General features: G+C 36.1%; 4 protein-coding genes, 1 long non-coding RNA gene, 1 other non-coding gene and 1 pseudogene across 23 annotated transcripts; 2 read left to right on the top strand and 5 right to left on the bottom strand.

Moving 5' to 3' along the window:
• Window positions 1-81461: 81461 nt before the first annotated feature.
• On the bottom strand, window positions 81462-112973 carry AASDHPPT (aminoadipate-semialdehyde dehydrogenase-phosphopantetheinyl transferase). The gene is given in 7 exon segments (XM_033413433.1): window positions 81462-83502; window positions 85341-85412; window positions 98382-98543; window positions 99164-99285; window positions 110545-110770; window positions 112754-112914; window positions 112917-112973. Coding segments are annotated over 7 exon segments (927 nt in total). The 5' UTR covers window positions 112936-112973; the 3' UTR covers window positions 81462-83337.
• A 64-nt stretch (window positions 112974-113037) lies between these two features.
• On the top strand, window positions 113038-168857 carry KBTBD3 (kelch repeat and BTB domain containing 3). 2 transcript variants are annotated; one of them, XM_049714100.1, is made up of 4 exons: window positions 113038-113327; window positions 153197-153341; window positions 156724-156968; window positions 161109-168857. In XM_049714100.1, the coding sequence occupies exons 3-4, from the start codon at window positions 156736-156738 to the stop codon at window positions 162709-162711; spliced, it is 1836 nt and encodes a 611-aa protein (XP_049570057.1). In that variant the 5' UTR covers window positions 113038-113327; window positions 153197-153341; window positions 156724-156735; the 3' UTR covers window positions 162712-168857. The 2 variants fall into 2 exon arrangements, with proteins under 2 accessions (XP_049570057.1, XP_004284057.1); XM_004284009.4 differs by lacking the exon at window positions 153197-153341 and having other exon boundaries at window positions 113040-113327.
• Window positions 168858-236424: 67567 nt separating this feature from the next.
• On the bottom strand, window positions 236425-239347 carry LOC125965273 (uncharacterized). The gene is made up of 3 exons (XR_007478970.1): window positions 239266-239347; window positions 237580-237660; window positions 236425-236536 (listed from the first exon to the last, which is right to left on the bottom strand). It is a non-coding gene; the product is annotated as an uncharacterized LOC125965273 (long non-coding RNA).
• A 169-nt stretch (window positions 239348-239516) lies between these two features.
• MSANTD4 (Myb/SANT DNA binding domain containing 4 with coiled-coils) lies at window positions 239517-279803 on the top strand. 7 transcript variants are annotated; one of them, XM_049714117.1, is made up of 6 exons: window positions 239517-239658; window positions 250164-250781; window positions 251136-252908; window positions 253622-253676; window positions 254597-254743; window positions 278666-279803. In XM_049714117.1, exons 2-3 carry the CDS (start codon window positions 250320-250322, stop codon window positions 251709-251711), a joined length of 1038 nt encoding a protein of 345 aa, XP_049570074.1. In that variant the 5' UTR covers window positions 239517-239658; window positions 250164-250319; the 3' UTR covers window positions 251712-252908; window positions 253622-253676; window positions 254597-254743; window positions 278666-279803. The 7 variants fall into 7 exon arrangements, with proteins under 7 accessions (XP_049570074.1, XP_049570072.1, XP_049570073.1 ...); XM_033413417.2 differs by lacking the exon at window positions 239517-239658 and adding exons at window positions 248335-249034; window positions 249533-249606 and having other exon boundaries at window positions 251136-253676; XM_049714115.1 differs by having other exon boundaries at window positions 251136-253676.
• An 11019-nt stretch (window positions 279804-290822) lies between these two features.
• GRIA4 (glutamate ionotropic receptor AMPA type subunit 4) lies at window positions 290823-808282 on the bottom strand. 11 transcript variants are annotated; one of them, XM_004284004.3, is made up of 17 exons: window positions 807872-808280; window positions 807245-807418; window positions 805904-806062; window positions 639175-639414; window positions 477049-477233; window positions 432209-432262; window positions 381066-381224; window positions 376473-376640; window positions 367820-367924; window positions 362372-362482; window positions 354525-354731; window positions 348900-349270; window positions 342737-342935; window positions 336744-336991; window positions 306418-306532; window positions 297701-297835; window positions 290823-293318 (listed from the first exon to the last, which is right to left on the bottom strand). In XM_004284004.3, exons 2-17 carry the CDS (start codon window positions 807330-807332, stop codon window positions 293154-293156), a joined length of 2709 nt encoding a protein of 902 aa, XP_004284052.1. In that variant the 5' UTR covers window positions 807333-807418; window positions 807872-808280; the 3' UTR covers window positions 290823-293153. The 11 variants fall into 11 exon arrangements, 10 of the variants coding, with proteins under 10 accessions (XP_004284052.1, XP_004284051.1, XP_049570035.1 ...); XM_004284003.3 differs by lacking the exon at window positions 306418-306532 and adding an exon at window positions 300030-300144; XM_049714078.1 differs by lacking the exon at window positions 306418-306532 and adding an exon at window positions 300030-300144 and having other exon boundaries at window positions 807245-807388.
• Window positions 695173-696637, bottom strand: LOC105748790 (60 kDa heat shock protein, mitochondrial-like; annotated as a pseudogene).
• On the bottom strand, window positions 747793-747864 carry TRNAE-UUC (transfer RNA glutamic acid (anticodon UUC)). Its single transcript has one exon. It is a non-coding gene; the product is annotated as a tRNA-Glu (tRNA).
• Window positions 808283-1032970: the final 224688 nt, after the last annotated feature.

Here is a 1032970-nt window from a genome sequence, read left to right as displayed (position 1 = left end):
ATATTACATTGATTGAGTTTTGTATGTTGAACCATCCTTGTGAAACTGGGTTGAATCCTACTTGGTCATGGTGTATGATCTTTGTTATGTGTCGTTGGATTCAGTTTGCTAGTATTTTGTTGAGAATTTTTGCATCTATATTCATCAAATATATTGGCCTGTAATTTTCTTTTTTGTTAGTGTCTTTGTCTGGTTTTGATATCAGGGTGAAGGTGGCTTCATAGAATGACTTTGGGAATGTTCCCTCCTCTTCAGTCTTTTGGAAGAGTTTGAGAAGAATCACTATAAGTTCTTCTTTGTATGTTTGGTAGAATTCTCCTGTGAAGCCATCTGGTCATGGACTTTTGTTTGGAGGAAATTTGTTTGTTTGTTTGTTTGTTTGTTTAACAGATTCTATTTCACTTCTAGTGATCAGTCTGTTCAAATTACCTATTTCTTCTTGATTCAATTTTGGTGGGCTGTATGTTTCTAGAGAGTTGTCCACCTCTTCTAGGTTGTCAAATTTTTGGCATATAATTGTTCATAGTATTCTCCTATGGTTTTTTGTATTTCTGCAATATCAGTTGAGAGTTCTCCTTTTTCATTTCTTATTTTGTTTATTTGGATTCTCTCTTTTTTCTTCTTGGCGAGCCTGGACAGAGGTTTATCAATTTTGTTTACCCTTTCAAAGAACCAGCTCTTGGCTTTGTTGATTTTTTTCTATAGTTTTTTAAATTTATATTTTATTTATTTCCTCTCTGATCTGTATTATGTCCTTCCTTCTGCTGACTTAAGGTTTTGTTTGTTATTTTTCTAATTGTTTAGGTGGTAGGTTAGGTTGTTTACTTGACATTTTTCTTGTTTTTTGATGAAGGCCTGTATTGCTATGAACTTCCCTCTAAGAACTGCTTTTGTCATGTCCCATAGATTTTGTATGGTATTGTTTTCATTGTCATTCGTTTCAAGATATTTTTAAATTTCCATTTTGATTTCCACATTGACCCATTTGTTTTTCTGTAGCATGTTATTTAGTCTCCATGTAATAGTTTTTTTCTCATTTCTTTTCCTGTGGTTGATTTCTAGTTTCATGCCATTGTGGTCAGAGAAGATGCCTGAAATAATTTCTATACTCTTAAATTTGTTGAGGTTAGTTTTGTGCCCTAGGATGTGGTCAGTCCTAGAGAATGTTCCATGTACATTTGAAAAGAATGTATATTATGGGGGGATTTTTTGGATGTAGTGTCCTGAAAGTATCAATTAAATCTAACCATTCTATTGTATCATTTAGAACCTCTGTTGCCTTATTGATTCTCTGTCTGGAAGATCTGTCCATTCATGTGACTGGGGTGTTAAAGTCTCCTACTATTCTTGTATTCCTATTGACTTCTCCCTTTTGTCTGTTAGTATTTGTTTCTATGTATTTGGGTGCTCCTATATTAGGTGCATATGTGTTGATGAGTGTAAAATCCTCTTCTTGTATTGATCCTTTTATCATTATATAGTGTCCTTCTTTATCTTTCTTTATAGCCTTTGCTTTAAAGTCTATTTTGTCTGATGTGGGTATTACAACTCCCACTTTATTGTCATTTCTGTTTGCATGAAATATCTTTTTCCATCCCTTCACTTTCAATCTATGTGTGTCCTTTGCCTTAAGGTGGGTCTCTTGTAGGCAGCATATTGTAGGCTCTTGTTTTTTTTATCCAGTCTGCCACTCTATGTCTTTTGATTGGAGCATTCAGTCCATTGACATTTAAGGTAATTATTGACACATATGTATTTATTTCCATTCCAAACTGTGTTTCCCAGTTGATTCTTTTTTCTTCTTTGTTCCTTTCTTTTTCTTTCTGTTTTTCTTTTTGTGGTTTAATGATTTCCTTTTAAAAAGAAGAATGTTCTCTTCTTTTAGGTTTTTGTAAATCTATTGTATGCTTTTGATTTGTGGTTGCCCTGTTTTTCAGTTATGATAACCTCTTCCTATATCTGCTTGCTTTAGACTGATAGTCATATAGTCTCAAATATATTCTTAAAAAAAAGAGAAAGAATATGCATTTTCTTACTCTCCTCCCCCACATTTTATGATTTTGATGTCCCTTTTTACATCTTCATATTTATCCTTTTGCTATTTTTTTTTTTTTTTTTTTGCGGTACGCGGGCCCCTCACCGCTGCGGCCTCTCCCGCTGCGGAGCACAGGCTCCGGACGCGCAGGCCCAGTGGCCATGGCTCACGGGCCCAGCCGCTCCACGGCATGTGGGATCTTCCCGGACCGGGGCACGAACCTGCGTCCCCTGCATCGGCAGGCGGACTCTCAACCACCGCGCCACCAGGGAAGCCCTTTCCTTTTGCTATTGCTTGTGTTTATCATTGCTTTCACAAATAGATTTTTTTTTCATTTTTGATCTGTATACTGGCTAATTTAAGTGATTTGCTTTCCAATTGTGATTTCCTCCTTCCTATTTTTTCTTGCTTCTTTTCTATTTAGAAATGACATTTCAATATTTCTTTTAGGATAGATGTAATATTGCTGTATTCTTTTAGTTTTTCTTGTCTGAGAAATTCTTTATTTCTCCTCCTATTCTAAATGATAATCTTGCTGGGTAGAGTATTCTAGGTTGCAGATTTTTCTCTTTCAAGACTTTGAATACATTTTGCCACTCCCTTCTGGCCTGCAGTGTTTTGGTAGAGAAATTAGCTGATAGCCTTATGGGGGTTCCCTTGTAAAGAACTCTTTGTTTTTCTCTTGCTGCCTTTAGAACCCTCTCTTTATCAACTTTGCCACTTTTATTATAATATGTCTTGGTGTATATTCTGTTTGGGTTCATCTTGTTTGGGACTCTCTGTGCTTCCTGTATCTGAATATCTGTTTCCTTCTTTAGTTTTAGGGAAATTTAATTTAGGGAAATTTTCAGCCATAATTTCTTCAAATACATTTTCAATCCCCTTTTCTCTTTCTTCTCCTTCAGCAAACCCTATTATGAGTAGATTGGCTCATTTTATATTATCCCATAGGTCTCTTATATTGCTTTCATTTTTTAATTTTGCTTTCTGTTTGCTGTTCTGATTGGGTAATTTCCATTATTCTACCTTCCAGATTACTTATTCTTTCTCCTTCATTTTTCATTCTGCTATTCATTGCCTTTAACTCAGCTTTTGTCTTGACGAATGAATTTTCTAATTTTTCTTGGCTCCTCCTTATAGTTTCTAGTTCCTTTTTACAGTAATCTGCATTTCTGTTGACAGATTTTCTTAATTCCTTCAGTATTTTCATTACCTCCTTTTTGAACTCAATGTCTATTAGACTGAAGAGGTCTGTTTCATTTTTTTGTTCCTTCAGGGGAATTTTCTTGATCTTTGAACTGAGTGTGGTTCCTCTGCTTCTTTGTTTTGCTTATATTTCCCTTAGTCTGGTGTTTAGGAGAAACAGTTATCTACTATAGTCTTGGAGAGCCATTTATAAGTGGGAGCATCCCTGTGTAGCTTGTGTGGGTTTAATATTTTTTTGGTGTAAGGGCTGTTTTTGGTTTGTATGTTTGCTGTCTCTTTCCCCAGTGTGTGCTGGCTCTTGTCCCCTTGATAGGGGCTGTGCAGGTGCACAGGTGCATGACTTATGCAGGGTCCTAGGCAGCCAGGGACAGAGGTTAGCTCCAGGTCACAGGTCCCTCCACAGCAGCAGCAGCAGGTCACGTCCCCCCGGGGAAGTTGGCCCCAGATCATAGAACCCTAGGCGGCAGCAGAAGTGGTAGCCAGTTTTGCGCCCCAGAGGAGATGGGGCAGTGGTTGGCACTGGGTTGTAGGGCCCTTGGTAGCAGCAGTGGTCCATGCACGTTCCTGGGGATGTTAGCCCCTGATCATGGGACCCTAAGCAGTGGTGGGCTGCACAGGATCCCGGGAAGGCGGGGGCAATGACATGCACCCACAGGATCCTCAGTGGTGACAGCAGCTGCAGAGGTCCACACCCGCCTCTGGAGTCCAAGATGGCAGCCGTGGCTTTTGCCTGCCCCTGGAGCTCATGTAGGTGGTGCCCTGTTACCTGTGAGCACAGGGAGAAACAAGATCCTATGACATGGGCCCTTTTTATTTTAAAATACCCCACATTCTGTGTTTAGCTTATTGCATATTATTTTAAAATTTATTTTAACATGATTCCTTATCTTTTATTTTTAATAAACTAGTGGTTAGATTTAGAGATTTGATTAGATTCAAGATCAAGTTTGTTTTTTTACAAAAATACTTGTCTCTACTTCCTATAGTATCACATCTTGAAGCACATTATAGTTGTTTCACTTTTCATAGAGGTAAGATTGATAAGTGGACTCAAGTGTTGTCACCATGAATTCATCCATTACCAGGGTCCCCATCTATTTACTAGTTTTAGTATCTGCTGATGATCATTGTCAAGACTTATTATTTTACTAGTGCTCATAAAATGGTGATGTCAAATATTATTATTCCTGTACAATCAGTAGATGAAGTTCTTTTATAAAGAAATTTCCCTCATGGCCAAGATGGCAGAGTAGGAAGACGTTGAGCTTATGTCCTCCCACAGGCAAAACGGAGTTACAATTATTTACAGAGCAACTATTTATGAGAAAGACCAAATCTAGCAAAAACTATCTTCTACTACTTAAGATACAAAGAAGGAACAACAACGAGATGGGTAGGAGGGCTGAAGTGCAGTATAGTCAAGACTCATATCCATGGATGGCTGGCATATTAATGGAAGGATAAATACAATTGCAGAGATTTTCCCCAAAGAATGAGGGCTCTGAGTCCCACACTGGACTACCCAGCTGTGGATACTGTACCAGGAAGATGAGCTCCCAGAACATTTGAAGGCCAGTGGGGCTTCCTTTCCAGAGAAGTTGAGGGGTGGGGGAAATAGAGACTCTACTCTTAAAGGGTGCACACAAAATCTCACATGCTCCAGGACCCAGGACAGAAGGAGTAATTTGAAAGGAGCCTAGGACAGAGCCACCTGCTGATCTCAGAGAGCCTTCCAGAGAGACAGTAGGCAACTGGAGTTCACCCTGGGGACAAAGACACTGGTGGCAACCATTTTGGGAAGCTCGTTCTACCACGTGGACACTGGTGCTTGCAGGTGCCATTTTGGAAACTTTCTTCTAGCTTATTAGTGTCAGTACACAGCCCTGCCCACCAGCCTGTTGGCACCAGTACTGGGATGCCTCAAGTCAAGCCAAGCAGCTAGCTGGGCAGGGAAATAACCCCACCCATCACCAGGCCAACTGTCTTAAAACACACACACATCATAGCTGCACTGGGACATATCTCTGTCCACCAGAGTGCCCAGGACCCAACCCTGCTCACCAATGCCCAGACAATAAACCTGGGACCCTCAGAGCACTGCATCCAGAGACCGCCAGACCAGCTTGGCCCACCAGAAGGTCAACACCAGCTCCAGGAACCCCCAAGATCCACAGCCAGAGACTGTGATACTTGGTTCCACCCAGCAGTGGGCCAGCACTAACCCCAGGACCAGCATAACACACCAGTAAGCAGGCATCATCACCAGGACCCCACAGGCTCTAGTCCCACCTACAAACAAGATGACACCAGCTCCAGGACTACCAGGCCCTGGAGACAAACACGCCAGGACCCAGCCTCATTCACCATTGGGCAGACACCAACCCAAGTACCACAGTAGCCCCACTACCTGCCATATCAAGACACATCTCACCAACCAGCAGGCCAGCACAAGTGACTGAACACCCAGGGCCATAGTCTCACTCACCAACATACCAATACCAGCTACAGACCACCAGGTCCTGCAGATAGAAACTCTAAGACCCAGTACCACCCACCTGTGGACTGGCACTAGCCTCAGGGCCCAGCCTCACTCACCACTGGGTGACACCATTCCCAAGACAAACACAACCCTGCAGCCTGCAGTGCCAGGATCCAGCTCACCCAACAAGTAGGCCAGCACCAGCCTCTATGTTCTCTGGGCCCCAGCTACACTCACCAGAATGTTGAAGCCAGATTTGGGACATCCTAAGACCCCAACCAGCTGTGTAGGGAACCAGTCCAGCCGATCAGCAGGTAGACAATAGATTCAGAACCCAAGCCCATGAACCTCCCACCCAGAACTAGGTTCTGCCCAACAGTGGGCCAGCAGTAGCACCAGGAGCCCCCTGCACTCTGCAGCCATCAACCTCATGACCCAGCCCCACCCATGAGCATCTGGAAGCCTCCACACAAGGCAGGGCCTAACAACCAACTGAATGAGGGCCAGTCACATCTACAAGACCACCCACAGTAGTCATCCCACCACAACTGAAGAACCTATACAGCCCACATAGGAGGCACCCCTAAAGTATATAGCTTTAGTGACCAGAAAGGAGTGTGCTGCTGTGATGTATAGGCTGTCTCCTACAAAAGGTCAATTCTGTAATGTTGGGAAATAAAACCATCATCAAATACATAAAAATGAAAACAACAAATTAGGAAAAATAAGGTGACAGAAAATTATGTTCCAAATGAAGAAACAAGATAAAATCCCAGAAGAATAACTAAGTGAAGTGAAGGTAAGAAATCTACCCAATAAAGAATTCAAGGGATTGATCATAAAGATGTTCAAAGAACTTAGGAGTAGATTAGGTGAACAGAGTGAAAAGTTGTAAGTTTTTCAAAAAGATTTAGAAAATACAAAGAAAAATAAACAGATGAATAATACAATAACTGAAATGAAAAATATACTAGAAAGACTCAACAATAGATTAAGTGATCAGAGGAACAGATCAGCAAGCTAGAAGACAGAGTAGTGGAAATCAGTGAAGATAAATAGAAAAAGGAAAAAGAATAAAAAGAAATGAGGATGATCTAAGAGACTTCTGAGACAACATCAAGTGTACTAACATTTGCATTACATGGATCCCAGAATGAGAAGAAAGAGAGAAGTGGCAGAGAACATGTTTGAAGACATAAGAGCTGAAAAATTCCTTAACCTGGGAAAGAAAACAAATATCCAGGTCCAGGAATCACAGAGAATCACAGACATGATCACACCAAGACACATTGTAATTAAATGGGAAAAATTAAAGATAAAAATAGAATATTAAAAACAACAAAGGAAAAGCAACAAGTTACATAGAAGGGAATTCCCATAAGGCTTTTCAGCAAAAATCATAAAAGCCAGAAGGAAGTTGCACTATATATGTCAAGTGATGAAAGGGAAAAACCTACAGCCAAGATTCTCTACCTGGCAAGGCTTTCACATTTGACTGAAAGATCAAAAGCTTTACAGACAAGCAAAAGCTAAAAGAGTTCAACACCACAAAACAAGCTTTGCAAGAAATGTTAAAGGGACTTCTCTAAGTGAAAAAGAAAAGGCCACAACTAGAAACATGAAAATTATGAAAGGAAAAATCTCATAGATAAAGGCAGACATACAATAAAGGTAGCAAATCAACCACATGTAACCCTAGTAGGAAGGTTAAAAGACAAAAGGAGTAAAACCATCTATATCCACAGTATTTAAGGGATACACAAAACAAACACATATAAAACATAATGTCAAAAACAATAATTGGAAGAGGAAGGGAGTAGAAATGCAGAGGTTTTAAAATGCATGTGAAATTGTACTTCCCTGGTGGCGCAGTTGTTAAGAATCCACTGCCAATGCAGGAGACATGGGTTCAAGCCCTGGTCTGGGAAGATCCCACATGCCATGGAGCAACTAAGCCCATGTGCCACAACTACTGAGCCTACACTCTTAGCATGTGAGCCATAACTACTGGGCCTGCGTGCTACAACTACTGAAGCCTGAGCACCTAGAGCCTATGCTCCACAACAAGAGAAGCAATCGCAGTGAGAAGCCTATGCACCGCAACAATGAGTAGCTCCTGCTCGCAACTAAGCCCATGCACTACAACTACTGAGTCTGTGCCCTAGAGCCCAGGAGCCACAATTACTGAGTCTGCATGTCACAATTACTGAAGCCCATGCACCTAGAGCCCATGCTGTGCAACTAGAGAAGCCACCACAATGAGTTGCTCATGCACTGCAACAAAGAGTAGCCCCTGCTAGCTGCAACTAGAGAAAGCCCAAGCACAGCAATGAACACCCAATGCAGCCAAATTTTTTAAAAAGATAAATAAATAAGTAAATAAATAAATAAATTTATAAAATGCATGTGAAATTAAGATAAGTAAATTAAAGTAATCATGTTTAGATATAGATTGCTATATATAAACCTCATGGTAGCCACAAACCAAAAATCTATACTAGATACACACAAAAAAGAGAAAAGAATACAAACATAACACTAAAGATAGTCATCAAATGACATGGGAAGAGAAACAAAAAAAGAAAAAGAAAAAAAAAACCCACAAAAACAACCCAGATACAATGAACAAAATGGCAATAAATACGTACCTTTCAATAATTACTTCAAATGTAAATGGACTACATGCTCAAATCAAAAGACATAGAGCAGCTGAATAAATACAAAACAAGACCCATATATATAATTCCTACAAGAAACTCACTGAAGATCTAAAGACACACATAGACTGAAAGCAAGGGGATGGAGAAAAGTATTCCATGCAAATGGAAATCAAAAGAAAGCCAGGGTAGCAATTCTTATAACAGAAAAAAATACATTTTCTAACAAAGAACTTTGTAAAAAGAAAGAAAGAATGTCGTTACATAATGATCAAGGGATCAGTCCAAGAAGAAGGTATAACTGTTGTAAATATGTATGCAACCAACATAAGAGCACCTAAATATATAAAGCATATCTTAACAGACATAATGGGAGAAATTGATGATAAGGCAATAATTGTAGGGGATTCTCACTTGCCACTTACATTAATGGACAGATCATCCAGACATAAAATCAATCAATGAGGATACACTGCCTTAAATGACACATTAAACCAAATGGACTTCATATATACATATACATACACACACACACACACACACACACACACACGCACACATATATATATATGTATATATTCTGTTCAAAAGCTGCAGAATAAACATTTTTTCAAGTGGACATGGAACATTCTCCAGGATAGATCACATGCTAGGCCACAAAACAAGCCTTGGTAAATTTAGGAAGACTGGAATCATATAAAGTATCTTTTCTGACAACAACTCTATGAGCCTAGAAATCAACCAAGAGAAAAAAAATGCAAAAAACACAGACATGTGGAGGTTAAACAATATGCTACTAAACAACAAACAGGTCACTGAAGAAATCAAAAAGGAGATATAAAATAACTGAAGATGAATAAAAACACAACAATTCAAAACATATGGGAGAGGGGCACCTTTAAGATGTTGGAGGAGTAAGACGTGGAGATCACTCTCCTCCCAACAAATACATGAAGACTACATCTATATATGGAGTAACTCCTATGGAACACCTATTGAACGCTAACAGAAGACCTCAGACTTCCCAAAATGGTCTTGATGCTCTGGTCGGCTGTCAGGCCTGAGCCTCTGAGGTGGGAGAGCCAAGTTCATGACATTGGTCCACCAGACCTGCCAGCCCCACATAATAGCAAATGGTGAAAGCTCTCCCAGAGACCTCCATCTCAACCCTAAGACCCAGCTCCACTCAACGACCAGCAAGCTACAGTGCTGGACACCCTATGCCAAACAACTAGCAAGACAGGAACACAAAACCACCCATTAACGGAGAGGCTGCCTAAAATCATAAGTTCACAGACACTCCCAAACACACCACCGGATTCGGTCCTGCCTACCAGAAAGACAAAATCCAGTCTCATCCAGCAGAACACAGGCACCAGTCCCCTCCACCAGGAAACCCACACAACCCACTGAACTAACCTTAACCACTGGGAGCAGACACCCAAAACAACAGGAGTTACGAACGTGCAGCCGGCAAAATGGACACACCAAACATAGTAAGTTAAGCAAAACGAGAAGACAGAGAAATACACAGTAGATGAAAGAGCAAGGTAAAACCCCACCAGATCAAACAACTGAAAACAAAACAGGCAGTCTACCTGAAAAAGAATTCAGAGTAATGACAGTAAAGATGATCCAAAATCTTGGAAATAGAATGGAGAAAATACAAGAAACCTTCAACAAGGATCTAGAAGAACTAAAGAGCAAACAAACAATGATGAACAAAACAATAAATGAAATTAAAAATTCTATGGGGGCTTCCCTGGTGGAGCAGTGGTTGAGAGTCCGCCTGCTGATGCAGGGAACATGGGTTCGTGCCCCAGTCCGGGAAGATCCCACATGCTGTGGAATGGCTGGGCCCATGAGCCATGGCCACTGAGCCTGCGCATCCGGACCTTGAGCTCTGCAATGGGAGAGGCCACAGCAGTGAGAGGCCCACGTACCGCAAAAAAAAAAAAAATTCTATGGAAGGAATCAATAGCAGAATAACTGAGGCAGAAGAACGGATAAGTGGCCTGGAAGATAAAACAGTAGATAACTACCACAGAGCAGAAAGAAAAAAAGAATGAAAAGAATTGAGGACAGTCTCAGAGATTTCTAGGACAACATTAAACACACCAACATTCAAATTACAGGGGTCCCAGAAGAAGAAGAGAAAAAAAAGGGACTGAGAAAATATTTGAAGAGATTATAGTTGAAAACTTCCCTAATATGGGAAAGGAAATAGTCAAGTACAGGAAGTTCAGAGAGTCCCATAGAGGATAAATCCAAGGAGAAACACACTGAGAAATATATTAATCAAACTATCAAAAATTAAATACAAAGAAAAAATATTAAAAGCAGCAAGGGAGGGGCTTCCCTGGTGGCGCAGTGGTTGACAGTCCGCCTGCCAATGCAGGGGACATGGGTTCATGCCCCTGTCCAGGAAGATCCAACACATTGTGGAGTGGCTGGGCCCGTGAGCCATGGCTGCTGAGCCTGTGCTCCAGAGCCTGTGCTCTGCAACGGGAGAGGCCACAGCAGTGAGAGGCCCAAACACTGCAAAAAAAAAAAAAAAAAAAAAAAAAAGCAGCAAGGGAAAACAACAAATAGCATACAAAAGAATCCCCATAAAGTTAACAGCTGACCTTTCAACAGAATCTCTGCAAGCCAGAAGGGAGTGGCAGGACATACTTAAAGTGATGAAGGAGAAAAACCTACAACCAAGATTACTGTACCCACTATGATCTCATTCACATTCGAAAGAGAAATTAAAACTTTACAGATAAGCAAAACTAAGAGAATTCAGCACCACCAAATGAGCTCTACAACAAATGCTAAAGAAACTTCTCTAGTCAGGAAACACAAGAGAAGGAAAAGACTTACAATAAAATCCCAAATCAATTAAGAAAATAGTAAAAGGAACATACATAACAATAACTACCTTAAATGTCAATGGTTTAAATGCTCCAACCAAAAGACATAGACTGGCTGAATGGATACAAAAACAAGACCATACATATGCTGTCTACAACAGACACACTTCAGACCAAGGGACACATACAGAGTGAAAGTGAGGGAATGGAAGAAGGTATCCCATGCAAATGGGAATCTAAAGAAGGCTGGAGTAGCAATTCTCATATAAGACAAAATAGACTTTAAAATAAAGAATGTTATAAGAGACAAAGAAGGACACTACATAATGATCAAGGAATCAATCCAAGAAGAAGTTATGACAATTGAAAATACTAATGCACCCAACATAGGAGCACCTCTATACATGAGGCACATCCTAACAGCTATAAAAGGGGAAATTTACAGTAACACAGTAATAATAGGGGACTTTAACACCCAACTTTCATCAATGGACAGATCATCCAAATTGAAAATAAATAAGGAAACACAAGCTTTAAATGATACATTAAACAAGATGGAATTAATTGATACTTATAGGACATTCCATACAAAAACAGGAGATAAGACTCTTCTCAAGTGCTCATGGAACATTCCCCAGGATAGATCATACCTTGGGTCACAAATCAAGACTTGGTAAATTTAAGAAAATTGAAATCGTATCAAGTATCTTTTCTGACAACAACACTATGAGGCTAGATATCAATTACATGAAAAAATCTGTAAAAAATACAAACACATGGAGGCTAAACAATACACTACTAAATAACCAAGAGATCATTGAAGAAATCAAAGAGGAAATCAAAAAATACCTAGAAAAATATGACAATGAAAACAAGACGATCCAAAACCTATGGGATGCAGCCAAAGCAGTTCTAAGAGGGAAGTTTATAGCAATACAATCCTACCTCAAGAAACAAAAAACATCTCAAATAAACAACCTAACCTGACATCTAAAGAAATTAGAGAAAGAAGAACAAAAACAAAAACCCCAAAGTTAGCAGAAGGAAAGAAATCATAAAGATCTGTTCAGAAATAAATGAAAAAGAAATGAGGAAATGATAGCAAAGATCAACAAAAATAAAAGCTGGTTCTTTGAGAGATAAACAAAATTGGTAAACCATTAGCCGGGCTCATCAAGAAAAAAGGGGAGAAGACTCAAATCTATAGAATGAGAAATGAAAAAGAAGTAACAACTTACACTGCAGAAATACAAAGGATCATGAGAGATTGCTACAAGCAACTGTATGCCAATAAAATGGACAACCTGGAAGAAACAGACAAATTCTTAGAAAAGCACAAACTTCTGAGACTGAACCAGGAAGAAATAGAAAATATAAACAGACCAATCAAAAGTACTGAAATTGAAACTGTTATAAAAGTCTTCCAGGGCTTCCCTGGTGGCAGAGTGGTTGAGAGTCTGCCTGCTGATGCAGGGGACATGGGTTTGTGCCCTGGTCCGGGAGGATCCCACATGCCACGGAGCGGCTGAGCCGGTGAGCCATGGCTGCTGAGCCTGCACGTCCAGAGCCTGTGCTACGCAACGGGAGAGGCCAAAACAGTGAGAGGCCCGCATACTGCAAAAAAAAAAAAAAAAAAAGAAAAAGTCTTCCAAGAAACAAAAACCCAGGACCAGAAGGCTTCACGGGGGAAATGTATCACAGAAGATCTAACACGTAGCCTTCTCAAACTCTTCCAAAATAGAGCAGAGGGAGGAACACTCCCAAACTCATTCTATGAGACCACCATCACCCTGATACCAAAACCGGTCAAAGATGCCACACAAAAAAAAAACTACAGGCCAATATCATTGATAAACATAGATGCAAAAATCCTCAACAAATACTAGCAAACAGAATCCAACAGCACATTAAAAGGATCACACATCATGATCAAGCGGGGATTATCCCAGGAATGCAAGGATTCTTCAATATACGCAAATCAATCAATGTGATAAACCATATTAAAATTGAAGGGGAGAAGCCATATGATCATTTCAATAGATGCAAAAAAAAAAAGCTTTCAACAAAATTCAACACCCATTTATGATAAAAACCCTGCAGAAAGTAGGCATAGAGGGAAATTACCTCAACATGATAAAGGCCATATATGAAAAACACACAGCCAACATCATTCTCAATGGTGAAAAACTGAAACCATTTCCACTAAGATCAGGAACAAGACAAGGTTACCCACTCTCACCACTATAATTCAACATAGCTTTGGAAGTTTTAGCCACAGCAATCAGAGATGAAAAAGAAATAAAAGGAATCCAGATCAGAAAAGAAGTAAAACTGTCACTGTTTGCAGATGACATGATATCATAGATGGAGAATCCTAAAGATGCTCCCAGAAAACTACTAGAGCTAATCAATGAATTTGGTAAAGTAGCAGTATACAAAATTAATGCACAGAAATCTCTCACCTTCCTATACACTAATGATGAAAAATCTGAAAGAGAAATTAAGGAAACACTCCCATTTACCACTGAAACAAAAAGAATAAAATACCTAGGAATAAACCTACCTAAGGAGACAAAAGACCTGTATGCAAAAAACTATAAGACACTGATGAAATAAAGATGTTACAAGCAGATGGAGAGATATACCATGTTCTTGGATTGGAAGAATCAACATTGTGAAAATGACTCTACTACCCAAAGCAATCAACAGATTCAATGCAATCCCTATCAAACTACCACTGGGATTTTTCTCTATGACAATAAAATTGACAACCTGGAAGAAGTGGACAAATTATTAGAAAAGCACAACCTTCCGAGACTGAACCAGGAAGAAATAGAAAATATGAACAGACCAATCACAAGCACTGAAATTGAAACTGTGATTAGAAATCTTCCAACAAATGAAAGCCCAGGACCAGATGCTTCACAGATGAATTCTATCAAACATTTAGAGAAGAGCTACACCTATCCTTCTCAAAATCTACCAAAATATAGCAGAGGGAGGAACACTGCTAAACTCATTCTACGAGTCCACCATCACCCTGATACCAAAACCAGACAAAGATGTCACAAATAAAGAAAACTACAGGCCAATATCACTGATGAACATACATGCAAAAATCCTCAACAAAATACTAGCAAACAGAATCCAACAACACAGTAAAAGGATTGTACACCATGATCAAGTGGGGTTTATCACAGGAATACAAGGATTCTTCAATATATGCAAATCAATCAATGTGATACACCATATTAACCAACTGAAGGAGAAAAACCATATGATCATCTCAATTGATGCAGAGAAAGCTTTTGACAAAATTCAAAACCAATTTATGATAAAAACCCTGCAGAAAGTAGGCATAGAGGGAACTTTCCTCAACATAATAAAGGCCATATATGACAAACCCACAGCCAACATCATCCTCAATGGTGAAAAACTGAAAGCATTTCCACTAAGATCAGGAACAAGACAAGGTTGCCCATTCTCACCACTCTTATTCAACATAGTTTTGGAAGTTTTATCCACATCAATCAGAGAAGAAAAAGAAATGAAAGGAATCCAAATTGGAAAAGGAGAAGTAAAGCTGTCACTGTTTGCAGAAGACATGATACTATACATAGAGAATCCTAAAGATGCTACCAGAAAACTGTAAGGCCAACTAGCCCGAGGCAGGGGAGCACAATCAGATTCACAGGTTGCATCAGACCGAAATTCTCCGGACCACCCAGTTCCAGAAACTGCCCTGGAGGCATTCCGGACCACCCAGTTCCAGGAACTGACCTGGGGACTTTGCACCCGGCCCAGCCTTCCCGCCTTTCGAGGGGCGGGACTAACGGTCCCCCAGGATACCCGAAAAGACCACCAAATAAGGAATACCCTGTGCCCTCCCAGATTCACCACACCCCTTTCCTTTCTTCCCCTATAAAATCTTGCCCAACCCTCGCCCAGGTGCGACTTCTCTGGCCCCTTTCTCTCGGACCAGTGAACCTCGCCCGGGAGCACTCTCTAATAAAGCTCACTTGAAGCTTTCCTCTGTTTCGCGGTGCCGTTTGTTAAGATCCGACCTTACAAAAACTACTACAGCTAATCAATGAATTTGGTAAGGTAGCAGGATACAAAATTAATGCACAGAAATCTCTAGCATTCCTATACACTAATGATGAAAATCTGAAAGTGAAATTAAGAAAACACTCCTATTTACCACTGCAACAAAAAAAATAAAACATCTAGGAATAAACCTACCTAAAGAGACAAAAGACCTGTATGCAGAAAATTTTAAGACACTGATGAAATAAATTAAAGATGATACAAATAGATGGAGAGATATACCATGTTCTTGGACTGGAAGAATCAACATTGTGAAAATGACTCTACAACCCAAAGCAATCTACATATTCAATGCAATCCCTATCAAACTACCACTGGCATTTTTCACAGAACTAGAACAAAAAATTTCACAATTTGTATGAAGCACAAAGGACCCTGAATAGCAAAAGCAATCTTGAGAAAGAAAAACGGAGTGGTGGAATCAGGTTCCATGATTTCAGACTATACTACACAGCTACATTAATCAAGACAATATGGTACTGGCACAAAAACAGAAATATAGATCAATGGAATAGGATAGAAAGCCCAGAGATAAACCCACTCACATATGGCCACCTTATCTTTGATAAAGAAGGCAAGAATATACAGCGGAGAAAAGACAGACTCTTCAATAAGTGGTGCTGGGAAAACTGGACAGCTACATGTAAAATTATGAAATTAGAACACTCCCTAACATCATACACAAAAATAAACTCAAAATAGATTAAAGACCTAAATGTAAGGCCAGACACTATTAAACTCTTAGAGGAAAACATAGGCAGAACACTCTATGACATAAATCACAGCAAGATCCTTTTTGACCCACCTCCTACAGAAATGGAAATAAAAACAAAAATAAACAAATGGGACCTAATGAAACCTAATAGCTTTTGCACAGCAAAGGAAACCATAAACAAGACCAAAAGACAACGCTCAGACTGGGAGAAAATATTTGCAAATGAAGCAACTGACAAAGGGTTAATCCTCAACATTTACAAGCAGTTCATGCAGCTTAATATCAAAAAACAAAAAACCCAATCCAAAAATGGGCAGAAGACCTAAACAGACATTTCTCCAAAGAAGATATACAGATTGCCAACAAACACATGAAAGAATGCTCAACATCATTAATCATTAGAGAAATGCAAATCAAAACTACAGTGAGATATCATCTCACACTGGTCAGAATGGCCATCATCAAAAAATTTAGAAACAATAAATGCTGGAGAGGGTGTGGAGAAAAGGGAATCCTCTTGCACTGTCGGTGGAAATATAAGTTGATACAGCCGCTATGGAGAACAGTATGGAGGTTCCTTAAAAAACTACAAATAGAACTACCATACAACACAGCAATCCCACTACTGGGCATATACCCTGAGAAAATCATAATTCAAAAAGAGTCATGTACCAAAATGTTCACTGTAGCTCTATTTACAATAGCCAGGACATGGAAGCAACCTATGTGCCCATCATTGGATGAATGCATAAAGAAGATGTGGCACATATATACAATGGAATATTACTCAGCCATAAAGAGAAACGAAATTGAGTTATTTGTAGTGAGGTGGATGGATCTAGAGTCTCTCATACAGAGTGAAATAAGTCAGAAAGAGAAAAACAAATACCGTATGCTAAGAAAAAGAAAAAAGGTAATTAAGAACCTAGGGGCAAGACGGGTATTAGGACACAGACCTACTAGAGAATGGACTTGAGGATATGGGGAGGGGGAAGGGTAAGCTGTGACAAAGTGAGAGAGTGGCATGGACATATATACACTACCAAACGTAAAACAGATAGCTAGTGGTAAGCAGCCGCATAGCACAGGGAGATCAGCTCCGTGCTTTGTGACCACCTAGAGGGGTGGGATAGGTAGGGTGGGAGGGAAGGAGATGCAAGCGGGTAGAGATATGGGAACATATGTATATGTATAACTGATTCACTTTGTTATAAAGCAGAAACTAACACACCATTGTAAAGCAATTATACTACAATAAAGATGTTAGGGCTTCCCTGGTGGCGCAGTGGTTGAGAGTCTGCCTGCCGATGCCGGGTACACAGGTTCGTGCCCCGGTCCGGGAGGATCCCACATGCCATGGAGCGGCTGGGCCCGTGTGCCATGGCCGCTGAGCCTGCGCGTCCAGAGCCTGTGCTCCGCAATGGGAGAGGCCAAAGCAGTGAGAGGCCCGCGTATCACACACACACAAAAAAAAGACGTTAAAAAAAAAAGCAAAGCCCTTTATAACCTGAATACAATGAACAATTTCCCATAGTCACTTCAAGATTTTTTTACCAAGCTACCTACAAGAAGTTTGCCTATATTCTTTCAGTGAATGGAAGTTATACCTAGCCTGTGATGCACATAGTGATTTGTTTCCAAATTCCTGTAAATTGTTGAGATAAGCAAAGTGTGCTGATGTCGAAAGAAGGTAAAGATTTTTCAGACCACATTATTTAACAGATATCTCAATAATGAATATAGTGCATGATTTCTTGCTGTGGGAAAGTAATGCTACACTATATTTACTTATTGAGATGAAGATAAACTTGAAGTTGATGCATTTAGTGTATAGTTTAAGATTCCTGTAATACTGCTATTTTTACAGGTCTTTTAAATCTGCACTAACAGCTTTCTTGGAACGCTCAATAGGAGTGAAAGCCTTTCAGACTGCATGGAAAAACCTGCGTATAGTTAATGTATGTGTTTTTCACCAGCTACTTTAAAAAAATTTTATTCACCATGTTCTTTCAGTATTTGGAACTTGTACCCAAAATTTGGAGGAAGTAGTGAAACGTTTTGAAAGACCAGCAAACCTATACTATCCAGAGCTTATTAGAAAGCTATGCTAAGCTCTGTGTTCTAAAGGCATATAAGAGTGATAGACTTTCAGATCACATGCAAGTGATGGTTTGCTATATAAGGAAACATATGTGTACTTTATAAGTTAGTGAAAGAAGTTTTTATGCAGTTTTCTTTCAGTAAATGGCACTTAACCGAAGTGGCTGAACCAGGTAACGTTTTATTTCACAGACTTGTAACACTAGTGTTGCTATAGGCTACTTTGAGTCTTTCCTCAATACAGGAACATAACTGAGAATAAAAGCAAAAGCTTTTTCAACACAGATACAATGAAGAGCTTCTTATAGACACAAAAAACCATTTACCAAACTATAAGCAAAAAGTTTTATGACTGTTTTTTCAATGAAAAAAGTTATACTCACTGTGGGATAGGTGTCCTGATTCGTTACAAAACTTGAATATCTAGCGTTTCTAAATTCCTGTACGTTGAGCTAAGCAAAGTGCTCAAGGTGAAAGGAAGGAAAAATCTTTGAGGTGAAACTGTACAACACGAGTCTGAAAAAATTAATGGGATGATATGGTTTCTTGCTATGGGAAAGAAATACTACGCACTGGCTTCTCTCATTGAGTGAAAGATATTTGAAGCGTGATGGATGTCTTGTATTGTTTCAGACCTGTAAAACTGCTATTTCTACAGATCTTTTAAAGGTGCACTAAGCTCTCCCTTGGAAAGTCCAATAGTCATGAAAGCCATACAGACAGCATGAAAAACCTGGATTCCCATATAGAAAATGTATTTATATTTTAGAGCTAGATGAAAGTTTTATGCACAGTGTTCTTTCATTATTTGGAATTTAAAGAAAGTGGCTGACTCAGAAAGGGTATTATCTCAAAGACTTGTAACACTAGTATTTCTATAGGCTGCTGTGAGACTTTCCTCAATACAGGTTCTTAACTGAGATATAAGCAAAGTCCTTTTCAACCTGCATAGAATGAAGTTTCCCATAGCCTCAACCGGACCTTGTTATCAAGCCACTCCCAAGAAGTTTGCCTCACAGTGCTCTTTCAGTGAAGGGAAGTTATACCTAGGCTGTGATACATGTAGTGATTTGTTTCAAAAACTTGTAAATCTAGCCTTGCTTAATTTGTGCAGGTTGTTAAGCAAAGCAAAGTGAAGTTAAAGACTTTCAGATAGCATGCTTCAACATCTCTCATATACTGAATGTAGTGGATGGTTTCTCTCTATGGTGAAGAAATACTATACCCTGTTCTCTCATTGTGAGGAGATATACTTGCAGTGTGACATATGTAGTATTTAGTTTAAACCTGTAATACTGCTAATTCTACAGGTCTTTTATAGGTGCGCTAACATCTCTCTTGGAAAGGCGGATAGAAGTGAAAGTCTTTCAGACTACATGAAAAGGCTTTCTTCCTGTATAATCAGCATATGTGTTTTTTGCAAGCTAGATGAAAAAAATTTTATGCACAGTGTTCTTTCAGTATATGGAACTTGTACCCCGAATTTGGAGTATGTAGTAAAAAGTTTGAAAGACCTGGGCACATAGAGTTTCTAAAGTTTATTTTAAAGCTATACTAGGCTTTGTGTTCTAAGGGTGAGTAGGAATGAAAGACTTTCAGACTGCATTCAAGTGCTGGTTTCCCATATAAGAAATGTATGTGTATTTTATAACATAGATGAAAGAAGTTTTTTAGCACAGTATTCTTTCAGTAAATGGAACTTAACCCAAGTGGCTGAATCAGGCAGTGTTTTATTTCACAGACTTGTAACACTAGTGCTTCCACAGTCTACTTTGAGACTTTCCTCAATAAATGTATCTAACTTAGAATATAAGCAAAGACCTTTTAAACCCAGATACAAGGAAGAGTTTCCCATACAGGTATTTTAAACAGCCGCATACAAGAAGTTTTCTTGACAGTGTACTTTCAGTGAAGAGAAGTTATACCAACATGTCTCATATAATGAATTTAGTGGATGGTTACTGATATGGGAAAGAAATAGTATGCACGGGGTTCACTCATTGAATGGAAAATATACTTGAGGTGTGATGCATGTAATGTATTGTTTAAGAGACTTGTAAAACTGCTATTTCTATGTGTCTTCTAAAACTGGGCTAAGCTCCCTCTTGGAAAGGAAGAAAAAAGTGAAAGACTCTCAGACTGCATGGAAATGCTTGCTTCCATTATGGTCTTTGAGTATATGGAACTTAACTCTTGTGGCTGAAGCAAGTTTGGTATTACTCCAAAAACTTGTAATACTAGTGTTTCTATAGGTTACTTTGACTCTTACCTCAATAGAGATTCCTAACTTAGATTAGAAGCAAAAACCTTTTGAACCCACATTCAATAAAGGGTTTCCCATAGTCTCCACAGGACATATTTACCAAGCAACCCCCAAGAAGTTTTCCTGACAGTGTTCTTTAACTGAAAGTAAGATGTACCTACACTGTGATACATGAAGAGATTTGTTTTAAACACCGGAAAATCTAGCCTTTCTAAATTCCATTGAGCTAAGCAAAGTGTGCTTAAGCAAAACAAGGTAAAGTTTTTCAGAGGGCATGGTTTAACAAGTGTCTCATATCATGAATGGAGATGATGTGTTTTTGCTATGGAAAAGGAATGGTATGCACTGTGTTCTCTCACCGAGCAGAAGATACACCTGACATGTGATGAATGTAGTGTATTTTTTAAGAGATCTGTAACACTGCTATTTCTACACGTCTTTTAAAGCTGCACTAAACTCTTTCTTGGAAAGGTTTTCTTCTCATACTTCAGTGAAAGAAGCTTTATGCACAGAGTTCCTTCAGCATATGGAATTTTACCCAAGTGCCTGAAGCAGGTATAACTATAAATGAAGTACAACATAAAAAATATTGAATCAATATGTTATACACATGAGACAAATATAATATTATAAATTAACAATACCTCAATTTTTAAAATAAATTACTACTTTTAAGTAAAAAATATGACATAATCATATATTAAGTTTACTTTGCAAATACAAATCAGAAAAATTAAATCTCAGTAGATTGTGTCCTAGGATGGCCTCACGAAAAGATAAAACTTGAGTTTGGTCTTAAAGATGGGATAGGTGTTAAAAAACAGAAAGGATAAGAGCAAACATTTCTGACTGGAAGAAAAACTTACACAAAAGCAAACTGATTTACTTTCAATTCTTACAAGAACATCTAAGACTCCAGATATTTCATTGAAAGCTGCATGAAGTTCTGTGTTCAAAGGGCAAATAAGAGAGAAATCCTTTAAGACTTCATAGAAAGCCTTGTTTGCCATTTAGCAAATGGACGTGTTTCTGATAAGCAAGTGGACAGGGACACAACCCAGCTGTGGGCAGGATGGGTCTACAAGCTGAGGGATTGTAGTTTTCTTGCATCTGTTGTCTGCTCCCTGGTAGGTGAGGCTGGTCTAAAGGTTAGTGCAGGTTTCCTGAAGGGAAGGGTGGGTGTCTGCCCACTGCTAGGTGGAACTGGGTCTTGACTGGTGGGCAGGGCCATGTCAAAGGGCATGTCTAGATGTGGTTGTCGGCTCAGGAAGACTTTAGGCAGCATGTCTGTGGCTGTGTTCCCACCAAGTTAGTTGTTTGGCCTGAGGAGTCCCAGCACTGGTGCCTACAGGCTGTTTGGTGGGGCCAGGTCTTGGAATTAATGAGCCAAGATGGCAGCCACCAGCAGCAGTGTTCACAAGGTAGAATGTTCCCAAATATGGCAGCCACCAGTGTTTATGCCTCCAGGGTGAGCCACTGCCCACCCCCCCAACTCTTCAATAGACTCTCCAAGACCAGGAGGTAGGCCTGCTCAGGCTAATCAAGTTACTGCTTTTGCCCTGGGTCTCAGTGCACATGAGATTTTGTCCATGCCCTTTAAGAGTGAATTTTCTATTTCCCCCAGGGGATCCCCAAATTAAGCCCTGCTGTCCTTCAAAGCTAAATGCTCTGGGGATTCATCTTCTCAGTGCAGGACCTCTGGGTTGGAGAACCCAACATGGGGCTCAGAACTCTCACTCCTTTGGGAGAACCTCTGCAATATAATTATTCTCCAGTTCGTGGGTCACCTACTGGGGGGTAAGGGATTTGATTATAATATAAATACAACTCTCTTACTCATCTCATTGTGGTTTCTTCTTTATGTCTTCAGTTGTAGTAGATATTTTCTTGTAGGCTCCAATCTTTTTCATTGATGGTTGTTCTGTAGGTAGTTATGATTTTGGTGTGCTTATGAGAGGAGGTAAGCTCAGGGTCTTTCTACTCTACCATCTTGACTGGTCTCTTCAAATTAATGTTTTTAAAAACTGCAAAGATTATGCACTCATCAGTGTACTCTAGTGCATATAAGGGAAATATTTGCATCTGCATATGGAGAATTGTTTCCCATATCAGCAATAAAGATGTATGGAAAAAGTTACAGCATAGAGATGAGCTCAAGATGGTGGGGTAGAAGGACATGCACTCACCCCTTCTTATAAGAACACTGGAATCACAACTAACTGTTGAAAAACCATTGACAAAAAAATGCTGGAACCTACCAAAAAAGATACCCTACATCCAAAGACAAAGAAGAAGCCACAATGAGATGGTAGGAGGGGCACAAGTGTGACAAAATCAAACCCCATAGCCATCGGATGGGCAATCCACAAACTGGAAAACAATTATACCATAGAAGTTCTCTCACTGGAGGGAAAGTTCTGGACCCCACCTCAGGCTTCCCAGCCTGGGGGTCTAGCAACAAGAGGAGGAGTCCCCAGAGAATCTGGCAGTACTTCCAAATGACTGGGGGAAACAGAAACTCCACTATTGGAGGGCACACACAGATTCTTTTGCACACCAGGACCCAGGGGAAAAAAGCAGTGGCCCCATAAGAGACAGGGCCAGCCTTACCTGCTAGTATGGAGGGTGTCCTGCAGAGGTGGGGAGGGGTAGCTGTGGCTCACTGCAGGGACAAAGATACGGGCAGCAGCAGTTCTGGGAAGTACTCATTGGTGTAAGCCCTCGAGGAGGCCACCACCAGCACCACCAAACAACCTGTAGGCTCCAGAGCTGGATTGCCTCAGGCCAAACAACCAACAGGAAAGGAACACAGCCTCACCCATCAGAAGAGAAGTGGATTATAGTTTTACTGAGCAAAGCCCTGCCCACTAGAGGGACAAGACCCACCTCTACCCATCACCGGTCCCTTGCACAAGGGGACTCTTAGATAGACTCATCCACCAGAGGTCAGACAGCAGAAGCAAGAAAAACTACAATCCTGCAGCTTGAAGAACAGAAACCACAATCACAGAAAGTTAGATAAAATGCAGAGGATTATGTCCCAGATGAGGGAACAAGATAAAACCCCAGAAAAACAACTAAGTGAAGTGGAGATAGGAGACCTTCTAGAAAAATAATTCAGAAAAATGATAGTGAAAATGATCCAGGATCTCAGAAAAAGAGTGGAGACAAGGTTCAAGAAGATGCAAGAAATGTTTAACAAAGACCTAGAAGAACTAAAGAACAAATAAATACAGATAAACAATACAGTAACTGAAATGAAAAATACAGTAGAAGAAATCAATAGCAGAATAACTGAGGCAGAAGAATGGATAAGTGGCCTAGAGGCAGAATGGTGGAAATCACTGCCATGGAATAGAATAAAGAAAAAAGAATGAAAAGAAATGAAGATGGTCTAAGATAACTCTGGGACAACATTAAATGCACCAACATTCACATTATAGGAGTCTCAGAAGGAGAAGAGGGAGAGAAAGGACCTGAGAAAACATATGAAGAGATAATGGCGGAAAACTTCCCTAACATGGGAAAGAAAACAATCACCCAAGTCCAGGAAGTGCAGAATCCCAGGCAAGATAAACCCAAAAAGGAACATGCCAAGACAAATGGTAATCAAATTGACAAGAATTAAAGACAAAGAAAAAATATTAAAAGCAACAAGGGGAAAATAACAAATAGCATACAAGGGAACTCCCATAAGGTTATCAGTTGATTTCTAGCAGAAACTGCAGCCAGAAGGGATTGGCACAATATATTTAAAGTGATGAAAGGGAAGAACCTACAACCAAGAATGCTCTATCCAGCAAGGTGTCATTCAGGTTTGATGGAGAAATCGAAAGCTTTACAGACAAGCAAAAGCTAAAAGAATTCAGCACCACCAGATCAGCATTGCAACAAATGCTAAAGAAACTTCTCTAGGCGGGAAAGAGACCAGCAACTCAAAACAACTTTGTACGCATATAGACTGCCATACCTAAACCTCATGAGAACAGCAAACCCAAAAACTACAATGGATACACACACAAAAAAGAAAAAAAAACCCAAACACACCACTAAAAATGGTCTTCAAACCACAAGAGGAGAGAACAAAAGAGGAAGGGAAGAAAAAAGACCTACAAAAACAAATCCAAATCAATTAAGAAAATGGCAATAGGAACATGCATATTGATAATTACCTTAAGTGTAAATGGATTAAATGATCCAACTGAAATACATAGACTGGCTGAATGGATACAAAAATAAGGCCTGTATGTATGCTGTCTACAGGAGACCCACTTCAGACCTAGGGACACATACAGACAGAAGGTGAGGGGATGGAAGAAGTTATTCCATGCAAATGGAGATCAAAATAAAGCTGGAGTAGGAATTCTGCAAATCAATCAGTATGAGACACCACATTAACAAACTGGAGAATAAAAACCATATGATCATCTCAATAGATGCAGAAAAAGCTGACAAAATTCAACACTGATTTATGATAATAATAATAAAAAAAAACCTTCCAAAAAGTGGGCAGAGAGGGAACCTTCCTCAACATAATAAAGACCATATACAACAAACGTGAGAGTCCATGGTGAAAAGCTGAAAGCATTTCCTTTAAGATGAGGAAAAAGACATGTATGTCCACTCTATCCACTTTTATTCAACATACTTTTGGAAGTCTTAGCTATGGCAATCAGAGAAGGAAAAGAAATCCAAATTAGAAAATAGGAAGTAAAACGGTCAGTGTTTGCACATGACATGATACTATACATAGAAAATCCTAAAGATGCTACCAGAAAACTACTAGAGCTCATCAATGAATTTGGTAAAGTTGCAGGGTACAAAATTGATACACAGAAATCTATACACTGACAATGAAAGATCTGAAAGAGAAATTCAAGAAACTATCCCATTTACCATCGCATCAAAAAGAATAAAATACCTAGGAATAAACTTACCTAAGTAGACAAAAGACCTGCACTCCAAAAGCTATAAGACACTGATGAAAGAACTCGAAGATGACACAAACAGATGGAAAGATATACCATGTTCTTGGATTGGAAGAATCAGTATTGTCAAAATAACCATACAACCCAGGGCAATCTACAGATTTAATGCAATCCCTATCAAATTACCAGTGGCATTTTTCACAGAACTAGAGCAAAATACTTAAAATTTGTATGGAGACACAAAAGACTCCGAATAGCCAAAGAAATCTTGAGAAAGAAAAATGGAACTGGAAGAGCCAAGATCCCTGACTCAGACTATACTACAAAGCTATATTAATCAAAACAGTATGATCCTGGCACAAAAATAGAAATATGAATCAATGGAACAGGATAGAAAGCCCAGAAATAAACCCGTGCACCTATAGTCAATTAATCTATGACAAAGGAGGCAAGACTAAATAAATGGTGCTGGGAAAACTGGACAGCTACATGTAAAAAGAATGAAATTAGAACACTCTTTAAGACCATACACAAAAGTAAGCTCAAAATGGATGAAAGACCTAAATGTGATACTGGACACTATAAAACTCTTAGAGGAAAACATAGGAAAAACACTCTCTGACATAAATCACAGCAATATCTTTTTTTATCTGTATGCCAGACTAATGGAAATTAAAACAAAAATAAACAAATGGGACCTAATTAAACTCAAAAGCTTTTGCACAGCAAACAAACCATAACCAAAATGAAAAAACAACCCACACAATGGGAGAAAATATTTGCAAATGATGTGACTGACAGGGATTAGTTTACAAAATTTACAAACAGCTCATGTGACTTTATATCATCAAAACAAAAAAACCTAATCAAAAGATGGGCAAAAAACCTAAATAGACATTTCTCCAAAGAAGACATACAGATGGCCAACAAACACATGAAAAGATGTTCAACATCACTAATTATTAGAGAAATGCAAATCAAAACTATGGTGAGATATCACCTTATACTAGTCAAAATGGCTATCATCAAAAAGTCCACAAACAATAAATGCTGGAGAGAGTGTGGAGAGAAGCAAACCCTCCTACACTCTTGGTGGGACTGTAAATTGGTACAGCCACTAAGGAGAATAATATGGAGTTTCCTTAAAAAACTAAAAATAGAGCTACCATAAGTTCCTGTAGTCCCACTACTGGGCATATATCTGGATAAAAACATGGTCCGAAAGGATAAATGCACCCCAGTGTTCATTGCAGCACTATTTACAATAGCAAAGACATGGAAGCAACCTAAATGTCCATCAACAGAGGAATGGATAAAGAAGATGTGGTACATGTACACAATGGAATATTACTCAGCCATTTAAAAAAGTGAAATAATACCATTTGCAGCAACATGGATGGACCTAGAGATTGTCATAATGAGTGAAGTAAGTCAGACTAAGAGAAATATCGTATGATATCAGTTATATGCAGAATCTAGAAAGAAATGATCCAAATGAACTTTTTTACAAAACAGAAACAGACTCACAGACTTAGAGAATGAACTTATGTTTACCATGGGGGAAGAGTGGAGAGAAAGGATAGTTAGGAGTTTGAGATTGAGATGTACACACTGCTATATTTAAAATGGATAACCAACAAGGACCTACTGTATACCTACTGGCTAGCACAGGGAATTCTGCTCAATATTATGTAACAACCTAAATGGGAATAGAATTTGAAAAAGAGTGGATAAATGCATACGTATAATTGAATCACTTTGCTGTACATCTGAAACTAACACAACATTGTTAATCAACTCTACTCCAATATAAAATAAAAAGTTTTAAAATCTTAATAAAAAACAATTTAAAAAAGCCACATCATAGCTCTGTATGGCATGTGTCTTCTTCCTGAATTGAACTTCTACCCAGGATTTCATATTTTTATTTATTTTTCTAAACTGGCCTTTGAAGTTGCCCTCAGCTCAGACTTTTGTCAATGAATGTGAGGGAAAGCTTTCTTGACCCACATACAGTGAAGCAATACCCATACTATCAACCTCAATGTGTTTAACTGCTACATATAAGATGATTTCAGACAGTGTTCTCTCAATGAAAGGAATATGTTCTCAGTAATTCATGCCTCTATTGTGCTATTAGCAGTTTGGCCAAAATAAGATCGCACAAGATATAAGGGCGATGCACACCTAACAGTGTTACAGTAGTGCATATAAGAGAACACTTTGTATCTGCTTGTGGAGATTTCTTCCTTTATTAGCAATATAGATGCTTGTAAGGAGCTCATAGTCCTATTGCTTGGCATTGTGTTCTTTACCTGAATTGACTTTGTACCCATAAATTTATGCTTGTAGTGAGTTGCTCCTAAAAACTATTATGATGATGATTTATCACAGTATTATAGCAGTGTATACAAGAGAAACCTTTGTGTCTACATGCAAAGACTTTTTTAATACTCATAATATATGTTTGTAAGATGCTGTTTGATAGTATTACTTGGCACAGTGTTCTTTTTTTGAATTTAACTTATACTCATTATTTCATAATTGTAGTGAGTTATTTAATTGGCTTGTTAAACCTGTGATTCTCTATCTATTAGCAAGCTGTGCTTAGCTAAACTAAACTTCTATCAGTGATTGGCCGGAGGGGAAGATGGCGGAAGAGTAAGAGGCGGAGATCACCTTCCTCCCCATATATACACCAGAAATACATCTACACATGGAACAACTCCTACAGAACACCTACTGAATGCTGGCAGAAGACCTCAGGCCTCCCAAAAGGCAAGAAACTCCCCACGTACCTGGGTAGGGCAAAAGAAAAAACACAGACAAAAGAATAGGGATGGGACCTGCACCAGTGGGAGGGAGCTGTGAAGGAGGAAATGTTTCCACACACTAGGAAACACCTTCACGGGCGGAGACTGCGGGTGCGGAGGGGGGAGCTTCAGTGCCACGGAGGAGAGCACAGCAACAGGGGTACGGAGGGCAAAGTGGGGAGATTCCTGCACAGAGTATCAGTGCCAACCAGCACTCACCAGCCCGAGAGGCTTGTCTGCTCACCCGCCAGGGTGGGCGGGGCTGCGAGCTGAGGCTTGGGCTTTGGTCGAAGCGCAGGGAGAGGACTGGGGTTGGCTGCGTGAACACAGCCTGAAGGGGTTAGTGCACCACGGCTAGCCGGGAGGGAGTCCGGGAAAAGGTTTGGAGCTGCTGAAGAGGCAAGAGACTTTTCCTTCCCTCTTTGTTTCCTGGTGCGCGAGGAGAGAGGATTAAGAGGGCTGCTTGAAGGAACTCCAGAGACGGGCACGAGCCGCAGCTAAAAGCGCGGACCCTAGAGACTGGCGGGAGACGCTAAGGCTGCTGCTGCCGCCACCAAGGGGCCTGTGTGCGAGCACAGGTCACTATCCACACCCCCCTTCCGGGGAGCCTGCCGCCACTGCCAGGTTCCCAGGATCAAGGGACAACTTCTCAGGGAGAACGCACGGCGGGCCTCAGGCTGTTGCAACGTCATGCCGGCTTCTGCCGCCGCAGGCTCGCCCCACACTCCGCGCCCCTCCCACCCCCCGGCCTGAGTAAGCCAGAGCCCCCGAATCAGCGGCTCCTTTAACCCCGTCCTGTCTGAGCAAAAAACAGACGCCCTCCAGCGACCTACATGCAGACGTGGGGCCAAATCCAAAGCTGAGCCCCTGGGAGCTGTGAAAATAAAAAGAGAAAGGGAAGTCTCTCCCAGCAGCCTCAGAAGCAGCGGATTAAAGCTCCACAATCAACTTGATGTACCCTGCATCTGTGGAATACATGAATAGACAACAAATCATCCCAAATTGAGGAGGTGGACTTTGAGATCAACATTTATGATTCTTTTCCCCTTTTCCTCTTTTTGTGAGTGTGTATGTGTATGCTTCTGTGTGAGATTTTGTCTGTATAGCTTTGCTTCCACCATTTGTCCTAGGGTTCTATCCGTCCATTTTTTTGTTTTGTTTTTTTCAAATTAAAAAAAATTTTTTTTCTTAATAATTAATTTTAATAACTTTATTTTATTTTACTTTATTTTCTTCCTTCCTTCCTTCCTTTCTTTCTTTCTTTCTTTCTTTCTTCCTTCCTTCCTTTCTTTCCTTCTTTCTTTCTTTCCTTCTTCCTGTCTTTCTTTCTTTCTTTCTCTCTTTCTTTCTTTCTTTCTTTCCTTCCCTCCTTTAGACAATGGATCATCCCAAATTGAGGAGGTGGTCTTTGAGAGCAAGATTTATGATTTTTTCCCCTTTTCCTCATTTTGTGAGTGTGTATGTGTATGCTTCTGTGTGAGATTTTGTCTGTATAGCTTTGCTTCCACCATTTGTCCTAAGGTTCTATCTGTCAGTTTTTTGTTTGTTTGTTTTTAATTATTTTTTCTTAATAATTGTTTTTGAATTTAATAACTTTATTATATTTTACTTTATCTTCTTTCTTTTTTCCTTCCTTCCCTCCTTCCTTCCTTCCTTCTTTCCAACCACTATCCCTCCATCTCTCCATCCCTCCCTCCCTCCCTCCCTCCTTTCTTTCTTTCTTTCCTTCTTCCTTCCTTCCTTGCTTCTTTCCTTCCTTCCTTCCTTCTTTCTTTCTTTCTTTCTTTCTTTCTTTCTTTCTTCTATCTTTCTTTCTTTCTTTCTTCATGCTTCTACTAATTCTTTCTGTCTACTTTTTCTCCCTTTTATTCTGAGCCGTGTGGATGAAACGCTTTTGGTGCTGCAGCCAGGAGTCAGTGCTGTGCCTCTGAGGTGGAAGAGCCAACTTCAGGACACTGGTCAACAAGAGACGTCCCAGCTCCACATAATATCAAACGGCAAAAATCTCCCAGAGATCTCCATCTCAACACCAACACCCAGCTTACTCAACAACCAGAAAGCTACAGTGCTGGACACCCTATGGCAAACAACTAACAAAACAGGAACACAATCCCACCCATTAGCAGAGAGGCTGCCTAAAATCATAATAAGTCCACAGACACCCCAAAACACACCACCAGACGTGGACCTGCCCACCAGAGAGACAAGATCCAGCCTCTAACACCAGAACACAGGCACTGGTCCCCTCCACCAGGAAGCCTACACAACCCACTGAACAAACCTTAGCCACTGGGGACAGACATCAAAAACAACGGGAACTACAAACCTGCAGCCTGCAAAAAGGAGACCCCAAACACAGTAAGATAAGCAAAATGAGAAAACAGAAAAACACACAGCAGATGAAGGAGCAAGATAAAAATGCACCAGACCTAACAAATGAAGAGGAAATAGGCAGTCTACCTGAAAAATAATTCAGAATAATGATAGTAAAGATGATCCAAAATCTTGGAAATAGAATAGGGAAAATGCAAGAAACATTTAAGAAGGACGTAGAAGAACTAAAGGTGAAAAACACATGATGAAAAACACAATAAATGAAATTAAAAATACTCTAGAAGGGATCAATAGCAGAATAACTGAGGCAGAAGAATGGATAAGTGACCTGGAAGATAAAATAGTGGAAATAACTAGTTCAGAGCAGAATAAAGAAAAAGAATAAAAAGAACTGAGGACAGTCTCAGAGACCTCTGGGACAACATTAAATGCACCAACATTCGAATTATAGGGATTCCAGAAGAAGAAGAGAAAAAGAAAGGGACTGAGAAAATATTTGAAGAGATTATAGTTGAAAACTTCCCTAATATTAGAAAGGAAATAGTTAATCAAGTTCAGGAAGCACAGAGAGTCCCATACAGGATAAATCCAAGGAGAAATACGCCAAGACACATATTAATCAAACTGTCAAAAATTAAATACAAAGAAAGCATATTAAAAGCAGCAAGGGAAAAACAACAAATAACACACAAGGGAATCCACATAAGGTTAACAGCTGATCTCTCAGCAGGAACTCTGCAAGCCAGAAGGAAGTGGCAGGATATATTTAAAGTGATGAAGGAGAAAAACCTGCAGCCAAGATTACTCTACCCAGCAAGGATCTCATTCAGATATGATGGAGAAATTAAAACCTTTACAGACAAGCAAAAACAGAGGGTTCAGCACCACCAAACCAGCTTTACAACAAATGCTAAAGGAACTTCTCTAGGCAAGAAACACAAGAGAAGGAAAAGACCTACAATAACGAACCCAAAACAATTAAGAAAATGGGAATAGGAACATACATATTGATAATTACCTTAAATGTAAATGGATCAAATGCTCCCACCAAAAGACACAGACTGGCTGAATGGATACAAAAACAAGACCCATATATATGCGATCTACTAGAGACCCACTTCAGACCTAGAGATACATACAGACTGAAAGTGAGGGGATGGAAAAAGATTTTCCATGCAAATGGAAATCAAAAGAAAGCTGGAGTAGCAATTCTCATATCAGACAAAATAGACTTTAAAATAAAGACTATTAGAAGAGACAAAGAAGGACACTACATAATGATCAAGGGATCGATCCAAGAAGATACAACAATTGTAAATATTTATGCACCCAACATAGGAGCACCTCAATACATAAGGCAAATACTAACAGCCATAAAAGGGGAAATCGACAGTAACACATTCATAGTAGGGGACTTTAACACCCCACTTTCACCAATGGACAGATCATCCAAAATGAAATTAAATAAGGAAACACAATCTTTAAATGATACATTCAACAAGAAGGACTTAATTGATATTTATAGGACACTCCATCCAAAAACAACAGAATACATATTTTTCTCAAGTGCTCATGGAACATTCTCCAGGATAGATCATATCTTGGGTCACAAATCAAGCCTTGGTAAATTTAAGAAAATTGAAATTATATCAAGTATCTTTTCCAACCACAACGCCATGAGACTAGATATCAATTACAGGAAAAGATCTGTAAAAAATACAAACACATGGAGGCTAAAAATACACTACTTGATAATGAAGTGATCACTGAAGAAATCAAAGAGGAAATCAAAAAATACCTAGAAACAAATGACAATGGAGACACAACGACCCAAAACTTGTGGGATGCAGCAAAAGCAGTTCTAAGGGGGAAGTTTATAGCAATACAATCCTACCTTAAGAAACAGAAAACATCTAGAATAAGAAACCTAACCTTGCACCTCAAGCAATTAGAGAAAGAAGAACAAAAAACCCCCAAAACTAGCAGAAGGAAAGAAATCATAAAAATCAGATCAGAAATAAATGAAAAAGAAATGAAGGAAACAATAGCAAAGATCAATAAAACTAAAAGCTGGTTCTTTGAGAAGATAAACAAAATAGATAAACCATTAGCCAAGTCATCAAGAAAAAATGGGAGAAGACTCAAATCAATAGAATTAGAAATGAAAAAGGAGAAGTAACAACTGACACTGCAGAAATACAAAAGATCATGAGAGATTACTACAAGCAACTCTATGCCAATAAAATGGACAACCTGGAAGAAATGGACAAATTCTTAGGAATGCACAACCTGCCAAGACTGAATCAGGAAGAAATAGAAAATATGAACAGACCAATCACAAGCACTGAAATTGAAACTGTGATTAAAAATCTTCCAACAAACAAAAGTCCAGGACCAGATGGCTTCACAGACGAATTCTATCAAACATTTCGAGAAGAGCTAACACCTATCCTTCTCAAACTCTTCCAAAATATAGCAGAGGGAGGAACACTCCCAAACTTCTTCTACGAGGCCACCATCACCTTGATACCAAAACCAGACAAGGATGTCACAAAGAAAGAAAACTACAGGCCAATATCACTGATGATCATAGATGCAAAAATCCTCAACAAAATACCAGCAAACAGATTCCAACAGCACATTAAAAGGATCATACACCATGATCAAGTGGGGTTTATTCCAGGAATGCAAGGATTCTTCAATATACGCAAATCAATCAATGTGATAAACCATATTAATAAATTGAAGGAGAAAAACCATATGGTCATCTCAATAGATGCAGAGAAAGCTTTCGACAAAATTCAACACCCATTTATGATAAAAACCCTGCAGAAAGTAGGCATAGAGGGAACTTTCCTCAACATAATAAAGGCCATATATGACAAACCCACAGCCAACATCATCGTCAATGGTGAAAAACTGAAAATATTTCCACTAAGATCAGGAACAAGCCAAGGTTGCCCACTCTCACCACTCTTATTCAATATAGTTTTGGAAGTTTTAGCCACAGCAATCAGAGAAGAAAAGGAAATAAATGGAATCCAAATCAGAAAAGAAGAAGTAAAGCTGTCACTGTTTGCAGATGACATGATACTATTCATAGAGAATCCTAAAGATGCTACCAGAAAACTACTAGAGCTAATCAATGAATTTGGTAAAGTAGCAGGATACAAAATTTATGCACAGAAATCTCTTGCATTCCTGTACGCTAATGATGAAAAATATGAAAGTGAAATCAAGAAAACACTCCCATTTACCATTGCAACAAAAAGAATAAAGTATCTAGGAATAAACCTACGTAAGGAGAAAAAAGAACTGTATGCAGAAAATTATAAGACACTGATGAAAGAAATTAAAGATGATACAAATAGATGGAGAGGTATACCATGTTCTTGGATTGGAAGAGTCAACATTGTGAAAATGACTCTACTACCTAAAGCAATCTACAGATTCGATGCAATCCCTGTCAAACTACCACTGGCATTTTTCACAGAACTAGAACCAAAAATTTCACAATTTGTATGGAAACACAAAAGACCCCGAATAGCCAAAGCAACCTTGAGAACGAAAAACAGAGCTGGAGGAATCAGGCTCCCTTACTTCAGACTATACTACAAAGCTACAGTAATCAAGACAGTATGGTACTGGCAGAAAAACGGAAATATAGATCAGTGGAACAGGATAGAAAGTCTGAGATAAACCCACACACATATGGTCACCTTATCTTTGATAAAGGAGGCAAGAATGTACAGTGGAGAAAGGACAGCCTTTTCAGTAAGTTGTGGTGTGAAAACTGGACAGGTACATGTAAAAGTATGAGATTAGATCACTCCCTAACACCATACACAAAAATAAGCTCAAAATGGATTAAAGACCCAAATGTAAGGCCAGACACTATCAAACTCTTAGAGGACAACATAGGCAGAACACTCTATGACATAAATCACAGCAAGATCCTTTTTGACCCACCTCCTAGAGAAATGGAAATAAAAATAATAATAAACAAATGGGACCTAGTGAAACTTCAAAGCTTTTGCACAGCAAAGGAAACCATAAACAAGACCAAAATACACCTCAGAATGGGAGAAAATATTTGCAAATGAAGCAACTGACAAAGGATATTTTCCAAAATTTACAAGCAGTTCATGCAGCTCAATAACAAAAAAACAAACAACCCAATCCAAAAATGGGCAGAAGACCTAAATAGACATTTCTCCAAAGAAGATATACAGATTGCCAACAAACACGTGAAAGAATGCTCAACATCATTAATCATTACAGAAATGCAAGTCAAAACTACAATGAGATATCATCTCACACCAGTCAGAATGGCCATCATCAAAAAATCTAGAAACAATAAATGCTGGAAAGGGTGTGATGAAAAGGGAACACTCTTGCACTGCTGGTGGGAATGTGAATTGGTACAGCCACTGTGGAGAACAGTATGGAGGTTCCTTAGAAAACTACAAATAGAACTACCATATGACCCAGCAATCGCACTACTGGGCATATACCCTGAGAAAACCATAATTCAAAAGAGTCATGTACCAAAGTGTTCACTGCAGCTCTATTTACAACAGCCTGGAGATGGAAACAACCTAAGTGCCCATCATCGGATGAATAGATAAAGAAGATGTGGCACATATATACAATGGAATATTACTCAGCCATAAAAAGAAACGAAATTGAGCTATTTGTAATGAGGTAGATAGACCTTGAGTCTGTCATACAGAGTGATGTAAGTCAGAAAGAGAAAGACAAATACTGTATGCTAACACATATATATGGAATTTAAGAAAAAAATGTCATGAAGAACCTAGGGGTAAGACAGGAATAAAGACACAGACCTACTGGAGTATGGACTTGAGAATATGGGGAGGGGGAAGGGTGAGCTGTGACAAAGCGAGAGAGAGGCATAGACATATATACACTACCATACGTAAGGTAGATATCTAGTGGGAAGCAGCCGCATAGCACAGGGATATCTGCCCGGTGCTTTGTGACCGCCTGGAGGGGTGGGATAGGGAGGGTGGGAGGGAGGGAGATGCAAGAGGAAGAGATATGGGAACATATGTATATGTATAACTGATTCACTTTGTTATAAAGCAGAAACTAACACACCATTGTAAAGCAAGTATACCCCAATAAAGGTGTTAAAAAAAAATCTTCTATCATTGATTATAAGGGAACCCGACCCACATACAGTGAAACAATTTCCATGCTATCAATATCAATGTTTTTAACAAGTTAATTACCAGACTGTTTGGGACACTGTTATATTAGTGAATGGAACAGATTCCCCGTACGTTATGCTTGTGCTGCATTGTTTATCAGTAATGTAAATCTATTCTTTCTAAAAACTACTGTGAGCATATATTCATCACAGTTTTCTTGCAGTGCATATTAAGTGAAACCTTTAAGTATGCATGTGGAGAGTCGTTTCCTACATTAGCAATGTATTTGTTTGCAAGAAGCTTCTTCTTTAATAATATTAATAGGCACAATGGGTTTTTTCCCTGAGTTAAACTTATACCCAGAAATTCATGCTTGCAGTGCATTGTCTAACAGGCCTGTTAAAGTAGTTATTCTACTAGCTATTTGTAAGCTGCACTCAGCTCTGACTTCAATCAGTGAATGTAAGGGATAGCTTTTTCAATCCAGTTACAGTGAAGCATTTCTCATTCTATCAATATCAATGTTTACAACAAGCTAATTACAAAACATTTTCAGGACAGTATTATTTCCATGAATGCAACATGTTCTGAATATGTCATGCTTATATTCATTTGTTTAACAGTCCTTTAATATGAGTGTTTCTACAAGCTACTATGTCAATGAATTTTTCCTGTGTTCTTCCAGTGCATATTAAGTGAAACTTTTATTTCTTCATGTGGAGACTTTTTTTTATATTCGCAATATAAATGTTTGTAAGACGCTATATGATAGATGTAATTGGCACAGTGGTCTCTTCCTGAATGGAACTTAAACTCTGAATTTGATGCTTGTAGTAACTTTTTAAAAACATTATCAATGTCAATGTTCATATCAAGCTACATATAGGATGGTTTAGGTACAGTTTTATTTCAATGAATGGAACTTATTCCCAGTTTGACCCTCTTGTATAGCATTGTTTAACTGTCCTGTAACACATTTCTAAAAGCAACTATGATGATGCATCATCACATAGTTCTAGCAGTGCATATAAGTGAAATGTTTTCATATGAACATGAAGACTTATTTTCCATATAAATAATATAGATGTTTTTAAGAGGGTTTATGAGAATATTACTTGACACAGTATTCCTAATTGAACTTATACTGAGACTATCATGCTTGTAATAATTTGTTTGACAGGCTATTAAACCTGTGATTCTTCTACTTACTTGGAATCTGTATGCTCTCAGGCTTCTATCAGTAAATATAAGGGGCAGCATTTCTACTCTCATAAAGTGATGCATTTCCAATATTATCAATTTCAATGTTTTTTAACAATCTACCTACAAGACAGTTTCTAGCCAGTATTGTTTGAATGAATGGATTATATTCCCAGTATGTAATGCTTGTATTGAACTCTTTACCAGTCCTGAAATGATAATTCTTCTCAAAGCTGCTATGAAGAGGCATTCGTCACACAGTTCTAGAGATGCATACAAGTGAAATATTTCATTCTGAAATTGGAGACTTGTTACCTAGTTTCATATTACCTGGAACAGAGTTCTTTTCCAGAAGTGAACATAAACCAAAATTTCATGCTAGTAGTGAGTTAACAGAAGGTGAAAAATAAAGTCAGAACTGGAAATAAGAAAATTACAAAATGAGAAAACTCACTGGTAAAGGCAAAACATACAGTAAATGTAGGAAATCATTCACATGCAAAGCTAGTATGGAGGTTAAAATACAAGAGTAATAAAATCATCTATATCCACAATAAGCAGTTAAGGGATACATGAAACAATTAAATATAAAATATGATATACAAAACAGTAATCATGAAGGGAGGAGAGTACAAATATAAGGGTTTTTAAAAATACATTTGAAATTAAGAAATATGCAACTTAAAACAATCACTTATAGATGTTATACCTCATGGTAACTGTAAACCAAAAAGCTATAATAGATTTACACAATGAAAGAAAAAGGAATCCAAACATAAACTAAAGATAGTCATCAAAAGAGATGGGAACAAAAAAGAAAGGGGGAAAAAAGACCTACAAAAACAAATCCAAAACAATTAACAAAATGGCAATAAGAAGATACATATTGATAATTACCTTAAATGTTAAATGGACTAAAGACTCCAACCAAAAAACATAGAGTGGCTGAACAGATACAAAAACAAGACTAACTACAAGAGACCCACTTCATATCTAGAGACACATACAGACTGAAAGTGAGGGGATGGAAAAAGCTACTCCATGCAAATGGAAATCAAAAGAAAGCTGGAGTAGCAATACTTGTATCAGACAAAATAGACTTTCAAATAAAGACTATTACAAGAGACAAAGAAGGACACTACATAATGATCAAGGGATCAATCCAAGAAGAAGATATAGCAATTGTAAATATTTATGCACCCAACATAGGAGCACCTCAATATGTAAGGCAAATATTAACCAACATAAAAGGAGAGATCGACAGTAACATAATTATTTTAGGGGACTTTAACACCCCACTCACATCAGTGGACAGATCATCCAGACAGAAAATCAGGAAACAAAGGCCTTAAATAACACATTAGACCAAATAGACATAATTGATGTATATACAGCATTCCATCTGAAAACAGCAGAATACACATTCTTTTCAAGTGTACGTAGAATATTCTCCAGGATAGATCACATGCTTGGCCACAAAATAAGCCTTCGTAAATTTAAGATAATTGAAATTATACCAAGCATCTTTTCAAAACACAATGCTATGAGACTAGAAATCAACTGCAAAAACAAAGCAAAACAAAAAAGTCACAAACACGTGGAGGTTAAACAATATGCTACTAAACAACAAATGCTAATTAAAGAGGAAATTAAAAAATACCCAGAGAAAAATGAAAATGAAAGCACAATGATCCAAAACCTATGGGATGAAGAAAAGCATTCTAAGAAGGAAGTTTATAGAAATAAAATCTTACCTCAGGAAACAAGAAAAATCTCAAATAAACAACCTAATCTTACACCTAAAGCAACTAGAGAAAGAAGAACAAACAACACCCAAAGTTAGTAGAAGGAAAGAAATCATAAAGATCAGAGCAGAAACAAATGAAATAGAAACAAAGAAAACAATAGCAAAGATCAATGAAACTAAAAGCTGGTTCTTTGAGAAGATAATGAAAATTAATAATCTTTAACCAAACTCATCAAGAAAAAAATGGAGAAGGCCCAAATCAATAAAATCAAAAATGGGGCTTCCCTAGTGGCGCAGTGGTTGAGAGTCCGCCTGCCGATGCAGGGGACACAGGTTCATGCCCCGGTCCGGGAAGATCCCACATGTCACGGAGCGGCTAAGCCCGTGAGCCATGGCCGCTGAGCCTGCGCGTCCGGAGCCTGTGCTCCGCAACAGGAGAGGCCACAACAGTGAGAGGCCCGTGTACCGCAAAATAAATAAATAAATAAATAAATTTAAAAAAAAAAAAAGAAAAAGGAGAAGTTACAACTGACACCACAGAAATACAAAGAATCATGAGATTACTACAAACAACTATATGCCAATAAAAATGGACAACCAAGAAGAAATGGACAAATTCTTAGAAATGTACAGTTTCCAAAGATTGAACCAGGAAGAAATTGAAAATATGAACAAGACCAATTACTAGTAATGAAATTGAACCAGTAATCTAGAAACACCCAGTAAACAAATTCCAGATGTCTTCACAGGTGAATTATATCAAACATTTAGAGAAGAGTTAACACCTATGCTTCTGAAACTATTTTTTTAAAAAGTTGCGGAGGAAGGAACACTTTTAAACTTATTCTATGAGGCCAGCGTCACCCTGATACCAAAACCAGGCAAAGATATCACAAAAAGAGAAAATTACAAGCCTGATACACTAGTGATCATAGTTGCAAAAATCCTCAGCAAAATACAAGCAAACCAAATCCAACGATACATTATAAGGATCATACACCATAACCAAGTGGGATTTATCCCAGGGATGCAAGGATTTTCAGGATACCCAAATCAATCAATGTGATACACCACATTAACAAATTGAAGAATAAAAATAATATGATCATCTCAATAGACACAGAGAAGGTTTTTGATAAAATTCAAAATCCATTTATGATTAAAACCTATCCTTAAAGTGGGCATAGAGGGAGTATACCTCGACATAATAAAGGCCACATATGACAAACCCACAGCTAATATTATACTCAATGGTGAAAAGCTGAAAGCATTTCCTCTAAGATCAGGAAAAAGACAAGGATACCTACTCTTGCCATTTTATTCAATATAGTTTTGGAAGTCCTAACCACAGCAATTAGAGAAGAAAAAGTAAAAAAGGAGTCCAAATTGGAAAGGAAGAAATAAGCTGTCACTGTTTGTAGGTGGCATAATATTCTACATAGAAAATCCTAAAGATGCCACCAGAAAACTACTGGAGCTCATCAATAAAATCAGAAACATGCAGGATACAAAATAAATATACAGAAATCTCTTGCATTTCTATATGCTAACAACAAACTATCAGAGAGAGAAAGTAAGGAAACAATCTCAGTTACCATTGCATCAAATAAAAATACTTCGGGGAAAGACTACTCAAGGAAGTAAAAGACTTGTACTCTGAAAACTATGACACTGATGAAAAAAACTGAAGATGACACAAACAGATGGAAAGATATACTGTACTCTTGGATTGGAAGAATCAATTTTGTTAAAATGACCATATTACCCAAGGTAATCTACACATTCAATGCAACCCCTATCAGATTACCAATGGTGTTTTTCACAAAACTAGAACAAAAAATTTTTTAATTTGTATGGAAACACAGAAAAACCTGAATAACCAAAACAATATTGAGAAAGAAAAACAAAGTAGGTAAGACAAATCATGGTCTCTGCTTTCAGATTATACTACAAAGCTACAGTAATCAAAACAGTATGGTGCTGGCACAGAAACAGACACATAGATCAATGGAACAGGATAGAGAACTCAGAAATAAACCCATGCACTTAATCTCCAACAAATGAGGCAAGAATATACAATGGAGAAATTACAGTTTTCAATAAGTGGTGCTGGGAAAATTGGACAGCTACATGTCCAAAAGAATGAAATTAGACCATTCTCTAACACCATATACAAAAATAAACTAAAAAATGGATTAAAGACCTAAATGTAAGACCAGATACTATAAAACTCCTGGAGGAAAACAGGCAGAACACACTTTAACATAAATCACAGCAATATTTATTTGGATCTATCTCCAAAAGTAAAGGAAATAAAAGCAAAAATAAACAAATGGGACCTAATTAAACTTAAAAGCCTTTGCACAGGAAAGGAAACCATCTACAAAACAAAAATATAACTGGCTGAATGGAAGAATATATTTGCAAAATATATGATTGATAAGGGATTAATATCCAATATACATATACAGCTCATACAACTCAACATCAAAAAAACAAAAACCCAATTTAAAAATGGACAGAACTGATGTTTTTCCAAAGAGGAAATGCAAAAAGTCAACAGGCACATCAAAAGATGCTCAACATTGGTAATCATCAGGGAAATGCAAGAGACAACAATGAGATATTACCTCACGCTTATCAGAATGGCTATCACTAAAAAACAAAAATAACAAATGTTGGCAAGGTTGTGGAGAAAAGGAAACGCTCTTACACTGTTGGTGGGAATGTAAAGTGGTATAGCTGCTGTGGAAAACAGTGTAGAAGTTTCTCAAAAACTCAAAATAGAAGTACCATATGACCCAGCAATTCCAGTCCTAAGTATATATCCAAATTTAAAAAATAGTAATTCAAAAAGATACATGCATCCCAATGTTCATAGAATAATTATTTACAATTGCCAAGATATGGAAACCACCTAAGTGTCAATCAAGACATGAATGGATGAAGATGTGCTACATATTTATACAATGGAATACTACTCAGCCATAAAAAAGAACAAAATTTTGTGATTTGCAGTAACATGTATGGACTTGGAGGGCATTATGCTAAATGACATGATATATACAGATAAAGACAAATACTGTATGATATCACTTATATGTCAAGTCTAAAAAAAAATCAACAAACTAGTGAATATAACAAAAATAAGCAGACTCACAGATAAAAAGAACAAACTAGTGGTTACCAGTTGGGAGGGGGGGACTTTGAAGTGGGGTAGTGAGAGGCACAAAATATTGAGTGTAAGATAAGCTGAAGGATGTGTTCTATAACACACAAATATTGCCAATATTTTGTAATAACTATAAAAGGAAAGTAACATTTAAAATTTATATAAAATTTAAAAATTTTTTTGAAAAATAAAATACAATGTCTATAATTTCAAAAAATTGTGTATAAAATTTCTTTCATCAAGTTTGTGAAAAACAGATACTATCACTATTGCATGCAGTCAGAAAGGATTTCACTCCAATATGCCTCTAGAACAAAAAGATCAGCAAGCTTTCAATTAACCTGTAAAAACTGTAGAATTACAGATTTCTCAAACTTTCACTACATACCCCAAATATTGGGTGCAACACCCTATAATGAAAGATCACCATGAATAAAATTTCTAATGCCTAGCTTGTAAAAAACACATACATTGTAAAAACACATTATATAGGAAACAAGACATTCCATGCTATCTGAAAGATTTTCATTCCTATTTGACTTTATAAGAGAACTTTAGTGCAGATTTGAAAGACCAGTAGAAATAGCACTATTAAAGATCTCTTTAAAAAATACACTACATGCATTCATTTTTTACTTAAAGACAGAATACAGTGTATTTCTTTTGCATAGTAAGTACAACCTTCTACATTCTTTATATGAAACATTTTTAAACATGCCATCTGAAATACTTTATCTTCCATTTGCCGTGAGCACAGGTAGCTTACATCAACATCATACAAGAATTTAGAAAGGCTAGATTTACAAGTTTTTGAAACAAATCACTACATATATCACACTCAAAATAATTTCCCTTCACTGAAAGGACACTATATGAAAACTTCTTAGAGGTATCTGGGTAAAATGATCTTCACCTGACTATGGGAAACTTCACTTTAGGATAGTTGAGGAGGTCTTATATTTTCAGTTAGGTACCTATAGAAACACTAGTGTTACAAGTCAGTGAAATAATACACTACCTGCTATAGCCATGTGGGTTAATTTCCATATACTGAAAAAACACTGTGCATAAAACATCTTTCATCTACATTATGAAAGATACATACATTTCCCATTTGGGAAAGCAGCTCTTCATGGCAGTCTGAAAGATTTCACTCCTATTTGCCCTTAGAACACAGAGATTAGCATGGCTTTAAAATAAACTTTAGAAAATTTAGGCTTTTTGAGAATCTCAAAAGTTTCCGTACATTCTCAAAATTCAAAGTACACATTCTGTGTATTGAAATAACACTGTGTATAAAAATTTATTTACTCTAACGTGTAAAAAACACATACTTTGTATGGGAAACAAGTCTTTCCATACAGCCTGAAAGGCTTTCTTCACTCCTATTGACCAATCAAAGAGAGAGATAAGTCCAATTATAAAAGACCTGTCACAGTGGAATATTACTCAGCCATTAAAAAGAATGACATAATGTCATTTGCAACAACATGGATGGACCTAGAGATTGCCATACTGAGTGAAGTAAGTCAGACAGAGAAAGAGAAATATATTGTATGATATTGCTTATATGCTGGAATCTAAAAAGAAATGATACAAATGGTCTTATTTACAAAACAGAAACAGACTCACAGACTTAGAGAATGAACTTATGGTTACCAGGGGGGAAGGGAGGGGGAAGGGACAGTTAAAATTGACATGTACACATGGCTATATTTAAAATGGATAACCAGCAAGGACCTACTGTATGACATAGGGAACTCTGCTCAATATTATAAAACAACATAAATGGGAACAGATTTTGAAAAAGAATAGATACATGTATAACTGAATGACTTTGCTGTACATCTCAAACTATCATAACATTGTTAGTCAACTATACTCCAATATAAAATTAAAAGTTTAAAAAAATAAAAAATTAAAATAAAATAATAAAATCTCAAAATAAAATGATAAAAAGAAAAGACCTGGGGACTTCCCTGGTGGTCCAGTGGTTAAGACTTCTCCTTCCAATGCAGGGGGTATAGGCTCGATAGCTGGTCAGGGGGCTAAGATCCCACATGCCTCACAGCCAAAAAATCAAAACATAAAATGGAAGCAATGTGGCAACAAATTCAATAAAGACTTTAAAAACTGTCCACATCAAGAAAAAATCTTAAAATAAAAAATAAAAGACCTGCCAAAATAGCAGTTTTACATGTCTCTGAAAAAATGCACTACATGCATCACAATTCAAAAATATCTTCCACTCAATGAGAGAACACAGTGCATAGTATTTCTTTCCCATAGCAAAAAAACATCCCCTCCACTCATTATATGAGACACATGTTAAACGATGTCATCTAAAAAGCTTTACTTTCCTTTCACCTTGAGCATACTTTGATTAACTTTACAAGTTTTTGAAACAAATCGCTTACTTGTATCACAGCCTAAGTATAGCTACCCTTCGGTGCAAGAACACTGTCAGAAAAACTTCTTTCAGGTAGTCTGAAAAAGGTCTTGTAGGGACTATGGGAAACTCTTCATTTTATGTGGGCTGAAAAGACCTTTGCTTATCTTCTCAGTTAGGTACCTGTATTGAGGCAAGACTGAAAGTAGCCTCTAGAAACACTAGCATTCCAAGTCTGTGGAATAATACACTCTGATTTAGCTACTTGGGTTAAGTTCCATATACTGAAAGAACACTGTGCATAAACTTTCCTTCGACTAGTTGAATAAAAGACACATATATTTCCTCTATAAGAAACCAGCCTTCTCATGTAGTATGAAAGGCTTTAACTCCTATTTGCCTTTAGAACACAGAGCTTAGCCTAGCTGTAAAAGAAACTTTAGAAAGTGAAGGTCTACAGGACTCTCAAGAGTTTCCTTACATACTCCAAATTTGGAGTACAAGTTCCATGCATTGACATAACACTGAGTATTAAGTTACATTCATCTAAACTGGCAAAAACACGTACTTGACTGTATTGGAAACAAGTGTTTCCATGCAGTCTAAAAGGCTTTCTTCATCCTATTAGACTTTAAAACAGGTAGCTTGGCACAATTTTAAAAGATCTGTAGAAATGGCACTTTTACAGATCTCTGAGAGAACAAACTACATGTGTCACACTTCAAGTATATCTTCCTTTCAATGACAGAATGCAGAGCATAGCAAGAAAAAATCCTTTCCTTTCATTATATGTGAAATATATCTTTCATCAAACAAGTACTTAAATAAGAACATAAGAAAGGTCTTTCCAATACAGATACAATAAAGAGATTCTATAGTAAACAGAAGACCATTTTAAATACCAAACAACCAGCACAAGGTTTTTCTAATAGTGTTTTATCAGTAAAAGAAAGTTACACCTTGAGGGTGATATATGTAGTTAGTTGTTCCATAAACATATAAATTGACCATTTGTAATTCTTATGTGATGTTGAGTTAAACTGACTATGCTCAATGCGATTGGAAGGAAAAGACTTTCACATGGCATAGTTAAATGTATTTACCATATTAGGAATGTAGATAATTGTTTACTACCATAAAAAACCAACTACGATAAACTGTGTTCTTTCACTGAATGGAAGATATATTTGTAGTGTGATGCATGTAGTATATTTTTTCAGAGATCTGTAATACTGCTTTTCCTATAGGTACTCTACAAAGCTGCACAAAGCTCTGTGTTCTGAAAACAAATGGGAGTGAAGGTCTTTTACACCGCAGGAAAAGACTTGTTTCCATATAGAAGACGAATGTGTTTCTTACAATCTAGAAGTATAAAGTTTTATAAAGATTGTTCTCGCAGAGTATGGAATTTGAAACCAGGATTTAGAGTAGCTAGTGAAATGTTTGAGAGACCTGCAAACCTACAATTTATCATTTCATTAAAGCTGTGTGATGTTCTGAGTTCAAAGACTAAATAAGAGAAAAGGCCTTTCAGACTACACATAAAGTCTTTTTTTCCAATTTAGTAAATAGATGTGTGTATCCAAAACAAGGTGAAAGAATTTTATGCAGTGTTCTTTCAGTGTGTGGAATTTAACACAAGTGGCTGAAGCAGCTAGTGCCTTATTTTATAGACTTGCAAAACTAGTGTTTCTAAAGACTACTTTGACTCTTTTCTCAAAACAGGCAACAAATTGATAATATATGCAAAGGCCTTATTAACCTGCATACAATGAAGAGTTTCCCATAGTAACCAGAAGGCCATTTTACCAAGTTACCAACACACCGTTTTTCTCAGTGTTCTTTCAATGAAGGGAAGTAATAAAATTGTTTGTGATACAAGTAGAAATTTGTTCCATAACCTTGTAAAGCAAGCTTTTGTAATACTTATGTGATATTGAGATGAACTAAATGTGCTCATGCAATTGGAAGGTAAGTCTTTCAGACAACATATTTAAATTGCTTCTTGCCACAAGAACAAATATGCACTATATTAATTCATTGAGTAAAATATATTTGAAGTGTAATGCATGTAGTATATTGTTCAACAGGTCCATAATACTGTTCCCACTAGAGGTAAATATAATAAATGTGCTAAACTGTGTTCTAAAGGTAAATAGGAGTGAAAGATTTTAATACTGCAGGAAAAGGCCTGTTTCCCATATTAAAAGAGTATGTGTTTCTAACAAGCAAGGTGAAAGATTTATACAGATTTTTCTTTCAGTGTACAGAATATATACCAAGGATTTGGAATAGAAAGTGAAATGCTTAAGAAACCTGCAAACATACCATTTCTAACATTTAGTTGAGACCATACAGATTCCATAGAAAGGCTTGGTTCCCATTCATTAAATTATGTGTTTCTCACAAACTGGATGAAACAAAGAACTTTTATGCACAGTGTTCTTTCAGTGGATGGAACTTAATCCAGGTGGCAGATGCAGGTAGTGCTTCATTTCAAAGACACGTAACACCTATGTTTCTGTAGGCTACCTTGAGTCCTTTATAAATAAAAACAGGAACCAAACTGAGAATATAAGTAAAGGCCTCTTCAACACGCATACAAAGCAGAGTCTCCCATAGTTGCCAGAAGACTTTCTTTTTTACCAAAAGAATAGCAAAAAATTTTTGTGTGTGACTGTGCTTTTTCTCAAGGGAAGTCATGTTTTGTGTGTAATATATGCTTTTTCCCCCATAAACTCTTAAATCTAGCATTTGTGTTTCTTTATGTTGTTGTTTTAATTTTTATTGGAGTATAGTTGCTTTACAATGTTGTGTTAGTTTCTGCTGTGCAGCAAAGTGAATCAGTTATATGTATACATATATCCACTCTTTTTTAGATTTCCTTCCCATTTAGGTCACCACAGAACACTGAGTAGAGTTCCCTGTGCTATACAGTAGGTTCTTAATAGTTATCTATTTTATAAATACATAGTACTGTTTATATGCCAATCATAAGCTCCCAATTTATCCCACCCACACTTCCCCCCTTGGTAACTATGTTAGTTCCCTACATCTGTGACTATTTCTGCTTTGCAAATAAGTTCATCTGTACCATTTTTCTAGATTCCATGTATAAGCGATATTATATGATATTTGTTTTTCTCTTTCTGACTTACTTCGCTCTGCATGACAATCTCAAGGTCCATCCACCTCTCTGTAAATGACACTATTTCGTTCCTTTTTATGGCTGAGTAATATTCCATTGTATGTATGTAACACATCTTCTTTATCCATTCCTCTGTCAATGGACAATTAGGTTCCTTCCATGTTCTGGCTATTGAAAATAGTGCTGCAATGAACATCAGGGTGCATGCATCCTTTCAAATTCCGGTTTTCTCCAGATATATGCCTAGGAGAGGAATTGCTGGGTCATATGGCAGCTCCATTGTTAGTTTTTTAAGGAACCTCCATACTGTTCTCCATAATGGCTGTATCAATTTACATTCCCACAAACACTGTAGGAATGTTCCCTTTTCTCCACACCCTCTGCAGCATTTATTGTTTGTAGATTTTTTGATGATGGCCATTCTGGCTAGTGTGAGGTAATACCTCATTGTAGGTTTGATTTGCATTTCTCTAATAATTAGTAATGTTGAGCATCTCTTCATGTGCTTTTTAACCATCTGTATGTCTTCTTTGGAGAAATATCTATTTAGATCTTCTGCCCATTTTTTGATTGAGTTGTTTGTTTTTTTGATATTGAGCTGCATGAGCTGTTTGTATATTTTGGAGATTAATTCCTTGTCAGTTGCTTTGTTTCCAAATATTTTCTCCCATTCTGAGGGTTGACTTTTCATTTTGTTTATGGTTTCCTTTGCTGTGCAAAAGTTTTAAGTTTCATTAGGTCCCAGTTATTTATTTATTTATTTTTTCCATTACTCTAGGAGATAGGTCAAAAAAGATCTTGTTGTGATTTATGTCAGAGAGTGTTCTGCCTATGTTTTCCTCTAAGAGTTTGATAGTGCCTGGCCATACATTTAGGTCTTTAATCCATTTTGAGTTTATTTTTGTGTATGGTGTTAAGCAGTGTTCTAATTTCATTCTTTTACATGTAGCTCTCCAGTTTTTCCAGCACCACTTATTGAAGAGACTGTCTTTTCCCCATTGTATATTCCTGCCTCCTTTGTCATAGATTAGGTGACTATAGGTGCATGGGTTTATCTCTGGACTTTCCATCCTGTTCCATTGACCTATATTTCTGTATTTGTGCCAGTACCATAATGTGTTGATGACTGTAGCTTTGTAGTATAGTCGGAAGTCAAGGGGCCTGAATCCTCCAGTTCTGTTTTTCTTTCTCAAGATTGCTTTGGTTATTTTGGGTCTTTTCTGATTTCATACAAAGTGTAAATTTTTTTGTTCTAATTCTGTGAAAAATGCCATTGGTAATTTAAGAGGGATTGCATTAAATCTGTAGATGGCTTTGGGTAGTATAGCCATTTTCACAATATTGATTCTTCCAATCCAAGAACATGGTATATTTTTCCAACTGTTTGTGTCATCTTCGATTTCTTTCATCAGTGTCTTATAGTTTTCAAAGTACAGGTCTTTTGCCTCCTTAGGTAGATTTATTCCTAGGTATTTTATTCTTTTTGGTGCCATGGTCAATGGGATTGTTTCCTTAATCTCCCTTTCTGATATTTCATTGTCAGTGTTTAGGAATGCAAGAGATTTCTGAGTATTAACTTTGTATCCTGCAAATTCATTGAGGAGCTCTATTAGTTTTCTGGTATCATCTTTAGGATTTTCATGTCATCTGCAAACAGTGACAGTTTTACTTCTTCTTTTCCAATTTGGATTCTTTTTATTTCTTTTTCTTCTCTAATAGCCGTGGCTAGGACTTCCAAAACTCTGCTGAATAAAAGTTGCATGAGTGGACATCCTGTTCCTGATCTTAGAGGAAATGCTTCAGCTTTTCACCTTTGAGTATGATGTTAGCTGTAGGTTTATTGTGTATGGCCTTTATTATGTTTAGGTAGATTCCCTCTAAGCCCACTTTCTGGAGAGTGTTTATCATAAATGGGTGTTGAATTTTGTCAAAAGATTTTTCTGCATCTATTGAGATGATCATAGGGTTTTTATTCTTCAATTTGTTAATATGGTGTATCACATTGATTGATTTGCATATATTGAAGAATCCTTGCATCCCTGGGATAAATCCCACTTGATCATGGTGTATGATCCTTTTAATGTGTTGTTGGATTCTGTTTGCTAGTATTTTGCTGAGGAATTTTGCATCTATGTTCATCAGTATTATTGACCTGTAGTTTTCTTTTTTTGTGATATCTTTGTCTGGTTTTGGTGTCAGGGTGATGGTGGCCTCATAGAATGTCTTTGGGAGTATTCCTTCCTCTAATTTTTTTGAAGAGTTTCAGAGTGAAGGTGTTAACTCTTCTCTAAATATTTGATAGAATTCACGTGTGAAGCCATCTGGTCCTTCACTCCTTGTTGGGAGTTTTTAAATCACAGTTTCAATTTCAGTACTTGTGATTGGTCTGTTTATATTTTCTATTTCTTCCTGGTTCAGTCTTGGAAGGTTGTATCTTTCTAACAATTTGTTCATTATTTCTAGTTTGTCCATTTTATTAGCATATAGTTGCTTGTAGTATTCTGTTATGATTCTTCGTATTCTGTGGTGTCCATTGTAAATTCTTTTCCATTTCTAATTTTGTTTACTTGCATCCTCTCCCTTTTTTTTCTTGTTAAATCTGCCTAAAGATTTATCAATTTTGCTTATCTTTGCAAAGAACCAGCTTTTGGTTTCATTGATCATTGTTATTTTCTTCATCTGCATTTCATTTATTTCTGCTCTGATCATTATGATTTCTTTCCTTCTATTAACATTGGGTATTGTTTGTTCCTTTTTTTTTTAAACAACTTTATTGGGGTCTAATTGCTTTACAATGGTGTGTTAGTTTCTGCTTTATAACAAAGTGAATCAGTTATACATATACATATGTTCCCATATCTCTTCCCTCTTGCGTCTCCATCTCTCCCACCCTCCCTATCCCACCCGTCCAGGCGGTCACAAAGCACCGAGCTGATCTCCCTGTGCTATGTGGCTGCTTCCCACTAGCTATCTACCTTATGTTTGGGAGTATATAAATGTCCAGGTCTCTCTCTCACTTTGTCACAACTCACCCTTCCCCCTCCCCATATCCTCAAGTCCGTTCTCTACTAGGTCTGCGTCTTTATTCCTGTCTTACCCCTAGGTTCTTCATGACATTTTTTTTTCTTAAATTCCATATATATGTGTTAGCATACGGTATTTGTCTTTCTATTTCTGACTTACTTCACTCTGTATGACAGACTCAAGGTCTATCCACTTCATTACAAATAGCTCAATTTCATTTCTTTTTGTGGCTGAGTAATATTCCATTGTATATATGTGCCACATCTTCTTTATCTATTCATCCGATGATGGGCACTTAGGTTGTTTACATCTCTGGGCTATTGTAAATAGAGCTGCAATGAACATTTTGGTACATGACTCTTTTGAATTATGGTTTTCTCAGGGTATATGCCCAATAGTGGGGTTTCTGGGTCATATGGTAGTTCTATTTGTAGTTTTGTAAGGAACCTCCATACTGTTCTCCATAGTGGCTGTACCAACTCACATTCCCTCCAGCAGTGCAAGAGTGTTCCCTTTTCTCCACACCCTCTCCAGCATTTATTGTTCTTAGATTTTTTGATGATGGCCATTCTGACTGGTGTGAGATGCTATCTCATTGTAGTTTTGATTTGCATTTCTCTAATGATTAATCATGTTGAGCATTCTTTCATGTGTTTGTTGGTATTCTGTATATCTTCTTTGGAGAAATGTCTATTTAGGTCTTCTGCCCATTTTTGGATTGGGTTGTTTGTTTTTTTGTTATTGAGCTGCATGAGCTGCTTGTAAATTTTGGAAAATAATCCTGTGTCAGTTGCTTCATTTGCAAATATTTTCTCGCATTCTGACGGTTGTCTTTTGGTCTTGTTTATGGTTTCCTTTGCTGTGCAAAAGCTCTGAAGTTTCATTAGGTCCCATTTGTTTATTTTTATTTCCATTTCTCTAGGAGGTGGGTCAAAAAGGATCTTGCTGTGATTTATGTCATAGAGTGTTCTGCCTATGTTTTCCTCTAAGAGTTTGATAGTTTCTGGCCTTACATTTAGGTCTTTAATCCATTTTGAGCTTATTTTTGTGTATGGTATTAGGGAGTGATCTAATCTCATACTTTTACATGTACCTGTCCAGTTTTCCCAGCACCACTTATTGAAGAGGCCGTCCTTTCTCCAATGTACATTCCTGCCTCCTTTATCAAATAAAGGTGACAATATATGCGTGGGTTTATATCTGGGCTTTCTATCCTGTTCCATTGATCTATCTTTCTGTTTTTGTGCCAGTACCATATTGTCTTGATTACTGTAGCTTTGTAGCATACTCTGAGGTCAGGGAGCCTGATTCCTCCAGCTCCGTTTTTCGTTCTCAAGATTGCTTTGGCTATTCAGAGTCTTTTGTGTTTCCATACAAATTGTGAAATTTTTGCTTCTAGTTCTGTGAAAAATGCCAGTGGTAGTTTGATAGGGATTGCATCGAATCTGTAGATTGCTTTGGGTAGTAGAGTCATTTTCACAATGTTGATTCTTCCAATCCAAGAACATGGTATATCTCTCCATCTATTTGTATCATCTTTAACTTCTTTCATCAGTGTCTTATAATTTTCTGCATACAGGTCTTTCGTCTCCTTAGGTAGGCTTATTCCTAGATATTTTATTCTTTTTGTTGCAATGGTAAATGGGAGTGTTTTCTTGATTTCACTTTCATATTTTTCATCATTAGTGTATAGGAATGCAAGAGATTTCTGTGCATTAATTTTGTATCCTGCTACTTTACCAAATTCTTTGATTAGCTCTCGTAGTCTTCTGGTAGCATCTTTAGGATTCTCTATGTACAGTATCATGTTATCTGCAGACAGTCACAGCTTTACATCTTCTTTTCCAATTTGGATTCCTTTTATTTCCTTTTCTTCTCTGATTGCTCTGGCTAAAACTTCCAAAATTATGTTGAATAAGAGTGGTGAGAGTGGGCAACCTTGTCTTGTTCCTGATCTTAGAAGAAATGCTTTCAGTTTTTCACCATTGAGGATGATGTTGGCTGTGGGTTTGTCATATATGGCCTTTATTATGTTGAGGAAAGTTCCCTCTATGCTTACTTTCTGCAGGGTTTTTATCATCAATGGGTACTGAATTTTGTCGAAAGCTTTCTCTGTATCTATTGAGATGACCATATGGTTTTTCTCCTTCCGTTTGTTAATATGGTTTATCACATTGATTGATTTGCATATATTGAAGAATCCTTGCATTCCTGGAATAAACCGCACTTGATCATGTTGTATGATACTTTTAATGTGCTGTTGGAATCTGTTTGCTGGTATTTTGTTGAGGATTTTTGCATCTATGATCATCAGTGATATTGGCCTGTAGTTTTCTTTCTTTGTGACATCCTTGTCTGGTTTTGGTATCAAGGTGATGGTGGCCTCGTAGAAGAAGTTTGGGAGTGTTCCTCCCTCTGCTATATTTTGGAAGAGTTTGAGAAGGATAGGTGTTAGCTCTTCTCGAAATGTTTGATAGAATTCGTCTGTGAAGCCATCTGGTCCTGGACTTTTGTTTGTTGGAAGATTTTTAATCACAGTTTCAATTTCAGTGCTTGTGATTGGTCTGTTCATATTTTCTATTTCTTCCTGATTCAGTCTTGGCAGGTTGTGCATTCCTAAGAATTTGTCCATTTCTTCCAGGTTGTCCATTTTATTGGCATAGAGTTGCTTGTAGTAATCTCTCATGATCTTTTGTATTTCTGCAGTGTCAGTTGTTACTTCTCCTTTTTCATTTCTAATTCTAATGATTTGGGTCTTCTTCCTTTTTTTCTTGATGAGTCTGGCTAATGGTTTATCAATTGTGTTTCTTTTTTCAAAGAACCAGCTTTTGGTTTTATTGATCTTTGCTATTGTTTCCTTCATTTCTTTTTCATTTATTTCTGATTTGATCTTTATGATTTCTTTCCTTCTGCTAACTTTGGGGGGTTTTGTTCTTCTTTTCTAATTGCTTTAGGTGCAAGCTTAGGTTTTTTATTCTAGATTTTTCCTGTTTCTTAAGGAAGGATTGTATTGCTATAAACTTCCCTCTTAGAACTGCTTTTGCTGCATCCTATAGGTTTTGGGTCTCCTGTCTCCACTGTCATTTGTTTCTAGGTAGTTTTTGATTTCCTCTTTGATGTCTTCAGTGATCATTTCGTTATTAAATAGTGTATTGTTTAGCCTCCATATATTTCTATATTTTACAGATCTTTTCCTGTAATTGATATCTAGTCTCCTAGCATTGTGGTTGGAATAGAAACTTGATACAATTTCAATTTTCTTAAATTTACCAAGGCTTGATTTGTGACCCAAGATATGATCTATCCTGGAGAATGTTCCATGAACACTTGAGAAGAATGTGTATTCTGTTGTTTTTGGATGGAATGTCCTATAAACATCAATTAAGTCCATCTTGTTGAATATATCATTTAAAGCTGTATTTCCTTATTTATTTTCATTTTGGATGATCTGTCCATTGGTGAAAGTGGGGTGTTAAAATCCCCTACTATGAATGTGTTACTGTTGATTTCCTCTTTTATGGCTATTAGTATTTGTCTTATGTATTGAGGTGTTCTTATGTTGGGTGCATAAATATTTACAATTTTTATATCTTATTCTTGGATTGATCCCTTGATCATTATGTAGTGTCCTTCTTTGTCTCTTCGCATAGTTTTTATTTTAAAGTCTATTTTGTCTGATATGAGAATTGCTACTCCAGCTTTCTTTTGGTTTCCATTTGCTTGGAATATCTTTTTCCATCCCCTCACTTTCAGTCTGTATGTGTCTCTAGGTCTGAAGTGGGTCTCTTGTAGACAGCATATATATGGGTCTTGATTTTGTATCCATTCAGCCAGTCTGTGTCTTTTGATGGGAGCATTTAGTCCATTCACATTTAAGGTAATTATTGATATGTATGTTCCTATTCCCATTTTCTCAATTGTTTTGAGTTTGTTATTGTAGGTCTTTTCCTTGTCTTGTGTTTCTTGTCTAGAGAAGATCCTTTAACATTTTTTGTAAAGCTGGTTTTGTGGTGCCGAACTCTCTGAGCTTTTGCTTGTCTGTAAAGGTTTTAATTTCTCCATCATATCTGAATGAGATCCTTGCTGGGTAGAGTCATCTTAGTTGTATGTTTTTCTCTTTCATCACTTTAAATATGTCCTGCCAGTCCCTTCTGGCTTGCAGAGTTTCTGCTGAAAGATCAGCTGTTAACCTTATGTGGATTCCCTTGTGCGTTATTTGTTGTTTTTCCCTTGCTGCTTTTAATATGTTTTCTTTGTATTTAGTTTTTGACAGTTTGATTAATATGTGTCTTGGCATATTTCTCCTTGGATTTTTCCTGTATGGGACTCTCTGTACTTCCTGGACTTGATTAACTATTTCCTTTCCCATATTAGGAAAGTTTTCAACTATAATCTCTTCAAATATTTTCTCAGTCCCTTTCTTTTTCTCTTCTTCTGGAACCCCTGTAATTCGAACGTTGGTGCGTTTAATGTTGTCCCAGAAGTCTCTGAGACTGTCCTCAGTTCTTTTCATTCTTTTTCTTTATTCTGCTCTGCAGTAGTTATTTCCACTATTTTATCTTCCAGGTCACTTATCCATTCTTCTGCCTCAGTTATTCTGCTATTGATCCCATCTAGAGTATTTTAAATTCCATTTATTGTGTTGTTCATCATTGCTTGTTTCATCTTTAGTTCTTCTATGTCCTTGTTAAATGTTTCTTGCATTTTCTCTATTCTATTTCCAAGATTTTGGATCATCTTTACTGTCATTATTCTGAATTATTTGTCAGGTAGACTGGCTATTTCCTCTTCATTTGTTAAGTCTGGTGGGTTTTTATCTTGCTCCTTCATCTGCTGTGTGTTTTTCTGTTTTCTCATTTTATTTATCTTACTGTGTTTGGGGTCTCCTTTTTGCAGGCTGCTGGTTCATAGTTCCCGTTGTTTTTGGTGTCTGTCCCCAGTGGCTAAATTTGGTTCAGTGGGTTGTGTAGGCTTCCTGGTGGAGGGGACTAGTGCATGTGTTCTGGTGGATGAGGCTGGATCTTTTCTTTCTGGTGGGCAGGTCCAGTTCTGGTGGTATGTTTTGGGGTGTCTGTGCCCTTATTATGATTTTAGGCAGTCTCTGTGCTAATGGGTGGTGCTGTGTTCCTGTCTTGCTAGTTGTTTGGTATAGGGTTTCCAGCCCTGTAGCTTGCTGGTCATTGAGTGAAGCTGGGTGTTGGTGTTGAGATGGAAATTTCTGGGAGACTTTCACCATTTGTTATTACGTGGAGCTGGAAGGTCTCTTGTGGACCAGTGTCCTGAGGTTGGCTCTCTCACCTCAGAGGCACAGCACTGACTCCTTGGTCCAGCACCAACAGCCTTTCATGCACATGGCTCAGAATAAAAGGGAGAAAAATAGAAAGTTATAAAGAAAGAGGATAAAATAAAATAAAGTAAGATAAAATAAAGTTATTAAAATAAAAAATTATTAAGAAAAATTTTTTTAAAAAAATAAATAAAAAACAAACAAAAAATGAATGTACAGAACCCTTCAACAAATGGTGATAGCAAAGCTATACAGAGAAAATCTCACACAGAAGCATACACATACACACTCACAAAAAGAGGAAAAGGGGAAAAAATCATAAATCTTGCTCTCAAAGTCCACCTCCTCAATTTTGGATGATTCGTTGTCTATTCAGTTATTCCACAAATGCAGTCAGTGTACATCAAGTTGATTGTGGAGATTTAATCTGCTGTTCCTGAGGCTGCTGGGAGAGATTTCCTTTTCTCTTCTTTGTTCGCACAGCTCCCGGGGCTCAGCTTTAGATTTGGCCCTGCCTCTGCGTGTAGGTCGCCGGAGGGCGTCTGTTCTTCGCTCAGATGGGACGATGTTAAAGGAGCAGCTGATTCGGGGCTCTGGCTCACTCAGGCCGGGGGAAGGGAGGGGCACGATGCGGGGCGAGCCTGCAGTGGCAGAGGCCAGCGGGACATTGCACCAGCCTGAGGCGCGCTGTGCGTTCTCCTGGGGAAGTTGTCCCTGGATCCCGGGACCCTGGCAGTGGCGGGCTGCAGAGGCTCCCCGGAAGGGAGGTGTGGATAGTGACCTGTGCTCGCACATAGGACCCTTGGAGGTGGCAGCAGCAGTCTTTGCGTCTCATGCCCTTCTCTGTGGTCCACGCTGTTAGCTGTGGCTCGCTCCCATCTCTGGAGTTCCTTTAAGCAGCGCTCTTAATCCCCTCTCCTCGCGCACCAGGAAACAAAGAGAGAAGAAAAATTCTCTTGTCTCTTCGCCAGGTCCAGACTTTTCCCCGGACTCCCTCCCGGGTAGCCGTGGTGCACTAACCCCCTGCAGGCTGTGTTCATGCCGCCAACCCCAGTCCTCTCCCTGCGCTCCTACCGAAACCCAAGCCTCAGCTCTCAGCCCCACCCACCCCGGCAGGTGAGCAGACAAGCCACTAGGGCTGGTGAGTGCTGGTCAGCACCAATCCTCTGTGCGGGAATCTCTCCGCTTTGCCCTCCACACCCCTGTTGCTGTGCTCTCCTCCATGGCTCCGAAGCTTCCCCCCTCCACCACCTGCAGTCTCTGCCCGTGAAGGGGCTTCCTAGTTTGTGGAAACCTTTCCTCCTTCACAGCTCCCTCCCACTGGTGCAGGTCCTGTCCCTATTCTTTTGTCTCTGTCTATTCTTTTTTCTCTTGCCCTACCCAGGTACATGGGGAGTTTCTTGCCTTTTGGGAGATCTGAGGTCTTCTGCCAGCGTTCAGTTGGTGTTCTGTAGGAGCTGTTCCACGTGTAGATGTATTTCTGATTTATCTGTGGGGAGGAAGGTGATCTCCCCATCTTACTCTTCCACCATCTGCCCCCTCTCCCCCATTCATTCCTTTGTAAAATGATACCTTCCTCATTGGAGTGTTGTCAAGATGATGAAATTATAACATTGTTCTAAGCACTTTACACTTATTACTTCACTAATCCTTGCAACAACATTATGAGGTATGTACTATGATTATCTTCCTTTCATAAATAAGAAAACTGAGACATAAAGTGACAGGAACTTAACCAAAGTCATAAAGCTAGGAAGTCACAATCCTGAACCTGTACCCAGGCCATCTGATTTTAGAGAGGCTCTTGCTTGACACACAGTTGGTACAAAACAAATCATCTTCCCAGATATATGCACTGATTTTTCCCACATCTTCCAGATATATGAGGCAATTTTCCCCTCTTTGCATAAACTAGATAGAGTTACGTTTCTGACACTTAATACTGAAAAAATCTTAATATATCTGCCAACTGGTTGACTTCACCTTTGGTGGCTGGCTATTAGGGAGACACAGGAGAGTCTCTGAATACCAACAAAGCAAATTTTCATGCAAAACTTGTCACTTATAAATATATGCAAAACGTTTTGTTTAATGGAACAAAGATAGAAAGCTGAACAAATATATATTACTCAATTATATTTTCTAAGCAAACACTCAAAAACATAGCCATACTAATCAAGAAAAAGGAGATGTCTCAAATAAATAAAATTAGAAATGAAAAAGAAGTTACAACTGACATGACAGAAATACAAGGGATCCTAAGAGAGTACTACAAGCAACTATATGCCAATAAAATGGACAACCTAGAAGAAAGGGACAAATTCTTAGAAAGGTACAACCTTCCAAGACTGAACCAGGAAGAAATAGAAAATATGAACAGACCAATCACAAGTACTGAAATTGAAACTGTGATTAAAGAACTCCCAACAAACAAAAGTCCAGTACCAGATGACTTCATAGGCGAATCCTATCAAACATTTAGAGAAGACTTAACACCTATCCTTCTGAATTTCTTCCAGAAAATTGTTGAGGCAGGAACATCCCCAAGCTCATTCTATAAGGCCACTATCACCCTGATAGCAAAACCAAAGATATCACAAAAAAAAAGAAAATTACAGGCCAATATTATTGATGAACATAGATGCAAAAATCCTCAACAAAATACTAGTAAACAGAATCGAACAACACATTAAAAGGATCATGCACCACGATCAATTGGGATTTATCCCAGGGATGCAAACATTCTTCAATATCCGCAAATCAATCAGTGTTATACACCACATTAAAAACTGAAGAATAAAAACCATATGATCATCTCAACATATGCAGAAAAAGCTTCTGACAAAATTCAACACTGATTTATGATAATAACTCTCCAGAAAGTGGGCATAGAGGAAACCTGCCTCAAAGTAATAAAGGTCATATATGACAAACCCATAGTAAACATGATTCTCAACAGTGAAAAACTGAGAGCATTTGCTCTAAGATCAGGAACAAGACACAGACGTCCACTATCACCAGTTTTATTCAACATACTTTTGGAAGTCCTAGCCACAGCAAAAAGAGAAGAAAAAGAAATGAAAGGAATCCAAATTGGAAAAGAAGAAGTAAAACCATCACTGTTTGCAGATGACATGATACTATACATAGAAAATCCTAAGGATGCTACCAGAAAACTTCTAGAGCTCATCAATGACTTCAGTAAAATAGCAGGATACAAAATTAATGCACAGAAATCTCTTGCATTCCTATGCACTAACAATGAAAGATCAGAAAGAGAAATTAAGGAAACAATCCCATTTACCCTTGCATCAAGAAGAATAAAACACCTAGCAATAAACCTACCTAAGGAGGCATAAGACCTGTACTCAGAAAACTGTAAGATACTGATGAAAGAAATCAAAGATGACAAAAACAGATGGAGAGATATATTATGTTCTTGGATTGCAAAAATCAATATTGTGAAAATGACTATATAGATTCAGTGCAATCCCTATCAAATTACCAATGGCATTTTTCACAGAGTTAGAACGAAAAATTTTACAATTTGTATGGTAACACAAAAAACTCCGAATAGCCAAAGCAATCTTGAGAAAGAAAAACAAAGCTGGAGGAATCAGTCTCCCTGACTTCAAACTATACTACAAAGCTACAGTAATCAAGGCAGTATGGTCCTGGCACAAAACAAAAATATAGATCAATGGAACAGGATAGAAAGTGCAGAGAGATAAACCCACACACTGATGGTCACCTAATTATGACGAAGGAGGCAAGAATATACCATGGAGAAAAGACACCCTCTTCAATAAGTGGTGCTGGGAAAACTGGACAGTTACATGTAAAAGAATGAAATTAGAACACTTCTTAACACCATACACAAAAATAAACTCAAAATGGATCAAAGACCTAAACGTAAGATCGCACACTATAAAACTCTTAGAGGAAAACATAGGAAAAACACTCTTTGACATAAATCACAGCAAGATCTTTTTTGACCCACCTCCTAGAGTGATGAAAATAAAAACAAAAATAAGCAAATGGGACCTAGCTAAACTTAAAAGCTTTTGCACAGCAAAGGAAACCATAAACAAAATGAAAAGACAACCCTCAGAATGGGAGAAAATATTTGTAAATGAAGCAACTGACAAGAGATTAATCTCCAAAAGATACAAACAGCACATGCAGTTCAATATTAAAAAAACAAACAACCCAATCTAAAAATGGGCAAAAGATTTAAATAGACATTTCTCCAAAGAAGGCATACGGATGGCCAAAAAGCACGTGAAAAGATGCTCAGGAGAGCTAATTTTCAGAGAAATGCAAATCAAAACTACAATGAGGTATCACTTCACACCAGTCAGAATGACCATCATCAAAAAATCTAGAAACAATAAATGCTGGAGAGGGTGTGGAGAAAAGGGAACCCTTCTACACTGTTGGTGAGAATGTAAATTGGTGCATCTACTATGGAAAGCAGTATGGAGGTTCCTCAAAAAACTAAAAATAGAACTACCATATGACCCTGCAATCCCACTCTTGGGCTATACCAAGAGAAAATAATTCAAAAGGATACATGCACCCCAATGTTCATTGCAGCACTATTTACAATAACCAGGACATGGTAGCAACCTAAATGTCCACAGACAGAGGAATGAATGAAGAAGATGTGGTACATATATACAATGAACTAATAACCATAAAAAAGAATAAAATAATTCCATTTGCAACAACATGGATTGACCTAGAGATTGTCATACTGAGTGAAGTAAGTCAGACAAAGAAGGGCAAATATCATATGATATTGCTTATATATGGAATCTAAAAATAATGGTACAAATGAAGTTATTTACAAAACAGAAATAGAGTCACGGATGTAGAAAACAAACTTATGGTTATGGGGGGTGGGTGGGGGGAAGAAGGGTAGGGATAAATTGGGAGATTGGAATTAACATATACACACTACTATATATAAAACAGATAACTAATAAGGACCTAGTCTACAGCACAGGAAACTGTACTCAATACTCTGTGATGTCCTATATGGGGAAGGAATACAAAAAGAGTGGATATATGTATATGTATAACTGATTCAGTTTGCTGTACACCTGAAACTAATACAACATTGTAAATCAACTATACTCCAAGAAAAAGTTTTTTAAAATATGTACAATCTGAGACTCAAAGGAGATTAGGTAGTGTTTCTTTTTTTTTTTTTTTTTTTGTGGTACACGCGCCTCTCACTGTTGTGGCCTCTCCCGTTGCGGAGCACAGGCTCCGGACGCAGGCTCAGTGGCCATGGTTCACGGGCCCAACCGCTCCATCTTCCCAGACCAGGGCACGAACCCATGTCCCCTAGCATCGGCAGACGGACTCTCAACCACTGCGCCACCAGGGAAGCCTTAGGTAGTGTTTCTAAAGTCCCAGTACTAGTAAACAGTGTTGTTCTGATTTTAATTTAGTTCTGATGGACTCAAAAGCCCATTTTCTTTCTTCTACCACAACTGTCATCAAGATGAATGGTGAAATCCATACTTCTCCCTTTTTTGTAAGCAAAACCATCTTTGAAGCAGGTGTCACATTTCAGGAAATGAAATTAAGTTTAGAATCTGAATAATTATATCCACAGTTTGAATTTGAATCTCATATCTATATTTTTTTACTGCTGCAGTTTCTGTTGTCTTTAATGATCATCTAAATTTATTCTTCCCATTATAATATTTAGCAACTAAGAGTATTAAGAAAGTTTGTTTCCTTATTAAAGTGTCAGAAGTGCACAATGAATTCATAATGTCAAGGCAATAGCTGTTATTTTAGTCTAAAATACAGAGGAAAAGGTCATTGCTTTTCTTATGAGCTTAACATATGTTCTTGATGACACACCAGAGTTCTATTGGTGAAAAACTACTGTAGGCTTTGAAAGCCAGTTATTTATATTTAGGAGAATTTCATTCTCCCTTTGGGTGTAGCTGATTGTTTAAAATAGAAATTAATATTTTTATTCATGTATTTTATATTTTAGAATGAGCTTTGCTTTAAACAAATACTACATGTGTGCATTGAAAATTTTAATTTCACTGGATATGAGTTGTGCAATCATGAAATTGACAGGAAAATAGCTGTCAATACTTTTAATTTTGTTATGTAGACATAAATACTATAGATCATAGTGTGACTACTTATACTTGTTTAACTCATTTTCATTTTGCATTTTTCTTTTTAAAATTTAATTAATTAATTAATTATTATTATTTTTTGCAGTACGTGGGCCTCTCACTGTTGTGGCCTCTCCCGTTGCGGAGTACAGGCTCCGGACGTGCAGGCTCAGCGGCCATAGCTCACGGGCCCAGCCGCTCCGTGGGATCTTCCCAGACCAGGACACGAACCCGTGTCCCCTGCATTGGCAGAGTGGACTCTCAACCACTGCGCCACCAGGGAAGCCCACATTTTGCATCTTTAAGCCACTGCTTTGAGTTTATTGATATTGATCAAGTGGCCACTTGATGGTCACTTTTAAATTGGCATCAGGGTGCTCTTGAGCTGTGTATGAGGAAGCTGTTCATTAATTTTCTCTTTCTGTGTATGTGTAGCTCCTAAAAATAAAAGACTAGACCATTTCATCCAAACAAACTTAATTTTGTTTAAAGCAAATATATACTGTGAATGATTAGATAATAATCAATGCATTTGAAATCTGCTATTAATTTAGGGACTTAAATATGTCTAAAATAAACTGGCAGACAATAAAATACTTACAATGAATGGGAATTAAAATGAGGAAATATCCTGAATCTGCAAGCGCAAATTTCTGTTGTTTCTGTGGGAACCTCAGATATGTAAATGAGTACAGTTAACAATTAAGTTAAATGAAAATATTAATGTTTTAGTAACTTGGAAGAGATAAGCAAACTGTCTAATAAAGTTTGGTTTGTATCATTGTTGGAAACCTATTTTCTTTAATAATCAAAGAATTATTTTGAGGTCTTTTTAATTTGGATATTCAGGATTAAGCTAAGTAACCGGGAAGCAAATTAATTAAAACCATTTTAGAACTGAGCTAGACAAGAAAAACCAGATCCTAGAGTCTTGATAAAGGTGGTTGGAACATTCTTTTTCATCAGTAAAAAGAAGTACAGTTCTTGGATAACAATCATCATATGGAAGAGGGTTTCTGGGGTTACCAAAAAATGGCATGTGATTTTGGGTTAAAGACACAGCCTTACTGATCTTTCACAGAAATCATGGTTCAAATATCAAATACATTGTCTGTTGAAACTACCTTCTGCAAAACTGACATTCTTTCAACTTTGGGCATGATTATTTACTAGAGAAAAATGTTTAGCTCTTCCTGAAGCTTAATCATATTTATATTTAGAATTATCATTAAAAATAGTATTTTTCAGGATAAAGAAGATGTGGTACATATATACATTGGAATACTACTCAGCCATAAAAAAGAATGAAATAATGTCATTGGCCATAACATGGATGGAACTAGAGATGATCATACTAAGTGAAGTAAGTCAGAAAAAGAAAGAAAAATACCATATGATATCAGATATATGTGGAATCTAAAATATGACAAAAATGAACTTATCTATGAAACAGAAACAGACTAACAGACTGTATAGCACAGGGCACTATATTCAATATCCTGTGATAAACCATAATGGAAAAGAATATTAAAAAAGAATGCATATATATGTTCAACTGAATCATTTTGCTGTACAGCAGAAATTAACACAACATTGTAAATCAAGTATACTTCAATAAAAAAATAATATGAGGTATCTGGAAAAATTAAGAAAGGCACTAAGATAAAAAACTCAGCGAGGTGTCATAATGGGTTCATATTTTCCAACAACATTCTGTTTGGAAATCTTTTACTGACCAGTTTAGTTTCATAAACTATACTTTTTGGTTATAAGAAGGAGTTTTAGATACTTCACATCCATATATTAACTAATAAATTTTCAGCCCATCATGTTCATGCCTACCAGAATTGTCTCTCTGGAAAACCAAATTATATATGCATTGCCCTGATTGAAAAGCAGGATTCCTTTTTATCTTGTAGGGGCAAGTATAATATCCTTAATATAGCTTACAACCCTCTATCACAAAATCCTCCAGATTTTCATTTCTCTACTTATTCTGCCACATTACCCTTTAGTTACAACTGCTCCTCATTGCTCTCCAAACCCTCAGACCATTCATTCTCTGCCTTTTCTGTCCCTGCCTTTTCCAGCTGATTTAAATTCATGAGCACTAATATTAAATTGGTTGCAATCCTACTGCATTTTTCTGATTCACTCACCCAGGTGACTATTCCATACCTTTCCTTCTCTCCTCCAACCTCTAATGCATTATTCTCCATCCTTATTCTCATCTGATTACCTTGTTCCCTATACCACTGAAAACATCAGAATCATTCAGAAGCTCCCTTTATCACATCCACCCACCTGGATGCATCTGTCCCCTTCACTCTGCCTTCCCTCCTGCTACTAGAGAGAAAGTGTCTATGTTCCTGCCTAAGTTTAGTCCCTTTGTCTGTACATTAGATTCAATTCCTTCTCTCTTATTTAAGATGTTACTTGAGCAATTGCCACCTCTTTGGCACACACATTTCCCCATCTTGACTGCATCATTCACCAAAACATAGAAACATGTCATTGCTTTTCCCACTACAAACACACACACACACACACACACACACACAATCCTCTCTTGATCCCATCCCTTACCCTTAGATACTGTCCCATGTTTCTGTTCCCCTTTTCTGCAAAAACTTGAGATACTTTCATTATCTCCAATTTTTCTCATCCATTAACTCTAGAACTCACTCAAATGAGGCTTTTGCTCTACTCTACCACTAAAGGTTTTTGTTTGTTTGTTTTGTTTTGTTTTTTGTTTCAAGGTCACCAAAGACCATCATATTGCTAAGTCCTTGGGCAGTAGTAGTGTTCAGTCTTCATTCTCAGTGCTCATCTTACTTGACCTATCAGGAATATTTAACTCAATGCAAATGCTCTGTGTTAAGGGCTGGATTTTTGTGTGCCCCACCCCCATATGTTGAAACTATGCCTTCCAATATGATGGTATTAGGAAGTGGGGCATTTGGAATTAGGCGATTAGTGATTAGAATTAGGTGAGCTCATGAGGGTGATGTCCTTATGGATGGGATCAATGTCCTTATAAAAATCATGAGAGAGCTTGCTTCCTTTCTCTGCTTCTGTCATATTAGGATACAATGAGAAATCTGCAATCCAGAAGAGGGCTGTCACCAAAATTTGTCCATGCCTGCATCCTAGAGTGAGACTTCCAGACTCCAGAACTGTGAGAAATGTGTTGTTTATAAGCCACCTTGTCTATGTATTCTGTCAATAGTAGCCAGAACTAAGGCACTCTCTCTTTGATACAGTTTCTTCTCTTGGCTTCCAGGAGATAATGTCAATCAAGTTTTCCCCCTCCTTCTAATCAGTCAATTTTTCTTAGACTCCTTTGCTGATTCTTTTCATCTCCCCAAACCCTAAGTTTTAGAGGCTCCCAGGTCCTCGGATCTCACCTCTTCTCTTTCTATTACCACTCTCTTTAAATACACTGATGATTTCCAAACCTAAATCTCTAGGCCAGACCTCTCCCCTGAACTCCCAGCTTATATTTCTCAACTTGACATCCTCGCTTGTATGTCTAACACAAAAACACATTATGTTCAAAACTAAAACCTTTATCTCTTTAAAAGTTTTCTCATTCCACAGTTATCTCTCCATAGTAGATATAAATTCTACCTTTTAAAATGTTTGGGTTAAAAATCTTGGAGTTCCGTTAACTTCTCACTTTCTCTTATACCCCACATATATTTCCAGTCTTTCAGCAAGTACTGTTGGCCATACCTTTAAAATATATGTAAATCAGACCACTTTTCATTATCTCCAAAATTACCACCCTTGTTGTATTCTTGTTTTTTGCTTATTTTACTCAAGATTTTACTTTTTAACAAGAAGCCAAAATGGTCCTATGATTATATGCCTCTTTCGCTCAAAACTCCACATGGTCTTCCAACTTTCTCAGACTAAAGACCAAAGTTATTATCATGGCTGATGAGACTTTATATTAACTGCCTCTACCCTTACTACTTCTTTGACCTTATCTTCTATATTCTCTCCCTCTCTTGCTCTGCTCCACCTATATTGACCTCCTTGCTGTTCTTCAAATACACCAAGCAAGCTTCTACCTCAGAAACTTTTCAAGAAACTTGGAAAAAATTTCCCCAGGTATAAATATGGATTACCCCCTTACCTCCCTTTGGCTCTTATGAAAATATTGTCAAGAAAGCCTTCTCTCACCCCCTAACTAAAATTACGCCTTCTTTCCTAATTTTCCATACCCATTTATTTTTTCATTTTACTCATTATAATCTATATATCATTTTGCTCAGGTTTCTGGTATATTATTTGTCTCCTTATTCCCAGTGAATGAAAAATATTGCCTGCCATATCAGTAAACAAAGGATGTTGCAGCCTTCAAGCCATCACATTACAACCACCCTGACAGTGAACCCTGAGGGAACTCAGGAAAGAAGCATAATGCCCATCATCAAATCATCAGACACTGTGGCCACCACACCGACTCCCAACAGAGCACCCCGAGGAAACTCAGGGTGGGAAGCACAGGATACTGGCCCCAAATATCTGAGATGCGTATCAAAGGAGTCATTTCAGTGAGCCCAGACTCTTGCATCTCCCCATACACAGAAAAGCGCTAAATTCCTTAACTTGAGATATCTGGTTTTCTTTAATTAACAGTAATCTTTTGATGTCCTGACTACCTGGTCTTTGTTGCAAAAACTCCTCTATACCCTGGCTGCTCCCTTGCCTCTTTGGAGCAGTCTCTCAGAGCTATCTGAGATGCTGTGTCCTGGGCTTAAGTCAATTTTGTCCACCTAATAAAACATAACTCTCAACTTTTGGGTGGTGCTTTTTTTTTTCTGTCTACATCCCCATTAAATATTAACTCCATGAGGGCAGAGATTGTAGTCTGTTCTGTTAATGGCTATATCCCTGTCGATTTGATCAGAGGTTCAATATGTATTTGTTGAAAGATTGAATACCTTCATAGTTTTATTAACTCTTCATGAGGCTTTATTAATCTTTTTTCTGAGATGTCTTGAATGTTGTTTGTTTAGCAAATTGTTATCTTCCATCTGTAGTACAGCATTCTACCAGGGAGATTTTTCTCTCTTATGAAAACAGCTTCTAGTTGTTTTTTATAAAAATAATAATAATCACTAACACCTATGTTGTGCTTACTCTGATCTAAACGCTTTACCTGTATTAATTACAGGTAGAATAAAAACCCTATGATGGCTGAGCTATTGTAACATCTATTTTACTGATGAGTTAACAAAGTTTAAAATTACACAGGTAGTAAGTGGTGGAGCAGGGATATTTCAAACTCAGGGAATATGGCTTTAAAGTCTGTACTTTCAAGCACAGTGTTTTGCAGCTTAGAGATAGAAGTTCACTGTTAAGTAAGTCTGCAGAAAAGATAAATATCAATAGATACTTTCATTTGACATATGGAAACCAACCCCTCTTAGTGTTGGAGACAGAGTGTTCTTGAAAAGGATTGGATACATTTGCATAGAGGAGTATGTGGGCATTCCGGTGGTGGTGGGGAAGTAACTGAGTTACAATTTGATATTCTGGTGGACTGGGATGATAGAAAAAGTTGACTGTTTTTATTGTCATAGAGACTGAACTAGAAATGGCTTTGAGTTGTGGCGAGGAGCAAGGAGAGTGGTTCTGCTTCCATGATGCAGCAAACCGTGGAAGTGATCCTGACTCAGCCAACTTGTTCTTTAGGAAGCAACTGGGCAGGTGAACCAAAAACGGGCTCAGGAAAGCCTCAAAAACTTGGGATACATGAGGGAGGATGTCATCTCAACTGAACCTATAACTCCCTCAAAAAGCCTCTGGAGAGTTTCCCTTGCAGAAGTGCTGTCCCCTACAGTCCTCTCTTCAGTTCTTGCTATTATTTCTGAAAAGCTTCACCTCACAGCTGGAACTCCATAGTCACTAGCTCCTAAGGTGACTGGCACTCTGCAAACTGACTTGACCTTGCCACTCTGGGGCTGCCTTATGTCTTATGAATATGCATAGGTGAGGGAATTAAAAAGCATTGATCCTCAGGGCCCTGGCCTCTTCTCTAAGCATCATGCTGGGGAGTGGGTTCTTCCACCCTCAGAGAATCTTTACAGCTGTGATAAGCTGCTATCTTATTTGAGGAACCTCCATATTGTTTTCCATAATGGCTATACTAATTTACATTCCTACCAACAGCACACAAAAGTTCCTTTTGCTCTACATCTTTGCCAACATTTGTTATATCTTGCCTTTTTGATAATAGGCATCCTAACAGGTATGAGGTGATATCTCATTGTGGTTTTGATTTGAATTTCCCTCATGATCAGGGATGTTGAACACTTTTTCATGCACCTGTAGGTCATTTGTATATCTTCTTTGGGAAAAATCTTTGGAAAAAAATGTTTTTTCAGGTCTTTTGCTCATTTTAAAATTGGATTATTTGTGATTTTTTTTGGCCACTGAGTTGTACTAGCTTTTGTGAATGTTGTGATAGAAGTCCAATTTTATTCCTCTACAATGTGGTTATCCAGTTTTCCCAGCACCATTTATTGAAAAGACTATTTTTTTCCCCATTGAGTATCCTTGGTTCCCCTGTCAAACTTTAGTTCACTGTATATGCATGGGTTTATTTCTGGGCTTTCTATTCTGTCCCATTGGTCTGTCTGTTTTTATGCCCATACCATACTGTCTTTTTATAGTTTTGTAATATAGTTCAAAATCAAGACATGTGACGCCTTCAGCTTTGTTCTTCTTTCTCAAGATAACTTTGGCTATTCCAGGTCTTTTATGGTTCCACACAAACTTTAGGACTGTTTTTCTCTATTTCTGTGAAAATGCCTTTGGAATCTTGAGATTGCATTGATCTATAGATGGCTTTGGGTAATATGGACACTTTTAACAATATTAATTCTTCTGATCCATAAACAAAGAATATCTTTTCACTTGTTTTTTTCTTCTTCAATTTCTTTCATCAAAGTTTTGTAATTTTCAGTGTACAGCCTGCTGTCTCTAGAAATATGGGTGCTACTAGGCCCTGTAGAATATGTAGATTCTCCAATTGCCCCTGTCCCTATTTCTTTGCCCCTCTCTTTTGTGCCCTTTAGAGAGGGAATTGGGGAAATTCCTGCTGACGCCTTGTATACAGATAGGTCTAGTCAGGGCAATCTGCCCAAATAGACTGCAGTCACTATTCAGCCCAACACTGACATCACCTGGATGCAAACAGGAACAAATGACAGCAGCCAGTTTGATGAATTCAGAGCAGTTTGTCCAATCACTCATGAGCCCTGGCCATTGATTCTTTGTACTGACAGCTGGACTGTTCTAAAGGGATTAATTCTATAGCTTGGACAATGGGAAGCCAATTGTGATCAATGGGATGATCATAAATAAGTAATTGTGGGGGGCAAAATATGTGGAAAGACATTTGGGTTTGCCTGAAAGAGCCTGAGGTAGTCCTCACTGTTTTCCATATGCCAGTTCATAAGGCATTGACATCCCCTGGCAATCAGGAAACTGATGTCCTAACCTGGGTATGAACACTAGCAACTGATCCCACAGCAGATATGAGAGATTGAGTGCATAGGAAGAGTGGCCCCTGTAGCACCCAGGTGGGATGGCACATTGCTAAGGCTGTTGGATTGCCCTTGAGATACAGTGATTTGTTTAAGTTCTGGTTAAGAACAGCAGGTTCTGTATATTCTCAACAATGTCCAAGGCAACTGGCCAAGGAGTCTGGGGCCATCTTCTGAAGTTCCCAACCAGTGAGGAATTGGCAAATTGATTATATTGGCCCCCTCCCTCTGAGTAAGGGTTTAAATATGCCGTGATTTTTGTGGACCCTACATCTGGCCTAACCTAAGCTTTCCCCTCTTGGCGCATAAACCAGCCTGCCACCGTTGGGACATTAGAGAAGCTGAGTACAAAGTACAAATACCCTTGATGAATAGACAGATCAAGGATCACATTTCAAAGGAGAAAGACTATGCAAAAGAATACAATATCAAATAGAGGTTCCATCTCCTCTATAACCTACTAGCAGCAAGGTTGGTAGAAAGGAAAAATGGAGTATTAAAGTGACAGATAAAATTATGAACAGAAAAAACCACCCTAGCTGGTAGGTCAAAGTACTTTCATAGGCTTTAATACATTTGAAAGATCAAAAACTAGGGCCTGTTGCCCTGTTTTCCAGACTGGGGTCCCCTGATGAGATACCCAACATTGTAAAGGTATGGAATTCTTGGATGATGGCCATTGCCCCTACTCTCGCCGTGGATCAATGTGCTATTCCACTGAGGACACCGAGTCCTATCATGCCTGGGAAAGGCATTATCTACTGCAGTTTACAGTGGGGCATCCCACTGGGATGAGTGAGTTACTTCAAACCCTTGTGCGAGGGGAAACTACTCAGTCACCACTGGGATCCCATTGTCCTGCTGCAAGCCAGATCTATTGAAACACACTATACTGGAATGGAACATGCCTCACTGAAAGAGGAGAGAAGGCGGGGGTTCTGGTCTGGAGTGTCCTGCCCCCATTCATCTCCTCACACCTGACAGTTCTGCCCACCCCCAGCCCTGGTCAACGTGTGTAGTATGCACAACCAGGTCAAGTTCCTTAAGCTGACAACTTCTCTCTCCTCAAGGCCAGGTGGGTACATTCTGTTCTCCACTGAGAGAACAGATGATAATTTGGCTGCTATCTTTTTTCCCTCAATTGCCTTGGAGGAGGTTATGGCACACATAGAAGCCCTTACTAAATTCACCTAGCAAACTTTAAATGATAGTCAATAAAGCCTGTCTTTACTGAACGCTAAAAAGCCTCTAATGAGAAAACCTGTGCTTCAAAATAGGATGGCTTTGGATATTATTACTGCCTTGCAAGGGGGTACTTGTGCTATTATCCAAACAATGTTTTGTGTTCATACCTGATGATCTGCTAATGTATCATCTTTATTAAATCACATGAGGAAACAAGAGAAAGTTCTGAGTGATTCTTTTTTTTTTTAATTTATTTTTGGCTGTGTTGGGTCTTCGTTGCAGTGCGTGGGCTTCTCTCTTGTTGTAGATCCCGGGCTCTAGGTGCACGGGCTTCAGTAGTTGTGGCACGCAGGCTCAGTTGTTGTTGCTCATGGGCTCTAGAGCACAGGCTCAGTAATTGTGGCGCATGGGCTTAGCTGCTCCACGGCATGTGGGATCTTCCCGGACGAGGGCTTTTACTCGTGTCCCCTTCATTGGCAGGCGGATTCTTAACCACTGAGCCACCAGGGAAGCCCTGAGTGATTCTGTTGGCCTTAATAAATCATTGGTTTGGGTCGTGGGCTCTTGGTGGAAAAAAAATTACTTATTTTGGGAATCATTATCTTAACCTGCATTTTCTCTTGCATGTGCCTATGTTGTTGCTGTGGTATTTGCTTCCAGAGCAGCCAGATAGCTATAAAATGAGCCACCTCCATGCTAGTAAAACCCTTTGCTGACCACTCAGGGCACATTGTGGAAAAGGGGGGGGGCATGTAAGACTGTAAGAGCCAATCATGAGTGTAGAATGTGGGAGGAGGTCATAGAGAAGATGCAACAGTTGGTTGACCTGTGAGCTGGACCCAATCAGAAGATCCTGAGCCCCTCCCCTGTCCTTGGAGTATACATTCCACCCACCCACACTAGGAGCTGTTTCAAGGATGTAAACTTGACAGAATAAAGTTGTTGTAGAGACCATCTGGATGGTTTATGTGACTGAACCCAGTAAATGCCTCTATATAAACTTTTAAGATTCTGGAGTGTGGGTGCAGAAATCTCATCTTGTGGCCATCCAAGACAAGCCTTTAATGAAAGTTCCCTTGTTTATTAAACCTGCCATCCACCAATCTAGTCTGCCTCTTTCTTTGGTCTTTCCTTTACCCTCAGTGTATGGGGGCCAGTTTACAGACCAACAAAACTTATTCCTAAGTATTTTCTTGTTTTTAATGCTATTGTGAGTGGGATTGATTTCTTTATTTCTTTTTTTGGTAGTTCATTGTTAGCATATAGAAATGCAGCTTATTTGTGGATTTTGATTTTGTATCCTGCAACTTTACTGAAGTCATTGATTAGTTCTATCAGTGTTTAGGTGGGAATCTTCTAGGTTTCCAATATAAAATATCATGTCATCTGCAAACAGATACTTTCACTTCTTCCCTTCTGATTTGGAAGCCTTTTATTTCTTTTTCTTGCCTGATTGCTCTGGCAGGACTTCCAGTACTATGTTGAATAGAAATGGTGTTTTGCCACTGATCTTACAGCAAAAGCTTTTAGCTTTTACTATTGAGTATGATGTTAGCTGTGGGCTTGCCATAGGGCCTTTATTATGAGTTACATTCCTTCTATATCCAATTTGCTGAGGGATTTTTTTCATTTAAAGATGTTGAATTTTGTTAAAATTTTTTGCATCTATTAAGATGACCATGTGATATTTTATCCTTCATTTTGTTAACATGGTTTATTTCATTTATTGATTTGTGTAATTTTTTGTTTTTCTTGGTTTTTTTTTTTCATGCAGAAAGTTTATTGAGGAGTGTCAAAATCAACACATATAGGAAAGTCCAGGAAGTGGGAACTGGGCAGAGGGAGGAGTTGAACTGTGATGTGGTTTCCATAAAGGCCTCAGATGACCTTAGGCAGGAGCTCTGGAGCTAGGATCATCTTTCAATGTTGTCCTAACTTGAGGCAAAGGGGTTGAGGTTCAGATGTTTTTTTTAAATTAAAGAATAGTTGACTTACAATATTGTATTTGTTTCAGGTGTATAACATAGGGACTCTATTTTTATAGATTACAAAGTTTTTACAAAATACTGACTATATTCCCTGTGCTATACATTACATCCCTGTTATTTATTTTATAACTGGTAGTTTGTTCCTCTTAATTCTCTTCACTTATTTTTCCCCTCATCTTCCCCTTGATTTGTGTATGTTAATACATCCTTGCATCCTAGGGATAAATCTCCACTTGATCATGGTGTGTGTTTCTTCTAATGTGCTGTTCAATTCAGTTTGCTAGTATTTTAATCAGAATTTTTGCCTCTATGTTCATCAAGGACATTTGGCCTGTAATTTTCTTTTCTTGTAGTGACCTTGTCTGGCTTTGGTATGAGAGTAATCCTGGCCTTGTAAAATGAGTTTGAGAGTGTTTTCTTCTCTTCAACTTTTTTTGGAAGAATTGGTATTAGTTCTTCTTTAAATGTTTGGTAGAATTTACCAGTGAAGACATCGGTCCCAGGATTTTCTTTTTTGGGAAGTTTTTGACTACCACTTCAATTTCCTTACTCACTGTTTTGTTCATATTTTCTATTTCTTCATGATTGATAGGTTGTATTTTTCCAGGAATTTATTCATTTTTTTCTAGATTGTCCAATTGGTCTGATTCTTAAAAGAATTATTTGTTCAGCTAATAGGTGGGGAAGGCAGTGTGAAGTAGCAGCAAATGTAGAGAGATAGAAAACAGCTTGGAACATTGACTGTCAGTGTTGGGTAGGGGTGAATTAGGTGGAATAATAATTAGCTTCTAAGGTTCACAAGTTGGCTGCAAGGAGGGCTACAATTAGATGTGAGTGGTAGGGAGGGTGGTGGTCATCAATAATGTAACAGGCTAATGGATTTGAATTTTATTCTATAGATTATTGGAAGCCATGGGAAGGATTTTAAGCAGTAAATTACTTTGATGGTAATTCTTAACTCTTTAAGAGCAGTATTGTTACTTAAAAGTCTTCCCGCAAGCTTTGCCTAAATCTACTAAAAGTCAAAAAGGGACGTTTAATGGAAAAGTTAAACCAGATGCTTAATCCTTCTGATGGACTTGTCATACACAGATCGGTGAACTAAAAAAATAGCTGATGTCTAAAAAAGAAGATGAATTTATTCATTGATAAAGCAACCCTCTCTTTGTCAGGTTATATGGAAATGACCAAGTTACCTGTTTACTGTTTTCCCCAAACCTGGGATTGAATGTCCCATAGGGCACCTCTGTGGCTCAATTAAAACAAACAAACAGAAACCTTTATAAGTATTTACAAAACTCATAAATCTTGAGACTGACTTCAGAGATGAGAAAAATTTAAATAAAATGAAAATAAAAACCATCTGGCTGCCCAAAGATTAATTTTAATCCAAACAATGAATCCAGCTCAGCTTTATGCATTCTCTACTCATAACAGCAAAGAATGTAGAAAAGCACTGGTTATACATTAGTGCTCAAACTGCAGGACTTTTTATTTATTTCTTTTGTCTTGAGCATTGAAAAACCCAATATAAACTATTAAGATCCTATAAAATTAGATACAACCAAGTGTATTGATGTTTCATCTGATTTGTATTATACTCATTTCTTTGGTTTATTTTTATACAACATTGTTTTAAAAGCTAGTAAAATGAGTTTGAGAGTGTTTTCTTTGTCTAGTGTTCATTGTCTCCATATACAGAAATTCTATGAGAAACAATTCAAAAGGCATTTCTCCTATGCTGGATTCTTTGCTCATAATGCCAAGCATAGCTTAAACTACTTAACAAAATGTAGCTTCAAAATGAAATTCTTATATAAAATGCAAAACAGGAGGATATAAAAATAAGCCTGAGAAGTCCAAGTGATGGCTTTCAGACTAAGTCCTGTGCAAAGAAGATAACTCTGAGCACGCTCCTTGGGCTGAGCCTTGAGTACCTTCCATGGCTGAGGAGGAAAGGATTTGAGAAGTTAAGTACAGTTCTGGTTTTATGATGGTAAGAGTAATAGACAAAACTCTTATTGAATAAAGTATTTATTTGATAATCCAAAGACATCATGGGCATGATTAGCAACTCTTTGGCAGGTGGCAGTGCTCCCTAAAATATTATCAAATACAAAACTTCACCCAAATATTTGACTAATGATTAAATGACCTGAAATGGAAGAGCAAGTATAAATTAACTAGCTATAAAGTTTGAGTTTATTGGCTTAATGACACTTGACACTTTTAATGAGAGACTAGAAATATCAGGGTAAGAGAGGAAGCTCAAACTCTATATACTCTATATACAGCTGATGATTATGCAGAAATTATACATGGTTATTTTTTGGTGGGAGGATTGTAGATTTATTTGCATGTCTAGAATATATACAGAATAGTTTATTATCATTTTATCTTCTTATAGTGTTTTATAATTTACAGAGTACTCCTAAATGAGTTAAAACATAGAAAGTGCTGTTAGCATTCAGTGTTCTCTATATAAATGCTAGATGAGAGAGCTTTATCTCAAAGTACCAAAAATCTTTCTTTTTCATTGCTGCCAGGGATCCTAGGCTAGGTTTTTTAGTAACTACTGCCTCTCTCTTTGCCATTGACATGGCTGCTTTCCCCTCCCCTCTTATTTATTTATTTTGCTTTCCCAAAGTTTTTTTTTTTTTAAATTTATTGGAGTATAGTTGATTTACATGTTATGTTACTTTCTGCTGTCAGTGAAGTGAATCAGTTATACATATACATATATCCACCCTTTTTAAGATTCTTTTCCCATATAGGACATTACAGAGTGTTGAGTAAAGTTCCCTGTGCTATACAATAGGTCCTTATTAATCTATTTTTTATATAATAGTGTATATGTCAATCCCAATCTCCCAATTTATCCCTCCCCGCTACCCCCCACCCCTGGTAACCATAAGATTGTTTTCGACATCTGTGACTCTATTTCTGTTTTGTAAATAACAAAAGTTATTAAGTTCTTTGGTACCCTTTTACAAATTTTTTAAAAAATTAATTAATTTTATTTTTGGCTGCGTTGGGTCTTCATCGCAGTGCGTGGGCTTCTCATTGCGGTGGTTTCTCTTGCTGCGGAGCATGGACTCTAGGTGCATGGGCTCAGTAGTTGTGGCTCGTGGGCTCTAGAGCACAGGCTCAGTAGCTGTGGTGCACGGGCTTAGTTGCTCCGGGGCATGTGGGATCTTCCTGGACCAGGGCTCGAATCCGTGTCCCCTGCATTTTGGCAGGCCGATTCTTAACCACTGCACCACCAGGGAAGCCCCTGTACCCTTTTTTTTAGGTCTTCTGCCCATTTTTTGATTGGGTTGTTTTTTTTCTTGTTGAGTAGCACTTTTTAAATTAAGCATTTTATTTTGACATAATTGTAAATTTACATGTAGCTGTAAAATACTAGAGATATCCTGTGTACTCTTTGCACGCAAAACTGTAGAACAATATTACAATCAGCATTTTGATATTGACAATCAAAATACATAACATTAACATCTCAACAAGGATCCCTCTTGTCCTACTACAGCCATACCTACCTCCTTCCTGCCCCCACCACCTCTTTAAACCCTGGCAGTCACTAATCAGCTCTCCATTTCTATAATTTTGTCATTTAAAGAATGTTGTATAAATAGAATCATACACTATGTATGCTTTCATAATTGGCTATTTTTTTCACTCAGCATAATTCTTTGGCCACTCATCCAGGTTGTAAAGTGTTTCAATAGTTCATTCCCTTTTATTGCTGAGTTAGTATCCCATGGTATAGATCTACCGTAATTTAACAATTTACTACATAATAGTAGACTGGATAATGGTCCCCAAAAATGTCAAGTCCTAATCCCAGGAACCTGCAAATATTATTTATATGGGAAATAAATGTGATTTGGTTAGGAAACTTGAATCCTGGATTATCTGAGTGGCCCTAAGTTCAATCACAACCATCCTTAAAAGAGAGAGACAGAGGGAGATTTGACACATGCTGAAGAGGAGGCCATATGTTCATGGAGACAAAGAATTGAGTGACATGAACACAAACCTAGGGATGTTGGCAGCCACCAGAAGCTAACAGGCAAGGAATAGATTCTCCCCTGGAGCTCTAGAGCCTCCAGAGGGAGTATGGCCCTGCTGACACCTTAATCTCAGCCCAGTGAAACTAATTTTAGACTTCTAGCCTCCAGAACTGTGAGAGAATACATTTCCATTCTTGTAAGCAACCATGTTTGTGGTAATGAGCAAGTTCACACAGAATAGATCCACATTCCCCTCTCCCTAAGACTCTGGACTCTTCCCTTTATAGTACTCTGGGAAAGTTCTGACATTTCCAACTAGTTGACTGTAGGCAGCTATTGTGTCAATGTTACCATCATTTCCAGGTTCTCAAGCCAATACGTTAAATCACGTTTCCTGTGTGAATACACCAATATCAATATGCCTGGCCTATCTTATGTCATCCTTTTTGGTTTAATACCCTTAGAATCTACTCCCATACTTGTTCCCCAGACTCCTACCAGTGCAATGTGATAATATCCTGTACAGGTGCCTTCTCTTGGGCCTAATCTTGTACTCGTCTGGGATATGCTGGCATCTAATTGATTATTTTCCGGAGTGTAAAGATGGATAGTAGGTGTGGATCCTGATATCCCCTTATGAAAGAATTTTCTTAGGTGAAGTCACTGAAAGCTTTTTTTCTTGGGTGTATGGCAGTTGGGGTAAGACTGTTTCCCTCAGACAGAAGGGGTTGCTTCTGTCAGCTACAAAAGACAAGATATTCCCCTAAAGCTGCCATAATAAGTTTTCTGATGTTTCACGCTTGCTTTCAATTTATCCTTTTTCCTGTGTGTACATCCTGGACATCCAAAATGACTAGCCCGTGACTTCCTTGGCACTCTGGGGGCATGGGTTCGATCCCTGGTTGGGGAACTAAGATCCCACATGCTGTGTCGTGTGGCCAAAAATCAAAAAAGAAACAAAAGAAACAAAACAGAACTACTAGCCCTCACAACAGCCTCTGTAATCCCCATCATGGCCATAGTGACAAAATGCCACATCCACTTGATTTTCCTCACTGTCTTCCAACACCTCACACCACCACTAGTGATAATGTGAGTAAATGTGAAATCACCTCTTGCCACAAGTATCCATTTCCCCTGACAAGGAAGGTATTTGTATATCCACCAAATGCATGCAATTCCAGAATCCTACTTTGAGGCTGTGTTTCTAGGAGCTACTCATGGTACAAATTACTATATTATACAGGTCTGCAGCAGGAAACAGATGGCACACCCAAATTGAGTGAGCAAAGAGTGTAGGCAAGGATAAAGGAAATTACAAGAGATGGTGAAGCAGCCTGGGCTAAGCAAGAGCAAGATGTTTCTACTCAAAAGAAGAAAAGGCAAGGAAAACTGGTTGCTGAACCTATGAGATCTACTTCTGGGCTATGTCAGGAGCTGTGATGTAGAGGAATACAGCTATTTCCAAACCACTGCATGGGAGGAAGGCAAGAAAATACACTCCCTGACCTCTTTCCCTTCCCACCCAGTCTTCTCCTAATGGTTTCTCCCATTTGCAACACTCAACCAAGGAAAAGGGATTCTGGTTAATATTGTGCATAGAAGTCAACTTCCCAGGGTACTGAGCAGGGTGAAGGGTAGAGTAGATTTAGAGGGGGGAGAGCCAGTTTAGCAGGCTTCCTGCTAAGGCAGTACTAGGAAGAGCACAGAAAGAGTGCTAAGTATCAACAGAAATAACATGGTACTGTTAGGACCACCAAACTTCTGGGCTTCTACTAGCCTACTGCTTAAGGTCTAGGCCAGTAGAAGAGTGGCCTTACACCTAGCACATGGGTGCTTTCTCAGAGGTGACCTGCAAAGGTGTGCACTATGCCAAGCGTTAGGCTCTACTTCTGATTAAGTATTCAACAAATTGCACTTTTCATCCCCCTAATGTTGGTTCCCTAATGTTGGTTCCTTTCTAACTTTTCCACTGAAGAATGATCCTAAAAGAACAGTGACTGCATATTCCTAAGCAGGAAAATTCCTTTGCAGTCCCCTGCAACTTGTCTTAAAACTTGGGCAAGTTTGCATTCTATTTTACTATTATCTGTATTGCTTTCATCATATTCTTTCTGAAAATTTAGATTAAAATGAATGCCTCCAGGTGTCCTATTGTAACTCCTAAGGGTGACTGCTAACCCCTAAGGGTATGTAAAATGTCCTTTAAATTTCTGCTTAAGTGAGCTGATTATTCTTACACTGTTGTCACTTTTAAGACATCCAATCCTGATGTTTCCATTCTAATAGGAAAATACAGGATATAAGTACATAACACTATGCACAGACTATGGATGCATACACAAGTAGTTAAGTGCATAAAACTACAAGTGATACAAGTTACCTCTGGAGAGGGAAAAAGGAATAGGACTGGGGGTGATGCCGAAACTTAGCCTCTGTGCACTGGCGCTGAATTGAATCTTGGAGACAGAGTTTTGTGTGAAGTAGAAAAGAACTTTATTGCTTTGCCGGGCAAAGGGGGACACAGTGGGCTAATGCCCTCAAAACTGTGTCCCAACCTGGAAGGATTTGGTGAGGAGTTTTACAACAATGGTTCAAGGGTGAGGTTGCTGATAAAGATCAGGGTGTGTGCAGGGCCTGCATTCCTTTAATATGGCCTCAGGTGTTCTCCTGATGAGCTTCTTGTGGTCCTGGATGTTATCCAACTGTGACCTTCTCTCTGGAATAAAGAATGCTTCATCAAGTAGTTAATAACTTCCATTTGTTGGGGGTTTTAGTTCTGCAGAAGAGCTCAAAGATATTGTTATGTGTATCCCTTGAGGCAGAACTAGGACCCTGCACTATTGTTTGACTGCTCCTCCCTTGTCTCTGCATCCCCTCCCTCACCTGATTAGCAGCTGTTTGAATCTGCCCTTTGCAACTCAGGGAAGGTCATGGAGACAAGCCTATTGCCTATTCCCTACAAACAAGAAAGAGGGAACACAGAAAGGCTTCCATGCCCAAGAGCCCCACAGAGTCCTGCTTGGTTTCAGGGGTGAGAGCTATTTAGCAGTATCTTTGGGATAAAAAATTTGACGCAGATATGGCAAAATAGTGTTAAACTAGTTGTTGGTGACCCACCTGGCATTATTTCATGAAATCAGCAAAAACTACAAATAAAGGCTCCCAGGCCCAAGCATTCCTGCCCCAGGATTGCTTACATTCATTTACAGCAAATCACTGAATTTAGTAGAGCACAGTTCAGACTCTGGATCTAGGCTATCTGGTTCAAATATGGAGTCCACTGTATAATGGTGGTATGATCTTTATTTAGTAAGTTGCTTAATATCTCAGTACCTTATTTTTCCCACCAGTATACTGAGGATAATAGGACTTACCCTATAAGGTTATAAGGATTGAAGAGCTTGATACATGTGAAGCACTTACAAAGGAAGACAGGTATTCTACTATAAACACTCTCAGACAAAGAATATTAATTGGAGATATGTCCAAAGACTTCTGCCAATCCCAAATTCACAAACACTGATGGCATATTTTCCCCATAAAATGAAATAATTATTAGCTCTCTTCACATCCCTTTTAATATGATCTAGTACTAGGAGATGGAACTGTTTTCAGGCATAGTTTTGATCAAAGATGTATGTATATACATGTATGTATAAATCTGTTTAGTTGTTCAAGTTCAGTTGGCAGTCCTTCAGCCAGCGAGGCTATTTAGTTACCCAAATCTAATTAGTTTCTGAGGTTCAGATACTTAGTAGTAAGGATGGTGAATACTTTAATTGAAAAATATATCCAAATCTATTCAGTTCCTGAGTTTGAATAGCAAGGGGTATGTGAATATGTGTATGTGCATACGTACACACATAGATCCACACATAGATCCATCAGAGTTCCTATGCAGGAAACTATTAACAGAAACCATTTTTTTTGCCAGAGCTGAATTATGTTTACTGTACGAAGAAACTAAAACTGTCCAAAATGAGCTCAGGAATAGTGCAAGTGTGGACGGCAGCAAAGGGTAGTGTTGATATGGTGAATGCCATCTGTAGTTAGATCTCCTATACCACTCTGCAAAAAAATGTATCTCCTGTGCCCCATTTGTTCTCAGGAAGCTACTTGAGGATATGATCCACACAAATGAAGGAGTAAATCTAAGACAGACATGAGATATAGGAAATGGGAAATCAGGGAATCCAATATAGGGGAGACACAAGCAATTCCTAGGATGATGGTGAAAAGAGATTCCAAGATGACAGCTGTGCACCAGTCACAGAAGGTAAAAAGTCCAGACTGGACAAAACAGATTATTGCTCCAGAAGCAATTTCTTCAAGATGGATGAAACTGATGAAACAACTGGTATGTCTGAACATAGAGTTTTGGATTTAATTAGCAATAAGTATATAGAAACCTATGTAAACAAAATAAATTATTAAGTCAAGGAAATAAAAATGCAGTACAGGGTAAGAATAACACATCACTTAGCTGTACAGTGTTACAGTAATCTTAATGATGTAAACATTCTTAATCACAGTCAATAATGTAAACACTGAATTACATATGCTGGGAAAAGGGGAGCAGGAAGGGTAAGTGCAATGGTTGGGAAGCAGAAGAACAAAGCTTTATATCAGGAATTAAAGAAATACCTCAAACTGAAAACAAGTAAAAGCAATATAAGCATGTTACCTGAAGATATAGTAATAAATAACAACAAAATAAAACCAGTGAAACAGCTTGCTCTGGGGACAGGAAATAGGAGAGGAAGGTCAAGGGAGTGGTATTTTTCATTTAGAAAAAGAATTTTTTATAGATCTATTTGATTCTAAACTATGTGAATCCATTTGACTCTATGTGAAACTTTAAGAAATAACAGAACCCCCCACCCCCACACCCCCAGAAATCTAGCATGGTACCTGACTCATAAAAATTCAATAATGTTAATTATTTTATTATTATAATGACAAGAAAGATGACAATTTTTCACATCACCATTACACTCATGCTAGGGATAACAATGCTTCCTCTACTATAAATGCTATTTGATCTTTTTAAAACATGTTATTTATTATGCTTGGAATATATGGGCATGCTTAATGAAATAAAAAATTATAAAACATTCCAAATTTTTTTTTTTACTTAAGCAAAGTATCTAATTTTATACAATTTACACACAACTTTTAACCAATGAAACTATTTCACTTCTTGACATTCAACAATTATAAGACTTTAACTCCCCAAGACATGCACTACAACCACAAAATAGATTCTGTCATCAATATGATGGTCTTGGCATCTTATATATAATGTTTCCACTTTAAATTAAGTCTTATTTACCAAAATAGAAACAGGCTAAGATAATGAACAGGAAGTTTATAAAAAAAGGATACGAACAGCGAATAACAACACTGACATACCAACCTCATTTGTAATGAAAGAAACACAAATTTAAAAAATAAGGTACCATTTTTCACCTATTTTGGCATAGATTAATTTTTTTAAAAAAGATCCTATCTACAGATGACCAGAGAGTATGTAGGTGGGGGGTGAGAGAGTGGTCACACATATAACAATAACTAGAAGTATAAGTTGTACAGCCTTTTTAGAGAATGATTTGGCAATACTTATAGAAGCTCTAAAAATGTTTATTTAATTCCTTTGAACCAATCATTCCATTTCTAGAAATTTACTTTCTTAAGGACATAATTAAACATGTACCTCAAAATGTGGTTACAAGGATATTCAACAAATCACTGCTTATAGTAAAAACTGCAGACATTCAAAATGTCTAACACAGAAGAAAGAATGAGTAAATTGTGGCACACCTCCATTATGGCAGACACTGGGCTTCCCCTAGATGTCATTCCCCCAGACTTTGCCTTAGCTTCTTCCTTACCCAACCCAAAAGTGTCAGAGGTCAACTTTCTCAGTGACCTGATCTGAGTCAACAGAAACTTTGTGGAAATTTTCTGGGGGCTCTTAAGAGGAAAAAATCTTCCTCACTGACAAAACTGAGATGTGAGAGGAAAAACAGCCTTTCCTGCCTTTTAGATACAATTTTTATGAAGATGTGAAGCTGGAAGTTACAGCAGCAGCTCTTACAACCACGAGGGAGACAAGCCTAAGGCAAAACCAATAAGCTTAGGCTAGGCAAAAAAAAGCGTCCTTAATGACACCTCTGAACTGTTTATGTGAGACAATAAATGTCCTTGGTTATTTAAGTCGATTATATTTGAACATTATTACCTCTGGTCAATAGCATCCTGATAGAAACCGTACAACACAATACTTTAGAGTCACTAAAAGTTACGCTACAGCAGTCTATTTATGAACAGTAGATGTACAGTTCAGAGAAAAAAAAATTAAAAATAGTATGTTCCCATTTAAAAAAAGAGTAACTATGTTAATATGGAATCGTTTGCCAAGAAAAAGGTCTGGGAAGATACTCCAGGTTTTAGGGATAGTTACCTCTGAAATAGTTATCTCTGAAAGATAGGAATTCGAATGTTCCCTTCTTGTGAATTCACATTTTCTGTTGCTTTCTAAAATGAACATATATCACTTTAAGATTCTCCCACCAGTTTCTATTTCTTCAGTAAATCCAATGCGATTTTGGGGAGGAAGAAGAGGTAAACATGCATTCTAGTGAGCTATCCTGAACTGGGAGTCTGCCTTTTTAATAGGAAAAGTTGTTTCTTCTTTTTTAAACTGTTTTGTGAAATAAAATTTGATACTCTCAGGCATTTATTTTTTAGTGAATACAGAAGATTACAGTTTTCATTTCCCTTTTTACTTAGAAAATCATATCATGACTTTGTACCATTTCGTATTGAAATTTCTTCTGTGAAGCAAAAACAGTCCCAAAATGAAGGATCTTCAGGGGTCATAGGAACAGCAGATGATATTAAATCATTAAAGGTGAGAATAGTAAACTGCCTCTGGGTTGGTTTAGAATCACCTTGAAATGAAACCTAAAAGGGTAAAAAATTAGATTACCTCAATGTTATACTGCATATTAATCTTATGGTCAATTTTGTAATTAGGAAAATAAGAAATCAGTAATCACATTTCAGCAATATTAAATTATACTTCAATAACATTAAATTACAACACAGTAGCATTTCTAGATAATTGCTTCTACTCCTTATATTAGTGTTGCCAATATAACAAATCAAGAAAAATATGAAATAACCTGATTCTCAAACTTTTTGTAGATAAAAATAACCTGTGGTATTTGTTTAAAATGTAGATTTACTGAGCCACACATCCAAAAATTCTGATTCAGTAGATGAGTCAAAAAGGATCCCAAAATATATAACTTTAACAAGCAGGTGGGTTATTCTGATAGAGAGGGACCACCAGGCAAACTTTTGAGAAATACTCTAGAGGGTGCGTCTGATAAAATACCCATAACCACACAGAGATGCAACACTTCATTAGGAAATGACTCATTCAACACTAAATTTAAACTATATCTTATACTCCGTGATAGAGCCCTTGTTCACAACTCAGCCCAGTGTGGACTGTCTTTAACATTCTATACATTCTACTAAAGATAGTACTTGGGTCTTCTACAGTGCTTTTACAAGGTTAATATCTATTTTATATGATGTAGTTCTCATAACTATGCTGATATGGTTGTTACCTCAACTCTATAGATGGGGAAATTGAGGCTCAGTAAGATCAATCAATTTATACAAGCTTACAACACAGGTTAAATGGTAGACCTGAGCCTGAAACTCAGCCAGGTCTTCTGAATAGTACCCTCACCCTTTTCTCACTATGCCAGTGCTGCCTAAATAGGCTGTCTCCAGGGAAATAAAAAGAAAGTACTGCCATGTGCAGACATTACAAAAAATATAAAGCTCTATGGAATCATAAGGTATTAGCAGAAAGGGTAATGCTGAGACTTCAGCACACAAGGACAGGTAACCTGGGTTGGAACATCTTCAGATTACAGGGGTCAATTTTAACATGTCATTCTTTTAAAAGAAAATAATCTATGAAGAATTTTAATCTTTTTAATCTGTCAAAGGCATGATCTGTAGACTGAGCTTTTTTTCTAAAAGTAATGATGCATACATATTGATCACACTACATTCTCTCATGCAGATTCCCTAAAAATAGTAATAAGCATATAGTTTCAATTATTGTGACATTATCAGTATTCCTTAAATAAATACTTCCACAGAATCACAACTATATGTAGGCTGAGAGTCAAGACCCTAAGGTTTCTTTTTTAAAAAATTTCTCAACTTACCAATTAAATAGCAGAAGAAAGTAAAAATCGATTTTGATTGGAAGAATTGATGTTATGCTAGAATATATCACAAGATCTCTCACATTTTTGACACTTTGGAAATAATTTAGGAGAGTATTATAAAAAGGGGAAGGAGTTCAATTTGACAGATAATTCCATTACTCACTATCCCTCAACTTGGTACCCTTAATATTCAAAGACAGCCCCAATTCACCAGGAAATAAACCACTGTTAAGATGACCAAGACAGTGATTATCTTGAATATCTACTGAATATATGAATACTAGGACAGTACCACCAAAATTTTTTGTCATATTTAAGTGTATTTGAATGTGAAGAAGCAAGTAACATACTTTTAAAACATTTCTGTGAAATCCCAGATGATCTTAAGGATTAGATAATGAACACTTCTAAAGTCTATAATTAAAAAAAAAAATGCCCAAACCTCTAACTTGATATAAACCAAATGATTATTTCCATCAATAAATAACAAATTCAACTTTAATACATGCTTTTTAGAAAAAAATCAGAGAAATCTTAAAATCTTACATCCTGATGTCTAGATCCATTGGGTTTCCTAAGAGCTACTGCAACAAAATGGTGCTCATCTATTTTGCTTTCCTGAAAAATAAAACATAAGTAAATAGAGAATACTAAATATAGAAACATAGATATATTTCTATTTACATTTAAAAAATTTCACTCCCCCCAACCATATACACACATACATACATATATATCTCCACTCCCCCTGACTTGAATAGTCACATATATTTTGGCCCTTTACTCTGTAATATTTCAATATATATTTCCTAATAGGGACATTCTCTCACATAACCACTGTAGTTAATAACTTTGGTAAATTTAACATTAAAATAATACTTAAATCTACTATCTGTACTCCAACTTTTGTGAATTAATCCAGTAATGTCCTTTTATATCATTTCCCCACCTCCAGTACAGGAGGCAGTCTAGGGTCAAGTATTACATTCAGTTGTCACTGTCTTCCTAGCTTTTCTTTTGTCTTTTATGATGTTAGTATTTTAAAATACAAGCCCCATCCCCCACTTTTTACTAATAAACGTTGGCTATTTTCAGTCTGATGGTTCTTAATGATTACACTTATATTATACATTCTTAGTAAGAATACTACATAGATAAAGTATCCTATCTAGAGGCACATCTAGATAGCCATCTGCCCTCACTGGTGATGTTAGTTTTGTATATGCTTAAAGTGTACATTTAAAAAAATTAGATTGCAGCACTGGTTTATAAGCATTTAGTTAACTACATACTACAGCCGATGGAAAATCATGGTGGAAATTCATAGGTAAGACTTAAAAAATATGTAATTTCCTATTTTCCCCTATGTATGAGACAAAGGGGGAGGGGGCTTTAAAATATAATAGACATTGAGGCAGTTACCAGAGAAAAGTATGAACAACTGTTAAAAACTAAACAAAATTTCACCAAAAAGCCACTTTACTAAGGCAGTCTTCCATAAGACATGAGTTGAAATAGGAAACTACAATGAGAAATAGTATTACTTAGGGACTTTTCATCCTTCATCCTCTTCCTCATATCTTCATATGTTAAGATATCCAAATTAGCAATAAATAAATAAATAAATAAAAGAAATTCAAAAGAGATAAATTTAGGAAAACACTTCAAGAGAAGAAAAAATAACTAGCTAAGTATGAGAAAACATTTAATAGGTCAAAGTTTGTTACCGTAAACAAAACTATTCTTTTTGAACATGGTTCTCCCATTCTTTACACTGAATGTATCAATAATATAAACACTAACATACAGAGATGTTTTGGCTATAATTATTTTTGGAAAACAACTTAGATCAGCAGTTTTTGTAGTGTCTGTAAGGCGGAATATTAAGAGGTAACCGTGGGCAATAACTAGTTTTCATCCAGCCTGTCCACTAAAATGCCACTTAAATGCTCAATTTGTTTACTTACCTCATTATAAGCTAAAATTCAATGAGACTGATTTCAAAATATTCACCATATCTACTCGGACCTCATCAACATCACATAAATATGAAATTTGAAAACAGCAAAACTAGGGAAGTTATTTTACAATGACTCCAGTTTATCAAACATTAATATTCGATGTCTCACTAGAATAAAAGTTCTATGAGGTGATCACCTTTCCCTAAATCCTTTCTGCCTAGTACATCTATAATAAATATTAGTTGAAAAAAGAAATGAACCCAGCAAGCTAGCTAGCTAGTTAAGCTAGTACATTCAATGCTACTGAACTTGACTTAATTTTAAGACTTTATAAATTTTCAAAAGTTTCCTAAGCTTATAGTTTTTTTATCCATAAAACTATTGTGAATAACAAAATTTCCTTAAAATCTCCAACAAACCCAAAGGGAGCAAGAATATTTTACTTTTTCAGGAGATAGTTTAGCATTAGATTACAAAGATTAACCTGCTTTAGTCAAATTTTATGTCATTTTCTTAGTATGTATTTTCACCTTATAAACAAAGTAAAATAACAGTTTAAGGTATAACTTAAATCATTCAACTTTTACAATGTTTTCCCAATGGTAAAGTACTAAAGAAAATCTCATAAATGTTAATATATCTTTTTTTTTACATCTTTATTGGAGTATAATTGCTTTACAATGGTGTGTTAGTTTCTGCTTGATAACAAAGTGAATCAGTTATACATAGACGTATGTCCCCAAATCTCTTCCCTCTTTCGTCTCCCTCCCTCCCACCCTCCCTATCCCACCCCTCTAGGTGGCCACAAAGCACCGAGTTGATCTCCCTGTGCCATGCGGCTGCTTCCCACTAGCTATCTATTTTACGATTCGTAGTGTATACATGCCCATGATACTCTCGCACTTTGTCACAGCTTACCCTTCCCCCTCCCCACATCCTCAAGTCCATTCTCTAGTAGGTCTGTGTCCTTATTCCTGTTTTACCCCTAGGTTCTTCATGACATTTTTTTTCTTAAATTCCATATATATGTGTTAGAATATGGTATTTGTCTTTCTCTTTCTGACTTACTTCACTCTGTATGACAGACTCTAGGTCCATCCACCTCACTAAAAAAATAACTCAATTTCATTTATATTTATGGCTGAGTAATATTCCATTGTATATATGTGCCACATCTTCTTTATCCATTCATCCGATGATGGACACTTAGGTTGTTTCCATCTTCTGGATATTGTAAATAGAGCGGCAATGAACATTTTGGAACATGACTCTTTTTGAATTTTGGTTTTCTCAGGGTATATGTCCAGTAGTGGGATTGCTGGGTCATATGGTAGTTCTATTTGTAGCTTTTTAAGGAACCTCCATACTGTTCTCCATAGTGGCTGTACAAATTCACATTCCCACCAGCAGTGTAAGAGTGTTCCCTTTTCTCCACACCCTCTCCAGCATTTATTGTTTCTAGATTTTTTTTTTTTTTTTTTTGCGGTACGCGGGCCTCTCACTGCTGTGGTGGCCTCTCCCGTTGCAGAGCACAGGCTCCGGACGCACAGGCTCAGCGGCCATGGCTCACGAGCCCAGCCGCTCCGCGGCATGTGGGATCCTCCCAGACCGGGGCACGAACCCGTGTCCCCTGCATCGGCAGGCAGACTCTCAACCACTGCGCCACCAGGGAAGCCCCTAGATTTTTTGATGATAGTTATTCTGACTACCGTGAGATGATATCTCATTGTAGTTTTGATCTGCATTTCTCTAATGATTAATGATGTTGAGCATTCTTTCATGTGTTTGTTGGCAGTATATCTTCTTTGGAGAAATGTCTATTTAGGTCTTCTGCCCATTTTTGGATTGGGTTGTTTGTTTTTTTGTTATTGAGCTGTATGAGCTGCTTGTAAATTCTGGAGATTAATCCTTTGTCGGTTGCTTCATTTGCAAATATTTTCTCCCATTCTGAGGGCTGTCTTTTGGTCTTGTTTATGGTTTCCTTTGCTGTGCAAAAGCTTTGAAGTTTCATTAGGTCCCATTTGTTTATTTTTATTTCCATTTCTCTAGAAGGGGGTCAAAAAGGATCTTGCTGTGATTTATGTCAGAGTGTTCTGCCTATGTTTTCCTCTAAGAGTTTGATAGTTTCTGACCTTACATTTAGGTCTTTAATCCATTTTGAGCTTATTTCTGTGCATGGTGTTAGAGAGTGTTCTAATCTCATACTTTCACATGTACCTGTCCAGTTTTCCCAGCACCACTTATTGAAGAGGCTGTCCTTTCTCCACTGTATATTCCTGCCTCCTTTATCAAATAAAGGTGACCATATGCATATGGGTTTATCTCTGGGCTTTCTATCCTGTTCCATTGATCTATATTTTTGTTTTTGTGCCAGTACCATACTGTCTTGATTACTGTAGCTTTCAGTATAGTCTGAAGTCAGGGAGCCTGATTCCTCCAGCTCTGTTTTTCGTTCTCAAGATTGCTTTGGCTATTCGGGGTCTTTTGTGTTTCCATACAAATTGTGAAATTTTTGGTTCTAGTTCTGTGAAAAATGCCAGTGGTAGTTTGATAGGGATTGCATCGAATCTGTAGATTGCGTTGGGTAGTAGAGTCATTTTCACAATGTTGATTCTTCCAATCCAAGAACATGGTATATCTCTCCATCTATTTGTATCATCTTTAACTTCTTTCATCAGTGTCTTATAATTTTCTGCATACAGGTCTTTCGTCTCCTTAGGTAGGTTTATTCCTAGATATTTTATTCTTTTTGTTGCAATGGTAAATGGGAGTGTTTTCTTGATTTCACTTTCATATTTTTCATCATTAGTGTATAGGAATGCAAGAGATTTCTGTGCATTAATTTTGTATCCTGCTACTTTACCAAATTCATTGATTAGCTCTAGTAGTTTTCTGGTAGCATCTTTAGGATTCTCTATGTATAGGATCATGTTATCTGCAAACAGTCACAGCTTTACTTCTTCTTTTCCAATTTGGATTCCTTTTATTTCCTTTTCTTCTCTGATTGCTCTGGCTAAAATTTCCAAAATTATGTTGAATAAGAGTGGTGAGAGTGGGCAACCTTGTCTTGTTCCTGATCTTAGAAGAAATGCTTTCAGTTTTTCACCATTGAGGATCATGTTGGCTGTGGGTTTGTCATATATAGCCTTTATTATGTTGAGGCAAGTTCACTCTATGCCTACTTTCTGCAGGGTTTTTATCATCAATGGGTGCTGAATTTTGTCGAAAGCTTTCTCTGCATCTATTGAGATGACCATATGGTTTTCCTTCAATTTGTTAATATGGTGTATCACATTGATTGATTTGCATATATTGAAGAATCCTTGCATTCCTGGAATAAACCCCAACTGATCATGGTGTATGATCCTCTTAATGTGCTGCTGGATTCTGTTTGCCAGTATTTTGTTGAGGATTTTTGCATCTATGATCATCAGTGATATTGGCCTGTAGTTTTCTTTCTTTGTGACATCCTTGTCTGGTTTAGGTATCAGGGTGATGGTGGCCTTGTAGAATGAGTTTGGGAGTGTTCCTCCCTCTGCTATATTTTGGAAGAGTTTGAGAAGGATAGGTGTTAGCTCTTCTCTAAATGTTTGATAGAATTCGCCTGTGAAGCCATCTGGTCCTGGGCTTTTGTTTGTTGGAAGATTTTTAATCACAGTTTCAATTTCAGTGCTTGTGATTGGTCTGTTCATATTTTCCATTTCTTCCTGATTCAGTGTTGGCAGGTTGTGCATTTCTAAGAATGTCCATTTCTTCCAGGTTGTCCATTTTATTGGCATAGAGTTGCTTGTGGTAATCCTTCATGATCTTTTGTATTTCTGCAGTGTCAGTTGTTACTTCTCCTTTTCATTTCTAATTCTATTGATTTGGGTCTTCTCCCTTTTTTTCTTGATGAGTCTGGCTAATGGTTTATCAATTTTGTTTATCTTCTCAAAGAACCAGCTTTTAGTTTTATTGATCTTTGCTATCGTTTCATTTCTTTTTCATTTATACCTGATCTGATCTTTGTGATTTCTTTCCTTCTGCTAACATTGGGATTTTTTTGTTCTTCTTTCTCTAATTGCTTTAGGTGCAAGGTTAGGTTGTTTATTCGAGATGTTTCCTGTTTCTTAAGGTAGGATTGTATTGCTATAAACTTCCCTCTCAGAAATGCTTTTGCTGCATCCCATAGGTTTTGGGTAGTTGTGTCTCCATTGTCATTTGTTTCTAGGTATTTTTTTTATTTCCTCTTTGATTTCAGTGATCACTTCGTTATTAAGTAGTGTTTTGTGTAGCCTCCATGTGTTTGTATTTTTTACAGCTCTTTTCCTGTAATTTATATCTAGTCTCAGAGCACTGTGGTCGGAAAAGATACTTGATACAATTTCAATTTTCTTAAATTTACCAACGTTTGATTTGTGACCCAAGATATGATCTATCCTGGAGAATGTTCCATGAGCACTTGAGAAAAATGTGTATTCTGTTGTTTTTGGATGGAATGTCCTATAAGTATCAATTAAGTCCATCTTGTTAATGTATCATTTAAAGCTTGTGGTTTCCTTATTTATTTTCATTTTGGATGATCTGTCCATTGGTGAAAGTGGGGTGTTAAAGTCCCCTACTATGAATGTGTTACTGTCAATTTCCCCTTTTATGGCTGTTAGTATTTGCCTTAGGTATTGTGGTGCTCCTATGTTGGGTGCATAAATATTTACAATTGTTATATCTTCTTCTTGGATTGATCCCTTGATCATTACGTAGTGTCCTTCTTTGCGTCTTCTATTAGTCTTTATGTTAAAGTCTATTTTGTCTGATATGAGTATTGCTACTCCAGCTTTCTTTTGATTTCCATTTGCATGGAATATCTTTTTCCATCCCCTCACTTTCAGTCTGTATGTATCTCTAGGTCTGAAGTGGGTCTCTTGTAGACAGCATATATATGGGTCTTGTTTTTGTATCCATTCAGCCAGTCTGTGTCTTTTGGTGGGAGCATTTAATCCATTTACATTTAAGGTAATTATCGATATGTATGTTCCTATTCCCATTTTCTTAATTGTTTTGGGTTTGTTATTGTAGATCTTTTCCTTCTCTCGTGTTTCTTGCCTAGAGAAGGTCCTTTAGGATTTGTTGTAAAGGTGGTTTGGTGGTGCTGAACTCTCTCAGCTTTTGCTTGTCTGTAAAGGTGTTAATTTCTCCATCATATCTGAATGAGATCCTTGCTGGGTAGAGTAATCTTGGTTGTAGGTTTTTCTCCTTCATCACTTTAAATATGTCCTGCCAGTCCCTTCTGGCTTGCAGAGTTTCTGCTGAAAGATCAGCTGTTAACCTTATGTGGATTCCCTTGTGTGTTATTTGTTGTTTTTCTGTTGCTGCTTTTAATATGTCTTCTTTGTATTTAATTTTTGACAGTTTGATTAATATGTGTCTTGGTGTGTTTCTCCTTGGATTTACCCTGTATGGGACTCTCTGTGCTTCCTGGACTTAACTATTTCCTTTCCCATATTAGGGAAGTTTTCAACTATAATCTCTTCAAATATTTTTTCAGTCCCTTTCTTTTTCTCTTCTTCTTCTGGAACCCCTATAATTCGAACGTTGGTGCGTTTAATGTTGTCCCAGAGGTCTCTGAGACTGTCCTCAGTTCTTTTCATTCTTTTTCTTTATTCTGCTCTGCAGTAGTTATTTCCACTATTTTATCTTCCAGGTCACTTATCCGTTCTTCTGCCTCAGTTATTCTGCTATTGATCCCTTCTAGAGTATTTTTAATTTCATTTATTGTGTTGGTCATCATTGCTTGTTTCATCTTTAATTCTTCTATGTCCTTGTTAAATGTTTCTTGCATTTTCTCTATTCTATTTCCAAGATTTTGGATCATCTTTACTATCATTATTCTGAATTATTTGTCAGGTAGACTGGCTATTTCCTCTTCATTTGTTAGGTCTGGTGGGTTTTTATCTTGCTCCTTCATCTGCCGTGTGTTTTTCTGTTTTCTCATTTTGCTTATCTTACTGTGTTTGGGGTCTCCTTTTTGCAGGCTGCAGGTTCGTAGTTCCTGCTGTTTTTGGTGTCTGTCCCCAGTGGCTAAGGTTGGTTCAGTGGGTTGTGTAGGCTTCCTGGTGGAGGGGACTTGTGCCTGTGTACTGGTGGATGAGGCTGGATCTTGTCTTTCTGGTGGGCAGGTCCACGGCTGGCAGCATGTTTTGGGGTGTTTGTGGACTTATTATGATTTTAGTCAGCCTCTCTGCTAATGGGTGGGGCTGTGTTCCTGTCCTGCTAGTTGTCTGGCATAGGGTTTCCAGCACTGTAGGTTGCTGGTCATTGAGTGAAGCTGGGTGTTGGTGTTGAGATGGAGATCCCTGGGAGATTTTCGCCGTTTGATATTACGTGGAGCTGGGAGATCTCTTGTGGACCAGTGTCCTGAATTTGGCTCTTCCACCTCAGAGGCATAGCACTGACTCCTGGCTGCAGCACCGAGAGCCTTTCATCCACACGGCTTTTTTATGAGAAGAAATTCTGCAGAATCATGTCAGAAACTGAGGGAGGAAAGTGAATGAAGACAAAAAAGACCCTTTTCCTGCAATCCCTGGCCTCCTGGTATGAAGACACTAGGACAACATTCAATATTTCTACTTTTTAAAGCACTTCCTTTCAAAAGCAAAGAATTTCTGTTTCATCTAATTTCATCATTTGAAACTTTTTGGTGGTAAATTTAACTTTCCTAAGAGAAACCAGTTACGAAAATTGAGAGCCTATGAAATCATGAGATTCCTCTTGGCATAAGAATTCATATTTCTTCTAGAGTATTAATTTTCCAGGTGTGAGATACAATACTCAGGTAAGTGGAAAATCCTTTGGAGGATTTGTTGTAATAAATAATGGATTCTTGATGATGTCCACGCTAGCATTTTAGGTCTACAACAGATACAATGCTAAGTAAGATACTGCCCCTGCCTTCAGGGAGCTCTGGGAAAGTAAAGCAAGTAGAGAAGTACAAAGATTATGAGGCAAAATGTGGTATGTTGTAAGAAAGAAAAAAAAAGCTTGGTCTTAAATGAAATAAAGAAAAGGCTCCTGAAATGGATTTAAATTGTTCAAGGAGAAGGCAAGGTGGAGATTGCGGCAGGGTGGATGGGTGGGTGGTGGTGAGGACACAGAAGAATTGAAACAAATATAAATACAAGAGGGTTGGAGATATTTAAAGAATATCAGATAGCAGGTTGTGATTTGGCTGCAATGTGGAGTGTATATAGGGAAACGACGGCCAAAAATGAAGAAGGATGAAGCAAAATAATGGAAGAGGAACCCAGTTAGGAGGCTACTGCATTAGTCTAAGTTGGATGTAAACAGTGCCCACACTAAGTATTTTCAGAGGGGAGCATGTCACTGTTTAAAATTAGAGGGTTTGGTATAACAAGGGGAGGAGGAGGGGAACTTAAAATGGGTCTGGGCTTTCTTAATCCTGGATGACTGGATGGTGGTACCATCAAAAAAAGTAAAGTTAGAAAAAGAAAATAACTTGAAGGGCAATTATTATTTTGACTTATCTGCAGAATTTGTGGTGTCTGTGTAGTGTTCAAGGAGAAGTACATAGCAGTGAGAAATAGGAGTCTGAAGAGTGAAAGAAACTGAGTTAAAGGTTTGGTAGTCATACGCAGAAAGGTAGTGTGCTTGAAACTGCTAATTGTGAGAGTGGATTCATGAAAACAGTAGAGGCCTGGGAAAATGTCTATAATTAGAAGGTAGCAATGAAATGTACTTCTTAAATATAAGAGTTTTAGGGTTCAGTCTGTTGTCTTCTTTTCTATATACTTCTAGATGGTTTCACAGACTACCTTCCACTAACAGCTCTCGTTTAATGACAAGCCTATTCTTTCCTTAAAGCTCTCAGCTTCTATTTCATAGCTAAACTCTCATCTTGAATGTTATTCAAAACACTAAGCAGATTTTTTTAAAAATACTCATTTGCTTTATAATTTTCATTTCATATTCTTCTTTTGAGTCTCCAAGTAAATAAACACTCCTTTTTCTCCCAGGATGCAGAATTTTACCATATGTCCTATGATGGCACTGTCCTTTAGTTCTGCTTAAATGAGGATAGTATCCTTAGCCTTCTGCACCATTAATTTGTGTGCCAATAGATACCACATATCCACACGTGCAGTCTAGACCCTATTTCTGGTATTCTGCAGGCATTCTTTTAATGCTGCCTGCAGGAACAGGGCTATTTTTTCCACTTAGCTTATCAATTCTCACACTAGGAAGAGAATCTATGAGTCTGAAGTAGTTCAGTTATTCACTGGCTATATGCATTAATTAATGAAAACTACAGTCTCTGACATGTACTATTTCTAGGTATTTGTCCCACCTCCAACCCAGGTAACAGTACTTTCTAAAATACCTTTAAAGGTACTTTCTAAAATACCCTGTGTGCTTACATTTAGTCATCAAATACTTATGGAGAAAAAACCAAGCCATGGGGCTAATCATGTTTGGCTATGACTCTGTTTCAAGAAGTTGTGTCTACACAGTACAGAAAGGAGAGAAGAGCAAGATGGCTACAAAGTTGTCCTGTGCAGAGGTTTCATTTGGAGTTACCCATGAAAAGTAGGGAAGGGTTGAAACTTCTTCCTACCTTGTTTTCAGTTTACTAAAGCAGCTGGACTCTACAGAGTAGGAACAGAAGGCAACTTATTCTCTCTCACCATTTCCCTTTAAACAAGTTCTGACAATTCATTTTTCTCTTTCCCTGGACGAAATCTTGATCAGATCTCATAAATGACATTTCTGGTCATTCTCAGTATCGAATTTTCTCTGAAAAATGTTTGATCCAAATTAAATTTTATTCTAATTTCATAAGAAATTCTTCCTCCCACTATCCTAGCTCAAACCTAATTCAGGGTTGGAAGTCTCCAATAGGGAAAGGAAGTGATTTCCTCTCTTCCTAACTGCAGATGCTCCCTCATTCACTATGCTGCCACCTCTAGTTCTTCTAGTGTGGGTGAATTTAGTGTGTATGAGTGAGAAAGGAAAAGACTGAATAAAAGGGAGGAAAGGACAGTGAAGATCATTCACGCCACGGTTGTACACTGAAATCATAGCCCTTCCTCAGCTGCATACCTAAAGACTGGTTCTTTATCTTGTGGGGGTACTTGGAGATGCCCAGACGGGAACCTCCCATCTGTTTCTTGACTCTAGGTATGCCTCCCCTGGCTCTACGTTCATCATTCTCCCCTCAAACCCTGGCTTCTGGCTATCCATACCACCAGATTCATTCTGTTAAGTTCACTCTCCCCTTCCAGGCCTGTTTATAGTATAAAAATAATCCACACTTAAATATATGCATCTAACATATATTATTTTTATATTTTTCTAACTGGTACACTGAATGGGTAAAACACCCAGGTACATTCAGTAAAGAATTTAATTTTTCTTCCATAGATGTCTTCAAATATGCCCTGCTGGATCTCCCTTCCCACCTTCTGAACAAGCCCTTAGACAAACCCCATAGCTCTTCAGTCACTTTCAGCTTAAAAAAAAAATCCCATTTCAATTCTTAGAACACATTCTTCTCCTTGGCCTCACCTTGCTCTTCTGCTCTGGTTTCCTTAAGGTAAGGTGGCAGAGAGGAAAGGGATGGAGGAAACAGGCAAAGTAATGATCAATGATGTTGTAATCTAGTTTTTAGAACTCTGGGTCATATCAAGTATCCAAATGCTGGCTTAGTGAGCATCTGAGGAATTTTCAGAGAACTACTTCCAGTTCCTTTGTCCCGTACCACTGCCTGGAACTAGCAGTGCATTTAACGGCTGACTTCTTGTAATTCTTACCCTCATCAATTAATACACAGTAGAATGCACAATGCCTCTTTTTGGAATTCCTCTTGGGTAGGGTCCTTTCAAGACACTTCAGGCCCATTTTCCACAGCATCTATTTTGGTCCACAGGAACTCAGACATCTTTGTCACCCAAAACGTTTAAGCACAGCTGGCCCAATCACTGACTCTTCCCTCCTCACCCTGCTACTAGGCCTACTCCATCTGGCACCACAAAGGATTTCCCCATGAATGAAATGGCTGACGTTTGCCCCTTTCAGTATGAATTATTTTTTTAAACAAATGTATTAAAAAATACAGTATCTTAATATAATATAATTTACTTTTTAATTCATAGAATCCCTACCTTACATGGTATGTTAGCAGTTTTGACACAACTCTCTTTCTCAAGATACTTTCTGCCCTTGGATCCTCCTAACAGTACTTTCGTATTTTACTTCTTACCATTTTGGTCATTCTTTCTTATTCTCCTCCCCACTCCACCTTTAAAAAGTATTCTCAGGACTCTGTCCTTGGTCTTTCTCAATTCTACCTTAGGTAATCTCATTGCCGCAACTGTAAATCCCATGGCTTCAACTACCATCCACGTGTTAATGATTATGATTTTTTCCCTTTAGCCCAGCCTTTCATTCTATTCGCCTGCTTGACAACTTCACTTAGATGTTTTTATGGTATCTCAAACTTAAATCCCACTTGTTCTCTAGTATTCAGTATCTCAACAGATGGTCATATAAGTCACAGAATTGATCATAACATCTTTATCACCTCACTTCCTTAACCTCCATATACCATCATAGACGGAACATGGTTTTAAAATACAATTCTGATCTTACCACTCTCTATTTAAACCTTGTTAAATTCCCTTGAGAAAATTAGTAAACACCTTCTATTTTATCCATTCATCATGAATTCTTTATTCTGGATACTGACTTTCTCTGTACACAATTCTGATGACTATGGGAACAACCACATTATAATACAATCCATTTGCTGGGCTCTGGACACTTGATACAAGTTGTAACACACTTCCTTGGCTACAATGATTGGTCAAGAGATAAGCATCTAACACCCAACCTAAGCCTTTCTCCAGGGCTTATAGGGCTTGAACAGAAAGGGAGTTCACCAATCTCTTAGGGTTTTTAAACTACAAACTGTTACACATAAGAGTGGTAGGCAGTCATGTTTCCTGCCACACAGACCAGATAAAGTTAAGAAAGCTGGTGTACAGAATGAGAAATGTGGGTGGGAGAAAACTAAAGCCAGGAAGGCAAAAGTAAAAGATAAAATGAGTTCTGAGTTTTCCAGTCCCTAATTCTAGCCAATTCTGAAACCTGGTTATATGAATTACTCTAGTAACCTACAATAATGTCTTTTTGGCTAAAATGAATTTGTGTTAGGTTTTTCTCACTAGCAACCAAGAATTCCTAGTGACAAAAACCAAATAAAGAAAGAGACCAAAATATTAACCAACCCATAATGCCCTACATGATATCATCAGCCTAACATAGCATCTCTCTCAAATCCCCTCAACACAGTACACTGGCAAAATGGCATCCTTTAGTTGTTCATACACACAAAGCTGTTTTATTCCAGGGCCTCTTTTCCCTTCTCTTTTACTTAATGCAATATGACTTATCTTTCAAGTATCAGCTTAAATGTTATTGTGCTCAGAGTATCCCTGACTTTACCTTCAGAGCACACAGACTGGATTCCAAATGTGTCTAGTTTCAATGACTAGCCTCCCCAAGTTAAGCGTATGCTCACATGCACAAAATAAGAAAATGCTTATAGTTATAGCAATTCTGATAAATCTCTTACCTCAAATGCCCATTCTTTTTCTTCTTCCCCATCCAGAAACAAACGTGTTTCTTTATAAACTTGGCCTATATCCAGGTTTAATGGGGATATATCAAATTCAAGCCGCTGCAATTCAAATCCTAATCCAACACCTATTGCTTTTATGAAGCTTTCTTTCAGTGCCTAAGATACAGACAGACATTTTCTCTTAGAGCTTTAGTAAATTGTTCATAAAATCTACTGTCCCCAAAACATATGGATTTTTAATTCTTTACTACTTTACAGCTATAAGCTGTTTATTTTTACCCTTATAGTAGCATGGAAACAAACCAGTTGTGAGAACTTAAGACAAATCATTTAAGCTCCCTTTGCCTCCATTCCCTCATGTATAACATGTAATAATAGTAGTACCTTACTAGTGGGGTTGTTATGATAATTAACTAACTTATGAAGGGCTTACAATAATGTTTTCTGGCACATAATAAATATTATATGTTAAATAAGGTCTCATGTGTACGAGATCCTTTAAGACAGAAAACCTTATTTATAAATACTGATAAACTGTCTTGTTTTTAGCTTTAAGAGTATCTTCTAGTTGAGCATTAAATATATGTTAAATTTTCTTAAATGTCATTAGAATATAATAATGTGTACATAAAAATCATGAAGTTCCCAAGTAATGACTTATTTACTTCAAACACTGTATGAACTACAGGTTTACCATAGGACTTTTGCTCCTGTTTTTAGCAAAGATAATGGAATCAACACAGGGGCTTACTCTCAAAACTAGAAAGAAATTATACCCAATTCCTATAAAACATATCCAGCTGAGTCCATTCATCCTTAAAGCTTCTGATTGTTTCCCATTCTTTGTTGGTAAACTTTCTTTTCATAATATGAAAAAATTCTGGAATTGAACCACGACCTGTCAATTGAGGAAACAGAGAATTACCAAAATTATTAGACAGCGCATAAAAGAAAACTATAGTCCAACTTTACTTTTGAATACAGTCACAATAACCCTAAACAAAATATCAGCAAATCAAAATAAGCTGAGAGAAGGGTAGCTTAATAGAACAGTGAAATTCTGTGAATTATTAAATAATTAAGGAGAAAAAAAATATGGTTCTATATAGATGCTCACCAAAAATTTGATAAAATTTAGCAGCCAAGCTATTATAAATCTTAAATAACTAGGGGAAATTTCCTATATATGAGAGAATATCAGAAATCCAAAACAAGTACTCTTAAAATAGAGCAATAGTATGCTGGGGTTTAAAATTTTGCTTTGCCATTTCACAGGAAAATCAGGGAACAATTTCTTTACTATAATTTTGGGGGAACTGGTAGAAAGCTAAGGAGTGTTCTTTTATCCTAAGTTATTAACATGACTGGAAAGTTAATATACACTTACTTCCTTCACAATAACTGTTTTTAAACATGTTTTCTAATATGACTTTTCCAAACAAAAACAGATTTTAATTTCTGTTCTATTGGCTCATTTTTTAAAAAATCTCAAGTATATCCTTAGCTCCACTGTTCCATAGACAATAAAATTTTACATAGCATCCTAAAAATGAATAGAACTCAAAGGATCTGACTCCCAGAACTAAGACACAAATTAAAATATATGGTATGTCTTTCATATATTTTTTTCAAAATATTATAATTATGTGTTTGTCTTATCTTTACTACTAAACAGAAACCTTCTATCATCATTCATTTACTTATTGTACAAGTATGTAGAATGTGTACAAATACTATACCAATATGAATTGACCTAATGGTTAAAAACAAATCAGTCATGGTTCTTAGCCTCACACAATTACAGCCTAATTGGTCAATCAGAAAGTCTGGCAACAAGGTAGGTGAATCACAAATGTTTACTATATGAATAAATGTACATTAACTATTATGTGGTAAATTACTCCTAAATGCTCTATTGCCCTGTATCCTTAGTTCATGATTGCATTACTTCCAGTAAGCCTCTTGAAAGTAGTCCCTCTGCAGATTCTGTTAACATAGCTTGTCTACTCCGCAACTCCCATTTCTAAAATACTCAACTCCAAAATCTGACATTCCCAACTGGCTGCAACCATAGCATGTCTGGAAAGAAGAAATATGTCAATTCCCCTACTTAATGCTTTACTGGCATTTAACAACTAACTAACCCCATGAGAATTCAACATTTAGAACGACAACTATATCATTCACTCTAAAAATACCCAAGTGCTCGATGCCAGGAATATCATGATAATCAAAACAGACATGGGTCCTTATGTTCATAGAGAGTTTAAAGTTTCTCTTACAGTAACCAAGTACCTTTTCCATAGTTACCTCAAGGGTAGAAAATATTAAAAACGAGCTCTCCCACAAAATCGTCTACAATTCCCCCACCATCCCTACTTCAAAATGGTCAAAACAGTCTCCTCTTGTTTACCTAGGAAATATTTCTAATGACATTCCAGTGATATGTGGTTCTTCACTTCACTTCTTCACTTCCTTGTTTGTTTTCAAGTTCAACAGACTCATTTAATTAATCTGTCTACTCTTTAGTCCTCTACTATTCGTAAGAAAGATAACTTTACAATCCATTTTTATTAATCAACTAATGTTTATTGTTTGTATCTGTTCATATTAATGTTAAAAGGCTATTATTTCCTAAAAGCCCTGCAAAGCTGTAAAGTCATTTCACGCAACAGCACTGAAATATTAAACTGGGACCTTAGGAGTTCCAGGGCAGGGCAGGAGATTCTTACCCTTTTGGGTCTATGAACCCCCTTTGATAGTCTGGTGCTTATTCCTCAAGCCCCTTAAATAAAGACTGTCTTATTAAAATGCAATGCATCACTAGTACATACTGGCTTGACAGATAAAACACTAAAGAAAGTAAAGAAAGCAAGCTTGCAAAAGTTATAAAAGTAAATCTGGAGATTTTAAACACTGGGAGCACTATACCTACATAAATTGTAAACTGTTTCCTCTTGAACAGATTCGGGTACAAATAGTGTAAATAAGAACAATGAGAAGAACAGCTACCTTGGATTTTGGAAGACAGCATTATATATTTTGAGTGGAATTGTAGTTTTAACAGAATACTATCCAAAAAGCCTAAAATTTAAAAAGATATGCCTGTTGTCATCTATAGTGTCATTATGTTTGTTGGTTTCTTCAAGTTATAATTCCATAACCTTCAAGAAACCCCCTGATTTTTACATAAATATGATGGGGCAATCGAAGAAAAAATTTAAATATTCACACTAATAAAAAAAAACTCATTTAACATAAAAAGCAATCTAGCACAACCACTGGAAAAGAATCATAACTGATCATGTACAGCTTAAAAATATCCGATATGAGTGTGTTTTCATATACTTTTGAGAGCATCATATCCCACAAAATAAGAGATTGACAGCAACAGAAAAAGATGACTTTGTAAATATTCAGCCAAAGACAACAGCGCCACATTGTGGCATTATGGTGAAAATACACAGTGAATGAGTACTCTGTTAAGGACTTAGTTTATCTAGGAAATTGGAATTAAAAAAAAATCAGTAGGAAATACCAGAATAGTACGTTTGCCCCTCAAACTAGCTGAGACAGCACAATTATTAGACACATAAGTTGGCAAAGCCTCCTAATAATACCAACACATATTCATGTCTATTACAATATTTGATTTAATAGACATATAAGAACTTAAGTTAAAAAAAGATAAAGATAAAATAACTGAGAAACTTACATAGAACCACTAACCAGGTTTAGAAAAGCCAGATCCCTCATCTTATAGCTTAATCTTTAGGGAAAGCAGCACTAGATATTAACTAAGTGTTCTGCAATGATCAACTAACCAAGGTCACAGAGCAACTAGAAAGTTTATTAAACAGAGTAGTAACCTACAACAAAATAATTTATAGAGTTGAGCCTTGAACAAGGCGGGTTTGAACTGTGAGGGTCCATGTCTTCCAAAACTCATGCCCACACAGAAACTAAAAATGTGACCTTATTTGGAAATACAGTCTTTGCAGGTGCAATCAAATTAGGATGGATTAAGGTGGGTCCTATATCCAATGACTGGTGTCCTTATAAGGAGAAACATTTAGACACGAAGAGAGAATACAGGGAAAAAGGCAACATAACAATGAAGGTAGAAAGTAAACTGATATAGCTACAACTCAAGGAATGCCAAAGATTGCCAGGACACTAGGAAGAAGCAAAGAAGAATTCTTTCCTGGAATCTACAGAGGTAACATGGCCCTGTCAACACTTTGACTTCTGGCCTTCAGAACTGTCAGAGAATAAATTTCTGTTTTTTTAACACACCAAGTTTTTGGTACTTTGTTAGGAGCCCTAGGAAACTAATACAGTCATGTACACAATTTAATTCATTTATACAGACACACTCATATACTCTTAGCTTTAGTGTTATACCCCTGGAGTCAAATGTTCAAATCCTGGCTCTAACACTTCTTTACTATTATTTATTTAACTTCACTATGGCTGTTTCTTAAGCTATAAAATAGGGAAAAAGAGCTGGATAGTTTAAGAAATAAACATATAAAGGGCCTGGAGCTATTAAGTACCAAATAAATGTTAGCTCTAAGGCTATTGTGGTAGTTGTTTTATATATATATCCTCTTTTGTGAAATGTTTTATCAAGTCTTTGTCCATTCATTACGTAAGTCTTTCTTTTTTTAAGGTTTTTTTTTTTTTTTTTTTTTTTGCGGTACGTGGGCCTCTCACTGTTGTGGCTTCTCCCGTTGCGGAGCACAGGCTCCGGACGCGCAGGCTCGGCAGCCTTGGCTCACGGGCCCAGCCACTCCGCGGCATGTGGGATCTTCCCGGACCGGGGCACGAACCCGTGTCCCCTGCATCGGCAGGCGGACTCTCAACCACTGCGCCACCAGGGAAGCCCTAATGTATTTTTTAAAAATTAATTTATTATTTATTTTTGGCTGTGTTGGGTCTTCGTTGCTACGTGCCGGCTTTCTCTAGTTGATGTGCGCAGGCTTCTCATTGCAGTGGCTTCTCTTGTTGCGGAGCACGGGCTTCAGTAGTTGTGGCATGTGGGCTCTAGAGCACAGGCTCGGTAGTTGTGGCGCACGGGCTTAGTTGCTCCGTGGCATGTGGGATCTTCCTGGACCAGGGCTCGAACCCATGTCCCCTGCATTGGCAGGTGGATTTTTAACCACTGTGCCCATTAGGTAAGTCTTAAGTGACTTTTCTATCAATACTTACAAGTATTTTAAATATTAACAATATTAACCTCTGTCTGTCTTATTTGCCCCAGTTTGCGAGAAGAGATTTAATATAAAATCAATTACATATGCTAACTTTGCCCGTTCTTCTTATCTTTGTAAGTTTAAAAGGCATCCTTCTTTCAGAAATCTGGCCAAATATACAATTCTATTGTGTTCTAGTAATTGTTATTAAAATTTAATTCTAATTAATTCTGTTGTACACTGTGTAACAAGGATCTAATGGCTTTCAGACAATTTTACTCATGAAAAAAAAAGCTGATGGGTTACAATCTTTCTTTTTGTTGGCTCTATAAATTACATCTAATATAGTGTTTCCCAAACGCTAATAGGTCTAACAATCACCTGAGAAATTGTCTGAATATAGAATCCTTGGTTGTATCTAAGAAATTCTAGTTGAAGAGGTCTGGGAGGGTTTCAATGAACCTGCATTTTTTTCAAGGAACCTGCATTTTTAACAGGCATCCTGGCTGATTTTAATATCCTGGCCACCATTTCAGAAACACCATTCTATACATATAACAGTAATAACTATCACAACCACCTTAGAGCTAACATTTACTTATTAAGTACTTAATAATTCCAGGCACTTTACATGTTTATTCCCAATCTAGCCAATGCTAGTGGTGGTATGACTGTTGAGCCATCAGTATGTAAAACATATACACACAAGTTTTAGGGGAATTAAAGATTTAAATGTTAAAAAAAAAAAAGTGCAATTTTAGAACAAAATCTAGGAGACTCTATAACCTACAGTTGGAGTAAATCTTTTACCAACTTATTTTTTTTTTAAATGAGACAAGAGTTCAGAATTTATCAAGGAAAAGTTAGATATATTAATTAAATAAAAGACAAAATTCATATGGCAAAAAATACAACCAAATTCAAAAGATAAACAAATAATAGAGTGGGAAAATAGTTGTAACAGATTTGGTCAATGAAGTGTCAATATCCATAATACATAAAGAGCTTTTATACATGGATTAGAAAAGATTAATAAGTAGTTCACAGAAGAGCAAATTCAAGTAGCTAACAAGCTACCCTAGTGATTAGTGTAATGCACCATTTAATAAATAATCTTTAACCGCTGAATTGAAATATTATGTATAAATACTGGGCACTAACCTTTAACCCTCCTAGCTGTCTATTCTTTTGCTAACACCACACTCTTTTGTTTACAATGCCTAATATAAAAAATTGTTAAGGCAAGTTCCCTCTCACTAAACTTTGTATACTCTTCTTAGATATCAGTTCCTTCACAAAAACTTTAAATTCATTTAACCCAGTTCCATGGAATTTTTCAGATTTTGTACTTGCAAATCCTTAAACAGGTATCAATAAAATCTAGTATTGAGAGGTCATATATTATAGAATGCAGTGTCTAAAAATATAGGCTTTGAGGTATGGGTTCAAATCCATGATATGCTACTTTTCAGCTTGGTTGCCTTGGGCAAATGTCTTAACCTACTCCATAAAATAACAATAACTTATAACTTAGGCTTAAGAGGGTGAAATAAGATAATGCATAGAAGGCATTTAACACAGAGAAGTTGCTCAATAAATACTAGTTCTATGTTGTGATCCCACTCAAATCCTCTGCACAGTGGAAAAGACCCATCCTGTAACTTGGAAAGGGGGAAAACTACCTGCCAGTAAAGACCTGGTTTTCCAGCAAGTTCAGAGCACAAAGAGAAGTGTGACTTATTTAAGCTGCTTGCTGGCTGTAAATCTCCAAGTTAAAAAAACACAAAAAACAAAAAACAACATTTTGCACATCCTGCAAAATGCAGATCCAAAAAGAATGTAGATCAGCTTAGAATGTAGATCACAAACAATAGTGGAATACAGATCTTCCTTGACTTACGATAAGGTTACGTCCCGATAAACGCATTACTAAGTTGAAAATAGTTTAGGTCAAAAATGCATTTAATACCCCTAACCTATGGAACATCACAGCTTAGGCTAGCTTACTTTAAATGTGCTCAGAGCACTTACATTAGCCTACAGGTGGGCAAAATCATCTAACACAAAGACTATTTTATAATAAAGTGTTGAATACCTCATGAAATGTACTGAATACTGTACTGAAAGTGAAAAACAGAATGGTTGTACTAGTTGTTTTACCCTCGTGACTGTGTGGCTGACTGGGAGCTATGGCTCACTGCTGCTGCCCAGCATTATGAGTATGGAATGGCATATGGCTAGCACAGGAAAATGTCAAAATTCAAAATTCAAAGTATGGCTTCTACTGAATTGCTTTTAAACCATCATAAAGTTGAAAAATTTTAAGTTGGACACTATAGACTGTAGCAGCAACAAAGTTGGAAACCGAATCTGATGGATGCAAATGCAGGAGAGAAGAAGCTAGGGAGATAAATGCAGGGTGAGGAAGAAGACTCGAAGGAAGAACTATTTTAAATCACAACTCACTGATGAGAATAGTTTATATTCCAACTAGAATCTGATATGAATATCATTTTTCACTGTAGTTGCATAACCACTTTTTAATTTTTCAACAAATTTTAGGAATATTTTGTGTGAAACTGAGAACTCCTATTATTTGTACATTCAATAAATATTTACTGAGCACCTGCTATGTGCTAGACACCCTGCTAAGTACTAGGTATACTGTGGCAAAAACAAAACAAGCATAGCTCCTGAACTTATTTAATGAAGGAGAACAGATAATAATCAAATAGCTAAGTTATAATTACAAATGAGAAAGGCCATGAAGGAAAACAAGATCAGGTGGTCAGGAAAGTCCTTTCTGAGGAGGTACTCGTACTGGCTACTTCTCATCCTTCATGTCTAAGGTACTCACGAAAGAGTGGGGAGAAGAACAGGCAGAGCGATCAGCTTTTCTGAAATGACCTGAACAGGAAAAAGTCTACTACATTCAAGGTAATAAAAGATGAGTATGGACAGAAAATAGTGAGCAGAGAGCAGCTAAAAATGCAAATGGAGAGATAAATGAGAATAAGACGATAAAATCATGTTAAAGGGACTGAATTTTATTATGAACCAACCTAAAAGTTTTAAGAAAATTGCTTTAAGGAAATTTTTAAAGACCACTCTAACTCTGTACCAAGAATGTACTGAGAGAGAACAGAAGTGAAGAGGGGGAACCAAACAGGAAGCTATTAAAATAGTGCTATAAATAGTATGGTGGAAAGAGACAACAAATAGGCTCTACCATAGCTACCATATAATATCACCACTTACTTTATACTTACTGTACGTAATTTACATAACAACTGTTCAAGAGGAGTAGTTCTATGATACAGTCATTTCAAAGTTATTAAATTAGTATTAAATCTCAAAATATTGAGTCATTTTGTCCTGCCAATTAATATCCAGCAAAGTTTATAACAAAAATGTGAACTTGAAAGTATAAACCTGTGGGGAAAAATATTTTCAGTCTTTTCCCAAATTTTAATAATTTTTATACTGTATCTCTTATCTTGCCTTGTAAACATGGGAACCAAACTGAACAATTCATACTTTTATACTTTATACAATCCTTACTTTTATACTTCTAACTGCAAAAGCCTTTAGTGGTAGATAAAAATTAGAAAATGAAGGAAAAACAACCAATATTTCTCAATTGGGTACAGCAAATTATAAAGATGACCCACAAAACACCTCACCCCACTCCTGACCACAGCGTTGGGATTGTATTGCACTGGCAATTTATCTATACTAGGGCCCCCAATATCTTATAATCCCTCTTCTCTGGATATCCATTAAACAATTATTTACTGAGTGCCAAGTATGCACCAGTTACTTCTGTATAAGTTTCCTCTCTCCATTAAGTAGAGAATAACGTGGTGGTTACAATAGGGTCCTTCTAGCATCTGGCTAGAAGGGAGAAACCCAAAACTTCTTACATCCATCAATATATTCTCTCCTGCCCTGCCATAGCAGCAATGGGAGAACTGGGAGATGGCAGGAAATGATCTGCACCTAGCAGAAATGTCTAATGTGATAAGGAAAGACTCCACAAGTTCCTACATGATGTTGACCTGCAGACAAAATGGGAGTAATAGAACTGAGTCTTACAATATACTCACGATGCCCCCAAAGTCTAACTCCATCTTGAGAGTTGATAATCTAATAACAATGCCCGAAACAAAGTACAATACTTCCCTTGCTCCTATACTGTTTTACCCTCCACCATTTAGCAACTCTTGGAAACTTTCCCTGCTCAATTTCCTCACTTACTCTGATAAGCAGAGCATTTCAAATGAATCGCCAGTGAAGTAAACCAGTGTCTACTTTCCTGAGAAATGATGCTGTGTCCATTAATCTTTCAGACACTAGTGACACAGTAACAATACTAATGGCAACTGGAAAACAGCTCTTCCCCAATGCATTACTGGATATATCAATAGCTTTTTGGCAATGAAAGAGCCAAATAGGAAAAGGCCTGGATACTGTGATTAGTCAAACAAGAGCAATGAAAAAAGATGGTGGATAAAAAAAGTCTAATAAAATATAATTAACAGAATCTTCACTTTTTGCTCAATTACCTTCCTATCATTTATTAAGTTTCAATTAGTACTTACTTGTTTATCTGGTATTGACCATAAGCCAACATTGCCCATTAAGCCAACTGTAATTAAATCTGTGTCTCACAGGCATAATTTCTAAGCAGATATCAACCTGATGAGCCAACCATTACTGTGTAATTGTACTGACTGCATTCTAAGGAGCAATGGTCTCTCCAATAATTTCTGATTTTTAGGGAAAGGTCACATAAGGACCACAGAAAGCTATGAAGTTTATGGGCTCATTTGCCTGCTCACTCTGAATCCTCTGTAACAGTGGTTCGTTGATAAGGTTCACAATAAGCCTTCTATGACCCTGCAAAAAACCAGATCCTCTCTCAGAAAAATGTACCTGTGCATACAAAATGTAGCAAACAATTTCAGGAGGTTAAAAAAAAAAATGACTTGATGCTTATCCAGGGTCAAGAACCCCTGCTATCATTAGTATAGCCTCCTTCTGAACAAAGTTAAGAATAGAGGTTTAACAGATTTATGAGCAGGTCAGAGAAAAAGCTGTTGGTGGGAAAATTCAAAGCAAAGACACTGACAATAAAGATGAGAGAGGAGATTCACAGCAATACCCTGAGGCCTAACTACTGCAGCACAAAGTGCTTATTCATTCATTTGACAAATATTTATTGCACATTATTTTGAACTAGGTAGGGTGCCAGACGTGATAGCAGATATAGCTACTATCAGAAGTAGCTAACATAGTTCCTGCTCTCATACAGCTTGTAAGGACCAGTGGGAAGAAAATCAACATCCTGAAAAATAATTATAAAATGAAATATATAATTGGAATGAAGGAAATATACTTTATGAGAGCCTAGAACAAAAGAACCTGGCTTAGATTGAAGGTCCACAAAGGCTTCCCTAAAGTAAGACTAAAGTGAAAGCTAACCAGTAAATAAGTTACCTATGCAGAAATGGGGGTGGGGGTAAAGTTATTACAAATATTCCAGTCCAAGGGAAACATAAGCAAAGATCCTGTGGTAGACACAGTGTGGAGATTAGGGAACTGCACTATGAAATTAGGAAAATGTTGGTTCTCTTATTTTAACAGCTTTCTTCTTATCCTGTTACTTATCTTCTGATAAAAATGATAGTATGCTGTGTCCCACCCACCCCATAATATACGTAAGGCACTTAGGAAAATGCCATGGCACACAGTAAGTGCACACTAATGTTAGTGATGATGAAAGTTATAGAGTAGTTGAGAGAACTTGTGTTCTAGTAAAATTACCTAGGTATAGTCAACACCACAATAAATGTTAGCAGTTCCTACAGCCACCAATTACAAATTTCTAAGGCAAAATATAAACAACTTAAAATATTTTAATAATTGCTTGCTCTTCATTTCCATTTATATAAATGTGCTACAAAGAGCTATATTTAGATACAGTACAAATACATGTTATCTCTACTTAAGGACTACAATATACTTTACCACTGAGATTATTATTTTTTAAACAAACCAACAACTAATTGGTTAATTCTGGGAAAGACTTAAATGAAACCAAGTTCTTACAATACATATAATTACTATTTTTTTAATAGAATGATACTCAAAATTGACTCCCTGTTGAGTTCAATTTGATTGAACACCTACTACTTAAATAAAAAATATTGAGCTATGGAAAAACTGTTCTTTAGAAAATTTAACAGTCTTTGAGAATAGTTTCAAATTTAGTCTTACTTAACAAGCTGAGGTATAATTCAAAAAGAAAACCTTTGTTTTCACTTTGCCTCTAGGCAAAGTATTATACGAATCCCCAGTAACGAAGAATCTATCTTTTATGTAGAAGTCTGTTAACATTCAAGAAAATATATAGTAAACAAAGGATGTTGGGGCCCTCAAGCCAACAGCCACCCCCAACTGTGCACCCTGAGGGGATTCAGGATGGAGAAAAGCAGGATACTGGCCCTAGACAGTTAAGGTGCATATCAAAGGAATAATTTCAGTAAGCCCAAACTCTTGCATCTTCCCATACATAGAAAAGTGCTAAATTCATTAATGAAATGTTTGGTTTTCTTTAATTAACAGTAATCTTTTTATGTTCTGACTACCGGGTTTTTGTTGCAAAAAACTCCTATATATCCTGGTTCCTCCCTTATCTCTTTGGAGCAGTCTCTCAGAGCTATTTGAGAGGCTGCTTCCCGGACTTGAGTCCTCAGAAAGTCTGCAGAATAATTCTCAAGTTTTGGGTTGTGCATTTTTTTCAGTCGACAATACCCTGCTCTCTCAGATATACTACCCTTGAGTACGAGCACATTTTTCCTAAACTTAAATATCTACATCTCCTTGTCTGATATTATTCAACAGGTACGAACTAAGAGAAGACACTTAATAACTCTTGTACTACAAAAATGCAACATTACCTGGAAAACTAGTCTTCATTATATCAATTCCAACTTGTAGCTCAGACTCCGCAGCAAGTACAGCATAGTCTCCTTGATGAGAGATGTTAAAGTTGAAATTGGGGTAAGGATTCAATGAGTCTTTCGCAAGGATTGGTTTTCCTTTTGCAGTTCTTTGCAAACGAATATTATTCCAAGGTATATTCAATTTCTCTGCAACTAATTTCCTCATCATCAGACGACCAGCCTGTTAATAAAACATTTGTTAAGTATTGATGTCTGTACTAAAGATTTAGGTAACACTGCCTATAACATACAAAGTCTATTTTTGTGGTTTCTAAAATATTCATTTCTTAAAGTTTTTAAAAAGTACCTAAGTATTAAATACCTGCTTTAAGATTTAAGAAATGCTTATGAAGACAGACAACTTAAAGTCCCTCTTTAGCAATTCCCTTCCTCCCCTTAACAAGTAACCAACCAATGTTATCAAGTATTCATCCCTTCAGTCTTTTCTCTAAGTACCCAAAATATGTTCATTTGCTTTTACTATCTATCCATTTATATGAAATCCTACTATATGTACTATTCTACCATGTATAATCTTTTAAATTTCTAAGTGTTGGGGATTATTTTATGTTTGTATATAACCATCTGGCCTGTGCATTTCATACTATCAAGGTACCACAACTTGACTATCCCCTATTGTTGGATATTTTAGGCTGGCTCTAGTTTTACTATTATAAAAAAAATTCCCCATTGAGCAACCTTGTTGTACTTACATCTCTGTGCATATGTGCATGTATTTCTAGATCATATATACTTATCACTGGGCTCAACAATTAGCAATGCATGACCTATCTTTTTTCACATATACCCCATCCACTCTCTCCTTCCATTAATTATTAAGAAAGAAATGGGGCTTCCCTGGTGGCACAGTGGTTGAGAATCTACCTGCCAACGCAGAGGACACGGGTTCGAGCCCTGGCCTGGGAAGATCCCACATGCCACAGAGTAACTAAGCCTGTGTGCCACAAATACTGAGCCAGCGCTCTAGAGCCCACGAGCCACTACTACTGAACCCACGTGCCACAACTACTGAAGCCCGCGCACCTAGAGCCTGTGCTCTGCACCAACAGAAGCCACTGCAATGAGAAGCCCGCACACGGCAATGAAGAGTAGCCCCCCCACCCCACCCCCCGCCGCAACTAGAGAAAGCCCGTGTGCAGCAACGAAGACCCAACGCGGCCAAAAAGAAATAAATTAAATAAATTTTAAAAATATATGTATATTTTAAAAAAGAAATGACTAAAATCACACAAAAATACCTAAGGGTATAACAAGGCATATAATATTTTGAAAAATCTTCCAAGTTTTTTTCCCTTCAGTTCTAAACAATGACTTTTAAATACTGCACGAGTTTGAATTTGACAATTTCTTACAAATTACAGAAAGTATAAAAATATTCACCAATATGCCTTCAAAAAATCAATCAGCCCACATTTCAAAAGAAAAAGTGCTTTGACAGAGGAACATTTTCAAGGTAACAGTCTTTGATGGTAATTAGAAGCTGTTTCAAACTGCGCTATATACACAGAAGTTGTTTTGAAACCCGTTTCCATTTGTTGCTAAAAATACGTAAGTAAAATAAACAATTATATCTAAAGTACTGTTTCCCAAGCTATTTAGTCAGAAAGGTATGCCTAGGACTGCATCCTTCCTTGACTTAAGTTTCCCTGGTAAAAGGAGGCTGGACTCTTCCAGTTCCACGGCGTGCAAGGCTAAAGTAAGTCATAACTGTCAATATTTCTTAGGGCCTATCACGTGCAGGAGAATGGTAGGATACTTAACAGGCTAAGAATGTGCTATGGGCCCAAGCAAGGAAAAATAAATTTTGATAACTTAAAAATAAGAAAAAAAAACATTGTGGGTAAAAAGAACTACTTTGTAGGCCTTCTCAACACCTATTTTAGGGTTTAGCACGATCTCTATTTTCAATTACAACGGGGGAGGGGCTAATATTTACAGCGGACGAGGCCTCCGAGGAGACTACAAAGACGGTGGAGACCAGGCCGCGCGCACACACGGTAGAGTCAGCAGCACCTACCACTCTCGCCCTGGGGCGGCCACAAACTGGCGCCGACGCTAGCGTGGGAGGGGGGAGTCTCTACAGCCCGGCCCACCATCCCCAACATCTGCTTCCTCGGCCCTCAATACGAAAGACCTGTAGTACCAAAGCTGCCTTAGCGTCGCGTGCAAAGACGAACTGGCCAATGCGCTCCTTCTCCTCGGGCTGGATCGATCGCACCGCAAGCAGCCATTCGGCTCGGCTCGGCAGCCAAGCGCCACAGGAAAAGGCCCAGCGCACGCCCTCCATTGCTGGCACCAAGCAGATCGCTTAGCGGGGAAAACCATACACTGAAAACCTCACCGCCACCTCGGGCTTGATGGCGCGGACGCTAAAAGTGCCTCACCCACTTCCTCCCGGCGCTCGGGCGGAGGGGGCGGAGCGTCACGCTACGTCAACTGCACGTTGCTCACCGAGAGCCCTCACTTCCACGCCACCTACTCTGCCACCTCCTCCCCCGGGAGCGGAAGTGGAGACCCTCCTCTGCGCTTTGCGGCAACGCGTGACCGTCACGTGGGGCGGGGCTTCGGAGGCAAGCGAAGGGAGGGACAAAGGCCAAGAGCGTATAGAACGCCACTCACACTTGGAGAAGAGATAACGGGACAGAGGTGCAAGCCAATCGCAATCAGGCCTGTGGAGGCAGAGACTGGGGTGGAGACTTCGGAGACTGCAGTTCCAGGTGGGTGATTTCTGAGCTGTGAGAGAGGAGTGGGATGGTAGCGTCTTATTCCTGGGGACCAGGATCGGCCCCTATTATCCACAGAGAAGAGAATTTTCTTGGCTTAGGCTACCAGTGCCGCTCCTTCGTGTTCCAGGGCGGGAGAGGTTTCTGTGGCAGGAAGGGGACTGCATGGTGCCCCCAAGAGTTGTGTTTCCCGCGGCCCTGAGTTGCCTTCCCCCCCTGTCCCCTTAGGCCGAAACTCATCTAGACACTCCAACCCTAGCAGCCCTCCCTGAAACCTGCCTTCTAAGGCTGGGGCAAAGACTCTGCATTGCCTCCAGTGTAGGGCGCGGACCCTGCCTGAATCCAAGGCTGCTACCAAGCAGCTAACTGTGTTGAGGCCATAAAGTGACCCAGGTGCGGTTTTTGTGGCTGCCAAGCCTGGGCCAGAGCCCTAGGGAGAAAACTGAGGATTCTGTTGTTGAGGCACCGGTGGGTGGTCCCATTGTTATCAGAGGTCTTTGCTCTGAAAGCAACAGAACCAAGTTGCATAATTTGAGGAGCCCTTCATAATTAACTCTGTGCCTTTGCTCAGTTATTTGCTTGTGATCAAAGATCCTTGCGGTTTTGGTTCAGGGAAAAGTTGATCTGTGTAGATGAATTTAAATGCCTAACTTTGTGGTAGATTAAATGCGACACTGGGATTCAGCCGACTCCCTTCTTCCTTTGGCTGCCAGGGAATGTCAACTAAAAGCCAGCAGTAGTAATTAACAGTTACTTGCGGCTTATTTCCATCCTCTTTAAGATAGGTTTTATTCTGTTTTCATCTATATTTGTTTCTGTTAACTTTTCGTGATATCATCATTCCCCTCCAATCATTTGCAAGTAAATGAGATCTTGAACATACACAAACACAAATCCTCAAAGGGCTGTAAAATGAAGTACTGGCTTCATACATCAGTTTAGCTAATACTATGTGTCAGGTGCTATATCTGCTTACAATCTGGCAAAGAAGATAAGACATGTACAAAAAGCTACAGTAAGAGAAAATGTAAAGATATGTAAAGTATAAAGTACTGTTACCCATACCAGCAATGATTTTAAGTCATTTGTCCACTTTTAACTTTATGTATCTAAGCACCATATTAACACTTTTCCATTCTTGTCTTTTTGAACTGACTATTACAATTTTGGTATATTTACTTTTCTATTTCTAAAAACACTTCTATGTCCATTATATCCCATGCTCGTCTATGCAGTAATTTTTACCGTTGGAGAAACAGATGAGAAAGAGAATTTGTGGAATTATTTAAACTCAGGTTTAGGAACGTATGGTCCACTCTTTTACCTTTCAGCTAAGCTTTGTGTATTCAATCTATAGAGCCTAATAAAGGTAGGTAATGTAGTGGTTTTTTGTACTTGTTTTCTCAGAATGTTCTCTTCTCCTCCCATCAGCACATTCCTTGTTCCTCTTTGTCATTCAGGACTCAGCTCAAATGTCATACGAAAGAGAATGTCTCCACAGACACGTATAAAAAGCTCACTCTTCCCACTCCCTATCCCCCAGCCCTGAGCCTAGTACCCTAGTGGACACTCTTTATAGGTTTGTTTAATCCCCTTCCCTATCTACTTTTTAAATTCTTACTTGTCCATCAGGGCTTAGCTCAAGCCTTACTTTTCCTAAAGGACTACTACAGAGTACTTAAAAAAATATATATATTGTCTATATAATTAATTTGGCAATTAATCTAGTACTGCCTTATTGGCCTGAATTATTTATATGTGTGTTATCTTGCAAATTAGAATGTAACTGCCCGAGGGGAAGTTCATGTGTACCTTGCCTTTTACAAATAGTATACTTCAGCAAATGTTTTTGATGAACTTTTAGAATAGATTTTACTCTTCATGAGCTAATACTGATATTTATATTCTGTCTACTTCCTTCCCTTTTTTCTTAAGGCAGTATAAAGTGTGCAGTTAATAGCTTGCCTAACTATATTCAGTAAACCCAAAAATGTATTATAGTATTTTTTATTGCATTGGTTAGGGGGAAAAAGGACTAAAGTGATAGCTCAGCAAGCTTGTAGTAGTCATCTTACCAGATCCTGATCTGTGGCTTCTTAGGATTCTGAGAGACTTGTGTTCCAGTTTCAGTTCTATCACCAATTATCTATGTGACTTTGGGTAAATCACATAACCTCTCCCAGGTATCAGTTTCAATGGAAAAGCATCAAATGAGATCATCTCTAAGATTTGGTGATTTTTTTAGGTAATGTTCATTAGCTTTTTATTCTATTGCAAAACCTTGATTTCCCCTTTTCCTTTAATTCCTGTATCTGTTCTATCGCAAAGTTTTATTGGTTCTACTACTAAAATAGAGCTAAAATCTATTTCCCTCCATCTCCAGTCTCTAGTCTAAACCACCATATTTCTCACCTGAAATACTGATTAGTTTTCTATCTTGCTCAAGAAAGGGAAACATTCTCTTGCTATGTCTGTCCTCCATGCCATAAGCACTCCTGAAACAACCTGTCTTCAGAGCTAAGTCTAGAAGTCCATGCTCTTAATCACAGTGCTATAGGCCTCCTTAATTAGACTGAGAAGGAGATAAGAAACTTGAAAAGTGTTGTGGCACAGAAAAGAATGGGGAACTAGTTAACAGTGTGAATACTTCTGAGAGGTTAATAAGATGAGGGGAGTGAAGTTAGCATTTGACTACAAGATGGTAGTGTGGTGACATTGATATGAGCAATTTTATTTATTTTATTTTCATTTTTCTTTGATTAATTATTTTATTCATTTATTTTATTGAAGTATAGTTGATTTATAAAGTTTCAGGTGTACAGCAAAGTGATTCAGTTTTATATATATTATATATATAATATAATATAATATATATAATATATATATAATATATATAAAATATAAAAATATATACTATATATGTTATATAAATATATATAAATATATGTGTATATATAATATATAAATTATATAAATGTACATAAATTATATATAAATTGTATATATAATATATATGAATATAATAAATATATATAATAAATAATATATTTATATAAATATACACATATATATAAATTTTATATAATATATATAATATATATTATATAAAATATATATATATTCTTTTCCAAACAAGACATTGAATACAACTCCCTGTGCTATATGGTAAGTCCTTGTTGTTTATTGTATATATAGCAGTATGTATATTTTAATCCCAAATTATCAATTTATCTCTCCCCCCTTTCCCTTTTGGTAACCATCAGTTTGTTTTCCATGTCTGTGAGCCTATTTCTGTTTTTTAAATAAGTTCATTTGTATCATTTTTTAGATTCCACATATAAGTGATATCATATGATATTTATCTTTCTGTGTCTGACTTACTTCACTTAGATGATAATCTCTAGGTCCATCCATGTTGCTGCAAATGGCATTATTTCATTCTTTTTTATGGCTGAGTAATATTCCATTACACACACACACACACACACACACACACACACACACACACACACACACTACATCTTCTTTATCCATTCATCTGCCAATGGACAGTTAGGTTGCTTCCATGTCTTGGCTATTGTAAATAGTGCTGCTGTGAACATAAGAGTGCATGTATCTCTTCTTTTTTTTTTTTTTTTTTTGCGGTACACAGGCCTCTCACTGCTGTGGCCTCTCCCATTGCAGAGCACAGGCTCCGGACGCGCAGGCTCAGCAGCCATGGCTTGCGGGCCTAGCCGCTCTGCAGCATGTGGGATCCTCCCAGACCGGGGCATGAACCCGTGTACCCTGCATCGGCAGGTGGACTCTCAACCACTGAGCCACCAGGGAAACCCCTGTATCTCTTCTAATTAGAGTTTTTGTCTTTCCTGGATATATGCCCAGGAGTGGGATCATATGGTGATTCTATTTTTAGTGTTTTAAGGAACCTTCACACTGTTCTCCATAGTGGCTGCACCAGTTTAGGTTGCCACCAACAGTATAGAAGGATTCCCTTTTCTCCACACCCTCTCTAGCATTTATTATTTGTAGATTTTTTGATGATGGCCATTCTGACAGGTGTTTTGATTTGCATTTCTCTAATAACTAGCAATGTTGAACATCTTTTCATGTGCCTATTGGCTATCTATATGTCTTCCTTGGGGAAATGTCTATTTAGGTTTTCTGCCCATCTTATGTTTGTTTTTTTTTTGATATTGTGTTGTATAAGCTGTTTGTATATTTTGGAAATTAAGCCCTTGTTTGTTTGCATCATTTACAAATATTTTCTCCCATTCTGTAGGTTGTCTTTTTGGTTTTTTTTAATGGTTTCTTTTGCTGTGCAAAAGCTTTTAAGTTTAATTAGATCCCATTTGTTTATTTTTGCTTCTGTTTCCATTACTCTATGGGAGAGATCCAAAAAAATATTTCTGTGAATTATGTCAAAGAGTGTTCTGCCTATGTTTTCCTCTAGGAGTTTTACATTTAGGTATCTGGTTTTACATTTAGGTCTTTAATCCATTTTGAGTTTATTTTTGCATATCGTGTTAGAGAATGTTCTAATTTTATTCTTTTACATGTAGCTGTACAGTTTTCTTAGCACCACTTATTGAAGAGACTGTCTTTTCTCCACTGTGTATTCTTGCCTCCTTCATCGTAGATTGATTGACTGTAAGTGTATGGGTTTATTTCTGGGCTTTCTGACCTGTCTCATTTATCTATGTGTCTGTTTTTGTGCCAGTACAATACTGTTTTGATTACTGTAGCTTTGTAATAGAGTCTGAAGTCAGGGAGCGTGATTCCTCCAGCCCTGTTCTTCTTTCTCAAGATTGTTTTGGCTATTTGGGGTCTTTTGTATTCCATGCAAATTTAAAAAAATTTTGTTCCAGTGATATGAGCAACTTGAATAGAGTGAAAAAGAGGAACTTGATTGTAGTGGGTTGCGATGATAACTGGTGGCAAAGTTACTGCAGACAGTTCTTTAAAGAAGTTTTTCTGGGAGTAAAGAAATAGGATGGTAGCTAGAGGAGGGTAAAAGATCAAAGGATAGATTTTTGTTTGATATTTGTTTAAAGATGGGAGATACTAAAATTTGTACATTGATCGAAAATGTTCAATAGAGTGATAGAAATTGTGGATATAGGAGTTTGTGTGTTCACCACTCTAAAGTGTACTCCAGAGTGGAGGACCTTGTCTCTATTGTTTTTGACTGTATGCCCAATATCTGGAATAGTGCTTACTACAATAATAGTTACTTCATAAATTTTCTATTATTTGTTGAATAAATGAATGACTTGGACTCTATTTATCTTACCTTCTCTCAATTCATCATTCACACATCAGCCAGAAAAAAATAAATCAAATCATGTCGCTGTCTAGTTCAGTCTTCCATAATTCCAGTTGCACTTAGAACAAAATTCCAGTTCCTTGTGGCATATAGGATCCTGCATGAGGTAGCACCAGCCTTCTGTAACCCTATCTCCCCAACATTCTTGCTCTCATTAACTATACTCCAGCAATGCTGGCCTTCGTTCATATCCTAAAACTGAAGGACCCTTTCCCATTCTAGGGCTTTATACATGATTTCTCTCATCAACCCCTTACCTTGTCATTATTCGGGTGTCAGCTTAAATGACACCTTCTCAGAAAGGCTCTTCCTAATATTGTAGTGGATGAGAGCATGGGCTCTGGAGCCAGAGTGCCTGGGTTTACATCCCATCTCCTTGCTTACTTGCTATCTATTATTATCTTTAGGGTTTTTTTCCAAGATACTGAAAACCCATTCTTCACATTTTAATTCACATACACATGTAATGACAAATATGTCATGATTGCTGCCTGTCAAAAGTGATTGTAAGGTATCTATTTATCAATTTCAGATATCTTAAGCCTCATTTTCCCTGTATAAAATAGGGACAATAGTATTATCTATTTTATAGTAGTTGTTTTGAAAATTAAAGAGTGTGTAAAGCATGTGGTACAGAGCCTGGCACAGAGTAAGCACTACGTAAGTGTTCACTGTTAACATTGTCATTATCTGAAGTTGAATACCACCCGCTGTTCATTTTTATATCTATTTCCCAGTTGTTTCTTCACAGTATTTATTGCAGTTTATAATTTGACAGTCTTCTTTTCTAGATACTAAACATCAGGAAAGGAGGGATCATGTCTGCCTTTATTCTCCATGCTCTCTCTAGTGCCTAATACAGTACCTGGTATATAGTTAGCACTCTGTAATAAGTATTGAATAGAATAGGCCAGCAAAATGCTCTATATTGAAACATCAGTGACCAAACTAATATCAGTGGAAGACCCAATGAAATCAAAGCCCACATCAGTCACAGCACAACTTTAGTTTAATATTCCACTTCTATCAAGTTGCATACGCTCTTTTTCTTCTTTTTTTTTTTGTTTTTGCGGTACGCGGGCCTCTCACTGTTGTGGCCTCTCCCGTTGCGGAGCACAGGCTCTGGACGCGCAGGCTCAGTGGCCATGGCTCACGGGCCCAGCCGCTCCGCGGCATGTGGGATCTTCCCGGACCGGGGCACAAACCCGTGTCCCCTGCATTGGCAGGTAGACTCTCAACCACTGCGCCACTAGGGAAGCCCTGCATATGCTCTTCTGTCGTTACTTAATATCAAAGTCTTGGTTCTTAGACTTGATTCTTGTACTTTTATTGAATAATTTTTTAAATCAAATTTTAATGGAACACATTAAAAGTAAAAACAAGAGAATAGTTTTGAAAATTGATTCAATGTTTTCGGCAGGAAGGTATTTCGTTGAAGCTGAGATGCATTCTTATAAAATACAAGACGGTTTTTTGTGCTACTAAGAAAGAAGAAAAGTGCCATTTAAACTATGACACAGCTTTCCATGACTTGGAATTTTTCGTACTTATGGAAAGCCCTTTTAAAAAAAATCATATCAACCTTGTACACACATTAAAAAAAAGTAAGCAAAATCAATTAGCTGAGATGCTCACATTCAGAATCTAACTCTTCTAATTCACCTTCGCCTCAGCATCTCAGTGTCCATGTTTTTCTACATAATGTTGTTCTCTGTTATCAGGAGCATTAATGATGTATCATTTCTTAAATGAGTGTCCATTTTTATCTTTAGGGTTTTCTTCAAAGACACTGATACACATCCTTCATATTTTGATGCACATACATATGTAATGACAAATATGAGTGTTATTTAACTAAAGTGATTATAAGATACCTATCTGTCAATTTCAGATATGTTAAGTGTGAAAGAATGTCTTAAAATTAGTGAAATATAATGTTGAATTTACAGAATATTTTGGAGGAAAAAAATTGCCTTACAGATATTTTACCAAGATTTAAGAATTGTTTAACAATTAATAATGTTATTGTCAAAGTATATGTTATTACTGATTTTAAACATTAATATTTTATATACCATTTGACAACGTTAGTTTAACATCAGTATCATTTAAGCATCACAACAGTACAATGTAATTGGCGTGTCCACTTTGCAGATGAGGAAGCCAAAGCCTTAAAGAGCCTCAATAGGGGTCACTACTAAGTGATGGATCATGTAAGACCCTGTTCCTTCAGCTCTCAATCCCAGGTTCTTTGCCATTTGCAAAATATATAAGTACAGACTTACTCAAACCTAATTTAAGAAATGAAAGCTTCAGCTTCTTGGATTTGTCATTCTGTGTAGAGTATACATGGCAGGCTTGTATCTTTTAACAACATTTATAAAAGTGAATAGCTGTGTATGATCCTAATATATTTGAGAATACTTGAAAATTTCTAGTAAAGTTTGCTTTTGTGACTATCTTTGTAGAAGTAAGAATTTCTTTATACTTATATCATTGTGTTTAATTCTTATTCATGAACAGTGAGACTGAATAATTGACTTAATTCAACACAGATCCAAATTACATTCATATTTTTAATGACAATGAACTTAATATAAAAAATTTGTGGTTGAGTTTTTTAAGTTGATGTTCTCAAGACCTATGCCACTATGAAGAAATATAGTTTTTATCCTTTTGAAAGTCTCAGGTTTGGATACCTTTTAGCTGTTTTGTTTTACATTCAACTTATTTTTAAAAACTGAGGAACCACCAAAAATAAAATGAAATTTTCTTTGAATGTTCTAAGTGTTTTGAACAAGAACAAAACTGTAATGTCAAAGTAGTTTCTGATTTGAATTTATATATCATTGTCTTTTTCTTTTAATTTTTATTTTGAAATAATTACAGATATACAGGAAGTTGCAAAAATAGTACAGAGAGATCACATGTATCCTTCACCCAATGTCCCCAGTGGTTATATCTTACATAATTATTGTCCAAATTCAAAACCAGGAATTTAACATTGATACAGTGTGTGTATAGTTCCATGTCATTTTATCACCTGTGTAGAGTACTGTAGCTGTTGCCATAGTCAAGTCTCCTTTGTGCATATCCACCTCCCCCAACCCCCCACAACAAAGTCCTTAATCCCTGGAAACCACTACTTGCTTTTTCATGCCTATAATTTTGTCATTTCAAGAATATTATAGAAATGGAATCAAACAATATGTGACCTTTTGAGATTGAGTTTTTTCACTCATGATAATGTCCTTGTAATCCATCCAAGCTGTTGTGTATATAGTAGTTTGTTCCTTTTTAATGGTGAGTTATACTTCATGGTAAGAATGTTCCACAGTCTGTATACTCATCATTTATTGAGCAACATTTTGGCTGTTTCCAGTTTTTGACTATATAAATAAAGCTGCTATGAAAATTTATGTACAGGTTTTTAAGCCCACATAAGTTTTTGTTTCTCTAGGATAAATACCCAGGTCTATGATTATTGGATAGTATGTTATATGTTTAGCTCCCCACCCTCCAGTTTTTTTGAGATATAATTGATATATAACATTGTATTTTTGGTGTACATGACTTGATATATGTATGTATTGCTGAATGATTACCACAATAAGTTTAGTTAACATCCATCACCTACAGTTACAGTTTTTTCTGATTTGAACTTGTAAGGTCTACTCTCTTAGCAGCTTTCAAATATTCAATACAATATTGTTAACTATAGTCATCATGCCGAATGTTACATTTACAGAACTTATTTATCTTATAACTGGAAATTTGTACATTTTGACCCCATTTACCCAGTTCTCCCTCCACACACACACCCCCACCTCTGGCTAACACCAATTTGTTCTATGTTTCTATGACTTTGGGTTTTTAGATCCCACATATAAGTTAACATCTTACAGTATTTGTCTTTCTGTCTGACTTAACATAATGCCCTCAAGGTCAATACATGTTGTCACAACTGGCAAGATTCCTTATTTTTTATGACTAAATAATTTTCCTCTGTGTGTGTGTGTTGTGTGTATCATATTTTCTTTATCCATTCATTTACCCATGGACGTTTAAGTTGTTTCCATGTCTTGGCTATTGTAAGTAATGCTGCAGTGAAATGGAGGTACAGATATCTGTTCAGGACAGTGATTTGATTTCTGTTGGATGTATACCCAGAAGTTGAATTGCTGGATCATATGGTACTTCTACCTTTAAGTTTTTGAGGAACCTGCGTACTATTTTCTATATTGTCTATACCAGTTTACATTCACAACAAATGTATGCAAAGGTTTCTTTTCTCCACATCCCCAACAGCACTTGTTATTGCTTGTCTTTTTGATAGTAGCCATGCTGACAATTGTGAGGTGATATATTGGGGTTTTGATTAGCATTTCCCTGTTGATTAGTGGTGTTGAGTACTTTTTCATGTACCAGTTGGCCATTTGAATATTTCTTTTGAAAATATGTCTGTTTGAGTCCTTTGCCCACTTTTAATTGTGTTATTTGGAGTTTTTTTGCTATTGAGTTGTATGAGTTTGTTATACATTTTGGAAATTGGTACTTTATCAGATGAGTGGTTTCAGAGTATTTTCTCCCATTCTATAGGTTGCCTTTTCATTTTGTTGATTGTTTCATTTACTGTACAGAAGCTTATTAGTTTGCTGTAATCCCACTTATTTTTGTTTTTGTTGCTTATGTTTTAGGTGTCATATCCAAAACAATCATTGCTATTACCAATGTCAAGGAGCTTATTCTCTATTTTTCTTTTGGGAGTTTTATGGTATCAGGTTTTACATTTAAGTCTTTAATCAATTTTGAGTTAATTTTTGTGGATATTGTGAAATAGGGATCTAGTTTCATTCTTTTGCACGTGAATATACATTTTTGCAAACACCATTTATTGAAGAAACTGTCTTTTTACCATTGAGTTTGTGGCTTCCTTGTCAAACATTAGTTGAACATATATGTGTGTGAGTCTACTTTTGGGCTCTTGTTTCTTTCCCACTAGTCTATGTGTCTGTTTTTGTACCAGTACAAAACTGTTTTGATTACTATAGCTTTGTAATAGAGTTTAAAATCAGGAAGCTTTGCTCTTTCACAGGATTGTTTTGACTATTTGGCATCTATGGTAGTTCCATATGAATTGTAGGATTTTTTTTTCTATTTTTGTGAGAAATGCCTTGGGAATCTTGATAGGGATTGTATTGAATCTATAGATGGCTTTGTGTAGAACAGACATTTTAATAATATTAATTCTTCCAATCCACAAACGTGGGATGTCTTTCCATTTATTTGTGTCTTCAATTTCTTTCATTAGTGTCTCGTAGTTTTTAGTGTGTAAGTTTTTCACCTACTTGGTTAAATTGACTCCAAAGTATTTTATTGTTATTGATGCTATTGTAAATGGGTTGTTTTCTTTATTTACTTCTTAGTTAATTTGTTGTTAGCATGTAGAAATCTGATTTTTGTATGTTGATGTTGTGTCCTGTAACTTTACTGAATTAATTAGTGCTAACATTTCTTGGTGGAGTCTTTAGAATTTTCTATATATAAAATCATGTCATCTGCAAACAAAGACAATTTTACTTCTTCCTTTCTGAATCTGATGCCTTTTATTTGTTTTTCTTGCCTGATTACTCTGGCTAGAACTTCCAGTACTATGTGAGAGTGGGTATCCTTATCCTGGTAGTGACATTAGAGAAAAAGCTTTTCAGCCTTTCACCACTGAGTATACTGTTAGCTGTGGGCTTTTCATATATGGCCTTTATTATGTTGAGGTACTTTTCTTCTATGCCCAGTTCATTGAGAATATTTATCGTGAATGGGTGTTAATTTTTCAAAAGCGTTTGCTGTATCTGCTGAGATGATCATATGATTTTTATCTGACTGTTAATGTGATGAATCACATTTATAGATTTGCATATGTTGAACCGTTCTTGCATCCCAGGGATGAATCATGGGATATGATCTTTTTATTGTGCTGTTGAATTTGGTTTGCTAGTATTTTGTTGAGAATTTTTGCATCTGTATTCATCAGGGATGTTGGTCTATAGTTTTTTTGGGTTTTTTTGTAGTGGTCTTATTTGGCTTTGTTACCACAGTCATCTTGGTCTCGTAAAATGTGTTCAGGAGTATTCCCTCCTGTTCACTTTTTTTGGAAGAGTTTGAGAAGAATTGGCTTTAATTCTTCTTCAAGTGTTTGGTAACTTTCACCAGTGAATCCATCTGGTTCTGGACTTTTCTTCATTGGGGATTTTCTTTTGATTACTGATTTATTTTTAGAGAAATTGGACTATTCAGATTTTCTGTTTTTTCATGATTCAGACTTGGTAGGTGAATGTTTCCAGGAATTTATCCATTTCTTCTGGGTTGTCCAGTTAGTTGGCATATAATTATTAATGGTAATTTCTTATGATCCTTTGTATTTCTGTGGTATCAGTTGTAATGTCTCCTCTTTTACTTATACTTTTATTTATTTAGGTTCTCAATCTCTTTGTCTCTTTCTGTCTCTGTCTCTCCCTCTGTCTCTCCCCTCCCCCTGGATTAGTCAAGGTAAAGTCTTGGCAATTTTGTATTTTTTTTTCAAAGAACCAACTCTTAGTTTTGTCATCCTGTTTTCTATTTATTCATTTCTGTTATCTTTATTATTTCCTTACTTCTGCTAACTTTGGGCTTATTTTATTTTTCTAGTTCCTTGAAATATAAAATTAGGTTGTTTATTTGAAGTCTTTCTTTTTTCTTGATATATGTATATATTGCTGTAAACTTCCCTCTTAGAACTGTTTTTGCTCCACCCCATAAGGTTTGGTATGTTGTATTTCCATTTTCACTTGTCTCAAGATACTTTTTAAATTTTCTTTTTAATTTTTTTTCTGATACATTGGTTGTTCAGGAGTGTGTTGTTTAATTTCCATATATTTTTCCATATATATTATATATATATAATATATATAATATATCCATATATATAAATTCCATATATATTTCCATATATTTGTGTTGTTTAATATTCCATATATTATCAAGGTTTTCTCCTGATACTGATTTATAGTTTCATATGATTGTAGCCAGGAAACATAGTTGGTGTGATTTCAGTCTTCTTAAATTTGCTGAGACTTATTTTGTGGTCTAAAATATATTCTAGCCTAGAAGATGTTCTGTGTGAACTTGGTAAGAATGAGTATTCTGCTGTTGCTGGATGGAGTGTTTGTATATGTCTATTAGGTTCATTTGGTCTATAATGTTGTTCAAATATGCTGTTTCCTTATTGATTTTCTGGGTGATGTGTCCATTGTTGAGTGTGGGTGTTAAAGTCCCCAACTATTACTGTATTCCTATTTATTTCTCCTGTTAGTTCTGTTAGTATTTTTTTAAATATATATTTAGATACTCTGATGTTGGTTGCATAAATATTTACAACTGTTATATCTTCTTGATGGATTGACCCCAATTTCATTATATAATGCCCTTTGTCTCTTTTGACCATTTTTAGCTGAACATCTCTTTTGTCTGATACAAATATAGCTACCCCTGCTTTCTTTTGATTACCACTTGCTTAAAATAGCTTTACCCGTTCCTTCACTCTCAGTTTATGTGTGTCTTTAAAACTAAAGTGAATCTTTTGTAGTCCAGCTTACGGTTGGATTTTTGTTTTTTAAATCCATTCATTCATTCTGTGTCTTTTGATTGATGAATTTAATCCATTCACATTTAAAGTAATTACTAATAGTAAAGACTTTTATTGGCATTTTGATTAACAAAATGTGTTCTGACTTCGTTTTTTACCTTTCTGTTAATACTGTTAGCTGTGGGCTTGTCATATATGGCCTTTATTAACAGTATTAACACACATCACATTAACAGTATTAACAAAATGTGTTCTGACTTCGTTTTTTACCTTTCTGTCTTCTTTGTGACTTGATGACTTTTTGTAGTGGTATTCTTTGACTCCTTTATCATAATTGTTTGTATAACTGCTATAGTTTTTTTTCTTTCTGGTTGCCATGAGGCTTACATAAAATTTCTCATGTTTTTAACATCCTATTTTAATCTGATAACATCATTTTGATAGCATACATAAACTTTACATTTTTACTTCTCCCCCTTTTCCATTTTAAGTTATTGATGTTTTAGTTAATATATTTTATATTGTGCATCAAATACATTATTGTAGTTATTACTTCTTTATGTTTTAACTTTTTTTTTTTTTTTGCGGTACGCAGGCCTCTCACTGTTGCGATCTCTCCCATTGCGGAGCATAGGCTCCGGACGCACAGGCTTAGTGGCCATGGCTCACGGGCCTAGCCGACCTGCGGCATATGGGATCTTCCTGGACCAGGGCACAAACCCGTGTCCCCTGCATTGGCAGGTGGACTCTCAACCACTGAGACGCCAGGGAAGCCCTATTTTTTAACTTTTAGAGTTATAAGTGAATTATGTACCACCATTACAGTATTAGAGAATGTCACTGTATATTTACCATTGCTAGTTAGCTTTACACTTACATTCGTGTTTTTTTATGATGTGAATTAGCATCCTTTCATTTATGCTTGAAGAACTCCGTTTAGTATTTCATTTAAGGCAGATCTAGTGGTGATGAACTCCCTCAGTTTTTGTTGGGGAAAGTCTTTATCTCATTCATTTCTGAAAGACTGCTTTGCCAGTTACAGTATTCTTAATTGACAGGCTTTTTTTCTTTCAATATTTTGAATACATCACCCCATTCTCTCCAGGGCTACAAAGTTTCTGTTGAGAAATCTGCCTGTAGTCTATGGGGGTGGTCCTTTGTATATGATGTGTTGCTCTTCTGCTCCTGTTTAAATTCTTTCTTGTCTGACTTTTGACAATGTAATTACAATGTGTCTCTGTAGCTCTTTTGGGGTACAATCTGTTTGGTCTCCTTTCGGTCTCGTAACTGTGGATGTCCATTTCTCTCCCCAGGTTTGTACAGTTTTCAGCCATTCTTGCTTTAAAAATATTTTCTGTCCTTTTCTCTTTTCTTCTAGGATTCTCATAATGCAAATATTATTCTTTTGATGGTGTCCTGTGGCTCTCATAAGCTTTTTTCACTCTTTTGCATTTTTTTCTCCTCCGACTAGTTAATTTTAAATGCCTTATTTTCTAGTTCATTGATTCCTTCTTCTTCTTGACCAAGTCTGATATTAAGGCTCTCCATTGAATTCTTCAGATCAGTCATTGTGTTCTTCAACTCTAGGATTTCTGGGTTTTCTTTAATAGCATTTATGTTTTGGTTGAACTTCTTATTTTGCTCATGCACTATTTTTCTCATTTTGTTTAATTGTCTGTAAAGCTCACTAAACTTCTTTGAAGGGATTATTCTGAAATCTTTGTACACAATTCAGAGATCTCCATTACTTTAGGGTCAGTTATTGGAGCTTTATTACTTTCCTTTGATGGTGCCATGTTGGCTCAGCTCTCTGCTCCATTGCTGTTGTAAGCAAGGCAGTAGGTTGGGCTGCGCAGTGTCCTGAGAGCTCTGATTAGTTTTTCTGGTTGGGCAGGCATGGAAGCTGTATTCAGCCCTAGGCCAGGCTTTCAGTTTGCTTCCCAACTTGGGGGCTGTGTAACAGAATTCACAGCTGGTATGGCTTGCTGGCCAAGGACCTGAATCAGGCAAAACTGTGCACAAAGTTCCTTGGTCAGACAGGTTCACTAGCTGGGCTCTGCAGATGAACAGAGTCACTGGCTTGGTGCTCTGCAAGTGCTGCTGAACTGCTCTGTTTCCTGGATGCTCTGGCCAGGTTTCCAAGTAAGTGGGGCTGGGATTGTGCTCAGTAATAGGTAGAGCTAGGAATTAGCTTCCCTGCTTGGGCCAGCAGCAGCAGCAAAGCGGGCATCAAAGCCAGCAAGGTGGAGATTTAAGGTGGCAGAGGAGTAGGTGGACCTGGAGTTCATCTCTCTCCACAGGATGCATCAGGAATACATCTATAGGTGCAACAATTCTCAGAACACTGGCTGAAAACTAGCAGAAGACCTTGGACACCAGAAATGACTATAAAGATTCCTGCATAACTGGGTAGGATGGAAAAAAAGTAGAGAGAAGGAGGAGGAGAGGAAGCAGACGGGACCTGAACCCTGGGGTGGGGGAGCTGAAGCAGAGGAGAGAGTCCTGAATTTGGGGAAACCCTCTCTCCAACGGAGAAGTTGATTGGGACGGAAGGGAAGCATTTGAGGCTGTTGGAAGAGGGTGAAGCAGCCAGTCTGTGGCAGACGGGACAGAGTGAGAAATACACAGGTGGTCCGAACCTCAGCCCTACATGCCCCGGACTGGAACATGTGTTCACAGGTGTGCAAGGGGGCTGGGAGCTGCTGCGTGGGGATTGGATAACAGGCCCAGAGCGAGAACTGCTGTTGTCTGTGGGGAGATGGACTGAGGGAATGAGAGAGGGGAAATCTGCAGCAGGGAATGCCTGTGGAAGAAGACTGAACTGCCATGGAAGCAGGGCGCTATTGCTGAGTCATACGCAGGGGAAGGAGCCACTATTGTAACCTCTCTCTCCCCACATGCTGATGCCTGCCAACGGACAATAAAAGAAGCGTGTTTAAGGCTGCCTCTTGTTTGCCGGCTGCCAAGCAATAAAAAAAAACCCCTTAGAGCTGGCCCTCAGGCGCCGGCTGCAGGACAATAATAAAAAGCCCTCTCAGGGCTGGCCATCGCACGCCTGCTGCCAGGTGCCAGAAAAACCCTGGCCAGGGCTGGCCCCCATGTGCCTTACGCCAGGTGCCAGAAAAGACCCTCAGTAGGGCCATATCTCTTGCACCCTTGGCCGCCAGCTTCCCTGTGCATTTGGTCCCGCTGGGGCTCCTGCAATCCAAGCAGTCATACCACCTCTACACCTGGTCCTCACAGGGGCAGACCCAAGAGTTCCAAGGCAGCCTCAGGACCAGACTCCTGTGGGTGGACCACATGCTGAGGTGGGGATAAAACCAAAGCTGAACCCCAGGGACGGGGTGACTAAGGAAGAATATCGAAAATCTTTCTATTGGCTGTATAAGCTACAGATTAAATCCCTAGGATCAACTATGTAGACCTTGCATCTATGGAATATCTAAGTAGACAATGAGTGTTCCCACAAATGAAAACGGTCTAGCTCTGGCAGCTGTGGATTCTGGGGGCAAGCACACGCAGGAATTGGGCCAGATCAGAGTCTGAGTGGTCCCCACAGGGCCTTCAGCAGGTCCAGAGACCAGCCCAGAATCAGGGGGAGCCTCTTGGGGAGGCAGAGGTGGGCTGTGGCTCACGGTGTGTGCAAGGACACTTACACTGGAGACCCCAGGGAAACATAATTATTACTATTAACTTTATTATGTCTTGATTCATTCTGTTGTTGGTTTTAGCTTTTTTTTTTTGGTTTCCTTTTTTTTGTTTTAGTTTTTTTAGTCTTTTGGGATCTCTGTGTTCTATAACATCTTTATATATTTTTTTATACATTTTTGTTTTTACTTTTCTCTTCTGTGTTCTTTTCCTTTATTTTCTCTTTCTCTTTTTCTTTAATATATATTTTTAACATTTCCATTTATACTTTGTCTTTCTGTTGTCCTGGGTTGTTTCCCTTTTTTAAAATTTTATTTTATTATTATTATTTTAAATCATATTTATCAGTTCTGTTTCCTTGCTTTATTCTTCACTTGGCACACTGCTTTGGTTTTGTTTTTCGGTTATGTGGTTTTGTTAGTTTCAGTCCTAATTGTTTGATTCCATTTTTGATTTCTTCTATTTGTTTCATTGTTCTCTTGCTTTTTGTTTGATTTGGCTCTGTTTTTGTTTCTTTTACGTGTTTTTTTCCTTGTTTCTGTTTTTACCATTTCTTTGGGGTTTTCTGTGTCTTTTTTTTTTTCTTTAATATATTTTCTATTTTTTAAATATATTTCTGTTTCTACATTGCTTTTTTGTTGTTCTGTCGTCTTTCTCTTTTTTTAAAATACTGTTTTGGTCAGTTTGTATTGTTTTCTGCTTCATTCTTCAGTTGGCACTCTGTTTTGGTTTTGATTTTTGGATTTGGGTTTTTGTCAGCTTTCTTCTTAATTGTTTGATTTCGTTCTTGGGTTCTTTTGTTTGTCTGGTTGTTCTCTTGCTATTTGATTCATTTGGTTCTGTTTTTGTTTCTTTTTGTGTGTGTGTGTTTCCTTGTTTCTGTTTCTGCTTCTTTTATTTTCTACCATTTGTCTGGGGTTTTGTTCGTTTTTTTTTTTTTTTTTAATCCAGTTTATTGCTGGGATGAGCCACTTGCGGGGTCTTGATCCCTTGACCAGAAGTCGGACCTGAGGCTCTGGAGTGGGAGCACCAACTCCAGGATGCTGGACCACTAGAGAATTCCCAGCCCCAGGGAAGATTCAACACTGAGAGCTCTCACAAAGGCCTCTATCTGAATCCAAGACCCAGCTCCACCCAACTGCCAGCAGCTCCCAGTCCTGGATGCCTCATACCAAACAACAAACAAGACAGGAACACAAACCCACCCATCAGCACACAGATGACCCAAAGTCATATTAAGTTCACAGACACCCCAAAACACACCAACATGGCCCTACTCATCAGAGGGAAAAGACTCAGCTCCACCCACCAGAATGCAGGCATCAGTCCCTCCCATCAGAAACCCTACACAAGAAAGTGGACCAACCCTACCATGGGTGCAGAGAACAGAAGCAAGAGGAATTATGACCCTGCAGCCTAGGGAAAGGAGACTTCAAATACTGTAAATTAAACAAAATGAGAAGACAGAAATATATGCAAAAGAGCAAGGTAAAAACCCACAAGACCAAATAAATGAAGAGGAAATAGGCAGATTACCTGAAAAAGAAATCAGAGTAATGATAGTGAAGATATCTGAAAACTTGGAAATAGAATAGAGAAAATAAAAGAAATGTTCAACAAGGACCTAGAAGAACTCAATAACTGAAATGAAAAATACTCTAGAAGGAATCAATAGCAGAATGAGGCAGAAGAGTGGATAAGACAGCTGGAAGATAGAATGGTGGAAATAACTGCCACAGAGCAGAATAAAGAAAAAAGAATGAAGAGAATGGAGGACAGTCTCAGAGACGTCTGGGACAACATTAAGTGCACCAGCATTCGAATTATAGGCGTCCCAAAAGAAAATGAAAAAACGAAAGGGTCTGAGAAAATATTTGAAGAGATTATAGTTGAAAACTTCCCCAACATGAGAAAGGAAATAGTAAAGTCCAGGAAGTGCAGAGAGTCCCATACAAGATAAACCCGAGGAGGAACATGCCAAGACACATATTAATCAAACTAACAAAAACACAAAGAAAAAGTATTAAAAGCAGCAAGGGAAAACCATCAAATAACATACAATGGAATCCCCATAAGGTTAACAGCTGATCTTTCAGCGGAAACTGCAGGTCAGAAGGGAGTGGCAAGATATAAAGTGATGAAAGGGAAAAACCTACAACCAAGATTACTCTACCCATCAAGGATCTCATTCAGATTCGATGGAGAAATCAAAAGCTTTACAGACAAGCAAAACTTAAGAGAATTCAGCACCATCAAACCAGCTTTACAACAATTGATAAAGGAACTTCTCTAGGCGGGAAACAAAGAGAAGGAAAGGACTTACAAAAACAAACCCAAAAGAATTAAAATGTTAATAGGAACATACATATTTATAATTACCCTGAATGTAAATGGATTAAATGCTGCAACCAAAAGACACAGACTGGCTGAATCAATACAAAAACAAGACCTGTATATATGCTTTCTACAAGAGACCCACTTCAGACCTAGGGACACATACAGACTGAAAGTAAGGGGATGGAAAAAGATATTCCATGCAAATGGAAATCAACAGAAAGCTGAAGTAAAAACACCCATGTCAGACAAACAGACTTTGAAATACTGTTACAAGAGACAAGGAAGGACATTATGTAATGATCAAGGGATCAATCCAAGAAGAAGATGTAACAATTATAAACATTTATGTACCTAACATAGGTGCACCTCAATACATAAGACAAATGCTAACGGTCATAAAAGGGGAAATTGACAGTAACACAATAATAGTAGGGGACTTTAACCACCCCACTTACACCAATGGACAGATCATCCAAACAGAAAATAAATAAGGAAACACAAGCTTTAAAAGACACATTAGACCAGATGGACTTAAATGATATTTATAAGACATTCCATCCAAAAACAACAGAATACACTTTCTTCTCAAGTGCACACAGAACATTCTCTAGGATAGATCACATCGTGGGTCACAAATCAAACCTTGGTAAATTTGAGAAAATTGAAATCGTATCAAGCATTGAGAAAACTGAAATTGTATCAAGCATCGTTTCCGACCACATTGCTATGAGACTAGATATCGATTAAAGGAAAATAATGTAAAAAGTACAGACACATGGAGGCTAAACAATATGCTACTAAACAACCAAGAGATCACTGAAGAAATCAAAGAGGAAATCAAAAAATACCTAGGAACAAATGACAATGAAAACACAACAACCCAAAACCTATATGGTGCAGCAAAAGCAGTTCTAAGAGGGAAGTTTATAGCAATACAATCCTACCTCAAGAAACCAGAAAAATCTCAAATAAACAACCTAACCTTAAACCTACAGCAATTAGAGAAAGAAGAATAAGAAAAACCCAAAGTTAGCAGAGGAAAGGAATCGTAAAGATCAGGTAAGAAATAAATGAAAAAGGAAGGAAACAATAGCAAAGATCCATAAAACTAAAAGCTGGTTCTTTGAGAAGATAAACAAAATTGATAAACCTTTAGCCAGACTCATCAGGAAAAAAGGGAGAAGACATATCAACAGAATTAGAAATGAAAAAGGAGAAGTAACAACTGACACCACAGAAATACAGAGGATCATGAGAGACTACTACAAGCAACTATATGCCAATAAAGTGGGCAACCTGGAAGAAATGGACAAATTCTTTGACAGGTACAACCTTCCAAGACTGAACAAGGAAGAAATAGAAAACATGAACAGACCAATCACAAGCACTGAAATTGAAACTGTTATTAAAAATCTATCAACAACAAAAACGCCCAGGGGCAGAGGCTTCACAGGTGAATTCTATCAGACATTTAGAGAAGAGCTAACACCCATCCTTCTCAAACTCTTCCAAAATACAACAGAGGGAGGAACACTCCCAAACTCATTCTATGAGGCCACCCTCACCCTGATACCAAAACCAGACAAAGATGTTCAGAAAAAAAGAAAATTACAGACCAATATCACTAATGAACGTAGATGCAAAAATCCTCAACAAAATACTAGCAAACAGAATCCAACAGCATATTAAAAGGATCATACACCATGATCAAGTGAGGTTTACCCCAGGAATGGAAGGATTCTTCAGTATATGCAAATCAATCAATGTGATACACCATATTAACGAATGGATAAAAACCATATGATACTCTCAATAGATGCAGAAAAAGCTTCTGACAAAATTCAACACCCATTTATGATTAAAACTCTCCAGAAAGTGGGCATAGAGGGAACATACCTCAACATAATAAAAGCCATATATGACAAAACTCACAACCAAGATCATTCTCAATGGTGAAAAACTGAAAGCATTTCCACTAAGATCAGGAACAAGACAAGGGTGCCCACTCTCACCACTATTATTCAACATAGTTTTGGAAGTTTTAGCCATGGCAATCAGAGAAGAAAAAGAAATAAAGGAATCCAAATTGGAAAAGAAGAAGTAAAACTGTCACTGTTTGCAGATGACATGATATTATACATAGGAAATCCTAAAGATGCTACCAGAAAACTACTAGAGCTAATCAATGAATTTGGTAAAGTAGCAGGATACAAAATTCACGCACAGAAATTTCTTGCATTCCTATACACTAACAACAAAAATTCAGAAAGAGAAGTCAAGGAAACACTCCCATTTACCACTGCAACAAAAAGAATAGTATACCTAGGAATAAACCTACCTAAGGAGGCAAAAGACCTATATGCAGAAAACTATAAAACACTGATGAAAGAAATCAAAAATGATATACCATGTTCCTAGATTGGCAGAATCAACATTGTGAAAATGACTATACTACCCAAAGCAATCTACAGATTCAATGCAATCCCTATCAAATTACCAATGGCATTTTTCACAAAACCAGAACAAAAAACTGTACAATTTGTATGGAAACACAAAAGACCCTGAATAGCCAAAACAATCTTGAGAAAGAAAAACGGAGCTGGAGGACTCAGGATCCCTGACTTCAGACCATACTAGAAAGCTACAGTAATCAAGACAGTATGGTACTGGCACAAAAACAAATATAGATCAATGGAACAGGATAGAAAGCCCAGCAATAAACTCACACACATATGGTCACCTTATCTTTGACAAAGGAGGCAAGAACAGACAATGGAGAAAAGACAGCCTCTTCAGTAAGTGGAGCTGGAAAACTGGAAAACTACATGTAAAAGAATGAAATTAGAACACTTCTTATCACTATACACAAAAATAAACTCAAAATGGGTTAAAGATCTAAATGTAAGGCCAGACACTATAAAACTCTTAGAAGAAAGCATAGGCAGAACACTCTTTGACATAAATCACAGCAAGATCTATTTTGACCCACTTCCTACAGTATTGAAAATAAAAAATAAAAAAAACAAATGGGACTTAATGAAACTTAAAAGCTTTTTCACAGCAAAGGAAGCCATAAACAAAATGAAAAGACAGCCCTCAGAATGGGAGAAAATATTTGCAAACACAGCAACTGACAAAGGATTAATGTCCAAAATATACAAGCAGCTCATGCAGCTCAATATCAAGAAAACAAACAACCCAATCCAAAAATGGGCAGAAGACCTAAATAGCCATTTCTCCAAAGAAGACATACAGATGGCCAACAAACTCATGAAAGCTGCTCAACATCACTAATTATTAGAGAAATGCAAATCAAAACTACAATAGAGGTATCACCTCACACCGGTTAGAATGGGCATCATCAGAAAATCTACAAACAATAAATGCTGGACAGGGTGTGGAGAAAAGGGAACCATCTTGCACTGTTGGTGGGAATATAAATTGATAAAGCCACTGTGGAGAAGAGTGTGAGGCTTCCTTAGAAAGCTAAAAAAATAGAACTACCACATGACCCAGCAATCCCACTACTGGGCATATACCCTGAGAAAACCTTAATTCGGAAAGATACATGTGCCAGAATGTTCATTGTAGCACTATTTACAGTAGCCAGGACATGGAAGCAGCCTAAATGTCCATCAACAGATGAATGGATAAAGAAGATGTGGCACATGTATACAATGGGATATTACTCAGCCATGAAAAAGAAGGATATTGAGTTATTTGTAATGAGGTGGATGGACCTAGAGACTGTCATACAGAGTGAAGTAAGTCATAAAGAGAGAAGCAAATACCATATGCTAACGCACATATGTGGAACCTAAAAATATGGTACTGATGAACCTAGTGACATGGCAGGAATAAAGACACAGACGTAGAGAACGGACTTGAGGACACAGAGGGGTGAAGGGGAAGCTGGGACAAAGTGAGATAGTAGCTTTGACATATATACACTACCAAATGTAGAATGGAAGGCTAGTGGGAAGCTGCTTTATAGCACAGGGAGATCAGCTTGATGCTTTGTGATGACCTAGAGAGGTAGGACGGGGAGGATGGGAGGGAGCCCCAGAGGGAGGGGTTATGGGAATATATGTATACTTATAGCTGATTCACTTTGTTGTACAACAGAAACTAGCACAACCTTGTAAAACAATTGTACTCCAATAAAGATATTAAAAAAAAAAGCCAGCAAGCTCATGGTTTGGGCCTCACATCAGGCAGAATTGCACATTGAGTTCCCTGGCCAAATGAGATCACTGTCTTGAAAACACAAACTAAACAGCTTTTTAAGAAACTGCCAAATAATTTCCACTAGCAATATATGAATGGTCCAGTGTCTTTGAATCCTTTCAAGCTTTTGGTGTGATTATTTTTAATATTATATTAGCAATTCTAATAGTAATAGTTCCCTGTGGACTTAATTTTACATTTTCATAGTGGAATCCTCGGAGATATAGGGGGTTTGGTCCAGACCTCTGCAATGAAGCAAATATTGCAGTACAGCAAGTTATATGGAGTTTTTGTTTTTCCAGTGCATATAAAAGTTATGTTTATACTGTATTATTGTCTATTAAATATGCAATAGCACTATGTCTAAAAAAGCAATGTACATACCTTAATTTTAAAATACTTTATTTCTAAAAAATACTAACAGCCATCTGACATCACAGGGTTGCCACAAATCATCAAAAGTACAATATCTGTGAGGTGAATAAAATGAAGTATGCCTTTAATGACTAATGATATTGAACATCTCTTAATGTGCTTATTTGCCATCTGTATGTTCTCATTGGTGAAATATTTCTTCATGCCCTTTTCCTATTTCTTAATTGATTGTTTGGGTTTTTGTACTGTTGAGTTTTGAGAGTTCTTTATATATTCTAGATATGAATCTTTTATCAGATTTCATTTACAGATATTTTCTCCCAGCCCATATCTTGTCTTTTCATTATCTTAACATGGTCTTTCACAAAGGAAAAGTTTTTAGTTTTGGTAAAATTCAACCTACCAATTTTTTTCTCTATTTCATGGATTATACTTTTCCTGTCATATCTAAGAACTCATTGACTGACTCCTAGTCACAAAGATTTTCTCCTATAATTTCTTCCTTCTAAAAGTTTTATAGTTTTACATTTTATATTTAAATTTATGATGTATTTTGAGTTAATTTTTTTATGAAGTGTGATCATTAGATCAAGGTTCTTTTTTCATTTTTTTTGCCTGTGATGTCCATTTGCTTCAATATCATTTGCTTTAGTACTATTCATTGAATTGCTTTGAACTTTGGTCAAAAATCAGTTGACTTTACTTGAGTGGGGCTACTTCTTAGTTATATTCTCTGTTCCACAGATCTATGTATTAGTCTTTTCACCAGTATCAGGCAGTCTTGATTACTGTAGCTATGTAAACCTTTAAGTCAGGTAGACTGATTCTTCTCACATTATTATTATTTTTCAAAATTGCCTCAGCTATTCTGTTTTCCTTATCATCCCATATATGTTTTAGAGTAAACATCTCTATCTCAAAACAATTTTTTATGGAATTTTCATAGGAATTGTATTAAACTACTATAATCAATATGGGGAGAATGGACATACTTACTATGTTGATTTTTCTAATTCATGAATGTAGCATATCTCTCCATGTATTTAGGTTTCTTTGATTTCTTGTATCAGCATTTTGTAGTTTGCAGTGTATGAGTCCTGTACATTTTTGTCAGATTTATACCTGTGAATTTTTCTGTCTTTCTCTCTCTCCCTCCCTTGCTATTGTAAGTGGTATTATTGTTTAAATTGTGGTTTCCATGTGTTCAAGGCTATTTTATAGAAAAACAATTGATTTTTGTATGTTAATATTATATCCTGTGGCATTGTTGAACTTACTATATATATATATATTTATGGATTATCTGGGATTTTTCATAGACAATTTTATAGCCTATAAATAGAGACAGTTTATTTCTTTCTTTCCAATATGTATGCTTTGTACAGGATTTTCTTGCCTTGGTGTGCTGGCTAGAGCATCCAGTACTGTGATGAAAAGCAGTGGTAAGAGTGGATATCCTTGTCATTTTTCTCATCTTAGAGTGAAGGTATTCAGTCTCTTACCATTTAGTGTAGTGTTAGCAATAGGTTTTATTGTAGATGTTCCTTATCAAGTTGAGGAAGCTCTTCTCTATTCATTGTTGGCTGAGAGTTTTTCTTGTTAATACGTGTTGGATTTTTAAATGCTTTTTCTGTGTTTATGTGATCATATGATTTTTTCTTTCATAGCATCCTTCATGGTGGTTTATATTGATATTTGAATATTGAACTACTCTTACATCCCTGGATATGGTTGTAGTATATAATTTCTTTTATTTATTGCTGAACTATTTTTGATAATTTTTGAAATAATTTTTACATCATATTTGTCTTTTTTATTTTTGTAGTAGTGTCTTTGGGGTGCTACAGTAAAACTCACTTAATAAAATTAGTTGGGAAGTATTCCCTCCTGTTTTATATTGTGGATGAAATTGTATAGATTGATATTCATACTTTAAACATTTGGTAAATTTAATTTATTTAATAGTAACATGACTATTCAAATTTTATATTTTATCTTGAGTGAGTTGTGGTAATGTGTTTTTTGTGGAATTAGTCTATTTCATCTGAACTATCAAATTGTTATGTATAGAGTTGTTTATAGTATTCCTTTATCCTTTTGATGTTTTCAAGGTCTGTAGTAATTCTCTTGTTTCACTCCTGATATTAATAATTTGTGTTTTCTCTCTTTTATTCTTTCTTTGTCAGTCTTGCTAGAGGTTTGTCTACTTTATTGAAATTTTCAAAGAATAAGCTCTTTGTTTCATTGATTTTCTCTGCATTTTAAAAATTTTAATTTCATAGATAATTTGCTATGTATCATTTTCTCTCTCTTGACTACATTGAGTTTATTTTGCTCTTCTTTTTCTAGTTTTCTTGAGGCAGGAGCTTAGGTGATTGATTTGAGACCTTTATACTTGCATAATGTAATCATTTCCTGAGATAAAGTTTTCTCTCAGCATTGTTTTAGCTACATCCCACACATTTAAGTATGTTGTGTTTTCGTTTTCATTCAATTCAATGTATTTTTAAAAAATTTCCCTTGAGACTTTCTCCTTGCCTCATGAATTGTTAACAAATGTGTTACTTCATTTCCAGGTGCATGGAGATTTTAATTTTTATTTATTTAAATTTTTTTTGGTTGGAGTATAATTGCTTTACAATGTTGTGTTAATTTCTGCTGTACAATAAAGTGAATCAGCTGTGTGTATAAATATATCCCCTTCCTCTTGGACCCCCTCCCCATTCCCCAGTCCCACCTGTCTAGGTCATCACAGAGCACTAGGGTGAGCTCCCTGTACTATGCAGCAGGTTCCCACCAGCTATCTATTTTTCACATTGTAATGTTTTTATGTCACACCTAATCTCCCAGTTCATCCCACCCTCCCCTTCTCCCCCGTCCACATTTCCATTCTCTACGTCTGCATCTCTATTCCTGCCTTACAAATAGGTTCGTGTGTACCATTTTTCTAGATTCCATATATATATGCGTTAATATACGATATTTGTTTTACTCTGACTTACTTCACTCTGTATGACAGACTCTGGGTCCATCCACGTCTCTACAAATGGCCCAATTTCGTTCCTTTTTATGGCTGAGTAATATTCCATTACATATATATGTACCACATCTTCTTTATCCATTCATCTGTCGATTAACATTTAGGTTGTTTCCACATACTGGCTATTGTAAATACAGCTGCAGTGACCATTGGGGTACTTGTATCTTTTTGAATTATGGTTTTCTCAGGTTATATGCCCAGTAGTGGGATTGCTGGGTCATATGGTAGTTCTAGTTTTAGTTTTCTGAGGAACCTCCATACTGTTCTCCACAGTGACTGTATCAATTTTCATTCCCACCAGCAGTGCAAAAGGGTTCCCTTTTCTCCATATCCTCTCCAGCATTTATTGTTTGTAGATTTTTTGATGATGGCCATTCTGACTGGTCTGAGGTGATACTTCATTGTAGTTTTGTTCTGCATTTCTCTAATAATTAGTGATGTGGAGCAACTTTTCAGGTGTTTGTTGGCCATCTGTATGTCTTCTTTGGAAAAATGTCTATTTAGGTCTTCCTCTCATTTATTGATTGGGTTGTTTGTTATTCTGTTATTGAGCTGTTTGTATATTTTGGAGATTGATCCTTTGTCCGTTGCTTCCTTTGCAAATATTTTCTGACATTCTGAGGGTTGTCTTTTCATTTTGTTGATGGCTTCCTTTACTGTGCGAAAGCTTTTAAGTTCCATTAGGTCCCATTTGTTTATTTTTGTTATTATTTTCATTACTCCAGGAGGTGGGTCAGAAAAGATCTTGCTGTGATTTGTGTCAAAGAGTGTTTTTCCTATGTTTTCCTCTAAGAGTTTTATAGTGTCTGGTCTTACCTTTAAGTCTTTAATACATTTTGAGTTTATTTTTGTGTATGGTGTTAGGGAGTGTTCTAATTTCATTCTTTTACATGTAGCTGTACAGTTTCCCCAGCACCACTTATTGAACAGATTGTCTTTCTCCATTGTATATTCTTGCCTCCTTTGTCATAGATTAGGTGACCATAGGTGCGTGGGTTCATCTCTGGGATTTCTATCCTATACCTTTGATGCATATTTCTGTTTTTGTGCCAGTGCCATACTGTCTTGATTACTGTAGCTTTTAATATAGTCTGAAGTCCTCCAGCTCCACTTTTCTTTCTCGAGATTGCTTTGGCTGTTCAGAGTCATTTGTGTTTCCATACAAATTGTAAAATTTTTTGCTCTAATTCTGTGAAAAATACCATTGGTAATTGATAGGGATTGCATTGAATCTGTAGATTGCTTTGGGTAGTATAGTCATTTTCACAATATTGATTCTTCCAATCCAAGAACATGGTATATCTCTCCATCTGTTTTTGTCATCTTTGATTGCTTTCATCAGTGTTTTATAGTTTTTTGAGTGCAGGTCTTTTGTCTCTTTAGGTAGGTTTATTCCTAGGTATTTTATTATTTTTGTTGCAGTGGTAAATGGGATTGTTTCTTTAATTTCTCTTTCTGATCTTTTGTTGTTAGTATATAGGAATGCAAGAGGTTTCTGTACATTAATTTTGTATCCTGCAACTTTACCAAATTCATTTATGAGTTCTAGTAGTTTTCTGGTGGCATCTTTAGGATTTCCTATGTATAGTATCATGTCATCTGCAAACAGTGACAGTTTTACTTCTTTCCCAATTTTGCTTTCTTTTATTTCTTTTTTTTCTCCGATTGCCATGGCTAGGACTTCCAAAACTATGTTGAATAAGTGTGGCAAAAGTGGGCAACCTTGTCTTGTTCCTGATCTTAGAAGAAATGCTTTCAGTTTTTCACCATTGAGAATGATGTTGACTGTGGGTTTGTCATATTTGGCTTTTATTATGTTGAGGTAGGTTCCCTCTATGCCCACTTTCTGGAAATTTTTTTATCATAAATGGGTGTAGAATTTTGTCAAAAGCTTTTTCTGCATCTATTGAAATGATCATATGGTTTTTATTCTTCAGTTTGTTAATATGGTGTATCACATTGATTGATATGTGTATATTGAAGAATCCTTGCATCCCTGGGATAAATCCCACTTGATCCTGGTGTATGATCCTTTTAATGTGCTGTTGAATTCTGTTTGCTAGTATTTATTTGTTCAGGATTTTTGCATCTATGTTTATCAGTGATATTGGCCTGTAATTTTTCTGTGTGTGTGATATCTTTGGTTTTGGTATTAGGGTGATGATGGCCTTGTAGAACGAGTTTGAGAGTGTTCCTCACTCTGCAGTCTTTTGGAAGAGTTTGAGAAGGATTGGTGTTAGCTGTTCTCTAAATATTTGGTAGAATTCGCCTGTGAAGCCATCTGGTCCTGGACTTTTGTTTGTTAGAAGACTTTTAATCACAGTTTCAGTTTCATTAGTTGTGATTGGTCTGGTCATATTTTCTATTTCTTCCTGGTTCAGTCTTGGAAAGTTGTACTTTTCCAAGAATTTGTCCATTTCTTCCAGGTTGTCCATTTTATTGGCATATAGTTGCTTATAGTAGTCTCGTATCATCCTTTGTATTTCTGTGGTGTCAGTTGTAACTTCTCCTTTTGCAATTTTATTGATTTGAGTCCTCTCTCTTTTTTTCTTGATGAGTCTGGTTAACGGTTTATCAATTTTGTTTACCTTCTCAATGCACCAACTTTTAGTTTTATTGATCTTTGCTGTTATTTTTTTCATTTCTATTTCTTTTATTTCTACTCTCATCTTTATGATTTCTTTCCTTCTGCTAACTTTGGGTTTTCTTTCTTCTTCTTTCTCTAGTTGCTTTACGTGTAAGGTTAGATTGTTTATTTGAGATTTTTCTTGTTTCTTGAGGTGAGATTGAATTGCTATAAACTTCCCTCTTAGAACTGCTTTTGCTGCATCGCATAGGTTTTGGTTCATTGTGCTTTCATTATCATTTGTTTCTAGGTATTCTTTTATTTCTTCTTTGATTTCTTCAGTGATCTCTTGGTTATTTATCAGTGCAGTGTTTAGCCTCCATGAGTTTGTGTTTTTTACAGTTGTTTTCCTATAATTGATTTCTAATCTCATAGTATTGGTGTCAGAAAAGATGCTTGATACGATTTCAATTTTCTTAAATTTTCCAAAGCTTGATTTGTGACCCAGGATGTGATCTATCCTGGAAAATGTTCTGTGTGCACTTCAGAAGAAAGTGTATTCTGTTGCTTTCACCTGGAATGTCCTATAAGTATCAATTAAATCTATCTGGTCTATTGTGTCATTTAAAGCTTGTGTTTCCTTATTTTCTGTCTGGATGATCTGTCCATTGGTGTAAGTGGAGTGTTGAGGTCTCCCACTGTTATTGCGTTACTGTCATTTTCCCCTTTTTTGGCTGTTAGTATTTGCCTTAGGTATTGAGGTGCTCCTATGTTGGGTGCATAAACATTTATAATTATTCCGTCTTCTTCTTGGATTGATCCCTTGATCATTACATAGTGTCCTTTCTTTTCTCTTGGAACATTCTTTACTTTTAAGCCTATTTTGTCTATATGAGTATTGCTCCTTTAGCTTTCTTTTGGTTTCCATTTGCATGGAATACCTTTTTTCCATCCCCTCACTTTCCATCTGTATGTGTCCCTAGGTCTGAAGTGGATCTCTTATAGACAGCATATATACAAGTCTTATTTTTGTATCCATTCAGCCAGTCTATGTCTTTTGGTTGGAGCATTTAATCCATTTTCATTCAAGGTAATTATAGATATATATTTTCCTATTACCTTTCTCTTTATTGTTTTGGGTTTGTTTTTGTAGGTCCTTTTCTTCTTTTTCTCCTGTGTTTCCTGCCTAGAGAAGTTCTTTTAGCATTTGTTGTAAAGCTGATTTGGTGGTGCTCAATTCTCTTAGCTTTTGCTTATCCCTAAAGCTTTCGATTTCTCCATCAAATCCGAATGAGATCCTTGATGGTTAGAGTAATCTTTGTTGTAGGTTTTTCTCTTTTATTACTTTAAAAATATCCTGACCCTCCCTTCTGGCCTGCAGAGTTTCTGCTGAAAAAACAGCTGATAACTTTATGGGGATTCCCTTTTACGTTATTTGTTGCTTTTCCCTTGCTACTTTTAATATTTTTTCTTTGTGTTTAATTTTTGTTAGTTTGATTAATATGTGTCTTGGTGGTTTCTCCTAGGGTTTATCTTGTATGGGACTCTCTGCAGTTTCTGCACGTTGGTGGCTATTTCCTTTCCCATGTTAGGGAAGTTTTCAACTATAATCTCTTCACATATTTTCTCAGATTCTTTCTCTTTTTCTTCTGGAACCCCTATAATTCGAATGTTGTGTGTTTAGTGTTGTCCCAGAGGTCTCTGACACTGTCCTCAATTCTTTTCATTCTTTTTTCTTTATTCTGCTCCTCAGCAGTTATTTCCACCATTCTATCTTCCAGCTCATTATTTGTTCTTCTTTCTCATTCTGCTGTTGATTCCTTCTAGTGTATTTTTTTGCTTCAGTTATTGTGTTGTTCATCACAGTTTTATGTTCTTTAGTTCTTCTAGGTCTTTTTTAAACATTTCTTGTATTTTCTCAATCCATGCCTTCATTCTATTTCTGAGATTTTGTATCATCTTTATTAGTATCATTACTCTGAATTTCTTTTCAGGTAGGTTGCCTATTTTCTCTTCATTTATTTGGTGTTGTAGGTTTTTACTTTGGTCCTTCATCTGTAACACATTTTTTTGTCAACTCATTTTTTTTAATGCAGGGGGCTTTGTTCCTGTCTTACTGGTTGTTTGGCCTGAGGTGTCCAGCACTGGAGTTTGCAGGCAGTTGGGTAGAGTGAGGTCTTGGTGCCGAAGTGAGGATCTCCGGGAGATCTCACTCTGATTAATATTTCCTGGTGTCTGAGGTTCTCTGTTAGTCCAGCGGTTTGGACTTGTTATCCCCACCTCAGCAGCTCAGGCCCGACCCTCAGCCTGGGAAACAAGATTCTGCAAGCCGTGTGGTGTGGCAAAAAAAAGAAGAAAAAAAAAGTATGATATCGAAGAATAAAAAATAAAGTGAAAAATAAAAAATATATTGGAAAAACTAGAAATATAAGTGAAACAACAACAACAAGGTAAAACAGAACCAAAACAGGAAAAAAAAAAAAAAAAGAGGCAGGGAAGAAACCAAAAGTAGCAGAACAATCACAAAGAGTAAAAGATAAAATAAAATTAGAAAAATGAAACACTTAATAGAAAAAATAAAAATATAAATGATACCACCACAAGGTAAACAGAACCACAACGTTTAAAAAAAAAAAAAGAAAAAAATGAAGAAAAGAAAAAGGGGCTGGAAAAAGCCTTGGCTTGGGTCAAGGACCTTAGGTGGTAGTGGGAGTTTAAGGTGGGGGCGGGCCCCTAGGCTCAGGACCTGCACAGCCGGAAAGGACAACATGGCTGGAGGGGGCCTCAGAGCGTGGATTAGAGTGCAGGGGCAGGGTTTGGGCTCTGCACAGCCAGTGGTGGCCTTGGAGTGCAGAGGATCAGGCCCAAGACCTCAGCCGGCTCCGTATGGCCCAGGTGGGCGGGGGAAACACTGACTTTGTTCCTTTCTGATCCTCCAATCTCCCAAGGGTCTCTCTGCATCCCCGTTGCTCTCCTCACTGTGGGTGGGCCACTCTAGGTGTGGGAACCCCTCCCCCAGCCGCCCCACAGGGGCATCCATCCCATCCTGCCTCCATTTCTTCTCCCCCACGCCACGTCCTACCTGGTTACTTGGGGGTTCTTCCCATCCCCTTCGGTGTCTGTGGCCCCTCACAAGTGCCTGGTAGGTGCCCTAGTTGTAAGGAGATGTGAACTCTGTGTCCTCCTATTTTGCTATCTTGACTCTGCCCCCTCAGATTTTAGTGTTAACCTTTCTCTTAATTGATTTCTAGTCTCATTTCATTGTGGCCACATAACATAATCTGTGTGCCTTCAATTCTTTTAAATCATTTAAGGGTAGGTCAGGATATGGTCACTTTTGCTATATGTTTCATAGGCACTTGAAAATCATGTGTATTCTGTTGATTAGATTCTGTTGGTTGCTGGTGTTATTGAGTTCTTGTGTATCATTGCTGATTTATTGTGTTCTTGTTCTATTAATTTTAGAGAGGACATTCAGGTCTCTAGCATTATAGCTATAATAAATGCATTTGTCTGTTTTTCTTTTCAGGTCTATCAGTTTTTGCTTCCCATTACTGCACCTCTTTTGTTTGATATGTACACATTTAGGTTTGCTATGTCTTCTTGCTGGATTGACATTATGTGATATATCTCTTTGTCCCTGATACTTTCTTTGTTGATGTCTACTTTACCTGATATTAATATAGCCACACCTGTTTTCTTTTAATTCATGCTTATATAGTATATCTTTCTCTATCTTTTGACTTCCAACCTACTTATATCATTCTGTTTGAAGTGAGTTACTTTTAAGAAGTATAAAGTTGGGGTTATTTTTTTTTTTAAATCTATTCTGCTGATCTCTGTCTTTTAATTGGTACGTGTGTATGTATGTGTGTGTGTGTGTGTGTGTGTGTGTGTGTACCATTTACATTTAGTACAGTTATTGAATATGTTAGTACTGAAGTTTGCTTTTTGGTTGTTTGTTTTCTGTTTATTCTGGTTTTTTGTTTTTTGGGGTTTTTTTTGCGGTATGCAGGCCTCTCACTGCTGTGGCCTCTCCTGTTGCAGAGCACAGGCTCCAGACTCACAGGCTCAGCGGCCATGGCTCATGGGCCCAGCCGCTCCGTGGCATGTGGGATCTTCCCAGACCGGGGCACGAACCCGTGTCCCCTGCATTGGCAGGTGGACTCTCAACCACTGCGACACCAGGGAAGCCCTGTTTATTCTGTTTTTAATTTCTCTTTTTTCTTTTTTCTGCCTCCTTTGGGTTACTTGAACCTTTTTTAGGATTCCATTTTCCGTTTTCATTCTGTTATAATGATTCTGGGTGTATCTCTTTGTATAGATGCTTTAGAGATTGTTCTAGGATTACATCACTTACATATGTACATGTATACATTCAGCCCTCCATATCTGTAGGTTCCACATCTGCACATTCAGAGGACTGAGCGTACTATGCCAGCCATTTAATATAAGGGAGTTAAGCATCTGAGGGGTTTGGTATTGGATGGGGAGGAGTGTCCTGGAACCGATCCCCTGTGGTTACCAAGGGACAACTGTATATAATATATATATGTGCATGTATATAATATATACTTTGTAATTGCTCACTGAGGTTTTTCTGTGATGGCTGCTTAAAATTCTTGGCACATAATCCTGACATCAGTGTCATCTCACTGTTGATGTCTGTTGATTGTTTTTTCTTATTTAATTTGATATATTCCTGGTTCTTAGCTCTATTGAGTATTATATAAGACTCTAGATCTTATTTAAATCTTGTATTTTAGTGGGTTTTTTTTTTAACATTGCTCTTTTCGGTTTAGGTTACCACCTCATTGCTGCCAGGTTAAGAAGGAAGTCCAGACTTTCCACTATACCTCTGTTGATACCTAGGAGAGGAAGGGCTCCTTTCTACTGCTGGACAGAATTAGAAGTTTAGGCTCCCCTCTCTGCATCCTCTGATACCAATCTCAGCCTCAGATTATCCGCTGATAACAAGAGGCACCTTGTTATTGCTCCTCACGTGGTCTCCAGTGACATCATTGGGGATGGCCTTGTTGCTGCTAATCGGTAGTGGAAGTCCTGATTCTTTACTTGGCCTCTGACTCTACTCCAGCCAGGAGGGGGTGGAATGCCATGTTACTGCCAGGTGGGGGTAGAAGGCTCCCCACATGCCACATGATTGCCACTGATTGGGGGGGTTGTTGGTGGCCACTTGTTACCACCCAGAAATGATTAATGTCCTGACTCCCCACTCAGCCTTCACCAACAGCATTCCTTTGGGGGAATGGGAGGAGGAGAGCTGAGGCACCTCATTACAGTCTGGCAAGGGTGGAATTCTTGGCTCTCCATTCCACTTTTGCTGACATTGGTGGTATAGAGCCCCAGTTTTTTTGTGGTGTTTGTCAAAACTTTTGTCTTGCTAGGTTGCTCTTTTTCCTGGTCCTTTGCCTAAAGAGATCATGTTTTTCTTGGATCTCTTTATGTGTGTGCCCATTGGTGTTCAGTGTTGTCAGCTTCTTCACTATCTATGATATATTAGGCAAAAATAAAACCCAAGGAACTCATCACTGTCTTGTTCCTTGGGTCTGAAGTTCACTAGCCAGCCTGCCTGTTTCTCTCCACTTCTCACAGGCTCTGTATGTTTGTGAGATATATTTTTATATATGTCCAGGGTTTTTAGTTGTGCTTAGCAGGAGATACAGGGAAAAGTATGTCTACTCTACTTTACTAAAGCAGAGGTCTCATTTTTTATAGGAGTAATATTTATAAGAATTAAATTAAATGCTGTGTGAGACCCATGGCCCAGTACCTAACACATGGTACTGGCTCTATAAATGTTAGCTCTTATTTTTGTCATATATGTCTTTCTTATTCAGAATGATCTTAAATTGTCATGGTAAGTTTTGACCAGTACATTTATGGTTGGATCTTTTGAGCACTAAAATTACTTTCTGAGCTTTCATTTGATATTAAAATCCAGGGTCAGAATAGTATTGAAAAGAGCATGGACTTTGAGTGAAACAAGCATGTTTCTGTTAGTTTTGTGTCTTACACCTTATTGTTTAATCTCAGCCTCAATTTCCCATTTTGAAAAAGTCATTATTAATACTAATCTTAAAGGATTATGAGCATTGAATGAAATAGCTGTATAAATTACTTATAAATTCTAATATTTTCAGGTTTGTTATATCACAGATAAACTATGAAAATTGAGTCTCTAACCATTCATTTGCTTATCAGTGTTTACCTGTTAACAGAAATGAAAGTTTTGCCATATAGTATTGTTCTCTGATTTGTTGCCTTAAAGGTCCAAAATGATTCGCTTTGATAGGGATGTAAGTGCTTAATTTAGATTGTTGTAATCATTATCAAAAATTTCCCTCCATATCTCCCCTTTTTTGTCAGTGTATTAACATGCTCAAATTTCTCCCATCTAAAGCAAAACAATATTTCTTAGAATTGCACCTCTAGTCCCAACCTCACTGAACTTAAAAGAAAAATTTATACAAATTTGTTCATTATTCCCTCTTAAAACGACTGTAATCTGGCCTCTCCCCACCCCACCCTCAAATCATCGGTGACTTCAGTCCTTACCTTACCTAATCTCTCTCAGCTTTTGATAATATGGGAACTGCTTCATTCTTGAAATTCTCTTCCTTTGGCTTCCACCATCTTTCCTAATTTTCTTGCATTTCTCTTCCTGTTCTTTGTGAGTTTTTTCTCAGCTGTAGAACTTTTTCACCTGTATCTACTACAGATTGTATTTTCCATTATATTTTCAGTTTGTGTAGACCATCACCTGGTATGTAGCAGATGCTGCATAAATAATTTTTCAACTTAAATTGTCTATCCCTTAAGATTAGTTATCCTTGGTGTTCCATCCTTGGCCCTCTTCTCTGCTAATTCTACTTACTTTCCTTGATTGATTTTTATTAATTTCAATGGCTTTAGTTATCTTGTGGATCAGATCCCTCTTCCCCTTTCATATATTTTCCAGTGCCCTTTCTCTTTTTTTTTTTTTTAAGAAAGAAATGCAAAATTTTATTTGAGCCAAATTTGAGGATTATAACCTGGGAAGAGCATCTCAGAAAGGTCTGAGAACTGTTCCAACTGATTCACTTTGTTATAAAGCAGAAACTAACACGCCCTTTCTCTTTGATTGTGCTTATAATCGTTGATTAAGTAAAGTCTCCATGTAGAAATTCACTCAAGCCAAATTGACAAAATAGGACATTTCAGCTTCTCTGCTTGACCATTCTACATAGAGTAAACATGGAGGGCTTTAACTTTTAACCACTTTACAAAAGTGAATACCTGTGTGTAATGCTGATGTATTAGTTGATACTTGAAAATTTCAAATAAAGCCATTTTACTTACATTACTAGTTATAGAAATAAAAATTACAATGTACATTTATCGTTGGTTTCACTTCTTATCTGTGAACTATGAGCCTCAGTAACTGACTTAATCCAAGGTCCAAATTATTTATGTATGTATTATAACTTGGTATAAATAATTAGGTATAAATTATATATACACATACAGTGATATTTAAACGTATTGCAAACCATGTTGCTTTTATTCAACGTTGTACAGGAGGTCTTAGCTACTACTGTAGTACAAAAAAAGAAATAAAATTGGTAAAAAATAGGAAAGAAAAGCAACCGTAGTATTTACAAATATGTAATTTTTATGCAGAAAACACGAGAGAATCAACAGATAAATATTTAGATTAATAAATGTGTTTATTGAGTTGCTGGGATTAAAATTAATATTCATCAATTAAGATAATCCTATTTGTTGTAATAGCTACATCTCAGTGGCTTAACAAAATTAAATTTGTTTTTCATTAAGAAAAAGTGTTTGGATTTTTTAAAGTTGATATTCTCATTACCAGTGCCAGTGAACATGCATATCTGTCCCATTAGATAGTAAGCTCCATGAGGATAGGAGCCACATCTTTGTTACTCACTGCTATATTCTTAGCAGAATGATATTTCTAAAATGTAAATCCAGTGGTATAATGCCACTCCTTAAAAGTTTTCTAAATATTCCTCATTACCTATAGAATGAAACCCAAGCCCCCTTGCATGGTATGTAAGACTTTGCATGAGCCATTCCCTATTTACTACTTAAGCTTTTTTTACCCTATCCCCTGTCCTCAACTTTGTATTTCTCCAAAGGGGCCGTAATAACTCTTATCCATGCCTTTGCATTTATAAATTAATTTTTTCTCTTGGAAATGTCTTTCTCACCTTTGGTAACCATTTTCCTTTTTTTTCTTTTTTTTTTTTTAACAGCTCAAGTACTGTACTCATCAGGATGGCTTCCTCAATCCTCCTCCTCCCCTCTCTATTTTGTCCTTTCCACCCCTGAAAGCAAGTCTGAAGGTTGTCCTTCCTCTATGCTTCCATAACACTGCTCATATCTCTATTATGACCCTTATACAGTTTACTTATTTCTTTCCCCACTAGCCTATAAACCTGTAAGAGCAGGGATTCTGTGCCTCATTTATCTTTATATTCCCAAATGTATGCACAGGTTTGAAACCCAGAAGATTTTAAATAAAAGTTTATAGAATAAGAAAGATCAGTGTTAAGGCTGTTGGGGCAATTCAAGTGAGAATGATGAGAGCTTAAACTAAAAGAATAGCAGTAGGGATGAAGAGAAGTGGTTTTAAAATGGATGTATATGGTTGGTGAAAGACGGCTTCCAAGTGTCTAGCTTGGGAAGTGTAGTGGCCGTTCATCTAGATGAGAAATAGAAAAATAATAGAGTTATGGCGGGGGAAAACCAACATGATATTACTTAAATTTTGGTAGTTTCCAGTGGTAATTATGACCACATTAAAGAATTGGAAAGTAGAGGTACCCTTAAATGTCCAATAAGAATGTATTTTAAAATTAAGTTGTAGAAAAAAATTTTATGTATACACACACATACGTAATCAATCACATACAGAATGAAAGTATTATGAAACAAGTATTCAGTATCTACCCAAATCGTTTCCTTCATCTCTCCCTGATTAGACGGCTTGGAAGTCAGGGTAGTAATTTCTGCTGTAGATTGTCCCCTGTGGATCAAAAATCCTTGTCAACACCTATAATCCTAAACTTTGAGGGAACTTTTAAAAACCCAGACGAATCTAAGCTTATAGGAGATAAATTTATTTTTCCATCTTCAGTATCTAACTTCCTCTAATAAAGAAGGATTTAAATACGTATCTTTAAATGGATGAGAATTCGGAGCAGTTCCAATGGGTGTGTAGGTGATAAGGACTGAGTCTTTCAACCAATTCTGTGATTCTTTGAGGCAGGCCATGGAGAGACCCTATATTGCTGTTACAGATTATTGATGCTGTAGCCCATTGCTAGACTTGAGAAATAGACCAGGAGTAACACCCTGGCCTCATTGTGTTGTTGAGAAGATGCTTTGATCCTTTTCACAGCACTAACTCATGTCTATCTAGTGTATATCACGCTGGTTACCTGCTCTGTTATACTACCCCTTGTGTAGTATAAATACTCCCTGGCTAGTCCCTTTAAGTATTCCTTTCTATCATTATGGAGTCAGAAAGAGGAGGCTGGCTCAAGTCTCCACCAGTTGTCTCTTCTTTTCATTGATCCTGATACTCCATATAAAACTACTTTGCAATGATAGCTCTTATGTTCAGCTTTCCTCTTAAGCCCTAGGAATTATTAGAGAACTGTTTCTGCTGTCCCTCCCCCTACCACCTTTTAAATGTAAACATTTTGATTAATGTCATTTAAATGATTTCTTTGGCTTTTATGTTAACTTTCTAATAGAAAATAAGTACTAACTTTCATTTATTTAGCACATAGTAAATGCTAAACTATTTATTATTTTTAATCTTCTCAATAACACAACTAGATAGGTAAAGTTTATCCTTATTTTACAAATGAAGAAAATGAGAATCAAAGATCAGAAGTTACTTGCCTCAAATGTATCACAAGTATATTGCTGAGCCAGCATTGGAACTCAAGTCTTATCCTCTTCTAAAGCCCTACTCCTTCTTCTGTTTCATATTACATCATACCCCTGGGAAGATATATGATTTTATAGTTATTAGAAAAGGAGGAAAAACATGTAATTTTATAAACAGTTTTACAGGTGACTTAAGAAGTATGCCTTGTGAGGTGAGGAATTACTGGGATATTCCTTTTCATCCTAGGTCAGATGTTATCAACATTCTTTTGTTGTTGTTGTTGTTGTTTTGTTTGGCCGTGCCACACATCTTGCAGGATCTTAGTTCCCCTACCAGGAATCAAACCCAGGCCCCAGCAGTGAAAGTACAGAGTCCTAACCACTGGAGCACCAGGGAATTCCCTCAACATTCTTAAGTAAAGATTTGCACTGTTGTGATGATTATCTTTGTACCCCACTCTAACTTAGAATATTCTTTTCATCCTAGATCAGATGTTATTAACATTCTTACGTAAGATTTGCACTGTTGTGATGACTAGGCCACAGGGTGCCCAGACATTTGGTCAAACATTTTTGTGGGTGTGTCTGTGAGGCTGTTTCTGGATGAGATTAACATTTGAGTAGATAGACTGAGTAAATTATTGCCCACTCTAATGTGGGTGGGTCTTATCCAATCAATTGAAGACCTGAAGAGAACAAAAAGGCTGAGTAAGAAGAAACTTCACCTACCTGACTGCTGGAGCTGGAACATTATCATTTCCTGCCTTTGGACTTGAACTGAAAAATCATCTCTTCCTAGGTCTCCAGCCTGCCAGCTTTCAGACTAGAACTTATACCATCAGCTGTCCTGGTTCTCAGGCCTTTGGATTCAGACTGAAACTACATCGTTGGTTGTTCTGAGTCTTTGACTTGCCAGCCACGTATCTTGGGACCTCCATAATTTTGTGAGCCAATTATTTATATGTATATACATATATAATATATTTATATATGCACACATATACATACATACACACACACCACACACACATCACACATATACCAGTAGTTATATATATAACAAATAGGCTTATAGCCAAATATATAGCCTACTGGTTCATTGGTTCTGTTTCTCTAAAGAACTCTAATACAACTGTTTTCTGCCTTACTTTTCTTCACAAATGCTCCCAAGCCTCTCATTACCTTTTTTCCCTCCACGACACCCACTCTCATTCTTAATATGTCTGTTTACTTACAGTTACTCAGAACACTGCTCACAAAATTACTGCAGGTAACTTATTTTTCCAATACTACTGTGAATTACATCCTATTAATGGCCCCTGCGTGTGCATGCACACACTCTTATACAGGCACATTATTCTTCATATAGTACATCAGCTAGTCAGTAACTTTCTGTGATAATGAAAATATTCTATGTTTGTGGTATACGATATAATAGCCATTAGCCACATGTATTAGCATTCTCCAGAGAAACAGAGCCAATTGGAAGGAGAGATAGATAGATAGATAGATAGATAGATAGGGAGATTGATTTACTGTGTGGAGTTGGCTTATGTTATTATGGAAGCTAAGCAGTCCTAAGATCCGCAGTCGGAAAACTGGTCCAGGAAAGCCAATAATAAAGTTGCAATCCAAATTTTAGTCCAAAGGCAGAAGTCTGATATTCCATCTCAAAGACAGTGGCAGAGAGAAAGAATTCTATCTTACTGGGCCTTTTGTTCTATTCAGGCCTTCAGTGGATTCAATGAGTCCCACTCACATTAAGGAAAACAATCTGCTTTCCTCAGTCTACTGATTCAAATGTTAAGCTCATCCAAAAAAACCATCACAGACACACCTAGAAATAATGTTTAGCCAAGTGTCTGGGTACCCTGTGGCCCAGCAAGTTGACACATAAAAGTAACCATCATATTACATATGGCTACTGACCGCTTAAAATATGGCTAGACCAACCAAGGAACTAAATTTCTAATTTTTATTTAATTTAAAGTAATTTAAATGTAAATAGGTATACATGGCTCACAGTTACTATTCTGTTTTTTTGTTTTGTTTTGTTTTGTTTTGTTTTTTTATATATGTTCCCATATCTCTTCCCGCTTGCGTCTCCCTCCCTCCCACCCTCCCTATCCCACCCCTCCAGGCTGTCACAAAGCACCGAGCCAATATCCCTGTGCTATGCGGCTGCTTCCCACTAGCTATCTACCTTACGTTTGGTAGTGTATATATGTCCATGCCTCTCTCTCGCTTTGTCACCATTTACCCTTCCCCCTCCCCATAGCCTCAAGTCCATTCTCTAGTAAGTCTGTGTCTTTATTCCTGTTTCACCCCTAGGTTTTTCATGACATTTTTTTCCTTAAATTCCATATATATGTGTTAGCATACGGTATTTTTCTCTCTCTTTCTGACTTACTTCACTCTGTATGACAGACTCTAGGTCTATCCACCTCATTACAAATAGCTCAATTTCGTTTCTTTTTATGGCTGAGTAATATTCCATTGTATATATGTGCCACATCTTCTTTATCCATTCATCCGATGATGGACACTTAGGTTGTTTCCATCTCTGGGCTATTGTAAAAAGAGCTGCAATGAACATTTTGGTACATGACTCTTTTTGAATTATGGTTTTCTCAGGGTATATGCCCAGTAGTGGGATTGCTGGGTCATATGGTAGTTCTATTTGTAGTTTTTTAAGGAACCTCCATACTGTTCTCCACAGTGGCTGTATCAATTTACATTCCCACCAACAGTGTAAGAGGGTTCCCTTTTCTCCACACCCTCTCCAGCATTTATTGTTTCTAGATTTTTTGATGATGGCCATTCTGACTGGTGTGAGATGATATCTCATTCGCAGTTACTATTTTGGACAACACAGTGGTAGATTGTCTCAGTCCTAGAATGAAGCTTTGACTGATGCTGCAGGACCATTCAGACTACTTCTCCAGTATCTGGCTTCCACCTGGGCTTGAAACACCTCCTCTGGGAGAACACAGCCACCATGTAAAAAGTCCAACTACCCTGAGACTGCCATGCTATGAGGAAGTATTAAGCTAGTCACATGGAGAGAGTATATCAAGAGAGGGAGAGAAAGCCCTATCTGTTCTAGCCATCCATCCCATTTGAAGGAAATGTGAATGAAGAAACTGTATTGGACCTCTAACCCAATCAGGCCTTCAGGTGACTTCAGCCAGAGCTGCCACCTGACTCAATGAAAACTCACAAGCAAGAAGTTCCATCTAAACCTGCAGAACCATGAGAGATAATAAATTGTTGTCTTAAGCCACTCAGTTTTGGGGTGATTTGCAAGGCAATAAATAACCAGAACAGAAGTATGCTAAGGAATCAAGGCTTCCTATTTTTCTGGCTCCCCTAGATCCCAATCTTCTTTTCTTTCTGTTTTCTACTTTCTTGCTTTTTGTGGTATAAACTTTTATGCTTAGAACTAAATTAGCAGTTTGGGAAAGTCACAATTATCTGGCCTTCAAGTATCTTGGCTTTTTGACCTCATATTTAAAAGGCTTTCCTGCTTTCAGATAGGCCAAGTTGGACCAATGTTTGCCTTTTACTTCCCTAGTAAAGGCCATAACCAGTTAATACAATCTAATACCCTGATCTTTTTCAATCAGTTGTCTTTTTTTTTTTTTTTTTTTTTGCGGTATGCGGGCTTCTCACTGTTGTGGCCTCTCCCGTTGCAGAGCACAGGCTCCGGACGCGCAGGCTCAGCGGCCATGGCTCACGGCCCCAGCCGCTCCACGGCATGTGGGATCTTCCCAGACCGGGACACGAGCCCGCGTCCCCTGCATCTGCAGGCAGACTGTCAACCACTGCGCCACCAGGGAAGCCCCGATCAATTGTCTTTTAAAAGTCTAATCCCAGAAGACATATACCTATGCTTCAATATTAACATTTTAATCTCTACTTTGCTACCAGAAGAAAATGGATGGGAGGGAGAGGGATGTGTTGGGTAAATATTCAAATGATACCTGCTATATAAGCAATACCTCTTACATATAACAGACTAGTCATATACTCAGATCCTATATAAGTTATTTATACAACTTATAAATTGTGCTATTTAACACAGTTATATAGCCTTGAACTTTATCCCTTAATAATGTACTTTTTATTCCAGTGAGCTCAATATTTATAAAAATTTAAAAGGAATTTATTGCTAAATGTCAGGAAAACAAGTGTTTAGGACACGATTTACTATTATGATTGTTCTTAGTGAGCATTTTTTTGTGATTGACACTAAGAGGGCAAATTTTGGATCTGAAAATTTCATTAGGACTCTGTTACATCAGTGATTTGTTTTTTTCATTCCAGTTCTAAGAACAGATGGAAGTGGCTATGGATAATTCATATGATTTCAATCAACAAGGCTCATGTAATGGAATTCCATCTGAGAAGAAAAACAACTTCCTCGTGTCAGAAGATCATGGACAGAAAATCTTAAGTATACTACAGAATTTTCGAGAACAAAATGTCTTTTATGATTTCAAAATAATCGTGAAAGATGAAATAATCCCATGTCATCGTTGTGTGTTAGCAGCATGCAGTGACTTTTTCAGGTACTTTACCTTGTCTGTTTATCCCTCAGATTTTATGATACCACTAATTAAGTTATTTTTTATGGCTGTACTCAATTTCCCCCCACAGAACATGAAACAGTAATCTTTAATACTTAAAAAAAAATAATTAGAACCTAGATTAACTAATGATTTTTGAATATGAAAATATAAGAGTACCTTTTTTAAAGTTCAAGTGTTCCCAGGCTAGGATTGGGAAGTTCTGTGGAACATTAGTCCCTTGAATTGTTCTGGAAAAATATTGTTTTGATCTGGGGTCAGTTTTGTTTGGGGGATCCCTGCACTGTATAATTTGGGAAAAGAGGAAAGGACAGATTGAGCAAAAATGGAAGCCAAGTTCAAAGAAAATGAGGAGTCTGAGAAGAAAATACATTTCAGTCATGTATTATATCCCATGGATTGTCCAGGAGAGAGGGACTCTAATGCAGAGAATTTCTCTTCACTTTAGCCAAGATAGTCCTACAGTAGGCAAAAATACTTCCAGAACCATTTCTGGAGAGCACCCAACTTTTTCTGATTCTAATTCTGAATATAATTTGGTTCCCCATGTAGATCGTCCTACAAGGAATATCCTAGTCATGACACTGTAAGAATCCACTGTGATGACAGTGGGTTTCTGATTCTTAACAGTGATTAAGGGTCATGACCTTAGTACTGGGGTAACTGTATCAAGGTAATACCTGTGAGGCCTATTCATCAGACAGACAAACCTCTCTTGCTGACATCTTGACCTTCAGCCCTCCTAGTCATACTGCAATAAACTCAAATCCTAATTGCAGTATTTTGCATTATGTTCAGTTTTAGAAACAATTTTTATTCTAAGTAAGCAGGGGTTAAATCTCTTAACAAAACACCTGTTTCTGTAGGGTTTCCTGCTTTGAATTTGGGAGCAGTGGCTCAGTGCTGCATCACAGTTTACTGGGGACAAGGGGGGCTACAACTTTTACTAGCCTGTTGCCTAACTAGACTATATGTCTTCATGTATTCTTTTCATTTCTTCTCTCATGTATCCCAAGTTATTCTTCTTCAGACTCTACTGGGGCCCTAACTGTTCTTATGTTCTCCCACTCTCAGGTTCCGCTAGTTTCTTCCCACCTCTCTTCTAATCCACTTTTTCTTCCAAGTAACTTTCTTGCTCCCTTATCTTTCATATCACCTCTTCATCAGAGGAAGCTGTACAGTATAATGGTTAAGTACTTGGCCTCTTAATGCACATGCCCTAAATCTAAATCCCAGCTCCACCACTTACTAGGCTTGTGACCTTAGGTAAGTTACACAACCTCTTCAGGCTTCAGTTTCCTTATTTGTAAAAATTTAAGATAATAAAAATAGGACCTAACTCATAATGAGTGTTGAATGAAATATTGTGTATATATATATTTTTTGCGGTATGTGGGCTTCTCATTGTTGTGACCTCTCCCGCTGCGGAGCACAGGCTCCGGATGCGCAGGCCCAGTGGCCACGGCCCGCGGGCCTAACCGCTCCGCGGCATGTGGGATCCTCCCGGAGCGGGGCACGAACCCGTGTCCCCTGCATCGGCAGGCGGACTCTCAACCACTGCGCCACCAGGGAAGCCCAAAATAATGTATATTAATGATTATGTCAGTGCCCACTACATTTAATTAATGTTAGCTGCAATTATTATTATTTCCAAACCTAGCCAAAAAATGGAAATAATTTGGTATGAACACACAGTCTTATTTCTCCATAATGTTTTCATGTTAACAAAGTAAGAAATTCATATAAGCATTTGAACTGGCAGTCCTCTACTCTTTATGTTGAAGTTATTTATTAATTAAATGTATTTGCACATATATTTGTCCATAGTACTTTGTTCAGCCTACTCCTAGCTTTTTAGGGATCTACTTTCAATTTTTAAAAATGATTGTTAAAACAACATGTTTTTCAAAATTCGCATCTGTTTTGAAGTAAAACAAATGACAGTTTTATAATGACCTAGATCCTTTATTATATATAGTGTTTTACTAAATGAGTATATAGTTCACATAAAAATATGTACAAATGTAGATAGTCTGCATTATTTACACTCTTGTATGATAAGGCCACTAATTCATAATTTTGTGTTATGATCAAACTCACTGGAGTATTGGGATATAAACTCACAGAAATATTGGGGTATATAAAATTAAAATAGAAAATTACATAGTGCATGGTAAATGCCCTTTAAAATATTTTTGGAAAATTAAAATTATGATTGAGTGTAAAGTCACTGGAGACAAGATTCAAAAGGAATCACACGTATTGTGTAAACACTTTATGATAACATGGTAAATTTGAGATAGAAGTTAACTGGATACTTTAAAGATGAGTAGGATGAAATACAGAAATATATTACTTGTGTTTTCTCAAAGAAAATGTGGAAGTTGGTGGTAAATTAGAAATACATACAATTTTAGAAAACTTTTTTCTTAAAATGATATTAATAATAGTTTGCATCAATTAACTTAGTTATTTCTCTCACAGCTCAGTGAAATAGGTACTACTAGTATCCCCATTTTCAGATGAAGAATTTGAAGCACAATCAAGTTGTTAACCTCCCCAAGGTCACACAGTTAATAAGTGGTATAGGCTAGATACCCACCCAGGCAGTCCTGTTCTAGAGGCCATGCTCTTATTATTACCCTAAACTGACTATAGATATCTTAATAATCTAATTATAACCACAGGTTAATGTTTCTAAGTTGATATACATTATTGAAATATCCTGCATAATGTGTAACATGTATAAATTTTTGTAACTCTATTTATTCGTTATTGTGTTAAAAAGTATTGAATACTCCTAGTAGAAAGGGGCGTTAGCATCCTTTTCCTAAGGAGTATTCTGTATTTGGAAGGCTCCTCATATTTTTCAGTTGGACACTTGTGCTGTAGTAACTTTAGCTACTCTCTATAGTAGACTTTAATAATGAAGTTTGGTTTTCCCCCAGAGTACTTGGGCGCCTGAGCACTACTCACAAAGGTGTCCTGGACAGTACTGGAACAAATACAAACCAGTATTAAACCAGGACCAAAATCAGATGATCTTTAGTCTTAATGAATGTTCAACTGGCAGTCTTTAGTTCTTTGTTGTAGCTCTTTCCTCTTTATCTTTATTTGCAGTTCTACTGAAAACCATCATAATGGGTTTGTTTAAAGTGTAAAAATGAATAACTCTGGATATGAAATTAATATAAGGATGGACAGCAATATTGATCTTACCAAAGCCAAATGTAAAATATATCTTAGTCTCCTGCCTAAATATTTCCGAATAATTTATATTTTTGCTTAAACTGAGCCAAAAAATTTCCTATTTCCTTAGAGTCTATCAGCTTTACCAGATGGGGATAAATTAGAACTTATTATGAAGAACTTTCAAGCTGGTCTAATTATTCAGATCTGGAGACCCGTCTCCATCTCTCAGTGGCTATTTCTACAAAAAACTTATTTTTAGCCTTTTTAGTTTGGTGTGGTACACTGTTGTTTAGTTTCATAAAATCATATTCCCTTTTTTCTAAAGTGCTGTATGAAATGTGTTTTTAGACATGTATTCAAGTTTATCTTATTTGGTGGATTTCCCCACACAGACAGAGTCATTGGAAACATCTGATATCTCACTGTATTCCATCTTTTACATATTTCACTGCTGCCAAATTGAAAATTATTTTGAAAAAGACTTTTAAATCCTAAACCCAGAAGCTTTTATATATTTTAAGTAATTTTAGTTATCACCTGCAGAGTTGATACTAAATTAACCCATAAGTAAATAAATTCAGCCATTAGAGAGATTTTACCCTAATTTTATGAATAATATATAAGAACATCGAATCAGATGCAAAATTTGAATCTTTTTGTAGCCTTTGGATCCATTGCTGTGGGTCAGCTATAATGTGTATATTTTGCAATATGGGAGTTATGTAATACGTATATTTTACAGATAAATCATATGGTCTCTAACTATTATAGATATTAAATTAATTTATTAGGATGCTTTAAAAATATATTTTGTAAATGTATTTTACATCAACCTAAGAGTAAAGGAAACCTGTTTAAGGTAATATTGAAAATTATCGTGGAATAAAATATTCCTGTTTATTTGTTCTCCTGTGTTCTTCATTTTTGCAGGGCTATGTTTGAAGTAAACATGAAAGAAAGAGATGGTGGAAGTGTTACCATTACTAATTTGTCCTCCAAAGCAGTAAAAGCATTTCTTGATTATGCCTATACTGGAAAAACAAAGATAACAGATGATAATGTGGAAATGTTCTTCCAGTTGTCATCATTTCTTCAAGTTTCCTTCTTGTCCAAAGCTTGCAGTGACTTTTTAATAAAAAGTATTAATCTTGTGAATTGTTTACAATTATTATCTATATCAGATAGCTATGGTTCTGCCCGTTTGTTTGATCATGCTTTATACTTTGTACAACATCACTTTTCTTTATTATTTAAATCCAGTGATTTCTTAGAGATGAATTTTGGAGTACTGCAAAAATGTCTGGAATCAGATGAATTAAATGTTCCTGAAGAAGAAACTGTACTGAAAGTTGTCCTTAGTTGGACTAAACATAACTTAGAATCAAGGCAAAAGCATCTGCCTTATTTGATTAAAAAAGTAAGATTATATCAGTTATCTGAGGAGACACTTCAAGATTGTTTACTCAATGAAGAGTGTTTACTCAAAAGCACAAACTGTTTTGACATAATCATAGATGCAATTAAGTGTGTGCAAGGTTCTGGTGGACTTTTCCCTGATGCTCGACCATCCACAACTGAAAAATACATATTTGTTCACAAAACTGAGGAAAATGGAGAAGATCAATATACATTTTGCTATAATATTAAAAGTGATTCATGGAAGATACTGCCACAATCACACCTGATTGATTTGCCAGGATCTAGTCTGTCTAGTTATGGGGAGAAAATATTCTTGACAGGCGGTTGCAAAGGGCCGTGTTGTAGAACAGTTCGGCTTCATATTGCAGAGTCATATCATGATGCCACTGATCAAACCTGGTGCTACTGTCCGGTCAAAAATGATTTTTTCCTGGTATCAACTATGAAAACACCAAGAACCATGCATACATCAGTTATGGCTCTCAACAGATTATTTGTCATAGGTGGAAAGACTAGAGGATCCCAGGACATTAGAAGTCTCTTAGATGTTGAATCTTACAACCCTCTTTCCAAAGAATGGATATCTGTTAGCCCATTACCCAGGGGCATATACTATCCTGAAGCAAGTGCATGCCAAAATGTAATTTATGTTCTTGGATCAGAGGTAGAGATTACAGATGCTTTTAACCCATCACTTGATTGCTTTTTTAAATACAATGCTACAACTGATCAGTGGTCTGAACTAGTAGCAGAGTTTGGGCAGTTTTTTCATGCAACACTAATTAAAGCTGTCCCAGTAAACTGCACACTGTATATATGTGACCTTTCCACTTATAAGGTTTATAGTTTTTGTCCAGATACTTGTGTTTGGAAGGGTGAAGGGTCTTTTGAATGTGCAGGCTTCAACGCAGGTGCAGTTGGAATTGAAGATAAAATTTATATATTAGGTGGTGATTATGCACCAGATGAAATCACAGATGAAGTGCAGGTCTACCACAGCAGCAGGTCTGAGTGGGAAGAAGTTTCACCAATGCCAAGAGCCTTAACTGAATTTTACTGCCAGGTGATTCAGTTTAATAAATACAGGGACCCATGGTTTTCTAATCATTTCTAAAAGTAGTGTGTGATTAGATATTCTAAAACTATTGCAGTTTTAGAAACCTGCAGTAAATTTATTAACCTTAATTATTGGTAAAACCGTCTTTACAGCTTAATAACATAAAATGCACCTTCTATGAGAGAATTACTATGAATGTATACCATATATGAATTAGCAGTTCCCAGAAACTTAAAATACAAAATAAATTTTACCAAAAATTATATTGTATTTAATTTAATCTTGGAGAGTCTAGAATATTACTATTTTCATATGTAAATAAAATTCAGGCTTTGATGTTTTGATTTTTAAAGTACTTTATCCATGAAACACTAGTTAAAAACAAATCAAACTTCACAGAATTGTACAGTTAAGATGGGAGAAATCTCTCTAGGTAAAAATTATTTATTTACACTGTATTATATGAAGTGAAAAATAAATTAGAGTCGAGAATCCTATCTTGTTACTACAGGTATAAGAGTTGTCGAATTCCTATTTTTTCTGATCACTGGTTAGCTGCTTTTAAGCCCTTTCTTTTCTTTCACCATTTTTTAGTCAGAACATTTTCTGAAATGCAGTGTATTTCCCCAGCCTTCTAAACTGTACACTAAACATGGTTTAACTCTTTTCATGATTCGACTCTTCGTTAAGAGCATAATGTACTGTGCTGTATTGCCCTAATGCCATTGGCAGTTACTGAAATGTCTTAAAATTTGCTGATTCTATTAGTTTTCAGTGTTAGTTGGTTTCAGTTTTTAGCAGTATTATACCTTATTTTCTGGCTCAAGCTCAGTAAATTAACATTTTTGATTTAAATAATCAGTTCTAAGTTATACCTGACCTGAGTTTATCTTGACATGTAACCCATTTAGTGAAGTTCTTGGTTTCTGGGATCGTAGTCCTAAAATACTTTTTCTGTATCATTGCCAGTTTCCAATGTAAGTGAGGATGTAGAAAATCTGACCTCTAGATAAGTGGACCACTATTGTTGGCATTTCTTAAACTTTTACATGTACAAATTTGAGTTACAATAAGAAATTTCAGCGTTTAAATTAGTACCATATCAGTTTTCTGTGATGATATATACCAGCTGTAAAGTGCTGTGTATGTTTACTACTTCAGTAAATTATTCACAGTGAATTATTTTCTAAATTTAAAAATATGACTAGGCTTTTGGTATTGATAGTAGTATTTGAAACTTGCGTCTTGTTAGATGTTTAATCATCTTTAACCCAAACAATGAAAGAGTGTTACTCATCCTTGTTTTCAGCTAAGATGATTCTGCCTTGTAAGAGGATATGTTTCTTTATCAGTTTTACAGATATAGGTATTTTAGGTTTTAAGATACCTGACTTATATCTCAGGTAATGTGCAGGTTGTATTTCTGTGGAATCAAATGTAGTTTCCCACACACTGTAGTAAATGTTAATCTGTTGTAAATGTACATATTCTTTAGAAGTGGAAATATACTTAAATGAAGGTCCTTTTATTTTACTATATAAATTTTTGCAATCATAAGTTTCAAATATATTTTTTAAAATAGAACAGAATATTAGACTGAATTATCGTGCAAGTCCAAAATCAGGGATTGTCTGTAATCAGATGACAGTTGCATAAAAAGTATTCTGTAGAATTGGTGGTTTCCTACCTTAGTTGGCTCTGCCCTTTCCTCTGTGTGTGTATTGTGTGTGTAAGAAAAAAAGAAAATTCAATGGAGGCTTTCTTTTACGTGTTACGTGGCATTCTGGAAACAAGTTATTTGAGAAAGACCATAACACAGTGGGGACTAAATTGTTAACTTAAGCATATATAAACAAATATTTCCAGAAAGGGAGAACTAAAGCAAAATAGAATCCATTCCTGATCTTGTTTCATTAATTTTATCTTGATTTCTACCATTCTTGTCATTGGCCATTGATTTCTGATGTTACTAGAAATATCCTTGTTATCAAGGCCTAGGTGACTCCCTCTGTATTTGATTTAATACACTTTCTAACGCACAAGGCTTTCTGCTTTAGTTTCTACAATTGCTGCAGGTTACTTGTTAATCACTTTCACTTATTGCCATCCCTTTACATCTGTACCTGAGTGCTCTTCATCAGTTATAACTGCAAGAAAAGTAGTCTGTCTTGTCATAAAACCCCAAACTCTTCCTTTACTTACTGTTCTTTTTCCTTGGCACCATAGCAATCTGTGCTGGGCTTGGCTCTGTTAATAATTGATCTTGTTCTCTCTAATTTTGCATCATCTGGTAAAGGTAACAGTTTCATTTGATCTATCAAATGGTTGTTGAAAATGGTTCTGGGTGTTCAAAATCCTCAAGGAACTGAATCACATACACACATTGTCAGTGACTGAACTGGTATTATTGATATCTTTCCGATCTTGCCAATCACTGCAGCTTCACTAAGAACCATATATATTATTCTGGCCTTACCCTCCATTCTGGATTTCTGACATGCAAATCTCAGTGCTCTCTCAAGTCTATTCTCAGTACCAAGAAGGAGCCGTCTTTCCTGTCTGTAAGGTTAGGAAATAATATCCCTTTATGACTTCTTCCCTTAGTCTTTTTTTTTTTTTTTCTTTAAAGTCTGCTTCCCTTTCATTATCCTTCAGCCAGTGCTGCAGTGTAAGATACAAAATAATTATGCTCATTATCCAGATTGCTTTCATTCTTGTGGAAAAATTCTAATTAACATTTCTAAATCCTTTATCATTTGTCTGGGTCCACTACATTCGGCTTATGCATGCAAAAAATTTCCAATATTGTAATGTCTTCTAAAATTGAAAGTAGGTATGTGTCACTATTAAATATAAAAAAGGTTAAATTCAACATTTATACGAGATCAAAGTTAATGAACATTTTTAGAGCAATCTTCAAACTTGATTTACAATGTGGAGCACCTTTTGTTCATCTATTGCCTGTGAGACTAAGCAGTATGAAGAATATTTGCCTAATCAAAATTTACTGCATTCCCATAACACTCAACTCTGGTGTGGGGAGGGAAAGAGGTCTTTATCACAGCAGTATTCATTATATGTTACCCTTGAAAGCTAGAATATTATTTGAGAGCAACCACATCCTGTAACATGATTCAATTTTTCCCAGATACCAAGAAGAGCAATTGAATACATGTACAGGGTACCTAGCTCAAGGCATATGATTTGAAAATCAGAGTCAAGTATAGAGGGAGACATCTGTTTACCTTTTGAGATTTGGAAGCAATAAATGTAATGATTAAACATATTGTTGAATACATGATATTACTTTTAGATCATCATTCTCAGTTTAATTGGATCCAATGTTTGGAAACTCGTATGTCTAGAATTAAATGTGTTAAGACTCAAAAATGTCTTCCAATGGGCAGCTCTTGAGAGCAACCTAAAAACAAAAGCTGAAATTTATAAGGAAGGAGATTTCTGTTCAACATAAGAAACAATTTTACTCCACTTTATAAAGCCATATTTAGAATAAGACTAGTTATCAAAGACTGTGGCATATGGCAGATAGATGATTAGCCCAAATAAATTCCTACACAGGAGTATACAACCAAAGATTTCTACATTCTATTTACACATTTTGATCTTAATAGTTTTCTGACTCTTGACGAATTTCTTCCTCCTTCAGTTTATTTAGCGTTTAGGCATTCTGAGTAACTTGATTTCAATGATTCTGCATACTCAAGATTTCAATAAGACATGAATCTTAAAATTACATCATTTTAGGAGCATTCTTGTTGAAGGAAACTTGTTCTTTTTTTTTAATCACTCAGGAAGAAGTCTGTAAAGGGTGCTGACATTTATAGTGAGCTGCTAATAGGGATTTTTCCTTCTGTCTACTGTAAGTGCACATTTGTTTTATAGTGAATAGAAGCTGAAAGACCAGTACCTAAATTTCTCCTGAATTGTTCTTATTTCACTGCAAATGGAGGTATATAGCTAAAGGTAATGATTCTAATTAAAGATTATGTGATTTGAAAGAATATCTTTACATCTTAAAAATCTATATATGTTTATAAATTATATTTGATGGCACTATGATGCTTAATCAAATTTAATCTATAAATAGGGAATTTAATCACAGTATGATATTACACACTAATCAAAAGATAACTTTTCTAAATCATAGATTCATATTCAAACTTGAAAATAACCTTAGAATCTAATACAGTTTCCAACCTTGTATAGAAAGCCCCTCTAAATTCTAAAATACCCTTGACAGATGATTTTTTTTTCAAAATCTAATTCAGTTCTTTCAGGGTAAAGAGCTCACTACCTCCATTTTTGAACAGTTCTGTTAGAAAGTTCTTCCTACCATTGAAAGCAACTCTGCCTACCTGTAATAACTTTCAATCCCTGGTCCTAGGTTGCTGTCTCCAAGTATTGGAAACAGCATGTCTTCCATTCCTCTAAAATCAAGTCCTCACTTTCCTTCTTGTTCAAATGCTTAACACTTTAAAACTTGCCACAATGGCCAGGATTACATGCCTTCACCTTGTACAGTTGCCTCAGAGAATCTATCCTAGCTCTATTGCTTTTTTGGTGTGTTGAGCATAACCAGCATTGCAGAATCTCTTGATAATGCAATCATCTCATTCCCTTAACCAGTTCTCTAGCTCTTATAAATCCAATATCGGCTAGAGCCTTGCTGTATCTCTCTCCTTCTACCCCCTGTCAACATAATCACAAACATATACTTTCTGAGAGAGAATTCTAAAGCCAAATTTTAGTGTCTTTTGATCATTTGTCATTGGATATGGTTTTCAGAATTTTAAAAGCGTTTCTAAAAGAGACCCTAAAAAGTATACAAAAAATAGAAACCAAAGCAGTCACATCCTTCGTAGTTAATGAAGGGACAATTTGCTCACAAATGAATAAAAACAATTTGCTCACAAATGAAAAAAACATTATGATAACAATCTAAGTTTGGAGATTCATCTGTGCTGATTGTTCAGTTGGATAGAGCATGATAATTCCATAAAACAATGCCATTATTAAATAACTCTATAGGTCAGTTAGCTTTATTCATCTCATTAACTTTGACAACACTCTCAGTCATATCTAACTAGCTCAACAAATTATGCTATTGGTTCCAAGGGTAACAAGGTTGCTGGAATAACTCCGAGTACATTCTCTGAGTATCACATTGTGGTGTAAATATTTCTTTACATGTCTGACTTCCTTACTTAATTGGAAACTCTTAGGAATAGGGACATATATTTATCATTTCTGGACCTAGCAATTAGCACAGTGCTTGCATATAATAAGGCATTTAATAAACTAACATTCTATTAAGCCAATATATGAAGCAAAATTTATTATAGTTATATTGTTATTGAATGGATTCGATATAAATGTACATTTTGCAATTTATTTTCATGTACAAAAGAAATTAATTTACATTAGGATTTTACATTTAAGAATTCTTCACATTGTACTTTAGTTATCTACTAATGTATGTGTTAATTCTTTTTGTAGTATTTGATATCTTGCTCATGTTCAAAGTCTGGGCTAGGTAATTTATACAACTTTTTGTTAGTATATGTTGTATATTAATTTTTGTTAGTATATGGAAAAGTTAATAATGAAGTATTTTTTATTTGAGAATGAAATTGCATTACACAGCACATTGCCCTCATTTGGAGAACATGTATAGTTGGTTGTATAGTCGTATAGTATATGTATATTTGGTTCTTGAAAGTGAAATTATACTTTAAAATAATTTATTTCCTTAATTTTTTAGTGCTTGAGATTATTCTCTGAATTTTAATTATAATATTTAATTCTGTGTTTCCTTCCAAATGCAATAATAGATAAGACAATGACTGAAAGTTTCATTAGTAAACATGCAACACCCATTTCTCCTACAAGAGCATAATAGCTCTAGTGACTTTTTTCCCACTTGGGGAGACTGTTCAAAGCTACTTACATTGCATACTTAAGTGATTTACTTCATTTCCTGTTAGTAGAATATGGGCTTTTGCCATATGCTGTGAGACATAAAATCAGCATTTTTGCAGGTCCATGTTAACCATATTAACATGTAGTAAAACATTTCAATTATATAAAATAATTATTAATGTATTAAAGTGTATCTCAGAAAAGAATATATATATTCTGTTTGTATTTATTGTTATTAGAAATAAAAAAGGTAGAAAAAGGTGGATGCTAAAGCTTTCATTTTCTTGCCACCCCCTTCCCCAGATGCTCTGAGTAGCTCTAATGAGTCTCAGAATTCCTGAGAGAGTAGTGGTGGTGGCGGGTTACTGTCAGAAGGGGCTCTGTAGCTATGATGACATATCCAGCAACATAGACTTCAAGGTGGACATCCTGGTCTGAACAAATAGAATACAGCTAGATCTCAAATGAGTCATAGGTGGGGAGAGACCCCGAGGTTCTGACTGAACTAACAAAGAACAGACTAAATGTCCATGAGCCACAAATGAAAGCAGTAGAAGCTAGCTGAAGGTACAGGGTCAGGCACTGTCCAACCCTGCTTCACTGGACATCAGCCTCACAAGAATCAGCCAGCTGCCAGGGTATAAGCCTTGTTCCTACCTCATGTGTCCAAATGCTCAGGGGAAGCTAGTGAAGGGGTCCAGAGTCTGAGAGACTAAGCCGTACCATAAAAAGACTTTTAAAATGTTTACGTTGGACATTTGCTCTCTTAATTCCAGTTCGTATAATTTTTCCTCTTTCTGGACAGGCCCACTTGCTATCATGTTTCTGGTTTTCCCATGCAATGAGTTGTGATTTACTAAACAACCTTGGAGCCCAAGTCCTCTTCTGGACTACTGCTCAGGTTGAAACAGAGTTCATCTTTGAAAACCCAATCATTAAAAAAATCAACTGTCCCTATCCCACATGCTTGCATAAACCTAGTTACTTTCTCTGAATTTCTTAGGCTCTCTTAGCAAATCCTTGGTCCCACCTTATTGCTCCAGACTTAACCTTTATTACCTCCAATTCTCCATGTGCTTCAGATTTCTGTAGTTTACTTTGCCATCAAATATTGACTCATCACCTTCTCTTTAATCCCCCTAGACAGAAGCCTTTAACAAAGTTAATTTAAAATGTAAGGATATTGTAGGGAATTTACCTGTTACCAGGTTGTTGGGGATGCTCCCCTCAAAGGAGAAGTCTCCTCTCTTGGTGAACATTTTAACACTTGCTAGCTTTCCTCTCAAGTCAATTAAACAGAAATGTTAATAATCTCGGTCTGATGCATTGGCATTTGAAGTTCTTTCCCTAAATTCTGAACTGCCTGAATTTGTCCCTTTCTCTCCACTACAGGAGAAAAGCCCCTTAATGACAAAATTTAATCTCCATATTCACAGAAAATAAGTTGCAAAACCCATTTAAACTAGCAGTTTGTCCCCTTTCCAACCACTAAGTAACTAAGAGTTAATATAGTGCTACAGGCTCTTATGCAGTTACAGTATGTTACAAATATGTTTTGTCAAAAACTATTTGTAGGGCTTCCCTGGTGGCGCAGTGGTTGAGAGTCTGCCTACCGATGCAGGGGACATAGGTTCGTGCCCCGGTCCGGGAAGATCCCACATGCCACGGAACGGCTAGGACCGTGAGCCATGGCCACTGAGCCTGTGCGTCCGGAGGCTGTGCTCCACAACGGAAGAGGCCACAAACTATTTGTAGCAATTTAGCCAATATACAGATTTTAATAGATTTATATGTGTATTTTTCAAAGAAAATAATAATCCTAAAAAGTAATTATTCTTTTCACTATGAATATGGAGTTTCAAAATAATGTTTATAAAGTGTTTTGAGGTTTCTGAAACTATAAAATATCGAATTTTTAGGCAATGTGGCACTAAACCAATCTACCTAATGAACATTAATTAATCAAACTTCAGGTTATTTTAATTATTTTTATTTATGTTTATAAAACCCATGTTTCCAGGATAAAGTTTTTTTGCACTTATTAAATTTTGCAATTCTAAAGACTTCTATAAAGCTTAATGAAACTAATCCCAAGATAGCAAACTTAAAATTCATGAAAAACTTAAGAAATTTGTGGGACCTATCTTAAAATAGAATTTAAGCATAAATATTGAACAGATCATCCTAGTATTTACAGTGTTAGATATCACTGGACCTGATAAATATTTTTGCATTTCTTCCAAGTTCAGGGCTTGTTTAAACTGATTTTGCTCTAGTAGTCATTAGTGAATCTTCCATGGGAAGTTATTTACCTTTACCTAACCTTGACCAAAACATATGGTGCAAAATTAGTTTAAAATTTTCAAGCAAGAAAAGCCTTTCTCTGGGGCCTTTTCAGATTTAAAAATCCAATTAGCTTAATTTTTTCCTTTTAGAGATTAACCACACTTTTATGCTATGAAACATTAATTGGAATTCAAGCTATAGCTCTTTTTTAAACAAACTTTCAACAAATCAGTAAATTTTTTCTTTTACAAATAGTATTCACCTTGTATCTATTCCTGAAGGAATAAAATATACCACAATATTCTTCCATTTAAATACAATTCACACTTCTCTTACAAGCACAAATTAATGAGCACTCTTGTTTCTAGGAATTTTCACAAAGAGAATTATTCGGTAGTTCAAAGCATCTAAATTTCTTCCCTTGATAAATGAAGTATTGAAGCTCTAACCAATAATTATTTTTATGGGATGTCTACCCAGGAATATATGTGTCAGGCAGTATTGCTTAAACTTGCTTCGAAAAACACATCTGGGAGTCTGTTAAAAATACCGAATCCAGGACCTTACTCGTAGGGATTTTCAGTTAGTAAGTCTAATAGATTCGGGTCCTAGGAACTAATATTTTTAACAAGCACTGCAAAATATTCTTATCAGTAAGCAGGCCTGGAAACATACTGGGGTAGAGATTGAGAGCCCAGCTCTCAAGTCAGGCAGGTCTGGGTTTATATCTCAGATCCACCAGAGTGGTTTAAAAGCTGTATAAGCTTGAGCAAGTTACTTAAACATTCTGTGCCCCCAGGTTTTTTATTGGCAAAATTGAGATAATAGTTGTACCTCCCACAAAATGTTGTTGTGAGAATTAGATCAAATAATGCAGGTGACATGCTTGGCAATAGGAGATGTTCGATAAATGTCTTTTGTCTCCTCTCTTTTTTCATGTTTGATTTCAGCAGAAGCCATCTTCCCCTAACTCTCCAACATGCTACCACAGCCTTACATTCTACAATTAGAGATAAAATTTTAAATCTGAAAAGTACCCAAATCTACCTTGGCAGAGGGAATTGATGGGACAAAGTAAAACTTTGCCTAATACACAGTTTAGCTTTGACTTGGCCCTAACCATTCCCTCTTAGGCTCAACCATGGGTATCTCATTTATTAATTTATTCATTTAACAACCATTTCTTGAGTTCCTAATGTGTGTCATCAGTATACTAGGCTTGAGGGTACAATAGCAAGAAAATCAGATGTGTTCCCTATTCTCCTTGGACTCACTAAGTATTCTGCTGCTTCTGCAAGTCCCTCCAGATTTGTTTTGCCTGATCTCTATTGATAACAAACACTTTCAGTTTGGCCCCATTTTTGTTTTCCACTCTCTCTTTCAGGGCCTTGTGCCTTAGTAAGTTCTTTGGCTTCCACATCTGCTCTGCCCAGATGAGAATTCCCTTTTTCTCCTTGGCCCACATCTCTCAAGTTCAACAGTGGCTCCTGTGGCTGATGCCAGATGGAGAATGAAGCCCAGATCTCCTGTATACACATGAGCAGAGGGTCAGACAACCAGATTACGGAACCTAAAGCAGTCATAAAATGGGTGAGAGCTCTTAGAAGTCTACAAGGAATTTCAAATCTATTCAATGTTTTATTTTCACAAACTGAAATGTAGAAGAATGTATAAATCTTTGAACACAATTCAAAAAGTTTTTTCTCATTCGTTTCCCACCCTGGTATATGTATTCAGCCCTATGTAACATGTCATGTTGACAGACTCTCATATATCATGCAGAGTACTATTTTAATATTTTTTCACCTGGTAAATTAAGATTACCATTTCTCACCAGTTCCCCAAGCATTCAGTTTCCCCCTCACCGAAATAACACAGACTTAAGAAAATGTGCAGAGGTCAGCTTATTGATATTTAGAAATACAAAATGAGGATGGTCAGTCATGAAAAATTGCACTTATGTATAATGATCCCTCTCATTAATAATTTGAGTCCACCTCGATCTTGCAAATGTAATTAATGCAGCATCAGGGGAGTAAACGAAAGCAGAGGCAAGTAGTATAAATTCCATGTGACCAGGAATACTGATGATAAAATGCAGTCAGGACCTCAGTAGTAAGGGGAGGGCTGAAGGATAGAAACTAGTGATTGTATAAGAAGAGTTCGATCAGCAGCTGCTGTAAGTTGTCATTCCTCAACCCTGTTCTGCTCAGCCAACATCTCTAGCCTTAAGTGGGCTACACTTACATATGGCCAGGAATTATGACAATCTATGTCTTTGAGTGGGGGAAAAAAGGCAGAAGGATATATTATGGGAAGTAAGAGGGGTCTGGACTTACAAGTTTTGTTGAGTCCAAAGAATAGACACTCAAATCCAGTGGCTGGGGCCCAGATTTCCTTGTTATAAACTTCCGTTGTATCATAGAGATCTCTCTGAACAGGGGTGAGAAGCTTGCACATGAAGACCCTAATGCTTAATAAATGAAAATGGTTCTTTCTACTTTGAGTGCCTCAATTTATTTAGCTGGGCCTAGGTGCAGTCCACACTTCTGCAGAATAACAGTGTCATAGTTTGAATGGAAAAGCACATGGCATTAAGGTGTCACATAAAAAAGGCCAGCTGGGGCTTCCCTGGTGGCGCAGTGGTTGAGAGTCCGCCTGCCGATGCAGGGGACACGGGTTTGTGCCCCGGTCCGGGAAGATCCCACATGCCGCGGAGTGGCTGGGCCTGTGAGCCGTGGCCGCTGAGCCTGCGCGTCCGGATCCTGTGCTCTGCAATGGGAGAGGCCACAGCAGTGAGAGGCCCGCGTACCGCAAAAAAAAAAAAAAAAAAAAAAGGCCAGCTGGCTACCCCAGACAGGTCCTCATAGGATGGCAGGACTTTTTTGCCACCATGTCTATATCAGTTACCTATTGCTACATAACAAACTACCTCAAATCTAATGGCTTAAACAATCCTATTGCTCAATGATTCTATAGGTCAGGAATTTGGACAGGGCTCAGAAGGGGCATCTTATCTTTGTTCTACATGGGCTGGATAAATTCACATAGGGATGGAGGCCTCACACATCTGGTACCTTTGTGCTAGCAGTCAATGGGACAGCTCAGTTCTCTTCCCTGGGGCTTCTCTCTTTGTGTAGTCTCTTTCCTCTAGGGCTGCACTGTCTAATATGGTAAGCACTATCCACATGTGGCTATTTACATCAAAAATTATATTAATCAAAATGTTTTAAAATTAAAAATGTAGTTTCTGAATAACAAGTCACACTTCAAGTACTCAGTAGTTATGTGTGGCTAGTGGATGCCACATTGGACAATATAGAGTATTTCCATCATAGCAGAAATTTCTGTTAGAAAGCACTGCTCTAGGGCCTTTCTCTCCATGTGGCTCCAGCAGGATAGCCTGAACTTCTTTCTGTGGTACCTGGCTTCTCTCTAACCTAGCTATGACAGCATAGCTACAGAGCCTCAAGACATGGGCTCAGACGTCCCAGACACCACTTCTATATTCTATTGGTCAGGGCAATTCACAAAACAACACAGATTTAAGAGGTGGGAAATAGACTCCATAGCACATAGCAAAGACATATTGTAAAGGGTACAGAAACAAAGAGGTATGATTTATTGCGTGTCATTTCTAACAATCTACCAACATATCAAATCCAATTCTGAGTTCTCTCTAGGAAGTACTCACAGGTCAGAATCTGGACTCTTTTGAGCCTCTTCTCTCTTTACTCACATTCTCTGCACTATTTTTGGCAGCCGTATTCTCTCAGACCTCTGCTTCTATATCCTCTCTTTCTCCCTTACCATTGCAAGATAAAATTACATCATACGGTAAAAATTGCTTAAATTCCATTGTCAAAGTTTATGATCACTGCCATGCTTACACGGCATGCTCAAATCCTTTGCCCCTCTCTTGCTTTGTCATACTTACTGCACAAAATCAAAACTGAAGTGATCTGATGAGAACTTCTATAAATTCCCACCACCAACCACATCTACCCACCTCCTGGCATCTTTGTTCATATACTCAGTATCCCCCTCTTTACAATAGATGAACTGTCCTTGTGGACACTCCCTGCTTGTGAGTAGATCAAATCCCCTCTCACTTCAACAATTCTTCCCCCTTTCTCCTGCAGCATCCCCATTTTCATGCATCATTTCCACCAGCATACAAACATGTTGATTCCATATACGTTCCAGCAACTGCCCCATTTCAACTGCATCCATTTTTTCATCTTTCTTCTCTGAGGATTTTGCCAATCATTTCACCAAAGCTGCTTTTGTTAAGGCCATCAGTGGCCGCATGATACTTCTTGATACCTGAATTATCAGCAGCGTTTTATCCAGTTCATCACTCCCTCCTCCTCGATATACTTTGCTCATGGGGCTTCCAGAATTCCACCCTGTTCTGGCTTTCTTTTTGCCTAACTCCACCTCAGTCTCCTATGCTTCTTCCTTCTCTTCTCCCACATCTCCTAATGTTAGAGTGCCCCAGAGATCAGCTCTTAAGACTTCTTTTCTTTTCCATCTACACTAACTCCCTGGGCAATCCTATCCAACAGCAAGGACTTAAATTCTATCCATTTTGTTGTCAAATCCAAGTTCCTATGCACAACACACAGTGATGCCAAACAAACTGAAATGTTTGGAGCAGAAAGGTATATTGCAAGGACCAAGCAAGGAGTATGGGATGCTCATACTCAAAAGATCTGAACACCCCAATGGATTTCAGGGAAGCGTTTTTTTTTTTTGTTTTTTGTTTTTTATGGTACGCGGGCCTCTCACTGTTGTGGCCTCTCCCGTTGCGGAGCAACAGGCTCCGGACGCGCAGGCTCAGTGTCCATGGCTCACAGGCCTAGCCGCTCCGTGGCACGTGGGATCTTTCTGGACCGGGGCACGAACCCATATCCCCTGCATCAGGCAGGCAGACTCTCAACCACTGCGCCACCAGGGAAGCCCCAGGGAAGCGTTTTTAAAGACAAGGTGAGGGAGAGAGTCGCAGGGTACATGATCAGCTCATGCACAGTTCTTTAACTGGTTGATGGTGAAGTCACAGTGTTCTGTCATAGGGGTTAACATCATTAATCCTCAGGTTCAGCTGGTCTGGAGGCTATATGCTGGTGGAGATCATGCAGTTAGCTTTTATTCATCTGGTAGGGGGTTCATTATCTGGAAAACAACTTGGGAATGTGCATCAGACTCTGTTATCTATGTCCTTCAGGGAGAAAATAAAGATTCTGTGACTCAGTTATATGGCTGATCTATTGTTTAAGTTGTTACCAGTTCTCCTGGCCCAACTGCCATTTTTTGTTATTACATATTCACAATCTTTCAATCAGAAATTCTTGAACCAGCCTTTTGTGATTCAGGGGAGACCTGGGAGACTAAAGGTTTTCTACAAATGAGAGGCAGGAAGAGGACATGGGGGCAGGGGAGGTCTGTACCAGAAAGGGCCCAAAGGTTCCTGCTTGGTTACACATTTGTTGATGACTTCCAAATGTATAGTTCTAATCGACATGTATCTCAAAATTCCTACAAACTATCTCTTTTTTTAAAAATTTTATTTTATTTATTTTTTTATACAGCAGGTTCATATTAGTCATCAATTTTATACACATCAGTGTATACATGTCAATCCCAATTGCCCAATTCAGCACACCACCATCCCCACCGCCCCGCAGCTTTCCCCCCTTGTTGCCCATACGTTTGTTCTCTACATCTGTGTCTCAACTTCTGCCCTGCAAACCGGTTCATCTGTACCATTTTTCTAGGTTAATATGTGTTATTATACATACATGTGTTAATATACAATATTTGTTTTTTCTCTTTCTGACTTACTTCACTCTGTATGACAGTCTCTAGATACATCCACGTCTCAACAAATGACCCAATTTCGTTCTTTTTTATGGCTGAGCAAACTATCAGCAAAATATACAATATATTTTGTATATATCAGCAAAATATACAATATTCACCAAAACCTTAAGGTTTCCAAAACTAAACTACTATACTCTCTTACAGCTCTGTAATGGCATCTCTACCCTATTTCCTCAGGACAAAGTTTTTTGTTGTTTTTTCTTTTATTTCTTTTTTCCTTTTTTACTTCAAGTATACTTGATTGTGTTAGTTTCAGGTGTACAAAAAAGTGATTCAGTTACAAATATTTTTTGCTTGTTTGTTGTTTTTGTTTGTTTGTTGTGTTTAGGTAAGAATTGGATTTATTTAGAGAGAAACACACTCCACAGACAGTGTGAACCATCTCAGAAGGTGAGAGGCATGGTTAGTTTTTTGTTTGTTTGTTTGTTTTGTTTTGTTTTGTTTAACATCTTTATTGGGGTATAATTGCTTTACAATGGTGTGTTAGTTTCTGCTTTATAACAAAGTGAATCAGTTATACATATACATATGTCCCCATATGTCTTCCCTCTTGCGTTTCCCTCCCTCCCACCCTCCCTATCCCACCCCTCCAGGCTGTCACAAAGCACCGAGCCAATATCCCTGTGCCATGCGGCTGCTTCCCACTAGCTATCTACCTTACTACGTTTGTTAGTGTGTATATGTCCATGACTCTCTCTCGCCCTGTCACAGCTCACCTTTCCCCCTCCCTATAACCTCAAGTCCGTTCTCTAGTAGGTCTGCGTCTTTATTCCTGCCTTACCCCTAGGTTCTTCATGACATTTTTTTTTTCTTAAATTCCATATATATGTGTTAGCATACGGTATTTGTCTTTTTCTTTCTGACTTACTTCGCTCTGTATGACAGACTCTAGGTCTATCCACCTCATTACAAATAGCTCCATTTTGTTTCTTTTTATGGCTGAGTAATATTCTATTGTATATATGTGCCACATCTTCTTTATCCATTCATCCGATGATGGGCACTTAGGTTGTTTCCATCTCTGGGCTATTGTAAATAGAACTGCAATGAACATTTTGGTACATTACTCTTTTTGAATTTTGGTTTTCTCAGGGTATATGCCCAGTAGTGGGATTGCTGGGTCATATGGTAGTCCTATTTGTAGTTTTTTAAGGAACCTCCATACTGTTCTCCACAGTGGCTGAACCAATTCACATTCCCAACAGCAGTGCAAGAGTGTTCCCTTTTCTCCACACTCTCTCCAGCATTTATTGTTTCTAGATTTTTTGATGATAGTTATTCTGACTACTGTGAGATGATATCTCATTGTAGTTTTGATCTGCATTTCTCTAATGATTAATGATGTTGAGCATTCTTTCATGTGTTTGTTGGCAGTCTGTATATCTTCTTTGGAGAAATGTCTATTTAGGTCTTCTGCCCATTTTTGGATTGGGTTGTTTGTTTTTTTGTTATTGAGCTGCATGAGCTGCTTGTAAATTTTGGAGATTAATCCTTTGTCGGTTGCTTCATTTGCAAATATTTTCTCCCATTCTGAGGGTTGTCTTTTGGTCTTGTTTATGGTTTCCTTTGCTGTGCAAAAGCTTTGAAGTTTCATTAGGTCCCATTTGTTTATTTTTGTTTTTATTTCCATTACTCTAGGAGGTGGGTCAGAAAGGATCTTGCTGTGATTTATGTCATAGAGTGTTCTGCCTATGTTTTCCTCTAAGAGTTTGATAGTTTCTGGCCTTACATTTAGGTCTTTAATCCATTTTGAGCTTATTTTTGTGTATGGTGTTAGGGAGTGATCTAATCTCATACTTTTACATGTACCTGTCCAGTTTCCCCAGCACCACTTATTGAAGAGGCTGTCCTTTCTCCACTGTACATTCCTGCCACCTTTATCAAAGATAAGGTGTCCATATGTGCGTGGGTTTATCTCTGGGCTTTCTATCCTGTTCCATTGATCTATCTTTCTGTTTTTGTGCCAGTACCATACTGTCTTGATTACTGTAGCTTTGTAGTATAGTCTGAAGTCAGGGAGCCTGATTCCTCCACTCCTTTTTTCATTCTCAAGATTGCTTTGGCTATTCGGGGTCTTCTGTGTTTCCATACAAATTGCAAAATTTTTTGTTCTAGTTCTGTGTAAAATGCCATTGGTAGTTTGATAGGGATTGCATTGAATCTATAGATTGCTTTGGGTAGTAGAGTCACTTTCACAATGTTGATTCTTCCAATCCAAGAACATGGTATGTCTCTCCATCTATTTGTATCATCTTTAATTTCTTTCATCAGTGTCTTATAATTTTCTGCATACAGGTCTTTTTTCTCCTTAGGTAGGTTTATTCCTAGATATTTTATTCTTTTTGTTGCAATGGTAAATGGGAGTGTTTTCTTGATTTCACTTTCAGATTTTTCATCATTAGTATATAGGAATGCCAGAGATTTCTGTGCATTAATTTTGTATCCTGCCACTTACCAAATTCATTGATTAGCTCTAGTAGTTTTCTGGTAGCATCTTTAGGATTCTCTATGTATAGGATCATGTCATCTGCAAACAGTGACAGCTTTACTTCTTCTTTTCCGATTTGGATTCCTTTTATTTCCTTTTCTTCTCTGATTGCTGTGGCTAAAACTTCCAAAACTATGTTGAATAAGAGTGGTGAGAGTGGGCAACCTTGTCTTGTTCCTGATCTTAGTAGAAATGCTTTCAGTTTTTCACCATTGAGGATGATGTTTGCTATGGGCTTGTCATATATGGCCTTTATTATGTTGAGGAAAGTTCCCTCTATGCCTACTTTCTGCAGGGTTTTTATCATAAATGGGTGTTGAATTTTGTCGAAAGCTTTCTCTGCATCTATTGAGATGATCATATGGTTTTTCTCCTTCAATTTGTTAATAAGGTTTATCACATTGATAGATTTGCGTATGTTGAAGAATCCTTGCATTCCTGGAATAAACCCCACTTGATCATGGTGTATGATCCTTTTAATGTGCTGTTGGATTCTGTTTGCTAGTATTTTGTTGAGGATTTTTGCATCTATGATCATCAGTGATATTGGCCTGTAGTTTTCTTTCTTTGTGACATCCTTGTCTGGTTTTGGTATCAAGGTGATGGTGGCCTCGTAGAAGGGATTTGGGAGTGTTCCTCCCTCTGCCATATTTTGGAAGAGTTTGAGAAGGATAGGTGTTATCTCTTCTGTAAATGTTTGATAGAATTCGCCTGTGAAGCCATCTGGTTCTGGGCTTTTGTTTGTTGGAAGATTTTTAATCACAGTTTCAATTTCAGTGCTTGTGATTGGTCTGTTCATATTTTCTGTTTCTTCCTGATTCAGTCTTGGCAGGTTGTGTATTTCTAAGAATTTGTCCATTTCTTCCAGATTGTCCATTTTATTGGCATAGAGTTGCTTGTAGTAATCTCTCATGATCTTTTGTATTTCTGCAGTGTCAGTTGTTACCTCTCCTTTTTCATTTCTAATTCTATTGATTTGAGTCTTCTCCCTTTTTTTCTTGATGAGTCTGGCTAGTGGTTTATCTATTTTGTTTATCTTCTCAAAGAACCAGCTTTTAGTTTTATTGACCTTTGCTATTGTTTCCTTCATTTCTTTTTCATTTATTTCTGATCTGATTTTTATGATTTCTTTCCTTCTGCTAGCTTTGGGGTTTTTTTGTTCTTCTTTCTCTAATTGCTTGAGGTGCAAGGTTAGGTTGTTTATTCGAGATGTTTCCTGCTTCTTAAGGTGGGCTTGTATTGCTATAAACTTCCCCCTTAGAACTGCTTTTGCTGCATCCTATAGGTTTTGGGTCGTTGTGTCTCCATTGTCATTTGTTTCTAGGTATTTTTTAATTTCCTCTTTGATTTCTTCAGTGATCACTTCGTTATTAAGTAGTGTATTGTTTAGCCTCCATGTGTTTGTAGTTTTTACAGATCTTTTCCTGTAATTGATATCTAGTCTCATTGTGTTGTGGTTGGAAAAGATACTTGATATAATTTCAATTTTCTTAAATTTACCAAGGCTTGATTTGTGACCCAAGATATGATCTATCCTGGAGAATGTTCCATGAGCACTTGAGAAAAATGTGTATTCTGTTGTTTTTGGATGGAGTGTCCTATAAATATCAATTAAGTCCATCTTGTTTAATGTATCATTTAAAGCTTGTTTTTCCTTATTTATTTTCATTTTGGATGATCTGTCCATTGGTGAAAGTGGGGTGTTTAAGTCCCCTACTATGAATGTGTTACTGTCGATTTCCCCTTTTATGGCTGTTAGTATTTGCCTTATGTATTGAGGTGCTCCTATGTTGGGTGCATAAATATTTACAATTGTTATATCTTCTTCTTGGATCGATCCCTTGATCATTATGTAGTGTCCTTCTTTGTCTCTTCTCATAGTTTTTATTTTAAAGTCTATTTTGTCTGATATGAGAATTGCTACTCCAGCTTTCTTTTGGTTTTCATTTGCATGGAATATCTTTTTCCATCCCCTTACTTTCAGTCTGTATGTGTCTCTAGGTCTGAAGTGGGTCTCTTGTAGACAGCATATGGTTAGTTTTTATGAGTTGGGTAATTTCATAGGCTAATGAGTAGGAGGACTATTTCAATAATTTGGGGGAAGGGCATGGATTTCCAGGAATTGGGCCACCACCCACTTTTTGGCCTTTTATGGTTAGCCTCTGAACTGTCATGGCACCTGTGGGTGTGTCATTTAGCATGTTAATGTATTACAATGAACATATAATGAGGCTCAAGGTCTACTGGAAGTCAAATCTTTCACCATCTTCAACCTAGTTGGTTCTAACCAGTTTCTGTAATGTCCTATGGCTATGTCATTCTTTTAAAGGTTGTGCCCTGCCTCCTTTCCTCCTGTTTCATCCTTCCCTCAGAGATTTTACTCCCATAATCTTATGGGAAGCAGAGGGGCAAAGGTCCATCTTCTGTAACAGCTGAGTAGGGGTGTTGACCCTGCCTGTCAGGGAGTAAAAATCTCTGGATGCCTGACCTAGGTGTCCCAGGGGCAGGAGAGCGATTTGTTTTAAGTTGGTATGGGCTGGAGCCCTCTCATAGCCATCATCTTGATGTGGAACTGTTGTAATTGTTTCCTTGGCCTTCCTATGAATCTTCTTGATGATGAAGCACTTTTTGTAACAGCATCAGAGTAAAAGATAACTATCTATAAATGACAAAAGACTTAAAAGGCACTGTTAAACATCTGATTATAGTGTAATTGATGAACTTGGTTACAATAACCAAAATTACAAATGACTACAGTAACATACCAAGTAATCCTAGTTAATTTAGTATTTTTCTTCCTGCTGATAAACTCTGTAACAGGAATAACATAAACTTGAACTTCAGTAAACCTAGGTACTACAGAAGTATTATATTTAACACTGATAACTCTAAAGATATGTCTGTATTAATCAAACCAACAAGCTTAAGCCAGCTTTAATAGCAGATATTAATTTAATGTTGAATATTTCCTAGATCACTTGAACCCAAAATTCATTTTGGCTGGTGATCTTCATATTTATGATATTTGTATGAGCACTTAAGTTCCTTTAAGCCAATTAAATAGAGCTCTTTTTTTTTTTTTTTTTTGCGGTACGCGGGCCTCTCACTGCTGTGGCCTCTCCCATTGCGGAGCACAGGCTCCGGACGCGCAGGCTCAGCGGCCATGGCTCATGGGCCCAGCTGCTCCGCGGCATGTGGGATCTTCACGAACCCGCGGCCCCTGCATCGGCAGGCGGACTCTCAACCACTGCGCCACCAGGGAAGCCCAAATAGAGCTCTTTTATGAATTAATTTTGGCAATATCATACATCTGCAACACACATACAGATACATAAAAACACACAAGCAAACAGAGACCTCATAGTTCGCATTTCAGAATTTCAGCCATGAATCAGGCACAACAACATAAAATCCATCAGTTACAAGGGGTTGGATTCAAATTGGTCTTCTGGCAAATGGAGCAAATCAAGGTTACATGTCTAGATGGCTAAACACTTTTTACTAATGTTTATAAAAAGACACTTAGGATTTCTATTTATCCAAATACTAAATTACTTTACCCATTTTTTCAAATTTTGCATTTTAAAAAGATGGTGGACGTAAGGGTTACTAGAGATGACCAGGTAGAACATTTGCATCTCAAAGGCACAGGCAAATTCCTCCTAGGATGACTTTGTTCCCTTGAGGCCAGAAAAATATTTTTTCTTCTTTTTCTTCTTTCTCAAAGAATTGGGTAGCCACCTCAATGATATCAAAAGACTGACACACCCATTTCACCGATGTTGTAAGGTTTTACTTTCCCTCAAAATTCCTATCAGGCTCTGAATATCATCTATGGTTAGTTTAGTTAGACCAGTGGCCTCCCATTTTAGTAATCTATTTACAAACCCTTTCAAGGATCTTCCTGGTTAAAGAAATTTGTGCCTTATATGTAGACACTCTATAACCCTTTTTAACTTAATAACCACCAACTGGATATCTTTGGCCAAGCCCAGAACCTCGATATTCCACACTCCAGGGTCTACTAAGGCTTCTATTTCAGCTCCAGATTCAATCTGTTCCTTTCCACTTTCTGTTAGAATCATTTGGTGATGAAGGTGGTTACCTTGCCCCTAGAGAAACAGAGTGGCCCCTAGCTTAGGTAACAAATCTCTTCCCATTAAAGGGATGGGACAATCAGGCACAAACAGAAAGGAATGTAAAAACAACTGGCCATTGATGTTGCACAAAAGGGGTTCCAGGAAAGTGTGCCCCTGCCTCTTCCCTGACACCCCCATTATATACTCCTTATGATTGCTAAGGTTTCCAGTCTTTTTGATTAAGACTGGAAAGGTTGCAATAGCATATATAAAAAATTTTATGAAGTGGACCACCACATCAATGACCACCCAAAGCTCGACATTAGTTATGTAGATAGTATTTCTAGACAGAGTCATTTTTGGGCTCTGGCCACTTCAGTCTTCTGATTGTAAAACCATCAATGGCCAAGGGACCCCCATTGCTCTCTGGCATCTGGGGCATTCCCTCTTTTAATGCCCTAGCTGTTTGCAAAGGGTGCATTGATCACAATCCTTCCTCCATTGCCCCTTTTGTCCACACAGGGTACACTGGTCCTGTCTGGGTACCCATGGGTCTAGTGGTCCACCAGGGCCAGATTGGCCCAGAAAAGCTGACCCCCACCCCCGCCACTGGTGGTCTCTGAGAGGACAAAGCCACTGCAATCATTTGGGCCTTTTGCATATTTCTCTGGGTGCGTTCAGTCTTTTTGGTCATATTCCTATTATTGAAAACCAAATAAGCCAATTGGAGCAAATTATTCATCAGAGTCTGAGGAGCAGTAGTTGCTTTCTGAATTTTGTGCCTGATGTCTGGGGTACACTGGGCTATGAAATGCATAGCCAAAAGGGCCTGTCCCTCTGGGGAGGAGGGATCCACATTTGTATACTTCCTAAAGGCCTCCATTAGTCTCCCTTGGAAGACTGCAGGATTTTCATCCTGTCCCTGTTGGACCTCTTTTGCTTTTTCATAATTAACATGTTTTACTGTAAGTTTCTTTATAAGCTCTATTAAGCAGGTGATCATATGGTCCTGTCTATACCTATCAATAGAATTCACCTGGTAATTCCATTGTGAGTTCAACTTGGGACAGTGTTGTTCCCCACCTGGTGTACTGCATGGCCCCATAGGGTGGGTCTGTTAAAATGTCCTCTGTGTCTTTCCTAGAGTTATTCCTCTGAGCTACACATGACTTAGTTTTTAGGGGGGTCCATTGCCTAAATACAAGGCCATGAAAATTTGAACATATGGTACCTCACTCCATTTAAATTTCCTAACTCAGATTGTGGCCAAACCTGATTACATAACCTAATAAGTTTTTTCCTTTTTAATTCCTGTTGTCAGAATTTTTCTCAATCTTGGAATGTGTGGCCCAGGGGGGTATTGGTTGGGAATGATGCAACATGATCCATTTCAGACCCAAGCCTGAGATGATGTCTCTAAATCCCATGCTATCCAAAATTCCACTTTCATGACAAAACCCACCAGGAAATTTGGTCAAGATTGGCACTTAGGATTTTAGATGCTATCCCTTCCAAAGTAGTCTCCCAACCAGGTGATAGTGCCCCAAAAGTTGATGCAAACAAATGTATAGAAGGTGGCCCCAACAGGATTGACAATGAGTAGGAGTTGGTCTAGCTATAAGTGGGAAATAAAAGGTCAGCACTTATCAATAAAAAGTACATCTTGGCAGCCACACAGGGCTTCTGGGGTTTAGAAAAGAAAGAAAGAAAGAAAGAAATGGTACAGACATGAATATAGAATGTAGGAGAAAAACCTCAGAGTCAAGATGAGTATAGATTATCAAATCCTGCAACAACAATTCTGTCCTGGTCCTGCTGTTGTATGTGCATAAGCATAGCCATTCCACACCATCTTTCTATAGCAAACCATGCCAGTTGCCATCATTCCCCTGGTCTGGACCTAGGTTCCCGATCAGAGTCCCAAAACATTTGGGGTTGACCAGCCTGACAAACATAGGCAAACATTGGCAGAGCAGCCTCCCTGGTACAGCTGGCTCAGTGTCCATTCTAACATGTCAGCTGAAACCGTGCACCTCAGATTGGACTTTAACCCACGTGCAGGGACTAGAACCCAGCCAGAACCCACTCTCTTTTAATTGAGATCACACACTGTCTCAGGACTTAATGAAGCTCAGGTTATTTATGTCTAATCACAGAAAAAATTAAGTGAGAGATAAAGTGTAGGTAAAAAGTGGATTTATTTAGAGAGAAACACACTCCACAGAGTATAGGCCATCTCAGAAGGTGAGAGGAGATAAATAAATAAATAAATAAATATATATATATATATATATATATATATGAAAGAATATATATATTCTTTTTCATATTCTCTTCAATTATAGCTTATTATATGATATTGAACATAGTTCCCTGAGTAGGTCCTTGATGTTTATGTATTTTATATATAGTAGTGTGTATCTGTTCATCCTAACTACCTAATATATCCCTCACCTGCGTTCCCCTTTGGTAACCATCGTTTTCTGTGTTTGTGAGTCTATTTCTGTTTTGTAAAAATGTTCATTTGTATCAATTTTTTGGATTCCTCATATAAGTGATATCATATGATATTTGTCTCTCTGTGTCTGACTTACTTCACTTAGTATGATAATCTCTAGGTCGATCCATGTTGCTGCAAATGGCATTGTTTCATTCCTTTTTATGGCTGAGTAATATTCCATTCTCTCTCTCTCTCTCTCTCTCTCTCTATATATATATATACACACATATATGTGTGTGTGTGTATATATCTATATCTATATCTATATCTATGTATATATACCACATCTTCTTTATCCATTCCTTTGTTGAAGGACATTTAGGTTGCTTCCATGTCTTGGCTATTGTAAATAGTGCTAAAATGAACACTGGGGTGCATGTATCCAATTTTTTAAAAAAAATCTTTATTGGAACGTAATTGCTTCGCAATGCTGTGTTAGTTTCTGTTGTACAACAAAGTGAATCAGCCATATGCATAAATATATCCCCATATTTCCTCTCTCTTGAGCCTCCTGCTCACCCTCCCTATCCCACCCCTCTAGGTAGTCGCAAAGCACCAAGCTGATTGCCCTGTGCTATGCTGCTGCTTCTCACCAGCTATCTCTTTTACATTTGGTAGGGTATATATGTCGATGCTACTCTCACATTATCCCAGCTTCCCACCCACCACCCATGTCCTCAAGTCCATTCTCTATGTCTGCATCCTTATTCCTGCCCTGCAAATAGGTTCATCTGTACCATTTTTCTAGATTCCACATATATGCATTAATATAGGATATTTGTTTTTCTCTTCCTGACTTAATTCACTCTGTATGACAGTCTCTAAGTCCATCCACATCTCTACAAATGACTCAGTTTCATTCTTTTTTATGGCTGAGTAATATTCCATTGTATATACATGCCACATCTTCTTTATCCATTCACCTGTCATTGTAAATAGTGCAGCAGTGAACATTGTGGTACATGTCTCTTTTTGAATTATGGTCTTCTCAGGGTATATGCCCAGTAGTGGGATTGCTGGTTCATATGGTAGTTCAATTTTTATTTTTTAAGGAACCTCCATACTGTTCTTCATAGTTGTTGTATCAATTTACATTGCCACCAAGAGTACAGGAAGTTTCCCTTTTCACCACACCCTCTCCAACATTAACTGTTTCTAGATTTTTTGATAATGGCCATTCTGACCAGTGTGAGGTGGTACCTCACTGTAGTTTTGATTTGCATTTCTCTACTAATTAGTGATGTTGAGCATCTTTTCATGTGCCCCTTGGCCATCTCTATGTCTTCTTTGGTGAAATGTCTATTTAGATCTTCTGCCCATATTTTAATGGGGTTGTTTGCTTTTTTGATATTAAGCTCCATGAGCTGTTTGTATATTTTGGAGATTAATCCTTTGTCTGTTGTTTCATTTGCAAATATTTTCTCCCATTCTGAGGGCTGTCTTTTCGTCTTGTTTATGGTTTCTTTTGCTGTGCAAAAGCTTTTAATTTTAATTAGGTCTCATTTGTTTATTTTCATTACTCTGAGAAGTGGGTCAGAAAAGATCTTGCTGTGGTTTATGTCAAAGAGTGGTTTTCCTATGTTTTCCTCTGTAGTGTCCAGTGTTACATTTAGGTCTTTAATCCATTTGGTGTTTATTTTTGTGTTTGGTGTTTATTTTTGTATATGGTGTTAGGTGGTGCTCTAATTTCATTCTTTTACATGTAGCTGTTCAGTTTTCCCAGCACCACTTATTGAAGAGGCTGTCTTTTCTCCATTGTATGTTCTTGTCACCTTTGTGGTAAATTAGGTGACCATATGTGTGAGGGTTTATCTCTGGGCTTTCTATCCTGTACCATTGATCTATGTTTCTTTTTTTGTGTCAGTACCATTCTGTCTTGATTACTGTAGCTTTGTAGTGTAGTTTGAAGTCAGGGAGCCTGATTCCTCCGGCTCCATTTTTCTTTCTCAAGATTGCTTTGGCTATTCGGGGTCTTTTGTGTTTCCATACAAATTGTAAAATTTTTCTTCTAATTCTGTGAGGAATAACATTGGTAGTTTGATAGGGATTGCATTGAATCTGTAGATTGCTTTGGGTAGTATCATCATTTTCATAATATTGATTCTTCCAATCCAAGAACATGGTATATTTCTCCATCTGTTTATGTCATCTTTGATTTCTTTCTTCAGTGTTTTATAGTTTTCTGAGTGCAAGTTTTCACCTCCTTAGGTAGGTTTATTCCTAGGTATTTTATTATTTTTGTTGCAATGGTAAGTGGGATTGTTTCCCTAATTTCTCTTTCTGATTTTTTTTGTTAGTGTATAGGAATGCCAGAGATTTATGTGCATTAATTTTGTATCCTGCTACTTTACCAAATTCATTGATTAGTTCTAGTAGTTTTCTGGTGGCATCTTTAGGATATTCTATGTATAGTATCATTCATGTTATCTGCAAACAGTGACAGTTTTACTTCGTTTCCAATTTGTATTCCTTTTATTTCTTTATCTTCTCTGATTGCCATGGCTAGGATTTCCAAAACTATGTTGAGTAAGAGTGATGAGAGTAGGCAACCTTGTCTTGCTCTTGATCTTAGTGGAAATGCTTTCAGTTTTTCACCATTGAGTATGATATTTGCTATGGGTTTGTCATATATGGCCTTTATTATGTTGAGGTAGGTTCCCTCTATGCCCACTTTCTGGAGAGTTTTTATCATAAATGGGAGTTGAATTTTGTCAAAATCTTTTTCTGCATCTATTGAGATGATCATATGGTTTTTATTCCTTAATTTGTTAATATGGTGTATCACATTAATTGATTTGCATATATTGAAGAATCCTTGCATTCCTGGGATAAATCTCACTTGATCATGGTCAATGATCCTTTTATTACATTGTTAGATTCTGTTTGCTAGTATTTTGTTCAGGATTTTTGCATCTATGCTCATCAATAATATTGGTCTGTAATTTTCATTTTTGTGTTATATCTTTGTCTGGTTTTGGTATCAGGGTGATGGTGGCTTCATCGAATGAATTTGGGAGTGTTCCTCCCTCTGCAATTTTTTGGAAAAGTTTGAGAAGGATCAGTGTTAGCTCTTCTCTAAATGTTTGTTAGAATTTGCCTGTGAAGCCATCTGGTCCTGGACTTTTGTTTGTTGGAAAAATTTTAATTACAGTTTCAATTTCATTGCTTGTGATATCTCTTTATATTTTCTAATTCTTCCTGGTTCAGTCTGGGAAAATTGTACTTTTCCAAGAATTTGGCCATTTCTTTGTGGTTGTCCATTTTATTGGCATATAGTTGTTTGTAGTAGTCTCTTATAATCCTTTGTATTTCTGTGGTGTCAGTTGTGATTTCTCCTTTTTCATTTCTAATTTTATTAATCTGTGTCCTCTCCCTTTTTTTCTTGATGGGTCTAGCTAAGGGTTTATCAATTTTGTTTATCTTCTCAAAAAACCAACTTTTAATTTTATTGACCTTTGCTATTGTTTCCTTCATTTCTATTTCATTTATTTCTGCGCTGATCTTTATGATTTCTTTCCTTCTACTGACTGAGGTTTTTTTTCTTTTTCTCTCATTGCTTTAGGTATAGGGTTAGACTGTTTATTTGAGATTTTTCTTGTTTCTTGAGGTGAGATTGAATTGCTATAAACTTCCCTCGTAGAACTGCTTTTGCTGCATCCCATAGGTTTTGAGTCATTGTGTTGTCATTGCCATTTGTTTCTATGTAGTTTTTGATTTCTTCTTTGATTTCTTCACTGATCTCCTGGTTATTTGGTAGTGCAGTGTTTAGCCTCCATGTATTTGTGTTTTCTTACAGTTGTTTTTCCTGTAATTGATTTCCAATCTCATAGCATTGTGGTCGGAAAAGATGCTTGATACAATTTCAATTTTCTTAAATTTTCTGAGCGTTGATTTGTGACCCAAGATGTGATCTATCCTGGAGAATGTTCTGCATGCACTTGAGAAGGAAATGTATTCTGACAGTTTCACGTGGAATGTTCTATAAATATCACTTAAATCCATCTGTTCTATTGTGTCATTTAAAGCTTGTGTTTCCCTATTTATTTTCTGTTTGGATGATCTCTCCATTGGTGTAAATGGGGTGTTAAAATCCCCTACTATGATTGTGTTACTGTCGGTTTTCCCTTTTTTGGTTGTTAGCATTTGCCTTTTGTATTGAGGTACTCCTATGCTGGGTACATAAACATTTATAATTGTTATATCTTCTTCTTGAACTGCTCCCTTGATCATTGTGTAGTGTCCATCTTTGTCTCTTATAAAATTCTTTATTTTAAAGTCTACTTTGTCTTATATGAGAATTGCTACTCCAGCTTTCTTTAGATTCCCATTTGCATGGAAAATCTTTTTCCATCCCCTCACTTTCAGTCTTTATGTGTCCCTAGGTCTGAAGTGGGTCTCTTGTAGACAGCATGTATATGGGTCTTGTTTTTGTATCCATTCAGCCAGTCTGTGTCTTTGATTGGGGCATTTAATCCACTTACATACAAGGTTATTATCAATATGTGTGTTCCTATTACCATTCTCTTAATTGTTTTTGGCTTGTTCTGGGGGGTCTTTTTCTTCTCTTGTGTTTCCCACCTACAGAAGTTTCTTTAGCATTTGTTTTAAAGCTGGTTTGGTGGTGCTGAATTCTCTTAGCTTTTGCTTCTCTTAAAAGCCTTTGATTTCTCCATCGAATCTAAATGAGACCTTTGCTGGATAGAGTAATCTTGGTTGTAGCTTTTTCTCTTTCTTCACTTAAATATATCCTGCTACTCCCTTATGGCCTGCAGAGTTTCTGCTGAAAAATCAGCTGATAACCTTATGGGGATTCCTTTGTATGTTATTTTTTGCTTTTCCCTTGCTGCTTTTAATATATTTCCTTTGTATTTAATTTTTGTTAGTTTGATTAATATGCCTTGGTGTGTTTCTCCTAGGGTTTATCCTGTATGGAACTCTCTGCACTTCCTGGACTTGGGTGACTATTTCTTTTCCCATGTTAGGGCAGTTTTCCACTATAATCTCTTCAAATATTGTTGCAGTTTCTTATGTCAGGGCTGAGAGTAAGCTCATCACACAAGATGAATTGTGCAGAAACACGACAGTAGAGGGCTGCTGCTCTCTCAGGCAATAACAGCCCCGTCTCATCCTGCTGTGGTGACTTTTATTTAAGCATTATCTAAGTTTACATCTTAAGACTTGTTTACTTAACATTCCAGAAATACCAAAGCAGCCAGATATGCTTTTACTGATTATACAATACAATGGGCTTTCTTAAGAACATGCTGTGTTTCGTCCTTGAATGCAAAAGCAGCACAAGGACATTTCCTTGTGTTCCCATTATTCTGATTATACTGAGGACATTTCATGGATCAGTGCCCAAAGTGGCCAGGACTGTTTGCAGTTCTGGCTTTTTCTCACGCACCCAGCTTGCTGGGGGGAGAGCTCATGGGTCACGTCTCCTTCCATGTCCTCAGTTATTTCTCTACAAATATTTTCTCAGACTCTTTCTTTTTCTCTTCTGCTTCTAGGACCCTTATAATTCAAATATTGGTGTGTTTACTGTTGTCCCAGAAGTCTCTGAGATTGTCTTCAATTCTTTTCATTCTTTTTTCTGCTCCTTGGCAATTATAGCTATCATTCTGTCTTCCAGCTCACTTATTCGTTCTTCTGCCTCAGTTATTCTGTTATCTATTCCTTCTAGTGTATTTTTCATTTCAGCTATTGTATTGTTCATCTGTGTTTTTTTGTTCTTTAGTTCTTCTAGATCTTTATACAACATTTCTTTTATTTTCTCAATCTGTGCCTGCATTCTATTTCCCAGATTCTGAATCATCTTTACTATCACTACTCTGAATTCTTTTACAGGTACATTGCTATATCCTCTTCATTTATTTGGTCTTCTGGGTTTTTACCTTCCTACCTCATCTGTAACTTACTTTTTTGCCATCTCTCTTTTTTTTTTTTATGGCTGGGATTTTTTTCCTGTCTTACTGGTTGTTTGGAGTGAGGCTTCCAACACTGGAGTTTGTAGGCTGTTGGGTAGAGTGGGTCTTGGTGCCAAGATAAGGGCGTTTGGGAGATCTCCCTTTGATGAATATTCCATGAGGTCTGAAGTTCTCTGTTAGTCCAGTGGTTCAGACTTGGAGCTCTCATGACAGGAGCTTTGGCCCGACACCTGGCTCATGAACCAAGATCCTGCAAGCCAGATGGGGTGCAAAAAAAAAAAAAAAAAAGGAGAACAATAACAAAGTGTAAAAAACAAAATTAGACTAGGAAACTAACAGATATGTTAGAAAGAATATAAAAATAAAAATATAGATGAAACAACAACTGGAAGTTAAAACAGAACCATAAGAGTAAAAAAGAGGAGAAGAAAAAAAGTGCGGAAAAGGCCTTGGCTGTGGGGGGCGGGGCTTAGGCAGGGGTGGGTTTATGCCATGGGCGGGGCCTATGCTTAGGACCCACAGGGCTGTAAAAGGCCCTGGGTGGGGGAGTGTGTGTGGGGGGCTTAGGCTCAACAGAACACAAGGGACCCAGTTGTGCCTCTGGTCTCAGAGGGCTGGGGACGTGACCTGGGATCCCAGCTGGCTTCCTAGGCCCGAGTGGGCAGGGCAAATGTGCTCCACTCCTCTCCCACTCCTCTGGTCCTGGGGAACCCCTCCCACCTGCCTCTCTTGTTCTCCCCCAACCTCCCTCTTACACCCCCAGAACCATGTGGCCTGTAGGAGGATTTGGAGGGAGGCTCCGACCTGGGAGCCCAGCAGGTTTCCTGCTGAGTGGGCGGGGCAAATGTCCTCCACTCTTCTCCTCTCCTATGGTCCTGCAAGGCCCCTCCCACCTGCCTCTCCTGTTCTTCCCCAACCTCCCTCCTATGCCCCCAGGACCAACATAGTCTGGAGGGGGTCTCTCAGGTTGTACGACCTGGCCCAAAAGCCGGGCAGGCTTCCCAAGCCAGTTGGTCAGGGGAAACGCTTGGTGCACTCCCCCATGATCCAAGCTCCCAAGGGTCCCTCCAGGCGTGGGCACCACTTACCCCTGCCAGAGAACCCTCAGGGACACTGGCCCTGTCTGGCTTCTACTTCTCATCACTCCTGAATCCCCTCACGTCCTACCAGTTCACTTGGGGGTTCCTCCCATGTCCTTGGGCATCAAGGTCACCCACCAACATCTGGCAGGCACACTAATTGTGGGGAGAAGTGAACTCTGCATCTTCCCACACCTCCATATTCTGATTCCAAATCTTTATGTTCTTTCTGTATGCATCCTTTTTTTTTGACATCTTGATTGGAGTATAAATGCTTTACAGTGTTGTGTTAGTTTCTGCTATATAACAAAGTGAATCAGCTATGTGTACATATATCAGCATATCACTCCCTCTTTCATCTCCCTCCCAAACACCGTACTCCACCCCTCTAGGTGGTCACAAAGCACAAAGCTGATCTCCCTGTGCTATGCAGCTGCTTCCCACTAGCTATCTATTTTACATTTGATAGTGTATATATGTCCATGCCACTCTCTCACTTCGTCCCAGCTTACCCTTCCCCATCCCCATGTCCTCAAGTCCATTCTCTATATCTCCGTCTTTATTCCTGTCCTGCCCCTAGGTTCGTCAGAACCATTTTTTTTTCTTTTTTTAGATTCCATATATATGTGTTAGCAGATGACATTGGTTTTTCTCTTTCTGACTTACTTCACTCTGTATGACAGACTCTTGGTCCATCCACCTCACTACAAATAACTCAATTTCATTTCTTTTTATGGCTGAGTAATATTCCATTGTATATATGTGCCACATCTTCTTTATCCATTCATCCTGTGATGGACACTTAGGTTGCGTCCATGTCTGGGCTATTGTAAATAGTGTTGCAATGAATATTGTGGTACATGGCTGTTTTTGATTTATGGTTTTCATAGGGTTTATGGCCAGTAGTGGCATTGCTGGGTCATATGGTAGTTATATTTTTAGTTTTTTGAGGAACCTCCATACTGTTCTCCATAGTGGCCGTATCAATTTACATTCCCACCAACACTGCAAGAGGGTTCCCTTTTCTCCACACCATCTCCTGCATTTATTGTTTGTAGATTTTTTGATGATGACCACTCTGACTGGTATGAGGTGATACGATATTGTAGTTTTGATTTGCATTTCTCTAATAATTAGTGATGTTGAGCATCCTTTCATGTGTTTGTTGGCAATCTCTATATCTTCTTTTGGAGAAATGTCTATTTAGGTCTTCTTCCCATTTTTGGATTGGGTTGTTTGTTTTTTTGATATTGAGCTGTTTGTATATTTTGGAGATTAATCCTTTGTCAGTTGCTTCATTTGCAAATATTTTCCCCCATTCTGAGGGTTGTCTTTTCATCTTCTTTATGGTTTCCTTTGTTGTGAAAAAAGCCTTTAAGTTTCATTAGGACCCATTTGTTTATTTTTATTTCCATTTCTCTAGGAAGTGAGTCAAAAAGGATCTTGCTGTGATGTATGTCATAGTGTTCTGCCTATCTTTTCCTCTAAGAGTTTTACAGTGTCTGGCCTTACATTTAGGTCTTTAATCCATTTTGAGTTTATTTTTGTACACAGTGTTATGGAGTGTTCTAATTTCATTGTGTTACATGTAGCTGTCCAGTTTTCCCAGAACCACTTATTGAAGAGGCTGTCTTTTCTCCATTGTATATTCTTGCCTCCGTTATCAAAAATAAGGTGACCATATGTGCGTGGGTTGATCTCTGGGCTTTCTATCCTGTTCTAATTATCTATATTTCTTTTTTTGTGCTTGTACCATACTGCCTTGATTACTGTAGCTTTGTAGTATAGTCCGAAGTCAGGGAGCCTGATTCCTCCAGCTCCATTTTTCTTTCTTGAAATTGCTTTGGCTATTCAGGGTCTTTTGTGTTTCCATAAAAATTGTGAAAGTTTTTGCTCTAGTTCTCTGAAAAGTGTCATTGGTAGTTTGATAGGGATTGCACTGAATCTGTAGATTGCTTTGGGTAGTATAATAATTTTAACAATGTTGATTCTTCCAATCCAAGAACATGGTATATCCCTCCAACTGTTTGTATAGTCTTTAATTTCTTTCATCAGTGTCTTATAGTTTTCTGCATACAGGTCTTTTGTCTCCTTAGGTAGGTTTATTCCTAGGTATCTTATTCTTTTTGTTGCAGTGGTAAGTGGGAGTTATTCTTTAATTTCCCTTTCAGATTTTTAATCATTAATGTATAAGAATGCAAGAGATTTCTGTGCAGTAATTTTGTATCCTGCCAAATTCATTGATTAGTTCTAGTAGTTTTCTGGTAGCATCTTTAGGGACCTCTATGTATAGTATCATGTCATCTGCAAACAGTAACAATTTTATTCTTTTCTGATTTGGATACCTTTTATTTCTTTTTCTTCTCTGATTGCTGTGGCTAAAACTTCCAAAACTATGTTGAATAATTGTGGTGAGAGTGGACAACCTTGTTTTGTTCCTGATCTTAGAGGAAATGGTTTCAGCTTTTCACCATTGAGAACAATGTTGGCTGTGGGTGTGTCATTTATAATGTTGAGGTAGTTTCCCTCTGCCTACTTTCTGCAGAGTTTTTATCGTAAATGGGTGTTGAATATTGTCAAAAGCTTTTTCTGCATTTATTGAGAATATCATATGATTTTTATCCTTCAATTTGTCAACCTGATGTATCACATTGATTGATTTGTGTATATTGAAGAATCCTTGCATTCCTGTGATACACCCCACTTGATCATGGTGTATGATCCTTTTAATGTGCCACTGGATTTTGTTTGTTAGTATTTTATTGAGGATTTTTGTATCTATATTAGTCAGTGATATTGGCCTGTAGTTTTCCTTTTTTGTAACACCTTTGTCTGGTTTTGGTATCAGGGTGATAGTGGCCTCGTGAAATTAGTTTGGGGGAGTTCCTTCCTCTGCTATATTTTGCAAGAGTTTGAGAAGGATGGGTGTTAGCTCTTCTCTAAATGTTTGATAGAATTCGCTGTGAAGCCATCTGGTCCTGGGCTTTTGTTTGTTGGAAGCTTTTAAATAACAGTTTCAATTTCAGTGCCTGTGATTCATCTGTTTATATTTTCTATTTTTTTCTGGTTTAGTCTCAGAAGGTTGTGCATTTTTAAGAATTTGTCCATTTCTTCCAGACTGTCCATTTTATTGGCATATAGTTGCTTGTCATAATCTCTCATGATCCTTTGTATTTGTGCCGTGTCAGGTGTTACTTCTTTATCATTTCTAATTCTGTTAATTTGAGTCTTCTCCCTTTTTTTCTTGATGAATCTGGCTAATGGTTTTATCAATTTTGTTTATCTTCTCAAAGAAAAATCTTTTAGTTTTATTGATCTTTGTTATTGTTTTCTTCATGTCTTTTTCATTTTTTTCTGATTTGATCTTTATGATTTCCTTCCTTCTGCTAACTTTGGCGTTTTTTTGTTGTTCTTCTTTTCTCTAATTGCTTTAGGTGTAAGTTTAGGTTGTGTTTTTTAAGATTATTCTTGTTTCCTGAGGTTGGATTGTATTGCCATAAACTTCCCACTTGGAACTGTTTTTGCTGCAGCCCATAGATTTTATGTCATCGTGTTTTCATTGTCATTTGTATGTAGGTATTTTTTTATTTCCTCTTTGATTTCTTCAGTGATCTCTTGGTTATTTAGTAGTGTATTGTACAGCCTCCATGTGTTTGCATTTCTTGGGTTTTTTCCTGTAATTGATATCTAGTCTCATAGCTTTGTGGTCAGAAAAGATACTTGATATGATTTCAATTTTCTTAAATTTACCAAGGTTTGATTTGTGAACCAAGACATGATCTATCCTGGAGAATGTTCCGTGAGCACTTGAGTAGAAAGAGTATTCTGTTGTTTTTGGATGGAATGTCCTGTAAATATCAATTAAGTCCATCTTGTTTAATGTATCATTTAAAGCTTGTGTGCTCTTATTTATCTTCATTTTGGATGGTCTTTACATTGGTGAAAGTGAGGTGTTAAAGTCCCCTACTATTATTGTGTTCCTGTCGATTTGACCTGTTATGGCAGTTAGCATTTGCCTTATGTATTAAGTTACTTCTATGTTAGTGCATAGATATTTACTATTTTTATATGTCCTTCTTGGATTGATCCCGTGATCATTATGTAGTGTCCTTCTTTCTGTCTTGTAATAGTCTTTATTTTAAAGTCTATTTTGTCTGATATGGGAATTGCTATTCCAGCTTTCTTTTGATTTCCATTTGCATGGAATAACTTTTCCCATCCCTTCACTTTCAGTCTGTATGCATCCCTAAGTCTGAAGTGGACTCTTGTAGATAGCATATATACAGGTGTTGTTTTGTATCCATTCAGCTAGTCTATATCTTTTGGTTGGAGCATTTAATCCATTTACATTTAAGGTAATTATTGATATGTATGTTCCCATTACCATTTTCTTAATTGTTTTGGGTTTGCTTTTTTAGGTCTTTTCATTCTCTTCTGTTTCCTGCCTAGAGAATTTCCTTTAGCATTTGTTTTAAAGCTCGTTTGGTGGTGCTGAATTCTCTTAGCTTGTGCTTGTCTGTAAAAGTTTTAATTTTTCTGTTGAATCTGAATGAGATCCTGCAGGTAGAGTAATCTTTGTTGTAGGTTTTTCCATTTCATCACTTTAAATATGTCCTGCCACCCCCTTCTGGCTTGTAGTGTTTCTGCTGAAAGATCAGCTGTAAACCTTTTGGGGATTCCCTTGTATGTTATGTGTGCTTTTCCCTTGCTACTTTTAATATTTTTTATTTGTATTTATTTTTTGATAGTTTGATTAATATGTGTCTTGGCATGTTTCTCCTTGGATTTATCATGTATGGGACTCTCTGTGTTTGCTGGACTTGACTATTTCCTTTCCCATATTAGGGTAGTTTTCAACCCTAATCTCTTCAAATATTTTCTCAGTCCCTTTCTTTTTCTCTTCTTCTCTGGAACCACTATAATTCTAATGTTGGTGCATTTAATGTTGTCCCAGATGTCTCTGAGGCTGCCCTCAATTCTTTTCATTCTTTTTTCTTTATTCTGATCTGTAGTGGTTATTTACACTATTTTATCTTCCAGGTCACTTATCCGTTTCTCTGCCTCAGTTATTCTGCTGTTGATTTCTTCTAGAAAAATTTTAATTTCATTTATTGTGTTGTTCATCATTGTGTGTTTGCTCCTTAGTTCTTCTAGGTCCTTGTTAAATGTTTCTTGTATTTTCTCCATTCTATTTCCAAGATTTTGGATCATCTTTAGTATATTACTCTGAATTCTTTTTCTGGTAGACTGCCTATTTCCTCTTCATTTGTTTGGTCTGGTGGGTTTTTACTTTGCTCCTTCATCTGCTGCGTATTTGTCTATCTTCTCATTTTGCTTAACTTACTGTGTTTGGGGTCTCTTTTTGCAGGATGCAGGTTCGTATTTCACGTTGTTTTTGGTGTCTGCCCCCAGTGGGTAAGGATGATTCAGTGGGTTGTGTAGACTTCCTGGTGGAGGGAACTGGTGCCTGTGTTCTGGTGGATGAGGCTGCATCTTGTCTTTCTGGTGGGCAGAACCATGTCTGGTGGTGTGTTTTGGGGTGTCTGTGAACTTATTATGATTTTAGGCAGCCTCTCTGCTAATGGGTTGTGTTGTGTTCCTGTCTTGCTAGTTGTTTGGCATGGGGCGTTCAGCACTGGAGCTTCTGGCCGTTGCATGGACCTGGGTCTTAGTGTTGCAATGGAGAGCTCTGGGAGAGCTCTCCCTGATTCAGATGCCTTAGGGCTGGGAGGTCTCTGGTGGTCCAATGTCCTGAACTTGGCTCTCCCACATCAGAAACTCAGACCTGACACCAGGCAGGAGCATCAAGACCCTGTCAGCCACAAGGCTCAGAACAAAAGGGAGAAAAAAGAAAATAATAATAAATTAAAATTTTATTAAAATAAGAAAACAGTAATAATAATATAAGAGAGCAACCAAACAATACACAAACCCACCAATTATTACAAGTGCTAAAAACTAATCTAAGATAAACATAAAATCAGAAACAAATCAGTCACAGACAGCAAACCCCAAGTCTACAGTTGCTCCCACAGTCCACTGCCTCAATTTTGTGATGATTCATTGTCTGTTCAGGTATTCCCTAGATGCAGGGTACATCAAGTTGACTGTGGAGTTGTAATCCAATTCTCCTGAGGCTGCATGTAGAAATTTCCCTTTCTGTTCTTTGTTCACACAGCTCCTTGGGTTCACATTTGGTTTTGGACCCATCTCTGCCTATAGGTCGCCCTCAAGAATCTGTTCTTCCCAGAGAGGATGGGGTTAAAGCAGTGGCTGATTAGGGGCTCTTGCTCATTCAGGCTGGGGGAGGGAGGGGTATGGTAGTTATATTTGTAATGCAGGGTGAGTCTGCAGTGGCAGAGGCCGCCTGACATTGCAAATGCCTGAGGTGCACCATTTGTTCTCCTGGGGTACTTGTCTCTGGATCATGGGACTCTTGCTGTGGTGTGCTGCACAGGCTGCTCCCACGGGGGGTGTGGATAGTGACTTGTGCTTGCACACAGGACTCTTGGTGGCAGCAGAAGCAACGTTAGCATTTCACATCGTCTCTGGGGTCCAAGCTGATAGCTCTGGCTTGTGTCCATCTCTGGAGCTCGTTTAGGCGTTTGCTCTGCCTTCCATGCGCAGACAGAGAAGGAATCCCCTCTCCTCATGCACCCCAAAACAATGGCCTCTTGCCTCTTAGGCAGGTCCAGACTTTCTTCCGGACTCCCTCCCATCTAGCTGTGGCACACTAGCCCCCTTCAGGCTGTGTTCATGCAGCTAACCCCAGTCCTCTCCCTGGGATCTGACCTCCAAAGCCTGAACCTCAGCTCCCAGCCCCAACGCACACCAGCAGGTGAGCAGACAAGTCTCTGAGACTGGTGAGTTCTGGTCAGCACCAATCCTCTGTGCGTGAATATCTCTGTTTTGCCCTCTGCACCCCTGTTGCTGCACTCTCCTCCATGGCTCTGAAGCTTCCCCCCTCCCATCCCCCCATCTGCGCCAGTGAAGGGTCTTCCTAGTGTGCAGAAACTTTTCCTCCTTCATAGCTCCCTCCCAGAGGTACGGGTCCCATCCCTATTCTTTTGTCTCTGTTTTTTCTTTTTTCTTTTGCCTTACCTGGGTATGTGGGGATTTTCTTGCCAGTTGGGAAGTCTGAGGTATTCTGCCAGCATTCAGTAGGTGTTCTGTAGGAGTTGTTCCACATATAGATGTATTTTTGACGTATTAGTGGGGAGGAAGGTGATCTCCACGTCTTACTCCTCTGCCATCTTGAAGGTTCCCTAAGCTGCATGTATTTTTTGAATTAGAGTTTTCTACAGATATGCCAGGAGCAGGATTTCTGGATCATGTGGTAACTCTATTTTTAGTTTTTTAAGGATCCTCTGTACTGTTCTCCTTAGAGGCTACACCATACTGTTCTCCTTAGTGGTTTACATTCCCACCAACAGTGTATGGTGGCTCCCTTTCCTCCACACGCTCTCAACTTTTATTATTTGTAGACTTTTTGATGATGGCCATTCTGACTGGTGTGAGGTGAAAACTGATGGTAGTTTTGATTTGCATTTCTCTAATAATTAGTGATATTGAGCAGCTTTTCATGTGCTTTTAGCCATCTGTATGTCTTCTTTGGAAAAATGTCTATTAGATCCTCCACCCATTTTTGGATTGGGTTGTTTGTTTTCTTGATATTGAGCCACATAAGGTGTTTGTATATTTTGGAGATTAATCCCTTGTCAGTTGCTTCATTTGCAAATATTTTCTCCCATTGTACAGGTTGTCTTTTTATTTCATTTATGCTTTTCTTTGCTGTGCAAAAGCTTTTAAGTATAATAGATCCCATTTGTTTATTTTTGTTTTTATTTTCATTTCCCCAGGAGGTGGATCATGAATGATCTTACTGCGATTTATGTCAAAGAGTGTTCTGCCTATGTTTTCCTCTAAGAGTTTTATAGCACCCAGCCTTACATTCAGATTTTTAATCCACTTTGAGTTTGTTTTTGTATATGGTATTAGAGAATGTTCTAATTTCATTCTTTTACATGTAGCTCTTTTCACCATTGTAATTCCCTGCCTCCTTTTTCATAGATTAGGTGACCAACAGTGCGTGCGTTTATCTCTGGGCTTTCTATCCAGTTCCATTGATCCATATTTCTGTTTTCGTGCCAGTACTATACCATTTTGATTGCTGTAGGTTTGTACTACAGTCAGAGAGCTTGATTCCTCCAGGTCTGTTTTCGTTTCTCAGGATTTCTCTGGCTATGTGTGGTCTTCTGTGTTTCCATGCAAGTTGTAAAATTTTTTGTTCTAACAGTGATTGTTTTACTTCTTCCTTTCCAATATGGATTCCTTTTATTTGTTCTTCTTCTCTGATCACTGTGGCTAGGACTTCTGAATCTATGTTGAATAAAAGTGGCGAGGGTGGGCATCTTTGTCTTGTTCCTGATCTTAGAGGGAATGCTTTCAGCTTTTCATCCCTGAGTATGATGTTAGCTGTGGGTTTGTCATAGATGACCTTTATTACGTTGAGGTATGTTCCCTCTATGCCCATTTTCTGGAGTTCTTATCATAAGTGGATGTTGAATTTTATCAAAACCTTTTTCTGCATCTATCTAGATGATCAAATTATTTTTATCCTTCAATTTGTTAATGTGGTGTATTAATTTTCAGATATTGAAAAATCTTTGCATCCCTGGGATAAATCCCACTGGATCATGGTGTATGATTCTTTTAATGTATTGTTGGGTTTGATTTGCTAGTATTTTGTTGAGGATTTTTGTATCAATTGGCCTGGAATTTTCTATTTTGTGTTTTATCTTTGTCTAGTTTTGGTATCGAGGTGACGGGGGCCTCATGGAATGAGTTCACATGTGTTCCTTCATGTGTACTTTTTTTGGGAATATTTTCAGAAGGATAGGTTTTAACTCTTCTCTAAATGTTTGGTAGAATTCACCTGTGAAGCCTCTGGTCCTGGACTTTTGTTTGTTGGGAGTCTCTAAATTACTGATTCAATTTCAGTACTTGCAATTGGTCTGTTCATATTTTCTATTTCTTCCTGTTTCAGCCTTAAGAGATTGTACCTTTCTAAGAATTTGTCCATTTCTTCTTGGTTGTCCTTTTTACTGGTGTATAGTTGCTCATAGTAGTCTTACGATCCCTTGTATTTCCATGGTGTCGGTTGTCCCTTCTCCTTTTTCATTTCTGATTTTATTCATCTGGACCGTCTCCCTTTTTTTCTTGATGTGTCTGCCCTATGGTTTATCAATTTTGTTTATCTTTTCAAAGAGCCAGGTTTTAGTTTCATTGATCTTTTCTATTGTTGTCTTAGTCTCTATTTCATTTATTATATCTCTGATCTTTATGATTTCTTTTCTTCTACTAACTATGGGTTTTGTTTGTTTTTTCTCTAGTTGCTTTAGGTGTAAGTTTAGGTTGTTTATTTGAGATTTTTCTAGTTTCCTGAGGTAAACTTGTATCTCTATAAATTTCCCTCTCAGAACTGCTTTTGCTGCATCCCATAGGTTTTGGATTGTCTTATTTTTGTTTTCATTTGTCTTTAGGCATGTTTTGAGTTCTTCTTTGATTTCTACAGTGATCCGTTGGTTGTTTAGTAGCGTATTGTTTAGCCTCCACGTGTTTGTATTTTTTGCAGTTTTTTCTTGTAGTTGGTTTCTAGCCTCATAGCATTGTTGTTGGAAAGGATGCTTGATATGACTTCAATTTTCTTAAATTTACCAAGGCTTGCTCTGTGGCCCCACACATGATGTATCCAGGAGAATGTTCTATGTGCACTTGAAAAGGATGTGTGTTCTGCTGCTTTGAGATAGAATGTTCTATAAATATCAATTAAGTCCATCTAATCTAAAGTGTCATTTAAGGCCTGTGTTTCCTTATTGATTTTCTGTGTGGATGACCTGTCCATTGATGTAAGTGGAGTGTTAAAATACCCCACTATTATTGTGTTACAGTCAATTTCTCCTTTTGTCTGTTAACATTTGCCTTATATATGAGGGTGCTCCTATGTTGCACACATGTATATTTACAACTGTTATATCTTCTTCTTGGATTGATCCTTTGCTCATTATGTAGTGTTCTTCTTTGTGTCTTGTAACAGTCTGTATTTTAAAGTCTATTTTGTTTCATATAATTATTGCTAATCTGGCCTTCTTTTGATGTCCATTTGCATGGAATAACTTTTTCCAACACCTCACTTGCATTCTGTATGTGTCTCTAGATCTGAAGTCAGTCTCTTGTAGGCAACATATATATAGGTCTTGTTTTTGTATCCAGTCAACCTGTCTATGTCTTTTGGTTGAAGCATTTTGTCCATTTACATTTAATTATTGATATGTGTGTTTTTATTGCCATTTTGTTAATTATTTTGGATTTGTTTTTGTAGGTCTTTTGTTCCCCTTTCTACTTTTGTTCTCTTTTCTTGTGATTTGGTGACTATCTTTAGTGTTATGTCTGGATTCCTTTTCCTTTTTTCTGTGTATATCTACCATAGTTATTTGGCTTGCAATTGCCATGAGGTTTCAGTATGAGTCTCTCTCTCTCTCTCTATATATATATGTACACATATATGCACACATATACATGATTGTGTTAAGTTGCTGATCTCCTAATTTCAAATGCATTTTAAATATACACCCTTTGTACTCTCTTCCACTCACAAATACTGTTTTTGATATCATATTTACATCTAATTATTTTGTGTATCCCTTAACTACTTATTGTGGATACAGATGAGTTTGCTACTTTTTTCTTTTAAGCTCCCTACTAGTTTGTGTGTGGATGATTCCCTACTTTTACTCTATGTTTGCCTTTACTGGTGAGCTTTTTCATTTCATAATTTTCTTCTTTCTAGTTGTGCCCTTTTCTTTTTCACCTTGAAAATTTCCTTTAATATTTTTTATAAAGGTGGTTTAGTGGTGCTGAAATCGTTTAGCTTTTGCTTGTCTGTAAAGCTTTTAATTTCTCCATCAAATCTGAAGGAGAGCCTTGCTGGGTAGAGTATTCTTTGTTGTAGGTCTTCCCTTTCATCTCTTTAAATATACTATGCCATTCTCTTCTGGCCTGCAGAGTTTCTGCTGAAAAGTCAGCTGATAGCCTTATGGAGTTCCCTTGTATGTTATTTGTTGCTTTTCCCTTGTTGCGTTTAATAGTCTCTCTTTATCTTTAATTTTCATCATTTTGGTTATAAGGTGCCTTGGGATGTCCCTCTTTGAATTAACCTTGTATGGAATTCTCTGCACTTCCCGGACTTGGGTGACTATTTCATTTCCCATATTAGGGAGGTTTTCAGCTATTATCTCTTTAAATATTTTCCCAGGCCCTTTCTCTCTCTCTTCTCTTTCTGGGACCCCTATAATGCAAATATTAGTGTGCTTGATGTTGTCCCAGAGGTCTCTTAAACTGTCCTCATTTCTTTCATTTGTTTTTCTTTTTTCTGCTCTGCAGTAGTGATTTCCACTACTCTGTCTTCCAGTTCCATGATCTGTTCTTCTGCATCTTTTAGTCTATTACTGATTCCTTCTAGTGTATTTTTCATTCCAGTTATTGTATTCTTCAACTCTCTTTGGTTGCTCCTTATATTTTCTAGCTCATTGTTAAAAACCTCTAACTTCTCGCTCTGTGCATCCTTCCTCCCAATTTTTTTGATTATGTTTGTGATCATTATGCTTTCTTGGGTAGACAGTTCACTTAGTTATTCTTCTGGGGTTTTATCTTGCTCTTTCATCTGGAACATAGTCCTTGCCACCTCATATTGTCTAAGTTGCTGCTTGTATTTTTATGTATGTGGTAGCTTAGTTACATTTCTCAACCTTGGAGCAGTGGCCCTCTGTTGGAGTCATCCTATATGTCACAACAGTGCACTCCCCTCTCATCATCCAAGCTATATGCTCAAGAGGTTCCCTCTAAGAGGGCTTCATGGGTCTTTCTATTGTTGCAGGCTGACATTGTGGGTGGTCTAGTAGGCTTTGTTGAGCCCCTGACTTTTGCTTATGCTTTGGGCTGCCTGGTCACACGTTGGCTGGTTGCAGAATCCGTGGTGTCCTCAGGGATAGTGTTGGCTCACTGCTGGGTGGAGTCAGGGTCTCAAAGGCTCTGGAGCTGTTGCCGACCCACTGCCAGGTAAAGCCAGATTTGGGGGTTATTTTAAGACCGCTGGCCGACAGAACTAGTTCCTGGAATTTGGATGCAGAGTCCTGGGATAGCAGACCTTGTTTCAGATCATTGTTGGAGGGGGTGCCAATTCCTGACACAGTTAAGTATGGGGTGCAGGGTGTCCTGGAGGTGGCATTGGTCTGCTAGTGGGCAAGACCAGGGCCCAGCTGGTCCCAGGGTAGAGACTGCCCTGTATTGTGGAATTGTGATTTTCTTGCTTCTGGTTGCCTCCTGGTAGGTGAGGCTGGTCTAGAGGCTTGTTCAGGCTTCCTGGTGGGAAGGGCCAGTGCCTGTCCAGTGGTGGGTGGTGCTGGGTCTTATACCTCTGGTGGGCTGGCTGGACCTTGTCTAGTGGTGTGTCCAGAGGCAGTTGTGGGCTCTTTAGTTGTTAGTCAACCAGTCTACTTATGGGTGGGGTTGTGTCCCCACCCAGTTAGTTGTTTGGCCTGAGGGTTCCCAGCACTGGCATCTCCAAGCTGTTGGGTGGTGCTAGCTTTGGCAAATATGAATGAAAATGGCAGCTGCTTACAGCAGCAGTGTTCATGGCACTGAATGTTCCACAATATGTCTGACACCAGTGTCTGTGTCCCCAGGATAAGCCACACTCCCCCCTCCCTGCCTCTGCAGGAAACTCTCCAAGACCAGCTGGTACGTCTGGCCTAGGCTCCTATCAAATTATGTATTTTGCCCTGGGTTCCAGTGTGTGTGAGATTTTGTTTGCATCCTTCAAAAGTGAAGTCTCTATTTCCCCCAGTTCTGTGGGGCTCCTGCAATTATTCCCCACTTGCCTTCACATCCAAATGCTCTGGAGGCCTGTCTTCCCAGTTCCAGCTGCCCAAGCTGCAGAGTCTGATGTGGGGCTCAGAATTCTCAGTCCTATGGGAGAACCACAGCAATATAATTATTCTCCACTTGTTGGTTACCCTACTGGAGGGTATGGGTTTTGATTATATTCTGAATCTGCCCTTCTTCCCCATCTCACTGAGGTTTCTTTTTATGTCTTTTGCTGTAGAAGATCTTTTCTGGTAGGTAACAATTTTTTCCATCAGTGGTTGTTATGTGGTTAGTTGTGATTTTGGTGTGCTTGTGAGAGGCTGTGAGCTCAGGGTCTTTCTACTCTGCTATCTTGGCCACTCTCCATATAATTTTATATATATATATATATATATTTTAACACAAAAAGCCCCTCAAAACCGCAGGGAATTTCCTTACTAACTTTTGTGGCCCTTAATTGCCATTAATCTCCTACTTATTTCACTGAAAAACAGGCAAAAATATTCTCCTTTACCTATTAATATTTGATTTAAATGTAACATTTCATAAATTAAAGCTGTTTTTGTACAGGTTTAATGTAAAAGGCTTATTCTTAATAACAAAAAGATTGCTTTACTATTGTTCTACTCTCGTAGTTTCCTGCTAGATATTTTTCTATATTTAAGCATGTTTTTAAGTTTGATTAACATGTAGCAGGAGATTGGTTCAAGATGGCAGAGTAGAAGGACGTGCTCTCACTTCCTCTTGTGAGAGCACTGGAATCACAACTAACTGCTGAACAGTCATCGACAGGAAGACACTGGAACTCACCAAAAAAGATACGCCACAGCCAAAGACAAAGGAGAAGCCACAATGAGATGGTAGGAGGGGTTCAATCACAATAAAATCAAATCCCATAACAGCTAGGTGGATGATTCACAAACTGGAGAACAATCACACGACATAAGTCCACCCACTGGAGTGAAGGTTCTGAGCCCAATGCCAGGCTTCCCAACCTCGGAGTCTGGCAACAAGAGGAGGAATTCCCAGAGAATCAGACTTTGAAGGCTAGCGAGATTTGATTGCAGGAGTTTGACAGGACTGGGGGAAACAGAGACTCCACTCTTGGAGGGAATACACAAAGTAGTGTGCACATCAGGACCCAGGTGGAAGGAGCAGTAACCCCATAGGAGACTGAATCAGACCTACTTGCTTGAGTGGGAGGGTTTCCTGCAGAGGCAGGGGTGGCTGTGGCTCACTGTGGGGACAAGGACACTGGCAGCAGAAGTTCTGGGAAGTACTCCTTGGCATAAGCCATCCCAGAGTCCACCATTAGCCCCACCAGAGAGCCTGTAGCCTCCAGTGCTGGGTTGCCTCAGGCCAAACAACCAACAGGGAGGGAACTCAGCCCCACCCATTAGCAGACAAAGGGATTAAAGTTTTACTGAGCTCTGCCCACCAGAGCAACACCCAGCTCTACCCACCACCAGTCTCCCCCACCAGGAAGCTTGCACAAGAACTTAGATAGCCTCATCCACCAGAGGACAGACGGCAGAAGCAAGAAGTACTACAATCCTGCAGCCTGTGGAATGAAAACCACATTCACAGAAATATAGACAAAATGAAAAGGCAGAGGACTATGTACCAGATGAAGGAACAAGATAAAACCTCAGAGAAACAACTAAATGAAGTGGAGATAGGTAACCTTCCAGAAAAAGAATACAGAATAATGATAATGAAGATGATCCAGGACCTCAGAAAAAGAATGGAGGCAAAGATTGAGAAGATGCAAGAAATGCTTAACAAAAGACCTAGAGGAATTAAAGAACAAACCCCCAGAAGAATTAATTAAAGAACAAACAAACAGAGATGAACAATACAATAACTGAAATAAAACGTACACTAGAAGGAATCAATAGCAGAATAACTGAGGCAGAAGAATCGATAAGTGACCTGGAAGAAAGAATGGTGGAATTCACTGCTGCAGAACAGAATAATGACAAAAGAATGAAAAGAAATGAAGACAGCCTAAGAAACCTCTGGGACAACATTAAAAGCACCAAAATTCACATTATAGGGGTTCCAGAAGGAGGAGAGAGAGAAAGGACCCGAGAAAATATTTGAAGAGATTATAGTTGAAAACTTCCTTAACATGGGAAAGGAAATAGACACCCAATTCCAGGAAGTGCAGAGAGCACCAGGGCAGGGTAAACCCAAGGAGAAACACGCCAAGACATGCAATCAAATAGTAATCAAGTTGACAAGGATTAAAGACAAAGAAAAATTATTAAAAGCAACAAAGGATAAACGACAAATACATACAAGTGAATCCCCATAAAGTTAACAGCTGATCTTTCAGCAGAAACTCTACAAGCCAGATGGAGTGGCAGGATATATTTAAAGTGATGAAAGGGAAGAACCCACAACCAAGATTACTCTACTCGGCAAGGATCGCATTCCGGTTTGATGGAGAAATCAAAAGATTTACAGGCAAGCACAAGCCAAGAGAATTCAGCACCACAAAACCAGCTCTACAACAAATTCTAAAGGAATGTCTCTAAGTGGGAAACACAAGAGAAGAAAAGGACCTACAAACACAAACCCAAAACAATTAAGAAAATGGTAATCGGAACAAACATATCAATAATTACCTTAAATGTGAATGGATTAAATGCTCCAACCAAAAGACACAGGCTTGTTGAATGGATACAAAAACAAGACCCATATATATGCTGTCTACAAGAGACCCATTTCAGATCTAGGGACACATACAGACTGAAAGTCAGGGGATGGAAAAAGATATTCCATGCAAATGGAAATCACAGGACAGCAGGAGTAGCAAACTCATATCAGATAAAATAGATTTTAAAATAAAAAATGTTGCAAAAGACAAGGAAAGACACTACATAGTGATCAAGGGATCGATCCAAGAAGAAGATGTAACAATTATAAATATATATGCACCCAACATAGGAGCACAGCAATACATAAGGCAAAGGCTAACAGCTATAAAAGAGGAAATAATAGTGGGGGATTTTAACACCTCACTTACACATCCAGACAGAAAATTAAAAAGGAAACACAAGCATTAAATGACACAATAGACCAGATAGATTTAATTGATATTTATAGGACATTCCACCCGAAAACAGCAGATTACACTTTCTTCTCAAGTGCACACAGAACAGTCTGCAGGATAGATAACATCTTTGGTCACCAAACTAAGCCTTGAGAAATTTAAGAAAATTGAAATAATATCAAGCATCTTTTCAGAACACAATGCTATGAGATTAGAAATAAATTACAGGGAAAAAAACCTAAAAATAAAACACATGGAGGCTAAACAATACATTATTAAATAACCGAGAGATCAACGAAGAACTCAAAGAGGAAATCAAAAAATACCTAAAGACAAATGAGAACAGAAATGCGACAATCCAAAACCTATGGGATGCAGCAAAAGCAGTTCTAAGAGGGATGTTTATAGCAATACCTCAAGAAACATGAAATATCTCAAGTAAACAGTCTAACCTTACACCTAAAGAAACTAGAGAAAGAATAACAAACAAAACCGAAAGTTAGTAGAGGGAAAGAAATCATAAAGATCAGAGAAGAAATAAATGAAATAGAAACAAAGAAAATAATAGCAAAAATCAATAAAACTAAAAACTGGTTCTTTGAGAAGATAAAAAGATTGATAAATATTTAGCTAGACTCATCAAGAAAAAGAGGGAGAGAACTCAAATTAATAAAATTAGAAATGAAAAATGAGAAGTTACAACAGACATTGAAGAAATACAAAGCATCATAAGAAACTATTACAAGCAACTCTATGCCAATAAAATGGATAACCTGGAAGAAATGAACAAATTCTTAGAAAAGTATAACCTTTCAAGACTGAACCAGGAAAAAATAGAAAATATGGACAGACAAATCACAAGTAATGAAATGAAACTGATTAAAAATCTTCCAACAAAAAAATCTCCAGGACCAAATGGCTTCACAGGTGAATTCTATTAAACATTTAGAGAAAAGCTAACAGCCATTCTTCTCAAACTCTTCCAGAAAATTTCAAAGGAAGGAACACTCCCAAACTCATTCTATGAAGCCCCCGTCACTCTGACACCAAAACCAGACAACGGTACTACAAAACAAGAAAATTACAGACCAATATCACTGATGAATATACACGCAAAAATCCTCAACAACATACTAGCAAACAGAATCCAACAACACATTAAAAGGATCATATACCATGATCGAGTGAGATTAATCCCAAGGATGCAAGCATTCTTCAATATATGTAAATCAATCAATGTGATATACCATATTAACAAATTGGAGAATAAAAAACCATATGATAATCTCAATTGATGCAGAAAAAGCTTTTGACAAAATTCAACACCCATTTATGATAAAAACTCTCTAGAAAGTGGGCAGAGAGGGAAACTACCTCAACATAATAAAGGCCATATACAACAAACCCATAGCAAACATCATTCTCAATGGTGAAAAACTGAAAGCATTTCCTCTACGATCAGGACCAAGACAAGGATGTCCACTCTCACCACTATTATTCAACATAGTATGGAGGCTCTAGACATGGCAATCAGAGAAGTAAAAGAAATAAAAGTAATCCAGAGTGGAAAAGAATTAAAACTGTCACTGTTTGCAGATGACATGATACTATACATAGATAATCCTAAAGATGCCATCAGAAAACTACTAGAGCTAATCAATGAATTTGGTAAAGTAGCAGGATACAAAATTAATGCACAGAAATCTCTTGCATTCCTATACACTTACAACAAAAGATCAGAAAGAGAAATTAATGGAACAGTCCCATTCACCACTGAAACAAAAGAAAAAACATGCCGAGGAATAAACCTACCTAAGGAGGTAAAAGACCTGTACTCAGAAAACTATAAGACACTGATGAAAGAAATCAAAGATTACACAAACAGATGGAGAGATATACCATGTCCTTGGTTTGGAAGAATCAATATTATGAAAATGACTGTATTACCCAAAGCAATCTACAGATTCAGTGCAATCCCTATCATATTACCATTGGCATGTTTTACAGAACTAGAACAAAAAATCTTAAAATTTGTATGGAGACTCAAAAGACCCTGAGTAGCCAAAACAATCTTGAGGGAAAGGAATGGAGCTGGAGGGATCAGATTCCCTGACTTTAGACTATACTACAAAGTTACTTAATCAAGAGAATATGGTACTGGTGCAGAAAACAGAAATATAAATCAATGGAACAGGATAGAAAGCCCAGAGATAAACCTACACACCTATGGTCAACTAATCTATGACAAAGGAGGCAAGGGTATACAGTGGAGAAAAGACAGTCTTTCAACAAGTGGTGCTGGGAAAACTGGACAGCTACATGTAAAATAATGAAATTAGAACACTCCCTAACGCCATACACAATAAATAAGCTCCAAATGGATTAGAGACCTAAATGTAAGACCAGACACTATAAAACTTTTAGAGAAAAACATAGGAAGAACACTTGACATAAATCACAGCAAGATTTTTTTTGACCCACTTTCCAGAGTAATGGAAATAAAAGCAAAAATAAACAAATGGGACATAATGAAACTTAAAAGCTTTTGCACGGCAAAGGAAACTATAAACAAGACTAAAAGACAACCCTCAGAATGGGAGAAAATATTTGCAAACCAGTCAAGGGACAAAGGATTAATCTCCAAAATATATAAACAGCTCATGCACCTCAATATTTAAAAAAACAAACAACCCAATCAAAAAATGGGTGGAAGACCTAAACAGACATTTCTCCAAAGAAGACATACAGATGGCCAAGAAGCACATGAAAAGCTGCTGAACATCACTAATTATTAGAGAAATGCAAATCAAAACTACAATTAGGTATCACCTCACACCAGTTAGAATGGGCATCATCAGAAAATCTTCAAAAAACAAATGATGGAGAGGATGTGGTGAACAAAGGAACCCTCTTGCACTGTTGGGAATGTAAATTGATACAGCCACTATGGAGAACAGTATGGAGGTTCCTTAAAAGAACTAAAAGTAGAGTTACCATACAACCCAGCAATCCCACTACTGGGCATACACCCAGAGCAAACCATAATTCAAAAAAAACATGCACCCCAATATTCATTGCAGCACTATTTTACAATAGCCAGGTCATGGAAACAACCTAAATGCCCATCGACAGATGAATAGATAAAGAAGATGTGGTACATATATACAATGGAATATTACTCAGCCATAAAAAGGAATGAAATTGGGTCATTTGTAGAGATGTGGATGGACATAGAGATTGTCATACAGAGTGAAGTAAGTCAGAAAGAAAAACAAATACCGTATATTAATGCATATATGTGGAATCTAGAAAAATGGTAGTGGTAAACCGGTTTTCAAGGTAGAAATAGAGACACAGATGTAGAGAACAAACATATGGACACCAAGCAGGGAAGGTGGGGTGGGTGGAGAGGTCGTGGGATGAATTGGGAGACTGGGATTGACATATATACACTAATATGTATAAAATAGACAACTAATAAGAACCTGCTGTGTAAAAAATAAAATAAAATTCAAAAATAAGAAATAAAATCTCTATGTTAAAGAAATATTTATTTGAATTTCAACAACAACCAAAAAAAAAAAATGTAGCAAAGTGTGTCTCATGTTGTCCATGTCCTAGTGCTAGAAAACATCCTCATACTTCTTGTGCATTAATAGTACTGGCCTTTCCTTCTTCTTGAGGGGTGAAAGGGGCTTTATTTTAATAGAATTTGGAAATGGTGTCAGAATCCAAGATTACATTACTATAGCAACAGAGAGTAATGGAAAGACTAAATGTCAAACAGATTCACTGTTGCCATAGTGACAATCAGTTGCCTTACCAAGTATGTTTACTGCTATGTTCTGGTTCCATTTTTAAAATATGCTTATCTATATGAATGCTCCAAAAGGGGAGAAAAAGTCAAAATGATGAAAGACAGAGAGAAGCTCTTCAAGAGATGAAAGCAATTTGTTTCACTATGCATTATTTAATAAGAAGCCAGAGTCCACAAAAAGCCTACAGGGGAAATAGAAATAACCATTTCTGTTCAAATAAGTATCTTTTCTATTTGCAGTCAGAGAAATTGAAGCATGGAGTCTAAGGCATGTCTGTATTGTCATTTCATGCTATTTCAAATGATTTTTTTCTGAGCTCATGAAAATAGGGAATTCTGCCACCTTGAAATGGAGGAGTTTTTAAGCAGTAGCACCTGAGGACAGCACATGCATGCCAGACAGCTGAACCTGAGGCAAAATCATTAAAGCAAGCAACAATTTATTTTAGCCCCTTTGACTATCTTTTCCTTTTCCTTTCAGCAGCCTCCTCCCCTTGCTGACAAAACATTCTCATTATAGGAACTCATCAAGGCCCTCCCCATCCCACAGCTTCCTAGTGACCCCAATTTGTACCTTTCTCTACCTCTTCCCATAATTATTTCCACTAGACTAAAGCTAGGGAGGGCAGTGCTCACTCTTACCATTGAAAATGCAGTTCCTTTTTTAAAATCAGGTTGTTTTTTGTTTGTTTGTTTTTGCGGTACGCGGGCCTCTCACTGCTGTGGCCTCTCCCGTTGCGCAGCACAGGCTCTAGACGCGCAGGCTCAGTGGCCATGGCTTACGGGCCCAGACGCTCCGCAGCATGCGGGATCCTCCCGGACTGGGGCATGAACCCACGTCCCCTGCATCGGCAGGCGGACTCTCAACCACTGCGCCACCAGGGAAGCCCGGGTTGTTTGTATTTTTGATGTTGAGTTGTATGAGCTGTTTATACATGCTGGATTTTAACCCCAAATTGGTCATATAATTTGCAAATATTTTCTCTCATTCAGTAGGTTGTCTTTTCATTTTGTCAATGATTTCCTTTGCTGTGCAAACGCTTTTAAGTTTAATTAGGTCCCATTTGTTTATTTTTGCTTTTATTTCCTTTGTTTTAGGAAACAGATCTGAATAGACATTTTTCCAAAGAGGAAATACAGATGGCCAGAGACACATGAAAAGATGCTCAACATCACTAATTATTAGAGAAATGCAAATCAAAACTACTTTGAGATATCACTCCACACATGTCAGAATGGCTATCATCATGAAGAACACAAATAACAAATACTGGCAAGGATGTAGAGAAAAGGGAACCCTTGTACACTGTTGGTAGGAATGTAAATTGGTACAGCCACTGTGGGAAACACTATGCAGGTTTCTCCAAAAACTAAAAATAGAACTCCCATATGACCCAGCAATTCCACTCCTGTGTATATACCCCCTCAAAAAAGCCAAAAACACTAATTCAAAAAGATACATGTACCCCAATGTTCATAGCATCTTTATTTACAATTGCCAAGATATGGAAGCAACCTAAGTGTCCATCAACAGTTAAATGTATATGTATACAATATTCAGCCATAAAAAAAAGAATGAAATTTTGCCATTTGCAGCAACGTGGATGGACTTGGAGGGCATTATGCTAAGTGAAGTAAGTCAGACAGAGAAAGACAAATACTCTATGTTAGCACTTATATGTGGAATCTGAAAAAATAACAAATTACTGAATATAACAACAAAAAAGAAGAAGACTCACAGATATAGAGAACAAACTAGTGGTTACTAGTGGAGAGAAGGAAGAGGGAAGTGACAAGATAGGGGTAAGGGAATAAGAGGTACAAACTATTAAGTATAAAATAAGCTACAAGGGTATATTGTACAACACAGGGAATAGAGCCAATATTTTATAAAACTGTAAATGGAGTATAACCTTTAAAAATGGTTAAAAACAAACAAACAAAAAGTAACCAGTAAAATAAATAAATAGATATTTGTTTTAGAAAATGCAATTCCTAGTATAATGCCTGACTCATAGTAGGGCACAATAAATATGAATTGAATGAATGAGCTTCCATCAAATGATATCCTTTTTTTAGTTTTCTAAGATCCACTAGGTGACTGAAACACCAAATCCAAAGTTACATGTAAATAGACAGTAATGGCCCAATAGGTCACTTTCTCAAAGTCTACTTTAGAAATGACTGGTATTTAAAGGTTAATTTTGGAGGTGGTTGTTGGGAAATCAAGATGCATTTATTCTACAGAAGCAATGTGTGAAATGGTAGTTAAGTTTCTGCATTGACCAGCAAAAATACATGTAATGCCAAATGTGCCTGAGCTATAAAAATAATAGTCCCACTTCCATAATTTCTAACCCATTTGTAAAATTGTTTCAATTGTTCAAAATTAACTTTCATTGTCATTTCAGGAGCTTGTCTCCACCAGCAAATAATGGTAGTTCTGGCAACAGAAAACATTCTTAGGTATCAGTAATGTGCTGACTAACTATACTTCTGTAGTAGGCAGGGTAATTTCCCATGAAAGATGTCCACATCCTAACTCCCAGAACATATAAATATGTCACATGGCAGAATGGATTTTCCACATGTGATTAAGGATCTTGAGATGGGGAAATTATTCTATATTATCTTGGTGGGCCCAATTTAATCACAAAGTGTACTGATAAGTAAAAGGGAGGATGAGAGTATCATAGTGATGCAGTGTGAGAAGACTTAACAAGACATTGCTGGCTTTGAAGAGGGAGTAAGGAATCATGAACCAAGGAATGTGGGCAGCCTCTAGAAGATGGAAAAGGCAAGGAAATGAATTTAACCCAGTGACTCCTATTTGGAATTCTGACATCCAGAACTATAAGAGAATAAATTTATGTTGTTTTAAGCCACCAAGTTTGTGTTCTTATTAAAGCAGCAACAGGAAATTAGTGCAACTTCCACATCTACATAAAGGAAATGAGCTCTCAGAGAGCAGTGGTTTTGAAATGCTTTTGATTTGGCCCACTTAAATTCCATTTAAAAACTTTTCCTTCACCCACTACAGCTATCCTTACTTTCCAGTGAGCAAAAGAACTCTAATCATACTGAAAATGTACAAAGTAACAATAAAAATGAGAAATAGCAATCATTAAAAGACAAAAAATCAGCAAAAGTAAAAATTTTATGAATATATTAACAGCAGTCAAAATCCACAACCAGATTAAACCAACACAGATAATTCAATAACAATTTTCCTTCCAGAAAACTTTGGGGATTCCAATGATCTGCATGTGCCCATACCCAAAGAGGAAGTTTGCAATGTTGTCAAGAACTATGTGAAGTCAGACTCTCACTGAACTCATTATGTGGTAGTTTTAGTTTATGAGCATCAAATTTTATTAACCCTTAATAACATACTAGGTAGCCTACTTGGAATTAGCCCTTATCCATATGAAAATTAGTCCTTATCCATATGAATAGGGCTTTTGAAATGGACCCTTAAGAACGAAAAATCAGCCCTTGATTTGGAACATTCTAAGACAAACAGTAGGAGATCAAACTTTGACAATTCTTCCTGCAACTTTTGTATAACGTATTAGAGAGGAAATGCTTATTGTGTGCATAAGATAAGGAACTGTGAAGAGGGGTTGAAAGAAGGTGAAAGAAAATAATTTCAAATTTTGAGAGATGATCCCATTCATTATGTAAGTCATTATAAATTGATTCTTTTTCTTGGAACACTTTGGTTTAAACTTTTATTTTTCATTCATCTATTCATGTTTCATAATGTATATCTAGAATATAAGGGATATGATGTTATCACAACTTAATCTAGGTTTAACAATTAACAATTGTTACAGTTTAATCCAGGTATTAGAGTTACCCTACCAGACAAAAATAATTTGGTTGCTATATTTTCAAAAATCTCCATAGAAAACTGATAGCAGATGTTCCAGATATTAAGATGGGAGCCACTGAATCACAAGAGTGAAAGGGTCTCTACAGGTGACCAGCTTCAAATAATTTAATAAATGTTTGAATCTCATCTACCCAGCACCACTAAGAACTTTCTACCAAAACAATCCCAATTCCTTTAAGTAATTTTCAAAACAGGATTTCAAGCCTCGTCACACCTTGGTCCTTCAGAATACTTCTAGTATTCTTTTTTTAAATGTGATATGCAATATTCTAGATATAAAATGGGATCTCCCCATAGCAGATCAAACCATAATTTTCCTTATTAATGAAGGCTAATATTACATTGACCTGCTGTTTATTTTGATTGCCATATTTATTCATTCAACAAAAATGTATTGGGAATCTACTATGTGAACAAAACAATAAAAAAATCCCTGCTCTCATTGAGTTTACACTATATGACGTTGTAAATGTATAAGTCCTAAATTCATTTTGAATTTATTTTAAATCTATCCATCCAGGTTCCTGCCAGCTTCACACCACTTTTAAGCCACTGCTTGTCCATGAGATGTTTGCTTCTGCTCTGTTCAGAAAATTTTCTTCAAGTTTTCATAGCTTACCATGTGTAAGAGTTGCCATTCTTTCACAATAAACAGATCTTTAAATGAAAATATTTTTATTCACTTTTTACACTTATCATTTAACTTAAAATTATTTACTATTTCCTTTCCTTCTTGAAAATTATAATCTCAAGTGAGAAAAAGCAGAATAGTGAAGTATCTTAGAAAACTAAGCAACAACAAAAAAACAAAAGATACAACCTCAGCACTTTGAGAATGATGAAAAGAAAAAGAAATTATGCATAAATACAGGAAGCTAAGCATTACTTTGTAGTTAATTGCCAAAATGAACAGCAGAACACTACTGAGGGCAATTATTAAGAAGCACATCACCCAGTATTCTCTATGTTGGCTATTGGATTACACTTGTTTTCATTCATGCATGTGGACTTTAAACATTATTTTTAATTATGCCATAAAGAAAGCTGAACATGCTTTTTGTTTCATGCAGAAAACAAAATGATTTTGAAGCATCACTGACTAAAGTAATAACTTATTTCAAGGCACTTTTCGAAAACATGAGTCACTACTTTTGCTGGAAAGCAAGACTCCCTAAGGTCATTTGATTCAACATACACTAATCCACCAGGAGTTTCTCACAGCTAACAAAGGAAGGGAACATTCTAACATGACTGGCTGTATTTCTCCTTCACCAGCAAAACTAATAAGTCTTTTTGATTTTCTTTCTTCAGTGTTTTTTTCAAAACTGTTTCATTCTATCTCCTCTGTGTTGTGGTTCTCAACATCTCTTGCCTATAGAAAATATGGTCTCCTTAATAATCCCCCTGCACCAATCCATCTTGTTCACTGCTATCAAGATTCTTATCTTGAAGCATAGATCCCATCTTGCTACTCTCTTCCTCAAAAAATCTCTACCCTCCTGGGCTTCCCTGGTGGCGCAGTGGTTGGGAGTCAGCCTGCCGATGCAGGCGACGCGGGTTTGTGCCCTGGTCCGGGAAGATCCCATGTGCCGCGGAGCGGCTAGGCCCGTGAGCCATGGCCGCTGAGCCTGCGCGTCCGGAGCCTGTGCTCCGCAACGGGAGAGGCCACAGCAGTGAGAGGCCCGCGTACCGCAAAAAAATCTCTACCCCTCATCCTGCTCCCTATTGTTCTTTTTTATACCAACATCTCATTTATAACTTCTGAGTTTTTACAAGGTAATTTTTATTTTGTTTTCTTATCACTAACAAGCTCTTTACCCTGCCTCTCTCTCTTATCTGGGATTTTATACATGTGGGGATTTTTGTCTCCTTGTATTGTTTGCCTAGGGGAGAAAAAGGGGGTGAGGGAAGGTGAGGAGTCTATGTGTTTTTAGGCTGTGCTACATTCTAATGAATATGTGGATTCCTGTCTTTTTAGTAGGAAGGTAGGTAATAGTATTAATAAAACAAAATTCATATTTTATGGCAAGACAAGAAAAATTTAAACATAAAATTTTCTCTCAGCCCATTTGGGCCTCGTCCCTCCTCTTTAGTGAGCACTGTACATGCGCATTATTCATTAACCAGACCTTAGAAGACACAGGAATGCCTGCTCTACTGAAAAGAGCAATTTTTCTCCTGGCACCAGCAAGGTAGCTCCTTAGGAGATAACATTCCTTTCTCAATCCTGTAAAGGGTCACAATGACCCCACTACTCGCCTTGTATGTCTAGATCTGGACTATGTAAACTGTCAGTATGTTACTTTGATGTATAATCCTTTTCTCAAAATATATGTAACTGTTGCTTTGAAGTCTAGTGGATAGAACAGTCCTAAGAGCTTTCTGAAAGACTGTCTGCTGAATTATAATCCTCAGGTTGACTACAATAAAATTCTTTATTTCTTTTTTAGGTTGACTATTATTTAAGTTTTCATCGACAGTATCTTGGACAAGCATTGAAAGTTGGTGAGAAGATTAGACAGGACAGTAAAGTATGCCTGACAAGAAAAAAGTCTTCAGTGACAATACAGAGGAGGGGTTTAAGTGAGAAATGGGGAAAGAACAGCAGGCAGAGTTGGAGCTCTGGTGGCTGGTAGGTGTCAGTATCACAGCAACACAAGGATTTACAGTAGAGGCTGTAAGAGGTTAAAAGTAGTCTTGAGCCATTTCTCTAAGAATAATTAAATCAGCTTGGTGCAAAATACTGTACAATCCATGGTGGTATTAGAAATTTACTAGATGGATATATTTAAAAGTCATTATAATGCAAGTTTAAAACCATATACATTTATTGAATCTGTTTTGTTGTTTTCCTATGGAGCAGTTTGATGTGGTGGAGACATCACTGGATAGAGATTAAGAGAATCTGAGTTTATGGAAGATTATATGTTCCAGAGATGACCACAACAATATCTCCCACCCTCCACATTCTTCTACAATGTGACTTTACCACTACCCATTAAGAGAGGGAGTCTATTTGTCCTCCTCCTTGAATCTGGGCAGGTCCTGTGACTACCTTGACCAAAACCAAAACAAACAAAAATCTCCAACCACAACAATAAGAAAACCAGCAGAAGCAGTGTTATCATGCCAGTTCTAGCCATAACCCTTAACTGGCATGGCAGCTTCCACTTCTGCCTCTTGCAAGGCAGCCACTATATAAGAAGTGTGACCACCCTGATACTACTAAGTGTGTGAGAAGTCTATACCTAGAGAGGTCCTGGAGGATAAAATGTGATGTGGAGATGGAAAGACACCATGAAGCACTGAGGTGGCAGACATGTATATGAAGAAACCATTTTGGAAGTTGAACCCTCACCTGCTGGCCCAGCTGATGCTTCACAGATCAGAAACAAACCACAAGCCAAACACTTCTGAAATTCCTCATCCACAAAATGGGAGGGGAGTGGCAGATGCAATGGTGGTTCTAAACCGGTAAATTTGGGGATGTTTTGTTACATAGCAATAGATAAACAAAATAGGGTCTTATTCCATTTGTCTTTTAGTAATCCAGTGAATGAAGAGGTCCACCTCTAGAAGATGGGAATACCAATCCTTGTCTATCTACCTCATATACTTGCCTTGATGTTAAAAGAAGATAAATAGGTGAAAGTGTTGAGGAGGCAAGATATTATTATTGTTCCATGAACAATGTCTATGTGTCTATATTACTAGTTTGTGTTTGCCCATGTATATAAGTTTTCATTACCTCATGATTGTTCTTTCCAATTATAAGCTGAGATATTTGAGATTTGGTCACTGTATTCCCTTTGTGGTAGCTTTCAATTTAGGTGGAATATCTTTTATTAAACATAGAAATTATCCTATGTTATTTTAATAACAATCTTTTAAGCAATATTAGCATTTTTCATTCCAAATATACATTTTTGTTCTATATGATTAGAAAGCATACTACATTTTTAAGTTATCAAAATAATTTTCTAACTGTTTGACCGAGTCACAAAGCCTTAAAGGAATTCTATGGTTCATTGTTTCTTGACTAAGGTAATTTGAAAGAGGAAATAAAAATCAATTGTGCTTCTCTGAATAATAGAAAAGCAAATGAGAAATCAAAGTAGCAATAAAATTGTATTGGCTGTTTTTCTTTCTATAGAGCAAGCATATTTCTAATTTATAGTCAGCTGAGTGACTCATTCTGTAGAGTTGGTCAATAGTGTATTTCAATCATTCTCAAACTTTGAGACACTTTAGTTAATGACAGAAGGGCTCACTTTTCAATAATTCAGATGGATAATAACCTTATAATGTTGAACAAAGATTAAATTTTTTCTAGTAATAAAGTAGAAACATTGATCAAATAAAGTTTCACAACTATGCTACTTCCAACTATGGTGTCTTGGAATTAAGTGTTCTAGTCAATTTAATAATCTGATTAATAAAAACTTTTATAGAGAGGCAGTGTGTTTTCAAAAAAATAGTTCTAGGTCCTATCCTGAGCTGCTCATCTTACTAGTTGTGTGTCTTCAGACAAAGTATACAACTGTCTACACCTCAGTTTACTCACCTTTTAACTCATAAAATGAAGATTATGATATCTATATGATTAGAGTGTGATGAATAAGAAATGTATATAGAGTACCTATTATTATTCTTTATGTCTAGAAGTTTTCATTGGAATCTGCTGTTTGATATCTATCTTGGAGGGAGGACTGGGCATTTTGCTGCCTATATCACTAATATCAGCCTTGTCACTTCTATAACTACTGCTATCACCCTTTACTCCCACTACTTGTTATTGCTCATGATGGGTCAGAGGCAGACCCTCTCTTTACCAGAGGGTCCTGAAAAGGATAACCTCATATTTTAACTTTTCTTATAGTCCTTTTTTTCTATATAAGTTTCCCTTGAGCTTGGTTAGTGGAAACTTGAATCCTGCCCACAGTCAGTCACAGTGCCAGAAGAGCTCCCAGAGGTTAGGGCAGCCGTTGTTGTTTCCCTCTACTCCACCCCACAAACACACAACATATTTCTTTGAGACTTTTAATTTTAGTGTCTATTTGACAGTCCCACAGTCTATAGGTGCAGGGAAAAGGACTCCCCATGACTTACCCCTCTTCATTCTGAAATTTCCAGTAGATACAATCTTTCTCCTAAAGCCTTAGGGACATCACATTTAAAGGTTTCTGACTGCCTGTAGATGGTTTTCTGTATGGCAATTCCTCTTTTAGCACTTGCTACTCCAACTAGAGAATCATCTATTATATCAAGTTATAGAACTGGGCTTGCCTTGAGAGTATTATATGGCTGTGCTTGAGGCCTTATACAGCCTAAGGGACTGAATAAGAAGTTTCTTCTTTGATTTGCCTTTCTAACATGGTTTAAAAGGAACGAGAATAAAAAGGGAAAGAAAGAAAACAGTGCACTGAGTTTATTCCATTTATGAAAAATATTTCAGCAAGCAGGCCACACAAATTTTCATTAAAAAATTAGATCAATATAGTAATCAAACAAAAATCCACTAAGCTTTGAAACAGCAGAGCTACACATCTATGTTGTCTTTGCATTTAGTTGTTAAGGGATAAAATATTCAGAGGAAAGATGAAGTGAGTCCTTGGTTTTAAATAGATTTAACCTTGCAAATACCATTTGTATATGCAGTCTCTACTACTAGAAAGACATGATGGTCAAAAGTGCAAGTTACTTTACCAAAATATCAGAACAAAACATTAAATAGTGTTTTTGAGAATCCTGAAATATTATCATTAAATGTTTAATAAGCACCCACTGGATGGACTGTATTCTGTTAGGTACTTTGGGACCCCTGTAATTTTAATTAGAGCAGTTCTTGTCCTCAGAAACTTTATTTTTTAATTAATTTTTATTGGAGTATAGTTGCTTTACAATGTTGTGTTAGTTTCTGCTGTATGGCAAAGTGAATTAGCTATATATATATATATATATATATATCCCCTATATTTTTTTGGATTTCCTTCCCATTTAGGTGACCACAGAGTACTGAGTAGAGTTCTCTGTGCCATACAGCAGGTTCTCATTAATTATCTATTTTATATATAATAGTGTATATATGTCAATCCCAATCTCCCAGTTCATCCCCCTTCTTCCCCACCCTTGGAATCCATGTTTGTTCTCTACATCTGTGTCTCTATTTCTGCCTTGCAAATAAGTTCATCTGTATCATTTTTCTAGATTCTACATATAAGCAATATTATACACATATATTATAAGCAATATATATTATAAGCAATATTATAAACATATAAACATATATATTATAAGCAATATTATACATATATATACATATATATGTTTTTCTCTTTCTGACTTACTTCACTCTTTATGAGGTCCATCCGTGTCTCTGCAAATGGCACAATTTCATTCCTTTTAATGGCTGAGTAATATTCCATTGTATATATGTACCACATCTTCTTTATCCATTCCTTTGTCAATGGACATTTATGTGGCTTCCATGTCCTGGTGATTGTAAATAGTGTTGCAATGCACATTAGGGTGCATGTATCTTTCTGAATTATGATTTTCTCTGGGTATATGTCCAGGAGTGGGATTGCTGGGTCATATGGTAGTTCTATTTTTAGGTTTTTTTAAGGAATGTCCATACTGTTCTCCATAGTGGCTATATCAATTTACATTCCTACCAACAGTGTAAGAGGGTTCCCTTTTCTCCACACCCTCTCCAGAATTTATTCTTTCTAGATTTTTTGATGATGGCCATTCTGAACAGTGTGAGGTGATACCTTATTGTAGTTTTGATTTTCATTTCTCTAATAATTAATGATGTTGAGCATACTTTCATGTGTTTGCTGGCCATCTGTATGTCTTCTTTGGAGAAATGTCTATTTAGGTCTTCCACCCATTTTTTGACTGGGCTGTTTGTTTTTTTGATATTGACCTGCATGAGCTGCTTGTATATTTTGGAGATTAATCTTTTGTCAATTACTTCATTTGCAAATATTTTCTCCCATTCTAGCCCTCAGAAACTTTAGGATGAAATAAGGAAAGAAGCAGGTAAGCATTAAGTATAGTATATATTGATTTATGTAATATTAAGTAATTTACTTGTTAGATCACTGAGCAAAGCTACCATTTTAAAATTGTGTTATGTCATCCTGTTCTCTTTAACTTTAAATCCATACCCTAAGCTAAAAATCCACAGAATTATATTTATAAATAAATATACAACTTAAATTTCAAAATTGGGGTATCAATAATAAAAACTAACCCTCATATGGTGCTATTATAGGCCTAGCACTATTCAATGGGTTCTATATATGTTAACACACTGAATTCTCACAATGATCCTGTGATGATGACACTACTAATATTTGTATCTTTCAGAGGAAGAAACTGAGCCACTAAGATGCTAAATAGCTTAGTGATTGAGCCCTCTGGCTCCCTAAACCAAATTCCTAGTGAAGGGAATTAAGAGTGAAAGAGGAATGACTTGTTCAAATAAAAATAATTCCACATTGAAAAATTGATGTTTAAATCTCTCAAATATTCACAAACACAAGACAACTAAATGTATAAGACAAAAAACATTTGTTTAAGAAAACTATGAATTTTGAAAATAAAGAAATTATAGGCATTTTCCTGATGAAGTACCTACTTCAAGCCTTTATGGACTAATATGCTAGAAGGAGTTAGTTTATGTAGCAGATTTCTTTCAAAATGGGATATAGGTAAGAAAAATAAGATAAGGAGGGAAGACTAGTAGAGGGAGAAAGGGTAATTAATCTTTCTTGACAATTTGACCTGGAACTGGTGTTAAGATATGATTTACCTTCAGAAAATTAATTTGTCACCTGGAACAGTTAATGTTGATTATCAAACTGTTCTATAATGTATTTAAATTTATTTTGGCATTGGTTCTGACAGCGATACAGGTAAAATATGCAGTTTCTAAAACTTCATTTAGTTATTCAAAAAATATCTATTAGGCACCCATGATGTACCAGGTATTAAGTACTTGAGATATATCAGTGAAACAATAGACAAAGAACCCTGGCCTTAACAGAAATTAAAGCATATTAGAGGGAGATATAAAATATAACTATATAGTATGTTAGAAGTTGAGCAGTGCCATGGGTAAAGGAAGAGCAGAGTGTGAGGGGTTGGAGGCTTTAGGGGAAGTGGGATGGTTGTAGGTTTAAACAGAGTATTAGAATAAGTGTTATTGAGAAGGTGACATTTGAACTTAGCTTTGAAGGTGGAGAGGGATATAGCCATACAGAAAGCTTGGGGAAGAATATTCCAACCAAAGGAAACAGCCAGTGTAAAAGCCCTCAGGAGGAACTACCTTTGGTGAGTGAGTGAAGGGGAGAATAGTAAGAGAGGAGGTCAGAAAGATAAGAGGGAACAGGTCCACTGTATGGGCTTTGGTTTTCTTAGAGAAATTTGGAGCCATTGGAAGGTTTTGAGCAGGAAAATGAGATGATCTGATCTATATTTATCTTAATGATGTCACTCTAGATGTTGTATTGGGAACAGATTGCAGGGGTGGAAGAGTAGAAGCAGAGAGAATAATCAAGAGGCTATTACAATAATCCATATTGGATATGATTGTGGCCGAGGTAGAAGCAGAAGAAGTGGTAATTCTGGTTATTTTCTGAAGGGAGAGCCTACAAGAATTCCTGATGGATGGGACATAGGGTGTGAACAAGAAAAGTTGAAGATGTCAACAAAACATTTGGTCTGAGGAGTGAGCAGCAAAGAAGGTGGAGTAGAAAGACCCTGAGCTCGCCTCCTCCCACGAGTATACCAAGATCACAAAAAGGTGCAGAACAACCATCAATGAAAGAGACTGAAACTTACCAGTAAAGATCTACAACTAAAGACATAAAGAAAGAACAATGAAACAGGTAGGAGGTGTGGACTTGTGATATGATCAAATCCCATAAACCCCAGGTAGGCAACCCACAGATTGGAGAACAGTTATATTGCAGATGTTCTCCCATAGGAATAAGAGTTCTTAGGCCCATATCAGGCTCCCCATCTTGAGAGTCCAGCACCAGGAAGAGGAGACCCCATATGGCTTTGAAGGCCAGTGGGGCTTAATTGGAGGCACTCCAAGGGACTGAGGGAAATAGAGACTTCATTCTTAAAGAATGCCCACGAAATCTCACCTACACAGGAACCAAGAGCAAAAGCAGTAATTTGGTGGGAGCCTGGATCAGAGCTACCTGCTACCGTTGGAGGGTCTCCTGGGGAGTCTGTGGCTCACCCTGGGGACATAGACACTGGTGAGGGACATATTAGGGAGTATTTATCTGTGTGAAACCTCCTGGTGGCTGACATACTGGGTCATTAGTACCAAAACCGAGCCACATCCAACAGCCTGTAGTCTCCAGTGCTGGGATGCCTCAGGCAAAACAACTATCTGGGTGGGGACACAACTACACCCATCAGCAGACAGGCTGCCTAAAGACATTCTGAGCCAACAGCCACCTCAGGACATGACCTTAGACACAGCCCTGCCCACCAGAGGGCCAAGGCCAAACTCCATCCACCAGTGGGCAGGCACTGACCCCCTCTAACCAGGAAGCATGCACAAGCATCTAGAACAGCCCTGCCCACCAGGGGGCAGACACCAGAAGTAATAAAAGTACAATCCCACAGCCTGCAGAACACAAAGCAGGCCAGAACCTACCCTGGAAAGAGCTCGTCCCTGGCCCATGTGTGAAAACAAGGGAGTGTACTGCTGGGACACATAGGATCTCCTACAAAGAACAACTTCTCCAAGGTTGAGAAATGTAACTAACCTACCACATACATAAAAATACAAACAGCAACTTGGATAACATGAGGTGGCAGAGGACTATGTTCCAGATGAAAGAGCAAGATAAAACCCCAGAAGAAGAACTAAGTGTCTACCCAAGAAAGCATAATGATCACAAAGATGATCAAAGAACTCAGGAGAAGAATGGATGGACAGAGTGGGAAGTTAGAAGTTTTTAACAATGAGATAGAAAATATAAGGAGCAACCAAACAGAGTTGAAGAATACAACAACTGGAATGAAAAATACACAAGAAGGAATCAGTAATAGACTAAATGATGCAGAAGAATGGATCATTGAGCTGGAAGACAGAGTAGTGGAAATCACTACTGCAGAACAGAGAAAAGAAAAATGAATGAAAGAAATGAGGACAGTTTAAGAGACCTCTGGGACAACATCAAGCACACTAATATTTGCATTATAGGGGTCCCAGAAAGAGAAGATAGAGAGAAAGGGCCTGGGAAAATATTTGAATAGATAATAGCTGAAAATGTCCCTAACATGGGAAAGGAAACAGTCACCCAAGTCTGGGAAGTGCAGAGAATCCCATACAGGATTAATTCAAAGACATCCCAAGTCACCTTATAATCAAAATGATGAAAATTAAAGATAAAGAGAGACTATTAAATGCAACAAGGGAAAAGCAACAAATAATATACAAGGGAATTCCATAAGGCTATCAGTTGACTTTTCAGCGGAAACTCTGCAGGCCAGAAGAGAATGGCATAGTATATTTAAAGAGATGAAAGGGAAAACCTACAACCAAGAATACTCTATCCAGCAAGGCTCTCCTTCAAATTTGATGGAGAAATCAAAAGCTTTACAGACAAGCAAAAGCTAAACGATTTCAGCACCACTAAACCACCTTTATAAAAAATATTAAAGGAAATTTTCAAGGTGAAAAAGAAAAGGTCACAACTAGAAACAAGAAAATTATGGAATGAAAAAGCTCACCAGTAAAGGCAAACATACAGTAAAGGTAGGGAATCATCCACACACAAATTAGCAGGGAGCTTAAAAGACAAAAGTAGTAAACTCATCTGTATACACAATAGGTAGCTAAGGGATATAATTAGATATAGTATACAAAATAATTAGATGTAAATATGATATCAAAAACAGTAATCATGAGTGGAGGAGAGTACAAACGGAGTATATTTTAAATGCATTTGAAATTAAGAGATCAGCAACTTAACACAATCACGTATGTGTGTGTACATATATGTGTGCATATATATATATGTGTATATATATATATAGAGAGAGAGAGAGAGAGACTCTTATACTGAAACCTCATGGTAACCACAAGACAAATATCTATGGTAGATATACACACAAAAAAGAAAAAGGAATCCAGATATAACACTAAAGATAGTCATCAAATCAGAAGAAAAGAGAACAAAAGTAGAAAGATGAACAAAAGACCTACAAAAACAAATCCAAAACAATTAACAAAATGGTGATAAGAACACACATATCAATAGTTAAATGTAAATGGACTAAATGCTTCAACCAAAAGACATACACAGGTTGACTGGATACAAAAACAAGACCTGTATATATGTTGCCTACAAGAGAATGACTTCAGATCTAGAGACACACACAGAATGAAAGTGAGGGGTTGGAAAAAGTTATTCGTGCAAATGGAAATCAAAAGAAGGGCAGAGTAGCAATATTTATATCAAACAAAATAGACTTTAAAATACAGACTGTTACAAGACACAAAGAAGGACACTACATAATGAGTAAAGGATCAACCCAAGAAAAAAATATAACAATTGTAAATATGCATGCAACATAGGAGCACCCCCATATATAAGGCAAATGTTAACAGACATAAAGGAGAAATCGACAGTAACACAATAATAGTTGGGTATTTCATCACTCCACTTACATCAATGGACAGGTCATCCAGACAGAAAATCAATAAGGAAACACAGGCCTGAATTCAAACTTTAAACCAGATGGACTTAATTGATATTTATAGAGCATTCCATCTGGAAGCAGCAGAATACACATCCTTTTCAAGTGCACATGGAACATTCTCACAGATAGACCACATGCTGGACCACTAAGCAAGCCTCAGGAAATTTAAGAAAATTGAAGTCATATCAAACATCTTTTCCGACCTTAACACTATGAGGCTAGAAACCAACTACAAGAAAAAAAACTGCAAAAAACACAAACACGTGGAGGCTAAACAGTATGCTACTAAACAACCAATGGATCACTGAAGAAATCAAAGAAGAACTCAAAAAATACCTAGAGACAAATGAAACAAAAACAAGACAATCCAAAACCTATGGGATGCAGCAAAAGCAGTTCTGAGAGGGAAGTTTATAGAGATACAAGCTTACCTCAGGAAACTAGAAAAATCTCAAATAAACAACCTAAACTTACACCTAAAGCAACTAGAGAAAAAACAAACAAAACCCATAGTTAGCAGAAGAAAAGAAATCATAAAGATCAGAGATATAATAAATGAAATAGAGACTAAGACAACAATAGAAAAGATCAATGAAACTAAAACCTGGCTCTTTAAAAAGATAAACAAAATTGATAAACCATAGGGCAGACACATCAAGAAAAAAAGGGAGAGGGTCCAGATGAATAAAATCAGAAATGAAAAAGGAGAAGGGACAACTGACACCATGGAAATACAAGGGATCGTAAGACTACTATGAGCAACTATACACCAGTAAAAAGGACAACCAAGAAGAAATGGACAAATTCTTAGAAAGGTACAATCTCTTAAGGCTGAAACAGGAAGATAGAAAATATGAACAGACCAATTGCCAGTACTGAAATTGAATCAGTAATTTAGAAACTCCCAACAAACAAAAGTCCAGGACCAGATGGCTTCACAGGTGAATTCTACCAAACATTTAGAGAAGAGTTAAAACCTATCCTTCTGAAAATATTCCAAAAAAAAAAAAAAATACACATGAAGGAACACATGTGAACTCATTCCATGAGGCCCCCGTCACCTCGATACCAAAACTAGACAAAGATAAAACACAAAATAGAAAATTCCAGGCCAACTGATACAAAAATCCTCAACAAATTACTAGCAAATCAAATCCAACAATACATTAAAAGGATCACCCACCATGATCCAGTGGGATTTATCCCAGGGGTGCAAGGATTTTTCAATATCTGAAAATTAATACACCACATTAACAAATTGAAAGATAAAAACAATTTGATCATCTAGATAGATGCAGAAAAAGGTTTTGATAAAATTCAACATCCATTTATGATAATGAACTCCAGAAAATGGGCATAGAGGGAACATACCTCAACGTAATAAAGGTCATATATGACAAACCCACAGCTAACATCATACTCAGGGATGAAAAGCTGAAAGCATTCCCTCTAAGATCAGGAACAAGACAAAGATGTCCACCCTCGTCACTTTTATTCAACATAGATCTGGAAGTCCTAGCTACAGTAATCGGAGAGGAAGAACAAATAAAAGGAATTCATATTGGAAAGGAAGAAGTAAAACTATCATGGTTAGAGCAAAAAACTTTACAGTTTGCATGGAAACACAGAAGACCACAAATAGCCAAAGCGATCTTGAGAAAGGAAAACAGACATGGAGGAATCAGGCTCCCTGACTTCAGACTATAATACAAAGGTACAGTAATCAAAACGGTATGGTACTGGCACAAAACCAGGAATATAGATCAGTGGAACAGGATAGAAATCCTAGAGATAAATCCATGCACCAATGGACACCTAATCAATGACGAAGGAGGCAAGAATATACAATGGAGAAAAGACAGTCTCTTCAATAAGCAGTACTGGGAAAACTGGACAGCTAAATGTAAAAGAATGAAATTAGAACATTCTCTAATACCATATACAAAAACAAACTCAAAATGGATTAAAAACCTAACTGTAAGCCTGGGTACTATAAAACTCTTAAAGGAAAACATAGGCAGAACACTCTTTGACATAAATCGCAGCAAGATCTTTCATGATCCACCCCCTGGGGAAATAAAAATCAAAACATAAATAAACAAAGGAGACCTAATTAAACCTAAAAGCCTTTATACAGCAAAGGAAACCACAAACAAAAGAAAACCACAGCCCACAGAATGGGAGAAAATATTTGCAAATGAAGCAACTGACAATGGATTAATTTTCAAAATATGCAAACAGCTCATGCAGCTCAATATCAAAAAAAACAAAAACCCAATCAAAAAATGGGTGGAAGATCTAAATAGACATTTTTCCAAAGAAGACAAACAGATGGCTTAAAAAGCACATGATAAGTTACTCAATATCGCTAATTACTAGAGAAATGCAAATAAAAACTACAATGCGGTATCACCTCACACTGTTTAAAACAGCTATCATCAAAATGTCTACAAATGGGGCTTCCCTGGTGGCGCAGTGGTTGAGAGTCCGCCTGCCAATGCAGGGGATACGGGTTCATGCCCCGGTCTGGTAAGATCCCACATGCCGTGAAGCGGCTGGGCCCGTGAGCCACGGCTGCTGAGCCTGCACGTCCGGAGCCTGTGCTCCGCAACGGGAGAGGCCACAACAGTGAGGCTCGCATACCCGCCCCCCCCCCAAAAAATGTCTACAAATGATAAATGCTGACGAGGGTGTGGAGAAAAGGGAACCCTCCTAAACTGTTGTTTGGAATGTAAACTGGTACAGCCACTATGGAGGACAGTATGGAGGTTCTTTTAAAAACTGAAAACAGAGGTACCATATCATCCAGCAATCCCACTCCTGGGCATATATCTGGAGAAAACCATAATTCGAAAACGTACATGCACCCCAGTTTCATTGCAGCACTATTTACAATAGCCACGATGTGGAAGCAACCTAAATGTCCATCGACATCGACGATGTGGAAGCAACCTAAATGTCCATTCTTTATCACAAATAATGTGATAAAGAAGATGTGGTACATATATACAATGGACTATTACTCAGCCATGAAAAAGAACGAAATAATGCCATTTGCAGCAACATGGGTGGACCTAGAGATTGTCATACTGAGTGAAGTAATTCAGACAGTGAAGGGCAAATATCATATGATATCACAATGGTACAAATGAACTATTTACAAATTAGAAACAGAGTCACAGATGTAGAGAACAAACTTATGGTTACCAGTGGGGGAAAGAAGGGGAGGGATAAATTGGGAGATTGGGATTGATATATACACACTACTATATATGAAATATTGAATAGATAACTAATAAGGACCTACTGTATAGCATAGGGAACTCTACTTAATACTCTATAATGGCCTATATGGGAAAAGAACCTAAAATTGAGTGGATATATGTATATATATAACAGATTTACTTTGCTGTACACCTGAAACTAACACAACATTGTAAATCAACTATACTCCAATAAAAATTCAAAAAAAACAAAGGAGGGTGGGGAGACAGGCAAATTAGTAGGTAGGTGTGTAGATAATCCTTAATTCCCCGTTCCCCCAGCCTTCATTGTTCATTCCATTTCATGTCTCCTCCAAGCTTTATGCTAAATGTTTAGTATTTTCGGAAGGCATTGTGAATATGAGCAAATTGAGGATTCAGGGAGGGGAAGGGGAATAATTGGTTGTGAAGTGATACTGTAAGCAGAACTGTGAAGAAAATTTAAATGTATTTATTTCTTTAAAAAAAAACTTTAAAGATATGAAGAAAAAAAGTGTCACTGTTTGTAGATGACATGATACTATGCATAGAAAATTCTGAAGATGCCACCAGAAAACTATTGCTATTAGAGCTCATCAATGAATTTGGTAAAGTTGCAGGATACAAAATTAATATACAGAAATCTGTGCATTTCTATATGCTAAAAACAAACTATCAGAAAGAGAAATTAAGGAAAGAATTCCATTTACCATTGCATCAAAAATATAAAATACCTAGGAATAAACCTACCTAATGAGGCAGAAGTTTCTGTATTCTGAAAACTATAAGATGCTGATGAACGAAATTGAGGATGACACAAACAAATGGAAAGATATACCATGTTCTTGGATTGAAAGAATCAATATTGTTAAATATACTACCCAAAGGCAATGTACAGATTCAATGCAATCCCTATCAAATTACCAATGGCGTTTCTCACAGAACTAGAACAAAAAAATTTTTAATCTGTATGGAGACACAAAAGACCCTGAATAGCCAAAACAATTTTGAGAAAGAAGAATGGAGCTGGAGGAATCACGTTTCCTGACTTCAGACTATACAACAAAGCTACAGTAATCAAGGCATTATGTTACTGGCAGAAAAACAGGCACATAGATCAATGGAACAGGATAGAAATCCCAGAAATAAACCCACACACCTATGTTCTATTAATCTATGACAAAGGAGGCAAGTATATACAATGGAGAAAAGACAGTGTCTTCAATAAATGAGCTGGAAAAACTGGACAGCTATGAGTAAAAGAATGAAATTGAAATATTCTCTAATACCATATAAAAAAATAAACTCAAAATGGATTCAAAAGCTAAGAAAGACCGGATACTATAAAACTTCTATAGGAAAACATAGGCAGAACAGTGTTTGATACAAATTGCAGCAATACCTTTTTGTATCTGTCTCCTAGAGTGATGGAAATAAAAACAAATATAAACAAATGGGACCTAATTAAATGTAAAATCTTTTGCCCAGCAAAGGAAACCATAAACAAAATGAAAAGACAACCTACAGAATGGGAGAAACTATTTGCAAATGATGTGACCAACAAGGCATTAATTTCCAAAATATACAAAGAGCTACACAGCTCAATATAAACTAAACTAGACTCTATGACTCATTTTCCCTAACTATAAACCCCTTTAAAGAGATAATACATGTGAAGTACTTAATAGTGTCTAGTATTTAGTTAGTGTCCAGCAATTGTAGTAGTTGTTACATTTTATAGCTGGGAATTATGGAAATGGAAGGAATTCAGAAAGGACATAACATGGGTCTATTTTGTTTTATGTTTTTTGTCTTTGATTCTCAAATCATGAAGTTTTCGAGAAACCAAATAATTTGATATAGAAGAACATGCTATTTGAACAGGCAGAACATGACTCTGAAGTAGAACACAATATAGTGGAAATAACCTAGAGGAGGAGCTGGCAGACTTCTGATGTGGTCTCAGATTAGCTACTAATTAGTTATTAGATAAGCCACAAATAACTCTGGACATGCTTTCTCTTTTGGAAAATGGAGATTAAAAGATAACATCTTGAGAACAGAAATAAAAGGATACACACTATAAATAAAAACATGATAATAAAATAGTCTTTTAATTGATCTTTTCATGAAGTTAAAAGTTATTTTGAAAAATGATTTATCACTAGGATCCCCCTATCTACCTTATTAACTATGGTTTAAATATGTATTTTCATATCTTGTACTTGCATATATATGTATGGTGTAATGTGTTAAATAGTATAAAGACAGTGTTGTATGCTTGTGAATGCGGGATAAGTTAAAATTTGAGGCACTGCTTATTTCTGGATCTTGTGAAATGCATTTTCCCCAAAAAGTCTTGTCAGGAACCACTACTCTTGTCTTTAAAAATTTAAATAAGTTGAGTAACCAAAGGCAAGTTCCAACTTAGGTTCCTATTTACATTTGTATTATTGTTACTGCATATTGATCACAGACACTATTACTCCCAATAAACAATGTGAATAGGAAAAAGAACCGAGAACAAACTTTTCTCACAGACAATACAGGCTGTGGTGTTTAGCAGAAGGCATTCCATGGAAACTGGTGAAGAAGTGAAGTAAAAGCAATGGGAAATGTAGTATAGAAAAGCTTATATAAAATAGATAACTAATAAGGACCCACTGTGTAGCACAGCGAACTCTACCTAGTACTCTGTAATGGCCTATATGGGAAAAGAATCTAGAAAAGAGTGGATGTATGTATATGTATAACTGACTCACTTTGCTGTACACCTGAAACTAATACAACATTGTATATCAACTATGCGCCAATAAAAAGTTTTAAAAAACCTTTCAGACAGCTGCTAACCAATGATAGATTCATTGACTAAGGCTACTGTTCAGAGGAATTATATGACCATTGTCCATCCTACAACCTGAAATCTAAATTTGTTTGGGAATAAACTGTGAATTCAAGGTCTTTGCTAGGTGCTGGGGGCAAAAGAAAGACATGATCCCTGCCGTTGAGGAGCTTACAATAGAGCCCAACAAATGTTAGAAGAAAGACAGTGTTTTGTGGGGACACTTTTGTTATCCCTCTACTTCACTAAAATCTTTTCAAACGTTTTGGCATCTTTAAAACAATCTCCTTGCAAGTAGTGCAAGGAGACATTTTTTAAATGAGTTGAGGAAAGAGAACTGGCCAGTGATTTTTGGAGTTTGGAGCTCCCAACTCCAAAAATCTGTGAGATTCTTATAAAAGGAACTCAAGAATACACATCCATTTTGAGTGATGTTATAGCATGGGGTTTAAATTTAGGCTAACTGGGTTTAAATTCCAGCTCTGCCACTTACTAATTCTGCAAACTTGGAAAGATATTTAACATCATTTTGCCTCAGTTTCCTCATCTAAAAAATGTGAGGAATACCAGTAGACTTCCTACTTAGGGTTATCATAATAGTCCAATAGATTAATGTAAATGAAGCCCTTAGATCAGTGCTTAGCACAGAACAGTCTTCAAAACTTATTTTTTAAATGAGTTGAGGAAAGAGAACTGGCCAGTGATTCTTGGAGTTTGGAGCTCCCAACTACAAAAATCTCTGAAATTCTTATAAAAGGAAATAAAGAATGCACATACATAAGCACAACCAAGAGGTTATAAAAAGTCACAATAATTTCTCAAACTGAGAAAACAGTATGATCAATCTTTACTATTAAAATGAAATTTATGCATATGTTTTTCTGTTGATACATGATGTAAAAAAGGCTAGATCAATTTTCACTAAATATTAAGGGTGTATTTGGGATGGGTAGTTAAAATATAGGCTATTTGGCATAAATAAAACTCATTCTGCAGGGGACTCAAAGAAACAGGTGGTCATCCTACAAAAGTGCTAAAATTGTTATTCAACAAGAAGCCTCTGACTGTTAAACAGGAGAGATAAACCAAAAGTGATTTTTAAAAATGAGCTCCAAATAGATAGTCACCAGGGCACATATTCCAAATTATAAGAATAGATTTGCAACTGATCTGATTCTTTCATGGGCAACTCCATGTATAGGTGTACTGGAATGAAGAACAGAATGAGATATATAAATATATGTGTGTGTGTGTATGTTTTAAATTCTACACTTTCTTCCTTTTCTTTTTTTAAAATTTATTTATTTTATTATTTATTTTATTTTTGGCTTTGTTGGGTCTTCGTTGCTGCATGCGGGCTTTTCTCTAGTTGCAGAGAGCAGGGGCTACTCTTCATTGCGGTGCGTAGGCCTCTCATTGCAGTGGCTTCTCTTGTTGTGCAGCATGGGCTCTAGGCACACGGGCTTCAGTAGTTGTGGCTCGCGGGCTCTAGAGTGCAGGCTCAGTAGTTGTGGTGCACGGGCTTAGTTGCTCCGCGGCATGTGGGAGCTTCCCGGACCAGGGCTCGAATCTGTGTCCCCTGCATTGGCAGGTGGATTCTTAACCACTGAGCCACCAGGGAAGCCCCAGAATGATATTTTAAAAAATATATTTTTAAATGATTCTTCTAATAACCATTGACCTATAGTATTTCATAGGCTATTCTAGTAGAAACCAAACCTCCCACCATAAATAAAAATGGCAACCTAACCACAGCTGATGCTGGTTGGAATGCCAGAAACCATTTGACTTCTCAAGATTTGACCAAACTGATCTTTGAAACTAAAATTTTCCATCCCTACCTCTTGCTATAATGATTACCATTTAAAAATAGCTTGTGTTCTAACACTTCCTATTTTTCCCAGTTATAACAAAATCAAAATCTAAAGGAAATTAATTGAAACAATTCTACAGGAAACAAATGGGCTTTCCATTCAATGTAAATTTTTTAGAAACATGAAATTTGCTGGTGAAAAGTTTTCAGTGTTATTTTACAAACCATTATAACTTACCTGATGGATGATGAAAATTGCAAGCAATATTATCACAGAGGAAAAAACAGAGTGAGTTTTCTTTTGTCAGTTTTCAGGTCAATTCATCAAATATAATTTTGTCAGACTAAGTGCCAGGTAATGTGCTACGTGCTGAAGATAAAAAGGTAAAAGGTAATAGCAATACTGAATGATATCTAAATAGAACATGTATAGGTGTAAAACTCATACGAAAAAGGAAAAGATCTGTTCTAACATTGTCAAGGAAGAGTTGGTTTTAAAGGGGAATAAGAGTGTGTCGTAAGGACAAGGAGGAAGCAGTACCTGTGCAAAGGAAGAAGAAACAGCATGTGCAAAGGCAAAAATGGAGACTGAAAACAGCATTGATACAGTTAAGTGCAACTGTTGGTATATAATAAAGGTTATAACGTGTTCACTGGGTTATTTTTTTCTTAACTAAACTGTGTCTGGAAGAAAGAAAAAGTGATTTTTTTCTTTCCCTTTGGTTAAATAATAAGCAATGAAATAGAAAGATTTTTGTTAACAATTATATTCTTATTGTGGCCAGGCACAGTCTAGAACAGCATTGTCTAATAGAAATATAATGCCAACCACATATATGTTTAAATTTCCTATTAGTCTCATTTTAAAAAGTAAAAAATTCACAGGTAAAATTAATTTTAATAATATATTTTCCTTGATCCAATTATGCAAAATATTATAATTTCAACTTATCAATATAATCAATATGAAAATGATCAATGAGGCATTTTACATTTTTATATTAAATCTTTGAAATCCTGTATATACTTTACACTTACAGCACATCTCAATTCACATGTTAATTTTATCAGAAATATTCAATCTGTACTTAGATTTCAAAAAATTTATAGTTGAAAAAGTAGATTCACAAAGCTCAAGTTTCCCAAACATATATAGACATTATGTAGTAACTGAATTGAATATCAGTTTTTAAATTTAAAATTAAACACAACTAAAATTCAGTTATTCAGTTGTCGTAGCCACATTTCAAGGGCTCATCAGGCTTGTTCAAGTGGCTACTGCAGTTGAACAACCCAGTTCTAGAATAAATGTTAGGTCAAATCTCTAGTCTGAAATTACTATTACAAAAATCAAATCAGTAAGCAGACTATCAGGTTGGTAATGAGGTACTAATATTAGGCATTTTGGATTACCTTTCACCTCTCCCTTGTTGGTCCATGTCTACCCAGACAAAATACAGATGAGAAAAAATAGTGAGGGTATCTGGAAAAGATCTTGCAATCAACAAGGAGAATGAGGTTAATTGGAGGAAGCTTAAGAGTTCATGATATAAAAGCAGAACGTTCCTAATACTTACTGACTTACTAGGCCTTAACCCTGTTACTGAAGTAAATAAATAGATTCAAGTAGTAGACAGATTCTGAAAGGGTCAGAGAGAAAGAGTCTGGTCATAATAAGGATGGATAGTTCTCTTGCCTTCTCACTACACTCACCCAAAAAACATCCACTATAAACGAAACCCCAAAACATAAAATACAAGTTCTTATATTTTTCCAAAAGCAAAAAATTTTTTTTGTTCTACTTAGGCAAAGTTATAGACATGCTTCTTTCACAAAGTCATAGGTAAAAATATGAAAGACTAAACTAATTGTTACATTTCAAAGAGGATTATTTCATAAGTACTTCTATTTTATGGAAGAGAGTTCCTCCAGGAATATTGAGCAAGTATTCACGATTCACCTAGAATATTCCATTATTTATTTACCAAATCTTTTTTGAGCGACTATTATATTTTAGGCACTGCGCTAGGCAGAGAAATTTCAGCAGTGAACAAGAAACACCTGCCCGCACAGAATGTGTGGTAAGAGCTGTCAGAGGAAAGGTAGGAGCATGCTGGAGTAGGTTGCCAGATTTAGCAAATGAAAATACAGGATGTCAGATATTAAATGGGACATAGTTACACTAAAAATTATTTGTTATTTATCTGAACTTCAAACTTAGTTGAGTATCCTGTCTTTTATCTGGCAAACCTACATTAGAGGGACAACTTGGAAGTGGAGGTAGTGTGAATGGAGAGAAAGGAAGGCTTCCTTCAGAAAGCAACTTTAAAAACAAATTCTGGGCATAGCAGGGAATAGGCAGGGAGAAATCATTCCAGGTGGAAACAATGCAATGCAAACTAAGTCCCAAGGCCACTGTCAAATCTAGGAACTGACAGAAGGGAAGTAATTGGAGTAAGGAAGAAGGAAAACGAAAGAGGAGGAATGTTGATGAAAGATATGCCTGAGAGAAAAACAGAAGAAACTCTTTTAAAGAGTTTATACTTTATCATAAGATGAGTGCGGTTCCACTAAAGAACTTTAAGCAGCCTGTCTTGGCTACAGTGTGAACAATGGACTACAGTCGTACTGGCAGGATAACTGACAGACCAGTAAGAATGCTACTGATGTAATTCAGGATTTCAATAGAGGCCTGAACAAAGGCAATGGAAAGACGGACCCATTAGTAACACCGTAACCTGAGATGGCAGCGAAAGAGGCAACTGCAAAGGGGATAGAGAAGAGGACTGAGAGTTAGGAAAACCAGGAGAAGCATTACGTAAATCAAATGAAGAAAGGTCAACAAATCAAATATTTTTTGAGGAGGTAAGATAAGGACAGAGATATGATGCCTAGATTTAGCCGTAAGACAATCACCAGTGAGCTTTGCCAGGGGCAGTCTCAGAGGAATGATTTTGAGGCCAAACTAGGTCACAGTTGTCTGAGCAGAAGGTGATGCTGGACTAGGAACCAGCTGGGGCAACGCAAGGATCCCACTTCCTCTTTGCCCTTTTAACAGGTAAGGGTCAGGATAGGAGTAGAGTTTGGGGACGGAGCAACCTGTGTCCCAATCTTGCTGAACAGGCTGCGGGCTGATTGCTAGGGGCCAATCCTTTCCTAGAGCTCTTGATTGACAGAGCCGTGCGCCAAAGACTGAGCTTGAACGGGAGGCCATGACTCACAAGGGGGCGGAATTCCAGGGCACTAACCCGGAACGGTTTGGGACTCGCGTTCCTTTGTGAGGAACACCTAGGGCGGGCCCTCTGCCAGAATGGCAGTATCCTCCGGGCCAATGGACGAACCTCGTTAAACGAGCGGCAGCCGCGCCAGCCAATGGCTTAGCGGCAGGAGGCGGGCGAAGTCAGTGGGCGGGGAATTAATGAAGCGTCTTTTTGCCACCCCACCCCCACATACCCCAGAGGCGAGCGTGGGGAGGTTCCGCCAGCGTCGTAGGTGAGCTGTTGCGTTGTGGAGGAGGTTGCTAGGGAAGTGGAGGCTCCGCGGCCGGTGGTTGCTAGCGTGGCAGCGTCGGGTAGCTGCCCCCCCGCTGCCGGCTCTGGACCTGGCCCTGCGGCGTAGCAGACTACGACGTTCAGGAGAAATACCAGTCGCAGCTGCCGCCTGACCTGGGAGGGTAGGGAGGGCCCAAGCCGCTGAAACAAGGCTGCGAAGGTTTTTCGGCCGCCCAGTCGCGACTCTAATTTAATATGCGGAGCGGGGACTCTTCCAGTTTGCCCCACATCCTACCAGGTGCAGCCATTGCTCTGTGGCAGAGTCATGGGCGCGCCCCCTACTACTGACTGACCTCCCAGGAATTCAGCCTTCCTGGATTCTCCCAAGGGGAGCTGCTCCAAAGGAAGAGGTGGGGAGTGAGAGGTATTTTATTAATATGATAACCGGCGACACTTAAGTAAACTTTAATCATTTACCTATCACAGCTTATAGAGAAGAGCGTCCTATTCGGCAGGAAGGTTAATTTCCTCTAAGAATATGGTGGCGACTGTGGGGTGCGGGGTTGGTGGGAGGTGGGGAGCACACTTCCAAGAGGATTGGGGTGGGGGTTGGGGGAAGTTTGTAGATTTTGTGATGTTTTTCTTCTTGAACAGCCTAATGAGTTTACCAAAAAAAAATTTTGGACCCAGAATTTACTGCCTGATTTAACTCAGACCTCTTACTTCTGTCTTATCATGCAATATTTAGGAACTTCATTCTTAAGTATTAGTCCTTGAAAAAAATTGCCCAGGTATAATATGCCATTGGTGGTACACCATCTTCACAAGGATTACCTAAGTGAACTACTTATACCTATTTCCAACCAGGAAAGAATTATTGTGAAATGGGATTTCAGGAAAATGGCTGTTCTCTGTGATTGGGCATGGAAGAACTAAGAATTTTTAGAGGTTGCAACTACTAAATTCCCTTTTGTAAAGATAGGGAAGAAAACCAATATGAAAGGGATAGTGTTTGACATCTAAAATGGCATCTTTTCATATTTTGTGAGGTGTTTAGCCCCAGCACCAAGAATATGTGCCTGGTACATAGTAGGAGTTTGATAAATATTTGAGTAAATTATTGGGTAATGGATGATGAAAATCTAAGCTGTTACATGAGTACCAAAATGTAAAGGAGAAGAGAGAAAAAAGAAATTCCTGGAAACATAGCTTAGTTTCTTTTCATGCAAGCATAGCTACCAAATTTCAACTCGTTTGCTTTGATTTGGGTACTGTCTTAACACTAATCAGATGTCAAAGATTTTCACACACTTAAGCCATGACTGACTGGAAATCTAAGATACATATTGTTGTCAATTTTAGTGAGCTAAAAAATGTGTGTTAAAGTACATTTTGTTGAGTTCCCTGATAGTCTAGTGGTTAGGGTTCCGCGCTTTTACTGCTGTGACCCAAGATTCCCTGGTCAGGGAACTCCGCAAGCCGTGCCTCCCGGCCAAACATTTAAAAAAATTAAAAAATAAAGTGCACTTTGTCAATGAAATAGTTCATCAGTTTAGCATAGAACAGTCAGGGACAAAGGGATACCACTTTTGTAGGATAGAGATATGGAGTTACAAATTGTTGGGGGGTGGAAACAGGATATGCACATAAAAGCAACTGCTGCCAAAATTTTAAGAGTGTATTGACTCAAGCATAGTTTTAGAAGGATTGTTATTTTTATCATTACAAAATTGATCTCAGACTCTAAGAGCAGCAAAATCTGATTATGGGTTTCTGCCTAAATTAGGATTCTCTTGACAACTGCAGTCATTGTTTATTATTATGCACTTGTATTTTGCATGTTATAGTTTGTATATTATTACAGTAACATTGCCTCCATATAAAAGGTATGTTGCTTGAATTTCAAAAATATGTGAATTTTCACTGATATATTTGCCTCTTATAGTAAGTTTTTTAGCAAAGAATAAGTTCTTACAAGCCAGCATTAAAGATTTGCTGACATTTGGCCCCAGCCTAGCTATCCAACTTTGATTCCTGATACTTCTGCCATTTATTACTGCCACTCATTATTATATTTGTTTTTTAAGACCCAAATCAAGTGCTAATTCCTTTTCACAACCTCCCTTGATCCCACCAAAGATTTCTCCTTCTGAACACCCAGGGTATTTTGTTAATAACTTCTCTTGTTGCACTTTTCTTACATTCACATTATTCATTGAGTAAAGAAATATTCACTTACTATGTCTAGACTATACTAGGAAATGGATAATAGCTGGTATTTGTTAAGGGCTTATTATATCCTACATATTATAAGCTTCTTGACTGGATTATCTCATTGAATCCTCAAAACATCGTGAGTATTATTCTATTTTTCCCATTTATAAATTAGGAAATAAGTTTAAAAGGTTAAGTAATTTGCTTAAGATCACAGAGCTTCTAAGTGGTGGAATTAATATATAAGCCTAGGTAGTCCGTATTCAAACTTGACATTTACAGTCTCCATTAAAATTTTTTCATGTAAATTTTATGCGTATATGTTTTACTAAATTATAAATTATTTGATAGAAATAATATATTCATCTTTGATCCCTTATTGCGCCTAATGTAAAGTAAGTGATTATAATATAGCCTGATAGTGGAAGCATGTAGCAGGGACATTAGATTTAGATTAATGGAACAATGAAGGTGCTGAGGATGAATAGTCACTGGCCAGATAAAAGAGCAAAGACCATGGGAATTGGGAGCATGTGCCAAAGGAATACACGTATGATAGTCCTAAGGTAGGGGTCATGAAAGCTAGAACTGGGCTGTCCAATACAGTAGCCAATAGGCATATATTGCTATTGAGCACTTGAAGTATGGCTAGTCCAAAATACTCACTGGATTTTGAAGACTTAGTAGAAAAAAAGAATGTAAAATGTCTCGATTGTTTTTATATTGTTTAAATATTGAAGTAATAATATTTTGGTATATTAGTTTAAATAAAATATATCGTAATTAATTTTTACCTGTTTTTCTTTACTTTTTTTAATGTGGCTACTAGAGGATTTAAAATTATATATGTGACTGTCATATTTGTATGGGACAGCACTGGTCTAGAATTTAGAGGAATTTCAGAATGACATACTGTGTGTGCCCATACTGACGTGTATTGGAGAGGGTGGGTTGGGAAAGTATGTTTGGGGTTAGTATTGGAGGTGATAAAATTGGCAAAGGTAGATACGAATATATATAGGTAGGACTCAGGGTTTGTAATAGGGAGAGAGAGAGAAAGACTAGGGAGAGTAAATTTACCTCTGAAATGTGTACAAAGCCTTTGAAAGGTTTTAAGCACTCAATACATATTTGTTGAATGAAGCATTGTGTCTTAATCGCTCAGTCTTAATGGATGTTTCCAATGTATACTCCTAGTTCAATGCTAATTCTAATAAAGATATGGGTAGCTGTCTAAAGACTTAAAAGAAAGTTTGGTTCTCTAACGAGAGCAGTCCATTTCTACTTAAGTCTAAATTGACTTAGCTTGTATTCCTTTGATGTATTCCCAACACATAGGAGTGTGAATTGGTTCTTACAATTAGACATATTCCTCTTCCACCTAACATGACTTTCTCCTGGGCATATTTTTCCAAAAAGAGTCCAGCTTTGTCTGTTGTTGCAAGTCTTGTGGCAGATGAAGCCTTAATGATCTCTGAAGGGAAATTTCTTAGCAGCTACAACATTTGCACTCCATCTTGCCTCTCAGTACACATTTGAGCAAGTCGACTTTTAACACTGATTCTCTAGCGGGGTGCTTCTCAATCCTGGCTGCAAATGAGAATCACCTGGAGAAGATTTTTTTAACTTTATTGAAGAATAATTGGTAAATATAATTGTATATGTTTAAAATATACAGCATGATGATCGATATACATAATACATTATGGAATGATTACCAAGATAGAGATGATTAACACATCCATCATCTCACATAGTTAACTCTGTGTGTGTGTATGTGTTGAGAATGCTTAATATCTGCTAGAGCACTTTTTAAACTCCCAGTGCCTAGCAGTATTTTAAGATTGTTTTAATTGCTCAGAGATAGGGACTGGTTATAAGTATTTTTTAAAAGCTCCCTAGGTGATTTTGATGTGCTGTAGATTTGTACTAATATATGCTATTGAGTTCTTAGAATGTGTTTAGTACAAAATGAGATGTGCTCTAATTGTAAAATATACACTGGATTCAAAGACTTAGTAGCAAAACAAGAATGGAAACTCCCTCATTAATCATTTTTACATCGACCATATATTGGAAAGATAATACATTGAACTTACGGGGTTAAATATGTTAAAATTAATTCTACAATTTTTTTGGTTTTGTTTCATTTTTGCTTTTCTGAGGCCACTAGAAGATTTTAAATTACATGTGTGGATCCCTATTTCTGTTGGTGTAGTCCAAGGACCAGCAACATTGGCATCATTTGGGAATCTGTCAGAAATGTAGAATCACTGGTCCCACTCCAGACCTACTGAATCAGAATCTCATTTTAATAAGCGCTCCAGATGATTGAAATACGTAAGGTTTGAGAGACAACATCTTTAGAATTTTTTCAATTTCATAATTTTTCTTCATTTTTTGTTGATTATTTTTCATTGTAGAGGGTGGTAAGTTTTTACATTCATGATTTCCTCTTTGTCTCTTCATTTGTCCTTTAGAATCATTCATATACATCTCATTTTTCTGTTTTCAATTTTCCTTTCATTTTCTTATAATTTAACATCTTCAACAGTCACTGCTTTTTTTTTTTTTTTTTTTTGGTGGTACGCAGGCCTCTCACTGTTGTGGCCTCTCGCGTTGCGGAGCACGGGCTCCGGATGCTCAGGCTCAGTGGCCATGGCTCATGGGCCCAGCCGCTCTGCGGCATGTGGGATCTTCCTGGACCGGGGCATGAACCCGTGTCCCCTGCATCGGCAGGCGGACTCTCAACCACTGCGCCACCAGGGAAGCCCAGTCACTGCTTTTTAAATTAATGAATGGAATTAATATGCATTCATGTAATATGTGTAATATATAATGTTTCATAAATACATCTGTACTTTTATATTCATATGATTTTCTGGAAAACATCTCAAGAAATTATTAATATCAATTACACTGGTGGTGGAGAGAGATTTTCACTTAATTTTGTTGCTTTATTTAGGTTCTCTAACCATACCTATGTATTTTACTGTTTTTTTTTTTTTAAGTCAACAGAGATTTGTGGGTATTGGGTTTATGGAACGTTAAAAAGTGTATTTTTCTGTAATAAAAATTCCTCATAAATATATTTTTAATATAATGTTAATCACCTCAAAGTAAAATGAAACAGATGTGCTCTAGGCAAACAAACAGCTCTGTGATTGAGACAAACGACTGTATACATGATCCCTAGAACTGGTGGTTGGTGGTGGACAGAGTGAGTGAACCTGTTGTAGAGCATAGCATGTTCTGTCTATAAATGTTCCTAAGTTGAAAACTGAGCTTCTGTGAGTATGTACATACACATAGACATATGTACACATTCCTTTTCTGGTTTTGTTGGCTTGCATTAACATAGTAAAATGTTGTGCTAAGCCATATTCATACTTTAATTGGGCATCATATTCCCATTATGTAGCTGTAGTATAGCTTATTCATCTAATCCCTTATTGATGAATATTTATATTTTTACCATGCTTCTACCTTTTAAATATGACAGTGCTTTTTAAATGGTTCAAGAAGCTATTTAAATGGTCTGAAACATTCTGTATCTTTTGGAAACAAAAAGTCTTCCTTAATGCATTGTAAGTAATTTGATATGGAATTTGATGTAACTTTAGCAATCTGTTCTATTTTTAAGGACATCTAACCTGCTGATTTCATTTTTTAAATATGTCTTTGATAACCTGCTCATCATTGGTTCATACTGCCTAAGTAGTAACATAGCCTATTTATTTAAAATTTCCTTTCAGAATTTTGTATAACTTGTTAACTTATATTCTTTGGCATAGTTATAGGGTAGGTAGTTTATCTAAAGTCTTCACTTAATCTCATAAACTGCTTCTTGCCTATATTGACTTGAGCTGCCTTTTCCTTTTAAACATAACGCTTTGCCCATAGCAGTTTCAGTTTTGCTAGCTGACCTTACTTGAGTTATTTTCCATTTCATTTTCTGCTCTCTTTCCCATCCCTCAATCACTGCCTTATTTTAAGTTGTATTTTTACCTCCTTCTGTTTGTTAGGCACAGTGTTATGTGTTCAGGATACTGCCTTTGGAGCAGGTGGGCTACCATCTTCCAGCTCCTCATAGGGGTGGAGCAAATGGTAGAGGAAGGAGAAAGTCAAGTTTGACTGCAGTAATTCCTTGAAATATGCCACAACCACAACATAGGTACTAAAGAGAAGTATATTTGGGCTGGTTTAATAATGTGTAAATCAGTTAGGTTCCGTTCCTTTTTTGTGTTGCTTATAAATATAGTATTTCATGAGTATTCTTCAGTTGCCTCTAGAGAAAAGCAGAATACTTGCCCAGCCCAATTGATAACTTGAATTACATAAGGAATGTTAGGTCAGTGCTAATTAAATGTGATCCTCTAAAATTACAAGTCTTCTAGAATGTTCACTAAACTGTTGTGGGATCAGATGTTAAAACATTGCATTTTCTTAATTTTTATTAGGTAATATTTGAAATATGCAAAAATCATGTAGCTTTAAGTGTGCTAGTAAACTAACTCCCTGACCACTCAAAAGAAAAATGTTCTAGTTTGTAACATTTATCCAGTTCTATGTTATAAATACTGCCATCTTGGCCAGTTTCTATTTCCAAATATGACATTACTGAATGTGGAGTTGGGAAGAGATGTGCACAATGACCTTTGCCAGCTCACATCAGCAGGCTCCAATATACCACTAATGTTATAAAGCATAATGATAAAGACCCACAGACCTACCACTTGACCTACGAACTAGAACAATACCAATATTATTGTGGCCTTTCTGTTTCCTATGTCAAAATTATTTAAAGATTTGCCTTTCGTGCAATAGTAGTAAACCTAATTTGTTAACTGTGTTCCAGGAACTATTCCATATTTTACTAAAACCTTTAATCCTTACAGTATCTCTATGAAGTAATAATATTATTTTACAAGTGGAATTGCACATAGGGAATTTAAATTAGGCCACACAGCTAGGAAGTGGCAGAGTCAGGATTCTAACCCAGGCAGTCTGACTGCAGAACGTGTGCTCATAACCATTACACTACACTACCTCTTTTGATGATATATTTTTTTAATAGATCTTTATTGGAGTATAATTGCTTCACAATACTGTGTTAGTTTCTGTTGTACAACAAAGTGAATCAGCCATATGTGTACATATGTCCCCATATCCCCTCCCTCTTGAGCCTCCCTCCCATCCTCCCTATCCCACCCACCCCTCTAGGTCATTGCAAAGCACTGAGCTGATCTCCCTGTGCTATGCTGCTGCTTCCCACTAGCTAACTATTTTACATTCGGTAGTGTATATATGTCGATGCTACTCTCACTTCACCCCAGCTTCCCCCTCCTGCCCCATGTCCTCAAGTCCATTTTCTTTGTCTGTGTCTTTATTCCCACCCTGCCACTAGGTTCATCAGTACAATTTTTTTTTTTTTTTTTTTTTTTAGATTCCACAGATATGTGTTAGCATACGGTATTTGTTTTTCTCTTTCTGACTGACTTCACTCTGTATGACGGACTCTAGGTCCATCCACCTCACTACAAATAACTCAATTTTGTTTCTTTTTATGGCTGAGTAATATTCTATTGTATATATGTGCCACACCTTCTTTATCCATTTATCTGTTGATGGACACTTACGTTGCTTCCATGTCCTGGTTATTGTAAATAGTGCTGCAGTGAACATTGTGGTACATGTCTCTTTTTGAATTATGGTTTTTGTATGAATATGTTTCCTTATATTCTAGTGACAAGAGGCTTATATTTGACTATAAAGGCAGGATTTGCCTAGGGCAAGATCAAAAGTGCTGCCACTGATGATACATTCTTATTTAGTGGATTTCAATTTTATTATTAAATGTCTCAAGAAATTTTGGAAGTCTGCTTTAGGCATAGTTTGCTGCAATCTTTTTTTGTTTTTGCATGCTTTGCCCTTTTTGTGGATGTATGAAATTGACAATGATTTCTTGAGAGTTTATTTTCTACTCTTTTGAACTTTTAGTTCTCTCTAGTCTCCATTTCAGCAGCAAGTGGCAGTTCAGGAGATGGTTATTCTACATCAGAGGTTAGAAACAAAATGACATAGTGGTGGGTATGTTTTTGGTGATGATTAGATACACAGTTGAAAAAGATTACTGGAAACTTGAAAAGGAAAAAATGCATAGAAGTTTAGTGAAATCTTAATAAAAATTACCTTTTTATTAGAGTTTAGAAATAAGGGATTTGCATCCACTTTTTTTTTTTTTTTTTTTTTTTTTGGTGGTACGTGGGCCTCTCACTGTTGTGGCCTCTGCCGTTGCGGAGCACAGGCTCCAGAGGCGCAGGTTCAGCGGCTATGGCTCACGAGCCCAGCCACTCCACGGCATGTGGGATCTTCCCGGACCGGGGCATGAACCCGTGTCCCCTGCATCGGCAGGCGGACTCTCAACCACTGTGCCACCAGGGAAGCCCTGCATCCACTTTTAAGTCCTAGAGAGAAGAGGCTCAAACAGTGATAGAAAAGATTAGTGCATTTTCTGATTAAATTTAGTTAGCCTTACTCAGTTGCTGTATTTTTGCTTCAGTAGAAAATACTATTTATATTTTTAATTACAAGGGAAAAATTTTTCACTCTAATAAAAATTTTAAACTGGCAGATATTAAAGTTTTTAAGAGAAGAAACCATGGTAGAGTGAAACATAACTGGTTGAAACTTCGGAGGGTTTTTCTGCCTATATTCAGAACTTTATCCAAACCTTCCACATAGATAAGGATCTGTTCTTTTTGAAAATTTTCTACTAAAAGGCATCTCAAAACTTAGCAACAGATTTCTAAGATTGAGCTATCACAAGCTGCTAATAAAGTGGAAGGAGATGTGGCCTAAGGGAGCCTGAATTTATATCCAAGTTCGGTCATTTAACTAGCCATGTAATGTGCAAATTATTCAATTTGCCTGAATCTTGTCGTATAAATACAAATGCAAATGATGGTATCTCGCATTCAGTGCTGTGGTGGGGATTAAATGACAGGACATGGAACTTAATGGATATTTGGTATTTTTTTCTTTGTATTGGCAGGAAATGTGGACCTTAACAGCCTCATCCCAACCCTCTCATTTTGTAAGCAAGGGAAAAAAATCGGCTCTGTAGCAGTGATCAGTATGTGAATTAGAAGTCATAAACCATGGTTTGTTTATATATCCCTTACTCTTTCTGAGCCCTTGTCCCCATTACATACTTTTAAAAATCTCTTTTCCGAGAAAAAGACCCATTCAACATCTTTTCCAGTTTGCTAGTGTGCCTTCCCATAATGCAAAGGCTAGATAGCAGAAAAACTACATTTCTCAGCTATTGTATTGAGGATTTGGATGTGCTTTAGATTCCACCAAACAGATGCACTATTTATAAGACTCGAAATCAGAGTCTGTAAGAGAATCAGGTGTGTGAAGCATTTGTTTCACTGGTGTGAGTCAGCCCCATGGTTTTCAAACTTTAGCATGTATTAGAATCATCTGGAAGACTTATTGAACACACATTGCAGGATCTTGCCCCCAGAGTTCCTTATTCAAATGGTCTGGGGTGGGGCCTGAAAAGTTTACCTTTCTAGCAAGTTTCAGGTACACCCTCTTTCAGAGTCTAAATTTTTTTGCTTTTTGACATCCCAAACTAATGGTCATTTTGGCAGGTTGACTCATTTATTCATTCAAAAAGTATGCCTGCCATATGCCAGGATCTCTGCTAGACTCTGGGGACGTGATGGTGAGTAGAAATGTTGCTGTCCTCATGAAACTTCTGTTGAAATAGGAGAGACATTCTTAGTTGTATGTTAGCACAAGTGTAACATTTAGATGAAGACAAGGAGTAATTTGACTTGTCAGCAAAGGCATCACTGAGGAGCAGATGTCTAATCTGCAAGTTGAAGGATGAGGAGGAATTAAGTAGGCTAGGCAGGGAACAATCCATTTCCTAGGCAGAGGGAACAGCGTGTGCAGAAGCCCTAAACTGGGAAAGGGACTGACAAGAATGGGTGACTGAAAGAGGCCTTTGTAGTTAGAGTAGAAAGGATGAATTTGGGAGAGTAGAGTAGAAGTAGGGAGCAAGTCAAGAGTGAATACTGTCAATTAGTTCGGAACCATTACAGCAGCCTAGGTGAGAGAAAACGGTATCTTGGACTGTGGTAATGCTGGCAGAGACACAAATATAGTCAGTTTTGAGCCATATTTAGAGGTCTTTTGTTTTTTTAATTATATAGCTTATTGGGTTGAAGTACATTGCAGAAGTTGCAGGTTGATTGATTTTTACTTTTTTCTCTTTAGGAATCATCCATCCTGCCTGTGCTATTGGATGAATGGAAAACTCTGATTTAAACAAAGTACTAACAAGGAATTGTCCTTGATTTCTGTACTTCGTAGCATTCCTCAGAATTCTTTTTACATCTTTTCTTACTGTAAAAACTGCATTTAAGTTAGAAAATGAAGCAATTGAAAAGGAAAAGGAAAAGCAATTTCAGTGTACAAGAAACTCAGACCCTTTTGAAAGAAATTACAAAAAGGAAAGAAGTCATTTTTTCCAAGCAGCTCAATACAACAATTAATGTGATGAAGCGAATGGCTTGGGAGGAGATTGCACAGTGTGTGAATGCTGTAGGAGAAGGAGAACAGAGAACAGGGACAGAAGTGAAAAGGAGGTACCTTGACTGGCGAGCACTTATGAAGAGAAAGAGGATGAAGGCGAACATTAAGCTAGTTGGTTCGGGGTTTCCCCTTCCCACATCCGATTTAGATGATTCTCTCACTGAAGAGATAGATGAAAAGATTGGATTCCGAAATGATACAAATTTTGATTGGCAAAATGTGGCAGATTTCAGGGATGCAGGTGGATCCTTAACTGAGGTCAAAGTGGAAGAGGAAGAAAGAGATCCACAGAGTCCTGAAGTAAGTATTAGCCTGTGTGAACCCTCTTTTTATTTCTCCATTTCTGATATGAAAGTTTATTATAGACCAGGAACAGTTAAGAAATTCCCAGATTTTCAAGCTAACTTAAAAATAGTACATAACAAAGTCATTCCATTTTTTTCCATCTTAATATCATCAATCTCTTTCTTTTCACCTAAATATACTTCTCTTAATTATATATATTAATGATGTCAGGTAATAGTAAATATTTTTCAAAATTCAAAGTAAATGGTTTTGTGTGCTCAAACAATACAGAAAGCTTTTAAGAAATTCTTAGACAAATTAACAACCATGAAGTATAAATAAATACTGAGAACTACTTTTCTCTTTTAGTTTGAGATTGAAGAGGAAGAAGAAATGTTGTCATCAGTCATACCAGATTCCAGGAGGGAAAGTGAACTTCCTGATTTCCCCCACATTGATGAGTTTTTTACTCTGAATTCAACACCATCTAGGTCTGCATATGATGAGCCCCATTTGCTTGTAAACATAGAGAAACAGAAACTAGAATTGGAAAAACGACGGCTTGATATTGAGGCTGAAAGACTGCAGGTAGAGAAGGAACGCCTACAGATTGAGAAAGAGAGGCTGCGACAGTTAGACATGGAGCATGAGCGGCTTCAGCTGGAGAAGGAGCGGCTGCAGATTGAAAGAGAGAGGTTGAGGTTACAGATAGTCACCTCAGAGAAACCATCTTTGGAAAATGAACTTGGTCAAGGAGAAAAGTCCGTATATCAACCACAGGATATAGAAACAGAGAAGTTAAAACTTGAGAGAGAACGCTTGCAACTAGAAAAAGATAGGCTGCAGTTTTTAAAATTTGAATCAGAGAAGCTGCAGATTGAAAAGGAGCGCTTACAAGTAGAGAAAGAGAGACTACGAATGCAGAAGGAAGGACACTTGCAGTGATCTATCTAGATCTCCATTTATCAATCGTTTGTAAACCATAGGCTTAGATAATATAAAAACGGTAGCAGGATTAGCTGTATTTTTTTTTTCCTGTTTAGTATTAGTATTTTCAGGGCTTCCCTGGTGGCGCAGTGGTTGAGAGTCCACCTGCCGATGCAGGGGACACGGGTTTGTGCCCCGGTCCGGGAAGATCCCACATGCCGCGGAGCGGCTGGGCCCGTGAGCCATGGCCGCTGATCCTGCGCGTCCGGAGCCTGTGCTCCACAACGGGAGAGGCCACAACAGTGAGAGGCCTGCGTACCGCAAAAAAAAAAAAAAAAAATTGGTGTTTTCAATAGGAAAAAGATAGTTATTTGTGGGTAATTATATGCTTAAGTAGTATATTGTATAAAAACTATGTGCCCTTGCATAAACAGTATAGCAAAAACTATTGTGCTATACTCTTTAAATTAGTAAAATTACATAGTCTTGTCTAATCTGTGCACTCAGAGTTTACAATTATGTCTGTAAAATTCTAGCTCAATAGTTCTCAACTGGGGGTGACTTTGGCTCCCAAAAGATACTTGGCAGTGTCTGGAGACATTTTTGGTTGTCAAAACTGGGCAGTGGGGCATGTTGCTACTGGCATGTAATAAGGAGAGACCAGGGATGCCTACATCCTGCAATGCACAGGACAGCCCCCCACAAAAAAGAATGATCCAACCCAAAATGTCAACATTGCTGAGGTTGAGAAACCCTGTCCTAGCCTGACTGAGCACCTCTTCAGCTTTGTTTCAGTTTCAGAATATTAAAACCTCAGATATTTATGTGGGAGTTACTTAAATGGCCCAGAACTTTAACTATGAAACATTACTGTGTAGTATATTGAATATAGAAAGTAATGAAGATTATAGGTATTTTATTCATATGTTTCCATCTGTAAATAACGTGAGTCAGAAAACAATGTAGGGAGCATCAGAGATTGTCTAAAGTGGGTCACTTTGAAAAGCAGTTCATTCGTCTAGCTATTGATGCTTTAGATACCACGCACACTTTTTAAGCTTTAGTTAGTTACCCTTTCTTCTTTGACTTCATTGTCTTAGTTTAGACAAAAATTTTCATTTCAGACATGTACTGAAATCTTAATGTAAGTGGTTGAAGCTAGTAAAAATGTTACCAATTTAAAAATGGTACCCGTAGTCAATGAGCTTGAACTCGGTAAGTGGTAATTTGATTTTTAAAATAGATAATAGCTATTTGGAACTGGGAGTGGGGGTGGGGGGAGAATGTCCTTGTATCCAATAGTAATGATGATGGTGATGAAATAATGATAGTAGCTGTGTGTTTTGAATTAGGGAATCACTGCACACTACCTGACCTAATCTGTAGAAAACTGAGAGTAGTATCTATTATTATTCCTGAATCTGAGGCTTAGAAGTCATACAGTGTGTAAATGGCTAATTTCATATATCATGATGTATTTTGTCTTTGCTCCTCCCTGTGCAACAAAGTATGTATCTTTAGTCCCTTTGGTATTTATTCTGAGACCAAGGGCTTGCTTAATTTGGTGATTTGCCTTCAGTCCCCTGAAGGTACTTCTTCCACAATCCAGGTGATTCTAATGCACACTAAAGTTGAGAATCACTGCACGAGATCACTTTGTATTTTCCCATTTCCAGAGCTGATATGTAGCCTTAGTATATCTCTTCTATTGACAGGTACTACCTTGATTCTGCATTTGGTCCTTGTTAATTTAAGAATGTCTTGAAACCATATGTGACATTTGAGTATGGGTATATAAGGAAAAAATATACTTCTTCTTAGTTACCTTGACTTTGAAATAGTGTTATTTTTCTATAACTGAAATAAATGCTTCTACCATAAAAATAAAATTTGCCTATACTAACTATGTGAACGTTTATCATTTCAAGTGATGCTCAGTGATGAGGGTTGAGGTTGTGAAGCCTGGAAAAGAGCTTTATCATGGTGAGTGGGGGAAAGGGGCCTAAACATTTGTGTTAGACATTGTGCTATGTGCTTTTTTATACATTATTTTATTTGTTTCTCAAAACAATCCTGAGCTAAGTCATGTTAGCCCTACTTTTATAAGAAAGGAAATAGTGCCTCAGAATACTTGAAAAATGATATGCCAATACTGACCCAAGATTTTAGCATAAGAGCTCTAAGGAGAAGGAGTATTGAAAGTTTGTAGGTGTAATTATAAGTATTGTAGCTTGGTCACTTGCTACTTGTGAAAGTCATTTAATTTACTCTGTGATTTGATTTCCTCATGTGTAAAATGAGCGTAATGATATCTGCTCTGCCTATGCTTCATAGTTCTTTTTTTGTTAATAAAATGGTATCGAAACTATAGGCTATTTTAAAATAGGCTATTTTAAAGGCAAGTTGATATTAGTGTTACATTTAAGATCAATAGATGTTAATTTCCTAGAAGTAAGCATTGAAGATAGCCAATATTATTTATGGATGGAGCATTCTTGGTTACTATAAGTAAGAGACTTAAAAAAAAAAGCATCAGCTTAATATCTTCCAGGGCTTTGGTTGAGGAGCCTTGGGTTTCTTAACCCTGCCCCAGGTATAGATGGATTGGGTTGGGTCACTATAGTAGGAAACTTCATTGCTGCATTTCTGAAGTGGTAGGCACACTGGGAGTGAGTCATTTTGGTTATTTCTGTGTAACAAACCACTCCAAAACAGTGGCTCATGTTGCTTATGATTTTAGAGGCAATTAGGCTGAGCTCAGTTGGGTGGTTCTAATCTTGGCTGGGTTCTCATGGTCAGCTGCAGGTTAGCTAGGCTGTTCAGCTTCTGGGGGTGTTAACTGGATATTGGTTTGGGGTGGAGGGTTGTCTTAGCTCTCCTGATGGTGTTTAATCCTTTAACAGGATTTGTTTTAATGGCGATGGCAGGAGTTCAAGAGCGAAAGAAGTGATTCTCAAAGTGTCTTGAGGTCAAGGCTCAGGACTGGCACTTCACTTCTGCTGCACGATACTGGCCAAAAACAAATCATCGGGTCAGACCAGAGTTGACAGGTGGGGAATCGAGTCCACCTCTTGATATGAGGAGCTGTAAAGTCTTTGCAAAAAATGGGGATACAGAGAGGGGTGAGGAATTGTGTTCATTCTCATAATCTACTACACAGTCATTTTGGTTTGCCTGGGATACTCCTGATTATACCAGTGGTATTGGTAGCTTATCTGGTTTAGCATTTGTCCTAGGTAGAAATACCCCAATATGGGCATTAAATTATATTGTCATCCTGATCATGAGGAACACCTTCATCCCTTTTGTAAGGATGCTGATTTAGAAGAAGAAAGGGGCCATAAATTTGTTTATAAACACTATAGTCTTTGTGATTGAAGAGAATTTTTGCTTAACTTCTTTTTTCTACCTAATTTGTCCATTTTTTATTACTTTGCTTCCTCTTTTCATTTTTCTACCTCTTCATGCTTTGTCACTTATATCCTGAAAATAAAAACAGATCATAGTGCTTCCAGAATATTTTGTTTTAAATTGGTAGCTACCTTTCCTACCTCTCCTTAACTTTTTATTTGTTTTGAAATCAAAATTGTTTTCACTGGGTTGCTCTACATTTGTTTTAACATTATACTTCCCCCCAAATAAATTAATTTTTTAAATACAGGTGACCCATTGAACAATGTGGGGGTTAGGGGCACTGACCCCCCTATGCAGTTGAAAATCTGCATGTAACTTTTGACTCCCTGAAAACTTAACTACTAATAACCTATTCTTGACTGGAAGCCTTACTGATAACATAAACAGTTAGTTAACACATATTTTGCATATGTATTACATTCTGTATTCTTACAACGGAGTAAGCTAGAGAAAAGAAAATGTTATTAAGAAAATCATGAGAAAGAGAAAACACATTTACAGTGCCATAAACAGTGTCTGTTTACAAGATGAATTGTCTGTCTTGGCAGTATCTACATCAATATTGTGTTATATGATACAAAACACAGTAGATGTTATATGTATTACACCAGACATCAAAAATGAATAAAATATGAAAAATTCATTTATTTACAGGTATGATGCTTCATGCATTGATAATAAAGGAGCAGCAGTATGATTGCTTTATGGTAGCTTAGTGTAATCAATATAATTAATTTATGGTAGCCTAGCCTATACACTAATGAATGAATCGTTATAAAATTTTTATGAAATATAGTATACAGTCATATTCATTATAGAGTATTGGAAACATTGTTACATTTAAAAAAATCATTGTGATGATAGGCTGATACTGTTTCTCCAATTATGAGAGAGACATACTGTACAGTAATGTAATACTTTGAAAACAAGTTATAAAATAGCAAGAAAACTAACACATTACTAATCTTATATTAAATATCACTCACCTTATTCCTATATAAGGATAGGCTTTCCACTTATATACAAGTCTTGCACATGATGTTCTACACAGTGAATACTTAGGTGATAATGACTGTGACACAAAAACGTCTCATACAGTTCTTGCTGTACAGTTATTATATTTTCACATGCAGACACACAAACACAACAGATAAGTTTATTAACAGTACAGCATAGTGATTATTTACTATTCATTAAGTGGAAGTGGATCATCATAAAGACCTTCATCCTCATAGTCTTCACCTCGAGTAGGCTGAGGAGGAGGAGGAAGAGAAGGAGTTGATCTTGTGGTGGCAGAGGCAGAAGAGGTGGAGGAGGTAGAAGGAGAGACAGGAGAGGCAGGCACACTCAGTGTAACTTTATGGAAATACATTGTAATTTCTGTCTTTTTTGCTTTTTCATTTCTCTAGAAATGTTTTAACATGGTACCAAACCTTCCACTATCTGCTTTAGTTTTGGTGCCCGTATCAGAATGGTCCATGTTGTAAAAGAAGTCAAATGCAGTCTTGCATAATTGGAACACTTCTACCAGATTATCTAATGTCAATTTGTTTTCTGGCACTGCTTCTGTTATATCTCTTCCTCATCATCTGGTTTGAAAGCACTCATCTTCATCAAGTGGTCTTCTGTTAATTCCTCTGGTTGTGGTGTCTATCAGCTCTTGAGTCTCTCCAAGATCCATATCTTGAAACCCTTCCCTCACCCCCCACCTTTTTTGGTCATGTCCACAATCTCTTTTATGATTTCCTTGATTGGCTCTATCATAAGTCCTGTGATGTCATGTAACACAACTGGACACAGTTTTCTCCAACAGGAATTTACAGTTCCAGGCTTAATGGCTTTCACGGCTTTTTCTAAAATAACCATGACATCTTCAATGGTGTAATCCTTCCAAACTTTCATGATGTTCTGTCAGGGTTCTCTTCCATTGTGTTGATAGTCCTTTCCATAGAGTACCATGTGTAATGAGCCTTAAAGGTCCTTATGACCCCCTGATCTAGAGGCTGAATTAGAGATGTTGTGTTTTGGGGGAAGTAGATCACTTTGATGCCTTTGATGTTGAACTTATGGGGTTCTGGGTGGCCAGGGGCATTGTCCAATAGCAAAATAACTTTAAAAGACAGTCCCTTCCTGACAAGATATTTTCTAACTTCAGGGACAAAGCATCTATGGAACCAGTCCAGAAAAAGGGTTCTCATCGTTCAGACCTTCTTGTTGTACAATTAAAAGCCTGGCAGCTGGTGTTCATCTTTCCTTTTCAAGGCTCAGGTGTTAGCAGCTTTATAGATAAGAGCAGTCCTGATTATAAACCCAATTGTATTTGCATAAAAAGTAGAGTTAGCCTGTCCCTCCCTGCCTTAAATCCTGGTGCTCACTTCTCTTCCTTACTAATAAATGTCCTGCATGGAATTTTTTTCCAGAATAGGGCACTTTTGTCTTCATAAAAAACCTGTTCAGGCAGATATCCATTCTCCTCAATGATTTTCTTAATGGTGTCTGGGAACTTGTCTGCTGCCTCTTGGTCAGCAGAAGCTGCTTCTCCTATTATATTGGCATTTTTAAAAAGCCAAACCTCTTTCTAAAATTATCAAACTGTGCTGGCATTAAATTCTCCAGCTTTAGATCTTTCACCTTCCTTTTGTTTTAAATTATCATATAATGACTTTGCTTTTTCTTGAATCAAATTAGAGCCTATAGGTATGCCTTTCTTATAGCCACCCTGAACCCATATAAAAGCTGCATTTTCAATATGAGATAAAAAGGTATTTTGCAAAAGTGCAAGGTTTTCACACCTGCTGCTGGAGCTGCAGTGACAGCTTCATGAATTTCCTTTTCCTTTTTTACAATGGTCCTTATGCGGAATTCATTTATCTTGAAATGGTGGGCAATCGCAGCTGCAGACCTTAATCTACTCTTCACATCAAGCAATTCAACTTTTCCTTATAAAGTTATGACTTTTCTCTGCTTCTTGGGAGCATTTCCAGCATCACTAGTGGCATTTTGTATGGGTTCCATGGTGTTATTCAAAGTTGATGGTATTGCACTAAACACGATAAAAAATACACAGGAACTGTGAGAGATCACTTTTAACTGTGGTATGCAATTTACTGGAGAGGTAAACTGCTCATACAGAGATGATTAGCATCACATGGCATTTTAAGCTGATACAACACGAGCTCACCACAATAGCAACAAAAGGTGGCTATGAAATTATTATAGTGTTACAATAAACACTACAGTTAATTTATGCAGTTATTTAATACTGGATTTTTACATTTGTTTACATTTCTTTGGACTATGAATGGTGCCATATGTGGTCTATGTGTGTGTAAGTTTTGATAAATTGTAATTTTTTATAATAGATTTTTGTATATTTTGATAGTAAATAATGAAATAGACTAGTACCTACGTATATTTTATGCATTCATGACATATCTTTTTCTTATGTTTTTGATATTTCTAGGCTATGCAGTTCATCTGTGAGTTTTTTCAAATTGTCACAAATCTCCAAAAAGTTTTCCAGTATATTTATTGAAAAAATTTGCACATAAGTGGACAGCTCAAACCTATGCAGTTCGAAGGTTCAACTGTATATAACTTTTGTCAAGGCTTTCTAGTTGCTATCCTTAGACCTGAAGTTGTAACTTCTAAAGCTCCCAGAATATTAAACACCTGTTTCATTTTTTGACCTCTAACTTCTTTTTGACACATGCTGAGCCTTTAGAACATACATATCAGGTGGCATTTTGTGCAGTGCCTTAATTAAAACCCAGATGAGAATTGTCAAAGGTATCACTTTGAAATTTCTCCCCAATGCATATCAAAAAGGATTTAGCTTAAACATAGTGGGAAGAAAACCAAAGAACATATCTTCTTGGGGGAAAAAAAAGAGTTGTTGATTAAATCTCAGGAGATTAATTTACCACTGTAGATAGAAGCATTGAGACCATGCTGAATTGAACTGAGACCAGAAGAAATGAGAAATAGACAATGATTATAAAATTTGAATTTTGATAAATATATTCTGAGAAGAACTTTCTTGATATGAATTTTATCAGGGAAAAACCCTTCATTATTTACCATTTATTTTCTGATGTGACCCATTCATCTTTAAAAAATTTTAATAAGTTGAAATATAAAATCCATCTACTCTGGTGTCAATTCCTTTCAAATCTAAATTTCCAGTTCCAACATTTGAATTGAACTATAAACCTGTATTTTCAATTGTTATATGGCATTTCACCATGTATAGTTTGCTGTTTTCTGAAATACATGGTATATGCCAGAATCAAATTCATTAACTCCCTTCTCTCATATCTGTAAATTATCTTCCCTATGCAGTTGGTATTATTTGTACCAGATTGGTTGGAAATTTTAGTGGTGTCTTCTAATCCTTTGCCTTTTTCAATCTGCTCATGTTGTTAAGTCCTGTATTTTCTTCTTTTGATGGCTCATTCCAACCTCCTTCAATCTCACATGTAGTCTTTGGCATCGTGGCATTTGCAGTCTGTATCTCAGGAGTCTCCTGATTCTCAGTTTGCTTCTATTTAATCCTCCCTGTATGATACTTCCAGAATAGATTTCATAAAGTACTGTGTTCATTATGCCCTGAGAATTAACAGGACGTGAACTAGTGGAAGAAGAGCAGAGCTCTGGAAAGACCATAGGTCCAGTCTCAGCTCCACTTTATCAGCTGAGTGATGTGGGGCAGTTGGTGTTTCTTAGTCATGGTTCTTCATCTCTATTACATTGAATATCATGCCCTAACTCTCACTGTGTTTCTATTAATAAAATTAATATATGAGAATGCAGTTAGAATTTAGAAATCAGCTTAAAGACATTACACATTTTTCTTCCTTGTAACAAGGATTCCTTCTGAATCAAGTGTAATATCCTCAGATGTTCTTTGCCTACCCTAAGATTGTCTCATACCAACATAAATAGGTTTGTCAATGTTCTTTCCAAATACTCCATGAAGTTTTCTTCCCTTTTCCTTTGATCATGTTGCTTTTACACTTGAACTTTTCAGTTTTTATCCTAGAGTGACAATCAGAAGAGAAAAGCTTTTTCCTATATGGGGACTTAGTCATTTCTACCATTCTCTACCATAATTAAAAATATAAAAATGAATTTCCCTGAATAAAATTGAAATATTTTATCATATAAATTTGGTATCATTTTAACAAGTTGATGTATAGTTGACTTACAGTATTATCTTAGTTTTGGGTATACAACATAGTAATAGTATATAATAGTAATTTGATGTTTTTATAGGCTATACTCCATACAGAGTTATTATAACATATTGACTATATTCCTTGCTCTGTATATTACATCCTTGTAACTTATTTATTTTATACCTAGTAGTTTGCACCTCTTAAAGCCCCTCACCTATTTTGCCCCTCCACCCATCCCTCTCCCCTCTGGTAACCACTGTTCGTTTTCTATATCTGTGAGTCTGTTTCTGTTTATTTGTTTTATTTTTTTCTCTTTTTAATTGGGGTATAGTTGCTTTACAATGTTGTGTTAGTTTCTGTTGTACAACGAAGTGAAGCAACTATATGTATACGTATATCCCCACCCTCCTGGGAACTCTCTCCCAACCCCACCCCATCCCATCCATCTAGGTCACCACAGAGCACCGAGCTGAGCTCCCTGCGCTATACAGCAGGTCCCCACTAGCTATATGTTTTATACATGGCAGTGCACATACGTCAATCCCAATCTCCCAATTCATCCTCCCCTCCCCCCCGTCCACACATCCATTCCCTATATCTGCCCTGCAAATAGGTTCATCTGTACCATTTTTCTAGATTCCACATACATGCGTTAAAATACGACATTTGTTTTTTTCTTCCTGACTTACTTCATTCTGTATGACAGACTCTAGGTCCATCCACCTCATTACAAATAACTCAGTTTTGATCCTTTTTATGGCTAATATTCCATTGTATATATGGGCCACATCTTCTTTATCCATACATCTGTCGATGGACATTTAAGTTGGTTCCATGTCCTGGCTATTGTAAACATTGCAGCAGTGAACGTTGTGGTACATGTCTCTTTTTGAATTATGGTTTTCTCAGGGTATATGCCCAGTAGTGGGATTGCTGGGTCATATGGAAGTTCTATTTTTAGTTTTTTAAGGAAACTCCATACTGTTCTCCATATAAACAGTATATATGGAGTATATATGGAGTATATATGGATGTATAAATTTACATTCCCACCAACAGTGCAAGAGGGTTCCCTTTTCTCCACACCCTCTCCAGCGCTTATTGTTTGTAGATTTTTTGATGATGGCCATTCTGACTGGTGTGAAGTGATATCTCATTGTAGTTTTGATCTATATTTCTCTAATAATTAGTGATGTTCATCATCTTTTCATGTACCTTTGGCCATCTGTGTGTCTTCATTGGAGAAATGTCTGTTTAGGTCTTCCACCCACTTTTTTATTGTGTTTGCTTTTTTGATTATTGAGCTTCATGAGCTGTTTGTATATTTTGGAGATTAATCCTTTGTCACTTGCTTCGTTTACAAATATTTTCTCCCATTCTGAGGGTTGTCTTTTTATTTCATTTATGCTTTTCTTTGCTGTGCAAAAGCTTTTAAGTTTAATAGATCCCATTTGTTTATTTTTGTTTTTATTTTCATTACTCTAGGTGGTGGGTCAAAAAAGAACTTGCTGTGATTTATGTCAAAGAGTGTTCTTCCTATATTTTCCTCTGAGAGTTTTATAGTGTCCAGTCTTACATTTAGGTCTTTAATCCATTTTGAGTTTATTTTTGTGTATGATGTTAGGGAATGTTCTAATTTCATTCTTTTACATGTAGCGTCCAGTCTTCCCAGCACCGCTTATTAAAGAGACTGACTTTTCTTCATTGTATATCCTTGCCTCCTTTGTCATAGATTAGGTGACCATCGGTGCATGGGTTTATCTCTGGGCTTTCTATCCTGTTCCATTGATTTATATTTCTGTTTTTGTGTCAGTACCATACTCTTGATTACTGTAGCTTTGTAGTATAGTCTGAAGTCAGGGAACCTGATTCCTCCAGCTCTGTTTTTCTTTCTCAAGATTGCTTTGGCTATTCAGGGTCTTTTGTGTTTCCATACATGTTGTAGAATTTTTTGTTCTACTTCTGTGAAAAATGTCATTAGTAATTTGATAAGGATTGCATTGAATCTGCAGATTGCTTTGGGTAATATAGTCATTTTCACAATATTGATTCTTCCAGTCCAAGAACATGGTATATCCCTCCATCTGTTTCTGTCATCTTTGATTTCTTTCATCAGTGTCTTATAGTTTTCTGAGTACAGATCTTTTACTTCCTTAGGTGGGTTTATTCCTAGGTATTTTATTCTTTATGTTGCAATGGAAATGGAATTGTTTCCTTAATTTCTCTTTCTGATATTTCACTGTAAGTGTATAGGAATGCAATCGACTTCTTTGCGTTAATTTTGTATCCTTCAACTTTACCAAACTCATTGATTAGCTCTTGTAGTTTTCGATGGCATCTTTAGAATTCTCTATGTATGTACCATGTCATCTGCAAAGAAAAGAAGTTTTACTTCTTTGGATCTTCTTTGGATTCCTTTTCTTTTTCTTCTTTGTTTGCCATAGCAGGACTTCCAAAATTATGTTGAATAATAGTTGCAAGAGTGGACATCCTTGTCTTATTCCTGATTTTAGAGGAAATGCTTTCAGTTTTTCAACACTGAGAATGATGTTTGCTGTGGGTTTGTCGTATATGGCCTTTATTATGTTGAGGTAGGTTCCCTCTATGCCTATTTTCTGGAGAGTTCTTTTTATCATAAATGGGTGTTGACTTTTGTCAAAAGCTTTTTCTGCATCTATCGAAATGATCATACAGTTTTTATTCTTTAATTTGTTAATATGGTATATCACATTGATTGATTTGTATATATTGAAGAATGCTTGCATCCCTGGGATAAATCCCACTTGATCATGGTGTATGATCCTTTTAATGTGTTATTGGATTCTGTTTCCTAGTATTTTGTTGAGGAATTTTTTGTTGAGGAATTGCAGAGGAAGGAACACTCCCAAGCTCATTTTCCTCAGCAGTGTTTTGGAAGGGTATGAGGAGGATAGGTGTTAGCTCTTCTCTAAATGTTTGATAGAATTCACCTGTGAAGCCATCTGGTCCAGGACTTTTGTTTGTTGGAAGATTTTTAATTGTAGTTTCAATTTCATTACTTGTGATTGGTCTATTTATATTTTCTATTTCTTCCTGGTTCAGTCTTGGAAGGTTGTACTTTTCTAAGAATTTGTCCATTTCTTCCAGGTTGTCAATTTTATTGGCATATAGTTGCTTGTAGTAGTCTCTTATCACCTTTTGTATTTCTGTAGTGTCAGTTGTAACTTCTTTTTCATTTCTAATTTTATTGATTTGAGTGCTCTCCCTTTTTTTCTTGATGAGTCTGACTAAAGGTTTATCAATTATGTTTATTTTCCCAAAGAACCAGCTTTTAGTTTCATTGATGTTTGCTATTGTTTTCTTTGTCTCTGTTTCATTTATTTCTGCTCTGATATTTATGATTTCTTTTCTTCTACTAACTTTGGGTTTTGTTTGTTCTTCTTTCTCTAGTTGCTTTAGGTGTAAGGTTAGTTTGTTTATTTGAGATTTTTCTTATTTCTTCAGGTAGGATTTAATTGCTATAAACTTCCCTCTTAGGACTGCTTTTGCTGCATCCCATAGATTTTGGGTTGTCGTGTTTTCATTGTCATTTGTTTCTATGAACTTTTTCATTTCCTCTTTGATTTCTTCAGTGACCTCTTGTTTATTTAGTAGCGTATTGTTTAGCCTCCATGTGTTTGTGTTTTTCACAGTTTTTTTTTTTTCCTATAATTGATTTCTAATCTCAGTGTTTTGGTTGGAAAAGATGCTTGATACGATTTCAATTTTCTTAAATTTACTGAGGCTTGAATTGTTACCCAAGATGTGATCTATCCTGGAGAATGATCTGTGTGTACTTAAGAAGAAAGTGTATTCTGCTGCTTTCTGATGGAATGTCCTATAAATATCTATTAAGTCTATCTGGTCTATTTCATTTAAAGCTTGTGTTTCCTTACTTATTTTCTGTCTAGATGATCTGTCCATTGGTGTAATTGGGGTGTTAAAGTCCCCCACTATTTTTGCATTACTGTCAATTTCCCCTTTTATGGCTGTTAACATTTGCCTTATGTATTGAAGTGCTTGTATGCTGGGTGCATAAATATTTATAATTATTATGTCTTCTTGGATTGATGCCTTGATTATTATATAGTGTCCTTCCTTATCTCTTGTAATAGTCTTTATTTTAAAGTCTAGTTTATCTGATATGAATACTGCTACTCCAGCTTTCTTTTGATTGCCATTTGCATGGAATATCTTTTTCCATCTCCTCACTTTCAGTTTGTATGTTTCTCTGGGTCTGAAGGTGGGCCTCTCACTGTTGGGGCCTCTCCCGTTGTGGAGCACAGGCTCCGGACGCGCAGGCTCAGCAGCCTTGGCTCACGGGCCCAGCCGCTTCGCGGCATGTGGCATCTTCCCGGACCGGGGCACAAACCCGTGTCCTCTGCATCGGCAGGCGGACTCTCAACCACTGCGCCACCAGGGAAGCCCCGGGTCTTTTTTTGTATCCATTCAGCCAGTCTGTGTGTTTTGGTTGGAGCATTTAATCCATTTATATTTAAGTTAATTATCAATATGTATGCTCCTATTGCCATTTTCTTTATTGTTTGGGGTCTGTTTTGTAGGTCCTTTTCTTCTTCTTGTCTTGTGTTTCCTGCCTAGAGAAGTTCTTTTAGCATTTGTTGTAAAGCTGATTTGGTGGTGCTGAATTCTGTTAGCTTTTGCTTGTCTGTAAAGCTTTTGATTTCTCCATCAAATCCAAATGAGATCCTTGATGGGTAGAGTAATCTTTGTTGTAGGTTCTTCCCTTTTATTACTTTAAATATATCCTGCCCCTCCCTTCTGGCTTGAAGACTTTCTGCTGAAAAAATAGCTGATAACTTATTGGGATTCCCTTGTATGTTATTTTTTGGTTTTCCCTTGCTGCTTTTAAGGTTTTTTCTTTGAATTTAATTTTTGTTAGTTTGATAAGTATGTGTCTTCGTGTTTTTCTCCTTGGGTTTATCCTGTATGGGACTCTCTGCACTTCCTGGACTTGGGTGACTATTTCCTTTCCCATGTTAGGGAAGATTTCAGTTATAAACTCTTCAAATATTTTCTCAGACCCTTTCTCTTTCTCCTCTTCTTCTCGGACCCCTATAATTCAAATGTTGCTGTATTTAATGTTGTCACAGAGGTCTCCAAGACTGTCCTCATATCTTTTCATTCTTTTTTCATTATTCTGCTTTTTACAGTTATTTCCATCATTCTGTCTGCTGGCTCATTATTTGTTTTTCTGTCTCAGTTATTCCTTTATTGATTTCTTCTAGTGTATTTTTCATTTCATTTATTGTGTTGTTCCTCACTGTTTGTTCTTTAGTTTTTCTACATCCTTGTTAAACATTTCTTGTATTTTCTCAATCTGTGCCTCCATTCTATTTCCCATATCCTGGATCATCTTTAGTATCATTACTCTGAATTCTTTTTCATGTATGTTGCCTATTTCCTCTTCATTTATTTTGTATGTAGGTTTGTACTTTGCTGCTTTGTCTGTAACATGTTTTTCTTTTGTCTCATTTTTTTTTTTTTTTGATGAGTGGGGATGTGTTCCTGTCTTGCAGGATGTTTGGCCTGAGGCATCCAGCATTGGAGTTTGCAGGCAGTTGGGTGGAGCTGGGTCTTGGTATTGAGATGAGGACTTTTGGGAGTCTGCATACTGATTAATATTCCCTGGGACCTGAAGTTCTCTGTTAGTCCAGAGACTTGGACTTTTGATTGTGTTGTTTGCTTTTTTGATTATTGAGCTGCATGAGCTGCTTGTATATTTTGGAAATTAATCCTTTGTCAGTTGCTTCATTTGCAAATATTTTCTCCCATTCTAAGGGTTGTCTTTTCATCTTGTTTATGGTTTCCTTTGCTGTGCAAAAAGCTTTTAAATTTCATTAGGTCTCATTTGTTTATTCTTATCTTATTATTAATATTTCCTTTCTTCTGCTGACTTTGGGCTTTCTTTCTTCCTTTTCTAATTCCATTAGATGGAAAGGATTTGAGATATTTCTTGTTTGTTGAAGTGAGCCTGTATTTGTATAAACTTCCCTCTTAGAACTGCTTTTGCTGTATCCCATAGATTTTGTGAAGTTTTGTTTCTATTTTCATTTTTCTCAAGGTATTTTTTTTAAGTTTTATTTTGTTTTTTTTTTGTTGCCCCATTGGTCTTTTAGTAGCATGTTGCTTAGTCTCCATGTGTTTGTGTCTTTTCCCCAGGTTTCTTCCTGTTATTGATTTTTAGTTTCTAATTATTGTAGTTGGAAAAAAGGCTTGGTATAAATTTCAATCATCTTAAATTTATTGACAACTGCTTTGTAGCCTAGCATATTATCTATTCTGGAGAAAGTTCCATGTGCGTTTGAAAAGAATGTGTATTCTGCTGTTTTCAGATGGAATGTTCAATGGATATGTATTAAGTCCATCTAGTCTAAAATATCATTTAAAGCCACTCTTTCCATATTGATTTTGTTTGGATGATCTATCCATTGATGTAGGTGGATATTTGTATTACTGTCAGTTTCTCCATTTATGTCTGTTAATATTTACTTTATATTTAGGTGCTCCTAAATTAGGTGCATATATGTTTATGAATATTATATCCTCTTCTTGAATTGACCCCTTTATCATTATATAATGCCCTTCTTTGTCTTTTGTTTTAAGACTTAAAAAAGTCTGTTTTGTCCAATATGAGTATTACTACCCAGATTTCTTTTCATTTCCTTTTGCATGAAACATTTTTTTTCTGTCCTTTCGCTTTCAGTCTGTATGTGTCTTTAGTTTGAAGTGACTCTCTTGTAGCCAGCATATAGATGGGTCTTGTTTTTTTATCCATTCAGTCACCCTGTGTCTTTTGAATTGAGCATTTAGTCCATTGACATTTAAAGTGATTATTGATAGGTATGTACTTATTGCTATTTTGTTACTTGTGTTCTTGTTGTTTTTGTAGTTCTCTTTTCTTCTTCTTTTAGTGTTTTCCCTGTGGTTTGATGATTTTTTTTATTGTATGTTTGGATTCCTTTCTCTTTGTTTTTGTGTATCTATTGTAGGTTTTTGATTTGTGGTTACCATGGGTTCATATATTTTGACCTATAAATATAACTACTTGTTTTAAATAGATAGTCATTTAAGTTCAAACACATTCTAAAAGCTCTATATTTTTAATTTACCCCTCCATGTTTTAGGTTTTGGTGTAATATTTTACATTTTATGTGTATCCTTTAGCTGCTGATTGCAGTTATAGTTGATTTTACAATTTTTGTCTTTTAACCTTGATACTAACTTAAGTGGTTTATCCATTGAATTTCGTATATATTGACATTTATCAGTGAGATTTTTCTTCATATATTTTCTTATTTTTTTGTTTCATAGCCTTTTCTTTTTCACTTAAAGAAGACCCTTTAACATTCTTGTAGGGCTGACTTAGTAATAATAAACTCTTTTTTTTTTTTTGCTTTTCTGGGAACTCTTTCTCTCTCCTTCAATTCTGAATGATAACCTTGCCTGGTAGAGTATCCTTGGTTGTAGGTTTTTTTCCTTTCAGCACTTTAAATATGTCATGCCTCTCCCTCCTGGCCTGCAAAGTTTCTGCTGAAAAATCAACTGATACCCTTATGGGAATTCCCTTGTATGTGACTCTTTGTTTTTCTCTTGCTGCCATTAAATTCTGTCTTTATTTTTAACTTTTGCCTTTTTAATTATGATATGTCTTTTTGTGGATCTCTTTGAATTCATGTTGTTTGGGACTCTCTGTGCTTCGTGGCCTTGGATATCTGTTTTCTTCTTCAGGTTAGAAAAGTTTTTAGCCATAATGTCATCAAATACCTTTTCTGCCCCTTTCTCTCTCTCTTCTCCTTCTGCGTACCCTATAATGCAAATATTTGTAACTTGATTCTGTCCTAGAGGTTCCTTAAACTATCCTAATTAATTTGTCTTCTCTATGCCATTCTGATTGGGTGATTTCCACTATTCTGTCTCCCAGGTTTCTTACGTGTTCTTCTGTTTCACCTAATCTGCTGTTAATTCCTTCTAGTGTACTTTTACTTTCAGTTTTTGTATTTTTCAGTTATGATTGGTTCTTTTTTATATTTTCTAGTTCTTTGATGAAGTTCTCACTGTGTTCTTCTATTGTTTTCCCAAATTCAGTAAGCATTTTTGTTACTACTGCTATGAAGTCTTTATCAGGTAAATTACCTATCTCCATTTCATTATGTTCCCTCCCACCCCCAGGGTTTTATCTTGTTCTTTCCTTTGGAACATATTCCTCTGTCTCTCATTTTGTTTGACTTTCTCTATTTTTATCCATGAAATTAGGCAAAACAGTTACCTATCCTGGTCCAGAAGGTATGTCCTTGTGTGAGAGCATCCTCATGTGGTTTGTAGCTGCCCAGTGGTTTTGGTTAGAGACTTGGATCTGAAGCATGGATTGTCTTTCCCAGGGTGTACTGGCAACCAGTGGTTTGGTGGAGGGTAGGTCTGCAGTTTGAGGGGCTAGAGCTCAAGTCTGGTGCAAACAGGGGCTTCTCTCAGGGTCAGTGGTGGTCTCTGACTTGGCTGGGGGCAGGCCAGGGCCCAAGAGGCTGGAGCCATAGTTCTGATCTAGTTCCACTTCTCCTCAGGGTGATGGTGGTCTACACCTTGGCAGGAAGCAGTGCCACAGCAGGACAGCCTGTAGTAGGTTGGTGTGGGCTGGGGGCATGCTGGAGTGGTCCTGGCAGGCTGGCTAGAGCACCAATCTGCTGCCTTTGTGCTGGGACTCAGAGCAAGCAAGTCTGTATGCATGTTCTTCAAGAGCAGAGTCTTGGTTTCCTACAACCATCTGGTAAGCCCCACTGGTTTTCAAACCAGCCAAGGAGGTTCATCCTACCTAGGGAGGATCCCTGAGCCCATTATATCCCCCTCTTCTTCTGGGTCACCAAACATGAGTGTGGGTCCTGACTAGATTTCTTCTCCTCCCTTCCTTCCATACTCTGTGTGGTTCTTTCTTTATAACATTGGTTGTAGAAGAGCCATTCTGCTAGTCCTCTGGTCGTTCTCAAAGAGAATTACTCTATATGTAATTGTAATTTAGATGAGTTTGTAGAGGAAGGTGAGCTCAGGGTCTTCCTACTCTGCCATCTTGATTGATATTGAAAATCAGTATCTTTATGTCTTCCAAAGTCTTCCTGGGTACCTTTTGAATAAAAATGTTAATATAAAATGAACATCAATCTGCCCAGCTTATAATTCATTCCCCACTAATTTGAGCACTGTTTCCAAACCATAGGTGTGGGCCCTGGTAGCCAAGTGTGTGTTCTGTGATTCTTTTCCTTTGGCTGCACAATACACACTGCAGTAGGAGTGGACTTGGCTTGGCCTTGCATTCGCTGAGGTAACCATACCATTTGGATGATTCTCTTTCCCATTAAAGATGATTTGGTTTTCAAACCAGCCAAGGAGGTTCATCCTACCTAGGGAGGATCCCAGATCTAATGTTTCTTTTAATGATTCTGCAAATGACAGAATGACAAATGTTTCAATTCATACATATTTGCTATGTATTCTGGTGCCCTCCTATGGGATTTGGGATCAGTTGTTTCGTTTAGAGTCCTCTTTGCTCCCCATGCTTTGTCCAGATTGTTGCTTCTTCATTCTTTTATTAAAAAAAAAAATGCATCTTTGAAACTAATCCACTGACCAAAACCCAGTGTCGTTCTCTTTTCATTACTCTTCTCTGTCACATTCACTGACTCATTTTCTCTCTACACTTGATTGTTCTAGGAACTTTCCAGGTAACTTTGGTGTCTAGGTGGAGAATCCCTGAAAGCTTTGACCACTGAGTTCTGTGTCCTCATAACCAGTTCCACCTCTTCCACTTCACCTCAAACACCCATTCTGTCCCACAATATTCTTCTGGGCTAAGCCACCCTGTTCCTCCATGATAATGAATTCAAACACCAGCTCAGTGAGTACAATTCCAAAACCTCCCAGCTTGCTGTAAGTTCTTTTTCATTCTCAGGACTTGTAGTCCAGTGCCCTTTCCAATTTCTCCTCTCTCATCTGTTCTTTCCCAGCTCATATTCTATGACCACCATTTCATTCTTGTTCCCAGGCAGATTGGTGTTACTTTAAATTCACAGCCCCATCTTGGCTCTCAACAGCACTTGACAATATTGCTTTGGTTCTTTAGAATGCACGCTCTTCCATTCTTCAAAACCATGTGCTGTGGGTTGAACTGTGTCTCTCAAAAAGATATGTTGAAGTCCTGACAGGTACTTGCGAATGTAACATTTTTGGGAAGTAGAGTGTTTGCAGATGTAATCAAGTTAAGATGAGGTTATATTGGATTAAGGTGGACCCTAAATCCAATGACTGGTGTCTTTATGAGTGCAAGATTTGGAGATGAGAATACACATAGGGAAAGACATGTGACGATGGAGGCAGAGAGTGGAGTGATGTAGCTATAAACCAAGGAACACCCTTGTTGGTAACTATCAGAAGCTAGGAGAAAGGCATGGAACAGATTCTCTTTCAACCTCCAGAAAGAAGTAGCCCTGTTGACACCCTGATGTCAGACTTCTGGATTCCTGAATTGTGAGAGAAAAAATTTTTGTTGTATGAAGTCACCAGCTTGTGATTACTTGTTAAAGCAGCCCTAGAAAACTAATACACATGATTTCAGGAGGTTTCCCACAGGAAAGCTCGGACCTTCCTTTGCCTCTCCCTTTATGTTCAGTGGATAACCTTAACTTTAAGGAATTAGAAGCCACCAGACAGTAACTTATTGAACTTCTGGACACCAGAGTTACATATCTACACTTATTCTTTTCCTAATTTTCTTCCTTTTAGAACAAGGACAGTATGATGATATATCAAGCAGTGATTAAGGGTCCAGGGTCTGTAATAAGAATATTTGATTTTAAATTTAGATTCTCCAATTGCCAACTCTATAATTTTGGATAAAATATCTAATTTCTCAGTGACTCATATTCTTTTTATGTAGAATGGTTAATACTTCACAGGGTTGTTGTAAAGATTAAATCCTAAATATCAGAATTAACTGTCATATAGTACTCAGTAAAGGCCAGTTATTATATTTAATTATTACTTGAACCTATGAAATTGTTATACTTATAAGTAAAAAGTGCTTAAATATTGGCAATTCTGTATAGTTCAGCATATCATTTCAATAAACAGTCCAGAGGTAGTCTGAACTTTTATTAAAAGAGAATATTTTCTTGTATCCTCTTGGTGTTGATCTCATTCCTTCCGCTTTTTCAGACACACACAAGCTATCTCTTTTCCTGTATTTTCAACCTCAGTCTTTATATATGCTACTTTGCATCATTACATAAATGTGCTCTACTCTCTACCATTTAAAATTAATACATGGGCTTCCCTGGTGGCGCAGAGGTTGAGAGTCTGCTTGCTGATGCAGGGGACGCGGGTTCGTGCCCCGGTTCAGGAAGATCCCACATGCCATGGAGCGGCTGGGCCCGTGAGCCATGGCCGCTGAGCCTGCGCGTCCGGAGCCTGTGCTCCGCAATGCGAGAGGCCACAACAGTGAGAGGCCACAACAGTGAGAGGCCCGTGTACCACAATAAATAAATAAATAAATAAATACAATTAATACATAAAAGTGACTGAATAAATGAATAATTTCTAGATGTCCATCTCCCCTCAATGCCTTTCACAGCCAAAGCTTTCTGACTTTTTCCTTTCTGACTCTGCCTGACTCAACTCCCCATTCTTTGTCTCACTTGAGCTTTCAATATTATCCAAACCAGGTGACCACTCCTTTCTTACATTCTTTTTTTTTAATATAAACTTATATATTTACTTATTTATTTTTGGCTGCACTTGGTCTTTGTTGCTGTGCGCAGGCTTTCTCTAGTTGCAGTGCATGGGCTTGTCATTGTGGTGGCTTCTCTTGTTGTGGAGCATGGCCTCTAAGCACATGCACCTCAGTAGTTGTGGCTCGTGGGCTCTAGAGAACAGGCTCAGTAGTTGTGGAGCATGGGCTTAGTTGCTCTGTGGCATGTGGGATCTTCCCAGACCAGAGATAGAACCCACGTCCCCTGCATTGGCAGGCAGATGCTTAACCACTGTGCCACCAGGGAAGTCCCCTTTCTTCCATTCTTCATTTGGCTTCTCTGGTCACACTCTTGATTCACTGTTCTATATCTGACCATTGCTTTTCTCTGTCTTTTGCCAGTTCCTGGCATCTTTTCCCATCTTTTAAATGTCAAATTTTTTAAGACTCAGCACTATGATCTTTTTATTCTACATCAGTGGTTCTCAAAGTGTAGCCCCTGAGCCAGCAGCATCAATATTACTTGTGAAACTGTTAGAAATATTTACAAATTCTGGGGCCCTGCACTCAGACCTACTATACTTACCAGGGTTCTCCAGAAAACCAAGACCAACAGGGTATGTATTTTTTTAAAGAATTCGCTCATGCAATTGTGGAGACTGGCAAGTCCAGAATTTCTAGTGCAGGGGCAGGTGAGAAACTCGGGCAGGAATTGATGCGTCAGTCTTGAGATAGAATTTCTTCTCTGGGGAATCTCAGTTTTTGCCCTTAAGGCCTTTCAACTGATTGGACGAGGCCCACTCATTTTATTGAGGGTTATTTCCCTTACTTAAAGTCAACTGATTATAGATGTTGACAACATCCAGAAAATACCTTCACAGAAACCCCCACATTAGTGTTTGATTAAATAACAGGTACTAGAGCCTAGCCAAGTTGACATATAAAACTAATCATCACACCCACTGAATCAGGACCTCTGGGGTGGGGTCCAGCAATCTGTGTTTTAAATAAGTTCTTCAGGTGATTCTCATGTGCAGTAAAGTTTGGAAGCTACAGGTCTATATTTTCTACCCAGATGCTCAGACATTTCAACGTCTTCAATTACTATCTATTGAATATATACTGACTTTCAAAGTTCAATCTCTTGCCCAGATTTCTCCTCTGTTCTGTTCAGATGTTTCACAGACACCTCAAATTCAGTGCATCTAAAATTGAACTCTTGATCTACTGCAAACCTGGTCTTCCTCAACTGTTCAAGAGGTCAACAAATAATAACACCCTCCTCCTAGGAGTTCAAGCTAGAAACTTGGCATTTTTCTTTGAGTAAACCCTGTTTTTCACACAGAAGTCCAATCAATCACAGTTGTCTTATAGATTTTACCTCTAAATAATTTTTCATTCTGTTCCCTTCTTTCCATTTCTGCTGTCACCATACTATCCCAAACCCATCACTGTTTCACTTGGATTAATGCACTACTCCTTCCAATCATTCATTCTCCTTGTAGATGTTTTGATTTGTTTTGATGCAGATCTGGACATTACTTAATAATAGATGATATACATCTGTTACACCTGTGCTTGTACTATTTAGGATACCTTTGGGTACAGTTAAAGAAAAGACCAACTCTAAATGGCTCAAACTATAAGGGAATTTATGATTTCACAAAACAAAGTCCAAGGTTAGATGATTCCAGAGCTGTTTAGTTTGGCAGTTCATCAGCATTATGAAGGACCAACTTCTGTCTGTCTCTCGGGGGACTACTGTAGTCTCATTGTAGGATGTAGTGTTTATTGTAGCCTCACTAATGTGTATTTCACAGACTGCATGACTGTTAGTGGCTGCCTCATGTGTTGGAAACAGGACCATGGAGGCAATGTGTGCAAGGACCAGTGAGGCCAAGGTTTAGATTAATTCTCTATGTGCATACTGAAATCACCAAAAATAGTGATACGAATGTAGGTAAAGAGATGGGCAGAAAGTCAGGGACTAAAATCTCTAATGAATGAGAAATGACCAGGAATATGGTAGATGACTGCAATAAATGGAAATAATAGATGTAAGGCAAGTCCTTCAACGGAGCTGGATTTTTAGAAAGAAGAGAGGAATAATGATCTGGCAGCAGCAATAAGGAGCAAGGATAGCATGTATCACCTTCAGATCCAATAGGAGAAAAGAAAGAGACTTCTTTTGAGAGGGCTTCAGAGGAAACTATGTCCTTAGGAGGCATCCAGTTTTTTAAGTGAAAGTTAAGGGACAAAATCATAGCCACAGAGGGAAGTTGGAAAATGAGTTTTGTGCCCAGATAAAAATCAAGGATTCAGGTTCAGTTATTCTTGAAGGAGAAAATAGATGATGTGGAAGAACAGCAATCTTTGCTGTAAGTACCATCTCCCCCAGTGTTACTATTTTATTTGTTAGCAGGATTTAGGAAGATATAATGTAGGTTGTTCTTAGCATTTGGCATTGTAATTGTACTTTTAGGGCAAAGGTCCCTAATAGGTATTCATGAATGGATTCCAGGTGTACCTCAGCCCTGAGGATGGTGGTGAATGGCCTCAAACTAGGGGTTGTCTTGTCAGGGACACTTCTGAGAGCAAGTCCCATAGTTCCCTCTGATTTACCTGGTACCTGTTGCTCTGCCCCTAGTGCAGGGCCAAGGGGCCAAGGATTGTCCTCTGGATATCCATTTTAGTAGCCAACTGAAGAATGTGCCACTGCCCATTATGAACAAGGGACACCTAAATCTGCAGGAGGCATGCTCAAGGGTCACTGTACCTCACCCAAGGTTTTGCCATGGTATCTATGGGTGGGAAGTGGAGAAGGGAGAGAGACTTTACAAAGCAGAGCTCTTGGCTGTAGCAGCAAAGAATCTCTGTCCTTATATATATTTGGCAGATTCTTCCATCCCTTTGTGTCACATATACTCTTTAATGGCATCCAAGTGAGCTTCAGGGTGACTGCTCCAATAAAGCATGTGCATTCATCAAAATTTCATCATTTTAAAATAATTCATACAAAAAGTTTTATTGGATTCAAATCTATTCACATTTATCAAGAACTTTCAACATTATATTTGTTGACAAAAGAAAGGGAAGATTTGTTGTATCCTTTAAATATAATTTTATTTGTTGTAAATTTTTGAATGGTTGTAAAAATGGTTTAAACTTTTTAAAAAAATCACTAGTACAAATAGCGTTTCTGGTTGATGTCAACCATTAAGGATTTAAAGAGGTTGTCTCTCCTTTGTTGAGAATTGTGGGTAGGCATTTAAGTATACAACCTGATTTAAAACAAAAGGTATGGCTACAGAACTAAGCTCATGTTTCACAGTAAATTTATTTGGAAAATATCTGATTTGAAAGCATGGACAGATTTATTCACTAATGCTTTGTATTCTTATTTCTTATCAATTATGTAATATAGAAAAAAATAGAGTTAAGGTTTTTCACCAAGTCCCACATAAATGCCTCTAAATAGCTTCCAGTTTACTCCAAGTGGGCTACTAAAATGTTAGTGCTTAAAAAAATTTTTATTGAAATATCATTGATTTACAATGTTGTGTTAGTTTCAGGTGTACAGCAAAGTGATTCAATTATACATATATATATATATATATATATATATTCCCTTTTTATAGTTCCTTTCATTATAAGTTATTTTAAGATACTAAGTATAGTTCCCTGTGTATACAATTGGTCCTTGTTGGTTATCTATTTTATATATAGTAGTGTTTATATTTTAATCACAGACTCCTAATTTATCCTTCCCTCCCTTTCCCCTTTGGTAACTATCAGTTTGTTTTCTATATCTGTGAGTCTATTTCTGTTTTGTAAATAAGTTCATTTGTATCATATTTTTTAGATTCCACATATAAACAATATAATATATTTATCTTTGGCTTACTTAGTATGATAATTTCTTAGTCCATCCATGTCAATGCATATAGCATTATTTCACTTTTTTATGGCTGAGTAATATTCCATTGTATATATACAACATCTTCTTTATCCATTCATCTGTTGATAGACACTTATGTTGCTTCCATGTCTTGGCTATTGTAAATAGTGCTGCTATGAACATTGGGTGCACAAAAACGCAACAGGGTAGAAAGCCCAGAAATAAACCTACACACCTATGGTCAACTAATCTATGACAAAGGAGGCAAGAATATACAATGGAGAAAAGACAGTCTCTTCAATAAGTAGTGTTGGGAAAACTGGACAGCTACATGTAAAAGAATAAAATTAGAACATTCTCTAGCATCATGAACAAAACTTAACTCAAAATGGATTAACGACCTGAATGTAAAGCCAGATACTATAAAGCTCCTAGAGGAAAATGTAGGCAGAATACTCTTTGACATAAATCACAGCAATATTCTTTTGGATTTGTTTCCTAGAGTAATGGAAATAAAAACAAAAATAAACAAATGGGACCTAATTAAACTTAAAAGCTTTTGCACAGCAAAGGTAACCATAAACAAAATGAAAAGACAAGCTACAGAATGGGAGAAAATATTTAAAACAATGTGACCGACAAGGGATTAATCTCCAAAATATACAAACATCTTATACAGCTCAATATTGAAAAAACAACTCAATCAAAAAATGGGCAGAAGATCTAAATAGACATTTATTCAGAGAAGACATACAGATGGCCAAAAAGCACATGAAAACATGCTCAGCATCACTAATTATTAGAGAAATACAAATCGAAACTACAGTGAGGTATCACCTCACACTGGTCAGAATGGCCATCATCAAAAAGTCTACAAATAAATGCTGGAGAGGGTGTGGAGAAAAAGGAAACATTCCCATTGTTGGTACAGCTATTATGGAGAGCAGTATGGAGGTCCCTTAAAAAAAAAGAATAGAGCTACCATATGTTCCTGCAATCCCATTCCTGGGCATATGTCTGGAGAAAACCATAATTCGATAAAATTTTAGCACTTTTGATGTGGGCCAAGATGTGAAAGACTGCTTTAGTAAGAGTAACGCTTCAGTTTAACCAAAATGGTATTGGTAATATCTGTCTTCTCTACTTGTTAAAATACACATTAATAAATTGTGTGTGTGTTTTCTAAACATTCCCAGATAGTTTGAGTTACTACCAGGTAAAGTCATGCTTTTCTGTCCTGAAAGAAAGAGGAATCTGGCATCTTTTGCTACTGTGATATACGTACTGGTACCAGAAATATGAAAAATTCTGACTAACAGGCATTTTTGTTTTGTATGTCAGAATTCATGTCCTCTTCCTGGGTTTATAGATTTTCTTCTAGAAATCACTACGTTTCCCATCTTCACAGTCCAAGGAAGGTTGACTTGACCACAAGCTCTAGGAGCGGGGTATGATGTGTGCAAGCCTATCCCTATATTCCATTCTCTTGCTACAAGGTTGGTTCAGAGACAGGCAGATAACTCATTCAGAGCCAATGAAACAGAAGAAGGTATTTGTTGAAACTTCTAAGAAAGAAACGTTCACTCTTCCCCTTGACATCTTAGCTTCCCATGGAGATGAGATATCTGGAAATGTATAAAACCATTTTGCTATATTGAGTGGCACAGTTGGCAAGTCTCTGTATAGAGCTTATCAGGGAAGATATAAATGAGACGGTAAAGTTGAGCCCTTGATGAGATCACTTGAACTGTTGAATCAAACCTCTCCTGATATTGAGGCTAATTCTGAATTTTCAATTTTATGAATCAGCAAATTTCTCCCTGTTCTCTGCTTTCCTAGATTCTGCATTTGTCTACTTGGCATACATTCATCGCAGGGTCAATTTGTGGCCTCTCTGACTAGGTAGAGACTGCTCCTCTCAGGACTAGCCAATTCTTAGAGATAGCCTGCAGCATGCATTTCATATGCAAACCAACCAATCTTGAGTCTATATGCCCCAGCCACTCCCTTTATCAAACTATAACAAACCAATATTTCCTCAGCCTTAAATCAACCCAGGACCAAGTATGCAATATTTTTTTTCACATCTTTATTGGAGTATAAATGCTTTACAATGTTGTGTTATTTTCTACTGTACAACAAAGTGAATCAGCTGTATGTATACATATATCCCCATATTTATTAGACAACTTTCTTCTCTTACACCCTTCTCTCCCTCATTTCCTCCCCCTTTTTCTTTCCCTCCATTCAATATTTATGAAGTGTTCCTGAGCACCTGTGCTGGCACAAATGTTACAAAATTGTATGAGACAGTTCCTACCCTTGAATGTGTAGCAATGAATACATTTGGAGTAGACAGATGATAAGTAATCTGATAGAAGCATGTACAAGATTTAGTGGGGCCTGAGGAAGGGAGTGATCAGTTTTTCTTAAGAGTGGTATTCAGGAAGTTTCCTAAAAGGAGTGGGTACTAGGTAGATTTTGTTACCAAAGGCAAAAACAGAGCAGAGTAGAGCTTTCAGTCAGAGGGTACTGCATGGACAAAGACTCAGAAGATTAACTCTTGTCATGCTTAGGTGTGGACAAGTGATTTTCTATGGCTGGAGCACGGGATGTGGCACTTGGTATGGTGCAAAATTTAATGGCACACCAAAAAACTAAGTAATAGATAAATTCATTTTAATGCAGTATTTTTTTTTTTTAATTCATGCAGGGCTTCCCTGGTGGCACAGTGGTTAAGAATCCGCCTGCCAATGCAGGGGACACAGGTTTGAGCTCTGGTCCGGGAAGATCCCACATGCCGTGAAGCAACTAAGCCCATGTGCCCCAACTACTGAGCCTGTGCTCTAGAACCTGAGAGCCACAACTACTGAGCCCGTGTGCTGCAACTACTGAAGCCCGTGTGCCTAGAACCTGTGCTCCACAACAAGAGAAGCTACCACAATGAGAAGCCCACGCACCGCAACGAAGAGTAGCCCCCGCTCACCACAACTAGAGAAAGCCTGCGCACAGCGATGAAGACCCAACACAGCCAAAAATAAAATAAATTAATTTTAAAAATAATTTTTAAAAATTCATGCAAAACTCTTGATAAACAAAATATGAAATTTTGGAAACTTAAAAATTGACATAGTAAAACAAATGGTACCTTGCTACCTTGCAAAAGAAGTTTCAGTAAGCTGAAGTTAATTAAAAATTATTGAAGATGTTTACTTATTTTAAAAAAGTGTCAAAAATGTCAATTCTCTCAATTGAAAAGAAGATAAAGAAGTTAATTTTGAAAGTACTATGAGTTTGTTTGATTAAAGCCAAGAAAGTAAAAACGTAATACAGGGGCTTCCCTGGTGGCGCAGTGGTTGGGAGTCCGCCTGCTGATGCAGGGGACATAGGTTTGTGCCCTGGTCTGGGAAGATCCCACATGCCGCGGAGCGGCTGGGCCCGTGAGCCAAGGCTGCTGAGCCTGCGCATCCGGAGCCTGTGCTTCACAACAGGAGAGGCCACAACAGTGAGAGGCCCACGTACAGCAAAAAAAAAAAAAAAAAAAAAGGTAATACATTTTGTTTTGATATAAATAAAATATTTAAACCTAAAATAATATTGTTGGTTTAATACATCTATTTTTTAAATTTTCAATATTTTTTCAACTACCTTAATATTCTATAATAAAAGCTAACCATTACAAACAAAAAACTTATATAGGGACATTTTTTCTTTTACTTCACAGTCTCATATGGCTTGACATGGAGCTCTCTGAATATTATCTTTGTTTAAAATTTTGATGTTTTATCAAAATGTTTTGTAGCAATTTTGATTTTTAAAAGCATATTGCAATAAAATATTATTTAACTTGATTACTGAGTTATTTGATTTCCCCTTAATTTTTGCTCTTAAAGCAGTTGTCTCACTGGTCTCACTCTAATATTGGCCTAGGAAAAGGAGTTAGATTCATTTAAAGACGTAACATATTCTTACTGTTTATACCCACTACAAATTGCTTTCTGATGAGTGAACTTAAACTGGTAATACTTAACTGAAGCTTACAACCATTGCGTTAGAAAAACTTAGCAGTCTTCCTTCTATGTGTCCCTCTTACTCCTCACACAGAACACTTCACTTCTGACACTTCTGGTCGCCAACTATGTGGGGATTTTTTTCCCCAACACCAAGCAATCCTACACAACACCAGCTGGTGTCCTATAATTTAATTCAAAATTGTAATTTAATGTCTCTGTCCCGTAAGACTGTTCCCACCCCACTTCAGATGCCAGTGGCAAATAGTAGGTTCCCAAGTTATTCACAACTTCTTTTTTTTTTGGCTCCATTGGGTCTTCATTGCTGCACGTGGGCTTTCTCTAGTTGCAGTGAGTGGGGGCTACTCTTTGTTGCAGTGTACAGGCTTCTCATTGGGGTGGCTTCTCTTGTTGCAGAGCATGGGCTCTAGGTATGCAGGCTTCAGTAGTTGTGCCACATGGGCTCAGTAGTTGTGGCTCACAGGCTCTAGAGCGTAAGCTCAGTAGTTGTGGTGCATGGGCTTAGTTACTCTGTGGCATGTGAGATCTTCCCAGACCAGGGCTCGAACCCATGTCCCCTGCATTGGCAGGTGGATTCTTAACTACTGTGTCACCAGGGAAGTCCCAAGTTACCCACAACTTCTGTCAGACTTGGCTACAAATGAGAGCTTCCCATTACCTGCTCCTCATTGGATTTAATAATTTGCTGAGCAGCTCACAGACCTCAGGGAAACACTTAACCAGCTTATTAAAGGATATGATAAAGAATACAGATGAACAACCAGATAAAGAGATACAAAGGACAAGGTCTGGGAGGGTCCTGAGTACAAAAGCTTCTGCCCTTGTGGAAGGTGCATCACCCTCTCAGTAAATGGATGTTCACAGAACTGGAAGCTTTCCAAACACCATACTTTTGGGATTTTTATGGAGGAGTTATCACACAGACACGATGGACTATTAACTCCATTTTCAGCTCTTCTCCCTTCTCAAGAGAATAAGGGGTGGGGCTGAAAATTCTAAGCTTCAAATAATGGTTTGGTCTTTCTGGTGAATGGCCATCCAGGAGCCCACACAGAGTCTCCTCATTAAAATAAAAGCCACCCCTATCACTCAGCAAATTACAAGGGTTTCAGGAGCCCCATGCCAGAAATGGGGATGATGACAAAATATATATTTATTATAAACCACAATATCATACCATTATGTAAAAATCAGGCTTATATACATAGCCCTGCCCTCCAGAGAGCCTGCACTAGCTTCTAGACAAGCCTCACCTACCAGGGGGCAGGCACCAGTTGTGAGAAAACAACAGCTCCACAGTCTCTGGACCTGTCCTCCCTTCAACCAGCAGGCCAGATCCTGTACTGAGATGGGTTGGGCCCTGGCCCTACGCACTAGCAGGCCACCACAAGCTTCAGGACACGCCAGAACCCACACCCAGCTGTGTCAGAAACATGCCCTACTCACCAGTGATCTAACATCAACTCAGGGATCCCTGGGTGCTGCAATCAGACTCCAGGACCCAGCTCTGCCTGCCACTAGGCCAGCACTAGCCCCAGGAAATGGCTTTCCCATTAGTGGGTGAGCAACAGCCCTAGAGTCTCTAGCTTCTAGACAAGCCTCAACTACCAGGGGGAAGATACCAGTCATAAGAAAACAACAGCTCCACAGTCTGTGGACCTGCTCCCCACCACAACCAGCAGAAGGATACATGCAGCTCTCATAGGAGGAATCCCTAGAGCATATAGCTCAAGTGATGAGAGTGGACGGATGCATAAGGATGCATAGGACGTCTCCTACAAAAAGTCACTTTTCCAAGGTTGGGAAATGTAAACAACCTACCAGATACATAAAAAGAAAAACAGCAACTTAGGCAAAATGAGGTGACAGAGGAACATGTTCCAAATAAAGGAAAAAGATAAAACCCCAGAAGAACTAAGTGAAATGGAGATAAGCAATCTACCAAAGAAAGAGTTCAGAGTAGTGATTATAAAAGATGATCAGATAACTTGGGAGGAGAATGGATGCACAGAGTGAGAATTTGGAAGTTTTTAACAAAGAGAAAATATAAATAACAATAAAACAGAGATGAAGAATACAATAACTGAAATGAAAAATACACTAAAATACACTAAAAGGACAGTAGACTAAATGGTACAGAGGAGCAGATCAGCAAGACAGAAGACAGAGTAGTGGAAACCACTGATGCTAGACAGAAACAATAAAAAAGAATGAAAAGAAATGAGGACAGTTTAAGACACCTCTAGGACAACATCAAACACACTAATATTTGAATTATAGGGGTCCCAGTAGGAGAAGAGAAAGAGAAAGTGGCTGAGAACATATTTAATAGCTGAAAACTTCCCTAAACTGGGAAAGGAAACAGTCATACAAGTCCAGGAAGCACAGAGAGTTCCATATAGGATTAACCAAAAGAGAACTACACCAAGACACATTAATCAAAATGACAAAAATTAAAGATAAACAGAATATTAAAAGCAGCAAGGGAAAAGAAACAAATAGCATACAAGGGAACTCCCATAAGGCTATCAGCTGATTTTTCAGCAGAAACTGCAGGCCTGAAGAGAATGGCATGAAATATTTAAAGTGATGAAAGGGAAAAACGTATAATCAAGAATACTCTACCCAGCAAGGCTCTCCTTCAGATTTCATGGAGAAATCAAAAGCTTTATAGACAAGCAAAAGCTAAAAGAGTTCAGCACTACAACCACTTTACAAGAAAAGTTAAAGGAACTTGTCTAAGTGAAAAAGAAAAGACCACAACTAGAAACGTGAAAATTATGAAAGGAAAAATCACATCAGTAAAAGCAAATATACAGTAAAGGTAAGAAAACATCCATGCACAAATCTAGTGGGAAGGTTAAAAGTAGTAAAATCATCTGTATTCACAATAAGCAATTAAGTGATATACAAAACAATTAGATGTAAATCACACTATCAAAAACAGTAAATGTTAGGGGAGAAGAGTACAAAGACAGGGTTGTTAAAAATGCTTTTGAAATTAAGAGATAAGCAACTTAAAACAATGATATATATATATATAGTTATATAGTTATATAGTTATATATATAGTTATATATAACCTCATGGTATCCACAAACCAAAAATCTATAATAGATACTACACAGAAAAGAAAAAGGAATCCAGACATAACACTAAAGATAGTCATGAAATCACAAGAGAAGAGAATACAAGAAGAAGAAACAAAAAGGACCTATAAAACCCCCAAAACAATTAAAAAAATGGCAATAAGAACATACATATCAATAATTACTTTAAATGTAAATGGACTTAATGCTACAATCAAAAGACAGAGTGATTGAATGGATATAAAAACAAGACTCATATCTGTGTTGCCTACAAGAGACTCACTTCAGATCTAAAGACACACACAGACTGAAAGTAAGGAAGTGGAAAAAGATATTCCATGCAAATGGAAATCAAAAGAATGCTGGAGTAGCAATACTTGTCTCAGACAAAATAGATGTTAAAATAAGACTGTTATAAGTCTTACATAATGATCATGGGATCGATACAAGAAGAAGATATAACAATTGTAAATATATATGGACCGAACATATGAGCACTTCAAAATCTACATTCAAATCTACATTCAAATCTACATTCAAATCTACATTCAAATACTATTATAGTATTTCATGTGCAGTGTAAGAAACTTCACATAGTGTACTTTCAATTTTGCCCTCCCTTCCTTTGTCATTATTGTTATTAATTTTACATTTTCATGTATTTTAAGCCCCTTCATTTCCTTGCCACATGGCTATTCACAAATGGCATTCTTTCAGGCCAGCAGCAGTGCATCTCTCTTCTTTTTTTACCTCTAGGCCTCCTTTTAAGAACTCACTTTATTAGGTCAGGCCCACCCATAATAAACTCCCTTTTGATGAAATCAACTGGTTAGGGACCTTAATGACATCTGAAAAAAATCCATTTTCCCATATAATGTATCATATTCAAAGACCTGCACTTGTGATTATACAAGAGCTTGCCTCATTAGGGGCCATCTTAGAATTTTGCCTAATGCATTTATTTAAAGACCCTGTGTTATAGTTCCAGCAGCTGGGTATGTTCTGTTTATTAGTTTATTTCTTGATGATGGGCTTTATTTGTGTGTGTGCCTTGTAATTTTTGATTAAATACTGGAAGTTGTAGGCAGAAGAACAGGAGAGACTGAAGTAAGTAATATTTACATGTGTAAATGGCACTTCTTTTTTTTTGGTCAGGACTTTGTTTTGGGGGTGTTGAGTAAATCTAATTAGGAGTTGTACTGGATTTTGTTGTCGTTAGCATTACCTTCAGTATACCATAGATTTCGAAGTCGTCTAGTTATGGGCTGCTGTTACCCTGTGCTTAATGTGGAGACTGAGGTGCAAGAGAGTTTTTCTCAGTGTTCCTGTTCCTCCCATAAGCTTTCAGCCATTCCTTCACACTTTTACCACTGTAGAGACCTCTCTCCACACTCTTATCCCTCTGCTCAGTAGCAGACAGCTGTTGCTTGTTAATCAGTACTAGGCTTGTCATGGGAGCAAACTAGGATTTTCTGTTATGCTTGTCTAGCATCAGTCATAGGCAGGCATTACTTTGGCATTGAGAGTGAGACTTTCTCAGTATTCCTATCCTTCCATCTCTTAGAATCAAAGCTGTAGTCTATTTTGGGTGAGAAATTCCTGCCTCTTGCCAGTAGCAGTAGATGTCTGCAGAGTGTTGGTGTAGAATCTTGGGCCCATGACAGTTTCCTATGCCTCCTCAGGGGGGCTTCAGTTAGTTCAGTTATTCAATTATTTCTCCAAAAGCAATAATTCTTTGTTTGATGGAGAGAAAAGGATTTGCTAATCCTCCTCCAGTAGCTTGAGACTTTTGATTTGTAGAACAAAAGGGTCTGGGAAGTCATGCGGGACATGTTAAGTGTCCCGCAGTAGGTGCTATTCACCTCATGCATACCTGCTTCACCAAAGGAGTCTTCCACCCTGGCCTCAATCTTTCTTCTGAGCACTCAGTGAAGGGTCATGAGAAAGAGATTGCAAGTAAGTTTGAATTCTCGTGGTTCAGGGTCCTCAGCTATTTCAAACTGACCTACTAGCCAATACTTGGCCTTTAAGAATGTCTTGACATTTAAGCTGAATTCTTCTTACCCACTTGTGTTGGTAAGAACAGTGTCACCTCCTCTCTGCTGTACTAAGTGTGTGAAACTGTTTCTGTATCCCATCACTCCCTGAAGGGATTTGTCCTTTTTCCAAATTCAGTTTACTTGGATGCCATGAGAAGTTCCCTGACTTGCACAAAAAAAGTTATGATTTTATTTTTTTGATTATTTGGCTTTTTCTTGTTAGGGTGAAAGTGACATTTTTGCAGCTTTCTATCCTAGGTAGAAGCAGAAGTCGAAGGATATAGAGATAAAATAAATATAGTTTTTTTTATTGAGCTCCTGTTACCAGATGCTGTGATAAGCAATTTATGAACATTCATTCTCCACAGCAACATCAAATGCTAGGTATTCTTGTTTCTATCTTACAGATGAAACAACCGGCTTTTTTCCAGAGGTTAGAGGGTAAATGCCCCCAAAAAGGATTTATACTTAGTTCTGTCTGACTCTAAAGCTAATTCTGGTACTCATTGTTGCCTCTGGAACCAAAGAGTCTAGAAAGATAAACTGAAGAAGTTTATAAAACTAACCATGTAACAGTGGTATAAATGCTGTTATAGAGGCACACACAGTACTTAGGGAAACAAAAAAGAGGGATCTCCAAACTGAGAGAATCAGGAATGTCTACCCAAAGATATGATTTCCAGAATGCTTCTTGTTGGATGAGTAGGAATTAGGCACAAAGGGACAGATGATATATGCCACACTTCGTGCCCACTCAGCTTCTTTTGAATATCTTCTTACATATATTTTCCACAGTATGCTTCCCTAAAGTGGAAGCCAGTATTTGGTTTCCCTGTCTCCCTTGTGCAAAAGGAAGGAGAGAACTGAGTTATCATCTAAAACCACCAGTTAGAATTCATGCCTGCAGTTTTGATTGGAAAGAGGCCATGCATGGAGCCCATTTCCTGAGAAGGTGACAGAGTATGCTGGGAGGCACCCCACCTTCAGAGGCAGTAGAAACAGAAGTCCTAACAGCAGTGTCCCTTGTTCAGTGTCCTTGCTCTGATATATGTGTCCACTGATAGTTAGGGGCAGATCAGTGATATAACTTAGGCATTGTTCTTGGCTGCTTTGGCTTCATGTCTGACTCTCTGTGTTTTCCAGAGATTCTGTGAATTCTCTAGTATTCATTAATAAATTCACTTTTTGCTTAACTGGACTAAAGTAGTTCTGTTGGTTATAGTTAGGAATAATTTTTGAAACAGACACATTTCAGGTAGAGGTAATATTTGGCAAGACTTAGAAGGGAAAGAACATGAAGCATTCTGAAAACTAGAGCTGTGATAGTAATTTGGCATTAATGGAATGAAAAGTGGGTGAGGGAACATACTAGAGATGTTGATAGGCCTCATATAATGGATGTTGAATTATTTTAATCAGGAAGGTGACAGGATCATATTTGTGTTTTAGAAAAATCTCTCTGGCAGCCATGTAGAAATGGACTAGAGGGGGATATAAGTGAGAAAAGAAGCAAGGAAACCTATTAGGATACAACTGTAGTACTTACAGTGAGAGATTGAGTCCTTGATTAAGTCAGTCATTGTATGGATGAAGAGCATGGGACAGAATAAGGAGATATTCAGGACATACAAGAAATTTAAGGGGCTTCGCTGGTGGCGCAGTGGTTGAGAGTCCGCCTGCCGATGCAGGGGACATGGGTTCGTGCCCCGGTCCGGGAAGATCCCACATGCCGCGGAGTGGCTGGGCACGTGAGCCATGGCCGCTTAGCCTGCGCGTATGGAGCCTGTGCTCCGCAACGGGAAATGCCACAACAGTGAGAGGCCTGCGTACCGCAAAAAAAAAAAAAAAAAAGAAATTTAAGATGTTGATTAATTATATGTGAGAATGATGAAGAAAAGTGGTTCTGGAATGATTCTCATGTTTCTAATTTGGGAGATTAGGTAAATGTTAGTGCCATTGAGGGAATATAAAAGGAGGTAGGAATGTATAGTGAAAGTTTGACAAGTTGCAATTAAGTCAAAAAGAGATAACCACTAGAAAACTGGATATGTGAGACTAGAATGGAAGATAAAGATTTCTGAGCTAATAATGTATAGATGATTGTAGACATCTTAATGATGGTGAGATCAACCAGGTGGTTTATGTCCTGAGAAGAGAAAGGGGAAGAGGATACAACCCTGGGTATATCAACATGTAAGGTTTGGTTGGAGGAAATAATGAACATAAAATAGACTGAGAAGGAATAAACAGGAGATTAGGGGGAAAACTGAAAAGTAAAGAGATTAATTGGTTTAGATCCACATTAAAAATTTTTAGTTAATACAGCTATAGGATGTTTACTTGTGACCTTGGGATGGACATTTTGGTAAAGTGATGGAGCCAAATAGAGGGGTTAAACAAGGGATAAAAGGCCACTCTTTTTAGTGACTAGGGTATGAAAGGAAGGTGAGAATTGAGTTATCATCTGGAGAAAGATAAGAAGGTAAATAATCATAAGGTCTGCTACATGTCTATTGGTATGGGTGACTTAAATAACATAGGGTAAAAGAACTGCAGGGCTAGGGCTTACATGAAGCACCTACATTGACCTTGAAGTTGTTCAATACGATAAGAGAACTTGGAAAGAATGAATAAGCCAAATGCCATAGTCCTTGATGAATGTGAGGCAATGACAGAGAAGTCAGCAGACAAAATGGACAAGTAGGCAGTCCATTTTGACAGTGTGCTTACATGACATACACTTCAAAGAGGAGAGGTTTTTTAATGCATGGAAGATGTATAATTGTAAGGATTGCCATTCCTTTTCCTTCTAAATTCCACTACTGTATGTGGAGTGATATTGTTAGGAGATTGGACAGTGCTCTGGGGAGAGACTGAGGCTATCAGGAGTTTCCTAACTTTATAATGAAGACACTAGGAAGAATGGTGGCAAAGTCAGGGAGAGAGGGAAGCAGTGAGAAGATGAATGGGGAGAAAGATGAGAAGTGCAGAAGAATGTTGGGAGGAGAATGTGGGATGAGAGAGAGAGATTATTGGGATAATTTCGAAGTGTGGCTGTGACCAAAGATGACATGGAGGTAGGCCTAATGGGTTGAAAGTTTCAAGTGAAACTCAAGTCAAAGTATCAGAATTTCCTGTACAGGTCTGAGGCCCAAAGATCTGGAAGCTCTGACCTGCTCTGATGGTGGTCTTAGAAGATTCATGATGCTAATAGACTTTGATTGTGTTTAGAGTTATAAACAAAATATTGTTGTAAAGTATGGCTCTGAGAAAGTCTCAGGCAGGTAGAATTAATCAACCCCCACATTTTAGAAGTTTGGAATTGCACCAGTTTTCAGTGACTAAGGTCATTCTCTAGATGTATACAGATATGGCCTAAATTGTTTCAGATACCTTCTTTGTTAGAAAATGTTAAAAGCATTCACATTTATGCAGAAAATTAGCTCAGGGAGCTGACAGAAATTTCTATACAGGCAATGATCACGAACGTCTTTAGTTGGTTTTCACTCATTAGTTCCTTTATTCATTTAGTCAATCAGCTCATTCAATCATATATTGAAATACTGATTGCCAATGACACAGTTTTCAGCCATTACTAAATGTTTAGGAACTTTAGAAGTGTTGGCCAAGTGTATGAACTCTGAGGGGGAAGTTATAATAATCTTCTACTTAAGCAGATTCTCGTTGTGTTTGGGATTACAGGATTACAAATCTCATAAATAACTTCATTCAAGCCATGAATTAGACATTATAATTTAACAGATTATTTACTTAATGATCTTATTATATAATTAAATAATGATCTATGTTTTATGATTTATTTTGTTGTTCATGACACTTTGCAGTCAGCACAAGTGGCTAAAAAACAGTTTATGTATTCTGGAGGTCTTCCTAACCTGCCATCTTCTTCAAATCCAGAAAAAAGTAAAATGAACTTCATTCTTTGCCATGTGGAAGGACAAGTTTCAATCTAGATTTCTGCACATTTTTGTGGGAAGCAGACATATTATTAGGGCTATTTCTGGCATCAACCCAAACATGGGATTTAGAATTTTCTCCTTGACTCCCTCCTTTAATCCAACCACAAATACCAGTCTGTGGCATGTAGGAAATTTTAATCTGCAGGTCATGGGAAAAGGAATACATCAAACATTGCATACCTACAATGGAAAAATCATATGCCAAACATTCCTGTTCCTGTAAGCTCTTTTGGCCACCCAATCCTATCGGCCTTTTACCCAATTTCTGCTCCCTTAATGTCTCTTTTTTCCCTAATCTTTTATTTTTCCTCATTCTTCAGTCCACTTTTTCACCCAAAGAAAATGAAATTAAAGCAAGATAAATAAATGGGTTATTCTTATTTCATGGAAAATAATTTATCTCTCTCTTGTTTTTTGAGATACAATTTCCAAATCTCATCTCTTGCTCTTCATAATTTATCAAAATCTTTTCTTAAAGAGCAGCTCTCTTTTGAAAATATTACTGGTACTAGCTGTTTAGAAAATATATAAACATACTACTGATTACATTTGCATTTGGTTTTACAAATGCTAAGTACTCTAGCCTGCTGGACTATGTGAAATTAAAAACTGTTTATGAATGTGCATGAAAAAGCACACTTTTCATGCAGCATCATATTGATAAATATAAGGCAAATGAATCTGTGCAATTTCAATTTGTCTTTTCAGAAACTCTCCTAGATGTTACTTTTCATTTAGTTCTTATTAACACTTTATTGATTTTGAAAATTGGGATAGTCTATTTTCTGGGAAAGCTATTAGACCATTTTTTTCACTGATACTGACTATATAAAGTTGTGTTTATGCACTGACAAATATATTGAACACCCACTATGTGCTATGCCTTAGGGAAATGGAATGAGTTGACAGTTGATAAGTGGGAGACCAGGGAGCAACCTGAAGCAAGCCTGAAACAAGTGTAGTAACAGTGTGGCATTTTCAATTAGTAGCTATTGAACTGAGTGTAGCAAAGTGGTTCTCCTGAGGGCTCTTTATATCTTTCATATGTGGTCATCATGTACTAGCTGATATAGTTTCAAAATTGGCTTTTCCTAAAATGTTCAGGAAATTCTGCCCTAGATGGTGATCATGCTTGCTTGGTAATTAAGTTCTTTACTTTATGGAACTAAGGTTTTTAGCTTAAATGTTTTTAACTTAGACATACATGTTTTAAAATCACATTTCCTAGCTTTATAGCATTTCCTCAGATTAGATAGATATCACTTTTTACTAAAGTCAAATTTAAAATTTTGTTTTTGGCAAAATTATTCTATAAGGAACACAGAAATTTAAACATATAATAGTATTACTAATATAGAAATAAAACTATAAGAAATATAACTTCTTAAATTTATATCACTAATCCACTCTGTGACTTAAATGAAAGCTATTTTTAGAAGCATGGCTAAAACCTTAATCACCTTATGATAGTTTCTCTAGCTAAACAAATTACTTCATAGCTAGATACAATTACATGGAATACCTTCTTATCTGATCAGAAAATTAATCAGATCATATATATTTTTTTAGTGCTGTAGACAATGAGGTAGACAATGCCATGAAATCAGCCAACCTTCACTCTTCACTTTGACTCACTATATACTTAACACACACTGTTAATGAGGAAAAGACTGTTAATGATGAAAGATGTTGTCTTTTTTTGCTTCTATTAAATTAATTCAATTCAATTCATTCATTCATTCAACAAATGTTTATTAAGCACCTACAATATACCAGGCACTGTGCTGGGTGCTGGGGATACAACTGTGAACAAGATAGACAGTCCCTGCCCTCAAAGAGCTTACAGTCTAGTAGTTAAACAGACAAGTACACAGGCAATTACAATGCAGTATGGTAAGTGCTGTGATGGGGACAAAACATCAAAAGGACACCTAACTCAGTCTCATGGGCAGGGGCTGGTAGATAGTCATGGAAATCTTCCTGGGGCAGGTAAAATATGATTTGAGTACTGAAGAATGTGTACCAGTGAATCAGGTAAAGAGGAAATAGGGAAGTGTTATAGTTTGAGGAAATAGAAAATGCAGTGTCCCTGCTTTTGAGGTTCATTTATGGGCAGCAGAAGTTGGGTAGAGGGGAGAGAATTCATGGAAGAAATAAGTAAGGGCCAGATTATAAAGCAATTCATTTGCTTTGCTCAAGAGCTTGCAATTTTTCCTGAGGGAACTCTATGTGTGTGTGTGTGTGTGTGTGTGTGTGTGTGTGTAAGCTATCAGATTTGCACTTTTTAAGATTGCTCTTACTGCAGCACAGAAATTGAATGGGGGACGAGAATCTTGAGAGTTGAAGCAAGGTGATCAGTCTTTCAACTTTTCCAATTTTACCTTCCATGATATCACACCCATTTCTCTTCAGCTCATATACTCCTTAAACAATCCATTGACAAGCCAAACTTTGGGTCACTGCTCACCTATAAGGTTTTTAACACCTGTAAAAACTCCACCTATGAAAACTCAACTCATCCTTCAAGGCCAGACTTCCAAAATCATCCTATCTTGTGCTTTCTGCCAAGATCTCTAAGTATTGTGATGTTTATCTGTGTTATGGTACTTATTATTTCAAATGATCTAAACCTCCTTTTGAACCAAGTTAATTTAATCCCTACATAACTAAGGTGATTTTTGTAAATAAACATGTATAATTTTCAACAAAGACTAATTCTTCATACGTTGTCTACCACAAAATATTATTAGTGCCTTCAAATTATTTAAATGGAACAATGGGAATGGGGAGAGAAGCCCAAGAGACACATTATTTTATGCAGCAAAATACAGCCAAGTAAAATTTCAGTACATAATTACCAGGTATGTTGCTGTTATGACAATGATTCATTCCCCAATTTAAATACTCCATCTTTGACAATTTAACTGCTAATGAAGCAAAGATCTGTTAAAAAGAGTAGCTTACTATGCAAAAATAATAAGGGCTTGCTACATTTTTAAATATGGCCCACAATTTACTTCTACAATCCCACCTATAGTCTTACAATTTCTCAAATAACTTTTATAATGATAAGAAAAAACTTTAAGCTCTGTAAATATTTTAAGAATGTCTGTTGTTTATTCTTTTTGGTGGGTACAAAAACCACAATTTTGTACACAGAACAAGATTATAAATAATATAGATAATATGAGTGACCCGTAGTCTCTTCTGAGTCTACATTGTGGACTGATGATTTTACTTTAAAGTTGTCTTCATTTTGTTTTTGTTCCTGGTAGTGAGACAAATGTAATCTGTGGACACTGATTCATGTGACAGAGTGAAGGTTACAGCAAACAAGAAGATGACCAACAACTTTTATTTTAAAAAAGTCTCTAAAGTTTCTTACAGTGGTGGCATTTATTTCAATTATTGCAATGTATTGTTCCCTAAGATGGTTAGAAAAAAGAATTGTGTTGTCCTCTACCGAATTTACGTCAGTTAAAAAGCAAGCATGTTTCAGTATTTGTTTTCTCCAAAGTAAGTGTAAATACTTCCTTTAAATTTTTTCACAGGATTTACATGTTTGTTTATTATTTTCTTATCAGAGTTTAGTGATTTTGTTTTCTTGGCTGGATAGTCTTCCATTGAATATATGGGTGTTCTGGAGACACAGGTTAGCATATTCATTGACTTCTGTAACTATTTTATCCCTTGGAGTGAAGACTGAGGCCTTTCTGAGCAAGAACTTCACAGTTTAATGTGCTAACTTGCATGTCTGATTAGTTTTTAAGTTCACTCAAGTGAAATCTGTTGCTGTTGATACACCCATCCCAGCTCCCCCCACCCACTCCCCCCCAAAAATTCTAAATTTTGAGTTTTCCTGATATAAAATCTGAGTTTGGGTTTCCGAGCTGAGCTCATGCACATGTTGCTGCTGCTGATGTTCAGCGCCTTAGGATGTACTTCCCGCTCTCAGCCAAAGGATTGGTTTGCGAAGACCTGCACTTAGCATGTCCCTCAGGGCTGCGTTTCCATCAGTCACCAACACAGTTTAATTAAGGCACTCAATTATTTTTTTGGTTTTTATGGTAGGTCTGATGCAATGACAGCCAATCCTGAACTTTGTCTAATTGCAGTTCCAGTGTGTACAGCCTTTGGGCAGTCGGGTGTCAAGACGCGGCCATTTTCACCTACACTCCCAGTGATGGATAATCTGGCTTTGTTTCTTATGGCTTCAGAAAAGGTCAGCTGGGTTGCATGGAAAGGAAACAGAAAGAATGTGGAGTGTTACAATATTTCTGTCTTTTCAACAAAATATGACACAACAAACACCAAAATATCAATAATTAGACATCTGCATTTTTTCCATATTCTTCTGGTCATATGAAAACTGCTTATCACAGGAAAGAAAAGCTCAACTACCTGGAAGAATAAATCACTCTAGAGTTTGTGGTCCTATCTGTTTAAGAACTAATTCTAAAATCATAAAACAAGATTTTGTTTGGCAAATCTGGGCAGGACACATCTTTCAACTTGCTGCACTCTACACCCTGGTATTTCTAGTCCAACTTAAAAGCTTCTTTAGGTTTGACAACATTCTTTATTTGGATCTTTTTTTCTTGTTATAAAATGTCTTAACAGTTAAATGATTGTACTTTTAAAATTGTGATGAATTGTCTAACCAAACTATATATATATAGACTATTTATGACAGATATTCCTGTCTTCAGAACACAGATCTATCCACAGATACTTTCATTCATTCACAGCAGCTATAGATATGACCCAGAATAGGACAATTAGTGACATAAAGTTCATTCTATGCCTACTATGGAAGTTAAAGTTCATATTTTAAGAAGCTTTAAGTGGTTAAAGGGAAGTGCACTGAAAGGGGGCATGTTTCAATGCCTCATTGAACGGTCATCACTGGGGAAGTTCCCGGATTGATGTTATGGGGTCAGGTCTCATTATATTCTTGTTCTGTCATATTAGGTAGAAGGTAACAATACTACACTGAGGAGAAACAGGCAGTGTTATTATGAAAATCTACTTGCTGTTCATTCATTGCCTTTAAATTCTTTCTAGTAGCTGAAATTTAATGTTAAAATCTTTCTAGTAGCTGAAATTTAATGTTAACTCAAGAAGAAATAAGGTAAAGGAGATATTCCCTAAGTTTGTTGTGGCTTATCATAACTTTCTCATAACTCATATTGTGTCTTAATTCCCTGTTGTGAATTTAAGTTTACCTAATTCTTTAGGAAATTCCATCCCTGTATTTATTCTGCCTTGTAACTTAAATATTAGAATAATGATGTATTAAATATGAAATAAAAATTGGATTAGAAACTGTTATAATGAGAAGGTTTTGAGATCAGTTACCCTGATAACTTCAGAAAGTTGAAGTCAAATTGCTACTGATGTATGTATGATAAACACTGAGGTCATTATTATAGTTCACCTTTAGTAAACAGTCTCAAAAATTAAATTTTACTTATCTTTATAATCAGGAGTCAGGAGACAATCTCTATAGAAATTACTCATCCCTAAATTAAAACAAACCAAGATGACAGTCTGACTTTGTTTCTTCAGATTCCCTTTCAACATTTAATATTAAGTAAAATAATTATTTAAAAAAATCTATTAAAGTTTTTTGAAGAGGAAATATTAAAATATAATTAATAAGAGCATTGTGATTTTTTCAGAAAGCTTTTGCCATAAAATCTATTTTTTTCCCTTTATTTTCTTGATTGCCTTTATGAGGAAAAGAAAATATCAAAACAGGAAGTATTCCATGTACTCTCAAGTAATCTCTCCTTCTCTATGGATTAATGCAACTGAGTGTTAATAAGTCTTTGACAACTTCTTATTCTCTCTTTAAATCTTAGTATTCTTAGTTCTCTGCATTCTTATTTCCTATACTTATATCTTCTGCTTCTTACATAAAATGTCGTTTCTATTAATCTTTGTGTGACCCTGCTGAGACTACTCAAACTGGAAAACTTTCTTATAAATTTACCATATAGTCTGGTTCTGGTTCTGGTTGGATGTTATGGCCAATGGCTGTGACCTTAATTAGGTGTTCCCTTGAGGGATGATCACTTTTAAAGTAGACATTCAGGTTTTGTTTTTGAAATTCTGATACAATATTATCTAAATTATCAGTCATTTTCATAATTATGGTCAATAGAATTTTTGAAAGGAAAAATCCATTTAATATGGGAGTACAATGGAAAATGCTTGCTCTCAAGTCTTCTCTACAGAATCAGATCATTTCATTTGCTCTGAATGCCATTAAGTCTTTTAAAAAGTCATATGGATATGAATGCTTTATTTATTTATTTATTTATTTATTTATTTATTTATGCGGTACGCGGGCCTCTCACTGTTGTGGCCTCTCCGGCTGTGGAGCACAGGCTCCGGACACGCAGGCTCAGCGGCCATGGCTCACGGGCCCAGCCGCTCCGCCGCATGTGGGATCTTCCCGGACTGGGGCACGAACCCGTGTCCTCTGCATCGGCAGGCAGACTCTCAACCACTGCACCACCAGGGGAGCCTGAATGCTTTATTTTTATTTGAAATTTATTGTCTTAAAAGTTCAGCTCTAAAGGCAATTCATGTGATGAACTGCAGTACTAGGTTCTGACTCCAAAAACATTTATTACATGTGAATTTTATGTACATAACCTGGGAATTCATATCTCTTTCTAGCAATTTCCCAGAACTTTGTATTGAACTAGCATCCATGAGTATTTCTAGAATTTTTCTAGAATGCATTTGCTATGCTAAAGAAAACTTTTAAACGATATCTTATGAAATTCATCACAGAATGAAGTCCAAATAATTGTCTCTGAAAACTTCTCAGATATTGTTTTTTGCAGTTTGGGAAAAATCTCTCCACAATTCTATAAATATTAAGTTGAAAGCATTACTATAATGGCTAAGAAAGCTTGACATCATCATAATTTGTTGTTCTGCTATTAGAAGACATACTCTAAACATTCTGATCTGAGTGAATGGAGGATTTTGTTCTCAATTCTTTTTCACAAAATTTGGAAAGAACCACTTTGGGCTTATCTATGTACAGTTGTACTCAGTCACTGATTTCTAGATTATGGATAAAAGCAATTAGATCTTGGTTAAAGAGGGATGGCTTTTGCTCTTTGCTTTAAGAGACTAACAAGTATTTCAATAGCTTTTTTTTTTGGCCATGCCACCAGGCTTGTGAGATCTCAGTTCCCTGACCAGGGACTGAACCTGGGCCACAGCTGTGAAAGCCCGTAATCCTAACCACTAGGCCACCAGGGAACTCCCTCAATAGTTTTTTTTACAAATAAATATCAAAATCAAGCATGTTTACCTGGCATAACCTCAGGTATACATCTTATTCTTATAAAAATTATATTGGGTTTGACTCTAGGGTGCCTCAAGCACTAAGTGTCTCTTGGGAGTTCAAAGTTTCATTTATCATTGTTAATAGAATGGCCATTATATATAATTTCAGAAAATGGAATTTAGATACCCGACTTTAAGAAAAGCAACAACAAATGCTTCCAGATCTTATTTTAAAACGATTTCCTATTATCAGAGGGAAAAAGTACTAGACATTTAGTCTTAAAAAAAATGACCTCCATCCTATATTTTACTGAATGCTTATAATTTTTTATTGTCACATGATGAAAGAGTATAAGTGGGACTGATCTGGCTTACTTAAAAGCAATTGAAATGAAAACAAAAGTCAATAAATACTCACTGCAATTTTTATTTTTACTGTGTCTCTCCTAATGAACATATATTGCTGACATCTTTGATGGAGAAATTGCCTAAAATGCCTGTTCACCTTAGTGATGCTGTGAAAATAAAAGTTGAATTTCATCTAATAAATGTGGATTGTAGTCAATATTCTGATGATCACTCCTGCCTAAAGGTCTGACTCAAGGACTACAGCCAGATGAACAAATAGCAGGGTTTCACTCTTTAAAAATATAGAAAGATGGCTAATGTATATAAAACAAATTAGAATAGGAGCTAAAATTCATTGAGTGCTTACTATGTGCCTTGGAGATTTTACATATATTTTCTCAGAAAACAACACAACCTTATTAAAAATAGGCAACTGTCTAGGCTTTGATCATTTGAAACAGGTTTTATGCTTACTTTGTTAGCATTTACCTTAAAACTAGTTTGTTCCAGAGAAGATTAGCCTGTTCTGTGTACAAGGAAACCCAGATCTAATTTCAAATTTCTCCCAATTTTCAGGTAGAATATACTGTTTAAAACATTTTACAGAGCAATTCTGGAAGTTTGTTTTAGTCTTTTGAACACTTTCAATGCAGATATCTATTGGCAACATAAAGTTTCAAACAGTACATCTGCAGCCAGAGAAAACTGAACAGTGCACTGAAGTTTTCAAAAATGTAAAGCTGTAAATTAGAAGCAAGCAATACCACCACAGACAGGTCACAACACTGCATTTACAGAATGCATCACCCACTCACTGTAGTAGGCCCTAAGTCCTACCCCTAAATTTTAATACTTTCGGTTCCATATACGTTGTAACCTTCTCTATAGGTTGCTAAATTCTGGGTATTCTGCGAGGAAGTTGGGTTAAAAGTCTGTGCACTCTTTGCCACCTTCATTCTCTTCGCTTCTGCCCTGGACTTGTAACAGAACTCTATCAAAGCCACCAGCATTGCCAAGCCCAAGCCGCCAACCAGAATGTAGAAGACGCCTGCTACGTTGCTCAGGCTCAAGGCACTCGTCTTGTCCTGGGGGGGATAAAGACACTTGAGTTAACTGTGCAAAGTCACATCCAGAAGATGAAAGAACACATGAAATCCAAACAGCTAATTAAAGTAAATGCTTAATTTAACCTGAAATTATTTAACATGTATAAGTCACTGGTGTAGCTTTATGGATTTAAACATAAAGCTTATAGGTCTTGGCAGAAGTGAAGTTATGATGATTACCAATAAATTGTGTGTAATTACATTCAATAAAATCTATAACATTTATCATTGCTAAATATACAATGAAAACCACTATACTTAGCCATATATAAGCATGGGCAGAAGTGGGCTTATTATTGTTAAGTTTGAAAATGACATTTTAAAAACCCAATTACATGTGAAGGAAACCTCTTTTGGCTTTCCCTCCATTAAAACATTTTTAATGTTTGATATTTCTTTTGAATAAATTTAACTGCATGCTTCCTACTTAAAGAACTAAGGGACTTTAAGCTAGCAGTTTCACATTTTGTTCATCATGACTTTACCAAATACATGCAAATAGTGTGCTAGGGTATATGTTATTTGTTCTTTTAGTCACATCTGTTTAAGAAATCTCCTGGAAAGTGTCACTTTAACATATTATATACTATTTAGGAATAACTATATATGCAGCACATTGGAAACTTTTTAAAAAGATACTTTAAAAATATACAAATGTTTCCACGGTCAGTTGAGAACTAAATTATTTATGGACAGATTTATAACTATTTTTATTGACTTTAAAATATGATTCCATTTCACTTAAAAATGCTTGATCAGTTAATATTTTAGACATATTATTCTCCAGAGATTTAGAATACATATTATTTCATAATAAATTCAGAAATAGTCTGAAATATGGAAGCATATAATTGCAATTAAAATTGTAACAAGAATTCATAATTTTTCATAAATTGTAAATATATGTTATATAACATTATTTGAATAAGTATTTTGGGTAGACTACCTGAAGGATGCCCCGTGGTCAGCAGTGTGTTTTGTGCAAGCTTAAATAGTTTTATTAGGAGAAGGTTTAATTTTAAAAATTACTATGTACACTGTTCTCTTAGCCATAACATCAACTGATTGGACCAAAAATTTAGGGTAACTTCATTTTAAAAATAATCACTCATTAAGTACTTTTGCTTCTCTAACTTTACATAAGGGCTTGAAATAGCTATTTCATTATTTGGCCAAGCTTTTCTCATTCCACTCTGGTTCAAAGGCAGACAAAAGTGATTAAAACACGGGGAGAAGCCTGAATAGAGATCAGTTAACATTACTTTGTCTCTTTCTTAAATTAACTGAGGTTCTCTTATATATGTAAGTCACTTATTTAATGTCGTAGAATAACCAATAATTTTTTTCTTTCTAAAAGAAGATACAGGAAAAAATAAATGAAGATTTCAAGAATCCTCAACAATGCCTTTCAGGCATTATGTCCTATTAATTTGTGCACGTGTTTAGATTCACTGATAAATTGTTACATTTTTTTCTTTAAATGAAAATATAACTGTTTGTAACACTATTTTCATTTGTACTCAACATGATCAGGCCTATAGGTTCCTGCATTGTTCTAAAAAAAAATTCATGAATGAGATCTTAGAAGCTGAAGATATTATTCGTAAACATTGATTTATTAAAATAATTTTGCTAGAACAGAATTGGAAGGTTTACTCTGTTTATCAGAACAAAAATATAATAGGTCATCTTCAAACTAAAGTGGAATGCTTGGCAAAATGGTGACAAAAGACTGAACTCCTGAATAAAATATATTTAATATTTAAAATATTCTTTCTGTAGATGACTGCTGATCAATTCCCCATTTCCTGTTCTGAGAATACATCAGTTCTTGAAATAATACATTTCATGGTCTTTGCCTCCAAAACAAACAAAAACCAAATCCAAAAGCACTATTTTTATTAGTGGTACGTATATTTGAGAATAATATAGGAATTTTATTATTTTATATATTTTTACAGTTAATTTGTTTATTTAAAAGCCTTAATATTGAGGAGCAGTTTGCAATTTTCTGAGAAGCTACTCCCTTTGGCTTAAATCTATGACATTAGCTTCTAGTTTAGGCAGTGTATAGAGAAACATTTAGTTTTTACTGTTTCCATATACTCTTGACAATTGCTCCCATTTACTGCTTTGTGAGCACAAGAGGAGGCCCCGAACTGCAGCGACTGACCTTGCTTCCAGAGTCCTTGGGTCCACATTCACCTTTATCGTACCACCATTTGTTTTTCAGCTTGTCTAAGACGCCTGCCTCACTGAGTTTCAAAACGGCAAGGTTTACAGGAGTTCTTCACGTGGAAAATAACATAAATAACATTATATATGTTATTTTATGTTATTCAAGTAAAACTACATTAGAATCGCATGGCAAAGTGACAGAGCAGAGGCCACAGTAGGTGTTATGTCTTGTACTGTAGGCCCAGGTTTCAAATCAGACATAAAACTGGGGCCTGCTCCATCGCTTTAGGTAACAGGCACATGCTGCTAGGGACGATTTTTAAATAAAATGTATGCAATTACTGTGAATCCAAAACTATTAGCCTGGATTGGGTTTCTTGAGCATTTTCAGTTTTCCCACCATAAACGTGGAGTCATTCAAAGTCCAGAAGCTCCTTTTTTTCTTTCAAAATTAATGGAAGTGGCTATAGGTTGACAGGCTTAAAATAGAAGCTAGGTAGGACTGGTTTCATTTCTTGCCGGCATTATGATTCAGCTAGTGGAATTTTACTCTATGCCTTAAATGTATGGCTACAGTATCCATCATTAAATTGACTCCTTTGCCACTCTCATCCAAGACCTAATTGAAAGAGGAAGGTGAGTCAGGTGTTACTGACAAAGGGCCACCTCATGCAGAGGAAAGTCCTTATAAGACAAATATGTAAATCATTAAAGTATAAGCCCATGCTGATATTTTCCTTCTGAATTGCAGTATTTAACTTAAATAATATCACCAGAAATAATTTTCATCTATCTTGAGTCTACCATATGAATATATTCTAAGTATAAAGTGCAGTAATTATAATATATTCTATAAATTCTTAGAACAAATACATGATAGGTTAGGGGTAACCAAGATTTTTATAAACAGACAAACTCCTCATACTATAAAATTCCATTTTTCTTTTCTACTGTCTTTGAGTCCTTCAATACTAAATATTATACAAGGAGTCTCAGAGAGGAAAGTTTCACTTGTCAGTCAGTGTCAGTGTTCTGAGGAACCTAAGAATTCTTCTGGCTTTCATTCCCATGTTAACCTCTGTGTGTGTAGAATAAAGCCTAAAAAGATGGATGGGAAGCAGTAACGCCTAGGATCTTCTGTTGTTACTGTTTTTGTGGTTGTTTGGTTTTCGTTTCTTTTTGCTTTTACATTCGGAGAGAGACTCCTTGCATTCCTCTTGACATTTTTAAGGCTGCCACAATCATTTTGTCTGGCTGTATCTCCTAATGCTTCACTTCTTCTAGGAAATATTGAGTGCATTTGGAGAAACACAGCATACATTTATTTGGTTACCAAGGGATTAATTCTATGAACCTATCTACACAACTAGGTAATGCATTAATAATTATGGTGATGATGATTCCTAACATTTACTGAGCACTCACTATGTACCAGGGACTATTAAAAATATTTTACATGTTTAGTTACTATTATCACCTGTATTTTACAAATGAGGAAACCAAAGCACAGAGAGGTTAACTCATCTAGTCAGCTAGGAAGTACCTGAATCAGGGTTTGTAATGGTCTGTGTAATTGAAAATATTAACAACAGAAGACTTAGGAAATAGGGGTTTCTGGTTAATTGAGTTTTCTGATTAACAGTTAAACTAAAATCCATTTTTTTTGGTACTGTTTTTCTGAAAAAAGTTTCTAAAATATAAGTTTTTGTTTATCTGGTTTCTGAATTCAATTAAATTTTTGTATCAATGTCAAAAGATCTTACAAGGTTTATTGTTCAATTTAAGCATATGCACTTGCCACATTCATAAAATATTATATTGTTTTTTGGATTAAAATCTAATGTCAGCATGATTTAATGCTTTGTACTAAAAACCTGAGTTTGGGTGTGGGGTGAGGATTATGGTTAATTGGGGTCCTTGGTTAGCCCCAGTTAATCTAGATTTTACTGTCTATAACCTCCCCACCCCCACATTACATCCCCCACTTCCATTTATGAAATGATTGTTACAAAACTACACCTGAGGGTTGGTTGGTGAACTGTGAACTCCTTGAGAATAGAAGCCACATCTCATTCATCTTTGTAAAATATTTACAAGGATATCTGACTCAGGGTAGGGGCTCTGTAAAATTATTACATTTAAATTATTCTGAATCCAGAACAAGCATTTTTGTTTAACTGATACTAAGGGTTTTTAGGTCCCCAGGCTAGCTCACCAAAGCCTTTTTAACGCACGTGTAAAGTACCTTATATTAGTCTATATTGTACTTCTTGCATGGGTTGTGCGGGGAGGAGGAGGACTTAATGCTGAAAAGAGAAGGAAAATGAAAGCAGTTTCCTTAAAGTTTCTTATAGATGGGACAGCTATTTTGAATCCAAAAATATGGATTAAATCAGCGGTCCCCAACCATTTTGGCACCAGGGAACAGTTTCATGGAAGACAATTTTTCCAAGGGGTCGGGGGAGGGATGGTTCAGGTGGTAATGCTGGGGAGTGGCAGATGCAGCTTATCACTCGCCCAATGCTCACCTCCTGCTGTGTGGCCTGGTTCCTAAGAGGTTGCAGACAGGGTTGGGGACCCCTGGATTAAATGAAGACTGCCTTTGACTTATCTCTCTTCCTTCTTAAGGACCATTTCTCCTACCTGCTTCATTTTCCCCTTGCCTCTTTGTCCATTCTGCTATTCACTCCAGTAGTCTGGTTTTAGAGGATAAGATTAGATTGGAATTTTGAATAATAGATATTTATTAACAACCAAGCTTAATGGTCAACTGGTGGAATGTCAGGCACTGAGCAAGAAATTCATTACTAGGAGAGTCCTTCTCCAAGGGTTAGCTTACTGGTCTTTGTTTACAACATTTTTTCCTGCTTATGAATGCATATGTTCCATAATAATCCCTTTATTATTGCATTGGTTTCCATGGCTGGGGAGAAGGCCATTTGCAAGTATAACATATTTTAAAGTCAGGAATGGACTGTATTCTTCAAAATGCCAAATTAAAAACTGGGTATTGTGAGATTTACTATAATTCCTAAAGAACTCATTATTTGGTAACAACATTTACAAAATGACTTAAATATGAATATCCACATCCATGAGTATGCCTATTTTTATATATATAGGAGGAGAATAAAGTATAAAACAAACAGAAAAAAATCAATAATTTTGTAGATATTATTAGCATTATGGGTCATTGATGATTACAAGTATTGCCAAAATTTCCAACTAGAACCTGGATTAAACAACTCACATAAAAATTGGCATAAAATTCTGTGTATCATTTGTGCTCAGACTAAATCATATCAGATTAATCAAAGGGGATATGAGTTTTAGACTTTGCAATGAAACTTTTAAATTGGTTCATTGCCAATTAGTAAATTTCTCTTATTCACAAGAATGAGTATGAATTTCTTATGACCATAAAAAAGGCCACAGCACAATAACATTCAAAGGAGTAATTTTTCAAACAAATTCATCCCCTCTCAAATCATGCCTTTCCACTTTATTTCATTTAACATACCAGACCTTTTCCCTTATTTCTTCTGTGGAGCCTCTGGCCTAGGGCTGCCTTGGTCATGCTCTGGGAATGGCTATCAGTTGAGTGGGGAGGCTAATTATTTTGTGAACTGGAAGCTGCCACTGTGACTCCAAATAATTCAGTTGTTGATTATATTAAATCAATCAATCAACAGTGGGTATTTCTTCTTTTACCCATAGATATTGGTGCATAGCCCAGGTAAAGCAGAACTTTAATAATGTGCTGCTGTATGGAAGGCTGGAGATGTCTTTCCTTGTTATAATCCTGTAAATGACAGGTGGGTCAATTAGCCCCTCATTGGAACATATTCATGTGTGGTACAGCTTTCCATGCTTTCCCCCCTTTGCCAGATGAATCACTGTTAGGAAAGTTAATTTTTTCCTACTAAGATTCTTTATGTCAAGATCACACCAGATGATTTGTATACTTGTGCTGAGATCACTGAGTGTGCATTTCACACAATGTGCCTTGTAGATAAACTGGCAGTATTTAATTTTCTCTTCTGCTTTGGCTTTATACTTAGCAAAGGCTTAAGAGCCAGCCTCTTCCTCCAATTCAGCGCTTTTCCTCCTTTCACCTCTTTCGATAAAGATCAGGCCAAATGGAAGGGGTAAGTTTAAAAAGAAAATCAGTCACCCAAAGGAGCTACAGAACAAAAATTTAAAATCAGCAACTATCTCCTGGTAATTTACTTTGATTCTAAGTTAGGTCAGGCCATTTAAAATACCACCTTTTAAAATAAATGCAGAGTAGGGTATTATTATTATTACCTATTCTATTGGTGATAAATATTATATCAATATACAACCGACTAGAAATATTTTTCTAGTGTGAAAACAAAATTCCTGAGGGAAAATAGAACATACTGTAATTATATATATAATTAACATACATTTTATGTTAATTTTTATAACATTTTAGAAAATGACTCAAAATATGAAATAACATTTTAGAATGTCATCTTATAGTTCATGTTTGGTGAAAGTAACAGGTGAAAGTACAGGAATAAGCAGTTTGATTTTTGAAAACTACAAGGTTAGCTTCATATATTTATTTGGTGTCCATTATGTACCAATGTTGGATGCAAACAGATTAAAATTCAATTGAGTTGTCCAATCCCTTATTTAAGTAAAGTAAAATGACTTTTGTTACATAGATTTTTCCATTATGTGTACATTTCTGCTTCTGCTTGCTTATTTTTCTCTGGAAAGAGTCTAAGAGTCTTTAATATACACTAAAACAGGAATTCATTATTCATTTTTTGTGGAAAATTTTATCTGTTAAGCAATATTATACTTTGTTTATATTTGTGATAAAAATAAAAATTTGCAAACAAAGTTTTTCTAATTGAATAGAATATCTTCAGTTTTGTTTTCTCTGGTCTTATTAGAGTACATTTTCTTACATTTCTAATTTGCATAGAGGAGTAGATTATTAGTGTAAATGAGTAATTTTCTATTTATGTGTGTATATTATTTATGTATTCATATTTTTATGGAAATGATCAGAACATTCTAGGTAAGTTGGGGCTCCAAAATATAAAAGAGTTAATACTTCTGAAGAAAACATACGGTTGCTGTCTTGAATGGAGGTGTCTTAAAGGGGAACCATCTCAGAAGAATCCCTGATGACTCTCTCTAGCTTTTCTCTGCTTTTTTTCTCCAGGGACTCAGATTCTCCCTCAGGATAGGAGATGGATGATCAGAATTGGGTCCACACAATTCTGTGTCTCCTCCTTTTTCATGCCTCCTTCTGCAGCCAGAATATTCATTTTGCAAAGTTTATTTTTTCTTCTCCTGCAACAGGGCTGTCTATAAGATGGAAATATACAAGTAAGCTGAATTTGAAAGGCTTTTCAGATCAGAATCGAGGGGGAAGTTACCAGCATTGGAAGAGGTTGAGGTTTGCAGCCTCCTTGACAGATATACCCTTTTTAAACAGAGCATAATTCTCTGGGTTTGGTGGCCAGGCAAGTGAGAGAATTTGTAGCCCAACCAAGAACCTGAAGATGAGCAGGACTACTTGTTTTGGGCAATTCTCTAGAATTTAAAATAAAGAGTGTATATTTAAAATTTTTCAATGTTCTTACATACCAGTTGAAGATATGTAAGGAAAGAAAATTCAGTCAGAATATTCCCATCACTGGATTGGTTTTCTTTATGTCTATCCACAGTGAAGAAGAGTTCTGGAACACTAGTTAATAACTTCTGCTTAGAAATAAAAGCAAAACATTATTTTATGAAGCTGGAAATAAGACAGGGATGCAGTAAAGATAAAACTGAGTTGGTCTTATTTTTGTAGCCGGATATTTCTTTAGTTTGACCCATTATGGAAGGCAAAAACTGTCTAGTTCATATGATTACCTTTGATTTGTTATATAACTTGCTATTTAATGGAAGCCTGAGAGTTTTAAGTGGAGAAATGTCTTTCTGGTAGGTACCTGATTTAGTGGAGTCAGATTATTGTTATTACTTAAAAACATTTCGTGGCAGCTCTTTTCGTGAGGAAAACAAGACAGACTGAACTTCTCTGTTCTCTCTCCTCTTCGCTAATTGCTCTTTCAAAAGCCTGCTTTCCAAAACGGAGGTTCCTAGGACTATGTCTGATCCATAACTTCTTCAGAGCCAGAGATTTTCAGTGACTATTTTAGTTAGGTTTGTTAGTGTGTCCCCAAATTGATATTGTTTGCAAATATTTTTGCTTTGACAGTAATTGCATACTTAAGTTTGTGAAGGGACTTGACTAGCAACTTCAGTGGTATTAGTAGGTCTAAATTATGTCTCCCAGCAGATGCACCTATTACTTTACATACTGTTTACCCGCTTTTGGTGACATTGAGGCTAACCTTGGAGTCACCTCCCCCGCTGCCACATTCTCCTTTGTCGTACCACCATTTGTTTTTCAATTTGTCCAAGAGGCCTTGTTCATTCAGTTTTAAAACTGCGAGGTTAACAGCATTTCTTGAAACGATAAAACATATTTTGTAAGAAACTGCACAGCTGTTAAGATGTTAGAAGGAATGAGGATTTAAGCTCTTTTATAAGCTTCTCCCAGACGCTAAATAAACCTCTCATTTTGTCATCCTGCAGCCCCTTCCACCAGGCAATTGTAGTTTCCTTCAAAGTGTATTAAACCTGTAGCATTTGGTGTTGTTCACTTTCACAGTTCATTTCTTGTCAAGTAACTGACATCAACATCAACCAATTACATGGATTTTTTTTTTTTTTGCAAAACAGTAATAAACTTGAATTTACTAGTAATTGACAAAGAATTGTGTCTTGAATTCCTTTGCCTCTAAGAATGTCAACCACCCGGAAGAGACAAATGAAAATTCATTCCCAGAAGGAAAAACATAACTGCGTAAACAAATCAGCAAATCAGCCACTAATTTTTGTGTACAGATTTTCTGACAACAAAGAGTATGGCTTAATTATTATTCCTTTTATTATTTGTGTTGGTTCAGTTTCCTGGGCTGGAAGTCATAGAATAGTCAAGAGAAATGTAGTAGCAGCTCTCAGGGAGCTTATATTTGAATTTCGTGTTGATTCTTAAAGTCACTAGATGCTATTTAGAAACCAGGATCATATATCCAATTTGACTGTTTAAATTATGTAATTAAACCACAGGAAGTCATGCTGCATTTGATATGGACTTCGCAAACAAACACTAGATTAGATTTCCTCCATGTTTATCTCTTTAGGGGAATAAGGGTAGCACATTCTAATTATTCTCTAAAAGGATTAAAAAAATGTGTCATGGGTTTTGCCTCCCATAAAACAAAGCAACCTCATGTTAATGAGTAGCATTTGAACATTGATTTGCAAGTGAAATATCATTTAGTTGATTAATAAAATGTCACATTTCACCACAAATCAGCCTATTAATGTATTTATTCTTTTAAAATGTTTTTGTAATATTTCAGGTAAATGATGTGCATTTTCCAGTGTTGTAATGGTCTGATCCACTTGGAGAGTAAACATTTCCCATGAGTAAACCACACACTTTGAGAGGATTAACACTTTTTTTTTTTTTTTTTTTTTTTTGCGGTACGCGGGCCTCTCACTGTTTCGGCCTCTCCCGTTCCGGAGCACAGGCTCCGGACGCTCAGGCTCAGCGGCCACGGCTCACGGGCCCAGCCGCTCCGCGGCATGTGGGATCTTCCCGGACCGGGGCACGAATCCGTGTCCCCTGCATCAGCAGGCGGACTCTCAACCACTGCGCCACCAGGGAAGCGCAGGATTAACACTTTTTAAAAGTTAGACTACCATTTATTAAATGCTAAGTAAATAATTAGCTGTCCCCACATTTCCAAGTAAGTCCCATGTTAGTGGTGTAAAATAATTAATATACTTCCTGAAGTGAACAATACCAAGTTGTCAGTTTAATCACCAAAAGGACCAGACTGAAATCTAGGGATGAACGAATATTCAGTGAAGCTAGAGTCATCTATTTTTTAAAAATGCTGTTGGGAGAAAAGGGTTGTTTTAATTTATTTTACGTCCATAAGAAGCTAAATATATTTGTCTTTCAATGAAGTGAAGCTAACAACTAAAGTTTTCTATTTTGGAGAAAATTAGTTTTATAATCCACTTTAGTCTTAAACATTTCTATTAGATTTTTTTCCAATAAAGTGGTATCCCAATTATTTTATATGTTGGTTTAGACCATTCCTTTGATAAAACTAAAATCATTTCATGAGAGGGTTATTTAACATGGTTACTAGCCATCTAGTATATCTAAAGACAGTTTCTAAAGATAAACATATCTAAAGACAGTTTCACAGCACAATAGAAAACAAAAAAGCAAAATTAAAAAATGGATAAGGAAAAAAAGCTTTATGTTGAGAAAACTGTTTGGAATAAAGCTTTCTACAAAGTTATTCTAAGACATTGTCTTTCTAACAACATCTAATAGGCCATGTAAAAACAGTTCAGTTTCACACTGCTATCCTTATATATGTGTGTGTATGTATCTATATTTGGTTAATATAATATACTTGACCCGTAGGTAAGTCACCGCCCAGTTCACAATCCACATTTTCCTGTGGTCCTTCAATAGAATTCACATAATACTATCACATGTAAAATTTACTTTTACTTAATGAAGTAAAATTTTACTTTTCTTAAATGAAGGTACTTTGTAATTAATATTTAGAGACAGTCTTTAGGATTTCAAAATTTCTTTGCCTATTAAAAGTGCCTGCTATTTTCTACAATTGTCTGACTGAAGATGTAATTTCTCTATGTAATCAGTTTAAGTCTAAAGGCATCCTTAGATTGCTATTTAAAATGCAGCATAAACCACATCTGTAAGGACTATTTGAACATCTGTTCTATTTTATAGAATGCATCACTTTTACATGTTATTAATAAGAATCATCAACTGACTTTTAAAATATACATAAAGTTACTTTACTCAGTTTTCTAGACTAGTTTAAAAAGTATTTTTTATCCAGGCAAAAAGAAAAAGAAACCCTGAAGGAATAATTACAAGCAAGCCTAAGGAAGTCATAAGGAGTCAGGTAAATAAGGCACATAGACAGCAGATCCTTGCTGCAGCACATTTTACTATTACTTTGGAATCCCCTTCATACATTTCAGACATAGATTTTGAAATCTATGTCAGAAACTCATATTGATGATAAGGATATTCTTGTCCTGATTAAGCATCAGAGAAGCCATAATAGTAATCTGCCAAGCAGATAAAAGAAAGAAGAAAAATATTGTGGGCTATTTTTTACATTAATTATTCCTTTCATTCTATTAAATGCAGCTTTTACAGAATAAACTCAATCGAAATGGATTGCTTTCATTTAAAAATGGAAAGAGAGGAAGAAACAACAATAAGTGATCATATTTTTACTGGAAGTGTAAATAAACCACATTTGAGAGCCCAGGTATGTTGACAGTGACCTTTTATAGACTGCAATAGGACCCAGGTAACATACTTATTTGCCTTTTCCTTTTATAACTTAGGGGAATCCTAGGTAAGAAAAACCCCACTTCAAATAGCTTTTTTCATAGTGGTGAGGTGATGGAGAACTTAATTCAGGCCTGGAACAAAAATGCTCACCTGGACAAATTCCAGGACCTCTGGAAAAATTCCAGGAGTTTTTACTCCTGCAATCATTCAGTTGAGTTTGAGACTATGAAAATCCATCTCTCCTTGCCCTAGCATCTGGGACCCATTTTTGTTAACTAAACAAAAGCTTTAGAATGGAAATTAACAGACCTAAACTTTTTCCATTTATTAATTTTGGGTAAATTAGTGCAAATTAAGATTTTCTTGTTGAAACCATGCTTAATTTAAGCTAAGATATTTATCTCTTACTCTCTACATTTCCGTAAATAATTTATCATTAAATTCTATAGATTTAGATATGCTTTTATGTTTACTTTATGCCTCACTCATTGTATTTACTTCTAGACCATAATTCTTATAGTATAATTTTTTCTGTTGGTGAGATATTAAAGTTTACATCTGATGAAATGTTTACCTATATAAACAGAGAAATTTTTAAAAGTTTGTTTAGTAAAGTATTCTTATGATTTCCTGGATTTGAGAATATTATTGTAAAGGACTGATATACAAGCCTTAGACTTAGTCATTGTTTGCACACAAGATATTCAGGGTATATATAATTTGTAGAATAAATAGTTTCCAATATTATATTTAGTCTGGTTAAAACAAATTCAATTACATTTCACTTAGTAGGTTGAACACTTCATTATTGTCCCTGATATCAATAATATATGGACCTAATGGATTTTATTTGTCTAAACTACTGTGTAATTTTGCTAATGCTTTATTATCCTTATAAAAAAGGATCCATTAATTATATACACATGAGAAAGTCTCTTTAGTTTTAGGCCTGTACTCTTTTAACTTGAGTGTTCTCTTCATACTAAACTCTCTATAAAATTTAAAGATCAGGTGTTAAAATGTCCAGAATATTTACCTGAATGATGCTAGAAAGTTTTTTTGTAGTCCTGATACATTTTAATATATTTTTTAAAAACTGAAAAATTATGTGAATCAACATGCAATTGTGTAAAACACATAAGAAAATCCTTTAAAACCTGCAAAGGATATTGGTAGATAATTTATGCAGGAAGAAGTACAAAATCATATAAAAATAATTCAACCTTACTTGGAATTAAACTAATGTGAATTAAAGAAATGCAAATTCATTTTTTTGCTATTCATATTGGCAAAGATAAAAGTAAGGATAATATTCAATACAGTCAAGGATTTAATGTCCTAATACACTGAAAATAGAATTTAAACCAGGAAAGAAAATAATATGGTTTTGTACAACAAAAACTTAAAAACAATTCTTACTCTTGAAAATTATTGACAATATTGAAAATTATTGATAATAATTCCTCTATGAGGAATCAATCCTAAGAAATTAATCAGTGATGTTGACAGAGTAACATAATAAATGTTATAGTATATTTATATAGCAAAACGCTGAAAGCAATTTATATGCCCAACAGAAAGGGAGAAGTAAGTAGACTTTAGTGTACAGCAGTGGTTTTCAAGCTTGATCTGAGTGTCAGAACCACTTATTACAAATACAGATGCTCAGGGCTAAACTTGCTGTATCAGAATCTTCTGCTGTATCAGAATTAGGGCAGTGTATCTACATTTTCGCAAAGTTCTTGAGGTGTTAGTATTGGTAAGCACCAATAATCCATATGACTGAATGTTTAACAATCATTACGTGATTTTAATGACCAGGGAAATGCTTAATGTTGAGTGAAAAAAAAGAAAAAAATTTGTATATTCATTGTGATCTTAATTTGAGAAAAACATATATAATGTTTATATGTATATATATATATATATATATATTAAAATGTTAATGTAAAAAAACTGGTAAGAAATACAACAAATAGCTATCTGTAGGTAGTGGGATTATGATTGATTTGGACTGCATATTGTTCTTTATGCTTCCGCACTCATCCCAAATTTTCTGCAATGAAAAGTGACACTTTAATAATCAGTAAAGAACAAACAAAAACACTCTCTTAATTATTTTATAATATAATGCCTAATAGAATTATTTCATGAAAATCAAAATATATATTCTATTTTGGATCAAGAAAAATTGAGGAAGAATTAGAATTTAGAAGTTATTCTTAAGGATCTCAGAAAAAACATTCATTGTTCTGATAATGTGGTTTGCTTTGGTTCACTTTGTTTTGTGTCTCTAGTCACAGGCTGAATGGAGAAAATGTGATGCATTTGGCTTCTACAAATGTTCTACCTTATTTGAGGGGAACAGGTCAGGAAGAGAGGTATGCGTCTACCCATCAGATAGTATCGGCAGGAGGTTAATGAAACTCTCAGTGGCCTAGAGAGAAGCCTTGCTGTTTCACATGAACTTACATAGACAAGGAGAGTTTTTTCCCTTAGGCCGGATTAAATGAATGTGATTGTGAATAAACTTGAGTCCTGCTACGTGGGTGATTAAAAAAATATAAATATAGCTCTGTTTTTAGAAAAAGAGATTCCATGGCTGGCAGCTTTGTTCTTTTCCAAACAAGTATTAGACACTCTAAGAAAAAAGTCTTTTTCAATGTTTTGCAGTAATTTTTAAAAAGGCAATTAAAACAAATCTTCCATCATATAACATATTCACTCTATCTTTTTTTTGAAATCAAACTAAAATTCCAGACCGGAAAACTCATTTGATTTAAATTTTGTTATGTAGCAGGTAAATATATGCAGAAGTTTTTCTAGGGCTACTCTAATAAGAAAATAGTAATTTCATGAAAAATAAATAATAACTAACTCTGTATAGATTATTCATTCTGATATTTAAATGATGGCCATATTGTCAGTATTGTAACAAGTGTTGCATACATGGAAGTCCATCCCATATACAAGATGAGATAGGTAGACATGAGCAAATATCACATGGGATTTTACTTTTGTGGTTTAATGATGTCCCCCTCCATCCCCTTCCCATCCCCACATAAAGGCAGCTAAAGTAAATTAGCAGGAAAACAGAATTTTCAACAAATCCCAGAACTTTGTATATAGTCAGTTAATAACTAGCTGAGAAAAAGAACTATTTTATCACTCAAGGAAATATAAAAAGTGAATAAAAATCAATAGGCTGTCAAATAATAAGAGGTTAACTAAATATATCTGATTTAAGGAAAGGTATTTGCTTTCACAGTTCTACCGTTTATCAGCTGTTTAGGCCTGGAAGACTAATTCTCAGCATTTATCAATGCTCCACTGTTTTCAATTTAACTTGTAGCTATGCTATTAATTTTTTCCCCAAATTATTCCTTCCAGTAAACAAGCACAAGGCTCTTTTTGCTTCATTGGATTTGTGCACTTTTTTCCAAAGGCAGAATTTGGGCTGAGTTGCTCTCCATATATATATACATGCAAACATTTTTAGAAAAGTTATTAAGTTTTCACTCCAGTTTGCTTATGCAATGACAGGTAAGATTTGCATAAAATGGCACTATTGATCAATAATTTAATATCAAAATTCAGAGGGAAATTTTTTTTTAAGGGGAAAGACAATTCAGACCCAGCAGGATTTATAATGAGCATTTGAAAACCACTTTGATAATGAGGGATTTATTGTCTTTATTTTGGATTTTGGCTGACATATATGCAGTTAAGTTAGTCTATAGAAATGTTTGTATTTCATACTTCACTTGAAACAAAAAGAACTGAACAAATTGAGTTAATACCAGGCTAGATTCCAAGAACTGTCTCTAAATTGTGTTCTTTGGAATTTGCATGACTAATTCCTATTTGAGAACTAGGTCTGAAGAATGTGATGTTTAGAAGGATCACTATGATATTTGTGAGGATATCTGCCAGTAAATTTAGTCAGCACACTAGCTAGAGATTGTGATAAATAAAACATTTAATTGTATTTTTACTGTTGAGTTTTTTTTAAATGTTATATTTACAAATATTTCATGCAGTCTAGTTTCTTGACTTTTGTCAATTTTAGGTCACAGAGTAGAATTTTCTATCCTCCTTTGGTCATGGACTTCTTTTAGAAGTCAATGAAAGCATGGATACTTTCTCAGGAAAAATGCACAAATGTACAAAATCCAGATTGATATACAATTTCAGGGAATTGCTGGGGAACAAAATCTGCCACCCCAAAATATCTCTGGACTTCGTGACTCTTGGTTTAAAATTTGGTAGAGTACTACTTTTGGTTTGTTGATCTTTTTTCTCCCAAGGATGGTCACTGTTTTTCTTTGTCTCTGTCTTTTGTGTCATTTGTTATAAGGAGAAAACCATTGGTCTGATCAAGTTTTCTTTTTGTCTTCTATGCCTTGAGAGTTTAGTTTATATACTAATGAGAAAAATCTCTCTGGTTTCTGCCATCCAAAAGGTCCACATACCAGTGTGCATTTGGCAGCCAGTTAAATAGACTGGGATTCTGAGCAGTCTCTTTGTCCAGCTGTGCCAGCTTTCAGAGGAGTTTTGTCATTAGGGGTCCAGTCCATAAGGGGCCTTTATCTTCTCAAACTTTCTTAGAATATTTTTAGGAGTGAGCCTTTGGAAGATGGGAACTACATCATCCATGCCCTCACTTCGGGACGCCTCTTGTGTCCGTGGTACCATGGTCTGGAAAGTTACCTCAGGGTCTTTCCGTAAATTGGCTTATTGGTTTGAATCACTATTAAGATCCTACTCATCAATGGCCAGATGATGGATCCTTTGAATTGGAAAAACTTATAAATTGGTCAATTTTTAGAAAACTCTCATCATAAACAGCTATTTTACTGGTACCTATGGAAAGACCAAATTAAAAGGTGGATATAATGATATATAACAGCTAACCTTAAGAACTCTCTTAGTTTTAAAAATAAAAACAAAAAACCTGTTCAGGAAGCCTAATTAAATTTGTGGTCTCCGCTTCCCCTCAATGGGTCTTACAGATGCTAATAAAAACATTAGATTAATTAATAAGAGAATTGAGGAGAAAGAGGCTCTTCCCAACAAGATGGAAATTTTTAAAGGGTTGTTAAAAAATAAAATAAATAAAGCAAATATTGAAAGTGGTAGAATAAAGAGGAATCAGAAAGGGAAGAGTCATGGAACTCATCACAGCAAGATGGAAATCTTTAGATGGTTATTAAGAGTTGAGATAAATAAAACGAACATTGATGGGATCAAAACAAAGGTTTTTAATACAGCACTACCTAGGACTGTGTGAGCCAAAGGGACCCCCCCATTGGTGCTCCCCGACAAGGCCACCAAACAAATCTGCTCTAATTACCCCAGTTTGGATAAATTTTAAAAGCTGGTAGGAAAAAATTACACTGAGAAACCTGACCAGCAATTGCTTGGGGCAAGATTTAGGCCAATTAATCAAATCAAAGATTGACAAAAAGGCTTGGGTCCCTTGGCTCAACCCCTTACTGGGGTCCTCAAAGCCTTTTATACAGGAATGAATAAAATGGCTGGGGGAAAAAAAGGAAAAGTTTCTGGGACTCCTTGTAAGACAGACTTGTTGGTCCTAATGGAAACTAAGGTTAAAAGTATAAGAACTGATAGAACTAAGATGAAAGTTTATAAGGAAATTGGTGTATTTGAATGGGCTTTATGTAAGATGGTTGCATCTCTTTTGCCTGATTGCATTGTGGGGATGGACATTTTGTCTTCCCTTGCCTGGTATTGTAAGACAGGGCAGGTAAATCCACCCTTTAGGCAGTGTTAATTGAATATGCTAAAGGAAGCCAATAGGGTTGTCTGAGCCCGCATAATATGAGAAGGAAATTGGGGGTTGATATTTAGGGGATAAAAGAACCACTAGTGGAAGATTTTGCCCCTAGAGTGAATTGGTATGGGGTGGCCTTGTGCACTCAGAAAGAGGGAATTTATTGAATGCTTTGTGCAGACTTTTTGAAGGCACGATGCCTTGAATCCTAAAGTTCTAGAACATAGAAATCTTTTGGTTTCCATTTTAGTTGGAAATCTTCTCTGTGATATAAAGAAGCAAATTAAAGAAAATGTAGTTGGATGAACAGATCAGCCTTTTGATATTATTTCGGCAGCAGCCCAGTTCTTAGGGGAAATGGAAAGCAACCATCTTTGTCTTGCAAATCTCTACAAAATCAGAAATGTAAATACAGCTCACAATGGCCTGAGACTGAGCCTGGCTGACTCAATCAGATAGAACCTGAAACACCAAAGAAAAAAAAGAGATCTTTTAAAAAGTACAATCTGCTGGAAATGCTCCCTCACACAAAATCTAATCCACAGCCTCCTTAAAGATTTATCAAGGACAAATACAAGTCTTAAAAGTCTTTTCCACATAGTAAAAAGCCTTAGCAATCTGAGCAGATACAAACTTATTCCAATTGTTGTTTATAAACCAGTGAGTTTTGTGTTGTACCTAATTTATGACTAAACTTTTACAATGAAAGCTATGACATCTGTGGTTGTGTCTATGTCTATGTGTGTACATTATAGATATGGTATTTTTGTATCTCTGAATGGTATTAACCAAAATTAATTTGTAAAGAACTCTTTTTAATTGACTTAAAAGTAAGCACTTACAAATTAAACATTTCTAAATGTAGCAGAAATGAATCCAAATAGTTTTCAAGTGTACCTGATCTAGGATTAATCTTTAATAAATAAAAGCAAGTTTAAGTTTGTTGGTTTAATTAAACAGGCTTATCTTGAGAGTTATCAGCATTAAATGTAAATTAAACACATTCTACCAGGTTTACCACAAGTTAAATATATTCAGTTATCTCTGTTACAAAATTTGTCACCAAAAAGGATAAATTTTGTATGATAAAATTTTCATAAGTAATTAAATAAATTTAAATAAAACAAGAGTTTTTAGATGAACTCTTTAAGAATAATTATGTTTTATGGCATATCTACTTAAAAGTAATTTCCTTAAATTTTATTGGTAACTTGAAGCTTTAGAGTTTTGCTAAGTTAAATGATGGGAATTCATTGACTGTCTAGATCATTTCTAGAGAAGATAAAATACTGAAATATTAATTGTTAAACAACTCTAAGTCTACTTTTGTCTTCTTATTACAGAAAAACTAAAGATGTTGGGTTTATTAGAAACATGTCATGCATCACATTGAAAAAAAATTATGCCATAAGGAAATGTATGTTTTTGGATATTATAAAATGTATTTATAAGTTTTCCAATAAAAAAAATACTGGTATAACAGTTTACAGTTGCTTAGTTTTCAGTAGAAATTAAGGTTTCTAAGGGTTACAAATTCTAATTAATCTATATAAGTAAAACTACTAAAACTAATAAGGAAAACATCTTCATATGTAAGGAGAAAAAGGTATGAGTGGAAATGCTTTTTGTTAAGGAAAAAAAGTAATTTTGTCCTAAAGAGGGGTTAAAAAAAGAGGGAAAGAGTAAAAGAGAAATCACAGGACGAAATCTGAAGGTGAAAAAGGAAGTTATAGAAGATTTGTGGAAAAGGAGCCCTGCGAAGAGTTTTGTGCTTGGTCAGGACTGGTTAAGATTAAAATAAATTTAACTGAGTGAATTAATTTTAATGTTAAAAGTAAGCTGGTGCAAAATTAGAATTTGGTTTTCTCTCTTGTTAGGAAGACAAAGTTTTCTTGGAATATTCATCTACTTTGATAGCAGATTGTAAAATTTCTTACCTTTCAAGTAACCTGTTGTAACTTTCTGTATTTACTTTTGAAATCTTTTATTGTCACTTTGATTAAGTGAATAAGTATTGTTTCACAGTGACCTATAATCCTATTTGACCAAGTGTTTTAAAACCTTTTGATATCTTTGACAAACTTTCCTAAATCAAAATTCTAAATAAAGTCCTTTTGACCTCTAGCTAACTTTGGGATGTTTCAGAGGGCCCCTTAAAAAGCTCGAAGAGAGATATTAAACTAACAAACATGGTATGTCAAATTACATGGGAAGCATTGTCAAATGAGAAATGATAAACCTTCTTAGGTTATATTGTATGGGTAAATTTTATTAATATAAATGTTCTAGAAGTTATATGAAATTCCTAAAATTCAGATATGTCCTGGTATGTTACCATTTTTCTAGTTATTATCTTAAAATGTTGTATGTCACAGAAATAGCCAAATTTCCTTGTCAATCGCATTGCAATCATATTTTTAATTTGTCTTTTGTCATTTATAGACAGTTATTGTCTTACTAAAATGCTTTTACAAAATGAAGATCTTCAAGATGATTCATAGAAAGGATTTTTGGACAAATATAAGTTTCTGATAACTTGTAGATCATACCACTAAACTAGTAAGAAATTATAGAATTCTAATGAAAAACCTAATGGCTTCATAAAACTGCTAATAAAAGATCAAGGTCAATAAGAATAATTATATGGGACTGAATGAACTGATGAATGTGAGTTATAATTTTTATGACTTTTTGTCTGAAATTATATTGGCTTTTTAATCTTTGCTTTCCAGATAAAAAGAAATATTTCCTCTTATATTAACTATAGCTTATAGCAATTCGGTAAATTATACCTTTGTAAATAGAATTGAAATAACTTTTTCTTCCTACCTTATCCCTCCAGAATTTGGAAACTCTTAGTGAGTATTCTTATTTTCATGACAATATATTTATTTACACATGTTCACTAAGAATCTATTCTCCTTGTATTAGAACACAATTGGAAACATTGGTTATATTACCAAAGCTTTGACTGGAATGTCATCTTTGAGAATATGCATAGAATCAGATATGACCAGACAGCTTTAAGGAACTAAGATTGACTTTATGGAGCCATAAAGCCCTTTGGAAAAACAGCCTGGTACCTTTCTTACAGGGTTCCCAGCAGCCTTACCAGGTGAGTAAGGAAGGTCATTGCCTGGAAGGCACAAGAACCTCAGGATATTTTCGGGACATCAAGAAGAGAAGAATTCAACCAAATCTATATATATTACAGGTAAATTTGATGTCAAGTCCTTGGCATGGCTTCATGGTATGAGAGGCATTTAAAAGTTCAATCTGGAGATTCCTTTGAATAATTCCAGCAAAGCAGATTTAAAAGAGATTATATGGTCAATTACTATTTTTGCTGGACTTAGGTAAATAATCAGGCCAAGTTTAATGACACTAAACTTATTTTGCGAACAAATTAGTCTTAATTTGGTTTTCTTTGATAGAAGTGAGGGTAATTTTTAGAGAAAAAAATGTGTGTTTCAGCAGAAACTATAATCTATATATATAGATCCAGTCCTGCAAACTGGACTTGATCCTGAATTCGTATAGTTTCCTCAAATATTTGGCTACAGCTCTTCAAACTAATGTTTCCAATTTTTCTCCTGCTGCTCCTTTTCATTTGGAATCATTGAGAACTAAAGCTGCCCTTTTCCTGAAGCCCTGCACACTGAAGCTAAACAACTTGTTATAAACTTTAGAGAGATCACCATAATTGCCTATATTTAGACAAACCTCTTGACTGTTGCTGTGTAAGCTTCTTGGAAAGTTTGCCTGAACACCCAATGACATCACTGAAGACATTTCAAACTGTAAAAGATGCTTTGACCCTGATATCTAGAAATCTTGATTGGTAGCTCTCAGGACTCAGACACTGGGTTTAGAATTTGCTCCAATAATTAACCTTTGTTTTTCTTTTGTCTCCCCACAAATACCTCTTATTAAATATCTGATTGCTTGCACCCTATAGGCCTAACTTTGAGAGCCTACCTGCATCACAGCCTCCTGAAATGAACTGACTTATCGTCAGGACTATGAGACTGATTGGATAAGATATAAAGCAATATATCTATTCAACTTCTGGACTGTGAAACTTCTCGAAGTTTCAAAGGTGAGACTGTAGGGGAACAAAATCTGCCACCCCAAAATATATCTGGCATGTGAATTATTTCAAGCTGAAAACAATCAAGGCCCAAAAGACTCAGGAAGAAACTTTGACCTTCTTGTTAACTGCCTTAAGAATTTAGATAGAGGGCCTGTTATAGGAATAGAGCTATCACCAGAGAAATCTGCAAAGAATATGGACCAGGTGTGGTGGGGGTATCCTTAGAGATCAGAGGCCACTCAGTGTACCACTGTCTCCACATGACCCAAGCATTTGTTTGCTAAATATTTGCTTTTCCATCTCTATGTGAATTGTCTTCCTCCCCCTTTGAGGTCCCAAACGACTACCTCCAACATCCTCTTTTGTCTTTAGCTGAAGATTGTTTTTAAGGTGAGGGCTTGGGCCATTTTGGCAAGTTAGTCAGTTTTCCTGGGTCTCTCCCATGTATACATGTTATTAATCTTTTGTTTGATTTTTCTCCTGTTAATTTGTCTCATATCAATTTAATTCTTAGACCAGCCAGGGTAGAGGAAGGGTATCTAACCCTCTCTGACAATTCTAATAAATCTATTTTTAAATTAATTAATGACGATTTTCATGTATGCCTATTAAAGGTAAGAGAAGTAAAAATATTTCTATGACCCATGGTGGCTCCAGAATTTTAATAGAGAAGAGGTTTTTAGTTTTGTTTTTTTTTTGCGGTACGTGGGCCTCTCACTGTTGTGGCCTCTCCCGTTGCGGAGCACAGGCTCTGGATGCACAGGCTCAGCAGCCATGGCTCGTGGGCCCAGCCACTCCGTGGCATGTGGGATCTGCCCGGACTGGGGCACGAACCCGCGTCCCCTGCATCAGCAGGCGGACTCTCAACCACTGCATCACCAGGGAAACCCAAGAGAAGAGGTTTTAAGACTGTGATTTGGCGAGAAAGAATTTCCAAGGTATTAACTCAATTTGTGATCATTCTGCAAGCACATCATATATGGGTTTTTTTAAAGGACTGTCTGTTAAATCAATAAAAATTAAAAAAAAACTGTCAAAAGGTATTATTTACCCTTACATAGTATTTAGAAAATATAAATTAATCATATTAAATAATTTAAATTTTATTTTATTTGTGGTGGCCTTTGAGTGTGCTATTTGAGATTATATGGGATAAAGTCCCTGCCCTAAGCCACCCCATTATCATTATCTGTTATCAAATTGTACAAAAGGGCTTTATTTCAAGGTGAAGTCACAACTACCAAGATTGTGAAGTGCTTCAAGTTATCTCTAGATATCATTCACTATTTAAGTTGTGATTATCATCATTCTAAAATAAAATTTAAAAAATACTAGGCCTTTCACAAAGATGCTTTGTCTGGACTGTCATTTGCTGTGTGCACTCTGCCCCATCCCTGACTTTAGATTCTTTCATCTCCTAGACCATTCTCCTTATTCTTTTTATACAATTTCCAGAATTCTAAACCATTCCATGAACCATGACCATGTTTCCTTTTTCCATCCTTTGCTGAGTCTTAAAAATGTCCATCGATTGCTTTAAAGAACTAGAATCCTACAATATTTGAGTCAAAATGTGGTTTAGAGGTTGTCTCCAACGTTCTCATTTTACAGATGTGGTCACTGAGGTCTAATGAAAGTTAGGTGACTTGCTCAACAAAGCCCAGCTGGGACACAGGTCTTCTGCCTTCTAGTCCAGTGCTCTTTTCTACAGTACTAGGATATCTTTGTTCCTGTCTTCCTTTCTTGTGTAGTTAAACTATTTGCTCATTCCTCCTATGGTTATCTAAGGAAACTTTTCTTTTTCCTGAAAAGTTTTTCAGGGTTGGTAGGGGTTACCCCTTGATTAAGCTTTGACTCATATTCCCTGCACTAGGAAGGTGGTACCTCCTGTTCTCTCTGGCTAAATACTCCTTGAGCTGAGATAAATCTTCAAAGGTAAGTGATCTTGTCAACTGAATTGATCCTTCCCAAATATCCAAGAAGGAAGTATAGTAGATGACTTCCTTTAAAAAACAGTACTAAAAGCCTAAATGATGACTTGATTTCATTAGATGGTAACATTTATTTTCTCTCATGGTTAAAATAAGATAGGTTTATTTTGATACATACAAGGTTCTTAATGATTTAAGTGATAATCGTTTAGGATACCTAATCTTGGATCTCCAAGAACAGTATCATAATAAAGCTTCAGTATAGTGAATTAGAAGGTCACAGAAACTCAATCTCATCTTTGAATTCTCATTTCCCCTCCTTTCCTATAGCCAATTATCCATTAAGAACTGTTTTTCTGAAAAGTGTCTCTTAAATTTGTATTTTCATTTCTATTACACTGGCATCGCCTTATCAAAGTCTTTATCACCTGAGACAAGATCCACTGACTCTTGATCCATTCTCAGATCCTCAGAGTCAGAATAACCTTGTTTCTCTGCTTGTTTGTAGTGCTTTGTCAAAAACCTTCAGTGATTCCCGATTGCCTCCAAGATACTATTCTATTCTAGTTTTTCTGGTATTCAAGGCTTCCCAACAATTCAGTTTACATATATCTTTAAAATATAATTTCATTATATTTTGTTGAGCTAGACTCTGTGTCAAGTTCTCTGTATTCTCACTGAATACTCATTGAATCCACATGGCTAGTAAATGGCAAAGATGGAAATAAAACCTGGGTCTGTCTAACACAGTAGCCCAGCCTCTTAACACCCCTAGTTTCCCAAACAGAACTTCTCTGCCTCCAGCCAGTCTTGTTTCCTTATAGTCCCAAATATGTTTTATGCAGAATCAATTCCAGTCTCACGATAGAAAGTTTACCAGGAATTCCTTTTTTTTTTTCTCTTAGCTTTTCTAAATTCTTATCATTTTCCAGTAATCACTCATTGACTTATTCATTCAATTAATATTTATCAACTATTACATCCGAACCTATTTTATCAGGTCTTTCCCAAATATTCTAGATTCTAATTATCTCTTGCTTCTTTAAATTATCTATTTATTTTCAGGAGCACTCACATTTGCTCTGAGTCATACATTCCTTTACAATGTTAGCTGTACCATTTTTTCTCCTTTTTGGAGGACAGCAGCTGTGTCTTATGGTACTTTATACCATTCTCAGTCCTAATGCAGGGCAAGAAATATAGTAGGCATTCAATAACTAAATGCAGAATTGATATCTCAGTGAGTTAACTTAAGGTGCTACTTTTCAAGCAACCTACTAAAATGAGAGTATAGTGTGTTAGACAACAAAAGAGAATCAACCATGGAACCTAATGAATTTTGGGAAGACCTGGTATGAAGAGTGTTTTAAAACACACAAAAAAATAAAATAAAACAAAATAAAGCAAAAGGCTTCAAAACTGTCTTTTAAATATTGGCAAGGAGGACATAAAAAATTACTGACACTAGCCGTCTTAATGAATAATGGCAAGCAATTTTGTCCATTGTATAAACAAAATAATCTAAGAAGGTATTCCATATTATAGATAGTTAAAGAGATCACCAGCTCAGTTTGTGTAGCCAAAGAATACTAAAAGATAAAATCATATACAAGTTTGTTTGTGAATATCAAGGGAAATCTGATACTTCCAACTAAACCCAAAGACAAAAATCACAGATACTGGCAATTTTATAGATCAGTTTTAATCTATTTTAGTGTAGCAAATAAAACATATTACCTTTAGAAATTTTTTTACTGCTTAGAACAATATAATTCAGCACATTTTAGAAATTAAAAATTTCATTTATCATAAACAGATTTTAAATGTCAACTGTATTTGTTTTAACTTAAGATTTATTTTATTGTATATATAAATAATGTATTTAATTCACTAAATACATCTACTTAACCTTTATATACAAATACTTTAAATTTCCTATCAAGTTCTTGAGAGAAAATATTAAAGTTTTAATTTTTCTCTTTCATTTAAGGTTGCAGGTTCATTAGTAATAGAATAGTCTTTAAATATAACTCAAAATACATAACTTAAAATGTCTTTTAATTGATCTTGTTTCATCTACCTTAACTTTTGGGTTGGATTTTGGTTAGGTGGGAGAATGGCACAAACAGAAAAAGGAAATTGATTGATAAAAATAGGTCTTAGAGAAATAGAGATTATAAGCTAATGGGATCTTGAAAGGAAGCTATCTGAACTTGCCATACAAACTAGGAGAGCATGTGACTTTTCTGTTATTCTCTGACAATAGCTGAAGACTAAGAATTCTAAATATTTGTCTATAAATATTTTAAGCTTATGCCATTCTAAGTGAAACATAAAGCTCTTATCTTTGACAGCAACAGGGCTCATAATCATATTTCAAACAGAAACATATTCTCTCATTTATTTTTATTAAAATTTAAATAGGAAGAAACGACAAAAAGTTTAAATTATTAAGTCTCGCCTACAGTTGTTCCTATTGGGGTTAATACTAGAACATATCACACAGTCTTTTAGCTATTAGCTCCTCATCAGGTTGGATACTTTTTAAACTACCAGTTTGGGCACTTTCATTAATTATTTTTAATATATTTAATAAATGGAATGCAGTTAATATGAGATCAATACTTTTCACTTTACTGAGCGACTAAACAAGAAAAAATGATGTTTTATCTCAATTTCAGGTTATCCAAAAGAACTTGAAGTCACTGCAGAACCACCAAACAATTCTTTCTTGGAATTAGATTACCATGATATATTTCATAAGAATTCAAAGTACACAACAGATCTGCCTGACATAACTAATATCTGTGTGGGTGTCCAATTTTAACATATAAATAGCCCACTAAAAATATTATGACTTTTTTTTTCTTTGCTTAGGAATGAATAATGTGCCTCCAATATAGCCTACACCTTTCACTAAAGGAGTCAGTCATTGAGAAACTCGAAGTTAGTTTCTATTAGGTTTCTGGATTTGGTGACCATTGCAATATCATTATCTACATAAATAGTATACGTTGGCATTAAAATCAAATTTCTAGTTCGTATGTGTGCTCTCATGTATGTTCCTAATCACATGACTACTATGGCTCTTACTCAGAAGATAGCAATCTCTAACAAAAATATATCCTGCTGAAATGAATTTCTTTCATTAAAAACCCCAACAATCCAATTTTAAGATAACGCCAAGATTCTAAACACATTTGTAACAAAGCAAAAACTGTGTTTCTGTAAGATGATGATTATTTACTGACAACTCATTGCCTGAATTCTCATTCTTTTGGCACATTTCTTCTCCTTCCTAAAATTTCCTTCTTCTTGATCCCCAACTGTCTCAGTTACATGATCCTAAAGCTTTCCTAAAATCCGTTTGAGTCACATTAAGATGTAGCCTCCTTGGAGAGCAACAATAACAAAAAGCTATTGCTGGATAGAATCTGGAAGCTGATCCCTCCATAATCCATATGATTTCTTCAAATATCTCAAATTCTGGATGCTTTGTAAATTCTCTCACTTGTTTCCACTTTGGATTTCTCCCCTATGGAAGGACCAATTTGAAATAGAGTACCAAAGGCAGGGAATACTGATGATGTTCATTGACAACAACGTAAAACGTGAGAGGTAACACTGGAAACCATTAAAGAAAATGTAAAAGGCCTGGGAAGTGCTTCTATAAGCATGGAGAAGTACTGCTCAAGACAATATTACCTCCCTTTCATCTTATTTTTCTAACCACAGTTTTCATAGGGTATCTTAAAAATTTCATTAATCCTATACTACTTCACACCAAAAGTCTAACTGACCATATTTCAAATTATGTATCATTTAAATTATATCAGCTCCTTATTTTAATAAAATTTTTTCTTAATGATATATTTTCTATAGAAACACTTTGGATTTTACTTTTAATATTTTTGTAACCTCATTATCCATTATGGTTTGATTGTCAGTTACTATCCATATTTTACATGTAGTGAAATTAACAACTGATGACAATTTCCTAAGGCCTATGTAAAAATCTAATCCTTAATGGAAAACTGGCACTGATATTTAATGATGATGGAAAACCTTTACATATAACTGATAAGACTTGTGTGAAGGTTTTTATTTTTTTCCTATTTCATTTGTAAGTGGATATTCAAATAACTATTATGCATAGGTGGCAAGCTGCTTTCCTAATCCTGTTGGGTTAAAAAATATAAATGTATAAAGAAAAAGGGATTAAAAATAGGTGGGGGAGGGGTTTCCTTCAAATAAATGGAACCCATTCTTTTGAAAGAAAACTCCCCTCTTACCTTGGTCCTGGAGCTGGTTAGTTCTCCTCTGTCCTCCTCCTAGGGGAGAAATACCCAAAGTTAAACAATAATAGAACATGGTCTTGTATTAAAGTCAAGTTCAGTTCTGGTTGATCCCTTCCTCAGGTCTCACAAGACACTACCAACTATCTGATATACTGGGGCATTCATTGAATTGAACTTAAAATACATTTAAAGATTAAGCCAAAGGGGAATGAACATTAGCTGTGTAAGGGAGACAAAACTGTCTGCTCTTTAGTCAGTCTATTTTATTAGAGCTTCAATAAGCTGAAGACTGACTTAGAGCAGAGTAATTTATGGAAGGGCATTGATTGGGTAATTTTCATCAGCTGGAGTGAATCATGAAGGGTGTACCATGGGGAGTACCTAAAGTTCCCCAAGTAGAGAGAGGCATGCTGTGATGTTTCAATGCATTTCCCTGATGTTCTTCATGTCTTTTGAGGGTAAAATGATAGTGCTACAAGCAACACCATGTTTGAAGCAGTACTAAATCTAGTATGAACAAGAATTATTGTGAAAGTGAAAAAAAACCCTAATAGCTCATTAGATGGAAACATTTGGAAAAAGTCTGAGACATGGATATGATCAGAAACTATGTGCTTTAGTTTTTTCAAAACAGGGAATCATAGGTTAGATAAAGAGGGGATTTTTTTTTTTTTCCTCAATGTGTCTCTAACTAGTACTCTCAGTGTCTTTGGAGAGAAACAAGGCGGCATAGTGAAACAAGCATGGATTTTGGAATTATATAATAATGGGCTCCTATTCCAGTTCTGTCATTTCTCAGCTCTTTGACTTGAATTTCAGCAACATCATCTGTCCACATGAAGATAGTAGAACCAATGTCAAGGGGTTGTGGGGGAAAATATATTCATATACATGTGCTTGGTATGTAGTACAGTAGTTATTAAATTTTATTTCCTTTTTATTTATATGGTCTCTGATATGGAATATAGTTGATTTACAATGTTGTGTTAGTTTCTGCAGTACAGCAAAGTAAGTTTGTTATACATGATATGGTCTTTTCTTACTTGAATGACTTTATCTCTTTAGAGACCAATGTCTAATTAACTGACCTTAGCATCAATTCCTATATACCCCTTGGCGTAATTTCAGAGATAGTGACCAGCTCCCATAAAAAAAAAAAAAATCAAATACCAGACAATTGATTGAATTCTGTGAGACATGGAGGAAAGTGGAGACCAAGAATGAGCCTGAACCCATACAAGATCATGTGCTATTGTTATTTAACTTTGGGTAACTTATTAAAATTCTTTATCAAGTAAAATGACATCAAGTGAGAAAATGGATGTACTTTTGGAACGTCAGGTTGTCACAGTATATCCCAGAGACGTCAAAATGAAGGATGCTGTAGTCATTACTCAAATGGCTATTATGAAAATGTGCAGGGAAAAAACACTGTATGGCAGATTCTATATTATACATCTATTACTGTTACCATTTATTTAATGTTGGATTCATCCTATGAACTTTAATCACTTTAACGTTACATGATATAAATATGGCACAGTAAAACTCCTCCAACTACAAATATACATGTTTTTTCTCATGTTCTTCCTTGGAAACTTTAACTTCATATATTTAATGAATATTCTAAGAATGGCTATTTTGACAAACCAGCCTTTATCCACTATACTCTATAAATTCTAAAGAATATATACAGAAATAGAGACTTTCCTTTTTTTCTGAAACAGATATATTCAAAAATCATAAAGCTGTGCTATAAATAGAAAAAAAGAGTAAATTATATTTTATGAAACACCTACTTCATCCATGGAACCCACTTATCTGATAGAGTTTTTGATGGAATTATCTTTATATTCTGAAATGATCTGAGAATCTATGAATAAGAACAACTGTAGGTACACTGCCAGGCTTGGTTGCAATTACAGTGGCTATACAGTCTTCATGCTTCAGGGCATAAACTGATTGCTATTTATAATGAAGGGAAAAATAAAAAAGAAATTAAGTAGTACTAAAGTTGTTGGAGCTATTATGGTGCTCTTAAAAATCAACCCTCTCAAGTATTACATATTGAACCACCACGGGATACCACATTTCATAGATCAATTTTTATCATATCTAGATATGGATATATATGTTTTATTCTTAAAAAAACAAAGTAAGTCCTTCTACATGTATGTGTATCACCTTAGCTGTTTTATTCCCACTTTAATATAATCCAAAGAATTTTGTCAGATTTGTACGTTGCCAAAAATTTGATGTCAGTATATAATTTTAAATCTCTCTATATATAAATATAAAAGAATTGTGTCTATCTCTAGCTCTGTGGTTCTCTCAGAGAAGTTCTTTCCTTAAATACTTTTCCATTTCACAATGTAGACAGACTATGATAAAAGCAGCTATTTACTTAATTAGTGACTTACTTAATTCCAAAACCTGATGAGTTTCTATTGATGTTCTGGGGATGAATTTTCCCCCAGTGTTATTAGGTGTCCACAACTTCAAAGAGGTATAAGAGAATTCTTTGGTTGTTTTGCTAAAGACAGTTCAGGGCATGACTCAGAATCTCAGACTCTCAAAGTGAGAAGGGAATTTTGATGTCACTGTCACAGTACTCTCTAAGAGATGTGAGAATCCCTTCTATTTCTGTTTGAACAACTCTGATGTCGAGAATCATAGCCAATTTCCCCCCATTTTTTGGACCAGTTTTAATTGTTGTAAAATCTTTCTTTGTGTTGACCCAAAATCTACCTCTGTGTAATTTCCTTAACTTATCAAGAGTTTATTTAGTTTTTAATATTAATTAGACTTTATAGTTTCTTGAGCTCTTATATGGCTATTTGCAATATGCCTTGAAATTATCAGTGTTGCTGAAACTGCAGCATGGAATAATCATAGAACCTGTTCAGTAAGTTTTCAAAGTAAACTATATTTATATTAATAAGTTTTTTTTCTTTTTTTGTTCTTTTCCTATAAGAGCACTGGAGAGAGTCAGAAGATCTCCGTTCCAATCTCAGCTGTGTGAGACTGTGGGCAAGTCACGTAACGTCTCATTTATAATGTCTTCCTCTGTAACAAAATGACATCATAAAAGGGTTAAAAGGAGCAAGTAAAAAATATATATATGTGGAAGTGGTTTGAAAGCTATAATGCTGTACTGCTACTATTATTGTTTCACTTTAGAAATACATTGCTCAGCAATTTTTAGAGCTCTATGTTAAGCTAAATTTAAACATTATGTCTTAAAAGTGAACAAATTAAAAAGCACATTAATTAAATAATAGATTAACTGATTCTTTGCATTATATGATATTATCATTGCTATATCATTTCATAGTAAATAATTCTTTTTTTTAGTCTATGACCTTCATTTTTACTCTGGAAGACAATCAGGTCAGTTTTTCTTGGATCCCATTTACTTCTATTTACCTCTGATTAGCCTAGCCTCAAATATAAGCCAAAAGTTAGGGCATTGATTTAGGGTTCTGGATACTTGGTTTAATTTTAAGTTTTTTATTTCACATTCTTTTTATCTTTTAAATTTACTTTTCATGCTAAAGATGTTAGCAACTTAGAGCAGCTGTACTTATTGATAATACTTTTTTTGTGATCCTAGTTGCAAATTCCTGAAAAGAGGGGAAACTAGGGACCGGGTGTCTGATGATGTCTTCTCTTAGTTACTAACAGGATTCTGGCCTGTTACTATATCTAAAAGGATGTTCAGAAGTTGCAAATCTGTCAGCTCCAAATATGAAACAACTAGGCTTCTATAATAGCAGAGGCCTTGCAGGTAGTTCTTGACAGTTTTTATATAATCTTTTGTGTAGTGAAGCAACAATGGAGAGGGTCCATATACTCTTATGTTGTCTTTGAAAGTGAGTTGCTTGTGTCACATTTGTTTGATTGACTCCAATTTGATTTTTATTTTGGCAAACTCCCAAATAGTTAACACTTAGAGAAAACAGATTGAATTTTTAACATTTCTATAAAAAATATTTGTGTATTAATTTCTTCATTGAGTACCCTAGAGAAAAAGTTAAGATAAATAAAATCTAGATTATTTCAATATGATGTCATGACTTTGTTTGGTCAATAGTATTTACAGTGATAGATTTCTTCCATATTTTGGTATTGTATACTTTGAAAGGCAGAATTAATGCTAAGAAAATTTTTATGCCTTTAATGATTCTTTCATTGTTGAGTTGTGTGACAGTAAAGAAACATATTGAAATGGCTTTACAAAGTTTCTGAAAGTGTATTTCATTCTGTGAATGAGTCCTAACAATGAATTTTAGGTTTTCAGAAAGTTTGGAATCTGTCCATTTAAAATAAACTACTTTTAATCATGAAAAAGCTATTCCTGGTATTAAGGAGGATAAACAATATATTCACAGTATTTCTAACTTCTGTTTTTATGATTATTATTTTTAAAATGTTCTCATAATCAATATAATGCCCATTTCTGAGAAGGCTTGTGGCCAGGCTAGGTATTTTAAAAACTCGAATGGTGACTTTTCCATTCAGGTGTTGCCAGGTGTGTATGACTATGTTTGTGGCAAAGCTATTTCAAATGTATGTTATTTCATTCTGAAAACAAGAATTATAGGACTGATTTTTGGGGAGAAATAAATATTTAAATAAATGACCTACAGTTTCTTATCCCTACTTAAATTAAAGCAGAATATAATTCTAAACTAGGGTCTTTACTATTTCCCAGTTCATTCCAAATGACTGCCAAACTATTCTATCTTCCTTCTCTTAAATATGAATAATAAACCAGCCCCATCTTGGCTGATATTGTCTTGGCCAAACAGACCCCTTTTCACTTGCTTTGTTGTTCCTTTGTGTCCCCTTTATAACCTGAGCGCTAGCACTGCAATTGCTTCTGGAAACCAATCCTTGTAGTGAGATGATGTGTAAAGATGAGTGACATAATATGGAACCTGTCAAACTATTAGACATATATCAAGAGGAAACACTTAAATACACTACTAATATAGGGATAAGTTCATCTACAGCACGTTTATTACATATCAGATTATGAACTTTATCCTTAGATACAACTATATGTTTCCTAAATACACGTGGCATGGGTAGCTCAAGGCTGCTTGACTTGGTTGGCTATAGGTTCTACACTCACATTAGTTGTGTGTTGCAACTGAATTAACTTGAATTTTATAGGATATAGATATTCTTTTGGGGGATTCTTTACACTTAATATATTTGTTTATAAGACAATTGTGTGGCACTAAAGAACAACAGCTTGGAATTCTGGCTTTTCACAGAACTGTCAAAATTGAGATCTAAACTTAGATCTCTTGTCAAATCAGGTTGTGAAGGCTTAAACTGTTAAACTTCTTTTGTAGCAGTTTTATCTTATTAAATTTAATCCTCTTTGAAGTGGTATAAACTAAAACAGCCACAAATTATCCACGTTTCTCAGGCAAGTTACTAAAATATAGCTTCTAAGTGTAATGGAGAGGAGGCATATACAGGTAAACACTGAATTTAAACTTTCAGATGGTGTTACCTACGGCAGCCACAAAACATCCCCAGAATGAACAACTTGAAAACTCTCTGGTAAATTCTCAGGTGGAACCCAGCAACCATCTGTTGAATAAATTGGCAAATGAATGAAGGCAAATCATATTGGCATGTTTTTCTTTTTACAAGCAGGGAGAATGGAAAATGTATAATACTTGGTGATCTTAAAGAAATGCAGAAAAATGCAGGATTTTTTTCCTTTTCATGGGGAGCTGTAAATTTAATCATCTTTTGACTGCAGGAAAGAGCTAAATGAAAAATCTAAAATTTCAAATGGCAATAGAAAGTGTTATGTTTCCTACTGTACTCAGTATCTAGCAAGAGAAAGATGGGATGCATGAATTCTAAAGGGGATTATTTTCCCCTGGGACACATTTAGCATTGATACCTTTACCATGTGACATCTCAGTTTGTGAATGTAAAATACTTGGTACCCACATCTCTAATAGCAAACTGAGTAAGTGTTTAAGCATATCACAACCAGGGGGATTTGCATGTGTTTGTGTGCGTTTATGCTGAGAGGTGCAAATGATTTTTGTATGAGTGTGTTTTCTAATCCCTAGGCCAACAGACTATGTTCCAAAACATAATGGGATCACAAAAACTAAGTTCAAAAACTAAGTTATCTGTAGCATCTTTTAATATGGCACCTAATAAAATGAGGGATATTCATAAATGAAAACATATCTCTCCCTTTCCATAATAGTTAAAAATAAACCCATACTTGTGTACTAATCTGCTGCAACTCGTTTCCAGAAAATAAGTTAAAAGTATATTTACTTGAGGCCAAGTGCTGCTAAGTAATATTAAGTACTCACTTTAAATTTCTGTACTTTTAAGTTTTACTAGTGTCTACGTTAAGTGCTAACAATTGACTTGTTACTAATACCAAAAACAGACTACAACTTTAGTGTCACACACAGCATCCAGCAAATTCCTTCTTTCTAAACTTTCCAAGTATACCTGAACTTATGACTAAATATATCTCAGAAATTTTATGTAGGAAAGTGGTTCCTTCAAGATAATATATTTTTCACACATGAATTTGAATATTAAATTTAATACATCTGCCCTAAAAAAATACTCCCAAGTTGAAGAAACATAATTTGGCCTACAGAGAACTCTACTTACCCTGATACAGATTTAGACTTGAGACAAGTGTCTTATGAGGTCAGTGATTGTGTTAAATACCGAAATAAAAAGTCCAATGAAGATGTGCTATTCTAATTCCCATTCTTAGTACTTCCTCTCCTCTGCCATGATATTGCTGTGGGGGCTCTGAGTTGCCTGTTGTAAACTAAGCATGATGTGCCTGGTTTCAAAGGAGCAGCTCCTGTTGCCACAGGTTCCTGTAACTGGGCATCAGCAAGTCCAAATGGGCCTCACTTTTCCCCAGATTTCAACCACTGATCAAGTTCTTTTGGAACTGCTTTCTCTTGAAAGACCTTTTTTTTTTTTTTTAACGACAGATCATTTGTCTTATATTAGGCACAGTTCCACAAATATCTTTAGAGAAGGCAAAATTTGAATGGGAATTATCCCTATTGAATAATAAAAGTATAGGAGACTAGCTTTTTTCTTTTTTAGTTTTATTTTTAAATTTTTGGCTGTGCCACGGCTTGTGGGAACTTAGTTCCCCGACCAGGAATCAAACCCGGGACCATAGCAGAGAAAGTGCTGAGCCCTAAACACTGGACTGCCATGGAATCCCCAGGACACTAGTTTTTTTAATGTGGCTTCAAACATTAGGGTCAAGCATAAAAATCTTTACAAAGGCCAGGAAAATTCTGAAGATATGATCCACTTCTTTGTTTCCTGGAAGTACTTGAAGATACTAGATACCATGAATATTTTTAAAAGGGGTATTTCTCATTTAACAACTATTTAATAGTCAGTAAATCTGTATTAAATAAATTATGATTTACTCTAAACAATCTTTATCAGTTTACTTATTGCATGGTAAAGTTGAGAGTCTAGAAACTAGTGTAATATAGGTAATACACTAAAGAAACTACTTTTTGATAGTAAAGTATACAACTTTCCTAGATAATAAATACTATAGTATAGTACGTATCTATACTAAAGTTGCATAGTAAAGTTGATAGTATTGATAGTATAGTCAAAATACACTTCCTCTTTCATTTAAACTTTACATCACATTGCTATGCCATCTAGAGTGTCTATTTTAAAACAACCTTTAAAAATTTCTCAACCAGTGAAGGCTTTTACAAGAGTTTTGGATTGCCAAGGGTACTGGAGAAGGGATGAGAAGGAAGTTCATGTAGAATAAATGGCATTGTGTATGTGGAAAGAAGATTCAGGAGAAATATCAAAGTAGGGAGATAGTGAAACATAAGAGATTTTACCCTTTTATCTCACAATGAGACCTGAAAGTTTTCTTTGGAAGGTAACTTAGAAAAACAAATAGTAATGCCAGTAAGATTTAAGTTTTTTGACTCACTGATATTTATAGCTTGTAGGTACACTTACCTATAATTGCTTTCCTTTTCAATTTTAAAATTTAGAGATTCTAAGTTTAACAACATCAATATACCTGGCATCATTCTATCACCTACAAATTGGAGAATCTATGTCAAATCATAATATACTGATAATATCTGAGCATACTTACTGGCCTTCTGTTACTGAGAGCCGTTAGTGATAGCTTGATGGTTTTAACATTGTGAAATGCTACGTATGTGTATGCCCAGCAAACGCTAGCCTGAAATAAAGTCTCTCTGAACAATAGGGAGCTTTGAATATCATTCTCTGCCATAAAGATGGGTGCCAGTCATAACTGGTTTAATATTTGTTACCCTAGTCACAGATATATGCTCTGTGATGATCCTGATTGCCTGTGTTTTAAAGCCTACATTAAAGACCCAAGTCTTGATTTTTCATCCTGATTATATATCCTACTCTTACTCTTTTCTGTGACATTTATTTTGAAGCATTTTGACCAAACAGCAAGATCTGGAAATAAAAAAACTCCCTAGATCAACAGAAGATTGCTAGTCATTTGTCTGCATTCTCTGGTTATACTTATATAGAAGGAAGATTGTTTTCCTTTTCATAAAGTCTCATATTACCCAATGAATCAAAACAGCAGCGTTTGGAAGGAAGCCATAATTAATGACAGTGAAACAGACCAATCTCAATGTGTCCAGAACTATTAACCTAAAAACTTGGTTAAAAAAATAGATCTTGTGGGAAAACAGACTTAGTCTCAACTGAACAAATGAGGCAGAAAGTTTTCAAAGATACTCTTGATGAAGGTATGCCCTCTGGATCTTTCTCTGATGACTAATTATTTTGAATTTCGTCATTTATACAGAAGGTGCCTATTGGTCCATCTCTATATTAGTTTGCCTCTTTTGAAGCAGAAGGTTACTAGTTGAATAAGAATGAGAATTTAAGCTTAATGAGCCTCCTGCTTAGTTGGGCTGGGTGTGGGGGAGTAAGGAGGTGTGGGTAAGGTGAATGGTGGTTAGCCTTCAGTGCACTTCCAGTATTCTCAAAGACAGGACAAAATGACTGTGGTTTTGGCATGCAGGGGCCAGCTTGCTCAGGAAATTGTGGCATGTATAAAGCAAAGCACATAAACAAACTCTTAACCCAGGAAGCTGAGTTTAACAATTGCCTCATTAACAAGATCCAGGGAAAGACAGGAAAAGAGGGGGAGGCTAATAGCTGATTATTATACAGTTCTAGACAGATGAAGCCCTTCAGCTTCTCCCTAAACAATCCCTGTAGTGTGGATTTGACAAAGTGGTACATTTAAGAGGGAACACTCTTGCTATCAATGGGAGTCAGGCGCACCCTTATCTGAGGGGCAAATTCAGTCCCTGGAACTTGACTTTATCAGTAGACACAAGACAGAGGACAAGGCAGCTACATCCACAGAGAATTAATTAAGAGCAAATGCTACATCCAGTGAATGTAATCAATAGTGTGAACAGTAATCTACATATCACCCTCTGTTGCTGTCTCCCTTTCTATTTACTACTATTTCGATAGAGATTTATTTGCCACATGGCCTCATTGAAATTACATATTTCTCATGTTGCATCAAACAAAATATTCCCTTAAAAACCAAATATTCTAATGTCACTTTTAGTTTCTGAATGGCTGAAATCTTTTTGGGTAGAATTTTATCATAGATAATTTATTTGTTTGGCTTTCTCCGTGCACATTTCTCCAGTTTCATATGCGAAGTGTGTTCAAATAAACCTGACTTCAGTATTGCCAAAGTCTACACCCAAATATGTCTTTGCTGGCTAATTTTGTTCTATCTCCTTTAAAAATTGTCCCTTTTGAACATACCATGGAACCCCTCTTGAATTATTACAGGGTTGTTTGCAAACACAAAATACTGTTTTAACACAAACTTTTCAGTACTAGTATTTGTTTCTTATATCTGTCTCAACTTCTCCCCCACCCAGCACATATACCTAAAGTACATTGCAGTTCCCTTTTTGAAACCAATCATATAATTTTATATTGTTTTCACTCCTACTAGGCAACAGTACAGGTCTCATTACCTTCATTTTTCAAAGGCTTACCAGAAGCATCATTTTTCAAGACCAGGTTCTTGGTTAATTCCTTTGGCAAAGATTCTGATTTCTTCTTGAATCTGTGCTTTGTATGAATCTCTCCTAAGCAGCACTGAGACCAGAGTAATTTATCAGTCGTCACTTTTGACCCCAGCTTTGCTCTAACCCCAGCAATTCAACAGCAGCCTTTGTTACTTAAGGAAAATAGGAAACTCTGCCTCCTGGACATAAACATGTGAATTTTCTATGTCCAGGACCAAAAGGGTGAAAAGGGCAGATTTTACCAACATTTCCTTAAGAAACAAAGTCTCACTTTTAACACATGTGGACTACCAACCACATGTGTGATGCTTTGGTCATAAGTCACATTTTAGGGGTCTATGTGTGAACAATTTTGAATTGTTACTGGGTCTAATTTTACAGATCTTACTTACCCCATACTCCCTTTGCAACAGTAGAGAGTGTGACTTGAGTAAGCACAATAAAATCAGAGCCCAGTTTTCCCTCTGATCATAATTGCATTTATAAATAAATGTGATTTACAAAGTTAGCATTGATACAACTCAGGATTTTCTAAAATATAATGATGTCATAATAAATGAAACATTGAAATGGAAAAAAAGTGTTTTTCTAGAAGATATTGATTTCTTCTTAGAAACTAGCAGGCAGGCATAATTTTAAAAATAATGAAAAAATGTAGAATTATTACTGACACAATGAGAATGTAGATTTCAGTGACCAAAAAAAGTTGATGAGATATAGAAGCATATGCTACCCATGTTTTAGGCCCACTGGAAGCAGCTAGTGTTCAACCAGTTTGGTTTTTATATGGCCTTAAAAGATATATGTCAATTAAGATTAATTATTCTAAAATTAAAAAAAAATACCTGATTGTTGAGCAAAAAATATGAAATGGAGAAACAGAAAAACAAACAAACATACCATGTTCACACACAAAACAAAATAATTCTCTCAGGGACATCAGGGAAGGTGGAATACTATAACAACACATGTTATATTGTTATACTATTCCACCCACCTTAATGAAGAACCCTTGGGTGTTGCTACTCCATAGCCTTTCGAATCCAGATTTCCTCCCACTTTCATTGTGTCACATGGCTTTCGCTGCTCAATGTATTCATTCATAGTGGACTCCAGGAGAAAGGCAAATTTGCCCTTGGATTTTCGGACACGAGCTACTCCCTCAGCTGTAGTCCTAGTGAACACTGATGGCTCTGCTGATCGCATGTAGGTCCACATCTTTTCATACACTGCTATTTTTGATCTCTGGAGGACATTAAAATAAAATTAAATACAGGAAAGAAGGGAACAAGATGTTAATATTGACTGAACCGAGATAAGGATAAAACCTTCTACGTTACCCTCTAATTGCAATTTGCCATAATAACATTATTCTTTTACAATTAGAAAACTGCCTTTTACAACTGTTTAAGAAAATCACTGAAATGAAAGACATTTAAAAGTGATATTTGGAGAAAAAGGTACCTCATGTCATAATAACTACCTTACTCAACTGCTTAAAGAACAACTTATTATTATTATAAAATGTAGACAGCCATAGAGAGAGTTGTACTGAATTATAACAAACAAGGAGAGTTGTTATATTGTTTTATTTTCATATTTTTCCATGCCTCAAAGTTTTAATGTAAACCATTCTAAAAAAATGTATACAAAATGTGCAGTCCCTATCAAGTCAGTATTTGAACACCAAAGGAGGAGGAGAAATCTGCCCTAGTTTACAAACCAAATATCCATAAAACAAGAATCAAACTAGGTTCACCAAAACATTTTTAGACCTTTTTTAACAAAATCTCCAAATAGAACATATATTAAACTTTAAAGAGAACTAATTCTTGTTTTCCCACTTTATATTTTGGAGAGTTAGTTTTTCTAATCCCTTGACTTCAGCCAAGAAACTTACTTATATTTTTGTTTATTTGGGCTGTATCTACATTATTTGCAGGACTTAATTTATCCAATTCATTTTGTTGGTATCTGCATTCATATTAGATTTTTTCATCCACACATTTTTTCACACGAAAATATATCCAAATGAACTCAAATGTCCCCAAAGGATATATTTAATAAAATAGAAAAGCCCAAATCCTGTTTGGTGTTTGACAATACAATGATACACACAGACTTTTATCTGGTGCAATTAATTTTGTTCAATAGAAAGATGTGGAAATTTTGCATCTGGATCCAAATTAAAAGTAATGGAGACTTCAGTCAAACCTAAATCTAAGCATGAGGCCAAATCCTGAGTAGCATGTATACTTATTTACACCAACCTTGTTTTGTTTACCAGAAGATAGAATCCAACAAGAAGCAAATCTTCAATAATCAACAAGGTACCCAAATAGCAAATTTAAGAATACATGTTTTGGGTAAAAGCAAATTACTCAGGTGAACAAAGAAACTGATAAAAGTGGTATTCAAAATTTTGGCTTCATAAGGTGGAAATTTAGTAATCAATAAATCTATATAATAAGTCACACAATAAGAGATTTGCATACCTAAACACCAAAAAACCCCAGATATTTTATGTTAATGTATATTCAAATGGTGATAAATATCAGATAGGAAATAGATATCCTGTATCCTCTGAAATGTTTTTATGTTATTAACACTTGAAAATATCTCATGATTCAGAGATTCTGATATGTTTGTGTATGCGTGTTTAGGTAATGACAGGTTACTTCTGGCTACAGAAATCCTCACATTAGGAAAATTCTATGCCAAATATAATTCAGTTGCAAAGATTCTATATTGTACCAGGACAGAAGAGTATCTGTATTCAGAACCCTTAACCATGAGATCCACTAGGGAGGCCATGTTGCCAGGCCTCATTCACTCCATCTCTGATAATGAAGTTCTCTTCTAGAGTATGAACTACTCCATTTTATAATGAGTTCCAACTTCTGAAAATTATCAACTCTCTGGATCACTTGATACTGATTGTGTTTAAACATCTATCCTGATGATTTCAATTTAGATGTGTTGCTAAACAACATCATTTAGGCATATAATCACTTTTTTTAATGTATTGATAACTTCACTTCAGAGTTACACCCCAAAAGGTACAGAGTTCTCTATATATTTTTTGTTTCACTATGTATACTACATTGAAACCAGAGGAAATAAAATCTGAGTATTATTTTAATTAAATTTCTTTTGAAAAATTTTAAGAATATGAGAATCATGCTAGTTACTTGGCAATTTTCTACTTATTTTTTATATCTTATTAAAGGAAAAGAGAACAGCTAAACAAAACTAAGGCAGCAAAATGGAAAAAGAGTATTTTTAGGGCTTGGTAATTATGAAGATAATTTAACTATATAGAATGCAACATAATATTAAAGCAAATGATTTTTTTAAAGGAATAAAATACCTTTAGGTCATTGATATTTTATAGATGTCCATTCCCATAATATTAATGTGAGGAAAATTACTACTGCTTTTGTTTAAATATATTGAATTACATATACCTTAAGTGCAAAAGAAGTTAAATTAATTCCTTTGAAGTCCAGAAGAAAGAGGAATCTGTAGTGTAATTATGCTTAGTTTCTTATGTATAATAGAAATTATAAAATACACACTCTCAGTGGAAAATAGAGGAATGATGAAAGAAACTTTTTTGGAAAAAAAATTTATATGGTGTGTCACTATGTTAATGTTTAGAAATTCTGATTCTGATTTAAAGGGGCATGGTTTAGATAAAATCAAGTCCACATGGTGGAGAGGGTGAGGTTGGGAAATTCAGGAGGTAAAGGACTGGAAATAATATCGCTGTGCCTTACTTGTGACTGTAAGAGGGTGTTTGCTAAGGAATGAGGATAAGGTAATTTTTATAAATTTGATGAGACAGACTAAAATGAGATTTTTGCAGACCCAATAAGCTCATAAATGTAGTGATAGTGGGACTTTTACATCTTTATCTTCAATTGTGATATCTACTTAAAGATCAGGTTTGGGGAGTGAATATGCTCAAGGTAATAAGCAAAGATAATATGTCATTTTTTTTAAATTATAAAATTGATCTCAGATTTACTTGTTTCATCTTTATTGTGAAACACAATGCATGGGAAACTATTTAAAGCATTATTTCATTACTTATAATAATTCTTGGAGATTTAAAAATGTGCCATCCTTTTAATTTTTCAAAATTAAGTATTTTGCCATTTCTGCTTTTAATAGAAAATATGTAAAAATGTCATGCACTATAGTTGATATTTACATTGTTATCAGGTAAATTATTTCCTGCTTTTAGTAGCTTATGCAGCAAGACTGATGTTCCAGTAAGAGCTTATCAATGTACTATTTGATAATATTATAAGCCCTGAAATACTAATCCATCTCATTAATGCATTCATGATTTCACTGATGACTGAAACAGGTACAGGATAAAATCTGCACTGAAATGAAAATCAGTGTGTTTAAATCAGGTTTATAATAATGTAAAAGTACCTTAAAAAAGCCTGTCATTAAGTGACAAGTACAAAATTCCTTTAAATGCCTCTATGTGTATGCTTAACAAGTGGCACAGAACATGAAACATATCAAGTTTCATAATGGTACAAAACCAAGGCAACAGTTGAATTCTGATGTAATTTTCTCCCATGGCCTAATTCTTTTTCCAGAACAACTGCAACATTTTTTGAAATGCTGAGTATTCATTTCCTGAGGCAGTTTAGTGAAGCTGATAGATGTACCATTACTGTGTTCCTATAAGAAAACATTTTTGACAAGGGCAAAAATACCTTTCACGTTCTGTTTCCTCAACAACCCATCAGACAAATGATTTATTTAAACCAGGTGATCATGTATGAGAGAGAAGGGAGAACATAGGGTAGGAAATGAAGGAGATTTTTATCAGAGAACTCAAATTTATGTATTCCTGGAAGTATGCTTCCAGGGAAAATTATTTTCTTGTCCTATTAGGGTTCAAACTATTCTGCAACATAAATACCTATACATATAACACTCTTTCAATTTTAAAACTATAATTGGGTGGGACAGAAAGGAAAAAGGGCATGGTGACTGCACTACTTATATGGGAGGCTCTGTATCTAGGAAGCAGCTTTCCTTATTCCTATATTTCTAATCAATATATTCTCTTACCTACTTCATTAGTTTTTCAAACTTGAGCAGTTTTTAAAAACTCTCTAAAGATTAGAAATAACATTCTCAATGTATTTGATGCCAAAGAGCTCTACAGTGAGTTATTTTTGAAACATTTTCAGGGAATCAATATGATATTTCTTTTCCCCTTTCTCACTCAAGGCAAAATGATGAACCTACAAATATCTGCTTTATTTACATGAAAATCAGTCATCATTTTTCAGTAAAATATAAATGATAGCACAAATTTGTATTCTATTTTGATGCATATACATAATGGTTTTTAGTCAAAGTCACTAAATTTTACCTAGTTTCTTTTGGGTGGAAACACAGATTTCCAGAAAAGTACTGAAATTATGCTGAATTATGTGTAAAAGTACTGAATTATGTGTTACTATATTAAGCTTTAGAGACTGGAATGCACTCAGTAAGTTAAAAAATTTGGCTAATTAAGTTTATCCATAGAATATTGTTAATAAAATATATTGTCATGACTATTATTCACAGTTTTAGAAAAATCTACAAATAGTTTATAATTTACAAATTTTATATCTATTAGTAATGCTCCAAATTGTTGACAAAGGTGTTCACTGCCTGTTTTTTTGAAAACAATGTGCAATGATGGGTTTGGCACAATTTTTGAGTGATTTGTTCCTGATTTAGTGTTACATAAACATCTGTCATATCTAAGAATACCATAATTGAATTTTTTTTAAAAGAAATATTATTGAAATTCAAGTGCATGAAAGTTAAGGCTGGCTTAAGGAGTAGTATCTTTTGTTGTTTTTAATTTCCAAGCTGAGTGAGAAAACAATAAATATACACATTTAAAATGAAAATGTAATCTCCCAAGTACTGTATATAAGTGTGAATTTACTTTAAAGGGCTATCATTAATTTTACACAATAGTTTAGGAAATAGTGAAACATATCTTGTCTTCTAAATTACTATATATTTAGTCTCTAAGCAATTGATGTTAAATATAAGATGCCACAATTACCTAATGAAATATTTGTGAAAATTTCACCCTGACCACTTTTTAGTTTTTTGGTTCTAAAGTCACAAAATTAACCCTTATCTCTGATCACACATTGTGAGATTTCTGGACTTAAGTAAAAGCAGAGTGAAAGAGATTCACAGATCAAAAAATTCATCCTTATAGTGGTACAAACAGCTAAAAACCCCAAAACCTCCAAAATACCTGCCATCATGATGGCAAGCCAAAGGAATTATATCCATATGTGAAACTCAATTATATCAGTTTGAACAATTTTATCTGCAAAAGCAGAGAAATCAGCAAAAATGCAATATCATACAATGTTTTACAAAGGTGCTAGAACTTAGTAGTTCTTGTTCCCATTATCATGTGAGAAAGCAAATATATTGCTTTGAAATCCATTGTTACAGAATAGATTATAGAATAATAAACATCATATAGGTACTATAACATGAAATTAAGCTTTTGGGATTCAAATGCAGCAAGGTAAATGTATTCTTTGAAAAAAAAAAAAAGCCATGCTTTCATTTTTATGCTCTAAATTCCAAAGCATAGATAAATCCAAATCCTGCCAGATGAAGTATCTTCATAGCATTATGAATATTGGAATCTTTGGGATAAATTATGTTATAAAGTTGCTTTATTTACCTTTTTATTGTTACTTTTCCTTAGTAAGGGTCCCTCTTGCAATGTGAATAAATCAATTAGCTTTTTCATATTAAAGTGATTATAAAATCCAAGTAGAAGTATATAGCATTGCTATGTTTAAACATAGCAGTTACCATTATGTTTGCAAAACTTATAATAGCTAGAGCCCATAATATAATAATTGGCAAAATTGCCTGAATTTGAAAGTTATGAACATTTCCTTTTTAGTTTTCCCCTCCACTTACTCTGAAAAATTCTTTTGTTGACCCTGAATCCAATGTTCCATAGGCAATTTCTGTTTGTTTGGCCAGGTCTTCCGCACTTTCTATGGGGGAGACCATTCTCTCGACAGTCAGGAAAGCAGCGAGGTTAGCAGTATAAGATGATATAATGATGAGTGTAAAGAACCACCAAACACCTCCAACAATTCGACCTGAGAGGGATCTAAACATGGATAAGATAATAACATTTTCCTTTCTATAATCAACATAGAGAAAGAAAAGAAATACCATCAGTTCACCGTGTATGTTTAATAATAATTACAAGTATCATTTTATGTTCTGAATAGTCTACTCAGAATGGTTCTAGTATTTCTGTATCACCTGACATCCTTTTTGCTATATTGAATGTATAAATGCCACATTTAGAATACTTTTCCTTTTTATTGCTTACTTGGCAGAAATGTAGAACCAAAAGCCTTTCCTTCAGGTCCAGAAGAGGAATGCTTACTTAAATTCATTGATCCCTTTTGCACTTTAACATCTCTGAAATTAAGATGCAACCTATGTTTGATGAGATAAAACACAGTACCATAGTTTGATTGGCAGCACTGTTTCTCTCTCTGTGGCACATAAAATAGGAATACATCTTAACAATTGGTGAGCTCTTAGATTTGATACAAGATGGCAGATGCTCTTCTGAGAGAACTTGTTTTTACCTTCAGTCAGAGCTATGCCAAGATGGATGGGACATATGCCAAGGTGGGGCTGGACCACATGAAGATCTAGGATTGGTCTCAAAGTAACCATAGTTAAGAATGTTTTGTTTGTTTGTTGGTTGGATTGATATTCCATTTCTTATCTGAATGGAGGATGAGCTATGTCTTAAAGTTCTTTACACACTGGTATAAAAATGTTCTCTCTGCCACTTCCAACCTGAGACCAAAGCATGTGACTTGTTAATATGCAGTGTAACGGCACTGAAAACTGAGGCTAGAGCTCAGAAGAACATTTTCTCTTCACCATTTCTCTGGTTTTCAGGGATGTGTGGGTGAGCAGAAGAAAAGTGAGAATGAAATGAATAAAAATTCAGAGCATAATCATAATTGAACTCATTCAACAGGACCATCAGACTATTTTAAATTCCTGTGACAAATTATTTTTAAACATTTTCTTAATATGAGGAAAGATTTCATATTTTCAATGGCATTTCTAGCTTAAAATGCTCCCTTCTTAACCATTATTATATAAGTGACACCTGTTGGTTTTAACTTAACATTTGCTTAATCCTGGTTTTAAAACCATAAAACTGGGGATTTGTTCAAGATTGTGGAGTAGAAGGATGTGCGCTCACTCCCTCTTGTGAGAACACTGGAATCACAACTAACTGCTGAACAATCATTGACAGGAGACACTGGAACTCACCAAAAAATTACCCCACATCCAAAGACAAAGGAGAAGCTGCAATGAGACAGTAGGAGGGGCGCAATCATAATAAAATCAAACACCCACAAGGTGGGTGACTCACAAATGGGAGAACAATTATTCCACAGAAGTCCACACACTGGAGTGAAGGTTCTGAGCCCCACATCAGGCTTCCCAACCAGGGAATCTGGCAACGGGAGGAGGAATTCCCAGAGAATCAGACTTTGAAGGCTAGCGAGATTTGATTGCAGTACTTCAACAGGACTGGGGGAAACAGAGACTCCACTCTTGGAGGGCACACACATAGTAGTGTGTGCGTCAGGACCCAGGATGAAAGAGCAGTGACCCCATAAGGGACTGAACCAGACCTACCTGCTAGTGTTGGAGGGTCTCCTACAGAGGTGGGGAATGGCTGTGACTTACAGCGGGGACAAGGGTACTGGCAGCAGAAGTTCTGGGAAGTACTCCTTGAGCTCTCCCAGAGTCCACCATTAGCCACACCAAAGAGACTGTAGGCTCCATTGTTGGGTCACCTCAGGCCAAACAACCAACAGGGAGGGAACCCAGACCCACCCATCAGCAGACAAGCAGATTAAGGTTTTACTGAGCTCTGCCCACCAGAACAACAGCCAGCTCTACCCACCACCAGTCCCTCCCATCAGAAACCTTGCACAAGCCTCTTAGATAGCCTCATCCAATAGAGGACAGACAGCAGAAGAAAGAAGAACTACAATCCTGCAGCCTGTAGAATGAAAACCACATTCACAGAGAGATAAAATGAAAAGGCAGAGGGCTATGTACCAGATGAAGGAACAAGATAAAACCCCAGAAAAACAACTAAATTAAGTGGAGATAGGCAACCTTCCAGAAAAAGAATTCAGAATAATGATATTGAAGATGATCCAGACCCTGGAAAAAGAATGGGGGCAAAGACTGAGAAGAGGCAAGAAATGTTTGACAAAGACCTAGAAGAATTAAGGAACAAACACCCAGAAGAATTAAAGGACAAACAGAGATGAACAATACAATAACTGAAAAGAAAAATACACTAGAATGAAGCAATAGCAGAATAACTGAGGCAGAAGAATGGATAAGTGACTTGGAAGACAGAAAGGTGGAAATCACTGCCACAGAACAGAATAAAGAAAAAAGAATGAAAAGAAATGAAAACAGCCTAAGAGACCTCTGGGACAACATTAAACACACCAACATTTGCATTGTAGGGGTCCCAGAGGGAGAAGAGATAGAGAAAAGACCCAAGAAAATATCTGAAGAGATTATTTGAAAACTTCCCTAACATGGTAAAAGAAATAGCCACCCAAGTCCAGGAAGCACAGAGAGTCCCAGGCAGGATAAATCCAAGGAGAAACATGCCGAGACACATAGTAACCAGACTGACAAGAATTAAAGACAAAGAAAAAATTTTAAAAGCAACAAGGGGAAAATGACAAATAACATGGAAGGGAACTCCCATAAGGTTAACAGCTAATTTCTCAGCAAAAACTCTACAAGCCAGAAGGGAGTGACACAATATATTTAAAGTGATAAAAGGGAAGAACCTACAACCAAGATTACTCTACCCAGCAGGATCTCACTCAGATTCGATGGAGAAATCAAAAGCTTTACAGTGGGCTTCCCTGGTGGTGCAGTGGTTGAGAGTCCGCCTGCCGATGCAGGAGACACAGGTTCATGCCCCGGTCCAGGAAGATCCCACATGCTGCGGAGTGGCTGGGCCCGTGAGCCATGGCCGCTGAGCCTGCGCATCTGGAGCCTGTGCCCCGCAATGGGAGAGGCCACAGCAGTGAGAGGCCCGCATACCACACACACAAAAAAGCTTTACAGCCAAGCAAAAGTTAAAAGAATTCAGCACCAACAAACCAGCTCTACAACAAATGCTAAAGGAACTTCTCTAAGCGGGAAACACAAGAAAAGGACCTACAGAAACAAACCCAAAACAATTAAGAAAATGGTCATAGGAACATACATATTGATAATTACCTAAACGTGAATGGATTAAATGCTCCAACCACAAGACACAGTCTGGCTGAATGGATACAAAAACAAGACTCATATATATGCTGTCTAGAAGAGACCCATTTCAGACCTAGGGACACATACAGACTGAAAGTGAGGGGATGGAGAAAGATATTCCATGCAAACAGAAATCAAAAGAAAGCTGGAGTAGCAATACTCATATCAGATAAAATAAACTTTAAAATAAAGAATGTTACAAGAGACAAGGAAGGACACTACATAATGATCAAGGGATCAATCCAAGAAGAAGATATAATAGTTATAAACATATATGCCCCCACCATAGGAGCACCTCAAAACATAAGGCAAATGTTTACAGCTATAAAAGAGGAAATTGACAGTGACACAATAATAGTGGGGGACTTTAACACCTCACTTACACCAATGGACAGATCATCCAGACAGAAAATTAATAAGGAAACAAGTTTTAAATGACACAATTGACCAGATAGATTTAATTGATATTATAGGACATTCCGTCCGAAAACAGCAGATTACACTTTCTTCTCAAGTGCATATGGAACATTCTCCAGGATAGATCACATCTTGGGTCACAAATCAATCCCTGATAAATTTAAGAAAATTGAAATCATATCAAGCATCTTTTCTAACCACAACACTATGAGGGTAGAAATAAATTACAGGAAAAACCCCCATAAAAACACAAACACATGGAGGCTAAACAATACATTACTAAATAACCAAGAGATCACTGAAGAAATCAAAAGGTTTTTGATAAACCACAGCAAGATCCTTTTTGACCCACCTCCTAGAGTAATGGAAATAACAACAAAAATAAACAAATGGGACCTAATGAAACTTCAAAGCTTTTGCACAGCAAAGGAAACCATAAACAAGACGAAAATGCAACCCTCAGGATGGGAGAAAATATTTGCAAAGGAATCAATGGACAAAGGATTAATCTCCAAAATATATAAACAGCTCAAGCAGCTCAGTATTAAAAAAACAAAGAATCCAATCAAAAAATGGGCAGAAGACCTAAATAGACATTTCTCCAAATAAGATATACAGATGGCCAAGAGGCACATGAAAAGCTGCTCAACATCACTAATTATTAGAGAAATGAAAATCAAAACTACAGTGAGGTATCACCTCACACTGATTAGAATGGGCCTCATCAGAAAATCTACAAACAACAAAGGCTGGCGAGGGTGTGGAGAAAAGGGAACCCTCTTGCACTGTTGGTGGGAATGTAAATTGATATAGCCACTATGGAGAACAGTATGGAGATTCCTTAAAAAAGTCAAAGTAGAATTACCATATGACTCAGCAATCCCACTACTGGGCATATGCCCAGAAAAAAACCATAATTCAAAAAGACACATGCACCCCAATGTTCATTGCAGCACTATTTACAATAGCCAGGTCATGGAAGCAACCTAAATGCCCATAGACAGATGAATGGATAAAGAAGATGCGGTACATATACACAATGGAATATTACTCAGCCATAAAAAGGAACGAAATTGAGTTATTTGTAATGAGGTGGATGGACCTAGAGTTTGTCATACAGAGTAAAATAAGTCAGAACGAGAAAAACAAATACTGTATGCTAACACATATATATGGAATCTAGAAGAATGGTACAGATGAACCAGTTTGCAAGGCAGAAATAGAGACACAGATGTAGAGAACAAACATATGGACACCAAGGAGGGAAAGCGTGTGTAGTGTGGTGGTGGTGGTAGGATGAATTGGGAGATTGGATTAGTGTACATATGTACACTAATATGTATAAAATAGATAACTAATAAGAACCTGCTGTATAAAAAACAAATAAATAAATTTTTAAAAACCCATAAAACTATTACTTGATTTGCTTTAATTTCTTTTCATTTCATTATTTGAGGATTATTGATTCAACTTTCTATGTTATTGGAATTTAAGCACATTTATAGTGTTCCTGGTTCTTAAGGAATGCAAACTGCATTGTAACTAAAATGTCTCTTTTTGAGAAAGCATTTCTTTAAAAAATACATATATTTGTGATGCTAATATAAGTCACTTTAAATTCAATTCTTAGCTTCTCATGCCTTCAGCTATTTTTCTGAGAGAAATTTGGTATTTTTCTTGCAACAGGAGGTTGGCTGCATTTTTGACAAACATAACTGAAACACATCCTTATGGATATGAGCAGTTACTCCACCGATAAGGAAAACAAATATAGTATTTACGTTGCTGACTCTTCGCCTACTGCTTAGCTTGTTTATGATTATTAGATAGAACAATGTATATCTGGAACCTACTATATTAACTCAGGTTTTAGGTAACTCCATGGTAGAAATCTCCATTAAGCTACATGGGATGTAAATCGAATTCAAAATTAATTTTCAAAAGTGAACAAAACAATAAAAACATTTGATTTTGAAAAGGAGACAACATAAAAATAAATTCCTATTCTTAAGAATTTAGATTTAGTTTCCATCTGTAATCACTGAAAGAAATATTAATACAAAGTTATTTTTGAGCATTCTGATGGGTTCCATATGTTACTTTTCCATTGGGAAATTAATCTTTATTATGTATCCATACTTTGTGCTAATTTGGAAAAATCGGTTATGAGTATATTTAGATTAATTTGGGATTGCAAAGTTTTTCTGTGTTTCAAGCAATGCTCTGCCTCCAGGAAAAGAACATATAGAGAGATGTTATGCACAATATTTAGAATTACTGTGGAATTGGTGAAGAACTTAAGGGTTTTGAAACTAACCTGGGTGAAATGTCACATCCTTGCTGCATAAAAGCACCCAAGGAAAACCAGAGGCTGTTAAAGATGCCAAACTCATTGGGAGGCTGGTCACTGGGTCCTTCCTTTCCATCTTCTGGCTCTTCTGTGTGCCACTCATATGGACTAAACCTACTAACTAGGAACAAGACCACGCTGACACCAATGTAGGCAAAGACTATGCACATCCAAATCTCATAGGCCAGAGGATCCAAGAAGGAAAACACTCCTGGTTTAGATTTCTGAGGCTTTTTGATCATAATAGATATGCCCAAACTCATGAAGGGCTTAGAGAAGTCAATGACCTCCTCTCGGACCAAAGTGATTGTCAGGGGGGCAATAGCAATCTCTGCTTTCTATAAAAGAAAAGACACATGAAAACATGTAGGTTAATAGATTTCATGAAGCAAGTAGTACTGGATTGATCCATTCAAAGTTAACCAGTTATGTATTTATTCTACATTTTTTGGGGAATACCAACAATAAATAAGGCCAGTAATAAATACAAAGATGAACAGATTTGTTTTCATAAAATATTATGTCACTTTAATTGCACAGAATATTTTTATTGGTGCTAGTAATTAGATGAGAGGAAGAGAAAACGAGTAGACATAAGAAAAATAACTTGAATTCAAATAACTGTCTTAGTCTTTAAGGGTCTGAGATGGCGCAGAGGAGGATATTCGATAGCTTTTCCATATGGCTGAATTTCTGAATTTCTTAGCCAGAATTGCTGCTATTTTGCAGTGTTTTCTGTTTCATTTGGAATGTTGTCACTGATTCATTACTTGGCCATTCCTTAATATTATGAATTTCAAACATCCTTTTCTTTTTTATTCCTTTCCAGTTATGAGTAAACCTATCATAAAGTCTGCGTTTGTGAGATAAAAGAAACCTATTGTTTGACAACATTTTTTGACTCAGCACACACACACAAATCTGGAAACTGACATTTATTTCTTCCTATTCACATACTTTGATTTCTACTTTCAATTTCTAAAAACGATTTTGGAAAACAGTGGATTCAATTCTCATATATTATTATTAATAAGACACCAGCTTCCATTTTCATTTTGTGATTCTGAGTAATTTTTCTGAGCCTTTTTCCATATCTCTAAAATGAAGACATTTTCTTTCCTGTTTACCTCATTGTGTTATTGCAATTATCTGTTAAATAAGCCTTAATAAAACAATAGTGAGCATTTAATGAGGGATTATGTATCTATGCTGATTTAAATATTTGGAATGGCTTTTCACTTAACCTTCTTAAAGAGATAAACAATCTTATGTTTATCATTGTTTTATAGATGATGAAACTGAGACAAATGAGTTTTACACATCATAGCAGCTCTGCAATTTGAGACTGTACTTCTATTAAATCATGCCATCTCTAAGATCAAATGAAATAAAGTGTGGTGAAAAAACTGTAAATTGTTACATGATCTACAAATGAAAAAAGGTTTTTTGATTATTTATTTTAAATGGAAAATATTTGGCATTGAAATGGAATCTGAAACACAGACATATATGCTCTTACATAGTGGCTGTCACTCTTACATTCACTCTATATCTCCTCAGGCCCTGGATTGATACAATGGCCAGCAGCTTGATACAAATGCAACTGGAGGGTTAGCATGGGGAATGTACTCTGGCTGTCACGTTTTCCACTGGGTGACTGAGGATTAACTGCATACACTTTCAAGTGGGAATAAACTTAGTTCACATCACAAATGCCCACATATAATACAAAAGCCAGAGAATCATTGCTGAGAGGTTATTTCCCCATAGTTATTATTATCTGTATAATTTTCATTATACAGTGATATATGAAGTAGATATAGAAAAATTAGTATATAAAAACAGAACCAGAAATTTAGGAAAATTTATCTTCATTTCCTTCACCTACTCTTATTATTTTCTTTATATATGCCCTACTAGACATTGTTTTATGAATATTAATTTCTTATTTTAAAATGGGATAATATATAACACTATATTTTATAATTCCTTTTCTCAAGAGAATGAGTTATTTCAACATATATAGTAAAAATAAGTTTTAATGATTGCAAATATTTTATCATGTTAAAGCATCAAAATTTACTCAATTTATTATTTTATCAATTTATTATATTGTTTCCAGTTTTACACAATTTATAATAATGGTGATGTGAACACCTTTGAAGACAAATCTTCGCACATATCTTTATTATTTAAAATAAATTTCTAGAAAGGGATTGCTGATCTAAATGATAACAATCTTTTTAATGTTCGTTACATGTTTTGCCCAACTTTTCTCCAGAAAGATCATGCAAATAGCACTGTGGGAAAGCACCTTCCGCTTTGAACCTTGGATACCCCGTGTATCTTTATTCTCATCTATCTTCACCAATTTGCTAATTTCATTGTATTGATTTGAATTTTTTTTTGTAAAACAAATAGCCACTTTTACTCTTTTTATGTATTACTTGTCATAATCTGCCCCATTTCCATATGGGGTATTCATTTTTTTGCTTACTAATTTATGTGTTTTAAAATAAATATTAAAAATATTATTTTTCATATATGTTTTTAATATTCCCCCAGTCATCAATTTTGGTTTACATTACTTAGTTCATGATACTTTATTGCATTATATACGTTTTAAAATTTTGTTGTAGCCATATAAAATTATCTTTTTGCGTTTTCAGCCATTGGTTTCATGCTTAGAAATATCCTTCTCATATCATGATTAATCTCAATCATATATTTTATTCTAGTACCTATGCTCCCTCTATAATTTATCTAGCATTTTGCATGATAATGTATTACAAAATTGTCCTGCTTTCCCAGCAGGAATAAGTGAATAATGCATTCTTTCACTGATTTGAAATACTACCTTTCACATACTACAATGTTATGTGTAGTATCTTCTGAAATTTTTTATTTATACAAGTTACCACTAATGAGAGTAAGCCTTAAAAGTAGAGAAGCATGAAGAGAAATAAAGGAGTCTCCAACACATAAAACTAGATGCAATGGAAAGCAAGCATTAGATGATAGTGTGACAGCAATGTTCAATGAGGACACATTTGAAGTTCTGAAATTTGTGATTTGAAAGAGGCCAGTGAACAGAGGATACATCTGAGTTTTCTCTGCTAACATTGGAGATGCTGTGTTTGCCTTGTTCCATTATCTCTCAGTGACTTCCAAAATTGTGAGAAATATCTCCTGTAAGAACCTGATAATATTTGGATTCTCAAAGACCTCTGGAGTAAGGCTCATGAACCAGCATTTTAACACACACCACAGGTAATTCTGGTGTTGGCAGGCCATGGAACTTGCTTTGAGAAAACAATCCCTTGGGTTGTTTATACACACACAAGTACAGCGGGGCCCAGAAGAAGGCGCTGGAGCAGTGTACCACAGAAGATCATATAATGAACTTGCTGCAGTGTGCAGGTGTGACAGGCAGAATGGACCTGAGAGTGTCATGGAGGTTTTGAGCTTTGGGGTAACCATCTGGTGGTGTGCTGAGATTACATATGCCTGTCTCACAGATAATCTATCCCTAAAAATTACAGTAACAAAGTTTGCAAAGAGTAAAGTAAAAAAAAATGGATTCAAAGTTAATCATTTTGCTGGCTTTGTTGAGTATAAGAATATAGATGGAGTTTTATTTAGGGCCCTGCAAACTGGGATTTCATGTAAGTATTAGCAGTAAAAAGAAAAAAAAAGTAGTTGAGAAACAAGTAAAGACTTTGCAGACACCAGAATGGAAAATAACAAATCTGTGGAAAGTGTATGAGACATGGAAAAAGATTCCTTTTGGGAAAAAACTGGACAACTCAAGTGGCAAAGATCAGATTATTTAAACCCTAACAGGCTGGCTGATGAATGAATAAGCATTAATAACCATTATGTTATCGTCTCTCTCTGAGAACTGCCTGGGACTTTCTGTGCCTGTGACACGAGTACTACTGATACAAATTTTTGGTGTTAATTACGTTACTCTCTTCATATCACCTGTTTTCATTATTTAAACAATATTCTCCCAATAAAATGTGGTCAGAACCCTTGCCAAGGGGTGAGCCTGGGCTGCCAAATTGGTAAGGACTCCAGAGGAGAGATATGTAACAAATGTCTTAGAAAGTAACTCTGGTTAGTTATCTGGTCCATAATTAATTGGTAATCCAAGAATGAGTTTTTGAGATCAAATACTCAATAGTGTCTTCTGAAGGATATGAATTAGTGTAGTTCTAACATTTAGGTTAATGTTCACATTTAAAGTCTAAAAGTTTAAAATATTACCAATGGACACATGCTTTAGGAACCCTTTTTCTTTGGGACTTAAAACTCAATATCAAACTGTTGATGAGCCCTGTGATAAAGTACTTTTTGATTTTTTAAAAGTGCGAATTTAGTTTTCCTCACTTAGGGCACCTAACTAGTCGGCAGTTCTTTCAAATGAATATAAAACTAACTAATTGCTCTTTAATGTCAAACAATTTCCTCTTGCTGCTGAGGTTATAGCTACCATACTGGACTGTGTGGAGAATGTTCATTGCTTCACGGTCTGAAAAGCAGGATGCAGAATCACAAAACTATTGAATTGCAGTTCTGGCTCGGAAAGTGAACCCCTCTATATATTTCAGTTATGCTCTAACTTGTTCTACCTTTATTCTTTCCTGGTGAAGGATGACTCTTGTGTAATTCTTTATTTTTAAAGGGGTCTTGTGACAATTAATCAGACAATGTGTTTTGAAGGTGAAATTTGTGAAATATGAATTAGCTTATAGAAAGTTTCAGAATACATTTCAAGTGTATGTGACTTATTGGTTACTTGATGAATAGAGCTTACTGTGAGCTCTAGGTTTGTTTTCTGGACTTTGGAAATATCATACCTTCACTAGCATTTGATAACTGTTGGCTTGATTTTAACACTTTGCAGTGGAACCTGAAGAGACCAATCTTGTTCTGGTTCAGGCAGGAATGTCTACATTGAATTTGCCCTTGGCTTTCGATATATACACTCAATATCTTGTGAACTCAAAGGGAAGGGCATGACATGATTTCATGTGAAGCCCATTATGGAATAAATCCTAGCTTTTGTGTTTTGTTGTGTAGGAAAAAATGATGTTGTTGCATTAAGTTTAAATTTACTGTGTTCAGCAGAGTTGTAAGAACTTCACATTATTGGTGAATACTTTAATATATGTTAAAATAGTTTACTGATTGCTTCACCAATAACTTAAAATATATTTACCAGTAAATACAACCAACAGGGATATAAGTAACTCTCAAAATAGTTCTCAAAACAACGTGTCTATTGTATAACAGCATCAGGCTTAAGAGAATAATCATGGCAGATACTGAAGTCAGTGTTATTTTTTATAAAATAGGACATTGTATTCTGAATTTTTATCTTTTTGAAATTATCAAGTATTGGTTTCTCCCATTGTTTGGAAATTGCATTATTAATGAAATAGAGAAACATTTGACATCATATATGCTTCTTTGAATGTAACTGCAAATTTAAAAGACAACAGTAGACATTTAAAAATTGGTATGTGCCCACATGAAAAAAAACTTCAGGTTTATGTAAGTAAATTTTCAATAGATTGATTTGCTTACCCCATAAACAAGTTCCCCTACCATCCCATTCCAGATTTTTGTGTCTGCATCCCTTGCTCCATATTTTCCATCAGGGACAATGGCAATTTTATACTTGATACCAATATGTTTTGCAATTTCAGATGCCAAATCTACACAGTATCCTTCATACTTGTCATTTCCTTCAAACATTTCATGATTTTTCTTGTACATAACATATGGGGATTCCTATAATGAGAGAAGTAGAACTGTAAGGGAGAAATTATAAAACATTCAAAAACTTCATGCAACTTTTCAGTTTCAGAATTTAACAAAATATTATATTTAGTATTAGTACACACACTGATTTTGTGTGGCAAGAAATTGATAGTAAAACAGATGAATGTATAAATGTGCTTAGAAGTATATTAAGTTGCTTTACATTGGATACTAAAAATTAAATCTTTAAAATAATTTTCTCTTGAGTGATTATTACATACCTAGCACTGTGACTGTGATAGGAAAAATATACATTAATAATAGACTAGAGAAGCATAAATTATCATTTATGGCAATGAAATTACTATTTCCAAAGTATCTCATGACCTGAAGACTATTTAGGAGTCAGCTTTGTGTAATAAAAGACTCATTCAAAGTCACAGTTCTCCGTATTCTGCATCTTATTTAGCCACATTCAACTGAGACTTTCTTTAGGAAAAGAGCTCTATCATTCTTCTTTGCTCTTTAGCATTTAGCAATATGTCTTTCTCAGAGCAGGCATTATTAGCAAGTTCAAAGAAGAAATGAATTAGTAGTTTTTAAAATTTTATATACTAATTTACATTAAATTGGCTTTCCTAAAATTGTCCTATATTTTGGCTTTAATTAGGGCTGTGTTCCATGAATTTTTATTCTATTATAAAATATGTTTCCAATGGAAACTAATAATTTTTCCCCAGTTGTGACAATCACACACTTCAAGTAATATTCCCATTTAGTTTCTGAAGCAAGTAAGACAAAATAGCATGAAGAATTATTGTGAAAATCCTTATAAAATGAAAAAGATTACTGTTAACTAATAATAACTGAACAGTTTTCAGTACACATACACACACACACACACACACACACACACACACCTCTAAACCAAACCATTTAAAGTCTGTGAAACTAAAGAGGCATGTTAGCAAAAAAGCACTTGATTTTATAAATAAAACCTAATGCCACCAACTCAAAGATAGGCCTGGTGAACACGCAGTACCTACAGAACTCCTGGTCACATTTCAGATTTTTTAATCATTTGCAGACAAGGAGTGACCACTTTTGACCACAGTGTCATTGAAGTAATGATTCATATTTTATAAAATTGTACTGAGACATTTAGTAATTTTAATACAAATCTTTTCTTTTCTCCCAGAAATCTGTAGTTGGGAAAGTTGAACTTGCTCTTAAAACTCTGGATTAGAAGGTAATTTACTTTGTATTACATGGCAGTCTACACTAATTCTGATTTTGTTTTTAAGTACTTTGTAAATGTAGAAACTATTTCTAAAAACTTAATAAAACTGTACATTACATGATATATGATTCGCTCATAGAGATGCCTAAATAACTCTATTGTGGGAAATTGTATAGCATTGCTCCTTGTATTGTTTTCTTAAATCCTGCCTTAGGTAGACACGGCCAAGTGACCCAGAAGTCTCTCACTTCTTCCTTGAATTTGATGAATATTCTAACACTGGACTTGGGTAAAGAAAGTTTCTCCACCAACAAAATAAAGGCCGCTAATTGTCTCTTTAGATAGATGAAAATTATTTGTTAACTTACAGAAAACATTCTCCAAATATGAAGCATTTTTCAAATTATGAATGTGGTTATGAAAATCGGTGAGTTGTTGCAATACATTGTTAACTTCTAAGCTATGCTGTGGAATATTAGTAGTTAAAATGAACTAATCCTTTCATTATTTCTTGAAATAGCTAGTTAAAATATGGAAGAATATGTATAAAAAAGCAAGAATCACACATTTGCAAAATGCTTAACATTCTAATTGAAATGGCTGTTAGTATAACAAACGAGAGGTTTTCAAAAGGAATATTGCTAAGGTTCACATTTGGTACTAAGGTTGATAAATTCTAAAGTGTCTGAAATATTTGAACACATGAATTTTAGCCCTCAGATATGTATACTACCATATTAGCTTGTGTACAGAAGTTTCTCTAGCTAGCATTATCATCTAATTTGCAAAATCCCCTGTACATTATATAGTGAACAATTTGCATCATTCAAAGCTGCATTTTTAGTATTTACTTAAATATTTGTTAAACACCCACTGTGTGCCAGGCAGCTTTCTGGGAACTAGGGGTACACAAATAAATAAAATATCCCCTTCGTCCTCTTGTGATTAAGGTTAAATTCTTTTTAATAAAGGTAAAGGAGTGAGAGTGGTAGGGGACAATAATAAAATATAGTAGTAAAAAATAATATTAGCCCTCACTTATTTAGTGCTTACTCTGTGTCAGTTACAGAGTTCTAAGTTCTTAATTGTTCTTTAATTGTGCTCTTTTATTTACTTTTCACACTGCCATTTTGAGTTAGGCATTTCCCATTTTGCAGATGGAAAATTTAAGCTTAGTTTCAACAAATTGCTCAATTTCACAGAACTAGCAGGAGTGAGAGTTGAACCTATATTTTGAAATATCTGGACATTTTTGAAGCTATTGTTGCATCTGTCAAAATATATGCAACCATTTGAGATTTCATATGATTTAACAAGCAAGGTGACAAGATTAGATAAATGAATTTCTATATTTTTAGTGAATGAAATTCTCTATATGAAATCTTGAGTAAACAATGTAGATAAAATCGTTCCATATTTCCTCATTGTGTCTGGTACTCAATAAATATAAGGCATTCAATAAATATAAAGATTTCCTTGTCTATCAGTGCTTCCTAAGTAAGAATATCATGGAAAAGTAATTGTATTGGAACTTCTTATTCAGATCTTCAAAAGGAAAGTAAATATTGACAAGTTCCAGGTCACCTCTTCTGAAACAGGTACATGTATATATAAATACAAATTTATTTAGTGTTTTCATCTTTTTCAGTTTCCTTTTTGGATAGCAGGGGCACATCAGGTCTTTGTTTTCCTGACAAACAAACCAATAAAGGCTAGAGAAACCTTCAGCTTACCGAAGATGTTGATTAGAAATTTAGCTAGGCTTTTTGCACAAACAAGGGCATGCATAATTGTTGATATTCAGATATTGGTGCATGGAAATTAAGAGAAATAAGATGATCACACTCAGGAAGATGGAAGAACAAAGGGAGAGAATTGCTAGGCATTTCTTGCAGGAAACCTCTCACAGTTGCTCAGCTCTTCCCAATTTCTTTGAGTGTGTCTCATTTTCCTTTTCTTCCACATCAAATCCAAATTAGCAGCAAATCCTCAACACTTTCCCAACCTCTTCATTTGCCCCATCTTGAATCTGATAATTTATCCCCAAGTAGCCCTTCAAACACTGCATACTTGAGGAGATTCAATACAAAGTTTGGAGGCTACTACAGGTGAAGAAAATACCAAATCTTTTCAATATAATAAAAAACGAGTTATAGCCAATCATTAAGGGGTATTTGTGGGCCGTTTTTGTTACGCAACCTTATGGAGCCCCAAGTGTTCAACTGTGAATAAAAATGGAATATAACCTACCATCTTTGTTATCAACTACTTTGTTCTGTGGGACAATAATTCCTTAGAAGTTATTTGAAATGCACTACTTCTTAGTGACTATGAGTTTATTACCACAATTTCCATAATGCATAGTGTTCTACATCTGCTCTGCAATTTCAGGAAAGAAATCAATCTCCGTTTAAAACTACTACATTAGGGTTTGCTTATGAAAATGTTTGTGTAAATGAATTAAGATGATTTTCAATCAGTAAAGTATCATTTTCCTATTGAGGAAATTCTTGTTTGTATTTAGCAAAAGTAAAACTATTGAAATATATATATTTATTAGAAAAGCTTTAAGATTTTCTAAACATCACAAATATAATCATTAAAATTGCTACTTGAAAACAGTTAAAATAATAAAATCAGTAGCATCAACAAAGGTTATTTGCTATGTGGATATTTGTTTTTCTCCAAAGATCTCAATGTAGATAATTTATCCCATGTGTAAAATTCTTAAAAGTGAATATTAAAATGTTATTATTCAATACATAAAAAATGAGTAAATTTAATGGTGGCACAGTTTTAAACTTATTAAAAATAACATTTAAAAACATTGAGTTATAAGCTCTTTGGAGACAGGTGTATGTATGGGGAAGATTAATATCTGGTACAGGAAGAAAATAAAAGTATCTATTTTCTGTATCGGTATATACATATATGTGTATATAAATATGCATGTGTATATTGTATACACACATGCATCTATGTATAGTGCATTTACAAAATTCTACATAGAAGAGATAAAATATCAAACAACACATAAAAAGTATAAAAAATATTCCTGGAAGGACTAAGTGGTATAAGTAAAATTGCTTTAAGGTTTATAATGTAATTCTGAGTCTACGGTGAATAAATTTGGATTTTATGCAAAAATTTCCAAAAGGATTGTTATGTTCCTATGATGGCAAGAAGTACATTGTTACTTTAGTAATGCATCATCAACCTCTTTACCTTCAGTGGTAAAGATTTGGGGAAAAATGGGCTTGGCTGAAATATAACTGCATCATCTCTCTTTTTCCAGAGAGTTCAGCCAAAGTAGTGAGATTACAGACGAAATCACCACTACGACGTCTACTGCAAACTGCCTTTTCCTCAATTGCTGCACTTACCCAAACCACATGGCACAGATTTGGCTTCCTTAGGTTGTTTATTTTGAATGTAAAATGTTAAACCACTGTATGGTTACAGTCTCATAAATTTTGCAAATTTTTAGTCACTAAGACTTAGAAAAAATTATGAGCATCTGAATCTAGAACTTTAGACCCTTCAACTTTGTAGTCATGATTCTCATGTGATGATATTGTCAATTTTACTTTTATTTAGATTTAGTTAAGTTATATTCAGTATGACTATATTCAGGAAGAATACATTAGTCATTAAAATGAAGATCACATGTAGATATAAAACAAATAGATTTCAGAAATTCAAAAAGCTAAAGACACTTTTTATTTAAGAATGATATCTACTATACTTATTTATCATGTTTCTTGTCTGCTTTCTCTCACTAGAATGAAAGTTCAATTGAGAGTGCAGGATTTTTGTCTGTTTTGTTGGCTAACATATCCCCGGGCTTATAACTGTGCCTAGCAAATAGCAGACGCTTAATAAATATTTATGAATGAATAAATGAATTTCTCAATCAACTTTATTTAACAGTATCATATACTATTACAGTGTATCAACATGTAAATAACAATATACACAAAGGAAAAACAAATGGGAGAACAGCAAGGCCATATCAATTTCGATCAAAATGAGTGAGTTCCAGTGCCACAACACTCTCAGCCTTCTTTTGTGTCTAGATATCTGTCTTGCACATAGTTTAATATCTAACCAATTCCATTGCTGTTGGAAGTTTTCAACTGAATTTGAGGGGTTATTATACACTGGTGCCAATATCTCATTCATTTATAAGGAAGAATATTTCTTTCAAAATGAATGAGATGATGGAGATGTCATAGGTCCTGGAATATCATTTTCAACAAAAGCAAATATAAGGAAGGATTCTAGTTTTTTTTTTTTGAATTATTGAAGTTGCAAAGGTCAGAGGCATTATTTATATGGAGACTACATTTTTATACAAAAGACAGATACTAGTATTGCACTATTTTGATTGCAAAAATATTGGTGATATCACTGTCAAAGAACAGATAACTTTACAGAATAGTCGTTATGTATATAGGAAACAATTGGATTCTTCAGTAATTTGTACTTATTTTTTGACAGCATGCTTCCTGAAAAACAGCCATGCTTGCAAAACTAATTCAATATTTTGGTTTTAAGAATTATATCTCCAGCTCCTTTAATAACAGAAAAAAAGGAGATTCTCTACATTATATTTATAATGCACATTAAAACACTTTATTTCACATATAACAGGCAAAATTTCAAAAAATCTTTAAAGAAAACAACTACGTGTATTCAGAAAAGAAGGACGCAAATTCACAGATATTTACTTTTAGAAAATCTACGCTTGGAATTAGAAGTATGATAATTCCATCATTTACATACAATGACCTCATTTCCAGATATGGGAATGGATACATCAGAATTAAGCGACTCTTTTTCAACATCTATTTTCTTGAAAAAGATGAGGATTAATTCTTCTTTTGTTTTAGTATCTCAGGAAAGTCACAGAACTTAAAAACTTTTTTTTCTGGTTGTCCAGAGTTGGTCATCCAAGAAGAATCCCACATGAAAAATTAGCTTAAATTTACTACACAGGAGAAAAAGACTTGAGCTTTAGTTAGGAATGGTCGAACAGCGTGGAGCTCATTTCTTTCTTGATCAATTACTTAAAATAGGATTCTTCATCAGAGGCTGAAAAGAGGAGGACTGAACTGAAGTATGACTTTCCATTACTGTCTTTTTTAGGAATGTATATATATATGTATATTATATATATACATACATATATATATTTAAGTCCCATGCAAATATTACACAATTAAGTTAGAAGATATATATTTTGCATCCTTACACAAAAACTGCTGTTGGTTGGTTTGCATTCTAAAATTATAAACTTCCAACTAAGTCTTGGCAGATTAACATTAAGTTTCTAGCTGGTGATGCAACACTGATAAATTAACTGCAACATTATGAAAGCTTTTCTCTGGCATTTTCATGCTTTGACCTCCATGTCAAAATTTTGGAAATAACTTGACATTACTAAAAGCATAAAATTAAAATTACACAAGCTAAAAACTAAATTACATAAAATACTTCCACTTTATTTAGAGTAAGGGCTTCAAAAGTAGTTAAAAATGTGTTCTGCCTAACGAGACAGTGAGCTGAGGATATACAACTTTAAATTAGATAGAAAAGGTTACCGATTGTTGATCTCCTTTGACTAGCATTGACTCTAAAAAGCATGTTTGAATTTAGAAGAGAAAAATATGAGGCATCATATTATTTAAAAGATAAGTTCACGAGAATCTCTTTGAAAAAGCAGCCTTAAAATTTAGAGTATTTTTCATTTTATGATGTGACTGAATGAATATCATTTTTCTTAATTCCTAGGAGAATTCCAGTACATTTTATTGTGTATTTGTCACAGGTCAATGAGAAAAATAATCGGTATAAAAACCCCTTTATGCATTAAAATTAAATATAAAATAAATTTATTTCTAAAGCATAGTTGTGTAAAGCATACTCATTAAAATCTTCACATTCATACCTCCACTATTATAAACAGACAATGCAAATCATTATTAAATGGATAAAGTACCTGAAAATTATAATTTTAAACACTATTAACGATTATTACATTGGTGTTTTAAAAACATAATAACAACAATGATATGATGTTTACTACTGGATATTTTTATGTGATTAGTTGTTGATCTTTTTCTTGTTTATTCTTTTGTCCTTTGAAATCTTAGCATTTCATACATTTCCAACTAGAGAGCTTCAATTTTTAACACCTGAGCATTTTTCCAAGAACAGTAATGCAACAAAAGATAATACAAATAAAAGTACTAAATGTACTTAAAGTTCAAGACAAACTTATTCAAAGCCTCGATAGACTTTTGTGGATCAGAACACCCATGCCACCATCACTAAGATGCAGCTTTCATCCTCCCTGTTCACTGTAGCTGGGGAATTAAAATTGCCTGTGGACAAAATGGAACATCATAAAGCACAGACCAAAACTTACCATAATAGTGGTTACAACCACTGTTCTGTTCTCAATAGCTGCTGTGTCATTGCCAAGAGTGGGCATATCTTGAATTAAGACTAATTTATCCATATCATTCCAGTACCCAACCTGCCAAATACAGAAAATTATTGAAAACACATTTTAGAAGAGTTTTCTTTAGTTCTTATCAGAGCAATGAGAGGTATTAATAAGTAAGCAAACAAAACAAATTTATAAAGCACACAGTAATGTGTTTAGAAGTTTTCTTAATTGATAATGAGCCAGTTTTCCTGATGCTAATGATACTGCCTAGTTATACATTTGGCAAATTTGCAATTTACAATCATGGAGTAGCCAAGACATTGAGAATGGATGAGTTCAAAAAAGAAGGTGGATACAGATGGAATACCATTTGTGTTGATCCTCTTGTAGTGAGATTGACTGGCACCTTCTGTAACTAATTTACATGATGTTATCAATAATGTTACAGGTTTTATGGTAAAGGGAAGAGTCAGATTTACATAGGGTACACATACAAGATGTTTTCAAGAAAAAAGACTTGTGTATTTTTAAAGCAATATGGAAATAGTTTTTGGTTTCACATAACCTAGCCACTAGTCTCACCATTTTTAAATGCTAAATACATCAGATGTTAATATTAACGATTACTTAACATTTTCACTTTTGAAATTTTTTAATTTTTTCACTTTAAATCCTTATATTACTTCTCATTTAGATGTGGAACAAACTCCTTTCCATAAAATATATGAAGTAATTAGTTAAACACTTTACAAAGTAAATAAATGGGGTCCTAAAGGAAATTTAAGGTTCTTTTTATCATGCAGACCACTAAGTAATACTAATGGCTACCACTTCTTGCCTGCTTGCTCTCTGGCAGACACTGTAATGAATACTGTTTAAAAAATATATGCATCTTAAAGTTTATACACATAGCAAATGTAAAGGTAGGTGCAATTACCAGTCCATATACTTTGCTATTATGCTACATAAACTCCCAAAATGGGTGTTCGCTTAATGCTTGCCAAACTTCTTTCTTGAATTTCTGGCTGCAGTTGATAAAACTCATATTTCCAATAAAATGTATGTAATTGCTCACTGGTCTGTAATCACTATTTGTCCCAATATGTTTTGAAAGTCTCTCTTGCTTCCTCCAAGTTATTAACTTTCATGTTAGTATTTGTGAACATTTTAAAATAAAGTAAGCATTAGCATATCAGAAAGAGACACTATATTATTCACAAATATTCAATAACAGAAGAGACATAAAAAAGAATTTTCATTAATATGGTTTGCTATATTGCTTAGTTTGATCCAAAATTATGAGTATAAATCAATTCAGCAATTATTTTCAATTGCCCATTTGAATTTATTTATAGCTAATATTTATTTAATGAGTCAGTGAAAAATTTAATTAAAACAAAACAAGTATGACTTTGAGACCTATCCTCTCTTCAAATCCTACATGTACTTAAAAAATAACTTAAAAAACATAGTTGCTCCCTGTTAGTTTTCCTTTCCACATGACAGTTATACAACATAAAAATAGGTTTCACAGTTTAGTACTCCGTTACGATGCAGCCACCTTCCAGATCTCAGCAGCCCATTTTCTGGGAAAGCATTTTTTCTTTATTAATGAGTTCCCACAACAGAAAAACTACAGATCTGGGACACATTCTGGAGAGTCTTCGGATGTTGACAAGACCTTGACATTTTGCAGTTAAGAACAACCTGTGTGTTCATGACTATCTCCCCCCACCCAAAGATAAATGATTTAGAAGTACTGGCAAATTAAAATAATAGGCAAAATTTTACCCAACTGTATCTATTTGCCTGGTGAAAAAGAAAACCATGGTTTGTGTATGGAGTCATGGTTTGTGCATAGATCTCATGTGGGTCATGGACTTTTTGGGAAGTAGGACAGTATGGGGTGAACAGTGATATAAGGGTCACTTCTTAAAGAAAGGAATATTAAAGTTTATACCTAGAACTTCATATGAGATAGAGTTTTTCTCTCCAATTTTTCACAACATTTTACAATTTACTAGGGACACTTCCCATGCCTGATCTCATTTAATTAGACAGGGAAAGAGGCACTTTTTTCCTAGAGACAGAAATTCGGTGAAAAATAATTTTGTAATGTTAAAGCAAAAACATGGAAGCATTTAAATTGCTAACTGGCAGGAAATGTCAGAGAAGTATTTGTCTTCTTTGGATTCCTAAAGGTGAATTGTGCACAAATATAACCATAATATAATATATGAGTAAATATCTCCATATTTATGGTGGACTTTGCCTGCAATGTAGGGATTATGTAGAGATGGAGGGGCTATGAGAAGCCTCTGTTCTACTCAAAGTTGGTTCCTGGGAGAGCTGGTTTGACCAGACCTGTCCTGAAAGATATGGCTTAGTTCTCATACCAACCCTCAAGGGAAAAGTTATGGGCCCTGGGACTGATGATATTTTGTAACAGTTACGAGAATAGCTTTGAAGCTAGATGAGCCTTAGTCTCCACCCCAGCTCCATCTCTTTCTAGTTTAACATCCCTGAGCAGGTTACTTAGTTTCTCTGAGCCTTACTTTTCTCTTCTATAAAATGAGAAAAATACATGTTACTTTCAGGTTGCTGTAAGGATTAAATATTAAAATGCACATCAGTTTCCCTTTACTGTGTCTGGTGTATAACCTGCTCTCAGTAAATACAATTTTTATGATTAAGAATTCCTGAAACCACGCAAGCCTGGTTTTAGAGCATTCTTGAGAGATCACTGGAATGGCAAGAAGATTCCACCATACTTAGGAGCTGAGACTTCAGAAAGAGCTTTGTGGCTTCTGCTTAATGAGACTCTCACTCACTTTCCCTGTTACGGAAGTCAGACAAACTGATGGGTTAACTCTCTGATCTATTTTCAAAGATAGCTCTCTTACTGGCAAGTGTTCAATTTAAAAGAATGGTTGCTCGCTTTTCAGACATATTGCCAAGTCTCACCAGCAGAGTGTTTCTCATGGTAGTTCATTTTTAAGTTTAATATTCCTGACAGAGTGCCCAAGAAAAACAAAGATGGATGAGTCTACACCATTTCACATTTCATATTTCTTTTAAGAGTCTTAGACAAATGTCAGCTGAGTGTGAAGATGTACCGTTCCTCACTTTTCCAACTTATTCTTTAACTTTCTCCTCTAAAAACCTTAATTTTTGTTACCATCATGTTTCAATAGGCCATGAAAAGATTCAGTGCCGTAAGTAGCCCACTTGATGTTACCACTAGTTACCACCAGCTTCCTTTTTCCATTATTCTTTCTTTTATAAAGAGATCATTTTACTTTTTGTACTTACTGTTTTGTGAAATATGGAATTGTCTTTTGCATTTTAGAAAGGTTCTACTTAAATGGCTAATTTTGCAGAGTCTGGTTTGTGGCAGGCTGGTCACCAGTTAGCCAATGATTTTAAGGACTTATGGAATATTCTGTCTGCTCCACAGCTAGCAGAGGGACTTTGCTTAAAATGGGCTTCTTTGTTTCTTGTTGCTGGTTGTGTGCTGACAGAGTGGGTGAAATTGGTGTTTACATGGAACCTCCTAACTTTCTTCTTGGGAGCATGTCAGTCCCTTTCTTCGGGTAGTACCCTTAAAAGAGCCCATCATACAGCTTGGCTTTCAAGCTGTCATTCCATCTCTTGCCCTTACTTGATCTGGATCAGATAGACTCCTGCTTACCCTATATTAGCTGGCAGCCTGCACTAAAGGAGATGCCACTAAAAGGCTGAAAAGCTAGAGATGGTTTGTATGGCAGCTCCAAATCTCTCCTCACACATATGCAGAAGCACATGCTATGACAGACTGGAGCAAAACACAGCTTGGAAAGTCTTTGCCATCTTCCATGTATGACTTTAATTATCCTGCATCCAGCCTATCCTCAGGTTCTTGCCTCTACCATTTCTACCTATCCAAACTAACTTCATGACTAACTTTAAATCTCCACCATGCAGCCTTCTTTGATTTGTTTTCCTCCAGCTGGAAGTGATCTCTTCCTCTTTAGACTTTCCACATGCTTTCTTTTTAACTGTCGTATGGAACTTACTATATTCTATGCTACTAGAAAATAAACTCCTTTACAGCAGAGTCTACTCAGGCAGGGTACTAGGTAGAAGGGTTCTGGAGTCAGACATATCTGAATTAAAAATCTTTGTTTTCTCACTTGTAGGCCTTAGACAAGTAACCATAGCCTATTGCACTGTAACTTTCTCACTAGAAAAAAGGAGATAATTGTACTCTGTTACAGGCTTATTGTGAGGATTAAATTACACCAAGTCCAGTGGTTGGGACATAGCAGGCATTTCATAAATTGTAACTATCATTATTATACTAACAAAGGAAAGTATATTTGGGAAAGTTTTTTTAAACAGCCAAGTGTTGAAACAAATAGTTTTTAGATAATGTAAGTTGAGCATGTCTTTCCTTGAGCATCCTAGCTAATGCTAGAGAAAAGAATGTTAAAAAATTATATGTGTTAAGTATAAAATGTTTATAGCCAATTGCTGTGGTGGAATTATATTGTTCCATTATATAAAGTACTTTTTGGACATTGGGAAAACTATGCTTAGTCACATCATAAGAAGACTTGCAGAGTTACTTTCTGAAATCCAAAAGTCTTTCATCATCAGCTTCCTAAACAACCTCCCTGGCTCCTCAGTTGATGTTCTTAGGTGTTTCTCTCCCTCTTCAACCTAACAATAATCTTAACAATATTATCTTCCATCTCCTCTTTTCTTTGCTCATTTGAATGTTTACTTGCTTATTTCAGGAACATTTAGCTTGTTCTAAATATGCCCTTTAGAAGTAGTCTTCTTTGTTCTCTCTCTAATAGTTTCATAAATGACTACATGGAAGTGAGTAAGTCTCTTACCTACATTGTGTGCTTTCCTGAAGAGTACATTATGGGTTCTGTGGGATTTTTTTGCTAAGCCTTTAAAAATATTGCTTCTATTTTGGATAAAGGATGTAAACAACATGTAAATTAGTTCATTTCAGCTTTGGTACACCACTAAATATCAGTCATAGGACACAAGAATTTATTTCAGCATGAATTATCAAGAAAGTATTATTTGTAAGTGTAGTTGACCCTTAATCAACACAGGTTTGAACTGCTCAGGTCCACTTTTACACGGATTCGTTTCATAGTAAATACTACAGTACTATACAATCTGTGGTTGGTTGAATCCTCGGATGTGGAACTGCAGCTATGGAGGAACCACATATATGGAGGGCCCACTAAAATTTAGACCTGGATTTTTGACTGTGTGGAGGGTCAGAGCCCCTAGCTCCCACTTTGTTCAAGGGTCAACCATATTCACAATTTTTAAAAAATGTAGACTATCCAGCTACCTTTCACCTATAAGGCTTTAAAAATGTCAAATGAAAACTAAGAAAACAGTTGAAGTGTGGCTCACCTTTCTAGGTCCTGTGCTCTTTAGCTCAAACACATCCATTGTGTAATTGACCCTACGTCCATAGTGGTCAAACTGAACATTTCCTGTCAGCCCTTGAATTTGAACCTATGAATGAAAAAGAAAATCCACACATGTAATCACTTGCCATTTTAATTACAGAAATCTTGACTTCATCTGCTAGGCTTATGACTACACATGGGTATGGAACTATAAATTATAAGCAACTCACTAAAAACCCATGGGATATTTGAGCTACTGGGATAGAATCTGAAAGAGGAATATCAAAGTAATATATAAGCAATTCTGTTATGTGTTTGGGAGATGAACATGTTTTATTTATTTATTTTTTATTATGAAGTTCCCATTGTAACTAACAGAATACTCCCTCAATATTGTTTATAGGAATGGAAATATGGTTTGTTTTATAGTTACTTTTCTGTTTTATCTGCATATACACATAACAGATTAAATAGCCCTGATAACCACATCGGATCATATTTCTCCTCATTAATATTAAAATTAAGATATAAGAAATCCAGAAAAATAAACATATTTTTGAAAATATTCAAGTGTACTTTATTCCAAATTTCCTTTAATTCATTTATACTTAACTTACGTTCTGAATCCATGGCATTTCAGAACATTTAAGATGTAATACTAAAAATACAGACATATCACATTAATCACTTGAAAAATGGTGTTAGTATTAACTATAAAAGACTAAAGTAAACAAACAATCCAAGGTTACAGGCAATTTAAAGATCTACTGAGAAGAGACCTTCAAGATGGTGGAGGAGTAAGACGTGGAGATCAACTTTCTCCCCACAAATACATTAGAAATACATCTACATGTGGAATAACTCCTACAGAACACCTACTGAATGCTGGCAAAAGACCTCAGACTTCCCAAAGGCAAGAAACTCCCCCATGTAACTGGGTAGGACAAAAGAAAAAGGAAAAAACAGAGACAAAAGAATAGGGACAGGACCTGCACCTCTGGGAGGGAGCCGTGAAGGAGGAAAACTTTCCACACACCAGGAAGCCCCTTCACTGTCGGAGATGGTGGGTGGTCGGGTGGAAACTTCGGAGCCATGGAGGAGAGCACAGCAACAGGAGTGCAGAGGGCAAAGCAGAGAGATTCCCACACAGAGGATCAGTGCCGACCAGCACTCTCCAACCTGAGAGGCCTGTCTGCTCACCTACCAGGGCGGGTGGGGTCTGGGAGCTGAGGATCTGGCTTTGGAGGCCAGATCCCAGGGAGAGGACTGGGGTTGGTTGCGTGAACACAGCCTGAAGGGGGCTAGTGCACCACAGCTAGCTGGGAGGGAGTCTGGGAAAATGTCTGGAACTGCCTAAGAGGCAAGAGAACATTGTTTCAGGGTGCACAAGGAGAGGGGATTCAGAACACTGCCTAAACAAGCTCCAGAGATGGGCGCGAGCCACAGCTATCAGAGCAGACACCAGAGATGGGCATGAAATGCTAAGGCTTCTGCAGCAACCAACAAGAAGCCTGTGTGCAAGCACAGCTCACTATCCACATCTTCCCTCCTGGAGCCTGTTCAGCTCACCAATTCCGGGGTCCCATGATCCAGGGACAACTTCCCCAGGAGAACACATGGCACACCTCAGACTGTCATGCCGGCCTCTGCCACTGCAGGCTGGCCCCGCATTCCGTACCCCTCCCTCCACCCAGCCTGAGTGAGCCAGAGCCCCCAGTCAGCTGCTTCTTTAACCCCATCCTGTCTGAGCAAAGAACAGACTCCCTCTGGTGACCTACACGCAGAGGCAGGGCCAAATCCAAAGCTGAACCCCAGGAGCTGTGCAAACAAAGAAGAGAAAAGGAAATTTCACCCAACAGCCTCAGGAGCAGCGGATTATATCTCCATAATCAATTTGATGTACCCTGCATCTCTGGAATACCTGAATAGACAACAAGTATTCCCAAAATTGAGGTGGTGGACTTTGGGAGCAACTGCAGACTTGGGGTTTGCTTTCTGCATCTAATTTGTTTCTGGTCTTCTGTTTATCTTAGTTTAGTATTTAGAGTTTATTATCATTGGTAGATTTGTTTATTGATTTGGTTGATCTCTTCCTCTTATTTTTTAATGGTTGCTCTCTTCCTCTTTTTTATATATATATATATATATATATATATATATATATATATTTCCTTTTTCTCTTTTTGTGAGTGTGTATGAGTATGGTTCTGTGTGTGATTTTGTCTGTAGAGCTTTGATTTTACCATTTGTCCTAGGGTTCTGTCTGTCCCTTTTTTTTTTTTGTACAGTTTTTAGCATTTGTTATAATTAGTGGATTTGTTTTTTGGTTTGGTTGCTCTCTCTTTCTTTATTATTACTTTTGAATTTTTAATAATTTTTTAAATTTTATTTTAATAACATTATTTTATATTTTTCCTTCTTTCTTTCTTTTTTTCTCCCTTTTCTTCTGAGCCATATAGCTGACAGGATATTTGTGCTCTGGCTGGGTGTCAGGCCTGTGGCTCTGAGATGGGAGAGCCGAATTCAGGACATTGGTCCACCAGAGACCTCCCAGCTCCATGTAATATCAAACAGCAAAAGTTCTCCCAGAGATCTCCATCTCAATGCTAAGACACAGCTCCACTCAACGACCAGCAAGCTACAGTGCTGGACACCCTATGCCAAACAAGTAGCAAGACAGGAACACCACACCACCTATTAGCAGAGAGGCTGCCTAAAATCATAATAAGGTCACAGACACCCTACAACAAACAACCAGAAGCAGACTTGCCCACCTGAAAGACAAGATCCAACCTCATCTACCAGAACACAGGCAGCAGTCCACTCTACCAGGAAGCCTACACAGCCCACTGAACCAACCTCACCCACTGGGAAAGGACACCAAAAACTATGGGAACTATGAACCTGCAGCCTGTGAAAAGGAGAACCCAAACACAGTAAGTTAAGCAAAATGAGAAGACAGAAAACAGCACAGCAGATGAAGGAGCAAGGCAAAAACCAACCAGATCTAACTAATGAAGAGGAAATAGGCAGTCTACCTGAAAAAGAATTCAGAATAATGATAGTAAAGATGATCCAAAATCTTGGAAATAGAAGAGAGAAAACACAAGAAACGTTTAACAAGGACCTAGAAGAACTAAAAAGCAAACAAACAATGATGAACAAAACAATAAATGAAATTAAAAATTCTCTAGAAGCAAACAATAGCAGAATAACTGAGGCTGAAGAACAGATAAGTGACCTGGAAGATAAAATAGTGGAAATAACTATTGCAGAGCAGAATAAAGAAAAAAGAATGAAAAGAAATGAGGACAACAATTGTCTCAGAGACCTTTGGGACAACATTTAATGCACCAACCTTCGAATTATAGGGGTCCCAGAAGAAGAATTGAAAAAGAAAGGGACTGAGAAAATAGTTGAAGAGATTATAGTTGAAAACATCCCTAATATGGGGAAGGAAATAGTCAATCAAGTCCAGGAAGCAGAGAGAGTCCCATACAGGATAAATCCAAGGAGAAAAAGCCAAGACACATATTAATCAAACTATAAAAAATTAAATACAAAGAAAAAATATTACAAGCAGCAAGTGAAAAATGACAAATAACATACAAAGGAATCCCCATAAAGGTAACAGCTGATCTTTCAGCAGAAACTCTTCAAGCCAGAGAGAGTGGCAAGACATATTTAAAGTGATGAAAGGGAAAAACCTACAACCAAGATCACTCTATCTAGCAAAGATCTCATTCAGGTTTGATGGAGAAATTAAAATCTTTACAGACCAGTAAAAGCTAAGAAAATTTAGCACCACCAAATCAGCTCTGCAACAAATGCTAAAGGAACTTCTCTAGGCAGGAAACACAAAAGAAGGAAAAGACCTACAATAACAAACTCAAAACAATTGAGAAAATGGTAATAGGAACATATATATGGATAACTACCTTAAATGTAAATGGATTAAAAGCTCCAACCAAAAGACATAGGCTGGCTGAATGGATACAAAAACAAGACCCATATATATGCTGTCTACAAGAGACCCACTTCAGACCTAGGGACACATACAGACTGAAAGTGAGGGGATGGAAAAAGATATTCCATGCAAATGGAAATCAAAAGAAAGCTGGAGTAGCAATACTCATATCAGATAAAATAGACTTTAAAATAAAGAATGTTACAAGAGACAAGGAAGGACACTACAAAATGAGCAAGAGATTAATCCAAGAAGATATAACAATTATAAATATATATGCACCCACCATAGGAGTACCTCAATACATAAGGCAAATGCTAACAGCTACAAAACAAAATCAACAGTAACACAATAATAGTAGGGGACTTTAACACCTCATTTACACCAATGGACAGATCACCCACACAGAAAATTAATAAGGAAATACAAGCTTTAAGTGACAAAATAGACCAGTTAGATTTAATTGATATTTATAGGTCACTCCATTTGAAAACAGCAGATTACATTTTCTCTTCAAGTGGTCATGGAACATTCTCCAGGGTAGATCGTATCTTAAGTCACAAATCAAGCCTTGGTAAATTTAAGAAAATTGAAATCATACCAAGTATCTTTCCCGAAACAACACTATGAGACTAGATATCAATTACAGGAAAAAATCTGTAAAAAATAAAAATACATGGAGGTTAAACAATACACTACTAAACAACCAAGTGATAACTGAAGAAAACAAAGAGGGAATCAAAAAATACCTAGAAACAAATGACAGTGAAAACACAACGACCCAAAACCTATGGGATGCAGCAAAAGCAGTTCTAAGAGGGAAGTTTACACCAATATAATCCTACCTCAAGAAACAAGAAACATTTCAAATAAACAACCTAAACTTCCACCTAAAGCAATTAGAGAAAAAAGAACAAAGCAAACCACAAAGTTAGCAGAGGGAAAGAAATCATAAAGAACAGATCAGAAATAAATGGAAAAGAAATGAAGGAAACGATAGCAAAGATCAATAAAACTAAAAGCTGGTTGTTTGAAAAGATAAACAAAACTGATAAACCATTAGCCAGACTCATCAAGAAAAAAAGGGAGAAGACACAAATTCATAGAATTAGAATTGAAAAAGGAGAAGTAACAACTGACACTACAGGAAAACAAAGGATCATGAGATATTACTACAAGCAACTATATGCCAATAAAATGGACAACTTGGAAGAAATGAACAAATCTTAGAAAAGCACAACCTTCCGAGATTGAACTGGGAAGAAATAGAAAATATAAACAGACCTATCACAAGCACTGAAATTGAGACTGTGATTAAAAATCTTTCAACAAACAGAAGCCCAGGACCAGATGGCTTCGCAGGTGAATTCTATCAAACATTTAGAGAAGAGTTAACACCTATCCTTCTCAAACTCTTCCAAAATATAGCAGAGGGAGGAATACTCCCAAACTCATTCTATGAGGCCACCATCACCCTGATACCAAAACCAGACAAGGATATCACAAAGAAAGAAAATTACAGGCCAATATCACTGATGAACATAGATGCAAAAATCCTCAACAAAATACTAGCAAACAGAATCCAACAGCACATGAAAAGGATCATACACCATGATCAAGTGGGGTTTGTCTAGGAATGCAAGGATTCTTCAATATAAACAAATAAATCAATGTGATATACCATATTAACAAATTGAAGTAGAAAAACCGTATTATCATCTCAATAGATGCAGAAAAAGCTTTTGACAAAATTCAACACCCATTTATGATAAAAACTCTCCAGGAGGTAGGCATAGAGGGAACTTACCTCAACATAATAGAGGCCATATGTGACAAACCCACAGCCAACATCGTTCTCAATGGTGAAAAACTGAAACCATTTCCTCTAAGATCAGGAACAAGACAAGGTTGTCCACTCTCACCCCTATTATTCAACATAGTTTTGGAAGTTTTAGCCACAGCAATCAGAGAAGATAAAGAAATAAAAGGAATCCAAATCGGAAAAGAAGAAATAAAGCTGTCACAGTTTGCAGATAACACGATACTATACATAGAGAATCCTAAAGATGCTACCAGAAAATTACTAGTAATAATAATTAATTAATAATAATTATTGCACAGAAATCTCTTGTATTCCTATACACTAATGATGAAAAGTCTGAAAGAGAGATTAAGGAAATACTGTCATTTACCACTGCAACAAAAAGAATAAAATACCTAGGAATAAACCTACCTAGGGAGACAAAAGACCTGTATGCAGAAAACTATGTGACACTGATGAAAGAAATTAAAAATGATGCAAACAGATTGAGAGATAGACCTTGTTATTGGACTGGAAGAATCAACATTGTGAAAGTGGCTATACTACCCAAAGTAATCTACAGATTCAATGTAATCCCTATCAAAGCACCAATGACATTTGTCACAGAACTAGAACATAAAATTTCACAATTTGTATGGAAATACAAAAGACCCTGAATAGCCAAAGCAATCTTGAGAAAGAAGAACAGAGCTGGAAGAATCATGTTCCTGGTCTTCAGACTATACTACAAAGCTATAGTAATCAAGACAGTATGGTAATGGCACAGAAACAGAAATATAGATCAATGGAACAGGATAGAAGCCCAGAGGTAAACCCATGCACATATGGTCACCTTATCTTCGAAAAAGGAGGCAAGAATATATAATGGAGAAAAGACAGTCTCTTCAATAAGTGGTTCTGGGAAAACTGGACAGCTACATGTAAAAGAATGAAATTAGAACACTTCTTAACATCATACACAAAAATAAACTCAAAATGGATTAAAGACCTAAATGTAAGGCCAGACAGTATAAAACTCTTAGAGGAAAACATAGGCAGAACACTCTATGACATAAATCACAGAAAGATCCGTTTTGACCCACCTCCTAGAGAAACGGAAATAAAAATAAACAAATGGGGCCTAATGAAACTTAAAAACTTTTGCACAGCAAAGGAAACCACAAACAAGATGAAAAGACAACTCTCAGAATGGGAGAAAATATTTGCAAACGAAGCAACTGACAAAGGATTAATCTCCAAAATTTACAAGCAGCTCATGCAGCTCAATATGAAAAAAACAAAGAACTCAATCCAAAAATGGGCAGAAGACATAAATAGACATTTCTCCAAAGAAGATATACAGATTGCCAACAAACATATGAAAGGATGCTCAACATCACTTATCATTAGAGAAATGCAAATCAAAACTACAATGAGGTATCATGTCACACCGATCAGAATGGCCATCATCAAAAAACCTACAAACAATAAATGGTGAAGAAGGTGTGGTGAAAAGGGAACCCTCCTGCACTGTTGGTGGGACAGTAAATTGACACAGCCACTATGGAGAACAGTATGGAATTTCCTCAAAAAACTAAAAATAGAACTACCATACTACCCAGCAATCCCACTACTGGGCATATACCCTGAGAAAACCATAATTCAAAAAGAGTGATGTACCACAATGTTTATTGCAGCACTATTTACAATAGCCAGGACATGGAAGCAACCTAAGTGTCCATCGACAGATGAATGGATAAAGAAGATGTGGCACATATATACAATGGAATATTACTCAACCATAAAAAGAAATGAATTTGAGTTATTTGTGGTGAGGTAGATGGACCTAGATTCTGTCATACAGAGTGAAGTAAGTCAGAAAGAGAATAACAAGTACCATATGCTAACGCATATATATGGAATCTAAAAAACAAATGGTTCTGAAGAGCCTAGGGGTAGGACAGGAATAAAGATGTAGACGTAGAGAATGGACTTGAGGACACAGGGAGGGGGAAGGGTAAGCTGGGACAAAGTGAGAGAGTGGCATGGACATATATACACTATCAAATGTAAAATACATAGCTAGTGGGAAACAGCTGCATAGCACAGGGAGATCAGCTTGGTGCTTTGTGACCACATGAAGCAGTGGGATAGGGAGGATGGGAGGGAGATGCAAGAGGGAGGAGATATGGGGATATATGTATATGTATAGCTGATTCACTTTGTTATAAAGTAGAAACTATCACACTATTGGAAAGCAATTATACCCCAATAAAGATGTTAAAAAAAGTAAATAAAGATCTACTGAGGTAGTCAGTAGATTAGTAGATTAATAGTGTTTGCCAATGTTTGAGGTTCTTCCTCATTCTTGGCCCAATGTAGGCTTGTACTTCTTGCACCCTTTTTGGTTAGCTAGGTCTATGTGACTCTTTCTGACAAATGAGTTGTAAACAGATGTGATGAGTGCCAGAGCATTTAATTGCCAATTAGAAAACTGCCCACAACTCTTTGCCCTTTGTAGCATTCAAGATGGTAGCTGCTATGTCAGCTTGGATCCCTGAGTGATTATAATAAACAAAGTGCCCCTACTAATCTGGTGATTGTGAGTGAGAAATACTCTTTTGATGTTTTAAGCCACTGAGACTTGGGGTTGTTTAGTACTGTGGCATAACCAACTTATCCTGGCTAAGCATCTACATATCATATAAACATCAGTATTCTATCCAGTATCCTATTTAGAAAAGTCTCAGAAATGAAAATGGTTCAATATAATAAAATGACAATTGTAATATATATTTATTCACAGATAGATTATTCTGTTTTCTTGAATACGCCATTAAAAAATGACTGTGAAATAAATTGAATGTAAATAAAATTGTGAGTTACCTGTTTTAGCGTCCTCTCCATGTCAATCCCCTGGCCCCATGGAGCAGCAGGATTTGCCAGACAATCTCCAGCATTTCCTCTCCTGGAAATATCAATTTTCTGTCTCCTAAGATTTCGGAATGTTTCAGCCATCACAAGGACTCCATCATAAGTCAGAGCAGATGTATACTAACAAAATGAAAGTAATTATAATGGTAAATGTTAAATTCTTATCAATCACCGGAATTGGGGACTAGTCTGGGGACTCTGTTTGTTTATGACATAAAGTACCATGCTGCCAGAAGAGCAGTTAAATTACTGATAATTAATTGCCTCTAGCTTCAGAAATTTCTATTATTACTTTATTACAAAGACTGTATATCAATTCTTAACACTGTGGTTTTAAAAGGAGAAAACACACTCTGAAAAATAGAAATTCTAATGCACAATTTTCCATCAGTTGGGAGAAGCAAGGCCTCTAGGTGTGGTCTTTTTGTTGTGTCCAAGTGAAACAGCTAAAGTATAAAAAAAAAAAAGACTAAATGCCGTAATCTCTTGCTGTGTTTGAACCCCTGGAGGGCTGGAATGTCTCACTCTTTCCTCCTCCAGATGCCCATCAGGAGTCCCTGAGATTTAATATATGTTTATTGACTTGGAGTATATAACTCTGTCCAGTTTCTCAGAAGAATGAGTGGGAATGTTTACTGTTACTCAGATATAGAATGCCAGAAATAACATCTATTTATTTAACAAGTGTGTATACACATGGTTAAATAAGCACAAGTATTGTTATGTCCATGCCTGTTGAGTGTGCTCAGGAAGGTTAAGTCATTTCTCTAAGTTTTTATCATAACTTAGGATACAGTGGCGAAATGAAGTATAGATCATCTGCTTTCTGATGATTGTCCCATGCTTCTCTTTGAGAAAAGACAAAACTCTCAGGAAAAGATTATTAAGGTTAGGAGAGGAAATGAGGAAAATCTGAGAAGAAAATGTGATTTGTTTAAGTTGAAAATGAAAAGAACAGGGAACATTTGTAAAGTTTGATTAGAAAATTCCTAAACATATGAAACATATGGAACAATTCTCTTGTGTGGCAGAGCATCAACTGCTAGTCATAAGAAAAAAATACATTATCTCTTTCAGGAATTCTATATGGTCAATTCTATATGATTAACACATTCTAAGCCTATACGAGAGGTACTTTTGTGCTATGGAATGTGGAAAATGATCCTGAATTGCTGCTTATAAATTAATAAAAATCTTTTGAAATTTAAATCATAGAAAGTAAACTTAGGCAATATACCTGCTAAGCATAGCAGTCAGCGATCCTGGGAAGAGAAGGACTAAAACATGGATAAGATAAAGAATATAAATTCTAACAAAGAACCTTTCAATGTCAGAGAATCTAATTAAAGCTTCATCAGAAAGATTTATGTGTGACTTATAAATTATAAGCCTTGCTATATATTCTTCAAGGACATGACAAAATAGGTTTAATGATAAGCATACACCTTCATATTTGGAATGGGATGGTCGAAGGAAATTAAGGTACTTAACCAAGGTACTCAGCCAAAAATGGACATACCTCCTCCACTGCCTGGAGCAACATACCTTTGAGTAGAGAAAGCCATCAAATCATCTTTCTGGATGGCAAGAAAATAAAAACAAGTAATAAAGTAGAACTTATCAAAGATATAAAGGGCAAGAGAAAATATGCAATGCTAGCATTTTAGGATCAAGGAGAAGAAAAGAAAACTATTGTTGCTTTTCTAATAGGAAGAAAGAAGCTGAGAGATATGACTCCAAAAAAGCAAAAGCACTTGCTGTGTTTTAAAAAGTCCATTCATTTTTATGAAACAAGTGAACTAGAAAAGAGAACAGATATCGTATAGAGTGGAGCAGAGAAAAGCAGACATTCAGCCAGAGTGGCAAAAGCTTTTGACCGGTCATAGAGCTGATAGATGGAAAGAAGCAGTAGTTTAAACTGGTTTTACCATTTTAAAGGATTTCATTCTTTTCCATGTGTCTTATTGTGCTGAAGTCCAAGAAACCATATTTATGGGCACGCATTTCTAGATGGTATCTAGAAATTCTTATTAAACATACTCTTCATTTTGGAGGAGAGTAAAACTAAGTCTTGACCTAGAGCTATTCACTGCTTTAACCAGTGATTAGAATGGTGGGATGAATTCTGTTTATCAACATTTGTATATAAAAATATAGAGTTTGGCAGAATCACAGCACAGTGGCAAGAATTTAGGTTTTGAGAACTAGGTGAATTCTAATTCTGCTACTCATAGTTTTATGAGAATATGTTGTACATTTTTCAGCTATGAAGCAGAACAAAATCAAATAAAATAATGACTATCTTCTGTGGTACTTGTGAGGATTGAATTTCATAGCATATCTGAGAGCTAGATACTGGCTAGGAATGGTGAAGACTACAAAGATGGCCCAAAAGATGGCTGTCTAGTGCTCCTCAGTACAAGAAAGCTGTGATGTGTCTTATGGAAAAAAATACATGTTAGATAAGCTTTGTTCAGGCTTGAGTTATACTGCTATTGGCCATGAATTCAATGTTAATTTATTGACAATGTTTTAAATAAGATATCTTTAAACAGAAACACAGATAAAACAAAGTGTTATGTGTTGATTGTTTGACAAAAATGTAGTGACCTAACCTTGTAATTTCCCCTAGGAGTAAGTGTTCAGTATTCACTCATTCAGTGTTCATGGCAACTTTATAGAATGGGACTACCATGAACAATAAGAACTGGCTATATCTATTTATTAAATGGCCACTGGGTGCCTACTATTACGCTAAGAAAACTCTGAAAGATGAGAAAATTATATGTATTTATATATAAAACAAAGTGCCCAAAGCTTTGACATAGATAAGTCTGGTTGGAGATGATCAAATAGTAAACATTGTGATAGGCTAAAGGCAAGATAGGGATGGACAAACGACACCAGTGTGTCCAGACAGGAGGACCACAGTGGACACATATTATTACATATTATCACTAAAATGAAAAAAGTCACAAGGTGCTGCAAAACACTGCCAAGAAGTTTGAAGCCCATTCTACATACTAAAACTGTAAGGGTAAAAAGAACTTGAAGAGATGGTTTACAGAAAAAATGCTGAGATAAAATATGGCTGAGAAAAAAATGTGAGGAAGGAAGAAATACAAATAGAGAAGAGAAGGGCAAGGGAGTCTCTACATACATTGATGACAGAATGAGGGGAATATCTGTAAAGCAAACTGTCCCAATGAGTTTAGAAGGAAGCTTTACACTTTTCTCCTTGTGTATTAATACTTGATATAATTGAGCTTTTGGGATGATTTTTCTCTGAACCAGCTTGAAGGCAAAAAGACTAAAAGACTTCTCAAGTTTCTTTTAATCCTGAAGGTGGTTTACATCTTGAAAATTTTTTGGCTTTTTAATATGCTTTCATATGTATTATCTAAGCATGAGAAGTGGTGTAATATAGTGGACAATGCACTTGTCTAAGACTCAGGGAACCCATGACTTGGTCCTGGGCATTCCACAAACCTGGTCCTTGACTCAGGGACAGCCAATTAACATACCATTTAATATCTTGTATTTATTAATCTGTAAAATCAGAGGGTTGGACTACAGTGTTTGAGCATAGTGGATACTCAATAAATGCTTTCTTTTGAAATTCCATGCTTCTATAGAGTAGTGAAAATGTTATGACTAGCCAAATTCCTATATTACAGAGAAGAAATTGACATGGATAGTAGAGAAAGTTTTATAATTAGGAAATGGAAGAACCGACTTGCTCTACCCCTAGATCATAGTTTTCTAGACTAGAATTTCCAAATTATATTTGAAAACTTTTTACTAGAATACACAGTGAGAGATTAGTAAAAGTTGTTGAAATGATGATTCCTTTTTATGTAGGAATTCAAAACCATGTAGGAGTTGGAGTTTAAGAAACATTATGCCATTATTTACATGATATCTAAGGAAGTCATCTATCTCTTCAGGAGAGAAAAAAATGTGCTTATGATCAGAAATTTACCAGCTTCCTTTGTAGATACCAATAACATACTTCTGTAATGTCTGTCACATAAAATTTAAAAATCTGACATTTTACTGTTAACTTGAAAGAGAAATTTTGCAGAAGCTTATACATTTTACATTTCTACCAATTTCCCAATTTCCCTACTCATTGTAAATCACTTTGCAAATATATTTTTATCTGGGTGGAATAGCTACCAGTGGTTGTTCACATTTGAAATATTTAGTTAACAAAATTTTTTTAAAAAGCATACAATTTCTTCATGGAAATTCATACACAAAGTAATCATAAAATAATATAAAAACATAATATAATATATATAATATAATATATAATATAATATAGTAAACTACTTGAACTAATGTCTAACAACTCCTCTCTTAAATATAGAAATTTAGAAGTTATTAAGGGCTGTGTGACAAATAGTGAAAAAATATTTCTGCCCTATGCCACATTGTGTCTGGCAAAATATTACTAGGAAAACTGCATAATGAGCTTTCTACCTTAAATTTAAAAAAATACTAAAAATTCTAAAAATAGATAAGATAAAAACAAACAAATACCTTTGGAGGTGTCTCAGATCCTGGATATTCTCTCTGATCTAGTTTCTTCCAGCGATCCATTAATTTGGTTACCATAGGTGTATTAAAATCTACTAACTGGAATCCTGTAACATTGGCTCCACCATGTATAAACCTCTCAAGAGAAATATCCTTGAATCCCTATAAAAATCAATATGACAGTTTGTTTATTTATTTATTTATTATATACATTTATTATTATATACATTATTATTATATATACATTTATTATTATACATTTTGGCTCTTCAATGGTAACATAAATTGGTAATCAATATGATTTCTAATAAAGTGATGGCTAGAAACAGATGGAAGATCCAATTTAGCTGTTAAATTCTGTCATTCAAAGTTTAATACATGACACCACATCAACAAAAGAAAAGACAAAGGTCACATGATCATCTCAATAGATACAGAGAAAGCATTTGACAAAATTCACCATCCACTCATGATAAAAATTCTCACCAAAGTGGGTATAGAGGATACATATATCAACATAATAAAAGCTATTTATGACAAACCCACAGCCAACATAATACTCAATGGTGAAAAACTGAAAGCCTTCTTGCTAAAATCTGGATCAAGACAAGGATGCCCACTCTCACCACTTCTATTTAACATAGTATTGGAAGTCCTAGCCACAGCAATCAGAGAAGAAAAAGAAATAAAGTGTATTCAAATTGGTAGGGAAGAGGTAAAATTGTCATTATATGCAGATGACATGATACTATATACAGAAAAATCCTAAAAACTCCACATAAAAACTACTAGATATGATAAAGGATTCAGCAAGGTAGAAGGATGCAAGATTAACATACAGAAATCTGTTGCCTTTCTTTACACTAACAATAGATATCTGAAAGCAAAAGTGTAAAAAATAAACTTTCAAAATCACATCAAAAAAATTTAAAATACCTAGGCATAAACTTGACCTCAGAGGTGAAAGACTTATATCCTAAGAACTATAAAACAATGATAAAGGAAATTGAAGATGATTCAAAGAAATGGAAGGATATCCCATGCTCTTGGATTGGAAGAATTAACATTGTTAAAATGACCATACTATCTAAAGTACATACAGATTTAATGTGATGCTTATCAAATTAGCCATGCCATTTTTCATAGAACTAGAATGAATAATCCTAAAATTTATATGGAACCACAAAGGACCCATAATTGAAAAGCAATCTTGAAGAAAAAGAACAATGGTGGAGGCATAACCGTCACAGATTTCAGACAGTACTACAAAGCTACAGTAACCAAAACAGCATGGTCTTGGCACAAAAACAGACATATGGATCAATGGAACATAATAGAGAGCCCAGAAAAAAACCCACACACCTACAGTCAGTTAATCTTTGACAAAGGAGGCAAGAATATACAATGGAGAAAAGACAGTCTCTTCAGCAAGTAGTTTTGAAAAAGCTGGACAGCTGCATATAAATCAATGAAGTTAGTATATCCCCACACACCATACACAAAAAAAAATAAATTCAGAATGGCTTAAAGACTTAAATATAAGAAATGATCCCATAAAACTCCTAGAAGAGAACATAAGCAAAACAATCTCTGACATAAATTGAACAATGTTTCATAGGTCTCCCAAGGCAAAGTAAATAAAACCAAAAATAAACAAATTGGACCTAATCAAACTTAAAAGCTTTTGCGCAGTAAAGGAAATCATAAATAAGATGAAAAGACAACCTACAGAATGGGAGAAAATATTTGCAAATGATGCAACCAACAAGGACTTAATTTCCAAAATATACAAACAGCTCATACAGCTTAATAGCAAAAAAACCACAAACAACCCAATCAAAAAATGGGCAGAAGACCTAAACAAACATAATAGACATGTTTCCAAAGAAGATATACAGATGGCCAAAAGGCACATGAAAAAATGCTCAACATTTTTAATTATTAGAGAAATGCAAATCAAAATCACAATGAGGTATCACCTCACACAAATCAGAATGGCCATCTTCAAAAAGTACAAATAATAAATGCTGGAAAGGGTGTGGAGAAAAAGGAACCCTCTTACACTGTTGGTGGGAATGTAAATTGGTGTAGCCACTATGGAGAACAGTATGGAGGTTCCTTAAAAACTAAAAATAGAGTTACCGTATGATCCAGCAATTCTACTCTGGGACATATATCTAGAGAAAACTCTAATTTGAAGACATTTGCACCCCAGTGTTCATAATAGCTCTATTTACAGTAGCCAAGACTGGAAGCAACCTAAGTGTCCATCGACAGATGAATGGATAAAGAAGATGTGGTAAATATACACTATGGAATATTACTTAACCATAAAAAGAATGAATGCATGCAGCAACATGGATAGACCCAGAGATTATCATACTAAGTGAAGTAAGTCAGATGGAGAAGGACAAATATCATATTATATCAGTTATATGTGGAATCTGAAAAAATGCTACAAATGAATTTATCTACAAAACAGACTCAACAGACATAGAAAACAAACTTATGGTTACCAAAGGGGAAGGGGTGTGAGGGATAGATTAAGAGTTTGGGATTAACAGAAACACACTATTACATATAAAATAGATAAACAACAAGAGCCTACCATATAGCACAGGGAACTCTATTCAATATTTTGTAATAATCTATAATGGAAAAAATCTGAAAAAAAAATATACACACATATGTGTGTGTGTATATAACTGAATCACTTTGCTCTATACATGAAACTAACATATTACAAATCAACTATATTTCAATAAAAAATCTAATACCTGAGAAAAGGATATAAGTATTTCTAGTTCAGTTCAACTCAATTTAACAAGTATTTCTGAAATGGCTCTGAGTGCCTTTTATGAAGCATGGAGGAGGATATAGGAGATGAATGAAAGCATCAAAAAGTCTTCTGTTGATAATATAATTGCCCTCTGATATAGATAAGCAGATATGTGTCTCATGTGAAAATGCATCTTATATCAAGGTATAATGGTACCCTGAGTCTGTAATGGGTAACACTTTTTAGGGAGGTTCAGTTTAATTACAAAGTGGTTTTAAAGCAGACAGAGATGGCGACTTGAACTAGAGAGGGTGAAAGCTTTGATTACATCAGTCACTACAACCCTCGTAGTCCTGGGAAATGGCAGTGGACAAGAAGAGAGCAAATAGGCCATTCATGTGTGATAGGGAAAAATATGGGGCCCACCAGGTGGAGTGAGGAAGGTGGCAGGAAAGGGTGTCATCTCACTTGGCCCAGAAGTAGTTATCTGAGTTTAAAAAATTCTGGAAAGTTATTTATTTTCTAACTGTATCTTTCTATCATCTATCTATCTATCTCACTATCATCTATCTTCCATATAGTTTATTTTAGAACAGGCCCTCTCTTTTCCATTAAGAATTTAAGGTACATTACAAAAATACACACCCAATTTTGTAAACAAATAATTACAGGAAGAAGGCAAAAAGTGTATTACAGAAGTGAATTCATAAAACCAAATATATTAGCTCTGAGAAAAGTAAACCACACACACACACACACACACACACACACACACACACGAGTTTGAAGGATCTGTGCTTTCTTTCTTTTCTGTTCCCTCTTAGTATTTAGGAAACTTTCTTTTGAAAATGTGAATTGATTCAGTCATGTTGAGAAAACTAAGGGAAAGTGTTTTGTCTATCTATCTATCTATCTATCTACCTACCTACCTACCTATTTATTTATTTATTTATTGGTCAAAGTAAAATATGCAGCAGTGACCCTACTGTATAGTAAGATTCAGGGAGAAGAGGAAGACCTATCCTCCTGCATATGTCTCAGCCATGATTTTGGAAACTTCTCTGTGTTTTATTTTAATCACAAAGGAGACTGTCTTAGTAGCCAATATATGCACGTTACTTTCTGGCTATCTAAAAAGAAACAGACCAGTCTATTGGCAACTAAGGAAGGTTGCTATAGAAAGACCCAGGAGTGTGTATTCATAGTTAATATTGCTGCTGGGCTTATTAGGTACCAGGCACTGTGCTAAGCACATTTCACAGATTATCAATCTAGTTTAGTTCTCATAACAAACTTATGAGATAGATCTTATTATTAGCCTTATCTTACAAAAAAGGAAACTGAGAATCAGTGGAGATCTATTCAAGATCTCCCAGCAAATACATATTAGAACCAAAAGACTCTTAAGTTTGTGTTTTTAACCCCATGGTCTTGTGTATTCTTACACAAATATGAGTTTTCAATTTTGGTATTTATCATATCCATAGGAGAGGCAGGGAGAAAGTGTAGAAAACAACCCAGGCTTTGAATCCCACTTCTGTAACTTTCTAACCTTAGGTTTCCCACATGCAAAATAAGAATGATAATGCTAAAGCAGCTAGCATCTGGTTTAAATTCAGTAAATAATAGATATTATTAATTAATTCATTCAACAAATATTTATTGCATGCTTATTATATCCTAGCTAATTTGACAGTTCATCAGTAATATTCTCATTTCACTGGGAAAGAAACTAGACACCAGAAATTAAATCCATGTTTTTGAAATTGGAAAAACACTTTTTGTCAATTTCTAGCTAGTAAAATGTCAGTTGAACATTTGTTTGTTTCTATGAGAAGATAAGGCAGACAGAGGCAGGAAAATAATTTCAATTTTCTAAAAGACACAGTGATTCAACTATTGCATTAGCTGCTAATTGATGACATTTTATTTTATTTTAGCAGTGGCTGAAATAAAAGGCCTGCCAAGTTTTCTTTGATAGAGTTATCCCACAGCTGCAATACACACAGGCAAAAAACTGCAGCCTTCAGAAAAGTCATCTGATGTAAAGTCTAACTGATAAATAACAGTTCACATCTCTCTGATTCCATTCTGCTGCTATGCTGAAGGTAAAGGTGAAAATATTACCACATCTGATTACAAGCTCCTTTTAGTTATGATCTGAAAGAATGGTGGGTGGCTCAGTTAATTTTAGCTATGTCTGAGTACAGGCAATATTTTTTCCTTCATATATTTTAAAATAATTTTATACAGCAAATTGATAGGATCTAGATTGTGAAGCAGTTTTCTTGGAAACGGTTACTTTGGTGACTGTTTAGATTTCAGTTTTTACCCAGAGAATATTGTGGAACTGAAAGTTCTGAGAAACACTGTAATAAAATTGTAACTCTACAGTCCTGGGGCAGTGAGGGGAGGTGGTCAGTGGCTAAGTAACTAAGTAAATAATGTCCCACAGGCAGAGGGGAAACCAGGGTAGAGGCCTTCGGCTTGTTGAAATGGGCTATTCAACAATGCTTGCATTTCACAATGGTCAGTGACATCCTAATAAAATATTAATTTCCAACTTGGTTTTCCTTTTAATTTTCACTTAGAGTTCATACATCCTCTGGGAATAAGGGGGAAAGTGAAATTAATAATTATAGAACTTCAGATATCTTGATGATTACTGATGTAAATCTATATACATCCATCACATCATAGGTATTTTATAAATACTTATTTTATGTTTTTTCTAATTAAGATAACATTTCTGCTGTTTTGAATTTCAGGTTCACAGGTTGACTAAATCATACTGAGACAGCTCGGGTGCAGTTAAAAAGAAGGAACCTTAAATAGAATGGGAAAGATTCTGTCTTAACACCTTTTAAAAATTAGGTTAGGGGGGCTTCCCTGGTGGCGCAGTGGTTGAGAGTCCGCCTGCCGATGCAGGGGACGCGGGTTCGTGCCCCGGTCCGGGAGGATCCCACGTGCCGCGGAGCGGCTGGGCCCGTGGGCCATGGCCGCTGAGCCTGCGCGTCCGGAGCCTGTGCTCCGCAACGCGAGAGGCCGCAGCAGTGAGGGGCCCGCGTGCCGCAGAAAGGAAAAAGGGAAAAGGAGAAAAAAAAAAAAAAAAAAAAAGTCTATAAAAAAAAAAAAATTAAGTTAGGGCTTCCCTGGTGGCGCAGTGGTTGAGAGTCCGCCTGCCGATTCAGGGGACACGGGTTCGTGTCGCAGTCCGGGAAGATCCCTCACGCCGCGGAGCGGCTGCGCCCGTGAGCCATGGCTGCTGAGCCTGAGCGTCCGGAGCCTGTTGCTCCGCAATGGGAGAGACCACAACAGTGAGAGGCCCACATACCGCAAAAAAACAAAAAAACAAAAAAACAAAAATTAGGTTAAAAATTGACTTAAAGGATGCGGTTTTGATGATTATGTAGATAGATGGTGGAGTCAGACATGCTCAATGCAGAAAAGTTGAAAAATATAGGAAGCACCAAGCAAAAAGTAAAATAATGTCTCCAAATTAATGGAATCTTTAACTGGGGTCATTGCACTTGAGTAAAAACTTGCTAGACTCCAAATTTCAAAAATTGAGTTTTAGTCTCCATTCTTACTAACCAGACACCTAAATGTGGACATCACTTTCCTCTCTGTATATTAATTTCCTTACATTCTAAATGAAGCATGAATGGTGTGTGCATGTGTGTGTCTGTGTGTGGTGGTGTGGAATAGGTAAGGAATAGATTCTGTTAATTTTTAATGATATATTCTGAACATTCTATAATTTTATACTACTTTATGACAGAGCCAGGTGTTTTCCTAGATGTGATAGTAAATTTTAAATGATAGATTTTAAGAATGTGCCTTGAAGGAAATTGCCTTGGAACAAACATCAACAGTTCCTTATTGCTACTGTTGGCCATATTTAAATCATCTGACTGCTGGAGGAGAGATGAAGAATGCTCTGAATATAAATACAGAGAATGTTTGTAAGGTCAAATTTCCCCTTAAGGGTGGTATAGGAAATGCTTAAATTAATGGTCACTTTGTGGCTATATAACTTATTTACTAATTTTGAGTTTATTTATTTATTTGAATTTATTTATTCTTTGCAACTAGACAGCACAGAGCTTCAATCTTGATTTTGAGACTTAGATGTGTGTGATCTTGGGTAAATTATACTGAACCCCATTTTCTGATCTATGTTTATCTATTTTGAGGATTAATTTGAAAAATTATAGTAACAAAATAAATGCAGTGACATAAGCTGGGTGCTGGAGGATAAAAAGCCATTCAACACATAAAGAGTAAGGATAATGGCCCTTTTTACAAGGTCAAAAAAGACATTGTTCCTGCCCTTAATGATCTTGTGAGGTGCTAATGTTTCATTTGCCGCTAGGCTACAGGAAGTTGGACAATACCTGGCACAGAGGAAGTATAAAAAATGATTTCATAAAGGAAAACAATGAATGCATTCTGTACTATTAGTGTACAGGGTGATTTGTGAACCCAGAAGAGTGGCTATCTGATTAGGTATATAAGGACAGCTTTCTAAAAGAAGTAACTGTTAATTAAGACTGGGTGGGGTAAGTGCTTCCTGGTGTAGAAAACAGCATAAGCTAAAGCTGCAAACATAAAAGCAACATTAGGTCTGGGAATTAATTTGGTTTTAGGAAGGGACACATATAGGGTGGAGTGGGAGAGAGGCTCTTGGGTTAAGCAGGGATAAATCTTAAAGAGCTTTGTACATTAAGGTAAGTAGTGTAATACTTTATCCTAAAGGATTTTAGTAGTGTGGTACTTAGATTTAGAATGCTTACTCTGATAAGAGATGGTAACAATGGGTGCAATTGCAGTATGTCATTTTGAGAGAAATGCAAGAAGTCAGTGGCAGGATGAGATGGAAGCAGGTAGAGTTGGAAAGACCAAGGGGTCTTTCCCTTTTATGAAGAGCATGAATTCTTTTACTGAATTTACAGCCTGGAGCCAATGAAAATAATTTAAGCAGGGGAATGAAATAATCATACATGTCTTTGAAAAATAACAGGGAGCAAAGTGAACAAACTGGAAAAGAGAAAGTGCAAGGGCAAAGTAGGCAAGTAATTTTCTTATTTAAATCTGAAAAACAGACTACATTGAACCACCAGATAGACAGTTTTCCTGTATCTAATTTTCTTTGAAATTTCTAGAACAGAGCTTAATTGATTGAGATACAATATGCTTTCACCAGTACCTCTAGATGTGTAAATAAAACATACATATACCCACATATTTTGGGCACCCTAGCCCTGGGGTCCAACACTGGGAAGATGAATCCCCTTAGCTGATTTGGAAACCAGTGGCACTAACAGTAGGCCTGTAAGAAACATAGACTGCTCATGAAGAACACAAACACACTTGCTTACCTGTGGGAACAAGGAAGAAGAAGCAAATTGAAACAGCCTGGAACTCTGGCCAGTTACCCATGACTGCCCCAGCATGTGCCCTGGTCTACAGTGAACACCTCCTCCAGCCTCTCTTGCTCCAGCTGCTCACAACTAGGGCAAAGACTACCATAGCTGAGGAGAGTGCACAATTGGTGGGGATGGAGTTGGCATGGCATCTGAAAGGGGTAAATGTGGCCATTACTGGTGTTTGTGAAGGTGGCAGATCAGGAGCAATATGGAACTCTGACTGGTGTGCCAAGGCTGTCCCAACACATGTGCCAGCCCCCACCTGGTACCTATTCTGGTCCCTCTTCTCCAGCACTGCTCCCCTCTGGGGCAAAAGTGCCATTATTTGGAGTGAGGAGGGCACACACTTAGAGGAAATGGAACCAGCTCTGACCCGAACCTTGGGGCATCTGCTCCAGCAACTTGGGACCCAACACCACCCATGATAGGGCAGTGATAGCCACTAAGCATCGGAGAAGCCCCAGATCACACTTGGCTCTGGATGAAGTCTCTCCATCATCAGCACCATCTCCTGTCAAAGTGATAGCTGCCAGTACATTCTGGCATGGGGAAAACATGAAACATGATCACTTCAGATCCAGACCTCCCACAAAAGCCACCGGGCACATATAGACTGCATTGAGATGTTCCCACACAAGGACACCCCTTGAAAATCAGGATGGGTTGCTGTGTCACCCAATTTTATAGAGAAAGAGAAAATTAAGCAAGATGAGAAGGAAGAGGAATTTGTTCCAAATGGAACAATAAGAAAAAACCCTGAAAAAACAACTAATAGAACAGAGATAATTTACCAGATGAAGAGTTCAAAGCATTAGTGATAAAAATGGTAATGGAACATGGGAAAAGAATAGATGAACACAATGAGAATTTAAACAAAGAACTAAAAAATATAAAAAAGAACCATTCAGAGCTGAAGAATACAATAACTGAAATGAAAAATAGAAGGAACCAGAAGGAGAAGAGAGAGAGAAAATGATTGCAAATATATTTTATAATATTGTGGCTGAAAACTTCCCGAATCTGAAGAAGGAAACAGATATCCAGGTATAGGAAGCACAGAGCGTCATAAACAAGATGAACCATACAAGGACATATTATAATTAAAATGGCAAAATCTAAAGAGAGAACTTTAAAGGCATCAAGAGAAAAACAAAGAGTCACATAAAAGGGAACCTCCAAAAGGCTATCAGCTGATTTTTCTGCAGAAACTTTGCAATCAGGAAGGCAGAATCATGATATATTTAAAGTGCTAAATAGGGAAAAACCTACAGCCTACGATACTCGAACTGGCAAGATTATCATTCAGAATTAAAAGAGAGCTAAAGAAGTTATCAGACAAACAAGAACTAAAAGAGTTCATCAATACCAAATCAACCTTACAGGAAGTGTTAAAGGGGCATATCTAAGTGGAAAAGAAAAGGCTACAACAAGAAGAACTTATAGGAAAAAAAATCCCACTAGTAAAGAAAAATATATAGTAAACGCTGTGGATTAACCACTTAAATAAGCTAGTATAATGGTTAAAAGACAAAAAAAAGGAAAATCAACTATAACTACAACAAATAGTGAAGAAATAGATATGAAGATGTAAAATATGACATCTAAAACACAAAATGTGGGGGAGGGGAGTAAAAAAGTAGATGGTTTATAACATGTTTGAACATAAGTGACTATCAGTTCAAAACAAATAGATATAGTTAGAGGTCAGCATTTATGAACTTGATGGTAACCAAAAATCAAAAATCTACAACAGATACACAAAAGCTAGAGAGAACCAAACACTAGCATACCACAAAAGAAAATCATCAAACCACAAGGGAAGAAACTAAAAGAAAAGAACAGAGAACTACAAAACAAGCAGAAAACAAGTAACAAAATGGCAATAAGTACATACCTATCAATACTCACTTTGAATGTCAATGGACAAAATACTACAATCAAAAGACTTAGGATGGCTGATAAAAGAACAAGACCCATCTATATGCTGCCTATAAGAGACACACTTCAGATCTAAAGACACACAGACTGAAAGTGAGGGGATGGAAAATATATTCATGAAATGACAAATAAAGCTGGAGTAGCAATATTCATGTCAGACAAATCAGAGTTTCCAAAAAAGTCTATACCAAAAGACAAAGAAGGATATGATATAATGATACAGGGATTGATACAAGAAGAGGATATAGCAATCATTAACATACACACACCTAAAATAGGAGCACCTAAATATATAAAGCAACTACTAATAGGCATAAAGGAAGAAATCAACAATAGTACAAAAACAGTAGGGAACTTTAACACCCAACTTACATCAATAGACAGGTCATCCAGACAGAAAATCACTAGTGCAACAGAGATTGTAAAATAAATGATAGACAAGTTGGACTTAATAGATATCAACAGGACATTCCATACCAAAGCAGAAGAATACACATTCTTCTCAAGTGTACACAGAATGTTCTACAGAATAGATGACATGCTAGGCCACAAAACAAGCCTCAACAAATTTAAAAGAATAGAAATTATATCAAGCATTTTTTCTGACCATAGCAGTATGAAACTAGTTATCAATTACAGGAAGAAAAATGGAAAAGACACAAACAAATGTTGAATAAATAATATGTTACTAAAAACAAATGTGTCAATGAAGAATTCAAAGAGGAAACCAGAAAATACCTTGAGACAAATGAAAATAAAAATACAAATTTCCAAAAACAATGGGATGCAGTGAAAGCAGTTCTAAGAGGAAAGTTTCTTTTAATTGTTAATGTTTTTTAATTTTTATTTTTCAAAAATTTTTATTTTTTTAAATTTTAATTTAAAATTATTTTTATTTTTTAAAAATTTTACTGGGGTATAGTTGATTTACAATCTTGTGTTAGTTTCAGGTGTACAGTAAAGTAAATCTGTTATAACATACACATATCCACTCTGTTGTAGAATCTTTTCCCATATAGGCTATTACACAGTATTGGGTAGAGTTCCCTGTGCTGTACAGTAGGTCCTTATTAGTCATCTATTTTATATATAGTAGTGTGTATATGTCAATCGCAATCTTCCAATTTATCCTGCCCCCCTTTACCCCCTGGTAAAAATCAGTTTATTTTCTATATCTGTAACTCTATTTCTGTTTTGTAGGTAAGTTCATTTAGAGCCTTTTTTTAAGATTCCACATATAAATGATATCATATGATATTTGTCTTTCTCTGCCTGACTTACTTCACTCAAAATGATAATCTCTAGGTCCATCCACATGCTGCAAATGGCATTATTTTGTTCTTTTTATATAGCTGAGTAATATTCCACTGCATATATGTACCACATCATCTTAATCCATTCCTCTGTTGGTGGACATTTAGGTTGCTTCTATGTCTTGGCTATTGTAAATAGCACTGCAATGAACACTGGGGTGCATTTAACTTTTTGAATTATGGTTTTCTTCAGATATAGGCCAAGGAGTGAGATTGCTGGATCATATGGTAGCTCTATTTTTAGTTTTTTAAGGAACCTCTATACTGTTTCCATAGTGGCTGTACCAGTTTACATTTCCACCAATGGCGTAGGAGGGTTCCCTTTTCTCCACACCCTCTCCAAATTTATTGTTTGTAGACTTTTTGACAATGGCCATTCTGACTGATGTGAGGTGATACCTCACTGTGATTTTGATTTGTCCTTCTCTAATAATTAATGATATTGAGCATCTTTTCATGTGCTTTTTAACCATCTGTATGTCTTCTTTGGGGGAAAATGTCTATTTAGAAATAGACATTTCTAAATGTCTATTTAGATCTTCCAATCATTTTTTGATTGGGTTGTTGGTCTTTTTGATATTGAGCTATATGAGCTGTTTGTATATTTTGGAGATTAATCCCTTGTTGGGTGCTTCATTTACAAATATTTTCTCCAATTCTGAGGGTTGTCTTTTCATTTTGTTTATGGTTTCTTTGCTGTGCAAAACGTTTAAGTTTTATTAGGTCCCATTTGTTTATTTTGTTTTTGTTTTCATTACTATAGGAGGTGGATCAAAAAAAAAACTTCCTGCGATTTATGTCAAAGAGTGTTCTGCCTATGTTTTCCTCTAAGAGTTCTATAGTATCTTACATAACATATATGCCTTTAATCCATTTTGAGTTGTTTTTTTTTTTGTATGGTGTTAGGGTGTGTTCTAATTTCATTCTTTTATGGCTGTCCAGTTTTCCCAGCACCACTTATTGAAGAGGCTGTCTTTTCTTCACTGTATATTCTTGCCTCTTTTGTCATAGATTAGGTGACCATAAGTGTGTGCTTTTATCTCTGGACTTTTTATCCTGTTCCATTGATCTATATTTCTTTTTTTGTGCCAGTACCATACTGTCTTGATCACTTTGGTTTGTAGTACAGTCTGAAGTCAGGGAGCCAGATTCCTTCAGCTCTGTTTTTCTTTCTCAAGATTGCTTTGGCTATTCCAGGTCTTTCGTGTTTCCATACAGATTGTAAATTTTTTTGTTCTAGTTCTGTGAAAAATGCCATTGGTAATTTGATAGGGATTGCATTGAATCTGTAGATTGCTTTGGGTAGTATAGTCATTTTGAAAATATTGATTCTTCCATTCAAGAACAGGGTATATCTCTCAATCTGTTTGTGCCATCTCTTATTTCTTTCATCAGTATCTTATAGTTTTCTGAGTACAGGTCTTTTGCCTCCTTAGGTAGGTTTATTCCTAGGTATTTTCTTTTTTATGTGATGGTAAATGGGGTTGTTTCCTTACTTTCTATTTCTGAACTTTTGTTGCTAGTGTATAGGGATACAAGAGATATCTGTGCATTAATTTTGTATCCTGCAACTTTACCAAATTCATTGATGAGCCCTAGCAGATTCCTGGTTGCATCTTTAAGTTTTTCTATTAATAGTATCATGTTTTCTGCAAACAATAACAGTTTTACTATTTCTTTTCCAATTTGAATGCCTTTTATTTCTTTTTCTTCTCTGATTGCTATGGCTAGGACTTCCAAAAATATACTGAATAAAAGTGGTGAGAGTGGAAATCCTTGTCTTGTTCCTGATCTTAGAGGAAATGCTTTCAGTGTTTCACCATTGAGAATGATGTTTGCTGTGAGTTTGTCATATATGGTCATCTCTGCCCACTTTTTGGAGAATGTTTATCATAAATGGGTTTTGAATTTTGTTGAAAGCTTTTTCTGTATCTGTTGAGTTGATCATATGGTTTTTATTCTTCAATTTGTTGATGTGGTGTTTCACATGGATTGATATGTGAATATTGAAAAATCCTTGTATCCCTGATTTAAATCCCACTTGATCATGGTGTATGATCTTTTTGATGTGTTGATGGATTCTGTTTGCTAGCATTTTGTTGAGGAGTTTTGTATCTATGTTCATCAGTGATATTCGCCTGTAGTATTCTTTCTTTGTGACCTCTTTGTCTCATTTTGGTATCAGGGTGATGGTATCAGAATGAGTTTGGGAGTGTTCCTCCCTCTACAGTATTTTGGAAGAGTTTGAAGATAGGTGATATCTCCTCTCTAAATATTTGATAGTATTCATCCTGGGCTTTTGCTTGTTGGAAGATTTTTTTTTTTTTTTTTTTTGCGGTACATGGGCCTCTCACTGTTGTGCCCTCTCCCATTGCGGAGCACAGGCTCTGGACGCGCAGGCTCAGTGGCCATGGCTCACGGGCCCAGCCACTCCATGGCATGTGGGATCTTCCTGGACCGGGGCACGAACCCGTGTCCCCTGCATTGGCAGGCGGACTCTCAACCAATGCGCCACCAGGGAAGACTTGTTGGAAGATTTTTAATCACAGTCTCAATTTCAGTGCTTGTGATTGACCTGGTTATATTTTCTATTTCTTCCTGGTTCAGTCTTGGAAGGTAGTGCTTTTCTAAGAATTTGTCCATTTCTTCCAGGTTGTCCATTTTATTGGCATTTAGTTGCTTGTAGTAATCTCTCATGATCCTTTGTATTTCTGCTGTGTCAGTTGTTACTTCTTTTTTTTTCATTTCTGATTCTATTGATTTGAGTCTTCTCCTTTTTCCTTGATTAGTCTGGCTAATGGTTTATCAATTTTGTTTATCTTCTCAAACAACCACCTTTTAGTTTTATTGATCTTTGCTATTGTTTCCTTCATTTCTTTTTCATTTATTTCTGATCTGATCTTTATGATTTCTTTCCTTCTGTGAACTTTGGGCTGCTTTTTTTTTTGTTGTTCTTCTTTCTCCAATTGATTTATGTGTAAGGTTAGGTTGTTTATTTGAGATGTTTCTTGTTTCCTGAGGTAGGATTGTATTGCTATAAACTTCTTTCTTAGAACTGCTTTTGCTGCATCCTATAGGTTTTGTGTCATCATGTTTTCATTTTCATTTGTTTCTAGGTATTTTTGATTTCCTCTTTGATTTCTTCAGTGATCTCTTGGTTACTTAGTAGTGTATTGTTTAGTCTCCTTGTGTTTGTATTTTTTACAGATTTTTTCCTGTAATTGATATCTAGTCTCATAACATTGTATCAGGAAAGATACTTTGTATGATTTCAATTTTCTTAAATTTCCCAAGGCTTGATTTGTGACCCAAGATATGATCTATCCTGGAGAATGTTCCATCAGCACTTGACAAAAATGTGTATTCTGTTTTATGTGGATGAAATGTCTTATAAATATCAATTAAGTCCATCTTGTTTAATGTGTCATGTAAAGCGTGTGTTTCCTTATTTATTTTCAGTTTGGATGATTGGTCCAGTTGTGGAAGTGGGGTGTTAACGTCCTCTACTCTGATTGTGTTACTGTCGATTTCCCCTTTTATGGCTCTTAGCATTTGCCTTATGTATTGAGGTGCTCCTATATTGGGTGCATAAATATTTACAATTGTTTTATCTTCTTCTTGGATTGATTCCTTGATCATTATGTAATGTCCTTCACTGTCTCTTGTAATAATCTTTATTTTATTTTATTTTATTATTTTTTTATTTTTATTTTTTGCGGTATGCGGGCCACTCACTGTTGTGGCCTCTCCCGTTGCAGAGCACAGGCTCCGGATGCGCAGGCTCAGCAGCCATGGCTCACAGGTCTAGCAGCTCCGCGGCATGTGGGATCTTCCCGGACCAGGGCACGAACCTGTGTCCCCTGCATTGGCAGGCAGACTCTCAACCACTGCGCCACCAGGGAAGCCCAATAGTCTTTATTTTAAAGTCTATTTTGTCTGATATGAGAATTGCTACTCCAGCTTTCTTTTAATTTCCATTTGCATGGAATATCTTTTTCCATCCCCTCACTTTCAGGCTGTATGGGTCCCTAGGTATGAAGTGGGTCTGTTGTAGACAGCATATATATGGGTCTTGTTTTTGTATCCATTCAGCCAGTCTATGTCTTTTCATTGGACCATTTAATCCTTTTACATTTAAGGTAGTTATTGATATGTATGTTCCTATTCCCATTTTCTTAATTGTTTTGGGTCTTGGTTGTAGGTTTGATCTTGGTTGTAGGTTTTTCCCTTTCATCACTTTAAGTATGTCCTGTCACTTCCTTCTGGCTTGCAGAGTTTGTGCTGAAAGATCAGCTATTAACTTTATGGGGATTCCCTTGTATGTTATTTGTTTTATTTCCTTTTTTTTTTTTTTTTTTTTGCATTACGTGGGCCTCTCACTGTTGTGGCTTCTCCCATTGCAGGGCACAGGCTCCGGACATGCAGGCTCAGCGACCATGGCTCACAGGCCCAGCCGCTCCGTGGCATGCGGGATCCTCCCAGAAGGGGGAACAAACATGCATCCCCTGCATTGGCAGGTGGACTCTCAACTACTGCGCCACCAGGGAAGCCCCCTTGCTGCTTTTAACATTTTTTCTCTGTATTTAATTTTTGATAGTTTGATTAATATGGGTCTTGATGTGTTTCTCCTTGGATTTATCCTGTATGGGGCTCTCTGTGCTTTTTGGACTTGATTAACTGTTTCCTTTCCCATATTAGGGAAGTTTTCATGTATAATCTCTTCAAATATTCTCTCAGTCCCTTTCTTTTTCTGTTCTTTGAGACCCCTGTAATTTTAATGTTGGTGCTTTCAATGTTGTCCCAGAGGTCTCTGAAACTGTCCTCAATTCTTTTTCCTTTATTCTGCTCTGTGGTAGTTATTTCCACTATTTTATCTTCCCAGTCACTTATCTGTTCTTCTGTCTCAGTTATTCTGCTATTGATTCCTTCTAGAGAATTTTTAATTTCATTTATTGTGTCATTCATCATTGTTTGTTTGCTCTTTAATTCTTCTTGGTACTTGTTAAACATTTCTTGTATGTTCTCCATTCTATTTCCAAGATTTTGTATCATCTTTACTATCATTACTCTGAATTCTTTTTCAGGTAGACTGCCTATTTCCTCTTCATTTGTATGGTCTGGTGGGATTTTCCTTACTCCTTCATCTGTTGTGTGTTTCTCTGTCTTCTCATTTTGGTTAACTTACTGTCTTTGGGGTCTCCTTTCCACAGGCTGCAGGTTTGTAATTCCCATTGTTTTTTGTGTCTGCCTCCAGTGGCTAAGGTTGTTTCAGTGGTTTCCTGCTAGAGGGGACTGGTGCCTGTGTTCTGGTGGATGAGACTGGATCTTGTCTTTCTGGTGGGCAGGACCACGTCTGGTGGTGTGTTTTGGCGTGTCTGTGACATTATTATGATTTTTGGCAGCCTCTTTGCTAATGGGTGGGGTTGTGTTCCTCTCTTGCTAGTTGTGTGGCATGGGGTCTCCAGCACTGTAGCTTGCTGTTCCTTGAGTGGAGCTGGCTCTAGCCTTGAGATGGAGATCTCTGGGAGAGCTTTCTCCATTTTCTATTACTTGGAGCTGGGAGGTCTCCGGTGGATGAATGTCCTAAATGCAGCTCTCCCACATCAGTGGTACAGACCTGACACCCAGCTGGAGCACCAAGACCCTGTCAACCATGCAGCTCAGAAGAAAAGGGAGGAAAAAAGAAAGAAGGAAAAAAATAAAACAAAATAAATTTATTAAAATAATTTTTTTTAATTTAAAAAGTTAAAAAAGCATAAAAAAGAAGAAGAGAGCAACTAAACAAACAGATCCACCAATGATAACAAACCCTAAAAATTATACTAAAAAACAAAAAAGGAAACCGACAAATGGTAAAAGCAAAGCTATACAGACAAAATCACACAGAGAAGCATACAAATTCACATTCACAAAAAGAGGAAAAGGAAAAAAAAATCTATATATAAAAAAAAAAGAAGAGAGCAACCAAATTAATAAACAAATCTACCAATGATAATAAACTCTAAATACTAAACTACGATAAACATAAAACCAGAAACAAATTAGATGCAGAATGCAAACCCCAAATCTACAGCTGCTCCCAAAGTCCACCACCTCAATTTTGGGATGATTCATTGTCTATTCAGGTATCCAGTGATGCAGTGTACATCAAGTTGATTGTGGAGATTTAATCTGCTGTCCCTTAGGCTGCTGGGAGAAATTTCCCTTTCTCGTCTTTGTTTGCACAGCTCCTGGGGTTCAGCTTTGGATTTGGCCCCACCTCTCCATGGAGGTCACCTAAGGGTGACTCTTCTTCACTTAGACAGGATGGGATTAAGGTAGCAGCTGATTAGGGGGCTCTGGCTTAATCAGGCCAGGGGGAGGGAGGGGTATGGAATGCGAGGTGAACTTGAGGTGGCAGAGGCCGGTGTGATGTTGCAACAGCCTGAGGTGCGCTATGTGTTCTCCTGAGGAAGTTGTCCCTGGATCATGGGACCCTGGCAGTGGCGGGCTGCAGAGGCTCCCAGGAGGGGAGCTGTGGATAATGACCTGTACTTGCACACAGGCTTCCTGGTGGCTGCGGCAACAGAGTTAACATTTCATGCCTGTGTCTGGTGTCTGCGCTGATAGCCATGGCTCGTGCACATCTCTGGAGCTCGTTTAGGTGGTCATCTGAATCCCCTCTCCTAGTGCACCCCAAAACAATGGTTTCTTGCCTCTTAGGCAGTTCCAGACATTTTCACAGGCTCCCTTCCAGCTAGCTGTGGTGCACTAGCTCCTCTCAGGCTGTGTTCATGCAGCCAACCCCAGTACTCTCCCCGGGATCTGACCTCCAACACCCAAGCCTCAGCTCCCAGCCCCCACCCGCCCTGGTGGGTGAGCAGACAAGCCTCTCAGGCTGGTGAGTGCTGGTCAGCACTGACCCTGTGTGTGGGAATCTCTCCACTTTGCCCTGTGCACCCCTGTTGCTGCATTCTCCTCCATGGCTCTGAAGCTTTGCCCCTGCCCACCCCCTGTCTCTGCCAGTGAAGGGGCTTCCTAGTGTGTGGAAACTTTTCCTCCTTCACAGCTTTCTCCCAGAAGTGCAGTTCCCATCCTTATTCTTTTGACTCTGTTTATTTCTTTCTCCTTTTGCCCTACCCAGGTACATGGCAAGTTTCTTGCCTTTTGGGAAGTCAGAGGTCTTCTGCCAGCATTCAGTAGGTGTTCTATAGGAGTTGTTCCAGATGTAGATCTATTTCTTATATATTTATGCAGAGGGAGATGATCTCCACATCTTACTCCTCTGCCATCTTGAATGTCTCCCCGTTTATTAATTTTCTGTCTGAATGATCTATCCATGGGTGTAAGTGGGGTGTTGAAGTCCCTTACGATTATTGTGTTACTGTTGATTTTCCCTTTTATGACTGTTAGCATTTGCCTTTATATTGAGGTGGTCCTATGCTGGGTACATATATATTTACAATTGTTATGTCTTCTTCTTGGATTGCTCCCTTGACGTGATGTCTTTCCTTGTCTCTTGTAACAGTCTTTATTTTAAAGTCTATTTTGTCTGATATGACTATTGCTACTCCAGTTTTCTTTTGATTTGCATGAAATGTCTTTTTCCATCTTCTCACTTTCAGTCTGTATTTGTCCCTAGGTCTGAAGTGGGTCTCTTGTAGACAGCATATATACAGGTTTGTTTTTGTATCCATTCAGCCAGTGTGCATCTTTTGGTTGGAGCATTTAATCCATTTACATTTAAGGTAATTATCATTATGTATGTTCTTATTGCCATTTTCTTAATTGTTTTGGGTTTGTTTTTGCTGGTCATTTCCTTCTCTTGTGTTTTCTGCCTAGAGAAATTCCTTTAGCATTTGTTGTAAAGCTGGTTTTGCAGTGCTGAATTCATTAGTTTCGTTTGTCTGTAAAGTTTTTTATTTCTCCATCGAATCTGAATGAGAGCCTTACTAGTTAGAGTATTCTTGGTTGTAGGTTTTTCTCTTTTATCACTTTAAATATATCATGCCACTCCTTCTGGCCTGCAGAGTTTCTGCTGGATAATCAGCTGTCAACCTTATGGGGATTCCCTTGTATGTTATTTGTTGCTTTTCCATTGCTGCTTTTGATTTTTTCCTTTGTATTTAATTTTTGTTAGTTTGATTAATATGTATCTCAGTGTGTTTCTCCTTTGGCTTATCATAGATGGGATTCTCTGCACTTCCTCGACTTGGGTGACTATTTCCTTTTAGGGAAGTTTTTGAATATAATCTCTTCAAATGTTTTTTTCAGACACTTTCTCTTCTTCTTCTGGGATGTTTATAATTTGAATGTTTGTGCATTTGATGTTGTGCCAGAGGTCTCTAATACTGTCCTCATTTCTTTTCATTCTTTTTCTTTACTGTCTTCTGTGTCAGTGATTTCCACTATTCTCCACTATTCTGTCTCCCAGCTTCCTTATTCTTTCTGCTGCCTCAGTTATTCTGCCATTGCTTCCTTCTAATGTATTTTTCATTTCAATTATTGTATTGTTCATCACTGTTTGTTTGTTCTTTAGTTCTTCTATGTCCTTCTTAAACATTTTTGTATCTTCTGGATCCATGCCTCCATTCTTTTTCTGAGATCTTGGGTCATCTTTCCTATTATTACTCTGAATTCTTTTTCATGTTTATTGCCTGTCTCCTCTTCATTTAGTTGCTCTTGTAAGTTTTTGGATTGCTCCTTCGTCTGCAACATATTTCTTTGTTGTCTCTTTTTGTTTAACTTACTGTGTTTGTGGTTTCCTTTGCAGGGTTGTAGTTCCTCTTGTTTCTGTCCCCTGGTGGGTGAGTTTGGTCCAGAGTCTTGTGTAGGCTTCCTTTTGGGAGGGACTGGTGCCTGCGCTCTGGTGGGTGGAGATGGGTCTTGTCCCTCTGGTTGGCAGGGCTGTGTCAAGGGGTGTGTTTTGGCGTGTCTGTGAGCTTAGTATAACTTTAGGCAGTCTGTCTGCTGATTGGTGGGTTTCTGTCCTGTCTTGCTGGTTGTTTGGTCTGAGGGATCCAGCACTGTAACTTGCAGGCTATTGCATGGAGGTGGGTCTTGGTGCCAAGGTGAGCAATGCTGGGAGAGCTCACACATATTAATATTCTCTGGGGCCAGGAATTCTCTGGGCATCCAGCAGCCAGGACTTGGCACCCCCACCACAGGGCTCAGGTTCGACCCCTGGTTGGGGAACCAAGACCCCACAAGCCATCCAACATGGCAAAAAAAAAGAAAAGAAAGCAAGCAAACAGAAAATAAGACAAACAATAAAAACAAAACCAAACAAACAAACAAAAAAGAAACAAAAAAGTAAAGAAAACAAAAACCAGACACACAAAAAGACAACAAAGGAAAATAGAAAAAAATAGAAACAATAAAGAAACAAAAAACCAAAGCAACATCAAACAAAAATCAAAACAAAAAATAAAATAAAAATAGAAAAATAAAAAATTTACTAAAAATTCTTTAAAAATAAAAAATAATAAAAAGAAATAAAACAACAAAACAAAACAAATTCCCTAGTGTCTCCACTATCAGTGTCATTTGCCCCACTGTGAGCCACAGCCAACCTCTACCGCCCCATGAGGCCCTCTTGGTAAATCTCTGGATCTGCTGTGGGTACTGTGGGGGCATCTCAGACTCTGACTTGCTCCAGCTCCCACGTGTACATGCCCCCAAAGTCCACAGCTGCTAAAACAAGACTGGTCTCAGTTGTGGGAGCACTTGTTTTCCATTCAGATATTCCACAGATGCAGGGTTTACCAAGCTGATCACAGGTATTTAATCTGCAGCTTGTGCAGCTGCATGGAGAGATTTCAGTTCCTCTTCCTTAGTCACATAGGCCCTGGGGCTCAGCTTTGGTTTTGGCCCCTCCTTTTCATGTGGACCACCCTCAGGTGTCTGCTCCCCACCCAGGCAACAGGGGGCGAAGGAAACAGCTGACTGAGGTACTCTTGGTTGCTTAGGAGGAAGGGGCAAGAGGCAGTGACTGATGGGGGCAAGCATGCTTGCTTAGGGGGGTGAGGGATAAGGTGGCAATGACTAGGGATTGTGTGCTCACTCTGCTGGGATCCCCCTCTAGTGCCTGTGGACACAGGGGTTGGCAGGAGGTGGTGACAGAGTGGGGCACACATGCTAACTCAGGCATGAGGGAGGCAAGGTAGCAATGACTGAGGCATTAATGTTCACTCTGGTGGAAGACCCTCTCAGTGCCTATGGAGGGAGGAGCTGGCATGTGAGCAGAGAGGCCGTGATGGCAGCCCCACCCCTTGCACACCACTCAACAATGGTGCCTTGCTTCAATGGCAGTCCATGCTTCCTCCAGGAGCATTCCCAGTTGTGGAGCTCCTCACTCCTGTCCCCTCAGGCTGTCTCCACGCAGCAGAGCTCCTCACTCTTGTCCCTTTGGGCTGACTCCATGCAGCCAACAGCAGTCCTCTCCACAGGTCCGCTCTCCTAATCTGACACTTCAGTACTCAGACCCTGCCTCAGGCTGGGGATTGCAGGGCTGTGGCACAGACTGCCCATGCAAGTCTTGCTCTGTCCTGCCTCTCACAGACTGGCTGCTGCACTTTCATCCAATAACCTCTGAAGACCTCCTCACCATTTCAGCTGATCTTGCTGCTGGTAAGGGGGCCTCCCTGGGTGCAGTAACCTCTCCTCTCCTTCAGCTCTCCCCCAGGGATGAGGGCCCTATCCGTTTCCTCTTTTCTTTATCTTCCCTTTCTCTCCTTCAGCCTACCCAGTTATGTGAGGAATTTTTCTTGCCCTTTTAGGTATCTGAGGTCCTCTGCTAGTGTTCAGCAGGTGTCCTGTGAGAATTGTTCCACTTGTAGATGTATTCTTGATGTACTTGTTGGGAGAGGTGAAACCCAGGTCCTCCTAACATGCCATCTTGACCTCTCTCCATAAATCCTTGTTTAATGACTCTAAGAGGGAAGCTTATAACAATACAGGCTTACTTCAAGAAAACTCTCAAATTAACAACCTAACCTACTATCTAAAGTAATTAGAAAAAGAACAAAGAGAGCCCAAAGTCAGCTGAGGGTGCTAATAATAAAGATTAGAGAGAAAACAAATAAAATAAAGACCCAAGAAACAATAAAAAAGATTAATAAAATGAAAAGATATTTTTTGGAAAAAAAATCAAAATTGATAAGCATTTAGACAGGCTTATCAAGAAAAAATAAAAGACAGGACCTAAATAAACAAAAAAGAAATGAGGAGAAATTACAACTAATATCATAGAGATAAAAGAATCATAAAAGAATACTATGAACATTTATATGTCAACATTGGACAACCTAGAAGATATGGATAAATTTCTAAATACATATAATCCAAGAGTGAATCAGGAGGAAACAGACAATATGAACCGACCAATCACTAGTAGTGAAATTGAATAGTAATCAAAAAACTCCCAGGAAACAAAACAGTCCAGGACAAAACTGCATCACAGGGGAATTCTACCAAACATGAAAAGAAGAGCTAATACCTTTCCTTCTCAAATTATTCCAAAAAATTGAAGAGTAGGAAATACATCCAAACTCATTCTACAAGGCCAACTTACACTGATACCCAAATCAAAGTTACTACAAAAAAAGAAAATTACAGCCAGTATCTTTGATGAATATAGATACAAAATTCCTCAACAAAATATTAGCAAACCGAATTCAACAATATATAAAAAGGATCATATAACATGATCAAGTGGAATTTATTTCAGAGATGCAAGGATGGCTCAATATTCACAGGTCAATAGATACGATTTACCATATTAACACAAGGAAGGATAAAAATCACATGATCATCCCAATAGACTCAGAACATTTTTTTTGAGAAATTCGGTATCCATTAATGATTAATTTGCTATGGAGGTAATTTATCTGAAAATAATGAAGGCCATATATGATCATACAAGAGCTAATATATTCAGTGGTGAAAAAGTAAAAGCTTTTCCTCTAATATCTGGAATAGGACAAAGATACTTACTCTCAACTCCTATTTAAAAGTGTTGGATGTCCTAGCCACAGCAATCAATAAAAGGCATCCACATTGGAAGGGAAGAAGTAAAATTGTCACTATATGTAGATGCTATGAAACTATATATACAAAACCCTAAAGTTCCCACTAAAAAACTATTAGAACTAATAAATGAATTCATGGAAGTTGTAGAATACAAGATTAATATACAGAAATCTGTTCCATTTCTTTACACTAATAATTAAATTTCAGAAAACAAACAAGCAAATAATCCCATTTAAAATTGCAACAAAAGTAATAGAATACCTAGGAATAAACTTAACCAGGAAGTGAAAGACCTATACTCAGAAAACTGTAAGATGCTAATGAAGGAAATGGAAGGTGATATAAAGAAATGAAAAGATATTTCAAATTCATGACTTGGAAAAATTACCATTGTTAAAATGAACACACTACCCAATGCAATCAACAAATTTAATGCAATCCCTATCAAAATATAATGACATTTTTCACAGAACTACAATAAATAATCCTTAAATTAATATGGAACCACGAAAGACTCTGAATAACCAAAGCCACCTTGAGAAAAAAGAAGAAACCTGAAAGTATCACACTACCTGACTTCAGACTAAAATACAAAGATGAAGTAATCAAAACAGTATGGTACTGGCACAGAAATAGACACATAGATCAATGGATAAGAATAGGGCCCAGAAATAATTCCACAAACTTATGGTCAATTAATGTACAACAAAGGAAGCAAGAGTATAAAATGGGAAAAAGACAGTCACTTCAATAATGGTGCTGGGGAAAACTGCACAGTTACATATATAAAATAATGAAACTAGAACATTTTCTCACATTGTATATGAAAATAAACTCAAAATGGATTAAAGACATAAAGACTGAAAACCAAAAAATTGAAGAGTAGGAAGTACATCCAAATTCATTCTACAAGGCCACCATTACACTGATACCCAAACCAGACAAAGTTACTACAAAAAAAGAAAATTACAGCCAATATCTTTGATGAATATAGATGCAAAATTCCTCAACAAAATATTAGCAAACGAATTCAACTCCTGAAAGAAAATACAGGCAGACCACTCTATGACATAAATCACAACAATATTTTGGGGGGCCCATCTCCTAAGACAAAGTAAGCAAAAGCAAAAATAAACAAATACAGACTAATTGAACTTAAAATCTTCTGACAGCAAAGGAAACCATCAATAAAACAAAAAGACAACCTTCTGAATGAGAGAAAATACTGACAAATGCTATGACCAGAAATGGCTAATATTCAAAATATACAGATAGCTGATACAACTCAACACTAAAAAAACAAACAAACCACTTAAAAAATGGGTAGAAGGGCTTCCCTGGCGGTGCAGTGGTTGAGAGTCCATCTGACGATGCAGGGGACACGGGTTCGTGTCCTGGTCTGGGAAGATCCCACATGCCGCGGAGCGGCTGGGCCTGTGAGCCATGGCCGCTGAGCCTTCACGTTCGGAGCCTGTGCTCCACAACGGGAGAGGCCACAACAGTGAGAGGCCCGCATACCGCAAAAAAAAAAAAAAAAAAAAAAAAATGGGTAGAAGACCTGAATAGACATTGTTTTAAAACAAGATGTAAACATGGTCAACAGGCACATGTAAACATGCTCAACATCATTAATCATCAGAGAAATGAAAATCAAAACCACAATGAGATATTACCTCACACCTCTCAGAAAGACTGTTGTAAAAAAGACCACAAATGACAAATGTTGGCAAGGATATGGAGATAAGGGAAACCTAATACACTGTTGGTAGGAATGTAAATTGGTATAGCCACTATGGAAAACAGTATGGAATTTCCTCAAAAATCTAAAATAGAAATACAATATTATCCAGCAATTCCACTCCTGGGTATATATACAAAAATAAATAAATAAATAAAAGCACTACAAAAACATACATGTGCCTGCCGCCTGTGCCCACCCCATCCCCAACAGCCTCCCGCTGCTGAGTCTCTGCTGTGTCTCGACCCCAGACAGTGGCAAGAGAGACCCCATCACCTCCTTTCTGCTGTGTTTCCCAGCCTGGTCTCTGAATCTCCAAATGACCCTAGTTACAGGAGGTCTGGCCAATAGAGCGGACAAAGTTCTGCAACCTTGAGACACATGGAGTTTGATTTGGAACTGCAAGCAGTACCCTTCGATGTGCCTAGGAGGAGAAAGTACCCCTGCATCCAGACATAGCACCTGGACTAAGAACAACTGAAGACTTAAATAGTGCAGTGTGGCTGACAGGGTCCAGGTGCTCCAACTAGGTGACAGGCCTGAGCCTCTGAGGTGGGAGAGCTGAGTTCAGGACATTGGACCACGAGAAACCTCCTGGCCGCATGTAATATCAACTGGTGAAAGCTCCCCCAGAGATCTCCGTCTCAACACTAAGACCTAGCTCAACTCAACAACCAGCAAGCTCCAATGCTGGACATCCCATGACAAACAATTAGCGAGACAGGAACACAATGCCACCCATTAGAAGAGATGCTGCCTAAAATTATAATTAGTTAACAGACACCCCAAAACACATCACTGGATGCGGTTCTGCCCAACAGGAAGACAAGATCCCACCTCATCCATCAGAACACAGGCACCAGTCTCCTCCACCAGGAAGCCTACACAACCCACTGAACCAACCTTACCAACTGGGAGCAGACACAAAAAACAACAGGAAAAATGAACCTGCAGCCTGTGAAAAGGAGACCCCAACACAATAAGTTAAGCAAAATGATAAGACAGAGAAATATGCAGCAGATGAAGGAACAAGATAAAAACCCAACAGACCAAACAAATGAAGAGGAAATAGGCAGTCTACATGAAAAAGAATTCAGAATAATGATAGTAAAGACAATCCAAAATCTTGGAAATAGAAAGGAGAAAATACAAGAAAGTTTAACAAGGACCTAGAAGAATTAAAGAGCAAACAAACAATGATGAACAGCACAATAAATGAAATTAAAAATTCTCTAGAAGGAATCAATAGTAGAATAACTGAGATAGAAGAACAGATAAGTGACTTGGAAGATAAAATAGTGGAAATAACTACCACAGAGCAGAATAAAGGAAAAAGAATTGAGGACGGTTTCAGGGACCTCTGGGACAACATTAAAAGCACCAACATTCGAATTATAGGGGTTCCCAGAAGAAGAGAAAAAGAAAGGTACTGAGAAAATATTTGAAGTGAATATAGTTGAAAACTTCCCTAATATGGGAAAGGAAATAGTCAATCAAGTCCAGGAAGCACAGAGAGTCCCATACAGGATATATCCAAGGAGAAACATGCCAAGACACATATTAATCAAACTATCAAAAATTAAATACAAAGAAAAAATATTAAAAGCAGCAAGGGAATCCCCATAAGGTTAACAGCTGATCTTTCATCAGAAACTCTACAAGCCAGAAGGGAGTGGCAGGACATATTTAAAGTGATGAAAGGGAAAAACCTACAACTAAGATCACTCTACCCAGCAAGGATCTCATTCAGATTTAACAGAGAAATTAAAACCTTTACAGACAAGCCAAAGCAAGTTGAATTCAGCACCACCAAACCAGCTTTACAACAAATGCTAAAGAAACTTCTCTAGGCAGGAAACACAAGAGAGGAAAAGACCTCCAATAACAAACCCAAAGCAATTAAGAATATGGTAATAGGAACATACATATTGATAACTACCTTTAGTGTAAATGGATTAAATGTTCCACCTGAAAGACATAGACTGGCTGAATGGATACAGAAAAATACCCATATATATGCTGTCTACAAGAGACCCACTTAATATCTAGGGACACGTACATACTGAAAGTGATGGGATGGAAACAGATGTTCCATGCAAATGGAAATCAAAAGAAAGCTGGAGTAGCAATTCTCATATCAGACAAAATTGACTATTACAAGAGACAATGAATGGCATTCCATAATGATCAAGGGATCAATGTAAGAAGAAGATATAACAATCGTAAATATTTGTGCACCTAACATAGGAGCACCTCAATACATAAGGCAAATATTAACAGTCATAAAAGGGGGAATCGACAGTAACACAATCATAGTAGGGGACATTAACACCCCACTTTCACCAATGGAAGATTATCCACAATGAAAATAAATAAGGAAACACAAGCTTTCAACGACACATTAAACAAGGTGGACTTAATTGATATTTATAGGACATTCCATCCTAAAACAACAGCATACAGTTTCTTCTCAAGTGCCCATGGAACATTATCTAGGATAGATCATATTTTGGGTCACAAATCAAGCCTTGGTAAATTTAAGAAAATTGAAATCATAGCAAGTATCTTTTCCAACCACATGCTATGAGATAAGATATCAATTACAGGAAAAAACTGTAAAATATGAAAACACATGGAAGATAAACAATATGCTACTTAATAACCAGGAGATCACTAAAGAAATCAAAGAGGAAATCAAAAACTACCTAGAAACAAACGACAATGAAAACACGACAGCCCAAAATGTATGGGATGTAGCAAAAGCAGTTCTAAGGGAGAACTTTAGAGCAATAAAATGCTACCTCAGGAAACAAGAAAAATCTCAAATAAACATCCTAATTTTACACCTAAAGCAATTAGAGAAAGAGGACCCAAAACCCCCAAAGTTAGCAGAATGAAAGAAATCATAAAGATCAGATAGGAAATAAATGAAAAAGAAATGAAGGAAATGATAACAAAGATCAATAAAACTAAAAACTGGTTCTTTGAGAAGATAAACAAAACTGATAAACCATTAGGCAGACACATCAATAAAAAAAGGGAGAAGACTCAAATCAACAGAAATAGAAATGAAATAGAAGTAACAACTGACACTGCAGAAATACAAAGGATCATGAGAGATTACTACAAGCAACTATATGCCAATAAGTTGGACAACCAGGAAGAAATCGAAAATAAAACAGACCAATCACAAGCACTGAAATTGAAACTGTGACTAAATATCTTCCAACAAACAAAAGCCCAGGACCAGATGGCTTCATAGGTGAATTCTATTAAACATTTAGGGAAAAGCTAATACCTATCCCTCTCAAACTCCTCCAAAATATTGCAGAGGAAGGATCTCTCCCAAATGCATTCTATGAGGCCAACATCACCCTGATACCAAAACCAGACAAAGATGTCACAAAAAACGAAAACTACAAGCCAATATTACTAATGAACATAGATGCAATAATCCTCCACAAAATACTAGCAAACAGAATCCGACAGCACATGAAAATGATCATACACCATGATCAAGTGTGGTTTATCCCAGGAATGCAAGCATTCTTCAATATACATAAATCAATCAATGTGATAAACCATATTAACAAATTAAAGATAAAATCCACATGATAATCCCAATAATGCAGAAAAAGCTTTCAACAAAATTCAACACCCATTTATGATAAAAGCCATTCAGAAAGTAGGCATAGAGAGAAATTACCTCAACATAATAAAGGCCATATATGACAAACCCACAGCCCACATCATTCTCAAAGGTGAAAAACTGAAAACATTTCCACTAAGATCAGGAAAAAGACAAGGTCGCCCAGTCGCACCACTATTATTCAACATAGTTGTGGAAGTTTTAGCTACAGAAATTAGATAATACAGAAATAAAAGGAATCCTAATTGGAAAAGAAGAAATAAAACTCTCACTGTTTGCAGATGACATGATACTATGTATAGAGTATCCTAAAAATGTTACCAGAAAACTACTAGAGCTAATCAATAATTTCATAAAGTAGCAGGATACAAAATTAATGCACAGAAATCTCTTATATTCCTATACACTAATGATGAAAAAAATGATAGAGAGGTTAAGGAAATACTCCCATTTACCACTGTAACATTAAGAATAAAATACTGAGGAATAAACCTACCTAAGGAGAAAAATGACCTGTATGCAGAAAACTGTTAAGACATGGACGAAAAAAATTAAAGATGATCCAAACAGATGGAGACATATACCATGTTCTTGGATGGGAAAAATCAAAATTGTGGAAATGAATATACTACCCAATCTACAGATTCAATGCAATCCCTATCAAACTACCAATGGCATTTTTCACAGAACTAGAACAAAAAATTTCACAATTTGTATGGAAACACAATAGACCCCAAATAGCCAAAGCAATCTTGAAAAAGAAAAACGGAGCTGGAGGAATCAGGCTCCCTGACTTCAGACTATACTACAAAGCTACAGTAATCAAAGCAGTATGGTACTAGCACAAAAACAGAAATATAGATCAATGGAACAGGATAGAAAGCCCAGAGATAGACCCATGTACATATAGTCACCTTATCTTTGATAAAGGAGGCAAGAATATACATTGGAGAAAAGACAGCCTCTTCAATAAGTGGTGCTGGGAAAACTGGACAGGTACATGTAAAAGTATGAAATTATAACACTCCCTAACACCATACACAAAAATAAACTCAAAACGGATTAAAGACCTAAAGGTAAGGCTAGACACTATAAAACTCTGAGAGGAAAACATAGACAGAACACTTTCTGCCATGAATCACAGCAAGATCCTTTTTGACCCACCTCCTAGAGAAAAGGAAATAGAAACAAAAATAAACAAATGGGACCTAATGAAACTTAAAAGCTTTGCACAGCAATGGAAATCATAAAGAAGATGAAAAGAGAACCTTCAGAATGGGAGAAAATATTTGCAAATGAAGCAACTGACTAAGTAGTAATCTCCAAAATACACAGCAGTTCATGCAGCTCAATATCAAGAAAACAAAAAACCCAATCCAAAACTAGGGGGAAGACCTAAATAGATATTTCCAAAGAAGATATACAGATTTCCAACAAACATATGAAAGGATGCTCAACATCACTAGTCATTAGAGAAGTGCAAATCAAAGCCACAATGAGGTTTCATGTCACACCAGTCAGAATGGCCATCATCAAAAAATCTACAAATGATAAATGCTCGAGTGGACGTGGAGAAAAAGGAACCATATTTTACTGTTGGTGGGAATGTAAATTGATACAGCCACTATAGAGAACAGTATGGATTTTCCTTAAAAAACTAAAAATAGAACTACAGTATGACCCAGCATTCCCACTACTGGGCATATACCCTGAGAAAACCATAATTCAAAATGAGACATGCACCACAATGTTCATTGCAGCACTATTTACAGTAGTCAGGACATGGAACTAACCGAAGTGTCCATCAACAGATAAATGGATAAAGAAATGTGGCATATATATACAATGGAGTATAACTCAGCCATAAAAAGAAATGAAATTGAGTTATTTGTAGTGAGGTGGATGGACCTAGTGTGTCATACAGAGTGAAGTAAGTCAGAAAGAGAAAAACAAATACTGTATGTTAACACATATATATGGAATAATAAAAAAAAAATGCTCTGAAGAACCTAGGGGCAGGACAGGAATAAAGACACAGATGTAGAGAATGGACTTGAGGACACAGGGAGGGGGAAGGGTAAGCTGGGACAAAGTGAAAGGGTAGCATTGATATATATACACTACCAAATGTAAAATTGCTAGTGGGAAGCAGCTGCATAGCACAGGGAGATCAGCTCACTGCTTTGTGACCACCTAGAGGGGTGGGATAGGAAGGGTGGGAGGGAGGTACGAGAGAGGGTATATGGTGATATATGTACACGTATAGCTGATTAACTTTGTTATGCAGCAGAAATTACCACAACATTGTAAAGCAATTATACTCCAATAAAGATGTTTATATGGAACCACAAAAGACCAAGAATTGACAAAGCAATCCTGAGGAAAATGATTAAAGCTGGAAGTAAAACCCTTCCACACTTTAGACTATAGTGCAAAGTTCTAGTAAACAATACAGTGTGGTATTGGCACAAAAACAGACATATAAAGCAATGGAACAGAATATAGAGCCTAGAAATAAACCTATGCATCTACTATAAATTAATCTATGACAAAGAAGTGAAGAATATACTATGGAGAAAAGACAGTCTCTTCATCAAGTGCTGTTGGGAAAACTGAATAGCTATATGTAATTCAATGAAATTAGAACACTCTCTCATACCATATACAAAAATAATCTCAAAACGGTTTAAAGACCTAAATGTAAGACAGGACACTACAAGCTCCTAGAAGAGAACACAGGCAAAACAGTCTTTGACATAAATCGTAGTAATATTTTCCTTGATCTGTCTCCCAAAGGCAAAATGTATAAAAGCAAAGATAAACAAATTGGACCTAATCAAACTTAAAAGCTTTTGTGAAGCAAAGGAAACCATAAGCAAAATGAAAAGACAACCTATGGAATGGGAGAAAATATTTTCAAATGATGCAACTGACAAGAGGTTAATATGTAGAATATACCCACAGTTCATATAGCTTAATATCTGAAAGATAAACAACCCAATCAAAAAATGGACAGAGACCTAAATAGATATTTCTTCCAAAGAAGACATACAGATGACCAATAGGCACATGAAAAGATGCTCAACATCACTAATTATTAGAAAGATGCAAATCAAAATCTCATTGAGGTATCATCTCACAACAGGCTATCATCAAAAAATCTACAAATAGGGCTTCCCTGGTGGCTCAGTGGTTGAGAGTCGGCCTACAAATGCCCCAGTCTGGGAGGATCCCACATGCCACGGAGTGGCTGGGCCCGTGAGCCATGGCTGCTGAGCCTGCGCATCCGGAGACTGTGCTCCACAATGGGAGAGGCCATAACAGTGAGAGGCCCAAGTACAGCAAAAAAAAAAAAAAAAAAAAAAAATCTACAAATAATAATTGCTAGAAAGAGTTTGCACACTGTTTGTAGGAATGTAAATTGGTGCAGCCACTATGGGAAACAGAATAAATATTCCTTGAAAAACTAAAAATAGAACTACCATAAGATATAGAAATCCCTCTCCTGGGCACATATCCAAGAAGATACATGCAGCCCAATGTTCATAGTAGCACTATTTCCAACAGTCAAGACATGGAAACAACCCATGTGTCCATCAACAGACAACTGGCTTAAAATATATGGGATATATATATATATATATATATATATATATATATATATATATACACAATGGAATATTACGAAACCATAAAAAGAATGATATAACGCCATTTGCAGCAACATGGATGGACCTAGAGAATATTATGCTTAGTGAAGTAAGTCAGACAGCAAAAAGACATATACTATATGATATCACTTATATGAGGAATCTAAAAAAGAATACAAATGAATCTATATAGAAAACAGAAATGGACTCACAGACATAGAAAAGAAACTTATGTTTACCAAAGTGTAGAGGGAAGGAGAAGAAACAAATTAGGAGTATGGGATTAATGGATACAAATCTACTATATATAAAATAGATAAGGAATAAGAATTTACTGTATACCACAGGGAATTACATTCAATAATTCATAATAACCTATAATGGAATATAATCTGCAAAAAACCCCACACCTAAATCACTATGCTGTACACCTAAAATTAACACAATATTGTAAATGAACTATACTTCAATTATAAAAATAATATGCTTGTAAATTCATGATATAATTTTAAACATCCCATATTGATGTTTGCCTTGTTTCATTCTTCTCTTTTTGTTAAATATGAATTGGACTTCATACTTTCTGTTTTGATTTTCAACTTTATGACTACAGAATATTTGAAACTTTCTAGAATATTTGTAGCCTTCACTAACCAGTAAGAATTTTTATTTTAGGAATCAGTTCTTACTATTCTCATTAAATCAGTATTTTTTCAACTGTATTGAGGGATACATGACAAATAAAATTGCGATATATTCAAACTGTACAATTGATGATTTGATATGTGTACACACTGTGAAAGATACCCACCATTGATTTAATTAACACACCCAACACTTCACATTTCTTTTTTTGATGAGAACAAAATTTCTACTCTCTTAGCAAATATCAATAATATAGTATTAATAACTATAATGACCATGTTATACCATGTTTTTATATATATATATAATATATATTTATCCATTTAGATAATAGCCACCCTAACGAATTTGAGGTTTGAGGTGGTATCTCATTGGGGTTTTGATTTGCATTTCTGTGATGAGTAATTATGTTGAGCATCTTTTCATATCTGTTGATAATTTGTCTTGTTTGGAAAAATGTCTTAGGTCATTTGTCCATTTTTAAATTACTTGAGTTTTGCTATTCAGTTGTAGGAATTCCTAGTATATTTTCAATATTAACCCTTTATTTGATATGTGGTTTGCAAATATTTTCTCCCATTCAGTAGATTGTCTATTTATTTTGTTGATGGTTTCCTTTGCTGTGTAGAAGCTTTTCCATTTGATGTAGTCTCACTTATTTGGTTTTTTGTTTTTTTTTTTGCTTGTGCTTTAGGTATCAGATCCAAAAACTCATTGCCAGGACCAAAGTCAAGGGGATTATCCCCTAGCTTTTCTTCTAGGAGTTTTACAGTTTCAGATCTTATTTTCAATAATCCATTTTATATAGTAAAAAGGTCCATTTTCATTCTTTTGAATGTGCATATTCAGTTTTCCCAACATTATTTATTGAAGAGACTAACCTTTCCTTATTGTATATTCTTCACTCCTTTGTTGAAAGTTAAGTGACCATATATGCTGGGGTTTATTCCTGAGCTCTATATTCTGTTCCATTTATCTATGTGTCTGTTTTTATTCCAATACAATATTGATTTGATTACTATAGCTTTGTAATAGAGTTTGAAATCAGGAAATGTAATGCCTCCAGCTGTTCTTAATTTTTCTTTCTGAGAGTTTGCTGTTATTGTATAGAAACACAACTGAGTTCTATATTAATTCTGTATCCTGCAAATTTACTGAAGTCATTTATTCTCAAAATTTCTTTTGGAGTCTTTTTTGGTGATTTTTTCTATCAATACTATAATGTCATCTATATACAGACAATTTTACTTCTTCCTTTCTAAATTGAATCCTTTTATTTATTTATTTTTTGGCTCATTGCTCTGGCTAGGACTTCAGCACTATATTGAAAAATTGTGGTGAGAGATTGAATCAAGATGACAGACTAGAAGGACGTGTGCTCACTCCCTCTTGCAAGAGCACCAGAATCACAACTAACTGCTGAGCAGTCATTGACAGGAGGACACTGGAACTCACCATAAAAGATACCCCACATCCAAAGACAAAGGGGAGGCCACAGTGAGATGGTAGAAGGGGCACAATCACAATAAAATCAAATCCTGTAACTGCCGGGTGGGTGACTCACAAACTGGAGAACATTTAAACCACAGAAGTTACCCACTGGAGTGAAGGTGCTGAGCCCCATGTCAGGCTTCCCAGCTTGGGGGTCTGGCAATGGGAGGAGGAATTCCTAGACAGTCAGATTTTGAAAGCTGGCAGGATTTGATTGCAGGACTTTGACAAGGCTGGGAGAAACAGAGATGCCACTCTTGGAGGACAAACACAGGGTGTTGTGCACATCGGGACCAGGGGAAGGAGAAGTGACCCCATAGGAGACTGAACCGGACCTGCCTGCTAGTTTTGGGAGGTCTCCTGCAGAGGCAAGGGGTGGCTGTGTCTTACTGTGAGGACAGAGACACTGGTAGCAGAAGTTCTGGAAGTACTCCTTGGCATGAGCCCTCCCGGCATCCACCATTAGCCCCACCAAAGAGCCTGGGTAGGCTCCATTGTTGGGTCACCTCAGGCCAAACAACCAACAGGGAGGGAACCCAGACCCACCCATCAGCAGACAAGCAGATTAAGGTTTTACTGAGCTCTGCCCACCAGAGAAACAGCCAGCTCTACCCACCACCAGTCCCTCCCATCAGGAAACTTGCACAAGCCTCTTAGATAGCCTCATCCACCAGAGGGCAGACAGCAGAAACAAGAACTACAATCCTGCAGCCTGTGGAACAAAAACTACATTCACAGAAAGATAGACAAGAAGAAAAGGCAGAGGGCTATGTACCAGATGAAGGAACAAAATAAAACCCCAGAAAAACAACTAAATGAAGTTGAGATAGGCAACCTACCAGAAAAAGAATTCAGAATAATGATAGTGAAGATGATCCAGGACCTCAGAAAAAGAATAGAGGCAAAGGTTAAGAAGATGCAAGAAATGTCTAACAAACACCTAGAGAATTAAAGAACAAACAAACAGAGATGAACAATACAATAACTGAAATGAAAAATACACTAGAAGGAATCAGTAGGAGAATAACTGAGGCAGAAGAATGGATAAGTGACCTGGAAGATAGAATGGTGGAATTCACTGCTGTGGAACAGAATAAAGAAAAAAGAATGAAAAGAAATGAAGACAGCCTAAGAGACCTCTGGGACAACACTAAATGCAACAACATTTGCATTATAGGGGTCCCAGAAGGAGAAGAGAGAGAGAAAGGACCCGAGAAAATATTTGAATAGATTATAGTTGAAAAATCCCCTAACTTGGGAAAGGAAAGAGCAACCCAAGTCCAGGAAGCACAGAGTCCCATACAGGATAAACCCAAGAAGAAACAAACCGAGACACATAGTAATCAAATTGAAAAAAATTAAAGACAAAGAAATATTATTAAAAGCAGCAAGGGAAAAATGACAAATACCATAAAGAAGAACTCCCATAGAGCTAACAACTGATTTATCAGCAGAAACTCTACAAACCAGGAGGGAGTAGCATGACATATTTAAAGTGAGGAAAAGGAAGGACCTACAACCAAGATTACTCTACCCAGCAAGGATCTCATTCAGATTTGATGGAGAAATCAAAAGCTTTACAGACAAACAAAAGCTAACAGAATTCAGCACCACCAAACCAGTTCTAAAACGAATGCTAAAGGCACTTCTCTAAGTGCAAAGCAGAAGAGAAGAAAAGAACCTACAAAAACAACTGAAAATAAATAAGAAAATGGTAATAGGAATGTACATATCAATAATTACCTTAAACGTGAATGGATTAAAAGCTCCAACCAAAAGACACAGGCTCACTGAATGGATACAAAAACAAGACCCATATATATGCTGTCTACAAGCAACCCACTTCAGACCTAGGGACACATACAGACTGAAAGTGTGGGGATGGAAAAAGATATTCCATGCAAATGGAAATCAAAAGAAAGCTGGAGTAGTAATACTCATATCAGATAAATAGACTTGAAAATAAAGAATGTTACAAGAAACAAGGGAGGACACTACATAATGATCAAGGGATCAATCCAACAAGAAGATATAATAGTTATAAACATATCTCCACCCCCCATAGGAGCACCTCAATACATAAGGCAAATGTTGACAGCTATAAAAGAGGAAATTGACAGTGACACAATAATAGTGGGGAACTTTAACACCTCACTTACACCAATGGGCAGATCATCCAAACAGAAAATTAATAAGGAAACACAAGCTTTAAATGACACAATAGGCCAGAGATTTAATTAATATTTATAGGACATTCCATCCCAAAACAGCAGATTACACTTTCTTCTCAAATGCGCATGGAATATTCTTCAGGATAGATCACATCTTGGGTCACAAATCAAGCCTCAGTAAATTTAAGAAAATGGAAATCATATCAAGCATCTTTTCTGACCACAATGCTGTGAAGTTAGAAATCACTTCCAGGGAAAAACAAGTAAAAAACACAAACACATGGAGGCTAAAGAATACATTAATAAATAACCAAGAGATCACTGAGGAAATCAAAGAAGAAACCAAAACATACCTAGAGACAAATGACAAGGAAAACAAGACAATCCACAACATATTGAGTGCAGCAAAAGCAGTTCTCAGAGGGAAGTTTATAGCAATACAATCCTACTTCAAGAAACAACAAACTACTCAAATAAACAATCTAACCTTACACTGAAAAGAACTAGAGAAAGAAGAACAAACAAAACCCAAAGTTAGTAGAAGGAAAGAAATCATAAAATCAGAGCAGAAATAAATGAAATAGAAACAAAGAAAACAATAGCAAAGATCAATAAAACTAAAAGCTGAAAAAAAAAACCAACTAAAAGCTGGTATTTTGAGAAGAAAAACAAAATTGATAAATCATTAGCCAGACTCATCAAGAAAAAGAGGAAGAGGACTCAAAACAATAAGATTAGAAAGGAAAAGGAGAAGTTACAACAGACACTGCAGAAATACAAAGCATCCTCAGAGACTACTACAAGCAACTGAATGCCAATAAAATGGACAACCTGGAAGAAATGGACACATTCTTAGAAAGGAATAAGCTTCCAAGACGGAACCAGGGAGGAACAGAGCAATCGCAAGTAACGAAATTGAAACTGTGATTAAATATCTTCCAACAAACAAAAGTCCAGGACCAAATGGCTTCACAGGTGAATTCTATCAAACATTTAGAGACGAGCTAACACTCATCCTTCTCAAAGTCTCCCAAAAAATTTCAGAGGAAGGAACACTCCCAAACTCATTCTATGAGGTCACCATCACCATGATACCAAAACCAGACAAAGATACTATAAAAAAAGAAAGTTATAGACCAATATCACTGATGAATATAGATGCAAACATCCTCAACAAATGCTAGCAAACAGAATCCAACAACAAATTAAAAGGATCATACACCATGATCAAGTGAGATTTAACCAAAGAGTGCAAGGATTCTTCAATATATGCAAATCAATCAATGTGATGCAGCATATTAACAAATTGAAGAAGAAAAAATATATGATCATCTCAATAGATGCAGAGAAAGCTTTTGACAAAATTTAACACCCATTTATGATAAAAACTCTCCAGAAAGTGGGATTAGGGGGAACCTACCTCAATCTAATAAAGGTCATACAGAACAAACCCACAGCAAACATCATTCTCAATGGTGAAAAACTGAAAGCATTTCCTCTAGGATCAGGAAAAAGACAAGGAGGTCCACTCTCACCACTATTATTCAACATAGTTCTGGAAGTCCTAGTCATGGCAATCAGAGAAGAAAAAGATTAAAAGGAATACAAATTGGAAAAGAAGAATTAGAACTGTCACTTTTTTCAGATTACATGATACTATACATAAAGAATCCTAAAGATGGCACCAGAAAGTTACTAGAGCTAATCAATGAATTTGGTAATGTTGCAGGATACAAAATTAATGCACAGAAATCTCTTGCATTCCTATACACTAATGATGAAATATCTGAAAGGAAAATTAAGGAAACCCTCCCATTTACCACGGCAACAAAAAGAATAAAATACCTAGGAATAAACCTACCGAGGGAGACAAAAGACCAGTATGCAGAAAACTATAAGACATGGATGAAAGAAATTAAAGATGATACAAACAGATGGAGAGATATATCATGTTCTTGGATTGGAATAATCAACACTGTGCAAATGACTATACTACCCAAAGCAATCTACAGATTCAGTGCAATCCTTATCAAATTACCAATGGCATTTTTTACAGAACTAGAACAAAAAAATCTTAACATTTGTATGGAGACACAAAAGATCCTGAATAGCCAAAGTGGTCTTGATGAAAAAAAACGGAGCTGGAGGAATCAGACTCCCTGACTTCAGACTATATTACAAAGCTACAGTAATTAAGACAGTATGGTACTGGCACAAAAAACAGAAATATAGATGAATGGAACAGGATAGAAAGCCCAGAGGTAAACCCACAAACCTATGGTCAACTAATCTATGACAAAAGAGGTAAGGATATAGAGAAAAGACAGTGTCTTCAATAAGTGGTGCTGGGAAAACTGGACAGCTACATATAAAAGAATGAAGTTAGAATAGTCCCTACAGGGACTTCTGGGAAGACGGTGGAAGAGTAAGATGTGGAGATCACCATCCTACCCACAGATACACCAGAAATACATCTACACGTGGAACAACTCCTACAGGACATGTACTGAACGCTGGCAGAAGGCCTCAGACCTCCCAAAAGGGAAGAAATTCCCCATACAGCTGGGTAGGGAAAAATTAAAAAAACAATAAACAGAGACAAAAGAATAGGGACGGGACCTGCACCAGTGGGAGGGAGCTGTGAAGGAGGAAAGCTTTCCACATACTAGGAAGCCCCTTCATGGGTGGAGACTGCAGGTGGCAGAGGGGGAAGCTTCAGAGCTGCGGAGGAGAGCACAGCAACAGGGGTGTGGAGGGCAAAGTGGAGAGATTCCCGCACAGAGGATCGGTGTCGACCGGCACTCACCAGCCCAAGAGGCTTGTCTGCTCACCCACTGGGGCAGGCGGGGCTGGGAGCTGAGGCTCAGGCTTCCCTCAGAGCACAGGGAGAGGACTGGGGTTGGCAGCATGAACACAGCCTGCAGGGGGTTAGTGCACCACGGCTAGCCGGGAGGGAGTCCGGGGAAACGTCTGGACCTGCCGAAGAGGCAAGAGACATTTTCTTCTTTCTTGGTTTCCTGGTGTGTGAGGAGAGGGGATTAAGAGCGCTGCTTAAAGGAGCTCCAGAGATGGGCGTGAGCCGCGGCTAACAGCATGGACCCCAGAGACGGGCATGAGATGCTAAGGCTGCTGCTGCCACCACCAAGAAGCCTGTGTGTGAGCACAGGTCATTATCCACACCTCCCTTCAGGGGAGTCTGTGCAGCTCGCCACTGCCAGGGTCCCGGGATCCAGGGACACCTTCCCTGGGAGAACGCATGGCGCACCTCAGGCTGGTGCAAAGTCCTGCTGGCCTCTGTTGCAGCAGGATCGCCCTGCATCCACAACCCCTCCCTTCCCCCAACTTGAGTGAGCCAGAGCTCTCGAGTCAGCTGCTCCTTTAACCCTGTCCTGTCTGAGCAAAGAACAGACACCTCTGGTGACCTACATACACAGGCGGGGCCAAATCCAAAGCTGAGCCCGGGGAGCTGTGTGAACAAAGAAGAGAAAGGGAGATCTCTCCCAGCAGTCTCAGGAGCAGTGGATTAAATCTCCACAATCAACTTGATGTACCCTGCATCTGTGGAATACATGAATAGACAATGAATCATCCCAAAATGAGGAGGTGGACTTTGAGAGCAAGATTTATTATTTTTACCCCTTTTCCTCTATTTGTGAGTGTGTATGTGTATGCTTCTGTGTGAGATTTTGTCTGTAAAACTTTGCTTTCACCATTTGCCCTAGGGTTCTATCCTACTGTTTTTTTTAAAAAATTTTTTCTTAATAATTATTTTTTATTTTAATAACTTTATTTTATTTTATCTTACTTTATTTTCTTTTCTTTTACGCTCTTTCTTTTTTTCTTTCTTTCTACTTTTTCTCCCTTTTATTCTGAGCCGTGTGGATGAAAGGCTCATGTTGTTGCAACCAGGAGTCTGTGCTGTGCCTCTGAGGTGGGAGAGCCAAATTCAGGACACTGGTCCACAAGACAACTCCCAGCTCCACGTAATATCAAATGGTGAAAATCTCCCAGAGATCTCCATCTCAACACTGACACCCAGCTTCACTCAATGACCAGCAAGCTACAGTGCTGGACACTCTATGCCAAACAACTAGCAAGACAGGAACACAAGCCCACCCATTAGCAGAGAGGCTGCCTAAAAACATAATAAATCCACAGACACCCCGAAACACACCACCAGATGTGGACCTGCCCACCAGAAAGACAAGATCCAGCCTCATCCACCAGAACACAGGCACTAGTCCCCTCCACCGGAAGCCTACACAACACACTGAACAAACTTTAGCCACTGAGGAAAGACATCAAAAACAACAGAAACTACGAACCTGCAGCCTGTAAAAAGGAGACCCCAAACACAGTAAGATAAGCAAATGAGAAGACAGAAAAACACATAGCAGATGAAGGAGAAAGATAAAAACCCACCAGACCTAACAAAAGAAGAGGAAATAGGCAGTCTACTTGAAAAAGAATTCAGAATAATGATAGTAAAGATGATCCAAAATCTTGGAAATAGAATAGAGAAAATGTAAGAAACATTTAACAAGGACCTAAAGAACTAAAGTTGAAACAAGCAATGATGAACAAGACAATAAATGAAATTTAAAATGCTCTAGAAGGGATCAATAGCAGAATAACTGAGGCAGAAAAACGGATAAGTGACCTGGAAGATAAAATAGTGGAAATAACTACTGCAGAGCAGAATAAAGAAAAAAGAATGAAAAGAACTGAGGACAGTCTCAGAGACCTCTGGGACAACATTAAATGCACCAACATTTGAATTATAGGGGTTCCAGAAGAAGAAGAGAAAAAGAAAGGGACTGAGAAAATATTTGAAGAGATTATAGTTGAAAACTTCCCTAATATGGGAAAGGAAATAGTTAATCAACTCCAGGAAGCACAGAGAGTCCCATACAGGATAAATCCAAGGAGAAACACGCCAAGACACATATTAATCAAACTGTCAAAAATTAAATACAAAGAAAATATATTAAAAGCAGCAAGGGAAAAACAACAAATAACTCACAAGGGAATCCCCATAAGGTTAACAGCTGATCTTTCAGCAGAAACTCTGCAAGCCAGAAGGGACTGGCAGGACATATTTAAAGTGATGAAGGAAAAAATCTACAACCAAGATTACTCTACCCAGCAAGGATCTCATTCAGATTTGATGGAGAAATTAAAATCTTTACAGACAAGCAAAAGCTGAGAGAGTTCAGCACCACAAAAACAGCTTTACAACAAATGTTAAAGGGTCTTCTCTAGTCAAGAAACACAAGACAAGGAAAAGATCTACAATGACAAACCAAAACAATTAAGAAAATGGGAATAGGAACATACATATCGATAATTGCCTTAAATGTAAATGGATTAAATGCTCCCACCAAAAGACACAGAGTGGCTGAATGGATCAAAAACAAGACCAATATATATGCTGTCTACAAGAGACCCACTTCAGACCTAGAAATACATACAGACTGAAAGTAAGGGGGTGGAAAAAGATATTCCATGCACATGGAAACCAAAGGAAAGCTGGAGGAGCAAATCTCATATCAGACAAAATAGACTTTAAAATAAAGCCTATGAGAAGAGACAAAGAAGGACACCAAATAATGATCAAGGGATCGATCCAAGAAGAAGATATAACAACTGTAAATATTTAAACACCCAAAATAGGAGCACCTCAATACATAAGGCAAAAACTAACAGCCATAAAAGGGGAAATTGACAGTAACACATACATAGTAGGGGACTTTAACACCCCACTTTCACCCATGGACAGATCATCCAAAATGAAAATAAATAAGGAAACACAAGCTTTAACTGATACATTCAACAAGATGGACTTAATTGACATTTATAGGACACTCCATCCAAAAACAACAGAATACACATTTTTCTCAAGCACTCATGGAATATTCTCCAGGATAGATCATATCTTGGGTCACAAATCAAGCCTTGGTAAATTTAAGAAAATTGAAATTGTATCAAGTATCTTTTCTGACCACAATGCCATGAGACTAGATATCAATTACAGGAAAAAATCTGTAAAAAATACAAACACATGGAGGCTAAACAATACACTACTTGATAATGAAGTGACCACTGAAGAAATCAAAGAGGAAATAAAAAAAATACCTAGAAACAAATGACAATGGAGACACAACGACCCAAAACCTATGGGATGCAGCAAAAGCAGTTTTAAGGGGGAAGTTTATAGCAATACAAGCCCATCTTAAGAAGCAGGAAACATCTCAAATAAACAACCTAACCTTGCACCTCAAGCAATTAGAGTAAGAAGAACAAAAAAACCCCAAAGCTAGCAGAAGGAAAGAAATCATAAAAATCAGATCAGAAATAAATGAAAAAGAAATGAAGGAAACAATAGCAAAGATCAATAAAACTAAAAGCTGGTTCTTTGAGAAGATAAACAAAATAGATAAACCACTAGCCAGACTCATCAAGAAAAAAAGGGAGAAGACTCAAATCAATAGAATTAGAAATGAAAAAGGAGAGGTAACAACTGACACTGCAGAAATAAAAGAGATCATGAGAGATTACTACAAGCAACTCTATGCCAATAAAACGGACAATCAGGAAGAAATGGACAAATTCTTAGAAATGCACAACCTGCCAAGACTGAATCAGGAAGAAATAGAAAATATGAACAGACCAATCACAAGCACTGAAATTGAAACTGTGATTAAAAATCTTCCAACAAAGAAAAGCCCAGGACCAGATGGCTTCACAGGCGAATTCTATCAAACATTTAGAGAAGAGCTAACACCTATCCTTCTCAAACTCTTCCAAAATACAGCAGAGGGAGGAACACTCCCAAACTCCTTCTACGAGGCCACCATCACCTTGATACCAAAACCAGACAAGGATGTCACAAAGAAAGAAAACTACAGGCCAATATCACTGATGATCATAGATGAAAAAATCCTCAACAAAATACTAGCAAACAGAATCCAACAGCACATTAAAAGGATCATACACCATGATCAAGTGGGGTTTATTCCAGGAATGCAAGGATTCTTCAATATACGCAAATCTATCAATGTGATAAACCATATTAACAAATTGAAGGAGAAAAAACATATGATCATCTCAACAGATGCAGAGAAAGCTTTTGACAAAATTCAACACCTATTTATGATAAAAACCCTGCAGAAAGTAGGCATAGAGGGAACTTTCCTCAACATAATAAAGGCCATATATGACAAGCCCATAGCAAACATCATCCTCAATGGTGAAAAACTGAAAGCATTTCCACGACGATCAGGAACAAGACAAGGTTGCCCACTCTCACCACTCTTATTCAACAGAGTTTTGGAAGTTTTAGCCACAGCACTCAGAGAAGAAAAGGAAGTAAAAGGAATCCAAATTGGAAAACAAGAAGTAAAACTGTCACTGTTTGCAGATGACATGATACTATACATACAGAATCCTAAAGATGCTACCGGAAAACTACTAAAGCTTATCAATGGATTTGGTAAAGTAGCAGGATAAAAAATTAATGCACAGAAATCTCTGGCATTTCTATACACTAATAATGAAAAATCTGAAAGTGAAATCAAGAAACCACTCCCATTTACCACTGCAGCAAAAATAATAAAATATCTAGGAATAAACCTACCTAAGGAGACAAAAGACCTGTATGCAGGAAATTATAAGACACTGATGAAAGAAATTAAAGATGATACAAATAGATGGAGACGTATACCATGTTCTTGGATTCTTGGAAGAATCAACATTGTGTAAATGACTCTACTACCCAAAGCAATCTACATATTCAATGCAATACCTATCAAACTACCACTGGCATTTTTCACAGAAATAGAACAAAAAATTTCACAATTTGTATGGAAACACAATAGACCCTGATAACCAAAGCAATCTTGAGAATGAAAAACGGAGCTGGAAGAATCAGGCCCCCAGTCTTCAGATTATTCTACAAAGCTACAGTACAAGACAGTATGGTACTGGAACAAAAACAAAAATATAGATCAATGGAACAGGATAGAAAGCCCAGAGATCAACCCACGCACATATGGTCACCTTATCTTTGATAAAGGTGGCAGGAATATACAGTGGAGAAAGGATAGCCTCTTCAATAAGTGGTGTTGGGAAAACTGGACAGGTACATGTAAAAGTATGAGATTATAACACTCCTTAACACCATACACAAAAATAAGCTCAAAATGGATTAAAGACCTAAATATAAGGCCAGATACTCTCAAACTCTTAGAGGAAAACAGGCAGAACACTCTATGACATAAATCACAGCAAGATCCTTTTTGATCCACCTCCTAGAGAAATGGAAATAAAAACAAAAATAAACAAATGGGACCTAATGAAACTTCAAAGCTTTTGCACAGCAAAGGCAACATAAACAAGACCAAAAGACAACCCTCAGAATGGGAGAAAATATTTTCAAATGAAGCAACTGACAAAAGATTAATCTCCAAAATTTACAAGACTTCATGCAGCTCAATAACAAAAAACAAAAAACCCAATCCAAAAATGGGCAGAAGACCTAAACAGACATTTCCTGAGAGAAGATATAGAGATTGCCAACAAACACATGAAAGAATGCTCAACATCATTAATCATTAGAGAAATGCAAATCAAAACTACAATGAGATATTATGTCACACTAGTCAGAATGGCCATCATCAAAAAATCTAGAAACAATAAATGCTGGAGAGGGTGTGGAGAAAAGGGAACACTCTTGCACTGCTGATGGGAATGTGAATTGGTACAGTCTCTATGGAGAACAGTATGGAAGTTCCTTAAAAAGCTACAAATAGAACTACCATATGACCCAGCAATCCCACTACTGGGCATATACCCTGGGGAAACCATAATTCAAAAAGAGTCATGTGCCAAAATGTTCATTGCAGCTCTGTTTACAACAGCCAGGAGATGGAAACAACCTAAGTGTCCATCATCGGATGAATGGATAAAGAAGATGTGGCACGTATATACAATGGAACATTACTCAGCCATAAAAAGAAGTGAAATTGATTTATTTGTAGTGAGGTGGATGGACCTAGAGTCTGTCATACAGAGTGAAGTAAATCAGAAAGAGAAAGACAAATACCATATGCTAACACATATATATGGAATCTAAGAAAAAAAATTGTAATGAAGAATCTAGGGGTAAGATGGGAATAAAGACACAGACCTACTAGAGAATGGAGTTGAGGATATGGGGAGGAGAAAGTGTAACCTGTGACAAGGTGAGAGAGTGACATGGACATATATACACTACCAAACGTAAAATAAATAGCTAGTGGGAAGCAGACACATAGCACAGGGAGATCAGCTCGGTGCATTCTGAACACCTGGATGGGTGGGATAGGGAAGTTGGGAGGGAGGGAGATGCAAGAGGGAGGAGATATGGGTACATATGTATATGTATAACTGATTCACTTTGTTATGAAGCAGAAACTAAGACACCATTGTAAAGCGATTATACTCCAATAAAGATGTAAAAAAAAAAAAAGAATACTCCCTAACACCATACACAAAAATAAACTCAAAATGCATTAGAGACCTAAATGTAAGACCAGACACTTAAACTCTTAGAGGAAAACTTAGGAAGAACACTCTGACATAAATCACAGGAAGATCTTTTTTGATCCATATCCTAGAGTAATGGAAATGAAAAGAAAAATGAACAAATGGGAGCTATAGAAACTTAAAGGCTTTTGCACAGCAAAGGAAAGTACAAACAAGATGAAAAGACAGCCCTCAGAATGGGATAAATATTTGCAAATGAATCAATGGACAAAGGATTAATCTCTAAAATATATAAACACCTCATGCAGCTCAATATTAATAAAACAAACAACCCAATCGAAAAATGGGCAGAAGACCTAAATAGACATTTCTCCAAAGAAGACACATAGTTGGCCAAGATGCACATGAAAAGCTGCTCAAAATCACTAATTATTATAGTAATGCAAATCAAAACTACACTGAGGTATCACCTCACACCAATTAGAATGGGCATCATTAGAAAATCTACAAACATTAAATTCTGGAGAGGGTGTGGAGAAAAGGGAACCCCCTTGTATTGTTGGTTGGAATGTAAATTGATACAGCCTCTATGGAGAACTCTATGGAGGTTCCTTAATATAACTAAAAGTAGAATTACTATATGACCCAGCAATCCCACTACTGGGCATATACCCAGAGAAAACCATAATTCAAAAAGACACACATACTCCAATGTTCATTGCAGCAGTATTTACAATAGCCAGGACATGGAAGCAACCTAAATGCACATTGACAGATGAATGGATAAAGAAGATATGGTACATATATACAATGGAATATTACTCATCCAGAAAAAGGAACGAAATTGAGTCATTTGTAGAGATGTGGATGGATCTAGTGACTGTCATACAGAGTGAAGTGTCAGAAAGAGAAAAACAAATATTGTATATTAACACATATATGTGGAACCTAGAAAAATGGTACAGATCAACCAGTTTTCAGGGCAGAAATTGAGACACAGATGTAGAGAACAACTGTATAGACATCAAGGGGGGACGTGGCGGGGGTGGGTGGTGGTTGTAGTGTGATGAATTGGGAGATTGGGATTGACATATATACACTAATATGTATGAAATGGATAACTAATAAGAACCTGCTATATAAAAAAATAAAATAAAATTCAAAAATAAATAAATAACTAAATAAATATAAAAATAAAAAAAGAAAAATAGTGGTGAGAGAAGACATCCTCATGTTAAATGAAAAGCTTTCAGCTTTTCAACATTAGATATGATGTTAGATGTGGGCTTGTCATACATGGCCTTTTTTATAGTGCAGTATGTTCCTTCTATACTCAGGTTCTTGAGATTTTTTTATCATGAAATGATGTGAATTATGTCAAAAGCTTTTTCTGCCTCTATTGAGATGATCATATGATTTTTATTCTTTTTGTAATGTGGTGCCATCACATTGGTCAATTCGCTGATATCAAACCATCCTTGCATCTCTGGGCAAATCCCTCTTGATCTTGATATGATCTTCGTTCCATCCTTTTAATGTACTGTTTAATTTGGTTTGTTAATATTTTGTAGAGGATTTTGCATCTATGTTCAACAATCAGTCTGAAATTTACTTTTTTTGTAGTGTCATTGTCTGGCTTTGGTATCAGTGTAATGTTGGCCTTGAAAGTAAATTTGGAAGTGTTCTCTCTGCTTCTATTTATTGGAATAATTTTAAAAGTTTTGGTAATTATTCTTGTTTAAAGGTTTGGTAGAAATTATCCATGAAGCCATATGGTCCTTGACTTTTTTGTGGAGGAGTGATTTGGTTACTGATTCAAACTACTCTCTTGTTATTGGTTAGTTCAGATTTTCCTTTTAATTATAATTCATGCTTGATATGTTTTATGCTTCTAGGTATTTATTCATTTCTTCTAGGGTATATAATTTGTCAGTATTATTGTTCATAGTAGTTTCTTATGATCTTTAGTATTTCTGTGGTATTAGCTGCAATTGATCTTCTTACCTTTATGATTTTTAAAAGTTTTCTTTTTCCTTTGTCTAGTTAAAGATTTGTCAATTTTGTTTATCTTTTAAAACTACCTTCATCGATATTTTCTATTGTCTTTTTAGTCTCTATTTCATTTATCTCCACTTTGATCTTTGTTATTTCCTTCCCTCACCTAAATTTGAGCTTAGTTTTTTCTCATTTTTCTAGTTCCTTGAGGTATAAAGTTCTTTATTTGATTTCTCTATTTTTATTTAATGTTGGCATCTATTTCTATAAACTTCCCTTTTAGAACTGCTTTAGGTGTATTCCATATGTTCTGGCATGGTATGTTTCCATTTCTAATTGCATTTGTCTCAAGGTACTTTTTTATTTCACTCTTGATTTCTTTTGACCCAATGGTTGTCAGGAGCCTTTGGCTAATCTCCACATATGTGTAGATTATCCAGTTTTTTTCTTGTAATTAATTTCTAGTTTCACACCACTGTGGTCATGTGGATGCATGTCCCATTGGCTTTTGGACCTAGGTGTTTTTGAGGGGCTCTCTCTTGAGTGGCAGCCTTAAAAACTGAGGTGTTAAACATGTGGTCCAAGTCCTTTGCTCTTCATGTAGAAGCTGAGGGTTGGGGATTCCCTTCCAATTGTATGGCACTATGCTGGGAGTAGTGTTTATGGAAAGAGTGTGCCTCACCCTTTCCAACCCATTTCTGTGTGGGTGTTTGCTCAGCTGCCTGATGTGTAGGAGTCATTCAGCTAGTTTCTGGATTTTTCTCAGAGGAATTGCTCTGTATGTGTGTCTGTGGAAGGAAGGGAGTTTAGGAGCTTCCCTTGTCTCCATCATAATCCCTCCAACTAAATCAGTCTTTTCTACTTCATATGTTGTTACTTAGTCGTTATATAGATGACTTGAATGTGATGCCATCTACTAGGGCTGTTTAATACAGGCTGTTATACCCATTAGGATATTATAACTATTAATTCTTTTAATTTTGTATTGGTTTGTCAATGTCAGCAATTCCGTTCTGGCATGATAATCTGTAACATATTGTCTTTTTTTTTCCTTCTGAATTCCATTGTTTGGAAAGAATAGATGGTATTAAAACCTTCTATTTGCTAGAGTCTCCTTGTATAATGTCATTGTGACATTATAAGTCACATCAATAAATGTCTCTCTTTTTCTCTTATGGTGATTAATATCAGGATATATTTGCTTTAAGATTTATAGTTTTATAAAATATTTTGAAACATCCAGACTACAGGCCTACTAAAAGCAATGGAAAAAACAAGTAAAAATTTCTCAGTATTTTCATGATAATATTAAGTAACAAAATTATACTTTATTCAAGAAACACAATACAATAAAACTTTAGAGTTTACTGATGTATTTTAATATCTCAACTCCATAGTGAAACCTAGTTCACTAAAGACTTAAAATTCCTGTCTCAAAGTATGATGGCCCACTTGCCACATGAAAAGAGTGGATGAATATGAATCTGTTTTGCAGCATTTTGTTCTTTCCATGCTTTGAGTGCAAGATCCTCACCAAAGAAATATGTGGTGGGAAAAGAGGAAAAGGAGAACACATTCTTAACTTCTCTAGGATAAACCACTTTTGAGATCAAGCCCTTAGGGAAGATATGATACTGCCCTTTTTATCAGGGTACTCTGATAAATCAAGGAGAATGGCCCTCTGCATGGTCAGTTTTCCCCCGCACTTGCAAAGTTAACAAGAAATACTTGAGCCTTGCCAAGAAATCTAAAAGGACTTGACTTACACCTTTAAGAATTTTATACTAATGCCTGTATGTTGTACAAACAATAAACATCTATATATATGTGAAAAGTTGACAGTATTAAAATAATTTGGATTACTCCCAACAAAAGACTTTCTTAAATAGCCATTTCAAACTTGTTTTTCATAAAATTAAAAAACATGGGTCATCAATTTTAATCATTCTTGTAATACATCTAAGTATTGACAATCTTCATCCATAGAGTAGCACATTTATCATTCACACAGACAAAAGGCCATTATCTAATTTGCCAAGTAATATCGTAGTAAAACAAACATTATAATTAGCTTTAAAGGTCACTATGGCAGATATCAAGCTTATCTGCACCAAAATATATTGAATTAGAAATATGATCACTGTGATTAATGAAATACAATTGTTTTTAAGGAAAGACAAGAAAAACTTAACAAAATTTTTCCACCATTTGAGCTACCACCTCCTCCCCTTTAGTGTGCAGTGTGCATCTGCATTATACATTAATATATTACCTAGATTCTCTTAGAAGACCCAGGAATGCCTACTCACAAAAAAAAAGAAAGAAAGAAAGAAAGAAAAAGAAGCAATTTCCTACTGGCACCAGCAAGCTAACTACTTAGGAGATTAGGAGATAACATTCCTCTCTCAATCCTGTAAGGGGTCACAATGACCCACTATTGCCTTGTTGGACTATGTAAACTGTCAATATGTTACTTTGATTCATAACCCTTTATCTCAAAAAATTATGTTTTGACCTCTAAGTTGTGCAGAAAATCTCGTTGCTTTGACCTCTAATGGGCAGAACAGTCCTCAGAGCTTTCTGAAAGATAACTAGCAGGTTATAATCCTCAGGTAGGCCTAAATAAAATTTTCCATTTCTTTCTTAGATTGACCATTAATTTTTTTGTGGACACATAAGAGTACTATCCTATGTGTTATAAAAAGCTTAGTAAGTAATATAGTTTAATAATAGAGCACTATTTCAAGGCACAGTTAACATAATCTTGAATGTCTGAGCAATTCTTATGAAAAATAGAAAATAAAGAGTTCTTACCAAGTTTGCAATGATATAATGGTAGCCTTTAACATGCTTTCCAACACTCACAATCTGTGAAGATATAAGGAAATATGAGAAAACCAATTTAACTTTACTGAATGATCATATTTTTAAAAACAGAATTTTAACTATTCTAGCATAATGCCATGTGGAAACATGTTGAGAAAATGATATCGTTTCTCTTATGAAAGTGATTTATCCTAATTATAAGAAATTCATAAGCCACACTAAAAATTAAGTGGTTGAAGTAAAAAAAAAAACAAAAACCCTGTAATTTCAATCCCACTGTATAAATGACCAATCATTTCATTATATCTTGTTCAGAAAACTACTATGCTATAATCCCCTCAAAGAGAATGACAATGTTATGAGACAAACCAATAGTTTACATATATTTCTAAAAAAGAATACTTTAACATAAGAAAGAAAATTATTTTGGTTCAAAGAATTTAGATGTACTTAATTTATTGATGATTTATAAGAATTCATGATAGACTGTTAGGTGCCTCAACTGGTGAGAATCATTTTCTATGAGTAGATTGGATCGTTGTCCTGAAAAGCAGGTAAGATTTTTCTAGGCAAAATCTCTGTTTTTAGATACCTCTGATACCACAGAATACCTAGGTAATTCTCACTTTCCTATGGATATAGCAATATTTTATTATGATAAAAAGAATAAGGACAGGGGACCTTGAAGATGGCGGAAGAGTAAGACGCGGAGATCACCTTCCTCCCCACAGATACACCAGAAATACATCTACACGTGGAACAACTCCTACAGAACACCTACTGAACGCTGGCAGAAGACCTCAGACCTCCCAAAAGGCAAGAAACTCCCCACGTACCTGGGTAGGGCAAAAGAAAAAAAAAGAAAAAACAGAGACAAAAGAATAGGGACGGCACCTGCACCAGTGGGAGGGAGCTGTGAAGGAGGAAAAGTTTCCACACACTAGGAAGCCCCTTCGCGGGCGGAGACTGCGGGGGGCGGAGGGGGGAGCTTCGGAGCCGCGGAGGAGTGCACAGCAATGGGTGCGGAGGGCAAAGCGGGGAGATTCCCGCACAGAGGATCGGTGCCGACCGGCACTCACCAGCCCGAAAGGCTTGTCTGCTCACCCGTCGGGGCGGGCGGGGCTGCGAGCTGAGGCTGGAGCGCAGGGAGAGGACTGGGGTTGGCGGCTTGAACATAGCCTGAAGGGGTTAGTGCACCACGGCTAGCTGGGAGGGATTCCGGGGAAAAGTCTGCACCTGCCGAAGAGGCAAGAGACTTTTTCTTCCCTCTTTGTTTCCTGGTGCGTGAGGAGAGGGGTTTAAGAACGCTGCTTAAAGGAGCTCCAGAGACGGGCGCGAGCCGCGGCTAAAAGCGCGAACCCCAGAGACGGGCGCGAGCCGCGGCTAAAAGCGCGGACCCCAGACACGGGCGCGAGCCGCGGCTGAAAGCGCGGACCCCAGAGACGGGCGCGAGCCGCGGCTGAAAGCGTGGACCCCAGAGACGGGCGGGAGACGATAAGGCTGCTGCTGCCGCCACCGAGGGGCCTGTGTGCGAGCACAGGTTACTCTCCACACCCCTCTTCCGCGGATCCTGTGCAGCCCGCCACTGCCAGGTTCCTGGGATCCAGGGACAACTTCCCCGGGAGAACGCACAGCGGGCCTCAGGCTGGTGCAAAGTCACGCCGGCCTTTGCCGCCGCAGGCCCGCCCCGCACGCCGTCCCCTCCCGCCCCGCCGGCCTGAGTGCGCCAGAGCCCCCGAATCAGCGGCTCTTTTAACCCCGCCCTGTCTGAGCAAAAAACAGACGCCCTCCAGCGACCTACACGCAGCGGCAGGGCCAAATCCAAAGCTGAGCCCCTGGAAGCTGTGAGAACAAAGAAGAGAAAGGGAAATCTCTCCCAGCAGCCTCAGAAGCAGCGGATTAAAGCTCCACAATCAACTTGATATACCCTGCATCTGTGGAATACCTGAATAGACAACCAATCATCCCAAATTAAGGAAGTAGACTTTAGGAGCAAGATCTATGATTTTTTTCCCTTTTCCTCTTTTTGTGAATGTATATGTGTATACTTCTGTGTGAGATCTTGTCTGTATAGTCTTGCTTCCACCATTTGTCCTAGGGTTCTATCCGTCCATGGTTTTTTTTAAAAATGTTTTTTCTTAATAATCAATTTTAATTTTAATAATGTTATTATACTTTACCTTCGTTCTTTCTTTCTTTCTTTCTTTCTTTCTTTCTTTCTTTCTTTCTTTCTTTCCTTCCTTCCTTCCCTCCTTTAGACAACGAATCATCCCAAATTGAGGAGGTGGTCTCTGACAGCAAGATTTATGATTTTTCCCCATTTACCTCTTTTAGTGAGGGTGTATGTGTATGCTTCTGTGTAAGATTTTGTCTGTATAGCTTTGCTTCCAACATTTGTCCTAAGGTTCTATCTGTCCCTTTTTTTTTTTTTTCTAAATAAGAATTTTTTAATTCAATAATTTTATTATACTTTATTTTATTTTTACTGTATCTTCTTTCTTTCTGTCTTTTTTCCTTCTTTCCCTCCTTCCTTCCTTCCTCCCTCCCTCCCTCCCTCCTTTCTTTCCTTCTTTCCTTCTTTGCTTCTTTCTTTCTTTCTTCCTTCCTTCCTTCCCTCCTTTCCTTCTTTCTTTCCTCATACTTCTACTAATTCCCTCTACTTTTTCTCCCTTTTATTCTGAGCCGTGTGGACGAAAAGCTCTTGGTGCTCCAGCCAGGAGTCAGGGCTCTGCCTCTGAGGTAGGAGAGCCAACTTCAGGACACTGGTCAACAAGAGACCTCCCAGCTCCACATAATATCAAACGGCGAAAATCTCCCAGAGACCTCCATCTTAACACCAGCACCCAGCTTCACTCAACGACCAGGAAGCTACAGTGCTGGACAACCTATGCCAAACAACTAGCAGGACAGGAACACAACCCCACCCATTAGCAGAGAGGCTGCCTAAAATAATAATAAGACCACAGACACCCCAAACACACCACCAGACGTGAACCTGCCCACTAGAGAGACAAGATCCAGCCTCATCCACCACAACACAGGCACTAGTCCCCTCCACCAGGAAACCTACACAACCCACTGAACCAACCTTAGCCACTGGGGAAAGACATCAAAAACAGCAGGAACTACGAACCTGCAGCCTGCAAAAAGGAGACCCCAAACACAGTAAGATAAGCAAAATGAGAAGACAGAAAAACACACAGCAGATAAAGGAGCAAGATAAAAATGCACCAGACCTAACAAATGAAGAGGAAATAGGCAGCTTACCTGAAAAAGAATTCAGAATAATGATAGTAAGGATGATCCGAAATCTTGGAGATAGAATGGACAATAGAATGGACAAAATGCAAGAATCAGTTAACAAGGACCTAGAAGAACTAAAGATGAAACAAGCAATGATGAACAACACAATAAATGAAATTAAAAGTACTCTAGATGGGATCAATAGCAGAATAACTGAGGCAGAAGAACGGATAAGTGACCTGGAAGATAAAATAGTGGAAATAACTACTGCAGAGCAGAATAAAGAAAAAAGAATGAAAAGAACTGAGGACAGTCTCAGAGACCTCTGGGACAACATTAAATGCACCAACATTTGAATTATAGGGGTTCCAGAAGAAGAAGAGAAAAAGATAGGGACTGAGAAGATATTTGAAGAGATTATAGTTGAAAACTTCCCTAATATGGGAAAGGAAATAGTTAATCAACTCCAGGAAGCACAGAGAGTCCCATACAGGATAAATACAAGGAGAAATACACCAAGACACATATTAATCAAACTGTCAAAACTTAAATACAAAGAAAGCATATTAAAAGCAGCAAGGGAAAAACAACAAATGACACATAAGGGAATCCCCATAAGGTTAACAGCTGATCTCTCAGCAGAAACCCTACAAGCCAGAAGGGAGTGGCAGGACATACTGAAAGTGATGAAGGAGAAAAACCTGCAGCCAAGACTACTCTACCCAGCAAGGATCTCATTCAGATTTGATGGAGAAATTAAAACCTTTACAGACAAGCAAAAGCTGAGAGAGTTCAGCACCACCAAACCAGCTTTACAACAAATGCTAAAGGATCTTCTCTAGGCAAGAAACACAAGAGAAGGAAAAGACCTATAATAACGAACCCAAAACAATTTAGAAAATGGTAATAGGAACATACATATCGATAATTACCTTAAATGTAAATGGACTAAATGCTCCCACCAAAAGACACAGATTAGCTGAATGGATACAAAAACAAGACCCATATATATGCTGTCTACAAGAGACCAACTTCAGACCTAGAGACACATACAGACTGAAGTAAGGGGATGGAAAAAGATATTCCATGCAAATGGAAACAAAAAGAAAGCTGGAGTAGCAATTCTCATATCAGAAAAAATAGACTTTAAAATAAGGACTATTAAAAGAGACAAAGAAGGACACTACATAATAATCAAGGGATCGATCCAAGAAGAAGATATAACAATTGTAAATATTTATGCACCCAAAATAGGAGCACCTCAATACATAAGGCAAATACTAACAGCCATAATAGGGGAAATCGACAGTAACACATTCATAGTAGGGGACTTGAACACTCCACATTCACCTATGGACAGATCATCCAAAATGAAAATAAATAAGGAAACACAAGCTTTAAATGATACATTAAACGAGATGGACTTAATTGATATTTATAGGACACTCCATCCAAAAACAACAGAATACACATTTTTCTCAAGTGCTCATGGAACATTCTCCAGGATAGATCATATCTTGGGTCACAAATCAAGCCTTGGTAAATTTAAGAAAATTGAAATTGTATCAAGTATCTTTTCTGACCACAATGCCATGAGACTAGATATCAATTACAGGAAAAGATCTGTAAAAAATACAAACACATGGAGGCTAAACAATACACTACTTGATAATGAAGTGATCACTGAAGAAATCAAAGAGGAAATAAAAAAATACCTAGAAACAAATGACAATGGAGACAAAACGACCCAAAACTTGTGGGATGCAGCAAAAACAGTTCTAAGGGGGAAGTTTATAGCAATACAAGCCCACCTTAAGAAGCAGGAAACATCTAGAATAAACAACCTAACCTTGCACCTCAAGCAATTAGAGAAAGAAGAACAAAAAAACCCCAAAGCTAGCAGAAGGAAAGAAATCATAAAAATCAGATCAGAAATAAATGAAAAAGAAATGAAGGAAACAATAGCAAAGATCAATAAAACTAAAAGCTGGTTCTCTGAGAAGATAAACAAAATAGATAAACCACTAGCCAGACTCATCAAGAAAAAAAGGGAGAAGACTCAAATCAATAGAATTAAAAATGAAAAAGGAGAGGTAACAACTGACACTGCAGAAATAAAAGAGATCATGAGAGATTACTACAAGCAACTCTATGCCAATAAAACGGACAATCAGGAAGAAATGGACAAATTCTTAGAAATGCACAACCTGCCAAGACTGAATCAGGAAGAAATAGAAAATATGAACAGACCAATCACAAGCACTGAAATTGAAACTGTGATTAAAAATCTTCCAACAAAGAAAAGCCCAGGACCAGATGGCTTCACAGGCGAATTCTATCAAACATTTAGAGAAGAGCTAACACCTATCCTTCTCAAACTCTTCCAAAATATAGCAGAGGGAGGAACACTCCCAAACTCCTTCTACGAGGCCACCATCACCTTGATACCAAAACCAGACAAGGATGTCACAAAGAAAGAAAACTACAGGCCAATATCACTGATGAACATAGATGCAAAAATCCTCAACAAAATACTAGCAAACAGAATCCAACAGCACATTAAAAGGATCATACACCATGATCAAGTGGGGTTTATTCCAGGAATGCAAGGATTCTTCAATATACGCAAATCTATCAATGTGATAAACCATATTAACAAATTGAAGGAGAAAAACCACATGATCATCTCAATAGATGCAGAGAAAGCTTTTGACAAAATTCAACACCCATTTATGATAAAAACCCTGCAGAAAGTAGGCATAGAGGGAACTTTCCTCAACATAATAAAGGCCATATATGACAAGCCCATAGCAAACATCATCCTCAATGGTGAAAAACTGAAAGCATTCCCACTAAGATCAGGAACAAGACAAGGTTGCCCACTCTCATGTCTCTTATTCAACAGAGTTTTGGAAGTTTTAGCCACAGCAATCAGAGAAGAAAAGGAAATAAAAGGAATCCAAATCGGAAAACAAGAAGTAAAACTGTCACTGTTTGCAGATGACATGATACTATACATACAGAATCCTAAAGATGCTACCAGAAAACTACTAGAGCTAATCAATGAATTTGGTAAAGTGGCAGGATACAAAATTAATGCACAGAAATCTCTGGCATTCCTATATACTAATGATGAAAAATCTGAAAGTGAAATCAAGAAAACACTCCCATTTACCATTGCAACAAAAAGAATAAAATATCTAGGAATAAACCTACCTAAGGAGACAAAAGACCTGTATGCAGCAAATTATAAGACACTGATGAAAGAAATTAAAGATGATACAAATAGATGGAGAGATATACCATGTTCTTGGATTGGAAGAATTAACATTGTGAAAATGACTCTACTACCTAAAGCAATCTATAGATTCAATGCAATCCCTATCAAACTACCACTGGTATTTTTCACAGAACTAGAACAAAAAATTTTGCAATTTGTATGGAAACACAAAAGACCCCGAATAGCCAAAGCAATCTTGAGAACGAAAAAAGGAACTGGAGGAATCAGGCTCCCTGACTTCAGACTATACTACAAAGCTACAGTTATCAAGACGGTATGGTACTGGCACAAAAACAGAAAGATAGATCAATGGAACAGGATAGAAAGCCCAGAGATAAACCCATGCACATATGGACACCTTATCTTTGATAAAGGTGGCAGGAATGTACAGTGGAGAAAGGACAGCCTCTTCAATAAGTGGTGTTGGGAAAACTGGACAGGTACATGTAAAAGTATGAGATTAGATCACTCCCTAACACCATACAGAAAAATAAGCTCAAAATGGATTAAAGACCTAAATGTAAGGCCAGAAACTATCAAACTCTTAGAGGAAAACATAGGCAGAACACTCTATGACATAAATCACAGCAAGATCCTTTCTGACCCACCTCCTAGAGTAATGGAAATAAAAACAAAAATAAACAAATGGGACCTAATGAAACTTCAAAGCTTTTGCACAGCAAAGGAAACCATAAACAAGACCAAAAGACAACCCTCAGAATGGGAGAAAATATTTGCAAATGAAGCAACCGACAAAGGATTAATCTCCAAAATTTACAAGCAGCTCATGCAGCTCAATAACAAAAAAACAAACAACCCAATCCAAAAATGGGCAGAAGACCTAAATAGACATTTCTCCAAAGAAGATATACAGACTGCCAACAAACACATGAAAGAATGCTCAACATCATTAATCATTAGAGAAATGCAAATCAAAACTACAATGAGATATCATCTCACACCAGTCAGAATGGCCATCATCAAAAAATCTAGAAACAATAAATGCTGGAGAGGGTGTGGAGAAAAGGGAACACTCTTGCACTGCTGGTGGGAATGTGAATTGGTTCAGCCACTATGGAGAACAGTATGGAGGTTCCTTAAAAAGCTACAAATAGAACTACCATATGACCCAGCAATCCCACTACTGGGCATATACCCTGAGAAAACCGAAATTCAAAAAGAGTCATGTACCAAAATGTTCATTGCAGCTCTATTTACAATAGCCCGGAGATGGAAACAACCTAAGTGCCCATCATCGGATATATGGATAAAGAAGATGTGGCACATATATACAATGGAATATTACTCAGCCATAAAAAGAAACGAAATGGAGCTATTTGTAATGAGGTGGATAGACCTAGAGTCTGTCATACAGAGTGAAGTAAGTCAGAAAGAAAAGACAAATACCGTATGCTAACACATATATATGGAATTTAAGAAAAAAAAATGTCATGAAGAACCTAGGGGTAAGGCAGGAATAAAGATGCAGACCTCCTAGAGAACGGACTTGAGGTTATGGGGAGGGGGAAGGGTGAGCTGTGACAGGGCGAGAGAGAGTCATGGACATATACACACTAACAAATGTAGTAAGGTAGATAGCTAGTTGGAAGCAGCCGCATGACACAGGGATATTGGCTTGGTGCTTTGTGACAGCCTGGAGGGGTGGGATAGGGAGGGTGGGAGGGAGGGAGACGCAAGAGGGAAGAGATATAGGAACATATGTATATGTATAACTGATTCACTTTGTTATAAAGCAGAAACTAACACACCATTGTAAAGCAATTATACCCCAATAAAGATGTTAAAAAAAAAAAAAGAATAAGGACAAAACAACATCAAGAGACTTTTCCTTCTGCTACATTAATCTTTTCTATGAATGTTTTTTAGAAATGTTTAGAAAATTAGAAACTAAGAAAGTTTAGAAAAAAGTAATCAGATATTTTAAAAAGTGCAACTTTATTTCTGTACTAGAAATTAAAATTCTTATTTTGTGAAACTGAAAATTTCTTTAATTAGAGAAACTCTAATGACAGTTACTAATGAGCAGCTTTGTAGCCTCATTGGTGTCCTCAAAGGTAACAACACAATATAAGATTTACATATACTTTTGTTATTATTTTTTTGCGGTACGCAGGTCTCTCACTGTTGTGGCCTCTCCTGTTGTGGAGCACAGGCTCCGGACACGCAGGTTCAGTGGCCATGGATCACGGGCCCAGCCGCTCCGCGGCATGTGGGATCTTCCCAGACCGGGGCACGAACCTGTGTCCCCTGTATCGGCAGGCGGTCTCAACCACTGCGCCATCAGGGAAGCCCTACATATACTTTTTTCATTAAAGAAAAAATTGAGTTATTTTTGGTATTTTAATATCTTCTAAAATAATTCTTTGTAAATTAGTGACTTGTGTATGAAACACAGGAAAACCATTTTATTTTATTATTATTTTTTTCAAGATAGCAGAAGCAGCTTTATTCTGAAGCTTGCATAGCTTTGCACAAATAAAGCATTGGTGATATCTAGTATTTTAAAAGTTGCCGTATGAGTATTACATGTTTAATTAATAAAACAATTCAATTTAATGAAATGTTTAGATAATCCCAGAAATGTTTCAACAGAACTTCAGTCAGAGACATTCACGGTGAGAATTACTGCTAGTAAGTACCAGCTTATTCCAAACAATATTTGTGAACTAGGGAGCTACAATAGGGTTCTCATTTCCATTCTTATTCATGTCCCATAACCACACTTTCATGCAGGTGCAAATTTTATTCCTGAGAGATTGGAGTTAATTTGTGCAATATTGTCACCTTGCAAGCTGCCCAGCACCAGAAACAACCTATCTTATTTATAGCTGAAAAGGAAAACAGCTGGAGGCCAACAGATGCACTAACTGTCACTGTTTACATTCTACTCCACTCCTTGGTTAGTTTTTAACCAGAGCCAAGTTGGCCTCATGTTAACTCCCCCGTTTTATATGCTCACCTGCTCTTCCCCTTCTACCAATCTATTTTTCCCAAGGGGTCCAATCTAGTTTTTGTTTTTTTAAATTTTTATTGGAGTATAGTTGATTTAAAATGTTGTGTTAATTTCTGCTGTACAGCAAAGGGAATCAGTTATACATATACATGTATCCACTCATTTTTAGATTCTTTTCCCATATAGGTCATTACAGAGTACTGAGAAGAATTCCCTGTGCTATACAGTAAGCCCATACTAGTTATCTATTTTATATATAGTAGTGTGTATATGTCATTCCCAATCTCCCAATTTGTCTCTCTCCCCTTTTTCCCCTCAAGTTTGTTTTTTGATTGGGTTGTTCGTTTTTTTGATATTGAGCTGCATGAGCTGTTTGTATATTTTGGAGTTTAATCCCTTGTCAATTGCTTCATTTGCAAATATTTTCTCCCATTTTGTCGGTTGACTTTTCATTTTGTTTATGGTTTCTTTTGTTGTGCAAAAGGTTTAAGTTTAATTAGGTCCCATTTGTTTATTTTTGTTTTTATTTTTATTACGGTAGGAGGTGGATTGAAAAGATCTTGCTGTGATTTATGTCAGAGAGTGTTCTGTCTATGTTTTCCTGCAAGAGTTTTATAGTATCCAACCTTACAATTAGACCTTTAATCTGTTTTGATTTGATTTTTTTGGTATGGTGTTAGGGAGTGTTCTAATTTCATTCTTTTACATGTGGCTGTCCAGTTTTCCTAGTACCAGTTATTGAAGAGACTGTCTTTTCTCCATTGTATATTCTTGCTTCCTTTGTCATAGATTAGTTGATCATAAGTGTGTGGGTTTATCTCTGGACTTTCTATCCTGTTCCATTGATCTATATTTCTGTTTTTGGACCAATACCATACTGTCTTGATTACTGTAACTTTGTAGTATAGTCTGAAGTCTGGGAGTCTGATTCTTCCAGCTGTGTTTTTCTTTCTCAATATAGCTTTGACTATTCAGGGTCTTTTGTGTTTCCATACAAATTGTAAAATTCTTTGTTCTAGTTCTGTGAAAAATGCCATTGGTAATTTGATAGGGATTGCATTGAATCTGTAGATTGCTTTGGGTAGTATAGTCACTTTGATAATAACAATTCTTCCAGTCCAAGAACATGGTATATCTCTCCATCTGATCTGCTTGTGTCATCTTTGATTTCATTCATCATTATCTTATTGTTTTCTGAGTATCTCCTTAGGTGGGTTTATGCCTAAGTATTTTATTCATTTTGATGCAAGGATAAATAGGATTGTTTCCTTAATTTCTGTTTCTGATCTTTCATTGTTAGTGTATAGGAATGTAAGAGATTTCTGCATATTAATTTTATATCCTGCAACTTTACCAAATTCATTGATGAGTTCCAGTAGTCTTCTGGTGGCATGTTTAGGGTTTTCTATGTACAGTATCAGGTCATCTGCAAACAGTGACTTTACTGTTTTCTTTTACTTTTCTTCTTCTTCTCTGGTTGCCATGGCTAAAACTTCCAAAACTATGTTGAATAATAGTGGTGAGAGTGGGCACCCTTGTATTGTTCCTGATCTTAGAGGAAATGCTTTCAGTTTTTCACCATTGAGAATGATGTTGGCTGTGGGTTTGTTGTATATAGCCTTTATTATGTTAGGTAAGCTCCCTCTGTGCCCACATTCTGGGAAGATTTTATCATAAATGGGTGTTGAATTTTGTCAAAAGCTTTTGCTGCATCTATTGAGATGCTCATATGGTTTTTATTCTTCAATTTGTTAATATGGTTTATCACATTGATTGATTTGCATGTACTGAAGAACCCTTATCTCCCTGGGATAAATCCCACTTGATCACAGTGTATGATCCTTTTAATGTGTTGTGGTTTATGTTTGATAGTATTTTATTGAGGAGTTTTGTGTCTATGTTAATCAGTGATATTGGCCTGCAACTTTCTTTTTTTGTGATATCTTTGTCTGGTTTTGGGATCAGGGTGTTTGTGGCCTTGTAGAATGAGCTTGGGACTGTTCCTCTCTCCGCAATTTTTGGGAAGAGTTTGAGAAGGATAGGTGTTAACTCTTCTCTAAATCCTTGGTATAATTCACCTTTGAAGCCATCTGGTCCTGGATTTTTGTTGTTGGAAGATTTTTAATCACAGTTTCAATTTCATTATTTGTGATTTGTTCATATTTTCTATTCTTCCTGGTTCAGTCTTAGAAGGTTGTATCTTTCTAAGAATTTGTCCATTTCTTCCAGGTTGTCTATTTTATTGGCATAGAGTTGCTTATAGTAGTCTCTTATGATCCTTTGTATTTCTGCAGTGTCAGTTGTAACTTCTCCTTTTTCATTTTTAGTTTTCTTGATTTGAGCCCTTTCCCTTTTTTTCCTGATGAGTCTGGCTAAAGGTTTATCGATTTTGTTTATCTTCTCAAAGAACCAGCTTTTAGTTTCATTGATCTTTGCTATTGTTTTCTTCATTTCTATTTCATTTATTTCTGTTCTGATCTTTATGATTTCTTTCTTTCTACTGATTCTGAGTTTTGTTTGTTCTTCTTGCTCTAGTTGCTTTAGGTGTAAAGTTAGGATGTTTATTTGAGATTCTTCTGAGGCAAGATTCTAGTGGTATAACCTTCCATCTTAGAACTGCTTTTGCTGCATCACATAGGTTTTGGATTGCTGTGTCCCTAGGTCTTTTTTTTTTTTTCATCTTTGATTTCTTCAGTGATCCACTGGTTGTTTATTAACATATTATTTAGCTTCTGTGTGTTTGGTTTTTTACATTTTTTTTCTGTAATTAATTTCTAATCTCATAGGGTTGTCAGAAAATATGCTTGATATTATTTCAATTTTCTTAAACTTACTAAGGCTTGATTTGAGACCCAAGATGTGATCTATCCATGAGAATGTTCCATGCACAGTTGAGAAGAAAGCGTATTCTGCTGCTTTCTGATGAAGTGTTCTATAAATATCATAGTCTGCCTGTTCTAATGTGTCATTTAAGGCTTTTGTTTCCTTACTGATTTTCTGTCTGGATGATCTGTTCATTGACGAAAGTGGTGTATTAAAGTTCCCCACTATTATTGTGTTTCTGTCAATTTCTCCTTTTATGGCTGTTAGCATTTGCCTTTTATATAAAGGTGCTCCTATGTTGGGTGCATATATATTTACAAATGTTATATCTTCTTCTTGTATTGATCACTTGATCATTATTTAGTGTCCTTCCTTGTCTCTTGTAACAGTCTTTAAGTCTATTTTATCTGATATGAGTATTGCTACTCTAGCTTTCTTTTGATTTCCATGTGCATGGAATACCTTTTTCCAACCCCTCATTTTCAGTCTGTATGCATCCTAGGTCTGAAGTGGGTCTCTTGTAGACAGCATATGTATGGGTCTTGTGTTTTTTTTTATTGGAGTATAATTGCTTTACAATGTTGTGTTAGTTTCTGCTGTACAACATTGTGAATCAGCTATATGTATACATATATTCCCTCACTCTTGGACCTCCTTCCCACCCACCATCCCCCCTATGTAGGTCATCACCAAGCTGAGCTCCCTGTGCCATACAGCAGTTTCCTATGGGTCTTGTTTTTGTATGCATTCAGCCAATCTATGTCTTTTGGTTGAAGCACTTAATACATTAATATTTAGGGTAATTATCAATATATATGTATCAATATGTAAGTTCCAATTGCCATTTTCTTCATTGTTTGGGTATTTTTTTTTGTCCCTTCCATGCCTCTTTTGTTCTCTTCTCTTGCGGTTTGATCACCATCATAAGTTCTGTGTTTGGGTTGCTTTTTCCTTTTTTTATGTGTACCTATTGTACTTTTTTGGTTTCCATTTCCGGTTTGGTTTTGATAAAGTAGTATATATATACACACACACACACACACACACACACACACAAAGTTGTTTTAGGTTGCTGGTCTCTTAATTTCAAATGCATTCCCATTTCCTGCATTTGTACCCTCCTCTTCTTATGGTTGCTTGTTTTAATATCCTATTTGTGTATGGATGATTTCCTTTACCAGTGAGGTTTCCCATTTGTAATTTTCTTGTTTCTCATTGTGGCCTCTTTTTTATCCCTGAACAGAGAGGTTCCTTTAGGATTTGTTGTAAAGCTGTTCTGGTGCTGCTGAATTCTCTTAGCTTTTGCTTATCTGTAAAGTTGTTGATTTTTATGTCATATCTGAATAAGCATCTTGCTGGGTACAGTATTCTTGGTTGTTGGTTTTTCCCTTTCATCACTTTAAATATATCATGTTACTCCCTTCTGGCCTGCAGAGTTTCTGCTGAAAAATCAGCTGATAATATTATGGGAATTCCCTTGTATGTTATTTGTTGCTTTTCCCTTGTTGCTTTTAATATTTTTTCTTTGTATTTAATTTTTGTTAGTTTGATTAATATATGTCTTGGCATGTCTCTCCTTGAGTTTATCCTGTATGGGACTCTCTGTGCTTCCTTGAGTTGGGTGAATATTTCCTTTTCCATGTTAGGGAAGTTTTGGACTATAATCTCTTCAAATATTTTTTTCAGGCCCTTTCTCTTTCTCTCCTTTTTCTGGGAACCACAAAATGCAAATGTTTGTGTGCTTAATGTTGTCCCAGTGGTCTCTGAGACTGTCCTCATTTCTTTTTATTCTTTTTTCTTTATTCTGTTCCACAGCAGTGATTTCCACCACTCTGTCTTCCAGCTCATTTACTCATTTTCTGCCTCAGTTATTCTGCTATTGATCCCTTTAGTGTATTTTTCTTTTAGGTTGTTGTGTTGTTCATTTCTGTTTGTCTGTTTGTTAAATCTTCTATTTTTGTTGTTGTTGTTGTTGTTGTTAATCATTTCTTGTATCTTCTCAATCTGTGCTTCCATTCTTTTTCCAAGATCTTGGGTCATCTTTACCATCATTACTCTGAATTATTTTTCTGGTAGGTTGTCTATCTCCTCTTCATTTAGTTTTTCTTGTAGGTTTTTATCTTGCCCCTTCCTCTGCAACATATTTATCTGTCATTTCATTTTGTCTGCCTTATTGTGTTTGTGGTCTCCTTTCTTCAGGCCACAGGGTGTTAGTTCCTCTTGCTTCTGGTGTCTGCCCCCTGGTTTGTGAATTTGGCCCTGGGGCTTGTGCAGGCTTCCTGATAGGGGGGGACTGATGCCTTCCCTCTGGTGGGTGGAGTTGGTTCTTGTCCCTTTGGTGGATAGGGTCATGTCAAATGGTGTATTTTGCGGTGTCTGTCAGCTTAGTATGACTTTAGCCAGCCTGTCTGCTGATGGGTGGGGCTGTCTCCCGGTCTTGTTGGTTGTTTGGCCTGAGGCATTCCAGCACTGGAGCCTGCAGGCTTTTGGGTGGGGTCAGGTCTTGGTGTCAAATGAGGACCTCTTGGAGATCTCACACAGATTAATATTCCCTGGAACCTCTGATACTAGTGTCCTTGCCCCATGGTGAACTACAGCCAACCCCCGCCCTCCCAGGAGACCCTCCAAGACCCCTAGGTAGGTATAACCCAGGTTCCTATGGAGGTACTGCTTTGTGCTCAGTCCCAGTGCATGTGAGACCCTGTGTGCACCTTCCAAGAGTGAAGTATCTGTTTCCCCCAGCCCTGTGGAGCTCCTGTCCTCAAGCCCTGCTGACCTTCAAGGTTAAATGCTCTTGGGGTTCTTCCTCCTGATGCCAGATGCTCAGACTGTCTTGGAGGTTTATTTTTATATGGGAACATCCCTATATAACCTCCATAGGTTTAATTTGTGTGTGTGTGTGTGTGTGAGGGCTGTTTTTAGTATCAATGTCTGCCACCTCTTTCCTCAGTGTATGCTGGTCATTATCCCCTTGATAGGGTGTTTGAGTGGTTTTGTGGTGACCAGGCCTGCCCTGGATAGTAAGCAGGGTCTCCCCTTTACTCTGTGGTTGTCAATGCCTGTCAAGGGCAGGGTCTGCTTCCCAGTTGTTTGAATGGAGGCCCCCAGATTTGTCTCATAGCTGTTTCTGATCTACGGAGCGAGGTAGGTGAGATTGGAACACTCCCACTGGGAAAGAAGCCACTGAGTCTTCCTCCTCTGGAGCAGTTCACCTGTGAGCATGCTGCATTGTATCACCTTTCACCCGTTGTGTGAGCTTACAAGTTATTCTTGTTGTTGGCACTGCTCTCGGCCCCACCTTAACTGTGGGTATGCTGGCAATTGGCCCCGGTGTCTCTCAGGCATTGTTTTCAACAGTCCACCAACATAGATCCACTGAAGTCAGCTCCCAGGATTGCAGTAATTATAGATCTGGACCTACTGTGGGCTCTATGGGGGCAGCTCAGACTCTGGCCTGGCCCATCACCTGTGTATGTGCTCACAAAATCTGCAGCTGCTAAAGCTAGACCTGTCTTGGCTGCAGGAGCACTCATTGACCACTCAGATATTCTGCAGTCACTGAGTTTACAAAGCCAGTCATGGGGGTGTAATTCTGTGGTTTGTGCATCTGTGAGGAGAGATTTTAGTTCTTCTTCCTTAGTTGCAGTGCCCCTGGTTTCAGCTCCGCCTCTGCGTGGGGGAGCAGGATGCCAAGGGCGTAAGAGAGCTGGCCACAGCAGGGATGGGGCATGAGGTGTGGCCAGGGGCTGCAAGTGCGAGACAGCCAGTCCCAGCAGGATCCCTTCCTAGTGTGCTGGGGAGGCAGGGGCTGGAGCATGGGGAGAGAGGCTGCAATGGCAGCCCTGCCCTTTGTGCATCACTCAACAATGACACTTCACTTCTATGGAGGTCTGGGCTTCCTCCAGGAGCATTCCTGGCTGTAGAGCTCCTCTTTCCCATCCCCTCAGGCTGTCTCCTCACATCCAACAGCAGTCCTCTCCCCAGGTCTGCTCTCCAAACCCCAAGTTCCAGCACCCAGGTCCTGTCTGCACTGGCAGACACATGTCTCAAGCTGGGGTATGCAGAGCTGTGACTTGGACCCTCTGTGTAGATCTCACTCTGTCCTGCCTGCTACAGACTGGTTGCTGCACTCTCCTCTGAGCTCCCAAAGCTCCCCTTCTGTCCCAACTGATCTCCCTGCTGGTGAGGGGGCTTCCCCAGATGCAGGAACATGTTCTCTCCTTCAGCTTCCCACCAGAGGTGTGGGTCCTGTCCCGCTTCCTCTCCTCTCCTTTTCCCCTTCTTCTTTCTTTCATCTTACCTGGTTATGCAGGGATTTTTCTTGTCTTTTTAGGTGTCCAAGGTCCTCTGCTAGTGTGCAGCAGGTTCTCTGTGAGAATTGTTCCACTTGTAGATGTATTCTTGATGCATTTGTGGAGAAAGTTGAACTCTACATCCTGCTACTCCTCTGACATCTTGACTTCTCAACCCTTTTATTTTAAACCCAGAACATATAAATTGTGTTGGAAAACAGAGTTTTGCATACATAGCTTTTGGTGAAATGGAGTTTCTGTTCATCTAATCTTTTCTTTTCAATTACATCTAAGACATTTTCTTTGTATTAAAGATTCTTCAGTTTCATTACAATGAGTTTGGATTTTTACTTTTTAATTTTTGTTTACTTTGTTCAGCATTTTTGTGCTTCCTGACTATAAGGATTGTACTTCAACAATTCTGGGCAATTCTCAGCCAATATCCCATAACATATCCATTCAAAGATATTTTCTATTTGCTGCTAACAGATACTACAATGTTGGTATCACTGGCCTTAGGGCCACCTTTATGATAATTTTCCAGTTTCCAGATTCCCAGATCACAGGGTATGGTATAAATTCAAACTACAATATGCCTAACAAAGGCTGTGATGACAAATTCTCACCGAAGATATCTCCCTCCCTACACTAAGCCCAGGCCAAGACAGAAAACACTTAAAAGTAGATTTTTTCTACTCTTCCTCTTTATTGAGATGTTTCCTTTCAATAGTCTGGCTTTATGTGGGATCCAAGATCTAACTTATTGCCTTGACTGAACACAAAGTTCTTGTTCTTGAGTGAGCATTAAATCCCCAGTCAGGCTACCCAATCTGACAACTTCCTTCAGCACAGTCATCTTGCATTCTTGACCCCTGAAGATTTTCTTTACTTTCTTTGATGCTCAGCTATACATTTGTAATGTTCTACATAGTATTCTACATGTTTTATATTGCCAGATTTATGTAGTCCATAATTTATCTAAAACTGAAATCCCCTTGACAATCTTACCATAAAGATGAGGACAAGCAATAAATAGATTGCAGTATAAAGAAAGTTTGGTAAATAAGCAGTTTAATTACTCATGTTATTGGGTAATGCAAACCTGAGTGTTTTAGCATGGGCTGAGCAGGCTGGAGCCCTCTTATTCTCTGGGTAGCTCAGTTACAGCTTTTGCAAAGATAATTATCAAAGATGGTTGGTACATATTTGGGAAACTGCATACTCTATTGTTGAATCTTACTAGAGATTCCTGCTATTTGATCTCAGCAAGGATTGTTGCCACTTGGCAATCCATTATTTATCTCTTGCTGATTCACTATAACTTTTCTCTGGTGTGGCTATTTAAGCCTTTTATGCACTCTCTTTAACCCCCTTACTTCTCCTGCCTCTTCTTTCTCAGCTTGCATTTTCTGTGTGTCTGTAGTCAATCACCTCTGATTTCTTTTAAATTCATTTTAAAGTATAAACACTTGTAAATGTTAAAAAGATATGGAACCAATGGAAATTCTGCACTAGGTGTCTCCATGAAGAAACTACTCTTGGTTCTAGATTGCTAGAAAGAACTATAATAAACTAGAGCTTATGTAATACATTTTCAAGAGGTGAGGATTTAACAAAACCACAAAGAACTGAAAGTGATGTAAATCCTGGCAGAAAAGGCCTTGCACAGCTTGATATGTATCAATATTCTGGAAACTGAGAACTCAAAGGCCAGAGGTCTGAAGATTTATTTACCTGGCTGGTTATGCTAGACAGAATACCATTTTTGCTGAGCCAGATCCTGGCTGGGAAAAAACAAATGTGCTAGACAAACTGTTGCAAAGGTCTCATTGCTTTTAAACACTCACCACCCTAACCTAGTGTGGCCATGGTGTAAGGTCAGATTTTGGTCCCTCTGCCAAGCATCCACCACTAGATGGAAATTTCTTTGTGAAAAAAACCCTAATTTATACTCTGTGGTAAAGTGTCCTACACCTAGAAGGTCATTTGTCTAAGGTTTTTTTTTTTATGTCTGTGTAAAACTGACAATGTCATGAGTATGGTTTTTCATAACTTTCATCATCACAACCAAAGTGAAGACTGTCCCGTAAAACAACCAAATCTGAGTGACTTAATTTTGCATGCAGATCAAACATTGTGTCTCTGTATTTCTGATGTTATTCTTTTATAAAGAGGGAAAATAAACAGCTTGAGGTGAAAGATATGTATAGCTGATTCACTTTGTTATAAAGCAGAAACTAATACACCATTGTAAAGCAATTATACTCCAATAAAGATGTTAAAATAAATAAATAAAATAAACCATTAAGAAAATACAGTAGCAAAAACAAAGAAGAAAGAAAGAAAAAGAAAAATAGCATTACCTTCATACAGTGTGTTTGGCCAAGTCATTAAGAGAAAACAATGCCTAGGGTGAGGACTTGGTTGCAATAATTAATTAAGGCCTTTCATAGAGACAGAAAAATGTAGGAGTAGAAAATCTGCATCTCCATTCTTTTTACCTTCTTGAAAGACACAGAGGATGCAACTAGACAAAGAATAATGATCAAGTGTCTGTTTAGAATTCTAACTAATAGGTTAGGAAAGATTATACAAGTTACATTGATCATTCTCTTTCAAAGGAGTCCATCTTTACAAGAATAAAATACTTACAGAAAGTGACTAATTGATTCCTTTAATTACTTTTTCTTGTTTGTTTTTTAGGAAACAAACAGCTGTTTAGAAGTATCTTTGGTGCTGGTCAAATGAGTCAGTTCTAAAATTAAGCCTAGGTATATTACCATGGTAAACCCCAGATGAGATCCCAACAATTGTTTTATTAACAAATTATGACATAATTGATATTTATGAATGTGACTTCTAAATATTTATTAATTTATTAAAATTAGGGAAAATGGATCCAGGACAGTTCCATCTTGATCTCACCCTTAGATAAATTTAATTCAATAGCTGTTACCTATGTACAAGTTTAGGGTAAGGGGATTCAAGGACTATAAAGTAAGTCAGTGCTGCTGTTATAAGGGTGTTTACTTTCTCGTAAGGGTATAATATTTAAATAGAAATGACTGAAATGCAGAGCAGAGTAAAGGGAGTGTTGTGGGTTTTAAGGAGAAGTGGTATCACTTGGTTAGGAGAATAGGTAGTTTTAAAGAGAGAACCAATAATAAATATTGATTAAAATATAAAGAAGTTAATGAGGATATAAATGTCACAAACACTAGTTTATTAAGATGAACTCAAGACTCCCAAATGAATGATAGTTCAGCCTTCAATCCACAATCTGATTTTGTGTTAATTCTTTATATTTCAATGACTTATAAAGCACTCAGATGTCTTTCTAGATAAGAGCTTATATTACCTCAAATTATTATTATAAAGCTATGACCATTATATTGAGCACTATTTTTAAGCTAAAGATCGGCAATGGCACACTTGAGTATGAATGATTTTGGTTTCCCTTTTAATTTCATAAGTTAGCTGGAAATTCCTCTCCCAGGAATTGTTAATTGTTATTATGTTCCAGAGAATTCAGTGACAAGGAGAAAAGAGTACAACATATTTGGTGGTGATAGGGACATGATGCCTGGTAAATGTTGGAAACATTATCATGAAGGCAGTCACTGTCACTAATACTTTTTTTTTATAGACATTCCAAAGTCCAAAATGTCCCCTCAATGTTGATTTTTAAGGTGTTTCAAAATATATTATTATTGATAAAAACAAAAGCTTTAGTTTGTTTAGTTCACTTCAGTTCCATCAAAGTAAGACATAAGGCAAAGGACTTTTGCAAACAACCTGCAAACTTAAACTACAACTTGTAAGATAACAGCAGGCCCTCAGTATGATGCACAGATGGGGAGAGGAAAAGAAGGAATCCCTGACCAAAAAGGACTAAGGCTGTTTAGTGTGAGAAGAGATTCAGGGAGAAAATAGGGAATGAGAACTCTCTTCATATATTTAAAGATAAATATTTTATTTTCTTCTATACTTGGAAATGTTAAAAATTATAAAAGTTTCTAATTAGGACAAACTCTTTTTAGGGGAAAGGGAGGGGAAGAGAGTTGTCCATAATAAGATGGCTGCCTCTTAAAGTAGTGATCTCTCTCTCACTGGAAGTTCCTAGCAGATACTGACTGACTACAAGTAAAAGATTTTGAGTACCCTTCTTTGAGCTCTAGAATCCTGTACAAACTTAAATTCCTATGTCTGTATTGTTAGTCAATGTAATAAACACTACTGATGCTCCACCTACGTTTTTCCTCTTACTATTTCAATGCATAATTGCTCACCTTCTAACTGCCAGCCCCTGAATTTCCTTGACTCAGGGTCTTCTCTGATCTCTAGAGCCCACTTTGCCCTTGGTGGTGGGGAGACCAGGTTAGAAGTGCCAGGGAATTAATACATTCCTTCTCAGCAGCCCTCATACAACGATTGACAGAAGCTGGTGCATAAATACTCTCAACTCCTTGCCTCACAAGTGAGAAGATTCTGACATGTATGTTCTACACTAGCTTCCATTAATTAGTTTACACTAATTTCAAATGAGATTAAGCCACTGTCACTCACATGATAATCTCCTAGATAAAGGCATCTTTTATTGACTGCATTTCTCCAGTCCGCTCTTAGTGTGTTCTTCCCCTCCTAAACCAACTGATTACACATACATCCTTGTCTTAAGATCTGTTTCTAGGGGAAACCAAACTAAGACAGTCTCCCAATAAAAAACTTACCAGTGTGGTAGTGAAATCAATAATGTAAAAAACACTTACTTTTTATTGGCAAATTGTCCCAAACTTTTCATCTCTGTAGTGTAGCACATCTACATTATACTCTGTGTCCCTAGTCTGTATGTATAATCAAGGATTCAAGTTTCATAAAATACTTTTATTTAGATATCTAAAGTTTGTGAAAAAGCTTTATTCTCTTATATAGGGAAATAGGAATGAACCAGTACCTTTATATTCCTGACTCATGATTCCCTCCTTCATATTGTCTTATATACCTTAAGGACACCCATTCTTAGTACTGGTTTGTTTTTGTTTCTTTCCTTGACTTTATTGCAAATGTTAAAAAATTTCTTCACTTTCATCCTTTCAGATCACAGATCACTTTATATACACCTCTCTCTCATTCAGGGCCCTATAAGCAATATAATTTGAGTAGGGTCATAGAACTATGAGTGAAAAGCAAGTGCTGATATGTGGGTGTTTCATTTCCACTCCATGACGCTCCATCTCACTATGGTAACTGCCAATAGCTTCAGAAATGCACATTGTAGAGTATATCCTTCTCTCTGTTTATTATGGTGGTTTTAAAATTCTATACCCACAAAGCTTGGCTAAAATGATTCTCATTCATGTTAACTATGAACATCTCTTAGCAGACATCCATTTTAACTGCATTTTAATTTAGTGATTTAAAATATTTGCAAAGAGGCAAAAAATATTCTGTGGAATTTGTGGTTATGAATTTGAAATACACGTTATAGATTGAAAGAACCAGTGAGGAGCATGCTCTTTTAATTAACAGCCTTTTTTTAAGAAACTATATAAAAAATAATTTTAATGAGATGTAGGTGGAGGAGGCAATTCTTTGCTTTCATAAATAGAAACACAGAATAAATACAGTTATTAAGTGATGTAGGTAGGACTCCAGCCTGGGTCTTTTGACTAGAATTTTCATACATTTTTCACTACACCCTGTTGCCTTCCTTAGGCCAAGCAATTCAGAAAAATGATATATTTTTGGCCAATATTAATTTATCTTGTGCAAGAGAAAAATGAATAAAACAGATATTTGTGAGTGACATTTTAAATCATATTAGATATTTGATGAATGTAAAATTTGTTTATGAGAAAAAAACATCTTTCTCATGATGAAACAAAGACACAGTTCCTTTTCTTCAAATAATCTATATAAACATATTGCTTAATTGAATAAGAACATACATGCAAGGTGTTCCTAGTTCCATTTTTCTTCTAGAAGTTTTATGGCTTTGGGTCTTACATTTAAGTCTACAATCCATTTTGAGTTTACTTTGTATATGGTGTGAGAAAATTATCTGGTTTCACTCTTTTGAATATAGCTGTCCAGTTTTACCAACACAATTTAATGAAGCAACTGTCTTTCCCATTGTGTATTCTTGCTCCTTTGTCATAGATTAACTGACCATATGGAGTGGGTTTATTTCTAGGCTCTCTATTCTGTTCCATCGATCTTTTTGTCTGTTTGTTCAGTACCATACAGCAGGGGTCCCCAACCTCTGGGCCATAGATACTGGTCTGTGGCCTGTTAGGAACTGGGCTGTGCAGCAGGAGGTGAGTGGTAGGTGAACAAATGAAGCTTCATCTCTATTTAGAGCTGCTCCCCATCACTCGCATTACTGCCTGAGCTCCATCTCCTGTCAGATCAGTGGTAGTATTAGATTCTCATAGGAGCGCAAACCCTACTGTGAACTGCACATGTGAGGGATCTAGGTTGTACACTCCTTATGAGAATCTAATGCCTGATTATCTGAGGTGGAGCTGAGGTGGTGATGTTAGCACTGGGGAGCGGCTGCAAATACAGATTATCATTAGTAGAGAGGTTTGACTGAACAGAGACCATAACAAATCAATTGCTTGTAGACTCATATCAAAACCCTATCAGTAGGGACTTATCTGGTGGTGCAGTGGTTAACAATCCACCTGCCAATGCAGGGGACGAGGGTTTGATCCCTGGTCTGGGAAGATCCCACATGCCATGGAGCAACTAAGCCCATGCTCCACAGCTACTGAGTCTGCATTCTAGACCCCCCGAGCCACAACTACTAAGCCTGTGTGCCACCACTACTGAGGCCCTCATGCCTAGAGCCCATGCTCCACAAAAAGAGAAGCCACCACAATGAGAAGCCTGTGCACCACAATGAAGAGTAGCCCCCGTTTTCCACAACTACAGAAAGCCCATGTGCAGCAATGAAGATCCAATGCAGCCAAAATAAAAACCCTAACAGTGAGTGGCAAGTGACAAGCTGCATCTGGTGGAAGACTTTATAGTGGCAAGTGAGTTGATGTACTTCAATTGTACAGTTGCATCTGGTGGCAGGCTTTAAGTCAGAATCCAACACTTATTTTAGTCTGCGTATGGCCCATCCATTATTTTATTTACCACTTCTGTCTGCACCTCTTTCCCTCACTGCACACTTGTCTCAGTCACAGTTTTGGTAAGCCCACAAGCTAACCCTAGCCAAAATGAGTTAAAAACAAATGTCGCTGGAGAGGTTCTTTGAAAAGGGGGAAAGACTCAATGATGAGACAGCAGAAGACTCTAAGACTGCCAACAAAAAGAAAGCTGCATTTAAAAGAAAATAGCAAGAGTCCTACTTAAATTATGGGTTCATTGCAACAGGTGATTCACATTCTCCAAGCACCCTGCATTCAAAGACAAGGCTTTGGAGTTTTTCAAAAGAAAAAAGCATGAATACTAAGAGCAGAAGCAATTATTGAAGGCCACCACTTCATCAAATGTGTCTGCCCTGAGAGCATCATTCTTAGTGGCTAACCACATTGCTAAAGCTAAGAAGCCCTTTACTATTCATGAAGAGTTGATCCTGCCTGCTGCTAAGGACATTTGTTGTGAGCTTTTAGGAGAGGCTGCAGTTCAAAAGGTTCAGTTCAAAAGAGTGTTCCTCTTTCAGCTAGCACCATAACTGGATGAACTGATGAAATAGCAGAGATATTGATGTACAATTGTTAGAGAAGATTAATGAGTCACCGTGGCACACAATCCAGGTTGACGAGTCTACTGATGTTGACAACAAGGCAACAATGCTTCTTTTTGTGTGATATATTTTTTAGGAGGATGTGCATGAGGATATGTTATGTGCACTTAACCAACAGCACAGCTGCAGAACTATTCAAGTCTTTGAATGATTACATATCAGGAAAATTGAATTGGTCATTTTGTGTCAGTGTATGCACAGACAGAGCAGCTGCCATGACTGGTCAACTTTCTGCTTTCACTACTTGGGTCAAAGAGATTACTTCTGAATGTGATTCTATGCACTGTGTCATCCATAGAGAAATGCTGGTTAGCCAAAAAATGTCACCTAAACTTAACAACGTTTTGTAGGATGTGATTAAAATTATCAACCACATAAAAGTACATGTCCTTAACTCACTTCTGTTTGCACAGCTCTGTGAGGAGATGGACTCAGAGCACACATGTCTTCTCTTACACAAAGAAGTGAGATGGCATTCTAAAGGTAGATCACTAGCCAGAGTTTTTGAGTTACAAGGCTACCTCAGAGATTTCTTTCAGAAAAACAGTCACCACTGGCAGTACATTTCAGTGACATAGAATGGGTTGCAAAACTTGCTTACTCGTGTGACGTATTCAACCTGTGCAACGAACTCAATCTGTCACTTCAGGGGAGAAAGACAACTGTGTTCCAGTCGGCAGATCAAGTGGCTGCATTCAAAGCCAAACTAGAATTACGGGGGCGATGAGTGAACTTTGGGATTTTTGACATGTTTCAAACATTAGCAGAGATTTTGAAAGAGACTGAGCCAGGGCCTTCTTTCTCCTAGCTGGTGCATGATCACCTATCTCAGGTTTCCAGAGTTTGAGCATTACTTCCCAACCACAAAAGACCCCCAAACTGGGAAGGAATGGATCCAAGACCATTTGTGAATAAGCCAGGTGAATCAACTTTGTCTTGCTAAAAGAGGATCAACTGCTTGAGATTGCAAATGATGGTGGCCTTAAAAGTATGTTTGAGACAACTTCAAATCTCCATACGTTCTGGATTAAATTCAAGGTGGAATATCTTGAGAGTGCCACAAAAGCACTGAAAAGCCTGCTTTCATTTCCTACATCCTATCATTTTGAAGCAGGGTTTTCAGCAGTGACAGCAACCAAAAAGAGATTATGGAGTAGACTGGACATAAACAACACATTTTGTGTGTCACTGTCTCCCATCACCCCCAGATAGGACCATCTAGTTGCAGGAAAAAAAGCTCAGGGCTACCATTGATTCTGCATTATGGTGAGTTGTATAATTATTTCATTATATATTATAATAGAAATAAAGTGCACAATAAATGTAATGTGCTTGAATCATCCTGAAACCATCCTCTCCCCTCTGGTCCATGGAAAAATTGTCTTCCATGAAACCAGTCTGTGGTGCCAAGAAGTTTGGGGACTGCTGCCATACAGTTTGATTGCTATAGCTGTGTAGTATAGTTTGAAGTATGGGAGCATGATACCTCCAGCTTTGTTCTTTTTTTTCTAAAGATTGTTTTGCCTATTCAGGGTCTTTTGTGGTTTCATACTTTTAGGATTATTTGTTCTGGTTCTGTGAAAAATGCCATGAGTATTTTGATAAGGATTGCATTAAATATATAGATTACTTTGGGTAGTATGGACATTTTAACAATATTAAATCTTTCAATCCATGAGCACCATATATCTTTCCATTTATTTGTACTGTCTTCAATTTCTTTCATCAATGTTTTAAAGTTGTCAGAGTATGGGTCTTTTATTTCCTTATTAGATTTATTCCTAGGTATTTTATTATTTCTGATGTAAATTGAATTGTTTTCTTAATTTCTCTTTCTGATAGTTCATTGTTAGTGCATAGAAATGCAACAGATTTCTGTATATTAATTTTGAATCCTGCAACTCTACTCAATTCATTGATGAGTTCTAGGATTTTTTGGTGGTGTCTTTTGGATTTTCTATGTATAGTCATGTCACCGGCAAACAGTGTCAGTTTTACTCTTCCTTTCCCACTTGGATTCCTTTTATTTACTTTTCTTGTCTGATTAGTGTGGCTAGGCCTTCCTATACTATGTTAAATAAAAATGGTGAGAGTGGACATCCTTGACTTGTTCCTGATCTTAGAGGAAAAGATTTCAGCTTTTCACCCTTGAGTATGAAGTTAGCTGATGGCTTGACATATATGGCCTTATTAAGTTGAGGTATATTCCCTCTATAACAACTTTATTGAGAGTTTTTTTTTAATCATAAATGGATGTTGAATTTTTTCAAAAGCTTTTTCTGCATCTATTGAGCTAATCATACGATTTTTATCCTTTGTTTTGTTATTGTCGTGTATTAAATTGATTGATTTGGGAATATTTAGCCATCTTTGAATCCCTGGGATAAATCCCACTTCGTGATGTATAATACTTTTAATGTATCATGGAATTATTTGTCATTGAGGATTTTTGCACCTATATTTATTGGGAGTATTGACCTGTAATTTTCTTTGTTTTGTGATATCTTTGTCTGGATAGTGTCAGGGTGATGTTGGCTTTGTAGAATAAGTTCAGAAACATTCTTTCCTCTACAATTTTTTTGGAAAAGCTTGAGAAGTAGAGGTATTAACTCTTCTCCAAATGTTTGGTGGAGTCATCTGCTCCTGGACGTCTGATTGTTGGTAGTTTTTTTAAATTACTGATTTAATTTAATTACTGGTAATTGATCTGCTCATATTTTCTATTTCTTCCTGGTTCAGTCTTGGGAGATTGTACATTTCTAGGAATTTGTGCATTTCTGCTAGGTTGTTCATTTTATTGGTGTATAATTGTTTGTGGTAAGCTCTTATGATCCTTTGTATTTCTGTGGTGTTGAATATAAGTACTCCTTTTTCATTTCTGATTTTATTGATTTTGACCCACTCTTTTTTCTTGATGAATCTCACTAAAGTTTTATCAATTTTGTTTATGTTTTCAAAGAACCAGCTTCTCATTTCATTGATCTTTCCTATTGTGTTGTGTGGTTTTTTTGTTTGTTTCTATTTCATTTATTTCTACTCTGAGCTTTATGATTTATTCCCTTCTACTAACTTAGGGTTTTGTTGTTCTTCTTTTTCTAGTTCCTTTAGGTGTAAGATTAGGTAGTTTATTTGAGGTTTTTCTTGTTTCTTGTGGTAGGCTTTTACCACTATAAACTTCCCTCTTAGAACCTCTTTTACTTTGTCCCTTAGGTTTTGGATCATTGTGTTTTCATTTTTCTTTGGCTTCAGATATGTTTTTATTTCTTCTTTGATTGACTCAGTGATACATTTGTTGTTTAGTAGCATATTGTTTAGCCTCTAACTCTCTGTGTTTTTTGCAGTTTTTTTCTTGTAATTGACTTCTAGTCTCATAGCATTGTGTTAGAAAATATGTTTGATATAATTTCAATCTTCTTAAATTTACTTCTTGAATTTATTTACTTTAAAATACATTTTAAATTTATTTTGTGGCCTAGCATGTTATCTAACCTGGAGAATGTTCTATGTGTCCTTGAAAAAAATGGATAGAATACTGCTTTTGAATGGAATGTTCTATACATATCTATTAAGTCCAGCTAGTTTAATGTGTCATTTAAGGTCACTGTTTTCTTATTAATTTTCTCTCTGTTCTTTCTGAATTATCTGTCCATTGATGTTAGTGAGGTGTTAAAGTCCCTTACCATTATTGTATTACTGTCAACTTCTCCTTTTATGTCTGTTAATATTTGCTTTATGTATTTAGGTGTTCCTATGTTGGATGCATATATATTTACAACTGTTATACCTTCTCAAGGGATTGATCCCTTGATCACTATGTAATGTTTTTTTTCTTGTTACAATTTTTGTTTTAATGTCTATTTTGTCTGAAATAAGTACTGCTACTCTGGCTTTCTTTTCATTTCCATTTGCATGAAATATCTTTTTTCATCCCTTCACTTTCAGTCTGTGTGTGGCTGTGCCTTTAGATCTGAAGTGAGTCTCTTATAGGTAGCATATATATGGGTCTTGTTTTTGTATCCATTCAGCCACTTTATGTCTTTAGATTGAAGTATTTAGTACATTTACATTTAAAGTAATTATTGATAGCTATGTACCTATTACCATTTTGTTAATTGACTTTGGGTATTTTTATGATTTGGGAAGATTTTATTTTTTGGATGTTGTCAGAAATTACAGCAATAAATTCATATATATGCAATTACTACATTCAACAAATAATATTACAATACAATTAATGCATACAAGTACACTTAGAACAGGTTTAATTCCACAGCACCTAAACTGCCCCCAGAGTGACTAAGGCACTCTTCCTCCTCCCTCCCATGTACTGGTTCACTGTTCTAGCTATTAAGCACAGGTACATGCAAAGTAACACAACTGATTAGCATGGTATTCCTCAGGTCAAGGAAGAGTTAAGGAGTTTAGGTTAAGTGCTAGATCAGAAAGTTGGGGATATACTATTACAAATAGTAAGGAAGTTAATAGCCTAGTTACTTGGAAGAGTATAGAAGCAGCTACTAAGTGGCTAATCTACACTGTAGAAGGAGCAGACTTTGTGTTGTTTGTGTAGTTCTTTTTTTTTTTTTTTGGTTTCTTTCTTCTTCTTTTGTTCTCTTGCACTGTGATCGATGACTATCTTTAGTGTAATGCTTTAACTCTTTTCTGTTTTCTTTTTAATGTGTATATCTATTATATATCTTTAGTTTGTGGTTACCAGGAGGTTTGTATATAGCAATTCATATAGATACATATGATTATTTTAAGTTGCTAATCTCTTAAGTACAAATGCATTTTAACAACCCTGCATTTTTACTCTCCTGTCCATGTTTAGTGCTTTTGACATCATATTTTACATCTTTTTGTTTTGTGTATTCCTTAATTGTTTACTGTGGATATATATGATATTATCACTTTTTTCATTTAACCTTCCTACTAGCTTTATACATGGTTGGTTTTCTATCTTTACTATGTATTTACCTTTACTAATGAGATTTTCCTTTCACAATTTTCATATTTCTAGTTGTGACCTTTTCAGCTTAGAGAAGTCTCTTAACATTTTTTGTAAAGCTGGTTTTGTGGTGCTGAACGCTTTTAGATTTTGCTTGTCTTCTAGTCTCATAGCATCATTTTAGAAAATGTTTGATGTAATTTCAATCTTCTGAAATTTACTGAGACTTATTTTGTGGACTATTTTGTGATCTAAAACTGTTGATCTCTCCTTCAAATCTGAATGAAAGCCTTGCTCAGTAGAGTATTCTTGGTTGCATGTTTTATTCTTTCATCACTTTAAATATATTGTGCCACTCTCTTCTGACCTGCAGAGTTTCTGCTGAAAAGCAGCTGATAGCCTTATGGGAGTTCTCTTGTTCATAATTTGTTACTTTTCTCTTGCTGCTTTTAATATTTTCTATTTTTAAGTTTTGCCACTTTAATTTCAGTGTGTCTCAGTGTGGTCCTCTTTTTGTTGATCATATTTGGGACCTCTGTGCTTTCTGGACCTGGAGGTCTGTTTCCTTTCCCAGGTTAGGGAAATTTCCAGCTATTCTGTCTTTAAATATGTTCCATGTCCCTTTCTCTCTTCTCCTTCTAGGACTCCTATAATGTGAATGTTGGTATGTCTGATGTTGTCTTAGAGGTCTCTTAAACTGTGCTCATTTAAAAAAAAAATTATGTTCAGTTTCAGTGATAGCTGCTACTCTGTATTTCTGGTCCATTCTTCTGTATCATCTAATTAATTGTTGACTCCTTTTAGTGTATTTTTATTTCAGTTATTGTATTCTTTACTCTGGTTAGTTCCTTTTTATATTTTCTAACTCTTTTTTAAAATTCTTACTGTGTTCATCCATTCTTGTCCCGAGTTCTTTGAGCATCCTTATGATTATTACCTAAGACGCTTTATTGGGTAGATTGCTTATCTCCACTTCACTAGGTTCTTCTTCCCTGGTTTTATCTTGTTCCTTCTTTAGGAATGCATTCCTTTGTAACCTCATTTTGCCTAATTGTCTGTTTTTAATTCTATGTATTTGGTAGGTTGATTACATTTCCCAATCTTGGAGAAGTGATCTTTTTTAGGAGATGTCCTATGCATCCCAGCAGCACACTCCCCTCTGGCCACAAGAGCTATATATTTAGAGGTTCCCCCTCTGTGGGCTGCATGGGCTCTTCTGTTGTGGTGGGTTAACTACTATGGGTAATCTGGTTAGCATGGCTGGCACCTGGTCCAATTGGTTGTCAGGCTCTGCCCTTGTTTACAGGCTGCCAGCTGCTTGTGGGTGGGGTCTGGTCATGGGTTGGCTGACTGTAGAGCCCTGGTTGGGGGGGGTCTCAGGGCTAGTGCTGATGGGTGGATTCAAGTCCTTGGGTGGGTGGTTTTGGGACCAAGTGTCCTGGATCTAGTTTTGGCCTCCTGGTGGGAAAGGTCAGCTCCTGAAATGGGTGGCTGTGGGATCTGGGATGTCCCAAAGTTGGCACTGGCCTATGGGTGAGTGGGGCTGGGTCCCAGTGTGTGTGGTTGAGGAGCCCAAGGTGTCACAAAGCTGGTGTTGTCCTGCTGATTGCCAGGGCTGGGGCCCAGAGGTCATTAGGGCTAGTGCTGGCCTGCTGGTGGATGGAGTCTGGTTCCAGAGTCTCTGGCTACAGTACCCTGGAGATCCTGGAGCTGGTGTCTGTCCACTGATGGGCAAGGCCAGTTCCTGACACAACTGGCTATGGCATGCATGGTGTCCCAAAGCTGGTATTGACCTGCTGGTGGGTGGGTCCTGGGGTCTCTGGCTCAGGACTCCAGGGATCTCAGAGTTGGTGTTGGCCCCTTGAAGTGGGGTGCCTGGGGCTAGAGGTGATTGCTGGCAGAGCAGAGTCCTGTGGAGTCCCAGGGTCTCTGGATGCAGGGCCTTGGATGTCCTGGAGTTGGTTTCAGCAGGCTGGTGGTAGAGCCAGGGCCCAGGGGCCTTGGGACTGGGGCCTGCCCAGCGATGGGTTAGGCTGGTCCCAGGGCTAGTGTCAGCCCACTGGTGGGTGGAGTCAGGTCCTGGGGTCTCTGGCTGCAGGGCTCCAGGGATACTGGGACTAGTGCCAGCACACTGGTGGGTGGGTCTTGGTCCTGGGCTTTCTGGTGGGCAGGTCCAGGTCCTAGGGTGGCTGGGAGCTCAGGGGAAGCTATGGCAGTCAGCCTGCTGATGGATTAGGCTGTGTCCCTGCCTTGTTAGCTGCTTGGCCTGAGGCATCCCAGTATTGGTGCCAACAGGCTGGTGGGCAAGTCCAGGTCCTGGCACTATAAGCTGGAAGGAGGATTCCAAAATAGCATTTGCTAGCACCAGTGTCCATGTGGTAGAAGGAGCTTCCCAAAACTGCTGCCACAATTGTAATTATCCTCCTGTTTGTGGCTCAACCACTGGGGGTATGGGACTTGACTATATTGTGTCTCCACCCCTCCTATAAGTCTTGTTGTGGTTCCTTCTTTATATCTTTAGTCGTAAAAGATCTTTTCTGCTAGTCTTCAGGTCCTTCTCATCAATAATTGCTTCATAAATAGTTATCTTTGTAAAAAAATTTCTCACTGTGTTTCTTCATTCTTCCTCTAAGTTCAATGAGCATCTTTATGACCATTAATTTGAATTCTTATCTGGAAGGTTGCTTATCTCCATTTTGCTTAGCTCTTTTTTTTAGGTTTTGTCTTGTTCTTTCATTTGGAACATATTCCTTTATCTCTTCATTTTGCCTAATTCTCTGTGTTTGTTTCTATGTATTAGGTAGATCAACTATATCTCCCTGTCTTGAAAGAGTGGCCTTGTGTAGAAGGTATCCTTTGGGGTTCAGCAGCATGGTCTCCCTGGTCATCAGAGTCAGGTCCTCCAGGAGTACCCTCTGTGTTGGGTGTGTGTGCCCTCTTGTTGTGGCTTACTGTGGGAGAGCTGCTATGTGGGGCTGGCCTTTGGTGAGTCTGACTCTAAGGCCCAGCTGCAACTGTTACAAAAGCTTTTATGTGCAGGGCTGGGCCCTTCTGTGGAGCCACTTTGGGGGGCATCAGTGAAATCCATGGGTGCCTGACAGTACTGGTGGTGTGGGGAGCCACTTTGGAGGGGCTCCAGTGCCTACTGAGGGAGACTGCCAGGTCTGCTTTGGGGGATTGCTGGTTGGATCTGGTCCAAAGCAAGTCGAATGCAAGGCAAAGTGAGTGGTGTTGATTAGATAGGGAGAACCAGAAATGACACCTGATAGTGCTGGGCCAGCAAGGTGGACAGTGAGCCACAACCTCCACCCCCCACACCCCCAAATTGGCATCCACCACTTCCTCCATTCCCAGAGAAAGTTCCAACAGATCCCTGCCCCTCAGGCATATGCTCTAAAATTAGTTGATTAATCTCCTTCATGTATGACTGAGGTGCTTTTCAAACTACTGTCTCTGTGCTGGGAATTGGGAGAGGGTAAGTTTTTAAGTGTGAACCCTATAATAGTGGATTCTCAGTTTCCTATAGCCCTCTGGCTCTCCTGGAAATAAACCCTGCTGTTTTTCAAAGTCAGACATTATGGGGGCTCATATTCCCAATGCAGGTTTCCCAGGCTAGGGAACCCAACGTGGGGTTTGGAGCCCTCATTCCTCAGGGACGACCTCTGAGCCTATGATATTCCTTCCAGCAATGAGTTGCAGTGACGGAGTGTGGGTTCTGGCTAGAGCATGTCTCTGCCCCTCCTATCCATCTCAATGTGGCTTTTTCTTTTTATATTTAGTTGTGGAAGTCTTTCTATTAGTCTTCAGGTTGGTCTCAGATATAGTTTCTCTACATATAGTTGTAATTTTGGTGTGTTCGTGGGAGGAAGTGAGTCGAGGATCTTCCTACTCTGCCACCTTGTCCTGGTCCCTGGATTGAAGTTGATTAACTTTGTATACAATGCTTGGAAATTAGTAGGTATTGGATAAATGTTTGCTTAATAAATGAGCAAATAGATGAGTGTTGTATACATGTTAAGAAAGCAAAATTATAGTGTGGGGTGGGCAGAGACAAGAAAAATTGTTTCTCTTCTGTTAGCTGCAAGATATTTGTAATATATTATTATCTTACACAGAATATTTGACTTTTAAGTTTGCATTATGATAGCAATCAGCAGAAATAGACACAAGTTAATTATAAAAATAGAATTCAAATATATATATTTCTAGTATAGTTTCTATGGTTTTAAAGGGAAAGACATAGGGCAAGTACAGATACAATTTAAGCCTGGACTTTGGAAAAATGTAACAAACATTTGGTTTGTGACCTTGAAAAAAACCTTAAAAAATAGAAAATAAATTCCCTATATCTAATCTTGATCTTTCTTCCATTTGCCAGTGATTATGTGAACCTTTATTTTCTTCCTTCCTTCCTCCCTTCTTCCCTCCCTTTCTCTTTTTCTTTCTTTCCTCCTTTTTTCCTTTTTGTAAGAACAAGACCACTTTAATTTTCTGCCACAATCTGATTTTAAACTTGGCATTGGTTGTATATGAGCTCAGAGAAAACACAGAAAATCAGTAGGGGAGTATTGAATGATTATATGGTTGATCTTAAAGGGAGAATTAGGAGTGAATTTGTTCCTTTACCTTTCTGACTGAATCAAAGTGATCAAAAAGATTAATCACTTCATCTACTGGCAGATAGTATACTTTATCACTGAACTATTTAATATACTCTAGGATTTATAAAGAGTAAATATATTTATAGTGTTTACAAGATTCAGAAAAAGTGTCCCCAAAGGTATTGTTGAATGTTTTACTTCTTTTTTGTTAATTTCACTGTCTTTTAAACATTTGAAGAGTAGATGCAAAATTCTACTGAAATAAATTATGAAGTTCTCTTTTCTATTTAAAGAGAAATAGGGGCTTCCCTGGTGGCGCAGTGGTTGAGAGTCCACCTGCCGATGCAGGGGACGCGGGTTCGTGCCCCGGTCCGGGAAGATCCCACATGCCGCGGAGCGGCTGGGCCCGTGAGCCATGGCCGTTTAGCCTGAGCGTCCGGAGCCTGTGCTCCGCAATGGGGGAAGCCACAGCAGTGAGAGGCCCGCGTACCGGGAAAAAAAAAAAAAGAGAGAAATAGTGCTTGTCTTTCCCTAAACCATAGTAGATACTTCTATGCAGCTGCTTTCTATTTAAGGCTAGTAAAACTAATTTATTTTATATTTCTAAAATTATCAAGAATATTTTTCTTTATCTTTTTTTTTAAAGCTGAGCTTTTGAATGTTTCTGACAACAATAATAATGGAAACTATTCTAATAAGTGTTCTTGCAGCATCAACTAAAACAAATTAGTTGAACACAATTTAATCCTAGAATTCACAATTCTTTTAAGACAAAAACTATATTTTTCTTTTTCAAAAAAACTTATATTCTTTGCTTGCTTTACTTTTCAATTTATCTTTTTAAAAAATTTTAGAACAAAATTAGGAATAGCTCCATCCATGGCAACAGTAGCTAAGAGACAATTAGAGACCCCTTTCTAATTCCCACAAATTTATACTAGTCTGACTGAGATATGTAAATGTATTTTCATTTTCTATGAAAACAACAAACCCCATAAATTGTAATGGGGCTTGTACATTCAAATCAATTTGGCAAAAAATAAAATGAAAGAAGTAAAATTTTCCTTTTTTTGGACATAACTTCATGTCTTTTAAGTTCCTCTTATTTTGTTGCAGCTCCTGACTGAGCAAAGCTCTATTTGCAAATGCAGCTTTATAATGAAGCAAAAGCAGCAAGCTCTGCCAGTACTGTAGTGTAGGAAATTGCTGATATAATTTCTTTGCTGTAGTAATTTGAGTGCCTGATTTGTTCCCATTGCACCTTATGCATTGTTACTTTAATATATGGAAATGAAACTCTTATGCTTTTTTCAGCTTATACAGCAAACTCTAGAAAACCCAAATTTCCTATCATCTTTGGTGGGTGATATATTCTGGACAAGAAAGCTTCTCAGGTAACTGAGAGCTTACTTTCAGAAACTCCGGGTGCTATTGGGTGCTCTTCCCTTGAACACATAAAAGAAATATCTCTTGCCTGTGTCTTCAAGTGAAGCTCATTCAGACTTTCATTTATTTAACAATAATTTTTTGATCCTCTTTCATATCACTGGGAATATATTGGTAAATAATTAGAATAGACCCTGCTCTGATGGAGATATGTCAACAGCAAAGACAGATAGCTAAACTAATACAACACAAAGAATTCATTTTCTTGCTACTACAGGTCTTTACCACTTCATCTTAAATTACTGTGCCACTCTAATTCTACATTTGCTCCCGCCTGATTTTTATCAGCTAGAACTATGTGTTGGTCAAGAAGTTTGTTTGGGTTTTCCCACAACAGTATCTGCCTTCTGAGCTTTTACAGACCTCCTTGTTTTCGCAATTGTTTCTGTCTGGAATATCCTTACTTTTTTCTGTTCCTGGAAAAATACAATGCATTTTCAATTTAAATGTCTGTTTTCTCTGTGAAGCATTTCTGACTGTCTTGATTATATTCAGTCACCACATCTTCTGGGTTCCTGATATATTTTGTAATACTTCTGTTTCTGAACCAATCAAATTGTTTTGTAATTATTTATTCATGTTTCTGATATCCCAGCTTGAGTGTAAGCATTCTCAGTATAGGGAACATGTTTTGCTCGTCTTTGTACAGCCCTGCAATGCCTGGAATGATGTCTGGCACATAGATGTTGAATTAATACATTAGGAATCAAGGGCAGAATTGTCTAGTCTACTACTGTTGACTCATTCCTACTGTTAGAATGTGTGCTGTTTAATCCTGTAGATGATTCAAATAATCAAAGCTATTATCTCCAATTATCAGATTTCTTCTTCAGTGACTACTCCTTATAACTGAAGGTAGCTTTACTCTTTTCTTTGTGCTTCTTTTGTCTCGTCTATCCCTTACTCTTGTTTTTGTGTTTTCTTTAAAAATTTTAGTGTGAAAAAATGACTTTATGGTCATTAGCCAGTAACTAAATAAAACGTGTATTTCCTTCTAGATAATGATACAACCAGTTATGGCATAAGAGGCAGGCTACTGAAGGCTTTGGTTGTTTTTGATACTTTATTCAGAGCTAGAGATGTTTTTGGAAGTGGAGGTGGATTGGGTAGAGTTCTAGATTTAATGCAATTTTTTTATGTTAGAGAATTCTGAAAATTTGTAAATGCAGGCTCTAAATAAAGAGTCTTATCTGTTGCCATGCATTTGACAACTTGCCAAAAATCTTGTCTGGGATCTGACATCTCATTTAAGTAGTACTAGGTAAGGAGGTGGCCTTGGATTTAGAATAAGTTAGCTGGGGGCTATGTCCACATTTCACCACTTATGTGCAAACAGCCATATTTCTGTTTGTAAGGAATTTTCCTTTTTCTAATTGATCATGCCCTGAGATAGAATTATTGGCTTCCTTTGGTGATGTAACAAACCTCTGAGAGGCCAGTCATGGCTTTTAGGCTTTTTTGATTAATTTTCAAACAGTATGACAAGGTCACTGGGTTTGCCAATTATCTGAGTGTCTAGTGGGACACTGAGTTTCCCTGTCATATAGTGAAAGCAAGAATACTGTTGAAAGGGGCACCGATTTGAGTATGTATTAGAGGTAGTTTGAGATAACTGTGAGCCACCTGTAGAGCCATTTTTCCCCATTCTTTTGTTAAACATCTATTTCGTACTGTAAGGTTGACCCATACCATCTTCTCCTGATAAATACTTGGTTAGACTCCTTAAATACATCCTACGGCCAAATAAATAAATTGTCCTAGGGCCAATATAGTTCCAGTTCTCTATCTAATGCCTTTCATATCATCATGTATTGAATAAGAACTGGCACTCATAGCAAAATTCCTGAGATGCTTCATCATTTTATATGTACTATATTTCTAAAAGAAAGAATATATTTTAGTAGGATTTTAGGAAATGCTTTTGGTTTGAGCCTTAGTTAACCAGATAAGAGTTACTAACTAGAACAGAAATTGCTCATAAATTTATCTTCAGCAGAGCATAATGTCCTACCTAAATAAAGTGGACACTGAATAAATATTTGTAGAATGAATGAATATACAGAAATGGCCACTTGAGTGGGGTTTTACTTCATGCTTCTTTTCAACATATAGCCTATGTGTAAAATTATTTATTGCTTCAGGATCAAATGCAATTATCAGGAAGTCTTCATTGGAAATAACATTATTGACTTTTAGAGTGAGAAGGGTTTTACAAGATCATCTCAGCCCAATGCTTATTTAAAGTAAGGAGAATAAGAGTCATAGGCATTAAGTTACTCCACTTACTTTTTCAAAATTAACAATTGAAGATTTCTTACCCATCTCTCAAAAGCTAAAAACATTAATCATTTTTGGAAACATCATTATTTTGGGAATATGTCAATTGACCAAAGGAAGAGGTAGAAGAAAGTACATGCCATCCCACTGCCCAGACTGTATTCCAGAAAAGGAGGGTTTCACTGACTATAGAACACAGAAATCTAGCTGCATGACTCTTGGGTATTTTTCATGGTGTATTAAAAATATGTGAGCAACCATTAGCCTTAAGTGCTATTTTGGTCAAATAATCTTTAATGCCTGAAAGACAGTTAAGATCAAGTTTGTTGCTGCTTTTTGGTATACTGGGTTACACACATGAATCAAAGTCTGACACTTAAATGTCCAACTGATAAGGCATAAGATAAAATCATTAGGGACTTTTTGCAAGCAATCAAAATTTAAAATCAAAGTATATGTGTGAAAATAAATAATATATGAAAAGGTTCCCACTTTATAGTGGGCACTTATTTTGATATAAAAACAACTCATTTGTTTCCAGCTATATTAAGCTATTTTGAGCTACTCTATAAAATAATTGATGAAGAAAACTAGGTAAGATGAATAATGTTAGTGTCCAAAATGGTATATTACTTTAAGTAAAAATTGAAACTCTTTCTATCAATAATTGATCACAAATTCAACAAATACTCAAAAAGTATCTTTAGTTTTAAGTTTCTTTTCATAGTTTTTTCCTGCAGATTATTGAACCAAATTGCCCATTGGATTTAGAGAGACAAAATGTAATTTGTTTTATTGCAGCATGAAACAAACAATATAATAAATCTAACTTGGTGGTTTTGCTATATTTCTATTGCCTTAAATAGCTCTGTGAGTGATATTTACATAAATTCTTTCATTTTTTTCTGTAGTGTAATTTAGGGTGGAAAAGTCAATATAACTTTAAAACACATTTTCAAATACTTGTTTTGAAATTCATGTTTTGAGATGTTTGAATGAATATGTGGTTAACTGCTATTTTAACTAGCAATACATTTATAAGAACTAATTAATTCATAGCATAAAAATAATTTGGAAAACATGTACAGAAGATAAAGTGCTTTTTGAAGCAGTTGTTCATTAACATATTTTGAGAGAAAATTGTGAGCTATTTCCATTAAGTTTTTGAAAATTGATACAAATTGAAGTGTCAATGAAGTAATTATTGACAGCATGTCACCACAATATGAAGTGTGCCCATCCTTCTAGAAATTTACTAACACATCCCCTTATCCTCATTGTACTAATTTCACTATCTTCTGAGAAAGGGCTACCTTTTGTCAAAGGCATTTTTTGACAGGAGATAAAGATGGCAGAGAAGGAGGACATCAAGCTCACTTCCCCCCACAAACACATCAAAAATATATCTATATGTGGAGCAACTTTAGCTGTAAACAACTGAAACTGGCAGAAAAGCTCTTCCACTAACAAGACTGTAAGAAAGATCCACACAGGGATGGGTAGAGAGGGAAGAGAAGAAATCAGGTCAGAACCTCCATCCCTAGCAGGGGACACAGAAAAGGAGGAGGATATCATGGGGTTGGACATTCTCCCTCGACCGTGAGGGGTTCGAACCACATATTGTGCACCCCATACCTGGGGTCTTGCACTAAGACAAGTCCCCTTAGCTGGTTTGTAAACCAGTTGGACTTAACACGAGGCTGTAAGAAATTGACACTTTACTTTTGAAGAATGTGCACACACACTTGCTTTTGGGAAAAGGTGCGGGAAGCAGATTGAAAACTCCCTGGGGTTCTGACCAGTTTCCTGTAGCCGCCCCAGAGCACACCCCAGCCCACACTGGCAGCCTGCTCCAGCCCCTCTTGCTCTGCTGCAACTCTCCACTAGGGTGAAGGCAGATGATGGTGCTGGCTGGGACCTAGACCTGCACCTGAACAGGGTGTACTGAGTGCAGAGGAGGCAGTTTGGGATTGGCCTGGGGCTCTATCTGGCAGGCCAGGGCTGTCACAGTGTGTGCCTGAGCCTGCTCCAGGTGTCTGCTCTGATCCCGCTTGATCTTTACTACTGAGATTTTTCCTTTCTTATAAATTCTCACTTCTTGTAACCTTTTCTTTTCCATTTTAACACTTCTTGTAGAGTCGGTTTAGTATTATAACAAACTCACGGGTCACATCATATTCAACAGTGAAAAGCTGAAAGCTTTACCTCTAAAATCAGGAACAGGACAAGGATGCCCAACCTTGTCACTTCTATTTTCATAGTATTGGAAGTCCTACCCACAGAAATAAGATGAGAAAAAGTAATAAAAGGCATCCACATTGGAAGGGAAGAAGTAAAACTGTCACTACTTGCAGATGACATATTAGTATATATAGAAAACCCTAAAATTTCCACTAAAAAACCATTAGAACTAATAAAACAATTTAATAAAGTTGCAGGATACAAGATTTATATACAGAAATCTGTTGCTATTCTATACACTAATAATGAACTATGGGAAAGAGAAAGCAAGAAAACAATCCCATTTACAATTGCATCAAGGAGGTTAAAGACCTATACTTTGAAAAATATAAGACATTGATGAAGGGAATTTGAAGCTGACCCAAAGACTTGAAAGGTATCCCATGTTTATGAACTGTAAGAATTAACATTTTAAAAATGTCCATACTACCCAAAGCAATGTACAGATTTAATGCAATCCCTATCAAAATACAAGGACATTTTTCACAGAACTAGAATAAATAATCCAAAAATTTATATGGAACCACAAAAGACCCTGAATAGCCAAAGCAAGATTGAGAAAAAAAGAATAAAGCTGGAGGTATTACACTCCCTGACAACAGACTATACTAAAAAGCTACAGTCATCAAAACAGTATGGTACTGGCACCAAAAAGACATATATATCAGTGGAACAGAATAGAGAGCCTAGAAATAAACCCATGAACCTATGGTCAATTAATCTACAATAAAGAGGCAAGAATATACAATGGAGAAAAGACAGTCCTTCAATAAGTGGTTCTGGGAAAACTGGACAGTTACACATAAAAGAATGAAATTAGAACATTTTGTCAGACCATATACAAAGAAAACACTCAAAATGGATGAAAGACCTAAATGTAAGACTGGAAACCATAAAACTCCTAGAAGAAAACATCTGCAGAACACATTATTTGACATAAGTCATAGCAATATATTTTGGATCATTCTCTTCAAGCAAAGGAAACAAAAGCAAAGGTAAACAAATGGGACTTAATTAAACTTCTGCACAGCAAAGGAAACCATTGACAAATAGAAAGACAACTTAGTTAATGAGAAAAATTACTTACAAATGATATGACTGATAAGGGATTAATATCCAAAATATATAAACAGTCCACACAAGATCAAAAAAACAAACAACCTGATTAAAAAATGGGCAGAAGACCTGAACAGATATTTTCCCAAAAAAGACAGAGATGGTCAAAAGGCACAAGAAAAGATGGTCAACATCTCTATTTGTTAGAGAAATGCAAATCAAAACCACAATAAGGTAGCACTTCACACTTGTCAGAATGGTTATCATTGTCAAAAGCCCACAAATAACAAATGCTGGCAAGAATATGGAGAAAAGGGAACCCTAGTACACTTTTGGTGGGAATGTAAACTGGTGCAGCCACTATGCAAAATAGTATGGAAGTTTTTAAAAAAATTAAACAATAGAACTACCATATGATTTAGGAATTCCACTCCTGGATATATATATGAAGAAAATAAAAACACTAATTCAGAAAGATACATGCACCCCAATGTTCACAGCCACATTATTTACAATAGTTAAAACATGGAAGTAAAGTGTCCATTGACAGATGAATGGATAAAGAAGTTGTGATATATATATACACACACACACACACACACACACACACACACACACACACACGTATATATATAGCATGAAATATTACTCAGCCATAAAGAAATAAAATTTTGCCATTTGTAACAACATGGATGGACCTGGAGAGTATTATGCTTAGTGAAATAAGTCAGGCAGAGAAAGACAAATACTGTTTGTTATCACTTATACGTGGAATTTAAAGAATAAATAAGTAATTAACATAAGAAAACAGAAACAGTCTCATAGATATAGAGCACTAACTAGTGGTTACCAGCAAGAAGAGGCAACGGGGGAGGGACAAGACAGGAGTAGGGGATTAAGAGGTACAATATACTATGTATAGAATAAATAAGATTCAATGACATGTTGTACAGTACAGGGAATATTGCCAATACTTTATAACAACTCTAAATGGAAGATAATCTATGAAAATATTGATTCACTATGTTGTACACCTGAAAATCATCTATACTTTAATAGAAAAAAAATTAGAGACATTTTTCTGATCAAGATTACTTAGCATTTTACTTTTTAAAAAATGCTTTGTTTGAGTCTCTGAAATTGTTTTCTATTGTTATTTCATTTTATTAAGGAGGATATTGAAACACAGAGTTATTGAAGTAAATGTACAAGTTCCTGACAAAGTTTGGACTAGCTCTTGTTTTTAGATGAGTCAAGAAACATTAAAAGTGATTTTGCTTAGAGCTACAGGAATTAAAATATAGACAGTTAAAAAATGTTCAGAATAGGAAACAGTTTTTCTTGGGGAGAAATTTTATAGGACAATTAAGAACACAATATATTCTTACAGTAGAGTAGACTTTGTTACAATTTATGATATTTATATTTGAGCCGCATTTTAAATAGACAAAAATCTATTAATAGTCTCATTATTACTATGCAGTCATGATAAAAAAACTTTTAGCATTCTGAAGAAATTAAAATAGAAATGGTAATGGTAAACACTCAAGTTTTCTAAGCTCTGGGGATCTAATGTACAGCATGGTGACTATATTTAACAGTACTGTATTGTACACTTAGAACTTGCTAAGAGAGTAGACCTTAAATGTTCCCACCCCTAAGAAGAAATGGTAATTATGTGACATGATGGAGGTGTTAGCTAGCCCTACTGTGGTAATTATTTCACAATATATTTGTGTATCAAATTATAATGTTGTATTCCTTAAACTTACAACATGTTACATATTAATCATATCTCAATAAAGCTGGAAAAAATAAAAAAAATAATTTCTTTGAAATCATAACAAAAGTTAGATGCTTGGTTCCCTTAGTGAGAGCTTATTTAAGGTTTATTTATTCAACAAGTTTATCCATAGCACCTGGGTGTACTGATTTTCTTCTTAGAAACCTGCTAAGCCTCTGAAATGGGTCAATATGCTTTAGGCACTCAATTGCCTTCTCCAGCTGTGGTCTTTTAAGCACAAGTCTTTTAGCAACTAGAGGGTCTTTCTGAGCCTTACCCACTGACAGGAAGATGGTAGAATTGACTGTTCTGTGGGATTCATGAAGAGTTATTTACAAAGCTTCAGTTGTTCATGTCAAACAACTCAAACTCTCAACATAGGGGTAGAGTGGGAGGGAGGGAGAATGGGAGTTTGAGCTGAAGTGACCAGGTCTTACTTAAGACAGTAGGAGAGTTTTTTCTTGGATTCCATAAATGCACACTAAAAGTTTCATATACCTCGTATAATCACAACCTTAATGATTTCTTGGACTCCCTGAGGAATAAACCTGAGTGATGTACAGGTTAAAATTAACATTTTCTAATAGAATAATAACACAATTCATCAATCAAATGTTTTTTTTTCTTCTTTTATAAAAGTGTAACAGGAGGAGAGTACTCTTTCATTTTTCCTTACAGTATAGTCTGGCTTCATGAGAACTTTAAAAGAAATACTACATGCTTTTTTTTTTTTTAATAATCTTATTTATTCTCTCCTTGTTTATTTCTTTTTTTTTAAATTTTATTTATTTATGGCTGTGTTGGGTCTTCGTTTCTGTGCGAGGGTTTTCTCTAGTTGCGGCAAGTGGGGGCCGCTCTTCATTGCGGTGCGCAGGCCTCTCACTATCGCAGTCTGTCTTGCTGCGGAGCACAGGCTCCAGACGCGCAGGCTCAGTAACTGTGGCTCACGGGCTCAGTAACTGTGGCTCATGGGCCCAGTTGCTCCGTGGCATGTGGGATCTTCCCGGACCAGGGCTCAAACCCGTGTCCCCTCCATTGGCAGGCAGATTCTCAACCACTGCGCCACCAGGGAAGCCCACTACATGCTTTTTTACTTTTAACATTTACAAATGCTAATTATAGTTGAAGAAGGAAACTTATGGCATCTAGTTCAGCGTCCCTGGATATTAAGGAGAAATCTCTGAAACATATCTTGGCTTTGATATGTATAGTTGAGTACTTAACTTGTTCTCATAAATAAACCTCCAAATTGGTAAGTGAATCAAATCATATTGTTATGCAAATAAACTGTATGTAGCAAACTAACCAATAAAACATGCTACATTATTGTCTAGCTAACCTAACATATTGTAGATAAATAGGAGCAAACATTTATAAAACCACTAGATGGCATTCATTCACTGCAATTTTGGCCAAATACAGCCTTTAAAGCTTTATCATGATATGCAGGATTAGGGGCAAGGCAAGTGTTATCCATTATTTGATGATATTTTTCTTTCATATAACACACTGACAAAGCTCAATTTTATCTTTTCCTGTATGCTTCAAATCAAATCAACAGATACTTACTGAAAGCTTTATTAAATGATTCTTTCTTGTGAGGAGACTTGAAAGCCATCTTCACTGTGGTGGTAATGTATTTACTTACAACATCTAGAAGAAAATATGCTATATGCACTGTGCCACTTAATTTTCTTTTATTTCATTGCTTTATTAATTCATGTTGATATTTCTCACAGAGCTATTTCTCTAAAGGTTATAAAAAGTACAGAGTCACATTTTCTAATATTTTAGATGGAATTAATCTTCAATCTTAATGCTTATGAAAATAGGAGGTCAAGAGCTCTTGAGTCACAAAAAGTCCTTTCTATTGTATGTCTTTAAAATGTGTGAGGAAAAGTACTTCTAACTTCATTGAGAACCACAATGACCTTTGGTGATAAAAGATTATGATTTAGTCTTGGAGATAAATAAATCATGGAATGAAAACTCCCAAACTCCACACTTCAGGCTAAACTGTTGGAAGAAGATATTGATGGGCCAAAAAAAGTCAAATATTTTTGTAGAAGGTCTAGGTTAATAATAACATAAAGTCCAGTACTTACCTGTTCTAATATGTTTTGAAGCCTCTCTATCTCACAGTCTATTACAAATTTCTTTTCTTGTCTTCTATCAAGCTCTTCTAAAAGTTGCCTATAGCTGACATCATTAAAATTTTCCACACATATAGCGCTGACATGCCAACCATTTTGTCCTGCTTTTTCCATGATAGCTTGAAGTATCGAGTATCCTAGTGGGGAAAAAAATCCAGAGGGGTTACTAAAAACATGCCCTTAAATAACATGCAGGCACTGAGTCTACATCAATATTTTTATATTCCAAAACATACAATGAATTATTAGAAATTTAAAAACATGAGTGGTTATTTCTGAATCATTTAATTTTACTTTCTTTACTTAGGGCAAAAACATTCCTTAAAAATATTGCTTGAATGAAGTAGCAACATCATACCTTGAGTAAGCTCTCAAAATCCCTCTACCAAAGACTATTACATTGCTTTGGATATATTTTTGATGAGATAAACCAAAAACAAAATCTAGTACCACCCGTAGTCAAGAACAATTTCATAAACTTTTTGCTAATTTTACTCACTAGACAGAATTAATTTTGAACAGCTGTATTGATTTTCCCCTTGAGCAAAGTAGTAACAACATTTTTGGGTTCAACTGTGTCATAAAATAAACATTGCAACACTATTTATTGAGGACCCATTATTGTAAATGGAGAAGGCATTATTTAACTCTTCCTGTCTTGGTAGGGGAGTGATGTGGATTGGGGGTGAACTGAATGAAAACTAGGTGATGCAATGGGCACTCAAACTCATAATCTAGTAGAGGAAACAGACATTCAAATAAACAAATGAAACTTAGTTTAAAACTGTGTAATGATAGCCATACTCAAGGGAAAGTGTTGGCCCAAGGGAAAGTTTGGTAAAATCTGCCTTAATGGGACCAGGAAAACTGCCATGAGGAGAAACAACTTGAACTGGGTCTTGAAGGTTTAAAAGGTGCCTTTAAGATTGCTGAAAAAGGAGCATTTATTAGCGGGAAACAGACTTCCAGAGGGAATGGAATGGTCTTTACACTGTTCTTCATTCAGATCTCTCTGCATGTGGAAGGGAAGTCATGGGTCTTAATGTCTGGGTTAAAGATGAAGGGGCAAACTCATGAACCCAGCACTTAGAATATTTCTTCATGACAACATTGTCTTGAAATCTTGAATTTTTGAGCTCTCAGTTTTGAGTTGGAATGTGAAAAAAAGGAAAAAAGATTCTTTGAATCTATGTATAACATTTAAACGAAGGTTGTTTTGGATCAGAGCCTGTTATTTTTTCCCCTTGTGGCTTAGCATAAAAAAATATGCTAGTCCTCTTTAAGAAGGTCTAACACTTATTTGAGCTCATTCTATGGCAGCAGTTGCCTATAGTTTCTCCCTCCCTTGGTCCCTGGACTTAGAGTGGAGAGCTGGGTAGATTAAACCTGAAGACTTAAAATGAATGCAAAGCATTTGCTAGATAAGAGCACCCTTTACTCAGTTTTCTGTTTGGTATGTGAGTCTCTCAGGTTCAAGGATTTTTATTTTTAGGTATGTTTTCTACAAGTCAGAGTTTCAAACATTACGGATGTTCATTTAATATCAACAGATGGAACTGATGATGAGGTCATATTTGAAATATAAATTACCTGATATCCTGCCAAATGAAATACTGTGGCAGTCAGGATTAATTTTTATCAAAATGAAAACAATTCCCTAAAGAGGAAGAAAGAGGGCATGTTAATTACTATATAATTATTCTAGTATATCTATTGCTTTGTTTAGTCTTTCCTTTTGTAATGTATGCCTGTAATTATCTCTTCAAATCTTACCTAGATCCCCCCTATCCCTGCCCCAAATTCAGTACTCTTTCCCTTGTTTCCTATTATATGCATACGTAACATGATGGTCTGCATCCTATCTTAATGAAATCAAGCAGGACTCTGAGGGTCCTCCTGGGTTCAAAAGTCCCTCAGTGTCCCCCGTTTCTTGTTTTTAGAGAAAGGCTTTAGTCTTCTAGGCCTTCCTTGAGTTCCAAAGAGCATCAGTTACTAATTAGGGAAGTGAGGGAACACACAAACAAAGGTGAAGCAAACTCAAATGGTCTTGGAGAAAACACAAAGCCCAAAAGGTCTTAACAGAAAAAAACATCAGGGGCCAACTGGGAAATGAAATTCTTGACCATCACATAATGCTCTAAGTAAATAATAAAATGTCTCAACTATTGTTTTTGCTCTCTCCTAGAAAGAAGTTAAAGGATCATAAGACCATGATTTACTAATTTGCTTTGTAGGAACAATCAATCAAAATCACCAATGACACATCAAATCATAAGACGGTGGCAGGAAGTCTGCAACTGAGATCTATGGGAAGCTGAAATTACAAGCCCCCCTCCCCTTTTACCCTTTTTGCTTTTAAAACCCTTGCACCCTGGCCAACCAGCAAGATGGATCTGAGACAAACCTACATCTCCCATCTTCTCTGGAAAGCAGCACCCTCTAGATCAGTAAACCTTTCTCTGATCCAAACTCCGACGTTTTTGTTTGTTTGGCCTCACTATGCATCTAGCACACAAACTTGGGTTAAACAACATTAATGTACACTGTACACGTTCATGCCTCATTTATCCTGTTACTGGGATTTGCTCTCTGATAGTGAATTAATGTTCTTTCATTCATTTTTGACACCTATGAACATGCTCTTTTTAAAAATACCAATTGACATCTTATTTTCCGTTTTCTCCTTTTATTTACTGTAGTACCAAAATAATTAAAAAAACTTTTTGTTTGATTTTCTTGCATGTTGTAAAAATAATAACTATGTCCACACACATCATCCCTGTGACCAATTCACAGCTTGGCACAGTTCTTTAGATACTGCCTTTGTTTGTTATCATCACGTCATGTGGATATGTCAGTGCTAGGCTGTTATTTTCCTACCTACAGGAATTTCACAGAATATAGAGCCACACATCTTCTGATGAAATTTATATACGTTCCCAGTTGCATAACAGATACTGAAAGATTCACACTAATAAAACAAAATTATAATTCAAATTCAACATTTTGTTATCTGAGTTTTCAGATTTAGAAGTGACACTAGAATTGAAATAAAACAAAACCCTAGGACACAATCTTTGTTAAATGGCAAAGAAAGTTGGCTGCCTAAAAAGAACCATTAATCATAGTCAGAAATAAATGGCATCTTTTTAATGCAAAGGACACACAGTTATAGTTTCAGAGCCCAGGTGAAAATTTGAGTTCTTTTACAAGCTGTGTTTGATTTTAATATCCTATCTTATTCATTGCAACTCAGATGTACCTGTCTTATTTATTTGCCAAGATAGTTGGGAATACATTGTAATTCAGAGAAAATACTGCTGTTGAATCTATGATTGTGTAACTTACCTGTTATATAAACTAGAAAATCACAAGTCAAGTCATATTAATTCTACAACTGCCTACGATTTGTATCTCCTAGTTCTTAAAAAATCTGTAGTGCAATATTGTTGGTCAGAAAATGAATACTACAGTTTTAGGTGAATATCACAAGAGTAATGAGGAGTTCACTACTGTAAAGAATTTTTAAGTCTTGCTTTTATTTAAAAGCTGTCTAACATTTTAATCTAATATAATTTATTGAAAACTAAGACATCCGAGATTCTTTAAGATATGCCAGGATAAACAAAGTTATGATTCTTGTCTTGACCAGGATCTAGCAAAACTGATATTTAAGTAACTATTATACAAATTACACTGTATTGTGTAAGTAACTTCAAAAGACCCAAAATAATTTTATTAGAATAGTAGTGAAAATGTATGATGGAGAAGATCACATTGTTGGATTAAAATAAATGATTAAAGGCTTTTTCATGGTTATTAAAGAACACTATCAGTTACACATACAAATATTTTAAAATGTTATATTATATAATGATATTACTAATTATGTTAAATAGAATCATAGTGATTTAAGCAGTCTTGAGCTACTGTATCCTTACACATCAACACTTTTTATATCACCCATGAATAATGACCTATTTTGGGTGAGTAGTACCATCCAGATATTCAGCTGCTAGCAACACAAACTGGGCTTGTTTATCTGATGTTCTCTTTTGAAAGAGTTATTTGATTCAACTATCTGCACATGGAGGGGCAGGAGGAGAGTCAGGAAATATCTATGTCAGAGTGGATATAATTTCAAAAAGGAGAGAGTTATCTGTATGCTATTAAAAACCCTTCTCTTTGATAAGGATAGAAAAGTGCTTTTTAATTAGAAGGTCACTGGTGCACACAACAGGAGTAGCATCAATGGAATGCTGAATATAGGAGTCATATTTCAGAGAAGTAAGAAATTGAGGAGAAAATGAGAAGTGAAAATGTAGAAATTAGGGAGGAATATCATCAGAATAATTAATTTAATGAGATGAAGGATATGCCTCTATAAGTATGAGATAGAGAAACATTGAGGCCATGGGAACTCATTTGGGAAGGAGAGGACTGGGTCTGTCCCATGTGGCATCGTTGAGCTTAAAAAGAAGTGACAAAGGGATATAGCAGCAGTTTGTACTTACTCAAATTAAAGCCTCTTTCATTAATTTTATAGATTGCTATGCAGGTACCCACTACTACCCAATTTCTCTGATCTGGCATAATTACTGGCATCCAAAGCTAGTATATTCCAAGAGAAAGGTGTGTATATCTGAAAGTCTACTTTATACTGTATTTTAATCTCAGTCATGAGAGGAATACGATTCTGTAAACCTCACGGCATTTAACGCCATCATAATGGCACTACAGAGCCGATTTAGTAACCATTTGGTTTGGACTCTTTCCAAAGCAGCCTAGGTACTGAAATAACATGTTCAAAGGCTACAGTCTGAACTCTAAGATCTCAGAACACAGAAGGAGTAACCAACATTGTAACTTGGTTAAAATTATCGGCAGCTGTGACTATAGCATTTATTTATGCCATAGTTCAAGAAGGGCATAGTGAAAATAAGCAAAGATCTGCCAACTTACACAGTTTGAAGCCATACATATAAACCTGAGGTAAGATGGAATGTCTTGAGTTTTCCCTTTTCTACAAAAAATCAAGAGTAAAAATAGAAAATCCTTCTTCAAAGATGGTTATGTTGGGTCTTAGATTTTCCCTAAGTCCTCTTGTATTTTCTGACAATAACATTTATTGTCTCTTGACCACTACATTGTAGTGTCCATATTTAATTCAGAGATATCATACAGGGGAATTTGATACTTTAAAACTTTAAAGTTTTCTGTCAGTTGCAACTGAACCTAATCTTTATTTATACAGGCATATAGCAAATATTTTCAACTATTTGCCACAGGTTCAAGGCACTAAACTCCTCCTCCCAGGCATGCGTTATTTTCTTATTTCTCTTGGGCTTTTCTAGAACTAGACCACTGGAGAATTTTATTTCACTTGTTTACATGGCAACTAGACTAATCTTTGTCTAGTTTGTTTCTGTCTGGAAAGTCTATGGTACTTCCTTGAATGAAGCTTTCAATGTTTTCCTATTCTTTTATGTTACATACCAAAATCTGGTCATACTTGTCTCCTCCCTCTCTTTCTAGTCTCATTTTGTACCATTATTCTTCTTGCTTTCTAACCTCTAGCAGCATTGTCCTTCTCAGATATTTTAAAAGGTAGCATGCATCTCCACCTCATTGCCTTTACACATGCTAGTGTTCCCTTTAAAAGACTATTTCCTTCCATTTTTGCCTTCTATTCATTTTTCAGACCTCACCTTAGACATCACTTACCTTCTAACTAGATCACTTACTCCTCATATAATCTCTTGTAGCTTTCTGTACATTTCTTTCAGAGATTTTTTTTTACCAGTTTCTAACCATATATTTTGAATGATGATCTGATTAGTGTCTTCCCTCTCCTCTCCCCACTCCCATACTGTAGGCTCCATGAAAGTAGTGAGTATTTCTGTGCTCAGTATTTAGTCTAGTGGTTCTCAGTAGATGCTCAGCAAAGTTGTCTGAACACAGAAATAAATTAATGGGAATTTCATAGAGAGGAATCAGGATGTCAAGAGGATCAGAAGAAGCATGGCAGGTCACATTCAGGAACTTCAAATGCTTCAGATTATGTTGTGTGTTTGGAAGAACAAGGAGCGTGTGGAAAATTGGTGTGGACTGTGGGAAGAGCTTCAAAGGCTGGAGAGGTAACAAGAAAGGGACACCTCATAAGGGCCTTCTCTACCATATTATAAAATTTGGCCTTTACTCCTCAGGAACTTTAAGAAGAGACTGACAGAACTGCATGTGTTTTAGAGGGATTGTTTAGCTAAGGTGTGAAGGATACAATGGATGAAGGTAACACAAAAAACAGGAAAACCAGTTGGGAGGCCATATTGAAGTAATCCAGGTGAGAGATAATAAGGAAGGAGAGTAATTTCTAGATTAAAGTGTCAGAATAAATCAACTTGGTTATTGTTGAAACATAAGGAATAAGGAGAAGGAAGATTTGAGCATAATGACAATCTGTTCTTCTGGTGTTCATTTTACTTGTTTTCAGAAGAAACTCTTAGGTCTTTTTGATCTCCTGAAGAAACGAATATTTTTCTATTTGGATTTCAGATGTCAAGTAACTTCTAATGATATGGTCTTTGCAGTCACCTCCCTCATCACCCAAAGCAGTATGCTAAATTCTGAGACAGGTTTGAGAAACCCAGTTTTCTCTCTTGCTATAAACATCAATTTTTCAAGAGACCATCTCTGTAGATTTTGAACATTCCCTAAGAATAATTGGATATTTTTTCAAGCTTGTTTTTTATCTCCTCAGCACTATGGATATTTATCAATATCTTTTTATAATATAAGGGAATCTCTTTTTATGCAAGAAAAGCATTCTTGAAAAATTTGTGTAATTTTAAAGCCAAATGACTGAAGACCAATTTCCTAAAGAAATAGATATCTAGCATAATTTATATAGTTACTATTTTGCTCATCAATTGAGATTTTATCTACTTTTTATAGTACACTACATAAAATTCACAATTCTGATTTTACCTATTTTTTAATATCACAATATATAAAGTTCACAATTCAAACTTGCATAAGATACAACCATTATATCTTCATAAGGAGATTAAAATATAGATTTATGAATTAACAGTCACTCAAATAATGTTTGTTTCATATTAAACACTTAAAGTACTTAAGACCTAATTTTCTTTTTTTTTTTAACATCTTTATTGGGGTATAATTGCTTTACAATGGTATGTTAGTTTCTGCTTTATAACAAAGTGAATCAGCGATACATATACGTATGTTCCCATATGTCTTCCCTCTTGCATCTCCCTCCCTCCCACCCTCCCTATCCCACCCCTCCAGGCTGTCACAAAGCACCGAGCCAATATCCCTGTGCCATGCGGCTGCTTCCCATTAGCTATCTACCTTACGTTTGTTAGTGTGTATATGTCCATGACTCTCTCTCGCCCTGTCACAGCTCACCCTTCCCCCTCCCCATAACCTCAAGTCCGTTCTCCGGTAGGTCTGCGTCTTTATTCCTGTCTTATCCCTAGGTTCTTCATGACATTTTTTTTCTTAAATTCCATACATATGTGTTAGCATACGGTATTTGTCTCTCTCTTTCTGACTTACTTCACTCTGTATGACAGACTCTAGGTCTATCCACCTCATTACAAATAGCTCAATTTCATTTCTTTTTATGGCTGAGTAATATTCCATTATATATATGTGCCACATCTTCTTTATCCATTCATCCAATGATGGGCACTTAGGTTGTTTCCATCTCTGGGCTATTGTAAATAGAGCTGCAATGAACATTTTGGTACATGACTCTTTTTGAATTTTGGTTTTCTCAGGGTATGTGCCCAGTAGTGGGATTGCTGGGTCATATGGTAGTTCTATTTGTAGTTTTTTAAGGAACCTCCATACTGTTCTCCATAGCGGCTGAACCAATTCACATTCCCAACAGCAGTGCAAGAGTGTTCCCTTTTCTCCACAGCCTCTCCAGCATTTATTGTTTCTAGATTTTTTGATGATGGCCATTCTGACTTGTGTGAGATGATATCTCATTGTAGTTTTGATTTGCATTTCTCTAATGATTAATGATGTTGAGCATTCTTTCATGTGTTTGTTGGCAGTCTGTATATCTTCTTTGGAGAAATGTCTATTTAGGTCTTCTGCCCATTTTTGGATTGGGTTGTTTGTTTTTTTGTTATTGAGCTGCATGAGCTGCTTGTAAATTTTGGAGATTAATCCTTTGTCAGTTGCTTCATTTGCAAATATTTTCTCCCATTCTGAGGGTTGTCTTTTGGTCTTGTTTATGGTTTCCTTTGCTGTGCAAAAGCTTTGAAGTTTCATTAGGTCCCATTATTTTTGTTTTTATTTCCGTTACTCTAGGAGGTGGGTCAGAAAGGATCTTGCTGTGATTTATGTCATAGAGTGTTCTGCCTATGTTTTCCTCTAGGAGTTTGATAGTTTCTGGACTTACATTAAGACCTAATTTTCATATTAAAGTTATATACCAACACTTTGGGAAAGCAAAGTGTTGAATTGAGAGGAGGAATAGCGCCCCTCAGAGAGAACTTCACTGCAGAGAGAATGACCTGTACTATGATTTGGTCCTTAGAGGACAGGGAGGGTTTAATTGGTGGAGATGGTGAAGAGGAAGGAGTTACTGCAGCATAAGGCAAAGACAGAGAGGTGGAAGCTTAAAGAATACTTAATAGGGGCTTCCCTGGTGGCGCAGTGGTTGAGAGTCCACCTGCCGATGTAGGGGACACAGTTTCGTGCCCCAGTCTGAGAAGATTCCACATGCTGTGGAGCGGCTAGGCCTGTGAGCCATGGCTGCTGAACCTGCGCATCCGGAGCCTGTGCTCCGCAATGAGAGAGGCCACAACAGTGAGAGACCCGCGTACCGCAAAAAACAAAACAAAACAAACAAACAAAAAAAGAATACTTAATAAATTATTAATAGTTAATAGACTAGTTTTCTAGAGTAGTAGATTCATAAACTATATTATGCTTTATTATCATTTTACAATACAGTTGAATCACCTAAGAGCCTTGTGAAGTAGGTATTATTATCCCCGCCATATAAGTGAAGATATAGACATAAAGATAGATTATGTGATTTATGTCAAATCATTACCCTAATAAGTGGCAGAGCCACAGTTTGAACTCAGGCCTTCCATTTTTAATTTTAGGGACTTTTCCACCACACTTTAGTGAACAGGGAAAGCAGGAGATAAAACTAGGCAGGAAGGTTGAGGCTGTGTTGTGAAGGCCTTTAAATAACAGTCATCATCAACTCTTCTTGTTCACAAACACATCTCATATTTCAGCATATTCTGTCAGTGCTATCTTTAAAATATATCAAGAATCTGACCATTTCTCCCTATAGCCACTGCCAGCATCTAGGTCCAAGTCACATTGCCTCTTGTCTGGATTATTACAATTATCTCCTTACAAGTCTCCTTGCTCGGCCTTTGCCTCCTTCAGACTAGTCACAGCAAGCAAGTCAGATCATATCACTCACAGCCCAAAGCTTCTCACTGATTCTTTACAGTAGCCTGCATAGCCCCACATCTCTGACCTCATTTACTCTCATTCTCAGAAGTCAGTAGCAAACTTGCCTTTTTGCAGTTGCAATAACCAGGTGATACTCTAACTCAGGCTTTTGCCCTCGTGTGCTCTCTCCAATGTGGGTCTGCAAGGATTATTCTTTCATTTCCTCTAGGTCTTTACCCAAATGCTTTCTCTTCAGTGGGCCCATCCTAGGCTACTTTCTCCGAACTTTTGTCCTGAGATTTCCTATTGCCCTTTTTTGCTTTATTTTTCCCTAACATCACCATCTAACATACTATATATTTTTTTCAGTTAGCCTTGTTTATTGTCTATTTCCCGCACTAGAATATAAGCTCATGAAGGTAGATTTTGTTTTGTTCACAGTGCTAGAAGAGTGCCTGGCAACTAAAAAGCACTCAGTGAAACTTCTGAATAATAAACTACTAAAAGTTAAATTTTACTCCATTGTCAACAGGGAAACTCTGGAGATTTTGGAGCAGAGAGGAGACAAATTTATAAAATTGCTTTCAGGGGCTTCCCTGGTGGCGCAGTGGTTGAGAGTCCGCCTGCCGATGCAGGCGACACGGGTTCATGCCCCGGTCTGGGAAGATCCCATATGCCGCTGAGCGGCTGGGCCCGTGAGCCGTGGCTGCTGAGCCTGCGCGTCCGGAGCCTGTGCTCCGCAACGTGAGAGGCCACAGCAGTGAGAGGCCCGCGTACCTCAAAAAAAAAAAAAAAAATTGCTTTCAGTATATTAGAATTTATAGTATTAGAGGAAATGAAGGATACAGTAGAAAGAGAAGAGAGAAAGATAGTCCAAATAGGACGCTACTAAAATTAATATAGGTGTAATGGAATAACTCCTCTAATCTAGATAGGTTCTGAAAAAAAATACAGAGAAAGGAGAATGTCAGTTGCTTGCTTTTCTCTAAATTCTATACATTTTCCCTCATTCTGTATTTATCTATGTAAGAGTCAGGAGATTTTTCATTATATCAGGTGGAACTATAAGAAGTTGTCATTCCTGTTAGTCTAAAATATTCAAATTTTGGCAAATGTCTTATGGTTCAATCTAATTTCTGAATCTATAATAAATAATATTCAGTGGAATTAAAGTGATATGAAAATGACTTAGTTTATATAGTTAGACCCTAAAAGAATGTGACAAGTAAATGCAAAAACTCCCAAACTGGGGCGGAGGGAGGTCATGAGTGGTATGAGCCAAGAGCCCTGCACACCTCAGCAAGTCCTTAGGTTATCCCTGGAAATTGCTCTAAAGTTTTCATGATCAGTCTTCATAGCAACCTTCTTGAGTCATTAATAAAGGCTAAAATAAGTCTCAAAAAACGTAGAATTAAAGAAATTGTGAAATCCATTTTAGAAAGGACTATATTCTGAATGATAAAAACAGGCATACTTTTGGTTCATAAAAACAGATCCTCAGCTAACCCTGAAAAGTTGGTTCATTGGTTAAGGATGCAGGAGAGCCAATGCTATACATAGAATTCTGGTTCTTAAAACAGCAATTAACTTATTCATCAATACACTATGTTGAAGTTTGAGGCCAATATATCTCCTTAATTAATCATGAAAACATCACTAGCAACAAAACATACAGAAGTGTTTCACAACATATTAAATATCAGTTTATTAGATTTAAATTCCAAATTGTGTACTATAAATAATATTAATTTGGATCTGGCTTTTACACACAAAGTCAAAACAATTCATTTGTGTTGATTTGAAAGTGATATTTTAAAATGTTACTTTTGTCTTCTCTTTAGAAAAGGAGTAGCAATGCATAATTTTCTGTGATGATTCTGGTGAAAGAATTTGCATACAATTAGTGAGACAATTTCTGTTTCTAGTAGGGACAAGCACAGGATGAAGTAAGTATTCACCATATGATTAACCTAATTTTTATATCCCACTGAGGCTAGCTCAGTTCCAAGAAGTAATTGTAAACTCATGGCAGGGACCATGAGCATGAATACATTTAATTACTCACTATTAAATTTCTTTAGTAGGGAAATGATACTGAGTTTATCATCTAAATAAAGAGAAACTTCTTCAACAGCATGCCAGGTGACAAATGATGGGTTCAGTGGAAGACTCAGTTATGTTCAACTGCAAAAATTTGTTTTTCTCATTTCAACTATATGGTTCTGAGGCAGGTTATTTGAATTTCTCAATTGTCCACTTTTGACTTCTGTGCAATGAAGATGATAATGTAGGGTTTTATTAGTTATAATAGTTTGCTCTGTAGCTGTTAATAAAAATCAGCTTCATTCCTTATGGTAGAATGAATGTAGACTGCTGTTGTACCTTTGAGGGAAATACTTTGTGAATTCTTGATAGGTGAGGGAATTCCTCACTACAACTCTGGGAGAATCATAATGTATGACTCAACATCCGACACCATCACAAAAATGAAAACAAAAACTTAACTCTTACTCTTGAATCCATATTTGGTTATTAGCCATTTACTCAGTCACTTTAGTCAGAAACCCAGGAGATACTCTCAGACTTGGCACTCTTCTCTACCCTTATACCAAGTCAATCCTGATATTTCTTCCTAAATATTATATTTAAGGTCTTTAATAAGCAAATCCCTACTTATTCTTTCATTTTTCATTCAATGAATATTTACTGAGGGTCTACTATATGTCAGGCCATTGCTCTAGAGGCTGCAGGTATTGAAATAATAAAAACAGTAAAAGATGCCTACCTTCATGAAGTTTACACTCCAGTGGCTGAGCCAGACAAACAAATATACAGATACATTTATAGTATAATGACAAGAGATGGTAAATACTTTGAAGAAAAATGAAGGAAGAACAGGACAGAAATGACTGGAGATGACAGTGGGAAGGGTGCTTATCTTTCCAAACCAATCTTTCTTAAGTATGCATCACTCAAGTAATACTAAAGATTGGTAGTTTGCTGAATAAACCAGGTTCTCTCTTGCCTTAATGCATTGCAATGGCAGTTCCTTGTGCTAAGAGAGTCTGTATTCTTTATCCTCATTTGCAACTTCTAATCCTACTTTAAGTCTAGCTTTAGCTTTAGGCCATTTTAGACTTCTCTGACCTTCCTATATTGAGTTGTTGTCTTTTTTCTTTATATTTCCCTAGCTATCTGTACAATAATTATAACCTCATGTCTCACTGAATTAATTAAATTTTTTATCAAGTAAGCACTATATGCTACTTTTGAAAGTACTAAGTATACAGTAAGTCACAGTTATTTATCTCAAGGGTTTGAATTACAATAATTGCAATTTCTAGTTTACCTGTCTAGCTCTCATTAAGTATGAGATGAGTTCTTATTCATTTTTGTTTCTCTAGTTTTTTTTTTTTTTTTTTTCACACAAAGGAAAGAATATGGTCAGTATGAGTTATATTGAATTGAATGGCAGGGTAAAAATCCTGCCTTTTTATATAACCCCTCCCTCATTTGATCAAGCATAATAATAATAAAGATAATAATAAAAATAACTAACAATTATTGACTGTCTACATAATCCATAATAGACTGTAGTAATTGTTTTATGAGCATGGTGATAGTTTTATTGTCTTCAATTTGTATAAAGAAAACTGATGATAGAGAAGTTAAATTCTTGGCCCAAACTACTTAGCTATTGATTGGTAGAGCCTCATTCTGTCTGATATTAAAGTCTGTCTTTTATTCTCCTCTATGATATGTAATAATATGTAATATTATTACAAGAAACAACTGTATAATATAATAATAATATATATATAATAATATATATATAAATAATATATATAATAATATATATATAATTATATATATATTATTTATATATATATAATATATATAATATATATAATATATATATAATATGTATATATATAATATATATATAATATATATATATTATATATATTATATATATAATAAATATATATATAATATATAATTATATATATAATATATATAATAATATATATATAATATAATAATATAATATATATATAATAATATATATATTATATATATAATAATATATAATATTATTACAAGAAACAACTTCTGTAATACAAGAAACAACTCTATTCTGTTTGGGTTAATCTTATCCCCTTATTAAGAATTAATTTCTGCCACAGAAATATCCCTGAATGTGAAGCATTCTTAGGTACCATGGATATTTCCAAGGAGTGCTGTGTCCTCTATTCATGCTGGGGATATGCTTGCTGCTTTAATTCCAGGTTCACAGAGAAGTGAAGTACCTTCCCTTCAGTACCGACTCCCCAACAATTTCTGGCAGATCTGATCCAAATGTTACAACCACTGAAAAGATTACAATAACACAAAGTTTCGTCTTTGACAATAGCCTGTGAATGCTGTCCTGTGGTCAAGTTTGGTTAATGATGTCGTCCCTGGCACTGCTCAGGACATACCATCAACTGCTTTCTCTCTGTAAGGATATCAAACATTAAATCATAGAATTAGGTAAACGCTGGTGGAAAAGCTTTTGAATTACTATTTAGATCAATCTATATGCTTGCCCAAGTTCTTCCCTTCTAGAAGGAGTCACAAAACCCTACAGCAATATTTCATAAGTTATACTTGAATCACAGTATGGGATGCCTTTTGCTGATGGAGGGATTAATGTCGGCGACTTATTTGAATAGGTATTAAGATAGTAAAACCAAAAAGTACTAGTATTTTTAATTAGAATACGGTTGCCTGAAAATTGTAATGGATTTAGAAACAATTGTATACACTTTTATTATTGTAAGAAATTTGAGCCAAGTTTGTATAGTCAGGATGAAAAGTCAGATCAAGCTATTCATGTTTTTCAATCAGCTATTTGCAATATGGCAGTAAGTCAGTAAATCAGTGTCTGCTTTGGTTTCTGAATCAACAATCTATAGATTGTCTATGTACCACTGACATCTTGACTGAAACTCAAGGTTTTCAAGGTTCATTCTGATGAAACTAATAAGTCACTATCAAATTAGTTGTGTTAGTGAATTTGATTTTTATTAGTTTAGTTATTATAAAGCATCTGATGAATTAATTCATAAAGTTGGTACAAATTTCTTCATTATGTGCTTTTAAAATGTAAAATTTGAATTATATTATATACTGACTATTTTAAACACCAAGTGTTCCCTCAAGGCTCATAATGTTATGAATGTAATTATAATACTTGGACTTCCCTGGTGGCACAGTGGCTAAGAATCTGCCTGCCAATGCAGGGGACACAGGTTCGATCCTTGGTCCAGGAAGAACCCACATGCCACAAAGCAACTAAGCCCGTTTGCCACAACTACTGAGTCTGAGTGCCACAACTACTGAAACCCGTGCACTCTAGGGGCCCACATGCTGCAACTACTGAGTGGCATGCTTCAACTACTGAAGACCGTGTACCTAGAGCCTGTGCTCCACAGCAAGAGAAGCCACCACAACGAGAAGCCTGCACACTGCAACGAAGAGTAGCCCCTGCTTGCCACAACTAGAGAATCCCTGCACACAGCAAAGAAGACCTAACACAGCCAAAAAAAAAAAAAGAAAAGAAAAAAAGAAAGATAATACTTGAACTCAACTATTGTCTTTGTTCTAAAAAGCTTTTAGTGCTGGGATTTGTGAAAATATATTATAGTCCATTTCTGAAATTATGCCCATTTGCAGATAGATACTTAGAATTAAATGAGTCTATATGCAATATTTCCTCAAATAATGCTGACTTCTTTAAACATGGGTTGCATTTTATGATACCCCCTTGATAATTCTAGCAATGTTTGTAGATTGCACTATTTCAGTACAATCTGGGGAAAAATTTTTTTTTTTTTTAATCAAATTGAAAAACTCTAGAGTTCAAAAAAGACTTATTTTTTTCCTGGGACTCACCTCTTTGTAGATGTGGGGTGGTCTTGGGTCCAGAAGAGAGTATAAGTTGGATTTCTGAATTTTGTAACAGAATGTTGATTTTTGCCATCTGTATATATTTTACATGAAGTATATAGACTCTCTCTGCAATTGGGAATGCAATTCTGCTCCCCTAGCAAATCTAAGATCTCATTGACTATTTGCAACCCAAAGAGACTTTAGGGATAATGTAGTCCAAATTCTTGAACTTGAGGGAATGAAGGCCCCCACCCCCCAAAAAAAGGACTTACCAAGATGTAAGTGCTAGGTATGGTAGACACTAAAACAGAGGTCTCCTGACTTCTAAATTAGTATACTTTCCTGCATATCACTGTCTCATATTCCTGTTACAAAATTCCAGCTAGCAGTTACTATTTGAAGAAAGTGATCTAAAGAATATGCTATTCACTAACGATCTAATTATCAGATATGAATCTTTATATTCTACTTATTTATTTGGACCTCAGCATCAGATATTTTGCAAGGTAATAAAGCATACTTAATGACCCTTGTAGAAGAAAGAACCTTGATAAATTCCTTTTATAATGCAAATGAAGAAAGAGTTTGCCTCTCTAAATCAAGATCCGAATCTAGATCTTCCTAATCTAGATCCTTTTGTAAAACAGTATGAATAAAAATTTAGCTAAACATGTCTCCTGTTTTGCTTTGGATCCAAGAAAGATAAGACTGAACGCTAAAATCATGGTATATCTTTCTCTGAGTATACTTCTACTGTATTATGATGCCATGTTTCAAATATTATTGCACTAAATGCAAAGCAACTATTATTATGCTACCAAATGTAAGCTAATGATCACAAGTGGCCCAGGTAGGGAATGGGAAGGTGTGTTTGTAAATGTTGGAGGCCTGTAGGAAAATAATTTAAAATTATTGAATATGGCTGAGTAGTTACTGAATGCGGCTGAGTGCTATTTTCATATTTAGCAATCATAAAATTTTAAAGAGAGAAGAAAACTCTCATTTTATAAATAAGGGAACTGAGTCTTAGGTAGAGGAGATGCTAGACACCTCTTAAGAAGTCAATGGCAAAACCAGTAGCTGAAGACTAGAGACTATGAAATATTACACATATAATGAGGATCCAGAAGTCTCTCTTTCTCTCTCCCATTCTTCTCATTCTCTTTCTCCTCTATTTCTTTCTGTTTCTCCCCATCCATCTAACCCTCCTTCCCTTCTTCAGTAATCATTTCATCTTACTACACTTAAGATTATTTACACTAATTACATTTCACTTTACAAAATGATTTACTGTACATATAGACATGATATCCAAAATATTTAACAAATCATGTAATACTGGTCATTCAAAATGATCACTGGTGCAGCATTGTCCTGGAGGGAAGAATATAATTTCTATGCACATGTTTTTTTTGTAACCCTCATTTTTCTTTAATAATAGATCATTTGTATCTTTTCAAGTCAAAAACATAGAACTATATCATGTTTATTAATGGTAACAGAGTATGCCATTGCATGGTGTGTCAAATTTTATTTAACATTTAGGTTATTTCAACTTTTTTTCTTATTATAAACAACAACATAATTTTTCATTTTAAAATGTAACTCAGATCAAATCAATGTTAATTAATAAATTGGTGAGCAATAAAAAACAGGCTAAAATGTTACAAATAATTTTTGTTTTCAATAAATGTGTAATTACTAAATTGCAATATAGCTTTTTGGCTTTTATAAACAGAAACCAAATAGTATTGGAGTATTCTCTTTCTGGCAAAAATCCTTCCATGTACATTTAAAACTGCACATAAAATCAAACTGATTTCTCTTTTCTTTGCATGTGGCTGTGTGCTTGTGTATGTGTCCACATGCACACATTTACTTAGGTCTTTACATTCAAGCATCAGTCTAAAAACTTTAAAGGCTCCTAAATAATGTAAATGTAAATGAACAAAGAATATCTTAAACTTGAAAATAAACCAAATGTGCCATTTGAGAGATTTAATCATATAAAATAAATGTGCTTTTGCGTATTTGTCTTTCTTTTGCCTCAAAATGCTCTAATCTCAGTTTTAACACACTGTTAGAGCTGAGAGCAGGTAAAGTGTGAGATGAGTTAACTTCTCTTCCATGACAGGGACTGTCTTGGGTCTTTCTTGAATATAAGCCTTGATCAGGTGATCGAAACGTTTCTGCTGTCACTCAAAAATATCTCAGATGTCAAATCAGCACAAAATTTAGAAAAAGACTATGCTCAGGTAGGTACACCTTTGCAACTTTCTGATACTGGAAGAAAATTTTAAAGGTTTCAATGGGTTTTTATCAACTGTAGCTATTTAATGTTTTCCTATTTCTAAAAGTAATTCATCCAAATCTCTGTCTACCTATGTAACTATTTGTCTGTCTAACTATCTGTTGAGAGAGAGATAGAAAGAAAGAGATAGCAAGAGATATGTACAAAGTAAAACAAAAATTAAAAAATCAACCATATAGATCCTCAAGATGGCAGAGGAGTAGGAGGATGTGGAATTCATCTCTACTTACAAACACATCAAGAATACATCGACAAATGGAACAATTCTCACAAAGCACCTGCTGAACACTAGCAGAGAAACTCAGACACCTAAAAGGACAAGAAAGATCTACATGTAACTGGGTAGGATGAAAGAAAGGACAAGGGAAAAGGAAGAGGAGAGGAATGGGACAAGACCTGTGTCCCCAGCAGGGAGCTGAAGGTGAGGAGAGGTTTCCACATCTGGGGAAGACCTCACCACTGGGGAGATCAGCTGGGACAGAAGGAGAGATTTGGGGGTTCAGAGGAGAACCCAGCAACCAGTCTGTGGCAGGTAGGACAGAGTGAGACCTACACAGATGGTTCGTGCCACAGCCCTGTGTGCCACAACCTGGATTGGGTGTCCACTGATGTGCACAGGGGCTGGGTACTGGTTTGGAGAGCAGACCTGAGGAGGGGACTGCAGTTGGCTATGAGGAGACAGCCTGAGGGGATGGGAGTGAGTAGGTCCACAACCAGGAATGCTCATGGAGGAAGCCCAGACCACCAAAGTAGTGAAGTGCCATTGTTGAGTGATGTGCAAGAGGCAGGGCCACCATTGCAATCTCTCTCCCCATGCACCAACCCATGACTCCATGGGCACTAGGAAGGGCTCCTGCTGCAGTCAGCTTCTGTGACTAAGGAAGAAGAGCTGAAATCTCTCCTCACAGCTACATGAACTGCAGAGTTACACCTCTGCTGATGGTTTCCTAAATTCAGCACCTGCAGGATATCCAAAATGTACAAGTGCTCCTGCAGCTGAGAAGGGCCTGGCTTTAGCAGCTGTGGGCTTTGTGGGCACGGACACTGGGGGTTGGGCCAGGCCAGTTTCTGAGCTTCCTCCATAGCTCCCAAGCAGGTCCAGGTGAATGACTACGGCAGTCCTGGGACCTGACCTCAGTGGATCTGCAACAGTGGCCTGGTGAAAACAACATCTGAGGGTTAGCAGGGCCAATTGCTGGCATACCCACAGTTAAGGTGGGACTGAGAACAAAGCCAACAACAGTGTACTTTGTAAGCCCACACAGTGGGTGAAAGGGGACACAACAGAGCACATACACACATGAACATGTCCAGAGGAGGAATACTCAGTGGCTTCTCTCCTGGTTGGAGTGCTCCATTCTTACCTACCTCACACTGCAGATTGGAAACACAGCTAAGAAACAGACCTAGGGCCTCTACTTCAGTAACTAGGGAGCAAACCCCACCCTTGACAGGGCATTGACAACCACAGAGCAAAGGGGAAGTCCCACTAAATATCCAGGGCAGGCTCTGGTCAATACAACACCAGTTGACCCCCCTATCAAAGGGATACTGGCACAAACCTCTGGACCAAACTCATCCACCAGGGGGCAGTCACTGGAAGCAAGAAGAACTAAGATCCTGCAGCCTGCAGAAAGGAGACCACAAACACAGTAAGTTAGACAAAATGAGATGACAGAGAAATATTCTGCAGACTTAGGAGAAAGATAAAAACCTATAAGAAAAACTAAATGAAAAGGAGAAAGGCAATGTACCAGAAAAATAATTCAGAATAATGATAGTAAAGATGATCTCAGAAAAAGAATAGAGGCATGGATCAACAAGATACAAGAAGTGTTTAACGAAGACCTAGAAGAGCTGAAGAACAAGCAGAGATGAAATCACAATAACTGAAATGAAAAATACACTAGAAGGAAGCAGTGGCAGAATAACTGAAGCAGAAGAGAGAATAAAAGAGCTGGGAGACAGAGTGGTGGAAATCACTGCCATGGAACAAAATAAACACAAAAGACACTAAATAACCAATGGATCACTGAAGAAATCAGAGAGGAAATAAAATACGTACAGACAAATGACAACGAAAACACGACGATCAAAAACCTATGGAGCACAGCAAAAGCAGTTCGAAGAGGGAAGTTTATAGCAATACAATCTTACCTCAAGAAACAAGAAAAAACTAAAATAAACAACCTATTCTTACACCTAAAGCAACTAGAGAAAGAAGAGCAAAAAAACCCTCAAGTTAGTAAAAGTTAGATAAAAATCAGAGCAGAAATAAATGAAATAGAGACAAAGAAAACAATAGCAAAGATCAATAAAACTAGGAGCTGGTTCCTTGAAAAGATAAACAAAATTGATAAACCTTTAGCCAGACTCATCAAGAAAAAAAGGGAGGGATTCAAATCAATAAAATTAGAAATGAAAAAGGAGAAGTTACAATGGACACCACAGAAGTACAAAGAATCATAAGAAATTACTACAGGCAACTATATGCCAATTAAATGGACAACATAGAAGAAATGGACAAATTCTTAGAAAGGTACAACCTTCCAAGACTGAACCAGGATGAAATAAAATATATGAACAGACCAATCACAAGTAATGAAATTGAAACTGTGATTAAAAATCTTCTAACAAGCAAAAGTCTAGGAACAGGCGGCTTCACAGGCAAATTTTATCAAACATTTAGTGAAGAGTTAACACCTACCCTTCAGAAGCTCTTGCAAAAAATTGAAGAGGAAGGAACACACCCAAACTCATTTTATGAGGCCACTGTCACCTTGATTCCAAAACCCAACAAAGATATCACAAAAAAAGAAAATTATGGGTCAATATCACTGATGAACACAGACACGGAAATCCTCAGCAAAAAACTAGCAAACCAAATCCAACAACACATTAAAAGGATCATACACCATGATCAAGTGGGATTTATCCCAGGGATGTAAGCACTCTTCAATATATGCAAATCAATCAATGTGATACACCACATTACCAAAATGAAGAATAAAAACCATATGATCATCTCAGTAGATGCAGAAAAAGCTTTTGACAAAATTCAACACCATTTATGATAAAAACTCTGCAGAAAGTGGGCATACAGGGAACTTAACTCAACATAATAAAGGCCATATACAATCAACCCACAGCAAACATCATTCTCAATGGTGAAAACCTGAAAGCATTTCCTCTAAGATCAGGAACAAGTCAAGAATGTCCAGTCTCACCACTTTTATTCAACATATTTTTGGAAGTCCTAACCTTGGCAATCAGAGAAAAATAAGAAATAAAATGAATCCAAATTGGAAAAATAAGTAAAACTGTGATTGTTTACAGATGACATGATACTATACATAGAAAATCCTGAAGATCTTACCAGAAAACTATCAAAGCTCATCAATGAATTTGGTAAAGTTGCAGGATACAAAATTAATACACAGAATTCTCTTGCATTCCTGCACACTAACAATGAAAAATCAGAAAGAGAAGTTAAGGAAACAATCCCATTTATCGTTCCATCAAAAAGAATAAAATACCTAGGAATAAAACTACCTAAGGAGGCAAAAGACCTGTACTCGGAAAACTATAAGATAGTGATGAAAGAAATAACAGATGACACAAACAGATGAAGGCATATACCATGTTTTTGGATTGGAGAATCAATATTGTCAAAATGACTATACTACCCAAAGCAATCTACAGATTCAATGTAATCCCTATCAAATTACCAATGGCATTTTTCACAGAATTAGAACAAAAAATTTTACAATCTGTATGGAAACACAAAAGACCCTGAATAGCCAAAGCTATATTGAGAGAGAAAAACACAGCTGGAGGAACCAGGCTCCCTGACTTTAGACTACACTACAGAGCTACAGTAATCAAACAGTATTATACTGTTACAAAAACAGAAATGTAGATAAATGGAACAGGATAGAAAGCCCAGAGATAAACCCACACACCTATGATCACCTAATCTATGACAAAGGAGGCAAGAATATACAGTGGAGAAAAGGCCATCTCTTCAATAAGTGGTGCTGGGAAAACTGGATAACCACATGCAAAAGAATGAAATTAGAACACACCCTAACACCAAAAAATAATCAACTCAAAATGGATTAAATATTTAAATGTAAGGCCAGATACTATAAAACTCTTAGAGGAAACCATAGGCAGAACACTCTCTGACATAGATCACAGGAAGATCTTTTTTGATCCACTTCCTAGAGTAATGAAAATAAAAGCAAAAATAAACAAATGGGACCTAATTAAACTTAAAAGGTTTTGCACAGCAAAAAAAAAATAAACAAAATAAAAAGACAACCTACAGAATTGGGGAAAACATTTGCAAATGAAGTAACTGACAAGGGATTAATCTCCAAAATGTACAAACAGCTCATGCAGCTCAATATCAATAAAACAAACAACTCAATCAGAAAATGGGTGGAAGATCTAAATAGAAATTTCTTCAAAGAAGACATACAGATGGCCAAAAAGCACATGAAATGATCTTCAACATCACTAATTATTAGACAAAAGCAAATCAAAACTGCAATGGAGTATCACTTCACACCCTTCAGAATGGCCGTCATCAAAAAATCTATAAACAATAAATGCTGGAGAGAATGTGGAGAAAAAGGAACCCTCATACACTGTTGGTGGGAATGACAACTGGTAGAACCACTATGGAAAACAGTATGGAGATTCCTTAAAAAACTAAAAATAGAGCTACCATATGATCCAGCAGTCCCACTTCTGGGCATTATCCTGAGAAAACCATAATTCAAAAGATACATGCACCCCAATATTCATTGCAGTGCTATTTACAATAGCCAAGACATGGAAGCAACCTAATATCCAACCACAGAGGAATGAATTAAGAAGATGTGGTACATATATATACAATGGAATATTACTCAGCTATAAAAATGAACAAAATAATGCCATTTGCAGCAACATGGATGGACCTAGAGATTGTCATATTGAGTGAAATAAGTCAGAAAAAGATAAATATGTGATATTGCTTACATGTGGAATCTAAAAAATGGCTACAAATGAACTTACAAAAGAGAAATAGAGTTACAGGTGTAGAAAGCAAACTTATGATTATCAGAGGGTAAGGCTGGGGGTGAGATAATTTGGGAGATTGGGATTGACATATACACTCTATTATATATAGAATGGACAACTAATAAGGACCTAGTGTATAGCACAGGAAATCTGCTCAATACTCTGTAATGACCTATATGGGAAAAGAATCTAAAAAAGAGTGAATATATGTATATATATAATTGATTCATTTTGCTGTATGCATAAAACTAACAGAACATTATAAATCAACTATACTCCAATAAAAATTTTAAAAAGTCAACCATATATCCACAATCCAAACTATCTTTTAATATTTATTGAATTTCTTCTAGTTCTTCTTATTTATATTCTCACCAACATGAATGCTAATGTTGTATGCATATTTTTGTTTCCTAAAATAATTATTTATCTCTGCTATTAAAAACCTAACAAGCACTATTTTAAAGGCTGCTTAATATTATTTCATGATGGTTTTCTAAAGCTCATTTGTATCCTTATTAAGATTTTTCTCTTTTTTGTTCTTGTAAACAATATTGTAATCAATATATGGCTTCTAATGCTCCATTTCAACTGTTTCAACTCCATAGAGGTAGTTCTGTATTATGTGTCAATAGATATTCATAATGTTAAACCATTTTATTTGTTTTCTATTTGGGAAAACATTCATTATCATCTCTCTAAAACTGGAAAGTTTAGTAAGGCAATAAGACATATAGAACACAGAAAATACACTGATTTATTAGGTACAAATCCTTTTAGAAACTTTGTTAAAATTTTTTTGAGAATGATAAATTCCAGTAGGAAATCCTAGGGTTTGTTTTTAAGGCTAATTATGAATGTAAATCTTGAGGTATTTATATCCATAACATATCTTTAGTAGTCGAGGTTGCAGAAAGGAAGGGATCGCTACTGTTGTTTGAGGTTCTATTTATCTTAGATTACTAGTCCTAGAACAACTGCTTCCAAGTTTATATAGCTTAGACTCTCCTTATCTGAGGCATGTACACTGGTCCTACATCATTTGATCCATCACTTCACACTAAAACTACTTTGGCTGTGTTGCTGCTGCTGATTTGTTTAAACAGGTAGTTCAGCATCATTGCCAAATTAACCACTCCAATACTCAATTAGCTATTCATTTTTAAAAAGGCAAGCTTGTAAATTCAAAACTATAGACTTATTATCTTGCTAGTTATCTGTACTCAGATTTTATGCTAAGTGTTTCTTTGGGAATTGTGCTGGATTGTCCATCCAGATACACTTTTTAAAAAATTGAAGTATAGTTTACTTATAATGTTATGTTAGTTTCTGTTATACAGCAAAGTGATTCAGTTATACATATGTATACATTCTTTTTAATATTCTTTTCCATTATAGTTTATCACAGCATATTGAATATTGTTCCCTGTGCTATAAAATAGGATCTTGTTGTTTTTCCATTCTATATATAATAGTTTTTATCTGCTAACCATATGATATCACTTATACATGGAATCTAAAATATGACACAAATGAACCTATCTACAAAACGGAAACAGATTCACAGACATAGAGAACAGACTTGTGGTTTCCAAGGGGGAGGGGAAGTGGGGGAGGGATGGATTGGGAGTTTGGGGTTAGTAGATACACTTTTCATTTTTCCCCATCTTGCCTTGGGTTGATGGAAGAGAAGCCTGACCAATGTGGTCTGAATTTATGATATTTGACTTCCAGTTGAGTTGATTAAAGGAAGTCAGTTGCAAGAATACCAAAGAGCTGGAGAAGAGTGAGGTTAGGCTATTCTTTCCATGATTCCTTTCCTGCCAGGTCAATGTGGGGTGACCGCATCCATTAAATAACCTGCCATTCAGCATTCTCCATACAGCTACACTCTCCATACAAACATATCATCCACTTACTTGTGCAGTCACACTTATGGATGTAAAGTCTCCATGCTGTTGCTAGCTTGAGGATATAGCACAATCCTTTTTCTTGTTGGTGTCCCTAAACCCTGCCAACAATTTTTCAAGCAGTTCTTGATTACTGTTTCAGTCTGCTCTGGCTGCTATAACAAAAATAACATAAACTGAGTGGCTTTTAAACAACAAACATTTATTTCTCACAGTTCTGGAGTCTGGGAAGTTTAAGACCATGGCACTGGGACATATTAGATCATGGCCCACAGTGCGGGCCAGCTTACTCATTGACAGCTCTTTCCTCACTGTAACTTCACATGGCAGGAGGAGAAGGAGAGTAAGCTAGCTCTCTGGGATCTCTTTTAAAGGCACTAATCCCAATCATGAGGGCTCCACCCTCATGACCTAATCACTTTCCAAAGGCTCCACTTCTTAATACCTTCACACTGGGAGTTAAGGTTTCAACATATGGGAGAGGGGGAAGATGGCAAAAGAGTAAGACATGGAGATCACCTTCCTCCCCACAGATACATCAGAAATACATCTACATGTGGAACAACTCCTACAGAACACCTACTGAACTCTGGCAGAAGACCTCAGACCTCCCAAAAGGCAAGAAACTCCCCACGTACCTGGATAGGGCAAAAGAAAAAAGAATAAATAGAGACAAAAGAATAGGGACGGGACCTGCACCAGTGGGAGGGAGCTGTGAAGGAGGAAAAGTTTCCACACACTAGGAAGCCCCTTCGCGGGCAGAGACTGCGTGTGGCAGAGGGGGGAAGCTTCGGACCTGTGGAGGAGAGCACAACAAAGGGGTGTGGAGGGCAAAGCGGAGAGATTCCCGCACAGAGGATGGGTGCCGACAGGCACTCTCCAGCCCGAGAGGCTTTTCTGCTCACCCGCCAGGGTGGGCAGTGCTGGGAGCTGAGGCTCGAGCTTCCCTCAGAGCGCAGGAAGAGGACTGGGGTTGACGGCGTGTACACAGCCTGCAGGGGGTTAGTGCAACACGACTAGCCAGGAGGGAGTCCTGGGAAAAGTCTGGACCTGCCGAAGAGGCAAGAGACTTTTTCTTCTCTCTTTGTTTCCTGGTGCGCAAGGAGAGGGGATTAAGAGTGCTGCTTAAAGCAGCTCCAGAGACAAGCGCGAGCCGCAGCCAAAAGTGCGGACCCCAGAGACAAGCATGAGAGGCAAAGGCTGCTGCTGCCGCCACCAAGAAGGCTGTGTGAGAGCACAGGTCACTATCCACACCTGCCTTCTGGGGAGTCTGTGCAGCCCGTCACTACCAGGCTCCCGGGATCCAGGGACAACGTCCCTGAGAGAACGTACGGCACGCCTCAGGCTGGTGCAACGTCACGCCGGCCTCTGCCACCACAGGCTCGCCCCACAATCTGTACCCCTCCCTCCCCCCGGCCTCAGTGAGCCAGAGCCCCCAAATCAGTGGCTCCTTTAACCCTGTCCTGTCTGAGCGAAGAACAGACGCCCTCCGGTGACCTACACGCAGAGCCAGGGCCAAATCCAAAGCAGAACCTCGTGAGCAGTGCAAACAAAGAAGAGAAAGGGAAATCTCTCCTAGCAGGCTCAGAAGCAGCGGATTAAAGCTCCACAATCAACTTGATGTACCCTGCATCTGTGGAATACCTGAATAGACAAAGAATCATCCCAAATTGAGGAGGTGGACTTTGAGAGCAAGATTTATGATTTTATCCCCTTTTCCTCTTTTTGTTACTGTGTATGTGTATGCTTCTGTGTGAGATTTTGTCTGTATAGCTTTGCTTTCACCATTTGTCCTAGGGTTCTATCCTACTTTTTTTTTTTGTTTTTACTTAAAAAAATCTTTTTTCTTAATAATTATTTTTTATTTTAATAAATTTATTTTATTTTATCTTACTTTATATTATTTTCTTTTATCCTGTTTCTTTCTTTCTTTCTTTCTTTCTTTCTTTCTTTCTTTCTTTCTTTCTTTCTTTCTTTCTTTCTTTCTTTCTTTCTTTCTCTCTATTTTTCTCCCTTTTATTCTGAGCTGTGTGGATGAAAGGCTCTCAGTGCTGCAGCCAGGAGTCAGTGCTGTGCCTCTGAGGTAGGAGAGCCAACTTCAAGACACTGGTCCACAAGAGACCTCCCAGCTCCATGTAATATCAAACAGTGAAAATCTCCCAGAGATCTCCATCTCACCACCAACACCCAGCTTCACTCAAAGACCAGCAAGCTACAGTGCTGGACACTCTATGCCAAACAACTAGCAAGACAGGAACACAAGCCCACCCATTAGCAGAGAGGCTGCCTAAAAGCATAATAAGTCCACAGACACCCCAAAACACACCACCAAACGTGGACCTGCTCACCAGAAAGACAAGATCCAGCCTCATCCACCAGAACACAAGCACTAGTCCCCTGCACCAGGAAGCCTACACAACCCACTGAACCAACTTCAGCCACTGAGGAAAGACACCAAAAACAATGGGAACTAGGAACCTGCAGCCTGTGAAAAGGAGACCCCAAACAGAGTAAGATAAGCAAAATGAGAAGACAGAAAAACACACAGCAGATGAAGGAGCAAGATAAAAACCCATGAGACCTAACAAATGAAGAGGAAATAGTCAGTCTACCTGAAAAAGAATTCAGAATAATGATAGTAAAGATGGTCCAAAACCTTGGAAATAGAATAAATGCAAGAAACATTTAACAAGGACCTAGAAGAACTAAAGATGAAACAAGCAACGATGAACAACACAATAAATGAAATTAAAAATACTCTAGATGGGATCAATAGCAGAATAACTGAGGCAGAAGAATGGATAAGTGACCTGGAAGATAAAATAGTGGAAATAACTATTGCAGAGCAGAATAAAGAAAAAAGAATGAAAAGAACTGAGGACAGTATCAGAGACCTCTGGGACAACATTAAATGCACCAACATTCGAATTATAGGGGTTCCAGAAGAAGAAGAGAAAAAGAAAGGGACTGAGAAAATATTTGAAGAGATTATAGTTGAAAACTTCCCTAATATGGGAAAGGAAATAGTTAATCAACTCCAGGAAGCACAGAGAGCCCCATACCGAATAAATCCAAGGAGAAACACGCCAAGACACATATTAATCAAACTGTCAAAAATTAAGTACAAAGAAAACATATTAAAAGCAGCAAGGGAAAAACAACAAATAACACACAAGGGAATCCCCATAAGGTTAACAGCTGATCTTTCAGCAGAAACTCTGCAAGCCAGAAGGGACTGGCAGGACGTATTTAAAGTGGTGAAGGAGAAAAACCTACAACCAAGATTACTCTACCCAGCAAGGATCTCATTCAGATTTGATGGAGAAATTAAAATCTTTACAGACAAGCAAAAGCTGAGAGAGTTCAGCACCACAAAACCAGATTTACAACAAATGCTTAAGGAACTTCTCTAGGCAAGAAACACAAGAGAAGGAAAAGACCTACAATAACAAACCCAGAACAATTTAGAAAATGGGAATAAGAACATACATATGGATAATTACCTTAAATGTAAATGGATTAAATGCTCCCACCAAAAGATACAGACTGGCGGAATGGATACTAAAGCAAGACCTATATATATGCTGTCTACAAGAGACCCACTTCAGACCTAGAGACACATACAGACTGAAAATTAGGGGGTGAAAAAGATATTCCATGCATACGGAAACCAAGAGAAAGCTGAGGTAGCAATTCTCATATCAGACAAAATAGACTTTAAAATAAAGACTATGAGAAGAGACAAAGAAGGACACCAAATAATGATCAAGGGATCGATCCTAGAAGCACATATAACAATTGTAAATATTTATGCACCCCACATAGGAGCACCTCAATACATAAGGCAAATACTAACAGCCATAAAAGGGGAAATCAACAGAAACACATTCATACTAGGGGACTTTAACACCCCACTTTCACCAATGGACAGATCATCCAAAATGAAAATAAATAAGGAAACACAAGCTATAAATGATACATTCAACAAGATGGATTTAATTGATATTTATAGGACATTCCATCCAAAAACAACAGAATACACATTTTTCTCAAGTGCTCATGGAACAGTCTCCAGGACAGATCATATCTTGGGTCACAAATCAAGCCTTGGCAAATTTAAGAAAATTGAAATTGTATCAAGTATGTTTTCTGACCACAATGCTGTGAGACTAGATATCAATTACAGGGAAAGATCTGTAAAAAATACAAACACATGAAGGCTAAACAATACAATACTTAATAATGAAGTGATCACTGAAGAAATCAAAAAGGAAATTTAAAAAACCTAGAAACAAACGACAATGGAGACACGATGACCCAAAACCTATGGGAGGCAGCAAAAGCAGTTCTAAGAGGGAACTTTATAGCAATACAATCCTACCTTAAGAAGCAAGAAACATCTCGAATAAACAACCTAACCTTGCACCTAAAGCAATTAGAGAAAGAAGAAAAAAACCCAAAGTTAGCACAAGGAAATAAAACATATAGATCAGATCAGAAATAAATGAAAAATAAATGAAGGAAATGATAGCAAAGATCAATAAAACTAAAAGCTGGTTCTTTGAGAAGATAAATAAAATTGATAAAGCATTATCCAGACTCATCAAGAAAAAAAGGGAGAAGACTCAAATCAATAGAATTAGAAATGAAAAAGAAGAAGTAACAACTGACACTGCAGAAATACAAAAGATCATGAGAGACTACTACAAGCAACTCTACGGCAATAAAATGGACAAACTGGAAGAAATGGAAAAATTCTTAGAAGTGCACAACATGCCAAGACTGAATCAGGAAGAAATAGAAAATATGAATAGACCAATCACAAGCACTGTAATTGAAACTGTGAATAAAATTCTTCCAACAAACAAAAGCCCAGGACCAGATGGCTTCACAGGTGAATTCTATCAAACATTTAGAGAAGAGTTAACACCTATCCTTGTCAAACTCTTCCAAAATATAGCAGAGGGAGGAATACTCCCAAACTCATTCTACAATGCCACCATCACCCTGATACCAAAACCAGACAAGGATAACACAAAGAAAGAAAATTACAGACCAATATCACTGATGAACATAGATGCAAAAATCCTCAACAAAATACTAGCAAACAGAATCCAACAGCACATTAAAAGGATCAAACACCATGATCAAGTGGGGTTTATTCCAGGAATGCAACGATTCTTCAATATATGCAAGTCAATCAATGTGATACACCGTATTAAAAAACTGAAGGAGAAAAACCATAGGGTCATCTCAATAGATGCAGAGAAAGCTTTTGACAAAATTCAACACCCATTTATGATAAAAACCCTGCAGAAAGTAGGCATAGAGGGAACTTTCCTCAACATAATAAAGGCCATATATGACAAAACCACAGCAAACATCATCCTCAATGGTGAAAAACTGAAAGCATTTCCACTAAGATCAGGAACAAGGCAAGGTTGCCCACTCTCACCACTCTTATTCAACATAGTTTTGGACGTTGTAGCCACCACAATCAGAGAAGATAAGGAAATAAAAGGAATCCAAATTGGAAAAGATGAAGTAAAGCTGTCACTGTTTGCAGATGACCTGATACAATGCATAGAGAATCCTAAGATGCTACCAGAAAACTAGTAGAGCTAATCAATGAATTTGGTAACGTAGCAGGATACAAAATTCATGTACAGAAATCTCTGGCATTCCTATACACTAATGATGAAAAATCTGAAAGTGAAATCAAGAAAACACTGCCATTTAACATTGAAACAAAAAGAATAAGATATCTAGGAATAAACCTACCTAAGGAGACAAAAGACCTGTATACAGAAAATTATAAGACACTGATTAAATTAATTAAAGATGATAGAAATAGATGGAGAGATATACCATGTTCTTGGATTGGAAGAATCAACACTGTGAAAATGACTCTACCACCCAAAGCAATCTACAGATTCAATGCAATCCCTATCAAACTACCACTGACATTTTTCACAGAACTAGAACAAAAAAATTCACAGTTTGTATGGAAACACAAAAGACCCTGAATAGCGAAAACAATCTTGAGAATGAAAAACGGAGCTCGAGGAATCAGGCTCCCTGACTTCAGACTATACTACAAATCTACAGTAATCAAGACAGTATGGTACTGGCACACAAATAGAAAGATAGATCAATTGATCAGGATAGAAAACCCAGAGATAAACCCATGCACATATGGTCACCTTATCTTTGATAAATGAGGCAGGAATATACAGTGGAGAAAGGACAGCCTCTTCAATAAGTGGTGCTGGGAAAACTGGACAGGTACATGTAAAAGTATGAGATTAGATCACTCCCTAACACCATACACAAAAATAAGCTCAAAATGCATTAAAGACCTAAATGTAATGCTAGAAACTATCAAACTCTTAGAGGAAAACATAGTTAGAACACTCTATGATGTAAATCACAGCAAGATCCTTTTTGATCCACCTCCTAGAGAACTGGAAACAAAAAAAATAAAGAAACAAATGGGACCTAATGAAACTCAAAAGCTTTTGCACAGCAAAGGAAACCATAAACAAGACCAAAAGACAACCCTCAGAATGGGAGAAAATATTTGCAAATGAAACAACTGACACAGGATTAATCTCCAAAATTTACAAGCAGCTCATGCAGCTCAATAACAAAAAAACAAACAACCCAATCCAAAAATGGGCAGAAGACCTAAATAGACATTTCTCCAAAGAAGATATACAGACTGCCAACAAACACATGAAAGAATGCTCAACATCATTAATCATTAGAGAAATGCAAATCAAAACTACAATGAGATATCATCTCACACCAGTCAGAATGGCCATCATCAAAAAATCTAGAAACAATAAATGCTGGAGAGGGTGTGGAGAAAAGGGAACACTCTTGCACTGCTGGTGGGAATGTGAATTTGTACAGCCACTATGGAGAACAGTATGGAGGTTCCTTAAAAAGCTACAAATAGAACTACCATATGACCCAGCAATCCCACTACTGGGCATATACCCTGCGAAAACCAAAATTCAAAGAGTCATGTACCAAAATGTTCATTGCAGCTCTATTTACAATAGCCAGAAGATGGAAACAACCTAAGTCTCCATCATCGGATAAATGGATAAAGAAGATGTGGCACATATATACAATGGAATATTACTCAGCCATAAAAGGAAACGAAATTAAGTTATTTGTAGTGAGGTGGATGGACCTAGAGTCTGTCATACAGAGTGAAGTAAGTCAGAAAGAGAAAGACAAATACCGTATGCTAACATATATATATGGAATCTAAGAGAAAAAAAATGTCATGAAGAACCCAGGGGTAAGACAGGAATAAAGACACAGACCTACTAGAGAATGGACTTGAGGATATGGGGAGGGGAAGGGTAAGCTGTGACAAAGTGAGAGAGTGGCATGGACATATATACACTACCAAACGTAAAATAGATAGCTACTGGGAAGCAGCCGCATAGCATGGGGAGATCAGCTTTGTGATTTTTGACCACCTAGAGGGGTGGGATAGGGAGGGTGGGAGGGAGGGAGATAGAAGGGGGAAGGGATATGGGGACATATGTGTGTGTGTGAGTGAGTCACTTTGTTATGAAGCAGAAACTAGCATACCATTGTAAAGCAGTCATACTCCAATAAAGATGTAAAACACAAAAACAAACAAAAAAAAACCCCCAAAGATTACAACATATGAATTTTGGAAAGGGGTGGAACACAAACATTCAGACCATAGCAATTAGCCAGTTACAGTGCACTGTTTGTTTCCTCCCAGGATCACAACTAACTGAAGTAGTTTGAGTCCAAAGAAATACAAGTTTCGTAGAAGGTATTTATAGGTATGATTATTTTACCTATCCTGTTACATTTCTCACCTTAATATAAATTCCAAAAATTTCATAAGACAGTTCGTTACTTTAGCTGTGTGATTATTTCTTTCTGTGGTCAGAAAAGCCTGTGAGCTAACCCTTTATCCAAGATATCACTACTTCCAAATATGCTACATTTTAATATTGCTTCAAAAATTAAGAAGATCTAATGCAACAGTTTATAATTTCAAAGAGTATAAAAAAGAGCTGTATTCTGGCCCTCCTTATTTTTGGGTTGTACCTTAATGATCTTGTATTCTTTTTACATTTTCAACAAAGGCTATTTTATAATAAATAATAAGCAAACCTTCTCCATTATGTTAGTGATATATCATTTTTATGAAACAGATATGATTTGAAAAGACAAAGGTTTTTGTTATCCAATTGCTGCCACAAAGATTGGCTTACTTGACCAAAAAAATCTGTCAAAATTAAAATTATATTTGTTAGACATTATCCAAAATTAAATTGTTTAATTCTACAAAACTTCATCCAGCAAGTTTTAAATTACATTGAGTATATTTTCTAATTCACCCAGGCTGGCAGGCACACCAGATGGTTAAGTGCTTCATAGCCAGATAGTCTATAGGGACCTCAATAGGGGATTTTCAGTGACTCAAGTGGATCAGTTTTAATACTTGTTATTAAAGTTTTCCAAATCTAAATATTTCTCCCTTATGATTTGGAACTTTGGGGTTACAGTCAAGCAAGTATACAAATGTTTGACTTGACAGGTACAAAGATGCTTTGTGGGAAACATTCCAGCCTTGTCTACAAATTATTTTCTGCAGGGAGATAGGGATACCTTTTCTGTAATTTTTCGACATTCAAAATAAAATATCTTATCCTGCCACCTGATCATCTGATTCTCAAAACATATGGATGCTGTCTCAGTCAGTAATAAGAAACAAAAAACAGTGTTTTAGGACCTCATTAAATATACTTGAATAATCTGCTATCTTTTCATTAAGTACAGATAGAGAAAAACAGGTTGATTAGTTTTACCCTTTAGTTGCTTACACATTTTACAGTATAGCCTGTGTCAAAATAGGTTACTGGATGGCACCTGCTTAGCCCCACCTACAGAATTGGGTTAACAAATATCCTATAATATTATATACTCAACTTTTATTGAGAAACACTATTTAGACCATTTCTGCATTTGTTGTAAACTATCTCTAAAGAAAATATTTTTTACCCAATGTCCTCCAAATAAGTCTCACATTTAACCTATTTTTATGACTTCATCATCAGGATGATCCTTCTTGGAGAACTTGTAAACTCAATATTTTATGGTAACAGGGATTACACGATCAATACTTTTCCTTTTGTCCCCACTGATTACCAAGCAGTTCAGGACAAATGCTATATTCAATTATTATAACTGTATTAGCCCTTGTGTTTCCATAGTTGTTCTTTCCTTCTTTTTCATGCCTTTGTCTTTTATTTCTTTTAAAATAATATACATGTATGTGTGTGTGTGTGATATTCAGATATATATGTAATGCATATATACATATATGTATAATTATATAAATATGTAATTGCATATATGTGAATTCCATAGTATATTATGTATATACATTTTCATTATGTTTTAAAACCATCTCAGTTCCATTTTGTTAAGAATCAAGTTATGAATAGATATGAAAATACTTTCTGAAATTTCATATGAATACATGTAAAAATAATTTCTTCTTCTCTTCTTCAAAACTAACTGCAGATGTCAAAACAATTTACATGCAATGGACATTAGAAAAATCAGTAATTTAAAAATGGGGTTTGTTTTCCAAATTCCAAATACAAGTTTCCTAATTTTTAGAATTATTAACAAAGAACCATTATATATACAAAAGAAGTATGTATATGTAGATTCCCAAAGTATTTAAATATTGTCATCAGGAACTTATTCTTATCATTTATTTTACAGACAAACACATCATGACTAGTTAATGATCAATTATTTTTCTTCTTTTCTTTGACAAATGAAAGCATTCCCTCTAAGAAGAAACTGCATGAACCATAGTTCATGAGTGCTTACTTAATTCTCACATATACTCAGTGGCTTTTGTGGGAGGCCTATAGCTGAAATGAGTGTGGGCTGAGGCTTTTTCTGGGACTCACCAGGATTGCTGCCTTGGTAGGGGTGCTGGAGCTGGAGCAGCTAGAGCTGAAGCCTGGCATGGGATAGGCCCTCTCCTGGGGTGCACTGGGAGTTGCAGCTTTGGCAGGGGGTGTTGGAGCCAAATATGGGCTGGGGGTGTGCTAGGGTGGACTTGGCAGGCTGGCTAGAGTACCAGGTGCTTTTCAGTCTGCTGCCTCTGTGTTGGGACTTGGAGAGAGTAAATTTGTGTCTGTGCCCTTCAAGAGCAAAGTCTGGTTTCCTACAGCCCTCTGGCTCTCTCTGTGGTAAACTGGTTTTCAAAACCAGTTAATGGGGCTCATCTTTCCGGTGATGGCCCCTGGTGTTGGGGTGCCCAATGTGGGGCTTGAGCCCCTTGATTCTTAGGGAGGACCTCTGAGTTTGTGATAGCCCCTTTCTCTTTTGGGTTGCCTGCTGGGGGTTGTGGATCCTGATTAGATCAATTTTCTTCTTCTCTTAGCCATCCTGGTGAGGTTTTTTCTTTACATCCTTAATTGTAGAAGAGCTGCTCTGCTAGTCTTCAGGTTGTTTTCAGAGATCATTATTTTATATGTAGTTGTAGTTTTGATTTGTCCTTTGGAGGAGATTAAGCTCAGGATCTTCTTACTTTGCCATCTTGATCACTAGTAATAGACTATTCATCCGTTGAAAAATCTGAAATTTTTTCAAGCATGGCTGACAGGGATCTGCATCTCTAATTCATTCAGACTGGATTGGTCATTTCTTAGCCCAACAATATTTAACCTTGCTTATAGGTAGAATGATTATACAATTTATCATGCAAACTGAGATATTTTCAAGAGTAAAAGGGGGCACTGTTAATATTACACTAGGGTGTCAAGTGTAAACCAGAACTTTGCAGTCAAACCAAAATATAGGGGTCAGCTGTAAGCCTATGTTCTGGGGACAACAGAGGTAAATAAGGCATTGCAAGCAGCTCATAATTTTTGAATTTCTCTTATGTTGTAATTGAGAACTGATCAAAACCATTGACAGAAAAAAATGATCAATGGGAGAGGTCATGTGAAAGTCCAGAGGTATTATCTGTGAAGTGGTCTTAGTTGTCCAGGCAATCTCTGAGTCTCCTTTATTGTTTTTCTTGTTCTTACTTGGCTAAAGTTTAATTAATCCATGTCTCTGAGGACTTACATGTGAACCTATCAACACTCTTTTTTTTTTTTCAAATCTCAGAAACTTAGGATAATAGAAATTCTGTGAGGTGTCTAGAGCTGGGGATCTGGAATAAGGATCCAGTGTTTGAGATCAGAGAGTTCTGGGCCCAATGGAAAGCAATTCAAGCTTTCTCAGTTTGGAAAGATATTAAAAGGGTGATGCACTTCGGTTAATAGAATGGATTCAATGGATTCTATTTCTGAAAAGCCAAATTAACTTTTACACATATAAGAAAATTCAAAAATAGGCCTAATACATTATTTATTGAAGCTTTGTTTATTGCATATTATATTTTATACTTTTGAAACCAATTTAAAGGTGTTAACAAATAAACATAATAGTACCTTTCTAAACAAAACAACATAGACTAGTAAATTTGAAGATCAAGTGACTTTATCAGGCAAGCAAATTTCACTTCCAATTCTAATCTATGTTGAATCAAAGCATTTTACAGCTGGGAGGAATTATAGTGCAATTTAATCAAACTTCTGATGTGAACACAAAGGCTGAGCCAGTGTGCTTATATGACTTGCCCAAGGCAAAGGGCAAGTTATGGGAAGCTGATTGGTGGCAGAGAAGGATCTAAAAAAAAACCTTCTCGTGTCTCTGAGAACATTGTCCTTGTCCTTGGGGAAATCTGGATGAGGCAAAGCTAAAAAGAACTCAGCAGTGCTCAAAAGGATTTGGACTTCCATTAGCTTTGGGCAGAATAAAGCAAAAGAGGAAAAAGAGCAAAATAACGTGCCTATTGAGTTCCTATGAAAATAAATATTTTAAGAAGGCTCTTAAGGATTATCAAAGGTTTAGTTTTCTTTTTCCTCAGCTTCATATCTTTCTAGAAATAGATTTGTATCAAGAATTCTTGAATCATTCAATGATTGGTTGGTTCCAGACTCTGTGGACATGAAACTCCACTTTCCATTGTATCTCATTGCTTTCACTCTTTCATTTCTCCTTTAAGAGGAGTGGCTGCCACATCTTTGAAAGAGATCAAGAGAGTATGGGTTGAAAATTATCATGTGATTGTCTCATGGCCTACTTAAGCAAACTTACAGTTAAAGTATTTGCTGGTAGAATGCTCTAGGAAGTCATTTATCCATACCTTCCAGGAAAGTATGATCTAATATTGCTAGATCCTGTACTCTCTGCATTCTCTCGGTTCTGCCTTCAAAATTAAGGTGGACACTTCTCAACATATTCACTACTGTTGCTCTGGTCCAAATCACCATAATCTCTCATCTAAGTTATTGCAATAACCTCCTAACAGCTTTTACTGTTTTGGTCCCGGTCTCCTTCCAGTCTATTCTCATCACAGTGGTCAGATTGATCCTGTTCTGATCCTACATCTCTGCTCAAAGTCCTCCGATAGCTTTCCATATCACTCGGGGAGTACATACATAAAATACATACATACATAAAATAAGTAGAAATTTTAAAAAATAAAGTTTTTACAATGGCACTTTCCTCCCACTCTTGGACTTCTTTACCTTTCCTCAACAATTTGCTCACTCTGTTTTTGTTAACTGACTTCATTTATATTCCTTAATTATACAAGGCATACTCTCTCTTCAAGGCTTTGCACATGCCGTTCCCTCTACCTTCCATGTTTTTCCCTCAGAAAGCCACACAGCTTCCTCATCTCTTTCAAGTTTCACTCAAATAATACCTTCTCAGTGAGACCTTCCCTGAGCATCCCATTTAAAAATTAAATTTAAAAAATGTTTAAAAACTAAAACCTATATCCCCAGTGGTTAGTATGTGGTAGGCATTCCGTAAATATTAATTCAGTGAATGAAGGACAATCACTTGTGCCCCATTAGCTGTGACATTCACAACTATCAGCACTAAGCATCTCTTCTTGTCTCTAGCTTCTCTTGGGGAGCATAAAATGACATGTGTAGATTTGACGGTTTCAAATCCAGAACTGGAGTGAAATCTCCATGTGACTTCGGAATCAAGACTACAATCTTTGGAACAACAGCAACAATGAAAATGCAGGTACCCACTTGAATTTGTTTTTATTTTAACAAATCAGGATGATAAAAAATACACAAAAACCTTATAACTACCATCTATATCTGCACAATTTTATATGAGAAAACATTTTAATTCTAAAAGAGTAGGAAAGATACAGTTTTAGAATAAGGAACGTTTCTTCAAATTAAAAAAATTAGCTTCACAGAAACTCTCTACAATCTCTTGATTTTGTCTCCTGTGCTCACTAGGGTAGGTGGATCCATAAGAGACATGAACTTTGGACTCCAGACTTGCAATCCTGCTGTGAATGAGTCCCAACCATCCACAGACAGAGCAGGCTCCCTCTGCCCACAAGGCTGCAAGACAGAACAATGCCTGTGTCTTCACTTTATTAAAAGACAAAGCTAAGGGTTTAAGAAAAGGTTTTGGGGTTAAGATGTTGTATATAAAAACAAGAGTGAAAATTTTAAGACTTAAGGACTTTTCTTGGGAATACTCATTCTTTGTATGTAGGAACAAGAGTGAAAATTTTAAGACTTGAAAACTTTTCTTGGGAATGCCCATTCCGCATTCCTTTTGCAGTTCAAGTATCTGAATGTTGACTTATTTGACTTTACCAATAAGAATTGGTAGAATTCTGGTAGAATTTGGGAAATTCTCATACTCCACTGTCTGACATACTCCACTTAGTATGATATTCTCTAGGTCCACCCACATTGCTGCAAATGGCAATATTTCATTTTTTTTATGGTTGAGAGGTATTCCATGATAGATGGATAGATAGATAGATAGATAGATCGATCAATAGATAGATAGATAGATTATAGATATAGATAGATATAGGTATAGATAGATATCACATCTCCTTAAACCAATCATCTGTTGATGGGGACTAAGGTTGTTTACATGTTTTGGATATTATAAATAATGTTGCTGTCAGACAGTATGTCAGACAGTGTAGTATGAGAGTTAAAGAGAAACCATTAAAACATATAGGAGGAATGTTAATCATCTGAATTTTGCTTTGGAGCAGATTGGAAGCTTAAGAAGCCCAAAACAAAATTCAAATTTTTAAGGCTTCTTAATAAATAAACAGTAATTTCTACACAGGTTGACTCCTTTGCTTGCTTTTAAAGCTTTCCATAAGACATAGAGGGCAACAGTATATGTTTTGAGGATTTAGGATGCTTAATTATGAAAAGGTCTAAAAGGTAAGAAAAGGTCAAACCTCTTGGTTAATAATTGATAATGAACAATGTATGAAACCACAGGCACATTAAAATGGAGGAGCAGTTCAGATTTCAATTTCTTTATAAGACTGGCTTTCTAACTAATACACAGTTTTCACCATATTTTGAGTCTGTGAGATGTTTGTACTTTTTGATGTCACAAGTTAAACTTACAGATGATATACTGAAGTTGAGAGCTTCCTTGAAACAATTTTGGGGTATATTATAATATTGTAAAGAAACTGCATCGTTCAAACCTTCTACATACATGTGAACGCAGCACATCACCACTAGTATTCTACAACATATCAGGATCCATTATGCTGTATTAATAAGGCATTCTAAATGCTGTGGGTATATGCTGCAGGTATATTTGGAAATTTCTATCAAAACAAATTATTTCATGTTCACCTATCATATTATGCTTATTAAGTTCCCCCATGAGTTATGTTGTCAATTTTGAGGGACAGTACTGGAACTTGAAACATAATAATGTACTTATGGACCATTTATTAGTGGCTTATACATTGTGGAAGAATACATATGTTTTAGTGTCAATAACAGGGTGATGCTCTTTGTTGTGGGTAATAATTTGGTTATTAAATATTTTAAACAGCTTCAGCGACAAAAAGCTTGTGTTCAAGAGTTTATAATGGAAAAAGAACATTAGTTTAATTTATGAAAAGAAAAATCTATTGACTTAAAATGAATTAGAGTTTTCATCTTTTCCAGATATATCCCCAGGAGTCGGGATTACTGGATCACATGGTAGCTCTATTTTTAAGTTTTTAAGAAACGTAGGTATTGTTTTCTATATGGTCTGCACCAATGTATATTCCCACCAATAGTGTAGGAGGGTTCTCTTTTCTCCATGCCCTCTCCAATATTTATTATTTGTAGACTTTTTAATGATAGCCATTTTGACTTGTGTAATTCAAAAAAATACATGCACCCCAATATTCGCAGCAACATTATTTATAATATCCAAAACATGTAAACAACCTTAGTCCCCATCAACAGATGATTGGTTTAAGGAGATGTGATATCTATCTATACCTATATCTATCTATATCTATAATCTATCTATCTATCAATCTATCTATCTATCCATCTATCATGGAATACCTCTCAACCATAAAAAAAAATGAAATATTGCCATTTGCAGCAATGTGGGTGGACCTAGAGAATATCATACTAAGTGGAGTATGTCAGACAGAGAAAAATATTATATTTTATCACTTATATGTGGAATCTAAAAAGTAATACAAATTTATCTATATACAAAACAGAAACAGAGAAACTTATGGTTACCAAAGGGGAAAGGGAAGGAGAGAGGGATAAATTAGGAATATGGGATTAACAGATACAAACTATTATACATAAAATAGGATTTACTATATGGCATAGAGAGCTATATTCAATATCTTATAATAGCCTATAATAGAAAATAATCTGAAAAATATATGTATAACTGAACCTCTCTGCTGTATACCCAAAACTAACCTAATATTGTAAATCAACTATACTTCAGTAAAAAAAAAAAAAAAAAAAGGAAAAAATGAATAAAAGTCTTCAGGGTTTTTAATCTACTATTCAAAGTAAATAAGAATTATTTGAAATGTCATAATGTTATCTATCTATAATAACTTGTGAAATATTAGTTAAATTGTTTTAAAACATAGAACTTTTGTTTTGACAGTAATAACAAAACAATCTAAAAAGACTTATATAGCATTAGCTAATTTAGCACTTGTAAAAAGTTCAGATAAGGTAGGCCCAGGTTTATATTTCCCTTAACTATTAATGAAATTTTGTAAGAAAATAATATTATTAAAATAAAATAATAAATTAAAGCTGATTATAGTTAAAAATATATTTTAGACAAATTTCTTTATAAGATGATTATGGAAATTATAATATTCTGATTAAAATTATATTAGATAAACATTTCTGTATAAGACAATAGTTATGATCATTATAAATAATGGTTATGTATATTATAGAAAACCTCTGAGGAGTTCTATTTGCTCACAGCGGTTGGTCAACAGCATGGTATTGAATATGCTTGATTCACATAAAATTTTATTTTTGTTAAAATGTTCTGTAACACTGATTTATGATTATTTCACATTATTGAAGTTTGAATGTATTAGAAAAAAGTCTACCTCCATTATTTTTACTAGACTTTCAATACTTGATATTTTTAAGATAGATTTTAAAAAAGAAACTAATAATATATTAACTTATACCCACCCATTTATCATTACACCTTTGAATACGGGGGATGGAGGGAGTTATGATTATTCCCATTTCACAAATAGAGAAGTTGATTATAGGAATTATGTATCAACCATTATTAACAAACTAGAGATAAAGTTAAGTGTGTAATTTGGGATCCTTATTTTCAATCTTTCATCCATTAATTCTTATAAATTATTGACTGTGCTTATATAAGATTTTCACACAGTATCCCATACAAACATGTGATACATTTTCAAGGAAGAATGATATCTTTTCTGTTTTATAGCCAAATAAAATGAGATAGAGATTAAATGACTTGAAAAAAGATAAAAAGGGAAACCATTATCAGAATAGAAACAAGAATTGAGAGAATCTTATTTCTTTGGTATCCATTCTTTCAATAAATATTTATTGAACACCTTTCTATATTTAGATATAGTGATTTAGACTTGAGAAATAAAGAGAAATAAAACTGGCCCATGCCCATGAACAGTTCACACTGTATCAGGAGGGGCAGGAATCCTCCTCTATAGTAGGAAAGATGACATGTATATAAATAACTTTCCTACAAGGCTGAAATTAGTAGATATAATTTGAGCGCTCTAGATACACTACTGTAAAATTTCAGTAACAATAACTTCTTTTTCTAGAGTGAGTAGAATCTTCCATATGTATATCTTTATAGCATCAGAAAGGAAGGAAACTAAGCTATAGCAGTAGATGGCAGGCTGGAGGAAGCCTGTATATGGATGGGGTAGGATGAGGGCCTTGTCTCTCAAAATGGGTATGGGGACATGGGAGACACTGAAGAAGCATATGAAATACAGTTGAGTAGCAAGAACTAGAAAAGTTCCCGAAGAAGAAAGCTGTGCTAGTAGGAGCCTGAATGTCAATTTCATGGAATGGTCATGTTTCAGGGGTCTGTCATTAGTCGCTATCCTGTCCCCAGGAGAGAGGCAATATTTTCTTCAATGCAGTAGTTCTTTGAGTTGACACGGGAAGCAGTGCTTCTGCTTCAGGTAGATTTGAGACTGTTTCAGGGGTCAGACGAGGGTCAACTCTTCTGTATCTTTTTAATCAATACTCCTTAGATCATTCTGCATAGCCAGAACCAGAACTCCACAGGCAAGCATTTACCTGGGAACCTGGGGAGTATAAGGTATGTATCTATAAAGTAGTAGGCTGGGCCTGTGAGCTCCACAACAGAAGAAAATGCATTATTTTACACAGAATGAAATAGGCCTGTGCCTATTAACACATGCCACATCATCATGTAGAAAAGGTTCATATTATTGCTTAATTTGTAGAAATGGAAATTCCAGGTTTTAATTTAAAACTTAAAACATTTTAACTCACAAAAAGAGAACTGTAATTATTTAGTTAGGTGATTTTTATCTTTATTAGAAAATAATACTCATTTTTTTTACCTTTACCTTTTAGCGAGCATTTTAATCAAAGTTTAATTTATTTTAATGATCAAAACCTAGTGTGATTTTGAAAATTGCCAGAAATTGGTCAATCATTTTGAAAACAATCTAAATAAATTGTCTTCAGTGTACTGGGAAGATAAGTGATTGTAATAGAAACAGAGTGAATTACTCTGTCTTGTTTTCTCACTCAGCACTGCAATTCACAATGATATGTAGTTCTTATTTGGAAATCATAATATGCTAACACTCTAATTTGTAATATTTTTGACTTAATTAAAAGATAGTAACAATAAATATCATACTAGACCTTAAAAATCAGGCAAAATTCAGGAATTCCTGATTGAAAACATTTCTTCATACCATGAGAACCTACTCCATGGCAGTATGGAATGCACTTATTGATTCTGGATTGAGTTCCACAGAATGCTTCTCTTTTCCCTTTTGATTTGTAGATCTAGTCTCTTTCTGTCCTGTATTAATCTCACCTTCAGCAGTTGGACTTACTGTTCTACCTGACTGAGAATATGAAAGACATCTGGAAGGATGTCCTTTAAGCACTCCCTAGCATGTGAATCTAGACTGTGCTCCTTGCCCTTTCCTCAATAATGGAGGGACTACTGGAAGGTGCACCTTCTTCTCTCTAATGTCAATGACTCCAGCTGTGGTCTCGGATATAGCATGTGAAGATCCAAAATGGTCCTAAGGTGTCTCTGGGAACATCCTCGCTAGTGGGAATCACTAATTTTAACTATGTCATCTGAGTCATCCTGCTGCTAGTTCAAGAATACTATGCAAATATTTTTGGAGTATGGATTATCACATATATAAAATATAAAATCAAAGTTATCAGTATTAAAAGTAATGCACACACATAATAAATTCATCCTTGTATATCACTTAAGACTATTTCTCAAAATGTTATTTTCAGATCATCTACATCAATATTACCCAGTGTGCTTGTTAAAAAGAGTATACTTGGGCTCTACACCAGACCTACTGAATCAGACCCTCGGGGTGTGGGACTCATAAGCTCCCCATGTGATTATTATGGAAAATAAAGTTTGAGAGTCATTGACTTAATATGATGGCAAAGGTAATATTAGCTATGAGTGCTCTGAAGTTGAAACCTAAGGTGAAGAAAAGTGTCCATAATATGAAGGAATATTTGCCAAAGCAAGGAACCCAGAGTAAACATAGGGCAATGGCCTCATGGGGAGGATAGGAACTCCACCAATCATCTAGTCCATGCTCTTGATATCACTGTACAACCTCACGATTACTTTCAGTTCAATGGCTAAAAGTTTTGAGTCACCACTCCATCTCTTTGGACAGTCTTCTCACTGAAATTAAGTGAGGTGGTCCCAATATTAGCTCCTCCCCCCACCGCTCAGAAGATAAGTAAGTCAAATAGAGCAAGTCAGCATCCAGTACTTTCTCCTTTCTCTTTTATGCTCTGGGTCTGGTGAAAAGGAGGAGGGGAGAGGAATATAAAAAAATTGCTGCTTCAAGAGTCCCATGTTGCGATGACTAATTACTTTCCCTTTCTACCAGCCTAGGAGCTTAACTTTTTATTATTGAGAAAAGCTAAGAGAATATTATTGAGCTGAAATTCTATTAATTCACAATATATTTTTGTTATCACTTTTATCCCCTTCTTCTCCCTGATACTCAAAATCTCCTTTTAACAGCTCTAACCTTCTATCCTCAAACATACTGAGACCCTTCCATCTTGATAAACTGTTTATCTTTCCCCCCTCTTACCTTAATTAATTACTGTATTATTTTTCTTCTTTCTTTCATTACCAATCTTCTCAAATGCCTAGTGTTTACCTGCTGAACTCATTTTCTTGCAACCCACTTTATTTCTACCCCCCCACTTTAAAGACACCACTCTCAAACAACAATGGTCTCTGCTTTTCTAAATCAAATGACTCACTCTTCTTCATGTTGATTAAAAGCTATAAAAGAATTATGCAGTTTAATATGTATCATCTGGGAATCCATTGGCCAAACTGTTAATTGATCACAAGTATTAGTGTGATATTTAATAAAAGCCCATGGATTTGTCAATCATTATTTGGACATAATTGGTTACATTTCATCACCATTTGATTCTGCCCACTGTTGCATTCATAGCTTTATTTCTAACTCATTAAAATGGAGGATGAGAATGCAAAATCATAGTATAGTATAATTTAAATAAAAATCACATCACATACATCTGTGTTTAATAGACTTTGTACAATTTACAATCGTTTTTGTATTATTTGTATATTATATATAAATTTGTAAATATTTACAAATCAAATATTTACTAATGTATTAGTAAAAACCATATCATATAATGAATGCATCCCTCATGTGTAAATCAAATTTTATAATCTGATTGTGGGATATTTTAATTTATGAAGAACATTCTCCACTTAAAATTTGTCAACATAATAAATCTTTTTGATTTGTTTTGCTCAAATTTTTAAATTTTTAAGTACAATGTTTAATAATAAAGTTAAAAATATTTTTAAAAAATTTAAATATATTATAAAATACATGGAGTAGACAATAACATATTTCAGCTCTTTGGATTTTCAGTTTAATATTAACATTTCTAGAAATAGAAAGTAAGAATTACTTTGTATTTTATGATAAAAGATAAATAATTAGAAATCTTAAATATCCCCCAATTTCATACATATATTGATCAGAAATTCTTGAATCAAATGCATTACACTAATGTATTTATTAGGATGATGTTAAAACTTATTGAAGACTATTTGCAGCAAGTTGAAATTTAAACAATCAGCCTGAATAGATTTTCTGTTTGTTAGAACATCAACTTGATGCAGGTATATTCAAGGACTGCATGTCTGCCTGAACCCCCAGGAAACTGAACTTATCCCTTAAGGTCACACAGCATGGTAGCTAAAAAAGGTCTTTATGTAGCAGGACTATAATACTTACATCTGCAAATTTATTTAAATAACTCTTTAGATTTCACTGCATATTTCTAGGTGAAAACCACATTTTCCATAACTCTTTGATTCACTTAAGATCTTTTCTATCTTCTTATCCTTAAAATGCTAGCATGCTTCCCACAGAGAATATTAGCATTGCTCTCCCCAAACACATTTCATTAGTGGGGACAGCATGCTACCATGTCATTCTCTATTTAGAGACTCTGTACTCAAGCCTGTGCTGATTTTAACATGGAATGGTCAGAGCTTTGTAATGGATAGGGCCATGTGTATAAACAGCATATGTGGGATAATTTGGGCTCTGAGCCCTCATCTGTCCTTAAATACTTTCCCATTGATCTTCCATTACATTTGCACAGATTAATTTACCATGTTAATAGTTATTATCTTGGATAATTTAGATATTATGAAAAGATTGAAAAATTGAGATATGGAAGATGGAGTGTGTGTGTGTGTGTGTGTGTGTGTGTGTGTGTATGAACATAAAGACAGCAACCTCTGGAACAGTGTCAGCTCTTCTGTTCCTCCTCTAATTTTTTCTGACTATGATATGCTCAGATATTCCTACTGGCACATCATAATATCCTGTATTTCCCAAGTCAGGACAATTACAATACTTTATTATAACTATTCTTTACATTGACTATATTGAACTAGTCAATTAATCAACATATGAATTAAAATAAAGTATTTTATAAATGGAGACTTAACAGCCAGGAATTATGTTTATAGAAACACAAAGTGAATGTAATAAATATTAATCATGTAAAAATAGTAACATAACAAAAAAATTTGAAGATGGTTGGAGATAGGTAGGAGAAAATGTAAGGGTACTATGTACCATGGCTTATATAGCACAAAGCCAATCAGCACCTTTTAAATAAAACATATAAGGGGACCAAAAAGGTGGAGTAGGAGGATATGGAACTCACCTTCCCCCACAAACACATAAAAAATGCATCTACATATAGAACAATTCTCACAGAAAACAAACTGAAAACTAAAACTGTATAGAAGAAATCCTATACAACTAAAGCTGCAAGAAATATTTCCACAAAACAAGGTAGGATGGGAAAAAAAAGGCATTAGATTGGGACCTGTGCCCCTGGGAGGGATCTGTAATGAAGAAGTAGTATGTATGGACAGATCTGAGCCCTGGGGAGTGAGCAGGTCAAGCCACAACCTGGGCATCACAGTCCTGGGGTCCTGCATGGAGGAGATGAGAACTTTGCCTGCTGGGAGAACCACTGGGATGGAGGAAAGGTCTAGGGAAGCTGAAACTGTATTTGTGAGGAGTGCCTGCAAGCTGCTTTGCCAACAATCAGGGCAGAGAGAGTCTTGCACTGGTGGCTGCCACCTCACCACAACCCCCAATCTGAATGGGGTAAACACACTGGCCCCACTCACTCCCCACCACAGACTTGCACTAGGTCTGGGATAAATACAACAGAGAAAGGGACGAGATTTTGCACTACTTCTGAGTAGAACCAGGACACATCCACAGGCAGTGCATAGGTCCTCTGTGACTGCATGAGCCTTACTTGTTTCAGCAGACCCCTTCTCTGACAGTGCAGCAACAGCCATGGAGCAGGGAGGAAGTCTCACCTCACATCCTGAACAAGCTTTAAATTCCCCACCACCAACCACATACTCTGTCAAAGGGATAGTAGCCAGCACACACTGAAGAAAGATGCGTCTGGCATCCATAGTAAAACCAGCACTCACAACAAAGACATTAGACACACACAGTCTAGACAGGAATGCTCCCACAGAAAAACACCCCTTCAAGACCACAATAGACAACTGTTTCTCCAAAATGCACAGAGACAGAGAAAGTTAAGTAAAATGAAAAGACAGAGGAACTACTCTCAATGAAAAGAACAAGAGAAATCCCCTGAAAGAACAGATAATGAAACAGAACTCACCAATCTACCAGACCCCAAGTTCAAAGAGATGGTAATAAAATCCTAACTGAATTAAGAAATATTATCTATAGAAATGCAGATCACTGTAACAAGGAACAAGAAACTATAAAGATGAACCAATCAAAAATAAATAATTCTGTTGCCAAGATAAAAACCAATCTAGAAGCAATGAATAACTGATTAAATAAAACAGAAGAAAGAATAAGTGATCTGAAAGATGGAATAATGGAAATCACCCAATCAGAGCAGCAGACAGAAAGACAAATGAAAAAAATAAAAGCAACATATAAAATATATGGGATAATATAAAGATGCCAACATATGGATAATAGAGGTTCCCCTAGGAGAAGAGGGGATCCAAAAGCTATTTGAAGAAATTATGGCTGAAAAGTTCCAAAATCTAAAGAAGAAAGCAGATATCCAGGTATAGGAAGCACAGAGGGTCTCAAAAAGATAAACCCAAACAGACCCACACCAAGACATACCATAATTAAAATGGCAAAATTTAAAGATAAAGAAGATTCTAAAGGCAGCAAGAGAAAACCAAAAACTCAGTTACAAGGGAACTCCCATAAGGCTATCAGCTGATTTCTCCACAGAAACCCTGCAGGACAGGAGGGAGTGGCATGATATTTTCAAAGTCATGAAAAGGAAAAGTCTGCAACATAGAATATTCAACCCAGGAAGATTATCATTTAGAATAGAAGAAAAGAGAAAGAATTTCTCAGAAAAGCAAAAATTAAAAGAATTCAGTCATACTATTCCTACCCTAAAAGTAATGCTGATGGCTCTTCTCTAAATGGAAAAGAAGCAAGAATCTGTAGGAATGGGAAAATTACAGTGGGAAAGGCAAATATATGAAAAGATTGAAGATCACTTAAATACATCAGTACATAGATTAAAAAAACATTTAAAAATTTGTAAAAGTGATTACAACTATGATAAACAGTAACAGGATAAGCATGAAGATATAAAATAGGACATCAAAATCACAATATTGGGGGAGTATAAAAATGTAGATCTTTTAGAATATGTTTGAAATTGAATGACTATCAGTTTAAAGCAAGTATGGATCAACATACCTGAACTCCATGGTGACCACAAATCAAAAACATACAACAGATACACAAAAACCAAAAATAAAGGAACTCAAGCACACTACAAAAGAAAATTATCAAACCACAAAGGAAAAACAAAGAAGAAAAAATGAACAAAGAACTACAAAAACAACTGGAAAAGAAGGATTAAAATGACAATAAATACATACCTATCAATAATTGCTTTAAATGTCAATGCACTAAATGTGTCAATCAAAACACATAGAGTGGCAGATTGGTTAAAAAATAAAACAAGAGCATGAAATATGCTGCCTACAAGAGACTCACTTCAGTGCAAAAGGCACACACAAACTGAAAGTGAGGGGCTTGAAAAAGATATTTCATGCAAATGGAAAATGACAAGATATTGGAGGTAGCTATACTCATATCAGACAAAATAGACTTTAAAACAAAAAATTATAAAGAAAGGCAAAGAAGGGCATATAATGATAAAAGAATCAATATAAGAAGAGGATATTACACTCATTAACATATACATACCCAATCTAGGAGCACCTAAATATATAAAACAAATACTAACAGACATAAAGGGAGAAATTGACAATAATACACTGATAGTAGAATTTAACACTCCACTGACTTCAATGGCCAGATGATCCAGATAGAAAATCAACAAGGCAACAGAAGTTATAAATGACACAATAGACCAGTTGGACTTAATTGACATCTACAGGACACTATATCCCACCAAAACAGAATACACATTCTTTTCAAGCACAAATGGAATGTTATCTAGGATAGACCACATACTAGGTCACAAAACAAGCCTCAACAAATTTAAGAGGATGGAAATTATTTTAAGCATCTTTTCTGATTACAACAGTATGAAACTAGAAATCGGCCACAGAAAGAAAAATGAGAAAAGAATGAACACATCGAGACTAAACAACATGCTATTAAAAATCCAATGGGTCAACAATGAAATTAAAGAAGAAATCAGAAAATACCTTGAGAAAAACAAATATGAAAACATAAATTTATAAAATCTATGAAACGCAGCAAAAGCAGTTCTAACAGGGAGGTTTGTAGTGATACAGGCCTTCCTCAGAAACAAGAAAAATCTGAAATAAACAACCTAACCTAACACCTAAAAGAATTAGAAAAAGAAAAACAAACAAAATCTAAAGTCAGCAAAAGGAAATAATTAGGATCAGAGAGGAATCAAATACAATAGAGCTAAAAAAATAATAAAAAGGATCAATAAAACCATGATCTGATTTTATGAAAAGATAAACAAAATCGACAAACCACTAGCAAGGCTCACCAAGAAGAAAAGTGAGAGGACCCAAATAAGCAAAATAAATAATGAAAGAGGAAGAAATAGTAACAATACAACAGAAATATAAAAAAAAATCATAAGAGAATACAATAAACAGTTATATGCCAACAAATTGGGCAACCTAGAAGAAATGCACAAGATTCTAGAAACATGCAGCCTGCCAAAGTGACTCAAGAAGAAACAGATAATTTGAAAAGAAATCACTAGAAGTGAAATAGAATCTATAAAAAAAAAAAAAAAATCCTTGCAAACAAAAGTCCAGGACCAGATGGCTTCACTGGGGAATTCTACCAAATATACAGATAAGAACTTATACCTATCCTTCTCAAACTATTCCAAGAAATTGAAGAGGAGGGAACACCCCCAAATTCATTCTATAAGGCCACTATCACCCTGATACCAAAATCAGACAAAGACAGTATAAAAAGAGAAAATTATAGGCCAATATCTTTGATGAATATAGATGCAAAAATCTTCAACAAAATGTTAGCAAACTGATTCCAGCAATATATAAGAAGGATCATACACGTGATCAACTTGGATTCATTTCAGAGTTGCAAGGATGATTCAACATATACAAATCAATCAATGTGATACACCACATAAACAAAAAAGATGACAAAACTACATGATCATCACAACAAACACAGAAAAAGTATTAATATTTGACAAAATTTAACATCTGTTCATGATAAAAACTCTCACCAAAGTGGCTATAGAGGGAACATACCTCAATATAATAAAGGCCATTTATGACAAATCTGCAGCCAACATAATATTCAATGGTGAAAAGCTGAAAGCCTTCCCACTAAATTTGGGGACAAGACCAAAATACCCACTCTCACCACTTCTATTCAACAAAGTATGGAAGTCTTAGACACAGCCACCAGACAAGAAAAATAATAAAATGTATCCAAATTAGAAGGGAAGAGATAAAACTGTCACTGTTTGCAGTGACATGATACTCTATATAGAAAACTGTAAAGTCTCCACACAAAAACTATTAGAATTAATAAATGAATTCACCAAGTTAACAGGATATAAGAATAATATACAGAGATCTGTTGCATTTCTTTACACTAGTAATGGAATATCAGAAAGAGAAAGTAAAAAAAGGAAAAAATCCCATTTAAAATCACGTCAAAAAAAACACACCTAGGAATAAAGTTAGCCAAGGAGGTGAAAGACCTATACGATGAAAACTATAAAACATTGATAAAGGAATTTGAAAATGATTCAAAGAAATGGAAAGATAGCTTGTACTCTTGGATCAAAAGAATTTGTATTGTTAAAATGGCCAGAAGCAATCTACAGATTAATACAACTTTATCAAAATATCTATCACATTTTTCACAGAGCTAGAACAAATAATCCTAAAATTTATATGGGATAACAAAAGACCCAGACTTGCCAAAGCAATCCTGAGGAAAAAGATCAAAGCTGGGCTTCCCTGGTGGTGCAGTGATTGAGAGTCTGCCTGCCGATGCAGGGGACACAGGTTCGTGCCCCAGTCCAGGAAGATCCCACATGCCGCGGAGCGGCTCGGCCCGTGGGCCCGTGGGCCATGGCCGCTGAGCCTGCACGTCCGGAGCTTGTGCTCCGCAACGCGAGAGGCCACAACAGCAGGAGGCCACAGCAGTGAGAGGCCCGTGTACCGCAAAAAAAAAAAAAAAAAGATCAAAGCTGGAGGTATAACACTTCTTGCCTTCAGGCTATACTACAAAGCTACAGTAATCAAAAGTTTGTGGTATGGCAGAAAAAACAGACATAGATCAATGGAACAGAATAGAGAGCCCAGAAATAAACCCACGCACTTATAGTCAATTAGTCTACAACAAAGGAGACAAGAATACACAATGGAGAAAAGACAGCCTCTTCAACAAGTAGTGTTGGGAAAGCTGGACAGCTACATGCAAATCAATGAAACTAGAACACTAGAACACTTCCTCACACCATATACAAAAATAAGACCCAAATGGTTTAAATACAAAACATGACATCATAAAACTCCTGGAAGAGAACATAGGCAAAACATTCTGTGACTTAAATCACAGCAATATTTTTGTAGATCAGTATCCCAATCCAAAAGAAATAAAAGTGAAAATAAACCTATGGGACTTAATTAAACTTAAAAGTTTTTGCACAGCAAAGAAAACCATCAACAAAATGAAAAGACAACCTATGGAATAGGAGATAATATTTGGAAATGATGCAACTGACAAGGGGTTAATATCCAAATATACAAACAGCTCATATAACTCAATATCACAGAAACAAACAACCCAATTGAAAAATGGGCAAAAAACCTAAATGGACATTTTTCCAAAGAAGACATGCAGATGGCCAACAGTCACAGGAAAACATTCTCAAGATTGCTAATTATTAGAGAAATGCAAATCAAAACCACAATGAGGTATCACTTCACACTGGTGAGAGTGGCTATCATCAAAAATAACACAAATAACAAATGCTGGAGAGGGTGTGGAGAAAAGGGAACCCTCCTACACTGTTGGTGGGAATGTAAATTGGTGCAGCCACTATGAAAAACAGTCTAGAAGTTCTTTAAAAAACTAAAACTTGAGCTACCATATGATCCAGCAGTCCCACTCCTGGGCATATATTCAGAAAACATGAAAACTCTAATTAGAAAAGTTACATGCACCACAATGTTCATAGCAACACTACTTACAATAGCCAAGATATGGAAACAACCCAAGTGCCCATCAACAGGAGACCAGCTTAAGAGGAATGAATTATTACTCAGTCATAAAAAAGAATGAAATGTTGCCATTTGCAGCAACATGTATGGACCTAGAGAATATTATACTTAGTGAAGTAAGTCATACAGAGAATGACAAATACTATATATCACTTATATGTGGAATTAAAAAAATAATATAAATAAATCTATATATAAAACAGAAACAGACTCAGAGACGTAGAAAACAAACTTTCAGTTACCGAAGGGGAGAGAGAGGGAGGGAGGGACAAATTAGGAGTATAGGATTAACAGATACAAACTACTATATATAAAATAGGTAAGCAACAAGTATTTACTGCACAGGGAATTATATAGCACAGGGAATTATATTCAATATCTTGTAATAACTTATAATGGAATATAATCAGAAAAAAATAACTGAATCACTATGCTGTACCTCTGAAATACACAATATTTAAATCAACTATACTTCAATAAAAAACTTTTAAAATATAAACACATGTCTCTAAGACAACAAAAATGACCATGATGACTCCAGCCTCTTAATATTTTTCAGTCTTTTTCTCAAAATTAAAATAATCTCTTGGGAAGTAATATCTTTTGTCATAAAGGAATTTATTTAAAGTTTATCAATTTCTTTTTCCTTGTCTTCTAATGAATTCAAGTAGAATAATTATTTATTATATATATAAAAATTACATTATTGCTCAAAGTCAATTATGTGAAATTATTTCCATCCTACCTTTTACATATATTTGTATATCTTCCATTATATTATCACAGGTTAATTTACAAGGTCAATAATTATTATCTTAATTAAATTAGATATTACACAGAGATGGAAGGATTGAAATATGAAGTAGGGTTATGGAGATATACCTGTCTATCTATCTACCTAGAAATAGTTGAAATAATGTTCATCAAATATTGACACCTGTTATTTTTGGGTAATAACTCTGTTCTGACTCAAGAATCTTATACAATGTCTAACATCTAGTAAGTGTTCAATAAATATTTGTTGCATGAGCTATGAGAAAGGAAACTCTGCTTAGAAATACAAAGTAAAGCAGTGGACACCCTCATAATTAACTTCTGACAGGGGAGTGCTAAAAAGGGGGGTGGTGAAAGATGTAGGAATTTGAAAGAAATAGTACTGTTAAACTCTTAAGAATATGTTTTATAATTACATATAATTATGTAATTATGAATATGTTTTATAATTACATATAATTATGTAATTCATATAATTATGAATTTGGGGGCTGAAAAGATAATGAGAGATGTTTCTATCAGTAAAAAGGCATGCTTGGGGCTTCCCTGGTGGCGCAGTGGTTGAGAGTCCGCCTGTTGATGCAGGGGACACGGGTTCGTGCCCCGGTCCGGGATGATCCCACATGCCACGGAGCGGCTGGGCCCGTGAGCCGTGGCCGCTGAGCCTGTGTGTCCGGAGCCTGTGCTCCGCAACGGGAGAGGCCACACAGTGAGAGGTACGCGTACTGAAAAAAAAAAAAAAAAAAAAGGCATGCTTGATTTCCTAGTTGTGAGCTTTGTTCAAGTGCATTTGTAAAGACAGTGACAACCAATTAACTTTCTTCATCATGTGGAAGAAGTAACATATACTCTGAAATTCACACCACAGAAAGAGAAAGAGTGGAATGCACAGCGACAAAAATATGGAAGGACATGTACCAGCCACCCTAGAAGCCCAGCTGCTGCCACACCTTTCCTGTCAGAGCTGTTAACTCTAAGGCAGGAAATTCTCAGTTTGGATAATACAGGCACCTGCGTAGATGAATGAAAAGCAAAGATTTGATCCTTAATGTAACAGAGCAGCTCAGTGGGAACAGAATTGAATTAGGTGTCAGAGGACCGAGCTCCACTTTGGAATAATCACTTCTCTCTGCTTCAGTTTGCTCCTCTGTAAAACGAAGGTACTAATACTTGCCTTGAGTACTTCTGAGGGTGATGGTAGATCACAAATTAGATAAAGGAAGTGACATGCTTGGTAAACTGTAAAGCACTACCCAAGTCAAACTTATCATTATTTAAGGTTATTTTTGATACTCTGCAGCAGGAAGAAAGTCAGAAAGAAAAAGCAGCTTTACCGTGAATTAATACCTTGTCTCAGAGAGTGAGTGTAAAGACAGTGATAGAAAGTTAATTGTCCCTGTTTTAAGCAGAGATCTTTACATTTGTTTTAAGAAAATGGCTTTTACTGATCTATCTCAACTAGCCGATACATGTCACGTCATGTCTGCTCTTTCTCAGAATGCTTCACTGCTCCCATCATTCTGTCTCTTACATTCCAGACTCTTCCTCTTCTATCCGAACCTCTTGTTCTTTGGTGATCTCATCTATTCCCCTGCCTTACTCTGCTCCAAATGAACACTTCCTATCATACACATAGACATAGATGTTGAATAGGCACTTCAAACCCAGAATGTCCAAAATGGAATTCATTGTCTTCCTTACTACACTTACCTCTTCTGCTGGGCTTTCTATCTCAGTTGGTTACATTGCTGTTTACCCAGTTTCTCAATTTTGAAATTATAGAACCAAGGATGTGGTAGATAGTTTTGCACTGCATAACTCTAAGGGATGCCATTCATACAGTAGTCTCTGTGAATGCAGCCAATGTTGTGCAGTGTACAACCTGCACAACTGAACATGGCAGTCCTCCCAACAGCTCCCCCACTTGTTCCGTTATCTCAATTGTCATTTATTTCTTGATTTTCTACAATAGAGAGAAGTCTGTGGACAATTCTCAATTTATCGGAGGACCCCACTTAAACATTCATGACACTTTATCACAGTTTATCTTTAGTTAATAAGTCAGAGACAGTATTCTCAGTATGGACTGTTATAGGTGAAAATGATAATGCAGGAACGTTTTTGTATTAATTTAAACATATATATTTTAATACCGCATACAGATGAATGTGGTGTGTATGTGTGTGTATATGTGTTTAGTAGAGAGTATACAAAGATAACCCTCAAAAATCCCCCCTCCCTGTATGCACATGCTGCTCCTTACATCAAGAGGTGGAGCTTATTTCCCCTTCCCTTGAATCTGTGTTGATCTTGTGACTATCCTTGGTCTATGGGATATTACAGAAGAGATGCAACTGAAGACTTGCCAAGTCTTGAACAGAGTGTGTGAACCTTGTCCTTGTCCTTCTGAAACACTACTTTTTAGAACCAAGCTACCATGTTTGAGAAATATACAAAGAGACATGTTGGTTAATAGACCCAGCTGAGATCCCAACTGACAGATAGTATCAACTTGACAGTCATGTCAATTAGCCATCTTGGACGTTCTCGCTCACTCAAGTCCCCAAATGACTATAGCCCTATCCATTGTCACAGGATTGCCCAGCTGAGCAAGTCACCACAAAAAGTCATTAGGAATAATAAATGCTCCTTTTAAGTCACTAAGTTTGGGGTGGTTTGTTACCCAGGGATAGATAAGAAAGATAGTATATGTATGTGTGTGTACACATGAGTGTGTATTTAATTCATCTCTTTAAGGAGCCTAAGGTAAAGGCACAAAAGGCCATTAGCTAAAAGTGGTATGTATACTTTTGGTGGGAACAGTTTCCAAAACAGTTCTCTCCAATATTCAGTAAAACCACCAGTTAAAGCCATGGGATAAATAATAGAAAGGAAGAGAATGCCCCAGTGATGAGGAGAACAGGGCCTGATCCTGGGTGGAGAATGTAGACAATGAGTCTCATAATCTAAGCTTCTGGTTATCCTTTTGTATGTCATATCTATGCCTAACTGAGTTGATAAAACTTCAAGCAAATGAATAAAAGTGAAGCAAGTGAAGATTGAGGAGTTTCAAACATGTCTTCCACCTTTAAATTCCATACATAGAGACCCTACCATCTGGTGACTTGTCTATAAGACCAGAAAACCTGCTGAGATGTAGCTTGTCATCTATGGGACTAGTACCATCATCAACTCTATGGGAGCTAGGAACCAGCAGGGAGGAGCTTGCTTCTCTCTTCCCAGTCCTTATCTAATGTAGATCCTCCAGATTTTGTCTAAACAGCCTTGAGACAAAACATTCTGCTTTTGAGAAAACTTAGATAAGTCTTAGCATTCTGAAATTCAAGTCCAATGCAATTCCCATTTCCACTTTCACTATTTTAGTTTATAGCCTTTTCATCTTTGAGACTAAACCACTACATTAGTTTCCTAAATCATTACCCTATAGTTTCTATTTCCTTCCATTAATACTCCATTCTGCTGTCAGTGATCTTTTAAAACACAAATCTGTCACTTTACTGCCCAGTTAGAAATGTGACATCGAATTTCTCAACACACAGAATGGAGTAATTGTTAAGAAAAACAGGGATGAGAGATCTTGGGTTTTATTCAATAGGGAATAGGTATAATGATTTTTCAGGCAGGAGTAAAATAATCAAAGCAGTATTTTGAAAATGTCTTTCAATATCAGATTCATTAATTCCTCTTGATTTTAAGAAGCCTGTTAGTTTTAGTTCATAGCAACTATTTTTTTGTGGGTCTTTTTTTTATCCTTTTTTCCATTTTAATCTGCACATGTCTCATGCTCCAATTCACACTCCTAGTCACACGTTTCCCTAACTCAGACCTCCCTATACTTATCTCTGTTTGAGTCTACAACTTTAAGTTTATATTTACATATAGATACAAAAGCTTTCTGCTTTTCTCCCTTCAATTTCTGTCATCTAAAGAAAATGGAACTAGTCCCAATAGATCAGATAAATATTTCCCTTTCCTTTGAACACCTCCCCAAACAAATATCAGCACCTCTGTTAGTATATGTTGACATGAAGTAGGGAATATATCTTATAACTGGGACATTTTAAGTGGTTTCTCTTGCATGAGGATTAACTCTCTGTGGGTAGTTGATCATGTTTCAATTTAAACTGCCTAGCACAGTCCCTTCACTCTCCACAAAGACAACTGCAGGGGTTGTTCCCAGAAGCCAGCAGTCATTGCTACTTTTGTCACTGGCAGATGAGACTGGTAAATTAAAATTATTCTATAGGCATCCTCTGAAGTCTTCTCAGTTTGTAGCAGATTCACTGAGTAAGAAAATTAAATATTAGGACATATTTCTTGACTCCATGTAGCTCCTGCTAAAGAGTTAGTTATTGCTCTTGCATTGTCAGAAATTTGGACTTCAGCTTAGAAGGGTCTTGATGTTTCAATTCCTCATTTAGACATGTCCACAGTTCAAATCTCTCTCTTCCGTGCAAGCTGGATGGTTTTCCATAAGTTACTAAATAGTTTCAATATTCTTGTCTGTAAAAGGGTTATAATGGTACCTTCTGAGAATTAGAAATTATCAGTCTGTGCGTACATGTGTGTGTATGTGTGAACATTACTGACATAGCACACAGTAAATAGAGCTATTATTATTAGGTGATTCTATGACTCTTTTCCCTATTGCAGGTCTGTCTGGGAATACTGGGAACTCTATGTCTTCCTCCCCACTGAGGAGCAGTTTCTCATTTGTAATGTCAGCAAGCTATTCTCTGAGGTAAATCTGAAAATTGTCTCTATACATTTGGAATACTTTAAGTAGCTGAATATAAGCAATCTCATGTCAAAAATCACATCTGTGACACTGCATGGAACAAGAGGTAATCCCCAAAGATATGTTTTCAGATAAACCATTTCTCAAGAATTGTGCTATGGCCCTTGGAAAATTTTGTTACACCATGTATAAAAAGTCAGATCATGGGGTACACAAAAACTGAAAATCTGAAAGCCTTACACTCTTTTTATGAAAACACTGAGATTTGTCTCACCTGTCTTTCATTCTCTAGGAAGTCTGCTGACCGGCAAAATGTCATGTTTAAATCTCTCCTTATTTTGAATTGTGATCAGGAGGTACAAGCTTTCTTAAATATGATTTTCATCTATTTTAGTAGCCTCCGTACCCTGTATTGGCCACCTCAGTAGGCACTAGCAACAGTGCTTAGCTGCATTTCCAACATATGGAATAATCTGGATACATACCACATACAAGGTCAGTGGTGGCTACTGTGTCAACCAGTTTCTCATGCGTAAGAAATGCGTGCCTGGCTATGTCATTTGTCCAACTTTAAAAATGTATCTAGACTCAGCATGAATACAGTGGCTCTTAAATAGAGCAAAACAGCTTGGGAGATTTTACTTTCCCTCAACAATGCCCAGAATCCCTTGTTCAGTTAAGAAATAAATTAAATTTTGTGGAGGAGAAACAATAGTATGTTTGAAATATCCATAGCTGTTCCCCTTTACTTATATTTTAAAATGACTAACCTTATTTAATTTACATTTGTGATGTCAATTGTCAAGTAGAAATAAAATCTTGTGGACCTATTTTTAATGGCTAAAAATAGTGTTGCAATAAAAATTCCAACTAAAAAAGCAGTCCTGTTACACTGATGGTATCTTAAGAAAGCACAACATATTGGAAGTGTTTGCTGAATGGTCTTTTCTTATGTGTACTAAAATTCTTTTTTTTTTTTTTTTTTTTTTTCAGTACGCAGGCCATGGCTCACGGGCCCAGCTGCTTTGTGGGATTTTCCTGGACCGGGGCACGAACCCTTGTCCCCTGCATCGGCAGGCAGACTCTCAACCACTGCGCCACCAGTGAAGCCCTAAAGTTCTGTATACCAGAAACATACCAAGTTGTTTGGCAGAACCTGTGATACATTGTTTAATCCTTGTTTATATAAGAAAGCAAATTGATTTTAAAATATTTATGCAGTGTAAAAAAATGTAAGGAGACTTAATAAATGCATATTTTTCCCTTTGGTATCCCCATTAGTTTCTCCTCTGTTCTTTTGATGATGAAAATTATAAAATAATCAGCAGTAATATCATATAGCTCTATTTCCTCTCTAGCTCTATAGCACTGATGATTGGAAGAGAATTTCAACAAATTTTTAGCTCTCATTATCTTTTACTTTTTGAAGACTTTTTTTTTTTTTTTTTTTGCGGTAAGCAGGCCTCTCACTGTTGTGGCCTCTCCCGTTGTGGAGCACGGGCTCCAGACACGCAGGCACAGCAGCCATGGCTCATGGGCCCAGCCGCTCCGCGACATGTGGAATCTTCCCAGACCAGGGCACGAACCTGTGTCCCCTGCATCGGCAGGCGGACTCTCAACCACTACGCCACCAGGGAAGCCCTGAAGACATTTTGAAAGTGTTACCAGGACAGCTATGCCATCCTCTTCTCATCCCCTAACTATAAAATAAAATTATACAATATTTTAGTAAACCCATGAGATGAAAGGGATTGATTTTAAGATAAGTTGCTTTAACATGAAAAATTTTTCTGAAATAGAAATTTAACTTTAGGTTATTTTTCCAGTTTACTGTTTCTTTTCTAAATATTTTATATTTTGCTTCATAGTGTCAACTTTAGTTGGCACTCACCATTGGCACTTGCTATCTACCTCTACAAAGATTAAATCATGTGCTGCTGCAGATGCTGATTTTTAACACCCCCTGAAAAGAGTTCAGGGTGGAGAGCAGAAATGAGGAACTCTGTGCAGAACAGGTCTTCAGATAGTTAGGTATTTTCAGGAGCCAATTTTATGAGGCCAATTCTTGTATCTCCTCATACCTAGAAAAACACTAAAATCCTTCATGATGATGTCTGCTCCTAATGACTAGCAATAACCTTCATGAGACTAGCAGAAACCTTCTACAAAAAATATGTGCTTGATTGCATGTACTCCCCCTTCACCAAAATCACATATATACTGACCTTCCCCCCTACCTCTTTGGAGCAGTTTCTCAGAGCTATCTGAAATGCTGTCTCCTGGGCTGTCGTCCTCATTTTGCCCCAAATAAAACTTAACCCACAACTCTCAAGTTGTGCATTTTTTTAAGTTGACAATAGTAATCAATTAACAATGTAATTTAGCAAATACAATGTCACTGACATTGGTATCTTGTACTGAATTAAATTACTAGGCCCAAGATGGAGCCAGTCCTGCCAGGGGGGCCATGTCAGCAGACTGAAACTTAGATAACTTTTGTGAATGAAAAAATGTCGCCTGCTATATTAGTAAACAAAGGATGTTGCAGCCATCAACCCATCAGCCACTGCAGCTGCCCCTGACTGTGTACCCTGAAGGGATTAGGGATGGAGAAAAAGAGGGTACTGGCTCTAGACCATTAAGATGCATATCAAAGGAATGATTTCAATAAGCTCAGACTCTTGCATCTTCCCATACATAGAAAAACCCTAAATTCATTAACTTGAGATGTCTGGTTTTCTTTAATTAACAGTAATTTTTTGATGTTCCAACTACCTGCTTTTTTTGCAAAAACTCCTATATACCCTGGGCTCCTCCCTTACCTCTTTGGAGCAGTCTCTCAGAGCTATCTGAGAGGCTGCATCCCAGGCTTAAGTCCTTAGCAATTAGGCTTAATAAAACATAATTCTCAACTTTTAGGTTGTGCATTCTTTTTTCCGTCGACACTTCTGTGTCCCTGTAAATGCTCTATTTAACCAGAAACTTAGTATATCCAGTCAGCCAGTCTTCAAACACCAAGCCAACTATCGGCTCTATACATATTTCCTTGTTCTTTATTCATTTTCTATTTTTCTCTTTCTTATTTCTTATTCTTTATCCTATAAAAGCTTCCTGCCTTCTGCCTCATTTTGCAGTTCTCTGGACCTTGGGAAGAGAGACTGACTGCTTTAGGAAGTGTTAAATAAAGTTTGCTTGCAAATTGTCTTCTTTAATCATCTTAACAGTTGTATATAACAAAATATTATTTTGCTATGGCAATATTTTATGAAGTTTTGATTTAAATGTATATTTTTGGAATCTGTTCAGATTTCAAGTAGACACTAGAATTACACAAGCTTGAAAACTATTTTTATCTCATGTTTTCAAGTGGGAGCCTAGATATTCTGCTAGGTCATTTGAAAGCAATTGCTGAGCTTAAAAACTTCTATTTTGGCATCTTTGCAGCTTTGCAAACAATGATGCTCAATTAACATATGAAGAAGCTCCATTTCATCTATAGGAAGTGAGAGTCTTTTCCTATTTTGCTTCTTTGTATCTCCATAGGCCTTCCCTTCCTTAAAAATCTATCATTGTTCTGGTTAAATATGGCAGACTGAATGCAAATGAATATTTTTTCTTCCTCCTTAAATCCAACTAAAATGACATTGCGAAGGGATAAAACTAAGGTAAAAACCCACAGAAACACAGAAAATTGGAGAAGATATGAAAGAACACACGAGATGTCAACAAAATATTGGAAGCTGAAAAGCAGATGGACAAGTGGTGACATTTAGACAAGCAGAGGCAGATGAAAGGTACTTGTTTGCAGTGAGGGAAGCAAGAATCAAGATAAATAATGCTGCAAAACACCAATGTCTCAGGATTTGGAGGTGTCAGTTACTTCTGAAGATTAGAAAATCAGTAAGGCTAAATAACAGAAATAGAGTGGGTTAGTCTTCCAGATTCTCTCTTTAATCCTAGCAGGAAACAAGTAGTTTACTGCCTGGAGAGGACACCAGCAGAGATGAGGGTAAGAGTACTGTATTGAGCAGAGGGGATAATGTGAAAGTCTATATGTTAAAAGGTGAAGAATCTCAGTCCCTTTCTCCAGCTCATTTCCAAGAATTGTGGCTGCTAAGGTTACATACAATAAGCAAGAGATTGATGATTCTTCCTGGGGATATTGACTAGTCCAAGAAGAAAGACCTAGGGAGTTGAAATGGCTAGGTTCTTCCCCAGTCATCCTATAATGAGGCCAATCACTTGACAAACTCCAGCCATTGCTACAGAGCTTCTAGTCAGCTTTTTTTGTTCTCTCAATCTTAAATAAGGGTAAATAGGCAAGGAACATCACACATTCAAAAAAAGTTGTAAGATTAAAGATAGAGATCAAAACAAAAAAGAACTTAAAGGGAACACATCAATTCAGGGAGCAGAAGAAGACTCAGAAAACAAAACAAAACAAAACAAAAACATTATAATCAGTATGCTCAGAGAACTAAGAGAAAGTACTGTACCCATGAAACAAAAAAGTGTAAGCTTTTGAAAAGAAACATTCAGAAACTTAAAAGAAGGAATTTAAAACTTAAATTTGGAAACTAAAAAAATGACAGCAGAAATGAAAAATTTAGTAACTGAGTTGGAAGAAAAAGTTAAGAAAAATCTCTCATAAAGTAGAACAAAAAAAGAGAGAAAACATAAAAAAATTAGAAGATAAGTCCAGAAAATCTTATAGTTAAATAATAGGAGTTTTAGAAAGGGAAACAGAGAACACAGAGAAGAAGAAATTACCAAAGAAACAATAAGAAAGTTTCCCAGAAGCGAAGGGCAAGAATTTGGAAACAATTTACTCAGAGCAATTAATTCAAGAACAAATGTTTGTCTCACACCTACATTGGGAGACAATTCTTCACGACCTCTCACATTTATGCATGTCTTGTGAGAACTGCCTTTGTTACAGACTATCTTTTCATAGATATTTGTATAGCAAACAACCTTGGAAAATAGAGATAGCATTTACTTCTGGGGCAAATAGTAGGTTTGTTTACAGCTCTGGAAGATGAAGATAGTGTCTCCTCTGGAGCATAGGGTTAGGCATCCTTACTGCCCATGAAAAAGATTCCTCAGCTCAGGGTTCCTTTCCTTAGATGCAATGTACTGTGTATGCAGATGTCACCTGTCCCTTTTTGTTTCATCTTCTGAAAATTGGAGCTTGGGGAATGAACACAAAAATGATTGATACTCTAGCTACTATGATTGCTATGAGTAATAAACTGTCCTTCATCTTTGATCCAGGAGACTTTTGTCTTCTTCCAGCATTCATAAAACAGTATCAGGATAACTAAGCCTACAGATAGGGTAAAATTTCAGACCCATTACAACTCTTGACAGTTTTGGCAATGAGGATGAGATGTGGAGAGATAATGGCTTTCTGAGAGCAGAGGGGTATGTGTCTCACAGGATGATTGACAGGCTTTAAAGGAAATCCATAGGAATCAGTAGCAAAAATGTTGACTAAACTATATCGTCAAACAAGGCAGTAAATTATCCTCCACTTTATAACCTGTTAATGAGAAGGAACTGAAGATGTGGTTGCTGACTGAGTAACAGAAAGTAGGTTCAAAGACAGCTGCCCAAATAGTGCCCTATTTATTGTTAACTCTATTCCAGATAGGGAATTTCCTTGCCAGTGTGGTATTCAGTCTCAGGTCTGCCCTATTGTAATGAGCATTACTACTGCTCATTCTGTGTGGGAAGAAGGTTTTCCCACCTTTCACATAATACTTTCAGAGTTGTGCACTCTCACTGAGGGAGAAAGGAGAGAAATTTGTTACAATTTTGTCTGGTTTGCTTAGAAAATGGGGGTGGGGTACATAATGCTTGTTAAGGAATAATGTCAACAGCAAGGCCATCGTTAGGCTTAACCCCCCTTGCAGTCTATGCTGACAAACTCTGATCCATTCAGACACAATAACAAAATATCTAAGAGTTGTTTTTTGTTTTTGTAGTGGGTGTTGGTTTTTGAAACGGAGCTTTGGCCCTTTGGGGTAGATTTCCCCCAAAGATAAACTCTAATCAGAAACTACAGATGAGACATTGACTAGTTTGGGGGCTTTTAGTGCCCTGGATCTGGTTGTAACACTGATGCAGTTGACACACTGCAGAATGAGAAACTGACCCAGAGAAGTCTAAAAGTCTAGCAGTAACACAGCTTGAGATGGAAAGCAAAAGCAACACCCAGCTTCTACAGAGCTGCTTTCTTCCTCCAAGTCCTCTCCTGTCTCCACATCTCCTCCCTCCCAACTACCCCAACATCAGCTGCTTTAAGGAGAAAGATGTTTAATGGTGGGGTCAGATCTCCTCAAGGGGAACTGAAGGTTATATACACATGTCTAAGTATGTCAGGGAGGGAAGGGACTCAAACTTTTACAGCACTGTTGGATATAGGTGCCCATTATCCCAGTCTGTCCTGCTCAGGAGAGAAGACACCCACATTTAACTGATAGGATTTGAACAGAGTTCACAGTGGGGACCGGAGCTGAAATGACCTTGTGAGTCAGGCTTTTTGTGCTAATTTGATGTATTATTTTTGTGGCTTCCTCTGTAGAATATATAATTGGTATTGCATGCATGTCTGTACTATGAATGTTCATAAATGCCAGAGGGGGTGTTCCCATATGAAAAGAGCTATAGTTGGAGAGGTGATAGTATCTGCCCACAACCCTAAAGACCCTTTGAGATAAATGTCTCTGTGACTTATGATTTTGCCAATTGAAACCTCTGGCAAAAGGAGGCAATATCTATCCAGAGACACCCTTGGGGTTTGGGACTCTTTGTGTCCTTAGCACAGCTACCAGGTACATCCTTTTATAAAGCAGCTATTAATTTGCTTCTAGGTTCTTGCTGAAATCAAATGTCTGAAGCATAGAAGTTTTTTGACTCTTTGACCTGACATTCCCATTTTGGGGTAAGTCAACTTTCACTTAATGCCTAATAAGGTAAAAGGGCCCAGCAAGCCTCAACTGTTAGACAGCTGTGATGTATTAAAGAATGTAGCTGACCTAGACACAGCAGCATATCAATATTAGGTAAAAAATTGCACTGCCTAAACCAAATCTCTGGCTCAATGCTATCTCCAGTTCACAGCAATTTCTCTAAATGCCTGGGCCTAGTTTACTGATGGTTACTGATGATTCAGCTAGGCTGAAGTCTAGTGATATCCACTGAAATACTGCAGCTTTTACCAAACACACAGAATTGAAAATGGATGTGGTTACTTTGTTTAGTGGGCAGAACTCAAGTCCATTCTCATAGCTCTGGCTAATGCTTCCCTTCATAAACCTCATTATATTTTTACTGACTCATGGGTGATTGCCACTGGCCTTAGCTTTTTGGCCTGACACTTGGAAAATTATAAATTGGCAGATTAGTGATCTCCTCTTTGAGACCACAAACTGTGGGAAAAAATTGTGACTGCTGATTATACTGAGTTATTCACTTGCCTCAGTGACTAATGGGAATGGGTCCATTCTCTGATAAGACTGGAATCAAGGGCTGATTGAGCCTGCACCACTCAGACTGCCACCATTTCTTCCTGGATGCATCATTGTGCTAGCAATGACAACACATCCATCATAACAGACTGGGAATAAAATAAATGGCCCCAAGTGTTTAAGGAAATGTCTGCAGTAGATCTTGCAGCCTTCAGATGACTCTGGCAATCTCTTCAAAATGAGGCCACCCTTGGTTTATTGGGAGATCTTCTTGGAGAGCTAAATGAGTTGTTATTTGTGCACAATCTGTGAGGTAATTATTAACTCCAGGGAAAACAAAATATATTCCAGTTATAATCATGGTGCTCTACATGGCTCAACTATGAATAATATTTCAATAAGCACAGAAATGAAAACATCAAATATTATGATGAATCTATATTGTAAAGATGGGGGAAGTGAAATGTGTATGTAGATGTGTTTTTGTGTTTCTTCAGCAGAATAAGCCACTGAAGAGCTAAATCCCCATCTTTCTTAGTAGGGAGTCATTAGATATTGTTTAATGAAAAATTTAAGAAATAATGTAAAGTGCTATTTAAAAATATGTAGGTATATAACACCAGGAAGAAAAACTAAAAGACCTGGTAGCAATTGACTTTGTGGAGTGGGAAGTGGAATGTGGGAATTGGAATGAGCAGGGGGTGGAGCAGGAAACTACAGGGTGTTTTTAAGCTTAACTAAACTGTTTGACTCTTAAAACCATATGCATGCTGTATTAGTTTGCTAGGGCTGCCATAACAAAATACTGTACTGGGGGGCTTAAACAACAGAAATTTATTTCTCATATTTCTGGAGGCTGGAAGTCCAAGATCAAGACGCTGATGGGCTTGATTCTTTCTGAGGTGAGAAATGGAATGTTGTCTGCCATATCAGTAAACAAAGGATGTCACAGCTATCAGCAATTGCAGCCACCATGAGCCCTGAGGGAACTCAGGAAGGAAGGAATACCTGCCATCTAGCAGCCATCAGACTTCAGCCACTCCCTATGGTGACCTCTGAGAAAACTCAGGATATGGAAACACAGAATACTGGTCCCGGATAGCTGAGGTACATATCAAAGGAATAATTTCAGTGAGCCCAGACTCTTGCATCTTCCCATACATAGAAAAGCGTTAAATTCCTTAACTTGAGATATCTGGTTTTCTTCAATTAACAATAATCTTTTGACATTCAGACAACCTGCCCTTTGTTGCAAAACTCTTGTATAACCTGGCTTCCCCTCCCCCTTGCCTCCTCGGAGCAGTTCTCTCAGGGTTACTTGAGATGCTGCCTCCTGGGCTTGAAGTCCTAAAAATTTCCACCAAATAAAACATAACTCTCAATTTTAGGTTGTGAATATGTTTTAGTCAACAGAGGACTCCTTCCTTGGCTAGCAGATGGCTGCCTGTCTCTGTGTCCTCATATGGTCTTTTCCTTGTGCATCCTTGGTGTCTCTCTCTGTGTCCAAATTTCCTCTTCTTATAAGGACACCACTCAGATGGATTAGGGCCCATCCTAGCGTTCTCCTTTTAATTTAATCACTTCTTTAAAGGTCTTAGCTCCAAATATAGTTACATTGAGGTTCTGGGGGGTAGGGCTTTAATATATGAATTTGGGGGCAATGCAATTTCAGCCCATAACTTATGCATTAATTAAAATAATTGAAAAAAATTCTATCTCAGAAACATCCTTCAGATTTAAACCATGTAGCACTTGATAGTTATCTGGAGTTTCGAACTTCATTGTTAGCTCTAACAGCAATATCCATAGGTATTAATATACTTTGTAAAATATGTCAGGACTTGAAAAGTAACATTTAATTTTAGATCCATTTATCATGTTTCAAGTAAGATAGCAGTAACCACAATATCTTGGGAGAATGCCACCCTTACTATTTTGTCAGTTGTTTCCACTCAATCTTGCAAAATACCCTTTCCATCACCTGCTTTCTTGAGCTCACACAAGCAGTTCTTCAAGCTACTTATCTATGTTTTTTCAAATTTGTTTATTTTGTCCTCTTTCCCCCATTTTTTGACCTCTTCTCTTTTTTAGCTTAGTACCTTATTTTTCTCCACAAGAACCTAACCACAGAATTCTTGCCTATTCTTAGATGAAATTGGATAAGACGAGAAGAGAAAGAAATTCACCTCTATCGTTTGTAATTAGTTCTGTAATTCAAACTCTATTCTATAATAAGTCAAAACCAACTCTGGCAAATCCTTCGGAGACATCTGCCAACAAACATTGTGATTCCAAATGAATTTTTGTAAACAGTGATAAGAATCCTGCTTTATCACAATGCATTTGAGAATATCTTGACAGAAATACTAAACAAAATTAATGACGAAACATGAAATGAGATTGAACTGAGAGAGAGTTAATATATTGCTTAGTACCACTGTCATTCTAAAAGAACAGAAAACGTTGGGAATAGCCTATAAATACTGAAAAGAACTGAGTATTTAGCACATTATGAAACTAGGGGTGTTCAAAAGCATCAATTGTACTAAAGGTAGCAGAAAGGAATTGGCCAACAAAATATATTGTATCCAGACCTTGCAAAGTAATGCTCAAATATTATACACTCCCATAAAAAAAAAAATCCATTTTTGTTATATAATTTTGTGACATATTAACTGCACCTTATTTTTCAGATACTTTTGCTCTTTTTCCTGCCATTATACTATTATTATGTTAAGAAGATATATAATTAAGACATATCATAAGGCTGTGAACTAAGAATGCTGCCAGCCATATAGGTAAACAAAGGGTGTTGCAGCCACCAAGCTACCACATGCCCCATATATAGAAAAGCCCTAAATTCCTTAACTTTAGATATCTGGTTTTCTTTAATTAACAATAATCTTTTGATGTTCCGACCACCTACCCTTTGTTGCAAAAACTCCTCTATATCCTGGCTCCCCCCTTGCCTCCTCAGAGCAGTCTCTCAGTGTTATTTGAGATGCTGTCTCCCAGGCTTGCAGTCCTAAGAATGTCTACCAAACAAATCATAACTCTCAACTTTTAGGTTGTGCATTTTTTTTCAGTCGACAAGGCTAATTAAATCCCAGTTCATCACACTTTAATTAATTACTCTATTACCAAAACACAACAAAATTTAAGTAAGCTTACAAGGACATAGAATAAGAATGTGAGCAAATATGGTAAAAGTAAAATCAGGGTAGAAAAAAATCAATGCATTTCCTGAACACCCTACTGTTTGCCAACATTATGCTCAATGTTATATACATGCAAAAGTGTTTAAAACATGTTTCTTTCCTAAGAGTTTAAAATCTGCTTGGTGACATCAACCTGCATAAACACTTATAGTAGGTATCTAACTTTCCCAAACTTACAAATCATTCTCTAAAATCAACCAAAAGAAAACAGAAATGTCAATAAACCTCAGGTTCTTTTTCTCAAAAAATTTCTGCTTTCCTTTGGGGTAGGCTTCAGGCAGCACTCCTAGCAAAGTCTTCTGGCTGGCATTTAAACTTTATCTTGGTTATTATTGCATACTAGTCATGAAACCATATATTTGTCAAGTGCCTTATTACCTTGAAGTATGAAATGTGCTACAGGAGTTAAAATAACATTATATACCCAAAGGAATGGCTTGGCTTCAAGCTAAGCATTTTCAGTTCCACTTAAGCTTTTGGTATTACTGTCTCTTTGTAATGCAAATTGTTCTACAGCACAAGGATTTTCCCAGTTCTGGGAACATTTATGGCTAGGAAGGCTTAGACTAGCTCATCTGCAGTTGTAATAGTTCTGCTGCATTATGTGGTACTTAAGAGCAGCAGTGAAATCAGCCTAATATGCTTAATATGATAAGTCATGGTTTGTGTCAGCCTTTGGCCTAATGTGGTATCTGTGTGTATGTGTGTAGAGTTTTTTTAACATAATTTTTTGGGAAATTATGGACAAGAAATAGAAACTACAGAATTCAAATTAGTAAGATCCTTTGAAAATTTCTTCAGAAGGAGTGGTATTGACAAAATTAAATTACTTCAATACAATTTTAATTAAATCATTCAGATTTTGAGTTTTCCCTTTTTTTAACATATTATTTTCTGAAAACAATTTCTAAAATGCAACTTTTGAGTCTAAGTTCTCATCTCACCATTTTCTTGAGTATTGAGGTAAAGTGAGCTCTTAGTTCAGGGTCTTCTAAAGATTCAGTGAAATTTAAAATTTAACAGAAGGCACACAATAGAGGCAAAGGGGTCAATAGTGGTGTAAATGGAGAGCCAGTTAATACACAACAGTATCAGCAACAAACTACTGGAAGCCCAGGCTTCATAATTGTCATGGAAGTCTTCCCTCTGTCCCTAACTGCCTGTTGATCAATTTCTGGATTGGAGAATTGGACAGAGATTACATATGGCATAAGTATACACAGCAAAACCTACATTTAAAAGTTGTGAGTGCCTTAGTTTACGGATCCTGAGTATAAGGAACTTAAAATTCATGAGGTTGACAGCCTACTACAGGTTACTAATCACCTGCAAGCACAACTGAATGAAATGAGAGCTAAATGAAATAATGAATAACGATAGGATGTGGATATAAACAGGAAAAAAAGGAGTAATTCTGACTAGGTAGATGAAAAACATGGATTTGGGGGCATTTGACTTAGAATTTGAAGGGTAAGGATTTTCATGAAGGGAAAATGGAGGGAAACATTTCAGGTTGAGAGAACACTGCATATGAAAATTGCCCAGTGTGATGCCTGGCATGGAGGAACCAGGCAATAATTACATTTTCCTCCCTTTGACCAAGTACACAGAAAGTCCATGCCTGGCAGTGGGGAAGGATTAGTTGAGGAGCATGGCTGGAGTGGAAGGTGTAAAAAGGAATGATGGAAAGATACAAGGAGTTGGGTCTTAAATCCAAAACATGTGGATTCCTTTACCTACTAATTATGTGATCTTGGATAAATCTTTTACTCTCTGGGCCTGAATTTCCTTATTTGTGAAATTGGGATTGTATTAGCTTCCTAGAGCTGTTGTAACAAAATACCACAAATGTGGTAGCTTAAAACAACAGAAGTTCAGTGTCTCACACTTCTGCAGGCTAGAAATCCAAAATCCAGGTGTGGACAGGGCTCTACTCCTTCTGAAGCCTGTAGGGAAACCTTTCTTTTTCCTTTTCCTAGCTTCTGATGGTTTGCTTACAATTTTTGCTGTCCTTGGTTTGGAGCTGCATATCTTCAATCTCTGCTTTAGTTGTCACACGGCATTTTCCCTTTGTGTCTCTGGCTTCACATGTTGTCTTCTTATCAGGATTCCCTAATAATACTTGATTAAGAGCACCCCACTCCAGTATGACCTTATCTTAAATACATCTGCAATGAGCCTATATCCAAATAAGGTCATGTTCTGAGGTATTGGATGTTGGGATTTCAATGTGTCTTTTTTAAGGTGACACAATTCAATCAGTTGGAGGCATTGTAATGTCTACATATTTCATTGTATTGTTGAGAGGCTTACCTATGATAGTGTATGATAATGTATGCATGTTATAAAATACAAAATTACTTGAGAGCAGGTTATGTGCTGAGCACTGAAATTATATGAAATAATTGTCACCCAAATAAATTCATGACCATTCTCACTTTAACAGATGGGAAAAGTAAGGTACAGAGATGTTAACTGCCTTGCAGAAGGTCACATAAAATAGTAAGAGGAAGAGCCAGGATCCAAAACCAGATATGATGATTAGACCACAGGTTCTCGAACTGTGCTCCATATGTCTCTCAGCAATAACATGCAGACAAATAAGTAAAGATCCATTTCCACTTTTCTACCCTTGATGCCCTAGTTCTTACTGAAACCATAAAATGGTTTCATAAAAAAAACATGCCTCAAGGGAAAAAATTATATACTAAAATAAACTGACAGTGTCCAAACTTGAAAGCCTGCTTTTTTAGGTCCTTAATCCATGTGCCTTAGAAAGATGAAGGAAAAATTTTCTTCCATTGTCCTGATTTCCTTGTCTAAAATGGATGGTCATGAAATCTAACAATTCACATACTTTGATTTTCTTATACAATCATAAAAATTTGATTAAAGACAGAGGAAGTGTTTAGGTTTAAAACATATGACTTCTAAAATCCCATATCAAACTTGTAGCAATTTTCAGAGGCATGTCAGCATCAAGGAATAAAGGTGACTTATGTATGGCTATTAAGCAGAAGCCCTTCTTGGCTGCATTTTCTGTCCTGCTGTTGCCCTTTGGCCATTTGGTTCCCATTATGCTCTCTTCTATGCACGTGAAGGGAAGAGGTCAGCCTTTAAATGTTGCATTTGTCACAAAATTGCTCTCAGCAGGCATTTTGTGCTGTAAGGTGACTGAAGTTTCACTTGGAGGAAGATTGTGACCATTCTAAGAATGTCATCCATCTGAACTACCTCTGTCACTGTTATTATGTGTAATAAATTATTAACTAAATATTTGGAGAAAAATAGCATAACAAGCAAGGAAGATGGAGATTAACGTCAGTGATTAATAATGGGTAGAACTATCAACAGCCATATATGCAAGTTATTGCTGTGCAATAGGTTACCCAGGCCACTCTCTTAATGTGAAAAAAAATGTTGTGAATTTGCATCCACCTCTCTCCTGAGTAACAGACCTGTACTTCCAACACTCTATGGGACATCTCCATATGAGGGTGGCACGGGCACTTCTAACTAATTAGACGCCAAACCAAACATCACCTTTTCCTAACAAACTCTTGGGACTATAATTATGCATTGAGTGGATTTACTGGGCCTGTCTTCCATAACTGCAATTTGCTATCTAATCTCTTAAAAGTCTTTAGCAAACCACTTTATTTGGCTCACTTTTGATGACTCATACTGTACTTTTAGCAATGTTATTCTCTCCTGTCCTTCTAATTTCACCTTTCTTTCTTTTTTTTTCCTTTACTTTCCTGAGCATCTTTATCTCTGCTTTGTGTTCTTTCTTCATTTAAGTGCTTGCATCATTAAATTGAAATGTTTGGCAAACAAACAAACAAACTCATAGTAAAAGAGACTAGATTTGTGGTTACCAGAGGCAGTGTGGGGACAGGGGATATTGAATGAAGGCAGCCAAAATGTACTACAAATTTCCAGTTTTAAGATAAATAAGTACTAGAGATATAATGTAAACGATGATACATAGAGTTAACACTGCTGTATGTTATACATGAAAGTTGTTAAGATAAAAAAATCCTATGGGTTCTCCTCACAGACATTTGTTTCTTTTTCTTTTATTTTGTATCTATATGGGATGATGGATGTTAACTAAACTTATTGTGATAATCATTTCATGATGTATGTAAGTCAAATCATTATGTTGCATACCTTAAACTTATACAGTGCTTTATGTGAGTTATCTCTCAATACAATTAGAATAAAAGAAAATAAATTAAAAAATAAATGTTCCAAAAACTTGTTTACAAGTTTTGCTGGATTCAATTTGTTGGTGTATATTCTTTAGTTGTTTGTTTTTTCCATTTATTTCCATCCTTCCCACCTCCCTGCCCTCCCCCCCCGCCACATACTTTTTGATTATTAACCTTTGAAGGAGGTCATTTTCTTCCTTAAGTATCTATTTGTAGACAATATATATTGGGGAGGGATGGGTGGAGCTCTTTTCTAAGGAGACAAATTTTCTTTCAGAGCCAGGGTTTTGCCAATGGGTCTGCTTCACTTTTACTTCTCCCCATCCAGTGGAGAAAGACAGATGCTAGATTGCTGGCAATGTAAACCCTTTCTTCTCCCCAGACTCCCTCTACCAGCTATGGGGATTCATCTCCTTGCAAATACAGATTGTCTGTGTTAGTTCTTACTTAGCAATATCTCCTCTACTTCTTGGAACAAAACAGTCCAAGGAAGCTCCTGGCACTATGATCTGTTGCTGTCACAGATATGAAATTGAGGCTTTATATCTCAGGTAGTGCCTCTCACTTTAAGACACATAATTTTCCAGTTCTGAAATCTGTGGCTTCGATGTCTTTTCTAAGTTGCCCTTCTACCACAACCCTGCTTGATAGTGTTTTGGGTAAATTTTTTATAGTTAAATAAATAATTGTTTTGTTTTGTTTTAAGGTTTCTGTTTCTAGTTTGTTTTAAGGTTTCTAGTTTCACCAATGATGGACTTTATGATTGTTTCTAAATTTTCTTATTTGTTATTGTGGAAAAATCCAAGAGGTAAGGTAGCTAACTTTATTTCACCATATTTAAATATGATTTGAATGTGATAAATGTTTTTAAAGTGAAATCTATAGATATTCAACAAGATTTTGGTTATCCAAGCATTGGAGTTGTGTTATTCTTGAATATGCTGTCTTTATAAAAAAAGAATCAAAATGTAATTCATATACCATAACATTTACTCTTTTAAAGTGTACAACTTAGTAGTTTTTAGTATATTCACAATGTTGTACAATTATTACCACTATCTAGTTCCAGAAGATTTTCATCACTCCATAAAGAAACCTTATACACTTTAGTGGTCATCTCCAATTCCTTCTTCTTCACAGCTCCTGCCAACCACTAATCTACTTTTTGTCTCTATAGATTTGCCTATTCTGAACATTTACTATAAATAGAGTCATACAGCATGTGGCCTTTCGTCTCTGGCTTCTTTCACTTAACATAATGTTTTCAAGGTTCATCCATGTTGTAGCATGTATCAGTACTTCATTTCTTTTTATTTCTGAATAATACTCCATTATATAAACAGACCATATTTTGTTTATCCATTCATTAATTGACGGGCATTTGTTTTGTTTGCAAGAAAACTGGAATGGGGCAGAAAGTAAAATAATCACATAATATTTACAAGTCTCTATCACTTATATTATGTAAGACCCTATTAGAAATCATACATGTACTATTTCAAAACATAAAATACCTTATAAAGTAGGTATTATTTTCCTGAAAGGGAAACTAAAGCTCAGAGAAGTGGCTTGTTATAGACCTAGGATGAGTGAGCAGAGACCCCAGGCATAGGAAATCTAAAGCCTATGCTTTCTCCATTATGCTATGCTACATCATGTTGTATCACACACACCCAGAGTGGTATATATGACATCAGGTGGGCTACTGGACAACAAGGAGGAGTTGCATCTTAATTAATTAATTCCTGGAAATTTAGAAAAATGAATGAATATCTTGGAACATTAGTAAATTCAATCAACCTTAAAGTGACTGAGAAATTTCATAAGAAATTATGACCTTTTCCTATTAAAATTATACACTCCCTGAAGCTATCTGACTTCCTAAAATATTTATTAAAATTTAGATGTAGCAGAAATTATTTCCAAACTCTATCAACTCTGCTAGTGCTTTGGAAGTAAGAAAGAAGATATCCTGTTAGGACTCATTCGTACAAGTTTTGTTTTGTTTTGTTATTTTTTGATTATATAAACTCAAATATGTAACTGTCAGTGTATCTAAAAGTTTCTTACTCAGCCTTCAGCGGTAGTAGCTGGAGCAACATCAATAACAGATGGGCTAGGTAACAGAAAGGACACAGAGAGATCTCAGAATTGAGGGTGACCTGGCAGGTGAGGGAGGTCAGGAGTCAGGTAAGAGTACAGATGAATAGTGGGAGTAACAGCAAGGCTCTGGAAAAGGAAGGACATTCCCATTTACTTCTCTGTGAGGCGAAAGAATCTTAGCAACATTTCTTGTCTTAGCTGACTCTATTTCTAAATCCCTTTTTTGAAACCAAGTAAAGGATTTGCTTTGTGTTCAAAATGGATGAATATACTTCCAGAAGTGACCTTAAATTGCATTGGTCTATTAGATAGGAATCTTTGATTCATGACACTGGTTTAAGCAAAAAGGGGGGTTTATTGACTCATGTAACTGGAGATGTCCAGTGGAAAGGCTGGCTTTGTATTGCTTGATTTAGAGACTTACACACTATCATCAGGAGTTTATTTCTCAATGAGCAAAAAGGACTCTTGGTAGCCCCAGACTCAACTTATCTACCTATTCACTCCAACAAAAATTTTTCTTATTGCTGTGGCAGAAAAGTCCCTGATTGGCAAAGCTTGGATCACATGCCCATCTTTGAACCAATCACTCTGGTTGGGGGTAGGATATTATAATTTGGGCAACCATGAGTTATGTGTTAATGGGGTTAATGGCAAGTAAGATCTACCCCATCCTTGGAAGGGGTTCTCCATGAATTAGTAGAGATATCCCATAGTGAAAGGAATAACAGGAAGAGCTGCCAGGAATATATGACAATAGATGTTCACATGAATTGCTATGCATTTATTTCTGTATATATTGCATGTGTTCTTAAAGATATGAGACAGAAAATGTATCCAGTTTTGTTTTCCCCTTTGTGTATACACTTAAAATAATAATAATGAGCAGCATTTGTTATTTGCCTACTATTTGCCTCTCTGTTAGGCATTTTGTGTTTTTTCATTTGAATCTGAACAGCCTTACCATTGTTACCATTTTACAAATCAAAACACTGAATTTCCAGCGAGATTAATTTGCTCAAGACTACACAGAAACCAACATATGTACAAAATAATCTATCCTACTTAACACCATATCATTTTAATTTCTGTAAATGGTCATCATGCACATGACACTGTCACTAATACTCTGCTTGTACATTTAGAGTAATATCAACAATAATGATTAGCAGAGGTATTATTTATAAAGTAATAATAAAATATTAATTGATAACATTTATTGGACATTAAGTATGTATCAGACACTAAAATTCACTTTCTGTGTAGCAGCCACATGATTTCTTTAAACTATAAGTCGAATAAAGCAGATCCCCTATCACCTGTTTAAAAATCTTCATTGATTCATTTTGCTCTTACAAGGAAACCCAAACTTCTTAACAAGGGTTAAAAGACCCTGCTTCTCTCACTAACCTCAAATCATACCCCTTGTCCTCTTGCTAATTTTGCAACACACTGAGTTCTTTTTTAGTTCAGCACATTTGCACTTGCTATTACATCTTATGGAAAGTTTTTGCCCTTTTTTTGTTGTTTTCTGCAGGGCTGATTCTCTCTTATCCTTCAGGTCTCAGCTGAAATGCAACCTGAAAAAGAGGCTTTCCAGGACCACTTATCTAAAGGAACCCCTCACCCCCACCCCTTACTCTCTTGCACATCCTCTTATTTGTTTCCTTCCTTTTATAACCTGTAAATGTCTATCTTGTATTGTTCATGTTTCCTGAGTACTTTGAGCACAGGCAGACACATACTAGGCACTCAGCACTTTTAGAAGAGAAGGTTGTTTTCACAGTCTCCTATGAACAGGACACTATCAGAATCCTAGTTTATACTAATAAGGAAATGAGTTGTTAGGTGGGATTAGGTCGTGTCCAAATGTTGCATAGCTACTGTCAGAGTCCACATTCAGCCTTATTACCTGACTCCAGAGCCTGTACACTTGCTGTCCTTATTTGTTTGGGGTTTTCCTAGATCCTAATTAAAGTTGGAACTAAGTAACAGTGTCTCCATACCATTTTTCCCCAGTCATTTATAAAGTATAAGGCAGGAATGTTTCTGCCTTCAACTCCTTCTAGAATTTTTCTTCATTTTGGAGAACTATTCTTGGCACTTTAGTGACTCAGGATCACACTATGAATTTTATTACAGCTGTTCAATTCCTGAAAATATTTCAAGCTCTACATAACATTGCTAAATGTGAAACAAATTACATAATAGATGAATTCCTCCTTATTGAGGATCTCCAATTCTCCAATTAATCTATTATCTGAATATGAATAGATAAGCTGTGGTTTTATGATTCCTTCTCCTTCTTCCCTTCCAACTTACCCTTATAAAAAATGGCATGTTTCACTCTTCAGGGTAACTTTGGTACTTACTTCTTAACTTAGATGAAGAGAACAGCTAGTCATTCCTAAGTTCCTTGTAATCATCCTTTAAATAAGAACGAAAACACTTTTCCCTAATCTTCCTGTCATACCTCTGTCTATGAGCAGAATGATTTGGAGAGAAGGTAAGAATCAGAAGCCTGAAGTTGTAATTTGGGTTATAACATTATGTATTTGTGACAAGATCCTATAAGGGAGAGGAGAGGAAAGAAAGGAACACTGAGTTCTCACTTTGTATTAGTTACTTGATATTCATATTCTTATTTAATTTATTCCAAACACCAATTAGGTTATTATTATCACTGTTTCAAAGAGGAGAAAATAGGTTTGTAAAGGTTATACAAATTTCCTAAAAGGACAAAGGTGATAGTAGGTGACAGAGATGGGATTCAAACTGTGGTGTGACTGAGTCAAAAGTCTGGGTATGGTGTGATCCTTCACATCACACTAGAAGATGGCACCAGGTAGTGGAAAGGTCAAGTCAGAACTTGCCTGGGTCTCAGTGTTCTAATCTGGAGAATGAGATGGCTGGAAAAGGGTCTCCAAAAGTTCCAATAAATCAAACTTAACGTAATTCTTCATGCCAATTATTCACAACATTTACATGAAGCCTGGTTTATCCATAAATGCTTATCAAATAAATCTGAAAGAATCCCTGTATGCTACTTAGGAAAGGGCAGAGAAAGCAAGTGGGCAATAATCTGGAGAGAACAAAGGAATGACAGTTCACAGTAGAAACTCAAAAGCGTTTGTGAATAAATGAATAAATTATAAAATAACAGAGATAATCCTTGGCAAAATAATGAGATATTCAAGGTTTACTTCAGGTGCTTTCCTTTCTCCTCCTCAATATTTTCCCACCTGTCCAGGTGTCAGTTCTGGGTACATTAATGGAACCATCTTACTCTGAAATCAGAGTCCACAGGTTTCCTTTCTGAAAAGCAAGAGAGGGAAAGGTAAAGCAAAGGATGGTAGGGATAGAAGGGAACTAATGAGTACTGCAAGGATGCTGATCTTTGTGAATTCTAGCCCAGCAGAAGCACTTACTAAGGAGAGTGAGTACAAAGTATAAATGTCCTTGCTTGCTTTGTCATGGCCTAGCTTTGTGATGTGATCTAAGATTGCCAGATATAGTAAGTAAAAATACATGATGCTCAGTTAAATTTGAATTTCAGATAAACATCAACTAATTTTTTAGTATTTTCCATGCAGCGTATAGAATATAATTTTCAAAAAAAAATTCATTGTTTATCTGAAATTCAAATTTAACTTGGTATCCTGTATTTCATCAGGCAGCCCAGTCTTTCATTTTTTAAAGACACTAAAGCATACAGATAATATCACTGTTTCATTCATAAGTGGGCATTAAAAAAATTCCTCCTGAGACTGAACAATTCCAGTCAACCCTTTGTTTACTGCCAGGCTGAGGCTTGGAAGTCGCTGACACCAGAAGCTGCCTTTGGGGACTTGACGTTTGGGACTTGACACACCAAAAGAAAGTGGGAGATAGGGTGAGAGAAAAAGGAACTGAAGAGACAGGTTAAAGGTCTCCCTGCCTCTGGTTCCCAGATATGTTGCCATAAGAATTTGCATTTTATAGTCTAAGACTGTTGAGGTAAATCTGAAAGTCACAACTTGTTTTTAATATAATTCCCTCGCCATTCACTCTCTGCAGTGCCTGCAGTTCTCTCAACCATAGGTCATACTGGCAGCTTCCTTTCTCCTCTTACCACTTAAGACTCCCTGCATGGATAATTTTATAATTGGGAGAAGGGGTGATTGCACTCTAATAAAAATGCAAGTCATCACTTCCAAATAACTCATCCCTCTCCCCTCTCTTCTCAAATATACAAAATCTCATCTTGCATATAATTTGCTAAAAGTTGTAACATTGCAATCAGTATTGCAGTGCATGCTAGACAGCTTCAGAAATAACAGGCTTAAAAAAAAAGCAAACAGTAATCAACATTTTAAAAATGCTTAAACACAGTTGCAAATATTGCACTTTCTTATAAAAGTAATTCTGAAGAAGGAGGCCAACAAACATTTGCCTTTTCTTATATTGTAGCTTACGCAAAAATGTCTGCTTACTCTTGTTTTCAGGTGTCAGGTGAAATTCTGAAAGATGCTAGGGAGATAGTAAGGGAAGTTTACCCAAATATCCAGGCAAGCTTTAGCATTTACGTATAACCTCTTCTTTAGAGAGTCAGCTAGGCCTCTGGGAGAAGTTTGGAGACAGGTATATTTTGGAAAAGTTCCTTGAGGAATTGCTTTTCCTTCTCACCTTGGCCACCCATACTCAAGAAATGCTACTTGGTTATATTAAGATTTACAGGGGTTGTGACCCATTTTAGCCCCCTTGAGGACTGATTCCTCTAGGACCTAATGGAATAAACTTTTTAAAGATAGGCTTTTACTGTGACAGGTTCACTAAACTGAGTTGCTTGGCAAGTGTCATTGCCTGGGGTCCTTTAAATCACCTTCAATAGGTGTCCAGATGGCTAGTGAGAGCAGCAGATCCTGGCTTTCAGTCAGGTGGAGGTTTAGCTCCCTCACTCTTGCCCTTCCTCTCAGAGGAAAGAAAGAGGTTAACAATTAGCAAGCTGTCTTCCAGAGCTAAAACCAAGTTATATGACTGCAACTGCCACCCCACAACAAGGCTGCTATAATATGACTGTTAGTTAATTCATTAGCCAACAGTGTAGTAACAAATAGAATATGTTCCTTTGTATAAAAGTGTATCTCTTAAACTGTCTTTATGTTTAATATTTTTTTAAAGTGTATTAGTGACAATCATATAGTGCTTCATATTAATTATGTACCTTTTTTTAGGAATCTTATCCCCATCCTAGAACATTCATGGTTATCATTGTTACTGTTTCAGGTAGAAAATAAATATTATTTGTTTTGATTCAAAGAAGACGAAATGTTCTAACATGGAAGCCTCAAACTAAACTCCAGGCTCCACAGATGAAAGCTGTGAGGCAAAGCAAAATGAAAGCTATCCCTATCCTTAGAGGTCAACAGTGATGGATCGTTGGAAGAGACTGAGAAAAAGCAGAAATCAATGAGTTGCACTTTCTTGTAACAGATAGCAAGTTTAAGTTTTTGAAAACTCTTTAAAAACTATTAAAAATGATGCTTAGCATTGCCTTTATTTGATTATTATCTGAATAAAAAATTAAATATATGCATTTATTCCATAAATTTATGGAGCTATTTGTTTTTCTTTGGAATTCATTCAATTCTACATTTGCTGTTACATTATGAATTAACTGCAGATTTTTTTGTTCCCCATTTGTTATTCATATTTTAGTTTTTATTAGTTAACAGACTTTTAACTTAGTCACTTTAAATTTCAGGGGATATAGATTGAATCTGTATTTTACTACTTGTGAGACAGGCTAGATACTGGCATTTATTCATATTTAAGGAAAAGATGTACCTAACTATATTTTTGATCAAAAGTCTCTGTCAGCTAAGTTTAAGTTTGTCTGTTGATCTGCCAGTGATCTTGTTTTATCATCTCTGGGGACAGGAGTGAATTACAAGCAAGAGCAAAGATCTTGCCATTCCTTAATTTCTTTATCATAACTAAAATATTTTTACAGCCACTATGGAGAACAGTATGGAGGTTACTTAAAAAACTAAAAATAGAACTATCACATGACCCAGAAATCCCACTACTGGGCATATACCCTGAGAAAACCATAATTCAAAATGAGTCATGTACCACAATGTTCATTGCAGCACTCTTTACAATAGCCAGGGCATGGAAGAAACCTAAATGTCCATGAACAGAGGAATAGATAAAGAAGATGTGGTACATATATACAATGGGATATTATTCAGCCATAAAAAAGAACAAAATAATGCCATTTGCAGCAACATGGATGGACCTAAGATTATCATACTGAGTGCAGTAAGTAAGTCATACACAGAAAGACAAATATCATATGATATTGCTAATATGTGGAATCTAGAAAAAGGGTACAAATGAACTTATTTATGAAATAGAAGTAGAGTCACAGATGTGGAAAAAGAACTTATGGTCACCAGGGGATAAGGGGTAGGGAGGGATAAATTGGGAGATTGAGATTCATATATACACACTACTATATATAAAATAGATAACTAATAAGAATCTACTGCATAGCACAGGGACCTCTACTCAATAATCTGTAATGGCCTTTATGGGAAAAGAATCTAAATAAAGAGTGGATATATGTATATGTATAACTGACTCACTTTTCTGTACACCTGAAACTAACACAACACTGTAAATCAACTATACTCCAATAAAAAATTTTAAAAATCAAATAGCAAAAAAAACCCAAAACCGTTTTTTTTTTGATCAAGCAACAACAATGGAAAAGGACAGGGACTGTTACAAACCCTGAGAGGGTTTACTATCATAAGTTGTTCCAGTGGAAATGGATCTTTATTTTCATCTTTTCCCAGTTTGTCTTCTAATCTTGGATCCAGAGAGAAGGAATTCTGAGCTCCTGAGCCATATGAGAAAAATAATTAAAAGCTTCCTCCCCTTTATTATTTTTCCCCTCCAGTCCTGGGTAAGATTTTCTATTTCAACCATGACTCTGGGGGTAAGATATTAAGTAGCCCTTCAAGATTGATTGAGCCCACAATAAAGATCAACAAATTGAACTCAAGGAATAAATAAATAGAAAATAGTAATTAAATCCATGGAAAACATTCTTAGCACATACATTAAAAAATGGACAACACTGTGAAAATGTAGAAAAGGATATATCTCCTTAATTAGATTTAATAGATTTCAAAGAAATGAATGCTAGAAATAGCTATTTTTATTAAATAGAACAAGACAGGATCAAAAGAATGGACCATGATATGAAAACTGAAATAGACCAAATAAAATTAATATTGTAAACAATAAAAAGTAACAGGCAATAGAGATTATCTGAAGTTACACAGACGATAATTGTGAGAAATATCCAGAAAAAGAAAGAGGCAAGTAAAAAATCCAGAAAAATATGAGCAAAGATAATCAGAGTAGGAGATATGGAGAGCTATTATATGAATAACTAAAGTCTCTGAAAATAAAGGACAGATATAATCAGTGATAGAGTAGGACAAAAAAAAACCCTTCAACTTTTCAGAACCAGAGAAAGATACTTAAATCAGATATTATGGATCTCACTGAACTCTACAAAAAGCAAATAAGTAGTAATTAATATCAAAACACACACACTACTGCAGAGGGCAAAGCAGAGAGATTCCACACAGAGGATAGATGCCAACAAGCACTCACCAGCCTGAGAGGCTTGTCTGCTCACCCACCGTGGTGGGTCAGGACTGGGAGCTAAGGCTCGGGCTTTGGAGTTTGGATCCCGGGGATAAGACTGGGGTTGGCTGTGTGGGCACAGCCGGGGGTGGGCTGGTGTGCTGCAGCTAGCTGGGGCAGAGTCTGGGAAGAAGTTTGGAATTACCTAGGAGTCAAGAGACCATTGTTTCGGGGTGTGCGAGGGGAGGGGATTCCGTGGCTGTCAGCACAGACATGAGAGACGGGCATGAAACACTAATGCGGCTGCTGTAGCCACCAAGAAACCTGTATGCAAGCACAGGTCACTATCCACACCTACCCTCCCAGGAGCCTTTGCAGCCCTCCACTGCCAGGGTCCCATGATCCAGAATCCCTGGCAGAACACATGGCATGCCTCAGGTTGTTGCAGTGTCATGCTGGCCTCTGCTGCCGCAGGCTTGCCTCCCCTTCCCATTACTTACCTCTCCCTCCCCCCAGCCTGAGTGAGTCAGAGCCCCCTAATCAGCCATTCCTTTAAACCCCTCCTGTCTGGGTGAAGAATGGATGCTCTCAGGTGACCTGCATCCAGAGGCAGGGCCAGGTCCAGAGCTGAGCCCTGGCAGCTGTGCAAGCAGAGAGGAGAAGGGGAGGTCTCTCTGGGCGGCCTCGGGACCAGTAGATTGAATCTCCACAGTGAACTTGATGTGTGCTGCATCTGTGGAATACCTGAGTGGAGAGTGAATCATCCCAGGACTGAGGGCATGGACTTTGGGAGCAACTGTGGACTTGGGGGTTTGCTTTCTGCATCTAATTTGTTTTTGGTTTTGTGTTTGACTTAGTTTTGTGTTTAGACTTTATTATCATTGGTGGATTTGTTTTTTGGTTTGGTTACTCTCTTTTTTTTTTTTAATTACTTAAAAAATTTTAATAACATTTTTTTATTTTAATGACTTTCTTTTCTTTCTCTTTCTTCTTTCTTTCTTTCTTTCTTTCTTCTTTCTTTCTTTTCTCTCTTTTCTTCTGAGCTATTTGGCTGACAGGGTCTTGGTGTTCCAGCCAGGTGTCAGGCCTGGCTTCTGAGGTGGGAGAGCTGAGTTCAGGACATTGGTCCACCAGAGACCTCGGAGCCACAAGTAATATCAACTGGAGAGGACTCTCCCAGAGATCTCTGTCTCAATGCTAAGACCCAGTACCACTCAACAACTAGCAAGCTCTACTGCTGGACACCCCATGCCAAACAACTAGCAAGACAGGAAATCAATCCCACCCATTAGTGGAGAGGATACCTAAAATCATAGTAAGTTCACAGACACACCAAAACACGCCACCAGACAAGGTCCTGCCCACCAAAAAGACAAGATCCAGACTTAACCACCAGAACACAGCCACCAGTCCCCTCTACCAGGAAGCCCACACAACACACTGAACCAACATTACCCACTGGGGGCAGACACCAAAAACAATGGGAACTACAAACCTGAAGCCCATGCAAAGGGGATCTCAAACACAGTAAGTTAAGGAAAATGAGAAGGCAGAGACATACACAGCAGATGAAGGAGCAAGGTAAAGACTCACCAGACCAAGCAAATGAAGAGGAAATAGACAGTCTACCTGAAAAAGAATTCAGAGTAATGATAGTAAAGATGATCCAAAATCATGGAAATATAAGAGAGAAAAATACAAGAAACATTTAACAAGGACCTAGAAGAACTAAAGAGCAAACAAACAATGATGAACAACACAATAAAAGAAATTAAATATTCTCTAGAAGGAATCAATAGCAGAATAACAGGCAGAAGAACGGATAAGTGACCTGGAAGATAAAATAGTGGAAATCACTACCACAGAGCAGAATAAAGAAAAAAGACTGAAAAGAATTGAGGACAGATTCAGAGACCTCTGGGACAACATTAAATGCATCAACATTCGAATTATAGGGGTCCCAGAAGAAGAAGAGAAAAGAAAGGGACTGAGAATATATTTGAAGAAATTATAGTTGAAAACTTCCCTAATATGGGAAAGGAAATAGTCAATCAAGTCCAGGAAGCACAGAGAGTCCCATACAGGATATATCCAAGGAGAAACATGGCAAGACACATATTAATCAAACTATCAAAAATTAAATACAAAGAAAAATATTAAAAGCAGCAAGGGAAAAGCAACAAATAATATACAAGGGAATCACAACCAAGACTACTCTACCCAGAAAGAATCTCATTCAGAATTGACAGAGAAATTAAAAACTTTACAGACAAGCAAAAGCTAAAAGAATTTAGCACCACCATACCAGCTTTACAACAAATGCTAAAGGAACTTCTCTAGGCAGGAAACACAAGAGAAGGAGTGGACCTGCAATAACAGACCTAGAACAATTAAGAAAATGGTAATAGGAACACACATATTGATAATTACCTTAAATGTAAATGGATTAAATGCTCCAAGCAAGAGACATGGACTGGCTGAGTGGATGCAGAAACAAGACCTATGTATGTGCTGTCTGCAGGAGACCCACTTCAGAAGTAGGGACACATACAGACTGAAAGTGAGGGGATGGAAGAAGATATTCCATGCAGATATTCCATGCAGATATTCCATCCAAGAAGATATTCCATTCCAAATCAAAGTGGGGTTGGAGTGGCAATTTTCATATCAGGCAAAATAGATTTTAAAATATAGACTGTTGCAAGACACAGAGAAGGACACTCCGTAAAGATCAAGGGATCAATCCAAGAAGAAGATATAACAATTGTAAATATTTATGCACCCAACATAGGAATGCCTCAATACATAAGGCATATGCTAGCAATCATAAAAGGGAGGTCAACTGTAACACAATAATAGTGGGGGACTTTGGCACCCCACTTTCACCAATGGACAGATTGTCCAAAATTAGAGTGAATAGGGAGGCACAGGCTTTGAATAACACATTAAACAAGATAGACTTAATTGATATTATAGGACATTCCATCCAAAAACAACAGAATACACTTTCTTCTTAAATGCTCATGAAATATTCTCCAGGATAGATCATATTTTGGGTTGCAAATCAAGCCTTGGTAAATTTAAGAAAATTGAAATCGTATCAAGGATCTTTTCTGACCACAACGCTATGAGACTAGATATCAATTACATGAAAAAAAATGTAGGAAATGCAAACGCATGGAGGCTAAACAATACACTAATGAATAGCCTGGATATCAGTGAAGAAATCAAACATGAAATCAAAGAATACCTAGAAATGGGTGACAGTGAGGACCCGATGGCCCAGAACCTACGGGATGCAGTGGGGGCAGTTCTAAGAGAGAAGTTTATAGCGATGCAATCCTACCTCAAGAAACAAGAGAAATCTCAAGTAGGCAACCTAACCTCACACCTAAAACAATTGGAGAGGAAAGAGAAGAGGAAGCCCAAAGTTGGCAGAACGTAAGAAATCATAAAGGTCAGATCAGAGATAAATGAGAGGGAAGTGAAGGAAATGACGGCAGAGATCAATAAAACTAGAAGCTGGTTCTTTGAGAAGATAAACAAAACTGGTGAACCATTATCCAGACTCATTGAGAGGAAAAGGGAGAAGACTCAAATCAATGGAATTAGAAATGAAAAAGGAGAGGTGACAGCTGACACTGCAGAAATACAGAGGATTATGGGAGATTGCTACAGGCAACTATATGTCAGTGCAATGGACAACCTGGAAGAAATGGACAAATTCTTAGAAGAGCATGGCCTTCTGAGGGTGAACCAGGAAGGAATGGAAAATATGGACAGACAAATCACAAGCACTGAAATTGAGACTGTCATTAAAACCTTCCAACAAACAAGAGCCTGGGACCAGATGGCTTCACAGGAGAATTCTATCAAACATTTAGAGAGGAGCTGGCACCTATCCTTCTCAAACTCTTCCAGGGTATGGCAGAGGGAGGAACATTTGCAGGCTCATGCTCTAAAGCCAAGATCACCCTGGGGCCAAGTCCAGACAAAAATATCACCGGGAAGGAAGGCTGCAGGTCAGTGTTACTGGTGAACATGGATGCAAAAATTCTCAGCAGGGTTCTGGCAGGCAAAGACCAGCAGCACACTGAGAGGGTCGTACACCATGATAAAGTGGGGTTTATCCCAGGAATGCAAGGATTCTTCATTATATACAAATCAATCCAAGTTGTACATCATGTTAAAAAATTGAAGGAGAAATCCATATGATTATCTCAAAGATACTGAAAAAGCTTTTGACAAAACTCAACACCTATTTATGATAAAAACCTTCCAGAAAGTAGGCATAGAGGGAAATTACCTCAACATAATAAAGGCCATATATGACAAACCCACAGCCAACATCATTCTCAATGGTGAAAAACTGAAACCATTTCCACTAACATCAGGAACAAGACAAGGTTGCCCACTGTCACCACTATTATTCAACATAGTTTTGGAAGTTTTAGCTACAGCAATCAGAGAAGAAAAAGAAATAAAATGAATCCAAATCTGAAAAGAAGAAGTAAAACTGTCACTGTTTGCAGATGACATGATACAATACATAGAGAATCCTAAAGATGCTACTGGAAAACTACTAGAGCTAATCAATGAATTTGGTAAAGTAGCAGGATACAAAATTAATGCACAGAAATATATGGCATTCCTATACACTAATGATGAAAAATGTGAAATAGAAATTAAGGAGACACTTCCATTTACCACTGCAACAAAAAGAATAAAATACCAAAGAATAAACCTACCTAAGGAGACAAAAGACCTGTATGCAGATAATTATAAGATAATGATGAAAGAAATTAAAGATGATACAAACAGATGGAGAAATATACCATGTTCTTGGATTGGAAGAATCAACATTGTGAAAATGACTCTACTACCCAAAGCAGTCTACAGATTCAATGCAATCCCTATCAAACTACCAATGACATTTTTCACAGAACTAGAAAAAAAATTCACAATTTGTATGGAAACACAAAAGTCCCTGAACAGCCAAAGGGATCTTGAGCTGGAAGTCTGGGAGGAATCAGGCTCCCAGACTTCAGAGTATACTAAAGCTACAGTAATCAAGACAGTACGGTACTGGAACAAAAACAGAAATATAGATGAATGGAACAGGATAGAAAGCCCAGAGATCAACCCACGCACCTATGGTCACCTTATTTTTGATAAAGGAGGCAAGAATATACAATGGAGGAAAGATAGCCTCTTCAATAAGTGGTGCTGGGAAAACTGGATAGCCACATGTAAAAGAATGAAATTAGAACACTCCCTAACACCATACACAGAAATAAACTCAAAATGTATTAAAGACCTAAAGGTAAGGCCAGGCACTATAAAACTCTTAGAGGAAAACATAGGCAGAACACCCTATGACATAATCCCAGCAAGATCCTTTTGACCCACCTCCTAGAGAAATGGAGATGAAAATAAACAAATGGGACCTAATGAAACTTAAAAGCTTTTGCACAGCAACGGAAACCATAAACAAGATGAAAAGACAACCCTCAGAATGGGAGAAAATATTTGCAAATGAAGCAACTGACAAAGGATTAATCTCCAAAATTTACAAGCAACTCGTGCAGCTCAATATCAAAAAAACAAACAACTGAATCCAAAAATGGGCAGAAGACCTAAATAGACATTTCTCCAAAGAAGATATACAGATTGCCAACAAACAAATGAAATCATGCTCAACATCAGTAATCATTAGAGAAATGCAAGTCAAAACTACAATGAGCTATCACCTCACACCAGTCAGAATGGCCATCATCAAAAAATGTACCAACAGTAAATGTTGGAGAGGGTGTGGAGAGAAGGGAACACTCTTGCACTGTTGGTGGGAAAGTAAGGTGATACAGCCACTATGGAGAATATTATGGAGGTTCCTTAAAAAACTAAAAATAGAACTACCATGCAACCCAGGAATCCCATTACTGGGCATATACCCTGAGAAAACCATAATTCAAAACGAGTCATGTACCACAATGTTCATTGCAGCTCTATTTACAATAGTCAGGACATGGAAGCAACGTAAGTGTCCATTGACAGATGAATGGATAAAGAAGATGTGGCACATATATACAATGGAATACTACTCAGCCATAAAAAGAAACAAAATTGAGTTATTTGTAGTGAGGTAGATGGACCTAGAGTCTGTCATACAGAGTGAAGTAAGTCAGAAAGAGATAAACAAATACCGTATGCCTACACAGGTATATGGAATCTAAAAAAAAGAAAAAATGGTTTTGAAAACCTAGGGGCAGGACAGGAATAAGACGCAGACGTAGAGAATGGACTTGGGGACACAGGAAGGGGGAAGGGTAAGCTGGGATGAAGTGAGAGAGTGACATGGACATATATATACTACCAAATGTAAAATAGATAGCTAGTGGGAAGCAGCCACATAGCACAGGGAGGTCAGCTTAGTGCTTTCTGTCCAACTAGAGGGGTGGGTTAGAGAGGGTGAGAGGGAGATGCAAGAGGGAGGAGATATGTGGATATACGTATACGTATCGCTAATTCCCTTTGTTATACAGCAGAAACTAATACACCATTGTAAAGAAGTTATACTCCAATAAAGATGTTAAGAAATTAAAAAAAAACATGCTGTGGCTCAAGAAGAAAAAATAAAGTAAAAGTGAAAATTTAAGGATTATAGAGGGCTTAAAACAGAACAGAAGCAAAGAAAGTTGCAATTGCAAAAGACAAGTCCAAGCTATCATTTTTCAATGCAATAAAAATAATCTACCTTTCTTATTTTAAGTTAAAACATTTAAACTTCTAGTTATATAAGAATTGAACTTATTTCTTTATTCAAGACAATGGGAATGGGGGAGCTATGAATTGGGGGATCTGTAAAGTAGTGAGATTCTAAGTATTTGACTTAGCATAATGGAGGAAGCTGAAAGACCTAAGGAGGGACAATTAGAAGCACAGAGCCCAGCAGAAAGGCTCAAGAATGAAGGCACCAATTTCATTGAAAAGAGAATACCTCTGGGGCTAGAAATAGGTACGTTGGCTGAAAGTCTACTTTAAAAAACTTTTGAACACCCCACTTCTTTCCTAAGTCAATTAACTGCATTTGCCTATCTCCTACCCATGCAAATCCAGATGAATAATTTATAAAGAGAATAAAGCAAAGGTATTCTAGACTTGAGGACAAGAAGCTGAGTTTAGGGAAGACGTGCCATGATGAAAATAGGCTGTGAAATGAAAATCTGCATGTTGAATCATAATCCTCTCCTAGTTAGTTTTTTAGTGCCTTACTTATACATCTTAGCAGTCACCCCATGGGAAATTTGAAAAATGCCCCAACTGGAAAATTATTCACCCAAACAAAACAAAGTAAATAATTTTCAAGTGAAAAGACGTCAATAAGGATGCCAAAGAATATGTCAAAACACTTTTGTTAATACATGAGACAATGCTATGTATGCATGAAAAAAGAGCAGGAAGCTATTAAAAAGGACTATTCAGAGAACAACAACAAAAAGCTCTTGAAAAGTAAAAATAAGATAACAACCCCCCAAAACACAGAAAAGTACAACACTGAAGTATAAAATTGGCAAAATCTCTTAAGAGGTGCAACCAGAAGACAAAGAAAGGAAAAATAGGAGTGAAAAATTCAAGTAAATTTGATAATCAGTCCATGACACCCAATGTCCAAAGAGTAGGAATCTCTAAAGGAGAAAACTGAAAATATCATATACTTCAAGGATAAAAATTTCTAAATTGAGGAGATCCACAGATGGTTCAGCACAAGTAATGGGGGGAAAACACTCAGGCTTCTTCATCCTATAAATTAAAAACACTGAGAAAAAAAGAATAGGTTCTAACAGCTTCCATAGTGAGTAACAAAGTGGACTGATTCAAATAATTGGGAATAAAATAACACTGTACATTGATCTTACTTCAAAGGATAGCAATTTTATTAGAAGTAAGAGAATAGAGGTAGGGTACATCGGTGGGTATTAAAGAGGAGGGAGATAGCTCAGTCTTCATCTTTAATGGCAAGAAGCCAATAGATAATATTTAACATTGAAAAAAGGCCAAGAAAATAGCAGTTTAAGTATGATATTTAGAATTTATGTATTTAGATATTTACGATCTAGTCCAAAACTGTCAGGAGTTACAAGTGCTTACCTCTAAGGAATGAAAACTGAGGTTAGAAAGGAAAGATCTTTTTCTTTTCATGCCTTCTGGAACTAGTTGTTTTGTTAAACTGACTATATGTATAATATTGATTTCTTTTAATTAGTGGGTGTGTCTTGTTTTGTTATGTTTTGGTCTTTTTTTGTTTTTTTTTTATTTTTTAACACCTTTATTGGAGTATAATTGCTTTACAATGGTGTGTTAGTTTCTGCTGTATAACAAAATGTATCAGGTATACATATACATATATCCCCATATATCCTCCCTCTTGTGTCTCCCTCCTAACCTCCCTATCCCACCCCTCTAGTTGGACAAAAAGCGCTAACCTGATCTACCTGTGCTATGTGGTTACTTCCCATTAGCTATCTATTTTACATCTGGTAGTGTATATATGTCCATGTCACTCTCTCACTTCATCTCAGCTTACCCTTCCCCCTTCCTGTGTCCCCAAGTCCATTCTCTACGTCTGCGTCTTTATTCCTGTCCTGCCCCTAGGTTCTTCAGAGCCACGTTTTTTTTTTTTTTTCAGATTCCATATATATGTGTTAGCATACGGTATTTGTTTTTCTCTTTCTGACTTACTTCACTCTGTATAACAGACTTTAGGTCCATCTACCTCACTACAAATAACTCAATTTTGTTTCTTTTTATGGCTGAGTAGTATTCCATTGTATATATGTGCCACATCTTCTTTATCCATTCATCTGTCAATGGACACTTACGTTGCTTCCATGTCCTGACTATTGTAAATAGAGCTGCAATGAACATTGTGGTACATGACTCGTTTTGAATTATGGTTTTCTCAGGGTATATGCCCAGTAATGGGATTCCTGGGTTGCATGGTAGTTCTATTTTTAGTTTTTTAAGGAACCTCCATAATATTCTCCATAGTGGCTGTATCACTTTACTTTCCCACCAACAGTGCAAGTGTTCCCTTCTCTCCACACCCTCTCCAGCATTTACTGTTGGTACATTTTTTGATGATGGCCATTCTGACTGGTGTGAGGTGATAGCTCATTGTAGTTTTGACTTGCATTTCTCTAATGATTACTGATGTTGAGCATGATTTCATTTGTTTGTTGGCAATCTGTATATCTTCTTTGGAGAAATGTCTATTTAGGTCTTCTGCCCATTTTTGGATTCAGTTGTTTGTTTTTTTGATATTGAGCTGCATGAGTTGCTTGTAAATTTTGGAGATTAATCCTTTGTCAGTTGCTTCATTTGCAAATATTTTCTCCCATTCTGAGGGTTGTCTTTTCATCTTGTTTATGGTTTCCGTTGCTGTGCAAAAGCTTTTAAGTTTCATTAGGTCCCATTTGTTTATTTTCATCTCCATTTCTCTAGGAGGTGGGTCAAAAGGATCTTGCTGGGATTATGTCATAGGGTGTTCTGCCTATGTTTTCCTCTAAGAGTTTTATAGTGCCTGGCCTTACCTTTAGGTCTTTAATACATTTTGAGTTTATTTCTGTGTATGGTGTTAGGGAGTGTTCTAATTTCATTCTTTTACATGTGGCTATCCAGTTTTCCCAGCACCACTTATTGAAGAGGCTATCTTTCCTCCATTGTATATTCTTGCCTCCTTTATCAAAAATAAGGTGACCATAGGTGCGTGGGTTGATCTCTGGGCTTTCTATCCTGTTCCATTCATCTATATTTCTGTTTTTGTTCCAGTACCATACTGTCTTGATTACTGTAGCTTTAGTATACTCTGAAGTCTGGGAGCCTGATTCCTCCAGCTCCGTTTTTCTTTCTCAAGATTCCTTTGGCTGTTCAGGGACTTTTGTGTTTCCATACAAATTGTGAAATTTTTTTCTAGTTCTGTGAAAAATGCCATTGGTAGTTTGATAGGGATTGCATTGAATCTGTAGACTGCTTTGGGTAGTAGAGTCATTTTCACAATGTTGATTCTTCCAATCCAAGAACATGGTATATTTCTCCATCTGTTTGTATCATCTTTAATTTCTTTCATCATTGTCTTATAGTTTTCTTCATACAGGTCTTTTGTCTCCTTAGGTAGGTTTATTCTTTGGTATTTTATTCTTTTTGTTGCAGTGGTAAATGGGAATGTCTCCTTAATTTCTATTTCACATTTTTCATCATTAGTGTATAGGAATGCCATATATTTCTGTGCATTAATTTTGTATCCTGCTACTTTATCAAATTCATTGATTAGCTCTAGTAGTTTTCCAGTAGCATCTTTAGGATTCTCTATGTATTGTATCATGTCATCTGCAAACAGTGACAGTTTTACTTCTTCTTTTCAGATTTGGATTCATTTTATTTCTTTTTCTTCTCTGATTGCTGTAGCTAAAACTTCCAAAACTATGTTGAATAATAGTGGTGACAGTGGGCAACCTTGTCTTGTTCCTGATGTTAGTGGAAATGGTTTCAGTTTTTCACCATTGAGAATGATGTTGGCTGTAGGTTTGTCATATATGGCCTTTGTTATGTTGAGGTAATTTCCCTCTATGCGTACTTTCTGCAGAGTTTCTCTTATAAATGGCTGTTGACGTTTGTCAAATGTTTTTTCTGCATCTACTGTGATTATCATATGGCTTTTATTCTTCACTTTGTTTATATGGTGTATCACACTGTTTGATTTGTATTTATTGAAGAATCCTTGCATTCCTGGGATAAATCCCATTTGATCATGGTGCATGGTCCTTTTAATGTGCTGTTAGATTCTGTTTGCCAGTATTTTGTTGAGGACTTTTGCATCTGTGTTCATCAGTGATATTAGCCTGTTGTTTTCTTTTTTTGTGACATCTTTTTGTGCCTTTGGTATCAGGGTTATGGTGGCCTGTTAGAATGGGTTTGGGAGTGTTCCTCCCTCTGCTATATTTTGGAACATTTTGAGGATAAGTGTTAGCTCTTCTTTAAATGTTTGATAGAATTTGCCTGTGAAGCCATCTCATCCTGGGCTTTCGTTTATTGGAAGATTTTTAGTCACAGTTTCAATTTCACTGCTTGTGATTCATCTGTTTATATTTTATGCTTTTCTATAGTTTATGCTTTTCTAAGAATTTGTCCATTTCTTCTAGGTTGTCCATTTTATTAACATATTGTTGCTTGTAATAATCTCTCATGATCCTTTGTATTTCTGCATTGTCAGTTGTTCTTCTTTTTCATTTCTTATTCTGTTGATTTGAGTCTTCTCCCTTTTTTTCTTGATGAGTCTAGCTAATGGTTTATTAATTTTATTTACCTCCTCAAGGACCAGCTTTTAGTTTAATTGGTCTTTGCTATCATTTCCTTCTTTTCTTTTTCATTTATTTCTGATCTGATCTTTATAATTTCTTTCCTTCTGCTAACTTTGGGGGTTTTTTTTTGTTGTTGTTCTTCTTCTTTCTCTAATTGCTTTAGGTGTAAACTTAGGTTGGTTATTTGTGATGTTTCTTGTTTTTTGAGGTAGCATTTTATTGCTATAAACTTCCTGCTTAGAACTGCTTTTGGTGCATCCCAGAGGTTTTGGGTTGCCGTGTTTTCATTGTCATTTGTTTCTAGGTATTTTTTAGTTTTCTGTTTGATTTCTTCAGTGATCTCTTGGTTATTTAGTAGTGTATTATTTAGTCTCCATGTGTTTGTAGTTTTTACAGATTTTTTTCCTGTAATTGATATGTAATCTCATAGCATTGTGGTCAGAAAAGATACTTGTTATATTTCAGTTTTCTTCAATTTACCAAGGCTTGATTTGTGACCCAAGATATAATCTATCCTGGAGAATTTTCCATGAGCACTTGAGAAGAAAGTGGGAAGTGCATTTGATCACATATACTGACCTTTAACATTCTAGAATTTTTTGGTTTTGGCATTTATATTGTATTACCTTAATTAAGTCATGAATTTTATGACAATGCTTTGACTTTGGCTAGTGGTTTTGCTCCTATTATTCCAGTTTTTGGCTTCCGATATGGGTTTATCTTTTTGTAGGTGTTTCCTTTGGTTTTGTAATTTCTTCCTATTCACTTAAGTAAAGGTTAAGCTTTACACTGCTTGGACATTTTGAAAATTTTGATTAACTTGAGAGCCAATTTAGGGTTAATTGTTTTGTTTCCCCTCTTAACCATCAATTACTGATGAGTGGGCTGCCTTACTAAATCATGGATGATCTCTTCACTCTTTCTGCTTTATGTTCATGATCAATTGTTCTCAGATGAGTCATATTAATTAAACAGTACTCTGAATCTTTGTTCGCCCTCTTACTCATTCCTAAATAAACTTCATATTACAATGTCAACATTGCAGAAATGGAATGGGAAAGACCAGCTTAAAGTAATCAATGTAACAAAGTGTTAATTTAAAATATTAACAGCTAAATTCTCAATCCCATATAAAATTGTTTTAAATTTAAGAATTCTATGTCTGAAAGGGAAGAGTCCTTGAAATCAGTTCCTTTAACTTATGAGGATAAGATAACCTCTAAAGTGTATTTTTCTACTAGGTACTCACACATATTAAGTAATTATTTTTTAAATAGAGTTATTTTAATGTTCTCTTTGGAAAAAGGCAAACTACTGTGTTCCAATCATTGAATTGAAAATAGCTTTACAATGGTCATATCTGGTACATTTCCCCAGTGGTTTTCACATGAGAATAGTTTTCAAGCAAAGCATACTTTTCATACGTTAAGAAAAGGAAAGTGGTTAAAAAAAGGAAATTCGGGGCTTCCCTGGTGGCGCAGTGGTTGAGAGTCTGCCTGCCGATGCAGGGCACACGTGTTCGTGCCCTGGTCTGGGAAGATCCCACATGCCATGGAGTGGCTAGGCCCGTGAGCCATGGCCGTTGAGCCTGTGCATCCAGAGCCTGTGCTCCGCAATGGGAGAGGCCACAACAGTGAGAGGCCCGCATACGGCAAACAAAAACAAAACAAAACAAAAAAACTGAAATTCGGGATTCCCTGGTGGTGCACTGGTTGAGAGCCTGACTGCCAACGCAGGGGACACGAGTGCATGCCCCGGTCCAGGAAGATACCACATGCCGCGGAGCGGCTGGGCCCATGAGCCATGGTCACTGAGCCTGCGCGTCTGGAGCCTGTGCTCTGCAACGGGAGAGGCCACAACAGTGAAAGGCCTGTGTACCACAAAAAAAAAAAAAAAAAAAAAAAGAAATTCATTAACTTACCACTTGCTACTATCATGCTCTCAGAATTTTTAAATTGTGCAATCATCCATGGAAAATTTATTTAGTTTTATAATAGTTTTCTCCTTTATTCCAACCAACTACAGTTAGCCAGTACTTAGTTACCCTCTTGACAACTTTAACAATCCTTATCAGAACCTCCTCATGTCTACTGTCATTTTTCTTTTTGTGCAAGAGTACACAACCAGAATTCATTTTATCTCTTTTTTGATACAATTCATAGTTAAAAAAATCTGTTTAGAAAGTAATTCTGTTTTTTCCTTTAAATTCAAAACACGTATCATTTCCTGAGAATGGTGTGTGTGGTGTGATTTGTGTGCATGTTTCAATTAAATGGAAGCAAGAACACTTGATGTTCAGAAAATTATTATTTATTAGGGGAAGCTAAAGATTGCTTTAAGTCATAATATGACTCTAATAATCAGGTTTATATTTTTCTTTTTTTCAAATTTTTATTAAAGTATAGTTGATTTACAATGTTATGTTAGTTTCTTCTGTATAGCAAAGATAATCAGTTATACATATACATATATCCACTCTTTTTTAGATTCTTTTCCGATATAGGTCATTACAGAATATTGAGTAGAGTTCCCTATCCTGTACAGTAGGTCCTTATTAGTTATCTATTTTATATATAGTAGTGTGTATATGTCAATCTCAATCTCCCAATTTATACCTCCCCCAGGTTTACATTTTTCAAAGTGTAGGTGAAATTATTTTAAGAAGTTATTTTGTCACCCCTACCTGCCCCTGAAAGCTAAAGGATCCTTGCCTTGATTTATCTCTGTGTTTGTTTCAAAAGCCTCCGGAATTTAACAGAGATATTTCACAGCTGTGCTTTAAGAGATATGCAGTGGTCAATAGCCATGAACTGGCTCTGACTTGACCACAGAAACATGCCTGCACAGATTAGACCTGGAGGTGTCCAAAAGTTACCTCTGCATCATTACCATGCTAAGATCTCCGCACAAGGGTGGATTCGTACTCTACTAGGCACAATTCATGCTGTGTGCAAAGTAATGTGGAAGACTGTGCATGCCCCGTCTGACCAGCTTCCCCTGGCAAATCTCTGCCCCTTTCCTAGAGCCCTGATGACATGTCTGCTTCTTACCTCTTAAACTTCCCTCACTCCCTTTCCTTTGGGAAGAAGGTGTTTTTAGAGCATGAGCTCTCCCTTCTTCATGTCTTGGTCAATGGAAAAGTTTCTGCTTTGCTATACTGAACCTGGCTTCATTTGATTTACATTTGTGACTCTAGAGGGAAAATGACCCATTGAGGGGTCACTGACCTGCTGAGGATTGGTAACAATATCATACATATTTATTAATTAGGATGTTTACTTAACATGTCCTATGTGTGTAATGTAAGAGTGATTCACTAGATTACTAATTTACACTTAAATAAATGTAACATCAAAAACAAGTAAATAACAAAGCATTCTACAATAAAGTTCCCAAATATAGCAAATGAACAGCTTTGCTTATTTTCCATGCTCAAATACCTCATCTTCTTATCTGAAATTTAACTTTAGCTTTTTCAGATCTAGGAAATACGAAGCATACAAGAGAGAGCCAGTCTTAATCGTAAACTTCAAGATATCAATATCTTGATATTTAATTTTTTTTTTTTGGTATAGCACCAAGTAGAATCACTTATCTATTCAACTTACCAAATATATTGTAAGCCTACTTTGAGACTACCACCATATCTACATTTTTGAAGCCTAAAACAAACCTCATTAAGAGCTCATAAAGTGTTCTTTATCTGGAAGATTTACAATGTGTATTGCTTAACTAATTAAGAATTATGACGGAAATAACACCTCAATTTATTTAGCTGTTCATGAATGTTGCTCTGAAATATTTTTCAGAAAAATCTATGGATTTAATTACCTCAATTATGCCTTAAAGCAGTTAAAACAAATAATTAACTTTTCAGTGTAACTTTGCTTTCACATTAACATGAATACCTAACTTTTGTTATGCTTTATGATGCCATAATATCATACATAAGACTGTCATATATATATATATAAATGCCTGTATACATCTCTGTATGTATATTGAAGATATATTTATTTATATAGGTAGACATAAATGTATAATTCTAAAAAAGAATCTAGACTTCAAAGTGTCAATAATCCAAAATCCTAGAGCCCCGGTCTTCTTTATATTATAGAAATAATATTAAACCCAATTAAATGATTAATTAAAAGGATCATACACCATGATCAAGTGGGATTCATTCCACAGATGTAAGGATGGTTTAAAGTCTGTAAACCTATCAGTGTGATACACCACATTAACAAATGAAGAATCAAAATCATATAGTCATCTCATTACATGCAGAAAACTCTTTTGACAATATTCAACATTCATTATGACAGAAACTCTCAACAAATTAGGTATACAGGGAACATACCTCAGCATAATAATGGCCAAACATAACAAAACTACAGCCAACATTATACTCAACAGTGAAAAGCTGAAAGAATTTCCTCTGAGATCAGGAACAAGACAAGGATGCCCAGACTTGCCACTTTTATTCAACAGAATATTGTAAGTCCTAGTCACAACAGTCAGACAAGAAAAAGAAACAAAAGGAATACAAATTGGAAAGGAAGAAGTAAAGTGTTGCTGTTTGCAGATGATATAATACTATGCATAGAAAATCCTAAAGATGCCACCAGAAAAACCTATTAGAAGCAATAAATGAAATACATTTATTCAATTCATATATTCAATTTATAAAGTTGCAGTATAAAACTTAATATGTAAAAATCTGTTGCATTTCTATACATTAACAACTATTGGAAATAGAAATTAAGAAAACAAACTGATCTAAAAGTATAAAATACTTAGGAATAAATCTAACCAAGGAAGTAAAAGAATTGTACTCATCTAACTGTAAGATATTGATGAAAGAAATTGAAGATGACAAAACAAATGAAAAGATATACCATACTCATGGATTGGAAGAATTATTATTGTTAAAATGACCATACTCCCCAAGGCAAATCTACAGATTCAATGCAATCCCCATCAAAATACCAAAGGCATTTTTCACAGAACAAGAACAAATAATTCTAAAATTTGTTGGAAACACAAAAGACCCCAAACAGCCAAAACAATCTTGAGAAAGGAGAACAAAGCTGGAAGAACAATGTTCCCTGATTTCAAAATATACTGCAAAGCTACAGTTACTATAGCAGTATGGTACAGATAAAAAAACAGATACATAGATCAATGGAACAGAATAGAGACCTGAGAAATGAACCCACAGTTATATAATCAATTAATCTATGACAAAGGAGGTAAGAATATACAATGGGAAAAAATACAGCCTCTTCAATAAATGGTATTGGGAAAACTGGACAACTACATGCAAAAGAATCAAACTGGACTACTTTCTCACACCATATACAAAAATAAACTCAAAATGGATGAAAGAGTTAAATGTAAGACCTGAAATCTTAAAAACCCTAGAAGAAAACATGCCCAATACACTCTTTGACATCAGTCTTAGCAATATTCTTTTGGATATGTCTCCTCAGGCAACGGAAACAAAAACAAAGATAAACAAATGGGATTACATCAAACTAAAGAGCTTTTCACAGTGTAGGAAACAAAACAAAAATGATATATCATATATCATTATATCATTACAAATATATGCTGTAAGGGGTTAATATCCAAAATATACAAAGAACTCATATGATTCGATGTCAAAAAAAACCAAAAAACAACCTGATGAAAAGATGGGCAGAGGATTTAAATAGAAATTTTCTCAAAGAAGACCTAGAGATGGCCAAAATGCAGATGAAAATATGCTCAATATTACTAGTCATCAGTGAAATGCAAATCAAAACAACGAGACATTATCTCACATCTGTCAGAATGGCTATCTTCAAAAAGACAACAAATAATAATGTTGGCAAGGATGTGGAGAAAAGGGAACAATTGTGCACTGTTGTTGGGAATGTAAATTGGTGCAGCCACTATGGAAAACAATATGGACATTCCTCAAAAACTTAAAAATAGAACTACCATACAATCCAGCAATTTAACCTTTGGGTATTTACCTGAAGAAACAAAAACACTGATTTGAAAAAGATATATTCACTCCAATGTTCATTGCTGCATTATATACAATAGTTAATATATGAAAGCAACTTAATGGATGAATTGATCAACAAATGGATATCCAGCAGTGGACAAATGAATAAAGAAGTTATGATACACACACACACACACACACACAATGGAATATTACTTAGCCATAAAAAAGAATGAAATCTTGCCATTTATGAAAACATGGTTGGATTTAGAGGGTATTATGCTAAGTGAAATAATTCACAGAGAAAGACAAATATGGTATGGTCTTTCTTATATGTGGAGTCTAAACAAAACAAAACAAAGCAAGTTTGTATATACAGAGAACAGATTGGTGGTTATTGCCAGAGGCAGGGGGTGGGAAAAATGGATGAAGGGGGTCAAAAGATAAAAAGAAAATAGAACAGCAATGACTGGAGCTAGAGGAAGTAGAGGAAGACAGCTGGTTTGAACATATTTTCATATACTTGGATAAGAAACAGAGAGCAATTCAGAAAAAAAAAAAAAAAAAAGACAGACTCCTAGGTCAGAAAGGTGATATATATTCAAATCTTGAGACCTCAAGATAGGTTTTCAGGGGAAAAAAAAAAGCCTAAAATTGACACGTTTTGTACATGCTACATTAGCTACTGAACCTAACAGCAATCCAGTGAAGTAGGAGTTCCAACATATAAGTAAACTTAGTTTTAGTGAAGGTAGGAAACTTTTCAAAAGTTGTACAGCTAGTATATAGTGCCAGGATTCATCTCTCTTTTCTATCTGAACTGCAAAGCCCAGCTCTTTTGTTATGCTGTCTCAAAAAATTTAAAGTATATAGTGAATACTATTATTAAGAGGTTCTAGTATGTGTGCTTATGCCTGTGTATATATGCAGTGTGTCTATACAGGTACATAGTGTGTATAATATTTACATTCTTAATATAAATTGATATATTAATATATTATAATAATATAAATTAATAAAATATAGCTATAAATAATCTTTTTGAAAGAAGTAAGATAAAAAGAAATGATACTTCAAGGACATAAGCTTTGAAATTAATTAAGTTATAGAATGTGCTTTTGTAAGAAAAATTATATTCAATATGCTTGTAAAGAAAAACAATTCTTAATAGAGACACAGATGTACAGAACAAACGTATGGACGTCAAGGGGGGAAAGAGGGGGGTGGGGGGTGGTGGTGGTGGTGTGATGAATTGGGAGATTGGGATTGATATATATACACTAATATGTATAAAATAGATAACTAATAAGAACCTGCTGTATAATAAAATAAAATTCAAAAACAAACAAAAACAAACAAAAAAGAAAAACAATTCTTGGTAAACATTAAAGAAATTACCAGTATTTTTATTTGTAAGAATTTCTGATTGATTAAATAAGCAATATCCAGGAAAACTTTTAATAGCTTTACTGATGCTGAGAAGAGAGGGAATATCTTACCTATTGTAATAGGCTCAGAAATATTAAAAATAATTACCTTTACTGATAGGCTTGGTTGTGTCACAAACCATTTTTCTCATTTTGTGCCCACAGTTCAATTAGCTAATACTTTCTACATCTTGACAGCCAGGGTCACTGATGAGGTTAACTAACTCCTTGGATTTTATTTGATATTAATGTATGCCTACTCATCTTTATTCTGCAAGTACCTATTTATCTCAGATTGTTCTAAATCTAAGAGTCATTGACTCAGCTCTTAAATAGGAATGCATAGAAGAAGCTCTATTTCAGCATCTTGTCTAGCACTGCCATTCTGGCTTTGCTTTTGATGTTCTACCAGCAGATGGATTCTTGCTCTTGAATTCCAGCCTCCATTTGGCTATTTCTGTTCTTATGCTCCATTTTCCCACTGCCAGTCTCTGGAACTCAGATGTCCTGTGTTTGTAAGTTTGTTTTGGTCATTGACCAAACAGATGAATCTCCTTGAAGTGGAAGCATATTCCCATCTGGACCTAAGCAGGTCGCCTGTCCATCTGAGTCTTTGTTAAGTTATTCTCTATCTTAGATATCCACTAATTGCCTGCCTTTTTCTGCTAGAATTGGCATGCCAAATGCCAATTTTCTTCAACCTTGTCTAATAATACTGCTCTTCTTCATGTCTTTCCTTTGTGACTCATACCTAGGCATCACACTCTTAGCATTAGAGACTATTTTAGTTAGATATTATGAAATATTTTCTTGAACACCTCCAGTGATCAGAAGCACAGTATCTTCTAAGGAACTCAATTCCATTTTCATTATAATTTTGTTAGAAAGTTCTTTCTTATTTTGAGTCAAATTCAAGCTCACTATAGTTTTTTCCCTGGTTGGCCTAAAAATGAGCATAGTGTTTATGCAATGAATACAATAAATCGTAGTGTTTATTATTATTTACAACACAAAGTTTTCAATTAAAAGATATTTCTGCCCATGGATAATAATAGTGGAAACAAAAAGCCACCGTTCAGAAAATGTAAGTAACACGCAAAAAGTTATAGTTAGTAGATTGTGGTCCCAATATGAACAAATGCCATTTTGGTTTTGTTATTTCTTTTTTTCAAGTGATCTTGATTTCACCCAATCACACTGTAGCCACTCATTCCCATGGATATAATCTTGACGTTGACAAAAACTGCAATCGCTACATAATCAATTGGACAACCTTTAAATTTCACTTCCTATGCCTCCAACTAATTCCCTCTAGAGCCATACTCCAACAATTCTTTGACCCCATTAGAATCATCAACCCATTGATCCTACTGCTTTTGTTCTATCCCTCATTGTCCTTATGTGTTTTCTTGTCTCCTAAACCGCTTATAATTCATGGTTAATCATAGTTACACTTGTATACACTCTCAACTCCTTTACCTCTCTCCAGTTTATCATATTCATTTGGCAAAATTCTAACCCAGATTAAGTTCAATTCTTAATCAGACTGAGCCTACATCCATATAGCTGAATGTGGCTGGATAAAAACTCACAGTCATACCAACTAGTGTCTTTAATGGTGTCTGGAAACCTAATTCATTCTCTTTCCTACTATCTTAGATGATTATTATATCTTTTCTTTCCTCAAATATGAAACTTTTTCACATGCTCAGTTTCAGCAGACCTTAACTCCTGTTTTGTCTAAAAACTGAAGCTTTCAGAAAAGAACTTCCACAAGCTCCTACCACTATATCTGCCCATGCATCTGACTCTGTGTGCAAATATTCTACTTTCTCTTCTGTTACTATGAGTGAATTATCTGTGTTCCTAGCTAAGACCAAGTCCTTTATGTGTACCTTAGATTCCATCTGCCCTTACTTACTCAAGGACATCTCCTTTCTCTCCAACATCACCATTTTTCTCCTCTCTAGATCATTTATCAGCATATAGACATGCTATTATTTCTTCCATATCTTGATCTTATTTTCCCTCCAGCTACTGCCTCATTTTTATCGTTCTCTTTACAGCAAAACTCCTTGAAAGAGTCATCTACTTTTGTTGTCTTCAATTTCTCTCCTTCTGTTCTTTCTTGAACACAAATTAGGTTTTCACCCCCTCCGGTGAAACTGCTCTTGTGAGGATCATCAATGACCACAATTTTGTTAAAAACAATGGGAATTTCTCAGACCTAATCATACTCAATTTATAAATAGCATTTTACTCAGTTGATCACTCTTCCTTGAAACCACTTGATACTTGGCATCTAGAACTACCACACTCACCTCACTTTCCTTCTTTCTAGCCATTCATTTCTCAGTCTCTGTTGGTTCCTTTTCATCTCATCCATGTCTATAGATCACAGTGCCCAGGGCAGAGTTCATTACTTGGATTTCTCTTATTTTTCTACCCTCACTGTCTATGTGCTGACATTCTCTTGTGATGGCGATGACTTTAAATACCACTTTATACTAATAACTCCCAAATTTATATCTTAATCCTGTTCCTCTCTAAATTCTAGACCAACATATATGTCTACTTAACATTTCCACTTGGAGATTGAACAATGAACACCTCAAAATTAGCATGTTAAAACCTGAGTTCTCCTTCACTCCCCACCAATGTTCTTCTGTCTGTCCACATCTAAGTGATGATAATTGCATTTCTAGCTGCTAGAGCCTAAACGCTTGATGTCAATGTTGTTTCCTCCATTTCCCTCACACTCCACAATAGCAAGTTCTATTGACTCTCTTCAAAACATATCCTGAATTTAACCACTTGTGACCACCCCCAGTGCTAGTCTACGCATTTCTTGCCTGGATTATTGCAACAGTCTCCTAAATGGTCTCGTGTTTCTGCCCACTCCCATTCTCAGTCAGTACCATAGAGATCCTGTTAAAAATGTAAGTCATATTATGTCATTTCTCTTTTCATTCAAAACTAGATCCTGCAGGGTCCCATGTAATATACATCCATCACTTCTCTGAGCTAACTTCCTATTCTTCTCCTTCTCTTCCCGTATTTCCAGCCACTTCATTTTATCACTATTCGTCAAGCACTCTAAGGAATCTGCTTTCTTGCTCAGGTTTTTGCAATTGTTTGTCCTGCCTGAAAACTCTCCCATAGATGTTCTGAGGGCTAAACCTTCAATTCTTTCAAATCTTCCTCAAAATTACCTCCACAGGTGACTCCACCCTTCTACTAACAATTCATATCCCTTTCCCTAGCTTTATTTTTTTCTTTGTCAACGTGTCATCTAACATATCTTTTTATTATTTGCCTTTTCTCTATTTCAACACAAGCTCCATTAGTATAGCATGTATTGCTGGCTCTGTGTGTGTGTGTGATTTTGTGTGTATGCATATTGTGATTTCATCTGTCTTGCTTATATGGCTAAATCTAGGATAGTTCTTAGTAAAAAGTTATTTGTACATATATTTTCTAAATAAATGAATACATAGGAGGAAGAATTCAAACTAGGCTTATCTTGTTCAAAAAATTCATGTAATTTCTATTTAAATTGTAGTCAGCAGTCACCTAAACAAATACATTGAGTTCTATGCTGTATACTAGAAGACATGCTGATATAGAGTTTGTATTCTTTCTGGAGAACAGATGAAGCCAACAATAAGTAGCAGAAATTGGCTTATAATTAATTGCTAATGATATAGTACTGATGACAAGTCCCAAGAAGGGGAAATGAATAAGATATAAAGGAATCCATTATGGTTTCAAAAAGGTGGTGTAGTTATTAAGCTGATTTAAGTGATGGGTGATATTTAGCCAGATAATGAGGATAAAGCATGAGTTAGATTGGAAGGATGTTGGAAACCTGACTAATTAGAATGGCTTAAGAGTGAAATCGGGGAATAAATTTTAATTTGGTGATGGTATTCCAAGAAAAATACTGAAGCATGCAGTGTTAAATTGATAATTAAAGTGTAATAATAGACCCCAAATCTCACTGTATAACCAGGTTTCCTGATTATTCATATTTGTAGAACCAAAACAGTTAAATTTTTCTTTGTTACGCATGTACCATAATTATCTTCTAAAAGGTGCACACCACCCTTTAAGCCTTCATTCTATAACCTTACTTAGAGTGAGCTTTATTTATGTCTTTTTTCTCATCTAAACATAAATTCTTTAGTATTTCTTGTATGTCATTGCTCCTAATGTAGTGCTTTCTGTACAGTCTCTGATTTACTTTGGGCTTCTTTCTTCTATTACCAAAATAAGATATTAAGGTTTACAGTGTGTGGAAAAGAAAAATGACAAAAACTTTTATGAACTCTTTATAAGACAAATCATCAGTAGCTATGAAAGTATTAATCTATTGCTCAGTGTAAGTTTGGTACAACTATTTAAAAAATGTTCAGAGGAAAATAAATTCTATTTTATTTATTTACAGAGTCACTTTATAAAGATGATTTTTCTTTCTTATTTTCTTAGTTTCCCATGTGTTTAGACTCTAGATAACTATCTAGTACCTATTTGTCTTGTCCTGTACCTCACAGGATGATGGAGGAACCAGAACACTGATGGAAATCACCTCATCCAACGAGATTGGTTGAAGGTAAATCAAGTAATGACACAATATTTGTCAAATATTGGAAATGTATGACTACAATGAACATTGATATTCATGAAACTTGGTACACTGGAAACTAAATGCTTTAAGAGGCCATCTTATAGTTTCCAGAGGTCACCCATTGTGTCCAACATATATAACTTTAAAAATCATATATAAATGATATACAAAAATCATATATAAAATAATTATATATAAACAAAATTAAATTTGTATCACGTGTCAATCGATTTGAAAGAAAACAATATGTTTAACATTTAATCAACAGAAAATACCCAACTAAATGAGAATGTGCTAGAAAGAGCAAAATTTTGGACAACCTTGCCAAACAATGTACTGCATTTGATTTTAGGAAAACGGATTAGTTGGATGGAATCAATGAAAATATTGAATTGCATCCTGGGGAACTAACAGTACAGGAAAGAGAGGATTTGGCTAAAGATAAAATTAAAATTGAAGCAACTGATATAAATGTGCTTTGAAATGATATAGCTTATCAAAAAATCACTATGTCAAGATTGGAAGCTTAGAATGATGATTAGAAATGGGTTCCACTTCAGGCAGTTGGCTGGCAGTCTTTCTTGCATGGACTCACAGCTAAAATGGCTTTTGTCACCTGCTGAAGCTCCTACCTTACTTCCTTTAACCGCTAAAAGAAATGTAAATGGTTGTATTAGGCAAGGGAAATAAGGTTTATGCTACTAATAACAAAATAATTGTAGTAAAGTTGAATATGAAAACATAATAAGCATTGATGTTCTAATACTGTGTTGATTTTATTTCTGTATTTTTCTAATGACAATGCAGGTCTCAGACAATCTTCCTGAATTATTGTAACTATTTTAATTGCTCTCCCTGCTTAATGGTTGCCCCTCCCCAAATCAATTCACTCCAGAGTAATCTTTTACTCTGTTTTTAAAACTCATCAATAGCTTCCCACTATCCTTAGAATAAAGTGCAAATCTTACTTAGCCTAAGTGTATCTCTCCAGCTTCTATCTCTTACCCCCCAAACACCCACCTCATTTAGTCACACAGTCACTCTGGTTCCTTTCACAGTAAACTTCCTTCAGTTTCTCAAACATGTATACTCTCCTACTAATGCTTCAGAGGGAGCAGAGGCATGACTTCTCTGGAAATCCTTGCAAGACACCCCATCTATCCTATGTATGTGCAATGATAGCATCATATTCTTCCCCTATCAGCATACTTGCCATATCATTGAATAATAATTACTTTTTAAATTAATTTATTTTATATCCCTAGACCTGGAGTTCTTAACAATTTTTGGTATCATGAACATATTTAGTATTCTGGTGAGGTCTTTTTAAAGGCATAAGATAGATTACTTAGGATAACAAAAGAAACCAGTTATATTGAAATAAAATTTCAAGATATCAAAATTGTATTTCAAGATATTGAAATACAATTTCAAGATATATTGATATACTAATATATTTGCTTTTTAATTATTGCATTGAGTAATAAAACCTAGTAGCATGTCAATAGCAAACAACTTAAAAATTATGATGAGCAAAAATGATACTTTCAGATATCTGTAGCACTGAAAAGTGTTATCTCTGATTTTTAATGGTGACAGAGTCACAGGTATACTAATACCTCTGCGATTTGTGGCCTATATTAATAATTAACTTTAATGCTAATTTTCAGTTACAGGTTAGGAAATATAAAGATGTCAATTTTTTTCCCCATACTAGTTTACAACCCCTCTCTCGCTATCCTAGGTTAAAACCTCTCTACACGTGGGTCAACTCAGTAAGGAGAGGCACCAGATCTGTCTTGTCTATCATTGAATCCCCATTTTTTTTACTATATAACCATATAGCAGTAACTATAATATAACTACATATATAACACTTTCTGTTTTAGGTGTTGGAGATGGAGCTGTGAATAATAAGACAAAAACACTCTGTCTTATGGAACCTTCATTCTAGTGGGAGAGGAAAGCACATCATAGACACTCATATTGTTTCTGGAAACAAATGTTCCTCTTTTGCTTTGACCTCTTCTAAGATCAATAAGTGCCTACAAACTGCTACTATAGCAGTTTCTAGTCAGGTATTGAAGTTCTGAATTAATTGGCTGATAATAAAGAGATCATTTAAAAATGGAGAGAAATTCTTATTGCCCTTTAAAATATACATTTTCATAACTGTCTGCTCATTTAGGGTTTCTTGATAGAGAATCATAATTCCTACATCTTCGTGTCCTAGCTTATGCAATTCTCCCTTGAGATCCTACTCTTCTTGGTTAACTACTAACTTTTCAAGACTGAGATACCACTTACTCTGGGGAGATTTCTTTCCAATTCTCCCCACATAGCTTCACCACTCTGGTTTGGAATTCTTCCTTGGTGTTCAAGTAGTACTTTGGGCATATCAATTTTTGAACAGCTGACAGACAGGAGTGAAATTATCCGCCTGTGTATTCATAACCTCGTTTGCCTTCCCTTAAATTATGTGACCCTCTGTCTCTGCTAGACTACAAGGCCCTCAGTAAAGCAGGCACATTGCTCTCTCTACTGAAGCACTGCTTCTGAATTCCCTGTGGGGATGAAAACCTTTCAACTCTGAGAACATTCATTCTTGCTTTATTGAGAATGTTTAAAGGTCAATTTTAAGAGAGGTAGCAGAATGCCTATATTTTGGGGCTCTCAAAACTCCAAATGACATTATATGCACTTTTTGAGCTCCTTACTGTTGGATTCTATGGGCTATCTCCCTGTAGGACAGGGACTCAGCAGGGATTGTGTCTAGATATTGTGATCCTAATACCTGACCTGCATTATACCTCATCCTCTATTTACCTGCGAGGAGGTGTAGAATAGGGACTGTGTAGTATCCTTATTACTGTCTATATCTTTAAAAGTATAGGAAATGGCGCTGGCTTCAGGTATACTCCCAAGGGATGTGTCAGACCTCACTTACATCTACTTTGTCTAGCCTAAAATCCCAGGGAGTGGTAGCCCACTCTTATTTTATTTATATCTCCAGGAGTTAGCACAGTGCTCAGCAAGGGCAGTAGTTAGCTAGAAATGTTTCCTGAAGTGAACCAAAATGACTTTAACAAAATTATGAGATTTCTAGCCTGCTGGCACAAGAAAATGTTTTTCTGTTGATAATGCACAATTTTCCTTAAATAAGAGAATAAAGGAACCTGTGAGAATCTGATATGATTTTGGCTGTATTATTTTAAAATCTTAATAATTTAATTTATGGGTAGACAATAGGGATGATATGCCACCTAACTTTGTATTTTGGATCAATCAGTTGATAAAATGGCATAGCCTTGACCAGATGCCTGATTGGTACTTTAAATATCAATTTAAGAAGTTGGTGGATGAGGAAGACCCTGAGCTCACCCCCCACCATGAGCACAACAAAATTACAACTATTTACAGAATATCTATTGATGAGAGAGACCTGAAGACTAGCAGAAAAGATCTTCTACAACTAAAGATGTAAAGAAGAAACCACAATGAAATGGGTAGGAGGGGAAGAAATGAGGTATAGTCAAGACCCATATCCCTGGATGGGTGACCCACAAACAGGAGGATAATTACAATTGCAGAGGTTCTCCCCAAGGAGCAATGGGTCCAAGTCCTACATCAGGCTCCCCAGACCGGGGATCATGAACCAGGAAGATGAGCTCCCAGAATGTTTGGCTTTGAAGGTCAGTGGGGCTTACTTTCAGAAGAGCCAGAGGGCTGCAGGAAATAGACTGAACTCTTAAAAGGGTGCACACAAAATCTCACATGTCTCAGGACCCAGGGAAGAAGCAGTGATTTGAAAGAAGCCTGGGTCAGATGCACCTGCTGAGATCTGGAGAGGCAAAAGGCAAATGGAGCTCAATCTGGGGACACAGACACTGGAGGCAGCCATTTTTAGAAGCTTCTTCTGCCACAAGTACACTGGTACTGGCAAGCATCATTTTGGAATCCTCTCTTATTAACACTCACACTCAACCCTCCCAACAGCCTGATGGCACCAGTACTGAGATGCCTCAGGCCAAGCAGCTAGCTGGGTGGGACAATAACCCCATGCACCAGCAGGGTGGCTGCCTCAGGGTACCCCTGAGTCCCCAGATGCTCTGGGACCCAGCCCTACCCATCAGAGGGGCCAGAACCCAGCCCCTCCTACCAGCAGTCTATCACCAGCTCAGGGACCCTTGGTCCCTGCAGTCAGAGACCCCACATCCTAGCTCCATACCCAAGTGGGCTGGCACTAGCCCCTGGTATCTCTAGGCCTCTGCCCCCCCCCCAACAGTGAACTGACACCAGCTCTGAGAACCCTGTACCCTGCAGCAACAGATCCAAGGAACCAACATCACCCACCTGTAGGCTGGCAATAGGTCCAGGAAATGGCTTCATCCACCAGTGGTACGCACTAACCCTGAGATACACTGAGCCCTGGTCCCACTCATGAGCAGGCCGACACCAGCCTTAGCACCCCACTGAGCCCCAACACTTCTCACCAGCAGGCTGCATCCAGTCTGAGAGACATTGGGTCCCTAATCTAGCCACCCAGGGATCTGATACCACCCACCAGCAGGGCAACACCTCCTTTGGAACACTCTGGACCCTGTAGTCAGCTGTGTCAGGAACTGGCCTCAACCACCAGCAGGCCAACACTAAATCTGGGATACCCTGGCCACAACCAGATATTCCAGGACTCTGCGCCACCCACTAGTGGGCTAGTGGGCCAGGAACAGCCTGAAGCTACACAGCCAGCCATCTTGAGACCTGGCCATGACCACAATGGCCAGCATTTGCTGCATAAGGCAGGGCCTGGCAACCAACGAAACTGTTGGAAAGCCACACTTGCAAGACCGCCCACAGTAGTCAGCCTGCCACAACAGAAAGGTCCATGCAGCTCACATATGGGGCTCCCCTAGAGCACATAGATCTTGTGACCAGAGGACTGCATTGCTGGGATGCATAGGATGTCCATGGAAAAGGCCAGTTCTCCATGATCAGGGAACATAACCAACACACCAAAAACAAAAAATAAAAACAGCAAATTAGGCAAGATGAGGAGACAGAGAATATATTCCAGTTGAAGGAACAAGATAAACCCCCAGAAGAAGAACTAAGTGAAGTGGAGATAAGCAATCTACTCAAAAAAGAGTTCAAGATAATGATCATAAATATGCTCAAAAGTACTTGAGATAAGAATGGACAAACACAGTGAGAACTTTAACAAGGGGTTAGAAAATATAAAGAAGATCCAAACAGAGCTGAAGAATACAATAATCAAAATAAAAAATATACTATAAGGAATCAACAATAGATTAGATGATACAGAGGAAGAGATCCATGAACTGGAAGAAAAATGGAAGTCACTGAAGCTGAACAGAAGAAAGAAAAAAGAATAAAATAATGAGGACAGTTTAAGAGACCTGTGGAACAACGAAAGCATACTAACATTCACATTATAGGGGTCCCAGTAGGGGATGAGAGAGGGAAAAGGCAGAGAACATATTTGAAAACAAAATAGCTGGAGACTTCCCTAGCCTGGGAAAGGAAACAAACATTCAGGTCCAGGAATCACAGAGAGTCCCAAACAGGATCAAACGAAAGAGGAACACACCAAGGCATATTGTAATCAAAATGGTAAATATTAAAGATAAGAGAGATTATTGAAGTCAACAAGGGAAAAGCAACAAGTTACACCCAAGGGAACTCCCATAAGCCTATCAGCACACTTTTCAACAGAAACTTTGCTGGCCATAGGGGAATGGCATGATATATTTAAAAGTGACAAAAGGGAAAAATGTACAACCAAGAAGGCTTTCATTCAAGAAGGCTACCTGGCAAGGCTTTCATTCAGATTTGAAGGAGAGATCAAAAGTTTCACAGACTAGCAAAGAGTTCAGCACCATGAAACAAGCTTTACAAGAAATGTTGAAGGGCCTTCTCTAAGCAGAAAAGAAAAAGCCACAACTAGAAATATGAAATGGATTAAAGGAAAAATCTTATTGGTAAAGGCAAATATACAGTAACGTTAGTAAATTAACCACATATAAAGCTAGTAGGAAGGTTAAAAGACAAAAGTAGTAATATCATCTATATCCACAGTAAGTAATTAAGGGATACACAAAGCAAAAAGATGTAAAATATGATGTCATAACAGTAAATGTGGGTGGGTTGTAAAAATGCAGGGTTTTTAAAATGCATTTGAACTTAAGAGATTAGCAACTTAAAATAATCATGTATATATAGGATGCTATATATATAAACCTCATGGCAACCACAAACCAAAAATATATAATATAAATACACCTATAGAAAAGAGAAAGACATCTGAATATATCACTAAAGACAGTAATCAAATCACAAGGGAAGATAGCAAAAGAAGAAAGGACCAAAAAGAACTACAACAACAATCCAAAATCAATTAACAAAATGGCAATAAGTACATACCTAACAATAATTACTTTAAATGTAAATGGACTAAATGCTCCAATCAAAAGACATAGGGTGGCTGAATGGATACAAAAACAAAACCCATATAGATGCGGCCTACAAAAATTTCTCTTCAAATATAAAGACACACATAGACTGAGAGTGAGATGGAAAAAGGTATTCTATGCAAATGAAATGAAAATAAAGCTGGAGTACCAATACTTAGACAAAATAGACATTAAACCTAAAACTGTAATAAGATGATCAAGGGATCAATCTAAGAAAAAGATATAACATTTTAAATATATATGCACCCAAAATAGGAACACCTAAATACATAAAGCAAATATTAACAGACATGAAGTGAAATATTGACAGTAACACAATAATAGTAGAGGGCTTTATCTCCTCACTTACATCAATGGACAAATCATCCAGACAGAAAGTCAATAAGGAAACAATGGCCTTAAATGACACATTAGAGCAGATGGACTTAAATGATAATAGAACATTCCATCCAAAGCAGCAGTATACACATTCTTATCAAGTGCACATGGAACATTCTCTAGGATAGATCACATGCCAGACCACAAAATATGTCTCAATAAATATAAGAATATTGAAATCACACAAAGTATCTTTTCTGACCATAATGCTATGAGACTGGAAATCAACTACAAGGAAAAAAAAATTCAAAAGATCACAAACACAGGGAGGCTAAATAATATGCTACTAAACAACCAGTGGTTCATTGAAGAAATCAAAGAGAAAACCAAACCATGCCTCGAGAGAAATGAAAATGAAAACACAATGATCCAAAATCTATGGAATGCAACAAATTAGCTGTAAGTGGGAAGTTTACTGTGATAGAAGCTTACCTCAGGAAACAAGAAAATCTCAAATAAATGACCTAATTACATATCTTATTAAAATAGAAAAAGTAGAAGAAACAAAATCCAGTTAGTAGAGGGAAAAAATCATAAATATCAGAGCAGAAATAAATGATATAGGGAGGAAAATAACAATAGAAAAGATCAATGAAACTGAGTTAGTTCTTTAAAAAATAAGCAAATTGATAAACATTTATTCAGACTCACCAAGAAAAAAAAAGACTTTCAAAACTAATAAAATCAGAAGTGAAAAAGGAGACATTACAACTAATACCACAGAAATACAAAAGATCATAAAAGATTACTATGAACAATTATATGCTAATAAAATTGACAAACTCGAAGAAATGGACAAATTCCTAGATATGTCCAATGTCCCAAGACTGAATCAGGAAGAAATAGAAAATATAAACAAACCAATTACCAATAATAAAATTGAATCATTAATTAAAAAACAATTCACAACAAGTCCAGAACCAGATGGCATCACAGATGAATTCTTGTAAACATTTAGAGGAGCATTACTACCCATATTTCTTAAATTATGCAAAAAATTGCAGAGGAAGGAATGCTTTCAAACTCATTCCATGAGGCCAGCATCACCCTGACACCAAACCAAATATATCACAAAAAAGAAAATTATAGACCAATATCCCTGATGAACATACATGCAAACATTCTCAATAAAGTATTAGCAAACCCAGTTCAATGATCCATTAAAAGGATGATACAACATGATCAAGTGGGATTTATTCCAGGGTTGTAAGCATGGTTCAATATCCCCAAATCAATCAATGTGATTACCATGTTAACAAATTGAAGAATAAAAATCATATAATCATTTCAATAGATGAAGAAAAATCTTTTGACAAAATCCAACATCCATGTATGATAAAAACACTGAACAATGTGGATATCAAGGAAACTTACCTCAATATAATAATGGCCAAATGAAAAATCTACAGTCAATATCATACTCAATGGTGAAAAGCCGAAAGCATTTCCTTGTAATATCAGGAACAAGACAAGGATGCCCACTCTCAATATTTTATTCAGCATAGTATTGAAAGTCCTAGCCATAGCAATCAGACAAGAAAAATAAGTACAAGACATTAAAATTGGAAAGGAAGAAATAAAAATGTCACTGTTTGTAGATGATATGACACCATAGATAGAAAATTCTAAAGACACCACCAAAAAAATTTAGAAATAATAAATGAATTTGGTAAAGTTGCAGGACACAAAATTAATATGCAGAAATCTGTTGCATTTCTGTACACTAACAACAAACTATCAGAAAGAGAAATTAAGAAAACAATCCAGTTGCAACAAAAAAAAAATAAAATACCTGGTAATAAATTTAACTAAGGAGGTAAAAGATCTGTATTTGGAAAGCTATAAGACAGAAGAAAGAAATTGAAAACCATGCAAGCAGATGATAAGATACAACATGCTCATGGACTGGAAGAATTACTTTTGTTAAAATGATCATACCATCTAAGGTAATCTGCAGATTTAATGCAATCCCTATCAAAAAACCAATGGCATTTTTCACAGAACTAGAACAAATAATTCTAAAATTTGTTGGAAACATAAAAGACCTCAAATAGCCAAAACAATCTTGAGAAAGAAAAAAATCTGGAGACAATATGCTACTGGATTTCAAACTATACTACAAAGCTACAGTAATCAAAACAGTGTGGTACTGGCACAAAACAGACACATGGATAAATGGACCAGAAGAGAGAGCCTAGAAATGAGCCCACAGTTATGTGGTCAATTAATCTATGACATAGGAGGCAAGAATATACAATGGAGGAAAAACAGCCTCTTAAATAAATGTTGTTCAGAACAGCTACATGCAAAATAATCAAACTGGACTACTTTCTCACACCATATACAAATATAAACTCAAAATAGATTAAAGACTTAAATTTAAGACCTGAAACTAAACTTTCTAGAATAAAAATAGGCAGTATGCTCTTTGATATTGGTCTTAGCAATGATTTTATGGATATATCTCCTCAGGCAAGGGAAACAAAAGCAAAAATAAACAAATGGGATTACATCAAACTAAAAAGCTTTTGCACAACAAAGGAAGCTATCAGCAAAATGAAAAGATTGCCTACTAATGGGAGAAGATATTTACAAATGACAGATGCCATAAGGGGTTACTTTCCAAAATATACAAAGAACTTTTATAATTCAACATCAAAAAACAAATAACCAGATGAAAAAATGGGCAGAGGATCTAAATAGACATTTTTACAAAGAAGACAGAGAGATGGCCAACAGGGACATGAAAAGATACTCAACATCACTAATAATCAGGGAAATGTAAATCAAAACCACAATGAAATATCACCTCACAATTGTCAGAATGGCAAAAGGATGACAAATAACAAGTGCTGGCAATGATGTGGAGAAGAGGGATGCACACTCTTGATGGGAATGTAAATTGATGCAACCACTATGGAAAATATTATGGAGATTCCTCAAAAAATTAAATAGAATTACTATATGATCCAGTAATTCCACTCCTGGGTATTTATCTGAAGAAAATGAAAATACTAATTCAAAAAGATATACACATCCCTACATTCATTTCAGCATAATTTACAATATACAAGATAGGGAAGGAACCTAAGTGCCCATCAATGGATGAATGGATAAAGAAGATGCTGTATATATATATATATATATATATATATATATATATACACACACACACACACACACACACACACACACACACACACACACAATGATTTATTACTCAGCCATAAAAACGAATGAAATCTTGTCTTTTGTGACAACATGGATTGGCATAGCGGGTATTATGCTAAATGAAATAAGTCAGACCGAGGTATATAAATAGTATATGATTTGACTTATGTGGAATCTAAACAAAAAAGCAAATGAATAAGCATAACAAAACAGAAATGGAGTCACAGATTCAAAGAACAAACAAACAGATGGTTGCCAGAAGGAGGGGGTTAGGGAGAGGATAGAAATAAGTGAGGGAGATTAAGAGGTACAAATCAAGTAAGTGTCATGAGTATAAAATGTACAGTGTGGGGAATATAAATAATTATGTAACATCTTTTTATGGTGACAAATGGTAACTGGAGTTATTGTAGTGATCATTTTGAAATGCACAGAAATATTGAATCACTATGTTGTGTACCAGAAACTAACAAGAGTGTTGTAGATCAGTTATACTTCAAAAATCAGCAAACAAGCAAACATACTCATAGAAAAAGAGATCAGATTTATGTGTACCAGCAGTGATGGCAGGGGAAGAGGCAACTGAATGAAGGCAGTCAAAAGGTACAAACTTCCAATTATAAGATAAATGAGAACAGTTAAGTCCCCATATACAAATGAGTTCTGTTCCAAAAGCATGTTCATAAGTCTAATTTGTTCGTAGTCCAACAAAGTTAGCCTAGGTACCCAACTAACACAATCGGCTATATAGTACTATACTGTAATAGGTTTATAATATTTTTCACACAAATAATACATAAAAAGCAAATAAACACCCAAAATAAATTAAACATTTTAATTTTACAGAACAGTACCTTGAAAAGTACAGTACAGTACCAGCTACATCACTGCTGCTTTTATGCTTGCTTCCAGACATACTGGGCTTGAAATATAGATACTGTACTACTGTACTCTATACAGTACTGTACAGTAAAGTACACACAAGTACAACCACTTATAGAGGATGCACACGTGACAATGTACACCAGACACATAAACTAACTTATGTAACTGGACATGCGAATGCATGTTCACACCTTTGAATGTTTACTGCTTGAAGGTTTGTATGTAGGGGACTTCCTGTACTAGGGATGTAATGCACAGCATGATAAATATAATGAACACTGATGTATGTTATACATGAAAGTTGTTGAGAGCAAATCCTGAGTTCTCACCACAAGGAAAATATATTTTTTCCATTTCTTTAATTTTGTATCTATATTAGGTGATGGATGTTCACTAAACTTATAGTGGTAAACATTTCATGATGTATGAAAGTCAAATAATTGTTGTGCACCTTAAATTATACAATGCTGTATGTCAATTATATCTCAATAAAACTGGAAAAAAATGTAAAATATCACTTTATCGTTGTCTATATCCAGTTCTAGACTATAAACCACTTGAAGGCATGTTTAAATGAACAGTTTAGATAAAGATACCCCTCAAAAGATATGTATAATCATTAAGTGTCTTCCCTCTTGCTTATAATTATTGGAAGAACTAAGGAAATATCTTCAGGTATGTTAAAAATATGTGTTCTTTATTATTTTATTATTTTTTTTTTTGCAGTATGCGGGCCTCTCACTGTTGTGTCCTCTCCCGTTGCGGAGCACAGGCTCCGGATGCGCAGGCTCAGCGACCATGGCTCACGGGCCTAGCCGCTCCGTGGCCTGTGGGATCTTCCCGGACCGGGGCAGGAACCCATGTCCCCTGCATCGGCAGGTGGACTCTCAACCACTGCGCTACCAGGGAAGCCCGATGTTCTTTAATTTAAAAAACATACATCGTCAAAATACAGTTAATGTATATAAAATTATACTGGGGAGATTGACCATGTTTGAGCATCAAAGTTTTGATTAAGAGTTGTGTTGGTTTTCCATATGAAAAGGACCTAATTTATTCTTGGCAAAAAATCTTTAGAAGGATTATGATATAAATATAAATATCCAAAGCTTTTAATTGTAAGGTGTTAAGACTTTGTTTTCACTACTAGTAGCAAAAATTTTTCTTTTATAGGAACTCTCTTGACTAAACTTAGGCAAAAAAATTGCATATTTGACTATGGCCACTCCCCTTGCAAATTACTTTTTATATCTGAATATATTTAAAATATATAAGAGATAATTTATGTTCTTACTTTTGATGTTGGTTTGTTTCTTGTACTTTATATCTACTTTTTCAAATTCCACAGCCTGACATTGACTGTCATCCTACAGACTTAATAGTTATATGATGTTCAATAAAATAGTATTTTATTTCTGCTTTTCATATGAGAAGAACCAAGTGCAGTTTTACTCTATGGCCTTCCTAAATATTTTTCTATTTTTTTAACATATGGCATTTATAAATAATATTTTAAAAGCATTCTGCTACCCTTATAAGGGGAAGTGATGGTTCTTCTTCGGTCTATTTTCATTCAGCTAACATTAGTTTGGTTCCATGTAAACCAACTTTCTTACATGACCCTCCATGAGAATCTTTTCAGCCTTCTACATCACCTATTGATCATATGGGGAGAAATCCTTTCACTAAGTTTTAATGTTTTAGAACACAGATGACATTGCCGAAGTGTAATTCATTTTAGAATTAAATCTCTAACGTTAATTTCAAGTGGATATTCAACTAATAGCAAAATTCATATTGCTATGGCATCTCTATACCTCTGAGTGTATCATATTTCTATACTCTCTATGATGACATAAACTCTAGAAGCTGGGCCAGGTCATTCCTTTTGAACAGACGAAAGGATTACTGAGTGGCTAGTATAACTAGGAACAAGTTTTTTGTGTAGATACACGTTACATGTAGTTGATAAGACAGGACAGGGCCAGAATTTGGTGACTGGTGAAGAAAAATAACCACTAAGAATTTAGGAATGAAATGGAGGCACCCTCCCTTAACAATGAAGATGGCAGCCCCACGTGTATATTGAATATGTAATATTTTTAAGCTTTAAAAAGTGAATTAGAAAAACAATTACAATGTCTTTTATAGAAGGACTGTGTGTATGAAATTCACATTGCTTTTTGAGACCAAGCAACAAAATAGAGTATACTTGGACCTGTTACTATTGATACACATAAGCGCATATCACAACTTTTTTTTTCTTTAACACTGTGGAAAATACCTTTACTGTCTTTAGTTTTTAAAACAGCACTGTAATTCATAATTCAAATGTATTATTTTTTTTGTTGGGTGAGACCAAACTGCATCAGATAAACCCTATATTAAATGAGCCAACTTAGATGGGAAAAAAAGGAAACAAAACAACCCTCAGGCATAAGCAGCAAGAAGGCCATGTGGGGTGAAATTCTTCAACACTTAAAGGGATGGAACACTCAAACTTATCACCCATCCAGTGGGAAGGCAATACTCACAGAAACCATTGGATCTGCTGACACAGACTTTGGGTGATGATAAATAGGGTAGAAGGCTGTCTATGTGAAAAGGTTTTTCAATGGACAGCCAATGTTCTTTAGGGCAGAAAAGCATGCAAATGATCAAGTCACATAAAAAGTAAATGAAAATATACATTATTCTACATTCAACAATCATCATTTTAGTTTGTCTCTTCAGGACTTAGCTCTTCTCACCACCTTCTTCAGATCTAAAAAACTTTTTTTAAAAAAAAATACAAACAGTTCATACAGCTCAATATCAAAAAAGCTAACAACCCAATTAAAAAATGGGCAGAAGATCTAAGTAGACACTTCTCCAAAGAAGACATACAGATGGCCAAAAAGCACAGGAAAACATGCTCAACATTGCTAATTGTTAGAGAAATGCAAATCAAAACCACAATGAGGTATCAGCTCACACCGGTCAGAATGACCATCACCAAAAAGTCTACAAATAATAAATGCTAGAGAGGGTGAGGAGGAAAAGGAACGCTCCTATACTGTTAGAGAGAATGTAAATTGATGCAGCCACTATGGAAAACAGTATGGAGGTTCTTCAAAAACTAAAAATAGAGTTGCCATATGATCCAGCAATCCCACTCCTGGTCATATATACAGAGAAAAACATAATTTGAAAAGATACATGCACCCCAATATTCATTGCAGCACTATTTACAATAGCCCAGACATGGAAGCAACATAAATATCCATCGACAGATGAATGGATAAAGAAGTGTGGTATCTATATAAAAAGGAATGAGAGTGGCTGCATCCTAATAAAACTTTATTGATGAAAAATTGGTAAAGGGGCATAACTTGCTGACCCCTGAGTTTTAGAGAATTGACCTACCCAAGATGGTGGAGACGGAGATGGTGATAACAGTTACAAAAGAAGCAGCAGTAGCAACTCACTTGTATACTGAGTTTCTTGGCACAGTTGGCACAGTTCTTGGTAGATTGGGCACAGTTCCAAGGATCTAAAGTGCAATAGCTCATTTAATTTTTTTTTTTTTTTTTCGCTACGCGGGCCTCTCACTGCTGTGGCCTCTCCCATTGCAGAGCACAGGCTGCGGACGCGCTGGCTCAGCGGCCATGGCCCCCCGGCCCAGACCCTCCGCGGCATGTGGGATCCTCCCGGACCGGGGCACGAATTCGCGTCCCCTGCATCGGCAGGCGGACCCTCAACCACTGCGCCACCAGGGAAGCCCACTCATTTAATCTTGATAATAATTTTATGAAATAGGCACTATCTAGCCCCATTTTATACACTAAGAAACAGTATATATACAGTGGAATATTACTCAACCATAAAATAGAGTGAAATAATGTCATTTGCTACAACATGAATGGACCTAGAAATTATCATACTAAGTGAAGTAAGCCAGACAAAGACAAATATCATATATCACTTATATATGGAATCTTAAAAAAATGATACAAATGAACTTATATACAAAACAGAAATGGACCCACAGACATAGAAAACAAGCTTATGATTACCAAAGGGGAAAGGGTGGGGAGGGATAAATTAGGAGTTTGGGGTTAACATATACATACTACTATATTTAAAATAGATAATCAACAAGGACTTAATGTGTAGCACAGAGATCTATGCTCAATATTTTGTAACAACCTGTAAGGGAAAAGAATCTGAAAAAAAAAATATATATGTATATATATATCTGAATCACTTTGCTGTACACCTGAAACTAACACAACATTATCAATCAACTATACTTCAATAAAACAAACACACTAAATAAAACTAACTGGCAAAAATAAATAAATAAATCAAAACATTTAAAGTGCCAAGAGTAACACAATAAACTCCTGTGTCTTGCAAACCTCTACTAAGGCCTCCACTGACTGTCACAGTTTTCAATTTATAGCATTACATCTAATTCTTTTAGTTCCCAGACTTGAGACAGAAAGGGGAAATGTAATGGAAGAATGGTATACAAGGGCATTAAGGTTATATTAGGGATGCTTCGCAATTTTATCTTTATTCTCTGTGCTTGACAGTGTAGTTTAAAAACTGGCAAGGGAGTTATAGAGGTAGCATGTCATTTCTGCAGCATGGGAGAAGATAAATAAGCTCACAGATCACCTGCTACCAGTGTCTGAAATTGAAGATGGGCAACACATGTGTTGCTAGTGATTGACACAGCTAAACAGAGCTTCCAGATGAAGCTTAGTAAGATTTGTTGCAGAATGTTGGCATGGAATAACCAAAGCCTGACATACACCAATGTGAGTTGGCTTCTATAAAGGTAACAGATGTCTCTTTGACAGGTTAGCTAGAGAAAACAGTTTTTATAGTAAAAGAATGTAGAAAAGGAGACAGAATAAAGAAATTTGGAGAAGTTCCCACCCAGCCTGTGGTTATTATCCATGCAGGTGGAAGGAAAGAAAAGATTATCTTCTCTCAGATTTTGGTAGTCGTTTTTGCATTTTGAATAGCTAACAGCATTTCATAGCTGTGTGAGAGTGATAGAAAAAAAATTCTGTATTTTTCTCTTCATTTGCAGAAGCATAAAGTCCCCTTGTGTGACTCAGACTGCCTTGATCATCCATCAGTGTTGCTGTCCACTATGTTTTAAAGAGGAGTGCTTCAGAAGAAGCAGCCTATTCTTCAAATTGACATTTAGTACTGTTAAGAATATCACAATGACTTCACTCAGCATTTTTGTCTGTTTGTGCTGCTGCTTTTAGTCAGTAAAGTCATCCTGAACAACAATGAAATTAAAGATATTCATTTAGAGAATCTGCTTATATAAGCTTAAATTTCACTTCAACAGGTCAGAATATTATCTTCTGTGTTTTTCTTTTAAGTAATGTACACACAAGATAACAATTTGAATTGTTGGTGCTGTAATCAGCTGAGGGTATATTGAATCTAATTATTTTCCAACTGAAAAAAACAAGGGCCAAAGAGATAGAACTGTCAGCATCACAGGGCAAGTTAAGTAAAGGGCCCTTCAGGTCCAGCACTGAGGCAGATTATGTTGCAAGAACAAAGGAGGCTCCAGTAGGACACACACATCTTGTCTCTGAATACTCCGGAAATTTGTTTAAATATTCATTTTACTTGGCATACATACCTGCTAAAACTGGTGTTAGATTTTTCATGTTCTAGATGAGTTCAGAGAAAATAAAAATTGGTGGGGGCTTTAGTAGTCATGGAAGCTTCCTCAGCAGTTTGAGATCTTGAACCATTGGTAAGATTCTAAACTCAATGGCCGTTTATAGTTGCAATTCACCAGACTAGAAGCCTATATATTACTATTTTTATAGATCTATATTTCATCATACCATGGAATTAAAATATTAATTTGTCTTGCATACTTTTATGTCTTTTTGGCTTTTATCAGTTATACTTGTAATTATACAAAGTTTGACTTTTTTTTTCCAAAAAAGTGCTTATTTACCTCTTGGTTCGATTTTACCTTTAGAATGAGGGTAGAAGCCATTAAATGCTTTCATCTACCTGTGTGTGGCTAGAAATGTCTAATTCCCACATTTGACTGTAGATATTTTAGTCATGATCCCTAACTTCCTTTGACTCGAGAATTCCAGATTTCATCATTCAACATTTTTAAGCATAATCTTCATGTCACTGTCTAGTTTTTATATGAATATATTTTATCAGAATTTTTAATTATCAGATTTTTCAAGGGCTTTAATAGATTGTCCTTATTTCATACCTGACTTCCAGTTTTCAATCCAACCAGTCCTGAAGATATTGACTAATGATGGAAAGACTTTTTTCCCCTACCATTTATTTGCATGGATATTTGCAGTTGCTTATTGAAAGTAACAGTGATATGGTAGAACATCTTAATTCTATTAATTTTAGAATGATCACATAGAGTTTTATGGGTTTGTTTAGAATATTTTAATCCCATTTTCATACAGCATATTGCAATTTCTAAAATGGTATTTTTGTCGTATAATCATTCAATTTCAATTTTATTTTTATTGAATGTTAATTTATTATCAACAATAGTTTTTGATATTAGTGTTATTAATCAAACATGGAGTAATTCCATGTGCTTTTCTTTCTTTGATTTAGGGGAGTAAATCCGTGTGCTTTTCTTCTTTGTAATGAACAGTCAGTATACTCCTATTCATTAAATAGAAGTATACTATTATAAAAACATTATATTTTCAGTGCTAATGCTAATAAAACAAAGACAAAACAAACACAAAATCCCAAACTAGGGACACTGGCAATTCACTTTTTATATTTTACTACAAACAGTATTTAAACAACATTTAAAAACATTAAACTTGTATGATATCAATAATACTTGCAAGATTCTCCCAGTCTTTATCAGCTTTTCTGTTTCTGAACTTGAGAACAGCTCAATGTATAGAATTCTTCACCTCTAACAGACTGTATAATGTTGCTTACAAAATGTTTCCTTGGTCTTAGATTTGTCTAAACTCCATGACTACATGGACAACATTTCACGTTTTTTTTGTTTTCTTCAGGGGGATCTAATACAACTCTACACAAACAATGGGGCTTCATGTACTTTTAATTGATTGGGGAAAAATAATCACCATTGCTTATTCACTATGTCTGCTCAAATTTACATTATAAAGAGTTATATAATTGTTTATTAATTGTTTTGAGTATAATCTAGTAGAGTCAAATGCCTTTTGACTCCTTTATTCACAGAAAAATAGATTTTGAACGATTCTGAAATTGTCTTTGTCTAGAACTACCAGAATAGATTCTCTCTGGTCTTTTCACCAGAATGTCAAGAATGGAAATCATTGTAATGTTTCAGCTCTGTTTTCTGAGGAGAAGCTGGGAGAGTCAGAGAACAATACCTTCATCTCCATGGGGGTGAGTGCCAGCTCTGATAGCTTTTCCTTTACCTCCTCTCTGAAGGAGATTTCTCCCTTTGCATGAGGGAGTCCATTTCTCTTTTCTCAAAGTCCAAGATGCACCTTAACAGCATGTTTACAGTCTAATTCACAGTGGAACTGCTAGTGATTCAATTAAAACCACTGTTTTGTAGATTAAATCTTTAAATGGAGCTTCTCCTGCAGAGTAATGGTAACATTATTTTTAAGCTTACCTTACAAAAAAAGCAAAAGAACCTCATTTAATAAAAGACCTTGCCATGGGGCAAGATTTTTCCCTCTACTGAATTAGAAGAGAAAGACTAATATGTACTATACCTTATTTATCGTTTAATCACCAGAATTTAGCACACTACATGATACCACATCAGCACATGAAAATTTTTGGTTAAATGAATTAACCAGTGAATTAATTAACATAACTAATTCATCCAGTCTTAGATTCTGTTTAGTATGCTATCTTTCACCTAAAAAATTCACATAAGTAGAAATTAAAGCATTATAAAGGTGTTTCACAAATCAATAATATATGGAGAAGTAAAATCTACACTGCTTAAATGATTTTTGAAATTTGTTATAATGAATGATCATAAAAAGAAACAATTTATTGCTTCACTTCCCTCATGAATTGCAATAATCCACTGTAATAGGAGATTCAACTCAATGTGATCTTAACGGCTGTAACAAGGGCAATATTTTATGAAACATTGTCATAAACTGCTGATTAATAGCAGACATTTCATTCTAGGCATGAATACTTTTATCCCAGTCAGCTGATACCATTGGCAAGAGTTCCCCACTATTTTCTTTTGTTTCAATTGTTTGCTTTTAGTACTAGATTAAAAACAGAATACAGCAGTTAGGAGAGATTAGCTATCAGATGTTAAATTGAAACAAGTAACAATTGATGTTATATAACTTTAAAGATGTGAGCATAACTTGATTTATATTGTAAATTTCCTATGAAAGTACTATCATTTGAAAAAATATTAAAAGTCCAAGCTATATCAACACATGCCTAGTTCACGCTTTAGAAATGTCTGAAGATGATGATTAGTTATAACTTCCCAAGAAACAATTTGTGTCTCTTTGGTACTTTATAGCAGTAAATTAAATCACTGCTAATTAATGTAAATATATTTTTTTGCGGTACGCGGGCCTCTCACCACTGTGGCCTCTCCCGTTGCAGAGCACAGGCTCCGGACGCGCAGGCCCAGCGGCCATGGCTCACGGGCCCAGCCGCTCCACGGCACGTGGGATCCTCCCAGACTAGGGCACGAACACGTGTCCCCTGCACCGGCAGGCGGACTCCCAACCACTGCGCCACCAGGGAAGCCCTGCTAATTAATGTTTTATTTGTTAAACATTTTTTTTTCATTCTGTCCTTTTTGCAATGTCTTGCTTATTCCCCATTTGATATTGGAAACAAAATTTATTGCCTTTCAGACTGATATAATTGATCAATATTATAGCAATAATTAATATATGCATACTTTACATATATATGTATTGGTGAATTTCTTCAGATTCCTGGAATCCACCCCATACCCACTAAATCAGAATCTCTACTGAGAATCACAGCTATAGTCTTTCCAATTAAGTGATGCTAATCCTTTTTTAAAAATTATTTTTGCCTTTCAAAAGAGGTTATATTTTAACAGGTCCTTTCTTTTTAACAACACAGATGTGATTTATGCCAGCAAAATGTGTATGGGTAAATCTTTGACTGCAAGAAATACTTGTAAAATTTAAAGTTTACATAATTTATAAATGGAAAATTGATAGTTTATTGTGGTACAGTAGAAAATATGATTTGTACAAAAAAATAAGAAATTTCAAGAAGCCTAAGTCAATCTCCACTATTTACTAAATAGCTTTTATTCATTCAACATGTACTGACTGAGTGCTCAGACATGCCCAGTACTGTGCTAATTACCAGGATTACAAAGATGAGTAAGAGGGGGACAGACTCCTGTAGTCATGCCATTTAAACAATATGTTCAGTTCTAGAATTAATATTGAATTAAATATTTTAATAACAGTAGTGAATTTTTAATAGCTATTTGTCTAGCCTCTATGTAAATTATAGAAATGTAGAGATGTCTAACAGACTACAGAAAATGTTTTTTTGTCTTCCAAATTAAATGTCTTCCAAATTAAATCTGATAACAAGTTCACCAAATTATATTGCAATTAATTTGCTAAACCAACATAGGGATAAATTTATGGGATAATAAATAATGCTAATAATGAAAACTATAACTTATATAGTATTTATGATGATTCAGGCACTGTTCTAAGCACTTTTCATAGATGCACTCAATCTTCCAAAACAAGTGTGTGGGGAAGGTAGTATTATTGTCTCCATTTGACATGTTAGGGTGAGATACAGAGAGATAAGCAAACCTGTGAAACCTGTGAAAAAGCAAACCTGTGAAAAAGTTCACAGAAATATAGGAGGTAAAGTCAGCTTGTAAATACAGGTAGGCTTGCATTGAAGACAATTATGCTGTAATAACTTTGCTACATCTAAATCAGCTTGTAAATGATTAATCTATTTCAATGCAACTTCATAAATTTGAGTAATATGAAGCTTAATGCTGGTGCATTTTCTCAAATTAATTTTGTCTCTTGACCTTATACTTTATTGTTTCAATTATGTAATAGACTGGTAAGATATTTTCTCTTTTATACACACACACACACACACACACACACAAAACTAGAAGCTATTTTATCTCTTCTTATTTGAAGGTCTGCCATATTTTGAATAGCACAATTGAGAAAATATTTTAATACTATGCCTGAATAAATAGTATTCAATATAATTTTGGAATTGCAACTGTCAGGAAGAAACATATGGATAATAAAGGAAACTTTGCAGCATTTCTGATGAGCAGCTGTTCTAGTTGGTTGAATCCTTCCTTAGGATGACCGTTATTGAGTCTTTATACTTCTGCACTGGTATTATGCATCCTCTGAAAGGAATTCAGAATTATGCAAATGAGTGGAAAGAGATCTATCTCTGTGCAATTGGATAATTCCCAGTGTAACAGCTGTGTGGGGCTAAGACTGAAAGTGACTCTGGAAGCGAAAAGATTGTGTGGCTTCGTGTTCCCTTAATTTTGGATTTAAACTTTCCCAAGTGTTTGAGAACTGCATACACTAAATTGTTCATATTAGATGAGTTGAAAATGCCTTTTAATCCACTATAATGATAAAGTTGATACATACATTTTCTTTTCTTCATAGAGTGTTAAATATTTGGGGAAAAAAAGAGCTACAATAAAAGACATTTCTCCCTGAATTATATTAATTTTGAATTTTTTCAAGGGCAGCACAGTGTTATAAAGGTAAAACCATAGAATTCAGTGTCAGAAGATCTCAATTTTATGCAAAATTATGAGTAAAGTGGGAATAACCTTTATTAAGCAACTCATGGGCTAAGTATTGATTTGAGTACTGCTATAACTTTACATTTATTATTTCACTCTATCCTCAGTCCCACTGGAGGTTTGGAAAGTTGAATAAGCAGCCAGAAAATGCTGAAGCCAGAATCCAAACCCGAGCCAGGTCTGTTTGAACCTCAAGTCCTTGACCTTTCCATAGCACACTAGCATTTCTCTTCCTGTTTATGAAGTCAGCTGGGCTTTTGTTGATGAAGAGTGGGGAGTTCCTTGGCATGATCTGAGAAGGACAAAAAGATCTACCTACAACAGTGCTTAATCTCCATCCTGCTGCTTATCCATTTGATTCAGTCTTCAAGTTAAGGCAGCGCTTCTCAAACTTGAGAAATCACAGACTCAAAAGAGTATCTTCAGACCTCTAGGAGTCCGTCAATCCTAATGTGAGAAACACCACCTTAAAAACTGAACCCTGTAACTTTGCTGTATGGTTTGAGGACATGTAATGGAGAGTAAAACTTCACACATTGATAGAAATACTGAAATAATGCACACTTGGTTATAAAAGGATATTCAATAACCCTTCACTAATTTTGTTATTATTATTGAAATAAAAGCATACATTTTAAAAGTCTCAAAAACTTGAGAATTTTTTAGTATGAAAACTTTGGGATGTGGAATTTTGTTTCTAAGAAACTATGTTAGGGCTTCCCTGGTGGTGCAGTGGTTAAGAATCCACCTGCCAATGCAGAGGACATGGGTTCGAGCCCTGGTCTGGGAAGATCCCACATGCTGTGGAGCAACTAAGCTCGTGCACCACAACTACTGAGCCTGCACTCTAGAGCCCACGAGCCACAACTACTGAAGCCTGTGTGACACAACTACTGAAGCCCACGTGCCTAGAGCTCGTGCTCCCCAAGAAGAGAAGCCACTGCAATGCGAAGCCTGCACACCTCAATGAATAGTAGCCCCCACTTGTCACAACTAGAGAAAGCCCATGTGCAGGAATGAAGACCCAACACAGCCAAAAATAATAAATAAATAAAAATAAATAAATTTAAGAAATTATGTTAACATCAAACACATTTTGGTAAGATGCATATTTATTCAGAATCATTCATTAAAAAATTAGTGCTGATGAATTTGTGAGATTAATTAGTAAATATCTAGAACTATCCTGAGGGGATGAGGCAAAAGCTAGATGTTTCCCTGTGGGAAAGAAGTCTAAACTGTGCAGGTGAAGGGTTATTGATACTACAACTGATAGAGAACTTAGCCCCAGGCCAGATACACCATGTGTGACCTGATCATAACTGGTCTTAAATTCAGGAAAGGGGAACAGTTTCCAAGATTATATTTATGATTTAGAAAATACAATGAGTTTATCTTAGGCATCATCTTCTGCTTCTGCTTCAGATTTATTTATTTTACAATTAACAAAATTCTACCGTCTTCTCTGAATCTTTAAGCAAACATTACTTTAAGAGCCAAATACCCTTTTGTTAATTGTAAAATAAATCTGCAGTGAAGAAATAAATGCTTCTCTTTTTGGAGGTGGGGAGAGATTCTTTTTCCAACCACTTTTTCCTAGGCCCCCTGGGTATAATTTACCCTTGCGTGCGCTGGAAATTTAAAAGTAAGCATCTTTAGGATTTTCTATGTGTAGAATCAAGTCATCTGCAAATAGTGACAATTTTACTTCTTCTTTCCCAATTTGGATTCCTTCATTTCTTTTTCTTCTCTGATTGCTGTGGCTAGAACTTCCAAAACTATGTTGAATAAAAGTGGCAAAAGTGTACATCCTTGCCTTTTTCCTGATCTTAGAGGAAATGCTTTCAGTTTTTCACCACTGAGTATGATGTTAGCTGTGGATTTGTCATATATGACCTTTATTATGTTGAAGTATGTTCCCTCTATGCCCACTTTCTGGAGAGTTTTTATTATAAATGGATGTTGAATTTTATCAAAAGCTTTTTCTGCATGTATTGAGATGATCATATGGCTTTTTATTGTTTAATTTGTTAACGTGGTGTATCACACTGATTGGTTTGCAGATATTGAAAAATCTTTGCATCCCTGGGATAAATTCCATTTGATCATGGTGTATGATCCATTTAATGTATTGTTGGATTTGGTTTGCTAGTATTTTGTTGAGGATTTTTGCATCTATGTCCATCAATGATATTGGCCTGTAATTTTCTTATTTTGTAGTATCTTTGTCTGGTTTTGGTATCAAGGTGATGATGGCCTCCTAGAATGATCTTGGGAGTGTTCCTTCCTCTGCAATTTTTTGGAAGAGATTTAGGAGGGTAGGTGTTAACTCTTCTCTAAATGTTTGTTAGAATTCACCTGTGAAGCCATATGGTCCTGGACTTTTATTTGTTGGGAGTTTTTAAATTACAGATTCAATTTCAGTACTTGTAATTGGTCTGTTCATATTGTCTATTTCTTCCTGGTACAGTCTTGGAGATTGTACCTTTCTAAGAATTTGTGCATTTCTTCTAGCTTGTCCATTTTACTGACATAGTTGCTTGTAGTAGTCTCTTATGGTCCTTTGTATTTCTGTGGGGTATGTTGTAAAAAACTAAAAATAGAGCTATCATATGATCCTGCAATCCCACTCCTGGGCATATATCCAGAGGAAATCATAATTTGAAAAGATACATGCTTTCCAATGTTCCTTACAGCACTATTTACAATAACGAAAACATGGAAACAACCTAAATGTCCACTGACAGATGAATGGATAAAGAAGATGTGGTATATTCATACAATGGAATATTACTCATCTATAAAAAAAGAATGAAATAATGCCATTAGCAGCAATATGGATGGACTTAGAGATTATCATACTAAGTGAAGCAAGTCATACAGAGAAAGACAAATATCATATGATATCACTTATATATGGAATCTAAAAAAAAGTGATACAAATGAACTTTTATACAAAACAGAAATAGACCCACAGACATAGAAAACAAACTTATGTTTACCAAAAGGGAAAGAGGGGGAATAAATTAGGAGTTTGGGATTAACATATACACACTATTATGTATAAAATAGATAACTAACAAAGACCTACTTTATAGCACAGAGAACTATACTCAATGTTTTGTAATAACCTATAAGAGAAAATAATCTAAAAAAAAAATATATATGTATGTATAATTGAATCACTTTGCTGTACACCTGAAACTAACACAACATTGTAAATCAACTGTACTTCAATAAAAAATAAAATAAAAGAAGTTATACAAATGGGCAATATACACTTTAATATATATATATATATATGTAAAAATAGAGGATAAAGAAAGTTCCCCAGAGAAAAAAATTCACATAATCAAATAAAAAAATACTCAACCTCAAAAAAAAGTAAGCGGAAGTTACACTGTGTATTATTGCACTAGGTGATTCCTATGAGGTTTATGAGCGATTTTTAAAAGACTTGTGAGTTGAATTTAAACTAGCTATAAATTGAAAAAATACCAGTGAGAAAACAGTTCTTTTTTCCGTAGGATCTAATTCTATACAGAAGCATTAATTTTTATTTTCCATGAGTAATGAAATAATCACTGATATAAAATGAAACGTACCCCCAAAATTGTGAAACAAAAATTTAAAAAAATTAGTTATGCAATTTATATATCTAGAAACTTCATCTTTGATTTAAAAAATTAGACTCTGAATGGTGGAATTAAAAAAGAACAGGAATGGGACTTCCCTGGTGGTCCAATGGTAAAGAATCCCCATTCCAATGCAGGGGATGCGGGTTCGATCCCTGGTCGGGGAAACCAAGATCTTACATGCCGCAGGGCAACTAAGCCCATGCATCACAACTACTGAGCTCACGCGCCTCCACGAGAGAGCCTATCTACCGCAGAAAATACAGAGCCCACGCTCTCTGAAGCCCGCGTGCCACAACTAGAGAGAAGCCCATGCGCCGCAACAAAGACCCGACTCAGTCAAAAAAAAAAAAGGAAAATAAATAAATATTAAAAAAAAAGAACGGGAGTTTGTATGGGTGAACAAAGATAGGAGAAGAACTAGAGATCCACAGCTAAGATGTCCCTGTCAGAGTCTAACACCTAGAAGACTTTTAAAGCCTGAGGGAAATCTACACATGAGGAGACCACTGTAAGCAGGCAGTCAGGGTAGACTTGAGGCACTCATCTCTTTGAGCACTAATCAGTGCTCTGTAATTCCATTATCCTAATACTTTTATTCTCTTAAGTAACCCCTTGAGTCAACTGATGCCCCATTGAAAACAGACATTCCATAGCTTTCAAACAACTGCTATTCAATTGAAATGCAAAGTCCATAAATGTGAGCTATTGAATATAAATATGGATATTATTCTTACTTGGATAACTTACTATGATAATATAAATGGAGTGTGAGCTGAGATCTATACTCTGTAACATTGATGGGACTTTTAATAATGTTTTCCTATGTTTGGTTTGTGTCTTAAACAGCTCCCCTTTTACTTAGTGATTTAAAGACTTTATTTACATTCACTTAATAAAACTAGAAAGGCATTTGTAAAAGATGTGTGCATCTTTGCAAAAAATATATTTAGGGGTTTCCACATGGCACAAATGATCCCCTTTTTTGAACATACAATCTATAAGATGGGTTCCCTGAATTTATGATGAAATAATGTTCAGTAATAGAAACTAGAAGGCTTTTAAAAGCATCAGGGAAACTACATACGAGGAGACCATTTTCTTTAGTTATTTGGACAAGCGGAATTCCTTACCAAATCTGGACCAAGAATTCCCTTTAACAGAAATTTGGAATAAAAACTAAGAGGACCTAACCTAGTTCAGTCTGGCTTAGTCTCATGAATCAGTATCTGTGGAGTGACTATCTTTGACCCATTTTTGAAATATAGGAACTATGATTGAAAACCTGAAGCAGAAGTGAATCTTCCTGCCTGGCCTGGTGATTTTTCAGTTCTTCGTCCCTTTCCCTTACTGAGGCCTCTTTGTATTCCTGACTTTGGGACCAATGAAGCACCCGTGCACACTCACTGTCATCACTTTCTGTTACTTTCAAGTGAGGGGTTGCGAGAAGTAACACTTTTGGGACTGTTTTGGGACTGTTATTGTACTTTAATTATTCCTATGAAATTGTACTTTGGGACTGTTATTGTACTTGAATTATTCCTATGAAAATTATTGAGATGAATGGCTGTCACTCTAATATGTAAAATGGGTTCTAGAAGCTGAACTTTTCTGGCCTTCTTTTATATTTCCACGAACTTAGGCTTCATCCTGATGGTATTTGGAATCATAAAGATTTTTTAAAAGACACTATTTGATTAATGTGTTATTTGGGACACCACTGAAACAACGTTAAAGATTTTCCTGAATGATTATGCAATAAAATGAATAAGGACTTATTTTAATCAGATGAATATGAATTTTATTTAAATAAAATATGAGAATGTAAGGCAAGATGTATGAATATTAAATAGAATGTTTCATCTCTACGGGGAGGGAATGGGGAACTATTTAGCAATAAATAGGTAGGTGAAATTTTCTTTCAGTTTTATTAATCACATATATTAATTTCTGCCCTTGACTGCATTATTTATTTTTCTGCATGTTTAACTTAGGTATATAATGTGTGTCTTTTTGTTTTTTAAGCTTCTTGAGTTGAAAGCTTAGTTTATTTGTATCCAATTTTCTTGTTTTGTGATAAATGTCTTCAAAAATATGAAATTTCTTCTCAGTACAACTTCAGTTACATCCCACATATTTTTATAATTTACATTTGGAAATAATTTTAACTTATGGAAAAGTTTAAGAATAAAAATAATACAAGAGGGCCTCCCTGGTGGCACAGTGGTTGAGAGTCCGCCTGCCGATGCAGGGAACACAGGTTCGTGCCCCGGTCCGGGAATATCCCACATGCCGCGGAGCGGCTGGGCCCGTGAGCCATGGCCGCTGAGCCTGCGTGTCTGGAGCCTGTGCTCCGCAACGGGAGAGGCCACAACAGTAAGAGGCCCGCGTACCACAAAAAAAAAAAATAAATAAATAAATAATACAAGAAAGACCCATACGCCTTTTATAAAAATTTACCTATAGTTAACATTTTACACACACAAATATATATATATATATATATATATATATATATATACACACACACACACACACACACGTGCACACAGACACTTGTATGGGTTATACGTACTTTTTTTTTATACGTACTTTTTTTCTGAAACAAAATGCATACATCATGACCCTTTAATCCTAATTATTTCAGTGCTTCAGGGATTTTGGAATCATTCAGATCAAAATTACAGTTAAGCAATGGTAAAAGCAGCATTGGCTCCAGAGGGAATGTTGAGAGAGCAGAGTTGAGCAGTAAGAACTGAATGTGGAGAATACTAATGGTTAGGATCAGGAACATAAGGCAGAGAACAGGCAGCATGCTTGTCCGTTAGTATCTGCAGAGTATCAGTTCCAGGACTCTTGTGGATACCAAAATCCACAGTTGCTCAAATCCCTTATATAAAATGTAGTATTTGCATGAAACCTAAGCACATCCTCCCACATACTTTAAATCATCTCTAGATTACTTATAATACCTAACACAATGTAAATACTATGTAAATAGTTTTGATTTTTGGAACTTTCTGGAATTTTTTCCCAATATTTTTGATGCAGTTTGTTGAATCTTCAGATGTGGAACCTATGGATATGGAGGGCTGACTGTACTGAAGATGATCATGGGAACATAATGTTTCAAAAGTTAGTGCAAAATAATGTCAGATACCAAAGAACAATTTAAGAGGATAAAGAATAAGAAGCACTTAAGAATATGAAATATCAGGAACATCTTTGGATTTGGAGCGCTGAAGGTTAATTTTTGAAGAGGTTAAATTCTGTAGAGCTGGTAGGTAGAACCCAAATTGCAAAGGACTAAAGAGTGAAAACGAGGAAGAACTTTGTAGACTGTGTTTCAATGAATGTGATGATGAGAGACTTAGCATAGTGGTTCAGGAGAGCTCGAATTATAGAGGGTGTTGAGTGCTTGTTTACCGTTGGGGAAATTTGGTCTTGTATATAGACAAAGAGAGAGAAACTGAAGGTCAAAGAGGTTGTGTAGATAACTGAAGGGAAATATGAGAGAAAACATTTGGAGGGTTAGCCTTGAATGAAGGCAAAGACTATTTCTTGAAGGCAGAAAGAACATAGAGTATTCAGATCATTTTGATGTGGATAGAATATTGAGGGAACTCATGTTAAATGACCTCAATAAAAGTACCCTGATCTCCAGAGAACTAAGGGAGTAGAAAAAAGTCCAGTTTGATATATGTGAAAATTGGTAAAACTTTGAAATAAGAGCTTTGGGGAAAGTAATAAGGTTTTGACTAGGGATGAGCAGAAATTGCTCAGCTAAAGTGAGGGCCTCGGTCAGTCTGTAATGGCACAAAATGATCCCATTTTATGTCTTTCTCCAGAACTACTTGGCAGTCTAGAAATAGAAAAAGACTGAATGACTGGGTTTATTTTAAAAATTGTGTTAAATTGGAGGATATTGTTAAGTCATGTATTAAAATACTTAATATTTTAAGTATTCAGGTGTCATCACAGTCAAACTGTCCTTGCTTCAGGATGTTATGTGCATTACAAGGCTGTAGTAAACTAGAGCACTTTATCATCCACATTCTATATGTATATCATGTAAATACACAAAATAGTAATATAAATGATGTATTTTGACATAAAGAAAATGTATATATTGATGTTACTAGCATCTTTAGTACATATTGAAATACAGAATTGATGTAAGAACCCATGAGTTAAAGAAATACCTTGTTTTTGTTACTTAAAAGTAACTTAAAATGGAGGAAACTTTTTAAAAATAAAATCTGGCTCCAAATCCCTAATGATAAATTTTGACTAAAGCCAGCCTACTCTGATGATTCATGTACTTGACACCTTCTTAGCATTTATGTATATGGGTTTTACTATGCTCTTTTTCACTTGTTTATGTGTCACATTCTAATTTTCCTAGTTGCTTTTTCTTCCCTGCAGAATCTTACCACCTTCAGTTCATTGTCTATATTGCTTTAGTGTTCTATTTTCGAAGCATAACCTTTTATCATGTCAACACTCTACTTTAAAATAACTATTGGCACCCCTTTACCTAGGGAACAGAGTCCAAATTCTCAGGTGGGCATATACAATCTGACATTATCTGTTCTCATCTGTTCCAGACATCCTCGGTCAGCCCCATTCTCCCTGACAGTCATCTCCCACTCCCTTTTTTATTGAGCCATACTGAGTTACTTACCATTTGCATAACATATCATACTGTTGCCTCTAAGAAACACCATTCTTCCCTCACTTCATCGGGAAATCTCTTAGTCAGTCTTTAAGATCTACCTAGCTCAAATGTCATCCTTTCTGAAGCCTCCTCTTGACTGTCTAGGCAAATTAATCTGGCTCCTGTGTACCTGTGCTCAGTCTTGTATTGTATGTGCCTCAATTAGAGCATGGTTTACATTAAATAATGGTTATCTGCATAAATACCATTACACAAATTGTTGCACTTAACATTTCACCTACGTGTTATCTAATTTCACCTACATTCCAAACACCTGTTATATATCAGCCACAGGTCTGGGGAGTCTGAACAAGACCTAGTACTTCTCCTTTGGCTCACAGTTCTCTTACTAGATGCTAATCTTATCCAGGTTACTAAGCCTGTGCCCCAGAAAATGTGGACAGCTCTCCATTCATGTTGAAACTTTACCTTCCTACCTCTACGCCTTTATTCATTCAATTTCCTCTCCCTGGAATGCCTTCCCTTTCCTGTAGTTGAAAGCATGCATTAACTTCTTAGGCACCAATTCAAATTCTACTTCCTACTTAGGGCCCATCTTAGTCTCAAATCTGATATGGGGGTCTTCTTCCTTTGAATCCCAACATTTTCTTTGTAACTTTCTTATGTTACTTTCTTTTTTTTGCTAGATCACCATTGTATTTATTTATTTTAACATCTTTATTGGAGTATAATTGCTTTACAATGTTGTGTTAGTTTCTGCTGTATAACAAAGCAAATCATATACATATGTATATCATATATATATATGTATACATATATCCCCGTATCCCCTCCCTCTTGCATCTCCCTCCCTCCCTCCTTTATGTTACTTTCTTAATGTACTTTCTATTACAGTGACATGTGTTCTGTTTTCTTTTTGCTATCAAAATCTATAGTTTATGCATATATTCATGTAGCATGGTACACATGGCTAATCATCCACAAACATTTGTTTAATTCAGTTGGATGATTTAACTCATATAAGGAAAGCTCTAGCCCATTTTCACCAAAGCATCATTTATTATGGTCTGAAGCCTCTATTTATAGAAAATACCAGGTTTTTTTTTTTTTTTTAAAGGTCTGGGTATGGTTTATTTATTCACTTTTCTTTTTTTAAAATATTTTTTCCATGAAAAAGTAAGCAATACTTTGACTTCCTAAAATAGAAATATGTAGATTCTGATTGTTCACTTGATATTCAAGTAGTCATTCCTTGATGTAACTGTCTGATTTCATTACTCTGTTATCTTCAGTTTTTAAATAAAATTTTAACTTTTAAAGCCTGCTAATGTTACTATTTTTATGCCAGTATCATCCTTTATCCATCTACAGATGATGCTTTTAGAAGACAACTTTGTTTTTATTAAGTAAAAATGCATTTAGAAGAAAACTGGCACATGCATATCTTTGACTTTCAGTATTAAACTTGGCACATTATCTCTTGGGGCTGGCAGTCGCCACTATGCTTGCCTTGTCATTCTCCATTATGTGCTCTAGTAGTACAGCCAACACCTGTGACCACACAAAAGCCCATACACAGCAGCTGCAGGACTCAGATGTCCATGCTGAAATAAATTTCTAAAGCTGAAATATTTGGATCTGTAACTGGTTCTTCTTTTGAGCCTTTCAGGAATTGTTGGGATTTCCCAGTGCTGCATAGTGTTACATATGAAGTGTCCAGGACCTGCTTACTCTGCTATCTTCTTTGGCTATCTCTGATTAATTTTTTTTTTTTTTTTGGCCGTGCCACAAGGCTTGAGGGATCTTAGTTCCCCAACCAGGGAACGAACCCGGGCCCTGGCAGTGAAAGCACCAAGCCCTAACCACTGGACTGCCAGGGAATTCCCTATCTCTGATTCAAATTAAAGGTGGAGGTCCTCATTAGTATCATAACGTAGTGTGTTGAGCACAGATTTTGAAGTCCAATTGCCCAGATTTGAAGCCTGGATCTGTAACTGACTTGCTGTATTATCTTGGACAAGTTATTTAACCTCTGTAGGCCTCAGTTTTATGATCTGTAAAATGGAAATATTAATATCACCTACCTCAGAATACTGTGATGAAGAAATGAGTTTATATATGTATAGCTTTTAGAATCATGCCTATACACTGTATGCACTATATAAGTGCTTGCTATTATTACTAGATTATAAATTTTCGAAGAACCTCAGACACCACTTGAAAGCAATATTCCTCTAATACCTATGATTAGCCTTTTTCCTTGTTCATAATTTTCTTTTTCCATTTGCATTTTTGTAGCATATGCTTCTTTTTTATCAAAAAATGCATGAGTCATCAAAAACACATTGGTGGGGGGACTCGCACATGTTTTAGAATATTTTAAGAACGTACTATACCACTTCTTATTTATACAGTCACAAATTGTTAAGTGTTAAAATTAGAAAAATATTTTCCTAGTTCAAGTATAAATAACTTAATAAGTGATAAGATATCAGAAACTCCATGAATCCCATGTCTGTCTTAGAAACCAAGCAATCCTGGTCATTCATTCCTGGGCCTCAGGAACTCCAGACCACCATCTCCTGAAATAACGATTAGATGATGGTACATGCTCCAGTCCTTTGTTGTTTTAATCATTATACTTGCCAATTCTTAATTCATTTGTCAAATTTCATTTGACACATATGTATGGTGTATCTTCTATGTGCCAGGTACAAATCTAGACCCTGAGAGTACAGCACTGAATAAATAAACACAACATCCTGTTGTAATGGAGCTTATGTTAAGTAAGTAAATGTTTAGAATGCAGAGTGGTGAAATGTGATATAGAGAAAAATAAAGCAGGAAGGGAGAATGGGGAATACCAGGATGGAGAATGGAGGTGGTCAGAGAGAATCTCACTGAGAAGGTGACATTAAGAAAAGACTTGAAGGAGAGGCAGAGAGGTCTTTTTACTTCTGTAGAAAGAGTATTCCAGGCAGAGCAAAGAGCAGGTACAAAGGCCCTGAGGGTACAATGTACCTGGCATGCCATCATAAGAACTTTGATCTTACACTGAGTGAGTAGGAAGCCATTGAATAGCTTTGGGCAGAGAGCTATGGTCTGCCTATCTTAGAAGGTTCACTCTGGTTATTGCATTATGAAGACACAGATTGGGGTAAGGATGGGAGCAGAGAAATCAGTTAAGAAGCTATGGTAGCAATCCACAACAAGGACCTACTGTATAGCACAGGGAATGCTGCTCAATATTCTGTAATAACCTAAATGGGAAAAGAATTTGTAAAAGAATTGATACATGTATATGTATAACTGAGTCACCTGAAATTAACACAACATTGTTAATCAACTATGCTCCAATATAATATAAAATTTTTTTAAAAAAGCAAAAAAATAGAGACAGAATGCCAGAATAGTAAAGAGCAGAGCAGATAACAACAACAAAAAAGAAGCTATGGTAGCAATCCAGCTTAGATATGATGGTGCCTCTGCCTTTGATCTATTTTTTATTTGAGTTACTAAATATGTAACTAAATATTACTAAATATGTAAGTCATAAAACAAAGCTAAGCCTTATATGCAGGCCCAATTAAGATTTTGGAAATATGTGTAAATGCATTCTAAAGTTAAAATTGCTGGTACTACATCACAGTGGTTCCAAGGTTAATTTCCAAAGTACATATCTATTACTTAACATAAGTATAAACATAAGCATAAAACAAAAAAACGCTAAATATGACTTGGGATAAGTGACAACATTATTTTATGTTGTTTTTCTTCATCTACCATATATACATAAACAGTAAAAACTTCTATACGCTTGGATGCCTTCGAGAAATAGTTTTTTTCCCTCCTAGAGAAATCTCATGCATAAAGGTAAACAAACAAATAATCCCTATTTTGATATTTCACATTAGAGGCTTTGATCAGGTTTATGATTATAGGGTATCCTGAAGAATAGGAAATATCATTATTTAAATAGAAAGACTTGAGTTCTATTTATCTAGTAATTGAAAGGAATAGTTCAACTGTGAAAGATATGAAAACTAAAACTTTGTTAGGTCAGGAATGCAATATATGAGGTGTAAACACCTATGTTCACGGTATAATAGATTTATAATAAATACTATTTCCATAGTACTCATACTCCACTCTTGTATAAATCCTGAAATCAGCTGCTCAAATATTTAGTGAGTTACTTTTATGAATAATTTTTAAAAGATATTTTTGTATTATGCAAATTTGGTTACTTAGCAATGTAAGCATACACAGAACAAACAGAAACTTAAACGCTTTCATATAAGATGATTCTATTGACATAATCAATTTTCAATGAAGATTCTAAGTCAGGGGTTAGCAAGCTTCTGTAAAGGGTCAGGTAGTAAATATTTTAGACTTTGCAGGTCATACAGTCTCTGTTGCAACTACTCAGCTCTGCCATTGTAGTGAGAAAGCAGCCACAGATTATACAAAACTGAGTATGTGGCTGTGCTCCAATACAACTTTATTTGCAAAGAAAAGCTGTTGGCCAGAATGGATCCTCCAGATGTAGTTTGCTCAGTCCTGTTCTAGAAGTTAGGAGTGAAAAGTTTCAGACCTATGAAGATTTGTGGTAACTGGGAAATTCTAGTTATTATGGATGCCCAAAGGCACAATTTTCAGACTTGGTCCTGTCTATGCTCTTCAGCATTATCCGTTCCAAATTTATTTCCACTAAGCAGTTCATTTTCTCATCAGTGATTTCATTAGCAATATGTTAGCTCCAGTGCTTCTTTAAACTCATTCTGATTTGTCTAATGTACATGAGTTTTCAGTACCTTAACTCTTGCCATTGTTGTTGATGCAATTCTACTCTTGCTAGTTTTAAAAACATTACTCTGTATTTTAAATTTAAACATCTGTGTACAGAAATACAGTGCTGAATAGGATTATTTCTCTATGTTAGATCAGAAAAATCTTAGCTATTTCATGATCTGTTCCATTTTGAACCCTATGTTAATCTGTATTGAGTTCTGCTGTATCACAGCCTTTGCTAACTTGGGATGCTCTTTCAATCCACTTTTCAAGGTTATACTGCTTTAATGGTCCTCTCCCTCTGAGGGCATATCTTAGAATCTGTACAGCCATAGAGCTGAAAACACCATTGGTCACACAATTCTGGGGGCTGATCTGCTTGGCTGTAGTAACATCTGGCCCAATGGGTAGCCCTGGCCTTATTCTGACAACTGCATGACTTTAATAGTCCTCTTGGATCTAGTAAGGATCTACCTTGTTACATGTTTTTGACAAGAAACAATAATTTCCTGCTCAGGTGCTACTAAGAAGACTGTTTCTTAAGAAAATAAAAATTCCCTTTCTTTAAGTCTTCTTTTTCCTCTTCTTCTTTTTAAAAACAACCTGCTTTTCCCTGACTACAGTAATATGCAGCCAACATATGCTTAATATTTAAGAAGACAGCTCACTCTCAAACTTGCCATTCTAGCTGAACAGACATTTTGTCATTTAAAACCTGCTAACTCCTTAATACACTATCCATAGTTCCTATGTAAACCAGTGCAGATTTTCAGGGGGTTTGAGCTGGGGTAGGGGTAGGGAGAAACTCTTTCTAATATAAATTAAATTTAGAAGGGTATTTTTTAGACTTAATAGGAATGCATACTCTTTGATTCTATATATCATTTATTTCCTAAATAACTGAGTGAAAACTTAGATAATGTAAATAGATAATATAAAATTCACAAAATGAAGTAACAGAAATGCTTTAAATAGCATACATTTCAAGTAAAAATTTAAAAAAGAATTAACATAAATCATCAAGTTTAATATAAAACTACAGAAAAATAATCTCTTCAGGATATATCAGTGGCAAATGTTAGTTTTAATTTCATACTCTACTTATTGTTTATTTCTGAATTGACATTTTAAGGTCGTGTTTGGGGGTATTTTAAGATACAAGCACACAAATTTTTTAAATGAGTCGTAGCTCAAATCTTCCCTAAATTTGAATTGATAGAAAGGTACCTTTTAGATATCCTTTTCTAAAATTCATATGAAAAGAGCTAAATGATTCTCAATGAAGTGAGAGAGGAAGAGAGTAACATGTGCACTCATATAAAATACCCTATGACATAGAATCCTTTCTGACAGGGTATGGTAAGCAAAAATGTAAAAGTTTCAGAGAGCAATGTCCCTCACAAAATTCTTTTCTCTACTTTCCAAATTAAAGTGGCAGAGTATTACAAAGGAGGGTATTTATACTAATTTCCTCTAGTAGAGGAAGAATGCTTGTTTGTTATTGATCTTAATCTGGCAACTATCAAAACATAATAAAACCCTAAAATAAAGTTTGAAAAATAGGTAGAATGTAATCTTTTGTATGACAATCATTACTGTGTTTAGATACCAAATATTCTGGTATATTCTGTTTGTCCAGTAGATCTTATCTATTCTGCCATGAATTGATGATTCTAGTTACATTCCAAACTCTCTCAGAAGTTTTAAAAGGTAGCTTTAGTAAATGCACAATGGCACAGAGCCAACGCATAATCTTAGTGAACTCTTAGTGAAACGTAGTCATCACAACCACCTTGCTGGCCTCAACTGGCACCTCCCTGTAAACCCTGTGTGCCAAAGGTTTTAACCAAACCAGACTTCTTAGCATCTGCAAAAGTCCATGAGTTTTTCACTTTCATGGCTTGGTTTGTGCTGCCTGCTGTACCTAGAGTGCTCTCTTTTCTCACTCCTATTTCTTCTAGAAAATCCTATTTCTTCTAGAAAATCCTATTTCTTCAGACTCTTTTTGTCCTCCCCAAAAGAATATTAGAATCTCCTATTACTTTGAACCTGGTATTTACCCATATCCTCTTTTTATTTTGTATTTCTACCCACTGCTCAACTTAGCATAGGACCATGCATATACCACACTGAAACATGGTCCTTAAATTTGATTCAACAGTTGCTCTTTGACATTGATCTCAAATAGTTCTTTATGCCATTTTGTTTGTTATTCTGTAATCTGTTGGTATACAGATGAACTATGATGTAAAAAATCTTCAAAGCAAACAAAAATATTTATGGCAGATACATATTTCCCAAACAAGCTAATACCATATAGGTTGGAAATCTGGATTTCAATTTTGGAGATCAGAAGTTTATTCTAGTCATTAACCAATTAGAGACAAAAAACACAAAGAAAATAATTGTCAGAAAAATTATTAGTTTGACTCTAAACAAAAATCTATCAAAGAGTATCTGGTTCATGTCCTATAGAGTTTAAATATCAAGACATCCCAAAGGAGTATGAGTAAGAGCTATCTTGGGAAGGTGTGCAGGCTCATACATGTGTAGTAACACTCCATTTATCTATATAATTGGAGAACCATTTCTAACACATTAATGAGTTTTTAATTTAATACAGTTAACCCTATTAAACAACAACACAATGCTTAAAAATTATATATTTTTTAAAAATGGAGATCTGTACACATTTTGCAAACTACAGTTCATGGACCAGGCCCCCAATTGTCTTGGTATGGCCTATAAGGAATTAATGGTTTTTACATATTTAAATGTTTGGAGGGGAGTGAAACAAAATAAAAATAAATTTTTGTGACACATTAAAATTATATAAAATTCAAATTTCAGTGTCTATAAATAGAGTTTTATTAGAGCACAGATATTCTCATTCATTTATGTATTAGTATTATCAGTGGCTACTTTTTCATACAACATCAGAGTTGAGTAGCTGTAACAGAAACCAAATTGTCTGCAAAGCCTAAAGTATCTGCTATCTGGCTCTTTATAGGAAAAGTTTGCTGACCCTTGGCATAGATCATTCTCCCTCATTAAGTAAGGCATAATGAACATAATGTAAACTTTTATTTTGGTACGTAGTATAACATAATGGTTAAAGGCAAGAGTTTGTCGACTAAAGAGGCCTAGCTCTCTCATTGACTGCTCTGTGACTTTGGGCAAATTATTTAAACTCTCTAAGTTTTAATTGTCTCAGGAATAAAACAGGATAATAATTCTACTTATCTTTTGGGTTTGGGGAGAATTAAATATATAACATACATAGCAAATAACCTAGTGCATATGACAGTTGTGGAGCCCAAAAATATGCCTAAAATGTAAGGATACAGGAAAGAAAATAAAACAATGGCAAAAGATACACTTGACAAATATGGGCCAAAAGAAAACTTGGGTAGCTATGTTAATATTGAAAAAATAGACCTTAAGACAAAAAGCATCATTGAGGAGAGAGGGGCTCATTACCCCTCTAATATATATTAAAAAAGGTTCAATTTACCAGGAAGATGCTAAAAATTCTAAAGTATTTTATATAAGATATATCAATCACATATAAAGCAAAAATCTATATGAATACAGTTAGAAATTGATAAATCTATGACCACAGTGGGAGGTTTCCATGTACATTTCTCAATTAGGTTAAACAGTCAGAAATTTAATAAAAACATAGAAGATTTGAATAAAAATGTGTAATGATTATATAGAAAAATTCTCCATGAAATATTATTAAAATTGTACTTGTACTGGAACACGAAGAAAATTCTAAGAAGTTTCAAAGAATTAGTATTCTTGAGAACACATTTTCTGCTAGAATTCATTAAGCACTTCACACAAATGAATTTTATATATCTTAACAAATGTGACACAAGGACAAATGAAACATTTGAATGAGGCTACCGACTCATGAAAGAAATTGAAGCATGGTTTAAAAAGGTTCTTCAAACTTCATGCCCAAATATTTTAAGACAAGTTTTATCAAACTTTTGAGGAAAAGTTAATTTTAACATTATACAAACACATCCAGAAAAGATAAAAATACATAATATTCTGCAACATATTCTAGAAGGCTAATATAAACCTTGCTACAAAATTCCATTTGTAATTACATGTGTAAAATGACATGTGTCGTAAAGGGGGTGATGTAGTTTTATTTCCCCTCCACTCCTTCCTGTTGACTTTAATACAGATATATGATTGGAGCTTAAGTAGCCACCATGGACCTTAAAGTGAAGCCACATGTTGAGGATGTCATAGCAACAATAATAGAAGTCTGATTGCCAGAAGATAATGGGACTTCCATAGCAGTTATATAGTAGTGCCATACTATATGTACCTCATATATATATACATATCTATGCATGCGTAGGGGTATGCATACATATATTGTTATTTTGTATTTGTTATTATTTGTGGCCTAAACTATTCCTATCTAATACAAAACCAAGATAGAAAACAATTTGCAGTAATTTTCCATTGTACTTTTCTTAGAAATATCACACTTCACACAAGTGTCTCATGAATTATTCTTTCCAAATATATAGGGGAGTCTTCCTGGCAAGTATTTGTAAGTACAATGTACAATTTCTGAATGCTTCTGAAGATTTTAAAGCACAAAAGTGGCATATCTGTGGTTTGTGTTGCAAGTAGTTCACCCTTGCAAGTTAACAGAAGATGAGTTTAAGAAGGACAGTACTGGAGCCAAGGAGAGAAGTTGATTGATGCAGGAGAATGAAGAGGGCCTGAGCAAAGACTTCACTACTCTCCTCCTCAAATTTATCTTCTGTGCACTTACATGGAGGAAGGGATAAATTTGGCATATTTTTATGTGGCACACATTTGGCAGGACTGATGATTGGTTTGAAGAAAAAGGAGCAAGCCTAGCATGCAAGGCAGAGCACTACCTTCTAGGATAGAGAATATATGAAAAGGAGCAAGTTTGAGGGGGCAGGTGATAGATTTATTCTTGAAATGCTGAGTTTTCAGATACAAATGGGACACAATAGTTACTATGTAAATGAGTCATACAAGTGAGTATGAGACCATAAGATTCATTCATTCATAATTACTGAGTGTGACTAAATAACTGGTCCAGTCCTTGTTCAGGGAAACTCAGTGAGTAGGACAGAATTCCTGCTATTATAGACCTTAAATAGTCCAATGGCAAACGCATAGAATTAAAGAGTTGGAATACCAGGTTGATAGAGATAATACAAAATGCTATGGAAGCACACAGAAGGGGGGTTAACTCATTCGAGGGTAAATGTGTAGAAAAAGACTCCTTGAAGCAAGTTATGCTCAGACCTGAAGGATGAATAGGAATTACTCCAGAGATATGCAATATATGTTTGAGGTTGAGGAAATGGCATTTGCAGAGCTGTCAAGGCAAGAGAGAACCTAGGGCTCAAAATCTTTAGAAAAGCCATTTTCACTGGGGCTTGGTGTTTCAGGGGAAGTGGACTATATAATGATATAGGAGAAGCAACCAAGAGACGGACTGTAAAGCATCATTTAAGGAATTTGAACATTATAAGAAGGGTAATGAAAAGTCATAAAATAAATTCTAATCAGGAATGGGGTATATGCAGGTTTGTGTTTAAGAAATTTACAGAGGCAAAGTTGCTGAGGACAGACCCCAGGGGGAAATGCCAGCATTTTAGGAGAAGTTAGAGGAAGTCTACAAAGGAGATGAAAAATAAGAAATCACAAACTTATGCTTCAGTCTGTTTCTTCATCAATTTAGCATTTATACCCAGAAATGTCTTATGTATTATGAAGGTTTATGTCTCATAAAATATTATCTTATAATAAAAAATTGTCTCATAATATAAAATATTATATAAAATATTAACCAAACACCTTTGATTTGTGATTAATAATACTGAAATGATAAATAGGGCTTCCCTGGTGGTACAATGGTTAAGAATCCGCCTGCCAGTGCAGGAGACATGGGTTCAAGTCCTGGTCTGGGAAGATCCCACATGCCGCGGAGCAACTAAGCCCATGCTCCAGCCACAACTACAGAGCCTGCGCTCTAGAGCCCGCAAGCCATAACTACTTAGCCCATGTGCCACAACTACTGAAGCCCATGAGCCTAGAGCCCATGCTCCACAACAAGAGAAACCCCTGCAGTGAGAAGCCTGCACACCACAATGAAGAGTAGCCCCCGCTCGCTGTAACTAGAGAAAAGCCCATGCACAACGAAGACCCAATGCAGCCATAAATAAATAAACAAATAAATAAATAAATAAATAAATTTATTAAAAACAATTAAAAACTCTGTTTAAAAAATGATAAATATTTATTGGAGTTTAAGCATAAATTATTATGGTATTAGTATACTACTACCACTAATTGCTACTACTAATAAATATAGTAGCAACAGCAACAACAAAATAATAGCTATAACTTATATAGTTTATTATATGCCAGGAATTTGATAAGCACGTCATGTATAACTCATAGTGACCCAGTAGATTTGATTATTAATACTATTTTTCAGACTAGAAAACTGAGATCTAACTATGTTAAGAAACACCTAATAAGTAATACATCTGAGATTTGAATTCAGGCACTTAACACTATGGTCTTAGGACTGTCCTCCACGGACAAAATCTGGGCTATAGAACTGAAAGAATGCTGGAGCTATTTCTGTTTAAACATGCAAAAGATTGTCAAGGCTATCATATATTAAACTAAGGAAGTTATATCTAAGAACTCCTTTCCATTGCTTCAAATAGTAAGTTACTGCTTTCCATAGTCCTGATATCATATGTATTATAACATGGTGAATGAACTCTAAAAACACCATTGAGTAAACCTTACCTCTGACATAAGTTTTATGCTGTAAGGATTTTAACCTTAATTGTGCATTGTCACTACACGCACATTTTGTTCCATTTTTATAATAGAATGAAAATTAATTGAGACAATGTAAATTATCTTGAGGCACTGTATTCAATCAGAGCTCTAAAAGAAAGCTTTTCCCCTCAGATCTTCAAATAAGCAATATTATTTTTAAACAAAGAAGCAGTCAGGAAATTGCAAGTCATTTGCAGACTTACTGCTTTTGAAAGTTGTGGGTCACTGAAAAGGTGGAATCATGAGAAAGCTTATGCAGTTTGACCTTTTAGGATAAAAAAAAATTGCTAAAACATTATACTCACATTCCATCAATTTAAGGATTCTCAAGGAACGTGTTCCCTCCCCTTGGTCCTCAGATGTGGCTGAATAACTCTATTGACAGATTCAGCATCTGTTCAGGGCTCTGACACAGCAAAGGCTTTAAAAATTTTTTAATATTTCAAAAAAATCATTAAAATGGTCACCATGAGGGAAAATTAGAACTCTCTTGGACTCCCATACATTTATTTTGTAATTTGTTTGTTTGAATTTTGAATTTCCATTGGGCAGGGCATAATCACCTTTCCAGTGAGTAGGGCCTCCAAAGGTCTCATCCAGATCTGTTCTTTTAATACATTACTTATTTATATATTTCATTGAAGTATGCCTGATTTATAATATTATTTTCAGGTGTACAACATAGTGATTCAATATTTTTATAGATTATATTCCTCTTAAAATTATTACAAAATAATAGTTATATTTCCCTGTGCTGTACCATATATCCTTGTTGCTTATTTATCTTGTACATAGTAGTTTGTATCTCTTAACCTTGTATCCCTATCTCGCCCCTCACCCTTTCTCTCTCTCCACTGGTAACCACAACTTTGTTCTCTATATCTTCAAGTCTATTTCTGTTTTGTTATATGCATTGGTTTGTTTCACTTTTTGTTTTCCATATATAAGTGATAACATTCAGTATTTGTCTTCATCTGACTTATTTCACTAAGCATAATACCCTCTAGGTCCATCCATGTTGTTGCAAATGGCAGAATTCCATTCTTTTTTATGGCTGAGTAATATTCCATTAGATCTTCCTTATCCATTCATCTGTTGTTGGATACTTAGGTTGCTTCCATATTTCTGTTATTGTAAATAATTCTGCTGTGAACTTTAGAGTGCATGTAATTTTTCAAATTAATATTTTTGTTTTCTTCAGACATATATGCAGCAGTAGAATTGTTAGATCATATGGTAGCTCTACTTTTAGTTTTTTGAGGACTCTTTATACTGTTTTCCATAATGGTGCCCCAATTTATATTCCCACTAACAGTGTACTAGGGTTCCCTTTTCTCCACATCCTCACCAACATTTGTTATTAGTGGAATTTTTGATGAAAGCCTTTCTGACACATGTGAGGTGGTATCTTCTTATGGTTTTGATTTGCATTTCTCTGATGATTAGCAATGTGGAACATTTTTTCATGTGCCTGTTGGCCACCTGTGTGTCTTCTTTGGAAAAATATATATTCAGGTCTTCTGCCCATTTTTTAATTATATCGTTTGCTTTTTTGATATTGAGTTGTATGAGCTGTTTATATATTTTGGATATTGACCCTGTATTGGTCAAATATTTTCTCCCATTCAGTAGGTTGTCCTTTTGTTTTGTTGATGGTTTCCTTTGCTGTGCAAAAGCTTTTAAGTTTAATTAGGTCCCATTTTAAAATTTTTTCTTTTGTTTCTTTTGCCTTAGGAGACAGATCCAAAAAATATAGCTAAGATTTATGTCAAAAAAGTATTCTGCCTATGCATTCTTCTAGGAACTTTATGGTTTCTGGTCTTTAATCCAATTTGAGTTTATTTTTGTATGTTGTGTGAGAAAATGTTCTAATTTCATTCTTTCACATGTAGCTGTCCAGTTTTCCCAGCACCACTTATTGATGAAACAATCTTTTCCCACTAATATTCTTGCCTCCTTTTTTGTAGATTAATTGATCATGTTAGTTTATTTCTGGATTCTCTATTCTGTTCCACTGACCTATGTGTCTACTTTTGTGCCAGTACAATGTTGTTTAGATTACTGTAGCTTTGTAGTATAGTCTGAAGTCAGGGAGCATGATACCTCCAGCTTTGTTCTTTTTTCTCAAGATTACTTTGGCAATTTAGGGTCTTTTGTGGTTCCATATACATTTTAGGATTATTTGTTCTAATTCTGCAAAAACTATGGATATTTTTATAGGGATTGCATTAAATCTGTAGATTTCTCTGGGTAGTACGGACATTTTAACAATATTAATTCTTCCAGTCTAAGAACACAGGATATCTTTCCATTTCTTTGAATCATTTTCAAATTCCTTCATCAATGTTTTATAGTTTTCAAAGTATAAGTCTTTCACCTCTTTGGTTAACTTTATTCCCAGATATTTTATAATTTTGATTTGACTGTAAATAGGATTTTCCCCCTAATTTCTATTTCTGGTAGTTCTTTATTAGTGTATGGAAAAGTAATGGATATTATAGTATATTAATCATGTATCTTGCAAATTTATTAGTTCTAATGGTTTTTTGACAGAGACTTTAGGGTTTTCTCTATATAGAATCATGTCATCTGCAAATAGTGAGAGTTTACTTCTTACCATCCAATTTGGATGCCTTTTATTTCTTTTTCTTTTCTGAGCATTGTGGCTAGGACTTCCAATATTACGTTAATTAAATAGAAAGAGTGAGAATGGGCTTTTTGTCTTGTTCCTGATTTTAGGGAAAAAACTTCTATTCTAAATGATAATCTTGCTGGGTAGAGTATCCTAGGTTGCAGGTTTTTCCCTCTCAGGACTTTGAATATATAATGTAATTGCCTTATGGCCTGAAAAGTTCCAGCAAAAATATCAGCTAATAGTCTTATGAAGGTTGCCTTGTATATGACTCTTCATTTTTCTCTTGCTGCCTTTTAGAATTCTATCATTAACTTTTCTCATTTTAATTATGTTGTGTCTTGGTGTGAGCTATTTCAGTTCATCTTGTTTGGGTCCCTCTGTGCTTCCTGTACCTGGGTATCTGGTTCCTTCTTTAGGTTTGAGAAGTTTCCAGCCATAATTTCACTAAATACATTTCTGACTCTTCTTTCTCTCTTCTCCTTCTGGGGACCCTATAATGTGAATGTTGGTACAATTCATGCTGTCCCAGAGGTCCCTTAAATTGCTCTCAGTTTAAAAATTTGTTTTTCTTTTTGCTGTCCTGATTGGGTGATTTCCATTAGTTTATCTTCCAGATCAATTGTGCATTCTTCTGTATCAACTAGTCTGCTGTCTTTTTGTTTTGTCTTTTTATTTTGTTGATGGTTTCCTTTGTTGTGCAAAAGGAAAAAAGCTTCTAATGTGTTTCTCATTTCAGTTATCACATTGCTCGGTTCTGATGGCTTCTTTTTTATATTTTCTAGTTTCTTGTTAAAATTCTCACAAACTTCCCTATTTCAGTTAACATTCTTATTACTATTCTTTTCCCTAATTCAGTTAGCATCCTTATTACTAATGCTTTGAGCTCTTCATCTGGTAAATTATTTATTTCTGCTTTATTATTTATTTTTCATGGGTTCTTGCTCTTTCAATTGAAACAAATTCCTCTGTTTTCTCATTCTGCTTAACTTTCTCTGTATGAAATTAGGTGAAACAGTTACCTACTGCAGTCTTGAAGGAGGGCGTCTTTGTGTGGGTGTGTCTGTATACAGTCTGCATGTGCCCAATGACTTTGTTGGTAGAGCTGGATCTGATGTGAACACAAGACATGACCTTCCCCAGAGTGTGCTGGTAGCTATCACCTTGGAAGGAGGTGGAGCTTGAGATGGAGTGGCTAGGCCAGAGTCACATGTAGTTGGCGCTTCTCTTCAGCTCAGTGGCCTTCACTACCCTATCTGAGGTGCAAGTGGGTCCTAAGTTGCTAAGACATAGGTCCTGAGGGTTAAATCTGAGCTGGCTCCATTCCATTTAAGTGTGTGTTCTACCACCTTCTAGCACCTGCACCCTCACCCCTGAGGGGAGCAGTGCTTGGGCAAGAGGGGCTGGTGTGGGTGGTCCACTTGGGTCTGCACATGGGCTATGGTGGTCCCACCATAGTTGGAACCCCAGGATGCTTCTGATACACTGCCTCTGTAAACACCATCATGGCTGCCCCTGCCCTGCTCAGATGCAGCTCAGGGTCTAACCTGCCTTTGTCCCTTCCAGCTGAGCTCTCCCCTCAGCGGCAGCAGCCCTCACCCCAATGGGGAGCTGTGTCCTAAGCAACCGGCTTAGGCTGAAGTACATGCAGGGGTTGTCACGGGAAAATGGCCAGTGACCTGGTGCAGTTTCAATCTGCCCTCTCTGCCCTGCTTCAGGAATAAACAAGTGTGTGTGTGCTCCTCAGGAGTGGAGTCTAGGCTCCCCACAGCCCTCCTGCTAGTCCCACTGGCCCTCCAACAAGCCAAACAGACTCGTTCCCCATGTCAGACCCTGGGTCTGGGAGTCCAATATGTGGCTGGAACCACTCACTCCCCAGGGAGGATCTCTCCTCTTCTGTGTCCCTTCTTGGGGGTACAAGTCCCAACCTGATTGCTTCTCTTCCCTTCCCACTGGATTCTGTGTGGATCTTTCTTACAACCTTGTTTGTACAGAAGTCTTTCTGCCCGTCTCCGGTTAGGTGCAGTGAGAATTGTTCCATAGGTAGGAGTATTTTTTTTATTTTATTTCTTTTTTGTGGTACGTGGGCCTCTCACTGTTGTGGCCTCTCCCATTGTGGAGAACAGGCTCCGGACACACAGGTTCAGCGGCCATGGCCCACGGGACCAGCTGCTCCGCGACACGTGGGATCTTCCTGGACCAGGGCACGAACCCGTGTCCCCTGCATCGGCAGGCGGACTCAACCACTGTGCCACCAGGGAAGCCCGGTAGGTGTATTTTTGATGTGCTCTTTGGGGAGGTGAGTTCTGTGTCCTCCTACTCTGCCACCTTGATCTCTTCCCCCCAGATATGTTCTTAGTTTTTTTATTTAGAGACTGAACACTGATGGTGGGAAAGAAGTGAGAAAGGAAGAACATCCAGACAGGTGATCTGTCAGTCAGTCAACAATATGTGTCTAGTGCCTACTAAGTGGCAGCTAAATTGACCCAAATATTCATGGAAGGTGCAAACTTATTTTCTCTGCCATCACACTCAGGCCTCTTTAACCTTTCAAATGAATGTTTGAGAGGCTGATGGCACCACAAAAGCAACTGTAGGCTTCTGTATTTCATCACAGAATTTCTCCATCCTGTCAACCCACTGCTTATTTTGCTGCTCCTTACTCTGCTCTCTTCTTTGACTACCCTTGTTTTAGCTTCATGTCATTGTTCTTTGCTAATCTCTGCCTTGTTTGGCAGTCCTGTTCTGATTCATTCTCCTTGTTAGATTTCACGACTCTTTCAGCATACAACTTTCAGCATTTGTCCTCAAATCTTTCATTCTATGACCAGGGAAAGTGGGAGGTGACAGAGAGATGTGCACCTCTCTTTTCCTTCTCTCACCAGGGAAAAAGGATTAGACACAAACCCTCTTTGTAAAAACACCCACCAATAGTCCTTCATCCCATCCACTCACCCCTTAGTACACTGTTCCCCTTCCTAGTCCATTGTGGTAACAGCCTGTAGAATCTGGGATAATAAGGGCAGGGAATAAACATTGCAGTGACAACCAATGGAGATGCTATGAAGGGAGCAGAGAATGCCTTACCTCTTCCTGATTACAGTAGTCCCTGTTATCCAAGGCTTCACTCTCCATGGTTTCAGTAACATTTGGTCAACCATGGTCCAATAATATTAAGTGGAAAAGTGCAGAAATAAACAATTTATGTTTTAAATTGTGTGCCCTTCTGAGATGCGTGATGAATCTCCCACTGTTCCTGCTCCATTCTGCCTGAGATGTGAATCCTCCCTTTGTCCAGCCATCCTGCACCTTAGTCACTTAGTAGCCAGCTTGGTTATCAGATCGACCTTTGTGGTATAGCAGTGCTTGTGTTCAAGTCACACTTATTTTACTTCATTTTGGCCCCAAAGCACAAGGGTAGTGATTCTGGCAATCCAGATATACCAAAGAGAAGCCATAAAGTGCTTCCTTTAAGTAAAAAGGTGAAAGTTCTCGACTTACTAAGAAAAGAAAAAAAATAGTATGCTGAGGTCACTAAGGTCCACGGTTAGAATGAATCTTCTATCCATGAAAGTGTGAAGAAGAAAATGGAAATTTATGCTAGTTTTGCTGTTGCACCTCAAACTGCAAAAGTTATGGGTACAGTGTGTGGTAAGTGCTCAGTTAAGATAGAAAAGGCATTAAATTTTTACAGTAAGATATTTTTAGAGTAAATATCAGTACATGTTTATAATTTTCTATTTTATTATTAGTTATTGTTATTAATTTCTTCCTGTGTCTAATTTATAAATTAAACTTTATCACTGTAAAAACATAACATATAAAGTGTTCAGTACTATCCATAGTTTCAGGCATCCACTGGGTGTCTTGAAACATATTCTCCATGGATAAGGGGGGACTACTGTACTATTTCTTCCTCAATTACAAGTTAAAATCTCTATAGGAAGCTCCACTGTTATTTTTATACCTGTATTTTCCTTTGCTCTCCCACTGGCCTGGATCCAGCAGGAAGTCAGTGATACACTTGAAAGATACAGTTAAGTGTTGTTTTCCTCCTGTTGGAATGTATTTTCCTCACACTTAGCAACTGGCAACAAATAAATATTTGGCATTGTCAGACTGACCATAAATGTAATAAAAGTCAGTAAGCAAATAAATTTGGATGAGCTATAAAATATAGTCTAAATGCTAATGGGTTCACTATAAACAGTTACCTGAAAGTTGTCACAGTAGGTTTACAAAAAGGGAACTCTTCTTCATCCTGGTGAGGGTTTTAGACTTAAAGATTTTTTTTTCAGGATTAGAAAATAAGTTGAAAATAGGGCTTAATGTTGTAAAGAATTAAAGATAAATTACTCATCCTTTCTTGGATAATACCCAGTTAGAACCTGAAAGATTCTTACTTCTCCTGAACTGATATGTCAATTAACTCTGTTTTGCTATTGTGTTTGTAATTTTGTTTTTAATAAGAAAAATGGTCCAGAGCATTTTAAGTGGCACAATTAATGGTAGATGTGTGCTAGCAGAGTATCAGTATGTGTGGTAATTAGGAATTGGAGATGGGGGGAATGAGGAAAAACAGGTGCTTGTAATTAGCACTGTAGACACTAAGCACTCCAAGTCCAGTTGAGAGGTTGTATAATTACCCCTGATTTTCCCCATCCCACCCCTATCTGAAAGGGATTTCAAAGAAGGAACAGATATCAGTAATTTTACTTTGGTGTGAATTGAAGTCATTAGGCTCTGTTCCTTAGAGTTATCTGCTCTGTCATCCCTCTATATTATTATGAACTTGAGTTTAAAGGGATCCTAGGAGTCCATAACTGGTAATGGATGAGAGAAAGGTTAAGGTTCCCATTGTGCCTGAAATCATTCACTTTGCCTTCTCTCTCTAGGTTCTGAGGGAAGGCAGAGAAAGATGGAAAGAGCAATAAAATGAAACAGTATGAGAAAAAAATAAAGAAGAGAATTGGAACTGAACCCAAAAGGAAGATAGGAGAGTTTTCTGGAGTGATTTATACAGGTTTAATTTTGGGGAAATAAAAGAGATATCAAAAGGTGTCTCATGCCTCTTCCTTTTCATTTACTCCTTTTTCTATTACTTAGATCTCAACTTTTTTGTAAAAGGATTTAAAGCAGTTTTAAAATAAAAGGTATGCATGTATTGAAACCCAAAAAGCAGAAATAAAATAGGAAGATCTCTCCCCTCCCCATGCAAACATACTCCTCTTTCCATCCCCTCATCACTTGCACTGGCTTTAGCATGGGATAGCAGCATATACATATTATGCCATCCACAGCATTGTTTCCTAGACTTCTCAAAATATGTTGTGCAATGTGTAGAACATATTTTTGTAAAAAATAGTGCTAAAAAGAAAAAAAATGACCAAAGGAAACAAGCCAAACTAGCCAAAGTAAAGTTTTATCCTCTATGCTTTGCCAAATATATCTCTCCTAGAAACAATTTACATAATGTTATAATATTTATTAAGATAATGGACACAAGATATTTAGCAACCTGTGGAACATCATTAGCCTGGAAAGCACTAATGTAGGTAAAACACTGAGCAGTAAATGTTAAAGAGAACCAGGATTAAGTAAAATAAGGTCAGTGTCAGCCATTGCTTACATTAGACACAAGGTCAAAGTTGCTGGTCATCATAACAGTTTTGAAAAATACCGACAGTGATCATTAGAATTTTAAAAAATGTTAGGTTTATGTCTCATCTTTCCCTTGATCATAAATTCACCTTGTTATCAGTGGTGTTAGAAATGGCCTTAAACACATCATAAATACTTAAAATTCTGGGCAACAGACGCAGGTAAAAAATATGTTATTTTGAAAAGATTTATTGAAAAACAACCATACTTATAAATATTTAAATTAATGTCTCTTTTTCACTCAAGGAAAATGACATATTAATTAACTTTGAAAAAAATTTCAAGATTTTATATAACTGAAAATATTATTTAAATTTTTCTAAATATTTAATTTAATATGTCTAAATTAAGAATGTTATTTTTCAGCCTTCTCCATATTTCTTCATCATAATAAAATTGCATTCAATTCAAGTACCATTCTTACAGGAGAATTTTTCATTTTGACTACTCTATGAACTATTTGGTTCATTAAAATATGGTGCCATTAATAAAAAATAAGTTACATGATTAGTTATTAGAGCTCTAAATTTATTTGATACTATTGTCAATGACTTCATTTGATTAATTCATTTATTTCATATTTATAGTAACCCCTGATAGTATGCCTATCAGGGGTTACTATGCTAAACATGAAAGGTATAAATATAAAAAGATATAACAATAACTGGAGAAGGACTTACATTTCTAAGGGAAGAAAAGATATGTAAATGTATAAAAAATGCAGTATGAAAATTACTATATAAAGGATTATGTGCAGGATGTTCTCTAAGTTCTTTTCTTACATAGTAAAATATAAATCAAGAAGAGATTTGGACATTTCACTCAAAGTGAAATATTGCAGATGAGCTCTGTGGTTAGATATGCTATGTTGTCCAATACAGTAGTTTTTAGGCAAATGTAGTTATTTAAATTAATCAATTAAAGTTAAGCAAAATTTAAAATTCAGTTTCTCAGGTAGATACATAAGTCACATTTTAAATCATTCAAGAGTATCATATTTATTAACACAAAAATCTTATCAAAGTTTGTGTTTAAATGATGTTTTATAATTGTTTTTCCCAAAAAGGCAATGATCTTTTTGGAAAATAGTTGTGTTCCAAATTAAAATTGTAAAAACATCAAGCTATGCATCAAAGACAAGTTTCCAGTTGTCAAGTAGAGTGTTGTGCACTATTTTCTAATGAAGTCATAGCAAGAGAGTTAATTTATTTTCAGTAGTAGCTTGCTCATTATTGCATTATTAATATTTATCAAAGTACCTGATGAAAACTGAACAAAGTTTTATTAAATGTTAAATGGATAAATGGATACATTGAAAGAATAAATAAATGAACACATTTTTTTTCTTCTTTGAGAGTCAGTCAAACGCACAGAAGCAGGAAGTCATCTGCTGGTAAAGAGATCACTGATGCCACCTACTACTTTTGTTTTCCACCCACAATTTCCAGGGAAGGAATAGAATATTTGGAATATAAAATATCAAGAAACCTTAAAGATAGTTTGAATGAGCCTTAAAGAAAGTGCAGTTCAGCTTTCCTTCCTCCTGCCCCTGTGTCCCCTTTCTTTCTCTTTCTTTCTTCCTTCCTTTCTTTCTTTCTTTCTTCCTTTCTTTCTTTCTTTCTTTCTTTCTTTCTTTCTTTCTTTCTTTCTTTCTTTCTTTCTTTCTCTGTCTCTCCCTCCCTCTCTCCCTCTCTCCCTCCCTTCTACCCTCCCTCCCTTCCTTCCTTCCTTCCTTCTTCTTCCTTCCTTCCTTCCTTTCTTCAGGTGTGGACAAAAATATAGACAGGTTCACACAGCTCATCAACAGCAGACCAGGACTAGAACACAGGTTTTATATCAGAGGAAATAAAGTATGATTCCTTTTATTGATTGCAATTCAACATTTTAAAACACTACTTAAAGTTATAATAGAGTGAAGCTCTTGTATCTTAAGATATCACTGTATCACTATAGTGATTACAATTTCAGAAATAATTGAGTGGATCAATGAAATAATTTATTCCAAAATAAGAATTTATGAGGCATCAGAAAGTCAGGTTCCACTCAAGTTCATAGAGAAATTCAGGGTCATATTAAGGCATCTACTTAGAGCAGGAAAAATGTTTAGATGAGCAGTTCATGATCACAGTAGAGGATTAGAGAAAAGTACTAAAATGTACCATACTATCTTATTTCTTTACACTTCATTTTTGCATTATATTTAAATATTCTGATCTTTAATGTTGATGTGTGTTCTTTTAATTATTCATGATGTGAAAATATGGATGACTCTTAGACAACTATATTTATGACAGAAGTTAATCATACTTTCATAACTGTGGTTCACACCTCAGTTGGTGATAGTGATACATAATTTTAAAAACTGTATCTAAGAGGAGGTAAATTGGGCTTGTGAGCCTAAATTCATAAAATGAGCACAATAATTTCAAAGAGGGAAAATTATTCTCGTCTTTTGCAAGTACTTACGTAAGACCCAGAATATTGAGAAAAATGGTAGTATCATGGCAAAGTGAGCCATCTGAACATAAGAAACAGCCATTTTCCTGACATGTTATTTTTCATTCATGCAATTACCATTTGGAATAAAGGTGTATACTCTGTGATTTTTTAAAAATTTATTTATTTGTCTGCATCGGGTCTTAACTATGGCACACAGGATCTTTGTTGAGGCAGGCAGGATCTTTTTTGTGACGTGGGCTCTTCATTGTGGCATGTGGGTTTTCTCTTCTCTAGTTGTGGCATGTGGGCTCCAGAGAGCATGGGCTCTGTAGTTTGCAGTGGGCTCTCTAGTTGAAGAATGAGAGCTCAGTAGTTGTGGCACCTGGACTTAGTTGCCCCGCAGCAGGTGGGATCTTAGTTCCCCGACCAGGGATCAACCCACATCCCCTGCATTGGAAGGTGGATTCTTTATCACTGGACCACCAGGGAAGTCCCTAAAGGTGTATACTTTGAAGTTGGATCGAATTACTATAATAGAAGGCAATTCAAAGGACTAGCTATTCATCCCAAAGTAAGTATTGGAGAGAACTAAGAAATACTAGAGAGTGATTTACATCAACTGGTTAAAAGTAACCAGTTAAATTCTAGGGTGATGACAGGAGAAAGCAGGCTTTTGTGCAGCAAGTTAATAGGTAGATTAAAAGTTACAGGATGCCTTATGAGAAGAAATAGTGCTGGTACCATGATGAGTTTAAGCCTTTGAAGGCAGAAATTTAACCAGGAGAAAGAATCTCTAAATAACCAAGTATTGTCTGCTTATACTAGAGAGATCCCATGGTAAAAAGTAATGGGAGGTGGACCAAGTTTGGATCATCTGACTTGTTATGCAGGAGTGAGGATCCTAAAAAGTACAAACTGGTGCAAAAGCAAATCATTAATTTTAATCCCTGTTTGGTGGGGAGACTGATGCATGAATGCTTAGAATCCTCTCCTTGCCAGAGACTGGTTTGCACAAGGGCAGAGGAAAGTGAGACAGGTCCCACTGGTATTTCAATGAGACCAAGATGCCATAAGATAAGGATCTTCTGCCCAAAGTGGCAAACTAAGCTGTGTCATAACAAGCCACAGGAAGAACCATCTCATCCATATTCCAGTATATATTTCTTGACATTATGATTCAATTTTTTAAGCACTTAAAATCAATTTTATTGAAGTGGAATTTTTTTTTCACTTGACACTCATATTATATAATTGATGAACTTACATTGGTACGTTATTACCCAAAGTCCTAGTTTACACTAGGGTTCATCCTTGGTTTTATACATTCTATGGGTTTGGAAAAATGTATAGTGACATGCATCCACCATTATAATATTACACAGAACTCTTTCACTGCCCTAAAAATCCTCTGTGCTCCACCTATTGATCCCTTCTTCCCCTTCACTCCTGGAAACCACTGATCTTTTTATTGTCTCATAGTTTGTCCTTTCCCAGAATGTCATATGGTTGGAATAATGCAGTATTGTATCCTTTTCAGAATGTCTTCTTTCACTTAGTTATATGCATTTAAGTTTCCTCCATGTCTTTTTATGTCTTGATAGCTCATTTCTTTTCAGTTCTGAATTGTCTAAATGTATCACTGTTTAATCATCCCTTCACCTACTGAAGGACATCTTGGTTGCTTCTAAGTTTTGACTATTATGAATAAAGCTGTTATAAACATCTGTGTGAAGGTTTCTGTGTGGTTTGGGTGAAAACACCAAGGAGCATGATTGCTGGATCATATAGTAAGAGAAAATCTAGTTTTGTAAGAAACTGCCAAATTGTCTTACAAAGTGGCTGTACCATTTTACATTCCCCCCAACAATGAATGAAAGTTCCTGTTACTCCACTTCCTAACCACCATTTGATGTTGTCAGTGATCTAAATTTTTTCCATTCTAATAGACATGTAGTAGTATCTCATTGTTGTTTTAATTTGCATTATGATTCAATTCTCAGTGTCCCCTAGCTTAAGAATATTTCCAAAAGTTAAAAGTGAGGAGAGTGATAATCTCTCTAATCTGTAATACATTCTCTAGGATGCTTTGGATTGTTAGCTATTGGAAAGTGATACCATGAGATATAGATAGGCTCCCAAATTTCAAAATGAGAATTAGAGTATGCTACAACCATGAAGAAAATACACTGATGATATTAAATTTTCTGAGCTTGTTTCCAAATGGAAAATTTACCAAGAATGCCAATATAAACAAAGGACTATCATTGGTGTGAAATCTTATATGACTTACATTTCCATCTAATTAAATATGTAAATATAAATGAGAAATATGAATTCATTTAATAAGTTTTTGTCTCAATATAGGATTCTGAATATTTGGATTTTGAAGATAATTATATCTTCAAATGATTTATTTTGTTTATTGTTTTTATATTTATTGTTTTACTCACTTCACAGGTAGAATTTTACTAAGCATGTTCTTGAAATGTTGCCTGTTTGAACTTTTACTATAACTTCTTGTCTCCTCCTAAATCTTACACTTTAAGGAAAAAGAACTGAAAACAAAACCCCACAGGTGATTCCCTGATGTTTATTTTGAAACATAATATGTTGCTATATTCTGGTCACTAAATAAAAAGCAGAACTGAACAAAAATTGGAATTCCTTAAGTTATGTCTCCAACCGAAAGTCAAAGTATATCAACATTGTACAGAACTGTATGGATTGCCAATAATTTAGTGTTAGTTTTCCACCTTGTTTCTCCAACACATGGATCATACCACTTATTAATCTTTAAAGACTGATAGGTAAAGATAAAGTGAAAGGTTACCAGCAAGCAGAAGCCTTACCACCAAATCTTTATTCTCATTATCATGACCCTTCAATTACTCATTTAACATTTTATATTTCAAACTCAATGCTATGCCTCAACCTGATACTATTTAAAAATCTTCCAAATCATGAAATAATTTGCATTTGAGGTAAAGGACATACATATTTTATGACTGCACCTGAAATATCATCATGGAAATTTAAAAAAATTATCTATTTTAATTTCAACTAAAGAGCATGGTTTGCTCAAGTAACCTTGTGAATTTAAAGTTCATTTAATTAAAAATTTTTCCCCAGAGTCAAGATAAAAACACTGAGAATACACATTGACCATTTTCTGATTTTAGCCACATTAGGGATCAAAATATTTTGCTCACACAAGTGATAAAAAGTCATTTCAGATCGCAAATTAGAGTTTTACTTATGTAGATGTGGAATTGCGACTTACCCCTGTCTGTGTCATACAGGAAGACAAAACAGTTCCATTCATAGTGATCCAGCAGACTCAAGAGTGCTCCTCGTAAGGAAGGCCTTAGCTGCAGCACAAACTGGCTCTCCCCCTCAGTAGGGAAACTTGGTGTGATGAGGGAGATGTGTAAGGCGCTGCAGAATGAGGTCAAGGTATGTACTGACCTCTTATCATAGAGTCCAAAAATGGCAAATACTCCTCTAGAATACTGGGAACAGACTGAAACAAAAACAAACAAAAAAACCCATAAACTATTAGCACACTCTAAAACTGTTGACTCCACATCTATAGTTTATGAAACAAACAAAATCTCTGAGTCATTGATATGTCAGGAATATAATATAAGGAAACAGTAAAAGTGAAGTGTGCAATTATTTGTATAATCAATTAGTGAAATGTTAAGCTTGTCCTCAAAGCCCTGCAGTAAATGAGATAACAAGGGGTTTTCTCAAGAAACCAATTTGAATTAAGAAAAATTTGACTAAAATGAAGTAATATATAACATTCCACGATAATGTGACAAATCCTATGCTAGAGACTTTTAAGTGTGACCATAAGAAGCCTAGGGTGTTGGGTAATCTAGAGGTATTTATCTTAGGAGTAGTTCCTTGTGAAACAAAGAAATTAGATTTTTCTTTGTTAAAGCAGTTATAGTTTCTTGAAAAAAATTAACTGTCCTGATAACATTTATATCTATATTCTATATCTGGGTTTTAGGAAATTATGAAGCATAATCAAATAAGATAAATTAATAAAATCTGGAGGTATTTCATTTATTCTTTTTTATTGTGCCTCTTGAAACTGGAGAGAGAGCCTAAGAAATTTAATTAAATAAGAAGAGGGTAACAATTAACAGAAAATAAATTGCTACTGGTTTTCTTTAGATGATGTGCTGTAAGAGATACACACATGTTCTGGAAAAACTAAAGTCCAATTAAGGGACCAGAGTTTACATTCATAAAAAAAGACTAAGAATTGACATTAAGATATAGGGGGAGCTTACCCGGCTCTTTGGTGGGGATAATGGCAGACACTGGGAGGGCTCACGACAAGTAGTACTTCCCAGAACTTCTGCTGCCAGTGTCCTTGTCCCTGCAGTGAGCCACAGTCACCTCCCATCTGCAGGAGACCCTCGAGCACTAGCAGCCAAGTGGCTGACAGAGTCTTGGTGCTCCGGCCGGGTGTCAGGCCTGAGCCCCTTAGGTGGGAAAGCCAAGTTCAAAACATTGGCTCACCAGAGACCTCCAGGCCCCACATAATATCAAATGGTGAAAACACTCCCAGAGATCTCCATATCAACACTAAGACCCAGCTCCACTCAACGACCAACAAGCTACATGGCTACACAACTCATGCCAAACAACTAGCAAGACAGGAACACAACCCCACCCATTAGCAGAGAGGCTGCCTAAAATCATAATAAATTCACAGACACCCCAAAGCACAGCACCAGACATGGTCCTGCCCACCAGAAGACAAGATCCAGCCTCATCCACCAGAACACAGGCATCATCCTCTCTACCAGGAGTCTACACAACCCACTGAACCAACCTTAGCCACTGGGGGCAGACACCAAAAACAATGAGAACTACGAACCTGAAGCCTGTGAAAAGGAGACCCCAAATGCAGTAAGTTAAGCAGAATGAGAAGGCAGAGAAATACACAGCAGATGAAGGAGCAAGGTAAAAAACCACCAGACCAAACAAATGAGGAGGAAATAGGCAGCCTACCTGAAAAAGAATTCAGAATAATGATAGTAAAGATGATCCAAAATCTTGGATATAGAAGGAAGAAAATACAAGAAATGTTTAACAGGGACCTAGAAGAACTAAAGAGCAAACAAAAAATGATGAACAACACAATAGATGAAAGTAAAAGTACTCTAGAAAGAATTAATAGCAGAATAACTGAGGCAGAAGAATGGATAAGTGACCTGTAAGATAAAATAGTGGAAATAACTACAACAGAGCAGAATAAAGAAAAAAGAAGGAAAAGACTTGAGAACAGTCTCAGAGACCTTTGGGACAACATTTAATGCATCAATCTTCGAATTATAGGGGTCCCAGAAGAAGAATTGAAAAAGAAAGGGACTGAGAAAATAGTTGAAGAGATTATAGTTGAAAACATCCCTAATATGGGAAAGGAAATAGTCAATCAAGTCCAGGAAGCACAGAGAGTCCCATACAGGATAAATTCATGGAGAAACATGGCAAGACACATATTAAACTATCAAAAATTAAATTGAAAGAAAAAAATATTAAAAGCAGCAAGGGAAAAGCAACAAATAACATACGAGGGAATCCCTATATGGTTAACAGCTGAATTCTCAGAAGAAATTCTGCAAGCCAGAAGGGTGTGGCAGGACATATTTAAAGTGATGAAAGGGAAAAACCTACAATTAAGATTACTCTACCAAGTAAGGATCTGATTCAGGTTCGATGGAGAAATTAAAACTTTATAGAAAAGCAAAAGTTAAGAGAATTCAGCACCACCAAACCAGCTTTACAGCAAACAGTAAAGGAACTTCTCTAGGCAGGAAACACAAGAGAAGGAGTGGACCTGCAATAACAAACCCAAAACAATTAAGAAAATGGTAATAGGAACATACATATTGATCATTACCTTAAATGTAAATAGATTAAACGCTCCAATCAAAAGACATAGACTGGCTGAATGGATACAAAAACAAGACCTGTATGTATGCTGTCTACAAGAGACCCATTTCATACCTAGGGAAACATACAGACTGAAAGTAAGGGGATGGAAAAAGATATTTCATGCAAAAGGAAATCAAAAGAAAGCTGGAGTAGCAATTCTCATATCAGACAAAATAGACTTTAATATAAAGAATGTTATAAGAGACAAAGAAGGACACTACATAATGATCAGGGGATGAAACCAAGAAGAAGATATAACAATTGTAAATATTAATGCACTCAACATAGGAGCACCTCAATATATAAGGCAAATTCTAACAGCAATAAAAGGGGAAATTGACAGTAACAGAGTCATAGTAGGGGAATTAACACCCTACTTTCAACAATGGACAGATCATCCAAAATGAAAATAAATAAGGAAACACAAGCTTTAAATGATACATTAAACAAGATGGACTTAACTGGTATTTATAGGACATTCCAACCAAAAACAACAGAATACACTTTCTTCTCAAGTGATCATGGAACATTCTCCAGGATAGATCATATCTTGGTTCACAAATCAAGCCTTGGTAAATTTAAGAAAACTGAAACCATATCAAATATCTTTTCAGACCACCACACTATGAGGCTAGATATTAATTATAGGAAAATATCTGTAAGAAGTACAAGCACATGGAGGCTAAATAATACACTACTAAAAAATCAAGAAATCACCGAAGAAATCAAAGAGGAAATAAAAAAAATACCTGGAAACAAATGACAATGAAAACACTATGACCCAAAACTTATGGGATGCAGCAAAAGCAGTTTTAAGAGAGAAGTTTATAGCAATACAATCCTAACTCAGGAAACGAAAACATCTCAAATGAACAACCTAATCTTACATCAAAGCAATTAGAGAAAGAAGAACAAAAAACCCCCAAAGTTAACAGAAGGAAAGAAATCATAAAGAACTGATCAGAAATAAATGAAAAAGATATGAAGGAAACAATAGCAAAGATCAATAAAACTAAAAGCTGGTTCTTTGAGAAGATAAACAAAATTGATAAACCATTAACCAGACTCATCAAGAAAAAAGGGAAAAACTCAAATCAATAGAATTAGAAATGAAAAAGGAGAAGTAGCAACTGACACTGCAGGAATACATAGTATCATGAGAGATTACTACAAGCAAAGATAGGCCCAAAAATGGACAACCTGGAAGAAGTGGACAAATTATTAGAAAAGCACAACCTTCCGAGACTGAACCAGGAAGAAAGAGAAAATATGAACAGACCAATCAGAAGCACTGAAATTGAAACTGTGATTATGAATCTTCCAACAAATAAAAGCCCAGAAACAGATGGCTTCAGAGGTGAATTCTATGAAACATTTAGAGAAGAGTTAACACCTATCCTTCTCAAACTGTTCCAAAATACAGCAGAGGGAGGAACACATCCAAGCTCATTCTAGGAGGCCACCAGCACCCTGATACCAAAACCAGACAAAGATAACACAAAAAGAGAAAACTATAGGCCAATATCACTGATGAATATAGATGCAAAAATCCTCAACAAAATACTAGCAAACCAAATCCAACAGCACATGAAAAGGATCATACACCATGATGAAGTGGGATTTATCCCAGGAATGCAAGGATTCTTCAGTATACACAAGTCAATCAAAGTGATATACCATATTAACATATTGAAGGATAAAAACCATATGATAATCTCAGTAGATGCAGAAAAAGCATTTGACAAAATTCAACACCCATTTATGAAAGAAACTCTCCGAAAAGTAGGTATAGAGGGAACTTAACTCAACATAATAAAGGACATATATGACAAACCCACAGCCAACATCATCCTCAATGGTGAAAAAGTGAAGCTATTTCCACTAACATCAGAAACAAGACAAGGTTGCCCACTCTCATCACTATTATTCAACATAGTTTTGGAAGCTTTAGTCACAACAATCAGAGAAGAAAAAGAAATAAAAGGAATCCAAATATGAAGGGAAGAAATAAAACTGTCATTGTTTGCAGATGACCTGGTACTATACATAGAGAATCCTAAAGATGCTACTGGAAAACTACTAGAGCTAATCAATGAATTTGGTAATGTAGCAGGATACAAAATTAATGCACAGAAATATCTGGCATTCCTATACACTAATGATGAAAAATGTGAAATAGAAATTAAGGAGACACTCCCATTTACCACTGCAACAAAAAGAATAAAATACCTAAGAATAAACCTACTTAAGGAGACAAAAGACCTGTATGAAGAAAACTATAAGACACTGATGACAGAAACTAAAGATCATACAAACAGATGAAGAGATATACCATGTTCTTGGATTGGAAGAAGGAACATTGTGAAAATGACTACATTACCCAAAATAATCTACTGATTCAATTCAATCCCTATCGAAGCACCACTGACATTTTTCACAGAACTAGAACAAAAATTTCACAATTTATATGGAAACATAGAAGACCCTGAATAGCCAAAGAAATCTTGAGAAAGAAAAACGGAACTGGAGGCATCAGGTTCCCTGACTTCAAAATATACTACAAAGCTACAGTAATCAAGACAGTATGCTACTGGCACAAAAACAGAAATATAGATCAATGGAACAGGATAGGAAGCCCAGAGATCAACCCGCACACATATAGTCACCTTATCTTTGATAAAGGGGGCAAGAATAAACAATGGAGAAAAGACAGCCTCTTCAATAAGCGGTGTTGGGAAAACTGGACAGCTACATGTAAAATAATGAAATTAGAACACTCCCTAACAACATACACAAAAATAAACTTAAAATGAATTAAAGATCTAATTGTAAGGCCAGACACAATAAAACTCTTAGAGGAAAACATAGGCAGAACACTCTGTGACATAACTTACAGCAAGATCCTTTTTGACCCACCTCCTACATAAATGGAAATAAAAATAAACAAATGGTACCTAATGAAACTTAAAAGCTTCTGCACAGTGAAGGAAAATATAAACAAGATGAAAAGAAAACCCTCATAATGGGAGAAAATATTTGCAAATGAAGCAACTGACAAAGGATTAATCTCCAAAATATGCAACCAGCTCATGCAGCTCAATATCAAAAAAACAAACAATCCAATCCAAAAATGGGCAGAAGACCTAAATAAACATTTTTCCAAAGAAGATATACAGGTTGCCAACAAACACATGAAAGGATGCTCAACATCACTAATCATTAGAGAAATGCAAATCAAAACTACAATGAGGTATCACCTCACACCAGACAGAATGGCCATCATCAAAAAATCTACAAACAATAAATGCTGGAGAGGGTGTGGAGAAAAGGGAAACCTCTTGCACTGTTGGTGGGAATGTAAATTGATACAGCCACTATGGAGAACAGTATGGAGGTTCCTTAAAATACTAAAAGTAGAACTACCATATGACCCAACAATCCCACTACTGGGCATATACCCTGAGAAAACCATAATTCATAAAGAGTCATGTACCACAATGTTCTTTGAGGCACTATTTATGATAGCCAGGAGAGAGAAGCAACATAAGTGTCCATTGACTGATGAGTGGATAAAGAAGATGTGGCACATATATACAATGGAATATTACTCAACCATAGAAAGAAATGAAATTGAGTTTTTTGTAGTGAGGTGGATGGACCTAGAGAGTGTTATATAGAGTGAAGTAAGTCAGAAAGAGAAAAACAAATACCGTATGCTAACACATATGTATGGAATCTAAAAAAAAAAAAAAAAGTTTCTGAAGAACTTAGCGGCAGGACAGGAATAAAGATGTAGACATAGAGAAGGACTTGAGCACATGTGGAGGGGGAAGGGTAAGCTGGGACGAAGTGAGAGAGTGGCATGGACATATATGCACTCTCCAAAGTAAAATAGATAGCTAGTGGGAAACAGCCGCATAACACAGGGAGATCAGTTTGGTGCTTTGTGACCACCTAGAGCGGGGGGATAGGGACGGTGGGAGGGAGACGCAAGAGGGAGGAGATATGGGGATATATGTATATGTATAGCTGATTCACTTTGTTATACAGCAGAAACTAACACACCATTGTAAAACAATTATACTTCAATAAAGATGTTAAAAAAAAAAGATATAGGGGAAAGACTGCAAACTTTGCAAGTAAGTTCAAATTGTTGTGATTTTGCTTATTAGCCAGGTAACCTTGGCTAAATTCCTTAAAATTGCTTGTCTCAACTCTGAATATATAATATGCCAAGGATTATATGAGATAATGTATCTAAAACTGCTATCCTATGAGGCTATACGAGGCAATTAGTAAGTGATAGATTTTATAAACACAAATTTTCTACATGCATGTATAAAGTTTAGTATTTTTATTATTTAATAAGAGAGTAAAATGATTAGAGGGTAAAATACCACAATTGATCCACAACCAACTATTAAGATTCTTATAACAAATACCAGTTATTTTCATGAATATTTAATAAAGAAATACTATCAAGAAAGTACATCCAATTCTAATTCTATGCTCACCAGAAACTGGAATTTTATTACCTGAGTAGATTGACCAAACTGGAAAGCTTGTTCTGACAGTGTGACTGGCTATAATTTTCCTGCAACTTATGAGAAACATCATAATTTAACATATGAATATCTTAGGCTTAAACTCAATTCAGTTCTATGATTTAAGGGACCGAATAAATCAAGTTGCTGAATTGGACCTTAACCTCATGAATGTTCCACCAAAGTTTGGAGATATTTATGTAAGTGCTATACATTTGGCATATAACCTGGAGTTACTCGGTGCTTTTCTTATTTCATATTTTCTTGTTCCTTTGATTTTCATGCAAGTTGAGGACCCACTTTCCATCTTTATGTAGTAGATAATCTAGTTCAATTAATTTTTATTTTACTTTACTGAAAAAAATTTTAAAGAGCTTTAGAACTCAAATCTAAGATACTGGCTTTCAGTTTGGCGCTGAAAAATATTGTACTTCATATAAATTCATAAAATTCATAAAATTTTATATAAAAAATATATTTTATTTATATCTTTTCTTCATTCATTCATCCATCAGTGAACACTTAGGTTGTTTCCATGCATTGGCTACTGTATATTAATATATAATAATGATGTATAATGATGCTGAAATGTACATGGGTATACAGATATCTCTTTGAGGTGGTGATTTCACTTCCTTTGGATATATACCCAAAGTGTCATTGCTGGATCATATGGTAGTCCCGTTTTTTAATTTTTTTGAGGAACCTCTATACTGTTTTTCATAGTGGCTATACCAATTTATATCCCTCTCTCCCCACAGTTTGTGAAGGTTCCCTTTTCTCCACATCCTTGCACACTTGTTATCACTTGTCTTTTTGATAATAGCCATTCTAACAGGTGTGAAGTGATATCTCATTGTCCTTTTGATTTGCGTTTCCCAGATTGATTGATTTCTCTGATGTTGAGCATCTTTTCATGTATCTGTTGGTCTTCTTTGAAGAAATGTCATTCAGGTCTTTTACTCCTTTTTAAATCAGATTGTTATTATTGTTATTAAATTGTATGAGTCCCTTATATATTTTGAATATTAACTCCTTATCAGGTATATTATTTACAAATATTTTCTCCCATTATGTAGGCTGTCTTTTCATATTGTTGATTGTTTCTTTTGTTGTCCAGAAACTTTTTAGTTTGATGTTTATTTTTGCATTCATTGCCTGTGCTTTTTGTGCCATATCTAAAAATATCAATGCTATGACCAGTTTAAGTCTTTTATCCATTTTGAATTAATTTTTGTGAGTGGCATAAGATTGGGGTCCAATTTCATTCTTTTGCATGTGAGTATTAAGTTTTTCCAAAACCATTTATTGAGACTATTTTTCTTCATTGAGTATTCCTGGCTCCTTTGACAAATATTAGTTGACTCTAAGTATATGGGTTTATTTCTGGGCTCTTGATTCTGTTCCATTGTTGTATGTATTTGTTTTTATGCCAGTATCATACTGTTTTAATTACAATACTTTGTAATGTAGTTTGAAATCAGGAAGTGTGGTTTCTCCAGCTTTGGTTTTCTTTCTCAAGATTGTTTTGGTTTGGGGGTCTTTTGTGGTTCCATACAAATTTTTAGGATTATTTGTCTTAGTTCTGTGAAAAATATCATGGGTATTTTTCTAGGGATTGCATTAAATCTGTAGATTTCCTTGGTGGAGGGACATTTTAACAATACTAATTCTTCCAATCCCTAAGCACGGTATATTTTTCCATTTATTTCTTTCATCAATATCTTACAGTTTTTGGTGTACAGGTCTTTCACTTTCTCAGTTAAGTTTATTATTAAGCATTTTATTGTTTCTTAAGCTATTGTAAATTTTTAAAAATTTATTTTTCAGAGAGTTTATTGTTAGTATATGGAAACTCAACCGATTTTGGTATGGTGATTTTATATCCTGAAACTTTACTGATTCATTTATTAGTTCTAATAGTTTTTTGGTGGAGTCTTTAGGATTTTCTATATATGAAAGCATATAATCTGAAAACAGAGACATTTTTTACTTTTCCCTTTCTGATTTGGGTGCCTGTTACTACTTCTTCTTGCCAATTGCTCTAGGTAGGACTTCCAATACTTGGTTCAATAGGAGTGGTGAAAGTGGGCACCTTTATTTTGTTCCTGATCTTTCAACTTTTCACCATTAAGTATGATGTTAGCTATGGGCTTATCATATATGACTTTTATTTTGTTAAGGTACTCTTTCTATGCTTTCTTTGTTAAGAGTTTTTATTATGAAAGGATGTTGAATTCTGTCAAATATTTTTTCTGCATCTATTGAAATAATCATGATTTTTATCTTTCATTCTATTAATATGGTTTATAATATTTATTGATTTGCAGATGTTGAACTATCCTTTCATCCCTGAAATAAATCCTATTGGATCCTGGTGTATAAACCTTTTAATATGTAGTTGCATTCAGTTTGCTAGTATTTTGTTGAGAATTTTTGCATCTATATTTTTCTGGGATATTGACCTGTAGTTTTCTTTTCTTTCATGTCCTTATCTAGCTTTGGTGTCAGGTAATGCTAGCCTTGTAAAATGAATTTGAGAGTGTTCTTTTCTCTTCAATTTTTGGGAAGAGTTTGAGAAGGATTGGTATTAATGCTTCTTTAAATATTCACCCATGAAGCCACGGGTTCTGGGCTTTTCTTTGTTGGGAAGTTTTTGATTACTGATTAAATATCTTTACTTATTATCAATCTGTTCAGATTTTATATTTCTTCATGATTCTGTCTTGGTAGATTGTATGTTTCTAGGAATTTATCCATTTCTTAATACCATCTTAAGAATTGTTTCCTGGCTGTTTTGTAATTCCTTTGCTCCTTTCTTCATCTCTTGCTGTCTTTGTGAATTAATCATTTTCCATAGTGATTTTGATTCCCTTCTCTTTATGATTTGTGTAACAACTGTGGGTTTTTACTTTATGGTTACAATAAGGCTTACATAAAACATCTTATAGATATAACAGTCTATTTTAAGCTAATGCCAGCTTAACTTCAATAGCATACAAAGCTCTACCCTTTTACTCCTCCCCATTTTATGTTTTAGATGTCACAATTTCCATCTTTTTATATAATATATCCATTATGGTTATTTTTAATACTTTTGTCCTTTAATTTTTTTTTTTTTTTTTTTTTGTCGTACGCGGGCCTCTCACTGTTGTGGCCTCTCCCATTGTGGAGCACAGGGTCCAGATGCACAGGCTCAGCGGCCATGGCTCACGGGCCTAGCTGCTCCGAGGCATGTGGGATCTTCCCATACGGGGGCACGAACCCATGTCCCCTGCATCGGTAGGCGGACTCTCAACCACTGCACCACCAGGGAAGCCCTGTCCTTTAATTTTTGTACTAGAATTGTGATTAACATACCATCATATTACAGCATTGGAGTTTTCTGAATTTGCCTATATAGTTACTTTTAGCAGTGTGCCTTATAGTTTCATACATTTTCATGTTATTAATTAGAATGCTTTCATTTTAGCTTGAAGAATCCTTTTCAGTATTTCTTGTGAGGCAGATCTAGTGGTGATGAACTCCCTCAGCTTTTGTTTGTCTGGGAAAGCCTTTACTTCTCCTTAATTTCTGATGGACAACTTTGCCAGATAAAGTATTCTTGGTTGAATTTTTTTTTTCTTTCAGCACATTGAATATATCTTCCCACTCTCGCCTGGCCTATAATATTTCTGATGAGAAATTCACTGATAGCCTTAGAGGATCTTTTATGAGTGGCAAACTTCTTAATTCTTGCTACTTTTATTATAATGTGTTTGGATAAGAACTCTTTGACTTTAATATGGTGACCTGTGAGCCCCATAATCTCAAATATACAAATCTTGCCCCTGATCTGGGAAATTTTCAGCCATTATTTTTTTAAGCAAACTTTCTGTCCCTATCTTCTTCTCTTCTCCTTCTATAACTCCCATAATTCATAGATTGTTTATCTTAATGGTGTCTCATAAGTCCTGTAGGTTTTCTTCATTTTTTTTTCTTTTTTTTTTTTGTTTTTTAATGTTACTCTAACTTAGATATTTTCAAATTGGGTGCCTTCACACTCATTGATTCTTTCTCTTGTTTGGTTGAGTCTGATGTTGAAGCTTTCTATTGAATCCTTCAGCCAGTCATTATATTTTTGAGCTCCAAGATTCCTGTTTGGTTATTTTTATATTTTCTATCTCTTTGTTGAACTTCTCATTTTTTTGTATTGTTTCCTTGATTTCTTTAAATTGCTTACCTGTGTTCTCTTGTGGCTCTCTGAGAACCTTTAGAACAATTATTTTGCATTTTTTGTCAGGCAATTCATGGATCATCATTTCCTTAGGGTCAATTACTGGATATTTACTGTGTTCCTTTGGTGGTGTCATGTTTTTCTGATTCTTTGTGATCCCTGTAACCTTGGGTAGGTGTCTGCACATTTTAAGAAAACATCTCCTTTTCCAGACTTTATGGGCTGACTTCTTTATCTGTGAGTTGGGGAATGCTGGAACATTTTGTGACTCCAGCCTAGTCTAATACTACAGAGTGCCAAGTGCAGGGGTGTGTGTGAGTGCTCCAGGTCTTGGGGGGGCATTGTGTCTCATCAGCTCAGGCAGCTGGGGTCTGTGACATTGAAAACTGCATGGTCCTTGGCAAGAGTTATGGGGGTTTCACATTGGCTACTAAGGCTGATGGTGGGGTTCTCAAGAGCACCTCCAGGTCCAGCAGCTAGGGACTGGGGAAGGTGGCAGTGGTGGCCAGAACCAGTGGTGTGCATACACTTGGCTGACTGCATACACACACACAGTGGTGAGAGCTGGGACCAAGAGGAGTCAGAGCCAATTGCAGGAGCACGAGCAGCTTCTGGAGCCCTGGTTATTGGCATGTAGTCATGGAACAGCATGGCCTAGCTGCAAATGCATGTATGGTGGTGGGGGCTGGTGATAGGAATCAGGGCAGGCATCGTGCAGGTTCTTGACTACTAGGACAAGCTGCAGGCAACCAACCGCAGGGCAGGCCAGTGAAAAAGGTCAGGGCCAGATCCAGGCCGACAACAGGTGTGGGGACCTTGTTTGTTGGTGGGCACTGATGTGGCTACAGGGGCTAATAATGGGTGTGCACACAGCAGTGGGAGTTGGCTGCAGGGGTCTAGGCTGGCATCTTGCATGCACATAGCTGCAGAGGCTGGGACTGGCTGCTAGTACTGATCTTGGGTTCTGGCAGGAGGAGGAAGGAAGAGAACAGGAAGGGATTCAGGCAACTGGCATCTGTGAATGTGGAAATCTGTAGGACAAAAATTTCAGCCATGAAATAGGCAGGGGATCTGTGATGGTTGTTTTGATTGTTGGTTTCTTCAGCAGAGAAATCTGCCTGTGTCCTTTGTGGGTCAATCTGCTGGGGTCCAGTAATAAAAGCTGTGCTAGTCTGCAATATCTTTAAAGGTTCTGAGATTCTTAGTAGTGAAGCCTACTGGGATCCTCTGACAAGCAGGCTACTGGGAACCAAGGTCATTCCTGCACATGGCTGTTATTGGTAGCCCCTTCCCTTCTTCCTTGTTCCTAGATGTCTCTAGATGTCTCAGCTTTGCTGGTCTCTGGATGGGGTGAAACCACAGTGGGTACTTTGTGCAGTTCCCTAAAAGACTGGGGAAGCTTGTCACTCACCCTCTTCTCCTTTTCTGGGCCAAGAGAAATCTCTTGGGTTGGGAGTTCCCTTTTGGCACTAAACAGTGCCAGTCTTGGGGAAGGGATGATGCAGGCAAAATGAAACTTTTCTTCCTATCGTTTCTGTGTGGTTGTTCTCAGATTTTTGCTCTATTGTGTTGCTGAAGCTTCGTAAGTGGACTCCTGAGCTCTGAGCTATTTTCATTTGTGGATAGCTTCCTAACTGTTGTTCTTTGTGGGAAAACAGAAGCCTGGGTCTCCTACACTGCCATCTTGGTCATAAAATTCTAAATTTATTAAATATCTCCACATTCCATCTGAATAACACAAGGACATTTAAGCATTTTAACCTAGAAATTGTGCTCCTGTCATACATGTTATTATTATTCAATATTGTAGTTCCACATGTGTTTAAATATTTTAAACATATCATAGCCTCTATCCAATGTTACTATTAACTGAAACCCTTGGTAATTTAACACTTCTTTGTGTGGATTATAGTTCTTACTCCAGGTGAATTGTCAACATGTTAGTTTCATAGCTTTGAACTGTGAGCTCATTTTAGCAAAGTCTGTCTGTGAGAATTTAGAGAAACCTGCTTGGATAAACATTTCTCAAAAGTGATTTTGCATTTGCCAAGCATCCCAGTGTATTTGTATATGTGGTGGTGGTGGTGGTGGCAGTGCTGGTGTGTGTGTGCATACATACCTGTAAATCTCAGGTTATGGTCTCTTGGAAAATGCAGAGTGCATAAATTTGTACAGGAAACTTACATGAGAGCAGACCATGTGTAAAAATTCTCATGAGAGACCATCATTATGATTATTTTTGTATACAGAGCTCCTGGCAAGCCACTAAAATTACACTCTCTCACTAAAGCTATAGCCTGGTTTGTATGGTAGTCTTAGCTCCAACTTCATGCTACTTGTTGGTCCAATGTCTTTAAGATTATGTTCTCATTCAGACATTTAGTTCAAATCTCCTCAAGGGAAAGCCACAGTGTCCACTCTTGGTTTTAAATTATTATTGTTTTCAGTTCCCCAGTTCTGTCCTTTGGATATATACATTTTTATTTTCTTGTAAACTCAACATACATTTAAAAAATTTTTTTTTTTTTTTTTTTTTTTTTTTTTTGCGGTATGCAGGCCTCTCACTGCTGTGGCCTCTCCCGTTGCGGAGCACAGGCTCCGGACGCGCAGGCTTAGCGGCCATGGCTCACGGGCCTAGCTGCTCCGTGGCATGTGGGATCTTCCCGGACCGGGGCACGAATCCATGTCCCCTGCATCGGCAGGAGAACTCTCAACCACTGTGCCACCAGGGAAACCCTATAACTGTTTTTAAAAAGTATGTTTATGTTATAGAATCAGTAATAATTCTGTAACTGAAAGTCTTTGCTGCATGTGTTACTGTATATGCAGATGTTGTGATCTAAGGTAGAAATTTCATCCAAACTTATGTTTGGCATAGCCTCTAAAATATTTTGCTGTTTCTATGAATTATCAATCCTAATTATGCAGAAATTTCCTTTTCTTGTAAACCTTCCCTGATTCCCTTAGGCTGAATTAGAGGCCCCTTCTCTTTTCTGCCCTCATACTCTGTGCATTTCTTAAAACACTGACCTTCCTTAGCTGTATTTGATATAGTTATTTTTGATATTGTCCATCCCTAGCAATAGCCATGAGATTCCTGGGAGTCTTATTCACCTTACATACCCCAATTGATATTGTGTTGACTGGACAAGTGAATAAATAAAGTACAATAATATTTTAAGGAAGAGTATCATTTTATATAATCTGATATATTATTCTCTCAGAAACTTTATTACTTCCTCTCTATTATTACATTGTAATAAAATTACTTGTTTCTCTCTTATCTACTAGGTTTGTATATACAATTAAGATTAGACATTACATGTTGTACACATATTGCATAAATGTTTATAAACATATTACAGAAATAATTGTTGGGTAATATTAATAAAAATTACATCTATTAATATTGGAGAAAGGGAATGTATTAATTTTATTTACCAGAAATGGAATGTGTTGAGTCAGTAAGTTCAGGGGAAGAGGAATAATCAAGCAAACATTGAGGAGAAGGAGGCAAGCTAAAACAGAGGAGGCTACAGGATATTTCCATTCCGATGATCACAGCAGTGAGGTAACTTAAGAATGTGTTGGAACAAGGCTATGTGGGACAAGAGTCTCAGGATAAATTGAACTACACAGGTCTCATTGCTAGCAGTCATGGTCATAAGCTTCCTCCTTATATTGATGATATTTTACCAATGCAAATAATGTTAAAAATGGCAACTAGAACAACAAATGAAGTAGTAATTACATTTTGCAGATAGAACTAGGGAAGAATTTGTGAGCCAGATATAGGTGAGGTGAGGATTGTAAAATAAAAGGCATTGTTATGCTGGGGATATTGGCTTGGTACTGCAAATCTGTTGTTTCTCCCTTCTCATGGATTAGTCAGTGTAAACATAATAGGTGTTTTGTGCTTATATGTTACTTCACCTGTTTTACCTGATGGTCATTATTACACTGGTGGACACCCAAGAATTAAACACATTCTCCCACTCTGATGGCTTTGGCAAATTGGCTGATGCTGTTAGCATTTGTGAAAATCTATTGCCTTGAATAATTTCCCCAACCTTTTCTGCTACAAGAAGGGTTAGAATGTGTCGGCAGAAGATTAAAAAAATAAAGGTAACAACTTATTCCTTTAGATAGATCTTTACATTTTACAAAGAACATTCACATATATTACCTCATTCATCATTATTGATATTCTATTATTGTTACTCTTATCTTTGCATTGTGCAAATACATACTATAGAGATCCTGTACCATTAAAGCCCAACCAGACAAGAGCTGAGGCCTCTCTGGGTGTTGAGGGGCGTTGGCAGCAGCAGAGATCACAATTATCACACTGTTGCTTATTGTGGGGGAGCCAGCTTGCTCTGCCTGGGCTGAGTGGGCAGGTTGTACTGGCTGACCCATGCTCCCTGACTGGGGTGGGCTGGTGGGTATGTCTGGAAACTTCAGTTTTCCAGGAGCCTCTTGAATTTGGGGTTCACAAAGGAGAAGCCAGAGAATGCTGTTTGGTCGATGGGGTTCTTGTCACTGTAGGAGAAACATGGCTTCTGATCCAGGAACACCTGGTTAAAGTTGCTATACATAACTTCTAGGAGTTAATTAGCAATACTAGTAATAGTGAGTTCCTAATAATACATTTCAGATTCATGATTCCAGTAACAATTGGATTAGATAGCAATAAAATGTTGTCTTCATTAATGATCTAATGATGAATTTATCTTCAAAGGAATATGACTTCTCAGAATATCAAGTAGTAATATATATATATATATTCGGGGGGTGTTCCTTGAGGGAGGACAGGAGAAATTTGAGCATGTTTATAGGTTGAGGAAACGGAGCCAGTAGAGAGGGAGATATAGAAAAGAAAGGGGGCAGTGATTAAGTAAGGCCCCAGAAAAATAGAATGTTTGGGGTCAGTGATGGGTATAAGGTTGGCCTTGAATGAGATGTGCAAGTGTGTGAAGGGTACCTCTTTCCATAGATTTCATAGATGAAAAGATTAGATAAGATGTATGTGGGCTGATAGTTTTCTAGTTGCACTGATATAAAAGGCAATGTTGTATCACTGAGGTTTGATAAAGGTGTTTGTAAGTGGCACACATTTCAAATGGTTGCAGAGGGTAGGAGAGGAAACTAAAACAAGAACATATAAAATGGCTTATAAATTCCATGATGCTAAAGAACCATGCCTATTTTATCCACAACTGTAACCAACACAACATATTAACACAATACCTGGCATTTAGTAAGTGCCCTATAAAACCTTATTGAATGAATGACAAAACAATATGCATGATTAAATGAATGCTGACAAAAGACAAGATCAGAAAATATGAGTTGGAAGTGACAGCAACTTAGAAATTCATGATTTTCTTCAGGCTCAACACAGGATGGTGATCAAAGGGAATAATAAAGAGGAGTTGGTGTTTAGGAGTTTATTACTGTCTCTTTTCTTGAAACACATTATTGTCTTGGCTTACTTAACAGCACACTTTCTTGGGTCTCCTCTTATCTGAACACTGATTCTCAGTTTCCTTGCTTGTATCTCCCTGTCTGACCTCCTTCCTTTCCTTTCTTCTTTCCTTCCTTCCTTCTTTCCTTCGCTTCTTCTTTCCTTCCCTTTTTCCTTCTTTCCTTTCCTTTCTTTTCCAGCTTTACTGAGATATAATTGACACTATGACTTATCTTGAAATAATGACATAACCCTTCTTCTATACTCTTTCTTTAGATAATCTCATCTATTTTTATCATTTCAAATATCATCCATGTACCAATATATCCCTGATAAATATCATCTGTTTTGTCATCTCTGATGAGCTTCTGACTCAAATATCAATGCTTGACATCTCCCTTTGATTGTCTATCCAGCACTGAAAATCCAGCTGGGACAAAACAGAAGAATTTCATTTTTTTCCAGAACGTGGTAACTGTTTTCCCCAATCCTAGTTAAAAGCATGACCATTTATCAAAATGTTCTGTATTTTTATCTTCTTTTTGTCCCCATATTGAAGTCGTGAGCAAATCTTGATGGTTTTACCTCCAATATGTCTAAAATAATATCTAAGTCCCTTCAGTTCTCTATATCCCCATTACGCTGCCATTATCTTGCCCAGTATGCTACAAAAGTCTATAAGTATACTAACTATACTTCCTACTTCCAGTTTTCTTCCTCCCCAATTACTCTACAGTCAGCAGAGAATGCAAGTAAGATTGCATCTCATTCCTACTTAAAATTTCAGTGGCTTTTCATCATATTTAGAATAATATTCATGTGGTCTTAAAAACTTCTAATGATCTTGCCTTCACTAGTCTCATTGACCATTGTCCCCTCTCTCAGTACACTCAGCCAAACACTCCCTTTTCATCCTATGGTAGGGCCTTTGCCTTAGCTGATCCCTCTTCCTGGCCTTCCTATGGCTGGAATTTTCCCTGTTCTTGTCTCAGCAAAGATTCCAACTCCTCAGAGAGGAGCTCCCTGACACCTCTATGAAATGAGGCTCCCACAGCTACAGTTACTCTCTATCACATGATCTTTTTAAATTTTTTGTATAGTCCTTACCACTATTTGAAATTATCTTATTTATTTGCTTGCTTATGCATCTCTTTTATCCAGCAGAATAAAGGATCTACAAGAGCAGATAATTTGACTTCCTTGTTCACTGATGTATTCTCAGGTTCTAAAACTGGCACATGGAAAGTGCTCAATTAATATTTGCTAAATGATTGAAATCATGGTCTCTAGTAAAAGAAATAAGGAAATAAGACAGACTAGGAGAGGGTGGAATGACTGGAAGCCACAAAAATCTACTTTCAGGTTGATGAGTTGACTTAAGTAGTTAAAAATTTTCATTTCTACTGTGAGGCTAGACAATTTACTTTCGATGTTTGTGTGTGTTCTCTCTTCCCTTTCAACTGTGTGCCAGTTTACTCTTAGTTTTTAATTAAATTTTAGTCTCTGAAAACTGCCAGCTATTATGACATAGAAATTTAATGATTCTATATAAGGAAACCGATTGTAGTCAAAATTATATATTAATTTTTTAACAATTTAAAATTCAGGTAATAGGACAATCCTCTCCTTCACAATTGAAAAAAACATACTTTTTTATTTCATATTTTTATCAGAGCGATGTTATAATTTCATTTTTATGCATTTAATTTTCACTACCTAGAAGATGATGAGGCTATGAGTTCACCCAGCAGCATAGATTCTGGAGCTGCTGGTGAAATTCTATTAATTCCTGGTCCTGCAACCTCTCCTGAACCTCATCCTGCACAGCTCCTGGTCCTAGACTTTCCTGACTACTGTTTTCCACCATGAGTTCATCTAATTTCTACCCGTTAATTTTTAGAATTCTGCCATTTATTTTTCTTCTAAAAGAAATATTATCACCCATCAGGATCTTTAAAATAATTTCCCTTAAAACACTAACAGTTTATATGAAATCTTTAAAAAGTCAGAAAGTATTCATTAAGCATCTTCCTCTTTCTCCAATTATTTGCTGTTAAAATGATAAGCTCCTCATAGTCAGATTTGAACAGGCTAAATCAGATGGTAGGTAGTGCATGCTGGACCCAGAATTCATTAATTTATGCCTTTAAGGCATTATTATAGGTTATTAATATATAAAAGCTAATTTTCTTAGATGTCTAAATGGTGGGTAGCTACAGTACATAAAGTTACTGAAGTTCTTCACCATAAATGACAAGTTGAAATGCAAATTACACAAAAAATATTTCACCTTAATTATATCACAATTAAGTTCTTTCACTTTCTCAGAAATGTCTTCTCTGAAGATGCTCTGCACAAGGCCATCAAAGATCACAATGAAATATAATCATGGGCTGCACTTGTACAGCCCTGTACATGCTCCCCTTCAGTTTTATGGTGTCTCAGCTAGAAAGAAGATTTAAATTCTAAATTAAACTAATTGAAAGCTTAGTAAAATCATACAGACTTGTTTGCACATTTCTTTCTGCAGTCAGGCCATTGTAATGGAAACACATGGCTCATTTTTCTTTCAAGGCCTATAAAGGAATAAGCGGAAGCCTATTTGCAATATTCAGCATGAGAAACAAGATTCCATTCAGTGTAAGGTGGCTTCCTTGGCAATAGTTTGGGTGGTGTGAAGATCATATCTTTCTTTTACGCTACTAATATATAACTGAAGGACTCCAACAAGTGAACCTTTAGAAGGAAAGAAGGTGAAAGGAGAGGAAGAAACCAATTCTAAAAAGCACCTAAATCATAGCAAGTATGTTTGGTTCTTTATTTGTCAACTTCCAATCATGAAGAAAGTGTAGACGGAAGGGCAACCAGTGATTTACTGTTTAGCATTCAAGGATCTGGAGTATATTTTTACCTTTAAGTGGCTCCTTAATGGAAAAATTTGATTCATCATCTGTATTTTATACCATATAACTCGGTTGCATAATTTCAGTAGATTCTTCTTATGCTGGAGAAACACTTTTTCAAGGATCTTAAATAATACGTTGAAAGCTTTTCTTCATCAGAGGAGACACAGCTGTCTTCCTGAAAAGCATTTAAATACATCATGGAAGTGGTGGATAACATCAATTAAAAATGGAATGGAATAATATTTGCCAGATATTTGAGTGGGTTTTAGAAATTGTTCTCATGAATATTATGCTTCCTGAATAACTGAAATGTCATCACTTATTTTGGATGCAGAATTTGTGACATTTGTTTAATGTCTGTTGGTACTACTAGACATAATTCTGTGGCAGCAAGGATCCTGGCACCTTTTTTCCTCCAGCAGCCAGCATAGTTCTTGGCACATAGTTGGTGGTCAGCAAATATTTGCTGAATGAATAACCAAATCAATGGACACAAAGAAGAGGTTATGTGTGAAAGGTATTTGTGATTCATTAAGATATTTGGCCCTAACTAATATTTTGAATGAAGCAAGCAGCCATTTCAAGCAAATCTAACATGTAAAATTGTGTTTGCACAAAGTATAATTATGCCTCATTGTATTTAAGATGACACAATTTTACCAAAGTTAATTTACACACAGCTTGTTTGGAGCTCACAGCTTACATACTATTTTTTAAGATTTTTTTTTTTTTGATGTGAACCTTTTTTTTTTTTAAGCCTGTATTGAATTTGTTACAATACTGCTTCTGTTTTATGTTTTGGTTTTTTGGCCATGAGGCATGTGGCTCTCTGACTTGGGATCGAACCCGTACCCCCTGCATGGGAAGGCAAAGTCTTAACCACTGGACCAGCAGGGAAGTCCCGCAGCTTACATACTTTTAATGGGACTGCCTGCTCTGTGCTTTAGGCTAAGGATACATGTACAAATGTTCTAATGTCATGTTCCAAGCATGAGGGAGCCATCCAGACAGCTAGCTGAAGAAGGGAAAGGGAAGACAACTTGACAATTATTAAACTATTGTGTGTCAGGCTCTGTAATAATAGTCATTTTATATTCATTATCTCATTCAAACTTTCTACAACCCTGCAAGTTATGCATTATTCTCATTTTTCTTTTCCTTTTTTAAAAATGAAATTAGGTAAAGTTATATAACTTGTATACAATTTTACATCTAAGTGGGGAAAGAGCAATTTTTAACCCAAGTCTGATTCCAAAGTTCATGCTTATTCTACTCTACTGCTTGAAAAGAAAATCGCTGGTGAAGCACTTCCTCCATTCTGCTCTGCTGAAGGGATTTTGGCCATTATACCCCTATACTACTGGAAGAGGCACGATAAGTGTACTTATACTTCATGGAAAAAGAAGTAGGTCTTACAGGATTATGGAAAACTGATGTTGTGTTAAAAAGCCACTTCTTAAAGCAAACCAAATTTTAGCTGTCAATTTAAAAAGGACAAACACATACATAACTCAGACAAGTAAGATTGCAGTATCCACTGTTTCAATTTTTTTTGTAATTGTGCATTTCTAAAACACCCTGCACAAAATCCTGAAGGAGAATTTACAAGTAACAATGACTAGATGGAAATACTAAACATTTGCATGGTTTAGTTGGTTCATCTATAAAAACATCTACTAAAATATTTTTCCCGTTCTAGAATATAATATTAGAGCCAGTAGTCAGATGTTAGTAAATATCATAAAATGGTTGGTTTAATTGTGTGTTGTGATACATTATTTTGTCTATAATCAAATTTTAAGAATAATTGTCAAACATCTGGACTGTACACTGAGAAGGAAAACACAAAATAGAAACAATGAGCCACTCTAGTTACTTTTTCAGTCAAAGTTATATTTTTAAGCTTTTTGAGTTCTCAGAACCATTTCCAAAGTTTTCATAGTTAAATAAACTCTGATTTATAAAGCACTTTACTGCTTTGCTCTAAGCTATTAGGATATTATAGAACAGAATGGTGTCTAATAAAAATGCTATTTCATTCCCTATGATATTAAACCATGATTTATTATTCAAAGAATATTATTTATAATTTGCTTTGACTGTGTTTGTGTGTGTGTCTGAGTGTGTGTGTAATGAAAACAGAAAACACTTTTGGGTTTTGAGAAATTAGAATATGCCTTAGTATAGTAATCACTACAATCACAATACTTTTAAAAGCATTAAAGCTTGAAGTATTTATTTCCTTGCTTTTATACTAAAATAACATTTTTTCTAATAACTATTCTTAGAATAGTTAAAATCCCTCATGACCAAACAATCAGACTTTATATTAGAACATAGACTTTTGAAAAAAATTGAAATTTATGTACATCTGTTTCTTAGCCAATAAAATGAAGAGAAGTTTATTCATTCTATCCAAAGGAAAATAAATTATGCAATATGAGATTTCATTATGTATATAAAGAAATTTATGTCAAGGGTTGAAGAGACTGACAGACATGTATACTGTAAGATATAGTACACAGGGAGATTCTAAAATTTTTCTAAACAACTTATTTGGTACGCTACGAAAGAAAAGAGATTTCAGAAATTATATAACACTAAGATCCACAGTTTTCTAAAAAATCATGAACTTTTCAGACACAATAGTTTTCTAACATAACCAACCATGTTTTTAGAGAAGTGCACAATAATAAATGTTTTTTTCAGTTTGGCTCTCCAGCCACCTGTTTATTCACCTAACATTAATGTCCTCTAAATGACAACTGCAAAATTCAACCACTGCAGGTGCTAGGTGGGGAATGTGGATGGGTGAAACAGGGAAGTGTGGTGACATCAGCAATGAACTTGAGAGGACTTGCCCATTTAAGGGGGCTAGCCACTCTCATCTCCATGTAATTGTGGCAAGAGGGATTAATGGCTCAATGTGGCTGGGAATTCAGAATTTTTGACAAAATATTTAAATATGAATATTTGTGAGTAATCTGCTCATTTTTAAATGTTGGCCAACAATTGAAACATTATTTATTGTAGACTGGGTCAGGACAACTTTTATTTGTGGTCCGCATAATTCCTAGAACTGACAGTTTTCTGGGACTATTGCTGTCCTCTGTTCATTTAGGTTTGACAATATATTGCCAAACTAAATTTTATGATCTTCACAGTGTTTTTTAACCTGGTGCTCTTAAATTTGAGCTGTTTATTGTCAGTATTAAAAAGTATGTATAAGTATTTAAGTGTGTATATTTCCAGCGCCAAAGAGAAAATATCTTTCCTAGATTATGGAATTTGGTGACTGGAAGAGACCTTAGAGACTACCCTGATGAACTATCTCCTTTGTGAAGGAGGAAAGTGAATTCCTGTTACACAGTTGCTTTCCTATGGCCTCTGGACACTGACAAAGCAAAGCAGACATCCTTAGCTTAGACAAACAGTACAAGTCAAAAGTCCATCCAAATGAGAGAAACAGTAACAAGATGCTAACATGAATTAATAGATATTTAAATTTTATAGAGTGTATTATTTGTTACTGGTAAGGCAGGGAGCTCTGCGAGAAAGGAAAGTGTACACTGTCTTGTGTCATGGTGTTAAACTATATTTCATGAAATCATTGAGCTCAGAGAGTCTGCCAGATACTTCTGTAGATTTTCATTATGGGTCTGAGTACCTTTTAATTACTCAAATATTTAATCAGTGCTTCATTTTGTGTAAACTGTTCTCCTTTTTCTTCTGCTGATCAAGACAAAATGAGTTGCTTATTTCTTCTATTCACTTACAGGCAAACAGACATATAAGCCATAGTGCACTATATTGAGTCTTTAGGCAGATTTTTTTTTTTCTTTTTTTTTTTTGCGATACGCGGGCCTCTCACTGTTGTGGCCTCTCCCGTTGCAGAGCATAGGCTCCGGACGCGCAGGCTCAGCGGCCGTGGCTCACGGGCCCAGCCGCTCCGCGTCACGTGCGATCCTCCCGGACCGGAGCACGAACCCGTGTCCCCTGCATCGGCAGGCGGACTCTCAACCACTGCGCCACCAGGGAAGCCCTAGGCAGATTTTTGTTTTTGCAACTTGATTTTTCTTTTCTGAGAATGCTTGCAGATGTCATGGGTAAAATTTCTTAGGACGTTTTATATTAAAATTTTTATAATTTTTTTATGTTTAGAAGTTATATTTTTTATATTTAGAAAATATAAAAGTGAATTATTTTGAATAATAATTTGTGGATGAGGTAGCTATATATTAATTCAGCATATAATGATTGATTTGCATATTATGTTTCAGGTCCTCTATTAGGGGCTGGGAAAATAAAAATAAGTAAAATATGTTCTATAATTTTGAGAATATGCAAAATTAGACATTTATGTAACAGTATTTAATTCCATCAGGGCTAGAATATTCATTCAACAGTATTAAGCATCTATTTTGAGTTTCACAATGTTCTAGGTGCTGGGGGACACCCCGATAAATAATTCACATGTGATCCCTACTCTTACACTGAACAAATGATGACAAATGGAATAAATGCTTTTAAAAGAGGAGAGGAGTAAAGGATGCATATTTAATGAGTGCTAACTAGGAGTATGTCAGTCATAAGGTGAGGAAAAACTTTTTCAGATACAACAAATGAAAACTGCAAAGAGCTATAAAGAAACTAAAGAAAGACTATTTTGTTTCCCCTCCTACAGAGGGTGGGGAAATGGTAAGCTATAAGGCTGAAGAGCAAGTACAAAGCCAGGTCTTGGAGAACAGTGTGGATTTTGGACTTTATCCTAAGTGCAATGGGAAGCCACTCTCCTATTTGGAAGTAGGACAGTAAAGTACTATGATTTGTGGGTTTTTTTTTTTTTTTTTTTTTTCGGTACGCAGGCCTCTCACTGGTGTGGCCTCTCCCGTTGCGGAGCACAGGCTCCGGACGCGCAGGCTCAGCAGCCATGGCTCACGGGCCCAGCCACTCCGCGGCATGTGGGATCTTCCCGGACCGGGGCACTGGTGCTAGATCATGCGAATATTTTCTATTGCCAGCTGATGGAATGTGAGGCTTCATCACAGAGGGCACAAGGTGGTAGTAGCAGGCAGATATTGGCTTTAGGGTTTGGTCCTCCATTATTACTTTTCCATGCAGGAATACAGCAGCTCCCTCTGAGGAGCTCCAGCAACATCCCCAGGCCACACTCTCCTCACCAGAGACTTCCAAGCTTCTCCAGCCCACTAGAATACTCTAGCAACACACAGCTGTTCTATAAACCTGTACACGTGAGACAGACTGGGACCTAGGACCCTTTGTTGCAGTGCTGCAATGCTTCCACCTGGACAAACAAAATACAAAGAAACTATATGGGACTAAAAATAACTGTGTGCATGTGCAGTTGGGGCAAATTATGGACAAAAAGATACAAAAGACCAAAAAACTGCTGCCACTTCTAAAGAGCCAGGAGCAAAAACAAAGTATTGGGAGCAAAAGCAAGGTACTGAGCATGCCCCCTGCAGTCAACACCACCTAAGGGGTAGGCAAAACACCTAAGCCACCTCTCTGGCCCGACCCCTGGACACACCTCTACCCTTACACCATATAAGAAACAAGCTTGCCCCCTGCTGCAACAGGGGCCCCAATAAAGCCTTGTCTGAATTTCTTACCTGGTCTCTATTCAATTTCTATTGATTGGGGAAGGCCTGGTAGGTATCACACCCTCCAGACAATAACAGTTTCAAATGCTTCTGAAGATCTGATTCTGCGAGCTCTAACCCTCTACTCATCAGATCTTCTCTGGCCATTTCTAGAAACCAGGATTGGCCTGAGACTTCCTGCAGGTTTGCCTCCTGCAGGCTGTAATTTCCTATGGTAGGTACACTCTCTTCACAGAAGTCTGAATTTCTTCCCTTGACAGGGAATCTTCTCCTAGTCTTTAATTCTTATTGTTCACTCTTCCTCATCCTAGGATTGTAGCTATTCTTTTGCATTTGCTAATTTTGGACATGTTGGAGTCCTCTTGCATGCCTTTTAGTACTTAACTTCATTCTACTAATGATTCTTTACATTAATTCCCCACCCCCCACCCCTAGCAAATAAATCATGTGGTTTCTAACTCATGATGAGATTCTGACACAGCTCATGATCTGTATTTTGCTAATCAAAGCATCCTGAAGTAGCAACCACAGGATGCCTTCTGTGGTGGCAGTCAGGTTTATGTCCTAAGCCTGGTGCAAGAGGCTATATGTTGTGTGCAGGGCTGAAGCCAGGCAATGATACACGTGTCCTCACTGGACCATTTTGTGGTCAATTTGTGCAATGTTCGTGCCTTGTTCTTGGATCTAGTTAACCAGTCCTCCTGGCAATTCTGGGAAGTACTTAGTAAATTTTTAATGAATTAGCTTTTGACTTAAGTGAGCTAGAATTAGTTTCCATTGCTTGCTACTAAGAACACTGTTAGAAATAGCTAATATTTATTGAGTACTTAAATTGTTCAAGCACTGTTCTAATTACTTTATATGTATTATCATATTTAATCCTCATAGAAATACAATAAAGTATCGATTATTCATATTTTACAAATGAGGAAACTAATGTTCAGAGAGGAAAGATTTGTCCAAACTCACAGAAATAAATAGTAGAGTTGACAGTCAAAGTGACATTGATTTCTAAATCTAGTGCTCTTAATTGCACCTACAGATATCCTCTTTATTATTTTTGTGACGACAATGTGTGATCAAACACAGAGTTTTATTTTTCCCAAACAACATAGGAATTACATTTGATGGTCAAGCTAGAGAGAAAAAGCTATCTCTGTATCATTAGTGTTCAATCCAGAGCTCAAATTTTATTGAGTTTGGGGGCCAAACTGAGTCAACATTTCCTTGAGATATTTTCTGATCATTTTCTACCCATTTCTCATAGTTCTGCTAAAAATTGATATATTGGGAAATCTAACATAATTATTAATTTTCTATCCAGTGAATGGTCCAGATTAGGGAGGATAAGGGAGTTGAGGTTAAGATTAATTGCTATTAACAACAAGGTAAATAAAATTAGTAGGAAGTAAGAATCTGATATCCTTTCTTCCTCATAGTGTGAATATTTTTTCTTAGAATTTACATATCCTAACTCTCTAATTTGTTCTTTGGAAAATCATCTTATTAATTTATCATAAAAGCTAACAAATCATTATTGTTTACTAGATATGTTGATATATTTTATTCTTGAGAAATGTAAAATTTAAATTTATATTTTTATTTTAAAAGTGTAATGATGTAGTTCAGTCAGTCATTCTTTAAGGATATAATTTAGAAACACAGTTTAGGCAACTAAATGCTCTTGGACCATTTTAGAAAAAACCATGGTTTAAACAATTTAAAGAGCCCATTACACTCAACTACATTTTAAAAATTGCATAATTTGATTAAAATGACATTTAAATGTCAAGTACTTTTCCAGCATTTCCTTTCTCATGATTGCTCACTGCTGAGATATTTGTGCATAATTAGGAGGGTTTTCTCCCCCTCTTTCTTTTTTAAGTAAAAGTCTATCTCTTCAACCTTATTCATTGACACATTTGAGTGTCCATTTGTTTTCTTCCTGGAATTGAACTGTGGGGTAATTAAAACTGAGCTATTATATCTCTAACAGTTTTAATATTTAATTAAGTGAAAATCATTTAAAAGAAGAAATAGTATTTTTAAATAAGTTGACTTATAGAAGTGACAAATTCTAAGTGTGTAAATTATAATATTGGTTTGGTTGTAATATGATTTCATCAGTATAGGGAAACTGTAAACTACCTAATTTCCCAATATTGAAAAATTTCACAGTTGAATATACAATATGATTTCAAATTGGTAGAGTAGAAAAATATGTGCCAAGATATCAAGAAAAGTTGTCTTTGAGAGAAAAGTAAATGAAATTTTTATATATTCTCTTATAATTTCGAGCTCATATCAAGTTTACTATGATCAACATTCATTACTTTTTTGTTGTAAAGCAGAAACTAACACACCATTGTAAAGCAATTATACTCCAATAAAGATGTAAAAAAAAAATAATTTCAAAAACAAAAAACAAACAAACAAAACATTCATTACTTTTATAATTAGGAAAAAAAAAGCTTTATTTTGAATGTTTGAAGATAATGACTGGCTCTTCTTCAAAGTGTAAATGGTCTTTGAGCTCAAGACCAAAGCTTTCCCCAACATTTCTAGTGCAGTTTATCTTGGGCTGTTTTAGTGTTCCATGTCCAATATTAATGATTGGGAGGATAATATTTAGTTTGCTGTGGGAATAGCTGAGGGCAAAATGCTCCAGGCAGAAGGTAGAAAATTATGAAGGTCAGGATTAATAATTGCACAAATAATTTGTGCAATTGCTTGTTTAATTACGTTTTTCTTTCCTGTTTGATTGTAAAACCCACTAGGGCTAGACCTTCTGCAGGGATCTATCTGCCGCACTTTTTACAGTGCTTTGCAACATTAATAATACATACCATAATATATACCTCATATATACCATGAGGTATTCATGGTATTCATGAATACCATGAGGTATTATCGCATTGTGGTTTTGATTTGCATTTCCCTAATAACTAGTGATATTCAATAACTAGTGATGTTGAACATCTTTTCATGTGCCAGTAGGCCATCTGTATGTATTTTTTGAAAAATGTCTATTCAGCTCCTCTGTCCATCTTTTTAATTGGGTTGTTTGTTTTTTTCTTGTTGCGTTGTGTGAACTCTTTATATATTTTGGATGTTAATCCTTTATCAGATATATGATTTGCAAATATCTTCTTCCATTCAGTAGGTTGTATTTTCATTTTGGTAAGTCAGACAGAGAAAGACAAATAACATATGATTTCATTTGTATGTAAAATATAAAAAAATACAAACAAAAAACAAAATAAATGAACAAATCAAACCAAACAAAAACAAACACATAGATACAGAGAACAGAGTAGTGGTTATCTGAGGGGAAGGGGGGGGAGGGTGAAATGGGTAAAGGAGATCAATTGTATGGTGACTAATACAACTAAGTTGTCGGTGATAAGCACACTGTAGTGTACACAGAAGTAGAAATATAATGTTGCATATGTGAAACTTACATAATGTTATAAATCAATGTTACCTAAATAAAAAATATTTTAAAAAAATAATTAGGGACCTCTCTGATTGACATATATATTAAGTAAAGGAACAACTGAAATGTTCATATATTGCTGATGGGAGTGTAAAATAGTACAACCACTTCAGAAAATTGTTTGTTCCTTATGAAGCTAAAAATACACCTACCCTGCATTCCAGCAATTCTAGCCCCTAGACAAATGAAAGAACATGTCTACTGAAAGATTTGTACAAAAGTAGTAGGTTTATTAATAATCACCCAAACTGGAAACAATCCAAATGCCCATCAACAGAATAAAGTCATGGTATAAATACTATTCAGCAATTTAAAAGAATGAGCTATGGTACATTCAACAACATGGATGAATCTCATAAACATTATGTTGAGCAATAGAAAGTATATTTCATATGACTCATTTACATGAAATTTAAGAATAAGTAAGTATAATCAATGTGAAAGAAATCAGAGCAGTGGCTGTCTGTAGGGGTGAGGATTGATTGGAAGGAATCATTAAGGAATTTTCTGGAATGATAGGGGGTATAGAGATCAATACAGTTATCAAAATTCATTAAATTGTACACTTAAGATCTGTGCATTTCACTATGTGTAAATTTTACCACAATAAAGAAATGAACACATAAAGAATAAAGAATAAATTTCAATAGTTAGTACTGCTTATGAGGAATCTGAGGATGAAATATGCTTAGTGAAAGACTAATTGGCAATAATGTGAGCAATGCAATTTTAAAGAATGTTATTTGCTGTGAAAAATACAATATAGAACAGGAAACCCTTCACATTTATAGTTTCAATAGTCATTGCTTGGAATATTACCCATGCCAAGTCAGGCTCCTTTTCTCCATCAATGACTTTCTCCCTCCCACTTAGCCAAAGTCCATCTGAGTTATGTGTAAAATAAAAAATTGAAACAAAAACTTTGTGGTATATATTTACATCCCTGTACTCAGGGCCCTCAAGAAGAAAAGCGCCATGAGGGATGAGGGCTTCCTCATTAGTTTTCAGAATAAACTGATCATACATGTTTATTTTAAAAATAAACTCTGTTTTGAGTGCCTATTATGTGTCTGCTGCCTACGGTGCCATGTCCTGAGGACTCCATAAACTCGGTTCCTGCTCTAAAGTGGTTCATAATTATACATGTGTTTCTACCTGCTCAGAATTCTCCAATGACCTATTTCTAATATTTACAAAACTTAAAAGCATACATGTGCACAAAGGACCGATGGTTTGGTAAGAGGTATGTCCACAACAGATCAGGAATCGTAACCTCCCAAAACATAGTGACTCAGGGGAAAACTATACTGTAATTACCTAATCGTTTTGATAATTCCTAATACCAATCACAATTCTCTCTAGCAAACACAATGAGTGGCAGGGAAAATGGAGAATTCTGTTAGTCATTATTACCCTTTGGGTGAAAACGGACTCTTTTTTTTTTTTTTTTTTTTTTTTGCGGTACGTGGGCCTCTCACTGTTATGGCCGCTCCTGTTGCGGAGCACAGGCTCCGGACACGCAGGCTCAACGGCCATGGCTCACGGGCCTAGCTGCTCCACGGCATATGGGATCTTCCCGGACCGGGGCACGAACCCGTGTCCCCTGCATCGGCAGGTGGACTCTCAACCACTGCGCCACCAGGGAAGCCCAAAAACGAAAACTCTTTATAGCACTTTCTAAACTTAAAATTAAAAAATCGGGTACCAAGACCAGGTACTAATGTCTGAAGAGGTTCAGCTTGTCTGTTCTAGAAATAAATGCCATACAGTTAAACTGTTATCAGTCGACTTTCTTTTAAATTTAAAAATAATTCAAAAAGTCAATTCTTCATATCAAAAAACAGAGAGAGAGCAAGAGGTTGAGAGAGAGAGAGAGAGACTGTAAGAGAGAGAGAGAGAAAGAGAGATAAATTTTTTAAGAATAAAGGCTGCAACACAGTCAATGGCTCAAATATGGAGCTCAACAGACATACCTGTGATGTAAGCTCATTCATGTGTTCACCTTGTGTCCCGTTTATGGTTCCAAATTTCTAAGTAGGCCACTGATTGAAATTGACAAGAATTCTGCTCTAGGAGTTTCAGCAAGCACAAATCTTTTCCATTTCAATACACTGATAGCTCAAAGGAATAAGCTGCCAAGGGAGCAATAGAATGGAACGGCATTCCCTCTCCTTTCATCAGTGCCTGCATTAACAGTAAACTCAGGCTTCCATTTTAGCTCCTTTCAAGAGACATTAGTTTACTAGGCACAAAAGTTATCACTGCCACCAAACACAAAAAAGAGACCTCATTTAGGACTTTGAATATGCATATCATTTGGTAAGAAAATAATCAATTCTATTTTAGGTGACTGGTCTTTTTAACTCTCTGCTATCAAGTTTCTTTTAATAAATTGCTCTCTCACTGAAGTAAAAAGTATGCAAATTTTCTTATAAAGAGAGTTGCCTACACATTTTTAAATTGAGAATCCCTCAGAGAGACAAATATGTTATCTCTGAAGATTCTACCAATGAATCTTTATGAATAATAGTACTCTGTCATATCACAACCTGTGAGATCTTCCAGACTCTCGTAAAAATGAGGTAGGAGATAGATGGGCCCCAGGCCAAACAGCAAAGTTCGTTCTCCATAAAAGCAGGATAATGGGGAGGCTGGGCCCAGCCCAGATAAGAAATAAAAGACCACATATACCTCACCCTCGCAGTCAAGAAGACCTCCCCAACTACACATGCACAGAAAGACTCCCTGGAGGTCAAAAAGAGAGGGGGCGCCACCCCATAGTAAGTGATGTCAATTACCCATAGGACTTTTCCCTAGAATACATCTTGGCTAGGAGACGTGCACGCACACATGGGAGGACCCTGAGATATACCAAATACAGACTCAAAACCAGGCAAAACCAGATGATTGGTCAAAGGAAACCCAGAAGACATGCCCCATATAAATGATTCAAACTACCACAAGGGCGCAACTTTCTCTCTCTGAGCCTGCCCATGTGTCTATCCACAGGTACTGTACTCTTTTTCCTCCTAATAAACACTTTATTTGCTTCACTACTTTGATCTCAATGTAGAAATTCATTTCTACACAGCTAACGGGCCAGGGCCTTGTCCTGATTCAGTGCTCTCACTGCCGCTGCCCAACCTCAATCTCTGGCTGGAAACTGAAACCCTGCTTCAAGCAGCTTTAGGCCGAGGCTACCTGAGATCATATTTGGTGCTGAAACCTGGGACTTCAAGGTAAATTGTGGGCTTCGCCCAGCTGTGGCTTGAGACCTCTGACTTTCCCTTTTTCTCGCTTTCTCTTGCTCTCTGCTTCACTTTCTTTTCCAGTCCCACCCCTCAGGCCCTCTGGTCCTGACCCCCATGGAATTTTCCATTGCGGCCAACTCTAATTCCTCCAGGAGTTCCCCCTTCACTCCAGGCCTTGGTAGTCCACACACTGTAATGGACAGCCTATTGGGCTGGCCACTTTTAAGCAGACGACAATGCTCAAGGACAGCCCTAGCAATGCACTAGCAATGGTCCAAACGTCCCCTATTGGGGTCCCCTCGTGCAAGGGGCTTGGTTGATCAGAAACGTCTAATCAGGGGTTCATGGGAGAGTAGAGTATGCTCAAAATCCCATCAAGCACAGGATTCAAAGGAAATTCAGAGGACACTCTGAATCTCCTTCAGGTGTCTCCTAATAATGTTTCCAGGATGCTGGACTTCATTTCTAGGAGTGCAGTTAAGCCAGATGGGCTGAGAAAAGGAAAACTTAGGTTCTGTTCTAACATTTGCCTGGGTTTTATTTAAGTTGGGCATGGAAAAATGACTTGAAAATGGCTTGAAAAACACTTACCTTACCTAGACGATCTCTAATTCTTGAGACTGAGGGGAAAAAAACACCAAAAGTGGAAGAAGCCTTTAAAATTTTTTCTTATTCCAACTGTTATTTATAAACTAGTGAGTTTTATATTGTGACATCTGATTCATGACTATGTTTAGAAAAAGAAGTTAGATCTCTCGTGTCTGTCTGGATATATGTATGTCTCAGTATGTGTCTCTGTGTTTGAATAATATTGCTGAGGTTAATTTGTAAATGAGCTCTATTTAATTGGCTTAAAAAAAGTAAGTGCTTACAAATCAATCAATTCTAAATACAAAAGAAATTAAGCTAAATAAATTTCAGGTTCATGTGAACTGGGAAAAATTCAGTATTAAATTAATATCTGGTATTAATGTATAAGTTTGTCAATCTAATTAATATAGACATGTCTTTAGAGTCATCAACACTAAGTATAATATTTTATTACACATAGGTCTAATATAAGTTAAACAAAATCTTGTTGTATTTGTTACAAATCTGTCAGCAAGGAAAGTAACTCAATATGAAGAAACTTTAAGGAAATAAAATGCAAATGAGGTAAATACTTTGAGTGAACTTTTAGGAATAAAATAAATACTGACACATAAATTACTGAACATTGGCCTCCTTTTACAGAGAAACAAAAGGTTTAGAACTATTAATAACTATGTTTGGTGTCACGCTGAGATATTTTCTATAAGAAAGCACGTTTTTTTCAAAGAATTATTATTTGGATTTATGTTTACCAACCTACAGAGTGCTGACATAAAGGACAGTTTGTGGTTGCTTAAAGAAAGTAGGATGTGTGTTTTCACAAAAGAAGGTATAAAGAATTAAATTGCATTTTATTAAGGGAAAAGGAAGTAGGTCTGACTTACAGGTGGCTGTTTTTGGATAGAAAAATATGGTGATGAATACAGAAAGTGTTAAAAAGATTTGTGGAAAGTGGACCCTGAGAAAAGAGTTTTGTGCATGGTCAGGATTGACTAAGTTTAGAATGAATTTAATTGAGTAAATGAATTTTAAAAGTAAGCTGGGGCAAAATTTGAATTTGGCTTTCCTCTCTGTTAAGAGGACAAGTTTCATTAAAATGTTGAACTGCCTTTGATAACAGATTTTAAGTTTTTTTTACCTTTTATGTTATCTGTTCTGTATTAGCCTTTGAAATCCTTTATTCTTACTTTGGCTAAGTGAATAATTTTTGTTTCACAGTGATCTATGATCCTAACTGACTGACTGTTCTAAACCCTTTTGATATTTTTGACAAAACTTCCTAAATCAAATTCTAATGAGGGAGATAGATAGGTTCTAGGTGGTGAAGTAGAAGGATGTGCGCACACTCTCTCTTGTGAGAGAACCGGAATCAAAACTAACTGCTGAACAATCATTGACAGGAGGACACTGGAGCTAACCAAACTAAATACCCCACATCCAAAAACAAAGGAGAAGCCTCAGTGAGACAGGAGGAGGGGTGCATTCACAATAAAATCAAATTCCATAACCTCTGGGTGGGTAACTCACAAACTGGAGAACAATTATACCACAGAAGTTCACCCACTGGAGTGAAGGTTCTGAGCCCCACATCAGGCTTCCCAACCTGGGGGTCTGGCAATGAGAGGAGGAATTCCCAGATAATCAGACATTGAAGGCTGGTGGGATTTGATTGCATGACTTCGATAGGACTGGGCTAGACAGAGACACCACTTTTGGAGGGCACACACAAAGTAGTGTGTGCATCAGGACCCAGGGGGAAGGAGTAGTGACCCCTTAGTAGACTGAACCAGACCTATCTGCTAGTGTTGGAGGGTCAAATGCAGAGACAAGGGGTTGCTGTGGCTCACCACGGGGGCAAGGACACTGGCAAGAGAAGTTCTGGGAAGTACTACTTGGTGTGAGCCCTCCTGGAGTCTGCCATTCGCACCACAAAAGAGCACATAGGCTCCAGTGCTGGGTCACCTCAGGCCAAACAACCAACAGGGAGAGAACTCAGTCCCACCCATTAGCAGACAAGAGGATTAAAGTTTTACTGAGCTCTGTCCACCAGAGCAACACCCAGCTCTACCCACCCACAGTACCTCTCATCTGGAAGCTTCCACAAGCCTCTTAGATAGCCTCATTCACCAGAGCACAGACAGCAGAAGCAAGAAAAACTAGATTCCTGCAGCCTGTGGAACAAAAACCACATTCACAGAAAGATAGACCAAATGAAAAGGCAGAGGACTATGTACCAGATGAAAGAACAAGATAAAACCTTAGAAAAACAACTAAATGAAGTGGAGATAGGCAACTGTCCAGAAAAAGAATTCAGAAAAATGATAGTGAAGATAATCCAGGACCTCAGAAAAAGAATGAAGGCAAAGATCGAGAAGATGCAAGAAATGTTAAACAAAGACCTAGAAGAATTAAAGAACAAACACCTAGAAGAATTAAAGAACAAACAGAGATGAACAATACAATAACTGAAATGAAAAATACAGTAGAAGGAATCAATAGCAGAATAAATGAGGCAGAAGAACGGATAAGTGACCTGGAAGGCAGAATGGCAGAAATCACTGCCATGGAACACAATAAAGAAAAAGAAATGAAAAGAAATGAAGACAGCCTAAGAGACCTCTGGGACAACATTAAACACAACAACATTCACACTGTAGGGGTCACAGAAGGAGAAGAGAGAGAGAAAGGGCCTGAGAAAATATTTGAAGAGATTATACTTGAAACTGTCCCCAACATGGGAAATGAAATAGCCACCCAAGTCCAGGAAGTGCAGAGAGCCCCAGCAAGATAAACCCAAGGAAAAACATGCTGAGACACATAGTAATTAAACTGACAAAAATTAAAGACAAAGAAAAATTATTAAAAGCAACAAGGGAAAAATGATTAATAACATACAAGGGAACTCCCGTAAGGTCAACAGCCGATTTCTCAGCAGAAACTCTACAAGCCAGAAGGGAATGGCACAGTATATTTAAAGTGATGAAAGGGGAGAACCTACAACCAAGATTACTCTACCCAGTAAGGATCTCATTCAGATTCAACGGAAAAATCAAAAGCTTTACTGACAAGGAAAAGCTAAGAGAATTCAGCACCACCAAACCAGCTCTACAACAAATGCAAAAGGAACTTCTCTGAGTGGCAAACACAAGAGAAGAAAAAGACTTACAAAAACAAACCCAAAACAATTAAGAAAAAGGTAATAGGAACATACATATCTATAATTACCTTAAATGTGAATGGATTAAACACTTCAACCAAAAGACATAGACTAGCTGAATGGATACAAAAACAAGACCCATATATATGCTGTCTACAGAAGACGCACTTCCGACCTAGGGACACATACAGACTGAAAGTGAGGGGATGGAAAAACATATTCCATGAAAATGGGAATCACAAGAAAGCTGGGTGGCAGTACTCATATCAGATAAAATAAACTTTAAAATAAAGAATGTTACAAGAGACAAGGATGGACACTATATAATGATCAAGGGATCAGTCCAAGAAGAAGATATAACACTTCTAAATATATATGCACCCAACATAGGAGCATCTCAATACATAAGGCAAATGCTAACAGCTATAAAAGAGGAAATTGACAGTAACACAATAATAGTGGGGGACTTTAATACCTCATTACACCAAAGGACAAATCATCAAGATAGAAAATTAATAAGGAAATGCAAGCTTTAAATGACACAATAGACCAGAGAGATTTAATTGATATTTATAGGGCATTCCATCTGAAAACAGCAGATTACACTTTCTCAAGTGCCCACAGAACATTCTCCAGGATAGATCACATCTTCGTTCACAATCAAGTCTCAGTAAATTTAAGAAAATTGAAATAATATCAAGCGTCTTTTCCGACTGCAAAACTATGAGATTAGAAATAAATTACAGGTAAAAAGACATAAAAAACAAAAACACATTAAGGATAAACAATACGTTACTAAATAACCAAGAGATCACTGAAGAAATCAAAGAGGAAATGAAAAAATACCTAGAGACAAATGAGAACAAAAACGCAATGATCCAAAACCTCTGGGATGCAGCAAAAGTAGTTCTAAGAGAAAAGTTTATAGCAGTACAATCCTACCTCAAGAAACAAAAAATCTCAAATAAACAATCTAACCTCACACCTAAGGGAACTAGAGAAAGAAGAACAAACAAAACCCAAAGTTAGTAGAAGGAAAGAAATAAAAAAATCAGAGCAGAAATAAATGAAATAGAAACAAAGAAAACAATTTAAAAAATCAATAAAACTAACAGTTGGTTCTTTGAGAAGATAACAAAATTGATAAACCTTTAGGGAGACTCATCAAGAAAAAGAAAGAGGGGACTCAAATCAATAAAATTAGAAATGCAAAAGGAGAAGTTACAATGGACACTGCAGAAATACAAAGCATCATAAGAGACTAATACAAGCAACTCTATGACAATAAAATGGACAACCTGGAAATAATGGACAAATTCTTACAAAGGTATAACCTTCCAAGACTAAAGCAGAAAGAAAGAGAAAATATGAACAGACCAATAATGAAATTGAAACTGTGATTAAAAGTCTTCCAACAAATAAACTCCAGGACTAGATGGCTTCACAGGTGAATTCCATCAAACATTTAGATAAGAGTTAACATACATCTTTCTCAAACACTTCCAAGCAATTGCAGGGAGGGGAACACTCCCAAATTCATTCTACAAGGCCATCATCACCCTGATAACAAAACCAGACAAAGATACTACAAAAAAAGAAAATTACAGACCAATATCACTGATGAATATAGATGCAAAAACCCTCAACAAAATCTAGCAAACAGAATCCAACAACACATTAAAATGATCATACACCATGATGAAATGGGATTTATCCTGGGGATGCAAGGATTCTTCAATATCTGCAAATCAATCAATGTGATGCACCATATTAACAAATTGAATAATAAAAAACATATCATCATCTCAATAGATGCAGAAAAAGCTTTTGACAAAATTCAACATCAATTTATGATAAAAACTCTTCAGAAAGTGGACATAGATGGAACCTACCTCAACATAAAAAAGGTTATATACAAGAAACCCACAGCAAACAACATTCTCAATGGTGAAAAGCTGAAAGCATTCCCTCTAATATCAGGAACAAGACAAGGATGTCCACTCTTGCCACTATTATTCAACATAGCTTTGGAAGTCCTAGCCACAACAAACAGAGAAGAAAAAGAAATAAAAGGAATCCAAATTGGAAAAGAAGAAATAAAATTGTTACTGTTTGCAGATGACATGATACTATACATAGGAAATCCTAAAGATGCCACCAGAAAACTACTAGAGCTAATCAATGAATTTGGTAAAGTTGCAAGATACAAACTTAATGCACAGAAGTCTCTTGCAGTCCTATACACTAACAATGAAGATCAGAAAGAGAAATTAAGGAAACAATCCCATTCACTATTGCAACAAAAAGAATAAAATACCTGGGAATAAACCTACCTAAGGAGGTAAAACACCTGTACTCAGAAAACTATAAAACATTGATGAAAGAAATCAAGGATGACACCATCACATGGAGAGATATACCATGTTTATGGATTGGAAGGATCAATATTGTGAAAATGACTATATTACCCAAAGCGATTACAAATTCAATGCAATCCCTATCAAATTACCAATGGCATTTTTACAGAACTAGAATAAAAAATCTTAAAATTTGTATGAAGACAAGAAAGACCCCAAATACTCAAAGCAATCTTGAGGAAAAAAAACAGAGCTAGAGGAATCAGACTCCCTGAATTCAGATGATACTACAATGCTACAGTAATCAAAACAATATGGTACTGGCACAAAAACAGAAATATAGATCAATGGGACAGGACAGAAAGGCCAGAGATAAACCCACGAACCTATGGTCAACTAATCTATGACAAAGGAGGCAAGGTTATACAATGGAGAAAAGACAGTCTCTTAAATAAGTGGTGACAGGAAAACTGGACAGCTACATGTAAAGGAATGAAATTACAACACTCCCTATCACCATACACAAAAGTAAACTCCAAATGGATTAAAGACCTAAACGTAAGACTGGACATTATAAAACTCTTAGAGGAAAACATAGGAAGAACACCCTTTGACATAAATCACAGCAAGATCTTTTTTGACCCACCTCCTAGAGTAATGGAAGTGAAAACAAAAATAAACAAATGGGACCTAGTGAAACTTAAAAGTTTGCCCAGCAAAGGAAACCATAAACAAGACGAAAAGACAACCCTCAGAATGGGAGAAAATATTTGCAAATGAATCAACGGACAAAGGATTAATATCCGAAATATATAAACAGCTCAAGCAACTCAATATTTAAAAAAACAAAACAACCCAATTAAAAAATGGGCAGAAGACCTAAATAGACAATTCTCCAAAGAAGACATACAGATGGCCAATAAGCACATGAAAAGATGCTCAACAGCGCTAATTATGAGAGAAATGCAAATCAAAAATACAATGAGGTATCACCTCACGCAGGTCAGAATGATCATCATCAGAAAATCTACAAACAACAAATGTTGGAGAGGGTGTGGAGAAAAGGAAACCCTCCTGCACTGTTGGTGGGAATGTAAATTGATACAGCCACTATGGAGGGCAGTATGGAGTTTCCTTAAAAAACTAAAAATAGTACTACCATATGAGCCAGCAATCCCACTACTGGGCATATACCCAGAGAAAACCATAATTCAAAAAGACACATGCACCCCAATGTTCATTGCAGCACTATTTACAATAGCTAGGTCATGGAAGCAACCTAAATACCCATCGACAGACAAATGGATAAAGAAGATGTGTTGTATGTATACAATGGAATATTACTCAGCCATAACAAGCAATGAAATTGGGTCATTTGTAGAGATGTGGATGGACCTAGAGACTGTCATACAGACTGAAGTATGTCAGAAAGAGAAAAACAAATATCATATATTAATACATATATGTGGAATCTAGAAAAATGGTACAGATGAACCGATTTGTAAGGCAGAAATAGAGACACAGATGTAGAGAACAAATGTATGGACACAAAGGGGGCAAAGCCAGGGTGGGTTGGTGGTGTTGGGATGAATTCAGAGATTGGCATTGACATATATACACTAATAACTATAAAATAGATAACTAAAAATAACCTGCTGTATAAAAAAATAAATAAAATTAAATTCAAAACAAAAATTTCTAATGAAGTCCTTTTGACCTGTAGATAACTTTGGGATGCTTCAAAGGGCCCCTGAAACATCCCAAAGAGCGATATTAAACTACTTAGGTTCATTTGGCATGCTAAATTACATGGGAAGCATTGTCTAATGAATAATAAATATTCTTATGTTATATTGTAAGGTAAATGTTATTAATATAGATATTCTAGTAATTATATGGAATTCCTAAAATTCTGAGATGCCCTGGTAAAATGTTATCAGTCATAATTCTAGTTATTATCTTAAACTGTTGTATGTCACATCAGAAACCAAGTTTCTTTTTCAATTGCATTGTAATCAGATTTTAAACGTGCCTTTTTAAGGCTTTTATCATTACAGACACAGTTTCACTCTAATGCTTCGCAAAAATGCTTCCTCTTCAAGAAGACTCATAAAAAAGACTTTTTGATTAATACAAGTTTCTGACTCTCAGACCATAATGCTGAACTGTGTAAGAAGTTGAAGAATTCTAATGAAAAACCTGATGGCTTCATAAAAAGTTAACAAAAGAACTGATTGAACTGGTAAATATGGTTATAATTTTTATGGCTTCTATCTGAAAAATTACTAGTTTGAATCTGTGTTTTCCAGGTATAAGGAAACCTTCCCCTCAAACTTATTATGACTTACAGTAATTTGGTAAATTATACTTTTGTAAGCAGAATTGAAACATTTATCTTTTTTCACTATCTGCTCACTCCAGAGATAGGAAACTCTTATGTTCCCAGCAGCTTTATCAGATAAATTAGGAAGGACACCTCACTAACCGTTACAGAAATCTCCAGGTATTTTTGAGCCTTGAAAAGGGATGAATTCACCTAGATCTGTTAGGCGAAATCTGTGATAAGCCCTTGGCATGAATTTCCTAGTACTGAGAGGTCTTTTAAAGTCCAGTCTGAGACTCACTATAAAAGTTTCAGCAAGCAAAACACCTGTATGATCAAGTATAGTAGGCTAAGTTTATTGAAACCAGACTATTTTGCAAACAAATTACTCTTAATTTGGTTATGTTTGGTAAAAACAAGGGTAACTTTAGAGAGAAAAAGATTATGTTTCAGTGAATATTAAATTCTAATTTTGTTAATGGAGGTCTGTATTTACTAAGACACACCTCCCAGATAGTTCCTTGCTGTTATGTTATGTTAATGTAAAGTTTAATTGAATTATTTAAAGGACACTCTAAGTTTGTTTCTGAAGCTTATCTCAGTAATCTACCTTTGAATGAAGGTCAGATGCCCCACAACCTGAAACCAGTGGATTATGCATACTGGAAAAGACATAATTTAAAGGACTATCTCCAGCTTAGATGGAAGGACCCTTATCAGGTACTCTTAACTAGCTCATGCACAGTGAAACTAAAGGGAACTGACTCTTGAATTAATTTCCACTCACAAAGGGCCCCTGATTTGGACTGGCCTATAGGGAGGACTGCTGACCTCAAACTCACCTTAAAACAAAGCTCAAACAGAGGAGAAACTACACTCACACTAGGACAAAAAGAAGACGACACCAGCAGTAGACAGCTAGCCCAAGATCCTGGACCTGACTTGTACGATCATTTATAATGTTTTATTTTGTTTCCTTTTTTTTGATGTTGTTGGAGTATAGTTGCTTTACAATGTTGTGTTAGTTTCTGCCACACAGCAAAGTGAATCAGCGATACATATACACACATCCCCTCCCTATTGGACCTCTCCCCCACATCACACCCAACTAGGCCATAACAGAGCACCAAGCTGAGCTCCCTGTGCTATACAGCAGGTTCCCACTAGCTATCTGTTTTACACATAGTAGTGTATTTATGTCAAACCTAATCTCTCAATTCATCCCACTCTCCCCTTCCACCCCTGTGTCCACATGTCTGTTCACTACATCTGCCTTTCTATTCCTGCCCTGCAAATAAGTTCACCTGTATCATTTTTCTATTTTCCACATATATGCGTTAATATACAATACTTGTTTTTCTCTTTCTGACATACTTCACTCTGTATGACGGACTCTAGGTCTATCCACGTCTTTACAAATGACCCAATTTAATTACTTGTTATGGCTGAGTAATATTCCATTATATATATGTACCATATCTTCTTTATCCATTCATCTGTCAATGGACATTTAGGTTGTTTCCATGTCTGGCTATTGTAAATAGTGCTGCAATGAACAGAGGGGTACATGTGTCTTTTTGAATTATGGTTTTCTCAGGGTATATGCTCAGTAGTGGGATTGCTGGGTCATATGGTAGTTCTATTTTTAGATTTTTAAGGAACCTCCATACTGTCCTCCACATGGCTGTATCAATTTACATACCCACCATCAGTGCAGGAGGGTTTCCTTTTCTCCACACCCTCTCCAACATTTGTTGTTTGTAGATTTTCTGATGATGATCATTCTGACAAGTGTGAGGTGATAACTCATTGTAGTTTTGATTTGCATTTCTCTAATAATTAGCGCTGTTGAGCATATTTTCATATGCCTCTTGGCCATCTGTATGTCTTCTTTGGTGAAATTTCTATTTAGCTCTTCCGCTCATTTTTTAATTGGTTTACTTGTTTTTTTGCTATTGAGCTGCATGAGCTATTTGTATATTTTGGAGAGTAGTCCCTTGCCTGTTGTTTCATTTGCCAATATTTTCTCCCATTCTGTGAGTTGCCCTTTCGTCTTCTCTATGGTTTCCTTTGTTGTGCAAAAGCTTTTAAGTTTCATTAGGTCGCATTCACTTATTTTTGTTTTTATTTTCATTACTCTCGGAGGTGGATCATAAAAGATCTTCTGTGATTTATGTCAAAGAGTGTTGGTCCTATGCTTTCCTCTAAGAGTTTTAAAGTGTCCTGTCTTACATTTAGATCTTTAGTCCATTTTGAGTTTATTTTTGTGTATGGTGTTAGGTAGTGTTCTAATTTCATTCTTTTACATGTAGTTGTCCCGTTTTCCCAGCCACATTTATTGAAGGGGTTGTATTGTCTGCATTGTATATCCTTGCCTCCTTTGTCATAGATTAGTTGACCATAGGTGTGTGGGTTTATCCCTGGGTTTTCTGTCCTGTACCATTGATCTATAATTCTGTTTTTGTGCCAGTACCATACTGTCTTGATTACTGCAGCTTTGCAGTATAGTCTGAAGTCCGGGAGCCTGATTCCTCCAGCATGATTTTCCTTTCTCAAGATTGCTTTGGCTAATCGGGGCTTTTGTGTTTCCATACAAATTGTAAAATTTTTTTGTTCTAATTCTATGAAAAATGTCATAGGTAATTTGATAGGGATTGCATTGAATCTGTAGATTGCTTTGGGTAGTATAGTCATTTTTACAATATTGATTCTTCAAATTCAGGAGCATGGTATATCCCTCCATCTGTGTCATCTTTGATTTCTTTCATCAGTGTTTTATAGTCTTCTGTGTACAGTTCTTTTGCCTCCTCAGGTAGGTTTCTTTCTAGGTATTTTATTCTTTGTGTTGCAGTGGTGAATGGAATTGTTTCCTTAATTTCTTTTTCTGATCCTCATTGTTAGTGTACAGGAATGCAAGAGATTTCTGTGCATTAATTTTGTATCCTGCAACCTTTCCAAATTCATTGATTAGTTCTAGTAGTTTTCTGGTGGCATCTTTAGGATTTCCTATGTATAGTATCATGTCATTGGCAAACAGTAACAGTTTTACTTCTTTTTTTTCAATTTGGATTCCTTTTATATCTTTTTCTTCTCTGATTGTTGTGGCTAGGACTTCCAAAACTATGTTGAATAATAGTGGCTAGACTGGTCATCCTTGTCTTGTTCCTGATGTTAAAGGAAATGCTTTAACTTTTTCACCATTGAGAATGATGTTTGCTATGGTTTTGTCATATATGGCCTTTATTATGTTGAGGTAGGTTCCCTCTATGCCCACTTTTGGGAGAGTTTTTATCATTAATGAGTGTTGAATTTTGTCAAAAGCTTTTTCTGCATCTATTGAGATGATCATATGGTTTTTATTCTTCAATTTGTTAATATTGTGTATCACATTGATTGTTTTGAGTATACTGAAGAATCCTTGCATCCCAGGACAAATCCCACTTGATCATGATGTATGATCTTTTTAGTGTGTTGTTGGATTCTGTTTGCCAGTATTTTGTTGAGGATTTTTGCATCTATGTTCATCAGTGATATTGGTCTGTAATTTTCTTTTTTTTATAGTATCTTTGTCTGGTTTTGGTATCAGGGTGATGGTGGCCTTGTAGAACGAGTTTGGGAGTGTTCCTCCCTCTGCAATTTTTTGGAAGAGTTTTAGAAGGATAGTTGTTAACTCTTCTCTAAATGTTTGACAAAATTCACCTGTGAAGCCATCTGTTCCTGGACTTTTATTTGTTGTAAGATTTTTAATTACAGTTTCAATTTCATTACCTGTGATTTGTCTGTTTATATTTTTTAATTCTTCCTGGTTCAGTCTTGGAAAGTTGTACCTTTCCAAGAATTCATACATTTCTTTCAGGTTGTCCATTTTATTGGCATATAGTTGCTCATAGTAGTCTATGATCCTTTGTATTTCTGTGGCATCATTTGTGATCTCCCCTTTTCACCCCTATTTTATTGATTTGAGTCTTCTCCTTTTTTTCTTGATGAGTCTGGCTAAAGGTTTATCAATTTTGTTTATCTTCTTAAAGAACAAACTTTTAGTTTTGTTGACCTTTTCCATTGTTTTCTTCACTTCTATTTCATTTATTTCTGCTCTCATCTTATGATTTCTTTCCTTCTACTAACTTTGGGTTTTCTTTGTTCTTCTTTTCCCAGTTGCTTAATGTTTTCTTGAATTTTTGTACCTTTGTGTATGAATCAAATGTTTTCCTATCATGGACACGATCCCATGTTAGTTGTAAAATCAATCCAATTGTTGGGTTTGTGGCTAATTACTTTTTCTAGGCCTTATGGGTCACCTTGGTGGTTTTCTCCACTCCAAGTCTCTTATTGGCCAGCTGTTAGGGAATTTTTTCTAGAAGAGAGAATTACAGTCATGTTCAGGCCACTACTGCTATTACTAGGTGGGATCCCCTCACCTAGCTGATTAACAATATTTGCTCTGACCCTGGTCATGAATGTGAATTTTCCTCTATTACTCAAGCTCAATCAGAGCAACAAGCAAAATTTCAGCCAATAAATAAAACCTCCCACAATTATGGGATGGATTTATGTAGTTAACACCAGGGTATGGTAATTTAAGTTTAGAGGCTCCTTTATGCTGGGAACAATTAAATCCTTCTAAGGCTAATCAGTCTAGTAACACTAGGAAAGTGAGCTGGGTACCTTATGGACAGTGCCAATATATATTTTCCCTTAATGATAAGGATTGGTACAGAACAGACTAAGTCAGACGACCTGAGGATATACTGAGCTACACCTAATGGAAGGTTTTGACTTAAATTCTTAATTGTGAACTTACTAATACTGCTAGATATATTATTTTCTATATTGCCTGTTTCAGAAAATTGTTGTTTCTTAAATTACCAAATGTATGACTGAGCCTCTGATAAAATGATGATATATAGTCCCATATGAGATCAATGATTGTAATATTGTAACTCTAGATATGAAAAGGAGCAATGAGAGGGAATATTTTCCTGGATCATAAGAGACTAGTAAGACAGGTGGCCCAGAGAATTTTTGCTACTTGCAAGGCCTAGTCCTGTAAAAGCACATTGAGTCACCTATCAGTGAAATCTTTGTCAGACTTGGAAATGAGCATTCCTAGCACCATGGGACAAAATGGTCATGAAATATCCCCCCAAACCATGGTCGAATTTGTGACCATGAAGGGACCCTGCCAATTGGAAACTGGTACTTGCTATTTAACTCTATGAAGATTAAATCATGGCCATTGAAGCTGCTGACTTTCAACACCCCCTGAAAGGACTTCAGGGTGGAGGTCAGGAATGAGGCACTCTGTGCTCTGGGAAAAACTTGCAGAACAGGCCTTCAGATAGTTAGATACTTTCAGGAGAAGATTTTGTAAGCCCCAATTCTTGCATCTTCTCATACCTAGAGAAACTCTAACATAATTGATGGTGACATCTGCTTTGACTATTAAGGAGAAAATTACAACTAAAAGTCAAAATGGAGTAGCTATGGTTTAGATATCCAAGGAAATAACTAGGGACACTATGGGTGTGATTTCAGACAAGTTCTTGTATTGCTAAGAACTTGAGTTTTCTGAGCTATGTCAGACTTGGGATACCACCAGCCACTCTCAAAACAATGTCAGTTGGTGGCTGGTGACTAAAACCTTACTTTTTAAAGCTCTCCTCTTGGAACTATTACGTTTTTTACACAATGAAATTACTTCAGATCATACATTAACAAAAGGAAGGGACATGTATAATGACCAATAGCACTTGTTATCTATGTGTTAATAACCACATTAAAAGTTAAAACCTGCTTAGATAAAACTAGACAACTGGCTACCTGGCTACAAGTCTCTCCAAAGTGCCAGGCCCAGACTGGGTTTCAGCCTTATTCTCCTGAAAAGAAATAAGATCTATTTTGTCTACTAATGTCCAAATTGTCCAACTACATCTAACTGGGTCTGTTACACCTATATCAATCATACTGAGCTAATAGAAGAGTACATCAAAAATGTATATGACCATCCCAAATGGCTCCATTCCTTTGTTCAGCGTAACCCAAGCACTGACTCTATCTGGACCAAGATCAAAATTGCTATCACATGTAACCTGGTTCTTACTCCTGCTTGGCCCCTGCTTACAATAATTCTTTCACTGATTTTTGACCCATGCCTTCTTAATCTACTTGTCTAGCTTGTTCTTTCTAAGGGCACAACAGTTTCCCAGACAAGATGACAGTTAGGCAGAGATTCCAGCCACTCCTTGAAACAGATCCTGCTGGAATAACAACAGAAGTCACCCTGGGCCCCTTAAAGAGACCAAGCGAGAGCTCCGTGACCCAACTAGGTAAGGTCAATAAGCCCCTTGCCAGCCTGAAGAAGCTACGGAAGACAGACCTTTGCCCTTCATCCTCCCAAAAAAGATTTCTTGTGTTCTATGTCTCTCAGGGGAAATTTGAGGTAGGAGATATGTGGGCACCAGGCCAAACAGCTGAAGTTTGTCCCCTGTGGACAGAAACTCCATAAAAGCAGAATGATGGAGGAAGCTGGGTCCTGCTCAGATAAGAGATAAAGGACCACATATTCCTCATTCTCAAAGTCAAGGAGACCTCCCTGATTACACATGTGCAGAAAAATTCCTTGGAGGTCGAAAAAGGAGGGGTGTCACCCCATAGTAAGTGATGTCAACTATCCATAGGCCTCTTCGCTAGAATACATCTTGGCTAAGAGATGCACATGCACATTAGCCAGACTCATCAAGAAAAAAAGGGAGAAGACTCAAATCAACAGAATTAGAAATGAAAAAGGAGGAGTAAAAACTGACACTGCATAAATACAAAGGATCATGAGAGATTACTACAAGCAACTATATGCCAATAAATTGGACAACCTGGGAGAAATTGACAAATTCTTTGAAAAGCACAACCTTCTGAGACTAAACCAGGAAGAAATAAAAAATATCAACAGACCAATCACAAGCACTGAAATTGAGACTGTGAATAAAAATCTTCCAACAAATAAAAGCCCAGGAACAGATGGCTTCACAGGTGAATTCTATCAAACATTTAGGAAGAGTAAACAGCTATCCTTTTCAAACTCTTCCAAAATATATCAGAGGGAGGAACACTCCCAAACTCATTCTATGAGGCCACCATCACCCTGATGCCAAAACCAGACAAAAAAGTCACAAAGAAAGAAAACTACAGGCCAATATCACTGAAGAACATAGAAACAAAAATCCTCAACAAATACTAGCAAACAGAATCCAACAGCACATTAAAAGGATCATACACCATGATCAAGTGGGATTTATCCCAGGAATGCAAGGATTCTTCAATATACACAAATCAAACAATGTGATAAATCATATTAACAAATTGAAGGAGAAAAACCATATGATCATCTCAGTAGATGCAGAAAAAGCTTTTGACAGAATTCAACACCCATTTATGATAAAAACCCTCCAGAAAGTATGCATAGAGGGAACTTACCTCAACATTATACAGGCCATATATGACAAACCCACAGCCAACATGATTCTCAGTGGTGAAAAACTGAAACAGTTTCCTCTAAGATCAGGAACAAGACAAAGTTGTCCACTCTCAGCACTATTATTCAACATAGTTTTGGAAGTTTTAGCCACAGAAATTAGAGGAGATAAAGAAATAAAAGGAATCCAAATCAGAAAAGAAGTAAAGCTGTCACTGTTTGTAGATGACATGGTACTATACATAGAAAATCCTAAAGATGCTACCAGAAAACTACTAGAGGTAATCAATGCATTTGGTAAAGTAGCAGGATACAAAATTAATGCACAGAAATATCTGGCATTCCTATACACTAATGATGAAAAATCTGAAATAGAAATTAAGGAGACACTCTCCTTTACCATTGCAACAAAAAGAATAAAATACATAAGAATAAACCTACCTAAGGAGACAAGAGACCTGTATGCAGAAAATTATAAGACACTGATGACAGAAATTAAAGTTGATACAAACAGATGGAGAGATATACCATGTTCTTGGATCAGAGGAATCAACATAGTGAAAATGACTATACTACCCAAGCAATCTACAGATTCAGTGCAATCCCTATCAAACTACCAATGGCATTTTTCATAGAACTAGAACATGAAATTTCACAATTTGTATGGAAACACAATAGACCCTGAATAGCCAAAACAATCTTGAGAAAGAAGAACAGAGCTGAAAGAATCATGCTCCTAGACTTCAGACTACACTACAAAACTACAGTAATCAAGACAGTATGGTAATGGCACAGAAACAGAACTATAGATTAATGGAACAGGATAGAAAGACAAGAGATAAACCCATGTAGGTATGGTCACCTTATCTTTGATAAAGGAGGCAAGAATATACAATGGAGGAAAGACAGCCTCTTTAATAATTGGTGCTGGGAAAACTGGACAGCTACATGTAAAAGAATGAAATTAGAACACTCCTTAACACCAAATACAAAAATAAAGTCAAAATCGATTAAAGACCTAAATATAAGGCTACACACTAAAAAATTCCTAGAGGAAAACATAGGCAGAACACTCTATGATATAAATCACAGCAAGATCTTTTTGACCCACCTCTTACACAAATAGAAATAAAAACAAAAATAAACAAATGGGACTAATGTAACTTAAAAGCTTTTGCACAGCAAAGGAAACCATACACAAGACGAACAGACAACCTCAGAATGGGAGAAAATATTTGCAAATGAAGCAACTGACAAAGGATTAGCCTCCAAAATTTACAAGCAGCTCATGCAGCTCAATATCAAGAAAACAAACAACCCAATCCATAAATGGGCAGAAGACCTAAATAAACATTTCTCCAAAGAAGATATACAGATTGCCAACAAACACATGAAAGGATGCTGAACATCACTAATCATTAGAGAAATGCAAATCTAAACTGCAATGAGGTATCACCTCACACCAGCCAGAAAGGCCATCATCAAAAAATAAATGTTAGAGAGCATGTTGAGAAAAGGGAACCCTCTTGCACTGTTGGTGGGAATGTAAATTGATACAGCCACTAATGAGAACAGTATGGAGGTTCCTTAAAAAACTAAAAATACAACTACCATATGACCCAGCAATCCCACTACTGGGCATATACCCTGAGGAAACCATATTTCAAAAAGAGTCATGTACCACAATGTTCATTGCAGCTCTATTTACAATAGCCAGGACATGGAAGCAACCTAAGTGTCCATCGACAGGTGAATGGATAAATAAGATGTGGCACATGTATACAATGAACTATTACTCAGCCATAAAAAGAAACGAAATTGAGTTATTTGTAGTGCGGTGGATGGATCTAGAGACTATCATGCAGAGTGAAGTAAGTCAGAAAGAGAAAAACAAATACTACATGCTAACACATATACATGGAATTAAAAAAAAATGTTTCTGAAGAACCTAGGGGCAGGACAGGAATAAAGACGCAGACGTAGAGAATGGATTTGTGGACATGGGGAGGGTGAAAGGTAAGCTGGGATGAAGTGAAAGAGTGGCATGGACATATATACCCTGCCAAATGTAAAATAGATAGCTAGTGGGAAGCAGCCACATATCACAGGGAGATCAGCTCGGTGCTTTGTGACCACCTAGAGGGGTGGGATAGGGAGGGTGGGACGGAGTCACAAGAGGGAGGAGATATAGTGATATATGTATACGTATAGCTGATTCACTTTGTAATAGAGCAGAAACTAACACACCATTGTAAAGCAATTACACCCCAATAAAGATGTTAAAAAAATTATTAAAGTTAAGGTAGTTGAGAGTCCAGTGATAAATAAAACCTCTGAAAATCATTTGAAATGTATATATTATCAAATTGTACTGTAGAAGTAAGAAAATTGTTTTACTTCTTTATGTAAATGGAAGTCTGTTCTTCCTTCTATGCTCTCAATGAAATCTACATTTAATCAGAGCTATAAAATGTGCTATAGTATAGGCTGGTGTCCTATCAATCTAGGATTTCTTATAGAACCAAAACCTTTGAGAATATAGCTAACATTTTTGCATATGGAAAAAGAAATAGTTGTAATGGATAAGAAATTTACAGAGAAATTATAAACATTGTCTAAGAAAAAATTATGCTTGTTACTACACCTAACTATTTGTATTTTAAATGTAAGTTATTATTTTTAATATTTGTGGCAGAGTCCACTAGCATCTATTCACTTCTTCTTCCTGGCACTCAGTTACACTACATTTCTGGGTCTCGCTTGCAGTTACTGGTGGCTGAGCAAGTAAGTCTTTCCCAATGGAAATCAAGTAGAAATGATATGATGAGCCACTTTCAAGCTTGACACATTTCACCTCTTATGTGTACTTTGTACTTTTTCCTGCTAGCTGATGGCAGATGACAGGGATGGCTTTATAGGATGCCAACACCACAAAATGAAAGGATCCCAGGTCCCCAAACACCAAATAGAGGAAAGCCCTTCTCCCGTTAACTTGAAAACCCACTATTGAGTTACGACTTCTCTTGTCTTCATCTTGAAATGTTTGGGTCTTTTTGTTATAGCAACCTATCATATTCTAGCCAGAACAGAGTTATATTGAGGCCTTTATGCCTGTTTAATATCCAACTATATTCCATATTCTCAGACCTGGCTCAAATTCACTATCTTCTGTGCAGCCTTCCTATTACTTTTATCTTGACGTAAATCGTATCTTCCTGACCAGATTTCTTATACTAATCTATTGACTATTAATTAGAGTGAAACATCTGCCTGTAGGCTTCTTGGCCATCGAATCAGAATAAGTTCCATATTCTTACTTCCAATGGGTACAAAACATGCCAAATCATGGATGGAAAGAAAGATTTATCTAGTGTTAAATTCTAAAATATGTTTCAAACATGGAACTTCATATAGGGAAGACAGTGATATATAATAGAAAATGCGCTCAACAACATGCCTGCAACAAATGTAATGAATAGATGCAATAGTATTGTAAGTTATAGCATCTTTTGATTGTCATGGTTGGCAGCACTGCAGGGTGCCAAAGTGAAACATAGTAAACAAGTAATTGATGTTTTCCCACCTCAATCCAAAGATCAGTCTTATACTTATTTGAGAACACATTGTTTAGTAATTCTCCATAAGATATAATATCTGTATGCCAGATTAAAAAAAAAAGAATTGAACAGCTATCAATTGTGATTGTCATCAAGTCTGACCTCGAAGACAACAAGTTCTGAGTTGTTGGTTGATGGTGAATCCATTGCATTTGAGACCAGAAAAGCATATTCTTTGACTGCTATCATTTTGTGGACATTAGGAAACCTAATCTAGACTGTTTATTAATAGAAGGCTTTCAAAGACACCGGATGAAACAGTCAGAATATACACAAGCATGCACACACACACACAGATTTCTGGGTCTGTTCCAACTTGCTTAAGATCACAGAGTCATTCTGTGCAGTGTAACTGTATTACATTCTAAAGCAGATATTATCATTGCAGTTGAATAAATATCTGCATTGGCATGTCTAGTTTGAGCAATACAGATTCCTGGTGAATCTGAATAAAATAATTATTTGGAAATACATCCATCAAGATGGGTTTACTAAATATGAACCAATTACATTTTGAAAGACAACTGATGTTATTTTATAATAGATTATACTAGTCTTAGGTCTAATAATATTTAGGTGCCAGGCTCAACTGTTGATTGAGGCCATTGTTAATTTGTGACATATCATTATTTTACTATGGGGACTTGTCCATCATTTATTATAGGGAAATGTCAACAAGGTTATGTAGAAGTGGTATCAGATCATTAAAATGTTAAGAAATTGAACACAGTCTAATTTTGTGACACATATTCTCCAGCACAATATCTTATATATAAAAGTTGCACCAATTACTTTGTCTCAATTATATGTTGATTTGGTTTCTCTTGTTTTTTAGAATTTAAAGTATTTCACAACTAATTTTTGTAACTCTTAGTTTAAAAATTACAAAAATAAGATTGAGATAATGAATTCCTAAAAAAGAAAAAAATATTTAATTTTAGTTTATCAAATATAGCCTCTAAATAATGTTTCTGTAAATTTGAATTTGGAAGTTGAGATATAATTTCTACAATTCTCACATAAAAGAAGCTCAAAAATATTTTGTAAAACCTAAATCATGTAGACTTTGTCTAAAGGCCTTTCTAAGTTTAGTGGTTTCTGTATTATCATTATAACAAAGAAAATTAGCTTAGCATAGCTGTGCTCACTAAGTACCATACAAGTTCCAAAGCCTGCCACTGCACAAGTTAATTGTTTTACTGACAGCTGTACCTACTACTGGTCCTCTGGGTCAGTTGCTAATAATTGTTAAATTGTCCTTTTGTTACTTTAATGATCACGAGCTACTTTAAATTTCCATTCTGGTTTCTGTTTGTGCATCTTTAAAATATTTTATGTTCTTAATTAGCATATATTAATTAATAATTCCTGAACTATTTTCCCTGAGTAATTTAACAACAAACCCAATTTTAAAAGCTTCTCATACAAGATAGAGAAACAGGTAGTTGAAAGTTTACTGAAAGCTTGTGTTCCCACAGATCATTCAGGAAAGAAAAAACACTTGCAGTTGATATTGGAATATATAATTCATGATGGTGTTTTTGTAAATTAAGCATGGGTTTAAGTTATTAAAGCATTAGAGAAAAATTAGAAATTTCTCATAATCCTATCATTTTAACAAATAATTTCATTTTATAAATTTCCTTTGAGTATGTGTCCATAGGTACACAATTAAATGTATTCAGAATGTTTTTCTGTACTATGTTGCAATAGTAACCTGTTACTTAGTAGAAGAGTTTTGCTTAGATTTCTAATGATAAACACTATTTTTATATCTCCATCATGAAATTAAACATCTCATCATATACAAAAAAATATTGAGCAATATTTACCTTTCTAAATTGTATTTAAATTTAATATATGGCTTCTGTTTATGAAATCATTTCTTCAGTGCCTTTTTTAAACACTGTTTTCATATTTTTTGAGCATTCACTAGTTATGAGGAATGGCCTGAGGTCAAATGTACTTTTAAATCTGGACTGCAATGATTTATTCATAGGTAATTCACTCAAAGCTTTTTCAGTGTTTAAAAAAACAAAACAACAACAACAAAACTACATGAAAAAGATTCACTAAGTATGGTAAAGGGTACAAGTAATGTGATTTTTAAATTATGCACAAAAATAGGATTGTTTGAAGTGTTGAAATAATCTTTTTATTGAGAAGCAAATATGAATTGACTTTGAAATCTTTATGTCTATGGGAGGAAGTTTGCATTTCCATTTCTATGATATTTTCTCATTCCAAATAAGATAAAAAAACTTAATGAATTAAATGGTTGACATAGCATGAATAGGAATATGCCTATAGACCTTTACAGCTCCCTTTAGTTTATCTTCGTTATCTGAAGATTTTACTTTTTCTATCTAGATATTCTACATATAAATCTCTTGGACAGTTTAACATGAATTAGATACACCAGTTCTTTATTATAGGGGAAAAAAATCCACCAATACTTTCCAGTGTCCTAGTATGAGATGTTGGCCACAGAGATGAACCGACCAATATGTGTATTCATTTGGTGAGACTGGCTTTCTTGATAAGTGTAAATTGAAGCCATTTTTCTAATTATTCATAATAACAATTATTTACATATATAATGATTTATAACCTATAACATCCATGTATTTTAAAGCTGAATCTTCTCAAAAAATGCTGTCATAAAGGGTAAAGGAAAGAAACACTGACATTTATTTCCAGCCAATTATTTTCAGAATATTTTACATTTAATTCTCACAAGTTTTCAAAATAAGTGTTGTGGTATCCCCATTTTACGAGGGTGAAACAGCAGTTCAGAGAGGTTTTAAACTTGTCCAATAGTACAGCTTTAGTAAAGTGCTGAGCCAGAATAGAATTAAGCCTCAAGGACTATATAGTTCCAAATCCTTAAGGACTGATGCCTCATCTTAAAAAGATTATATCAACAAAATTGTCTATAATGTATGGAACATGCTTAATCAATATTCATTTCATGAAATAACCTCTCTTTCCTGTATCGCCATCCCTGTAATATCTTCTTAAAGTCGCTCTCATAGAAATAGTGTTCCGAGTTAAAGAAGTGTATTTTATTGATATTTTCAAAGAGTGGCTGCTATTTTGTTCATTTTCAGTTTTTTTCCCCAAAGGGAATGTATAGATGAAATCCATATAAATCAAGTTCTATATAATGAGAAAAAGTTTGGACAGACTAAAACACAAGTATGCTGTAACACATGAAGGAATAATTTTTCTTCTCTTCATAATTTTATTTTTAGAATGTTGTTTTGAACTAAATTAGGTGAATAAATTTGAGTTACACAGGTCAGAGGTGTATTGTGTATACTTTGACAATAATCTGTCTGCTTTAGCAATGATTCACTATATTGATATTTATGATCTTCAAATAAATAAACTGATGTTTACTTAATAATGTGGCTGATAAATGGAATACTGACTGCCATATCAGTAAACAAAGGATGTCACAGTCATCAGCAATTGCAGCCACTGCCAACGGTGAGTTGGTGAGCCCTGAGGAAACTCAGGATATGAAAATACAGGATAGTGGTCCCAGGTAGCTGAGATACATATCATGAGGAATGATTTCAGTGAGCCCAGACTCTTGCATCTTCCCATACATAAGAAAGTGCTAAATTACTTAACTTGAGATATCTAGTTTTCTTTAATTAACAGTAATCTTTTGACATACAGACTACCTGCCCTTTGTTGCAAAACTTTTATAATATATAACCTGGTTTCCCTCCTTGCCTCCTTGAAGCAGTTCTCTCAGGGTTACTTGAGATGCTGCCTCCCAGGATTGAAGTCCTAAAAATTCCCACCAAATAGAACATAACTCTCAACTTTTAGGTTGTGAATATTTTTTAAGCCAGCAGTAGTATATATTTGTGTATGGTATACAATCAAAATATTGTTTCTGCAAATTACTAAGTGAATTATTTTTTCCTCTATCTCCTTCAAGTATGGTTATGCCATTCATTTGTAACATAGTTAGGTATTTTTGTAGTATTATTATTTTTTGTATTCCATTTTGGGCTCCCCCTACATCCTGGTTTTGTCATATATTTTTGTTTGAGGGTACATCCTATAAGACAGTGCTACACAGAAAAGTATACTTAAAGAAGTATCATCCCTTTTACATTCTTTCATTTCCATTCCTACCCACATTATATTGGTAACCAATCTCATTATTTTCTGATTTATTTTTCTGATATTTCTTTTGAAGAGATTAGTGGATAAATGTGTTTTATTCATTGCCCTTTTTTCTTACATAAAGGATCGCATACTATAGGTACTCTTTCACATATCCTTTTTTTCATGATTGTACAAATGATTTTTTATTTAAAAATACAAAATAAATGATCTATAAGCATGGACAATGAAAATCATTATATATTGTCAACTGAAACTAGTAATTGAGGATTATAGTGAGTTTCTTAAATATCAGACAGCCTTTTCTTCATTTTCTTCAATTGACTTCTCTGAAATTATTGGTGAGAAACATTGTCTCAAGCATCCTGTCATAGTTCATTAGTAATGGTGAAGCACTGTTCTAGGAATTAGAACTTATCACCCCCTATACCATCCATTCCACTGATTTCCAGGATCTTTCTCTTCTTTAGCATCCAATAAAGAAGTTCTTACAAACTTAGTTGGATCAGTAATTCCCTTCTGCACCATATTCACAAAAGCTCCAAGCATAGCATCATAACCAACTTCTGAGGAATTTAGCATAATTTTCTCAATTATCAATAATCTTTCAACATCTACATTCTTAACAATGATAAGTACAAGAATTTTGAGTGTTCTTTTAATAATTTCTGTATCATTTTAAAAAATCTTCATTAGCTATAATTAGTGAGTCTAAGGCTGAAATGTAGCAAAGCAGAACACAACCCCCTCCCAGAACAATGCTTTGTTTAACAGCAACTCATGGAACATCAAGGGCATCTGTAAATATTTTTTCATTCACTGCAGCATAACTTGTTTAATTAACCTTCAGCACAGCTATTCTACTGAAAATTTTGCTAGAGTCCACTCAGTTTTTCCTTTTCACATTCTTTAATTATGATATCTGACTGCTCATTGATTTCTTGAATATGTTTTCAATTTGAGACTGCTAACTTTTTCCTTTTAAGAGCAGAACTTCATCTTTGGTCATAATGACCTCTCCAACTTTTCCTAAGTCATGAGTCTGAAAATCATCATCATCATGATTTAGGGTCAATCTCTCTTCGCTGAACACTGAACCACCACTAGCTATTGCCATGTTTTTAAACAGGTTTTTTTCTATTGTCACAAACACCTGGAGCTTTGACTGCTACAATCTGAAGACCAACTTTTAGCCTATTCAAAAGGAGTGTATTTAGAGCCTCTCCATCAACATCTTCAGCAATTAGTATCAAGGGCTACAATGAACATTGGCAATTTCAAGGGCCAGTATAATAGACTAGATACTTTCTTTTCAGTCAATAGAACACAGGCATCCTGAAATACACATTTCTGATCTTTTGATGTATACAAAATATGAAGAAATATAAACTTCAACTTAATAATTTATAATTTCTAGTTCATCATTCGGGGGTTTTCTATCCTTTAACATGTCTACACCATTTATTCCAATCTTTTTCATTGCATTGGAAATTATATTGCCAATTTCTTTGTTTGCAGAAATCTTAGCAATCAGCAATTTCTTAAAGGGTTGGTACAAGTTTAGACTGTGTCCTAAGTTCAGCAATTACAGCACCTATATCTAACATTACACCTCTTCTGATTTCCACCGGCTAAACACCTTTGCTAATCTTCTCTAAGCCATCTTCGGTAATAGAGTATATCAGTAGGGCAGCAGTGGTGGTGGGCCTATGGTCTTTTCATTTGTATCATTGGCAATATTTTTAACAAATATGCTTTTTCTGTCTCTGTGAATGGCTGCTTAAGTCTTTTTCTTATTTTGCCATTGGGTTTTTGATTCCTTTTTCTTCAGTTTTAAGAGTTCTTTATGTATTAGGGATATTGGCTCTTGTGTTACACATTGCAAATGTTTTCTCCCAGTTAATAAATTGTCTGTGATATTGCTTATGTTATTGTCTTAGCTTCTTTTTTTAAACTTTCACTTTCACGTAGTCAAATTTATCAATGTTTTCTTTCATTTCCTCTAGAGTTTGTGAAATAGAAAGTATTTTCTTATTGTGAGGAGAAAGAGAAATTCATACCAGTGTTCTTCTAGTTCTTGTTTTCATTTTTTATATTTGCATTCCTGATCAATTTGGAGTTTATTTTGGTATATGGTGTGTGATATTTATCAAATTTTATTTTTTTCCAAATGGCCACCCAGTTGTTCTACAACCATTAATTAAAAAGTCCACCTTTGCCTCATTGATGCCCCACAGATTACCTTGATCATATAATAAGCTTCCTTATGTATTTGAATCTACTTCTGGGTTTTCCATTCTGTTCCTCTGTTCTCTTTATCTATTCATGTGCCAGTACCACACTATTTTAATTGCAGCTACTTTGAAGTATATCTTTATAGCTTTCTATCTGGCAGGGCTAATATCCTTTCATAGATTTTCTTTTTCAGTGTTTTCCTGCCTCTTCTTGTATGTTTGTTTTTCCATATGAACTTTATTATTATTTTCTACACCATAAAAAAGGCTGCTAATATTTTGATTAAGATTGAGCTAATTTTATAAGTTAATTAAGGGAGAACTGACATCTTTATAATGTTGAATAGTCTCATACAGGAAGAGGGGATGTCTCTTTACTTGTTCAAGTATACTTTTACTTCTTTCAGGTATGTTTTAAAGTTTTCCTTATAGAGGTAGCACATATTTCTTTTTAAGCTTATTCCAAAATATTTAATCTTCTTTGCTGCAGTTGTTAAAGGGGTTTTCTCTACCCATTCATATCTTTCTTAGACTACTTAAGAAACTCCCAGCAATCATCCATATCTTCCTTCAATCCTTTCTCTACACCAGATTCAGGGTGATCTTTTAAAAATGTAAATTTGTTCATTTTCTTTCAAAGTCCTTCAGAAGCTTCTACATTAAGATGAAGACCAAGTTCTTAGCTAAGTTTAACAAGTCTTCCATCTTCTGGCCTATACAGCCACTTCTCTGTGGACTTTGACCACATTGGCCATTTTTCTTTCTGTGGGGCCTTTGCCACCTACTCCCTCAGCCTGAAATGTTCCTCTGCACTTAATCACTATTCACTCACCTAGTGGCCTCTTAGTCACTTTTCATTACTCAGATCAGTTACTATCTTGAGGATATCTTTCCTGATCCCTAAATTCAGCAAACATTTTGCAAGCTCTCATAGAACCTATAATTTTTATTAGCATTCCCTGCAATTGTAATTAAATAGTTAATTAGGTTATAAATTGATTAATAAAAACTTATGGGGAAAGAATTATTTCTTTGGTGGCTGCCAGAGAGTGTTGTGTATTATAGACACTCACTGAATGAAGAAAGTAAACGTGTCTTTTTAAACAAGTATTACATGTTAAGTTGTATTGAATAAGTATTTATTATATTTACAGACCTGGAGATATCTGTAAGCTTTTGAAATAAATTAGATAAAGATATATTTATAATTATAAAATATCAGTGAAGTTTTTGGTCCTCTTCTTTACTTTTTTGAGTATTTGTGCAAAATCAATTAAGTACTAGTAATTTTATTTTATTTTATTTCTTACAGAAAAGCATTGTCAGCACTTAAATGTACTATAACTAAAATATTAGATGAAGTATAATAGATTAATCCTATAAATATTCACAAGAAACTGCTCATTCTTTATACATCCCAGTAGGCTTTGGAATCTAATGCAGAAAAGGCAGAAGGTAATAGGTTTGATAATTTGGTAAATTAAAAATAAAGCCGTAGTCTTAATTTTCTTTTATGTTTGTAAGTGCATCAAAAAGTGAATTTATTTTTTCAGAAATGTAAAATATTTAAAAGGAATCTATCATTTTGTCTCCATTATGGAATAACTACTGTCTCTGCTTACCAATATTTATTTTTTGGTACATATAGGTTTAAAATAGTTCTAAGAAGAGTACACTTAAAAATGGTACTCTGGAAGAGTCATGCAGAGTTTGGGTCAAGAAGGCAGAATAGGAGGACCTGGGGTTCACTTATCCCCACAAGTATATCAAGAATGCAGCTACAAGTGGAACAATTCACACTGAGCACCTGCTGAGCACTAGCAGAGGACCTCAGACACCTAAAAGGACAAGAAAAGATCCTCGCGTAACTGGGTAGGACAAAAGAGAGAAAAGAAAGAAAAAGAAAAGAGGAAACAGGATTAGCTCCTCCTCTTGCAGAGGAGCTGAAGGAGATGAGAGGTTAACATAACTGGAGAGGCCCCCTCACTGGCAGCTCCATCAGCTGAGATGGAGGGAAGCTTTGGGGGCTATCGGAGGAAATTGTAGCAGCGGGCCTGTGGCAGGTAGGACAGAGAGAGAATTTGACGGACAGTCTGTGCCACAGTTTTGGGCACCCCAGCCTGAGACAGGGGTCTGCCAGTGCTGGTGGGGGTTGGGTGCTGAAACATGGGGTTTGGAGAGCAGACCCAAGTAGAGGACTGCTATTGGCTGCATGGAGACAGCCTGAGGGGATGGGAACGAGGGGCTCCACAGCCAGGAATGCTCCTGGAGGAAGCATGGACTGCGATGGAAGGCATCAGTGCTGAGTGGCACACGAAGGGCAGGGCCACCATTGAGGCCTCTCTCCTCACACACCAGCCCCTGCTCCATGGGTAATGAGAGGGACTCCCACCAAAGCAAGCACTCATGCACCAATCAGTCACCACCTTTTGCCCCCCCACCTAAGCAAGCAAGAGTGACCCAGTCAGTAGCTGCATGCCCCATCCCACTAAAATGGGCCATCCTGCTCCCAGTCCCTGCCTTCACCTCATCTCTCCTGGGTGGGGAGCAGATGCCTGAGGGTGACACACATGCAGAGGTGGGACCAAAACCAAAGCTGAACCCCAGGGGCTATGTGACTAAGGAAGAAGAGCTGAAATCTCTCACTGCACCTGCACATGCTGCAGATTAAACCACTGTGATCAGCTTGGTAAACCCAGCACCTGCAGAACATCTGAATGGACAATGGGGTGCTTCCACAACTGAGACTGGTCTAGCTTTAGCAACTGTAGACTTTGTGGGCACGTGTACATGAAAGTAGGGCCAGGTCAGAGTCTGATCTGCCCCTACAGTGCCCACAGTGTGTCCAGAGACCTAATAAGAGGTCTTGGAGAGCCTTCAAGGGAGGCAGGGGTTGGCTATGGCTCACTGTGGGGGCAAGGACACTGATAGCAGAGGACCCAGGGAAGTTTTTAACTTATTCATTTATTATTTTTATTTCTTACATTTTTAATATATATTGTATTTCTTTATTTTTATATTATTTTTTGTTTTTGGGGGGTTTGGTTTGGGGAGGTTTTTTGGTTGTTGTTGTTTCTTTGCTTTTTTGTTTGGGTTTTTCTGTTTTTTGTTTTTGTTAGTTTTGTTTTTATTGTTTGTTTTGGTTTCTGGTTTTTTTGTTTCATTGTTTACTTTGTTTCTGTCTTGTTTTTTGTTTTTATTGTTTGTCTTGGTTTTTGTTTGTCTGTTTGAATGTTTTGTTTTGGCTGTGCCACAAAGCTTGTGGTGTCTAGGTTCCCCTGCTGGGGGCTGAACCTGAGCTCCCAAGGGGGAGCACCGAGTCCTGGCCACTGGACTGCTAGGGAATTCCCGGCCTCAGGGAATATTAATTAGCATGAGCTCTCCTGGAGGTCCCCATCTTGGCACTATGACCCAGCTGCAACCAACTGCCTGCAAATTCCAGTGCTAGAACACCTCAGGCCAAACAACCAGAAACACAGGAACACAGCCCAACCCATCAGCAGAAAAGCTGGCTAAAGTCATGCTAAGCTCACAGACACACCAAAACACACCACTTGACATGGCCCTGATCACCAGAGGGACAAGACTCAGCTCCACCCACCAGAGGGCAGGCCCCAGTCCCTCCCACCAGGAGGCCTACACAATCCCTGGGACCAAGCTCACCCACCAGGGGCAGACACCAGAAGCAAAAGGAACTACAACCCTGCAGCCTGTGGAAAGGACACCACAAACACAGCAGAAAAAGTAAGACAACAAAGAAATATGCTGCAGAAGAAGGAGCAAGGTAAAAACCTGTAAGACCAAGAAAATGAAGAGGAGACAGGCAATCTACCTGAAAAAGAATTCAGAGCAATGATAGTAAAGATGATCCAACATCTCTGAAAAAGAATGGAGGCAGGGATCCAGAAGATACAAGAAATGTTTAACAAGGACCTAGAAGAACTAAAGAACAAACAGTGATAAACAATACAATAACTGAAATGAAAATACACTGGAAGGAATCAATAGCAGAATAACTGAGGCAGAAGAAAGGCTAAGTAAGCTGGAAGATAGAATGGTGGAAATCACTGCCATGGAACAGAATAAAGAAAAAAGAATGAAAAGAAATGAGGACAATCTCAGAGACCTCTGGGACAAGGAAAACACACCAACATTAGAATTACAGGGGTCCCAGAGGAAGAAGAGAAAGAGAAAGAGACTGAGAGAATATTTGAAGGAATTATATTAGGAAACTTCCCTAACATGGGAAAGGAAATAGTTATCTACATCCAGGAAGTGCAGAGAGTCCCATACAGGATAAACCCAACAAGGAACATGCTGAGACACAAATTAATCAAACTAACAAAAATTAAATACAAAGAAAAATATTAAAAGCAGCAAGGGAAAAGCAACAAATAAGATACAAGGGAATCCCCATAAAGTTATCAGCTGTTTTTAAAGAAGAAACTCTACAGGCCAGAAGGAGTGGCAAGATATATTGAAAAGGAAAAACCTACAACCAAGAATAATTTACGCAGCAAAGCTCTCATTCAGATTTGATAGAGAAATCACAAGCTTCAGAGACAAGCAAAAGCTAAGAGAATTCAGCACCACCAAACCAGCTTTAAAACAAGTGCTAAAGGAACTTCCTTAGGTGAGAAACACAGGAGAAGAGAACAAAAGAGGAAGGGAAGAAAAAAGATCTACAGAAACAAACCCAAAACAATTAAGAAAATGTCAAGAGGAACATACATGTTGATGACTATCTTAAATGTAAATGGTTTAAATGCTCCAACCAAGACACAGACTGGCTGAAGGGATACAAAAACAAGACCCGTATATATGCTATCTACTAGAGACCCACTTCTGACCTAGGGACACGTACAGACTGAAAGTGAGGGGATGGAAATAGATACTCCATGCAATACTCATATCAGATAAAATAGTCTTTAAAATAAAGACTGTTACAAGAGACAAGGAAGGACACTACATAATGATCAAGGGATCAATCTAAGAAGAAAATATAACAATTGTAAATATATATGCACCCCACATAGTGAGCACCTCAATACAAAGGCAAATTCTAACAGTTATAAAAGGGGAAATCAACAGTAACAGAAAAATAGTGGGGAACTTTAACACCTCACTTACACCAATGGACAGGTCATCCAGACAGAAAATTAATAAGGAAACAGAAGCCTTAAATGACACATTAGACCAGATAGACTTAATTGATATTTATAAGACATTCCATCCGAAAGCAACACAATACAACTTTCTTCTCAAGTGCACATGGAATATCCTCCAGGATAATCACATCTTGGATCACAAATCAAGCCTGGGTAAATTTAAGAAAATGGAAATCATATCAAGCATCTTTTCTGACCACAACACTATGAGATTATAAATCAATTACAGGAAAAAAAAGAGTTAAAAGCACAAACACATGGAGGCTAAAAAATATGTTACTAAATAATCAATTGATCACTTAAGAAATCAAAGAGGAAATAAAAAAAAAATACCTAGAGACAAATGGTAACAAACCCCCAGTGATCCAAAACCTATGTGACACAGTAAAAGCAGTTCTAAGAGGGAAGCTTATAAGAATACAATCTTACCTCAAAAAAAAGAAAAATCTCTAATAAGCAACCTATCATTACACCTAAAAGCAACTAGAGAAAGAAGAACAAACAAAAACACAAAGTTAGTAGAAGGAAAGAAATCATAAAGATCAGAGCAGAAATAAATGAAATAGAGAAGAAAAAAACAATAGCAAATATCAATAAAACTAAAAGCTGGTTCTTTTAGAAGATAAACCAAACTAATAAAACTTTACTAAGACTCATCAAGGAAAAAAAGGAAGAGGACTCAAATCAAAGATTAGAAGTGAAAAAGCAGGAGTTATAACTGGCACCACAGATGTACAAGGATTATAAGACATTACTACAAGCAACCATATGCCAAAATAATGGACAACCTAGAAGAAATGGACAAATTCTGAGAAAGGTAAAACCTTCCAAGATTGAACCAGGAAGAAATAGAATATATGAACACAATCACTGTAAATACAATAATTTCACAATTACTGAAATTGAAACTGTGATTAAAAATCTTTCAACAAACAAAAGTCCAGGACCAGATGGCTTCACAGGCAAATTCTATCAAACATTTAGAGAAGAGTTAACACCTATCCTCCTGAAACTCTTCCAAAAAAATTGCAGTGGAAGGAACACTCCCAAGATCATTCTACAAGGCCACCATCACCCTGATCCCAAAACCAGACAAAGATATCACAATAAAGAAAATCACAGGCCAATACCACCAATGAACATAGATGCAAAAATCCTCAACAAAATACTAGCAAACTGATTCCAACAACACATTAAAAGGATCATACAACATGATCAAGTGGGATTTATCCCAGGGATAACAGAATTCTTCAATATTGGCAAATCAATCAGTGTGATACACTACATCGACAAATTGAAGAATGAAAACCGTATGATTATCTTAATAGATGCAGAAAAAGCTTTTGACAAATTCAACAACATTTATGGTAAAAACTCTCCATAGAGAAGGCATAGAGGGAATCTTTCTTAACATAATAAAGGCCATATATGGCAAACCCACAGCAAACATCATTCTCAATGGTGAAAAACTGCAAGCATTTCCTCTACAGCAGGAACAAGACAAGGATGTCCACTCTCACCACTGTTATTCAGCATAGTATTGGAAGTCCTAGCCATGGTAATCAGAGAAGAAAAAAACATAAAATGAATCCAAATTGAAAAAGAAGATGTAAAGCTGTCACTGTTTGCAGATGACATATACATAGGAAACCCTAAAGATGCCACTACTAGAGCTAATCAATGAATTTGGAAAAGTTGCAGTACACAAAATTAATACACAGAAATCTTTTGTATTCCTATACACTAACAATGAAAGATCAGAAAGAGGAATCAAGGAAACAATCCCATTTACTGTCCCAACAAAAAGAATAAAATACCTAGGCATAAACCTACCTAAGGAGGCAAAAGACCTGTATTCAGAAAACTGTAAGATACTGATGAAAGAAATAAAAGATGACACAAACAGATAGAGAAATATACCATGTTCTTGGATTGGAAGAATCAATATTGTAAATGATTATACTACCTAAAGTGGTCTACGGATTCAATGCAATCCCTATCAAATTACCTATGGCATTTTTCACAGAATTAGAACAAAAAAATTTTACAATTTGTATGGAAACACAAAAGTCCATGAATAGCCAAAACAATATTGATAAAGAAAAACACAGCTGGAGGAATCAGGCTCCCTGACTTCAGACTATACTACAAAGCTACAGTAATCAAGACAATATGGTACTGGAACAAAAACAGAAATATAGATCAATGGAAAAGGAAAGTCCAGAGATAAACCCACGCACATATGGTCACCTAATCTATGACAAAGGAGGCAAGAATATACAATGAAGAAAAAATAGTCTCTCCGATAAGTGGTGCTGGGAAAACTGGACAGTTACATATAAAAGAGTGAAATTAGAATACTCCCTAACACCATAAAGAAAAATAAACTCAAAATGGATTAAAGACCTAAATGTAAGACTGGATACTATAAAAATTTAAGAGGAAAACATTCACAGAACACTCTCTGACATAAATCACAACAAGATCTTTTTATGATCCACCTCCTAGAGTAATGAAAATAAAAACAAAAATAAACAAATGGGACCTAATTAAACTTGAAAGCTTTTGCACAGCAAAGGAAACCATAAACAAAATGAAAAGACAACCCTCAGAATGGGAGAAAATATTTGCAAACAAAGCGACCAACAAGGGATTGATCTCCAAAATATACAAATAGCTTATGCATCTCAATATCAAAAAAACAAACAAGCAAGTCAAAAAATAGGCAGATAATCTAAATAGACTTTTCTCTGAAGAAGACATACAGATGGTTAAAAGTACATGAAAAGATGCTCAACGTCACTAATTATTAGAGAAATGCAAATCAAAACCACAATTAGGTATCACCTCACCCCCTTCAGAATGGCCATCATCAAAAAATCTACTAACAATCAGTGGTGGAGAGGGTGTGCAGAAAAGGGAACCCTCCTACACTGTTGCTGGGAATGTAAACTAGTACAGCTACTGTGGAGAACATTATGGAGTTCCTTAAAGATCTAAAAATAGAGCTACCGTATGATCCAGCAATCCCACTCCTGGGCATATATCCAAATAAAACTATAATTCGAAAAGATACATGCACCCCAATGTTCACTGAAGAACTATTTACAATAGCCAGGACATGGACACAAACTAAATGTCCATCAACAGAGGAATGGATAAAGAAAATGTGGTATTACTCAGCCATAAAACAAAACAAAATTGAGTTATTTGTAGTGAGGTGGATGGACCTAGAGTCTGTCATACAGAGTGCAGTAAATTAGAAAGAGAAAAACAAACACCGTATGCTAATCCCAAATATATATGGAATCTAAAAAAAAATGGTCATGAAGAACCTTTGGGTAAGATGGGAATAAAGCCACAGACCTACTAAAGAATGGACTTGAGCATATGGGAAGGGTGAAGGGTAAGCTGGGACAAAGTGAGAGAGTGGCATGGACATATATACACTACCAAATGTAAAATAGATAGCTAGTTGGAAGCATCCGCATAGCACAGGGAGATCAGCTCGGTGCTTTGTGACCACCTATAGGGGTGGGATAGGGGGTGTGGGTGGGAGGGAGGGAGATGCAAGGGGGAAGAGATATGGGGATATATGTATATGTATAACTGATTCACTTTGTTATAAAGCAGAAACCTACACACCATTGTAAAGCAATTATACTCCAGTAAAGATGTTAAAAAAGAAAAAAAGAAAATGTGGTAATATATACAATGGAATATTACTCATCCATAAAAAAGAACAAAATAATGTCATTTGCAGCAATATGGATGGACCTAGAGATTGTTATTCTGAGTGAAGTAAGTCATTCAGAGAAAGCCAAATATCATATGATATTGCTTATATGTGGAATCTGAGAAAAAGGGTACAAATGAAATTATCTACAAAACAGAAATAGAGTTACAGATGTAGACAACACAATATGGTTACCAGGTGATAAGGGGGGGTGGGGGGAGGGATAAATTGGAATATTGGGATTGATATATACACACTACTGTATATAAAATAGATAACTAATAAGGAACTACTGCTTAGCACAGGGAACTCTACTCAACACTCTGTAATGGCCTATATGGGAAAAGAATCTAAAAAAAAAGAATGGATATGTATATGTATTACAGATTCACTTTGCTGTACACCTGAAACTAACACAACATTATGAATCAACTATACTCCAAAAAAAATTCTATTTCGTCCTTTCACTTAATGTTATTTCACAAATACTTCTCAGTACTGCTTTATATTTTTGAAACCTATCATTTTTAAATTGTCTTTATTATTTATTTATTTTATTTTTATTTTTCTCTGAATCGGGTCTTAGCTGCGGCACGCGGGATCTTCTTTGACGCATGTGGGATCTTTCGTTGTGGCACGTGGGCTCTTCGTTGTAGTGCACAGGCTTCTCTCTAGTTGTGGTGCATGGGCTCAAGGGTGCGTGGGCTCTATAGTTGTGGCATGCAGGCTCCAGAGCACATGGCCTTTGTAGTTTGTGGCACACAGGCTCTAGTTGAGGCACACGGGCTCAGTAGTTGTGGCACGCAGGCTTAGTTGCCCTGCGGCGTGAGGGATCTTAGCTCCTGACCAGGGATCAAACCTGCATCTCCTGCATTGTAAGGCAGATCCTTTACAACTGGACTTCCAGGGAAGTCCCTGAAACATATCATTTTAATGGAGATATAAGTTTCATTACAATGACATCTCCAATCTCTTTAACAATTTATCAATTTTTGAGGTTTTTTTTTTTTAGGAATTACTGCAACTACATAGCCCTGCCTACTCAGCTCCCTGTGCAAACATGTTGTAATGTCTTTGTAGAGAACTTTTTAATTACTTAAGTTTTGAATTATTTCTTTGGAATAAATTATAAGAAATGGCATTATGAATCAGAAGGTTGAATAAAATCATTTCGTTTTAATATTAAATTCTTCTCCAAGAGAACAATAACAAATTACTATTTAATTGATATTTATTCATAAGTCTCTCTGTTCTATTGCATCTTCACATGTGTAATTTGATTGTCCTTATTTTAAATACATGATTAGATGTGGATAAGAATCCCTGCCAACACCGGGCAAGTCATTTATCCTATCTGTTCTTCAGTTTCCTTAACTTTAAATGGCGATAATATCACATATCTTATAGGACTAAATGCATTAATATATGCAAAATGTTTAGAACAATGGCTGGCATACCTCAAACACTATGTATGAGTGATATCAGCATCATGGTGACGTGAGATGTTTCTACTTTTTGTCCCCTTTTCAACCAAGAATTAGACACCCTTCCATGAACAAAAGCACATTTTCTGGGAGTTGTGGGATCCAACATTACATGACAAGGAACCTAGGAGAAGTCTTGCCCATTTGTGCATCCAAACCAGGCAGACAGACTGTTCAGGCTGTGGAACTGGCAAAGTAGCCAACCTGTCTCAACCCCTGTTGCCAAGGTCAGGAAAAGAACCTGGAGAGTGCTGACCTGGTAAGATACCCACAAATGAGAGAGAAACTGTAGAAGTCCAGCCTCTTAAGGGGAAACTCTAGCACACCGTTGGAGAAAAAAATGTATATGAGTTATAGAATGCAGTGAAGATGGTAAGAATTTTAACAGTGCTGTCACCACTCCCACCCCCTCATCCCATGCAACACCACATGGGGATGACCTATCAAGCAGTGGCCTCCTTTCTTGCAAAGGAAAAGGACAGCAGTAAACCCATTTCTCTCCAGCAGCACCCAGAGTACTGAGGCAAGATCTCCATGACTGGGAAGAGGGAGCTGATCAAGAAAAAGGAAGATAACGATATCAAAGGGATTAAAGGGATGCAGTTCCTGCAGACTGCACTGCAGACTTCATCAGGAAGCCCACCTGTGAGTTTTTGGGAGTACCTTACCTGAGTATCTCCCTACTAGGTCTGTAGGCACCCCCAATGCCACAAGTGGTAAACACACACCACCCACCACACTGAGGCAGCTTCTTGTGCATGTTCCAAAGTGCAGAGGGAAGATTGAGCTACAGCAGACAGGAAATACACTCAGAAAACAGACCAGGGTCTGTGGGCAAGGGAGAAACCACAAATTTCAGCTATGGTGCCACCTTTTGAAAAACAAAAGAAAGGCTTCCAGTAGCAGTCTGGTGAGTTGTAAGAACCAGATAAGACATCAAAGCTTAAGAATTCTGCCACAAGAGGGAGCAAGAAGAGTAGAATGTACCTATACAAAGGCAGAGAAAAACGCAGATTTTTTTTTTCTTGGGGTCTCATATTGGAAAAGATACAGCAGCAATGAATAGAATAACCTAGCTGAAGGAAACTAGCAAAGATTTAAGGTGTCTGCTATGTCAAATATGAAAGCAGCAATGTAAAACTACAAAGAACATCAAAAAAATCAAGGGAATGGGGACTTCCCTGGTGGCGCAGTGGTTGAGAGTCCGCCTCCCGATGCAGGGGACACGGGTTCATGCCCTGGTCTGGGAGGATTCCACGTGCCACGGAGCGGCTGGGCCCGTGAGCCGTGACCGCTGAGCCTGCGCGTCTGGAGTTTGTGCTACGCGACGGGAGAGGCCACAGCAGTGAGAGGCCCGTGTACCGAAAAAAAAAAAAAAATCAAGGGAATGTTATTATCAAAAGATAAAAATAATTCTCCAATACTGAGCTCAAGGTCATGGAGGTTCATGATCTAATACATAAATAACTAAAAATAGCTGTTTTTAAAGAAACTCAACAAGCTACAAGAAAACTCAGAAAGACATTTCAATGAAATCATGAAAAAAATACATGATCAAATTGAGATATTTATGAAAAGAACTAAACAGAAATTCTGAAGCTTAAAAAAATCAATGAATGAAGTAAAATATACAATAAAGAGCATCTGCAGTAGAGCAGGACAAATGAAGATGTAATAAATGAGTTAGAGGACATAGATGTTGAAATAACTCACTTAGAAGAGAAAAAAGAATGAAAAAGAACACAGAAAGTCTATGTGATCTATGGGATTCCATAAAAAGCACAAAGAATAATCAGAGTCCAGAAGGAGAAGAGAGGGCAAAGGGGATAGAAAGTTTATTTAAAGAAATAATAGCTGAGAACTTCCCAAACCTGGGAGAGAATTGGACATCCAAGTTCATGAAGCTGATAGCTCACCCTATTATTTCAATGCAAAAAGACCTTCTCCAAGACACATTGTAAGGAAACTGTCAAAAATCAAAGATAAAGAAAAATTCTAAAAGCAGCCAGGGATTGATTGTAACCTACAAAGAAACCTCCATTAGGCTATCAGTATAAATGTATAAATGTATCAGTACCATGTATAAAATCAACATACAGAAATCAGTTGCACTAACAACCATACACAAACAACAAAACAGCTGAAAAGTAAATAAAGAAAACTATCACATTCATAGTAGCATCAAAAACAATAAAATACTTAGGAATAAATTTGACTAAGGATGTATAAGATTTGTACAATGAAAACTACAAGACTTTGATGAAAGAAACTGAAGAAGACACACATAAATGGAAAGATGGCTGGGTTCATGGATCTGAAGAATGAATATTATTAAAATGTACATACTACCCAAAGCCATCTATAGATTCAATACAATCCCTGTCAAAATTCCAGTGACATTTTTCATAGAAATAGAAAAAGAACTGTCCTAAAATTTGTATGTATTCACAAAAGACTCCAAATAGCCAAAGCAATCTTGAAAAAGAAAAACAAAGCTGGAGACATCACATTTTCTGATTTCATACTGTATTACACACCTATAGTAATAAATTAGAACAGTATGGTACTGCCATAAAAATAGACACATAGACCAATGGAATAGAATCAAGAGCACAGAAACAAACTCCCACATTTTCAGTCAACTAATATTTGACAAGGGAGCCAAGAACACTCAATGAGGAAAGAATAGTCTCCAACAAATGGTGTAAAAACTTGATAACCACATGAAGAAGAAATTGGACCCCTCTCTTACCTCACTCTGAAAAATTTACTCAAAGTGGATTAAAGACTTAAACATAAGACCTAATATGATAAAACTCCTAGAAGAAAACATAGGGAACAGTTCCTTGACATTGGTCTTGGCAAAGATTTTTTAGATAAGACACTGGAAGCACAAAACCAAAAATCAACAAGTGGGACTACATCAAACTAAAAAGATTCTGCACAGCAAAAGAAACAATTAACAAAATGAAAAAGAAACCTGTGGAATGGGAGAAAATATTTGCAAACCATATTGGATTAGGGTTAACATCCAAAAATATATAATGAACTCATATAATTTGATGAAAAAATCTGTTTAAAAAATGAGCAGAGGAACTAGACATTCTCCAAAAAAGACATCCAAATAGCCAACATGTACATAAGAAGATACTTGACATCACTAGTCATCAGGTGAATACAAATAAAAAATCAATGAGGTATCACTGCACATCTGTTAAAATGGCTATCATCAAGTAGACAAGAGATAACAAGTGTTGGCGAGGATGTGGAGATATTTACTATTGGTGGGAATGTAACTTGTATAGCCACTATGGAAAGCAGTATGAAGGTTCCTCAAGAAATTAAAAATAGAACTACCATTTGATCCAGCAATTCAACTTCTGGATATACAGGCAAACCTTGGAGATATTTCTGGTTCGGTTCCAGACCCCTGCAATAAAGTGAATATCACAACAAAGAAAGTCATGCAAATTTTTTGGTTTCTGAGTGCAGATAAAAGTTATCTTTACACTATACTGTAGTTTATTAAGTGAGCAACAGCATTATATCTAAAAAACAATGCACATACCTCAATGTAAAATGGTTTAATGCTAAGAAGTGCTAACCATCACCTGAGCCTCCAGCGAGTGCTAATGTTTTTGCTGGTGGAGGATCTTGCCTTGATGTTGATGGCTGCTAACTGATCAGTGGTGGTTGCTGAAGGTTGGGGTGGCTGTGGTACTTCCTTAAAATAAAACAACACTGAAGTTTGCTGTATCAATTGACTATTCCTTTCACAAACAATTTCTCTGTAGCATGCAATGCTGTTTGCTAGCATTTTACCCACAATAGAACTTTCAAAATTAGAGTCAATCCTCTCAAATCCTCCTGCTATTTCATCAGCTAAGTTTATGTAATATTCTAAACCCTTTGTTATCATTTCAACAATCTTCACAGTGTCTTCACCAAAAGTAGATTCCATCTCAATAAATCACTTTCTTTGCTCATCCATAAAAAGCAACTCTTCATCTGTTAAAGTTTTATCATGAGATTGCAGCAATTCTTTCTGTCACGTCTTCAGGCTCCACTTCTAATTCTAGCTCTCTTGCTATTTCCACCACATATGCAGTTACTTCCTCCACTGAAGTCTTGAATCCCTCAAAGCCACCCATGAGGGTTAGAATCAACTTCTCCCAAACTCCTATATATGTTAATATTTTGACCTCTTCCCATGAATATTAATGTTCTTAATGGCATCTAAAATGGTGAATCCTTTCCTTTACTTTGCCCAGATCCATAAGAGGAATCACTGTCGATAATAAGACTTGAAAGGCAAAATTACGCCTTGATCCATGGGCTGCAGAACAGATGCTATGTTAGCAGGCATGAAAACAACATGAATCTCACTGTACCTCTCCATCAGAGCTTTTGGGTGGCAAGATGCATTGTCAATGAGCAGTAATATTTTGAAAGGAATTATTTTCCTGGGCAGTAGGTCTCAAGAGTGGGCTTAAACTATTCAGTAAACCATGCTGTAAACTGATGTGCTGTCATCCAGGCTCTGTTGTTCCATTTATAGAGCATAGGCAGAGTAGATTCAGCATAATTCTTAAGGGGCCTAGGATTTTGGAAATGATAAATGAGCACTGGCTTCAACTTAAAGTTGAAGTTAGCCTCTAACAAGAGAATCAGTCTGTCCTTTAAAGCTTTAAAGGCTTCTCTAGTTTTGAAAGTCTTAGAAGCCATCTCCTTCCAATATAAGGCTGTTTCATCTACATTGAAAATTTGTTGTTTAGTGTGGCTATCTTTATTAGTTATTTTAGCTAGATTTTCTGGATAACTTGTGGCAGCTTCCACATTAGAACTTGCTGCTTCACCTTGTACTTTTATGTTATGGAGATGGCTTATCTCCTTAAACCTCAAGAACCAACCTCTGCTAAGCTTCAAATTTTTCTTCTGTAGCTTCCTCATCTCTCTCAGTCTTCATAGGATTGAAGAGAGTTAGGACCTTTTTCTGGATTAGGCTTTGGCTCAAGGGAATATTGTGGCTGGTTTGATCGTCTATACACACCAGTAAAACTTTCTCTGTATTAAACATAAGGCTGTTTTGTTTTCTTACCATTTCTGTGTTCACTGGAGTAGCACTTTTAATTTCCTTCAAGAACTTTTTCTTTGCATTCATGGCTTGGCTACCTGTTTGGTGCAAGGGGCCTAGCTTTCTGCCTATTTAGACTTTCAACATGTCTTCTTCACTAAGCTTAATCATTTTTAGCCTTTTATTTAAAGTGAGAGGCATGTGACTCTTCCTTTCACTTGAACACTTAGAGGCCATTGTAGGGTTATTAATTGACTTATTCCAACATTGTTGTGTCACAGAGAATATGGAGGTCTGAGGAGAGAAAGAGAGATGGAGCAATGGCCAGTCAGTCAGTGGAAAAGTCAGAACACACACAACGTTTATCAATTAAATTCATTGTCTTATATGGGCATGGTTCACGGTGCCCCAAAGCAATTATAACATCAAAGATCAATGATCACAGATGTCCTTAACAAATACAATATAACGGAATTTTGAAATATTGAGAGATTTACCATGGAGACAGAAAGTGAGCAAATGTTGAAAAAATGGTGCTAACAGACTTGCTCTATACAAGGTTGCCACAAACATTCAATTTGTAAAAAAAAATGCAATATCAATGAAGCGCAATTAAGTGAAGAGCAATAAAATGAGATATGCTAGTATTACACACACACACACACACACACACACACACAGAGGAATATTATTCAGCCATGAAAAAGAAAGAAATCCTGCAAGTTGCACAACGATATGGTTGGACCTTGAGGGCATTACATTAAGTGAGATGTCAGACAAAGAAAAACAATACTGTATGATATCACTTATATGAGGAATCTAAGAAACTAAATTCATAAAAACAGAGAGTAGAATGATGGTTACAAAGGATGGAGGGTGGTAGAATTAGGAAGATGTTATTTAAGGGTACAAACTAGCAACTAGTAGATAATTAAGTTCTGGAGCTGTAATGCACAGAATAGTGATTACAGACAATACTGTATTATAAATTTCAGAGTTGCTAAGAGGCTATATCTTAGTTGTTCCCACTACAAAAAAGAAATTATAATTATGAGACATGATACAGGTTTTAGCTAATTCTATGGTGGTGATCATATTGTAATATATAAATATATTAAATTACATTGTACACCTTAAACTTACATAATGCTATATGTTAATGATATATCAATAAAAAATTTTAAGAAACTATACATGTTAGTATCATTACTGTGATTTGTTAATACTTTAAAAAATATTTTTATTATATGAATTTCTTTTTATTCCTGTTTCCATCAGCCATTAGTTATATGTTTCCCATTCTTTGGTTTTCCTATTATCTTTATTATTATTATTTTATTTGTTTTTTTAGTTTTATATATATATACGTGTGTGTGTGTGTGTGTGTATGTGGTTAAATATCTTACAATTATATTCATCAGTTTACCTTTGTATTTTCCTATATTACTTCAGAATCTTCTGAATGATCTGTATATTAAATTTTGTTTTCAATTGTTTTATTTTATTTTTATTTAATTTGAACTTATTGTGCTTTGTCTTTGAAGCTGTAGATAGCTATAAGCTAACTTTTCTTCAATGACTAGAAAAAAGTGTGTAAGAATAAAAGTGCCTTGAGAAAAAATTAATATATATTATTGTGGTCAAATATTTCTTCTACAGCACAAAGTAGAAATAAAAAAATTTACAGTTTTAAGTCACACACCTAACTTTAGGGGAAGTCACTTTAAAGTTTGATAGTATTAGGGCTTCCCTGGTGGCGCAGTGCTTGAGATTCCACCTGCCGATGCAGGGGACGTGGGTTCATGCCCCGGTCCGGGAAGATCCCACATGCTGTGGAGCCATGGCCCGTGAGCCATGGCCGCTGAGCCTGTGCGTCCGTAGCCTGTGCTCCACAACGGGAGAGGCCACAACAGTGAAAGGCCCGCGTACTGAAAAAAAAAAAAAAAAAAAAAAAAAAAAGTTTGATAGTATCAGGTTTGAATGTGTATTATGCTTATTAATTTACTCTTACTCATTTTCTGGTGTTGTCACAAATCCAATAATTAACACTTTTCAGGTAGAAGAGGCTAAATAAAGTGTAATCTTAATCAATGATTTTTCCACACTGTTTAATTGCATTCAAGGAGGTTAAAAATTATGTTTGCCTTACACTTGCTGAAAGTGTTAGCCAATACTTTAAATAAACCTTGTTTCATATTCATATGAACACACGTACTCTCTCCAATAATCGAAGTGAATTTTTGATCAACATGTAATGGATACATTCTGCTTTGAAATAAAGAAAAGCTTTAATTTAAAATCACATTTGTATATATTCTAAAGCCTCTGATTGTCTTGAAGGATCTGTGAACTTCCAAAAGTGACTTCTACGTAGACGTAATATGGAAACATACCATCTCAACGAATATAAATACACTTTCATTGCAGTTAAGAACTTATTCAACAAATAATGCTGAACATTTACTGTGTGTCAAGCACTGTGCTGAACACAGAAGATATACCTGTAGGCTAGTGGGTAAGGAAGAAAGTAAATAAGCAATTTCAGCACCGTTTGTTTTCAATCTTGATAGGGGTGATCACAGAGTGACAAATAAGCACAGATAAAAGACACCTAACTCAGTCTCAGGGGATCAAGAAAACTCTGAATATGATAGTCTCCAAACTGAAATCAGGAAGGGGGAATAAACCCCACTAAAAATGGGAGAGAAGTTTTACCAAGTATAAGGAATAATGTGTACAAAGTCCAGAGTCAAGAAAAAACATGACTTTTTCAGAGATTTTGCAGATAACTCAGAAGGACTGGAGCTCAAAGGGATTAGGAGTAGTTGGGAAGCTGGAAAATGAGGCAGGTGTCTATTCATAAATTATCTTTCATGCCAAGCTGAAGATTTTGACTTTATTCTGAAGATTAAGAGAAGCCAATATAGATTTGCATTTTTGAAAAACTATCTTGTATTCTGTTAGGAGAATGCATTGGAGAGAAACTAGACCAGAGGCAGGAAGCCCAGGGAGAAGGTAATGCATTAGTCTTCCCAAGAGGTGATGTTTTCTTACACTAATTTAATGTCAGTGGGAATTAAAAGAGGTCAGTTTCAAGACAGAGCTGACTTACTATTTTTAATGCTTGGATTTGGGGCTGAAGAAGAAAGAGGGATCAAGGATGCTACTCCAGCTTCTGGCCTGGGCATATGGGTAAATGTAAGCTACCATTAGTGTATAGATATCTTCTGACAAATAATGGAAAAGGGAAAGAGACATTCAGTGCAGGATTAGACAGATTCATTGAAAATTTGCCAGCATCTAACTAATTATCACATGGGATTTGAGCACTTCTGTTCACAGTGAGGCATAAATATGGGGGAAAGTAACAGGACCACATGGGACTGAAACTACCAATAGAAATGATCTACTCTAGTTTAGCAAAATGTGCCTGGCATAAGCTTGCAATTGTCAAAGCAATCATTTCACTAATTAAATAAGAGGAAGATGATATGGTAGAATTCTGGAAATGTATTCACCTATCTATGGTTCAAGTGTTATACCAGAAATGAGCAGACTCATTCTTCTCTTTCTGCAATTATGCAATTATTGTATCACATCAAGTCAATCGTTGTCAAAAAGGTTTTTGCTACTGGGAGTTATGTCATCATCCCAGAGAAACTTTTACAGAAGCATCTACCTGAACTCTTCACATACTACCAGTGTCATACAATAAACCATCATATCTCTATGCTTTGTTAGGCAGTATATGATATGCATGGATTTATATCATTCATTCATTCATTCATTTATTCAACAAATGTTTATTGAGTATTACATTAGGTTCTAGGCATTGTTCCAGGCCTTGGGAATAAAATAGTGAATAGAACAAAGTTCCTACCTTCACAGAGCTTTTGGTAGTTGAAAACAGATGATAAACAAATGTGACAGATAGTGATAAATGCTATGAAGAACAATAAATCAGAGTAAGGAGAATAGGATAGGAAGTGTGAGCAGTGGTGGAATAGGAGGTTGTGAAGTTTCTAATTTAAGTAGGTTGGTTATGGTGAGCCTCTCTGATGAGATCATGTTCAAACAGAGTGAAGGGTTGAGGGAGTGAACCATGTGGGTATCCATGAGATGAGTATTTCAGGCAGAGGGAATAGTAAGTGCAGAGGCTGTGCAAAATCAAAGCAGGAACATATTCCTGTAGTCAAGGAACAATAAGAAGTTTTATTGTGCACCAACTATATATATGCCAGGTTATATGCAAGGTTTAACAAAGGAAACAAAGATAAAGAAGCCCTTGCCCCCAAGGAACATATACTTTAATGCAGAAGATAAAAAGTACAAAGTAGAAGGTGTCAATATAAAGAAAACGTTATGGTATTATTTCTGGCAGAATGGATTGGGAAACAAAACACTGATTAAAAACTGGAGTAACAAATGACATAAATGTATTTGCATCATTTGGATCATTGTATCCATATCCAAACATCACAGAAGGTTAACAATACCTGAAGTTATGGGTCTGTTCAAATTTCAGTATTGTCATGTGACATGATTTTGTTCCAGAGAGGGCTACTTGTTTCTTGAGTAATTCTATAAACCTTATTTGTAAGCCATCTTTAAAATTAAGTAGCAGGGGCTTTCCTGGTGGCACAGTGGTTGAGAGTCCGTCTGCCAATGCAGGGGACACGGGTTCGTGCCCCAGTCCAGGAAGATCCCACATGCCGCGGAGCGGCTGGGCCCGTGAGTCATGGCCGCTGAGCCTGCGCGTCCAGAGCCTGTGCTCCGCAACGGGAGAGGCCACAACAGTGAGAGGCCCGCGTACCAAAAAAAAAAAAAAAAAAATCAAGTAGCAGGTTTGGAACAGCCAAAAACAGTGTTCAGGGAAAGTATTTGTCTTCTTCCTGCTCTATTCTTCACATAGAGCACATGTAAGGAGATAGGGACATGATAGGTCTTCAAGAATCTTTTCTGAATGAATGGATAAATGAGTGAAGAGAAAACAAATGCCCAGAGTTTAAATGATATTCATGAAAACATAATTCTTGTCAGTTTCAGCATTAGTAAAGAGTACAGGAGTATTTGGGGAAAGCAATATGATGGAGCTGTAGAAAGTTAGGTAACTCAGCACAGACAGATCAAACTGTCATGGTATATTCAGGAATTGGGTGGCTCTTTTGTGCAGAGTTGGGATTGGCTTCACATTTAAATGGATGCCCTTTAAACAGCAGCATGCTTTGCAAATAGCAGCTGCAGCTGCAAAACCAGAGAATCATCCTAGCATGTGCAGCATGAAAAGGCCCATTGTTCACAAATAGGTCTTTCAGTCACACCCGCACATGGATCATAATATGTCATCAAGTATGGTGGATAACAATATCATATACACGTAGTGCTATGCCCTCCTTTCCAAGGTGATTGTTTACCCACATTCTCTCTGGTTTTCTGACAGATTATATACAAAAAGTTTTCTTTGGTTCCACTGCAATTTACTTGAGGCCACAATTACTTCAATGATTTGATCAAAGTTTCCCTTGGTGTCTCATTGCAAAGCAGTTCCATGTTACTAGGAAAACAGACCCAAGCCTGAGTCTCAATGAATGTCACAGAGAATTAAAATTACCTCTAACCCCACCTGAATTTGACTGAAGCCACAAAAACTGTTATGTTAATTTGAGATATCCCTTTGCATGTAAATAATTTCAGGGTAATCAAAAGATGCCATGTTTTCCATTAAATTTCTATAAAAATATTCATCCTATTTTGGGCACTGTTATGATGCTTAAAACGATAACCTTACAATATTACTGCATTGATTATATGTCACATTAATACTTTTCATTCTAGTCATTTAATATTAATATAATTAAATCATATTTTGTGATTCTAGAATTCATTAAAATTTTCATTTATTTGCACGTAATATCAATTAGGAATGAAAAATGGCTACTGGGTATAAAATCAGTGCCATAGTAAGCAGAAACTTCCAAACAAATGAATTCATTTTCCTTATCTCTAGCATGATATGCTAGTTTATGTGAGAAACACAGAGAAATTGCCTAGTTTAAAATAATAACTATTCTTCCACAGTTGCACTTCCCCTTCACTCTCTCAGTTCCTAGCACAGCGGCCAATTGAATGGGTGGATGCGTGAATGAGTACAAGTTTTTTTGATTACAAACAATTGAAATCATCTTTTTAGGTAGCATTCAAGTTAGGAAGTATTTCAGATTTATACACCATTGTGCAGCCTTTTCTGAAGCACATACTTCTTGACCATTTTTAACACTCTTGTCCTTCCACCTTTGTCCCACCTCTTGGCTGAGTCCATGTTCTTTTCAGGTTGATTTTAGTCTGGGATTTCTTAACCTATTTTTCTTGAATGAAACACAAGAATCTTAAAATTGTAGGCAAAATTGTTGAGCATATGTGCATTTGGGCATTGTTCTGGAGAGAAAGAGAGAGCCTATAGCTTTTATCAGTCTTCAAAAGGATGTTGTGTTCCAATACAAGAACTACCCTTAAATGACTTTACACATCAACAAAATGTCTCTCACTGGGTTCTAAGTGCTTGTTTCCAGAAAATAATATTTTCCAGAAAGTAATAAAGTAATAAGTATGCTAGAAAATATGAACTATAGTTAGTTTAGAATATAAAATATGTTATCAGGAAAATGCTATTCTTATATTTCTTGGAACTGCATTTTATGCAGAATAAAATACACTTTAAAAATCCTTATCAGGTACAAACATTTAATTAAATTTTAGTAAGAAGTAGTATCTTGCAAACTATTGAGTAATTATTATTATTAAATTTTAAACACCTTTAATAAACACTTCATTTCAATACATTCTGAATGCATTTAGGAAGCCCACAAGTATAATATAATGACTATATACAACAGCAATTCATTTGCACATTAAAGATAGTTCAATTGACTCAGTACATACTTACTGAGGTCCTGCTTTTATGTTGGTCTCTATGGTATATGCTAGACTAGAAGTACAATCAGAATAAGACACCACTCTCTTGTCTTCGGGGTTAGAGTGTAGCAGAAGCCTTATTCTGAAGGCATACCCAGGACCCTATAAGAACCAAGGTCAAATGCCTAACAAGTCTTTGGAGCTTAGGGGAAGCTTCAAAGAGGAAGTAACTCCTGTCTTGACCAGTATCTCCCAAGGGAGATGGGATGGGGAGGAGGTGGTGTGAGATCAATGAACCAGCAGTAGGGGCAGCCAACATAAAAAGTCCAGACTGCCAGGGAGGTTGCCACCTTCAGAGAACTAAAGATTTTTTCAGGAGAACTGAAATGCCAAAGGTTTCTGTCTTTTATTAAAAGAGTTTGCTTGCCCCTTATTCAGAGGGCAATGGGGATCCACTAAAGACTTATAAAAGAAAAAAAGGAGATGCAAATTGGAGACAAGAATGCAATGCTATTCAACATTTAAAGCGTTTAGAAGTTAATAGCTGAGCAAAATTAGTTTGAATACTTCAGGCCTCTAGAATTTGTTTTCCATAATCTTCAGATTAAGGAATGGCTCCTAGTCAATAAATAAGTGAAAAAAACCCTAAACTAAATTCTCATTTCCTGTTAAAGAAATAGCTATTTAGCAGACAAAACCAAATACATGTGACTATAAAGAATAAAGGACTTTAAGTCTGTGCTACAAACACAGGTTAGGGAAGAAACACTGATTAACTGGTGTTTTTAGGAAAGGCCACTCTTTTCAAGTTAAAGTAAGAAAAAAGGGAGAACCAAGAAAAGACCTCTCCCCCCATCACTTCCTCCTCTCCCCAGGATGAAAACATAAGAAGAAGAGGAAATAAGAGGAAAGAAGGCAATGCCGCTGAGAAGCAGTGACACTGACTATGGAGCCATTCCATGGATTGAGAAAGACTGACAGTGACTGACAGACACCGTCACAGCAGAGAAGAAAATCACTTGGGAATAGATGGCAGATATGACTGAGCTTTTCAAAAACAAAACAAAATAAAACCAAAAAGCCTGAGATGAGAAATGTAGTGCTCTGCAAGGCTAATACACAAGTGGGAAACGTGTAGTTAATATTTTTCCTAAAGATTTTTAGTTCAAATTAAACCAGCATGTAGACAATGCTTTAGCATGTAAAAGATAAACTAGTTTTCTGAGTATGAAGTTGGAGAAAAGATAATGAGGCAAGATCTTGAGTTCAGATCTGCTACTTACTTGGGCAAGTTACACCCTTGGGCAAATTACTTTGTTAACTTTAACCCCTAGATTCCACATCTGTTTAGGATTTTGTGACATAGTAAGAGGCCCTTCATTGACCATTTTCATACAGTATTTCTAATAATCACAATAGCACTGTCAAATAGACCCTATTATCTACATTTTCAAAATAAGAAAAACTTAGTAAAGATTAAAAAATTTACCTAACCTTACATACTTAGAAGTAAAAAAAAAAAATTCCTGAGAGAAATGTATACATGCGTACACAAATATACATATATATACTGAACATACACACACACATAGTGTCTTTAGGGCATGGTTAATATAATTCCTCAGTTTTATTAATTTAGTTGATGACACAGAAAGATAAAAGAAGTTTCCAAAGTAAATGGGTGCTAGAACTTAAAAATGCTTTATAATTTTAAAAAGTGTTCTAAATTGAATTCAGAAATAAACACCACAGGCAATACAAACAAGAGTTCACTCAGAGTTTGACTCCTCTATGCAAAATATAAACTTTAGGAGACAAGGATTCTGTTTTGTTCATTGCTGTATCTTTAGTACCTCAAAGAATACCTGGCACATAGTTGTCCTTAAATAAATATATTTTGAAGCAAGTTATTTCCACAGGCAGTAAAATTTTAGTTAGATTCTTATATTGTAGGATACTACATTCACACATTGAAATAGCCTAGAGTTAGAGGCAAACTGGGAGTCTCACAGGAACGGATGGTTAACAATAGTGAAGGCACAACAAAGAGTATACACAGCACACAGAAACAAGAGATTAGAGGTTTGGACTAGGTAGACTGTAAGAACATACTTTTGGAGAGAGGAAGGGAAAGGAGGAGGGAAGGAAGGAAGAAAATAAGAAAATAAATATAAAATAATGAGGTAGGAGATAGATGGGCTCCAGGCTAAGCATTTACAACTGGCCTCCTGTTCACACCTACTGGGGTGAGAAGAAGATGGACTCCAGGCCGGACATTCATTACCAGCCCCCTGTTTACATTTCCCTAGGCAAGAAACAAACGGGCTCCAGGACTACATATTTATGACCAGACTCCTTTCTATATTTCGAGATGTGCACCTCAATATAAGAAACAGCAATAGGAATAGGGTAGATAACCAGACTTTGGACACTTTTATGGCAGGGACAGAGAGGACCTAAACCCTGTTAAAAGATCAAGAGGTCATACATTACCCATCCTTCGGGCAAGGGAGACACTACGCATGGGCAAAAACGTTCACAGGGTCAAAAAGGCAGGGGATGCCAGACCATAGTAAGTCCTGCTATCTCCCTCCCAGAGGCCTTTGCGATGAAATCCATCTTGACTGAGGAGTGCGTGCATACCCAGGGGAGGGTCCAGAGGCAAATTCGCCATGGGGTCAAAACAATAAGATTGGCCCAGAAGAAGACAAAGACCCAGAAGACTGCCCCCTTAAAAAGGATATAAACTTCCCAAAGGCACAACTCTCACGAGTCTCCCGCTGAGTTTGCCTGTGCATCTTTTCGCATATACTCTGCTTTTCTAATAAATACTTTACTTTCTTCTATACCTTCCAACACCTTGTCAGATTCTTCATTTCAAGGTATACAAAGCACTGGGGATTTAGGTTCTGGCTGCTGACCCTGTGGTCTAGTGGTTAAGATCCTGGTTTCTATCCAGGCAACCTGGGTTTGATTCCCCGTCAGGGAACTGAGATTTTGCTTCCAGCTACTGCTTGCTGCTGCTTGCTGCAAGCTGCCGCTTACTGCCACCTGCCGCTTACTGCCACCTGCCGCTTACTGCCACCTGCGTCCGAAATCAATACTATGCACAGTTTAAGGGTTTACAATGAATAAACAGGTAAGCTAAAAATAATAAAAAAGAAGAGTGTAATAACACGCTAAAAAGAGTACTGCACTGTGTGAACACACAGGAAGAAATGCCAATTTCTCCCTCTGGCCATTAGATGCAGCACGTCTCTAGGAATATTTACATCCTCTCATTTTTAAATCCTAGAGTTTAAAAAAATATAGACTGCTCTACAATCAAATATTTTTTAAAGTTATTTTTTTAAAAATCAAAAACACCAATTGAGATTTTTTTAATAACTAATTTTAGAAATCCTAAACCCCAACAATTTTTTCCTTTTCCCTTGACCAGTTGCCATTTGCCAGTTTGCTGATAAACTGCATATTTATCAGGTGCAAGAATGGAGTCATATATAACAATTATTTTCATAACATGCACAAATATTTCAGTTTGCAAGAGACTAAACAGCAGACATTATTATTAGTTATATTTTCACTCCTTTTTTCTGAACTTTGATTTGATTTGACTCATTATTTTATTTAGTTATGACTTTTTATCTTGGGTGATTGAAAATATTAAAAATACAATCTATTAATATTAATAACATAAAGTCGTATTGGTATAGCTGAAGCTTTCAACTCCCTGCCTTCAGTGAAGTCTCTGGCAGATGATGACCAAGTGACTTAACAGCAAAATACTATGGCTCTAGAGTCTAGCATATTTTTTTTTCCAAAAAGCACAATCAATATATGCCAAAAGTGCTGTAATTTGCTTTTACATATTTCATATCCATTTATATTTTGCAATGCTCAAATCTGCATCATTTAGCTGAAATAAAGAATACTATAAATTAGTTTAGTAATTTATATTAAATTATCTGCATTAACCCCAAAGGAAAATTACCCAATTGATACGTTACAGATAAGATCATTGTAGTTTTCGATGATTACAATTCAGAATTCTATATCTCTCTATGATAGTTCAAATATCTTCCATACTTAAAGCTGAAATAACTTACCAAAAAGTTATGTAAAAGCATAGTTAGACAAGTAGCTCTTTTGAGTTTAGCAGTGAAATGGGTATGATAGTCTATCCTTTTGATTTGGATTTCAAGGGAACATGTTAAGATGAATTTTTTTCCCTAGTTGATTTTATGAGTTATTTACATTTGAGTAGTACTGAATACAGTACTACTTTCCAATCAAAGGAATGAAGCTATGGAAGTTTGGAGCAATTGCAAATATTTCACTGATATTTAATTTGTCCTAGTTCATATCATATCTCTCCAATAGCACTGGGTGCTTTGAGATCAGAGGCACCATTGGAGTCTTTGTGTTCCCAATAATGTTTATTATGGTGCTTTAGTCCTAAAAATCACTCAGTAAATGCCAACTTAAAAAAAATAAGTAATTACATATACGATGTTTCCAGTACAGATCTAACCCATGGAAGGTACTTAAATAAATGGTGAGGTCTTCTCTGGTGGCACATTTGTTAGGAATCCGCCTGCCAATGCAAGGGACACGGCTTCAAGCCCTGGTCGGGAAAGACCCCACACGCTGCAGAGAAGCTAAGCCTGTGTGTCACAGCTACTGACTGAGCCTGTGCTGTAGAGCCCGTGAGCCACAACTACTGAAGCCCGCGCGCTTAGAGCCCGTGCTCCACAAGAGAAGCCACCGCAACGAGAATTCAGTGAACCAAAACAAACAGTAGCCCCCGCTCGCCGCAACTAGAGAAAGCCCGAGTGCAGCAACGAGGACCCAATGCAGCCAAAAAATGAATAAATAAATAAATTTATTAAAAAAAATAAATGGTGATTATTACTCTTTTTCTCACCATCATCATCGTCTTTGTCATCATCAACATCACAATACCATAAAATTTATACAATCCCTGCATTCTGTACATCTTAGGGATCACATATCTTTCAAATAGGTCAGCACCGTGGGGTTAACTTGTAACTTAGTTTTTGTTGATTTTAGATATTCTCTTAGGTGTATGGTTTTAGAACCTAGCAATTATTTCTATAGCTATTATTTAATATTATGTGATAGCATTTAAAAATACTCTTCAATAAAATTATTCATTTAATCATCAAAACAGTCCTATGATGTAACTACTATCATTATATTCATTTTATAGATGTGGAAACTGAGGCTCAGTTGTTTAAAACTAAATTTTAATTAAGCTAAGCAAAGTATTATTCAGACTCTTATAGAGTGCATGTTTGATTTTCATAAGAAAATTTAACTTCTTCTGGCTAAATTCTACAAAGGAAATAGACTGTATTTCTTTCTAAGAAATTTCTTATTCTGTATTGTTTGTATTTCCTCACTTTTATTTTCTATATTTAAACAACACAATCTGGAAGCTTACATTTCCTTTTGATTGCTCAATCTTGTCATCTTCAGCAGACACACATCAGTCAGTCCGTCTAACTTGGCTGCTGTAACTTACTTACAAAAATCTGTACCAAGGAATCATACCTGCATGCACTTTTCAGCATGCTAGTCTTAAGCTAAAGAACTAACTCATTAACTAGCCAATTAACTAACCTACTGAGTAACAAGAAAAATAAAAACCCTTAACAAGGAGTAGGTGATTTTTTCCTCTCATCTTTGTCTTAGCACCGTGATTATTTTCTTCTGAGTCAGTACAAACTATGCAGGAAGCATCTGATCTTGCTTATTCACCTCAGGGTTCTATCACCGCACTTCTTGATTTCCACTCTCTGCCCCTGGCTGTTAAAATGAAGTACTAACATAAGGGGAAGACATGCTTCGCCCAAGAAAAGTACCCATCTATATTCTATTTCAAGATTTTTAAAAGTCCTTAATAGTAAAGAAAACTGATACAATCATTTATTTGTATATAAGAGAATGGTAACAAGGATTCCTTCCCCACATGTGTGCACACATACGCAAGCACACACAAACACACACAGCCCACACACATACACAACACACAGAGCATCATAAAAGCCCAGTTCTAACTAATCTCCATGTAAACCTCAGGTTCTTATGACAAGTTCAACCTTCTTATTTTAAAGATGAGGAAATAAAAACTGAATATAAAAGACACACAGAGAAAGAGAAAGAAAAGACATGGACAAATTAACTAATCCACATAGTTTAAATATTTAATCTTGAAATTATTGTAATTCTTTAGTAACTTTGCCTTTATTAAATATGAGTGGAATCTGAGATGTGATTTTTAAAAAGTCTCTAGAAAAGGTCACTTAGATGGATCTCCAGCCTTGGCAAGAAAATGACTAACCATGGTGGGTGGGTGAATATTCTCAAAATTTTGAGATAGAGCATGCATACATCTTTTTATTTAAAATACATACATATTTCTGTTATTTAAACAACTTGACCACAGAAGTTGTGAAATAAACTTTATGTTAATTCCCAATCCTTTCATTTCGAATCCTTATTTTAAGAATGTCCTTTCTATGTTAAAAGCCCTATTTAGACCCTACTCTCCCCTAACTCTGTTAAGAGTAAACCTATCAGAATTTGTTGATGTCCACTAAGGTAAAAGTGACTGATTAACCTACACAGAGCAAATTTATCCACATATGTATTGCAGAATGTTCAAATGTTAAAGTTGCCCCCAAACTGTAAGATCCTTTTATTTGTTTATTATTTATTTATTTTTAAAATTTTTATTGGGGTATAGTTGATCTATAATGTTGTGTAAGTTTCAGGTATACAGCAAAGTGAATCTGTTATACATATACATGTATCCATTCTTTCTTAGATTCTTTTCCCATATAGGCCAGTACAGAGTACTGAGTAGAGTTTCCTGTGCTATACCGTAGGTCCTTATTAGTTATCTATTTTATATATAGTAGTGTGCATATGTCAAACCCAAACTTCCAATTTATCCCTCCCTCACCCTACCCCCTGGTAACCATGAGTTTATTTTCTACATATGTAACTCTATTTCTGTTTTGTAGGTAAGTTCATTTGTACCTTTTTTTTAGATTCCACATATAAATGATATCATGACATGTCTTTCTCTGTCTGATTTACTTCACTCAGTATGACAATGTCAGATCCTTTTAAAAAAAAGCAGCTTCTGTCAGCAAATGAACATGAGCTCAGTTAAGAAAAATAATGTCAGTTCTATTAAATATAAGGAAAAATTAAGTATAAACTTGCTAAAGGCCGGAGCAGTGGGTTTGCCATGGAAATCAAGTTATACTCCTTTTCTGAAAGGGCAGAAAAATCATTAGATCAAGAAGGATGGAAACACTGCATTTCTTTTCTCTCTCATACTTCCACTCTCTAATTTTGAAGAAAAAAAATATAAGGATAGGTGTCAGGGAAAAATGCAAGTAAAACGATTTTTCTGCCATGGGTAGCAGAAGGCTGCTCTAGGAAAGGGGGTTACCTAAGGTGTAAGCACTAATTAAGGATAGCTAAGGGGTAAGGATTAGACCAGAAGCTGCTGGCAGGAACTTGAAGGCTTTTCTGCAAAGATGGACTAAGTTTCAAAGTTAAGAAATAATTGTGCTTCTGTTGCAACCTCCTGAGGTCCTACTTCAAAAAAGCTAGTTGCTAGAGAGATTGGAATTTGAAGCACAAAGTTCTGGGCTGACTGCATGAGAGGGATTCTATCACATGACTTGTTGACACTGAAGTAAAAGAGAGAGAATAAAATTGTAATAAAGGTGAACTAGACTGATTAGAAATGAAGTATTCTGCTTGAAGTTTTGAAAAGCCTTCTCTTGAAGGTGGTACTCTTTTGGTATCAATTATGATTTACTTCTGTAAATTATAGGGCAATATTTTGGCAATACAATTTTAAATCTGCTTAAGAAAATAATTATGACTCTGATAATTTTATTTTTTTAATTGAAAGAAATTTTAATACAATTTTGAAAGGTTACTTTCCATTCACAATTATTACAAAATATTGGCTATATTCCCCATGTTGTAAAATACATCTTTGAGCCTATCTTACACCTGATAGTTTATATCTCCCACTCCCCCACCCCTGTATTGCCTCCCTCCACTGGTAACCACTAGTTTGTTATCTATATTGGTGAGTCTTCTTCTTTTTTGTTATATTTTTAGACTCCATATATAAGTGGTATCATAGAGTATTTGTCTTTCTCTTCCTGCCTTATTTCACTTAGCATAATACCCTCCATGTCCATCCATGTAGCTGCAAATGGCAAAATTTCATTCTGTTTTATGGCTGGGTAACATTCCATTATATATATGTGAGGCATATATATATATATATATATATATATATATATATATATATATATATCACATCTTCTATATCTATTCACCTGTTGATGGACACTTAGGTTGTTTCCATATCTCGGCTATTGTAAATAATGCTGCTGTGAACACTGGGGTCCAATTAGTGTTTTTCCCAGGAGTGGAATTGCTGGGTCACATGGTAGTTCTATTTTTAGTTTTTTGAGAAACCTCCATACTGTTTTCCACAGTGGCTGCACCGATTTACATTCCCACTAACTGTGTAAAATTGTTCGCTTTTCTCCACATGCTTGCCAACATTTGTTTTTTTTTTTTTTTTTTTTGCGGTACGTGGGCCTCTCACTGTTATGGCCTCTCCCGTTGCGGAGCACAGGCTCCGGACGCGCAGGCCCAGTGGCCATGGCTTATGGGCCCAGCCGCTCCACGGCATGTGGGATCCTCCCGGACCGGGGCACGAACCCGTGTCCCCTGCATCGGCAGGCGAACCCTCAACCACTGCGCCACCAGGGAGGCCCTTGTTATTTTTGATGATAGCCATTCTTAGAGGTTTGAGGTGGTATTTCACTGTGGTTTCGATTTGCATTTCCCTGATGATTAGTGGTGCTGAGCAGCTTTTCATGTGCCTGCTGGCCATCTGCCTTTCCTCTTTGGAAAGATGTCTATTCAGTTCTTTTGCTCATATTTTAATGGGGTTGTTTGTTTGTATGTTTTTGATATTGAATTTTATGAGCTGTTTATATATGTTGGATTTTAATCTCTTACGGTCATATCATTTGCAACAATTTTCTCCCATTCAGTAGGTTGTCTTTTCATTTTGTCAATGGTTTTCTTTGCTGTGTAAAAGCTTTTAAGTTAAATTAGGTCCCATTTGTTTATTTTTGCTTTTATTTCCTTTATTTTAGGAGATGGATCCAAACAACTATTGTTGCAAGTTAGGTCAAATAGTGTTCTGTCTGTTTTCCCCAAGGAGTTTTATAATATCCAGTCTTACATTTAGGTCTTTAATCAAAGGAATCCAAATTGGACAGGAAGAAGTAAAACTGTCACTGTTTGCTGATGACATGATACTATACATAGAAAATCCCAAAGATGCCATTGGAAAACTACTAGAGTTCAACAGCGAATTTGGTAAAGTTGCAGGCTACAAAATTAATATACAGAAATCTGTTGTATTTCTATACACTAACAATGAACTCTCAGAAAGAGAAACTAAGGAAACCATCCCATTTACCAACACATTAAAATAATACAATACCTAGGAATTAACCTACCTAAAGAGGCAAAAGACCTGTACTCTGAAAACTATAAGACATGGATGAAAGAAATTGAAGACGACACAAACAGATGGAAAGATATACCATGTTCTTGGATTGGAAGAATCAATATTATTAAAATGACCATACTACTCAAGGTAATCTACAGATTCAATGCAATCTCTATTAAAATATTAATGGAATTTTTCACAGAACTAGGACAAATAATCTTTAAATTTGTATGGAAACACAAAAGCAATCTTGAGAAAAAAAAATAGCCAAAGCAATCTTGAGAAAGAAAAATAGAGCTGGAGGAATCATACTCCCTGACTTCAGATTATACTACAAAACTACAGTAATCAAAACAGTATGGTACTGGCACAAAAACAGACTCATAGATCAGTGGAACAGGATAGAAAGCCCAGAAATAAACCCATGCACTTATGGTCAATTAATCTATGACAAAGGAGGCAGGAATATACACTGTAGAAAAGACAGTCTCTTCAATAAGTGGTGCTGGGAAAACAGGACAGATACATGTAAAAGAATGAAATTAGAACGTTCTCTAACACCACACAAAAAATAAACTCAAAATGGATTAAATACTCTGTGAATTTTAGAGGCCTGTTTACAGAAGGAGAAGTATATGACCAGGTTTAATTTACCCAAAATTCAGTTTAATTCACAGTTGTCTGGTTTTACAATAGAACTGAAATACAAGTTCTGGGTCATAAAAGGGATCAGGAAGGACGCATACAACTCACAGTGTGCTTTTCAGTCAAACACAATACCTTAAATTTTGGCATCGAAGAGCAGGCAAGGGTTTGGAGAAAGCCAATTGAGCCTTTCATTGTTTCCTTTTTTTTTTTTTTTGTGGTATGTGGCCCTCTCACTGTTGTGCCCTCTTCCATTGTGGAGCACAGGCTCCAGACGCGCAGGCTCAGCGGCAATGGCTCACGGGCCCAGCCGCTCTGCAGCATGTGGCATCTTCCCAGACTGGGGCACGAACCCATGTCCCCTGCATTGGCAGGCGGACTCTCAACCACTGCACCACCAGGGAAGCCCTCATTGTTTCTTAAATGATAGCAAAAGTTTTGTCTCCGAATCTAATACATTATTCCTTTTGCCCACTTACAATGTCTCCAATTTAACCAAATACCACCTCTCCTTTGTGTCCCCTCCAAATAACCATGGCCATGAATAATTAAACCTCTTCATCATAAAAATACATGTATTGATTTAAAAAGCAAATAATCTTATATTTTGTTTAATTTCTTTTATAAAAGAAAATCTAAACATATATCCTCTCTTACCTTACCTAAACCACTCTCTCACACTTGCTATTCATCTGTCTAGAATATGTTTGTCACAATTAATATACTGGATAAGTCACTCTTCAGTTGTTGTTTTATATGTCCCCTCATCGGAAATACCTTCCCTGATCAACTAGGCTAGGTCAGATCCTCCTGATATAAATAGCATCTGAGACTTTTTCTTTCTAGCACAGCCATCTTTGTTAATGGTGTATTAGCTGTATATTACTATCTACCTCTCTGCTACCAAAATTTCTTTCTCATAGCAGATGTGTGAAATGCAACTGTGTTGAAGGCATGGTGAATAGATTGTAAGTACCATAAAAACGTGACCCTCTATTCCATTAAACATTGTATCTCTAGCACTATGCAATCCTGTTGCATATTGGTAGCTAATATATATTGTTGAGAGTATGGATTTGTTTCCTATTCCACCTTATTTTCATCATATTTTTCTCATTTCTATTTTCCAAGACCCTGAAATGTGTCAGTTACCAGATATTTGAGAAAGACAGAGAGAGAGGGAGAGAAGAGAGAAAGGCAGAGACAGAGACAGAGACATACAGTCACAGACTGAGACTGATTTTGGATGGAAGTAAACCTAATTTCTTCATAAGGCCAGTTTCTTGCTCTCTGCTTAGTGCTGCATATCAAACCATTCTTTGATGGTGATTAAGAAGTTCATTTCTTATAAACAAATGCAGCTGTTGGTGCTGATGATTAAAATGGAGAAAAATGCAGAGAACTAAAAAACTGATTTTATAAACATATGTAGAAACATTAAGGATCAGCCATACATTATTGCATTTTAAGGGGAAAATGATATAGTGATATTGAGTGTCTGGAGTTTTGAGAAGGTCTTAGTATTTCAAGTGTCTCCTGCCTAACTCAGCTCTCTCAATACTCACAACCCTGCACTTGCACTGGCATCTCTCACCTTCAGCCTGGCTATAAACGAAGTCATCATCATTCTTCTGAGAACTATCTCATTCTTCAATCAAAATATCTTTATTTCCCTAGAGAGCACTGTCATTCAGATTTGGAAACCTAGTTATCATTGATTCTTCTTTTTTAATTGCTAACTCCCCCATGTTGAATTAATTGCCAAGTCATCTTGATGTGTCCAAAGTCTACAAATATTTGAAGATGTAAATACTATTTCCCCTTCTTCACAATGCGTTTCTTGTCTCTTCCCCAGAAGGAACTCCCTAGCACTGTCTCTCCAGTAATATCACTTTCTGCCTTCTACCTGTTAGTAGTCTGGCATGTAGAAGGGCCACAAAATTTAATAATACTAATAATAGACACTGAATTGCATCTGTTATACTGTTTACTACACTCTAAGATCCTTGGAGACCAATCTAGATATTTCATAGCATTTAACCATGTCCATAGAAGAGAGTAACGAATGTAGATTAACTCCTCACAGTGCTTCTCAAGTCCCTCTTTTGTTTTCCATTTCTTCTGCCAATTTTGTTCTAGCGTTATTGCCAGATTATTATTGCTAAAATAGTTTTAATTTTATTTCTCAGCTTTGAGGGTCTGCTCACACACCTTTTGTCCAATATACACACCATTGCCTTACCCATCTTAAAACAGTTCAGGACAGCTCATGTGACTTTTCTGAATGAAAAGCCTTTATTACTTTTTCTATTATATACTAGATTCATATATTTTTCATGTAACTGTCAAAGATCTTTAAAATCTGGCCACTGTTGGCCCTTAGATTCTTGGCTCTCTCTATTCTTTCACATGCATCCAATAGAAGTCTACTTTTTATGTTATAACTCTCCCAATACAGTCTACATTTTCCTACCTTCATATATTTGTTGGTATTTCTCTTTTCTCTTAGAATGTCTTCCATCCTACTTCCATTCTCAATCCAATCTAATCCACTTTAAAACTTTTCTGATCATATATAAAACATAATTTTCATACTTGACTTCTTTCTCTTATGTAATTAAGAACTATTAGCAGACAAACATATATTGTCTCCTCATACCCTGTAGTGACTATTACTCTTCTATTAGGTTGAATTATATCAAAGTGCTGACACTTGTCAGTTTTGACATTTAAAATGGCAAATCCATAGGATTTAACATTATATTTTCATGCTGTCACAGAGCCAATTTGGCAGTGATTTCAAACCAGGGGCCAAGTCCAGTAAGTTTGAACACAAAATTTTTTAAAGCTCATGTTTTATTTTAAAATTAGAGCTTTGGCTGAGAATCTCATTTTTATGAAGTGACATCCATTTCTGAAGATAGGCTACAGCCAGTGGGCGTATTTCAGTTTTATAGGTGTGTGAAGAATTTTTCTTTCTTCCTTTCTTTCTTTCTTCCTTTCTCTTTCCCTCCGTCCCTCCTGGCCTCTCTCATTCCTTCCTTCTTTTCTTCCTTCCTTCCTTCCTTCCTTCCTTCCTTCCTTCCTTTCTTTCTTTATCTCTTTCTCTCACTTTTTCCTTCTTTCCTTCTTTCCTTCCTTCCTTCCTTCCCTCCTTCCTTCCTTCTCTCTCTCCCTCTGTTTTTGTAGCTAGGATTTTGGTGACAAAACCACAGACTCAAAGGAATTCAGGTGACAAATAATCGATAAATAGATGTGTTACCTAATAATAAATGTTATAACCCATATGAAGAATATTCTTTTTTAGCCAGGAGATTAGTCATATTGTTTTTATTCACAAGAAAAATCAGTGCAAATAGTTATTCAAGATTCCAAATCTTTACATGACTTATGGGAAACAAGGCATACACCAAATACTGAGTAATCTTTATAATGAAATTAAGATAAAGGATTTTTAAAAAAATATACTTTCTTTATGAGAACATTAGTCTACTATTTTCTAGTGTATTAAGAAATACTGATGCATCAACTTAAGCAATATTAACAATTCTTGTAAAGTTAATACTATTTCTAAAGTGTCCATCTTTAGAATAGACAGAGTTTAAGTAAGCCAAATTCTTTTCCTTCTCTGCTGAAGTAAGATTAAGCAGGACTGATTTTTTTTCCCCTTAGGTTACATTATTTACCCTATATTTCCTCAGAAAAGAAAATCACCTAAGGTTGTTTTATTTTCTTTTGTTTTAGTGTGGTCAGTCTAAGCCAACAAAATCTTCATATATTTTTATTTTAGCTATTGAAACAAAAGCAACTCATTCATCCAAACAAATGACTGAGACACAGAGCATTAGGATTACATACAGTTGTAACAGATACATGGTATAATGATGAACAAATCATGCAACCTCTGTGTTCCCTATTTGTATAATGTCATCCATGAAATTCTTAAGCTCAGAATATCCTGATGACGCAAAATCTATCATACTGACACTAAGGTTCCCTTGAAACAGTCTGTGTGGCACACCCCCACTCCAATAATATGCATTTATTTCCATTTCCTCTATATCTTCCGCTTTCCCCATTTTCACTCTTTCCATTAGGTTCTTAAGACTTTCATTTTTCTCCTCCTTGCTTTTTTTCATAATTGTATGATACTGAACAACACTGCACTATCTAAATATTATGGTCAAATAGTCAAATCAATGTATTGTGTATTATTTGATAAAGATGATGGGGTTTTTTATATGTTATTATTCATACCAGACAAGAGTTAGAAAGTAGTAGCAAATATTTCCATGAGTAACAAATGAAGTGAAATATTTTATATATAAATACTCTTTGATGAAATATTGCATAAATGAGTCATAAATTAAAATCTAAGGAAGTTTCTAAAAAGTTGGTTATATATTATTTTATACTGGAAAAAAACATTCCTTTGGCCTTCAGAAGCCTTGGTTTTAAGCTTAGTTCCAAGTTAAGTAAATATTGTCTGTTATCACACATTTTCCAATCAAACTGTAGATTTTTAAAAGTGTCAAAGATACTAGTTATTTGCTGCTTCAGATTGATTCTGGGTATGAGCAAATAAAAAACAACTAATTAATATTGGTTAATGACATATTATTTTAGGGGCCATCATATACAATGATTCATTTGCAAAATATCAAGTGCAATACAAACTTAAAATATAACATTAAATATCATTGAATGAAATGCCTGAAAAAATAATATATATGTTTAATATACAGAGAAAAAACATAGATTTTTAAATTTCTTATACATCCACTCTATCTTAAGTGTTTTAACCTTAGTTTGTCAATTTATTTCCTTAGAGTTCTAAGACTAGAAAACTCGAAGACCTACCATTATTATAAATAGGTTATGTATTTCAAAGGTACGATTAATATTAGAGGATAGATCTTTTTCCCCTCTGGGAGGACTTGACCTATCAAAAATAAGGGATAGATTATGGGATATTTTTATATGATGGGTGAAGGTTTTGTCATTCTTCACACCAGGAATATGCATCATCAGTTCAAGCATACAGTTTTTGCTAAAGACAACTATAGTCGCTGTCCAATCATTTATTACTGTGAAAGTGACTGTCATTTCCTAGAGATTAGTGTTGGGGTTCCAAACTCTGCTCTTCTTTAAATTGTAGTGTTGCTTAATTAATCATCTGAGCCAACTGCAGCGCTGGGTTAAAATAACAGTGTGAAACAGCACAAATCTGATCATGACTGCTTTTGGTACACAGGGTTAAGTAATGCCCATGGCTGGAACTGTAAGTAAGAGTAGGTCTGACCACATCTCTAGTCAAGAAGTGCATTATTTGCTATCTGTTTAAAATCCCACTGTTAAGTAGACAGACCCTAAGTATATCTTCTGAACACATTGCTTATACTGGTCTCCAATGAAAAGAGCAGTGTACGACCCTTGAAGTGCTCATTTCACTTGATAGAAAGTCATTGAAAAGCACTAGTTTGTAAAGCAAATAAAAGTTGTTGGAGTTAAATAGTAGTTTTGTATGCACTTTGTTGCTAAAATTACAAATTTCAAAGAAATGTCTTGTCTTTGGCCACTGAGGGATTCCAACCTGAAGAGAGTTGGGGGATGAAATGGTTCAGTATATTTACTGTTTCACCATTAATGGTATTTCCTTTTTAATATTTTGGAAACAGTACTTAAGAAAGTCAAAAATAAATTTGTCTTCAGTTAGAAGCTCCTAGAAAACCTGAATGGTTGTATAATACAACATCCAAATATCTATGTCTCAGGAATGAAGGTTTGGGTCTCCCCACCAAGTAATGAAGCATGACCAGCTGACATGCTTGCTCTGACCACATGACCATATAGAAATCAGAACTATAATTGTCATGAATATTTTCTTTATTTTATTACAAATGTGTTTTCACATATGAAAACACATTTGAAACAAATGTGTTTTCTGTCCTCTCTTATCCTCTTATCATGTAACAGAAGATGCATTTACTTTGTATTATAGTATTCAAGTATTGTTAACTTTACATCATAATATTTAAGTTACAGGATGTCAAGGAGAAGAGTAAGCATCACACAAGGACTTTGCATCCTTTACTTGAAAAAGGGTTAGCCATTTTCAGTTGTATGCAGGCTAGTTGTATCATATTAGGCAGAATTATGACCTTATTATTGCCCTTATTGAGAGATTAAGTATAATTTAGGAGATGCATATAGGTGACAAGGTGACAAGGGGTAGGTTTGTAATGGTTAATTTTATGTGTCAACTTGGCTGAGCTAATTGCCCAGATATTGGGTCAAACATTACTCTGGATATTTCTGTGATAGTGTTTTTTGAATGAGGTTAACCTTTAAATTGGTAGACTTTGAGTAAAGCAGATGGCCTCTGCTGTGTGTGAGTGGGCCTCATCTAATCAGTTGAGGCCTTAATAGAACAAAAACTGACCTTCCCGAATCAAGAAGGAATTCTGCCAGGAGAGGGCCTTTGAACTTGAACTGCACCATGGCTCTTCCCTGGGTCTCCAGCCTGCCAAAACACCCTGCAGATTTTGGATTTGCCAGCCTCCATTATTATCATGTGAGCCAATTCCTTAAAATAAATCTCTCTGACTCTCCATATATAAATACACATTCTATCAGTTCTATTTCTCTAGAGAACCCTGACTAATCATTCACTAAATCACAATTTTCTTAGTGGAATCTCCAAATCTTGTCTTTTTCTTTTCATTAAACAATATTCTCGAAGACATTCTGACAATTCAAGGTTGAAATCTCTTCAAGTGGGAAAATTAACTACAGTTCTCTCCTAACTTACCCCTTTACCCCCAAAAAACCTCACATCCCACCCTCTATGATTAAATATCACTTCATTTTATTTACTTCTGCAAATACTATGCTTTTTAAATATGCTTTTAGCTTAAATATATTTTAAAAATTATCTAGAATGACTTATTCAGAGTCTCATCTCATAATATCTTGATGTGCTTCACTGACATCAGTCTGAATGGCAATTTCAGTGAGAAGCTTCTGTGAATAAACACTCAGAAATTAATTTCAAAAGCTGAAATTCAGAGGTGTATTTTGGATGCTAAACATAGAGCTTATTCATGAAGCAACAGGTTATTAGAGTTGCTTAAATAAACGTAGAATACAAATTCTGTGTGGCTTACATGAAATGTCAAAAGCCGTACTGCATTCATGAGGCAACAATTATGAATAGAAAACTGAAATAGAAAAGCATTAGTTTCCCCAATTAAATATAGAATTAAAGTGAATAAGACAAGTGAGAACCATTTTCAGCTCTGACCACTGTCTTTAATCTTCTGACATGCTTGCTCACTAATGATCAAGATAATGGGTAAAGCTCATTAGAGTTCTACGTGAGAAAGGAAACATCATAATCAATGCTGAACTAGATTTAGCTTAAAGCATCTACATAATTGAGACCCCACATGACCTTTACATTTACTCATAGAGAATTTTCTTATTATTGTTAGTGACCCAAATCCTGGCTTAAATATAGCTTGCTCCCAGGCTTTCAAATACATAAATTATAATATTTTTTAAAGTACATACTTGAATAGAAGTTATATACGGAAGTACCAAATTCCAATAAAATAGGTTGTTCATCTATCATTTCATCCAAAAAATATCTACATATTGTCTACTTAGTGCCAGGCACAGTATGAACCTCAGTGATACACTGGGAGATGAGATGGAGTTAGTCTCTGAACAGGCTTATGGAAGATGCAGACAAATAGATGATTACAGTGCAACACATCCAGATTCCTTATCATAATTTACAAATATTTATTTAGTCTATCTGCCTCTGTGACCTCACCTTTTAGGAATACCTCCATTGTTCATGCACACAAGCCAGATTGGCTTTTGCAATGGCTGTTTCCTGAATCTACAATTCTTTTTGTAGATATTTGCTTGGCTAGTTCCCTCATTCAGGTCTCAACTCAAATATTATCTTCTTTCTAGACTGAAATTGTTGTGCGGCTATGCTATTTTTTAAGTGACTACTAGGGAATACTAGGTATGAAAGACAAGAAGGAATCTGAGATGTGGTGGTCTAAAACACATTAAAAAGATAGTTACAATATACAGCACTTTCTGAAGATCTGAACTGAAGTTTTGCTTTGTTTTGTTTAGGGAGGGTAAACTCTTTGTTTGAATTTGTAAATTCCTTTTCAAAAAAATTGCTAGCTGTATTGCATGGCCATTTCCCGTTTTTTGGCATCTTCTTAATTTGTTGATACTTTATTAACTGATCATGCAGTTCATTAGGAATGTTTCCTGCTGAGTAAAACAGAAGAAAGCTACCTCAACTTATTTTTGCCCAGTTAACTTCTTCTTCAGTTAACATTACATGCATCAAGAGTGCGTTGCTAAAAAAAAAAAAAAAAAAAAAAAAAAAAAAAAAAAAAAAGAGTGCGTTGCTTAACTGTGGTTATCACTTTGTCCTTCTCTTAACTTCACCAGAGGACACACCAGAAAGTTACAATGATTGCTCAAAGGCAGTTTATATTTAAGGTTTTATAGCTTAATGATTATCTTTATTTATTTATTCATTCTAAAGATAAATAAAAATTAGAGATTGAATCACTTGTTTGTCACTAATCTGGAAATACTGAAGATAATAATTTTATCTTTAAGTCTGATCTTTTCACATATATGTACTTATTTAACAATAACATTATATAGGGCTACTTCTGTGCTTTACAAATTCTGTACTTAGTATAACTGAATTTTTAAAATTGCTCATTTTTCTTATTAAAAGCGTATGACCTATGTAATATACTTATATTCATATGTAATTACCAAGTATTCAATAGCAGGTGTGCAAAGGGAACTGTTCACCTCCCTCTATTTCTGCTCCCCAAGACTTCTTTTCTCTAGCAATACTAAAGTATTTTAACATTTCTGTGGTTATTAAAATATATTATCTTAAACTGAATCATTAAGCTCATCCTTCAGGGTCCAGAAAATGCAACATTTGCTCTTTCAAAGTTCACTTAAATTTTCACCTTCTCTGTGAAACTTTTTTCCATCCTTTCCATTTAAATTTAACCGTTTATGATCAATGTCCTCTTTACATACTTCTATCTCTACATTTACACAACGTTAGCACACTTCTTGGTCAACCTGTCTTTTTTTCCCCTCTTAGAAATGAAGCTTCTTGAAGATGAGATTTTACCCAACTCATTTGGTAGGCACAGCACCCACTGCAATGTTTAGCAGATACACTTCATAACAAGGTGAAACATTTCAGCAGCCAGAATTCCAGAGAGAGCTTTTCCTCATGAGAAAAGCACCAGACTAGAGAATAGGATACTTTAATTCCACAGGTACACTGAGGTGGGAGGGTCATGTGTGACATCTAGAAGATTTTGGTAAGAGAGGGCTGCTGAGATTCATAGGACCAGGAAGGAGAACACCAAAGAGGAAACAGCATAGGGTGCAGAGTGGGCAGTGGAGAGGGCGAGGAGTAGCTGCCCTAAGTGTGAGACTTTGGGGTAAACAATATCCAATGCCACTGTAGGAAGTTTTGCCATGGGAAAAGCTGCACAAACCCTATATCATACCTCCATGAAATCTTTAAGATATAAATTGGTAAAATGCATTTTGGAATGTAACACATACAGTGAATGTCTGTTGAACTCAGTAATGTGAACTATTTCCCTGCTCTAGAGCCACCTAAAATTAGTCACTTACTGTTCTTCACTCCTGCATGTCTCTACAGCATGCATCACACTAAATTTTATTTTTGGTATTTATTTTTAATTTTACAAATGTTATATTATGATATGAGAAATAATGCTGAAGTTAACTTTTACCATCACTCACGTACCTAGTTCTTTCCCCACAAGGAGCTACTATTATCAGTTCATGTATACATTTCTGACTTCTTACTATGAATTTATACACACACACATACCCCTGTAAATATCTTGATTTGTTTTTATAGATATTTTAAAATATAAGATATCTAGTGAATATGTTCTACAAACCCAAAGAAACTTTTGTCCTATTCACTCAAATTCTTGCATAGTATTACAATGTAGTTTATTTAGCTATTACTGATGGAAGAACATTGGTTTGTTTCTCTAGTTTATCTAATGCAAACAATTCTGCTGTAAAATAATGAAATGGCCTTCTGTATACTTGTGCGGGTATTTTTCTAGAGCAGATACCAAAAGCTGGTTCCAAAAGAATATGTACCTATTTTTAATAATGCTATTTACTACAAAATTTCCTTACACAGTGGCTATAACAATTTTTTATCTATCAGTAGTGTAAGTGCTCACCTACTTCCTCTTATTCTTTCCAATACTTAACATCCTTATTATATACTACATTTTAAAAAGAACATTCTCTATTTTATTAATTAACATATGCCCTGTGCCTAACATATTTTGGTTATTGGGTGTTTATTAAATACTTGTTGAATAAATTAATACATTTATAAATGTGAGAAGACTACTGTGAAAGGATCAAAGGCATACTGATAATGTCTTTCATGTATTCTTAGAATCACTACAGTTAGTCTAGGAACAAATATTAATAAAACGACTAAATATATCTGGAATATAGATACGTATCATATTTTTTAAATTGGATAATTGAAATAGTATAAATATCAGAACATATAAATACTCACATTTGCCAAAAACCTGTGATTCCATAATTAAAAAAATGATTTTTGGATCCTGAAAATAAGACAGCACTATTATAGGAAATCAAATATTACAGAGAAGTAGATTTTCTGAGTCCAAGATTATAAAAAACACTGAAATTAATTGGATAATAACTCTAATGTTTGACGATCCTTATAGACCTCGTTCTTAAGAAAACAGTTCAAAAATTAAAACTGGGGCTTCCCTGGTGGCTCAGTGGTTGAGAGTCCGCCTGCCGATGCAGGGGACACGGGTTCGTGCCCCGATCTGGGAAGATCCTACATGCCACGGAGCGGCTGGGCCCGTGAACCATGGCCGCTAAGCCTGCGCGTCTGGAGCCTGTGCTCTGCAACGGGAGAGGCCACAACAGTGAGAGGCCCGCGTACCGCAAAACAAAAACAAAAATTAAAACTGAATTCCAATTGGGGAAGGGTATGACACCTGAGATAGAGTTTTGAAGTGTCAGGTTATGCTTTCTTTAAATTCCTCAGTGTTTTCTATTAAAAATTAAGCAAGAGAGGAATTCTAAACATTAATTAAATCTACTGGTCAATAAACTGTGCTTTGACTCCTAAATATTAAACTATTGTTCTTTGATTATGTCAATAAGCAGATGACTCAAGTAATTATATTCTTATGGAATTCAAAATGTGCAGAAGATTTCAGTTAAGAGTTACCCTGGGTCACAAATATCATGCATTTTTTAAAAAGTTTCATACAAATAAGTGGCAGATAGCTATTTACAAAGAGAGCATCAGCACAAGGGGGAAGCAATTATCCATAGAAATTTTTATATGTTGACATCAATTCATACCTAATTACCTGAAAACAGAAATCAACTCAAAGTCTGTGCCATTAATTGACTAGCTTTCCTGAGTTTCAGCTATAGTGAAAATCTTGAAAAGAACATAACTCTCTGCCTGTCAGCTACTGTAAGAACATATCCCCAAGGAGCCCATTTAGTACTTTAAAAATGTTCTCCATGCAGAGATTTCCTTTTTTACATAGGCACTTATATCTTTAATTCTCTACAAGTCCCTGAAGATTAAGAGAAGGATAATACTTTCATCTGAGATGATGGCCTAGTGCTACTGAGGTTTTGATTTTATAACTGAGCTTCTCACCTGAATCAGCATTTGTTTTATTTTTCATGGCATAGAAGATTTGTTTCATATTTACAGATAGGGATACTAAAGTAACCCTCCATTTTCTTCTTTCAATACTCCTTTTTTAAACTTGGAAACTAGGCTTTCCTTTTGATGCATACTTTTAATTCCCAGTAGTAATAAATGCGATAATACAATATATATATAGGCTTCGGAGGCAGTATACATATCTTAATGGAAATGCTGGAATAGCTGGGTTCACTACTTATGCAGACAATTTCAGAATTGCTGACATACTGAAGCCATGTTGTCCACCAGATAGAAATTCATAATTTTTGTCCATGACTGAATTGTAATGTAGCCTGTATTTGGCCACAGTGTTACTACTATCTTCAGAAGTCTACTCCATCCTTTTTCTTTCAACAAAAATCATCCTAGGCAAATGGGTTTCTAAATCATCTAGTAGGTATCAAGTTATAGAGATGTGGACTTGGCTTCTTTGAATAAATTTAAAGATTACCCAATTCTCTTGCCACACACTCACACACATTGTCTACTGTGCTAAACTCATCTTAATCCAACATTGCTAAAATTAATTATAAAACTGATTTACTTGCATGGTAAAATGCTAATACACCATGGAATATACAGGTTATCAAAATACATACATAAACATGATTGCAAGAAATTGGTAGAATATTTCACTATTACATAGAAGAAATAGATATTTCAAGTACTATTTCTCCATTTCCACATATATTTTCACATTCTTCATTCTTCATATGTAATTCAGGTAAGTAACAGATTATACTTCAAATATAGAGGTAACTTTAAATGGATTACATATGCAGGTGGTTGCTAAATAGTCCTTTCCTTGAATCTCACTACATTAAAAAAAAATCTAGGAACACATGAAAATCCACTTACATTTAAAAAACATTAGATATACCCTGCTATTTAAAATTTTTGCCTTTAAAACTATATTCAATTGATCTCATAATTCGATGTAGATAACTTTAAGAAATAGTTTTATCAGTCATAAAGTTTCTGAATGTAATAATAAATAACTCATGCACCTGTTTTGAGTACTTTCTTGTCTTTAATTAAACCAATGTTAATTAATAGTCCAATATTTATTTTTAAGTAAGACTAATAAATACAATAGAGTTATTTCATGAGCGATGATTGTGGAAAAAATGAGAGTGGTAAATTGTGAGCTGACATCTTGTCATGCTCATAAAATTCATAGCAAATGGATAAAAACCCTTTCCAAGTCCTAACAAAAGGGGGAGTAAAGAGTAAAACTGCTTCTTTTTCATATAGAAGAAAACATTTATTTTATTTGTATCAATTTACAAATAAATTTGTATCAATTTATTTTATTTGTATCAATTTATCAATCCCTTCTACTTTTACATTTTGCCAACTCCAGTGCAAAGGTCAGGAAACTTATTTGGATTTGTACACCCTATTTTACATATGAATAGTTCTATGTTAATGTCACTTGCCATATAACACTTTAATCTGTGTTTTCAAGGTGACTTCGTTTTTTTTTTTTCCATTATTTTGTGAGCTACTTGGAGCCAGGAACCTAGTTTTAGGCTGGAGAGGGGAGTAGGAGTCAGATGGTGTTGACCTTTTCAGCCCCCTTCAGGTGGTTAGAGTTATTCTAAGAGCAAAGGGGATAGATTAGAATAGGTTAATTAGAAAAGTGAAGTGAACTATCCAATCTGATTTTCAATTAGGAAAGTTCAATTCAGCTACAAGGAAATATGTGACCTACCTAATCTAAAAATAAATTGTTAAATGAATGCTGGTATTTAATAAATATCTGTAATATGTATGAAAATTGATAACAAAACTATAAAAGTAGAAAACAAGTTTTAGATTGGTAAAAATAATCAGAAATTAGAAAAATAAATTTTTCTAATAATCCTTTAATTAACGTACATTTTTTCTTATAGTACTCATAGGTTAACTAACTCATGGAGATGACTGCATCTCTGGGTTAAACAACAGGTGGTAATTCAGTAAAATAAAATTATACCCAATTATTTGGCTCTGAGGATACCACTATCATTGTCACTACAAAGCAATATTAAGCTCTGCATCAGAAAGTCGTTCTCAATTTTATGTTAAAATGTCAATCTATTTCTGCTGGACCACTGTACTTCTCTTTCTGGGAAAGTTCCATAGTTGGGCTTTAGTATTAGAAAGTGTCCTTCAATTTGTATTATATTTATAGTAAACTAAATACAGTAATAGTAAAACTAATATTTTCTTTGGTAATTTATGAGCTACAGTAACTCTATTTTTCCATTAACATTCCATTAGAGAAATTATTTTCTCTTTAGCTTTAAAGCAGAATGGGTAAGATCAAATATGCTTTCTAAAGTTGTGACTACAGAGGATACTCCTTTGATCCTCACAGAGCAGTTGGCCCAGATTTATGTGTAGAGTGGCCAATCAATGAATTTATTTTGATATTCAACTCATTTTAATTGTACACAATCCTTAAATGATAAAAGAATTGTAGTAACTGATTAAAAAGCTGTATTTTTCATAAGCCCCAATCATTCTTTTTCCATTAACTTAAAATTCTTTACTGTGCTATTCTATTTCATACTAAATGTCACTTTTGAATAATATATGTTCTCCAGAGTCAGCAGTTCAAAATTCCAGTTAGAGCAATTAAGCTGTTCTAGCTCCAGTGGTAAAGAAATAAATACTACAGCATCATTTATTGAAGGATGGTAGTAAATGGACACAGTCATCAGAAATCACCTGATATGCTTGTTAAAAAGCAAAATTCTGCACCTCAGCAAAGGCCTCCTGAGTCAGCATCTGTGGTGGGTGGAGTCTGTGATGTACATTTTAACAGAATCTATAAATATCAGTTGTAATAATGGAATAGAACTTTACCAGTATTAATAGATATTTCCTTAAGAGTAGGTGATATTATAATAATTATCTAACTTTTCTTCCCCTAATATGATATTGACCATGCAATTAATTCCATAAGTACTTAAATTCTTATTTTGAACTTCATTTGATTTATTATCTACATCAGAAATGAAACTTCTGTTAAACACCTCCTCTGTATGGTCCTTTTAACTCCCTCTCATACTTCCTCAAGCCATTCTCTATTTTGAAAAGAAGGTATGGTAGGTAGAAAAATGGTTCCACAAAGACATCCATGTTTTGATCCCTGGAACCTGTGAATACAGGTTACAGAACTAAAGGGACCTTGCAGAAATGATTAATGTTAAAGACTTTGAGATGAGATTATCTTGTATTATCCAAGTAGGCCTAATCTAATCACATGAACAAATGAAAGCAAAGGAGCTTTACCAGAAGTGGTCAGAGAGGGAGAAGTATCTATGGAAGAAAGGCATAAGGATGCATCTGCATGTTGCAAATGGCTTTATTTCGTTCTTTTTTATGGCTGAGTAGTATTCCATTGTATACATGTACCACATCTTCTTTCTCCATTCATCTGTTGATGGACATTTAGGTTGTTTCCACGTCTTGGCTATTATGAATAGTGCTGCTATGAAAATAGGGGTGTATGTATCTTTTTGAATTACAGTTTTGTCTGGATGTATACCCAGGAGTGGGATTGTTGGATCATATGGTAATTCTATTTGTAGTTTTCTAAGGAAACTCCATACTGTTTTCCATAGTTACTGTACCAACTTACATTACCACCAACAGTGTAGGAGGGTTCCCTTTTCTCCACACCTTCTCCAGCATTTGTTATTTGTAGACTTTATCACAGCCATTCTGACTGGTGTGAAGTGGTACCTCATTGTAGTTTTGATTTGCATTTCTCTAATAATTAGTGATGAACTATATCCAATAGCCTGTGATAAACCATAATGGAAAAGAATATTAAAAAGAATGTATATATATATATGTAAAACTGAGTCACTTTGCTATACAGCAGTAATTAACACAAAATTGTAATTCAACTATACTTCAATTAAAAAAAAATCACCTCGAAAAAAGAGATACATTGTTGTTATTTTTTAAGCTGAAAGAAAGGGACCAGGAGCCAAGGAATGCAGGTGGCCTCTAGAAGCTGGAAAAGGCAAGGAAACTAATAAAACAGACCTGGGCTGCTGGAAAAGGATGAAGCCCTCCTGACATTTATTTTTAGCCAAGTGAGAGGCCTACCAGGCTTCTGATCTCCAGAATTATAAGAAAAAAAGATTGCTGTTTTAAGCCACTGAATTTATGGTAATTTATTTTGGCAGAAATAGAATATAGAAGGCATTGGCTATGTTTATTTATTTAGGATACAAGTACCTGTATGACTGGTATCTGTCATGAGAAAAAGATATTCTAGTTATTATCAATTTAGTTTTCAAATTTTAGCTAAAGTTGTTAGAGGTTTACAAAATACACAATTGCATGTAACACACAAAGGTATTTAGAACTGAAGGCTATCACCAAAAATATCTTTGTTGCATACACTTTTAACTGCTGAATGCTGAAATAGATTAATAGAAATAATCTTAAATTTGATCTAGATCATTTACCACTTCTTAGCTCTGGTTGCCTTAGACAAACAGTCCCCCTTTCTGTGTACATCATTCTTTATCTGGAAAATCCATATGATAATGCCTGGCCATCATCCTTAGGGTCTCTGTTTGCAATTACGAAAAAGCCAACTGATGAACTTTAAAATGTCCTGAAAATATATTTGAAAATATTATAGTAAAATATCCATGGGAATTAAATTACCTCAAAATAAATCAATGTAAAAGGAAACAACAGAAGGATTTTCTGTGCGTCCTATACTTGAATACATAGGCACAGTAGATCTTAAGGTTCTTGGTTGCTCCTAGAATCTAGAAGTAAATTTACTAAATAAATGATACTTTTAGTAACTCATTTTTTCTGGAGGTTGTCTTAAATTTTTATAATGCCTTGTATTTACTATGCCCATCGAATCTAAAGCGAAGAAGTGGTGGCTTGGGAGTCCATAAAGTGTTTTCTGAACAATTCTTTCACTGGGTTAGAAACACAGATATCTATTTAAAATATGTAAAACAGATGTACTCATATAGGATCAGCAGCCTGTAGAAACAATTCTGGAAAATGTACATCTTTGGTCCCACTTAAGGGGGACTTAAGGGAGTTCTTTGGGAAGGACTAAAGACTGACAATATAAGATCATGTGGATATGAAACACATGATGTTCACTCACTCACAAACCTCCTTAATGTCAGCAGACACTCTGCTGGGTACCTGATATACAGGAAAATATACACATATATTTAAAGTCTCTGATTTCTAAGTTTGATAAAGGAATAGGGTTGGGGAGACCAACAAGTTAACCATGAAGTGCAATGCATTGTGATTATCCTGTGATAAAGGATCAAAATAGATCTGTGAGAAAATAAATCATAGCATTTTACATTCTGGGTGAAAAAGTGAAGCTGGGCTTGTGTGAGAGATTGTGAGATTTTATTTGTTTGTATAAGGGTTTGGTTAAAGTATCCCCAGTCAGAAAGAGCAGCATGAATAAAAGCACAGTGACTGCACATCCTGTATAACTGAATTTGAAGGTAATAAGGAAAGAATTTTGAAGGTGATCATAAGGCAAAGATATTGTTTTTTGTTTTAAACAAACGAATAAACAACATATATATGTATATGGCTATATATATATATATATTATACATATAAAATTAGATGTTTTTATTCTGGTATGGAAAATGACTGAAGTCCAAAGAGATTAGTGTAAAGGTGGTACATGTGAAAAAGGTTATTGTAATAATTCAGCGAGAAGACAAAAGTAGAACAGAGGCTATAAAAGTGGAAGAAAAGACACAGAATAAGAGAAATTCTGGGGGTATCATGGGTTTGGTGATTAATGTGTAGGAAGTGTGGGAGACATAAAAATGACTCCCAGTTTTCTGGCATATGTGACTGAAATATATGTACTCTAAAAAAAGCAGCAAATGATGGAGGAGTAAATTTTTCTTGGACATTGTGCCAGGGGCATCTAATTGGCAATGTCCAGCAGAAGAAGGTTAGAAACAGATGAACAAAGCTCAGGAAAGATACTGGGATTAAGAATTCAGGTTTTATTCATTTAATTTTTTTTTTGGCCATGCTGTGTGGCTTGTGGGATTTTAGTTCCCTGACCAGGGATTGAACCTGGGCCACAGCAGTGAAAGTGCTGAGTCCTAACCACAGGACCACCAGGGAATTCCCTTTATTCACTTTTTAAACCAAGCTCAAAGGAGACTATTAGTTCTTTAATATTTTCAGATTTTTCAAATTGAAGTATAGTTAATTCACAATGTTGTATTAGTTTCAAGTGTACAGCAAGTGATTCAGTTATACATATATATACAGACATATATATATATATATATATATACACACACACATTCTTTTTCAGATTCTTTCTCATTATAGGTTATTACAAGATATTAATATAGTTCCCTGTGCTATACAGTAGGTCCTTGTTGTTTTACCACTATCCCTTTTGGTAATAATCAGTTTGTTTTTTATCTCTGTGAGTCTATTTCTGTTTTGTAGGTAAGTTCATTTGTATAATTTTTTTTTTTAGATTCCACATATAAGTGATATCATATGATATTTGTCTTTGACTTACTTCACTTAGTATGATAATCTCTACTGTGTGGCAAAGGATTACTTGTGCAATTAAAAATAGTAAAAATCAAACAAATAAAACAAGAAGTCATTTATTTCTGAGATATTTTTCAAAACAGTCTAATGATATGGGTTATGCCAGTCCTTGACACCCTCATTTTCATTTCCATTCTACACCACTTTGATTTCTAGGCATTGACTGCCTTTTGCAGTTATCAATTCTCTATGTTTATCACCATAGTAGTTTATATCATAATCTCTAATAAACATTAAATCCAGAGAAGATAAATGTAGGGTATTTTCATACAAGGTACTTTGCCATCAAATCTGCTTTATTTGGTGGAAGCAAACAGAATCCAGCACAAGGTACATAGCTACTTGGCCTTTGCTTAATTAAAAAAAAAGAAGTATGAAAGTTGAATTACCCTGCCTGCAATATGTGCATAAATGGCTCTGAATATGGGTAGTTACGTTGTGTGGCTTTGCAAGTATTTTCACTATAGCTAGAGAGGCCTGTTTGTAGGAAGTATTTAATGCCTTTTGTTTCATGCTCCACTTGAACAACTGAAGAGACTGAGCAATCTTGAGACCATGTGTTTCAATACTCAGTGGAGAGAGTAGATAATCAATTCAGGAAGATGCTTAAGAAATTGACAGTTTAAGCTTGACCAAAAAGAAACATGACTTTTTTTTTTAAGTCAAAAGGGGTGTTCAGAAGCAAAAGCAAACAAAGGAAGAAATTAAATAATGTTTCATATAAGGCAGATGCTGATCAGGTTAAGAAGTTAAAACCAAACAGAAAGAAAGCCAGTATAATTTAGGTAAGGTAACCACAACATCTACTTAGCTTTTCTTTTATGAATAACTAATTCAAAAATGATCAAAGTAACACATACCAGATACTAAAGATTCTCTTCAGTAACTTAATCATACAATTTGAATAATACCAACAAAAATAACAATAAGCATCTATGCCAAACACTGACTCAATTAGGTATAATCATTATCTCATATTTTAAAAAAGAGATTAAGTTTTCCAGAATATCTGCTTAAACCAGTTAATTCAGAAGTCATGAAGGAGTACTTTCATGTTAATATCTACATGAATGAATCTTTGATAAAATATAGTTTATTTCTTGTCATCTTTCCCCCATAGTTTTCCATAGAGAGTTAGGAAGGACATCATAAACATTTATGGAAATATATATTAGCACTAACATAGTACACAGCACATAATAGATATTCAATAAATATTGTTTGAATGGATCAGTGAAAAATAGGGTACAAAGAAATTAAAATAAGTTGTTCTTTGAGATTTATATCAAATAAAATGGTTTCTTTCATTTTTTGTCCCTTGAGAGAGCAAAACAATGGTTATTAACACACTGTCATTAATAACTACATTTTAAGAACTCTCAGGTTGTGGTTTAAAGTATTTAAGTACAGAGTCTCACCTATTCACAGCCCTCACTTTGCCTCTAAACAGAAAAACATTAAAATAACGCAAATTGTTTTTTAAAAAGGTGGAAAGACCCTTTGTTTTGATAAATAACTGAATTTCACTTGATTATTCCTAGTTGTTATTCCATGTTCAGGTGAAAACTATGACTAGGATCCTTCTTGGCCAAAAGCATCCATCTATCACATACCTGCATGCAAGTAAGCATAAACGTTCTTCAAAAAATGGCATGGAGACCAAACTTTGTGTACTATTTTTCTGTGAAAATACTTTATCAGCATTAAATTCATTGTAGGAAGTGTCTCACAAATAGATGTGCTGTATTAACATATTCCTAATTTCATCTGAATACTTATGAAGTCATTTTGACATAAATTGTTCCCCAAAGGAGAGTTTTTGAATTCAAGTAAGAGTTGAGAAATTAGCAGTGCTTTATATATTTTATTTTGGCTCTGTAAAAAACAAGAATTAATTAATAGCTTGGTTTATATGCTACAGTCAGATAAATCACTTCACACTTGTGCTTCCTACTTTCTGACCTCCTTTCATTTCCAGTTCCCAGTACCTTGTATTATGCCCTAGTTCCTTGCAGCATCCCACCTGGTCTTGTGCCAATGCCTTTCTCCATGGACAGTGCTACAACAATAAAGAGTAATGGTTAAAAACCTGAAGTGAGAGCCAGCATGGGTAGGTCCAAATAAATGGAGTTGCCTTTTTGTTTTGTTTATAGTTTCTTTTGCTATGCAAAACTTGTAAGTTTGATTAGGTCCCTTTGTTTATTATTACTTTTATTTCTATTGCATTGGTAGACTGACCTAAGAAAACATTGTCACAATTTATGTCAGAGAATGTTTTGCCTATGTTCTCTTCTAGGAGTTTTATGGTGTCATGTCTTATATTTAAGTCTTTAAGACATTTTGAATTTATTTATGTGTGTGGTGTGAGGGAGTATTCTAACTTCACTGATTCACATGTGGCTGTCCAGCTTTCCCAACACCACGTGCTGAAGAGACTGTCTTTTCTCCACTGTATATTATAGCCTCCTTTGTCATAGATTAATTGACCATAGGAGTGTGGGTTTATTTATGGGCTCTCTATTCTGTTCCATTGATCCATATGTCTTTGTGCCAATACCATGCTGTTTTGATTACTGTGGCTTTGTAGTATTGTCTGAAGATGGGGAAGGTTATGCCTCCTGCTTTGTTCTTTTTCCTCAGGATTGCTTGGGCAATTCTGGGTCTTTTATGTTTCCATATAAATTTTAGGATTATTTTTTCTAGTTCTGTGAAAAACCTCAAGGGTAATTTGATAGGGCTCACATTAAATAGGTAGACTGCTTTGGGTAGTAGGGCCATTTTGACAATATTAATTCTTCCAATCTGAGAGCATGGGATATATTTCCATTTCTTTGAATCATCTTCAGTTTCCAGTATCAATGTTTTACAGTTCTCAGCATATAAGTCTTTCACCTACTCGGTCAGGTTTATTCCTAAATATTTTTTTTGGATGCAACTTTAAAAAGGATTTTTTTTTAACTTTCCCTTTCTGATATATCATTGTTAATGTAAAGAAATGCAACTGATTTCTGTATGTTAATCTTGTATCCTGCTACCTTTCTGAATTCATTTTTCAGTTCTAGCAGTTTTTGTGTGGATTCTTTAGGGTTTTCTATATAGAATATCATGTCATCTGCATATAATGACAATTTTACCTCTTTCCTTCCAATTTGGATACTTTTTACTTCTTTTATTTGTCTGATTGCTGTGGCTAGGACTTCCAATTCTATGTTGAATAGAAGTGGTGAGAGTGGGCATTCTTGTCTTGTTCCAGATTTTAGCAAGAAGGCTTTCAGCTTTCCATCAGTGAGTATTATGTTGGCTGTGAGTTTGTCATGAACAGCTTTGATTATGTTGAGATACGGTCCCTCTGTACCCACTTTGGTAAGAGTTTTTATCATGAATGGATGTTGAATTTTATCACATGTTTTTTTTTTTGCATCTATTGAGATGATCATGTGGTTTTTACCTTTTCTTTTCTTGATGTGGTTTATCACATTGATTGATATGCATATGTTGAACTATCCTTGACCCTGGGATGAATCAAACTTGGTCATGGTGTATGATCTTTTTTATGTGTTGTTGGATTTGTTTTGCTAATATTTTGTTGAGAATTTTTGCATCTATATTCATCAAAGATATTGGCCTGTAATTTTCTTTCTTGGTAAGTGTCTTTGTCTGATTGTGGTATCAGGGTGATGACAGCTTCACAGAATGACTTTGGGAGTGTTCCTTCCTTTTCAATCTTTTGGAAGAGTTTGAGAAGGATTGGTGTAAGTTCTTCTTTGTATATTTAGTAGAATTCCCCAGTGAAGCCACCTGGTCCTGGACTTTTGTTTGTAGGGAGTGTTAATAATGTAATAAACAGTGTAATAATGTAATAGATTCTATTTCACTTCTAGTGATCAATCTGTTCAAATTATCTGTTCCTTCTTGATTCAGTTTTGGTGAACTGTATATTTCTAGAAACTTGTCCATTTCTTCTAGGTTGTCCAATTTGTTGTCATATAATTGCTCATCATATTCTTTGTTAATTTTGTTTACTCTTCCAAAGAACCAGCTCTTGGTTTTATTGACTTTTTTCTATTGTTTTTTAATCTCTATTTTATTTATTACCTCTCTGATTATTATTTCCTTCCTTCTGATGACTTTAGTTTTTGATTGTTCTTTTTTTTCTAATTCCATTAGGTGGTAGCTTAGGTTGCTTATTGGAGATGTTTTGTTTTTTGAGGAAGGCCTGCATCACTATGAACTTCCCACTAAGAACTGCTTATCCTGTATCCCATAGATTTTGTATCATTGTGTTTTCATTGTCATTTGTCTCAAAGTATTTTTTAATTTCCTCTTTGATTGCATTGCTAACCCACTGGTTTTTCGCTAGCATATTGTTTAGTCTCCATGTAACTGTTTCTTTTTTTTAATTTTCTCATATCTTTTTCTGTGGTTGATTTCTAGTTTCATGCTGTTGTGGTCAGAAAAGATGCTTGAAATAATTTCTATCTTCTTAAATTTGTTGAGGCTTATTTTGTTTCCTAACATGTGGTCAATCCTAGAGAATCTTCCATGTGCACCTGAAAAGAATGTGTACTCTGGTTTTATTGGATGTAATATCCTGAAAATATCAATGAAGTCTAACTGTTCTATTGTATCACTTAGGGTCTCTGTTTCCTCTTAAAAGGCAAGTCCTGTTATCTCTATTGATTTTCTGTCTAGAGTATCTGTCCATTGATATGAGTTGGGTGTTAAAATCTCCTACTATGATTGTATTCCCAACAATTTCTCCCTTTATGTCAGTTAGTATTTGTTTTATATATTTGGGTACTTCTATATTTGGTGCATATATATTAACGAGTGTAATATCCTCTTTTATTGATACTTTTATCATTATATAGTGTCTTTCTTTATCTTTATGGCCTGTGTTTTAAAGTCTGTTTTGTCTGATATGAGTGTTGCTACCGCCAGTTTTTTGACATTTCTGCTTGCATGAAATATCTTTTTCCATTCTTTCACTTTCAATCTATATGTGTCCTCATCCTAAAGTGGGTCTCTTGTAGGCAGCATATTGTAGACTCTTATTTTATTATCCAATCTGCCACTCTATGTCTTTTGATCGGAACATTTAGTCTATTGACTTTTAAGGTAGTTATTGATAGATACATATTTATTGCCATTTTAAACCTTGTTTTCCAGTTGTATTTCTTTTTCTATGTTCTTTTCTTTTTCATTTTGTGGTTTGATGGTTTTCTTTTGTATTATGTTTGTGTTTTTGTGAAATTATTGTGTTTTTGAATTGGGTAACATAAAAACACATTACCCTGTTTTTCAAGTATGTTAAACCCTTCCTATATCTACTTGCTTTAGACTGATAGTCATATAGGCTCAAACACATTTTAAAAAAATCTACCCTCCACATTTTATGATTTTTTGATGTCCACTTTTACATCTTTATGTTTATCTTTTTTGCTGTTCATTGTGGTTATTTCTTTCACAAAAATGTTTTGATTTTTTTAAAAAAAATCTTTGTTCTGGCTTATTTAAGTGATTTACATTACATTTGGGATTTTCTCTTTCCTACAGATTTTTGCTTCTTTTCCATTTAGAGAAGACCTTTTAGTGTTTCTTTTAGAATAAGTTTAGTATTTCTGTATTCTTTTAGTTTTTGCTTGTCTGAGAAATTCTTTTTCTATCCTTCTATTCTAAGTGATAATCTTGCTGGGTAGAGAATCCTAGGTTGCAGGTTTTTCCCTTTCAGGCCTTTGAATATATCTTGCACTCTCTTCTGGCCTGCATTGTGTCTGTAGAGAAATCAGCTGATAGCCTTTTGGGGGTTCCTTTGAAATTATTTTTTTTCTCTTGCTGCCTTTAAAATCCTCTCTTTAACTTTTGCCATTTTAATTACAATATGTCTTGTTATAGATCTGTTTGGGTTCATCTTTTGGAGGACCCTCTGTACTTCCCATACACAGATATCTGTTTTCTTCTTCCAATTTGGGAAGTTTTCAGTCATAATTTCTTCAAATACATTTTTGATATCCCTTTCTCTTTCTTCTCCTTCTGGGATCCCTATTATGTGTAGATTGGCAAGTGTTATATTATCCCATAGTTCTCTTGTATTGTTTTTCTTTCATTTGTCTTTCTGTCTGCTGTTCTGATTGGATGATTTCCATTATTCTATCTTCCAGATCACTTATCATTCTTCTGCATTATTCAATTTGCTATTTATTGCCCTTGCTTGGCTTTTGTCTTGGCAAATGAGTTGCCTAAGTTTTCTTGGTTCCTCTTTATAGTTTCTCATTCCTTTTTATAGTAATCTGCTTTTCTATCAATAGCCTTTCTTAATTCCTTCAGTATTTTCATTTCCTCCTTTTTGAACTTGGTATCTATTAGACTGAAAAGGTCTCTTTCATTGTTTGTTCTTTCAGGGGAATTTTCTTGATATTTTAATTGGGAGTGGTTCCTCTGCTTCTTCATTTTACTTATATTTCACTGAGTCTATGAGTTTGGGGGAAACAGTTATTCATTGTGGTCTTGGAGGGCTGCTTTTATGTGCAAGCATCCCTGTGTAGCATGAGTGGCTTTAATATTTTTGGTGTGAGGGCTGTTTTTAGTATGGATGCCTGCTGCATCTTTCCTCAGTGTATGCTGGCCTTTATCTCCTTGATCGTGGGTGTGACTGGTGGTGTTGTTACCAAAGCCTGTACTGGATACTAAATGGAGTCTCCTCTTTGCTCTGTTGTTGTCACAGCCTTGCCAGAGGCAGGGTCTGCTCCTTAGTTGTTGGAGTAGAAGCCCCCAGATCCATTTCTGAGCTGCAGTGTGACGTAGGTGGGATTGGAGCACTCCTCTTGTGAGAGGAGCCACTGAGTAATCCTCTGCTCTCCACAGAGGACTGCATTCTGTGGTGTTGCCTGTCACCCATTGCACAGGCTCACAAAGTGCACTGTTGTTGGCACTGCCCTTGGCCCTGCCTCAACCATAGGAATGCAGGCAATCGGCCCTGGTGTCCCTCAGGTGCTGTGTTTACAAATCCACCAGAGATTGTAGGTGTATTTCCACTGAAGTCAGGTACCACGACAGCAGTCATGCACCTGGACCTGCCTTGGGAGCTATGGAAGCAGCACAGACCCTGGCATGACCTCCACATATTCGTGCCCACTCAGTCTACGGTTGCTAATTCTAGACTTGCCTCAGCCACAGGAGTACCTGTAGACCACTGGGATGTCCAGCAGAAAGCCCCAGAGGCTGTAAACCTGTGGATCACACACCTGCAGGGAGAGGGCTCAGATTTCATCCCTGCTTCCTAAGTCACATGGTCCCTGGAAATCAGCTCAGATTTCAGCCCTGCCTCTGCATGTGGGCAACCCACTGGCATGTGCAGGATTCCAGAGCTTGTATAGGTGGTGCTGTGCTGGCTGAGAATGTGCTGAGAAAAAGGCTACTATGGGGGGCTCTTTCCTTCCCTTCATGCGCCTGTTAACAATGGTGCTTCCCTTCCTTGATGGGCCTGGTCTTTTTCCATGTACACCCCTAGATGCAGCCTGTATCACACTGCAGCCACTTCAGGCTGTCTCCACACAGTCAATCCCAGTCCTTTCCCTAGGTCTGTCCTCTGAAACCCAAGTTTCAGCACTGAGCCTTTGCCCACACTAGCAGATGCACGTCTTGGACTGGGGAGTGCAGGGAGGTAGCAGGGACCTTCTGTGTGGTACTGCCTGCTGCAAACTGGTTTCTGCACTCTCCTCTGAGTCTCTGAAGTTACGTTTTTGTCCCAGCTGACCTCCCCACTGGTGAAGGGGCTTCCCTGGATGTGGGAACCTTTCATCTTTCATAGCTCTCTCCCAGGGGTGCAGGTCCCATCCAGATTCCTCTTTTTATTCCTTGTCTTTCATCCTACCTAGTTAGGTGGAGATCTTTCTTGCAATTTTGGCTGTCTGAGATCTTCTGCCAGTGTTCAGTAGGCATTCTGTGAGAACTGTTCCACATGTAGATGTATTTTTGATGTATTTGTGGGAGGAGGTGAGCTCCATGCCCTCTTTTTTTTTTTTTTTAAACATCTTTATTGGAGCATAATTGCTTTACAATGGTATGTTAGTTTCAGCTTCACAACAAAATGAATCAGTTATATATATACATATGTTCCCATATCTCTTCCTGCTTGCGTCACCCTCCCTCCCATGCCCTCTTATTCCACCATCTTGATTGGAGTCCCCTTTGACATCTTATTTGATTTAACCACTTGGTCACACAAAGATTTATCCTCTGAAGACAGACCAGAATATTGCTGCCTTGTACAGAGGGGTAATGAAATCACACTAGTTTAACAAAATAAGATTTTAATTGGTTATTTTAGCAAGTTATTTTACAGAGAGAAAAGACGACTGGTTCTGCCACAGAAGTGCCAGATAATATTTGTGGCAATGTGCATCAAAGCTACAAAATACATATAATATAGCTAGAGTTATCATTTTAATGTATACATCAGATTATGTTGCTTTCCTGCTTTACTCCAACTTGAGATAAAAATCAAAACTCCTTATTCTGGTTTTCAAAGTCCTTACATGCCCATAGCTCTTGGATCTCATCTGTTCCATTTTCTTTCTTACTTGCCACCCTGTCTTCATGCTGGAAACACTGGTTTTCCTTCTGTTTCAAAACCAACAAGCTCATTTTTATCACAGGGTCCCTAGTTTGGACTTTCTTTTTCCTAATCTTCACTTGTCTGACTCTGAGTCATTCACATCTTTGTTAAAAATGGACTTCAAATGAGAGACCTCTCCTAACCACTCCCATCACTAGAATCTACAAGCCATGGAAGCAACACCTTGGCTACCTTTTCTCTAAGGTATCCCCAACATCTTGATTAGTTCACTCTGTACACTAGACACTCAATACATTATTTGTTGAGTAGTGAAATAATCACTTACTATGTGATAGTCTCTGTGCTGCTAGTGATACATACAGCATTTCATTCAGTCTTCCTAACAACCCTACCAGGTAAATATTATTATTATGATTTATAACTAGTAAGGGCCCAGATTCACCATCTGGTGTGTCTGGCTCCAGAACTCTTATTTTTTCACTAACCTACTAGCAAAGATGAATGAAAACTTGAACACTGTGAGTACTATTATCATCTCCACTTTCATGTCATATTATACAGATGTCTATTGAAGCAATTGTCACTTTAAAGCATATTTACAGGGACTTCCCTCGTGGTGCAGTGGTTAAGAATCCTCCTGCCAATGCAGAGGACTGGGGTTTGAGCCCTGGTCCGGGAAGATCCCACATGCCATGGAGCAACGAAACCCATGCACCACAACTACCGAGCCTGTGGTCTAGAGCCCATGAGCCACAACTACTGAGCTCATGTCCCACAACTACTGAAGCCCATGTGCCTAGAGCCCGTGTTCTGCAACAAAGAGAAGCCACCGCAATGAGAAGCCTGTGCACTGCAACAAAGAGTAACCCCTGCTCGCTACAACTAGGGAAAGCCTGTGCATAGCAATGAAGACCCAGCACAGCCAAAATAAATTAATTAATTAAGTAAATAAATTTATTAAAAAAAACATATTTACATGTTGATTTTCCACATGTGACTATGAGTTCCTTGGGAGTAATGACTGTGCCTTATTTATCTATATAACTCTTATGCCTGGAACATAGATTTGCAATGAATATTTGTTGAAGAAATAGATGAATTTAGACAATTTCTATTACTAAAATGAGATCTTTTTGTTGAATTTATGTATTGAAGAGAGCTTTATAATATAATGAATTTTCTTAGCCAAGTAACTTTTGAATCAGAAATCTTATGCACTTAAGATATATAAACTTCTCCATATTGAAAATTGGTTGAGTAAGTTGATGTACTTGATATAAAGGATTTATGGTTTTCAAGACAATTATTCTTTTAAAGATTTTTCATTCTCAGAGACATGTTTATAATAATTACTGGTATTCGATAACAATGTTTCTTCATAAAGGTATAAGGACACTTTGTATTATCTGCTATGTAAACATTTTTGACAAAATTGCTTTTGTTCACTAATTTCTAGAAACTATTTTATTATGTAGTATTTTGCTTTCTGTGTCATAGCTGTAAACAGCAGAGGATTTAGTGTGAGAGAGAGTGTGAGTGCCACTACAATGATACCTCCATCTGTAGTTTAAAGAACATAGATATGTCCCTCCATCATTCTTTTCACTGACTCTGAGGAAATCTCAGCCTCAGCCTGTAACTTCTTTTTTTCTGACTTCAACCATTATCTTTTCTGAAATGTTCAACTTTTTCCTACATCATTTACTTTCACCTTTCTATGAATCCCTTTTTTATTATGTAGAATTTGCTTTGCCATGTAGTATTTTCCATCTTTCTCAAAATTCTACTTCAGAATAAGTATAGAGTAAAATTTTTCTCTCTAAAAATTCAATACTTTCACTTTACTATGGACTTGTTTACTATGGTTTAGTCCTATTGATCTGACTGATCCCCCTTTCCTTCATAACTTAACTTCCTCACTTTGGTCTATTAGCATTCTCAATTCCCATCCTATCCACCCTATGAAATGGATATTTTATAAGGGTTATATAAGATGATATGGTGGACTGCCAAATTTCTAATTGTGTATAGAGTAGCTTAAATGTACATGACCCATTATTACTCTATGACAAATAAAATCTCATCTGCTTTGTTAAGTCTTGCCTGATTTGCCACATCACATTCTTTTAACCTTGTCAAATACTATTGAGTTCATATTTTTAAATACATTTGGTGTGCACACACACACATACAGGCACACACACTTTGCATAGTTAAAAGTCTTATCACCTCAAATTTACAGTTCCTTAATGGTTCTATTAGAATAAATTCATTAAGTTTTTTTTATTATTGAAATATATGAGTATGATTTTCAGAAAAATCAAGTGGTATAGAAAGTCCTATAATGACAAGAAAATCTCTTGTCTCATCTTTCCTTAACCAAGTCTTCTCTAGGGGCAACTATGCTTGCAAAAAATATTACTTAACCCCCATATCCTGTCACCCAAATTTCATAATCATCAAGAATTTACCATACTACTTATATATTCCCCTTCTTTTGCTCCTCCTGTCTCAGCTGGATTATATTTAAAAGCAAAGCCCAGACAAAATGTTATCTCATCATTTTTATACATCAGTGTGTACAAGGAATTAAGGATCAATTTCTTTAAAAGTACGTAAATTTTCACCATCTAATATGATGCCCTTATCTTACCTACACAGTTAATTCCTTGATTTCATCTAATATCCAGCCCATATTCTTATTTTCCTATTTATCTCAAAATGATTTTTTCCCTAAAAAGGCTGTTTGAATCAGAATCTAAACAGGATACATATATTACATATTACATATAGTTTTTTTGTGACTTCAGAAGTTACTAGGGACAAGGAATGTTCTGATGATATAATTAGTGGTTTTAGTCTTAAATTTATGTTCTTTTCACTGAATTATCTTTTTTTCTTGTGGTATTTTTTTCTGATATTCTTTTAATATTATGTTACAGGCTTTCCTCAAAAGTCTGGTGCCTATTTGTTCATATTTTAGAATAAAGCAATAAAAAATTGACTGCGACTCTGGACATGGTAGGAGTTTGTCAATTACAGGTTTTATTTGAGGCTGTATGTTGGGAGAATTTTGGCCTGAAGTAACACAATAATTAAATAAAATGCCTTAAACAGTGTGGAACAACTAGAAATATGAAGGTAGGTTATTTCAGGGTTAATTCATAAGTTCATTGATGCTATTTAGGGAAGAGGTCATAGGCTTAGCCTTTAGTCCCAAAAGGCTGTGACAATTCCAGGTATCCTAGGTAGACATGACAAATATGATAAAGAAGAAAGATGTTTTCTCCTAACACTCTTTACTTTAGTGAGAAAAACCTTCCCCAGAAGTCTCTCAAGACTTCCTCCCATCCAACTTATCAGGGCTGGGTCAAATGCTCGTGACCAAGATATAAGAGATTCTTCAAAAGTGGGTATTTGGCACTTTTACCTTTGATGGTGACAGCCATCTCTTCCAGTAAGGGAAATTGTGGGGGTTGACATAGGTGACATTTGGGTTAATAACCCAAGCAGCTGTCACATGGGGGTGAGGAACGAACTAATATTATGGAACTTCCAGGTATTTTTGTTTCATGAATCTCCTTGGAGTTTGGCTAAATTCATTGGTTCCTTTTTGGCTTTGTTTCTGTGAACATTTGGGGATCTACTGATGGCCTTTCCCCACTACCTCCATCAATGTGGATTTATATCTTTTAATTATTTGAATATCATTTTTAGGGTTTTGGAAGAAGAGATTAATGTGCGAATTCAGTCTATCATCTTGACCTGAAAGTTTAAAATTCAAATTTTTTAAATTTTTAATTATCAACCTACTTTTCAAGTCACAATTAAGGAGGAAATTATGAGTTTATTACATTCTGCTACTTTTCCATAGACAACATCTCTTAGAAACTTCCTTCAAAAATTCAACAAAGATTTGTGGAAGTCGTTGTTCATTTCATACTTGAATCCTATATCCTTCTAAATTTTTTCTTGACAATATGAAATATCACAGCCCAAATAATTTCTACTACCTGTTGTTTTATTTGTCAATAATTTTCCCTTCAGACCCTTATTTCTTTCTGCATTAATTTACGCATATTGAATTCATAGACCTCCACCAGTTTGTTCCCACAGAAATCACCCCTCTTAATCCCACATCTTTTTATCTAAAATAGTGAACTTTCTCTTTTCTTTTTCTAGACACACTTCAGATTTTCCTTTGTAATACAATAGATCATTTTATGAATTCCAGGCCATTTAAAACACTCTGTTTAAAGATCAGTTACTTATTTTTCTGAGCCTTATTTTTACAATGTAGACTACAGGTTTTAAAAGAAGAAATCTATTCAGTATAAAAAATGAAAATTCAGTTCTTTCATTCTTTATCCTATAAACTCATGGCATGTAGCATATTCATCTAGAGACAACTTAAACCTAAAAGAGATGCACTTAAATATTTATTCAGCCCAAATATTTGTAATTTATTATAATATCTACTGCATTAATGGTACTCCTCTATGAAAAATCATGATGCTTTTTGATAAAGGACAATTTAGTCCAAGCTCAGCATCTTACCTCTGCATAAATGCTTCAGGTTTCTAGATACATTCACAGCAGAAAGTATAACATTTCTATACCCATAAGTAAGCACTAAAAATAAATAATAAGTTCAACCTCTTTTTAAATTAGGAAACTCACTTTGTACTTTATAACATTAGTTTTGCCATTTTCTTCAAACAGGTAAAGGATGTTTTCATCACTATTTCTCTCTGTAAATACTAAGTTGAAAATTTAAGTATATAAGTATATAAATTGTTTAATAAATTTAATCTTTTCAGGTACATGGTGATAATGTCCATCACATAACTTGAATGTTGAAATATATATATATAGTCAATTTCTATACATACTTAAGTAATACTGCTGATTACTTGGAAACTAAGAAAGACCAGACACACAAACATTTTGTAAGTTGAGACTATATGACATTTATATGAATAGTCTTCAACTTTTAAATTTTCCTATATTTATGAAATATGCTAGTTAATAGTTTCTCTAAAATAAAATTTAAAATGAGGCATTTAATGATAAAATAATTGTAAACACAAATATTTAAATTAAAAGATATAATAAAAATCTAAAGTTATTTTTGATGACAGAGAAAATGCCTTCCATCTGTACTTTCTTTAAATATATAAATCTTATTTTTCCTTTTCATATTTAAGTTAATCTAATTTTGCATAAACAACAAAACACATTCCTTTCAAATAGACAACTTTGATTTAGACTCTTAAATTAATGTACTTACTAAATAAAATACAAGATTCATGCCAAACTTCAATCAGAAAGTCCAATACACAGTTGTATATTTTTGTATATGTTGTTCACTTATCACATAATATACATGTCACTATTTAAACCATTAACCGCATAATCATTGCTTTAAGTTACAACCTTTGAAGGTGAAATTTCCATATAGAGGAAGAGTTTTATAGCAGCAAATAATAAACAGATTCTAATATTTCTAAGAATAGAGTCCACATTTTCTCTATGTCCTGTAATCCACTGCTTCTTGCTTGTCACTTGTCTTTACTTTGTGGCTGTCCAAGACACACTGAAGTGTTATGTTTATGATGCAATATATATACTCTTCAAGAATTTTCCATACCTTCTAAACATAGATTTTACAAAACTGAATGACTATAAAGTAACTCTATTGATGAGATATCAGTATTTACTAACTCTAAATAAAGGAAATATTTTGCTCTCCAAATACAGATATAAATCCAGAAGAAACTTGCTGAGTGTTGAAAAGGGCACATATATTCAAAGGAAAATTTTATCTTTCCTGAAGAAGAGAGCTGTCTTCTCAGTACTGAACATGAGATACATTTTTAATTCCAGTTCTCAGTTCACATAGCCATTGAGCTACATGAGTGGCAACATCCACTGTTCCAATGAAAATTAAGTCTCTTGTTCAGTAGAATAGATGAACCAATTTTCTGAGAATCTGAATTACTTTTTAGTAGAAAGTCTCAAAAATATATCAAAGTTGTATCAAATAGATGCTTATGAAAATGAACAATATTTGAAAGTGGAAGGGAACAATGGAATGCAATTCTACTTACTCTGAAGTATCATCCTAGTCAGGCAAATTGACAAGGTCAAGGGTGAAGACTGTTAACTCTTACAAGTTCACAATAAATATGTCACGTCAATTGATTGACAATACCAATAAAGCCACAGTGAAAATGTACTGGATATGTCCTAGGTAACAGAATCCATTTTTAAGTTTTCATCCTTAAAGTATGAGTCTATTTATTGCTATTTATTTGCACAACACTCTTCTGTTTTTTTTAAGTTTAGTTCAGTTTTTTTTAACTATAGTGGCCTTTAAATTCAAAGTGCTACATTACAAATAAAAAGCCTTGTGCTGTTCCTTTGATTTGACTTCAGGTTGCTGTGTCCACTTGACAAATTTATGAGCAGTGTACAATCATGTAGTTTATGTCTCAGGCAACTTGACAGTTGAGTACACTACCATGAGCAGATGAAAATTGGAAACATTGCTGGATGCCATCAGTAGGTAGCTGATTATGAACCTGAACCTAAAAGGTATTACAGCATTCAGAATACTCTGAGACACATTGGAGCAGATTTTCCAAGGGATCTGGAAAGACAGTTTTGTAGTAACTTATAGAGGCTTAGAGATGACTAAGCTGGTTATAAACCAGCCCCTGCACCTATTCTTCAGATTTTGGTATCACTTTTAATATTAGGTTAGCAGTTCTCAACCAATAATACTAAGGGTAAATCAATGGAAGACCAATAACACATCTAAGAATCATGCTATTTCCTTTGTTAACTAAGGAAAAGAAAAATTTATTCCAATATTTGTAAAATATTTTTGAATACTATGAGTAACTTTTGAAAAGCTTGATTGTTGCCCATAAAAAAGGTGGGAAAAGCTTGAGCTTACATCAGTTAACAATAATTATTTCCTTAGCACAGATTTGTTTATTCTGGAGTTAACTGCTGGAAGCTCCAAAATATGTTAAATGTAAAATGAATGTAAAATGGCTTACTTTGTGTGTGAAATTTAAACCTGTTTCATCAGCAATACTTAATTACTACCTTGGATGTGAAGTGACAGAGTTCCATTAATTAGCTCAGGGATGAGCATTACTCATTCTTCTGGCACTGAAGCAATTCCTACTACAGCAAAGCTGATGTGGGAATGATAAATGACAACAGACTACTATAATTGTTACTATCTATTGAGCCAAATTAATGTAACCCCAAACGGAAGTGTGCAGAGGAAAACACTGCAGTGATATGGAAAATTTTTGAGTCTAACGAATATCTGTGCATTTTCATAAATACCTCAGGTAATTGTGATGCAGGTTTGCTTCAGTTCACTCAGTGTAGCTGTATGTTGCAAAGACGCTGCATGCCAAATGAAACTGTAACATTATTTGAGGAAAATAGCATTTGAAATATAATATTTATACTGATTGTCATTTCAGAATAGTATTTTCATGAACTATAAATTAGGCATGAAAATGCATATTTTGTGAGTTTTTATGTTTACCTAAGTTAGGTGGAATTATTTTTTCTTGTTTAATCAATTGCTTGAAAATTCATAAGAAAAATCCATGCTGAAATACTGATCTGCCTGAAATTTCATTTTTTAACATGAATTTACAAAACTTGGTTTCCTTATAAATGTCCAATTTCAACTGATTACACTGCAAAATGTTTGCTCAAATAGCCACTACTTTAAGATTGTATCTACCCTACTGACTGATCTGATTTTGCTATAACAGGGACCTATTGAAGATAATTTGTATATTATTTAAACACTGCTAATTTTTAGTGAGAATATTTATATACAATCTTCCTTTCTGAGATTTCTACAGGAAAAGCCAGTTTGTCATTTGAAAGTCTAAAATGAATGTGCTGGGCTTCCCTGGTGGCACAGTGTTTAAGAATCCGCCTGCCAATGCAGGGGACTCGGGTTCGAGCCCTGGTCCAGGAAGATCCCACATGCCGTGGAGCAACTAAGCCCGGGCACCACAACTACTGAGGCTGTGCTCTAGAACCCGTAAGCCACAACTACTGAAGCCCGTGCGCCTAGAGCCCGTGCTCTGCAGCAAGAGAAGCCACTGCAATGAGAAGCCCACGCACCACAACGAAGAGTAGCCCCCGCTTGCCCCAGCTAGAAAAAGCCTACGCACAGCAACGAAGACCCAACACAGACATAAGTAAATAAATAAATAAATGTATAAAATGAATGTGCTTCATGGACCTTCTGAATAAATAGTCTGAGAACCCTCATAAAAAATTTTAGTTCCTGGGACTTCCCTGGCAGTCCAGTGGTTAAGATTTCACCTTCCAATGCAGTGGGTGTGGGTGTGATCCCTGGTTGGGGAGCTAAGATCCCACATGCCTCAGGGCCAAAAAACAAAAACATAAAAAACCCCCCAAAAAACCAGAAGCAATATTGTGACAAATTCAATAAAGATTTTAAAAATGGTCCACATCAAAAAAATTATAAAAAAAATTCTAGTTCCTGTGCCCTACTCTAGATCAACTGAATCAAAATTTGAGAGGCTAAATCTAGGAATTCTTTTTTTTTCTTAAGTGCCTTTCCACCCCACTCAGAGATTCTAAAGTTTTTCTTTGTCTGGATGTTTAAAAGTTTCATGTTGGTGTAGTCTTTTTCAATAATGGAAACATTCTTTCATACTCTTTAGTTGTTATACAATAAAATATTTAAATCTTATAAGTAATTATAACTGGTATCCTATTTTCCATTCTCAGGAAGCTGCTTTAAGTATAAGGAAGCCTGAAGGGCTGTGTAAATGCTAGGGATTACCACTACATGGAAACAGGACAAACTTTTATTTATCTGGCAGTCCCTCTCTTCTGAGAAAATACTCTTTGAGAGATTTGTACATCCAAGGCTTCCCTTATGAAGACGATGAATGGAAAAGTCCCCAAATAGGTGAGACTTGCAAAACAAATAAAAGGAAGTATTCCCACCATTTTCAAATTATAATTTGGAACATTTGTAAATGCAGAACAGTTTAATGAATCATCATTTATTTATTCTCCCAACACTCAGAAAGACTCAGTGAATATTTTGGCACTTTTTTTTCTTTTTTCTTTTTTTTTTTCTAAATGTCTTCTCTTTATACACAGATCTTCTTCCACTTGCAATAGGGTTACACCCAGATAAACCCAACCCATCGCTAGTTGAAAATATCATAAGAAAAATGTATTTAATACATCTAACATACCAAACACCATAGCTTAGCTTAGCATACCTTAAACATGCTTGGAACAATTTCATTAGCCTACAGTAGGACAAAGTCATCTACCACAAAGCCTATTTTATAGCAAAGCATCAAATATCTCATGTAATTTGTTGAATACTGTGCTGAAAGTAAAAAACAGAATGGTTGTGTGGGTACAAGAGGGTTATATTATCTTGGTTGTTTATCCTCATGATGACATGGTTGACTGGGAGCTGTGGCTGACTGCTTCTGCCCAGCATCACAAGAGAGCACCATACAGCATATTGCTAGCTCAGGAAAAGATCAAAATTTAAAATTTGAAGTACCGTTTCTACTGAGTGTGTATGGTTTTTGAACCATCATAAAGTGGAAAACTCTTAAGTCGAACCATTGTAAGTGGGGACCGTTGAGATCATATAGTATACATGTCTTTGAGGTTCTACGTTTTATATTATCTTCTTTCATAGCTATTTTCTCAGATAGTTCAAAATTATTGGCATTATCCTTTTAATGTCTTCATATGAGTTGACTGTGTAGGTGACATTATTTCAGTAATCATTACCTTGTATTTGTACATTTAGTTTGTATTTGAATTTTCAATATTATATATAATGCTGAAATCTACTTCTGTGTTGCTGAAATATTTATTAATTTACAGGTCAACAGTTACGAGTATTTAAAAGTTCTTGTTAAATAATAAAAATAATAATAAAATTGCTTTTCAGAATAAGTAAATCAGGGACTTCCCTGGTGGTTCTGTGGTTAAGACTTCACCTTCCAGTGCAGGTGGAGCAGGTTCTATCCCTTGTGGGGGAGCTAAGATCCCACATGCCTTGGGGCCAAAAAATCAAAACATAAAACAGAAGCAATATTGTAACAAATTCAATAAAGACTTTAAAAACGGTCTACATCAAAAAACAAATCTTAAAAAAAAAGAATAAGTAAACCAATTTAAACTTTCACTAGAAGTATATGATAAACCCCATGTATGAAATCTCACACAGTTTAACTTTTATCCTTCTTTGAATTTCTCTAATTTGTTATGAATTGGCATGCTGTTTTTGCATAGGTGATTTTTAGTTTATATGACAAGGAAAAAGGTCACATTTACAAGCCAATGCTAATACATAACAAAAAAAAGCCGAAGTTCTTGATTTTTCTACCTTAAATCTTGTCTGTCAGATAGAACTGTCAGAGCAATACAATAATAAACAACATTTTAAAGATATAATTAAAGGCCAAGAATGGATGAAATAATTTAATAACATTATTTTCTAAATGAATTTAAGTCCTATACTGAAGTATTCAAAGACCTTATAAGTAAAAATGCTGAAACATTCTCAGAGATATTTTGCTGAGGTAAACTGGAGAATTAATTATATTTTCAATCCATTATAGCTCTATTTCTTATCTCTCTGATCTATTATGCTCTATTATTAATATTGTATTTATATTTTCTTCCTAATCTATTTTGGAGGGTAACTGGTAGTTACCTTTATAATTCTAAATAATATGCTTATTTCCTAATGTATTTACTTTAACTGTTAACAGTGTATGTTATCATATCTCACTTCACTCTGAAATTTACTTTCTAGTGTCCACTTTTGAAAAATATCGTTTTCTGGTAACAATGAATTATATTTAATTTAACATTATTTTTATACTTTGTTTTAAGAATTAAACCTGTTTCCAGTTTTCAACAATAATTATTAGAGTTTTATGACTAATTACTATTTAAATAATTATACTTACCTCCAGATCTACAACGCCATAAATTTCCTACTAAGTTTAAGTATTTGATAAAACTTTCTGTTTATTGAAATACATTCTCTAATATTATTTTTAGAAAGAGCAAATTGGTGGTTTACGTCCTGATTTATTGCATTTTTGATATTGCGTTTATATTTGAGTAACCATATAATTGGTAACACATGCTTAACTAACAGTTTTCCCCTCAATACCTGTAGATAACATCACATTGCCATCTCTCAGCTAATGATGGTGAGAAGATGTCTGAGAACAGCCTGATTTTTTTTTTTTTACCTTGTAGGTGATCTTCCTCTTTTCCCCTCATGGCTTGTGGGAATCTTTCTTTCTTTCTTTCTTTTTTTATCGTGTTAGTTTTTTGTTTGTTTGTTTTTAAATTTCTTTATTGTTTGGCTGCGTCAATCTTAGTTGCTGCATGTGGGATCTTTCGTTGTGGCCCGTGGGCTCTTAGTTGCAGTGCCTGGGCGTCTCTCTAGTTGTGGAGCGTGGGCTCCAGAGCACACGGGCTCCAGAGCACACGGGCTCCAGAGTTTGTCGGCTCTGTAGTTTCAGTGTGCGGGCTTAGTTGCCCCACGGCATGTGGGATCTTAGTTCCCTGATCAGGGATCGAACCACGGTTCCCTGCATTGCAAGAATGATTCTTAACCACTGAACCACCAGGGAAGTCCTTGTAGGAATCTTTCCTTACCCTAATTTCAAACAGTACACCAGACTATGTCTCAGCCAATCTTTGATAATTTTCCTTAGAATTGTCAACAAAAAAAAATAATCCATCTAAGAAAGAAACAGAAAATTTAATTCAAGCCAAATTGAGGATTATAACCTGGGAATAGCACCTCAGAAAGCTCCAAGAACTGTTCCACCAGTTAGAAGTCAAAGCACAGTTATGTAAGTTTTTTGAGACAGAGAGTTGTATATATATATTTTTAACATCTTTATTGGAGTATAATTGCTTTACAATGTTGTGTTAGTTTCTGCTGTATAACAAAGTGAATCAGCTATAGGTATACATATATCCCCATATCCCCTCCCTCGTGCCTCTCACCCATCCTCCCTATCCCACCCCTCTAGTTGGACACAAAGCACCAAGTTGATCTCCCTGTGTTATGCAGCTGCTTCCCACTAGCTATCTATTTTTCATTTGGTAGTGTATATATGTCAGTGCCACAGTGCCACTCTCTTACTTCATCCCAGTTTACCCCCTTCCCCTTGTCCTCAAGTCCATTCTCTACATCTGCATCTTTATTCCTGTCCTGCCCCTAGGTTCTCCAGAACCTTTTTTTTTTTTTTTTTAGACTCCATATATATGTGTTAGCATACAGTATTTGTTTCTCTCTTTCTGACTAACTTCACTCTGTATGACAGAATCTAGGTCCATCCACCTCACTACAAATAACTCAATTTCATTTCTTTTTATGGCCAAGTAATACTCCATTGTATATATGTGCCACATCTTCTTTATCCATTCATCTGTCAATGCACTCTTAGAGTGCTTCCAGGTCCTGGCTATTGTAAATAGAGCTGCAATGAACACTCTGGTACATGACTCTTTTTAAATTATGGTTTTCTCAGGGTATATGCCCAGTAATGGGATTGCTGGGTCATATGGTAGTTCTATTTTTAGTTTTTTAAGGAACCTTCATACTGTTCTCCATAGTGGATGTATCAATTTACATTCACAACAACAGTGGAAGAGGGTTCCCTTTTCTTCACACCCTCTCCAGCATTCATTGTTTGTAGATTTTTTGATAATGGCCATTCTGACCGGAGTGAGGTGATACCTCATTGTAGTTTTGATTTCCATTTCTCTAATGATTAGTGACATTGAGCATCCTTTCATGTGTTTGCTGGTAATCTGTATATCTTCTTTGGGGAAATGTGTATTTAGGTCTTCTGCCCATTTTTAGAATGGCTCGTTTGTTCTTTGATATTGAGCTGCATGAGCTGCTTGTAAATTTTGGAGATTAAACCTTTGTCAGTTGATTCATTTGCAAATATTTTCTCCCATTCTGAGGGTTGTCTTTTCGTCTTGTTTAGGGTTTCCTTTGTTGTGCAAAAGCTTTTAAATTTCATCAGGTCCCATTTGTTTATTTTTGATTTTATTTCCATTTCTCTAGGAGGTGGGTCAAAAAAGATTATGCTGTAATTTATGTCATAGAGTGTTCTTCCTATGTTTTCCTCTAAGAGTTTGATAGTGTCTGGCCTTACATTTAGGTCTTTAATCAATTTTGAGTTTATTTTTGTGTATGGTGTTAGGGAGTGATCTAATTTCATTCTTTTACAGGTAGCCGTCCAGTTTTTCAGCACCATTTATTGAACAGGCTGTCTCTTCTCCATTGTATATTCTTGCCTCCTTTATCAAAGGACCATATGTGCATGGCTCTATCTCTGGGCTTTCTATCCTGTTCCATTGATCTATATTTCTGTATTTGATCCAGTACCATGCTGTCTTGATTACTGTAGCTTTGCAGTATAGGCTGAAGTCAGGGAGCCTGATTCCTCCAGCTCTGTTTATCTTTCTCAAGATTGCTTTGGTTATTCGGGGCTTTGTGTTTCCATACAAATTGTGAAATTTTTTGTTCTAGTTCTGTGAAAAATGCCACTGGTAGTTTGATAAGGATTGCATTGAATCTGTAGGTTGCTTTGGGTAGTATAGTCACTTTCACAATGTTGATTCTTCCAGTCCAAGAACATGGTGTATCTCTCCATCTGTTTGTATCATCTTTAATTTCTTTCATCAGTGTCACATAGTTTTCTGCATACAGGTCTTTTGTCTCCTTAGGTAGGTTTATTCCTAGGTATTTTATTCTTTTGGTTGCAATGGTAAATTGGAGTGTTTCCTTAGTTTCTCTTTCAGATTTTTCATCATTAGTGTATAGGAATGCAAAAGATTTCTGTGCATTAATTTTGTACCTTGCTACTTTACCAAATTCATTGATTAGCTCTAGTAGTTTTCTGGTAGCATCTTTTGGATTCTCTATGTATAGTATCATGTCATCTGCAAACAGTGACAGCTTTACTTCTTCTTTTCCAATTTCAATTCCTTTAATTTCTTTTTCTTCTCTGATTGCTGTGGCTAAAACTTCCAAAACTATGTTGAATAATAGTGGTGAGAGTGTGCAACCTTGTCTTTTTCCTGATCTTAGTGGAAAGGGTGTCAGTTTTTCACCATTGAAGATGATGTTGGCTGTAGGTTTGTCATATATGGCCTTTATTATGTTGAGGTAAGTTCCTCTATGCCTGCTTTCTGGAGGGTTTTTATCATAAATCGATGTTGAATTTTGTCAAAATCTTTTTCTGCATCTATTGAGATTATCATATGGTTTTTATCCTTCAATTTGTCAATATCAGAGGGCTGTATACTAAATGGGATATAATATTATTGACAGTTGATACGATCCACATCTAAATATCATTGTGGCCCCTTACAAGATCAAGAATGTATGTTGTCTTTTAAGGAGTTGCCCTTTGATGCTAGGAGAATGTTGCTCTTTATGGTTGAGCAGGTGTTTCTGCTGATGGGAGAGATTTGGTCAATGCATAAGAAGATACACAATTCACATTAGGAGGGAGAGAGGAGGCCAAAGGGCAGAGAAATTTTTTTTTTTTTTTTTTTTTGGGGCTTGCGGGCCTCTCACTGCTGTGGCCTCTCCCATTGTGGAGCACAGGCTCTGGATGCGCAGGCCCAGCGGCCATGGCCCACGGGCCCAGCCACTCCACGGCATGTAGGATCCTCCCAGACTGGGGCACGAACCTGCGTCCCCTGCATCGGCAGGCAGACCCTCAGCCACTGTGCCACCAGGGAAGCCCCTGAGAAAATTTTTTATGTTTAAATATTTTTTGTCTTACCATAAAATGTGAGCTTTATCTCACAGGATATAACAAGCTCTTTCTACACAGAACTTCAGATGAACGTTGTTGCATTATCTGGAACTTCCTTGTACTCCTTCTTGGATTTTTTTCCTCGTCTTCAAAAATTCCAATTATTTATATATTTGATCAACATTACCTTCCATAGCTACAATAGCTAATCTATCATTACTTAGTAATCTATCATTACTTGGGTTCTGGTTCTGTAGCTCTACAGTGTGTGATATTTTCTCCATTGTATCCTTCTTATTTTAAAATTGCTAATTCTACTTATTGATGTTGCTAAAGTAGGTTTAAGTTTTGAGATGATTTTACTTTTCTAATCAAATGCTTTACTTAATTTTGCCAGCTCCCTTTCATCTCTTGAGGTATATTCCTTCTTTACAAATAATTCTTTTCTTAGATCTCATGGTCTCTTAAATTTTCTTAAACGTTCAAACACCTGCTTTTTAATTTTCTTCTAATTTCTTAGGATATACATTTAATTGAATACTCCTCATTTTTCCTTTGCATGCTATATTCTCTTTTGTCAATGTAACAGAAATTTTAGAGTTACCATGATATTCTTTGTTGCTTTTGTTGTTTTTATACACTTTATTTCTGACTTCGAGAAGTTCCATCCATTCCTGTTAACTGTCCAAAATAGTGCTGACTGCCCCCAAATAGTGTCTTTTATTTCCCTTCCCTGTTTAAACAGATGCTATTGGAATCTTCTCCTTATTCTTTGAACTGGGTGCTTTAGTTATTCACTTGCTTGAAAGAGGGTGTAAACAGGGCCTGAGGCAATGGATAGCTGCATTCTGCATTTGTTATTTCTTCCCACTTTCTTTCCAAATCAGTTGACTCCCTGCCAAGGAGCATATCTGGATTTTGTCATTCTTCAGCTTTGGCACAAGCAATAAGGTTTTCAGTAATTTCCTTTGAAAATCTTTATAAGCAGAACTCTTCTCATACTTACTTTTATATCTGACATCAATCATATTTGTAACTCAGTTAAACTGCAGCAGGAATAACTGTGTGCAACACAATATTAGAAATAGTCTTACTTCTAATTCTATAACTACTAGTATTACCTATGTTACTACAGTAAGGACGATCTCCACCAGTTCCACTGAAGGAGACCAGGGAAACAAGGTACACCTAGTTTATTGGTACCTCAGCAGAGCTTATTGTAGAATCTCTTTAAAATCTCTAAGTAAATCATAAGGAAACATGGGATCACAATAGAAAAGACAGGGGCTTTGTAACTGGCTAAATGACTGTTGACAATTGGTAGACATCAACATTTCCTAAAGGGAAGAATTTTTAAAGAAATTTTACAGTATCTTATCTTTTTCATGTTCCTATACTACATTGATATTACTATCATTCCCTTGAATATTTATCACAATATTTTCAGAAAGCAAGAAGCAGATAAAATGGTAAATATATCAAACATATTGTATTGAACTATGATCTGTATTCAAAACAAAAATCATAGGAAGAAATATAAAATGCTGTACTTTAATTTAAATAAATTACCTAAATATTTATAGAATACGAAGGATGTGACTTTGCATCAGAATTAAAATAGACAATATTTTAAGCTAGATATGTCTGATTCAACAATATAATACAAACTTATCTGGAATTAATAGAAGTCTGATAACCTAAACCTAGGATCTAGGACATGTGGTCTAGATCAATTTAGACACATCTGTTCTTTTCCAGAACTTTTTAGGAACTGGTAAAGTAGGTGGGGAGGACTTCTGCTGCCAGTTATGTATTTGCAGAAAAATTGAGAATATTGATGATATAGTCTGGTTAATACCTTTGAGGCTTTTTTATGACTGTCAAGGTTGAGGGCCCTACTTAGGAACAAGGATCACCCCTTAATTTCCCAAGGATTGTTGGATGTGACCCAACTGCAGGGACAGAATTTCACCATAATAGTTAACACAGTCAAAGTGTGCAATTTCGTTTCATGAATAATTGGTTTCCATCAGGATGGATGGATGACTTTGTTTGATGCAATGTGTGTTCTTGTCTGCTGCCCACTCCTCCTCCCTCAAATGTGGATTCCTGTGAAAGAAGGGTTGGAAAGGGCAATTTTGTATCTTGCAAGAAATAGAATACAGGTAACCCTGCTTTGTGGACCAGTAACACAACACGCACTGGAGAACATTTTTCCTACTATAAGGTACAGAAGGATAGAGAGGTGGCTAACTTTCTATGGACTGGAAGTGAAATTGGTGAATGACATCACAACAGGGCCCATAGGATCCACATGATCAAAATCATGTGGACATAGAATGATATCATATGCTGGCCCATATGTTTGTTAATATATGTTCTCTCTTGTTGTATTCAAGGATTCTTTGGAGATTAAAAAAAAAACCTCCCATATCAGAGATTCTTACCTGCCATGTGTGTTGCCATTTAATTGCTCTCATTACTAGTCTCAGCTAAACCATTAAGCAGAAAAATTCCTCTCAATTTTCTGCTCATTTAACTGCTAAAATAAACATTAGTGACCAGATTGAACTGGGAAACAAATTCAGAAGAGACAATAACGGCTAGGGTGAGTAGAGAGCAAAAGCCTAATGTAATACAGCAATTTAGGTTAAATGACCACTAGATCTAAATTCCATAAAAATTAAATTCTGATTAAAAATTAATATAGTTACTAATTTCAGAATTGTATTAAAAAAAGAAGTAATAATTATTTTATGTTACTTACTCATTAAATGCTAATAAAGTTTTAGATTTAAATGATAAATCAAAGTTCTATTTTATTTTACTTTTAGTTTCTTCAATATTATCATGACAAATACTGGATAAGTAAACACACATAAACGTTTGTAAGTGCTCATTGCACTTACAAAGCAAAGTTGCATAATTTTAAACATAGTAATTTACAATAAAAATGATAATTAGGATAAGAACAATGCTAGAAAATATGTTCTGTTTGAGGTTTAAAAACACGTTTATTTTTACATGTTATATGAAAGGAAAAATTAAGCAAAAGAAATGTAATTAAAAATACATTACAAACAAAGCAAAACAAAATAAAAATAATTAGGTATGACCAGTCATCCATCTAATTAAAAAATGAATAAAAATTAATACGCATTATGATGAAAAGGGTATCATCATACACTGTTGATGGTCATGTTTGTCTATTTGGAAAGCAATTTCACAGTATGTATCAAGAGCCTATAAATGTGTATGCTCCTTCATCCAGTAGTTCTTCTAGAAATATATCCAATGGAAATAAGTAGAAATATGGTCAAATTGTTATTTATATTCGTTAATACTGGAAAAAATAAAAACATTTAAAAATAAAACATTAGTTAAGTACATTATTAACTTCCATAGACTAAACTATTAGTTGGTCATTAAAACAGTATCTTTGAATATTTATTGAGAAAATGCCTAAAATAAAATGTTAATTCAAAGAAGCACAACATAGTTTACAGATAAGTGTTTTTAAAACAGTAAAACTAGTATCCATAGATTTATTATTAGGTAGTCTAATTACTGTGATTTTAATTGGTTTAGTTGTTATAACTGTATTTTTCAAATTGCCTAACAGACACATTACTTTTGTAATTTAAAATATCTGTCAATTGGAAAGGAGATCAAGATGGAGGAGTAGGAGGATGCTGAGCTCACCTCACCCAATGAACACATCAAAAATACATCTACATGTGGAGCAACTCTGAAAACAACCTAGGGACTATAAGAAAAGCTCTTCTACAACAAAGGCTGTAAAGAAAGAGCCACACGAAACCAGGTTGGAAGGGAGGAGAAGCAATCAGCTTGGGACCCATGCCCCTAGAAAGGGATACAGAAGAGGAGGGGCATATGATGTGCTCAGGGAGTGAGTGGTTCAAACCACGTATTGGGCACCCCAGACCTGGGGTCTGACACAGGGAAAATTATTCTCCTTAACTGGTTTGAAAATAAGTGACAACTGGCCAGGGGCTGTAAGAAACCAAGGCTATACTCTTGCACGTGCACATACTTGCTCATTCCTGGGAATAATGTAGAGGCAGTAGATTGAAAACTGCCTGGGCTCTGACCAGCTTGCCAGGACCATTCCAGCCCAAACCTTAGCCCACACCAGGCACGTGCTCCAGCCCCTCTTGCTTCAGCACTGCTCTCAACTAGGGCAGAGTTGCCATTGACAATGGGAGAATGCACAATTAGAAGGAACGGAGCTGGCTTGGACCACACCATGCCTCTGAATATGGCAAACACAGCCATTGGCAGTGCTTGCATAGAGGCAGTAGATTGGAAATTGCCTGGGACTCTGAATGGCTTGCCAGGACCATCACAGCTTGTACCCCAGTGTGCATAGGGCATCCACTCCAGTCCCTCTTGTTCAGGCACAGCTCTCCACTAAGGAGAAGGCTGCCATTAGCAAGGAGAGTGCACAATTTAGAGGAAACAGAACCAGCTCAGACATGACTTTCAGGGTTTCTACTCCAGCACCTTGGGTGCTGCCACCTCCCCTGATAAGGCGGTGATTGCTACTGAGCATAGGAAAAGCCCTGGCTCAAACCTTGCTCTGGATCTAGCTCCTCCTTCTCCATCCCTGCCTCCCAACAAAGTGGTAGCTGTCAGAACACTCTGGGGGAAGATGTGACCTGTCCTCACTTCAGATCCAGATCTCCCACCGCAGCCACTGGGCACATGCAGACAGAGAAGGAGCCTCCACACAAAAGGATATCCCTACAAGATCAAGATAGGTAACTGTTTTACCTTATTTCATAAACAGGGAAAGTTAAAAAATGAGAAGACAGAAAATACAGTTCAAATGAAAGAAGAAGAAAAATCCCTGAAAAAAACCCTAATGAAAAAGGATAATAATTTACCAGATAAAGAGTTCAAAGCACTTAGTAATAAGAATGCTAACACAGTTAGAATTTTAACAAGGAACTAGGAAATATAAAAAAGAATCAATCAGAGCTGAAGAATACAATAACTGAAATGAAAAATACACTAGAAGGAGTTAACAGAAGAGAAGGTGATACCAAAGAATGCATAAAAGAACTAGAAAATAATAGAAGTCACCCAATCAGAACAGCAAAAAGAAAAATACATTTTAAAAAATGAGTATATTTTAGGGATGGTTTGGACAACATCAAACATACAAACATTCTTATTATAGGGGTCCAAGAAGAAAGAGAGGAAAGGGTCAAAAATGTATTTTATGAAATTATGGCTGAAATTTCCCAAAGCTGCAGAAGGAAACAAATTTCCAGGTATAGGAAGCAAAGAGAGTCCCAAACAAGGCAAACCCAAAGTTACCCATACCAAGACATATAAATAAAATGGCAAAATCTAAAGATAAAGGGAAAATTTTAAAGGCAGCAAGAGAAAACAAAGAGTCATATACAAGAAGACCCCCATAAGGCTATTAGCTGATTTTTCTACAGAGACTATGCAGGTCAGAAGGGAGTGGCATGATATATTCAAAGTTCTGAGAGGAAAAACCTGTAACCTAGAGTACTCTACTCACCAAGATTATCATTCAGAGTTGGAGGAGAGATAAAGAACTTATCAGACAAGCAAAAACTGAAAGATTTCATCAATACTAAACTGACCCTACAGGAAGTATTAAAGGGTCTTCTTTAAGTGGAAAAGAAAAGGCTATAACAAGAAGAATTTACAGAAAAGGAAAAATCCCACTAGTAAAGAAAAATATATCATAAAACCTGTGGATCAACCACTTAAGTCAGCTACTATGATGATTAAAAGACAAAAAATGTGAAATAACCTGTAAATGCAATAAATAGTTAAGAGTTAGACATGAAGATGTAAAATATAATGTCAAAAACACAAAATGTGGGGAAGGAGAGCAAAAAATATATAACTTTTAGAATGTGTTTGAACTTATATGACTATCAATTTAAAACAAGTAAATATAGACCAACACATAGTTATAAGTCAATGTAACAAGTAGATATATTTATAGATCACCATATAGTTGTTTGTCAACATACACATTCAGATCTGGATCTGAAGTGAGCATGAGTGATGTCTTCCCCTGGGGTATTCTGACAAATCAAAAACATGCAATAGATACACAAAAACAAGACAGAAAGGAACACAAGAAAAAACTAAAGAAAACACTCAAATTACAAGGGGAGAAAGCAAAAGAAGAAGAAAAGAACAGAGAAGAAATACCAGAAAAAATATATATATAAGTAACAAAATGGCAATAAGCATATACCTATCAATAATCACTTTATATGTCAATGGACCAGTCAAAAGACATAGGATGGCTAATTGGGTAAAAAAACAAAAGCCATCAATATGCTGCCTAAAAAAGACTCATTTTAGAGCTAAAGACACGCATGAACTGAAAATAGGGGATGAAAAAAGATATTCCACGCCAACGGGAATAAAAAAAGCTGGGGAGGGGGGTGGCTTCCCTGGTGGCACAGTGGTTGAGAGTCCGCCTGCTGATGCAGGGGATGTGGGTTCGTGCCCCAGTCCGGGAAGATCGCACATGCCGTGGAGTGGCTGGGCCCATGAGCCATGGTCACTGAGCCTGCGTGTCTGGAGCCTGTACTCCTTAACAGGAGAGGCCACAACAGTGAGAGGCCAGTGTACTGAAAAAAAAAAAAAAAAAAAAAGAAAGCTGGGGTAGAAATTCACATATCAGACAAAATGGACTTTAAAACAAAATCTATATAACTAAAGACAAAGAAGGGCATTATATAATGATAAAAGTATCAATACAAGAAGAGGATACAAGATTCCTTAACCTATATGCATCTAATATAGGGACACATAAATATATAAAGCAAATATTAACAGACATAAAGGGAGAAATTGACAATAATACAATAATAGTAAGGGACCTAAACACACCATTTAACATCAATGGACTGATAATCGAGACAGAAAATCCATAAGGAAACACTAACCTTAAATGGCACATGAGACCACTTGGACCTAGTAGATATCTCTAGGACATTCCATCCGAAAACATCTAAATACACATTCTTTTCAGGTGCACATGGAATGTTCTCCAAGATAGATCACATGCTATGCCACAAAACAAGTCTCAACAAATTTGAAAGGATAGTAATTATATCAAGCATTTTTTCCAAACACAACAGTATGAAAGTAGAAGTCAATTACAGGAATAAAAATGCCAAAAACACAAAGACATTGAGACAAAACAACAAGCTACTATAAAACTAATGCATCAATGAAAAAATCACAGAGGAAATTAAAAAATACCTTGACAAAAATGAAAATAAAAACAAAACTTTCCAAAATCTATGGGATGCAGGAAAAGCAGTTCTAAGAGGGAAGTTTATAGCAATACAAATCTACCTCAAGAAATAAGAAAAGTCTCAAATAAACAACCTGACCACCAGGAATTAGAAAAAGAAGAACAAACCCCAAATCAGCAGAAGGAAGGAAATATTAAGGATCAGAAAGGAAATAAATGAGACCCAAAATCAATAGAAAAAATCAGTGAAACCAAGAGCTATCTTTCTAAAATAATAAACAAAACTGACAAGTGTCTAGGCTGGCTCATCAACACAAAAAAAAAAAATAAGAGAGAGAGAAAAGACACAATCAAAAAAAATGAAAGAGGAGGTATTAAAGCTGAGATACAAAAAGATACAAAATTACAACTGAGATACAATCACAGAGATACAAAAAGTCATAGGAGAATACTATGAACAGTTATATGCCAACAAACTGGACAACCTAGAAGAAATGGGTAAATTTCTAGAAACATGCAACCTTCCAAGACTGATTCAGGAAGAAACATACAATCTGAACAGACCTATCACTAGTAGTGAAATTGAAAGAGTAATCAAAAAACTCCCAGCAAACAAAAGTCCAGGACCAGATGGCTTCACAGAGGAATTTTACCAAATATATAAAGAACAGCTATTACTTATCTTCTCAAACTATTCCAAAAATCTGAAGAAAAGCATCACTCCCAAATTCATTCTATGTGACCATGATTACCCTGATATCAAAACCAAAGACACTACAATAAAAGAAAATTACAGGCCAATATTTTGACAAATATAGATGCAAAAAATACTCAGCAAAATATTAACAGAGTCCAACAATATATAAAAAGGATCATACAAGGTGATCAAATGGGATTTATTCCAGGGAAAAAATGATGGTTCACTATCTGCAAATCAATGTGATACACCACATTAACAAAGAGAAGGACAAAAATCATCTCAGTTGATGCAGAAAAGCATTTGACAAAACTCAACATCTGATCATTATAAAAACTCTCATCAAAGTTATTATAAAGGGAAAATATCTTAATGTAATAAAGGCGGCTTATGAAAAACCCACAGCTAACATCACACTTAATGTTGAAAAGTGAAAAATTCTTCCTCTAAAATTAGGACAAGACAAGGATGCCCACTCTTGCCACTTCTTTATAACATAGTATTGGAAGTCCTAGCCACAGCATTCAGAAAATAAAAAGAAATAAAAGGCATTCAAATTGGAAGGGAAGAAGTAAAACTGCCACTATTTGCAGATGACATGTTATTACATGTAGAAAACCCTAAAGTCTCCACCAAAAAACTATTAGAACTCATAAATGAATTAGGTAAAGTTGCAGGATCCAAGATAAATATACAGAAATCTGTTACTTTCTATACACTAATAATGAATTATCAGAAAGAGAAAGCAAGAAAACAATCTTGTTCAAAATTACATCAGAAATAATAAAATACATAGAAATAAACTTAACCAAGGAGGTGAAAGACCTATACTCTGAAATCTGTGAAATAATAATGAAGAAATTTAAAGATGATACAAAGAAATGGAAAGATATCCCAAGTTCATGGTTGGAAGGATTAATATTGTTAAAGTGACCAATCTACAGATTTAATGCAATTCCTATCAAAATACCATGACATTTTGCACAGAACTAGAACAAAAAATCTGAAAACTTATATTGAACCACAAAAGACACAAAATAGCCAAAGTAATCTTGAGAAAAAAGAAGCTGGAGGTATCATATGCCTTGACATCATACTATAGTACAAAGCTACAGTCATCAAACAGTATGGTACTGGTACCAAAAAGATACATAGATCAATGAAACACAATAGAGAGCCCAGAAGTTAACCCACACACTTATGGTCAATTAATCTATGACAAAGGATATATATCTATTCAATGGAATACTACTCAGCCATAAAAAATGTTTGAAATCTTGCCATGTGTGACAACATGGATGGACCTAGACGGTATCATATCAAGTGAAATAAGTAAGACAGAGAAAGACAAATACCATAAGATTTCACTTATATGTGGAACCTCAAATATAAAACAATGGAACAAACATAAAACAGAAGAAGACTCATAGATACACAGAACAAACAAGTGGCTGCCAGAGGGGCAAGGGGTGGGAGGTCGGAGCAGGGGTGAATGAAATAGGTGAGGAAGATTAAGAGATACAAACTTTCAGTTACAAAATAAATGAGTAACAGGGATGAAATGTGCAGCATGGGGAATATAGTCAACAATATTGTAATATCCTTGTGTGATGACAAATGGTAACTAGACTTATGGTGATTATTTTGTAATGTATAGAAATATCGAATCACTATGTTGTGCATCTGGCACTAACACAGTGTTGTAGGTAAATAATACTCTAATAAAGGAAAAAAGTGAATCAGTGAACTTAAAAATTAATATGATTAAGTAAATATTCCCTTTCCAAGTAAGTGTGAGATAAGGTGTATTTGCTGCTTTATTTATGATGATTTGTTTTCTTTCTTTGTTGTTTTATTGTTTTAAGGGAAAATGAAGGCATGTTAGTGAAATATTGAGTGTTTATGCAAATATTTTCTAACTATCTATTATGTGTACTACCCTAATTTGAGAACTGAGAATACATATTAGGAAAGGATATGTGGACAACTTCACTAATAAAAAAGGTAAAAGATGATGGAGAAGAAAAACGAAGAATGAATGTTATCCTGAAAAAGTTAGAGAAAGTGAGTTCAAATAATTCAAAGAAAGATGACTAAAGAAAGAAAGCACTTCCCTCAAGGAGGAGAGATAAAGTGAAAATGGTAGCTCACAGTAAGTTTTCTAATGGAGGCTAAAGTGTGAAAACCTAAGGTCCATGAAGAGACTTTGAAATATTAGAGTAAATGAAAATAGTGAGTTTTTACTAAAAAGAAAGTCTGAATAATAGAAGACTATTTAAAAAGGGGTACAAATAATATGAATTAATCATATGTATGATTACTGAGTAATCATATTTTTTCTCTATATGAGTATGGAGAAAAAAAAGTACCCCCTAAGGTGCAGATTCCTGAAGAGAAAAACTATTTGATAATATCACCACTTTGTACTTATGGCATTTGTTTAAAAATGAATTTATATATTATTTATGGAATAAAATAATAAGATTTAGAGCAACAGGTGTTCAGCAGATTCAAGGCAGCTGCATTTATACTCTGCTTATTGGGTATTGTTTGTGGATGCCCCAGGCCTTGATAGCCTCTGTTAACACAATGTTTCTGAACCGTCTCTTCCACCACATCCCTCCCTGTTCATATCAGCATGATCTGTCTGATGCTCTGGTTTCACAACAATCACCATCAATATTGCACAGCTTCCATTAGTGTTTCAATTAGTGTTTCAACTTCAGGATTTCCTTGGGAGAAGTACTTCACAATTCCACTCTTGCATAAGAACTCGGCATAAGAGCTACTCTACTTCTTTCAGAAAAAGCAACCTATATCATCTATCACGTGACAGTGAAATTAGTTCAATGTTATATGATGTACTGGTAACAAAAATATACCTTTATAAGAATTCAGGATCTCAAATATCCATGTTAATTGGAACTAGAACTCCATTGGTGAATCATTTTCTTCTTTCACAATCATTCTCACTTGGGTTGGCTTTTAAAAACTTTCATGTTCAAATGCATTTTATTTTACCTAGCTTCTAAAATAACAGTATGCTATAATGACTCTAAAATATGAGTTACCCATAATATGCCTAGCTTTAAGACACAATGCCATATTTTCCTGGCTAAAAATTTTTCTGTCCTTCCTTAGAACCTGCAGAGTACACTGTGGTATTTACCACTATCTAGTTTGTATGATGGTCATCTATTTACATGTCTTATTTCTCCTTTTAGACTTTAAACATCAGGAGGTCAAGCTTTTCTTTGAATCCTCTAGTGTCTAGTAGGGTATGATGCACTGGGTAAACACTCAGTAAATATTTATAAATACTTGTTTTAACAAATGTAAGTGTTTTATCTGAGATGATTCATATCACATAGTATGCACAAAATCCAGAGATTCTATTCCCCAGAGATATTCAGTCTAATTAAAAGTATTACTTTTAAAATGGCAATGATATTAGAATAAGATTTTATATAATGCTGTTGTAAGCAAAAGGATTTTTTAAATGTGACAGGCGTAGAACTCATAGAATTCTATTGTTAATATCATGAAATGCATTAATTTAATTATATATTTCCATTTCTAGTGTTAAAGGCAACAAAGTTTCTATTCAAACCTCACACCATTACGATTATCTAACTTCACGGGGAAATATTTTCAAATGATTGATTATTCTCAACAATAACGTGGAGTACAAATATCAAAGTTAAACAGCATTACATAGAGTTTTAATCTTATAAATGTTCAAATTCTTCTGTCTCTATAGTTAATATTTTAGATGCCAAAAAAAAGTCCCACCATTGTTTTGTATTGGTACATGCTGAGGTCATTTTTTTATTAATACCAACTGAAAAGTCAAGAAACTGAACAATCATGTGGTAAGATTCAAACACATCAGACTGAGGGGACCTGGTTGATTTGATGGTCATGACAGATAATGCACTGATTCAATTCTACCCAAGTGCAGTTAGAACTGAGCACCTCTGCCTCTGTGATTTATTTGAAATGATTCATTGTTGAGAGATACTGTCATCCCATGTCATCATTTTAGGATTTTTCTTTACAAAGAGTTCATGGATTAAATAAGCATCCTTTTTCCAAAGCATATGTTTACAATGACATTGTCACAACAGTGGGGAAGCATTACCATATAGTGTGCATTAAGTGAAGGTAGACTTTAGACCATGGACTTCCAAAACCTGGGAACACTAGGGAAAATGGAGGGGGCACTCTTTTCCATGTTAGCCTTGATAATGTATAGGCTACTTATTGTACCTATAAAGAAAGGAAAAGGATGAAAATATATGATGTTCTGATTTGGTAAGTGGGTCAGGCGGGGTAAGGAAAGTAAATAAGATTCTGAATAAAAAGTCACTTTGAAATTTAAAAATGAAAAATGGCAAAGTATTCTTGAGGGATAAAATGAAGAGAGCAGGATATTAGAAAAAAACATAGAAAATTATACTATTTACACTTCTGCAAATTTTGTTCACCATTGCCTTAAAATATATATTTCATGAACATTATCTACTTTTAATAAACATGAAAATTTTATACTGTTAGACATTCCATGTGGGGAATCATCTAATAAAAACAAATGATGGAAAGCAAGAAGGCATTTGTCTTTTACTTTCTCTGTTTTGGAAGCTGCTCAGTTTGTATTCCAAAACTGTCTGCTTCACATTTAACGGATTCCAAATATACTCGATAATTAAGAGTCAGTGTTTAGCATTACACACACGGATGGTAACAGAGATGTGAGGCAGAGATGTCTCTGGGTTGATGTGGAATACTCAGCTCTCAGGTCTTCCAGTAGCATTCCATGTCAGACTACAGAGATCATCTTCTATACCTTCCTGTTTCTAAACCATCTTGAGTATATACAATAATGTATATATGCTTTTTTTTTAGGATTTGAGTTTATGGTGAATAGTTGAAATAAATAAGGTTAGAGTTTACTGTGATATTGAAATTGTACATTAAAAATGTAAGAAATAGTTCATATTGGTCTGTATTCAAGGCCGTTAGCCACTAACACAGTTTCAAGTGCAATGATGGTGAGGGTCACTCGAGGAGATTGTTTGGCTGGGACGCTCTGTGTGGAATGCTGTCACAGCCCAGCCAGGCAAGAAAGAGCAGCCTCTTCTCATGTCTCTTATGACCTGTGAAATGGCATGAATCCAGGACAAGACTCACCTCTGTGAGTCCCACAGAAGTTACAAAATGTCCTTCAAGTTTTTCCTTTGCCAAAAATATAATTTCCACAATTCATATTTCAATTTTACTTAGCCACTTCTCCTAAAGTAAAACCAAAGAAATTTATAACGTATATTATTATGCTTGACATTTACTGTGGAACCATCATTTATCAGCACTATCACAAATCTTCTTTATATTGTCTTTCCCCTTAAAATACTGGTTTGGCTCCTAAGTCACAAATTATATATTTCTTAGTATGGCTATAATTCAAATAATGACATTTTATTTTACTTCAGCAGTTAATTTCCTACAAAGAGGTTAATTCCCTGGTTCTATTTTGTGTTCCAAAGAAACTTAGAGATAAATTATTTCTGAAGTCTCTGATAGTGTTATTTTAGAGAATATTTAAATATGATTCCTGTATTTGATTGTAGATATTTAAGAAAAAGACACAAGTTGTAGTTTTAACTGACAATACTGTTGTCAGAAATTCTGTATATCATCTAATTTCTAAATACCTTATTTTTGAAACACTGTGAATACTATACATGTGTGAGGTATTATTATCACAGCTATACAAAAGTATTCATATTCTTCAAGTCTCAGCCCAAAAGTACACACCCTAAAATCATTTAATAAAAATATTGGTGCATGGACTACAGAGTGCACACTTTTTACAATGGAATTTATGAAAACTTTTCCAGCATTCACGTATACCTAGAATATCCGACAATGTTTTATTTTCACAATCAGTCAGCCAGTCCAGAAGATTATTTTCTATATACTGTATTACATAATAAGTTCACACAGGCAACCTAGGAAATCCAGGGACTGCCAGAGTCTGAGATATTAAAGAGTGGCAACTTTCAAGCCTGTGTAGCCTTTTGTGGAATAGGAAACACAGCCTGGAATCTGGAGTCAAAAGCTTTCAGTTTGGAGTCCACTTACTGGCTGAGGGACCTTGGGCAAGTAGCAAAGTAGTCATAGTCACAGTTGGACTGATCCATGTGGCAGGCACTGTGCTAGGCACTTTACAAGCAAAATCTCCCTCAAATAGTTACTCCATCAATAGTTACTACTATTTTCCCTGTTCTGCACATCAGGAAACTGAGACTCAAAAAGTTTCAATAATCTGCTTAAGGTCATGATGTCTAGGAAGTGGCAGAAACCATTTGCAACCTAAGAGCACTAAGCACCAGGCTAGTGCTAGGAGTCTCAGGTTCCAGACTAATATTTCTAGTTATTTCTCGGGGTTGTATTGAAAACCAAATGACATAAGCTGTATGAAAGGTTTTGTAAATGATGTAGTTGTTATTTACGTGATTTCAAAAGATATCTTCCAGGTCTTGGATTCTGATTTTGTTATTGAACTAGGTCTGGAATACAGCCCTTTGACCTATATAGTCTGGATTTCTGTGGTGCAAGAGATTTCCAAACTTGACTTCAAAACTCCAGTGCAATTACACTTGATTTGTGGACTTACAGCTTGAACAGCTTGAAAAATAATGCAAATTTACATTAAAAAATATTTCCTGAGAGTTTATTACAATTTATACACTGTGCTATGTTCTAAGTTCAGGGGATAAAACAGAAACATAGCTGGAGACTCTGTCCCTGAGGAGCTTACTCTACTGATCAGATTTACAACTTGTGCATAATTTGTAAATTTGTACTTTGGAATCAGTTTCTTTGAATCTGACAACCAGAAAAATAAATACTTTAGATAGACATATATAAAAATCTTCTAAGAAATGGCAATATTGTCAGTTGTGAAAACCACTCCTGACAAAAAAAAATCAACCTTGACTTTAAGGTAATTTTCAAACAGAAATCCACATATGTGGAAGAATAAAGTTCATCTATTTAAATTGTACATTTTGTTAAGGTCATTTAGGAATTACTGAGCACCTACAGAACTAATATTTCCGATAATATATAAAATACAACATAGAACACCATGGGGTAACTACCTTTAAGGAGCTTCTATGTTTATATTCTGATTTGTTCTAAATACTGCAAGGTATTGGGGAGGTTGCCTTCTTAAATGATCTTAAAGCAGAGAAGTCTCTCCTAATCACAGATATTTCAGTTTTACTTCCCATGCCTATCTAAGGCATATGCCAGGGTTGTAATTCTCTGTGGCTTCTGAGAAACTGTTCTCGCTTATTTGTTCTTTATCTCAGGGGTCATAAAGTCAAATGCCTATAAAGCCTAGATGGGAAGTAGGCCCTCTGGGTTTCTAAGACCCAACTAGAGAGAACAGACCTTTTTAAAATGGGGGCCACTCACTAAGCTCCAGATCATTGTTGCCATTAGGAAATTCTGATACATTGTAATGAGGATTTTGTAATTTTCCAGAGAAGTCAGAAATCCAAAATTTTATGTACAATCCACTGATTTTTAGGTTTGCAACAAATTAAATTTTTAAATTCTTGTGAACCAAACAAGACAGTTTGCTATCTTCTTTCTCATGATGTTGCTCTTCCCCAGGATCCTTTTTGTTATAATGCTAACTAGATATATTCCAGCAATCTGCTTCTTGTTCATGGTTTTAACTGTCACCTACCTGCAGAGTATTCTAAAACCCGTATCTTCATCCCAGATCTTTCTACAGCTACTTGAATACTCAACTGCCTCAGAGCTCCTCAAGCAGACAGAAATCCCTAATTGGATTAGCTCCAAAATGAAAGCATAAATTGCTTTAGGACCTTTTTATTCTAACTTCATTCCATATCCTACTTAACAATACCCTCCACTATCTTTTAAGTCGTGATCCTAGAGACACCTTCCCCTTCACCTCCATCAGCCATTGAAGTCTGCATTTTATTTTGTTCACATGAGGCTGAGTGAGTGATACATATTATTATTTCAATGATTACAGCAGGTACACTAATCCTCAGAGGACAATACCTAACACTTCATGTGACATATTTTAATACACATTGTTTTATGTTTCCAATTAAAAACAAAGTAATATTTCCCTTAATTTATAATTTATATTCCTGAAACTCAAAGAAGTTGATTAACCTGTCAAAAATTCACACAGTTTCCCTGGTGGTTCAGTGGTAAAGAATCTGCCTTCCAATGCAAGGGACGCAGGTTCGATCCCTGGTCGGGGAAATAAGATCACACATGTTGCAGGCCAACCAAGCCCATGCGTCACAACTACTAAGCTTGTGCGCCTCATCTACAGAGCCCATGCACTCTGGAGCTCACGTGCCACAACTAGAGAAGAGAAAACCCTCACACTGCAACTAGAGAGAAGCCCATGCGCTGCAATGAGCAGCGCAACAAAGATCCTGCATGCCACAACAAAGACCCGGCACAGCCAAATAAATAAATATTTTAAAAATCAATCAATCAATAAATAAAATACATGTGGCAAAGTCCATCAATGTGCTGATGATGACTTTGATACTTTCAGAAATATTAAATTCTTTCAAAAAAAAAGTCACACAGCTAGTGAGTAACAAAGATGGGAACTGAATCCATGTTTGCCTCCAGAGCCTATGCTTTCTCCCTTCACGGGGATTGGAAGGATGGAAATGTTTCTACATATGCAACAAAAGTGGAAATACATTTAAGGCAGTGCTATTTATTGTCTTTGAAGCTGGGTAGAAGTGAGAGCAGAGGCTTGAAATTGAGAAGTATAAGTAAACAGACGTGTCTAGAGTAGATTCTTATGAGGAGAGAAGAAGTCAGTTTAACCTATAGATTGAAGGGAACCCAGAACAATGAAGGGTGATAGAGATGAGTGAGACTTTGCCCTGGTTCATTTTATGTTCTTGCATCTATCCTCTTTTCTCTCTGGTTGATACTGCATATCATGCCAGAACAATGGTCCCTGAATTCCACTTTTCATAATGCCAGTCCCCTGCCCAAACCTTTAGAAAGTCCTGAATTTACAATGGGCTCCACCATCTCACTCCCTTCACTGTAACTCTACTTGGATCCAACAAGACATTTTCCTGGGCTGTCCTACCACCTTTTCAAGGTCAGCGTGCTTGCTTACTCTGTTCAGCCCTCTTTTATGCGTCTCCCTTCCCTTCCCGTTACTTTCATGACAAGATTAAATTACACTTTATTAAGGTTTATGTTGATAAAGTCTTGCTTCTTCTGATATTCCTTTTTTGGTGATTATTAGACAACAGTATTCTAATTTAACACCTTCTTATTCCCTTATTTCACATTAAGTTATTTCTACTTTTCCAGCAGATTATAAGCCTTTTATGGTAAAATATCACATCTAGTATTTCTTTTCAATAAAATGTGTGGTACAATGAAGGAAGCAAGACAGTTGCCAAATGAATATTCAATTAACTAAAGTGACAACTGAACACTTAAAAAGCTGCATATTAACAGGGGCATAATAATATAACAGGGGCATAATAGCAAACACATACAGATGCTTAAGGAATATAGAATATAGAAGTGATAAGCAACTTGATGTCTCTGAGACAATAGGGTGGTTCAGATTCATAGGTGTTGAGTCAAATCTGGAGCTGACAAAGAATTTGGTTTTATTCTTTCCATATAAATTCTGGCATCTAAGTAAATCAATCCAATCTTACTTCATTAATCAAATTAGTGTTTATAATATAGAATCCTTTTCTTGAGTCTATTATCTTGGCCCTATAAGAAACAGTCAAACTGTCCTTCTCCCCTTGAGGAGAAAAAAGAGAAAATGGCTTTTAAAGTACATTATAAAAACACTAAGGCAGGCAGAGCTAGCTGTCTCCTTTCTAATGTAATCATAGTATTTGTCACATTGCATTGAGACTTTCAGTAGTCATCACTAAATTGTGTGCTGCTTAGGAGCAAAGAGCCTGTGTCCCCAGAATGGAATATGGTTTGGCACACTAGACACACAAAAAGTTGTCTTGGGGGCTTCCCTGGTGGCGCAGTGGTTGAGAGTCCGCCTGCCGATGCAGGGGACACGGGTTCATGCCCCGGTCCGGGAAGATCCCACATGCCGCGGAGCGGCTGGGCCTGTGAGCCATGGCCGCTAAGCCTGCACGTCTGGAGCCTGTGCTCCGCAATGGGAAGTTGTCTTGGAAACCAGGTAGAAATGTGAGAATCTTTTGGAGTCTAAATTTTTATGGATGCTGTGTAAAAAAGTCTGGGGTAGAAATGAGAATGAACCATTGATGCTTGGATCAGAATTTTAAATGGAGAGCTGAGACATCCCTGTCCATGGGCAGGCATCCTGGCAGTATCAATAATTCAGGTGAAACAATCCTCATGAGACATAGGAACACAGAGGGAGGGCAACTTGTAAGACTGTCCCTTCTTACATGGAGACTCTAATTATAGAACTCTTTGCCTCTAAATTCTGAAGGCAATGTGTTTATACAATTATAATCATTGTAATAATATTTAAAACCCTTCACCAGTCATCTATTCATATGGGGATGTCAATAAAGAATTGTTTTTCATGTTTTTATAGTCTCAACAGTCACTAACACAGAATCTGCCACAATTCTGAACTGGATGCTCAAAAAATTGATTTAAAACACTGGTATCTAACCATCAACTCCCAAATCTCTCCATTCTCATATCCATAATCTCAATGGGTAGTAATTTAGTGTTATGTGCCAGGCATTGTGCCATGAGCCAAGCACTAGGGATTCATTTACAAATACAACGGCATCCCAGTCATCCAGAAGTTCACATTCCAGGGGGAGAATGTACAGCTAAATAATAATACAGTGTAAAAAGGGAAGCTCAGGATGCCACAAGGATCATAGCAAAGTGGAGCTAAACCAGCCTAGGGTGATCAGAAAAGACTACCCAGAGACAGTGACCAGTTATCCAAGAGCCATCAACTCACTCATGCAGCTACTGTGCTTTCTACAGAAGTGAAAATAATATATGCAGTTAGACTCAGTAAGTTATATATTTCAATTGGCAATGAAAAATGCTTGTAATCACCAACAGTTCTCTTGGTTCTTTTAAAGTAAACATAATGACTTAATTTAATACTTTTAATTAATTCAAGCTGATCTTTTCATTTTAAAATAATGAACGTGTGTAAACAAAGAGATCAAACATGGCAACTGCTAAGTGGACATGATATTCTGACAACAAGACCTATATTGGCTTAAATGTCTAAAGAGCTCCTTAGGTTATCTGTCCCATTTGAACAGAGCAAGACAAACACAATACTTACTGGTAAGATCACAACATTTTCCTTTATTTAAATATTGTTAATCAGAAAACTATAAATGTATGCTTTTTTGTAAACATATAAAAAACTCAGAAATATGTAAATAAAAATTCTGCATAGTAACATTAAAGAAAAATAGTCACTACCAAATTTTGGTATGGTAGTTTTCAATCTCTTGTATATATTATGGTTCTTATGAAATTGGAATCAAAAGACAGTCTATATTTTTTCACTGACATTATAGCTTTTATATTTCCCATATATTAAGTGTCTCTAAATTATTAACAGTTATACTATTCTGCCAAGTAGAGGGCACATTGGCTGCAGTCTATTGATTTAAAAGCACTAGAGTATTACTATCACTAAATGCAAAATTACCCTTTGAAATAAAATAAAGTGTAGAGGAGGTAAAGACATTGCTATTTTTTTTTAATTTTAACAAGATTTACTTCTCAATAAAATATTCACACTTGGTTTCTAATCTGAGATTTTATCACTTCTGTAAAATGAGGCTTATTTTCACAGCCACTTATGGTTTCATAACATAGTCATTACCAAATTTTGTGAAAATAACAAGAATTAAATGCTAAAGGCATGTATATATTATATATGTACACAATACATTGTGATGTATATGCTATATATTTTTATATCTATGCATAACAATATAAAATTACTTACAAAGTTATTTGTAACTGTACTAATTATTATTCTCATCTTACAATTATTCAGCTTACTTTTTTTTTTAACATCTTTATTGGGGTATAATTGCTTTACCATGGTGTGTTAATTTCTGCTTTATAACAAAGTGAATCAGTTATACATATACATATGTTCCCATATCTCTTCCCTCTTGCATCTCCCTCCCTCCCACCCTCCCTATCCCACCCCTCCAGGCTCAGCTTACTTTTTTAAAACCCGTTCTTAATACTCTATATGTGATTGAGTGACAAATCACAATTTTAGTACAGATGCTCATCTGTGCCAAATAAATTAAATTATACACTTCTACGAAGGTCGATAACTAAAAAAAAGGGAGAATAGTCTGAAATTTAATCTGGAATGTATATGCTGTGTTCTATAACCATCTATACCAATCTGTAAGGAGACTTAATTGCCTTTAAACACATTATTAATGATGCCTGTTTGTTCATTTTTTTCCCTCCCACAGATCCCAACAGATACCAACTCCCACAGATACCAACTCTTTTCCAACCTGCCTATTATAAATGGCCTGGTTTGCAGTCTGAAGATACATGGTTGAGATAGTAAGCTGAACTCAAATTCCTGAACTCAACTGCTGGGACAAGTCAGATAGAGGACTGTCATGACTGACATTCTTCCTTAAACAGTCTGGCTAGACTTTAATTTAACCATTCCTCCAACTAAATACTGCCAAGTAATGCTTTAATGAGCATTTTCATGGCTAGAGATTTTCCTGTATTCCTGAGTTCAAATGATTCACAATTTGTAATGTTTTTGATACATTGTGACAAATTGATTTTCAAAAGCATTGTATCAATTTTAAATGCCCCAGCCATCTTGAGTAATTTGAAATTTTCTTTTTCAATTAAATTTGATGGCCTTTGTGTTTGTTTTAATGTTTAAAAAATACAAGTGCAATGAAATGACAATCTTTATAAACAACATGGAAAAATTTGATCAATTATTATAGGATAATTCACATTTAACTACCACACATACCTAAAGAGTATTGGTTCATGACCTGGTATCACAGCCTGTTTTTAATTTTAATCATCAATAAGGATAATCATATAGTGAAGAGTCACATGGAATTTAAAATAGTTTATAGCTAACTTAATTATGACTCAAGATGGTCTTGATGTTTCCAAACAAGTTGAAATTTAAGAGTGTACATGTAAAATCTTTCATTTTGAATTTTAAAAAATGCCTATGGAGAAGTTGATTTGTAGCAATTCATGTGGAAAAAAGGGCAAAGTGTTAAGTTTTAATTGACTATGAATTTAACAAGAACAGAGTGATGTAACAAACTAATTAAAACTCAAATAATCTTGGTCTACACTTTATATGTAAAATGCCTAAATAATCGGAATTAACATTCTCACCTGGACAGATCATGTCAGATCATAATCATGAGTGTCAAAAATGTGGTTTAATTCTAGACAGATCATGACAGGAGAATCGGGTTAATTCAGGTCAATATATTTTAATAAAATTATGATAAATCCATGGGATATTCAGAATGCCAGAACTAGGATGTTAATGGTTTTAGAAACTATGTTATACAAGGAAATGTTATTTAGCTTGGGGAAGTACAAAGGGGACTTGTGTTATCTGTTTTCAAAAATGTGAAGTGTTTGAGTCATATAGAGAAGAAGTTGATTTATGTTATGTTATTCAATTCTGGCTAAGAATTAGTTGTTATAATACCCAACCAAGAAATGGATTCCTTTCCTCCTTTTCCTCCTCTCATAATCAGTCAGCAGACATTTATTAAGTATGGAACATAATTGTTCCTGGCACAGTGAAAGACCCTCAAAATAGAGGTACTAATAAGGTATCATCCTTGTCCTCAAGGAACTCGCAGTCTAATGGATTTGACAGATTATCTATCTATCTATCTATCATCTTCCAAGGTATACACAATATACAGAAAGTACTATACAGGAAAGTTAACTATTCAAGCAAAAGCTGATCAACATCTTTGTTAAAAGGGATATCATTTATACTTTTAATTTATAGCTGCTGTACCTTTGTGTTTCCTTCTTAAAATGATGTGCATAGTCTTTTAAGGTATATTTATAAACATAATGTTTATATCGTACTCATATATTATTGACATATATTATTTAAGAAAAATCCAAATATAAAAACAAAGCTAATTTTTAATGGGATCAATGTTGTTACTGCTCAGTAAATGTGAAATTGAGCTCCTTGGTTATCAGAGGAAAAAGGGAAACATTTGGACTTACAAGTGTTCCATTAAGAAAAAAGAAAGCATGCATATGTTTTTCAGAAAAAAAATATTTATCTTGATTCTAAGTCTTTGGAGCAGAGAAGTAGTGAAATATCTTTCAAACTTGCCAAGGTAAGATTATATACATAGTTTAAAATTTAAGTAATTTACACAGGGTAAACTAATTTCAAAAGAGGGACGGATAAGGGCTATAGAAACAAGCAAATTGTGAAATTTACTATAGAAAATGCAATGTGGATAATCAAGAATTGACAGGTTTTCATCGTATGTTTGACTCCAGATGCCTTCTTTCACATCTTCTAGTTTCATGAACTTTAAGAAGTGCTAAGGAAGCAGTCAATGTCTGAACAGATGGTTCTCCTGAGTATGCTTACTAGTACACCTGTTATGCTTACTGGTACACCTGGGCTTCCCACATGGGCTTTCTCCTATTCTGAAAGCAGATTGTATCAGCATTTTCTAGTTCTTTTGTCAGCAGACACCACATGTTATAAGTACCTAGAAGTTCTCTTCTACCAGATTTAAATTTATCAAAGTGCTCTCTGGCCAGCACAATGTACGTCAATTTGCATTAACTGTCCCACTTTGTTCTTTATAGGACTTACTTTCCTCCTTTTTTAACCCATCCCATCAATTGACTCTAATGAAAACAAATGAGAAAAAAACATGCTTAAGATAAGGAAGACACATAACATTTATTTTGGATCCACTACCTCATTGTTCATTTTGGATCCACTACTTCTGTTCATTTTTTTCTAAGATAACACATGAAAAGTCTTAGCTATCTTAAGGATGCCCCAAGGATGAGTGGAGAGAAAACTCATCACATATTGTTCATTCTTATATTCAAAGATATTTACTGATCCTTGCTTTGTACCAGGTATTGTGCAAGGCTATGAGGATATATTGTTTAACAAGGCAGATAAAGGCCTTGGTTCTGGGAGTTTATTTCCTAGTGGGGAATTATAGATGATAAATATGTAAACAAATGAAAATAATAATTACAGATTGTAATAAATGCAAAGATTATCATATGGTTGGTAATGCAATATAAAGTAATTGGAGTTTGGGAGTGGGAAAGCTTACTCTAGAGAGGCTGGCAAGGAAGATTTCTTTTAGGTGATGACTTTGACCTGAGTCCTGAAGATTCAGAAAAAGCTAGTCAAGCAATAACTGGATTGGAGGAACAGCCCCTCTCCAAAAAAAGGTAATGGAAAGTACAAAGGTATAGAAAAAAGAATGAAAGGGTTAAAGGATGTTCAGGAAACAAAAAGAAGAATGAGAAAACTTCAGCATGGAGAACAAGGTAAAAAGATGGGCAGGAGTCAGATCATGCTTATAATCAGAGCCTGTTAAAGAGTTGCAATTTTACTCTAAGAGACTGAAAAGCCATTGGAGGGTTTTAAGTAATGAAAAATGTCCCTTCTTTCAATTCTGAAGGGAACCACTGGCTCCTGCATGTAAAGTGGATGGGAGAGGTAAGGTAGAAGCAGATTAACTATGAAATTATTAGAAAAGTACCATTAACTTGGACTAGAACTGTGGGATAGAAATGGAGAAAGGTGGAAATACTTGTAATGTACTTTGGAGATAGGAGCAAGAGGACCTGGTCAGATGTTAAATGACAACAGGAAAAAACCTAGGAAAGTAATAGATGGAGCAAGGAAGCAGATGAGAAAAATATCAAAACTAGAAATATGACCACTAGGGACTGTCAAGAAAGGTAGATGAAGAAAAGCAAATAGGAGAACTTGAGAAGAGGTAATATGCAGAACTTCTGCTCAAGCTCAAATTCAGTCATGATAACGGAGATCTGCACAAATATATCAGTTCAAAGAAGTTGTAAAAGAATAGCTTATTCAAATAAATAGAGCAGAAAAAAATAAAGATCAATTCCTAACACACATAAGAAAATAAATTCCAAAAGAGTTAGCATTATAAATATAAAATTTTAAACCATAAAGTATACTAGAAAAATGTGGAATAATATTATATAGTTTTAAGGACAGGAATACCTTTATAAGCAAAGCATGAAACCTAGAAGCCATAAAGAAAATGACTCACAGATTTGAGTACATAAAAATTTAAAATGTCTGTACAGTAAAAGGCATCATAAATGAAGGTGGAAGCCAAAGGCACAGTAGAAAAATAATTTGCAACATACATGACAAAGGGTTCATTTCTTAGCATGTAAAACACTCCCTCAAATAGAAAACACTGGCAAAGTAAAAGAACAACAGTTCACACAGAAAGATATACATGGTCTTATAAATATAGGAAAATATTCTCAGCCACACTATTAATCAAAAACATGCAAATTAAAGTAGCAATTAGATGTCATTTTTATCCATCAGGACAAGTGAAGATTCAAGAGACTGATAATGACTAGTGTTAGCAGGTCATAGAAAAACAATTATTCTCACATTTAGGTGGCTGTAAATTTAAATAATACTTTGTTTTTGAGAAGACACTGACAATATGTACTAAAAGCAATAATCCACATTATTTGATATAGTAATTTCATTTCCAGGAATTAATCCTACAGGAATATTCACACAGGTACTCAAGTAGTTTTACTGCTATTCTGTTTGTAATATAAAAAATGTGGAAACAACCTAAATGTTGATCCAGATTGTACATTTATCATAGTAACTTTGCACAATGACATTATGTAGCAGTAAAAGAAAATAAGATAGCTCTATATAAGTATAGTTTATAACTGACAGAAAACATTTTATGATAAATGAAATAAAATAATAAAATATAGGTATAAATTAATATCATTTTTATTAAAAAGTTTCATTTATTCAATAGATATATATTAGTACCTTATGTTTATAATACTCTTTATCTCTCTACCTAGGTCTATACAGATAAGAAAAGAAGTCTGGAAAGATCTATAAACCCTATTTACTGTGATTATGTGGTGAGACTGCAAAAATATTTTGCCTATTTAAGACTTCTAAATTATTTGAAATTTTTGTGTCAGTTTAAAAAGATAAAATATGAAAAATGGAAAGATCACAGGGTATAATATATTTAAAGTTACTGATGAGAAACTGCCTATTTTAGAAAAAGCAGATAAGCAACAAAAGTAAGCAAACAATGATTACAGCTTATGGTGTAATTTTTGCTGTAACTGGAGAAATACAATGGCTTATTCAAAGAAAATAATACATCTCAATTTTTTTACCCTTTATTTTTGAGATAATGTTGAACTTTTTATTTATGACACTAGTAGTTTTATTAAGTTGGAGACAAGTGATGATGCTATGAAGACTGCAGAAAATTTGACTTAGGGTGATGATCTTTAAGACAATCCTCACTATGTTTATTGGAATCCAAAAACGTGTAAAGGAAAACTGAAATGAAATCCCTGACAGCTAAGCAAATCTTTAAAGCACTGGGGAAAATATGTTTCGATTCGAATAGATGTAGTTATTCTGAAATCAAATAACATTCCTATAAAACTTATGTAGGTTGGCCAACTAATGAAGTATCCAACACTGTTTGTGTAACATATAAAGACCCACTTATTAATTTTTACACCTGGTGGTATTTATAACATGAATTTTGAAATATAAAGTAATGAGAGCATTATCATTTAGAATACTCAAATTTCTGTGCTGCATTACAAATCACATAGAAAACTCGATGTCCAGTGTAAAATGGACATATTCACTGGAGTAAATGAAAATTGTTAAAGAACTAACTTTGAAGAAAACATCTTTCTATTTAAATTAGGAGTTATCTAGCTACTGTCACAGAGTGATGGCTATCTTGTGAATACTGTACTAACCAAGATACTATAGTGTGAATGGCAGGCAAAACTGACTTCAAGATCTGATGCCCTGGATACTTGTCATTAGGCAAATTTTCTTAACAACAGATCTTCAGTTTCTCCACATAAATAATTAAAATAATAATGATACCTGCTTCTAGAGTTGTGTAAGAATTGAGGTAACTAACACAGAGACTTGGCACATAATCAGTAGCTATTATTATCAAGGAGAAATGAGTTTCAAAGAACAGGGAGTTATCAGCTATGTCAAATCCTGCAAACTACAATATTAAAAGACAATGACTAAGGAAAAATGGGATTTACTATTCTGTAAGTCACTGATGACCTTCAAGAACACTGTTGTAGGAGTGGTGATGGTTAAGGGAGAAGGTAAATCGTGATAAAAATAGAAGGGGCTGATGTGGAATATGTAGAACTTTTGATAGTAAGAGAAGGAATAAAAATAATATGATGACAGTTTAAGAGGCAGAGGACCAAGTCAAGCATTTTTCTAGCTAGGACACACTGATTATTTTCTATGACAAGGAAGAAGCTACTGGAGATGGAGTTTATGGGAAAATTCCAGGTTAGTTTCAAAGATAAAATCCAACTGGCTTTCTTCTTCTTTTTTTTTTTTTTTTTGAAATGAAGAAGGTAGAGAATGAAGTACTGTGCATTTATCTAATATATGTGTAGCTCCTTTAGGGCTGTGGGCTTTTTTTTTCTTTTTCTTGTAACTGGAATTCATTGAGAAGCTGTTCAAAAGTTTAGACTGTCTCTCTGTAAACACACACACACACCGTGCTCATGAACACATAATTTTGCATGCAATTACGAGAATTCATCAATCTCTTTAATCCATCCATGAACCAGTTCTCTCTCCAAATGGTCCATAGATCCCAGACAAAGTTACCCTCTCATAGGACTTAGAAATAATTTTAAAAAATATGCATTTAGATTTGTGTATATAAACTAAAATTAACAATTCAGTTAGAGGTCAAAAACATTCCTATGAAATATCAACAAAATATATTTATTCAAAACATAAATTGCTTTTTCAAAATATAAACAGAAAATATAAATAAACTCGAAGTTTTAGCATTGGTTTTGAAATAAATGTTCTATATGACAAAGAATGTAATACGACTAAATTTAATTGAGTTATAGGCTAAATATTTTCCAAACACTTTTCTAATATTCATAAAATTCATGTGTTTTGTATGTTAATGAATGAAGAAACTGTGGCTCAAAAGTGTTAAGTAACTTACCCACTATCAGGTTGTAAATTGAAGCCTATCTGGCTCAAAAGTCCAGAAAAGACTCTCCCTACCTCTAAATAAAACATAAGACTATTCTAGGCCAACATACATGAAAGAGTATATATTAATAGAATTTATGTGGGATTAATAAAGGTTGTGTTTTTTCTGGTCAAAATACAAAAGAACACTAAAGAATAAAGAAGGAAAGACTTGTTAAAGGTCAATTATCCATGCAACTCATTATTAAAATTCTGCAGCCAGTGACAAGGTTGATGACTATTTACTTGAAATTCTTCCCATTTCTTGGCTCCCGTGAAATTACTCTTGCCTCATTTTCATCTGAACTCACTGACCCATTTCCTTCAGTCTCTTTTTCTCTCTCTGTCCCTCAAGTACTGTATTTCCTGGATTTATGTCCTCAACATTCTGTTCAATGTTTTTGCTCTTTCTGTATGATTTTGCCCACATCCATGGTTTCAGCCATTATCAAATGTCTCTCTTTAGTTCAAACTGAGCCCAAGAGCCCCAGATACACATGTCCAACTCTCTACTGCATTTGGATGTCTCTTAAACTCCTCAAAATCAGTACATCCACACCATACTCATCTTCCCCATTCAAATCTGCTCCTGTGTGTCCCTTCCTAGTTGATGGTACTGCTATCTAATCATTTTTCCAGACCAAAAATTGAAGAAATCATCTTTAATTCTTACCATACTTCCTTTCCATTCTCCCACACAGACATCCAATCTATCACTAAGTTCTGTCAACAGTTCTGTATTCTTAGATCTATGTACTTTTCTCTCTCCTTAGTGCTTCTACTTTTATTCAAGCACTTAATCATCCTAAATTGCATTACTTCAAGACTCAACTGTTTTTTTCTTCCCATTTTGCCCCCTTCTAATACATTCTCTTTCTTGAAATCATCCTGTTCTTTGTAAAACATAAATCTCATCATGTCACTGTTGTTTTTAAATCATTTATGGGTCCCCCTTTTTATTCAGAAGAGTCTCCTTACAAGAGCTACAAGATCCTGTGTGGATCTACAAAGCCCTGCCCCTTAGCACACCTCTCCTTCCCAGTACAATCAATACTCTACAGCCAGACTAAACCATATCCAGTGGCTTAATCACACCTGGCCCTGCCACACCTTGGTGCCTTGTCATGTTCTGCTCCTTTGGCCAGGCGTGCCTTCCTTCCTCTCTATTTTTCAAATAACTCAACTAGAGTCTTAACACCCAGATCAGATAACATTTCCCCTAGGATACCATGCCAAGTTTGATGTTCCTTCCTGTGTTAATGTCTGTCATAGCACTGTTTCTCTGTCATAATACTTTGTCTTACTGTACTGTGATAACTGGCTTGTACATCTTTCCCCCTAGACTATTAGCTTCTTGAGGGCAACAACTACTCTTATAAGTTTCTGTATGCTCATTTCTAGTATAGTGTCTTAAATACAGTTACCCTTGATAAGTATGTTTCATGAATAAATGGATATGTTTATTATCTAATCTACTGAATGAATGGACAAATTCACTACACAATATGGCTTCAGTCTTTGTTATATCACTCACTGCCATCTGATTAATGAATAAGTTGCCAGAAATGTCTTGCCCTATTTTCTTCAAAATGTTACAATTAAATTAGAAAAAAAATGACAATTCTTTTCTTTCTTGGTTCAAGTAATCTCAATACAGATGTAGTTTTCACATCCTACGGTCTCCTGGTTAAAGTACTAGGATAGTAATTAGAAGACCTGAGTTCAAACTCAGGCTCTGCAACTTATTAGCTACATGGTCTTTGGCAAGTCAAGTAACTTCTTTGAGTCAAAGCTGGCTTAACTAAAAAATAATAACTAAAAAATAATGACTATCTTCTCAGACAGTCTCACTCAAAGACTAGCTTGAGGTCAAATAAAATCATGTACATAAAAGCAGTTTAAAAACTATGTGTTGTAGTAAAATGTAAGGTGTATGGTGTTTATTCTTCATTTTAAATTCCTGAACTATAGTAAAATTCTGTAAATAAGACATATACATATTTCCCAATGTCAGAAAGTAAAATTTTTTTCCTCTTTGAGAAATAAAAAACCCTTGGGAGAATCCACAAGAAAAAAAACAGTTTAGAGAGTTTATCAAATGGCTTTAAGAAAGCTTAGTACTGTGATAATTCTGAAATACATCAATGCAAATTGTGCATCATTTAAGAAAGGGACAAGCCATAGAAATGTGACTCATCTTTGTCATCAATCTCATGGGGAAAATTAAGAAAAAGAGGGAAAGAATATTATAAAACTAAAGAATTATTTCAAATCAACATAGAATCTTGCTATCAATTCAAAATAAGGAAATCTAATGACAGTCACTCATTTTCCTAAAAATAATCAAAAGTCAAATAGTATTTAATGTATTTCTGCGAACAACTTTGCAGGTCAAACCATCAGAACTTATTTTTAGCATTTTTAAGATTATTATATCAGTCCAATATAAACTCTTAGAATGTCTTTTTAGGACTACATGTCCTTGAGAAGGAAAATGTACAAAACTTAAACATTGTTGAATTAAAGCCAAAAGTTTGTATTATTTAGTACCCTTAAACAAGTTTGAATTAAGTCCCTATTATATAAGCTCTGCCTGCAGAGCCTACCGGATATAATGTCACATTTTCAATGTATTTAGATTAACTAAACAAGTATATTTTACATACCAACCTACTTTTACAAGTGGCACACAACTGGGTATTTAGAGTTGATAACTAAACCCATCACAAATAGAACTAATATTTAACTTAAAAAGAACAATTTTCTCATCATTACTAGGGTATAATATGTATTCTATTTTTGACTTACAACTTTCCTATCCATCATGTTGTAAACTACTGAATAGACAGATTTTAGACAGAAAAGGAGAGTAAGATAAACACATTATTTGTAAAAAATAAAACAAAAATATTAGCCAGTTGGTCTTTCCTATCCAAGTTTAAAAAGTTGGGAATATTCCACAAAATTCTCTTATTATTTCACCTAAGGGACAATACATGAGTACTTGATCTATTTCACTATGTTTTTCCTACTACCCATATGAAATTAAAAGAATCATTTGAGAAACTGAACATCTGTGGATTATATTGTAAAGGGACTGCCTTACTTATTAAAGACTGATTCTTTTACAGGATAGCTAACGTAACTGGACTAAATTAATAATTGCAATGTCTCATCTTTTTATCTTTTAGAAAGCTTGGGATAGATTATTTTAGTATTTTGGTTATTACTTCTTTGGCAAAATTTAAGATACATCATCCTCCAAACCAAAATATCTTTATTAATTAACTATTAGAAAAATATAAGAACATAGCCTGCTTTTTCAGGTTGTCTCAAATGTTTTGTAAAGAACATATTCAATTTAACTAGCATGTTTGTTTGCAAGGATAGCTATTTTGGGTCAACTGTATAATATTTTATTAGAGGACATTCCATATTGAATATTTAATATTTTATTAAATTAATTTATTAAAGGACAGTCCGTATTGAATTTATTTTTTAAATAAATTTATTTTGCCATACACCATACTTTGAATAGATTACAACAAAGAAATGTATACCTTTAATTACATTTTGAAATTTGACTACTTGGGCTATTTATTACACCTATACTTTGTTATTGAAATATGTCATAATTCTATATTATCTGTATTTCTTATAATTTCAGTTTTATACTTAGCAAAGTGTGATTTTTCAACCATGTGAATAGTTTAAAATGAGAACAATATTTTAATTTAATCTTACACAAATATTGTAAAAAAAATAAAATGAAACTATAAGCCAAAATTATCCCCACCCTCTCTCAGCAACTTGGGATTTATACCAAACGTGAAAAATTTGAGTTAATTGGATTTATACTTATGCAGTATGTAAACTCTATACACAGAATGTTTAGATTGTCTGAAGTATTCTTAGAATGCTAAATTAATTTTGAGGCAGAAGAACCAACGTTAAATTACATCTGTCCAATAGATGACCAATAATACTCTTTATTCTTTAATCTGTCTTTTTTGTCTTTAAGTATACATTCCGTAAACTAAACATATCCTGTTTAGTGGCCCTTATTCACAAAGACACTAGATTATGAAGTTTTACAAGGGCACACTGCAGGAAAATCGTATTTAAGATAAACCTAGCCAGACACATATATTTTTTTATATTTAAAAAATATATGTATATTTAATCCAACATGAAAAATTTTTAAATCTAGCCTGTATCACTGTGAGGAATAAGTTCCATGTTAATTCTACAGAACACTATTTTTATCCTTCTGTACCCAAAGGCATAGAGCTTGATATATGAGTTTGCCTCATACTTATTGCTTACGTGTCACCTTTAATTAGACTGGAAAATCACGCGTCTACATGCTCTAGGTCAGTCCATTTAACAAACACCAATCACCTGACCCACACTCTCTGACCATTGATTTTTCCCAAATTCTGCTTAGATTTGCCTTAAGGACATTTGGCATACTCATTTGTCAAAATTTTTTCCTTTTCTTCACTAGAAAATGGGTTTTTTCCTTATTTACAATTTATGTTTTTAAAAAATATTTTAAGCATGTATGCAAAGTCAGTTATATGTGATTATGAAAAACATGACACCACTAACATTGCCTTACACTTGGAATCAAAATAAGCGGACTTAGTTTACTTAGCTTTAATTTTCTCAATTCTAACATGTTAAAGAATAGCATATTACCTATATTTTATACCTTTTTTTAAACTTTTTCATTCTGTGTACAGATTCTTAGCAATTTCTTATGTTTACAGGTTCTTTACCAGTACACTTTATTTTATACAATATTTTTATTACATAAATAATATAATACTAATTAAAATTTTCCTGAATGAGATTAACATATGATATGGAAGAAGAAAGAACTATCACTTTATAGTTTATATAGCTGGAAGCCATAACATAAACTTTAAAATACTGAAGCACTTAGTTAGAAAATATAAAACTAATATAGCTCCACTTTTAAGACAGTCTTTCATTAACTAAATAATAAAAATGAATACTTATATAGCAATTTACTGTAGACAAAGTACCTTCAAATATATCTGAATCATGAATTATCTGTAAACTTAGAAATGGTTTTGTTGACAGAATCTCAAGAGAGACACAAGAAAAATATTTAAATCAACAGATAATAATCACACACTAAGAATATTTTATACCTAGAACTGTTTGAAATGTTAACATCTCTATCAAAACTTGGAACAAAAATTAATAACTTAAGACATTTTCAAAAATGACTATCCACAAACTTAGCTCTAATTTATGTTCATTTCTGCTTAAAAATAACTCCCATATAATTATCATTATAATGAATATTGACTTTATTACTAAATACAACAAATGATTTTTTTAATTAAGTAGTACCCAAAGGAGCTAGAGAATTCCTGAAAATTAATACAATTGTAGCAGTTAAAAAAAAAGTCAGATCTTTAACCTCCTTATGAAATCAAGTTCTAAAGTAAAGTAATTAGATGCCAAAAAAATGGAAACGTAATCATGTCACTTGTTAGATGAATTAATGGCAAATATATATGAATTAAAATAATTAATGAAACAGATATCCTCCTAACACAAAAACTCCTTGTTTTCAATTTCAGTAGTTTGTTCAGTATACACTTGTACTCAGAAAGAGGACTTTCAAAATTAAAATATACTCAACTTGATATAATAAAAATATCATACAAAGCAGATTGAATATTTTATTACTGCTGTGCAAAATTTTATATAGAAACTATTCCTATATGTCTTACATAATCTATAACCATTATCTTAACATGTAAATTTTGAGCAGTAGTAAATTAGCATGTAAAAATAAGGAGGTATGTGAAACATGTTTCCCTCAAGAGTGAAAATGCAATCTAAATGTTCTATTGACTGATCATATTTTAGTGATTTTTAAATTAATACACAGTTGATTATATTTTTACTTTGTTATACAGTATTTTGGCAGGGGAGCTCTGTACAACTGTTTAATTATAGTGTTAGGTAAGATCACCAAATCTCAATCTTATTGCATAAAATAACAGATCCAGCTGGGTTGGTTTGTAAATTCAGTGGATTGGAGACTAACATGATTTGCCACCAAGGTAAGGATTCATGGAGTTATATTCACAGGATATATGCATTACCTGATAGCAGGAGACATTCACAACCCAGAATATAAGAGCAGGGCAGTCTCAAGTGACATCACCAGATCATCTGCAGCGTCAGCCAACCGACTCAAATATATATCCTCCACACCACCGCTCCCCTCTTTCTAACTGTTAGCAAACCTTCCATTGCCTTTACCAGTGTAAGAGAGCATGTGTCTTCTTTAAAAGCAAGACATATGCTTACTCAAGTGAAAAGCAAATAAAAACCAAGGAACAGAAATCAAAAACTAGATTGAGTACAATTTTCACTAACTTGATATTCAGGTTGTAGAAATAATACTGAAATGTTAAAGGAGAAAGTAACTTCAATTAATTTCAAGAAAAAAGAAAGACGGAAGAAGGGAGTGAGGGAGGCGGAAAAGAAAGAGGGAGGGAGGGAGGAAGGAAGGAAGAGAAAGAAAGACCAGCTAAATATCCCTGAGACTAAATCTTACTTTTAACTGATTTGCTCTGTAACCAGCAAACTGTGGAGGTCTTGAATGTCTTTCTTAAAAATATAATAATAATAATAGTAATAATAATAATATAGAGGAAGGGGACTCTATTGCCCCATTTTAATTCTCTTCTCATTTACCTACAACTTATGTTTTACTTACAAGCATTTGTTACAGCGAAACTGTTGGCTGTCTCAATGTTGTCCACATGAGGTACCAAATTAAAGGGAGCTTCTGACGCATTGGGGCTGGTGTTATGAAGAAAAATTGCTAATCGAAAAGCAGTGTATTCCTGATCTGTGTTTCGGATGAAGAGACCACCTATTAAAAACAGCAGAAAAAGCACATTCAGTGTCTCCTCTTGTAAATGTTACTATACCCACCCCAAGAACTGTCAAATTCACTGCCATTCACCAACACATACAATTAAGGAGCTATTCCTGCCACATCTTGGGAGACTGCCCTTTGTCCCTAAGGTGTATGCTTAATATTTTAGTCTTTAAGGCAGCTCAGCCTTTTCCTGTCCCAATTTGTCATGATCACCGTGACCTCTGAGACAGATCATTTAGTGTGCTTTCCTTTCTCTCTCTTGCACTCCCCATGATTCTCAGCACACTGCTACAGAAGCCAGCTCCAGGGCATTTCTAAGATGCATGCAGATGGGAAGATAATTTGCATTAAAATACAGAAATCAAGGGATGTGGTGAAGTGCAGGTTAGAGGGAAATCAGAAAGGAGACATGAACTTTGTCTTTATGCAGCTCTTGGACTCAGCCTAATTAGCACCGTTTTGTGCACTGTCTACGAGAAATGATGCAGTCTGAGGCTGGGCTTAGCTGGAAGAAATTCAATTGCTGCGTCCCATTAAAAGACAGGAGAGAATAGCAAGAAAAGCGAAGGACGGATAGGGTCCCTGGAAATAGAGTCGAGAGGGAGGATTAAGGGCAAAAGATTCAAGAGGAAAACAAAAGAAGAAAAGGTTCCGGGAAAGGGATCTAACTTTGGAATCCGTTAACTGGTAGCAAGCAAAGACAAGGAGGTGTGGGTGTAAATGCTTTTTTGCACAGTGTCTTTCTGTAATAGAGAAAGCTGCTGCGTACAGCACGGGAAGAAGGGGGGGGTGTTTTGTTTTGTTTTGTTTAAACAAACTCTACATCCCTTCATGCTTTAGAGAAAGAAATGAAAAGAAATATCAGATAAAATGCTACCAAACCCCACGGAGGTTTTTTTCCCCCAACTTATTGCAATCCTACTTAAGCGACATGATCCAAAGGTGGAAACAGGAGTATAGACTGAGGATGGACGGGTGGGCAGCTCTGTGCTGTTCTAACTGAACCTGCACCAAAGAGGCAGTCTTTTTATAAAGGGGAGAAAGGAAGAGGGAAGCAGAGGGGAAAGAAGCCGCCGAAGGTTCCCCTAAATTGCTTATCAGTAACTCATTTGACTCACTTTCGGATATCTGCTACAGCCACCCACACGCATACCCCACCGGAGCAAAGCTTACCTATTTGCACGCTGCTCGGAAAGGCTCCCATGGCGAGTCCCCAAAATCCAGAAAATAACAAGACTATCTGTCTGCAAATAATCCTCATCTTCTTTTCTCCTCTCCCTGGCGCGCTCTCTCTTTCTCTCGCACTCTTCCTAAAGGCTGTTCAGAGAGACATTGAGGACTATGGCGCTAAAATTAAAAACAACCAAAAAAGAAAAAAAAAAAAAAAAAAACAGAGGAGAGAGGTTTGGGTGGTTTGGGGTTATGACTATTTCCCTTTAGCAATCCATCCCGAGCTGCCAGATTTTTCCCGCAGTCTCCATAGCCCTGGGAGAGGTTTTCTGTCCGGCTGCAAATGTTACACATGCAAAAGATGGTGGTGGAGCGGCTACTGGCTGCTCGCAGAGATGAGACATGCGCTCTCTCTGTGCCTAGCTCGCACTAGCTCTCGGCCCTCGCTTTCTCACCTACACACACACACTAGCGCCGCGGCCGCCGCACGCGCTCTGCTGCTCCTTTCAGCCAACAGCCACCTAAAGCCTACAACAGCCCGGAGCCTCGCGCCCCCTCCGCGAGCGCGCAGCACTCCCTCCGCACGCCCCTCGCCCACTACTCGGCAGGCTTCATCCCTTGGGTGCTCACCCGAGCGCCTCAGTCTCTTCGACGCTCCAGAGCCAATCTGGAGACAGGTTTTTCCTTTTCACGACTCCCGCCTCTCTTCTTCCCGCGTTCGCAGTGGGTCCTACTCTGGGGATGGGCACCCCCAGCGTCCCTCTCTGCTTTCCAGGCGCCTCTGCTTCGCGGCTGCACTTGGCAGGAAATTCACCCGCGGGCCAGGTCCTCAAGCCCCGAACAGGGCCTCGGGGGGTTAGTACTTCCCCATGCCCCCGGCCCCCTGCCGCATTCTTGCAGGCTCTCGGGGAGGACCGGCTGCCTCCCTCTCCTTCAGCTCAGCCTTTCTCTCAGCCTCGCCCTCTTCTGCCACTGGGCTGCGCGCGGGGGACTCCGGTCCTCGCTGCAGCAAAGATTTCTCACCAGCAAACAGCCCGGGAATCTGGAGAGCCTGAGACGGGAATGGACGAGATGAAGGGGCTCAAGAGAGAGAGAGAGGAGGATGAGAAAAGGGGGCAAAGGGCAGCCTCAGGCAGGTTTAAGAAGCTGGAACCAAGGAGGAAAGAATTGATGGAGTTCAGGCTGGAGAAGAGACACAGAGAGGTCAAACCATTTTAGGAAAGAGAGGAAGGAAGAAAAAGTTAATTTAAATAACAAAATAGGGTGATGAACGGGGTGGGGAAGAGACTGAGAGGTGAAAACTGAATAGGGGGTCTACTTGTTCTTTGAAAGGCTTGGAACTAGGAGTAGGAAAGGTAATTAAAGAGTTCTTTCTCTCCAGTCACCTTTTCAAGAGACACTTTGCCTCTGTGCTAGACACACTTCAGGAGTAGCAAGAACATAGTTCAGGGGCTGATGAAGAAGAATGGGAAGGGCAGTGCTTGGAGCAGTGGGCACAAGTTGGTATTTGTGCCTGATAGAAAAATGGGGTATTTTACATGCACATAGTTTCTTAGCTGGAGCTCCAGAATACTCACTCTACTCCATGTCACTCCAAGAATACTTAAGCACTGCCTTGATGATGTCAATAGTTGTTTTAAATGGGTAGAAGAAATTTATTATTCTAGAAAGTTTTAGAGCTATGGTGTCATTGCCTCTCCAAGGGTCACCTTTAAGACTTCATTTCACTTGGCTGTATTGGATGGAGTCTGTACCACACCCAGAGAGAGTGACTGCAGTAGCAGTGAATGAAAGGTTTCTGATTTCCTCTTTATGGTTTGAGGTCTTCTGACCTAGACAGTATATCTAATCCCCTAATTCCATTAAAATGTAAGAGGAAATGTGTTTTAAATCTTTACAGTTCTTTGGGTGCCATTGGTTGAATCATATTATTTTAGAGCCTGGAAGGCTGGGTCACATCAGCTAAAGCCAAGCTTTTGACGAATTATTAGAGGGAGGGATTCTCCTTAAAGGTTAACTGTAAGAAATTTTAGAAATCTTCTGGTATCATACCTTCATATTAGTGTCTTCTACACCTAAAGTACTGTCTTCCATTACATTTTACAAAAGAATATAGTAAGTGCCTATGCTTATCTGATGTAACATTTGGGAAAAGAGGAGAAAGAATTGATCAGTGTGGCCCACCCGGTAAAGACTTCTTGAAATATGTACTGCCTTCACTCCTTCAAGTCTCCTTTCATTAGATATCACTAATTGCCTACAGTTGGAATTTGAGGATGACATTTAATAATCCTCAATTAATCCTCTGTTAAATCTTCAGAGTGCTTTTCTTCAGAGTGCTTCTCTAAGTTCTGAATTTTGCTTTTAAAGTCACATCTTTTTGTTGTTGCTGTTATTTATCCACTTTTCTGTTACATTTCACAACAGATTGTTATGACAAAAAACATCTTAATTGTGAGTAATTGGATACCACAAATCATACATTTGTCATTTCAGTTTATAAGGCTTTAGTCTTACAAGTCAAGTGGGATTTGAAATGTTTTCCTTTTTGTCTTTTCTGTCAATGTAAAAACCAAGCTGTAATAATATTATTCTGTTTCTCTTATAAGAAGATAATAAAATAAGCCACATAAAATTCAAGTTGAATTTAACTGAAATTAAAATTTCAAAACCCACCAAATCATTAAATTCATAACCTAGTTGGGCAACTAGTCTAGCTCCCCCTAATGCACAGAGGCAATAATTAACTTTTGTTCTTCTCAAAATCAAAAGATTTGAGGTTTCAAATAATGTAATGCCACCATCACTATAGGTGCAGGACAAGTTTTATGTTTTTATTTTTTAACAGAATCTAATTTTTATTTAAATGGAATGGCATTACTTTCATATAGAGTATTAATCAAGGTTAACCAATTCTTATCTTGTTCATCTAAATTTCTACATGTAGTACGGTCATTTTATTTTTCATCTAACCACGATAATGACACCTTGACTAATATGACCACAGATGACACAACTATAGTTTTCCAAAATAGTAATCTGTTTTTTTTTAATTTCTATTTTTCCAGTTAATTAAAACCTCCATTTTACTTTATGCATCTAAATTATCTTTCTCTGTAGGATATCTCTATTTATCTCTCTATATATCTATATCTACAGGGATATACTTATAGATATATCCTCATGTCATGCTTGTCTTTAAGATGTACCAAAATGGAACAAGTTTTAGAGTTGACTCGGAAGGAAGGCAAGTGGAGGCTGTGGCAGACGTTGTGCATTCATATATAATAGAAATTATAATCAACAACACTGAAGACAAAACAGTGAAGAATAAAAATGTAGCTAGTAATGGTACAGCTAACACCTGCAGTTTTAATCTTGAGTTTCTGATCCTCCAGTCATATGTATAAATATGACTCATGATACACTTCTTATTATCCTAAGTATGAATTTACGTATAGAAAACAATTACTTGAGACTCTCTTTGGAGCACTTGTAAAGGCAGAGGTAAGATCCTGCTATATCTCTGCAAAAAATTTGAAGGATTATTACCAGCTGAGAAAACCAAAGATACATATGTTTGATCTTATTGCTTTTGTGTTATTCTAAGTAAATATTTTCACAGTTTTCTGAAATTCAACTTACTAATATATTAAAAGAAGGTATCATACTAGAAGGTTTCTAAACTTTCTTATAGTTACCCAAATCTCTGATCCTATGAAGTAAATTCAGCCAGCATTTGGGCAGTTCTGCTATGGGAAAGGCCCGATGCTGTGGGCAATCCACAGATGAACATGCCACAGCCTCATACACAAAACATTCACATGGTGTGGCAGGGAAGGTTTTGTGGAGAATTTTCTGTGAGAAGAGATAGATATTGATAGATAGGTATAGCTCTCTAAGTAGAAAAATGGTGTCCAAGGGCCTGATGATATAAAGCACATGCTGCCGAGCTGTTTTGGGGTATAAACTTGGGGTCGTAGAGGATGATAAGAACAGAAAGTTAGGTTAGACTGTCAATGGAGCATACTGAATGAAGTGCTTGGGATACTGAACCTTATTCTGTGAGGAGGTATCTGGTATGTGTATACAGAGAAAGGGAACATTGGTGATAGTGAGGTGGTTTGGTGATGTAGACCAGGAAAGGCAGGAGCTGAGACTAGTTTATAGACTGCCTTTCAGAAAATCATGTGAGGTGGGACAAAGATCTGGAGTAGAACCATAGAAAAGCAACAGGATAAGGGAAATAGGAAAGTTATTGCTGAGATAAAACTGACAGGGCACACTCATCACCTGGTGGGGAATCATGGGTGTGCCATATATTTAAGAGTTAGGATCAAAGGTAACCTCAAGTTTGAAACCTGAGTGTTCTAAAAAGAAGCTGTGGTAATCAGCAGGTTGGTGATATCTTCAATTGGGAAAAGAAATTTAGGAGAAAGGGCAAGTTTGCTGGGAAATAGGCTTTTCATCAAATTATTCACACTCAGATAGTTATATTTTGAGCACATACCATGTCTAAGTGCTTGAGATATAGTGGTGAACAAAACAAAATTCTGGCTATTACTGGAAGATTCCTAATATCTGTGAACCTTCACTATTTTGCTAAGGCCTTTCATATATCATTTGATCTACAGAAAAAATTAGATATCATTAAATTGATTAGGAAACCCATCTAAAGGTTAAAATTCTTATATAAATTTATATTCTTAGTAACTGATAAAACCAAGAGCTAGGGATAAAACTCAGGTCCGTCTGATTTCAGAGACCATGCTGTCCTCATTAAAGCCTGCTGAGTTAATGAGCTCAAGGTGCAAAGAGGGGTCTGGAAGATTAAAAAGTAAACTGGAAGAATCCACAATATTTAGAAAAGTAGTATGGTCTTCGAAGACCTCAGGTTTTTACAGTAAAATAAGTGAGTTCAGATTATAGACCCCTAGTGCCTTGGTTACATTAACATGGATACATTACTTAACCTTTCTATTCTGGTAGAACATATGTAAATTTTCAGCACAGTTCTGGCACATCATAGGCAGTTCTTATTAATAAAGAGTTGCCAAAAATGTGATCAAGGTTCCAATAGAGGGAGGCACAGGGTACCACGTGAGCAAAATAGGAAGTCTAATTCTGATTTTGAGGGAACCCAGGAAGAACTCACAAAGAGAATTTGAACTGAATTTTTATGGGTGTGTTTTATGGATTAGGTAAAGAGAAAAAATTATGTGCATTACATCAGTGGGCATATGCCTTTCTGTAAGCTACTAGAAGTTTGGTAAAACTGGACTTAATGTTGTATTAGGGGGAGTGCTGGAAGTAAGGTTGGAAAGCAAAGCAAGGGATGGTTATGAACTGTTTCATTCAGTTCATATGAACATTTCATGTCTGAATCTCATAGACATAGAGAAAAAACATTATCAGCAAAGGGGTAAAAAGATAAGATTTTCATTTTAGATCCAAAATCTTGAAATGTGTAGTAAATGCTACACAGTGAGGCTGGAGGCAGGAGAAATTTGAAAGCTGTAGAAATAGTCTAGGTGTAAAATGATTGTGTGAACAAAGCTAATAACAGTCGAATTTACTTGAAGTTGTACTTTTAGGTTTCTATACACTAGCAGAATTATAAAAGTTCCATGTACAAAACTATGTATAACAGTACTATTTACCACAGCAAAACCCCAAACAACCCATATGTTCTTTGAGAGGAGACTACCTTACAAGCTATTGTATATCTAAACATTGGGGTTATTCAGTGAAATAGAATTGCCTCTATATACCACTGTGGAGTGATCTCAAGGATATGTTATGTGAGAAAAACGAAGGTAGAGACAAGTACGTGCACACTAGCATTTATCTAAAAGAAGGAGTATTTTCTCTAGGGACAGAAAATCAGAGTAAAGAGAAAGAAGCAATAAACCTTCCATAGATACTCAGAGTTACATTATCTTAATTTATTTAAAAGCAGATAATTCTGGCATCCTCTGTAGTGGGATATCTCCTAAAGACAAAAATAATTGCAAAAAGCAACTTACACTGTTTTCACTAATCATATTGTTGATGCTAGTATTGATATTGCTGTTCTGAGAATGTTTTGTATATATTGTTGCATAAAACCAATGAATTATTATGCTGGTGTTGTTGGAAAAAGCATCAGAGAAAGGTGATACATGTTTAAGATCAAAGAGGGTAAGTAAAAAACCTGGTAGTTTTGAATTTGAATTGGAAGTTTCAGTATGGATTAATGATTTATTTTATATTTTCAATGAAATATGTATTTTCTAGTTCTATACACTACTGGCATAGAAATAATGACCAACCTATTAAAAATCAACACTTCTTGTACTCATTTTGTGGTATCTAATACTATACCCTACTAAAAGACATTCCAAGTCTAGGGAAAGGACTCATTCCAGGTCTATGGAAGGAACTGTACAAAATGCACTTGGAACATTGTGTCATAACAAAAAGATATGAAGCTATTATAATTACTGAGTTCATGTCAAGAGTTTTCAGCAGCCAACTGGAAGATCTTTCCATTGACTGAAGATATCAAAAGGAATAATGCTTGCAACATATTATAACACATCACTGTTAAATCCACAGCATCATAGTGATAATTTTGAAAAGAGATAGAAGCCTCATCAATCTCCTTTATGTTAGTTAGGAAACCAACTCATAAATATTTTAACATAAACTTTTCATTTTGGCATATTTGATTTACAGAATAGTTGGAGAGATATTACAGAGAATTTCCCTATACCCCTCACCTAGTTTCATTTTTCTTTAGTGTTACCTTACATTACTCTGGCACATTTACCAAAATTAAGAAACCGACAGTAGCATGTTACTGTTAACTAAACTCCAGATTTTATTTGGATTTTATCAGTTTTTCCATTAGTGTTTTATTCTGTTCCAGAACCCAATTCAGAATATTTCATTGCATTTAGTTGTCATATCTGTTTGGGTCTCTTCTATTCTGCAACAGTTTTGTCATCTTTGTTTTTCATGACCTTGACAGTTGGATGAGTACTAATCAGGAGTTTTGTAGAAAGTCCCCCAGTTTGGATTTGTCTGATGCTTTTCTCATGCTAATTGAGGTTTTGGACTTTTGGTAAGAATACCATAGAGTATCACATCATGCCAGGCTTTCCATGATATTCCCATTGACATCACTAGTGATAACCTTCATCAACTGGTAAAAGTGTATTTTCAAGGTTTCTCCACTGTAAAGTTACAATTTTTCCATTCCATAATCTATTCCATAGAAGTGAGTCAAGAAGTATGGCTCACTCTCTAGGGTGAGAGAATATGTACATATATTACTTGGAATTTTGTAAGGAAGATCTGTCTCTTCTTCCCTCATTTTTTAATTTAATCATTTGTTTATATCAGTATGGATTTATATTTATTTTATACTTTGGGTTATAATCCAATGTTAAAGTATTTACTAATTATTTTTGTTGCTTAACTTACTCCAGCTTTGGACATTTGGAGCTACAATTATTCCCCCATCCTTTTGTTTTTTGAACACTTCCATGCTTATTGTAATTACAAGATAATCCAGGATCATCTTGTATATTTTCTGTTGTAGCCTTAGTATAGTACATTTCTTCAAGGAGTCCTGCTTGCTCTTATTAGAAGATGATACGTAAAAAGCAAAATCTGGACAGTGGGTTTGCTCATTGTTACTGGGTTGTCATTGTTTCCAGGTTTCCATGTAAGATAGAGCTTGTATACTAACCTATGTATACATACATATCAAAAATTATTTCTCTAGCTATCCATCTATATATGTATTAAGCTAAATATGAGTTCATACTGATTTCTCCACTTCAAATGCAGCACTGCCGAGTTTGTTCTAGCTTCCATTCTTCCTTATCTTGCTTAGATATCAAAAGAAATGATATCTTCCATATATTATAACATATCAATATTAAATCTATGACATTATAATGATGAGTTTAAAAAGACAACAGTCTCATCAATCTCCTTTATATAATGTTAGGAAAGCAACTCATAATTTCTCTCCAACTATGAGAAACCTGGTTCCAACAATCAAGTAAGATACATTTACTTATGATATAAACCTAAATTTAAGCTTTACAAAACAATTTAATTTTTATACCATATTTTTTTTAATCCACTGGTGATTACTGAAAACCCATATATACTATTGTTGATTATCTGCATGCCTGGAACACACTGAATTCTATAGACATTAATATAAATGGATGACATTGTTTATGACATTCTGTCCTATAAGAGGCAGGTGCATTATCCAGACTAATACCAACAATTTAATAAATAAATTTATTTATGTATTTATTAGCTAAATCATTTCTTGACAGGGCCTAGATTTTTCAATATGTATGTATTTTTCCCCAACTAAACTGATACTTTTTGATTTTCATATAGTTTGATGCAATCACTTTCCAGCAATAGGAACAATACCCTAGTGCCTCATAGAGTGCATTGCTGTACCTTTTTATCTATCTGTTAAACGTGCTTGAAATAAGCACACTAATCTTGCCCTATAGCAGTTGCTTGATTAATCTTTTTCCAATCTATCTACCTCACATGGTCTCTCCATGAAACTGATTGACATTGTGCATGATTTAAATGCTGATAAGTTATCTCTCTTTCAAAACCACAGAATCCTTATTACACCAAAAAAAATTACTTTCCTTGTTTTATGTTCCTCATTCCTCTCTGGAGTCACTGCAATTGAAAGGGGTCACCAAGTAAGACTAATTCACTCATTCATTCACCATTTATTTATAGAACATTTACTATGGATCATGGTATCATGAAGGAATGAAAAAGTTTTTTAGCCTTTATGGCATTTGTTCCTTAAAATTAAAAGATCCCAAATACAGACACATATACATAAACACACATATCCAAGTGAGTACAAAAAAATATGTTGTAAACCTTACATTAGTGGTAGAAACCTGATGTGATTGATCTCCTTCAAGGCGGGAATTATGTTGTATTAAACATGAATCTACCCCTACAGCAGCACTAGCTCCTCATCTTAATACCTATTCAAGGATAGGAATAGCTAAGTAAAGTATCGTGGGAAAGTTAGTATTTGAGCATAATTATAAAAAACTGGAAGGTTATCATTTGTTGAGAAATGGAGGAGCATTTCAGACAGAAGAAAGAAGTGGGTGCTCACTAGGAGCAATGAGTAGCCCAGAGATGGGAATCATGATGGGGATTAGTAGCCAGTAGGACTCAGGAGTTTAATAAAAGCCAGATTCTGAAGAGCTTGGCATATGTAGACATGAAATAAATATTTTGTAAACAAATTGGAAAATGTTACAAAATGGGGTGTTGAGACATACATTTCCCCTTTACCTTGTTTATTAACAAATACTATTGTATTTCTTTTAATAATGGAGTCACGGATTGTTTGTTTAACTTGATTCATATACAGGCAGTTGATGGAGAATTGATGAAATTACTTTGATAATCAAAGTCCTCCAAAATGATATTTCAGATTTAAAAAGTGAATGTTATATTGTGTTTTCCAGTTTAAACAACTACACTGAACACATTCACAAATTATGTGTTTAGTATTTTAAAATTTAATTTGACTTTGGACAGTTTAATTGCGATGACTATAATTGTTCTTTATTAGGCAACTACAATGATTTAAGAATGTAATTTTTAGTTCTTGAAACAATCTTTCAATTTAGTTACTACTAGGCTTGTTTTTAAAGATGAGAAGATTAAAGCATAGAGTGTTTAAGTAACAAGGCCAATGTCACATAGCTAGTAATGATACAGCAGGATTCAAAGAAATATTCAGTTCCATAAATACCACATATAGTTATAAGAAAAGCCAAGTGTTTTGTTTGCATCAATTGTCATGGCTCTGATTTAAGCTGAAGCTTATGCATCATTAATGAAAGAAAAATTATGTACTTTCTAATATTGTAGAAATATAAGTACTGAGTAAGTCATTTAACAAAAATGCCATGGTAGCAAAGTTAGATCAATAATAATTATTTCTCCCAGTTTAACAAATATAAATATTTGATTGGTTAGGAAGGAAAAAATCTAAAGAAAGGGAAATAAGCATACTCACTCTAGTTATATAACCATCTGATACTTCAAACAACTCAAATGGTTGATCTATAATAGAGTTACCTCTCCCTATTATAAATCATATACATCCCAGTTTATTACATTTAAGTTCTAAACATTTTTCTGATTCCATTTTTTTCCTCCTTTTTTTATCACCTAAGAAAATTTGAGTTGTATGTATTTAGTCACACCATATCCAAATTCTTTCCCTTGAAAATATCCTTGGCTGTGACTGAATACATTTTGCATAGCATTTTTAACAAAAATAACATGGAGCCATACTGACTTCACTTCTAAGATGATTCTACTCACAAACTTGTCTGGTTTCCTGAATGTTCAAAACAGTCTTGTGCAAAATGTTTGTCAGCCAACATACTTCTTAGTCCAATGGAGAGATTATGGATAAGCTATTTATGAAAGTGATCAATTACTGCTATCCCCAGATAAACTCTTTTTATTTATTTATTTTTATGGTGGTAACTTTATTATTAATTTATATATCTATTGATCTATTTATTTATTTATTTGTCGTAACTTTATTTATTTATTTATTATTGTTTTTGGTGTGTTAGCTTCTACTTTATAAGAAAGTGAATCAGTTATACATATACATATGTTCCCATATCTCTTCCCTCTTGTGTCTCCCTCCCTCCACCCTCCCTATCCAACCCCTCCAGGCGGTCACAAAGTACCGAGCTGATCTCCCTGTGCTATGCAGCTGCTTCCCACTGGCTATCCACCTTACGTTTGGTAGTGTATATATGTCCATGCCTCTCTCTCGCTTTGTCACAGCTTAACCTTCTCCCTCCCCATATCCTTAAGTCCATTCCCTAGTAGGTCTGTGTCTTTATTCCTGTCTTACCCTTAGGTTCTTCATGACATTTTTCTTCTTAAATTCCATATATATGTGTTAGCATACGGTATTTGTCTTTCTCTTTCTGACTTACAGCACTCTGTATGACAGACTCTAGGTCTATCCACCTCATTACAAATAGCTCAATTTCATTTCTTTTTATGGCTGAGTAATATTCCATTGTATATATGTGCCACACCATTTTTATCCATTCATCCGATGACGGACACTTAGGTTGTTTCCATCTCCAGGCTACTGTAAATAGAGCTGCAATGAACATTTTGGTACATGATTCTTTTTGAATTATGGATTTCTCAGGGTATATGCCCAGTAGTGGGACTGCTGGGTCATATGGTAGTTCTATTTGTAGCTTTTTAAGGAAACTCCATACTGTTCTCCATAGTGGCTGTACCAATTCACATTCCCACCAGCAGTGCAAGAGGGTTCCTTTTTCTCCACAGCAGTGCAAGAGGGTTCCTTTTTCTCCACAGCATTTATTGTTTCTAGATTTTTGGATGATGGCCATTCTGACTGGTGTGAGATGATATCTCATGGTAGTTTTGATTTGTATTTCTCTAATGATTAATGATGTTGAGCATTCTTTCATGTGTTTGTTGGCAGTCTGTATATCTTCTTTGGAGAAATGTCTATTTAGGTCTTCTGCCTATTTTTGGATTGGGTTGTTTGTTTTTTTGTTATTGAGCTGCATGAGCTGCTTATAAATTTTGGAGATTAATCCTTTGACAGTTGCTTCATTTGCAAATATTTTCTCTCATTCTGAGGGTTGTCTTTTGGTCTTGTTTATGGTTTCCTTTGCTGTGCAAAAGCTTTGAAGTTTCATTAGGTCCCATTTGTTTATTTTTGCTTTTACTTCCATTTCTCGAGGAGGTGGGTCAAAAAGGATCTTGCTGTGATTTATGTCATAGAGTGTTCTGCCTATGTTTTCCTCTAAGAGTTTGATAGTTTCTGGCCTTACATTTAGGTCTTTAATCCATTTTGAGCTTATTTTTGTGTATGGTGTTAGGGAGTGATCTAATCTCATAATTTTACATGTACGTGTCCAGTTTTCCAAGCACCACTTATTAAAGAGGCTGTCCTTTCTCCACTGTACATTCCTGCCTCCTTTTTCAAAGATAAGGTGACCATATATGCGTGGATTTACCTCTGGGCTTTCTATCCTATTCCATTGATCTATATTTCTGTTTCTGTGCCACTACCATACTGTCTTGATTACTGTAGCTTTGTAGTATAGTCTGACTTCAGGGAGCCTGATTCCTCCAGCTCCGTTTTTCATTTTCAAGATTGCTTTGGCTATTCGGGGTCTTTTGTGTTTCCATAAAAATTGTGAAATATTTTGTTCTAGTGCTGTGAAAACTGCCAGTGGTAGTTTGATAAGGACTGCAATGAATCCGTAGATTACTTTGGGTAGTAGAGTCATTTTCACTATGTTGATTCTTCCAATCCAAGAACATGGTATATCTCTCCATCTATTTGTATCATCTTTAATTTCTTTCATCAGTGTCTTATAATTTTCTGCATACAGGTATTTTGTCTCCTTAGGTAGGTTTATTCCTAGATATTTTGTTATTTTGGTTACAGTGGTAAATGGGAGTGTTTTCTTGATTTCACTTTCACATTTTTCATCATTAGTGTATAGGAATGCCAGAGATTTCTGTGCATTAATTTTGTATCCTGCTACTTTACCAAATGCATTGATTACCTCTAGTAGTTTTCTGGTAGCATCTTTAAGATTCTCTATGTATAGTATCATGTCATCTGCAAACAGTGACAGCTTTACTTCTTCTTTTCCGATTTGGATTACTTTTATTTCCTTTTCTTCTCTGATTGCTGTGGCTAAAACTTCCAAAACTATGTTGAATAAGAGTGGTGAGAGTGGGAAACTTTGTCTTCTTCCTGATCTTAGTGGAAAAGCTTTCAGTTTTTCACCACTTGAGGACGATGTTTGCTGTGGGTTTGTCATATATGGCCTTTATAATGTTGAGGAAAGTTCCCTCTATGCCTACTTTCTACAGGGTTTTTATCATAAATGGGTATTGAATTTTGTCAAAAGTTGTCTCTGCATCTATTGTGATGATCATATGGTTTGTCTCCTTCAATTTGTTAATATGGTGTATCACGTTGATTGATTTACATATATTGAAGAATCCTTGTATTCCTGGAATAAACCCCACTTGATCATGGCGTATGATCCTTTTAATGTGTCGTTGAGGATTTTACATCTATGATCATCAGTGATATTGGTCTGTAGTTTTCTTTCTTTGTGACATCCTTGTCTGGTTTTGGTATCAAGGTGTTCATGGCCTCATAAAATGAGTTTGTGAGTGTTCCTCCCTCTGCTATATTTTGGAAGAGGTTGAGAAGGATAGGTGTTAGCTCTTCTCTAAATGTTTGATAGAATTCGCCTGTGAAGCCATCTGGTCCTGGGCTTTTGTTTGTTGGAAGATTTTTAATCACAGTTTCAATTTCAGTGCTTGTGATTTGTCTGTTCATATTTTCTATTTCATCCTGAATCAGTCTTGGCAGGTTGTGCATTTCTAAGAATTTGTCCATTTCTTCCATTTTGTCCATTTTATTGACATAGAGTTGCTTGTAGAAATCTTTCATGATCTTTTGTATTTCTGCAGTGTGAGTTGTTACTTCTCCCTTTTCATTTCTAATTCTATTGATTTGAGTCTTTTCCCTTTTTTTCTTGATGAGTCTATCAATTTATCAATGAGGTTTATCAATTTTGTTTATCTTCTCAAAGAACCGGCTTTTAGTTTTATTGGTCTTTGCTATCATTTTATTGGTCTTTGCTATCGTTTCCTTCATTTATTTTTCATTTATTTCTGATCTGATTTTTATGATTTCTTTCCTTCTGCTAGCTTTGGGGTTTTTTTGTTCTTCTTACTCTAATTGCTTGAGGTGCAAGGTTAGGTTGTTTATTCGAGATGTTTCCTGTTTCTTAAGGTAGGATTGTATTGCTATAAACTTCCCCCTTAAAACTGCTTTTGATGCATCCCATAGGTTTTGGGTCATCGTGTCTCCATTGTCATTTGTTTCTAGGTATTTTTTTATTTCCTCTTTGATTTCTTCAGTGATCACTTCGTTACTAAGTAGTGTATTGTTTAGCCTCCTTGTGTTTGTGTTTTTTACATATCTTCTCCTGTAATTGATATCCAGTCTTATAGCATTGTGGTCGGAAAAGATACTTGATACAATTTCAATTTTCTTTAATGTACCAAGGCTTGATTTGTGACCCAAGATATGATCTATCCTGGAGAATGTTCCATGAGCACTTGAGAAGAATGTGTATTCTGCTGTTTTTCGATGGAATGTCCTATAAATATCAATTAAGTCCATCTTTGTTAATGTATCATTTAAAGCTTGTGTATCCTTATTTATTTTCATTTTGGATGATCTGTGCATTGGTGAAAGTGGGGTGTTCAAGTCCCCTACTATGAATGTGTTACTGTCAATTTCCCCTTTTATGGTTGTTAGTGTTTGCCTTATGTATTGAGGTGCTCCTATGTTGGGTGCATAAATATTTACAATTGTTATATCTTCTTCTTGGATTGATCCCTTGATCATTATGTAGTGTCCTTCTTTGTCCCTTGTAATAGTCTTTATTTTAAAGATATGATATGAGAATTGCTACCCCAGCTTTCTTTTGGTTTCCATTTGCATGGAAAATATTTTTCCATCCACTTACTTTCAGTCTGTATGTTTCTCTAGGTCTGAAGTGGGTCTCTTGTAGACAGCATATATATGGGTCTTGTTTTTATATCCATTCAGCCAATCTGTGTCTTTTGGTGGGAGCATTTAGTCCATTTACATTTAAGCTAATTATCGATATGTACATTCCTATTCCCATTTTCTTAATTGTTTTGGGTTCATTATTGTAGGTCGTTTCCTTCTCTTGTGTTTCTTGCCTAGAGAAGTTCCTTTAGCATTTGTTGTAAAGCTGGTTTGGTGATGATGAAATCTCTCAGCTTTTGCTTATCTGTTAAAGTTTTAATTTCTCCATCAAATCTCAATGAGATCCTTGCTAGGTAGAGTAATCATGGTTGCAGGTATTTCTCTTTCATCACCTTAAATATGTCCTGCCAGTCCCTTCTGGCTTGCAGAGTTTGGCTGAAAGGTCAGCTGTTAACCTTATGGGGATTCCCTTGTGTGTTATTTGTTGTTTTTCCCTTGCTGCTTTTAATATGTTTTCTTTGTATTTAATTTTTGACAGTTTGATTAATATGTGTCTTGGCATATTCCTCCTTGGATTTACCCTATATGGGACTCTCTGTGCCTCCTGAACTTGATTAACTATTTCCTTTCCCATATTAGGGAAGTTTTCAACTATAATCTCTTCAAATATTTTCTCAGTCCCTTTCTTTTTCTCTTCTTCTTCCGGAACCCCTATAATTCGAATGTTGGTGCGTTTAATGTTGTCCCAGTGGTCTCTGAGACTGTCCTCAATTCTTTTCATTGTTTTTTCTTTATTCTGCTATTCAGTAGTTATTTCCACTATTTTATCTTCCAGGACACTTATCTCTTCTTCTGCCTCAGTTATTCTGCTATTGATCCCTTCTAGAGTATTTTTAATTTCATTTATTGTGTTGTTCATCATTGCTTGTTTCATCTTTAGTTCTTCTAAGTCCTTGTTAAATGTTTCTTGCATTTTGTCTATTCTATTTCCAAAATTTTGGATCACCTTTACTATCATTATTCTGAATTCTTTTTCAGGTAGACTGCCTATTTCCTCTTTATTTGTTAGGTCTCGTGGGTTTTTATCTTTCTCCTTCATCTGTTGTGTGTTTTTCTGTCTTCTGATTTTGCTTATCTTACTGTGTTTGGGGTCTCCTTTTTGCAGGCTGCCGGTTCCTAGTTCCTGTTGTTTTTGACGTCTGTCCCCAGTGGCTAAAGTTGGTTCAGTTGGTTGTGTCGGCTTCCTGGTGGAGGGGACAAGTGCCTGTGTTCTGGTGGATGAGACTGGATCTTGTCTTTCTGGTGGGCAGGTCCACATCTGTTGGTGTGTTTTGGGGTGTCTGTGGACTTATTATGATTTTAGGCAGCCTCTCTGCTAATGGATGTGGTTGTGTTTCTGTCTTGCTGGTTGTTTGGCATACGTTGTCCAGCACTGTAGTTTGCTGGTCGTTGAGTGAAGCTGCATGCTGACATTAAGATGGAGATCTCTGGAGATTTTCATCATTTGATATTACGTGGAGCTTGGAGTTCTCTTGTGGACCAGTGTCCTGAAGTTGGCTCTCCCACCTCAGAGGCACAGCCCTTACTCCTGGCTGCAGCACCAAGAACCTTTCATCCACACGGTTCAGAATTAAAGGGAGAAAAAAGTAGAAAGAAAGAATTAGTAGAAGTAGAAAGCAAGCAAGCAAACAAGAAAGAAAGATGAAAGAAAGAATGAAAGAAAGAAAGAAAGAAAAAAGAAAAGAGGAGTGAGAGAGCAAGGGAGGGAGGGAGGAAGGAAGGAAGGAAGGAGAGAAGAAAGGAAAAAGGAAAGAAAAATAAGATAAAGTAAAATAAAATAAAGTTATTAAAATAAAAATAATTATTAACAAATATAAAAAAAAATTAAAAAAACGGACAGATAGAACCCTAAGACAATGGTGGAAGCAAAGCTATACAGACAAAATCTCACACAGAAGCATAAATATACACGCTCACAAAAAGAGGAAAAAGGGAAAAAATCAGAAATCTTGCTCTCAAAGTCCACCTCCTCAATTTGCGATGATTCGTTATCTAAAGGAGGGAAGGAAGGGAAGAAAGAAAGAAGATAAAGTAAACTAAAATAAAATACGATAAAATAAAACAAAGTTATTAAAGTGAAAAATAATTATTAAGAAAAAAACAACAACAAAAAAAAAGCAGGTGGATAGAACCCTAGGACAAATGGTGGAATCAAAACTATACAGGCAAAATCTCACACAGAAACATACACACTCATAAAAAGAGGATAAGGGGAAAAAATCATAAATCTTGCTCTCAAAGTCCACCTCCTCAATTTGGGATGATTTGTTGTCTATTCATGTATTCCACAGATGAATGGTACATCAAGTTGATTGTGGAGCTTTAATCCGCTGCTTCTGAGGCTGCTGGGAGAGATTTCCCTTTCTCTTCTTTGTTCTCACAACTCCTGGGACTCAGCTTTTGATTTGGCCCTGCCTCTGCGTGTAGGTCGCTGGTGAGCATCTGTTCTTCACTCAGACAGGACAGGGTTATAGGAGCAGTTGCTTCGGGGACTCTGGCTCACTCACGCCGCAGGGAGGGAGGGGTACGGATTGCGGGGCGAGCCTGCGGCAGCAGAGGCCGGCGTGACGTTGCACCAGCCTGAGGCGTGCTGTGCGTTCTCCTGGGGAAGTTGTTCCTGGATCCTGGGACCCTGGCAGTGGCAGGCTGCACAGTCTCCCCGGAAGGGGGGTGTGGATAGTGACCTGTGCTCACATACATGCTTCTTGGTGGCGGCAGCAGCAGCCTTAGCTTCTTATGCCCATCTCTGGGGTCCACGCTTTTAGCCGCAGCTCGCGCCTGTCTCTGGAGCTCCTTTAAGCAGCGCTCTTAATCCCCTCCCCTGGCACACTAGGAAACAAAGAGGGAAGAAAAAGTCTCTTGCTTCTTCAGCAGGTCCAGGCTTTTCCCCGGACTCCCTCCCGGCTAGCTGTGGTGCACTAACCCCCTGCAGGCTGTGTTCACGCTGCCAACCCCAGTTTTCTCCCTATGCTCCGACTGAAGCCCAAGCCTCAGCTCCCAGCCCCGCCCGCCCCAGCGGGTGAGCAGACAAGCCTGTCAGGCTGCTGAGTGCCAGTCGGCACCGATCCTCTGTGTGGCAATCTCTCTGCTTTGCCCTCCGCAGTGTGGTGGCTGCGCCCTCCTCCGCAGCTCTGAAGCTTTCCCCTTCCGTCACCCACAGTCTCTGCCTGCGAAGGAGCTTCCTAATGTGTGGAAACCTTTCCTCCTTCACAGCTCCCTCCCACTGGCGCAGGTCCCGTCCCTATCCTTTTGTCTCTGTTTATTCTTTTTTCTTTTGCCCTACCCAGGTACGTGGGGAGTTTCTTGCCTTTTGGGAGGTCTGAGGTCTTCTGCCAGCGTTCAGTAGGTGTTCTGTAGATGTTGTTCCACGTGTAGATGTATTTCTGTTGTATCTGTGGGGAGGAAGGTGATTTCTGCATCTTACTCTTCTGCCATCTTCCCCTCCGTCCTTCCCAGATAAACTCTTAAAATCTGATTATTTCAATATCTTTATTAGAAGAATACAAAAATATATTTTTATAAATTATACATAATTATATGTAATAGAATATTGCATGTAAATCAGATGTGCATCAAAGAAAATATTATTAGTGGTTATTTGGAGAATGTGGGATCATATGTATTTTAATTTTCTTTTACATATTTTACGTACTTTCAAAATTTTCTAAATTGGTCTTTATTGCATTTATTTATTATTATTATTATTATTATTATTATTATTATTATTATTATTTTGCACTACGCAGGCTTCTCACTGCTGTGGCCTCTCCTGCTGCAGAGCACAGGCTCCAGACACGAAAGCTCTGTGGCCATGGCTCACGGGCCCAGCCACTCCGCAGCATGTGGGATCTTCCTGGACCGGGGCACGAACCCGCGTCCCCTGCATTGGCAGGCGGACTCTCAACCACTGTGCCACCAGGGAAGCCCTGCATTTATTTTTATTTATTTATTGAGGTGTAGTTGATTTTCGATATTATATCAGTTTCAGTTATACAACATGGTGATTCAATATTTTTGAAGATTTTACTCCATTTAAAATTTTATAAATATTGATTAGATTCCCAGTGTTGTACAATATATCCTTGTTCCTTATTTATTTTATACCTTGTAGTTAGTACCTCTTAAGTCTCTACCCATATCTTGCCCCCTCCACCCTTCCCTCTTCCCACTTCCCACTGGTAACCACTAGATTTTTCTCTATATCTGTGAGTCTTTTTCTCTTTTGTTAAATTCATTTGTTTATTTTATGTTTTAGATTCAACATATAAGTCATAACATACAGTATTTGTCTTTCTCTGTCTGACTTATTTCACTCAGCTTAGTACCTTCTAGGTCCATCCATGTTGCTTCAAATGGCAAATTTTCATTCTTTTTTAAAGCTGAGTAATAGTCTATTGCATATATATATATATACACACACACCACATCTTCTTTTCTTTTCTTTCTTTCTTTATTTTGCGGTACATGGCCTCTCACTGTTGTGGCCTCTCCCTTTGCAGAGCACAGGCTCCGGACGCGCAGGCTCAGTGACCCTGGCTCATGGGCTTAGCCACTCCACGGCATGTGGGATCTTCCCAGACTGGGGCACGAATCCGTGTCCCCTGCATCGGCAGGCAGACTCTCAACCACTGCGCCACCAGGTTAGCCACCACATCTTCTTTATCCATCACTTGTTGATGGACACTTAAGTTACTTCCATATCTTGGCTTATAGAAATAATGCTGCTAATGGATTTTGGGGTGCATGTATATTTTCCACTGAGTTTCATTTTATTTGGATATATACCCAGGAGTAGAATTGCTGAATTATATAGTAGTTTTATTTTTAGTTTTTTTTGAGAATCTTGTACACTGTTTTCCACAGTGGCTATACCAGTTAATATTCCCACCAATAGTGTACAGGATTCCCTTTTCTCCACATACTCGCCAACATTTGTTATTTGTGGTATTCTAGGTAATAGCCATTCTGACTGGTGTGAGGTGATATCTCATTGTGTTTTTGATTTGCAGTTCCCTTATGAATAGTGATGATGAGTGTATTTTCATATGTCTGTTGGCTGTCTCCATGTCTTCTTTGGAAAAATATCTTTTGGGATCTTCCCTCCATTTTTTAATCGGGTTGTTTGTTTTATTGATTTTGAGTTATATGAACTGTTTATATATTTTGGATTATAACCCCTTGCCAGTAATAATATTTGAAAATATTTCCTTCCACTCAGTAGTTTGTCTTTATGTGTTTTTGATGGTTTCCTTTGATGTGCAAAAGTTTTAAAGTTAAATTAGGTCCCATTTTTCATTTTGCTTTTGTTTCTTTTGCCTTAGGACACAGATCCAAAAAATATTGCTATGATTTATGTCAGAGAGTGTCCTGCCTATCTTTACTTCCATGAGTTTTAAGGTTTCTGGTCTTACATTTAGGTCTTTTATCCATTGTGAGTTTATTTTTGTATATGGTACAAGAAAATGTTCTAATTCCCTTCTTTTATGTGTAGCTGTCCAGTTTTCCCAGCAGCACTTATTGAAGAGACTATCCCCCATTGTGTATTCTTGCCTCCTTTGTCATAGATTAATTGACTGCAAGTGCAGGTGCATGAGTTTATTTCTGGACTCTCTATTCTGTGTTATTGATCTACATGTCTGTTTTTTTTTTTTTTTTTTTTTTTGCCAGTACCATGTTGTTTTGATTACTGTAGCTTTGTAGTATAGTCTGAAGTCAGAGAGCATGATACCTACAGCTCTGTTCTTTCTAAAGATTGCTTTGGTTATGCAGGGTCTTTTGTGTTCCCATACAAATTTTAGATTTACTTGTTCTAGTTCTGTGAAAAATGTCATTGGTATTTTGATAGGGATTGCATTGATTTGTAGATTGCCTTGGGTAGTATGGTCATTTTAACAATATTAATTCTTCCAATCCATGAACATGCTGTATCTTTCCATCTGTTTGTGTCATCTTCAATTTCTTTTATCAGTGTCCTATAGTTTTCTGAGTAAAGTTCTTCTACCTCCTTAGATTAATTCCTAGATATTTTATTCTTTTAATGTAATTATAAATGGGATTGCATTCCATTTTTGATACTTTGCTGTGTAGAAATGCAACAGATTTCTGTATATTTTGTATCCATTCTTAGACTGTTTATTCTATATGCATAAAGAAAGCTAGAACATAGGTAAGATAGATGGTAGGCAAAGGAGCCACATGGCATCAACAGCTATGTTATGAAAGGCTTTTAATATTGTGTACAGATGATAGTGGTATCCAAATTTTTCTGCATCCTTCTATCAATAAATAATTGTAATGTATCTTTAGTGGTATTTATAAATAATTTGCATTTATTATCACCCTAACATATATTTGAACGTTAATTTAATATATTATTAGTTTATATTTGGACATTAATCAATTGGTAGAGAAAAGTGGCTGTGCTTCCTTTGTAACTGGAAGAAATAAAATGTATATAATGAAATGAACCAAATACTTGTAGAACAAGAATAAAAGCATGTATAATATCTTGGTTGGAGTAGAATCCATATCAAATAAGTGAAATCCCTGGTAAGACAGAGAAGGAACATATCAAATGGGTAGAGAAATTTGAGTAACAGTCAGGCTATAAAAATGTGTTGAAGAGTGATTATATGTTTTCTAATGGCAGACTTATGTTCATTCTTAGGTAAACCATGAAAATACGGACATTAAAAGGTAGAAATAAAGAATATTTCAGTTTCATTTTATTCCCATAAGTGGAAAATCTTTTGATTTTTCCCTAAAATATTGTTTTTATAATTTGTTAATAAAATCTAATAACATCATGTTCTTTGTTTTACAGTATGTTTTTATTTATTAATAGTTTGTGAGAGAGAAGTGTGATCAAATGTGCTTCATTAGCTTTGCTTTAATTCTTTATGATACAGACATTTGAAGATCTGGTTATAATTTTGGTTTGTTTTAGTACTGGTTTTAATGGCTATCAAAGTTGAAAATGCGCCATAAAGATATACAGGTTCAAATGGAACAGGTTTACTGTATTGCGCTATCCAGTCACCATATTTATTTTTCAATCCAACCCACTAATCATTCAAACTCTATGTGTTGAAACCTTGTATTCAATTATTATTATTATTTTTTTTGATGAGAACTCTTAGGATTTATCCTTTTAGCAACTTTGACATACAACATAGAGCAGTGTTAATTATACTTATCATGTTGTACATTATATTCCTAGCACTTATTTATCTTGAAACTGGAAGCTTGTACTTTTTATTGCCTTCATTCAGCTCCCCCTCCCCTTAACCCCCTCCTCCCTGGTAACCACAAATCTGATCTTATTCTATGAGTTTGTTTGTTTGTTTGTTTTTGCAGTATAATTGACCTACAAAACTATGTCAGTTCCTGGTACATAATATAGTGACTTGATATTTCTATACATTTCAAAATGGCCATCTAGTTATGATAAGCCTAGTAATGAACTGTCACCATACAAAGATATTACATGATTATTGACTGTATTCTTCATGCTGTACATTTCATAACCATGACTCATCTATTTTGCAATTGAAAGTTTGTACCTCTTAAACTTCCTCATCTATTTATTTCCTCTCCCCTTTCCCCTCCCTTTTGGTTACCATCTGTTTGTTCTATGTATCTATGAGTCTGTCTGTTTTGTTACATTTTTTCCATAGTATTGCTTTTTAGATTTCACATATAAGTGAAATCATTTAGTGCTTGTCTTTCTCTGTCTGAATTATTTCACTAAACATAATACTCTCTGGGACCATCCATGTTGTTGAAAATGTCAAGATTTCATTATTTTTTATGGCTAAGTAGTATTCCATAGTGTGTGTGTTTGTGTGTGTGTGTGTGTGTATAAAATCTTATACATATATAACATCATATATATATAAAACATCTTATTTACCTATTCATCTATTGATGGGCACTTAGGTTGCCTCTGTATCTTGGCTATTGTAAATAATGTTGCAATGAACCTAAGGGTTAATGTATCTTTTTAAACTAGTGTTTTCATTTTCTTTGGATAAATACCAAGGAGTAGAATTGCTGGTAGTTTTATTTATTTTCTTACGGTAGTTTTATTTTTAACTTTTTGCATAATCTCCATCCATATTTTCCACAGTGGCTGCACCAATATACATTCCTACCAACAGTGCACTAGGGTAGCATTTTCTCCACATCCTTGCTGACACCAGTTGTTTGTGGTCATTTTGATAATAGAAGTTCTGCCAGGTGTGAGGTGATATATCTCATTGTGGTTTTGACTTGCATTTCCCTTATGATTAGTGATGTTGACTGTCTTTTCATATGCCTCTTTGCCATCTGTATGTCTTATTTTGAAAAATGTCTGTTAATGTCTTCTGCCCATTTTTTAATAGGATTTTTTTCCATGTTGTGTTGTATGAGTGCTTTGTATAGTTTGGATATTAACCCCTCATGGGATATATTGTTTGCAAATATCTTTTCCCATTCAGTAGGTGGCCTTTCCTTTCTGTTGACAGTTTTTTCACTGTACAAAACCTTTTTAAATTGATGTAGTCCCATTTATTTATTTTTGTTTTGTTTCCATTGCCTGGAGAGACACAACCAAAAATATTAATAAGACCACTATAAAGAAGTGTACTGCCTATGTTTTCTTCTAGAAGTTTTATGTTTTCAGGTCTTACATTTAAGTCTTTAATCCATTTTGAATTGACTTGTGTGCATAGTGTCAGAGAGTGCTCCACTTAGATTGTTTTGCATGTAGTTGTCCAGTTTTTTCCAGAAATATTTATTGAAGAGACTGTCTTTCCCTGTTGTGTATTCTTGCCTCCTTTGACATAGATTAATTGCCCACACAAGTGTGGGTTCATTTCTGGGCTCCTGTTCCATTGATCTATGGGCCTGTTTTTGTGCAAGTATCATATTATTTTTATTATTGCAGCTTTGTAGTATAGTTTGAAATCAGGAAGCATGATATCTCCAACATTGTTCTTTGTTCTCAAGATTGTTTTGGTTATTCAGGGTCTTTTGTGTTTCCATACAAACTTTAGAACTATTTGTTCTAGTTCTGTGAAAAATGTAATTGGTATTTTGATATGGACTGCATTAAATTTGTAGATTACCTTGGGAAGTATGGTGATTTTTAAAAATACTGATTGTTCCAATCCAGGAGCACAGTATATCTTTCCATCTGTTTCTGTCATTTTCAATTTCTTTTGTCAATGTCAAAGTTTTCTGAGTGTACGTCTTTTACCTTCTAAGTGAGATTTATTCCCAGTTATTTTATTCTTTTTGATATGATTGTAAATGAGATTTTTCTCTTAATTTCTATTTCTGCTACTGTGTTGTTAGGGTATAGAAATGCAGCAGATATATTAATTTTGAATACTAAAGCTTTACTAAATTCATTGATAAGTCCTAGGAACTTTTGGGTGATGTCTTTGGGATTTCCTATGTATAGTATTATGTCATGTGCAAAAAGTGATAGTTCTACTCCTTCCTTTCCAATTTACAGTGTTTTTATTTCTTTCTCTTTTCTGATTGCTAGGGCTAGGACTTTCAAAACTATGTTGAATAAATGTGGCAAGAGTAGGCATCCTTGTTTTACTCCTGATCTACGAGGAAATGTTTTCAGCTTTTCACTGTCAAATATGATAGCTGTGTGTGTCATATATGGCCTTTATTATGTTGAGGTATGTTCCCTCTGTACTCACTTTGTTGAGTTTTTATCAGAAATGGATGCTGAATTTTGTCAAAAGCTGTTTTTGGCATCAGTTTGAGATTATCATAAGATTTGTCTTTTAAAAAAAAATTACTAGAGTATAGTTAATTAAGAATGTAGTTAGTTTCTGCTGTACAGCAAAGTGAATTAGGCATACGTATACATATATCCACTCTATTTTCAATTCTTTGCCCATGTATGGCATTACAGAGTACTGAGAAGAGTTCCATGTGCTAAACAGTAGGTCCTTATTAGTTATCTATTTTATATATAGTAGTGTGTATATGTCTATCCCAATCACCCAATTTATCCCTCCCTACCCACCCCCACTTTTCCCTCTGGTAACCATAAGTTTGTTTTCTATAGCTCTGTTTTTTAAATAAGTTCATTTGTACCATTTTTTAAGTTTCCACATATAAGCAATGTCATATGATATTTTTTTCTTTGTCAGACTTACTATACTCAGTATGACAATCTCTAGGTCCATCTATGTTGCTGCAAAAGGCATTATTTCATTCTTTTTTATTGCTGAGTAATATTCCATTATATGTATGTATCACATCTTCTTTATCCACTCATCTGTTGATGGACATTTAGGTTGCTTCCATGTCCTGGCTATTGTAAATAGTGCTGCAATGACAACTGGGGTGTATGCATCATCTTGAATTATAGTTTTCTCTGTATATATGCCCAGTAGTGGTATTGCTTGGTCATATGGTAGTTTATTTTTAGTTTTTTAAGGAACCTCCATCCTGTTCTCCATAGTGACGATTTACATCCCCACCAACAGTGCAAAAGGGTTCCATTTTCTTCACATCCTCTCCAAAATTTATTTATTGTTTGTAGATTTTTCCATGATGGCCATTCTGACCGGTGTGAGGTGATACCTCTTTGTAGTTTTGATTTGCATTTCTCTAATAATTCGTGATGTTAAGCATCTTTTCATATGCCTCTTGGCCATCTGTATGTCTTTTTTGGAGAAATGTCTATTTAGATCTTTTGCCCATTTTTTGACTTATAAGTATCAATTAAGTCTATTTGGTCTATTTTGTCATTTAAAGCTTGTGTTTTCTCATTGATTTTCTGTCTGGATGATGTGTCCATTGGTGTCAGTGGGATATTAAAGTCCCCCACTATTATTGTGTTACTGTAAATTTCCTCTTTTTGGTGGTTAGCATTTGCCTTATATGTTGAGGTGCTCCTATGTTGTGTGCATATATATTTACAACTGTTATTTCTTCTTCATGGATTGATTCCTTGATCATTATGTAGTGCTCTTCCTTGTCTCTTGTAACAGTCTTTATTTTAAAGTCTATTTTTTCTGATGAGTATTGCTACTCCACCTTTCTTTTTATTTCCATTTGCATCAAATATCTTTACCCATCCCCTCACTTTCAGTCTGTATGTGTCCCTAGGTCTGACATGTATCTCTTATAGATAGCATATATACGGGTCTTGTTTTTGTATCCATTCAACCAGTCTATGTCTTTGGTTAATCCATTTATATTTAAGGTAATTATAATATGTATGTTCCTTTTGCCATTTTCTTAATTGTTTTGGGTTTGTTTTTGTAGGTCTTTTTTCTTCCCTTCTTCTTCTGTACTCTTCTCTTGTGGTTTAGTGACCATCTTTAGTGTTGTATTTGGGTTGCTTTTCCTTTGTTGTGTGTGTATGTATTGTAATTTTTTTTGTTTGTGTTTCTCATGAGATTTTGATATAACAGTCTATATAAATATATATATATATACATATATATATATATTTATACACACACAAGTTTGTGGTTATTTGCTGATCTCTTAATTTCAAATGCAATTCCCATTTCCTGCATTTGTACTCTCCTCTTCTCATGGCTGCTGGTTTTGATATTATATTTGTGTGTGGATGATTTCCTGCTTTTACTATATTTTTGTTTTTACCAGTGAGCTTTCCCATTTGTGTTTTTCTTGTTTCTAGTTGTGGCCTCTTTTTTTCCCCCTGCCTAGAGAATTTATTTTAACATTTCTTGTAAAGCTGGTTTGGTGATGCTGAAGTCTCTTAGTTTTTGCTTGTCTGTAAAGCTTTAGATTTCTCCATCAAATCTGAGTGAGAGCCTTCCTGGGTAGAGTATTTTTGGTTGTAGGTTCTTCCCTTTCATTACTTTAAATATATTGTGCCATTCCCTTCTGGCTTTCAGAATTGCTGTTGAGAAATTAGCTGATAACCTTATGGGTATTCCCTTGTACATTATTTGTTATTTTTCCCTTGTTGATTTTAATATTTTTGTTTATCTTTAATTTTTGTGTATTTGATTACTGTGTGTCTCGGTGTGTTCCTCCCTGGGTTTATCCTGCGTGGAACTTTCTGCATTTCCTGGACTTGGGTGAATATTTCTTTTCCACGGTTAGGGAAATTTTCGTCTATAACTTCTTCAACTATTTTCTCAGGTCCATTCTTTTTATCTTCTTCTTCTGGGACCCCTGTAATTCAAATGTTGGTGCATGTAATATTGTCCTAGAGGTCTCTGAGATTGTCCTCATTTCTTTTCATTCTTTTTTCTTTATTCTGTTTTCGGAAGATATTTCCACCATTCTGTCTTCCAGGTCACTTATTTGTTCTTCTGCCTCAGTTATTCTACTATTGATTCCTTCTAGTGTATTTTTCATTTCAGTTATTAAGACAATAATATCTCTATTCATCTGTTTCTTCTATAGTTCTTCTAGGCCTTTGTTAAACTTTTCTTGTATCTTCTTGATACATGCCTCCATTCTTTTACTGAGATCTTGAATCATCTTTACTATCATTACTCTGAATTATTTTTCAGATAAATTGCTTATCTCCTCTTCATTTAATTGTTCTTGTAGGTTTTTATCTTGCTCCTTCATTTGCAACAAATTTCTCTGTTGTCTCATTTTGTCTGACTTACAGTGTTTCTAGTCTCCTTTCCACAGGCTGCAGGATTGTAGTTCTTCTTGCTTCTGGGGTCTGCCACCAGGTGGGTGAGTTTGGTCCAGAGCCTTGGTCCATTATCCCCTTGATAGGGGGTTTGACTGGTGTTGTAGTGACCAGAGCTTGCTCTGGATATTGAGTGGAGCCTGCCCTGTGTTTTGAGGTTGTCTGTGGTTGCCCCTTTCTGGGGCAGGGCCAGCTCCCTACTTGTTGGAATAGATACCTCCACATCTGTTTAGTAGCTGTGCTTCTGATCTGCAATGCGAGGTAGCCGGGATTGGAGCATTCCCACAGGGAGAGTAACCACTGAGTATTCCTCCTCCAGAGCTGTTAGCCTGTGAATGAGCTCTGTTGTGTCACTGTTCACCCATTGTGAAAGCTCACAAGTTACTCTCTTATTGGCACTGCTCTCAGCCCCACCTTAGCTGTTAGTATGCAGACAATTGGCCCTGGTGTCTCTCAAGCATTGTTTTCACAAGGCCACCAGTGTAGATCCACTGAAGTGAGGTCCCAGGATTGCAGTAATCCTGGACCTGTGTCCACTGTGGGCACCATGGGGGCAGCTCAGACTCTGACCTGGTTCAACCCCCACGTGTACCTGCCCACAAAGTCCAGAGTGGCTAAAGCTAGACCCATCTCAGTGGTGGGAGCACTCATTGTCCATTCAGATGTCCTGCAGGTGCTGAGTTTATCAAGCGTGTCATGGGGTTTAATCTATGGTTTGTGCAGCTGCAAGGAGCTGCTTTCTTCAGCTTTCTGCTTTCACCTCTTCTTCCTGAGTTCCACAGCCCCTGGGTTTCAGCCCCATGTCTGCATGTGGGCCACCCACAGTCACCTGCTCCTTGCCCAGGTGAGATGGGGTGGAGGTGGTGACTGACAAGGGTGCACGTGATTGCCAGGAGTGGGGAAGGAGGCAGCCACTGACTGAAGTGTGCAAACCCACTCCAGAAGGAGCCCCTAATGTCTTCTGGGGGTGGGGGCTGATGCATGGAGAGAGAGGCTGTAATGGCAGCCCTGCCCTGCATGCATCACTCAACAGTGGTGCTTCAATGACTTCCCCCAGGAGCATTCACATTTGTGGAGCTCCTCACTCCTGTCCCCTCAGGCTGTCTCCACACAGCCAACAGCCGTCCTCTCCCCAGGTTCCTCTCCAAACCCCACAGTCTAGCATCCAGTTCCCATCAGCACCAGTGGACACATGTTTCAGGCTGGGAATGCAGGGCTGTGGCATGGACCATCTGTGTCGGTCTCTTTCTGTCCTGCCTGCCACAGACTGGTTGCTGCGCTCTCCTCTGGACCCTGAATCTCCCCTTCTGTCTTTGCTCTCCCTGCTAGTGGGGGGACTTCTTGCATGTGGGAACCTCTCCTCTCCTTTGGCTCCCCATCAGGAGCACAGGTCCTGTCCAACTTCCACTTTTCGTTTTTTTCCTTTTCTCTCTTTCATCCTACCTTGTTACATGGGGATCTTTCCTTGTCCATTTAGGTGTCTGAGGTCCCCTGCTAGTGTTCAGCAGGTGCTCTGTGAGAATTGTTCCATTTGTAGATGTATTCTTTTTTTCTTATTGAAGTATAGTTTATTTACAATGGTGTGCCCACCTCTGCTGTACAGCAAAGTGACTCAGTTATACACATATAGACATTCTTATTTTAATATTCTTTTCCATTATGGAACTATTATATATAGGATGGATAAACAACAAGGTCTTACTGTAGATGTATTCTTGATGCCCCTGTGGGAAGAGGTAAATTCCACCTCTTGACCACTCCTGATTGTATGATTTTTATATATTTGTTTTGTTATTGTAGTGTATAAAGTTGATTGATTTGGGAATACTGAACTATTCTTGCATCCCTGGGGTAAATCTCACTTGTTCATTTCTTCTTTTGCTCTTTTCCTTTGTGATTTGATGACTAACTTTAGTGTTATGTCAGATTCATGTCTTTTTGTGTTTGTGTATCTATTATAGATTATTGATTTGTAGTTACTATGAAATTTATATACAGCAATCTATATAAATGTAATTATTTTAATTTGCTGATCTCTTAATTTCAGATGCATTTTAAGAGCCCTGCATTTTTACTACACTTCTGCAATGATTACTCTTTTTGACATCATGTTTTATATCTTTTTGTTTTGCATATCCCTTAACTACTTATTGTGGATATAGGTGATTTATTGCTTTTGTCTTTTAACCTTCATACTAGCTTTATAATTGTTGATTTACTACCTTTATCATATATTTGCCTTTACCAATGAGACTTTTCTTTTTATAATTATAATATTTCTATTTGTTGCCCTTTCTTTTTCTTTTAGGGAAGTTCCTTTAACATTTCTTGTAAAGATGGATTGGTGATGCTGAACTCTTAGATTTTTCTTGCCTGTAAACCTTTGATCTCTTCATCAAATTTGAATGAAAGCCTTGTCAGGTAGAATATTCTTTGTTGTAGGTTTTTCTCTTTCATCACTTTAAATATACCATGCCACTCGCTTCTGGCTTTCAGAGATTCTGCTGAAATAGCAGCTGATAACCTTATGGGAGTTCCCTTGTAACTTGTTGTTCTTCCCAGGGTGCTTTTAACATTCTGTTTATCTTTAATTTTTGCATTTCAGTTACAATGTATCTGGTATGTTCTATTTGGCTTGATCCTGTTTGGGACTCTCTGTGCTTCCTTGACCTGAATGTATGTTTTCTTTCTCAGGTTAGGGAAATTTTCAGTCTTATGTCTTCAACTGTGTTCTCTGCTTCTTTCTCTTTTCTCCTGGGACCACTATAATGTGAATGTTAGTACTCTTGTTGTTGTCTCAGAGGTCTCTTGAACTGTTGTCATTTTTAAAATCTTTTTTTCTTTTCAGCTTCAGCGATTTTCACTACTCTGTCTTCCAGTTTGCTGATTCATTCCTCTGTATCGTCTAATCTTTTGTTGATTCCTTCTAGTGTATTTTTTCTTTTAGTTATTTTATTCTTCATATCTATGTGATTCTTCTTTAGATTTTCTAACTCTTTGTTAGAAATGTCTGACTTCTCATTGTGTTCCTCTTATCTCAAACTCTTGATCATCTTTACAATCATTACCTTTAACTCTTCTTCAAGTAGATTTCTTATCTGCACTTCACTTAGTTCTTCCTCTTGAGTTTTATGTCATTTCTTCATTTGGAATAGATCCCTTTGTTGTCTCATTTTGCCTAATTCTCTGTTTTTATTTCTCTATATATGGTAGGCTGCTTACTTTCCCCAAACTTGAAGAAGTGGCTTTATATAGGAGATGTCCTATGGGGCCCTGCAACATACTTCCCTCTGGTCACCAGAGCTATATGCTCTAAGTGTTCCTTCTATGTAGCTGCTGTGGTGGGCTGACTATTGTGGGTGGTCTGGTAGGCTTGGCTGGCCCCAGAACTGGTGTCAGCACACTAGTTGTGGGGTTGTATCCCAGGGAAGTTAGCTGAGAGTTCCAAGTTGTCCCAGAGCTGGTGTTGGCTTGGTGGTGGGCAGGACTAGGGTCCAGGGAGTCCTGGGGCTGGTGCCAGCCTGTTGATGGGTGGGTTGGGTCCTGGTGTCTCTGGTTACAGGGCCTAGGATTCCCAGAGTTGATATGGCCAGCTGGTATGTGGGCCTGGGTCTGGATGGCTGGCTATGGAACCCTGGTGCCTCCCAGGAGTAGTGTCTGTGCACTGGACTGTGGGGCTGGGTCCTGAGCCCTCTGGTGGGTTCTTACCCTCTTATGTAAATCCATATATTAACCCTTCATATAATGTATTTTTCTCATTTTTAGATAGAGAAGTGGCATAAAGAAACATACAGATTTCCAAGAGAGCATTAATAGGACTGCAAGATAGGCTGGACTAAGGGAATAGAATTTAGAGATCAAGAAAAAGAAAGATGGTTGCTGATTTCCAGCTTGAGTAAATGGGTTGATGATTATGTTATGCAATATAGGAATTAAAAAATGAAAAGATTTGAGGTAAGACATGTAGTGTATTTGTGGCTTGTTGATTACCTCAAGATACATAATGGAGACCTCTACTTGGCAATACAATATATGGATCCAAGGCTCAGCTGAGATCTGAATCAAACATGTGATAGGTCACACCTTGGATGTGACAAGGAAACTAAGGGAGATGGTGTATAGAGAGAAGAGAAGAGGAGCTAGGAAACCTGTAGAAATGGAGTGGGCAAAGGAAAGAATTTCATGAAAGATGAAGACAAGTGATACTAAGAACACTGCAAGGAAAAAATGGTGTCATAGATTTCAAGTGAAAAGAGAGAATAATAACTGTGCCACATGCTATAATGTGCAGACAAACTGTAATCTGGAAATTGGTCATTAGAAATGAAAAACTGATGATAGAAGTCCAAAAGCAATTTCAGTTTATGAGTCAGTGAAAGAGCCCAGTTTTAGCGGGTTGAGGGAAAATAGGAAATGACAGCAAGAACATCAGTGGAAATTAACTAAGTTGACAACCGCTTCTGTGTTTTTGAGCAAACCATTTTTTTTTAATCTAAAGCAAGCTTTTTCCTTTACATTTGTATCTTTGTTTTTCCTTAATTTCTTTCCCCCAATCCTCATTCTTTTCCTGATTTTCCAGCTAAATACAATTGCTCAATTGTTTGCATTTCTACAGCACCAGGTACTACTAGCGTCATACTTTATTGCAGACATTTCAGTTCACGTTCATGTAACTTGTGAGAGGTGAAGGCCCTCAGAGCTAGTGGTGCATCTATGACTGATCCTGTTTCATTGAGGCAGGATCTCCCACCTTTTGAAGGCATCTCTATGGGGCTTGGTGAAAAGGCTAATTAACTCTTCAATATATTGAATAATTATAATGAGTAATTAACTGCAAAGTAAAAAGGAAAATACTGAATTATGAATTCGTATCCAACTTCAAAGTAATGTTTTCCACTTTCTAAGGAGAAACTTGAGCTTCCTGTGAACATTAATTTCTTTTAAAATCAGGTTTTATGCTTTGAATGGATAAGTGAATTCATAACTTTTTAGTTGTGATCTATTCATGTGTTTGTGAGTTTTCATCTATGAGAAACTTTGTTCAGAGTTTGGTGATAAAAATATTAACCCTTTATTTAATAATAATTTAACACTTTTCCTGAGTTAAAATGATTAAATAATTTAAATCTTCTTTAATTGATAACTTTATATTGAACTTTCTTGAAACAATAGGTATGGATATAATCAAAGTTTTCATATTAAGTATTTCAAAATAATTATCTTTGATTTATAGAATTCACATACATTCTTGGGCATCCAATGTAAAGCCAGTGCAATGAACATCAGCTGCAAAGGGACAGAAATATTCAGCATATGTGAAGACAAAATTTGGGAGTGGCTACCTGAATAGTCATCTGTCAGGAACCTCGTTCAACTTTTTTGTTCCCTAGGCCCCAATTGGCAGTACTTTGGGCTGAGTGAAAAGCTAAATGGACACTGGGAAAAGGAATTCCTCCAAAAATCCCACCCCTCTGTAATAGACAGTAGCTGTTCTGTAGCTAGCTGCTGAGGTAGACCCTCATGTGGTCGAACACCTTTGTGGTTGTCCTCTGTACCTGGTATAGGAGCAGTGAGTGCTCATTATCTGTAATATGCTCAATGCCTGCAAGATAGAAGGGATTGACTCCATTTCACCCAGACCTCTCCCACAAAAGCCAGGGAAAAGTCCACTTTAATTTGGAGGTGACCAGCAAAAGAGTCTGGAAGCTCTAAGTTCCAACTGTTCATCCCAAGGACTGAAGTCAGTATCTTATGACATACCTATAAGCCTTCTACAGTGCACCATTGAGCTATTGGAAAGCTCTGCTCTACAGCATATAGCAAAATGTTTTATCCATAGAATGAAAGGAAAGAGATGGAAAGGAAATAGCAGTCAGCTCTAAGAACACACACTGTCCATTACAGAATTCAGGAGCTTCTCTATAGAGAATAGAACCTAAAGAATAAAGAGTGATAGCCACTGTCAAACATAGTTGAGAGGTACAAAAGTTTGTATCATTATTAACCACCTTTAACATCAAGATGCCGTGTTTTGAAGAAGGATTCCAAAATATATAAGAATGCTCTGCTTGGAGACATACATATCTCAAGTAACTGTAGTACAAAATGGAGTACAGTAAACCCAATAAGGGTAAGAACACAACACTGTGAGAATGCACTGATTGAGAGTGATTATTCTATATCCGCAGGAGTTAAATCATTTCAAATATGTAATAAGCTCATAAGTCTTTAAAACTTGGCAGTTTCTTCATCTTTTACATAGCAATATCAAAGCAATTTGCAATTTTTCAAAAATCTAACATTTTTGTTTATGAAAGATAAATGACAGTAAAGCAATGCCTGAAAAATAAAAATATAATTTGTATTTCTTTCTGATTCAGGAAAACTTTTGATTATATTCACTAATTTGGTAATACTCCTTGAATAACAATAATATGAGATGAGTCTGATCTATGAAAGAATTCTTAATTCTTGCAGCGGATTGTAAGAGCAGGCAAAGATTGAGATTCTTTAATAATTCACATACTCAAAGTATTCTAGGAAGATACATGTACTAGAAGATAAAATAATGTCCCAAATTATTAAGTGTTAAATTATTTTCATGGAAGCGTAATCCTAACTTATGTTCTCTGCATGAAAGACTGTGCACCTTACTCCCTAGAACGTAGCTCTAAGGATTTGCTGCAATGATATTATCAGTTGTCAGCAGGAGACCACTGACTTTTGTCATGAAATAATTATATTACCATTATATTAAATAGTTTATTGACTAGCTTCTTAATGGCTTGCAAAAAAATTGAAATGTTAGGTGACATTTTATGCAATGATTTTTTTCTTGTTGAATACATTTTAATAGTTAATGTTAAATGCTTCATAATGCTTTGTAGTAGCATTTGATACTCATGAAACTGACTGTTACTATTAATGAACGTTGATATCAATCTTTAAAACCTTCTGTTCAGGAAAGCATCAAAAGAAAATTAAAAAATGAAACAAAAATATTTTCTCAGATTAGTTATTTCATTTATAAATAATAGATTAAATGTTGAAATATATTTCATATGAGTAAACAACATGATGTAATCAAAACCATGAGCTTTGCTAGTTAAACATATACAAATTTGCTAATATGAAAAATAATTTTAATATCTTAAAATTTAATTACAGTTCTTCCTAAATATGTAACAAATTAAAAATTTTAACTTAATGTTTTGCACATTTTTTTAGAAATTTTAAATGCAGTTATGATTTTTCAATGCATATGTATCTAAATATTATATTAAAAACTCTAAATATACTTTTAAAATACATATCTATATTTTTAATATAATTTTTACTTTAGAGTAGTTTTATATTAATAGGAAAATTACAAACATAGTATAGACAATTCCCATAACTCCCACACCCAGTTCTCTACTATTAACATCTTTCACTAATATGGTACATTTTTGTCTGTCCTGGTTTATGTTCCATGTGATTCTGTGAAGAATGTGCATTCTGCTGTGATGGATAGGGTATTTTATAAATACTAGTTAGGTCAATTGATCCATAGTGCATGATCAACTTTATCCTAATTGTCTTCCTGCTGGATTTATCAGTTACTGACAGAGGTGTTGAAGGCTCCAACTATAATAGTGAATGTCTATTTCTTCTTGCAGTTCTATAAATTTTTGCCTCATGTACTTTCATGCTCTGTTAAGTGCCTACACAGATAGAACTTTTATGTCTTTTGGAGAATTGCCCACTTTATCATTACTTTGTGTCCCTCATTACCCCAATAACCTTCCTTGTTCTGAAGTCAAATTTGTCAGGTATTAGTATATCAACCCCTGCTTTCTTTTTATCAGCATTAGCATGGTATATCTCTCCATCCCTTCACTTTTAACTTATCAGTGTCTTTATAGTTAAAGTGGGTTCTTATAGACAACACAACATGTGGTTGGGTGTTTTATAAAAACATCTATTCTGACACTCTCCATCTATAATCAGTGCATTCAGATAAATTACAATGAAGTTTATGATAATCTATTTTACCACCTATAGTTTGTAAAGAACTTTCAATGGAGCTAAAGCTAATATTTAAAAGATGGGTATGTTTATACATACATTAAATGTTTATGATAGCAAAATACTATAAACAAAGTGAAACTATATAAGTTTGAGAAAAATTATTGTGTTACTTAAAGGATTAATAACCATAATATTTTGAAAGTTCTTATAACTGATAATTCTAATGGAGCAACAAGGAAATGATAGGAATAGACAACACAGAAGAGTAAACAAAATGGCCCAAGAAATATCGTGTGGTGCTCCACTTCTGTAGGGAATACAAATGAAAGTAATGAAGAGCGAGGACAATTAAAGTATAACATTTACACTTAGTAGTTTGACAAAATGTTGGAGAAGGTAATAGAGAGGACATGACCGGTGGTTGACAAGCGAGATGGACCCAGGCAATTAGAGGCTTCTCACACCTTCCCCTGACCTTGAAATGTAAGTTCTGCCCACTGTTCCCACAGATGGAGCCATATTCAAGGACAAAAACTTCCGAGAGCAATGTGTTGTAGAGACCACCTGGACTAAATATGTGACTGAACCCAGTTAAGGCCTCTATATAAACTTTTCAGATTCAGATGCAGCCACCCAAGATAAGGCTTGTAAGTACATTCCCTTGTTTATTAAATCTGCCGTGTACCGATCTAGAGCGGTCTGCCTCTTTGGTCTTTCCTTGACCTTGGTGTACACGGATCACTTTCTGATTTCACCAGGAAGCTTCCAAGTTTGCAAATTAACACAAAAGTTAAAGAATACTAACATTTTGTACTACAAAAGCTAAACAGTACTAACACTGTACTGACAAAAATATGGCACTTATATATTAATTGTGAAATTAAGTATTACTACAACCATTTTCAACAGCAATCTGGCCACATCTATTATAGTGAAAAGTTCATGTATAATTTGATGCAACAGTCCAAGTCCTATGGATGTACCTCATAGGAAAAAGTGCATCAATACATAAGATTATATATAGGAAGATATCAATTGTGGCAGTTTTAGTAGTAACAAAAGGGAGGAAGAAAGGAAGGAAAGAAGGAAAAAATGAGGAAGAAGGAAGGAAGGAAGGGAGGGAGGGAGGAAGGGAGAAAATGAATGGTTTCATAAATTATGATATATCCCTACCATGGAATTTCATGTAATTACTAGAAAGAAAGAAAGGTGTGGAGGGGTTTCTAGTCTGTTTTGTAAAGTGAGAAAAGCAAGATTCACAGACATTTATAGATAATTATCCTATTTATGCATTACAAACTCTGAAAATGGCCTACATGTGTATATGTGCTATACATGTATATATAGACATGTACACTTATATACATTTATATGTATGTATATATTATATACTGTGCATGCACATACACACATATGTATATATGATTGAGTGCATATTTAGAGAGAAGATAGAAGGGTTTACACCAGATTATTGACCATTGTTATCTTGGGGTAGAAAGTTGGAAGTAGGGGATGTGGGAAAGAGGGAGGAAGGGGATAAAATATAATTGTCTATGATAAAAACAGTACATATGATATATAGTTACTTAAAAGTATGGGTTTATATATAATTCATATGTATAATTCATAAAGATGTTTATGAAAGGATGTTCACCAAAGTGTTGATTATTATGTCAGTAATAGCCTAATTTTAGGTGATTTTAAACTTTTTTCTTATATCTTTTATTATGTAAATTCTTTACAAAAATTCCTTTATAAATTTTAAAATATAATTTTAAACATAAAGATAATGAGCTATATAAACTATAATCCATTTGTAGTGCATACCATTAAATTTTGGATTGTAATTTGATTTCTTTGATTATCATGGACAATATTTTTAACTTTTAGATTATATGGCTAATGTTTTATTGTAATATTTATTTTATGATTAAAATTTTTTTAAATTAAATCTTTCTACTTACCTTCTATTTGGATTCATCTGTTCATTCGGTGATATTGTAGCATTGTGATATATATTTTCTGGCTTAGGTTTAAAACAGGTAAGATAATTCCACATAGCTTAAGTACATTACCATTAGCAAATCAACTCTGTATTTTACAGTATATTTCAATTTTATAAATCTTTATTTTATAGAGAAAATAAGGTAAACTAATATTTTAGAGTTCTGTTATAGTCTCAAAAACATTAGCTTTGAGAATAGAAGGGCACATGAAAATATGAATCGTTATTTTTCTGTCTTGTTCTAGTCTCTACTTTTTCCTGTTGTAGTGTTTAATCCTAACATATAGATGCCATCACTAGACTTATGATTCTGTTTACTGATATTTCTTTTTCATCTGTTTCCTTTAAAATTTTGTTCCATGATCATATCATTGGCAACAATATATTTCAAAATATTCCACCTTTTTAATTGCATAATATTATTTAAAGGGTTAAAATGATGGTTTTTCTATATTTGAGGAGGTAGAAAGAATTATAACTACGACACCAGGTCAGATCCATATTAGATTTTAATGTCCGTGCTATCATAACTAGCACTTGAATATGAAACACTGCAGTATAAAAATGATTTGATGTAATTAACTAAATGAAAAGAGGCCACAGAGTTGAAGCTATATCATTCCATCTTAAAATCTGATATCTTTACATGAACACAATGATCAGTTTACTGAGCTCTTGCAGTCCCAGAGTGACCAAAGCTCAACCAGTGGGGAGATAAATGTTTTCAATTATTCAAGGATTCACTGGAGACCCTGTGAAGCAGTTAATAATTAAGAAATAGATTTAAAGCATAAAATAAAGAACACTAAGCATCAAGGATAAAAATGACAAGGAGTTAATAAATGCCAAGCACTAAAAACCTCTCCATTTTATCCCAGCTTGGTTATCTTTTTATATGTGATCTACTAATTCCTATTTTTAAACTTTGAAGTCACCAAATACTGATGCTGAGTATTCAATACTTATTGATTCCTTGATGCCAGAGATGTCTAAGCTAAATACTGTAAACCTGTAAAACCTTATAAATACCTGAACAAAGATGGGTTAGTATAGTTATTTTGTTTATGTATGGTGAAACTGTGATGTAATCATATTTTGTTCTGGAAATGGAAAAGAGCCACCCATATATTACTATCGTGATGTAGAAATACTACTCAATTTTTCTCTATATGTTTGTGTAACTACAATCATTGTAATGGTTGTCACTTTTAAATATTCTGCTATGATTATTTTGAGTTTCTACTGGAGTTCTTTTTGGGTTGGTATTGGTTATACATACTGAACATGGTCAAAATAATGGAATCCTAAAGAGAAGAACTTCTGCTTTTTAAAAAATAAGAGCAGAAAGCCAGCATTGTATGCCTGGCCAGAGCTTCTTATTCAATTCTATTCTCAAACTCTGATTTACATGAAAGGGACCATTTTCTGTCTAATGAAATGGCTTAGGAAACTATTTCCTTCCAACTGAGTATGTGATCAATACTCACATATCCATCCTGAGCAATTTCTCTCTTTTTTTGCATTGTTTTTCTCCAACCAATACTAAAAAACGAATATCAGTGAGATGATGAAGTGAAACTAAACAGAATAAAATGTAACAGAATAAATACAATAAAGATTCATTAAAACATATGAATAAAAATTTTAAGTGGTAACTTTAGAGATCTCTAACCTTGGAGGAGCTTGTAGAGATAGTGGAAGAATACATGTGTGTTTGTGTGTGTGTATAACTCTAGTTCTTACCATGTTTACCCATTACTTCCAAAAGCAAATACAATTTCTACTATTAGATGAATGCCTGTGTTCTTATTTTGATCAATAGTGACTCCTGATCATATACAGAAAATTTATCGCACATCAGTATCAATAACCACAATAAGCACGATCAAGTAATTGCCTTTGATGTGGTGTTTAGACCATATAAAAGTGCTTTCTTTGAGCATTGATAGCTGTAGCTAATTTCCCTCTCTTACTTTCCTTCATTCTTTTTATACAACAATCATACCTTTCAAATTCCAACAGTTATTCATGCTTTCGATAATTTTCTAGTGTAAATTTAATTGGTATTGTTTAACATAGCTCTGGTGGATTTATGCAATCTAACATTACCTAGACTGCATAAATCCAACAGGGATATAATTTTCAAGAAAAGTCTCTTCTTGAATAAAATATCATAATAAAACTCCGCTAAATCCAGAGAAAATCACTGTATTAACACTTGATTTTTATTTAAGTGTCATTATCTTTCTATTCTTGAAAAAAATGTTTCCAAAGTTGGCATTTCCTCCTTACTTTCAGTGTGCCTTTAACATGTTATATTGTCATAACATTTTATTTAATTGCTGAAAGAGTAACAAAAATTATAGTTTATTCCTATGACATTTTTATAAAGTAATTTAAGGAGTATAATTTTAGAAGGATGATTATTATTAACACAATGTTATCTACAGAACAAAATGTGTTATTAATACCCTTGTATCATATACATCTTTTCAACACAGTGACTAGAAATAGATTTATCCTGGGCTTTATAGGATCATTTGATGGGAAGCTCAAAGATTTTGTAGTCTGTCTCCCTACAAGCATGTTTGGATGATTACTTCATAAAGATGAGAAGAAGAGGTGAAATAGGAAATTTAAATTATAGCTCTATAGAATAAGCAGTAGAAAGCTGATTGTTAAATAAATTTTATTTTTATAGGATGTCAGATTTGTTTTCTTCATATTCCAGATCAACTTTTTGATCCTTAGTATTTTTAAAGTCTACACTATTTTAAGTGTTCAACATTTTATATTTGTGAAACATAACCATAACATTTTTATTGAGCTAAGTAAATAATATTAAATGCAGAATACTCATTTTGTTTACTCTAAGGAAAAAGAAATTTTTGAGTTGATGGTATAGAGTTAATCTAACAATCCTGAGAAGTTAGCACTATTTAACCAATGTAGTCAATATAGTCATTTTCATACAATATTTATTAGAACTATCCTATATATTTAAAAAGTTTTTATATATGATACATATGTTATATAGCATATATCCAGTTGAATGTATATTTGCAGAGGAATGTTCTGATATCTACTTACATGAAATGTTTTTGGACAACACTGAATGTATAAAATTTGTACAATAAAAAAATAAACACAAACAGTCTAGCAGAGGGAACAGCAAATGCAAAGGGCCTGAGTTCGGAGGAATCAGGGTAACTTTGTGGAACTAAACTAAAGCCCATTTAGCTAAACCCACACAAAATGTAGTTAAATTATTTGGGCTTGTGTATTGGGAAGGCATATCACATAAGACTTTATATGCCATACTGAGCCTTTATCCTCAGCGAAATACAGGGTTTCTAAAAGGCATTATGAAAAGACTTCATAGAATCCTATTTGCATTTTACAAAATCACTGTGGTTGCAATGTGAAAAATGTGTTAGAGTTGGGGAATCAACATGGGTGTGGGGACACCAGTTGTAAGGCTATTGCATTTGTGAAAAGTAATTTTTTAGGAGAGGGTACTACCTCATAAAACATTATTTAGGAGGTAAAAATCACTGACAGAGTGATGGATTGGATATGGAGACTGCACCAGAGGTAACATAGGTAATTCCTATGCAAGTTTTGTCCTATGCATCATTTAAGTCTCAGTGTTAGAAACTACTGTGAATCACGTTTTTCTGTTTCTGTTGATTGCTCCAATATTAAAGGCAAATTGTGGCCCAGCTCCAAAAAGTGCATAAGACTTGAAGGCATGAATTTTTTGTACTGACCTCATTACTTTCTCCATTTGCTTTTGCAAATTTTTTCTTTGCAGCATTATTCTAACTTATATTAAACATACATTATGGCTTCCTGAGTTCTTTGAATTCTTGTAAGCCACCTTAATCATTTTTTAAATAATATATGGCAAAACTAAGAGGTACAAATTACATTTAAAAATTTTAATGAATTAATTGAATTTCCAATAAAATTGTAGCAGGTAAAATAGAATACTTATTAAAATATTAGTTAGTTAAACTGGAAAATAAAGGTAGTAATTCAAAATACTTATCAAATGATTGACACTTCCACTACTCTCCCCACCATATTCCTATTACTAATAAATCCTGACTCTTGTAATTAGATTGCTATAGCAGTACCATTAGGACATTCCAACATATATTTTAGTTTAAGAAATAGTTAATGATTATACATTACATGCCATGGACTTTCTGGACACTGGAAATTTAGAAATTAACAGATTATGGTCTTATTATTTAGATATTTTAACACCCATAGAGAAATTTTAGAAGGACACTCTAAAATTAGTGATAATAATTACCATAGTAGCAGCAGTGACAGCAACTTCCTACCATGACGTACGCTGGTAAGACACTATTAAAATTGGCTAAAAATAAGCAGAATTTTGAAGTCCTGTAGACCACGAAAATCTTCTTGATACTTATAATTTAAAAGTTGGTTAATCAATTGATACCTACCTGATGGGAACTTTTTACTGGTATTCTAGAAAGCTCTGTTCTCAAGTTTATTACCAATGTTTTGGATGAAGAAACATAGGAATGCTCTTTAGCAGTGGAAAACATGTAGCTAGGAAATATAGAAAAATGCAGGATGATAGGTCAGTACTCACAAATGTTTCCATAGAAAATAAATAAATATCAATCTAGAATAGAGCATACACAGTTTAGTAGTAGTATGTGTGGAACAGGCTTGAAGGTTTTATGTGGTAGTTAATTTGATAGAAATAACTATATGATATGATTACCAAAAATTTGGTGTATTCTTTGGCTACCTTAAGGTGAAATACAAGATATTGTTTTAATCTGCTCGGACTGCTATAAAAAACATCATAGACAGGGTGGCTTAAACAACAGAAATTTATTTTTTTCACAGTTCTGGAGATTGGAAAGTCCAAGATCAAGGTGTTGGCCAAGGTCATTTTGGTTCCAGGTATATGCTTCTTTGCTGTGTCCTCACATGGAGGAGAGCAAGAGAGAGAGCTTTCTCCTGTTTGGTCTCACAAGGATACTAATCCTAGTGGATTGGTGTCTCATCCTTATGACCTCATTTAACCTTAATTGCCTCCATAAAGGCCCTATCTCCAAATAGAGTCACATTGGGGGTTGGGCTTCAACATATGAATTTGGGGTAGGGATATAAACATTCAGTCCATAACAAGTATTTTGCCTGAGGTCTGTAAAAGCTTATGTGGTTGTGTTACAGAAAATATTGTTTCCAGTTTTGGACCCCACACTTTAAGAAATATGTAGATAAGCTTGCTGTGTTAATAAGAGAGCAACTGAGATGGTGATTAGGATAGAAATTGGAACAAAAGTGGAACAGATGCAGACTAAGTGAAGTTTAGTTGAGAAAAGTGATTACTGTTGAAGAGAAGCAGCAAATGATTTGGATGGGCTGTCATGAGGAAGATACATTTTATTGAATGTCCCCACTATGTTCTAGGAAAACATCAGTGTGCCAGATGCTTCAGGAAGACAAGGTCACTGAATACAGAAATCTTCATTTCTATATGCAGAGCCATCCGAAGAAAAAATGTCCTATCTTAAAAAGTATTGTCCTTCCAGTAATTTGAGATATTTGAAAATAGGCTGGATAATTATTTTGTCAGAATGATTTAGTAGAATTAAAATATTGGAGGAAAGTTCCCATATTTTGAAGTTTGGTTTCCTGATGCTGGCTTTATCTTTATTAATATCTTTGAAATTTTCTCTGAGCTATCTACTCATTAAAATTTTAAGATTTTTGAGGACAATTATTATATTCATAATTAAAATTTTATACCTATACAGGATGCATTATAGTGCTAGGTATATCTATATATGCATATTTCATTTAAAAACTCATTTGCAAGTAAATTGAGGTGAAGTTTTAATTTGTAAATAAAATAAAACAAATACTGAGAATTGATCCAAGTTGAAAAGTTTCATTAATGTTAAGGTCATTTCATGAAGGTTATTAAACTATTTCAAAAGAAGATTTATTTCAAAAATTTTTAAAGAATGATTAGGATCAGATTCCCCATGAAATGTGAAATTCTTTCTTTCAATCTAGTTACTCAAAAGTTGATAGTGACTAACACACCATTGTAAAGCAATTATACCCCAATAAAGATGTTAAAAAAAAAAGTTGATAGTGGCAACCTTCTTGATTAGAATTTCATTTTCAGACATTTTGAAACAAAGTGATTCAATGAAATAAATATTTGTATAATTGGATGTAGAAATAGATTAATGTTTAGAATGTCAATTTTCTCCAGTTCATGTTTCCCTGCTTAATAAGACATCTGAAATGAAGCTGCTGATGATAAAGATTAATACTTTTAAAGTTCTAAGAGATTCAGTGAATGAACATGAGAGATTATTTCACTAATACAAGCCACTTAACCAGTCCTAAGATAACTACTTTAAATGTTCATATATAAGCATTTATTATTTATGGTATACTTTATTTTCCCAACTTTATCAAGGAATAATTGACAAATACAATTTTATACTTTTAATGCATATGATTTCACCATTTATCTATATTTAAATAGATATTATATAGATATTCCCTTTCATATATAAATATGTATGATTACCAAGATTAAGATAACATATCTATCACTTTAGTTAACTATATTTTTCTTTTTTTGGTGAGAATGCTTAAGATCTACTCTCAGCAGCTTTTAAGTATAAAATACCATGTTATTTATTTATTTATTTATTTATTTATTTATTTATTTATTTATTTATTTATTTGCCGTACACGTGCCTCTCATTGTTGTGGCCTTTCCCCTTGCGGAGCACAGGCTCCGGACGCGCAGGCTCAGCGTCCATGGCTCAAGGTCCCAGCCGCTCCGCAGCATGTGGGATCTTCCCGGTTCGGGGCACGAACCCGTGTCCCCTGTATCGGCAGGCGGACTCTCAACCACTGGGTCACCAGGGAAGCCCTTAAGTATACAACACCGTGTTATTAACAATAATCTCCATGCTGTGTATTTGTGTATTAGATCCTCTAAGTTTATTTTTCTTATAATTGAAACTTTGTACCGTTTGACCTGTATCTCCTCATTTTCCCTTTTACCCAGCTCCTGGAAACCAGCATACTATGTTTCTACAAAGCCAGCTTTTTTCCATGTAAATGATTACAATGCAGTATTTTTCTTTCTCTACTTGTGTTATTTCACTTGGCATAACACCCTTCAAGTTCATCCACGTTGTCACAAGTGGCAGAATATCCTTCTATTTTATGGCTGAAAAATATAACACATTTTCTTTATGAATTCATCCACTGAAAGACAATTAAGTCCATATCTTGGCTACTGTGCATAATGCTGCAGTGAATATGGGTGTGCAGATATCTTGAGATCATGATTTTATTTTCTTCAGATATGTACCCAGGATTGGGATTGCTGGGTCATATGGTATTTCTATTTTTAAATTTTTGAGGATCTGCTATACTGTTTTCCCTTATGGCTGTACCAATATACATTCCACAAACAGTGTATAAGGATTCCCTTTCTCCACGTCCTTGCCAACATTAGTTATCTCTGTCTTTTTGATAATAGCCATCCTAACAGGTGAGATATGACATTTTATTGTGGTTTTGGTTTGCATTTCCCTTCTGATTAATAATGTTGAGCACTTTTTCATATACCTATTGGCTAACTGCATGTCTTCTTTGGGAAAATGTGTATTTTGGTACTTTATTCATCTTTTAATTGGATTATTTGCATTTTTGCTATTGACTTATATAAGTTCCTTATCTATTTAGTATTTTAACCCCTTATCAAGACATATGGTTTGCATATATTTTCTCCCATTCTATAGGTTGCCTTTTCAATTTATTGACTGTTCCCTTTGCTGTACAGAAGCTTTTTAGTTTGATGTAGTCCCACTTGTTTACTTTAGCTTTTGTTACCTGTACTTTTTGTGTCTTATCCAAGAAATCTTTGCCAAGACCGAAGTCATGGAGCTATTTCCCAAAGTTCTCTTCTAGGAGTTTTATGGCTTCTTACATTTCAGTCTTAATCCACTTCAAGTTAATTTTTGTGAGTAGTGTAAGATAGGGGTTTAATTTTATTATTTTCTATGTAAATCACCAGTTTTCCCAGCACCATATATTGAAGAGATTATTCTTTTCCTATAGTGTGTTCTTAGCATTCTTGTCAAAATTAGATTGACTGTATACACATTAGTTTATATCTAGGCTCTCTTCTGCTCCACTGGTCTATGTTTCTATTTTTATGCCAATAACACACTGTTTCAATTACTATAACTTTGTAATATATCTTAAAATCAGGAAGTATGATGCCTCTAGCTTTGTTATTTTTTTCTGAAGATTGCTTTGCCTATTTGGGGTCTTTTGTGTTTCCATACACATTTTAGGATAGTTTTTTTTTTTCTATTTCTGGGAAAAAGGCCATTGGAATTTTGAATAAGGATTGCATTGAATCTGTAGATCACTTTGGGTTCTATATACATTTTCACAATACTAATTCTTCCAATATAAGAAAATGGGACATCTTTCAATTTATGTGTATTTCCTTTTTTTGTTTGTTTGTTTTTTGTTTATTTATTTATTTTTAACATCTTTATTGGGGTATAATTGCTTTACAATGGTGTGTTAGTTTCTGCTTTATAACAAAGTGAATTGTTTATACATATACATATGTTCCCATATCATTTCCCTCTTGCATCTCCCTCCCTCCGACCCTCTCTATCCCACCCCTCCAGGCGGTCACAAAGCACTGAGCCGATATCCCTGTGCCATGAGGCTGCTTCCCACTAGCTATCAACCTTACGTTTGGTAGTGTATATATGTCCATACCTGGCTCTTGCCCTGTCACAGCTCACCGTTCCCCCACCCCATATCCTCAAGTCTGTTCTCCAGTAGGTCTGTGTCTTTATTCCAGTCTTACCCCTAGGTTCTTCATGATATTTTTTTCTTAAATTCCATATATAAGTGTTAGCATATGGTATTTGCCTTTCTATTTCTGACTTACTTCACTCTGTATGACAGACTCTAGGTCTATCCACCTCATTACAAATAGCTCAATTTCGTTTCTTTTTATGGCTGAGTAATATTTCATTGTATATATGTGCCACGTCTTCTTTATCCATTCATCCGATAATGGGCACTTAGGTTGTTTCCATCTCCGGGCTATTGAAAATAGAGCTGCAATGAATATTTTGATACATGACTCTTTTTGAATTATGGTTTTCTCAGGGTATATGCCCAGTAGTGGGATTGCTGGGTCATAGGGTAGTTCTATTTGTAGTATTTTAAGGAACCTCCATACTGTTCTCTATAGTGGCTGAACCAATTCACATTCCCACCATCAGTGCAAGAGTGTTCCCTTTTCTTCACACCCTCTCCAGTATTTATTGTTTCTAGATTTTTAATGATGGCCATTCTGACTGGTGTGAGATGATATCTCATTGTAATTTTGATTTGCATTTCTCTAATGATTAATGATGTTGTGCATTCTTTCATGTGTTTGTTGGCAGTCTGTATATCTTCTTTGGAGAAATGTCTGTTTAAGTCTTCTGCCCATTTTTGACTGGGTTGTTTGTTTTTTTCTTGTTGAGCTGCATGGGCTGCTTGTAAATTTTGGAAATTAATCCTTTGTCAGTTGCTTCATTTGCAAATATTTTCTCGCATTCTGAGGTTTGTCTTTTGGTCTTGTTTATGGTTTCCTTTGCTGTTCAAAAGCTTTGAAGTTTCATTAGGTATCATTTGTTTATTTTGCTTTTACTTCCATTTCTCTAGGAGGTGGGTCAAAAAGGATCTTGCTGTGATTTATGTCATAGAGTGTTCTGCCTATGTTTTCCTCTAAGAGTTTGATAGTTTCTGGCCTTACATTTAGGTCTTTAATCCATTTTGAGCTTATTTTTGTGTATGGTGTTAGAGAGTGATCTAATCTCATACTTTTATATGTACGTGTCCAGTTTTCCAAGCACCACTTATTAAAGAGGTTCCATGACCACTTGAGAAGAATGTGTATTCTGTTGTTTTGGATGGAATACCCTATAAATATGAATTAAGCCCGTCATGTTTAATATATCATTTAAAGCTTGTGTGTCCTTATTTATTTTCATTTTGCATGATCTGTGCATTGGTGAAAGTGGGGTGTTAAAGTCCCCTACTATGAATGTGTTACTGTCAGTTTCCCCTTTTATGGCTGTTAGTATTTACCTTATGTATTGAGGTGCTCCTATGTTGGGTGCATAAATATTTACAATTGTTACATCTTCTTCTTGGATCGATCCCTTGATCATTATGTAGTGTCCTTCTTTGTCTCTTCTAATAGTCTTTATTTTAAAGTCTATTTTGTCTGATATGAGAATTGCTGCTCCAGCTTTCTTTTGGTTTCCATTTGCATGGAATATCTTTTTCCATAACCTTACTTTCAGTCGGTATGTTTCTCTAGGTCTGAAGTGGGTCTCTTGTAGACAGCATATATATGGGTCTTGTTTTTGTATCCACTCAGCCCATCTGTGTCTTTCAGTGGGAGCGTTTAGTCCATTTTCATTTAAGGTAATTATCAATATGTATATTCCTATTCCCATTTTCTAAATTGTTTTGGGTTCATTATTATAGGTATTTTTCTTCTCTTCTGTTTCTTGTCTAAAGAAGTTCCTTTAGGATTTCTTGTAAAGCTGGTATGGTGGTGCTGAACTCTCTCAGCTTTTGCTTGTCTGTAAAGGTTTTAATTTCTCCATCAAATCTAAATGAGACCCTTGCTGGGTAGAGTAATCTTGGTTGCAGGTTTTTCTTCTTCATCAGTTTCAGTATGTCCTGCCACTCCCTTCTGGCTTGCAGAGTTTCTGCTGAGAGATCAGCTGTTAACCTTATGGGGATTCCCTTGTGTGTTATTTGTTTTGTTTTCCCTTACTGCTTTCTAATTAGCTTTGTTTGTATTTAATTATTGACAGTTTAGTTAATATGTGTCTTGGCATATTTCTCCTTGGATTTATCCTGTATGGGACTCTCTGTGCTTCCTGGACTTGATTAACTATTTCCTTTCCCATATTAGGGAAGTTTTCAACTATAATCTCTTCAAATATTTTCTCAGTCCCTTTCTTTTTCTTTTTTTCTTCTGGAACCCCTATAATTCGAATGTTGGTGTGTTTAATGTTGTCCCAGAGGTCTCTGAGACTGTCCTCAGTTCTTTTCATTCTTTTTTCTTTATTCTGCTCTGCAGTACTTATTTCCACTATTTTATCTTCCAGGTCACTTATCCGTTCTTCTGTCTCAGTTATTCTGCTATTGATCCCATCTAGAGTCTTTTTCATTTCATTTATTGTGTTGTTCATCCTTGCTTGTTTCATCTTTAGTTCTTCTAGGGCCTTGTTAAATGTTTCTTGCATTTTTTCCATTCTATTTCCAAGATATTGGATCCTCTTTACTTTCATTATTCTGAGTTCATTTTCAGGTAGACTGCCTATTTCCTCTTCATTTGTTAGGTCTGGTGCATTTTATCTTTCTCCTTCATCTGCTATGTGTTTCTGTCTTCTCATTTTGCTTATCTTACTGTGTTTGGGGTCTCCTTTTTGCAGGCTGCAGATTGGTAGTTCCCGTTGTTTTTAATGTCTGTCCCCAGTGGCTAAGGTGATTCAATGGGTTGTGTAGGCTTCCTGGTGGAGGGGACTAGTGCTTGTGTTCTGGTGGATGAGGCTGTATCTTGTCTCTCTAGTGGGCAGGTCCACGTCTGGTGGTGTGTTTTGGGGTGTCTGTGGACTTATTATTATTTTAGGCAGCCTCTCTGCTAATGGGTGGGGTTGTGTTCTTGTTTTGCTAGTTTTTTTGACATAGGTTGTCTAGCACTGTAGTTTGCTGGTCGTTGAGTGAAGCTGGGTGCTGGTGTTGAGATGGAGATCTCTGGGAGATTTTTGCTATTTCATATTATGTGGAGCTGGGAGGTCTCTTGTGGACCAGTGTCCTGAAGTTGGCTCTCCTACCTCAGAGGCACAGCACTGACTCCTGGCTGCAGCACCAAGAGGCTTTCATCCACACGGCTCAGAATAAAAATGAGAAAAAGTAGAGAGAAAGAATTAGTAGAAGTATGAAGAAAGAAAGAAAGAAAGAAAGAAAGAAAGAAAGAAAGAAAGAAAGAAAGAAAGAAAGAAAAGAGAAAGAAAGAAAGAAAGAAAGGAGGGAAGGAAGAAAGGAAGGAAGGAAGAAAGAAAGAAAGAAGAAAAGAAGGAAAGAAAGGAGGGAGGGAGGGAGGTAGGGAGAAAAGAAGGAAGGAAGGAGAGAAGGAAGGACAAAAGAAAGAAAGAAAGAAGATACAGTAAAATAAAATAAAGTATAATAAAGTTATTAGATTAAAAAATATTTATTTAGAAAAAAAAAACGGACAGAGAGAACCTTAGGACAAATGGTGGAAGCAAAGCTATACAGACAAAACCTTACACAGAAGCATACACATACACCCTCACAAAAAGAGGTAAAGGGAAAAAAAATCATAGATCTTGCTCTCAAAGTCCACCTCCTCAATTTGGGATGATTTGTTGTCTTAAGGAGGGAAGGAAGGAAGGAGGAAAGGAAAGAAAGAAAGAAGGAAAGAAAGAAAGAAAGAAAGAAAGAAAGAAAGAAAGAAACAAAGAAACAAAGAAAGAAAGAAAGTATAATAGTTATTCAAATTAAAATTAATTATTAAGAAAAAATTAGAAAAAAAGCAGATGGATAAAACCCTAGGACAAATGGTGGAAGCAAAGCTATACAGACAAAATCTCACACAGAAGCATACACATACTCACAAAAAGAGGAACAGGGGAAAAAATCATAGATCTTGCTCTTGAAGTCCACCTCCTCAATTTGGGCTGATTCATTGTCTATTCACGTATTCCACAGATGCAGGGTACATCAAGTTGATTGTGGAGCTTTAATCAGCTGCTTCTGAGGCTGCTAGGAGAGATTTCCCTTTCTCTTCTTTGTTCTCACAGCTCACAGGGGCTCAGCTTTGGATTTGGCCCTGTCTCTGCATGTAGGTCGCTGGAGGGCGTCTGTTTTTTGCTCAGACAGGACGGGGTTAAAGGAGCCGCTGATTCGGGAGCTCTAGCGCACTCAGGCCGGGGGTGGGGGGGGGGGGAGGGAGGGGCACAGTGTGCGGGGCGAGCCTGCGGCGGCAGATGCCAGCATGACATTGCACCAGCCTGAGGCCTGCTGTGCGTTCTCCCAGGGAAGTTGTCCCTGGATCTCCGGAACCTGGCAGTGGCGGGCTGCACAGGCTCCCCGGAAGAGGACACACAAGCCCCTTGGTGGCGGCAGCAGCAGCCTTAGCGTCTCCTGCCCGTTTCTGGGGTTTGCACTTTTAGCCGTGGCTCGTGCCCGTCTCTGGGGTCCACGTTTTTAGCCACGGCTCACGCCCGTCTCTGGAGTTCCTTTAAGCAGCGCTCTTAAAACCCTCTCCTCGGCACCAGGAAACAAAGAGGGAAGAAAAAGTCTCTTGACTCTTCCGCAGGTCCAGACTTTTCCCCGGACTCCCTCTCGGCTAGCCGTGGTCACTAATCCCTTCAGGCTTTGTTCACAAAGCCAAACCCAGTCCTCTCCCTCTGCTCCAACCAAAGCCCGAGCCTCAGCTCACAGCCCCTCCTGCCCCAGCGGGTGAGCAGACAAGCCTCTCGGGCTGGTGAGCGCCTGTCGGCACCGATCATCTGTACGGGAATCTCTCTGCTTTGCCCTCCGCACCCCTGTTGCTGTGCTCTCCTCCGCGGCTCCGAAGCTCCCTCCTCCGCTTCCCACTGTCTCTGCCTGCAAAGGGGCTTTCTAGTGTGTGGAAACCTTTCCTCCTTCACAGCTCCCTCCCACTGGTGCAGGTGCCATCCCTATTCTTTTGTCTCTGTTTTTTCTTTTTTTCTTTTGCCCTACCCAGGTACGTGGGGAGTTTCTTGCCTTTTGGGAGGTCTGAGGTCTTCTGCCAGCATTCAGTAGGTGTTCTATAGGAGTTGCTCCACGTGTAGATGTATTTCTGATGTATCTGTGGGGAGGAAGGTGATCTCCGCGTCTTACTCTTCCACCATTTCTCCTCTGCTATGTGTATTTTCTTTAATTTCTTTGATCAATGTCTTATGGTTTTCAGTGTACAGGTCTTTCATCACTTTGATTGTTGCCTTCTTAATTTCTCTTCCAGATAGCTCAATGTTAATATATAGGAACAACTGATATTTGTATGTTGATTTTGTAACCTACAACATTACTGAATTTATTTAGTAGGTTCAACAGTTTTTTTTGTTTGTTTATTTTGTTTTATTTTTTTGTGTGTGCATTCTTTAGGATTTCCTGTATATAAGATCTGTAATCTGCAAACAGAGATAATTTTACTTCTTCCTTTCCAAGATGGATGCCTTTTTTTCTTGCCTGACTGCTATGACTCAGACTTCCAGTACTATGTTCAATAGAAATGGTGAGGGTGGACATCCTTGTCTTGTTCCTGATCTTAGAGGAAAAGCTTTTAACTTTTCACTGCTGAGTTTGATATTAGCTGTGAACTTGTCATATATGACCTTTATTATATTGAGGTACATTTTTTCTATACCCAATTTGTTGAGGGTGTTTAATCATGAAACAGTGCTGTATTTTGTCAAATGCTTTTTCTGTATCTATTGTGATGATCATATAACTTTTATCCTTTATTTTGTTAATGTGGTGTATCACATTGGTTGATTTGCATATATTAACCCATCCTTGCATCACAGGGATAAATCCCACTTCATTATGGTGTATAATCCTTTTAATGTGCTTTTGTGTGTGTGTGTGTGGTACACGGGCCTCTCACTGTTGTGGCCTCTCCCATTGCAGAGCACAAGCTCCGGACGTGCAGGCTCAGCAGCCATGGCTCACGGGCCCAGCCGCCCCGTGGCATGTGGGATCTTCCCAGACCGGGACATGAACCCGTGTCCCCTGCATCAGCAGGCAGACTCTCAACCACTGTGCCACCAGGGAAGCCCTTAATGTGCTTCTAAATTCAGTTTGCTAGTATTTTATTAAGGATATTTGCATATATGTTCATCAGGGATATTGGCCTGTAATTTTCTTTTCTTGTGTTATCCTTACCTGGTTTCACTATCAGGATAATGTTGGTCTTGTAAAATGAGCTATATCAGAAGGCAAAAATAGACAACAATGAAATAATAGTAGGGGGTTTCAATACTCCACCCTCAACAACAGATAGATCATTCAGACAGAAAATCAATAGGAAATAATTGACCAGAACTACACTTTAGACCAATTGTGTTTAACTGACATATACAGAATATTCCATCCAGCAATAGCAGAATACACATTTTTTTCAAGTGCATATTCTCCAGGATAGATCTAGATCACAAAACAAGTATTAACAAATTTAAGATGATTGAAATAGTATCAAGCATATGATTGATATGACCAAATTAAGCATATGATTTTCCAACCATAATGATATGTAATAGAAATTGATAATGGGAAGAAAGCTGGCAAATTAACAAATAATGTGAAAATTAAACAGTACACTTCTGAACAAGCAATGTGTCACCAAAAGGAAACAAAGGAAAATTTTAAAATCTTCAGTTGTACAGAAATGGAAACACAGCATACCAAAACTTATGGGATTCAGCAAAAGCAGTTCTAAGTAGGAGGAAATTTATAAATGCCTTTATTAAGAAAAAAGAAAGATCTCAAACAATCTGTCTTTACACCTCAAGAAACTAGAAAATGAAGAACAAACTAAGCCTAAATTTTGCAGAAGGAAGAAAATAATAAATATTAGTGCTGAAGTAAGAGAAATAGAAACAAAGAAAGACAAGAGAAAAGATCAACAAAACTGAGTTGGTTTTTTAAAAAGATAAATAAAACTGACAAACTTTTAGCTAAATTAAGAAAAAGGGAGATTTCTCAAATTAATACAATTATAAACATGTGAGGAGACATTACTGATGCCACAGAAATACCAAGGATCATGGAAAACTGTTATGATCAATTATATGCCAACAAATTAGATAACTTAGAAGAAATAAATTCCTAAAAACACACAACTCACCAAGACTGAATCAAGAAGTAATAGGAAATTTAAACAGACCAAAAATGAGCAAGGAGATTAAATCAGTAATCAAAAACTTCCCCCCAAAAAAGTCCAGGACAAGATGATTGTATAGGTAAATTCTATCAAAATTTTAAAGAAGAATTAATATCAATTATCCTCAATCTCTTTCAAATAATTGAAGAACTCCAAACTCCAAACTCCAATACTTCTAAACTGATTATTTAAAAATCTATTTATGTATAGGGTTAGAAAAAGCATAGTCTATACATTTTGTATGCATGGGCTATGTGCTAAAGTTGTCATATGCTACTCTGAAAACTATAAAACATTGATGAAGAAATTTGAAAATGATATGAAGAATTGAAAAGATATCCCATGTTCTTGGATTAGAAGAATTATATTGTTAAGACTTCCATACTACCCAAAGCAATCTACAGGTATAATGCAGTGCCTCAAAAATACCATGATATTTTTCACATAACGAGAACAAACAACCTTAAAATTTATATGGAACCTCAAAAGGATCTGAATTGCCAAAGCAATTTTGAGAAAAAAACAATAACCAAGCTGGAGGTATTCTGCTTCCTGACTTCAGAGTATATTACAAATCTATAGTAATAAAAACAGCATGGTACTTGTACAAAAACAGCCACATAAATCAGTGGAACAGAACAGAAGGCCCAGATATAAAACAATACAAAAAGAGACTCACAGATATAGAGAAGAAACTAGTGGTTACCAGTGGGGAGAGGAAATAGGGGAGGGGCAAGAAATAGAGGTATGGGATTAAGAGGTACAAACTACCCTGTATAAAATAGATAAACTACAAGGATATATTGTACAGAACAGGGAAATGTAGCCATTGTTTTGTAATAACTTTAAATGGAGTGTAATCTATAAAATATTTAATCGCTCTATTGTACCTGAAACTGAGATAATATTGTACATCAACTCTACTCAATAAAAAGTAAAATAAAAAAATAAAATTATGACCCACTAATAGTAAACTAATAGTAAACTAAACTATATTTATGTCATTCTAATACCTTGCTCCTATTATTCATGTCTTACTTTATAGGCATTAGACTAATTCAGTTTATTGGAAAATGTAATTTATAAACTTAGGTTGTTTGTAAGAAACTATACTGCAGTAATTTGGTACTTTTTTATGCCATATATGTAAGACAGTTTTAGAGTCTGATTGTGATGAAGGCATATAATTTCTTTAAATTGTGAAGAGAATCATTTACATGTTTCAATAAATCAATCAAAATATTTATTGAGTCTATTATAATTAGTTCTTAGAATACTATAATCCATTTCCTGACAATGGTATTTCATTTTGGAAACATGTTCAGGAAATATTGTTGCATGAATTTTGGAAGATCAACCTCTTCCTCATCAGGAGCATAATATAGATGAGATCAATTAATCATGTATAGAGCAATTATTTTAAGAACTAGTTTATCTGGGGTAACTATTTGTAAGCTCTGGGACAGGAAACTGAAATATATAGAGAACTTATATATAAGAAAACCATATTACCCCAATAGCACATATACATAATTAATACAAGAGTATATAAAATACATACATAAAAGTGTTTCACTTCACTAGTGATAAAAATGTAAATAAAACTGATAAAGTTGCTTTCATACTCATAAAATTGGCACATCTTTTAAATTTAATATTCAATACTGGTGATTTTATGATGAGAAAAATATATCACAAGAGAGAATATAACCAGTATAGGTTTCTTAATTATTCAATTAATTATTATCCTTTCATGATCCCCATTCTCTTTTATAGTAGATAAAGAATTGGAAGTCAATATAACTTATGTGCAGAAATGCTTTTCTGTTTTATCTGTGATAAAAAATATTGGAAAAAATCATCCAAATGTTTAATGGATACATAAATTATTATATATCAATTCAAGTCAATATTATGAAGTCTTTGAAATTATATTTATGAAAGTCATTAATGATGAAAAAGTGTTTATGATATAATGTTAATTTTTTAAAAAAGAATAATTTGATAGGTCACAAATAAAAATAAGGTGCATAAGAAAAAAGAGACAGGAATTAGAGATTGTCAAATTGCCAAAAGAGTTGGTCCAAGTGATGAGACCACAGGTGTTTATTTTTTTCTGAGTCTTTAAATTTTTATGACATTTGCAACATCTTAAGGTGAACATTACTCTACCAATCAGGGGGAAAAGTCACAGTATAAACAGATAGTTTATACCAGGTTTATACTTGATAACAAGCTTCCATTAAGAAAAAGGTGATTTTGCAATTCAGTCTGAAAAGTGAAGTATTTCTTAGTTTAATCTAGATAGCAGAATTTCTCAAACTAATACAATGGCTATATGTAAAGAAAAAGAATGAAACATGAAAATGAACCTCTACAAATGCATAAGTTAACTTGTAAATATATTCTAGAGATAATAATTTGTTAGATTTGAGGGGGGATCTGCTAAAAGTCTTGAAAATCACGACCTTCCCGATAGAGTAATTTTCTCAGTTTATTCAACTCTCTTCAGAAAGAAATTGCCTGATTTTGGATGACCAGCTTGGATGATTGTGGATGACAGAAACGTCTGTCTTGAGGAGACTCCAGCTTTTCTGTTTTTATCAGCAAAGAACCTTTTGATTTACAATTTCTTATCCTGAGATCCCTTATTTAGTGGAAAAATGTGAGGCCCAGTATTCTTATAAAATATATGTTAAACCTGAGATACATAGGGAAAAATGACATAGTACTTTTCCTTACAGTGTTCTTAGGCAAGATACAGATGTATAAAGTTATAAAATATAACACAGTATGATGACTACAACATTGGATTCATGTGTAATACAAGGACTGTAAAGAGAGGAAGTGATAAAATGTGTTGAGAGGACATTACATTACAAGGGAATTTTCCAGAAGAGAGATTTTCTAAGTTGAATTTTAAAAGAAAAGTGGAAGTTTATCAGAGGATGGGTGATGTCAGTGGCATTCTCTGCCAATAAAGCTGATGTTTGTAGACATGTATAATATGCAGAACTTTCAAAGCTGAAAGAAAGAGAATCATCCTAGATGGAGTTATTCTATACATATCCCTACTGGTAATTTAAAAAACAATGAGTAATATCAGGTAATACAAGGTTGACTGGGTAGCCAATGTTAATCTTATCAAATGTGCAGAAATACAGATCAAATACAAACTCAAAAGATAATTTGGTTTTCTGTCTCTCTGAAAGTGACACTTTTGGTAAGTAGGTCAAAATAATTATTTTTTTTCATTTACTTGATTAGACAACATGGATATTTTAATGTTATGGACAATATGAGAGGAGATGAAATGTCATGTGAGTTTATAATACTGTGTCCAAGAATATTCTAATTAACTAAAAATAGAAACAACAGGATTTTGATCAGAAATATTCAGTATTTCATACTTTTCTTAATGGTAGACTATTTTTAAAATTTTATTTAATTTATTTATTTTTGGCTGTGTTGGGTCTTCTTTGCTGTGCATGGACTTTCTCTAGTTGTGGCAAGCAGGGGCTCCTCTTCGTTGTGGTGTGTAGGCTTCTCATTGCAGTTGCTTCTCTTGCTGCAGAGCATGGGCTCTAGGTGGGCAGGCTTCAGTAGTTGTGCCACGCAGGCTCAGTGGTGGTGGTTCGTGAGCTCTAGAACACAGGCTCACTAGTTGTGGTGTATGGGCTTAGTTGCTCCATGGCATGTGGAATCTTCCCAGACCAGGGTTCGAACCCATATCCCCTGCTTTGGCAGGCAGATTCATAACCACTGCATGATGAGGGAAGCCACATACTTTTTTTAAAAGTAATTTTCTCTCAATTTTATTACCCATTTTTGGAATAAATGCAGTAATTTCCCACAAACTTTCCTTTTATCTTTCTTGAAAAAAAACCACAGCTGTTAAATATAAATTATGAACCATAATTTGAGTTGATTTAAATGAATATGCCATATATCAGGGGAGTTTATGATAATTTCCCACAAATTTTAAAACTTTTCTGAAACTCCCTGTAATGATACCTCAAAGAGATTCCTAATAAAACTCCAGAATTACAATGAATTTACTTTTTAAAAAAACCTGTTATTGGAGTATAGTTGACTTACAATGTTGTATTAGTTTCAGGTGTACATCAGTGATTCAGTTATACATATACAAGTATCCACTCATTTCTTTCTTTTTTTTTAGATTCTTTTCCTATACAGTCCGTTACAGAGTATTGAATAGAGTTACCTGTGCAATACAGCAGATTCATATTAGTTATCTATTTTATATATACTAGTGTGTATATGTCATTCCCAATCTCCCAATTTATCCCTCTCTCCCTTATTCCTTCATAACTATAAGTTGGCTTTCTACATCGTAACTCTACTTCTGTTTTGTAAATAAGTTCATTTATACCTTTTTTTTTTTTAGATTCCACATGTAAGAAATGTCATATGATATTTATTTTTCTGTGTCTGACTTAGTCCACTCAGTTTTACAACCTCTAGGACCATCCATATTGCTGCAAGTGACATTATTTTGTTCTTTTGTATGGCTAATATTACATTGTATGTATATACCACAATTTCTTTATCCATTCCTCTATTGATGGACATTTATGTTGTTTCCATGTCCTGGCTTTTTTAAATAGTGCTGCAATGAACACTGAGGTGCATGTATCTTTTCAAATTATGGTTTTCTCCAGATATATGCCCAGGAGTAGTATTGCTGGATAACATGGTATTCCTGTTTTTAGTTTCTTAAGGAACATCCACACTGTTTTCCATAGTGGCTGTACCAATTTACATTCCCACCAACAGTGTAGGAGGGTTCCATTTTCTCCACACCTTCTCCAGTACTGACTGATTTTAGATTCTTTGATGATGGCTATTCTGACCAGTATGAGGTGATGCCTTATTGTAGTTTGATTTTCATTTCTCTAATAATTAGTGAGGTTGAGCATCTTTTCATGTGCTTTTTAGCCATCTGTATGTTTTCTTTGGAGAAATTTCTATGTAGACCTTCTGCCTATTTTTGATTAGGTTACTTGTTTTTTTGATATTGAGCTGCATGAGCTGTTTGTATATTTTGGACATTAATCCCTTGTCCATTTCATTGTTTGTAAGTATTTTCTCCCATTCTGAGGGTTGTCTTTTCTTTTGTTTATGGTTTCCTTTACTGTGCAAAAACTTTTAAGTTTAATTATATTCCATTTGCTTATTTTTGTTTTTATTTTCATTACTCTAGAAGGTGGATCAAAAAGATCTTGCTGTGATTTATGTCAAAGAGTGTTCTGCCTATGTTTTCCTCTAAGAGTTTTATAGTGTCTGGGGTTATGTTTAGGTCTTTAATCCATTTTGAGTTGATTTTTGTGCATCATATTAGGGAGTGTTCTAATTTCATTTTTTTTTTTTTTTACATGTAGCTGTCCAGTTTACCCAGCACCGTTTATTGAAGAGACTGTCTTTTCTTCATTGTGTATTCTTGCCTCTTTTGTCATAGATAAGATGATCATAGTTGTGTGGGTTTATCTCTGGGCTTTCTATCCTGTCCCACTGATGCATATTTGTTTTTGTCCCAGTACAATACTGTTTTCATTACTGTAGCTTTGTAATATAGTTTGAAGTCAGGATTCCTGATTCCTGATTCCTCCAGCTCCGTTTTTCTTTCTCAAGATTGCTTTGGCTATTTGGGGTGTTTTGTGTTTCCATACAAATTGTAAAATTTTTGTTTTAATTCTGTGAAAAATGCCATTGATAATTTGATAGGGATTGCATTGAATTTGTAGGTTGCTTTGAGTAGTATACTCATTTTCACAATATTGATTCTTCCAATCCAAGAACATGATATATCTCTCCATCTGTTTTTTTTCATCTTTGAATTCTTTCATCAGTACCTTATAGTTTTCAGAATACAGGTTTTTGCCTCCTTAAATAGGTTCATTCCTAAGTATTTTATTCTTTTTGTTGATATGGGAAGTGGGATTGTTGTCTTAATTTCTCTTTCTGATCTTTCATTATTGGTGCATAGGAATGCAAGAGATTTCTGTGTATTAATTTTGTATCCTGAAACTTTACCAAATTCATTGAGGAGTCTTAGTAGTTTTCTGGTAGCATCTACAGGATTTTCTACGTATAGCGTCATGTGATCTGCAAACAGTGACTGTTTTAATTCTTCTTTTCCAATTTGGATTCCTTTTATTCTTTTTCTTTTCAGATTGCTGTGGCTAGGTCTTCCAAAATTATGTTGAATAGTAGTGGTGAGAGTGGACATCCTTGTTTTGTCGCTGATCTTAGAGAAAATTCTTTGTTTTTCACCATTAAGAATGATGTTTGCTGTGGGTTTGTCATATCATGGCCTTTATTATCTTAAGCTAAGTTTCCTCAATGCCCACTTTCTGGAGTTTTTATCATAAATGGGTGTTGAATTTTGTCAAAAGCATTTTCTGCATCAATTGAGATGATCATATTGTTTTTATACTTCAATTTGTTAATATGGTGTATTCCATTGATTGATTTGTATATAAAGAAAACTTCTTGCATCCCTGGGATAAATATCACTTGATCATTGTGTATGATCCTTTTAATGAGTTATTGGATTTGTTTACTGGTATTCTCCTGAGGATTTTTGCATCTATGTTCATTGGTGATATTGTCCTGTAGTTTTCTTTTTTGGGATATCTTTGTCTGATTTTGGTATCAAGGTGAGAGTGGCCTGTAGTTTTCTTTTTTGGGATATCTTTGTCTGGTTTTGGTATCAGGGTGATAGTGGCCTTGTAGAATGAGCATTGGAGTGTTCCTTCCTCTGCAATTTTTTGGAAGACTTTCAGAAGGATAGGGGTTAGGTCTTCTCTAAATGTTTGCTAGAATTCACTGGTGAAGCCATCTGGTCCTTGACTTTTGTTTGTTGGAAGTTTATAAATCACAGTTTCAATTTCATTACTTGTGATTGGTCTGTTTATATTTTCTGTTTCTTCCTGGTTCAGTCTTGGAAGATTGTACCTTTCTAAGAATTCATCCATTTCTTCCAGGTTGTCCATTTTTTTGGCATATAGTTTCTTGTACTAGTTTCTCATGCTCCTTTGTATTTCTGTGGTGTGAGCCATAACTTCTTTTTCATTTCTAATTTTATTGATTTGAGTCCTCTCCTTTTTTTTCTTGATAAGTCTGGTTAAAGGTTTATCAATTTTGTTTATCTTTTCAAAGAATTGACTTTTATTTTCATTAATCTTTGCTATTCTTTTCTTTATTTCACTCATTTCTGCTCTGATCTTTATGATTTCTTTCCTTCTACTAACTTTGGCTTTTGTTTATTCTTGTTTCTCTAGTTGCTTTAGGTGTAAGGTTATGTTGTTTATTTGAGATTTTTCTCTTTTCTTGAGTTAAGATTGTATTGCTATAATCTTCCCTCTTAGAACTGCATTTGCTGCATCCCATAGGTTTTGGATTGTCATGTTTTTGTTGTCATTTATTTCTAGGTATTTTTTGATTTCCTCTTTGATTTCTTTAGTGGTCCATTGGTTATTTAGTAACATATTGTTTAGCCTCCAGGTGTTTGTGTTTTTTTACATTTTTTCCTGTAATTGATTTCTAATATCATAGCATTGTTGTTGGATAAGAAGCTTGATATGATTTAAATTTTCTTAAATTTACTGAGGCTTGATTTGTGACCCAAGATGTGATCTATCTTGGAGAATATCCCATGTGCACTTGAGAAGAAAGTGTATTCTGCTGCTTTCAGATGGACTCTCGTATAAAGAGTAATTAATCTTTCTGGTCTAATGTGTCATTTAAGGCTTGTGTTTCCTTATTAACTTTCTGTCTGTTGTAAGTGGGATGTTAAAGTCCTCCAGTATTAATGTGTTACTCTTGATTTCCCTTTTTATGGCTATTAGCATTTCTCTTAAATATTGAGGTGCTCCTATGTTGGGTGCATATATATTTATATTCATTATATCTTCTTCTTGGATTGATCCCTTCATCATTATGTATTCTCCTTCCTTGTCTCTTGTAACAGTCTTCGTTTTAGAGTCTATTTTGTCTGATATGACTATTGCTACCCCTGCTTTAGCTTGATTTCAATTTGCAGGGAATATCTTTTTCCATCCCCTCACTTTCAATCTGAATGTGTCCCTAGGTTTGAAGTGGGTCTCTTGTAGGCAGCATATATTATATATGGGTCTTGGTTTTGTATCCGTTCAGCCAGTTTCTGCCTTTTGGTTGGAGTATTTAATCCATTTACATTTAAGCTAGTTATCTACATGTATGTTTCTATTGCCATTTTCTTAATTGTTTTCAGTTTGTTTTTGTTGGTCTTTTTTCTTCCCTTCCTCTTTTGTTCTCTTCTGTCATCTTTTTTGCCTAGATAAGTTCTTTTAGCATTTGTTGTAAAGCTGGTTTGGTGGTGGTGAATTCTCTCAGCTTTTTCTTGTCTCTTAAGCTTTTCCTTCTCTGTCAAATCTCAGTGAGAGCCTTGATGGGTAGAGTATTCTTGATTGTAGGTTTTTCCCTTTCATCACTTTAAATATATCCTATCACTCTCTTCTGGCCTTCAGAGTCTCTGCTGAAAAATCAGCTGATAGCCTTATGGGGATTACCTTGTATGTCATTTGTTGCTTTTCCCTTGTTGCTTTTAATATTTTTTCCTTGTACTTAATTTTTGTTAGTTTAATTAATATGTGTCTCAGCATCTTCCTGCTTTGTTTATTCTTAATGGGACTCAGTGCTTCCTGGACATGGGTGACTATTTCCTTTCCCATGTTAGGGAAGTTTTCTACTATGATCTCTTCAAATATTTTCTCAGGCCCTTTCTCTTTTTCTTCTTCTTCTGGAACCCTATAATTCAAATATTGGTGTGTCTAACATTGTTCCAGAGGTCTCTGATACTGTCCTCATTTCTTTTCATTCTTTTTTCTTTATTCTATTCTGCAGTAAATATTTCCACCATTCTGTCTTCCAGGTCACTTATCCCTTCTTCTGCCTCAATATTTTTGTTATTGATTCCTTCTAGTGTATTTTTCCTTTCAGTTATTGCCTTGTTCATCTCTGTTTGTTCTTTAGTTCTTCTAGGTCTTTGTTAAACTTTTCTTGTATCTCCTTGATCTGTGCTTCCATTCTTTTTCTGAGATCTTGGATCATCTTTACTATAATTACTCTGAATTCTTTTTCATGTAGATTGCCTATCTCCTCTTCATTTAGTTCTTGTGAGATTTTACCTTCCTCCTTCTTCTGTAACAAATTTCTTTATCTTCTCATTGTGTCAAACTTACTGTGTTTGTGGTCTCCTTCTTGCAGGCTGCAGGATTGTAGATCCTCTTGCTTCTGGTGTCTGTCCCCTGGTGGGTAAGGTTGGTCCAGAGGCTTATGCCATTATCATCTTGATAGGGGGTTTGATTGGTGATCTGCGCCTGCCCTAGGTATTGAGTGGTGCTTCCCCTTTGCTCTGTGGTTTTCACTGCCCTGTCAGGAGGAGGTTCTGTTCCCTAGTTGTTGGAGTAGAGACTCCCAGATCTGATTCTTAGCTGTGATTCTGATCTGCAGTGTGAGGTAGGTGGAATTGGAGCATTCCCATGGGGAGAGAAGCCACTGAGTATTCCTCCTCTTTAGCTGTTCACCTGTGAATGTGCTCTGTCATGTTTCCTTTCACCTTTGTACCATCTCACAAAGTATACTGTCGTTGGTCCTGCTCTTGGTCCCACCTTAACTGTGAGTATGCCAGAAACTGGTCCTGGTGACACTCAAGTATTGTTTTCACCTGGCCACTGGTACAGGTCCACTGAGGTCAGGTCCCAGGACTGCAGTAGTTGTGCACCTGAACCTGCTGTGGGAGCTATGGAGGCAGCTCAAACTGTGATACACCCCTACCCCGACAGTACATGCCCGGAGAGCCCACAGCTGCTAAAGTCAGACCCATCCCAGATGCAAAAGCACTTGGGTCTTTTCAGATATTTCACAGGCACTGAACTTAGGAAGCTGTCAGCCAAGGTGTAACTCCTCAGTTCATGCAGCCATGAGGAAACATTTCAGCTCTTCTTCCTTAGTCACATAGACCCCGTGGCTCAGCTGTGGTTTCAGCCCCTCCTCTGGGTAAATTTACTAGTGGGGAGGAGGTATCTGCACCCTCCTGGGACACCAGGGCAGCTCCTGGCACCTGCTGACAGATTTCCTAGTGGGGAGAGTTATCTGCATCCTTCCAGAACATCAGGGCAGAGCCTGTCACCCACTGGCAGATTTCCCAGTAGCAAGAGCTTTCAGTGTGACAGAAGGGTGAGTTCCAGCACCCACTGACAGATTTCTCAGTCATAGAAGCTATCTGCACCCTTTAGGAGCAGCAAGAGCAGGTCCTGGGGACCACTGTCAGAATTCCGAGTGGTTGAATCCTTCTAAGCCCCTCTGGGTCAGCAGGGGTGGGTCCTGTTACCCACTGGTGGAATTTATAATTTCAGGAGCTGTCAGCACCCTTCCAGGTCAGCAGGGGCGGGGTCTGGAGTCTGCCCATAGGCATGGAAGGGGCAGGCAGTGACCACTTCTGGAGCCCAAGATGGTAGCAGCACTTGGTGTCCATCCACTGAGCTCCTGTAGGCAGAGTCCTGTTGCCTGGGGGTGCTCACAGGGAAAGAAGCTTTTATGGTGGTCCTGCTCCTCTCCTGGTGCCTCTCCTAATAATGGTGCCTTATCTCTCTGGTGGTCCTAGACTTCTTCTTAGTACACCCTCAGTTGGCACAGCCTGATCTCTTCAGGCTGCTTCTGCACAAAACCCTTGTCCTCTCCCTGGGACTGAGCTTCAGTGTCTGGGCTTCAGCACCCAAACCCTACCTTCACCAACAGGGGAATATCTCAGGTTGGGGAGAGCAGGGTAAAGGTTCCAACCCGCCGTGCAGGTTACTCTCCATTTTTGCCTTCCACAAACTGGTTGCTGCTCTCCCCTTTTATGTTCCAAAACTCCCCCCTCTGTCCAGTCTAATTTCTCCACTGGTGAGGAGTCTTCCCAAGGTGCAGGGAACCTTTCCTCCTTCACAGCTCCCTCTTTGGGGCATAAGCCCCATCCTGATTCCTTTTCCTTTTGTCCTACCCATGGAGGTTTTTTAATCTTTTTGGACACCTGAGGTCTTATGTCAGTGCTCAGTAGCTGTTCTGTGTAAATCGTTCCACTTGTAGATGCATTTTCAATGTTTCTGTGGAGGGAGTTGAACTCTGTTTCCTACTCTGCCACCACCTTGATCCCTCACCTATTTTGTAATAACTTTAAATGGAGAATAATTTATAAAAATATTGAATTACTATGTTGTACATCTAAAACTAACATAATATGGTAAATCGATTATAGTTCAACAAAAAATTTTTTTTCATGCTTATGTAAGAGCACAGGACACATAGTTTAAGAAAACATAGTTGTCTTTTCACTGCAATCTTCTGGAACCCATATCCCAATCCAAACGAATGGCTCTAATAATGCAATTTAAGCAAATTAGCAGGTAATAAAGAGATCCTTTTACACAGGGAGACACTTGCTCTCTCTCAAATTAAACACATTTTCTGGCATATTTATTCACAGGAAGTTTTTTATTATAATGCATATTTTCAGTACTGATTTGTATTTAAAAGTATAGAGAACACCCAAATGAGTAAATTATAATGCCTTTTTTATTTTTCTTTGTCAGTGAAATGATCCCACCCTGAAAATTTTGAATTCATTGGCAAAGTTATTTTGTATTACCTTTAAATTTATCATTTAACATAGCAGAAAAGACATGTCAACTCACCTGGCAGTAGGCACTGCAATATTTTTAATAGCATTTTATAAGTAATGTCATATTCAATTAGTAATTTCACCATGCCACCTCAATAATTACTGAACTAATCCATAAAATGTCAACAAAAATCACATCAGGTGATTGTTTCCTCAGCCATTTAGAAGTTATTAATATGCTGTCAAGTTTAGAACTCAAGCTGAATTCAAAGCAAGTCCTTGATCTTCAGATTTTCTCAGTGACATTATAAACTGGCGATTTAGGTGAAAGGTTCTATTTTCTTATTCCCTTTTATCTAAATCATAGTCTTAATTTCTCTGTGTGTCTCCTCTCTTCTCTCTACACAACAAGACTCATGAGTTGTGTTGGCACTGAACTGAGTCTCCTAATTAACTCAGCTTCTGTCTATTTCTATATTCCAGTCAGAAGATGATGGATTTGGCTGAAATTTCAAAGATAGAACATGTCATTAACATTGATTTTTTGTAATCTGTAATAGGGTATTATGTTGGCATCCCTTCACTGAAATTCTAAATATGTGGATTAATCACAAAACGATATTCTTCAGAAATACTGAAATTACAATATTTTTATGTTTTTCATATATCAAACTGCATTTGTGCTGTGTTCTTTCATTAAAAATTTTTTTTCTCTTGTAATTTGCTAAATTTCAGGCAATTCCTGGTTGTTTCTTTTCATAAATTTCAAAATAAAATTAAGACCTGCTTTTTTCTAAGGCATTGTTTCAGAATAATTGTGAAGTTAGATATATCTCTGACACTGGGACATAAATTAAGCTATTTATTAACCAACTAATATTTTGAAATTTCTACTTTAAGAAGACCTTAGAGGGATACAAAGAGATGCCAACTTTTGGTCCGCAAGGAGTTTATAATTTAGGTTGGAAGGAAATGCTCCATCAAATGAAAAATCAATTAATAATAATGAGTTAAATTGGAATGCAATACTGGTTCAAAATGTGTAATTAGATATTATACAACTGTTAAATTAATAGTGAAAATAAGGTATATGTTGTCCAGTGAAGCTTCAAAGCACTTTAGCTAGACTTTGAAGGACAGCATTAAAATTTAGAGATTTTTGTAGAACATCCAGTCCTATGCTTCAATATCAGCACATAATAAAATAAATCTGATTCCCTCTTGGGGTCATCTCATTTTAATTTGCCCTTAACTGGCAATCCCAGGATACTTAACACCTACACGTAGCATGGACAGTCCCTAATCCTGACATTAGGAGCCATACCCAAGATGAGCTATTGTGTTGTATCACTGACCAATTTTGCCCTTAAACATCAATTCAAATTAAGCAATGGCTATCTGTCAAACTTTGTGATGGATAATTCAGGGGTTATAAAAATAACTATTATATGGTTGTTATTTATATTTTCGTGTCTGGGAAAGATATTCTCTCAGATTTCCCCTCCCTCCTCCTGCTCCTTTATAAAATGGTAACTGACTATATGGTGGAGGAAGTATGGGTTGAAATAACTTTGGGGATTTACAGGAAAAATGATGCTCATAGTCACAGGGCTCTTCAGGAACCACACAGGTTACAATATTTGAGTAGTTTGTCTGGGTGAAAACTGAATCAGTGACTGATGAGCTGCAAATGGTTCTACCTGGCTCCTTTGGGAAATTAAATATTATGGCTACTACCCACTGCCATGGTCCTGATCATTTATTCCTGGTCCTCAAGCCCAAACCGTCAACAGCTTCTCATCCCAATCTATATTCCTGCCTTTATACCTCTGTTCTCAAGGCAGACAGGAATAACTTTGGACAACCAGGACCTCTGTTCTAGGACCACCTGTTTGGATACCTCCTATCAATGAGTGTGTACCATCTTAAAATTTTATGCTTTTAGGGATATCCCCAGAAACTTACAGACTCTTTCTAGTGTCCCGAGAGAAGCATGAGACAAGTTCCATACATTCTTGAGCTACCCATCCCTCACTGAATATTTATAAAACATTGGTAATTTCCCAAGTAGAGAACTTGAGGTCCAAACATGAAAAGGTGTGCATAAGCATCTTTCTTCCTTTACCATATATTGTTACTACTCTTAAATAGAAAACTTCATAACTACTATTGGCAGAAAGAATTTCTTCTCTACACTTATAGAAGAAATTCTGTAACCTAAGATTTTAGACTTGGTTATTATTATTTTAAAGGATTTTGGAAAATTCTTTTGTTTCTTTTCCAAATCTAATGATAAAGCTTGGTATTTTGACACATAACCTTATGTTAATTGTCAAGTGCTTACTGTTAACTCTATCTGACTTTATTAATTTTGAAATGATCCCAATTAATAAACATTTCGATCTATTCACTTATGCAGATAACTCAAGCTAGTTATAGATAAAGTCTTGCATAGAGAAATATAAACAAGAAATTAAAGCAATATTTAACTAAATATTACTCCAGTTAAATTCTGGCAAAAGGTGATAAGGATCTGTATCGGTTAGAGTTCCACTAAACAAAACCAGTAGTATATGTATAATCATCATGATATATAAGAGAGAAAGGTATTTGGCGGGCAGGAATATGAACTCTAGGGTAGAAGCTGATGCTTCAGTCCACCTACCAGCAGAATTTCTTTTTCCTCATTGAAACCTGTTTTGCTGTTAAAGGCCTTTCAACTGACTGGTTAATCCTTCATTTACTAAATATCAACTGATTGCAGATATTAAGCACCATCTACAAAATATCTACGTAATGCCTAGGTTAGCGTTTGATTGCAGAGATGGCTACTATAGTATAGGCTTGTTTAAAAAATAAAACTAACCATTACAGGGCCTAAATTAAGCTGGAAGTAATGGAAACAGAATATAAAGGATCAACTATGAGGGAAAACAACTAATTAGATAATAGAAGCAAAGGTGATGGAGCACTCAAGGATAACTTGGAAGGTTTTATTTTGGGTAACTAAGAAATGATGTACATGTAACAAAACTATAGGAAACTGATTTGGAGAAAATACTAGCTAATCCAGTTTTAGATATTGATGGATGCAAGTTGAATGGCCAAATAATTGGAGGTTATTTGCTCAACCAACATAATTTAATTGAATTGCTGAAAGGATGGCCACATATCTCCACTTCCCTGCCCTGGAAAAAGTTGAATAGACTAGTAGTGCACACTTGACCCAATCCAAAGGGTAAGCCTAAACACATTTAAATACCATGCACATAAGCTAGTCAGATGGTCACGGGTTTTACAACAAGCATAGTATTCTAGAGTTAGAAGTCATAGAGTTGCAAGAGTATTCAGTATAACCCAGGCAAGAGAAGAAAGAGTCACAGAAAGGCATAGATGAGAGAGATTAGGCAACCCTTAAAGATGGGGGATATGACTTTAGTTCCTGTCTTCCTAAACACTGTTTTCATGATACCTGGCTTTACTTCATTTTAAATTTTACTTCATTTATTATACTATTTCTAAGTTTTATTATTATTACAATTCCCATTTTCTAAATATATTTGAGTTAGATTGAGTGGATTTCTGTTCTTGCAACCAGGAATAAAACCATGTACTGGGAAGAAATCTAGTTAGAAATATCAGCACTATTTATTTTCAAACATTCTACTACCTCAATAGTTAGTGTGTTTGGTAATGGTAAAAAGGAGAAAGAGAGAATTTTAAAACCTAGACCAATATGAGTGTGATATAGTTGAACTGGAAAATAATGGACTCCATTAATAGTTGTATTTGGTATAACATGGCACTTGCAGGATTGAGACTAAATGTTTATGAATGTTTATGATATGTTCTGATGCCTTCACTGCAACAATTATTCAACAACACGTGTAGTTATAATCCATTGACCCTACCATATTTTCACTGCTCATGTCCTCAGTTCCCACCTTATCCAGCTTAAATTCCTTGATCCATCATAATCTTCACTTTCTTATGTAAGTAAAGTCCCTAACTTTCATATCATTTTTTGCTTTGCTATTCTCATCTGGTAAAATCCCAACCACATTTAGTTCCAGTTCTCTGACTACTTCATACATCGCCATCCAGAACATCATTGGAAAAATACTTCAACAATGTTTTTGGTCAAAATTGAAATTTACAATCACTAACCTCAAATGGGCCCTTCATGTTAACCAACAATCATGCTACATTTGCTTAATTCAGTCACATCTGCTTTTCTAGGCAATGATTTTATACTTTCTTCTACTCTCATTAAAACTCTAGCACTCCCTTCTTCCCCTTTCATTCCCTTTCTTATGGTGATGATCATGCTTATTAGTTTACTAAAAGTATAGAACTACATAAATTCATTACCATATCTTTGTTGTCCATTGGTTAGATAGTATGACTTTCCCAGAAAACCTCTGTTATCACTTCTATAGTTCAAATTTCCCCCTTTTGCTTTTGATTCCTATCAGCAAGAGCTGGTATTGGAGAGAGGGAGAATAAGAATTGACCCTTAATGGATGTGGGGTTCTTTTGGGGTTGATGAACATGTTCTATGATAATGGTTATACAACTTGGTACTTATACTAAAAACTAATACATTTTACACTCTGAACAGGTAAACTTTTGGCATATAAATTATATCTCAATAAAGCTGTTTTTTTTTAAAGAACATATAAAGGAATATCTTTATGACCTTGTGGTTTGCTAAGGTATCTTTGACAGTAACACAAACACACACACACACACACACACACACACACAAGTGTATAACCATTGAAAATTAATAAGCTGGTCTCTTTCAAAATGAAAAATTTCTGCTCGTCAAAAGTCATCATTAAAAAATAGACAAGCTATAGCATAGGTTAAAATATTCACAATACAAATGTTTAACAAGACACATATGAAGATGTGAAAAGCTCCTAAACCCAATATTAAGAATCAAATAACCCAATTAAATAGTGAACAAAAGACTTGGACATTTCACAAAGGAGGATATACAAGTGTACAGTAAGCAAATTAAAATGTGCTCCAACTGTCATTAGAGAAAGAAAATTATTTGATACCACTCTACTAACTTAGTAAAAATATAAAGAAGAAATGAAAACATGAATATTAGTGAGGATATGAGGCAGTCAGAACTTTCATTCACTGACAATGGAAATATGAAATGGAACCAAGTTAGAAAATCATTTGATAGTTTCTTATAAAGTTCAGTATCACCTTCCTATGACTTAATAATTCCATTTCCTATTTCTTTTTACAAGAGAAATGGAAACATATATCCACAAAAAATTAGTACAAGAATGTTCAAAGCCCCAAATATTTCCAAAAAACTGGAAACATTCCAGTTAACTATAAATAGATGAGTAATTTAAAATGTATATTTATACAATGTAACACTACTCTGCAATTAAAATTAGTTAGCAACTGATATATTCAACAAAATGGATTAAATAAAAACAGTACCTAAAACAAAAGAAGCTTTATACAAAAGAATACATCATATGATTTGATTTATTTAAACTCCAAGAAAAGACAAAACAAATTTGTGATAATAAAAATCAAATCTGATGCCTCTTGCTATAGGGGCATTGACTGGAAAGGGATATGAAGACATTTTCTAGGATGGTGAAAAAGTTCTAAATCTTGATTGCAGTATTTGTTACACAAGTTTATGTATTTTTCAAAATATACTAAACTATTAAGGATGATCTATGCATTTCTCTACATGGAAATTATACATCATAAAAATAAATAAAAAATTAACATACCTCATTTAGCTTAGTTAGCAGGTGGCAGTCAGTGAGGAAGCTGTTATCAAACACTGGAAAGTTGCCAATGCATATTATGGTGAAAGATAAATATTTTGTAAAATTGTTTCCTTTGAAAATCTGGATCGCTGCAGAGGAAAAGGGCTACACAGCAGAGTATCAGTTATGTGTGCTGAGTATCAGTATGTTTTTAAAGTGATTCTTAGAGCAAAGCATTACAACAAAAAAGAGATGAGCCTCAGGAAGAATTGGTTAGTTTGAGAGCAGAAACGAATTCAAACCAGAAGAAATAAAAAATCTGAGACTTGCAGATTGAAAAAGTCAACTGCTTCTACATCCCCAACTGGGAAAGGCCGATAAAGATATTTTAGTTGAACAAAGGACTTAGCCGTACGCAGAGGTTTAAGAATGGGGAGGACTGATTAACAGGGTTCAAATCATATGTCATTAATTTCAGAAGGAAAGAAAGAAAATCAAGGAGGTAAGACTCAAATAAATAAATCATGCTAGATAATTACATCTAGCAGAGAACTTGAGTATAGTTACAGATATGTGGTACTGACTGAGGTGATAAGGTTAATTTATTCAAGAACTTATTGCCAAATAAACCATAAGCTTGGCCTAAAAATACTTGTACTTGCAGGATTTGGCTACAGAATATGAATTCTCCAAGGAGGAATACTCCCTAATGCCCATTACAAATGTTGCCATAGACCACAGAAAAAAGAAGTGGACAAAAGATTTGTTCCCAGAGAAGAAAGTCTACTTAAGTAACTTTCTCTATTACCAGGACAGAGAGTTGTTACAAAGTCAGTCCCATAGGATTTTGTCATTACTATCACTTTCCCATCCTTCCCTTCCCCAAATGAGACTTTCATTGAAGTTTGCAGCCCATCCCTGCTTCAGGGCAGGGCAGATCACCTGTCTTTTGTCCACTGATTGTTAGAGTAGGATGTCATATCTGATGAAGAGGATTGTACAGCACCCGCAAATCCCTCCTGGACTATGAGCTGGATACATTTCCTGGGTGAGGGAGTGGGTATTTAATGAGGCTTGGGAGGCAAATCATGCAGGGATTCATAGGCTGACTCAGTGAATTTAACTTAAAAACAATGGTCAGCCATTGAAGGATTTTAGCTTACATGACATGACCTGATGCGGGTCTTGAGAATGCCTCTCTAGCTGTATGTAGTATGAGTGGATTGGAAGTGGATCCAAGTGAAAAATAGGCAGTAAATTAGGTTCTACAGCAATCAAGATAAGAGAAGATGATAGCTCGTAGTAGGCTTGTGGCAGAGGAGATTTAGAAGCATGGATCAGTATGAGAAATATTTAAAATGTAAAGTAAACTGAAATTGGTGATGCATTAGAAATAGTAGGTGAAAGAAGGGGGATAGCAAGAGGGTCTTTTAAAATTTTGACCTAAAAATGTAGTTGGATGATGGTGTTATTTGCTGAGTAAGCAACTAAAAACTAACCAGGTTTGGAAGAAATAGATTGAAATTGGACCAGTTGGATAAGAGGTGTTTACAGTCACCTGGAGACATCTAACGTCTTAAATTCAGAAGAAATATCATCCTTAAATATACATCTAGGAATAAGTAAGATATAAAAAATGATTGAGGGCGATCGGGAAGATGGCAGAAGAGTAAGATGCGGAGATCACCTTCCTCCCCACAGATACACCAGAAATACATCTACACGTGGAACAACTCCTATAGAACACCTACTGAATGCTGGCAGAAGACCTCAGATCACCCAAAAGGCAAGAAAGTCCCCATGTACCTGGGTAGGGCAAAAGAAAAAAGAATAAACAGAGACAAAAGAATAGGGATGGGACCTGCACCAGTGGGAGGGATCTGTGAAGGAAGAAAGGTTTCCACACACTAGAAGCCCCTTCGCGGGCAGAGACTGCGGGTGGCAGAGGGGTGAAGCTTTGGGGCCATGGAGGAGAGTGCAGCAACAGGGGTGTGGAGGGAAAAGCAGAGAGATTCCGGCACAGAGGATTGGTGCAGACCGGCAATAAGCAGCCCAAGAGGCTTGTCTGCTCACCCACCGGTGTGGGCGGGGCTGGGAGCTGAGGCTCGGGCTTCCATCAGAGCGCAGAGAGAGGATTGGGGTTGGCAGCATGAACACAGCCTGCAGGGGGTTAGTGCACCACGGCTAGCCAGGAGGGAGTCTGGGGAAAAGTCTGGACCTGCCGAAGAGGCAAGAGACTTTTTCTTCCCTCTTTGTTTCCTGGTGCGCGAGGAGAGGGGATTAAGAGTGCTGCTTAAAGGAGTTCCAGAGACGGGCGCGAGCCGTAGCTAACAGCGCAGACCCCAGAGATATGCATGAGATGCTAAGGCTGCTGCCACCGCCACCAAGAAGCCTGTGTGCGAGCACAGGTCACTATCCACACCCCTCTTCTGGGGAGCCTGTGCAGGCCGCCACGGCCAGGGTCCCGGGGTCCAGGGACAACTTCCCTGGGAGAACGCACGGTGCACCTCAGGCTGGTGCAATGTCCCACATGCCTCTGCTGCCACAGGCTCACCCCGCATCCGTACCCCTCCCTCCCCCCAGCCTGAATGAGCCAGAGTCCCCGAAGCAGCTGAACTTTTAACCCCGTCCAGTCTGAGCGAAAAACAGACGCCCTACGGCAACCTACACGCAGAAGCAGGGCCAAATCCAAAGCTGAGCCCTGGGAGCTGTGCAAATAAACAGAAAGAGAAGTCTCTCCTAGCAGCCTCAGAATCAGCGGATTAAAGCTCCACAATCAACTTGATGTACCCTGCATCTGTGGAATACATGAATAGACAAAGGATCATCCCAAATTGAGGAGATGGACTTTGAAAGCAAGATTTATTATTTTTTTCCCCTTTTCCTCTTTTTGTGAGAGTGTATGTGTATGCTTCTGTGTGAGATTTTGTCTGTATAGCTTTGCTTCCACCATTTGTCCTAAGGATCTATCGGTCTATTTTTTGTTTTCTTTTTCTCTTTAAAAAAAAATTCTTAATAATTATTTTTTATTATAATAACTTTATTTTATCTAACTTATTTTATCTTCTTTCTTTCTTTTCTCTTTTCTTTCTTTCTTTCTTTCTTTCTTTCTTTCATTCCTTCCTACCCTCCTTCCTTCCTTCCTTCCTTCCTCCCTCCCTCCATTCTTTCTTTCTTTCTTTCTTTCTTTCTTTCTTTCTTTCTTTCTTTCTTTCTTTCTTTCTTTCTACATTTTCTACCTTTTATTCTGAGCCGTGAGGATGAAAGGCTTTTGGTGCAGCAGCCAGGAGTCAGTGCTGTGCCTCTGAGGTGGGAGAGTCAACTTCAGGACACTGGTCCACAAGAGACTGGTCCACAAGAGACCTCCCAGCACCATGTAATATCAAATGTTGAAAATTTCCCAGAGATCTCCATCTCAACACCAGCACCCAGCTTCACTCAACGACCAGCAAGCCACAGTGCTGGACACCCTATGCCAAACAACTAGCAAGACATGAACACAACCCCACCCATTAGCAGAGAGGCTGACTAAAATAATAATAAGTCCACAGACACCTCAAAACACACCACAAGATGTGCACCTGCCCACCAGAAAGACAAGATGCAGCCTCATCCACCAGAACACAAGCACTAGTCCCCTCCACCAGGAAGCCTACACAACACATTGAACCAAACTTAGCCACTGGGGACAGACACTAAAAAAAACGGGAACTACCAACCTGCAGCCTGCAAAAAGGAGACCCCAAACACAGTAATATAAGCAAAATGAGAAGACAGAAAAGCACACAGCAGATGAAGGAGCAAGATAAAAACCCAACAGACCTAACAAATGAAAAGGAAATAGGCAGTCTACCTGAAAAAGAATTCAGAATAATGATAGTAAAGATGATCCAAAATCTTGGAAATACAATAGAGAAAATACAAGAAACATTTAACAAGGACCTAGAAGAACTAAACATGAAACAAACAATGATGAACAACACAATAAATTAAATTAAAAATACTCTAGATCGGATCAATAGCAGAATAACTGACGCAGAAGAATGGATAAGTGACCTGGAAGATAAAATAGTGGAAATAAGTACTGCAGAGCAGAATAAAGAAAAAAGAATGAAAAGAACTGAGGACAGTCTCAAAGACCACTGGGACAACATTAAATGCACCAATATTCGAATTATAGGGGTTCCAGAAGAAGAAGAGAAAAAGAAAGGGACTGAGAAAATATTTGAAGAGATTATAGTTGAAAACTTCCCTAATATGGGAAAGGAAATAGTTAATCAAGTCCAGGAAGCACAGAGAGTCCCATACAGGATAAATCCAAGGAGAAGTATGCCAAGACATATATTAATCAAAATGTCAAAAATTAAATACAAAGAAAACATATTAAAAGCAGCAAGGGAAAAACAACAAATAACACACAAGGGAATCCCCATAAGGTTAAGAGCTGACCTTTCAGCAGAAACTCTGCAAGCCAGAAGGGAGTGGCAGGATATACTGAAAGTGATGAAGGAGAAAAACCTACGACCACGATTACACTACCCGGCAAAGATCTCATTCAGATTTGATGGAGAAATTAAAACATTTACAGACAAGCAAAAGCTGAAAGAGTTCAGCACCACCAAACCAGCTTTACAACAAATGCTAAAGAAACTTCTCTTGCAAGAAAAACAAGAGAAGGAAAAGACCTACAATAATGAACACAAGATAATTAAGAAAATGATAATAGGAATATACATATCGATAATCACCTTGAATGTAAAAGATTAAATGCTCCCACCAAAAGACACAGACTGGCTGAATGGATACAAAAACAAGACCCATATATATGCTGTTTACAAGAGACCCACTTCAGACCTAAGGACACTTACAGACTGAAAGTGAGGGGATGGAAAAAGATAGACCAGGTAAATGGAAATCAAAAGAAAGCTGGAGTAGCAATTCTCATATCAGACACAATACACTTTAAAATAAAGACTATTACAATGGACATGAAGGACAGTACACAATGATCAAGGGATCGATCCAAGAAGAAGATATAACAATTGTAAATATTTATGCACTGAACATAGAAGAACCTCAATACAAAAGGCAAATACTAACAGTTTTAAAAGGGGAAATCAACAGTAACACATTCATAGTAGGGGACCTAACATTCCATTTCACCAATGGATAGATCATCCAAAATGAAAATAAATAAGGAAACACAAGCTTTAAATGATACATTAAACAAGATGAACTTAATTGATATATATAGGACATTCCAAATGTCCTATATTTGAACATTCCATACAAAAAAAAAAAAAGAATACACATCTTTCTCAAGTGCTCATGGAACATTCTTCATGATAGATCATATCTTGGGTCACAAATCAAGCCTTGGTCAATTTAAGAAAATTGAAATTATATCAAGTATCTTTTGCAAACACAATGCTATGAGAATAGATATCAATTACAGGAAAAGATCTGTAAAAAAATACAAACACATGGAGGCTAAACAATGCACTACTTAATAATGAAGTGATCACTGAAGAAATCAAAGAGGAAATCAAAAGTACCTAGAAACAAATGATAATGGAGACACAACGACCCAAAACCTATGGGATGCAGCAAAAGCAGTTTTAAGGGGGAAGTTTATAGCAATACAAGCCCACCTTAAGAAGCAGGAAACATCTCGAATAAACAACCTAACCTTGCACCTAAAGCAATTAGAGAAAGAAGAAGAAAAAAGCACCAAAGCTAGCAGAAGGAAAGAAATCATAAAAATCAGATCAGAAATAAATGAAAAAGAAATGAAGGAAACAATAGCAAAGATCAATAAAACTAAAAGCTGGTTCTTTGAGAAGATAAACAAAATAGATAAACCACTAGCCAGACTCATCAAGAAAAAAAGGGAGAAGACTCAAATCAATAGAATTAGAAATGAAAAAGGAGAGGTAACAACTGATACTGCAGAAATAAAAAAGATCATGAGAGATTACTATAAGCAACTCTATGCCAATAAAATGGACAACTTGGAAGAAATGGACAAATTCTTAGAAATGCACAACCTGCCAAGACTGAAACAGGAAGAAATAGAAAATATGAACAGATCAATCACAAGCACTGAAATTGAAACTGTGATTAAAAATTTTCCAACAAACAAAAGCCCAGGACCAGGTGGCCTCACAGGCGAATTCTATCAAACATTTAGAGAAGAGTTAACACCTATCCTTCTCAAACACTTCCAAAATATAGCAGAGGGAGGAACACCCACAAACTCGTTCTATGAGGCCACCATCACCCTGATATCCAAACTGGACAAGGATGTCACAAAGAAAGAAAACTACAGGCCAATATCACTGATGAACATAGATGCAAAAATCCTCAACAGAATACTAGCAAACAGAATCCAACAGCACATTAAAAGGATCATACGACATGATCAAGTGGGGTTTATTCCAGGAATGCAAGGATTCTTCAATATACGCAAATCAATCAACGTAATACACCATATTAACAAATTAAAGGAGAAAAAACATATGATCTTCACAATAGATGCAGAGACAGCTTTCAACAGAATTCAATACCCATTTATGATAAAAACCCTATAGAAAGTAGGCATAGAGTGAACTTTCCTCAACATGATAAAGGCCATATATAACAAACCCACAGCCAACATGATCCTCAATGGTGAAAAACTGAAAACATTTCCACTAAGATCAGGAACAAGACAAGGTTGCCTACTCTCACCATTCTTATTCAACATAGTTTTGGAAGTCTTAGCCACAGCAATCAGAGAAGAAAAGGAAATAAAGGAATCCAAATCGGAAAAGAAGAAGTAAAGCTGTCACTGTTTGCAGATGCCATGATACTATACATAAAGAATCCTAAGGATGCTACCAGAGAGCTACTAAAGCTAATCAAAGAATTTGGTAAAGTAGCAGAATAAAAAATTAATACACTGAAATCTCTTGCATTCCTATACACTAATGATGAAAAATCTGAAATGGAAATTAATGAAACACATATAAAATAAAAACATAGGCAGAACACTCTATGACATAAATCACAGCAATATCCTTTTTGATACACCTCCTAGAGAAATGGAAGTAAAAACAAAAATAAACAAATGGGACCTATTGAAACTTAAAAGCTTTTGCACAGCAAAGGAAACCATAAACAAGACCAAAAGAAAACTCTCAGAAAGGGAAAAAATATTTGCAAATGAAACAACTGACAAAGGATTAATCTCCAGAATTTGCAAGCAGCTCATGCAGCTCGATAACAAAAAAACAAACAACCCAATCCAAAAATGGGCAGAAGACCTAAATAGACATTTCTCCAAAGAAGATATATAGACTGCCAACAAACCCATGAAGAATGTTCAACAACATTAATCATTAGAGAAATGCAAATCAAAATTACAATGAGATATCATCTCACACCAGTCAGAATCGCCATCATCAAAAAATCTAGAAACAATAAATGCTGGAGAGGGTGTGGAGAAAAGGAAACAGTCTTGCACTGCTGGTGGGAATGTGAATTGGTACAGCCACTATGGAGAACAGTATGGAGGTTCCTTAAAAATCTACAAATAGAGCTACCGTATGACCCAGCAATCCCACTACTGGGCATATACCCTGAGAAAACCATAATTCAAAAAGAGCCATGTACCAAAATGTTCATTGCAGCTCTATTTACAATAGCCCGGTGATGAATACAACCTAAGTGTCCATGATCGGATGAATGGATAAAGAAGATGTGGCACATATATACAATGGAATATTACTCAGCCTTAAAAGGAAACGAAATTTAGCTATTTGTAATGAGGAGGATGAACTAGAGTCTTTCATACAGAGTGAAGTAAGTCAGAAAGAGAAAGACAAATACCATATGCTAACACATATATATGGAATTTAAGGGAAAAAATGTCATGAAGAATCTAGGGGTAAGACATGAATAAAGACACAGACCTATTAGAGAATGGACTTGATGATATGGGTAGGGGGAAGCGTAAGCTGTGACAAAGTGAGAGAGTGGCATGGACATATATACACCACCAAACGTAAAACAGATAGCTAGTAGGAAGCAGCTGCATGGCACAGGGATATCAGCTCGCTGTTGTGACCACTTACATGGGTGGGATAGGGAGGGTGGGAGGGAGGGAGATGCAAGAGGGAAGAAATATGGGAACATATGTATATGTATAACTTATTCACTTTGTTATAAAACAGAAACTAACACACCATTGTTAAGCAATTATACCCCAATAAAGATGTTAAAAAAAAAAAGAAAACTTAAAATAAAAAAATGATTGAGGATTTTTACTTAAATTAGCCTAGGAAGAAACTATAGAATTAAAACAGAAGAAAGCCTAGGTCAATGGAAGGGGCAGCTCCGTGAAATAATTATGTCTAATACAAGTTTTGTAGCACTTAGATTAAGTTCAAATTAAATTCCAAATACATATCATATTCTACAACTCTGAAAGGAATATGTTGCAGTGGCAAGAATTTGAGCTCTTGAGTCAAAATATTATTTTTCACTTAATAGCTGTTGACCTTGGGCTAATTATTTAACAAGTTTGGGCTTCAGTTTATCCGTGGGAAAAGTAAGGAAAAGATTGACTTGAAGAACTACTGTGGAGGGTTACAATTTTTTTTTAAAAGTGAAACATTTGATATGTATCAGGAGTTCAAAACAAAAGTAGCTCTTAAATTATTAATTCTGTGACCTTAGAAACACTGGGAAAAAATAAGTACCTGTGTAATATTATATATTTTTTTAATTTATTTTTTATTTATTTTTTTAACATCTTTATTGGGGTATAATTGCTTTACAATGGTGTGTTAGTTTCTGCTTTATAACAAAGTGAATCAGTCATACATAAACATATGTTCCCATATGTCTTCCCTCTTGTGTCTCCCTCCCTCCCACCCTCCCTATCTCACCCCTCCAGGCTGTCACAAAGCACCGAGCCAATATCCCTGTGCCATGCGGCTGCTTCCCACTAGCTATCTACCTTACTACGTTTGTTAGTGTGTATATGTCCATGACTCTCTCACGCCCTGTCACAGCTCACCCTTCCCCCTCCCCATAACCTCAAGTCCGTTCTCTAGGAGGTCTGCATCTTTATTCCTGCCTTACCCCTAGGTTCTTCATGACATTTTTTTTCTTAAATTCCATATACATGTGTTAGCATACGGTATTTGTCTTTTTCTTTCTGACTTACTTCACTCTGTATGAAAGACTCTAGGTCTATCCACCTCATTACAAATAGCTCAATTTCGTTTCTTTTTATGGCTGAGTAATATTCCATTGTATATATGCGCCACATCTTCTTTATCCATTCATCCGATGATGGGCACTTAGGTTGTTTCCATCTCCGGGCTATTGTAAATAGAGATGCAATGAACATTTTGATACATAACTCTTTTTGAATTTTGGTTTTCTCAGGGTATATGCCCAGTAGTGGGATTGCTGGGTAATATGGTAGTTCTATTTGTAGTTTTTTAAGGAACCTCCATACTGTTCTCCATAGTGGCTGTACCAATTCACATTCCCACCAGCAGTGCAAGACTGTTTCCTTTTCTCCACACCCTCTCCAGCATTTATTGTTTCTAGATTTTTTGATGATGGCCATTCTGACTGGTGTGAGATGATATCTCATTGTAGTTTTGATTTGCATTTCTCTAATGATTAATGACGTTGAGCATTCTTTCATGTGTTTGTTGGCAGTCTGTATATCTTCTTTGGAGAAATGTCTATTTAGGTCTTCTGCCCATTTTTGGATTGGGTTGTTTGTTTTTTTGTTGTTGAGCTGCATGAGCTGCTTGTAAATTTTGGAGATTAATCCTTTGTCGGTTGCTTCATTTGCAAATATTTTCTCCCATTCTGAGGGTTGTCTTCTGGTCTTGTTTATGGTTTCCTTTGCTGTTCAAAAGCTTTGAAGTTTCATTAGGTATCATTTGTTTATTTTTGTTTTTATTTCCATTTCTCTAAGAGGTGGTTCAAAAAGAAACTTGCTGGAATTTATGACATAGAGTGTTCTGCCTATGTTTTCCTCTAAGAGTTTGATAGTTTCTGGCCTTACATTTAGGTCTTTAATCCATTTTGAGCTTATTTTTGTGTATGGTGTTAGGGAGTGATCCAATCTCATAATTTTACATGTACGTGTCCAGTTTTCCAAGCACCACTTATTGAAGAGGCTATCCTTTCTCCACTGTACATTCCTGCCACCTTTATCAAAGATAAGGTGTCCATATGTGCGTGGGTTTATCTCTGGGCTTTCTCTCCTGTTCCATTGATCTATCTTTCTGTTTTTGTGCCAGTACCATACCGTCTTGATAACTGTAGCTTTGTAGTATAGTCTGAAGTCAGGGAGCCTGATTCCTCCAGTTCCTTTTTTCGTTCTCAAGATTGCTTTGGCTATTCAGGGTCTTCTGTGTTTCCATACAAATTGCAAAATTTTTTGTTCTAGTTCTGTGAAAAATGCCAGTGGTAGTTTGATAGGGATTGCATTGAATCTATAGATTGCTTTGGGTAGAAGAGTCATTTTCACAATGTTGATTCTTCCAATCCAAGAACATGGTATATCTCTCCATCTATTTGTATCATCTTTAATTTCTTTCATCAGTGTCTTATAATTTTCTGCATACAGGTCTTTTGTCTCCTTAGGTAGGTTTATTCCTAGATATTTTATTCTTTTTGTTGCAATGGTAAATGGGAGTGTTTTCTTGATTTCACTTTCAGATTTTTCATCATTAGTATATAAGAATGCCAGAGATTTCTGTGCATTAATTTTGTATCCTGCCACTTTACCAAATTCATTGATTAGCTCTAGTAGTTTTCTGGTAGCATCTTTAGGATTATCTATGTATAGGATCATGTCATCTGCAAACAGTGACAGCTTTACTTCTTCTTTTCCGATTTGGATTCCTTTTATTTCCTTTTCTTCTCTGATTGCTGTGGCTAAAACTTCCAAAACTATGTTGAATAAGAGTGGTGAGGGTGGGCAACCTTGTCTTGTTCCTGATCTTAGTGGAAATGCTTTCAGTTTTTCACCATTGAGGATGATGTTTGCTGTGAGCTTGTCATATATGGCCTTTATTATGTTGAGGAAAGTTCACTCTATGCCTACTTTCTGCAGGGTTTTTATCATAAATCGGTGTTGAATTTTGTCAAAGGCTTTCTCTGCATCTATTGAGATGATCATATGGTTTTTCTCCTTCAATTTGTTAATATGGTTTATCACATTGATAGATTTGCATATATTGAAGAATCCTTGCATTCCTAGAATAAACCCTACTTGATCATGGTGTATGATCCTTTTAATGTGCTGTTGGATTATGTTTGCTAGTATTTTGTTGAGGATTTTTGCATCTATGTTCATCAGTGATATTGGCCTGTAGAGTTCTTTCTTTGTCACATCCTTGTCTGGTTTTGGTATCAAGGTGATGGTGCCCTCGTAGAAGGAGTTTGGGAGTGTTCCTCCCTCTGCTATATTTTGGAAGAGTTTGAGAAGGATAGGTGTTAACTCTTCTCTAAATGTTTGATAGAATTCGCCTTTGATGCCATCCGGTCCTGGGCTCTTGTTTATTGGAATATTTTTAATCACAGTTTCAATTTCAGTGCTTGTGATTGATCTGTTCATATTTTCTATTTCTTCCTGTTTCAGTCTTGGCAGGTTGTGCATTTCTAAGAATTTGTCCATTTCTTCCAGGTTGTCCATTTTATTGGCATAGAGTTGCTTATAGTAATCTCTCATGATCTTTTTTATTTCTGCAGTATCAGTTGTTACCTCTCCTTTTTCATTTCTAATTCTATTGATTTGAGTCTTCTCCCTTTTTTTCTTGATGAGTCTGGCTAGTAGTTTATCTATTTTGTTTATCTTCTCAAAGAACCAGCTTTTAGTTTTATTGATCTTTGCTATTGTTTCCTTCATTTCTTTTTCATTTATTTCTGATCTGATTTTTATGATTTCTTTCCTTCTGCTAGCTTTGGTGCTTTTTTCTTCTTCTTTCTCTAATTGCTTTAGGTGCAAGGTTAGGTTGTTTATTCGAGATGTTTCCTGCTTCTTAAGGTGGGCTTGTATTGCTATAAACTTCCCCCTTAAAACTGCTTTTGCTGCATCCCATAGGTTTTGGGTCGTTGTGTCTCCATTATCATTTGTTTCTAGGTACTTTTGATTTCCTCTTTGATTTCTTCAGTGATCACTTCATTATTAAGTAGTGTATTGTTTAGCCTCCATGTGTTTGTATTTTTTACAGATCTTTTCCTGTAATTGATATCTAGTCTCATGGCGTTGTGGTCAGAAAAGATACTTGATACAATTGCAATTTTCTTAAATTGACCAAGGCTTGATTTGTGACCCAAGATATCATCTATCCTGGAGAAGGTTCCATAAGCACTAGAGAAAAATGTGTATTCTGTTGTTTTTGGATGGAGTGTCCTATAAATATCAATTAAGTCCATCTTGTTTAATGTATCATTTAAAGCTTGTGTTTCCTTATTTATTTTCATTTTGGATGATCTGTCCATGGGTGAAAGTGGGGTGTTTAAGTCCCCTACTATGAATGTGTTGTCGATTTCCCCTTTTATGGCTGTTAGTATTTGCCTTATGTATTGAGGTGCTCCTATGTTGGGTGCATAAATATTAACAATTGTTATATCTTCTTCTTGGTTCGATCCCTTGATCATTATGTAGTGTCCTTCTTTGTCTCTTTTAATAGTTCTTATTTTAAAGTCTATTTTTTCTGATATGAGAATTGCTACTCCAGCTTTCTTTTGGTTTCCATTTGCATGGAATATCTTTTTCCATCCCCTCACTTTCAGTCTGTATGTGTCTCTAGGTCTGAAGTGTGTCTCTTGTAGACAGCATATATAAGGGTCTTGTTTTTGTATCCATTCAGCTCATCTGTGTCTTTTGGTGGGAGCATTTAATCTTTTACATTTAGGTGATTATCAATATGTATTTTCCTATTCCCATTTTCTAAATTGCTTTGGGTTCGTTATTATAGGTCTTTTCCTTCTCTTGTGTTTCTTGCCTAGAGAAGATCCTTTAGCATTTGTTGTAAAGCTGGTTTGGTGGTGCTGAACTCTTTCAGCTTTTGCTTGTCTGTAAAGGTTTTAATTTCTCCATCAAATCTCAATGAGATCCTTGCTGTGTCGAGTAGTCTTGGCTGCAGGTTTTTCTCCTTCATCACTTTCAGTATGTCCTGCCACTCCCTTCTGGCTTGTAGGGTTTCTGCTGAGAGATCAGCTATTAACCTTATGGGGATTCCCTTGTGTGTTATTTGTTTTGTTTTCCCTTACTGCTTTCTAATTAGCTTTGTTTGTATTTAATTATTAACAGTTTAGTTAATATGTGTCTTGGCATATTTCTCCTTGGATTTATCCTGTATGGGACTCTCTGTGCTTCCTGGACTTGATTAACTATTTCCTTTCCCATATTAGGGAAGTTTTCAACTATAATCTCTTCAAATATTTTCTCAGTCCCTTTCTTTTTCTTTTTTTCTTCTGGAACCCCTATAATTCGAATGTTGGTGTGTTTAATGTTGTCCCAGAGGTCTCTGAGACTGTCCTCAGTTCTTTTCATTCTTTATTCTTTATTCTGCTCTGCAGTACTTATTTCCACTATTTTATCTTCCAGGTCACTTATCCGTTCTTCTGTCTCAGTTATTCTGCTATTGATCCCATCTAGAGTACTTTTAATTTCATTTATTGTGTTGTTCATCGTTGCTTGTTTCATCTTTATTTCTTCTAGGTCCTTGTTAACTGTTTCTTGCATTTTGTCCATTCTATTTCCAAGATTTCGGATCATCCTTACTATCATTATTCTGAATTCTTTTTCAGGTAGACTGCCTATTTCCTCTTCATTTGTTAGGTCTGGTGCATTTTTATCTTGCTCCTTTATCTGCTGTGTGTTTTTCTGTCTTCTCATTTTGCTTATCTTACTGTGTTTGGGGTCTCCTTTTTGCAGACTGCAGGTTCGTAGTTCCCGCTGTTTTTGATGTCTGTCTCCAGTGGCTAAGGTTGGTTCAGTGGGTTGTGTAGGCTTCCTGGTGGAGGGGACTAGTGTCTGTTGTGGTGGATGAGGCTGGATCTTGTCTCTCTAGTGGGCAGGTTCACGTCTGGTGGTGTGTTTTGGGGTGTCTGTGGCCTTATTATGATTTTAGGCAGCCTCTCTGCTAATGGGTGGGGTTGTGTTCCTTTTTTGCTAGTTGTTTGGCATAGGTTGTCCAGCACTGTGGCTTGCTGGTCGTTGAGTGAAGCTGGGTGCTGGTGTTAAGATGGAGGTCTCTGGGAGATTTTCGCCGTTTGATATTATGTGTAGCTGGGAGGTCTCTTGTGGACCAGTGTCCTGAAGTTGGCTCTCCTACGTCAAAGGCAGAGCCCTGACTCCTGGCTGGAGCACCAAGAGCCTTTCATCCACACGGCTCAGAATAAAAGGGAGAAAAAGTAGAGGGAATTAGTAGAAGTATGAGGAAAGAAAGAAGGAAAGGAGGGAAGGAAGGAAGGAAGGATGGAAGAAAGAAAGAAAGAAAGAAGCAAAGAAGGAAAGAAGGCAAGAAGGAAAGAAATGAGGGAGGGAGGGAGGGAGGGAGGAAGGAAGGAGGGAAAGAAGGAAAAAAGACAGAAAGAAAGAAGATACAGTAAAAATAAAATAAAGTATAATAAAGTTATTGAATTAAAAAATTTTTATTTAGAAAAAAAAAAAAAGGGACGGATAGAACCTTAGGACAAATGTTGGAAGCAAAGCTATACAGACAAAATCTTACACAGAAGCATACACATACACCCTCACTAAAAGAGGTAAAGGGGGAAAAATCATAAGTCTTGCTGTCAGAGACCACCTCCTCAATTTGGGATGAATCGTTGTCTAAAGTAGGGAAGGAAGGAAGGAAAGAAAGAAAGAAAGAACGAAGGTAAAGTATAATAACGTTATTAAAATTGATTATTAAGAAAAAAATTTAAAAAAGAAAACCATGGACGGATAGAACCCTAGGACAAATGGTGGAAGCAAGACTATACAGACAAGATCTCACACAGAAGCATACATATACACATTCACAAAAAGAGGAAAAGGGAAAAAAATCATAGATCTTGCTCCCAAAGTCCACTTCCTTAATTTGGGATGATTGGTTGTCTATTCAGGTATTCCACAGATGCAGGGTATATCAAGTTGATTGTGGAGCTTTAATCCGCTGCTTCTGAGGCTGCTGGGAGAGATTTCCCTTTCTCTTCTTTGTTCTCACAGCTCACAGGGGCTCAGCTTTGGATTTGGCCCTGCCTCTGCGTGTAGGTCGCTGGAGGGCGTCTGTTTTTTGCTCACACAGGAGGGGGTTAAAGGAGCCGCTGATTCGGGGGCTCTGGCGCACTCAGGCCGGGGGGTGGGGGGAGGGAGGGACGTGCGGGGTGGGCCTGCGGCGGCAGGGGCCGGCGTGACGTTGCTCCAGCCTGAGGCCCGCCGTGCGTTCTCCCGGGGAAGTTGTCCCTGGATCCCGGGAACCTGGCAGTGGCGGCTGCACAGGCTCCGCGGAAGAGGGGTGTGGAGAGTCACCTGTGCTCGCCCACAGGCCCCTTGGTGGCGGCAGTAGTAGCCTTAACGTCTCCTGCCCGTCTCTGGGGTCCGCGCTTTTAGCCGCGGCTCGTGCCCGTCTCTGGAGTTCCTTTAAGCAGCGTTCTTAAACCCCTCTCCTCACGCACCAGGAAACAAAGAGGGAAGAAAAAGTCTCTTGCCTCTTCGGCAGGTGCAGACTTCTCCCCGGACTCCCTCCTGGCTAGCCGTGGTGCACTAACCCCTTCAGGCTATGTTCAAGCCGCCAACCCCAGTCCTCTCCCTGCGCTCCGTCCGAAACCGAAACCCAAGCCTCAGAGCCTCAGCTCACAGCCCCGCCCGCCCCGGCGGGTGAGCAGACAAGCCTCTTGGGCTGGTGAGTGCCAGTCGGCACCAATCCTCTGTGCGGGAATCTCCCCGCTTTGCTCTCCGCACCCGTTGCTGTGCACTCCTCCGCAGCTTCGAAGCTCCCCCCTCCGCCTCCCGCAGTCTCCGCCCGTGAAGGGGCTTCCTAGTGTGTGGAAACTTTTCCTCCTTCACAGCTCCCTCTCACTGGTGCAGGTGCCGTCCCTATTCTTTTGTCTCTGTGTTTTTTTTTTTTTTTTTCTTTTGCCCTACCCAGGTACGTGGGGAGTTTCTTGCCTTTTGGGAGGTCTGAGGTCTTCTGCCAGCCTTCAGTAGGTGTTCTGTAGGAGTTGTTCCACGTGTAGATGTATTTCTGGTGTATCTGTGGGGAGGGAGATGATCTCCGCATCTTACTCTTCCGCCATCTTCAAGGTCCCTACCTGTGTAATATTTTAAATGTGAATTCTATTTTAAAAAATAAATGTTCTAGTAATTACTATGTGCCAGAGGTATCTTCAAAAATAATGTTACATGTTCATTGTTTATAATCACGATGGATTGAAAGGATACTTTAAAACTTAATTGAAGGAAAGGGTATTATTATTATTTTTTACATCTTTATTAGAGTATAATTGCTTTACAATGGTGTGTGAGTTTCTGCTTTATAACAAAGTGAATCAGTTATACATATACATATGTCTCCATATCTCTTCCTTCTTGCATCTCCCTCCCTCCCACCCCTCTACATGGTCAAAAAGCACCGAGCTGATCTTCCGCTGCTATGCACTACTTCCCACCAGCTATCTATTTTACGTTTAAACGTGTATATATGTCCATGCCACTCTCTCACTTTGTCCCAGGTTACCCTTCCCCCTCCCCGTATCCTCAAGTCCATTCTCTAGTAGGTCTACATCTTTATTCCTGTCTTGCCCCTAGGTTTTTCTGACCATTTTTTATCTGTTTTTTAGATTCCATATATATGTGTTGGCATACTGTATTTGTTTTTCTCCTTCTGACTTACTTCACTCTGTATGACAGTCTCTAGGTCCATACACCTCACTACAAATAACTCAGTTTCGTTCCTGTTTATGGCTGGGTAATATTCCACTATATATATATGTGCCACATCTTCTTTATCCATTCATCTGTTAATGGACACTTAGGTTGATTCCATGTACTGGCTACTGTAAATAGAGCTGCAATGAACATTTTGGTACATAACTCTTGTTGAATTATGGTTTTCTGAGGGTATATGCCCAGAAGTGGGATTGCTGGGTCGTATGGTAGTTCTATTTTTAGTTTTTTAAGGAACCTCCATATTGTTCTCCTTAGTGGCTGTATCTACATCCCCACTAACAGTGCAAGAGGGTTCCATTTTCTCCACACCCTCTCCAGAATTTATTGTTTGCAGATTTTCTGATGATGGCCATTCTGACCGGTGTGAGATGATATCTCATTGTAGTTTAGATTTGCATTTCTCTAATGATTAATGATGTTGAGCATTCTTTCATGTGTTTGTTGGCAATCTGTATATCTTCTTTGGATAAATGTCTATTTAGGTTTTCTGACCATTTTTGGATTGGGTTTTTGTGTTTTTGATATTGAGCTGCATGAGTTGCTTGTAGTTTGGGAGATTAATCCTTTGTCAGTAGCTTCATCTGCAAATATTTTCTCCCATTCTGAGGGTATCTTTTCATCTTCTTTATGGTTCCTTTGATGTGCAAACACTTTTATGTTTCATTAGGTATCATTTGTTTATTTTTGTTTTTATTTCCATTTCTCTAAGAGGTGGTTCAAAAAGAAACTTGCTGGAATTTATGACATAGAGTGTTCTGACTATGTTTTCCTCTAAGAGTTTGATGGTGTCTGACCTTACATTTAGATCTTTAATCCATTTTGAGTTTATTTTTGTGTATGGTGTTAGAGAGCATCCTAATTTCATTTTTTTTTTTTTTTTTTTTTTTTGCAGTATGCTGGCCTCTCACTGTTGTGGCCTCTCCCGTTGTGGAGCACAGGCTCCAGACACACAGGCTCAGCGGTCATGGCTCATGGGCGCAGGAACTCCATGGCATGTGGGATCTTCCCGGACTGGGCATGAACCCATGTCCCCTGCATCAGCAGGCAGACTCTCAACCACTGCGCCACCAGGGAAGACCCTAATTTCATTCTTTTACATGTAGCTGTCCAGTTTTCCCAGCAACACTTATTGAAGAGACTGTCTTTTCTCCATTGTTTATTCTGACCTCCTTTATCAAAGATAAGGTGACCATCTCTGTGTGGGTTTGTCTCTGGGCTTTCTATCCTGTCCAATTGATCTATCTTTCTGTTTTTGTGCCAGTACCATACTGTCTTGATTACTGTAGCTTTTTAGTATAGTCTGAAGTCATGGAGACTGATTCCTCCAGCTCCATTTTTCTTTCTCAAGATTGCTTTGGCTATTCGGGGTCTTTTGTGTTGCCACACAAATTGTGAAATATTTTGTTTTAGTTCTCAGAAAACTGCCATTGGTAGTTTCATAGGGATTGCATTGAATTTGTAGATTGCTTTGGGTAGTATAGTCATTTTCAAAATGTTGAGTCTTTTAATCCAATAATATGGTATATCTCTCCATCTATTTGTTTAATCTTTAATTTATTTCACCAGTGTCTTATAATTTTCTGCATACATGTCTTTTGCCTCCTTAGGTAGGTTTATTCCTAGATATTTTATTCTTTTTGTTGCAATGGTAAGTGGGAGTGTTTCCTTAATTTCACTTTCAGATTTTTCATCAATACTGTATAGGAATGCAAGAGATTTCTGTGCATTAATTTTGTGTCCTCTTACTTTACCAGATTCATTGATTATTTCTAGTAGTTTTCTGGTAGCATCTTTAGGATTCTCTATGTATAGCATCATCTCATTTGCAAACAGTGACAGCTTTACTTCTCCTTTTCCTATTTGGATTACTTTTATTTCTTTTTCTTGTCTAACTGCTGTGGGTAAAACTTCCAAAACTATGTTGAATAAGAGTGGTGAGAGTGGGCAACCTTGTCTTGTTCCTGATCTTAGTGGAAATAGTTTCAGTTTTTCACCATTGAGGATGATGTTGGCTGAGGGTTTGTCATATATAGCCTTTTTTATGTTGAGGAAAGTTCCCTCTATGCCTACCTTCTGGAGGGTTTTTATCATAAATGGTGTTGAATTTTGTCAAAAGCTTTCTCTGCATCTATTGAGATGATCATAAGGTTTTTCTCCTTCAGTTGGTTAATATGGTGTATCACATTGATTAATTTGTGTATATTGAAGAATCCTTTCATTCCTGGGATAAACCCCACTTGATCATAGTGTGTGATCCTTTTAATGTGCTGTTGGTTTCTGTTTGTTAGTATTTTCTTGAGGATTTATGCTTCTATGTTCATCAGTGATATTGGCCTGTAGTTTTCTTTCTTTGTGGTGTGTTTGTCTGGTTTTGGTATCAGAGTGATGGCAGCCTTGTAGAATGAGTTTGGGAGTGTTCCTCCCTCTACTAATTTTGGAAGAGTTTGAGAAGGATAGGTGTTAGCTCTTTCCTAAATGCTTGATAGAATTTGCCTGTGAAGCCATCTGGTCCTGGACTTTTTTTTGTTGGAAGATTTTTAATCACAGTTTCAATTTCAGTGCTTGTTACTGATCTTTTCATATTTTCTATTTCTCCCTGGTTCAGTCTCAGAACGTTGTGCATTTCTAAGAATTTGTCCATTTCTACCAGGTTGTCCATTTTATTGGCATAGAGTTGCTTGTAGTAATCTCTCATGAGCCTTTGTATTTCTGCAGTGTCAGTTGTTACTTCTCCTTTTTCATTTCTAATTCTATTTATTTGAGTCTTCTCTCTTTTTTTCTTGATGAGTCTGGCTAATGGTTTATTAATTTTGTTTATCTTCTCAAAGAACTAGCTTTTAGTTTTATTGATCTTTGCTATCGTTTCCTTCATTTCTTTTTCATTTATTTCTGATCTGATCTTTATTATTTCTTTCCTTTGCTAAATTTGGGGTTCTTTTGTTCTTCTTTCTCTAATTGCTTAAGGTGTAAGGTTTGGTTGTTTATTTGAGATGTTCCTTGTTTCTTAAGGTAGGATTGTAATGCTATGTACTTCCCTCTTAGAACTGCTTTTGTTACATCCCATAGTGTTTGTGTTGTTGTGTTTTCATTGTCATTTGTTTCTAGGTATTTTTTGAACTCCTTTTTGATTTCTTCAGTGATCTCTTGGTTATAAGTAATGTGTTGTTTAGCCTCCATGTGTTTGTATTTGTTACAGGTTTTTTCCTGTAATTGATGTCTAGTCTCATAGCATTGTTGTCAGAAAAGATACTTGATACGATTTCAATTTTCTTAAATTTATCAAGACTTGATTTGTGACCCAAGATATGATCTATCCTGGAGAAGGTTCCATGACCACTTGAGAAGAATGTGTATTCTGTTGTTTTGGATGGAATGTCCTATAAATATCAATTAAGCCCATCATGTTTAATGTATCATTTAAAGTTTGTGTTTCCTTATTTATTTTCATTTTGGATGATCTGTCCATTGGTGGAAGTGGAGTGTTAAAGTCCCCTACTATGATTGTGTTACTGTTGATTTCCTTTTTTATGGCTGTTAGTATTTTCCTTATGTATTGAGGTCCTCCTATGTTTGGTGCATAAATATTTACAATTGTTATATCTTCTTCTTGGATTTTTCCCTTGATCATTATGTAGTGTCCCTCTTTGTCTCTTGTAACTGTCTTTGTTTTAAACTCTATTTTGTCTGATATGAGAATTGCTACTCCAGCTTTCTTGTGATTTTCATTTGCATGGGACATCTTTTTCCATCTTTTCACTTTCAGTCTGTATGTGTCCCTAGGTCTGAAGTGGGTCTCTTGTAGACAGCATATATATGGGTCTGGTTTTTGTATCCATTCAGCCAATCTATGTCTTTTGGTTGGAGCATTTAATTCATTTACATTTAAGGTAATTATCGATATGTATGCTCCTTTTACCATTTTCTTAATTGTTTTGGGTTCATTATTGTAGGTCTTTTCCTTCTCTTGTGTTTCTTACCTAGAGAAGTTCCTTTAGCATGTGTTGTGAAGCTGGTTTGGTGGTGCTGAATTCTCTTAGCTTTAGCTTGTCTGTAAAGGTTTTAATTTCTCCATCAAATCTGAATGAGATCCTTGTTGAGTAGAGTAATCTTGGTTGTTGGTTTTTCTCCTTCATTACCTTAAATATGTCCTGCCACTCCCTTCTGGCTTGCAGAGTTTCTGCCGAAAGATCAGTTGTTAATCTTATGGGTATTCCCTTATGTGTTATTTGTTGTTTTCCCTTGCTGCTTTTAATATTAGTTATTTGTATTTAATTTTTGATAGCTTGATTAATATGTGTCTTGGTGTGTTTCTCCTTGGATTTATCCTGTATGGGACTCTCTTTGCTGCCTGGAATTGGTTAACTATTTCCTTTCCCGTATTAGGGAAGTTTTCAACTATAATCTCTTCAAATATTTTCTCAGTCTCATTCTTTTTCTCTTCTTCTTCTGGGACCCCTATAATGTGAATAATGTTGTCCCAGTGGTCTCTGAGACTGTCCTCAATTCTTTTCTTTCTTTTCTCTTTATTCTGCTCTGCAGTAGTTATTTCCACTGTTTTATCTTCCAGGTCACTTATCCGTTCTTCTGCCTCCGTTATTCTGCTCTTGATCCCTTCTAGAGAATTTTTAAATTCATTTATTGTGTTGTTCATCACTGTTTGTTTGTTTGCTCTTTAGTTCTTCTAGGTCCTTGTTAAACATTGTTTAAGTCCTTGTTTCTTGTATTTTCTCCATTCTATTTCCAATATTTTTTATCATCTTTAGTATCATTATTCTGAATTCTTTTTCAGATAGACTGCCTATTTCCTCTTCATTTGTTAGGTCTGGTGGGTTTTTACCTTGCTCCTTAATCTTTTGTGTGTTTGTTTGTCTTTGCATTTTTTTTAACTTACTGTGTTTTGGTTTCCTTTTTTCAGGCTGCATGTTCATAGGTTCCATTGTTTTTGGCGTTTGTCCCCAGTGGCTAAGTTTGGTTCAGTGGGTTGTGTAAGCTTCCTGGTGGAGGGGTCTAGTGCCTGTGTTCTGGTGGATGAGCATGGAACTTGTCTTTCTTTGGGCAAGTCCAAGTCTGATGGTGTGTTTTGTGGTGTCTGTGGCCTTATTATGATTTTAGGCAGCCTCTGTGCTAGTGGATGGGGTTGTGTTCCTGTTTTGCTAGCTGTTTGGCATAGGGTGTCCAGCACTCGAGCTTGCTGGTCATTGAGTTGAGTTGGGTCTAGGCATTGAGAAAGAGTTCTCTGGGAGATTTTCTCCATTTGATATTACATGGAGCTGGGAGGCCTCTTGTGGACCAGTGTCCTGAGCTTGGCTCTCCCTCCTCAGTGGCACAGCCCTGATGCCTGGCTGTAGCACCAAGAGCCTGTCCTCCATGCAGCTCAGAATAAAAGGGAGAAAAAAGAAAGAAAGGAAGAAGAAGATAAAATAAAATAAAGTTATTAAGATAAAAAATAATTATTAAGAAAAATAATATTTTAGTAAAAAAAAAAAAAGTGGACAAAATGAACCCTAGGACAAATGGTAAAAGCAAAGCTATACAGACAATATCACACACAGAAGCATACACATACACACTAACAGAAAGAGAAAAAGGGGGAAAAAAAAAAATATATATCGTTACTCCCAAAGTCCACCTCTACAATTTGGGATGATTTGTTGTCTATTCAAGTATTCCACAGGTTCAGTGTATATCAAGTTGATTGTGATGATTTAATCCTCTGATCCTGAGGCTACTGGGAGAAAGTTCCCTTTCTCTTTGTTCACAGAGCTCCCAGGCTTCAGCTTTGCATTTGGCTCCGCCTCTGCGTGTAGGTCGCCTGAGGGCATTTGTTCATTGCTCAGACAGGACAGGGTTAAAGGAGCAACTGATTTGGGGGCTCTGGCTCACTCAGGCTGGGTGGAAGGGGGGTACGGATGCAGAGCTAGCCTGCGGTGGCAGAGGCCAGCGTGACGTTGCACCAGCCTGAGGTGCACCGTGCATTCTCCCGTGGTAGTTGTCCCTGGATCATGGGACCCTGGCAGTGGTGGGATGTGTGGAGAGTGACCTGTGCTGGCACACAGGTTTCTTGGTGGCGGCAGCAGTAGCCTTAGCATCTCATGCCCATCTCTGTGTTCCGCGCTGATAGCTGTGGCTTTCGCCCATCTCTGGAGCTCCTTTAAGCGGCACTCTGAATCCCCTCTCCTCGTGCACCAGGAAACAAAGAGCCAAGAAAAGTCTCTTGTCTCTTCAGCAGCTCCAGACTTTCCTGGACTCCCTCTTGGCCAGCTGTGGCACACTAGCCCCCTTCAGGCTGTGTTCACATAGCCAACCCCAGTCCTCTTCCTGCGATCTGACTGAAGCCTGAGCCTCAGCTCCCTGCCCTGCCCGCCCAGGCAGGTGAGCAGCCAAGCCTCTAGGGCTGGTGAGTGCTGGTCGGCACTGGTCCTCTGTGCAGGAATCTCTCCGCTTTGCCCTCCACACCCCTGTTGCTGTGCTCTCCTCTGTGGCACCAAAGCTTCCCCCCACCATCCGCCACCCACAGTCTCTGCCCGTGAAGGGGCTTCCTAGTGTGTGGAAACCTTTCCTGCTTCATGGCTCCCTCCCACTGGTGCAGTTCCCATCCCTATTCTTTTGTCTCTGTTTATTATTATTATTATTATTATTTGCCCTATGTGGGGAGTTTCTTGCCTTTTGGGAGGTCTGAGGTCTTCTGCCAGCATTCAGTAGGTTTTTCTGTAGGAGTTGTTCCACATGTAGATGTATTTCTGATGTATTTGTGGGGAGGAAGGTGATCTCTGTGCCTTACTCTTCTGCCATCTTAGCTCCTCTGAAAGGGTATTATTATTTATTTATTTTTTGTGTTATGTGGGCCTCTCATTGTTGTGGCCTCTCTCATTGCAGAGTACAGGCTCTGGATGAGCAGGCTCAGTGCCATGGCTCATGGGTCCAGCCTCTCCGCGGCATGTGGGATCTTCCCGGACCAGGGCACAAACCTGTGTCCCCTGCATCGGCAGGCGGACCCTCAACCACTGCACCACCAAGGAAGCCCCAGGGTATTATTTTTATAAGTTCAGAGATATAGAGAAAAAAGCTCATGACTTTGCTGTTGCAATAATGGAACAACTATAATATTGATATTAAGCTGACTTTTTTTCAGTAGTCATCAATGTCATTTTGCTGTCACATTATTTCCAAGATAAGGGAAAATTAGCAACTCGGCTGCAGTTACTCTGAAACATTTCATTAATGCGGCCCCTCATATTTACTTGTACATTTAATCATTCTCATTTTTTCCCTTCTTGAAGAAGAGCAATTAATCTGTTGGCTGGGAAAGGACTTAGATACCAAATACCCACAAGGAGAAAATGTTCTGTAGTTCCTGTTAATATCATTATTCTATTGCCATGTTAGAAAATAAACTCTCTGAGGGTGTAAAATGTCTTTTACTTTATTACAAAGTTCTCATCTCTAAAGAGATCTCTAACCCATAAAGTCCTCTACATCAGTGGATACATAATAAAAATTGCTGATTTAAACCAGGAAAGAACATATAAAAACACTGTCTGTTAGATATTTGATCACTTTATTTTCTATTAAGTATTTTATTTATGCTACATCTATGTAGTTCTGTGTATGAAATTTAATTTTGCAGAACTTCCCTGATGTGGCCTGTGGTGTGCAGGTAAGGGGGATGGTCAGGCTGGAAATAGACTTAAGAAAATGTAGTGTGCTATCCATTGATAGAGAGCAATATATTTAAAATTAACAGTTGCTATGTTACCATCACAGCAGGGTCAAATGAAAGGGAAAGCTACTAGGAGCAAAACTTCAGGCAAACTGTGGAATCAAAGGCACTAATTAGTCTTGTCAAACAAACAGCTACAGTCATCACTTTGTGACCAACATGAGAAGAAAAATGCAAGTAAGTTTATTGTTGCTAGCTTCTTCACAAAGATTCACTTTTTGTGCAAAGCTATAAATTCAAGCCTGTAGGTGTGCTTAGCTCAGAATTGTGTTTCATTAGCTTTACTTTGAAATATCCAAGGTTTTTCAATCTGGTTCTGCTACTCAGCACTCCACCCATTCCTAGCCTGGCCGTTAAGAGCATGGATTACATTTTTTATTTTCCAACAGGAAGAAAGCATTTCCGTGTGAATTTCATCTTGTCAGAGAATAGTCACTAAATAAGTGGCATTTAGAACACTTCAGGGGTGCTAATTACCCATTATATATACTTTAATGGACGCATGAGTTCACAAACATTTACTTTCTCAGTTAATCTATTTTCTCCCCAGATTTGTTTACCAAAATAAGGAAGATTATACTTATCTCCCATTTGCATTCTTGTAGAAAAATAAAAGGTTAGAATAGTCCTAGTTTTGACATGGTGTTAATATATTTATGTTTCTTGGTTCAATTTAGATTTGTTAACTCTTGCCTTAAGAATTAAATATGAAGGTTGGAAAGCTTTCATTTTACCCTTTGTTTTAGTTTTTTATTGTCATTTTCTTTTCCTCCTTTCAAATTCTAAATTCTGTTTAAACTGTATTTGCTTGTCTAATTTAGGCATCCACTTTTTTGTTTGTTTACTGTGGTCCTGATATTAGTATAGCTGGTTAAGAGCAATTATACTATTCATTCATATTTTTTCTCTTCAGTGACACCAGTGTATCAAGGAGATTTGACTCATAAGACTGAAAACCAACCTTTCACTTCTTTGTTCTCAATTCCCTGCTCCCTTTCACCACAGGGGACTCCTGTGTTCATCAAGGCTGGCTGAACCCAGCTGGCTATGCTGAGTTTTCAGAGTGACTCGGGCACTGGGGACAATCTGGCTCATTTATTAGCATCTGACTTTTTGGCCCAAAGAACAACATCTTATAAACAACACATAAAAGTCTGTTTTTCAGGATGTCAAGTTTTGTGAAAACCATCTGCTTGGAAAAAAATATATTCTTTTTCCTTTAGTCCTTACATTTACAACATTTCTTTTTGGAAAGAATAGCTGTGGAATTTAATTGAAAAAACTAACAACAAAAAACAAAACAAAAACCCCTGAAAATCCTAAATGATCCAAACGGGAGTGCAGGTAGGGCTAAGTCAGCAAATCATTCAATTTCAACATCTACTTCTCAAACCAAATATTCTAAAATATATATGGTATAATCTATGGGTATTTAGTGAAGCTGGCTTTTGATCTCACTTAAGTCATTTTTCAAAAAACAAACAAACAAACTCAAATATCCATTGCTTTAAACTCTTAACTTCAAGTTGTCAAGAGAGCTTTGTGTTAACAAGAGTCTATTGCAGCTCAAACACAAAAGATTATTTCCCTAAAATTTACACATAATTACAATATCAATAAGCTAACATTAAACAATTTAATAGCTTTCAGGTCTTGTTCTAAACAAGTGACAGTTTCTTTATTTATTGTTAAAGGGATAAGACACAGGTGAAGTGAGCTGAAATTAAGATGGTATAGTGGTTATATCCAAAACTTATCCATAGTAATTATTACTTAAAAGCTCGAAGGTGAACACAGAAAGGCAGAAGTCAAGGGCACAGGAGACCAGCACTGAGTCAGCAGCAAATAAATACAGACATGGCCACGGCAGAGTCCAGGGTCAAAACCAGAGTTAAACAGCAGATATTACACAAAGGACAGAAAGTCCAATGGGTAAGATGGCAAAGTATAGGCTGAATGACTAAATCAATAACCAGAAAGGTAAATGGGGTAGCAGAAGATGAGGCCCTCCTAAAAGAAAGCCAGATGGTACTTGATTCTTCTAATAGACATAACTCTGTCTCAGGGTATCTATCTAAACATTGGGTTTCAGCTTTAAAGACAAATAGTTGAAACTTTAAGGCCAAATAAGTATTCTCTTGAATTAATTTTCCTTAAGACTCTGTAGTCACCAAGTTAATTTCCATACCTGAGTGTCCATATGTATATATTATTGGATGGTATTTTAAAAAAAATATTGTTAGGTATTTATCCATCTTTTATATCTTGCCACTAAAGTGGAATAGGAAGAGCATCCTTTTCTATCATGTTCATGGCTCTATGCCTAGCAGATGGCTTAACACTGTCATGTAAAAGTTGCTTTATAAATATTTGGTGAATGGGTCAATCAATAGCTATTTTTCTTTTACATTAATGCTTCATTCTTAAAATTATGAATTGTGTCTCCTAACATTCTTTTTCCTACAGTTTCAATCTGTTTTATTACATATGAAAATTGAACATCTTTACTCTAGATAGATTAGCAGTGCTCAGTAGCAACAGAAGTTAATCCCAAATTCCATTTTTCTATTGGAAATACATCCAAAATTCTAGGAGCTTATAAAATGAAACTGTGGCATATGGTGTGATTGGATCAAAGAGGACAAAAGTATAAATTCATAACATCATCTCTTTAAAAAAACAAAGAAAACAATATTTTAAAGAGCAATGTTTCTTTCATAAAACATCATGAGTGCCTAATATTAACAATATTTATTAGTTGTTAATATAACTTATAAGAATTTCTATAAATCTTGAAGGCCAGTGTTTTTAACCTATATAAACTTTGTAATTTCTAGAGGATTATATATTTTGTAAAACCTGTTGTATAATGAGCAAATAATAAATATGAAAATTGGGATTTAGAACTTTATTTTAGTTCTATATTAGTTTATTATAAAGTAGAGAACTTCTTAAAGATATCCTCTCATAGTTGACTACTGCCTATGTCAGGGCAGATTCCCAAACCTGGCTTCAAGATTAAAGCCAAACCAGTCTAGTTGTGTGTTGTCAAGGGGTTATACAATGTGATACAAAACATGGCATAGGAATCACTGTCTCTCCAACAAGGCCGAATGGAACAGTTCACTTACAGGGTGTTTGTTGGCGGGGGGGGGGAGCGGTGGGACTGGGCAGTTCCCATTGACAGGCTCTACCATCCAACTAAGAAAGTTTAGATGGAAGTCAAAAACTCCCCATAATACACTCCACTGTTTACTTTTGGAGTTCTATAATCAATAAGTAACTTCCCTATTTTCTTGGCAAATATAGAAATAATGGAGAGAGAGAAGCAGGAATCACACAAATGGAAATCAAAATGCCAGCTTCATAACAGGTAAGACTGTTTGAAGAGCTTGGCTTAGTTCTATGGCAACAGTGGCTTCTTAATGCTGTACTCCAGAATTAAGTTTATCCATCTAGTCATTAACCATGCTGAAATACTCCAGAGTTTCTCCAAAAGGGCTGTGCCTCTAAAACTAATGTTATGTAGATGCAAAGCAAATGCAGTTGGCAATGGGCAAGAATAAACAATTCATTTTCTCAAATTCATCAATCACCTAAATATACCTCTATCCCAGGGAGTAGAGACAAAAAGGCATAGGGAGACAGGTCAGGATTACACTAGAGAGTCCTTCCTCATGAGAGGTCAAGGGGTTGGAACTAAGCATCACTCTCCAACACCATTATTTTTTGGTCTCCCACACTGGTTTTCTGTCCTAATAGATAGCTATATATTGTTACAGATTAATTCTTCCTTTTTTGCTCCTTTACTCTTTTCTTAGTTTTCTTTCCCATCTTTTTCATTTCGTGTTTTCTTAGTTTTACAATATAAATGGTATTATTAAATAACTATTCAAAAATAAATCTGCTCTGTACAGAAATACATTAGGGTACTTGAAAGAATGGGAAATCCCCAACACAAATGTCTCAATCAAAACAAAATTGGAAGAAAGCAAAATCACCTATAGTTTAGTGAAAGCAGAGAGGTTTCATTAAATGTTAACATGAACTGAATTGTCATGGAGGGCAGAAGTATATGAAGAGCCACAGAGAGGTTACTGGGCAAACAAATGCTGAGTAAGCACTGAGAGAAAGATCTTGTCCCTAAACACCTGTCTTGGTGTTACAGCCAGGAATATAAAAAATGTATGGTCAAGGGTAATGAGGATTTTTTATGCTTAACTATAATGGGATATTTCATAAATGTAGTTCTTCATTTTTAATACAGAGTATCTTCAAATAGTATAAAGCATTAGACATAGAAAACTTGTAGCTTTGTAACATTTTATTAGCAAAGATTTCAAATGATAATAAATCATTTAAAAACTCAGAGCAATCTTAAAATATCAAGAAAAAATTTAACCTACTTTAAAATAACATCTCATCACCTACACATTTCTTACAAAATATGATTTTAAGGAATCGTGAAAATTTATGCTCCTTTGTATACACTTTATGTAAAAAATAAATTTGCTTACTGACTATAAAACATACTTACCTTTGTAGACTCAGCCATCAGACAATAAACAAAATCTATGCTACTCCAGCTGTGCTACATATCAAGTTGTGCACTACAAGAAGAAATGACTTCAAAAATTCTTCACCTGAATTCAGAAGTAGCAGGAGACTTTTCTATTGTTTGATGTAAGCATAAAAATCCAATCTCACTTTTATATTCTAGACTTGAAGAGCAGATGAATAAAGCTGGTCAGCAGTCAAACTGGGCAGTAGCTCAGGCTGAGATGAACCGGCTAAGGGTTAAGGACTTCTGCAAGTCATAAACAGCCAGAGATCTGGACCTCAAGTTCTTGAAATGAAGCTTACACAATTTCAGTTCTGACTAAATTGGAGAAAGCTGAAAACACAAAAAGTAGGAATATAGCAAGAGAAGGCAGAAATGGTCAAGGCAGGAAGATGTCTGTAGATGTAAAATTTTAGCAAACTAAAATCCCAAGTGTGACTGACTCTAGGTCTAGATTATCTTTGCTTTGATTATTTTAATATATTTTGTCAAGCACAGGAGCCCATGACTCATAAATAACTATGGGAAATAGTTATAGGTAAAGGAAAAGTCAGAAATCCCAAAGAAACTGTCTAGCCAAGCTCTTTCTTTAAACAGCCAACAGGGACACAGGCACACATGTGACCTACAGCTCCATTTTTTCAGAAATCAATGAAATATTCAATTTTAATATCTGTACTCCTTTTCTCAATGTGTTTCACTGACTTCATGGTCTCTAGATCTTCTAACTTTGATTCAATTTTGGTGTCATATTTGAAAATAGAATCCAGCTTCCATAGATTTAGTCCTTGATTGCTATAGCAGTTTGCTAAGACTACCATAACAAAGTATCACAAAATTGAGTGGCTTAAACAATAGAAATTTATTGTCTCACATTTCTGGAGGCTAGAAGTTTGAGATCAAGGTAAGGTGCTGGCAGAGTTGGTTCCTTCTGAAAGTTGTAAGAGAGAATCAGTTCCATGCCTTTCTCTTAGCAGTCTTTGGCACTACTTGAACTGTAGATGTAACAATTTGTGATTCATGTTTACATGGAGTTCTTCTGTGTATCTGTTTCCAAATTTCACCTTTTTATAAAGACTCCAGTCCTATTGGATTATGGGTCTAGCCCACTTCAGTATGACCTCATCTTAACTAATCTACTGCAATAACTCTAGTTCCAATAAGGCCACAATCTGAGGTACTGGGAGGTACCTCAACATATTCATTTTCAAGGAACAGAACAAATCTATAACAATGCTTCTGATCATAAGGCTTCCATGCAAACCTTGTGCATTAGTCTTGTTTTAGACCCACTCTTTCAAAGAGTTGATTGTGATTGGTACAGTCACTATGGAAAAGAGTATGGAGGTTCCTCAAAACATAAAGAAATAGAACTACCATATGGTCTAGTAATCCAACTTCTATGTATATAACTGAAGGAATTAAAATAACTATCTCAAAGATAGTGCACCCCCATGTTTACTGTAATATTCACAATACCCAGACGTAGAAACAGCCTAAGAATCCACTGAAGGATGAATGCATTTTTAAAATGTGGTATACATTTACAGTGGAATACCATCTAGCCATAAAAATAAAATCCTGCTATTGTAACAACATGAATGGACCTTGGGGGTAATATGCTAAGTGAAATAAATCAGATAGAGAAAGAAAAATACTGCATGATCTCATCATATGTGGAATCTTAAAAAAAAATCTAACTCATAAAAACAGAGTGTAGAATGGTGTTTGCCAAGGGCTATGAAGTAGAGGAAATGAGCAGATGCTGATCAGAGGGTACACATTTCTAGTTACAAGATGAATAAATTCTGGGGAGCTAATGTACAGCATGGTGACTATAGTAAAAAATACTGTATGATATACTTGAAAGTTGTTAAGTGTTCACACACACACACACAAATGTTAACTATGTGAGGTAACAGATGTGTTAACTAACATTATAGTGGTAATCAATTCACAATATGTACATAAATCAAAACATAAGGCTGTACACCTTAAACATATATAAATCTATATGTCAAATATACCTCAATAAAGCTGGAAATTTTTAAAGCAAATAAATCAATAATTGATTATGAAGTGGGATGGAGAACATTGAGGAACCTGTATAAGATCAATAAAAGTGATCATAGCTGTGTTATAACCATTTAAAAGTTCATTTCTTAAAATAGTACTGTATACTCACTTTTTCCATTTTCTTACCACCTACTGATACTTTACTCACTTTTTTTCTGGCTTTATACTTTACACTTACATTCTCACAACAGTGATCATTTGAAGGCTGCCTTCATGTGACTTTAAAATCTCCAAATTGGAAGCTCCATTCTTTATCTCAATTTCCTCTAACTCTCTGCAATAATTTTCATTAGAACCTCAGCCAGACTCTCTCTGCTCCAGGATTTTATTGCACCCAATCTCTGGTCTCTTTATGTCTCTGACCACATACTTTTTATTGTATTGTCTTTCTATCCATCTTTCTTCTGCTTTTAAAATACTTGTTGAATAATTGAGTGTATAGATAAATGGATGGATGGACAGATGGATAGATGAATAAATTTTGTACGTAAGAGCAATGGAAAGGCAGTGTAAAGTTTTAATTAACAAAATTACATAACTAGATGTATACTTCCTTTTGATAATAAAAATTATATGTAAGGTGAACATGATGATACACATACATAGTGAAATGAATACCATACTCAAGCTAAAATATCATGCCCTCACATAGTTAACATTTTTTGTATGTGTGATAAAAGCATATGAAATCTACCCTCTTAGCTAATTTCCAGTATGCTATGCAATATTTTTAACTAGAGTTATCATGCTGTACATTGAACCTATAGACTTATTCGTCTTACATAACTTCAACTTTACACACTTTGACAAACATCACCGAATTTTTCCCACCTCCCCACCCCTGGTAACCACCAGTCTACTCTCTGCTTCTAGGTATTCAACTTTTTAGATACAAAATATAAGATATATCATACAGTTTCTCTTTTTTTTCTTTTTGTGTTTGGCTGATTTCACTTAGCATATTTCTTGATGGCATTCCCACACTTTTTTTTTTCTAACTTCAATTTTTCCCAACAGTTCTTTGCCAAATTATTTTTTTCAAGAACTCTCTTGTTTGAGAACTTCATTGGTACTCATTATCTAATGAGTGATAACAATACATTACCCCAGATCAAGGTCTTTTAATTTTCTATCAGCCCCAAACCCACTACTTTCATACAGGTTCTCTAAGATAGTGATCAAGTATTTCTGAAGCCCAAACTTTTCTATTTCAGTGATTTTGCTACTGCCACTCACCCTGCCTAGAATATCTTTTGGAAATGGATTCTTTAATTATGTTAATAAATTACCTTTAAATGTGTTATCACATTTCCTGGAAAAAATGTTTTGCATATTATCTGACAGTTTTGTTTCCCAGAAATGGAAAAGTCATTTAACTTTCTTAGATTACAATAATTCTTACAATTATTTAGAAGGAATAGTATTACTTCTATTTCTCAGAAGTTCTGTGGTGGTTCGTTTCATACTGTTCGTTATATAGAACTTTACCTGTAAACCTTATAGAATTCTACAACTTAAAAAAGCTTCTATTTCTGAGTTATCTGGATTTTGCTATTAGGCCAAGAAGAACTAATGTATATTAGGTTTATTAAGTTATAAATATTGTTTATTTGAAGATAATGAAAATGTTTAGATAACAGACACATACAAAGTTGGATAAGAGATCAAAATCTTATCTTTTTTTTTAACATCTTTATTGGAGTATAATTGCTTTACCATGGTGTGTTAGTTTCTGCTTTATAAAATAGTGAATCAGTTATACATATGGCCCCATATTTCTTCCCTCTTGCATCTCCCTCGCTCCCACTCTCCCTATCCCACCCCTCTAGGTGGTCACAAAGCACAGAGCTGATCTCCCTGTGCTATGCGGCTGCTTCCCACTAGCTATCCATTTTAAGTTTGGTAGTGTATATATATGTCCATGCCACTCTCTCACTTTGTCACAGCTTACCCTTTGCCCACCCCATATCCTCAAGTCAATTCTCTAGTATGTCTGTGACTTTATTCCCTCTTGCCCCTAGGTTCTCCATGATCTTTTTTTTTTTTTAGATTCCATATATATGTGTTAACATACTATATTTGTTTTTCTCTTTCTGACTTACTTCACTCTGTATGACAGAAAATTGGTCCATCCACCTCACTACAAATAACTCAATTTCATTTCTTTTTATGGCTGAGTAATATTCCATTGTGTGTATATATATATATATATATATATATATATATATATATATATAAAATCTCACATCTTCTTTATCCATTCATCTCTGATGGACACTTAGCTTGCTTCCATGTCCTGGCTCTTGTAAATAGAGCTGCAGTGAACACTGTGGTACATGACTCCTTTTGAATAATGGATTTCTCAGTGTATATGTACAGAAGTGAGATTGCTGGGTCATATGGTAGTGTTATTTTTAGTATTTTAAGGAACCTCCATACTGTTCTCCATGGGGACTGTATCAATTTACACTCCCACCAACAGTGCAGGAGGGTTACCTTTTCTCCACACCCCCTCCACAATTTAATGTTTGTAGATTTTTTGATGATGGCCATTCTGACCACTGAAAGATATCTCTGTAGTTTTGATTTGCATTTCTCTAATGATTAATGATGTTGAGCATTCTTTCATGTATTTGCTGGCAATCTGTATATCTTCTTTGAAGAAATGTCTATTTAGGTCTTCTGCTCATTTTTGGATTGGGTTGTTTGTTTCTTTGATATTGAGCTTCTAGTAAATTTTGGAGATTAATCCTTTGTCAGTTGCTTCGTTGGCAAATATTTTCTCCCATTCTGAGGTTGTCTTTTGGTCTTGTTTATGGTTTCCTTAGCTGTGCAATAGCTTTTAAGTTTCATTAGGTCCCATTTGTTTATTTTTGGTTTTATTTCCATTTCTGTAGGAGGTGGGTCAAAAAGGATCTTCCTGTGATATATGTCATAGAGTGTTCTGCCTAAGTTTTCCTGTAAGAGTTTTCTAGTGTCTGGACTTACATTTAGGTCTTTAATACAATTTGAGTTTATTTTTGTGTATGGTGATAGAGAATGTTCTAATTTAATTCTTTTACACGTAGCTGTCCAGTTTTCCAGGCACCACTTATAGAAGAGGCTGTCTTTTCTCCATTGTATATTCTTGTCTCCTTTATCAAAGATAAGGTGACCATATGTGCGTGGGTTTATCTCTGGGTTTTCTGTCCTCTTCCATTGATCTATATTTCTGTTTTTATGCCAGTACCATACTATCTTGATTACTGCAGATTTCTAGTATAGTCTGAAGTCTGGGAGCCTGATTCCTCCAGCTCCGTTTTTCTTTCTCAACATAGCTTTGGCTATTCGGGGTCTTTTGTGTTTCCATACAAATTGTGAAATGTTTTGTTCTAGTTCTCAGAAAAATGCCATTGGTAGTTTCATAGGGATTGCATTGAATTTGTAGATTACTTTGTGTAGCATAGTCATTTTTACAATGTTGATTCTTCCAATCCACCCACATGGTATATTTCTCCATCTCTTTGGATCCACTTTAATTTCTTTCATCAGTGTCTTATAATTTTCTGCATACAGGTCTTTTTTCTCCTTAGGTAGGTTTATTCCTAGGCATTTTATTCTTTTTGTTGCAATGGTAAATGGGAGTGTTTCCTTAATTTCTCTTTCAGATTTTTCATCATTAGTGTATAGGAATGCAAGAGATTTCTGTGCATTAATTTTGTATCCTGCTACTTTACCACATTCATTAATTAGCTCTAGAAGCTTTCTGGTAGCATCTTTAGGATTTTCTATGTATGGTATCATGTCATCTGCAAACAATGACAGCTTTACTTCTTCTTTTCTGATTTGTATTCCTTTTATTTATTTCTCTTTTCTGATTGCTATGGCTGAACCTTCAAAGACTATGTAAATAATAGTGGTGAGAGTGGGCAACCTTGTCTTGTTCCTGATTTTAGTGGAAATGGTTAATGTTTTTCTCCATTGAGGATGATGTTGGCTGTGGGTTTGTCATATATGATCTTTATTATGTTGGCTGTGGGTTTGTCATATATGGCCTTTATTATGTTGAGGTAAGTTCCCTCTATGCCTACTTTCTGGAGGGTTTTCATCAAAAATGGATGTTGAAATTTGTCAAAAACTTTCTCTGCATCTATTGAGATGATCATATGCTTTTCCTCCTTCAATTTGTTAATATGGTGTATCACATTGATTGATTTGCATATATTGAAGAATCCTTGCATTCCTGAGATAAACCCCACTTGATCATGGTGTATGATCCTTTTCATGTGCTGTTGGATTCTGTTTGCTAGTATTTTGTTGAGGATTTTTGCATCTATATTAATCAGTGATATTGGCTTGTAGATTTCTTTCTTTGTGACATCTTTGCTTTTGGTATCACGGTGATGGTGGCCTCATAGAATGAGTTTGGGAGTGTTCCTCCCTCTGTTATATTTTGGAAGAGTTTGAGAAGGATAGGTGTTAGCTCTTCTCTAAATGTCTGATAGAATTTGCCTGTGAAGCCATCTGGTCCTGGGCTTCTGTTTTTTGGAAGATTTTTAATCACAGTTTCAATTTCATTGCTTATGATTGGTCTGTTCATATTTTCTATTTCTCCCTGGTTCAGTCTAGGAAGGTTGTGCATTTCTTAGAATTTGTCCATTTCTTCCAGGTTGTCCTTTTTATTGGCATAGAGTTGCTTGGAGTAATCTCTCATGATCCTTTGTATTTCTGCAGTGTCTATTGTTACTTCTTCTTTTTCATTTCTAATTCTATTGATTTGAGTCCTGTCCCTTTTTTTCTGATAAATGTGGCTAATGGTTTATCAATTTTGTTTATCTTCTCAAAGAACCAACTTTTAGTTTTATTGATCTTTGCTATTGTTTCCTTCATTTCTTTTTCATTTATTTCTGATCTGATCTTTATGATTTCTTTCCTTTTGCTAATTTTGGGGTTTTTTTGTTCTTCCTTCTATAATTATTTAAGGTGTAAGGTTAGGTTGTTTATTTGAGATGTTTCTTCTTTCTTAAGGTAGGATTGTATTCCTATAAACTTCCCTGTTAGAACGGCTTTTGCTGCATCCTATAGGTTTTCATTGTCATTTGTTTCTAGGTATTTTTTTATTTCCTCTTTGATTTATTCAGTGATCTCTTGGTTATTAAGTAGTGTATTGTTTAGCTTGTATGTGTTTGTATTTTTCCAGATTTTTTCCTGAAATTGATATCTAGTGTCATAGCATTGTGTTCAGTAAAGATATTTGATAAGATTTCAATTTTCTTAAATTTATCAAGGCTTGATTTGTGACCCAAGATATGATCTATCTTGGAGAATGTTCCTGCACATTTTAGAAGTGTATTCTGTTGCTTATGGATGGAATGTTTTATAAATATCAATTAAGTCCATCTTGTTTAATGTGTCATTTAAAGCTTGTGTTTCCTTATTTATTTTCATTTTGGATGATCTGTCCATTCATGAAATTGGGGTGATAAAGTCCCCTACTAAGAATGTGTTACTGTCAATTTCCCTTTTTGACTGTTAGTATTTGCCTTATGTATTGAGGTGCTCCTATGTTGGGTGCATAAATATTTACAACTGTTATATCTTCTTCTTGGATTGGTCTGTTGATCATTATGTTGTGCCTTTCTGTTTCTCTTGTAATAGTCTTTGTTTTAAAGTCTATTTTGTCTGATATGAGAATTGCTACTCCAGCTTTCTTTTGATTTCCATTTACATGTTATATCTTTTTCCATCCCCTCACTTTCAGTCTGTATGTGTCCCTAGGCCTGAAGTGGGTCTCTTGTAGACAGCATATATATGGGTCTTGTTTTTGTAACCATTCAGCCAGTCTATGTCTTTTGGTTGGAGCATTTAATCCATGTACATTTAAGGTAATTATCGATATGTATGTTCCTATTACCATTTTCTTAATTGTTTTGGGTTTGTTTTTGTAGGTCTTTTCCTTCTCTTGTGTTTCTTGCCTAGAGAAGTTCCTTTAGCATGTGTTATAAAGCTGGTTTGGTGGTGGTGAATTCTCTTAGCTTTTCCTTGTCTGTAAAAGTTTTAATTTCTTCATCAAATCTGAATGAGATCCTTGCTGGGTAGAGTAATCTTGGTTGTAGGCTTTTCTCCTTCAACACCTTAAATATGTCCTGCCACTCCCTTCTGGCTTGCAGAGTTTCTGCTGAAAGATCAGCTGTTAACATTATGGAGATTCCCATGTGTGTTGTTTGTTGTTTTTCCCTTGCTGCTTTTAATATTTTTTCTTTGTATTTAATATTTGATAGTTTGATTAACGTGTGCCTTTGTGTGTTTCTCCTTGGATTAATCCTGTATGGGGCTCTCTGTGCTTCCTCGAATTGATTAACTATTTCCTTTCCCATATTAGGGAAGTTTTCAACAATAATCTCTTCAAATATTCTCTCAGTCCTTTTCTTTTCCTCTTCTTCTTCTGCAGCCCTATAATTCTAATGTTGGTGCATGTAATGTTGTTCCAGTGGTCTCTGAGACTGTCTTTAAATCTTTTCATTCTTTTTACTTTATTCTGCTCTGCAGTAGTTATTTCCACTATTTTATCTTCCTGGTCACTTATCTGTTCTTCTGCCTCAGTTATTCTGCTCTTGATCCCTTCTAGAGAATTTTTTAATTCATTTATTGTGTTGTTCATCACTGTTTGTTTGTTTGCTCTTTAGTTCTTCTAGGTCCTTGTTAAACATTGTTTAGGTCCTTGTTTCTTGTATTTTCTCCATTCTATTTCCAAGATTTTTTATCATCTTTAGTATCATTATTCTGAATTCTTTTTCAGGTAGACTGCCTATTTCCTCTTCATTTGTTAAGTCTGCTGGGTTTTTACCTTGTTCCTTCATCTTTTGTGTGTTTTTCTGTCTTTTCATTTTGCTTATTTTACTGGGTTTGGGGTCTCCTTTTTGCAGGCTTCAGGTTTGTAGTTCCTGTTGTTTTTTGTTTCTGCCCCCACTGGCTACAGTTGTTTCAGTGGGTTGTGTAGGCTTCCTGGTGGAGGGGATTACTGCCTCTGTTCTGGTGGCTGAGACTGGATCTTGTCTTTCTGGTGGTCAGGTCCACATCTGGTGGTGTGTTTTGGGGCATCTTGTACCTTATTAAGATTTTAGGCAGCCTCTCTGCTAATGGGTGGAGTTATCTCCCTGTCTTGCTGGTTGTTTGACATAGGGTGTCCAGCACTGTAGCTTTCTGGTCGTTGAATGGAGCTGGGTCTTGACATTGCAATGGATATCTCTGGGAGATTTTTGCCATGTGATATTATGTGGAGCTGGGAGGTCTGTGGTGTACCAGTGCCCTGAACTTGGCTCTCCCACCTCTGAAGCAGAGCCCTGGGGCCTGGCTGGAACACCAATAGTCTGTCAACCACATGTCTCAGAATAAAAGGGAGAAGAAAAGAAAGAAAGAAAGGTAAAATAAAATTATTAAAATAAAAAAAATATTAAAAAATAATTTAAAAATTAAAAAAAGGAAAGAAAAAAGAAGAGAACAAACAAACCAAAAATCCAATCCACCAATGATAACGTGCTAAAATCTATAATTAAGAAAAAAAAAAAAAGAAAAGGAAAGACAGAACCCTAGGACAAATGGTAAAAGCAAAGATATACAGACAAAAGCACACACAGAAGCATATACTACACACTCACAAAAAGAGAAAAAGGGAAAAAAAAATATATATATATATAATTGCTCCCAAAGTCCACCTCCTCCATTCATTGTCTATTCAGGTATTCCACAGATGCAGCGTACAGCAAGTTGACTCTGGAGATTTAATCCACTGCTCCTGTGGCTGCTGGATGATATTTCCCTTTCTCTTCTTTGTTTGCACAACTCCTGTGGTTCAGCTTTGGATTTGGCCCTGCCTCTGTGTGTAGGTCGCCTGAGGATGTCTTTTCTTTGCTCAGACAGAAGGGGATTAAAGTAGCAGCCGATTAGGGGGCTCTGGCTCACTCAGGCTGTGGGGAGGGAGGGGTATGGAATGCCTGTGGTGGCAGAGGCCAGCATGATGTTGCAACAGCCTGAGGCATGACATGTGTTCTCCTGGAGAAATTATCCCTGGATCATGGGACCCTGGCTGTGGTGGGCTGCACTGGCTCCCAGGAAGTGATATGTGGATAGTGACCTGTACTTGCACATAGGCTTCTTGGTGGCTGCAGCAGCAGCCTTAGCTTTTCATGCCCATATCTGTGGTCCACGCTGGTAGCCATGGCTGATGCCCATCTCAGTAGCTCTTTTAGGTGGTGCTCTGCATCCCTTCTCCTTGCACACCCTGAAACATTGTTCTCTTGCATCTTAGGCAGTTTCAGACTTTTTCCTGGACTCCTTCCTGGCTAGCTGTGACACACTAGCCCTCTTCAGGTTGTGTTCATGCAGCCAACCCCATCCCTTTTCCTGGGTCTGTACTGCGAATCCAGAGACTCACCTTCAAGGCCCCACCCATCCCAGGTGGAGGGTGAGCAGACAAGCCTCTCGGGCTTGTGAGTGCTGGTTGTCACCAATCTTCTGTGTGGGAGTCTCTCCACATTGCTCTCAGCACTCCTATTGCTGTGCTCTCCTCCGTGGCTCCAAAGCTTCCCCTCCACCACCACCCCTCCCACCCAACTCTGCTAGTAAAGGGCTTCCTAGTGTGTGGAAACATTTCCTCCTTCACAGCTCCCTCCCAGAGGTGCCGGTCCCATCCTTGTTCTTTTGTCTCTGTTTTTTCTTTTGCCCTACCCAGGCACATGGGGAATTTCTTGCCTTTTGTGAAGTCAGGTCTTCTGCCAGCATTCAGTAGGTGTTCTGTAGGAGTTGTTCCATGTGTCGATGTGTTGTTGATGTATTTGTGGAGAGGAAGGTGATCTCCAAGTCTTACTCTTCTGTCATCTTGAAGGTCTCCCCTCTGTGCCATTTTTTTTAGATTCCACCTATAAGTGATGTCATGTGATATTTATCTTTCTTTGTCTGACTTAACTTCACTCTGTATGACAAACTCTAGGTCCATCCATGTTGCTGTAAATGGCATTATTTCATTCTTTTTAAGGTAGAATAATAGTCCATTATATATATGTACCACATCTTCCTTATCCATTCCTCTGCTGGTGAACATTTAGATTGCTTCCATGTCTTGGCTACTGTAAACAGTGCTGCAATGAACATTGGGGTGCCTGTATCCTTTTGAACCGTGTTTTTGTCTGGACATATGTCTAGGAGTAGAATTTCTCGGTCATATGACAACATTATTTTTCATTTTTTAAGGAACTTCCATACTGTTCTCCATAGTGGCTGTACCAATTTACATTCCCACAACACTGTGAGAATAGTTCCCTTTTCTCCACACCGTCTCCAGCATTTATTGTTTGTAGATTTTTTGATGATGGCCATTATGACTTTTGTGAGTTGATAGTCATTGTAGTTTTGGCTTGTATTTCTCTAATAATTAGTGATGTTTAACATCTTTTCATGTGCTTTTTGTTCATCTGTATGTGTTCTTTGGAGAAATGTCTATTTAGATCTTCTGCCCATTTTTTGATTGCATTGTTTGTTTGTTTTTTTGATATTGAGCTGTATGTGCTGTTTGTATATTTTGGAGATTAATCCCTTGTCAGTCACTTAATCCCTTGTCAGTCACTTAATTTGCAAATATTTTCTCCCTTTCTGTGGGCTGTTTTTTGTTTTGTTTGTGGTTTCCTCTGCTGTTCAAGAGCTTTTAAGTTTACCCCATTTTTAAATTTTTGTTTTTATTTTCATTACTCTAGGATGTTGATCAAAAAAATCTTGCTGCAATTTATGTCATAGAGGGTTCTGCTTATGTCATAGAGGGTTCTACTTATGGTTTTCTCTAAAACTTTAATAGTATCCAGCCTTATATTTAGATATTTAATCCATTTTGACTGTATTTTTGTGTATCATGTTAGGTAGTGTTCTAGTTTCATTCTTTTACATGTAGCTGTCCAGTTTTCCCAGCACCACTTAATGAAGAGACTGTCTTTTCTCCATTGTGTATTCTTGCCTCCATTGTCATAGATTAGGTAACCATATGTGCTTGCATTTATCTCTGGACTTTCTATCCTGTTACATTGATCTATATTTCTGTTTTTGTGCCAGTACCATACTCTTTTGGTTACTGTAGTTTTGTAGTATAGTCTGAAGTCAGGGAACCTGATTCCTCCAGCTCCATTTTTCTTTCTCAAATTGCTTTGGCTATTCAGGGTCTTTTGTGTTCCCATACGAATTGTAAAATGTTTTCTTCTAATTCAGTCAAAAATGTATTTAGTTAGGGATTGCATTGAACCTGTAGATTACTTTGGATATTATAGTCATTTGCCAATACTGATTCTTCCAATCCAAGAACACAGTGTAACTCTCCATCTGTTTGTGTCATCTTTGATTTCTTTTATTAGTATCTTATAGTTTTCTGAGTACTGGTCTTTTGTCTCTTAATAGGATTATTCCTAGATATTTTATTCTTTTCAATGAAATGGTAAATGGTATTGTTCCTTAATTTCTGTTTCTGATCTTTCATTGTTAGTGTATAGGAAGTTCAAGAGATTTCTGCATATTAATTTTGTATCCTGCAACTTTACCAAATTCATTGATGAGCTCTAGGAGTTTTCTGGTAGCATCTTTAGAATTTTCTATGTATATTATCATGTCATCTGCAGAGTGACAGATTTACTTCTTTTCCAATTTGGGTTAATTTTATTTCTTTTTGTTCTCTGATTTTTGTGGCTAGGACTTCCAAAACTATGTTGAATAAAATTAGTGAGAGTGGACATCCTTGTCATGTTCCTGATCTTAGAGAAAATGCTTTCAGGTTTTCACCATTGAGAATGATGTTTGCTGTGGGTTTGTTGTATATGACCATTATTATGTCTAGGTCGGTTCCCTCTATGCTCACTTTCTGGAGAGTTTTTATCATAAATGGATGTTGAATTTTGTCAGAAAATTTTCCTGCATCTATTGAGATGATCATATGGTTTTAATTCATCAGGTTAATAATGTGGTGTATCCCATTGATTGATTTGTGTGTAAGAATCTTTTCATCCCTGGCATAAATCCCACTTGATCATGGTGTGTGATGCTTTTAATGTGTTGTTGGACTTCAGTTTGCTAGCATTTTTTTGAGTATTTTGTGTCTATATTCATCAGTGATATTGGCCTGTGATTTTCTTTCTTTTGTGGTATCTTTGGTTTTGGTATCAGGTTGATGGTGGCTTCGTAGAATGCATTTGTGAGTTTTCCTTCCTCTTCAATCTTTTGGAAGAGTTTGAGAAGGATTGGTATAAATTCTTTGCATTTAGTAGAATTCCCCAGTAGAATTCCCCATCCAGTCCTCAACTTTTGTTTGTTGGAAGTTTTTTTTTCACAGTTTCAATTTCAGTATTTGTGATTGTTCTGTTCATATTTTCTACTTCTGTTTTCTATTTCTTCCTGGTTCAGTCTCGGCAGCTTGTGCATTTCTAAGAATTTGTCCATTTCTTCCAGGTTGTCCATTTTATTGGCATATAAGTTGCTTGTAGTAGTCTCTTATGATCCTTTGTATTTCTGTGGTGTCAGTTGTAACTTCTCCTTTTCCATTTCTAATTTTATTGATTTAATTCTTCTCCCTTTTTTTCTTGATGTGTCTGGCTAAAGTTTTATCAATTTTGTTTATATTTGAAAAGAACCAGCTTTTAGTTTCATTGATCTTTGCTATTGTTTTCTTTGTCTCTATTTCTTTTATTTCTGCCCTGATCTTTATGATTTCTTTACTTTAGGTTTTGTTTGTTCTTCTTTTCTAGTTGCTTTAAATGTAAGGTTTGGTTGTTTATTTGAATTTTTTCTTCTTTCATGTGGTAAGATTGTATTGGTATAAACTCCCTTCTTAGAACTGCTTTTGTTGCATCCCACAGGTTTTGGATCATCATGTTTTCATTATTATTTGTCTCTAGGTACTTTTTAATTTCCTCTTTGACTTCTTCAGTGATCCATTGCTTGTTTAGTAACATATTATTTCATCTTCAATCCCTTTATTTCTAAGCTATTAAAAATTATTCAAACTCCTATATTTATTAACGGAGTAAAGTAGTGAAATGAATGAAGTTTTACATTGAGGTGACAATAGAGAAGAAGTGCTCTTCATAGGACATGTGCATTTTGAAAAAATGTGAAAAATGTAAAGACAAAGCAAGTACTCAAATTACTGTGTTTCATCTACATTTGGGCTCTGCAAAAGGACTTTACCATTTCAGGATACCTCTTTCCTTTAAATATTTTACTGTTTAGGTTAATTTAAAAGAGATGGCTTTCATGAATATTAAAGATGTATGTTGAACCTAAGCATATATATTTACATGAACTCTTATTCTTACTATATTTTGTCTTTAAATTATGAGGTAAAATATTTGAAAAATTGATTCTACAGAGTATGTTGGTAAATTCTTGGCAGCTTTATACATGGAGAAGGATCTTATTATATATTTTATAAACATAAGTCATTACATATATTAACTTTTCTGAGAGATATTTTTTTAGTGTGTGTAACTAGGACATGAATAACTGCAAGATTTTGCTTTAGTGTTAGCTGTTGTTATAAGAAAGTTTAATCTATTACATTTTTTCTTCAACACACAGGCTTACATAGCTGAAGATATCATTTAAGATATAGAATATAGAGCAATAGTTCTGGCTTGCCAAGCTCAAGAAAAATGTATTTCAAAGGAGTAAATCTTCTTTCTTGAGAGGGACATTTTATCTTCTGTTAATTAAAGAAAGTGATCTTGAGATGATAAAATAAATTTATAACTAAGATGATACTAAGGCTAAATGTACAAATACCTCTGACATTCTAAAACTGTAAAAGTAGCATAAGCCCCAAAGAAGTGTGAAATGCATTTTAAAGAATAGCATAACTTTGGAAGAGAGTAAATAGTTACATTCAGGTAAATGAAGTAAAGGTATGAAATTAACTTAGCTCTAGAGATCTTTCCTGGAGATCTCATCAGATATTAGAGAAAAATTATGCTAAACCATACATATGCATGCATACAAGTCTGGTCACTTTCTGTTAGAATCACCTCTAATGAGTACAGAGACTGTGACAGTAATACAAATGGAGTCCACAAACCATATGTCAAAATATTTAAAATTTATAAATTAATTTTTCAAATTGCTAAAATATCTTAAAAAATTAATTATATAAAGTATGCTTTAAACTCCTGCCCTGACAAACATAAATTTGTTATGATCTTCAACATGTTGATTCAGGGAGAACTAGCTCAATCAGCCCCTAGGGCCCTGATTCTGCTACCCCCTCAATTCTTTTCCTATCCCTGACTTTATCTTTCACTACAAGAGGTCTTAAATCCACATGTGTGCACAGATGAATCAGTTCCACCAGTTTCCTTAAAGAGTCACCACTTGGTCCCCTCCTCCTGTAAGTTTAGGCTTGGGTACAGTGGCTATGCAGTCTACTCTTAGGAAGACAAACCAGGAAGTGTTCCAAACAGATTCAAGATGGAGCTTAGGGCCATTCAAACAAGCATTCCAATTACCCAGAATGTTGTGCCAAAGGGAAATTCAGAATCCATATGCTTCCACCTGTTGACCCTATAAACTCCTAGCCATGGGTTGAGGTCCACTGGTGGGGGCCTCTCCTGCCAGGATTTTTAAGGACAATACTGCTTTCCACAAAGGAAACAAGCACACCTTTTTCAATAAACACTTCAATACTATACATTATTTATACTGAGTATGAACAGAAAACGGAAATGTCAAAATAGTATTTCAAGTATATATATATATATTTTTTTTTTTTTGCGGTACGAGGGCCTCTCACTGCTGTGGCCTCTCCCGTTGCGGAGCACTGGCTCCGGACGCGCAGGCTCAGCGGCCATGGCTCACGGGCCCAGCCGCTCCGCGGCATGTGGGATCCTCCCAGACCGGGGCATGAACCCGCGTCCCCTGCATCAGCAGGCAGACTCCCAACCACTGCGCCACCCGGGAAGCCCTCAAGTATATTTTAAACATAGAATACATGTGAATTTTATATGATGTCAATGTTTCATAGCTTTAGCAATGTCAAAATGTATATAAATTCTGTTTTCAGTTTCATAAATTGTTATTTCTATTGCTTCTGCTATGTGCACTCTGTTAATCACTGTGGATATAAAATTGAACAAGACAGTCACAACCTCAACAGCCTTGGGGGTAAATAGATAATTAGTGTAAAATAAACATTATAAGATGTAGGTCCCTATGAGGCAATGGATGCAAGTTTGACAGTTTAGGGAAATCTTCCTGGAGATGTGATTTTAAGTTGGGATCTGCAGAATAAATAGAAATTAGCCAGACAAATGGAACCTGTGAAAACTATAAAGTTAGAGAGAATAAGACAAATTCCAGGAACTAAAAGAAACTCATGATTCTATATAATTTGGGTAAGTATATGAGTGTCAGAGCTAAACCCAGAAAAGTAAGCTTGGACCATGAGGGTCCTTGTGTAACAAGATAACAGTGTAGACTTGAGCCTGAAAAAAATAACAAACCATTGAACACTTTTAATAGACATATACAAGATCAGATTAGATTTGTTTGCTCATTTGTTTGTTTTTAAAGTTTGCTTTAGCTTCTGTTCTTTTTCTAATAGATCTTTACTGGAATATAATTGCTTCACAATACTGTGTTAGTTTCTGTTGTACAGCAAAGTGAATCAGCCATATGCATACATATATCCTCATATCCCCTCCCTCTTGTGTATCCCTCCCACCTTCCCCATCCCAAGTCTCTAGGTCATTGCAAAGCACCAAGCTGATCTCCCTGTGCCATGCTGCTCCTTCCCACTAGCTAACTATTTTACATTCGGTAGTGTATATACGTCAATGCTACTCTCACTTCACCCCAGCTTCTCCCTCCACCACTCTGTCCTCAAGTCCATTTTCTATGTCTACATATTTATTCCTGCTGTGCCATTAGGTTCATCAGTACCTTTTTTTTTTTTTTAGATTCCATATATATGTGTTAGCATACGGTATTTGTTTTTCTCTTTCTGGCTTACTTCACTCTGTATGACAGACTCTAGGCCCATCCACCTCACTACAAATAACTCAATTTTGTTACTTTTTATGGCTGAGTAATATTACATTGTATATATGTGCTACATCTTCTTTATCCATTCATCTGTCGATGGACACTTATGTTGCTTCCATGTCCTGGCTATTGTAAATAGAGCTGCAATGAACATTGTGGTACATGTGTCCTTTTGAATTATGGTTTTCTCAGGGTATATGCCAAGTAGTGAGATTGCTGGGTCATATGGTAGTTCTATTTTTAGTTTTTTAAGGAACCTCTGTACTGTTCTCCATAGTGGTTTTATCAGTTTACATTCCCACCAATAGTGCAGGAGGGTTCCTTTTTCACCACACCCTTTCCAGAATTTCTTGTTTCTAGATTTTTTGATAATGGCCATTCTGACCGGTGTGAGGTAATACCTCATTGTAGTTTTGATTTACATTTCTCTAATAATTAGTGATGTTGCTTTAGCGTCAATACGGGAAAATGAATAGATTGATACAAGATTGAATATAGGGATCTAGGCAAGAGAGTACGTTGGGACTACAGTGGTATTTGTAAAGATAAAGAGAAGTGGAAAGTTGTAAGGGGTATCTGGAAGGTATAATTGACAAGGCAGCTGATTCATGTAGTATAAGGAATGGGAGAAAGAAGGAATCAAAGATGATAAGCTTAGGGATTCCCTGGTGGCACAGTGGTTGAGAGTCCGCCTGCTGATGCAGGGGACACGGGTTCGTGCTCCGGTCCGGGAAGATCCCACGTGCCGCCGAGCGGCTAGGCCCGTGAGCCATGGCCGCTGAGCCTACGTGTCCGGAGCCTGTGCTCCACAATGAGAGAGGTCACAACAGTGAGAGGCCCACATACCCCCCCACCAAAAAAATGATGATAAGCTTAAAGCAGGTGTCTGCTAGTCGCATTCACTGAGAATAGAACATAAGAGGAAAAAGATTTGGTAGCCATGTGTGAAGAGCTGTCCTGTCCTTAACATGGGTGGGACCCAGTACAAAAGTGTAAATAAACCCTTCTTACATATGTCTGCATATATGAAAGTTCTGAAGCAAGCAACAAATGCTTTAGTAAAGGTATTCTACTCCCTCACCTACATAACCTGGAAGGCCAGTTTTAGGTTTAGAACTCTTGAACTTCCCAAAGTTTTGTACTAGGACATGGTGACAGAGAGATAGCTGGTCCCCACCTCCCCTCTCTTCCCACCCATGACCCTATGTTCTTTATGTGAAGACCCCAGCCTGCATGTCCAAATCCCTTGGAAACAGACATCCATTGAACACCCACCCCTCAGGTGCAAGGGTCAGCATACCTGTAGGTGAGGTCTGCTTTCAAGGGAACAACCCCTGGGAAGAAATCCATGCAGGCTCAAGAGAGGGAATTGAGAGGTCCTGGAACAAGAAGTGTGGTGCAGAAGTAAGGATCAAGCCACAAGCGGGTACATCATTAGTCCTGCCAATCTCTTAACCTGAGTAGAACCGTTCAGCTGGAGAGTAACAAGAGAGGAGAACTTTAAAGCACAAGGCCCAAGGCATGCTTCCTTATACCCTGTCTACTGGGAAGGTGGTGTGCTGAAAGTTGGATGCAGACAAGAAGTAATATGAGTTCATTTTGAGACAGGTTTACTTAAAATTGCTGGTAGAATATCTAAGCAATAACATTCCATAGTCAGTTAAAATACAGGTACAAGTTTTTAGAAAACCAATGTACCATGTTGCCAGTACTGCCATAACAAAACACCACAGACTGGGTGGCTGAAACAACATAAATTCATTTTCTCACAGTTCTGGAAGTTGGAAATCCAAGATCAAGATGCCAGCAGGCTTTCTTCTTCTGAGTCCTCTTTCTTTGTCTTGCCAATGGTCACCTTTTTGCTGTGTCCTCACATAAATGTCCCTCTGTGAACATGAGCCCTTGGTATTTCTTTGTGTGTCCAAATAACCTCTCCTTCAAAGAAATTCTTCTGTTTAGATTACATTAGTACCCACCCTAACAGCCTTATTTTAAATTTAGCTTAAAATCTTAACCACTTTAAAGGCCCTATCTCCAAATACAAGTTAGTACTTCAAAATACGAATTAAAGGGGGGAATACAATTCAGATCATAATAGTCATTCTGGCCAAAATATAGACTTGGATGCTACCAATTGCTATGGGCTGAACGCATCCTACCCAAAATTCGTATAATGAAATCCTACTTCCCAGTCGACGGTATTTGGAGGTGGGGCCTTTGGAAGGTAATTAGGTTTAGATAAGATCATCAAGATGTGTCCCTCAAGAATTAATGCTCATATAAGAAGACACACCAAATAGGCTGCTCACTTGCTCTCTTTGCCAAGTGAGGACACAGCAAGAATACAGTCATCAGCAAGCCAGGAAGAGAGGTCTCTCCAGGAACTGACCTTGTTTGTCCATTGATCTCAGACTTCCAGTCTCCAAGACTGACTGTGAGAAAATGCATTTCTATTGTTGAACTCTTCCAAATCTATTGTATTTTGTTATGACTAAAACATCAGTGAACAGAAGTTGAAGCCATGTGAAAAATGAGTTTACCTGGGAAAGAATGTCCAGGAAGAACCCTGATTTACACCACAAGCAGAAGCAGAGGAGCTGATAAAGAAAATTAGAAACAAATAAAATAAGGTTGAAGAGGGAAAAAATTACTTTGATCTATTAAGGTGGCTTGCATAACTATGATTAAAAAACACAAACCTAAATAAATGAAAAATGAACCTGTGATGGTTAATTTTATGTATCAACTTGATTGGGCCATGGGTGCCCAGATATTTAGTCAACTATTTTTCTAGGTGTGTCTTGGGGTGCTTCTGGATAAGAGTAACATTTGGAATGGTTGACTGAGCAAAGTAGGTTACACTTCCCAGTGTAGGTGAGCCTCACCCAATCAGCTAAAGGTGTAAATAGAACAAAAAGGCTGGCCCTCCTGTGAGTAAAGGGAAATTTCACTTTGCCTGGCTGCTTTGAGCTGGAACATTGGTTTTGTTTTTGCTTTTTTTTTTTTTTCCTGCCTTCAGACTTGAACTGAAATATTGACTCTTCCTGTATCTTGAGAATGCTGTTTTTTTTTCTTTTAACAACTTTATTGGAGTATAATTGCTTTACAATAGCATGTTAGTTTCTGCATTAAAACAAAGTGAAGCAGCTATATATATACATATTTCTCCATATCCCCTCCCTCTTGTGTTTCTCTCTCACCCTCCTTATCCCACCCTGCTAGGTGGACACAGAGCACTGAGCTGTTCTCCTTGTGCTATGTGGCTGCTTCCTAATAGCTATCTATTTTACATTTGCTAATGTGCATATGTCCATGCCACTCTCTCACTTCATCCCAGTTTACCCTTTCCCCTCCCCGTGTCTATATTGCATTCTTTACATCTGTGTCTTTATTCCTGTCCTGCCCCTAGCTTCTTCAAAACCATGTTTTGTTTTGTTTTTTTTAGATTCCTTATATATGTGTTAGCATACAGTATATGTTTTACTCTTTCTGACTTACTTCACTCTATGACAGTCTCTAGGTCCATCCACCTCACTACAAATAACTGAATTTTGTTTCTTTTTATATCGGAGTAATATTCCATTGTATATATAGCCACATCTTCTTTATCCATTCACCTATCGATGGACACAGGTTATTTCCATGTCCTGGCTATCATAAATAGAGCTGCAATGAACATTGTGGTACATGACAGTTTTTCAGCTATTGTTTTCTCAGAGTACATGTCCAGTAGTGGGATTGCTGAGTCATATGGTATTTTTACTTTTAGTTTTTTAAGGAACATCCATAATGTTCTCCAGATGACTGTATCAAATTACATTCCCACCAACAGTGCAAGAGGGTTCCCTTTTCTCAACACCCTCTCCAGCAATTATTGCTTGTAGATTTTTTGATGATGGCCATTCTGACCAGTGTGAGGTGATACCTCGTTGTAGTTTTGATTTGCATTTCTCTAATGATTAGTGATGTTGAGCATCCTTTCATGTGTTTGTTGGCAATATGTATATCTTCTTTGGAGAAATGCCTATTTAGATCTTCTGCCAATTTTTGGACTAGGTTGCTTGTTTTTTATTGACATTGAGCTGCATGAGCTCTTTGTAAAGTTTGGAGATTAATCCTTTGACAGTTGCTTCATTTGCAAATATTTTCTCCCATTCTGAGGGTTGCCTTTTTGTCTTGTTTATGGTTTCCTTTGCTGTGAAAAAGATTTTAAGTTTCATTAGTTCCCATTTGTTTATTTCTGTTTTTATTTACATTTCTCTATGAGGGGGGTCAGAAAGATTCCTGCTGTGATTTAGGTCATAGAGTGTTCTGCCTAGGTTTTCCTCTAAGAGTTTTACAGTGTATGGCCTTACATTTAGGTCTTTAATACATTTTGAGTTTATTTTAGTGTATGGTGTTAGGGAGTGTTCTAATTTCATTCTTTTACATGTAGCTGTGCAGTTTTCCCAGCACCATTTATTGAAGAGGCTGTCTTTTCTCCATTGTATATCCCTGTCTACTTTATCAAAGATAAGGTGAACATATGTGCGTGGGTTTACCTCTGGGCTTTCTATCCTGTTCCATTGATCTACATTTCGGTTTTTGTGCCAGTACCATACTGTCTTCAATACTAAAGCTTTGTAGTATAGTCTGAAGTCAGGGATCCTGATTACTCCAGCTCCATTTTTCTTTCTCAAGATTGCTTTGGTTATTCAGGGTCTTTTTTGTTTCAATACAAACTGTGAAACTTTTTGTTCTAGTGTGGTGAAAAATGCCATTGGTAGTTTGATAGGGATTGCATTGAATATGTAGATGGTTTCTGGTAGTAAAGTCATTTTCACAATGTTGATTTTTCCTATCCAACAACATGGTATATCTCTCCATCTGTTTGTTTCATATTTAATTTCTTTCATCAGAGTCTTATAGTTTTCTGCATACAGGTCTTTTGTCTCCTTAGGTTGGTTTATTCCTAGGTATTTTATTCTTTATGTTGCAGTGGTAAATGGGAGAGTTTCCTTAATTTCCCTTTCAGACTTTTCATCTTTATTGTATAGGAATGCAAGAGACTTCTGTGCATTAATTTTGTATTCTGCTACTTTACCAAATTCTTTGATTAGCTTTAGTAGCTTTCTAGTAGTATCCTTAGGATTCTTTATGTATAGTATCATGGCGTCTGCAAACAGTGACAGCTTTACTTCTTCTTTTCTGATTTGGATTCCTTTTATTTATTTTCATTTTCTGATTCCAGTGTCTAAAGCTACCAAAACTATGTTGAATAATAGTGGTAGAAGTGGGCAACATTGTCGTGTTCCGGATTTTAGTGGAAACGGTTTCAGTTATTCACCATTGAGAATGATGTTGACCATGAGTTGTCATATATGGCCTCTATTATGTAGAGGTAAATTCCCTCTCTGCCTTCTTTCTGGAGGGTTTTTATCATAAATGGGTTTTGAATTTTGTTGAAAGCTTTTTCTGTATCTATTGAGATGATCATATGGTTGTTCTCTTTCAATTTGTTATATAGTTTATCACATTGATTGTTTTGCATATATTGAAGAATCCTTGCATTCCTGGGATAAACCCCACTTGATCATGATATATGATCCTTCTAATGTGCTGTTGGATTCTGTTTGTTAGTATTTTGTTGAGGATTTTTGCATCTATGTTCATCAGTCATATTGGCCTGTAGTTTTCTTTTTTTGTGTGACATCATTGTTTGGTTTTGGTCTCAAGGTGATGGTAGCCTCATAGAATGTGTTTGGGAGTGTTCCCCTCTGTTGTAGTTTGGAAGACTTTGAGGATAGCTGTTAGCTCTTCTTTAAATGTTTAATAGAATTCACCTGTGAAACCACCTGGTCCTGGGCTTTTGCTTGTTGGAAGATTTTTTTATCACAGTTTTAATTTCAGTGCTTGTGATTGGGCTGTTTATATTTTCTATTTCTTCCTGGTTCAGTCTCTGAAGGTTGTGCTTTTCTGAGAGTTTGCCCATTTCTTCCAGGTTGTCCATTTTGTTGGCATGTAATTGTTTGTAGTAATCTCTCATGATCCTTTTCATTCCTGCAGTGTCAGCTGTTACTTCTCCTTTTTCATTTCTAATTCTATTGATTTGAGCCTTCTCCCTTTTTTCCTTCACTTGTCTGTCTAATGGTTTATTAATTTTGTTTATCTTCTCAATGAACCAGCTTTTAACTTTATTGTTCTTTGCTATCATTTCCTTCATTTATTTTTCATTTATTTCTGATTTGATCTTTATGGTTTATTTCCTTCCTAAATTTAGGTTTATTTTTGTTCTTCTTTCTTTAATTGCTTTAGGTCTACAGTTAGGTTGTTTATTTGAGATGTTTCTTGAGGTAGGATTGTATTGCTACAAACTTCCCTCTTAGAATTGCTTTTACTGCATCCCATAGGTTTTGTTTTGTTGTGTTTTCATTGTCATTTGTTTCTATATATTTTTTTATTTCCTCTTTGATTTCTTCAGTGATCTCTTGGTTTTTTAGTGGTGTATTTTTTAGCCTCCAAGTGTTTGCATTTTTGCAATTTATTTCCTGTAATTTATAACTAGTCTCATAGCGTTCTGGTCGGAAAAGCTACTTGATACAATTTCAATTTTTTAAAAATTTACCAAGGCTTGATTTGTGACCCATGATATGATCTATCTTGGAGAATATTCCATGAGCACTTGAGAAGCGTATTCTGTTGTTTTTGGAAGGAATGTCCTATAAATATCATTTAAGTCCACATTGTTTAATGTGCCATTTAAAGATTCTGTTTATTTATTTATTTTCATTTTGAGTGATCTGTCCTTTGGTATAAGTGGGGTGTTAAAGTCCCTTACTATGATTGTGTTACTGTCAGTTTCCCCTTTTACGGCAATTAATATTTGCCTTATGTATTGAGGTCCTGCTATATTGTGTGAAAAACTATTTACAATTTTTATATCCTCTTCTTGGATTGATCCCTTGATCATTATGTAGTGTCCTTCTTTGTCTATTATAATAGTCTTTATTTTAATGTCTATTTTGTCTGATAGGAGAATTGCTTATCCAGCTTTCTTTTGATTTCCATGTGCATGGAATAACTTTTTCTGTCCCCTCACTTTCTCTCTGTATGTGTCCCTAGGTCTGAAGTGCATCATTTGTAGATAGCATATATATGGGTCTTGTTTTTGTATCCATTCACAGTCCACATCTTTTTGTTGGAGCATTTAATCCATTTACATTTATGATAGTTGTCAATACATATGTTCCTATTCCAATTTTCTTAATTGTTTTGGGTTTGTTATTGTAGGTCTTTTCCTTTTCTTGTGTTTCCTGCCTACAGAAATTCCTTTAGCATTTGTTGTAATGCTGGTTTGGTGGTGCTGATTCCTCTTAGCTTTTCTTGTCTGTAAATGTTTTAAGTTCTCTGTCAAATCTGAATGAGATCCTTGCTAGGTAGAGTAATCTTGGTTGTAGGTTTTTCTCTTTCATCACTTTAAATATGTCCTGCCACTCCCATCTGGCTTGCAGAGTTTATGCTGAAAGATCAGCTGTTAACCTTTTGGAGATTCCATTGTATGTTATTTGGTACATTTCTCTTGCTGCTTTTAATATTTGTTTCTTTGTTTTTTATTTCTGATAGTGTGATTATTATGTGTCTTGCCATGTTTCTCCTTGGATTTATCCTGTATGGGACTCTCTGGACTTCCAGGACTTTACTGACTATTTCCTTTCCCATATTAGGGGAGTTTTCAACTATAATCTCTTCAAATATTTTCTCAGTCCATTTCTTTTTCTCTTTTTCTTCTGTAACCACTATAATTTGAATGTTGGCACATTTAATGTTTTCCCAGAGGTCTCTGAGACTGTCCTCAATTCTTTTCATTCTTTTTTCTTTATTCTTTTATTAGGGGAGTTTTCAACTATAATCTCTTCAAATATTTTCTCAGTCCATTTATTATTCTCTTTTTCTTCTGTAACCACTATAATTTGAATGTTGGCACATTTAATGTTTTCCCAGAGGTCTCTGAGACTGTCCTCAATTCTTTTCATTCTTTTTTCTTTATTCTTCTCTGTGGTAGTCATTCCCACTATTTTATCTTCCAGGTCACTTATCTGTCCTTCTGCCTGAGTTATTCTGCTATTGAATCCTTCTAGAGAATTTTTAATATTGTGTTGTTCTTCTTTGTTTGCTTGTTCTTTAGTTCTTCTAGGTCCTTGTTAAAAATTTATTGTATTTTCTTCATTCTATTTCCAAGGTTTTGGATCATCTTTACTATCATTACTATGAATTGATTTTCAAGTAGACTACCTGTTTCCTCTTCATTTGTTTCATCTGGTGTATTTTTACCTTGCTCCTTCATCTGCTGTGTGTTTTTCTGTCTTCTCATTTTGCTTAATTTACTGTGTTTGGGGCCTCCTTTTGCTGGCTGCAGGTTCATAGTTCCTGTTGTTTTTGGTGTCTGCCCCCAGTGGGTAAGGTTGGCTCAGTGGGTTGTATAGGCTTTCTGGTGGAAGGTACTGGTGCCTGTTTTCTGGTGGATGTAGCAGGGTCTTGTCTTTCTGGTGGGCCGGACTGTGTCCAGTGGTGTGTTTTGATGTGTCTGTGACCTTATGATTTTAGGCAGACTTTCTTCTAATGGGTGGCATTGTGTTCCTGTATTGCTAGTTGTTTTGCATACGGTGTCCAGCAGTGTAGCTTGCTGGTGTTTGAGTGGAGCTGGGTCTTAGCGTTGAGGTGGAGATCTCTGGGAGAACTTTCACCATTGGATATTATGTGGACCTGGGAGGCCTCTGGTGGACCAAAGTCCTGAACTCAGCTCTCCAACTCAGAGGCTCAAGCCTGACACCCAGCTGGAGCAACAAGTCCCTGTCATCGACACAGCTTAGAAGAAAAGGGAGAAAAAGAAAGAAAGAAAAATAGGAGACAGGAGAAGATGGCAGAAGAGTAGGGTGCGGAGATCACCTTCTTCTCCACAGATATATGAGAAATACATCTACACGTGAAACTGCTCATATAGAACACACACGTAATGCTGGCAGAAGACCTCAGACCTCCCAAAAGGCAAGAAACTCCCCACATACATGGGTAGGGCAAAAGAAAAATCAGAGACAAAAGAATAGGGATGGGACCTTCACCAGTGGTAGAGAGCTGTGAAGGATGAAAGGTTTCCACACAGTAGAAGCCCCTTCGTGGGAGGAGACTGTGGGTGGCGGATGGGGGGAAGCTTCAGAGCCATAGAAGAGAGCACAGTAACAGGGGTGCAGAGCACAAAGTGGAGAGATTCCCGCACAGAGAAACAGTGCCGACCAGAACTCACCAGCCTGAGAGGCTTGTCTGCACACCGACAAGGACGGGTGGGGGCTGGGAGGTGAGCCTTGGGCTTCGGAGTGTAGATCCCAGGGAGAAGACTGGCATTGGTGGCATGAACAGAGCCTGAAGGGGTTAGTGCACCACGGCTAGCCGGGAGGGAGTCCGGGAAAAGTCTGGAGCTGCCGAAGAGACAAGAGATTTTTTCTTGCTCCTTGCTGCCTGGAGCATGAGGAGAGGGGATTAAGAGTGTTGCTTAAAAGAGCTCCAGAGTTGAGTGTGAGCTGCGACTATCAGCGTAGACCCCAGAGACGGGCATGAGATGCTAAGGCTGCAGCTGCAGGCACCAAGAAGCCTGTGTGCGAGCACAGTTCACTATCCCCACCTCTCTTCCCTGGAGCCTGTGCAGCCTGCCACTGCCAGGGTCCCGTGAACCAGGGACAACTTCCCCGGGAGAACGCATGGCATGCCTCAGGCTGGTGCAACATTACGCTGGCCTCTGATGCCACAGACTTGCCCCGCACTCTGTACCCCTTCCTCCCCCTGGCCTGAGTGAGCCAGAGCCTCTGAATCAGTGGCTCCTTTAACCCCATCCTGTCTGAGAGAAGAAGAGACGCCCTAAGGCGACCTACACACAGAGGCGGGACCAAATCCAAAGCAGAACTCCGGTAGCTGTGGGAACAAAGAAGAGAAAGGGAAATTTCTCCCAGCAGCCTCAGAAGCAGTGCATTAAAGCTCCACAATGAACTTAATGTACCCTACATCTGTGGAATACCTGAATAGACAACAAATCATCCCAAATTGAGGTGGTGGACTTTGGGAGCAAGATAGATTATTTTTTCACCTTTTCCTCTTTTTGTGAGTGTGTATGTGTATGCTTTTGTGTGACATTTCGTCTGTATAGATTTGCTTTCACCATTTGTCCTAGGATTCTGTCTGTCTGTGTTTTTTTGTTTGCTTTTTTGTTTTTTACTTTAAAAAATTTTTTCTTAATAATTATTTTTTACTGTAATAACTTTATTTTATCTTACTTTATTTTATTTTTTTCCTCTTTCTTTCTCTGTATTTTTTCTCCCCTTTATTCTGAGCCGTTTGAGGACAGTCTCTTGGTGCTCCAGCCAGGCGTCAGGGCTGTGCCACTGAGGTAGGAGAGCCAACTTCAGGACACTGGTCCACAAGAGACCTCCCAGCTCCACATAATATCAAATGACAAAAATATCCCATAGATCTCCATTTCAACACAAAAACACAGTTTCACTCAACGACCACCAAGCTACAGTGCTGGACACCCTATGCCAAACAACTAGCAAGAGAGGAACACAGCCCCATCCATTAGCAGAGAGACTGACTAAAATCATAATAAGGCAACACACACCCAAAAACACACCCTTAGATGTGGACTTGCCCATGATAAAGACAAGATCCAGCCTCATCCAACAGAACACAGGCACTAGCCCTCTCCACCAGATAACCTACACAACCCACTGACCAACTTTAGCCACAGGGGACAGTACCATAAACAATGGGAATAATGAACCTGCAGCCTGTGAAAAGGAGACCCCAAACACAGTAATCTAAGCAAAATGAAAAGACAGAAAAACACACAGCAGATGAAGGAGCAAAGTACAAACCCAACAGACATAACAAATAAGGAAATAGGCAGACTACCTGAAAAATAATTCAGAATAATGATAGTAAAGATGATCCAAAATCTTGGAAATAGAATAGAGAAAATGCAACATTTAACAAGGACCTAGAAGAACTAAAGAGGAAACAAGAAATAATGAACAACACAAGAAATGAAATTAAAAATTCTCTAGAAGGGATCAATAGCAGAATAACTGAGGCAGAAGAATGGATAAGTGACCTGGAAGATAAAATTGGGGAAATAAGTACTGCAGAGCAGAATAAAGAAAAAAGAATGAAAAGAACTGAGGACAGTCTCAGAGACCTCTGGGACAACATTAAATGCAACAACATTCGAATTATATGGGTCCCAGAAGATGAAGAGTAAAAGAAAGAGACTGAGAAAAATTTGAAGAGATTATAGTTGAAAACTTCCTTAATATGTGAAAGGAAATAGTTAACCAAATCCAGGAAGCACAGAGTGTCCCATACAGGATAAATCCAAGGAGAAAATGCCAAGACACATATTAATCAAACTATCAAAAATTGAATGCAAAGAAAATATATTAAAGCAGCAAGGGAAAAACAACAAATAACACACAAGGGAATCCCCATAAGATTAACAGGTGATTTTTCAGCAGAAACTCTGCAAGCCAGAAGGGACTGGCAGCACATTTTAAAGTCATGAAGGAGAAAAAGCTACAACCAAGATTACTCTATGCAGCAAGGATCTCATTCAGATTTGATGGAGAAATTAAAACCTTTACAGACAAGCAAAAGCTGAGAGAGTTCAGCACCACCAAACCAGCTTTACAACAAATACTAAAGGAACTTCTCTAGGCAAGAAACACAAGAGAAGGAAAAGACCTACAATAACGAACCCCAAACAATTAAAAATGGGAATAGGAACATACAATTGATAATTAGCTTAAAAGTAAATGGATTAAATGCTCCCACCATAAGACACAGACTGGTTGAATGGATACAAAAACAAGACCCATATATATGCTGTTTACAAGACACACACTTCAGACCTAAGGACACATACAGACTGAAAGTTAGGGGATGGAAAAAGATAGTCCATGCAAATGGAAATCAGAAGAAAGCTGGAGTAGTAATTCTCATATCAGACAAAATAGACTTTAAAATACAGATTATTACAAGAGACAAAGAAGGACACTACATGAGGATCAAAGGATCGATCCAAGAAGATGATATAACAATTGTAAATAATTATGTACCCAACATAGGAGCACCTCAATACATAAGGCAAATACTAACAGCCATTAAAGGGGATATCGACAGGAACACATTCATAGTAGGGGACTTTAACACCCCACTTTCACCAATGGACAGATCATCCAAAATGAAAAAAAAAGGAAACACAAGATTTAAATGATACGTTAAAAAAGATGGACTTAATTGATATTTATAGCACATTCCATCCAAAAACAAAAGAATACACATTTTTCTCAAGTGCTCAAGGAACAGTCTCCAGGATAGATCATATCTTGGGCCACAAATCTAGCCTTGGTAAATTTAAGAAAATTGAAATCAGATCAAGTATAATTTCCAACTACAGTGCTATGAGATTAGATATCAATTTCAGGAAAAGACTTGTAAAAAATACAAACACATGTAGGCTAAAAAATACACTACTTAGTAATGAAGTGATCACTGAAGAAATCAAAGAGGAAATCAAGGAGTACCTAGAAACAAATGACAATGCAGACACGACGACCCAAAACCTATGGAATGCAGCAAGAGCAGTTCTAAGTGGGAAATTTATAGCAATAAAATCCTACCTTAAGAAACAGGAAATGTCTCAAATAAACTACCTAACCTTGCACCTAAAACAATTAGAGAAAGAAAAACAAAAAAATCCCAAAGTTACCAGAAGGAAAGAAATTAAAAAGATCAGACAAGAAATAAATGAAAAAGAAATGAAGGAAACAATAGCAAAGATCAATATAACTAAGATCTGGTTCTTTGAGAAGATAAACAAAATTGATAAACCATTAGCCAGACTCATCAAGAAAAAAAGGGAGAAGATTCAAATCAATAGAATTAGAAATGAAAAAGGAGAAGTAACAACTGAAATTGCAGAAATACAAAAGATCATGAGAGATTACTACAAGCAACTCTATGCCAATAAAATGGACAACCTGGAAGAAATGGTCAAATTCTTAGAAACGCACAAGCTGCCAAGACTGAATCAGGAAGAAATAGAAAACATGAACAGATCAATCACAAGCACTGAAATTGCAACTGTGATTAAAAATCTTCCAACAAACAAAAGCCTAGGACCAGGTGGCTTCACGGGCGAATTCTATCAAACATTTAGGGAAGAGCTAACACCTATACTTCTGAAACTCTTCCAAATTTTTGCAGAGGGAGGAACAGTCCCAAAGACATTCTATGAGGCCACCATCACCCTGATGCCAAAACCAGACAAGGTGTCACAATGAAAGAAAACTACAGGGCAATATCACTGATGAACATAAATGCAAAAATCCTCAACAAAATACTAGCAAACAGAATCCAACAGCACATTAAAAGGATCATACACCATGATCAAGTGGGGTTTATTCCAGGAATGCAAGGATTCCTCAATGTATGCAAATCAATCAATGTGATACACCATATTAACAAATTGAAGGAGAAAAACCATATGATCATCTCAATAGATGCAGAGAAAGCTTTTGACAAAATTCAATACCCATTTATGATAAAAACCCTGCAGAATGTAGGCATAGAGGAAACTTGCCTCAATATAATATAGGCCATATATGACAAATCCACAGCCAACATCGTCCTCAATTGTGAAAACTGAAACCATTCCCACTATGATCAGGAACAAGACAAGGTTGCCCACTCTCACCACTATTATTCAACATAGTTTTGGAAGTTGTATCCACAGCAATCAGAGAAGAAAAAGAAATAAAAGGAATCCAAATCAGAAAAGAAGAAGTAAAGCTGTCACTGTTTGCAGATGACATGATACTATACAGAGAGAATCCTAAAGATGCTACCAGAAAACTACTAGAGCTAATCAATGAATTTGGTAAAGTAGCAGGATACAAAATTAATGCACTGAAATCTCTGGCATTCTTATAGACTAGTGAAGAAAAATCTGAAAGTGAAATTAAAAAACACTCCCATTTACCATTGCAACAAGAAGAATAAAGTATCTAGGAATAAACCTACCTAAGGAAGCAAAAGACTTCTATGCAGAAAATTATAAGACACTGATGAAAAAAATTAATGATGATACAAATAGACGGAGAGATATACCATGTTTTTGGATTAGAAGACTCAACATTGTGAAAATGACTCTAATACCCAAAGCAATCTACAGATTCAATGCAATCCCTATCAAACTACCACTGGCATTTTGCACAGAACTAGAACAAAAAAATTCATAATGTGTATGGAAACACAAAAATCCCAAATAGCCAAAGCAATCTGAGAATGAAAAATGGAGCTGGAGGAATCAAGCTCCCTGACTTCAGACTATACTACAAAGCTACAGTATTCAAGACAGTATGATAGTGGCACAAAAACATAGATCAATGGAACAGGATAGAAAGCCCAGAGGTAAACCCACACACATATGGTCACCTTATCTTTGATAAAGGAATCAAGAATACACAGTGGAGAAAAGACAGCCTCTTCAATAAGTGGTTCTGGGAAAACTGGACATGTACATGTAAAAGTATGAAATTAGATCACTCCCTAGCACCATACACAAAAATAAGCTCAAAATGGATTAAAGACCTTAATGTAAGGCCAGACACTATCAAACTCTTAGAGGAAAATATAGGTAGAACACTCTATGACATAAATCACAGCAAGAACCTTTTGGACCACCTTCTAGAGAAATGGAATAAAAAACAAAATAAACAAATGGGACCTAATGAAACTTAAAAGATTTTGCACAGCAAAGGAAACCATAAACAAGACCAAAAGACAACCCTCAAAATGGGAGAAAATATTTGCAAATGAAGCAACTGTCAAAGGATTAATCTCCAAAATTTATAAGCAGCTCATGCAGCTCAATAACAAAAAAACAAACAACCCAATCCAAAAATGGGAAGAAGCCCTAAATAGACATTTCTCCAAAGAAGATATACAGACTGCCAACAAACACATGAAAGAATGCTCAACATCATTAATCATTAGAGAAATGCAAATCAAAATTACAATGACATATCATCTCACACTGGTCCAAATGGCCATTATCAAAAAATCTAGAAACAATAAATGCTGGAGAGGGTGTGGAAGAAAGGGAACACTCTTGCACTGTTGGTGGGAATGTAAATTGATACAGCCACTATGGAGAACAATATGGAAGTTCCTTAAAAAACTAAAAATAGAACTCGCATACGACCTAGCAATCCCACTACTGGGCATATACACTGAGAAAACCATAGTTCAAAAAGAGTCAGGTCCCAAAATGTTCATTGCAAGTCTATTTACAATAGCCGGGACATGGAAGCAACCTAAGTTTCCATCAACAGTTGAATGGATAAGAAGATGTGGTACATATATACAATGTAATATAAAAAAGAAATGTAATGGAATATAAAAAAGAAACATAATGGAATATAAAAAAGAAACATAAAAAGAAACGAAATTGAGTTAGTTGTAGTGAGGTGGATGGACCTAGAGTCTGTCATACAGAGTGAAGTAAGACAGAAAGAGAAAAACAAATACCATATGCTAACACATATATATGGAATCTAAGAAATAAAATGGTCATGAATTACCTAGGGGTAAGTGGGAATAAAGATACAGACGTACTAGAGAATGGACTTGAGGATATGGGGAGGCGGAAGGGTATGCTGTGACAAAGTGAGAGAATTGCATGGACATATATACACTACCAAACATAAAATAGATAGCTCGGTGTAAGTAGCTGCATAGCACAGGGAGATCAGGTAGGTGGTTTGTGACCACCTAGAGCGGTGGGATAGGGAGGGTGGGAGGGAGGTATATGCAAGAGGGAAGAGATATGGGAACATATCTCTTCATATCTAACATTATATCATATGTATAACTGATTCACTTTGTTATAAAGCAGAAACTAACTCACCATTGTAAAGCAATTATACTCCAATAAAGATATTAAAAAAATTAGAAACTAAAAAGTAAAACTAACAAAAAACATTTGTTATTATAAATAACAATGGAATTTAGTATGTTATTATACCCTCAGACTTACTGTAGGACATGCTGTTCTTTGCTGTTCCACTTGTGGCAGGATTCATAGTTGTTCTAACAGGTACAGATCCCTATGCCTGATACTGTGAGGAAATGTTATAATTGAGCTCCACTCTTATCTCTCTCAGGCATTTTTTGGAATTGTCTAAAATGTAAATACATACTGTCAACCTCCAGCATGATACCAAGCACAAAATAGAAACCCAATAAATGTTTAACTGTCAAAAAAAAAAAAAGAAAGAAAAATAAATCAAATAAAATGAAGTTATTAAAATAAAAAATTAAAAAAATATATTAAAAATTAAAAAAATACAACAGTACTTAAGAAAACAAGAAAGAAAGAAGAGAGCAACTAAACCAAAAACCAAATCAACCAATGATAACAATAGCTAAAAACTACACACAAAAAAACCCCAGAACCCTAGGAAAAATGGTAAAAGCAAAGCTATACAGAAAAAAAATCACACAAAGAAGCATACACATACACCCTCCCAAAAAGAGAAAAAGGAAAAAATATATATATATATTAAAAAAAGGAGTAGAGTAACCAAATTATTAAACAAATCTACCAATGATAATAAGCTCTAAATGCTAAACTAAATAAACAAAACCAGAAAAAATTAGACGCAGAAAGAAAACCCCAAGTGTACAGTTGCTCCCAAAGTCCACCACCTCAATTTTGGGATTATTCATTGTCTATTCAGGTGTTCCACAGATACAGGGTACATCAAATTGATCGTGGAGGTTTAATCCTCTGGCCCTAGGCTGCTGGGAGAAATTTCCCTTTCTCTTCTTTTTTTTTTTTTTTGCGGTACGCGGGCCTCTCCCGTTGCAGAGCACAGGCTCCAGACACACAGGCTCAGCGGCCATAGCTCACAGGCCCAGCCGCTTCGCGGCATGTGGGATCCTCCCGGACCGGGGCACGAACCCGCGTCCCCTGCATCGGCAGGCGGACTCTCAACCACTGCGCCACCAGGGAAGCCCTCCCTTTCTCTTCTTTGCTCACATAGGTCCTGGGCTTCAGTTTTGGATTTGACCCTGCTTCTGCATGTAGGTCGCCCGAGGGCCTCTGTTCCCCAACCAGACATGATGAGGTTAAAGTAGCAGCTGATTAGGCAGCTCTGGCTCACTCAGGCCGGGGGTGGGTAGGGAGGGAGGGGTACTGTATGCAGGGTGAGCCTGCAGCGGCAGAGCTGGTGTGATTTTGCAACAGCTTGAGGTGCACCATGCGTTCTCCTGGGGAAGTTGTCCCTGGATCACGAGACCCTGGCAGTGTCAGGCTGCAGAGGCTCCTGGGAAGTGTGGTGTGGATAGTGACCTGTACTTGTACACAGCCTTCTTGGTGTCTGTAGCAGCAGTCTTAGCATTTCATGCTCGTCTCTGGTATCCGCACTGATAGCCGTGGCTCACGCCAGTCTCTGGAGCTTGTTTAGTCGGTGCTCTGAATCCCCTCTCCTCCCGCACCCTGAAACAATGGTCTCTTGACTCTTAGGCAGTTCCAGTCTTTTCCCTCAACTCCCTGTCAGCTAGCTGTGGTGCACTATCCCCCTTCAGGCTGTGTTCATGCAGCCAAACCCAGTTCTCTCCCTGGGATCTGACCTCCAAAGCCTGAGCCTCAGCTCCCAGCCCCTACCTACACTGGCGGGTGAGCAGACAAGCCTCTCAGGCTTGTGAGTGCTGATTGGCACTGATCCTCTGTTTGGGAATCTCTCTGCTTTGCCCTCTGCACCCCTGTTGCTGCTCTCTACTCCATGGCTCCAAAGCTTCTCCCCTGTCCACCCCCCATCTCCACCAGTGAAGGGGTTTCCTAGTGTGTGGAAACTTTTCCTCCTTCACAGATCCCTCCCAGAGATGCAGGTCCTGTCCCTATTCTTTTGTCTCTGTTTATTCTTTTTTCTTTTGCCCTACCCATGTACGTGGGGGGTTTCTTGCCTTTTGGGAGGTCTGAGGTCTTCTTCCAGTGTTCAGTAGGTGTTCTGTAGGAGTTGTTCCACGTGTAGGTGTATTTCTGGTGTATCTGTGGGGAGGAAGGTGATCTCTGCGTCTTACTCTTCCACCATCTTCCTCTCGTCCTTGAGCATGTGTTTTATAGCTAGTACTGTGCAATCAAAATATTTAGCTGGATAAGGTTTAGTTCAGACATTTTACAAATATTTTCAAAGTTATTTTAACCAAATATAATGTCTTAGAAAAGACATTATACAACTATAAAAATCCTTATAATTACACTGACCATAAAAACTAGTAAAACATTTCATCAAAGCAGAGTAAATAATAACAAGAACTGTCTGGTCATGGGTAATTGTTAAACATGAATTTTAACTCAATCCTTTATACAACAATTTGTCAGAGGAGCTATTATTATCCTCCCCTTTTTTCATAGATGAGAAATTTGAGAAAAGAGCTTATGAAACAACTATTTCCAAACTAGAGAGTGATGGGGAAGAGATGGAACCCATTCAATTCTTCATCAGAGGCTGCTCTCTAAAGCAATTTATTTAAAAACAAAATACACTACACGCACTCTATATAACTGTTAACTTTAAATGAATCTCCCATATTGTTAAGACAATTAGTCAAACTGAGTGGAAAATACTTTTAAATATTTTTTACTCTAAAGGCTAAAATATATCTCAAATGGATTTAAAAGTTAAATTCTAGAAAATCAAACCATAAATATATAAGTGATATCTACACATATATATGAATAGTGATCAAGCCTTTGAAGAAGAGAAAGATTCCTAAGTTTAGGAGTAAAGGAATATTATGAAGGATGAGATAAACATATTTCACTCTCATAAAAACCTGAAGTTCTTTACAATGTTTGATTAAAATGTTGCTGTAATGAGCAAAAACAAAGTAAGAATATATCTGAAATAAATGAAAAAAGCAAAAGGTACAATTAGCTGCTAAAATTTTTTATAGGTTTATTTCAAAGAACTAAATGATAATATTATTATCTATAAAAAGAGGAACAGACAGAACATTTGAATTGTAAAAAAACCCAAACAAACTCAAATTCCAATATATAAATGGATAACAGGAATAAATGCAAAATTCACAAAAGGATAAATAAAATAGACTTAAAATTATAGAAAAATATTAATTTCCTTTTGTATTACCAGAATTACAAATTTAAGATATTAATGTATGTATTTTTTCACCATTTAAATTAAGGAATATTTTTAAGACAGTAAATCCTGCAAAAAATGAAATAAAAAAGATATTCTCATGTATTGCTCATAAGATTATAAATCTAATATCAGATATTGATACACAGATTTTCACTCATAGTAATAGTCCATAAAAAAACATTAGGAATAGAACATTATGAACATCATGAAAAACTGAAAATAATCTCTTTCCAATTTTTTGGTGGAATGCTAAGAAATCTAAAATGTACCTACTCAGAGGAATATTAGATATTTCATTCTTTGTATATAATAATGTAGAAGGTATGTTGATATAATATTAAATGGAAAGTACAGGACATAATATTGTACATTTAGTACAAAAATGTTATGGTCTTCAAGACAAGGAACCCGCTCTCAACATTCCTATTCAATACAGTCTTAGCAAGAGCAATTAGACAAGAAAGAGGAATAAAAGGCATCCAAATTGGAAAATTAAAACTGTCACTATTTGCAGTTAACACGATTGTATATATATATATATATATATATATATAATATTGTAAAGACTCTACCAAAAACTATCAAAAATAATAAACTAATGCAATAAAGTTGCAAGGTACAAAATCAATATACAAAATTCATTGTGTTTTTACACACTAACAATGAAATAGCAGAAAGGGAAATTAAGAAAATAATCCCATTTTAAATTGCAATAAAAAAGAAGAATAAAATACCTAGAAATAAATCTAACCAAGGAAGTAAAAGACCTATACTCAGAAAACTATAAAACTGTTGAAGGAAGTTGAAGACACAAAGAAATGGAAAGATATTTTGTGCTCATGGATTGGAAGCATTAACATTGCTAAAATGTCCAAATAGCAATCTACAGATTCAATACCATCCCTATTGAAATTCCCACAACATTTTTCACAGATATAGAACAAACATCCTAAACTTTACAAGGAATCACAAAAGGCACTGTATAGCCAAAACAATCCTGAGAAAGTTGGATATATTGCAGTCCCTGATATGAAACTATATTACAAAGCTATAGTAATTAAAATTTCATGCTACAGGCAGAAAAACAGACATGTAGATTAATGAAACAAAAACGAGAGTGCAGAAATAAACCAACACATACATGGACAATTAATTTATGACAGAAGAGCAAAGAACATACAATGGAGAAAGTATAGTCTCTTCAATAGTGTTGGGAAAACTAGACAGCTACATTCAAAAGAATGACACTAGACCACTATCTCACACCATATACAAAAAATCAACTAAAAATAGATTAAAGACTTGAATGTACAACCTGAAAGCATAAACTCCTAGAAGAAAACAGAAACAGTGCACTCTCTGACATTGGTCTTAGCAGTATCTTTCTGGATATGTCTCCTCAGGAAAGGGAAGCAAAAGCAAAAATAAACAAATGGGACTTCATTGAACTAAAACGTTTCTGCACAGCAACAGAAACCATGAACAAAAAGAAAAGGCAGCCTAATAAATGGGAGAAAATATTTTCAAATTATATATTTGATAAAGGGTTAATATCCAAAATATATAAAGAACTCATTCAACTCAACAACAACAAAAAATCCCAATTCATATAAGACAGAAAAGCTGAATAGACATTTTTCCAAAGAAGGCATACAGATGGTTAACAGACATATATATTAAAAAAAATCAAAGCCACAATGAGATATCACCACATTCCAATTAGAATGGCTATTATAAAAAAAAAGACAAGAAATAACAAGTGTTAGAATATGGAGAAAACAGAATCCTCATACACTGTTAGTGGGAATGTAAATTGGTACAACCACTATGAAAAGCAGTATGAAAATTACTTTAAAAATTAAGAATAGAACTACCATAAGATCCATCTATTCCACTTGTTATTTATTCAAAGGATATGAAAACACTAATTCACAAAGATATATGCAGTTATGTTCATCACAGAATTATTTACAGTAGTCAAGATATGGAAGCAACCTAAGTGCCCATTGATGGATGGATGGATAAAGAAGATGCAGTATATATACGCAATGGAACTCTACCCCGCCATGAAAAAAAGTGATGAAATATTGCCATTTGCAACAACATGGATGAAACTTGAGGGTATCATGATCAGTAAAATAAGTCAGACAGAGAAAAACAAATAGTGTATGATTTCACTCATTTGTGGAATATAAAAATAAATAAAGAAGCAAAGAAGCAAAACAAACAAAAAAAGCAAAACAAAACAAACAAAAAAACACATAGATACAGAGAACACAGTAGAGGTTATGAGAGTAGTGGGTAAAGGGAATCAAGTTTATGGTGACAGATGGAAACTAAAATTTTGGTAATGAGAGCATGCCATAGAGTATACAGAAGTCAAAATATAATGTGTATACACAAAACTTATATAATGTTGTAAACCAATGTTATGTCAATGAAAAATATGTGCTCTTATTTATGTCAATAGGTATTTACCAAGATATAGATATAAATGTATGTCTCTGTGTGTGTGCTTATACAGAGAGAAAGAGAAAGAACCTAAAAAAATTGACCAAAATGCCAAGGAATTTGTGTGAGTGACTTTTTGAATTTCCAAAACACATTTATTAAGTATAGATTACTTTTAGAGTGAGAGGGAAAAAAAGTTAATAAATCAACAGAAATGGGTAATATAATGAATTATCAAAAAGCTTCCTAATGAAAAAATATCAGAATTTAAAATACATGCTATTATTTTCTCTAATACTTTGTTACTTATATATATGAAATATCTTACAGAGATCATGAGTTTGGGGAAGATGTCATCATAAAGCCACAATTGCTTTTCATCATTTAGAAATGTGCTTTTCAGATGATCCAAAAAGAAACTCAATTTTTAGTTTGCTTTTGTGAACTGTTTCCTGAAACAAAATCTTCAGGTGACAATTCAATGAAAAAATCTGAGAATACTCTCCTGAGCTGAAAATTAAATCCTGGGGGACTAATAGGTAATAAAATCATCAAGCTGCTCATGGAATTCTACTCTTTCCTTGAATTCTTGTCTTCCCTGGCTATTCCAGAGTTATTCTTGTGGGGAGAAAAATGACAGTCCTAATTGCCCATTGTAAGACAGCATGTTTCCCAGAGATCGTGAGCAATGTGAGAGGCTGCTGAAAAAAATAACCCTCTCTAGAGTCAAGTGGGTAGCCTATGAATTCCAGGGGATAATAGAATTTTGGGGGAATTCCTTGGTGGTCTAGTGGTTAGGACACCACAATTTCACTGCCAAGACCAGGGTTCAATCCCTCATCAGGAAGCTAAGATCCTACAAGCCATGTGGTGTGGCAAAAAAAAAAAAAAAAATCATTTTATATACTTCTCAAGTGGACAACTGTATTCTAATATATTATTCTTTTTTTTTACTATGCTATATTAAAGGAATAATTCTGACAAACATTGTAAAGTCAATATTTTCTTAACCTGTCTTAGAATTTATAAAGTCAAGCTGACTTCATAGTTCAGATGATTCTTACCTTTAAGGGATTATATTAATTTAGTTTTGCTCAAGAAGCTAAATTACATTTATTTAACAAGGCACAAATTATAGTATACTAGTAATCTGTATTCTCTGAGACAGTAGAGTTAAATCTAAAATGGCATATTTATAGGAACAGAGATAAATTAAAAAATATAATTTTAACATGATATGCAAAAAAGGTCATTCTTCCATTTTTTGGGTATTTTAGAAAATTCTCTTTTCATGAAGTCTTAAAAATTTCTCTCACTTTTAAAGAATTTGGTGAAACTCCTTTCCTTTCCCCCTGTCCATTTCTAATCAATCCTATCTCCACATTCCCATTAAAGTTATTAAATTACTTAATTGAGCAATAGCCTCATTCATTATCTCTATAACAATGAATTTCAGAGTCTTAGGCCACAGCCAGGACTAAATTTCCTATCCTGAGGTAACACCTGAAAGTCTGTTTTGCCACACAAATTCCCTGAAAAGTGGAAGATAATACTTAATATTTTTCTTTCATTTTCATGTGGTCTTTTGCATTTTGTTGGATGTAATTCTGTTTAATAATTTCAGGTCCAAAAAAACACATATTGCTGAAGTTGTTTCATACCATATAATGTGCAATAAATATATCATTTAAAAATGTTAAAAAGTACTTTCTTTTTTAACATGTTTATTAGAGTATAATTGCTTTACAATGGTGTGTTAGTTTTTGCTGTATAACAAAGTGAATCAGCTATACATATACATATATCCCCATATCTCCTACCTCTTGCGTCTCACTCCAACCCTGCCTATCCCACCCCTCTAGGTGGTCACAAAGCACCGAGGTGATCTCCCTGTGCTATGTGGCAGCTTCCCACTAGCTATCTTTTACATTTGGTAGTGTATATATGTACATGCCACTCTCTCACTTCATCCCAGCTTACCCTTCCCCCTTCCCATGTCCTCAAGTCCATTCAATACGTCTGCATCTTTATTCCTGTCCTGCCCATAGGTTTTCAGAACCATTTTTTTTTAAGATTCCATGTATGTGTGTTAGCATATGGTAGATGTTTTTCTCTTTCTGACTTACTTCACTCTGTATGATAGTCTCTAGGTCCATCCACTGCACTACAAATAACTCAATTTCGTTTCTTTTTATGGCTGAGTAATATTCCATTGTATATATGTGCCACATCTTCTTTATCCATTCATCTGTCAGTGGACACTTCATTTGCTTCCATGTCCTGGCTAATGTAAATAGAGCTGCAGTGAACATTGTGGTACATGGCACTTTTTGAAATATGGTTTTCTCAGGGTATATGCCCAGTAGTGGGATTGCTGGCTCATACGGTAGTACTATTTTTAGTCTCTAAAGGTACCTTCATACTGTTCTCCATAGTGGCTGCATCAATTTACATTCCCACCAACAGTACAAGAGGGTTCCCTTTTCTCCAGACCCTTTCCAGAATTTATCGTTTGTAGATTTTTTGATGATGGTCATTCTGACTGGTGTGAAGAGATACCTCATTGTAGTTTTGATTTGTATTTCTCCAATGATTAATGATGTTCAGCAGCCTTTCATGTGTTCGTTGCCAATCTGTATATCGTCTTTGGAGAAAAGTCTATTTAGGTCTTCTGCCCATTTTTGGATTGGATTGTTTGTTTTTTAATATTGAGCTGTATGAGCTGCTTGTAAATATTGGAGATTAATCCTTTTTCAGTTGCTTCAGTTGCAAATATTTCCCCCTATTCTGAGGGTTGTATTCACATCTTGTTTATGGTTTCTTTTGCTGTGTAAAAGCTTTTAAGTTTCATTAGGTCCCATTTGTTTATTTTTGTTTTTAATTCAATTTCTCTGAGAGGTGAGTCAAAAAAGATCTTGCTGTGATATATGTCATAGAGTGTTCTGACTAGGTTTTCCTCTAAGAGTTTTACAGTGTCTTGCATTACATTTAGGTATTTAATCCATTTTGAGTTTACTTTTGTGTCTGGTGTTAGGGAGTATTCTAATTTCAATCTTTTACATGTACCTGTCCAGTTTTCCCAACACCACTTACTGAAGAAGTTATCTTCTCTCCACTGTATATTCTTGCCTCCTTTATCAAAAATAAGGTGACCATATGTGTGTGGCTTTATCTCTGGGCTTACTACCCTGTTCCATTGATCTATATTTCTGTTTTTATGCCAGTACCATACTGTCTTGATTACTGTAGGTTTGTAGTATAGTCTGATGTCTGGGAGCCTAATTCCTCCAGCTGTGTTTTTCTTTCTCAAGATTGCTTTGGATATTGGGGGTCTTTAGTGTTTCCATACAAATTGTGAAATTTTTTATTCTAGTTCTGTGAAAAATGCCATTGGTAGTTTGATAGGGATCACATTGATTCTGTAGATTGTTTTGGGTAGTATAGTCATTTTCACAATGTTGAGTCTTCCAATCCAAGAGCATGGCATATCTCTCCATCTGTTTGGATAATCTTTAATTTCTTTCATCAGTGTCTTATAGTTTTCTGCATACAGGTCTTTTGTCTCCTTAGGTAGGTTTATTCCTAGGTATTTTATTGTTTTTGTTGCATTGGCAAATGGGAATGTTTCCTTAATTTATCTTTCAGATTTTTCATCATTAGTGTATAGGAATGCAGGAGATTTCTGTGCATTAATTTTTTATCCTGCTACTTTACCAGATTCATTGATTAGTTCTAGTAGTTTTCTGGTAGTATCTTTAGGATTCTCTATGTATAGTATCATGTCATCTGCAAACAGTGACAGCTTTACTTCTTCTTTTCCAGTTTGGATTCCTTTTATTTCTCTGGTTGCTGTGACTAAAACTTCCAAAGCTATGTTGAATAATAGTGGTGTGAGTGGACAACCTTGTCTTGTTCCTGATCTTAGAAGAAATGGTTTCAGGTTTTCAGCATTTAGACAAATGTTGGCTGCCTGTTTGTCACATATGGCCTTTATTATGTTGAGGAAAGTTCCCTCTATGCCTACTTTCTGGAGTGTTTTTATAAAAAATGGGTTTTGAATTTGTCGAAAACTTTTTCTGCAACTATTGAGATGATCATATGGTTTTTCTCCTTCAATTTGTTAATATGGTGTATCACATTGATTGATTTTCATATATTGAAGACTCCTTGCCTATCTGGGGTAAACACCACTTGATCATGGTGCTATGATCCTTTTAATGTGCTGCTGGATTCCGTGTGCTAAAACTTGTTGAGGATTTTTGCTTCTATGTTCATCAGTGATATTAGCCTGTAGTTTTCTTTCTTTGTGACATCTTTGTCTGGTTTTGGTATCAGGGTGATGGTGGCCTCATAGAATGTGTTTGGGAGTGTTCCTTCCTCTGCTATATTTTGGAATATTTTGAGAAGGGTAGGTGTTAGCTCTTCTCTAAATGTTTGATAGAATTCACCTGTGAAGCCATCTGGTCCTGGTCTTTTGTTTTTTGGAATATTTTAAATCACAGTCTCAATTTTAGTGCTTGTGATTTGTCTGTTTATATTTTCTATTACTTCCTGGTTCAATCTTGGAAGGTTGTGCTTTTCTAAGAATGTCCATTTCTTAGAGGTTGTCCATTTTATTGGCATAGAGTTCCTTGTAGTAATCTCTCATGATCCTTTGTATTTCTTCAGTGTCAGTTGTTACTTCTTCTTTTTCATTTCTAATTGTATTGATTTGAGAATTCTCCTTTTTTTCTCGATGAATCTGCCTAATGGTTTATCAATTTTCTTTATCTTCTCCCAGCTTTAATTTAATTTATCTTTGCTATTGGTTCCCTCATTTCTTTTTCATTTATTTCTGATCTGATCTTTATGATTTCTTTCCTTCTGCTAACTATGGGGTTTTTTGTTCTTCTTACTGTACTTGCTTTAGGTGTAAGGATAGGTTGTTTATTTGAGATGTTTCCTGTTTCTTGAGGTAGGATTGTAATGCTATAAACTCCCCTGTTAGAACTGCTTTTTCTGCATCCCATAGGTTTTCTGTCATCATGTTTTCATTGTCATTTGTTTCTAGGTATTTTTTAATTTCCTTTTGATTTCTTTAGTGATCTCTTGGTTATTTAGTAGCATCTTGTTTATCCTCCATGTGTTTGTATTTTTTAAAGATTTTTTTCCCCTGTAATTGTTATGTAATCTCATAGTGTTGTGGTTGGAAAAGATACTTGATAGGATTTCAATTTTCTTATGTTTACCAAAGCTTGATTTGTGACCCACGATATGATCTATCCTGGAGACTGTTCCATGAGCACTTGAGAAAAATGTGTATTCTGTTGTTTTGGATGGAATGTCCTATAAATATCAACTAAGTCCATCTTGTTTAATGTGTTATTTAAAGCCTGTGTTTACTGATTTATTTTCATTTTGAATGATCTGTCCATTGGTGTAAGTGGGGTATTAAAAACCCGTACTATTATTGTGTTACTGTCAACTTCCCCTTTTATGGCTGTTAGGATTTGCCTTACGTATTGAGGTGCTCCTATGTTGGGTGCAGAAATGTTTAATTGTTACATATTCTTCATGGATTGATCCCTTGATCATTATGTAGTGTCCTTCTTTGTCTCTTGTAATAGTCTTTATTTTGAAGTCTATTTTTTTCTGATAGGAGAATTGCTACCCCAGCTTTCTTTTGATTTCCATTTGCATGGAATATCTTTTTCCATACCCTCACTTTCAGTCTGTATGGGTCCCTAGGTCTGACGTGGGTCACTTGTAGACAACATATATATGGGTCTTGTTTTTATATTCATTTATGCAGTCTATGTCTCTTGGTTGGAGCACTTAATCCATTTACATTTAAGTGGTTGTCAATATGTATGTTCCTATTACCATTTCCTTAATTGTTTTGGGTATGGTATTGTAGGTCTTTTCCTTCTCTTGTGTTTCCTGCCTAGGGAAATTCCTTTAGCAATTGTTGTAAAGCTGGTTTGGTGGTCCTGAATTCTGTTAGCTTTTGCTTGTCTGTAAAGCTTTTAATTTCTCCATCGAATCTGAATGAGATCCTACTGGGTAGAGTAATCTTGGCTGTAGGTTTTTCCCTTTCATCACTTTAAATATGTCCTGCCACTCCTTTCTGGCTTGCAGAGTTTCTGCTGAAAAATCATCTGTTAACCTTATGGGGATTCACTTGTGTGTTATTTGTTGTTTTACCCTTGCTGCTTTTAATATTTTTTCCTTGTATTTAATTTTTGTTAGTTTGACTTACCTGTGTCTTTGCATGTTTCTCCTTGGATTTATCCTGTATTGGAATCTCTGCACTTCTTGAAGTTGATTGACTATTTTCTTTCCCAAATTAGGAAAGTTTTCAACTATAATCTCTTTAAATATTTTCTCCATCCCTTTCATTTTCTCTTCTTCTTCTGAGACCCCTATAATTCGAATGTTGGTGCATTTAAGGTTGTCCCAGAGGTCTCTGAAACTGTCCTCAATTCTTTTCATTCTATTTTCTTTAATCTGCTCTGCAGTAGTTATTTCCACTCTTTCTTCTTCCAGCTCACTTATCCATTCTTCTGCCTCAGTTATTCTGCTATTCATTCCTTGTAGGGTATTTTAAATTTCACTTATTGTGTTGTTCATCATTGTTTGCTCATTAGTTCTTCTGGGTCCTTGTTAATAGTTTCTTGTATTTTCCCCATTCTATTTCCAAGATTTTGTATCATCTTTACTATCATTACTCTGAATTCTTTTTCAGGTTGACTGACTATTTCCCCTTCTTTTTTCTTGTTCTTTGGGTTTTTACCTTGCTCCTTCATCTGCTGTGTTTTTCTCTGTCTTCTCATTTTGCTTAACTTACTGTGCTTTGGATCTCCTTTTCACAGGCTGCAGGTTTGTAGTTTCCATTTTTTTTGGTGTCTGCCCCCAGCGGCTAAGGTTGACTCAGTGGCTTGTGTAGACTTCCTAGTGGAGGGGACTGGTGCGTGTGTTCTGCTGGATGAGGCTGGATCTTATCTTTCTGGTGGGCAGGACCACATCCAGTGGTGTGTTTTGGGGTGCATGTGACATTATGATTTCAGGCACCCTCTTTGCAATGGGTGGGGTTTTGTTCCTGTCTTGCTGTTTGTTGGCATAGGGTGTCCAGCACTGTAGCTTGCTGGTCATTGAGTGGAGCTGGGTCTTATCATTGTGGTGGAGGTCTCTGGGAGAGCTTTTGCTGTTTGATATTATGTGGAGCCAGGACTTCTCTGTTGGACCAATGTCCTGACATCAACTCTCCCATCTCAAAGACACAGGCCTGACACCTGGCTGGAGCACCAAGACCCTGTCAGCCAAACGGCTCAGAAGAAAAGGGAGAAAAAAGGGAAAAAAAGATTAAAATAAAATAAAATAATTATTAAAAATTTTAAAATGTAATAAGAAAAAGAAGGAAAGAAGAGAGCAACCAAACCAAAAAACAAATCCACCAATGATAACCAGCACTGAAAACTATACTAAAAACAAAAAAAAAACAAAAGATAAAAATGGACAAAGAGAACCCTAGCACAAATGGCAAAAGCAAAGCTATACAGACAAAATCACAGAAATAAGCATACGCATACACACTCACAAAAAGAGAAAAAGGAAAAAAAAAAAATATATATATATAAAAGGAAGGGAGTAAACAAATAAATAAACAAATCTACCAATGATAATAAACTCTAAATACTAAACTAAGATAAACATAGAAACAGAAACAAATTAGATGCAGAAAGCAAACTCCAAGTCTATAGTGGCTCCCAATGTCCACCACCTCAATTTTGGGATGTTTCATTGTCTATTCAGGTATTCTAGAGATGCAGCATACATCAAGTTGATTGTGGGGATTTAATCTCTTTGTCCTGAGGCTGCTGGGAGAAATTTCCCTTTCTCTTCTTTGCTTGTAAATCTCCTGGGGTTCAGCTTTGTATTTGGCCCTGCCTCTGCATATATGTCACCTGAGGGCATCTGTTCCCCAGCCAGACAGTGTTAAAGTAGGGGTCTCTGGTTCACTCAGGCCTGTGGGAGGGAGTTGTACAGAATGCGGGGGGAGCCTGCGGTGACAGGCAGGCGTGACATTGCAACAGCCTGAGGTGCTCTGTGTGTTCTCCCAGGGAAGGTGTCCTTGGATCATGGGACCCTGGCAGTGGTGGGCTGCACATGCTCCTGGGAGGGGAGGTGTGGATAGTGACCTGTGCTTGCACACAGGTTTCTTGTTGGCTGTAGCAGCAGCCTTAGCATTTCATGCCCATCTCTGGTGTCCGCACTGATAGCCACGGCTCAAGCCCATCTCTGGAGCTCATTTAGGTGGTGCTCTGAATCCTCTCTCTTCACGCACCCCAAAACAATGGTCTCTTGCCTCTTAGGCAGTTCCAGACATTTTCCCAGACTCCCTCTCAGCTAGCTGTGATGCACTCACTAGCCCCTTTCAGGCTGTGTTCATGCAGCCAACCCCAGTTCTCTCCCTGAGATCTGACCTCTGAAGCTGGAGCCTCAACTCCCAGCCCCCACCTGCCCTGGAAGGTGAGCAGACAAGCCTCTCAGGCTGGTGAGTGCAGGTCGACACTGATCATCTGTGCAGGAATCTCTCCACTTTGCCCTCTGCACCCCTATTGCTGCACTCTCCTTCGTGGCTCCAAAGCTTCCCCCCACCACCCACCCAGGCCCCTGTCTCCACCAGTTAATGGGCTTCCTAGTGTGTGGAAACTTTTCCTCCTTCACAGTTCCCTCCCAGAGGTCCAGGTCCCATCCTTATTCTTTTCTCTCTGTTTTTTCTTTTTTCTTTTGCCTTACCCAGGTACAGGTGGAGTTTCCTGCCTTTTGGGAGGTCTGAGGTCTTCTGCCAGCATTCAGCAGGTGTTCTGTAGAAGTTGTTTCACATGTAGATGTATTTCTGATGTATTTGTGGGGAGAAAGGTAATCGCCACATCTTACTCCTTCGTCATCTTGAATGTCTCCTCCTAAAAGTTACTGTTTTAATTTAATTCCTTTAGCAGCCATTGTAAATGGCAATTCATTCGGTGCTAAATATATATATTATATATATATTTATATTTCAATATATATTTTAAAATATATCAACAAATTTTCCATTGTCATGTTACTATGACTGACTGATTTCTTCAGGTATAAATCACTTTGAAAAATGTACATAATCACTTTTTAAAAGTTTTAAACATATCATCCAAATAGGAAGTTAATATTTGTTCAGCAAAAACTATGTCAGTTTGACTCTACTTTCATTGGCTTTAAAATATAACAAATAAAGTTAATCTTAGCCATACTATATGTTAAAGCCAAAATTATACAATGCGATTAATGAGGAAGTAATGGAAGATAAAAAATAGAGCTGACAAAGATCCAGGCTGATGATTCAACAATCATAGTGTTAGGTAGGGAAAAACAAACGAACAAACCACAGATTTGAGAGTGAGTTTTCCGTTCCCCTTATTAGTAGTGGTAACTTAATCCTTTCTGTGTTCTCAGAAAAAGAAACCACTGTAAAGATGTTGAGGGGATAATTGATGGTAGAAAGATTCAGAGCATTCTGGCAGTAGAGCATACATGTATAGTAAATTTCACTGCTTATTTAGAGGCTGGGATAAGAGAAACAATATTAAATTGCAATGCTCAGTAGGCACAGAAACACATAGTGCTTGCTCTCTGCTAATTCAAAAAGAAAAAAATATTAAACCTAACAATACATCTAAATGTTCACAACAAAAAAATTCTTCTAGAGGCTGACTTTTAGAATATATTGCATAATATTTTCTGGACAGAACTTATTTATAAGTAAACATTACTTTAGTAAAACTCTGTACCAACCTAGATCATACTATGTCGTGTTTATGATAGTCTCTGCCTCTTATTTAAACTTTATCACCAAGCTTCTGCAAGCTATGTTATTTCTTCCACTTTTATTCTTATAAATTTTTAAGTTTATTTTATTCCAGTAAGTTTAATTGTCATATCTTTTTAGTTATTATTTCTCTGACTCTTAGCCTACATTTATCCATTACTAATGTCTACACTAGTGTTCCATTGGATAAATTTGCTTCCTTTTATGATTCATGCTAATAATTATACTTAAATATCTATTATTCACAAAAAATATAATATACATATTTAACTCTCTCAACAACTCAGTGGGGTAGTATGGTCTATTGAATTATTGCTTCTGTCAATTTTCTTCCTTCTAGTAGACAAAGAACAGTATATCATCAACCTCAGACTTTTAGTTGGATCGTGTGACTCACCTTGATCACTAGATAGTATGTACAAGTGTCAGTGTGTCAACTGTGAACATAGGCTTTCAGAGCTTTGATGTTTCAAATTGCCCCCAGAAATTCTCTTGCTCTCATGAAGACAGTGTATTCCAAATAGTGGTGCCTTTTTCTGCCTATGTTTCAAAAAAGACTGCAGGTGTCATGAAACAAATCTCCACCAATCTCAGATGAGCCCAACAAAATCTAGATGACTTCTAAGGTAACAGGATTGTTCATTGCCAAAGAAAATCTATCTAATGTAAATATGTATTTTAACAGGAAAAAAGGTCTCACAGAGTTCACATGAATTAGTAAATCACCATTTACTCTGTGACAAAAACTTAGGCCTTCTGAAAAGTACACAAATTTTTTTTACTCAACATCAGAGTGACTTCTCAACTAAAGAAGCCAAGTTCCTTGAAGAAGTCATTCCTAAATATACAGTAAAAAGGGCAGGTATTTTCCCTCAGCAAGCTTCCTGTCTCCCAAAATCCATCAAGAGCAAAAAAACTCTCTCCATTCTCCTTCCCACAAATACATTTATCTTTATGATGTACATAATGTAAGTGCTCTACTTATTCCATGACTTTATTTTGTGTATATGAGATAATCTGTATCTCCTCATATCAGTTCCTTTCTGGGTTAGAATTTCATTTCAATGTAATTAATATAATTACAACAGTGGTTACTAAATGGTAAAAAGAATGAACATGCTGAGTTTGGTAGTAGTAATATGTCAACAGACAGACACATAGTTCTTCCTAAATCAAGCTTGAAAAATAACTTTCTAACATAAAATCAAAACCCTTGTTATAAAATAGGAGACCTGGAGGTGAGAGGCATTATATCATTGTTTAAGGAAAGGTCCATTATTTCTTATTGTTTAAGGGAAGAAGAAAAGTGAGCAAATATAACATATATAGACTCCAAGGTATCAGGCCAACTAAGACACCAAAGTGTCCAGGGATCATAAAATAAATATATTAGCAACAAATCACCCAATCACTCATTTGTTTACCTATTCATTTAATCACTAAGCTTGGGCTGCTATAACAAAATACCATAGACTGGGTGGCTCAAACAGGAGAAATTAATTTTCTCATAGTTCTATATGTTGGAAGTCTGATTTTAAGATACCAGCATGATTGGATTCTAGGGAGGACCCTCTACCAGTTTGTAAAATGAGGACATCTCTCTGTGTCCTCACATGGAAGACAGAGACAGACAGACAGTAAGAAAAATAAAGTTATTTAGTACCTTCTCTTATAAGGGAACTAATCCCATCATGAGGGCCTTACCTTTATCATTTCATCTAAACCTAATTATCTCTCAAAGAATCCACCTCCAAATACTATCACCCAGGAGGACTGGGATTCATCATAAGAATCTGAGGAGGGCACAATTCAGTCCATAGCAAACATGTATTGATCATCTATGTGCTAGATACTTTGCTAAGCCCTGAATATATATTGATAAACAAGAGTGTCATATTCCCCACTCTCATGGAGCTTTTGGTCCAGAAGGAGGATAGAGAAAATAAATAATATAGTTCAAAAGAAATATTCTTGGGAAAATGTAGGCATTATAATGAGACATCTTAAGTACCTGGAGTTGGGGAAGTTTTCCTGAAAAAGTGTTCTAAAGTGAATATGTTCCAAGTGAATGAGTACAGGTTATCCACATAAAGGAGGCAGGATCAAGGCCTACAGGCAGATGGAATGTTATGTATAGAATTCTTGAGTCCAGGTAGAGTAAGGTGAAATTAAGAACTTGAACTACAAAGTAGCTGAAGCATAGTTTTTTTTAATCACACACTTTGATAGGACAGACTGATGAGAGATGATGCGGAGGTTAGCAAGTACCAGATCATTCAAGAACATGTAATGAATGTTAAGAACCAATTTATACACTAAGAACAAAATCATAGCAATCAATTTTAATTTCCTGGAGAAGACAGACTGTCTGTAAAACCCATTGTATAGAGTACCTAAAGCAAATTCATTCTCCATAAAGGTGATGAGAAATACAAAAAATATATAATTTCCCCAAATTTATAACATTAATTCAGTTTGAAAATTTGCATTGGTATTATAGTTTCATGGTTCCCTCTTAATTTAGTAATAATAATGCTTGAATTCAACATTTTGTGAAAGCAACACAGGTACCTGACTATGTATGTAATTGGACAAGCAATAAGAAAAACTCAAATACAACTACTAACATATAAATTGCCACACTTAGATTGTGTCATTCATTTATTGGGCCATTTAATGTATTTATTGAAAATCTACTCTAAGCCTGGCACTAAATAGATGTGATATGTTTGTGAATAAAAAAATCATCTCCACCCTCATGGAGCTTACATTTTGGGGGGGCGGGCACAGAAAGAGTAAGCATACTAAACAAATAAATTAAATAGTATGTTAGAAGGTGATGTGTACTTTGGAGAATAGAAATAGAACAGGAAAAGAATATTAGGAGTACCTAGATTAGGAATAGGTGATGGTTGCCATTTTAATGAGATATTCAAGGTAGTCTCATTCAGAAAATGGCATTTCAATAAAACTTGAAGGAGGGAATTAGCTATGCAGATATTGAAGGAAACAACATACAGGCAGAGGGAAAAATATTTCATGCAGAGGAAGAGCCAGTGTGAAGGTCTTAACAAGGGAGCATTCTTGTATTCAAGGCACTAGAAGGAGGCTGATGTGGTTGGATTGAGTAAATGAGAAGCAAAGAATAATAGAAGATGAGGCTTAAGGAGGATCATCTCATGGAGGGCTTTATAGGTTATTGTAGAGGATTTGGCTATTACTATGAACAAAATGCAAAGTCATTGGAGGGTTTTTGAACAGAGAAGTGATAGGATCTAACTTACGTGTAAAATGAATCACTTTAGTTACTGTGGTTGGCAAAATAATGGGCGCTCAGAGATGTCTACATCCTAATACCTGGTATCTATAAATATATTGTACCTTACACGGCAAAAGGGAATCTACAGATGTGATTAAGTGGATCCAATTTGATCACCTAAGTGAAGAAATTCAGAAATGGAAGAGGGAAGCAAAAGGCTGGATCAGAGATGCAACATGAGAAGGACTCTATTTGCCATAGCTAGCTTTGAAGATGATGGAAGAGGGCCAGCACCTGAAGAATGAGGTGGCCTCTAGAAGCTAGGAATTGCTCTCAAGTTATAGCCAGCTCTCAAGATAATGGGGACCTCTGTTCTAAAACCACAAGGAACTGAATTCTGCCAACAACTGGAATAAACAGGAGACAGATTCTCTACTAGTGTCTCCAGAAAGGAACATAGTCTGCCAACACCTTGATTTTTGTCCAATGAGACCTTTACTAAGCTTCTGATCTGTAGAACCATATAACAATAAATTTAATTATTTTATACCACTAAGTCTACGGTGATTTGTTACAGCAGCAACAGAAAATTAATACAATTAGTGTGTTGAGAAACCGCTTTGGAAGGTGGGAGGAAAGGTGAAACAAAGAGAAGAGTTAGGAAGTTATTGCAGTAATCAGATGAGAAATGATAATTTGGATAAAGGTGGTAGCCATGAATGTGAAAAATGATCAGATTCTAGCTATCATCTGAAGGTACAGACAACAGGATTTCCTAACAGATTGGATGTAGAGGATGAGGAAGAATCATGTATAGCCCCAAGACTGATAGCCTGAGTAAATGAAAGGATAGAGCTGTCATCAGTTAATACTGAGAAGACTGTAAGAAGAGCAGGTTTGGGGGAAAGCCCAAGAGATCAGTTGAGGTGTATATTAGACATAAGAGTAAAGTCTGAAAGTAAGAACTTGAATATGCAAGACTGAGCACATGAGAAAGGACAGGGCTGGTTATAAAATTTGGGTGTAGGTGGCACACAGACTGTTATTAAGATATAGACAGGATGGAACACACATGGAATAAGTGTTGATAGAGCTCCCTTTGGCTAAATATTCTTCTCCAGAAATATTTAATTTTAAAATATATACATTTATTATGTTGCTCAATATTCTGTAATAACCTAAATAGGAAAAAAATTTGAAAAGGAATAGATACATGTATATGTGTAACTGACTTTGCTGTACTTCTGAAACAACTAACATAACATTGTTAATCAACTATGCTCCAAAATAAAATAAAAAATATATATAATGTATATATATATATGTATATATATACACATTTTTTAAAGTAGCCTATGATATATTTGGAGATATCATCCTTCCAAATTATTTTCTTTCATCACAGGAAGGACACAAGACCCACAGAATATGTGGAGTTTTAAAAGCAGGGTGTTTAAGATAGATATAGAGAATACTGTGAGTATCTAGACAGAAGGGACCTAGATAAACAAAAATAAACTTTTCTTACTGGGCTGTTCTTCCTAATTCCTTCTCTGATTACATAAGCACATTTAAAAAAAAATTCTGACACCATTCCATGTTAGAAACTGAATCATGCTCAGCACATTAGTCTCTGGGTCATTGCTTGCTTTGCCTCTGGAAAAATGGCTACATTACTTTGTCAAACTTCATTTCTTCAATTGCTACAGTTCCTTGAGAAAGACTGGTAATAGGTAAACCTTAAATAAGAAAGTCAATCTGAAACAGAAATGAGCAGACTCAGATGTCTTTTTTCCCCACCAAAAAATGCTTAGAATGGGCCAGATGCCATGCTAAATGCTCTGCATGTGTTATTTCACTTAACTCCTCACAACAGTCTCATGAGATGGCACTATAATTACAGGTGAAAAAATTTGGGAGAGATTAATAAGTTGCCAAGTGTCATTCACAGAGTTAGAGAATGTTAGAATCAGGATTCAAATGCAAGTAACACCATCTCTAAAGTTTTCTCTCTTAGCTTTCTTGCTATGGTATTAGTCCATCACACATTCTTCTAATTTTAACTCTAATATTATCTTTAAATCTTCCCATTATCTCCATACCTCCCACTAGTGCTTAGCTCATGCCCTCTTTATTTTATTTATTTTTCTTAATTTATATCACATGCATTGTTTTTCTTGCTCCTTGTTCTGTTTTCTTCCAAAACATTCTCAATGAGCTACCATAATATTCTATCTCAAAAACAACACTTTAATAATTCTCTTGCTTAAAATCCTTTTGTGATGGCTCCCTATATCTTACAAGATGAAGTGCATCATCCTTAATATGCTATAGAAATTCTTCATTTTATACCTTCAGCCTCACATCTCACAAGCCGTTCCTGCCTGGCATCTTATGTTCCAGCCACACAAACAAAATGTACATCCCTGAATATCCTTAAGCATCTGGCAACTCTGCCACAAACACCACCTGATGCCCCCTTGAATAACTTCTATTTAGCATTAAAACTTCCCCTTATAGGACTTCCCTGGTGGTGCAGTGGTTGGGAGTCCGCCTGCCGATGCAGGGGACATGGGTTCGTGCCCCGGTTCGGGAGGATCCCACATGCCGCGGAGCGGCTGGGCCCGTGAGCCATGGCCGCTGGGCCTGCGCGTCCGGAGCCTGTGCTCCGCAGCGGGAGAGGCTGCAACAGTTGAGAGGCCCGCGTACCGCAAAAAAAAAAAAAAAAAAAAACTTCCCCTTATAATACTTTCCTTATACAAAAAGAAACATTTATTGAGCATTTACTCTGTGCCACACACTATACTAGACACTCTTGAAATAATAGATAGAGAATATGACTTTTCTTAAGAAATTATGACATATCTTGGAGACAACCACATAAAATGTAAATGTGATGTTCAGAGTAATGAAAGCTGAGCCTGGGAAATCCTAAGTACACTCAGTAATCCTCTCTGCACTCACAACTTTCTTATCATATCACATTAAAATTACTTGCTAATGATTCTGAAAAAATATTTATTATTTTAGATTATGAAATATTTTTCTAATATGCTGTTAGTATCACACCAGAACTCATTTGAAATGAATTTAAATACACGGATTAATTTACATAACAAATTTGATTTCTCTTTATGAAAAGAATGTTCTTAATCTATACAAATAAAATAAAAGTGCAAATATAAAAATAAAGAATAAGAATATAACTATTTTTAGAAAACATTTCTTAACATTTAAAATTTAAAACATAAGTCTCTACAAAACAAAGTGTTATTCTGAATCAATACATGTGATTTGGATTCTTGTCTAGCACTTATCCTGAGAGCTGGCTATAACTTGAGGGCAATTCCTAGCTTCCAGAGGCCACCTCACTGTCAAGGATTAATCAAGGACAATCTGGCACAATTAACTTTTTCACATTAAATAGCCTAAAAATGGCAACAAATGGAAATTTGTGAGTGCTATAAACCTTTCAAGTTTGTAAATTACCAAATCTTTCAAAATTGTATTTTTGCAGGTAAAATTAAACCCTAAGGGCTAGTAGTTAAAATTCCTTAGCTGTAGTCACTTTATTACACCAAATGTTTTGCTTATATGTGAATATACACACATTATGCCTCATATGAGGCATATTACCATATTATTTATATTCACACTTCTATATTCACAATATATATTCTATATATTTTCACATATTGTATTAATATATTTTTTTAAAATCTATATTTTATGTCTATATTCTCAATATATCATATTTCTATACACATTTTATATATTTGAATTTAATATTGTAAGAAGCCATGGCTCAGAAAATTTGAAAACCTTTCTAGAACTTCAGAGCTAACAAACAGAGCTGGAATCATGTCCTCAGGTTTATCTGACACCAAATGATTCTTTGATCCTAACAAAAAACATGAAGAGCTGAAAGGATTTGCCCAAGAATTAATCATCTAGTTAATGTTGCAACCTTGATCAGAAAACTAGTTTCTTAAACTAGTTGATGTTCTATTATACTTTTTCTTATTAATATGTTGAGAAAAAGGTACCTATTGATCAGTATTCTAGATTCTAGCAACATGACTGACTGAGCTATCATAGAACTACCTTTCATTATAAAAAAATTAAAATGCTGGAGAAAACATAACAGTTAAATAATAATATTATTTTACATGTATCTGTCCAGTTTTCACAGCATTACTGAATAGGCTGTCTTTTCTCCATTGTATATTTTTGCCTCCTTTGTCATAGATTAGGTGACCATAGGTGTGCGGGTTTATTTCTGGACTTTCTATCTCTTTCCATTTATCTATATTTCTGTTTTTGTGCCCACACCATACTGTCTTGATTGCTTGGAGCTTTGTAATATAGTCTGAAGTCAGGGAGACTGATTCCTCCAGCTCTGATTTTCTATCTCAAGATTGCCTTGGCTATTCAGTGTCTTTTGCATTTCCATACAAATTGTAAAGAGTTTGTTCTAGTTCTGTGAAAAATGTCATTGGTAATTTGATAGGGATTGCATTGAATTTGTAGATTGCTTTGGGTAGTATAGTCATTTTCCCAATATTGATTCTTCCAATCCAAGAACATAGTATATGTTCTTCTGTGTCATCTTTGATTATTTTCATTAGTACGTTAAGTTTTCTGCATACAAGTATTTTGCCTCCTTAGGTAGGTTTATTCCCAGGTATTTTATTATTTTTGTTGCAATGGTAAGTGAGACTGTTTCTTGAATTTCTATTTCTGCCCTTTCATTGTTAGTGTATAGGAATGCAAGAGATTTCTGTGTATTAATTTTGTATTCTGCAGCTTTATCAAATTCATTGATTAGCTCTAGTAGTTTTCTGGTGGCATCTTTAGGATTTTCTATGTATAGTATCATGTCATCTGCAAACAGTGACAGTTTTATTTCTTCTTTTACAATTTAGATTCTTTTTAGTTCTTTTTCTTCTGTGATTGCCATGGCTAGGACTTCCAAAAATAAGCTGAATAAGAGTGATGAGAATGGACACACTTGTCTTGTTCCTGATGTTAGAGGAAATGCTTTCAGTTTTTCACCATTGAGAATAATGTTTGCTGTGGGTTTGTCATATATGGCCTTTATTATGAATGTTCCCTAACACCATACACAAAAATAATCTTAAAATGGATTAAAGACCTAAATGTAAGTCCAGACACTATAAAACTCTTAGAGGAAAACATAGGCAGAATACTCTTTGACATAAATCATAGCAAGATCTTCTTTGACCCACTTCCTAGAGTAATGGAAATAAAAAATAAATAAATAAATGGAACCTAATTAAACTTCAAAACTTTTGCACAGCAAAGGAAACTGTAAACGAGACAAAAAGACAACCCTCAGAATGAGAGAAAATATTTGCATATGAAGCAACTGACAAAGGATTAATCTCCAAAATACACAAACAGCCCTTGCAGCTGAATATCAAAAAAACAAACAACCCAATACAAAATTGTGCAGAAGACCTAGATAGACATTTCTTCAAAGAATATACAGATTACCAACAAACACATGAAAGGATGCTCAACATCACTAATCATTAGAGAAATGCAAATCAAAACCAAAATGAAGTATCACCTCACACCGGTCAGAATGGCCATCACCAGATAATCTACAAACAATAAATGCTGGGGAGGGTGTAGAGAGAAGAGAACCCACTTGCACTGTTGGTGGGAATGTAAATTGATGTTCTCCACTATGGAGAACAGTATGGAGGTTCCTTAAAACACTAAAAAGAGAAATACCATATGACCCAGCAATCCCACTTCTGGATATATGCCCAGAGAAAACCATAATTCAAAAAGACACATGAACCCCAATGTTCAAAGTAACACTATTTACAATAGCCAGGACATGGAAGCAACCTAAATGTCCATCAACAGAGGAATGGATAAAGGAGATGTGGTACATATATAAAATGGAATATTACTCAGCCATAAAAAAGAACAAGGCCATTTGTAGAGACATGGATGGACCTAGAGAGTGTCATACAAAGTGAAATAAGTCAGAAAGAGAAAAACAAATGTTGTATATTAAAGCATATATGTGGAATATAGAAAAATGGTATAGATGAACTTATTTGCCAAGCAGAAATAGAGACACAGACATAGAGAACAAATGTATGGATACCAAGGGGGAAAGGGGGGGTGGGGGTCGGAGGAATTGGGAGATTGGGATCAACACCTATATGCTATTGATACTATGTATAAAATAGATAACTAATGAGAACTCACTGTATAGCACAGGGAACTCTACTTATTGCACTGTGGTGACCTAAATAGGATTAAATCCAAAAACGAGGGGATATATATATATATATATATATATATATATATATATATATATAGCGCTGATTCATTTTGTTGTACAGTAAAAACTAGCACAACACTGTAAAGCAACTATACTCCAAGAAAAATTAATTTAAAACAATAAAAATTAACAATACAGAGTTAGATAATACAGAGGTAAATCCCAATTGTCAGAATAAAGCAGGAACTAAAAGTCATACTGGTAAAAGTGGTCTGATATCATTTGGTATCATATCTGAGAAAGAGCCCCCCAAAACAGTATCTAGTGTTTTAATAACCACACAGGGAAATAATAAATAACATTGGACTTGGTCAAGTTCAGAATTGTAGTTGAAAAGACTGCATCAAGCTGGGACCGAAAAAGGCTATGCATCCATGAAAAGCACCTAAAGCAGTAAAAATGTTTGCTTTTTCTGGGACCCCTGGTGACAGAGAAACAATTTCCTGTGAGAAATTAAGACTCCAAGCATATAAGCTATGCATGTTAAATTCTCCTGAAGATGTGAGACTCCCAAGATAAAGGAATTGACCAAAATAATTTGTTTAGGACCCAAGAAACCCACAGAGCTCTAGCAGAAAAAAATTAGAATTACACCATAAGGTCACTTCAAAAACAGGAATGTATGAGATTCTTGAAATATAAAAAGCAAACTATCCCTAAAAGGGAGTTTTCAATAAACATTTTAAGACAATGTGGAAACCACTATGAGGGAAAGTCACCCAACACAATCAATAAGAGAACTGGGACATCAAGAACTAGAAATTATAGACTTATCTAAAAGGTACCATGGTACATTTAAAATATTTTAAGAGATGGAAGGGAAACCACAATGAACAAGAATAAGCACAGGGAACAAAGTGTCACCTAATTTGAAAATATTAAGAAAATAACGTCTTAAATATGAAAGCTAATGTAATAAATAAAAGTAGATTCTAAGTGGATTAAAAAGCAGATAACTCACAACTGGATAATTAGAAGACACAGCTAAGAAAATTGCCCAAAAGAGAGAGAAAGAGATACAAAGATTGCTTATATGAAAGAAACATTAAAAAACTCTGAAGACAGAAGAAATTCTAACATATGTCTAATGAGAGTTTCAGTGAGATACAACAGAAATAATGAAAGAAATGTAATACTTGAACAGACAGTGCCCTTGGTCTTCTAATTCCAGCAATAATAGATTAACATAGTTTGACTATTGTCTTATTGAGGAAAACCACCATAGCAGGGCAAAATAATTTTTAAAATTATATGGAAGGCAGAATACAAATAAAATAGTAAGTAATGAGGTTAAGGGAAATTCTGAGAATGAACTCTGCGTTTTGAAATGCTTTTCCCTGGGAGTATTTGGCACAACTTTGTGCAGGACATCTGATAGACTCAGGTCTTGGAAATAAAAGTGGAACCTAGATACTGGCAAAGGCAAAAGCATGACTCTTTTCCCATCTGAAGGGCTGCATGCTGGGAGTAAAGATAAACTAGACATAATTCAGAAGCTGTCCAGCTTTAGGCAAGTAAATTTCTAACTCTCAAAAATTCTGACTCTCTGACTTTGGATTAAAGTGACTTTAGATTGCCAGTGCCACCAAATAAGGAAAATAAAATCGTCTCTGAAAACAGATTCCTAGAACTCAAATTATTGCAACAATTACTTTTCCAAATATAATTTCCAATTTGAAAAGATAATGGCTTAGAAATTTCTTGAAACAATCCATAAAATACAAGAAACCATGAATTAAAGAAGTCCTATGAACCTTAAGACTGAAAAATTTTAAAAGAAGTTTAACATAGAAACATCACCAGGAAATTTCTGAAAACCAAAGTCAGTGAGGAAAAAAACATAATACTTTTAAAGGAAAAACAATTAGACTAACAGTTAACTTCTCACCAGAAACAACAGAAGCAAGAAGAAAATGAAATAAACATGTTCAGTCCCTAATTACTTACACAGTAAACAAAATATAAATAAAAAGTTCAGAAAAAAAGTGAAACAATATTGTTCAGAAATGGACAAGCAATAAATAAAATGCCAAAATATTTCCTTTGGGCTAAAGAAAGATGATTCAATATGGAAGATAGAAAAGTGAAGAAGAAATAGCAAACAGTACAATGATAAATATATGGATAAATGAAGAGTTTATTTTATCAATCAAAATTTCTTTAAAAATGCATTATTTCCCTAATTGTATTGAATAGATAATTGGGAAAAATCAGATGACTGTATGTGTGTCTGTCTATTTCTGAATTCCATTCTTCCACGGGTCTAATTGTCTTTCTATTCCAATACCATACTCTATTGGTTTCTGTTATTTTACATATGTCCTTAAATTTTCCTTCTGAAGGTGATTTGACTCCTCCAAGTTCTTTTCATTCCAGCTAAATTGAGCAATCTTAGTGTCAATTTTAATCTTAGTATCATTTTACAGCAAAAATGTTTGTTGGAGTTTTTATTGTGATTGTATTCAATTTAAAGATCTTCACATAGCACAGGGAGATCAGCTCGGTGGTTTGTGACCACCTAGAAGGGTGGGATAGGGAGGGTGGGAGGGAGGGAGACACAAGAGGGAAGAGATATGGGAACATATGTATATGTATAACTGATTCACTTTGTTATAAAGCAGAAACTAACACACCATTGTAAAGCAATTATATTCCAATAAAGATGTTAAAAAAATGATCTTATGGGAAAGACTTGATAACTTAAAATATCCATGACCATCATATTTCACTTTCAGTTTGTCTTTCATTTCTCTTAGAAATTTTGGGGTTTTCAGTGTATAGGTCTTTACACATTTTATTTATTTCGATGTATTTTTGGACTTTGATTTTTCTCAGAATCTTCTTTTTTTTTTTGCAATTATCATAGAGATCTTGGATGTCAGTCACTGAATTTATTTCTAAGTATTCTGTATTTTCTGATTCTATTAAAATGGCATTGTTTATTTCTTTTTCCAAATATTTGTTGCTGATATATAGAAATTAACATTTTTGTATGTTGACCTGTATTGAAAATAAATCACTATTAGTTTTAAGATTTTTTTCAATACCTTCCTTAGGATTTGTTTATATACACAATAAGACAATCTATGAAGAAAGGTTTATTACTCTTCCCAAACTTTATGTCTTTTATTTGAGCACTTCATAAGTATTATCATTTTTTGTATAAGGCTGGATTTAATTTACTAATATTATGTTGAGGATGTTAGCATCTGTGTTCATGAGAAATACTAACTTTCTCACCTTCTAATATCTTTATCTACTTTTGGTATTAGGATTAAACTGATCTCATAAAAAAGGTTGAGAAGTTTTCCATTTTCCTCCATTTTCTGCAACAGTGTGTATAATATTGCTGTACTTCCCTGGTGCCAATGCAGGGCACACGGGTTCGATCCCTGATCCTGGTAGATCCCACATGCCGCAGAGCAACTAAGCCCATGCACCAAAACTACTGAGCCCGAATGCCACAACTACTGAAGCCCCCACACCTTGAGCCTGTGCTCTGCAACAAGAGAAGCCACCACAATGAGAAGCCCGCTCACCACAATGAAGAGGAGCCTCTGCTCGCTTCAACTAGAGGGAGCCCATGCACAGCAATGAAGACCCAACACGGCCAAATAAATTTATTTTTAAAAAATTGCTGGTATTTCTCCCTACTTTGTAGAAATCACCAATGAATCAATCTGAACTTGGGATTTTCTTTGTGGAAAGATGTTTAATTACAAATCCAATTGTTTTCACAGATACATGGCTATTCACATTTTTTTTTTTTTGGCGGTACGTGGACCTCTCACTGCTGCGGCCTCTCCCGTTGCGGAGCACAGGCTCCGGACGCGCAGGCTCAGCGGCCATGGCTCACGGGCCCAGCCACTCCGCGGCACGTGGGATCTTCATGGACCAGGGCACGAACCCGTGTCCCCTGCATTGACAGGCGGACTCTCAACCACTGCGCCACCAGGGAAGCCCAGATTTGGACCATTTTTAAAGTCTTTGTTGAATTTGTTACAATATTGCTTTTGTTTTGGTTTTTTGGCCACGAGGCATGTGGGATCTTAGCTCCCCAACCTGGGATCACACCCCCTGTATTGGAAGGCAAAGTCTTAACCACTGGACCACCAGGGAAGTCCCTGGTCATATGTTTTTCAAATAACTTATCTGTTTCATCAACATTTTCTAATTTATTGGGATAATTTACTCATAAAATATTGTTATTCTTTTAATTTCTATAAAATTTAATAATTCATTTATGATATTGGTTATTTGAATTTTCCCTTTTTTTTAGAGATTTAACAATTTTATTAATATCTTAAAAGAGCAAACTTTTGGTTTTATTGATTTTTCTCTATTGTTGGTTTGTTTTCTAATATACTGATTTCTGTTCATGTCTTTATATACCTTTATTATTTCCCTCATTCTACCCTTGTTTGGGTTTGATTTGCCCTTACTTTATAGCTTCCTATTGCTGATTGATTTTAAACCTTTACTATTATCTAATATAAGCATTTAAAACTACAATCTCCTTTGAACACTATTGGTACCTCACAGTTGTAAAATGTTGTAATGTTATTTTCATTCAGTTCAAAATGTTCTATAAATTCCCTCATGAAGTTTTCTTTGACTCGTGGATTAGAAGTATGTTGTTTAATTAGAAGTATGTTGTTAGAAGTATGTTGTTTAATTTAGATGTATGTTGTTTAATTAGAAGTATGTTGTTTAATTTCCAAATATGTGGGTATTTTCTAATTATTTTATTATTCTTGATTTCTAATTTAATTCTACTTTGGTTTGGGTATACTCTATAAATTCCAATATCTTAAAATTGGAAAAAAAAATTTAAAAAAAATTGGAACTTGTTTTATTGTTCAACATATGGACTTCCTTGAGAATATTCCATATGCCATTGGGAAAATAATATGTATTGTGCAGGTATTAGGTATAATGTCTTAAAAATGTCCATTTGATAAAGTCAAATTTTATTTGACTGATTGGTCATGTTACTGTTGGAGAAGATTTTCAAAGCTATATCCTCAATGTTTTTTTCTAACAATTGTTCTATCAGTTACAAAGAGGGGGGCTTTCAAATATCCAACCATGCTTGTGTACTTGTCTATTTCTCCCTTTATTTCCATCAGTTTTTATATCATACATTTTGAAGTTCTCCTTATAGATGCACACATATTTAGATATTTATATAATATTCATATAGTTGGATTTAACTCACTGTCTTGTTATTCATTTTAAACTAATCAATTATTTTTCTTTCTTCATCCTCATTTTCTGCCTTTTTAACTGATCAATTCTTTATTGTTATATTTGATCCTCTCTGTTAGATTGTTTCATATAATTTATTAATTTATTTACAATTGACATTTATTATAATATAAAATAGTCATAGCAGGTTTCCTTTTTGCAAAAATATTCAAAGCAATTCAAATATTTATCAACAAGATAATGGATGAATATATATTTTTACAATAAAATAATATAAAACATTGAAAATGAATGAACCAAACTTACATAAGACTTCACAAATATTAAGGTGGAAAAAAGGTAGTATAGTTCAACAGTTCAACTTCTATATAAAATATTAGAAGAACAAAAATATTTGCTTTAAATATTAGCACATATAGTGCAATTAAATAAAATCAAAAGAATAATAAACAAAATATTAAGAATAGTGGTTACCTGTGTGGAAGAGGGATGGTAACAAATAGATCAGTAAAGGTATAATACAAGATAGCTTCAATAAGCATATTAAAGTTCTAATCTTGTAACTAGATGGTAGGTACAACTATGTTCATTATGCTACTATTACTATTTACAATTGCTTTGCATTTAAGTATATATATTCTTTAGCAGGCATAACATTTCATAATAAAATAAAAATTGATAAGCATATTTATATTCGGTGAAGAGTAGATTTCAGAAGAATATATAAAATGTGATGACATTTATGTATATTTCAAAAATAAGTGAAAATACTATATTTTGGGATACATATAGATATACGAAATCATTGTGCAAGATTACACACACCTCTTTCAGTTTTTTTAGTGCTATGTAACAAATCACCTTAAAACTTGATGGCTTGAAACAATTTACTAATTTTGTCATGTTCTGTGAGCTGATTGGGCTCATTTGGATGGTTTATGCTTGGACTTTTCTTAGGGCTGCCAAAGTACAGCACCTGGGTTGGAGTCACTAGAAAGTTCTGTGCCTGGATACTCTTTGTTGTTTTTCTTCACATTCCAGGGACTCTCCATGGAACTTAACTTCCCACAACGTGGCAATCTCAATTGTGTCATACTTCTTACATGGTGGATGGCTTTTATGAGTCAGGAGACAGAAAGTGCAAGCCAGTTGAAGACTGCTCAGAACCGACCTAGCATCACATCTGCCATTGGTCAAAGCAGTCTCAGCAGTTGCTCTGATTCAAGGGGAAGAAGCAATAAGCTCCATCTCTTATTGCAAGATTTTCACAGCCACATTGAGAAGCACATGTGAGATGCTGGATATTACTGTGGCCATTTTTGTAAAATACAATCTGCCACAACACGCATTTCAGGCTAATGGTAGCCATAGCAGAGGCAGGGAGAGGAGAAATGAAATAGATAATGTTACAAGGAGAACTTTAACCCCACCTGCATTCTTTTATCTTTTAAAAATGAAATATCTGAAGTAAATATGACAAAGCAGCTTGTGAGTACACAAATATTTATGATGTGGTTCTCTATACATTTTTACACTTAGAGTATTAAAGCATTTTGTAATTTTCCAACAACGCATATGATATTTCAGAAAAAAAAAACATTCTAGGTTTCAGAAGATGGAAGAAACTTGTTATATCTTAAGTTTACCTGTATCTAAGGTGTCACAGTACTACGAGTCAGAAATTTTAGTTTCAGATATTTTAAAAATATTTCAGTTCTAGATTATTTTTTGAAGACGCTAAAAGATCATTTTATCTTCAAGATATATAAGTATCACTGTTTTTTTCCCAAATAAAATATTGTTGAATAAGTCTTGATTTTAAATTCTTTCATGAAGTTATATAAAAAGTACGATGACATCTCTGTAAGGTTTATAGCATGCTTTTATAAAGTTACATGCTTTTATACTTTTATTATAAAAATAGAGCTGCAATTTAAATATGTATTCCATTTTAGAACATTAGGTAATTAACTGATTTTACTGTTTTCTAATACTTTCATTCACTAATCACTGCAAGAATCTGAAGAATATTACAACTCTGTAAGAAATGAAAAATCATGGGAGTCAGCTAAGGATAGTCATAGAACATGGCTTGCATTTTAGTATAGCATTGGTTTGGAAAAGATCTAAAAGTATTCAATCAAAAATACTTCTAAGTGTCACTGGTTCTAGGGGAAGGATTTAGTCATTTTATAAGTTGTTTTCCTGATATTCACTGCTATATTTTATTCTCCACATAATCTAAAATCAGTCTTATGGTCACAGAATATGGTTTTTGTGTCAGGCATGCATAGTCCTGAGAACCCTGGTTAAAGAAGGACCTGTGTAGGTCACTATTTCCCTTTTCCTAGTATTCCTTGAATAGATATGCTACATTTATTGGTCAAATGAAAACGGAATCTTTTGCTTCAATATGGGGAAATCCTGTTTCTCCTCCTTTGCTACTTGCATGCAGTCACAAGACTCTTGGTGACAAAGACAAAAAATTAGCAGCATTTTGTCTTTTAGCACTGTAACTTTCTCAGCCTGAAATTTGATTTAAGCCAATACATGGATTGCAATTTGAGAAAGAAGCAATGAAATAATATAAACTCCAATAAATATTAAAATTTAAATTAAAAATAAAAATTATGAAAATGAAATCTTCTTTGAAGAATGAGAATATCATCCAGTTTTCTCTACAATTTTATTCACAAATTCAAGTGAGCAGGAAATTTAAGTGTATTTTTCTCATTTAAATTCATTCTAATTTTGAGAGCTTATTCTGTTGGATAGGAGAAACTTGATGTTATTCAGTTTCCATCTCCCCTTTCCTCTGCTTTTGCCTAAATTTTGGTGGTCTTATATAGAGCTGAGGTGTTGGAGGAGGGACCATTCTGCATTCAAGTCATTTATACTCAAAGGTATCTGTGGAGATGCCTGTCCTCCCATCTGGACTGGGATATTTACAGGTTGCCTCAGTGATGCCCCTCATTTCCATAAATATCTTTCAGGTCTGAGAGATCTTTCATATATTTCTCCTTCACCATTGAGGGCTAGAACTTAATTCTGGTGTTTTTTCCTTTGCTCTGGACCATGGATATCTCTGTGAGACCATCTGTTGTCTTCATCTTCCTAGACACCCCATATAGACAGTCCTTATATCCAATAAATAGACGAAGAAGTCCTATCAATTAATAAGAAAAATACAGATAAACCAGTATAAAATTGAACAGGTCTTAAAAGGGTACTTCAAAAGAGGATATTTAAATGAAGCATGTGCCAATATATTCAATACTATTAGTTATCAGAGAAATACAAGTTAAAATCATGAGCTACCATTACATATATAGTGTAGATAAATTTTTTTTTTTTTTTTTTTTTTTTTTTTGCTGTACGCGGGCCTCTCACTGTTGCGGCCTCTCCCGTTGCGGAGCACAGGCTCTGGACGCGCAGGCTCAGCGGCCATGGCTCACGGGCCTAGCCGCTCCGCGGCATGTGGGATCTTCCCAGACCGGGGTACGAACGCGTGTACTCTGCATCGGCAGGCGGCCTCTCAACCACTGCGCCACCAGGGAAGCCCGATAAATTTTTTAATGTAAAAGCTGTTACATGTATAAAGCAACCAGGTCTCCCTTTTACTGGTGGGATTACAAGTTAGTGGTACTACTTTTAAGCTTTCAGACAATATAATATATGAATAAATATATGCATAAACCATGACCCTATAATTTTTATTTATCTATTAATCTATCTACCCACCCAAGCAAATGTACAAATGTGACCAAATATGCATTATTCATAATATCCAAATTTATATCGGCAGTATAATGTATAAATAAGTATGGTATATTCATTGAATAGAGTACTATAGATCAATGAGCTTCAAAATGTGATTCCTGGGCCAAAAGCATCAGTACCAATTGAGAATAGTTGAGACTCAGTACCACTTGTTATAACTGCAAATTCTTAGTCCCCACCCCAGACCTACTGATTTGGAGACTCTGAAAGTGGGGCTTCAGATTTCAGTTTCTGACAAACCCTCCAGGTAATTCAGATGCATGCCTAGCTTTAGAAGCACTATTCTAAGTGTATATATATATATATATATATATATATATATATATATATGCAAAAAATCAATATATGAAAAAAATCTGCTACATGCCATATACTGAAAAAAAAATCTATCCTTAAAGACTGAGAGGGAAGATGAAGGAACTTCTGGGGTAATATTCTATTTGGATGCTAGTTACAAGGTATTTACCTTGGCAATATTCATAAATATATGCACTCATAATTTGTTAATTATATATAAAATATAATAAAATGGCAAAAATATCATGCCCCAATCCTCAGTTCTTTTTATATCACATACCCAATAATATGTGATTATTATCTCCTTTAAATTGAATACCATCCTCCCACATGCATGTTAAAATTTATTTGTATTTTTAAAAGACAGTTTACTTTAAGAAAATTCATCTAACCAATTATTTATATTGTACTTTGAGTGTTTGCTTGTATATATGTTAGATTTTAACAAAAACTTTACTGGAAAATAAATTATTTTCTCTCAGTAGTCTTTCATGTCAAAATCAGATGGTACTGATGGCTTTATTTGTTGACCACTACCACGTGGTAGGTACTTCACATATTTCACTTTATTAAAACTTGCTATGAAATGAATAGTATTCCTATTTTAGAAATAAAAGTACTGAGGCCTAGAGAAACTGCACAATGTCCTCAAAAAGTAAATGGCAAACTCAGGATTGGAAATCAAGTCTGTTTAATTTCAAGTTCATAATCCTTCTACAGTATCACATCATAACAGTAGATGCACAAAATAATAATTAACTCTACATGGAATAAGATTATAAGAAAGGTAAATGAGGTTGATAATGCTAGGAACATCATATATTCTCCATGAACTAGCCAAGATTATAGATTTTCAGAGTTGGATGGCATCTTGAATGTCATCTAATTAGATCATTTTGAATTCCCTTTGAAATCACCTCCAGGTACGGGGAACTTGGTTCTTGTAAGCTTGCCCTTCCTTTTACAACTCCTTTTATTAGAAAAATTTTTCTTATATTGAGGCCAAATACATTTCTCTGTGCCTTATAACCAATGGTTACAATTCTGCCTATTATAGTCGTATGAAAATGTTTATTTACATGACAGAATATCAAATATTCAAAGAAAGCCATTGTTTTTTGTTCCTTGAGTCTACTTTTTCCTTGGTTCCTCCCACTTTTTTCAGTATTACCTCCTTTCAGTCACTTCATGATCCTGATCTTTCCCTTCTGACTGCTTCAATTTGTTTATATCCTTTTAAAAGAATCTTCACACTTAGGTGTTGCCTAAGAAGAAAAGCAGAGCAAGAACACTTCTTTTTCCAAACCTCAAGTGCTTTTCATTACACCAGAGAATTGTAAGAACTAAAAGAAAGAAACTATTAATTTTTTGATTTAAGATATACTTCATAGAATTCCAAGAACTAAAAGGAAAGGAACTACCCATTTTTGTTTAATATATACTTCAGTTTGGATCACGTCCTTGTAAGAGTTTCAGCAGAGGCAAGATTTTACTAATTATGATTATAGATATGGAAATATGTCATCCTCAGTTGTTCAAAACAGTTTTATCAGAGTAATGATATGATCCAATATAACCCATGTTAGAGTCCTAAATAGAATGCCTGACAGTTAACGTGTGCACTAGATAAATGTTTTCCCTTCGTTAAGTCAGCTTCCTTACTAATAAAAATGGCCTGAGTAGATTAAGTCAAAAAATTTTATGAAAGTAACAGTACTTAATACATAATGGTTTCATTTCCCCTTTCCACAGTTTCCAAAAAGACACAAATACAGGACTAGCTTATTCAAATGGAAAACATCACTATCATTATCATAACCATCACACTACCATCATTATCATCACTATCACACACATTTGTTACATGCTTACTGTGTGCCAGACACTTTCCCAACCCTTTTCATGTTTTATCTCATTTTATTAAAATCCTATATTAATGTCCTACAGTAGCTATATGTATTAATCCTGTTTTATATGTGAGGCAACTAAGACACAGAAAAGCTAATAATGACACGTTATTGTTTATACCAAGGTAGTAAATGATGACGTACTGTTCTATACTACAGGTTCTAAGACCTTTATTAATAAAAGAAAGCTCTAAATCTGTCTTCATTACCAATACATTTGGCCATGCATGCTCACTCCTAATCAAAGAGATATGGAGCACATTACTATAGGCCAAGCCTTTAATAACTAAACAGAACTAAGACACAGTCTATTCTTCTATGGAGCTTACACCATAGAGGTGACAGTGATATTAATGCAGTTGAACCAAGAGAACAAAAGGAAATTGTAATATGCCATGATATATTCTATAGAATAGTAGAAAGCTAATAGGAGTTAATGGTCAAAATGAGTCAGGAGGCAAAAACTTTCCAAGAAAGAAAAACATAAAATGCAAATACCTAAAATCTAGCAAAAAACTTGTGATTTTAGGTAACTTTTAAATTAGTTTTATGTAAGCAAAACATGGAATTAAAAAAGGGCTCTCACATGTGATGAGGCTGGAAAGGTAAGCAGGGGCCAAATCTAGACATAATGACTACAAGTTTTGGACTTTACCCTAAAAGTGATGTAGAGCTTATGAAAGCTTTTTGTCATGGGAATAATGTGAGTAGTTTGAGGTTTTATAATATCTTTCAGACAGTGTTTCTGTTTCAGACAGAAATTGATGAAGAGGGAGAGTTAAAAGCATTGGCAAAAGTGGTCTCAAGAGAAAAAGACTAGTAATCTGTGGAAGTTCTGCAAATTAAAAAAAAAATTCATGAGGTACTAAAGAGGGAGGATAGAGAGAAGGGGGCCAGTATAAGGCACATTAACAAAAGTGAACCTATAAGACGTGACTGGATTTGTGTGTGTGTGTATTTGGGGTGTGAGGAGGTGAAAAAATGGAAAAAAACAAAGGATGAGTCCCATTTTGTTAAAATGCACCTACCTTGATGATGCCTTTGTTTTCCTTCTTAAATGTAATAACTTGTAGATATTAGCAGCCCTTGTCTTATTTTCTCCTACCTATGCTTGTCTCCTCTCAAAGGTAAAACCCTATTCTCCCAACCAGAGTTTCACTAATTTTCAGAATAATTTCCCAATTTTCAGAATAAAACAAACTAGAGAAGGGAAATACGTAAGCAACTTCAGATTCAGATTTAAATCACTTTCCCAGGCATACAGAACCCCTGTTAACCAGCAATGAACTGGTTTTCCTGAGTCAACCCCCTCTCAGGCCAACTAGGGACATCAGGCCCCAGGGCTCATCACTGGGCTTTAGGAATTTTATCTGCTTCCCTCTAACCTGGAGCACAGCCATTGCTGACCAATGACTTCTCTCAGGTCACATTTTTCATCTTTATTCTCTTATTCCAATAATGAGGTTCCTGCATCTACGATCAGGTGCCTATGTTAACACATAATTCTTCCTATCTGGTTTTGATTTTGGCTCCCTTTTTCACATGATTATTTTCGTAACCTGCTTAGTATTTCAGACCTCTCTTAAGACAGTCACACTTCTGCTAGGTCCACACCCCTGGAACTAAAACACTGCCAGCAATTTCTCATCCTGGAGCAAGGAACTAGTTACCTATTTTTCACATGTCCCCAAAACTGTCTTTCTGGAGCTCTGAATATCTCCTGATTGCCTTTTCAAGGATCACTTTTCCCTGAGGGAGCATCTTGGTATAGTTTCACTATTGATGCTGATCATATACCTGAGAAATAATTTGGGATTAGAATGCTCCAAGGACACAATAATGTCCATTGGCAGCTGACCTAGAATCTAGCCCTAGGCCCCAATCTTATTCTGTTTCACCTTTTTGTGACCATGCAGTTATGCCCTGTCAATCCACTCTGAGATGTGATAGGCATCATCTGTAAATTTTCCTCTCCTTTGGATAGAATATCAAACACATAAAATGTCTCTGAATTATAAAAAAAGGAATAAAGTGTTATTCTGAATATATTACAGATAAAAATACACTATCATAAGAATCAATAATAGCACACACATGCCTGGCTTTGCAATTATCTTAAAGGAGACTAACTTTATAAAACAGCTACAGTAAAGAGTGTTTGTTTGCAAAACAGTTTATTTAAAATTTATTTAAATTTGAATTACTCTATATGTGATCTGAAAAAAATTCCTATCTCCTCTCTCTTCCAAAACACATCCATTGATTAGTCCAAAAATATGCTGGAGTGGCAAGGATGTGGAGACACTGGAACCTTTATACATAGCTGGTGGGAATGTAAAATGGTGCAGCTGCCTTGGAAAATAGTTTGGCAGTTCCTCAAAAAGTTAAGCATAGAGTTATATGATCCAGAAATCTACTCCTAAAAACCATATGTTTACACAAAAACTTGCATATAAGTTCATAGCAGCATTATTTATAATAGCCAAAAAATAGAAGAAATGTAAATGTCCATCAACTGCTCAATGGATAAATAAAATGTGTCATATTCATACAATGGAATATTATTCAGCTAAAAATGAATGGAATACTGATACATGCTACAATGTAGATGAAACTTGAAAACCTCATGCTGAATGAAAGAAGCCAAGCCAAAGAAATGCTACATGTTGTATAATTTCATTTATATTAAATGTCCATAATACAGAAATCCATAGAAACTGAAAGCAAGTTAATGTTTGCCCATGGAGGGGGTAAAGGGGGAGGAGAGTAACTACTAAGGGGCACAAGATTTCTTTGGGGGTTGATGAAAATATTCTGGAATTAAAAAGTGATAATGGTCACACAACCTTGTAAATATCCTAAAAACCAATGAATTTTATACTTCAAAATGGTGAATTTTATACTTCAAAATGGTGAATTTTATAGTATATGAATGACATTTCAAAACATAATAAATCAGAAGAGGGCCAGTGTGCAATATAATGTGTGAAATATTTGGAAATGTCATAAAAAATTCACTTGATTAGAGAATTTGAAAAATTAGATACAAATTGACCCTTAAAGCCCTAAATCAGAATATATTAGACTTCTGTGCTTTACTTTTTCTTTATGATCATATTATTTCCTGAAACCTAAAAGTAGTTGCAAATTCCTAGGGATTTTCAGAGCATTTCAGAACGTCCTCATCTGAAAGATAATTTAAAAATTTAAAGAACACTATGGTTCCACTTATTCCTTGTTTATTTCTTTTTGCTGGATTTGGATTGTTGTTTCATTCCATAGGAGGAAAATTCTCTAAATCAATTTTCAGAGTTGAAAAAAAAGTACAATAATGTAATCCAATCCTCTTATTAAAAAGATAGAGAAACTAAGGTCTATTATATAAGTTAACTGAGCTGCTGCCCACTAGTATAAAGTTAGTTAGTGAAACAACTAAGATTATGTTATTAAATCACAATGAATTATTATTTTGTCCTTTAAGATATAGGAAGTCTTTCTTATCTCTTGAAATGTTAAAATTTGATAACTATTTATTATAAAGTTCCCTTATCCTTGTTGTTAATTATATATTATGATTAGGTCAAATATGCCAGGATGGGGTCAGTCAACATGCTCTGGCCTTTGTCCACTTCTCTGACCTCCTTCCCTAGTGTGTCCTCCCCCTCATTCATTCTCCAGCCCATATTGGCCTTCTGTTTATCTTCTAGTATCTAAGCATTTTCCACCTTAGAGAATTTGCATTTAATAGTCCCTCCATCTGGAAAGTTGGCTGCCTAGACCTGTGTGCAGTGTGTTCCTTCATATCATTTATATACCTACTCAGAGGCCTTCTCTGACCACCTAACTAAATTCAGTCCCTCACCTTCCAGACCCCTAACTTTACCTGCAATATTTTTCTTCATAGAATTTACATTTATCTGAAGGTTTTTAAATTGAATTCGTTAGTTAGCTTTTTCTTTTTTTTCTGTACTGCCTTTCTTTCTCACTAGAACATAAGTTCCAATAAGGATTTTACCTCTTTATCTCCAGCACTTTATTTCCAGCACTTAGGACAGTGCCTGACTCATCTCAGACCTAAATATATATGTGTTGAATGAATGAATTAAATGGAAGTGGTCACTTTTATCTTATAAATAGAAGCCTAAAGGTTGAGATTTTAAGTTCATTTTCTGGCAAAAATGACTATTTTGTGTTATAAATTTAGTTTTTTCCATTCTGAAGGGGCAAGAAAAAGAAAGGTACTTAGGTTAAGATCCAGATATTCCTTTTTTTAAATTTTTATTTTATATTGGAGAATAGTTGATTAACAGTGTTGTGTTAGTTTCAGGTGTACAGCAAAGTGATTTAGTTATACTTATACATTTATCTATTCTTTTTCAAATGTTTTCCCATTTAGGTTTTTACAAAATATTGAGCAAATTTCCCTGTGCTGTACAGTAGGTCCTTGTTGATTATCTATTTTAAATATAGCAGTGAGTACATGTCAATCCCACACTCCCAATCTATCCCTTCCCCCAACCCTTCCCACCGCTCCACCAGTAACCATAAGGTCATACTCTAAGTCTGGGAGTCTGTTTTTGTTTTGTAAATAAGTTTATTTATATCATTTTTTTTTAACGATTCTGCATATAAGCTATATATGATATTTGTCTTTCTCTGTCAGACTTACTTCACTTAGTATGATAATCCCCAGGTCCATCCATGTTGCTGCAAATGGCATTATTTCATTCCTTTTAAGTGCTAAGTAATATTCCATTGTATATATGTACTACATCTTTATTCATTCATCTGTCGATGGACATTTAGGTTGCTTCCATGTCTTGGCTATTGTAAACAGTGCTGCAGTGAACATTGGGGTGAATGTACCCTTTCAACCAATGTTTTTCTCTGGATATATGCCCAGGAGTGGGATTGCTGGATAATATGGTGGCTCTATTTTTAGTTTTTTAAGGAACCTCCATACTGTTCTCCATAGTGGCTGTACCAATTTACATTCCCATAACAGTGTTAGGAGGGTTCCCTTTTCTCCACACCCTCTCCAGCATTTATTGTTTGTAGATTTTTTGATGATGGTCATTCTGACTGGTGTGAGGTGATACCTATTGCAGATTTAATTTGCATTTCTCTAATAATTAGTGAAGTTGAACATCTTATCATGTGCCTCTTGGCCATCTGTATGTCTTTGGAGAAATGCCTATTTAGGTCTTCTGTGTATTTTTTCATTGTTTTTTTTTTTTTTATATTGAGCTGCAAGAGTTACTTGTTGCATCATTTGCAAATATTTTCTCCCATTCTGTGGGTTGTCTTTTCGTTTTGTTTATGGTTTCCTTTGCTGTGCAAAAGCTTTTGAGTTTAATTACATCCCATTTGTTTATTGTTGTTTTTATTCCCATTACTCTAGGAGACAGCTTGGAAAAGATATTGCTACAATTTATGTTAAAGAGTGTCCTCCCTATGTCTTCCTCTAAGAGTTTTATAACCAGTCTTACATTTAGGTCTTTAATTCATTTTGAGTTTATTTTTGTGTGTGGTGTTAAAGAATGTTCTAATTTCATTTTTTTTTACATGTAGCTGCCCAATTTTCCCAGTACCATTTATTGAAGACACTGCCTTTCTTCCATTGCCTCTTTGTCATAGATCAATTGACCATAGGTTCATGGGTTTATTTCTGGGCTTTCTATCCTCTTCCATTGATCTATATTTCTATTTTTGTGCCAGTACTATACTGTTTTGATTACTGTAGCTTTGTAGTGTAGTCTGAAGTCAAGGAGCCTGATTCCTTGAGCTCCAATATCTTTCTCAAGATTGCTTTGACTATTCAGGGTCTTTTGTGTCTCCATACAAATTTTAAGATGTTTTGTTCTAGTTCTGTGGAAAATGTTGTTGGTAGTTTTATAGGTATTGCACTGAATCTGTAGATTGCCTTGGGTAGTATAATCATTTTGACAATACTGATCCTGCTAATCCAAGGACATGGTATATTTTTTTCCATCTACTTGTGTTATCTTTGATTTCTTTCATCAACATCTTATAGTTTTCAGAGTACAGGTCTTTTTTCTCCTTAGGCAGGTTTATTCCTAGGTATTTTTTCTTTTTTGTTGTGATGGTAACTGGGATTGTTTCTTTAATTTCTCTTTCTGATCTTTCGGTGTTAATGTATAGAAATACAACAGATTTCTATGTAGTAATTTTGTATCCTGCAACTTTACCGAGTTCATTGATGAGCTCTAATAGTTTTCTCATAGCATCTTTAGGAATTTTCTATGTATAGTATCATGTCATCTGTAAAGAGTGACAGTTTTACTTCTTCTTTTCCAATCTGGATTCCTTTTATTTCTTTTTCTACTCTGATTGCCATTACTAGGACTTCCAAAACTATTTTTAATAGAAGTGGTGAGAGTGGACATCCTTGTCTTGTTCCTGATCTTAGAGGAAATGTTTTCAGCTTTTCACTGTTGAGTGTGATGTTAGCTGTAGAAAATCCAGGAGATTTCTGATGGTTGAACTTCAAAATGACTTCAAAATTGGTTAGTGAGTGCCATTGTGGAATCTCTATCTGTACAAATGTTCATGCATAAATCAGAAGTCTACTTGTATGTTTCTTAGTTTGATAAGTATGTTTATCATCTGATATTATTATATTTTCAAAAGTCCTGTTTCATGCTGTTAATTTAGTATATGTATTTTGACCCTTTCTAATAAATTAATGTGACATAATGAAGCTATTAGATACACAAATAGTGCTTGATAATTTCAAATAAGAGTAAACCAAAAGTCACCTTATAAAACATATTATTCTCAGGGTTTTCCATAATACATATATGTCAAATGCTAATTACAGCTACTATTTCCTTATTATTCAGTTGTCTCAGCCATGGTAATTTAACTGTTTATAGGAGAGCAGCAGTATGTACAGTCTTTTTGTCAATTGTTTTTACCATTAGTGACAAAATGGATTATTTTTTGGTTAGAATTAATTTGTTCCCTAGTTTGTTCCAACTGGATGTATTTTAAATTAATATGCTAGCATCAATTTTGTATTACAAAGAGATTTCTTTGCCCTGCAAACTAAGCCTTGAAATATTCCTTCAAAAACTGAGGTCCTAATCAGCACCTCAGTACTGATCATAAATTTTTATTTGAATTGGTTGAGGATTACCAGGAGCCTTTTTTTCATAAAAATATTCTGATGATCAGTGACATTGACAATTCTTAAAAATAATGTTTTTCAGATGATCTATTTAGAATAAAAAATTTCCTAAAATAACTTGTTATAAATTACTAGCTTGTAGACCATTTTTCTGAAGTGAGAGATTCAGGTTGAGTGACTAATAGGATACCTGTGGGAAGAATTGTCACTATGAATTTAGAAATGGAAACAACAATGCTACTATATATTAGCTTGCTAGAGCTGCCATACCAAAATACCACAAACTGGTGGCTCTTAAAAAGCAAACTTACTCTCTCATCACTCTGGAAGTTAAAAATTTGAAATCAAGGTGTTGGCAGAGTTGGTTATTCCTGAGGCCTTTGATAGAAGGACTTGCTCTAGGCCACTCTTTTTGGCTTGAACTGTTTTTTTCCCTATGTCTCTTCACATCGTCTTCCCTCTACCATGCATCTATGTCCAAATTTTTCCTTTTTATAAGAATATCAGTTGTATTGGATTAGAGGTCTACCCTAATCCAGTATGACTTTAACTTAACTAATTATAATACATCTGCAACAACCCTATTTCCAAATAAAGTCACATTCCCAAGTACAAGGGTTAACATATGAATTTTGAGGAACACAATTCTACTTATAACAACTACTAATAATAATTATATCTTTTGTGTATAATATTATATTTAATCCTTTATGAGATAGGTAGTATTATTCTTATTCTGTAGATGAGGCTAAAAGAATGGTTTGTCACAGACTTTATTATATGCTAAGGTTGGAATTACTTCTGACTCCAAACTCATTGCTGGATACTTTTATTGAGCTTCACCATCATCATCATTTTGACCAGGGCCACTTGTTGAACAAATTGAGATAAAATCTGATAATAAAGTGATGACTTTATAATGTATTGAATCATTTACCTTTAGAATTGTTCATTTATCTGTTTCTGTGTAACTACCCTAAAACCTAGAGGCTTAAAATAGCACTCTTTTTATTATATCTCATTATTTGGTGGATACTCAGATGGCTGATTATTTTGTTCCACATAATGGCAACTGGGTTTACTCAATAGTATTTAGCTGATAGTTGGTCTAATCTGGAGAGTCCAAGAAGGCTCCATTCACATAGCTGGGATCTTAGTGGGGCCACTGGAAGCCTGAGCTCAGATTCTCACCCTCTGGTCCTCAGAATTTCTGTTCAGTGGGTAGTTGGACTTCTTCCATGATGCTCAGGGCTCCAAGAGTGAGTATACCAAGAAGCCTGACTGAGTCACATTCAATTTGTTAAAAGGACTGTCTCAGAATTAGGGAAGAGAGCTACAAAATTTCTTGGAAGTATAGTTCATTTGGGAGCCCTATTTGAAGACTAACTATTAAAAAACTATAAGGGCTTAAAAACCACCTAATTTAGTTTTCAATCTTGTTAAAGATATCTGCAAATGAAAGTTTTAATGCTCTTTGTATATTTGTAATATCACAAATACTGTTATAAATTAAAATAAGTATTTGATAATGAGTTCAATAATATTTCATCTGCTCTTAGATTCTAGTATTTATAATTAGAGAATTAAGAAATAAGAATTTGCTATACATTCACTTATTTTTATTTCAGTAAATTAAGATCTATCTTAATTATTTGATTACAGGCTTTGAGAACCCAACTATTAGATACAAGCCATCTTCTGAAAGTGTAGAAGAAAACAAGATGAATTATTTCAGTTCCTAAATCTTGGTTTTGAGATATCTGAGAGAGGCCTGAGAGATGATATGACCTCTCCAAGATCACCTCTAGTCTAAAGAATAGACCTCATAACTCCTGTATTGGTTCTTAAACAAACAATGCTGCTCTCTCTGATGCTTCACTAGTAAATTTTGCAGCAATAAAACATAGTATAGTAGTCAAGTGTAGACACAGGAGCACAAGTATTAAAATTCATAATTCTGATTGTGATCATTAGAAAGTTAAGTTATTTTATCTCTCTATGTCTCAGTTCCTTCATTATTATCTAATGTTAACATTAGTACCTCCTTTGAGGAGATGTGAGAATTTAGAGTTAATAAATGAAAAACACTTAAAGCAATGTCTAGGACATGGTAAGTATTGTATAAATGTTTACTGTCATTATTACATTCACAAAAAACATAATAATCATTGACACATATCAATAGAAAGCACCTTTCTTTTTGCTCTTAGAAAAAGCTTGGCATTTGAAATTATGTAATAGTATTAATTAAATAACTTATATGTAAGGTAGTTTATATACTTCACTCACTTAAAATCTTAGATAAAGATTAAAACATATACATGGACTTTTAATTCTAGAACAACTTTTTAAAAATTCTCTACAAATTTTTCTGAATTCTTATTTAATAGATTGGGAAAATGATGTCCAAAAAGGATATGTAATTTTCCAAGTCTACACTGTGCACAAGTGAAAAATATATCAATTTCTCTTACTAAATCAGTGATATTTCATCTCTAGTATATTTCAATTTCAAAATAAATCATAACTTTCTCTATTCACATTTAAGTGGAAACTTGCATGTCAAATCTACTCCTTAATTTTTGTGGCTATAATGAAATGCATAATATCTTGAGTAATTGATAAAACTTGCAGTAGGCACATCAGCAAACAAAAGGATATTAGAAGTGTGGAATATATTAAGAATGCATGCCAAAGCAAGTGACAGTTCAGTATATGCTGATGCTGTGCTTTCTGCCAAACAAGCATGGGATGCCAAACATGCATACCATACACTTCCTAATCTTCAGTCTTAACACATCGTGGCCTTTTTGCCTCGAATGCTCTTCCTTCCCAGTTTTCATTAAATTCATTCTTTAGGCCTAAGGCTGTTTAGCAGGTACTTCAGGAGCCTTTTCCTAACCTCCCAAACTAGGTAAATTCCCTATGTCATATGTTTCTGTGGTTTCATTATACTCCTATATTTATTTGTTGAGCTTGTATCTTTTACCCAACTCTCTTAGATATAGAAGAGCATAAACTGTACCTATCATGTTCAATGCCATGAGCCAAATACCCAACACACTGTCTGTAGAGATTACAGACATTAGGTTGCCAAAAATGTTTGTATTTAAGAAATTCTCCTGAAATCTGTTATCATTTAATGTAAAATGAATCAAATAATCACCTTAAAGGTGATTTAAAGTTTTTGAGACCAGAAACCATGTGATTTGTTATTAATTATATTTTCAGTACTTAACATGCCTGTACACAATAGATGTGCAAGAAGTCAAGGGTAAATGACAGTGCTCAATACATTAGACAATTTAGAATGCTAAAAGTATGAACTGGATTGAAGATCTTTGTTCTAGTTTGACTCCCATCCTTATAAACTGTGACCAAAGACAAGTTGCTTAACTTCTCTAAGTCTCATTCCTTTTGTCTATAAAATGAGAGAAGAGGGGAATAATACCTTCCTCATAGGATCAAATGAGGAGAAAAATTCCTAATACATTTCAAACATCTAAGACAGAAGACAAAATAGAAGTTACTTTAGCCCAGCCTACAAAAGCCCACATTTGGGCTTCCCTGGTGGCGCAGTAGTTGAGAGTCCGCCTGCCGATGCAGGGGACACGGGTTCGTGCCCTGGTCCGGGAAGATCCCACATGCCGCGGAGCGGCTAGGCCCGTGAGCCATGGCCGCTGAGCCTGCGCGTCCGGAGCCTGTGCTCCGCAACAGGAGAGTCCACAACAGTGAGAGGCCCGCGTACTGCAAAAAACAAAAACAAAAACAAAAAAGACCAAAAAAACTCCCACGTTTTCTCCTGCTGTCATGTGAAATAAGAAGCAAAACTATTCCATGATAAATTCAAGCTACAAAATTACAAGAATATTGACTTTGGTTAAATATAAGGAACATAGTTCTAATAATTATTGCTGTCCATCAGGAGATGAGACCGTCTCAAAAAAAAAAAAAAAAGAAAAAAAAAAGTAGATCCTTTCCTGCACCTTAATAGATTTAGAGAATGGCTGATTTAAAAAAAGAAATTCCTACCTTGTAAAGCAAATGAGACTGGACAGTCTCCAAACTTATTTTAATTTGAAAATTACATTAATCTAATCTTCCCTGATGGGAGCTCTTTTTATCCCTTATTTCTGAATTTTGATGCTTTAATTAACTTAGCTATTTGAACTAAGGGCATTACAAATTAGCCTTGAAGTAACCCAGAAATATGTTGTAATATGGTTTTCTGTGGACTATAGTTTGTGATTAGGCATGTCTCTTTTGGATACCAGTCAGTAGATTTAGATGCTGAATTACCAAAAGTACTTCATTAAAAATCACTTTATCTTGTAAGGTAATATTCCAGATTGTGTTCTTATGTCTGTTGACATCAGGGTGCCTGAGAGATCCATTTTTAACAAGGAGTTAACTAGAAATTATGTAATACAGTGATTACAACTAGCTTATCAACGAAGTCTTTAACATTGAAAAGTATGTTATATAAGATTGTGAACAATTTTATGAACATTTCGACATGATTTCATAATGCAATATTCAGCATACAATTTTGGGTTGAAAGAGGGCATCTTTATAATCATAAAAGTATCATGTCATTGCACACAAAACAATTTCTAAAGTTAAAACAAATTCTGTGATATTTGATATTTTCTGGTAAAATTAAATTATTCAGCATGAAAAGAGTTATCAAGAGTAAATATTAAGGAAGAATCAACAATGTGAAAATGACTATACTACCCAAAGCAATCTACAGATTCAATGCAATCCCTAACAAGATAGCCATGGTAGGACTTCCCTGGTGGCGCAGTGGTTGAGAGTCTGCCTGCCGATGCAGGAGACATAGGTTCGTGCCCCAGTCCGGGAAGATCCCACATGCCATGGAGCGGCTGGGCCCATGAGCCATGGCCACTGAGCCCGCGTGTCCGGAGCCTGTGCTCCACAAAGGGAGAGGCCACAACCGTGAGAGGCCCGCACATTGCAAAAAACAAAACAAAACAAAAACAAAAAATAGCAATGGCATTTTTCACAGAACTAGAACAAAAAATTTCACAATTTGTATGGAAACACAAAAGACCCTGAATAGCCAAAGCAATCTTGAGAAAGAAAAATGGAGCTGGAGGAATCAGGCTCCCTGACTTCAGACTATACTACAAAGATACTGTAATCAAGAAAGTATAGTAGTGGCACAAAAACAGAAATATAGATCAATGGAACAGGGTAGAAAGCCCAAAGACAAACCCACGCACATATGGTCAACTTATCTTTGATAAAAGAGTCAAGAATATACAGTGGAGAAAAGACAGCCTCTTCTCTTCAGTAAGTGGTGCTGGGAAAACTGGACAGGTACATGTAAAAGAATGAAATTAGGATATTCCCTAACTTCATACACAAAAATAAACTCAAAATGTATTAAAAACCTAAATGTAAGGCCAGACACTACAAAACTCTTAGAGGAAAACATAGGCAGAACACTCTATGACATAAATCACATAAAGATCATTTTTAACACACCTCCTAGAGAAACGGAAATAAAAGCAAAAATAAACAAATGGACCTAATGAAACTTAAAAGCTTTTGCACAGCAAAGGAAACCCTCAACAAGACGAAAAGACAGCCCTCACAATGGAAGAAAATATTTGCAAATGAAGTAACTGACAAAGGATTAACCTCCAAAATTTACAGGCAACACATATAACTCAATATCAAAAAAACAAACAACCGAATCCAAAACTGGGCAGAAGATCTAAATAGACATTTCTCCAAAGAGGATGTACAGATTACCAACAAAAACATGAAAGGATGCTCAACATCACTAATCATTAGAGAAATGTAAATCAAAACTACAATGAGGTATCACCTCACACCAGTCAGTATGGCCATCGTCAAAAAATCTACCAACAATAAATTCTGGAGAGGGTCTGGAGAAAAGGAAACCCTCTTGTACTGTTGGTGGGAAGGTAAATTGATGCAGCCACTATGGAGAACCATATGGAGGTTCCTTAAAAAACTAAAAATAGAACTACCATACGACCCAGCAGTCCCACTACTGGGCATATACCCTGACCAAACAATAATTCAAAAAGAGGAGTCATGTACCACAATGTTCATTGCACTTCTATTTACAATAGCCAGGACATGGAAGCAACCTAAGTGTCCATCGACAGATGAATGGATAAAGAAGATGTGGCACATATATACAATTGAATATTACTCAGCCATAAAAAGAAACAAAATTGAGTTATTTGTAGTGAGGTGGATTGACCTAGAGTCTGTCATACAGAGTGTAGTAAGTCAGAAAGAGAAAAACAAATATCGTATGTTAACACATATATATGGAATCTAAAAGAAAATAAAGGTTCTGTAGAACCTAGGGGCAGGACAGGAATAAAGAAGTAGACATAGAGAATGGACTTGAGGACATAGGGAGGGGGAAGGGTAAGCTGGGATGAAGTGAGAGAGTGGCATGAACTTATATATACTACCAAATTTAAAATAGATAGCTAGTGGGAAGCAGCCGCATAGCACAGGGAGATCAGTTCCGTGCTTTGTGACCACCAGGACGGGTGGGATAGGGAGGGTGGGAGGGAGATGCAAGAGGGAGGGGATATGGGGATATATGTATGCATATAGCTGATTCACTTTGTTACACAGCAGAAACTAACACACCATTGTAAAGCAGTTATACTCCAATAAAGATGTTTTAAAATAAAGAGTTAATATTAAGGACAAGAGTTTTTCAAAGTTTGTTCCAGAAAAAAAAAAAATCATATTAGCAACATCAGAATTGCACGGAGTGCTTATTAAAAGTTGAAACATCTCAGTTTTCCCCAAGAACTAATAGCTTTTGGGGAAATAGATAGATAGATAGATAGATAGATAGATAGATAGATAGATGATAGATAGATAGATAGAAGGGAGGAATAGAGACTAGGAACATGCATTTTTACATCCCACATGAATCTTACAGACACCAAGGTTTTGAAATTCACTGTAATAAAATATGACTGTGGGCAATATATGAGAACATAAACAAACAGACTGTATTTTCAAACTGTGGTTCATATGGCCAGGTTTCTAAGATAAATAACTGAAATAGTTTTATGGGATAATTCTGAACTGAAAATATTACTTTCAAGGTATATACTCTTGTGACAGAAGTGAAGTAGAGGTTTGTCTGGACAGGAGACAGTGTAGGGGGAGAGGGTCTATCATCTGAGGGATTAAATAAATGTTAATTAGTATAAAGATAATGAAGAGACTGGCAAGTTGCAATGTAGAGCTTGCTACATCTGAAAGTCATCAAGTTTAATCCAGAATTTAAGTTTTGTTGAATATTTAGCCTCTAGTTATAAAAATGCTACATTAACAGAATCACAGAATCATAGAACTGGAAGAGTCTTCAAAAGTCACCAAGTTCAATCATTTATTGCTATTGAATCAACATCACAAATCCTTAATATATTAAAGTCTATTTGTTCAGAAATTAAAAATTTTCTCATCTCAACTCAATGTCCATACTCAAGTGTGTTTTATACAAATATGAAAATCTAAAGGTAGATGATGTTAATTAGATAGATAGATAGAAGAGAGGACTAATTTTCTTTATGTGCTGCTATTTATAAAATTCTTTCTTTGCTTTTTAAATGTAGCAAATGATGAATTTTATAGAAAAGTATGAGTCACATCTGGCAAGCTATTTTTGATTTACTGAGCTTGGAATAGCTGCAAAAACACTTCCTTTTATAGACTTGTATAGTCAATCATTTGTTGCTTTCCTTGCAAATCAGCATTAGTTTTATATTACTAAGATTTCCCCCCATTTTACAGCATTAAAATGGGTCACAAAGCAATTCAGTTCAACTTTAAATTCAATCAAATTAAGAATATATTTATTGAGCAGTAGTTCTCTGCTAGCACTTTTCTATGTACTGCAGCAAAGCCCAAGTCTTTAACCACCACAAGCTTCTAACTTTACTTGAGGTCTCCCCCAAGCAAACTAAGAAATGATGAAGTAACAAAATAAAGCATTCTAGAATTTGGGCTGAAAGAAAATGGTTTTAATGGTTCAGAACTGGGAGGTGGCACTCAGTATTAGTAGGAAGATCTAAAGAGGGCTTCATGATAAAGATGAACACATGACTTAAGTTTTGATAGGCATTGAATAATTCTTCACCACTTCCATGACAAAAAATGTTTGAAAGTTGGAATGGGCATGATTATGCAGGGATCAGTGAAGGGGTAGTTTATGACTTAGATCTTTGAATCTCAGACTTTTATATATGTTACGTAGCAAAAAATGTAAGCCCTTTGAGCATAAAGACTACAAAGGTAAAATTGATAATGGAAAGGTTATAAATTATGGAGTTAGAAAAACCTCAATTCTCAATCTTGTTTTTGCAATAACGAACAGGGTTATCTGGAAATTTTACTTACATTCTTTGAGCTTGGCACTGGGTTTCTTTATAACAATGGGAATAATGAACCCTTTTTTTTTTGGTGGTACGCTGGCCTCTCACTGTTGTGGCCTCTTCCGTTGCGGAACACAGGCTCTGGACGCGCAGGCTCAGCGGCCATGGCTCACGGGCCCAGCTGCTCCGCGGCATGTGGTATCTTCCCGGACCGGGACACGAACCCGTGGTCCCTGCATCGGCAAGTGGACTCTCAACCACTGTGCAACCAGGGAAGCCCAATGAACCCTTTCTTGAAGGGCTGTAGTAAAGATTTAATGAGAGTAATAACACTGTACAGCAAATAATGAGTCAAAAATATAGACGGTCTTGTTGTAAGTATATAACCTGCACATAATAAGAGCCCAATATGTGTGATGTGGCTGATAGGAAGATGATTCTGTAGGTAGTGGGACATCATTATGTTTTTTCAAGAATGTTAGGTACTTAAATCATAAGCATGGATAAGGTTACACAGGGAGAACATGTGGAGGAAAGTAGATTAAGGATGGAAACACAGGAAGAATCACAGAGTGGGAAAAGGAGGAGAATTTCACCAAGAAAACAGAGAATAAGCAGTCAAAAGTATGCAACGATATGCTTAGGAGAGCATGGGGGTATTGAAGGCAAGGGAATAGAAAATGCCAAAACATATAAGGTGTTCAACAGAATCTAATGTGTTAGAGAAGCCTGAAATTGTAAATACTGAAAAGTTTCCATTGGGTTGAGGCCATCATTAAGCTTCATGAGAACAGGTTCACCTGCTTGGCTGGGGAGAAAATCAAACTGCAAGAGGCTGAGGAATGAAGGAAAGTTGAGAAAATGCAGAGAGTGAGTTCCTACTGCTTTTCAAGACTTTGCTGACAGTAGAAGAGAAAAAGCAAGGTAATTAGAAGGAATGCTGTATGAAGGTGGAAGGAGAGTCAGGAGCTTGAAACAGAAGTGTAGAGCAAAAACTGGTCTCCATGGAGTGAGCTGAGAATGGTTAGAAAGAATTAAGTAAAATGTAAATTGAGATATTTACAATCTACATTTAGTGTTAGGAAGTACATAAGATCTTTACCACTAATCATAGAAAACATGACAGAATTTTCTTAGATAAACGATGGTTGATGAGGGATGTAGGAAGAAGAATAGGGAAGAAGAGAGGGATGCAGCTTTTTTTCTTTGCTTGAATAAATACCAGCAAAAAATGTATTACACTGATATTAATTGTAAATATAAACTCTATTAAAATCTTTTAGTGCCTGCATAGTATCCATAGCAAAAATCAAGAAACAGAATTGAAGAGAGAAGGGGATCAATATGGAGAAGTAAGAGGACGTGGAGTTCACTGCCCCCTACAAACCAACAAATATATCAAAAATACATCTACATGTAGAAAAATTCTCATGGAAAATTAATCGGAAACTGGCAGAAGTATTCCTAAACAACCAAGCCTTTTAGAAAGACTCCATTTCCAGATAATCTGGTAGGACAGGGGGAAAAAAGCATCAAGTTGGGACCTTTGCCCCTGGGAGAGAACTAAGAGGAAAAGGAAGACCACCCGGGTAGAATGGGTGGGTCTAACCACAGACTGAGGTGCCGAGTCCTGGGGTCCTAAGCAGAGTAGACAAGACCCTGTGGCTGCATGGAGAACCACTGGGGCAGAAAGAAAGGCTGGAGAAGCCTAAACTCCACTCAAGAGGAGCAGTGCATGGGTGTTGGCTTGCCACCAGACAGAACAGAGAAAGGTCTGCCTTAGTGGCTGTGGCTTCACCACACTCCCCAAACCAACCTGAGTAAAAGTGAGGCCCCACTCACTCCACACCACAGCTTGGCACTGGATCTAGAAAGGCCAGTTCCTGGGAAATGATTCAATCTAGAAATGCAGAGGCTGCCCCTGGGCTCTGGGGTGTGCTCTAAGAGGGGCAGTGGTGGCCATTTTTGGTGATTACTGAAACGTGACCCAGAAGCTCAAACTTTTGAGGGAAGCACAGCCTCTTCAATTCCCATGACCACAATGCCCTGATGCCCAGTCCCAGCCAAGAGAATGCTCCAGCCCCATCTGCTCCATGGCATAACTTTGCACTAGGTCTGGAATGTCCACAACAGGGGAAAAGATGCTACCTTAAACTATGTCTGAGAGGAGCCACAGACACCTACATCAGACCACTGGAAGCACACAAACCTCACTTACTTCAGCACTCTCCTCCTTCAGGACAAAGGCTCCAGTGCGGGGAGAAGGAAAAGGAAACACTTAAAGGGAACAGAGCCACCTTGAGCCCAAACCTCAAGGATTCTGCTCCAGCAATGTGAGAGCAGACCCCACCTCTGACAAGACTGTGACTGCCACTGAGCAGAGAGCAAGTCTCACCTCACACCCTGTACAGGCTCTAGCTCCTCCAACATCAACCACACCCCCTATCAAGTTGACAGCTGCCAGCACATCCTGAGGAAAGAGGTGACTGGCATCAGCATCAAATCCAGCCCTTGCACCAAAGACATTGGGCAAATGCAGTTTATGTAAGGATGTTCCCACATAAAAACACCCCTTCAGGACCACAATAGGTAACTGTTTCTAAATTCATAGAAACAGAGAAAGTTAAGTAAAATAAAAGGCAGATGAGCTACTCTCAATTGAAAGAGCTAGAGAAAAACCCTGAAAAAATAATGAAACAGTCTACCAGACAGGTAGATAATCAGTCTACCAGACTCTGAGTTCAAAAATCTGGTAATGAAAATGCTAACTGAATTAAGAGAGAGAATTGATCTAAACACATATTTTTAAAATTCTTTTCCATTATGGTTTATTACAGGATATTGAAAATAGTTCCCTGTGCTATACAAGAGGACCTTGTTGTTTATCCTTTCTGTATATATAATAGTTTGCATCTGCTAGACCCAAACTCATAATGCAACCCTTCCCTAAACTCTCCTTCCCTTTGGTAACCACGAGTCTATTCTCTATGTCTGTAAGTCTGTTTCTGTTTCACAGATAAGTTCATTTGTGCCATTTTTTAGATTCAACATATAAGTGATATCATATGGCATTTGTCTTTCTCTTTCTGGCTTACTTTACTTAGTATGATAATCTCTAGGTCCATCCATGTAGCTGAATATGGCATTATCTCATTCTTTTTTATGGATGAGTTTTATAGCTAACTATCTAGCTAGCTAGCTAGATAGATAGATAAAGAAGATGTGGTATGTATGACTTACCACATCTTCTTTATCCATTCATCTGTCGATGGACATTCAGTTTGCTTCCATGTCTTGGCTATTATAAATTAAGCTGCTATGAATATTGGGGTGCATGTAACTTTTTGAATTAGAGTTTTTATCATTTCCAGATATATGCCCAGGAGTGGGATCACTGGATCATATGGTAACTCTATTTTTTTAGTTTTTTAAAGTAGCTCCATACTGTTCTCCACAGTGGCTTCACCAATTTACATTCCCACCAACAGTGTAGGAGGGTTCCCTTTTCTCCACACCCTCTTCAGCAGTTGTTATTTATAGACATTTAAAATGATGGCCATTCTGACCAGTGTGAGGTGGTACCTCATTGTAGTTTTGATTTGTATTTCTTTAATAATTAGCAGTGATGAACATTTATTCATGTGCCTATTGGCTATCTGTATGTTTTCTTTGGATAAATTATATGCAGATCCTTTTAACAGGAACTAGAAACTATAAAGAAGACTCAATCAAAAATAGATTAATTCAATTTCTGAGATAAGAAGCACTCTAGAAGCAATGAATAGTCAACTAAATTACACAGAAGTATACATAGGTGATATGGAATATAGAATAACGGGAATCATCTAATCAGAGCAACAGAGAGAAAGACAAATTAAAAATGAAAGCAACATGGGAGTATATAGAATAATATAAAATGTGCTATACACATTATAGAGATCCAGGAAAAGAGAGAGAAAAGGGGATCAAAAATGTATTTGAATAAATTATGGTTGAAAACTTCTCAAACCTAATAAAGAAAACATATCCAGGTGTAGGAAGCACAGAGGTTCTTAAGCAAGTCCTCTTGTCAGGCTCACCAAGAAGAAAAAAGGGAGTACCTAAATAAAATAAGTAATGAAAGAGGAGAAATAACAACTGATACCACAGAGATAAAAAAAATCATGAGAATACTATGAACAGTTATATGCCAAAAAATTGGACAACCTAGAAGAAATGGACAAATTTCTAAAAATATACAGCCTGTCAAGAATGAGTCAAGATGAAGCAGACAATCCAAGCAGATCAATCACTAAAAGTGAAATAGAATCTGTAATTTAAAAAAACTCCCAGCAAACAAATTACCAGGAATGGATAGCTTCCTGGAGGAATTCTACCAAACATAAAGAAGAACTTATACCTATCCTTCTCAAACAGGTCCAAAAAATTTAATGGGAGGGAACACTACCAAATTCATTCTATGAGGCCACCATTACCCTGATACCAAAATCAGACAAAGACACTACAAAAAAGAATATTACAGGCCAATATCTCTGATGAATATATATGCAAAAATTCTTAACAAAATATTAGCAAACCAAATCCAACAATACATAAAAAGGGTCATACACCATAATCAAGTTAGATTCATTCCAGTGTCACTAGGATGGTTTAATACATGTAAATTAAACAGTGTGATACACCACAGTAACAAAAGGAAAAACAAAAACCACATGATAATCTCAATAGATGCAGAAAAAGCATTTGACAAAATTCAACATCCATTCATGATAAAACTCTTATCAAAGTGGGTATACAGGGAACACACCTCAACATAATGAACATATTGTATTTAATTAAATTAATTAATTTATTTATTTTTGGCTGTGTTGGGTCCTCATTGCTGTGCACAGGCTTTCTCTAGTTGCAGAGAGCGGGAGCTACTATTCGTTTTGGTGGATGGCCTTCTCATTGCAGTGACCTCTCTTGTCATGTTGCACAGGCTCTAGGCACATGGACTTCAGCAGCCATGGCACGTGGGCTCAGTAGTTGTGGCTTGCAAGCTCTAGAGCGCAGGCTCAGCAGCTGTGGCACACAGGCCTAGTTGCTTCGTGGCATGTGGGATCCTCCCGGACCAGGGATCAAATCCATGTCCCTTGCATTGGCAGGTGGATTCTTCACAACTGTGTCACCAGGGAAGTCCCCATATTGTATTTTGAATACAATAAGCTCAGAGGCAACATAATACTCAACAGTGAAAAGTTGAAAGCCTTCCCACTAAATTTGGGAACAAGACAAGAAAACCCACTCTCACTGCTTCTATTTAATGTAGTATTGGAAGTCCTAGCTATAGCAATCAGACAAGAAAAAAAAGTATCCAAATTGGAAGGGAAGCAATAAAACTGTCACTATTTGCTGATGACATGATAGTCTATATAGAGAACAATAAAGTCTCCACCTAAAAACTATTAAAATTAAAATGAATTCAGCAAGGTAGCAGGATACAAGATTAATATACAGAAATTTGTTGCATTTCTATACACTAATAATGAAATATCAGAAAGGAAATATAAAAAAGAAATCCCATTTAAAATCACATAAAAATACGTAGGAATATATTTAACCAAGGTTGTGAAAGACCTATATGATAAGACAGTAAAACATTGATGAAGGAAATTGAAGATGATTCAAATAAATAGAAAGATATCCTTTGCTCTTGGATTGGAAGAATTAATATTATTAAAATGGTCATAGTACCCAAAGTGACTTACAAATTTAAAGTAATTTCTATCAAATGCCCAGGACATTTTTCACAGAACTAAAACAAATAATCATACAATTTATATGGAAACATAAAAGACCCAGAATTGCCAAAACAATACTTAGAAAAAAGAACCAAGCTGGAATTATAACCCTCCCAGACTTCAGACTATACTACAAAGCTGCAGTAATCAAAACAGCATGGTATTGGAACAAAAACAGACACATAAATTAATGGAATAGAATAGAGAACCCAGAGATAAACTCACACACCTATGGTCAATCAAACTTTGACAAAAGAGGCAACAATATACAATAGAGAAAAACCAGTTTTTACAATAAGTGGTGCTGGGAAAACTGGACAGCCACATGTAGAACAATGAGATTAGAACATTCCCTCACACCATATACAAAAATAAACTCAAAATGTTTTAAAGAACTAAATTAAGACATGAAACCATGAAACTCCTAGAAGAGAACATAGGTGGAGCACTCTGTCATAAATTGTAGCAGTATTTCCTTGAATCAGTCTCCTAAGGCAAAATAAATAAAAGCACAAATAAACAAATGGCATGTAATTAAACTTAAAAGATCTTGAACAGCAAAGGAAACCAGCAACAAAATGAAAACAAAACCTATGGAATGGGAGAAATATTTGCAAATGATGTAACAAATAAGGGGTTAATATTCAAAATAGAGGAACAGCTCATACAACTAATTATCAAAAAAAAAAAAAAAAAAAACCAAACAATTCAATGAAAAATTGGCAGAAGAATAGACTTTTTCCAAACACATAGAGATGGCTAACAGGTACATGGAAATATGCTGACCATTGCTAATTATTAGAGAAGTGCAAATCAAAACCACAATGAGTTATTACTTCACACTTGTCAGAATGGTTATCATCAAAAATTCTACAAATCACATATGTTGGAGAGGATGTGGAGAAAAGGGAACACTTTTACTCTGTTGGTGGGAATGTAAATTGGTGCAGCCACTATGAAAAACAGTACAGAGTTTTCTTAAAAAACTAAAAATTGAGCTACCATATATTCCAGCAATCCCACTTTCAGTTATATATCCAGAAGAAACAAAAACACTAATTCAAAAAGATACATGCAATGTTCATAACAGAGCTATTTACAATAGTAAAGATATGGAAGCAACCCAAAGCCCCACTGACAGATGATTGGATTAATAAGAGTGGTATACAATGGAATATTACTCAGCCATAAAAAGAATGAAATACTACCATTTTCAGCAATGTGGATTGTCCTAAAGAATATTGCACTTTGTGAAATTTCAGACAGAGAAAGAGAAATACTATATGATATCACATATATGGAATCTAAAATAGAAATAAATGTATATACAAAACAGAAACAGATTCACAGACATAGAAAACAAACTTGTGGTTATCAAAGTGGAGAGGGGAGGAAGGGTTGGACAAACTAGGGGCATAGGATTAACAGAAACAAACTTCTATATATAAAATAAGTAAGCAACAAAATATACTATTTACCATAGGGAATTATACACATTATCTCGTAGTAACCTATAATGGAATATAATCTGCAAAATACTGAATCACTATGCTGTACACCTGAAATTAACAAAATATTGTAAATCAACTATACTTCAATAAATAATAAAAAGCAAATTTCAGAAATTTAAGTACCATATAAGGCTCTGAAACAAGCAAAATTAAATTATTTTGTTTAGGCTTCACATATGGTTTCAAAAATGCAAGGGAATGATAACTCACCATTCAGAGCAGTGGGAAGGTAGGAGGATAGGATAGAGGAATCACACACGAGTCATCTCAGTGGTATTAATAATTTTCTAGTTAAGTTGGGTGATGGGTTTACTGATGTTTATAATCTTGCTCCATAACTTACATATACTGCTGTGTCTATGAAATACTACACAGTATGAATATACTTAAGGGCCTTTTTTTTTTTTGCAGTAAGCAGGCCTCTCACTGTTGTGGCCTCTCCCATTGTGGAGCACAGGCTCCGGACACGCAGGCTCAGCGGCCGTGGCTCATGGGCCCAGCTGCTCCGCGGCATGTGGGATCTTCCCAGACCGGGGCATGAACCTGTGTGCCCTGCATCGGCAGGCAGACTCTCAACCACTGCGCCACCAGGGAAGCCCTAAGGGCCTTTTTAATAACACTAGCTCCTCAGAGTAGAACCTTTCCTCTGTCCAGGTAATTAGAGTTCCACACATGTTCAGAGCATTAAACCCTTGCATTTTCTGCAGTTCCCTTTGCCTAGAAAGCACAGATTGTCCCTGTGACTTGTGTTCCCTGATGTCACTTGTAACAATCAACCTATTTGTTAACATTTCTTAGTTAATACTTCCAGTTACACTTTTTACTATCCATTCTCTTCCAGGGAAAAGGATTTTAAATGTTTTTGTGTATCTTCTATTACCGGATATTTCCATTTAGTTCATTTAAAGATTAATGTTATGAAAACATTTTGAATGTAATATTAATAACTCCTGGGCTTAAGGATTAAAAGTATTGGTTTTGAAGCCAGAATTCTTGGTTCAAACTCCATCTTCATCATTAACTAGAGTTATGACTTTGGGCAAATTAGCCTCATTATACTTCCATTTTCTCATTTATAAAGTGGAAGTAATAAAAAACCTATTCATAGAGATATCCTATATTTAAAGTAATTTATAAACTTTAACCACTTAAAAGAGTGGCTGGCATCTAGTAAGCTTTTAATTCATGCTAGTTATTATTTTGTGCATGTCACTCATTTGCTAAAATAAAGCTTTTAAAGAGAAATTCTTCCTCCCACCCCAATTTTGAATCCTTTTAAAAACATTTGAACAAAAGAGAATAGTTTAAAAATTGTTACAAAAATGGATGAACCTAAAAATCATTATGCTAAGTGAGAGAAGCCCGTTGTGACAGACTACATGTTATGATTCCACTTGTATGAAATGTCTAAAAGAGACAAATTTGTAGACAGAAAGCAGAACAGTGGTTCCCTAAGGTTCTGGGTAAGAGCAAGAAATAACAAAATGGAGGTGACGAAAATGTTCTAAAGTTGGATTATGGTGATAATTGTACAACTCTGTAAATTTACTGAAATTATTGAATTGTACACTTATAAATTTTTTAAGGAATATTTTCAGAGTTTTTACTTTAACAGAACCTTTATCTGGATGGGTAAAATCTGATTAAACTCTCATATTTGAATGTAGTCCAAAATCCAGCCACATACTGTTATGTGTGCAATGCAGAGACTATGTCTTACGTTACTTGGGGGAAGGTTGATTTTATTAAGTCTTACTGTTCAAGAATATACTATAGCATTTGAATTAAAAAATAGAATTGGAGAAAGGGAGTTATTTAAGTTTAAATGGGGACTATATTAAATTTTTTTCAATATATGTTTTCTTCTTTGCACAACTAAGTTTACAAAACCAACAACCTTGTCCTCCAGGGAAGAAATACTACACTATTTCTTTGAGAAAAAAATGTTTAGGCACAGTACCCGTGATATCTAAGAGAATTTAGAAAGAGCCATGAAACACAGAAGAGAATTCTATCCTCTGAATACTAAAACACACACACACCCCAAAATCCTAAAATAAAACAAATAAGAGAACAAAGGAAAATAAGCATCATATTTGTAACTTCTGTCACATAAATTGAAAAACAAAATTTCTGACCATTCATTTCCATTAAGGATCCAACTTCTCTATTAGAAACAACTTTGACCTCAGGCAAGATTCCACTTGGTTTATTACAGTCCTCTTTCCCATTCACTAAAATCTATTCAAATTTCTTCCCTTTCTGACATATGTTTTGCAGTATGTTGATATTCACTTGGAAATAGCTGTTTTCCTAGATTCTAATGATGTCTAAGCCAGCAGCTGCAAGCTCACTGAGAATACAGCAAATGTGTGTGCACAGTACAAAATTCTTCCAATTAGGACTGCTGCTTAATTGGCAAGTTTGATGTCACATAGCATGACCACTGCATTATATTTAAATCTGAATTCCATGGAAATGTAGATATTTAAGAGCCTATTAGAGTATTTGATGGGAGATGAAAGAAAAAAATAGTTCATGTGTTTGACGGAAACAAATATGACTCGATTTTAACATTATTATTTTCTTAAACTACTTGAGCAGTGTAGCAAACTGGTTAAGGGTGTCAGCTCTGGAGTTAGAAATGGATAAGAATTCTAGCTATTCATCTTGGCAAGTCATGTGATCTTAGACAAGATTCTTAACCCATCTGAGCTTTAGTTTTTCTATAGGTAAACTAGAGATAATGAAAGCATATAACCCTTAGGTTGTTTAAAGTTTAAATGAAATGATAAATATCAATCACTAAGCATAGCAACTATTAGATAAGAAGTTCTCAATGAATTATAGCTACTATAATTATCCAGTCAAGGACAAGGAAAATATTCCAGGTTTTTTTAAAATTCAATGCTATACATTACAGACTCAATAAATACTATTAAATTTAAATTTTTTCTCTTTTAAAATTTATTTCAGTTCATTTTAATGCCAGCTTGGAATAAAATATGTATTTTTGAACTTATGAGCACATATTTTTGTGTCTGGCTTCAGAATCCCTTTATTCCCTCTATAGATATAACTTGCAGTCTTTCTCTTCGTCCTTTCATACTGACTCCTCTTTGTGCCTTTGTGGATGTGATGGTGCTGATGGTGGTCAGGGTTTTTAGAAGCAGGAACATCCACAACATTTCCTCATACAGTGGAAGAATCATCAGTTTTTCTCATTAGTTATGATGAAGGACCATCTGCTGCCACAAAACTGTCATGGTCTGATTTTACTTTACTAGTCTAATCAAGCTCTCAGTGCCTACATTGATGCTCCTTCCCTGACTAGGAGTTTATATGATTAGCTAATACTCACACAGACAACAGTCAGACTTGATGGCAATTACTAGTCATCCCCTGACAGGATCATATTTCTCATCCAGCTGTTCAGACTTGGTGACAATGTTACCCCTTGAAATTTCTAGTGACCTTTGTTCCAATATGTACAATCTTAGCTGTCCTTAATATCTGTCTCTGAACTCTACAAGTACAAATCCTCAACGATCAACCCCACACCAACATCACTACACACACTGTTACCATCCTCACTATGGCAAAAGAAGAAATAAACAAATTGAAATGGCTTAAAATGAAGGTCCTCATTTGCTTAGCCGTAAAGGGGATGAAAATCCACATTATTTGCTAATATAGAGCCCATGTAAGCCAAACAGCAAGACCAAACCCCACAAGTTAATAAAAAACTTGGCAGAATTTTCCAGAAGTGTTGCCTGTTATGTCTTATGATCCCAGGACCATTCCCATTATCAAAATTGTTGTGACTCCAAAGAAATCAGGAAGACTGAGAAGCCATCTTCCATGCCTATCAGAGGAGGGAATAGTCCACTTGCTGCCTCATTCAAATATTAAGAAGAATAGATAATCATCCAAGATCTTTTTTATATATATAAATGTTTATTTGTCCTATATCGGCTAAAACTGTAGAGAGATCTAAATAAGGATTAAAACTCTATCATAATAAAGAGAAAAGAGCTAATAAATTGATCTCAAGCAGAGGGTGGGTATTGCCGGATAGAAAGTCTGTGTGAAGAATTACTGCACTCCCATTTTCTGTCAACAAGAGTGTTTCTCAAGACTCCACTTACCTTCAATAATTTAACAATGTTTATCTTCTCTATAAAACTCAATGTCAGAGAAGAATAGAGGAAACTGTGAGTGGAAAATACGTATATTGGATTTAGATCCTAAAAGTACTGTGTGTATTGGCTATGGTTACAAGATTGATTTATAACTACAATGATAGATTAATAGTGGGTAGATAGGTAGGTAGAGAGAGAGATAATTATTGCTGGAATAATTGAAATGTTTTTCTTTGCTGTAATTTTTAAATGAATTATTTTTTAAAATTTCCAAATCATATATTTGCATGTTGGTGCATTTACCATCATTTTACCAAGTGATAAATGACACTCTTCATGAACAAGCTTGAAAACCATTTTTAACTTAGTCTACAGTGACCCGGAATCTTCAGACCTTCCTGCAACATTCCTACAACTGTCACCAGATAACATTATAAATAAAGTATGCAAAATGTAATCCTTTAAAATGTACCCTGGAATATCATGTGATACTCTAACATGGTTCTGAGTTTATTATTTGTGATAATTGGCCTTTTGAGATCTGAGGGTTACTCTTAAGGAAATTTTAATGATTTATATTATTTCTTAACTTCATCATATATAGTCTTACTTCACATAATATATAGATGCAATTAGCTTTAATTTTTGCACAAAACTAGTTAAGACTTTTCCCCAAAGAAAATTCTTCCTTTTGAGAAGTTAACATTGTAGAACTTCTAGAGTTCACACTATTGGTTATCCTCTACACTTCCGTGTTTTCCCTTCTGCTTTCTAAAATCACCCAGATTTTATTCAACTATCCACCCTTTTCTCCACATGAATAAGGAAAAAAAAAGAACCCATTTAAAATATCAGACAGGGCTTCCCTGGTGGCGCAGTGGTTGAGGGTCCACCTGCCGATGCAGAAGACATGGGTTCGTGCCCCAGTCCGGGAGGATCCCGCATGCCACGGAGCGGCTGGGCCCGTAGGCCATGGCTGCTGAGCCTGCGTGTCCAGGGGCCTGTGCTCCACAACGGGAGAGGTCACAGCAGTGAGGGGCCCGCATACCACAAAAAAAAAAATAATAAAATAAAATAAAATAAAATAAAATAAAATAAAATAAAATAAAATAAAATAAAATATCAGACAGTGGGTTTTGATGAGCCCAAGATAATCATGGTAATCTCACTGTGCTTTGCCGCAATTGATTAATTGATTTAGGCTTGAATGTGTGATTCTGATGGAGACATAAGGACAAATCTGTTAAGGGATGGCAAAAAGGAGTCCCTCCTTCTTAATAAAGAGATAAAGTAAGAGACAACCCTTCTTTGTACTTTGGCTATTATGCTTTTTATATGTGATACCTGCAACTGCTGAAATTAGTTACGGGTAAACCCATCTAATAGAGGTTAGATCTCTGACGTGCTGGACCTGGGGCCTATATATCCTCCTATATGAGATAACAAATTCCTACATTAATTAAATCAGTTTCAGATGGGCTTTTATTATAATTTAAAAATCCAATTCTTTGACCTTTAAAATTCAGTGGAAAGGCTACTCAAATTGCAAACACTCAAGAAATTACACTTAGGTTAACTGCAGCAGAAAACAAATTGGATGATGGAAGTGAACATTAGCTATAATTAGGAACTCAAAGCACATTTGGCAAATTCAGTAAAGCTACCATTTGTAAGTGTTTCTGTCACTTTGATTTCAAGTTAAAAGTTAAAAAGCTACAGGAATACCTATATTGTGGTATGTTGATGATACATTATTTATTTATATTCATTAATAAAGATTGATTTAAGTGCAACTCTCATTCAATAAAATATATCAAAAATTAAATGACTGGATTCAGCATTCAGATAGAATTTATAAGTTTTTAGCACTCAGAACTTATAATCTAGTTGGAAAATATATGAGCCATTCATTTAAAACAACAGCAATCAAAATGCCATCAGATTATAATTACTCAAAAATGTGTCAAAGACTATAAAAGCTATGGGAGTACAGGGTTGTCAATGAAAGATGCAGAAGTCTCTGAAAATGCCATGTAAGGGGTAGATATTAGACACTGGAAAGTGAAACACTCACTATAATTTGTAATACATGATATGAAGGTGTAAAAATCAGAACACTGTTACAGAAACTATCTCATGGTACAGGAGTGCTTCTTGTCAGTTTCTATAAATAAAATCAATATTCTCCCAGTCATATAGCCTGGGAATCACTTCTTTCTTTACTTGGTTTACTACAGTCAGTTTACTGAGTTGTTTCAATTCTTCCTGCATGGTGTTTTTCATTCTTCCTCTTTGTTTCCACTACAGAAAATTTTCCCACTGCTGAAAGCTTCCTAACTAGGATTGATGTTTTCACTCCGTATGGTTTTCTGTCCTTCTTCTGGTCACCTTCAAATTAATATTTCTAAAATACTGATGTCAGCTTTTTTACTTCTCCTCAAAACCTCCTATGAATCCTTGTTGCCTGCAGGAAATGATATAGAATGAAAATTATTATCCCTTCTATTAAATTCTTTATAGTCTGGTAGGAAATTACAGAAAAACATAAACATAAGTACAACAAATTATTAAAGAATTTCTGATAGAAGCTTGCTCCTAGTAGAAAATATCTTTGTGATTGACCACATTAAAGTCCTTATCCAGGCAAAACTATTCATTAACCCTCTCTAGCCAAATAACTTTGCACTTCTTCATCAATACATTTTTCCATAAAACATTTATCTTCTCTGGAAAATTCACTCTACCTAATTTATTCACTAATCCTTAACAATTCTTCAATGCTTATTTACAATTTAGCTTTCTCCTCATTTTGAAACCTCTTATTCTTAATATGGATTCAGCAAACCTCTTTCTAGTCATCCCCTGTGCTAGAGAGCATTGCACTTTAGAGAACAGCTTGTTCTATTTATAAAGAGTTTGAATTATCAGCACGAACTTGTTTAATGGAACCAAAATTTACTTTTTTCTGTCAGTTTTAGTGGACTATTACAATGTATCATTAAGTAAAATAATTTTTCTTTTTTATAACAACCATTTAAATATATGAAAATATCATTTTGACAGCCCTATATTTTGTCTTTTCTAGGCCAGCTATCAATAACAGATTTGTTTCTCAAATGATGTTCTTTCTAGACTCTTCACTATTTGATCGTTTTTACTTCAGGAATTAATTATGGAATTGTTAACATATCTCCTAAAATAAAAATAGTGTCCAGGATATCTGCTTTTGACTATGACAGATGAGCTTATAATACCACAACTGTTCCAAATATGAAAAGTAGGAAAACTTAGCAAAGTAGTTTGTATGCCACTTATTTTAAGAATTCTGTTTCCTAAGAAAGCAAAGGACTTAAGGGAAAAGATCAAAGACAGAAAGAAAATATAAAGAGATGAACCAAAACTTTCAAGTGTTACTTCCCATCAAGGAAATTGTCACTACTGAGTTTTAGCTGAGAAGCCAAATTCTGAGAAAAGAAAAGGCTTCCTGCAGCAACATGGACCTAGAGATTATCATAATAAGTGAAGTCAGACAGAGAAAGATAAATATCATATGATATCACTTATATGTGGAATCTAAAAAATGATACAAATGAACTTATTTACAAAATAAGAAATAGACTCACAGACATAGAAAACAAACTTATGGTTACCAAAAGGGATAGCAGGGAGTGGGAGGGAGATAAATAAGGAGTTTGGGATTAATATATACATACTACTATATATATAATAGGTAAAAAACAAGGATGTACTGTATAGTGCAGGGAATTATACTCAATATTTTGTACTAACCTATAATGAAAAAGAATCTGAAAAAGAATATATATATATATATATATATATATACACATATACACATATATGTAAAGAAAAAAAAAAAGCTTTCTAAGAAACTGAATCTGTGCAGGGCACTAAGCAGTCACATGGGGCTGCTGAGAGAAATTGGAGTTCAGAGCTAGCCAAAGAGGAGATGTCCTGGTAAAATGCCAGCCTCTCAGTTGAGACCTCTGAAGGTCCACAAACAATAGTAAGAACAAAGTTCAAATAGAATGACTTTCAAATAATCTGAAGTGAATAGCTTCAATCTAAGCATATATTATAGTGATGTGCCTCTTCTTTAAATGACTGTCAAGAAGAAAAAATAAAATTTTAAAAAATCATCTTTAAATAAAAATAGTGATACCAAGACTAAAATAATAGTAAACTAACTCTATATGTTTTCATACCAAATGACTGGCATTTAATAAAAATTCACCAAGTCCAGCAGAAAACAAAATGATGAAAAACTAAGAGAAAAAAAATGAAACAGAAACATGAGATTAAAGATATTTCTGTATCCAGAAGCAGACTTTAAAATAGTTTTCATCAATTTGTTCCTGAAAAAGAATTACACTGTGAAGAATTTAGGCAAAGTGAAATCTTTAAAAAACAGACTGAACACAAACACTGAAATTAAATATATAATACCATTTAAAATCACTCAAAAGCTTAAAATATTGTATAAAATATGTACAGTACTTGTATGCTGACAATCTCTAAATGCTGATGAAAGAAATCAAAGAAAATCTGAATAAATGGAGAGACATACTATGTTCATGGATTGAAAGGCTCAATATGGAAAAGATGTCTATTCTCCACCCAAATTTTATACACTTAATGTAATTCCTATCAAAATCCCAGCACATTTTTGTAGATATAGACAAGTATTATTCTAAAATTTATATTGAAAGGCAAAGGAACCAGAATAACTAAAATAATTTTGAAAAAGAAAAGGAAGAATCAGTCTACCTAATTTTAAATTTTATTATATAGCTACAGTAATCAAGACTGCATGACATTGTTAGAGAAATAGACACTTTGATAAATGGAACTGTAAAAAGAACTCAGAAATAGATCCAACCAAATATGCCCAACTGATTTTAACAAAGGCATAAAAACAATTCAATGGAGGAAAGATAACCTTTTCACCAAATGGTACTGGTAGATATGGACATCCATAGGCAAAAAACAACCTCAATCTAAGCCTCACACCTTATACAAAAACTCAAAATAAACCACAGAATTAAATGTAAAAGTATAAATCAATATGGAAAAAATTGGGAGAATATATGTGGGCTCTAGGGCTAGACAAACAGTCCTTAGACTTGGCATCAAAAATATGGTCCATAAAAGGAAAAAAAAAAGATAAATTGGACTTCATCAAAATTAAAAACTATTACTCTGCAAAATACCCTGTGAGAGTATGAAAAGACAAGCAACAAACTGAGAAAAAAAATATTTGCAAAATATATATCCAAGAAAGTACCAATTTCTATACAATAAAAGAATTCTCAAGCTCAACAGTTTAAAAAATATCCAATTAGAAATTAGGCAAAAGACATAAAAAGACATTTCCTTGAAGAGGATATACTGATGGCAAGTAAACACATGAAACAATGTTCAACATCAGCAGCCATAAGAGAAATGCAAATTAAAACCACAATAAGGCCCTACTGTATAGCACAGGGAAGTCTACTTAATATTCTGTAATAACCTATATGGGAAAAGAAGAAAAGGAATGGGTATATGTATATGTATAAATGAATCACTTTGCTGTACACCTCAAATTAATACAATATTGTAAATCAACTATACTCCAATATAAAATAAAAAATTCAAAAAGAGTAAACGACTCTTTTTTCTATGAATTTATATACATAAATATATTTTATATAAATGAGAATAATTTTCAATTAAAAAAGACAACAACAAGTAAGGTGTCACTACACAACTATCAAAATGGCTAAAATTAAAAATAGAGGCAACACCAAATGCTGGAGAAGATATAAAGATAATGGATCACTCATACATTTCAGTAAGAATGTAAAATGGTACAGTCATTCTGGAAAACAATTTGGCAGTTTCCCAAAGGTTACATACTATATTATTCCATTGGTTAACACTCTTGAGATTAGAAAATTATAGAAATGGAGGTTAGATTACTGGTTGCCATGGGTGAAGGAGAGGATTGAAGTGGGAAAGAAGTGGATATGGCTACAAAAGAACAACATGCAAGATTCTTGTGTTGATGGAAATACTCTGTATCTTGATTGTATCAGTGTCAATATTGTGGTGATATTATACTATTGTTTTACAAGATATTACCATTGGGGGAAACTGTTCAGGAACAAATTGATGAAAACTATTTTAAAGTCTGCTTCTGGATACAGAAATATCTTTAATCTCATGTTTCTGTTTCATTTTTTTTCTCTTAGTTTTTCATCATTTTGTTTTCTGCTGGACTTGGTGAATTTTTATTAAATGCCAGTCATTTGGTATGAAAACATATAGAGTTAGTTTACTATTATTTTAGTCTTGGTATCACTATTTTTATTTAAAGATGATTTTTTAAAATTTTATTTTTTCTTCTTGACAGTCATTTAAAGAATGGGTATAGAGGGAAAATACCTCTGCATAACAAAGACCATATATTGACAAGCCCACAGCTAACATTAAATTCAACAGTGAAAAGCTGAAATCATTTCCTCTAAGATCAGGAACAAGGTAAGGCTGCCACTCCAGCCACTTTTATATAACATAGTATTGGAAGTCTTAGCCCCAGCAATCAGACAAGAAAAAGAAATTTAAAAATCTAAATTGGAAAGGAAAAACAATGGTCACTGTTTGCAGATGACATGATACTATACACAGAAAATCCCAAAGATATCACCAAAACACTCCTAGAAACTACCAATTAATTTGAAGAATACAAAATTAATATTGTATTTTAATACAATATTTAATACAAATTAATATTGTATTAATATTGTATTGTTCATTGTATTTCTATACACTAAACACCAAATACCAGAAAGAAAAATTAAGAAAAAAAACCCATTTACATTCATATCAAAAAGAATAAAATACATGAGAATAAATGTAACTAAGGAGGTAAAAGACCTGTATTCAGAAAACTATAAGACACCTATCAAAGAAATTGAAAATAATACAAACAGATGGAAAGAAATATCATGCTTATGGATTGGAAGAATTAATATTGTTAAAATGGCCATACTACCCAAGGCAATCTACAGATTCAATGCAATCCCTACAAAAATACCAATGGTGTTTTTCAGAGAACTAGAACTAATAATCCTAAAATTTGTGTGGAAACACAAAAATTTCATGACATGAACAGTCAAGTCAATCTTGAAAAAGAACAACAACAACAAAAAAACTGGAAGCATCAAGTTCCCTGATTTCACACTTTACTACAAATCTGATATAAACAAAACAGTATGGTAATTTGGCATAGAGGGAAACTACCTCAGCATAACAAAGGCCATACATAACAAACCCATGGCTAACAACATACTCAACAGTGAAAAGCTGAAAGCATTTCCTCTAAGATCAGGAATAAGACATGGATGTCCACTCTCACTACTTTTACTCAACATAGTTTTGGAAGTCCTAGCCTTGGCAATAAGAGAAGAAAAAGAAATAAAAGGAATGAAAACTGGAAAAGAAGAAGTAAAACTGTCACTGTTGCAGATGACATGCTATATATAGAAATTCCTAAAGACACTACCAGAAAAATACTAGACCTCATCAATGAATTTGGTAAAGTTGCATGATACAAAATTAATACACAGAAATCTGTAGCATTTCTATACACTAACAATGAAAGATCACAAAGAGAAATTAACAATCTCATTTAACATTTCACCAAAAAAATAAAATATATAGTAATAAACCTACCTAAGGAGGTAAAAGACCTGCACTCCAAAAAGTATAAGATGCTGATGAAAGAAGTCAAAGATTACACAAACAAATGGAAAGATATATTGTGTTCTTGAATTGAAGAATCAGTAGTCAAAATGACTATACTACCTAAGGCAATGTACAGATTCAATGAAATTCCTATCAAGTTAACTATGGCATTTTTCAGAGAACTAGAGGAAAAAAAAATTTAATTTGTATGGAAACTCAAAACACCCCAAATAGCCAAAGCAATCTTGAGAAAGAAAAATGGAATTGTAGGAATCAGTCTTCCTGACTTCAGACTATACTACAAAGCTACAATAGTCAAAACTGGCACAAAAATAGACTTAGAGATCAGAGGAACAGGATAGAAAGCCCAGAAGTAAAGCCAGGCACATATGATCAATTAATCTATGACAAAGGAAGCAAGAATATTTAATGGAGAAAAGACAGTCTCTTCAATCAGTGGTGTTGGGAAAACTGGACAGCTACATGTAAAAGAATGAAATTAGAACATTCTCTAATGCCATATACAAAAATAAACTCAAAATGGATTAAATGAATTAAAGACCTAATTTTAAGACCAGATACTATAAAATTCCTAGAGGAAAATATAGGCAGAACAATTTTTGACATAAATTGCAACTATATCTTTTTGGATCCAACTCCTAGAATATGGAAATAAAAACAAAAAAAACCAAATGGGACCTAATTTAACTTAAAATCTTTTGCACAGGAAAGGAAGCCATAAACAAAATAAAAAGACAACCTAGGGCTTCCCTGGTGGCACAGTGGTTGGGAGTCCGCCTGCCGATGCAGGGGACGCGGGTTTGTGCCCCAGTCCAGGAGGATCCCACATGCCGCGGAGCGGCTGGGCCCGTGAGTCATGGCCGCTGAGCCTGCGCGTCCGGAGCCTGTGCTCCGCAACGGGAGAGGCCATAGCAGTGAGAGGCCCGCGTACCAAAAAAAAAAAAAAAAAAAAACCTACAGAATGGGGAAAAATGTTTGCCAATTATGTGACTGACAAGGGATTAATCTCCAAAATATACGATACAAACAGCTCATACAGCTTATTATCGAAAAGACAAACAAACCAATCAAAAAATGGGCAGAAGATCTAAAAAGACATTTCTCCAAAAAAGACTTACAGATGACCTGAAATCCCTTGAAATGATGCTCAACATCACTAATTATTAGAGAAATGCAAATCAAAACTTCAATGAGATATCACCTCACATTGGTCAGAATGACCATCATTAAAAAGTCTACAAACAAGAAATGCTGGAGTGGGTGTGGAGGAAAGGGAACCCTCCTACACTGTTGGTGGGAATGTAAATTTGTGCAGCCACTATGGAAAACAGTATGGAGATTCCTCAGAAAACTACAAATAGAATTACCATATGATCCAGCAATCCCACTCCTGGGCATATATCTGGAGAGAACCATACTTCCAAAAGATACATGTTCCCCAATGTTCATAGCAGCACTATTTACATTAGCCAAGACATGGAAGCAACCTAAATGTCCATCAACAGATGAATGGGTAAAGAAGATGTGATTATATATATATATATATATATGTATATGTATACATATATATCACATCTTTTGTATATATATATACTGGAATATTACTCAGCCATAAAAAAGAATGAAACAAAACCATTTACAGAAACATGGATGGACCTAGAATATCATATGGTATTCAAGTATCACATGATATCATTTGTATATGGAATCTAAATAAATAATATTAATATAAATACAAATGAAATTATTTACAAAACATAAATAAACTCACAGACATAGAAAATAAACTTATGGTTACCAAAGGGGAGGGGGGAGGGATAAATTAGGAGTTGGGATTAAAATATACACACTACTATATATAAAATATGTAGTATGTGTAATAGATAACCAATAAGGACCTACTGTATAGCACAGAGAACTATACAAAATATCTTGTAATAACCTATAATGGAAAAGAATGTAAAAATATATATATATATATGCATATATGTATAACTGAATCACTTTGCTGTACTCTTGAAACTAATGCAACTTTTTAAATCAATTATATTTTGAAAAAATTTTAAATGCAGTATGGTAATGACCCAAAAATAGACACATAGATCAATGGAACAGAATAGAGTGCCCAGAAATGAACCTTCACTTACATGGCTATTTAATCTATTATAAAAGCAATAACAATAGACAATATGGAAAAGACAGTCTCTTCAATAAATTGTGTTGTGAAACTGAACATCTACACATAAAAGAATTAAATAGGACTAGTTTCTCATATACAAAAATAAACTCAAAATGGATTAAAGACTTAAATGTAAGAACTAAAACCATACAACTTCTAGAAGAAAACATAGGCAGTACCTTCTTTGAAATGCCTTAGCAATATTTTTTTGAATATCTCTCTTCATGCAATGGAAACAAAAGAGAAAATCAACAAATAGGATTACATCAAAGTAAAAAGATTTTGACATGATGGATCTTCACTAAACTTCTACTGTAATCATTTCATGATGTAAGTCAAATCATTATGCTGCACACCTTAAACTTATACAGTGCCGTTAGTCAATTATATCTAAATAAACTGGAAGAAAAATAAAATAAATTTTATTTGGAAAATGTAAGGTCCAAGAATAGCCAAAAAGTTCTTTAAGAAGAAAAAAATGGAGGACAATACTGAATAGCAACAATCATTATAAAACTACAATAATGAAAATAGCATGGTATTAGAACAAGGCTAGACAAATAGAGTAGAATCTAGAAACCCTAATAGGGATATATACATATAGATATGTGACAAAGATATGACTCTTGAGGAGTAGTTGAAGGTCAATCTTTTTTTAAAAAATTTATTTCATATAGGAGTATAGTTGATTAGGTTTGGGTGTACAGCAAAGTGATTCAGTTATATATATACACATATTTATTCTTTTTCATATTCCTTTCCCATTTAGGTTATTAAAGAATACTGAGCAGAGTTCCCTGTGCTATACATTAGGTCCTTGTTGGTTATGTATTTTAAATATAGCAGTGTGTACATGTCAATCCCCATTGTTCTGGGTTAATTTGCTATCCATGTTGAACAAATATTTTCCAATATTTCACACTACAAAGGATACTCAGTCTAGGTGGATTGCAGATCCAAATGATAATGGTAAATAAGCCAATCTTTTAGAAGATAATTGTTTTTAAAAAACTCAACTTTTCAAGGTAAGCACATATTTCTTAAGCACTAATCATAAAGGAAAAGTTTGATAACTTGGGCAACATTAATACTAAGAACTTTCAAGACAAAGTATCAATAAAAATAAAAATGAAGGTCACAGATTGAGTAAAGACATTTGCTATATATATAACTAGGAACCCTTATCCAGGATATAAATTTTAAAACTCATCCAAGTTAATTTTTTTAAAACAACAAAACGAAAAATATGAAAAAAAAGACTAAACACTTCAGGAAAGAAAATTTCCATACAGTCAATGAACAGGGAACCCACTTTTCCTAAAATAGTCCTGGTCTACATCTACTGGCATTGCTTCCAATTAGTGACCATTTCATTCTCAAAAGTGATAAATTATAGGATCACTCTGATAGATTTTTAAAAAATGCTCACAATATTTCCCATCTCTGTACTCACACCTCATTGAAACATGACTTTGCCCTCCTCCTTTCAGTAGGAGCCATAGCCATATTAACCTATTTCTCCATCCGTCCCTTTGAATTTATCTGGACTTGTGATTGGAGTTGACAATTAAAATGCAACAGAAGTCACTTCAGAGGAGTACCAGTGAAAAGCCTAAGCTAGCCCCTATGAGAAAGAAAGACCACATTAAGAGAGAGGCCCAGCTGACAGCACAAATGACCAGACAGTTCAGTGCTGCCATCTTAGATCCAGCCCCAGTTGATCTACAAGATGACTACAGCAACAGGACCAGCTCCAGGATGGAACAGCTGACTACTGGCTGCTGGCTACATAGTTCTGCTCAACTTGTGATATTTCAGGCAGCTCCAACAATTTGCCATTTTTTTCTGTGTACGTTATATTTCAGTAAGAATTTATTTTTATAAATATAGTCCTGAAATCTAAATTCAAAACTCTTATAAGATCTAATCATCTAACTGTAACTATTATGTTCATTATTTTGGACAAAGTCCTCATAAAATTCAGACTAAAATTTATTTGATTTTAAGCATCCAGCCCATTGTTTCACTTTGAAGTCACCTTAAGCCATTTACATTTTACCTGAACACAATGACTTTTTTCCTTCTAATTCTATGTTGAGAAGTTTTTTTTTTTAGACCCAAGTGTAATATATCGCCGTTAATGCTCATTTGGTTACTTTTATTATGTAGGCATTACTTTAACCTCTTAAGGTACATTTAAATTTTTGTTCATAGTCAAAAATCAATCATCACTGTTTCCAATTGCTAATCCTCTGAGCATATTATTAGTTATACCTCTTACATTTGAGTAATCTGGAAACTTCATTAAAATACTGGATAAAGGGGGCTTCCCTCGTGGTGCAGTGGTTGAGAGTCCGCCTGCTGATGCAGGGGACACGGGTTCACGCCCCGGTCTGGGAAGATCCCACATGCCGCGGAGCGGCTGGGCCCGTGAGCCATGGCCGCTGAGCCTGAGCGTCCAGAGCCTGTGCTCCGCAACGGGAGAGGCCACAACAGTGAGAGGCCCGCGTACCGCAAAAACAAACAAACAAACAAAAATACTGAATAAAATGTTAGGTGATCAATATATGTGAGTTTATTGATAAATATAAATAGTTACAATGTTATGACTTGAGTTATATACATATATTGATAGGAAATGAGTGGATATACAAATGAAAACATGAGAAAATTATCTTTCTCTTTGTATATTCCAATTGAGTGGCATTACAGTATAGAGATAAAGAAGTTTAGATTTAGAACCAGGTGAGGTGGTTTAAAATACTACCTGTGCTATCTCCTCACCACAGGACATCAGGCAAGTTACTTAAACTTTTTCTGTCTAGGTTAGTTCATCTGTAAAAAGTAGAAAATAATGGTACCTACTTCAAACTGTTTTTGTGAACGTTAACTATTGTAATACATATAGATCATTCAGAGAATCGTTCTGCAGTATGGCAGTTCTGCCTTTATACAGTAAATGCTCAATAAACGCTAGATAGTAGTTTTTAACTTGGTGAACTTATTCAGAGGAAAAGCAAACCTGCTGAAACAAAGGGACTCAATAATATAGTGGCTCAAAGAACATAAAATTGAATTCTCTTTTGTACAACTTTTCCAAGGTGAGTGGTCCAACCTGATCAGGATATTCAGGGACCCAAATTCTTTCCACCATGTTGCTTTACCACCTCTTAGGGCCTTATTTTTGTCTGTAGAGTCGAACAAGTCACAGACATGGCCATGCTCCACCTGACTGGAGGACAACGGTGCATGGAGGCCAGCATGTTCAAGGCCTTAAAGCTCATAATTTCATATCCTCTCCATTCACATTCCATGGTCAAAAAATGTAGTTAAATCACCACATCTAGCCCTAGAGGAGTCTAGTAAATGTAGTCTATTATTCTCTTTCTCTGGAAGAAGGGGAGAGTGAATCTGGATGGATTAAAGCAGCCTGGATCATACTTGTTATCTGCCATATAAGGTTGTTGCCCTTGACCGGTTACAATGGGTAGCATCGTTCAAAACCATAAGAAAATGTCTCTATAAAAGAGTGTTTCCTAAATCATTAATATTAATGAAGACTTCATATAGATGAAAGGAATGTAGCAGAGATGAAGCCCAAGGTCAAATGCAAGACTTAACATGTCTCGTACCACATACCACATCAAGGAAAGAAATAGTGCTTTGGGAAGATCCATGTTTCTAGAGGTTATGCAATATTTCAATCAGGGAATGCTAATGTAAAATACAGTTTATGGTTACTTAAGGAAAGTAGGATGTGCGTTTTCAGTAAATGAAGGTATGTGAAATGTAAATATTTTGTTAAAGGAGAAAGGGTGATTTTTTCCTTGGAACTGGTTATTTCTGAATAGTAAAAAAAGGGGACAAAATAATATAGCTACAGAAAGTTGCAAAATGTTTGCCGAAAAGGAAAATTGGGGAAAGAATTTTGTATGTGGTCAGGACTTTCTAAGTTTGGATTAAATTTAATTAGGTAAGTGGATTTTATCAAGAGCAGGAAAAATGGTACAGATGAAACTAATTCCAAGCCAGGAATACAGACGCAGATGTAAAGAACAAACGTGTGGACACAGAAGGGGAAGGGGAGGGCGGGATGAATTGGGAGATTAAGTTTGACATAAGTACATTACCATATGTAAAATAGATAGCTAGTGTGAACCTGTGGTATAGCACAGGGAGCTCAGCTCGGTGCTTTGTGATGACCTAGCTGGGTGGGATGGGAAAGTGGGAGAGAGGTCCAAGAGGGAGGGGATATATGTATACATACACCTGATTCACTTCATTGTACAGCAGAAACTAACACAACATTGTAAAGCAATTATAATCCAAAAAAAAAAAAAAATGAGTAGGCTGATGCAAAACTGGATTTGGTTTGTCTCTGTCATATGAGAACAAAGTTTTCCTAGAATGCTGCTTTTGATAACAGATCTTGTGAATTTCTGTGTGTTTAAGTGATCTGTATTTACTTTTGGGATCTTTTTTTCAACTTAGCTCAAGAAATAGTTATTGTTTCACTGCAATCTATGATCCTCGGTGTTTTAAAACTTTTTGAAATTTTTGACAGACTTCCCAAATATCATATTCTAATTAAAGTTCTTTTGACCTCCAGCTAACTTCGGGGTGCTTTAAAGGACTTTGGAGCATCCCAAAGAGAGATCCTAAACTAACTGGATTCTTTTTGTATGTTAAATTACATGTGATGTCTGCTGGTTTCTTCTGCCAGTGTCCCTTCTCCATTTTTCTCTCTTCTCTGCTCATTGTGCTCCCATGAGGAAAAACCTAAACCCAGACAATTACAGCAACAAACAGCTTTACTTTCTCCTCTAGCTTATGTGCTCTGGATAAAACCTTGCTTTTTAAAGGGCACAAGGTTTCTATAGAAATTTAAAATTTAATGTAAAATATAGAACCTATTTCTAATAAATGTTATAATCATAAAAATATATCTGAAATAAAATAATGTCAAGGACATTTAAAATAATAATTATTAATTAAAATTTTTTTGAGAATGTAAAAATTTTCAAATTGAGACTTTTGGTAAAATTATCTACTTATGATAATACTTTAATAGATAAAAAGAAAAACTTGAAAGTTAGTTAAGGCTTGTCACTGTTATGATATTTCATATCAAAATATGATACAATATAAGGCTATTGTTTTTCTCTGTCCTGAAAAGATTCAGTGTTCTATTTTTTTCTCCTTAGGAAACATCTACACATTATATACATAGTTAAGGTAATTAATTGATGTTAAACAGTATCTATTCTAAGTTGTGTTGGTGATTAAAATTAAACCTTTTTATTCAATGTGAATAAAGAAATAGGAACATGAACAGATAATAGCACAACACTAGGGAGGGTTGTGAACTGGAAGGTGAGACAGGGTATTCTCCAACTCTAATTTTCTGAAGTTAAATTAGGAACTTAAATATGTACAGTAACCTCAAAAAATTCAGTAATATTGTGACAACTGTGTATGTAGGAAAAATTTGATGTGATGGTTCTTTTCCTGCAATGGTGAAATTAATTTAAGTGTGGCATTGGAAATCATGGATTTTGTAGTAAAGGAATAAAACTGCCAAGGAAGTTCCTATAGATGAGGTTAAAAGCAAGGCCATCTCTAAAGACACAGCATAGTGGCCTAGTAATAAGATACCAAAAAAGAACCCACCCACAAATAGCATTTGCTTTATTTCAAACACTTTCCTGTGTGGAACAAATTTTGAATGTAAATTTATATAACTGGTGACAAAACATGAAATGTTTTACCCCAAAAATGAACTTTTATGATAAGGCCCATCTGCATTCCTATTTTAAATTTTCCAGGGGGAATATTTAAAAACCTCCACCTTTTCTTTCCTAAATATGAGGATTATTCATGATTTATTAAACTTCATTAATAGTGAAAAAGCTGAGCTTATGAAAACCAAACCATAAAGATAATCAATTTATTTTACTAAGCAGGTAATTGACCTTGAACAAACTGATACAAAGGGCAGATTTAGAGCATTCTGGTAGAGAGGTTGATTTTAGTAAAGTTTTTTGGTTATATTAGGAATCTCTAAATATCTGGACTTGGGATTTTCCAGAGAAGCAGCAAAAGCAGATCAAATACCTTCCTTTCATATTTTATAGCTTCTGGGTCCCCAAAAGTTAGGAGACAATGTGGGTGATCAGCACAAATTTTTCATAAAATGTCCACCTTCAATTTGATGAAATAAAATTTATATTTTAAGGCAGTACAAGAAAAATTAAAATATAAAATTCTCTCTTTGTTCAGGCATGTTCGTTCCCTCCCTCCCTAATGTGCAATGTGTATCTGCATTACACATTAACCAGAGCTCCTCAAAGATGTTAGTGCCTGCTTGACCCTAAAGATCATTTTTTCTTCTTCTGACATTAAAAATGTAACTTTTTAAAAGAATGGTGGTCTTTCCCAACTCTGTAGGGAGTCATGGTGACTTGATTCTTGCTTTGTATGTGCTTACCTGGACTATGTATTCTTGGTGAAATTTATGTAAAATATCAATACTTCATTTTGATGTACAATCATTTGTCTCAAAAATGTATATGGCCATGCCTTCAACGTCTAACAGGCAGAACAGTTATCAGCACTTCTGAGAGTCTATTTCTCAGTTTATATTCCTCAGTTTGGCTTGGAATAAAATTTTCTTTTTTCTTCTTAACTTGATTATTAACTGAATGTTCATAGACACATTACAATTGACAGAATTAGAGGATGCACCAATCTTGGTCAAAGAAGTCTTAGCAGAGAAAATATATCAGGATTCACTTCTATCTCCCTTTTTTCTGCGCTGCTCTTCTGTATGTGGCATTCCTTTCCTGGAAACTTAGTGAAATGTTATGCAGTGGAACAATTATGTAATGGAAAACTATTTACTACAGTAACCTAGTTCTATTAGGACAGAAATATCCTAAAATTAGATTTCAGATATATCTATGTCTGTTTTTGAAATTATGCATTAATCAATCTTTTAAAGTGTTACTTTTTAAGTGATGTTTACAAATCTGCTAGTCAAATAAATAAGTGATTTCCTAAGAGGCAAATCTGCCAACAATTTAGGTAAGCTAATTATCATACTTTAATATATGACTAAATGCTTCACCAAAAGGCATTTTCTGAACCTAAAAAGATTGCCATAGGAAAGTTTATTATAAAAAAAGAGAGAGAAAAATCAGATGTTACTGCTTAGTTAATTGATAAAAATCCAAATACATTTAAGTAACAGATTTTTATATAAGGCTTTTTAACAAAAGAAGTATAATGCATTCATTTAAACAATCTCTAAAATCAAATAGTGATTTAACAATTTAACAATCCTATGGCACATTACTTCTGGAATGCTCAGAACACAAAATGAAATGCTACTTATGTCACAGAAATTACATATATATAAAAATGCATATTAAAAATGCTTGACCTACAAAAAGTATTTAACTCAGGAGAAAGGGGAGGTATTGATGTTTTGCATAATCTGTTTTGGGACACAACACTGTACATAACATTGCAGCAACAAAATGCATAATTTCTATATCAAGTACTTACCTTCTGTGAAGCTTTTTATTCAGAATAATCACCCTAGTCATTGAAGTAGCACTCCCAGGGACACACATGACTATATTTCCCAAATATGGAAGCATTTTTTGATCCTGGTTTAAAACAATTAAGCAGCTATGAAAAATGTGAGAAAGCAAAGACTTGGAAATAGTGGCTTGCCTTTGAGCTATGTGATCTTGGACACGAATATAACTCTCCTGAGCCAAAATTCCCTCATTTGTAGCAATAGAATAATAATAATAATATTTGTGTGAAATAAGGATCCAATTGTCTATCATTAAGAATGTCCATTGCATATGTAGTGCCCAAAATTTTTAGTTACTCATAATATTATCAAGATATAAACAGAATCCAGAACGACACAAATTCTACATTATTTTCTTTCATGCTTAAAGTCACACACTACACACTCAAGTGCTTTATAAAGTTTCAGTGCACTAAATGATAAATGTTTATAAACCTCTTTTTATGTTTATTAACTAGTCGTGAAAGACAAAAACACTCATTTTTTCTGCTGCAATAAAAATGGCTGAAAGGACATACTGAAAATATAATGCTTTCTTTTCTCTGCCAAGAATGTTGGAAATTTCATAGAAAACATTACTAAAGGTGTGAAAAACAGGTATTAAGAAAAACATGCAGTGTGAAGTTTTGATATACAATTAGATTAACTTAGAGCCTTTGTAACATCTCTTTGCTTATTATATTTACTAGACTACAAATCAACAATAAGAACAAGAATAAATTTTGTGTGTTTGTGAGCCTGCCAAGTGTATCAGGTCAAATGACATGGACCAAGTAGTATGTACACAAGTTTCAGAACAGCATTTACTGAGAAAAACATAAAAAGCAAGAAAGTAGCAGACACTGAGTTTCCCCATTGCTCATTTTGCTCTGTGGCAATGAAATGAGCTCTAACAAAGCTGGATGCCATATTTTGGAAGAAGGATCCTAGTCTTTGGACTATGAAATTTATAAAATCCATGGTTAGAGAAACACCTGGCCCCTCTTTGGCAGTGATTAGGGACTGGGATCCATCACATATTTGTTGCTGTGACCAGTGAGACCATAGGCCTTTTTTGCCACTTCAGCATTCTTAGTTGGGATACATCCACTCCTCTGGTGGTGTAATTTGAGACTGGGTTCCAAATTTTCTGGATGAAGCTGTGTCCCAGTGATTTCAAGCCTTGATGCACCACCTCATCATTCTATTAGGATTGATTATTCCTTAATTTAAAGGAAAATGTTTTATGGTAAAACTTTTATTTTCTCCATTGATGGACCATCTCCTTTAACTGAAACAAGAATGGTGAGAGACTTAGCACCAATAGACAATTTTAATTTCAACCTCTGCTACACAATCACTTGAAAATGAATGGTGTAGATATTGTGTCATCTATAAATACATTATGAATTTTTTCTTATGAACATTTTATTTTAAAAATTTAATAAACAGCAAAGTTGAAATAACATTACAGTAAACACCTGCATACCCATCACATACATTTTATCATTGACAAATTTTATGGTAGACTTATTGAGATAGGATTCACATGGCATACAAGTTACCTGTTTAAAGTATACAATTTGATGCTTTCTAGTATATTCACAGAGTTGCACAACCATTACCACAAATGATTTTAAAATATTCTAAAATGGTTTCTGGTGGGGACTGTCAAATTATTTTTAATACAATTTAACACACAAGAGAATTGTAACAAATATTTCTAATAAGAAAAATACGGATTAAAAGGGGTGTTTTGGTACCACACAAAGATTTTTTAATTATCTAGGGCAAACGCTTATAGGCTATGGTTACATATTTTTCTTCTTCAAAGAAAAAATGTTCAAAAATTTTTAGCTTTTTTCATTAAAAACAGTGTTGAAAATAGTATGGTACTTGGTTGTTTCAGAAAACTAAACAAACAATTATGTAAATAGTACTTTTAAGTAACTATTACTTTTAAAATATATATGAGCACATAGCTATGCTTTGGAAAACATGTTGGAAAAAGAACATCTTTAAAATATTTATATTTGCATAATTTTGATGCAGAAAAATCAACCTATAAAAATTCTCAAGTGTACATTTCAAACAAACTTTAAAAAAAATCCTCGGGCTTCCCTGGTGGCGCAGTGGTTGAGAATCTGCCTGTCGAGGCAGGGGACACGGGTTCGTGCCCCGGTCCAGGAAGATCCCACGTGCCGCGGAGGGGCTGGGCCCGTGAGCCATGGCCGCTGAGCCTGCGCGTCCGGAGCCTGTGCTCCGCAACGGGAGAGGCCACAACAGTGAGAGGCCCACGTACCGCAAAAAAAAAAAAAAAAAAAAAAAAAAAAAAAAAAAAAATCCTCAATACAAAAAAATTAACTCAAAATGGAGTATACACCTAATTATGTAAATAAAATTATAGAATTTCCGTAATAAAATACAGGAGCAAATCTTTGTGACTTTAGATTTTGCAATAATTTCTTAGAGATAACAGCAAAACACAAGCTATCAAAAAATATCAAGATACTTCTTTCAGATTAGAAGTTTTTTTTTTTCTCAAAAGGCACAATTAAGAACATGAAAAGAAAAATTACAGACTGGGAGCAAATATTTGCAAATCACATATTTTTAAAAACTTGTATCCAGAATACTGCTCAATTAGAAGACAATAACCCAATTTTTTAAACTGGCAAAAGACTTGAATAGATATTGTACAAAAAAGATATATGCAAATAGCTAATAAGCACATGAAATCATACTCTACATCATTAGTCATATGATAAATACAAATTGAAAGTGTAACAAGTTACCACAAAATGACTATTATCAAAAGTCTAATAATACCAAATGCTACAAAGACTATAGAAAAATGAACACTTCTGCTGGTTGGACTAGGGAATGGCAATCTACTTATTTAAAAAAAATTATTTTATATTGAAGTATACTTTATTTTACAATGTTGTATTAGTTTCAGGCATACAGCAAAGTAATTTAGTTATACATATGCATGTATCTATTATTTTTCAGAGTCTTTTCCCATATAGGATATTATACAGTATTGAGTAGAGTTCCCTGTGTTATATATTAGGTCCCTGTTGATTATCTATTTTATAGATAGTAGTGTGTATATGTTAATCCCAACCTCCTAATTTATCCCTGCCCCCCAACCTTTCCCCTTTGGTAACCATAGGTTTGTTTTCTAAGTCTGCGAGTCTGTTTTGGTTTTGTAAATAAATTCATTTGTAATAGTTTTTGGATTCCACTTACAAGTGATATCATATGACACTTATCTTTCTCTGTCAAATGTACTTCACTTAGTATGATGATCTCTAAATCCATCCATGTTGCTGCAGTATATAAGAACCTACAGTTTAAAAAAACAAACAAACAACAACAAAAAGAAAAACAACTAATACTAAACTTTCTTTGGGTTATTTGTATGGAAATATGTAATATAAATTTTTCAGACATTACATGAAATTTCTAAAAATCTTATATGTTCTGGTATAATGAGTCATAATTCTAATTATTATTTTAAAATATATATATATCAGAAATACTAAATTTCCTTGTCAATTGCATTATTATGAACTTTCATTAAATCTTTAACCATGGTCATTTTTAAATCTTTTGTCATTTACAGACAGTCCTGGGTGTACTCTGATGCTTTTGCAAAAATGTTCCTATAAAAGGGTTTCATCTTCAAGGAATTCATGAAAAAGTCTCTGAAAAGTACAGGTTTCTGGTAACTGACTATACTGCTGAACTGAATGAATAAGCATTTTCAGAAGTCTAATAGAAACTGATTAATTCATAAAAGTGCTAACAAAAGATCAAGATGAAAAAAAAAATAATTACATGGGATTGAGTGAACTGATGAGGATGATTATAATTTTTGTGACTTACTGTTTGAATATAAAAAAAAAATCCCACAAGGACTCAGAGGCAAAAATGTACAAATCAATTTTCACTGCCAAGTAAAGGAGCTGTTACAGTGGAGGATTACTGGACTGAATGTCAATATTATGACATAGTATGAGAGTGTTTTGTGTTTGGTAATTGCAATCATTGTTGCTTTTGTTGTGGTCATCCATTTACAATGCTTGGTGTCAGTTTATTTATCTCTTGTAAAAATAAAATACAGTGTGTGTGTGTGTGTGTGTCTGTGTGTGTGTGAGAAAAAAATGATGATGATGAGAGATAGATGATAGATAGATAGATAGATAGATGGATAGATACAGATAGAAATTCCTTATTGTCTGTTTTTCCTACTAGAATGTTTTGTTTCCTGATTAAACTTTCAAATAAAGAAAAGCCAATGAGATTTCAGTGATTTGAAATTGATTTATGAATGGCAATCTATCTTCTTTTCCCATTTAATCAAAGAAAGTGTGAGAAGGTAAAATCTCTATAAGAATAAAAGAAAGATTATCAGTGAATAAAATATGACAGAATTTACTTCAGAAAAATATAATATTCTTAAGCATTGATAAAAATAGCTCTTTCATTAAGTCTGGATTATAAAAAAAAAAAAAAACTACTTTGAATCAATATAAGGATTACTGTTTAATTTCCTGACTACTGCCGTTAACAATAAATGTCTAGATGAGTATATTAAATATACAGTGATATAAAATATTTTAGGATTCAAAGTTTTTACTGTCTTTAAAATACATCATATTTATGACAGAATGTCATTTAAAGCGTGCTAAATATCTCCAATGAGGTCTCTGGAAGCACTGACCAAATATTCAGCATTTGAATTCAATGGTTTTTTTATAACATTAGAATATCTATTACAGAAACTCTGTATATGTATATATATGTTACATGCATATTTATAAAACTATGCACAATTACAATAAATATACATACATATAACTATATTATTTTTCTGAAGAAATCTTTTCTTCATTCTGCTATCTACCATCTTTGGACTGCAGTTATGTCATAATAGGAACAATCATAATCATAATTAACTAGTTAACATACATTGAGTGCTTGTTATACGCCATAAACTGTTTCATTTCTTCTAAATATATTCCAGCTATAGTCTTTGACAGATGTAATGTTATTCATGATATAACTGAGAAAGAAGCCATCTTTGGTTAGGTAATCTGCCCATGATCACAGAGTAAGGTGGGAAGGTGAGATTTCAACTCACAAAATCTGGTTCCAGGGTTTAAGTTCCAGCAAATAAGCAATCAAAGGAGAGAGATTTTAATAAAGTGCAAAATATTTACAGATCAATAGCAAAGGTAATTATAGTAATGTGACCTTCCACAACGAGATCAACATTTTTTCAGATTCATCAAAGCATACATATATATTTGATCTATATGTTAAATTTGCATTGTCATTGCCTCTTACTTGTGGATTAATGACAGTATAAAAATAAAATCCTCACCATCTCAGGATGGGTTTAGTAAGGTGAGAGATGTGCTATATACCTAAAGCAACGTTTAAAGGTTTTTTTCCTCATTTTTAAATGCATTTTGTTATAAATAGTAAGATAATATAATTTTTATTTAACTGTTGTGCACACTGGCATTAATACAATATTTAATAGCATAAATTTATTTCTGCTTGGTCACATCATAAGTCACCAAACATTTTATTTTTTGAAAGATATGATATAGAACAACTTGTCACTTTTTGTTAAATTTAATATAGAAATCAAAATTAGGGATTTCCTGGTAGTCCAGTGGTAAAGAACTGGCCTTCCAATGCAGGGGACATGCATCCATCCCTGGCCGGGGAACTAAGGTCTTGCATGCCACAGGACAACTAAGCTCGTGTGCCTCAGCTACTGAGCCCACGTGCTCTGGAGCCCACGCACCACAACTAGAGAGAGAAAACCTGCATGCCACGGAGAGGAGCCTGCGTGCCGCGACGAAGAGCCCATGCATTGCAACAAAATATCCCGCATGCCTCAATGAAGATCCCGTGTGCCGCAACAAAGACCCAATGCAGCCAAAAAAATAAAAATTAATTAATTAATTAAAACAGAATAATAAAATTAGCTCAAATATCCATTTCTTATGTCTAATTTTTCTTCAATTATATGTGTACAAGTCCTCTTTTAAATCCAGCATTTATGTTGATTGCAAGACTGATATCATTCTTCTAATGGAAATCCTAAAAAAGCTAAATTAAAATGGAAAAATTACTTTTCCCTAAATATGTTTTATTTAGTACTTAAATTATTTTTTAAATATTTTGCTGTATTTTTCTTTTTACTTTCCCCAGGAAACAAAAGGAAATTCTAACAAATATATGTTTGTACTTGAAATTGCACTTGACAAAAGTGATTAAAAGATCTTAGTAAAATATTCAGAAAATTTTATGGCAAATTCTTTGACATTATATTATTTCAATATTGAATTACTATTATATTTTAGTTTTTATTTAAACAGTATTACAGAAGAGACGGATTTCCCATGCAGAAGATTTCCAAATATACTTTGTATAGATACTCTGCCATCAAGATGGAACATAACTTTCCCCTCCTTTAGAGTAGGCTATGCATAGAGACTTCCTTCCAAAGAATACAGAATGGAAAGGTGACATTGGGAGGAAATATTTTACAGTGGAGAAATCTGGCAAACACTAGCTCACACAGATGATCAAGGTCAACATCAACAGCTATAAATCATGTTGATAGTATGTACCCTTGTTATGATGTGTTGAAAATGGCACTTTACCTCTATGGTTTTCCTCCCAATACTCATGGCACCCATATAATCATGAAAAAAATCAGACAAATCCCAACTGAGAGCATTTTACAAAATACCAGACCAGTACTCCTAAAAATTTTCAAGGTGATCAAAAACAAAGAAAGTGTGTGAAACTGTCACAGCTGAAAGGAGATTAAAGAGAAATGAATGCTAAAGGTAAGGTGGTATACTGGACAGAAAAGAACACTAGGTAAAAAGTAATGATATCTGAATAAATTATAGACAATTAATAATAATGAACCAATATCAGCTCATTAATTTTAACAACTGTAGCATGCTAATGTAAGCCACTATAATAGAGGAAACTGTATGTAGAGCATATGGGAACTTTCTGTACTATCTTTGCAATTTTTCTGTAAATTCAAAACTGTTACAAAAAATACAAGTTATTAAAGTACATCCCCAAATTAAAAAATAACAAATAAATAAATAAATACTATTTTTTGAAACTTGAAAATGTATAAAAAGAGTTAAAAAAATATATTATCTGTAATCTCACCATCCAGGTATAACCACTGTTAGTGGTCCCATGTGTTTCTTTCACAATCTTTTATTTATAAATAAGCATATATATTTTTACCCAATTTGGATCTTGAATCCAATACTTAATACTATTTGACCATCTTACCTTTACACCTAACCTTATAATCTAAATATTTTATCATGCCATTGCACAGCCTTTAAAACATAATCTTGGGCTTCCCTGGTGGCGCAGTGGTTGAGAGTCCGCCTGCCGATGCAGGGGACACAGGTTCGTGCCCCGGTTCGGGAAGATCCCACATGCTGCGGAGCGGCTGGGCCCGTGGGCCATGGCTGCTGAGCCTGTGCATCCGGAACCTGTGTGTCTGGAGCCTGTGCTGTGCAACGGGAGAGGCCACAATAGTGAGAGGCCCGCGTACCACAAAAAAAAAAAAAAAAAAAAAAACCCATAATCTTAATAACTGCATAACACTGAATTGGGTTCATGTATTATAATTAATTTCTTTTTTAAATAATATCAGACAAGAGAATTTTTTATAATTTCCATTAATTTTTAAGAAGATTATTATTGTAGCACATAGATGTTTACCTAATCTACAATTATTTCTTCAGTACAAATTCTGTTCTGTGTTACTACATCAAAGAGTAATAACATTATTTAGACATTTGATAGTCATTGCCAAATTGCTTTTTAAAAATTTTATTTCTACATTTACTCTTGAGGTTATGAGCTTTGTGCTATTCTCTCTGTACTTTTTGCTAATGAGATCATTAAATAACAACATCTATAGATTCAATTTTATTTCTTTGATTATTAGTAACATTTGTATATTTTTCATATATGTTTTTATTTCCTCTGTACAAGTCCTTTGTCTTTTGTTCTTTGTGTTTTAACTGGAAATTCACATTTTTCATTTAGGCTTTAATAATCTTTTATGTATTAAAGAACTTAACTCCTGAAAAGTCATGTTTATTTCTAACATTCTAAGTGTTTTTTCTATTAGATTTATTTAATATTATATTTGTATGTAGTAAAATCTAACAATGTTTTCCACTAACACTATATCCACTGATTTTTGTTAAGTTGCTTTCTTATCAATGTCATATGCATTCATATTTTTCTTTCATCTATTTTGTTTGTCATTTATTATTTTTTTGTTTGTTGATTTTGTTATTTGAAAGCTCTAAATTATATGTAGATGCTAGTAAATATTTTGAGAGTAAGGCCTAATGTTTTACATAGCTGTTTTTTTTTTTTGCTCAGAGAATCTAGACCAAACTAAGAATGGGACAATTTTTACTAGCTAAAAAAATTAATGTTGATTAGAGTAGAAGGACAGTGGGGAAATTGTTAAAGTTATATGAACAACTTTCTTTGAGCTATCATCATTCATGAGAATTGGCCCAGTCATTTGGGAGGACTTGGTGAAGCTCAAGAGTTTGGATTATACTCTGTAGGGAAGAGAAACAAAGGACTGATAGGATTTGAGGTGAGAAATAGGGAATGCTTACTCATTTGGAACTTGGAATCCTTACTTCAAGAATTTGCATTAAATTTCCATTGTCTCTTTGTCCTATAGATCAATTAGATTTAGCCTTTTCATCCACTTGTTCCTTCAGAACAGAATGGGCAGAAATTGTCCCATCCCCCAAATCTGTTTTTTTCCTTATATCATTTTCAGCCTCTGACCTAAAATTGTGAAACAACTTTTCAAACTTGGAGGATGCTTCCAGCATTAAATTTTGCTTCCTGGGACCTTTTCACATTCATTTATCTCTGAGTTTGTCCTGCCTCTGCTTGGTCCTGGCAACTTGGTCCTGGGAAATGGGATGTCTCCACCTTCAGTCACAGATTCCTGTCTTATCGTCCTCCTACTAGGACCTATCATGATAGCCGAGAACCTCACCTGTGCTTTAATTGGTGAAAATTCTCCTGGTTTTCATAAATGACAGACTGCTACAAAATCTGATGTAACATTACATTTAATCTCTAATCTTTATAAACTTTTAATTAGGAAGAAAAATGAGAGAAAATCAGACAAACTCAATTCAGAAGTTCATATTAAATTTTGAAAATATTTAAAACATGTTTACATAAGTAATTTGGTGCATATAAATGGAACTGACATGCAAACATTATACAGAAAATTAGAATGTTTCTATATATGGTATTTGAATTATAAAATAAAATCTGCAGTATCATGATGTTAAAGAATTGAAATGTGAAAAGAATAACTAAAATTTTCATAGCTGAACAATCCAAGAAATATTCTTATAAACATTATAAGATGCCCAGTTAGGTTCTCAGCTTTATTAAAAGAAAGGACCACTCAGACTAAAATCTAGAACTCTTTTAGAAGATGAAAAAAAAATGTTATATAAATTCACCCCTACTTTATCCCCTTCAAGATATCCCCTTATGTCTGGAGTCTTTTATTAATTTAAAAGTATGGAGTTGGGATCAAGATGGCAGAGGAGCAGGAAGCAGAGCTCACTTCCTTTCACAGAAACAGTGAAAATACATCTACAAGTGGAACGATTCACACAGAACAGTTACTGAGCATCAACAGAGGACCTCAGACGTCCAAAAAGACAAGAAAGCCTCCACATAACCAAGTAGGACAAAAGTGAAAAGAAAAAGAAGGAATCAGGATAGGGCCTGTGACCCAGGGAGGGAGCTGTGAAGGAGGAAAGGTTTTCTCACCTTGGGAAGGTTCCCCAACAGCAAAGAGATTAGACTGGATGGAGGGAGAGTTTCAGAGCCTAAGAGGGGAGAGTAGAGACTGGTTTGTGGAAAGCAAAATGGAAAGTAACCAGTACAGAGGGTCAGCACCACCAGCCTGCATTCTCCAACCTGAGATACTCCTCTGTTGATGAGGGTGGGGGTTGGTTGCTGAAGCTCAGACTACAAAGCTCAGACCCAGGGAAAGGACCAGGGTTAGGTGCAGCAAGAGCCTGAATAGGTCATGCCATGGCAACTGAAGGTGTACTAGGAAGAAGCTTGGGCCTGCCACAGTGACAAGGCACCATTGTTAGGATGTGCAGGAAGAGAGGGGAGGGACCACCAAAGGAACTTCTTTCCATGTAGGCAACAGGACATCACCTGCAGGAGCTCTGGGGGCAGACGTGAGTCACCACCGCCATCTTGGGCTCCAGAGGCAGGCACTGGCCGCCTCTTCCAGACCAACAGGCAGACACTAGGACTTGCCCCTGATGACCTGGAAGGGCGAAGACTGCACCTGACACTAGGAATTCTGCCAGTGGGACACATGTCCTACCCCTGCTGAATCAGAAGGGCACGGACAGCTCCAACCACTAGGAATTATGCCAGCAAGTCCAAGGACCTGTCCACCCTGTGCTGGGGTCACATGGATAGCTGCGAATACTAGGAAATCCATCAGTGGGTGCCAGAATCTGGCCTGTTGTCCTGGGAGCATGTGGCTAATTCCCCCCACTAGGAAATCCACCAGTGGGTTCCAGGACCTGCTCCACTCTCCCAGGAGCGTGCAGATAGTTCTTGCTACTAGGAAATCATCAGTGGGTACTGGGACATACCCTGCTGTCCTGGGAGTGCACAGATAGCTCTCACTACTAGGAAATTTACCAGTGGGTGCCAGGACTTGCCTCACTGTCCCATTAGGGCACAGATAACTCTCTCCATTAGGAAGTCCATCAGGAGTTACCAGGACCTGCCCCACCGTCCTAGGAGTATGTGAAAATCTTTCACTTCTAGGAAATCTGCCAGTGGGTGCCAGGACCCACCCCATTGCCCTGGGAGGGTGCAGATAGCAACCCTCACTAAGAAATCCTCTCAGAGATGAAACCACAGCTGAACCACAGGAGCTGTGTGACTAAGGAAGAAGCATTGAAATCTCTCTTCATGCCTATACAAATTGTGGAGTTGCACCTCCACTGATAGCTTCTTAAATTCAGTGCCTGTGAAATATCTGAAAGGAAAAAAAGTGCTTTTGTAGCTGGGACAGGTCTGGCTTTAGCAGCTATGGACTTTGTGGTCATGTATATGTAGGGGTTTGGCCAGAACAGAGACCAAGTTACCTCCATATCTCCCACAAAGGGTCCAGGTGCATGACTGCTGCAGTCCTGGGACCTGACCTCAGTGGATCTGTACCAGCAGCTGGGTGAAAACAATGCCTGAGAGTCACAAGGACCAATTGCTATCATACCCACAGTTAAGGCAGGACCAAGAGCAGTGCCAACAACAGTATACTTTGTGAGCATGCACAATAGGAAAAAGTGGACACAACAGAACACATTCACAGCTGAACAGCTCCAGAGGAGGAATACTCAGTAGCTTCTCTCCCTGTGGGAATTCACCAATCCCACATACCTCACATTGCAGATCAGAATCACATCTAAGAAACAGATCTGAGGGCCTTTACTACAAAAACTAGGGAGCAGACCCTGTTCCTAACAGGGCAGTGAACACCACAGAGCAAGGGGGAAGCACTGCTCAATATCTATGGCAGA

Source organism: Orcinus orca, chromosome 8, assembly GCF_937001465.1.
Source record: "Orcinus orca chromosome 8, mOrcOrc1.1, whole genome shotgun sequence".
NCBI classification, from domain to species: domain Eukaryota; kingdom Metazoa; phylum Chordata; class Mammalia; order Artiodactyla; family Delphinidae; genus Orcinus; species Orcinus orca.
The sequence above is the reverse complement of the archived record's forward strand: the minus strand, read 5'-3'. Positions and strand labels throughout refer to the sequence as shown.

Bases quoted from the DNA above. Each gene is read 5' to 3' on its own strand.
- KBTBD3 (XM_049714100.1), top strand. From the start codon at position 156,736: ATGGAAGTGGCTATGGATAATTCATATGATTTCAATCAACAAGGCTCA. The intron at 156,969-161,108 runs GTACTTTACCTT...TCATTTTTGCAG, and splicing joins GCATGCAGTGACTTTTTCAG to GGCTATGTTTGAAGTAAACA.
- MSANTD4 (XM_049714117.1), top strand. From the start codon at position 250,320: ATGAAGCAATTGAAAAGGAAAAGGAAAAGCAATTTCAGTGTACAAGAA. The intron at 250,782-251,135 runs GTAAGTATTAGC...TTTCTCTTTTAG, and splicing joins GAGATCCACAGAGTCCTGAA to TTTGAGATTGAAGAGGAAGA.
- GRIA4 (XM_004284004.3), bottom strand. From the start codon at position 807,332: ATGAGGATTATTTGCAGACAGATAGTCTTGTTATTTTCTGGATTTTGG. The intron at 342,936-348,899 runs GTTAGTTTCAAA...ATCCATGTTTAG, and splicing joins GGATGTGACATTTCACCCAG to ATCCCTCTCAGGTCGAATTG. The intron at 293,319-297,700 runs GTGGCAAAGAGT...CATGCAACCCAG, and splicing joins CAGAAGCGAAGAGAATGAAG to CTGACCTTTTCTGAAGCCAT.